General features: G+C 37.2%; 2 protein-coding genes and 2 pseudogenes across 4 annotated transcripts; all 4 read right to left on the reverse strand.

The window, feature by feature from the left end:
- Positions 1-25,404: 25,404 nt before the first annotated feature.
- DIAPH2 (diaphanous related formin 2) lies at positions 25,405-922,522 on the reverse strand. Its single transcript, XM_081223297.1, has 28 exons — positions 922,073-922,522; positions 864,420-864,452; positions 861,695-861,871; positions 842,090-842,194; positions 836,819-836,839; positions 716,212-716,351; positions 691,861-691,935; positions 691,712-691,781; positions 689,036-689,172; positions 685,837-685,945; positions 667,596-667,706; positions 661,916-662,034; positions 659,924-660,040; positions 657,050-657,168; positions 642,997-643,061; positions 639,640-639,744; positions 635,144-635,458; positions 633,456-633,570; positions 526,482-526,583; positions 524,552-524,646; positions 483,982-484,083; positions 470,713-470,952; positions 444,779-444,908; positions 341,816-341,941; positions 262,208-262,371; positions 229,722-229,857; positions 191,903-191,998; positions 25,405-30,720 (listed from the first exon to the last, which is right to left on the reverse strand). The coding sequence occupies exons 1-28, from the start codon at positions 922,205-922,207 to the stop codon at positions 30,656-30,658; spliced, it is 3,324 nt and encodes a 1,107-aa protein (XP_081079423.1). The 5' UTR covers positions 922,208-922,522; the 3' UTR covers positions 25,405-30,655.
- On the reverse strand, positions 713,016-715,481 carry RPA4 (replication protein A4). Its single transcript, XM_081223298.1, has one exon. The coding sequence runs from the start codon at positions 714,626-714,628 to the stop codon at positions 713,849-713,851; it is 780 nt and encodes a 259-aa protein (XP_081079424.1). The 5' UTR covers positions 714,629-715,481; the 3' UTR covers positions 713,016-713,848.
- Positions 922,523-1,042,872: 120,350 nt separating the features above from the next.
- Positions 1,042,873-1,043,419, reverse strand: LOC308609343 (ferritin light chain-like; annotated as a pseudogene). Its single transcript has one exon. The product of its transcript is annotated as a ferritin light chain-like (transcript).
- A 53,844-nt stretch (positions 1,043,420-1,097,263) lies between these two features.
- On the reverse strand, positions 1,097,264-1,097,665 carry LOC308608591 (small ribosomal subunit protein eS25-like; annotated as a pseudogene). Its single transcript has one exon. The product of its transcript is annotated as a small ribosomal subunit protein eS25-like (transcript).
- Between the last annotated feature and the right edge of the window lie 55,768 nt (positions 1,097,666-1,153,433).

The raw sequence follows: 1,153,433 nt of genomic DNA on the forward strand, positions 1-1,153,433 counted from the left end.
TGCCATGTCAAAACTGCACTGAATATCCTACAGTATGGGTGATTGTAACTATTTTTGTAATATGGATTTGCATCTCCTTCTCTGTGCCTTTTCTGTTTTCTCTGTCTTCTCAGGATCTCTCTTTGTTAGTGTAAATGTGTGTGTGTGTGTGTGTGTGTGTGCATGTATGTTTCTTTCTCCTCCTTATAGCTGTCTATTTCTGTCTTATTCTAAAAGTTTCTCTTAGACTATGTAACTGTTTGTCTTAGCCTTTCTCTGCCTCTGTTAGTCTCTCATTTGCTAGCCTTGCTAACCTCTGTGCATTTCTACTCACCCTTTGAAGACTGAAGGATAACTCACATTCTCTGTAAAGCTTTCCATGACCCGTCCTCCCTACTCCTTTCTGACCCCCTCCTCCCTTTAGTTACCTCTCTTGTAGCCCTTTCACATTGGACTATAATCTGCAGTGGGAAGGAACAGTATGGTTGACCAAGTCTGCCCTCAGAGCCAGTCACACATAATATCTAATGTGGTTGAAGAGTTCTGGAAGGGAAATGACTTCTATTCCAGTTCTTCAATACTCATCATTTTACTGTTGGAGCCTAGGCCTGTTGTTACTAAAATGAGAAGGAAAGTGTGCTTCTCTCTGTCTATGGTCTTGAACAGTGGTTCTAAACCAGTGGTCCATGCAGTGGCATAATATTTTCTCAGGTCACTTGTTGTGTAGAGGCATATACCTTTCCCTGAGTACACCCATCCCCTGCTCCCTGACACTGTACTTATATGCTAGAATGATGTGCCTTAAACTTTGCTGTGCATCAAAATTCCCTGGGGAAGCTTGTTAAAAATACAAATGCCTAGATCCTTCCCCAGAATCAAAGTTGGGGCGGGGGATGCTGGGTATTTGTATTTTTAACAAGCTCCCCAGGGCATTCTGATGCTCAGTCAAGGTTGAAAATCAATCATTGAGAAGAATTTCTGTAGGTTAAACATTAACCTCTCCCTGGCCCTCATTTAAAGTAAAAATACTTCTTGAAGAGCAACACAGTAAGAAACCAGTGCCTTGGTATGAATGAGTTTACTGTGAGGGTCTTCGAGGCATGAAGGAAAGCAATAACATGTGTTTAGTGCACACTGTCTCCATACCATATGGCGGTCAGGAGAACCCTCCATTCCTATGGCCTTATGGGTACTGCTTCTTCTACTAGAGCAACACACTCCTAAATTTTCTTCCCACGCTTACTAACTTTCATCCCATGGGTAGGGTTGCCAGATAAAATACAGGATGTCCCATTAAATTTGAATTTCAGATAAACAAATTTGAATTTCAGACAATGTTGGGGGACTAACTATGCCCTAAACACTGTATGGGTCATACTTATACTAAAAGTTATTCATTGTGTATCTGAAATTCAAATTTAACTCTGTGTTCTGTGTTTTCACATGCTAAATCTGACAATCCTACCCATGGGAGGAGGATTGAATTATCTGAGCAGATCCATTGGCCCATGTTTTGCAATTGGGTAGAACTAGGAGCACATTCTGTGTAAGTTTGTCTGCTCTGCAGACCCAAATTCTCCTTTACGTGAACCATCTCAAAGATTAGAGGTGGAGAGGAGAGAACTACTAAGACCATTTGGCTGCATGTCAAAGTTATATCCTTGAGTTCAGCATTATCAATAATAAAGCTGATATTTTTATCTTCATTTGCCCTAAGCCTGTGTCTTATTTCTCATTTTGCTTTGAAATCAGATATTATTTGTTCCCATGACAACCACAATGGTTATATTATTTACTTTAATCTTAACAGTCTCTCTGTGGGGTAGGTGCTGTAATCCCCATTTTACAGTTACAAAATGATGGGACACTGAACTAGGCAATGGAAGAGGCAAAATTCAGATTTCCCAACACATGATTTAGCCTCAGGCATTTGACTGAGGTAGATATTTTCATCCCATTAAAGTGAAACTTTAATCTGAATCTGTGTTCGATTTGGCTATTTATAATATACTAGCCTTAAATCATGAGAAAAGGAAAAAACCCTTCGGTGCTAATAGTGCCTTTATCCAGTTTGACAAATGGAAAAGTGAAGTTTTGTCCTTTAACTTCCATCCTATGCTTTATGAATGCACAAATATTTTTTTTTTAATAAACAACAAGGCCACTGACCCAGATAAAAAGCAGCATGCCTAAGGGAAAAAAATCCCCTCCTCAAACATCAATTAGAAACGTTTATTAGTGGTATTCGATTGACAGTTCACATTTATTTCCAAGAAAAGAGAATGAATCCTCTTTAGGCTAGAATGCTTAAAAGACTGCAGGTAAGATGCAGCACTTCAGAGTAATTGCTAAAGACAAGTGACCTTTGGATTCTAGCATCAGTCAGTTTCGGGAAGAGAAAGAGAATGTAGGCAAAAGACCTGCTCAAAACTCATCTTTAGATTTATTCAATGGCCCTTTATTTTAAGCCATGAATATATGCATAAGCATTAGCTTTCTAAATAAATTAAGGGTAGGTAGGAATAAGTAGTCACTTGAAAAATGATTGCATGTTGACTCTTGAATGTGGATCTGAATATGAGTCTGTAGATCTACATCTGGATCTTTGAGTGAGAATACTGTTGGGTGGGTTTGGATGTTTCTACAGGTACCTGCTATGCTTGACCTTGTAGCTTGTGTGCTCTCTCTCTCCCCTCAACAATTATGGTACAAATAAAACAGATACATCGGATGTCAGGCCTCCCCAGCTGGAGTCACTATTGCAAGGGGTCTGCAGGTTCAGCCTGGCCAAGTTATTAAGGTAACCCTGACCAGGGCAGAACATATAGAACAATAGAAAATATTAGAAAGTGTTAGCCATACTCTTTGGTGAGGGCTAAAGTTAGTGTTGTTGCCCTAGTACCATTATCTCTTATACCAGCCACAACTCTTGGACATCTGGGTGCTGTTTCCCTACCCCACCCGTCAGATCAGACCACTGTGCTATCAATTCCTGCTGAACCAAGCCCAAGGTCATTATCCCTCCCTGGATATTCTACATTGGAATTTCAGTTATTGTCTTCAGATGTAAGCCCTATGCCCTCCTCTTCCATATCATTTATTTCTTTATCATCTTGTAGCTATTCTTCATTTTCTGTGTATTGAATTATATCCTAGTTCTTACCAGATGATCAATTCTCAATACCAGGCCTGTTGATGCTCATAGCAGAAAGTTCTCACCCTCTCTGCCCACAATCGTACAAATGTTAATATGTGAAGTATATGAGATTTTTGCCTCAAATACAGAAAGCTCACTCATCACATTTCTGTTGCTCTAGCTATTACACAAATCCATGTTATGTAGACATTCTGGCTTGCATGGACACTGACATAGTCTTTGCTGCTGTAACAGGGCTTCTTTGGGTCTGCTGTGGTTTTAAGCAGAAATAAGAATATCTTCTTGGCTAGGGAAATTTTTTCTCCATTCTTCAAATAGCTTTTTGTGTGTTCCTTCTAGCCTTTCCATAGGCTTGGGGGACCCAAGCCATCGTTTTTCTTTACCACTACGTATACAATGTATACAACATGAGTCTTGGGCAAATTGTGAAATACCTTTCTGCGGTGCCATCCACCACTTATGCGCAAAAAACCCTGAACTCCTAGAAGGGTTTCAGCAAAGCATTTTTATTTTTTTAAATGTTTTTAAAAATATTTACTTATTTATTTGGCTGTGTTGGGTCTTAGTTGTGGCACGCAAGATCTTCGTTGCAGCATGTGGGATATTTCATTGTGGCATGCTCACTCTGCGCTGCGGCACGTGGGCTTCTCTAGTAACAGTGCGCGGGTTTCTCTCTAGTTGTGGCGCACAGGCTCTCTAGGTGTGGTGCGCAGCCTCAGTAGTTGTGGCGTGCAGGCTCTTTAGTTGTTGTGCACAGGCTCTAGAGTGCACCATCTCAGTAGTTGCAGTGCACAGGCTTAGTTGCCCCGCGGCATGTGGGATCTTAGCTCCCTGACCAGGGATTGAACCTGTGTCCCCTGCATTGGAAGGCAGATTCTTATCCACTGGACCACCAGGGAAGTCCCCAGCAAAGCATTTTTAAAGGCCAGGTGAAGGAAGAGCATCATGTGGTACACGGTCAGCTTGTGAGCGATTCTCTGATTGGTTGATTTTGAGGTAATAGGGTGGTTAACATGATCGATCCATAGGTGCTCATGATCATCAAGTAGTTAATTTCTTCCATTTGGTGGTGGTTTTTAGCATCTGAAAAACTCAGGAAATATGCATGAAATACAGCTATCTAGGTACTTCAGAAAGGAGCTAAAGCAGAGGATATGGGGGAGGGGTCTATCCCAGGAAGGCCCCATAGGATCCTGCTCGGCTACATCCCCAGGGCGAGCACAGAGCCTAGCATATGGAAGGTCCCGTAAATTTGTTGAATGAACAAATAAAGTAGGTTCTATAATAAACCTCCTGTTTTACAAATGAAGGAAATGAGGCACAGGGAAGTTAAGTGGCTATTCCAATGTCACACAACCAGTAAATGGTAGAGCCAGGACTGTGATAGACCCATCTCACTCCAAAACCTGCATTCATAGCAACTATTTTATACTGTGTCCCTTTTCAGCAAACCTGTTCCCACCCATTGGGCCCTCAACAGCCCCACCACCTCCACTAGAGAATCCCAATTGGGCTATCCACCCGAAGCAATGCCCATGCTCCCTTTATGACACCAAAAGGATCTGCATCATGAATGTCATCATCCCTGTCACCTCACTTATACTAAGGAGCTCATGGATTAACATTCCTGTTTGAACTTTAGGGTTTTGATCTAGTCATTTAAAGAAGTAAATAGGAGTGGCAATTCCAGTCAATATGGCAAGCCACTGAAGAAATATTTCTAGCCCAGGACATTTCAATAGGAAATTTCAATAGGAAATTGAATCATAACTCATGGGTGTCCTAGTATTTAGGGACATTGTGAGACAATCACTCTTTCACTACATTTAGCACATTAGTATAAAAATGTGGTGAATGAATCCCTTAGTGGTGTGAGTAAGGTAAGAGGTGATGCACTATAGTAAATTATCACATGTGACAGGACACCATGCAGGGTTCTGTCAGGGGGTGTGGAGGATCATGGTACAAAGCTGGATCGGGCAAGGTCCCTACCCTTCAGAAGCTTACAATTTAGTTAAAGAGCTAAGGCAATTTAAGAGTGAAATCAATTCCATGATACATGAGCTGTCACAAGGCTGTCTGTGATTAACTTCCAAATGAGTAGTCCAGTCAATGAAGGCTGAGCTCAAAGGCATAAGACTTCAGTGTGGACTGGGAAGGCTTAGTTGCCTCCTGGTATCTGGCCCATTATTTTCAAAGCACTTACCATTCAAATGTTATCTTTTCCAAATGGGCTTCAGAATATTTCTATATTAAAAAAAAAAGACTATTTCTTTATTCAAAACATGGCTGTGTCTCTGTGACAGAACAATGGAGTACCCTTCTGCTAATGACTTCCCTGTCTACATTCTATGTCTCTCTATATTAAAATGAGAGTCAAATGCAGCTGTTGCCATACTTGTGGATCAGTTTCACCTACTACAAATACAGATTCCTGGGCCCAGTTCCAAACCCACTGAATCAGAATCCCAGTAATTAGTATTTGAAAGAAAGATCTGTTTTCATTTTGAAATATTTATGGATGAAGTGTGCTTCAAAATAATCTAGGGGTTGGTTGGATGAGATATAAATGAAATAAGATTGACTATGGGTGGTTAATTGTGGAAGCTTAGTGATGATCATCTGGGAGGTTGTTTTTTTTATATTCTCTCTTTTTTATGTGGTTGAAGTTTCCATAATAAAAAGTTTAATAAAACTAAAAGCAAAAGAGTCTATATTTATCACAGGCCTCCTTCCATTTAGATGGAACCATCAAAGGTAGAGACAGACACATGAAAAAAATATACTGGCTATTATTCTGCATAGAGCTAAAGTCCAGGACAGAAAGGTTTTTTGTTTTGTTTTGTTTTGTTTTGTTTTGTTTTGTTTTTGGGGGGGCAGTGAAAAATAGAAGTCTTTCCAATGAAGGTAACTAATAAGTAAACAGTCAAGAGGCTCCTTTGGAACAGTTAGTAATGGCATCATTCAAATAAGAAACGAAGAGTGATGATGCTAATAGTTTGGAGCATCTTTCTAAATACATCTACATTGGCCATTTGAAGCTCAGACTTCACTCATGAGGTAAAGGGGGAGGCTGGATGAGTTGATTTGGGGGAGGCATTTCCAACATTCACATTCTAGGATTCAGGGGGTATGTTGGCATGGCAGGTTTTATCATTCTCATTTTATAAGTGTGGCTACAGAGGTTCAAAGAAGTTGAGTCAAACTTGCTTTTAAGCTGCTTTGTTTCTTTAGATTAGTTGAAACTACCAGTGTTTTCAAAACCTTAGAACAGGTTTCACCAGTCTGGAAACTTCATAGTATACAAAAACTTTGCTGGGATAGAGGGTTTAGAGTTTGAAAAGTCAGCATCAGACTTTAGATTTCTTTGATTAATATAGGTACAGCTTCTTTGTCCTGGAGTAATAACTGCTAGAAGGTTGAGTATTTGGTTCTATCCCAAGAAGTAAGGGAAATGTTGGCAGAGTCCCCAAGCTTTGGACAGATCTAGCAGAGAGGCAGGTTCATCTAGAAAAGGTACATTTGATAAGGTATGAACAAACAATTGATGGTTAAACGCTTCTTTTGAAACACTTGAGCAGAAATTTTTCCTGTTTTGAAGGATTATGAGTTAAGTGTTATCTTGGGTGTGGGTTTTCCTCACCAGGGCTTTAGATGACAACATGGAGGTATTCTTCAACTAATTCCTAGGAATGTCATTTTGTCTATCAAATACTTCATACATATCAATCTGGAAATTTACCCATGATCTCACAGAATCATTACCAGCCTTTTCTACACACAAGCCAACATCATAGTGTTGATGCAGTTGATAGCAGCAAGTCTGAAGAAGTACATTATCTCAACTGTGACTTATCTTTTCAATTACTTGAGGACTAAAGCTCTTCTGATAAGGAAGTAAAGTTGATCTTGCAAATACCATTACACAGGGAATGAGGAGACCTCTGTTCTTATTTCAGCCTCTGTTTGATCCACATTGACAGCTGGACTTCAAAAATTTTTTAAAGTTGATCCATGTGTTAGACACAGTCAAGTTACAAAGAATAGTGACATCCTCAACATAGCTCAGTTAATGAATGTTTACTGTAAATAAATGAGCCACACATACCTTCTAAAGAACTTGGCCATCCTTACTTATACAACAGTAAGCTCTCCTCTCACAAGGAGTATTCTATTACTCCAACTTCTACTGCTCTGCTGCGAGGTTAGCTCAGCTATTGTGTCTCTGCTGCTACTTATCCCCCTACTGACCAATGGACTGAGTCTGAGTCTCAAATTGAGACTCCCCATGAGTAAGGATCTGGTTAGGATTCTTAGGCCAGTCCACCTTGGAGGCTGCTGGTCAGCCCATAAATACTGCCTTTGGGTCTAGCATTGCTCCACAGTCCAGTTATCTACAGTAAAGTAGCTAGGTCATGTAGTAACTCATCATCTGATCTCAGTTATCACCTCATTTTTGGAAATTTTTCATGCATGCTTTCGGTGGAGACTGGGAAAAAAGAGTAGGCAGGGAATAATTATATCTAGTGGACACTTTCCAAACTTTTCACAAATGAATTTTTAGCAAACAGGAGATTATTTTGTACAGCAGATGGTTTTATTGAGAAACTTAAAATTACATATGGAACAAAAACTTTGAGTATCACGAAGGAAGGAAATTTTCCAACAGGCTTCCTAATCATAGAGACTAATGGAAATATGTATAGAAGATGGGCTAAGATTACCTGAAAACCAAAGCACTTTGACAGAATATTTCCTTTTTAAATCTTCAAATTAACTTTACTTTTGGTTGGCTTTTATTTCATTTACCCATTTGCCGGTTGGACTAAAAAGGAAAAGTCATAACACACACACACACATACTCATTTGAAAAATCATTATATTAAAAATGGCTCTGCAAACCCTGCAGAAAGCTACCCAAATTACTCGGAATCCACAGGTCCTGCCAACAGCATCTCAGATGTTGAAGAATGTCCCTTATTGCATCAGTTGACAGAACAGTTAAAATAGCCACAATTACAAACAAACAAACAAACAATAAACCAAATAGCAGAATATTTGAGCAGATAGAGGAATTGTGAGGCCAATCGGTTTTATGCTCTTTCTGTGGCATGCCTCTTCTCAGATGGACTACAGGGACAGCATGTGATATTAGAATGCTTGGAGAATTATGACCAATTAGAAAATCACTCAAATTGTCCAGTTGCTCTGTAGTTAAGGTTCTCACAGACAGAAGCATTAGCATGTCATACCTCCAGCCAGAGTCATAGGAGTCCATGTAGAGTTTCCCTATGCTGGGTGCTAAGGCAATCTACTAACTCAACCTGAGTTTTAAAAAATCTAGGTCTTCATTTATCCTCTAGCCCAAAGGTTCTGAATCTTTTTGTGTCTATGATTTTACTGGTTGATTCATAAGCTTACAGACAAGGAGTTAATATATTTCAACTCTTGGATCTATTTGAGCTGAAGCTTTCCAAGTTGTTAAGGTAGCTCTTCTGTCCAATGCTGGCTCCACTCTTGTGTGAAATTTGGAACGGCATCTGGTGCTAAGAAATGACACATAACACGCTACACTAGCCATCCATTCTCCATCACCATCATCAGCAATTTCATGTTACTGCTCCCCCTTAATTTCACTTCAAGAATTATAGTTACATGCATACCAGAAAGAGTCGGATAGATAACTTAATTGAAGTACCACTGTTAAGTGTTTAGTGTAGAGGGCATTTGTTGGCTAAAGTGATTGATAGCTAACAAGATTGAAACATGCTGAACTGCAACTGAACAACTTGAACAGGGATTCCATCATTACCTTCCAATGCCTAGGTGGCTTCTAGGACCATGCTATTTAGTGCAGAAGTTAATAGGCAGGGATATTCAGTGCCATGCTTGTTTGGTTCCCTGGCTGAGGGAGCAGTTCTAAAGCTTAAAGATTAAGTGGGTAGGTTTGGAATCCTATTACCTTGATTGGGGTCTTTCCTCTAGGGGAAATTTGAACTCATGTCACTCACACACTCCTACACACAGAGTCGGGATAGTGTTAGATTTGGGAGGAAAGTAGAGAAGTTTGGATTGTTGTGGTCTGCTCTGGAAGAAACAGAAGGGATTCATCCTGTCCATTGACTTAAATATTTATTAAGTGCTTCCTCTATCTGCTAGTCACTATGCTAGATACTGAGGATAGAGTGATAGGCTTTGGGCCCTCAGGGAGCTTGCTGTCTAAAAGATGAGTTGGGCTTTAATCAAACAATTACACAAATGGTAATGCTTGTATAATCACAACGTGAGACAAGTATTCTGAGGAAAAGATACATGATCCTTTGAAAGGATCTAGCAAGGGAAGCTAACGCACAGTAGGGAGCTCAGGAGGTTTTCCCTGTGGTAGAGACATTTGAGCCAAGATCCAAAAGCTGAGTAGGGTTTAACTAAGCATGTGTTTGTGTGGGTGTGTGGGGTGGGGAGGGTACAATGGGAAGAGCATTCCATATCCATGGATGAGCATATGCACAGGCTCGGTAGCAGGAGGAGATGGGGTCTGGTCATAGAACTGAAAGAAAGCTAACATGTCTGAAGCACAGAGAGTCAGGGGAGAGGGAAGCAAGATGAGGTTGAAGAAATAGGCAGGGCCAGACTATGCAGAGCCTTGTAGACTCTGGTAAAGAGTTTGGTGTCTATCCTAAGAGCAACAGGAAACCATTGAAAGGTTTTATTTAGGCAGGTGATACAACTAGAATTTTATCTTTTAAAGATCATGCAGGCACCTATGTGGAGAATGGACTACTGGGCAGCAAGAGTGCAAGTAGGGAGACCAGGTAAGAGGCTAGGGCAGTAATCCAAGTGAGAGAAAATGGTAGATGAGGTCCTGAATAGCCTAATCAAGGAACTTTCAGTCAATGAATAAATCAGCAAGGAATTACTCGGCACCTACCTAAATATGCATGGCTAGCTCTACTCATCAACTTGAAGGGAGATTCATCTTCAGCCTCCCACGTCTCTTTTTGGCAGCCTGGCTTCTATCCAATGATCAAGAATTCCAATTTAATGGAGCTGAGTTAATAAGGTGTTACTTTATTAAAATTATTAGCATTTAAGGAAATCTGGGGAAAGAATTGATTCAAGTGCCATTAACTAGTGTTTTCACATAGAACACTATTTCTCAATCTGTGATCCAAGAAAAGTTAATGCCACAGAGCCTCCTGGAGGAGTGGGAAAGGGAGGCTTTATGAACAATCAAATTCCTGGGCCCTACCCCAGACCCACAAAATCAGAATTTTGTTGTGGGGCTCAGGAAAGGACATCCTTAATGGGTTCCCCAAGTACCTCTATGAACGTTAAAGTTTGAGAACTACTGCATATGGAGGCTAACTTGGAGATTGAGTTTGAACAAGGTAAATACCTGTGACAGAAGAAAGGAGGGGGCATTCCAGGTTGAAGGTGGTCCTGAGAAAGTGTCAAGAGGTAGAATCAGCCAGTTGAGTGCAAGGAAAGAAAGTAGCGAGTAGACTGACTTCGCTGGGTTGTGGAAGCTTTGATGGGAGCAATGAGAAATCACCTGTAGTAGGAGAAGGGAGAAGAGGAGGGACAGCATGCCTAAGAGAGCCAAGCCTGAGAGACACTAAATGAAGAGATTTCTGTAATCCCAGAGTCACCAGGTGAGGGGCCTGTGGGACTGCAAACTTGGAATTTCCCTCTCCCATGAAATGGAGGGAATGTTAACACCACTACTGGTCACATAGCAACAATAGCCAACCTTACTGAGTTTGTACTGTGTGCCAGGCATTTGGCAAATTATTTTAAATACATTGCATCATTTAATCCTCACAGTATGCTGGGTCACAGTATGCTATGAGGTAGATACTATAATTATCCCCATTCTACAGATGAAGAGACTGAAGCACAGAGAGGGAAAATAACTTGCTTAAGGTCACACATCTGGTAAGTGGTTAAACCAGAATTCTAATCCAAGTCTATCTCTTGAGACTGCATCTTTAGTTACAATGCCGGGTTACTCACATCAATTCTAACTTATGCCCACAAGTGTTCATAGTCCTCTAAATAAGGGTGCCTCTGTTCTTTGGGACATGATAATGATTATGCATGATGGAGGCTTGGCCCTGCAGGTCCAAAGACAATTCAGGCCATACGCAGTCCTGGCTAAGGCCAGGATAAGCACACCATCTCATGCAGAACTCTATTGCAGGTTGATGATGGTCCACAATCAGGTAAGTGTAGCTGTTGAGAGTGAGCATTTGGAAACCTTACAGCAATTTTACAGAGTGCTTTTATGTCTGTTTATGCTCACCAAAAAATGGGGGTTTTATTTTGCATGTCTTTTTTTTATTATATTTTTTCTAGAAATTTTTATTATATTTTATAAAAGTATCTACAGATTGAAAATCTGAAACAAATCAAGACAAAAGGCATGGTTCTTCATTCCAGATGGTTTGTGATGCATGGGTTTAGTGGATATAAGAAAACTGTAAACAGCTAACAATACTAAGGTATTTTCATGCTCAGGTATGGGTGGTAGGCTGACCAGTGGAGCTGACCTGAACCTTTATTTTGAAATGGCAGCGTCTTCTACTTTACAGAATCAACCCCCTTGAGAATTATTATGACAGATTACAGTGTGAAACCAGCCCTTTTTTTTAGTAGACATATTCTTAGAGGTCATGTATTCAATTCTGGGCAATTACTGTCAGTTTAAACATTCAAGATGAGAGAAGGAAGTGTATAATTAATCAAGCAGAGGCACATAGCTCCTGAGCAGTAAAGATTCCATGGGATCATAGACAGAATAGAGGGAATAGGGAAGGGAACTCCTGTCATTTTTCATTGACACTATCCGCAGAGTCATATGTTAAAGAGTCTTAAAGACTTCCAATTTGTACTTTTGCTAAAAACAGAGCAAGACGGGAGGGAAATGATGCGGTAGCATTGAAGAAGTCCTTTTCTGGCACTGTTTATTTCTTCATTCATTCAACAAATATTTAATGTGTACCTATTACCTCCCTGTCTCTCTGCTTGGCACTTGTGGATACAAAGATACAAAGATTACATAGCTGTCCTCAAGGAGGTCACAGTCTAGTAGAATAACATGGAGACAGTTATAAAAAACTTGATAAGTAATAAAAGAAAAATGATTCTCAAGGGGCTGTATGTTTCAGAATCAAGGTGGGAGAGAAATAGTTTGAAAGGTCATATCAATACTCTATCAATCACCTTAGACGTAGCAGAGAAAAAAATAAGCATATTGGCTTCTTAAGACCGAAAATAAAGATCAGTGAAAGTCTGGCTGTTGGGAGGGATAAGATGATGGCTATCCAAATTAGGAGTCTGGACTCTCACTTGGGTGTGAATGTGTATACCAGTGTCTTTGCAAGGAACAGGGGAGAGGGGAGAAGTGGCAGGACATGTAAGATATTTATCCAAAAGGGGCATAGTTTTAAAAACTCAAGAAATGTTTTTGAATTTAGGTATAAAGAGAGACTATGAGAACTATGGAGGCTAATAAACTACCTGGGGTTGGAGGGAAGGAGACATATAGAAACGATGCATTTTGAGTCATAAACTTTCAGTAAGGAGTCAGAGTGTAAGAAATAAGAAGTGAGTGAGGCAGGGGAAGGTCCCCTTCTGAAGCACATGGCTATCCCCCTAACCTCCTTGGCAGTTAAAGAACAGCATATGCAACCTACAGCAACAGTGGTGCTGAAAGCTGATGCCTTTGAGGCATCTGGGATGTAGTGCCATTGGCGCTAGAAGCTCTGGCTTTCAAATGCTACTCTTTCACAAACAGGGCATCATAACCTCCATAGACCTCACAGACCTGTTGTGAGGCTCAAAGAAGATGCTAGATGTTAAAGCATTTTGTGAACACTTAGGGAGTATGTGGTTATGTGTTGACTTCCCTGGTCCCCCCAAACCCCCAAGGGTAAGTGAGATCATTGATGTAGAAGGCACTAAGCCCCTCAGAAGGAAGTTAGTATATGGAAACATGAACAGTAATGATCTCCATCTGCTTCTTTCTGATAATTCCTTTCTTTTAAGCCTTGACACCAAGAAAGCCCACACACCATGCCCTCTGTTGCTGAAAGTGGGCTGCATTGCCATGTGGTTAGCTGCCAAGCATTCCGTTTCCAATTCAAAAGCAGTGGTGGTTTTTTTTCTTGTTTTGTTTTGTTACTTCAATGCTTCCTGCCAAAATCTGGAGACAGAGACTTACATAAACGTCATGTGCATACAATGCTCATCATCTCCTATTGTTTGAGGCCATATATCCGATATCAGATCATGATGAGCTTTTGGTCACATCTGGCAGAGCCCTTTAGGAGACTTTGAGATTGGAATCGCTGGTGGAGCAGAGCTGACTGAAGGCAAAAGATGAAGAGTGTAGTTTTTCTAAAAGTGAAATAATGGGATGATAACTCTCAGCCAAATATCTGGGAATGCTCGTGGTCCCTTAAAATGCCCACTTCTCACCTTGATGGGACTGGCTGGGTCAGGCCTGGTTTTGGTCTTCCTCTTCCCTGTACTTCCTGGAGTGGTGTAGGGGTGAGTCCATTGCAATTGTTAGCGATGGCAGCCAGCAGGACTGTTCTGAACCATAACCATGAAGTAAGCAAAGTTGACCTCTGTGTAACTCATCTACCCTCTCCCCATCCTGAGCCCTGTCCTGGCCTTCCCAGCTGCCCAGGCTTCAACCCATTCCCTCCTCTCCTTCTTATTCCCTTGTCCTGTGTCCTGTGCCTGAGTACCTTCCCCAATTAAGTTCTGGTCTGGTCAATTTATTAGAGCTAAAAAATGAATAGTTGCTAATGGCTTTGCTTCTGAACATGGGCTTTCTATCTTCATGCAAAGAAGTAAGTAGAGCAGCAATTAGGTGTTGGGGGTAGACTGAGGATCTGCTTCTGGATCTCTCCTTGTCTATTGATGGAAAATGTGGGTGATAGGCTGGCATATAGGGCAGAATTTCCACTCTGATTCAGAGGTACAATATAGAGCACAGTGGTATATTTTGCTTCTACCTCAGACCAAGAGAACTGAGAGAGTTAGACTGTACAATTCAATATACCAAGATTAAAGCAATTATTGTAAATTAGTTTAATCATTCCTCCATATGCCTTCAGAGACAGGGTTTCTTTTTCTTTTTTTATCCTATTGTCACGACCCAATAAATGGAGGTTTGTAAATACAGATAAACTTAACTTTTAAAGGGTTATCTGTGCTCAAATGTTCTGATGCTTTTAATTAAAAATTTCCTCATTATATATAGGAAAGTGTCTGTGTTGAGGCAGTGTGAGACACCAGAAAAGCATGAATGAAATATGGGAAGGAAATGGTGGCGAACACGTAGCTGACTTTTCATTTCACCCACATATATTTTATTCTAAAGACAGCAAGATCTACTCTTAGCATGGCCTCTGACTGACTCTGGAGCTCCTCAAGGCCAGAGAACAGGGAGCAGCTTAAATGATACCCTTCCTTTCGAGCCATAGGTTTTAGACTTGCGTTTCTGGAACACTCTGCAAGAAATTACTAAGGGAGTACTCCAAAAGATGGAGAGCAGTGTTTTTCAAGCTTTAATGTGCACATGAATCACCTGAGAATGTGTTAAAATGCAGATTCTGATTCAGTAGTCTGGAGTGATGTCTGGGATGCTTCATTTCTAACAAGTTCCCTTGTGATGCTGATGCTGCTTGTCCATGAAGCATATTTTGAATAGCAGGGACATTTGAGATATAGAGGCTAGATACTGAGTCCTCTTTGGCTAGCAGCAGTGCAAGGATGAAGAGGCTTGGTGGAAAAGTAGCACAGTTCTATCTGGATCAAGTGAAGGGCAGAGGAAACAAAAGGGAGGCAGATATGAGACTGAATGCACTCATGCTCTCCAGGGCTTCAAATAGATGGGTTTCGAGAAATACGTACCAGAAAGGCAGTTGCTGTCTCAAGCTAAAACAGGAAATATGCCTCGTGGTGAAGAGCATATGTTCTGAAGTCATATCCTCTGGGTTAAAGTACCACCTCTGTCACTTCCTAATGGAGATCTTGATCATGCCACCTTACCTCCCTGAGCCTGAGTTTACTCTTCTGTAAAATTTGAATAATAGAACCCATCTCAGGGTAGATGTGAGGATTAAATGAAATGAGAGAGTGGCATGGACATATACACACTACCAAATGTAAAATAAGTAGCTAGTGGGAAGCAGCCACATAGCACAGGGAGATCAGCTGGGTGCTTGGTGACCACCTAGAGGGGTGGGATGGGGAGGGTGGGAGGGAGGGAGATGCAAGAGGGAGGGGACATGGGGATATATGTATATGTATAGCTGATTCACTTTGTTATAAAGCAGAAACTAACACACCATTGTAAAGCAATTACACTCCAATAAAGATGTTAAAAAAAAAAAGAACATAAAGCCTGAGAATAGCACCTGCTATAGAGTGATTAGTAAGTGGTAGCTATTGTCACTCTTTCCATCCTTGAGCTGATCACATTTAAGTACCACTGGGCTTTATTGAAATGTTAGGCCAGCCATGGTAGTGCCATATCTGCTTTTGATGTGACTCTCAAAGCAGCTTTAATTGTTTGAAACTTAAGAAAAGTTGGTGATTTCAGATTTAAATAAATGGGATTCTAGACAAAAGCATGAAAACGGGAAGAAAAACTCCCTGGCAGGAACTATACTAATTTTGTGCTTTGACCCTTGTCACTGCTTCTGCCTACAACTTCTCTGGCTTGAGAATCACTTGAATAAAGAAAGAATGATTTAAAAATAAAATGGATTAGAGAAACAAACTGTCTTCTGTTTCTGCAAAAAAGGAAATGCAGAATCTGGCTAATTATCATCCAGCCTGGGGCAGGCCAGGCTCAAGGGAAGGGAAGGGAGAAAAGAAGGTTTGAAGAGATTTCCAAGTCCATCAACTATACACAGAGTATCACTGAGTTGTAGGTACTGTCCTGGGGGTAAATAAGGGCATCAGACAGAACCCCTGGGTTATGGTCTAGTTGGGAAGATATTGGAGTAAAATACACACATGCGTGCATGCACCCAGAGATGGATAAACATACATGTCAACCTGTAGCAAAGCTCCAGTGAGGACACCTGTTGGTTAATACAAAGGATGCATCTCTGGGGAGTAAGGATTAGTCTGGGGGGAAGAGTGGGTCTGACTGTGAAGGTCCTTGAATATGAAAGGTATCTTGTGGGCAATTAGAAGTCAATAGTGTTTTGATGTGGGTGGGGTACCCTATGCAAAAGAGCATTTTAGAAAGAGTAATCTGGTAAGAGTTTGAGCAATTCATTTTAACAAACGTTTACTGAGTATTATGTACAGCACCAGAGTCCAAAATGCAGAGCTATGCAGCGATACAGGAAAAAAATTCTATATCCTCTGAGAATTAAAAGCCTTGTCAGGGAGACAGATATACTTTGTGTACTAGTGTGGAACGATTTCTAAGACAGAGTATTACGTACAAAGAGGCAAGGTACAGAACAGTATGTTTAAAACATGCTGCCATTTGTTAGGAAAGAATGCAGGGAAGACATGTATGTTTACACATGTATTTGTATACATATAAGATTTATACAAGATGTATACGTATACGATTTGTGCAAGGATACCCAAAAGTCTGATGACGTTGCTTGCCTCCAGGGGAAGAAATTAGGGTGACTAGTTGGTGGAGGTGTCAATTGTATGCATATCCTTTGGCACCCTCTGTGTTTTGAAACAAATGAATATATTACCTACTTGCATTAAAAAATATACAATAAAATAATGTGTATGGGAGTATGAGAGGGAAAAGATGAATTCCAGTTGGAAAATCTGGGGAGACTTCTGAGAGCATGTGGGCTATGAAGCTGGGTCTTTGGAAGGTAGCATTTCTACAGGTGATGGTTTGAGTGGGAGGTGTTTCAAGCAGAGGATAGAGCTTGCCTTGAGCCACAGGGTAGGGGCTAGATCGCACTGGTCAGTATGGAAGCCACTAGCCACATGTGACTATTGAACACTTGAAATATGGCTAGTGTGTGTGAATTGAGATGTGCTGTAAGTGTAAAATACTCATAGGTTTTTGAAGACATAGTAAGAAAAAAGAATGTAAAGTTTTTCATTAATAATTTTTATGTTGATTACATATTAAAAGGATAATATTTTGGATATATTGGGTTAAGTTAAATATATTAAAATTAATGTCACTTGTTTCTATTTACTTTTTTAAATGTATCTACTAAATCATGTAAAATTACATCTGTGACTTGCATTAGATGTCTGCTGAACAGGGCTCATCTAGGTAATGGAGATTTTCAGAGAGTGTTGAGTTCGGTAGGTATGGCTGCAGCAGGGCGTATATGGATAAAAGTGGGAGGGAAGTTTGGAAAAAGTGGGCCAGGCCAAATTGTGGAGAGCATTGGCTACTCAGCTAAAGAGTTTGGACTTTAATTTTGTATTCACTAGTGAGCCCCTGCAGGGCTTGGAGTGTAGGAATCAGATGATCAAATGGCTGCTTTGGACAGGGGTGAAAGTATGGTCAGGAAGAGCAGTTATGACAGTAACAAGGAGTGAGGTTAGGGTCTGGGCTTGGGTGGTAGCTTTGAAATCAGAAAGAGATCAATGTAAACTATATTATGAAGGGAGAAGTGATAGAACTGAGTGGAGGTATAGATGTCAGAGACAACATGAAGTTTTACATCCCTGGTGATTAGAAGCATATCAGTGCCAGTAATAAGCATAATGAAGCCTGGAGAGGGAGGTGGATGGGAGCTGCCTGGGAGAGAAAATGACTTTGATTTTTTTTTTTTTTTTTGTGGTACGCGGGCCTTTCACTGTTGTGACATCTCCTGTTGCGGAGCACAGGCTCCGGACGCGCAGACTCAGCGGCCATGGCTCACGGGCCCAGCAGCTCCCGCGGCAAGTGGGATCTTCCCAGACCGGGGTATGAACCCGTGTCCCCTGCATCGGCAGGTGGACTCTCAACCACTGCACCACCAGGGAAGCCCCGATTTTGATTTTTGATGTGGTGAGCTTGAGGTGGCTGGCTGAAGTGTAGAAGTGAGGGTATGAGAGAAACAGAGTTTTGGGTCTTAGTAGAGGTAATCAAATCGGTCAGATAATTATAATAATGATTAGTACTTGTATGGCATTAAAATACACACAGTGCTCTCACATGGATTATTTTACATAATCCCTACAATAGTCCGGGGCTCAAAGAGTTTAAGTTTCTTGGCCAAGATCACACAGCTAGTTAGTGGCCACGGTAGCAGGCCCAAACTTGCTTTCTATCACTGCACTTGAAATAAAATGCTATGGGAAAATGTAGGGAAAATCTTAGACTCTAGATTATAAAATTTCACTTCCCCCAAGCTGCTGCCTAAATTGAGGGGTGGACCCAACCCTGAGAAAACTATTTTAGCTTCCCCTCAGTTGTTTTAAACATCCTTTTTAGAGATGAGGAATCTGTGGCCCTGGAAGTTAAGTAAAATGTCAGAAATGTCTATTAATGAGAGGGGTAGGTGGAACTCAGACACGTGCTGTGGTACATTGCATGGTTGTTTCCAGGTATTAATATTTCCTCCCGGTTAGAGAGAGTGTCTCTGCCTCCTGCCATGAGCCCTACCAAACTGATGTGGGCTTGGTCATAGAACTTGCTTTGGCCCATGGAATGTGGGATAAAGTGACCTCCGCCACCTAGAATCAGAAGCTTTAACAGCCATGACATGGTTCAGCCTCTTTTGCTCCCTTCCCTCTGTGGTTAGAATGGCATGTCCCAAAGAAGGGCTCCTCCTTCAGTTGAGATCCTGGAATAAGGAAGACATACGAAGCAGAGCCACAGATGACCTGTAGCTACTGCAGGACCTTTTGCTATGGTGATTGAGTTTGAGAGATTGTTTGCAATTTAGTGCAACCTAGCCTCAGCTGACTGACACACTACCCCATTATATGTGCTTTGTTTCCATTACACTGACTGTTCACAAATGCTCACGTTTCACCTGGTTAACTTCTCATCCTTTCGGTCTCCAATTAAATGTCACTTTTTCAGAGAGGCTTTTCTTGACCACAGAGTCTAATTTAGGTCCCCCTCCCCACCATACACTCATACACCATTATTTTCTTTTATAGTATCTGCATTCTTTCCTTCTTAGGCACTTAACGCAGTTGTCATCATATAGACAACATAGACTTGTTTATCATTGGTATGTTCCGCTTGACTATAAGCTCCTGAAGACCTGGATCACATCTATTTTTGCTTGCTATTATATACTGCCTGTTACACAGTAGTTGCTCTGTGGATATGTGTGGAATAAGTGATGAACAAATGAATAGCTTATTGTTAACCTGGTTGTTGGATCATAAACTGAGAAGGTGGGGGGATGTAGCAATTTCGGGAGATGATAAAGCTCCTAAAGAAGTTCCTGGGTGCAAGGATCAACTACTTTTTTTGTTTTTTGTCCTTCTCTTTCAAGGAAACTTTGAAAGCAGTGGCACTTTTCAAAACCCTTAAAAACAGATTCACTTGCCAACAGGCCTGCAGCCTGGCAGGTTTCCTGCCTAATACCAGGGAGGCCTGCGGAAGACCACAGAGAGACCAGAAGGGCTCCTTTGAAAGAAAAGAGGACCGTTGCCATAGAATGCTTATTTATATAGAGTACAAGAGTTACCTGCCCTTCCCCTTCTGAGTGGTTGTTGCAATTTAGTGAAAAGTGGAAAGGAGGGGGAGAGAAAGAGACAACTGGGAAATAGAAATTATGGGCTGGGTGTAGTGGGTCCTTTTCCGGTCCAAACCAAACAAAAAAATCAGGCCTATGCCCCCTCACTTTCACCTGCCAAGAGACCACTTAAGAGGTGGCTCTGGACTGTATGACACCAAGTTGGCAATCAAGAATTTGAAGGCTTTCTGCAAAACTGCCAGCCTCTTCATGACAGGGACATGCACACATGCTCGGGTGGCAGGAGGCAGGAGGAAGCAACAGTTGTGTATTTTATATCATGAAGTCTCTTGTACTGAGAAACCCACTAAGTCCCACAGCTTGAGTTATGGAAAGCTGCAGTGAAGCCTGAGGTCAGGGCTACGTGTCAGTGGGTGGAGTCAGTGACCCTTTCCTCCAGGGATGCTCATTAATCCTGTGACCCTCCAGAACACACAGCCAGGGCAGGTTCTTTTGGCAGGGCAGGAGAGGGGAAGCTTATGGGGATATACTGCGCTTTTAAAAAGTAAAATAAACGTAATAAAAAGCAGGCAGCGTAATTGCAGTGACTTATATCCCATGACATTTGATAATAACAAGGTTGGTACGCTACAAATAAGTTCCACATTTACAACTCTGCCTTGATATTTATGCTTATTAAATTGTTTAGGGAGGTGGTTCCTGGATGCTGGAGGACCATATATAAAACATATTAGCATAATTGGAGTACAGCCAAATCCCTCAGTGTACTTTGCAGATACTTGTTAAAAGCTTGACCTTGGAGGAAAAGCCTTCCTCCTTGCCTTCAATCAGTCATCAGCTCCTGAAAGTGCTCCTCTGAAATCAACTTCCAGTCATCCACAGTTCGGGAGGCTTGTCCTCAACGCTGACCTTAGGCAGGCCCTCAGATCCCAGGACAATGATGAAGGCTGCGTTCTCACCTGGATGAGGAAATTAGCTATGATTTTCCATTACCTGTACCAAACATTCCTTTTCATTTGTTTAATTCACTGAGAGTTGACACTACACATTAATTCATTGAGCAATTGCTTTGTGTAAAGGCACAGAGATGAATGAGACAGTCATGGCCATCAAGAAACTTACACTTTAGTCAAGGACACAGACAACTAACTCTAGTAGAAGGCAGAATGAAATAAGGGCCGTAATAGGAGCATGAACAAATTGCTACGGGAGCTTAGATTACACAATTTATTTTAATGAGGAAAGGAGAATTAAGGAAGGCTTCAGAAAGGCAGCACTGGTCCTTGAAGAATTAATAGGAGAAAAAGGGTGAAGTTGGGCAGTGAGGTCATACCAGTCAGAGTAAAGTGCATAAAATAGCATGAATGTATATACGTGTTTGAGGATGTAATCATATGTTTGTTTATCACTGGCAGGCTCAAATGATAAACCCAGTGCAGCATGGCTGGAGGGATGGCAAAGGGGCTTGGAAGTTATGTTTGAGTCTGCTCCTGGAAACTTTGATGCCTGTACTAGCTTTGTTAATTAAGGGGAACAATCAAAATTTTTGATCAAGAATGGCGTTTTAGGAAGCAATCTCTAGCAGTGCGAAGGACAGGTTGAAGAGCTAAAACACTGAAAACAGGGAGACCAACTTCTGTGCCTGACTGGATATTAGGGGAGAAGGAATAATACAAAGATGCTTCTGGTGTTTTTAGCCTTAGAGATTGGGAGAAGTGTAGTGCCCCTAATGACACGGGCAACCTGGAGAGAAGGATCAGCTTGCTGGAGAAGAACATATTTGGCTGGGAGTATACTGAGTTTAGCGTGTGAGCTATCCTTTACAGAGGGAGGGGGGTTCTGGAGCTCTGGCGAGATCTAAGTTACCTGCTCATGGGAAATTGTCAGAGCCATGGATACGGCTACCACGACCCGGATGGTGGGGACAATACAAACGAACACTGGAGATACTGCCTGTATTTAGGGGTCATGTGACCCCCTACATATGTGAATATTTACATATTAGTAAATATGTGAAAACAACCACTAATAAATGGGAGTGAAGAATTTTCTGAGTGGTGGGAGAAGACAAGGCTAGGTGTATTTTGTGCCAAACTGGCAAAAAGTAAGCAGGATGAGGATAAAGGGGAATTCGTAGGATTTGGCAATTAAGTGATCCGTGGTAGCCCTGAAGGAGAGAAGATTCACGGGAAGGTTGCTGTTGTTGTTTAATCAGATAGAGGAGACTTGAGGATGCTTGTAGACTGAGAGGAAATGAGCTGATGGAATAATGGATGTGAAAAGTGAAAGTCCTTTTGAAAGTACAAAGCACCACACAATACAAGGTCACAGCAAGTCAGATTTTTATCCCAGATGCTCTAGAGTTGAAAGGTCATTGACATCTAACAGATGCTTTGATTTTTATCATTATACTGAGTTCTGCTAAGGAGGCCTTATTCCTGACCTCTTTCATCTCCCTTTCCTCCCTCCTCCAAGCACCACCATAAGTGTTACCAGTCGTTCAGCTGTTCAGCCGGGTAAAATACTCATTACTTGATTTTTGTCAGCAAGTCTAGGTCACTCTGCCATTACATATCACAGGTTTCCAAAAACTGTTTAAAGAGAAAATTCTTAGGATTTGGTTATTTTCAATGTAATTCCCATTGTGATATGCAGGTTTTTGTAGGAAAACAAAGGGACAATAACACAAGGTGTTTGTGGGTAGGGAGGAGATGGAGCAGATTCGTAAACCAGGTCCCCTTCCAAAACAAAAAAAAATATTAGCTAAAATAAAGCCATTCAGTGTCACATGTACACAGCAGTTGAACGTACTGAGGAGGGAAGCCTTATATGGTTGTTAGAGTAGAAAGGTATTTAGCATAAAGGGAATAGACCTGAGTAGAGTTTGAAAGTCTGAGAGATTCCTGAGAAAACAGTAAAACAGGAGAATTTGCTGTTATTTTAGAGAGTAATGGTTTTTCAAGAACCTTGTAAATGTATGACTTAAAATATTAACCAGACACTTAAGAAGTCCTAGCTATGAACTAATTAAAGCGTTTCCCACGAATTATGCTTCATCTACATGCCTTTCTTTCCTGTCAGTATGGGACCAAAACTGAATCAGTACATTTTAATGTCCACTCAATCTTTGTCAGTTTTTCCTTTCTTTGAACAGCCATTCAGTGTTTTGACTTTCAGTATTATTGAGAAGAAAACAAAAGAGAAGGGACTGGAAAGGGAAAGAGAAAGGGGAAAAGAAGAAAAGGAAAGAAAAAGAACACAGCCTAGAGAGGTTACCCTGGTCCTTATTACCATAATCACTACAGTATCACTAAATACGCTCCTGTGTGGAATCGTTTTCTCCTGCCTGCTCTATGTCTTCATGACTTGATGCTACTTGTACATGAGGTTTGTTTGAGCCATTCAACAACACAGATAGTAGGATCGTATCAAGTGTCAGAGCTGCAGCTGTACACATCCATGGTATCACTGCAATGATGAGCTCTTCTTCTTGTGTTCAATTTTTTCTGTTGAAAGTAGCCCATCAGTCACTCAGGCCTGAAACCTTGGTGTCAGATTTGAATCTTTCCTCTCCTCACACCCTCAACACCTAGTTGAGTTGCCAGTTATTTAGATGCTACTTGGATCTGTCCCACTGATGCTATCCTAGTTCAGGCCTTCATTAATTATCAAAAGTATTATTGCAAAAAAAATATTATTGCAATTGCCTCCAACAAAGTTGGCCTTCTGTGACCTCTCCCATCTGTCTTACACAGAGCTTCCATCACCATCTTCCTTAAGTGCTCCATGTCATTTCTTTCCTCAAAATCCCTCAGTATTCCCCAACATTTATAAAATCAAGCCCAAACCACACAACCACTGCTGCCTTTCATGGAATCTTAAGTTCTAGTCCAACCGAATTGCTCCATATTCCTTGCATATGCACATCAAAATTGTACTTCTGCTTATGCCTTCCCTCCCTCCTCAAAAAGACGTTAAGTTCCATGAGAATAGAGCCCACATCTGTCCAGTTCACTGTTATGGTCTCAGAGCCTAGCATTGTGGTTGGCACACAGTAGGTGCTCATTAAATTTTGACTGAATGAATAAAAACCTACTTACCCTTTAAATTTCATTTCAAATGCCACCAGTGCCAAAAAATCTATACTGATACCTGCTTTCCACCTCAATACCCACCTCACCTAAGTCAACTGTGTTTTCTGAACTCCCCTAGGCCTTATCTGTACCACTCTTACAACACTGATCATGTGCTTTCCACTTTGAATTACAGTTCTTTTTGTACATGTGCCATCTCCCATTAGACTGTGAGATCCCTGAAGGCAGGAGCTGTGTTTAATTCATAATGGTGTCCTGAAAAGTAATGATGTCCACTGAACGGGCACTCGGTGATTAGAATAGCCACACTGGAGCCTTTAGCGAAGTAGAGAAGTTGAAGGTTTATTATTAATATTTCTAATAATATGATAAGAGCCCTTGTGCTTTGCTCATACACATCAAAAGGTGAACATATTTTCTGCACCTTAGCCAAAATATAGGTAAAAATACTGGCTGAACTTCTATTAGCCAAGATATAAGGTCATCATGGCTAAAGTCTGAACTCTGCCTAATCTCCAAGAACTAGGAACAAAGTTGTGATTTGCACAATTCATGAATTTGCAAGTTGTTTTTCCCTGCAGTGGATACTAACTATAATAATATTTTACTTGTGGCTATTGGGACTCTAGACATCTAAATAAATTCAGTCTGTAAATGGGATCTTTGGCTATAGCTTTCTTTTTACTATAAATCAAAACTATACACCCTGTTACATGCATTGCATATATATCAATTTCCAGATTTCCATTTTCCTTTGAGCTCTTGGCATTAAGCTCGAATTCCCGTAGTTGTGGATACTAAGGTTTTCAGACTCCCTACAAAGGAGTTTGCCTACTTGGGTCTTTGGGGGAGAAAAAGACAATTTTTTTTGATTCCTGGAGCAAACCATTCCAAGGGAAACAATGGTCTTGCCAGGTACTTTGGACCATATCACTTATAGACCTGGTTATTACCTTGTCCAACCCTCCATCTTCAAGTCAGCCCACCTATGATGAGAAATTCTTTTGAAAGCCCTCCAGAGAATAAGTATCTAAAATCCTTTATGACTAATTCCAGATTTTTAACCCTCTGATCATTTGAAGCCCATTTACTTTCATTCTATAATCATGGTAAAAAACCCTTTTCTGTAGAAACAGTTTCTCTGGAGGATGTAAATCACCCTTCTGACTTTTCTGGACTTTTAAGTAAGTAAGTTGTGCAAACATCTCTCCACTACTCTGGCAAGAAGTGCTAAAGACTACTTAAAGAAAATCTTATGATTCCCACAGGTGGGCGTGTCTTTGAATATATCCCATGATATCCACCTGACCAGGTCCTTATAGAAATACTTTTGTACTTCTGTTAAGCTGAAGCTTCTCCTTCTAGAATGTTCTTACATTCCATCTTTATACTTCTTCAGTTTGTGCCTTTTCACCCATCCTTAGTATTAATTATCATAGGCAGCACAACATTTAATGTAACCTTAAAGTATTAATTATCATAGGCAGCACAACATTTAATGTAACCTTAACTTTATTGAATAAGTAAGTATGCATTACAGATAGATTGCAAGTCATTCTTGGTCCTGCAGAGACAGCTGTTTATGCTGAGGCAAAATGAGAACATGAATCCACGGTTCTACTGCTACTGAAATACTTCTGAGTGTCTTGGTATGGGCACAATCTCCCTCAATATCCATTCAAACAGGTTTTGCCGTCACCTCTCCTTTCAGCTGAGGGATTCACAATATCTAAAATAAACTTGAACGCTTCTGTATCAGAGGTAGTTTTATACCTACATTATTAATCATAGAAAACATTTGGCCAAAGACTCCATAAAAGGGGCAGAGAAGATACACCAGAGCTCAAAGTTGGAACCAATTATTTTTTCAAGCTAATTGGCCACAGTAACAAAATTATCAACTGAATTTTAGAATAGCCTGTTCAGCCATTTAACATCAAAGCATGCAGTAGCCTGTGCATACAATAGCTCTTAGCGACAACCTTGAATTTGGCTTGAGCACCAAGGATGCATTTCAAAATGTGAAAAGTACATTTATGTGCAATGACTAGTGTTGTGAGCTGAAAGGTGGCTCCCCAAAGATACTTCCATGTCCTAATTCTCAGAACCCGTGACGTTAACTTAGTTGGGAAAAGGGTCTTCACAGATGTAATTAAGTTAAGGATCTTGAAATGAGGAGATTATCACGGATAAACCGGTGGGCCTCAAATGCCTTCACAAGTGTCTTTATAAGCAGGAGGCAGAGGTAGACTAGACATACAGAGGGCAAGGTGATATGAAGACAGAGCAGAAAGAGATTTGGCCACAAGCTGAGGAATGATGACAGTCACAAGAAACTGGGAGAGGCAAGGAACAGGTTTTCTCTTAGAGCCTCCAGAGGGAGTACAGCCCTGCTAATACCTCAATTTACCACTTCTGGTCTCCAAAACAGTAAGAGAATGAATGCCTGTTGTTTTAAGTGAACGTTTGGAGTACTCTGTTACAGCAACCATAGCAACAAACTACAGATTTTGGTACCAGGAAGTCAGGGACTGCTGTAACAAATACCTAAAAATGTAGAAGTGGCTTTGGAATTAGATCATGTGTAGAGGCTGGAAGAATTTTGACGTATGTGATTGATAGAAAAAGCATGGATTGCCTTAAACAGACTGTCGGGAAGAATAGGAATGTTAAAGGCGCGTCTCGTGAGGGCTCAGAAGGAACTGAGGAATATTTTATTGAAAACTAGAGGAAAGGTGATCCTTGCTATATAGCGGCAAAAAGCTTATCCAAATTGTCTCCAACTGTTGTGTGGAAAGTAGATCTGTAAGTGATGAATTTGGATATTTAGCTGAGGAAATTTGAGAGCAAAGCATTGGCGGTATGGCCTAGTTTTTTCTTGAGCTTAGAGTAAAATATAAGAGGAAAGGGATAAATTGAAGAAAGAACTGTTAAGCAGAAAGGAGCCAGCACTTGATGATTCAGGAAATTCTGGGCCTATTCAGATTGCAAAACATGCTAAAATGAAGATTCACTGTTAAGATAGTGTGGATAGTGTGCTCTGGAGAAAAGCCAAGGCTGGATAACCTTTGGCTAGTGCTGTAGAGATTAGGCATTGACTCACTCACTGATCCACTCAGTCATCTCAGTAGAAGCCAGGAACAGAGGTGGTGTTATCTGGCAAAGATCTGTGAGGACTCTCTTGTCTCACTAGTAAATCAATATGATATATATGGGGAGCCCACAAAGTTTTTGAGAAAGTTATACCAGCAGAAACAGTTCCAGCTTGGCCTGAAAGGGACAGAGACAGGACAAAATGAGAGAAGGCGGTCAGACTACCAAAACTTTACAGGCAGGAAGTAGGCTGATAAACCTGCAAAGAGGTGATACCCTTCAATAGAAAAGATCAACCCTAGGGCAGAGCTGCAGGTTTAGAGGCAGAAATACAAGCCATGGGCACAGAGGCAGAGACTTGATCCATGGGCCAAGAGGCCAGAGCTGCAGGCCTAAAGGGTGTAGCCCTGAGACATGGAGGATTACTGTCAAGCCTTGAAACCTAACGGGATTCTGCCTGGCCAAATTCTTAAAATCATCAGGACAGGTGACTCCTTTCTATGTTTGTTCCATTTTCTCCCTTTTGGAATAGGAATGTCTATAACTATTATCATATGCCTGTCCCACCACTGTATTCTGGAAGCAGGGGCCCTGTTGATGTCTTGTTTCACTGATTCACAGACGCAAAGGAATTTTGCCCCAGGGTTTTCACCTATAGCTGATTTAGATGATCTAGGTGAGCTTTGGGACTTTTGAACTGAAGATGTTTGGATGAGATTTTAGACTTAGGGTTGAGACTTTTGGGAATGTTGGGATAGGGTGAATATACTTTGCACATGGGACAGACATAAATTTGGGGGTCCAGAGGGCAGACTGTCATGGGCTAAAGGTCACCTCCAAAAAGATATGTCCACTTCCTAATCCCCAGAACCTATGAATGTTACGTTTTTGGGAAAAGGGTCTTACAGATGTAATTAAGTTTAGGGTCTTCACATGAAATTATCCTGGATTATCTAGGTGGACCCTAAATTCCAACAAAAGTATCCTTATAAGAGAGAGGCATAGGGAGATTAAATACACAGAGGAGAAGGTGATGTGAAGACGGGGCAGAGAGAGATGTGGCCGTAACCAAAAGAATGCCAATAGCTACCCGAAGCTGGAAGAGGCAAGGGAAGAGTTTCTTCTAGAGCCTCTGGAGGGAGCATGGCCCTTGATTTTGGACATCTGGCTACCACAACCATGAAAGAATAAATTTCTGATATGTTAGGTCACCAAGTTTGTAGTAATTTGTTACAGCAGCCAAAGGAATCTAGTATAACTAGTAAACATTTTAAAGGGTTTTGCACTTTTAAAAAACATTCTGAAGAAAATCTGCATAAATTGGTGCTTCTCACGTGTGGCAGTAATAAACCCAACAAAAGACTTTAGTATAATTTGGTTCTATACTAAAAGTGTCACTATGTACTTTTTTCTGGTGATAATTTTCAATCTAAAACAAAACTGCAAATGGCTAGAGCAGGACCATTATAAATCTGGGAAGCAAACCCTTTGAGTTATCAGAACTTCGTGAAAGACCCTGAACAGTCTCATAATGTTTGTGAAAAGCATGTGGACTTATTCTAAATACAAATATATAATTTATCAATAATAGTACTTTTTTTCCCCACAAACTAAAAAATAAGGCAAGTTCACATCTGGAAAAGGTGATATGCATCAGTATGTCCACCTTGACCAGCCTGATAATATGGCATGGCAAATGCCCCTAAATATTAGTCAGGGTGAATATTTCAAAATATCATTTTCCTACAGTCTGAAAAGCTATCAAAAGACTCAAAGAAGCCATACCATGAAGATTTCAGAAAAGACTTTGTGAAGTTAAAAATACATACATTAAGTATTTACATAAATTAGTAGAATCTAAATCTTTGTTGTTGTTGTTATTGTTAAAAAAACAGTGTGTGAAATTGATATGTCCCTTAAGCTTGTTTGTGTGTGTGCATATGTGTGTGTCTTAAGATAGATGATAGGATAAAATTGTAAAATCTCAGATCCTGTTACTGCTTTTGATTTCTGTCTTGTAGCAGCTTCAGAGCTTTGTAAAGGATAAGACCCAAGTAAGAATGCACTGGAGGAAAAGGCAGAAGTTTGAATCACTGTACATCTATAAAAAGGAAACTGTGAGCTATTGGTCACTTGGTTACATTATCTCAGGGAGTGACTTGCCAAGCCAGTCACTTGTTCTTTCTGAATGTCTATAATGTGCTTTGGAGGAAGTAGAAATAGGATTTTCTTTATAAGAAATATACATATAAGAAATCTTTTACAATCATCTGCATGGATTAGTCCAGAGAAGTTATACATTATTACAATGCATTTTTAAAAATAATAGACAAGTTTAGTATAACTTTTCCTCCCTCATCTTTTTAAGAAAAATGTAGAGCCTGTTTTTTTCCTCCTAGAGTTGTTTCGGCAGCATCATTTGAATTTGTTAATATAAGGTAAATAAGTATGATGATGACTGAGAAGTTCACTTAGTCACTGGGATGTGGAATTATTGTAGCAGGAGATATAAATATATACACATATATATACAGATACATACATATAATTTCTTTTTCTTCTTCAGATCACCATGGCAGAACTGGAAAGGGGAGTAGAAAGGCAGATGATAAAACAACTGATCTTTCGGACAGTTTTCTGCTGCCTCCTGCGGAGAGAAATCTTTTTCCCCTCAGGTCTCCTAGAACTCTATTCCCTGCTTTCAAGGGGGTTGTGGGAGAAAGAAGCAATAGAGAGAAGAAATAAACCATGGAGAACAGAGAGCAATATTTACCTTTAAAAATCTGAATAAAGGTAACAGAATTTGCAGGGTCAGCCCTAGCATAAACATTAAAATGTGAGGTTTTCCTCAAAAACAGCCATATAAAGTATTTGTATAAAGTAGATATATGTGCATAATTAGAAAATACCTCTTTAAATAAAGTTTAAATCATTTTCTCTAACTGCTTCTGTTAAACTTTCTGGCTTATTTTTAGCAATGATAAGTGCCTGCAATATCATGCTGAAACTCTAGATTAATGATAAGTTTAATTTCAGCCGAAGCAGATGAATCCATCAACTTTCACTTGAGATAAGATTCTAAGTAACTTGAAGGGGGGTGAAGCAGTACTTTTTCTGAGTTTCCAAAAATGGCTTCTTTTATAGAGTGTGCAATATCAGTGCCTTTCCAAACCATTAACATACACATTTTCACTGGCCTTTTCCTTTTCTATATAATAGGAATCAGAAGTAGACATTGACTGACTAATTCTTTCTATTCTTTTTTTTCTCTTTTCTTCCTTTTTTTTTTGGGGGGGGGTGACTTCAAATTTGAGTTATAATATTATACATTTTTGACAGACTGAATGGTCTTGAAAGTCTTTGGAACTCTTCAATTTCTTACACTTCATCATCACAGTCAGGCCACACACAGTAACAAATAATACACATCTTTACACTAAAAGGGAACGCATGTTTTATAATCCTGGTAATTGTGTTCGTATTAGTGTAACTGTGGGAGGAGTCTTGCAATAACTTTACATATGCACACTATTGCATCTAGCTTAGCTTGATCTTTGCAGAAATGTACTTATTTCCTCTCCATCCCTTGAGTGCATGATGTTTTGTTCTTCCCAAAATGTATGATTTTGTTTACTTTTAAGTATTTTCATATTCTTTGGCATCGGGAATCACTTAGATGAGACAGCTCCATTGTGGCGAGAGCGTGACCTTTCCAAAGGTACTCGTCTGTTATCTGTAAGACAAAGAGAAAAAGAACCAAAAACATGGTGAGCTTTAGATCCCAGCTCTTACGTGATGTCAGGTTGAGAGAGGTTTTCAAACAGTCCTGAAAAATTATTTCAAATGAATATGTAAATAACAAGGAGCCAACATCTGAGGCGTTCATGCTGCAGCTCCCAGGCTGAGTTCAAGAGTTTGCAATCAGCATTAAATGACTTTTCTTGGTAAGTGAAGTCAGAGTGATAAAAGAGATGGAAGAATTCGCTCAAGCACAGTCCCCTTGGAAATAGCAGGTGACAACAAAATTCCTTGGTAAAGATGTTAAATTGAAAGGATCTATGTACAGTGCCTTTTGTTGGAAAGCACTTCCATTCCCCATGAGTTTTCAATCTGTATGTTGGCTATCTCTAGAGCACACCAGCGTGGGCAGAGCAAAGAAGAGTTTTTATTTTTTACAATGATTGCAATATATGGCAATCAAATCAGCTACCAAGTCTTTGCCTGATTATGTGATGTAAACAAATTCAATACATTATATAGTCATTATGGGACTGAATAATGAATACGTCCCATTCCCCTCACCCGTCACGGGAAAAATAATCACTGTAGAGAGAACTGTTGGCACAAAGCTTGGAAAGCAAAGTTTAAAAGCATTAAAAGTTGCTGAAAATAGTTTTAGCTTTAATAGGAAAAGGGTTTACAGCTCTGCATTGTGATGATCACTACTATGTTATTATCACCTCCGTTTTATGCTCAGCTTAAATGCAACTGATGTCGGTGAAAATCCCTTTCTGACAAAAACATAATGCACTTAGATTCTCTATTTAGAATGAGACTAGGTCCCTAGAAATAATGACAACTACCAGCACTTACATAAATGCTAACACTTTACACTCGTTAATTTGCTAATTCACACAACATCCCCGGGAGGTGAGCGCATTTCATTCTATCCTATTATCTCTGCTTTAGTGATGAAGGTTACACAGCAAATCAATGGTATGACAGGGGATTATAATGCAAAGTTAATGCCTAAATGTCAGGCCTGCTTTGTTCAGAGGTAGATGCTGGAGCCTCCCAGGCTCCTACTCATTTCCTCCCTAAGATCATACCCAAGGAGCACATTCTGCCTGTCCCATGGGGAGGATGGACTGTGAGAAATGTTCAGGTTTTGCCATGGGATCTTTCTCACCTGTGCTACTGTTTCTTGAGTGATTCTGGGTAGTCTGTGGTCAGTACACAGAGCAAAAGCTAACTGGCCTCCATAACCTTGGCCTCATTAACACCACAGAATGAGTGCACTGAACCAACCAGCCATAAGCTCAAAGTGCCTTATAATGCAATAATATCACTGAGAGGTGAGAAAGAAAGAGATATTTTCTCTATTCAGAGATATATCTGAGTGATGGATTATTTGGGCATCCTTTTAAAGATACCATTAAAAAATCCATTATTTAGTTTGTGATATGGATCACAATTCAGCTAAAAATGTAAAGATAACATTCCTAGATAAAGGGCTTATTACTTAGATGTCACTGGTTTGCATACAGATTGGTTTGGGACTTCTTAGAAGACATTTACAAATGAGATTATAATATGATGGCTACCATTGCATTGCTAGCATTTAAGTATTCAGTGTTAAAGCTATCAGATATGAGAATGATGGTACCATTTACAGAGGATTGTCCCAGCTCAGAAAAAAGGCTTGTGCCTTGGTGGTCCTACACACTAAGGTCAGCTGGCATTCACACTCACTCCAGGAATGCTATTGGTACCCCATACCACCACTCGCTGACCACCGGATTCAAGAGACGTACCACATACTAAAACCTAGCCTTGCAGCAGTAATGAAGTGATGACAGGATTCACATCAACCTGCAACTGTCTTGGTAGCATCTGGTGTGAGAAAATAAACTTTCAAGTTAAAATGAACTGGGGAAAGGACACTGAAGCTTTTGGAAGGCAGGATAAACACTGGTTGACGGCCCAAATCCAGCTCTTGGCATACACAAGAGAGAATTATTCTATATTTCGTCCCTTCCTCTCTCCTTCTCTCCCTCTATCCCTCCCTTCCTTCTCTTTCTGTCTCTCTCTCTTTAAATTTTTTTGGTACCTAATTGGTACCTATGTATATGAGATAATTATAAGTAGAAGCAATCCTGAAGGGCCATCACTTGTATCTTGGAAATGTCAACCTCCAACATTGTTTATGAGAAAATGACACTAGAAACAATGGCAGCGGGGGACCTTCAGGATAGCGGAGGAGTAAGACGTGGCGATCACCTTCCTCCCCACAAATACATCAAAAATACATCTAGGGGCTTCCCTGGTGGCGCAGTGGTTGAGAGTCCGCCTGCCGATGCAGGGGACATGGGTTCGTGCCCCGGTCTGGGAGGATCCCACATGCTGCAGGGCGGCTGGGCCTGTGAGCCATGGCCGCTGGGCCTGCGTGTCAGGAGCCTGTGCTCTGCAGCGGGAGAGGCCACAACAGTGAGAGGCCCGCATACCACACACACACAAAAAAATACATCTACATGTGGAACAACTCCTACAGAACACCTACTGAATGCTGGCAGAAGACCTCAAACTTCCCCAAAGGCAAGAAACTCCCCCACGTACCTGGGTAGGGCAAAAGAAAAAAGAAAAAACAGAGACAAAAGAATAGGGGCAGGACCTGCACCTCTGGGAGGGAGCTGTGAAGGAGGAAAAGTTTCCACACACTAGGAAGCCCCTTCACTGGCAGAGACAGGGAGTGGCGAAGGGGAAGCTTAGGAACCACGGAAGAGAGCGCAGCAACAGGGGTACAGAGGGCAAAATGGAGAGATTCCCACACAGAGGATCACTGCCAATGATCACTCACCTGCCTGACAGGCTTGTCAGTTCACCCACCAGGGAGGGTGGGGGCTGGGAGCTGAGGCTCGGGCTTCGAAGGTCAGATCCCAGGGAGAGGACTGGGGTTGGCTGCGTGAACACAGCCTGAAGGGGGCTAGCGCACCACAGCTAACTGGGAGGGAATCCGGGAAAAAGTCTGGAACTGCCTAAGAGGCAAGAGAGGAGATCCAGAACACCACCTAAATGAGCTTCAAAGACAGGTGTGAGCCGTGGCGGCGCAGCTATCAGCGTGGACACCAGAGATGGGCATGAAACGCTAAGGCTGCTGCTGCTGCCACCAAGAATCCTGTGTGCAAGCACAGGTCACTATCCACACACCCCTACCCGAGGAGCCTGGGCAACCCACCAATGTCAGGGTTCTGTGATCCAGGGACAACATCCCTGGAAGAACACACGGCACACCTCAGGCTTTTGCAAAGTCACGGCAGCCTCTGTCGCTGCAGGCTGGCCCCGCATTCCAATTATGACTACTGTACCCCTCCCTCTCCATGGTCTGAATGAGCAAGAGCACCCTAACCAGCTGCTGCTTTAACCCCTTCCTGTATGGGTAGGGAACAGATGCCTGAGGGCGACGTACACGCAGAGATGGGGCCAAAACCAAAGCTGAACCCCAGGAGCTATGCAAACAAAGAAGAGAAAGGGAAATTTTTCCTGGCAGTCTCAGAGGCATCAGATTAAATCCCCCATAATCAACTTGATGTACTTGCATATGTGGAATACCTGAACAGACAATGAATTGTCCCAAAATTGAGGCGGTGGACTTCAGGAGCAACTGTAGACTTGGGGTTTGCAGTCTGTAACTGATTTGTTTCTGATTTTTATGTTTATCTTAGTTTAGTTTTTAGTGCTTGTTATCATTGGTGGATTTGTTTATTGGTTTGGTTGTTCTCTTCATTTTATTTTTTATTTTAATAATTAAAAGAATTTTTAAATTATTTTTAATTTTTCTTTCTTTTCTTTCTTTTTTTTCCTTTTTCTTCTGAGCTGTGTGGCTGACAGGGTCTTGGTGCTCTGGCCTGGTGTCAGGCCTGAGCCTCTGAGGTAGGAGAGCCGAGTTCAGGACACGGGACACCAGAAACCTCCTGGCCTCCCATAATATCAATCAGCGAGAGCTCTCCCAGAGATCTCTGCCTCAACGCTAAGACCCAGCTCCACCCAATGGCCAGCAAGCTCCAGTGCTGGATGTCCCATGCCAAACAACTAGCAAGACAGGAACACAAACCCACCCATTAGCAGAGAGGCTGCCTAAAATCATAATAAGCTCACAAACACCCCAAAACACACCATGGGATGCGGCCCTGCCCACCAGAAACACAAGATCCAGCCCCACCCACCAGAACACAGGCACCAGTCCCCTCCACCAGGAAGCCTAAACAACCCACTGAACCAACCTCACCCATTAGGGGCAGACACCAAAAACAATGGGAACTATGAACCTGCAGCCTGTGCAAAGGAAACCCCAAACACAGTAAGTTAAACAAAATGAGAAGACAGAGAAAAACACAGCAGATGACGGAGCAAGGTAAAAACCCACCAGACCAAACAAATGAAGAGGAAATAGGCAGTCTACCTGAAAAAGAATTCATAGCAAGCGTAGTAAAGATGATCCAAAATCTTGGAAATAGAATGGAGAAAAATAAAAGAAACGTTTAACAAGGACTTAGAAGAACTAAAGACCAAACAAACAATGATGAACAACACAATAAATGAATTTAAAATTCTCTAGAAGAAATGAATAGCAGAATGAATGAGGCAGAAGAATGGATAAGTGACCTGGAAGATAAAATAGTGGAAATACCACAGAGCAGAATAAAGAAAAAAGCATGAAAAGATTGAGGACGGGTCCCAGAGACCTCTGGGACAACATTAAATGTACCAACATTCAACTTAAAGCGGTCTCAGAAGAAGAGAGAAAAAGAGACTGAGAAAATATTTGAAGAGATTATAGTTGAAAACCTCCCTAACATGGGAAAGGAAATAATCAATCAAGCCCAGGAAGCACAGAGAGTCCCATACAGGATAAATCCAAGTAGAAACAGGTCAAAGCACATATTAATCAAACTGTCAAAAATTAAATACAAAGAAAAAATATTAAAAGCAGCAGGGGAAGAGCAAGAAATAACATACAAGAGAATCCCCACAAGGTTAAGAGCTGACCTTTCAGCTCAAACTCTGCAAGCCAGAAGGGAGTGGCAGGACGTATTTAAAGTGATGAAGAGAAAAAATTACAACCAAGATTACTCTATTCAGCAAGGATCTCATTCAGGTATTTTTTGTTTTTGTTTTTTTGCGGTACGCAGGCCTCTCACTATTGTGGCCTCTCCTGTTGCGGAGCACAGGCTCCGGACGTGCAGGCTCAGCGGCCATGGCTCACAGGCCTAGCTGATCCGCGGCATGTGGGATCTTCCCGGACCGGGGCACGAACCCGTGTCCCCTGCATTGGCAGGCGGACTCTCAACCACTGCAACACCAGGGAAGCCCTCATTCAGGTGTGATGGAGAAATTACAAACTTTACAGACATGCAAAAGTTAAGAGAATTCAGCACCAACAAACCAGCTTTACAACAAATGCTAAAGGAACTTTTCTAAGCAGAAAACACGAGGAGGAAAAGGCCTACAAAAACAAACCCAAAACAATTAAGAAAATGGTAATAGGAACATACATATCGATAACTACCTTAAATGTAAATGGATTAAGTGCTCCAACCAAAAGACATAGATTGGCATAATGGATACAAAAACAAGACCCGTATATATGCTGTCTACAAGACACCCACTTCAGACCTAGGGACTCATACAGACTGAAAATGGGGGGATGGGGAAAGGTACTCCATGCAAAAGGAAATCAAAGAAAGCTGGAGTAGCAATTCACATATCAGACAAAATAGACTTTAAAATAAAGACTATTACAAGAGACAAAGAAGGACACTATATAATGATCAAGGGATCAATCCAAGAAGAAGATACAATTGTAAACATTTATGCACCCAACACAGGAGCACCACAATACATAAGGCAAATGCTAACAGCCATAAAAGGGGAAATCGACAGTAACACAATCATAGTAGGGGACTTTAACACCCCACTTTCACCAATGGACAGATCATCCAAAATGAAAAAAAATAAGGAAACACAAGCTTTAAATGCCACATTAAACAAGATGGGCTGCATTGATATTTATAGGACATTCCATCCAAAAACAACAGAATACACTTTCTTCTCAAGTACTCATGGAACATTCTTCAGGATAGATCATATCTTGGGTCACAGATCAAGCCTTGGTAAATTTAAGAAAACTGAAATCATATCAAGTACCTTTTCCGACCACAATGCTATGAGACTAGATATCAATTACAGGAAAAGATCTGTAAAAAATACAAACACATGGAGGCTAAACAATATGCTACTAAATAACCAAGAGATCACTGAAGAAATCAAAGAGGAAATCAAAAAATACCTAGAGACAAATGCCAATGAAAACATGATGACCCAAAAGCTATGGGATGCAGCAAAATCAGTTCTAAGAGGGACCTTTATAGCAATACAATCCTGCCTCAAGAAACAAGAAACATCTCAAATAAGCAACCTAAACTTACACCTGAAGCAATTACAGAAAGAACAAAAAACCCGGCAAAGTTAGCAGAAGGGAAGAAATCATAAAGATCCCATCAGAAATACATGAAAAAGAAATGAAAGAAACAAAGGTAAAGACCAATAAAACTAAAAGCTGGTTCTTTGAGAAGTAAATAAAATTGATAAACCATTAGCCAGACTCATCAAGAAGAAAAGGGAGAAGACTCAAATCAACAGAATTTGAAATGAAAAAGGAGAAGTAACAACTGACACTGCAGAAATACAAAAGATCATGAGAGATTACTACAAGCAACTCTATGCCAATAAAATGGACATCCTGGAAGAAATGGATGAATTCTTATAAAAGCACAACCTTCTGAGACTGAACCAGGAAGAAATAGAAAATATAAGCAGACCAGTCACAAGCACTGAAATTGAAACTGTCATTAAGAAGCTTCCAACAAACAAAAGCCCAGGATCAGATGGCTTCACAGGCAAATTCTATCAAACATTTAGAGAAGAGCTAACACCACTCCTTCTCAAACTCTTCCAAAATACAGCAGAGGGAGGAGCACTCCCAAACTCATTCTTTGAGGCCACCATCACCCTGACACCAAAACCAGAGAAAGATGTCACAAAAAAATAAAACTGCAGGACAATATTACTGATGAACATAGGTGCAAAAATCCTCAACAAAATACAAGCAAACAGAATCCAACAGCACATTAAAAGGATCATACACCATAATCAAGTGGGGTTTATCCCAGGAATGAAAGGATTCTTCAGTATATGCAAATCAATCAATGTGATACATCATATTAACAAACTGAAGGATGAAAACCATATGATCATCTCAATAGATGCAGAAAAAGCTTCGACAATATTCAACACACATTTATGATAAAAACTCTCCAGGAAGTCGGCATAGAGGGAAACTTCCTCAACATAATAAAGGCCATATATGACAAACCCACAGCCAACATCATTCTCAACAGTGAAAAACTGAAACCATTTTCTCTGAGATCAGGAACAAGGCAAGGTTGCCCAATCTCACCACTGTTATTCAACATAGTTTTGGAAATTTTAGCCATGGCAATCAGAGAAGAAAAAGAAATAAAAGGAATCCAAATCGGAAAAGAAGAAGTAAAACTGTCACTCTTTGCAGGTGATGATACTATACATAGAGAATCCTAAAGATGCTACCAGAAAACTCCTAGAGCTAATCAATGAATTTGGTAAAGTAGAGTGATACAAAATTAATGCACAGAAATCTTAGGCATTCCTATAAACTAACAACGAAAAATCTGAAAGAGAAATTAAGGAAACACTCCCATTTACCATTGCAACAAAAAGAATGAAATACTTCAGGATAAACCTACCTAGGGAGACAAAAGACGTGTATGCACAAAACTATAAGACACTGATGAAAGAAATTAAAGACGATACAAATGGATGGAGAGCTATACCATGTTCTTGGATTTAAAGAATCAACATTTTGAAAATATACTACCCAAAGCAATGTACAGATTCAATTCAATCTCTACCAAGCTACCAATGGCATTTTTCACAGAACTAGAACAAAAATTTCACAACTTGTATGGAAACACAAAAGACCCCGAATAGTCAAAGCAATGTTGAGAAAGAAAAATGGAGCTGGAGGAATCAGGCTTCCTGACTTCAGACTATACTACAAAGCTACAGTAATCAAGACAATATGGTAGTGGCACAAAAACAGAAATATAGATCAATGGAACACGATAGAAAGCCCAGAGATAAAACCACGCACATATGGTCACCTTATTTTTGATAAAGGAGGCAAGAATATACAATGGAGAAAAGACAGCCTCTTCGATAAGTGGTGCTGGGAAAACTGGACAGCTACATGGAAAAGAATGAAGTTAGAACACTCCTGAGCACCATATACAAAACTAAACTGAAAATGGATTAAAGACCTAAATGTAAGGCCAGACACTATCAAACTCTTAGAGAAAAACATCAGCAGAACACTCTCTGTCATAAATCACAGCAAGATCCTTTTTGACCCACCTCCTAGAGAAATGGAAATAAAAACAAAAATAAACAAATGGGACTTAATGAAACTTAAAAGCTTTTGCACAGCAAAGAAAACCATAAACAAGACCAAAAGACAACCCTCAGAATGGGAGAAAATATTTGCAAATGAAGCAACTGACAAAGGATTATTCTCCATAATATACAAGCAGCTCATGCATCTTAATATCAAAAAAACAAACAACCCAATCCAAAAATGGGCAGAAGACCAAATAGACATTTCTCCTAAGAAGATATACAAGTTGCCAACAAGCACATGAAAGGATGCTCAATATCACTAATCATTAGAGAAATGCAAATCAAAACCACAATGAGGTATCACCTCACACTGGTCAGAATGTCCATCATCAAAAAATCTACAAACAATAAATGCTGGAGAGGATGTGGATGAGATGGAACACTCTTACACTGTTGGTGGGAATGTAAATGATACAGCCACTATGGAGAACAGTATGGAGGTTCCTTAAAAAACTAAAAATACGACTACCATATGACCCAGCAATCCCTCTACTGGGCATATACCCTGAGAAAACCATAGTTCAAAAAGAGTCATGTACCACAATGTTCATTACAGCTTTATTTACAATAGCCAGGACATGGAAGCAACCTAAGTGTCAATTGACAGATGAATGGATAAAGAAGATATGGCACATATATACAATGGAATATTACTCAGCCATAAAATGAAATGAAATTGAGTTATTTGTAGTGAGGTAGATGGACCTAGAGTCTGTCATACAGAGTGAAGTAAGTCAGAAGCAAATACCGTATGCTAACACATATATATGGAATCTAAAAAAAAATGGTCCTCATGAACCTAGGGGCAGGACAGTATTAAAGATGCAGACGTAAAGAATGGACTTGAGGACACGGGGAGGGGGAAGGGTAAGCTGGGACGAAGTGAGAGAGTAGCACTGACATATATACACTACTAAATGTAAAATAGATAGCTAGTGTGAAGCAGCTACATCACACGGGGAGATTAGCTTGGTGCTTTGTGACCACCTAGAGGGGTGGGATGGGGGGGAGATGCAAGAGGGAGGGCATATGGGGATATATGTATACATATAACTGATTCGCTTTGTTATACAGCAGAAACTAACACAACAGTGTAAAGCAATTATACTCCAATAAAGATGTTAAAAAGAAGAAAAAGGAAACAATGACAGCAAGACTGCTCTGGGTTTCTGTGATTTATTTACGATTCTCTGTATGTATGTTAAAACTATTTTAGGTACAAAATATATTTATACTCTAGAGCTGTATGGATCAGGTAGAAGTGCAATTTGGACGATAATATGTTATATGTATATATAATATACATATATATGAATATAAATATTCATCTCTTCTCACAGTCTAATAGCTTGAAATCTAATGATAGCAATTTTCATACTTGGATTCATGCCTTCTTTGAGGCAGAGATTGAGAATCACTGAATATTTAAAAATACAACTTCTATATTTATAGTATTAAATTCTAATGGGTAAAAAATCAGTGGTTTGACCCTCATAAGGTCAGGACACATGGTTGGCATTAAATTTATGAGAAAAGAGCAAATGCTAGTTATTATTGCTGTCGGGGTGATGGAGTAATTTGGGTGATTGTGAGAGTGACTGCACTTCCTATTTGGAAACATAGGTGAAGGAGGCAGGTGCCCATGTGATATGATTTGAGAGCTCCAGGAGTCCCAGACTGAACCAAATCCACTTTTCTACCCAGTCTTATTCTCCCAACACTACTGATACTAGAATAGTTTAGAGGGAAAAAAATAGGAGTCTCTCCTCCAAAAAGTCAATAGTTTAAAAAATATGTATTTACCTGAGGTGATGCGGAGGGCTTTGTTAATAAGTAGTGGCTTCCCTTTCCAATTTGCCTTGTTGTGTTTCTGGAAATGAAAGAGAGGAAGATGGGGGGAGGCATCAGGCTATGTGTGTATACTTGTTGGGTATATTGTGCAATGAGATACAGGAAAATACATTTCATCAGAGGTTGAGGGAACATGATTTGTCATAATGTTCCTCTCTTTCCATTTTCTGAATGTATGAGGTAACACAGTGAATAAGAAAGCCTAGAGAGTCCAATGTATCCTCATGGTCTAAGAATTCACTAAGGGATTCTATTGTTTGTAAACACAAGGATTAATGCAACAGTAGAGCCTGAGATGTCCATCCCAAGATGTACGCTCTAAGTCCACCATAGTTGGGCATACATACCCTATCAGATTCTTTTTGGTCACCAAAGGCTTGATGCCCTATGTGAAGGTGAAAAGATTCTGATATTACAGACAGTAACCTGGTCATAGTGTGAAACTGAAGAGAGGGGAATAGTTATATGAAAATGTGCAGTCCATGGAGGAGGGGTGACCAAACCTAAAACAAGATGCCAATCTGTCACAAAAAGAGAATATAAATACATGGTCCAGCTTTGACATGATTCTGCACATTGTGAATATCAGGTTAACCAGTTCAAACCACTTTCAAGCCTTTCTCCACTGTCATAAGAGCAGGAAGCTCTATGCTTTTTCTGAGCATAAATTGATTTGGCATTCATCTCAAAACCTTCCCAATAGAGTCCTGAGTGAATAGATTAAACCTGTTATTGTATTGCTCTAAAATTCATTCATGCAATCATTTATTCAACAACTATGTACAAAGCACATCATCCATGAATTACCTGAATGTCACAAAATTTCAGATCATACCTAAATCTACTCTGCTAATTTCCTTCCTACTGAAAACTTTGTCAAAGTGAGATAACTGAGGAATAAGCATATGATAGATAAAGCTTAAACAAAATGTGGTGTGAGATAGACCAAAGGACTCAAGCCTGTGGAATGTAACCTGGGAACGTTTAATTACTCCTCTAATAAAGTGAGTGTATGCCAAAGGTACAGGGCTGTGTGTTGGATATTGCATGAGTAGGTCAAGTTGAGATTGAAAACATGTGATAAAAAGACCATGTCCATTATTCATTTCTCCCCAGGCTAGGCATCCATCTGTTGTCTGTAGAAGAACTGTTTCCTTCCTGGTGCTTCATAGGCACGTTAGATGTACCAACGTTGACCTAACACAATGCAACTATACTCTCCCAATAGGGTAACATAAAATAAGTGTGCCTGGCATATACTGCACATTGTGCTACAAAACATCCCGTTTTAATGATAATTAGTTGGCTAGAAAACAAAGGAAAAGAAAGCCTCTGCAATTTACTGTGAGCTTTCTTTTCTCCAAAGCTCTTCAAAAATGATGGTGTGGCAGATTGACCATTAATGGACAGGCATTGTTCCCAGCAAAAAGAGCAAACAGAGGATGGGATTTGCGCAGCTCAGGCTAAGAAAACCAAGAAAACTTTAGGTTGCTTTGGGAAATGTCTATTGAGTAGCTATTTGCATGCCAAACACTGATGAAAGATAATTATTTTAGACTGTTATAGTGAAATCATATCATATGAACTTACATCTTTTTTCCCTTCTGTCCCATGATTCCAAAACAGTTTATGTTTTTTTCTGTGCTTTTGGAGATCCTGACTTGATACAGTTTCTCACTCACTAGAAACGACTGGAAGGAAAGTGGCAACAGAATTAGGCTTGGGTCTAACCTCTTGGTGGAGGACAGCCAGTTTGTTGACTAGATTCATTCTCTTCACTTACCAGAATAATGTCTTTAAAAAAAAAAAAAAGTTGAGCTCGAACTATATATTCAAATTGGTGTTCTACTTTTTCATTTAACATTTTATTGTAGAAATTTTCCATGTCTTTAAACTTCTGAAACATGATATTGAAAACATGATTTTTAATGGCCACATACTCTTCTTTTTATATAAATATGTCACAATTTGGTTAACCATTTCTCTACTGTTGGACATGTAGGTTGCTTCCAAGTTTTTGCTATTATACAAAGCCTTGCAATGAATATCCTTATAGTTTATATCTTATTATATACATCATGTGTAGAAGTGGCATTGTTAAGTATGCAAAATTAAGTCCAAATTGTATTCCAGAATACATGTATTAATTTAAATCCAATCGGCAGTAAGTAAATGAATTTGTCTGTCTTATTGTTGGGTATTAATTTTTTTTAAATGTGCTAATATGAAAAGTGACTAATGGCATCTGATTCTTTTGGCCCTTCTTCAAATCTTAGTAAAGTGGAATTTTTCATATGTTATTATCCATTTATATTTCTTCCTTTAAATGTTGGTCATATCCCTTGCCCAATAAGTTGATCGATCTTTTACACTGTGATCCATTCCTTTATTGTTAACCTTAGGAAGTCTTTCTCTAGCCAGAGACATTTGATAAACATTCAACTATATCTCTTCTTCTTCTTTTTTTAAAATTTATTTATTTATTTATTTAATTTATTTTGCCTGTGTTGGGTCTTCATTGCTGTGCATGTGGGCTTTTTCTAGTTGTGGTGAGTGGGGGTTACTCTTCGTTGTGGTGCACGGGCTTCTCATTGCGGTGGCGTCTCTTTGCTGCAGAGCATGGGCTCTAGGTGTGCAGGCTTCAGTAGTTGTGGCACGCGGGCTCAGTAGTTGTGGCTTGCAGGCTTTAGAGTGCAGGCTCTGTAGTTGTAGCACATGGGCTTAGTTGCTCCACGGCATGTGGGATCCTCCAGGACCAGGGCTCGAACCTGTGTCCCCTGCATTGGCAGGCAGATTCTTAACCACTGTGCCACCAGGGAAGTCCTGATATCTCTTCTCCTTTAAGGTTTGATTTTTTCTAACACTTATTTAAATGATCTAGAATTTATTTTGTTGTACAATGTCAGGTAAGTTTCCACATTGCTTGCTTGCTTTTTTCCTTGCAAAGAGGAAATGGGTTGTCCCAGCATCATCTGTTGAATAATCATGAATTTCTACACTGATTCATGATTTTTTTTAAGATTTGTGTGTATGTGTGTTTTAATACAATTTATTTATTTAATTTATTTATTTTTGGCTGTGTTGAGTCTTTGTTGCTGCACGTGGGCTTTCTCTAGTTGTGGCGAGTGGGGGGCTACTCCTCATTGCGGTGCATGGGCTTCTCATTGCGGTGGCTTCTCTTGTTGCGGAGCACAGGCTCTAGGAGCGTGGGCTCAGTAGTTGTGGCACACGGGCTTAGTTGCTCCACGGCATGTGGGATCTTCCCAGACCAGGGCTTGAACCTGTGTCCCCTGCGTTGGCAGGCTGATTCTTAACCACTGCACTACCAGGGAAGCCCCATGATATTTCATTTTTATATATTAAATTATCTATATTAGGGTACATTTCTGTTCCATTGTCTTAAGTATTTTTCTAACTATTTTTGTGCCAATGACTTCTGATTTCATTATGTGTCTCATAATATGTTTTAATGTCTAGTGGAGATAATCCTCTATAATTTATATTTTCATTTCAAACATGTATTTTTAGGGTACATTTTAGAACTCTACATCATGCTCTAATCACAAAACAACTTGAAAACAATACAGTTTGACAGACAAACCCAATAGGTACTAACTAGGCTATCCTAGTAAGGCTAGGCAGATGTCTATTTCCTGAGTGCCAATGAGTCAAGTGACTCTAAAGTCCCTAACGATGTTTTTAAGAGTTCTCCTCAGGTTCTTCATTTTCTTAAAGACTTAATAAGCCTCTTTCCCTGTCTTCTGATCACTTTTTTTTTCTTTCCTGCTGGCTAACCACTTTTCTTCTGAAAATACAGCACAAGCCAGCACTAAGGAAAAGAGCATCACCAATTCTACTTAGAGATTTTATAATACACTTATTCTCATTATTTTTGCTTTGTCAAAATTTTGAATAATTGGAATTAAATGTATAGTTCTGTTGTTGATAAAGTCTAGTGCCTCTAGTTTGTAAACCTTATTTTTTCATATATTTTATATGTTTTACAAATTTGGTTTCCACTAGATACCACAGGTGATAAAATATATTAAATTATTTTATTCCAACTGAATTGTATACACAGGGTGTTGTGCAAAAATGCATGCCTAGAAGCCAACCAATTACCTCTACTTAAATAGTTCTAACCCTATTCTAATCTCAGTGACATCGTAATGTTTTCAAAACTAGAAACAGGCCATGTTATGTAATCTATATCCTTCATTACATGCAAATAAATCCACGCAAAGAAAACAGAAACCCAGATTACCATGGTAGTTCAGGTCAGCAGAAGAGATGAAAGTTATTTCAACGAGGATGGTAATGGAAAGCAATAATGTTAAAGTAGTTCAGAGGCTACTGTGACTATAGACACACAACTCCCATTAACTGTAATTGGAGTTAAGCACATGTAATGATAACAGAATAGACCCCTAAATATCTTTCCAATTGGAAAATAAGCAGATGTGTTCCAGGAAACAGCATGCCTTTGTGTAGAAAATACAGTATTCTAATTGAGATGCACAAAGTATTTTCACATTGATATTGCTCAGGGTATGATGGCATTTTTCCTATGCTTGGGGATGTAGATCTGCTCTAGGTAACATCTGTACAAAGAATGCCTTTCCTTTTCTTAATGCTCAGCATTCGTTATGTTATTAAAGGAAAAGTCTCAGTAGTTGCAATGGATTTATTATTATTAATTCAGTAGCTTGTTATCAGCATGAAACTCTGCTGTGCTGGGGAAAAACAAATTATATTTTACAAAACTGCAGTAGTGAGATTAAATCACTTTTCTATATTTCACTTTCTTCTTATCCTCCCTGCCAGGTAGTAACTTGACTATCTCTATTATGAACCTCATATTTTGCAAACTATCAAGTCTCGTAGTAATATAAAGGTACATTATCAAATAAACTCAATTATAGCAACTTTAGGAAGATTGAAATACGTGATAAAAGTAAAACCAGGGGCCTCCCTGGTGGCGCAGTGGTTGAGAGTCCGCCTGCCGATGCAGGGGATACGGGTTCGTGCCCCGGTCTGGGAGGATCCCATATGCCGCGGAGCGGCTGGGCCCGTGAGCCATGGCCGCTGGGCCTGCGCGTCCGGAGCCTGTGCTCCGCAACGGGAGAGGCCACAACAGTGAGAGGCCCGCATACCGCAAAAAGAAAAAAAAAAAAAAAAGTAAAACCACATAGTACAATAATATTACTTCAAGGCATTAAAAACTTAATCCATGTTAAGCTACAAATGTAGAAAATATGCAATGCTTACTTTTATCTGTCATAACCATGATATTTTCATAACATGTACAACCAACCTCTTGGGATTTTAAATGACTAGTATTTACCTAATTGATAACTTGAGTATTTCAAGGGATTTTGGAAAAGTATGGCACAGAAAAATTAAAATCAGTATATTCAGTATTTCAACTTCCACAGACCTTGCCATCGATTATCTTTGGACTCAATGTCAAAGCTAATGAATAGGATTTTTTAAAATGTCCTTGGTTTTATTTATTGGCCATGCATTATGTTCGCTTCTTCACCAGGAAATGCAATTGGGCCCTAAGACAAATTTTCTACGAGGTTGAAAGTCCAATGACGATGCCAGCCTATCTGGAAAATATGGGAAAGGGCGACAAATAAAAAATGTGAATAATGTTAGAAAATAGTTGGAAAAGCTCCCAAGTATATTAGCTATGTGAAACTTATGTTAAAGAGCAAACCAGCAGAAACTACACAAACTGTAACAGAACTGCTCAGGTGTCTATCACAGTGGGTTACACACAGTGGTTTCTCAAAAACTGTCTGTTGATTAAGTAATAATCCAATCATTAGCAATGAATCAGGAACTGGTCCTGCAAATTCACCTTCCACTATACTGCTTACACACAGGGAATATAATTTGCCATTAATATAGGCAAGGTAAGAAAACGCTCCCTTCCTACCTTTCATCCACCCACAAATTTTTACTGAATAAAATATCTGCAGAGTACCATAATAAGCACCCTTATAAATTATTAGGAAGGAAAGGATAAATGTACAAACAACTATAACATGAAACTAACTACATGTCTCTTATAGCATCTCTTACAGTCTACGTACAATGGAGGTTAAGAGAAGAGAAAAATCATATCCTTTGAGTGTAGAAGTTGGGGGGTCAGGGAAAACTTCATCCCAATTAGCCCTTAACAGATAGGTGGGATTTCAACAAGAGGAAATAGAAGTGTAGCTGTTAATTTTTGATTAGAAAAAGTGAGTTCTGGTTCCTTATATTGCTGACTATTTTAATTACCAATTTTTTCCTATTTGGAGGGCATGAAAAGCAATTAAAGGGAGAATCAGGATTTCTCTACATGTTTAACCATTTTTTTCTAGGACATGGAGGAAAATAATGATAGGGAATGCACCAAACTGGTCAGATTTGTAGTGTTTCCGTAAACACGTGATTTTAGTTTTAATGGTATTTAAAAAAACAATCCTGAATGATTTACAGAGAAGACAGCAGTTTTGTTTCAAAACAAACAAACAAGCAACCCAGAAAAAGCCCACAACAAAACCACCCAGCAGAAATGAGGTCCTCTGGCATTATCTGGTTAGGTTCTGTTGTTGAAGCCTAGCTAGCATTATTAAGAGTGGCAGCAGAAGAGCTGATCAAGGCAAACATAGATTGCAGTGACCTGGGCCAAGAGTACTTGGCAAGATGAGAGCTTGAGCAACCATTTGGGTTGATGCAGATAAACTAGCTGTTAAATGACAATGTGGATACAGGGTCATTCATTCCTACCACCTGTCATCTCTGTGTCTTTCTATTCCACGTGTGACAGAGATCCCTGTGGCTAAGAACATTAGGCATCAGCCATTTCTCTAACTTTGATCATATGATGGACAATCCTCTGTCATGTTCTGTGGCAGTTATTTGTGATCTGCCTGAGCGTTGTTTCTGATATGCTGACCTAGAATATATTTACCTGTCATCTGCTTTTGTTTCTAAATCATTCTAAGACTATATATCTACTCTTTTAGTTTTTAACGTGTGCAACCTATCTCTTGGGTCTGGGCTACCTGATTCTTGCTGATGATGAAAGTTTGAGAGTAATCAGCCCAACTCCCCAGCTTCAGTAGCCCTGGGTACTCTGGGGTTATGTAAGCTCGCTGGCTTCTACAGCAAGGCAGAAATGGCAGGCTTTCCCCTGCATACTTCCATTTCCCAAAGGACAGGATCACAGAACTATCCCACTGGCTATGATTTTGAGGAGAGAAGATATTAAGCTACAACTTACAATCCGTGAGACTATAAACAGGTGCTTCCTATTAGTAGTGTTCCCCACGCTAGCCTGTGCTTAATTACTTAACCAGTTGTATGGACAAAGGCAAACTGTATGGGTAATATCACAGACACTTTAGCAGCTGCCAGTGCCATTGTTTTAAAATATAAGCTGTCCCTTAAGGTAGAAGCCAGTCAGCAGTTGTTTTAAAAATGAGCAATTAGGACAGAGTTAAAACACAGCTTCTCAATGTCATATTCATAACTGACAGAAGTGCCTTTGTAATTGTAGTTTCTAAGGCAATCTATTTACAACCCAAGTTCAGGCTGAGCCTTTAGATGATGAAAAATGGTTACTGACTAGCAACTTATCCCTCATACAAAAAGTGTCAAAGAACCCTTTCTGATGTTTAAGTCTACTGGAATAAAGCCAGTCCTCACATTATCAGACAAATATATATATATGGATGGCTGTACATCAATGTTCTTTGCAACACTGTTTACACTAGTGGAAATCATAAAAAAGTCTATCTGTCCATCATGGGGTTTGATAAATAAAGGATGGGACCCACATACACTATGTTACAATGCAGCCATTTCTAAATTATCATATAGATCTACACGTACTTGACAGAAAGAGGCCCACACTATAAACTGAAAAGGCAAGTTACAGAAGAGTATATCATATTCTTAGTCCGAAAAAATATATAATTTTTAGAAGTTGGAAGGCTATCTACCAATGAAAACAGTGGTTATCTCTGAATGGTGAGATTATGTTTTCTTTTTTATATTTTTCCATGTCTGAGTTTTTGGCATTGAGCATGATTAACTTGGTAAATTAGGGAAGCAACCTAGGTAGGACGTAAAATTTTTAGCCTTCAGAGCAAAAGCACATACTGTTCTCAACTTAAAGGGCAGTTTAGGATTCAATAATCTGCATGAATTCTCTGTTGATAACACCATCACTAAGTACACTATAATGGGGGAAAAAAAAAAGACCAGTCAGGTACTATTTCCTGCTTTGTTTAAAAAAGGGCCACAGAATGTTCCCTGGTCAGAAAGTAATGACTTACAAGTAGGCTGGTTTTAGGGCACAAATAAATTTGTCTTCATATACTGCTGTCATTTATAAAAGGATATTATGAATCTTAGATTCTAAATTCTAAAAGTTGGAGTCTTAAGAAGTGAGTGTAGACATTGCCTATCCAAAAGGATAGGTATAAATTCAGAAGGATGAGGAGGTATGTCATGGCATCATCTGGAGAGTTTTACTCCAATGGTAAAATCAAATGAGACTTAAAAATTCCTTTCAGCAATATGTTACCGGTAAATGACAAATTAAAAATAAAGTCTGTCCTTTGATGGGGGACAATACTGACCCATTTTCAATAAGACATACATACTGGGTTTTTCTTCCTGGTTAATGCAGGCGGTGTGAGGTTGGAGAGGGGAGTCTTGGCACAAAGCATTACTATACTCTTTCTTACTACCTTTGTACTAGAGCAACAAATGATGATGGGATAAAGTAAAGCTAACTGGTATATGTAGTCTTCGAACTTATTAATGTAGATTACTAGACTCAGTGTTCTAATGAAATGGGCTACCCTCATATTTATGCATCTGCAAAAATGATTCTTCCTAAACATGTCTCCTAATCTGCAAATAATAATAGTACATACATTGTAGGGTGTTAACAGAATGAGATAATCTAGTACTTGGCCCATATTAACCTTTTGATAGATGTGAAACACACACACACACATACACACACAGACACACACGAATCAGTCAACAATCCTCAAGCAAAAAGTGGTTTCTACCTTTAACAATTATTTATAATGTTGTATTACAAAGTCCTCAGTGTATGACCACATGGGTTCAAATCTTTGTTCCATTGTTTAATAGCAATGTTTTCTTAAACTTATTTTCCCATTTGTGAACATGAAAATAATATTTAAATACCTACCTAAGAGGACAGTTACAAGAACTAAATAATGCAATAACGTAAAAGGACCAGAATGGTACCTGACAGAGTAAAAGCTTAACATTTTCATATTTGATATTGTAAGAGGCACATTCTACAGATTTTAGCACGAAGATCTTATTATACTTTTTAAAGTCTAGACAGCCTCATTATGGAGACTATGACATGTCTTAGCCAGTTTTGGGACAATGGATAAGATGCAAACATATGTTTATAAAAGTGTTTTTCAGATTAGCATATAAAAACAAAGACTAACAAAGATCAGTTAGGAAATCAGAATTTATCAAGGTTCTGACTATTTATTTCACAAGTCGTCATGAGCGAGGGTATTTCTTATGTCCTTCGGAAGCAATGAAAATCTTTTATAGCAATTTATTTATTTTTCTTATTGTCATCCCATGAGTAGAGAAATGTTGCCAGGCTTTCTACTACTTCTGTGCTTTAGGCTTCCAGTTGTCTGGACAGAGTTGTCCCCTGGGGTAGGAAGAGATAATTTCTAGAGATTCTAGGCTGGCTTGAACGATGCATCTAGTAAAACCAGTCACTCGTTTTTTTTCCCCCTAGGACAGCAGATTTTTTCTTTTTTTTTTTTTTTTTTTTTTTTTTGGTACGCGGGCCTCTCACTGTTGTGGCCTCTCCCCTTGCGGAGCACAGGCTCCGGATGCGCAGGCTCAGCAGCCATGGCTCACGGGCCCAGCCGCTCCGCGGCATATGGGATCCTCCCGGACCGGGGCACGAACCCGTATCCCCTGCATCGGCAGGCGGACTCTCAACCACTGCGCCACCAGGGAGGCCCTCTTTTTTTTTTTTTTTTTTTCTTTTTTTTGCGGTACGCGGGCCTCTCACTGTTGTGGCCTCTTCCATTGCGGAGCACAGGCTCCGGACGCACAGGCACAGCGGCCATGGCTCACAGGCCCAGCTGCTCCGCGACATGTGGAATCTTGCCAGACCGGGGCACGAACCCGTGTCCCCTGCATCGGCAGGCGGACCCTCAACCACTGCCCCACCAGGGAAGCCCAGATTTTTTTTTAACATCTTTATTGGAGCATAATTGCTTTACAATGGTGTGTTAGTTTCTGCTTTATAACAAAGTGAATCACTTATACATATACATATGTCCCCATATCTCTTCCCTCTTGCGTCTCCCTCCCTCTCACCATCCCTATCCCACCCCACTAGGTGGTCACAAACCACTGAGCTGATCACCCTGTGCTATGTGGCTGCTACCCACTAGCTATCTATTTTACGTTTGGTAGTGTATATATGTCCATGCCACTCTCTCACTTTATCATAGCTTCCCCTTCCCCTTCCCCGTATCCTCAAGTCCATTCTCTACTAGGTCTGTGTCTTTATTACCGTCTTGCCCCTGGGTTCTTTATGACCATTTTTTTTTTTAGATTCCCTATATATGTGTTAGCATACAGTATTTGTTTCTCTCTTTCTGACTTACTTCACTCTGTATGACAGACTCTAGGTCCATCCACCTCTCTACAAATAACTCAAGTTCATTTCTTTTATGGCTGAGTAACATTCCATTGTATATATGTGCCACATCTTCTTTATCCATTCACCTGTGGATGGACACTTAGGTTGCTTCCATGTCCTGGCTAGTGTAAATAGAACTGCAATGAACATTTTGGTACATGACTCTTTTTGAATTATGGTTTTCTCAGAGTATATGCCCAGTAGTGGGATTGCTGGGTCATATGGTAATTCTATTTTTAGTTTTTCTAGGAACCTCCATACTGTTCTCCATAGTGGCTGTATCAATTTACATTCACACCAACAGTGCAAGAGTGTTCCCTTTTCTCCACACCCTCTCCAGCATTTATTGTTTCTAGATTTTTTGAAGATGGCCATTCTGACCGGTGTGAGATGATATCTCATTGTGGTTTTGATTTGCATTTCTCTAATGATTAATGATGTTGAGCATTCTTTCATCTATTTGTTGGCAATCTGTATATCTTCTTTGGAGAAATGTCTGTTTAGGTCTTCTGCCCATTTTTGGATTGGATTGTTTGTTTTTTTGTTATTGAGCTGCATGAACTGTTTGTAAATTTTGGAGATTAATCCTTTGTCAGTTGCTTCATTTGCAAATATTTTCTCCCATTCTGAGGGCTGTCTTTTGGCCTTCTTTATGGTGTCCTTTGCTGTGCAAAAGCTTTTAAGTTTCATTAGGTCCCATTTGTTTATTTTTGTTTTTATTTCCATTTCTCTAGGAGGTGAGTCAAAAAGGATCTTGCTGTGATTTACGTCATAGAGTGTTCTGCCTATGTTTTCCTCTAAGAGTTTGATAGTGTCTGGCCTTACATTTAGGTCTTTAATCCATTTTGAGCTTATTTTTGTGTATGGTGTTAGGGAGTGTTCTAATTTCATACTTTTACATGTCCCTGTCCAGTTTTCCCAGCACCACTTATTGAAGAGGCTGTCTTTTCTCCACTGTATATTCTTTCCTCCTTTATCAAAGATAAGGTGAGCATATGTGCATGGGTTAATCTCTGGGCTTTCTATCCTGTTCCATTGATCTATATTTCTGTTTTCGTGCCAGTACCATATTGCCTTGATCATTGTAGCTTTGTAGTATAGTCTGAAGTCAGGGAGCCTGATTCCTCCAGCTCCATTTTTCCTTCTCAAGATTGCTTTGGCTACTCGGGGTCTTTTGTGTTTCCATACAAATTGTGAAATTTTTTGTTCTAGTTCTGTGAAAAATGCCAGTGGTAGTTTGATAGGGATTGCATTGAATCTGTAGATTGCTTTGGGTAGTAGAGTCATTTTCACAATGTTGATTCTTCCAATCCAAGAACATGGTATATCTCTCCATCTATTTGTATCATCTTTAATTTCTTTCATCAGTGTCTTATAATTTTCTGCATACAGGTCTTTTGTCTCCTTAGGTAGGTTTATTCCTAGATATTTTATTCTTCTTGTTGCAATGGTAAATGGGAGTGTTTTCTTGATTTCACTTTCAGATTTTTCATCATTAGTGTATAGGAATGCAAGAGATTTCTGTGCATTTATTTTGTATCCTGCTACTTTACCAAATTCATTGATTACCTCTAGTAGTTTTCTAGTAGCATTTTTAGGATTCTCTATGTATAGTATATCATCTTCAGTGACAGCTTTACTTCTTCTTTTTCAATTTGGATTCCTTTTATTTCTTTTCCTTCTCTGATTGCTGAGGCCAAAACTTCAAAAAATATGTTGAGTAAGAGTGGTGAGAATGGGCAACCTTGTCTTGTTCCTGATCTTAGTGGAAATGGTTTCAGTTTTTCACCACTGAGGACGATGTTGGCTGTGGGTTTGTCATATGTGGCCTTTATTATGTTGAGGAAAGTTCCCTCTATGCCTACTCCCTGGAGGGTTTTTATCATAAATGGGTGTTGAGTTTTGTCGAAAGCTTTCTCTGCATCTATTGAGATGACCATGTGGTTTTTCTCCTTCAATTTGTTAATATGGTGTATCACATTTATTGATTTGCATATATTGAAGAATCCTTGCATTCCTCGAATAAACCTCACTTGATCATGGTGTATAATACTTTTTATGTGCTGTTGGCTTCTGTTTGCTAGTATTTTGTTGAGGATTTTTGCATCTATGTTCATCAGTGATATTGGCCTGTAGTTTTCTTTCTTTGTGACATCTTTGTCTGGTTTTGGTATCAGGGTGATGGTGGCCTCATAGAATGAGTTTGGGAGTGTTCCTCCCTCTGCTATATTTTGGAAGAGCTTGAGACGGATAAGTGTTAGCTCTTCTCTAAATGTTTGATAGAATTCGCCTGTGAAGCCATCTGGTCCTGGGCTTTTGTTTCTTGGAAGATTTTAAATCACAGTTTCAATTTCAGTGCTTGTGATTGGTCTGTTCATATTTTCTATTTCTTCCTGGTTCAGTCTCGGCAGGTTGTGCATTTCTGAGAATTTGTCCATTTCTTCCAGGTTGTCCATTTTATTGGCATAGAGTTGCTTGTAGTAATCTCTCATGATCCTTTGTATTTCTGCAGTGTCAGTTGTTACTTCTCCTTTTTCATTTCTAGTTCTGTTGATTTGAGTCTTCGCCCTTTTTTTCTTGATGAGTCTGGCTAATGATTTATCAATTTTGTTTATCTTCTTAAAGAACCAGCTTTTAGATTTATTGATCTTTGCTATTGTTTCCTTCATGTCTTTTTCATTTATTTCTGATCTGATCTTTATGATTTCTTTCCTTCTGTTAACTTTGGGGTTTTGTTGTTCTTCTCTCTCTAATTGCTTTAGGTGCAAGGTTAGGTTTTTTATTTGAGATGTTTCCTGTTTCTTAAGGTAGGATTGTATTGTTATAAATTTCCCTCTGAGAACTGTTTTTGCTGCATCCCATAGGTTTTCGGTTGTCATGTTTTCATTGTCATTTGTTTCTAGGTATTTTTTGATTTCCTCTTTGATTTCTTCAGTGATCACTTCATTATTAAGTGGTGTATTTTTTAGTCTCCATGTGTTTGTATTTTTTACAGATCTGTGCCTGTAATTGATATCTAGTCTCATAGCATTGTGGTTGGAAAAGATACTTGATACGATTTAAATTTTCTTAAATTTACCAAGGCTTGATTTGTGACCCAAGATATGATCGATCCTGGAGAATGTTCCATGAGCACTTGAGAAAAATGTGTATTCTGTTGTTTTTGGATGGAATGTGCTATAAATGTCAATTAAGTCCATCTTGTTCAATGTATCATTTAAAGCTTGTGTTTCCTTATTCATTTTAATTTTGGATGATCTGTAGGACAGCAGATTTACCAGGCAACCTGCTGACCTTTAATTTGGTTTCACTGGAAAGAGGGAGTCTTGCCGTCATAACCTGGGTTGGTTCCCATGTCAGGTATATTTCCTTATGTACAAAAACTGGCCTGCAATTTATTTTAGCATTCCTTTCTTGAACACTGACCACGTGCCTGTCATAGTGTCAGAGAGAAATGAGCCAGCCTCTTCTTTCCAGGCAGGTATTAGGTAGTGATTGGGGCCTTTGGTTTAAAAATTAGTCTAGTGAGATATGTTAGGGCTTCCGTAATCTGCTACACAGTTCTCAGTGAGTAAAGTTTAGAGCCTGAATTACATTATATCCCCTGATACAAAACAAAAAGTCTCAGAGCTTTCCATCAAGATATTCTCCCTGAAGTGAGGGTAGCATATAAAGATAATGAGAATACAGTTACCCTGAGTATTATGATTAGGGGTATACTCATCTGGAGCACAGAAAAGGAACACTTAGCCAAGCCTTAGAGGGAAGCATCTGTGGGAAGGCTTTCTAGAGACGGCAATGTTCTAGCTGATTCTTAAAAGATGAGAATGAATTAGCTTGGAGGAAAAATATATTCCAGGTAAAGGAGACACTGTGAGAAAAGGGAGAAAAGACATGAGAAAAAATGTGTCTGTGTGACTACAAGTAAATCTCTGTTGATTAAAAGAAGGGGACTCTGGGCTCTGAAGCTAGAGAAGTAACATCCAGATTAAAGGCTCTCGGACTTTAGATGTGCAATGGGGAGTGAAATTGTTAAGATCAATCCATTTTGTTATCGTGTAGTGGAGAGGCTTAAAGGGGACAAGACAAGAATTAGGGAGTAACTGGACATGGAGGATAGAGAAAGAGTTAAAGATAACTCTAAAATTTCTAGCTTATACCTTTGAAAAAAATGGTGTTTCCATTGACTAAAACAGGTATATGAGGAGAAGCTGCATTCAAGGAGAAGATTATGAGTTCAGTTTGGGATTTTTCAAGTTGAAGGTGTCTTTAAGACATCCAGATGGAGCTGTCCAGCAGGCAGTTAAATATTACAAGACTGAGGTTCAGGGGAGAGGTCGGGAAAGGGTGTGAGAGACTTGGGATACTTATTCTAGATAGTAGTTGAAGCCATCACTCACGAAAGTATGTAGAGTGAGAAAAGCAGTTGGCTGATGATCAACTGCTGGGAAACACTGATATTTAAGAGATGGGCATAGGAAGAGGAGTCCTTGAAGAAAACAGACAGCAAATAATCAGAGAGGGACAGAATGAGACATTGGGGCACATATTATGGAATCCAAGGGAGTAGATATTTTGAAAAATGGAATAAGTAATAATATGAAATGTTGTAGAAAGATGCAGTAAAATAAAGACAGAAAACTATCAGCCTTAGAAATATGAATGTCATTAGACACTTTAATGAGAACAATTTCAGTAAAATAAGGGGAGCAGAAACCATATTGCAGAAGGCTGAGGAGTAAGTGGAAGCAATGAATATAACTTATACTTGCATTTCCCATGATCCTGAATGCGGTGTGTTCATAGAGCAAAACAGTTATCTCAGGCCACTGTGACTGACATGCCCAGCACCACTTCTAGCTGAAACTGTCCTGCTCATAGTTTTTTACTTAGGGGAGCAGCACTGAATTGGCCTTCCCCCCCACCAACACTGGCCTTCAGTGAATGGACCACGATGGACACTTGGCCCCCTCAAGGGCAGCCAATTCATAGGCTGGCTAGTAACACATGGCATACTTTGTGATGAAGGGTACTACTCAGTAGGGTAATAAATCAGTCAAAAGAGAAATAACATACCTTGTGATGAAGGGTACTACTCAGTAGGGTAATAAATCAGTCGAAAGAGAAATAAAACAGAATGAACAGACACACAGAAGGGAGTGAAACCCATTTTGTTTCGTAGATGTCCAGAGTAAGTTTCTGTTCTAAAAGAGCCTAATACAACAGAAATGGATTACATGATGCAATTCCTAATATTGGGGCCAACTGCATTTAAAAAATAGTCAGTGAAGCTCACTAGGCCATTGTTTCTTAAAGCAAGGTATATTGAATGTTTTGTTTTGTTTTTTCATTTTTATGTAAAAAGTATTGACATATGCATATTCGGTATCACCTTATAAGAAACTAGTGTATAGCTCATGGATATATACATTTGTTTCTTTGTGTATTATACAAAAGCCAAGCAACATCATGATGTCCTGAACTAAGGAAACTTTCACAATAATATGACTAAAGAAAAATTTTCAGAGTTGAGTCATCCCAGAGGGTGATACTATTAAACACCACAGCATAGGAAAGTTGGACATATGAGGTCCTGTGACAAAGAAGTCAGTACTGTCTTCACGGTGTAAGCAGAAGTACTTTGAGAATGTAGTTTTTATGAACCAACTTGCAACTGTTAATTAGCAATAAACAGGGGGTAAATATGCACTGAATATTTTTTTCTGTTCCTGGTTCCAGCAATAAATGGATTAGATAGCCATATTATGAAGATTTCACTCCCAGCCTTACCTTCTTGTAAGCAAGACAACTTTACAAAATTATCGAGTTGACACCCTATTAAAACTGGAATTTGAGAGTTGCTCAATACCAGAGTTTTCACTCAGTGTGGAGTCCAATGATCCTGAGTTAGATGACAAAGCCTTGATTAATACCATTTTGTTCAGTCTACTTATACAACAGAGATTCTCTGTATTCGTTTCAATGAGGTCAAAATATATAACTGGATTCAAAGCTGAATCTTTCAACTATTAAATCTAGAATCAGTAGACACATTAATGTTAATTTTATTTTTATCTGCTTTATAGTTTTATTCAAATTGTTAAAGCATAAGGACTTTATGCCTATTTTTATATTTGTCCATATTTAAGTAACAACATATTAAAAATAGTTTTAGGTCAATTACCAGAGATCCAAAAGAATTAGATTTCCATTAAAATGAATCTACAGATACCTTTTACTATGACTAAAATTTGAGAAACAAGGTACTAGCTAAACTAATCACTACATCCAGGTTGTCATCCATTCAAGTCATCCTCCATCCCCCCTTTCTGAGCAGTCTTCCCAAAGACACCATACTCCCCAGCTCAAAAGGCTGCTGTGGATTTAAAACAAGACTAACCTGGCTCAACTCTAATTTGAAGTGGTGAAAAAAAGAAAGAAAAAGACAAACCAGCAATAAAAATTATAACAGGTTAACTTCCAAAAGAACTTTGGGGGGCTGATAGGTTGAAATTCACTGCAAGATAAGGCATCTGAAGATAAACGTGAACAGTAGCTCAGGGAAGTTAGACTATATGTGTAATAAATTTGGCTCTAAAATTTGTGGCAGCTAAAAAGGAGAAATTTATGGATTACATACTTGGTTTCCATGTTCCTTTTTTTTTTTTTACACAGACCCCACTCTATCCAATCAGATTTTCCCTTATTCTCTGTTACGTACCCTTAAATCTAATTCAGTTGGCTTCTAACTATTCCATGAACACACCTATACATAGTCCAAATTTTTGCTTGGGTGCCCACCTTCACCTTCTCCCTCCCCTCTTTGAAAGCCTACCTATCCTTCAGAGCCCAATTCAAATCCCACCTCCCTAACCTCTCTAGCCTTCCTCTCCTCTGGACTCTAAGAGCACGGACTTTGTACCACACAATTCAGCTTTTAATTTTAGACAGTCTCACAGTTTTCACTATCAGTTCATGTATTGCCTTTCCAAGATGATAGTTCCATGATGGCCGAGAATGCGTCTCTTCAGTCTCTTTATTAACCTCCTCAATACTACATGGCCATTTAATATATTTCTGTTCTTTCTCGGAACAAAACTTTTATGAGGATTTATAGACACAAACATGCCATTTGTTCCCACATACACACATGTGTAGGGATGAGAAATAGTTTACAAACTCTACCTTTTCTATACTTTCTTTTACTGTGGGTCTAATTGTGAATGTTTGAAATTGGTTCTGAAGAGGGCTTCGTGTTTTTAGGGGAATTGAGAGAAAAGGATAGTATGTATGGTTAGATTGTGAAGTAGTACATAAAATGGCATTAACAGCTCTGAGAGCTCCAATGTTGACCACATACAAACAGGCAATGACTTGAAGGGAAGGATATTTCCTTAAAAGACTTTCTTCTAACCAACTGCATTACAATCTCATTCTGAGAGGCTCTATTTTATCCTCTTCTGAGCACTAGTCACAAAATACAATAACCATAAATATCAGAAGTTCAAGACCAAGGCAGAATTGCTTGTATTGCTTCTAAAAGAGTCTGATCTGTCAGGATTATTTAACTACCTTTTGAAAGATACTTCAATAGTGAAAACTTTCTTATACATTAACTAGATCATGTAGAAAGATACAATTTCTATAAGTATAAAATGTTACACTGTATAAATAAATTCATTCTTTTCTCTAGTAATACAAATAGAGTGAAATTCTATTGAAAATACAGGGCATGTACCCTGATGACCATATTTATGAATAGGCCTATTCTGAATAATTATCATATTCCTGCCTTAAAGCTTAGAAATTTTCTTTCAATTTTTATTTTCCTTGACCTCTCTGTAGCACTTGATACTGTTGACAATTATTCCTTCCATGAAAATCTCTCCTTTCTTGGCTTTTATATTACCATTCTTTCTTAATTTTCAAATTACCTCTTTGCCTGATGCTTCCCTGTATCTTTTAAAGCTACCATTCTTTTCCTTGTCCCTTATATGTTAGTAATTTTCAGGGTTTTACTCTTTGCCCTTTCTCATACTACTCTATATACGTTCCATGAGCTACCCTCCATGGGTATATTCATCCACTCGCAAAACTTCAACTACTCTACTCTATCTCTTTTAGGCTAGTGGATCTCAATTCTACATTTCCTAGGCTCCAGTTTCAGTCACCTTCTAAGCATTTCTCCTGATTGTTCAGAAGATACCTCACAGTATCCAAACTGAACTGATTTCCTTTCCTTTGATCCTATTCTCTCCTTTCATGTTTCTTTATTTTGGTGAATGGGGCCATGATATGTGTTGAATTGGGTCCCCCCTCCAAATTCTTATGTTGAAGCCCTAAACCCCATTACCTCAGAACATGGCCTTATTTGGAGATAGGGTCTTTACAGAGGTAATTAACTTAAAAGGAAGTCATTAGAATGCCAAAGAATGCCAAAGATTGTCAGCAAACCACCAGGAACTAAGAGAGAGGCCAGGAACAGAGCCCTCCCTAGCACCTTCAGAGGGAGCATGGCCCTGCTGACACCCTGACTTTGGGCTTCTAGCCTCCATAACTATGAGACAATAAATTTCTTTTGTTTAAGCCACTCAGTCTATATGGTTCTTGGTTATAGCAGGCCTGGAAAACTATTATAGCCACCATACATTAAGTCATAAAAACAAAAACAAAAACACAAAAAACCAACAATTGCCCTAGGCTCCTTCCCTTTTTCCACCTTCATATCCAATTGCTCAACAAGTTCAGTCACTTCTAACTCCTGAATCACTCTTGGATCTATTCCTTTCTCTTCATCATCTCCACTGCCACTGCTCTAGTGTAGGCCTTCTTCCATTGCCTATGTTCTTATAATAGACTCCCATTGAATCTCTCCTGCCTCTAGCCTCACCCCGACTCAATCAACCTTCCACATTGCTAGGAGATTCTGGAAAAGAAGGTAGAAATGACTCCTCATCACCCATGCAATAAAAAATCAAGTTCCTTTAGTATCCAAGGCCTCTCATGACAGTTCATTTTCCTAGCTTCTCATACCTATACTTTAGCAACGTTGAACTACTTGCTCTTCCTTGAGTACATTGTGCTCTCCTATTGCCTCTGTAAATGCTGTTCCTTTTCTTGAGACATGTTTCTCTTCCTTTTTCTTCTCCTGCCTGAGAAACTCCTATGCAGTTGTTAAGATTCAGCTCAAGCTTTCTTTTTTTAAAAAATAATTTTATTTATTTATTTTTAAAATTATTTATTTATTTATTTGGTTGCGCCAGCTCTTTTATTTTATTTTATTTTTTTATTTTTATTTTTTTAATTTTTTGCTTTATAACAAATTTAATCAGTTATACATATACATATGTTCCCATATCCCCTCCCTTTTGCGTCTCCCTCCCACCCTCCCTATCCCACCCCTCCAGGCGGTCACAAAGCACCGAGCTGATCTCCCTGTGCTCTGCGGCTGCTTCCCACTAGCTATCTACCTTACGTTTGGTAGTGTATATATGTCCATGTCGCTCTTTCACTTTGTCACAGCTTACCCTTCCCCTTCCCCATATCCTCAAGTCCATTCTCTAGTAGGTCTGTGTCTTTATTCCTGTCTTACCCCTATGTTCTTCATGACATTTTTTTTTCTTAAATTCCATATATATGTGTCAGCATACAGTATTTGTCTTTCTCTTTCTGACTTACTTCACTCTGTATGACAGACTCTAGGTCTATCCACCTCATTACAAATAGCTCAATTTCATTTCTTTTTATGGCTGAGTAATATTCCATTGTATATATGTGCCACATCTTCTTTACCCATTCATCTGATGATGGACACTTAGGTTGTTTCCATCTCCAGGCTATTGTAAATAGGGCTGCTATGAACATTTTGGTACATGTCTCTTTTTGAATTATGGTTTTCTCAGGGTATATGCCCAGTAGTGGGATTGCTGGGTCATATGGTAGTTCTATTTGTAGTTTATTTATTTGGTTGTGCCAGCTCTTACTTGCAGCTCGCTGGCTCCTTTGGTTGCGGCACGTGGGTTCCTTAGTTGTGGCAAGCGGGCTCCTTAGTTGTGGCATGCATGTGGGATCTAGTTCCCTGACCAGGGATCGAACCCGGGCTCCCTGCATTGGGAGCACAGAGTCTTAACCACTGTGCCACCAGGGAAGTCCTCCTCAGCTCAAGTTTTCTACTGTGACTATCGCTGTGTCAACTATCTGTCTCCCCCACTTTACTGGGAGCTCTGGAAAGGCAGGAACTGCCATTTGCATCTGTTTCCTTGGCACCTGAAAAATAACAGGCACTTAAGAAGTGATTTTTTTGAATAAATACACAGATGAGTAGTTCTTTTGTTTATCCACAAAGAACGTGAAAATATTAGAGCATAATGTTCATGAGTAAGTTTGTGTGTGTGTATATTAAAACTATTCTTTAGGTAAGTTAATTCAGCTTTGATGGCCTTTTCTGGTAAAGAGGACTGGCCATATATTTTTCATAGTTGTTCAGGATATACTGCAAATCTTTTAATTTCCCTGTATGCTCTGAAGCCTCCAATGAGAGAGTTCTATTGAATATCTGTTAGCTCAACAGTCATTATAGGACGGAATTAAATTCATCTTTCCACTCTTTAGATCTTAATTTTTTTTTTTTTAGGTCTGTCAGCTCTCCTTAGCTATCTTGTAGGAGAATCAAAAGCAGTCAATTTGCTGCTACAGTCATATAGTGACTTAGGAGAAATGAAAGAGTGCATTACTAAAAAATGCCTAATTGCTCCTTTCTACTTAAATAACCAAAATCATGCTTGACAGCATTTTACTTTATGAAGGGAAAGAGTTAAGTGATCCTCATTTCTACCAGGTTACATCCGTTATTTAACAAAACTCTCCCCACTCCACCCCATCCAGTGAGTTCAATCATCTCATATTCTTGCCTCCAGGTGGCAAATGCTTGAGGGCACTTTTATTGTCTTTCGCTGGTGAGAAAACCATTCCCGGTTATACATATCTCCCTCTTCTCCCTCCCTAAGTAGGGACAGGGCAGAGACATACACACTCAGAGCTTCGTTAACATATAACAAAAAATGTATTGCCAAAAATATTCAGCGCCTTCTTGTGAAAACAGTAGCAAGTCCCTTTGGACCACAGCATGGAAAGTGTTCCACTAAACCTTTAATGTGAATTTGCTCAATGGGACTGTGAGTACAGGTGTAGAACAATTATTAGATTTGATATCTGAATGAGCCCAGGTTCCCATTAGAGCCTGACTGCTTCAGTGACCCCATTATTTTGCTTGCACTGCTCCCAGAACTGATCAACTTAATTATTCTGACTAACGAAACATTTAGGACATGAATTTCTGATTTGTTTTAAACCATATGGGACATCTAAAAGTGCTTCACTTAAAAAAATCACAATACAGAAGAAATGACGATAAGGATGTGTAAGATGCCTGGAAGTAGGGCAGGGCCAGGTTCTATGCTGGGACACAGACACCTTCTTTCCTGGAAGGGCCCCTCTGTCTAGATTACTCCTTGGGACCAGTTACATCTTAGCAATTTCTCTCTTCCCTGGAATTTCACTCAAAACAGAAAGCATGAATTTGGCAATGGGGGTAGGGGCATGGGAGTGGCTGAGGTTAAACCCTGCACTTCCTGCTGTAAAACATTCAGTTCCTTAAAACAATTAATGTTCAGAAGCGCAAACAACAACAAAAACAAACAAACAACCCCCCCCCCCACTTTGCAGAGCAAGCCTATTACAGTGATTCTTTGTCAAGGAGAATAAAGAACAAGAAATGTCAGAAAACTGGACTAACTTTAGAGTTGATGTGTAAGGAATACGACCTTTCATATATGGAAAGTTAAGGTCAAATTATATTTGTTAATAAAAAACGTATCACCTTTGAAATACTGGATTTTGACATTAACGTTAACCACAGTGGTACATTACTAGTAGTACGTACCTAGGAAAGAAAAGGATATACTATTTTGATACAGAAATATACTGATTCTGATAAGTCATAGCTGCTTCATAACTGGCATCTTTAAAAGCAAGTCCAACATCACCCATTCTTTCAGTTCATATTAATGACTATTAAAAAGTTATATGTTTACTTACAGGAAAGGGAGGCATAAAAGTATTACCAGTCTCTAAAATTTTACAGATGCCAGTTTATTTCCCATCAGTGAGTGCATCTGTGCTTAAAAAGAATGAAAGTGACATCAAAATGGTTCCCTTTGCCCCTTGCCTCCTTTCACTAATGATATGTAATGGCTGCTGAGCCTGCAATAAATGTGTTTGTGTCCAGTCATATTCCCATCATTTTACAATCCAATCTGATTACTTAAAAAAAAATGAAAGAAAAAAAAGCAAAGAAAGCAAGTCACAGGAGATGAGCCCAAGTTCCTGCTTCAAGGCACTGCCTGATATCAGCCTTCACTTCGTACTTCTGCTCGAAGTGCCTGATTTGACAAAGCACACAAAGTCAGCAGACAAGTCGCTTCACCTCCTCTCCAAAACTGTCTGACAGGAGTCAATAATGATCCTTTCACACAGCTATAATCTAACAATTTTAGATGAAAGTCTGAGGGGAAACTTTCTAGCTATTCCTTACAGTATTTATTAAAGAGGGGTGTAGAAATGCATTTGCCTCAGTGGGGCTATTCTCTTCTGGTTCAACTCAATCCATTTTAACAGTTGGCAGTTTCAATAACAGAAGTTACAGGCTGCCATGCACAGACGCTTTGCATGCAACATGAAAGGAAAGGATTCAGAGATGGAAGCAAAAACGGAAAGAAAAAAAAAAGCAGCCTCTCTTCTATAAAAGAATTTCTTTAATAACAGCAGCTGGGAAAAATTTCTCTGAGCTTGTGTCCTTCTCCTACTGCTTTATATAAAGTGGCTACCATACTTTTCTTCCTAAGCTACATCTACTGACAGACTGTCAAAAGCAAACAACTTTCCCCCTTATATTGCAATAATCATCTTCTGTATTTTTAATGCAGTCAAAACAAATTTTCTTATTATAACAACACAGTGACAATCCCCCCTGTATTCCCAATGTAAAATGATATATTTTAAACATGAAAATCATAAAAGCAGCCTATCCATAATTACTATTTTCAGGTTAAATAAAATATCAACATTTTTTATTCATGTTTAGGTTAACATTTGCAATTCAGCTTTTTGCAATATTTAAATGGAATTGAATAACTTATGGGAATTTTATTTTTAAAGAACAAAAATTAAAACTGCTTCTTTCATGGCTGGGTTGTCATCCTCACTGCCCACCCACGACCTTCATCATATAATGTTAAAGAAGACCTTGAAGTTCACCAGATGAGCCCATTATTAACTGTTAGCTATGTCTCTGTGCCCACCAACTGTGACTTACTCAATTTTGAACTTGTACTTAATGATTATTTAGAAAGAAAGTATGTCTATTTTTTACACAATGCGCTGTGATTACTGATTAATAGATACAACATAATTCACAAGCTTCTGACACATTGAGATTGTAAATTGGTTAGTGTGGAGGAAGGGGAGGGATCAGGTTCTGTCACTGCATCTTGATACATATAAACTAACTACGTATAAACTTGTGCATACAAACTAACTTTGGGTGCAATGATGATGTCTATATCTTTAAATGCCAATTTCCTATAGCTAGGTCTGAGGGTTTTCTCTTAGGGGAAACAGCTCAGAAAAATAAGTAATTAACAAATATATAAGTAAATACATAAAATGCCTGCATGTGGAATTAGGAGAAACAGCTCCAATCTTGTTTTACACCCTCCTCCTCTTTTTAAAACTCCCTGGCTTTAAATTGCTCTAGAGGGGAGGTTACCTGATATTTTATAATAAATGGTTACCTTCCCTAAGCATCTCCACCTTCTACAACATGTTGTGGAGCACCATTAAGTTATCTATTCCGGGATTTGGTACAGTTTGCTCCTTCTTAGTCTATCCTTTACCAAGAGAGTGAAAACTGGTCACTCTTTCATCATAAACCTAAAGACTGATTATCCCTGTGCCTTGTCTTAGGCTAAACATTTCCAAACACATGTATGAATCCCTCATCACAGATTCAAGAAAAGAGGAGTTGTTGATATCACTTCAGTTCTCAATTCATGCGGGTCAATAAAGTGTTTTTAAAAAGATAGTTATTTTTAAAAGAGCCTCATGAATTTGTATAATAGTTTGGAGATAATGGAACATAGAATTTTAGAACTGGGAGGGAATTTATTGATTATTTCAGTTCAGTCTAACCCTTCATTTTAGAGATGATGATACTGACCTCCAGAGAAGAGAATCAACTTGTCATAAATACCCTGCAATAAAGATACGAAACTGAGAGGCTTAAAGCAGGGAATGGGATGTAAGGTAATGACCCATGTAATCATAATTGTTCTTTCATTTATTGGATAATAGATGATTATGCTTTTAGAAAATAGATATTCATGAAGGAAGACAGCAATAAAATGATAGAACACGATCTTCTGATGGCCCTGTATAATAAACACTCGAAAGAAGTAATTAGGAAGTAACAATAAGTTTAAAGTTCCTGTAATATTATAATACAACATTCAGTGATCCAGCTCTTTGGTAAGAAAAAGTTCATTGGATCCTATATATAAATCCTATAATATATGTATATATTATATATATATATATATAATATATATATATAAATACAGATTATAGGATATATATATATACACAGATGTATGTGTGTATATAAATATATCCATATATATACATACATATATATATATATATATATATGGCATTAGACTTCTACATAGTTAGGATCAAAAAGTTAAAAGCTGTTCAAGCTGTGAATGTAAGTTAGAAGAGTCACTGCATCGCTCTCTCTGGTGATTCTATCATGCTCCCCATTGTTGACAGAACAGGCTCAAAGCTGCTGGTATCACGTCAATGTTCAGTGTCATTGCTTTTGTTAATCTTTGTCCTGACCTCCATGTTACTGACATACAGTATGTGCTTTAGTATTCAAAACACTGTTTTCAGGGTTTTGCTATGAGTTGGGTATTTTAATTTAGGTTGACTGGTAATAAAATATAATTCAAAGCCAACTCAGGTGAACAAGTTAAACGAGTGCTCGGTTTCATAAAGTCTCTGTTCCTAATTAGTCTCTGGAATCTGAATGAGCTGTACGTCATCAATAGAAGTATTTAGAACTTGAGTAGAAAGCAATACCTGTTTTGCATGCATTCTGTATGCTACTTACTATTGGGTATCTGTTTTAAATGCTAGAAAATGCTGTTTCTTTCACTGACTTCAACTCAAATTCTTTTTCTGAACAATGACCTCTTCATCTTACTCCTGTGAGCCACAAACATGGTGTGACTAGAGCAAAAGGAGATGAATTTTTGTGTATACATGGTTTATGTATATGGATCTCATTATATTAAAGCCACATATCCTATTTCTAAAATATTTACCTTTCCTCCCAAACTCTCCTTTTCTTCTGTTAAACAGGATAGTTTTTCAATTCATCTTTCTACATGATTCATACCAGCAGCTCCTCCTGCCCCCACCTTAAAATATTGGTGATCATCTGGTATACATTTCCAATCTCACTAGTATTCCAGCAGTCACATAGAAGCTAGCATTATACATCCCAATGCAGTCTTAATAATGTTATATGATGAGTGAGAAAACGTTCTTATAGTTAATATACTTTATTGTACCGATCACCCCTTGATGCTTCCATTTAGTCCTTCTGGTTTGTTTATGATTTTCTATGGCTTACTTCAAAATTTTCCTTGTTTGCATTATGTGTTGTATTATGTAATGCTACATTAATTTCCTGTTGTAATTGGTCAGCATGCCAACATCATGCACCTCTTTAAATACAGCTTCAAAATTTTTTATCAGCTCATAAGTTTTATTTAATTGAAATCATTAATGTAGTAGAGAATCTTGCTGCATGCTTGGATTCCACTTAAATTGCTGGTATAATTTTGAATTGCTTTGTATCAAGTTTTGAAATGCCCTTATAAAGAAATTTTATAGCAACTATATACATTTCTTTTTAAGTGAGGAAAAGCAGCACACTTCTCTTTTTCTTTGTTTTTAGGAAGATCTTTCTTAAAAATATGCTGCTTTCTAAAAATCTATGTGATACGGGTTTGTGCCCCAGTCCGGGAAGATCCCACATGCCGCGGAACGGCTAGGCCCGTGAGCCATGGCCACTGAGCCTGCGCGTCCAGAGCCTGTGATCCACAAAGGGAGAGGCCACAACAGTGAGAGGCCTGCGTACCACAAAAAATAAAAATAAAAATAAATAAATAAATAAAAATCTATGTGATATATTTAAAACTATACTATAAGCCATAACACACAGTGTACCTTCTTTTTGTTGAAAGCTAGCCACTTCAGAGGTACCATGGCAGAAAAGAGCGAGCACTGTCCTAGGCTCTGAAGAGAACTGCATACTGAACTGATGCCTAGAATAGGGATAATGTTTCAGACCTCAGATGGTTACTACCAAGATCAAGTGAGATCTCACAGATAAAGAGAACAAACTAGTGGTTACCAATGGGGATGCGGGGGAGGAGCACCATAGGGGTGGGCAGGGGTAGGAGGTACAAACCACTGGGTGTAAGATAGACTCAAGGATGCATTGCACAACGTGGGGAATATAGCCAATATTTTGAAATAACTGTAAATGGATTGTAACCTTGAAAAATTGTATAAAAAATAAAATAAATTTAAAAAAAAGATCAAGTGAGATCTTCTCTGTAGAGTGCCAGGCAACAACGTTTGGCACATAGTAGGCATTCAGTTCATTCAGTGTGTTAGTTGCATATAAATCTGAACCTTAGCTATGTGTGCTTAATAAACACATCTCAATGTATCAACCTTGAGGGGGGAAACACAACTATCAACTAACAGGTAGAGGTCAAGAATGAGCTACTGGGGACTTCCCTGGTGGTGCAGTGGTTAAGCATCCGTCTGCCAATGCAGTGGACACGGGTTCGATACCTGGTCTGGGGAGATCCCACTTGCTGCAGAGCAACTAAGCCCGTGTGCCACAACTACTGAGCCTGCACTTTAGAGTCCACAAGCCACAACTACTGAGCCCGCATGCTACAACTACTGAAGCCCATACACCCTAGAGCCCGCGTGCTGCAACCACTGAGCCCACGCGCTGCAACTACTGAAGCCTGCGTGCCTAGAGCCCGTGCTCTGCAACAAGAGAAGCCAACGCAATAAGAAGCCCGCGCACCGCAATGAAGAGTAGCCCCCGATCGCCGCAACTAGAGAAAGCCCGCAGCAACGGAGACCCAACGCAGCCAAAAAAAAAAAAAAAAAAAAAAAAAGAGCTACTGAGTATTGAGAGGATGGTAGCAAGAATCAGCAATAGCAAGCTTATACTTTCTGTATTTATTTTAGGGGAAAGAACTCATGGTGAGGAAGGATTTAAAACGCAGATTGTCAGGATTTATGCGGAGAAGATCTCCTCTTTCCTCATTACTATAATAAACAGTGATCAAAAAATGCCTCATCAGACTTATGGCAGATAACGAAAGGAAGTACAACTTTAATTACATCCTTGATTTATAGATAATGTTGCAACATCTCAAACAATGAACATCAAATTTTACCACAATCTATTTGCAAAGATTTGTGTATGTGTATGTGTTTTAGGGGTGTGATGGGAAATCATTTTTCATTCCATTCTTTTTAAATTAGAATGCACTTAAATAACTGTTCCAGAAAGAAAATGCAAATGAACATTAAACTACTTACACTCCTTTAAATTCTTTTCCAGTATGTGTCAACATACACACATTATTATAGATATAATCAGTGTTTATATACTCTCTTGGGATCTAATTCTTTCACTTTACATTGTTTCATGTACACATTTCTATAAGTTGTCGTGCAATGGCACCACCATCAGACCGTACCTGTTTCCCTACAGTTCCTCCCTCACCTCACTTTGTGCTTAGACATTCTAATAGATACATGTTGCTACCTTACTGTTATTTTAATTAGAATTTCTTGCTGGTGAAAATTGTGTTTTTCCATGTGATGATTTATCGTGTATTTCTTTTTACATGTAAACTTTCTCTCTCTACCTTTTATTTTCCTGTATGAACTGCCTTGGGAACCTCGTCTAGAGGACCCTTATGCATTTATTCCAATGTCAATGTAACCAAATTTGTTGATTACTCCACTAAACTTATACAACTACATGGGATAGCTATATACCTAATCATCGCCCATCTTCCTATGCTTCGAAACCCAATACCCAAATGGTCTCCAAATCCTCTAATAAATCTCTAAATTATTTCCCAATCTATTATTCTCTCTCTGAGACTACGTGCATCTCCTCACAGTTATTTTTAGAAATCGACTTAGAAAGGTAACTAAAATACAAACCCGATTGCATAACGCAGTCTCCAGTTAATAAATCTTTTATTGCTTACAGGATAAAAATAAACTTTTTGAGCATAGCCTAGAAGGCCTTTGCAATGTAGCCTAATTTCATTTACAGCCCAGCCTCATTTCCCCATTGTTTGCATAAATTCTACATTACATCTAACTGTTACATCTAAATATGCTATTCATTGTTCCTGAATATCCTTCTTGCTTTTCTTCAACCATCCCTTTGCTCATGTCATTTTGTCCCCCTATTAGGCTCAGGTCCCCTTACTCCCTATTCTACTCCAAATGCCTATGAATATCTTACACATCCTTTAAGTTTCATCTCAAATATGACTGACCACCTGAAGGCTTTTCTGATATTTCTCAACTGGATATGGCTTCTCCTGTCTGTGAATCCTCAGAGCAGTTTATAGCTTGTTTATTTTCCCAGGTAAGAATTATTTGTATATTTGTTTTATCCCCTTGGAATAGCTTATAAGCTGTTAAGAACAGGGGCTCAACTCACATCTTTCTCCCTGCAAATGCTGTGCACATAGTAGGTGTTCTATACATTTTTCTTGAATTGAATATTCTCCAAGGTCTGAAAATCCCTATAACAGCAAGAACTTTGCCACCTACATGGTTGGATCATCCCAACACTCAACATAAATATGGAATGAATAAAAATTAAAAACATGAATGTTTTCAAAGTCATATAATTGGGTAAAAATTAAGAACATGTATATTCTTACCCTCCTAAATCCAAGGCACGCCTCCCCCTCCCAGTTATGTCTCAGAAAAAAGGAAGCTGTCTTATATTTAAGTCCTTATAAATTCTTTAATTATAAGAAGCTTTATCTAAATTACTGTATTTTTTAATATTAAAGTACTCTTTGGAGAACACACATTAGTCTGGGACAAACTCGATTTGAGCTTTAGGTGATTATGGAGGTAAATTTACAGAATTGGGGGGAGGGTTTGGAAACCACAAAATGTAACAAGACCTAAGAATTATTTACAGGGTATGTTCTCAGAGTAAAGTGTTGGATATGATGGTTAAAAAACAAAAAACAAAAGTCTTTGAAAGATCACCTAAAATTGCAATTTAGTAGATACCTAAAGATGATTAAAAAATATACATATTTAGAATGAATGGAATAATCAACTGACCTAGTGTTATGCAAAGGGATGTGTAGCTTGGGATAAAAGTGACAGTGATGCTATCATACACCGATTAAAGTGCTGTATCTCTATCTAACAACTTGGACATAAATGTGATGTGTTCCAGAAAACCGTTAGGTGACTCAAAAATTGGTTACCGTGCTTATAGAAACACTGATGTCAGAGATATGTATGAAGAATTTGAACAACACTGTTTTATAAGATGGGATAGTGGGGGGGGGAAAGCAATTTTTCTACATGAAGATACTATATTACACCATATGCAAGATGAATACATCTGTACAATTAAATGAATTTAATATCATAATTAGATATTTTACTATTTCATCTACATTTCTGAGAGGCTATCTATATTCAAAATGGTCAAAAACTTAAAAAAAATTCTATTAGGAAAATGGGGGCACACCTTAGCCATCATATTTGTTACATGTTTTTGAATCCAGGGCGGTACACATAGCTCATTTCAGCCACGATAATAGTAAGAGCTGCCACTTAGCATTTGCTGGGTGTCATGAACTTTAAGTGACTTGCACATGTTATATGTCAATGATTCTTCAAACAATACTACAGGGTAGGTATTAGGAAGCCATTTTACAGATGAGGAGAGTATGCCTCCAAGAAATTAAAACGCTTGCTCAAGATCATGCAGTGAATAACTAGTGGATATCCATGGAGTTTCAAAGTCCATAACCTGAAGTGCCACATCGTACGGCCCCCATAAACACTGAGCCTGAATTTCTAGGTCCATGACTTTGACAGGATGGTGCTTTATATGAACAATGGTGAAGTCAAAAGTAGGACAAGAACAAGAATTTTTGCAATCCATAAATGCATTACCATCTTCAATACTAACCCTTTTAGTACATTTTTTATTTTGAATACATTTTTCAACTAGAAACCTGATGAATACCACACTCATGATCTGTTTTGCCACATGATTCTATTTCTGGTGAGCTTCACCAAGGGCTGCTCTATAGAAAGAAATGGTTTGTCCTCCTTTGCTTCCCACCTTCTCTCTGCTAACCACGTGTCTACACAATTCATTGATGAATTGACCCGAATCACTTTACTTTTCAAAATATGCTAGTTCTCTACACTCAATATATTGTAATAACCTATAAGGGAAAAGAATCTGAAAAAGAATAGATATATATGTATAACTGAATCACTTTACTGTACACCCGAAACTAACACAACACTGTAAATCAACTATACTTCAATAAAATAAATAAATACGCTAGTTCTCACAACTTCTGGGGTAACTTGTTCCACGAGTCATGTATAGTACTACCCCTTCCCCATTGTTTACTTCTGTAATGTTTCAAGGATATTCCTTAGTTCCAATATTCTTGGCTTTGGTAAACAGGTTTGCACATATCCTACCCAAAGATTTTTATGATTTCATTTGATGGACTCTGAGCATAGCCTCACGGAACCACTATATTTTCCAACAGAAGAGTCCTAAATATTTTTTAGCCTTTCATAACAGGGAATTCTCACTATTTGCCAGTTCATTACAAATGCCTTCTCTGGCCTGATGCAGCAGCAGCAGTATTTTTTTTTTAAAAAAGGAGCAGCCATCAGAATTACCTGCAATATTTCATCAAGTCTGGAGGACCTTAATCGTGTACAAAGGAAGCAGAATGTCTTCTGTTTGGATGCCTATCTTTTTCCAGATGCAGACCAGCAGAAATGTTGACCTTTGTGGCTATGGCAAGTTCCCGAGCTCATTTTTTCAGGGGACAGCTACCAGTCACTCCTAGATCCCTTTGCAAGATGGGAACAGAGAAGCCGGAAGCCTGCCAGCCTGTGAATGCAGCCTGGCTTATTTTACTTTCGTTTTTTTTTTTTTTTTTTTCTAAATACATTTACCCACACAGAAGCTCATCTGCCACTTCTCAGCCCACTCGTGAACCTCAGGAGAGCTTCCTGCAGTTTACCCCTGGCAGCTTGGCATTTCACTTTCAGAACTCAGAACAGCTGAGTGTCAACTGCAAACTCTTTCTTCAGTTTCCTTAACTTTTTGACAGAATCAACTACTTCCTTGAAGTAATTAAAGTGATAATGTTTGAAATTGAAGGAGAAATACTAAGTGTAAAATTATCCTCCAATTAAACAAAAATGCTCCACACAGTGATAGTTTTTTTTTTTTTTAATTTCACCGTTCTTCACAGTGATGATGAAAAGTAGATTGTAACAGAAGCCTAGATTTAAGACATGATACTGGCCTCGTATCTCTGAGGGCATAACAACAAAGGATTAATCTGCCAAATATCCTAAAATGCATTTACTTTCATTGTCATCAATCCTTCCAATTGGTCCCCACCAGGTTGCCTTGTAATTCTATATGCCTCTTACATATGTAAGGAGCTTACTGTTTATCATTACTTCATTTTTAAAACTTTTATTTCCTTCTCTAGGAAGCCTTATCAATTTTTATGACTCCCTTTTCAGATTGTAAAATAAATAAAATAGATTTTAGTCTTCTCAGATATGCCTCAATGGTATGAAGGCTACTATGGATTTTAAAAAAATCAATTAGCAGAATTCTAATTTTCCCAGAGACATTTTAACAGAAAATAATGAAGACAAGATTTTAAAATTCTGTTGTAGCTAATTTAGTATGTGAAGAAATAGATTGTGTAATTGCCTTAATATCTACCTTAGTTTTAAGTTCTGACCTGAACACGGGTTGCTGTGTCATTTAAAGTTCCTGAATGATCCACACAAATCTCACGTTAGAAGTAGACTCAACATGATATAGTTGAAGGCACACAGAATTTGGACTCAGAGGTCCTAGGTTTACATTTTGCTCAGCCTCATTCAAGCCAGGAAACCAGTAATGAGTCAATCTTTCTAATCCTCAGTCTCTTCACCTGCAAAGTGAGGAGGTCAATTTATCTTACTATGTTCACATGTTTCTTGTGAGGCTCAAATAAGGTATTGTAAAATTTTTTTCAAGCAGTTAATAAGCAATAAATTTTATTAAAATTGGCTTTTTTAACTGCAAGGCTTATCTAAAAATAAACCCTCTTGCAAATGGGCTACTTTGTATCTTTTCTACTGTTGGCTCTCTATTTTATACTACGATCCCTTGAAAAATAATCATGGCTTTATGGCTGTGCTCATAATTAAAAAAAAAATCTAAGTATTTCTCCATGCCATCTGAACAAGCACAGAAAAAAAAGAGCCTTGTTGTTTTCATTTTACCATTTTCTTTTTAGTTCAGGTTTTTCAGCACAAGCCACTCTGATGATGTTTAAAACCAAGATATCAAATGACACTGTCATGATCTGGAAATGTCTGCAAAGTCCAATGGGAAGTCTTGGCAAATGTCAGAGTACCTCTAAGGCAAGGCAGATCCTCAGGATGGATAATGATTCAAGAGTTTAGTACTAAAGATACAGCAGGGTGCCAGGGAAAGGCCTGCTTGAGGCTCAAAGGTCAAGCAGCACAAGTTTAATGCGAGTAAAGTAAAAGGTCACTTAGCATTGTGATTAGTGATGCTGAATGGGTACAGGGTGATGTAACAGATACAGTCAACTAACACTTCCATTTTGGGAGGTGTCAGAATGGATATTTTCATCCATTCCCCTTCCTTTCTGACAAATAATTACTTAGAAAAGCCAACGACTGAAAACACATCCTAGGCAGCAGTCAACTGTTTGGTAGTTAGTAGTCTACTGTGGTTGAGTTGCAGTTAAAAGGCATTATAGAGGATGATAACTTACAGACTTTAAGGGAAGAGAAATTATCTCTACACATCTGTTAAGAATGGTCCTGGTGTGTCTGTCACTGGCAATTCAATTGTTGATTTTCTTTTACAGCAAAACAAACACACGCATCAAGACAAACAGAAACCTGGAAGGGGAACTGATCCAAGTGGATGATACTAAAACAAAGGATACACATCATCAAATATGATAGATGCATAGCGATAATCACTAAAAGAAGGTGACAAAAATCCCCCCAATAGGGCTTCCCTGGTGGCGCAGTGGTTGAGAGTCCGCCTGCCAATGCAGGGGACACAGGTTCATTTCCCGGTCCGGGAAGATCCCACATGCCGCGGAGCGGCTAGGACCGTGAGCCATGGCTGCTGAGCCTGCACGTCCAGAGCCTGTGCTCCGCAACGGGAGAGGCCACAACAGTGAGAGGCCTGCATACCACACACACACACAAAAATCCCCTCAATAACAATATCCCAATACCACCACCACCACCACCACCAAAATATTCCCAGAAATAAAAAAAATAAAGGTTCCCCACCATCCGCTTTAAATAAGTATAAGGAATGCTGAGATATATGGTAATGTGTGAAAGTGAACCCCACACATTCATAATACAAAGGACTTGTGATGGTTAACATAATAAAATCCTTGTAGGGTGATGGCCCATCCTAGGATATGAAGTATGGATGTAATTGGAGTGGAACCTAAGGGTTTTTCATGTGGCATCCACAGGGTCCCAAGAAGAAAGTGAAATCAAAATGACACATTTGAAAAGGAGAATATATATTTTAATCTCATTTTTGATCTAGTCAGAGCATTGAAGGAGTTATCCTCACAGCTAACTGGCTATGCATATGTATACTGTAGCCCTCTAGGTTTTATACAGGTTAGAACTGTAAGTTACTCAAGGATTTTTTTCTACATCTTTGTATCTTTAACACCTAACATGGGACCTGCCACAAAGCTTGTGGCAAATAAAAGTATGTTGAATTAGGGCTTCCCTGGTGGCTCAGTGGTTGAGAGTCCGCCTGCCGATGCAGGGGACGCGGGTTCATGCCCCAGTCTGGGAGGATCCCACATGCTGTGGAGCAGCTGCGCCCGTGAGCCATGGCCGCTGGGCCTGCACCTCCGGAGCCTGTGCTCTGCAACGGGAGAGGCCGCAACGGTGAGAGGCCCGCGTACCGCAAAAAAAAAAAAAAAAAAAAAAAAAAAAGTATGTTGAATTAAACTTACAGAAACTTTGCTCTTATGGGCCTTAGAGTCTTGTATATAGATGGGCAAAATAATTAAAAAACAAGCGAGTGAAAACGGATGCTAGGAATTATAATGAGAGCTACTCTTTTTCTCTCTCTCTTTTTTTTTTGAGCTACTCTTTTTCATGTCTGTATCTCTGGCATCTAGTGCTGTTCCTGGCATGTGGGCAACCCTTAGGAAATATTGAGCTATCAGTGTGTCACATAGAGAAGGTGAAATGTGATGTGGATCTTGAGAGGTGGGTAGGATTCGAAGATGTTTATTCCCAACCCTTCTTAGCAGCAGTTTCTAATGGAACTGGAGAGGGACATCTCTCCCCTAACCCCATACAAATTTACATGAGTCTCTTCTTTCTTAAAGAAGGACCTCTTTTTGATCTTCTTGGGATAGATATGACGTGATATCTATCCCAGTTTTCTGGTAGGTCAGGATTGTATAAATCAGAGTTGGAAGTTGGACGAGAGGACAAATACCAGTGAATATCTGTCTTGCTGTAGAAGAGAGCTACTTTTTTTTTTTAACATCTTTATTGGAGTATAATTGCTTTACAATGTTGTGTTAGTTTCTGCTGTATAACAAAGTGAATCAGCTATGTGCATACGTATATCCCCATATCCTCTCTCTCTCTTGCAAGAGAACTACTTTTGATTTTAAATCCTTGTGGTTTCATGCTATTTAAGTATGTATTTTGTTGGTGAAAGTTTTACTTTGTTCTTGGTGATATTAATTCAGCAGACATTTACTGTGTCTACCATGCATGTGGAAACAAAAAGTGAATTCATAAAATAGAGATGTAACACTATAGGTTGAATTGAAATTTTAATTTAATTTAATGTAATGTAATTTAATTAATTAATTAATTTATTTATTTGCAGTACACGGGCCTCTAACTGTTGTGGCCTCTCCCGTTGCGGAGCACAGGCTCCGGATGCGCAGGCTCAGCGGCCATGGCTCATGGGCCCAGCCACTCTGCGGCATGTGGGATCTTCCCGGACTGGGTCACGAACCCGTGTCCCCTGCATCGGCAGGCAGACTCTCAACCACTGCGCCACCAGGGAGGCCCTATTTTTTAACTTAATTTAATTTTTACTGAAGTATAGTTGATTTACAATGTTGTGTTATATATATTCTTTTTCAGATTTTTTTCCCTTATAGGTTATTACAAAACATTGAGTATAGTTCCCTGTGCTATACAGTAGGTCCTTGTTGGTTATCTATTTTATATATAGTAGTGTATATATGTTAATCCCAAACTCCTCCTTTATCCCCCAACATGATTTTTAAATTTTGAAAAAGTTTTGAATGTTCTATTTATGGTAAATTATTTGAGCCATTGTGACTGTGTTTAGGGTTTCTTTTCCCCCCAGTATCTGTCCTTTTTTATATTTCTAGATCAGTTTCAACTGAAGAATACCCTGACATGGCAAGGAGAGTTGTTTAAAACATTATTTACAGCAACTTATTACTGCAAACCAGAATTGTCTCAATATGGTACACTAATAAATCAGATGTAATTCTGATGCTGAATCTGATGTAACACAGAAGCTGTAACGTATAATCCCCAATTTTACACTTTTTAGTTTGAAGCTGTCTTTTTTCACCACCCCCTAGTAAATAAATGTTCTACCTTTGAACACACATGTTTATTCTAATAAAATACCACTCTTATCTTGGTTAGCTAGAAGATTTTATTTGGAAAAGTTTTCTCTGCATAAAAGAAAAAGTGTTTGAAAACCACTGCTCTAGTCTGTTACTCCAAATGGCTCCCAGAGGTCACTTTCTAAAACCCCAAATTTGATCATGGCTCTCTTCTGCTTAAAACATGTCAGTGGATCATACACCATATAAAAGTTCGAACTCCTTTGTATCAGAACCCTTCTTGGCTGCTGTCCAACTCCCCAGCCTCATCTCTCACCTTGCCTCTTCACATCTGTACCTCAAGCCATATACTTTTTCGCCCCCAAACCATACACTTTTCAGTTTTTGCAGTTCTAGGACCATGGCAAAGCCTCCATTTCTCTCAGCTTTTTAAAGAGCTGTGCCCCAAACCTCAGATACTGACTACCCATTCTGGCCTCCTTGTCTACTAGGAAAACCACTTTTTATCCTTCAAAGTTCAACCTAAATATAAAGCCTTCCCTGATCGCCTGCTTCCCTTCTCCCACTAAGAGTTGAGTCTTTCTTCCATTGCATTCACCCAGCAACCCGTATACACCATTATCCAACTCAACAGATTTTAACGTGATTATTTGTTTCCACCTTAGTCTCTCCCACTAGACTGTCAGTTATATGAGGATAGTGATGTGCCCTGTCATATCTTTGAATCCTTGCTCCTTAGGACAGAATCTGGTTCACAGATGTTACGTAATACAATACTTACTTAAATAAATAAAAAGTGACTAACTCAGAATTCTTAAGTTTCCCAGGGACTAGGGTTGACGTTTACTTTTGTTAAGCAAACTCCTTCCCCATAGATAATCTAAAATTAATAGTATAAATAAGATTATAAGGAGAATATTTAAAATGCTTAAGAGAACAAACTTTTCAAATCCCCTCAAGTACTTTACAAGCATCAATTTACATACAATTGATATGCTAATTACAATTTAGCCCTATTTGTTCATTAAAACTGGGTCCTTAAGGACCTCACTAATATTTGAATGACTGAATCTTGTTAACTTAGCTGAAGCTCCTGAACATACTAGATGTAAATAAACATGCATTTCCTTAAAATTATTGCATAATTCCAATAATTTTCACTAAATCAAAATGGCCTTTCTCATTTTGCAAGATACTTTATTAACTACTGTTTCACTTCATTTTATGATACTACTTAAGTCCATTCATTGTTACTTTAAGGATTAAAAAAATATCCACAATGGTATTGGTAGAGGCTTTCTATTATATATTATAAAGCCAAATTCTTTGGCATGAAATAGAGCTCTTTACCATCTACCACCTATTCATTCTCTCCTATGTAGCCCAACCGTGTATCCTACCATTCCCTACAACTAACCCTACAGTCCAGTTACATCTCCTTGACTTTCTTGAAGGATGCTGGGTCTTTTCATGACATCATCTTTTTATACATATTGTTGCTTTTTTCTGTAATGACCTTTGCATACTCATGACCATGAATTCACTTATTAACTCCAATATCCTCTTTCCCATGCCTCAAAAGACAGCTCCATAAGAAAGCTTTTTCGTCACCTAAGACGATGTTAGTCGCCCATTTCTCTGTGTTCCCAGAGCATTTTGTTGAGACGTATATTATTTATGACAATATATTATATATTTATGTCTACCTCCATTTGAATGAAGTCTTTGAGTGCAGAGACTGCATGCTATTCATCTTTCCATCCCCATCATCCAGCACTGTATCTGGCACAAAGAAGGCACTGTTGTGAGTTGAACTGTGTCCTCCAAAAAGATATATTGTAGTCCTAACCTGCGGTACCTGCGAATGTGACCTTACTTGGAAATAAGTTCTTTGCAGATGGAATCAAATTAAGATGAGGTCATACTGGATTAGGGTGGGCTTTACATCCAATGACTGGCATCCTTATTAGGAGAAAGAGATTTGGCAACACAAAGACTCAGAGGACACACAAAGGGAAGAAGGCCATGTGACAACAAAGGCAGAAATTAGAGTGATGCAGCTGCAAGCCAAGGAATGCAAAGGATTGCTGGCAACCACCAGATGCTAGCAGTGAGATATGTAGCAGATTCTTCCCTCAGAGCCCCCCAAAGGAACCAGCCCTGTTGATACCTTGATTTTGTATTTCTAGCCTGTAGAACTGTGAGAGAATAAACCTCTAGTTTTGCCACCCAGTTTGTGGCAATACATTATGGTAGCCCTGGGAAACTAATATAGCACCCAATATATTTTTATTGAATAAATAAATAAGTGGATGATGAATGACTTAACAGAGGCAATCCTTTTACTCGGTAGAGGATCTATGTCCAGTGAATTCTCCAAAGCGTCTATTCTTCTCTGCCAGCTAAGAGTCTCAGTAAGCATATGGAGAGTCCCTTTACAACTTCCATACATGTTTAATTCCCAGATGATTCTGGCTAGAAGGAAGGGAACAGACATAAAACCCATGGAAAATTGACTGCTTCTCTCTACCATCATATCCGCTGGGAATAGAGCAGAGCTCTCAAAGCCACAGCTGAAATATTTAGGATCATGATTCACCTAATGAAACTGCTTCTCTGTTGCACGATATTCCCTTTGAAGTTTTGGTTGGTGTTCTGTGCTGTAAAATGGGATATATAGTGCTGGAATGCTCATGTGAAAGTTCCTGAGTCCATAGTAGAACGGTAGAGTCATGAGGATGGTTGCTATTACTGTTGTTGTTCACAAAACCTATTTTAGGGGAAGTTTACAACAAAAATTACAGTAATGCACACAGTAGATCTACATATAAAACCAGGTAAAATGTTACTTCTCTAGCCATTTCATTAACACGGCCTTTGCTATACAAGAATAACCATCTTCTACAGTCATAGAAAGCTTTATTATTTATGAAATGCTTTGACAGTCTTATTTAAAATAAAAATAAAATCACCTTTTATTCATTTTTTCAGTAAAAAATTCCTTTTCTACCTTACAGTCTTTTTCCTACACTAACACTGATTTCCAGGTTTTTTACCTGAAGTCCTTTTCTTCATCGCTGTTTCTCATTTTCTTAATAAGGTTTTCTCCCACTCACCCTACTTACAACTATAGTTAATCACATTGACTATAATGATGTCTCTGTAAAAATATTTCAACTTCCACCTTGTAGCTAGCTCTCTCTTCTTACCTCTCTCACTTAAAAACCATACAGTGAAATAAAACACGAAATTGAAGGTAAAGGAAGATTGCATTTCATAAAGGTTGCCATATAACTGCTTTTCTGAAGATCTGGTTTGCAGCCAACGGACATGCAACTGTTTCTTTGTTGGTGCTAGAGCTATCATCATACAGAAATATTAGAACTCAATGAGATCCATATTCTTCCTCTCTTCCAGGGACCAGTTTAAGTCAAAACAGACACAGATGAGTAATGACAGAGTGCAAGCCCAGAAAAGAGACACACACTAATGATGCAGTCACTAGAAACACAGACTGTAAAGCATCAGAGAAACACATACCAAATGTCCCACCAGCCTGTTTCTTTAAGCCTCTTCAGGAAGGCCTTGGCTGGGAACAACTTATACTCTTCTGTCTGACGAACCCCAACACAAACGCTGAGAGATATACAGCTGCCTTGTTGGGAGAGCTCTACTAGACTTATAGTGGCTCTTGGTCTGGAAGACCTGTGTGGAACAGACTAGTTTTGGGGCCACTGTTTTAAGTAGCTAGGAGGTGTCAACCATTATTTGATTTTACTTATGTCGCATATACTTAAGGTAAGTGCTATCACTTACTTTGTGCCAGGAACTATTTTAAGCATGTTACAAATACACATTTACTTAACTTCAGAACTCTATAAAGTAGATAATCTGATTATCTCCAGATTATAGAGGAGGAAAATGTGGCACAGAGAAGTCAAACAACTCACCCAAGTCGTACAACTATTGAGCTGCAGAGCTAGGATTTGAATCCAGGGAGCCTTTTCTCTGTAGTCCAAGCAGTAACCACTATCCTTCCTGCCGTTCACTAATTTCTTGAGCCTTCTAGACTACTGTGGTTCCAGAGGAGGGAACCTCTTTAGCCTTTCTCAGTTTCTTGGATTATGGGTTAGTTTCAGGATCCCATTGGACTTCATGATTTACTCAGTGTTTAAGGTGTGAGAAAGCTTCTAGCAGGTATCTCTGGATTGTATGAGAGAGGGGTGTAGTCTTTGTCTTCTGAGAGCTTGAAAATGAGTTAATCATAAAGGCCACATGTAGACCAAAGAAAAACTTAAGGACCTTTACAAAACTTTCTATGCATCAAGAGATTGCTCAGGGACTGAGAGGCATGGAAGCAAGGGATTTGGATTCTGCACCACAATTCTCCTCTAGGCTAGAGGTAGTGTCTGAGGCAATCACTAGGCATCCTGCTATGGATCCTATGTCTGATTACAGAAAGATGTACCATTTGAGACTGATTTCACCAGCTGACTATGTCTCTGCTAGCTTCCACCGTGAGAGGAGGAGCTCTATAATTGTAACTGAGCCTGTAATTGAGCTACATACACCCTAGTAGTATACCAAAGGGAGGGTGTAATTGAGCTACATACACCCTAGTAGTATACCAAAGGGAGGGTGGCAAATGTGAAGATGCATTCTAATATTTATGTATTCACATACATAATATGAATAATATATGTGTGTGTGTATATATATATATACAAGTATACATATACATAGGCACATATACATATATACACATACACCAATATATAACTAGAAATTGTTGAGAATTTACTCTATGCCAGGCTCTGTACTGAATGTTTCATGTGAATTATTCTGTTCTTCATCACATCAAGCCTGTAATATAGGTATCATTATTTATCCACTTTGACAGATGAGAAAACGGAGGTACAAAGAAGTAAAGGCAGTTAGTAAGTAGGAATTGTCAGGATACAAATCCAGGCTGCTGGCACCACAGCCATATAATCTATTGCATATAATTTGAGTTAGGCCTTATGCTTTATCATACTTTCTTAAAACTCTTTTACTTTTACATTTTCCCAACCATTTTTTTTAGCCTACTCATTACATAAAGTCTTTTAAAGTCAGCCAGAGAATACAGTTGCAGATTCAGTAAAATGTCAAAAGTTGCAGTATTGTGTTTCAGCACTGGGCCACACTGGACTTGAATATTTTCCCTCTTAATTTTTCTATTTCAGGTTTAAACAACTGCTGCATATATAATATCCCTTGTAAAAAAGTCCATTGTGTTTGTAATTAAGGGAGTCTTAGAAGTTGAAGGCAACAAAATTTATTGTTGCCATGGGGAAAAAAAAAATCCTTATCAACACAGAGTATGGTAAAAATGCCTGGTTTATTGGCTGATCTGTGATATGTGAACAACATCCAATTCTCTGTTATGTTTAACAAGGAAAAAAATCAAATGCTATGAAAATGTTGTGAATATATAATTATCTTAATTAGGATGTATTTTGAAGCAGTAAATTTCACATCCTTGGCACATGGTGATAAGCTGATACATGTGCAAGGCAATTATATAATCAAAATTAAAATATATTCAGTGCACAAAACAGTAGTAAGAATAACATAAATCCAGGTCCATTATTTTGGAAAGAAACATAGTATTATGAGCTGAATTGTGTCCCTCCAAATTCCTTTGTTGAAGCCCTAACCCCTAGTACCCCAGAATGTGACTATATTTGGAGAGTGGGCCTTTAAAGAAGTAATTAAATTAAAATGGGGCTGTCAGGGTGGGCCCTAATCCAGTATGACTGGTGTCCTTATAAGAAAAGGAAATTAGGACAGAGGCAACACAAAGTAATGACCATGTGAGGACACAGCAAGATGGAAGCCATCTGCAAGCCAAGGAGAGAGGCCACAGAAGAAACCAAACCTGCCAACACCTTGATCTTGGACTTCTAACCTCCAGAACTGTGAGGAAGTAAATTTCCATTGTTTAAGCTGTGGTATTTGTTACAGAAACCCTAGTAAATGAATACACATAGCAATGATTAAGAAGTCAACAACTATTACTAGTTCTTCGAAATTCCATGATTTAGAAGTTCTAATTTAGGGGGGATTCTTCGGATAGGAACACATATATTACTTTTCCATATGGAGTTGTATTATCATTAAAAGAAAAAACTCTAGCCATCTTGAGATTTTCTTTTTACTTTATCTTATGGGAAAGAAATTTATACTTTCAAAAAGAAAACTGTGAAGAGTGAAATGGATTAGATGCTACATTTTGAGGTGATGGTTCCACAGCATAAAAACCTATTCATTAAGAGTAGGTATTCTCAAATATAATTTAGCCCCGAATGTTATGATTCCATCCACTGGAAGTCCACTATTTAACTGAGGCTGTATTAATTGCTGATTCTATTTATTATCTATCTATTTATTTACAATGTTGACTTGCTGATTTTTCATGTAAACTTTTCACATTCTCTTCTCTAGATATGTACAAACAAAATAACTTAGTAAGGTTAAGATGTCTGGCTTTTTCATTCCCATGGAATGTCGTATATAGTAGAAGCTCAATAAATTTGCATCCATAAATGAATGAAATTTTTCCTCCTTAAGTGATTTTGTAAGTTCCTACACTCAAAATTATTGAGTTCATAGCTTGGGAGAAAATGCAAAGATCATCTAGTCCAACAACCTCATTTCATGCAAGGGGAGACTGCCGATGCCTAGACAGCCTTAGTGACCAGATCAAGGTCACACAGTTATGGACTAAAATTAGACTTCTGTAAGTCTTAGTAAGTCTAAGTCTATACACTTGCCATGATTACTAGCTGAGTCAGTGCTACTTTCACAAATCCTAAGTCGGAAATGTTTCATACATAGCTGTGGACCATTTGCCTCATTTTCCAATGAGGAAATGACTTCATGCTATAATTTTTTGGCTTTTACCTTCACAACGCCATTTCTAGAGAATGGAGAGATGGAAAATAGGGATTAAAAAAATGTCTTAGGAAGGAAGTTATATGTAGAATAGGCAGTATGGGAGACTCTATGCTTTGGGAATAACCAGAGTGAGAAATCCACCTAGGGACTTCTGAAAATAGCCACTGGATTAAACAAATTATAAAGAAAAAAATTTAAAAAAAAACCTACCATGACACACATGTTTTACTGAATCATAACAATGTAAATATTAGTTTCAAAATTCATACAATCAGACAATAACCAGGAAGTGTTACTGATCTAGTTTATCATCATTTGCAGATGTGACAAACTTGAAACCAGGCATCGGCTGCATAGATTGGTGTTACCAGGCAAAATTGCAAAGTAGGTGGCCTTCTACCTATTTTTAGGCACTCCTTCCCTGCCTTTTAGTGCATGTACAGGGCCCTCTTGCTACTTATAATTCCCTAGTATAGGGGCCCAAAGAGCCACTCTCACCTCTAACCCTAACCCTTTCACCAAATAACCCTTGCCCTACATTACTTCTCCCATTCTCCCTGCTCCACAACAAAATATTCTATTCACTTACAAACCAGAAAGTAGTCAGAGTGGAGTACTTAATATGGAGGTATAAAATATTGATAGTGACAGATATTCTTACTTGTGTTTTATAGGAAGATCTTATTTAACTAAATGCAGCCTGAATTGGTAGAGGACCTGTGGGAGGTCTTTTTGGGGAGATGAGTCTTCCCAATTGCCCATACCTATCCCTCCTTAGAGGAAAGATTCGTAAGAACTTCATATGCCATTTAGAACTCTTTTCTAGACTTTTGGGCTCAGAGTTAGGTGGTGGTGTTATATGCATGGTAGTGGGAGATGGCTATGAGGCAGAATGTAAGAAACAAAAGTACTCAACAAGCAGGAAAATGTTCTTAGTTTAAAATCCCATGGAAGAAATATTGCTCAACTCAGAATGAACAAGCAATTGTCTGAAATCTCTATATGAAAGATAGATTTTCCTTAACTTGTTATATAATACTTCTTTTTGAAATGGCCATTCTATGTTTAAATTAAAATTTGAGAGTTTGAGTGTTTTTTTTGACATTCAAAAATAGGTCTTTAGGGCTTCCCTGGTGGTGCAGTGGATGGGAGTCCGCCTGCCAATGCAGGGGACATGGGTTCGTGCCCTGGCCTGGGAAGATCCCACATGCCGTGGAGCGGCTGGGCCCGTGAGCCATGGCCACTAAGCCTGTGCGTCCAGAGCCTGTGCCTCACAATGGGAGAGGCCACAACAGTGAGAGGCCCGTGTACCGCAAAAAAAAAAAAAAAAAAAAAAAAAAAGGTCTTTATTGAAAACATACTTAGGTATTATTTTGAGTTTTTCTTTTTCTTAGAGGAAATTAAAAAGGAAAAAATGCATCTGTACTCTACTAGAGACGTGCCATAACTTTAAAAAGTATAATATTTCTGAAGAGTACAGGTAAATTAGTTTGTAGAATGTGGATTTGTTTGACGTTTCCTCACGGTTAGAGCCAAGTAATGCATTTTGGGCATGGGAAATGTTCTAGATTAAAGGGGATTAAAAAGACATTATAGAGATTTGAGATGCTGGAAGAGTAAGACGTGGAAATCACCTTCCTCCCCACAGATTCATCAGAAATACATCTACATGTGGAACAGCTCCTACAGAACACCCACTGAACGCTGGCAGAAGACCTCAGACCTCCCAAAAAGCAAGAAATCCCCCAAGTACCTGGGTAGGGCAAAAGAAAAAAGAAAAAAAAAAGAGACAAAAGAATAGGGACGGGACCTGCACTAGTGGAAGGGAGCTGTGAAGGAGGAAAGGTTTCCACACACTAGGAAGCCCCTTCACGGGCTGAGACTGTGGGTGGTGGAGGGGGGGAAGCTTCGGAGCTGCGGAGGAGAGCACAGCAACAGGGGTGCGGAGGGCAAAGCGGAGAGATTCCCGCACAGAGGATCAGTGCCGACCAGCATTCACCAGCCTGAGAGGCTTGCCTGCTAACCCGCCGGGGCGGGCAGGGCTGCGAGCTGAGGCTCGGGCTTCGGTCGGATTGAGGGAGTCCAGGAAAAGGTCTGGAGCCGCCGAAGAGGCAAGAGACTTTTTCTTCCCTCTTTGTTTCCTGGTGCGCGAGGAGAGGGGATTAAGAGCGCTGCTTAAAGGAGCTCCTGAGAAGGGCGCGAGCCGCGGCTATCAGTGCGGACCCCAGAGACGGGCATGAGACGCTAAGGTTGCTGCTGCAGCCACCAAGAAGCCTGTGTGCGAGCACAGGTCACTATCCACACCTCCCCTCCTGGGAACCTGTGCAGCCCGCCACTGCCAGGGTCCCGTGACCCAGGGACAACTTCCCCGGGAGAACACACGGCACGCCTCAGGCTGGTGCAATGTCACGCCAGCCTCTGCTGCCGCAGGCTCCCCCTGCATCCATACCCCTCCCTCCCCCCAGCCTGAGTGATCCAGAGCCCCCTAATCAGCTGCTCCTATAACCCTGTCCTGTCTGACCAAAGAACAGACGCTCTCAGGCGACCTACAAGCAGAGGCGGGGCCAAATCAAAAGCTGAACCCCAGGAGCTGTGTGAAAAAGAAGAGAAAGGGAAATTTCTCCCACAGGAGCAGTGAATTAAATCTCCACAATCGACTTGATGTACCCTGCATCTGTGGAATACCTGATTAGACAACGAATCATCACAAATTGAGGAGGTGGACTTAGGGAACAAGATATATAATTTTTTCCCCTTTTCCTCTTTTTGTAAGAGTGTATGTGTATGCTTCTGTGTGAGATTTTGTCTGTATAGCTTTGTTTTCACCATGTGTCCTAGGGTTCTGCCGTCAGTTTTTGTTTACTTTAAAAAAATTTTTTCTTAATAATTATTTTTTATTTTAATAACTTTATTTTATTTTACCTTATTTGATTTGATTTGATTTGATTTTATCCCCTTTCTTTCTTTCTTTCCTTCTATTTATTCTCCCATTTATTCTGAGCCGTGTGGATGAAAGGCTCTTGGTGCTGCAGCCAGGAGTCAGTGCTGTGCCTCTGAGGTGGGAGAGCCAATTCCAGGACACTGGTCCACAAGAGACCTCCCAGCTCCACATAATATCAAGTGGCAAAAACCTCCCAGAGATCTCCATCTCAACACCAAGACCCAGCTTCACTCAAAGACCAGCAAGCTACTGTGCTGGAAACCCTATGACAAACAACTAGCAAGACAGGAACACAGCCCCATCCATTACCAGAAAGGCTGCCTGAAATCAAAATAAGGCCAGAGACACCCCAAAACACACCACCAGATGAGGACCTGCCCACCAGAAAGACAAGATACACCGTCATCCACCAGAACACAGACACTAGTCCCCTCCACCAGGAAACCTACACAACTCACTAACCAACCTTAGCCACTGGAAACAGACACAAAAAACTATGGGAACTACGAACCTGCACCCTGCAAAAAAGAGATCCCAAACACAGTAAGATAAGCAAAGTGAGAAAACACAAAAACACACAGCAGATGAAGGAGGAAGGTAAAAACCCACCAGACCTAACAAATGAAGAGGAAATAGGCAGTCTACCTGAAAAAGAATTCAGAATAATGATAGTAAAGATGATCCAAAATCTTGGAAATAGAATAGAGAAGATGTAAGAAACATTTAACAAGGACCTAGAAGAACTAAAGAGGAAACAAGCAATGATGAACAATACAATAAATGAAATTAAAAATACTCTAGAAGGGATCAATAGCAGAATAACTGAGGCAGAAGAAAGGATAAGTGACCTGGAAGATAAAATAGTGGAAATAACTACTGCAGAGCAGAAGAAAGACAAAAGAATGAAAAGAACTGACGACAGTCTCAGAGACCTCTGGGACAACATTAAATGCACCAACATTCAAATTATAGGGGTCCAACATGAAGAAGAGAAAAAGAAAGGGACTGAGAAAATAGTTGAAGAGATTATAGTTGAAAACTTCCCTAATATGGGAAAGGAAATAGTTAATCAAGTCCAGGAAGCACCGAGAGTCCCATACAGGATAAATCCAAGGAGAAACATGCCAAGACACATATTAATCAAACTGTCAAAAATTAAATACAAAGAAAACATATTAAAGCAGCAAGGGAAAAACAACAAATAACACCAAAGGAATCTCCATAAGGTCAACAGCTGATCTTTCAGCAGAAACTCTGAAAGCCAGAAGGAAGTGGCAGGACATATTTAAAGTGATGAAGGAGAAAAACCTACAATCAAGATTAGTCTACCCAGAAAGGATCTCATTCAGATTTGATGGAGAAATTAAAACGTTTACAGACAAGCAAAAGCTGAGAGAGCTCAGCACCACCAAACCTGCTTTACAACAAAGGTTAAAGGAACTTCTCTAGGAAAGAAACACAACAGAAGGAAAACACCTACAATAACAAACCCAAAACAATTAAGAAAATGGTAATAGGAAAATACATATCAATTACCTTAACTGTAAATGGATTAAATACTCCCACCAAAAGACACAGACTGGCTGAATGGATACAATAACAAGACCCGTATATATGCTATCTAAAAAGACCCACTTCAGACTTAGGGACACATACAGACTGAAAGTGAGGGGATGGAAAAAGATATTCCATGCATATGGAAATCAAAAGAAAGCTGGAGTAACAATTCTCATATCAGAAAAAATAGATTTTAAAATAAAGAGTATTATAAGAGACAAAGAAGGACAGTACATAATGATGGAGGGATTGACCCAAGAAGAAGATATAACAATTGTAAATATTTATGCATCCAACATAGGAGCACCTCAATACATAAGGAAAATACTAACAGCCATAGAAGGGGAAATCGACAGCAACACAATCATAGTAGGGGATTTTAACACCCCACTTTCACCAATGGACAGATCATCCAAAAAGAAAAAAAATAAGGAAACACAAGCTTTAAATGATACATTAAACTAGATCAACTTAATTTATATTTATAGGAGATTCCATGCAAAAACAACAGAATACACATTTTTCTCAAGTGCTCATGGAACATTCTCCAGGATAGATCATATCTTGGGTCACAAATCAAGCCTTGGTAAAGTTAAGAAAATTGAAATCGTATCAAGTATCTTTTGCGACCACAACGCTATGAGACTAGATATCAGTTATAGGAACAGATCTGTAAAAAATATAAACACATGGAGGCTAAACAGTACAGTACTTAATAATGAAGTGATCACTGAAGAAGTCAAAGAGGAAATCAAAAAATAACTAGAAACAAATGACAATGAAAACATGATGACCCAAAACCTATGGGATGCAGCAAAAGCACTTCTCAGGGGGAAATTTATAACAATACAATCCTACCTTAAGAAACAGGAAACATCTCAAATAAAAAACCTAATCTTGCACCTAAAGCAATTAGAGAGAGAAGAACAACAAAACCCCAAAGTTAGTAGAAGGAAAGAAATCATAAAGATCAGATCAGAAATAAATGAAAAAGACATGAAGGAAACAATAGCAAAGATCAATAAATCTAAAAGCTGGTTCTTTAAGAAGATAAACAAAATTGATAAACCATTAGCCAGACTCATCAAGAAAAAAAGGGAGAAGATTCAAATCAATAGAATTAGAAATGAAAAAAGAGGAGTAACAACTGGCACTGCAGAAATACAAAGGATCATGAGAGATTACTACAAGCAACTCTATGCCAATAAAATGGACAACCTGGAAGAAATGGACAAATTCTCAGAAATGCACAACCTGCCGAGACTGAACCAGGAAGAAATAGAAAATATGAACAGATCAATCACAAGCACTGAAATTGAAACTGTGATTAAAAATCTTCCAAGAAACAAAAGCCCAGGACCAGATGGCTTCACAGGCGAATTCTATCAAACATTTAGAGAAGAGCTAACACTTATGCTTTTCAAGCTCTTCCAAAATATAGCAGAGGGAGGAACACTCCCAAACTCATTCTACGAGGCCACCATCACCCTGATACCAAAACCAGACAAAGATGTCACAAAGAAAGAAAACTACAGGCCAATATCACTGATGAACATAGATGCAAAAATCCTCAACAAAATACTAGCAAACAGAAGCCAACAGCACATAAAAAGTATTATACACCATGATCAACTGAGGTTTATTCCAGGAATGCAAGGATTCTTCAGTATATGCAAATCAATAAATGTGATACACCATATTAACAAATTGAAGGAGAAAAACCATATGGTCATCTCAATAGATGCAGAGAAAGCTTTCGACAAAATTCAACACCCATCAGAGAAGAAAAGGAAATAAAAGAATCCAAATTGGAAAAGAAGAAGTAAAGCTGTCACTGTTTGCAGATGACATGATACTATACATAGAGAATCCTAAAGATGCTACCAGAAAACTACTAGAGGTAATCAATGAATTTGGTAAAGTAGCAGGACACAAAATTAATGCTCAGAAATCTCTGGTATTCCTATACACTAATGATGAAAAATCTGAAAGTGAAATTAAGAAAACACTGCTATTTACCATTGCAACAAGAAGAATAAAATATCTAGGAATAAACCTACCTAAGGAGACAAAAGACCTGTATGCAGAAAATTATAAGACACTGATGAAAGAAATTAAAGATGATACAAATAGATGGAGAGATATACTATGTGCTTGGATTGGAAGAATCAACACTGTGAAAATGACTCTACTACCCAAAGCAATCTACAGATTCAATGCAATCTCTATCGAACTACCACTGGCATTTTTCACAGAACCAGAACAAAAAATTTCACAATTTGTATGGAAACACAAAAGACCCTGAATAGCCAAAGCAATCTTGAGAACGAAAAAAGGAGCTGGAGGAATCAGGCTCCCTGACTGCAGACTATACTACAAAGCTACAGTAATGGTAGACAGTATGGTACTGGCACAAAAACAGAAATATAGATCAATGGAACAGGATAGAAAGCCCAGAGATAACCCCACGCACATATGGACACCTTATCTTTGATAAAGGAGTCAGGAATGTACAGTGGAGAAAGGACAGCCTCTTCAGTAAATGGTGCTGGGAAAACTGGACAGGTACATGTAAAAGTATGAGATTAGAACACTCCCTAACACCATACACAAAAATAAGCTCAAAATGCATTAAAGACCTAAATGTAAGGCCACAAACTATCAAAATCTTAAAGGAAAACATAGGCAGAACATTGTATGACATAAATCACAGCAAGATCCTTTTTGACTCACCTCCTAGAGAAATGGAAATAAAAACAAAAATAAATAAATGGGACCTAATGAAACTTAAAAGCTTTTGCACAACAAAGGAAACCATAAACAAGACCAAAAGACAACCCTCAGAATGGGAGAAAATATTTGCAAATGAAGCAACTGACAAAGGATTAATCTCCAAAATTTACAAGCAGCTCATGCAGCTCAATAACAAAAAAAGAACAATCCAATCCAAAAATGGGAAGAAGACCTAAATAGACATTTCTAAAAAGAAGATATACAGACTGCCAACAAACACATGAAAGAATGCTGAACATCATTAATCATTAGAGAAATGCAAATCAAACTATAATGAGATATCCTCTCACGCCATTCAGAATGGCCATCATCAAAAAATCTAGAAACAATAAATGCTGGAGAGGGTGTGGAGAAAAGGGAACACTCTTGCACTCTTGGTGGGAATGTGAATTGATACAGCCACTATGGAAAACAGAATGGAGGTTCCTCAGAAGACTGCAGATAGAACTACCATACGACCCAGCAATCTCACTACTGGGCATATACCCTGAGAAAACCACAATTCAAAAAGAGTCATGTACCAAAATGTTCATTGCAGCTCTATTTACACTAGCCAGGACATGAAGCCACCTAAGTGTCCATCATCGGATGAATGGATAAAGAAGATATGGCACATATATACAATGGAATATTACTCAGCCATAAAAAGACATGAAATTGAGTTATTTGTAGAGAGGTGGATGGACGTAGAATCTGTCATACAAAGTGAAGTAGGTCAGAAAGAGAAAAACAAATACCTTATGCTAACATATATATATGGAATTTAAGAAAAAAAAAAAAAGAAGGTCATGAAGAACCTAGGGGTAAGACGGGAATAAAGACACAGACCTACTAGAGAATGGACTTGAGGATACGGGGAGGGGGAAGGGTAAGCTGAGACAAAGTGAGAGAGTGGCATGGACATATATACACTACCGAACGTAAAACAGATAGCTAGTGGGAAGCAGCCGCATAGCACAGGGAGATCAGCTCGGTGCTTTGTGATCACCTAGAGGGGTGGGATAGGGAGGGTGCGAGGGGGAGACACAAGAGGGAAGAGATATGTGAATATAAGTATATGTATAGCTGATTCACTCTGTTATAAAGCAGAATGTAACACACCATTGTGAAGCAATTATACTCCAAGAAAGATGTTAAAAAAAAAAGACATTATAACTAAATGCAATGTGTGATCTTGCATTTTTTTATCTTGCTATAAAATATATTAGTGAGAGAATTGACAAAATTTGAATAAAGTCTATCAGTTAGATAGGATTTTATCAATTTGAACTTACTGATGCTGATAAATGTACTGTTACATTAAAGAATGTTTTCATTTTATACTTAAATACATTTAAGTACTTAGAGGTAAAGGAACATCATATTACAATTTACTCCCAAACATTCAGAAAAAACAATGCATGTGTGTATGTCTGTATCTAAAAAGAGAACGAATGATAAAGCAGATGTGATGAAATATTAATATTTGGGAATCTGGGTGAAGGGCATATGAACATCTTTGGACTAGTTTTGTATTTTTTGTCACTTTCCTGTAAGCCTAAAATTATTTCAAAATTAAAAACATTTTTAAGAGCTATAGAATATTTTGAATGTGTTTATGCACATTAGGTTATTTCCATATTTCCTTATACACTTAGGCAAGAAGACCTGAAAGGCAAGTTTTAACCTGAAACTTTAATTTCTGAGATCCACTTTACAGTAAGTTAAAACCAAATACTGAAGCCATTTAGCAAGTCAGCCTATCTACAAATTGGATCATAGGTGAATAAAATCAAACAAATCAAATAAAAAGCAAGTTAAATTCATAAAAAATGTTAAAGTGTTTTCAAATTAGTTTCTTTTCTTCTTCTTTTAAAATTTAGATAAAATATTTTCCCAGCACTTGGGAAAATCTCTACCTGTCATTTTATAAATGGGCAGATTTCTCGATGTGGGCTTTCATGTACAAATAACTCAGCAAAATTCCAAAATATATTCTTTTGAATAACAAACATGAATTAACTTATTTCAGTTGCAGGTAATTTAGTGAGCTGCTTGGACATCTTTCAAGTTCTTATTGTGACAAGAAAAAACCTTCAAAGCAACATAAAGGTTTAGAGTCAACTTGGTCAATTAATTAAATCAAACCGTTAGCCAGAAGACCGAGTTACATTAATCTTTTTATAGATATTTTTTTCATTTCAAGGTGTCATCTTGCACAGAGCATACAAGGAAAATTATGTACGGCATATGCAAAAAACCATTCACAAGAAATGAGCAAAATACTACACATTGCTTTAAAGGAATTGTCAGCTTTGGATAGAAGTGGGCTTGTATTTAATCCCCAATACCCTATCATTGTACATTCGATTAGATTAGAAAACTAAGGCATATCATTGAATAGTGGTGCCTTTTCATGATTAAGAAAAGCAACATGGCTTACAGAGCCATCCTGATGTGCCATTCTTTCCCGCCAAAGGCCACCCCTGCTCTTTAGAGCATATTCAAAAAGGAGGCACAGAAATGAGAACTCATAACAAGGGCCCTCAAGGAGAGTCACAGAGAGTGAGTCATACTGTTGTGGGCAGGTTGTAGGGCCAAGTAATTAGAAAAGAAGAGAGGAACAAATTCTCCAGATTAAAAATGATATAAAATTGTGTGTCCATCAAAAATTGTGTGTGTGGGGATTCCCTGGTGGCACAGTGGTTGAGAGTCCGCCTGCCGATGCAGGGGACGTGGGTTCGTGCCCCGGTCCGGGAAGATCCCACATGCCACGGAGCGGCTGGTCCCGTGAGCCATCGCCGCTGAGCCTGCACGTCCGGAGCCTGTGCTCCGCAACGGGAGAGGCCACAAGAGTGAGAGGCCTACATACCGCAAAACAAAACAAAACAAAACAAAAAAAATTGTGTGTGTGGGGGGGGGGGCTAGTGATAGAGAGAATATGAATAAATGAATGACTGGGGAGTTTGGCTTTGGATTGCACAAAGCGTTCTGGCATCCTCAGTTCTGCTCCTTTCCCTAGAAGAGAGTGGTTTCTGTTGGCAGACGTTGGAGCATGGGTTTGAACTTGGATCTGGAGGCCACTGGAGAATTTCCATCAGCAATGTCGAACCCAGACCAGCTCAAAAGAACTGATGCTAAACTTACTGCAACTTAGTTCCAATAGGATAGATATATGTGAAGGACAAATATAAATAAGATTCCTAGCAGCCGCATAGCACAGGAAGATCAGCTCAGTGTTTTGTGACCACCTAAAGGGGTGGGATAGGGAGGGTGGGAGGGAGACGCAAGAGGGAGGAGATATGGGGATATATGTATATGTATAGTTGATTCGCTTCGTTATACAGCAGAAACTAACACACCATTGTAAAGCAATGATACTCCAATAAAGATGTTACAAAAAAAACTATATCTATCTATATCTATATTTATCTATATCTATATCTATATCTATAACTAATCTATATCTATATCTATATCTATCTATCTATCTATATATATATATATAAATAAGATTCCTAAATAGGGAGGCGACATGGAACAACATGAAGACCAAAGGATTCCGAATCAGGCAGATCTGGTATCAATTCTAACTATCATTTAGCCATTGTATGGCCTTTGGCAGCTTCCTTAACTTCTCTGGGCCTCAGGTGCTTCATCTATAAAATGAGGATAATGATATCTATCCTGTAAAGATTCTTTGAGGATTAGATGAGTGATAGCGCTTGCCCCAGATTGGTACCAAAAATGTTAGTTGTGTGGGAGCAAAGGTTGGAATGCTGGAAACTGAAATGAGGCATGGAAAACCTGAAGCCACCTCAAAGGAGATGCTGGAGTTAGAGTGACTTCTAAGAAGAAGGGTTATCAAGCATCTAATCTGAGGCTGATTTTAAAAGCACAGGCTTGGATAGAAATTCAAAGAACAGCACCTATGCAAAGTAAGAGGCATGCTGGTCATGTTTCAACATCTTTTGAAGCAAAAGCTTAGGGGTTTGCTGATAATGCTCAATTATCCACAGGTGATTATAGATTTTGGCCTTCATCCCCTGGCTTCTTTCTACTTCTGGTTATACTCATCTTGTTCTGCTTGTTGACATTTATACTTTTCTTGCTCTAGGACTGCAAAAGCTAGAAGAGTAGGTCTGGTCAACTTAACCAGAGAGAACCTTCCATGCCCCAAGCAGAGTTTGAGCTAGAAAAGTAATGTATCTGAGCGAGACAGAAGACAATTTCTTGTAAAGTTTTACCATCGGTCTGATAGGTGATACCACTGATCCCTAGCAAGAGCAGGGGAGGCAGCGAGAAAGGATGAGGTGTCCACAGGCATTCAGCTCTTTCTGATTGGGGTCCCCACAGTTTGACCTCATTCTTTCATGTAAAGTATAATGACTGTCATGAACGTGAACCACATCTATATTCAAATGCTCAGTATAGGATTGGAGTTGCAAACAGAAATAATTTGGAGTTGTGTCTGCTAACATTTCCTCTTAACTATATGAAAAATGTTAACTTTGAGCAAACTGCTGCCTGGTTAAAAAAAAGTGGAAGTGAGGGACACACATGAGGTCATACTACACAGATAGAAATACACTCTCCACCTTATTGCTTCACTGAGAAAGTGATTGTAATTCTGCACTGCCTAGCAGATGGACATATTCTATCAGCAGTCTTATGACAGCTAAATGTACTGCTGGATGGTACATGATGCAACTTGGGTTAGCAAAAAAGAGTGATTGGAGGTGAAAGAAACCCCCACAACATTTTAAGCCTATTTATCAATGTCTCTCAACCTTTTGTAATTTTAATGAACTTTTAATCTGAGGTCATGTACAGATGTGTAGCTGAAACTAAAAATTAAGAGCTTTATTTTATTAGCTTGATGTAAGTTAACATCTCTGGATATATAGGGCAGTTTGGTTTTAGGAACTGAGTTGTGATTTCAATGTGTTAGTATCAGTATGTGACAACAAAATTCCTTTGCAGGGAGGGAGGAGAGGAATGCTTTTGTTTGTAGAATAAACACTATTTAAATCTCATGAAAATCAATTTCTGTGTTATTGTACTGAATTTTCCTTTGATTTCCAGAGGATCACCTTTCAGTTAGCTATATGGATTGTCCATAAATTAAGGCTCACTGGAATTTGAGAAACCTCTCAAAGTGAATGAAAATAGACTCCTCCCTCCCCACACCAAGAAAGAACTATACCCTTCCATTCTAACTCATTTAAAAAGGGGAGGAAATATTAAAAAGGAAGAAACAGGTTCTGAATTCAATTGATTCTTTTTTTCCTATTAAGGCCAAGTTGAAAATTGGTTATCCAATTTACCACGGAGACGGTATTCAAATATTTCTGCTCAATCCCTCATTGCTTCTAAATTCACTCAAAGGCAAGATTATTAATTAATCCTGACAGAAAATCAAGATTTAAAGAGCAGCTGACAGCCCTTAGGAATTACTGGGGAAATTTAACACGATAGTTCTGACTAAATAATGTGCTTTTACATATATGAGAAACACATTATGCAGAGTAATGAACATACAGTAATGTTAGTTTCGCAGTTAAATTTTGGCCAAGTGATTCATTTTACAGGAGTATATATTTTTTATCAAACTTCCAAGAAAAAAAGCTACCTCGTCTCCTACACTGTCACAGGGACTATACATTTTGGCAGATGGTCACAAAATTTTCTTGCGTTCACTTTTAATTCAACTAAATAGCTATTTTACCTCTAAGTGCTAGGTACTGGAGGAGATAGAGCTAAACAGTGTCTCTGCTTTCAGTACTCCACATCTAATGGGTGGTGGAGATAGGATAAAGAGACAACTATAACACAAAGAATTAAGTGCAATGACAGAGGGACAAGGGGAAACAGCGTTGGATTTGGGGGCGAGTGGGTGGCAGTGATGTGTGTGTTTTCAGGCAGCAAGTCTTCATGAAGGAATTTGTATTTGAAATGGGCCTTGAAGCGTGGATATGGGGAAAATGGTGGGGAAAGCCATAGAGGTTGGAAAGGTAAGGTATAGTCAGAGAAAAGGGAATCATTCAGTTAGGCTGGAGTAGAGGGTAGGTGATGGGGGAAGTAGTGAAAAAACAGGCAGAAAAGGTCTCTTGAAGACTATACCATGGAAAGTCTTGAATACCAAGTTGAGTCCATAATTAAGTGTTCAGTTTGTCTCGCCAGCTGGATTCTAAGTACCTCAAGCACAGAGACTGTTTGAATTTGTCTCCGCTATTTCCATAGCAGCCAGGGACAGCAAGCTTGGATGCAGAGTAGGTCTGCAATACATACTCAAGAAACTGAATGGGTTGTAAAATTATTTTTCAGTGGATCTTTTTCTTTTACTATTTCTTAAGCCTTCTTTTTTAAACCTCCTTTAAAAGTAGAGTTTAACTTGCCTTTCTAAGATGAAAATATGAATAGAATGTTAGCCCAATGATTCAGACAAGCATTAGAGTCCCAACTAAAAGAATGTGCCACTGCTGGAGCTCAGGTAGTCTGTAGAGCCTGGTGCCCCTTGAACCAAAACTGTTAAAGTAATATCTTGTGGTATATTTTATAGGAAAGCTGACTTCTAGTCAGTAAAAATGGCATGGCCTACGTGATTTTTATATAGGATTTTAGCTTTCAGATAGCCTCCAGAGGGAAATAACATCAAAACTAAAACTGAGGTGGAAAAATGGAGATGCAGAAACACTGCATCTCGTGCATTGATTTTTTTTTTTTTTTTTTTTTTTTTTTTTTTTTTTTTTTTTTTTTTTTTTTGCGGTATGCGGGCCTCTCACTGTTGTGGCCTCTCCCGTTGCAGAGCACAGGCTCCAGATGCGCAGGCTCAGCGGCCATGGCTCACGGGCCCAGCCGCTCCGCGGCATATGGGATCCTCCCGGACCTGGGCACGAACCCGTATCCCCTGCATCGGCAGGCGGACTCTCAACCACTGCGCCACCAGGGAGGCCCTCGTGCATTGATTTTATTTCTGGTTCCCTCTCTCCTCAGAGGAATACTCTACAACAAACTGAAAAGAAGCTAGTGACAATCCATTTATAAATTTCACTTTGTTGCTGTAATGACAACTGAATCACTTTGGTTTTAGACACTCTACATAATGGTTAACTATCACATTAAATAATATTCATTTAAGTATGTATATTATTGATTTAATATTCTATTAGCTTTCATTTCTTGGGAAGAGGATGTCTTATATGCTTGCAATTCAATTTAAATAAACCTTACTAGTTTTCCCCTTCCCTTCCAACTACAATTTCATGTGATGTGATACTATTTGAATCTCTGGGACAGTAGAATGGTGACAATTGAAGGAGTTTGATAGGGAAGGGTACTTCTTGTGTTTTTGATGAATAAATATATGAATTAATCTTTTCTCTATCAAAGGTCAGCAATGCATTTACAAAGAAAGTTCAACAATTATTATAATAAAGCAGCAAAGAATCATTTTACATCTCAGGCTGCTGATAGATTTGAGAGTGACAGATCAATCATAGTGCCTGACACCAATTGGTATTCAATGCTTTTTGAGTGAATAAAATGTAAATATTTCTCAGTACTATTATCTTTCAATGGATTCAAGAATAATATATGTTGAGACATTTAAAACATGTTAAATGGAGGCTCTTCAAGGAGTACTTTAAAATGGCGGATATTAAAAATGATTCCACTTAAGAATACACTAGACTTGGCCATGGTTTTTTTTTCACAGTCCTTTAAATTCTATCATAGATTAAATATGAACACGTATTACATGCAGCTTCTCCCATCTAGAGGTAGAATCTATTTCCCCCACCCCTTCACTCTGGACTGGCTTTGTGACTTGCTTTGGCTAATAGAATGCAGCATAAGTGACACTGTGTGACTTCTGACCCAGGCCCCCTGAGACTGTGTAGATTCCATTCTTGACCTCTTGAAACACTGCACAGGCCATATAAGAAGTCTGCACTTCCTTCTGGAGAGGCTATGAGATTGGAAATGCTGGGCTGACATTTCCAACTAACCACCAGGCATGTGAGCGAGTCCACCCTGGACCATCCAGACCCAGCAGAGCCTCCATATAACTGTAGCCGTATGAGTGACCTTAGGTGAGCCTAACAGAGGAACTGCCCAGTTGAGGCCTGCTCAAATTGCAGCATCATGAATTATTGGTTTAAGCCATTAAATTTGGGGTGGTTTGTTATACAGCAATTGATAATGGATATACCTTCTGATATTAATACTTATCCTCTCTTGAGCCCTTTATTCTTTCTACCCTTGCTTGCTTTTTCCACTTTTCACCTTTATCTCAGACTATTCATTCAGTATATTTCTTGGCTTTTAAAGAATGTCTCCTCCAAAAAAAAAAAAATGTCCCCTCCTGGTCATTTTCTCTACCATATATTGGTTATGTTTTTGCTGCTGAGTTTAGCATGTATGTTTAAGACCAATAAGCAGAATCGTGTGTTCCAGGATATAGAATGATGCAACCACCACCCAGAGCCCTGGCAGGAAAGGGGATTATGTCTCCCTTGACTGCAGTGTCATGGCTTTGCAAGAATGCATGAAAGGGGAACAGGTTAAACTGTCAGTTTTGAATCTAAAACACCATCAAGAAAGATCCACTGAGAAGTCCCGTTTCTTCACATTTAGCAGGTAGTAATTAATCACCATTTTCGGAGCTGATACCCAGAAAGAATTGCCTTTGATAGACCCAAATCAGAATATGAGATTCAATGATCAAACCCATATCTGTATTTACTTACATATAATACAAATAATATATCCATAATATATTTGAGTTTTCCAAACCAACAATTCAGCCTGGTATTCTGGGCCTCTAGCACCCATTATTAGTTACATTCTCATATAAACCTCAGCTAGAGTCTTGTCTTACCCCTACCCATCCCTCTACTTGAAGCCTGAAACACTTACTGAGGGCCTTCTGACTGGGAGGCTGGCATAACTGGTTACCATATGACTATATGAAAAATTAATCATGCCGTGGCAGCAGCTCCAAGATGCCCAGCAAACTGCTTAATCTCATGCCTATCAGAAAGAAGAACCCATTTTGAATCAGCTCTCATCTGATTCCGCTGAATTTGGTTTAGACCCACATTGTGCTTCCAAGTAGGCTTATGTGCCAAAACCACCAGAAAACTGATCAGCCACTGTCTTTTCAATGCATTCTAGGAGATCTCACTATCTCCTTTTGCAACACTCTTTCACAATCCTTACAGAACAAAACAATGCTTTTAAAGTCGATGATCCTAGTTGGTAATTTAAACATGATACTTTTTATTTCTCCTAAGAGGAAAAGAAAAACACCTCCTCTTTAGAATTCTAGAACCACATTTATTTTTGTGATTTTTATTTTTGTGATGTTTTTGTGATTATGCTGCCCATCTGCCCTCTTTGTCCAGGGCATATAATGGAAAGGAAATTCCAGAATGCAATCAGTGAAGCCAAATTTATTTTGGCATGTGCACTCAGGTGTGCACGCACACACGCACGCACACACACACACAGGCATGTATGAACACCGGAAAAAAGAACTGTCACTCTGAGTTTGTCCTTCCCTTGCTAGCTCAAGTGTATCATGGCATAGCAATATAGAAAGATTTGCATTCCCTTCGGATATGGCAGGAATGGATAGAGTCACAAAAGACTTATTTTAGGTCATGATATCTTCCTATTGAGTACTTCAGTAATTGCCCCTCCCCTTTCATTGCATGTGATATACAGGCAATACTGACCAGAAAGATGACTTGAGAGAAGGAAAATTTGCTTTCCTCTGTGAGATGAACTTACCTACCCTCCCCCCTGCTTTGGTTACGATATTCAGTACTTCTTGGCAACCTCATAATGATTCCTCTAGTACCTATAAAAATCATTTCATCCCAATTTAAAAAATGCTAAATGCAAATGCCACAGTGAAAAAATGCTGAGTACCCTAGTAAGGATCTAAGTGGATTGGGACCCTTGCGAAATATAATTAACTCTCTTCTCTTCTCCTTATCCTCTTGACTTGAATTTTCTTTCCTTTGCTTCAGAAACAGAAATCTAGTTTGGCTTTTAATATCTGGGAGGAAATGTCAGGGTGAATTGGGGAGTTAGGTTACCCATGAGGAATGGGCAATTTTTACCACGCCTATAAGCAGTAAGTAGTAGGTAGTTTACTTTTCTTATCTCCCTGCTCGTGCCCTCTCTTTCTCACTTTCCCTCTCTCTCCTTCCTGAGAGCTCAGGAGAGATATATGCATATATCGTGGCTAGAAAATTCAATGTCACTGTATGAACAGTTACTAGAAAGTTATAGAATTATTATAAATATAAAATTTTAAGTGTCTATAACTGATGACTAGCAAAGGAACTGAAGGTCACACATCTTCCCTTCTAAAGAAAGTTGCCAACAAGGATGCTAAACCACTGTTTGGCTTCTAGACTATCTTTACAGGTAATTGTTATTGGTCAAGCACTTGCCTTCACAGCTTAAAATTCTGCAGCGCCTACCATTTTATACATGATGGATTCGTATATTTATATCTTCTAATCAGTTGCATATTGATGATCAATTCTCTGATAATAACTTGGTGATATTAAGTTATTTAGGACTTTCTTTGCATTTTTAATTTACAACCTTACTTTAAAAAACATGCAAAACAATGTCATATGACTTGAAGTCCATTAAACCATTCTAAAGTTAAGTATTGCTTCACTTAGTCTCAGCAAGATGCTAATTACCAGAAAATTCTACTGTAGGTTTTGCAAATCAATGGAAAAAACATCTGGTTTGCATTTTGTGCACAGGGGTAAATTATATAATATTTTATCTTTATCTCCACTCCTGTGAAAGTGTCCATTTCTAGTTGGCATTTCCCACTTGCAGAACTCTTCTTTTTCTCATTAAACACACACATGCCCTTGGGGAGGGAGTGTGAAACAAGACAAAGATAAACATAACAATAGAAAGTTGTGTCCATTCATCTAAGCCTTTAAAAAAATGTAAAGATTTTTCACTCAGATCTTATCAATGACTCATTGCAGTTCATATATTTCTCTCTTCTGGATCCTGAGTTGAGCCATTTTGGGCAAATATTTGCTAATGCCAACAGCATACTGAGTATGAAAAAGATAGAAAGCAAGCATTGTCTTTAGGGATCTTTCACTGCTAGAGCAGATGGATAATCATAGGCCAATCGCTTAAATTAATGCCTTTGGAAAGGAAAATACTTTGTATCCAGTAGCATTTCTTTGCTCATATTTCTCATCAGTAAATTCAACATAATCCTAGATAATCTATAATGGAGTAAACATGTAATCCGCTTCCTAATGAATGGGTATTACATGCTTACGATATGGTGGGAATAGCATATGAGGTATAAATTTATATAAATCTTTCTCTATTTTTTTTCTCATTCTCTATGGTACTACCCAGTAGGATAGGGTCTCAAGGTAGAATTAAGTTCAATTACAAAAAATAAAGTTACATTTCTTATGTACCCAAATTTGTGGATTTCAGACTTATGCCCATTATATATATGTGTATATCAAAAGTCTAATATTTCTGAACTCTTTTAAAATTGAGGACCAAAATTAAAGGAATAGATAAATAAAATGATATATCAAAATAAGTTATCATATACATCTGTCCATACGAAGGGAGTCTTTTGTTTTTCTTTTTTAAAGATTTTTTTTTTATGTGGACCATTTTTAAAGTCTTTATTGAATTTGTTACAATATTGGTTCTGTTTTGGTTTTCTGGCCGCAAGGCACGTGGGATCTTGGCTCCCAGACCAGGGATCAAACCCACACCCCCTGTATTCAAAGGCAAAGTCTTAACCACTGGACCTCCAGGGAAGTCTCCCAAGGGAGTCTTAAATGCAATTGCCAGGTCATCTGTTTCTCCTTCATAGGCTATTGCTTTGAATCTAAATTATTTTGCTTTCAGAAAATAACACATACTGGTGTCTGGCTCAAACCTAATGAAACTCAAGTGAGTTCCAATTCTGAACCTGCAAATTCTTCTAGGATTTGGCTTTTAAAAACACCAATACATTTGAAGGTCAGTATCAAGAGAGGAGAGGAAGGACTATATTGTTTTAAGTCAGATTTTAGTCACCCCTTTTACCCTTTAGAGAACCTTAGACCTTGTGAAGAGACCTCTCTGGAAGATCTACTCTAATTATAATTGAAAATCTATGTTTTTTCAGGCTACAATGCCTCACTGCCATAATTATAGCTAAGGCACCATAGAGAGTGGGAAGGACCAGATTCATTCTAACTGCTGACAAATATTTTTGTCCATGGACAGAATTTTGGGTAACCTTTTAGTATCCAGCTATTTAATCCTTTTGATTGGGTTACAAAACCATTGTTGTAATGCAGTGAGCAAGGTGTTATTAGTTTTTTCCTCTTCTTTCTAAGTATATTTAGCATTCAGAAAATGAAAATGGTCAACGAGTTATAAATGCAAACAAAACCAAAAGCAAAAACTAAAGACAGACTGATTAAATATAGTTCAAAGTAATCTTGAGAACTAAGGCATAGTGCAGAGTCTTAGTGGAAGCTTGAATCTATGCATATGTGCAAGTTTCTTCATTCAGTGTTTTAGAGACAGATCTCCTTAGATAGAAATCAACCACAAAGGAAAGTCAATTTAGTTTATCTTCCCTCTTGACTTTATTTGCGAGGGAGTTTCTGGCTAACACAGCACCCTTTTCAATTTGTTTCTGTATAATGTGCAGCAGATACACTTGATTAATGAACTGATTAGCAACTTCTTTAATTATTTTCCAGTAGGTTTTTATCCCCCCCATTATCAAAGTGGCAACAAATACTCAAAGTTAGTGTCCTCTAACTACGGTACTCCAAAAACTTTAAAAACAAATTTGTTTTCCTAAAAAGAATAAACAGAAAATACGAGAAGTGTCTAATTTCAAAATAGGTGCCTAGGGGCTTCCCTGGTGGCGCAGTGGTTAAGAATCCGCCTGTCAATGCAGGGGACATGGGTTCGATCCCTGGTCCGGGAAGATCCCACATGCCGCAGAGCAACTAAGTCTGTGTGCCACAACTACTGAGCCTGTGCTCTAGAGCCTGTGAGCCACAACTACTGAGCCTGCGCGCCACAGCTACTGAAGCCTGTACACCTAGAGCCCGTGCTCCACAACGAGGGAAGCCACCGTAATGAGAAGCCTGCACACTACAATGAAGAGTAGCCCCCACTAGCCACAACTAGAGAAAGCCCACACACAGCAACAAAGACCCAACGCAGCCAAAAATAAATAAAATAAATACATTTATTTAAAAAACGACAACAACAAAAACACAAAATAGGTTCCTAAGACCTCTCTTACATATAAATCCTGTGTCTTTCATTTCTCTAAAAGCTTTACTTATTTTTTTTTAGAGGTTATTTTGATGTGGACCATTTTTAAAGTCTTTATTGAATTTGTTACAATACTGCTTCCGGTTTTTCATGTTTTGGTTTTTTGGCCATGAGGCATGTGGGATCTTAGCTCCCTGACCGGGGATTGAACCCACACTCCCTGCACTGGAAGGCAAAGGCTTAACCACTGGACCTCCAGGGAAGTCCCTCCAACAGCTTTAAATGTCAAGGGATCACAAAGATATTTTTGAATGAGCACTTTACACACAGCGCAAACAACTAGAAGTATTACCTGGGGGGAAATACTTCTACAACAAATATAATAGTTAAGATTATACAAAGAAATATGGAGAATATTCTGGATGTTATTAATAATCCAGTAATTTTCAAGCCATATAATGTACAGAAATGACAAAGATGAAATATTTGATAATCTAGCACAAAGACAAGACAGGCTAGATATTGAATTTGACCTACTATATGCATTAGTTACCTACTGCTGCCTAACAAATTACCCCCAAATTCAGTGGCTAAAAAATAAAGTTATGATCTCACAGTTTCTATATGTTAAGAATCTGGATTTAGTTTGGGTGGTGCCAGCGGCACAAGGTCTTTTCTGTGGTTGCAGTCAAGCCATTGGCCAGGGCTTCAATTTTATCTGAAGGCTCAACCAGGGCAGGATAGTCTTCCAAGCTCAATCACATGGTTGCTGGTAGCCATTGACTCCTGAACATGTGAGCCTCTCCTCAGACTGCCTAAGTGTCTTCACAACGTGGCAGCTGGTGATCCATGAGAGGGACAGAGAGAGAGCACACAAAATGGAAGCTAGGTCTTTTTGTAACCTAATCTCAGAAATGACATCCCATCAGTTTTTCCATATTCTATTATTAGAAGGACATGAATACCTGGAGGTTGGGATCATGAGAAACCATCTCAGAGGCTGTTTACCACACATTCTAAGCTGTTAAAATTAAGCTAACTAATTGACTTTCATAAACTTGAGCTTATCATTGCATCACCTAAATGATCTCTGTCCCTTCCATCTATCCTTCATGTGACTGTCCAATAGATCATTCAAACATCAGGTGTGATCTTGAAATTCTATTGCCCAAGAACATTTAATGGTTTCCCCATTGCATGCAAAATGCTGTTCAAACTCCCATGTCATCTGTTTGACCTCCTGTGATCTGATTTCTTACTCTAGTCACACTGGACTACTTGTAAACACTGTACCCATTTCCACCTTCAGCCTCCCTCTGTCTGAAATGCTTCCATCCCACGCTTACTTCCCCTTCTCCTATTCCACTTTTACCTGTGAAAGTTTAACCCATTAATTTAGGACCCAGTTCAAATACTTTTCCTGCCATGAATGCTTCCAAGAGGTCCCTAGTAAAAGCTAATCCTTCCTTCCTCCATATTTCCGTATAGTTTAGTTTTTACCTCTATTATAGAATTATGTACATGTACCATATTAAAATTACTTCCCTCTGTACTTGTGTCCTCCAATGAACTGTACGCTCCTTGAAGATAGGGATTATGGTTTATTCAGCTTTAATATTCAGACTGGACAGCACCTAGCACTTTGCCTTGCTTATAATTCAGCAGTAAGTAAATATATTTTAGACTCAATCACTTGTGTATAATTTTGTGTAATTTTTGTATAATGCAGGTCTCTATTGGATCTCACTCAATCTGATGACATATTCTTTGGCAATAGTATTTTATGAGGCCACAGGATATATGCTTCTCAATCCAATATTTAAACATACTTGAAAAGAGTGCAGCTGGGCTGCTGGATTTATGGAGGCAGAAGGTGTGAAGACAAAATGCCATTGAAAGAAGAGGTAAATGATCCAGTGTACCTATTCTACAAATAGGTATTTCTAGTGTGGGGTATTTGAAGGCCTTGGTAATTTAATATACTCTGGTATAAATATGAAATGGCTATTTGTCTTTTAGGATAGTTGTCATACCTCCAAAATATTCTGTTTAAAAATAGCTGATCCAAATGTTGAGGATAATTTTCATGTAGCTATAATGTGTTAAGATCAGACCAATAGAAATTCTTTGAAAGTTCAAAAGCTGACTCATACAATATTTTCATTCTAAAGAGCCAGAAGTGCTCATGTGACTTCATACACTCAGTAATACAGCCGAGTAATTTGCTAACTGGGGTTCTTATTCACAGCAAAATTTACACTGAGTATTCAAGGTCAAAAATGGTATTAAGTTTTCAAAGGGATTTATTTTGCCTTAGTCCATAAAATGCCACATATCGTAAGAGCTGCGCATGAGTTTCCATTGATACATTTTAAAACTTATACTCTTTATGATTCACTCATCTGTATTTTCCTCTAATTCTTCATTTAGTAAAGCCCTTGAAATTCTTAGAATTCCCTGGTATTACAAGTGTTTTAGTTGTATGGCATCTCCATGAAGTGTAAAGCAATTATCTCATTTAGATAGTGCTTTCCCTAAGGATGAATAAAAGATTGGAATCAACACTCTATTCTCTGTTGTTGTATAAATTATGTTCACCTATATTACCATGTACAGGGACCACAGTCTTTTAATCATTTTCTACTATTTTCATGTTTTCTGCAACATATAGTACTTGAAATACTGATTAATAATAATCAGGGGCTTCCCTGGTGGTGCAGTGGTTGAGAGTCTGCCTGCCGATGCAGGGGACACGGGTTCATGCCCCGGTCTGGGAAGATCCCACATGCCGCGGAGAGGCTGGGCCCGTGAGCCATGGCCACTGAGCCTGCGCGTCTGGAGCCTGTGCTCCACAACGGGAGAGGCCACAACAGTGAGAGGCCCGTGTACAGCAAAAAAAAAAAAAAAAAAAAAAAATCAGTATATCAGTAAATATCAAATTATATTTGAATACTTTGTTCTTAAAACAAAAGCTAGATTATAGTGATCTTGGGCATTATCTATTCTTTATCAAGTATAAAAAATTATGGTACTTTTTATTTTCAGGAACTTCCTGATTTTAGAATTTCTAACTTTACATCTCATATCAAATATAATATTCCTAAGGCACTTAATTTTTTAATAAATTATTTTAAAATAATTTTAGACTTATAGAAAAATTATAAAGATAGTACAGAGTTCTCATATACATCATGCCCACTTTCCTCTATTATTATTATCCTACATTAGTGTGGTACATTTGTCACAACTAATGAACCAACACTGATACATTATCATTAGGTAAAGTTCATACTTTACTCTGATTTCCTTATTTTTTACTTAATGTCCTTTTTCTGTCCCAGGATCTCATCCAGGATATCACATCACATTTAGTTATCGTATCTCTTTGGGCTCCTCTAGGCTGTGACAGTTTCTCAGACTTTCCTTGTTTTTGATGTCCTTGACAGTTTTTAGGAGTAATGGTCAAATATTTTGCAGGATGTCCCTCGATTTGGGTTTGCCTGGTATTTTCCTCTTGATTAGACTGAGCTTATATGTTTCGGGAAGGAAAACCACAAAGGTAAAATGCCATGTTTATCACATGAAGGGAACATATTATCTACATGTCTTATCACTAATGATGTTGACCTTCATCATCTGGCTGAGGTAGCCAATGAACCTAATTTCCATAATTTTTGTTTATCCAAAATGTATCAGAGACTTAAGGAAGTGACTAGAAAGTTGTCAGGTAAATGATTTTTTTCACCTACTTCAATTTACTTATATATATATACACTAAGCAGTTAGGGCTCATGAGGATGTTGAATTTTTTTTTCATTGAAACACTAAAATTGTTGGCTATTTATGGAGGATGCTAAATAGAAAAGATGAATTTTTTTAATTAAAAAATTTAGATTAAAATATTAAAATTAGGGTTGTTATACAGGACAGAAGTTGACTTTTGTACAGTTAACTAAATATATAAAACATTAGTTAGCAACTCTGATACAAACATTTTATAATATTGATATAATGCAACTTTAATCTCTTTCATCGTGATGCCTGTAAAGTCTCATCTCCAACTTTAGAAAATGGCTGAGAAAACCAAATTGAAAAATTTAAGTACTCCCAACCACAAAGGATTTAGGTAATGTGGAAGGGCAGAAGGAAGGAAGAATAGAAATATATAAATTAGATGAAACATGAATAAATGGATGAGGTGATAATTTGTTAAAGACACAGAAAAGCAAAGGCTGAAAAGTTTGAAAGTACATAAACAAATTCTAAAAAAATAAGGTCGTTGGAAACTACAGAATTCTGCCATTAAATCAATTAAAAATACTTTCATTTTTTCAAGAAGCACTGAAATCATGTTTATATATACCTGGTGTATTGTTTTAGCAGAGTTTACTGCATAACTTGTTGGAGAGCATTTATACATTTATCTTGATTCTAGAGCAAAAATCTTTTGATTTTAATTACTGCTCATTTTGAGTTACATTGAATAGACTACTCTGATTCCAGAGAGAACAATTTCCTTTACTAGAACATTGTGGAAGGAAATCAACTGGATTCTTCTGAAAATTACCAGAATAAATTATTGGATTTTCTTCCCCTGCTCCCAAAGAAATTAACACAAGATGACTCGCAACCATTGTGGTAAAGATTGGTTCAGGCAAGAATCATCAATAGTTGTTAAATCTATGGGGGAAGTTTGATGCAGAGCAATATATTTACACAGTCTTAAAGTGTCTCCCCACAGATTGCTTATTATTTTGAACAGGAAAAATAATACCTATTAAGTGGAGACACCAGGCAACACATCGACCAGGTGATCAAAATGACAATCACCAATGAGGGACAGAAAGACATGGTGTGCCTCTAGATGGGAAATCCTAAGGAGGACATACTTGGCTCATGTAATATTCCAAATGGAAGTGCATAACTTGAACCTAATCATCAGAAAAATCGAAACTGAGGAATGTTCTATAAAATAACCGACCAGCATTCTTCATATTTAACAAGGTGATGCAATGTCACAAGGGGCTACAGTAAAGGAGACTAAAAGGACAAGACAACTAAATGCAGTATAGGCCCCTGAAATGGATCCTATATTGGAGGGGAAAATGCTATAAAAGAAATCATCGGGACGATTGACACAACTGGAATACAGACTATGGACTGTTGATTAGATGAAAGTATTATATTATGATAAATTTCCTGAATTTGATAATTATACTATGGTTCCCTAAGAAAATAATCTTCTTCTTAGGAAACAGTCACTGAAATATTAAGGAGTAAAGGGGTATAATGAAACAAAGGTGGCCAAGTGTTTAAAATGGTGAATCTGAGTAAAGGGTATACAGGAATTTTCAATAGTATTCTTGCAACTTTTCTGTGAATTTGAAATTATTGCAAATAAAAATTAGTAAAAAAAGGATGACTTTGGGGACCCAAGCCAGAGGGCTTGTCCACTAAGATAAAAATTGACTAATTACTCTACATATTAAATACAGCAGACGAAACCAAACTTTTCTGTCACTCGCAAGTCACTGGGCTAGCTAGCTCACTCTGCTGTTAGTCAAATACCATGTCCTCAGGGCAGTTACACAGTCTATGGAGAGGTTCTTCCTCCTGATTAGAGGGAACAAATGTCTTAAGATGGATTTTTAAAGAAACTTTATTGAAGTATAGTTGATTTACAATGTTGTGTTAATTTCTTCTGTACAGCAGAGTGATTCAGATATACATAGATATTCTTTTTTATATTCTTTTCCATAATGTTTTATCATATGATGTGGAATATATAGTTCCCTGTGCTATACAGTAGGACCTTGCTGTTTATCCATCCAATATATAATAGTTGGCCTCTGCTAATCCCTAACTCCCATTCCTTCCCTCCCCTAACCAACCCCAACTCCGGCAACCACAAGTCTGTTCTCTATATTAAGATAGATTTTAATTTTATGTTAAGTGAGGTGAAGGAATGTTTAGCAGTTTTTTTCTACAGTATGCTAGTGATTTTTACTTAGAATCAACTGATACATTTCTTCAAACAGGATCACAAGAGAAAAAGAATGCAGAGTTAAAGCTGCCTGTACTTTTGGATTTGGGATTTACTTTTTGGATTTTGTTAACCTATTTCTGACTCTTAGCCATTCTTAATATTTACCTGCTGACAGAGCTATGTCCTTTGTTTCAAACTGCCCACTTACCCAGTGTGGGGGAAAAAGCCTCTTTCTGGGGATGATACTGGGCGGCAATTCAAGATGGAATCAGATTTAGTGACACTTAAGATTTGGCCTAGACTAGAATGCAAAATGAAATGCAGAAGTTTTACAGCTCACCAAATTGCCTCTGCGTTCACCCAGAAAAAAATGTTCCAAAGTATTCAAGCTAGCTTTTCAGAAATATTACAGTTGTAAAATCTGTGACACCAGTAATAGTTGTGCCAAGCATGGGTTTTATTTTCTTAAGTTGTTTACCTATGCCAATGTTTAAGTGTACTTCTGTGCAAAAAGATGTGGATAATAGTTCTCTTTATAGAAAAATCAATGCACCCAAATAGCCATAAAATATACCAGTGTGTACATGTACATGCATTATGCAAGTACAAATAGATCTACATTGGGCCAGATGTGATCTAATCATTCTGGAAGTTCTGTTTAGGTATATGATATTAAAAATGCTGAAAGGGCTTTTTTCCTCAGAGGGAAGCCATACATTTCACGTTACTCCTAGCAAATGATATTTGACATGTAATTTTAAAAGGAAGTTACTCTAATCTAAAGTAATAGTGCAACAACAGGGATAAGCACTGAAGCTTTTCATAAGACAAAATGGATTTTAAAATTCTAGAAAGTTTTAGTTATAAGTAATTAGAAATGCAATTTAGAACACTTAAAATGTATTTCTTTCAATAGTTAATTACATTAGAACAGCTATTGTTCCAAATGGTGATGGACTAATAAATTGTAATAATCACCTCTCTAAAAATTGGATTGCAATGTTTTAAAAAGTAGTCTGTATGACTAGAGAAGCCTATTTTTCCACCTCTGGAAATTTACTTCAGTAAATTACATATATGGATGCAAATAGATATGTGCACATGACAGATAAATAGTATGTGTATATATGAATATACACATTTAATTATAGTCTTGTAAAACATATGGGACTCTAAAAAGCATTTTAATTGTAATGTATGCTATGTCTGTAAAAATTCAGATAGTAGAGTAGATTGTACTAGAATACACATCACTTTTAAAAATCATCTCAGATTTATGATGGCATGGCTTGGGTCTAAGTAGGTCTCTTTGTATACAGGCTCCATTCTCTTAATCTACAAAAGTTATCACTCTTTCCATTATTAGAAACAAAGGAAGGAAAGAAAGGAAACAGAAAGAAAGAAATGGAAAGGAGGAGAAAGGAGAAGAAAGGGAAAGAAAAGGGTACAAGACAAAAGTGGAAAAGGAAGCAGACATGGAAATGTGCAGGGGGTGGGACGGGGCAAGGAGGGAAATCTCCACGTTCTTGAACGTGTAAAAACTCACTTCCACCAGTACACTGACCACAGGAAGCACAATCATTAGGAAAAGCCACAACCTAAGGCTTTGGTCACACCCAGTTTTGCCACCCTACAAATAATGTGAATTATTTTATGTCAAAAGCAAATAGATGATGATGAGGACATGATCATGAATTTGTTAGGATTTTTAATGAAATCTTAATGAACATTTATTATATATTTTTGGAGATTATTTTTCTACTCATACGGTCAGTACTGCACACCCCCTCCATGGGGCACTTTTTATTCCCTGTGCCCCGCACAACACACCACACACACATACACAGATGTTTCTATCATTGACTCCATACATCTCATTTAAGACAGTAATTCAAACTAATTCAACTAACTCCACCCCAGAAATGAAAATAACTTCATGCATCCTTTTCTCTGATGGCAAACTCCTATGTTTCCAGATCTTTCACATAGTGATTCCTACTATACCCTTTCTTCCATTTAAAAGGCATTCCTTATTTCTGGACCCCTCTACTTTGTTTTTAGCTGTATGTCCCTTCCTGTCCTAACTTCCTTCCACCTTCAGCCTAGAGCCCATAGTATATCTGTTGTTTTGTTGCAGATAACAGCGGTTAGCTAAACCAACAACCATTGCCAATTACACTGTCCCCCACCTTGATAGGTAAGTAAACTAAATAGCCACTTTACCAGCATCTTTTGCAGTGACAAATGTAACAGAGTTCTGGCCAGTGAAATGATAGTGAAAGTTTTTCTGATAAAAGAAAATGACAGAATTGGCATTTCCCCCTTTCCCCATTCTGCCTGCCTTGAATGCAGATAGAATGCTCGAAGTTGTGAGATTTATCTTGTGACCATGAAGGAAAGGTGAAAAGAATGAGATTCTAGCTCTAACACACTCGAGCCACTGAACCAACGGGAGGAGCCACCTACTTCCACACTTGTTATGTGAGAGTAAGTGCATACTTGTTTAAACCACTATAAGTTGGGTTAGTTGTTAATACTTCCAACCAAAAGCATTCTTATCTTCTCTCTCACTAATTCCTCAGTTCCCCTGGCCCACTGTACTTCTCTCAAACTTTGCTGATGAAACTCCAACTCTGAATCAACCTAATAGTCCAACCGATCCCTAGATTTCTACCCAAGTTGATGAGTATTACTAGAGAAAATTACAGAGCCATATAGATTGATGTCACTATAAACTCATGGACCACAACTTTAACTAAGTCCATCATGCTATCTATGTTTGCACAGTCACCTTCCCTACTCACTTCAAATCTATGACCTTATCATCACCATGGCTTCTATATCCATCACTCCACTGAAACTGTTTGCATCCAAAGTCACCAACAAGCTACTTATAAAATCCAAAGGACTTCTCAATACTTACCCTCTTTGTTACAACATCCAAAGGATGTCTTGGCAGCATGAGTCACTATCAACTATTCCCTCCTTCCCTAAACAGTCTTCACTAATGTTAATGACACTCTCTTACCTCTTTGACTATTCTTTAATTGTTTAAAGTGGATTCCAGTTCCCTGGTGAAATTCTCCACAGTGTCATCGATTTTCTTGAACATGATAACATAGTAACTTTTTTAATCAGAGTGATTTAAAAGTCTATGAGAGTGCCAATATCTAGATCATTTGTAGGTCTATATCTATTGTCCGATTTTTCCCTTGGTCCAGTTTCTTCCTGTGACTATTAATGTCTGATTGAATGCAGGCATTTTGTATGAAAAAACCCATAGAGGCTCTGAACGGTATCTTCCTTCAGAGAGGATTCACCCTATCATTTGTAGGCAGCTAGAGTAGAGGCAGATCACCTTAATCTAATCAAGGAGTAAAATAACTAGAAGTTGAGTTGCAGGTTCAGTCTACCTCTAGTTCACCCCCATTCCCAGAGGGCAGGTTCTTCAGGGGTCCCAACTGATATCCTGAGGTGTTTCTTGGGGTCACTCCTCCTTGGACGGTCATGAACATTAATTGCTATTTCTTCAGTAGCTGTGAGACTGGGAAAAACTCTACTCTGTTTTACAGCCATTTTCTGCTCAACTAGTAAGGCTCTCATGCCATGCATAGCTTACGAATTTGGCACGTGCCTAGAGGGAAAAACTACTGAGTGCCAAGCTCACTTCTCTGCTCATCCCTTCTCTTCAAGATTTTGGCCTCTCAAGAGCTGACTGATTGACAGCCCCCCACCTTTCTTCTCTCCCCATCCCTCCAAGATAGCTGAGACCTCTGGTGCCTACTTTGTATCACGCAATCAAGAATTGGCAAATGCCCCAAGGGGAAATCCATATGGCTAACTTCTCTATAGTTTTCCTTCCCTAAGATTTTAACTTAAGCCCTGGCTGCCTTGATAGCTTTCCCGTGCCTTCAAATAGAATTTTTGTTTTTTACCTGGCATTTATAGAGGTTTTTAGTAGATCCCAATTGAGGCTCAGGTTACTACATCATTGTCAGAAGTGGAAATCCTTCTTTGGCAATTTTTTTTTCAGTCCCCACCCAGGTCCTCGCCATATGATTCAGTCTTGAATATGATTTCTTCTGCTAGGAACATTTGCCACTCATCTTTTCTTTTCCTGCTTCACTCCTATCCATCTTTTAGGTATCAGCTTAGAATGCTCTAGGAAGTGATTGGTAATTGCCAAAGCCTGAGTTAGATGACCTTTCTATATATGCCCTTAACACTCCATAGTACTTCCACATTAGCACTTAACACAATTCATTATGATTTCCTATTTAATTCCTACTTCTCTCTACCTGCTCTCTATGTGAGGGCAGAGACAATATCTTGCTTACCATTATATCCCCAGTACTTTTTTTTTTTGCAGTACACGGGCCCCTCACTGCTGTGGCCTCTCCCATCGTGGAGCACAGGCTCCGGACGCGCAGGCCCAGCAGCCATGGCCCACGGGCCCAGCCTCTCTGCTGCATGTGGGATCCTCCCGAACCGGGGCACGAACCCGTGTCCCCTGCATCAGCAGGAGGACTCTCAACCACTGCGCCACCAGGGAAGCCCTCCCCAGTACTTTTTCCCACTGCATCTCCAAGCACTTAGCACAGTAAATATTTGTTGAATGAATATCTGGTAATTACCTGGTGAGCAGCATAGAGAACTATGTGGCTCAAGGTCCTTCCTCAATCACCTTTCTTCTCTTTCTTCAGGGTAATCATGCTATGAGGAGTTCCTCATCTCCTCATCCTTACTGACAGCTCACTTCATCCCATTTTGGGAAATTATCACACCTGTATAACTTGAGCAAAGCCAAGCTACCCCACGGTTCCCTACTGGCATGGAGCTGTACGCAAGTAAAAATCAATCTGAATAAAACATGATTGAAAAACAATGTAAATAGTTACTGAATTCTCTCCAAGGACACCCAAAGGAGGATTCCATTTATAATGTGCAACAAAACTGAAAAAAAGTTTTTTTTCTATACCTTTCTCTGACTCAACCTTTCACAACTCAAAGCACCACATTCCCAATTCTTCCTGTTCCATCTTAAGATCTATCCTACACAACTGAAAAAAAAGCCAATAAATAGTTTTCTCCCTACCTCAGCTCATGCAAGCTCTGCAGTTCACTCTTCCCTCCCTGTATATTATAGCTCAACTTAGGCTCTCTAACATATTTCAACTTTTCTGTCTATTTACATATATATAAAAAATGGCCTGAGAATTGACTAAATAAGCAAGAAGTCCTTTTCCTTTGGATGGTAGTGCTTGTGGATGGCTAAAGCATATACGTTATTTATTTTTTTTAATCCTTCATATTTGTATATGTCTCCTCTTTCCAAAATTTTCCTCTGGCACCATATTTTCACCCTCCCCCCCTTTAACTGATGTCCACTGTAGTACAGTAGTCCCACTATAAAAACCCCTATAACCGAAAAAACAAAAAAAAAGGAAACAAGAGTTCACAAGTTTTAAAATCCAATTAGGCTTGATGAAGAACACGTGGTGTCATTTAAAGTCTTTAAAAATGCTCATGAATCCTATTCTGAGATTTTACACAGTTTTGATCTACTTCTTCATCCTCTTATAATTAGAACTGTTTTTTCTCAAGTACCACCATTCCAGCTAAAAATATAAAATTCTCTTATTCAGTGGTAGTGCTTTTGTTTAAGACTGTATCACAAAAGTGTTTGCTACTGTTCACTGAAAATGTATAGGATTTTGTTGACATTATTGGTATCCTGGGGGGGCCCAACCACCATTTATAACATTGCTTCTGTGGGAAAATGCTTTCTGGATTCCAAACAGCTGACATCCAAGCAAAGTTTTCCCACTTGAGTAATCAGGATTCAAACAATTATATGGCCTACATCTGTCTACAAGCCATTTTTAAAAAGGGGACTGCCTTTATTTGAAAAACACATGTTGGTATGTTGCTCTTAATCAGGGAAAAAGAAATATTAGGATGATGAGGTTTCACACCTGAATTTTTCTTCCCAGTTTTCAATTACATTCCTCCCTTCTATCAGATTAGACTCATGTAAATCCTAAAGAAAATTCTATCAGGACAACAGATGCTCTATTTTTAATCTTTTGAGAATAATTTTCAACACACAAAACACCAGTTAAGCATGCAGGTTACAGAAACCTCTCAATAATTACAGAAATCAGTTTTTCAGAACCAAGGAGATATACTGGGACAGATGTTTTGCTTTCAAATTTTTATCTAACGAATTGAAAATTTTTCTTTCACTAACAATGAACCCAATCAACATACTACTGTTGAATGGCGTTGCCTACCAGCATGAATTAGCCTGGGGGGCAACAGAGGAGGAACCGGGTCAATGGCTATTTCTAGGGTTAGGGGTTGTAAAGCCAAAAGCAACTGAAGAACTGGGTAATGAGTAAATTAGGAGTATTCTTGAGTACAGTGCTAAAATGGCTGTTGGTTCATGGTTGGGTAGGGACAAAAATGAGACCAAGAGGGAATGAGACAATGGCTTGTAGAACACCAAATGGAAAAGCACAAGTACAGTGGGTGTGATGGACCAGGAAAGATGGAAGAAGAAGTGGCTGTGTTCAAATAAGAGAATTTTAGAGTACCTAAGGTACAACAGTTTCAAGTGATAGAATCTCTATTGATGATCACTGAATCTAGGGAATCAATGAGAGGCTTGAGTCAAAGTTGACTCCAAGGGTTTGAACCTAGGTGCCTGGGCAAAAGTAGAAAGAGTAACATGCTTTGGAGGGAAATGAAACTCAGCACTGTGCTGGGATAGATACTAACTAAAGATGGTACAAAATTCAATGCCTGTTCTTAGCTTTTTGTTAAAAAGTGACAAATGGATAGGATGGCATTGGTTTTTATTTTTCATTCCTTCTTCTCAAGTGGCCTGATCACAAAACTTTCCATTCCTATGGATTCAATAAGAGGAGATTCTATTTTAAGACCTCAAAAGCAGTGGCATTTTACCCTTCTGTTTGATGGGTCACTTTAGGACAGCCATTCAAATCCCTCATGTTCAGTGTCACAATCATCTGTATAAAGCAACCTCTGCATGACTGCTTCAGACATTTGTGGAGGCTACAATCTGCTCAGAGTAAGAAAAGTTTTCTCAGAGAAACTACACACTCCTGCTTGAGGTCATTTTTGTTAGGAAACAGGTCTGAGAAGGCTCCACTGATACTAACTCAACCTGCCATGCCAGGGTACAGTTATCTAAAGATGACAAGGAATTTCTCTGGACAGTCAAAATTGTGAAGTGATTGCCAGAGGCCTGGTTTGCTGACATTGATCAAGGTCAGATTTATGTATTTGAAGTAGGAACAAAGAAGCATTTTTCATTTATAGCAGTCATGCAAATTAGGTCTACAGTCAAGGGGCTTACATGGAGCCAAGCCATGGGCAAAAGAATTTGTCAAAACATTCCAAAGCTCTAGCAGTTTATCGAGGACAATATACTTTCTGTAACATCAGTGTCAAAAAGGCCAAGTTGGATGAAATGGCAGTGGAACATAGGACTGCATGTGGGCTGGTAGATTACAGCCCTTTCATGTTTTTATTTTTCCTTTCCTTTTTTTTTTTTAAATTGAAGTACAGTTGATTTACAATGTTGTGCTAGTTTCAGGCGTACAGCAAAGTGATTCAGTTATACATATACATATACATATATCCACTCTTTATTAGATTCTTTCCCATATAGGTCATTACAGAGTATTGAGTAGAGTTCCCTATGCTATACAGTAGTTATCTATTTTATATAGATATCTATTTAAATAGATTATTAGTTCTCTATTTATATATAGTTATCTTATTAGTTATCTATTTTATGTATAGTAGTGTGTATATGTTAATCCCAAACTTCTAATTATTTTTCCTAATCAATTTATAAGATTGATAGCTAAAGGAGAAAGAATATAATTTTATATTCTTTTATACCCTAATATCATACCTCAAAGCCACCCTCTGCTGGCTTGTTTGTTCTTTTGTTCATTCATCTATTCATTTATTCAAACATCTCAGAAGGGCCAATTAAGTTGCAAGTGACATGCTTAATGCTGGATCTACACACATGAATAAGACACCATGCCCCCAGAGAGCTCACGGTCTAATAGGAGAGGCAGGCAGGCAAAGAAACCAGCACAGAGTGGTGTGGGAGTTTGGCAAGGGCAACGTGCTGAAAGCATCAGGGGAGGGCTGAGGAGATATAGGCAGCCCTCCTGATCGTAGGGCCAAACTGAGTTTGAAAGGATGAGCAATAATAAATCAGGTGAAAAAAATAAGGGAGGGTGGTCGAGGCAGAGGGACACAGTGAACAAAGTTACAAAAGGATGGTGGACAAGACCAGAAGCTGGAATACCATTTTGAAGATTGCTGCACTAAGTCTCGGCAAAGCGTGGTGAGAGATGGAAACTGGGCAGTGGACGTTAGGATGGCACAGGGGTGACACATTCCAGAAATATACAGGAGTGGAAATAGGATGTGGAGATTGTGAGATGTGGAGACTTATCATAGAAAAGGAGTCAAGGGTCACCCCCAGTCCCTAGCCAGAGTGACGGGCTGGGTGGTGGGGCTCCCTACGAAGAATCAAAAAAATGAAGAGATTTTAGAGGAAAAAGCAGAGTGAAGATTCTGACATGTTGAATTGAAGGTGCCTGTGGGGCATCCAGGTAGAAGTGTTCAGTAGATATTTGGCTATGTAAGTCTGGGAAACATCTGTATGACAGACACGTAAAAACATGAGGGTGGGAAAAGTCACACTGACAGAGTCTCACATAGAGCAAGGGCTGAGGGTGGAACCTTGGTCAACAAGAGCATTTAATGTGTAGGGAGAAAAGGAAACATCAACCGAAGGAGAAATAGAAAGGTGTCAGAATAGTGGCATCACAGACACAACACTGAAATACAGTTTTGTGGAGAAATTCACAAACAGCTATGGAGATGGCGGAGATTGTAAATTTTTTTCTGCAGTTGTGTTCTAACAGTTACAGCAAGGGTGTGGTATCTGAATTATCTTTGTGTCTCTCTTTTGGGGCTAGTGTCTGGCTCACTGTTTTTAATGAATATTTATTGAATGACTGAATGAATGAATGTCTGTTAATGTGCAGACTGTATATGTTGTTTGTTTTTGTAAGTGTATATTTTTAAGTAAAGTATAAAGGTATATAGATGTGGAAAATATACATCTATAAATATTTGCCAGACACTGTTCTAGGTACTGTGGAGTCTTTGCATGACTAGAAGACTCAAAACTTTTTTCTCTCATGGAGTTCACATGTTGGTAGGGGAGGAAGACAGAGACAATGAACAAATAACTAGATGGTAGGTGGTGATATACACGGAACAAAGCCATGAGCAAAAGTTTCTGTCAAAATATTCCAGAGCTCTGGAGAAGAAGTAGTAGGGTAAGGAGAGCTAAGAGAGGGTTACTGGCTTTACATTAAAATCTAGTTATTTCTTATTTCTAACACGAGGGTGATTAGAAACTTTATGAAAAACAATATGGAAAATAAATGTAAGAACCAAATAATTCGGGGGAAATTCTACTACAAGCCATAGTTTAAAATCTTTTTAAGTAACTTGGAAAATAGAAATGAAATAGGTCATAAAAAGCTGCAAAAAGGAAGCAACAGCTGCTATCTATTTCAAGTAATATTTTTAATGGGCAAATCTGGTTTTGAAACTGCTCCAAATTTTCTTGAATGAGTTCTCCCCCCAGATCTTTTTTTTTTCCCAAATATTGCCCAAAAGTGGAGGGCAGGGGTGGACAAGAGAAATTATGTCAAGACAGATTCTACAAAGTGAACCGTGGGAGCTGTAGAAACAGAAGAAATAATTTCCCTTGGCAGGCTGTATTATTATCAGCACTAGCATCCGGTGGCTACTTGGAATTCCAAAGGACAAGGATAACCACATAAATAAAATAGGATTATGAACTGGAATTGATATGAATGAGATGTTCAGTCCTTTTAATCTTGGTTATTATTTCAGACTTGCATCTGAGGTTAGTTTGAATTCTTTCGAATGAATTTCTATACATATTAGGAAGGGAGAGCATTCTGGATAGAACTTAGGGACAAAGGAATCCCCCATCAAACTTTCTGCCTCTATCTGGTCTCAAAAATATGGGGGTGAGGGTATGGAGGTGCAGAGGGACACAGAGAGGAAAACATTAAAATTTTCCACTAATTTGCTTTGAAAGTTTATACATAATAAGAACAAAAGTCTTATGACATCCTCTTTGCCTCTGGGATGAAATAAATTGCCATTGTTTCTGAAAGTCCTGTGAGACTGAGGTTTTACTCAACTAGCTGCCCTTTTTCTGGGATCTCCCAAGGCATGAAAGGGTATGGCACCACCGTAAATAACAAAGCAAAACAGCTCTGCCTGAATCAGTTATGTAAAGGGTTAAAAATGCCTTCCATTCTCTGCTGGTGATCACCAGCTTCACTTTCTTGCACTGCACACTCAGTTCAGGACTGCTGCTGGGGAACAGACAGGCGTCGAGGAAGGCCCTCAAGGAGTGAACATCAAAATCTTCATCTAGACCCTTAAAAAGAGAAAGGTGTAATCATGGGCAGGAGGGAAACAGATTTACTGTTTGTGGTAATGTGGTGATGATGCTCCTTTTCCTAGTAAAAACAAGAGCACACAGAATATTGATAATGAACATAAGGACAAAAAGTCAGGGCTCCATCTGCCTAAAAGGAATCTTGTACCTCAATTATCAGTTAAACCCAGTTCCCAGTTTTGCCTCTCTGAAATACAGAATTAGGCTAATTAAAGTGCTAATGAGAGCAGTCATGACTTTTAACCAAATGGACCTCAAATTAAAAACTATATAGTTCAGAAGTATTTGTTGACGGAATGTATGGATCAAAGACTCATTCATCTGTTAGATAAACAATTTCATTATGAACGTTAAAAACTGAGAATCGGGCTTCCCTCGTGGCGCAGTGGTTGAAAGTCCGCCTGCCGATGCAGGGGACATGGGTTCGTGCCCCAATCCGGGAAGATCCCACATGCCGTGGAGCGGCTGGCCCCGTGAGCCATGGCCGCTGAGCCTGTGCGTCCGGAGCCTGTGCTCCACAACGGGAGAGGCCACAACAGTGAGAGGCCCGCCTACCGCAAAACAAAAACAAAAACAAAAACAAAAACAACAACAACAAAAAACAAAATAAAACTGAGAATCTACATGATAATCAGGAATATACGTTCTATATAGAAAGGGAAAAGATTATATGAGGCTCGGGTTTGTGACATGTGGGGATGCCACAGCAATTTGAATGCATACCTAATCCTGTGATTCTATGTTGAACAGTCATCAGAGGGCGTGAGTTCTAGTGTCCACTTTTCTACTCATGAGGTATGTGAGCCTGCTGCACAAGTCCTTAAACTTTATGTAAAAGGAATGAGTTGGTAAATGTACTTTAAGATCATGTCCATCTTTAAATTTCTATGATTCTAGGACATAGATGCAAATAACTTCCACTGGTAAGATAGGTAAATAGTTATTAATCACAAACTCCTTCTATAAGGTCTGTTTGGTTAAATATTTCTAGGGTTAACATTTCCTGTCCATTTGAAATTGTTTATAATTTGAAAAGAGGGAGAGGCACAAAGTTGGTACTTGATACATGCATGCAAGTAAATTTATGATTTCATAACTTAGAAATAAATGATTTTTTTCTGGTCCCGGAACTATCACCAGTCACATACTTTTGGGGGTGAGGAAAGGCAAGGAAGGGATGTATATGGGGAAAGGGGAATGAGGAGAGGGAAGAGGACTTATTTCAGAATAAATGTTGTTTCCTATAACATCTTGCAAAGGTATTCCACAAATGCAATGATATTTAATTGTGCTTCATAAGTGAACACAATCAAAGGAAATAAGGAAGTGGCTTGTTGATGAAGCAAATGACCATGAAGAATATTTTGGTACTATCTCTATTTTAGAGGAGATTTTGTATCGTCTCTCTCTCTAGTTGGTATCTCAAACTGCTATTGAAGACAATGTTGTTCTTTGTCTATCATTTTAAACTGTCTTTGTTTTCATAATGAGAGCTATAAAATACATCAGGTTTTTCTTTCTGGCTTGGCTTCTAGGAAGCTCGAAGCTAAATTTAATGCTCAATAATAATAACCATTCTTTTTTTTTTTTTTTTTTTTTTGCGGTACACAGGCCTCTCACTGTTGTGGCCTCTCCCTCTGCGGAGCACAGGCTCCGGACACGCAGGCTCAGCGGCCATGGCTCACGGGCCCAGCTGCTCCACGGCATGTGGGATCTTCTCAGACCGGGGCACGAACCCGTGTCCCCTTCATTGGCAGGCGGACTCTTAACCACTGTGCCACCAGGGAAGCCCTAATAACCATTCTTAATTTAGGTATCTGTAGTAACTGCCTAAAATTTTCCCTCTAATTTTTAATCTTATTTTAATGGCCTTTTGTTGTGAGCTATCTGAAATCATTCTGGGAAGTAGATGAGGGATAAATACATGAATGCATACAGAAAAGAAAGGAAAGAGGGAGGAAGGAAGGAAGGAAGGAAGGACGGCAGGCCTGCCGGCCAATTTAGATGGAAAGAGGAAGGTTGAATAACCAGCCCTTCCATATTTAAATCCGGGATAATAACTTGGCGAAATGGACCAAAGATACCTGTCTGGTTAGGATGCAATCAACATGTATCCATGTTCTATCTAGAGGGGGAAAACATTTCTATACACGGAAAATAGAGTATATTTTAAAATCATGGTCTGACAAAAATTCATTAGAAATAAATCAGCTCTGAGTAATTAATTCCATGAAAGCACTGTTATTTGTGGGAAAAGGTATAACTGTTAACTAGACGTGGAACCCTGCAACCAATCTAGAATGTAAAATTCAGCACCTTCAGGCATCACTGGGACTACACAGAGCAACAGGAAGTATAAGGAAAAACAAGATGAAACAATTTTGAAAATGCAACATTTGGAAATCCTTTGAAGTTGTACAATTTTAACAGTTTCCCTACAAAAATAGAGTCTCTACATACATCAAAAATCCTTTTTATTTCAATTGGAAAAGACCAAGAAGAAAAGAAGGTCTAAGGATAGCTAAGATTAAAGTAAAAACTAAATAACATTCTTGTTATCCAGACTGAGGAGGTGAATTTCTTGATTCACTTTTAGAATGGAACATTGGGAAAAGGGGGAGGATGGATGTGGGGAAAGAAGAAAAACAATCTAAGGGGCTGCAGAAAAATGAATAACAAATAAGCTATTTGACAAAGATTGACAAATGGATATCTGGGCCACCATTGAAATAGTAACCTCTGTTGAAAATTACTGGCATCCTTATCAATCACACTCACAAGTATACTTCATCTTCTTAGGTTCATGGAGGGCTATGCACGGACTACTATTTCTTTAAACATTTACAAATCGTTGTAAAGGCATCTAAGCATTTTTAAAGAAAAGACAGAACATCTAGCTGGTGAATGATATGTGGCAATAACTATCTTCTAACCTGTTCTTGCAGATGCAGGTGACTTATGATGTATTTGTGGCAGGAAAGTTATTCATAAATTTGATTTTTTTCTTTAAAACAGAGATGTTTTAAATGCCATCAGGGAAATGCCTAAAGAAGTAACCCTACAGTGAATCTCTTTCTAAGTTAAGAGATCCATGAAGGGAAAAAAAAATCACCTTAGCTTATCATTTTTGTAAAATACTATTTTTTCTTTTATTGAGTGTGCTTAAATAGAGGCACATCTGTATACCACTGTGAGCAAAAATGAAGTAGCCCAGCCTGGCTTTGTGCATCTGAAATTGCAGCCATTAAAATGTACTGTTCAGAATGTTCAATTCTTTTTATAGGTATCAGGTAATATACAGCCAACTCTCAATTATCTAGGCTAATGGAGAGGAACAGTGGCATGGCTAATTTAAACTAGCAAATAATCCAGAAATTATTTATGTAGATTTGGAAAGCCATTTTCAATCCAAAATTACCTTTGAGGGATGAGTCACTATTGAGGAAGATTAGAAACCAAGCTGGCATCGGGAATCCTGAGGGGGCTGAGCAAACTTTCTTGATGGATTCTCGAGGCTTTAAAATTCCAGCTTCTAGAAGTGGAGGCAATAGAAGGTCTGCATCTATTATGTTCAGCTAGAGAGAAAGGTTTAAGAATAGGAAGGGCAGGGAGGGTCCTGGAGGATGGCAGCCAAAAAGTTTCTTGGAAAATCCCGTATTTTCTCATTTCGGAGTGTCCTAGTTCATTTAAGGACTGAAGCTGCACTCACTGATGCCCTAATACACAGATTCTAATTCATGGCTTGAGAAACCACCCAGATTAAGTGGACACTACTGAGAGAAAACTAGAAAAAAAAAGACATATATATTTTTAATATATCCTTATATATAAGGACTTTAAAGTAATTGGAAGGAATTTTTTGAAAAGTTTGCAACATGTTTTCCAGCAGGGATTAATAAAATGTCAAGCTGTTCTGGGAAGTCTTCCCCATTCTGCTTTTCAAACATAGCCCTATGCTCTTCCGTTATCTCTTCAAGTTTTAGAACTACATGTAAAGAAACTACTGACTTTAGATCTCTAGTAAATATCAACATCGAGAACTCACTGTTTACGTAGGTTTATCACATACTTCCAGTTCTGCCTACCCCAAATATGGTAGAATAGAATGAAACAAAATAAAATTGCCTCCTGGGCACTTAGAACCCATGCCAGGTTCCATGGCAGTGAGCAGTCTTCATGTCCATTTAAAGTTTAGATAGAGCTTCATAGCTTTCTGGCCCCAAGATTTCTGCTCATTTGATTTGCCATGAAAGATTACATTCCTAGTGCCAGGGCCAGCAGGAATTGGCCCAAGAGTAGAGTGTCATTCATTTTCAGAGCAACCTGATTTTGCAGGTGAGCTGTTCTACCTCCACAGAGTTCTACCTCTGTGGCTAACAGACACCTATTCTGGGGTCTGATGAGTATCAGCATTGGGTGTCTTAACTCAGCATTTGGCTCTATATAACATCATTTTGTTTGTTCTGACATCCGCCATATGTGCAATCTTAGAAAAATTACATTTTTGCCTGTAGGGTTTCCTTTAATAAAAACAGGGCTAGAGAAATGTGGAGATGATGCATGTAAATAGATTTTTTAAAAATCATAAAAGCTATAGGTTTCTGAAAAACTAAGAATATGTCTGACCAAAGCTTCAGCTGCTCATATTTTTATTAGCAATATATTTTAATAACAACTTATAAAAATGCTATTGTTCCCCCCCCCAAAATATAGCCTTGCATATAATTTATTTTTTTAGAAAAGCTGGGGAAAACTATCATCACTTTATGTAGAAAGATGTCTTTTCTCCCCCTCCCTTTTTGTCCTGTCAATGAGTCTCAGCCTTACAGATGAAAGATACATAAATTATACATCATTGCCCTGCTTTGTGAGAATTGTGAGAGAGATGGTTTGAATTGCTCATTTTTATTGTTTCATTGATAAGAAGAAAACAAGAATCAAGACAGACTGTTGAGGGCTTTCAAGTAATTTTTTTTTTCTTCAAACCATGGAACGAATGTTTATAAAATGAGAACAGAATTAGACTTGCTGCCTGACCACAATGAATGGGTTCAAATGCTGAGTTTACTGAGTTCAAATGCTCTGTAATTATTTATTCCATGTTACTGTGAACTAGCACAGTGAAATGTGTTTGAATGGGGACTCTGATAGAAGCAGGGTTGAAACAACCTAAAAATTAATTCAAAAGATGTGGAATTGCTTCCAATTCTGGGTTATTATGAACGAGTGGAAAGGAAGACAAAAGAAAAAAAAATCAAGTAGTAAAAAATTCAAAGGGAAACAGCAGAAGTTTCATTAGAAAAAATTATCTGAAAAGAGATAATGCAATATTTCTAAGATTAACAAACTGCCCTGCCTCCTCTGTGAAGCCGTCTTGGAATATTTCAAACTGCAGTAATCTTGTCCCTCCCTGAGGTCCTATTACCATAGAGGCATTTTTTTTTTTTTGCAGTAACAATGTGAACACATGATGTGATACTGAATTGAGACTATTTTGGAAAATCTAGGATATACCAGAACCTATAGAACAACATTTTAGTACGTTTATTGTTGTGCATAATTGTTTGATTTTGGTAAGTCTGATTCCCCAAGGAAAGGGACCATGCTTTCTACTTTTATACTTCCCACAAATACTAAGCTCATGATATTTCTTCAATAAATACTATTGGTTGAATATCTTCATGGCCTGATGAGTTATTTTATATGCGTGAGTATGATCCTTCAGAAGTAGAGTTCAACGATCTAGTACCTTTCCAGAATGAGAAGTCCCTTCTCTGTTTTGCTACATAAGGGCAACAGTTAGATTTAAATAGGTATCATGAAAGACTGCTTTGCCCAGAGACAAGTCCTGTGTCAAAACTGGATTTAACAAATGTTGCTTTTCTATCATTACCCAGTATTCTAGCCCCCTTCAAAGGGCAGTTTAAGCTCTGTAAATTATAAACTCTGCTGGGTAGGAGCTATCTGCATTTAGAGAACAAATCCATGGTTTCCTGTGTTTGTTACTTCATAATGTAATGACTCCAGATGTATTAACCATAGATATGAGAGGACGACGGGGTGGGCTGGCGGTGGGGAGCAGTAGGTGCAATTAAAGAGACAGCACACGCAGGTTTGCTGGCATAACTCTCCACTTTACAGAATTCCTAACAATGCTAATTAGGCAGGTCTATTAAAAATTTTATCCATTCTCTATGCTAGATATTTAATCTCATTAGTCTTGACAAAGGTCAAGAAACCGAAAGTAAATCAGTACATACAGTAGTATGCTTCAATTTCCTTCATTTATAATTAAGCGTCTCCATTACTTCATTTTAAACTCTCATTTTGTCAGCTATAAATCTATGCAAGGAATGAGGAATGAGCAGTTCCTTAAAAAAGCAAAGTATTTAGATTCACAGTAGTGCAGTGTCTAAGGGAAAGCGTGCAGGATACTGGGAGTAAGGGCTGTGCAGATGAAAGGGCCAATGGAAATAAAGATTTAAAGAAAAGGTCATGTGATTTTCCTTTTTAGATCAGTACCTCGTCTACTTCTAATTTTGAATGTTAAAAGACAAAGGAGAGTATAGGAAATTACTTGGTGGTAGTGATGGTTTGGGTGGGGATAGGAGGGTGTTACAGCAGATAACTGTTTAGGTGGGACACTTTGCCATTTAGGGGTTGGAAAAGGCAATTACATAGTCCTCTTTACCATCACCATAATCTGCCGGCTCTACCCTTACCATAATCCCACCCTTTCCATTTCCTCCGCCCTTTCACTGGCCCCTTCCTCCCTTCCACTCTCCCCTCATCACCCTTCAACTCATCTTCAGCATCCAATCATCAGCTTCTAAGGGCTGTATGCTCTGTTGGAGAATCAGTGGCATCTATGGCCTGACTTTGTAAAAAGCTGCCATAATATTAGCCAACTCTGAGTCTCAAGCAAAAGGTTGTCTTTTGTTATGGAGTAAAATGTTATGTTATGGAGTAAAATGCTTTCATCTGAATTCCCATTCTCCAACACTATGAACTTGGAGAATTCAAGGATGGAGACTCCCTGGAAGACAAACTCATTGTTTTAACTGTCATGTATACAAAATGATCTCTTGTGAAACATCTACCATTTTAGAAAGCTTTCAGAATCAAATATAATTATGATTATCTCTCATAAGGAGGCTCCATAATCAAGACCTCATCAGGAATAAAAGTTACACTAAGATAGGAGACCATTTTATTAAGTACCAGAATAAAAAATTCTTTGACAAGTAAGTAGTGTTTCAGTTTTTTAATCTAAAAACTCCAGGAAAAGAGTCTTAATATAAAGGTTAAAAAAATACATTTAATCACATTATATAGAATGTTTGTCTATATTATGTGATATTGGAGGACAGATTCCATGTACGCCTCAGTCATTCACTTCACAAATATTCATTGAGTATGTACTATATGTAAGTAGTGTGAAGTTAACAAAGATGGGTTCCTATTCCATGTAAAATAGACCTATAAATAGAATTTAGTTTCCTTGAAAGTAGGAATTTTTGGTCTGTTTTGTTCATTGTTGTGTCCCTAACATCTAGAACAAGGGCTAGCAATCTTTTCCTTCTAAAGGGTCAGAAAGTAAATATTTAAGGTTTTGCTGTTCACATATGGTGTCTATTGCTTATTCTTCTTTGTTTGTTTTTACAACCCTTTGAAAATGGAAGAATGTATAAGCAATGGAGAAATAACAAAGACAGTATGGTTGATCCCCTCTAAGAGCTAATGGATAAGGAAAGGAGACAACTGGACAGAAGTATATATAGAACTAATGATAGGGTATGAAGATTCAGAGAAGGAAACTTGGAATGACCAAGGAATATGACATTTGAGCTGATCTTGGACAGGACTTTTAGTGAAAAAGTGTTCAAATAAGTTTAGTTCTGATGACTTGAATTAGGGGAGCAATTTTGCAGCTCATGGTTGAATCTATGTAATTATTTCTGCACCTCTCAGAATGAATAAACCAAAATTATGGCACATCCTACTAGTTTAGCATATGCAGAAAAATGCCAGTGGATATCCAGAAACGTTATGCTGAAATCTTTTCTTTGGATGAGGATGATGAATTCAATGGTCTACTTTTGGTAACATACAAATGCCATTGCTATGAGGTGAACCAAGCATAATAGGCAAGACAAATCTTTCCAAGCTGGCTGTTAACTATAATCAAAGCAGTATATTCTATAAAAAGAGAGACGATTAGCAGATATACAGAGCCATACCAACTCAACAATCCATTTAGAGTCTGATAAATAAGAAGAACAGGGACAATCCAGAGACCTTGTTAGTGAAACTGCACATCGGTATTTATATACAAATCATTTGACATTTTCAATTTGTTAGTACAGGTGTGGAGTTGGCTTTAAACTGCTGTTCATTTAGTTATAACAGATGCTTGAGATTTTTTTTAAAGCCCACAACTTCCTGAAAAGATAAGTTCGAATGTTCTAGGATTGATGAGTTAAAAACAAAACCAAAAAAATCTACCTCATTTGCTGCATTATGCTTCAGTGATCACTACAGCGGAATTGACCTTTCTTTATTAAGTACTGCATATGTTCATCCTTTACATGGCATCCAAATGATTCAAAAGGCAGTGAGGCTATTTGCTCCATTCTGCACACTCCAGGATGCTCATTTACACAAAGGAGGTCGTTCAATTCTTATTTTCCTTCAATCCAGGGCTAATGTATACAGTCTAGGATGTTTGTAATCCTACTCAAATGGTTCCCTGCATCCAGCTGTCTTTGCTAACGTTGCTTCTGAATCTTGGGTTTTTCTCCTTAAATTACATGATGATGGATGCCCTTTCCCCTGGGATGTTACAGGGATGTTACTTCTCCCTGTTGAAAATCACCGCTGTCAGCAGCATGGCCTAACATGACTAGTGTCATACCCCATAATGATGATGATTCCAAAGCAGACATGACACAGAAAAGAAAAAGCAGCATCAGCCACAGAAGAGGAAGCCTGTTCTGCAATGTAGGCATCACAACCTCCTTAATTGTAAAACATGATAAGGACTTTTAAAGACATAATTGTACATCGATGTTTGCACTGAGAATGTTGACCATTTTGTACCTGATCCTCTAGATTTCCCATTAGGAAAGACAATATATGAAAATAGCTTCCTGGCTTTTGATTAAGTGAATCACAATTCTGACCTATGTTTATTACAGCCACGTGATACGTTTTATACTATGTCAGTGTGCCTATTAACGACTCACTCTTAGAGACCCACATAACAATCTGGGTTAGGTTGTAAGAAAGACTGTGGCAATCTCAAAATCATCCTTTGGGAACACTAATCCTTGAAAAACTTCAAATTAGTGTATTTTTTCTCTTAGGAAATCTTTCTGGGTTTCAACAGAAATGCTATGAATTTGGATTTCTCCTCTATATTTTACCTGGCATCACTTCCTACACAGAAACTGACCAAGTAATAGTCAATTAGGTTGACTGTTGTCATTGCACATGTGAAAGAAACAGTAAGTGCAGGACCTGCTTCATAAACGCAGCTCCAGTGAGCAATGACTTATTTATCACGGATATTCATATGGGTGTTAGAAAAGGGATCCAGGATGCTTGCCTGACAGCTGACTTACATGAAAAGGACATCTGAGAGCCAATGAAAACAGTATAACCTTCCTTTACTACAATACCAAAAGACTTGTAAGGTAGCAGAAGGTAAAATAATCTATTTACCCAACATGTACTTTCAAAACATCATTGGGATGAGATGGGCAACAATTGGGCAGGGCAGGTTAACATTGTGACAGGCTATGTATTCCACTTTTCATCAGATAAGGATCAAGGAAAGTAAGAAATTAAAACAACAAAACAAAAAAACAACTAAGGAAACACCTGGAAAGACAAGTAGGACAACATAGCGTCGTTCTCCTTCCAGTAAAATATCTACTCTGTGGCTTAGCTATGTTATGAGGTGCTATGGTGAACTTAAGATGCTTTCATAGATAATTACCAGTGATATTATCATAAACATATTCCCCATTTTCTAAGAATTTGAATATAAAATACGGTTTAAAATGAAAGTAGGCTGAACATAATAGAATTTTTTTTTGATGGTTCAAAAGGTACTTTGGGGCATTACACTGCCTCAGGGTCATCATTATGCATATCAGTCATCACTACTCAGCAGCTGTACAAATGTGCCGGGTAACAGAGTTCTGCAGTTTAATGCGTGGGTACCTAACAGAGCTGACTCTATTTATTTTGAAAAAGAAAAATGTTGAAGCAAACTGAATGCATAAAACTAGACCCATGGCATTTTAGCCTGTTTTTCCATAAAAATAAGTGCTAATGAATAATTATTTCAGTCCTCTTTTCTTTGTAATTTTTTCTTTTTTTTCATTCTTGCCATTGGGTGTCTCTGAATTCTCTCTCTGGTCTTTATTTGCTCCCTCCTTCCTTTTAACCATTTTTTCACCTTGTCTTCCAATTTCTTTACTGACCTCATGAGTATTCTATCCAGGGCCTTTTTTCCTCATTTGGGGAATTTCCTTTTTCCACAGACTTCTTGTGTCACTGTCTTTATCACTAAAGGGGAGGATGGGGAGAGAGCTTAAAGAAAAAGGTTTGTCAGTGTGGAGGTTCCTTAAAAAACTAAATATAGAGTTATCATATGATCCAGCAATCCCACTCCTGGGCATATATCTGGAAAAGATGAAAACTCTAATTTGAAAAAAAAACACATGAACCCCAATGTTCATAGCAGCACTATTTACAATAGCCAAGATGTGGAAGCAACCTAAATGTCCATCGACAGATGAATGGATAAAGATGTGGTACATATGTATACAACGGAATATTACTGAGCCATAAAAAAGAACGAGATAATGCCATCTGCAGCAACATGGATGGACCTAGAGATTATCATACTAAGTGAAGTAACACAGATAGAGAAAGACAAATATCATATGATATCACTTATATGTGGAATCTTAAAAAATGATTCAAATGAGCTTATTTAAAAAACAGAAACAGACTCACAGACATAGGAAACAAACTTACAGTTACCACAGGGCAAATGGGTGGGGGTAATTATGAGTTTGGGATTAAAAGATACACACTACTGTATATAAAATAGATAAACAAGGTCCTACTGTATAGCACAGGTAGCCATATTCATAACCTATAATGGCAAAGAATCTGAAAAAGAATATAAATATATATATATATTTATCTACTGAATCACTTTGCTGTACACCTGAAACATTGTAAATCAACTATACTCCAATAAAAAAAAAGAAAGAAAGAAAAAAAGAGAAAAAGATTTGTGTTTGTCTCCTCCAGAAAGACTGGACTGAGAATTAAGAGAGCTGAGTTCTAGTCCCCACTGTCATGAATTCACTGTGTGACCTGGATTAAATTACTTTACCCTCTCTGGGCCTAGTTTTCCTCTTCTGGGAAATGAGAGATTTGGACTAGGTGGTCTCTAAGAGTACCTCCAGCTCTATAATTTCCCATCTACAATTTTGTCAGCAATCACAGAGGATGACAGTTATTCAGGGTAGTTCAAATACATGTAGACTTTGCCTGGATACCACAATCCTTGAGTAGATCTGTCTGTAATATGTCAATTCACTGTGAATTCCTTCAACGGTTGGCCCTTTGGAGTGTTTCTACTCAGTGTTTATACACTGTTCGTATATCAAGAAATTATTTTCTTGAGGAAAGGAACCATCCTTTCAGTGTCCCCAGTACTTAGAACAGTGCAGGGTACTTAGTAGCAGTTAATAAAATGGTCCTTCTATTTTGTGTTTCCTCATATCACAGCATTTTTGGTCCATAAATGTTTATGTTATAAAAGTTTATCACATTTAACTTAAACTATTCAATATCTATGGTTTCTGCCTACTTAGTTACCAATAATATCCTGGTTTTGGAATAGAATATTCTCCTATAAAATGGCAGCACTAATGGGAACAACACTATTTTCAGAAAGAGACCGGAAATGGACTGACTCATAAGGGAATCAATGTTTCACCTCCTAAATAACTCACTAAAACTTACTACTAGGACTCTGCACTGATGTATACTACTTGTGTTACTAGAATTTCAGTTCCCATGTGAAACTGTGACTTTCATAGTAAAAGGCTTAAATTGAAAATCCATGACTTTTGGAAACACATTTGAAAAGGCAGCTACAGATAAAATAAAAAATTTTAATAACATGTTTCTGTTTCTCAGATTCCAGAAGTAAGCCTACAGTAGTATAATAAAAATTACTGTCACGACTTACACTTAACATCAATAATGGATTTTAGAGAGGGAATGCTATTAAGAGAAGTTCTCAGATTCATACACTGATCTTGTAAAAACAGGAAAAGAAAATCTGTAGACCAGTCATAGATCTCAAATTAAAATACTGGTATCTGTTTGGACCACTTTGTATAAAAAGTATGCTCTCTTTGCATCTTAAATTTTACATTTATAACATTTAACAATGATTAATCGTAAAGGACACATGTAAGACTATAATGCAGCCAAATGATGCATTTGTAATTCATGTGAAACAACATAATTAGTTCTCCAAGGATTCATCAATATATTATTCTACTAAACAGAATACTTGAAAGTCCCACTTGAGTTTTAAATGCAATGTGAAGCCTTTATTTTAAGCATGGCTTCCTCTGTGTAATATTTTCATAATTATTTTCCAGCAACAAGAAATATTAGGTTGATTATTTTTATTCTAGCTGTTAGCCCCTCATGCTGCGAAGAAAGCAACTTCATGAATTCATTTATTTCAATACAAAACTGACATATTTGGGCAGCTATGTTTAAAAGAAGAAAAAGAAGAAAAGATCTAAGTTCAAAAATCTTAAAAGAGGAGGAAAGTTGAACTGAAATAATTCTTTTAAAAGCCATATTTATTAAAAGCCAGAAAATATTTCTATCACCGCCCAACCAAAAAACAAAAACCTTTCTATCACAACCATATATAAACAAGTAGAGGTCAGCTTTAATTATAAAATTTAATTTATGGAAATAAATTATCATCCTGCAATACATAGTAACATTTTCATACATACTAAGAAGAAAAACAAAAAGCCATCTTCCTTCATTTTGATACATGTCTCTGTGTACAAGACAAACTCCTTAACACAAACTTTTCTTTTAAGAATAATATCAGTATATGTTGGCTAAACTTTTAGGTATGAGTTAATGCTAGTCATACAGCTTACACATCTCATGAAAGTTCTTTTTCTTGCAACTACTGTCTGCTAATTGTCTCCAGAAACTCTAAAACTTGAAAAATACATAGTACTTTTGAAAAGAAGCTGGATGAGGTCATTCAAAGCCTTTTCCTTCTAAACTTCCAGGTAATCTGGTTTTCAGCCACTGTTCTCAGTTTATTTAGAAAATCTACAACCCCAAAGAAGAGTATTCGTCTTTGTACAGTGGCCTGTCAATGTGCCTTGCTCTATAGAAGGAGAACACAAATTAGCAGGCATGAAGCCATGGGAAGCATTTGCTTAAGTACTGCCAAAAGGACTAATGAGACTTTTATTCCTGATGCTAGATTTGGGGAGGAGGCTCAGTGGGGAGTATGTGATAAATTAGTTTCAGACAAGAGCAGCCTGCTGCATTTCCTGCGAGTTAGCTGAGGGGTGGAAAATAGAAGACTGGAATAAAAACCAAAGGAAAGGAAGAAATAGAAGAATAGAGGCAAGAAGACCCAGCACATGTGCAGGAGTGGAAGGGGAAGATTGAAGAACACATGTTCCAGGCTCCCAAGAAGGCACCTATAACGACGAAGACTTACCTCCATCACCAAAGGACCAATGCTGGTCATTTAAGTCACTTGGAGTGTATTATGCTAAGTGAAATAAGTCAGACAGTAAAAGACAAAGTGGATGATATCACTTATATGTGGAATCGAAACAAATACAACAAACTAGTGAATATAACAAATATAGAGGACAAACTAGTGGTTACCAGTGGGGAGAAGGAAGGGGGAGGGGCAATATACGGGTAGGGAGTAAGAGGTACAAACTATTAGGTATAAGATAAGCTACATGGATATATTGTACAACGTGGGGAATATAGCCAATATTGTATAATAACTATAAACGGAGTATAACCTTTAAAAATTGCGAAGCGCTATATTATATACTGATATACCTGTAACATATAATATTGTATATCAATTATACTTCAATTTAAAAAAAAAAGGAGCATTTACCTGTTTGGAAGTGGGGTTGGAAATTGGGCAGAGATGAAAACAGGTATGAGAGGGAGACTTTTTACTTTATACATAGTTTTCAAATTTATTTTATTGAAGTATAGTTGATTTATGTTATATTAGTTTATGGTATACAGCAAAGTGATTCAGTTATACATACATATAAGAGTTTGCATTTGCTAATCCCAAACTCCCAATCCGTCTCCCACTCCGCCTTGGCAGCCATAAGTCTGTTCTCTATGTCTGTGAGTCTGTTTCTGTTTTGTAGATAAGTTCATTTGTGTCATATTTTAGATCCCACATATAAGTGATATCATATGGTATTTGCCTTTTTCTGTCTTACTTCACTTAGTATGATCATCTCTAGGTCCATCCATGTTGCTGCAAGTGGCATTATTTCATTCTTTTTAATAGCTGAGTAATATTCCATTGTATATATGTATCACATCTTCTTTATCCATTCCTCTGTAGATGGACATTTAGGTTGCTTCCATGCCTTGGCTATTGTAAATTCACTTTATATATTTTTATACTTAATTTTTGCCTCATGTGAGTGATTATTTTAAAAAATGTTCAATAAACAATTCTGTGATTGTTTAAAATAGTCACTTGGAAATTGTTCAATACAGTTAACCCTTGAACAACATGTGGAGGTTAATCCTAATATAACTTACTGTCAGCCCGCAGATTCAACCAACCATGGACTGTATAGTACTATAGTTTTTACTATTGAAAAGTACCTGCTTATAAGTGGACCTGCACAGTTCAAACCCGCCTTGTTCAACAGTCAACTGTACTTCATCCTATTCTGCCCCCCAAAATATCACTGAATGGCCTCTGTAGAATCCAAGTGTATTTATAGACATTGTTACCCTAGTCTCCAATATGTACAACAAATGGTACTGAAATAATAGATAGAAAGGTACTGTGTATGAGAGAGCTTTTTATCATTAAAGCTAAGCTCTTTCTTAGGATATATAAAGTTCAGCCTATCAGGCTAGCCTTTCCAGTGTGCTCTAAAGACAATATGAACACTTGAATGCCTTCTTCCAGAGCATAACTGAGAGTTTAGTTTAGGCTCAGAAACTAAAATGCTCCCCTTATTGAAATTCTCCTTGTGAAATGTCTAGGGCAGTGACACACATAACTAGGTACTTTGCTATCATCCTGAGCCATCTTGCTCTGGTTCATAGTTTAAAAGGAGTCCCCTTGGGGTTGGGCTGGGACCACAGTAGTTTTGAAGTGTGTAGGAAAAGATTAGTTATCTTAGGCGTTGAGGTCTCAGAAGGTGAAAGGGCCCCAAGAGACCAACCTGAAAATCATAGTAGCTGTGAAAATAATCCTATGATAGCTGTGGAACGTACAAGTAGTACCCAGAGGTTCAGCAAGAGAGAGTTCTCAGAACCCTTTATTTTACCCAACGTTACTTTATCCAGCATTTTTACCCAACCCTTTTTTGCACAAGACATATAGCAATGTCTGATAAAACAAATGTTGAGTAGCAACACATTGGGAAATGTGGTCCTAACCAACAGCTGTCTTACATCTCATAGCTACAGACCTGGAGCAAACCTATCCCTGAATGCTGGGACCATCGCCTGGGAGCTCTCTCCTCAGATAACTGCCCAGTTGGCATGAGAGCCAAGGGGAGTCTGGTAAGGACTTTCTTCCATGCCAACCACATTAATGTGGGACTTTGCTCTACTAACTCAGTAGAGACTCAAAGAGAGCCATGTTGATTCATAATTATGATTAAAGCTATGTTACCTTCCTAATAACAAAAAAGGTGTCAACAGCTAGAGATTATTCATTAACGTATCACAATCGTAAGCTTAACTCTCCCTGGCCATGCTATTTTAGGCACCTTATAGACAAAATACAGCATTTGTTTTATTAAATGACCTTGCTTCCAGAGATGTAGTTAATGTACAAGTAATAAACAAAGAGGTGTTTTAGAAGACAAAAGAAATAACTGAATTGAGTATAAGTGGAGATTTAACACAAACAGACATCCCTGATCTACCCATGTCATTTAAAACAATATGGGAATGTACTCCTCTCTCCCCTTGGGTCCACCTTCTGATATTTGTCAGATCCCTGACCCAAACCACACTCTGGATCAGTGACTGGCCTCCTCCTTACTTGCAGACAGATACCAGCTATCTATCCTCCAGACACTACCTTCTAGTTTCTCAGATTTGTAACCTAACCCCCAGCCTTTAGCATTTACCCCACTCTATGCGTCAGGGGGCTCACTCAACACACTTTGATCCCATGACGATCTCAGATACATGACAGACACCATGTTTCACCATAACGTCTTTGAGACTGGGATACATCTAATAACCAATGGTGTGCTGTGGTTTAATTGGCAGCATTTCTTTCTTTCTTAATGGTATACATAAAGTAATGTATATCTTACAATTGATATCATCTTAGATTCAATGATATACGGTAACAGTAAACATTAGTACCTCAAGTCCCTTGATGTGATGGCTCAATACACAAAATATTCTGGGCATGATGCTTCTAGGTTGCACTGCCCTCTTCTGAGATAACTTAGAATGTTCTTCCAAAGAGGTACCTTCTATATAGGCCACAATGCTTGGTATAATATGATCCCCATCACAGTAGATTAGATAATGAGTAAGTGCTCAAGAAAAATATCCATAGGCTACCAGGAGAGCTCTTTCCTGCAGGGACCCTCTGCTCTGAACAAAACCAACCAAACCTTTCTGGGGGGAATTTAATGAGACATATGCTGAAAGGGATACAAATGGTAGGCAGCAGCAGAAGCTACGAGAGATGTTAAGCAAAAGCAACATGGTGGTAGAAGCCATGAATATGCAGACCCCTTGATGTAAAAGGAGAACAGAGAGTTACCTTCATTGTTAGGGAGTACAAAGAAGAATTAGATAGACAGAAAAAAAACCAAACGGAGTAGCCGAGTGAGTCACCACAACAGCAGAGCATGAGAGTGGACAGATTAGTAAGCACAAGTGGAAGGAAGACTCCCAGCAGAGTGGTCACTGTGTCACCAGAGCTGCTGTCAGCCTGCCAGAGCTGCTGTTGTAATTGAGACATTCTAGTTTTGATGAGGCATGGCTGGGCAACTACTGTTATTTTTTCCCCAGGTTTCCTTAACACTCTGCCAGGCCTCTGTTCCCTGCAGTTGAAAAACCCCTTGATACACTATTAAACAACTGCAAGAAAGCAAAAGATAAAGTACGGAGACAATGTGGTAAGGAATGTGGTAAGAGTTACAAAGTGGTTGAGCCAGAGAAAGGAAGAGGAGGTTAGCAGAGAGGAGCTCAAAAACTTGAGGTGGGGAAGGGACAGGACAGAGATAGAGGTGGGGGAGGGGCAGGACAGAGGTAGAGGGCCAACTCCATTCTCTCCTTTTTATCTTCTGAAGGACCATTAGCATATATCCCAGTGTCTTCTCAGTGATAGTATTTTATTGGGTCCTGGCCAAATCCTAAAATTTGGCTTTCATTCTGCACCCCCAGCAATAACAGCTCACCTCTTTTACTCAAATCACCTTGGACTAATGAAACTCGGACTTTTTTCCAGCCAACAGATCTAACAATATTCCCACGATGATTTAAATGAATTTGGTTAGGTCAAAATTTATTAGGGCCTTGTTTTCCTGTCCAACAGTCCTTTGAGGGGCCCGAGTTCTTCGACTGAGGACTGAAAGAAACTCCCAACTCAAAGGTGTACCCTTTTTTTTTTTTTTTTTTTTTTGTTTTTTGCGGTACACGGGCCTCTCACTGTTGTGGCCTCTCCCGTTGCGGAGCACGGGCTCCAGACTCACAGGCTCCGCAGCCGTGGCTCACGGGCCCAGCCGCTCTGCGGCATGTGGGATCTTCCCGGACCAGGGCACGAACCTGTGTCCCCTGCATCGGCAGGTGGACTGTCAACCACTGCGCCACCAGGGAAGCCCCAAAGGTGTATCCTTTATTTTGAAATTTTTTAATCGGAAAAAGCACTGGTTTTAAAATTTAATTTAGGGAATATAAAATTATGAGAATTCTTTTTCTCTCTAAGAGAAAACTATCAAAAGCTTCTCCTAATTCAGTGTCACAAGGGACTACTTACCCGTGGAATGTACCAATCTGTATAAGGGTGTTTAAGAGAACTGTTTCCATTCATTGTATTACCTCCTGTGAAGATTGCAAACTAAAACGTGGTTATGCTCTCTTTTCTTTTTAACATTTGCACGAATTTAAGACTCGAAATGGTAGTAATTCAAATCCAATTTGTTACTCTTAATCTTTGTAAAGGTGCAATTCTATTACAGTCTTTAGTATCTGAATTCTAGCAATAACCTTCTGGGATAGTTTCTGCCCCTTAATAAATTCAGTGCTTTTCTTGCACTTCTTTGGCTTTGAAAAGACTAGAGCTTGTTTCATTTGGATATCTTTGCTGCTTTTTCTAAGGTTTGACCATACGGGGTGAGCTGTTAATTCTCTTCCATTTTGGCTACCAAATAGGCAATGATTTCCTAACATAACAGAATGACACTCTCCAGGACTGGTCATCACTATGGATTTTACTGTGTAAGGGAAGGGATAAAATGAAACAGAACAGTCATCTTGGCTCTGATATACATTTATCACCAGGACAAGAAAGAGTTCAAACTGTATATTTAATATGTGACAGCATTCCTTTGAAAACATGCTTTCAAAGACTTTTATCACCTTTCTCTTTCTTTCCTTTCATCATCTTGAATACATTTTTAGTCACCTTCTAAGATCTCATTTTCCATCAAATTCATGAATAAAACTTAATTGTGGGAATTCCTGTCTCTTATCCTTTAGACTGGTGGCCTGTGGGGAGTGTTTGGTTTTATATTAGGCCCCAAACAGCCTGCAGGGACCCTGTCAGTTACCTGAGCACCACACTGAAACCCTTTTTTGCTTTAACAGTGCCAGAGTGGAGGGGGGATTCCAGATGGCCTTTTGTAATTTAGTCATTCAAGGGGAAATGCGCACATCAACCTGCATTAAATTGTATTACTCACCTAAGTAAAGGAAACTGCCCATTTAAACAACAGTCTGTTGTTTCTGAGGGGAAAAAAAAGTGACTGTCAACTGACACCAGAGTATCTGAGTAGGCCAGGCTACAAGGTATGTGGATATATATCACTAGAACTGTAAACTCAAGCTCTGCAAATAATTTCCAGGCAATGCTTAGAATGGCCACAAGTAACGTCTCACAAAAAGGCTAGGAAGTTTTCCCCTGGCATGATTAATTTTATAAGTCAGTTGCAACATATATACTGTTTAGGTAAGCTGTAGGTTGAGTTTGGCTTCATTTTTTATAGCTCTCTCATTTTTTCTAGCTCTAGAGTACAAAAAGGACCCAGAGAACACTGGTGCAAGGAAGGACATATTCAAACCACATGCTACTTTCTTGGTCTTGAGCTACCGCAGAGGATACAGTTTTAGGCAACTAAAACTAAAGCTGTACTGTAAGTTCTATAATTGGTCTCAAAAGCTATTTTTCAATAGTCAAAACTACTTATTTGCTTAAGCTAAAGGGTATATAACATTGCAGCAAAATAACTGTCAAAGACATAGCCATTTCCATCAACTTTTTATTTTAAATTACTCAGACTATCTCGTGTATATCTTTTTTTAGAAAAGAAGCACAAATTAGATGCAGTTTATTTTTCTTGAGAAGGAATGCTGACCTCTATCCAGAGCCTGCTAATAGCATTATTTCTCCTCCTCTGTCTGTACATGCAGAGCAAGGGAGGGGAGGGGTATTGGGGGAAGGGAGTGTTATAAAGACCTTTCTGTAGAAGTGGTTTTTTGCACTTTCAATTACCTCATGGCAGGTGCAATGACCACTTTGTGTTCTCTTGAGGACAAACGTGGCAATTTGTACTTACAAATACATAACCATATCAGTAAAAATGAGGTCATGCTGAAAATCTGCCCCGAGATGTTTAAAGGACACTGAGTTTTGGCTCAAATTTACACATAAGTCAATGCCAAACGACAAATTTCAAGCTTCACAAGTTCAGATATTGATCAGGGAATTGGAGCTTCAAAGCCATAAAGCTGAAAGCTTTTGGACCAAGGAATATTCAACAAAAGCTGTGTAAAAATGCATCAATGAAATCTGGTCACCTCAAGCAAAAATCAACAAGGCACAACAAGGATTTGATGAATGAAGAATTCTAATTTCATCAATTCTTTGGACTTCTCTGGAAAATGAGAATGCAGTCACTGTCAAAAGTTGATAACTACATTTTCCAAATGGACTTTCAGTCCATTTGAAAAGGCATGAAGTAATACCTTACATTTATATAGAACTTAACAGTTTACAAATGGTTCCTACATATATTACCATATTTCCTTCTCACTTCAAGGCTCTGAGGTAGGGCAAATATGATTTATCCTAATTTTATACAAGGAGGCGTTAGGGGTAAGAGGTTTGTCTGAGGTAACAGAGTATTATGGACTGTATGCTTGTGTCCCCCCATAAATTCATATGCTGAAGCCTAATCCCCAATGGGATGATTTTTGGAGGTGGGGCCTTTGGGAGGTAACTAGGTAATAAGGGTAGAGCCCTCATGAAAGGGATTAATATCCTTATAAGAAGAACATGAGAGAGATGATCTCTCTCCTTGTCTCTCTGTCTCTGTCTGTCTCTCTCTCTGTCTCTCTTTGTCAGTCATGTGAGAACATGGTGAGAAGGCTGGCTGTCTACAAACCAGGAAGTGAGCCCTTACCAGACACGGGATCTTGGGCACCTTGATCTTGGACTTCCCAGCCCCCAGAATTGTGAGAAATAAATGTTTGTTGTTTAAGCAACCAAGTCTATGTTATTTATTTATTTATTTATTTATTTATTTATTCATTCATTCATTCATTCATTCATTCATTCATTTTTATAGCAGCCTGAACTAAGATACAGAGCTAGGAAGCACTGGCATTAGATATGAAAAAATATCCAGTGATCTTTTCTCCATTCCATGCTATGAAGATAAAGACTCTCCCTGTTTAGACATGATAATATTTGACTATCTTTGGGTGTGAGATGGGTGGTGCTGCTGGTGTCTACAGTATCACATTAACATCCTAGGCGTTTTTTCCCCCCTCACTCAATAAATTCAGTACCTTAATGCTCTTTAATTATACATTCATAATGAATAAGATGTATAACCAGTTGCCTACATACAATTAATATTAATAAGGATATTCTACTCTGAGAATAAGCATGTACCATTATTGTAGTCTAAGATAGTTTTGTTTCCCTATTGGGTAACATGAACTGATGGGCATGACTAATCTTATTAACTCTTTGAGACATGAAAAAGGTACAGTAATATAACCTAAATGGGAAAAGAATTTGAAAAAGAACAGATGCATGTATAACTAAATCACTTTGCTGTACACCTGAAACTAACACAGCATTGTTAATCAACTATGCACCAATATAAAATAAAAATTAGAAAAAAAAGAAACTTGGTCAGATAAAGGAACTCTTTAAAAATAAAAGAGACGTTTATTCTTTCATTTAGGACATAATGTGAATCCAATGTCATTTATTTAAAAACGTGTTAATTTGGTTAAGAAAAATGCCTTCTACACTGAACAGAATCCATGAATGAGTATAATTGGAGAGAATTAAAATCAGTGATTGTGGCAGAATACTGATTTAGAACACAGCTACTGGATCAAGTGGGATCAAGGGGCCACACAGTCCCTTAGACTCATAGGAGTCCTCTGAAACCTGCTGCTCTTTCCCACATAATAAACTTGAGTGATTATAAAGGGAAGGCACTGGTTACTGGAGGATCCTATAGCTTAAAGGAGAACCAGTCCTGACTCCTTCAGGATGATTTATGTGCTTTTTTGTTTCTTCGGTTGGTTCATTGATTTTAATCTATAGCAAAAGAATCATTTTGTTTGTGGATAAATATCATATCAAGCAACATGAGGTCAGCCATACCACAACGAATGAGCTTAAATACTAATTTAATATAATAAACTAGATCTGAAGCAGACACATGGTTGAAAATTGTCACCTTTGTTATTTTTCCCAAATGCTTTAGTAAATTGCCAAAATCCCATGAAAAGTAAATGAATAATAAACTCATGATCTGAATGTAGATCTTCTGGAACCTAATCTAGACCTCTAAGTAAGTAAAACTTGGAATACACTGTTACAACTGCTTTGTTAAAACATTTATGGTATAGATTTTGATGATGAACAATATTTAACACTTGCAAAGAATAACAAAATTAATATAAAAAGTAAAGTTTTAAAATAGTTGAGTAGGTTACTTGACCTAACCAAGTCTCAGTTGCCCTCCTACTAAAATGGGGTGGAAAGAAACGGAGTTATGTGTGTTACAGCATCTGTTATGATAGCTGGCACAGAGCAGATCACCAGTAAAGCTATATTCCCCTCCCTGCCTTTTCCTGTTCTCTCTTCCTTGATCTTTGTACTTCATTCTCATTTCCCCTTTCTTCCTTTTCTTTCATTTCCTTTGCCAACCTTTATGTTTCTTGCTCTCTTTTTCATGAATTATTGTTTACTTTCAAAGACAATGTGTAGTTTAATACTGTAGAAAAAAAAGGTAGCGTATGGGCTAATATAATATTGAAGTAGAGCCTTATATTTACTTCAAAGGCAAAATGAACAACCCATAGGAAAGAATCTATTTCTAAATCATAAAAGATAAACAATATCAACAATATGGACTATATATTGGTATTATAATCACCAACTACTATGTTAAGTGTTTTATAGTAATTATCATATTTGATCCTCAGAACAACCTTATTAGGTAATAAGCATTGTTATGTACACATGATGGGTGAGGAAACTGGGTTTTAGAGAGCCCAGGGAATTTACCAAGGTTGACACAGCTAGTAATGGTGAAAAATGGATCAGAATCCAGTTTATCTGATTAAACACTGCTCTTTAACCATTATGTCTCTAGTGTTCAAATTTCAGTAGTACACACAAGAATGATTTGGGGCACGTATTAAAATGTGATTCCTGGGCACCATATACTGGGATTCAGTAGATCTGGGGTGGGGTCCGAGAATCTAAATTTTAATAAGCTCCCCAGGTAACTCTCATGCTGATTTTTTTTTACAGACTTTGAGAAATACTACCATCCATTATACTGACATAGCTAACATTGCTTTCTCCGTATGAATTTCTATGAGTCTTTTTAAAACAAGTCATATATTTGAGATTGCTTTCCCTTTTCTAAAAGTTATGATGCTCACTGTCTCACTGTAATTGAGAAACTTACCAGGAGAACAGAAATTGTGATGTGATGTGAAGTGAATGTATTGATATTTGCATAATGACTGCATATGTACGAAACAGGGTTAGTCTGATTCAATGAGGCCAGACAACAACAAGCTTTCTCTGTAGGTTTAAGTAAAGGCAGGTAGATAGGGAATTCAGAGAAGAGGGAAAGGAGAAAGGAAGGCAGAAGAAAAGAGAGGGCAGAAAAGACAGAACGGGAACACAGTAAAGGAGTAAGCTACTTTTGAACATAAATAACTACATTTCTCTCAAAAGACAAACAGGTTCTGATTAAAATTTGTGTTTTGACAGCTGTGTCTTTTATTTGGTTTTGTTTAGGTCCTCAAATTGATGACAGGGCACACAATCCAATTGGCAGTTGTGATTAAGAGGTCAGGCAGTGAATTCAGTACTTGAAAAAAAATCTCGCTCTCTTTCTAGTCTCCCCTTCAACTGGCACTTTAGTCTCCTAACTTATTCATATCAGCAGGAAGCAGTGGCCGAATACCGCCCTCCACACACAAATCTAAGGACAGGCTTCATTATTGCCTTTTGCTTCATGGAAATAAATTCAGTGACGTTTAGATAATCCAGGCACATATATAGCTTTTCAGTCTCAATTATTGTTTTCTTTTTCTCCTTCTGAGCTATTAATCTAGTATGAAAAGCTTAAAAAATTAAAAGGCCTTTTAGAAAAGGAATCACTTTTGTCCCCATACAAAAGAACAGCAAAAAAGGCACTCCCAAGGACAGAGTCTGTTAAAAATCAGATTATTTCCACCACGCTCCCCTATTATTCACCTGTCAGTAAAATATTTCCCCTCATTGTCTTGGTTTGAATGCCTATTTTTATCTGACTGGAGCTATATGGTCATTTTTTGTATTTATTACTAAGTTCTTTAGGTTTCCTCCCCATTCTACTCTCCCCACCCCAAAGCATGTTTTTCTGTTCTTAAAAACTGGGCCACATGCCTCTGAGGAGAAAGTAGTGCATTATTTCATTCCCACCTTTTCTTCTTTTTTGGCATCTCTGAGGCCTGCTATGCCCAGAAGTGCTTCCACTCAAGCTGGACCATCAAATCAATTATCACAGCAGTCTGCTTTCTAAATATGAATGGCAGTGAATGACAACAGGCCAGGCAAACTTTCAGCTTTGATTTGTCATTGGTAATGTAAATTTTTTTTCCTTGCCCCCTCCCCTCCTCCTTTTCCATCTCTCTCAATTTCTCCCAGTCAGTCTCTCCCTTTCCATCTCTCCCTCTCTCACAGATGTTTGAGAGGGTCCAGCCTTTCGGCCAAATTCTTCCCGCTGCTGTCTGCAGCTGCATTGTATCAAATCTTCAAATAAAAGCTTCACCTTTGTGAGTCAAAGTCACAAGAGAAAAATGGTACTGGGAGCCATTATTGCTATAAAATCTCTTCCTGCTAACCTCTAAGCCTGATTATGACTACACCTGAAGAAACAAGACAATGTTGCATCCTTATTCATTTGGGCTGTTTAAAATTCTTGCCTGCTCCAGTGTTTGAAGCTTCAATTGTTTTGTGCTTAATGTTGCTCATTTCATATCAAGTTTTTGGTTATGGGAAATACTTTAATTTTTAAAGTGTTATTATATCCTAGCTGTTTAAAAAGATTGAGGATGCCATAAAGAGAGAGACTGGTTTAAGCAAACTATAACTAGCTTTCCTAATGCTCTATGTGATCATGAATCCATCACTTTGGTGGGGAGGCCTGCAATTTCTAGTAGACTACAGTGCTTTAGTTTCTTTTCTGAAACTAGAAGCAATTCCTTTCATTGGTCAATGACGCCATACTTTTACCAATTATATTATAAATATTGCTTTTAAAAATGACTTCAGAGCAATAATGTAACTTGAAAATAACAGGCAAGAGAATTAATTATGCCAACCACTATTAACTAGAAATTCTGTACCAGAGTCTTAGAAGACAGATTGTCTTGATTTAGTCAAATAATGATGTGTAAGGCTATGCCTCGAATCAGTTAATTGCTGAATTAAGTTGTTGATTCTGTCATAATTAGCCCACCATAACTGAAAAATACTTATCACAACCTATTTTATGACATGCATATACTGCTCTTTGTGTACTGCAGGTGCAGGATAGGGATACAAGAGTATGAATTATAATCCCTATCCTCTAGAACATCTAATTGAAGAGGTAAGTCACACAGATATTAAAAAAAAACTATAACAAAGGATACTACTTGCTAAGTGCCAAGGGAATTACATAGAAAGCATAAATTATGTAATTGTGGGAAGCAGATTATTTCAAAATAGGGTGGTTGATGATGCCTTCAGAAGAGATCTGAGCTGTACAGAGTGGAAGCATGGATGAGGTTTTCATAGGTAGAGAGTAGGAAAGAGGTTATTCCACATGGGCAAGTAAACAGCTTAAATTGATTTATTCATTGTTCATTCTTTAAAAAAGTATTTCTGAGCTCAAAGATCCTTAGTATCTAACTGTATAAATGGTTAACTAAAAATGGACAAAGAAAACCTGCATAAAGTAGAAAAAGGTATATCAATAAATGGATGAGAACTCTACAGCACAGTCTTTCTGCTTCTTACCCTTAGGCTTGTGGGTATGAAATCCTGGGTCAAAGGTGGCTTTCAAGGGACCAGTACTAGCTATAACAAATAGGACTCTAGTTCAGGCTGATTAGAGCTTTTAGACGATAGTTCCTGATCTTTTAAGGAATTCTGAGTTGCCCCCAAAGATATCTTAATGGTCAATTTCCATCTAGATTTATAATGACGTCCTAGGCTGAGGGTGGATGTCCTACAGTGGTCTGGAGCTGTATCCCTTGGGGACTCTTCCTAGACTAGTGTCCAAACCTTCTATATTAGTTTCCTAGGGCTGTTGCAATGAATTATCACAAACCGAGTGGCTTAAAACAACAGAAATGTTTTCTCTCCTGGCTCTGGAGGGTAGAAGTATGAAATAAGGTGCTGGCAAGGTTGGTTCTTTCTGGGGGCTCTGAGGGATAATCTATTCCAGAGCTCTCTCCTAGCTTCTGCTGGTGGCCATCAATCCTTGGCATCCCTTAGCTTGTAGCTCCATCCTTCCAATCTCTGCTTCCATCATCACATGGCATTCTCCCTGTGGGTCTCTGTGTCCATACATGGCCTTCTTATGAGGACAACAGTCATTGGATTTAGGCTCACACTAATTCAGTACAACCTCATCTTAACTTTATTACATCTACAATGACCCTATTTTCAAATAAGATCATGTTTACAGGTACAGGGGAGGTTAGGTCATCAACATATCTTTTTGGGGGGATGCAATTCAATCAACAACACTTTTGGAGCCAGTTATTAAAGTATTATTCCTCTAAATAGGATTACATGATCCCAACCCAATGATTCATTTACCACATTTTTTTTTCTTTTGAAACATGCAAGTTCGTATGACATCTACACCTAATAAATAACCTGACTTTCAAATAAAATGGAATGTCTAATTTCTAAACTAGTTTAGTACTTATTACAGTTGTCTTTAAAATCTATTCTCTATTTCACATAGTGGGAGCAAGGTAGTGAACTCAAAGCTACATTAGGCCCTGTGGGGAGATAAGAAAAATGATAAAAAAAAAAATTGGCTCCTACTCTCATATAGTTTACAGCCTTGAGGTTTCACTGCATAGAATGTTGGCAATGTAAGGGATCATAAAGATCATCTATTCTACACCACTCATTTTAAAGATGAGGACTTTGAGGCCCAGAGAGGTTAACTAACTTGCCCAGGGCTCAAAAAGTTAATCGGGGAAATAGAACATGCAAAAGAAACAAATGAAGGGCACAATTTTAAAGAAACCCCACAATGGCTAGTATTCAGTTTTCATATACGAGGTATACACTGAATGGTGATGATGTGCCATAGAAAGATTTGATCGAAGTTTAGCAGTTGCATGCAATTCTGAAGCAGATGCCAAGGCTCTTCCTCCTCTCCTTTGTGCCGATCTCTGAAGCCTCCCAGAAAGCAAAGTGATTCCCTGACCTTTCTTTTCCTGGGGCACAGGTGTAGGTCAAGTTTCAGTTGTCTGGGGAAGCAACATCTTTACAGTAGAAAGGTAAGACAGGCTTTCATGACCGTGTTATTCTGTCTGGTGTAATTCTCTGATGACCACAAACGAATCAGGGAGAAGTAGCCCCCAAGGAGGGCGGAGGCTGGGAGGAAGGACTTAGGAATTATAGATCTGTCACAGATAAGAGAACTGTCATACGGGGTTCACTCTTTCTTGTTTCCAAAAGGAAATATGCAGTGTTATTAACTGATTCTAAAGGAAAAAACAAAAGGTGCATTGCCTACTTCAGATATAACTAACTGCTGGAATGCTTGCAAGGCACTGTCAGTCACAGCTCTTCTTTTCCTTTCTCCTTTTACGGAAAAGTTTGATATTTAAAAAGTGACTACCAAGAACGGAATTAAAATAACCAATCACTAGCGTTAAAGAACAGTGAGGTCCCATGGCATTCTTATCACAACCTAACTGAAGATTTAGCAAACCAAGAAAAAGTCTGGAAAAAAATAAGAAAAATTTATAGGAAGGAAGCAAGAATTTGTTTATCTTATCTTTTAACCAGCATTAAATCATCATCAAATGAGCCTAGTTTCCCTGAATTAATGGAGCTAGCATTTCATCTGACTTGCCTAATATAGGCACAAGCTTGTTTCTTGCCCATAAAATGTACAGGACTAAAATTAAAGTAGAAAAGCACCACTTTCCAAGCTTACTATTTTGGGATGTATTGAAAAATTAACTATGTTTCCACTAATTTATTCAATATTTCATTCAAAATATCCTTTACATAATTACATTTCTTAGAGCTAACTCTAAGAACTGCAATTTCAAATTAGGTGATTTCCAGTACACCTATATGCCTAGATGGGAATTAACACAAATTTTAGCATCATCAGCTTGAAAACAGAGCTGCAATGAAACGAAATAATGTGTTATAGATTAACATAAATGAATTTACATACTCAGAGATTCGAAGACATAGTAGAATGCCACATTTTCTTTGGGATTTTGAAAAAAGAATAAAATTTGACAGTTACCACCTCCATGAGTGTATAACTGTGGAATAGAATTTTTGACTTTACTAGCAACAAGCCTCACAAATTGAATGCTGTAAGTGTATGCACGTCATGATTCTTTGGGGATAGTTACACACTCGTGACAATACCAAAAGATGAATTCTCATGAAATGTTTTCACCTGATAGGAAAGTTACGATGCATGCTAACTTTGGAAAACTCCACAAATGATTGACTAACTAGAAGAGTCACTCTTCCACTTATCAGTGACTTATGCCTGGAGAGCTGAGTTTTTGGTCATTTATTATGTAGCTGAGGTGAGGAGCTTTTCAGTATTTTTTTCATTAGAAATCTCATGAAGATCTGTAATTGGAAAAAGTACCGAGTACCTTGGCATTAAATCTAAATTCTATAATAGTCCCTACACTGTACTTCAGTGGTCAAACACACACGCAGAAATCAATGCGAGATTTCAATAAGACATTGATAGGAAAATATAATTTCACATGACAGTTGAAATTGAAATGTACTTCAATTTGTAATTATTTAATTCACCTTCTGAACACTATAGAGATGATTCACTTGCATAACTTTTTCTTTCTAACACAATGGATTAACCTGAAAAGGATATATATATATATATATATATATATATATATATATATATATATATATGTTTTAACATCTTTATTGGATTATAATTGCTTTACAATGGTGTGTTAGTCTCTGCTGTATAACAAAGTGAATCAGCTATACGTATACATATATCCCCATATCCTCTGCCTCTTGCGTCTCCCTCGCACCCTCCCTATCCCACCCCTCTAGGTGGTCACAAAGCACCGAGTTGATCTCCCTGTGCCATGCGGCTGCTTCCCACTAGCTATCTATCTTACATTTGGTAGTGTATATATGTCCATGCCACTGTCTCACTTTGTCCCAGCTTACCCTTCCCCCTCCCCGGGTCCTCAAGTCCATTCTCTACGTCTGCGTCTTTATTCCTGTCCTGCCCCTAGGTTCTTCAGAACCGTTTTTTTTTTTTTTTTTTTAGATTCCATATATATGTGCTAGCATACGGTATTTGTTTTTCTCTTTCTGACTTACTTCACTCTGTAAGAAACACTCTAGGTCCATCCACCTCACTACAAGTAACTCAGTTTCATTTCTGTTTATGGCTGAGTAATATTCCATTGTATATATGTGCCACATCTTCTTTATCCATTCATCTGTCAATGGATACTTAGGCTGCTTCCATATTCTGGCTATTGTAAATAGAGCTGCAATGAACATTGTGGTACATGACTCTTTTTGAATTATGGTTTTCTCAGGGTATATGCCCAGTAGTGGGATTGCTGGGTCATATGGTAGTTCTATTTTTAGTTTCTTATAAAGTACTACTCATTCAATCAAAATAAATTAATTCTACAGCCCAGGTTTTTTTGAAGTCATATCTCACAGTACAAGTTCTGTACAAAAGCACCTTTTAAGCTCTTAAATATTGGTTGAATTTCAGAATTTCAGTCCTCAGACCCAGGAGACATATAATTTAATTAAGATTAGGCAAGATGCAGGCATCGGCTGTACACAATGGCGACAGAGAGGAACTTTAGCTTAGAGTGTTTACACGCTCACTATTACATTTCTATCACAAGCCCAAGCTGAACTTTGCCAGTTTATGCAAATCTTTAGCTCAGGGGAGTGGCTGATGTGTAAATTTACACTTCCACAACACTAACGTGTTAAACCACTACTCCTCTTGACTCTGTTTGAAAAGTACAGCTATAGTTTTGAACCAAATCAAAACACCACAGTAAATTCTGGGTATTTATATAGTTCATGACTTAACCCAAAATTCGAACATGACTTTCTCCATCTTTATGTTAATGTGTTGTGACTTATCTCCAGGTAGACTGAAATCAATGAGAAAATATGAACATTTCACTTAGAATGACAGACTTAGGAACTTCCCTGGTGGCGCAATGGTTAGGAATCCGCCTGCCAATGCAGGGGACACGGGTTCGAGCCCTGGTCCGGGAAGATCCCACATGCCATGGAGCAACTAAGCCTGTGAGCCACAACTAATGAGCCTGCGCTCTAGAGCCTGCGAGCCACAACTACTGAAGTCTGTGTGCCTAGAGTCCGTGCTCCACAACAAGAGTAGCCACCACAATGAGAAGCCTGCGCACCACAGTGAGGAGTAGCCCCTGCTCGCCGCAACTAGAGAAAGCCCACACGCAGCAACAAAGACCCAACGCGGCCAAAAATAAATAAATAAATAAATAAAAATTAAAAGAAAAAGAAAGAAAGACTTAGATGACAGGAAATTTCTCAAGTATTTATGTACTGGGTTCTAACAACACACAGTAAAGCTGCAATTGACTGAATTTTACATGGAATATGGTGCACGTAGGTGGATTTCTAACGTCTGCCTGATGACTCATGTACAGTGCTTTATTGTTTTAAATGGGTCATGTTGTTCACTCTGGAATACTAATGGTATTTTGTGATCAGTTCAGGAAGCCCTACAACCTTTCCCTAAATTACTGGGAGATGCAGCTTGACAACTGTATTTACTTAGCTAGCACAATAATTAGAATCTAAAACTTTCATTTCAAGATGGCATATCACCTAACTATATAGCTCTGTCAACAAGCCATTTTCTTGGCAAAGAACTGATTGATGGTTCATTCTTAACATGCTTGGAGAAACACATCAATAAGATAACCCATGCCTTTTTTCACTCTTTAATATCTACAGATAATCTCTATTTCAGATGACTCTAAGTAGCTAAACACGAATAAAAACGAACACCTTTCTGGCTCATTAAGGCAAGTGCTCAAGCTGTCATTAGCATTACCTCTCTGCAAATGCAGTATGGGATATGCAGTAGGCCTTGTCTGCTGCAGAAACTAATGGCACAAAGTTACCTTTTGACAGCAGGACTAAATTTACATACTTTACATATTCAGTGAGTAAAGAATAATTTACATTAATCAAATAGGCTATGTTTGGGGGACTTCCCCCTCCCCCATTTGAAATATACCTATGCACATCGCAGGCCTAGTCACCCAGGACTGCATACTAAACGAATTAATTGTGCCAAAGCCAAAGGGGGCCTTTTCTCCTTATTTAATCCTACTTATTTTCTAGAGTGCAATTGTAAACTATGCCTCCAAAACAAGTCAGGCCTGAAAAGATGAGATGCTCTGGTTTTCATCCTCAGACCTGCTAGGCTGACTACCTGTCAGATAAGGTTGAAGGCAGGATTATGCCTTGAAATGCTGACAAACCACAGATTTTTATCACTAAATCAAACCTGCTGGGTTTAAACTCTGTGAACTTTAATGATTTCATATTTAATTAAAAGAACGAGATTAAACCCAAAGTGGAGGAGTGAGGGTTCTGGCAAAAGAGAATCAGGGAGTTGTTGGGGATGAGACTTCATTTTCACAAATCAAATTTCTCATTTGTAGTAAAGCAAGGTTTCCATATAGAGGAGATTCCAGGAATCACTGGGCTGCACAATACTGGAGGTTATTTAGTCTATCCCAGAATGATAATCATCTACCCTGTTCTTAAAAATCTCCACAGGAAGAGGTTCTGCATGTGTTTAGAAGGTTTCCAGCTGCTAAGGGCACAACGTCAGTTTACTGGAGATGGAGAAAATAAAAATTGTACTTCAGCAAGTAAAAGGCAAGAATGATCTGTGCTCCAAAGGTTGCTTTTATTGTTTTGTTTTTTTTAATGTAAAGTAAGACAACATAATTACCAGTCCTTTCAGAGTATCTTGTTTCATAATGGAAGAGTCATAAGATATTGAATTATTTAACCAGTAAGTACTCACTGATGGTCTACTCCAGCACTTGGCACACTTTCTCTGTAAAGGGCCAGGTAGGAAGTACTTTAGGCTTTGTGGGCCATAGGGTCTCTGTCACAACTGTTCATCTCTACTGTTGTAGCCCCAAAGCAGCCATAGACAATAGATAAATGAATGAACATGGCTATAGCTCAGAAAACTTTATTCTTCTTCTTGTTATTGTTTTCAACCATTTACAAATGTAAAACTCATTCTTAGATTTGGGGCCAGATTTGCCCTGTAGGCCAAAGTCTGTCAACTCCTGGTCTAGTCTATATTTAAATCATTATGTAGGGGAGAGAAAATAGTGTCAAACATGGCCACTTTTCATAATGGTTGGAGAAACAAGGATAAAAATCTTAAAAGACTGGCTAATAATACAGTAAAGGGCTAAAGCATGTAGGACAGCCCATGTGGGCTAAAAGAACAGGGGTGAGGGGGACATGACTCTGTGACAGTAGAACAGTCAGAACGGGACTCATGTATCGACTAATTGTACCAGAAAGAACTAGCTGGATTAATATAGATGGAGAAGAGAAGAAAAGATAACTCCAGGTGAGAGAAATAATATGAAACAAGATAGAGGAACATGAATTAGCAGGATTCATTTATGGAGAAGTAGAAGAAAGGCCTAATGAAGTAGTATCAATTGGAGAAATTCATTGGCTCATTCAATAGATAATTTTTGATCACTTCTGTGCCAAGCATTTTACTAATATTAGAGATACTGTGACAATTTTAAAACTTACGTCAATCCTCAACATCTCATTCATTTACATTTAAGGTAGAGATCTGTGATTTAAACCATAAAGGGAATCCAAATGCAAAATAAAAATCTCTTTGTGACCCACCCAAGGCCTGATCAGTTAAGTGTTCACACCTAACTTCCTCTCCTAGAGAAATGGCAAAATCACGGAAACTTCCTATGAGTAACTTCCAGGGACCCTTTGAAGATTATAATTTTCAAAGGGATTATTATTTTATTGGCTTAATTCACTGGAACTGGACATAGTGTCATTAGCCCTAACAATGGAAGCCTTTTCAGCAGTGAAGTAAATTACTATGGAAAAGCCTGAAGTATTTTTCACCAGAGATCTTTAAGAAAAGGATTTATATCTACCTGCATGAGATGACTCAGGATCACTAATGCCTAGAGCACAGCATGAATTTTCAACTCTATGATTTGAAAACTCTTAAAAGTATTCCAATGACTATTTCCACAAATTAATTACTCAATTCTTTAAAAATGTAATGGTGTTACTAGCCTTATTTGAGGCCAGAGCTAAAAATTCAGCTACAAGTGTTCCTAGGAGTATGATGGAAGAAAATCTGAGCGATCTCATAAACCTTTTGCATGAGCCCTCAAGTGAAAGGCAACGTTGCAAGGAAATAGCAGAGCGTGTGGTTTGGAATTAGACAAACTAGACAAACTAGGCAAATTAGAACTGGTGTTCAGATTCTGATTCAACTGCTCACTAGCTGTGACCTTGGCCAAGCTACTTCTCTAATCCTCTATTCCTTCTCCTGTAAACTTGAGAAAATAAAAGCTAACATTCCAGAATATTGTGAAGATGTAGTGAGATGGTTACTAATACAGTGCCTTTGCAGAAAGAAAAGGGAACTGGGTAGAATGAACAGCTTGTTTTGCCATTTGATTATCTTGAAAAGTCACGTTGTACAATCATCCCATCTTGTTTAAAACAGCTCTTAGGCCAGTAGCCGATCTTGGATTAGCCCTTGCTGTGCAAGGATGATTTACCATTGTAGAAAAGAAGAAATAAACAAAAAGTCTTTGAAATATGCAAAAAAAAGAGAGATAAGTGTTATACTGTTCCTGGAACACTGAATAAGACAAAATGATGAACAGTACATTTATAATACGGGCTCAGGATAAAAATGAGATTATAGATTAGACACAAATCACATTTTTATTTCATTGGTTATTATGCAGTTCATGATGAATGTGTTACACATAAAAGGAACAAACTGGTTATTGCCAGCATTCCATCCCAAGCTGCATTCTTGCTTCTTTCTTTGGAAAGTAGTAAGTTAATGAATAGATGCTATTTTCTATGATACGGATGTCCTTCACTATTAGAATCTATTGAATTCAGCAATGAATGCATATTCATGAATGTGCACTCTTCTCAAAACAGGGATTTAGACAGTCTACTTCATTAAACATAAGTTTATTTTTCTTCCAGGTGTCAGCCAGGGAATCAACATTTTGGTCAGTGGCCTTTTCTTGATGTTTGTCCTAATGGATGCCACCTGGAAATAAAATCAACTTATGTTTAATGGAATAGATTTTCTAACTCTCCGTTCTGAGAAGGCCATTATTTCAGGAAGAAGTAATTAATTCTAAATATCAGAATTAAAACATAGATTCATAAACATAACTAGCTTAATTTGGTGTTGATTAAAACAAGAGTTAAACAAAAACTACATAATTTGCATTTTATTATTTATTCACATTATATTGATGATGCTAATAATTACAGCCTGCATGCCATCATCCACTTGTCATTTTCTTAGGTGAACTGTTTATTTTGCTAATCCTACTGGGGTTTCTTGCATATTTGATGAGGCCAACTGTGTCACCCATCAGTCTGTTCGAGTTACAACAGGTATACACAACACATTACCTTTGTGTTGATCTAGCGATCAAAACTCCCGATCACCTAAATGGTTAATAAATATTAGCTAATGTGTTAGTGTTAAATAAAATGTGTACATAAAACCTAACAAACTGCATATTCAAACTGCATATTCTTGGTTTCCTTTACAAGTAATGATTCAGTCTTAAAAAGCCCTTTGAAGTGTTATATTCATGCTCAAGCAATAGATATACCAAAGTCAAACATAAATAATACAGGCTTGCTAAATAGAAAACAATACACCTTGACGATATGGCTGAAACACAAGAAATAATTTTGTTAAATTTTGTTAGACCAAAAGGAATGGGGAATGGGGTGGTAAAGACCATATATATGCTAGATTCACACAGTAGTTTCTGTTTTGGGTGTTCAGTTAAGACCAATCAACATCTGAGCACCTTCTGTGTTTCCATTGCTGTGGTAAGATACTGGGGCTACTCTATTCACTCTAGGTGACAATGATGATTACAAAGAGGACAGTGGCAGCCATGCTCATAAGTGACTGTGGCCAGAGGCTGACATTTGGAACATTATAATGGCCTAAAAAAAAAAAAAAAAGTCTACTCCCTGGTATGGACAATGTGACGGCCGTAGGGATACAATGTGGAAAAATCCTAAGTGGGAAATTTTTGCTTCTATTTTTCTTTTAAAGTATTCTCCTGCCAGCTTGATCTGACTGACAGCTCTTACAGACTGACCTAATGAACCTTCAGCCTGGGAGCCTTTGCATATTCCCTGATAAGCAGTGAACTCAGGTTTTACTGTAGGCATCATATCCTAAGCCCCACTGATCTGACTAAAGTGGCACGGCCTCCAAATACCACCACAAATAGTTAGTGAAGGCCAATCCCAGCAGAAATGTTGTCAAACTGATTTTTCAGCTTTTCTAGTCCCTCTGCAAATCAGCTCAAATCACATTGTTCCAGGTATAGATGAAGCATCTAATTGTATATCCCCATAGAAAATACATGGTCTCTGCTAGAATTTTCCAAAGGGGTAAATTATGGCATATGAAAACACCAGAGAGACACAAGGATATATGCAAAGTATCTGCTTATTCCCCTATAGACTGTGAAATATATTTTAAAGTTTAAAAAACTCTACCATTTATCTTATAGTTATTTTATTTTTCTGTTTCTTCCTTAGCTATTAGAGCCAGCTTATAAATGTACAACAGGTAAGACGAGTCATAAGGCCAGGACAGGAATGAGTCAGGACTGCAATTAACACCAAAAATGTGTCCTGTACAAAGGGAGTCCCTGGGTCACCTTTAGAAGGAGTCTTCTACACTGCATATCTTAGGTATTAAAGGCTAATTCCACCAGTAAAGTGTGCAAACCAGTATACTACTCTATTAGACAGAAGGAAGACAGTGCATTGGTTTCAGATCTTTGTGCAACAACAACAAAAAGGAATTAGTCTAACTATTAGTAGTTTCCGAGAAATAACGAGTGACTTACCTTGGAATTAAATGAGGATCATGGGACTTTACGGTATGGAAGCTGTGATTAACATTTCAAACTTCAGAAACCACTTTTATGTTGGACTTTTCCTATGAGTTATTCTTAAATTAAGTAAATTGATTGCTCTAAATCTTAGATAAAGGGCGTGCTCATGGGATTATATTTAGATAGAATTCTAATTGTAGCTTTAAAATGGTCTTTCATTCCTCTTAGAATGACTAATCTAGACACTCATTTAAAAAAGAGGGAAATGGGGGCTTCCCTGGTGGCGCAGTGGTTGAGAATCCGCCTGCCGATGCAGGGGACACGGGTTCGTGCCCCGGTCCGGGAAGATCCCACATGCCGCGGAGCGGCTAGGGCTATGGCCGCTGAGCCTGCGCGTCTGGAGCCTGTGCTCCGCAACAGGAGAGGCCACAACAGTGAGAGGCTGGCATACCGCAAAAAAAAAAAAAAAAAAAGAGGGAAATGAAGACATTTTAATCTATAGGAAAAGAGAAAAAATATATACAACACTTTTCTCAAATCACTTTTCACATACAGCATATTTAACCCAATGATTTTGCATTTGTCTGCAGAAATACATACAAACATATCTACACACGCACACACACACATTTAAGCTACACAGCTGTCATGAAAAGACAGTGTCTAAGCACCAAAATGAAACCAGGTCCATCTATTTTGCTGAATTTCAACTACCCCATCTGGAGCTTCTGCCTGTATTTGCAGCACTGATTGTGTTTAACTATGGCAAAACAACAACAAAAACAACAACAACACACAAGAATTAGTTAAACTGTCTGGTTCAGGAGGAGATCCATGGCAAGGTGTTCTTTTCCTTCTTCTCAAAGCTCTAAATTCATCTACTTAATTTCTTGTGTGTACAAAGCACTTCAATCTATATTTTTTCTATGTGGGCATAAGAAAAAGTATACTGATCATGGGTCAGAGTAGCTGACCAAATTATTTTAAGTCTCATAACTGGCTAACTACGGACTGAACTGGGCATTTGTATTTTGTATACTTTCTTATAATTTTGATACTATAAGTCATGTGAATGATTTTTTAAATAACCTCCATGTGTTGGTAAATGAGATCTATCCTCATTAACGTAGTTACTTTGGGAATTACAGAATCAAGTAATGATGGTGTGAAACATTTGTGAAGTGCCTCTTTGGGATATATTTAGAGTCAGCCTCACATTCTTCCGAATAGTCTCAGTGACAGCAAATCTTTGATCTTTTGTAGTGGGTTTGAGTTTTGGAAAACAGATGAGTATAGCCAAATAGAATAAATAAGCTGGGTAATTAAGCCGTGTAATACTAATGTTTGGTTAAAAGCTAGGTGCGACTATAAAGAAATGATACTGAATTTCTTCTTTAGCTCAAATCATGGTACTTTGAAGAACATTTATTGGGATAAATTAATTCTTTTTTGTTTGGTAATAAAAGCAATATATTCATTAAGATATAATAAACGCATATAGGTACATGTGTGTGTGCATGCAAGTGGCAGAATTCTAAAGCTAGACAGGATCATTTATCTTACAGATAAGGAAATGGAGGCCCAGCATTTTCTATTCTCCTAGTGAAGTAGCCAGCATATAGTAAAGTGCTTATTAAGTGGTAAAATATTATCTACGCAGCCAAAACAATGATCTATGGAGAAATACACAGTATGTTTGAAAACAGCATTAGTGCTAGGATGATGGGTATAGCAAACAGACCATTTGCTTGCCCTTCCTATACTTGAAGAATCTGCTCTTCCAAACAGTAAGTGCAAGAGGCAACCATCCTATGGACCCTGTGATCTTATCCCTCCCTGGTTGATTGTACACAGGTTGGACACCCTACTCAAGGGGAATAAATCCATAGGCTAGGCTGGGCCAGTTAGATTCTGTCACAAGAATCTGCACTCAAAGGGACCAATGTCACATAAAGATAGGCACTTGAAGAAAGGGTCACGCTGTATCACAGCTGTGGCAGTCATGTTCAAACTAAGGAAACCAATGAAGAAAAAGAGGAGACAGAGATGAGTGAGACCATGGAAGGTCAGAGAAAGCAACTTATATTTCTAACTTGCCAGTTCTGGTTCCAGCCCAAGGCACACTGTGGTCTAACTGTTGTTTCCTGTCCTTGGATGCCCAAAAGGTCACCTATCATATCCTTGGAGAAATCCCCCTTCACTCAAGCTAGCTTGACTAGATGTCTCTTCCTTTTAACTAAGCAAGCCCAGAGACAATGTGTTATTGGGCTACTATTCCCTCTTTTAGCTTTTTAATAAAAAAATTAGGAAAACAATTTTTAAACTGTTCAGGGAATGGCTGAATGCCCAGAAAGATTAAAGTGATTCCCTCCCAGTCATTCACATAGCAGCAAGTTAGAAACCAGATCTCCAAACTCACCACACAGTACCTATCAGTAGAGTATGCCATTTCAGAGCATAGACCTGGGAGCTACATGACCTTGGGAATCTTACCTAACCTCTCCTTGCCTCAGTTTCCCCCTCTATAAAAGGGGGTATAATAATAGTACTTAATAAATAGGGTTGATGTGAGAAATTAGTTATCATATGACACAAGTAGTAATAGCTGATTGAACCTGTGTAGGAACCTGACCTAAAGGGCAGTCATCCTAGGCTCTGGCACAGAAAATATAGGAGGGGTTAGGTGCACCAAATAACATTCATCACACAGGAATATGGAATTGGGACCCAAGAGTCTTTGTCAGGGGGTAGAAGGGGAAGTTAGATTGGGATAAGTAAAGTCTCCCTCCAAGCACAGGATAAGCAAAGTACTCCACTTCCCCCCCCCCCAAAAAAAAGCCCATGAACTCATGCTGTGGAGGACCTGAGAACTACTTGGAATATAAAACAAAGATCCCACTTCTGGGGATCTGGATCTAGATGTACAACATTTCTTGTCCTCAATTCCCTTGAGCCTCTCTGTATCTCTTCAATAAATACTCAGTTTAAATAGTTTTTTGTTTCTTGAAATCAACAGAGACAAAATTAAGTAAAATACTTATTAATATTAGCTTACCTTTTAGTATGAACATTAAAAGTAATGACATACACAGGGCATAGGCAGTCAGGGATGGCCCACATGCTTTCCATCTCAAACATGTTTTTCCAGTGTTCTTGCACTCTTTTCCTGCATTGTCAACACAATACCCGCATTTCTCTCTTTCTGGGTAAAAGTGCTTTATCACCACCTTATCACCAGGAACTAAATGGCACAGGTCTTAAGAATGAGTAATTAATTATTCTATATCCATTCAGAGTCATTGGATTCATTTTGTTTAACATGATAGAGAATAGTTTAAGCCTACATTCTTCCAATTAAAATGTGAAAATGTTCCTTACTGAGACCAAACTCTAGCGTATGTTCTATAATTAGCACCTTGAAAATAATTTTTAAAACAGCAAACCAGCAACCTGAGCACAAACCAGAAGAAAAACAAGACGACTGCAAATTGTAAACAACTTTAGATGATTTATAGGGAGAGAATTCTACAAAGCTTCCTTAATGTCAGGATATAAACAGTTTTTAGTGCATTTAGTTAAATGATAATTATAAAACTCATTGAACTGAATGAGAATCAGGATTGTCAGATAAATGCTTGTAAGGGGTTAATTAATTCATATGAACCGCACAGCTCAGCTGAAAATGGGCTCATTATTCTAAACCACCAACTTTGTTTCTTAGTACTGTCCTTTCTCTATCAGATTCACCCTGTTACAACCCCATCCCCAGTAGCATATGTCAGGAGATAGAAATATTTAAAAGGAAATGTGAGCTAAAGGCATTTTACAAGGGTACATCGGGGGGTACAAAGATGTCTGCTGGAACACTGAAATGGAAAGATCATTTATTAGTACACCATGGTTCATAACATCCCAAAGGGTTCAATATTTTCATTAAACACACAAACAGACCCCCCTCCTCCTTTTCAAACGCCTCATTACAGCTAAGCCTGGAGCTCTTTTCTTAAAAAGCTTTCCTCTGAAATTATTAATAATTTGAAGTTCCCTACAGGCCAAGAGTATTATTACAGTCAAAATGCATCAATATGTATATATACTTATATATTCTCTTTTATGCTATTTTAAATAACAAAGTATTTAGTGGGAACAGTAAAGAATTTATAAGCTATATACAGAAAAGCCTAGAGGAAGATGGCAATATCCCAGGCTCTAAGGCAACGGCTCTTGAAGCTTATTAGGTGGCTATAGGAGACTGTAATAGGATTATGAGTTTTGGTTTAGCCTGTCCATCATTTCAAAATCCCCGTAACTAAAGGGAATATCTTCATAGGGGTCTCAGTTTAATATTGAAGCTGCCTTTTTTAATTCTTCCTATTTTATAATGCTGAGTGTTAATTAGTTCCATCCACTTTCTTCAGGCTTGTCAATAAGGCAACTTGGAAGCCAAGAACCTGCTGAATTATGGATTAACCAGTTCTGTAACAGCATGTTCAAGCAACCTAGTTAGCTACTCCAAAGCATAATGTTATCATGGGTACAGGAGAGCACAAAACACTCTTTTGTTATTCTCTGCTTAAAAGCAGAAAAATAACTCCCTAGAAGTAAACTGTTTATTTTGGATGTGTTAATGAACATTTTGGATACGTAAACTAAAATAAATAACATTTATTTTCATGTGCGTCTGACATTGCCTATCACATTCACAACATCCACAATGTCTGCTACAGAAAATGACAAACTAGTCTTAAAATTCTTTTTTGCACATACCATGCGAACAAATTTTAAAGGCAGCAAAGATTGGGAGATTGAATCTGACTAGCATGAGTTCCCTCGTTTACTCTCACTTTTATTGAACCTTCACGCTAACCTCCCTGAGCCTTCCCATCACTTTCCTACTTTTGGCATTTCAATCAACTCCTTTCCTCTGCAGCTAGACTCTAGAATCAGTCGCTTAGTATCATAAATTCTACAGTGAGAAGGGATGTTAGAGATAAACTGATGTAGCTCTCTCATTTCACAAGGGAATTAACTGAGATCCAAAGGTCAAGTGACCTATTTGAGGGTCATACAAGCTAGGTGATTGTAGAGGTGAAAAATGAACCAAAGTCTCCTGATTCACTGTTCAATGCTCCTTCACTTCTACATCATAACCATCCCACTCTGGCCTCACTAGGCTACTGAGCTACTCCTCCAATAACCTGGGATCGCCCTCCCCAGACATTCCTTTCCTTAGGCTCCAGGAATCGAGCTATGTTAGAGTAAGGACAAAACTCCACTTGGCTGTATCTACTCTGTGCTCCCTGGCTTACTCGCCAAGTGTGTCCAAACTCCCCTTGTGTCCACAGGCTTCCAACTCTACCTTCCTTTCCTCATTCCTAAAGGATGATCTTGATTTCTACCTTCTTGTCTGAATGAGTCTGTCTCCCAAAAGTTTCACCATCTGCTTTTGCCTAGACATCAATTACCTTCTCTGCTGTCCATCTTCGTGGTAGAAACAGCTCTCCTTTTCTTGCCTCCTAAAGGTTAACGCTCCTACACTTATTTCCTTCCTCCTGAGCACCTTCCATCTCTCCTTCTTAACTGCTGCCGTTTCTTTAAACCCAAACTAATATAAATAATTGATAATAATGAATAGTGCAGTAATAGCAACTAGCTAGTATATACAAAGTGCTTATTATGTACTAGGCATCATTTTAGGTACTTTGCAAGTATTAATTCATTTAATCCTCATAATAACCTATGAGGTAGGTATTACTATCATGCTCATTTTATAGATAACGAAACTGAAATATAGAGTGCTTAAGTAACTTGACCAAGATACACAACTAGGAAGCAGCAATGCTAGGATCGGAACCCAGATAGCTCAGCTCCAGATTCTGTGCTCCGAATCATCACACTGTCTCTTTAGTATGTATCTCATCTATACCATCACTTATTACCTCCATTACGTTGGGCAACTTACTGAACTTCTTGGAGACACAGTTTCCTTATATGTAATATGAGAATAATATTGCTAATCTTGTAGGATTGATATGAGGATTAAGTGAACCAGAGAATATATGTAATCCACCATGCCTGGCATATACGAAGTATTCAGTAAATAACAGTTAATTTAATAGTGATGACATTAATAGTAATAAGAACCAAGCCTCGATTTTACTAAAAAAAAAAATTAGATATTTCTCCCAGAGGGAGACAAGCTTTATTATGTGTTTAAGAACTGCTTACCAAGGACTATTCTAAGCACTTGACCAGTGTTAACTCATTTAGTCCACAAAACAACCATCAGGTGAATCCTACTATCATTTCCATTTTGTATATGAGAAAACTGAGACACAGAAGCAATTAACTTCTCCAAGGTCACAAAGCTAGAAAGGGGCAGAACCAAGATTTGGACCCAAGCAGTCTAACTCCAGAGTCTATGATAGACAGATTTCAATGTAACAGTTTGTTGCAGGAGGGCAAACTTGAGATACCCATGTCCTGGTAGAATAGCATAGACACATACAGCCACAGTAAGTATGTAAAGGTACCATCTAGTGTAGTTCCCCAAACTTGTCAACTCAAGAGAATTACCTGGAGATTAAAAAAAAAAAAAACAGAATCATGGACCCCATTCCATACCTACTAAGTCAGACTCTGGGCATGGTGACCAGTAGAAGTTAATAGAGGAGCAAATCAGAATCACTTAGGAAGCTTTTTCAAAATCCCCATGCCTAGGACCCACCCCTGGAGATTCTGCTTCAGCATATTCATGGTGGTTCCCAGACCTCACTTGTTACCTTTGGGGGATGCTAGGGAGCCAACAAACCATTCTGAAAACAAACCATTTGTAAATAAAGGGAAAAACAAGCATTTATCCTGCCTTCTCTGTACAAAATATACTTCGATGTAACCAAATGGCTGATGAGAGGACATTGCTCTTTATCGAAGTATTCCAAATAATAAAAAAGGAGGGAAAGATAGAATATCACTCTTTTGAATTCATGGATCTAGCCAATGACTGTCAATAGCTGCCAATATAAGAAGAGCCAACAAGCCATCATGTGCTCCATTATAAAATGACACACCTATAACTACAAGGAGGTCTTGCCCAAAATATGGAACCTGAATCTGATCAAGCTTTTATATCTAAGTTTATAGGAAATGTATGGAGTGGGTGGGGTGGGGGGCAGGCAAGGATATATGTAAATGACACCACTGGGATGCAATAAGCAAACTACAAATTCTATCAGATAAATGACCTGGTTGCTTCAGCAAAAACAATTTTGAGAATTATAGTTAAAAAACTTATAATTAAAGTATAATTATACAAATTATAATCAAAGTATAATTATACAAATTATAATTAAATTAAAATTTTAATTTTAAAAAAGAGAGAGAAAGAGAGATGTAGTAGCCAGCCTCCAAGACGACTGTCCAATTATCCTCACCCTTTGGTGTTCATGTTCTAGTGTATTTCTCTCCCACATTGTTTCTGGGTTGGTCTGTATGACTAATAGAATATGCCAGAAGTGCTGTTATATCATTTCCAAGGTTAGGATATAGAAAGTACTGCGGCTTCCTCTTTGCTCTCGCTTAGATCACTCACTCTTGGGGAAGCCAGCTGCCATGTTGTGAAGAGACTCAAGATGCCCTACAGAGAGGACCACACGGTGAAGATGTGAGCTTGAAAGCCCATTCTCCAGCCTCAGTCAAGCCCACAGACTATTGCAGCTATGGCGAACATCCTGACTGTCACTTCATGAGAGACAATGAGACAGACTAAGCTGCTCTCAAGTTCCCGACACAGAAACTTTGAGATAATAAATATTTGCTATTTTAAGCTGCTAAGTTTTGAGGATAATTTATGTAGCAACTGATAACTAATACAAGAGGGATCTCACAGTTTTTTTTTAAAAATAATTTAATTTTTTTATACAGCAGGTTCTTATTAGTTATCTATTTTATACATATTAGTGTATATGGGATGAATTGGGGAGAATCTCACAGTTTAAAAGAACAATAATAATAAATAGAACTTATTTAGTTCCTGATTCAAACAGGAAAGGGGGGGAGTAGTAGACAATCAACAAAATGTGAAAACTAGATATTTGTTATTAAGGAACCTTTCTTTTTTTTTTTTGGATACATGCACCCCAATGTTCACAGCAGCACTATTTACAATAGCCAAGACACGGAAGCAACCTAAGAGTCCATCGACAGATGAATGGATAAAGATGTAGTGTATATGTGTGTGTGTGTATACACATACACACACACACAATGGAATATTACTCAGTCATAAAAAAGAATGAAATAATGACATTTGCAGCAACATGGATGGACCTAGACATGATCATACTAAGTGAAGTAAGTCAGACAGAGAAAGACAAATACCATATGATATCACTTATATGTGGAATCTAAAATATGGTACAAATGAACTTATTTACAAAACAGAAACAGACTTAGACATAGACAACAAACTTATGGTTACCAAAGGGGAAAGGGAAGGGGGAGAGATAAAACAGGGGTTTGGGATTAGCAGATATGACTACTATATATAAAATAGATAAACAACAAAGACATATTGTATAGCACAGGGAATTATATTAAACATCTTTTAATAAACCATAACAGAAAGGAATCTGAAAAGAATATATATATGTATATGTATATATATGTTTTTCTCTCTCTATATATATATATAGAGAGAGAGACACACACACACACACACACAAACACACACACACATATATATATATATATATATATATATATATATATATATATATATCTGAATCACTTTGCTGTATACCAGAAATTAATACAACATTGTAAATCAACTATACTTCAATTAAAAAAAATTAAAGAACACTTTTTTGGGCGATAAGACATGATAATATTATTTGGTTATGTTAAAAATAATCCTTATATTTTGTGGATAGATATGGAAATGTTTACAAATAAAAATTAAAAAGTAATGTCTAGGATTTGCTTGAGAATATCCAAGAGTGGGAGTATAGATGGAACAAGATTCATGAGGAGCTGATCATTGTTGAAGCTGGGTGCTGAGTTCATTATATTGTTCTATTTGGTACGTATTTGAAAATTTCAAAATAAAGAGTAAGGGGGGAAAAAAAGGACTGGCTGGCCACCAAGGCATGATATCAGATGAAGCAATTCCAGCTAAACCACCCAATATGGAGAGGCAATTTCCCAATCCATACTTTGTACATACATACGGAGATATATATATATATATATATATATATATATATATATATATATATATGTGGAGGAGGTAAGAGTGGTGAGATGAAGAGCATAATGTGGGCCTTAGGAAGGGGGACTGAGGGAAAATGAGGGAACTTGGAAGATTAGATCATTTACTAAGATTGACAGGTGTGAGATTCAGTTTGCAGGATTGGGGAGAGTATAGAAAATCTGAAAAAGGCACCAATGCATGTGGCTCAGTGAATAATGAATAAGGAGATTGCTAAGCAATAATGAAGACTCAATTAATGCTACAAGCATACTGCATACATAAAAAATGAAGATAATATTTGAGATTCTTCCACGGGGGCCATGAATTCATTTTTAGTATTTATTTTGTTTTGTTGTTGTTGTTTGATTTTTATCTTCAGGAGGAGAGGATTGAGTAGCAACTGTGCTTCAATTGTAACACGACTAGCAGAGAGATATGATTCTAAATACTATATTCTGTATGTTGTATATGTTTTTCCCAGGAAACTTTCCAAATATCTTGAATAATTTATGGTTTGATTTGAATACTTTACAATAGTTTGAAAATATGTAAATATTTCGTCTCTTACTTTGTGAAAGTCTGAAAAAGCAAGGGTCAACCAGCGAAGACAAAAATCAAACAGTAAAAACCTCATATTTGAGAAAAGAAGATATGTTTTAACATCTAACTGGGCCATTTACAAAAGAATAAAGACAATCACTGCAACATTTGTTCCCATGGCCATCTGAGAATAATCCCTCAATAAATAACTATGGACACTTAGGAAAAGAAGCTTAGATATAACAATACTGCATAATTTAATAGGACAAATAGCTGCAGAGCAATTTCATTTTAAAATAGAAAAGAACTAAAATGATATCTCAGCTATCCAGAAACTTCAGAAAATGCATTGGTCTGGATAGCTGAGGGTTTATAAATTTTAAATAACAACGTTTTTTTAGCTTAGCTATTTTGTATAGAAATGTTTTGAAGATGTATTATACACTTTGCTGCCTTCATAAAGGGAATCTACTAAAAATACATCTTTGCTGATTCACATAATTATCATGAACATCAAAGACTGTGCTGCGCTCTAAATCCACCAAGGTCCTCAGGGCATACTTGAGGTACGTCTATTTGTTTCTTTAAATACACCAGAACTACTCTGTGTTTAAAGTTCTTTTTCATCTTAAGAATTTCATGTTTAAATTATTATTTTATTAAATCCAATGATATAATCAGCACATGGTCACGACAGAATATTTTGAAAAGTAGAAAGTAAAAATCACCCATAATACCATGACATAGCCACAAAGCCTGTTAATATTTTGACATATTTCATTCTGATTTCTTTTTAGAAACTATATACATATATTTTACTTAGCCGAGATCAATTATAACCAGTTTTGTATCCTGTGCTTTTGCTTTGCGAATTAGTTCATCTCCTCTACTGGAGTCAGCATATTAGCTATCATTTCTTATTGCTGCCAGTGGGTCTTAACATAACCGTCCCTCTCCCCATCCTACTACGCTGTTTCCCAATTGCTGAGGGATGAAAAACCAGAAAACCCAATTTCACAGAACTGTGTCTAACAGAAGAATAAATAGATTTGAGCGAGGGACTGGGAAAGCTGTCTTCAGATGAAAGTCCATGTGCTATTGTTTAGGGACTTGATCACATTCCTTTTGCCCATTCAGAAATCTTTTTGTTTTTGTTTACTTTTAGGCTTATGGCCATGTTTTGAAGAGACAAATGCCATTTCCAGGTAGGCATGATTGCTGGAATAGCTGAATTTCAGAGAAGTGAAGTGTTACTGTACTGCAATGCCAATTAATACCATATTTGAATGCATGAGTCTGATCTACCATCTTTCTGGTACACAGACTAGAAAGGACCCACTCCAATTCATTCTTGCTGAATAAGCAGCGACAATGTATATCATCTCTCTTCAGAAGAATGAATTGCTTACACATCTGTGTTCCTACACCACCATGTATTCACTTCAATATTAAATCATATTGTATTACACTAGGTGGAAGAAAGTAAAATGAACATTGTTTTGTAGATCAAAAATTGACAATTCATATGGCTCAACCTAATGGTTAATTTCATGTATCTCTCTTGTCCACACTAGATAGTAAGTAGCCTTGGGGGAAGGTCCATCTTGGTGCCCTAAACGTCTGGCTATAATAAATATTGAAAATATTTCTTTAAAGAATGTGAAAAATAGGTAGATTGATCTAGATTTGGATATCTAGATCTATCTATCTATCTATCTATCTAAAAACCAGCAATTACAGGTTTTATGCTGACTTGACCCAGGTAAATGATGCTTTGTACCTGGTAAGTAATAAAGAATTCTCATTTCACTTCGTTTATTATTTTTAAGATAATGCAGTGGATCAACTTTATTCCCCCTTCTAATTGCTTTTTTTTTTTTTTTTTTGGTCTATAGCTTGGAGATGTTCTTCTCATAAGCCTTCTTTTTTCCCCCCAGCTTTACTGAGATATAATCAACCTATAACATAACGTATGCTTCAGGTGTACAACACGATGATTTGATATACATATATATTGTGAAATGATCCATCACCTCACGTAGTTACAATTTTGTTGATGTTGTTGACATTTAGGATTTATTCCTTTAGCAACTCTCAAGTATACAATCCAGTATTATTAACTGTAGTCACCATGCTGCACATTAGATCCCCAGAACTTATTTCACCTTCTAACTGAAAGTTTATACTCTTTGACCAACATCTCATTTCCCACACTCCCCAGCCCCTGGCAACCACTAATCTACACTTTTTTTCTACGAGTTCGCCTTTTTAATATTCCACATGCAAGTGAGATCATACAGTATTTGTCATTCTCTGCCTGACTTATCTCACTTAGCATAGTGTACTCCATTTGGTCTGTAGTGTTATTCAAGTCCACTATTTCCTTAATGATTTTCTGTCTAGATGATCTATCCAATGTTGGAAGTGGGTATTGAAGTTCCCTAACATTACTGCATTGCTGTTTATTTCTCCCTTTAGTTGTTAATATTTGCTTTAAATATTTAGGTGCTCCAACGTTGGGTGCGTATATATTCATAATTGTTATATTCTCTTGATGAATTGACACCTTTGTCACTATATAGTGACCTCCTTCATTGCTTGTGACCAATTTGTTTACTTGTTTATCTGTATTCTCTTGAATTTCATTAAATTTCTTTAAAATAATTATTCTGAATTTTTTGTCAGGCAATCCATGGATCTCCGTTTCTTTGAGATCAGTTACTGGAGCTTTAATTAGTTTCCTCTGGTGATGTCATATTTGCCTGATTCTTCATGATCCATGTAGCCTTGCATTGGTGTCTGTACATTTGAAGGAGCAAACATTCCTTCTAGTTTTTTTTTTTTTTTTTTTTTTTTTTTTGCGGTACGCGGGCCTCTCACTGTTGTGGCCTCTCCCGTTGCGGAGCCCAGGCTCCGGACGCGCAGGCTCAGCGGCCATGGCTCACGGGCCCAGCCGCTCCGCGGCATGTGGGATCTTCCCGGACCGGGGCACGGACCCGCGTCCCCTGCATCGGCAGGCGGACTCTCAACCACTGCGCCACCAGGGAAGCCTTCCTTCTAGTTTTTACAGACGGGTTTCAGGAGGTAAATACCTTTTCCTGTTGGTTCTCCAGACTAAGTGGATTGTCTCTGGAATTGCAGTCCTGACGTGTTGGAGCTGGATCACAAGGCTATCACTGCGTCTGCAGTTGGCAGGTGGGTGTGGATATTGTGTGATCCCTGGGTGGATGGGATGGCCTCTAGGAACTTGCTCAGTAGGGTGGCGCTGGGACAAGGGTCTGCTTCAGGATCCACAATTGGGTCCTCAGACAGTGTGTCTGTCACCAGGTGTATGGATGGGTATGACTCCCACTAGGTCCCTGAGAGGGTTCCTGCCGGGTCACTGGGTGGGTCCCTAGGCAGGCAGGACTGGCTATGGACTAGGGTTGAGAAGTGTTAAAACCAAGTCCCAGGGCAGCTTAAGGGTCCACTGCCAGGACTAAGGTTTGTAGAACTGACTCTGGAGGCTTGGATGGGTGTGTCTTCTGCCAGGTGCCTGGGTCGGCTGGACTGCTCCCTGACCCCAGCAGGGAGGGGCTGGAGCCAGGTACAGGGTGATTTCAGGATCTCAAGAGGTGCAGATGGGAGTGTCTCTAACTGGGTTCCTGGACTGGCAGGACCGCTCACAAACTGCAGCTATGAGGGGTTGGAGCCCAGTTACAGGGCTGTTTCACAATTTCTAGTTGGACCGAGTTTGGCAGCCTTACCTCCAGGGGCTTCAGGACCACAGCTGAGAGAGTCTGGAGCTGGTTCACTGGCCACTTCCAGATAAAATAGATAATACATCTATTTAGATAACTTATTCATTCCACAGACCTTTACTGAGGACATATAATATGCCAAGATCATAAACAATCTTAGCCATTATTTATTATATGGGTGACAGAATACTTCAGAAGTCCATTTCCATTGTGTTTTGCATTTTATCTTTTTGAAAAAGAAACCAAACCATATATTATTTTAGTCAGATGGTTCTAGAATACTAGCAAGGGGGCACTGACCAATTTGTAATTCTATAAGTGATGTCCTTCTTCATGTGGTATGGTTCCTTTTCACAGTCACATTATTTACCATCAAAATCAAATATAATAAGAGCACAAGAACCTCTAGAGAATAAGAGTTTTAAATAAGAATTATATTTGAGGGGACTTCCCTAGTGGCACAGAGGTTGAGAATCTGCCTGCCAATGCAGGGGACATGGGTTCCATCCCTGGTCCGGGAAGATCCCACATGATGCAGAGCAACTAAGTCCGCATGCCACAACTACTGAACCTGCGCTCTAGAGCCAGCAAACCACAACTACTGAGCCTGCGCACCTAGAGCCAGTGTTCCACAACAAGAGAAGCCACCGCAATGAGAAGCTTGCACACCTCAACGAAGAGCAGCCCCCGCTTGCTGCAAATAGAGAAAGCCCGCACACAGCAACGAAGACTCAATGCAGCCAAAAATAAAATAAAAAATTTTAAAGAAAAAGAATTATATTTGAGAAGAAGAATGCACCCACAGTCATTTCTCAGGATGGCCAAATTCTGGATGACCTCAGCAGGAAATCCTAGTATCACTTTTTACAGCATGCTGAATTTGTCATTTGAAGCCAACCTCTAGACACTGATAGCTTCTGTTCATAGGTTTCATGAAAGCAAGTGGAAAGCTAAAATATTAATATCAATAGTACGTTTCTGCTTCTGACAGAGCTGTGATGGCTATGGCTCCTCTGATCATAAGACTTAAATATACATTTGTCTCCAGGAAGGGACACTTAAATCAGAATAACAATATGAAAATCTTTATGGTGATATTATTATGTATAAACAAGTGATATCTCTTAGATGCATATTTGACTATATCAGCTTCTTTTTTTAGAAAGATATATTACTTTTGTAGTCCAGTTCTAACTAAAATGTTTGAATATTCAGTGTATCAAAGCAAAATATTAAAAAAAAATTCTAGATTGAAAAATAATCAGGGGAAAAAATGACTATTTTAACTCCTGGAGTTGCTTGTCCTTGATCCAAAATAATTTTTCTTTCAAAAATTTTACTGCACTCGAATAGGTTAGCCAGGAAAATAAAACCATTTCTATATTATAGATGTAGCCACAGAAATATAAGTCTAAGGTTGAACTATGAAGGCCAGGGTACAGGCAATATTTCCATTGCTTTGTAAAGTTATAATAGTAGCAACATTAGATATCACTACAATTATTTAGAACCTGGAGTATGGAGAGGTGGATACTTTAAAATAAGGTTCGTTCTAATTGTTCCATTTAGAAAATATCAGGCTTACCCTATATTGAAAGTCTGACAAGCAGTGTAACTGGAAGTTCAATATACTATATTTACTGTGATTAATTAAATACCTCATAAATTCCGGCTTACATTTTATTTGTTCATTACCTTAATCAATTAAAGATATAAATGAAACCAATAACATTTTACCTATTTTCATAAGAATGACCAAACAATCGTAATAATCTGGTATCACAGTTTCTTAACCATCAAATGACTACTCAAGTATTACCAAAAGCTCCAGTTTCAGGGATGAATACTGGAAGATCTCTTCACCCAAAACAATGCTCCTCTTTTTAATATGATAACAGTTTTGTAGCTGAGTGCTCTATGTCCTCCCAGCCTTGAACTATTCAAGAAGAGGCAGGTAATGTAGGTACAAGTCAGATCATACAGAGCCTTTCCAGCCACTGTAAAAATTTTGAATTTTCCTAAGAGTAATGAGAAGCCACTGACATAAATGGTATTGATTTAATATAGTAATGATAGCAACCTTTAAACACTGTAAAGCTTTGTTCAAGCTTTAAATAAATTTACTTTAAAAGTTTCAAAAAACTTCACAGCTACCATCTCACTTTAACTTTTTAGTAATTTCTATTTGCTTAACTATTTTTAAAAATTTAAGTATAGTTGATTTACAATGTTGTGTTAGTTTCAGGTATACAGCAAAGTGATTCAGTTATACATATATACATATATATAAATATAAATATATGTATTCTTTTTCAGATTCTTTCCCCTTATAGGTTATTACAAAACATTGAGTATAGTTCTCTGTGCTATATAGTAGGTGCTTGTTGGTTATCTATTTTATATATAGTAGTCTGTACATGTTAATCCCAACCCTCTAATTTACCCCCCCCTTCCCCTTTGGTAACCATAAGTTTATTTTGTATGTCTGCTCGTCACTTTATCTTCATAGTCACTGTAGGAAATAAGCAAAGTATCCTCACTTGTGATTAACTTATGGATTAATTTATTAAAGTATGGAAAATGTGCTATCATTATGAATATTCCCCAAGTTTCAATGTCGAAACTTCCTCTTTTATTGAGGGAGAGGGTGTTGAGTGGATTAGCCATGGTAGATTTTCTGAGAGCTTTTAACTTTTTTTTTTTATTACAAATTTTCCCTTCCTTCAAAAAAAAAAAAGTAGACCATTTTAAAGGCGGCTTATCCTGTGACTTAAGGCTGTCACTCGAATGGGCAGTACATCTTAATGAATGGTGCTAATCGCATTAATATTCTATACTACCACATAAAAGCATAGCACAGAGATATGTTAATAAGAGATACAGGCTGTAGTTATAGCACTTCAGTAAACTGTGGGACATAAGAGTTCCCAGATGGAAAGAGAAGAAAGGAGACAATGTGGTTGAGGGATCAAGGCAGAACCTGTGGGGAGGCAGAGGCTGCAGAATGAGAAAGTCTCAGACTTGAAATAGCCCAAGGAGAGAGTGGAAAACATGATAGAATGGCACCTAGTTCTTACTAGACACCAAAGGAGTTACATATGTACATGCAGACATACAACATAGCTTGTTTTACCAAGTATGATTTTCAAAGAGGCTTTTATAATTAAAACCCATCCTCCCCAGACCCACATACTTTAAAAGAAACTAACCAAGCTGCTTATCATTCTGAAGGTATTTTTTCAAGGGTGTTATAGGTTAAAAAATTGTACACGTATTAATTCATGGTACGCACAGACATCCCTTAGTTTTGAACCATTGTAAAAACTGAACTATATAACATGATTTTATAATATCTTTGAGGATTTTTACCTTTTGATACCCATGTGCAAATAAATTCCACTAACATTAAGGTGCAGATGTATATGTGCTCACCAATGGATGTATATATCTAAGTTTTATTGAAATAAAAGGGTCCTACAACCACTATTTATTTCCAGGCAATGTAGAATTTGAAGAATAGCATAAAAGTCTTTTTTTTTAAAGCCTAATGTTTATTTACTACCCTTCATCTAGATGCCACAGCACTCAAGAAACTTGAACTGATGTTCGCACAATACATAATAATCACTTGATCCACCAAAAAAAAAAAAAAAAGCAGCTGCTTTGTAGGCTTAACCATGCTACATAATGCTGAGGACAGAACATGATAAATACCATAGCCAATTGAAATTGTATAAGCAATTTTAGTAAGTAGAATGTAAGACATACAGCACCATTCAATGCCAAGTATTTTCACAAGCAATGGTGAGAGGTTCTAACCCAGGGCATAATGGGTCCCTCTAAAGGGCACCATGGGGGGAGGAGGGGCTCATTCAGATATTGGTCCCCTTATCCTTTGTTCCTGACTACAGCTCTCACTCCTTGCTTGTCATCTGAGTGGGGATTTAGGCAGATAAAATTCTCTAGGATTATAATAGGAATTGTTTTGTTAAAAGCCTGGTAACCAATTGAAAATCCTACCTTCTCCCACCCCTCCCCAACAATCTTGCTTTGGAATGACCATCAGTTGTTTCACAAGATAAAATACATTTATATTGTGTCAAGTTGTTTACCTGCTAGTTAGCCAGGAAATATTATTTAGTTTTATTAATTTAATTACAAAATCATAAAATAAAATACATATGCAATAAAAACAGATTATGCAACAAATACCTGTTTTCAGATTGCCTTGGGACTGCTTATGGAACGGTTTGGCCCAACGCAATGACTAAAACCAGATTTGAATGCTATTTTAAACAGGCATAGGCTTTCCTTACATAACCCATATTTATATTTATCAATAAAAGCTGAGATTTAAGGCTTGCTGTAATAACTTTGTGGAGAAAGCAGGGCAAATTTATTATCTGTGATCCCTTCTTTATCTCCCCCTCTTTACATCTGGGACAACTCTGTAGTACTTAGGTGATATGACTAAATCTTATTAGTGGAGGGCTTTTCTATTTTAAGCACAAATCTGGCATTTAAAACTCCCAATGTAAAACATTTACATAGAAAATGTCAGGAAATTAAGCAAATTAAAAGATACTGTCAATAGCATGCAGTACTGTCAAAGGACTAATAACCCCAGTTAAATAGTATCAGAAATGGGTAGTAGATTTTTAAAAAGTAGATACCAAGGCAAGAGAGACATTTAATGTCAAAGCATAAAAGATATCTAGAGCACAATAGCTATTATACTGACCATCAGTCCTTTGATTATTATTTTATCATTTGTACAGTTGACACATAGGGTTACAAAGAGCAGTAAAAATCTGAGGTTTGTAAATTACCAGCTTGCACCAGTGCTAACCATGAGTCATACATAACCAGTGCTAGAATAAGGAAGATTCTTTTCCAGCTTCACATATTTACATGTTTCAAAACTACCTTATTTAAGAAAATATAAACTACCAAAAGTGTTAATATCATCTTTTCAAAGCAGGCTTATTTCTTTTTATTCCACAACTTGATTTTTCCTTCCATGAATGTTTAAGCAGCAGGCAGTCAGTAATATAAATTACCCATGTGAATTCTGTTTCAATTAGCCTAAGAAGAATCATAAATGTGAGAAAAAAGAATTTTTAAGTTTGTTAGTTAAGAAAGAAAAAAACATTTTAACCATAACAAAATATTATTTCCCTTGCTCTTCTGATGCAGAATCTTGACATTAGTAAAGGAGTTAGAAGAGTAGAACACTTTAGAGTACTTATTGAATTTCTCACTTTAATAATGAAGATATGGTTCCATGTAATCTACAATTAATTTAAAGGTAGTGAAAAAGAAGTAATATTCTACTATCTCTGTTTTGTTCTCTCCCATTCAAATTTAACAAGTGGTAGGAGCTTTCAGAACAGCATGCACAAAAGATTCAAATGAGATGTCAAAGTTGAATGTCAAGTTTGCCTCCTTCTATTATTTGAGTGGGATTTAACTAATTTGTTTGATAACCTATTTTTTTTTATTTTTTTAAGAAAATTATCATCTTCTCAATAAAACTTATAGCTCTGGAAAGTGAACTTCAAAAGCAGTGACCATGTCATAAATAGTATGATATTCACATTGAAAACAAATAAAATGACAAGTGGGTGGGAAAGTGGAGGAATCACATAAAAGAAATGCTTTGGAGGAAGGGGAATAAACAAGGCAACCGTAGCAAAGTTCTCTCATTCTCTGCCCCAAATGCAAGTCAAATGGGACCTTTTCACTTGGCAGCAATGTTGTCCTATGACTGAAGCACCGTGAAAATGTACCAGGGGGTTGTTTTCATTTTAGCTGCATTTCTGACGTTTTATGGGCTGTGGAGATGTTCCCCGTATCACATACACAGGGAATGCACTGTGTGTCATCTCTAAAGATCGCGTTATTATGACTGTGTTCAGAGGGCTCTTGCTTTGGGTTATTTCTCTAATAGAAAAGATGGATTTATAAGTATTCATTCAGACCCTCTTACCCATAAACCCATATGTCCCCATAATTCCTACAAGCTGCATGGTCAACTGATGTGAAATAAGTTGACAAAGAAACAATGTGCTTTAAAAACGCGACTGAGGCTTTCACATCATTTAGAAGAGGAAAATTCCAGGAATAAAAGAGCGTGGGTCTACCTTAAAGCAGGAATTTACCTGCAGAGAGAAACAGAAAGAAACGAAGGCACGTAATGCCACTGCAGCTGCAATATTTCTTAAGTAGGACACTCAGAAAAGGGCACAAGCTCTTCACATTTCCAGAAACATTACGTTTATTTCCTCTGCGAAAGATTTAGCAGCTTAGTGGAAAGAAGCAGCACACGGGGGGTGGGGACCGCCCTGAAAAAGAGTCAGCACTGCAAGGAAATTTGCTTAAACTACTATTAGAAAGAAAATATTTCAGAAATGGTTGCCTCTAATAATCTCATACCTTAATGCTAGAATAAAAGGTCATAGCTAATTGGTACAAAAGCACCTTTGGATACACAGTTAGGAAGTGAAATTCTGTGATGAATTCTACCCCAACACTACCCTTTTTACCTTCAATTATGCCAGGACATGTACCACATGTTATAGAGCTCAGAAAAGCCAAAAGAAGGGATACTTCAAAATGGAGCTTCTTTTCCATTAAAAAAAATATTGCCACATTTAACTTCTGTAGCCAAATCAACGGGGGTAACAAAACTTATTTAATGGTCAAGAATAGAAGTTAAGTAGTGGTTGGATAAATTATGCATAATGCATAACAAAAATGTTTTTGCATGATTTGATGAAAACAATCACGATTGATAAGCGGTGCTACTTTCCAAGGGCCACACTTGGGTTTAGGTAAACAGATAAGCACACACACTGTACAGTCTTTCTTTTACTGGAGTTAGTCTTCAAGTTAAGGAAAAAAGTAAATGAACGGAGGCGTATGTTTTCAAGATATTAGAGAAAAATTTAACATATTAGCTTATAAGAAAAGTGCTTTTTTAAGAAAGTTTTGTTTTATGTGCCTTAATAATAAAGAAATCTCCTTAGAGTAGAACTTAATTATGACCTGTTCCAGGAAAATCTAATATTTTATTTGAATGAATGTACAGAGACAAAAATAAAAAAATACGAAACCTGCCAAACTACTCATTGAAATCCTGAACATCTTCCTTTTCATTGAAGACATTCATACCTGTCAAGCTGTAAATAACAGTGCATTGTGATTTGAGGAATTTTTATGAAAAGGTATTTTTGGTTTTCTTTTTAAGAGTGTATACTTTTTGAGAGCAAAAAATCATGTAGTCATTTCACAACTGTCTATACTAATTGATGAAATAATTTATGTATTATGTAATTTATTAAGGTTTATTGTCTACTTGATGCTTTCCTCACTATCAGGAGTACTTATAAATTTCAGCAGCAATGACATCATAATTCCAAAAAGGTTGGGAGCCAAGAGTCCATCCAGGAACGTTTCCCTGTCCCTTTGAAATGTCCTTCGTTGCTCCCCTCCCTGCCACCAAGATCAGGAACAATTTGGCATAAAGTAAGAGAGGATTTATTTGGAACAATAAGTATTGCCAGTGGTCTTTGTTTTCATAAAAGAGACAATGTTGAGATTTAAGAGAAATAAAATAGACTTCAAACAATACTGATATAATTATATTCCCCCATTTCCTCCCCCTAGTTTTTCTTTTCCACGGCTAGCATGTGGAAAATCAAATTGGGACAATGGAGGTGGGAAACAGTGTTGTGAGGGAGATAAGTTGATAAAACAGGATTCTTCTGAAGCAGCAGAAGGGAAGTGAGGAAAGTGGTGTACAAAAGGCCCCAGGACGGCAAAGCAGGGTAAGTGGGAAAAAAGTTAAGAAACTGGAAGCATAAGGATAATTTATAATGCAAAGAATCTGTGTGGACACCATTCAACTTGACCATAATCCTTTTTCAGTGCTTTGCATCTTCCTCTGCCAGGAAGTTTCAGTTCTAAATGAGCCATGCAAACTAATCAATACTATTTATGGCAACTGGAAAAAAAATATTTAAATTGCTAGATGTGATACTTTTCTTCCCATTTGCCCTTCCCAATCTGCTACCACCCTGAATTCAACATTTTAAATATCCTCTAATAACTTCCTAGAAGTTCATTATGTTGGAACTTCATTTCTAAATTTATTTTCTATCTTGGACCATTACCCCAGTCACTATGGAAGGCACTTGGTTCCTTCATGTTGTGCATTTTTAGGATTATTAACTGAACTTGTTTTAATGTTCTCTACATGTGCATGAGAGTTCAATTTGGACCTTAAAATGAAATCTACATACTAGAAAAGTTTTTTAAAGAGTCCTTTTTCTTTTCAATTCAAAAATGTTTATGTTTGATTCTAATTATCTGTTGATATGATAATAAAATAAAATCTACAAATATTATGCACAAAGCACAGTCATCTCTCATGATCTCTGTCACATAAAATAATACTGATATAGATGACCGAGATGAAGTCACAAACATAACTAAAATAAACACTGGCCTATCCACACAAAGCCATACTTCTTATCCCTCCTGGTACAAATTTCCCTTCACAGGTTAACTCCAAATATTTGAAGATAATCTATCAGTTTATTAGGAAACACAATAAACATGTACACTTTTGATTAATAGCTATAAGGCTGCTAAAAGTCTAACAGGAATTCTAACTGTGCAAGAAAGATGAAATCCATGTACAACAGTGTTAACTTTCCAAACAACAAGATGAAAATCATATCCCGTTTTTGTGTTTTTTCGTTTCTTTGTGTCCAGGATATGCACTGGCTTTCTGAAACCACTGCAGAGTGGTGAATAATGTATGACATGAAAAAAAAAATCCCTGTTCATTGCCCAGAGAGTACTGTACTGCTTGCTGTATACTACATCTATGCAAGACAAACAATAGAACAGACCAGTAACCCCAGAAATCTCAAGCTAAAACCTTCCCAAGTGGAAAGGGAAAATATCATCCTGGATTCTAGAAAGTCTCTGAAACAAACAGTTCAAATCCCTAGAATACCCCTACGTAATAGACAAAACCCCTTAAATTTCAGAAAGATTGGTCCTCCTGAGTAAATCTGTGAGAAAACTGGAAAAACAATTACTATTTAATGTTATTCTAAAGAGATTCACTAACTCCCGTCCACCTCCCCTGTCTTATAGGACATATTTGCAAAGACTGATGAGAAGATATGTAAAACTTAAAAGGCTGTTGTCAATCTACTTTCCCTGTATTTTCTCTAGTAGTACTTAGGAATTTTGCCCTCTAAGTCATAGGAATAGAACAAACCACGATTTGAGTTGAGAATGACAAAGAGGCAGCAGTCAAATGCAAGTACAGTGGATGTAAGAATAAGAGTAACGGCATATAGTTATATTTCGTTTTTTATAAAAACTCAGTATTGGGCTTCCCTGGTGGCACAGTGGTTGAGAGTCCGCCTGCCGATGCAGGGGACACGGGTTCGTGCCCCGGTCCGGGAGGATCCCACATGCCATGGAGCAGCTGGGCCCGTGAGCCATGGCCGCTGAGCCTGCGCGTCCGGAGCCTGTGCTCCGCAGCGGGAGAGGCCACAACAGGGAGAGGCCCGCGTACCGCAAAAAAAAACAAAACAACAACAACAAAAACTCAGCATTTTTCTTCACTTGTCAAGCCTAAAAACATTACTGAGTAGAAAAGGTCATGTGAAGGTAACATACCTAGGACATTCGAGCTTGCCCATAAAATAAACTCAGATTTAATGGAATTCCATTTACATTGATGTAGAATGGAATTTCTATTTCCTTCATCCTTCAAATTTCAAACTTGAGAGATAGCTTTAGGTACAATATATTGAAAAGGCTTTCATGTAGATTCAATTTTCTTTTTTCTGATAATTGTGAAGTGTTCAACAAGCAGTTATCAAGAGTATACACTATACTGAGGTATGTGCTAGGTAATAAAAATATATCACAATCTTTTAATAGTGAAATATAGTTATAAACCTTGCCGTATTTTAACACTTTGTATCATCAGTATCTTTAAGAGAGTTTACACTGAGCATAACCTTAAAAGGCTTCCTGGAATAGGTGAAGCACAATATTAGGTTCAAGGTATCTGGGCTCATCCTTTTGCAAATGCAAAAAATACCAATGAATAATGGAAGAACCTGAATCTCAGAAGGGTATTATAGAGCCTTAGGTACCCACTGCCCTCTTCCTTCCTTCTCCTTCGGCTCCTCTCATTTTAATGGACACAAGGAAAGAAACTACTAGGAGTAAGGTTCAAATCATAATACACAGGAGAGGTATTTCCAAAAGTTTCATTAAAACTGGGAGATGGGTAGGGAGTACATTCATTTGCAGGTGAATCTAGCTGCCTTTGGCCGTTGGGGCAGCAGATGGAATTCAGCTGGACAGGAAGCAGAGTTTATCATTTCTTATCCCCGTTTAGGAAAATTTTCAATAATATACTACCGAGTCCATATGAGAGAAATAAGCCTATCATTACAACAACCAATTAGAACAATTATTTCCTTTTAGTTTTGAAAGCAATTAGTTTTCTAGAAAATTTAAGATACTTATGACAGTCTGATAAATACCTTGTCATTTAATATAGTTATAGATGCACAGAGTGTCTGCTCATGTTAGAGCGGTATCACGCACCTGACATATAGGGTCCCAACGATTTACTCCTGAATTGAAGGTTTGTAAATAAGCAGGTGGCTATGGGAGCTCAGCTACTAACATTAGCATGTCTGCGAATTCTTGACATGAAATTAAAACTACCAAGAGAAATTTACTGCTGCATAATAATTGCTTGTCCTAACTTATCCCATATTCCAATATCTAAAGGAAGCCTGTTAAATTCATATTCTCATAAAAATCAACTGAAATTGACCTTATCTCCTACTAGCTTGCAGAGATCACCAGTGAAGAAATCTGCAGCAGAGCTGATTATATTGTGTAGGAGAACAGACAAGCAAAGTGATTGAAATTTCTATAGAGAACATCATCAGTGCTTGCTTAGAACAATTTTGCATATAAATAGGGCATAAATGGTCTGTGTTCAATTTGTTCTCTAGTTGTCAAAGAATAATCAAGGATAGACTACATAGCAATCTTCTGTTTCTAGCCTCCCTAATGCAAACCTAGGTCTTACTAATCAATACATGTATGTGTCTGTCCTGAAAGTAAAATTTAATTTCCGTAAAGAAAAAGATAAAAAACAAAAATTAAGTAACTAATACAGGTACACACTTCATCATAAGATTCACATGAAGTGATTAAAAAAAGGACACTAAATTAAGTGGCCTTAAAAACGAATAGCATTTTAGAACTCAAGGCATCTGCCTCACTCTCACCCCCATCCAAACACACTCTTCTAAAACTGTTTTTGCTAAGGTCACCAATGAATTCCTAACAGTTAAATCCACTGGATTCTTTCCAATCCGTATTTTATTGGTCCGCCTGGCTACATCTGATGTTATTCAGCACTTACTCTTTGAAAAGCTCTATTCCTTTGGCCTCAGCAATACCACACTAGCTTTTTTCTCCCCACTCCTCCAGAACAAACCCCTTCATGCTGTCTTTTATGTGCTTCGGTTTCCAAGCTAGTCCCATAAATTGGTGGTTGTCAACTTTTGTGACACATTAAAATCGCCCAAGTAACTTTTTTTTTTAATTGAAGTACAGTTGATTTACAATGTTGTGTTGGTTTGAGATGTACAGCAAAGTGATTCAGTTACACACATATTTCTTCTTTTTCAGATTATTTTCCATTATAGGCTATTATGAGATATTGAATACGGTGTCCTGTGCTATACAGTAGGTGTTTGTTGTTTATCTATTTAATATATAGTAGTGTATACCTGAATTACTTTTAAAATATACTATTGCTCAGACTCTGACTCCATAGATTTGGATTTGATTGCTTCAGAGAGGAACTGGACATGGGTATTTTTTAGAAGTACCTCAAAGTGATTCCAGTGTGTAGCCAGGGCTAAGAAGCAGTGTCACAAATGTTTGTTTTCTCCAGGGTTTTCCCTTTGCCCGCTGCTCTACTCATTTTCCCCAGATTATTTTACCTGCTCTCGTATTTTTAACTGTCACCTAAATGTTGATAGACTTCACCAAGATCCTAGAATTCACCCTCTAGTTATTGCCAAGAGGTAACCGAGCTAATGCTCCTGAGAACACTGAATGGATGGCCTGAGGATTATTTGATCCTTTTTGTCTCCTTCCCCACCTCCACCCCCACCAGCTAAACTCTCTGTATGAGCCACAAATGTCCTTCATTTTATGCAAACAGAACTCTGCATTATTAGATGGCTATGAATCACATACACACAACAGATGAGAAAGTGCTTTGTTAACTGTAAAACACCAAGCATGCTAAAGTATTTTAAGTACATCACATAGTATATGCTCAATAAATACAGTTGAATTAAGAGGGAAAAGTGTCCTATATTTGGAAGTAAAACCAGGCATAATTTATGATTGGCAATACCATTCAAGACCCTTAAAAGCATCTAGAGTTTCCTGTCAGAATCTCTAGAAGAGATACAATTTATCTTTTCATTCTCTAACTCCCTTTCTTTCCTTCAAGCGCCAGCACTTAAGGAACAAAAGATATTCTTCATTCTTTAATCCATTAAATCCTCCCTCTTGGCCCTCACCATTCTACTGAAACTGCTCGGGAAAAGGACAGCTGTTACCTGCCAGTTGACAAACCCACTGGTCTATTTTCAGTCATCATTCTACTTACTTAATTTTCTGCAGGATGTGACCTTGCTGACTTTCTCCATTCTGAAATTTTCTCTAACCTCGGTCTTCCAGGCATCACTTTTTGCTGTTTATCTTCTTCCCTTTCTGACTATTTGTTTTTTCTCAGTGCCCTTTGTTGATTCCTCTATTTTCCGCCTAAATATTGTAATTCCCAAAGGCACTAGTCTTGGCCTTTACCTCTCATTGGACATACTCTTCCTGGGTGATCCCAAGGTTTCTATATTCATATACATGCAGATGTTCTCCAAATTGGTTATCTCCAGTCTCAACCCCGCTTGCTTTCATGTGTGTGTGTGTGTGTGTGTGTTGGCTTTTTGTTGCAACAAACTTTTCATCATTACCACTGTTCCCTTCCATGTCTCCATTGCATGTATTTGGCACCATTCCCCCTGCTCTCCAGACAAACTACTGTTCATCCTTCAAAACAGTTCAAATGCCACTTTCATCATGAAAACTTTCTTGAATTCTCCAGGCAGTTTATTCCTCTTTTAGGACTTTGTACATACTTATATCATAGCATTTACATTATGTATAATTCTGTCTTTCCCATGAGCCACTGAGTTCTTGAGGGCAAGACCCATGCTTTATCCATCTTTGCCCTCCAGGTCCTAGCACTGTTGCCTGGTCCCTACTATTTGATCAATAAATAAGGGCTTCCCTGGTGGCACAGTGGTTGAAAGTCTGCCTGATGATGCAGGGGACATGGGTTTGTGCCCCGGTCCGGGAAGATCCCACATGCTGCGGAGTGGCTGGGCCCGTGAGCCATGGCCACTGAGCCTGCATGTCCGGAGCCTGTGCTTCGCAACGGGAGAGGCCACAGTGGTGAGAGGCCCGCATACCGCAAAAAAAATAATAAATAAAATTAAAAAAATAAAAATAAATAAATAGTTGGATGAATGCTGTGTGTTTATTTGTTTGCATAATGTCATTTTTTACTAAATTTGAACTGCACATTCCAATCTAATAACTGTACTATTGACAAAATGGGGTTTAGTTGGCTAATCTAAGATTCTAACACTTAGAACAGAGACTGAGGAGGCTCAAGGGAAAGAACTCTTCCACAGGGAGAAAGAAGTAAACAGCTTAGAATGGATGACCAGCTTGACCTAGTAAAAATAATAAAAGAAAAACAAACGCAAAACCCCAACAGACCCTGGTCATCAAAAAAGGAGGAGGATACTGAGTACTACATGGGCTTGTCTTTGGGCCTTGCTGTATGGGGCCAAATCCTACGGGGATGAAGAGGGCTGTAACTTAAACCTGAAAGCTGTTTTTCTAAAAATGTCTGTAAGACCTTGATGCTTAAGTAGTATATTATCTTGGTACATTGGTGGAGTGTCACACTCAAGGAAGAGAGAGGCATTTCTTCCCTCTTTGCCACTGACCTCTCACAGGCTCTGGCATCGTGAAGGCAGGAGAGTGCCGGTTGCTATAGCAAACAGCAGGCAGGGAAATGCATGGTATTATAGGTGAAAGTGAAGAAACTGGTTACTGTGAGGTAGAGAGGCCCAAGAAAATGTGGGTTTTGTTTTGCTACGAAAATACTTCTCCTAATACTTAGAGTTTGTTTTTTTTCCTCTGTTGAATATCATTGTTTCTTGTCTCCTCTCTATTCTCAAATGGTAAATTATACCTTCTCATTCAGACTTTTATCTTGCTGATCCATAGAAGTAGGATCATGTGTCTCCAGAGTTTCTTCTGTTTTTTTCAAATTTAGTTTTCTTGGTTGCCCTGAGTGGTTCTAAAACCAAAGTATATTTCTTTTGTTTCCTGCTTTCATTTCTTCATAATGCTTTTCTTGTGTGTGTGTGTTTTAATGTCTAGAACTATATATCAAAATCTAGTCAGAGCCAAAATAACTAAGTTAGATATCTATCTATTGTCAAGAAGCCTGTTTATACTTATAGTGGGCAAAGAAGGAAGAGGTGGAGTTGGTTCAAAGAGAAGAAGCATGTTCTAAGTATCTGTAGCTATTCAGAAAGAAAACAGATGTGGCATTGTGTATTAATATTTTAAGTGTGGTTTTCACTCCCGCAAGGTTTTTCGTCATGTGTTTCTTTTTCCTCCAAAGCTTGCCTTTGATCTTATAATGACAAAGTCGGGAATATTGATGGGCAATTCTTTACAAAGTAGATTGTAAACATATGGGACTTATTACCTTAAGTGCTAACACAGGCTGTAACAAAGAGGGTCCAGAAAGATTTGGCCAAATTTATAGATGATAAATCCATCCTAGATAATTAAGGAAAACTGAGGTGCTCCTTTCACAAACCAAACTTCTAGAAAGTGTAGTCCATATTCTAGGGAATATAAAGACGAGAGGGGAGGGGATGCAGGGAGTTACTCTATGTCCTGTGCTGCACAAGCACACGATTCCTACCTCATTATGGCACATATAAGATTGCATTGCATTTTTTAATTAAATTTTTTTTTAAATTGAAGTATAGTTGATTTGAAATGTTATGTTAGTTTCTTGCACTACACTTGTATCACGTGGATTATATTCATGTTTCCCAAATGGTACGTGAGCTCCTTGAGGCAAGAGTCCTGTTTGGTGTTGCATCCTCAGTACCTAATCCAGCACGTGACGCCCAGGGGGCATCCAATAGAATTGTTTCATTGTTGAATGAATACTATCTACCCCTAGAGCCTCACCATCTACTCACTGCTGAGTCCCTGCATTCTGGCTCCCAATTCCATTCCAATATTGAAAAGATGCTCTTAAAATGTCACCAGGGGCCTCCCTGGTGGCGCAGTGGTTGAGAGTCCGCCTGCCGATGCAGGGGATACGGGTTCGTGCCCCGGTCTGGGAGGATCCCATATGCCGCGGAGCGGCTGGGCCCGTGAGCCATGGCCGCTGGGCCTGCGCATCCGGAGCCTGTGCTCCGCAACGGGAGAGGCCACAACAGTGAGAGGCCCACATACCGCAAAAAGAAAAAAAAAAAAAAAAAAAAAAATGTCACCAGAAAGCTCCCAAATGGCAAATCATTGGTCTTTATCCTTTTTGATTCCACTGTAGCATATGCCATTATTGAAAATGCCCACCTTTTCTGCCTTCCTTTGCTTCTAGAATAATAATGTCTTGATTGGCCTCCTACATACCCAACTGCTCCTGGTCTATCTTCTCTGCTAGTTCTACTTTTAACCCCAAAGGGGAGGCATTTTCAAGGTTCTGGTTTTGGATCTCTTTTCGCTTAATAATCTCTCTAATAATCTCTTCCATTTCCCAAGTATAACCAGAAATCTCACAAACTCAACCTCTTGTGATGAAATCTACATTCATATTTCCAAGAAAGTTCTGGACATCTTGACCTCAATGCTCTGCTACCACTTTCAGTTTCACTTGCCCAAAACAGAATTTGTCTTTTATCACTATTCCTTTTTCCTGATCTTAATAGTTTTCTCTCATAACCCAACTGTCCTCCCAGCTAATCAAAGTCAAAACCCTAGGATTATCCTTGACTCCTGGCTACTCCCCTTCCCCTAAATTATCTCCTTTTGACTAAGAATTAGTCATATGACTAAGAATATGACTAATTCATCACCTACATTCCTATAGATTAAATGTCCTAATATAGAGCTTTGACCATATTCTTCCACTGCTAAAAACAATATACTCCCATTGCCTAAAGAATGATATGCGAACACCTTAGTCTCTTATTCAAGCACTGTATGATAGGGTAACAACCCACTTTTCCAGAATTATCTCCATACTTTACACTTTATATAACCTATTTTCTTACTAGCTGTACCATTGGCCATTCTCCCAAAATGCTTTGCACTTTCTAAACTCTTAATGATGTTTCATTTGACTCAAATGCCCACTATCCCCACCTCCAACTCCTACTGCTGAAATCCATACTCATCCTTCAAAGCCTTTTTCTCCATGATTTTTTTTCTGATATATCAATATGGTACAATATTTCCCTCCTCAGAACTCACACAGTATGTTATTAACATCTGGTGTATAATGCCCCTTATCATCTGCCTTATCCTGTAGTCCTTCTGTCTTTTTTTTTAATCTTTCCTATAAGACACAAGGGTCTTATAACGAAGGAAATCTTATCTTAATTATTTCTGCATCTGCCATCATGTCCAGCATAGTACCTTTCACAGAACAGAGGTCCAATGCATGAATAAATGTTTAGGGGCTCATTTCCTAAGCTCCAAGTTTGACACCAACACAACAATAATCTGGGTAATACAGCCAGTAGCAGCCATAGTGGCTACTTATAGCCTGTGCATGTTCTGATTGGCTGGGGCCCACGCTATATCAGTTATTTATATTTTCAGAATCACTGCTGATATGATCGTCTCCCTTAAAATGGTTTTGGTGCCCTTAACTGAAACAACACACTCAGCTGAATGGGCTGGAGGCAATATTTGGGAGCTCCTTCTGAGTTAACTAATATGAGTTCTTCTTGGGGAGGGGAACATCGGCTCACTGTGGAAGATTTGCAATGTCGGTAACTAATCATACCATTTATTAACATTCTGATTTTCTAATGAAGAATACAGACTCTCGCCTGATTTTGTTTAAATATGGAATTGAAAACACTGCAATTAGAGGCACAATTGTAGGGCTCTGTATTTTACATGCCGGGGTGTCCATCTGTAAGCAATGATAATGGGGTTGGCAAGTGGAGCAGTACCTCTTTGCTGTCTGTGTTGACTCTGATTCCAGATTTTTTGGCTATTTCCTCTGATACGACTTTACTTGGAGAAAACAGCCTTCTTTATAATTTGATTTTTCTGCTTTTATCTCATCATGGTGAAGTAGAGGTTTCTGGACAGGAGCAAGGATGCTGGGGTTGAACAGGGAAAATGTAGCAATAGAAAGTCAATGGGATCTTGGAAAGGAACCAAATAAGGTACCTAGGAAAGTGAAAACAAAAGGAGGCCAGCAGGAAAAGATGATCTTAGCTAAGAGAGGCAGAAAGAGAGAGGAAATCTGGAAAAGCCCCCCCAGTTCTGTCGCTTTTAGAAAGAGGGAAGCAGACGGGAGAGTTTTTGGCAGACTTGCTAACTCTGTGCCTGCCTTTCCCTCCCCATCCCTTCAAGTACTTCTACTGATGTCCAAGATGCTTTACCAATCACTGCCACTGTCTGCCTTCTAGTTTCTTCTTACCGCTAGATATTTTCATTGGCTGCTGCCACTTAGAATGACTGCCAGGGCTAACTGGGCTGATATTTTTGACCCTACGTGTTCATGGAGGCCCTCCAACTACAAAGCAAAAGAGGTCCCAATTTAGATTACTTGGAATCAGTACTAAAAAATTATGCAGTTTGTGAATATATTCTTGGTATTTCACAGTTGACAACACTATATTCCCTTGAGTACCCAACTCACAGAAACCCCATGGAATGATCTCTTTCTCTCAGTACAGTTGTTCTAGAGTCAGTATGAGCTGTGAGACTAGTCAGACAGGGGCCTTAGCAAATGTATTTTAAAAATAAACAGCCTAGAAAGATGATGGCAGTTCTTTTATGGCACAGAATAACATGCTTTTACTTATTAGCTGCTTAACAGAGAACAGAATTGATAGAAAAATTATTTCAGTTTGCTTCCACTGCCTATTAATGCTCTGATTGTTCAAGAAAGAGCAGGGAAGGTTTCTATTTTCCTTAAAAGGTGGCAGGGGCCTCTGGTAGCATGATAGAATATTCTCATTTTACAGGTAAAGATTGAGGACAGATTAGTAGTGCTCCTAACATTCTGCTATGCAGCATTACTGTAAAAAATATGGACATATAAATATAGATGTTAAGTTTCTTTCCTGCAGTCTTCCACTCTTTCTGTAGGCCATCTACAATGTCTTCATCCACATAAAGCGGTCTTACACTCCAACCAAAACACTCCTGTCCTCTCAACCAAATCTAACCTTCAGGCTAGTGTACCCATCGGGATTCACTCAAATGTGAAAAAGATGAAATATAACTTATATTGTCTTCCACCATGAATTTCACCATTGCCAAAAGCTTTTCTGGACCATTCTTCTCTGGGCTCCATTTCTTTCACTGGTTTGTTGGAGTACAATGGTTTTGAGAGGTACCCATTTCCATTTTAATAAAATGTGATCGTTTCTGGTCTAAACACAGAATATTTTTGAATTGTAGGCTATTCACGGCAAATCTTACTAATCTAAATTAAGTAGAGTTTCCATGTTTACTATTAATTTTCCTTTTTTCATTTATGTCTCCGTATAGCTCTACAGCCCATGAAGAGAGCTTTTATAGTCAACACACCTAGTTTCTCCCTCTACCTCAAGAAAGATAGGGACTAAAAATTTAAAAATTTCCTTAGAGGAGATGGATAGCTCAGCCTACTTGGATTATTCTGAGAGGAGCTATTATTTACTTCAGTCATAGGGTATGAAGAGGAAAGGCAGACAACTTTCTGGGTCCACTTGAGTGAGGCAGGTTGTTCTGCTTCTTTTATGCTTTTTCTTCCTCCAAGACCAATTTTTCATAGTGCGGCTTTGTTACTAATCAAACAAACACAAAAGGGGGGTTCCAACATTTTGGGACTTTTGGGGATCTTGGATCATCTGTGCCTGTCCTCTCTTTAGTAACATGGAGAATGGAGAATGGACTGCAAAGCCAAAATGGCCTCTGGAAAGGAGCATTATCTCAGTTTCCTTACCCGTAAATAGCTAAAGTGACATCATTAGGACTAATTACTTGGAATGATTTAATTACATTTATGGTTTTAAACCATCTTCTACTCAAACCACATGTTCATAAAATCACAATTAAAAATATTTAATATGAAACACAGCAGGAATCCTTGCTTCTAAATTTTTTTTGCAAAGCCTACAGTTATTTGAAGATGCTTTTACCAAGTTGAAACTTGTGATCATGTAGATATAGAAGCCTGCTGAGATTTCACACATGAACTGAGATCAACTGTTTAAAAACATTTTTTTCATGAAAAAGGTTGTTTTTGTATTTTGGGTTATTTTTGGTACTTGGCTCTGAGCACTTACATTCTATAATATCATGTGAGCTGGAATGGCCCTTACCTGGATTCCTTGGAATCCTCTTTCTGCGGTCTCGGAATGCTGCACCTGATTGCAGGGCTTCTAGAAGATTATCCATCACGCCCGTCTCATCACCCTCTGGAGGAAGGGAGAAATTGGAATTAATCTTGGAGCAATTAAAGTTAAACTACAGGAAAATAAAGGGAAAAACTCCTGTCAGATTTACATAATACCCCTAAATTAAAGACATATATCTGTTTTAACATAATGGATCCTGTCAGTTTCTGGCACCACAGACTACTTTCCTTATTATGCACCATTAAGCAAAATTCATGCCAATCCCACTGTTCTTTCAACTTAAAGACCTTGTCTTTTGTATTATTGATGACATGCTCAGTATGCAAATAAACAGTAGCTGATCAGCTACTGCTGCCTTCCTGTTCAGATTCTTATAAGATATTCCTAAGCAAGAAACCACTGACCCGGCTTAATGCAATCAACGGGCAGGGCGTGATTTGATGAAGCGGAGTTACACAAGGTTAAATACTGATTGTATTAATACCTTAAGCATTCAACCATCATCTGCAGTTATCTTAAAAGACACTATTTGCAAAACACACTTGCATTCAGTTCCTATCTAATCCATATCCTTTACCCATTTTGAAATGCTGACATTGCAGAAGGCAAAGGTGACCACATCATCTGAAAGTCCACATTTTACATTTGAGAGACATTAGCCAGAGTCTCATCACCCCTTTTAGAATGTTGTTGTGTTTCTGAACTTTTCCTATGAGCAGGGTACTCAGAGATGTTCATGGAAATTCCTAACGGAAACGTATATAAAACATTTCACCCTACTCTTATCTTTGACAATTCTGGCTGTCAAAAATACTTTTAAGATTTGCTAGGGCAAGGTGTCCATTGCCAGAAACTCTCTGCGAAGCTGTGGATGATCCACAGTGAGCTGAGGACGCTCTTCTCAACAGGCCTCACTGATGAAAAGGACCCTCTCCAGGTGGTTAATTTGAGTGGTAGCTAAGTGTGTGGGTCTGGGGTAGAGGACACTTGTAGGCAGGAGGGTTAAGAGAAGAAAAGGGGGGCAGTGAGGGAGAAGAAATTATTTCTGATGTTACTCCAAAGTTAAATTTAAATCCTACTTTGTTTAAAGAATTGACTGTGGGGTGTCAGATCACAGGAAAAAAATATTTTCTTATGGGGCACGAATAAGCTAAAATCTCTTTTGATTATGCTCTTCATTTGACGAGATTTCCTCAATGTTACAATCATTTATTCTTTGAAAAATGAATTCTTTAGGACAGGATATTGAGTGAAAAAATAAAAGGAAACACAGAGGTTCTCAGGTATAATATTTGGTGAAAACAGGAAAAATAAAGGGAAAGTAGAACCCCAGTGACTAAACAGGGAAAGAGGATTGTGCACTTTTAGGAATATTAAGGCTGCAGACACATCTGAACAATGACCTGCTCTTTACAATGGAAAGAAAAGAGGAAATGAAGGAAGTCTGGTGTGGCTGGAATATATCTTGGAGAATTAAGTTTTATGCAGTACGCACTTCACACTGGTTATATCTTTTTTTTGTTTTTTTTGTTTTTGGCCGCACTACGTGGCTTGTGGGACCTTAGTTCCTCGACCAGAGATTGTACCCAGGCCAGTGAAAGCGCTGAGTCTTAACCACTGGACCGCCAGGGAATTCCCATATTGGTTATATCTTATAATCCTCCCAACAACATATTGAAGCAGGAAATATCTCTGTTTTCCAGCTGGGTATACTGAAACTTAGAGAGTTTAAGCATCTTGCTCCAGATGGCACAGCTGGCATGTGGAGGGGCCCAGGTATGCACCCAGGTCAATCTTTGCATGACAGCTAGAAGAAGATGAAATGAACTAGGCAAGTGATGGCCAGATGATGAAACATCATAATTCTGTTGTTAAAAAAGAGACAACAGGCACAAAATGGAGTCACTTGTGCTAAGACTCACATCAACAACCGGAGACTTGATACTTAACCTAACTGCAGTTTCAGTCTTTCCCAGGAATGTAATCTTAACCACTCAATCTGGAATTTCCTGGTCAACACTAGTAAGGAAATCTACCTGATAGACCCCCCCACTGTCCCACAAAGGAAGGTAACCTTGTCTGAACAATCCACTCTTTGCTAGAAGAACTTCCTTGTCTTGCTTCCTTCTTCCTATAAAAGTCTTTCATTTTGTACACCTCTTTGGAGCTCCTTTCTATTTACTAGATGAGATGTTGCCCAATTTATGATTCATTGAATAAATCCAATTAGCTCTTTAAAATTTACTCTGTTGAATTTGATTTTTTAACATGATGATACGGGTGTGAGCACTATCTTATAAGCCAGCACTTTCCAACAGATATATAATGCAGGTCACAAATGTGAGCCGCCTAAATAATTTTAAGTTTTCTAGTAGCCATATTTAAAAAATAAAAAAGAAAGAGGTGAAATGCATTTTAATGTATTAATATTTAACTCAATATATACAAAAATTATATATTTTACATTCTTTTTATTAGAGCAAGTTTCAGAAACCTAACATGTTTTTATTTCATCCTTCACTTCAGATTAGCTACATTTCAAGCGCTCAACAGCTATATGTGGCTCGTGGCTGCTGTATTGGGCAGTGCAGCCATAAGCAATATAGGAAGTGACTTGATCAGATTTATACTTTAGAAAGACTTGTCAGACAGCACTATGGAGGATGACTCTGGGGATGGCATGACAGAAGGCAGGGAGATGTTTAGGAGTATAGTGCAATTGTCTAAGTAAGAGATAAAGAACTGAACTAAAGGGCTAGCAGAGTGAATAGAGAGGAGGGATATTTTAAAGGTATTAGTACATTCATTAGGACCTGGCTGGAAGGGTGAGATCAACGGGGAGAAAAAGCGTCTAGAGGACAAGGGATAAACAGGTTTGAAAAAAAAAATTTTTTTTTGAGGAATATCTAAGTAGAGAAATCCAGTAAGAAGTTGGAAATATGGGGAATTCCCTGGCGGTCCAGTGGTTAGGACTCTGTGCTTCCACTGCCAGAGGCATGGGCTTGATCCCTGGTCCAGGAACTAAGATGGAAATATGAATCTGGAACCCAGGAGTGAAGTCTGGGCTGGAGCTAAAGATGAGAGTGCTGTTGGAAGATGGGTGAGATGACCCTGAGATGTATGAGAAGGAGGGGCATAGGATGCAATTCCTGAGGATCTCAGTTTTTAATAGGCAGTCAGGAGAAGCAGAACTGCAAAGAAGACACAGAAGGAATTTTTAGACACAGAAGTACAACCGGAAGAGAACTGTGGTACAGCAGAATCTCAGGCATCCTCATAAAAACAGTCATTATGAAGACTATGTAGAAAGATGAATATCTGTATATGAGTGACGAGAACAGAATACCAAAGAGTATTTATGAGTTTACATAAATAATATGCAAACATGAAAAAATCTACAACAACATTATGGATGTCATTTCATTAAAATTCTTTAAAGCTATTATATTGTTTACGGACTAAAGAGATGAAAAGAACAAATATGACATAAAGTAGAGAGGAATTACAAATAAATCCCTTTGCTTAATTTAGTGGTTGCCATCTGAAAACACTTAAAAAATGTTATGCCAGATCAGTTTCTCAACTTTTTTCTTCCATTATCGTTCCCTCCTCCCTTAACAGAACCTTGTTAGATATCTTTTTCCTAATCCCCTCCACATTAATATTTACAGATATAACTATATATCTGCTTATGTATTGTGGTCCTTTGGAAGGTCACAAACCATTGTAATATCTAAGATTTTTTTCCTCCCACCTCTCCAAGAACCAATATTGATTCCCTTGGGGGTGATATTGCTCCTGCTGAGAAGGCATATGCTAGATGGTTCTGTTAAAAAAAAAAATCCAGGTCTTTGTAAACATCAGTAATGCCTTTAAGGAAAGAAATATAAGTTTTAGTCCACCAGTCCACCATTACTTTTTCATTGGCTTCATGAAAACTTTCAAAGGAACTGAGAAATTTTCATGAAATGTTTAACCTTAAGGAATAAAGCTTTTATGAATATATTATAGATTTATATTTCAGTTAGTCTTCCTAAAACAAAATGAAAGTAAACATGATCATTTGAAAGTTATCCTTCATTTCAAATAAGTTTCATTGCAATTTGGTCAGTGATTGAATTGTGTGAGGTTGACAGTTCACTTAGAATTTCCAAGTTCACAGAACCATTAATTCTTACTTAGATGTGATTAGTAGTGAGTAGTTGTTTGGATTTTTTTTCTTTTTTTTTTTTTTTTTTTGGTCTATGAGATCAAACTCAGGGGAAAAAAAATCTTTTAAGTGCTTTATGTTTCATTGAAAAAGAGAATAACCTTACTGAGTTACATAGAAAAATGCATTTTCTTAAAACTTACAATATGTATTTTACTGAGTGAAAGAATATCAAGGAGAAATCGGTAATGTTTTTTAGCCACTAAAACAGTACCATATGGGCATGTCTGAGAAATAACAATTCAGAGGCAACTTTCTAATCTTTCATCCTGAAATTAGATCACAGACAGTATTAAGGAGCTAGAAGGGTTGCAGGCAGTCCAGTGGGCTCTGTGTGAGCTACTTATCTTCGGGTATAATGAAAGGCATGGCTTGTATCTTCTATTTCATATTTCCAACAGTGTTGGTCATTCAGTGGATCCTGAATGCCCATTGATTTCACCTTTCAGCATCAGTGCATACCTGGGTTGTGTCGACTTAATTTCTCCAGAAGAGTTTGGAGATGCCACAGATTAAAATTAGCACTAGGTAAATTAATGATCTCTACGACAATTTTATGCAAGGCTATTCACCGATAGCTAGCACAAACTTATTTAGAGGGAATTCCCTATGGGTTTCTCACATTTCTGTACATTTTGTGGGCACAGGCGTTGATGACCTTTGTTCTGGACTATCTTTTCAAGAATTTTTTAGAGTCAATGGCCTTGAAGGCACAGTGTCTCCCTCCAGAGCAGAGGGTAGGTTTACTTTGAAGACAGATTATATCTCCCTCTAGGGCAGATGTCAGACAGGTTTGCTTTCAGTCCATTATAAAAGATTTTGGTTCTTTAAGCGTGGGATCCTCAGACATAACACAAACCCACTCTGTGCCTAGCATCCACCTGGGCCCACCTTGGCATCACCCTGTGGGAGTTGGAGTGCAAGGGAAAGCAATTTGAACGTGAAGCTCACACTGCTTGCTGTGCTGTGGATAACAGTTCTTTGTCTCTGAACCAGGAATCTTGTGTCTTCTGCCAGCACCCCTGAAACTGTGGCAGCTGACCTGCTGGCATGCAAGAAGAGTAAAATCTCTGACCCTTTACAATTTTTGAAAATACTCTGAGCTCTTCTTCCTTTTTAAGCAAACATTATTAATTAAATACCCTTTATTCCTCTAGGAACCTAAACATCTAGTGCCTTGGACTTTTCCATTAACTAACACCCAACTCTAGCTCATTATTCCTCAAAAATGACTAAAGTAAAACCAATACCATAAAAATCATTCCCTAAGATCCTTACAACCTGGTCATAATGGCTTCATTATTCACTACAATTGCCTCCTTGAATTCTCAATTATATAATTAAGGCTTTCTGGAAAAGTTGAGCCACTCAAAGTTGAAGAAGTTGCCATCAACCAATAAAAATGGCCCAAAAGTAAATAAAGGGAACCAAAAGAAGCAAAAGGCTTCTTAGTGAGGGCAGGATCCTACCACACAAAATACTACTTAGGTAGATTAAATAATTTAAAAAATAAAACTATGTTCTCCATGGGTTCAAACAGTAGGGGAGGGACTTCCCTGGTGGTGCAGTAGTTAAGAATCTGCCTGCCAATGCAGAGGACAAGGGTTCAGTCCCTGGTCAGGGAAGATCCCACATGCTGCAGAGCAACTAAGCCTGGGCACCACAACTACTGAGCCTGCGCTCTAGAGCCCGTGAGCCACAACTACTGAAGCCTGCGCGCCCTAGAGCCTGTGCGCCCCAACTACTGAAGCCTGCACACTCTAGGGCCCGCATGCCACAACTACTGAGCCTGCGTTCTGCAACTACTGAAGCCTGTGCACCTACAGCCCGTGCTCTGCAACAAGAGAAGCCACCTCAATGAGAAGCCCATGCACCACAACAAAGACCCAATGCAGCCAAAAATAAATAAATATAAAATAATTTTAAAAAAGCATAGCCAAAAAAAAAGAGTAGGGAAGGCTCGTGGAAGAATTAGGGCTTAAGTTAAGCCCCTGAAAAAAATTAACATTTAAAACGTTGAATAGTGACCAGTTTAAAGAGAGTAAAATCCAGATTTTTTTAAAAAAATTAAAAAACAATTTAATTTATTTAACCATGAGTTTGTTTTCTATGTCTGTGAGTCTACTTCTGTTTTGTAAATAAGTTCACTTGTATCTTTTTTTTTTTTAGATTCTACATATAATCAATATCATATGATATTTGTCTTTCTCTGTCTGGCTTACTTCACTTAGTATGATAATCACTAGGTCCATCCATGTTGTTGCAAATGGCATTATTTCATTCTTTTTTATGGCTGACTCTTGGCTATTGTAAATAGTCCTGCAACGAACACTGGGGTGCATGTATCTTTTAGAGTTTTCTCCAGATATATGCCCAGTAGTGGGATTGCTGGGTCATATAGTAATTCTATTTTTAGTTTTTTAAGGAACCTCCATATTGTTCTCTATAATGGCTGCACCAATTTACATTCCCACCAACAGTGCAATAGGGTTCCCTTTTCTCCACACCCTCTCCAGCATTTATTATCTGTAGACTTTTTGATGATGGCCATTCTGACCAGTGTGAGGTGGTACCTCACTGCAGTTTCGTAAAGTCTAGATTTAATAACTCCTCGTGTATATGCATATGCTTACTTGCTCACTTTCTCTGTGTGTGTGCATGTGTCTGTGTACAAATTTACAAATATTGTAATGCACAGATCTTGCGTACAGCTTGATGAATTCTGACAAGTACCTAAACCCATGTAACCACCACCACGATGAAGGTACTGAATGTTTCCATCATCCTCAGAAAGTTCCCTCTTGCCTCCCCCACTCAAAGGCAACCACTGTTCTGATTTCTATCACTGTATATTAGTTTTGCTTGTTCATATCATGTAATGTTAAGAGGGTAAAATGTGTTGAGGTGGTTTTGAATCAGCGTGGCCACCTGAAATCAAATATGCACGGAGTACATGAGAAACCATGAGGAGAGCATCAGAGCAAAGTTCTAAAGGGCCTCGGGTATCAAAGTAAGACGTTTGAATGTGATGAAAGGGCCTCTAAAGAGCCATTGGTAGATCTTCAGCAAGGTAATGACATGATAAAGGTGACATTTAAGATCAGCCTCACAGTATTATGCAAAATAGACCAGAGTGGGTGAGAAATTCTGCAAAGTATACAATTGAATTTGCAGTGACAAATATTTTTCTGTATATAACCCTGGGCAAAGTACAATAGTCAATTTTGGCATTATTGGTAAAAGACGGAATAGAACAGTAAAACTGGTTTTGTGAGCAAGGTCATAAGCAGTGGTAAATGGAAGCTGACAGCATAAGAAGGCAGTGACAAGTGGAGGGCAAGAAAAATCAGTGTTAGATTCAATCTTTTTCACGCTATCTATTATGGGCCAGATTAAGACCCTGCTGCAAGATGTATGGATTTGTAGATGACACAAAATTAGAAGACCGCTCACTTATCAAAAAAGAGGGAAACAAAATTCCTTCTCTGGGACATGTACCAAAATGTTCATAGCAGCCCTATTTACAATAGCCCGGAGATGGAAGCAACCTAAGTGTCCATCATCGGATGAATGGATAAAGAAGATGTGGCACATATATACAATGAAATATTACTCAGCCATAAAAAGAAATGAAATTGAGCTATTTGTAATGAGGTGGATAGACCTAGAGTCTGTCATACAGAGTGAAGTAAGTCAGAAAGAGAAAGACAAATACTGTATGCTAACACATATATATGGAATTTAAGAAAAAAAAATGTCATGAAGAACATAAGGGTAAGACAGGAATAAAGACACAGACCTACTAGAGAATGGACTTGAGGATATGGGGAGGGGGAAGGGTAAGCTGTGACAAAGTAAAAGAGCGGCATGAACATATATACACTACCAAATGTAAGGTAGATAGCTAGTGGGAAGCAGCCGCATAGCACAGGGAGATCAGCTCGGTGCTTTGTGACCGCCTGGAGGGGTGGGATAGGGAGGGTGGGAGGGAGACGCAAAAGGGAGTGGATATGGAAACATATGTATATGTATAACTGATTAAATTTGTTATAAAGCAAAAAATTTAAAAAAAAAATGAAGGAGGCAAGTAAATTAAAAAAAAAATGTCTACAAATAATAAATGCTAGAGAGGGTGTGAAGAAAAGGGAAGTCTGCTACACTGTTGGTGGGAATATAAATTGGTGCAGCCATTGTGAAAAACAGTCTAGAGGTTCCTTAAAAAACTAAAAAGAGAATGACCATATGATCCAGCCATCCCATTCCTGGGCATATATTCAGAAAAGATGAAATCTCTAATTTGAAAAGATACATGCACCCCAGTGTTCATAGCAGCATTATTTACAATAGCCAAGACATGGAAACAACCTAAAAATGCCCATCGACAGATGAATGGATAAAGAAGATGTGGTACATATACACAATGGAATACTACTCAGCCATTAAAAAGAATGAAATATTGCCACTTGCAGCAACACAGATCAACCTACTAAGTGAAGTAAATCAGGCAGAGAAAGACAAATATTACATGATATCACTTACATGTGGAATCTTAAAAAAAAAAGATACAAATGAACTTATTTACAAAACAGACTCACAGATATAGAAAACAAATATATTGTTACCAAAGGGGAAAGGGGAGAGGGAGGGATAAATTAGAAATATGGGTTTAACAGATATACATCACTGTATATAAAATAAGTATTTACTGTAAAAAAAAAAAAAAAAAAAAACCCTTCCCTGGTTCCGCATTGCCTTCAGGATAAATCCCAAACTTACAAAGTCTTCAGAAGGCTACCCTCTCCAGCCTTGCATCACGTGTACATATACGCATGCTAGTGGTTCCCAACTGCTTGGTTCTTTCCTCACCCTGCTCTTTGCTTTGCTAAAATGGATCCCACTACTTGAAATGCTCTTCCCCACATGGGCCAGTAAGTCTGCTGGATGGGCTTCACTTTGATCAGCCCCATGAAGCAAGTCTGTTCCTTGAGGCCTCGGGAAGCCTCTTACACTACAAAGCTCCCCATGTCCACAACTTGGGTGTTGGGTGTGTAACAGGACCTCCTGAGATTGCAACTACTGGTTGTCTAACGTAAGAGAGATGTGACAGGACACGAGGTTTGCGAGTTTAACTTTCAAGCCAAGGACAGGCAGAGGAAGGCTCATGACTGTGACAGTACAGCACTTAGCTCCAGCCTATCAGGTCCTGAGCTGTGCTGCATCCCTAAGCCCTCCTGATGGTGAGGTCCACTGTCTCCCACCCAGTGCCTCTCCTGCCTTAGGCCTTCCAAGTTCCCAATCCTGTAATCTTATGGCTCTATCTGCCTCACCTCTGCTTCCCTTTTTTGCATTTTCAACCAGGCGAGTAAACAGTCTCCTGAGAGATCTCTTCCTTTGACTGCTCTTCTCACATTCTTATTTCCTGGATCCTACATCAGACCCAACACAGCATTCTAGTAATCCCATAAATCCTGACATTTCAAAAAAAAAAAAATTCCTTCTCTGGGGTCTGAAAAAAATGAAGGCCTGGGGCTGACAAATAGCTCTTATAATTCAACACAATAAGAGGTAAGACATGACAAAAACCTGAACAACTTCTACTGCAGTCCACAAACATCTAGAAATCCTCTACCTGATGGGAGGTTTTTGTTAGTTTGCAGTTTAATTGGAAGTGAGTGAAGAATGGAGATAATGGTGACTTGACAAACCAACAGATGGTAACTAAGATAATAGTCTATGAAGTAATTTAGGGCCACGAAAAGTGTTTAAAAAATCAAGATATTATTCCATAGAGATTAAAAGAGGGCATAAATAGAATGTATAAACTTCTAAGGGAAATAATGAAGGCAGATGTTCCTGTTCAAAAGAAGAAAACTTTCAAGAGGGAAAAGAGGACAGAGGAGCTTAGAGGAAATTACCAGAAACCACAGGATGAGCTAGGGGCAGACTAGTAATTACATTATGCAGCAGTTGAAGATTTGCAAAACAAAAAAGAAAAACATTATGCTCCCAGGTTGAGGCCTTGCACAGTGGTATGCACCAAAAAGCAAAATTAATCTCAGAGCAATTAAAGTTAAAACTATAGAGGAAAATGTTGGTTAGAGAGTTCATTCATTCTGTTATCACATCTCCTTGCCAGAACAGATAATGAACAGTTTCCTATAGTGAAGGAAATTATCAGATTCAGATAAACTTCATAGTGAATACTACTCTTCCTTACCACTTTTAATTGAAGGTTAATGTTATAGGTACATTTTGTCATGAAATAAATATTGTACTAGAGGGTCACAAGCTAATGGATATTTCACTCCAGAGTGATGAATGGTAAAGGATAAAGTGATTTCTCCCCAAATATCTACATGGTAGGTGTCACCTCAAAGTCTGTCACAGTAGCTAAATTGGTGAGTTAACTTTCCTTAATATATTTGCACTTTAAAGAGTTGCCTGTTGGGCTTCCCAGGTGGTGCAGTGGTTGAGAGTCCGCCTGCCGATGCAGGGGACACGGGTTCGTGCCCCGGTCTGGGAAGATCCCACATGCCACGGAGCGGCTGGGCCCGTGATCCATGGCCGCTGGGCCTGCGCTTCCGGAACCTGTGCTCCTCAACGGGAGAGGCCACAACAGTGAGAGACCCATGTACCGCAAAAAAAAAAAAAAAAAAAAAAAAGAGTTGCCTGTTAACACACTTGAATGGATTTCTACTGGTGGTCTCAGTGAAGGAAATTTTATGGCCAGAGGCACCTTTTGGGCAGTCCACCTGAGGTAAGACAGCTTGATAGTAAATGGTAGTTAAAAAGTAATGTTTATGCGTATTCATTTTTTCCCCAGTTACCTACATGCTAGAAGATTGGGAGAAGAAAATTACACTCTATAAATAAGCCTGAATAAACCTGAATGTTAACGCTTACCAGAACCAATGTTGATGCCTCTGGTAAAATATCTCACGTTCGATATTTTAAATAATTAATATTTCAAAGATACCTTTGAAATACTGTGTGTCTTATCAGAATCAATCATTTACTAAGGGCATGGAACACTTGTGAAGGGAGAACTAAGCAAAAACAAACTTGGAAAAAGAATAAATTCAAAATCATCCGCCAAAGTAAATCTCAGTGACTTTCTGAAAAGATAAAGCAAAGATGTTTTGGGACATAGGAATAGTAATAATGTCTGTCATTTATTGAGAGCTTACTATATGTCAGGCCCTGTTCTAAGGGATGTTGGATCCCTACGCCAACCTATTTTTCAGGTAAACGAAACTGAGGCATATTTGGGTAAAGTAACTCACTCAAGTTCGCAAGGTTGGGAGGTGACAGAACCAGCCTTAGACCCTCAGGAGTATGTCTCCAGAGCAGGGGTTGGCAAATTATAGCCCCAGTGGTCAAATCCAGCCTAACACCTGTGTTTGTACAGCCCACATCATAAGAATGGTTTTCACATATTAAATGCTTTTTTTTAAAACTAAAAGAAGAATAATCTTTCATGCCTCATGAAAATTTCCCCAAATTCAAATTTCAGTACCTGACTTTTATTGTAACATAGCCATACTCATTCATGATGTATTGGCCTATGGCTGCTTTCAAGCTACAACAGCAGAGTTGAGTAGTTGTAACGGAGATTTTTGGCCTTCGAGGCCTAAAATATTTACTATCTGGCCCTTTACAGAGAAAGTTTGCTCACCCCTGCTCTAGAGCACACACTGTCAACATCAGCATCACGCTACATACAGACACCTGTGGAACTCACAATCTGTCTCTGAGGTGCCAAAGGAGCTTGGCAACCTCCGTGTCAGTGAAACGGGCTCACCATGGGTGGAAGGTGGGAAAGAACGTGCAAAGTCGATGTCGGCCTACTTGAAATTGAAATGCTTCCTTTCAGAGGGCCAAAGCCAAGAATGAGACAGAATCATTCATGAAGCAACAATTATACATACACTTCTATGTGGATTTACATTTAAGAATCCTTGAAGTTAGTTCCAAAAGAACAATTACAAAAAGAGAAGAGAGGTTTTTTTTTCAAAGGCCAGTGGGAGACCTGCTTTCCAAGTTTTGATTTCCTGTCTGAGAACCAGCCTCTGACTGACGGAGAGTAAATTCAGCTCCGTTACAGAAGACCTAGCTCCGTACCTCTGGACTTCAACTGGATGTCCATATCAGAACATGATACCATGCAATGAACCTAACCATCATCATAAGAAATACGAACACAGCCCTAGTCGTGGAGAGAAGGAAATGGAGAGTTTGAGCTTACAGAGCACCATCATGAGGTCAAATGTATACTTTTATGTTCCTTGGTGCCTAGCATAGGCACCAGGTAAGGGAGGGATGGAAGTAACTTTTGAAGAACGGCTGTCATGAGAGTCCTGTCAGGTAGTTTTAACAAACGTCACACACCACAGCTACAGTGGCAGCCTACCACCAGGTATAAAAATGTACGAGAGGGAATTGGTACTCTTAGTTGCTGATGGTTGGAGTACAGGAAACAAGTGGACAATTCATCTGTTGCTAGGCCATCTTTTGAATTCTTCTTCCTCTCTCCAGTCAGAAAGGCAATGACAACTTCACTCCACTTTTGCATAGGAACTTAACTGTTGGTTATACATTTTTAAAGTGCAAGGAGTCATGTGTGTACGTGTGTGTGTGCATGTGTGTGTGTGTGTGTGTCTTTCTGATCAAGTCATTTTTTTGAATGCCCCAAGAGTGAATATTGTTGCAAACTGATTTGTTCTTATTACAACTACCACTTTCAAATTGAGGAGCACATATCTTGTTTTAACATGATATTATACACTTTTGCTTTTTTCAAAAAGCAAAAAGCAGTATGAAAAAAGGCATGTATGACCAACTAGTTTTTTGAACAGTCTCAACTCAGTGAAGGAACAAACATAAAATTGGTTTTCATTTTTTCAGCATTGTTCCTAGACATATAATGTCAAGTCTCACTTTCATGTCCCTTAATGACATCTTGGGAAGATTCTACAACTTTCTGGTTGTAATTTAAATATTGATTGTATGTTTGCTTCAAGGTGTTTCCTTCCCCCTTGTTGGTTAGTCTTTTGGACCCAAGGGCCTGAAGGGGAGAATGGGTGGCATAAGCTGTTTGCCTGCTCACTCCCCCAGCCTCTCTCATGGAAAAATTTGACCCCTAGTAGGCTGGGGTGGGGAGGGAGAAAAAGGAGGACAGGGAATGTTATAATCCTCTTGATGAACGTGTTAGATGGGCTTACAAGAGACAAAGGTGGGGATTTAGTGTAAGGATGTATGCAGAAGTAGAAGGAATAGGAAACAGGCTTCAGCAGCTACGTGGTCAGGTGTGACTCACAAAGAAGTGAAACACCATTCAAGATACAACCTTAGGGCTTCCCTGGTGGTGCAGTGGTTGAGAGTCCACCTGCCAGTGCAGGGGACACGGGTTCGTGCCTTGGTCCGGGAAGATCCCACAAGCCGTGGAGCGGCTGGGCCCGTGAGCCATGGCCGCTGAGCCTGTGCGTCCGGAGCCTGTGCTCCGCAATGGGAGAGGCCACAACAGTGAGAGGCCCACGTACCACAAAAAAAAAAAAAAAAAATGATACAACCTTAAAGGGAAGGCGTGTGGGGGAGGGAAGGATTGGGAGTTTGGGATTAGCAGATGCAAACTATTATATATAGGATGAATAAATAACAAGGTCCTATTGTATAGCACAGGGAACTATATTCAATACCTTGTAATAACCTATATTGGAAAAGAATCTGAAAAAGAATATATATATATATATATATATATATATATGTATAACTGAGTCACTTTTCTGTACAGCAGAAATTAACACAACATTGTAAATCAACTATACTTCAATAAAATTAAAAAAATATGTAACTTTGACTCTAATCCTCCAGCTACAACAATAGCCCTAGTCATCCATTAATGTTATTACTTCAGTACTTTGATGTCCATTCTCACCTACCATGTGAACCTACTCTTAGTATTTGTTATTATTTTCTTTTCTGCTATTTCTGAACTATCTCTCCATCTCTGTGTCTTTGAGTCCAAACTCCCCAAGAAAAAGAATCAAACTGATTCAACCAGGACAGACCATCCTTTGGAGGAAGAGTGTTCATGACAGGCTATTTCTTAGGAAATAGAAAAGCCTACAGATGGCTGTCCTTGGGTCAAGAATCCATCTCTGGCCCATTTTGAAGGTAGGGGAGGAATGCATGGCACAAATCATGGTCAGCATTGCTTAAGAAGCTGCTGATTGCCACATGCCTCAGAAAAGGAGCTGAAGGTATGCACTTCTGATATGCATTATCATAACTCAATAGTGTAATTTACATTGATGTTTCAAAATGGGAGAGGGAAGGATTTACCTTTAAGCCTTGATCTAAATCCCTCAATAATTCCTTAAGTGGAGTTTAATAATCTGCTCCAGGAGAGAGCCAGTCTGACTCTGAGCATGGCTGGCTTCCTTCTCGATCAACTAGAATGTATATTTGTACTTCTAGCAATCTCACTCCTGTCTCCTGGTGGAATTGAAACAAGTTGCTGAAAAATAATTATTTAGAAAGCAGAATGAAGTGTCACTGGACAGTCTGTGGCCTTTCTTTCTTGGGCTCTGGGAAGTGATCTCAGTTTCAAGGCTTCTAGTTCTCTTCTATGATGGAGATGCCTTAATTCACAACCTCACTATTTACCTGCATTCCCATTTCAAGGACAAACCATTAGCTATGCCCAAACAATGTTATTTATAAAATTTCCTATCATTTCAGACTCATCTCAGACGGATGGAATCACCCACAGATTTCCCCACCTAATCACACCCCTAATGACTTCTTATCCCAATTTTCTCATTTTTGATTATCCTCCAGGCTTAGAACCGTTGAATGGTCTCTAGTATTTTTTCTTCATTTCCAAAGTCAAATAGTGACTAAGCTATAGCACATCTTCACAGGCAATACAAAGTCTCCTCCCCTAGTGTAACACTTATCCCTTAACCTGGATAACCTATATGAATCAACTTGCTGAATTTTGTTTCTAGTCTCTCCTATCACTAAACTATAACTTTAATTACATTATCCTCTTTTCCAAGATTCAATGCTCATCTGATCCAATCCAAATTCCAAAGGTCTCACTAATTATTTCCAGATTTTTCTTTGGCTCCTCCAACCACACCAACCAAGCTACCTCTCCTTACCATTTTCTACAGATCCTAAGTATTCACACCTATATGTCTTCCCCCATGTTCCTAATTTAAGAAACAAAAGATTAATGTAAATTCTAAAGAAAAAAGCAAACAACAACAAAAAAGATAGATACTTTATACTTTCAAGTTTAAATGGATATAGCTTTTAGGAAGATTATTAAAGTGAATACACTTCAGCTCACCAGACCTATTCCAGGGGTCAAATTCCTAGAGTGAGTGCTTTGGAAACGTAAATGGCCTAAATTCAGGTAATTTAGGCAATTTATACAGATACACATTAACAATATCCTGTTCTATTAAATAATTAAAATTTAGATAGACCTTAATTATATGCTTTACTAAATAAAAGGAAGTTGGTCTCCAATAGAAAAAAATTAATTTCAAAATAAATAAATAAATAACTCCCTGAGGCAGATACTCATGGTAAATTTAACATACTGCTACTACCATTTAATTGAATTCAACCTTTAAATTAAAAAGAAGACATATTAAAAGTAATATGGTAATTGTATATTAGGTGGTATTGCCTTTTGGTGTTTCAAACAATCAAGGCAACAGTGATTAAACTCTTCGTTACTTTATAATGTTCATCAGGGAAAAAAATTCCCCTCCAAGTTCAAATTTTCTAAAATTGAAACCCACAGAGCTCCTAAGAACATAGGGCAATAAAGCATAGGGTGCTTCATTAGAGGAAGTCTATAATTACAGATTACTGAGTAAATAATATGGATGCCATTGAATTACACGGGGGTCGATCAGTTAGTAGAAAATGGCATAAAATTACAAAATTAGGCACCAATACCTCAGAGATATAATTATGTCAATTTCTGAACATTATGTTGTTCTTTTAAAATAAAGTCATAAGGACTTCCCTGGTGGTGCAGTGGTTAAGAATCTGCTTGCCACTGCAGAGCACACGGGTTCCAGCCCTGGTCTGGGAAGATCCCACATGCCACAGAGCAACTAAGCCCGCGCACCACAACTACTGAGCCTGCATGCCACAGCTACTGAAGCCCATGCGCCTAGAGCCCGTGCTCCACAACAAGAGAAGCCACCTTAATGAGAAGCCTTCACACCTCATGGAAGAGTAGCCCCCGCTTGCCGCAACTAGAGAAAGCCCACCCGCAGAAATGAAGACTCAACACAGCCAAAAATAAATAAATTTATTTTAAAAAAAGGCATAGATGATAATTATGCTTAACTTAAATAACCCACTGCAAGCTGGTAAAACCAGAGAAGACACTGGCATTTAAACATTGTCATTCCTTGGAGCTTAACTTCATAAGCACTTTAGTTTGACATGTCTACTTGATTTTTACTTTTACACACAAAAACTTCCATGGTTTATATTATACTATTTTATGAAGTAACTATATCACTATCTAGCTACTGTTGGGTGACTACTGTTTGTAAATATTGTTATATTTTTATTAAAATGTATAGAGCTCTGTTCAGAGACAGGACTTGCAAACAGGCGCTAAATTTCTTACTTGGGATTAAGTAGAAAAGGTTTACAATTTCATTGTTTCAGCCATCTCTCTTCTTGGGATAGTAGGCTCCCAAGAAGAAAGCAGGGAGGACTTAGACACAGTATGCTTCACTCATACCCCCAGCACATTCCTTATTTAGCATTTAATTCACTCTTTCAAGCTATCAACACATGACCACTGGACACTTAGTAGTGGATAGCACTGTACAAAACAGGGAACTGTAATGCATCCTCCTAAGATGCATTTCCGCAAAGAGGTCAATTATGTATTTCTTCTACTATGTAGTCTAATTTGTAAATGAAGAGAATTTTTGGCTAATAAAGAGCCTTGCAAATCAAACTGAATACAAATGAAATACTCTGAAAATCTCTACTTGTTTAACATATATCTGAAGAACAGAAAGAAAAATACTGTAGATTTTTTGGCTCTTAGAACATTAATTTAATAGGACACCCTAATTTTTACATTATAATTTGGGCATGGCTCAAATGTTTGCAGAAGCCAAGATTCTACCATTTAGAAAAGCAAGTTATTTTTGTATAGTCCGTGTATTGATAAATTACCTCAGATAAATACACTATAAAGGGAAGAACTGCTGATTTTATTAAATAAAGGATATTAAAATGACTGTTTATTTTCCCTGTCCACTGAACAGTAAAGTTTTTAAATATTCTTAATTATTTTCCCTCTCTTAGATAAGTAAAAAAAAAAATCAAAACCAAATATCTGTTACTCTTCAAAAATGGGGTTAAAAAGTGGTATGTGCCCAAAGGGTAGAGAGTGAGGAAGTCACTAAACACTCCTTGGCAAAGATTTAGGACCAGGTACTATTTTGTTCTTTTTATGATTTGCTCACCTAAACTTATCAGTGAAATCTTTGCATACTATATGATTTCATTCGACTGTTTATTTCCTATTTATAGCCTATATCAAGGGGGAAAATTGCAGTCCGCAAAGAAATGATAAGGACTATCTTTTGCTCAGCACTTCCGTGGCAGCTGGTGATTTTTAGTATAAGGGAAATTTATCCTCATCCTTTAGAAGGAATGTACAACGTATGCTCTTATGACGTATGGAATCCTGGGTCTTAGAGAAGACTAGGATTTTCCACTTCAGGAAAAGGAAGGAAAAAATGCACCATCATTTCTTTAAAGCAATTACCTGCCTTGTGAGGCTTTAAAAATGCTGTTACATTTGTTTTAGTAACTAAGCATTCACATTAGCACTGTCTTGAACAAAGAAGTATACTTAGAGAATATATTCAGTGCTGAAATCTTATTTCTATCCAGTCTAGAGGAAGCTATTTTAAGGTACATCCTGAACTGGGGAGTAAAGTGAGGAAGAGGTCACTTCCACCTCAGAGTCAAATTGGGAGAAGTCAACATGTGCTGGATGGATTAATCATCCTCATGTAAGAGGTGATATGGAAATAGGTGGCCAAGGAAACCTTGTCAACATCCAGCTCCATCCAAGAAAGGACAATGTCTCTTAATCTCATTAGAATGACAGAGTTTGGGCTTCATACACAACAAAAAGTGGCTAAGTCACCATTGTAAAGCAATTATACTCCAATAAAGATGTTAAAAAGAAAAAAAAAAAGAGTGGTTAAGTAATAGGAGAATATTACCTTTCTGTTTGGGAAATTGTGTGTTTTTCATTAGTTTGAACCATGTGAGGCTGCCATTTTTATAGGCCAAAAAGTAGTTAAAGAGCAACAGTTTCATATGATTCAAAGTGTTATTTAGGGATACAGAGAAGTCATTTGAATTATTACCAACTCTCTGAAAAAAAATATTTCAAAACAGAAGAGGGAAGATTGTACAATGCAGAAGGCTATGACAATGATGATATGCATTTTAAAATATTTTCTAAAATGCAGAACTTGAAAAGCACAGTCTTTCCAATAGTCCCTATTTTCCATAACTCCAAATTCCATGTTCTAACTCTGTATGAGTCATCAATACAAAATCAAGACAAGCCCATGCTCGGCACACAGTCAACACGTCCTCTGAGCTATTATGTTCATGATGGCGACACTGCTGACTTTTCACTGAGGTCAATCATTTGCACTTCTTTCCCTAAAGCTTAGGATGGTTTTGCAAAATCTCCCAGAACTCTGTCCCTTGCCCCTACTACAGCATTGGGATGCAAGGCAGCTTATCTTGTCATTTTCATGAAACATCTTTGAGGTATGATTTCACTAGGGAGAGATTTAGAAATCAAAGCTTAAGTAGGGCTGTGAAAGTAAGTTATCCAGTACTGAGCAAAACACAATCTCTAGAACTCATTTTTTCCCGTGGCAAGCATTAATGAATGTCAAGCCTTTATAGATTAGTTAATATACTTAGAGATAGAGAATGCATGTTTGTTTTGCCAAAACCTTGATACAGCCAGTACCTCACTGAGAACTGAATAAATAAATCCACTTGTTATAGTATTTTTCAAGGAAAAGTTCACCAGTATTTGCAAAAAAAGTCAAATTTATTTTTTTCTATTGCAATCACATGAAATAATGATAACTGCCTCAATATTATGTAGAATACCAATATGTCTGCTACATTTGCACTTTCTTATTAATTGTAATTTTATTTTTGTGTATTAGAATTTGTCAGATAGGAAAACCAACCAACCAGTGCAGTTCAACCAAACATCTAATTACATTTTTCATGCTCTTTGTCATTTTAGTGAGTTTCTTGTAAGAGAACGCCAGCATGGCTTTTATTAATGTCAGAAAATGCATTTTCTTCCTTTTGATAAAAGAAGAAAGGACCTTTCACATTCAAAATTCAATTTTTTCTCCTAACATTTCCAATATGACATAAACATATGGTAAATAAAATTATTCTAATAAATATTAGAGCCAGTGGACCAGTGAGAGAAACTCTGAGCATGCTGTGAATATACTGAATACTAAAAAGCATTTGAAATATAAAAATCATTGAACTTTTAAGAAAAACTGAATAATTCAATAGTTTTTCATTAAAAAAGAAAGAAACACACATAACAATAATGATTAACCAGGATATGTCTACACATCAGAAAGGGCTGACAAATGGACAAATGTGATGACAAAGTTTTCAAGAGTTTTACATGGTGGAATATATTGGTTAGAAGAGTCTGCTTTCCTCCACGAGAATATAATTAAGGTTAGTTTTCAAAATAAAGCACTTTGCCTAAAGTAAGGATATAAGACACATCAAATAATTTCAATAAAAAGAAAAGAATAATGATTGCTTTCAAGAACAATGGAACTTGTGAGGAATATAAGTGCATTGGTGGTCCCCAGACATCCCTCACTATATAAGGATTATTGGTTCTACTACAGTTTCCTTCTCCTGGGACATTTAGAAACATGCTGTCTAACCATTTGTCTTACAGAGTTACATACGGATATACCTTGAGGCAGGGAACTGGCCTGGATAATCTAGAGAGCATCTTCATGTTTTATGAAAACCAAATCACAGAAAACAAATTCAAAGGAAGGATATTACTCTAAATGAAGTCAACATCAAGTGCAAACAGACCCAAAGACAACGCTGCAGAATGAAATCCTATGTCTTATTACGTTACTTATACAGAAATGTGGTGTAAATTATCTGTAGATAGGATACCTTAAGCCACTGGGGATTTAAAAAAAGAAATAGGAATCTCTTCAGAAAAATATGTGAGAAATTTGAAGCTGTTTACTCAGAGTATATAAAGTATTCATCAGAGGAAAATGTTCAAACCTACTTTAAGACAGATGAAAACTATTCCTTAATATATCAGAAGAGGGCCGAAGAAGAATGTTTCTTGACGGGAGTTCTCATGGGAAAAGCTCCCTATTTCATTTGCTACAGAGATCATGCTGGAATTGATGGGAAAAGAAGAGACATTTTGAAATAAATAAAAGAGGTCGCTTTCAGGAAAAGACTTTTTTTTAAAAGGGGATTCTTGTTAAGAGATTCCCACTTTTATTCAAGTTAAAATGTTCATTTTGTTCCATGAACAAAGGCATGTGGATTTTACTTCTTTCATTCACTGTACACTTAGGCAAAACATAGGGGCTTCCTGGGTATGTGACCCGTGCAGTCGCACAGGGTCTTGGGCTCAGAAGGGCCCCATACTTGCTTTAATGCTCTGCTGCTGCCATCTTGAAATTCTTAACAATCTTTGAACAAGAGGCACAGATTTTCATCTTGCAGTCGGCCCCACAAATTATGTATCCAATGCTGGTAAAAATAAAACCCATCTGTAACGTAATAAACAATTTTGATTGTCCATTTTTCATAAATTTCTTATTAGTATTTGAGAAAGATTACAAGGTCTTCAGAATGATGTAGTACTGACTACTCCTGATAATTTCTTCATGCTATTTTCTTTTTATTTATTTATTTATCTGTCTAGTTATTTATTTTTTCTTTTTAAAAATTTATTTATTTATTTATTTATTTATTTATTTATTTATTTATTGTCTGTGTTGGGTCTACGTTGCTGTGCGCAGGCTTTCTCTAGTTGTGGCGAGCCGGGGCTACTCTTCACTGTGGTGCACAGGCTTCTCCTTGCAGTGGCTTCTCTTGTTGAGGAGCAGGGCCTCTAGGTGCATGGGCTGCACTGGTTGTAGCACTTGGGCTCAGCAGTTGTGACTCACGGGCTTAGTTGCTCCGCAGCATGTGGGTTCTTCCCGGGCCAGGGCTCGAACCTGTGTCCCCTGCATTGGCAGGTGGACTCTTAACCACTGCGCCACCAGGGAAGTCCCCATGCTATTTTCTTTAACATTCATAAAATCATATCAAAGAAAAATTTCCCAGTGGTTGAGTCACTTCCTTTAGAGGCTACACTAACTTTTTCAATCCACTCAAGTGTGATTTAGTAAGAAAATGGTCTCAATGCTCTAATTATCATTGAAAAGAAATGTTTGGCTGTTGAAAATAAAATCGAAAGCAGAAAAGATTGAAACAGTAGCTTTGTATTTCCTTTCCTCTAAGTTCATATCCATGAGGGTATATGGGGCAAAGATGTCAACCCAAGACAAATGGAAACTCACACATTTATTTGCTATCTGAATCCATCCATCAAGAGCAAACAAAAGGCTTTAAATTATGTACAAATAATGATAATTATACAACAAATATACTAATACTCAATTAATAAGTAATATAAAGTAAACTTGCTTTTCAATAGATGTGCTCCTAGTTATGTAATTCATTATCTACCTCCTCCCCATGACCAAGAAACGCTATTTTAACATATCAGGGACATTGATACTTAAGAATTTCTTTAGTAATTCACTTTACAAATCAAGTACACACATACATATATGCATACATATATATATGTATATACGTATACATATATACACACACAATGTAAATGATCATTCCTTAGTAAATCAGTTGCTTGAGTTCATTTTGGAATGTTATAGTTGGAAAAACCTGGCACTATCCATCCATCAAAGCCATATTGGACAACACAAATACTCTGCTGAGTTCCCTGTAAACTTCCAATGCCAAGGATATCCTCCCACCTTGTCACTGAAAACTACTTGATTCTGACTGATCCTGTCACTTGTCAGAAGGTTCAAAAATGATAGGAATGTAAAGCTTGGAGGACAAGTCTCTCATTTTCACATGTACAATAATCAATCATGACTACATTTAAACAATTTAAAACAATTTAAAGGACTAGCACTGTGGAGTAGTACAGCAGAAGGAGCAGTGGATGAGGCAGGCTCTACTCCTGGCTCTCCTATTTAGCACTAAACTAGCTTTATGACCTTGAGCGGTGTGCTGAGTGAGGGACCACACTTTGAGAACCACTGGCCTAGGAGAATGCCAAGAATCTGAAGGGCACGATCTGAACCCACCCACTGTGGGAGAGTTCCTGAGGCACCTGCCAAAGTGTCACAAGATATCAACAGATGATGGCAGTGTTCTTTCGAAGGAAGAAACTCAAGCTGAAAGATGGCACTGCATTAGCCTGCCAATTAGCAACAGGAGCAGGGTTGGGGGGAAGGGGGTGGGTGAGCCAGGAGGAAATCAGGAAGTTGTAACCTGAAACTGAGACTAATAAGACTACACAAAGCCCTAAATCAGGAAATAAAGCCAGGTTGAGCCCAAAGCTGGATGAAATATTTTGGCTTGTTGTAAACTAAGGGATGGGAGAAAATGACTGAAACTAATGAGTCAGGACACAGGAGGAACACTTTTGGTGAGACAGAACTACAGGAAGGAAAACTCTTGTGAGATTAATAAGAAGGCCAAAGGTCCTAAGCTTTGGGGGTAGGGTGGGACAAGGGTTGGGTCTCTCTTGGCCCAGAAAGTTCCTAAAGAGGCTTGGCCCAAACAGTTTGTCATCTTCACTCAAAGGAAATTCTAAAAGATGTATTGCAAGCAGAAAGAGTAATTCCAGGTGTATGGTCTGAAATATAAAAAGGAATGAAGAGCAGTATGTGGGTAGTATAAATGAACACTAACTGTTTGAAAATAATTATCATACCATCTTGCTCTAAGGTGGGTAATGCAAGACCCTGACATCAATACCATATGCCTTTCTGTTTCTTTAAAAAAAAATTCTTTTTTTGAAGTCTAGTTGATTTACAATGATGTGTTAGATTCAGGTGTACAGCAAAGTGATTCAGTTATATATATAGTCTTTTTCAGATTATTTTCCAATATAGGTTATTACAAGATAATGAATATAGTTCCCTGTGCTATACAGTAGGACCTTGTTGTTTATCTATTTTATTTACATTAGTGTATATCTGTTAATCCCAAACTCCTAATTTATCCCTCCCCCCCGTCCCCTTTGGTAACCATAGTTTGTTTTCTGCCTGTACATCTGTTTCTGTTTTGTAAATCAGTTCATTTGTATCATTGTTTTAGATTCCACGTATAAGTGATATCATATGATATTTTTCTTTCTCTTTCTGACTTACTTCTCTTTCTGACTTACTTTACTTGATATGATAATCTTTAGGTCCATCCATGTTGCTGCAACTGTATGCCTTTCTAATTAGCTTTAAATACTTCAGTGGAACTTGAAAAATAAGTTGTGATAGTCAATTCTATTATTACATAGACACATACAAATAGCCACTTATTTGTGAGAGTCCATGTAATAATGTGCATGTATGTATATATGTATGTATGTATGTATACACACATTGTATATACTGTAACCTTTGTTATACTTAAAAAGTATCTTTGCTAAGGAGTTCATCCAGTAAAACCACATCCATATTCACTTTTGAACATATTAAAGTTTTATTGATCTCACATGTATTTTCTTGCTTACCAAAGCCCACAAAACACCTATGTACATGTAATGTCTACAGTGAAGAAGCTCGAAGTTTGATAATTCACTCTTATCACTCTTTCTAGATAAACACTCCTTTAATATCAGCAAAAATAAAAACATACTGATTGAAGAAGCATCTGTAGTTCCTGAGATGCTCCTAGAAAATGAGTAGTTATTAGCTATTGCTGAATGATACATTCTAGTGTGATAAAAATGTATATGGTAGGAGAGGTCTATTATAACACATGGGGTAGTACATTTCCAAGGAGATTTTGAGTCAACCAAATGTTTTTTGAAATGGAGTGAAAGTGAAAAGAGGCCCTCCTATAGTGCCTAATATAATTGTGAAAACACGATGTAGGGGGAAATGTAAGAAAACAGAAAGAGACTGCTTAATTCCTTTAAAACAGAAACTGAATTGCTGAGGCAGTTCTTACCACCTTATTTATATATTGGATTGCTTGCAAATCATGATGTCACCCACCAGGAAGCAATGCATCAGGAAGAGTGTGACAGTGTCACAATCCCCAAGAAGGCGAGAGAGGTGCAGCTGAATGACAAAAAGGCACCATCAACTCAAAAAAATGCAAAAGGTTTTATGGATAAATATTGTATAAAAGCACCACATGGGAGTCAGAAACTAGTTTCAGAAACTGCCTAGAGGCCCCCCCCAAAAAAAAAGATGCTTATAACAAAGGACTCGCATTTTGTGAACTGAAACTTGGTATTTCTTGAATACCAGAGATTTAGAGATGGCCAACTACCATAGTTGTGAGATGATCAACTAGCTTCTTATCCTCCTCGCCCCCCAAGAAGCAAGCAGAACGAAACAAAACCTGGCCCTGTTTTCTATTTAAAGAATACATTTTTTTCTTTAACACATACTACTGTCTGTGGAAAAGTTTGTGAGGGAATACAGACTTCCAGTTTTACTTTGGAATGTAACTTCCAATCAGTCCTTAGTTAACTGTTGTCTTTAAAGAGCCTTCTCCTGCAGAAGAAGCATTAACTTCTTAAGTCCAAAGCACACAGTAGCTTTTCCTAAGGTTATAATTACCTATGATTTTAAAAGAAAGAACCTGTATATTTCTTTTTTTTTAATTTAATCAATCAATATTCTTTTATTGAAGTATAGTTGATTTACAATATACATTTCTTTATAAAAATGCTTATTTTTCTGGGGTCTTAAAATGGGAGAGGGGACAGGAAGAAGGGCTGGGAACTGTACTGCAAACCCCTCACGGCCACCTCCTTTTCCACCCTTGAGGAGAGAGGTACCTTTAGGGGGTTTCATTTACTGTCATGGTTACTCAGGTGAAAAGGGCTAGTTTTCAACATGCCTGGGTCACAGGAGCTTACATGAGATTACTGAAAAGTCCAGGCTGTATGTACTGTGGGGATGGAGCGTGGGTACACTTAAAGCTTAATGTAGCCATAGTTCACCTCTATAGCTCAATCTCCATTTCCCCTCAAAATATGATCAGATAGCCCTTCGAACAAAGCTGCATTCACTCTTTGAGATGCAAAGAACAGTATAACAAGGCCTAACAACATAATGGATTGCAGTTATGCCAGAAAGAACTCTGACTCAGAACCAGTTGCCTCAAACAAGTAAAGCATCTTTTTAAAACACTGGGGAAAGACACAGGGGAGGCAGTTTCATATACCATACTGAAGTGCAGTAGAACAAGGTCGGTTAAGCACTCTATCCTGAGACACACACCTTTCATTTTCAATTGTTTTCAAATAAAAAGAGAGAAATCCCCTTTTCAAGTTGGATTGTTTAAATGCACCTACAGCTACTCTTGTCTAGCAAAGGCTAGGCAAGCTCTCCCTACTGATGCATTTCAAAAAAGGTTCAATTGGCAAAAAAAAAGGAAGTGCAAAGGGTTTTTGACAAAAGAGGACTAGAGGGAACACATTTTCCTTTCACAGAAATACTGTTCTAGAAAATCAGATGAGGTAGCAACTCAAACCAGGAATGTGTACATATTGGTGAGACAAACACGGAATTTGGAAAACTTCAACTTCAGACATTCAACTACATAAAATGATTACCTTAAAAATTGGGGTGGGGGGGATAAATTTGGAGTCTGGGATTAACAGATACACACTACTATATATTAAATAGATAAACAAGGACCTACTGTATAGCACAGGGAACTACATAGTCAATATCTTGTAATAACCTATAATGGAAAAGAATCTGAAAAAGAACACATATATATGTGTAACTGAATCTCTTTGCTGTACACCTGAAACTAACACAACATTGTAAATCAACTATACTTCAATTAAAAAATTAAAAAATAAATTGGGGTGGGAGTTACGTTATAAAAATGGGAGACTAAGCGCTTAAACAAAACAAGGTATTCTGATTTTCAGATTACAGTACAGCCTAACTCAGTATGCAGTTCTTCTACCACAGAACCTACAGGTCTGTAAAGAACCCCTGGGACACTGTCCCACCCTCAGCAGGGCTGTGCCTGCAACTCCCTAGACCTATAGCCATACATCCTGTTTAGCGATGCTCTAAGTAATTCCTAGGCAGCCCTCTCCAGGGCTCAGCAAATGTAAAAGACTAAATCAAAATCAGGACCTCTAAAATATCTCCTCTGATGAAGAGATAATTTTATATATATATATAATGTACATTTAGAGTAGATTCCAATACTGGTTCAAACAAATAAAAGCATTATGGCATCCATAGTTAATCGCACATTTAAAAGGATAATTATTTTTTCCTTCCCAAATGAATCATGCCATCATCTTCTGAGCTACTATGAAATAGTATATAAAGCCAATTGTTGATTTAGATGACAATCAGGTATTCTAAGTTTAGGTTATAATGTGTTTCTAATACCATTATAACAAAGGCATAACTGCTTTCTTAAACTAAGACCTTTTCTCCCATTTTTTTCTAACTAGTCAAGATATCATATACTATATAGATTGTTCATGTGTGAAGGGAGTGACTGAGGACTGAGGCTTGACTAGACATAAAGAAGAAAAATAGAATTTTTCATATATTAAAATATGTGGAAAAAATGAAATATATATGCTATATGCTGCATATGGCATGGTTCTGTGTGAGTGGATACACACACACACACACACACACACACATACATACATATGCAGCAAGAGCCATTATTTCTTACAGAAAAGACACACACAGAGGCAGAGAGGCTGACGGTTAGTAACCCCTTAAGTAGGCTAATGGTGCTGAGTTAACAGACAACAATACTATGATTAGGGTGTGTCACCCTGCTCAGCACACTGTGGGCACTCAGTAAACACTTGCAGAATTAAATTAAAAATCACTGAAAGGTTTTCATCCATAATAAGCCTTTCACACGTTTAGCATAACAATAGATTTTGCCCTGATTCTGAAGCAGCCCGGGGGCTCAGGGATTCAATGTGGGTGGAACAAATATAATATTCAAAGAAAAAGAAGTCCTTAGAGACTCAGCTGGGTCCAGTGCAGCTTATTGGTTCTATGAAGCTGTTAGGTGTAATTACCGATGTGAATCTAAATGCATTTGACTGAGAACACAGCCAAGTTAATTGCAATGTTGGTATATAACAGCTGTTATTCATTTGACACTTTTGTAATAAGAATTAGAATATTGAAATATGGAACGGAAGCATGTTTCTAATAAATGATTAGGCCATCTACAATGTGTTTTGGTCATTTCTTATGTAGTCAATTTGATTGTTTTCATCCACCTGCTCCAATATTTTCATGGTTTTCTGGCTAGTGAAGTTACATAAGGCATACATGGCAACAAGCACATACTGTAGAGAAAAGCCAAATTTGTAACTGCCAGCAGTACTCATCTTCTACATAAAAACTGATGAAATCTTGTTAAATGCTCAACACACTGAAGACAGTTCTTAGAGTTTTTGCAAATCAGAGTTTCTGCATTTAGAATGTAAGAACCCTTAATGAGATCTAAAGTGCATTACCTATCTTCTTTCGCATATTTATTTTTGTGTCCTATTTAAAAGAATATTTTTAGTTGGTGTAGAAATTTGCTTTACTGCTAAGGCAGACAGAATCAGAGTTTAGCACTTATTTCCAGTGAACTGATGCCAGAAATGTAATTATTCTAGCATGAGGTCAGAAAAAAATTACTAGTGATAAGTGGCTCAAATAGACTACTGGAAAAATAACTAGAACTTTCGATTAATCTAGAGTGTATTCTGGAATTAGAACAGATGAAGCCCACTCTCCAACACTTGTTTGCAATGATCACTCATGCTCTGAATACAGGTCCAGAGACAATAACAAAGTTCTATTGATTTACCAGTGATCTATATATTGTGGGCTGACTGTATGTACAAACCTATATTTAAACACTATACGTGGCACATTTTCACCTGTGTAAAATGTGAAGCCAAAAATACTGGGGGAAGGTATTTGGGTGAGTCAGAGGAGGGTTGTGCACTGAGTTCAGAAAGATTATGAATGATAAAGACTGATACCCAAATGGCTTTCTTATAATTACAAAATCAGATTAATCAAAACACCTCTTCCCCTAGGCATTCTAGTCAACTAAGATTTTATTGTAGTGATTATTGTTATTAATTGTTTTCCATGATATGTTCACTGAAATAACTATTATTATTAAGGGGATAACAACATTTAACACTTATTAAGTGCTAACCGTGTACCAAGCAACTGCTAAGAGATTTGTACGTATTGTCTCATTTCATTCTTATGAAAATCCTGGGAGGTGGATGCCATTCTTTCCTCTGTTTTATAGGCAAGGAAGCTGAGGATCAGAAGGGTTAGGTGAATTGCTCAACACACACACTCACACACCACATATTTCCACTGAAAAAAACAAACCTAGAGAACAAAGAGAAAAAGTTCTGATTTTGAATAAACAGATTTCTTGAAATGTTTGCTGATGTAGGGAGCAAGACAATTTAAATAAATGGAATATCAGATATTATTTTTTTCTTCATAAATAAGGCTTATTAGGTCAATATTTAGTTTTGCATTAGCATCTATGAGCTGCTCACTATCATTTGTAAAATACACCAGAATGGTGGTACCCATTTTGTCTCAGGAATTTATATAGGGGTAGACAAAAAGTTCGGTCGGGTTTTTCCATAACATCTTACGGAAAAACATGACTGAACTTTTTGGCCAACCCGATATTATCGGGGGTGCTTTAATACTACTTGGGATCAATTCCATTATTTAGGGGTATTCTAATCTATACTACTGGTTACTATAATTTAATGCCTGGGGTATGACATTAGGAAACATAATTTTGATCTATTCAGATGAAAATAATGTAATGTGAAATGAATTAATTCACTTATAAGATGTAATTATTTTAAAACTTGGAAAACAGAAAAATAAAATTGCTATTCACCACTAATGATAGAGCTTAAATGTTTAGGTTTATTGGTTAAAATTTGCTTATTCACTCTCAGAAGACTGATTTATCATGATATCTGACTCAGGTAGCTATCTTTATCATCATACTAGAAGTAAATAGGCAATTCTAATTTCCATATAATCTTATATAAGGAGGAGCAAAACTGTTCCTGATTAAATGATATTTGCATAAGAATCACATTTGGAGTTTCCAATTTCAAAACACCCTTTTTTAAATGCACTTCTTTTTATTGCTTCCTCCAAGTCCTTGCAATTAGTTTGCTGACTTCCAGAAACATGAAAAGAGATTTATTCACCAATATTACAAATATTCAGTAAGCTTTCTTACTTTACCTACAGAATTAATTAATTTATTTTCCGTGATCCCTAAGTTAATTATCATATATTAATATAATCAAAGGTTGGAGAACATAGATTATGCCAAGTACTTTGCACAGTTTACATACTATTACACACATTTTAGAGTACATTTATTGATTCAGCATATTTTTGCTGCATTTAAATTAGCTTTCTCAATTTTACATTTAAATAAATGCTGTATTACTGTGCATGCTTTAATTATAATTATTTGGGAAATGGTGCAATAAATGTCGGTTGGATGAATGAAATAACCTAATATGTCAAAAAACATTAATACATAGTTATATATTGATGAAACCTTGCTGTTCTTAAGAAAAGTCTAGGCCATCAGTAAATCCACTGCTTCCAACTCTCACTGCCTTTTTTTCCATCTCTTTTATGACATTTTTCTTTCCTGTTACCACCTTCTTAAACTGCCACAGGTTGAAACTCCTTTGAAGAGAGCATCAGCTATGAGCTAACTCCTTTTTTTTTTTTCTTTTTTCACCTTTCACTGTTCTCTTCCAGCTACATCCACCTTGTGTTCACCTTTCCTTTCTTGTATTCTGGCTCACTACCTGGGTGATCCCTGAACAAATTCCTATAATCAATTTGGCTCTCCGACCTCATCGCATCACAACCTCCCATCTGACTTGGAAGGCTCTTCACAGTCTTTCCAACAGTCTTCCTACTTTTCTAACAGTTTCCCAGTTCAAACCCTCCTCTGCCAACGACGACAACGAGGACAATGACAACATGAGAAAATATTTACTGAACATTGAACTATTCATCAGAGACCAATGACATCAACATGTAATGGATAGGCTAGAGTATTAGTAACACCAGTCTCTGTGGGTTACCTCATCTAACCCTCACAATAACAAGGGAACGTTTTACTATTCCATTTCATAGAGCAGGAACTTACAGCACAGAGAGATGAAATACCTTGTCAGAGATTATATGGCTACTCAGTTGTAGATCTGAGACCTGAACTTAGGACCTGTCCTTGTCATCATTTTGATGTACTTCCCTGTGGGCCACTGAACAGATCCTCTGTGAGGCCTGTTGCCTTCCGTGCTGACGTGCACCACTGCTGACGTTAGTCCCATTTACTTGAATAGTCTCGCCCCTGCTTTAGCTAAATATTACCCATCCTTCAGCATCTAGTTCAACAGATACATTCAGAGACCATATTTAGCCTTCTCCACGAAGCCTTACATCATTTTACCAGATCTCATTGATCTCCCCTTTTAGATAGTTAGAAATGATCTCTATTATTTATCGGTACACTGTTTGCTGGTTCAGCTTTATTACATCTGAAGAGTAGCAGAATATGTCACCCAAAGATATGCCACTTTGGCATAAGGATTATTTCGAGCTGAAGGTAAGTGAGAAGAAGCAGATACCAGAAAACCTCTCGGCCCTCTAGCTATTTCCTTAAAAGCAGGATATAAATTTGTAAAGGTGTCCCTCTATTACTCTTTACCAGGAATAACAGAAGTTATTCACCAGAGACTACTCTAGATAGACTCTTATCCGTCCAGAAATGGCACCAGAGGAACCTACATAACAATTTACTAATTAGCCCTTATCTTCCATTAGTTCCCCCATATATTTACCTTCCCACAATTTGCCACACTAGAAACTCAAAGTCCTCTTCCTTTGTCTCATCTAAAAACTTCTCAAAATGGGGCTTCCCTGGTGGTGCAGTGGTTGAGAGTCTGCCTGCCGATGCAGGGGACACGGGTTCGTGCCCCAGTCCTGGAGGATCCCACATGCCACGGAGCGGCTGGGCCTGTGAGCCATGGCTGCTGAGCCTGCACGTCAGGAGCCTGTGCTCCGCAATGGGAGAGGCCACAGCAGTGAGAGGCCCACGTACAGCAAAAAAAAAAAAAAAAAAAAAAAACTTCTCAAAATGTATTATCCTTTTGCTAAGATGCTATATAAGCCCACATTCTAACCAGCCCTCTGAGTTACTCATCACCAAATGCTTCCAGGTGTATTTTCTCCTGCTAGCCTGTCTTTTGTCAGTGTAGTTTACAGGGCCCCAGCCAATGAACAGTTTCTCCTCCCCTACACATCTCTATGACAAAATTGTCAACTAGAAAGGATGGGTTCTATGTCTTGAACTGTCTTGAACTTTTTTCTGATTCTCCAGTGAGCACAAAATGACTCTTTCATCATCAGCAGTGGCAAGAATATTCTAGGCCCCTTGTTATATACTGTACTTAATTATCTCATTTAACCTTCACTAAAATGATAGGAGGTAAATGTCATTATCCTCCATTACAGATGAGGTAACTGAGGCATGAAGAGATGAAGGAACAGAACAAGGTCATAAAGCGAGCAGGTGGCAGAGCTAGGACTGATCTCCACTTTTTTAATGTACAGACTTTAATAACTTTTTAGGCATGCCACTTAATGTTTGCAAATGATGGTCTCTTTAATATATAACCATGTCTTTTTTCCCTTTTACAATTAAAAAAATACTATTTCTTATCATGGCCTTTGACTTTCGATCTCTAATTCTTTCAAAATGGAGCCTTGAAACATGGCTTTTTTTTTTTGAAACATGGCATTTTTAATGGATTTAACTGAAAAGGTATAATTCTCTGGCTGCTTGGTTTCCATGATATCTTTACTTAATTCTGAGCTCAGCTGATCACATCTAGATTATAGAAATAATCTTTTGTGGTTGCTTTATCCTATTATTCTTCTGAATAATTAGATTCCAGAATATTTCCTCATGATAAATGCATATAATTTTGCATGCCAGATAAATATATATTGTTGTTGTTACTTATTAGCTATATGGGATCACAGGAGATTTTTTAAAAGGGAGAGGTTGGCAATTTTGCTAAGTTGATATGAAATACAAACGTTACAGAAAGAGTGTTTGTGTTTTCAAAGTTGTTTCTAATTTTCAAGTGGCTTTCTTTACCCAAGAGACTCTTTACTTGACAACCTTTGTTATAGGACAGATCCCCGGGTTCCAATGGTATGTATCTCTAGTCACATGTGCATGAACTATCTCTACAGTTTAAATTATATGTATCTCACAATGGCAATCAAATGTTCTATATCAGTTCTCTTTCAGTGGAAAGTGGATAACACCATTCTAGTTGGACACATTTAAAAGTTCTCTATGGCACCTCATTCTCATTTCTAACATGGATTCACCTTTTACGTAGCTCCATCATGCCTCCTCCCAGGCTCTCAGAATATCTGCAACTGACTTCCACCTAGTTAACAACAGCATCTTTTATAAGATACTAAGAAACTCACTGACACTGAGCTCCATCTTGACACCCAATTACCCAACTCTGTTCTTATTCTTTCTTTTCTGCATCTTTTCATCTTCTTAAGACTATACAATTTCAATGGAAGGATCTCTTTTTAAAACATATTTATAAGTACTAACAAACATATACTCTTAAGTGTAAAATATTACAATAAATAACAATAATAATAATAAGTACTTGCCACATATGGGCCACAAATCAAGAATCTAATGGTGAAGTTTATTATTTAATTGATCTGTAAATAGAGATATGGTAAGAATATACAAAAGATTAATCCTATTTTAAAGTGTGTCTTTCGCATTCAGATCACTCAGCTCAGCATTTGCATAAAAAACTTATTTGGATCTATATACTATGCCTTCAATGATGTTTGAAGAGGTCATCAATCAAATCTTGGCAAATGAAAATATATACATATTATAGACACAATCAAAATAGGTTCTTTCTTTTTTTCTTTCTATTGTAGGTATGTTTTTAAGGAAGTAGTGAAAGCTTGATACATACTTGGGGTGGAGGTCAGGGAGGGGGGCAGTGTGATGTGGGAACAAGATTATGTTCTCGGCACAAAACTGGACAGACTCTGCCTTGACTCCCTCTTTTCACTATTCACCCCGGAGAGTCTCAAAAGTGTAATCTGGGAACTTGTGGAGACCTCTGAGATCATTTCAGATCTGCAAGGTTGAAACTATCTTCATAAGAATACTGACACATTTTTGCCTTTTTCTCTCTCATTCTTTCATGAGTGTATAGTGCTTTCTAGAAGCTACATGAAGAACGATATCTCATTAGAACGAATGTAGAATCAGGTATGAGAATCAAGCTGTCTTTCATTAAGCCAGATTTTGAAAAGATTTACAACACTATTTTTTTCTCTTCTTACTAAGTTTTTTGAAGGGGAGATTTTGGAAGATAAAGCTACATTGCATTAAAAAATGTTATTTAACACATAATAGTTTATTTTAATAGAATTAATAAATAATTACTTTTAAAATTATTTCTTAAATAATTTTATTTATTATGTCTTCACTTAAATTCTAATATAATAAATGTCAATACATATAACCCAAATAAGTAAAAGGTATTGGAGGTCCTCAGTAATTTTTAAGAGTGTAAATGGGTTCTGAGACCAAATACTTTCAGAAATTCTGATTTATACTTTACCCTGTGATCTCATTCAAACTCATATGTTATAAGTTGTGTAATTAATTAAGGTGAATTTAAACTAGACTAGGTTGGACCCTTAATCCAACATGACTGGTGTCCTAACAAAAAGAACACCATGTGAAGAGACAGACGTGCACACAGGGAGAATGCCACGCGACCATCGAAGTTATGCTGCCACAAGCCAAGGAACTAACAGAAGATAGGAGAGAGGCCTGGAATGGGTCCTTCCCTAGTGTCTTCAGAAAGAGCAGGACACTGCCTACACCTTGATTTCAGGCATCTGTCCTCCAGAACTGTGAGACAATAAATTCCTGTTGTCCTAAACCATCCAGTTTGCGGTACTTTGTTACAGAAGCCCTAGCAAACTAATATACCCTAACTTTAATCCTCAAAAATCAATGATCCCCAAGTCTGTCTGTCTAGTCTAAACCTCTTTCCTGAGTTTCATACACGCACACACACAATGGCTTCTTAGACATTTCCCATCTTTACAAGGTTTCTGAAAATGAAACAGTTTCAAAATGTCACTAATCATTGTAACCCTCCTGATAAAGTCTGCTCTATTCTTGAACTGTTTTTTCTTTATGAAGGGTACCACCTTCTTTAATGCTTCCTTCCCTTAATTCCCACATCTAAAATCATCAGGGTCAGTCAGTTCTACCTTTTAACAACCCTCTGGTGATGGTTAATTTTATGTGTCAGCTTGGCTGGGCCACGGTGTCCAGATATTTGCTTAAACATTACTCCGGATGTTTTTCTGAGGGTGTTTTTGGATGAGATAAACATTTAAATCAGTGGATTTTGAGTAAAGCAGATTGCCCTCTGTAATGTAGGTGGACCTCATCTAATCAGCTGAAGGCCTGAATAGATAAAAAAACTGATCTCCCCAGAGCAAGAGGGAATTTTACCAGCAGACTGCCCTTGGACTTGAACTGCAACACTGGTTCTTCCCTGGGTCTCCAGGCTGTCATCCTACCCTGCAGATTTTGGACTTGCCAGCTTCCATAATCATGCAAGCCAGTTCCTTAAAATAGATCTGTCTCTGCATATCCACAACCTAGAGAATCTAATACACCTCTTACTGGTGACTTCTGTAACCTCACTACCACTGCATTAGTTCAGGCCACCATCATCTCTTGTCAGGACAATGATAACCTCTTAACCTCTGTTGTCTCAGGCTGTTCCCTTTCCAGTCCATTCTCTATGCTTCTGTCAAAATGATCTTTCTAAGATAAAAGCATATCACTTTCCCATTTAGAAACATTCATAGGTTTCCCACAGCTCTCAGGGTAAGACCCTTAGCATAGCCAAGTGAATGCACAGTCTGTCCTGTACCTCTTCCAGCCTCTTCTCTCAGTACTTCTTCATGCACGTAAGGGAACTAACATTCAGCACAGTTCTACTGACTCCATCACCTATTAAGTGATAACTTCCTACAAATACTGTGCTCTAGCACTTTTCCTAATTGAGTGAGACATGTCCCACCCAATCCAAGGAGACAGAAAATAATCAAGTTCAGGGAAAGACCTCGCCTTTAACATGGATTTTATGGAGTGGGCATGAATCAGCAAAGAAACACTGGAGTGAAAAACACGTCAATCTCCACACCTTCAGTATTACAGGTGGGTACCTTGAAGTGTGTGTGTATGTGAGTGTTTGTGTGAGTGTGTGTGTGTTTGTATTTGCAAGACCCAAATGTTGCACTGAGATTCTGCCTCACTTATAAAACTGGGGATGTCAGCACATCTGTGTAGTGGCTTACAAGTACTGTTGTGCTCCATTTCCCCCCGAGTAAATCATAGTCATTTATTAAAAAAAATAATATATATATATATATTATTTTTCATATTCATTTCTATTATGGTTTTTAATAGGCTACTGAATATAGCTCCCTGTGCTATACAGTAGGACCTTATTGTATCCCTTCTATATACTTTTCTCATCTTTTAAAATTATGTTCTACTTATTTCCTGGGTAAAAATATAAACTGCAGTCAATTCCTGAAAAATTTTATGTATTTTAGAGATATGAAGAAGAAAGGTATAGATATTATTTCAGAAGATTCGCCATTAAGGGACATTACTACAGAGTGACTGACAATGATTAAAAATATGTAATAATAATTAATAATTAACTTTGGCCACAGAATGCCTAGGCTCAGATCTTGGTTCTACCTCTTACTGTCTTTGTCAACTTGGGCAACTCACTTAATTTCTCTGTGCCTGTTTCCTCATCTAAAAATGAGATAGTAGCACCCTCCTACTAGGGTTTTATGAGGATTAAATATGTTCAAATGCATAAAATTCCTAGAACAGTTCTTGGTACATAGTAAGTACTATATGCTAGCTGTTGCTGTTGTTGTTATTGTTATTATTATTTGACAATGGCATTTATAAGTGCAAAGATTCTATCGCCAGACTACTTAGATTCTAATCTTGCTGCTAATACTTCTATTTGTGTGACCTTGGCAAGTTCCTTAATTTCTATGAGCTTCAGTTTCCTCATCTGTAAAATGAGATAATAATAGTACCTACCTCACAGAGATGTTATGAAGATTAACTTACTTAAAATATGGCACACAGTCAACATTATACAGTGCTTGCAATTTTTAATATCATTATACTTAGAAATAGGTGGTCCATATTAATCATATTATCTTGCATCTTGTTCAGATTTTGTTTTGTTTTTCAATTCTCTAACCCTCAGTGGCAAAGGCTATGTTTTTGCATTCTCAAGTTGCAGCTACCTGGTGCTGATCACTTTCATTCCTTACCCTTTCTTCTTTAAAAAGAAAACCAAACCAAACCAAACCAAACCAAAAAGATCTACCTTTAATATATAGTCATTCTTGCTAACCAAGAAAACAACTTACTGTATACTATGTGGATATATCAGTGTTTTGTTTGTAGGCTCACAGCTGGACAAGGTGCTTCTCCTTATTTTTTTTGCAACTTATAACAGTGCTATCAATATCATTATGACTTGAAATGTTCAAGCCCCCAAGAGAGGGTGCTAATTATTACTGTACTGTCAACAGACATGTGTCAACAAAATAAAATTAGAGCCATAAGGCTCATCTCCCCAGACCAGTGTTTCTCTTTTCATCTCACTCTCTTCTTCTCTTACCACTGCCTCATCCAGAACATAATATGATTTGGTAAAATAAATGAAGAAAAAAAGAGTGTTGCAACAACATATTACCTTGCATTGGTTATCTAAAAGCCTGTGTTCAGTGCAGGATGAAAAGAAATACAGATAATAACATGAAAGACATTTGATAAAAGTAACTAATAATATTGTGAATTTTCTACCAAAACCATTATTCACTTTATAATTCAAAATTATCAATAATTAAGTGCAATTATTTTGCACTTCATACCTCTTTCTTAAAAAACAGAAGCACTTCATACCTTTGTTTATATCAATGAGTTGTTTCTTTTTCTTCTGGCGTTCTAACTTTTCTTGTTCAGCTTTCTCTTTTGCAAGCTTTGCCCTCCTAGTCTTCTCTTCCATTTCTTTTCTCTTGTTGTTTTCTTTCACTGCTTCCTGTACAAATAAACAAAGTTAAACAAAAATTCTTCCATTACGTATATATTGGAGGAGTTGTGCAACATTAAAATTCTATACACACAAGCGTGGGTGCTCAGAGATGGAAAAGTGTTACAGCAGCTTTGAGGTACATTCATATACTTTTTTTTTTTTTTTTTTTTGTGGTACGCGGGCCTCACACTGTTGTGGCCTCTCCCACTGCGGAACACAGGCTCCGGACGCGCAGGCCCAGCGGCCATGGCTCACAGGCCCAGCCACTCCGCGGCACGCGGGATCCTCCCAGACTGGGGCACGAACCCGCGTCCCCTGCATTGGCAGGCGGACTCCCAACCACTGTGCCACCAGGTAAGCCCCCATATACTTTTGAGAGAAAGAAATAATCGTAAGATAATTCTTCTTGAAAAAAAAATATATGTAACTCAGGCTTTAACTGCTATTACCTGGGGTGCTAGAAAATTCGAAACATGAATGTTCACAGATTTTTTAACAATAAATATATTGTCTCTGTGGTTGAAATATGAAATAGTTTTGATACATAAGAAAAAGTTTAAGAGGGAAATATGGCTTAGCAGGTATTGTACCACTCTATTTTACATTTTCCCCTTATCTGAAAAATGTTCTTTTTTAAACTACGTGATAAGATTTTTGTAAGAAAAATGAGATACATTTATAAAATACTTAGAACACTTTGTCTACAACAATGATAGTGGTGGGTGGGTGTGGCAGAGGTAGTCACCATTCCATCTATATTATTACAGGAAGGAAACACCTGCACGTTTAATAGCTTTTTACATGCCAAGGTCTTTAAGAGTGCTGAAGCATATTTCAAGCTATTGTCTATTTTATTTTGGATAGATTATCTGTGGAACTCAAGGTAATCAGTACATTCCAGTAGACTGTATGGGAGAACGCTGGAGTAAAGTGTTCTGCTGGACTAATAGTATTTTAGAGAATAGTCATTTAAGAGAAATCACTAATGCAGAGATACACCGACTGCAAGTTCCTTCCATCAAGTTGTTCTGGGTTTTTTTCCTCTTATGATTCATCAGACATACTTCACAGCATGTACCAACTATCTCACAAAAGCTATTTTGTTCCAGAAACCCTAAAGAAAAGGACTCAATAACAAGAATACATCTACAAGCCTTGGCCTGGAGGTGTCTACATTGAAATATTTTTTCTTTGTATTAAAAGGTAATAATAGTTTTTAAAAGCCTTGAAAACACTTTCAAAAAATTCTCTTGATTTGCAAGAATTATTGGTACCTCCCCCTTCTCCTGCCCCTGTAACACTAGTACATCTAACAATAGGCTAAGAGCACAAAATAATCTGGCTCCTGTAGACAAACTCAAAGACTACCACTTAAAATAAATTTGAATAATAGAGTCATAATTTTAGAACAGGGTTTCTTAGCTTCAGCACTATTGTCATTTGGGGCAAGACAATTCTTTGTTGTGGGAGCACCCTGTGTCTTGTAAGATATTTAGCAGCACTCCTGACCTCTACTGACTAGATGCCAGTAGCACCCCTCCCCGGTAATGACAACCAAAATTGTCTCCAGAGATTGTCAAATGTTACCCAGGTTGAGAACCACTAATGTAGGGGGTTTCATAGAGATTAATTTATTCACCCAAAATTGCAAATTGTCTGCCTGCTGAATCCAGCTTCTTTTTGCAGATGTGGAAACTGAGTTCTGAATGAGCTTAAATATTTGCCTAAGGTCACACATTTATGTAATTGCAAAGTTGGGAAAATAACTCATGTCTCTCTTCTCAGGGTTTAGTGTTTGTTTTATTCTTCATGGAAGAAAGACAATGTGGCTGACACCAAAAGCACAAACAACCAAAGGGAAAAAATAGATAAATAAGACTTCATCAAAACCAAAAACTTTTATCCATCAAAGGACACTGCCAAGGGAATTCCCTGGGGGTCGAGTGGTTAGGACTCGGCACTCTCACTGCCAGAGCCCAGGTTTGATCTCTGGTTGGGGAACTAAGGTCCGGCAATCTGTGCGGGGCAGCCAAAAGGGAGGAAAAAAAAAAAAAGAACACTGTCAAGAGAGCGAAGAGATAACCCACAGAATGGGAGAAAATATCTGCAAATCATATATCTGATAAGAATATGTAAAAACTCTTACTACTCAACAATAAAATGACAAATAACCCAACTAAAAATGGGCAAAGGATTTAAACAGATATTTCTGCAAAGAAGATAAAGAGCCAATAAGTATTTGAAAAGATGTTCAACATCATTAATCACTAGGGAACTGCAAATCAAAACCACAGTGAGGCACCACTTCATGAACACTAGGATGGCTATAATAAAAAACAACAAAACAGATAATAATAAATGAAGAATTGGAGAAATTAGAATGCTTTGTATTGCTGGTGTGAATGTAAAATAATGAGTCATCCTGGAAAGCTGTCTGAGTTCCTCAAAATGCTAAACATAGAGCTATAATATGACACAACAATTCCACTCCTAGGTATATATCCAAGACAAAAGAAAACACGTGTTCACACAAAAACTTGCACAAGAATGTTCATTAGCAGCATCATTTCTAATAGCCAATAAGTGGAAACAACCCAAATGTCCACCAATTGATAAATGGATAAACAAAATGTGGTACATATATATCCATATGATGGAATATTATTCAAGTATAAAAAGAATAAAGTACTGATACATGCCACAACATGGATGAACCTTAAAATATTATGCTCAGTGAAAGAAGAAACAAAAGGCCACATATGGTTATGATTCCATTTATATATAATGTCCAGAATAGGTAAATCCATGGAGACAAAGTAGATTAGTGGTTGCCAGGGGAAGGAGGAGGGGGGAATGCAGAGTGACTGCTAATGAGAATGGGGTTTCTTTCTGGACATGATGAAAATGTTCTGGAATTATGTACTGGTGATGGTTGCAGAACCTTGTGAACATACGAAAAAACACTGAACTGTATACTGCAAAATGGTGAATTTTATGATATGTAAATTATATCTCAATAAAAATTAAGACAATTTTAAAAAGTAGATGTTTGAAAAAGGCAGGATTGAAATAAAATTATAACTTAGAATAAAAAGACAATGTGCAAAGGCAACATACATTCAGGCTCTGATATTAACAAGTTGCATGATCTTTGGTAAGTAATATGAGAGAAGGTGAGTAGAAGAGGAGAGAAGGGAGGTTAATGCTTGTGTACATTTTATTATCAGTCAAATCTCTGATCTGGTAAACAATCAACCAACATCTGGGTGTGAGGCAGGAGGTAGATGGGCCACCCCCTGCAACCCAGGGAAAGCAACTGGAGATTCGCTCTCTGTGGACCGATACTCCGAGATGAGAATAGCAGGACAATTGAGAGAGGAGGCTGGGCCCTGCCCAGCTAGAAGATAGGAGACCACATTTTTCTCATTCTTGAAGTCAAGGAAACCTTCCCAACTAGAAAGCTCCTTGGAGGTCAAAAAGGGAGGGGGCGCCACCCCATAGTAAGTGGTGCCAACTACCCACAGGCCTCTTCGTTAGAATCCATCTTGGCTGAGAGACGCGTGCACACACAGGGGAGGATCCTGAGCCAAATAGGGACTCTGAACCAAGCAAATCAAAAGGACTGGCCAAAGGAAACCCGACCTCAATCTCTGGCCGGGAACCAAAAGCCTGCTTCAAACCGCTGGAGGCCGAGGCCACCTGAGATCAGGTGGACTCTTCCATTATCAATCTAATGGGCTATTTAGCTGCTGAGTGCTGTCATTTATTATGAAGATGGAAAAAACTGGTAACTTGCTTTTGTATTTCTTCCTTGTTCTGATAATAACAGCTACTGTTTAATGGAAATTTATTATGTGCCAGGTGTTTTAAGTAAATAACTTCAAATATTTATAGAAAACCTAGTATTTGTTCTCATTTTACAGATGCTGAAACTTAGGTTGAGGTAGGTTAAGTGAGATGCCCAAGGCTACACAGCTACTTAAGTACCAGAAGCACATATGTTCACTCACATTACCATGATGCCTTCCAAGTAGAGTTGTCAGATAAAAGACAGGACACTCAGTTAAACTTGAATTTAGATAAACCGTGAATCATTTTTTTTAGTGTAAGTATATCCTATTCAATACTTGGCATATACTTATACTTAAAAATTTCATGCGATATCTGGGACATATTGATACTAAAAATTATTCATTATCCATACAATACTTGGGATATATTTATGTTAAAAAATCATGTAATATTTAGGACACATTGCTAAAAAAAGATTTTTTCATGGTTTACTTAAATTCAAATTTAACTGGGCATTCAGTATTTTTATGTGATAAATTTGGCAATCCTATTCCCAAGACTGTTGATTTTTTATAAGCATCCTTTTATAGACTAAGATTATGTAATGAAGACAGTAGAATAATTATAAAAACACAAGAAAGCCCAAGTCTAAACTATATTTTGAGAACAGAAATGTTGATATAGATCACTGATAGGCATTATGTGATTCATTGACTTGAATCATACTATTTTGTAGCATTCTTCACATTTCATTCCTTTTTCTTTCTTAAAAATAGAGTAAAACTAAAAAAATAGTTTTTATAAAAATCTGAACTAATGCAATTTGGGGTAGAATAAAATCAGTCAACAATATCACTGAATCGCCAGTAGAGAAATTTGGCGTATGTGAATAGGTTAAATTTCTATATGAAAGGTAGACTTGCAACTGGCACTACTAAAACACCATGAATGTAAATCTATAAACAATGAAACAGACCAAGTAATAGGTTCATCAGTTCACACCTTAAATGTTTTAGGAATAAATTTAACTACAAAACAATCACACAATTTGAAATGGCATGTGCAATCCCAAAGAGACAGAAACAGAAGAGGAAAATAATTTCTGTGGTTTGGCATTAATAGAAATGAATGAACGCATCTACAAAGGCATATATTTTTCAAGCAACACAGACTGTGGAGTAAGATTCAGTTCTGATATTACCAATTCTGTCTTCATGAAGAGGCCTCATGAAGGCCTAAAACGAACATCCTATTCGTCTTGGTGGTTTCACTCTTTGACTCTGGCTTTAGGAAATTAGGGATGGGAAACACGTGCCTGTTTACTTCTCTCTCCTTAAGAAATAAATTTAAAAAGAGAAAGGGAAATCTTAACTATGGTTTCATATCAACAACCTTTAGTTTTACTAGAGAGCAAGATAGGAAATTTCAAGACTTTGTTTAACTCTCTAAAAAATGTGAAAGCTGATGGGGAGAGAACCCTTTTGAGGGATGGGATGTATTCTTTTCACCCTAATTCCTATAAAACAAAACCCAAATGATTAAAAGAATAAAAGCAACAGGAACAAATTTAAGCTCAGAATTTTTTTTGAAAAAACCTTTAAATAATTGACTGTGGTTAACAACACTGTATATTTGTTAAGCCTCACTAAACATTTTAAAATGCTAACTCCTATACTTCAACATGATTCTCAAGTAAGCGTCAATCATTATTTCTTAGGGTTGGGAATGCCAGCTGATTAGATTCTGTCAATGTACAGAACTGTGTTCTGCTAAAAGGATGCTGCTAATTGAGAAAGTTTTTTGGTAGTAACCTCATACAAGATAAGAAATGTTTACAGAAAAAAAAGTCTCAGTTTTACTGGCATATCTATTTTTCAAGAGTCAGGAAAAAGCACAGAAGGAGCAAAATGTAACAAAAATTGTCTCTAGGATTTACTGCAAAATGTATTCACTAACCTCATTTTAAGTCTCTCACTGATTGTAAGACTCTATTGCCTTACTGAAAAGTATGAATAAATTACAAATCTTATTTCCCTTGTTGTGCATAATTAACAAATGAGACCTATGGACTAAAAATGTCATATGCAAAAAAAAAAGCTCATGTAAATGCTAAGACCTCTCATATATTCTAATTAAGCTTTATGAAATGGATGAAACTGGCTTCGAAAATTCCAAGGGGCTCAGATGCCAGCTTCTTTCATGTCAGGTCTACACAAACCCAGCATCCAACCTCGTGATATTTAAAAACAAAAACCACCTCCCACCAAAACCCTTTCCTTACTCCCATTGCCTTCAATGGCTTTTTATCCCAGTGCTGACTTCAGAAGCACTTTGCGAGCACTGTGATCTCACTGGAAGACAAAGTTTATTTGAGGGATGGAGAAGTGCAGCAATTAGGAAGAAAAATATATCTTGGAGTCACCTTAACCTGGTTTCATATCTAAATTCCCATCACTTATCCTAAAAGCTGTGTGACCTTAAACAAGTTAGTTACTTCATTTCTCTGAGCTTTAGTTACCACATCTGTAGAATGGAGACACTACTACTGAAATCGCTTTGTTGTTAAATAGATTAAGGGAAGTAATATTTATATAAAACACTGAAGACGATGCCTGGTACAGAGAAATGCTCAATACATGATGGCAGTGATTATTATGTGTAAAAGAAACATCTGAACGTTTAAACAGTAAGCACACATTACCTCATACGTTTTCAATAGTTTATTCTGCACAACCCCCTCCCTCTTTTTTGGAAGACATGAGGATGTGACCCAGGACTAGAAATGTAGCATCTTGACACCATCTACCCTCATAAGCATACTGAACATAATTTATAACTGTACCATATTATTGGCACCTAAGGTAATTTTAAAGATCCATATATATCACCATCACTTGGCACTCATGAAAAAAAAACCTAGAAATTTATTCTTTTCTGAGTTTTGGATCATCCTGGGTACCTGTGTGAATACACTTGTCAAGATTGTGATTCATTTCAGTATCGGAAGCTGTGTTAGAAGAGAGTCACATAACCTTAAAAGAATGTATTGGAAATGTCCTGGTGAACAAATTGGCAATATTGGTGCCAGAGGCACACTGTGATCATGCCCCTGAGTGTTTCTTCATACATCAGGGATATTAGAAGGATTTGCAGATGATACTGAGTCAAGTCATTTAGCAACAATATAAAGAAACCTGGTACGTATTATATTGAAAGTCTTTTTATACACTAAATGTAAGTCACTGAGAGATTATTCTTTAATGAAAACTCAATGAAATAGGTGAAATTCTCTCCACACCTTTTATCTTGAACTGTCCTAGGACCTGATCCTCTTTTAACTTTAATTCAAACGGTGCTTTTGGAGCTTTTTTTTTCTTTTACCTTCTTTCTGTTTTATGCTAACCTCTTTAGAATTTGAAATTGTTTCTTTTAATCACCTCTTTTAAAGTAACATAGAACACTTAAAATTTAAATCAAAGAAGTGCTGACCTGGATACTGTACATTTCTATCTTTCTTAGATAGGTATGATGATTCTAAGGCTCCATTTTTTAATGCATCTTGTTGCTAAGATTTCTAAAGTTTCCTGACCCAGAAATTTTATTCCCAGAGTAAAAATAATGGGAAAGAGGCCTATTTATTTTGTTCCTCTCAAATCAGGACCCATAATCCAAACACTCTGAGTAGAGCAGCATACCCTTGTGAACACAGGATGGCCTTTAGGAGCTGAGATATCTGGTTTAAATCCTAGCTGCCTAGTGATCATCATGCTTTATCACTTTGGGCCACTTACTTAACTGTGTTAAGCCTGCTCTGCTGATCTACGAAATAACTGTACTTCACAGTGTTGGTTTGTGATTTAATGTGATATTGCATCGAAAGCAATTAAGCACATTGGCTGGCACATAGAAGAAGTATGCAGTAAATGGGCTGGTTATTATTATTATATAATTCCACAGTTGGGCAGTACCATTTCAGGATCTGTACTCCATTTCCTCTAGCCCAGGAGCAGGCTCACATATGCTCATGTGCACTGGGGAGAAGGAAGACTCCTTTTTGATATGGAAATCTTGCAATATCAGTTAAAACTATGAAGAAATGAAACACACAATCTCTCTCAGACCCCAAACATTTGAACAGATGACAGAAGTTGCCTTCTTGAGCCATGAGAAAAAAGATATAGATAAAATGAACGATAAGTTTTTGGGGAAAATTCTGGGGTTTATATACTGTATTTGACAAATCTAAGAAACAAAAACATCATAGAACATTTTGCTATGTAGACTAATAATGAAATGCACACATCGTCTTACTTAAGGTTCAACACAATTTATGAGATTGTGGCAAAAACAGAGGGATGAAGTTTCCTGGGGGAAGGCAGTGGATTTTTTTTTTTGCTGTTATTGTTTGTTGTTTAACATCTGGAGTTCGTTCTGTCATCTCCCTGAGAAAATGAAGCACATACTCTAATGCCATTTGATGTGGAAATAAGAACTTTGCTTTTCTTCCTTTTGTGAGTATTTATCTCAGAATGTCACATTCACTTGGTTTGCTTAAAGGAGAATTAGTCTACACTCAGTCTTCTACCCCAGGCCTCGCGAAACTTTCTTAAACTTTCCCCACCTGACCCATAGGATGCTGCTGGTCCTGCTGGAAAACCATCTACTGGAGGATTTCAAAGAGAAGAGAAGATGAACATTATAACCTTTTTGCTGGTTGGGGTTCTCATTTAATTCCAGGCATAACAGGAGGCAAAAAAGGTAGAGATGGAAAGGTGGTCCAGACCAGTGAACTAGGGTTAGAGCAGCAATGTCCTTTCCTTGTCCCAGAGATGTGCTGAGCATGACGATGAAAAGGAAAGTCAATTCTATGTATGATGCCTTTTCATTATTTTCCAAAAAAATTTTCTTTAACAAAATTCTCCTTCCTTCCCATTTACTCTGCTTCATATAGGTAGATACCTACCACATTCTCTGCTTGAATTGTTCTGGCTGCTAGACATTTCTGAAATTTGCTGCACTTGCCTGTAACCAAGGGTAAGGGCTACTGGGAAACACAGATCCCAATATATGTTACCACTACTGATGTGTAACTTGGGCTGAGGTCCCTATTTGTTAGTACAAGTGGGTGAAAATCCTAAAGAATACCAAAGGTCATAGTAAATCTGGATGCATCTACTCTTCCAGGTCTTTGTCAGTCCCAATTTAAGAATGGTCATGGCAGGTTACAAATGGGAAGAGACAATGTGAGCCGAGATGAATTTTTCAGTATTTGAACAAAGAACTGAACTACCAGATGATTAGAGAAAAACCTACATAAGATGCTAGCAGTGATTTGGGCACAAATTTTATGGCTTTCCATTTAAAAAAAGGAAAGAATCCTACTTTTTTTTTTCTTTTTGCGGTACGCGGGCCTCTCACTGTTGTGGCCTCTCCCGTTGCGGAGCACAGGCTCCAGACGCGCAGGCTCAGCAGCCATGGCTCACGGGACCAGCCGCTCCGTGGCATGTGGGATCTTCCCGCACCAGGGCACGAACCCGTGTCCCCTGCATCGGCAGGTGGATTCTCAACCACTGCGCCACCAGGGAAGCCCCTACTCTTTAATTAACATCAAACAACTTTAGATGTTCCTTTTCTCTAGTTTCACTGTGTTTAGAGGGCATGTTGGATTGAAGGAGTCATGACAAATGCTCAGGGCAAAGAATTTTCAGCTGCAGCAACCACACTGAGAGTCAGTACCTTTGAAGACTCGATCAGCACCGTAATACTGCTAAACTTTTTTCTTTCCCAGATATTTCCACTTATTATGGTGCAAGTGACCTATAAAATTCCTCTTATGGAAGATCTCATGAATACTTCATCAACCAGTCAACTGTGATTGTAACTGAGAAGTCTAACTTTCTCACTGGGGTAATTGAAACCTTGATTAGCTTGCTCGAGTGCTTAGGTGTCTCAGTAATAGACACCAAACATATGTACTGATATTGTAGTTAGATGGAGATTTAAGTTGTGCTCACTAACCTAAGTAACTATGGTATGAGTCACAGAGGTATAGGCTACATAACCAAATCGAACAAAATAGATATTTTCTGCCCTCTTAGATTCCAGAGATACTATGTTCCTTCCTTCCTCGACTACACTGCCCTCTCCCACCCTTAATTTTTACCTTCCCCTAAAGCTCTGTCCTCAGCTCATTCCCCTTCCTTCTTTCCTCCTCCTTTCTCTCAGTCTGTTTGTCAGAGAATCCATCTATTCCTACTCAGAGTTGAAGAAAAAAAGCCCTTCCAACAGCCTACAAGGCCTGACATGATCTGGCCCCCCCCTACTTGTTCTGGGTCATTCTGTTCTATCCCCGCTGGTCAACTTCCCTCAGAGACTTTCCACTTGTGTTCTCTCTGCTCTCAGACAGGGCTACCGAGTCTCTGCTTCAATGTCTCCTAATCAGTGAGGACTTCCCTGACCACCTTACATAAAATAATCCCTAATGAACTTCCTAGCTCCATTCTTCCCTATTGTAGTCTTCCTAACATAAAAGGTCAAAACCTAGTTAAACTTCAGATACGCTTCTCATTTTCTAAGAACTGGAAGCTGGAGTTTGTCGATTTACATAATAATAGTTTTCAGCCTGGGAATTCTCAAAACATGAAATTACCAAGAACCTCTCTATACATAATTCCCTACACATCTCATATTTCTTTATTGTGGAAAATCTGAGTGGCCTTGAAATAAGCATCATCCACCTTCGAATGGTGGGTTTCTTTCGTAATCATCCAAAGGTTGTGGTTCACTGACCTCTACATTTATTTTCTTAAAAATGCCAATGCTTAGTGTTTCTGAGGGCTGAAATCCATGACATTTGTCACAGGGACATAGTGCCACACTCTGCAGCGAAAGTTCACTTGTGTAGAGATGAGTGTTTACATAGAACCTCCAAGGTTAAAAGAAAAGATGTTTTCTAACTTTGAAAAGGAGATCTTTGTTTTGAATGAGATATTTGCATGATCCACACACGTTCATAACACACAGCTTTGCCAGTGATCTTTTGGTTTAAGACCAAACCGTCTCAGGTTCGGGAGGAAAGTTTAGATGAAAAGTTCCTTGAGTTTATTTGTATAAATGACTCCCTCTTGGCAGAGGAGAGACATAGAAGAAACTGATCTGCTGCAGGAGAGGAAGCCAGTTAAGTGAATTCCAGTACATGTTCACTAAAGCAGTCCTCTCTTGTATTCAGCACAACCAGCTTACTGCTCAGCCTCCTTAGGAAACAAGTAAAAACTTAATGCATCTTTCACATGCTGTACATATCAGGAGGTTTGACAGACAAACAGATCTTTGCACACTAGTGTGGTCGTGAAGAGAATCTCAAAGGTAAATTATTCAAAATGAGAAGAAGGAAGAAAAGAAGACTGTTATGTGCAAATCCCCTTGTATATTAAACTTGCAGTTGGTTACAAAGCGGTCATGCACCGATAATGAAGGCTGGATGTAATCCCCAAGGCCTTCTTTTAAAATTTGCCTTACAACTGCAAAAACATGGGATCTGAAGTTGGAGGAAAAATTGCCTCTCCCGTCACAGTCCATTAGAAAGCTGAACGCTGATTAGCTAGAAGTTAATCGACAATCTGGAGCATGGAAGAGGTTTTCAAATGCTGCAAGTTTCTTCAGACATATTTTTCTTAGTAGGTATTGGAGTATCCCTCTTTCCATCTGGGAAAGAAAAACAATTGAGTTTGACATGCCTCTATGGACCTCGACTTGATTAAAATCTACGAAGCGCTTTGGGCACCTATAGGAAGTTAATCTATAACTTAAAAAAAATTATATTTTGAACCAAAGGAACAAAATAAAATTCTGAAGTGACTGATAAGATATTTTAATGGGAAAGCATCTTGGGGAGGAGTGGGTGGGGAGGAAAGGGCAAAACAAGTGGTATGTTACAGCTCTGAGAGCTGAGTTTACAGCCTTATTACTGTCACCATCTTAGAAGATGCAAAAGGCAGCACAATCAATTAGGTTTTTGATGAGACCAATTTGGGTGGGTTGAAAAGCACCTTGGAGACTTGGAAAAGAATATCAGATTACCTTGACAAGTAGAAATATACACTCAGAACAGGAAAGACCCTCAAGAAATGCGCTCCAGTTCTCTGCCTGTGAATAGGGTTCCATGAACTCCTGCAGGAACCTATGCTGATACTTAATCACTTCTAAGAGGAAATACTTACTGATGTCTAATTAAAAGTTGCTAGTTTCTTAAGTCTATATCTTGTCTACTAGCTGCTGAGAAATAGAAACCTGGTCAATATCTTCCTTAAAAAATTCCTCACGGAAGTATAACATGTCCCCAGGAAGCACTGTGGTGCCTGAGTCCCACAAAAGTAAAGCTGATCCTCAAATGCAATGTGGGGGAATTTCTGACTTTGTAGGGTAAATGCTAGGAGGAGGGATGGGGTAAGAGAGGACCTTAGGAAAATTAGTCTGGACCCCAAATTAAGCCACTCAACATCATTTTCTAAAGTAACAAATCTCGGGCTTCCCCTGGTGGTGCAGTGGTTGAGAATCTGCCTGCCAATGCAGGGGACACGGGTTTGAGCCCTGGTCTGGGAAGATCTCACATGCCGCGGAGCAACTAGGCCTGTGAGCCACAACTACTTAGCCTGTGCATCTGGAGCTTGTGCTCTGCAACAAGAGAGGCTGCAACAGTGAGAGGCCCACGCACCGTGATGAAGAGTGGCCCCCGCTGGCCTCAACTCGAGAAAGCCCTCGCACAGAAACGAAGACCCAACACAGCCAAAAATAAATAAATAAATAAGTAAATTAAATTAAAAATTAAAAAAAATAAAATAACAAGTCTCTCATACAGAGTCCTCGCTATAAATTTAATAATGTTTAGGTTTTCCCTTGGGTCTTCTCTCCTTGTTGGACATTATTTTTTAAATGATAGGTTTCTCCATCCTCATATGTATGTCTCTCCCACCCCCGAAAATGAACCAAGCTGGGAAAAAAATACCCTAAAAGATGGGCTAACCAATATCTAGAGTAAGGCTATTCCCAGTTTTCCATGCTCTAATTCTCACAACACATCATAGCATTTGTTTTGTAACATTTTAAGGTGCAACTGTAAACTTGTAAGATTGGTTCCAATATATCTATTGAAACCAGGAATCCCATCCTTCAAATGGCCACCTTGGGAAGCCATAAACTTATTTTGGTGAGGACCATTAGTCTGTGATTGAAACTCCTCTTTCAGAATTGAGCTCTGAATCAAATAAAATCAGTCTCATTATTTTAGATCCGCAATATTTTTGACCAGAGATTTTGTTACCCAGTTCGATCATACACCTTATTCATAAAACTTGGCTCGTTATCACTTTTGGCTGAGTTCAAAAATCAAATCTACCTTCAAATTGCAAAGATTTAGTACCCCTGAAAAGATCTAAAGCACAGGCCACATAACCCTTCGGACAAATCTAAAACAGGCATTTACAAAATATTTTGGGAAATGTCATTATCTTTCTTTTTTTTAAAATAAATTTATTTATTTATTTGTTTTTATTTTTGGCTGTGTTGGGTCCTCGTTGCTGTGCGCGGGCTTTCTCTAGTTGCGGCGAGCGGGGGCTACTCTTCATTGCGGTGCGTGGGTTTCTCATTGTCGTGGCTTCTCTTGTTGCGAAGCGTGGGCTCTAGGCATGCGGGCTTCAGTAGTTATGGCACGTGGGCTCAGCAGTTGTGGCTCACAGGCTCTAGAGTGCAGGTTCAGTAGTCGTGGCGCACGGGCTTAGTTGCTCCGTGGCATGTGGGATCTTCCCAGGCCAGGGATGGAACCCGTGTCCCCTGCATTGGGCGGATTCTTAAGCACTGCGCCACCAGGGAAGCCCTGTCATTATCTTTCAATTAAGATAACAATGGGGGTAAAATTCCTTTGACTCTACACATTTCTGGTTTGTCTTTAAAAAATAGTCATACCTCATATACTGCTGATTCACGATTAGTACTCTAAGAATCAAAAACCTTTTCCTAGTGAATTTATGCATGTTCTTGTGTCTATGCTGTCTGCTTGATGCCCTTAATTATTTTCTATTTGACTAATTCCTAACTGAACTTATTTCTGAGGGAAGATACACATCAAAAAAATGTTCATATATATATTAAATTTGCATATACATATTAAAATTTATATATATATATATATAAATTTTAATGAAGTGTTCAAAATTCCTCTGGACTTATTGACATTGATAATTTTTCTGTCCTTTTGGTGATGGGAAAGACAGGGAAAGGAAGAAAAGGCCCAGGAAGCACAAAAGCTAAGGCAAATGGAGCCTTATTTGCACCCAGTGACTTGTACCTTCTCTGAGAAGCAGGAAACTTTCATTGAGTAACTACCATGTAGGGGGATCAGCGAAAGTATTACAGACAAGGCTCTTGTGCTTCTGGCACTTAGGGGTCATCCAAAGAAGCACTAGAGTATTAGTCCTCTTTCAGTCAATCTCCTAGACTGTCAGTTGAAATAGTATTCTAGAGTCTAGATCCTATTTTTTTGTTTCAATCATCATTGAGAATAAATGTCACGTGGGAGGGAATCAAATTCTTTGCGAATAAAGATTCTGTCTTGGACTAACAAGGCACCAATTCTTTCACAGAAGTAAACGAAAATGGTTTTGCTCAATTTGCTTTCCACAAAGCCATCTTGATTGCCAGTCAGAACTCCGTGCTCTTCTAAGAAGAAAGTGATTATTTGATGAGTTGTTGTCCCACTTTCCAGGATATTGAGAGAAAGATGTCCTTCCGGTAATTATGGAGTAGCACCTTTCCCTTTATTGATGTCTGAACAATCAGGGTACTTTTCATACATAGAGAAACATATATAACACTAAACAATGACTGGAAGCCAAGCAACACAAATAAAAAAAGGAAAGCTGATGAGGCACAGTAAAGCATGGCAAGACGGCCCCTAGAGGTCACAGCGGTCCTGCAGTGAACCTGACACTTCCATGTTTTATTGTTGGTAAGGGAAATGTCATTTTCATTAAGTAGAAGAGAGAGAGCATGCTTCTAAACCTCTCTTCCCTCAGATTAAATTGGAGACCCCAAGGACTGCTTCCCTAACCATCACATCAAGATACGCTCATCCTTTTTCATATATGTTAAATATGTAACATGGATTCAGATAACCAGAGATTTCCTTTATGTACGTTTGCTTCAGTCTTGGTTTAGTTTAACAGCATCTGAAAGGGCAGGCGCTGTGTTGGTTTAGTTTGCTTCACGTATGATATATTCAGATAAGCACTCAAGTATAAGCCAAACAGAGCATCTAATACAAAGGCGGCATGTAATAAGTATTTCTTAATTAATGAAGACAGTGATGATTAAGTTAGTGTAAATACTAGCTTAGCATGTGTGATAACAACATTCTGACTTAGGTTTATCTCTTTTGACAGTTTGGCCTTTTTTAAAGAGCCGTGCTTAATTTATGGGAGGAACAACTCTAAGGGAAGAGGCAGGCAGATTCACCATGAAGTTAAATGAAGCAAGAGCATCAGTACCCCTCACTTGCATGGGGTGGGGGAGGGGCGCTGGCAACGTGTTCACCTGCCCATGTGTTTTTGTGAAGCTTGCAAAAGAAAAATATTTTCATATTCTTTTTCCTAAATGGATCATCCCAATTTATATAAACTCAGGCCTCACAAATCTGGATCTTCCTTTGTTTAAGGGATATATAAAAACCTGAGGAGAACTCTAATGAAGAATAAGGGAAGTGCTGAAAGTTTGGGAAATGCCAAACCAGGAACCAAAAAAAGATGGATAACTAAGCCCAGGGAAGACAGGATTAAGGGATATAACTCTATCCATGGAAGTGGATATTTATTTAAACGACAAAGCTTATCTGATATCTTCCAGATTTCCAGAAGCAGAATAACAGTGCCTGCATTTGAACTCTAAGAAGAGAAACTCTGTTTGAGAATTAAAAAGAATTTTATAGTAAGAATGGCAAAGCAGGGGAACCAAGTCAAGTTATGAACATGCTTTCTCTAAAAACCTATTTGAAGAATAGCTATTTAGCTGCTAAAAGGCTCTGGAAAACATGCCAGGAGCCTGAGTTACGAGATAAACCTACGGGGAATTCCTCACTTTCTATTCTAGGATATTTTGGCCCTAGAAGTGTGTATGTCTGAGTCAGTAGTTCATAAAACAGGAAAAATTACATGAATATCTTGTTATTCAACCCCTTGAATTTGGGGTTGGTATAGCCAGAAAGAGTTGATCTGTAAAAATACCTGAAAATAAAATTAGAGTGTGGATCACTTCACAATTGGGTTTAGATAGGATAGAGGGCAGGACCAGGGTATCCTGCTTTAAGATCCTCTTTTCAAAACTAGAAATAATAAGGACATTGTTATACGGTGGTGATTGTTTTCTGGGAAGCAAGCCATTCCATCTGTATATGCGCATTGCAGCTACATTCCACAATGTAAAACCCATCCCATTTGTGATTATATCCTTGATCATGACCTAGATTTGGCCAAATACCACTGCTTCCTTACTGATGGAAATATCCTTGTCTTACTATGCTAATGATCTACTGCCCTCTCTTTTACCTCCTCCCTCCCTGGATACTATGCCATTATTTATAGAGGGGTTTTCTGGCTTCATCATGAATCTTCTGCTTAAGTTGCCTTATTTATTGGTATAGAGGGATTTTGCCATTAGGCCTGACATGTTGGACAAATAACTTACTAGGGGATTTAGGGAGTTTACAGACACACTGGATTTTATTTCCTGTACAAAACTTTGCAATAATAAACGTTGTGTTTTAGATTTGACTTTTCAGTGTGAACTTCTGTATAACGCCTTTCTGACTCACAGATACTCTACTACAATGAAATCTCAATGTTACTTTCTACATACTGTGCATGTTTATGCTTAAGTACTATAAGGGTAAAATACAACACTATGATATACTTAAGAAATTTAATATGACTAAATTTTATCCTGTAAAACTTAACGACTATTTTTCTTCTTTGAAAATGCAGCAACTCCCCTAAATAAAAGTTTTATTCCCTTCAAAGAGTTTTTGAAGATGGTAAGACTTAGAGAAGGTAGAAAGATCAGGTGTATGTTTGAAGAATAGTCCTTCTGTAATAATTTTTACCATAAAGAGAAAAACATCCTAGAGACATAAGCAGGGGAGTAGTTGGCCATGGATAAATAATGAAGATTTAAGGGGTCATAGTCAGTCATAAGGGAACAGTAAATCACAATGTAATGCTGACAAATGAGAGGCTGGATACTAGAATGTACAAATAAAACAGTAAACATGAGGTACTTCCTGTGCCTTTGGATAGCTCACTCAAGAGTTATATGTACGTGGAAAATATAGGTCACTTTGGGATTTCACAATGATGAGTGATGGGATGAATGTAGATAAGTTTAAGTACTTCAGTCAAATATTTGCTGAATCAATGTTGATGAAGAGTCAAAAGAATCATTAAAATAATGAAAGGTTTTGGAAAAACTGGCCGAGGAAGGCCAGGGGAAGCGGAAGGAGACAGCTAGAGGACTTTGAAGCATTTAATACAAAAGACATTTATTATTGGGTGTCTAGCACAGAAAGAGCACGATCACCAGTTACAAATATGGTTACGGATCAATAAATATCTGCTGGTGACTAAGTGCCACACACTCTGCTGTGTGACAAAAATTCACAGACAGGTGAGATACATTTATTCCAGAGGAACTCACAGCATAAAGGAGAAAGCAGGTCTGCACACCACCAATTATAATGAGCGCAGTGTGACATCACACTAACCACATGATGGAAACATACAAACTAGGGAGTGATGAATTCTCCTTGGAGTTGAGGAGGAGAGATTAGGAAAGTTGTAATGGAGAAAGTCACCACTGAACGGAGTCTTGAAGGAAGAAAATGATTTCACCAGGTGAAAGGACGATGGTGCACATGATGGCATTCTGAGCAGAGGAAAAGAAGAGTGGTTGGGGGCAAATTAGACTGCCAAGGGTTTCCAAATGATAGTTTAGACTTTACTGTCACCCGTGGGTGGCCATTAAAGGTCTGAGAAAATGGGTCTCCCAGTGAGACCTAGGCTTTATTATTATTTTTTAAATTTTTAAAATTGAAGTATAGTTGATTTACAGTGTTGTGTTAATTACTGCTGTACAGCAAAGTGACTCAGTGAAACATATATATACATTCTTTTTCATATTCTTTTCCATTATGGTTTATCACAGGACATTGAATATAGTTCCCTGTGCTATACAGTAGGACCTTGTTGTTTATCCATTCTGTATATACCAGTTTGCATCTGCTAATCCCAAACTCCCACTCCATCCCTCTCCCACCCACCTCCCCCTTGGCAACCACCAGTCTTTTCTCTATGTCCCTGATTGTGTTTCTGTTTCGTAGACAGGCTCATTTGTGTCATATTTTAGATTCCACATATAAGTGATATCATATGGCATTTGTCTTTCTCTTTCTGACTTACTTCACTTAGTATGATCATCTCTAATTGCATCCATGTCACTGCAAATGGGAGACCTAGGTTTTAGAAAGAAATATCTTCCAGTGGTATAAAGATGGTTTGGAGGGTACTAAGTCTGAAGTCAGGATGACTGAAAAGATTACTGCAGGGGAGAGACAACAAATACCAAAACTAGGGCAGTTGAAGTGACTGTGATTCAGACAGAATCAACATGAACTTGGGGTTGAATAGATGTGAATGGGGGCGGAGAAGAAGATATCAAGTCGTATAATTAACCAAAAGAGAGAATATGTTTATTTAATTAACAGAAGCAGAGAATCTGTTTATTTAATTAACCAAAACAGAGAACATGTTCATTAATTAGTTATATAATTAACCAAAACAGGAAATTGGGAATAGATGTAATGAGTTCCATTCTGAATATGCTGAGTTGGAGACAGTTGTGGGAAATCTAGTTGGAGACATCCAACAGACAGTAAACTTGAGGCTAGAGCTGAAGAATAAGATCACAACTCAAGAAAGAGTAGAAACCGTGAGAATAGATATGAACTGCTCAGGAAAAATTATGTAGGACAAAGGGTAGACCCTTGGTAATGCTCACATTTAAGATTGAAGGACGGGGATCCAAAGGAATAGACTGTGGAGATATTCCTCCTGAAAGTCAAAACCAAGAAATTCTGCCCACGTTATGACAAAGGATTGTTCTACTGATTGGGATACGTGTGTATCATAGTATAAGGCAGAGTAGGGGGAAAATAAGGAGTATAAAGCATATATTGTATATCTAATATACTATAGGCACTAAAATGACATAGAAGTACAGTATCTTTTGCCTCCAGGGATACAGAAGTAAGTTCAGGACTATTGGCTAAGAAAGACTTGGGTCTCACTAAGGCTTGGGTCACTCCCAGCAGTATCCTGCTGAGCATGCAAGATGAGGGCAGCAGTTCTGTCTCAGGGGCAATATATAAAGACATGAATGTCACCTGGAAAGGAAAGGGGAAATCAACAGTCCAGCTGATGCCACATCTCTTCTAGTGAAACTCCTAATTCCCATCTTCTCTAAAAGCTAACCCCTCTTAAGGAGGGACTTCATTTGAAAATTAAAACACAAGAGACTGTATCTGTTTTCTGTGATTTTCCTATCAGAATCTCACCTCCACCCCCTTGTTTGCATGTGCTATATTAAGGGTCAGCAAGCTTTTTCTGTAAAGGGCCATATGGTAAATATTTTCAGTCTTGTGGGTCATATGGACCCTGTCTCAAAGACTCAGCACCACCATTGCGATCATAGAGTGAAGGCAGCCACAGACAATACAGAAACAAAGGAGCTTGGCTGTGAGCCAACACAACTTTATTTACAAAAGCAGAGGGCAGGCTGGATTTGGCCCCTGGGTCATAGACTGGTGATCCCTGATCTATATCACGGGGGAAGCCAACACCAGAGGATGCCAATCTGAAAAACACAGATCATAGAGCTGGATTATGAGACCAAAACAGACAAGTTGAGTTGTGGAATGTCCTTGATGGGGAGAAAAAAATCTTAGACCTAGAAAGATTAGGCAGCCACTTACATGATGTTCTTTCAGAGTTACAAGAAAGGCTGCCTTTCTCCCCAACATTTCCTCTATCAGCTAGCCATGCTGCAAGAAGTTCTTGACAGCAGAATTGCTCTGCCAGATTAAGGCACTATCCTGAATTTAAAGGGCATGCATGTAGTGGAGAATTGAGTGACACAGTACTGCATTAGTTTATCAGATCAATTAGCTGACAGCTGGCAGAGAACAAGGACCAGTGCGAAAAGAATCCAAGATGAACTCAATGTCTTTGTAAGTTCCTTAGAATTTTTCACTTTTTTGGCACTAAAAATATGCTTTTACTGTACTACATGCTTTGCTATACATCCCATCTTTTGTCAGAGCTCCTGTCTGCTTCTAGGTAAAGATCTCTGTTTGCATAGACTCCATATTTCAGATGACAAGGTTATAATTATTTAATTGAAATGATAAAGCCCTTGGGAAGACTCTCTCTCAATGGGGGCAGAATTCACTTTTATTTCTCCTATACCACATAAGGATACACAACTTATGAAATAGTTAGGGTTTGTATAAAAAAATCATCTAATTGTAACTAGTGAAGTCTTCTAAACAAGAAAACTCAGTGATTCCTATACTTACAGAAAAAGTTATAGTGCTAAAATCTAAGTCTTAATTTAAAATACTGATTGTACAAGGAACTTTATCTTTTTTTTTTTTTTTTTTTTTTGCAGTACGTGGGCCTCTCACTGTTGTGGCCTCTCCCGCTGCGGAGCACAGGCTCCGGACGCGCAGGCTCAGCGGCCATGGCTCACGGGCCTAGCCGCTCCGCGGCATGTGGGATCTTCCCAGACCCGGGCACGAACCCGTGTCCCCTGCATCGGCAGGCGGACTCTCAACCACTGCGCCCCCAGGGAAGCCCTGTCCAAGGAACTTTAATGCTGAAACCTGTCAGCCATTGCCATGTGGCTTTCCCATTTGGCACATTTTTTTTTCTTTCCATTACGTTTATTATGTTGTAACACATAATTTTCCTAATAATAATGTTTATAGTTTATTATCTCATTTTCCCCATTACAAGTCAAATTTCATGAGGGCAGAAATTTTAGTAAACTAAAAAGTGCCAGTAGCTAGAACACTATCTTTAATTCAGTGGGAACTCAGTAAATATTTGCTGAATGAATGAATGAGAAAAAGCAAGCAAGCAAGCTGGAAAAGCAGAGCTGTCTTGTATCAGCATATTCCAGCTAAAGACAGAAAACAAACAAAGAAGGGTACCTTGGAAATAAACAAATAATCTTTTCTATTTAAAGTTCTATTCCCCAAGATTGTTTTTTAAACTATTTAAATGAACCCAAGTGTGCATTTCACAAAAAACATCTCCTTCATTTGTATTTTGTGAATTTGGAACTTTTGGCAATTCAAACAATGCTGAGCAGCAATGTACTTTTGGGTTGTCTATTTTATAGATACTTTCCAGGCACTTACAAAAATATCTGAGCAACAATATCTACATACGTAAGCAGTTATAGTTACAGTAATAGTTATAAATTAATTTGCCCTATGCATTAAAGCCTGTTGCCTAAAGGATTATCTAAAACATATTTGGCCTAAATAATGCTCAAATGTAATAAAAATGTATTTCTATGAAAATATTATATGCTTTAGACTTTTAACACAGTATGAAAGAACAACCACATAATTATGATGTATTAAAGAAGCTTAATCTTAAATTGATTTTTTATTTATAAATCTTGTATTTTAAACTAAGGAGCAAGTATTTGGGCAAATACTTTCTTAGAGATGTCATCTGATGAAGGAGAATGGCTTATAACACTAAAAATAATTAATCTTCAAAATAAAGTTTCCAGGTTGTAAGGGACATCAACCCATATCTCCCATCTGGAGATTACAATTGGTCATTACAGTTATATTTATTATTTCATCCACATTTTAGTTGATCATCTGTCTTGCTCTTCTGAATCACTGTTGCTTTATTTGTCTCTAATGCACATGAAGCTTGTTTCTTTTTCTTCTAGACCAAAGACAACTGAGCAAAAACAAATTATACACTATTCCAAACTATACTGTCCCCATATAAACAAGTTTGGCTCTTTTATGCACTATTAGTGAAATCTGAAAAAAATAAATGACTTCAACTAAACCATCATAATGAGTAATCCACGAATTTGAACACAGAATTTATAAGATCTTGAAGAATAATAGACTTTGAACATCTTCCAATTCAAAATGCCAGGATTTAAATGAATGACTGGTCTATTTCCTGGCTTTTCGGGAATACCATACAATCTCTGATTTGCCTAAAAGTCCTATCAAGAAAATCAGGACATTCTGATTATTGTGAGGCCAAACACTTGTAGATAATAAAATCAAAACAGTTATATGAGCAAAAATAGAAACTGTTTCATCATCAGGATTATAACATGTTTTAGATCTAAAAAAAAAAGGGCTTCAAAGACTGTATTCTATGATTTAGAAATTTGATTCAAGGAGAGAATGAGAGGAAACAAAAGGAAAAAAATATATATATATATTTAATATATAAATATATTTATATAAATGTATTTATATAAATATAGATAGATATATTTAGAAGGATATTTGGTCTGACTTCAAATCATACTATTACTTTTGTGAAAGGTTTTTGTGATTTAACAGTTTGCATTTGTTAACTAAAAGACAGCCTAGCTGAGGTAAATAATGGTTCTTAAATCAAAATGTACAGCAGAGACAAGTAGCAGAAGGCTTATGAAGCACTAGTGTGAATGGGCCCAACTAGCAATTCACCAATTACCAATTGCCACAGGCAAGTTTAATGAGGGTATTATGTAAAAACAAAAAGAGAAAGCAAGATTACACTGGTCTATTTACAGGTAACTTCCAATAGTCAATGATGGCTAGCATGGCACCAAAGACCAGGTATTTTGGAAAAGGCATCATGAAATCAGCTAATTAATATTTTAAATCACAACTGAAGGGATAACCAATGGCACTATACACTAAATGCTGATGGTCATATACATACAGGCATAAGCTGCTAGGAAGTACAAGTAAATATACACTTAGGGCTTAAACTTTCACAAGACTTTTTATTATTATTATTTTAAGAAAAATACATTCATAATTTAAATACATATGTACTTTCACAGACAAATGTCTGGAAGAATATATGGCAAGCTATTAATATTGTCTCTGGGTAGTAGGATTTCAGTTATTATTTTTTTCTTTTTTGCCTATGGTTTCTAGTTTTCCTACAATTTACATGCATGATTTAAAAATTATACAAGTCATATGAACCAGAACAGCTTTCAATGATACAGAAAATATCAGTAATTAAAACAATACTTTACAGTGATCGCATCAATAATTGAAATTATTGTTAATATATTAAATTGATGTGACAAATAGACGCATTATTAATTTATCTAGTACAAATTCTGCTTATTAATTTGAGTCACCTCACATTGTCTTCCAAATGAAAAATTAAAAAAAAATCTTTAGCAGCTAACCCTAAAGCTGGGTTTCTCAATCTTGGCAAGGATTATTTCTTTGTTGTGAGGGACGGTCCTGTACATTGTAGGATATTTAGTGGCATCTCAGGTTTCATCCACTAGATGCTAGCAGCACTTCCTCCTTGTTTGTAACAACCAAAAATGTCTCTAGACCTTGCCAAATGTCTCCTGGGAGTCAAGATCATCCCTGGATAAGACCCACTGCCCCAAAGTAACACCAGACAAGTCAATCTTTAAGTAACTGATTTTGCCCTAGATAATCTGCCTTGATTAGCCTATTGCTCAGGACGGCTGTCAGTCATAAGAAGTAATTGAAGCTTGGTTACTGCTGTCCAACCATATGATAGATAACCTTTAGATCATAATAATTACCTGAAAGCTGCTTCCCTGGAAATGAAGTAGCTGTCTTTCCACTTTGAACTCGGCACGGAAAACTAGGAAATATACATGTTTACCACTATACATAAACAACAAACCAGTTGGGGAAACAAAAAAAGGAAGGACTTCTTTAAATGTGAAAGGCTGCAGTACACATGTCTCTTCTTTGAAGCCTTCCTTAAATCAGACAGAACAAATGCCTCTCTCCTCTTCTCTCTCACAAGCCCTTCGTATATATGTATCATTTTATTATTAGAATTTGTTCCTTTGATGGCCTTTTCCACTAGAATGTGAGCTCTGGACAGCCAAAATTTTGATTTTCTTCATCTTTGGTTGTTTGGTTCATTCACTGTTATATTAATTCACTGAGTTAATATAACTCAATGAGTATATGTGTGTGTGTGTGTGTGTGCATGTATGTGTGTGTGTGGGGGGGGTGGGTGTATACACACACACACACACACACACACATATCCTTAGTGATTAGCCTACCCATGGTAGGCTAATTATAGTGCTGGTCACCGAGGATATGGAGATGAACACATTACAGGGTAAAATATGCTAGGATGGAGGTACGAAAGCACCCAGAAGGGATATCTAGGCTAAAGCTGGAGCTGTAGAGAGGGTTTCTTAGATGAAGGGTTTCTTGATTAAGTTGTTAAAGCAACTGGAGAGGAAGTGGGGGGAGGAGAAGAAGAGGGAGGAGACATATTGGGCAAAAGGAGCTCCATGGGCAGGGTTCCAGGGAAAGTCCTGCCTCCTACTGCCTCCTACAGCGACTAGGGCATCTTTTCTGATAAACAAATGAGGATGAAGCAGAATGAAGAAAAACAGCAAGCTGAGAGGGTGACACCAGGAGCATTAACCTCTGGAATCTTCCTGCTCAGGTTTTAACAGGCAGGCTTTGATAACAATCAATAGGTTTGGCCAATCTCAGGGCCACTGGAAAAGGTCAGCTCATATATTTTCCCGCTTATCTTATAACTTTCCAGCTAGTGAAACCGAGCGGGACTCTGTGGGGTTCCTGGGCATGAAAGCCTTTCTGTGTCCCGTTTCCTGTTTGTAGTGAATAAACTCCAGCCTCTGTGACCTTCTCTGAGTTCCAAAGGGCAGATTCAAACAGTTACTAATGAGGGAAGGGAGGGGATGCAAAGACAAGGGAGAGGCAGCCAAGAAACAATAGTGCAGCCGTGGGGCATGGTCCTGGTTCCACCTCAAGGCATACACATAACAATATCTTTGAGCTCTTCTGCAGAACTAAAACTCCCAACAAATGGAAGATGAACTGCTTGATGAAGCATTCTTCATTCCAGAGAGAAGGTCATAGTTTGATAACCTCAAGAACCACAGCTCATCACGAGACCACGGGAGGCCAGATTCAAGGAATGCAGACCCTGCACATACCCTGATACTTACTAGCAACGCTGCCCTTGAACCATTGCTATTAAACTCCTCACCAAACTCCTCTGGGTTGGGACACACAGTTTTGAGGGGCATGAGCCTGCTGTGTCCTCCTTTGCCTGGCAAAGCAATAAAGCTATTCTTCTCTACTTCACCCAAAACTCTGTCTCCAAAATTCGATCCGGCACCAGTGCACAGAGGCTGAGTTTCAGCATCACTTCCTGGTGTTTGGACATAATTCAATAATAACTTATTTATGGGGAACACTTCCTTGAAAAATTCTATGTGAGGTGTTATTGCTAGAACTAAAGATATTGCATTTGTGTGTGTGTGTGTGTGTGTGTGTGTGTGTGTGTGGTACACGGGCCTCTCACTGCTGTGGCCTCTCCCATTGTGGAGCACAGGCTCCGGACGCGCAGGCCCAGCGGCCATGGCCCACGGGTCCAGCCACTCCACGGCATGCGGGATCCTCCCGGACCGGGGCACGAACCCTCGTCTGCTGCATCGGCAGGTGGACTCTCAACTACTGCGCCACTAGGGAAGCCCAAGATGTTGCATTTTGTTTCCTGGTTCTAGTTATTACTAGACTTTAATGAGAAAAGTAGGCATTGAACTGATTTTGTTAATATTTTCAGTGTGAGGTATTATGTTGTCTTAGATTTCTAAAGGGCAATATCCAGCTTGCCATAAACAATTCTGACAACTTTGAGAGATATCTTTAGAAACATTTATGATATCCTAAATTGTTATAATATTAATCTAAAATGTGTACCCATTTAAAAACCATTTATACCAGTAGGCATTTTTCTCATGTTGGGGAATGTGGGTTTTCTTTAAATCATGGATGCCATTATTACATATTCCTTTAGTTCCTTATGATATAATATTTAGCTTTTTTATACAAGGAACAATCATATCAGAAGAATAGGGCATCTACTTCTGGCCCAAAGTAAACAGTCAAACAGAATACAACAGTTGATAGGTGACATCATTTTCTAAAGAAGAATTCAATGATGTCTGTATAATACAGTAAAGTCTGCTCTCCGGCACAGCTGGGGAATGAAGTATTCTGGTCAAATATTCTGCTTAATAGAGTTACCATGTATTTTACATGGATTGCCTATTTTCAAAGAGTTGCAATAGCTCAGAATAAACCTAAGGCTATGTAGCCAGGGTGGTCCCATCTGAGCTCAAAGGGAATTATCTGGGTGTGTGTGATTAAATAGGGGGAGCTGGTGGGCCCTTAGGGCTCTATCTGCATGAAAGGATTTATGCTGGTACTTCATTTATCCCTGGCTTCTAGGAAAAGGAAGATACCTGCCTAGGTGCCTGAACAAAAGGGAGGAAGAAGGGCAATGGAGGGGATTATGGTTTGAGGATCCCCTTTAGGTCTCTAGGACTTCAAAAAAAAAAACCTTTTAAGCCTACAAGGAGAAAGGGATCAGAAGAGATGAGAAATAAACTTTTTAAGAAGGGTCTCGGGAAGCGTGGCTACGTCTGCACTGAGCATAACCCCACACTCAAGTACTGCAAGGATTGATGGCAAAATTGGAGCAGCAGGAGACTGCAACCTTGGCCTGGATGTGGCCATTATCATTGAGGGCAACTCAAGCAGCTTTGCCAGCAAAAGGCATTCAGCAGAGGGGAGCGGGAGCTGCAGGAGGACAGGAAGGGCAGGACTTTGTCTATTTTGTTTAATGTTATATTCTCATCACCCTAGAATAGGAGGCACTCAAATATGTGTGGGCAAATGTCAAGCGGTGACTATAGATGACACATGTTTGAGCCCATATGAGATGACTCCAGATGTACTTGTGGGAGTGGAGACTTTGCAGAGAGTTTGAGTCCTGCCAGTGGGGGTAGAGAAGAGATAATCTGGGATATCTGGATTATTGTTACTAGTGTAAACATCTGAATTCACAGGTGATGAGACAGTTAGCTTACAAATAAAACTATATTATTTCAAGAGGCACATCAGGGTCTTTGCTGTTTCTCAAGGGCATCTTCATAATATTAATTACCATTTTATTGGCAAAGCAAATAGGCATCAACTTTTGAGCCATCTAATAGAGATTTTGGATGACGGAATTCTAGATAATAGAGCTTATATTACTGATTAAGACTTCTTTGCTCAAGAACATATTTGGTTTCTAACATAAGTCCACCATTTTTACAATACTGTACTAAAGTTTCCTTTAAATGTCAAGTGCTTTGTGAATTGAAGCCTTAAAAATGTTTCAAAATAACTTAGTGTTCTTGGATCAGGAATTATATACACAGTCTTTTAATGCAAAAATTCATCCTCATTTCTTTAAAGGCAAATTGCCTTTAATGAATGAATAAAATGTTCTATATATTATCAATTTAGCCTTTGAGTGCAGATGCAGATGCTCACCTTGCTTTCCAATTATAGCTTAGATTTAGACATGATTGAGTCCTTGTGAAGAGGAAGATGGCTTGAGGAAAATGAGAGCTTCTCAAAATTAAGTATCTCCATAAGCCAAAATGGCTACAAGGAGCTTTCGGATAAGGTTAGATTTTAAAAGAACAATTACTTAAGACAGAAGGGAGAACATCCCTAACTGAGAATTAGGATAAGAGTGACCTTGGTTGTCATAACTCTCGATGCTGCACTAGCTAGGGAGCAATTAACACAAGATGACAATCACACATTTGCCTCCGAGACTTCATTTACTAAGCCTTCGATACTGTGCTCTCTGTTGTAAGAGGCTCAGGTTCTCTTAGGCACTTCCTGCTGTTTTGTTCCGCTGCCTCCACTGTCAATACTTGACTTTTCCCAGTCTGGAAGGAGAGTTCAAGTGATTATGGCTTATTCAGCCAACCTTAGGATGGTCTGGGCTTTAAGTAATCTTAGTTCTTTTGATTTTGTAAACCACATTAATTTTCAACAGTTTAGGTTTTATCCTGAAGACACAAGTCATTAAAGAATCATAAGTCAGGAAAGTAACATTATCTTGTTTGTTTGGTTTTCTAAGTTTCACTCTGACTATAATGTGGGGAATGGATTAGAAGTTAGAAATGGTAGGAGAAGTAGGCAGAGAGACCAGTCAGGACATCATTGTAATTAATAGTCCAGCTGAGAGATGGCAGGGGCCCAGAACTAATGTAGCGTCAGTGGGCTTGGAGAGAAATGAGTGAAGTCCAAAAATATTTAGGAGGTAGAAGCAACAAGACTGAACAATGGCATAAAACTCCATGATTTATAGATATCACTTAGCCTCCTAACACAGCCATTTTAACGCTCATCTAAGAGCTGTTGAAAAATCGTTATAAAGTCTTGATTTTTAAAAATATTCTTAAAGTTTAGTTATCAAATGAACAGTAGCAAACACTTATTTTGTTGAGGGGAAATCTGCTAGCCTGATTAAGAGTAATGGTAACATTTTCTTCTTAAGTTAGGCCAATGGATCTAGTAATCCTATAAAGCCTTGTTCCTCTATTTCTAGTATATAAGATATAGAATGAGGACGTTCACACAACAAATATTTATTGAGTGCCTGGGTAACAGATTGTTCTTTAAAAAACAAAACAAAAACACACAGAAGCAGCGGAAAACTGACAGATTTAAAAGAGAAAAGAAATATTTTCTATAATTTATTTGGAGCTATGAAAGTTATTGAAGTATAATACTTGCCTCAAACACTTTCCCAACAGCTGAAATTAATTTTTATGCCTAAGCAAGATGCTGCATGGTGGTGAAACACACAAGGTTCACTGATTTTGAACATTCTATTCCAAATATCTCGAAAGAAAAAAGACTGTGCAGTCAACTATTTGAACTAGTCGAATGACTGAAGCATAAAGGAGAATAAGCAAAAGAGATGCTTTGATATTATGTAAATCTGGAATGTTTCTTCTACAAAATATTCAACTTAAATTTAGGGATTATTAATTAACCTTGCCTATATTATAAGCAGTTTTTAAAACTCTCTTGCTCTCAGAGAAGCTAACTAGAAAGAGAGTCTTAATCCTGAATTTAGAAACGTTTCCAATTACATATATCTTCATGACAATATATAGGACATTCAACTGAACATCTTCAATATCCTTATTAGTTGAGTAATATGTAATATGAATGATATGAATAATTTATAGAGCAGCATCTCATAGAGATTGCCCAATTTTGCTTTCATTCATTTGAATGTGATTATTTTGAAAAAGGTCTTAATCCATAATGTCAACCCTTTTTGTTTATTTCCATATGCCCCACCTTTTAGAGGTTATCTCTTTTAGGAAGATTTTTTTCGTATCTGTATTTTGTTTATGCTACACATGCCAAATAGATCTCCCAAGATGAAACTCTGAGCTCATTTGGAAGTAATTTTATGTAGCACATGAATCAGAACTCTTATTTTCTTCTCAGCACTACTGATATTTTATTGCTTCCATCTATAGTCCAATATGCTTTTAAGCGCCAAGAACCCTGAGGCCAAACACACAAAGCACTAAGAAAATGGGAACTTGTGGTGATGACAACTTTTGTCTCTCTTTCAAGGCTCTTCCCGCCCCGGGAGAGTGAAATCACTTTAAGCTCACTATGAAACAGGGACATGGTGAGCATAGATGATTGACTGAAGTTGGTGATGTTGATTTAGGTGTCTTCGGCTTATAGGTCAGGTGTAAAACCCTTAAACCTACTTGTCAAAATCAGCTTGTCAAAGTCCTATGGATTTTTCCAGACTGTCTAAATGTCACTTTCCCTATGAAGGCTTCTCTGGCCAGCTCAGGCAGGGTTAGGCAGCCCCTCTTTTATATTACTATAGCACCCTGACATATTTCTATGGCAGCACTTATCAAACTATATTGCATTTGTCCGTCGCCCTCCACTCACGGATAGAAACCATTCTCTTCCTTTTGTCTCTGGACTAAAGCATTACCAAAATCAAGTTGGTTCTCAATAAGTAATAATTGAATGGACAGGGAGAGAATGGCTAATAACACTCTCCATCTGCACAGCATAGGTTATGAAGTGTTTTCACATTGTGGTGAGGAAGCCATGGCAGGAATTATCACTCATATTTTAAAAATGAGGAAACTGATGCCCAGAGAGGTTATGTGACCAACTCAAGTTCAAAACAGCTAAAAAGTTGCACACTACTTCTCATGACAGCGAGTCTAAAAGGATTGGTAAATAGAAGTGGTAGCAGTAGTATTCTGTAGGACAGGTGGCAATGGCTGGCCAAGACACAGTGTAGGAGCTGGTCACCTGTTTTGAAAGCTCCCAAACTCTTAGCAGGTTCGCAAGAAGTTAACTTAAATGCACACACAACCGGGCTTCAGAATGTCAACTTATTTACAATGAGAATGATTTGTGACAAATAATTTCCCTGTACTCAAGATACACCCACAGTGAAGCCAGTAGACAAAAAGATATATCCTGTTTATGTATGGAATACAAATGACTCTCTGAAATTCCCACCATGACTCATAGACTCTAAAGAGAAAGAAGTTCTTTGAGATCAGCAGTGTAATCCCACCATTTCCTAACTAACTAACTAGCTAATTAGCTAGAAAGATAAATGACTTACCTAATCACATAGCTTGTTTGTGAGAGCCCCAGGACATAGAATCAGTTCTTCTTAACAATAATATCCTTACCTTTTTAAAACTAAGCTAGGACTGAGAAATAATACAAGTATAGTTCTTGGCAAGGCTTCTAAGCATCTGGCTAATAGGACTAAACATAGGCTGTCACACAGGAATTATAATTAAACAAATGCTACAATGTGAGAGAAGTACAGCAAATTCTACTCTATGTCCACATATTGGGGAGGTAGGGGGCACATAATATGACAGACAGTGTTTTAGGATCCTATTTATGTTAAAAACAAGGTCCTTTTTCATAGAGATTGACAATATTAATTATATTTATTTATCTCTATTAACCCATAGACATTGATGCTACCAAAAAAGAGAATTATTGGATTTATCTTTTCTGTGTCAACTGAAGTGTATTTTCTAGTCCCCGTCCCTTTTCAACATACATTTGTTTTTTCTTTTTGAAAATTATCCAAGTAAGTATAACCTGGGTGTGTTCCTAATGTCTAAGTTTTGAAAAAGCCACTCATTGCCCGTAGAATATATTTTGCTACTTATTGACCAGCTAAAAAGTTAAATATGTGTGTCTATTAAGAGGCAAAGACCTAAAACAAAAATCAGCTAATATTCTCAGCAAAAAATAAGACAAATGATCATATTTATGAAAGTTTCTGGTTTAGCTTCTATTATCAAAGCCGGGGTGTACTCTCGGTTGTCTGTCCTAAATCAGTAGATGAAAGCAAGTGCTTTCCACAAGTATATTTGTATTTCATAGACTGTGCAAATCACACCAAAATCAAATGATTTCATGGAGCAACACCATCAATTAAGAGAGAGAGTCTTATTTAGCGAAGGATTGCTTTGGGGATAGAAACATACCTCTAACTACAATGAATTAGTTTGTTGATTGATCTTCCTACTGGGGATAATTGCTAGAATTCCTTCTTTAACATAAAGGGACTTTTACCTGTTTGATATCAACTATTGTGCATATCTTTCTGTTACTATCATAATCGGAGACTGTGCTCTTCTATGTCTTCACTGGATGCAGAGAAATATTCCCACAGCATTTATACAACAAAGCTTTTGCTTCCCTCTAGCATCATAACAGGCACCCTGATGATTGACCTCCGATTAATGCTAACGTTTACCATTATCCCCAAGTTACAGTTTGAAAAAGAAGAGCTCACATTCTGAAAGAAACTTTAGGTATTTCAGGTCATTTATTGATACAGAGTCCAATTTAGAATCAGTTTCTCATCTAGACTATGAAAGAAACTTATTCATCAGTCACAGCATTTTAATGTATTGAGTAAAAGATGATTTTAGATGTTAATTTTTAAGCTAGGTCAAATTATAATATGCTGTATAAAAAATCAGGGTCATTTGAGTACCAATTCATTCATTTTCTATAAAATTTCAGCAGTAAAATTCCCATGTGTACCTAAAGTTGAAGATAATTCATTTAGGTTCCCATTATACATTAAGCCAGCCAACAATTTTTAATCCTTGTCACAGGTATAAAATATCTGTCAATTCCTGTTAAAGGGCTATAACATGAAATCAATATGGTCAGTAGGTACGTAAAATAAAATGCCTATGGAAGAAATTATATAAAAACAAAAGCAACAGGCCTTGCAAGGCTTTAAGGCGTATTACTTACCAGGAACAAAGTTTGGAAGTTGCTGAGATCACCGAAAAATTCTTCTATGCTCACTCTCTTAGCGTCAAAAATAAAGTATTCTCCAAGATTCTCATAGAGCTTTATCATGTTGTTGTGCATGGTGAGTAGTTTTTCATACTGTTCTCTGGCACCCTTTGTAAAGCTGTAGCTTTCTGTTAAGGAAACTGATCCAATAGTACCTCAAAGGCAATCACTAGGTGTTAGGACTGAATTATAACATTATTTCTGTAAACACTTCTGCATTACTTTGCTCGGGTTGCCATGACAAAATACCACAGATGAGGTAACTTAAATAACGGAAATTTATTTTCTCACAATTTTGCAGGCTAGCAGTACAATATCAAGGTGTCAGCAAATTTGCTTTCTTCTGTGGCCTCTTTCCTTGGCTTGAAGATGGCTGCCTTCTCCCTGTATCCTTACCTGGTGGTCCCTCTGTACATGTTGTCTGTGTCCTAATCTCCGCTTCCTAAGAAGACACTGGTTATATTGGATTAGGGCCCACCCTAAGGACCTCATTTTAACTTACTTACCTCTGTAAATGTTCTATCTCCAAATACAGTCACATTTTGGAAGTTTTGAGGGTTAGGGCTTCAACACATGAATTGGGGGGGGGTACAATTCAGCCCATAACAACTTGCTGGAGTCATTATATTGGTCAGTGAGCTTTGAAAATCTATAAATGAGGCAGAACTATTTAATGTATAACCATGAAGAACATATTTGCTAAAACATGTTTGCTAAATGAAAACACAGAAGTATAAACACCAGAAAACTGCCTCATATCTTTTTAGGAGGGAGATAGGGTAGAAACAAACAGCAATGAAAAACTTAGGGAAAAAAGTATATATTTTCTTTTTTTTAAAATACATATTCTATATAGATGGAGAGGTTACAGTGAATTCTATATATAGGTTATGTATCTATATGTGTGTATATATACCTATACACATATATCCCATATGAGGAGGGGAAAAAGAGGGAGAGAGAAAAAGAAGGGACAAGAGGAAGAGCTTTGGAGAGGGAAGGATGGAGAGGGGAGAGAGAGGGGGAGAGAGATTCTGCTGTAGCTCTAGAACCTTAATCGCCCAAAGGGCTTGTTCAAACCCGAATGCTGTTTGCTGAGCCTGAGCCCAGGGGCCTGAGGATTATAATTTCTAACAAGTTCCCAGATGATACTGCGGCTGCCAGTCCGGTGTAACACAGCAGGACCCAATGAGGCCTTCCCATGACAGACCCCTCCTCCATATCCTCTCCTTTAACTCCTTTCTAAGTGCTTAGATAACAGTATCTGATGCACATTTCCTCAGTTGTTTTACAGATGCTAAAACCCCCACCAAATGGAAGAGGTTAACCACTTGGTGACCTTGAGCACATAGCCCTGCAGGCCTACTGGAGCCTGAGGATTGACAGTGTTCACCCCTGTGACACCACCCTGTTACCTCACCACCAACTAATCAGAGAAATGTGCACAAGTTGATCACATACCCTGCAACCCCCCTCCCTCACCTGGTCTTTAATAATGCTTCCCTGAAACCCTCTGGGAGTTTGGAGCTTTTGAGCACAAGCCACCCTCATGCACTCTCCTTGTCTGGCACCTATAATAAATGCTGCACTTTCCTTCACCACAACCTGGTGCCAGTAGATTGGCTTTACTGTGAATGGCCAGAGGACCCAAGTTTGGTTCGGTAACACCAGGACTACACTTTCAGCAGTATACTCCAGAAAAGTATTTATCCCAAAATTAATTACATCACTGTTTTAAAATTTTTATCAAAAAAGTGATAACAACTACCACTACTACCAAACATAAAATGAACCAGGTATGTAAATGTGTCTGACTAAATGTATCTCATTATGTGTAAATTTATAGAAATAAATTATCGACTTTATTCCTGATTATAGAAGATACAGATATAGAAAATTATCTCTTTAGGTGACTTAGAAATATAAAAACGTAAGTAAACTAAAATTTCCAGCAACTCAGTGTTGTGAACTTTTTGGGACATTTCTTTCTGGTCTTTCTTCTATGGCTGAAAGCTTTTGAATGTTAATTGATAAGAATGCTTCAGAAAAAGGGCTTCCCTGGTGGCGCAGTGGTTGAGAGTTCGCCTGCCGATGCAGGGAATATGGGTTCGTGCCCCGGTCCGGGAAGATCCCACATGCCGCGGAGCGGCTGGGCCCGTGAGTCATGGTCGCTGAGTCTGCGCGTCCGGAGCCTGTGCTCCGCAACGGGAGAGGCCAGAACAGTGAGAGGCCTGCGTACCACAAAAAAAAGAATGCTTCAGAAAAAAGTAAGTAGACTAACCATGAAGAATATAAAGGAAAACAAATCTACCTTTTACAATTAAGTCTATTAAAAATCAATAATGATCACAGAAGTAAAATGTCTTTAAATGTAAAGGTACTAGACTTGGACTTGTTAAAAAAAAAGAATAATAGCACAGTTTGGGGTGTGCTATTTTAAGATCTACTACAGTGTGTTCACATTTTGTGATAGTATTATTTTAACAGGTACTGATAACTGTGTCTTGAAATGCTGGATTTTATAAAATTTTCTGAACTCTTCAGTGTGTTTTATCATAACCTGGGGCCAAATTTATTTTCCATGGGAACACAGCTCTAGTTTCACAATGGAAGTCAGTGGGGAAATCAGACCATTTCTGGAAAATTACTTTACAGCTGACACTTACAGGATACAGCAGGATTTTAAAAGTGAGATGCTCCCCTTACCAGGCTCCTTCTTATGCTACTTAAGTATTAGCATTCATACTAGCCACACAACAACCTCTTCCTTGCTAAGGAGTGACATTAAATCTTTCAACCCTCAAGTCCATTTTGCTGTCAATAGACCAGAAAGAATTAATGCATTTCTGACTTATTCTACTTGCTTTTTACAAACAAAAGGGTTGTATGTAATGCTACCTACATATTCTGATTTTACCTCTGAGAATATCAACATATATTTGTTTGATTTTTTAAAATTAATTAATTAATTAATTAATTTTTGGCTGCATTGGGTCTTTGTTGCTACACGTGGGCTTTCTCTAGTTGCGGCTAGTGGGGCTACTTTTCGTTGCAGTGCGCGGGATTCTCATTGTGGTGGCTTCTCTTGTTGTGGAGCACGGGCTCTAGGCGCATGGGCTTCAGTAGGTGAGGCTCGCAGGCTCTAGAGTGCAGGTTCAGTAGTTGTGGCACGTGGGCTTAGTTGCTCTGTGGCACATGGGATCTTCCTGGACCAGGGCTCGAACCCGTGTCCCCTGTATTGGAAGGCGGATTCTTAACCACCTGCCACCAAGGAAGTCCCTATTTGTTTGATTTTTAAGAGAGTGTTGAACATCCTGTTTGAGCGCTGCAGAAATAAGACAATTTTCTTTATTTCTCAGCACAGAATGAAAGTTAGATTTTTGTTTTCTAGTCTCTCTTGCCTAAATAAAACAGACTCATGCCAGACTTGCTAAGAATACACGCTTTGCAAAGGTCACTTACTTATATTCTATTTGCAGCAAGGTACTAAACTGTATATTTCGGAAGGCTCAACACCTGCACAACACACAGAAAAAGCCAAAGATAAAAAAAAAGGCAAAAAAACTGGACATTTACCATTTATCATAACACAATTTTTCACCAGCTAAAATATGCCCATGTGGTGATACACAATTTCATAAATTTGCTCTCCTAGAAGAAAAACTGATTTCGGAAATTCTGTCTGTACACCAAAGTGAGAAAATCTGAAAACCTCTGGGAATGGTTTCGCTTAGAAATAACAAATGGAAAGCAGCCCAGTCTCCAAGTCCTTTACTTCTCTTCACAGTGATTACTTTGTAAAAGGGATGCAGGGCATGACTCAGCACTGAAATCTTTCACAAGAGCAACCCTGTCACCAAATCCTACTTGGGATTCTGCAGGTGAAAAAGAACTGGACACCATCATTCCTTTCCACCTCTTTATTTCATTTAAGACATTTTTTATTTTCTTTTTTTGAGCAACCACTAAACACAAGATACTGGTTAGTATTATGCTAAGCATTGTGCTTGATACAATGATCATTAAAGCCTAATCCAGACCCTGAAGCAGTTTGTAATCTAATATTACAAATAATTCTACTTATTAATTTGCATTTGTACAGGACTTTACCATTTTCGATATACTTTTCCTTCCACTATGTTCCATATCCTTCATAACAACCTTGCCAAAAAGGCAAATACCACTATTCCATTTTTAGAGCTGTGGAAACTAGATAAAAGGCACTCATTTTATCAATAAAACTGTAAACATAATAAATTACATTCTTCCCCCTCCCAAAAAAAACAAAGGCACTCATCCATCTAAGGTTAGAATGTAGTGAAGGTGAGCAGATGTGCCACACCAAAATATGCCTCTTTGGCATAGATTATTTTGAGCTGATTGAAAAACAGCAGACATAGGAAAAGCTCTGAAAAGAGTAAAAGTTACCCATTTGAAAGGGAAATTTCCATTTATAAAGGAAATCTCCATTTGTAAGGGTGTCTTCCTCTCTGTACCAGGAAGAGAAGGACAACACCAGAGAATCAAGGGTATCAGGTGCATCACTGGTGAAGTTGCAGATTTAATCCTGCAGAACAAACCTTATCCTTGTGTATGGTGCTTTTCCCTGTAACCCTCTCCCCCATTATGGGTGTCCTCACATCTTTCATTTGTCTTTAGCTGAAGATGGTATTTAAGCTGGTGACTTAGGCTACTTTGGGGAGTTACTCATTTTTTTCTGAGTATCTCCCAGGTACACATGAGGTATTCAAGTTTATTAACTTCTCTCTGGTTTTCTCTTGTTATTCTGTCTTGTATTATGGGGAAGTGGTGGTGGGGGGTGGTCCTCAGCCAATTACTCAGTAGGGTAGAGAAACAATTATTTTTCCTCCCCTATAGTAGACATCATGATAGACCCCTGCATGATACTAGTCTAACATTCTTTTCACATGGTAGAAGTGTACTATTTATAATGACAATGACCTTCACGCTGCCAAATCCAACATTCACCCCTCTGTCCTCCTTTTGATGTCTCAGCTACATCTGACACATTTAGCCACTCTTCTTAGTTTCTATGACACACACCCTCATGCTTAAAATGTTTCTCCTCTTACCTCCTCTCCTTCTCTGGCAACTTCTATAAAATGTTAGAGTACCCTGAGGGCTTGGTCCTGACTCCTCCGTCTATAGTCTAACTGACCAGAGCAATTCACATGACTTTAAATACCATCTATATTGATGACTCCCAAATTACTTGTAGCTCCAGTCTCTCCCCTGAGATACTTTTATAATCAACTGCCTGCTTGTCATCTCTACTTATTTTTTTGTTGTCGTTCATGGCATCTATTGGTATCTCAAATGTAAATCCTCTCCTTCAAACCCTCCGATAGTTTCCCACAACACTTGGAATAAAATCCAATTTTCTTCTCAGTATTTATGAGGCTCTACATGATCTGGCCTTTACCCACCACTGCAACCTAATCTCACCCCATTCTCCCTCTTAAGCACTATGCTGAGACTCATTAACCTTCTTTCTCTTCCTTGTGCCTAGCAAGCTCTCATACCCAATTCAGGGCCCTTGCACTTGCTCTTCTTTCTGCCTAGAATGTTTCTTTTTTACCAGGTCATTCAACCTCAGCTCAACTGCCACCTCCCCAGAGAGGCTTTTCCCCAACCATCCAGTCTAAAAGGTCCACTCCCATCATTATTACTCTGGCCTATTTTATTTCATTCTGAGAACTTATCACTATCTGACATTATCTCTTTTATTTATTTACCTGTTCATTGCCTATCTTTCCTCACTTAAAAATATAGCCCAGGAGAATAGACCTTGCCTGTCTTGTTGACCACTGACTCACTGAAAGCAGCTCTTTTGCCCCTTTCCTGTTTGCCCATTTCTGTTCCCCTCTAACCTTAAAAGAACCTAATTATAAGAATGAGATCACTAGGTAATTTTACCTAACTCCTAACTTATGCTCTCCTGAATGCACACCACACCTTGCCTAACCTGTTGGTTCTTTTCCTAGATAAAAAGCAGTAAGAATGAAGAATTAAGTAGTTAAAGAATGACTAGCTCTCTACCCCCAACGGCCCCCTTAGCAATTCTGCAGGCAGATCACACAGGCAAGATACCATCTGAAGAGAGAGTCAGCCCCTCTGCACACAATGGAGAATGATGCAGAATCCAACCTCCTGCCTTGATGATTCACTGAGATTCTTCCTCCTTTTCCCCTTTAAAAACTGTCATGGCTGAGCAGAATCTTGGGAGTTGGTCATGGGACATGAGTCCATCTTTTCCCAAGATTGCCAGCTTTTCTGATTAAAGCACCTTTCCTTTCTACTGACACTTGCCTCTTGATCATTGACTTTAGAGTGGTGAGCAGCCGAACCTGAGTTCAGTAACATCATCAGCCCCTAAAACACGTAGCAGAAATAGTAGCAGTGAAAAAATAACTAAAATCAACAATAATAATAATGATCATTATACCTAATCTTTTATTTATTTTTTTTGTTTTAATTTACACTGTGGGAGTCATTGTGAATGCTTCCCATGGATTAATGCAATTAATCCTCACAACTGTTTTCTGAGGTAAGAATTTACCCAAGGTCAGACAGCTGGTAAGTCACAGTAATGGGAACAAACTGAGAATAGGTCCAGAACTCATATTCTTAACAACTATGCTATAGTTTCTCAAGAAATATTTAGTGAAAGAGAAAAGTCTCATTATAACATCACATTGGAAGATGAGCCATGGCTTTGACTTGGATACTTGGGAAACTAAAACCCTTCTTATACATCTTAAGATAAACCAATTTCACAACAAACCTTATTGATAGAGAATATTTTAATAGTGATTTTCTGAATACTTGAGAAAAATTTTCAATCCCCTCATATTTTCATCAATCTTGACATTTTAAATTCATTTTTAAAGGTAGACTTCAATCATTGATTTTATTTTAAAACTATATATGCAATAGAATATATTTATCAGTAGAATGATGGTCTGTTTAAGTTGTTTGTGTAATTAGACCTAGATGTGGCCCTAGTAGACACTTTAGTAGATGACATTTTAAATTGGGCATTTTATTTATCTCCCATATTAGAGACCTGAAATTGAGAATACATTTTAAAGGAAATAAGTCTTAAAGTTATCTTCTGGGATGCCTGGTAAAGAAATAATTTATTAGAAAATGTATTTTATGAAAGGGTATTTTGTGGCTCATGGGTAGTTTTCATCCTAGAGGCCAAAAGCCACTTTCTTGTCATAGAGATACAAGGCATCCTTATAGCTACCTATAGAATTCTGTTCTATTTATAATGTAAAGTGCATATAACGGGATTGTGCCTACAGAGAAGAGGGAGAAAGTAGAGATTTGAACTGAGCTGCTGCTTCCTATTTGGGAGTATTTAAAGCTTCATTATAAGAGAGACTTTAGAAAATATGTTGTAGACTCTTGTGATGGACTTCTCTGGGCCAGGCAGCCTGCCCTTAGCTGGGTTGTGAGAGCACGGAATGAGAAGCCAGTGGCCATGTTTAGGGTGAAATAGGAAGGACAGTTACGGGCACACTGTGTAACTAATGCTAGAAGCTCTTCTGATGCCTTTCCCTGAAGAACTATTGAAGAAAATGGTGAGAGCAGCAGGAAAAGGCCATTTGTTCCTGGATGCCCAGATTTCTTGGCCTTTGGTGCCACAGGAGATGGTGACAATGGCTGTATTGGCATCAAAGAATAAGGTATTTTGTGGAAGATGATTAGACTATTCTGGGACCAAAATGTAGACTGACCTCTTCCCACCTGCTTAAGCAACCATGGGAGTCCTTGAAATATTGAGAGAGAAGAACCCTGGAAAAACAATGATCTTTCCAAGATGAAGTTCAGAGATAGGGGTAATTCATAGTAATTTATATACTAAAAGAAATAGAAGCTTAAAGTGGTAAAGTGGGCATATCAAATGCATGTAAAGTTATCAGTTGTAAGGGGAAAAAAGCAATTGAGAGCAATTTTCCTTTTATTAGTTGACTTTCAGATTCCTTTTTCTACAAAGACAAGCATTTCTGATTTTTCCAGCTTAGAAATTTTTGAAGATAACTGTGAACTATTGTAAAATTACATCATCTTCTCTCTAAGAGAAGTGTTTGTTGCAGGGTTTATAAGCTAAAATGTGGTCAGCATTTTGAAAAGCTAGGAGGTAAAATGTTAACCTTCAAAAAGTATTATTAATTTTAAACCATTTGATATCAATCATGAATTTGGAAACAATTTATAAAACATACATCGTAAGTCCCACAAAGCATTTTTATATTAACTCATTTGAAAATCTGACATAGGGAAGCAGTCTTCACACAATTACTTTGGTATTTACACACTACACAGAATTGTCTAAAGCTTTTATCATCTATGTTTTCGTGTGACTATATACATATTTATAGATTATATTCCTTACTAATATAATAATAGTATGGACTTGAAATTCAACCTGAAATAGCTATAATTCACCCATAGGCATATATTCAAATAGGAAATATTTTTAATACTTTTATATTATTTTATACTTTTATAGTGTATATTTATATACATTATATATAGTTTTAAACTATCTTCAGTAGCTAAATTAGCTGTCTATAAGTTGATTGAAGGTAGGTATTATAACCCTTGCCCTCTAACTGGCACAATAGCTGATGGGGTTCATAACACATTACCCCAAAATATGGCACGGTGGCATACTGAATACTTTAAGCTGAAGGAATTTGAGAAAATGGAAGAAGTAGGAAGATCAGTGTTCTTCTCCCCTGAAACAGGTCAGAAGACGCCGACGTGAGAGGTAGCTTCCCTATACCCCAAAGAAAGGAACAACCTTATCTCCAAGATGGAGGAGGGGCACCAAGAAGTATCTGAATGAACAGGCCTTTCTTAGTCCGCCCCCCCCCCCCGTTTACTACACTTCATACTATTTGCCCATTCATATATTTCTATGACTTTCCACTATTTATCAAACCTAGTATAAAACCACTCAGGTTTAACCATTTCTTTGGGTCTTCATTTCCTAATGAAGGCTTCCATGCCACATAAAACTTATATTCAATAAATGTGTATGCTTTTCTCCCATTAATCTGTCTTTGTCAATCTTAATTTTCAGATGCAGCCAGGGACCTTATGAGGACCGGGGAAAACTTTTCGTTGCCCTACAATAGCATTGCTGCATCAAATACTAGGCAGAGTACTACTAACACTACTGTTTGTCATTTTACTTAATTTTGATGTGGAGAATAATTGTTAATACAGAAAACTTGTTCCATTAGAACTGGAATAAGCATTAGCAGAGCACTGGGGATGAAGGAGTTTATGTACCTCACAGCTAATTGAGTCAAATCCGTTCTTACAAGTTCTCATATTAATAGGCAGTACATTAGTTATGATTTTAATAAAAAACTTGAAATTCGAAATATCATTACTGCTGGATTGTTGAGAACATGGAAAAATCAACTTGAGATCCACTTAACCTTCACACAAGATTTAGTTAGGAACATGGCATAATTATCCATTTAAATAAAAGGAAGTCACAAATATAAAATCTATTACAGAATACAGACAGTATTTCCTCTTTCCATAACCTGTCAGAAAAGATGTCTCTAAATGCTAAAAACCAAATATTAATTTTTTTCATTTAATTTGAATACATAATTTTTAGTAAAAAATGATTACTATTTTAAAGAAATTTATCTTTAAAAACTAATACTAAGGCATATTAAAGCAGCTGGAATTTACTTAGAGACCACACATTATGTGATAAATAACACACTGGTGAATATTTTAAAATGTGAAACATTAATAAGAACAATATAGAATATATATATTAACCTGCAATTGGGTTCAACATAATAGTTTAAAATGGTTCAGGATTTAGACTACAAAATTCTTTTAACAATCAGATTACAAAACTTAGGCATAGGACATTTAAATGACATAACAAAGATAGCATAGCCAACGATAGGAATTCTGAACCAGTCTCCAGTTTTTAACATATAGGAGGCAATTATGTTTCCAGAGAGATGAACCAATTTTGTAATGAGCCCACTTTTTCACAGATGGCCTGAGTCGGCTGGGTATAAAGAAAATGCTTTTAAATCAGTTTCCAGTTAAAGCCACAAATGTGATGATCATTATAGAGGTAAGAGGTGAGTAAGAGGTACACTCAAGCCCTCCTACTTTTCTCTACCCCATTCATTTCATTACTCACTCACTGTGCCTTTTGTGTACATTTCTTTTTACTCTTCCTTTGAAGACAGACTCTAGCTTTGCATTCTGAGACACCTAACAGAGTGATTTTTCATTTAGTCAAAGATATTTATTAAGTGCCTACTCTGAGCCAGGTATCTTCTAGGTTCTGAAGATATAGTAGTTAATATTGATACAAAGTCACTGGTCACTCCTTTTACGGAGATTACAGATTCATGGGAAAGCATACATTAAACAAGTAGAAAAAATTTTAAATTACAAATTGAAAACTGTGATTGCAAAGCACAGGTTGTTAAAGAGTGTATATTTGGGAGACCTAACTCAGACTTGTGGGATTACGGGTGGGCCAGGAGTCTGGTAATGCCACTTGAGGGGTGAAATATTAAAACTCAGACCTGAAGGGGCAGAGCCAGGAGGAGCACTGGAGTAGGGTGAGTGAAGGCTCTGAAGGATATTAAATACTGTAGGAACATAAAGGAGAGAGAAAAGTCTTGGACTATTAGAGCCTATGGAGGAAGTGGGAGATAGGAGGGAGATGGGTCCTGATGTCCGTAGGGGCCAGATTCTATAGGTCTCTTAAGCATTTTGAAATTTTTCCTGAGACAGATGTAAGTCATTGAAGGGTTTTAAACAGGGAACTGATACCATCTGATCTTTTTTGCTCAAAGGCATAAAGAAAGCTAGCTAAATGAACACACACACGTACACTAACGACAATAAGAAAAAACCCTAGGACTAATGCAACACAGAATACTGTCCAAATGATAGTAAGCCTACTAGCTAGTTCCTAACTACTGATAAGAAAAGTATATATTATGTAAACATCCAATTAAAGTGTATCTGATAAATTATTGAGAATTTACATAGCATCAAAGGCAGTTAAAAAATAGCAGGTGTTAGGCAACGCATAACTATTGAGACTGGCATATAAATAGTTGCATTTAGAGTAACATAAGAGTTATGATTAGAAAATTTTGAGATTGATGTGTATATTTTGGAATGTCAGTATTATTATTGAATATTCATAGTCTGCACACACGGGTGTTAATTAGATCAAGTACTACCTCCAGCCCTACCTCATGTTCAGCTCTCAGCATCATTTATCATGTGGCAACAATGTATAAGAAACTGGGAGATTAAGTAGAGAAAAAGGAAGTAAATAAAGTGATCAGACATGGCTCCTAACCCTCACTGAATTTACAAACTAGTGTTGGGAGACAGATAAATAATAGCAGAGCAACAGTAGCAGGAACTAATGTTTAGTGAACTCTTACAATGAACCAGGCACTGAGCTAAATGCTTTACAAGTGTTGTCTTATTTAATCCTCCCAACGGCCCTCTGATGCATATATGCTGTCAATAACTCCATTTTACACATGATGAAATTTGCCTCAGGGAGGCCTACTGACCTTCTCAGTGCCATCTCTGCAGTAAGTGGTGGTTTCAGGATTTGAACCTGGGTACCCTTACCCCCATAGCTCCCCCATAACATAAAAGTATGAATTTAACCAGCATACCATACTGCTTCTCTTGTTTAAAATAAATAAGTAAATAAATAAAAGTGCATGGTAAAATAAACTAAGCTCCACAAAGGAATTCCAGAAAATTATAGAAACACATAGAAAGAAGTGATTCTGAGATTATTAGGTAAGGTTTCAGAAGGAAGTAACTTTCGACTTCCATCTTGAGGTATGGAAAAGATTTTTCTATCCAAAGAGAAGACACCACAGGCAAGGAGAATAGCATGACCAGAGGTATAACTGTATCTGGAGTTATCAAGAAACTTGGACTATTCCAAGATAACATAGATTGGGAACACAGGGAGCTGTAGAGGAGGACAGCCTGTGATGGGTGGCAGAATAAGTCACCCTAAAATATGCCCATTAGGCATAAGAATTATTTTGAGTTGAAGGCACTTGGGAAAAGAGCAAATGCAGGGAGAGGCTTTCTCTGAACTCCCCTTATCTGCATAAAGACAGATACTCCAAAAAGAACTCAACTGTCATAAACCTCTTCCCTGGGAGTTTCATCAACCAGAGAAGAATGACTCTTACCAAAGGAGAGGAGACTAGAAGTTGACACCACACCCAGACAAACTTTGCCTCATACTATCATATCTTCCATCTATCCTCCTGAGGTTCCACTCATCTTTCCTAAAAATCCTTTACTCTCCTCTAAGTGGCCTACGTCCCATCTCCCCTTCCCCTATTAAGATGTTGTATAAGCTCTCAAATATCACCACTTGTTGGGTGTTCACTTTTTTTCTCCCTGTTATGTCATAATATTAAATCTTAATAAATTTGTGTACCTTATCTTCAGGCTAACCTGTCTAGTGTCAGTTTGTTTCATAGACTCAGCTGTTGAACCCAGGAACATGGAGGGCAAGTCTTTCCTTCCCTACACGTGGAAAGGTATTGAATGCATGTTAAGGTTTTCAAGTTTTCTTTGGAGGTAATGGCTAATCAATGGTTTTTATACAGAGGAGCAATATGGTCTTATGGTTTGTAGGAATCTCACTCTGGCAACCATGGAAAGGATGGTTTGGAGAGATGAGACATTGAACCCTGGGACATGGTGACTAGACTAGATGTTAGTGGTTAGAGAGAGGGAAGTATTGAGGATACTTGAGTTTTCTTGCCCTAGTAACTCAAAGTGTGTTTTCTGTATACTTGTTTTTTAATACAACTTGGGAGACAAGAAAGGGAACATTATTTAGTGTGGGTGGAGCAGGGAGAGAGGGAGAATAATAAATAGTTTTGAACACACTGAGTTTGAGATAGCTAGGAAACACTGGGATGGTAATATCTAACAGGCAGGTGGAAATAGTGGCCTCCTTGATAACTTGGAGATCAGCTTATATGGCAACAGTGAGAACTGCAAAGCCAAGGCAAATGGAGCAAAGATTTCCCCTTATCTATTCAGATCTAGATCAGGACAGTACCTCAAGCCTGTTCCCCAACACTCTTGTGGGTTCAATGAACATGCCCTTAGTCTGAATATGTTTGGCCCTGATATGTTCTCCCTAAATAGAAACTATCCTGGGATTATAATAACTTCAGCTAAAAGAGCAAAATATCAGATCCTGCAGTCTCTGCTAACAGTTTCCAATGATCTTAAAAGATCATTTTACTACAAATGTCAATGAAGCAAAATATGTAGTCAGTGTGAATTTTGACAAAGGGTATGTCCCTGGGGAATTGAGTTTTATTGTTTTGGGTAGTGACAGAGTCAGGGTGTAAAGGACTTTGAGACATATTACTACAGACTCAACAATAACTGTACACAGTTACAAAATTAGTTATAAATGGTGATGCCGAGTATCTGAGAATTCTTATGTTTCTCATCATTACTGTGCACCCTTTTGTTTTTTATTTTTTAATTTTTACTATACCAGGTAATTCTGTCATGTCTGCTGCTCTGAAATGAATGTCTAGGTGCTTGGGATTGATCATTTACTGTAAAATAATTCTGTGAATTCTTTGAGCATTTATTTTTTTCTATTTTTCCTACATTTGTTTCCAAGGGCCCCCGTTTCAAGTTTGGGGATTAGTATACTGAATTGTAGACAGTTTTCAACCATGCATTTTCAATTCGAGTGGTAGCTTCAAATTCAGCAGATAATGATTTATCATTTTTTGCTTATCTTTCCTTAATTAAAATCACCAATGAGGTAAAGAAGTGGTAACGAAAAGGAAAAAGTCTTCTTAAGCAAGTTTACTCATAAAGATAAAAGGCAACTCTGTGCTTTTGAAAGACCTATGAACTGAGGTAAGAGATTTAATCCATTTTTTGCATGGACAGGGTCATCTGTAGGATTTACTTCCCTCAATTGCAAAATAGAGCAACAAGAATAGAAATTCTGTGAAGTTCTTTCCAGCTGTAAAATGCTTGATTCCATAAATATTCAGTAAAAATGGAAGCACTTTAGAAAAAATGAATACTTTGATTTCTTTAATGGAAATACTTGAATATATTATTTAAGCTAGTTGCTTAATTTTATATTGTTTTCCGATTCTAGATTGAAGGCAGTTGGTGGTAAAAATATATTTTGCACATCTTTTTTATGCCCTATAATCTCTAAAACAGGGTAAGAACCTTGTAAGTGCACAGCAATCTCATCCTGAATTTAATCCACAATAAACTACCTCAAAGACTGACATGTTACTCTAAAATAAAATAATGGCATTTAAACACAACTTTGTATTTCTAACCCAATTGCTTATTGATGGCTCTTGTTTCTTTTCAATCTGGGCTGTTTGTCATCCCTGACACTAAACTTCCAACTCCTAGTTGTCTAAGCTTTGAAGATCTATGTTCACTTATCAGAATCTATTCACACCATCACCTTATATAAAATTTTTTTAGATGATCATGTAACCCCAACCCTAAGCCTAATCTCTTCCTCATTTACTAAAATTTTTTGCAAGGTTGAAAACAAGTTCATTTCAGGATATAAAGCCCATTAATCTAATACCTCCGTCATGGCACCTAAACATTTCAGAATGTTTCCCTGCATTTATTCAATATGGTCGGTTATTCTGGACCAACCCTGGGCCAGACATTACACTAGGAAAATGTTATTCTTGCTACAATAGAATTTTCTCAGACAAAGCTGTGTTTTTTTGCACCACATTTCTTATGCTTTTCAGCAACTCTTCATCCATTTTTTAAGGTTCCCTAAATATGTATGTATGTGTATGCGCATGTATGGACCTATGTATGTTCATGTATATATACATATATAACAATTGATTAATTTTACTGCATCACTAATGGATGCTGTGTTTTCTCTAGTATCAATGTAATGTATGTCTTAAATATGAAATTGTATTATTTAATTCTGAAAGACAGTTTTAGATGCTTTCTGTGGAAGAAGCTATTCAAATACAGTGGTATTACTTCCAAACAACACATCCCTTCTCTTTTCTCTCCTTTGTTGGAAAGATAAAAATGTGCCTGTGAAAGTTTTCTGCTTTAGGAAAACAATAACAAAATAGCTTCAGTAGCGTTGTATTTGTGACATGGATATAAACTAGGACTATGAATCTATCTTTCACTGTGTTTGCTGTGTCTAGGTGTCTCTGACATCTCAAAAAATTACATGATCTTAGGAATCATATATATTTCAATGTCAATGTGTTATTCAAAGTCAGCACTTGAACTTAAAAAAAAGAAAAAAGGAAGCATTTCAAAGAGATATTTGCATTCCCATGTTCATTACAGCATCAGTCACAATAGCCAAGAGGTGGAAACAATCTAAATGTCTCAGGGCAGATGAATGAATAAAGAAAATGTGGTATATACATACAGTGGAATATTATTCACCATAAAAGAGAAGGAAGTCTGTCATATGCTACAACAGGGATGTACCTGGAGGATATTATGCTAAGTGAAATAAGCCAGACACAGAAGGACAAATACTGCATGATACCATTTACATGAGGTGTCTAATAAAGTAATCAAACTCATAGAAACAGAAAGTATACGGTGGTTGCCAGCGGCTGAGGGGAGAGGAAAACGGGGAGTTGCCATACAATAGGTATAGAATTTCAGTCCTGCAAGATGAAAAATTTCGAGAGGTTGTAAGCAGCTCTTTGAAGGAAACAACCCTCAGTGGGAAGCCCCTTTCCTTGTCATTTCAGCAAAGCTATATTGTAACTAACTTTTAACCGGAAACACCCATGCTCTACTCATCTCCAGCCCAAGCACACCTTTCAGATCTTTTAATCACACAATACCTTGCCTAACTCAGTTCTTTTCGTAGATCAAAGAAGTAGGAATAAAAAATAAATAGATGACCAGATCTCTTCCCTAGCTTCCCGTTCGGTAATCTCGAGAACAAGCTGTGTGACCAAACTGTGTGAACAAGATAAAGTCTAGAGGAAGATCACAAGGAGTCAACAAGGCTGCACACAAGCCTGCACACAGTGGGGGATGGCGATGACTCTGACCCCCTATCTAAATGATTCACTGAGATTACTTCCCCCCTTTCCTAAACTTTCATGGCTGAGCAGAATCTTTGGCGGTGGTTCTTTGGGGACACTGAGTCCATCATCTCCCCAGATTGCCGGCATTCTGATTAAAGACAACTTTCCCCTCTACAAAAGCTTTATGAGTTTGATTTTGTAAGTGGCGAGCAGCAGGGCCTAATTCAATTGGTAACAAGATGTACCACACAACGTTGTACTTAAAGTTAAGAATACTGTATTGCACACTTAAAATGTTGTTAAGAGGGTAGATCTCATTTTATATATTTTTTACCACAATTTTAAAAAGGGCAAACTTCTACTGAGGTCATTAACTGTACACACACACGCACACACACACACACACACACATACCCAAACACATACATACACATAAAATGAATCTGAAATTTTACTTGTACATCTGAGTAGTCTCACGGTTCTGTGCAAGCTCAAGGTAGAGGGGCCAGTGGCTTTCTCCACCCCTCCACCCACTGCCCCGTCAATTTAGTATACAGACTTTGCTTAGGAGCCCAGAGGATGTGTGTGTGTGTGTGTGTGTGTGTGTGTGTGTGTGTGTGTCTTGGAAGGAAGAGAGGGCAGAAAGAATGCCAGTGGATGTGCCTAGATAAATTTTGAGACTCACATTTTAGAGCTACTTTGTGACAATGCCAAGAGAAGGCTTCTAAGTATTAGGCAGAGTTACCCAGGGAACAGCAAAGAACAATAGAAACAGCCTCTCATTCTATGATTAAGCTGACTCTAAAAGTAGAGAACCCGGCTGGCTCCCTCTGGTGTGCCCTCCCCTTTATAACACCTGGGTGCCCTGGAAGACCTATTGCTGCCTGAAAATATTGGAAGTAGTCATTGGCTGGTCTAAGGAAATTCAGATACTTCTACAAAAGCTCTGCATAAGCTCTAAACAAGTGATAGAATAGGTTATATATACCAGTGCCCAGTTTAGTGAAAGTCTCGAAAACAAAACAAAAATACTGATTGTTCATGTATGCTTCTTTTGTATATTAATACTTAAATCACTCTCATACATAAGATTTCGTGTTTGTTTGTTTTAAAGTGGGTACTTTCCTTTTAGCATCTCAGTGTATTCTCATTTTAGTGAGGGGAGTAGCTGGGAGTGATTTTCACTCATCTCTATGTACAAACAAAAATATATCTCTTTTACCCACAAATGCCCAGGCTTTGTCAAGACATAAGAGCGAAGTGTGCCAAAATGTTAGGCTGTTAGTATTTTGCATAAAACACACATTTAAACATGTATTAACTGAACAGCAGATGGCAGAGAAAAGAAAATCAGATAGATTGCAGTGTGGGTGAAACAGACCCAGCAAGTTCTGTAAAGATGGAAACCTGGGCATAAAAGACACCATATTGAGTAAGCAAATGGAATGTCTAATCTGATTCTTTCATCTTTACTGCTTTTGATTTATCCTGTCTCTATAAAACATTATCATTTTTATCATAATGCCTTAAAGCTAATTTTTGATGGAAAGGGAGAGGGTGGAAATAATATATTTATATAGTAATACTTCTTGGGAAATACTTAGTCTAGGAATAAAGACTTTTAATGATGTACAATGCTTCCTAATATTCATTAGTGGATGAAAATTAATTTAGATAAAAATACTCATGTACTAGCAAAAAAAATTGATGAATATGGCTATATAGTCTAACACAGCGGGTCCCCAAACTTTTTGGCGCCAGGGACCGGTTTTGTGGAAGACAATTTGTCCACGGATGGGGCAGGGCGGAAGGGGTGATGGTGCAGGCAGTAATGCGAGTGACGGGGATTGGGGATCAATGGGGAGCGGCAGATGAAGATTTGCTTGCTGGTCCCACTTCTCACCTCTTACTGTGCAGCTCAGTTCCTGACAGGCCGTGGACTAGTACCAATCCGTGGCCCGGGGGTTGGGGACCCCTGGTCTAACATATACGAGAAGCCCCTTGAGCTCATTTTATGAATCAAATTAACAGAATATTTATATATTTTAATATTATTTAGCTTATAAATTACTTTTTTCCCAGTCAAAATAAAACAAAAGTAGAAAATGAGGATAAATATCTAAAAAGAACATGTAGAAAAGAAAGAAAATATTTACACCTTCACTACTGATTTATAACTTTCAGCTAATAAAAATGGCATTTTGTTAAAACTGGATTGAAACTTAGGTGCATATAAGCTAAACAAGAGCAATGACAGATTCTAGATCTAGGAAAAAACAATAAGATAACCTAATACTTACGGAGCTAATAATATATATTTTAGACCAAAATAATTATATGATGAAACTAGACGCCCCAATACTATATACCTATATGTTTTCATATTACAAAACAAAAAAACACATGCCCCAAGCTAACAACAACAGGGAAGAAAAGTGATTGCTTATGGAGGAGCAATTAATTAATTAAGAAGGAATTAATTAAATGGATTATAGGGAAGGGTATGAAAAAATGCTATTTAAAAAGGCAATGAAGGGACTACCCTGGCAGTCCAGTGGTTAAGACTTTGCCCTCCAATGCAGGGCATGTGGGTTCAATCCCTGGTCAGGGAGCTGAGATCCCACATGCCTCGGGGCCAAAAAAAACAAAACATAAAACAGAAGCAATATTGTAACAAATTCAATAAAGTCTTTTAAAAAAAATTAAAAGGCAACGTAAGTATTAGGGAAATGTCAACTTTGAAAAAGGATTAAATGCATAACAAAGAAATTCGCTAAGCCTGCAGATACTTGTCCATAAAAATAAAACCTGGTGAACATTCTTATATTTCAGAATGCAAGCATAGAAATTATACTATAACTGTTCCGTTTGTAAGTGGTGGGGATTCTTTCTCAACAAGATTTCAAACTGTCTAATCAAACAACCTCCTCCTGTTTACTTTGTTACTGTTTCCCTCTTCTAGAAATGACCGAGTGAAAATAGCACAGAGACCCCTTCTATGAAAACACAAAAGCACTACATACATTGCTCTCCCAGGACAGGTGGGCATCAATTACCACGGCAGGCCGTGAGTGAGTCTTTGCTATTGTGATGCTGAGCTTAATATATGCACATTTGCCAAGCAGGAGGATATTAATCAATCACGGAGAGTCATTGAGTGCAGCTCAGCACAACTGTGGACCCCATCTTGCTTTCCTTTGATGCCACTTGGCTGAAACCTTAACTCAAGCAGCAATGTGTCCTTCTGAGACTAGGTTTTGTACCATTCTGGACAAGCTGAAAATGGTATTGTCACAGCCCATTATAATTTTCATAGCAGCCATCTCACAGCCCTAGGAAGCAAGTCTGTTTTGTATGCATAAAAGAAAGTCCCAAGTCTCAGGCAGGTGGGTAGGTGGTTATTTCTGGCTGCAATTTTGCTAAGTTTCTAGATCAGTCCTGCTTTAATTAGGAGCTTTTCTTCTGAGTTATTTTGATGTTAATAATATATGGCTGTCGCATTCCTTGTACATGTTCCCAAACAGTGATACAAACATTATTAAATCTAGTCAGTGTTTATGGAGTATTCCATATGCTACCCACTGTGAATCTTTTAAAATGTCATTTTATTGGATAATGCATAAAGAAAGGTTGGTATTTACAATGACATGCTTTTGTTCCTGCAGACAGTGATTTTTATGAAAAATTTTCTACAGATGGTAGTTGCTTTCAGTTTGTATTTGACCATCTTTAAAAAAAAGAATCTTTTATTTATTAGACTTCTATATAATGTATATTTAAATTCACAGACTTTCAACTCCAAAGAGTACAATCATTAACTTTCCCTTCACTAAATTAAAGTACAGAAACAATGCTGCAAATGATGTAGATCAAATAAAGAAGATCCTGTTAAAATGAGGTTCCTCAGAAGTATGCATTAAGAAATATTTAGCAAGAATTGAAAACCAGGCACCATGCCTAAAATACCTAAAGTAACATTAGGAAGAAAACCTAAGCAATGCAAAACTTACTTTTGCCTAAGACATCTACGTGACTGCCCAGACTGGACTGCTGCTGTGCATTCCAATATAATGTCCTTCCTGCTCACGGTATCAACGATGAACAACTAATATTCAATGTGTCCACTAAAAGTAATTCTAACCAGATGGTCCTATATTTCTGAAGATGTCTATATGTAGTTTCTCTCTTTGAGCAAGGCTATCAAATACATTATGTCTCTAAGAAGCAGGGCTGCAGATGCACACTCTGTACTAAAAAGACACATTGTCAACCACAGAAGAGCCAGCTCACCACTCACATGCGTGAAGTGGATGTTGTAGCTTGTTCACCTATCTCTTCTCTAGCCATGTACACAAATAGCAATCGTCACTAGAGTCACTGTCTTTAAACTCTAAGATGAGTGATATATGTTTAAGAAAAACAATTTGCTTCTATAGCTTTCTAGCACTCTTGGTATAGATGGTTTAAGTCATCACTGCCTAAAGAGAGAGCACTGAAAGAGCTGATGAGTGGTGTTTTCCTCTGGACCTCAATACATTCTTAAGTCTTAAGCTGCACAGGACTTTTATACTGCACTATTTGTAGGTTCCTCTTGATCTCTCAAACCTTTGTGTTTGAATATAGACTATCAAAATATGTCTGTTAGGTTAGACAGAAAAACAGGAACAAAAATGGAGATGCCATCATTAAAAAATACAAGAGATGAAAAGCAAAAATAAATTGTAAAAGACAGATTTTAAAAATTTATTATTTGACTAGTTGATTATATCCACTGTGAATGTGGGGTTGACAGTTTTGTCATTTTACTGATCTTATCATGCTTTCCTATCACTATGGCATTCTTTTCTAAGATGTTATTTAATGCTAGCAAACTATAAAGGAGTTTTTGCTTTTTTTTCTCTCTTTTTGCAAATCTGTTCTAAAAAGCACTAGAAGTATGTGACTTCTCTACTGTTTACTTTCATAGTTAAAAGAAGGACATTCAAAGCCTGGCAGGCAGGTACAGTATTTTATAGTTAATGAAAGGCATTTTACATGAAATGACAGTACAGTTGCCACCTGAAAATATTAAGTGGTATATCTGACTTTTAGAACATGAGGTATTTATTTGCTCCTTTGATTACAGCTTTCTATATAGTGGTAAACAATGCACGCCTTTTCATAAGCCCTCACCAACCCCTGCTGGAGACTTGCCAGAACCATTAGAGAAAGCGGCTTCCCAAGTGGGAATATCATGGAAGTCTTTCAATTACCAGCAAAACACTCGTTTTCTTGAAATATGTTTTATGAAATGCAGAATCATCTTTAGGCACCAAAGAGTAATTGTTTCCCTTAAAGTTGGTTATCAGTAGAGTCAAATTTAGAGCACTGAGATATTGAATACACAAATGAGGGATGAATTTTAGAATTAGGTCCAATTAAGTTATTTGAAAAAGCATCTCTTTTCTGTGCCTGCTTTTTAAGGAATGGGGAAAAAAATTAAGAGAAAATGTTAAAAGATTTCTATTTGCAAAGGTATATCATAGTTTACAGTAAATCCTAGAGTTGTAAATGATCTTTTGCTATTAACAACCTACTTTTTAGTCAGGAAGAAAATCTCAAAGCGCCGTCTCTAACAAATTTTGAGGGATAGGTTTTCAATTGAAAATGTGTTTTCTTCTTCTTCTTCTTGAAAAACTAATCAAAATCAGTAGATTCAGCTGGACTCCCAAACCTCTCCAAAACTGTACATATTAAACCAGTGGCTAAGAGTCAGCAATAGTTTCTGGTGTGTTTTCTTTCCATATGCCTTCAGGCACACACATGTAATTTTGTGCTTCAAGGAGTTAGCACTTCATAAAAACAGAGATGAACAGTTATAAAGCATATACGAGCACCCTTTGGAAGTAATTAAAAATATGGCCTTTCCCTGTGCTCATTTCCTTTCCTTTTGACATTGCCCCTTCTATAACCTATGTGCAGCTTCCCCTCTAACTCACAAAATACATTTTATTTCTTTTTTGCTCTCCCCAAAGAATCGTATGCTTAAACTTACAGAAATGTTCCATGAATAATATTATTAGGCTTCTAAATACATTTTTAATTGCATTAAAACTAATAAGAATAAACTCAGGGGAACACTGGCTCCAATCCACAAACTATGTAGACTATTCTCTGTCTTGAAACTAAACTTTTACTATCTTCAAAGGGGCCTCCAAAGTGAGAAATACAAACAATTTATTTTCATTAAATACAGTGGGACATATATTTGATGCATACATTAAAATTTACTTGTAATTAAATGCTCAACTCTACTGCTGTGGGCTTTTGCATTTGGCACTACCATTTGTTAATCCAAATACTTTAATAAAATTGTGTCTTTCTAAAGTATACCACATGCAAATATCTTTCAAGAGGTATAAATTAGCATGTCATTTGTTTGAACATGCATAAAATCAAAACAATTTCCAATCTGGTTCTCAACCAAGATTTGAAGGTAACTTTAAAGATCTGGTGGGCTTCCCTGGTGGCTCAGTGGTTGAGAGTCCGCCTGCCGATGCAGGGGACGCGGGCTTGTGCCCCAGTCTGGGAAGATCCCACATGCCGCGGAGCAGCTAGGCCCTTGAGCCATGGCTGCTGAGCCTGCGCATCCAGAGCCTGCACATCCGGACCCTGTGCTCCACAAAGGGAGAGGCCACAACAGTGAGAGGCCCGCGTAAGGCAAAAAAAAAAAAAAAAAAAGATCTGGCAAGTGACCATTTAAAACACACGTATATATCAGTGTATGTGAATAGGACTATAATTATACATAAGTTCATTTAAGTTGTATTACTTATTATGCAATGATAATATTCTAAAAGGAAACATAACTTAGGAGAAGAAACAGTATACTAATGACAGTTAAACACATTTTGTTGCGTGCTCAGGGCTGTGATAATGTCTAGATATCATATGCTATGTGCATTATTTCAGATTTTAACTACACAGTAATGCTATCTTTCACATGGCATACTTTGATCTCTGACATATATGAGACAGGTTATGAAGTTCCACTAGATGCTTTATCCTTAAATTTGTTTCCACACCACTGTAAATGTAACCCTAATTTCCTAGTATGTAATGTGATTCAGAGGTTAATTGTCTACCTAGCCCTCTCTCTTCCAATCTCCAGCTATTGAAGAATTGCTTAATACTATTCTAAATAGTTCAGCTTAGAAAACGTGCTCCTATTCAGTCATCTTATAAATGATGTCATAAAGGATAACTGAAAATCATAGTGGACTCATAAATATTAATTGAATTAGTAATAAAATCTCTACTAATACCACTTGAAATTAAAGATCTAGTTTTTAATGAAAATAATTTTTATACTCTTCTTTTTACTCTTTCTATGATGAATATAATGTTATATATTTCAAGTAAAAGGAAGGATCCTTCGTTGGACTCTCAGGCTTTAAGGTAAAAAATTATCCAAAAGCTCAGATTGACCTACATACAATGTAACCTCAACTTGAGAAATAATTTTGAGGGTGGACAGTTTGTTCCAGTTTTCCTGGGACTTCCCCAGTTTTAGCACCAAGAGTAACACTCAAACATACGGTCCCTTAGGCTGTTTAAATATTTATGGTCTGAATATTCAACAAAAACAAATAAATAGGCTTTATTGTTGTTGTTGTTGTTGTTAGAAAGTAATGCATTGCTTAGCAGAAACAATAACTTTTAAAGAATATATTTAAATGTGTATCGTCAGGAACACTGATGATGTCTTGAATGCCTACTAAGTCCCAAGTGCTATACTAGGCACTAATTCTTTTTTGAAACCATTTTATGAAAATTTTATGTTCGAGATACTTGAAGGTTCTGATGACGTATAAAAGAGCTAAATCTTTCCAATTAGAGTAGGAAAAATGATGTTTTACCAACCTTGATTTATTACTGCCTTTTGTGTGAATACACCCTAAAATCTCTACATTGCCATGGAGGGGGCAAGGAACATAGATTAAAACTTATTTATTGAAGAAGTGGGATAGCAAACATTCAGGATAGCTGGAAAGACAAGCAAATACCTTATCGAGTTCTGTACAACTTTTTTTTTTCTTACTATAAAACCTGTTTACTCATCAATTTTAGAAAATTCTCAAGATTATGAATGGAAAACAGTCATGCTCAACATTCTAGATTGAAAGAATTATGAAAAAAAAGAGTGCTTCGAGAAGTGTATCAAAAGGCAAGATTTTTAATCTGATCTTTTCCTCAGAAGGGAAAAAAATACAGCTACTTTTTTTTTTAATAATTGTTTTCCTGTCCTTTTCCTGGAATGTCTATTAGTTTTCTTTTCTTTTTTTAAATTTATTAATTTTATTTATTTATTTTTGGCTGCATTGGGTATTTGTTGCTGCACTCAGGCTTTCTCTAGTTGCGGCGAGCGGGGGCTACTCTTCATTGTGGTGTGCAGGCTTCTCACTGTGGTGGCTTCTCTTTGTTGCAGAGCATGGGCTCTAGGCATGTGGGCTCAGTAGTTGTGGCTCACGGGCTCTAGAGTGCAGGGCCAGTAGTTGTGGTGCACGGGCTTAGTTGCTCCGTGGCATTTGGGATCTTCCCGGACCAGGGCTCGAACCTGCATCCCCTGCATTGGCAGGCAGATTCTAAACCACAGTGCCACCATGGAAGCCCACAGCTACTGTTGCTTCTTGAAGATCCTTTTGTGTTTGAGTCCTTATGAGAAAGCATTCTATATTTCTGACTCTTAACAATACAACTGAGAAGCCTTATCTGAGTTGAATGTTTCTGTAGTTTTACCACTATCCTTTCTCCAATGATGGGTGATGTTTAAGACATTGGTGATGATGTGACATGTTAAAAACTGTAATCAGTTACAGTGGAATGATTACAATCACTGACAAGGTCAGGATACACTGGTTCTTAAAGTGGAAAGGGGTGCAGGTAATTACCATTGCCTTCAGTCACATTTATGCATATGAACAGTAGTACCAGAATCTCATTCTTTTGCAAATGCAAAGTGTAATATTCCCCAGTTCTACTAATTTCCCTCTGGTATTATTAGGCAAAAATATATGTTTACAAAGGTTCAACGTGGTTTGGTGTTAATACCAATATTTCTCCCATCAAATTGATGTACGCGTTTTAACATCTGGCTGATTTAACTTGAATTATCACCAGGTAATAGGAAGTACAAGAGTAATGTCTGTTTATAAACAACTAAAAAATGAACAGTCACCCCTAAGAGAGGAAAATGATATTCAAGTCTGAATCTTGCCTTGTGTTCCCTAGGCAAGTGAAGGTGAGGCATTAAAAAAATGCCCTTGAACCTTGTATTTTAAAGCATTCTTAATACGTTATTTGAGTTTAAAGAAGTTAGTCATAAGAACTACTGACAAACAATGGATACAACTGAAAAACTCACTTTGTAATCAGAAAACTGGTGGTTGGGCTGTAAAACAAATGATGACATTTTAACATTTTCAGTGTTCACCTGTTTTAGTTCATTTCTTACAGATCACACCCAGAATGGACACGCAATCCTTCTGGTTCAAGCTCAACATAAAGCCATCCTGAATTTTCAGAAAATAATAGGAACATCACAAGAGTCATCATGCAATTCATATTCAAGGCAATTTGCTTTCTCATCTTGCCTAGACACCCTGCACTGGTTTCTATTACCTTTCTGTTTCAATTCGTGCTGTTTCCATTATGGAAGCTAGTGCACATCTGACTTTTTCATTTGGCATGGACTCCAATACGTGAACACATTTGCCCCATGTACACACAACTGTTGCAGATTTTGCTTGAGGCAAATGGAAACCCAGAGGGAATCTAGTCAACTTGTCAAAACATATTTTTTCCTCTTAATGTGTAAATAAAGTTTATCTAAATAGGGCTTGAGGTCCAGAAAAAAAGAATTGGACTCTCTTGCCTTCATCAAATTGCCTATGCTCCCTACCCCTAGTCTCCTTGTTTTTTTGGGTCTTTATAAATCAGGGGGTTTGAAGGCAAGAAAGTGAGAAAAGAAGGAACAGAGGGGAAGGGGAAAAAGAGGAAAGGAAACAGGAGAAGGACCATCTATGCTTCTCTATGCATCTATATACAATTTATATATTGTGGTATATTTAAGAAATGATAATATTTGCCTGGCACTCTGGGGGAAATGGATGAGGCTGCTCATGTACTGAGGCAACAGGCTCCAGGGCATGGGCTACCCCAAGGGCTAAGGGGTCTCATATCTCATCATAGTGAGGCTAAAATTTGGCAATTCTCTGCTCCAGAGCTCCAAATTCTACACAATTAGAAAGACAAAAGATAAACACAACAGAATCAAATGTAATCGAAATGCTTATATGTTCTGTGGGAATCAGAAACAAATACAAGTAGATAGTTAAATGGATGCCAGCTATGGTTATTTAGGCAAAACCACACGAAGAAACTTAGAATAGACATGAAATCAACAACCATCAGCATAAGAAATATGTGAAGCTGCTTTTTCCAAGTTTTTAAAATAAGACCCATGATATCAAAATAGTTGAATAGAATCCACATTCTTCTAATTCAATAGAAATGTTTGGTCAGCCACTGCAACAGGTGCTGTCTACAAGTCACTCATTTGATCTTGACAATTGAGAGACTTCTGTAGAGGGCTTATGGTGATGGATGATGTAAGCATCATCTAAGGGCAGAACTGAAATTTTAACCTAGAATTATCTTATATCAACCCAAATATCATGTTCTTTCTACTAAAGTTGTGGCTTAAAAAAATTGTTTTAATCAAAAGAATGCTTTCATTTCACAAAGCCTTACTTTTACAAAAAGATGAAAGAGATAAAAATGGAGCTGTTCTGTGTGAGCATGTGTGTACGGGGATGAGGGTGGAGGGTGGTAAGGTTCCCATCTCATCAACAGTCTCTGATGCATCTTGAGGGAAATCCCTAGGATACCTTGGTGCACACTTTGAGAAACAATTGCATTGAATCATGAAATCACATACATATACGTGATGTATAATTCACATCTACTCACATGGTAATTTCCAGTAAAAACAGGATTTAACCTATAAAAGTATCTGTTACAACCACATCATGTCATGTTTCTTGTTTTATTTGTGTTCTTGTTTTATCTCCCTTACTGGGTCTTGAAGGGCAGAGGAAAGAAGGATAAGAATTTAATAAAAAGAAGGAGAATGGGGCTTCCCTGGTGGCGCAGTGGTTGAGAGTCCGCCTGCCGATGCAGGGGACACGGGTTCGTGCCCCTATCCCGGAAGATCCCACATGCCGCGCAGCGGCTGGGCCCGCGAGCCATGGCCGTGGAGCCTGTGTGTCCGGAGCCTGTGCTCCGCAACGGGAGAGGCCACAGCAGTGAGAGGCCCGCATACAGCAAAAAAAAAAAAAAAAAAAAAAAAAAAGAAGGAGAATGATAAATAAAACTAGTCAACAGCCATATATTAAAGGTAGGTTTCTATACTAAGGGTAGAATATTGCTTCTCATCATCCTTTTCTAAGGGAGGAAAATGTTTAAAATGTGGACCAATTTGCTGCTAAGGATTCTTCAACTAAAACATTTCCCAGTGAAAAAACCAAGCCTGCCTTCCAACGACTTGGGGCACCACTTATGTTAATACACAACGTGTTATCTTGAAAATAGTAGCTTGAACAAACAGCTTTTATGGTTTCTAAATTTGGACACACTGTATGATGCATATAAGTGTTCCTCTAAATTCTCTAACACTTTTTCAGTCCAATTCTATTTTTCCCCTTATAAATTCAAATGCAGAAGAAGAAATCAGCCCCCATAATAGACAAAGATATGTATCACAGAGACTACTAGTCAGGCAAAAAGATAACGTCAGGCCACGTGATAGACCCTTACCTTTAACTCGTCCTAGACAACTACTGGGACTCCTTTAAAAAGTATATTATCAGCATTCTTGACAAATAGCTATCAATGGTTGCTAATTTCTGACTTAAATGTAACTCAGCAGTACACATTTTCCACAAAGTTATATTTTGCTGTGATGAACACGCCTCATATCTTTAATGTACCGAAAGAAAATACATGGTCAAGTATTTTACTTTCACTTTTATGGATGTATACAGTATTGCTGGCAAGGCCATTCAAGTCAGGATGCAAAGTTTGTTCAACTTGGGCTTGTGTGTATCTACCTTCATTGCTTCCTGAAAGCAGACTTAGAAAATGGTAAAACCCTACTCTAGCCTGACTCCAAAGTCCTAATTTCCACACTTGATCACAGAACATAAAGACAAGCCTTCCAAATTGTATGTACCAACATACACTTAGCCTAGCTGAATCTTAACTGATTTAGAGTGACAGGAAGTCGTGAAAGAATATAATAAAACAGGAAGAAAATGAGCTGGGACAATGAAAGTTGAAAGAGGTGGTATGAGTGTAAGCAAATATTGAAATCACATATTTTAAACCACGTTATATAAAAGATACAAGTAACGCTCTATCCTTCTAACATGAAGATGACCATGCTGATCCAATATCAATCAGTATAACAGGAAATCTTGATTAATTTTGCCATCAGTGGGCACAGATCTACAACGAACATGCACCTTATTATCTAGTGTCCACTTGTGACCACTGGTATACAGCAACAAAATATTTGGTGGAAACTAAACTAATTCAGTGTCTGGGAACAGAAAGCTAACTAGCTCCAGCAGGTATCAAACTAACAGCCTTGGGCTCCCCATCATCTCAATTAATGGCAACTCTATTCTTACCAATTACTAAGGTCAAAAGCCTTGGCATTTTTCCTTGACTCCTCTCCTATCTCATATGTTCATTCTGTCATTCTAGTAAAATTCTTTCCATACTACCTTCAAGATTAGAAAGAACAATATTAGAAGTCATAGACTTTATTGATCAAAAATGTTACATATTGGCAATTTCATATGGTTCAGACTGATATATCAAGGTATTTGACCACTTTTCACGACCTCTACTAACACTACCCTGGTCAAAGCCACCATTATCTCCAGCCTAGATTACTGCAATAACTTCCTATCTTGTCTCCCTACTTCCAACCTGCCACACTGATCACTCTGTTCTTAACACAGTAGTCAGAGTGATTTTTATCAATATCTAAGTGGCAGTGCGTCTTTTTTTCTGTTCAAAACCTTTCAATGGCTTCTCATCTTTCTTTTAATAAAAGCTCAGGTCCTTATTAATGACACATGAGGCCCTACCTCACTTGGGTGTACAACTCCCTCCCTTCCTCAGGACTTATCTGACCTTATCTTCTATTCCTCTTCCCCTCATTTAGTTTGCTCCAGGCATGCTGAACTCACTACTTTTCCTGGATCACACCAGGATTTCCCAGTATACTTTTGCCTTAGGGCCTTTGCACTTGCACTTGCTCTTGCCTCATACCTGGAATGCTCTTTCTCCATATGTCTGCATGACTTACTTCATTTAGAGCCTTATTTCGAACTCACCATGTCAAGGAAGCTTTCCTTGGCTACCCTATCTCAAATACCAACATACCCTCAACTCCTTTCTTACTTTCTTTTTCCTATGGCACTTATCATCTTCTGACATATCCTGTAATTTTAAAAAAAAAAATGTTTGTTTCTCCTTACTAGTATATCAGTTCTAGAAACACAGAGATTTAGCAGGCACTCAATAACTTTTTGCTGAATGAATGAATGAATGGGTCTTAAAAATTAAGCTCATCAGTCAGTTAATTTACCTTTTACTCTATTCTATTCTTCAAAACCCATTCATACTGATTCTTTGCAGGCAATTTTGTCCCTTTGCAAATTCAGAGTAAGGAAATCTCATTTGACTCATGAATCACTGTGTTATTCTAGGAGGGGACCAGGTAAAGCAGTATAGGGAGGATTTCTCTAAAGTTCTCTCTGGCATTCTTTAGGAACAGAACACCAGTCTAGCTTTTTCTTTTCTTTTCTTTTCTTTTCTTTTCCTTTCCTTTCCCTTTTTCACTCCAGGAAGGTCACGATAGCTTGTCCAGCAACTTTGGTTATTACGTCAAGATGAGAACTGGCAGGGAAGAAATAGGCCTGTGAATTCACCATGCCTTGGGCCCTAAAACTGTTTCCTGCTTTTCTTCACCCAAATGACTCTATCTCTCAAGGACTCAAAGAGATCCTTCAGAAGAGGACATGAAATCTTAGATAGCTTATCCACAGTCTTGTATAATTGATACTTAAAGCCGTCATCTATGAAAATGGTTGAAAACTGACCAGGATCTACACATAGCATTCTTGGGAGACATAAGAAAAGTTGCCGGGAAACATTCTGGCAGCTATAATGAGATTCACAGAAATATTGTTCTCGAAATGTTATTTATAAGGCATTTTCTATAGCAACACTAGTAAAACAAACTATTTAAAAAGTGTGACTACAATTCCTTCAGTTTCTTCTATGACAAAGTTACCTTATTGCTAAAGCCCATGTGGCATTAGAAAACATTACCTTTGGCAGGCACTTCATTATTATTTTAGTCTTGAGAACGCATCAGTGAAAACTGGCGCTAAAAAAAGTAAAATTGAGCAAGCCACTGATAAAATGTTGAATCAAAACCTACTAGCACAGGTTTTTTAACACATAAAACCTGTAGGTGGTACAGAAGTGAGGGCAAAGTGGAGGATAGCAAGCAAAGCAAAGGGGCAGGGTCTGAGGATTAGAGTAGCCCTGCCACTTCAGATATGAGGGGCCTTAATAAACATAGTGTGAGAAGACTTCTGACCCAGAAGTGAGTCAAGGTCTGTCTGTAAGATCAGAGTCAGTTAAGCAGTAATGAAATCCTGTTTCATTTAATTAGGAAGGTACGTGATTTAGGCCTAGGTCATTCTATTTCTTTTCAACCTTGCCTCAGTCTTTTTAAATTTTATTTTATTTTTTTTTATCATTGCTAATATGCATGTCTAACTAACTAGTGTTTAGACAGTAGTGACACTGTTTGAAAATGATTCCTTTTAATATCAAAACTTATTGAAAAGTAAATGATAATATTATCTGTGAGACTCATAAGGCTAAGTTTGGAGAATCTATATGATCTGCCTTTTAAGCCACCTGGTTCACAAATACTACCCTAGTGCAGGTCGCTGAATGGCAGGTATAAAATTACTAGGTAGAAACAGCCAATCTCTAAATGAGATTTAGTCATGCCAATCTAGTCTTTGGTGATACTTTCTTACAGCTAATAGCCCTATGTGCTAATAAAATTTATACAGCTAATGCTTTTTCTATTCTCTGTTCAGACTGAATCTGAAATCTATAAAAGCTTAGTAAATATTAAGAAAAAATCAAAAGAAAACCTTTACATGGCTTCATAAACTTTTTAGGCAAAGTCGATTGCTTATAAATCACATTTAATTATAGTCTTCTTCCAATCAACTGATCATTCAATTCTCATAAAAGATTACTATCATTCTTTCACCAAAAAGATTTCCTTCCTGACAAAGGGCAAGGCTGTTTCTGACTAGGGCCAAAGATGGTTTGCCAAGTAAGACAGAAGGATTAAAGCTGAAAGGCAGGCAAATACTACTAGCTTTTGCACAAATGTTCTTTTCACTTTTTTTCTCTCTATAGTCAGCTATGACTATTTCTTTTTTTTTTAATTGAAGTATAGTTGATTAACAATGTTGTGTTAGTTTCAGGTGTACAGCAAAGTGATTCAGTTATACATACGTATATACATATTCTTTTTCAGATTCTTTCCCATTATAGGCTATTACAAAATATTGTATATAGTTCTCTGTGCTATACAGTAGGTCCTTGTTGGTTATCTATTTTATATATAGTAGTTTGTATCTGTTAATCTCAAACTGTTAATTTATCCCTCACCTCTTTCCCCTTTGGTAACCATGAGTTTGTTTTCTATGTCTGGGGGTCTATTTCTGTTTTGTATATAAGTTCCTTTGAATCATTTATTATTTTTTTTAGATTCCACATATAAGTGATAGCATATGATATTTGTCTTTCTCTGTCTTTCACTTAGATTTCTATCTTAAAGGAATAAATTTCTAGCTTCCCAATGCAAGGAGTCTGTAACTGGCAAGATCATTTTGATGATTCAGTACTGGCCTTTTCTTCATGTCTGCCTCCTCACAGTAGGCTCTACTCAAAAATCTGACTTACACATTTAATAAAAGCTTCTTCCTTAGGCACTCAAGACTCTGAGGGGGCTAGCCTCAATGGACGTTTCCAACCTTATTTTGTACTATATCTCATGCACAATTCATTATCTACCCAATCATCCAATTAAATATAACGGTCCACTGTTCCTTAACTGTTAGAGTTTCCCACTTCTCAGCCTTTGTTAATTGTCCCTTTGGTAGGGAAAGTCTTTCTTATCCTCATTCCTACTTGAGATACATAGCTGAAAGTCAATCTCATTGTGGTAGAGGATAAAGTTCCAAAGCAAGTGTTGATGTATCAGAAGTGCTTCCAGGAAGCTATGTTGATAAACACAAAAGTATCATTGAGGAAACAGATTTGTGACTAAGGTCCTCCAAAAATCGAGGCAGGGCTTCCCTGGTGGCGCAGTGGTTGAGAGTTCGCCTGCCGATGCAGGGGACGTGGGTTCGTGCCCTGGTCCGGGAGGATCCCACATGCTGCGGAGCGGCTGGGCCCGTGAGCCATGGCCGCTGAGCCTGCGCGTCCGGAGCCTGTGCTCCGCAAAGGGAGAGGCCACAACAGTGAGAGGCCCGCGTACCGCAAAAAAACAAAAACAAAAAAAAACAAAAAACGAGGCAGTATCCTAACCCTCCAGATGAAAGGATATTAGAGAGTGTACGCGCATGTGGAGCGGGGATGGGAGTGGTAAACTGACGGCAGGAAGTGGAGAAAGATACTGTTCCAGGATACCTGGCCTTGACTCTTTTGTCCTCCCTTCAGATGGAGCCCACGGCCTCGGTAATTCTGAATTTGGTTCAGGGATGAGGAAAGCCCAGTGTTTGTACACATTCCTTTAAATGAGAATGTAGACATTCTAGAAATACTATACGAATGGTGATGATAGGTGTGTATGAAAAAGAGCAGTGGTACAGCAAAAGTTGAACTTTCCCGATCTGGCGACAGCTGACAGTAAGGGGACAAGTAAGCCTATCACTCCCGACCACTACCTCCCCCCACCGCCAATGGCGCCATCCCCTCATGCAACTCGGAACCAAAGGAGCTATAGGCCGAATTCTGCTGTCTGTACTTCTGCCCTTACTTCCTATAGCATGGTGCATCCTTGGCTAACTAAGTCGAGAACTTTTTCTAACCTGAGAAAGAAAGAGAGTGGGAAAGAGAGAGAAGGAGACGGAAGCACAGGAGGAGCCAGTCTGCACCTGATTAGAGACGCTTTCAATGGACTAGCACACTGTAAATTAATTACACCAGGTTTCTTGAAACTTCTTTTTTATATACGTTCTATTCAACCTTGTTCAATTTATTTTACAGACAGACCTTTCTGGGGCCAGACATCAATTTAAAAATGTCACTAGGCATGAGGTCGTTAAAAGCATCTCCAGGTGAGAAAAACACTACCCAGCACAACTGGCTGACCTGCCCTAGTGACAGCTCCCTGCCTCCTTGCCTCCCATTCTTTGACTATTTTCTCAGCCTGGGATCTCTCAGCTCCGAGTCTTGACTATGGCATTAGACACTGCCTCAGTTCAGCTTAGGAGAAATGATGCTTATTGACTTTGGATGTTCTCCTCCTGGAACTCTTGCATTGTGGTCAATCTGATGTGCTCTCCCTTACTGCATGCTCATTTCCCCTGGTCTTCGAGTTGTTCTTCTATCAAAGTATGTTCAGCCACACAGTATTGCCTACTTTGCTATTTCTCCTTAAAAGTGTATACTATTTAAAAACAAATACAAAATAAAAATAACGCTAGGTCCTTTCTTATAACGTAACAACAAAACACACTAATCGATCCATTAAAAAAATATAATCCTGCTCCGTTGGTAGCAAAATACTCACTTTACAACGTGGCAATGACTAGTGCAGCATACAGAACGTAATTTCTGAAAAGACAGCTTCCTGTCAGTCTTTATACGCAACAACATCCTTTATTAAAAAGGAAACAGCTATAATAAACACAAATCATAGTGACAGCAGGAATCATGCTAGCAACAAACCCATCAAAATGGAATCAAACATCATGAGACGAATGCCATCAGAGAGATATGTACAAGTGCTTTTCCCATATGGGAGTCTCTGCAACTTCCATTTGAAACTACAGAACTAGGGCAACTGTTTCTGGCAATATATCTACGTGGGTTTTTCTCAGTGTTACTCTGTTCTCAGTAATGGTTCACAGAGGGTTTTATGCTGTAACAGGAGAGTTTTTCATGATCACAGCTTCACTGCAGTCCCATGTTTTTCATATTGCTGTTATAGGTATTCACGTTCAGCCACTGTGACTTATTTTCATTTCAACTAAAGATATTGTTAAACACCCGGAGAATGTTTTAAGTAACTCACACAGGAAATAATATGTTTACAAACTGATAATCCTTGGACGGGGTTATGGCATGTTGGTGTAAATGGATCACATGTTCTGAAAGCAACATCTTTCTAATTACTGATAATCAGGCTTGCATTCATGTGTAGCTTTATAACGCTCTAAAGTCCTAGATATAATATAATCCATATTGTTTAGATAGTAGCTAAAGTATTCTATTCTTTCTTATATCCAACAACAGGGGTATTGCCAATGCATTTTTAAAAGTAATCCTATTTGATTTTTTTTCTCCCTCCTCCTGAACATTTCAAGGGGAATTTCCTATAATCAGGAAGCTTTGCCAGTAAGGTCTGCAGCCATTTAAGGTATGGTGTATAATGAAATTTTAACCATTTTCCCCTGGTTCATTTCACTTACATTTTAGGCATACAAGAATAAATAGCTAGACCACTTTTCCCAAACCGTGCACCATGCTTGAGATGTTAAAAGGTATTACACACACACACACACACACACACACACACACAGATGCACACATGGCTAAATAAGTTGGGAAACATTTCATATCATAGCTCCTCTTAGAAATTTACAACAAAAGTAGCATATTAAGTCAGGAGCAATTCTGCAGTAAATAGACTTGTTGATCTTTGTTTAACCCAGCATATCCACAACTTATTGGCCACAGACAATTTCCCTGACTACCCTCAACCAACCTTTTCTTTTTAATTTTATTTTCACATCCTATGGAATAATATTCTGTAGAACAGTTTGGGAACACTAAATTCAATAAATAAATAATTTCCCCCATGTATAATTTAACATAATTTCAATATCTCAAAATAACAACCTATCACAACCTTCTTTCTTGAGAATGCTAGTTTATCAAGACTGGTATGTACCATTTTCTGAGTGGTATGGGACTAAGAAGCAGAGGACAACATAGGGAATTTGCAACCTTCTCTGTATATCTTACAATATATGTAAGCTATAGTTGGGTGTCTCCTGTTGGTAACAGAAACTAGATCTAGCCTTCCAGTGTCCATATGGATTTGAAAAGCAAAAGCAATGGCAAAACAGACTATAATCCATTAGAGGCTAAAGCAAATTACTTCTCATTACTGATCAAAGACACTAAATAACAAAAATTCAAACCAATAAGGGCATAAACCTTTTATCTATACCAAAGTTAAAAAAAAAGGGACATGCAAATCTGAAAAGCAAAAAGTTAGGTCAAGTACTAAGAGTGTCAAGAGCAGCAAAACAAAATAGAACCGAGATCTTCTTTTTTTTTTTTTTTTTTTTGCGGTACGTGGGCCTCTCACTGTTGTGGCCTCTCCCGTTGAGGAGTACAGGCTCCGGACACGCAGGCTCAGCGGTCATGGCTCACGGGTCTAGCCACTCCGCGGCGGCATGTGGAATCTTCCCGGACCGGGGCACGAACCCGGGTCCCCTGCATTGGCAGGCAGACTCCCAACCACTGCGCCACCAGGGAAGCCCCGGAACTGGGATCTTAATCAAGCAAGTCTTCCTCGCATCATTGGGATAGGCAAGGTATAGGGGACAGCTAGTTGTATGAGACAACGTGCAACTCCCCAGGATCATGTTCATTGCAGCTCTATTTACAATAGCCAGGTCATGGAAGCAACCTAAGTGTCTATCAACAGATGACTGGATAAAGAAGATGGCGCACATATATACAATGGGATATTACTCAGCCATGAAAAGAAACGAAATTGAGTTATTTGTAGTGAGGTGGATGGATCTAGAGTCTGTCATACAGAATGAAGTAAGTCAGAAACAGAAAAACAAATACCGTATGCTAACACATATATATGGAATCTAAAACAAAACAAAAAAATGGTTCTGAAGAACCTAGGGGCAGGACAGGAATAAAGACGCAGATGTAGAGAATGGACTTGAGGATACGGGAAGGGGGAAGGGTAAGCTGGGACGAAATGAGAGAGTGGCATGGACTTATACACACTACCAAATGTAAAATAGATAGCCAGTGGGAAGCAGCCGCATAACACAGGGAGATCAGCTCAGTGCTTTGTGACCACCTAGAGGGGTGGGATAGGGAGGGTGGGAGGGAGGGAGACTCAAGAGGGAAGAGATATGGGAACATATGTATATGTATAACTGATTCACTTTGTTATACAGCAGAAACTAACACACCATTGTAAAGCAATTACACTCCAATAAAGATGTTAAAAAGAAAAAATAGCGGGTTTCAAGGTGAGCGTATGCCTTAGAAATAAGAGCTGCACGTAAGGGAAATTCTGCCATTTTTAAAAGTCTTTTGCGTATCAGAAAACCTCCAAAACCAACTCATCTGCAATTCCTAAGAATAGCAAAATATGATATCTCTGCAAACAGCACAGAATTGTAAATTAGCTATTCAATATTAATCCAATGTTTGTCAGTCTTACAGCACACAATTGGGAAAAGAATTCTTGTTAATCACTTATATCTATAGTTATGCTTTCCTATTCTATTACCAAGCATAATTCTCAAGCTTCTATTGTTCTAGAAGAGGTGCAATAAACAAATCTCAACTAGTATTTGAACATAAAGAAAACTGACATGGCTTTTTCAGTTGGAGCATAAATTAGCCTTGATATTTGATTTTGAATGTATTATAAATGTACGACATAGAGAATAAAGTAACTATAAATGGCATTTATTATGCAGCTTTGATGAAAGTGCCTTAATTTGAAATTTAAAAGTCTGTTTACTTTGGTCACTATGGTTACATCATCTCCAATGTATATGCATAATTCTTGATTCTCTAACTGAAATTAAAAATATAAAAATATTTTGCTTTAGAGTGACATTTGGCAATCCCTTTATAATATCCATTCTGGACATTGTTTAAATGAAAAGAGTACTAGGCTATCTTCATGTCAGGTGCCTGAGGTGCAAGAGCTTGTTTTGCCACCAACAAATGTGTGACCTTGGGCAAATCACCCAAACCTCGCAACACTTCAAAAATAGTAGGGGTTGCACTCAGCAATGTTTAAAGCTCCTGAAATTCAAATCTATGATATTGGTCTTCCTAAAGTATTTTTCCATTAGTTCATTTTTATAAGGTAGAGTTCAAGCTATATAGTCTGTAACTCAGGATCCTCTGACTTTTCCTTCTAGCCTTTTCTACCAGCACTCTCCAAAATGTAACACTTTATCCAGATGGGTTGATGGTACTCACTGGGAACTTCATCATATTTAAGCCTGAATTATGTTTTCATGTGTACCTCTTGTCACCTCAAAATATAATAGTATTAATAATACTAATATCAACGTTAGTATTATTAATGCTAATGATAATTTAAGGCCCCCAGCATTATTTAGGTCAAGGCCTTATCAATAATAATAACAACTATTATTACTATTAATTATAGGACACTATATGCCACATCTATGCTAGGCCCTTTTTATCTGTCTCATTTAGTCTTCACAGCTAGCTCTGGTTACTTTCCCTTTTTATAGCTCCTTTTCTATTCTACCTCAAAAATGTGGCAAACCTCTCAAGAGAGGCAGGCCAACAAATTAACATTCTTTGTAGTCTGTGTGACAGGTACAAACCCCGAAAGGGGGAAGAAAAGAATTGAGAGTTCCCTAATAGTAAATGTGAAAATAACGTACATCAGACCTATAATTTCATAGATTGTTTAATAACAAATTCTACATCCTGGGCTGTCTAATGATGAATTTCTACATTTCTGATTTATTCAAATGAGTTTTGCAAACATGATTTCTTAAATCTTATCATTTCATTTTCTTTTAAATGTAACTAAAGTTAAACTATGTTGTATTTATCATATAATAGATTTGTTTCCATATTGAAAAAAATAAGGAAACCATAATAAAACTCTGCTGACTCTTGTTATCAACAATGTCAGGTATCACGTTCAATCCATGTGTCTATTTTACCAGTTAAATAAAATTCATTTATATCATCTTCATTATTTATTCAAATTTCAACTACCTACTAAGTTCTAAATGCCTAGCATCATGGTATGAGGATAAAATTAATTCAGTTATGATAACAACCAGAAAGCATAAAGTCAAATATTAAATTATTGTGTTAATATTTAATACAAATCATACTAGGAAATATACCATATTGAAATTGGAAGCATCTTGATGCAAACATTACATTAATATATGCAGTTATCATGATGGGATGATATTGTAAACCATGGGGCAGTTGTTAAGAAAGCTCTCCAGTGAAATTCTGACTTTATGTAAATGCATGCTTATTTAGAGGTACATAAAATTTTATCAAGTCATAGGAATATTCTTTCTGATATAGCAAATAAACAAAAAAGAAAAGTAATGAAATGGGTAATTTAGAATCTACAGCTAAAAATATCAATTGTTTTTTTAAACGTCTTTATTTGAGTATAATTGCTTTACAATGGTGTGTTAGTTTTACAGCATTAGTTATTATAAGAAACATGTCTTATGTGCTCAAAACCATAAACAGAATTATATACTGCTTATGATTTTGGATTTAACACATGCTCTTGACCCCTGAGACGACTATGGCTGTGCAAATGTGTTCTATTTTTGTTTGCCCAGAAAATTCACTGATAAGCATGTTAATTCTCACATCAAACTCAATACCTTCGTGTCCCTGTATTACGGGGCAGAGGGGAACTGTGGTGTACAAATAAAGAATTTTCCCAAAGTCATGAAATTCACAAGAGAATCAGAAACAGTCCTCAGTTTTCACAATAAAAACTTGATCAAATTCCACCCCATATTTTGTAAGGTGGAAACAAAATAGTAGTAACAGTAATAGCAATGGTTATCTTTAGGGGAAAAAGTCACTCCAATGGTAATACTTGGTACCTGTCCATTTATCAAAACCACTACAACCCATAGCCATTTTCACTCATACTCTGCTTTGGTCCAACACCACCGAAAAAAAAACCCCCAAAACACACAAAAAACGGGGCACTATAAATCACTGAAATAAACTGGCAGAGTAGTTTAGGGAATTGTGCAGGATACTTTGACTCACTAGCTCATGTTTGCCACTAGTGCTATTTTCATGAATAAAAATCTACAGGAAAATTGACGAAAACATATTACTGACAGGTGGTTAGAGTCCCTGTTTCTATATAAGTCTATATTACACAGGAAAGAAAATAGTAAGTCAGGACAACTTGCTTGCTTTCAATCTCTACTGCTATTTTATATTGTTTTTCACTCTTAAAACAAGCAACTCTGTGGGATCAAGAATTTCATATAAGCTGCTAAATGCAGGTCTCAATTTGGATATGCTCTTTAAGAAAATTATTTCCCCAAAGGCCATATTTTAGTTCTGTTTTCTCTTATGATTTGTCACTTGTGTAATTTCTACATGTCAGAGTTGGTTAGCTCATGGTGCTAATGAGGCCAAGGTCATGAGTCTGATTCCTATAGGAGCCAGTTAGTTTTCTAAAAGGAAAAAAAAAAAAAGGCTCTGTAGCCAGTACCTATAACTGCAGCCAGCCAGGATGCAAATTCACATCTTTGGTAAAAACAAGAACCAGAGAAGGTATAGATGAGCACATGTCCTAATGGAAGTGAGTCAAGGGTTTCTTCCTCATATTCAAATCCTGTAAGGTTCACATAAACATTGGGGAATTAATGCTGTAAAACCACCATCATGTCAATTACACATTGGAAACATTTTCAAAAGAAATCAACACCACATGTTTACATGTGAGAGCATTTTAAAGGTCTCAGAGGGAAAATAAGTAATACAGATGATGGCTATTACATGATCTAGAGGTATACATACATAGGATGATGTATAATATGGATAATTACAAAATCCCATATATAAAAAAAGAAATTACATGTGAGAACATTTTAAAGGGAAAGGAAATTATAAAGATGAAGTTTCTCATATCCAAAGGAAAGATTCACTATGCTAATGGCATAAAATAAAATATACATGTAATGTCATATACTTAGAACTCCATAAACATTAGCTGAAATTTTCTTAACTTATAAATATCTACTCTCAATTTTATAATCGAGTGCTATGACCTACACATTTTCCAGAGAAAATAATATAATGATGATAGTATATAACAAATCGTTTCAAGGTTCAATAGAGTATGATATATCTAAATTGTTATGTTAATTACTATTAATTTTTTTCTTGTGGTTGCTCTACATTACTATAATTATCTACACAAAATAAGAAAAACTAGTGTCCCTTCTGTAACTATTATACACATACACAACTCAAATAACTCAAAGGAAAATATAATTTCTTTAAAAACTCTACAAAACTCTATAGAAATCGTCTCTGTCTTCAGATTCCAATAAAAAGGTTACAAAATGTTATTCAATGCAAACGTAAGTCACCTCTTCTAAGTCTCAGTTTACTCATCCATAAATTAAGACCAATAGACTAGAATATTTCTAAATTACTTTCCATTCCTAATAAGTAAAGATATAATCTTTATAAAAACCTTGCTTGGATAGTCTGGCACTGGGTAGTGAAAGTAAACAAGAGGATGGCCAGGTGACCATCAGATAATCTATGAGTGACAGTCAGGGACTGTCTGGGACTCGAGAGGTGAACTACAGGGTAGAGAGCAAGGGCTGGTTTGTGACTATGAGTCTACCCAGGATAAGAAGGCAAATAATCCATTTAGGTATAGTTATGACTAGTGGACTAACAGATCGTATCCAGCCAGTAAATTCTTCTAAATAGCTTCCTTCAAGCTATTTTTATGGAATCTCTTTTGTACACAGAGAAGCTTGCTTTCCACTTGGTCTCAGATGCTAAAATTTTACCTTAGATACTTTTAACATACTATTATCATAAAAGGAATAAGGTAGTTTTTGAAATTCAAGTATTATCTCTTGCAGTAGCCACTCTGAACTGGAATCATTATTTGTGTACAAATTAGAAACAAACTAAAAAAGACAAGAGAATCAAGAAAATGTGAAACCAAAGCTATTAAAAGGATGTTGTTTTTCCCTGGGATGTAATTAAATCTGACTGCTTAAATTACAACAAAGAAACAAACAACTAAAACAATCCAAACATAGAGTCTATAAAAATAATCAAATATTTATAAAACATACATTTCAAAAATTTAGTTGTTATATCTACTGTGAAAGACTAGACCTTCCAACATCTAAATCTCTAGCCATGATACACACAAAATAATTAACAATAAAGAAATGTCAAAGAAAGAGAGAGCTAAAATAAAAATTATAGGGCCTGAGCATGAGAGACTATAAAAAATTGAGAGATGATGGGTAGGACACAGAAGTGCTGGAATTTATAGTGACATTATACAATCTCTGGAGTAGAAGATTGGTTGGCCTAAGTCATTTGCAGGTTCACACATGCTTTTTAACTTGCCTGTTATCACTCAATCTTATCTTTTATTTAATTAGTGGCTGCTTATCTGACTTGTCAGCTACTTCCTGCTTTAACCAGCTTGAATGGGTAAGTCCCCCATACTATTGCTCAGCCACTTAAACATTCCTTTGTGCTTCTTCTTATTCTTTTGCACAAATTTCCAAATGGTTATTATTTCATTTCTAAGGTAAGGATTTATATCCTGAATGCTTCCAAATGTATTTGAAGTAACATAAAGTGTAATATGAGAAAATTGAATATAATGTGAAAATAGCATTGTCAAGGATAGAAACAGTAGACACCATCTAGAGCGAGTCAAGGGATTGGATGAGCTAATTTTGAAAATTGGGTGCTGAGTTTGAATATAAGTTCCCTGACAGCCAGGTTAAAGAGTGGTGCATGGAACATTTTTTAATGTCTGAGTAAAAGAAAACAGACATCTTGGTACAAAAGAATCTTGCTGGCATTCAACTAAAAAATCCATCATGTGGATATTTGTATGTACAAGGAGCTTTGAAAACACTGTGGACAATGTCTTTAACTACAATTTAGTGCAATTCACCAAAAAGTACAAACGGACAAAAAGATGCTTTAAAAATTGCTTTCATTAAATAGTTCTTAATAATAAAACTAGTAATACGAGTAGAGTAGAAATATCAGTAGTGCAATGTCAAAAGGGCTGCTTCAAATCCCTTATACATCATCCACTAGCCACATAATTGTTGGCAAGTCACTTAACTATTTCTTTATCTATAAACCAAGGATAACAATATATACCTTGCCTGACAATCAGGTGGTTGAAGGATCAAATGACAATAGTGTACATGAAAGTGTTTAAGTGCTATACTAATGGAAGCTATTACTAGTACCATCACTACTAATACCAACATAAGAGTTAAAAATCACAGAAAAAATATGGAGATAGACACACCAGTTTTCATAAAAGCCACTGGTAGTACCTGGTGTCTCAGCTCAACAATCCATTTGTCTGCCTAGCGATCAGAGCAATCTTTATAATGAGCCTTAAGTCACTCCCTTGCCTAAACCTTTCCTGTCTCCCACTACCTTCAGAATTTAACTAAAGTCAGGGCCAGCTCTGAGGGAAGGGACTTGGGCAGTAACGCAGGGCCCCATACTTAAAAGGGTTCTGTGCTTGGTTTAATGTTCTTCTGCCGCCATCTTAAAATTCTTAATGATTTATGAACAGGGCCTCCACATTGTCACTTTGCACTGACCCCACAAATTATGTATTTGGTCCTAATCAAACCCCTTGAAATGAGATACAAAGTCCTTCAGAATACAGCTCATACTTACCTCTCCAGCTATTCTGAGGCTCCTTCACACTAAACAACCATTAGCTCCCCCAGTGTCTCATCCTCTTTCAAACTCCTTTGTCTCTGCTCAGAGTCTCCTGGCCCTTCTCCCTTTGTATCACAATAACATGAGTGTAGAGCAAATGGATCTCCTTTAAAATCTTCAAATGCAATCTTACTTCTGGAATCCTGTTGCATTTTGCAATAGTAAATTTGAGGCAGGTGGAGAAATAGTAAGCTCTGATAACCCATGAATGTGATGGTTTTTAATCACATTAAAAAAAAAAACTACTGCCAAATGAAGAAAAATAAAAGTGGAAGGGATGAGGTAAAGAACTGGACTGTTGTTGTTTTAACTGCCTCAACCTCACACCGAGCAGAGTGTTCTGAGTGGCACTGGTCAAAGAATAGGAATTATCACCATGGTTCTTGGAGCTACAACTCCCAGAGGTTCTGATTTAATTAGTCTGGGATGGTGCCCAGGCATCAGTATTTTTTAAGACTTCCCTAGATAATTCTAATGTGTATCCAGGGCTAAGAACCACTGAGTTACAAGAACTTTAAAGAGCAATAAGTTAAATGAGATGTAGCAGCTCAAGGTGTTGAGGTATAAATAAGCCAAATAATTACCAGAGCTGACTGCTGGGGAAGCCTATTACATGGACAGTGTAAATGAAGACATACCAGACCACTGTTTAAAGCAAATCAAATTGAAAAGATTAGAGACATTACTGCATATGTTGTACTTGTGATTTATCTTGAATATTAATGAGCTCCTGAATGAATTAACAACATCCATATATGTTGAAACATATATGTGGTGTGAAACTACCATTTCAACACCTGATAAGATTATAGACAAATATCACATAATTATGGACATGTCACATTTTAGCATCAACTTAGAAAGCAAGATTTTACATCATGCTAAACGCTCATATTTTTCTCTCAACAATCCTGTATTTGGCTGACAGAGTCCACAAATCGTTTGAGCAAAACATAATATGTTTACCTACAAAATAACCATGACAGCAGCAGTACCCTGGACAAAAAAAATTGGTATGCTCAGAAAATATCTGAGAAGAATTCTCCAATATAAAAACATTAGTTAACCAAAAAGATGAAATGATAAAGTTGTTACAAGAGAAGGAATACTGCTCCCAATTGACCTGGAACAAAGAAGAGGAGATGAACCAGTTTCAACTGGTTGGCTTTCCAATGTTACAGAGAAGTGCTCCTAGAGTGAAAGATGTTTTTAAAAAGAGACAATAATGGTTTATATGAGAAGAGTATGGTGTAGTGGAAAGAACATAGGCTTTGAAGTCACACAGATCTGGGTTCAAGTTCTGGCTTAGTCACTTGTGAAATAGCCATGGAATCTTGGGCAAAGTGCTTAAACTGTATGAATCTCAGGTTTTTTTCACCTGAAATAGGGATTAATTGGTAAAATAGTAATAATTGTTGAAGCTGAATGACAGGTACACTGGGGTTCATCATGTCATTTTCTCTACTTTTGTATATACTTATTATTTTCCATAATAAACAAGATAAAAATAATACGTATTTTGATGAGTTAGGGTACAAATTAGTAATAAATATGAAGAACCCAATCCACTGTAGACACAAAATGAAGGAAGTGATTTTCTTTTCCTAATACTGCTTTCATTTTCTTACCTTTCCACTCTAATCCTTGTTTCTTATAGGCATGCTGTTCAACTATACCACCACCCCACTACTGTTCCATTGACAAAATTTACAAAAAATTCAACCATACTTATGAGGTCTTTTGTGCCTGGCTCACAGACTCATCCTCTACAGTAAATCCTACCAAAAACATTGTGCATCACTTCACTAGCTCTCCTCTCTCTCACTGCCACATATTGGTACTTTGTCATTGCCTGGAGGACAAATGAATGCTTATTCCACCTCTGAAATCTTAAACTCAAAATCCCCCTCTATGACAGCAGTCTCAAGACCTTCTACCCTCACATACTCTCACTCTCTACAACATCCATTCTTTCACAGAGAAGTTTTCTTATTCACTTCATGTATGTGATGTGACTACCCAGAACTGCACTGCTCTTGAAATCTCCAAGTAAAACATCCCATTTTGTGATCCACTGTGATTGCAGCCTTTAAGTCTTCTCATTCCCTGCTCTTCACGTGCAGAAATCCTTTTATGTAAGCCATCTATTAGTTGACTCTTGGCCTCCTTTCTTCACCACCCAGTATGGCTCCATGGCTTATCACTTAAACTGTAATCCCTAGCCCTATCAATTTCCTTCTACCATTTTGCTTCATCATCTGCCAAGGAAAGCTCCAACTCTGGACCAATACTACAAGTACTATCTCTACTCTTATAGTGGAGTGACTGCATGATACTGAAGAAAATCACGTAACTACAAAATAGCAACAATAAAAATCCATAAATCCAACCACAGCCAAGCCCTCAGCATCATCTATGAGCTTTTTTGTTTGAATGTGGTTAGTGTTTCCTGCTACTCTGCACAGCTAATATCCCAGATCCACCACGTTTCTAATGTCCCACAACTAGACTCTTTCAGTCACACAGAAAATTTAGATCTTTAAGTCTTCCTCTCTAAAGACAAGAAGATGTGCATCTTTCTGAAGGTATAATTGGCTTTCTTAAACTTCTTTTTACAGAAGTCAGATATCAACTTCAAAACAGAGGAGAGCTTATTCTGCAATCTAAGAATTGTGTCATCTACACCCTGATTGTGGTAATCTGCATGCTTCTGGTGGCAAATAAAAGCACCAGACACCACAAAGTATAGAAATGCCTTTTACAGTCTCATAGAGCCTACTGAAGCATCCCAGGTGTGAAAATAACAACAAAAACACACTTAATGTGTAACTAGATTGGACTCCCATCTAGTGATGTGCCAATGTCAGATAAACATTCGATAGAAAAATGTCTGTAGGCAGACTCCCATATGCAGAACTTTCAGAACTATAAAAGGTTAGCAGAGTGGAGGAGGACAGGATTTATAAAGAGACTCTTTGGAGAAAGCTGTTGTCATGATGTGAGACATCTGCCAAGGGTGTGTATGTATATGGAGATACTACATCCTTCAATTCAAGCTTAGAGAAGGGGGCTTCCATCAGACTATTCAGAGCATGAATGTGTTCTATGACTTTGGGGGACACAGAAGAGGGGTACCTGACTTATTCCTGAAGAAGCTAAAGTGGCCTGGTCCAGGGGCATAGACACAGCTGGGCTTCGATCCCTACAGAGTTTTTCAGGACAAAGACCTGCATGAGTGTTTTCCATGGACTAGAAGTGAGCCTGGTGGGGAAGAGAGATGATCTGGAGCCTTAATTTAAGTCCTATACAAGAGGAACATCTGAGAGGGGGCGGGTACACTGACAGAGAATCTGTGTTATAATGCGTGTGGCATGGAGCCCTGAGAAAAGTGGGACAAGGGGGAAGTGGCAAGCTGGAGGAAATGCCATCAGCCCACATCAAGGGAGTGGCAGGGGAGGCTCCCTGCACTATTGCAATTGCCTAGCTTGGGAAGCAGAAATGCTTTTACTTTCAACTTGAAACCTGTGAGTTTAGATTGCCAGTATCACTAGCACGCTAGAGGCCAGCACTCTGATTTCTGGATTGAGACTGTGTTCGCAATTTAAAGAGACTTCAGAGATCTGAAAGCCATGGGGGACTGTCTGTGTTTCCCTCTATGTGCAGGGCAAGATAATCCCCACGGAATAAACATTAAATAGGTAACAGGAGACACACAATTGCATTCTGACTATTTCCTATGGGATTTGCTTGCTCAACATATGGGTTACGAGTACAAGTTGTAAGGTGATAACAATAACCAAGTTTGTAGGATCTAACCCTGACATCTTTTTTTTTTTTTTTTTTTTTTTTTTTTTTGCGGTACGCGGGCCTCTCACTGCTGTGGCCTCTCCCATTGCGGAGCACAGGCTCCGGATGCGCAGGCCCAGTGGCCATGGCTCACGGGCCCAGCCGCTCCGTGGCATGTTATCCCCGACATCTTGATGTAGTATTAAAAATGGTGCAACACAGCCTTTGAAGAGATCATATGGAATATCAGCCTGACCATAAGTGAATCTTACAAGCCTTCAGGGAAGCATAATTTGAAAGATTCATGTCATGATGCACGAAATACAAGAAAGGGGGAAGGGGGAATCATTAATTTAAATAACTGAGGTTGTTTTCAGGTTTTTTTCACTGTCAATCTGACTGTTATAAACACTTGGCCAGTTGGCTTCACACTTGGTGCATTGAGGACATTGTACTTTTTTTGTTTTATAGACGAAGAAGTAAACTTACAGCTAGGTTAATGACTCTGGCAAGATTAGGGAGCTTATTTCTTTAACTTATGCCTCTTGATTACCAATAGAGTGGTATTTTATTAGTGGGGTTCAATGCTTTTATTTGTTCAGTAACTCTTGAGCCCCTACTCTGTGCCAAGTACTGTACTAGGCAGTAGAGACAGAGATGAGTAAGATACATCCCTTGCCCTCTCTGTAGCCATAGTCTATGGAGACAAGAGAAAGATACACAAGTAAGATATGGCTCACTGGACACACACTCTCTCTCTTTCCATTGCTGTAACTCCAAATAGTCACAGTTTGAGGATTTCCTGGGGGCTGGTGAGAGGAAGAATGGGGCTGGTGCATGCAGTCGGCCTTACTACAAAGGGTCACAGCATGTTCATTCACCTGTCAGGAATCGTGTCACTCTTATGTGTTGAACACAGAAACACCAGTAAGAGATATCCTTATGAATGTGACAACCACCACTGTCAATTAGCTTGTCCTGTTGAACACCGTACTGGGCCGATATTCAGCCATTATACATCGAATGGCCATGCTGGTTATTAAAATGTTTAAAATACTACCATGTGACCCAGCAATTCCATTCCTGGGTATATATCTGAAAAACAAACAAAAACACTAATTCAAAAAGATATATGCATCCCAATGTTCAGGGCAGCATTTTTTACAATAGCTAAGATATGGAAACAACCTAAGTGTCCATCAACAGATGAATGGATAAAGAAGATGTGATACACACACACACACACACACACTGGAATACTACTCAGCCATAAAAAAGAACAAAATTTTGCCATTTCCAGCAACGTGGATAGACATGGAGGGCATTATGCTAAGGGAAATAAGTCAGACAGAGAAAGACAAATACTGCATGATATCACTTATATGTGGAATCTAAAAAATACAACAAACTAGTGAATAAAACAGAAAAGCAGACTCAGATAAACAGAACAAGCTAGTGGTTACCAGTGGGAGAGGGAGGGGCAATACAGGTGTGGAAGAGTGAGGGGTACAAACTGTTGGGTGTTAGATAGCCTCAAGGATGTACAGGTGTGTATCATACAGCAGGGACAATATGCTATATAAATCGTGACACAAGTCATGATTTTTTTGTTCTATAATACTGAAAAGAACATTTTTGGTAAGGCAGAAAAAAACAACAAGCATAAATTAATTCAGAGAGCCACTACTATCATGTTAGAACTGTTCCTAACCTCATTTTAGTTACACCATGCCTCTGGTTGAAATTGTTAAGAAGCAAAAATACAAAGTGTATCTATCGAGAGGACAATAAAAGGAAAGGATTAAGGATGAATTCAGTTAAAGAATGTGCTTTTCTTAATTCAATTGGTCTGTTATTTGGATACATTCTTTTAAAAATGCACTGAAAATGGCTACTGGGAATTGCAATTTAGCACTTCTGGGTGTGATTCAGTTGCAGCTGTGATGGCAAAGGCACATTAAGACAAAATACAGGTGCCTTTTTCTATACAAAAGCCCATGAGACTTCATCTAGTTTATTGTTGAACTCCAAGGGCCTAATTTTTTTTTTTTTTTTTTTTTTTTTTTGCGGTATGCGGACCTCTCACTGCTGTGGCCTCTCCCGTTGCGGAGCACAGGCTTCGGACGCACAGGCCCAGCGGCCATGGCTCATGGGCCCAGCCGCTCTGCGGCATATGGGATCTTCCTGGACCGGGACACGAACCCGTGTCCCCTGCATCGGCAGGCGGACTCTCAACCACTGCGCCACCAAGGAAGCCCTCCAAGGGCCTAATTTGACAAATTAGTTTTCCCACTCCCCAAACTTCACAACCGACACAACTGAGTTCTTAATCAGTAAGTAAAAATTTCATTTTTTTTCCTTAAAAGCAACTACTCATGTGGGTTTTCAATTTAAAAACTCCCCCTTTTCTTAGACTTAACATTAGAAAAGGCTAGTCTTTTCAAATAAGTGTTTACTGGGTGTCAAAATTGCTTAGTATATTTAATATTAATGCAATCTTTACATTTTGTGGTCTTCTATATCAAGCTAATGAGCCTTCCATTACACATTTTTTTCCAGTGACTTCAATGAACTTTGTTGCAAATGTATATGCAATGAATTGCTTTACCTTAACCTTTTTCATAGGTCTTGTATTTAATATGTAAAAGGTATCAGGAGCTTTAAATGATCTCCCCATGAATTTTGGTAAGTTTCAAGAAATCTTTGCAAAGGGACCAGAGAGATCTGTTCAATCATAAATAGCTACAAATATAGTAAATAGTAAGGATGTTAATCTATTAGAATCAAATACTGAAGAAGAACTTGTTCCACATGGATTATGCTATTCCAGTGATGTGTTTATACATAAATATATATCACTTTTCTAAGAAATTCTTTTTCTGCATGTTTTGTCCCTTGTGAGTATCAACAGCACTATTAAATATAAAACAATCCTCAAGGAGCATAGAGTTTTACTCTCGTATTTGAGTTTAAAGAAAACGTATCATGATACAGAAAGTAGAAAATCTTTCAATGTAAGAGCAACTTAAACACATTTTTACATTTAACTTCCTTTACTTTGGAAACTACTGAAGGTATACCTGTAAAACAGTCATTTCTCGGTTGAAATTAGCGATAGCTGAAAGCTACACAAAAATAACTGGTGGTTTTAATTTTATTCATCACATCTCTACCTCAGGGACCTGGGGAAATGCAGAGAAGTGTACTGCATATTGATAAGGCCTCTGGGACCCTAACAGGCTTCCAAATGCTTTGTTTGTTGCAATCTGCTTGTCAAACTATTAAAGAAGTAAAATCCACACTTTATCCCCTATTGTATATGCAGAACTTTCTGTTAATTAAATCAAACTCTATGATTCCAAGAATGAGAACTGATGTAACATCTAGCTTATCAACACCTTTTCTAGGTAACCTGAAGACGTAACACTTCTAGTAACCAGACTTTCATTTAGAAAAAAAATTTCATCAACTATCATGTTCAACAAATATTTTAACCCTGATTACTCAAAATGTTCACTGAAACTTCAGATTTCACAGATCTGTTATTAAAAAGGTCTCTACTCTAGCCCTTAATTATAGCTACTGTAATATAATTCTAATCTGGTGTAGATCTATTTACCCCTCAGTTCAAAGAGGCTAAACACGAAAAAGGACCGAGACTAAGAAAGCTTGTGATAATTAAGGAAAAAGAAAACTCCAGGATTTTAAAAGATTAGAAAAGGAGGGAGAAAAAAATCCATATCTATCTACATCTACCTTTCTCTCAATGTATTTATGATGTAGAAAATGGGCAATTTTGGTATCCACTTGAACTGCAACCAAGTCAGCGGAAAGGCTAACTCATTCACCTATCTACTTGATAATGAACTTGGTCACAGGTGGTTACAGCATTACAAGTTTATAAGTGTAGCGGCCTGACTGGGAACAGTGAAGAGACACCCCAGGAAGAATATTCTTTCACTTATTCTCACCCGTTACATTTTGCAATGTTATTATGGATATAAATAAATATTCACTATCCTTTTAAATCTGCTATGATAAGTGGGAACAACCCATCAGTGGTGAAAATGTTATAAAAAGCATTTACCTCCGGGACACTATAGAATTACATGTTTTAGAAATAGAAGCCTGGATGCACATTTTCAATGTAGTCAAAGCTCAGATAAAGAGAAAAGATTCTGTTCCTTTCAATCTCTATTTCTTATTTTTCCCCCAATTTACATAATCAGTGGCTGTTAAAAAAGCCACTGATCACATAAAAGATAGGTTCCTACATGAAAAATTAGGAAGCACAGGGTGAAATGAGGGAAAAAATGCTAGACCAACTGTAGAGACTAAATTTCTAGTCCAAGCAGTGCCAATAATTTGTTGTATTAGCTCATTGAGATTAGTTAGTTTCCTTGTGCTTTGTTTTCTCACCTTTAAAAAACTAGAGGATGCGACCAGATTATCACATTTCAGAATTTAAAGGACGCTTAGAGTTCATCTTGCACCTACCTTATTTTCCACATCAGGAAACCAAAGTCCAGAGAGGAGAACTGCACCGTTTAAGGCATTCAATAAGCTACAGAACACAGCCCTAAGCTGCAGATACCTGAAAATCTGTCTTGCATCTTTCTCCTACACGTTGTTATGTCCAGCAAACCAGTGCTGCAGGTCCCTTCCTTATCTCAGTGGCTGGGATTCTATGGTTGTGACAACAGAATATGCTGCACTGATAAACTGCAACTTGTGCCAGGGGCAAAGCTGAATACGGACATGCCTTGGAACTATTTTCAAAACCCGTGGCTATTTTTAAGCATACAGACAATGGAATATTATTTAACAATAAAAAGAAATGAGTCACCAAGCCTTGAAAAGCCATGGACAAACCTTAAATACATATTACTAAGTGTAAGAAGCCAGTGTGAAAAATCTACATACTGCATGATTCCAACTGTATGAGATTCTGGAAAAGGCAAAACTATGGAGATGGAGACAATAAAAAGATCAATGGTTGCTAGAGGTTCTGGAGGAGGGAGGGAAGGAAGGAGGGAGGGATGAATACGGGAAGCACAGGGAATGCTTAGGGCAGTGAAACCATTCTGTATGATATGGTAATGGTGGATACAAGTCATTATACATTTTTCAGAAACTATAGATGTGCAACACAAAGAATGAACCCTAATATAAACTATGGACTTTAATAACAGTATGTCAATACTTGTTCATCAGTTGCAACAAAAGTACGGCACTGATGCAAGATGTTAATTACAGAGGAAACTGTGAGGGGTGAAGAGGGTATATGAGAACTCTGTACTATCTGCTTAGTTTTTCCATAAACCTAAAACTGCTCTAAAACATATATTAATTTAAAAAAAAGCAAGCTTAAAAAACTTCTTCTTTTCAAGGATTTAGAATGAGGGATGCTAACAATAGAGCAGCATGGCCCTAAATCCATATTTTTGGAGTGGATTTGTTCAATGCACTATAGTCATTTCTACAAATTGTTCTCAATTGGGGTAATAGCATGGATTTGATCAAAGTCCCCTGACAAGGAACACTCAAAACGAGGAGTAGGGTTGGGAATAGGGAAAGGTAGCTCCAAAATCTAGTGGGAGGGGTGCTAGGAGAGGACACTGGTGGACTTATGCTTGTAACTCAGCTGGGGTCTTTGGGGCATACATATGGACCTTCCTTATCCTGGCTAAAGCCACTCTATCCACTCAAACTTCTCCTGATACTCCCTTCCAAAGGTGATCTTTCTCACCTCTGACAGATTCTTCCAGCATTTCACCTAATATTGGAAAGGCACCCATTTGGCCATGCAGTGTCATCCTTTTATATAAAGCACTTAGCTTCTCTTCTGTGCTATATAGGCCACTTTGGGCTTGGATTTTATAGTATGTGATATATATAGCAGGTGCTCAATGGTATTTCTTGGCTGAATGGATTTTCTTTACTATGTTGAACATGCTAAAGGTTTTTGGTTGGATGACAAACAAGTATCTCAATGAAGACACTACCCCTATGTTTAACTGCATCATTTATTCATTTCTGTGAATGGCTTTGTTTTACTTTACAAGTTTTCTTTAATGGGCTTTAATTCATGCAAGATTCATGGGAATTTCCAAACTGAAAGAGGAAACAATGTTTAGATCCCCTGTACAACAGTGGGAGCAGACTCAACCTTCAGAGCTAGAAAGAACTATAAAAATCATCTAGTTCAACTTCTTCACTTGCACAGATGAGGAAACTGATAACCAGAGGGATGAACTGATTTTCAAACAAATTCACAGCTGTTTTGTTTTGTTTCTTTTTTTTTTTTGCAGGATCAGGATTTGAATCCATATCTGCTAATTCAGTACTCTAATATCCCACATGCCTTTTTAGTTATAGCAGTTTCTTCCCTAGAATATTTTTAATGAATCACATAAGACATCTAACACCAGCAGAAATAGTCAATGGTCAATCATAGATTATGTCATTTAGACATTTCAGTTTCACTTCAATTGTTTTTGTTTTTTTAACTTCAACACCTTAAACATCTAGCCACCTAAATTGCTCTTCTTCTATGGAGTGAACAGAGTACAACTGTATATATTTCAGGCACAATTCTCATATAAATGCTATTTACTATATCTCAATTAATGTATTTATGTCCAAACTACTTAATGTCACACTGAGTCATGACTATAGATGTTCCCCATTCATGAGAAGACATTAAATGGTAAACTCTAGAGGTGATAACAGTGTATATTTCATCTTACCTGACAACTCGAAGCAACTGGTAAAGACTGCCTAGGATGCTGCACTTGAGAAGGATTCTGAGGTCATTTCTGATAGTGGAAATCTAGAAAGGCTAGAAATCTGGATTGTTTTGCTGGCTCTGCCTGGGGAAGGAAGCTCATTTGAAGTACTCCATCTCTCAGAAGTAAAAAATGAGATGAGGCTGGAATTTTGTAGCTAATGAACAGGTGCCTGGCTTCGTTATGGTAGGAACGCACTGTAGTGGATTAGCAAGGGAAGGCCTGACTTTGTCTCCAACTTTCCCACCACATATAGTCTTAGGATTAAAGACCAAGAAAAGATAACCCTTTTCAAAATGATAAAATCTTTTAAAAACTTGGGCTGAAAAGATGACAGGAGAAAAATACTGCCCTTTATATACTGACATGATTCTACTTATCTTTACCAGCAAGATACATGACTTTGTTATATTTCTTGTAGCCAAAATGGGTTCTAATTATCCAGTCTTCTTGGTTCTTAGAAATGTGTTCCTGATGAGCTAATGAACTCAAAGATGTGTGTTCAGTACCTGTTTAGTTCATGTAGTTTAGATACAGAGAAAATCTAAATTGTTTCCAGGTTCTCTCTCTAAACACACACACACATACACACTGATCACTAGTTTTCCTTGCTGCGAAAGTTTCAAGTCATTAATTAGAAGGAGGCTGATGATGGCCACTTCTACTTCTTGCTGGTAATGATGTCAAGGCTAAGAGTAAATATGTGGAATTATTGGCATAGCGGAAAAGTTTCCTAAGGCCCAAGTATTCATTAAAATGACCAATGTCAAGTTACATGTGAAACAGGGTATTGACTCAGTGGAAACCTAAAATAACTATTATCCTGGCCCCCAGGTGGCCTAATTAGTCAAACAGACTTCTGGGGCCATTTTAAATGTAATAATTCCCCCTTGAACATAAGCTTAATGGAAAATACCTGAGCATCACTAAATAGTATGTCATTTAGCTGATGGTAAATGTTTCCAAACCTGTTTTACATACACACACACACACACACACACACATTTATGCAATCTTTCATATTATTATAGGAAGCAACATAGAAAGATCTGAGTTCAAACCCAACTCTACCATTAAATGGGTACAAGATCTTGGGAATTTTCATAATGTCTCTGAGTCTATAAAGTGTGACAAGCTGAAAAAAACTAATAATGTATTTAAAGTGCCTAAATACAGTGATTGGCTAATAGTTTACATTCAATAAATGTTAGCTTCTTTACAAGTTCTGCCATTCAGATAATATAATTATTATTATTATTATTTTTAGCAGTATGCGGGCCTCTCACTGTTGTGGCCTCTCCTGTTGCGGAGCACAGGCTCCGGATGCACAGGCTCAGCGGACAAAGCTAAATTACTTATATGTGGAAATATATTCAGAGCCCCAATCACAAACAATAGCTGTTGCTTCCTTGTTGACAATGATATTTATTTATTTTGTTCGCTTACCTATTTTGTATACCCCTTGAATGCAGTGGATATTGCCTTTTATTTGCTGGTATAGGGGATGACATGTGGCCAATGGAATTCCTGTTACATTTCTGTATCTTATAAATTCTCTGGTCTATTTGAATTATTTCCCTGTCTTCATTGGTATTTTCTGCATCTATTAATTTATTACCCATGAACTTAAAATGTTGTTTACTCGTACTCCTTACAGATCATTAATGAAAATGTTAATTAATTACAGGCCTAGCACTATCAGAATCTTTAACAATAATTAAAGAACCTCTCCCATTCTATTATATCTTAGGTCTTATCCTAGAGTTATTCCACAGAGGTCCTGTACAATAAATGTTGACTTATTCTTAAAATGATTTTTTAAAATTATGCTACATTAAATTTCTCAGTTAATTATCAGTATGGTAACACTAATAAAGGCATGATATTAAGGTTATGCCAAGTGAGACAGCAGAAAGGATAATAATTTGTTCACAAATAGGCGCCTGAAGTTTTTAATATGGGCATGAATCATTGTATTATTTACAGTACCCTGCCACTCATACAACTTTTCACAGACTACAGAATGGAAAAAAAAAAAAAAAAGAGGGCTTCCCTGGTGGCGCAGTGGTTGAGAGTCCACCTGCCGATGCAGGGGACACGGGTTCGTGCCCCAGTCCGGGAAGATCCCACATGCCGTGGAGTGGCTGGGCCCGTGAGCCATGGCCGCTGAGCCTGCACGTCTGGAGCCTGTGCTCCGCAACAGGAGAGGCCACAGCAGTGAGAGGCCCACGTACTGCAAAAAAAAAAAAAATAAAGATATATAGATATAGATATATAGATATATCCATAGACAGCCCGTCCTCCTTAAAAAGCAGAGCAAACAATAATGTACTGGGGTTAAAATCTCATCTGAACTTGACTGCTTGACTGTGTGATGCACTATACAAATGCCAACTGAATGATCAGAGTACAGATTCCATGTTTTTGCTGCATTTTCCACTATGATAACAATATTAGCCAGGAAAATAGGCTCCAAAGGAACACTCCACGGTGGTAACCTAGAAAATGACTCTACTGGGCTTACATGGTGGCAGAGAACTTCTCAGATGATAACAGTGAATCTTTTCAAAGAGAGTTGAGCACTAATCAATACTGTTAAAGTCCTATACTTCTGGCTGCTGAATCGCCTTGTTGTCTTTCAAACATTTTACTCAGACATTTCTCCTGGGGAAATTTGTTTCTTTAGTGCTATTATTTAACTTGGCAAAATAACAATTTTAAAGAAATCCAAACGGCAAAGTAAAACTGGCTTCCTTATTGTTATTACCACATGTGAATTTCATAAGAATAATTATCTGAAGCACAGCATTAATAAATACTGTATTTCTCTCACTCATTCACTCACTCACTCATTCATTCATTCAAAAACATTTATTGTTCATTTGCTCCACACAAGGCTTGGCGCTAGGAGCTGTGGGGAATACAAGGCTGGATTAGCGGTCTCTGCCCACAGGTTTGTAACCCGGTGGGGTAATTAAGGCATGCATACAAGTGCACCTAGGAAGCCACCACTTATTTCAAACCTTACTTCAATTAGTGCAGACAATAGGTCTATTCCTCAGTTTGTATCTTATATGATAATTACAACATCTTGGGTAGGAACTGAATAGCTCAGTGCAGAGAACTTACTTTGCTATTCAGTCTCTCTCCAGTTGGTAGCACCTGGTACAACATTTTGCACATAGTAGAAACTCTATAAATAAGTGCTCAGTTAAATAATGGAACTTGCGAATTACTCCCAAATACCATTTTCTTTTGAGATCCTGTTGCCCAGCAAATGGAAAAGACAGTGCAGAATTCAAGCAGGAGGCATGGGACATGTTTTCTGATACTTCAACAGTCATCATGTGGAAAGAGGTGTAGAATTAATCTGTGTGATGTCAGAATGCAGACACGGAATCAGTGAGTGGAGGTTATAGGAATAGCAGAGTTTGGCTCAAATTCAGAACTCTTTAGTAATAACAGCTGTCCAGAAATGTAGCTAGCTATTTCAACAGGTAGTTATTAGCACCTTGTCATTTCTCTAGGTCCTCAAATAGAGATCAAAATGGCCACATCAGGATGCCATAGAAGGGATTCTAGCACTGGATTCAAGCATAGATGTCAACTTCTGTGTCAGTGGGTGATGGGGAAGCACTATAGCAAACCTAGTTAAGGGTGCCACCTCTAGAGCCTGACTCTCAGGTTCAAAATCAACCCCGCCAGTTAGTAGCCCTGTAACCTAGGGCAACTTAGCCCCTCTGTACCAATTTTCTCATAATGTAAAATGAAGTTAATAGCATCTACCTCACTGTGGTTATCAATAGGATCAAATGAGTTACCATTGTAAAACATTTAGAACAGTGTCTTGCATATAGCAAATACTACACAAATGTCTGTTAAAACAATCAATGACACTGATGGTAAGATTGTGTCTTAGTATCTACAAAGAGTTTTTGAATTTTCCACACCTATCTTGTTTTATCCTCATTTTTCACCTATTCCCCAGTCCCCTGGTCAGAGGTCACTGCTTCCACTTCCTGCCAGCTATGGCACATTTGTATATATCACTTGTGCCACCGATTCCATCAGGAATTTATCACACTTGCTGAGTGCTTGGCTTTTCTCCCACCATACTGTGGACCCTTTAATATAGGGACCCTGCCTCGCCATCTCTCTCCCCTGTTTGTCTAAACAATGCCTGAGTACACGGGAGGAGGTGCTTGATCATTTCAATCAACTGACAGTTACTCTACCTGGTGTTAACAATGGGCGAAATATAGGACTTAAACACTTTATCTGCAACTGACATTTACTGCATTGATTATTCTAACCTTGTAAAGTTTGGAGAGAGATGCAAAAAACACTACTTTTAAAACTGAGTAGGGACTTCCCTGGTGGTCCAGTGGTAAAGAATCTGCCTTCCACTGCAGGGGACACGGGCTCGATCCCTGGTTAGGGGACTAAGATCCCACATGCTGCGGGGCAACAAAGCCCATGCGCCACAACTACTGAGCTCATGCACCTCAACAAGAGAGCCTGTGTGCTGCAAATTACAGAGCCCATGTGCCCTGGAGCCCATGCACCACAACTAGAGAGAAGGCCATGTACCACAATTGGAGAGAAGTCCATGAGCCACAACTAGAGAGAAGCCTGCACACCACAACAAAAGATCCCACATGCCACAACTAAGACCCGACACAGCCAAAAAAGATAAAGAAAATTAATAAATTAAACAAAAATTGCATAAATTCGAGCAAGAATTGGCAAGTGACTTTCCCAAGGTCACATATTTGGAAGAACTAGGCACATAACTCAAACCTAAGTTCTATATTATTTCCCAATAGGCCATACCACCTGAAAAGAAGTGAGAGTAAACCCTAGGCAAGACATTTTGTTAATACAGTCATTTATAGGTGACCAGAGAAATGCTATAAGAATCAACATATCACAGTAGCTCAGTAAATGTGAAATACCGTTGGATGACATATCTTCTTCAGGATAGGCCTTGGAAAAATACTCAGTTGTGGGCTTCGCTGGTGGCGCAGTAGTTGAGAGTCTGCCTGCCAATGCAGGGGACACGGGTTCGTGTCCCGGTCCGGGAAGATCCCACATGACGCGGAGCGGCTAGGCCCGTGAGCCATGGCCGTTGAGCCTGCGCATCCGGAGCCTGTGCTCCACAAAGGGAGAGGCCACAACAGTGAGAGGCTCACGCACCGCACACACAAAAAAACAACAAACAACAACAACAAAAATACTCAGTTGATTGGAATTAGAAAGATTTAAAAATAAGCCAGTACACATTGTTCTGGAAGTAGGTAGAGTGTAAATAATAAATAAATGAAGTTTTTTGTAAATGAAATGAAGTTACTCAAGCATGTATAATAGCACAATTCAAGGGTCAGTAATTTGTTTCATTTTACAAATTAAGAACAAGAGGAGGACTAGAACAGTAGGCGACACAAAATAACCCAGGGAGCTGCCAAGAGCAGCATTGCACAAACACAAATTGGCTAGAAATCAGAACCAGCATATTTTCTGCTGGAACTCTCTGATTATGGTAAATTGCCAGACTTAACAGTGCTTAGCTTATTCAGGCCACGATGGTTCATCTGGTAAATGGCTCTAAATGACTTGCAAGTTCCTTTCATTTAGTGGCCTGAGAGCAGCAAGGCAAGGGGGTACAAAGAGCTCCCTTTCTCATTAGAGGGAGGAGACCCCGTTGAACCAGACCCTCCCAGATGAGTGAACTATTTGGGGGGGTCAAAGTTGGACAGTGTAGCTGTACGTTAAGTCTTTTAAGTCACATGGGTACTATTTCACACACTGAGGTCACAAGGAAATCAATGGGGTCTAGGTGCCCTAAAAGAGTTATGTATGTAAACTGCCTAATTTATACCCCAGGGAGTATCTTATTCACTAAGCAGGAACTGACATGCTGTGACATGAGTTTTCCATTCCACTTAGTGAAAGCAAGTTCTAAGTTCATTCAATCATGGCTCCTGAGAACAAGCAGTTTCAGAAGCAATATCTCATGGCCAAATGTAGTTCTTGTCTGAGGAGTTAAGAAGTTAATGTGACTTACTACTTGTTAGCAGTGCACCTGGGAGCTTGGTATGTTCTATTTCTAGGGATTGTCATTCTTCATCTTAATGAGGGCACCAAGACAAAAAAAGTTTAAAAAAAACAAAAAAACCCTTAGGATACTGGAAAGGTCAGTGGTCAGAGACTACCTCAAAGGGTTTTGTTTTTTTTTTTTGCTATAACCGAAGTAGGTTAATTTTTTAAAAGAAAAAAAGACACATTTTAATGGATTAAAATATTATGCAAAAAGAATAGGTGACAGATGGTAATGCTGAGCAACATTTACTACAATATCTCACTCGGATCCAGCTGACACACCCCATTACATTTCATACATAGCATTCTTATTATTGATAACTCGGAACCTCTTTGCAGAGCTTTAATGTGTCCAAGTCAGATGGAACAATCGATAATTGGAGAGTTAATTTATATTACAAATCAACTCTATGCACAGTCCAAGTGGCAGCATCCTGTGTAAGAAAATCATTTCTTTTATGCGCGCATGTTTCTGGCGCAACACATCATTTCTTGGTTTGATGGCAGATATTAGAAAGCTTATTCTTGTAGATTAGCTATACTTTGCAATCTCAAAATAAGCAATTTGTTCTATGCCATGGGAATCTTAACCACAGCAAAGGAGGTTTCGAAAAACAAGTTGTGCTACACTTCAGAAAAGCAACAAAAATCACATTTCACATACACTGTTTGACTCAAAGAATTAGCCTGTCATTTTTGACAAATACAGCAAAATGCAGTGATTTTTCTTTAAAGGTAAAGCCAAAATAGATTTGGCAATTAAAAGCATGCACGGATCAGAAAAATTCCTACCAAGTGTAAAAAAGTAAAAACTATAATCATATTTTTTTGTTTGATACTCTACTGAAACAACACAGATTAAGATGTGACATGCTTTACCAGGACAAAGGCTTGATGTGCTATGTTTTTTTTCTAAATTTTCACTTTTTCTCCCGCTCCACTTTACAAATTAGATTATAGCAGAGAAGTACATAAGGGGAGAAGTTATAAGATATCCAACCACCAATGAATCATTTGTTTGGAGGTAGAAGGCATAACTGCTTTATATTAAACATGGTGCCAGATGTCCTGGCAGTGTTCCAGTAAGGATGATGATAGCCATTGCACTAATTCTAAGGCACTGCACATAAAAATAATACTGTCCAAACTTAGAGTGAATGAAACTCACAATTTCAAGTCCATCATCAAAATAAATGCTTATGGGACAAAATAATTTGTTTAAAGCAAAAAGAAAATAGCCAATATTGGTTCTTCCAAAGTTGTGGGCACAATTCAAAAGAATCTTATTTTTTTAAATCAAAAGAATATATTATTTATACTGTAAACTCCTTTGGCAGCAAGTACTATGACATTCTCCATGAGCTCTCTAGCACTGAGCTAGGATTCATCCTAAACACTAACTCATTTGGAGAACTGGCTAGTTAAAACTCAACTCAATAGCAATAATAATATTACCCAACACCTAGATTGGTTCAGTTATGTTCAAACTCCTCATCCTGGCGAACAAGGACTGACATGATCTATTTCCTACCTGTTTCTCAGCTTTCATCTTACATTAATTTCCCCTTCGTTAACCACACACCAACCAAATCGACCTTCTTTCTATTCCTTGAATATATTAAACTCATTTCCATTTTCATAATTTTGAACAAGTTCTTCTCCCAACCCCAAATGCTTTTACCCAGACTTTTGTCTTGGTTCAAATGTCACCGTGACGAAAAGGCCATTTCTGCCCTCCCAACCGAAAGTAGCACCTCAGCCACTATCACATAACTATTTCATTTCATGGCCCTGCATCCCCAACGCAACCCAACTAAGATTTAAGCTCATGAGAACAGGGACCTTGTCCGTCTCATTAAGCCCTCTACCTGAAAGGCCCAGAATACTGCCTGGCACATAGGAAATATTTGATTTCCTTAACTCATACTGTTTTCTGTCTCAACCATTTCTTCGTCATTGTGCATGCCACTGGCAGATGGAGATTATTAAATACCACTCCTCTCTAGGCCCCAGCTTTCTACCAAGAGAGAAGAGCATGTTTTGAGTGCCTCTCATCTCCACTACTGTCAGTGGCCTCCAGCCTTGATATTCTTACTCTGTACTGATCTGGACTGATGAGGTACTGGAACAAAAATAATGGTAGAATAACTGTTGCAGAAATGAAGAGCCGCAACACAGGTAGTACACACTGACGACAGAGAGTAAAGTCAGTTCTAAAGAGACAGAAGATAGACCATCCCTGAATTCCTAGAGGGTAGAAGGTGAAGAGGACCAACAGAAATATAGCCCTGGAAGCCATGGAACTTCTCCAAAATGTATGTGTGCATTTTGACTGAACAGACTGCCCTGATGGCATCAAAGGCATGGGCATATGTGTGTGCATGTATGCATGTGCACAGGCGGGAAATGAAGAGCCAATTTTGCTTCAACACACTGCCCTTAAACAATGCATGGCATGTTCTCTGTGTGTATACGAGTGTGTCTGTGCATAAGTATTTCTGTGAGAAACACATGCATGTAGAGAGACTGAGAAAGAGAAAGATGAGAAAGATATAGACATATATTCACACATTCATGCATGTATTCACACACAAGGGGGCAATCATCTGGGCCCCAAGAACACAAAGGTGATATTTTTAAAGCAAGAAATGAAATAGAGTTTCAGACCTAAGCTAGGATGGACAGATATAATACTGCATCACCAGGACAAATATTTCTAGAGCGCTTCACAGGAATTGAGAATCCAAGATCATATGAATAAGGTTAAGTTATAGTTGGAACATTGTTTAGGAAGGCAGATAAGAGTACAGTTACTGTGCCTAATGAGATGCCTAGTGCTCTATATAATAATGAACTTCAGAGGCTATTCCCTAAAAACCAAAACCCAGCCAAAACAACAATAACAAACCTCAAAACAAACAAACAAAAAGGTATAATTCTAGCATTTTACAAAGGGATATATGCTACTGATATTACACAATAATTGAGATTTCACTGAAAACTTGTTCAAAGCATTTGATAGCATTTAATGCAGAGGATTCTAAAAACATGAAATGAATGGCTTATGGCAATTGTTTGTGACTTAACTGACAACTTAATGGGGACATTTTGATTGATCTGGAAATATAGAGTCAGGTACAATAGAAGAAAAAAATCTAACATAACTCTGTGTGTGCTATCTGAACAAATAGAGAAAAGAAGAAATGCATGATATGAGTCTACATTTTGTCAGTACAATACTGAGAGGTTCTGAAGTCACTAGCTCCTCTCTGCTGTCTGAGCTCAATGCCTTATACGTATTACTGGTCGAGAGTTTAACTAAACTAGTGCGTGATGTTGCTGCCTCAGCATCCATTAAATATAGCCAAGTGGCCTGCAGGGTCCTTGAACTGACACTAGTGAAACCGAGTCCCCCTAAAACCTAGTTTTCCTGTTGAGTTAATGATTAACCTCTCTATCCAAAACTTTATTCTCTTTCTTGTCCTGCCCCCTGGTCCCCTCAGGATAGAGGAGTATCAAAGAAAAGGGGGAACTGAAACCGAGCAGGACCCGCTGGAACCCTCCCAGGTAAAAAGCCCCTCTGTGCCCCTGGTTTCTTGTTTGTAGAAAGACTTTGGTCTCCTAGACTTTCCCTGAGTTCCAAAGAGCAGACTCAAACAGTTACTAATTAGGGAAGTGAGGGATGCAGAAGCAAAGAAAAGCAGTCAAGAAATAACAGTTCAGTGGTAAAACAGAGTCCTAGCTCCTCCTCAAGGGATATATGCAACTATCTGACACATATCTTTGCCTTGTTCTGCAGGAACTAAGACCCCAAGCCAGGTGGAGGATGGTGACTACATGCTGACCACAAGCCCACAGACCCCAGACTTGTTGGAACCAGAAGGTTGATGATTAAGATTCCTGAAACACTACCCTGTTACCTCACCACCAACCAATCAGAAGAAAGTCATGCCCCTGGCAACCCTACCCCAAATGTTGCTTTAAATATGCTTCCCTGAAAACCATCTGGCAATTTGCGTTTTCTGAGCAAGAGCCACTTGTACTCCTTGCTTGCTGCCTGCAATAAACACTGTACTTTCCTTCACCACAACCTTATGTCAGTAAATTGGCTTTGCTGCATGGTGGACGAGCAGACACAAATGTGGTTTGGTAACACTAGTCCTTCCTGAGTAACAGCCCACAGAGTCACAAGCAAATATAAGTTCCTGATGTGATGTCCCCAGGAGCCCACATGAGCAAGTCTCCCCCACCTCCCAGGGCCTTCCCCTAGTGTATCAGTAGATAAGACCCCTGAAGAGCTTGACAACCTCCCCCCCACATGCTTTTTTTGGTTTGAATTGACCAATCTGGCCTTAGCCCAGGAACCCCAAAGCAGTCCACCCATGGACCCTAACAAAGGCATGTGCCCCAGGTCTTGCCCTCTCCCTCTGCCTGCACCCAGCCTTAACCTCCCCATGGGGCCCCTGGAGGCCTGCTTTGTACTTCCTCCAGATCTTGAGGGTAAGAAACTTCCCTTTTGCTGAGCTGGCCTGGGGCTCTACTTAACAAATGTTAATTTAACGAAGCCACAGCAATACCTTTTAAATCAATGCATAGAATAAATGGGTCCAGTCAAATGGATCCTTCTTCAAACATTTTTGTTACTTGGCTTCCAGGCCAGTACAATTTTCTGGTTTTCTCCTACCACACTAGCTGTATCTTTTATTTCTACAGTTCTTTTGTTAAAATTCTTCTCATCTTCTTAACTTCTCAATGGTGGAGTAGCCCAGACCTTAGTTCTTGTACCTCTCTTCTCTGTCTGTACTCTCTAGGTAATCTTATATAGTCTAATGGCTTTAAATACCATCTATGTGCTGATGGTTCCTAAATTTTTATCTCCAGTCTGGATCTTTCCCTAGAGTCTAGGCTCAATTATTCAAACGTTCTAGGCTTTGAATCTCCACTTGGATGCCTAATAGTGTCTCAAACTGAACATCTTGAAGCCAAACTTTTGATTCACCACTGCTACAACCTCCCTTCTTCCTCATCCAGTCTTCCTCATCTCTGTAACCATCATTCTTCCTCTTTTCAATCCTCAAATGGCTTTCTATCATACATCAAGGTCTTCCATGATTTTACCTTCACTACCCTTTCTCCTTCTTCCTTTCTCACTCCCTCATTGCAAAACAGCCACACTAGCCTTCTTGCTATTCCTTGTGGAGGGAAGAAAGTTTTGTCACCCCAAAATATCTCTCTGACATCTGGATTATTTTGAGATGAAAACAATCAAGACCCAAAAGACTCAGGAAGAACCTTTGACCTTCCCCCTAACTGCCTTTAGAATGTAGATAGAGGATGTGTCCAGGCAGGGAGCTATCACCATAGATAACTATAGTATGAAGTAGGTGTGTAGACAGGGAGGAACCTAGCAGAGTCTGTTTGTTAAAATTCCTCTCTGTGTCCCACTGTCTGCATAGACCAGCAAAGATTTGTTTACCAAACATTTGCTTTTCCTTCTCTAGGTCAATTGCATTCTTTCCCTTTGAAGTCCTAAACCACTACCCTCAACATCCTCTTTTGTCTTTAGCTGAAGATGGTATTTAAGGGTGAGGGTCTCAGCCATTTTGGAGAGTTACTCAAGTTTTCCTGGGTCTCTCCCATGAATACATGTTACCAGACTTTTGATTGATTTTCTCCTGTTAATCTGCCTCATGTTAACTTAATTCTTAGGCCAGCCAGAATAAACTAGAAGGGTAGAAGAAAATGTCCTCAGCCTGACACATGCTTCAAGCACACTCATGTTCGCTCTTTAGAGCCTTAGAACACTAGTTGTCCCCTCTACATGGAAAGCTCTTCCCTCAGTTATTCACACAAATCATCTCCTCACTTGATTCAAATCTCTGTTTAAATGTCACTCCCTCAAGAGGGGTCCTTCCTGACGAATTTATCTTTTTAAAAAAGCAACACTATCATTCTTAATCCTTTTGCCCATCTTATTTTTCTTATCACTTATTACTGTCTGGTATTATACTATGAATTTGTTTTTTGACCATCTACTGCACCAGATTATATGCTCAAAGATTGATATATATATATATATATATATAAGTTTCTCATCACTGAAAACAACAGAGCTTGGCATATAGTAGGTATTTGATACATATTTGCTGAATGAACAGATGAATTTGTTATCAGTAAAAACAATGTTATAGCATTATACTATGAATACTGGTAAAATGAATCAGGGAGCAAATTAATTCAACATTTATGCATTTAATGTTTGAGTGGAACAGGATGGATATACTACACTGGATTGAGAATATAAGAACATTTTAGAGCTGAAGGGGACATTCGAGATTACCTAATACAATCCCTTTGTACTTAAAATGTACTTAATTGCGTAACTTGGAATTATCATTTCATTTCCCTGGTTTTCTGGGTTCAGGCTAATTTATTGAAAGGTGATACTTTTATTTCCTCTAAATAAAATGAGGATTAAAACACTTTATTTTTAAAAATATTAAGATTTAAATGCAAATCAATGATTTACAGAAGAGGAAAATAGGTAAAAATCATTCATAAGTCCAAAGAGTTTCGGATCAATATTAGTATTATTAACCTAAGCACATCTTGGCATTTTAAGTTATGAAAAAGATAAATAACAACATATAAAATATGTGCAGAAAAACAAATAGTGAGGCAATATGTCTCATTTGTAGTGTGACAATGTGTATTTGAGTTAACATAATCTTCTTTTAATTAACATATCAATAATGTTAATCTCATTACTCTTTTGGTATTTCACACACAGGCGCATGCACACACATATGCATGTACGTGCACATACACCAGACACAAATCAAAAGAATTGCCAGGTTTTTATAAACTTGTAATTAAAAGATATGACTTTACAATCCAAACTAGATCTTTTGGTATTTAATAAAATTTTAACACCTAAACTTCCTGTAGGCAGCAGGGTTTCTTCTGTAAGACTAACCCATGGCAGCTGCATTTCATTTTTATTTGAAAAGACTGATCCAGTGTTTTTATAGCTCTCGATTAAGCTGTTTAAATAAAAAAAGTAAATGTTGAAAATGGAAACCACTGTAGTTAAGCTCTATGTAAACAAGTAATGGGAAAATCTCTGGTGGTCTGAAAGTTCGGTTTGGATAAATATCTAAATCTGTTGGAATCTCTTTAGCTAAAAAATTCCAGCTCCCACAAGGTTAGTAGAGCTTTAGGTTTTCCACTGAATCTGACATAGCTTTTCAAAAATGCTTTTCAAAAATACTCACATTCAATCCTTAACCAATAGTAAAAGCAACTTTGGGGGAAAAAAGTTAAAAGATCTTAAAACATAAAATGTCTTCAGTATTTGGTTCCACTTGATAGATTTCTAACTCTCCAACTTTAAAACTCCGCTAGAAGTGCAAATCCAGTAAGACCACGGACAAGAAAATAGATGAATTAGAATTTCAATGAACCAAATCATCATCAAGCTACCAAACTGTCAAATATTTTTAACACCTATAGATAAACAGGCAGAAGTAAAGATTCATCTTCACCTCTTCCCTGACTTCTTATCCATCCTTCACATCTCAGCTGAAGCATCACCTTCTCAAGAGAGATCTCCCTAACTAGGTTGCTGGCTGGTATGGCATTATAAATCTCTTCCATGTCACCTGCCACGGTTGCTTGTGGAGTTGTTTAATGTCCATCTCTTACATCAGACTAAAACCTCCCTGAAGCTATGTCACGTCTTTTTTGCTCACCACTGTATTCCAAGTATCTAACACAATGCCTGGCACATAGCGAGAATCACTAGGTAAATATTTGTGGAATGAATAACTCCTCATAAATATCGACTAGGTGCAAGACTTAATATAACAGTTTTCATTATGGAACATTTCAGAGGAGACAGGGGAAGATAAAAGAGCTTTTTAAACTGTAAAATACTATACAAATATAAGTTGTTATTGCTGTATTACAAATCCAAGCTACAGGACAGTTAAATTGAAGGTAAAAAAAAATCCATCTGCCCCATCAGACACACACAAATACAATCTTTCTAATACTGGAAACAATTCTGATTTTAGTCCTTACTTGGATCAGTAATTGGCAGGTAGCAAGTAGCACCTCATTCAAGCAAATGCCATGTGGTGGTTGGAAACAGGGAAAGGAGAAGTAAAGTTATGTGCCTTTCAGCCCTTTACAACCCACCAAATACTGTTCAACCTCTTCAGACCACTCTTCTTGATCTTTTGGGATTTGATTTTTTATTCGTTTTCCTAGTTGTAACTCTCACTACTTTGAGCCAATCATGTGTATTTGATATTCTTTCAACACACTTTTGATCTTTACAGATTGAGTCTTTGCTTGTGTCTGGTCTGTAACTCTCCATAAAACCTTCCCCTAAGTTTTCAGTCAGAAGTGATCTGAAATCAGAAGTGGTCTGAATTACTAAGATGATGTATGTGAACACTCTACACAGATTGGAAACCTCTATGAATGTACTAGGATTTATTATTTTATAGAGCAATTTCCCCACTTTATATTGCATTTATCATACCCACATTGTCTTACAACTGTTTGGGTATATTGTTGATTCTGTTCTGAAATGAAAGGTCCACGTTTTACTCATTTTTATATACCTCACAGACTTAATGCATTGTTCACAAGGCATATTCGGGCATTAAAGGAACGACAATACACGTGTGGGGAAAAGGGAGATACAATCTTTTGTGTACAAAAGGGAGAGCAGAGGGCAAACTCTCTGGGTCAATTTTGTATTGATAGCTGAATTTTTAGACAGATATGTTAAATAACCTAACACATATGCTCATCATATGGTATCTCAATTCCTATAACTAATTATTTTTAACATGAAATATGAATTTAAGCTATTTAATTCTATAATATAGGAATCACTGAACAAAATAAAGTTTAGTAATAAAAAATCCTGTTTGTAAATACAATAAGGCCTATAATGTTTAGTTGATCACTTCAAATCTTAAATTCTGACTCTCCTTCCATCCAATCCTAGAATATCTGCATATAGTCCAGTATGGGTGAGTTCTTGAAATGCAAAATCATTTTCATATTTATCAAATCAGACATAGTTAATGAGGGGCTTTCGGGGGGTTGTTTGAATAGACATTAAATGAATTTCAAAGTCAAACAGAATTACATCTTGGATGACCTATGAGAGGATCTAACAAAATATTTTTAACTACTACTTCTACAAATACTCCAACATCCTTGAAATGTCAGCAGAGAGTAAATCATGCATTCACTCACTCCCCAGACATGTATTGAGCCCTACTGTGTGCCAGGCACTGGGAGTACAAAAGATGATCAACACAAAACCAACACAGTAAACTTCCTGCACACGGAGAGCTAATGTTGTAGCAGGAGTTGAGTCTTATCTCCTCTATGAAGCTGCTCCAAACCCCACAACCTTCCCTACTTGGTGAATTTTTAATGCATTTAAAACCAATATTGTGACCAAGCAGGACCCTATGGGGCCTTCCTGGGACAGGACTCCCCCCACCCCACTGGCAATGTCCTCTGCCTGCCTCTTGTTCCTAGAAAAGCTATAAGTTTCCCAGGCCTCCCCTCAGTCACAAAAGCCTGGCTCAAGAATGAATGATTGGGGTGGGGGGGGGCAGTGGTGGTGTGATGAGTTGGGGGATTGGGATTGACATATATACACAAATATGTATAAAATAGATAACTAATAAGAACCTGCTGTATAAAAAATAAATTAAATTAAATTAAAAGAAAAAAGGAATGAATGATTGAAAGGATGTGACCATGCAGCAACAAAAACAGCAATTGAGCCAGGAGAACTGGTAAGAATTTAAACAGTGAATCAGTCATATGGCAGTCACAGACTCTTTAGTTCCTCCCTGAAATATATAGATAACAGTATCTGATGTACATTTCCTGAGTTGTTTTACAGATGTAAAAATCGTCATCAAACGGAAGTGGTTAACTACTTGATGACCATGAGCACACAGCCCCCAGACCTACTGGAGCCTGAGGATTGATAATGTTAACCCCTGTGACATCACCCTGTTACCTCACCACCAACCAATAAGAGAATTGTGCATGAGCTGATCACAAACCCTGCAACTCCCCTCCCTCACCTTGCCTTTAAAAATGCTATCTTGAAACCCATTGAGGAGTTCGGGTTTTTTGAGCATTAGCTGCCCTGACTCCTTGTCTGTTCCTTTACCACAACCCAGGGTCAGTAGATTGGCTTTATTGCATGTGGGCAAGTGGACCCAAGTTGGGTTCAGTAACAATGTCACACAATTAAACTTTATGAAACACCATCATTTGAGTGCCTTATTTCTCATACACATGCTCTTAAGTAAATGTTAAGCTTCTTTAGAGCAGAGAATATTCTGTACTTCATTTTTATGCTTCAGCCCCATGGTACTTAGTATGGTGCTAGGTTCTGCAGTAGCTGCTTAATGAGTAGATGTTGATTGACTGATAAAAACATGGAAAGAAACTTATTTTTGAACTTAGAGAAATTGTTGGTACAGTCAGTTCTTAATTATCTGCGTTGAGGGAAATAGTTGATGCAAAACAAAGACTAATATACAAGTCATTTCCATTTGGCTTTGGAATGCATTTCCATAATTAACTTTTCATTTGGGTCTATTGCTTGGCTAGAGAATACATTTCCAACAAAATAATAAAGTTGCCACGTTAATTTCCAACTGTGGTCAAAGCTGGAATGCTGTCTCACTATAGACGAAAGAGGGGAAGAAATATTGAAAAGGCCTATTGCATTTTTAGTCTGCACTATACTCATTTACTATGAAATGAGCTTGGATTATTTGTTGCTATCTTCTCTCTATCACTTTTATCTCCCTGACTACATGCCTTCTTGAAAGCAGGAAACATACCTGCATCTTACATTATAGGTGCCCTAACATTTAGAATATCACCTTTCATGGAGTATACAAGTATCTTCAAATTCTATTAGTTGCTTCTTTCTCTTGTATACCTAGGTGAGAAACGTAGGGATTTGTTTAATCCCAAACATCTGGATACTCCTAGACTAATGAAGTACAAGCCTCCTGCTTCTTCCATAGGCACTTACTACATGAATGTATATTTTTTCTTGCAGTCTTAAAAAAAAATGAAAACAACAACAACAAAAAAACAACTTAGATAAAATGAAGTTGGATAAAAGCAGACTGTGGTTGTTTACAAAGAATATTTTCCTTGGGGGAAATAATTTATCTCCCATTTGTGAGGTTTAGAGCAGAATGACCAATGACACCTTGTATGTTACTTCTTCATTTTACAAAGCATGTTCAAAGTCATTACTATACCTAGTCCTAATAAAAACATATGTGAGGTGGGCAAGGCAAGTATTTTCTTTACAGTTTTACAAATGAGGAAACAGAGTGCCTTTCCTACGTTTGCAAAGACCAAGGCTAACACTTAGGTCTATTGATACTCATCCACATGTCTTTTCATTCAAATGGATTAATAACAATGTTTTGCATTTGTACAGAACATTAAAGTTCAAAAGTACTTTTATATATATGGGGCAAATAAAGTGGACAGAGTACTTCTCAACAGTGTGCAAAATGAAATTGGATCTCTTTAGGTTTTGAGTCAGGACCATAATACAGAAATCTGGAGATGAGTAATCAGTGTTGCCATGCACAAAGTTGATAATGCCTTAGCTGTTATAAAAAAGCCACTTACTAAATGTTTGCTTTTGATAAGGTAAAGAGGAGTTGGTACCTTCATCCCCTTGGAACCATTTTCAACTCAGTTACTCATGACTTTTCTTACCCAGACAACATCAATTGGTGACTAGGTCATATTCTCCTTTTCACTAATGATCTTGGAAAAGCTTTTCTATAGTTTCTTTTTAAATTTTTCATTCATTTTCAATTCTCACCACTGGCGAGTGCCTAAGCTTTAAATGAGTAGATGAGATGTAATCCTCTCAAGTTGATTGTAATTTTAAATGTTTGTCTTATGAGGTATGTGTGTATGTATATGTGTATGGATATATAAATATCCATCATTAAGATTCAACTGAAAAATTTCAGTGATGTTTTTTATGTATTTCTTTCCATTTCTAACTTCAGTAATGAATTGGGACAATGTAGTAGGTAATTATCCTATTTTACCTTTGCAACACAAAGAACAGTATCATTACATGTTTATTAAACATATTGACTTGCTTTCTTGCATTTTTTTGTTTTCACTTCCCATACCTCAAAGTTTAAAACCAGAAGAAAGGAACAGGGAACGTTCAATGAAAAGCTAAGTTTACTTGCTATAATTTTCAAAAGTTATATCTCAGAGAGCCTAACTAGAAATAATTGAACAGACATCTAATATAGAAAAAGACACTTATGTATTTACCTACATTTCTCAAATAATACCTGATTGATATTTTGCTGCAAGAGTATATTTACTGACTAGTTATACTAACATCACCATCACTGCCTATAAACTGTGTATTTAACATACTATGTGTGCCTTCAATAATTGAAAATAAAAGAAGTTTAGTAAATTTGAAATCAAAGCAAAAGGAAACAAACTCATATTCATTACTACGATATCCAATTTAAGCTCTTGTGAATACCAGAATGGCTTTAAATCATATCTCTATCTATGTATAGATACATGTATATGCTACATGTTTTCTAGTATACATGCATACACAAAACCATAACCACATTGGGTCATTTAGTTTTTCAAACTTCTTTTTTTTTTTTTTTTTTTTTTTTGCGGTAGGCGGGCCTCTCACTGTTGTGGCCTCTCCCCCTGCAGAGCACAGGCTCCGGACGCGCAGGCCCAGCAGCCATGGCTCACGGGCCCAGCCGCTCCGTGGCACGTGGGATCCTCCCAGACCGGGGCACGAACCCGTGTCCCCTGCATCGGCAGGCGGACTCTCAACCACTGCGCCACCAGGGTAAGCCCCAAACTTCTTTTTTTTATATCATTTCTACTCAGTATGAATAAATCGCATAGAAAGGTTTTTAGTCTCTTAAAACTTAGCTTCTGGTAGGAATGAGAATTTGTAAGGTTGAGGGTACATTAACTCTTTCAGATGACTTATGTCCCATTTTATGTTCTGAAAAAGATGATTTCTCAGATGAGTCTCTAGTGGCCTGAAAGGGTTTATGTACCCTTTAACCAAGCAGTATGTTCTTCTCTCACCATTAGCATCATGCACCAAATGTCCATCAATTCCCTAAACAAAGTTTGAAAAATGGAGCTCATGGTAATTTCAGGCTGAAGTTCAAACAAGCAAGACTCTTCAAATAAAAAATTTTTGAACTGACTGATCTGAAAAACCATATGCTCCATTGAGACAGTTTCTTAGAATGTGATTTCTAAGAGCTAAAGAGATAATTCTTAATACCTGTATTTAAAATCAAAACATATAAAGGAATAACAGTGGAAACATGTTATACCCCTTTCTCTTGTCAAATTGAAGTTATGCCAGGATCACAAGCTAATGTTTTCTGTTTACTTGCCAGAATGTTGTTTAACATTAATCATTTTGCAATGACCTCTAACATATTAAATAAACATTTATTACGACAACTTTCTATAAAGCATTGTGCTAGGCTTGTTGTACTCAAAGATGAATAAGGATCTCTATCTCAAAAGATTTTATAACCCAGTGTTCAAAACACACATGCACATAAGCAGAGTACAGGCAAGTCAGCGAGCACAATAATCAAAATATTAAAATGCTATGAGAACACAGGGGACAAGGAAATTAATTTTGATTGCTATGATTAAGGAAGACTTTGTGGAAGACACGAGCAGCTAATTTTTAAATTAGTTTACAAACCTTTCAAAAAGAAATGCTTTTTCTTCTGAAGCAACACATTATTTCACAGTGAACAAATGTGGAATTCATCTCAGATTTACAAAGCTTTCTGGCCCTAGAGGCAGCACAATACCATGGTTACAAGCACAAGGCTTGGAGTCTGAAGGACCAAGACTTACTTGAATCCTGGCCCTCATTAACCAGACTTGTAACATACATGATCTCACACACATGTTTGAATCTTTGAACCCCTATAGCCTCAATTCTCACATATTTGAAATGGGGTTAATCATAGTACTTCCCCTATAGTATTGCATTGGAGATCACTTGAGTTTATACAGACACCTATATATTCTTAGCACTGTGACGGGCACATGACATTCACTAAACAGTTGCTATTATTACTATTTTATCATTTTTATTTTTATTATTATAGATGATCATGCCTTCTACTGCAAATCAATGCACAAATAATGGAAGTTAAAAAAAAAAAAAGAAAACTTGCTTTCATTGCAGAGGGCCTGGGTTCAATCCCTAGTTGGGGAACTAAGATCCTACAAAGCATGCACAGTGGACACACACACAAAAAAAAAAACTTCCAATACCATTATGAAGAGTGTATATTTCAAAGAATGCTAACAATCTTCCTTTTTTAAAAACGCAATATTTTCCCCCATGTGATTTTCTAAAACAATTTGCTTTTCAATGTATGCATTTTCTCTATTACTGCTCCCATATGCTCACTGTCTCTTTTCTTCCTTCCCTTTCCTTTCCTTTCCTTCTTTGTCCTCCCTCCCTCCCTTCCTGCCTTCCTCCCTCCCTTCCTTCCTTCCTTCAATCCTGGACCCTCTCTCCCTGAGCAGTCTCATTTAAAAATGTTTTGCTTTGAACTTCCTAATTTTCTGAGTTTGAGACCAGCAGGCAATTAAAGGTAATGAGAGAGAGTCCGAGCCACTAAACTTCCCTCCAGTCTAACCTAAACCTCTCGACTTTTCGGCAGCTAGAAAACAGCCTGGATTAGTACATTCATACCAGAGAGGAAAAAAAAAAAACCAAAAACAAAAAACCTTGCTCTTGAGGTTTCCGTTTTATTTTTGTTTTGTCTATTTTTTATATGGCATGTTCTCAAATGTGATTAATATTACTGAGGTTGAACACTAACCCTGTTAGTTTTTCATCTTTTCAAAAATTATTCACTTAATAAAGAATAGTGGGAGAAAAATCAACGTAATTGCAGTGCAGTAGAGACCCCGAATCTGTTCTGAATTGTCTGGTCAGGGCAATGTTCTTCCTCCGGAACTTGATTTTTAACCACTTCAAATGACTCTCCCTCCTACTATGAGAAACTCCCAGGTGTTGATAGTTAGCTACAGGGTGTTAATGTCATTAACTTTCTGTCAGCTCCTTTTGTCAATGTGTTAATGGGGCCCCTGCTGCTCAGTCCTCCCTGCCCTCCAGTTGGTGAGATGATTTAGCCAGCAGTCAATCAAAAAACTAAGCTGATTTGGGGCAATAGACAGCTCTGCCATTGACAAAAATCTATGTAAGTAAATGTAAGAAATTTGTCAACAGGATATAAGCAGTAAGGTCAACACGGTGGATAACGTGTTTTTTAGACAGTGTAAGATGTTAAGAATGGACCACAACGCATATTCTAAAGTCTAAGAAGCCCTCTTTTAAGAATGGTTTTTCCCGTTGGAAAAAGCAAGGAGCAGTAAGTAAAAGTGATGCTTAGATTTAAAAGAAAGAAAGAAAAACTGTTTCATAGTCACATGATTGGTCAAAAGACAAAAGCTGAAAAAATCAAAATCCTCATATAATGTCAAATCCATGAGAACAAGCCTCAGGGAATTCTCTGGTGGTCCAGTGGTTAGGACTCCTCATTTTTCACTGCCTAGGGCCCAGGTTCAATTCCTGGTCAAGGAACTAGGATCCCAGAAGCCGCATGGTGTGGCCAAAACAAAACAAAACAAAAAACAAAACAAAAAAAAACCCCAAGAATGAGCCTCAGGATTGGCACACAGACCACTCACAGTGCTCCCTCTCACCCCTCCTTAGCATGGGTTATTTTTCAAAACTTTGAAACCGGATGTGATTCTGAACCTCACCCTACCAATTTTTGCAATAGGTGCCAAACACAGACAGAGACTACAGAATTCCTGGTAACCTTAAAAGATAAAAAGAGATGACCCTTCGAAATTAATGAATTTAAAACCATGGGGCTATGACAAATAACTTTATAGGTTGCTATCCTGAGACAATTTGAGCTCACTACAATGACAAAGGGACAACTGTGATCAATTTCATCACCAGATATGGAAAATACCCTTCATTTAATGAATACGACCATTTTTTAAAAGCTCAAGTATGTAAAATTAGGCAGTGTCTGCTACATAGTAAACATTCAATTAATGAGTGAATATTATCATCATTTTTATAACTTACCCAAAAAGGAATATAGATTCTATTTGAATTCACTGTACAAACAATTGAACTTAAAACTTCTCCAATATTATTATGATGAGCATACTGGCATGAAGAATACAAAGAAATTTGCTTTTTAAAAAAATCAGAATAATAGCAAATTCTCACACATGGTATCCAGATTTTTGAACCATGTGTGTTTCAATATATATGGTGCTATTGTATCCATTATAGACCATCCCCTTTCATCCTAGAAACTCTCTCCTATGATTTATGAGAGAATTTTCTCCATTTCTCCCTGTTTTGTAGTCTTACAAAATTAATATTGCTTATTTTACTCCTTCCATTTTTTTTTTTTTGAGTTGGAACAAGCAACCAATTTGGGGTAGAGAAAGGGAAGCAGAGTTGACAAGCTTCATTCAAAAGCCAATGACTATTGCTTAGGAGGCAGAAAATAGCCTGGGCCACTCCATTCATAGGAGAGGTATCATTCTCTTTTTTTTTTTTTTGGTTAATTTTTTTGACATTTACTTTTAAAAGGTGTGGATTATCTTTTCTAAAACTGATTACACTTTACATGCTCTGAAAAGGTGATTCAATGTGACTCAAGTTCCTGTGAAAATTTATATGAAGAAAAGTTTTATAACTACAAGCACAGCCTACTACTCTTTCAACAATATCCCCTTTGATGTGTTAAGTCAAAGTAGGATCTTGGACCAGATGATCTCCATTGTCTCTATAGCTATAATATTCTGTGATTCAATATGCATTTACTGAGCGCCTTCATGTTGCTAGGTGCTGTGCATTGGGATGGGCATATAGAAATTAACACACTAGACCTGATCTTGGCCACTGGGCCAGCAAGACAGAGAAGCAGGTAAATGCCAGACTGTCAGCAAATTGTGGTCAAATCTTCTATCTCGTGCACTGTTGTATTTCCATGGCCTGTCAATTCCGAGTATGTTATGAGTTCAATCAATACTGTGAAAGAGTAAGGGTGAACATAGGATGCTATGGTACTTAGCCCAACCTGGAGATTTGGTGAAGATTCAACCTGCATACTCACTTGCCCTTGGCCATCATGCCACTGCTGCTAACTATAGCACTGATGCCCTTCTGAAAGCCCAGAGGAGTGGCACTGCTATTCAGTTTTTGAATTCAGTTTTTGAACTCCTTATTGAGAGATTACTGTTTAAGTAGGTAAGGTTATTTTCAAGGGGAAACTACCCCCATACTTGTGCCCATAGTTATTCAATTTAAAAGGCCAGTGTCTGAAGCAAAAGAATTTATTGGCAGGGGACAGAAACATTGGAAAGATCATCCAGTACAAAGAATCCTATACTAGAAATAGGATCATGGCTCTAATTTTAAAACAGAATCAAGTACCCCACAAGAAAATATCCCTCTCTTTTGGAATTGCCAGAAGAGTAGAAAAAAATATTAAGAAGGCACCAGAATTCATATATCATATATACATATGATGATTAAACATTTTGTTTGCCATTTTCTAGAAGATACAAACTCTCACTGGGTGTCCAAAGAGTCTCCCGAAGCAAGAATAATTTGAGCTACAGTTCTATCATTGTAATTTATTAATTTGGAGTTTTTAGACAACTCAACACAATAGTCTAACTTTTTCTCTAAAATAAATTGCTGTGTATTTTATTTTGCTTTTTAAAATATGATATGCAAAGTAACAGCCCAATACATTTTAATACAGTTTTCAATTCCCTAGTGGACAGTCACACTATAGTGTCACTTAAATGAAGAATAACCATTCATCTGTAACATACAGATACAGAAGGCTCTGGATTTTCATTTTAAAGCACTTAATTACCTGCATAAAGAGAGAATTAAAATAGAGTCCAGGCCAAGTTCATGAGGGTTTGAAATTACTTTTCTTTTTCTAAATGAGCAACGAAGACCCCTCAATGTTGTATGCTGTCGTGTGGCCACAAGCCAACTATAGAAGAAAATGTTAAAAAGAACAAGGGAATCAGGAATTAAATTCAAATATGTGAGGCAAGAATCAAATTCAAAAGTTGAAAAATGTAGGTGGTGCTTCCAGCCACAGGACAATATAACAAATTTGAAAGAAAAATCTAATCAGCAACAAAGTTAAATCTTCACATTAAATATCCTGATGTGGACAGTTATGTAATCCAAGGATATTTTTGAGGATTTCCTGCCACCAGTCACCCACAAACTTATGTTCCCAATATTCCTATTTATATAACTACTCACGATCACTAAAGGACCACACAAAATACAGTATTAATTCATGAACCAAAAGAGTGAATATAAAAATTTTTTTTCACATAAACCTAAATTGCCATTCTCAAGTAATTCAAGTTCAGGACCATAACTTCCAAGTTGGGCAGGAAAGAAAGCATATCAGAGAAGAAAAAGGCAATAGATTTAACCTTGAAACAAGGTGACTGCCGTATAGTTGTTGAAGGAATTTACTTATTATCAGATAAAGAATTTACAGTATTTATTCCCTCTTGAGATATAAAATGGTGAATCAATCTGCAGTTCAAGATATTTATTTAAACCCAGAAGAGTAGGATATGGCTTTAACTTTTAAAAACCAAAAGAGAAAAAAAAATCAGCTCTAATGTAGTTTATCTTTAGACAACAGATTTAACATTAAACAATTCAAGCTAAATATCATTTCTCAAGTTTTCCTTCCATATATTTCTGTAATTTATATGAATACACTATATGTAAAATAGGGATTTAAAAACATTTAGGTAGCAGGCAATGCCTAACATTATACAGATAGCTATTACAATTTACTTAAATACATAATCTACTGATTAATTAATCTATCTGTCCATGCATGCATCCATTTTATTCTTCGTAACCTTTCAGTCTACTGATACCAGTTATCCTCTGATTGCCCTTGAAAATGCACATATCACCTCAGGAAATACCTGCACACACACATAAAAAGAAAAAAAGAAAAAAAAAACCTCTGAGCAAAAAAATTCTTCTGTTGATCATTTCCTTTAAACAATAAGGAGATTCTTTGTTTTGTTTTAGGTCACATCAAGCCTCAAAAGACTTACCTTGCATATCTTGTGGGCCTTCAAATGAAATTCGTCTTTGAGAAATGGCATTTTTTTCTTATATAATTGTTCCCTTGCCTACTCTAGGATTCAAAACGTCATGAACTAAAATTTATGCTGGTAATATAAAAACAGCCTATATACAAATTCATCCAAACTGTGAATAGAATGGTAAGTTTAGAACTAACCACAAGGTAAATAGGTATATGGACAGACAGACACACACACACACAGAAACTAACAAATAAACAAAGTGCTTAAATAAATAAAGGATATCGTCAGCTTTTCCACAAACTTATCACGTTGATTTTCTGTTTTGGGGAATTGCTTGATGTCACGTTCCAGATGAAGAATTTGTTGTTCCATTGCTGCAAGGTTGCTCTTGAGAATTTGAGCTGAAACTAAAGAACAATGTGCAAAGTGTTTAGAACATTTCTTTTACAACTAAAAGAAAACAGTATCAGTTCAAGTATTTTTTTAATGTGGAGAATAGTTCCATGAAATCAACTCACATTTTTCTGAATTACTACTCATAAAAATTCTACTCTCCATGAAATAAGTGAAAATGTGTAATATAATATACCAAATCATCATGTTTAATATGGCAACGTCATCATTTTATTCAGCCATTAGCTCAAATGAATCCATTTCTATTTAAATTTATTGATGGAATTCCTAATATTTCATTCTTTAAAATCTAATTTGAAGATTAAAGAGAAACTAAGGTTCAAAGAGATCCTATCTTATTAGTGCGTGTTCTTGGCTATATAAATGATTTAAAGTTAAATTACATAAAAAGGATCAAATATTTTTCTCTTGTTGAAAGATCCTGATTTATATAAACCAATATCTATGGTAAAAGTTCCTGACTTTAGTACTTTTCATACTCATAGAGAAATGATAAATAACTGTTGATACAGAGAATTTAGAGCAAACCAGAGCAAACGTGTGTGCATACACACCCACAAAGCTTCAGTGAGCCCTCAAACACTATCGTTAGTTGCTTTAATTACCCCTAACATTCTCTGCACTTTTCTTTTTCTCTCCTCATTGACAACCAATAATCTTAAGTATTGTATTCCAACTACTCTTAAATACATGCACACTTTCCAGATCTCTCACAATGCTTTCTTTTCACAGAGGTACTTTTTTTATTAAGCTTACACTAGTTTATAGATACCCTATTACTCTATGACCGCCAATTATGTATGAAGACACTTCTATCAATATCAATGGCATTTGTCAGGGTTCTAGTTGAAAAGGCCAGGTAACTATTAGAATTTGATAGGTAGCCTGTGACATTGATTTTTTTTTTTTTTTTTTTTTTTTTTTTTTTTGCGGTATGCAGGCCTCTCATTGTTGTGGCCTCTCCCGTTGCAGAGCACAGGCTCCGGATGCGCAGGCTCAGCAGCCATGGCTCATGGGCCCAGTCGCTCCGCGGCATGTGGGATCTTCCCGGACCGGGGCACGAACCCATGTCCCCTGCATCGGCAGGCAGACTCTCAACCACTGCACCACCAGGGAAGACCCCGTGACATTGATTTTTAAATCCAGGTCTCTGAAACAGTTCTTTTCATTAAAGGACCATGAAACAGAAATAGAATAATATTACAATTCTTTTTTTTTTAAGTAAATTTCAGCCTCATTCAGAGGCATATCAGTATTACAATGAAAAATTCAAGAGACTGACAAAAATCAACCCCCTGGCAAATTTCAGCCAAAGTCTTCTGATACAAATTCATCACGCTGACACGTACACCTTTATAACTCAATGAGGAGAAATTGCTTAAATATACCTGGAAGTTCAAGAGACTGAAAATCAAACACCAACACTAAAGACAAATTATTTTTTTTTCCTATTACTCTGTCAGTTCAAGTAGCTATGTCCAATTTAGTTCCATTTGTTTAGATCTGACAAGCTTGGAAATTATTCTTTATTGGAGAAGTCGAAGAGAGTTTTGTCCTGCCATAAATGTGCTAATGGCTCAGCAATCATTGCTTGCTTTATTTAAAAGATGAGTTTGCTGTGGAGGTAACCATTTTCTCTGACTTTAAAGCTGAACTTTTTCACTTGGGTTTTTCCAGGAGATTCTTGCTAATTATTCAAAGGGTTTCTCCTTTCCCACTTGCTTGACTGAAAAACTGAAGATATGAAGTTGACAATTTGTTTATGTCATATAGGCTACACAGAAGAAATAAACTCATGACAACTTTCTGCAATAAACAAAATGTGCCCATAGGCGAGGTTTAAGTCACAATAGTAATCCTCCTGCTAAAAGCAATAGTAATTCCAGTAGTAAAAAAGGCGGTGATCATGAGGATTCTTCTGATTGTTCAACAGAGTAACAGCCTAATCAAGTTGCTATGCACACAAAAGTCTAGGTAACTCAAATAACGAGACATTCTTTTTAATCCACTAAAATTGCTTTTACCCTAAAGTTGAATTTTGAATAAAACAATGTTTTCTAGACACCTGTCCTCCTCAGTTCCACCTGTCAAATCCTTAGTCCTCTGTAAATCCCTCTAGAGCTCTAGTCCAAATTCTCTACCATTTATAGACACTTCTATTTGTTTAAGTGATCTTCCACACACCACCTTCTGCTTTAAGTGAGAATTTTTTTTTTTCATTTTTTGTATATAGAGTCTCTGCTATAAAACCTCATGCTACTTAATGGTAAGATCCCTACCTAGTACTTGGCTTTTCCCTCAGTACTTACCACACATGGTACTCAATAAAGGTTTGTTGAATGAATATGTATATTTCAAGAAATTTTGATTCAGATTTAAATGTTTTCCCACTTCTGCAACTGGATGTGCATGTAGAAGTTAGATACGACCAAAGTGATTGGAAGTTAGCATATCAATTATTATGTGAGTATGAAAGGAAGCAGAAAGTTGAAGGAGATGCTTAGACAAAGGGGAAAGTGAGAAACAGAGATAAGGAAGAGAAGTAAGGGACACTTTTTTTCAGCTTCTCTATTCTCCCTCTCTAATAATTTATTAACATTATGAATGAATGAAAGAAAATAAAGTACTGGAGATGTAAGAATCCAAGGATGTTAGCCCACATGCAAACTTATGGCTGCATTAAAAGTGCCCTGCACTTTGTTTAACGCTTTGTTGTCACCGTTTTGAAAGTCTTAGTAATTTTTTAAATGGGGCTCTGCAATTTCATTTTGCGCTAGGTCCCCCTAAACATGTAGTCAGTCCTGGTCTCCATGTAAGACAAATAAAGCAACTCCAACTTGGAAGAGTTGGTTAAAGGGGCTGGGAATTTCACCTGCTGGCTCCTTCTCATTTCTTATTCTCTCATTGGTGGAATTCTATTTCAAGGGGTGTTAATCTACGGTGTTGCATAAACTAGACCCACAACAGGGGTTTCACTCTATCCCTAAGTGGCTTACTTCGTTTTTGACAGTTGATATAATTAGAAAAATTTTATTTGCTTATAATCGAAACCAGCCTACTTGAACTCTTTTTACCCATTATTCCTCATTTTGCCTTAAATCAACACTGCTCAAGTCTACTCCCTATTTTACAGGAAAGGTGTCACTTGCATCTTCTTAATCTGCCCAGCTTACAAACACCCGGTTCCTTCAACTAGACCTCCTAAGGTATAAGGGTTAGTCATTACTTATGCTCCTAAGTAATAACTAACATTTACTGAGTACTTACTATGTGCTAGATATTATTTTAAGTAGTTTTATGTATTAACTCTCACAAAAACTCTATGAGGTATATACTACTCTCAAGAAGGGGTATAGTATGAGCTAAATGATGTCTTGTCAGGAAATTGCAAATGTAAAGCAGTGTCTCTAGTTCTGGAAGGCCAACACCTTGAAATAAAATCTGGGAAAGGGGGTGGGGGGATAGATAAATTAGGAGGTTGGGATTAACATATACACACTACTATATATAAAATAGATCACCAACAAGGACCTACTGTATAGCACAGGGAACTATACTCAGTATCTTGTAATAACCTATAAGGGAAAAGAACCTGAAAAAGTATATATATATATATATATATATACACATATATATGTGTGTGTGTGTGTGTATAACTGAATCGCTATGTTCTACACCTGAAACTAACACGATATTGTAAATGAACTATACTTCAATTAATTTTTTTTTTTTTTTTAAATCTGTACCCATTGGCACAAGGGTATGTCACCTATACTTGGGGACAGGAGTCAGGGTCGACCTAGATTCTAACCTCTACCATATCCACTAATAGTTGGGTTGCTTTGAGCCAGTCGCTTAGCCTCTCTGGGTCTTCATTTCCCAATGTGCAAAATAAAGATAATAGGGGCTTCCCTGGTGGCGCAGTGGTTGAGAGTCCGCCTGCCGATGCAGGGGACACGGGTTCGTGCCCTGGTCTGGGAAGATCCCACATGCCGCAGAGCGGCTGGGCCCGTGAGCCATGGCCGCTGAGCCTGCGTGCCCAGAGCCTGCTCCGCAAGGGGAGAGACCATAACAGTGAGAGGCCCGCGTACCACAAAAAAAAAAAAAAAAAAAAAAAAGATAATAATACCTTCCTTAAGTGGTAGCCATTCAAGTTAAATATTTTGATTAATATAAAGTTTCTATCATTATAACAAGTACATAATAGGTAATCTATAAATATTCATTTCATATTCTACTATCCTTCCCACTATATTCTACCAACAGACAAATTCCTACTGTAAACGTGCCACCAAAAACTAAACAACAATTTAGATGTAATCTGAACAAAAAAAGCAGTCATTCCCTACCTGCTACCTCACTACGGCCTGATTTAATATCGGTCTTCTTTCTAATCAAGAGAACTAAACTTAGATTGGGTTCTCTTTTTGTAGGTTTTACAGGGTACGTGGAATTTTACGTCTGGGAGGCAGTGACAGTTATACTAATGAACAGCCAATTAATTAGAGATACGAGCAAGTTCCAAATTTAAAGAATATTTCTGGAAATTAAAATCTGTGCAGTATTATTTCTCTGGAGACATTTACAAGTTAGTTACTTTGCTTTTCTAGACATGTCTAAATCATAAGAGATTTTTTGTAAGTGTTATAAAGAATTAACATGTGTTTACCTGCCTGATTATTTGCCTTGAATACATTTGTTTTAATCTTAAGAGTTAGGAGACAATTTGATTATGTAACTAGTTAGATCCTAGCCTACATTTCTTCTAATATATCTTCAGGGTGTGTGTGTGCATGCATGCGTGTGTGTGTGTGTGAAAGAGGGAGAGAAAGACAGAAATATATATATTATATATATTATATATATTATATATATATATATATATATATATATATATATTTTTACTGGAGGTGGTAGGGAGATGTAAGGCAGCTGGTGTTCCAAGAACATTTAAGTACCAGAGTGGGTTAGAAATGCTTGTCTAGTGCATAGCCCTCACCTCAGGGTTTATTGTTGTGCCTGTCATTATATTAGTTCACTAATATAAATTAAGGAGTCTTTAGTGACAGGGCAAACATTTTCTATCTGAGTAAATTTCCACTACAAGCATTTTCAATGACTGATTAGTCAGTCTGGTGGCACTTTAACTTTTTTCACTAATTTCATTTTTTACATCTGCTACTGAATCACTGAATCTGAATTATAACACTAAAAAATTAAATTATAGCTATCAGGTTCTTTATTACAGCTTTCTTCCTTATACTCCATAAATAACCTTTTAAGCTTAGTACACTTTCTTGAGTTATACGTAGGTAGAAACCTTCCCCACGAATCTAATTTATCTGCTTACTTCAGTTGAAAAATATACATATAGTACTTCATTGCTGGCTTCAAGCAAATATATGAGAGTGGCCTGATCTTTATTCAAAACATTTGAAATGACAGACTTGCTCCAATTCATAATTTGAAGAAAAGTAAAGTGTAAGAAAAATATTTTAAGTGAGTTTTTATATGGAAAGACTCTTCAATTACATAGTACCTAAGAGAACTGATATGCATTTAAGGAAAAAAAAAGTCACAGTACTCTGGTGACATTCTCCAGACCATGTGCAGAATGTGTAATTTTATGTAAATATAAAAGCTTTTCCAGCAACTTGAGGAATTTTTTCCTCTGAATTAAAAATTTCTATTAATTTTACCCATTGACAAAGTAACCCAGCACTTCTTGACATCTTTGCTCTAAGAAAGGCCAGGTAACAATTGACTCTTGCAAGTCTGTATGTGAATAGGCCCCAACCTGATTATAAGCACCCTGTAATTTTCTTTAACTGAATATATTTAGTTGAAGAATTACTATCAGCCGAGCAGCATAACATTAAAGTGACTCATCCAGAAAGCACATGTATAAAAGAAAAGGGCATTACAAGCAGCCCAAACAATAGGCACAGTTGTATTCTTTCTCAAGTACATTTATAAGTTAATAGTTTCATTTTATATGACTGTGATACACAAAAATGAAACAAATGTGTTTATACAATAAAAATAGCAAAGGCTCAGTCAGCACTGTGGGCTTCTCAGGCCTTTAAAGAAAATAAGTGATAAATGGCACCCAAATAAGAAATTCCTCTAATTAAAAAAAAAATCTGTTAGAGAATGACTCATCCTTAGGAGAAAAAAAAATTGTTAAAAAGTCACCTTAACAGAAAACACAACTTAACTAGAGTCCTTACTAAATGAAATTTTAAAACGTATGTCCTCAATGTGTGTTCACAAGAGCCATCCATCACTTGCCCCTGGAACATGTGCGTTTGGGTATAAGGTGCAGTTTTTCTCAATCGGATCCATAATACGGCCTGAACTGATGCTCAGAGCAGAGGAACATCCATAACAAAACATGAAAACTACTTTATAAACCATATACATGTTTAACTCGAAAAGCTTCACTAAGTATATTTCACTGTCTGGGTTCATACATTTGTACGAGATCTCAGCCTGTAAACCTCAGTCTGAATGTATTTTTTTTAAAGAAAGAAGTGGAGCCTTCTAACGAAAAGAAAAGACAAAACAAACAAACAACCTTGCTAATAACTATGGAAGGTATGGTGAAAGGATAGCCGGGGTAAAGGAGGAGAGAAGAAAAGTTTAAAACCCTCTGAATCATGATTTGCAACCTAAAATTCTGTAGCCTGACCACCGACCCACTAGCACTGGACAGCCAAGTTGCCTGTGAAGCATCGAGTTCTTTCACCTGCTGTCTCTTCTCCAACTGTTATTCTGCCTGCAGCAAATACTATGTGTGAATTTTTAAATCAAAGACTAAAAAACAAACTAAAATCTCTTACTCTTGTTGACAGTCTTAGCTCAAGGCCAGGATTGGGAAGAACAGGTGCAAGCTGAAGCTTCTATAAAGCAATGCTAGATGTAGTCTTGTTGGAATAGTTTGTTCTCATTATGAAGAATCTTTTTAAAAGATCATTTGTTTTTCTTATAGTAAAAGATCTCTCACTCACCCACATCACAAACTGGAATAATTTTAATGGGTCAAGTCATGTCTTTATTTTTTATTTATTTTATTTTTTTGCGGTATGAGGGCCTCTCACTGTGGTGGACTCTCCCGTTGTGGAGCACAGGCTCTGGACGCGCAGGCTCAGCGGCCATGGCTCATGGGCCCAGTCATTCCGCAGCATGTGGGATCTTCCCGGACCGGGGCATGAACCCGTGTCCCCTGCATCGGCAGGCGGACTCTCAACCACTGCGCCACTAGGGAAGTCCCCAAGTCATGTCTTTATTGAGTTGAGGCTGGGCTATACTGACTTGTCCTCCCTTGGAGATTTTATGTAAGTGGCTGGAATGGTATTCTCCTTAGCAAAAAAACTTGCTAGAACCTTCAGATATTGATAAATCCTTTATGGCAATCCTATATTAAAGTCTTCACTTGTCAAGTCTATGTAATGCATTTTTCTTTTGCTTGTAATCAGAACACAAGTGGTAAAAAGGACCCTTATGAAAGGAGGCTACTTAATATTACCTATAACAGGAGGCCTTAAAACTAAATTAGTGAAATTATGGAAAAATATGTAAAATGTAGACTTGTTGACTAAAGACTAGAAAGGACAAAAATATTACAAAATCTGAAATTACATCTTTGTAAATTTTGGAATTTTGAGTCTATGTTTATGTATGCATTTAGTTTTGAGCTATAATAATTACTGAAAAAAATCACACAGAAAAAACATGTGAAAAACTATATTCAATGTTGCCAAAGTTCTGATAAACCAGCTGTGAGAAATGAGCACTGTTTTTTTTTTTTTACATCAAAACAACTACAGCTTCTTGAAAAAGCATTCACAAATGTTCTCATCCGAGGAACCATTTAATGGCAACTTTACTAACCCCCCTACTCCTGGTATATTATATCCTTAATAAGGTACAGAAAGATTATATTGATTGATAAACCATTTGAATACTTTCTTCCACGTGTTATTTGGCAAGAATTAAATACATGTAGGTAGTGTCATCATAAAGCTATAATGCGGGACTTCCCTGGTGGTCCAGTGGGTAAGACTCCATGCTCCCAATGCGGGGGGCCCAGGTTCGATCCCTGGTCGGGGAACTAGCTCTCACATGCATGCCGCAACTAAATAGTCCGCATGCTGGGTTTCCCTGGTGGCGCAGTGGTTAAGAATCCGCCTGCCAATGCAGGGGACATGGGTTCGAGCCCTGGGCTGGGAAGATCCAACATTCCATGGAGCAACTAAGCCTAGGCGCCACAACTACTGAACCTGCACTCTAGAGCCCATAAGCCACAACTACTGAGCCCACTCGCCACAGCTACTGAAGCCTGCACGCCTAGAGCCCGTGCTCTGCAACAAGAGAAGCCACCGCAATGAGAAGCCCGCGCACCACAACAAAGAGTACCCCCCGCTCACCGCAAGTAGAGAAAGCCTGTGTGCAGCAATGAAGACCCAATGCAGCCAAAAATAAATAAATAAAAATAGATTAAAAAAATAAATAAAATAAATAAAGCTATAATTCTATATTAAAAGACTGTTAGCCTTCTTGAGTGTAACTTTTGTGACTATGGCCAAATTATCCAAGAAATGTATTTCTGAACTCACTCATCAGGGAAATCACTGGGACTGTACGATTTTGCAAGGTTATTCTTGCACTTGCCTGGGTTCTCCCGGAACAAGTCTAATGAGTGAAGTCCACAGATATGTACTTACATAAAGCCATCGACTTTCACCCAAACTGAATGCAGGTTGTCATGAGGTCAGTGTCAGTGCTGAGGTCATAATGCTGGAGTCATCAGAGTCCCTTCCACATTAGTGCTGCTTGAATTGGCAGTAGGGTTACAGGTCAGATAAAAGAGACTTGGGAAGGGTACAGTAAGGTTTGAGTTACGTTTTCCTTCTTCATTAACTGACTGTGGATACTAAAAGGATTACTATATGCCCCCAGATAAGAGATTGGCAGTGCAAACTAAACAAATTAGAGGATATAACTGTAATGATTTTCTAAGTTCCTCACCACTGAAATCAGTCCATAAATAAACTGGGGCTTTATCTGGGTGTTATCATCTCATAAATCTACTATACCTTAAGTGTTTTTGCCTAATAACCTAACAGTGGATTAAAAGAGGAAATGAGGTTTGAGGGGTAGGTGGGGCCTTTTAGGCCATGATAAGGACTTTAGGTTTCACCCTAAGAGTAATGGGAATGCACTGAAGGGCTTTAAGCAGGGGAGGCTGATGAAAATTACACTTTTAAAAAGATTGAACTCTGGCAGCTATGTGGAAAATGGAGGGAGGGGGTCAAGAATAGAAAAGGGGAGAAGAGTTAAGAAACAATGATTATGGTCTAGACAGGAGGTGATGGTGGCTTGGATTAGGGTGACCAAAGATGGTTGTGGTATGTAATTTAGACACAGAGCTGACTGGGCTTGGGGTGAATAAAATGTGAGTGGTAAGGAAGAAGGGATTGTTAAGAATGATTCCTGGGTTTCCGGCATGAACAAAGGAAACGGAGACATCAGGAGGGAGATTTTGGGGGAATATTCGTGGGTTTATTCAGCTTTGGACTCACTAAGTTTCAATTGTATGAAGCATCCAAGTTGAGATTGAAAATAGGAGGTTGGATATATGGATCTGGAGGTCAGAAGAGAGTTCTGAGCTGGATACAGGAAATAGGGAGGCATTTGTATACAGATCCAACTTCAGTTACATTGTTTCATTATATAATTTAGTACAGTTAGTTTTCTGGCTGTATAAGTCTAGGTAATAATTCCTCATCCTTGACTCATTCCAAGTACAGACATTTCTAGATGTTGGGTAAGGTCATTCTCCTCTAGGCTATGCTTGTAATTTATTCCTATTTTTCCTCTTTCCTCTACTTTGCTGTGAATTACTCTGAACTTTCATAGGTACCAGGGATATTCCTATTGTCCCCCCCAAAAAAGTCTTGCTGTTATACTTCTCTTGAAACAAATATTGCTAATAACAACCACACAGCTAATTGCATTTGGAGGTGGGGGGGAGTACACAAAATCTAAAAGCTGCAGGCCTTTAAAGCACAGAGTCAAGAAAATATCTGCCTAAATTTCCTTAAAAGAAGGAGAAATCTGAAAGACTCGATTGTTTTTCCTTCACAGTGTACATAATTGATACATTAACACTGGTACAAGTGGAAGGGTTAAGGGTGGTTTAGCCAATATAAGACAAAGTAGGTTTCATCCTTCTTTGGTCCCTCTTTCCCACCAGCTCCACTTGAGGTATTCATGGCAAGCATGTCTTCTTCCTGTTTGTAGCTCTACAAACTTATTTTAGGGTATACACATTTCTAGCTTTCACTGTTGCTTGTTTTTCTTTGAATGGTCATTGAAATTAATTGCAGAGTTTCTTATCAGTGAACTTTTTTTTTTAAGGCTGACAGCAGTGATTACCTGTATTTTAATCAGAGTGGAACAATATAGTTATCACTCCTGAGTGTACTGAGTAGAAAGGGATGCTGCACACATCTGCTTTAGTTCCCAAGTCAGTAACCCTGTTGCTGCCCTGGACGTGATAAAGTCCTTCTCTCCTTTATTTTTTTTAAAGGATCTATTTATTTATCCCTTTATTTTTATTTCTAAATTTTTAAAATTAATTTCACCTTCCATCAATTTCAAAAGATCCATCACTGTCCCTCCAGTTAGTCAGCGAGTTACATTTGCCACTGTAATCTCTATCCTTCAGTATTTGAAAATAAATGTTTAACAATTATGGTCCTTTTACCGAAATTATTTTGCCAATTTATAAAGGATTTGGAGGTCTTCTATGGAGCCAGTAATGGATAAGAAAACTCAAATAAGAATTCCACCCAAATGGTCATTACTTTCAACCTCAGTCAACTAGAAATTAATATTCATTATGTAGGTCTATCAATTTCCCACCAAAATCAAAACCACTATTTCAGTATTAAATATGGTTGGCTGCTAAAAGTTGCAGAATAACATTTTTTAACCTGTGATCACAGGAAATTCTAACCATGACACACAACCAGATGTCATGCTGGTAATACTTGCTGACAAAAGAGATTTAGCCCTGAACATCATACATGTTCTTCCAAAACAGTTTTTCTAGTAGCTCAAACTAGCCAAACGTTATAAAACATGTTTCAGCGTTAAAATACTGTATTCAACCACAATTAATGCTAATTTACAGAATGTGGTAAAACACACGTAGCGGAGTGCCCAGCACTACGAGGTGCTGACTAGTATCAGTAGAATTGGGATTGGAATTCGAATGAACAATACATCTGACGAAGTAGTCCTCCTAGAATAGAAACACAGTTCCAAATTAGTCAACAATGGCGTCATAAAATCTGGTTCCACACTATGCCAGACTTATTCTTTAAAAACTAAAACCTCATTTTGCCACCACAATACTTAAAATCTTTCAGTATCCAATGGTGTGCTATGCTATGGTGGAGAAAAAAAGCATGGCCTTTGGAGTCAGACACACCTATTTCAAATTCTTTATCCACTACTTATTATGCGATTCTGGGCAAGTTACTTCAACTTTATGAACCTTCGTTTCTTCATCAGTGAAATGGGGAAAACAATTCTAACCTTATAAGGTTGTCATAGTGATAAAGTGAAATGATGTAGACAGAGCTCTTATCATATAAACTAGTACCTTATAGAATTAGAAAGATGTTATTTCTTTTTGTGCTCCCCTCACATACAGGATCAATATGTATAAGGCCTTTAAATAGATGACTTCCATCTCCTTATCTCTCATTTTCATTTAAGGTCATTCTTCCACACTTAATGCTCCTGAACTGCCATCCTCAGCTTCTCTTTCATGTCTCCCTCCCTTGGTTCACATTTCTCTGCCTGGAATATCTTTCTGCTACCCTGGACTAATGAACTCCCATTCTTCTTCTTCTTTTTAAAGAATAAGCAACTTTTAATTATTTCTTTGTGGAAGTTTTAAGCACAGTTTTTGTTTTTACGAAAGTTATAAATGTACATAATTTATAGAGTCAAATCATTCTATAAAACTGGTTACAAAAATAGCACCTGCTGTCTCCTGCCCCCTATTTCCCACTCCCCAGAGGCACTTGCTTCCTTTTACTTGATTAAAAAAAAATTTTGCCCTCCATAATGGGGGGATAAAAGCAAATGTTACTACTTCTTATTTTATTGTATGTTTTTGTTTTTCCTTCTCAGCTTTATTGAAATATAATTGACCCATAGCATTATGTAAGTTTAAGTATACTGATGTGTTGATTTGACACATTTATGTACTGCAAAATTATCACCACCATAGCTTTAGTTAACACCTCCATCCTGTCACATAATTATCATTTCTTTTTTGTGGTGAGAACATTTAAAATCTACTCTCTTAGCAACATTCAAGTATCTGATACAATACTATTAGTTATAGTCACTATGCTGTATATTAGATCCCCAGAACTGCTTAATCTAATAACTAGAAGTTTGTACCCTTTGACTAATATCTCCCAATTTATCCCACGCCACCCTGGTAACCATCACTCTACTCTCTTTCTCTGGAATTCCCATTCTGTTCAAGGTCAACTTGTCTATGGAGTTTTTCATGACATCTCTAGATGTAGTAACCCCATTCTCAGTGCTTCCATAGTACTTTTGATTCTTTTAAGGTTTTTTCATTGCATTCTAATAGTTTATACGGCTATTTCTCTCAAAAGAATTTTAGTTCCTTGAAAGCACAGTGAGGCTATCAAAAATATTTTCCTATTCTCAGCTTTTAACACTGTACCTGCCATACAGTGAGTGCTTAATACATTTTGTCTGAACTGAGACACCATGTTTCTTTTACCCAATTAGCAAACATGATTTTTAAAGTGTAGACTACTTTGTACTGCTGAGGGTACAGTTACAGAAACTCTTGTACAATGTAAACCGAAAAAAAAATCATAACTTTCCAAGAGAAGAATTAGAGTTAAGTGGCTTATAAATATTCTAACATTTGACACAGTAATACTAGTTGTTGTTAACTATCTTCAAAAAAAAAAAAAGCCTGAAAGAGAAGTCAGGCTTTTAGCCAAAGAAAATCATATGATCTTATATAAAATGACAATCTAGATGATTAGAGTTAAGGGAATAATTAAGTAAAAACTTTAGTACAATGATATGAATGATAATTATATAGCCAATAATGAGAAATTCACAAAAACTTTGTAATACATGTGATTTCTTTCATATTAATTGAAAAAAATCATCTTATGAAGGTTTATGTACAGTAGGATCTTAACTGTTTAATGCATTTTGTTTTAATAATCTCTTTGTAAAAGAAAAGACACTCCCTAACTTTGAATGGTACCCCCATATCACTCATGTTCATTCTGAATTTTATAGGAGATACAATATTGGGACATAGGGTGAATCTGATAGTTAACAAAGAAGGGAAAGAACCTTTTTAAGTGTATAAGGAGATTCTATGAAGCAACACCTACCCACCAAAAATCACTGGATATGTCTCAGGTCCTGAAGAAATGAACTACCTTAGAGGCACAAAGGATGTTTTAAATCTTTCATCTTCCATAAGACCCACCCCCCAAAATATCTGAACTTTGTCATGAAGAATTTTCAATCTATTCAAATATGTTCCTGAAAAGTCCCTCCACCCCTGCAAAAAGGGACTCATCAAATATACAAGGGAGGGCTACAGAAACCTTTGGGTAATTTAAATAGCAACTAGTTTTGAAAGCCATGTAAAGAAAAGCTGTCGAAAACCTTCATTCATCTACACAGATGGGAAAACATTCGGCAAAGTAAAGGTGAATAAAGAGCTCAGAGACTTTGAAGTATTCTGGAAAAAATATCTACAAGCACATACACACATAATCTGGTCAAAAGCCCTTTGGATTTTTCAAATGCCTCATGATCAGTTATGAAATCAGGGAAAGGAAAGTGAAAATAATTGTGAATACAAGCACCACAAGGTAATACCTTACATATTGTATGTCCTCAAATATATAAATACATGTATAAATTGTTATTCCAGATCAAGAGTTGGCAAACTACTTGCACATAGGCCAAATCTGGCTCACTGCCTGTTTTTATATGGCCTGCAAGCTAAGAATGCTTTTTACATTTATAAGTGGTTGCAAAAAAATGAAAAAATAAAATTTGTGACACATGAAAATTGTATGAAATTCAAATTTAAGTGTCTATAAGTAAAGTTTTATAGGAACACGGCCATTGACACATTGCCTACGGCTGCAGAGCTGAGTCCTTGTGACATGGATGTTGTGTGGTCAGCAAAGCCCGAAATATTTAACTTCTGACTCTTGATGGGAAATGTCTGCTGACCTGTGTTCTATTTTTTTTAATTGAGATATAATTGACATATGTATTTGTATTAGTTTTAGGTGTACAATGCATTGATTGGATGTTTGTATATATTGTGAAATGATGACCACAATAAGTTTAGTAACATCCATCACCTCACACAGTTACAAAATTTTTGTGTGTGTGATGAGAAATTTTAAGATCTAGTCTCTTAGCAACTCTCAAATATATAACACAGCATCATAACTACAGTCACTTGCTATCCATTACATACCTCCCTAGAACTTGATTATCTTATAACTGGAAGTCTGTACCTTTCAACCACCTTCACCCATTTTGCTCACTCCTCACCCCTCACCTCTAGCAAACACCGTGAGCTCTAGATGAATAAAAGTACGCTCTTGGGAGGGGCAATAGCAATTTCCTAGCCCAGATCGCTCATGAGGATATGGAGAAAGAGAGGAATCAAAAGTGATTGTCCATGTATATACAGCCAGGTCTCTGGATTTCTGGTTCCTCTTCCAATCACAATGCACCTGAGTCTCTTTACAACAACTATTTCCATCCTTCTGAGGATAAATGCATACTGTGAATTCCACAAGGTGCAGCTGATTATATAAGCTTATTCTGCCAAATGCATCAACAGAATAATTATTTAACAGCTAAAAAAAGCATTTTTTATATAGCTAGCATAATACCACAGGCAGATAGGATCAAGGCACCTCTGGCAAAATTTGAAAAATCTTCAAATTAAGTAAAATATAACAGCAATAGGTGCATGCAGAAACTCAAAGCCAGGTCGTGTAAGCCAGCCAATATAAGAGGAAAAATCAGCCATTATAAAGTAATATGATATGTAATCTCAATGGCCAAATGATCACTTGTCAAAGTAACACAGAGGGATGCAAATCAAATTCTCCAGTATTGTATCTCTACCTTATATTTCCTTTCAGACTTTTCTAAAGATCTAATAAATAATTGACCAAGAAGTATACTATATAACTGATCTATTTGTAGTTAACTTGGGCTTTAAAATGATAATCCAATACATTTTAGGAAGTTGACAAGTTACACATCCCAGTGTTACACACACATGCGTGCATGCACACACACACACACACTCATTTTATTCTCATAACTACTCTGGGAGATATATCCTGTTATTATCCCTATTTACATATGAGAAATCTGAGGCAAAGGGAGACTAAATAATTTCCTCAAGGTTATATACATAGTAAGTGGCAGAACTAGTATGTGAAGTTATGTAGTCTAGTCTGTGCTTTTAAGCAATATGCTCTACTGGCTCTTAGGAATAAGGAAAGGCAAGTTTTAGTTAAGCAGCATTTCCAAGTATGAGAAGTACAAGCGGAACTTGGTACATGAAGTTCTTTTATGTCCCTAATTTAACACATGGTTATTTAGTGTCTGCTAATGGCACAACATTATAATATCAAAGGACAAGGACCTGAGAGAGGAGTAAAGCACAGTCCTGCTATGCTCAAAGCTTGTAATTTTGTAAAGAGGTTAAAACAAGTACATACAAGGATGGATACATTGATGAGAGGTACCAGTCAGATTATAAGCGTTAAAGAGTGAGTAGGCACAGACATAGCAAACAAACTTACAGTTACCAAAGGGGAAAAAGGGGAAGGGATAAATTGGGAGTTTGGGATTAACAGATACACACTACTATAGATAAAACAGATAAACAACAAGGACCTATTGTATAGCACAGGGAACTATACTAAATATCTTGTAATAACCTATAATGGGAAACAATCTGAAAAATAATATATGTATATATATATATATATATATATATATATATATATATACACACATATGTATAAATGTATCACTTTTCTGTACACTTGAAACTAACACAATATTGTAAATTAATTATACTTCAATAAAAAAAGTGAGCAGGAAGTAAGAAACTTTGGAAAGAGATGGAGGATGATGTATTCCTTGAGACATGTAACTGTAAATGAAAGGGGTAGTTTCCATCTTCTCAGTCAAGAAGGAGAAAAGGTGATCTTCTAGGCATACAGAGGATGGACTTGGGGGCTTGAGGAGAACAAACACAGTTTGGAATTGCTGCTGTGGGAGAACAAGAGAGGATTTGAGTTAAACGGAAATCGGTCGCTACCCCATTAGGAGCTCAATGTTAGAAATCATGGGATAGAAGATCCCATCAGGTGGACTGTATGACTTTTGTTATCTATGCAGGACTTGGAATTGGAACAGAGCAATAGGAATAGCCGGGTATGAATGACAGAAGACAAAAAGAGGGGGGCTTGAGGAAAAGTGTGAGATTCCAACGTGCTGGCAGTGTGTGCTAGAAATGTACAGGTCAGGTGATGTGGTGAGTGCAGCGAGAAGGGAACTGATAGACTGGAAGAAAAGAGAGAGGGTAAGGAAGGGTAAAGGTGAAGTCATAATGAGGCCAACAGACAGGCTCAAGAGGCGAGGGCTGTGTGAGGATGGCTGTGGGAATGAAAGGCACATTTCAAAGTATGGAATCCTGGAGGCAGCCATATTCTACGACAAAGGCTATTGTTTCCATGCTTTTGGGGAGCTGAAGTGGAGAGAAAAATTCATGGGGATGGAATCCAGGCCAAGGAACTTTGAGGCCAAGTGGTAGAATGGGATTCATTTTCAATGGCAGAGTCATCAACGTTCATTTCTTATTTTCTACTAAAGAGACATATTCATTTTCTTGGTTTTTATACTGCTTTTGTAGTTCTGTAATTTTCTTTCTTGGAGGATGTTTTTGTTTTGTTTCTTGTTTTGATGGAGTGTTATAGCTAGAAGGGAGTAGGAGAAGAAGTCTGAGGAAGAGGATATGATTAGCATAAGGTGAAAATCAGATTTTAGCAGAGCAATATTTGATTATCTCTCCAGGGGAATGCAGATTAACAAAAACTGTGTTTTGGTTCATGGAATGACATGCACACAAACATCTTGAACAATCTTGTTTCCCATATTTTCAAAGCAGATAATATAAAAATAATTGGTAATTCTCTCAAAATGAGAATGGAGTGCTGCTGTAAAAATGTTTTTTAGTTATTTAAATTACACTGAATTCATAGTTACATAGATACACTGGGATATTTTTAACATGGTGCTATAAATTTGAGGGCTTTTTCTTTTTTTAACATTTTTATAATGTGCATAGAGCTACAGTGAATTATTCTTAATTATATACATACTGTTTACTTGCCATAGTATTTTTAAATGGCCACAGTTTTCAGACATGAATACATAATAGTAAAAAAAAAAATAAAACAGTACATCCAGATGTTAAGAGATGAGTGAACTATTCCCTGAGTGCAATCCACATATGTCTTGTAAACCAACTAACTCATCTGGGCCTCTGGAGGGTACCAATAAGAACCCTTTCAAGAGTAATTTACTCAAGAAGCTTGAAGGAATTAATATGCCTCAAAATGTGTCCCCAAAAGCCCAGTAAACAGTCACTTTTGACCTCTGACCTAATGTATGGCATACTGCCTAAATGGATTTTTACTCAGTAAAACAGAGAGTAAATTCATAATGTACCTTTAGGATCCGCTTTGATGAAATTCTAGTCTCACTTACAGTGGTCTTCAGGGAAGGTATAATAAATGTGGGGCAGCAGGATAACAACAAAAAGAAAGCTGGTCTTAGAAGACCCGAGTCCCACTTACTTTCTATATGACTGCATAAGACACATAAACCGCTTTGAGTCTTTGTTTTCTCACCTGTAAAACACCAATGATACCACCTGCCTTGCTGGCTTCATAGAGTGGTTATAAAGTTACAAATGAGTTGTGAAAACTCTTTGTAAACTGTGCTTGTGTCATAAAAAACTTGAGTTGATGGTGTTAGAGATGTTGATACAGGGAAATTGTAGTTGGCAGAAGGATGGGGCCAAAACAGCCCCCTAACTCTCTTTTCTATGTATAAAGGTAATATTTAGAAAGCAAGGCACAGTACATGAGATATATTTTTCATAGGAAACATTTCAGGAATATCTCTATTCTATGCCACAGATACCTGTATTCATTAGAATTCTATCAACTCATAAAATGGTTACTTTTAGGCCCAAAGTATAGGATATGAAATTTCTAGGTACCTGGAAAAATTATTTGAGGCCAATATTATCATGTTGATTCAACTCCAAATACAAATTCTCTTTCATTCTATAGAGCAATATGACTCTTCTTTCTAACTGTTTCATTTGCTGCCTTCTATGCTTCTCCCTACCATGTAAATGGAAGTATTCCCAAGACCCTCTGCTCTTTTCTCTAAAAACTCTTCATCTTAAGGCATTGCTTTCACATCAAGGCTTTCATTATTGTATATAAGCTGAGGATTCCCAAATCTCTATATTCAAGCTCCTACCTCTTATTTGAAGAACAGTCTTCTCTTCTCACTTACCAACTGAACACATCCCATTGGGTGGTCCATGTCCTGGTAAGCAACATATCCAAACCTGGGCAACCACTTTCTGCCAGAAACCAAAATCTATTTCCAATTATCCTGTTTGCCACAATGGTACCACCATTCTTTCAGCTGTCATTTCTTAAAACCAGTGAGTTAGATTTTACTCTTTATCCTTTTTATTAACCACACCTAGCCAATTCTAGTCAATTGTTATTTTTCAATATGCATTTTCGCATCCATCTTTGCCTTTCCATGGCAACTGCCACTTTTCTGAGACTCACATCACCCAAAGATTAGACTACTGCAACTGGTCTCCACACTTTCAATCCATCTCACAAATGCCTCCAGGGGAAAATGTGTTCTTAGAACACTGATGTCACCATCACTCCTTGATTCTATGAGTTAAAATGAAAACTTTCAATTACATTTGAAGTCTCAAAAGCTACCAGAGGTTACCAAATGCAATTAGAAACTAGTGAATATGACTAATATCCTGAACACAAATCAAGAGGTTTTTAGGATAGAAGGCATTAAAGTAACACAAATTAATAGAAGATTACCGTGCTATCTCAGAGATAAACAATAGTCACAATATCCATGGTGGACATAAAATGAAACAGCTTCTGTAAACTTCATACACCAGCCTTATTGCCTCTGAGAATTAAAAATGCACTAGTGTCCTGACAAACACATGGACTCTGCTACACATAGACGGACAATGGTGCATCCATGTTATGTTGCTTTTCTCTCTGTGGCGTGGGTTACAAGCTATGGTTTAAATCAATTCTTTAAATATGAAAATCATATTTCATGCAGAGATCCCTCACTGATCTTGCAAAGACCAGCTCTCAGCTGCATTTTTAGCATGATGTACAGAGAGAAATCTCAATTTTGCCAAGATAATCTTGTTTTATTGTATTTATACAGTTTGCTCTTTGCAAATTGTTACTAGTGTCACTCTTTAATGAGTAGCGAGGTACAGGGATTCTAATTTTATTTGAGACTTTATTCATTTAGGGAGGAAATGTTCTATTACTTTTCAGAAATAGAAAAACTATACCTTATTTACATAATTGTAAACCGCTCATTTTCTTTTCTCCATTAGCAGAATATTGCTGCCTAATAAAGGGTATGATCTTAGAAAGAAAATAGTGATCATACACTAATGAGTAGTACTAGAACAACAAGGAAAGTTGGAAAACACTTTCTTTTTTTCGCTTGTAAGACACTTCTTTTTGTCTTACTATACATCAACAGACTTCATTTTCTACATGAATTCTTTCCTCGTAAAAAAGAGTATTTTCAAATTTTCCACCATAAACACAGAATCCAGCATGTGACCCCAATCATTTTAGGACTCATGTCCTCATATTATTTGTAGTCAAAAGTTCAAAATATTAGGCAGCAAAACTATCATTTTCCCCCTAAGATTTGCTTCAGGTACTTGCTGAATTTTCTAATATAAATTCGGGGGAGGGCAAGATTTAAGAATATAAATAGTTTAAGGTTTTAAAGATTTGCCTAGGAATGACTTGGATATTAAAAAACTGGATCTCAGTTTTGCAGTTAGTTTTATTTAACTATGCCTTATATTCACTAACATGAACGTAGCAAATGGGTTTGACTTTTTGATTATTGCCTCTACTTACGGGATCTAAAGAAGACTCTTGGTTTCCTTCAGTATTCACTATTGCATGTAAGTTTGACTTTGCAAGAGTTGGAATAAACTAAGAGCTGTTTGAAATGTCTTTTAAAAATTTATCTTAATCAACCTGCTTAAATTCTTTGCAATCATTTTATCAGGGAAATTATATTCTGGTCACATTCTTGAAGGTCAGAGGTAGTTTTTGCTCTTCTCACAGGGCCTAACACAGTGCATCACACATAGTACGACTGAATAGATATTGGGTAAAATGAAAAAAACATGTTACTAACCAATAGTATAATCATTAGTCAAGTAAGAACAAACTACATCAAGTCCTAAATAATAAACGGGTAGAATGGGGAAATACCCTTATGTTATTTATGTATCATGTTGAAGCACACTGCTTCAATGATTTTGTAACTCTTATACTGTGTCCAGAACACTTCAGTGCCATGAATAGCTCAGGTATTTTGTTAACGCTGATCAAATTAAGTGAATGAATAAATGTGGTATATATTTTAATGTTACTATATTTTCTATATTGCTATATAGCATTCTTATACATATTAAATGTGCCTACTGGAAATACGTGTGCATATATATATGTAGATATATGCATTTCTACTGATTAATGTCCCCATGGGAATTTTGAATATAAATGTAATGGTTGAACCAGATGAAACTGCCATTTGTAGGACAGTATCTCCATGCCAAGGTTTAGATGATGCAACAAGTTCTAATTCCATCCTAAGAAGCAGAATTCTTTTGACTTCATTGACCACCTGAACATTTGCATTACATGCTTTTAAACAAATATTCATTCTTCACCCTTCAGAAATAAGTCTTGTCATGTTTTAAATTATATTAGGTAATTCCTAATATAGTATTTATTTTTGTAGTCTTACGTTTTATAAATTATTCTCCAATTTACAATGGAAAGGATGTTTCATTGATAACACCCAGACTTCCAAGTCTTCCTGAGCCATTCTCTGATTCAATCATTAGAGATGGGTAAACATTCTAGGATTGGTAACATAATTATACTTTTTACTATCTTTCTCTTAGCTCCTAGAAAATTTATAATCTGCCCTTTACCATCTAGGCATTTCAGTATCTTATACGGCTCTCTAAGTATTTCTTATCTGTAAATCTTATCTCTTCAAAAAGGTTGTAAGTTCCTCTAGAGCAGAGGCATCACATTTTTCTTACAGGATGTACCATGGTCAGGCCCCACAAGAAGCCCTCCCTATTTATCTCTGATCTTAGCATTAAGATTGCCAACAAAATTATTCTCTGGCCACCATGAGACTCTCCTCCTCAGATGGTCTATATGCTATTGGTAACATATTCACACTGGTAATAATATTCACAAGAGAGAGAAAAAAGATGCCTTCAGCTTGTTTGTATGATTTTTAATACCTTAACTGGATAAAATGACAAAAGCCTATAGAAATGGAGTTTGTCTTGGGGGAAGAAATAAAATCTTCAAGGTATAAACACACATGGCCCATTTTTACACTGCAGAAAGGAGAGAAAAGGATGGACTTAGAATATGAAGTTAACACTTCTAGTGAATATGAGTGAGCAGCAATATAGTTTTTAATACACTAGACATGACTAGAAAGACAATTAGAAAATCAGGCAGGGTCAGTTAATCAAAGAGTTCAGTTAAAGTAGGTGTTCATAAAACATGACATACATCTTAAATATTTTAACAGAAAAAGTATAAATAATATTCATTTGCCAATCTTTTTGATGTAGAACTAAGGTATTCTATTTGAGTTAGGGTCCTCTGATTGGCTCCGTGCCAAGGCTTGCTTGCATATAAACTACACACAAAATATACCCTCTCAGCCAGTTTCTAGATTGGTTTCTAGATTTAAGTTGCTAGAACTTAAATACAATCATGGAACAATCTGAGTACAGAAGGCTTTTGGAATTGGTTCCTGTCTTTTAAGTTTTCTTACCCACCCTGATTAGACAGCAAACTTAAAATGACTTTATCAAGCATAAAGCATTTTGCAAAGCATTCAACATAGTTTTCATAAAAATGACTTTTTTTTTTTTTTTTTGCGGTACACGGGCCTCTCACTGTTGTGGCCTCTCCCGTTGCGGAGTACAGGCTCCGGACGTGCAGGCCCAGCAGCCATGGTTCACGGGCCCAGCCACTCCGTGGCATGTGGGATCCTCCCAGACCGGGGCACGAACCCGTGTCCTCTGCATCTGCAGGCAGACTCAACCACTGCGCCACCAGGGAAGCCCAAAAAAATGACATATTTTTGAAACACTATTTCTTCGTTCACATAATATTTAATTGAAAGACATAACTGAGGTGGTGGGATGAATTGGGAGATTGGGATTGACATATATACACTAATATGTATAAAACAGATAACTAATAAGAACCTGCTGTATAAAAAATAAATAAATAAGAAAACAAAAAGAAAGAAACTTCTGTATAGTGCAGGGAACTCTACTCAATACTCTGTAATGACCTATATGGGAATAGAATCTAAAAAAGAGTAGATATATGTGTATGTATAACTGATTCACTTTGCTGTACAGCAGAAACTAACACAATATTATAAATCAACTATACTCCAATAAAAATTAATTTAAAAAATAAAAAAAGAAAGACATAATTGAACTAACAAGTACAACTGACACATACAGGAGGTTTGGAGAATAAGCACAATAGACTTGTGGCACGCCACGATCTCAAACGTTAAGAGTACAAGTGCCAGGATGTACTTGAGAACAGCCTACTAGCTGCAAGGGCATCAGTCAACACCTTACATCCAGCGAAGTGTGAGCATTGATTTCTCAGGCAACTTGGTTACGAGGAGGTGGGTTAAGAGAATTTCTACCATAAAGGTGAGAGAATGACAGAGAGCCCAATATGAGACGCCTCCTTTATGAACCCCTCGCTGAGATCATTTTCAATTCTTAGAACATTCAAGTATTTTGAATTGGAAATTGTATAAGACAGATATCTGTCTAAAATGAATGACTCATGTAAAGATTAAGATGCCACTGATTTTGGAGCTTATCTAATCTTAGAAAATCTATTCCTTTGTCAAATCTATGCTGAAAAACTGAGAAAGAACACAGCACACTTCCCTTAAAAGACATACCAGTTCACCTAGAAATAATTTATTGCTTTCATAAACAGGTACCAAAAGTCAAGGAAGTATAAAAGCAGCACATACTCAAAGAATTTCTGTTAAGCCATCGTCCCCTCAAGAATGAAAGAAGGTAATGAGTTTGTTGTTAGATTTGCACACAATTAGAAGTAGGATCATTAGAGGCAGAAAGTAGTTTATTGATGGGACTCATTGTTCTCAGTCCATAAATGAGACCATTTTACTCCTAATGACCATAATCCCCTCCTTAATCTTGACAGTGTTAAATTACAGTTGGATATCTAATGATCTCAATCTTTCCCTTAGTTTATTAAAGCATAAAAAGATTAAGCAGATACTAAGTGACCTGACGATAGTTAAAAAAAAAGACCATATCGTAATTTTACTGACTAAACTCTAATGATTAGCAAGACTGGCGTTTGTCACTACGGTCTAATTGAAAATCTTGAAATGTTGAAAACTGCTATTTTCAGAAACTGAAAACTAACCACTGAGGTAACACTACAACCCAAATAAATTAAGTACCATCATGTTTTTATAGTTAATAAGAGTCTAATTTGGTCCAGAAACAGTGGCTTTACATGAGTACATGCAATTCCACTTGATAGTCAAGACTAATCTAGTCTTGTGTTTTTCATTTGATTTTAAACTAAAAAGGATAACAGTTATAATTAATAATTTACTTTAAAGCTAGACCCACCATCTGTTTTTTGAACAATGACCAAAAAAAAAACTAACAAGACCCCCCCAAATTTCAGAAATAGGTATCCATTGCTTCCTGAATTCCTAATGTTGAAATTCTCCGATCCACGCATCTTTGACCCTACAGATCAAATTCCTAAACTACAAGGAGTTGAGTGCTTGCTTAAAGTTGTTGCTCATAAATACGAGGACACCACTAATTAAAAAAAATTATTGAAGTATAATTGATTTACAATATCATATAAGTTTCAGGCATAGAGCACAGTGATTATATATATATATATATATATATATAATTTTTCAGATTCTTTTACCTTATAGGTTATTACATAATATTGAGTATAGTTTTCTGTGCTATACAGTAGGTCCTTGTTGGTAGGACAATACTAATTTATTTCAGTAGAAATATTGGTTTTACTACATATTAGGGAAAGTTTATTAAATGTCAATTACCCTACACGTTTTAGTAATCAGAAAATACACAGTAAAAAATGGAGAAAGACAGTACAAGAGTTATCAGAAGTGACATCTGTAACTTGACCTATATAAAATATTTGTAGAAACATACAAATAAATGAAAACATATCAGAAAATAAATGAGGAATTAACAGTGTTTGAACTTAAAATAATCAAGCCATGGTGACTATAAAGATATGGTACAATCTACCATTTTCTACCCCAAAGGTAGTGGGGTAAACATTTACAAAACGGCAAAAACAAACAAATGAAAAAATACACAAGCTCATATAAGTCAACTGGAATCACTCCTATTTGAGAAAATAAGAAAAACACTATTCGTGGGCTAAAATTTAGGGAAGGAGAGTTGGAAACCATCTATAACCGGTAAGAGCACAGTAAAATAAACTATCTGAAAATTAGAGTAAAAAACTAAACCATATATATAATAAGAAAATTTCTTCATTTAAAATAGTAAACATTACATAAGAAGAAAAAATCACTTTGGGCTGAGAAATAAGAAAAACTCAAGGACAAGAGCAAAACCAAGATACTTTTTCCACTTTTAACAAAACTAAAACCACAAAACAAAGCATAATCTCCAGGCAATTCTCTCTCAGAATTCAGGGGTCACATTATACTAGCACTGTGCTTTAATTCAAGCTTGTGAATGAATGAAGTCTAATATTATGACCTTCAGACCTTCCTTTAAATTTTTTCCACAATATCATGTTACAGTGAATTTAAGAGAAATCCAAGAGATGATTCATTTATAACATGCATTCTTACCATTAAAATCTATTTTAATTTCTGTATATGGGTTAACCTACTTTGGTTGGAAATATTTTATCATTCATGAACACTTATTTTTCCTATTTGATAAACTAGACTTTCCCTTTTTTCTTCAAATACCAAAATAAACAACAAAAGGAAGGAACAAGCCTGGATGTGACTGAGACACTTCTCAAAAATTATATACGCTGGGCTTCCCTGGTGGCGCAGTGGTTGAGAGTCCGCCTGTCGATGCAGGGGACACAGGTTCGTGCACCGGTCCGGGAAGATCCCACAAGCTGCGGAGCAGCTGGTCCCATGAGCCATGGCCGCTGGGCCTGCGCGTCCGGAGCCTGTGCTCCGCAACGGGAGAGGCCACAACAGTAAGAGGCCCGTGTACCGCAAAAAAAAAAAAAAAAAAAAAGAAGATACATGCTACAGTGTAATTAATACTATGAGGTTTGCTACAGACATGTAATTAACACTTCAATACTGTAATAACTTCATCCGAATACAAAACCCAGTTCAACTTTCATCCCAGTTCAAAAAACTAAGCACTTTCAGACTAAAGAGACAGATATTTAATCATCTGTGCACTTTATAGTTCATTCTAATCTAAAAACTGTCTCAGAAAGAAAAAAAGAGGGAGCAAAATCATTTTGTTAAATTGTGGGAGAAGTTTAATGCTATTATTTTGGACACAATTTTGAACAAGAAATTCCAGTGACCACCATAAGAATTAATTCATTTATTTTATTTTATTTATTTATTTATTTATTTTGCGGTATGCGGGCCTCTCACTGTTGTGGCCTCTCCCGTTGCGGAGCACAGGCTCCAGACGTGAAGGCTCAGCGGCCATGGCTCACAGGCCCAGCCACTCCGCGGCATGTGGGATCTTCCCGGACCAGGGCACGAACCCGTGTCCCCTGCATCGGCAGGCGGACTCTCAACCACTGCGCCACCAGGGAAGCCCCAATTCATTTATTTTTAAACACATTATTTAGCTGCCTCTCTGTTGCAATGAATATATTTATATATAACAGAGTTACGTTTGAGTAGATGTATTAGCAAAAGAAGCTTTGGTTAATAAAATATATTATCAACCAACCTTCTCAGAGCACTTTTATGAAGACAAATCTCAATACCTGAGCAAACTATTTTTATTTGAGCTAGACACTCTGAAGGTTTGTAAAATTACATATCACCTTTATTTAGCTGCAAGATGAAACATACATATACATTGTCTATAATTTATTTATTTTACTCAAACTCAACATAAAGAATAAAAAAAATGTACAGATCAGGATGAACCATACCAAATTGCTATTTATAGTTCAAAAATGGTTAAATATCAGCAATTACATGTGGTTTGACCTAATACAATATATTTTTTCTTCAACTGTGCCATATGGGTGAAAACTTCAAATTAATGCACTATGTATATCCTCTAAGGACATTTTAGGCACTGGAAATGGCGGTAACATTTGCAATGAATGCATTTTTGCAGAAATATGAGACTGTAGTCAAGGATCTATTTCAACTTAAATTAGGCCATTTCCTTTTATTTTTTGAAAGGAAACCAGAATTTCAACTAAAGATGAGACAAGCAAATGCTCACGAGTCCTACAACCGAAGGGAAAAAGAGGAAAAAAAAGTCCACCGAACTGTTTTTAACAATATTTGCTCCTGCTATACAAATAGATTGTACGGCAAAGCTATTTATAATCACACACACACACACGTGTGTGTGTGTGTGTGTGTGTGTGTGATTATTAGGAGACCAAGCACAGTGCACACTTTTTTCCTACATATCAGTAGATTAATTATAACACATATACGGGTTATTATGGGCTTATATGAAATCATCTCTGTGAAACTTTTGAAAATTGTAAAGCACTATAGAATTTAAAGAATTTTTCAGTTAAAAAATAGCATTTAGACAGTGTATGGAAAAGAATGTTTTTTATAGGAACTGTTTGCAACAGGGGAAGCTATATGGTGATAGCAAATGAGTAAAGTTTGAGGCCACAAGCCAAAAAGTGGAATTCTTGAAACACGCAGTGATGGACACAGCTTGTCAGCACACTTACCGCTTCCCAGCTACCATCTGCTCGGCACCACCTCCCCCATTCTAACCTCATCCCCATTGTACCACGCCCCATCCTGCTCCTTGCTGTTCTGCCATTCCACTGTCAGTCTGCTACTAGATGGAGGAACAGAATGTTTACCAGTAAACCTACATCTTCAGGCTGTTGCTCTATTTGCTCTCCTGAAGACCCAAGTTAAATAATGACATTAAAGGTCATCTTAGATTTCTTTTTTTTTTTTCCTTCCTTCTAAAATTTGTAATTGCTGATAAGGTCATCCTGAAAAAGAGGACTTGTCAGAATGAAACGTGTACATTCAGGTTTTTAAAAACAAAACTTTCACTTCTCTAGCTGGGGAGTACAAAAGTGGCAGAATCCAGGGAATAAGGCCTGAGAGGAACTACTTTCAACAAAAGATAGCAAAAGAAATAATGTTTTGACAGAAGGTGAGGAACATCTGGGGAGGAGGAAAATGCATTATATAACAAATGTGGATCGACAATAAATACAGGTGTAATTTTCTACTTGCAGCGTTTATTCTGCAAACAATCGCAAACTATAAACTGTCCCCCTTTCCTACCATGAAAGGAAAATATCCCTGAGAATTTACTGAATCACTGCTATGATTCTGCATGTCTGGTGAGAGACCTATTTTCAGTTTTAACTTGTCCTTGCCAATCTTCTAACTGGTCTATAATTCTCAACAATGAGTATCTTGCAGACGGTAAATCTAATCATTCTGACATCTCTAAAAGATATTCACTTGGTGAGTGAGATGAAAAATGATGGTGCAGAAATATGAAAAGTCTATCTTGGGATAACAATAGGCTACAACTATGGGTAAGCATATACCTTCATCAAGGTAGTTTCTCTTTAGAGCTCTATTTCCATTTCGGTATTATTGATATTCCTGCAAAACAATCACACATAAAACCCGTATAGATATGTTTGGTCATACTTATTTAGTGGATTTCATTATACAGCTGTGAATCCCTAAGAATAAAAATATGGCTCTAAAATGTGATTTAAAAAAATAATAACAACAACAGTACTTATAAGACCTACTGGATTATGGGTACATTTTTCCTTTTTTCATCTTTATATTTCAAACTTGGTGAAGTATCATGGAAGAAAATCTGTTTGCCTTCTTTTACTTCTGTTTTTCCCCAGACTTAATGACAATTAAAAAAATCCCAAATTTTATTTCAAAGAATCAATAATCAAACTATTTACATGTAATATTCCCATTTGGTATCCTATAAGACAAGATAGTTAAATAATATATTATTATTATTGCCTATGATAATTACCTATCATGGAAAACACTAAAATATTAAAAACTATAGCATAGGAACATATGTATACATATAACTGATTCACTTTGTTATAAAGCAGAAACTAACACACCATTGTAAAGCAATTATACTCCAATAAAGATGTAAAAAAAATCAAATTAAATGGTAGAATCATAACACACTGGAAAAAAAACACTATAGCACAGAGTTTTAAATTTTACTATTGAAATAATTATACACCTTTCTCTATGACTTGCTTTCAGAAGAACCTGCTAAACATAGGAAACAATATTTTTCAGGTACAGCTTAACCTACACCAGACTGCTAATTCCATATGTGCAGAACATATTCACTGTATACTCATTATATGAAAGTTTAATAATTTCTCTGAAGACTGCCTACAAGAAGTCTATTTGAAAGAAGCAGAAGATATCCTATTCTGACTTTAATAAATAACATTGTTTTAAGTATGAGTTACAGTAACCCATAGATAAGAAAATTTATTAGAATATATATTGGGCGTGATTTCTTTTTTCTTGCATTGGAAGGCAGTATTTAATTTGTCCTCCTAGGTCACAAAGCTAAAGTTGATAAAGCCAATGGAATAAAATACATATACACGTGAGATATTTCAATAACTGAGATCATTAGTCTAATTTATTACATGTGCTTTTCATATCATTATTGAAAAGCTCAAATGTCAAACTCACATGAAAAGCTTGCCTTAACTTCTCAAAACATAAATTAAGAGTGCTAGCCTTTGTATTCCTAGTGCATGCCTCAGCTCTAATTTTTGGGAAATCCTAAATTTCTTTTTGCAAAAGTCAGGTGTGCACCATTGAATTAACAACAACAAAGAAGTATGAATTAAACATCCATGTCAAATTATGAGCAAATACTTGATTAGTTAAGGGAAAGCATGAAATGGTGGGAAAACATCTCCTTCACTGTGGGTGGGGAGAGAACAGTGGCTTTCAGGAAAGTGGGTGGGGGATGAGTGTGGTGACAGTGGTGCCTGAGTCAGCGGACACAGAGCAGAACATGGCAGCTGCAAACAGAGCAACTTTGGGGTGTGACCATGAGGGTGGCAGCGTAAGTACCCATGAGAAACCCAGGAACAGAGGTGTATTTCCTGCCTTCCAAAGCAGGGGGCCAAAGGAATTAAGTAGTAGCTAGAGTTTGTATGAGAGTGACTTAAACTATTTATCTCTTCCATGTGGCTTGAGGAAACAAGAATTTGAAGTGAGATGACATGACACCATAGTTTTTAATGTGGTCTTGATCCTCTGTACTGATAAGTGTGAGTGATATAGAGAAGGAGATGGGCACGGCCCTGGTGCTTTGTATGGGAGCTTGGAAGGCCTGCATCAAATACATTTCTTTCTATTTGATTTTTGTCCTCAGCCTCTTGGACTTTAACCCATACTATAGTCTACATTTTCTTGTGTTAAACTGATTAATATTAAACTCAATTCCACACAATCTCATTAAGTGTTTATTATGTGAGGGAAATATTGTGTTAGGTATGGCAGAAGTCTTTGTCTCACGTGTTCCCACTCCCCCCTTTCTGACTTTAGATTCTAATAGCTGAGAGCAGGTAATCAAAATACCCTTCAAGGCAGAAAATCATGAGTTCTATAAAAGAATTACAAGAAAAGTGTTTGTTCAAAGGAAGACACCATTGCCTCCAGAGCAGGTATTGCCACTGACGAGAAAGCTTTTGAGATGAAGCTCAAAGCATAGTATATTTTATTTGTAACATGGAATTCTTCTCTCAGGGTCATACAGACATCACAACCTGATTCTTCTTTCTTACCTACCCCACTTGTTCTCTTAACCAACATTTTTTGCTTTCTTGAGAAATGTGTTGCATGAGCTAACAATTTTATCTCTAACCCACATGACAGGCCTCTGTATAATTACAAAATATTTTTAACATAGTCAACATCATTTTGAAAGGTGTTTGCTAGAGAGTAGAAAGGTGGTTACCAGGGGCAAGGGGGCGGGGGAATTGGGGAGATGTTGGACAAAGAGTACAAATACCCACATAGAGAAGATGAATAAGTTCCGGGGATTTAATGCACAGCCTTGTGATTATAAGTAACAATACTGCGTTGTATGCTTGAAAATTGCTAAAAGGCTAGATATTAAAGGTTCTCACCACACACAAACATAAAATGGTAATTATGTGATGTGTTGGAGGTGTTAGTTAACATCTATGGTGGTAATCATATTGCAGTATATAAGTGGATCAAATCAACACATTGTATACGTTAAACTAACACAAATATATGTTAATTATATCTCAATAAAGCTGGAAAAAATAAAAAGTAAAAAAAAAAGATCGAGGTTTCCCACAGAAGAGTCATTAATTGAGGGCTTATAGTATCTGCATTGGTATAATGACATTCCTGGCTAAGAAACACTAAATATAACGTTTCACAAGTAAATCCACCAGTTCTTGGGCTGATCCAAATGTTAGTTAAAAATTCCTTCAATAGATGAGTCCAGTGAGTAAGTCTCTAATATTATGAGAAAGGGGTTAATCACTACACAATAATACAAAATAGGACAACTTTGGTCTCAAGATTTGATTGTTGAACCTATTAGATCAATTTCATACTTGTATCTTTAGGAACAAAATATTTTAAGCATGTGAACTACAAATGAAAATAAACTACAATTTTTCCTCACTGTCAATAAGATATATGTGTTCTATATAAATGTATGAGCCATATGTACATATGCATATGTCTATATAGGTAAATATATATTTTTTCCCATTATGGAAATCTAACTTAGTCAGCAGAAGGTAGCAGCTGTTTAATAGCACAAACAAGCAGATAAACCCACATTATATATCTAACAGACTTTAATATAAAATATGGGTTTCACACATCACCTTGCAGTCCCTTAATGTATAATCTCATGGCTAAAAAGGCACACGAAGGCCTACTGAATGAATGACAGAACACCTAGTGGAGGATTTCTCTCTTTAGCCTCCTTCATCTTCAATGATTATATGGCTGATGGTGAGCTAAGAACTTGATTCCCCTTTCTCTTTTCCACAGGCAGTGATATGATTCACTTCACAGAGCTACCCACAGTTAGAACTAGAAATTAACAGGTTTTTAATCAACTGGAACCTATTTCCCTCTTAGTATACATGAATGACTCATATCACTGTTAATAACAGTTGAATTCTTGCATGACTAGAAAGAAAAATCTCCTCAAGGTGGAATGTTGACCCAACTCAGTAAAAGGCTTTTAAACCAATCAACTGCTGAAATTCAATGAAACAAAACCACCTAATATCCAAGAAAACTATATTACAAGAATCCTAAGAGGAAGACCAGTAGGCCCCTGTCTATCAGCAGACAGATTTAAGAGATCACTAAATTTCCTTTATGCAAGTTGTTATTAAAAACAAAAAACACCTAGGGACTTCCCTCGTGGTGCAGTGGTTAAGAATCTGTCTGCCAATGCAGGGGACATGGGTTCGAGCCCTGGTCCAGGAAGATCCCATATGCCCTGGAGCAACTAAGCCCATGTGCCACAACTACTGAGCCCGCGTGCCACAACTACTGAAGCCCGCGTGCCTAGAGCCCGTGCTCCACAACAAGAGAAGCCATCGCAATGAGAAGCCCATGCACCGCCACAAAGAATAGCCCCCGCTCATCGCAACTAGAGAAAGCCCATGCAGTAATGAAGACCCAACGCAGCCAAAAATAAATAAATAAATAAAAATTAAAAAAACAAAACCTAAACCTATTCATCTAGATTGCATGCTATATGGAAGTTGCATATCAGAGATTTGTTTTTAAGCAGATTATAATAGGCTAAACCAACTCTGTCATTTTCATGACCAAAAATTTGACCAGCTTAATCATGTCTTATCTAAATTTTCCTTGTTATTATAGAAAGAAACTTGAATAACCCAAGAAAAATAGAAACCCAATACCCAAGTTTATAATAGGCATAAAAATTTAGGATTTTTTTTAAGAAAGCCATTTCTAGGAAAATCATAAATATGAAGACATTACAATTTTTAACACCATGCACACACAATAAATACTTTTTGTTCTCACTTTTCAGTGAAAACATGCTATATTCAAATTCTACGATTAATATGGTTTGGCCTGTGGAATGTCAGAATAGAAGATTGGCCTTTTAGTTATCAAGTATTGAATAGCATACATTTCATTCTATGCTCCTACAATTAGTTACTCCTTAGTCTATGGATATTAGATCCTTTCATGACCCCATTTCTCTGCACGTGCAATTCTATGCTCTTATACTCCTTCCTTTTTATGGAACAATCTCGCACTTGTCCTCTGAGATCAAGACCAAAAGCCAGTTGCTCAGTAAAGCTTTCTTGGACTCCAACAGACAGTTGCTTGTTATGTCTACTGTACTCCAAAGCACTGAGGTTGATATTAGTACAATATATGTTAACAGGCTGTACTGTAATTTACATGCTTAGATTATCTGTTTTTTTTTACAGTGTGGGACTCTGGATGGCAGATGTTACACTGTATTTATCTTTGTATCCTCACAGTTTCTGATATATAGATATTTAATAACTGTTTATTGAATGAATTAGTGAAAATGAAAATATAACCACTTTAACAAAATGCTTCTCTACAGTAAATCAAGAGTGCATTTGCATATTGTCCAAGTAGTACATTCAGCCCTTCACTAATATTTAATACAGTTAAGAGTTACTGGAAACATTTTTTTTTTTTTTTCGGTACGCGGGACTCTCACTGTTGTGGCCTCTCCCGTTGCGGAGCACAGGCTCCCGACACGCAGGCTCAGCGGCCATGGCTCATGGGCTCAGCTGCTCCACGGCATGTGGGATCCTCCCTGACCAGGGCATGAACCCGTGTCCCCTGCAATGGCAAGCGGACTCTCAACCACTGCGCCACCAGGGAAGGCCTACTGGAAACATTTTTAAAGATACAAACCAATATTTGCTGCATCCTAACACCTGATAATGCAAAGCACAATTCTAAAACATATCATGTAGTAGTATTTAGATGGCTTTGGTAACTGACAGCAATTTGATAGGAAATGAGAGAACTGACGTAGAGGTCTTTTTTTTTTTTTTTTTTGCAGTACGCAGGCCTCTCACTGCTGTGGCCTCTCCCATTGCGGAGCACAGGCTCTGGACGCGCAGGCTCAGCGGCCATGGCTCACGGGCCCAGCCGCTCCACGGCATGTGGGATCCTCCAGGACCGGGGCACGAACCCATGTCCCCTGAATCGGCAGGCGGACTCTCAATCACTGTGCCACCAGGGAAGCCCGAGGTTAGTCTTAATGATATTAAAACCATAATGCACACAGTGTGCATATTTTAACATTTCAACGAAAATGCTTTTCTTAATCTTGCAAACAAGTGAAAACAGAAGCAGTCTTAAGAGAATATGATGAGTAGCATAGAAAGGGGGGAAAAACAGAAGAAAAAACAATCTTTTCTCCTTTGGTTTGGAGAAATCCAAACGTGATCTGTTTTCAACTGAAGTTAGAGCCTGATATACGTCTATTATTTCATTATTTTAACACATTTTCATCTCATATCTTAGTAAATAGTCTCAGGTTGCCTTCTTAAAGTTCATACACTCCAACAAGAAAAATATGTTCAATCCCTTTCTTGATAATGAAGGTAATTTCTATAGAGAAAATAACATTGACCTATTATCAAAATTTCATGTGAATTCCAAGTTTTTAAAATTTCTTAACATCAACAACCCAAACTGCATTTGCTACACATTTCAACCATTCCTTTACAGCATACAGACAAACTTAAGCATAATAATGGTTGTATGATGATGAAAATACCCAAGCCTACCTTTCAACTATTTAACCAATGACTTTTTACAAATTTGAAAATTTATAAAAGGTAATAAATCACAGATGCTCCTGTGTATGCAGTGAACAAAGCACTTTTTATGTAGATTATCTCACTTAATTTTAGCAACACCCTCAAAGAAGCAAATATGACAATTATACTTATTTTACTAGGGAAATCTAGTGATGGAAGAAGTTACAAGCATGCCTAATACCACACAACTAGTCACTTGCAGAGTAAGGACTCTAACTCAGGTTCCATGACTCTAAATCCCGTGGATTCACCCACCTACCAAACACTGCTTTCCTCTTTAATAACCCCAATTAAAAACAAAAACAAAGGGACTTCCCTGGTGGTCTAGTGGTTAAGACTCCACGCTCCCAATGCAGGGGACCCAGGTTCCATCTCTGGTCAGGGAACTAGATCCCGCATGCCGCAACTAAAAGATCCCACATGCTGCAACTAAAGATCCTGCACACCGCAATGAAGATCCCACACGCCACAATGAAGATCCCATGTGCTACAACTAAGACCCGGCACAGCCAAATAAATGAATAAATATTAAAACAAAAATCAAAACAGAATTCCTATTATTTAATACCACACTGTTTATTTTATTTTGAGAAAGAGGAAAACAGGATCTTGATTGAGGCTACCTTAAAATTAATACAATTTTAAAAATCTAGACTATTTAAATAAGATGATACCAAAATTAGGCCTCCTTAGCCATGCATCTGATGATTTAAGCAAAAACCCAAACCAAAGGTTGTAACATACTTTTTCTTGAATAACCTACAAAATAGTGAGTCAAGATCATTATCTTTAAATGCCCTAAAATGCAAACTGATAACTTCCATTAAATATTTGTCATACTCTCCACTCATCTTCTGACAATTTTACCTACTCCTAACTAGAGTTCACAATGTTAATTCAAGTGGCATTTCTGAGGCTAATAAGGGATTTTTTTTACTCAGTAGAAGACAGAATAAATATGGGTATACCATATTACTTCAGGTCACATGAATAATGTTTATGGATTTTAGAACTAAAATTCATCATTCCATGGAATGGTAGAATCCCAAGATACTATTAAAGTACGTATTGAAATGGTCCCAGATTTTCTTTTCTTGCCCTTTTACCAAACATGGAGGTTGACTGATAATCCTTTAGGCCAGTTGTTCTATGAATTTATGGGTCTCTGGTTTGCTATTTTTTCAAGTTAAAGTTATCGTTTTATACTAAAAGACCACTGCTATCCCTATACACAAGGGCAAGTTTTCCAAATTTCAAATTGATTAGGTAGCAAACTGACACAGTTTACAGAGTGAAAACCCAAGACACTTTAGGCAACAGTGCACAATATGCTAGATGACACTACTTATTTACAAAATGTTAGATGGCAGAGCAGCTCTCTAATATGCTGCGTAAAGACTCAGAGGAAAGCCTGAAGAGCAGAGTTCTACAAATTCTGGCGTTGGGTCAGGGAAACGGTACACAGGGGTGGAATTCATGTTATGAGGGTGCCGTATGGCAGTGGCTGGGTGGTGGGATGTAAGAATCAGGAAAGAAAAATCAGCTGCTAGATGGTGATCCCAACCCTAAGGAAGCATTCACAACTTGTCCTCCAATGGCCAGCATGATCCAGGGCTGGCCAACATCTTCATTCCTTGCTCACAAAGTGTTTTCAATTTAGTCTACGGAAGGATTCACCTCCTTTTTCTGCCTCTCATTCATACCAACCAATGACCATGCCCCTGACTCTACAATGGAATCGAAGGGGGAAATATAATTGTTACAAAGTTGTTTTGTTTTGTCTTATCTGTTCCTAAGATAAGAAAAACAACCATTGAGATAGCCCTTTTACTGAAAATGGATAGAATAAAACCCTTACCCTCAACTCACCTTGCGTAACTCAAGAAATGAGAACATTACTTTTTAAATGAGGCTGGGGAAGAGGAGGACTGTCAGTATGTTGTTTAATTAAGTAGATATGTTCTGTTTGTCCAAATAAGGCAAAATGTGATTGAAGCAAAATAGAATAATGCCCAATAATACATAAATTTATAGTCACTCTTTATGCTGATCTGCTTTATGTGTGATTTTAATCTCTCTATCCCACGGGCCTATTTTAGCAAAACAATATTTCAGTTTGTCAAAGATAAAGTGCACTGTGCATTGATTTCACTGTCTTGTCCATTTCCTTTGCCAAGAGGGACAGAACAAAATTTTAAGATAACAAGTGCAGCCCAAAGTAGCTCCTGGCCTCATCAGAGTTTAATGAGACATTCAATCTAAGAAATAAATTAAATGACATTTTGGGATCATGCTTAATGAAGCGGGTACCTACAGAAGCTCTAGACCGCAATAGTGTTCTCATAATCTGTGGAGAATAGGGCAGGAAAATGTCATCAATCATTTGGGACAAAATGGCACTCTGTGGAATAGAAACTCTTGAACCTCGGTAGCTCCTGGTCTCAATCATGGCCCGGAACTGGTTTCTTGTTATGTCAGTACCATAAAATAGTTTGCACGTGTCTATGTTAATTCCATAAGTCAGTGTCTCATCATTGTCATAACCACATAAAGCAGACAGTGTCTGTGAAACTCCAAAATGAACAAAGCCAGGACAAATACAATGCTGGAAAGGTAAAGTAGAAAATAGTACAATTTTCCTATAACAGAAATGAAAGTGAGTTAGGTATAGCATGTCTAAATGAAATACTAAAGAGCCATCCTAGTTAAGAAGAGATTTTTGTCCAAATCATATCGAAAGGAAGATAATAAGTGGTCCTAACAAAAGGATGCACTTAGCCTATAATAGCAGTTGTGATAGACCCACAAACTCATTTGGCATCTATGATTCCAAATCAACATGATATTTCACTTAAAAATTAAGTGAACATAACTTTAAAGTATCTTAGTATTTACAAATACAAATATACTAAGTCATAGTTACAATTCTTGATAAGATTTTTGAAAATTATAATCATATAATGATAATTAGAGAATGAGGAAACATTTAGAATGAATACATGTTATGTAAAGAATTCATAGAAAATAAAGAGCAAAATACTTGACCTCAGTCAATAAATGGACAAAGCAGAAAAGAAGTGATAAAGTTAATTTTAAAGATGGGAAAATACTCTCTTTCATTCACAGCCATAGGCATTTAAATTACAACAAAAGAGATTATGACTGTATATTTATTGGCACAATTCTTAAAAAGTTTCATTTTTATTTTTAGACTTTTATTGAATTTATTTCTTTTCACAGCTGTCTCAACCTCTCTTTGAAAATAGGAGTAATATAAACAAAATAGATAAAAATTACTGTTTTTGAGGCTGTGGTGAAACTCATATTTATTTATTCCTGATGGTTGATATAATCTTCCTGGAAGATAATTTTTCCAGAAAATTCCAGACCAGAAAAATGTTTACAGATCTTGGCACAATTAAAGGAAACAATCAAATCAAGGAAAGGCATGTATAGTTAAAGAGAGAAATTATACAGCTATTTTTAATAGTGAAAACTTAGAAGTCTTTGTGTCTCATAGCATGATACTGATTTAATGAAGTTAAGCACATCAGTTTGAGTCAAGATTACATAATAAAAATAATTATAAGGAAAATGTAGCAACAAAGAAAGAATATTGTGCTTTAAAAATATTAAGTATAATAAATGCAAATAAAGACCATATAATTCTATAAACATTGTCTATGAACAAAGACTCGGGGGGCGTGGGACTTAAAAATAGAGACAACAAGAACTGATCAATGTCTTAGATTCTTGAGAGAGGGGATATTAAAAACATCCTTTCGTTTCCTTAATGCTGTTTAAAAAATAAATAAGATCGAAATTAAAATAATGCAAAGGCTTACATAATATTCCACTTAATTCTGGGCCAACAGAATGAGAATCCTACTCAAAGATATTTTTTGTAAGAACATTTGTTAGAATATTTTATTATCTTTAAACACTCAGAGATGCCACACATTCCTCTCTAAATATATATTTCCACAGAAAATAGACTATTCTGCATATTAAATTGATATAGCATTGTGTTAAACATTCCTCTTTGGCTGAAGTAGCTAACAGAGAAAAGCAACCCTTATCTAATAGTAACTAATGCATTAATTAGACCCAAACTAATCTGAAAACAGACTGAAGCAAATTAAGCAAATTAAATTCAATTTTGAAGCAAAATTTATTCTTACAATCTGAATCACAGAACTGGTCGACTCCTTGAAAGTTAATCTGCCTTCAGGAAGGTGAATATATAATCATCAAAGATAAATGGGTTTCTATTCTCTTCTTGAGCTCAATTAAGTTTTTTGAAAACAGGACCCATGTCTTGTTTACTATTATTTTCCTATCACCTATGACAGTGTTGGTCGCACAATAAGCTCTGGATGGATGGATGGATAGAAAGAATATTTCTAGTGAAAGACATCAGAATTCTTTTCATTTCCCTGATGATTCACGCTGGTGGCAGAGTTCTTCCTTTCAAAAAGTAAAACAAGAATTTCAGTAGGAGCAATCACAGCTGCATATGGTTTTGTCTACTAAATATATGGGTAGTGACTGGTAAGCAACACTTACTGAAAGTATTATCTTTGTGTAGCTCCTTGAAGTTTATTAATCAGATACTAAGCAGAAAGTAAGACAACTCTTACTATCTCAATTTGATGAATGAAAAAAATAGGGGTCAAGTTCTGGCTCTTACACTTCCTAGCTTTATAACTTTGGGCATGTTACTGCTCAGTTTTCTCACCCATAAAATGGGACGGTAATGGTTCTAACTTCATAAGGTTGGTGTAAGGATTAAATAAATTCATGTAAAATACTTAGAACAGCTCTGACATATGCTAAAAACTCAATAAATGTGAGCTGTTACCACCATCATTGTTATTACATTGTATCATTATGATCGTTACAAACTTGTCCTAGACAATCTTAAAAGATGTCCATAAGTGCTTGTGGAAAGAGTAGCTTTCACCCTAACTTGGGTTTATATTCTGTTCACAGTGTTAAAGGATTTCAAATGAACCCGTAGACATTTGTTATATGGCATCTATACTATACAACTGGTAACATTTTTGTACTATATGGATATTTTCTTTATGTGATTAAACATGCAAATATCCAGTTCACCTATTAATTTGATAAGAAACAGCAACAGAGATACTGCTAGCATGATAAAGGATTGGTTAGGAGCAGTGCCAAAACCCAATAAAATGACAGTAGGTTTGTTTCATGCTCCAAGAGATTGGCAGTGGCAAACATCAGGAGGCAATGAGGAGATCATTGGAGGTTGCTATGAGACACTGAGAATAGAATGAGGGAGATGCCAAAATCCAAAATCCAGAGCAAATTTATAAAACATAGTCAAGGTAATTGGTAACAAAGACATAGAAACAGGGTCACAGGCCATTAAAATAACTCTGCCAAATGATATCATTCCTGCCAAGGATGCTTTTAGTGTGTCACGAGTATACATCACACTGAGTGTGCCTGATCCGTAGCATCTTAAAAGCACTGCCTGACCCTTGACAGGTATGACTGCCTTGACTTTTTTTTGGTCAAACATAACTACTTTAAACTCGCCAATTTTTGAAAATTGATTTTAGTATAAGCTCACCTGAGCTTAAAAAGAGTCAAATACTAAATATTCATGTTTAATTATTGTTCAGTATCACAGGAGATATAATGACATACGAATATCATAAATTGACTGTTTGAATACATGCATTGTACATGCCTTTATATGTGTTTTTGTTTGTTTGTTTGCAGTACGCGGGCCTCTCACTGTTGCGGCCCCTCCCGTTGCGGAGCACAGGCTCCGAACGCGCAGGCTCAGCGGCCATGGCTCACGGGCCCAGCCGCTCCACGGCATGTGGGATCCTCCCGGACCGGGGCATGAACCCGTGTCCCCTGCATCGGGAGGAGGACTCTCAACCACTGAGCCACCAGGGAAGCCCTATATGTTTTTTAATGTATGATCCAAGTCTTTCAATGTACCTGTTTGGGAAAGATTTTATGACACAAGTATTCATTTTCCCTATTAAACTCCACAGTGAGTATGAAACAGCATTTTAGGACCCCATAATCACTCCACCATTTAAATAGGTTGGTCTTTTTATAACGTGTCATTTCCAGAAGTAGTCCAGATGAGGCAGAGTTGAAGAATGCTGTTAAAAAGGTATATATTTTATTATACTTGGTCTAGCTCTTTTAAAAGTAGGTAACCTTTAACAAGTACTTAAGTCCAGAAAAGAAATATAAGAGACCATATATTCAGATTTCTTTATGACTGAAAAAGTTTCAAATAATTCAATTCCATAGAAATAGGAGTAAAAGCCAAAGCATTAAGTTGCTATTGATATCAACTTGGTGTAAGGAAGCCTCCTTTCTTTACCACCCTCCCCCCAGTCCTGGTTCAAATCAGACCTGAAAACAGCTGTTGGTATGTAAAGGTCCCAGCTTCAATGCTGAGAAGAGTAACATTTCAGAAGAACTAGAACATTCTGGGAAATAAATAAAAAAGAAGAAGAAGAAAAAAAGGCACTGCTTCAAAAAAGGGGCAAGGAGCGTGATGTGAAGGAAAAAATGTCCCTAGAGTAAGCTTTCTATAAATGTTTGCTTGGGAGTCTGGAATGCATAATTATGCCACTCCATATCTTAGTATATAATGTAAATACACATCTATATACATAGACACATGAGTATGTATATATACATATATACATATATTCCATGTGCATATATGGAATAAAAGCAATTTAAATATATCATGAAAAAGCAAGTTATTCTTATAACCCTCATATTATCAGTTTTTGTGCTGTGATTATATATATATATATATATATATATATATATATATAATATCTGTATCTATAGATATAAAATCAGCAAAAAACAACCCTATGGGGTGATTGTTGGGATCTAGTGTGGCTGATTATTGAAAGGGGAGATTGCAAAAATGGGAGGAAAAAGCTCAGTGAGCACCACCTTCCCATGGAAATGTGCTGATGGCTAGGCTCCCTTCCTCCCACCAGCTACCACCCGGACTCCCCCTTCCCAAGCCACCTTATTCTCTGCTTGTTAATTCTTCTTTCTACATTTACTTCCCCTCACCTTTAATAAAGTTTGACCACAGCTCACATGCCAACCTAATATATTTGAAATACAAAGTATATCTCCTGCTTTCCTTTCTTAACAGAGTATAATGCTGTCAAAGTATGAGAGGGATTTGTGGGCTGTCAGGGATGGAAATATCAAAGGAATGTGTCGGGAAATCACTGCAACTTTACGATAAAGGAAGGCCACATTGCTTAAACTATGCAGGTGAAGGTCAATATATGTGATTCAACCTATCAAGTGCTTACTTGTCTATACTCAGCATTGCACTAACAGATAGAAATGTGGTAGCTGGTATGGACTGTTTGCCTGAAGTTTCATGGAATAAAAGATCAAAAGAAACAATATACTTAGGGTATTGTTGATGGTTCCATAAGCTTGTAATAACATGCACATAAGGATATTATATAATTGTGTAATTACATAAAGATATTGATTATAAATGCAAATATATTAAATACAAAGTCAAATATATTTGTGCCTATATATATGCATAACATACATATTCAAATTAAATATGTTCTAGTTTCTTACCCTTAACTTTCTATGGGAAACACTTCTGTGACCTTACACAATATTGGACAATTTTAGCTTAAAAGGGATAGTAAAATATTATATTTCATATATATAGATTACATTCCTTATATATATATTCATTATATTATATTCCATATATATATGTATGTGTGTGTATGTATATATAATACTTTTTTTTTTCTTTTCTCCCTTCACTGATCTGACCAGCATGTTTTAGGTAGAGCATAGCATCCTTAGGTTTCTTATATAGCTCTCTAGAGCCATCCAATGAGGTTTTTTTCCCTTTAACATGAGATGAGCTTCTCAACATTCATGACACATGCACCAGAATCATTCATTCCCATTGCCTTTAGAAAGAAACAAATGGTATTCAGCTGACTGTCATGAATCTGCCAGTCTCTCTGCTTGAGTCCTATAAAGCCCTCTAAGTGATGCACACATAACCAGCTTGCTTTGGAATACTGAATAGTCGTTTCTTTTCTATTTATTTTTATTCAACTAGAAACACATAAGGCATGGGAAATACAAAAAATAATTAAAATAACTGGTTTTGAAACAACAATCTGGTGAAATGACATTAGCAAATATCTAAGTCCTTGACAGTCAACTTGGCTGTGGTCAAGATCATAAAATGACCTGAACACCTCAAACTTAACCAAGGGGAAAGGCCGAGCAGTAGCCATCATTAAGGGGAAGCTACTAATTCTGTAACATGTATGTAAATATCACTCTCCCCTGCCTCTGGTAAACAAAATGACTGGAACAAATGTCATCATAGTAGGTGAGGTACCTTAAAAGCATTTTTAAAATGCAGATGTAGCTCATTTTCTACTGTAGAATTCTCTTCCCCAAAAGTAAGCTCATTCAATTTCTTATGTATTGATTCATCCGTTAGATACCTGAAGGAAGTTTATAAGTATAACTTACACTGTAACCTTATAAGAGATGAGTAACCACCCAAATGTTTCTCCTTTTTATGGACCTAGACTGTTCTAATTAGAAGTAGTCTTAAAATTAGGCATATATATAAATTGAAACACATAACATTTGACGACTACTTTGAGGAAATATATTAAAAAAAACAATAATGTGTAATTGGAGAAGGAAAATGAAATGGAAGGAAAAGAGGAGGTGACTTCCTGTGCTGCTGCTACTTGGCTGTTTTACTTACCATACCCACCTGCTACTTCTATTTCCACTCATGTGTCAGAAGAAAAATTGCTTTATACCTAATTCATAAGTGTGTAGTGAGGAGAAATTATATTCCACATGTGATGTGTTCTGAGTTAATAGAAGGTTATCTGCATACATATACATAGGCCTATACACATATAGAACAAATCATAAATTAGAGAGTATACTTGATAACTGTTATGTGTAATAACACACACCCTAGAATGTTTCACAGATCCTGATAAATCCATCCACCTGCCTCAGAAATGAAGAATGGAAATAATGGAGTTAATTCACTATATTCAATGGCAGGGGTCAAATCTTTTATTACAAACCTTTTCTCATTTGCATTTTCTGAATGAAAATCATATGTGCACCAGCTTCAAAAACATATTCTCAACATAGAAATCTCCTTTTAAATAACTATACAGTGGTATCTGGCCTATTATCTATATTTTTATCTTGAAAGAAGTTGTTAGTAAAGGGAATAGTGAACATTTTTCCTCTTTCTGTAAGAAACTTCCAGTACTAGCTCATAACTGAAGCATTTCATGTTCTTTCTTTCTTGGTATCTCTACCACTTCTATGTTTATTAACATTTGATGAAAATTCCCTCGTTAGTTTTGTGAATTTCACACCACTAGAATCATATTCTCTTTCAACAAATTTCTGTTAGCATTTGATGATTTCCTAATGCCTACAATCTTCTGTTATGTCTGGCTTAGCTTCAAAACAGATAAGAAGGCAGTAACATGGAACTGAATGAAAGAAGGCAAAATATAATATTGAAAATCCCCTTTTTTTTATTGTTCTTTCTCCATGCACTGCAATATAACAAAACTACACCCACACATGTGTGAGTGCAGATTTTTCCATGCCTGCGACTATAACTCCAAGTCTGAGTTCCAGATCCAGTGATAAGCTACCAACATCTCCTATCCTGTGCTATTGTCACTGTATGTTTCAGGTGACTGATGGTTTCCTAAGAGATCAGGGGTATGCTCTTTCATATGTTTTTAATTACAAGTAATCAAATCCTGCCAGGATTGCTTTATTTTATTTTGAAAAACAATGACACCATGTCATTGTGTTTTATTTGCATGTGCCGTTTTTATTTGCCTATAATTTAACTATCCAGTTACAGATATAAGCTCTTCTGCTTATAGACGTACAATATCACTTGCCCATGGATGCCTAGTCCTTTTTTTAAAAAAAATAATATAGTGCATTAGCTTCCCTTCTGTTTCATTAACATGTAGAATATATTTCAACACCACAAATTTGCAAAATGGTAGGCTGGTGTGAGCTATCCTAGGGTTTGTACTACTTTCTATTTACCAACAACCTATATGCTTTTAATCATTTCCAGTTTTGCCAATGGCAATTTCTTATAACACACTACAAGGGACTTTGCTGCATTTAAGTAACATTTTAAAAGTAAAGTACAAATTTATCCTGATACCTGTAATTTCTAAACTGTTATACAATATATCTGGGTGTTACATATGTTTCAACTATTTCTCAGAGTATATCATTTGCCTTTTAATTTTGTTCATACCTTGTTTTTTGCATTACAGAGTTTACTCTTTGATACGTATCTAGTAAACTGTACCTGTGTTTTTTCCCCAAGCTTTCATGCTTAGCAAGCCCTACTCTATCCTAAGATCAGACAATAGTCACCTACATTTTATTTTCTTTCTTCTATTCATTTATTTTATTAACTTTTGCTTTTTTAATCTAGATGGAAGAAATTTATTTTAGGATATAGTGTGAGGTTAGGACCTATACCCTGCATCCAGATAGTTTAACCAATTATCACAGAACTACTGATTAAGTAATCCATCCTTGAGGAAGACAGTTATAGAATTTGAGATGTGATTTTGATGGATCTACAATAAAAATGGACCTTTAGAACCTGAATGTGGACTCTTTCACTTGCTAACATAATTAATATGCTTCTGTATAGTGTTAGGCTATAAAATGGTTCATTTAATCAAGTTTATGATTTTATACTTAATTCAGGTTTAAACTCTAGAACAATACTATTTATTCTTTTCCCTCCCTTCTCATCATGGTGTTTGAAGTAACTTACCCCAGAAGGTAGAACCACTAAAACAAATTAAACAATTTGAAAACATTTCCAGAATATTAAAATGAGAATGGGATGTTTGATTAAGAATGGTGTCACTCTCAGAGAGGGAAGGAGGAAGACATATTTTAAGAACAATATGCCAAGAGAAGCACTAGCATGGATCTGAAATACAGAACAAATGCAAGACTTGCAGTCATGTGACCTGAGATTCCAGTCCTGACTCTGCCATTTACTGGCTAGTTGTGTAATTTGGGGCACATTGCTTAGATATTTGAGCTTCGGTTTTGTCATCTATAAAATGGGAATAACAGCACCGATGTCCTCCCAGCATTACTGAGAAAAAGTCTGACAATGTACATAAAAAAATGCACTGAAAACCAAAATAAATATTTTTATATTATGTAAAGTTTTGTACAAATATAAATTATTATGATCATAACAAACTTATTTATAGGCCTGGAATTAGAACCCATCATATATGGATTTAAATTTTCCACCTGGCTTCATATCCTAATTCCAGCAGAGAAAACAAACTGACTAGGCATTTTCTTGGGACAGATAATAATTTGTAAGGATGCTAAAATCCTGCTTGGTAAACAGCAAAATAAAATAAATGAATGTAACATGTTATTAAATGCATCATACCAGTACCCATTCCATTCAACTCATCAGCATAAACTTCACCAGAAAATGAAATAGCTTTTCCAGCACCAGGAGGCAGCCAAGTAAAATGCTATCAATGCCTTTCTCAAATGATACCAATGGGGAGACAGCTTAGTCCTAGTACAAGGACAATGAAAGGCCTTGAATTTTTGACAAATGTACCTTTAATTCACTTTGATAAAATAAGAAGCAAGTCAATAATGAAAAAGTGCTTGACAAACTAACAACTGCATAACGAAAGTAACCAAATGCAGCACTGGCATATCAAAATATAGGAGACATGAGTCTGGTAAAAGAAGAAAAGTAAAAGGGACAAAGTTTAGGTTAATTTAAACATATAAATGCGTTATTTAGGAAAGAGAAAAGGTAATTGATTGCTTGATTCAGAGCTCTGGACTAGGAATATGGATGCTTAGATTCTAGTTTCAATTCCATGATTTCCTGGCAATGAATTATGGGAAACTCTCTTGACTTCTCTAGGCCTTACTTTTCTCAACTGTGGAATAAGGAGATTAAACTAGATCAGCTGTTCCCAGGTGTAAGGATTCCAGAGAGCATGCCCCCAAAAGGGGGGAGACTACCTTTCTATATTGCCAAATTAGGCCATTATTTTTAAAGGAAAACTACCATTTATCACCACTACTATCTCATAAAAGTAAGACATTGATCATGAAAAGTAGTGGAAAGAAAATAATCTCAGAACAAAGGAGAAGTTCTTTATATTGAATACGTTTAGCTTAACTTTCTGAGTGTATGTATGTGTGTGTTTATGCGTGTGTATGTTTGCATGTGCATTTACATTATCATTTAACTACAGGCTGGTGAAACATTACAGACTGACACTGGTCCGTGGACCAGTGTTTTATGACCAAAGAAGACTAAGGGTACCACCTCAGGCTTTTATATTCCGTGGCTCTACTCTCCTTTTCCCACACTTTTTAGTTTATAAAATCGGTATGTGTATGTACATGTATAAAAAACATGTATTAGGCGTCCTTCTAGTTGCTGGATGGGATGCTGGCCCATTCATGAATCACTGAATAAAGCCAACTGCATCTTTAAAAAAAGAGAACAAAAACATGTATTAGTGTTGGGTGTTAGGGGTGGGGATGGAGAGGACTTCTATTTTTTTTTTTTAAAGTACTCATTTTTCATTGTGCCAAGGCAACATGTCTGGTCAGGGATACATTCTTTTTTGCATGTGGCCATTCTCATATTAGATTCATTGAACATACTAATTATTAGTGTTTCATTCCTTCTTTTGAGATGTCTAAAGTAGACTCATATTGATCTTTTTAGCACTGATTTGGAGGGCAACTAAGATTTTCCTCTTCTTTACCTTGATCAACCTAAGATTTAACTATAAATTGATGATATTATGGACTCGAAAGTTGAAAGGCCTTAAATATGAAAAGTGTCCTGTTTGTTTTACACTTGGAATCATAAGCATAGAATACTAATGAATGAATAGTAGGTTTCTTAAGGGGTATTCTCCATACTTAGCAAGGTAATTGAACTATTGTGCTAATTCAAATATAGAAATAGAGTTACACTTTGAGCAGCCCATAGCATACACCCTTTTTAAAAATTTTATTTTATTGTAGTAAGAACACAACATGAGATCTACCCTCTTGACAAAACATTTAACTGTATATAATACATTGTTGACTATAGATACAAAGTTGCACAGTAGATCTCTAGAGCTTACTCATCTTGCTTAACCAAAACTCTATGCCCATTTATTAGTAACTCCTCATATTCCCCCACCCCAGCAACCACAATCCCACGTTTTGATTCTATGACTATTATGGTATATCAAATAAGTGAAATCATGCAGTATTTGGCTTTCTGTGACTATATGATCCAGCAATCCAACTTCTGAGTATTTATTCAAAGTAACTGAAATCAGGATCTCAAAGAGATATCTACACTCCCATGTTCACTGAAGTTCTAGTCACAATAGTCAAGTTATGGAAACAACCTTTGACTGTCTCTCTTGCTATGGAGCAAGATGGGACAGCATCCCCAGTGAGGCTCACCCCCATGTCACTCATCTGAAGCTGCTTAGATGTGTACTTTGAAAAGTTTCTAAAAGTTACACAAGATGAAGTTTAAACACTACTGGTAGTATTGAGAGTGCTTGGTTTTGAATTCCCACCATTCTCTTGAAACAAAAGTAGGCCCACAGAAAAACCTTTAAGCCTTTAAAACCTTTTTCCAATCAGCACTAGCACAACATTCTAGAATCCCAAATCTCCCCAATTACCCTTGTGATGACCGATGCAGCTATAACTGAAAACCTGTATCCCTCAAGATATGAGTGGTCTGATGACCAGGACATTAGACTGACACAAAGAACAGGCTACAAATACAAATGCACATGGAATTTGGTTGAAAACCAGAGCACACCACTGGTAGCTAAGCAAGTGACTAGAAACCAAGATTAAACTTGAAATCTGTTTCTGCTACTTCTTTGTTATTTAAGATTGGTAAAGCCATTTTTATACTGCCTATGTGAAACAGGCGTTTTCCAACAGCACTGGAGTTTTTGTCCTGAGCCAAAACACCTGTACACATAGCACACAACTAAACAAGCCAACAAAAAGTGCCCAGAGTTGCAGTAGGCAGCCTTTACTGCCCACGTGGTGACAATCTCCGCCTCTGCTTTTACCCTAAGAACTCTGCGATCATCATACCTGCATTAGTTAAGCACCTCTCAAGGGCCTTGCCCTACAAAGGGAGGCAACACACACTGCCTGCTAGCTTTAAAGGTTACATTTTCTAACAATAAATCCTACTCACTTTTTGTTTTCTTTTTCTGTTTGGCTAGGCAAAGGGCAGGTTTATTTTATTTTATTTTTTTTAGTTGCTTTCACTTATTTATTTTTATTCTTTTAGTTGAGACTTTACTATTGTACTTTGGGCCATTTGAGGCTGATAATTTTTAATGAACCATATTATTTTCTTTGGTAATAGGTGGTTTTAAGTATCATTTATAATTCACTATCTGTATTCCTGAGATACATCTGGGGATGTAGTGTTTAGCCATTCCTTAGCACTGAAGGAAGGAAAGAATGAACAAAAGAAGGGAGAGAGGGAGGGAGGGAGAGAGGAAGGAATCCTGAGGACAGTAAGGCAAATTTTCAGAGGCCAATCTCTTTTGTATCTTTTCTCAGAGCCTTCTCTCTGGTTAACATGACCCATGGGGCCACATTTTTCTTCTATTCTTCCAAATACTACTGCTGCTAGACCTCTAGTCAACCCTAGTTATTGATTATTCTGGGTTCACGTATGGCTTTTTGTTAGTCAACGTTTCTCCTGACTTTCTTTCCTCAACGGCCAGAATAATGTTTTCATTCATCTCTTGAACTTGCTTATATACCTGAATTATTTGCCCAGCTTTTCTCTTTCTATATCTACTTAATTTTAAATTACTGCACACCCTTTCCCTCTTTTTTTCAGCTACAATAGCTGTCTTGGCACAGGGAAGAAAAGGTAATTTTACCAACTCTTCTGGCTGTTATTTACCTTTTTCATTTCTTAGCTTTTTACTGGCACCCTGGCTGGCACGTGCTCATATATACCTATGGAATTCAAAACTGGATCACTAGGGAATGTAAATGATGGTGGCAGTTTCAAAGCAAGAACCATGGAAATGCAAAAGTTACAATCATTTTGCACCAGTCTCCAGACAGAAGGCTTTCTATGTTACATGATGTGGCATAAATGTGCTTCTATTACCATAAAAAAAGTTTTTAAATTATTTTTTTAAAGTACACACATATGAATGTAATTAAAATGCTCTATAGCATTATAAGTCCAAAGTAATTTAGAGAACAACCTTTGTTGCTTTTACTGAAAAACTAACATCTGTCTGTTATTGCAGTCACGCAGAGTAAAGAACTCAATTTCATTCCTGTGGTGGTTAAACTATGTACTCATTATTGAACAGTCTGAAGTTAAAATCAATTAAAACAGTAGAGCAAACTTCCAGTAATTTTTCAACAAATAAGTTAAACTTCCCTTTCCCTTTCATTCACAAAACTACTGGATAAACAGGAAGAAGTAACAGTAAAGCCATTTTCTTACTGTCACAGTCAATTATATTTATAATGGATATATTGCTCATGCTTCCTTCACTCCTGGTCATATTACATAAGGGCTTCCAATCTGCCCTTAACATTCTCCTGAACCTATTCTGTGGAAGGCCTCCAATAACTATGTCATCACCAAATATGAACGCCTGACATTAGCTTACACTTCTCTACTTCTTTGGGGAAGTTGATGATGCTGTTTTACTCCCTAATGTCCTTAAACAAACAAACAAACAAAAAATGCTTTCTCTCTTTGGCTCCTGAGATGCAGTATCAGTTTTGTTTATCTTTCCTCTTTCTTAACACTCTCATGGAAAATTCTTTCCAACCCCCATCCTAAATGTAGGCATTATTCTCCACGATTTTATCTGTAAGCCCTTCCTCTTCTGCTCCAAAGACTCTTCTTTGAATTCACCTATTATCTTCTTGGCAACAATCCCCAAGTATCTCTCTAGGTAGGAACTTCTAACTGTATGCTTAAAATCACCCAGAGTATGCTAGCATCATTAAAAATCCATCATGATTTTCTTCCTGCTCTCTTCCTCCAGTAGACATCATTCCCAACTGCCTTGTTCCCCGAAAGAGTATCCCTTTTATTCAACCATCTTGGCTCAAAGGCTTCATTTATTATCTGACCCTTTTTCTCCCTTGTCTCATATTTTATCTATTTCCCAATTCTACTGCTGGACTGTCTATCCATTCCCACTGCTACAAAGTAGTTAAGGTACTCATCACATCTCACATAGAAGACAATAATAGCTACTTAACTGGTCTTTAATCCCTATTCCTTCCTAATTTTCCACATTTCTGCCTGATTAGGTGGCAGTTTATGACCATACTCCCCGGTATTGCAGGATGGTAATCTCCGCCATATGAATGCCAAGGTCATCATGTTACTACTATATAAGTTACTATTTTATTGAATGTATATGGGAAAAAGTCATAAAAATGTAGGTAGAGTGGAATCTCACAGAGAGGATGAGGTCATTCTTAGTAAAAATCATGTAGAGATAAAGCATCCCTTTCATTCTAGAAACAGGAATTGAGAGAGTGGGCAGATGTGGATGCAGACCAAATTAAGGGGTCAAAGTAAAGCCTCTTTTCCATAGGTCTCCATGTGGAATGGGTCAGGCCCTGTAGGTCACATTAGCTAGAGGGGGATTCAAATTCTATACGTTGCAAACCATTTTTTTTTTTAAGATTTCTTATACCTTCCCTGCTTCTCCCTTAGCAAAGTCTTGGTTAAAGTATCAGTGTTTCTCAGTTGTGTTAAAGAAAATAAAGCAGCCCTAACCCTGCCCCATGTGGGTTTACCAAACAAAAGGTTTTCATGAGCTTACAAAACATGTTGAAAATCAAGATGAAAATCAAGAAGTAGCATGGATTATGTAAAATAACTGATGCCAAGTTACTGACAAGTCTTTCTTAGAGAGAAAAAGCAACTGAAAGGCAAAAACAGAGAATATTTTTATTTCATGATGACTCTGGGCAAATTCTCTCCATACCGTTGTTAGAAAGGCATATAAGTACCTACAGGATAACAGTACAGGGGGGTAGATTTTAATTTGGTTGAAAAATTAAATTCAAAGCCTATTAATTATTAGATTGATGTCAACCCAGTAGGAGGTTTCTGATAGTTAGTTCCAGGCATTTCTTCTTATTCCTGTCTTTTTCAATATATCAATGGCATAGAAGATGTTTGAAGGTATACTTGTTAAATTTGCAAATGATGCAACGCCTGAAGAGATTTTAATAAGATAGATGATAGAATCAGGATTCAAAGTTTTTGTAAAAGGAAGCAGTGCTGAACTAAAACTGAATAAAATTAAACTTAACAAGGATAAACACAAATCTTACAGATTGTTAAAAAAACCAAAAAAAAAAATCAATGGCATAGGCCCAGGATTTGGGATAATCTAATTTGACTGTGGTTTGTACTTTTTTAAGAAATGAGGATTTCAGTTGCCCACAGAGTCAACATGTATCCACTGCAAGATGCAATTACTATAAAAGCTAAATATCTTGGTCTGTCATTGATAATCTAAGATGGGAACCTACACTCTACGGATTTGATCTTTAAATGTATAATATGTAAGACATCGTTCAATAGTATTCTGCAAAGATCAGGCTCTATTTAGAGTGCTGGGTTAAATAATCTGTGACATTTTAGGGGAGGCATTGACAAATTATAATAAATGATAAGGGGAGCAACCAACATTCTGGGGAGGACAATGATCAAGGGACGGGTGATAAAACTATGCATATAGACCATAGAAAAGTTCTTTGGAAAAGTGAACAAAATGGAAAAGAACTTCAAATATTTGAATAGCTATTATGAGGAAGAGGTAAGTCTTGGATCCTATATTGTCCCTCAGGGCAGAACTAAGTGAGAGCTTACAGGAAGACAGATCACAATTCAGTACGAAGAATATATTTTTAATGGAAAAGGAGCCCACAGAAAGTAAGGTATTCCATGTCATTGGACATTTCTCTCTCAGGTGTGTTAACAGAAACTACTGCTGTGCTGGAAAAAGAGAACAAATTAGATGATCCTCTAAGGTTCCTTCCAACAAACCAGATTTCATTATTCTTTGAAACAAGTGTTACTCCAAATCATAGGAGAATCACAACCTCAAAGTTTTCTACCATTTTTCAATCTGCTACTCATTCAGAGTATTACACTTTGGATGCTGTGCAAACAGAATTCCCGACTGCCCTAACATTACTAAGATGGTGTTTTGAGTTCATTTGCCAATCATAATGATTGGTCTCACTGAGCCATACATGCTTTAACCCAATCTCCCAAGTTCTAGAGGCATATTTGTAAAATAGCTAGCTGGATTTTGAATTTCAGCTTGTGACTGTGGAGTAGAGATTTTTCTCATGTGAAGCTAAGGGATAAAACCTGCCTCATTAGACTATGAGCTAAACAGTTAAACTTTCTGCCTTTCTGCTTTACAACCTGTCTCTCACTACTCTGTAATATGAATTTATACATGTATTTATATATGCATAGGTATACGTACGTTGTGCATGCCTGTACGTGTAATGTATATGGAATGTATGTATGTGTAAATGACATGACACAGTAATAATAGAAAAAAGGTGAAGAAAAAGAAGAGAAAAGTGACAACAAATCCATATGAGATTAAAACACTGTTTGCAACTAAGACGAGCCACTAGCAGCTTTCCTAATTGAAAACTAGAGGAAAGCCCTTGTTTGCCAGTGGCAGGGAAAAGGCAAGAAGAGCAGAAGGGGAAAGAGGAAAATAAAAGCTCATATCCCTGGTGGCAGACAACTCAATCAAGAAATTATAATTGGATCTCCATGAAAGTATGAGTTGCTCCAACATAATATATTTTCATGATAATCATATCTTATTATTTGGCCACAATTAGAAATATTGGTCAAATAAAAATCTCTCAAAATGGGTAGTTTCACCTGGTATGGGGTTATAGTGCTACAAATCAACAGAAGCTAGTCAGAAGTGAATTGTGCATCATCAAATTACATTTTGCTGCTCATTAGCATTTGAAGAATAGCGCATTCAGCTCCATATCAGAGAACCTACAAAATACAAATAATGTCCATTCTCTTTCTCATTTTTTGTTGTTCATGCAGCACATATTTATCTTAGTGAGTACATGGCTTTTTAAAAGATAGCTGTAAAACAAAATAGCACTATTTGCATTTCAGAGTAATCAGTAATATCCAGCTTGAATTTTGTCCAGAACTAAAACGGTGCTAAAGAGAATCTGTCTCATGCTGATCAGTTCAAAATCTGAAATTAGAGCTTTAAAAATCTGCTACAAAATGATAAAAATGCTTCTTGCATGTAATATTAAAATGTATAATAGGCCCAGCTTAACGCTATGAAAGCAAAAATAAGCAGTGTTCACCTTCTGAAAAGACTGCAATCTACACAAACTTGACTTCACTTCATTAATACCCAGGACCTGCTTAACCCCTTCCATCTGATCCCTATCCTTTCCACTCCTGAAATTGTCCTGACAGCATCAGCACTCTGACCAAGGCCAACAAATTCAACAACTTTTTCATCCTCAACCCATGTATTTTCTCTTGATAATTTTGGATTGTTGATTAACCCTTTCTTCCTGAAATTTTCTCCTCCATAGGCTTTCTAACACTGCTTTCATATGATTCCCCCACCCAGCTCCTCTAACTTTTCCTTCTCTAGCAACTCTCATTTCTTTACTCAAATGAGGTGTTCGTCAAAGTCCTCTCCTTGGCCTTCTTCCTTTCTTACACTCTTCCCTAACAACCTCTTTTAATTTCATAATTGCAATTATTTCCTTTGTGGGGATACCTGCAAAAATAGGTAATTATTTATACCCCTGCAAACACCATATGTACATCTCCCTATTAGGCAACTCTAGCTATATACTCAAGCTATACTTCAAATCAGAGAAGTTCAAAAACCATTTGTCCCCAAACAGGATCCTTTCTCTGAAATGATAACTCTCTCATTTAAAAAAACGGCATCCCTTTTCAGCAAGTTATTCCGGCTCAGAATTGTCTTTGATTTCTAACCTGTCCCCATAAAAAAAGTCAAGTACTGTTGAGCTATTCTTCCAAATGTCGGTTGCATCAATTCTGGTTTGGGATCTTCTTGCTCGGACTATTGCACTTATCTAATAGTAGTTCCTCCTTCTTCAGTTTTTCCTCTTCCATTTTATTCTTATCTCTCAGATCAATCTTCTCAAAACCACCTCTGATAATACTCCTCTGCTACTTAAAATTCTTCAACGGTTCCCCTACTGCTTTATAAATAAAATCTAAATTCCTTAAAAATGGCATTCAAGGCTATTCTTGATAGGGTCTCAAACTTCCTTTTAAGTGGAATTTCTCTCAATACCATACACATATCTTATGATTCAGCAAGATGGAGCACTCACTGCTTCTCAAATTTACTCTGTACTTCCTTCACCTTTTATCTTGGTATAATTTGTTCTTTCTACCTTAAATTCCAACCTCTTCTCTTCCCCCTACCTTGCCTAGTCCACACAGGCTATACCAAGATCTCAACCTACGGGAATCCCAACAAGGAATTCCACCACTTCTATGAAGCCAGGCCCCTAGCCAGAAGTTGCCCGTACCTTCTCTGAAGTCCCAAATTATTTTATGTGGCATATTTCAGGGTCCATTTTTATCGTTAAGGGTACTAACAAATGATAGCAAAGAGTGACAGGCAAAGTAAATGGTTAATCGATGGCTCACATCCTTAAAAGAGTGTTTATAAAATTTTCACAATCCTACAGTTTATTACATATTAACATACCATGATCTTTTTATAAAAGCTAAATGTATAGCACATTATTGGTAGCAATTTATATATTACATAAAATGATAAAATAGTTACCTACTTATAAATCTTGTAATCTCATAAAAGACTACCATTGTCACGTTAATTAAAACTAGCATTGGGATAAGGATATGGCATGGAAGCCTTTGTTAAAAAGATAGACTCAGAGCTTGGGATCACCAAAAAATTAGAGCCTCCCATTCAACCAACACACATTTAACACATACACATAAGTAACCCCACCTCCACCACTAACACCACTTGACTAGGTGTTTGGTAGAGGTTGGGTTAATTTAAAGCACAGGGTAGTACAATAAGTGCAAAGAGCAATATAACGCTGTCATAGGGTTTTTAAATCATTGTCCTGAAAAGCTATGGATATACTAGTTTTTAAAAATTAATAAAATAACCACCAATACCAAAACAATCACCTTTCTTTTCCATACCTTAAAACACAGCAATACCATCATATATTTTCTATGCACCATTCTCAGAGAAAGCCCTAAACATATCCAGATCTTTAAATTAAATTTGGTTGATAACTCTTCAGCACAGAGAAGAACCACTTTATGGGTAGAAAACTGGAGCACAGAGCATTTATGCCATAGGTCAAGGTAAGAAAAAACATCAGGGTTTTCTTATTCCCAATCTAGTGTCTTATTCAACTTATTCAGTAGACCAGGAAGAAAAACCAGTTAGCAGGGTGATTGTGTGTGTGTGTGTGTGTGTGTGTGTGTGTGTGTGTGTTTCTTTAAGTAAGCTTTTCAGAGGTTTAATGAAAAAGTGATGCAGAAAAAAGAAACAAACAGGAAATTCCAAAGGAAAATTATAGATACTTCTATGGTTTCTGAAATGCAGTAATGAAGGAGAAAGGAAGATCTTATAGGGTGGGAGGTTGGAAGAAAGGGAGGAAAAAAGGAAACAGAAATGGGGCACAACTAAAAACTTTCTTATCAGTGTTGTGCTCTGAGTATGAATTCTGAAGTCAGGTAAGTCACAGAGTTTGGTGAGGAACCTGAAGCCAGCGAAGTATAAAGATATTCAGATGTACACAGTCAAGCCAGTTGGGAGGGAACACTACCAAGTGAACAGAATACTGGAATGCCATGAGATCTAGGTTCTAACTCTACCCGAGCCATTTAATTGCTAGGTGATATTTGACAAGTTGTTGAAACCCTAAGGGGTCAGGTTTCTCATTTGGAAAATAAGGTTGGACAGAACAGCATCTCAAGCCTGTTCCGAAATAACATGAGAAGACACAGGATTCCAAAAGGCAGCATCACATCCAGCTTTGAGAAGGAAGACAGGAAATTGCTCAAAGCCTACAAAGATAGCTGGATTTGGCAGGCTCTCAGATATCAAGGAAGAGATGGAATCTGGAATCTAAATTCACTTGTATTCAACTAATCAAATTTAACACAATAATCACTAAGAAGAGACATTTCTAGAGTATACTGTATGCTAAGAAAAAGGAGGGTGGAAGAGAAAGACTGAAGATAAAGGAGGAGAAAGAATGAGAAAAGGAACGTTAAAAAAAAAAAAAAGACAATAAAGTAGTTATCATGGGTCCATGTTATCTGGAGCTAAGGCACTTGACAGCCATTCTTAAGAACAACGTGTTTGGAGTAAGAAAAGAGCTTCTTTGTTGATGCTGAATGGTAGTAGTAGCTAGAGAAAGAACCCCTCATTTTTATGGTCACTTTCCAACCCAGATCTTTCCAATTTTACCATGAAACTCCCTAAGTCTTGGGGCACAGGAAATTCATAGAGCCACAAAACAACATACAGAAAGTTGTGAGCACTCCATTTGGTGACATCTTCTGAAAACACCTGCGAAAGATAACTCCACCAATTGTTCTATAAAGTAGACAAATGAATCACAAATAAACACCAAAGAAGATACGTTGTCAGTTAATTTGCATAGTCATCATATACCTGTAAAGTAACTGAGTTTTTATACATCTTTTGTCTTGTAAAAATATTTTTGTTAAGCTGGCACTCACCATTGCAGTCTTGTCAAATGCTTAAAATGAATTTACCAGAGCAAGTAGCATCTGGCTAAACTAATCATAGGCAGTTGTCAGCTATTTTGCTGAAAATCAGCAGTAGAAATGGCCAAACTGAGGGTGGGGGGAGTTTTAAAAGGCAGCGATTCCAACCCAACCAGTAGTTTAATACAAATAGCTTAATCTCCACACAGGCTGACGTCAGTGCTACAAATAATACTGCTTGCCATTCAGGCCCCAGCGTACTGCTGCTCTGGCTACCAGAAGAATCAAGAAGGCAGTCAAGGTATTTTACTAACAGAGAATGAAAGAATGTGGTCCTTTGAAAAATTTTTTAGTTATTCGTGAATTTCCTAAAAGTAGGGCTCAGAAGACCTTTTTATATTTTTTCTCCCCTTTTGATTTCACTGGTCAAATAACACTTTATATTTTCCTATAATGCCAATCAATATAGAGCTATGGCACCACCTATTGTGACATTACTTAAATGCTGATATCAAATGACAACCTATTAAATACTGGAAGACTAGAACAAGACATTTAGTATTCAAGGAAATGTAAATGATTATTTTCTCCAATAGCTCCTTCTGAGACCATAATGATATAAAAGGTGGCTGTGAAATAGATGCCTCAAACCTGTTATAACTTGTTTTTAATCTAGTAGAAATAGGTTCATAATGCAGTGTGTGCACACAACTATCTTGAGTAGCAGTAGGACTGTAGGTATTAACAACATTCTTTCATCCAAGTGGCCAAAAGCTGGGATAATGGTTACTATAATCTCCTGGCTAGATATCTCTTTCAGAGTATTCAAAATGAATTCCTTTCCTCCCTCCCTCCCTCCTTCCCTTCCTTCCAGAAATACATGCTAGTATAACCGTGTATCCTCACTGATAGAGTCCCCTCTAAGTCACTATTCTCTAAGGAAAGTGTATGGCTGGGGGCAGTCCTAAGTTAGCGTATGCACGTGTCAGGTCAAAGTGATTCAGGTACCTCTCCTTAAAAAATGTTTTAAGAGGTTGTTCTAATTTAGAATCTAGAAGGCAGGATCAGTCAAAAATAATTAAAATGACAACGAAATCAAGTATGTGTAGTTTTATTGACAGCTCTTTTAAACAGACACATACTCTTAGAAACTTAACTCCAGGAATTAGGTTTCTAAAGAATCCCACTTTGGGGTAATTCATTATTTAAAATGTTAACATTTCATAGGAAAACAGCTTTAAAGGCATAAAGGGATCAAATTAGTGCATGAAAGCTTTTATAAATACATTTTTCCCCATTAATATTTAAGACCACTAGAGATATATTAATTTAACCTTTTTCCATTGGTTAGGAGCTCTTTTCCATTACAAAGTCATAATGCATACACATCAATATTTCTTACTCACAGTAGTGACCTCCTTCCTAACATACATGGGATGACAATCTTAAAACCCAGGTAAAATTTCTCTTGTTTTCCTTTCTGGATCCTAAGACTCCATTTCAAGACGTTATACTCTGTCTGTGACTATATGTGGGAACTTATGCAGGTCTCTCCAAGTCCCACTTTCTTCATTACTAAAATAGGGAAAATAATAGCATCTTACCTCATGGACTGTAACGTATAAAGGAGATAATGCATATGAACAACTTATAATGTACCATATAATAAATGCTTAATAAGTGCTACTATCATTCTACTCCTCACCACTGCTATTTAAGCTACTATTCTACTAAGCTCCTTTTCTCACTTCTTAAAAATACTCATAAGAGGAATACTTAGGATTTGTGAATACTCAATCCAAAACTCTTATGGTTGCCAAAAAGGTACATAAATATAAATCTACATATGCTAGAGATTTTCAAAAGGAAAACTTACACTTGTGGATTATCTACTGTATACGTCACACATTATAATAGTGTAACAGAGCAGATCAAGATCCCACACAGTCAGAACTATGTTCCAGCACAGGGGTAACCTCTGGGGATACAGAAATAAATTAAAGTTCAATGGAAGAGCCTGTACTTTTAGTTGTGGTATTCAGGGAGGCCTACTTGGAGGAGGTGGCAGCTTAACTGAACCTAAAATGATGGATAAGATTACATTTTCAAAGTCCTGGATATAGGAAATCTAGGTGGAGAGAATATCATACAGACAAGAGTAAAAAAGTGCAATTGTGAGTGGTGAATAGGAAGTAAATTCAGTTCACTTGGAGTACACAGTCCTGAGTGGGAAGTTTAAGGAGACAATTTGAACTAGGGAGCTTGATCTTCAAATCACAGTGTTTATAGATTTTGACTGTTAAATAGCAGTAACGGTAAGTTCTATGCATATGTAATAAAAAAGAGTCCCCATCAGGTACATCTCTTAAACTCTTCACTTGAACCCTCTTTTCATCATCTAAAATAATAATTTTTAAAAAGCTTTATTTTCCCCCTGATTTTTCGGACAATGCATTCTTACCGGGAAATAGTCAGAGGCTATATAAAAATGAAAAGAATATTTTATCTTACTTATTAATGCTTTAGTAAATACAATGTTTGAAAAGGAAGGCAAGAGATACAGACGTTTCTGTGAGCAGTAATAATATTCAAGCTATTTGGCCTTTTGAAAATCTAAACTGAGAAACTATTCCTGTCAACTGAGTTACTAAGCAACATCAACATCAGGTAAAACACCATCTCCATGGTCCCTTTTGCTGGAACACAACAGAAGCTTCAAGAAAATAATTTGATTGACTTACACATTCCTCAAGATAGTAAACAAACTGGAAAACTATAGAGTTCAAGTAGTTCAAGGTCAAGAAAGAGAAAATACGTGTTTTGTCTTCAGAAAATTGAATACTCTCCAAATTGATTTAAAAATATTTTTAAATTCTAGAATCTATTTCAAACCATGTATTCTGTAAACTATCAGTATAACGAGAATGAAAGTTCCTCACCTACAACACAGGCATATATATATACATATCCAAATGGGGCTGTGTTGGATTCTGGAATGCATAGAAAGTTTATATTTGCACCTATAAGATAATGTGGTATAACAAACATCATGTGACTTATAATTCAGTGAAACATGGAAAATTTCTGATTTAAAAATTGCTATAGGGGCTTCCCTGGTGGCGCAGTGGTTGAGAGTCCGCCTGCCGATGCAGGGGACAGGGGTTCGTGCCCCGGTCCGGGAAGATCCCACGTGCCGCGGAGCGGCTGGACCCGTCAGCCATGGCCGCTGGGCCTGCATGTCCGGAGCCTGTGCTCCGCAACGGGAGAGGCCACAACAGTGAGAGGCCCGCGTACCGCAAAAAAAAAAAAAAAAAAAATTGCTATAAATATAAACAACTGTTGAAGATCCCATCCAGATCTTTCTATGGATGGGACCACTTCCTGCCCCCCTCTCTACTACCCTCTGCTGCAACTCTTCCTATATCCTCTCTTTGTATGATGTGGTTTCCAGACCTACCAGCATCAGAGTATTTCACTTTTGGACATGTTCCAGTGGACTAATTGTCTAAACAGTTAAGAGTATGTCAGTGAAAGCCCATTTTTACATATTCATATGTTCAATGCAGCGTTCTTCTAAAAGATAATGTTGAAAACTGGAAATAACCTAAATGTCTTAAGATAAAGAGTTTCTTTAACAAAACACAAAGAGTTTAAGCCATAAAGGGAATAAATAATAAAAATGATTATATTAAATATTTTAAAAATTCTGTTCATTAAAAGGCATGGTTTTAAAAAGTAAAAATAGAAGTCTTAACTGTGATAAGATATTTGCATCACATATAACTGACAATGGATTAGTATCTGCAATATTTAAAGAATTCGTTAATGGAATTAGGAAGAAGATAGCCCAAAAGAAAATGGGAAAAAGACCTAACAGTTTTTTTGAATAGCCAGTAAAAATCTTGAGCCTCATTAGTGATCACAGAAATGCAATTTAAAACCACAGCAAGACACCATTTTACACTCACTAGATTGACTAAAATTTAAAAGCTTGACAATACTTAAAGTTGGCCAGAAGGTGTAGCAAAGCAAATACTAATATCCTTCTACTGAAAGTATAAATTGGTACAACTGCTTTGGAAAAAATATTTGGTATTATCCAGTAAATTTAAAGAGACATATGCCATCACTTGATAATTCAAATCCTAGATCTATACTGGAGCAGTAGTTCTCAATGTGTGGTCCAGGGACACCACGGGTCTCTGAGGCCTTTTCAGCAAGTCTCTGAGGGGAAAACTACTTTCATAATAATACTAAGACATTATTTGCCTTTTCACTCTCATTTCACAAGAGTGTGCAGTGGAGTTTTCTAGAGTCTAGATGATGTGTAACATCATCATTGCTTTGATAGTTAATGCAATGTAAGCTTGTGTATTCTTCTGTTGTAAAACTACCTCACTTTTAATTTCTAATATAACAAATATTGATACATTTAATCCACATAAGCAAAAGCTTTTAGAGTCCTCAATTCTTAAGAATGTAAAAGGGTTCTGAGATTTAGAAGTTTGAAAATAGTTGCCCTAGAGGAAAATCACTGCACACTTGCATCATTGTTCACATGTACACTGACAGTAGAATAGATAAGTAAATTGTGTAGTATTCCTCCAATGGCATGCTATATGACAGGGGAACTGAAATTCAAGTATATATACCAACACTGATAAATGTCAGAAACATTATGTTTAGTGAAAAAAATAATTGCATTAGAATAAAGCAAATTTTATGATTCCATTTATAGAATGGCTTAAAACTGAGCAAAAGTAGATGCCATACTGTTTAGGGATATCTCATGGTAAAACTATACGGAAAAACAAAGGGATGATAGACACGTAACTGAGGACAGTGGTTACCTTTGGAGTGGAAGAAAGAGGATGGGACCTAAGAGGAGCACACAGGAGGCACTACAAGGGTGTCAACAAAGTTACGATTGGTAAGTTGGATGGTAAGTTCATGAAATTAATTTTTTTTTCTCCTTTATATTTTACATGGCATGTAAATGTGTGTGTTTTTCTATAACCATAAAATATTCTGTAATGGTTTTGAAAATGTCTTTACTAACATTTAAAAAATATGAAAGACAACTGTTTGCATAGATGTTGTTTTCTGGTCTTTTAGAAGGAAGGGAGTGGGTCAGACCCTATTCAATAGCCCATGTAGCCTGTGTGTGTTTATACTTTTATTTTCATTTGTTCATTTCTGTATTATATTCTAACTTAATTTCAAAAAGTAGATATACTCATCTCTCAGTCTTTCTTTCTTTTTTTTTTTTTTTTTTTTTTTTTTGCGGTATGCAGGCCTCTAGCTGTTGTGGCTTCTCCCATTGCAGAGCACAGGCTCTGGACGTGCAGGCTCAGTGGCCATGGCTCACGGGCCTAGCCGCTCCACGGCATGTGGGATCTTCCCAGACAGGGACACGAACCCGTGTCCCCTGCATCGGCAGGCGGACTCTCAACCACTGCGCCACCAGGGAAGCCCTCTCAGTCTTTCTTAAACATTTATTTATTGCATCATCTTTAATGCATCAGAATGTTTTCAATCATAATTGACCATTTTATTGACATTATTGTATAAAACAGAATGATATTCAAGGCATTAATAAGCAGTAGGATACATTACACCAAAGGCTCTTTTTTTCCCATAAAACAATATTTGGCATTGATGTCTTACCTTTTTCCCATATTATAAAATTACTCAGTATACAATACCTAAGGCAATAGTCAATTAATACAAATTAAATAGGAATTTTGTTAACTGCATAGTTTTATAAAAAAAAAACAACAAATAAAATATTTAGAATTCAATGAAGAATACTGTTAACATATATTTGGTTATCCTTAAATAACTCATAGTATTAACATCTCTCTTAAAGTGTAAGGAGTGATAGTCAAGCAGTATGCAAACAGATTTAATATTCCTAAAGACAGGACAGAGAGAGAGGGGAGAGGTAGGAGGGAAGGAGAAGGGGAGGGGGAGGAGGGAGGAGGGAGGTTTTATGAGGAGCTGAAGTTTTAATCATGCAGAATACCTTGTACTTGCTGCCTATACTTGTTTGTTCTGAAATTGTATCGCTGTATGAAGAATGGATATAAATTGAAATATTCACAAACAAGCACAATCCACAGGTTAAGATGTAAAGAATCTTATTCTGATGATGCTTCTTTGGAAACAATTTTATGCCTCCCATGAAACACTAACCCTGCCAACAGAAAAGACTGCAACCTCTTTCTAAGCCTTTAGATCACCATCTAAGTGGCCACTCTTCAAAGAAGCCATCTCTAAGCATACTATCAAAAGTAGCCCTCCTGCTGCACCCACCCCACAGTATTACTGTCCATTTTTGCACTCGGTATGTTTCTTTCCTAACATATATCAAAGTCAAATAGTTATGTAATTGTTATTATCTGTCTCTCCTATGAGACTCTAAGCACCAAGAAGGCAGTGACCACATCTGGCTTGATCACCAATGTATCACCAGTGCCTAGTATAATCCCTGGTATATATTCAGCATTCAATAAATGTTTGTTGAAAGAACGAATGTTCTTCAATGTGTCCTCCTCCTGCTTTACTATTTACCTCGAATATTTCTCTCTTGGTCCTCTGTTGCAGTTTCCATTTTGTTTTTATGATGCCCTGAGGTATCATGAGAACAGATAATACCATGGGGGACCATATAACAAACCCCATGATGTACATATACATATCTTTTATATCAATCACTGTAGAAAATCATTACCCATCATTCATGTTCAGAGAACTTGTAAAACACTATTAGATGGAGGGATAAAGAAGAGAATTTAAATTTATTCTTAAATACCAAAAAGAGTAACAAAATAACAAAGACTTCTAAGAAGCAATTGCCAAGAATGCAAAACAATTATTTAGCACAAGAAAGCTGGTAACAGGCACACATCTAAGAAGTTAAAAGTCACATGTGTTAAAATAGTAAAGCCAATGTGTATGAAGACATACTTTTCTAAATTTGATGCACTGCTCAGAGTTGAACATTTCACTGTATCTATGGCAACTCAGTCTCTCCTTTTTGATTAAAAAAAAAAGAGTAGTGTTCACTCAGAACCATAAGCCTGCCTCACTTGTGCTGACAGACAATAAAGGTTGGGGGTAGGGGCATTTTAAAAAATTTCTTCTTGGAAAGTAGGAAAGATAGGCGTGCCTTGGGCATGTATAAGTACAGTTGTGTAACCTGCCAGTTTAAGGTACTCCATCCCAAATGACTCTGACCTAGAGGAATATGGAACAGTTGCTTTGCACTTTTACTTAGTCCTTTTCATTATACTTTATTTATTTATTTCTTACTTCCAACTAGACTGTAAGTACCTTAAAGATTCACAACATCTTTGAAATGGAACTAATATAGTAATGACCTTAAAAATGTATTAAAGTAGATTCTCAATAAACTTTTTTTTTTTTTTTTTTTTTTTGCCTCTCACTGCTGTGGCCTCTCCCGTTGTGGAGCACAGGCTCCGGACGTGCAGGCTCAGCAGCCATGGCTCACAGGTCCAGCCGCTCCGCAGCACGTGCGATCCTCCTGGACAGGGGCACAAACCCGTGTCCCCTGCATCGGCAGGCGGACTCTCAACCACTGCTCCACCAGGGAAGCCCTAAACTCTTGATTTTAGTGAATCCTGCTTACTTATCTGAAATCAGAGATCTTAGATATCACAACACACACACACAAAAGGTAATTATGTGAGGGGATGGAGGTGTTAAATACCCTTATTGTAGTAATTATTTTGTAACATATATATGTATCAAATCATCCCACTGTATACCTTAAACTTACATGTTATGTATCAATAATATCTCAATAAACCTAGAAAAGGGGGCTTATGAATCAGTTAATGCATACATTGAGCTACTTTACTCATTAAAGAAATATAACTTAGGTAAATTTACATTGTCATTCTTTTTTTTTTTTTTTGTGTGTGTGTGTGTGTGTGTGTTATGCGGGCCTCTCACTGTCGTGGCCTCTCCTGTTGCGGAGCACAGGCTCCGGACACGCAGGCTCAGCAGCCATGGCTCGCGGGCCCAGCCGCTCCGCAGCATGTGGGATCTTCCCGGACCAGGGCACGAACCCGTGTCCCCTGCATTGGCAGGCGGACTGTCAACCACTGTGCCACCAGGGAAGCCCTACATTGTCATTCTTGACAATATTCCACCAAACAAAATGGTAGCATAAGCTAATATGAAAGGCTACTACTGCTATTCAAGTTATTCTATATAATATTTAAGGAAAAAAACCAGGTTCAAAATTACAATTGTCAAATTCCCAGGGGCTAGAAACAAAAAAGAAAAAAATCAAAGCCAGAGCTCCAATAAGAAGCTAAAGGATAGACCAAGAGGAAAATGGAACTAAATATAAGCATAAAGACTAGGGATTTAATATCTGCATATGGAAGCAAATTTATGTCACAAGCTTCTTGAACATGAGGAGCAGGAACTGAGCTCTCTGAGTAAGAATAGGAGCCTGAAATGGTGGTCCTTTCTGGAAAACCAGGTCTGGAAAACCTTTAACCGCTTGCTGAGGAGTGTGACAGGAAAACAAACTAACCATGTCAAGCTATGGGTAGAAAAGTGGGATACCGTGCCTTACCAACATGTGTGGGAACCCTGTACTAAAAAGCAATATAAAAACTGGTAAAACTTTGCAGAGGCAGAAAAACAGAAACCATTCCATATGGTACCTCCACAACCCAGAGTATCTGGAACTTTCGAAGAAAACAATTTCTGCTGAAGGTGAGCTCCCAAGTAAAGAAATTACAAATCTTATGAACAAACCAACCACTAGGAGATAGTCAGCAGAAATAACAAAATGTGAAATTCATACCTTAAGAACTACAGATATCAGAATAATCAGAAGGAAATTTTAAAATAACTATGGTCAATAATCCAAGATACGGAGAAAAGAATGGACAACATAAAACAAGGAGACAAAAGCATGGATAGATTAGAAAAAAGAAACAAGCTGTATATGTAGCTAACTCCCATACTAGATTGTCTTTGGAGGGCAGGGACCCAATCTCACTCATCTTTTTGTCACCTTGCAGTATCTAGCACAGAGTATTATGCACAGTAGACAAGGTTTATTTAACTGAACTGTATTCTGTGCCCATATTTTAATGTTTCCAATGTTAAGAAGAAATAAATGTTCATCAGGAAACCATTTTTTTTAAACCTCCAGCTAGATTGATTAGGAAAAAGTAAACACAAATTAAGAATGAGAGAGGAGACCTCACTACAGATTCTATAAATATTAAAAGGATAATAAGGGGATATTATAAACAATTTTATGTCAATAAATTCCATAACTTAGATGATATGGACAATTTCCTTGAAAGACTCAAACTACTAAAGCTCAGTCAAGAAGAAATAGATAACTTGAATAGCCCTATATTTATTAAAGAAATTAAATTTGTATAGCTAAAAAATCTTCTCACAAAGAAAACCCCAGGAAACCATTCTTAATGACAGTCTATTGTATTAAAACATGATCAATGATGTTAAAGATATGGAGGATTTAGTCAAAATAAAACAATGATTTGTGTGCATTGTAAGAATGAATGCTTTTTCTTGCCCACCTCCATAATATTGGACAAAAGTACACATGACAGTGAAGGGTGGTAGAATATGTCACCCCAGAATATGCCACTTTGACATAAGCGTTATTTTGAGCTGAAGGCAATTAAAAAGGAGACCTGAGAAAAACTCTCTGCTCCCCGCTCTCCCCTCCCCCCTCCAACACACATACACACAAGGAAAGGCAGGGTGACTTTTAATCACTGGAGACAATTCTAGACTCTCATCAGCCCATAAACAGCAACTGAAGAATCAACATAGCAAACCTCACTAACTCACTTTTACCTTCCATTAATTTTCCCCATTCATTTATTTACCTTCTCACTATTTGCTGTGCCTAGAAGCTCAAAGTCCCTTTCCTTTGTCATGTTGCTTCTCTACAAAAGGTATTGTTCTTTTGTTAGCATGCTATTAAATTAAACCTCAAGTTCTAACCACCCTTTTGAATTACTCATCACTGAATACTCCCCTGTGTATGCCATTTACACATGTTTATAAACTTGTTTGTTTTCCTCTTGTTAATCTGTCTTTTGTCAGTCTACTTCACAGGGCCCCAGCCAGAGAACTTAGGAGGGTGGAGAAAATAAAATTATTCCTCCCCTACAACAGGTACATTTAATAAAAAGAGTTTGGCAGGGAGACTCTGAAATGCCAAACGTTATTAACCAATTTGTAAAAGATTCTTCATACTAGAAAAAATAAATCCACTAGAACAATATTTAAAGAAAACTTTAACAATTAGAAAAATATGTACTCATTATTTTTTTAAATATAAATAATGGCTGCATATTAAACAAAAGGTACTGAGAATAATGCTTGGAAATAATACTTAAAACTTGTGAAGCAACTATTTAAGTAAAGTCAAACAAAGTTGATACATTAGGATTAATTACTGCTAGTAGTAAAAGCATTCATATCTACACACACAGAACCTACGCCCAAAATATGTGCTTGAACTACAGGCCCATGAACTTCTTGTCTGTGCTTCTGTTATAAGAAACACAGAAATTGTTAGTCTGTGACTCAACTTTTCACTAACACCAGTGCTATTTCTGATATAATCTTGTTAAATTTTTGCCCCTTTCTCTCCCTTAATACCAAGACATCTGAGGCATGAATTCTGCTGGTTACTTTAATAGACCTAGTTTTACTGGCATAAGTCTCTACAAGGTTTATTTATTAGTTCCATGGAGACTAGGTAACCTTTCGGGTAGAAAGATTTAGTTTTAAAGATTCACCATCCTGAGAAATTTTTACGTGTGAGTCTCACTGTTTTATTGACCTCTCAGTGATTTGCAGTATTCGTATTACAAATTCTAATCACGAGCTACAGATGAATCAGAAAAAGAAGAAAAGGTGAATCCTGGTAGAGGAAAATACCCATGATGGGCTGCTGAGAGGGAAATATGGCAGAATGAAAAAGCCAAGAAAACCTGAGCAGCACAAATAGACAGATTATCTATATGCTTGTGGGTAAATGAGATGGTAAGAAGGGGAGAGGTAAGAAGGAAAGGGGCTAAAGGAAAGAAAAAGAGGCACCTAACAAAAATCAGAAGTGAGGCTGACCTCAGTTAAAGATCATGATGATGATAATCCATATTGGAGAGGAAACGTGTATATATCTAAAAAAACCCAACGTCACTTGACCACAAAAAGCCCTTGGCTCAGACCTCTTCACTTCTAAAGGCCAAAAGAAAGGAAACATGCATATTCATCGAGCACCTCCTCTCTCCCAGGCATGCTGCTGGGTACTCAGTTCTACTCTGACCTAGCCCTTGTGTACCTTTACAGCCTCATCTTATGCCACTCTCCCCTTTCAACACTATTTTCTAGCCACACTTGCTTATCAGGTCCTAGAACATGTTAAACTCTTTCTGCCTTGGGCTCACTGTCCTTGTTATTTCCTCTACCTGGAAATCCTAAATGCCACATCTTCAGAGAATATTAATCGAGTCATCTGACCTAAAATAGGAAAACCTGTCATTTCTTTTCCTAGCACTTACCACAATTCATAAGTATATATTTATGTATCTGTTTGTCTTCTTTATCTCCCACTAGACTGTAAGTTTCATGAGGGCAGGGATTATATCTGTCTAGTTCACTATCACATCCCTAAGCACATAACCTGAAGTATATAGTAAATGCTCAATAAATATTAGTTGAATATTAGTTGAATGCTACCAGAAATCTACTAGAGCTAATCAATGAATTTGGTAAAGTTTGCAGGATACAAAATTAATGCACAGAAACCTCTTGCATTCCTATACACTAATGATGAAAAATCTGAAAAAGAATTTAAGGAAACACTCCCATTTACCATTGCAACAAAAAGAATAAAATACCTAGGAATAAACCTACCTAGAGAGAAGAAAGACCTGTATGCAGAAAACTATAAGGCACTGATGAAAGAAATTAAAGATGATACCAACAGATGGGGAGACACACCATGTTCTTGGATTGGAAGAATCAATATTGTGAAAAGGACCATACTACCCAAAGCAATGTACAGATTCAATGCAATCCCTATCAAATTACCAATGGCATTTTTTACAGAACTAGAAGAAAAAAATCTTAAAATTTGTATGGAGACACAAAAGACCCCGAATAGCCAAAGCAGTGTTGAGGGAAAAAAAACGGAGCTGGAGGAATCAGACTCTCTGACTTCAGACTATACTACAAAGCTACAGTAATCAAGAGATTATGGTACTGGCACAAAAACAGAAATATAGATCAATGGAACAGGACAGAAAGCCCAGAGGTAAACCCACACACCTATGGTCAACTAATCTATGACAAAGGGGGCAAAGATATACAAGGAGTAAAGACAGTCTCTTCAATAAGTGGTGCTGGGAAAACTGGAGAGCTACATGTAAAAGAATGAAATTAGGACACTCCCTAACACCATACACAAAAATAAACTCAAAATGGATTAGAGACCTAAATGTAAGACCAGACACTATAAAACTCTTAGAGGAAAACATAGGAAGAACACTTTCTGACATAAATCACAGCAAGATCTTTTTTGATCCACCTCCTAGAGTAATGGAAATAAAAACAAAAATAAACAAATAGGACCTAATGAAACTTCAAAGCTTTTGCACAGCAAAGGAAACCATAAACAAGAGAAAAAGACAACCCTCAGAATGGGAGAAAATATTCACAAATGAATCAACAGACAAAGGATTAATCTCCAAAATATATAAACAGCTCATGCAGCTCAATATAAAAGAAACAAACAACCCAAACCAAAAATAGGCAGAAGACCTAAATAGACATTTCTCCAAAGAAGACATACAGATGGCCGAGAAGCACATGAAAAGCTGCTCAACATCACTAATTATTAGAGAAATGCAAATCAAAACTACAATGAGGTGTCACTTCACACCAGTTAGAGTGGGCATCATCAGAAAATCTACGAACAACAAATGCTGGAGAGGGTGCGGAGAAAAGGGAACCCTCTTGCACTGTTGGTGGGAATGTAAATGATACAGCCACTATGGAGAACAGTATGGAGGTTCCTTAAAAAACTAAAAATAGAATTACCATATGATCCAGCAATCCCACTACTGGGCATATACCCTGAGGAAACCATAATTCAAAAAGACACATGCACCCCAATGTTCATTGCAGTACTATTTGCAATAGCCAGGTCATGGAAGCAACCTAAATGCCCATCAACAGATGAATGGATAAAGAAGATGTGGTACATATATACAATGGAATATTACTCAGCCATAAAAAGGAACAAAACTGAGTCATTTGTTGAGACGTGGGTGGATCCAGAGACTGTCACATAGAGTGAAGTAAGTCAGAAAGAGAAAAACAAATATTGTATATTAATGCATGTATGGGGAACCTAGAAAAATGGTACAGATGAACCGGTTTGCAGGGCAGAAGTTGAGACACAGATGTAGAGAACAAACATATGGACACCAAGGTGGGAAAACTGTGGAGGGGTGGGGATGGTGGTGTGCTGAATTGGGCAATTGGCATTGACATGTATACACTGATGTGCATAAAATTGATGACTAATAAGAACCTGCAGTATAAAAGAACAAAGAAGCAAACAAACAAAACAACTAATACTAAACTTTCTTTAGGTTATTTGTATGGAAATCTGTCAATATATATGTTTCAGACATAACATGAAATTTCTAAAAATCTTATATGTTCTGGTATAATGTTATAAGTCATAATTCTAGTTATTACTTTAAAATGTATATCTCAGAAATAACTAAATTTCCTTGTCAATTGCATTATTATTATTATTATTATTTTTTTTTTGTGGTACACAGGCTTCTCACTGTTGTGGCCTCTCCCGTTGTGGAGCAGAGGCTCCGGACGCGCAGGCTCAGCAGCCATGGCTCACGGGCCCAGCCGCTCTGTGGCATGTGGGACCTTCCCGGACCGGGGCACGAACCCGTGTCCCCTGCATTGGCAGGCGGACTCTCAACCACTGCGCCACCAGGGAAGCCCATCAATTGCATTATTATTAACATTTATCAAATCTTTAACTGTGGTCATCTTTAAGTCTTTTGTCATTTACAGACAGTTTTGGGTGTGCTCTGATGCTTTTGTAAATATGTTCCTATAAAAGGCTTTCATCTTCAAGGAATTCTTGGAAAATACTCTGACAAGTACAGGTTTCTGGTAACTGACTATACTGCTGAACTGAATGAATAAGCATTTTCAGAACTCTAATGGAAAAGTGATGAATTCATAAAAGTTCTAATGAAAGATCAAGATGAAAACAAAATTAATTACATGGGACTGAGTGAACTGAGGAGGATGATTATAAGTTTTGTAACTTTCTGTTTGAATTAAAAAAAAATCCCACAAGGACTCAGTGGCAAAAAATATACAAATCAATTTTCACTGAAAAGTAAAGGAGCTGTTACAGTGGAGTATTGCTGGACTGAATGTCAATATTATAACATAGTATGGGTGTGTTTCGTGTTTGGTAATTGCAATCATTGTTGCTTTTGTTGTGGTCATCCATTTACAATGCTTGGTGTCAGTCTATTTATCTCTTGTAAAAATAAAATGCAGTGTGTGTGTGGAAAAAATTGCATAACAACCCATTTAATGTTTACAACAACACAGCGAGGTAAGTATGATCTACATCTTAAGGACGAGAAAATAAGGCTCAGAACAGTGGCATACCTTACTTAAAATCACATATAACCAGAAAGCAGACTTGAGATTCAAACTCAGGTCTTTCTGATCACAGAACTCTTTATATTAAATAATATCCTATTCTTATGGCCAATGCCTGCCCCCTCAAAAAACAAACAAACAAACAAAACCCTTAAAGGGAGAAATGTTATCTGTAACAAAATTTCCTCCTTAATCCACTCCTCAAGTTAATAAGAATTCAAAGGAAATGATCATTCCACTGGTTGCAAATTTATTCATTTTTATAATTCTTTTCCATTTATACTATAATCATCAATAGCAACCATACCAATAGAATTAAGTATTTGGTAATCATCTCTACGTAATCAATAAATAACAAATTCTTTATTTTAAATACATTTTCCAATCAACAATTATGAATTGTTAGCATTTGAGGATGCAGTAACTAGGGTACTATGAAAATATCTAAAAGTGTACAAGATTCTGACCAAACTCTAGTTGTTAAAAGGTTTCAATAGATTTTAATTCTAAAGTAAGATTAAATCATTAAACAGATTTCAAAATCTGCCACTATAGGTGCTAAGTTAAATGTCACTCACCCATATAGTGGAATACTGTGCAGCTAGGAAAATTATGCATTAGAAAAAATTTTAATGACATGTTTGTGTTCTCCTACATAGGAAAAAAATCATACTGTGATTCAGCTTATGATACCAATTTTACAATATATGTACCTGTGTGTACACATAATATAAAGATTTGAAGGACGTGCACCAACGTGTAACCAGTGGTTATCCCTGGTGTGAGAGATTAAGGGTTCGTATTCTTTATTCTTTTTATGTCTTTAATTTTTCTATATTTACTAACTCTTCTGTAATATTTTAGTTTTCCTAAGCAGTGAATTTTATAGCCAGAAAAATGAGATTAATTCAAAAGAAATACATTTCCATTTTCTATAAATCTGTTCAGTGTCTGCATATGTGGCTATGGATATATACAAAATCTCAAACTGTCAGTTTAACGTTTCAATCCCCATGCTTCTCACTGACCTTTGAACAGAATCAACCAGTTGCTTGGCTGTAGTGTTGATACATTATGGAGTGCTTTCAGAAGCCATTACTCAATTGGTAACAGGAAGTATTTTGGCTCACGGCTCCGAGACAAGTTCAGAGTTTCTTGGCTACAAGGACTAAATTAGATTGAGAAAAGTTTTCTTTAACTCTGTTAATCAGTTATACTGACAGGGCTAATATTTGTCAGACAGTTTCTATAATTAAGGAGCCACAATATATGATTCCATTAAAATATTTCATAGCATAAAAAGTAGTATATGTTCATTTTAATGTTTACTACATATTTAATCACACTCATACCCATCACTACTACTACAAGTTAGAAATGCATATGCCAACCTTCAGCCCAGGGTGACTTCTAAAGCTGAGTTATGAACCCCAACTGGAAATGCTGACAACCTTAACTATAGTGGCACGAACAACGCTGACTATAATAAAATTCTTGTTCAGATATAACTCACATAAAAAGTAAAAGCCAAGGGCTGTGAGTAGCTCAGTACATTTAAGCTATTTTTCAACACATTCGAGATCCATATAATTCTGCATTACTTTCAAAGCAATACCTGATGGCTTTTCAGACTTCTGTGTTTTGTTTCTAAAAATCTGTATACAGTAATATCTCATACGACTCCCGATGAAACATTCTTCCCTTTTATCTTCGGCTAGTGAGAGTGCTAATGAAACTTTTATGAAATAAATGTTATTTCTGTCTTGTCTTGCTTTGCATGTTCAATATTGCAGGGAATGGACCTGTTCGGTGAATTCAGAGATAAAAAGCGCCCAAGAAATTCTGATTTGCAAAGCCTGTTAAAGTGACTCTGCACTAAAATTGTCAGTGTAAAACTGAAGAGGATATTGTTCCACAACAGTTTAATTAGCACTTCACTTTTCTTCCCCCTGAATGTAAAAGGAGGGACTACTTTTTTCTTTCATGCAAATAATAATAATGATAATAATAATAACAATAATAATAGCAGAGGAAATCAAGTACATGAGTCCAAACCTCTGGCAAAAGCAGCAGTGACAGTCACTGTTTATTTTTTATTTATTTTTTAATTGGGGTATAGTTATTTTACAATGTTGTGTTAGTTTCTACTGTACAGCGAAGTGAAGTAGAGTTCCCTGTGCTATACAGCAGGTTCTCATTAGTTATCTATTTTATACATATTAGTGTATATATGTCAATCCCAGTCTCCCAATTCATCCCACCCTCCCCTTTCCCCTCTTGGTGTCAATACGTTTGTTCTCTACATCTGTGTCTCTGTTTCTGCCTTGCAAACGGTTCATGTGTACCATTTTTCTAGATTCCACATATATGCGTTAATATACGGTATTTGTTTTTCTCTTTCTGATTTACTTCACTCTGTATGATAGTCTCCAGGTGCTACAGTGCTCTGAACACTCATAGCTGCAAGTACCGCACACATGTGGATAGCTGGCTGTGAGCACTGTTGAAGGGAACAATGCTGATTAGCCACAGAGTTGCTATAGATACTCCCTCAAGTCCAGTTGGCACAAACTTAGAATTTAACGATCTGGAGAATTATGTAGAATTGATTTAGTGTATATTAACTATTTCTAGAAGAATCTGAAAATTCCTTATGGGAGATAGAGCTCTTTGTTTCCTCCAATCTCAGATATTTGCTTATAATTTAAACATTATAGCATTTCAACATGAATATGGTCCTAAACATCATCTTGCAAGTAGCCTTATTAATTACAATCATTTCCCATTGTAACGCTATGGAAGACCAGGGTAAGGCACAGAATGAAGATGATCAAATGATTATGGTTGGTAGAGAGGCAAGAAAAAGAGCCTGTTTATAGATATACATTTCTTTTCATATATAATAAATCATGAATGTGATTGACTTCATACAAGGTTGTATTTAGAGGCAATTCTGCCATGACTAATATCCATGGAAAGTTAAATTTTATTTTGCAAACTATTTGAACTTCACAAGCCTTTAACATCACTGTAAGGCTCAGCATATACTTTTATGTACTAACTACTTTAAATGACAGTAACTCTTAGAGAAATAATTAGTTTTGAGAATGGAAATACAGCTAAAACACAAAATACAAATATGCTAATTGTTTGACCCTGCTATACACTTGTTTTGGAATTTGATCAGACAGACTAAATACTTCTTTTCTTTATACTTCCTTCCAAAGTTAATTGATGATACTAAATCATCAATTCTAGAACTTTTATTTAACTTTGAAGTGTTAGGGATATGACACTGCTGATGCTAGAAGTAAAATCCATTCAGGGAATTATGTGTTTTGAAAACCAGATACCGGTGATTTCAAATTCTTGCATACATTTTTTGGGTGCAATATCTGCACACAAATATTATTTCCACTGTTTTTGCAAACTGTCTCCCCATTGGTGGTTTCCTCACACTGCATCCCAAATCCAATAGATTTTTAAGTCCTGCATTTTTTCCAAAATCTCTCCTTTCCTTTCTAGTCTCACTGCTATGACTCCTCAGCTACTAAAAAGTAAGATTCCAGATCATGGAGGACTTGATATTATAATAAAATAAAATTTGACTAAATAATGAAAGAGTTCAAATTGTGTTTGTAAATCATTTTAAAAAATCCTCAAGTCTAAGAAATATGTTTTTTTCTGGGTGTTAATTCCACATCTATTAGTTTACTTATTAAAGATTTGACAATGTGGAAAATTCTGTAGCCTATATTGCTGCTTTTGTAAACAGTCATTAAGACAGAAAAACTGAAATGTCAGTGATCACTTTTGTACAATTTTCTCTAGGAGAAGACAACATAAACAGGATAATAACTTCTAGTGCTAGACCAAAGTCAAGATTAGGTGGTTATCTATCACGCAGATGGAGTTTACTAGGTGCATACCTGAATTTCATTTTTCTAGGCTTTATTTTGGTAAATAGTATTTCTCAAGTAAAGCAATTAGTTGGGCTGATGTTGGCTTACTGTTTTCAGGAAAAACTGTTGCCTAACTTCATTATTAGCAATGCAAAACCTTTGAAAAAGAGTTGCTCAGTTCCACATGGCAATGGTGTCAGGCCTTGGAAGACACTACTCTAATCATTACCACAAAACCCTTGCTTACTGGCTACTTGTCTACCTATGTTTAAACTGCATCCTCCTGTGATAAACCATAGTGGAAAAGAATATGAAAAAAGGATATGTATATATATACATATAACTGAATCACTTTGCAGTATAGTAGAAATTAACACAACATTGTAAATCAAATATACTTCAATAAAATAAATTAAAAATAAAAAATAAGCTGCATGCATTTCCTGAAATTACCTGCCTGTCAATTCCCCAAATGATTATATTTTAGTGCATGAAAATATAATAAATATATAGACATACACATCAGTCTTCTATTTAATAAAACGTTGCTGGTGGGACTTCCCTGGTGGTCCAGTGGTTAAGAATCTGCCTTCCAATGCAGGGGATGTGGGTTCGATCCCTGGCTGGGGAACTATGATTCACAACAACTAAGCCCACACACAGCAACTACTGAGCCCCTGCGCTCTGGAGCCCGTGCACCACAACTAGAGAAGCCCGCACGCCGCAACGAAGATCCCACATGCCTCAACTAAGACCCAATGCAGCCAAATCAATCAATCAATCAATCAATCAATATTAAAAAAATGTTGCTGGCTACAAGTAGGTATTTTGAGTAGGTGTTGAAGGGATTTTTAATGTTTAAAAATATGGTGAGGAGTTGAAACCATAAAACTCTTAGAAGAAAAGAAGGGGGAGAGCTCCTTGACATTTGGTCTTGGTGATGAATTTTTGGATTTGATACCAAAAGCACAAGCAAAAAAATCAAAAATAAACAAGCAGAATTACATCAAACTAAAATGTTTCTGTACAGGAGAGGAAACAATCAACAAAATGAAAAGACAACTTACAAAATAGGAAAAAATATTTGGAACTATATTTGATAAGGGGTTAGTATCTAAAATATACAAGGAACACATGCATATAAATCAATAGCAAAACAAACAAACAAACAAACAACCCAATTAGAAAATGGGCAAAGGGCATGAAAATGTATTTTTCCAAAGAAGACATACAAGTGACCAACGGGTATATGAAAAGGTGATCAACAGCCCTAATCATCAGGGAAATACAAATCAAAACCACAGTGAGATTATCACTGTACACCTGTTAGGATGACTATTATAAAAAAGTCAAAAGACAGGAGGCATTGGTGAGGATGTGAAGAAAAGGAAACCCCTATACACTGTTGGTGGGAACATAAATTGGTACAGCTACTATGGAAAAACAGTATGGAGGTTCTTCAAAAAATTAAAAATAGAACTACTATATGATCCAGTAATCCCACTTCTGGGTATATATCCAAATGACAAGAAATCAATATTTTATAGAGATATCTGTGCCCCCATATTCATTACAGCATTATTCATAGTAGGCAAGACATGGAAAGAAACTAAGTGTCCATTGACAGATGAATGTATAAGGAAAATTTTATATATAAATTACACACACACACACACACACACACACACACAGTCCCTGGTGCCATGAGTTCAATTTTTTTTTTCATTTCACACATAATTGAGATCAGGCAATATTTATCTTTCTGTTTCTGGCTTTTTCATTGAGCGTAATGTCCTCCAGGTTCATCTATATTGTTACAAATGGCAGGATTTCCTTCTCTTTTAAGGCTGAATAATATTCTATTTCACTTATATGTGAAATGAAAAAAAAAAAATTGAACTCATAGTACCAGAGAGTAGACTGATGGCTACCAGAGGCTGGGGGGTGAGCAGTGGGTGGGGGAAAAGGGGAGATTTTGATCAAAGGGTACAAACTTTCAGTTATAAGATGAATAAGCTCTGGAAACCTAATATACAGCATGGTGACTACAGTTAATAATAATGTATTGTATACTGAAAATTGCTAAGACAGCAATCTCAAATATTCTCACCACACATACATGTGCATGCACGTGCACACATGTGCACTCACACACACACACATACACAGAGGGAAACTCTGTGAGATGATGAATTGTTAATTAGCTTGTTTTTGGTATTCATTTCACAATACATAAATTTATGAAAACATCACATTGTACAACATAAATATACACCTTTTAAACTTGTCAGTCATACCTCAATAAAAAAATACAGTGAGGAATACATATGGTAGAGTCTTAAGGCCACCAAAATGGTGTCCATTTTCCTCAATGCTTTTTTCATAAGAATTTCAATATGCTCAGAGTTCTGATTAGAAGATTCCGTAACCAAAGATTTATAAAATAAATAAAAGCAGTCATACATATTAAAAAATAAAAGACTTTCTTGGTGATAAATCTTTGTGCACTTGCAGATCCTCTCAACCCCAGAACACTGTATACTATTTCATGTGTGTTCATCTCTACATAACTATCTACAGTCCTCCCTTGGTATACATGGGATTGGTTCCAGGATCCCCCATGGTTACCAAAATCCGTGGAAGCTCTTATATAAAATGGCATGGTGCAGTCAGTTTTCCATATCCATAGGCTCTGCATCTGTGGATTCAACCAACGGGGGATGGAAATTTGTTGAATCTGTGGATGCAGAACCCGTGGATTTGGAGGACCAATTGCATGGAGTTTTGTGATGATCAAGAGTTTATCAGGGCTCATACATATCTACGTGTGTTTGCACGCATGTGTGTGTGTGTGTGCACGTGCGTGTGATTTTCTGCATGTATGTGTTCATGACTACATTAGTATTTTTTTCTTTAAAACAAAGGCTCCTTCATAGGTAATACAAATGATACATTATGTGCAGAACAACATCTGGTGCACTGGTTTAACAGAGCATATCTAAACATTGTACTTATCATTATTCTTTACAGTTTCAATCAAATTAAATTCTTCTCCATGCTGGAAGGTCCAGAGGCATTTTTATGCCCTCTCAAATGGGTGTCCTCCTAATTCACTCAAAAGTACCCTATCAGTTACCTGGATCCCTGGTCTCAGGGTTTGGTATTTCAGCCACTTCTCTTGACTATCCACTCTCACTCTCTTGGTGATCGTATCCACTCAAACAGATTTAACTACTATCTATGTCCTCATCACTTTCAAATGTCTATCTATCTCTAGCCCCAATATCTCTGTGAACTCCAGACTCCCATATCCAACTGCCTACCTGATGTCTCCATTTTGATATCTAATAGGTATCGAAACCTTACTATGACCAAAACTGAACTCCAGATATTCCCAACTCCCAAACCCAGTCCTTCCACAGTCTTCTCCACTTCGACTGATGGCAAAACCATCTTATTTCGGTTGCTCTATTCACAGCCTTTGGAGTCATTGTTGAAGAATCATACTGTCATACTCCTCTTCCTATTCATAAGCAAATTCAGGTGGCTTAATCTTTAGAAAAATAGTAAGTCTACATTTCTCATAAGCTCCACCACTGTCACCCTAATTGACACTAACATCTTTCCTCACTTGATCAACTTCAGTGGTCTCCTGATCTCCCACTACTCTTGCCATATTGCAATCCATTTCTCCACTTGGCAGTCTGAATGATTCTTTTAAATATAAGTCAGATCTCATTACTCCCATACTCTCAACCTGCTAATTGTTTCCTATCAGACTCTGAATAAAATCCAAAGTCCATTCCAGAGCCTACAATGCCATACATGCTCTTGCCTGTGGCTACACCTCCAACCTCTTTTCCTATCACTCTCCCCGACCACTCACTGGCTCCCTTACTCTCCTTGAACTACAATATGCACTTAGAAGACTCAGCGAATTTTGCATTTGCTGTTTCCATTGCTTGAAGTATCCTTGACTGAGATATGAATGTGGCATGTTACTTCAGTTTAATCAAGTTTCTGGACAAAGGTCACCTACAGAAAGAGGCCTCCCTGACCACTATATGTAGTACTACAGTACCCTCTGCCATTCTCTATTCTCTTACCTTGCTTTATTTTTCTTCATAATACTCATGACTGAAGGCAATTATATTTTTGTCTGTTTTTCCCATGAAAATGAGAACTTTGTTTTATTCATAACTATAGCCCAAGGGTCCAGAATATGATTGGTGCTCAATAATTACTTGTTCAGGAAATGAGTGAATGAATGAATGAACTGTATGATGAGTTATATCTTAAAAGTATTTCATGATTATAAATATAAATACATAGTCGATCCTCATTATTCATGGATTCCATATTTGTGAATTTGCCTACTTGCTGAAATTTATCTGTAACCCCAATCAATACTTGCAGTGATTTTGTGGTCATTCAGAGACATGCGCACGTGCAGAGTGGTGATAAAATTTGAGTTGTCTTCAGTGCATGTTTCCAACTGAGGTTGAACAAGGGGACACTGTGCCTTCTTGTTTCAGCTCTCACACTGTAAACAAGTGTCCTTTTGCAACCTATTTAGTACCATATTTTTCTCATTTTTGTGCTTTTTTGGGTGGTTTTGCTTTTTTAAAATGACCCCCAAGCACAGTGCTGAAGTGCTGTCTGGTGTTCCTAAGTGCAGGAAGGCTGTAATGTGCCTTACAGAGAATATACTTATGTTAAATAGGTTTCATTTGGGAGTGAGTTATAGTGCTGTTGGCTATAAGTTCAATGTTAATGAATCAATCATATATATTAAATATGGTATCTTTAAACAGAAACACACATAAACAAGGTTATGTATTGATTGCTCGATGAAAATTGTATGACCAGAGGCTCGCAGGAACCTAACTCTGTATTTCCCGTAGAAGCAATGGTTCAATGTTCCCTAATTCAATGTTTACGATGACTTTATAGAACATAACTACTATAAGTAACAATAATCAGTTGTATATACCACACAGAAGACACAGAAAATACAAAAATACTACTGACAACAAATATTACTGTTACGTATATTATGATCAATAAAATTTGGATCTTATTGTCTATTATTTGTATTCACCATGTCATTAAAGTTCATTGAAGGCTTCATTTTATTCAAAATATATAACATTATATGTATGTTCTATGATTCATTTTATTATTTTTCTTAATTCTTAGCTCTTTTTGATATTTCCAAATATTCACAAATAACGTTACAAATGAATTTTTTTTTTTTTTTTTTTTTTTTTTTTTTTTTTTTTTTGCGGTACACGGGTCTCTCACTGTTGTGGCCTCTCCCGTTGCGGAGCACAGGCTCCAGACGCGCAGGCTCAGCGGCCATGGCTCACGGGTCCAGCCGCTCCGCGGCATGTGGGATCCTCCCGGACCGGGGCACAAACCCGTGTCCCCTGCATTGGCAGGCAGACTCTCAACCACTGCGCCACCGGGGAAGCCCACAAATGAAATTTTTGTGCATAAATCTTGGTACCCATTTCTGATCATCTTCTTAGGACAAATTAAATGTTTGCAATTAGTTTGAGGCTCTTGATACATTTTCCTTTCTTAAAAATTGAGATCATCTTGAACTTGGACCATTAATGCATACGTATCTCCCTTATACCACCTGTGTCAGTACTGAGTATGTGACGGTTAGTTTTTAAACTTTGTCACTTCAATAGCTGAAAAATTGTATATTATTGTTTTATGTGTATTTCTTCCTTTACTGATGAAGTTGAATATTTTTGGTATGTTTGTCTTCTGAGAACATTCTGTCCATGTGCCATTTGTCCACATGGATGGCACATGTATTAGAATTGTTTCTAATGAATTTCTAAGTTGGGATATCAACTGAAATAATTAATAGAAGTGTAAGATATAACTCATTTTCCTTTGAAGAACTCCTATTCAGTGTGATTTCTAGGAGTAAAAGATACATGAATAAACGCCCAAATTAATTTACAGCATGCCCCACACTTCCATGGAATAGATAGCTGAAGAAAAAGTGATATATTTAAAACAAGGGATACAAATGTACAACTCAGGGACTATAAGTCCTTAAACTATTAGAATTAAATAAACAAGTGTTTAGTTGGTGACCATATCCCTCAAGAAGGGTGAGAAATAGAGATAATCTTTGTTCATCACCACAGGGTGTGTTACTACTCTCTGTGAAAATGTAGAAGGAAAAATGAATTGAATGAAACCCTAAATCCTGACAATACCATTTTATATATTTATCAGTTTACTGTAGTTTTAAAGTAAAACAATAAGTGTTTGTATTTATATGATTTCATTGGGTGTTTCTAATGGTAATAATTAATTTCCCATTAAAATCCAGAATTTATCAAGGTTTATATTGCCTTCTCAGTTTATCTTAAATTTATGAGTAAAAATTTCATTTTTCATATCTTCTTCAACTATGTTTTTGATATTACTCTCAGTGTTGTTATAATGAAAAGAATAAGTGATATAGAAGTAGCCAAAATCTTAGCTCTTATTAATTGTGTGACCTTGAGCACTTTATTTAATGTTTCTGAGACTCAGCTCCTTTTCTCTAAAACCAGGCTTACTGCAGTGCCAGGCACTTAGTAAGCCCTTTATAAATAGTAGTGGTTAACATTATCATTAGTATTAGAAAAAAATGCATAATTAAGTGAAGAAGCAATAGCTAGCATAAATATTAGCCTTGGGTTTTGTGCTACAAATGCAAGAAGAATCCATTTCTTAAAAATGCACGTAAAAGAAATGTTTTATTATCATTGGTATTAGTTATTATAATAATATTTTAAATTCACACTTTTTTTATGTTCCCCTAAACATTTACTATTATTTAGAACATTCAATTAAAACTATACATTTTTTCTTTTCTTCCATGTTTACACATACTAAGGACAAAGATATCCTATCAGAATAGGATATTGGAAATTTTATGGTCAACTCTTAAATGTGGAATAATAATTCTTCCATCAGAGCTTGGAGATGTCATTCAAATGAGATGAGCCTATGTGATCACGTTTTTAGAGTCTAATTTCAAAAAGACTAAGAGATGGAAAAAAGTAAAAGAACATGTAAAGAAAAGAAAATTAATGACATCATATGTTATTTCAGAGTGCTTTATAATTTAACAAGTGAATTTTGACCTTCATTTTTTAAATGGGACCAAACAAACATAAAAAACCTGATCAAAATCATCTGGAATTAATATCTTTATGCTAGCTTGAATAATAAATCATTATTTATATATAACACTTTTCTCTTAAGGCATATCCACACTGAATATCTAATTTTATTATCATAATCACCTGAGGGATAAATATGACCATCTATATTTTTCAAATTAAGAAATGTTATGATACAATGAGGAAAAAGGCACTGAGAGGTTAAGTGGCAAAACTATGATCCAACAAGTAGGTAGTAACAAAGTTGAAATTAGAATATATATGTTATGATTCTCATCCTTGGCCATATTATTTCTAGCATGCGTCTCTTTCAGATATGACCGTATCAGAATTCTTTGCCACAGAGCTATTAGCTTCCAGTAGGAGTCAGGGTTTTTTTCCCTCACTATTTCAATGACTCTTCTAATAGAAATGCCAGCTCCATTCTGACTGTTTTATGTGGAAATACTCTAAAGGAGTTTGGGTCATATAAAATTAGCAAAAGTCAATATTACATTTGCTATTTACTATAATTTACCTCATCAACTTGTAGAATCCCAATTCCAGAAAAAGACCCAGTTAAATTCAAGAAATCACCCCAGCCACGTAGTCCCCTGTGTTCAAGCCACGTTTGAAACGTGTAAAAAATGGAGAATGGGGGCAGCTTATTAGGTAGATCTGATACTGTTCTTTCTTCTTCCAAAATCACCAACCCTAATATCCCTAAACAAGATTCATCCTTATTGATGAATCCATCAAAAGAACTGGTAGTGGTAAAAACTGCAGTGACAGTAACCAAGTTGATTACCAGATTCTACCAATTTCCCCTGGTGGTACAAGGGAATCTCCACTCAGGACAGGAGCCACCTCTTCCTATGATTCTGCCGTGGTGGCAGAGAGCTATTTTTTCTTCATTTCTTTCACTCTTCCCTCTTCCCTTACTCTCCCCTCTCTATCTTGACATTACTACTTAACATCAGTCCCTAAACCTCTTGCATCAAATATGTCTCCGTGTTTTACTTCAGGAGTCAATCACATTTTAACATTTGCTCTATGAATATTCATTTTTCACCTAACAAGACTGTATCCACAAGGAGATTAAACAAGCAATATTCCCACATATCCTCTTTCCTGACATTGAAGCAAAGACACAATGATAACAATGACAGCAGTGACAGGCTCTTGGTGAAAACTTTACCTCAGGATGTGCTGAGGACATGTTAGGACTCAATGATATACAAGACAGCATAATATTGACAACAGCTATGGAAAAGAAACATTCACCCTGAATGTTTACATGGCATGTAATGTGCTTGGTGATTTTTTTAACTTTTTTTTTTCCTTTTTAATACGAGAGTGTACCCATCCACTCTCAGACTAAAAGACACTTTGACAAAATCCTTAAGTGACATACAACTTGTTGAAAAACAGTAATTATTTACAATAACATCAGATCAACTCTGACAGCAGTTATTTATACAACACATGTGATCATTATAACTAAGCACAAGTAAAAACACGAGGACCTTTTGAATTAAAATGTAATACCTTTCTCACTTTTCATCATTCATTACACATTTTAAAAATACAAAGGAACACCTATTAAAAAATGCTTTGTTGGGCTTCCCTGGTGGTGCAGTGGTTGAGAGTCTGCCTGCCGATGCAGGGGACACGGGTTCGTGCCCCGGTCCGGGAAGATCCCACATGTCGCGGAGCAGCTGGGCCCGTGAGCCACAGCCGCTGAGCCTGCACGTCCGGAACCTGTGCTCCGCAACGGGAGAGGCCACAACACTGAGAGGCCCACGTACCACAAAAAAAAAAAAAAAAAAAAGCTTTGTTGAAGCATATATCCCTGGTGCACACAGGTGACTAGCTGAATTTTCACAAACTGAACACACCCATGTCACCAGGATCCAGATCAAGAAACAGAATGTGACCAGCACCCCAGAGGCCTTCACATGTTCCCTTCCAGCCATTAACCCACTCCAAAACTAACCATTTATAATGATTTCTAACATCCTATTGACAGATTAGTTTTGCCTTAAACAGCTACTTTTAAAGAAAACATTTTGAAGACCTGGGCTCAATGTGTAAGAAGTTGAAATTAAGTAACTGCAGATATATTTTAGCTATTTTAAGTACCCAGAAAGTTTCACTGGGGTTAAATAAAGATGGCAGCTAAGATCAGGTGGAGGTTTCAAAATCATTCACTGAGCTGAATTTACTATGCCAATACTGTGTTAGATTCTCCCTTGAGAAAGCAAACTATGATAACATACATTATTTCAGAAAGCATCATGCCAGGATGCCATGATGCAAAAGAGTATAGGATATTGTAATGCAAAAGAGTATAGGATCAAGCACGAAACTAAGAAGCTCAAGTAAGTACTATGGTAGAAGAGGGGAAGTGAGAGACGCCTGAAAGCCAAAGCAGTTGGGGAAGGCTTCATAGAGGGCCATCAAAAGATACATATATTAGGTTCAAAAGGGCTGAGAGAAGAGGGGGGAATTTCAGTTTAGAAAAACACAGAAGCCTAGGCTCTGAGACAGGCTGGGCCATGGAGTGGGTGTGAGACAGATGAGCTATGCATACAGTTCTCTAGCAGAAAGAGATTCTGGGTTGCAAAAGCTAAGGTACCCTAACAAATGCCTATACGTCTATAAAAAATAGCTGATTTATATTGAAGCATTTTACTCAAGTACAAATGGCCATGGTCTCTGCTTCCTTTCACTGTTCCCTGAAGATATGAATGTTTTCAATAGTTTCCTGTAGAAATGAAAATTAATTACAGGGTTTATATGTTATGAATTAAAAACACTGGTTGGTAATGACTAGATTACTGACCGGTAAGAAAACATGACTCTCTCTCCTAAGTCCTTTTGACATTTCAGGTTGAAAACATATTTTCTATGCATGTGTTGGACCACTTGTGGTTTGTACTATTTTAAAGAAATTCACTTTGTTAAAAAAAAAAAATTGGACCTAAGTGTCCATTGACAGATGAATGAAAAAAGAAGATGTGGCACATATATACATGGAATATTACTCAGCCATAAAAAGAAACAAAATTGAGTTATTTGTAGTGAGGTGGATGGACTGAGAGTCTGTCATATAGAGTGAAGTAAGTCAGAAAGAGAAAAACAAATAACATATATTAACACATATATATGGAACCTAAAAAAAAAAAAGGTTCTGAAGAACCTAGGGGCAGGACAGGAATAAAGACACAGACGTAGAGAATGGATTTGAGGACACGGGGAGGGGGAAGGGTAAGCTGGGATGAAGTGAGAGAGTAGCATTGACATATATACACTAACAAATGTAAAATAGATATTTAGTGGGAAGCAGCCACATAGCACAGGGAGATCAACTCGGTGCTGTGTGACCACCTGGAGGGGTGGGATATGGATGGTGAGAGGGAGGGAGACACAAGAGGAAGAGGATATGGGGATATAGGTATACATATAGCTGATTCACTTTGTTATACAGCAGAAACTAACACACCATTGTAAAGCAATTATACTCCAATAAAGATGTTAAAAAAAAGAATACTAATAATATCTGATGAAAATATAGCAAATATTTGAAAAACCATACTGAAAAAGAAACCTCATTTTCATTACTGGAAATGGCTATATCACCAACCCATTACTTTAAAAACTGACAAATAAAGGGAATAAGTTGAGCATTTAGCCTAACTTTCCTGTATGAGCTATATTTCAGCAAAGCCAATAGTTGCTGAGGAAAGTCTTTTACACAACATTTCTAGCCAATAAATGCAGAAAGTATAGTAAAATTAGAAAGTCACCATTCTGCAACCTCTAACAAAATAATGGATCAGGGCAATAATCATCGTAGGTGCTAAGACCACGAGGTGAAATTTGATAAGGAACTTTATAAGGAAGAAATCAGGCTGACACCATCTGAAAGTGGAACATCCAATATTACGTCTACTCATATGATGCAACAAAAAGTACAAAGCACTTGCTTCAAAAAAAAAGAAAGAAAAGAAGAATAAAACAAAGAAACCCAGATCTAATCAAGCCTCCAGTTCTAATTTCTCATGTACAAGAAATAAGGAGGCTAGCAAAAAAGTTAAACACCAGAAGAAACCAATCAGCCACACTCAGAATCCAGCACATTCTTCACGATAATTAACTTGGTTTATACAATAAACAACAGCATTTTTTAACAAAAAAGGAGAGACCATTATAAATTAAAAGTTAAAAATATAAAAACCAAATGTGATGTGCACATTTTGTTTGCACCCTGATTCAAATAAACTAACTCTAAAAAACACTTTTGAAATAATCAAGGAAACTTGGACTGGGTATTAGATAATGATAAGAAACTGTTCATTATGTTAGGTATGGTAATGGCATTGATTTGTGTTTTAAAAAATATGCCCTTATATGTCAGACATATATTATGCATATAATGTGCATAATAAACTAGTAAGTCTAGTTAGATAATAGATTGGGATTTTCTTTAAAGGCTGAAATATACCTGCAAAAACACTATCACTATCACCAGTAGTAGTAGTAGTAGTAGTAGTAGTAGGGATGGGGAAATAAGACTAACAAAATGTTTTATAATATGGACACTGAATACTAGGTACACTAGGGTTCATTATATTTTTCTCTGTAATTCTGTATAGGTTTGAAAATTTCCATAATAAAAATAATTTAAGACAAAAACAAGATGGTGGAAGAGTAAGACACGGAGATCACCTTCCTCCCCACAGATACACCAGAAATACAGCTACACGTGGAACAACTCCTACAGAACACCTACTGAACGCTGGCAGAAGACCTCAGACCTCACAAAAGGCAAGAAACTCCCCACGTACCTGGGTAGGGCAAAGCGGAGAGATTCCCGCACAGAGGATCGGTGCCAACCGGCACTCATCAGCCCGAGAGGCTTGTCTGCTCGCCCACCGGGGCAGGCGGGGCTGAGAGCTGAGGCTCGGGCTTCGGTCAGAGTGCAGGGAGAGGACTGGGGCTGGCGGCGTGAACACAGCCTGAAGGGTCTAATGCGCCACAGCTAGCCGGGAGGGAGTCCGGGAAAAAGTCTGGACCTGCCGAAGAGGCAAGAGACTTTTTCTTCCCTCTTTGTTTCCTGGTGCGCGAGGAGAGGGGATTAAGAGCGCTGCTTAAAGGAGCTCCAGAGACGGGAGCGAGCCGCGGCTCAAAGCGCGGACGCCAGAGATGGGCGAGGGATGCTGGGGCTGCTGCCGGCACCACGAGGCCTGTGTGCGAGCGCAGGTCACTGTCCATGCCCCCCTTCCGGGAGCCTGTGCAGCCCGTCACTGCTGGGGTCCTGGGATCCAGGGATGGCTTCCCCTGGAGAACGCACGGCACGCCTCAGGCTGGTGCAACGTCATGCTGGCCTCTGGTGCCGCAGGCTCGCACCGCACTCGGTGCCCTTCCCTCCCTCCCGGCCTGAGTGAGCCAGAGTCCCCGAAGCGGCTGCTCGTTTAACCCTGTCCTGCCTGAGCGAAGAACAGATGCCCTTCAGCGACCTACATGGAGAGGCGGGGCCAAATCCAAAGCTGAGACCCTGGAGCTGTGAGAACAAAGAAGAGAAAGGGAAATCTCTCCCAGCAGCCTCAGAAGCAGCGGATTAAAGCTCCACAATCAACTTGATGTACCCTGCATCTGTGGAATACCTGAATAGACAACAATTCATCTCAAATTGAGGAGCCAGGAGTCAGTGCTGTGCCTCTGAGGTGGGAGAGCCAACTTCAGGACACTGGTCCACAAGAGACCTCCCAGCTCCACATACTATCAAACAGCGAACATCTTCCAGAGATCTCCATCTCAACACCAGCACCCAGCTTCACTCAACGACCAGAAAGCTACAGTGCTGGACACCCTATGCCAAACAACTAGCAAGACAGGAACACAATGCCACCCATTAGCAGAGAGGCTGCCTAAAATCATAAAAAGTCCACAGACACCCCAAAACACACCACCAGACGTGGACCTGTCCACCAGAAAGACAAGACCCAGCCTCATCCACCAGAACACAGGCACTAGTCCCCTCCACCAGGAAGCCTGCACAACCCACTGAACCAACTTTAGCCACTGGGAACAGACAGCAAAAACAACGGGAACTACGAATCTGCAGCCTGCAAAAAGGAGACCCAAACACAGTAAGATAAGAAAAATGAGAAGACAGAAAAACACACAGCAGGAAAAGAAGCAAGATAAAAACCCACCAGACCTAACCAATGAAGAGGAAATAGGCAGTCTACCTGAAAAAGAATTCAGAATAATGATAGTAAAGATGATACAAAATCTTGGAAATAGAATAGACAAAATGCAAGAAACAGTTAACAAGGACCTAGAAGAAATAAAGATGAATCAAGCAACGATTAAAAACACAATAAATGAAATGAAAAATACTCTAGATGGGAACAATAGAAGAATAACTGAGGCAAAAGAACGGATAAGTGACGTGGAAGATAAAATAGTGGAAATAACTACTGCAGAGCAGAAGAAAGAAAAAAGAATGAAAAGAACTGAAGACAGTCTCAGAGACCTCTGGGACAACATTAAACACACCAACATTCGAATTATAGGGGTTCCAGAAGAAGAAGAGAAAAAGAAAGGGACTGAGAAAATATTTGAAGAGATTATAGTTGAAAACTTCCGTAATATAGGAAAGGATATAGTCAGTCAAGTCCAGGAGGCACAGAGAGTCCCATACAGGATAAATCCAAGGAGAAATACGCCAAGACACATATTAATCAAACTGTCAAAAATTAAATACAAAGAAAACATATTAAAAGCAGCAAGGGAAAAACAACAAATAACACACAAGGGAATCCCCATCAGGTTAACAGCTAATCTTTCAGCAGAAACTCTGCAAGCCAGAAGGGACTGGCAGGACATATTTAAAGTGATGAAGGAGAAAAAGCTGCAAACAAGATTACTCTACCCAGCAAGGATCTCATTCAGATTTGATGGAGAAATTAAAACGTTTACAGACAAGCAAAAGCTGAAAGAGTTCAGCACCACCAAACCAGCTTTACAACAAATGCTAAAGGAACTTCTCTAGGCAAGAAACACAACAGAAGGAAAAGACGTACAATAACGAACCCAAAACAATTAAGAAAATGGGAATAGGAACATACATATCGATAATTACCTTAAATGCAAATAGACTAAATGCTCCCACCAAAAGACACAGATTGGCTGAATGGATACAAAAACAAGACCCATATATATGCTGTCTACAAGAGACACACTTCAGACCTAGAGACACATACAGACTGAAAGTAAGGGGATGGAAAAAGATATTCCATGTAAATGGAAACCAAAAGAAAGCTGGAGTAGCAATTCTCATATCAGACAAAATAGACTTTAAAATAAAGCCTATTAGAAGAGACAAAGAAGGACACTACATAATGATCAAGGGATCAATCCAAGAAGAAGATATAACAATTGTAAATATTTATGCACTCAACATAGGAGCACCTCAATACATAAGGCAAATACTAACAGCCATAAAAGGGGAAATTGACAGTAACACATTCATAGTAGGGGACTTTAACACCCCACTTTAACCAATGGACAGATCATCCAAAATGAAAATAAATAAGGAAACACAAGCTTTAAATGATACATTAAAAAAGATGGACTTAATTCATATTTATCAGACACTCCATCCAAAAACAACAGAACACACATTTTTCTCAAATGCTCATGGAACATTCTCCAGGATAGATCATATCTTGGGACACAAATCAAGCCTTGGTAAATTTAAGAAAATTGAAATTGTATCAGGTATCTTTTCTGACCACAATGCTATGAGACTAGATATCAATTACAGGAAAAGATCTGTAAAAAATACAAACACATGGAGGCTAAACAATACACTACTTAATAATGAAGTAATCACTGAAGAAATCAAAAAGGAAATTTAAAAATACCTAGAAACAAATGACAATGGAGACACGACGACCCAAAACCTACGGGATGCAGCAAAAGCAGTTCAAAGAGGGAAAAGAAGGAAAGAAATCATAAAAATCAATTCAGAAATAAATGAAAAAGAAATGAAGGAAACAATAGCAAAGATCAATAAAACTAAAAGCTGGTACTTTGAGAAGATAAACAACATTGATAAACCATTAGGCAGACTCATCAAGAAAAAAAGGGAGAAGACTCAAATCAATAGAATTAGAAATGAAAAAGGAGAAGTAATAACTGACACTGAAGAAATACAAAAGATCATGAGAGATTACTACAAGCAACGCTATGCCAATAAAATGGACAACCTGGAAGAAATGGACAAATTCTTAGAAATGCACAACCTGCCAAGACTGAATCAGGAAAAAATAGAAAATATGAACAGACCAATCACAAGTACTGTAATTGAAACTGTCATTCAAAATCTGCTAACAAACAAAAGCCCAGGACCAGATGGCTTCACAGGCGAATTCTCTCAAACATTTAGAGAAGAGGTAACACCTATCTGTCTCAAACTCTTCCAAAATATAGCAGAGGGAGGAGCACTCCCAAACTCATTATATGAGGCCACCATCACCTTGATACCAAAACCAGACAAGGATGTCACAAAGAAAGAAAACTACAGGCCAATATCACTGATGAACATAGATGCAAAAATCCTCAACAAAATACTAGCAAACAGAATCCAACAGCACATTAAAAGGACCATACATCATGATCAAGTGGGGTTTATTCCAGGAATGCAAGGATTCTTCAATATATGCAAATCAATCAACGTAATACACCATATTAACAACCTGAAGGAGAAAAACCATATGATCATCTCAATAGATGCAGAGAAAGCTTTTTACAAATTCAACACCCATTTATGATAAAAACCCTGCAGAAAGTAGGCATAGAGGGAACTTTCCTCAACATAATAAACGCCATATATGACAAACCCACAGCCAACATTGTCCTCAATGGTGAAAAACTGAAAACATTTCCACTAAGATCAGGAACAAGACAAGGTTGCCCACTCTCACCACTCTTATTCAACATCGTTTTGGAAGTTTTAGCCACAGCAATCAGAGAAGAAAAGGAAATAAAAGGAATCCAAATCAGAAAAGAAGAAGTAAAGCTGTCACTGTTTGCAGATGACATGATACTATACATAGAGAATCCTAAAGATGCTACCAGAAAACTACTAGAGCTAATCAATGAATTGGGTAAAGTTGCCGGATACAAAATTAATGCAGAGAAATCTCTGGCATTCCTATATACTAATGATGAAAAATCTGAAAGTGAAATCAAGGAAACACTCCCATTTACAACTGCAACAAAAAGAATAAAATATCTAGGAATAAGCCTACCTAAGGAGACAAAAGACCTGTATGCAGAAAATTATAAGACACTGATGAAAGAAATTAAAGATGATACAAATAGATGGAAAGATGTACCATGTTCTTGGATTGGAAGAATCAACATTGTGAATATGACTCTACTACCCAAAGCAATCTACAGATCCAATGCAATCCCTATCAAACTACCACTGGCATTTTTCACAGAACTAGAGCAAAAAATTTCACAATTTGTATGGAAACACAAAAGACCCCGAATAGCCAAAGCAATCTTGAGAACGAAAAATGGAGCTGGAGGAATCAGGCTCCCTGACTTCAGACTATACTACAAAGCTACAGTAATCAAGACAGTGTGGTACTGGCACAAAAACAGAAAGATAGATCAATGGAACAGGATAGAAAGCCCAGAGATAAACCCACGGACATATGGTCACCTTATCTTTGATAAAGGAGGCAGGAATGTACAGTGGAGAAAGGACAGTCTCTTCAATAAGTGGTGCTGGGAAAACTGGATAGGGACATGTAAAAGTATGAGATTAGATCACTCCCTAACACCATACACAAAAATAAGCTCAAAATGGATTAAAGACCTAAATGTAAGGCCAGACACTATCAAACTCTTAGAGGAAAACATAGGCAGAACACTCTATGACATAAATCACAGCAAGATCCTTTTTGACCCACCTCCTAGAGGAATGGAAATAAAGACAAAAATAAACACATGGGACCTAATGAAACTTAAAAGCTTTTGCACAGCAAAGGAAACCATAAACAACACCAAAAGACAACCCTCAGAATGGGAGAAAATATTTGCCAATGAAGCAACTGACAAAGGATTAATCTCCAAAATTTATAAGCAGCTCATGCAGCTCAATAGCAAAAAAACAAACAACCCAATCCAAAAATGGGCAGAAGACCTAAATAGACATTTCTCCAAAGAAGATATACAGACTGCCAACAAACACATGAAAGGATGCTCAACATCTTTACTCATTAGAGAAATGCAAATCAAAACTACAATGAGATATCATCTCACACCAGTCAGAATGGCCATCATCAAGAAATCTAGAAACAATAAATGCTGGAGAGGGTGTGGAAAAAGGGGAACACTCTTGCACTGCTGGTGGGAATGTGAATTGGTACAGCCACCATGGAGAACAGTATGGAGGTTCCTTAAAAAACTACAAATAGAACTACCATATGACCCAGCAATCCCAGTACTGGGCATATACCCTGAGAAAACCATAATTCAAAAAGAGACATGTACCAAAATGTTCATAGCAGCCCTATTTACAACAGCCCAGAGATGGAAACAACCTAAGTGTCCATCATCAGATGAATGGGTAAAGAAGATGTGGCACATATATACAATGGCATATTACTCAGCCAAAAAAAGAAATAAAATTGAGCTATATGTAATGAGGTGGATGGACCTAGAGTCTGTCATACAGAGTGAAGTAAGTCAGAAAGAGAAAGACAAATACTGTATGCTGACACATATATATGGAATTTAAGAAAAAAAATGTCATGAAGAACATAGGGGTAAGACAGGAATAAAGACACAGACCTACTAGAGAATGGACTTGAGGATATGGGGAGGGAGAAGGGTAAGCTGTGACAAAGTGAAAGAGCGGCATGGACATATATACACTACCAAACGTAAGGTAGATAGCTAGTGGGAAGCAGCCGCAGAGCACAGGGAGATCAGCTCGGTGCTTTGTGACCGCCTGGAGGGGTGGGATAGGGAGGGTGGGAGGGAGACGCAAAAGGGAGGGGATATGGGAACATATGTATATGTATAACTGATTAAATTTGTTATAAAGCAAAAAATAAAAAAATAAAAAATAAATAAAAAATAAAAAAATAAAATGGATGACTAATAAAAAAAAAAACAAGAACTAAATGTAAGGCCACAAACTATCAAACTCTTAGAGGAAAACACAGGCAGAACACTGTATGACATAAATCACAGCAAGATCCTTTTTGACCCACCTCCTAGAGAAATGGAAATAAAGACAAAAATAAACATATGGGACCTAATGAAACTTAAAAGCTTTTGCACAGCAAAGGAAACCATAAACAAGACCAAAAGACAACCTTCTGAATGGGAGAAAATATTTGCAAATGAAGCAACTGACAAAGGATTAATCTCCAAAATTTATAAGCAGCTCATGCAGCTCAATAACAAAAAAACAAACAACCTGATCCAAAAATGGGCAGAAGACCTAAACAGACTTTTCTCCACAGAAGATATACAGACTGCCATCAAACACATGAAAGAATGTTCAACATCATTAATCATTAGAGAAATGCAAATCAAAACTACAATGAGATATCATCTCACACCAGTTAGAATGGCCATCATCAAAAAGTCTAGAAACAATAAATGCTGGAGAGGGTGTGGAAGAAAGGGAACACTCTTGCACTGCTGGTGGGAATGTCAATTGGTACAGCCACTGTGGAGAACAGTATGGAGGTTCCTTGGAGGACTACAGATAGGGCTGCCATGTGACCCAGCGGTCCCAGTGCTTGGCATGTACACTGAGAGAACCATGGTTCAGGGGGAGTTATGTACCAGAATGTTCATGGCAGCCCTATTTACAGTGGCCCGGAGATGGAGGCACCCTAGGTGTCCATCATTGGATGAGTGGATGGAGAGGATGTGGCGTATGTATACAATGGAGTATTGCTCAGCCATGGGGAGAAACGAGATTGAGCTGTTTGTGGTGAGGTGGATGGACCTGGAGTCTGTCATGCAGAGTGAGGTAAGTCAGAAGGAGAAAGACAGGTGCTGTGTGCTGACACATATGTATGGAATTTAAGAAAAAAAATGTCATGAGGAGCATAGGGGCAGGACAGGAATAAAGACACCGACTTACTAGAGAATGGACTTGGGGATATGGAGACGGGGAAGGGTAATCTGTGACAGAGCGGGGGAGTGGTGTGTACATATATACACTACCGGGCGTGGGGTAGATGGCTGGTAGGAGGCAGCCACGTGGCGCGGGGAGATCAGCTCGCTGCTTTGTGGCCGCCTGGAGGGGAGGGGTGGTGTGGGGTGGGGAGGGTGGGGGGGAGGCACAGGAGGGAGGGGATATGGAAAAAAAAAATTAAGGCTCTCCAGCCTTCTCTGGTGACGCAGTGGTTGAGAATCTGCCTGCCAATGCAGGGGACACGGGTTCGAGCCCTGGTCTGGGAAGATCCCGCATGCTACGGAGCAACTAGGCCCGTGAGCCATGGCTGCTGAGCCTGCGCGTCTGGAGCCTGTGCTCTGCAACAAGAGAGGCTGCGATAGTGAGAGGCCTATGCACCGCGATGAAGAGTGGCCCCCGCTCGCCGCAACTAGAGAAGGCCCTCGCACAGAAACGAAGACCCAACACAGCCAAAATAAATAAATTAATTAATAAAAAATAATAATAATTTAAGCCTCAAAAAAAAAGTTGGGGTGACCTGTTGAGAGTAAGGAAGAAAGTATATCAAACTGGAAAATGTATGAATTAGACTCCCTAAAACTTAATATTCCTCTCAATTTTTATAAGATTTTTATGGTGTCAATATGATAGAATGTAATTCATTCAGCAAAATTATTTATTTGAAATAGTGTAGGAAAGGTCCAAAAAAAGCTAAACAAACAATTTAACTTTTTTATTAAAATGATATAGTGTTACAATATATACTCAGTTTTATTCAGACTGCTAACATCTAAGTAAGGTCAATTCCACTGACATTCTGTTAACATTGGTTTATTATCATTCTGTGCTTCTAAAAAGTTAGACCAAAACAAAAGTTTTTTTTTTAATTTTTATTACAGTATAGTTGCTTTACAATGCTGTGTTAGTTTGTACTGTACAGCAAGGTGAATCAGCTATATGTATACATATATCTCCTCTTTTTTGGATTTCCTTCCCCTTTGGTTCACCTCAGAGCACTGAGTAGAGTTCTCTGTACTTTACAGTAGGTTCTCAAAAGTTATCTATTTTATACATAGTATCAATAGTGTATATATGTCAATCCCCATCTCCCAATTCATCCCATCCCCCCCTTCCACCTTGGTATCCATGCATTTGTTCTCTATGTCTGTACCTCTATTTCTGCTTTGCAAATAAGATCATCTAAACCATTTTTTTAGATTCCACATAATATGCATTAATATACGATATTTGTTTTTCTCTTTCTGACTTACTTCACTCTGTATGACAGTCTTTAGGTCCATCCACGTCTCTACAAATGACCCAATTTTGTTCCTTTTTATGGCCGAGTAATATTCCATTGTGTATATATGTACCACATCTTCTTTGTCCATTCCTCTGTTGATGGACATTTAGGTTGTTCCATGTCCTGGCTATCGTAAATAGTGCTGCAATGAAGACTGGAGTGCATGCATCTTTTTGAATTATGGTTTTCTCTGGGATTGCTGTATCCCAGTAGTGGGATTGCTGGGTCATATGGTAGTTCTATTTTTAGTTTTTTAAGGAACCTCCATACTGTTCTCCATAGTGGCTGTACCAATTTACCTTCCCACCAACAGTGCAAGAGGGTTCCCTTTTTTCCAAACCTTCTTCAGCATTTATTGTTCCAAAACACAAAGTTGAAATCTGCTAGGACATCCTATGGTTTCATACTTTCTCACATCTTGGGTCCTATGAGTTACTGTGCATTGAATGCTCTAAAAACAGTAGGATTTTGTCCCATAACTCAAAAGATTTTTCAGTAAAACAGTAGACAGTATAAAAGTAATTTTTTTTGTTCAGTCATTAGAATAAAAGATGTTTTAGCAGTTAGATATTACGTTAAGACAGTTGGCTACCATTAGTTCCTATGAGACTTTTATATTTATTTTTATTTTTTTTTGCGGTACGCGGGCCTCTCACTGTTGTGGCCTCTCCCATTGTGGAGCACAGGCTCCGGATGCGCAGGCTCAGCGGCCATGGCTCACGGGCCTAGCCACTCCGCAGCATGTGGGATCTTCCCGGACCGGGGCACGAACCCATGTGCCCTGCATCGGCAGGCAGACTCTTAACCACTGCGCCACCAGAGAAGCCCTCCTATGAGACTTTTAATCCTTACTGTTCACCATAAACCTTTATGGTTTGGCAGTCTCCATAAGGTTAGATATTATCCACTAAGAGCTTGATTGTTTCCAATTTTAACTTTCTCCATGAAAGAAGTAAAACATGGACGAGGACATATTGTTAAGTCATAGTGTCTTCTTTATTCTAACTTATCTTGTTTCTCCTCTGGTATTTACAGTAAACAGTAATTTTCAGGTTACTATTCTCAACTTGTCAACTTCCCATAATGCCTTATTTTGAAATACGCCTGCTGTACTAAAAGAATATGCAATGATTCAATGTAATAAACATTTACTGAGCATTTACTTCTCTCTGAGATGCTGGGCTAGCACTGAGTCTGTTGGGACAAATGGGGCATATTCCTTGCCACTGAGGTACTCAACCTAGGAGGTACAGAGAGAAGCATACAATAAAATAAAAAAATGCAAATGTGGCAGGTGCTGTATTACTAATAAAGCTAAAGTACTGCTCTGACTCAGAGAAAGGAAAGGGTATTTCTGTCAAAATGGGGATAGAGAGACTGGAGTACTATATAGAGGAAGTGGCATTCATACTCCAGTAAATCTTTTATTTGGTCAGCGTTGATTTTCTACGTTTTCCAATATGTGAGTATGAATCTCTGTTGTATATTTTAGACCACAAAGGAAAGAAAAGTGGAGCTGAAATGTATGTAATAAAACAATAGACAAAGGTCTGCAAACCTTCATTGACTGTGTGATCGTGGGCAATTCCTTCATCATTCTGGGCCTCAGTTTCTTCAACTGTAAAATGATGAATTTGGACTAAATGCCATCATGGGTCTCTTTTAGCAGGGACGAGATGATCTCTAAAGTTTCTGCCAGCTCTGGAGTTTCAGAAAATGTTGTTTTTGTTTTTTGCATTACCTCAACTTTTTTTAAACTCTGCTATGATTTTACTTTTTTCTTTTCCTTTATCTCATAGATTTTCCCCTACAATATTTCCTCTAATCTAAACTTTCATCATGACTAATCCTGTGAAAAAGTCAGAGTGGGTAAATAGCTAATCAGAGTTACTAATATAGCATGGAAAGATGGCAGATTATCAAAAGGTATGGTTGGTCATTAAAATTTATAATAGTTGATTTAAATCATAAGAAATTAACACTGCTTATAGAAAACTTAACCAACTTTTATTTTGTAGGATGGCAGTAATTTAACTGAAGTGAAACCCATTTCGGAGGTATGCAAAACCTTAGGATTAATAGTACCTTCAAATACATTAATATAATTTTCTCCTGCTAAATGGAATAGTTTTAATTAAACTTTACTAACCCTTTTGGTTTAATCCCTGGAGCTGTCCTATAAAACACTAGAGGTTTTACATCAAACTGTAAAAATCCTCAAAGCCAAAAGTTAAAGTGATAGCCACAGGGTGGGGAAAAACAATGAAGGATTTACAAACTAGGTCTCGTAAACCAGCAATGTTTTATACAATACAGATCTATATATCTATTATATATAATTATATATACATATATAATCTTTAAAATTATTCATTGGGGAAAAGGTAATGGTGGTTTATCAAATATATTTTCAATATTTTAAAGGCATTAGATTCTCTATAGCAACCACTATTTTTCTCTCTACAGACTCATTGGTATGTCAAACAGGAATGAGAAGACCTGCAGATTTATAATTTAACTTGGAAGAAAATGACGAGAGAAATATTATTTTATGAATTCCACTGGTAATAAAATTCCATTGTACTGTTTGATTCTGAACTTCATAGGAGCGGCTTGCCTCCTGCACTCCCTGCAATAATAACTAAATAGATAAATAAATAAGTGAAACCAAAGCAAAACCAAACCACTCTCCAATTCTTTAGGCAATGCTTCATAAACGTTTCCCACCCAAGAACCCCTAATGGAAGAGAAAATTGAACACACTCCCCAAGGGATCTGCGGCAAGTGTGAAATTTCTTTGAAGTCATCTGTTTTATTTTAAAAATTCATGTGAATTTTGCATTCCACTCCATAATATATATCTGTGTTAATGTAAAATGATGTGTTTTCTCCCAATATCTTTGAGTTACTGAGCTCTAGGAAAATATGCTAAGTTTGTACCATAGCTTTGCATCGTCCAAGACGCACACAATTTTAGAAGGTTAGCTTAACAAGGAATGAAGGCAATTTATAAAATACGTTTTTCCATGAATCCCACATATTTCTTACTTTCAGTTTTCTTTTCACTTCAAGGTAATTTTTTTTTCTTTGTCAGTTAATTTGAGGTCTATAACTTTAGCACTGAGCTGAAATACATTTATTTGCTAGAGCAGACAGAAAAGATCCTTATTCTATCAAAATAGGTACTTGGGTTTTAATAATCAAAAAACACAGAAGGGGGGAGGGATACAAGAGGAGTATGGGATTAATAGATACACACTATTATATATACAATACATAGGCAACAAGGATTTACTATATAGCACAGGGAACTATATTCAATAGCTTGTAATAACCTATAATGGAAAATAATCTGAAAAAAGATATAGATATATATAACTGAATCACTTTGCTGTACACCTGAAACTAACACAATATTGTTAATCAACTGTACTTCAAAAAAATTAAAAAATAAAGAGAGAATTTTCAAAAGTATAAGAAAAAACAAAAACGAAGATATTAGTAATCATACAATTATTCTTGAAATATGAGTTATATAACTCAATTATTAACTGAATTAGTTTCACACTAGTTTAAAAAGACAGGTACTTTTTTTCTTTTTGTAGGCAATCATTTCACAAGGAGATAGTCCAAAATCATGGAAAATGAATTAATATATAGTGTTGATCTATTTTTATTTTTGTGGTTGGTTGTGAATATAGTTATGCTTGCTATATACACAGTACTGGAGGTGACAGAATGTGATTCAAACAGGACTGAAATCTGTATTAAGCAAAAAAGACAAGTTAGACACCAAGGAAAAGTATTTAACTATAAATAAGAAGTTAAGTGGTTTGATCTTTCACACCACATTCTGTTTTTTCTTGCAAACTAAATTCACAAGTATTTTATTCTAAGGCTTTAGTAGTAAAACATTAAAAAAATTAAGGAAATGGATTCTGAACAGTGATTTGACAAATAATAGTCAGTTGTCTTAGAGGAGAGGGCAGGTGAGATTTCCAGGCATATGATGCAGCATGAAATCATACACAGAGACAGGATTATTAGAAAGGAATAAAAATGGCTCAAAAGAAAATATTTCTGGACACATGAGAACTAGAAGGAAATGAAAGGGGGATGCAAGCAGGCAGAATGTACTTAAAAACTTGTTGAGTTGCAAACTCTGAGTCTGAATTTCATAGGGAAAGAAAAAGAACTAGTCAAAATAACTTGAGAATGGGGATTGCCGCAGTCCAAACAGAAAGATAGGAAGAGGACTTTTGGCAAGTCTTTTGAATACAATGTCAGGAAGACTACACGAAAGCAGAAATAAGCAAAATACAACAGAGAGGTGTTGCTCTTGAAATGGATAGGAAGAAAGAAGTTGGTGATATCGTAAAAGAAAAATATGAAAGGATTTACCAAAAGCCCAGACGTAGGAAACAAACAAATAGAACTGAGTATAATACATACTTGGCTGAGACTAGAGGAGCTATAGGTACCCTTATGATTGTTCTCTTCCAACAAGACAACAGCAACAACTGTAATATTCATTATATTAAAGGAATTAAAGAAATTTCATTAACTTCATTAAATTCAAGAAATATGTTGAGGATGTGATCAACAATACCAGACCGGCAGAGATGACCACTGAACAATATTACACAAACGACTTTCTGGGTTTTGTAGACATACTTTTTTTCTCCTTCAACGGACACTAATGGTTTATATGATTTGTAATAAACTCGGGAAACGTATATGCTTTTGAGTCCTTACTGAAAGTCCTCGGAGTTATAGAGAAGCAGAATTACTATAGTGCAGTTTCAACTATAAGATTTATGGCCTACTCTTCTTATCCAAGAGGAAAAATGTACTTCTCCACATACGTCAACCTCACTTTCAAAAAAGTTTTCTTGACCCTTCCTCCTTTCTTTCACTTTTCAACTTCTTCTAAAAGTAGACAATAGTTACTAACCAACAAAGCTAATCCGTTCGAATTAAAGTCTTGGAGACATTTTTGTTCCTCCTCTCCTGTTCTTCACTGGTGCCAGGTTCTGCCCATTCTAGTTCTTCAATGATGCCCTGCCACCTACCTCATCAAGATCAGACTGCTTAGCATGACACTGAAGTCTCTGAAATGGCTACCTTACTACTTCAGCCTGATAGTCAATGACTCTTTCACCATCCTAACACATTCCGCCACTGTGCCTTCTCATATTGTCTGCTCTCTGGACAGCATACCCCTTTTCCATGTCAGTAAAAATCCTATTCTCATGCTTCACCCTGTTGGCCTCCTCTTATCTATCCATTCAAAGGTTCTTCCTCTCTCATCTAAACCACAGTCCATTATCTTTTCCTGTAGCACTTCTCATATCCATCTTTGTTTTATAGAGTATTTGTGTATATGTCTTTTCTTCCCTTCTAGATTTTAAACACATTCAAGCAAGAACTATCTCACGATCATTTTGATATCACCAACAGCCCCAGAGTATGATTCCTTTGCAAATAATATACACGTAAGTATTTATGAAATGAACAAATATACTATTTGATCAGAGATATGAAAGCTTCAATAACCTAGAGTGTTAAAAAATAAAGTCGGTCAAAAGCAGGTCATTAAAACACACTATGCTGTCAAATATAAGCTAATGAAAACTATCTTCCTGCTTTTCTTATATCAGTAACCAAATAAAAATTACGATTAATGCTTATAGATTATTTAATCCTACAGTTTAAAATATTTACTTAGACAAGATGTAGTCTCAAAGCAGTTACAAATCAATTACCTTTGCTTGCACTTTCCACATGTTCCAGTTCTTCAGGAAATTTTAGGATATCCCGGTATTTTTCCTCACAAATTTCAGCAATAAAATGCAAGAGGGTTGTCTTTTGATCTGCTGATTTAGTATCTCGGATCTGGAATGGAATAACAGCATTTTTAGTTTTTTTTTTTTTTTTTTTTTTTTTTGTGGTACACGGGCCTCTCACTGTCATGGCCTCTCCTGTTGCGGAGCACAGGCTCCGGATGCGCAGGCCCAGCGGCCATGGCTCACGGGCCCAGCCGCTCTGTGGCATGTGGGATCTTCCCGGACCGGGGCACGAACCCGTGTCCCCTGCATCGGCAGGCGGACTCTCAACCACTGCGCCACCAGGGAAGCCCTATTTTTTAATAATATATATAGAGAGATTTTTTTCTTTTTTAAAAATTATTATTACTTATTTATTTATTTTTGGCTGAGTTGGGTCTCTTCATTGCTGCACGCGGGCTTTCTCTAGTTCTGGCGAGCGGGGCCACTCTTCCCTGCAGTGCATGGGCCCCTCATTGCGGTGGCCTCTCCCATTGGGGAGCATGGGCTCTGGGTGCACGGGCCTCAGCAGCCGTGGCCCACGGGCTCCAGAGCGCAGGCTCAGTAGTTGTGGCGCACGGGCCCAGTTGCTCCACTGGCATGTGGGATCCTCCCGGACCAGGGATTGAACCCATGTCCCCTGCATTGGCAGGTGGATTCCTAACCGCTGCGCCACCAGGGAAGCCCGAGAGACTTTTTCTTAAACAAGATAAATAAATGAATAAATGAACTCAATTCATTGTAACTAATTAAAATTTTTTTTAAATGTCTGGGGTAGTTCCTACTGGGGTCTAGTGACAATGCTCTGGATTTTAAAATGAACTCCGCATTTTAAAAGAGAGAAAGATGACCAAAAAAAAGTAAAAAATTAAACATTAATCCGTATTTCTTAAAATATCTAGATTATTATGGCAAAATGAACTATTCTTTTCATGAGAAAAGAACATTCACTTAAGTATTGATAATAATAGTCCAGGTGAATGTGTGTTTATGTTATCAGCATTCTGTTCTTTGCTTTATCACAGAAATATATTCTTGAAAGCTGGATTCGCCTGTGAGGTTATATTTATTTCTGGCCATTGCTGATGCAAATTAATGTAAAAGAGCAAGCACATTTTACCCTCGTTTACTTGCGTGGGCCATCAAAAAAGAATAACTGAAGGCTTTTTATGCTGATTTATAAACAGAATCTGACCACACAATCGTGATAATATGTCAAATTTTATTTGTCTGCCTACACATTGTATCTTCTTTTCAGAGACACTAGAAAAGGGATGCTGTGGTTAGAATGATAAAAGTCTTTAAAGTATAGGACCAAAAAAATCTATGATGAGAATCTAAGTGTTTTCTTTAATATAACTCTCATACTAGACTAAGCTGCAAATGAAATCAAGGATTTACTTCAAAACAAAGGATAAATACAGTATAAAGTATCAACTTTTCTCATTCTATTGGATGTTTTAATTCTATAATCCTTAGATGACGGATTTGTCCACTGATGTTCATACTGATTTGGGGTTTTCAGCTTTAAGGATTACTGTTTAGAATAAATGAATATTCTTTGCAAATAGGTTTATGTAAAGGCTGTGGAGGATATTTAGGTAATTACAGAGTAATTTAATCCTTATTGTTTTAGTGTCTAAGGAAAAAAAATCATATTTAATCAATCAGTCCCATACTTTTTGTGCTACAGCTTTCTAACAACAGTTATGTTCTAATGATATGAACAACTTAAAAGAAATGTTAGTCTTCAGGCTCAAAACAAATAGCCACAGGAAGTATGATGCTGATAACTTAAGTGGCCACAATGATTTCTTTAAGAATTTCTTGGATTACTATTTATCCCATGTAGGTAAAATATTTAAAATTTTGCATTATTATGCTGATCCACCAAACACTTTTAAGTACTACAAGGTTGAAATGACACAATTCAAGAACAAGCTATAAGAACAAAAAGCAACAAAAACCTCAAGGGCAACTTGTCTTAAGTAAGGCTTGCAGCTGTAGAAGAATCAATAGGAGGTTCACTTTCCTAAAGAGAGGCCTTTACCGGAGATTGCAGTGTTATATGATAACAAAGTGCATCCCCTTCAGAGTATGCTGAATATTCCAAGTAATAAGGAAATAAACATTTTCTTTTTTCTTACAGATTAATTGAATCCCTAAATCCTAAAATCCTAAAAACATTAGGAGCTTAGGGAAACTGAAGGCATATCTTCCTAAAGGAAAGGCAATTGATCTATATTTTGTGAATTCTATAGAAACAAATTATTTACACATACACATACACATACATCAACAACAAAAAACCCACGCAATTTTTTAGGACACTAAATTGTACAAGTATATCATAATTTTTTTTTAAATGCACATGGTGAATACAAGAAAGGAAAACACAAAAATAGAAAAATAGCACTGTGCTCATATGGCAATCTTCTGGGTGATTTAAAAATTTCCTTTTTGACATGCATGCTTATAAGTGCTTAATTTTCAGAAACTGCATTTGATAAATATTTATCCAGAAGGAGGGCCATACATTTAATTCCTGTTAAAAAATTTACTAGAGTCAATGGTTACATTTTTAAAAGATAAACAATGCATAACATTTATATCATTAACTATTAAATATCTTTGTCGAAATCAGAAAGAGTGGTAGACAGAGTAGCATGTATTTTTTTAGAATTGTAACATTCCTTTCAAAGCAGGGACAAAGATGGACAAGTGCCTATCCTGTCAAGCTGAGAAATATCTTGGTATGGTAGACAAACTGCTAAATTTGTATTGCAATATTTATTTTTTACATAACCTTACACCAGGAGTCCATCTTAAGGTTTCAAACTGGCAGGGAATATGTGGTCTTTTAAATTTTTCTTTATGTGCATGACACTTAGACCAATCATTTAAAAATGAATATATATATATATATATATATATATATATATATATATATATATATATATATATATATATTAATATATATATAAAGGGAATTCACTGGCAGTCCAGCAGTTAGGACTCGACACTTTCACTGCTGTGGGCCTGGGTTTGAACCCTGGTTGGGGAACTAAGGTTCTTCAAGCCGTATGGCATGGTCAAAAACAAATGAATATATAATATTAAAATATAAAGGCAAAGCATTTTTACTTATTAAAGTATATTTACTTTGTATTATCATGTCTTCAGTCTCTCTTACCACATCTACACGATCCACACATTAGCCATCATCTCTCTCAGGACCTATTGTGTGGTTCGATGTCAAGTACAGAAGGCAGTTAAGAACATTTACCTTCATCGCTTCTAATGGCTAATGGCATTTATGCAATAATTAGCCCTTCCAAGTGTACTAGCTGTATATAGACATCTCTTGGGTTAGTACAAAGGTAATCTAATCTGAGTATGTTCAAAATCACTTCCAAAGTGTTTGGGTTAGTTTACTAAGAAATAAAATTGTCTTCCCTTCGATATTGGGTTAACTCAAAATTATGTTATTTTTACATTAACATCAAATATTCCAATAATACTTGTCCAGATTGCCAGAGTCTCACTGGTAGCTATTCCATAAGCATTTCAAGCTTCACTCCAGCCAGGAGCCAAGTGCCATCTTGCATCCTAGACTGTGCTTCCCCTCTCACCTGCAACAGTTAGGCAGGGGTATGAGATAGATATAGGACTGCTCTTTATAACATGCAAAAGGATGAACAAAATGGTCACCCTATAACCCTCTGTCTTGTATATATTTTCAAACAATAAAAACACAAACAGTAGTTCCAGAAATTGGAATTATTTGAAAAAACTAACATTTTATAATATCTTAATAAGGTGAGTTATCAACAAATGATAACAAAAAAAGAGTAATTCACTATATTCACTGATAAAGTGCCATCAGTTAATAAACCATATAGTGATTTTAATTATAATCCTCTGACCAATAAATGTTACACATAAAGATTAATAACTGAGTTTATACTAACTGTATCTACCTAATCTTTAATAACTTTCTGAAATGGTACATGAATACAAAATACCTTTAACAAATTAACACCTATTTCTCTAGCAAATTCTGATCATTTCTTTTTTCTAATAAACAGGAGTGCTATATTATGAAAGATAATATTTATATGTGATGTGTTCAAATACATTTCCAAAACTACAGTTAGGCAGATAGCAAAATATCTGAATAACTAATTGCCTTGTAAAAGATTTTTTCATTTTGAATACTCTCATTCAAGCCTGAAAACCTGCAGTCTCTGCCTTGTTTTTGAAATCAGGCGGTTTGAACACACAGAAGCCAGCACACAGCCAGAGAGCCTGAGCAAACAACATTTTAATCATCTACGTCAGTCACACACAATCTTTCTGCGAAGGACCCCTTCTATAGGTAATTTTCCCTTCTACTGAGATCTTAAGCCTATTTCTTCTTGCTCTGTCGACAGTGGAAACTGAAAATAACTGGTTGCTATTCTCTGTATAACCACCTCTCAGAGAGTGTAAGCTCCCTTCTCAGGTGTCCTGTTCTCTTAAACCAAACAATTTCAGTTCATTTAACCTCGCCACATAGATGTTAGTTTTCAAATGTTTAATTTTGTTAGGATGATTAGAACCCATTCAAAGTTTCCATTGCAAAGTCTCCCTTCAGCTACTAGAAAAGCACACAAACTCCTTGGTTTTACATTTAAGGCCCTTTTCGAGCTGGCCCTTGCCTACCTTTCTAATGTGTCCCCTGCTGCTTCCTGGTGCCTACCCTTAACTTCAGTCTGACTACAACTGCTTGAAAATACCATGCAATGTCATACCACTGTGCTTTTGTACATCTTGCTCTCTCTTTGACCCTCCTCTTTTTTTTTGTTTTTTTCTATCTGCCAAGTGAATACCTACTCAAATTTCAAGACTACTCAACTACCCCCTCCTTTCTGAAGACTCCTCTAAGGAGTAATTGATGACTTCCTTTGCCATATTCCTTCACTATAAACATTTCAACACAGTAGTTTCTTCCAGTCAGTATGAGCTCTTTCAAGGGAAGAGACCCTGTTTTACTAATTTTTATTATCCACGGTACCTAGGAGCATGCTAGGACATACTAGGGAGGCAATCAATGTTTTCTGAATGAAGATTTCTCTCCACTTGGGTGGGCTACAGAGCAGTACTTCTAAATTCAACTCTACTCTTGTTAAGTGTGTGTGTGTGCATACATATACATATACATATATACATACATATATATATATATATATATATATATATATATATATATATATATATATATATATATACAGAAAGACTGACCCCAAAGCCCAGACTCTTCTAGGACACCATATTTATTGAGAGTTATGTGAGAGTGAATGCCAGAATAAAGTTACAATGTTCCCCTTGGGAAATGAAGCACTGTACATTTATAAGGGGAGACAGGAGCAAAGCAGTTATGAATGTAGAAGTACATTTGATGATCCACTGTGGGCTGGACACTAAGGATCAGAGATAAACAATGCATGGTACTTTCAAAGCCTCAGGGAACCCAGAATTTAGGAGACAACACAAAATTATACAGAAAGGAGATGACGTAGGAGAGTAATTTGGTGGTAAATGTCAAGGACTGATATAGTTAAAATGATAACTATGGTACATGTAAACAAAGGCAGAGAAAGGACAAATTCAAGACACATTGTGAAGACAAACAGGATTAAGTCACTGAAAATAAATACTTGGGATGAGGGAAAGGGAAAAATCAAAGACTCCAAAAGTTTTTAGTTCTGGTGATTAAAAGAATGGTTGTATTGTGTCAATGATAAGGAAGCAATAACTCTAGAGTAAGCTGGCTTTGGGAAGGAGGTGGCAGTTCATTTTTTAAACATAAGTAGTAGGTAGCTATGTGGAGCTAATCTATGAGAAGGTGGTCATGGCCATTCCATCCTCTCTGCTTCATTTTATCCTATATGATTTCACCTAATAATGCTTCTTAAACATCCATATGATCACGTCACTCTCTTCCTTCAAAAAATCCAATGGTTCTCTACAACTCATATAATAAAGTTCACATTTCTAATCAGAACAGTTACTGAGCACAGACTTTGGATTCAAACAGAACTGGGTTTGAACCCTGACTCTACCCTTCACTAGTTGTGTGACGTTGGGCAAGTGAACCCTAAACAATCTATGTCTCAGCTTTCTCATCCATAAAATGGGCATTAGATAACACTTGTAGAATTGAATAAGATAATGTATTATCATGACCATGATCATCATCCAGATTAGAAGTGATGAGAGGCTACTTTAGCTTCCCATCTTCACACAGAGTAAGTCATTATCATAACCTAAAAGTCCCTCTGTGATCTGGTCCCCCACTACCACTGAGAGCTTATCTCTAGCTATTATCCCTCAGCAGCCCCCTTCAACCATGCTGGCCTTCATTCTGCTGCTCCTTGAATTCACCAGGCATGTGTCTTACTCAGAGTCTGTGCGTGTGCTTTTTCTCTGCCTGGAAGATTTCGCTTTTATTCACTTGCATGCCCAGTTCCTTCCCATCTTTCAAGATCTATACTCAAAAGTCACTTTCTCATTATGGTCTTTCCTAGCTACTCTATCTAAAATTGCAGTCCACTCTCAAAACACCTCTTACCTCTTTCCCTCTTTTATTTTTCCCCATAGCAATTATCACAAATATACTATGTACCCTATTTATTTATTTATTGTCTGTCTCTCTCTGCTACAATGTCAGCTACACAAGTACAGGGTATTTTTTTCTTTTTTCTGCTTTGTTCACTTTCATACACTCAGCAACTAGAACAATGGCTGGCACATAACAGGCACTTAATACATTTTTACTGAATGCACGGATGGATGAAGGTTTCCACCCATTTTCTTATGCTCTTCCTGACCTTAAATGCTTTCTTCCTTCATCAGGTGGTAGTAGCCTGTACCTCCTTTAAGGCGGAGGAGAACGAATATTTTTAACCCATCTGTCATGTGCTTATGGGCCAGACACTTTGATAAGTGTTTTATATGGGTCACCTTTTTAAAAAAATCCTCAAAAGAATTCAGTTACTCAGTTATTAACAAGCCCATTTTATAGATAAGGGACCAGGTTTAGAGTGCGTAAGTAACTTGACCTAGGTAAACAGATAATAAGAGCTGGTGCCAGAACACAACATGGTTAACTTATGTACACTGGGTGTCTAATGCATAGTGGACTGAATTAAGTGTCATGGATGATGAAGGTGATGGGAGTTGGGGGGCCAGGTCATTCAGGGAGAGCGGTGCTAATGATCCTCTCTTAACTTTCCTGAACAGAATTAATAAATTCTGTTTTTGTTTTCCCATAGTGCCTTATATATACTCTAGTTACAGGGTTTATTCCACAAAATATAATTTTGTTTATGCAAGGAGTCTCACCTACCAAATTGTGAACTCCTTAAGAAAGAGGAATACATCAATTTTGTTCAGTAAATGTTTGTTGAATGAATAAATGCTACAGAGAGGCCAAAGATAATGAGGACTGACTTGATGACTAGAGAAACCTTCGGTAACCTTCAAGCAGTTTCAATACAGTGCCAGGTGTGCAGACTTAAAAACAATGGACAGCCAGAAAGAGGAGGTAACATGTAAGGTGATTTATTCAAAATATTGATTATGGATAACAAATAACTAGATAATAAAGGGGGCAGCAGAGCTGGCAGCTAGAAAATGGTGAGGCTAGTAAGGAAGGTTATTATAATTATTTGTACCAAATACATTGAGCATAATTAGGCCTGTGGGGATCAGACAATGGAAGAAATAAGAATTAAAAATCATGAGAAAGGAAAATGGATGGACACTGACTATTTCACTGGTACTCAAACCGTGGTCCCTGAACCAGCATTATCAGTATCACCTGTGAACCTGACAGAAATGCAAATTTGGGGGCCACACACCAAACTGACCAAATTAGAAACTCTGAGGGCAGAGTCCATCAATATGTGATTTAATATACTGGCCAAAAAATTGATAGCACCTCCAGGTGATTCTGAGTCATGCTAAAGTTTGAGAACCACTAGACTTTTTTGAAGGAAATTTCCAGGCAAGAAGATGCTTGGCAATTGTCCACAGCTTGCTTGGGCCCTCTCATAATTACTTTCACATATAAAAAGTTGAAGTGCCGATATGATTTCAAAGCTTAGTGTCAATTCAAAACTAGAGAGGAGCAGACTAGCAATCTGTGCCATCTGAAGGACAGAATCTCTCTGAATGTTCTTAATTTACATTAAAAATGAGACTGATTTGTATCATAATTTACCATCTACTTATCTAAGAGTAGATGACCCAAACAGTATGTCCCATGCTGTGAAGATTCTAAATACATTGTTCATAAGTCTTTTAAACTGTCCCTCATCCTTCACCCAAAACTGTATTGAAAATACACTCACATGATGTTGCAGCGTGTCTTGTCTACTCTGTATTATCAGAGTGATGGACTAAGGTAACTCAGGAGATCATTTACCCCTTCAACTCTAACTGAAGCTGCACACTCACTTCTTACTGGCAAATCTGAATTAGTGTTTAAATATTTACTCAAGAATTTTTGAATCAGAATAACAAATGTCAGTTGCAGACCTCAGGTTTCAATGTTTTCCCTAAAAAGTCTTGCCTTGCAAATGTATTTCACCAGTCCTAATTTCCGGGCTAATGTGTACTGGCTCTAAGTAGACAAACACCGTGACCCATATGTGAAACAGTTTCTTCGTATGAACCTACAGAGATCAGACAACAGCGGGTGAATGTAAAGAGAAAGAGGGCAAAAGGGGGGAAGCATCATCCCTGTCCATGACACAGGCACATTCTGATGCTGCCTCTCCAATGTCGGCAACAGCATTTGTGGTGGAAGGCCAAGAGTGAGAACGTGTTCCTCCGTTACCACACATTATGTAGGAACAAAGTTGTGGACCGTATGCCCCCAGCTAAAGAAATCTTACACCCAACTTGCAGAGTGGCCCAGAGAATTCTCAGAATGACTAAACAAGCAAATATTCAGCCAGCTGCCAGAGAATATTCTCTTCCAGAAGAAGCAAGAATGTGCAGGATAAACACCAGGTTTTCTTGCATGAATTGCTGTAGAATGAATATTTATCAGAGAAGAAACTGATTTTCATGTAAAGATTGTAAGAAATGCCATGGTAAGGCAGAGTGGATGTTACTTAAGGAAAATTTTCAGGACATGTTTAAGCAGGTCTAAGAGTATTAAAACTTCAATGTGATATAATCTAAAATCTACAACAAAGTAGTGAATGTAACAAAAAAGAAGTAGACTCAGATTTAGAGAATAAACTAGTGGTTATCAGTGGGGAGAGGGAAGGGGGAGGAGGGGCAATATAGGAGTAGGGGATTAAGAGGTACAAATTGTTACGTATCAAATAAGCTACAAGGATATATTGTACAACACGGGGAATATAGCCAATATTTTATAATAACTATAATGGAGTATGACCATTAAAATTTTTTAAAAATTGTGACTCACTATATTGTACACCTGTAACTTACATAATATTGTACAGCAACTATACTTCAATAAAAATAGAAAAAACTTCAATGTGAGATAAAAGTCCATGTCTCTAGACTGTATCAGAAGGAAGGCCTTTCTAGATACATCCCGTCCTTTTTCCCCTGGTGTTTATACAAATGGCCACATGAAATTCAGCAAACTTATCAACAGGTCCTTTACTCAGGAAAACCCAGAATTGCCTAATCCCTCTGTGTCAAGAAAAGGGTTCTGACAGATAGCAATGCCACATGATCCACATTTACATCGAACTGTCCTTAGAAGTAAAGGAGATAGTGAAATGCAGTGAAGGAATCTGGTTGAATCATTGGAATAAACCCACCTAGATTACCAATACGATCAGATCATTCAACTTCAGTTATTTTAGCAAAAATTTTCCCTAATCATGGCTCCTTTTTTCCCTATTATATTTGTATATTCATGGAACAGTTAATATTTAAGCAATCAGGAATGCTCCAGTGCATATACCAAAACAACTACTACTGCATGCCAGTCGTGGTACAGCACATGAATTCTAATGTTTGTCTCCTTTATTTAAACAAAATTAAGTTCTGTGCTCTCTGCCAAGGGTTGTTTACAAATTATTGCTTTCTTCAACACCACCACACGCTGCAATAACACTGAGAAAGATAATGTATTTTTAAGGATTGCAATTACCATAAAGACATTAGCTTTGTAGCAGAGACCAGACAGGTTTCATACATGCTTTCCTGGCTTTATTTCTAACTCTCACCCAAAATGCTTTTCTGGGTACTACATGACCAGGGCTGACGCTAATTCAGCCAAATGTAATCTAGAGTAGAAAGATGTCTTAATTCTTTATGTAGGTCTGACTGTCCCGTTTTTATGCTCTTGATTTGGGTATTAAGTGGCATTTCTTATAAAAAGGGAAAAGATGATATCAACTGTGTAAAAATCAAGCAATATAAGAATTTTACACTTGTTAGCATAATTTATGGCAGCAATCTGTGAAAAGAGAGCTTAAACTTGAAACCATGACAACATGAAAATGGCATAAGAATTCATCTCAATTGCCACCTCCAGGCTCAGCAGGACAGTGGTGATGTGAGTTTCCCAGAGAAGACAAATTTTGCTTTCCTGTTCTTCCTGCTTCACCTCTCACCATCTCCCCTTCTAGCCCTACTTATGCATTCAAGGAGAATACCCTGCATATGCATTAGCCTGAAGTAGCCAGCACCAGTGGCAAATCAACAACCATTTTATCCTTATTTGAGGAAAGGCCGGAAAGAATTAATGAATTATGTCTATACTTTAAAAAGAAAAACTGGTCTGGCACTTTCAACGGCTCTTAGTTAATCAACCTGCCTATAGGAGGCTTACCAAATAGAAGTTCTTCTGAGAATGGTTTCAACAAAATCAAGTTATTCTAAATTGGTATAGAAATAGTTTACAAGCATGAACATCCCTAAGGTCTTCAGTGGTTTCTCTCAGAAATGGTTTAAGCATTTAACTAAAACTTGTGACTTTTATTGTCATGAGGATTTTACTTAACAAAACTGTTTTATATGCATGAGGTTTGAGAGTGGGTGGAAGAGTTTTGGGTTGTTTTTTTTTTTTCTGTACATAGCTTTAAAGATTATCACCACCACCGAGTGTATAGAATTGATCTTGCTATCTATATACAGTGTAAATAAATGACATTTGGTGGTGCAACACTAGTGGTTTTAGCTATTTAGGAACAACCTTTAAGGCCCAAGATATGTAATATTGCTAAAGTATAATTAGAATCTGGCATAATTAGAATCTGAGGAGTGGCTATTTAGGGGTGAGTTACATAATTAGCTATGTCCATTCATTTGTTTTCATGACTGTATATTATTCCACCACATGAAAACAATTAATTTTAGTTACAGTCCCGTGTTGACCATTTCCATTATCTAGTTTCCTTTTTTGGGTGGGTGGGGGAGTCATTATTACTGATATTCTTATAGATAATGGTGCTGTGAACATTATTTTATTATAGTAAAATACACATAAAATAAAATTTACCATTTTAAGCATTTTTAAGTATACAGTAAAGTGGTGTTAAGTGCATTCAACACTGTTGTGCAACCATCACCACTGTCCATCTCCAGAAATTTTTCCCATACTGAAATTCTGTACCCATTAAAAAGTAATTCCCCATCCCCCTCTCCCCTCCCCACCCCCCAGCAACCACTATTCTACTTTCTGTCTCTATTAAGTTGTCTATTCTAGGTACCTCAATTAAGTGGAATTATCAATATTTGTCCTAATGTGTCTGGCTTATTACACTTAGCATAATGTCTTCAAGGTTCATCCATGCTGTAGGATATACCAGAATTTCCTTCCTTTTAAAGGCTGAATAATATCCCTTTGTATGTATATACCACATTTTGCTTATCCATTCATCTGTCAGTGGACACTTAGGTTGCTCACACCTTTGGCTATTGTGAATACAATGCTGCCATGAATAATGGTATACAAATATGTGTTCAAGTCTCTGCTTTCAATTCTTTTATGTGTACATCCAGAAGTGGAATGCTGCACCATACGGTAATTCCATGTTTAATTTTTTTTTTTTTTCCTGTACGCGGGCCTCTCACTGTTGTGGCCTCTCCCATTGCGGAGCACAGGCTCCGGACGCGCAGGCTCAGCGGCCATGGCTCACGGGCCCAGCTGCTCCGCGGCATGTGGGATCTTCCCAGACCGGGGCACGAACCCGTGTCCCCTGCATCGGCAGGCGGACTCTCAACCACTGTGCCGCCAGGGAAGCCCCATGTTTAATTTTTTGAGTAACTACCATACTATTTTCCACAGGGGTTGGACCATTTTACATTCACACAAGCCAATCCACAAGGGTTCCAATTTCTCCATTTCCTCTCTAACACTTTTGTTTTCTGGTTTTTTTAGATAGTAGCCATCCTAATGGATATAAAGTGGTATCTCATTGTGGTTTTGATTCACATTTCCCTAATGATTAGTGACGTTGAGCATATTTTCATGTGCTCATTGGCCATCTTCTTTAGAAAAATGTCTTAAAATCTTTTGCTCATTTTTGAATTAGGTTGCTTGTGTTTTGTTGTTGTTGTTGTTCAGTCATAGGAGTTCTTTATGTATTTTGGATATTAATCCCTTATCAGATATGTGATTTACAAATACTTTCTCCCATTCTGTGGGTTGTCTTTTTACTCTATTGATAGTGATTATTTCTTTACATGTCTACAGAGTGATTATTCTTGTACATGTCTCCAGAGTCCTTATGTAAGCTCTTATCTAGAGAATATACTAGGAGTTGCATTTCTGGTTATTGTATCTTCAGTATTTCTAAATCTTACCAAATTGTTTTCAAAAATAGAGGTACCAAGTTACATTCTCACCAGTAGTTCCCCTTGACACATTCTTTTTTTTTATTATTAGTTTCTGCTTTATAACAAAGTGAATCAGTCATACATATACATCTGTTCCCACATCCCTTCCCTCTTGCGTCTCCCTCCCTCCCACCCTCCCTATCCCACCCCTCCAGGCGGTCACAAAGCACCGAGCTGATCTCCCTGTTGACACATATTCTTAGTCATACTTGATATTAGCAGAATTTTTAAAATTTTGCCCATCTCACAGGTATGAAATGATATGTCCTTGTGGTTTAATTGTAGGTGTGAATACAAAATGGTACAAGCATTTTGGAAAAGAGTATCTTTTAAAATTAAACCTTACTTTCCATAAGACACAGCACTCCCAGTCCTAGGTATTTACCCAAGATAAAAGAAATTTATGTCTTGTACATGAATATTAAGAGCAGCATTATTTGTAATAGAAACAAAGTAGAAACAACCCAAATGTCCATCAAGTGATGAATAAAAATGTGGTATATGCATACAGTGGAATATTATTCAGTAATAAAAATGAACTACTGATATATGCCACAATATTATGCTGAGTGAAATCCACACCAAATACAAAGTAACACAAAAGACTACATTATTGGATGATCTCATTCATATGAAATTCTAGAAAAAGGTAAAACTATAGTGACTGAAAGCAAATAAGAGGTTGCCTGGAGCTGGGAGTGGGGATTGACTGCAAAGGGGCATGAAGAAACTACAGGTTGATAGAACCATTTCGTGCCTTGATTGCAGTATATACAAATAACAAATTTCATCAGACTGTATACTTAAAAATGAGTCAATTTGACTGTATGTCAATTATATTTTAGTTAAGTTACTTTAAAAAATTACAGGTTAAGTTCAAATCTCTCTTGATTGTGAACATATTTTACTTCTGAAATAATTAATACAACAACAAACAAAAGTCCTACGGAGATGCTTCCAGAAATTGACAAGTACCCAGGCATTTCTCTATATTTCTCATATATTTCATGAAAGCTGAAACTTGTAAACATAAAAAGATTTGAATGAACCAGGCTGTGGCTGATGAAAAATCATTGGAATCGTACATCAGCATCTCTCCCCAAATCTTTCAATAGCTTACAATGCTTTTCAACTTCCTTCAGCACAGGTTTCCAAAGTAAAATATTCTGTTTTGATATAAGTATCTAATAAGGAGTTTGGGATTAACATATACACACTACTATATATAAAATAGACAACCGACAAGGATCTACTGTGTGGCAGGGGTCCCCAACCCCCGGGCCACAAACTGGTACCGGTCTTTGGCCTGTTAGGAACCGGGCCACACAGCAGGAGATGAGCAGCGGGCCGGCCAGTGAGCAAAGCTTCATCTGCCGCTCCCCAGGGCTCCCTGTCGCTTGCATTACCGCCTGAACCATCCCCCTCACCCCGACCCCCGGTCCGTGGAAAAACTGTCTTCCACGAAACCTGTCCCTGGTGCCAAAAAGTTTGGGGCTGGTGCTGTATAGCACAGCGAACTATACTCAATATTCTGTAATAATATATATGGGAAAAGAATCTGAAAAAGAATATATAAACATATATGTATAACGGAATCACTCTTCTGTACACCTGAAACTAATACAACATTGTAAATCAACTATATTTCAATAAAAATTAAAGAAAGTATCTAGTTATTTGCTTGTATTTTAAGATTCAGTTCCTTTTTCTAAATAGTCAACTTCTGAAATAGCTTATATTTCCTCATACTAAGTTGCTTGGATTCCAAAGAGTGATTCCTCACACAGAGCATTAAACAGTGACTTTCTTCAATCTTACTTAATATATCTGAAAAATCTCAGGACATTCTCTTGTTAAAAGAAATATTACTTGATTTTTTTTTGTCCAATTAGCGAATAAGGAAGGGTACAGACACATAACAGTCATACAGTGGTACCATTATATTAATGTTTTTGAACAGGTACTGATTAATTTTGTCCAAAATTTTAAAAATAATAAGAACTAATTATAGAAAGCAGGTAGAAACTTATGAAAAGCAGTTTTAAAGATACTCTTACTGTACCACAAAAGGCAAGAGAGTATTCTGAGAATGCAGATTAAAAAAAAAAAGATGAAAAAAAAATGAATGGCAAGTCTTGTGTGCTCGTCCCCATGACAGAAGTCAGGAAAAGCAAAATCTAAGCTCTGGTTTGTAGGAGAGAAGTAAAGCACATGTTGTAAATAAGGCTGGTATTGTGCTTTTCCTTTCTAAAGAAGAGGGGGGCAGCTTTATAGTATGGGCTATCATATAAATAACAGAGTACTTTGTTATTTTGTAGTTAGTTAACCAGTATTTATAGCAACATAGACTATTTTTCATGTGTGCTATTATATAAAAGCCATCACCCTCCTGCTCTCCACCCCATTTTTCCCTATTTTTCCTCCCTGTCCCTTGTTTTAGTATTACAATGTTCTGTATTTGGCAACTAGCTCATCAGGCCCTCAAGGACTAGAGACATATGTTTTATTTCTCTTTATTCCTGCAAAGCATCTAGCACAGGGCCCCACAGAAAATAATCAATAAATGTGGCCAACTTGCTGCCCCAATACTATCTAAAATGTATTTATATGTATATAAATACTTCTTAGATTCCCTAAAATTATCATAGGGATAATTGGATGTTCAGAGTTTTATTTAAATATTAACTGCTTATAAACCCCCTTCCATGGTCATCAGCCCTCCTTCTTAAAGTTCTGCCATGCCTTCATTAGTATGGTTTCATTGGACAGGAAAATCAGTTTGTAAGATAATCACTCACATTCAGTCACAGTAGCCACAATTTTTTGAACAACAGTCTCATACAGGGTCGAAATCCCCTTTGAACAAAGCTTTTATAGAGTAAAAAGGCATTTGTCTTCAAGCTTCCTAATTATATTCACTAAATGCTGTTCATGTTGTCAACTTTCCCCCACTGTGAGAATTACAAAATCAGTCATAAGATTAAACTCAGAAAATGACTACAGCAATTCACAGAATACTAAGCCAGCTGGGTTCATTTAAATCCTCTATGGAAACAGTCTTTGTGGTGAACCTAGCAAGACCTACAGCTAGTCCCATAAATCATCATTTTTTTGGTCTGCTCCAGTGCTGAAATTATTTATTGCCACTCCTGATATATGGGAGACTCATCAAGAACCAAAAAAAAAAAAGCTTTTTTATAAACTAGAGAATTATTCATCTCTGCCAGCCATACTACCCAATAGAACAGTTAACTATATTCATTATTGTTTAGTCACAATGACTTCAATGAGTATCTTTATGGCACAGTATTAAGTTGACTGCGTTTTTCATATCAATGTAAGAAGATAAAATTTTAAAAATGAAAGAAAATACAGATGTATTCGTTGTTTTTGTTTCCTTGAAATGAGTCTGTATTTAATGAGTCATAAACAAAGCCATATATGAGTCCCCTACTGGAAACAAATTACACCCCTCACTATAGTTCTCTATACAAATATATATTGTTGGCTTTTTAAATAATTATTATTGGCAGAAGATAAGGAGCATGATATGGCAACTCATACTTTGCATTTTTAAAAGCTCTTTACAAGTTTGTCAATTTACATGTAAGAAGTATTTAACTCAATCTTATTTCTCTCTGATCATCCAATTCTGAAAATCATTGCTGAAACTTTCTCACTCCTTCATTCTCTCTCTCTTATTTTGTCTCTCAATCTCTCTCTCCCACTCTCATTCTCTCTACACACACACACACACACACACACACACACACACTTTTTGATTGGGTCTGGCTTTTAATTCCTTTTTCTCAATCCTTCCCCTAACATAAAACTTTCAAAAACTGGAATCTCTTCCATATCAAAAAGATCATGTGTTTGCGTAGGGAAGTGCAGTAACTAGGCATAACTAGTCCACAAGGCAAGTGTGTACGTATGTACAATATATATTCATGTTACCCCTCATATCAAGTTATCTAGACTAATGGAAGGCAGATTTAACTGTAACACAGAGAAGTTAAAACCAGGGCTAGCAGCATAGGCATCACAATATTAAGAATTACAGCTAAGAGTCTTGGGTGTGTGTGTGTGTGTGTGTGTGTGTGTATGTGTGTGTTTAGAGGACAGAACATCTTCACATATATAAGTAAAATAGAAAAAAAATATTGAGAGGGAAAAAAAATGTTTCCAAAGAAGCCTGTATTGACAAGGAATACTAATCAAGTCTGTATCAGACAAATTACATTTATAGACTACTGTTCTCCAGAGAATTTAATAAAGTGAAAATTGGGGGAATATAATGAAGTTTTCACACAACCTATAGTGTTGTAAATGTGATAATATCTAAACAGATGCAATCAAATTCTGAGAAAACAAACAAGTGTTACATTTAAAGTATTAGCTGACTAATTTGCAGCAATGGAGGTAAATTAATGAATATTTCAACTTAGAGAAAAGTCTTTAAATAAGCTCATGGAAACTCTGTATTTTTAGAGGGAAGTAGGAAAATAAATGTGTGAGTCTGTTTCTTTTCATCAGAGCTCAAGATTTCAAAAAAGGTATTCTCATAGACATACTCTTTCATAACTACACCAATTTGAAGTACATCTACAAAATAGGTTAATCCCTGTGCCTAACATGATCATATAGTTTTACCCCTGCTGATACAGCAGTCTTTTCTCCCATCTCAATTCTGTAACGTAGGCCACAGAGAATAAGAAAGATACAATGCGTCTCCACATTAACATAAATCTGGGAAATGTTGTGACCATTTGGAATAATTGAGATATCTATCTTAGAAGAAATCACCTCTAAAGACAGAAACACACACTACCTTCATCAAGTTTTCTTTCTACTTAAGGAGTCAATCTGTATGTGCAGAACACTATAGTATAGGGATATAAAGAGACTAGGTACCTACATCTTAGAAGTGGAAAAAAAGCTGATTTTCAAACTGAAGGACAATCTTCAAAGCATTTGGTAGCGTATTCACGGGATTACAAAATTAGGGAGACGGGCTCATATGTTCCCAACTCTTAGAGGGCTGTATTTTTAAAAAGAGAACCTCAGAAGTAGCCTGTGTTTTCCTCAGATTTTTAAATGGCATGAAGGACACTGGAGGTGAGGACTCTGGATTGGATTTCTGAGCTGGTATCCACACATCTTGATTACTGGAGAAATGAGATGACTGAAGCAATCTTTCAGTATTACCATTTGCCCATGTGCACAAGTCCACAGGCACTGATTAATAATATGTGCTTGAGGACATATAATGAATAACATCTGGGAATTAAAAGAACTTATGGAGAATTGTTTCTTTAAACAAATAAATTTAGAGTTCTTTAAATTTAAACATTTCTGCATTTACTGACTTAAGTAATATTAATGCTTGCTCTTTGAAAATCACAACTTTGGGTATACTGATTTTTGTGAAGAACTACGGGGAACAAAACCCTTGACACAGTTATAAAAACTGAATATAAAATGTCACCACTGACATAGTCACACAAGAGTTGAACATTCATCTTTTCAACACTGAATGCTTCTCAATGATGAGAACCCATTAAGCACAATACAATACAACACAAAGGATTTAAATAAAGGTCGACCATCAAATAAGCTGAACAAAGAAAACCATTTAACATTAAGAATGATATCCTGTCCTTATGTCATTCTATGGTGCTTAGTTATTTCAAAGTCAACAATGGTGAATGTTCTTGCTTCAACGTAATATAATGAGACACAGACAAACCCTTAACTTGAGATGTTTGTGTCTATTGGTCATGAATAATGAACGAATGATATGGTGTATCACTATTTTATGTGGTGACATTTTAAAATGCAAAGTAACATGAGTGAGCACCTCTGTATTTTGCTGTAGCTTTGGATCTTAAATCACTGATTATAACAGGTGAATCATAGAGATCACCAGCTGAAAACTCTGCTGCAAAGAGTCCACAGGAAGGAAGGCTAAAAGGACCCACAGGGAATAAAAGGAAAGCTTGGTAAGAGGACCTAACATTCCATCCAACCCTGTTCTTGACAGAGAATCTAATCTTCCCTTACACAGAATTGTTCCAGGACAAATTGTCTCCCTCAAAGCAATTTTCTTCTCAGCAAATTATCAATCACATCTCCCCCAAATCCAAATAATGCTATACACTGTCTTATAGGAGAAAGCATATTTGAGTGATGCAAAAGAGGTCATCAAATTCTAAAAACTACCTTGAGCCACTGAAATAATTTGAGTCCCAGGAAATGTGGGATTCTAACTTTGCCTCCAATACTGAGTGATCCTGGATAAGCCATCTCTCTGGAGAACAGATGTTCATTTGTAGAAAATATGTATTGAGAAGAGCAGCCAACCCTGCCTCCACAAAACTGATATGGTCTGAGAGCCTGTACATACAAAGCAAGTGATTGCTCTATAATTATGTAGATTATTAGGTGTTATTTTATTACAAATATATAGGTTCCACTACCTGGATACATTAAAATCTATTAGAGGAAGACAAACTTTCTATTAATATTCCTCTAATGACTTCTATTTCAATTTGAATAATAAAAAAGAGAGATTCCTCATTTTACAAGCCACTGGAGAGTCAAGAAAGTCCACCTGTGATTTTCCCCATTTTCAGTACCCTGTAAGGGACAGAGTTGGTTCTGTAATGCTTCCTTGAAATGAGCCACATATGACTAAACCTTCTGTTACAACTTAGCGAGAGGCAGTGTGTTGCAAGGTTTTGGACACAGAAAACCTAGATTTAGGCCCAAACGTGGACATTTAATAGCTTTCTGATCTTGAAAAAAATTGCATAACCTCACTGGGTTTTAGTTTTCTAATTTTCAAAATGGGGTTAATAATAGTAAACCTCTCTGAATCACAAGGGATACATCTAAACTGTAAAAGCATAGGCAACCAAGTGTGTAGACTAGTGACCAGGATTTATTGACCTTTGCTAAGGTGCCTTTCAGTATATTTTACAGTGGTTATTTTCAACAATATCTTTGGTTTTAAATTAATAGTCCCATATTTATTTATCAACCCATATTTGAGGGTGAATTTTTGGTTTATATTGATAGCAAACAATACATTTTTTATATTTTTACAACTAAACCATAGCATAGTGTTACATTTACATATTTAATAGTTTCACTGGTAAAAATACACTCTTTATATCTGTGAGACACTAAATTCTCTCACTTAAAAAAATGCTAATACTTATGTTGAACACTCACAACAAATCCTTTTATTTAATCAAATTGCCTACCTTTCATTCAGTAGTAATCTATTGAGGGCTTCCTATACAATAGACACTGTGGATAAAATGTAGAATAAAATAATAACCACCCTCCATGAGTTCTGAGTCTTTAGAGAGAAAGAGAGATAGAATAATTATAGTGCAGTGTGAACAGTCCTATAATAATTATACTCACAGTGTGTAGTGGTAACCAGAGAAGAAGAGCTAAAGGGTAAAAACCAGATGAAGAAGAGTAGCAAAGGACTTTATAAAAATGTGAAAGGCAAGCTGTTCCAGTTACATGTTTTTAAAAAAAGGGTGAGAGAGAGAAAGATAGAAAGCGTAATCAGGAGGCCAAGACTCTACCTCTAGTTTCATAACTAAAGTGACCAACTGTCCCAGCTTGCCTAGGACTGTCCCAATTTTAGTAGTGAAAGTCCTGAATCCCAGGAAAGCTCTTAGTCCTGGGTAAACCAAAACAGTTGGTCGCTATATCCAGCTTTATGAACCTGTCACCTAGTAAGAAGGTGGCTGTCTGCAATTCAGAAAGAGAGCCCTCACCATATACCAACCAGGCTAGCATCTTGATCTTGAACTTCCAATCTCCAAAACTGTGAGAAAATAAATTTCTGTTTTTTTTTTGTTTTTTATTATTTTATGACTTATTTTTTTAACATCTTTATTGGAGTATAATTGCTTTACAATTGTGTGTTAGTAAATTTCTGTTGTTTAAGCCACCAAGCCTACGGTATTCTTTTATGGCAGCACGAGCTGACCAACACACCAACCAAAGTATTTCACTTCTCTAATGGTCAGTTTTCTCATCTGCAGGCTGAAGGGGCTAGATTAGATACTTTCTAATGTTAAGGTTCTAAGTTTAGATAGAGATAATCCACATCATTTCAGCTAAAAACGATTAGATACTGTAAAGTTTTTAGAATACTTAGATGTAACTTTTTGCTTAGATCTTTTATATATTTTCTCTTGAATTACAAATTTCTAAATTGTGCTTCCATAGACAGCAGTCATTTTCCTTACAAATCACATTTTCTGGTACATTATATTTTGTACTGAAACTGAACCTAATTCACTCTCCATCTTACAACTTCTCTAGGGGAGATAGATGCCTTCTTTTGTATACTTGGGGAGATATCTGTAATACTCTGTCACTAATACCATGAGATGACCTCTAGGAAATAAGGCCTTTATGTTACATACACTTTATATAAATGATGAATCTTAGAAAAAAGTAGCATAATTACATTACTTTATTAACCCTACTAAATTAAAGTTAGATATCTAAAATTTTCTCCACAGTAAAACTAAATGTTTTCTTCAGGTTCTTTGTATGCCATATTTCACATCTGTACAAAAACACATCATTATACCATATCATAATTTGTTATGTCTCTCTGTCCAGCTACAATGACTGGAAAGTCACAGTATGGGTGAAGGAGATATTAACTCAAGGCAGAAAAACAAAGGTTTTTGGCCTTCATAAGTTATAAAATGGGCTGTGAGTGATTTTCAAAAAAAAAAAAAAATAGTTACGGAGGCAAGATACTGAAGCTAGTATATAAATTACTCAAAATCTTCTCACAACCTGCCAACCAATGTTATTTGTTTCCAACATACACCCAATATTCAAGGCAGTGTAGTTTTCCAATTCAGCTTCAAACACATCATGATTATTCCTAGTCATATACCATCATTAAAAAGAACTACTACCATTTTTTAACATTATAATTCTTCAAAGTACTGTGACAAAGATCGTTTTATTTGACCCTGAAAACAACCCTATGAAAATACACAAGGGGCATGGTATACTTCCTCATGTATAGATGAGGAAACAGGTTTGGAGAGCATAAGTGACTTGGCCATGAAAATTTAGCTAGTGATGGGCAAAATGGAAGCTAAAATGTAAGTTCTAAGGCCAGTGTTCTCCCATCTTATAAGGTTATGGCTTCTTCCCTTTGTATAACTTAATTATACCTATTCTTCAAGATCCTTCTGTTCTAATTTATGAGTACCACTCACCGCCACACCCATCACCAAAAAATTCCTCCCTCCTGAAGTCCTGCTAATCTGAAAGTAATCTCAATGGCCATTAATTTTTATATTCATTGCTAGAAGTATATTGTGACATTATGTAATATTCTGTATGTATATTTCCTGGCTACTCAACTGTATCACAAGCTCCTTGAGCTTTCTATGTGTCTTCTGTAATGTTTGTACTCCCTGGTATACCGACCATCTGTTTTGTTTTGCCTTTGTTTGTTCAGGCCTGGCTTTTATCCCTTCATCTGCCCCTAACCTTCGGTATCCTCATCCTTGGTAACAGCCTCCTTTAGGGCATGACCAATCATTCATCACAGTAGTCTTGGTAGCACTGTCACTCAAGGTTCTTTGCCCTCCCTTGGACAAAGGGTATTCTGATAATCTACGCCAGGCCAATTGGTCTCTCTTTCTAATTAGAATTTGAATCAAATACAAGGAAAGGAGGAAGAAAATGGAATATACCCCAGAGGCAACTTCCTGGAAAGATTTTCCATTCATTCCTGCTCTCTGCATTCTCAAAGCTGCCATAGTTGCTGCTCTTTTATTTTTTTTATTTTTTTTTTTTATTTTATTTTTTTTTTTTTTTGGTTGTATGTGGGCCTCTCACTGTTGTGGCCTCTCCCCTTGTGGAGCACAGGCTCCGGACGCCAGGCTCAGCGGCCATGGCTCACGGGCCCAGCCGCTCCACAGCATGTGGGATCTTCCCGAACCGGGGCACGAACCCGTGTCCCCTGCATCGGCAGGCGGACTCTCAACCACTGCGCCACCAGGGAAGCCCGCTGCTCTTTTAAAGGCCAAGTTCTTCAGCCTTTCCTCAGTTTCTGGCTGAGCTCCTCCTTATAAATTCTATTTTTTGCTTAAATCAGGCAGAGGCACTTTCTGTTGCTTGCAAACAAAGATCCTTATCTGATATACCCACAAAGCTTAGTGCCTAGGGAGTGCTAAGTATTTTTAAATGTTTCATTCTTATGTAGATTATATGTTATTACACACTGAAAACACAAACAACAAATGGCCTTGAAGTACAACACTGCTATTGGTTAGAATTTTAATAACCAGCAGGCGAGCAGGGGCCAAGCTAACATTGGAGACTCATCTGCATAGAAATGACTTTTATTACAGTTCAGCACCCTGGATTGGAGACTCACAAAGTGATACTACACTGTTGCAAATGAACAAAGTATTTTGTGGTGAGGGTAGTACTTATAGTAATGGTACCATTTAGTGATATTTGACATTTAAATTAACCCGTCTGTTTTCCTTTTTGTCCCAAATATTATAGGAGCCAAATGTGACCATCTGAATTTTTAATATTACTTTACTACAAGAAACATCTGATAAGTTTAACTGCTTATGTTGTGGTTCCTTTTTAACTAGGTGAATATTTTAACATAATCTATAGCTTCATGTGAAAAGCAGTAGATTACAGTTTTAAATTCACTGAGAAAAGAAATTATCATTGAATATTAATTAGGTAAATGGTATCATTTTAAAAGCATAATCAGTGCCCTGCAAAGCAATTTCCCTCTGCTATTTTTTAACAACAACAACAAACAAACACTGAGAGAAATCAACCAAGTAATCTTTTACAATATAACACAATATAACTGGAATTTAACACCAATTCTAGCTAATCATACATCAGTAGTTAACTCAGTTTCAAACAGTTTATAAACCTAAGCTAACTATTTCTATGTACTTCAGTAAATTTCTGTCATTTTAGACATTTACATCTACTCAGAATCCTTTGTATTCCAGGAGCATCCTTTTAATCCTAGATATTGTGGGAATATCATGCATGCATATGATATTTCTTTCTTAATGACAAGTATTTCCCTGAAGATAAAAATCCTACTGAAAAGTGGGAGAGGGCAGAAGATTTTTAAACATTCACTTCTTTCTCTTTTAGAACATCTATTACTACATGCTAGTATTTCCCATAAGATTATTTTTTATTTTATTTGAAGTTGGCAAAAATCTTTGTGCAGAATCCTTTGAGCATACCTCTAGTGATAGATGTCAGACCAGCGCTGTGTGGAAGAACTTTTATTTGACAGGTAGATGACAGGAAGAAGCCTTTCTCCAAAATACAAGATGCAACTGTACAATCCTTCTGTGAGATTAATATAATCTTTTGTTCCTACGTATAAATGACTTATTCATTCTTGCCTCAAAAATATCAGTTCATGTAATTAATTTGAAATTAAGACACTTTAAAAAGGTACATATTTGTTCAAATTAGGATAGTTTGTTTTAAATGTTTTTTTTTATATGGATTAAATGTGGAACAGGTAACAATACAAATTTCCAATGATATTTTCTTTTAATTTATAATATTTTTGTAATCGCCAACCAAGAACACTTTAAGATTCACTCACTGTGCCTATAGTGTATACTCTAAACAAGTAGCATCTTGATAAAATATGCTTTTACTAGTGTTGAGTATATGATGTGCAATAAAATGAAAAAGTCTTAAATATTTAGTTTATCCTATAAATCAGGGTGTGAGTTATTCTAATTTATTACAAGCATAGCCTTATTCTTGTTGGTATTATCAAATAATTGCACATGTCCCCTAATATCATAAGAAGAGGGACCAAAAATATTTTTTTGACAAAAATCTAGCATGCCAGACCATCTTTCCCATCTTTCTTGCTTTCTTTCCTTACACCCCTCAAAAATAAATCGGGGGTAAACAGATATAATTTCATTATTCATCCTACTATCTACAAATATTATTCTTTATGTCTATCCGGGTGAGAACTACCAGGAGCAAATCATTTTTGATACATATTAAAATGCTAGTCCATGTATATGTAATGCACATCTATTTAATGCATGAATAGAAAAGAAATTTATATCCATTCCTAGATTGGGGATTCTTGTAGTAATATACTTCAAGAACTAACCAAAGTTCTGTAATGTTTTCAGATGTGAAAGAAAAAAAAAAGTGAAACAATGGTGAGATGTCAAAGATACATCGCTTGTTTTCAGACTTATTTTTGTCTCCAGCTTTCTTACAGGCCTTCCCCTTAGAGTCTGTTCAGTTTTCTTGTGTAACAGACAGATCTTTTCCTTTAATAAGGTGGTTTGCGCTAACCTAGAAATGGACATATACCATCACTTTTGCACTTGTCTGTTTCTTTGTTTACTTTTCACAAGAATGAAAGCGTAATCAAAACAATAAAACGATTATCACTTGATTTTTAAAAAAACTTTTAGTTAATGCACTAGATACCTAGTATAAGTTTAATAACACAACACTATTCAACAATAAAGAGTATTATTTTCTTGGAGGAGAAAAGGCAAAGCATATTCAGAAGGCAATTTCTGGCTATCACCTCATTGAATTTAGCTCCTCAAATACTTTTTGGAGAGACATAAAATAAGTTTGAAGGGACTGAAATACAAGATTGCATCTACTTTATAAAAGCAATTTTATTTGGACCTAAAAACTCCAGAAAGATTTGATCAGCAAGAGCTGAGTACTATACTACAAAAGAATTTGCAGTCTTTGAGATTTTACTACAGTAAGGTTTTTAAAAATAATTTATCTGTTTTAATTTAGATACAATTCACGTGCCATAAAATTCATCCTTTTAAAGGATACTTTTTTGGGCTTATGTACTATTGCTATTTAAAGTGACCCCTCTCGTAGATGAGATTATTGCTGTAAATTGGCATTATAAAGTGTTATCTTACCTTAGAGAGAAAGTTGATCTTAAAACCCAAAGACTGGGCATTTCTTGAGCCTGAGTTCATGTAGTTTCCAACCAAAAGAACTAACTCTAAAAGTCTGTTAAAACTTTCACTTTTCTTCAGTTCTTCACAGGCCAGGGTTACTGCTATGATGCTTGGTTTGATGTTGTTTACATGTTCTTCAAACGTGAGCTTGAAAAGAATACTATTGAGACGAGGACGCAACATTTTCACTGAGCTCATCTGTAAGATAAGGAATGCTGTATAAGAATATATATATAAAGCCTGCTATTTTTCTCTCTAGTAGGGATCATTTTATAGACAATACTGTAAAACTTCTGAATAAAATGAATTCTCTCTGGGTTTTAACAAATATTATTCTACTTTGTTTTAGACATTTCAAAGGAATATTTTTTTTCAAAGTTTAAAGAAATAGCTGTTCAGTTTTAAAGGAATAAATGAAATCATCCTTACCGCATTAAGAAAATATTATTGAAGCTAAACAGTTGCTGTATGTTAACTGCATAATCATTAGTCACCAATAGCATTTAAACTGCCAAAAATCTGTCCCTGAGGCAAAGTACGAAAATGTACAAACATGACATTGAGTTGAGTGAATAGTTGGGCCACATATAAAAAATGTACACGATGACAGAAAATGTAAGTGCAACCACATTTCCTAAAAAAAAAATTACATATCAGTATGCTGTCTGAAACCAGAAGACTATCTCTGATTGAGCATTTAATAATTTTAAACCTATGATTTTATTAATAAAATGTATTAAATATTTATATATGCTCTAAAGAATTTCACCTACTTGACAGAATGTTGATGTTAAATAATTAAGTTATGGTAAAATCACATGAACTTACTTTTAAGTACATTATTCAAGAAATCTATATTGATTTTCTTCAAAACAGTTCAACTTAGGTTTTAATTAATTGTTTCATAGTATCGGTGCACATTCTCTATTCCCTTTGGTATAGCTCCTACGATAATAATTTCTTTTAGTCTTTAATTCCCCAAAACTCCAAGTCATTTCACTAGTTTTTATTCACCAAAGGAATTCTGGGAGAGAGGTGGGGGGAGGGTAGACACATAAGAACATAAGCACACACACAATGAAATTATTAACAATCCTAATTACATTTATTCTTTTTACACATATAGCTTAGTTTTCTTTTTAAATACAAATGCCAGGCATAGTGTAGGCATGAGATATCTGTAGACAACATGAAAAGAACTTGACAGCATAAACAAGAGTCCTTAAGCCACAAAGAACCCTTCAAAAGCAGCAAAATGAGCTGCTGAATAGACCCTACCTGCTCTAATACAAAAGCAAGCATAATTTATCATTTTAACTCTTTGAAATGAATTTTCACATTAACCATGGGTGTCTGCCTGTCCAAAAATTAACCTTTGCCGTCTGCTAATCCCCCATACGCTTTCATGCTTTTTATAGGCAGATTATAAAAGTATGCTGGGAATATCCGCCTGTTACTATATCTACATAAGTCAGATCACTTATCAATAGCTTTTTTTTAATACGATCAGGGTAGTATTCAAAGCATCCTACTGGGACTTCCCTGGCGGCGCAGTGGATAAGACTCTGCACTCCCAATGCAGGGGCCCAGGTTCAATCCCTGGTTAGGAAACTAGATCCCACACGCATGTCGCAACTAAGAGTTCGCATGCCACAACTAAGGAGCTCTGGAGCCGCAACTAAGGAGTCCACCTGCCGCAACTAAGACCCGGTGCAACCACATAAATAAATAAATAAATAAAATCTTAAAGAAAGAAAAAGCATCCTACTATTTCTTCAGTACTCGCATGGTAACTATAAGACACACCATCTACTCACAAAAAGTGTCCAATATACCTCAAAACTCATAACACAATCACTTGAAAACTATACCTAGCGATAGAACCAGCCCATGATTCTAAATGGGTAAACAGAAATTAAGTGCTGGAGATGTTCACTGAAAGAAGAGAAAACTTTAAACTCTATGACTACAATGTTTAATGAAGGCTACACAGTAGAGGGGATACAAATGGATAAATAGATAAAAATTAAACAAGTAGAGAGAGAGAGAGAGAGAAAGCGAGCAAACACAAACAGGGACCAAAAGGAAGTTGTGAAAAAAGGTTTATAGGTTAGGAATATATGAGGTATATACCTAGGGGCAGAATTTAGATCAAAGTACCTTAAGATTCCATGTAAAGGCTATAAAATTGGAAGCTAACCACACCAAAGTCTATGTCTCCATGAATGTGCAAATCTCCATGTGTATGTTTGTGGGGGAATCTAAGTTTCTATGTCATTTTCTGCCTTCATTTATGCCTCTACCACTGTCTCCAAATCCTTTCCCACTTAATTTTTCCTTTCTTTTCACTGTTAACTGGCTATCATTAGCACAGAAGTATGTTTCCTATCATTTTATATGTTTAGGAAGTAGTGGTTTTTCAGTCTCCCTGATGGTTAAAAAAGCCATAGAACTACTTTGACCAGGTGCTAGTCACCAAATACCTGTCCTTCTGCCCATGCTCTGTAGGATTTGTAGGAACCCTGCTCACCAGGGTGGCCTTGGTCTGAGATCCACAAGGAATTTAAACCCTAGGCTCACATAGATTTTCTTTTAGTCTTGCTTCAGTTCTAATACCTCTTGTTTTCATTCATATTTGTATCCTTTCTGGACTTTGTATTTCAGTCCTTGGCCTACAAACCCAAAGAGCAGGGATTTGATTTTTTTTTTTTTTAATACCAGCTCCAACCAAAATAATGGACCGAAAGTGTACTTTAGTAATTATAATAACAATAATAACGGCAAATGACATTTATTGAGTACTCTGTGCCAGACATTTTTCTACAGATGTGTTATATACATATATGCAGATTTGATTCTCAAAACAACCCTAGGAAAAGGTTATTAGCCCTAGTCTCATTCTAAAGATGAGGAAAATGAGACACAGAAATACTAAGGAACTAGCAGAGAGTCAAATTGTATGTTGAAGATCTGGAGATTTGAACTCAGGCATTCTGGCTACAGAATCCAGACTCTCAACCACTACACCACGCCGTCTCTTGAGTCATACTGAGAGCAGTATGTATGAGCGGCTGAAGGAGAGATTAGGGGCAGGGATACCATTAGTTAAGTCTTCAAGTGGTCTTAGAAACAGGTAATGACCTAGGATGTTGACAATAGGAAAGGAAAGGAAGCAATAGATACAAAAGGCAGAATTAAGGAAGAAGCAGTGGGACTTAGTAAATGACCAGTTATGGGAGGAGAAAGTCAAAGATGGCTCCAAGGTGTAAAGTCCTTTGTGAGGTAAAATGTTGTTGGCATTAATGAAGGCCAAAGGAGATGCTGATTTGATGCAGTTTACTGTTTGTTTTTTTTTGTTTCAGAGAATGAGGATAGATGAATTTGCTTCCCCTGATCTTCTGCCTACACTTCAGTAAGCTAACCAGGGACTAAGGCAGTGGGGGCCGGTAGGGTACAGCTTAGTAGCAAATGCAACCAAAGGACTGAATCTAGAAACTTTTGCATAGTTAGACTGTGTGAAACTAATCCACCTAATTTTTCTGCTTCAGTTTCCTCATTTGTAAAGTAGGGGAAAGTCCTGTCAAGCAGTCTTGTTTTGATAATTAGGTAGGAGCCAAATAAATGATCCATATATATTCTTTCTTTCTTTTTTAGTCTCTGCCTCTAGAGTTATGGAAAAGGTGAGGTAAACAGTGTGAGATTTAGAAGTGAAAAATATTACTTGGATGTTACCAAGACATTTTTATTAGCATTTAAGTGAACTTGGTTCACCATCCTCTCAGACACCAGTGTATTTTATTATTAACAAAGACACTATTAGATCCCCACTATGAAGACTCCAAATCTTGGAGTCATATTCAAATTCTGGTAAAGACAATGTAAGTTAATACCATTCCTTGCCTATATTTTAACCTGAAGAATTTCTTAGAATTGGTTCTTATTTTCAATTCTCACCATTCAAGCTTAAAATTTATGTACTTCAAGGTTGAATTACTAAAATAGACTATTTAAATATGTTCCCTGATCCCTCCAGCCTTCCCCCTCCAAATTCTCACATGAATAGTAAAATGACACCTCTATAATAGGGACATAATATTGGTTTCTTGGCATTTTGAGTTTTAGGTATTGTTATGATATCTGATAGCATTTGGAGATTCAGTCCTTGAGTTTAGGAGGAGATAAGTATCAGAGTTGGCAGATTTGGGAGTGACTGGAATAGATGTTGTGAAAGGCAGGTTGTTGATCAGGAGAGTGTATAGAGAGAAGAATCAAAGACTGCACCTTGTGTAGCACCTAGCACGGGTCCTTGCATTTATTAGACATTCAAATATTTGCTGACTGATTTTAAAAGCACTCCTTAGATGACTAACCATTTTCCAGATCTTCTCCCAAGGAGGACAGACAGGTTGTCTATTGAACAAAATTAACAGCCGACAGTAATGTTTTACTGTCCCCAAAATAATGTCTTCAGCTAAGATGTCAAACCAGAAATGCTAGGGAATTAACTTTGTTGAACTGCTGTTACTGGATACAATCTATCGTCAGTCAACCTGATTTGGGGAAGAGGTTGTGCGTCATAAGAGGATCAGAGTTGACCTCTGACTTGGCAAATTTTCTTCCGTCAATTACTCACTAGAGTAAAGTTTAGTGCAGAGCAGGTGATAAACATCATAGGTGATTTGAAAAAAAAAATCCTTGTAAAACAAATGGATGGATGGATGTATTCATTCATACAAACAGAAACTCCAGTATCAGCAAAGTGCTGGATTGGGAAGCAGATGCATAGTGTGAAGAGGTATCACAGTAGGCTGATGTGAGGCAGGAGGAGGGTACCCTACTCCCTATGTAAAGTCATTAGCTACCAAATGTGTCATCCCAATGGTATTGCCCAGGCTCAATCTTAGCCCGGATTCAGAGCCCCGTATAACTATTTTGAAGGGTAGGTTAGAGAGAATTTTCCCCTTAATCCTCAGAGAGGGAGAGAAACTATTCTCTGCATTCTCTAGACCTATAAGGTACATTGTAGTCGAAGAAACATGGACTTTTGAGTTATACAGACCTGGACTTGAACTATACTTCTGTTACTTTATAGTTATGATCTAATCCAAGTTACTGAATGTTTCTGAGACTTTATGTCCCTATCAGTAAAATGTATCTCTTAAGTCACTCATGCAAGTTGCAGTAAGACTTAAATGAGATCCTATGTGTAACATTACTGTCATGGTAGCTGACACAATGGAAGCACTCTAAAACAATAGCTCTTGTTGCTATTACCCTCTTTACTCATCCTCAGAAATTCCTAAGAAGGTACCATGGTCCCTGACTGTTCTCCCAAACCTGAGATAAAGTTTCTCTCATCCACAATTAAGGATTGTGTGTTACCAGGGCTTGGTGAAGAATGGCCCTCATTATCTATTTCACACTTTGTAAATATCGTGCAGTGCTCCCTTCAGTCTGTTTCAATGCATAATATACATTTACTATTAGAAATGTTAGCACTGAAAATGTGTTACTGTAAAAATCAAGAGGATTATGGAGGAGGTGAAACTATATGGATGTATCTCTTTAAAGGAGCCACAAAACAGTATGCTTTGATCATACTAATAGACTTTGCTGCAATCAGAAGTGTGAATTTTTATGATCAGACCAGGGTAGACTGATAGACAATAGTTGAATCTCCATTAGAGGATTTGAGTGTGTAAGTGAATGTCTTGGATAACTAAGCTTAGAAATCAAAGGAAGCACTGAGCGACATCCCCAGGCACAGATACAATTATTAAAAGGTGCATGTCTCATAAAGGCATTTGAATGCACCTAAGTGATATAAGGAAATATAACAAAAGCTTGGCTGAAATGTATGTTTGTTTTTCCTTGTGGTTCCTCGCAGCATTTTAGATGACTGGCATCCTTTGTTTTATAATTCATTCCTTGAAGTGCTGTGGGCTGGTGACCAAGGTGTTGTATTATGTAGGGGATTTTTTTGTGTTACAAGATACTTGTCTGTCAAATCACATCAAGCAGCTATCATTTCTTTAGCTGATCTGCACTATATTAAAAAGAAAAAAATGTACCCTGATGGCTTTAGTGAGAGCAGCTACAAGTGGGTTATTTCCCCAAAGAGTTAGACACAGTTTTGTTTATATAATTTGAATTTTATACACTTCACTACCTATGCAGCTGGTGAATATTGATGTTCTGCCATACTACCATAAGAATCCAGAGAGAAAGAGAAAAGACCCAAGTGTAACAATCATGTGCGAAGAAGGAGGTAGCCACATGCCACTCCTGCAGTCACGTGTCACTCACCTTTAAGGGGATTTCTGTTACCTTTCATTTTGCATTGCTAAGAAACACACCTTCAACTGCCATCATATGTGAACATAACTGATCTTCTAGTGTCTTCAAAATATAATGTTAAAAATTCATTTGAATTAACAGATATATTTGTAAGAAATATACATTTGTTACAAGATGTCCCCTCCATACCTAAATACTATTGGGACCCAATGTATGGATACATTGAATATACAGAATAATTTTGTATAAGTGACTATAATTAAGGTGATAATAACAAAGTGACAATAAAGAAGAGTGGATTTAAGTTAGAAAGAAGGCAGAACTGCCTATAAAAGTTGTGAGATCCAGACTCCATGACTGAGCAAAAGTCTGCCTGGAAGTATGGAAATAAAGCAAGGACATCTGTAATTCTCTGTTAAATAAATCATTTTACTATCCTATTTAGACATAACCCCCTCCAGACTAGGCTCTCTACTGCTCACTGCTGTACTTTCTGCAGTACACCTAGTACTTGGACTGCATAAAATCATAAATACAGGTACATCTGCTGTATGGAGCCAATGGCAAATGTTTGTGTACTACATATCAGGAGAGATAAGAGCCATGGTTGATCTGTAAAATGAGGCTTTGAAAAAACGGAGTGTTGAAAACTGACTGTACCCCAGAAAAGCAATGATATGTTGATAGAGAATATTTTCCCCAAATAGAATGATATGTGGAAATTATGCATCAACAAACATTTACTCATCTACAGTCTGGAACAGAAAATGGTAACAATGTCGGCCCCAAGAGACACTGGAAACTCAGAACTACACTGAGAATTAGAGCAAGAATTTCAAAACGTCCTTCTGAAAACAACTGTCTGAAGCCAAGAACGGCCATCAGAGCATCTGTAATGGTAATGCTATGCTGCTATCTTATGGATTACTGATATATGGAGAAAGAAAAGGGGTTAATTTTTTATTTAAAAAAAATTAATGAAAAGCAATCAACAGCAAAATTGATTGACATCCCCAGACTTAATCTGAATATTCAGTTTTCAGGTGGTTTTATTTTACCTCATTTTATTGCAAAAGCTGATGGAAATAAGCAATCTTGTCACAAAATGGACTATTATGAGAAGTTAATGAAATGAACAAGAATCTGAATACATGGATTTGAGAACGAGTCATGGCGAGTTTCCTTTTACTTGATCTCACAATTATTAGACCAGCTTTTTTTCAGATAAAATGAATGCACATCTGGAAGTAAGAGCTAGCATTCATATTTACAGAAGGAATGAAAATAGAAACAATCAAGGCATTACATATCAAAACACTGAACACTTTGAATGAAAGCAGATAAAGAAAAATGCAATTTTCCAAATGAATATGCAAACCTGAATAATTTAATATTAATGGAACAGAAGAGCTACAATTTTCCATCCAAACTAATTGCCTTTGATGATATGTAGGAGAAAAAAAAAGCTTTTAAGAATTTCCTTTTCACCTGGTTAAGCTATCTTGAATAGAGCTCATAAGCTCTTAGGGGACTTTAAAAAAATTAAAAAGCACACTGACTTTATAGTTGTACTTCCAACAATAGGCATAAATCCACTCCTCCTGCCTTCACATATTTATGTAGAGAAAGAAAAAAATTAAATGTGCTTTCAGCAGTATCACATAATCTTTGCTTTTCATTATAAATGTTTTTATGCACAAGGCTATCTCAACATCTTTTTATTAGATTATAACTTTAGAATGTTTTTAATTGAAAAATATGGGTAATTTTTGAGGTGAGAAAAACAAAGTACCGATTACCAAGAGAACTAATAATTGCCTTCTTTTTCTCAGAAGATGTGTTAGTTTAATAGATACACATAGTATGGGTCTCCATCCTCAGTGCAAGACAAGTGGGAGTTTCCGACGCTCTGAGGTTTAAGAACAGCTGAGCTGCATAAAAACTCAGAAGAATCTAAAAGCTCCTGCTGGGGGGTCTAACTGGCAGAGCTTTCAAAGATCTGTGCTTTATTCCCAGTAAAGGTACAGCACATAATTACAACAATGTACCAAATTCAATTCTGTGTGAGGCAGGGTGGAGGACAAGTCAGTGGGAAGCTATGCAGCCAATATACCCCCCTAAAGAAAAGGATTATTGATCATAAAAGGTGTGGGAACTAGCATATCCCCTCTTCCCAGGAGGTCTGCTTGGGAAGACCTCCTGGGAAGAGGGATATGCTAGGTTTTTAAAATTTGTTTCTTTTCTCTCTCTCTCTCTCTCTCTTGCTCTCGCTCTTTTTTTTTTTTTTTGGTTTATTTTAAACCCAATGATGCTGCTTTAAAAAAAAAAAAAAAAAAAAAGAAAACAAAACACCCAAAACGTTTAGAGAAAGCTTAGCAGCCCAGTCACTGTCTCAGGTAAGTTTATTTCTTTCAAAAAGTCAAAGCCAGATTTTTCCCTAGTCTTGCCAATTTTATTCTTTTTTGTTTGATGATGATTTTAATGAATCTTGCAGGAGTAATCACACTTCTGGCATATGTCTATCCCTAACTGATGAGATTTTGTTTTTATCATCCAGGAAGTTATGTACTAATGGAAACTCTACAGGACACTGGCAAGGGTAATAGGTGTAAAACTAGGAAAGAGTATTTATCGCTAGAGAAGGCAAAGAAAGAAAAGGACTCAGTAAGGAATCTAAATTCTTCAATGTTATCAAGTGCCATATGGATACAGAATTAGACAGGACTGAAAAGAGCCCACTTGATTTTGCATTCAAGCTAATATATTCAACAAACATTTGGCAAGTATATGTCATGTGAATTAAATCAATATGATACATATACTTAAAGAAGTTGCAATCTAGCAGGGGTTATAGATATTCAATAAATAACTTCACAATTAAATATTTAATTAAAAACCATGAGAAAGGAAAAGAAAAAAAGGTGCTCTGAGAGAGTTTAATAGGGAGACCTAATTTTGATTGATAGGTAAGTGAAGGCATCATGGAGAGAATGAAATTTAAGCAGAAACTCGAAGAATAAGCAGGAGAGAGGCAGGCAGCGAGTGGGAGTAAGAGGGAGCAATGTGTGTAACGGTCCAAAGGCAGGAAAGAGCATGGTAAATTCAGAAAACAATGCACTGATGCTTTAAGCAGGTAGATAAATAACGATGCAACACAAATGTACTCTAGAAATGTCACATCGAGGGCTGTGCCGAGGCTGATTTGGAAAATGGCAGAAGTATAGGTGGAAAAAACAGGCTAAAAGTATAGTATAATGGTTAAGGCAAATATGATGCTGGCTTGGGCTAAAGTGGTGACGGCACGGAAAAAGAGAAGTGAGTAGAACCGATGTATATTTTAGATACAATTAGGAGGTAATTAATGATCTCTTCTAGATCAGTTTCAATGCATTGTTTAAGGCAGAATTCTGATTGCTGTTTGTTAAATAGTAACTAGAGGCAAGGAAGTAGAGAACAAATACACTAATCTTTGAAAAAACTGATGCTAGGCAATGAAGAGAGGGCAGTAGCTATCATGGACCTCAGGGCCAGTGAAGGATTTTTATTCATCCATCCATCCAGCTATCCATTCATACTGACGAACTGAAGAGGCAATAGAATAACAGAACAAGAGTAGGCAGGGGATAATAATGCCTTAAACAGAGATAAGTAAATTAGTATGTAGTAGACTATCTCACACATACGTGGATGTACACACCAGCTCAGTACAGTGGTTAAAATCACAATCCATGATGTCAGATTGCCTGGGATTGAATTCTGTACCTACTACTTACTATGTAACCTTGGCCAAGGTCCCCAGCCTTCCTTGACCTTAGTTTTTTCATCTGTAACATGAAGCTAATAATAGTGCCAATCTCATAGGGCTGTGAGGAATTCATAAGATGGTACATGTAAAAACGCTTAGCATAGAATCAGACACAGTAACACCTCAATACATTCTTATTTCTATCACTAATCATGACAACAATAGTATTAGTGATAATAAAGTATCCCTTTTTCTAAGGTTTGACAGAAAGGAAGCTAATAAAAGATATGGGTAGAGATAATTGTAGGTAGGAGAGATGTTGGAAGTTCTGAAGCTTAGGTGCTTTCCCTTTTCCCTGGTAAGAGATTAGGTTGTTTGTAGTAAGTGAAAAGAATGGGGAGGGGAGGGAGTGAAGACTTGTGGAAAGCAGGTAAGATACAGTATAGAGTACAGCCGCTATGGAAAAATGAAAGACCACTGAATAGGAACAAGTAAAATAACTGCTGAAATGGCAAAGAAAGTCCCGCCGAGGTAAAAGCTAAAATGTCATAAAGACACCAATTCGCTCAGTTCACCAAAGAGAACAGGGAGGCATAAAGCCAGAGAGTTAGAGGCAGAATGAGAATGCAAAGGAGCTCAGGTTTGTAAACTCTGGAAGACACTGAAGGGTTTTAATACAGAAATCATAAGGTTAATATAGATTTTAAGATGACTACACTAATACTTTTGATGGGGGAAGAAAGCAGAAGTAAGACAACCAGTTTGGAGCCTTTCTCATTAGGGCAGATGATTCTATGCATTTCCAAAGTTGTCCTAAATGTAGGCTGTCAATATATTTTGAGGATTGAAAAGTATTTGGGCGTTTCCAGACAGAAGTGAATTTAATTTCAGCACAGACCTAGAGAAATATATTTGAACATAATTTTTACTTTTAGAGATCTAAACTATGCTATTTTTAATATCAGGCTCATACTTGGTTTGAATAATTGTCCTATAATTCAATTCAAAAAACACTTATCTACTATCTATTATATACAAGGTATACATGCTTACATACATAGTTAAAAGACTGGGTCATATCTTTATCTTAAGAATCTTTTTGCTAGATATATGAGATGGCCTAAACTTTATTTGGCACATCCTGATTGATACTGCCTTAGGTAATTTACATAGCATAAACTACTTTGTAATGTCCTTGACTATTTCGCCTACAGACATGTAGCTAAGGATGGGGAGAGTAAATAAGAGGACCAGGTGACTTCATGTTCACAGCCCCAGAATTATTTATGGTTATGTGCACAAACAAGAAATCCCTTTCATTTTCTACTTTGCTTTGAGTTCAGAAGTTATATTGCTTTTTATGTCCCCAAACTTCATTTCCTCAGTGTGGTACCAAGGATATTCCTCTTGAAGGATTTGCTTGGCAAACTAATACATCTTCCAAGATAAACTGCATTCAGAAAAAAAATGGCTTCAGAGAAATTGTGTAGTGAACCTACTGTAAAACTCATAACCACCATGGCACAGCTGAATTCTCAGATGGTATATAGCCTTGCTTCAATTATAATATGAATTCAAGTAGCTTAAGTTTCAAGTGTGGACTTCGGTCTAGAAAATTTTACTATTTAATATTGTGTTAAAGTGCTGCTACTTAGTAAATAATATTTGGCCAGTTTAGTTGATTAATTTGCCTAATTAAAAAATGAGAGATATCTCTTCCTCAGGTACCTTTACATGCTCTATCTCACCCTAAAAATACATTCCTGATTTGCTTTTCAAGGATTTGACAGAATTCTCCTACATCAGCATATGCAATGCCATATCTGAAAATTAATAAACTCTAAATATGATCAAGCAGTTATTGCATATGTTCAAAAGGAACGCACACTGTTCCATCTATCACATTTTGATTTTAAACAGGATTTTTAAATTGCAAGGTACCAAATCAGATCAATTCAAATACATTACTATTAAAGAGGTTAAACCCGAACGAACTTTTTGGCCAGACCAATATTTCAGATGAAGTAGACAGTGTTTGACTATTTGGTCCGGTAGTAATTTTAAGAAGTCTTAGTATGCCGATGGAAAATGGTCAGAGAGCCCGGGTAAAACTAAAAGCTGTAATAGAACTGTTTGTTCACATGGCAAACAAACTTGTATGGAACACTTAAGTCAAAAATAGCTTTTCTCGGGCTTCCCTGGTGGCGCAGTGGTTGAGAGTCCACCTGCCGATGCAGGGGACACGGGTTCGTGCCCCGGTCCGGGAAGATCCCACATGCCGTGGAGTGGCTAGGCCCGTGAGCCATGGCCACTGAGCCTGAGAGTCCAGAGCCTGTGCTCCGCAACGGGAGAAGCCACAACAGTGAGAGGCCCATGTACCGCAAAAAAAAAAAAAGCTTTTCTCTAAGAAAGTAAATAAATCATCATGCCCTCTTTCCCACCATCTTTTTTTATTTTTCCCTATTATTTGAATAGAGGTTTTGGGGAAAGCTAAAAACATATATATATGTATATGTATATATAGGTATATGTATATATATATACATATATATATATATTTTAATACATATTTATACCTCATCATCTTTTGTACCCCTTAAAATGAAGAGGAGATAAGAAAACATAATTCATTCCAATAATTATTTAACCATGGTAAAGCATGATGTGTATTTATGAAATTTTCTTTCTAGTTGAAGCAGTGTATGTAAAGCTTTCAATCAATTAATGACACTCTATGGGATATCTGAAAATTCTTGTGCTTTTTCTAATACAATATATACCACACAAAACAGTCTCCAGAACATTACTAATTATCTAGTTTCCACCCTTATTCTTAGCCTAACTCTTTTAGGGCTAAATTCTAGCATCAAGATCTAAATAGAAGAAAAAACAGTCAATACAATAATATGTATTATTTTTCATATATTAATATCAGCACTGATATAGAGGAAGATCTATGAGATGTCTAGAGGTATTTCATAATGTAAATCTTAATTTCTTTAGTTTTCAATAATATTATAAATAATAAACAAGGATTTTGTTTCTGACAGCTAATGTTATATTAAGTTATATAGTTATTATACAGTAGAAAAAAATATCAGCGATTGAAATGTCTTGTTTTTTCACTGTTTCTGATAAGTGTTACCTCCAAGCTGAGTTTGTGGGCCCTTAGGCTAGATACATACCACAACTCCAAACTGTTCTGGCTCACAAAGGTCATTATATTCATTCTTCAGCTGTGCTAATTCATTGAGTACCTTCTGCTCAGGAAGATGTTTTATAAGGTTCTAAAAAGAAATAAAAGCATAAAAGTTTAGTATTTCATGATTAGGATTATTAATCATGCATTAACAACTCTAAAAGTGATTAACTAGAAAAGTGGATAAGTTTCTGATTGTGGTTCTGCCATAGTACCAGTGTATCTTCCCCTTCTCCCCAAAAACTTAACCAAAAAATGAACGACAATTTAATGTGAATAAATACATAAACATGTTTGGTGTCTATGCACTATAGTACATAAATGTTAAATTAAAAAATCATATGACAATAAATAACAATCCAAAACTGACTAACTTTCTGGGCCTTAAACACATAGCATAATTTTTAAGTTTTATTTCCTGTCATGGTAATTAGTCAATCTATATAAAAAACTGAAAAATACTACGTAGAATTAACTCATGGGCAATAATAATAATAATAATCAACTTTACTCTTCATAATTGGCAAAATTGGGGATCATCTTCAATCTTATAAACCGCACCAAGCCTGTAAAAATTAATCTCCCATTATTTACAATATCTGCATTTTTTTTTCTATTCTGTTCTTCTATGTGATTCCTAATTTCCAAAACAATTATCAAGAAACAAGCCTAGTCTTGGCCCCTAGAGTCCATACATCATTTTCCCAGCTATTTCAGCTTTACCACCTCACAGCTGGCCACATAAGAGTCCAACACGGAGTCCGAGGGACAAGTGTGCAGCCCAACTAAAATATTCAAGCACATTAAAACTGCCTTTCAGAACAACTTGAATATATATACAATATCTGTATTTAAATACATAATACATTCCAACTTTAATGGAGAACCAAGAAAAAGTGATGAAGTCTGATGCATGTTCAAGTTTGATGCCTAAGAGAATCAAAATTAATGAATTCTTCCCAACCTAGCTTATCTTGGACTTTGGTACAGTTCTAACTATCATCACATTAACCTGCAACCAATGTTTTGGGGATCTGTATGGAATTTAAAAAGGCATATCAAAGGGGAAAAAGCAGGAAACAAAAATTTAAGAAAGTAGAGTTGATGAAAAATGGCAGAGAAGGAAGCTCCAGAGATCGATTCCTCCATCAAAGCAGCCACTGAGCTGGAAAGAGTGATTTAATAAACTATTTAAGAACTGTAGAACCTGACTGGATAATTACAGCAAGGGAAGTGTTTGATAAAGAGAGACTCTGGTAAGAGAATGACATGCATAAAACAGATACCATATACTATTCCTCAGCACCACTGTGAAGATAGTGCCTGAGTTGCAAAAGCAGACGGCTGATGCCAGGGTGAGCAGTGGGGACCTTGTTCTCCGAAATTTGGAGATCTGAGTTTTGGTTGGTTTGGCAGATGCTTGCCTTGGTTTCAACATTCTCTGCTTGCAGCAGCTTTCCCTGATGGCATCTATTGGGAGATTTAAACAGATAGAAACACCTCTCCTGCTTTTTGGAACCAGATATTTAAGGAAATATTTGTCAGGTCACTGGCTGACAGAAGAGATAATGAAACCCAAGCTACCATGACCACACACAAGGAATACACACTACTACTCTCAGCAAACAAAAATCAGCAGTCTGTAAGGAGTGGCAGAATCAGATTCCCAGAGTTATAGTATATTCAAATGTCCAGTTCTCAAAAAAAAAATTACAAAGCATGTGAAGAAACAGGAAACAGGGCCTGTGAAGGGGGAAAAAAAAGAATTTGACAGAAACTATCCCTAAAGAAGCTCAGACTTTAAAGTTATTAGTCAAAAATATTAAATCAACTGTCTTAAACATGCTTAATGAGCTAAAGGAAACTATGGACAAATAAGTAAAGGAAATCAGGAGGATGATGTTATGAACAGAATGAGAATATCAATAAAGATATAGAAAAGGAATCCAAAAGAAATTCTGGAAGTGTAAAGTACAATAACTGAAATGAAAAATTTACTAGAGGGGTTCCACAGAAGATTGAGCAGGCAGAAGAAAGGATTGATGAACTTGAAGATAAGGAAATTGAAATGATTCAGTCTGAGGAAAAGAAAGATAAAAGAATGAAGAAAAATAAACAGAGCCTGAGGGATCTGTGGGACACCAAGCACACCAACATGTACATCACAGGATTCCCAGAAGAGAAAGGGGCAGAAAAAATATATGAAGAAATAATGGTTGAAAACTTCCTAACTCTGATGAAATACATAAATATTCACATCCAAAAAGCTCATTAACTCCAAGCAGGACATCAAAGAGGTCCACTCTGAGACACTTCCTACTTAAACTGTCAAAATGTAGAAAAAGAATTTTTAAAGCAGCAATAGGGAAGTGAATTGTCACATTTAATAGATCCTCAATAGGATTAATATATGATTTCTCCCACAGGAGTCAAAAGGTAGTGAGATAACATATTTAAAGTGCTGAAATAAATGACTATCAATAAGAAATTTATATCCACCAAACCATCCTCCTCCAAGAATGAAAAACTAAGACACTCCCAAAGTAACAATAACAACAACAAAAGAGACAATTTATTGCTAGCAAACCTGTCCTGCCAGAAATACTAAAGGAGGTCCTACAAGCAGAAATGAAATGACACCAAAAAGTAACTCAAAGATATAAGAAGAAATAAAGAGCAAGGTAACTACATAGATAAATATAAAAGTCAATGTTATTGTACTTTGGTATGTAACTCCTCTTTTTTTTTCTATATGATTTAAAAGGAAAGTGCATAAAAATAATTATAAATCTTTGTTAATGGGCATATAATGTATAAACATGTAATCTATGACAACAGCAATACAGAGGGAGAAAAACGTATAGGAACACAGTGTTTATATATAATTGAAATTAAGTTCTTATTATTAAGACTAGGTTATTATAAGTTTAAGAAGTTAATTTTAATCTCTAAGGTAATTACTAAGAAAATAACTAAAAATTACACAGAATAAAGAGAAGAATCAAAATAGTAGGCTACCAAAAAAAAAAAACACAACTAACTACAAAAATAGATAATAATAGAGAAATTAAGGAACAAAAACATGTAAGACATACAGAAAACAGCTAAATGGCAGAAAAAAATCCCTTCCTTATGAATAATTAATTTAAATGTAAATGAATTAAACTCTCCAATTAAAAGAAAGTGTTTTGCAGAACAGATTTAAAAACAAACAAATATTATGTACTCTTGGTGGGCATGTAAATTTGTACAGACACTATGGAAAACAGTAAGGAGGTTCCTCAAAAATTTTTAAAAAGAACTATCATATAATCCAGCAATTCCACTTCTGGGTATCAAAGAGATATCAGTATGCCCATGTTCAATGCACTATTATTTACAATTGCCAACATATGAAAACAACCTGTGTCCATTAATGGATGAATGAATAAAGAAGATGATACAACACACACACACACGCGCATGCACACGCGCGCACGCATGCCACAATGGAATACTATTCAGCCCTAAAAAAGAATGAAATCTTGCCATTTGCAACAACACAGACAGACCTTGAGGGCATTATACTAAGTGAAATAAGTCAGACAGAGAAATACAACTACCATATGATCTGATTTACATGTGGACTCTAAAAAAACAAAAACAAAACAACAACCAAAAACCAAGTTGATAGATGCAGAGAACAGACTGGTGGTTGCTGGAGTGGGGGGGTGGGGAGCAAAATAGGTGAAGCGGGGTCAAAAGGGACAAACTTCCAGCTATAAAACAAGACATGGGGATGTAACATACAGCATGGTGACTATAGTTATTAATACTGTATTGCATATTTGAGAGTTCTAAGATAGTAGATCTTAAAAGTTCTCATTATAAAAAAAAAAGAAGAAAATTTCTATATGTATGGTGACATATTGTGGTGATCATGTTACAATTATACAAATACTGAATCATTATGTTGTACACCTGAAACTGATATGCTATGTGTCAATTATACCTCAATAAAACAAGTAAATAAATAAATAAATAAAAAGACCTATCTTCTATATGTAGTCTACATGAGACTCACTTTCAATAAAAAGAGAAAAAGTTGTTGAAAAGGATGGAAAAAGATATTGCATATAAACAGTAACCAAAAAAAAAAGCTGAGGTGTCTATATTATTGTCAAACTAAATAGACTCTAAATCACAAAATGATAACCAAGATATTATATATTAAAAAAATTTTCAACCCATCAAGAAGATATAATTATAAACATATTCACATCTAAGAACAGAGCTGCAAAATATATGAAGTAAAAATTGACAGAATTGAAGGAAGAAACAGAGAGTTGTAAAACAATAGTTGGAATGCAGGGGTGATTCAACATACAAAAACCAATCAATATAATATACCACATTAATAGAACGAAGGGAAAAAAAAACCTCACATGATCATTTCAACTAATGCATGAAAAGCATTTGACAAAATCCAACACACATTTGTGAGAAAAAATATTCTTTAAACTAGGAGTAAAAGGAAGCTTTCTCAATATGATAAAGGTCGTATATGAAAAAGTCACAGTTAACATCATACTCAATGGTGAAAGACTGAAAGCATATCCGTTAAGAACAAGAACAAGGCAAGGATGCCTACTTACACCATGTCTATCCATCATAGTACTGGAAGTTCTAACCAGAGAAATTAGGCAAGAAAGAGAAATAAAAGGCATCCAAATTGTAAAAGAAAAAAAAAAACTGTCTCTGTTTACAGATGGCATGATTTTATATGCAGAAAACACTAAATAATGCACCAAAAATAATCCACCAAAAATACTGTTAAAGCTAATAAATGAATTCAGCAAAGTTTCAAGATACATAATCAGCACACAAAAATCAGTTGTATATCTATGTACCATCAATGAACAATCTGGAAGGAAATTAAGAAAACAATTCCATTTATAATAACATTTTTTAAAGCACCCCAAATGAGATACCATTTCATGCACACTAGAATAGCTATTGCCAAAAAAATGGGAAATAACAAGTGCTGGTGAGGATGTGTTAAAATAGGAACCCTCATGCATTGCTGGTTGGAATGTAAAATGGCACCAGCACTGTGGAAAACAGTTTGGTGGTTTCTTAGAAATTAAACATAGAACTACTGTATGACCCCACACAATTCCACTCCTAGGTATGTATCAAAAAGAACTGAAAACAGTGTTTCAGACAGATACCTGTACACAAATGTCCATGGCATCATTATTCAATAGCCAGCAGGTAGAAACAACCTACTTGTCCATCAACAGATGCATTGATAAGTGTGGTATGTACATACAACAGAATATTATTCAGCCAAAAAAGGAAGTTTTGATCCATGCTTAAACATGGATGAATCTTGAAAATATTTCACTTAGTGAAATAAGATAGACAAAAAAGGACAAATAATGTATGAACCCACTTATGTGTGGTATCTAGAACAGAAAAATTCTTAGACAGTAGAACAGTGGTTACCAGGGGCTAGGGGCAGAAAGGAATGGGGAGTTACTGCTTAAAAGGTATAGAGTTTCTTTTAGGATGATGAAAAAGTTCTGAAAATAGTGGTGATGTTTGAACAACACTGTAAATATACTTAACACCACTTAAATTGTACAATTAAAATAGGTTAAATGGTATACTGTGTATTATTGATGTTTCCAGATCAAAAAAAAAAAAGTAGACAACATATAGCCTCATAAGTTCCACAGGAAACAAGTGTATCATGTCTACTTTAAGTCCTCTTTTGTTCTCTCCATTTACCTTTTCTCTCCTCCCACTAATTCTGCGTTTCCACTAAGCTCTACACCTGCAATGGCACCCATGGTGTAACTGATGAGACCAAAGATTTAAAATATCAAGTCCTTTGACTTAAAAGAAATATCGATGTTGATATAACAATATAAACATATAATCAAATGAAATTAAGAACATCTACTATTTTGCTTCATTAATATCATTTTCTTTTATAGAATGAAAAGGTAAGTAAATACCAAGGTGTTATTTCTGTTTTTCTAGAATATTTCTGATGTATATAAATTGTTTTTAAATTTTTTTCTCTGTTAATGGGACTTTTTGTGAAGTATGTTATTAAGAAAAACAAAGAATCAGATTGGTAACTTGTATAATTTTCCTGACAGGGAAACTCAATTAGAAAGATTAAGAACATTAATATAAATATTAAAAATATCAATTCTGCATATTTCAAACTCTCCATCTCAATTTAAAGTTTTAACTGTGAAAATAACTATCACAGAATGAATCAAGCCTAAAATAGAATTTTAGCTCTGAATGTGAAACTTGTTATTTTGCTTCTCTTCCAGCTGTAGATAACCTGTTAAGTCATCTTTACAACACAGGCTCCACTGTAGGTGACATATCTTTTCTTTCTCTGTATAGCTATACGAAATATTGAACACATTCAGTGGGCTTAGATGTATTCTGATTCTGGGTATGGTCTTCTGACTGAGTTACAAGCTTATATAACTGCCAGTGCTTAATGGGTTCTACTTGCAAATAAGGCTTAGAGTAACACTCTCTCAATGCGTGGCAGATGCAGACTACTTTATAGGACTTATTGCTTAATGAGCCCACTACCTCTAGAACCCCATGTTGTAAGTGGCCATCATAGCCAATACATAAAGATACCTGATTTTTTTCCCATACATACTAGACTTTATAGACAAAATGGCCTATAAGATCAGACATTAATAATGTTTTCATGCCCATCAATTCCTGAATAGAAGAGAAAGGAGGATTAGAAGACAGAGGAGAGAGAGACATAGTGGTACTCATTTGCCTCTATCCCCTTCACCTGCTCAATAGCATGTCAAGAGAGAAAACAGATGTTCAAGGCACAGTTTGAAACTAATGTGGACAGTCCTTGGAGTCAGTTGGAAGTCTATTTGTAAGGCCTCCTGGAAGAGAAATGTCCCACCTAACAGAAGGGAAGTGTGTATCATGTAGTCAGGCTGGGCCCAGTAAGAAAGCCTACATTTTGGAAAGGATCAGGGTGATTCTGAGCACAGTACATTTGTTTCTTGAATGTGTATCCAGGCCTGGCCTACCCACCCCCAACAGAGTCATATGTCTGAGTGCTGTGGAAAAGGGAGCTGTGTGATGAGCATGGCTTGGGTATCCCCCAGATCAAGGATGTTAAAAAAGGAGACAAGGGAAGAAACACATGTTTCTGTATTTTGCCACAGGACACTCCACACCCTTGGCATCGAGAGGGCTTCAGTGCATACCAGCTGTGCCCCGTGAGAAACTCCTCCCCTCTCCCACATACAGTGGTCCTTAGAAAAGGGTTCAAAGCAGGAAATGAAGAAAATCACCCACAGCAGCTACATGGAAGCTGACAAAATTAGTTCATGAGATGTGGAAGATATTCCCTGAAAGCCATAGAAACATCTAATGTAGGTAGATTTTAAAAACAATTAAGGTTCTGCAACAGCAGCTAGGAACAAGAGGAAGCAAAACACATGTGAACAGATGTGGACTGGGCTAGTGTTTAAAAATCATATTGCCCAAGGACTCTGTACTTAAACAATTGTAAATAGCTTTTGACTTTAGCTGCCCTATTGATAGTATCGGTACTTATGATCGGTAAATAAATTGCAAAGATGAGTTCAGACACTCTCTATACTGTAAGGGAAAAGTTGTTCATAATAGCAGAAGCTAGAAATTATACATTTTTAAGTACAACTTAGATTCTGGCAAACTGTGAGTTAATAGGCAAATATCCTGTAAAGTTTCAACCCGTCTAGTTTTCCCTCCTGCTGCTCCTGCTTACTACCGACCATCTTCTTTCAAATATTGTACGATTTGTGTTTAAAAGATCAATTCTAGGTCAGTATGAAAATTTCATCCTAGAAAATGTCAATGAGCTGAAGTTCACAAAGAAAACAACAAAGGGGAAAGCAGTAATCATGCCACCAAATGAGCAGATTTTTCTTCCTCTTTTATGCATCACAAATTCACTTTCTGATGACTGTCACAGTTATCTGAAGGGATTTCTCCTAACAGACTATAGGCTTTTAACTACTTTTTACATTTCTGCAATTACTCTATAATACTTTCAAAACTTTATTTCCTTTAAATGTTAATTGCATACTTAAAGGTTAGTTAAGTGAAGGTATTGAACCATAATGCCCTTTCCCTCTTGCCAAAACATAACCTTTCTTTTTTATCTTATATCTCATTAAGTCTTTTTAGTAGTAGGAAAGTCAAGTTAGGTTCACTGTGATTAAGTCTATCATTCCCCACGTAAATGGACTGGGGCCAAAATTTCTTTTTAAAAATGTATTATTTATTCCTTTTAAAATTATACTATTAAAGAGCATGTATAAATATATGTCTATTTATATTTATACACAGGATTATATTTATATATAGGAGATATATATACATATATATGTGTTATTTTAACTTATGTCATCAAATACTTTATTTTGTAGAAAAACCCAGATAAGAAACGTTTCTCCAAAGTCTTGGATAAATCTCTGTGATCTTAACGTTACCCTCCTCCTATTTTGCCTGGTCAAAAAACTCAATCCCTTAACTACTGTAATTTATTGTATGTTTTTCAACACTTTCTCATGGCATGTCTTAAATTGTGTGTGTATTTTCATGTTCTGAAATCACATTCATGTGTTCTTGTTCTTTGGTTTGAGTTAAATGGCACATACTTTGATGCCGGGCCTAGTTCTGTATTTATTTTGTGATTTATCCATCGTTCAGCTAATATATACTGGCTGCCGACTATGTGCTTACCACCACATTAACCACTAGAGATTCTGCCCTGACGAAGATTACAGGTCCAGAAGGACTGTGTATACTCCTCCCTACACAGTGAAACCATAATCAACATATGAGTGACAGTAATTTGTTGCATTGGATCCTAAATACATTTCTTGTCAGGTGGTCATGCTACAATTCTCTCCTCTTGATTTGAAATTCTTAACATTTCTGTAACCCCTAAAACAGACTCTAAGAGTCTGCTAAAGTATGTTAAAATGCTGATTAAATGGCCTCAAGCATTCAGTGGGAAATTTTCTAGCCTTTTTCATGGAGCCACTCCTTTAAAAAAATATTAATTGAGGGACTTCCCTGGTGGCGCAGTGGTTGAGAGTCCGCCTGCCGATGCAGGGGACACGGGTTCGTGCCCCGGTCCGGGAAGATCCCACATGCCGCGGAGCGGCTGGGCCCGTGAGCCATGGCCGCTGAGCCTGCACGTCCGGAGCCTGTGCTCCGCAACGGGAGAGGCCACAACAGTGAGAGGCCCGCATACCACCAAAAAAAAAAAAATTAGTTGATTAAAAAAAAAATACAAGCATTGAAAACATGATAAGAAAATTCATGACCTTGGAGTATGACATTTATATCTTACAAAGAGGCAGCCTTTTACAGGTTTCCTACCTATATGATCTTCAACTTGGCCCAGGTAGGAAAATTTTCAGTAACACCTCAGTGCTAATAACACCAAATGAACAGCTCCAGCCCTCACTACTCCTGCCCATCTCTAAGTTCCATGTTCCTAACCGACAGTCTGTCCCATCCAGATGTCCCATCGTTAACTCAAATTCAACAAATCTAAAGGAGAATCAATCCTCACTCTGACCCCTCATCCCTACCTCTTATCAGCTTCTCTTAAAGGCCCCATTCTACCAACAGGACTGGCATCCTCTCCACCTTCTAAGCCTTCAAACTGGCATTTGTCACTCAGTCACAAGTTCTGATGGTTCTTTCTGTCAAAATCTCTTTTGGGTTCAACCCTTCTTTTACATTGTACAGCCAAAAATCTGGGCTATGGAAATCATACGTATCTAAAATTTCCTAATTTAACTTCAATTAAATTCCTCAAAGTGTTCTCGTTTTGTATTAGATTAATGGAGATCGCAGATATATTTATAACTTCTATAATTATAAAAAGAAAAATTGTGACTACTTTGTATATAAAAATTTCAACTCCCACTAATGTCATGATCCTATTTGCAGACAAAATGTATTGCCTTCTAAAATAATTAACATGATTTACAATTAATCTGAAAGATTATTACTAAAAGCATTAATTCTTTTGATGCTAATTATCTTCTATTTTGTTTATGTCCCACTCTGTACTCAAAAATAAAACTTCGAAATCATATTAAACCTAAAAGGTGATTTTAAGAATTAAACAAAATATAGAACCTACAGAATGAATGACTATGAATATTGAATAGCATATGAGGTGGGTATGGCTGTGTCTAAATGTAATATATTCTGCCTAAGTATAATACAAACAATAGCCACATTATTAACATTCCTTTATAAATTATATAGCCCTCATATATTTTAAATTAACATATTTCAAATTAAACATAAAATATCTTCTCATTATAAGAAGACAAACTGATATTCTCAGATATTTAATAGAAGATTTGTATTAGCTAAAATAGGTGACAGGTATACAATATCCTGTTTACGCTACATTCTGCTTTCATTAGATATCCCCTTATCATGGCCATGACAAACAAATGCAAGGATATATTACTATAAAATATTACATATAGATGTCAACCAAAGCTGAATCCTACCATAACAGTCAAGACACCTATCTACGATTAACTATAGAGTTTGAAGGGTGCTAACATTTCACAGGTCTTGAAATGAGAACAGTGCAAAGTACTTTATGTGAAATATCCCAAAGGACAACCTGGAAATTTCACTCAAATATACAGGTGTATGCTAATGCAATATCCAATCATTTCACATTAAGAACTCTGTTTCTCCTCCACAATTTTTATTTGGGCACATGGAACAATGTAAGCCTATGCAGACTATGAAAACTAGCACACTAACAGAATGGCCATATCATTAAATGAAACAGGCCACATCAGAATGCCACCACTCCTATGCAAATCCAGAGGTAGAAACACTTCACTGTCTAGGAAGACAATCCACACACAAACACAAGGTTGCTTCTATTTCCAAGATCATCATAATACCAGTAAATCATTCCAATTAGTTCAAAAAGAGTTGTAATAGAAACATACATGACAAGCTATTGTTAAGTATTTACTTCCCAGTTTTCATATAAGTACTGGTTATAGACACCTGCATCCAAAATAAATGTAGAAGTATATAGTTATGCCTTAGATTAAAGAACCAGACAGCCAATGTGAAGCATCTAATACTCTGGACATTTTTTGACACATCAAGCATCCATGTCAAGCTGAAAAAATGTTTTGTTTTGTTTTTTAATTTATTGATTGATTTATTTATTTTTGGCTGCATTGGGTCTTCATTGCTATGTGCGGGCTTTCCCTAGTTGTGGGGAGCGGGAGCTACTCTTTGTTGCAGTGTGCAGGCTTCTCACTGCGGTGGCTTCTCTTTTTGCGGAGCACAGGCTCTAGGTGTGCGGGCTTCAGTAGTTGTGGCTCACGGGCTCTAAAGCGCAGGCTCAGTAGTTGTGGTGCACAGGCTTAGTTGGTCTGCGGTACATGGGCTCTTCCTGGACCAGGGATCGAACCTGCGTCCCCTGCATTGGCAGGCGGATTCTTAACCACTGTGCCACCAGGGAAGTACATGATTTTTAACTAAGCAGAAACAACATTTGGCATCTGTGGAACTTAAAACACACTGACCTGAACATAGTGGCAGATTAGCACTATCTAATATGTTTCTCTAAACTTCTCAATAAAAGGGTTGTCGAGATATTTTAGAGAAGACTTCTGTTTCTTGTCGGTTAGTTACCCTAGTCAATTGGGTAGTCAAATTGCCTAGGGACTGTCAATTTGCACAACACCTAAAATTCTTAAAAATACCTTTAGATGAAAAGCTAAGCTATGCAAGAAATTAAGAAATACCTCCCTCCACCTCCCCTCAAAGAAAGAAAACTAAAGGAAAGCATTAATGCAGAGACATAACCAAACACTGAAGGCCAAGACTGCCCTAGGAATATGTACCAGTTTCCAGTGCTCTAGAGTTTTTAGATTTAATGGGCCTCAAACATAAGATGGTACACAAAGCCTAGAGCTTTCACAAGATATAGGCAGACTCAGTTCATGATGGAAATCTAAAACCCCAAAAGATAATCTCCCCAGTGAAGGGCTTACTATAAAGAAAACAAAAACAAAAACAAAAAGCCCACTCACAGAGTAAAAGAGTACAGGATCTTGATTGTTTTTGCCTTGACTGTGGGTTTAGGAGTAAGACGTTACTCCCTGTAAACCTCTAACCACAAGACAGCACCCATGCAGGTTTTTGGTCAGAATTTAAAATACCTAGTTGTCAAAAAAAATATGCTGAGAATTTAAATTTAACGTGATTACATTTTGGCAGTGCTCCCAAATAACTGGCAGTCATTCATGCAAATTTCCAAGGAGCAAAGTACCTTTAAACTTCAGTTTCAAAATATTTCCACAGATTAAGGCTCAGCAGTCATTAGTTCACAACAAAAATACAGATGATACAGAAAGAAGTAAACAAACATTAGTAAGAGTCAGCAAAAACAAACAACAGAATTAGACCTATAAAGACATAAGACAGAATATTCGATAAACAGAGAATCTCTAGATATAAGAAATATAATAAGTGACATTAGAAACTCATTGGATAGGTAAAACAGGTGATTAGGCACAAATCACAAAAGAATTAGTAAACTGGAAGATAGGCCTGAAAGAAATACTCTGGAGTACAGATGTAAAGATAAAATATGAAAGAGATGTAAAAATAAGCAATCAGAAAAACCCCAAACAGAGTGAGAATGTTCAAAATGTGCTTAACTGGAGTTACAGAAGGCAAGAATAGAGAGCATGGGAAAAGGATAATATTCTAAATGAAAATGGCTAATAACTTCCCAGAATTGATGGAGCAGAACAATGTTTAAATTTAAGAAGTCCAATGAATCAAGATAAACAGAAGGATGAAAAAAAGAAATCCACACCAAGACACATCTTAATAAAACTACAGAACACCAAAAACAAAAAGAAGATCAAAAAAAATAGAATAGAGAGTTTACCTCCAAGGAATGTCAATTTAGACTACAGCTTGCTTAACAATAATCGAAGCCAGAATATGGTGTAATAATTTGTTCATACTGCTGAGAAAAAAAAAATTGCAAGCTAGAATTACATACCCACTGAATATATCTTTTAATAACAAAGGTGAAATAAATACAATATCAAACAAATAAAAACTGTTTACTATGTCTAGAATCTCACTAAAGGTACTTTAAAAAGATGTGTTTCAGTAAGAAAGTGATCCTAGGAGGAAGTTATGTCACACAAAAAAGAAGGTAATTCATGTAAGTTGAATATGTGAGTAAATCTAAGCAAACCTGCAAGAGTCAGCAAAAATAATGTCTAACCTGTTAAATTTTAAACATAACCAAAATATGAAACGACAACAGATAAATTAGGAGGGTGTGAAGAAAGGTTTTTGAAAGTCATGAATAAGTAAATAAATAGACACACATGCCATGTTCCAGAATAGGAAGAATCACATGTCATATGGGTCTCAATATACCCAAATTTGACCAGAGACTTTATGTAATTCCAGTAAAATACCCAAACAGAGTTTGTGTTGTTGCTGGAGCTTGACAAGCTGATTATAAAATTTATGTGGCAGAATGAAGAGAGAATAATCAATACATTCTTGGAAAACAACAAGAATGTGGGTTGACTTCCCCCAGCACGTATCAAATGTTATTACAATTATACAATTAAAGAGTGTGTGATATTAGTACAGGGACAGATGTATGGGTCAATGGATCAGAACTCCAAAACTGAAACCCCAGAAACAGAGCCATACATACTTGGAAACATGATATATAACAGAAGCAACATTACAAAAATAGGGGAAAGATGGATTATTTAATAAATTATGCTGGCACAAGAGTTATTCATATGTAAAAAAATGAAATTAAATCTGTTCCTTACAGTATACACAAAAATCAATTCCAGGTAGATTAAAGATTTAAGGCAAATGACAATCTTCTTAAAACTTTTAGAAGAAAATAGAAGGAGAATACCTACATGACTTTAGATAAGTAAGGAATTTCTTTTTTTTTTTTTTTAAAGGACTCTTTATTTTTTAGTAATTTATTTATTTTTATTTTTGCTGTGTTGGGTCTTCGTTTCTGTGCGAGGCTTTCTCTAGTTGTGGCAAGCGGGGGCCACTCTTCATCGCGGTGCGCGGGCCTTTCACTATCGCGGCCTCTCTTGTTGCGGAGCACAGGCTCCAGACGTGCAGGCTCAGTAGCTGTGGCTCACGGGCCTAGTTGCACCATGGCATGTGGGATCCTCCCAGACCAGGGCTCGAACCCATGTCCCCTGCATTAGCAGGCAGACTCTCAACCACTGCGCCACCAGGGAAGCCCAGGAATTTCTTAAATAAGGCACAAAAACTAAAAGAAAAGTCTGATGAATTAAACTACATTAAAATTAGCAACAGATGTTCATGAAAAGATACCGTGAAGAAAATGGAAAGAGAAGAAAATGGGAAAATACTTGCAATACGTAAGCAACAAAAAAATTACTATCCCAAACATATCAAGAACTCAGATGAAACAAATAAAAAAAGATAAGCAGCACAATAGGATTTAAAAAATGGACAAAAGACTGAATCAAGCATTTTAAAGAAGAGGAAACACAAATGGCCCATAAGTGGTCCACAAATGGCCCCAAAGGGGCTCAACTTCACTCATACTCAAGAAAAAAAAATTTGAATGCAAGAAATGAGATTCTTTTTTTTTTTTAAATTTTATTTATTTATTTATTTATGGCTGTGTTGGCTCTTCGTTTCTGTGCGAGGGCTTTCTCTAGTTGTGGCAAGTGGGGGCCACTCCTCATCGCGGTGCGCAGGCCTCTCACTATCGCGGCCTCTCCTGCTGCAGAGCACAGGCTCCAGACGCGCAGGCTCAGTAATTGTGGCTCACGGGGCTAGCCGCCCCGCGGCATGTGGGATCCTCCCAGACCAGGGCTCGAACCCATGTCCCCTGCATTGGCAGGCAGACTCTCAACCACTGCGCCACCAGGGAAGCCCAAGAAATGAGATTCTTTATTCACATCTTCCAAGCTGGCAAAAGTACAAAATTCCTACAATATCAAGTGTTCCCCAGGGTGTAGAACACTGGTTTTCAATACCATCTTCACATAAAAATAAACCTGGAAGCTTTAAAAGATGGTGTGTGCAGAATGGCCAAAGCAACATGGAGAAAAATAAATAAAGGTGGAATCATCTTACTTCTTGATTTCAAAATATATTACAAAGCTATAGTAAGTAAAGCAGCATGGTACTGACATAAAGACAGACATATGGAAAAAAATTGAAAGCCCATAAATAAATCCATGCAACTGATCTTTGGCAAGAGTTGAAGAATACATGATGGGGAAATTTTAGTGCTGAGAAAACTGGGTATCTCCATAACAACAACAACAACAACAAAGAAATTGGAATTCTATTTTACACTTTACAGAAAAATCAACTCAAAGTAGATTAAACACTTAAACATAAGACCTGAAAACACAGAGGAATTGTTGTATCATTTTGGTCTTGGCAATAATTTCATGAATATGACACCAAAAGCAGGGGCAAAAAAAGCAAAAAGAAACAAACGGGACTACATCAAACTAAAGAGCTTCTCTGAAGAGCAAAGAAAATAATCAACAAAAATGGCAACCAAGGGGGAGAAAATATTTGCAAACCATAGATCTGATAAAGAGTTAATTTCTAAAATATACAAGGAATTTCTACAATATAATAGCAAGAAACTAAATAACCCTGTTAAAAAAAAAAAAGGACAACAGACTTAAACAGACATTTCTCCAAAGACATACAAATCAGGGAAACACAAATCAAAATTACAGTTAGATATCACCTCACACCTGTTAGAATGGCGATTACAAAAAACAAAAGATAACAAGTGTTGGTAAGGGTTGGGGAAAACTGCAAACTTTGTACCCTGTTGGTAGAAATACAAAACAGTGCAGCCACTATGGGAAAAAGTATGGAAGTCCCTCAAAATACTAAAAATAAAATTACCATATGATCCAGAAATCTCACTTCTGGGTATATATCCAAAAGAATTGAAATAAGGATCTTGAGGAGATATCTGCACACCCATGTTAACTGCAGCATTATTCACAGTAGCCAAGATACGGAAAAAACTCAACTGTCCACTGACAGATAAATGGATAAAAAGTGATATGTGTGTGTGTGTGTATGTGTGTGTATACATACTTAAATACACACACTGGAATATTATGCAGCCTTAAAAAAGAAGGAAACCCTACCATTTGAGACAACATGGATGGAGCTAGAAGACATTATGCTAAGTGAAATAAGTTAGTCACAGAAGGACAAACACTGCATTCCTCCATTTAAATGAAGTATGTAAAATAGGCAAACTTATAGACACATAAAACAGAATCGTGATTGTCAGGGATGAGAGGAGGGTGAAATGAGGCACTGTTAAATGGTTATAAAGTTACAGTTATACACGATGAGTAAGTTCTAGAGATCTACTCTACAACACTGTGCCTATAACTAACAACATGGTATCATGCACTTAAAAATTTGTTAAGAAGGTAGAGCTCATGTTATGTGTTCATACCACAAAAACAAAAACAAAAAATTAAATGGACACAGGGAAACTTTTGTAGGTAAAGGACATGTTTATTACTTTGACATGGTGATGGTATCATGGGTATATGCATATGTCTAAACTCATCAAATTATATACACTAAATAAGTACAGTTTTTGGAATATCAATTATATCTAAATAAAGCTAAGGGGAAAATGATACCTGGGTCCCATCCCCCGAAATTATGATTGAATTGATCTGGTCAAGGCAATGGTATTTTTCTAACTTTCCCTAATGATACTAATGCACAGCTGAGTTTGAGAATTATTCATTTAAAGCAATGAGAATTCTCATACAGTGTTAGTAGGATAAATTAATACAAGCACTCCAGAAATTAATTTGGCATTACTTGGTAAAGCTGAAGAAGCATACACGCCATAACCCAGTAATTATAAGACTAGAATCAAGGCTTCCCTGGTGGCACAGTGGTTAAGAATCTGCCTGCCAATGCAGGGTACACGGGTTTGATCCCTGGTCCGGGAAGACCCCACATGCCGTGGAGCAATTAGGCCCGTGCACCACAACTATTAAGCCTGCACTCTAGATCCTGTGAGTCACAACTACTGAGCCCACATGCCACAACTACTGAAGCCCAAGTGCCTAGAGCCCATGCTCCGCAACAAGAGAAGCCACCGCAATGAGAAGCCCGCGCACTGCAACGAAGAGTAGCCCCCACTCACTGCAACTAGAGAAAGCCCGTGCGCAACAACGAAGACCCAATGCAGCCCAAAATACAATAAATAAATAAAAGTAAAAAAAGGACTAGAATCAGTCTCAAACTACAGTGTGCTATGGAATCACGTGGAGGGCTAGTTAAACAAAGATTTCTGGGCCCCAAACTTTTTGGTTTGATTCAGCAAGTCTGGGTTAGGGGTGGAGATTATCCTTTCCTAACCTGTATGCAGATGATGTTGAAACAATCACACTTTGAGAACTACTGATCTGGAGGAGCTCTTCAAGATTTGCACCGAGAGATGTATATAAGAATATTCATGGCAATATTATTTGTACAGGCAGTCTTAATGATAATGATAACAATAACAACAACAGTAATAAAACAAAAACCTAGGAACAATCCAAATGTTCACTGACAGGATAATGGGGAAATGAATCATGGCATATTCATACTATGGAGCACTATAGCATGGCAAAAATGAAAAAAAAATAGCTACATACATCAAAATGGATGAATCTCAAAAAAAAAAGTGAAAAATCTAACAATATAACATGTATGCAGAATGAGTCTACTCATCCAAAGTTTTAAAAAAGGCAAAAACTAAGTATATATTTTAGGGCTATATATCCATATGTAATAAAAGCATAAAGAAATGCATGAGATGATGAGCCCAAGATTCAGAATAATGGCTTCTTTGGGAGTGAAGGGATAAATAATGGGCTTCACAGATATTGGTGATGTGGGCACATAGGGATACATTTTATTAATGCTATGCTTTGAAGTGCATACATACAGCCAAATATCAGAAAAGTAATCCCAAATGATTTTTTGTAAAACTTACTTCAATCTTCTGTCCTCAGGTATTCTTGATCATTCTGAGAGAGTTCACATTGTTGCCTTAATACTTTACAGTTTGGAACTTAAGCTTCTATTCATCTGATTCAATTCAATATTGATTTCTTCTGTTGAGCCAGTCAGGGACATTTCTCAGCCACTCATCATTATCTAGATAATGACTCTTCACATTTGCAAAGTCTAGACTTACTCCTCAGTTTACTTTTCCTCTATGGGCTAAGTAATGATCCCCAAGGCTTTAACTCATCTTGTTCAAACTTTAGATATTTTTTTTTAAGGAAAAAAAATTGTTGGCTTTTGGCTGACTCTTTTCAAATATCCCATACATTTTCACATGGAGAACTGTCAATTGAGTTTAAAAATAATGAGATAAGAGACAATGAGATGATCCTGAACAACTCTTATCCTTAGGCATTCATTTGTACCATAAACTGAGGGGAGTTAATCAAACAAAAATTGAAGAAATCCTATAACAAATCACAAATCTAGTTTTGTTTGAAATATTTCCCCCTTGAAGCAATATTCAAATTATCTATTGAAAATAACCCATACAGTATTTTTGGTCTGCAGCACTGAGTTTGTAAACCAATAACAGTCTTCACTGTGATCCTCAAAAATTGACTGTTTTCCCAACTAGTGACATGTGTTAAAAGTTTATTTATAAACATTCATTGAACCAAGTTTACCCCTACTCTGCCATCAAATGCAAAGCAATGGATTAGACTATACCTAGAGAGGATCTGGAATATATGCCAATGCCAAATTCCACAAAAATAAAATGATTACTCATCACAAATAAGACAATATATCAATATAGGGTGACCAAACATGCCTGGCTTTTTGCTGGTGAGGCAGAGTTTATCACTTTGGGGAATCTTGGCTTCACTTCAGATGTAGTCCTACTCTAAGCAGTCACTCCTATGTGGCTGCTCACTCCATCATCAACTAATTACTCATCCTCTGAAGGTCTGCCCTCTTTATGACACACGACCTATTAGAATCAACATTGTGAAAATGACTATACTACCCAAAGCAATCTACAGATTCAATGCAATCCCTATCAAATTACCAATGGCATTTTTTACAGAACTAGAACAAAAAATCTTAAAATTTGTATGGAAACACAAAAGACCACAAATAGCCAAAGCAGTCTTGAGGGAAAAAAATGGAGCTGGAGGAATCAGACTCCCTGACTTCAGACTATACTACAAAGCTACAGTAATCAAGACTATATGGTACTGGCACAAAAACAGAAACATAGATCAATGGAACAAGATAGAAAGCCTAGAGATAAACCCACGCACCTATGGTCAACTAATCTATGACAAAGGAGGCAAGGTTATACAATGGAGAAAAGACAGTCTCTTCAGTAAGTGGTGCTGGAGAAACTCAATAGCTACATGTGAAAGAATAAAATTAGAACAGTTCCTAGCACCATACACAAAAATAAACTCAAAATGGATTCGAGACCTAAATGAAAGGCCGGACACTATGAAACTCTTAATGGAAAACATAGGAAGAACACTCTCTGACATAAATCACAGCAAGATCTTTTTTGATCCACCTCCTAGAGTAATGGAAATAAAAACAAAAATAAACAAATGGGGCCTAATGAAACTTCAAAGCTTTTGCACAGCAAAGGAAACCATAAACAAGACCAAAAGACAACCCTCAGAATGGGAGAAAATATTTGCAAATGAAGCAACTGACAAAGGATTAATCTCCAAAATTTACAGGCAGCTCATGCAGCTCAATATTAAAAAAACAAACAACCCAATCCAAAAATGGGCAGAAGACCTAAATTGACATTTCTCCAAAGAAGACATACAGATGGCCGAGAAGCACATGGAAAGCTGCTCAACATCACTAATTATCAGAGAAATGCAAATCAAAACTACAGTGAGGTATCACCTCACACCAGTTAGAATGGGCATCATCAGAAAATCTAAAAACAATAAATGCTGGAGAGGGTGTGGAGGAAAGGGAACCCTCTTGCACTGTTGGTGGGAATGTAAATTGATACAGCCACTATGGAGAACAGTATGGAGGTTCCTTAAAAAACTAAAAATAGAGCTACCATATGATCCAGCAATCCCGCTACTGGGCATATACCCAGAGAAAACCATAATTCAAAAATACACATGCACCCCAGTGTTCATTGCAGCACTATTTACAATAGCCAGGTCATGGAAGCAACCTAAATGCACATCGACAGATGAATGGATAAAGAAGATGTGGTACATATATACAGTGGAATGTTACTCAGCCATAAAAAGGAATGAAATTGGGTCATTTGTTGAGACATGGATGGATCCAGAGACTGTCATACAGAGTGAAGTAAGTCAGAAAGAGAAAAACAAATATCATATATTAACGCATATATGTGGAATGTAGAAAAATGGTACAGATGAACAAGTTTGCAGGGCAGAAATTGAGACACAGATGTAGAGAACAAACGTATGGACACCAAGGGGGGAAAGCGGCGGGGGGTGGTGGTGGTGGTGGTGTGCTGAATTGGGCGATTGGGACTGACATGTATACACTGATGTGTATAAAACTGATGACTAGTAAGAAACTGCTGTATAAAAAATAAATAAAATAAGATTCAAACAAACAAAAAAAATATTATATACATCATGGAACTTACATAAACTGAAACTAGTTGTTGCTCCCTTTGGATCTAACGTGCCAAAAACGCTGTTTGCCATGTTTAGATTAATGGAGACCACCAATATCCCTTTGGCTGAATGACACTCCCTCCAAATAGCCAGTTGGGGCCCAGGGAAACTGCACAGACTAGGATAGTTTTCACCGTTCAGTGCAAAAGAACTTTCAGAGCAGAGTCATCTATGACAGAAATGTGTAGAAACACCTACAACTAATCATGACTCTATATAAGTATTGCTTGACACTGTATGGAATCCTTATGCTTATTTTGATAAAGACCTTTGGTTCATCAAAGGAGGTTGGGATGGTTCTTATAATTCTCATAAACACCTGAGAGACAACACAGACCTAAACATTCAAGAAGGGGAAATCTGTAAATTTGACACCAATCTTAGCATGGACTGCTCACCCCCTCAATATGGCCCTGCACAGACGGTCAGTCTAACATTTTGACAATCTCTAATTTAAAATGCCACCAAATGACATGATAACAGAATGTTTATCATATAAACAGAGCACAATACCATGTATCTGATTGGTTCTAAAAGAACTAAAAAAAATTACTAAAACGGAGAATGCTTATGACATAGTTCAGAATGTCAGCATCACATGCAAAGATCATTTTCAAAGACCATTACAAAAAACTATGAATACCATAGTACAAATGTGCAGGCGAAGAATAAAAAAAAATATTCAGTTTGGTATAGAAAGTAGGGAGCATTTCTAGGATAAGGTGAGTTTTAAGTCATGTTTTGAAAGATATGAAAGATACCTAAAGGATGAAAAGGCATGGAGAAAAGCAAAGACAAGTCATGTACAGATTATTCAAAATCAAGACTGAGAAATTCAACAAATCTTTGAAATTAACTAGAGATCCCCTACAGTATTTAAAACAAGCAAGCAAGCAAAAACAGATGGCAATCACTGCTATTGCTTCTTAAGGAAGAAAATGAATTGGTGGAGGAAAAATAAAATCGAGTTGAATCAAGTTAAGATGCACTGGATTGGAGGCAGCCTAGAGACAAAAAGATTAGCTAGGAAACAAAAGCAATAAAATGACTGAAGTGATGAGAGATAAGCCTAGTCCTGTGGGAATGGGAGGTAAGAGTGGCTCTAATGAATCTTCAGTCAAAGGATCAGTAAGAATGCATGATGAGCTGGGATGAGTCTCAGGCAGAGTCAAAGAAGAGAGAAGGGAAGAAAAGAATTCCAGGAGATAAGGAAAGGAGGTCTTTAGTTGGGGTATAGAACAAGAAGATGAGTTCTTTTGGGGAATGCTCTTTCAAGGGATGGTTGAACGTTTAAGTCAAGAGTTAATTATCTTTACTAAATGGCTAGAAAAGGTGAAAGAGTAGGGCTAAGTAGACATCCAAGGGACTTGTCCATATTTGTGTTCTATTTGTTTAGTGTTTTACTGGTTTGCACATACGCTCATATTGAATTGTTATAATAACCCAGTTTTGGAAGTACACATATCCCCCCTTGTATATGCAAGAAATTTAAGGTTAAAAGAAGATAAGTGACTTGCCCAGGGTTGCAAAGGGTTTAAGTGACTAAAACCCAACATAATGCTTTTTTTCCCCACTATACTGAGAGTGGTATTTTAAGAATAAACCACTGAAGAGTAGAAAGTCCGAGGAGATGATGTAGCAACTAGTCACAGCACTCAAGGAAAATAAGGAGACACTTTATTTACTTTTCCTGAGAAGCAAGTAATTTTTCAACTCTATTCAACTATATATATTTAAGAAAAATTATATAATGAAGGCCAAAATATTTACTCTTATTTATCTCAGAGAGTTGAAAGACTTCATCTCATTAAAAGGGGCCATCACTTTGAATCCTTCATATGGGATAAAATAAATGATGGTCTTATTAGTATTTGAACTACACTTTCATTTTATTAAAATGCTGCTTATTAATGTGGAAATGAAATCCTATGCCCCTTATATTGCATTAAGTAAAATTAAGTCTTTATTTCTTGGCACTTAAGTATACATTTCACAACACAAACAATAATGAATGTCAATGAAGACATTTATAATGTCTTCTAATACTGGAAGAAAATATTTTCAACAATAATTTAATTTCTACTCTGACTTTTGATGATAGATATTGCATGAACTCTATAATTAGTAAACTTTTGTGGCTACTTTTTATTCCTGTCCAACCTCCTCACTCATCTGCATATCACAACAGGGAAAAACACAGACCAAACAACAGGAGAAAAAAAAAAGAAATCAATGAACTGGGCATCACATGAACTGAGTTGTGATCCCAGATTGGCTGTGTGATATAAACTTCTTTGAGCCTCAGTTTCTCCTTCCATGAAATAAGGGAAATGAATAAGAGAATTTATAAAGTTAATTTTAGCCTTAACTTTTGATGGTCTCAAATTCCATGACTGAGACACAAAGGCAAAATTAAATTTAAGTACAATGTGTACAGTCTGGAAGACAATGAGGTATTCTAGCAAATACCTCATAGAAGACAGGTTCCACAGTTGGAAGAGAAGGAAAAATAAAATCTTTTAAACATTCCATCATGTAGAATTCTCTGTATCATATCTGCTCTCACTCATGCTTTCTTACCATTCCTAGGAGGTTATCTTGCTTGCAAACTTTCACTTAAGGCCACAACTCAGCAGGTTACACCCATCTAACAAGTCTCCTCTTTCCTTGCTGTCATAAAACAATCCCACTTTCCTATTTCTGGCCAACCCAAAACACTCTTGAGGCCATGCACTGTCATTAGCACTGTCTGTTAGCACTGTCATCTAAGCCTATTTAGCCCCTAAACTTTTAATGTCTTTTGTGATTCTTTATTACAACAAATACTCAAAGTAGCTATTAAATTATAAGCAATTATTTGGAATGCATCACATTTCTGATTAACTCTTTAATATGACAAATTCTTCTACCACCAAAACTTTAGAACAAGGTCATGTTCTCAATTTCAGGTACTTTGATTTTTATAAAATATTGTTTACTAATATTGAAACTAAAATATACAATTTCATTCACAATAGATATTGGTAATTTCATAAAGCCATGATTTCATATATGTTGGCATATATTTTAAGTGATTCTAAGTATAAAATATATGATTCTAATACTACCCAACATACTAAAATGAAATACTCCTAAACAAATAAAACACAAATATAAAAATGCCAGGCATTTATCTAAAACATTTTCAGATCATTTGCCCTAAGGACCTCAAATTATGATAGCCTTATCTCATGCTTAATGATAGTACAAACATTGAAAGCTAAATTTTATGACATGAAGACATGAATAACTTATAATAATATAAATTCAACAACAGTAAAAACTGTGGGAAACAATTGGTGGATAAAATTTTGTTTCATTAATTCAAGTGGAATATTAAAAATCTACAAAACACTTTAAAAAGGTTAAAAGGTTTTGATAACATCTGAGGGTCCCCAGTCTCACATCTGCGAGTCCCCCAGTCGGCTCCATCAATGAATTCTATCTTAATTTAAGTATATTTGTCTACTTTAAAGTCTACATTTACCTTTGCAGCATGCAAATGAACAGAACTACAGAATAAGGAATATGATATAAAGGATCAAAGAGGTTGAAGTGAGGCTTCTGAATTATCCTCTCAAAAATGGTGGACTATTCCTGGAGATTTCCTTTGTCCCAATTTGATGTCTCTGTTTCTGAGATTACAGACAGTGCATAGTAAGCAAGACGCCCCAGGAGAATTATCACCCTGCTGAGATTCTTTCTATTAACATAGAAAACTGAGGACTGACTATTCAACTAAACGTTTTGCAAGAGGATGTTTGGAAAAAAAAAAGGAAACCTAACTGAACTGATCTCACTCACTTCAAAAGTCATTTGTTGTATCCTTACCTTGTAACCAGCACTGTGCTAAGGGGATTTTCACGTATGTTTAACTTAATCCTCATAACAGACTCATCACCTCTTTAGAGGATAAAGACAAGGTGCCCAGAGAGGCTAGGTAACTTTCTCAGGTTCACATGGCTGGCAAGTGGCAGTGTTGGGATTCAGACCCAGCTTTTTGACTCCAAACTGAAAGTTGTAATCACTATACTATTTGCCTTACTTTTATGACATATTGTTTTTTAAATAAACATAAGGTTTTTTAAATGGTGTAAAGTGAACTGTTCAACACTATTGAGTTGTTAATGTAAAACAACAACAACCAAAAATCCCATCTAGTACATTATAAAGGAAAAAAAAATCAAATCACACTAATAGAATTGTCTGTATTCACCACTGAAAAATAATTAAGGCCTATATTTTAAACAATGCTTGATATTTGCAATTTAATGAGAATGTATTCTATCAGAATTTGAACTTAACATCAACACTTTACATTCCTGGGAAAGAGATTTTTTTAAACACATGGAATCAAGTTTTGGTTTTGCCTATAATAATCAAATGTCCAAAACCTCTGTCATGAGGGTTTCCAATGAACATAGAAAATAAAAGCAAATGATTGGAAGCTTATTATATTCTGAAACTTTACTACCTGTATTTCAGAAATAAAAATAATTCTTCAGACAGTTCTAACCACGGACAATTTTGCCCACTCGGGGACATGGGTCAATGTCTGAGGCATTTTTGGTTGTCACAACTGGTGGGCTGCAACTAGTAGGCAGAGGTTAAGGGTACTGCTCAACATCCTACAATTTACAGGACAGCACTCCACAAAAAAGAATTAAGTCCTGCCTTAAGCATACGCTTTCAGCACTTGTCAAATAATTTAAAATTTATTTATTGTGTAATATTTAAGACATACAAAAAAATATACATAATATAATGACTCTATGTGCCTACCACTGAGCTTAAGAAATAAAGAGCATTCAGTCTCTCTCTTGTGTATTCCTTCCTGACTGCCTCTCAAAAATATTTTGTAAAGAGATTAAAATACCCATGTTATATCTATATTACACTGTATTAAAGTATGCCATAGCATGTTAACTACACTCTATTATGTTAAATTATACTGTAACTATCATATGACTTTCCTAGACTTGAAGACTAGGTACCATTCTTCTTTACACAGGAGATCTAGAATTATAATAGAGCATTGAAAAAAAAACAATATGGTAAGTAAATATTTATCCCCTGTATACAGAAAAGAATGTTTTGATTACCTACTGAATGCACAAAAGAGGAAGTGGGTTTTATAGATATAATCAATTACAAAGGTGTTATACTTCATTAAATATATGACTGGCCAACCAATAATCTTTGGATTCAAAGAAAATTAATATAGTAAAAAACGAGTAGGAAGATAGTAGGAAAAAACAGTGTAATTGTTCTCCATCTCTGTTAGTTTAATTGAGGGCATTGGCAACTGGACACTCTGCCCTCCAATTATTTTGGGCTGAGAGACTTTGGCTTTTTGTCCAGAGGTAGCCTTATAGCTACAAGTTAGAGTACCGGGGGTTGGGTCTAACCTTGCTTCTCATTTCCTAATTCAGGGTTCTGGAAGTCTAAGGAAAATAAGGGCACTTTCCAAGTTCTACAATTGCAAGGGAATTCCTAGTCAACCCCAAACATCATCTCACATCAATAGACTCAGTGGATCTGTAGTATGAAAGGGCCAGTATTTTAATGAAGTTCTACCATGGCTTAAAGTCTACAAGGCTGCATAAAATATGATCTCTGAGGCCACATCTTACTCAACTATTAATAAGACCTATGCTTTGTTCAAAGTATAAATAGACTATTTTTTTTTTGCCTTTTTAATGTATGGTTTACAGTCTGACTAGTACAAGAAAAATTAATGAATTGTTTAAAGCTACCTCTTCTTTCTTTGTGAAACAGTCTGGTATCAATTGTGGAAAACAGCACAACCAGTAAAGTTGACAATTGAAATACCGGTATTAATCAACAATAGACATAGAGGGGATGAAAATAAATAGTCATCACATTTGCTTGGAATAGGTGTGATTTTACCAACAGACTGAAAGTAGCAAACAAGGGCCAAAGAAAGCTTCAGTGAAGGAAGGGTAAAGAAAAAAAAAAATTACTCAACTAACCAGTTAGAAGCAAAAGATGAAAAAGAACAGCAGCTCACAGATACAAGTATTTTAAGATTACAATAGCATGACATAAAGTAACTATTTATTCCTCCATGATGAGAAATGGGAAAGAAATGTTTTGTGATTGTTGCCGTCATTGCTAATGTTTCATTTTCCCTAAAGAACTATGAAAATGAACATGGTGAATACAAGTTGTTATTTCAGACAAAAATGTTTTCAAATTCTACAATACTAATGCCATTATAGCCTTAATTGATATACTTGTAGTCTTCTAAAGTCATCAACCCTTGGAAAGTGCATGTACACAGGCAGAATCACAAGCCTGCATAAAATACAGATGGTTGATAACCACGTAAATAGATCAATGATTACAAAGATGGATTGAGGAGACAAAAACGAGCTCTACTATTACACATGCATGAATTTCCTGACTATAAGAATAATTATACTCTAGAACTGGTTAATTGAGGGAAGTTGAAGAATCTTTTTCCCCTGCAGAATCGATAGATACCCATCTATCTTTGATGGCTTAGGAGGAGCATTGCCTGGAATCAGGGGAATGGATTGTATGACCTTTGCTCCACTCTCATCATTTTGTCAGGACCCAGCAATAAGTTCTATAAATCATAAAATCTGTTTTGAGACATAAAATAACATTTGAAAACATAATCATGTGGTTACCTGTAGACCCCTACACACTGAGTTCAGAGTTGGACACTTGAATGGGTTTCAGAAAAGTAACAGAGCCAGCATAAATGGAAACTATCCGGGGAAGAAAAAGCCAGCTGGAATATTCCCGCGCATGTGAATGCAGCTCTTTTGTCCCTTTCCTGTTTGTCCATTTCTGTTCCCCTCTAACCTTAAAAGAACCCAATTATAGGAATGAGATCACTAAACTATTGAAACTAACTCCTGACATACGCTCTTCTGAATGCACACCATGCCTTGTCTAACCTGTTGATTCCTTTCCTAAAGAGGAGTAAGAATGTAGAATTAAGCAGATAAAAATGGCTAGCTCTCTACCCCCTACAGCTCCCGTAGCAATCCTGCAGGCAGATCACACAGGTAAAATAACATCTGAAGAGAGTCAGCCAGTCTGCATACAATGGAGAATGATGCAGAACCCAACCTCCTGCCTCGATGATTCACTGAGATTCTCTCCCACTGCCATTTCTCCCTTTAAAAACTGTCATGGCTTAGCAGAATCTTCAGAGTTGGTCTCTGGATACAAGTCCACCTTATCCCCAGATTGCCAGCTTTTCTGATCAAAGCACCCTTCCTTTCTACCAACACTTGCCTCTCGAATTATTGGCTTATGAGCGGCGGCAGCTAAACCTGAGCTCAGTAACACAGGTATCACAGAAAGACATCTATGGAGGTATTTCTGTAGTTTCCAGGTAAGTAAGAGATACCCTAGAGCTATATTTCACCAAGGGAGAATTATTTAGAATGATTAGGACCCTTTACACAAAAAAAGAATTTATTTAGATGAAAGAAAAGAAGAAAGGAAAGGAGGGTGGAAGAAGGAAAGAAAGAAGGGGGGAAGTGAGACAGAGTAGGAAAAAGGGAGGGAGGGAGGGAGGAAAGGAAGGAAAATTCAGAGAAAACAAAGCAGGTGGAAGGGGAGCAGAAAATATTATACTGGACAGTTGCATGCCCAACAGGAATGCATCTGTCCCTTAAAAATAAGGGCAACAGAGACCAAAAGGCAATAAATAGAACATTTGCTTAAGGAATACAGATGTCTAGTAAATAGTGTGGATTGTTTGAAGAAAGAACTGCAAGAAAATAACTACTTTAAGTATGACACTTCATTTCAGGATATCAAGAGAGGTATCCTTTCCCCTGATATCATTCTCTTATTCATCACTCCTCAAAACTCTCTCCTGTGCTAGCTTTTGTGATGCACCAAAGAACCTGGCACTCCCTCTGATATGCTGGCTCCCTTTGTTCTTATTTCTCTAACAACATCCATCCCCTCAACCTGTGTGGTCTCCAGAAATGTGGACCTTAACGTTCCAATGGTCACTTTTTTCACTAGCAACCTCAAGAATTTCTCTGGTCTTTAAACTAGAACAATCATTTCTTTGCAAATGATTCCCCAAATCCTTAATTTCAGTCATCATCTCTATTCTGACTTCCAACACATATTCTAATGCAGTGTAGCCATAAAAATTTTCTCCTCTACCCTGGAAGTATTTTCTCTCCCACATGATTTGCCCCATTTTATTAGTAGTACAACCATTCTCTCTATCACCAAGACTTTTCGATGAATCTTTTCTTTGTAACTTCTTATTTATCCACCTTTCCTCTTTTTTTCTCTACCCACAATGTATTTCAGGGCTTCATTGTACCTTATACTTGTTTTTCTGTTTTTGTTTCTGTTTTTTTTCAGCCATGCCACATGGCTTTGTGGGATGTTAGTTCCCTGACCAGGGATTGCACCCAGGCCCTCAGCAGTGAAAGCATGGAGTCCTAACCACTGGACTTCCAGGGAATTCCCCTATACCTTATACTTGAAATTACAATTACCTCCCTATCTGTAATCTCTTTTCACAAAGCCATTTGGCATACTGCAGCTACAGAAATCTTCCTAAACACACCTGTAAACATGTCCAAATCCAATAGCTTGGCATTCAAATTATCTACCAGGGGTCAAAAAGCCTGATGCTTATAGGGACTAGGAATAAATCAGAGTGGGTAAAATGTAGTAGGGGGTGGTAGGGCCTGTAGCAAATGGGACAGTATGTAACACTCAAATTCTACCATTTAAGCACTACAAAGGCCAAAGAAAACATATTGTGGGTCACTAATTTGTGATCTCTATGCCTTAAGAGTATGACCCCAAAAAATCTTTTACATGCTCTTTCTCATTGCCACCCTACATGACTTCTGAGGCATAGCAGAATATAAATATTTTCCTTTAGATGCTCAAGCCTTTACCCACTATTCCCTTTTCCTAGCCCTCTCTAACTGAGCCCTAATAATGTTGCAAAGTCCAATTTAAGTTACACTTCTCCCAAAAAAACACTGTAACCACAGGCCACCCAAACCTAGAGCTCCCCTTCTGTGAGCCTCTGTACTAGTTTCTTTCTTTTTTTATTAGATTTTATTTTTTAGAGCAGTTTTAGTTTTACAGCAAAACTGAGCAGCAAAATACAGAGAATTCCCATGTATTTCCTGCCCTTACACACGTATAGCCTCACCAACTATAAACACCCTCCCCACTAAAATGCTACATTTGTAACAACTGATGAACCTACACTGACACATCAATATTGCCTAAAGTCCGCAGTTTACATTAGGGTTCACTCTTCCTTTTGTACATTCTATGGGATTTTAACAAATGTATGACATGTATCCACAATTATATTACCACACAGAATAGTTAGTTTCACTGTCCTAAAAATCCTCTGTGCTCTGCATATTCATCCCTCCCTCCCCACTAATGCCTGGTAACCACTGATCGTTTTACTGTCTTGCAGTATTTTTAAGGGGAACTTCTAAGTCATGTAACTGGGAAACTTTTTCTTTTTAAAATGTTTTTTCCAGTTTTATTCGTTTTTTTTTTTCTTTTTTTTGCGGTACGCAGGCCTTTTCCTGCGTTGTGGCCTCTTCCATTGCGGAGCACAGGCTCCGGACGCGCAGGCTCAGTGGCCATGGCTCACAGGCCCAGCCGCTCCGCAGCATGTGGGATCTTCCCAGACTGGGGCACGAACCCGTGTCCCCTGCATCGGCAGGCGGACTCTCAACCACTGTGCCACCAGGGAAGCCCTCCAGTTTTATTAAGATATATAACATTGTGAAAGTTTAAGATGTAAAATGTGATTATTTGATATATGCATATACTGCAAAATGATTATCAGAATAAGGTTCCTTTAAACACCCATCACATATACAATGGAATATTACTCAGCCATAAAAAGAAATGAAATTGGTTTATTTGTAGTGAGGTGGATGGACCTACAGTCTGTCATACAGAGTGAAGTAAGTCAGAAAGAGAAAAACAAATACAGTATGCCAACACATATATATGGAATCTAAAAAAAAAAAAAAAAGGTTATGAAGAACCTAGGGGCAGGAAGGGAATAAAGATGCAGACCTACTAGAGAATGGACTTGAGGACATGGGGAGGGGGAAGGGTAAGCTGGGACAAAGTGAGAGAGTGGCATGGACATATATAGTAAAATTGATAGCTAGTGGGAAGCAGCTGCATAGCACAGGGAGATCAGCTTGGTGCTCTGTGACCACCTAGAGGGGTGGGATAGGGAGGGTGGGAGGGAGGGAGACACAATAGGGAAGAGATATGGGGATATATATATGTGTATAGCTGATTCACTTTGTTATAAAGCAGAAACCAACACACCACTGTAAAGCAATTATACTCCAATAAAGATGTTAAAAAAAAAAACCACCCATCACAACACATAGTCATAATTTTTCTTTATTCTGGCAAGGACTTTTAAGACTTACTCTCTTAGCAACTTTCAAATATACAGTACAGTACTGTTAACTATAGTCACCATGGTGTACATTACATCCCCAGAATTTATTCATTTTATAGCTGGGATTTTGTACCCGTGAGCCAGTTTCATCCATTCTCCCCTTCCCTCCACCCTTGGCAAACAAACAACAACCTACTCTGTTCCTATGAGTCTGGTTTGTCTTAATTCCACATATAAGTGATACCCCACAGTATTTGTCTTTGCCTGACATATCTCACTTAGCATAATGTCCTCAAAGTCCATCCATGTTGTCACATATCGCAGGATTTCCTTCTTTTTAAAATCTGAATAATATTCCTGTGTGTGTGTGTGTGTATGTATACATACATACATAACATCACAACTTTATCCACATATCTGTCAATGGACACCTAGGTTGTTTGCATGCTTTGGTTATTGTAAAAAGAAAATGCTGCAATGAACATGGACATTTGGATCTCTCTCTGATATGGTGATTTTACTTCCTTCAAATATATACACAGAAGTGAGATTTCTGGATCATACAGTAGTTCTATTTTAATTTTTTAAGGAATCTCTGTACCTTTTTCCATAGTGGCTGTACCAACTTACATTCCCTCCAACAGTGCACAAGAGTTCCCTTTTTTTCATATCCTCACCAGCATTATCTGTCTTTTTGATAACAGCCATTCTAACAGGTGCAAGGTGATATCTCATTGTAGTTTTGATTTGCATTTCCCTGATGATTAGTGATACTGAGCACCTTTTCATGTACAGGTTGGCCATTGGAATATCTTCTTTGGAAAATGTCTACTCAAGTCCTTTGCCCAATTTTTCTTGTAGTGTCCTTATCTGGCTTTAGTATCAGGGTAACGCTGGCCTCAAAAAATGAGCTTGTGAGTGTTCCTTTCTCTTCAATTTTTTGGAAGTGTTTCAAAAGGATCGATGTTAATTCTTTTTTAAAGGTTTGGTAGAATTCACCAGTGAAACAGCCTGATCCCAGACTTCTCTTTGAGAGGTTTTTAAATACTGTTTCAATCTCCTTAGTCATTACTGATGTGTTCATATTTTCTATTTCTTCATGATTCATTCTTGGTAAGTTGTATGTCACTAGGAATTTATTCATTTCTTCAATTAGTTGGTATCTAACTGTTTATGGTAGTCTCTTATGATCTGTTGTATTTCTTTAACATAGGTTGCAATGTCTCCTCTTTCATTATGATTGTATTTATCTGAGTCTTCTCTCTTGTTTTCTTAGTCTAGCTAATGGTTTGTCAAATTTACCTTTTCAAACAATTACCTCTTAGTTTCATTATCTTTTCTATTGTCTTGTACTCTCATTTATTTCTGCTCTAGTCTTTATTATTTCCTCCTTTCTACTAACTTTGGGATTAGTATTTGCTTATTTTTCTATTTCCTTGAGGAGTAAAGTTAGGTTGTTTGAGATCTTTCTTTCTTCTTGATGTGTTTATCCCTATAAACTTGCCAGTTAGAATTGCTTATTTTTCCTCATCCAATAAGTTCTGGTATGTTGTGTTTCCATTTTGATTTGTCTCAAGGTATTTCTTTATTTCTTCTTTTTTCCTTCTTTGATCCATTAGTTGTTCAGGAGTGTTATGTTTAACTTTCATGTTTCTATGCATTTTCCACCTTTCCTCCTGTTATTGATTTCTAGTTCTATGTCACTGTGGTCAGAAAATATATGTGATACAATTTCAATCTTCTTAAATTTGCTATCTATTAACTATCATATGATCTATCTTGGAGAATGTTTCATGTGTACTTGAAAAGAATATGTAGTCTGCCGCTGTTGGATGAAATGTTCTGTATATGTCTGTTAGGTTCATTAAGTCGTAGTGTTGTTCAAATCCACTGTTTACTTATTGATTCTCTGTATGGATGGTGTATCCATTGTTTAAAGTGGGGTACTAAAGTCCCCATCTATTACTTTATTGTTGTTTATTTCTCCTTTTAGCCCTTGTTTTAGTTCTATTAGCATTTACTTTATATATTTAGATGTTCCAATGTTGGATGCATAAATATTTACAATTGTTATATCTTCTTGCTGAACTGACCACTCTGTCATTACATAATGACTGTCTTTGTCTGTTTTGACCATTTTTTTGCTTAATGTCTATTTTGTCTGTTATAAGTATCACAACCCTTGCTTTCTTTTGGTTACTATTTGCTTGAAGTATCTTTTTCCATCCCTTCAATCTCAAGCTATGTGTGTACTTAAAGCTAAAGTGAGTCTCTTATAGACAGCATATCTCTTAATCTTCTTTTTATACATTCAGGCTATTCTATGTCTTCTGATTGGAGATTTTAATACTTGTATCTTTTAAAGTAATTTTTGATAGGTAGGAACTTGCTTTTGCCTTTTGTTAATTGTTTTCTGAATGTTTTGTTCCTTGCTTCTTCTAATGTTCTCATCCTTTGTGATTTGAGTACTTTTTGTGGCAGTATGTTTTGACTCCTTTATCATAATCTTTTGTGTATCTACTATAGGCTTTTCCTTTGTGGTTACCATGAGGCTTACATAAAATATATTTATAACATCCTAATTTAAACTGATAACAACTTAATTTCAATAGCATACTAAACTTTATAATTTTACTTCTTGCCGCCCCTCACAGTTTACATTATTTTAGGTTACAATTTACACTTTTTATAATGTGTACCTAATAACAGATTATTGAAGTTATGATTATTTTTAATACATTTGTTTTTTTAACTGTTAAACAAGTTGTAAGTGAATAATGCAACACCATTATAATATTAGAGAATCTGACTTTGGCTACATATTTACCATCACCAGTGAGTTTCACACATTCATATGTTTTTACAGTTTAAATTAGCATCTTTTCATGTTAGCATGAAAAACAGCATTTAGTATTTCTAGTGATGATGAACTCCTTCAGCTTTGTTTGTTTGAGAAAATATTTATCTTTTCTTCATTTCTAAAGGAGAGCTTTTCTGGGTAGAGTGGTCTTGGTTGACAGGTGTTTTTTCTTTTTTTTTTTTTTCTTTCAATATTTTGAATATATCATTCCACATTTTCCGGGCCTGTAATATTTCTTTTGAGAAATTCACTGATAGTCCTGTAGGCTTTCTTCATTCTTTTTCATTCTTTTTCCTTTTTCCTCCTATGACTGGATAATTTCAAATGGCCTACCTTCCAGGTCACTTGTCTCTCTTCTGCTTGATCAAGTGTGATATTGAATCTCTCTATTGAATTTTTCAGTTCAGTCATTGTATTACTCAGCTCTAGGGTTTCTGTTTGTTTGTGTGTTTTTTTGATGGTCACTTTTCCTTTGTTCAACTTCTCATTTTGTTTATGCATTGTTTTCCCAATTTTGTTTAGTTGTCTTTCTGTGTACTCCTATAGTTCACTGAACTTCTTTAAGAGGATTATTCTTAATTATTTTTCAGAAAGTTCATAGATCTCCATTTCTTTAGGGTCAGTTATTGGAGTCCTATTAGTTTCCTTTGGTGGTATCATTTTTACCTGATTCTTTGTGATTCTTGACTCCTTGCATTAGTATCTGTTTGCTATCACAGGGTAAGACCTTCACTCATCAGCCCAACCTGGGGTACTAGATGAGTCAGCTGGTAGCATTTTTTGGTAATTGGGGCTTGCTATTGGAGTCCCTAGTTGGATGACGCTATTGCTCAGTATCTGAGGTCAGAGGTGGTGCCACTGGTTGAGCTCCACTGTTGGCTGGAACCGCTGGCTGAGCTCCACATTCAAGCAGGGCTACTGCGTGGATGATCAGATTGTGTGGGGCTACTGACTGTGCTCTGTGGTCAGGTGGGGCCACTAACTGGGTTCTGTAATCACCTCTGGTCAGGCGAGGTGACAGGCTGTGTTCCCTGGTAGGGTGGTGCTACTGGTTGGCAAGTGGGCAGGGCTATGAATGAGCTTTGCAATTGCTCCTGGTCAGCTGAGGTCTCAGGCTGTGTTCCTTGAGTGAATGGCACTGCTGGCTGGACTATGTTCAGTTGGAGCTGCAGGCTGTGCTCTGTCATCAAGTAGGGCTTCAGGCTGTGCCCTAATGTTGCACAGGGCTGCAGGCTGGGCCTCACGACCTGGTAGGCTACTGGCTATGCTCTGACCAGGCTCTCTGGTGGTGAGGGACTTCCAACTGTATCCTGCAGTTGGGTGGGGCAAGGGACTGTGCTCTGTGGTCGGGCACAGTCACTGTCTATGGTCCCTTATCAGGTGAGGCAACAGGCTATGCTCCACAACTGGGCAGGGTAACTGGCTGGGTTCCCTGCTTGGGTGAGGCTGCAGGCCTGGACAAGGCTAGATGTTCAACAATAGGGCAGGGTCATAGATTGTACTCTGCTGTTGGGTGGGGTTATAGTCTGGACTCCGTGGCTTAGTGTTACTGTAGATTAGGCTCTGAGACTATCCAGGGTCACTGTTCAAGCTTCCTGGTTACGTGGAGCCAAAGAGTATGCTTAACAGTTGGGCAAGGCTGCTTGCTTGGCTCTCTGACCAAGCAGGGCTATAGCATGGGCTCCACAGTGGCCTGGGTTCTTAGGCTAGGCTACTTGGACAGGTAAGACTAGAGGCTGTGCTCAGCAGTTACACAGGGCTGCAAATCTGCTTTCCAGCCCAGGCAGGACAGCACAACAAGCTCCATGGCTAGCACAGCCCATTGACCAGGCACCCAAATCAGGCAGAACTGTCCACCAAACTCTCTAGCCAGATGGGGCCACCAGTTTGGCTCCAAAGATGGGCAGAGCCACTGGCTGGGATCTCTGCTTGGGCACTGCTACAAGCAGAAATATAGTCTGCCAAGATCTAAGTGTTGTTGCTGTAAGCCCCACCTCAACTCCTCCACCTCTATCTGATCTCCAGTGGTTGAGCCCCACAGATTCCCCCAGTTATCTCTATGCAGTGTGGCCCAAATGGTCCTTCTGGGAAGCGTCCTACAATGCTGGGGGAGCTAGACGTCCACCTAGGGCTCTCTTTTTTCAGTGGAGAAACTATAGGCCCAGGGGGCCCTCTTGGTGCAGTGCTGTGCCAGTCTGGGGAGGGGCAATGTGGTCAGAATGCAGCTGATCCTCTCACCCTTCTAATGTGGTACTTCTTAGTCTGCCATCTCAATTGGCAAACTTTTCTGTACTAGTTTCTATCCTCTTTGTTTTTGCCATGAACTCTGTAACACCAGCTTACAGATCCCTTCTCAGAATAAAGTAAAATACATAAAAATGCAAAAGAAACCAATTACATTGAAATAGTTATCAAGATATTTAAGAAAATAAATTGTGATATAATAATAGATGTGCTGCTTGATTAAAGCATTAAAAAATAATATCTAGTGGCAGCTTTAATAACTAGTGTAATTTTGAAGTAGTAATGACTGTAAACAATATTTCAAGATATCTGCCACAAATTTAATATGATAGGAAAACATTTATTATTTCTATTAGTGACGAAGTTAGAGGTACTGTTAATACTACTTTGGTCTGTTGCCTATATTGTTAATCAGATGAAATACTAAATATTAGTTAGCAGGTAAAGAAAATAAAGAGGCAGTATTTTTCACATCTAAGTTCAGGAGCCCCTGAATTCTCTCCATTGGTCTCCCAGGGGCCTTTGGACTCCTGGTTAAAAAACCCTGCTTTATACATATCTTTGTAATTATTCTGCAGCAATTTTATGCTGCCTTCTATGTTAATCATCTTTTTTCTGCTTAGGCTTTGTGAATATGACCGTAATCTCCCTACCAACATGAATTTCCTCAGCATTTAAGAATCATTTGCATGCACTGATGTTCTAAAATAGAATAGACTGTTATTTTCCCTTCAACACTTGAATCACTTTTTTAAAACTGCTAATTTCTTTTTTTTTTTTTTTGGTCAATGTTCTATATGTAAATGTGCCTACAAATATTTCATTTTTACCACTGATGCCCTAAAAACACTGGTCTTAGAGTTTTCTCTCAATAGATCAAATTAAATTACACTAAAGCAGATTTTCAGAGCTGAAATAATAACTCGAAGAATCACCTAAATTTAGTACACATTATTTGGAACTCATAGTTGCATATATTAGAAGCTCCTCAACAATCTCAGGATATGGTGTACTTTTTAAGTGTTTCTATGTGTTCTTGTAAGTATTTTAGGACTTTTCAACTTCTTCCATATAGTGAACTTGGTTTCTAGCTTCAATTTATATATTTTGAAATAAAGGAGACATTAATATTTTTATTAATAACCTTAAACTTGGGGCTCTCTTTTGCTGATTAAATTAACATTTGGGGGTTTGTTTTTGTTTTGTTTTGTTAGTAAAGGATTTATCCTGCCAAATAACTAAAATCTATCAGTTGTCTGGCAGGAAAGAGCTTATTGACCCATACTAGGAGAGATAATACTGGTGTTAATTCAAGTCTCTGGGAAGCAATGTGTCCTTAATTGTTTTTTGTTGTTTTTGTTGTTATGAGGAGACAACCATGCCACATGAGCAACAAACTATGATTATGCATGGATGGAGTTTAGCACTGTAATCAAATAGAACTTACAACAAAGTTAATCTGATGATACATATTTAATGCTATGCATTATCAATGTGCTACATGGTAATTAGTCATAAATGGTAAACAGCTCCTTTGAATGGCAAATTGATGTTACTTTTGCATCACTGAAGCAAGCCCTTTCTAGGATGGGAGGGAGAAAGGCAGTGGTGACCTAGTCTTTTCTCTGGCCTGAGGGAAGCAGTCTCCTTTGGGTACTTGAAAATCAAATGACTGTTTCTACCCAGGACCTTCCTCCTTACTAGAAGATAGATACTCAGACATTGGATTTGTCTGCATAAACGCAATATTAACTTTCATAACTCAGATGAGTTATTCACAATCTGTGCCTCGTACCCAAGCAGCACAATTCCAATCATGCATACTATTAAATTACATGTTAAATTGTTTTCTCCTACAAGCAGAAGTAAGAAAATGAGTTTTGATTGAGCAGGGTAAGGAATGAGAAGAAAGTTTAGAGTATCTGGCTTCGAGGAGGAAGGCAAGCCAGCTTGGAAGAAAGTCTTCAGTGGCCTGTTTTAAACAAAAGGAAAGCACAAAATTGTTGGGGCAATGGATGCAAGTGATAAAACACACAGAGATGTGAAAAAGAGAAAGATACAGGCTTAGAAAAGGGAATGGATGTCTAGAAAAGAGGAAGAGATGAGACAGAAAAAGGTTAACCCATCCCCAGCAAACAGGAAATGCACGGAAGCAATGGGTATAACACTCGCAGAAGGAACCTGGCAGGATCTACACTTTGTGGTTCTCCTTCACTCACCTGAGATTTAGCATAATAATGTGATTTCACAAGCAGTCCTTTTGACTGCATAGTGGATATAATTAAACCAGCTGAATTCAATAATTTAGACATAATTGACTGCCTTCTCCAAATTGAAAGCAATTCCTTCCTCCCAACTGGACCAGGCAATTTAAAGAGAGAAACAAATATGTATCGTTTATGCTACAAAATCAAGTGAAACAGAAAAAAAAAATCCCACGTAATACATTTCTATACATACATTTTTAAAGCTTGTTGCATATTAGAGGGCCATTCATAAGTGAGACTCCTTCTGTTTCTTACATTCCATAAAGAGCTGAAAACATGACTTAAAAATAATAAATGTTTTTAATGTTACTGGTAAATAAATATCACAGTAGCATTCTGCATATTTACATTCTTTTTTATTTACTAAGGCACGTGAAGGAAAAGCTACAGTCTTAATGGGGAAAATAAATGCCTACGTTGATTAATTCTTCAAAATATGGTTCTCTTTTACTAAAATTTGATTATACAGAAAACACTAGAAAGCTTCAACTACTGAATAGGAGTCAGATGTTTGTTTGCCTTTTTGTACTTTAAAATGAAACTGTCCAACTGGATAAAAAGAGGGAGAACTAAGTCACATTTAGGCTTCTTAACTTGCTCATTCTGACTATTGTGCAAAGAATCATGGGACTAAGCCGGGCAGGACAAATGTGATCAGCTCTCCATTTCAACTCAGAGAACTCTGGACCTGGCTAGCTGGACAAAGAAAACACATTTTCCAAGAAACATTTCCACAAGGGAATTTCTTAGCACAGTGTAACTTTCGTTGAGGTTAATAAAGTTGTGTCATGATAATAAAGAGCCTACATAAACTCATTAACCCTTAGTCTTACAGGGTAAACTGTAATGCAAGCCTACACTACGCAATGGAGAAACTTCTATATAGACACAGCCTGCTCAAATGGCAGACACTGGTGCTCTGAGATTTAGAGACAGTCTAAGGGAGGTATAACAAAATTGTTACAGCATAAACTACTCAATCTTCTTAAAATCAAAGCAAGCCACGTGGCTCAAAAACAAACAACAAAAAACCTGCAATGACTATGCCCATCCATGAAATATCTTGCAGTTCTTCCTTCCAAAAATTAAACCAGACAGGGTCAAACATATGAAGAATTCTAAGAATTAGATCTAATAGAGTGCTTTATTCTACCAAGCAGTTTATTTGGTGTAATCTTCACAGTGACCTAGTAATGTCAGATGAGAAGATAGGGCTTTAGCAAACTGACATAGTTTGCCCATAGGAGGCAGAATAATAGAATAAAAAGAGCAATGGCTTTAGAGTCTTGATAGGCTTTGTTCTGAGTCTCAGCTCTACTACTCTGCCACTTACCAGCTAGGTGACAGTGGGCAATCTCTCTAAGCCTCAGTTTCCTGATGTGTAAATGAGGATAATAGTACTTATCTCATAGGACTGTTGCAAGATTCAATGAGATAAAATATATAAAGAGCACAATCCCCAGCACATTAAGTGCTTAACAAGGGATAACTTTACCATTCACCCATTGATCCTGAGGAAGCTATTTTAACCTCTTGGCCTGTACACTTTTACGTCCATACAATGGTAATAACAATATCTACTTAAAAGTGTCATTGTAATGATGAAATAGATGCAATTTTATGTACAGAGGATGATGCGTCTACATGTGCACAGACTTAAATTTAAAAGGACACATATCTAATAAATGGCAGACACATACCTAGAACCTAGATTGTCTGAGTCCTCTTACTGTCCACACAGCTAGATATTCCTAATTCTATTATCCAAACACAGAAGAACATTTTCACACAACTCCACTGAAAGGACAGCAATCTAGAAATATCTGTGAAAATGAAATTCAAAAGCAAAATATGCAAGTTACCTGAATTAAGGCCTCACTCAACATGTCTTCATTAACCTCCAGAATGATGTTTTTTATATCTTCATATGGCATACGATACGATCCTAGGAAGATAGCTAAAATAAAAATTGATTTTATTAAAAAGAGAGCAGCATCACAATTTTAAAGTCCTAATAAATACCTGATTCCCACTTCATAGACTCAAAATATGAAATTCTTATCACTAATATTACTCTACAGAATTATGAATAAACAAAAGTAGCTTCCATTTGATGGACTATACTACTCATCTAGGCAAAATGGCCTATTAGCTCAGGGTCTAATGTTTACAGTTCATGCGTATTTATATACAAGATAAAACTACTAACAGCACTGATGACTACATGCTTATGCATTTTAGATGAAGCTAATACAAAATAACCCATGAAAAGTTAGAAATTTTATCTCAAGTAAGCCTTTTAATTCAACATAGAATTTACCGTGGAGATTGTCAGATGCATCCAATACAGCACTTCTCGAGAATGACAGTAAAGTAACCCGATACTAAGAAAACCATATCAATCTACTTTGCAGTTCTCCCACATAACAAAAAATTAAAGTGTCTGAATCCTCGATGTTCTCTGTATCCCTGATGACATTCATGAGGTATGCTATTAGTTGCTTTTATGTTGAATCAACGATTTCCCTTGTCAACTTTTTCTTAAATGGATATATATTATGCCATATGGGAATAATTCAACAAATTATACCTAGAAAAGCTCGAACTGACTCAGAAAGCATTGTTCAACAATACATTCCACTTTAACCTCCATTGAACATACTTTTTAAAGAACATACATGTGTTCTTATCACCAGAACATAAATATATTCCTAAGAATTTTTTTTTTTCATGGAGAGGTCTATATGCCTTCACTGGTACCTAAGGAAAAAGCATCCTCCCCTGTCCAGGCAAACATAAACACCAAATGAGACCTCCATAATCCAAATAAATAATGTTGACAGATATCAACTAGCAATTAAGATCATACTATGTTGTTTTTTTTTAAAGTACTGAACATCCACTTTATAAAAAAAAAAAAAGGACTGTCAGGTAAGCAATGTACATAGGCAAAACAGCTATTAGGAGACTGCTTTTCTGACAGCAACATTCCTACTGACACAAGAATGAGATTGACGAGTTGTTTATTTTAATCTGATTCTCTATAGCACACTCCTTCACAAAATAAACTCCCAAGATATTTCTCTGCATATTTAGAAATGCTTGATGTGCTGAAATTTTTCATACATGGTGTTTTAGTATCCTCAGAATATAAACACAGCATACTGTGGTGACACACACACACAGACACACACACACACAAATGCTGAATTTAATACAGAGTGGAGACTATGTCAAGAAAAACTTAGGACCTGTGTAAATGAAGATGGGTTTAACTGTCCAGGTACTTTAGGAAAAGCGTATTTAATGGTTGACTGCTTTGTTAAAGGCTTTAAGGTTCACTAACCAGTTTTAAAGTACAGTGGTTAACAACTAGCTCACATCACAATTCCTTCAAATATAAAGCAAATAGTAGTAAAAGGATTTGCCCAATGTGACTAGTGAATACTCTAAAACTATCACTCCCAGGCCTAGGCAGAAGGAAAAAAAATATAACACTCTTTTCAACTCTGCCTTTCCTCTCACTGTGGCCTCTAACAATGTTAAATGATCAGTACTTTCCAAAGCTTTATTATTCATAAATTTCACCTGGCCTAGCCAAGGCTAAATTATGGTAGTCTCTATTATGGCTGAATGCCAAAAGGCAGCCTAAATCATGTTTACACAGAATTTTGTTCCTAGTAGGCGCTAAATATACCTGTTCAAAGAAGTTATAACTTTGTTTTAAATACATCCAACAACCCCTCACCACCACCATCACCACCACTCCCTACTGAGAAAATAATCACATACAAAGATTCTGGGCTGTTTTGGGATCCAAAATTCTCAACTCTTTCACTTTCTTCTTTGTAGGCAGCATCTTCTTTTCTTCAAAAGCTTCTGCATTCTTTTGAACTGAAAGAAAAATGTTGATTCATAAATAATAACACTGCTAATCCAAATACACAGAATCACATTAGTAAGGCATAGTAACTACATTAATAAAGCTCATGCCCAAATCAATAAACGGGTTTACTTCATTAGTTCAAGGAAGAGGATAAACATAAAGATATAGACCTGTTTAGAGGCTTCCCTACAAATTAAATATCAGCACTTAAGCAGAAAAGATAAGCCAAATAGAACCAAAAATCAATTGCTGCTTCTTACCTAATGTGCAGCATTAATTACTCCTTAACCAGGTTCCTACAGCAGTAATAGAATTAAATACATAGTAAAATCTCCCTAATTTGGACTAATTGAGGAAAAAGGCAGATGTGCATTTATCCTAAAATATGCAGGTCTTTAATTCAGTGAAATTGCTTTAAAGATATCTAAGGTAACTTTAACTGCTAAACAGGTTGCCATATAAAAACTCCTGCTGAGACTGTTTTGAAGAATAGACATGAAACATTGGCAAGTTAGACAACAGTTAGCACCTATTTGTATACCCATAATTAATAAACCTCAAAGACATGGTCTTTTCAGTAAGTTCCCTTTGTCTCCCTCACCATTTTTCAGTGCTCTTTGCTTTCTTTGAACGAAAGATTTATTTATGCTATATTCAGAAGGTAACCCTTGAGTTCCAAACAGTTAAAAGGTCCTGAAACCGTGAGAAGTGACAGTGTCAAGGAGGGGCTTTCGACCCCCATCACTTCCACCAGCCCTCCCTCCAAACAAGCCATCCCCCAAACCAAAGTGAAAAACAACATCCTGTCTGCTAAGAAAATGAAGATTTATGTCAAATCCCTAAACCCCTCCTACAAAGAAATTCTACAGCTACCACTATATTCCTGTGTTGGCAGTTTACCTCTTCTAATATAAAAACAAGGTTGCAGGTAATGGGAAAAAATATGAGAAAAGTAAAGCCAACATTTTTCAGTCAAGTAGAATGATATGCTCTTGGCCCCAAACTCTTGCTGCTAAATTTCATCACTAAATCACATGGCCATCATCATGCTGTTTCTTTATTACTTTTAAAAAATATAATGTCATTTTGAGGCAATCAATATTTATCTGATCTTTGTTAAGGAGATCACAAATGAGTTACTGATCTTCTTGAGAGGAAAAGTAACCCACGACCACAGTAGATTTTTTTGCTAAGCTATGTGTTCACAGATGTGAGCATCTGGAAAACTTTCTAGAAGGCAACAAAATATTGTGGGTCCATTAAGACACCCCCCCCTTTGTTTTACTGGTGCAAAATATATGAAAATTAAATGAACTTACTATAAGAATCACAGGAAAAAATAATTACCTGAATAACTAAATTCCTAACAGTGCTAAGCTGTACAAGTATGACCAATCTAAAGTGATGGAGAGTCCAATCAGGCTAGGTAATTACACTTGACAATCATGATAATATGGGAGTGCCAAGTAGTTTGCCATGTTTACACAAGATAAGAGAGTTATTGGTCAACTGGAAGAAAAATGACTTTTAAGATATTCTTTTAAAACCATCACAAGTGTTCCCCAAAAGGATCTAAGACTACAGTGTCTCTCCTATAAAATAATCAGCATTTTAATTTATCCTAATTTTCAAGCCACTCCCAGCTTAACACAACTCTATATAAAGAAATAACAGTCCAAGAGTCAGTCCTTTTGTCAATAAAAATTTATCTGAATTTTACTGAAATTACTTCTAGTATCATTCAGAAATGTGTCCTAGTCAAACAGATTAGTCAAGAAAACTGTCGTAATCTTTCAATATGCCTTAAATCCCACTATGGGAGACTAATTAACAAAGTACATATACAATGAAAATGATATAGTATGAAAGACATATTAAGATTATCCTGCAAACTAACAGATTCCTGACTAACCCAGGCATATATAATGCTCATTTTGTATGACTTCATATTTTTGCTTTTTTTAAAAAGTATATTTCAACCTCTCCCCTTTTCACATGAACAGACTGTTTAAAATTAAGATTCTATCTCTTAAATATCTTGAGTTCACAGTTTTGTTTTTTTGAATCCTAGCATATTTTCCTTGCATTATACAATTTGGTTTTATCTTGGGTTCAAGGAATGGTAAGAATTCCATGAGTGGGCACTGCTGTTCTGAGAATCATTAGAGCAAAGCTAGTTTAAAATAACTCCTTAACTAGACAGGATTTCAGAAAAAATAATGTTTTCACCAGGATCAGTAGATATTGACCAGTGGCTATTATCACCTTTGGCTTTCTTGTCTTTAAAAGCATTCCTTAGCTATCACAACCACAGGCTCAGATAAATATAGAATTTGAAGAGACGCAATGATGTATGAAACTTAACTATATAGTATTGAAGCTTTCCTATATTAAAAAGTTCCTGCTTTCATAATGACTAGAAAATGCCACTTGTCCTAAGATGCTTTTGTTTCATATATGTTTCTAATACTTACAAAACTTAAATATTCCATAACTTAATTTAAAAAATGGATAATCCCATAACTCGATTAAAACTCAAATAGATATCTCTCCAAGGAAGACATATGGAATGGCCAACAGGCTTATGAAAAGATGTTCAACATTGCTAATCACAAAGGAAATGCAAATCAAAACCATAATGAGATATCACCTCACACCTGTTAAGATGGCTATTATTTAAAAAAAAAAAAGATAAGTGCTGGTGAGAATATTGAGAAATTGGAACCCTTGTACACTATTTGTAGGAATGTAAAATGGTACAGCAACTAGGGCCAGTAGGAAAAACAGTATGGAGATTCCTCAAATAATTAAAATAGAACTACCATACAATCCATCAATCCCACTTCTGGGTATATATCCAAAAGAATTGAAATTCAATTCTTGAAGAGATATCTGTGTGCCTATGTTTACTGCAGCATTATTCACAATAGCCAAGATATGGAAACAATCTAAATGTCCATCAAAGGATGAATGAATAAAGAAAGTGTGGTATATACATATAATGGAATATTATTTAGCTTTCAAAAAGAAGGAAATCCTCTGAATAGCCAAAGCAATCTTGAGAAAGAAAAACGGAGCTGGAGGAATCAGGCTTCCAGACTTCAGATTATACTACAAAGCTACAGTAATCAAGACTGTATGGTACTGCCACAAAAACAGAAATATAGACCAATGGAACAGGATAGAAAGCCCAGAGATAAACCCACACACCTATGGCCACCTAGTCTATGACAAAGGAGGCAAGAATATGCAATGGAAAAAAGACAGCCTCTTCAATAAATGGTGTTGGGAACACTGGATAGCTACATGTAAAAGAATGAAATTAGAACACTCCCTAACACCATACACAAAAATAAACTCAAAATGGATTAAAGAGCTAAATGTAAGGCCAGACACCATCAAACTCTTAGAGGAAAACATAGGCAGAACACTCTTTGACATAAATTGCAGCAAGATCTTTTTTGGCCCACCTCCTAGAGTAATGAAAATAAAAACAAAAATAAACAAATGGGACCTAATGAAGCTTAAAAGCTTTTGCCCAGCAAAGGAAACCATAAACAAGAAAAAAGACAACCCTCAGAATGGGAGAAAATATTTGCAAACGAAGTAATGGACAAAGGATTAATCTCCAAAATATACAAGCAGCTCACGTAGCTCAATATCAAAAAAAAAACAAACAGCCCAATCAAAAAAATTTGTGGAAGACCTAAATAGACATTTCTCCAAAGAAGACATACAGATGGCCAGCAAACACATGAAAAGATGCTCAACATCACTAATTATTAGAGAAATACAAATCAAAACTACGAGGTATCACTTCACACTGGTCAGAATGGCCATCATCAAAAAAAAAAACTACAAACAATAAATGCTGGAGAAGGTGTGGAGAAAAGAGAACCATCTTTCACTGTTGGTGGGAATGTAAATTGATACAGCCACTGTGGAGAACAGTATGGAGGTTCCTTGAAAACCTGAAAATAGAACTACCATATGACCCAGCAACCCCACAGCTGGGCATATACCCAGAGAAAACCATAATTCAAAAAGATACATGCACCCCAATGTTCACTGCAGCACTATGTACAATAGCCAAGACATGGAAGCAACTTAAATGTCCATCAACAGAGGAATAGATAAAGAAGATGTGGTACATATATACAATGGAATGTAACTCAGCTATAAAAAGGAACGAAATTGAGTCATTTGTAGAGATGTGGATGGACCTGGAGACTGTCATACAGAGTGAAGTAAGTCAGAAAGAGAAAAACAAATATCGTATATTAATGCATATATGTGCAACTAGAAAAATGGTATAGATGATCTTATTTGAAAAGAAAAAATAGAGACACAGATGTAGAGAACAAACATAGAGAACAAATGTATGGATACCAAGGGGGAAGGAGAGCGGGATGAATTGGGAGATTGGGATTGACATATATACACTACTTTTTTTCATTGGCTGCATTGCATCTTAGTTGTGCAACATGGGATCTTTCATTGTAGTACATAGGCTCTTCATTGCAGTGCGTGGGCTTCAGAGCATGCAGGGTCAGTAGTTGTGGCGTGTGGGCTCTCCAGTTGTGGGGCACGGGTTCTGGAGTGTGTGGGCTCTGTGGTTGTGGTGTGTGGGCTCCAGAGCATGTGGGCTCTGTAGCTGTGGCACAAGGGCTCTCTAGTTGTGGCGCACAGGCTTAGTAGTTGCAGCATGCGGGCTTTGTTGCCCCGTGGCATGTGGGATCCTAGTTCCCCTACCAGGGATCGAACCCACATCCCCCACATTGGGAGGTGGATTCTTAACCACTGGACCACCAGGGAAGTCCCTGACATATATACACTATTGATACTATGTATAAAATAGATAACTAATGAGAACCTACTATATAGCTCAGGGAACTCTACTCAATGCTCTGTGGTGACCTAAATGGGAAGGAAATCCAAAAAAGAGGGGATATATGTATACATATAGCTGATTCACTTTGCTGTACAGTAGAAGCTAACACAACATTGTAAAGTAACTATAGTCCAATAAAAATTAGTTTAAAAAAAAAGAAAGAAAATCACCATCCTAGAGTACACAGAAAAATAAAGAAAGAAAGAAGGAAATCCTGCCATATGCAACAACATGGATGAACCTGGAGAACATTATGCTAAGTGAAATAAGCAATTCACAAAAGGGCAAATACTGCAATGATTACACTTATATGAGGCATCTAAAATGTCATACTCATAGAAACAGTGTAGAATCGTGGCTGCCAGAAGCTGGAGGGAGAGGGATATGGGGCATTACTGTTCAGTGTGTTATACAAGTTAAATAAGTTCTACAGATTTATGGTAAAACACTGAGCCTTACAGTTAACAATACTGTATTGTGCACTTAAAAATTTGTTAAGGGGGTATCTCTCATGTTAAATGTGTTTATAACAACAAAAAATAAAACTTAAATGAATTTTAAAACAAAGTAAATTATAGTGATTCAATAATCATTTCAAATTACTTGAATGAGACTAGAGATGTTTTTTAATTCTCAATACAAAAACTTCAAAAATTGATTTTAGTATCAACGGCCCTATGATCCTCAGGTTCACAATGAGGCCTCCAGTCATATGTGATATCTCCCTGTACAAATGAAAACCCATACAGCCACTGGGCTTAAAACCGATGGATTAAATTAATTTGTGTGCTTAAACTGGCAATGCTAATCGACTGAATAATGATGAAACATTATAAAATACTGTCTGTAGGAAGATAATGATGTAATAATAAAGACATTTGTATTATTATTAAAGATATGTTAACATCAAGATACTAATTATCTAAGATAAAATGCCCACTGAGTATTCTTATATTTCCTGTAATACATGGATTTTTACATGCAGTTGTACTATAAATTTATTCCTTTACAGCTGAGGGATGATCATCAGCATAAGTAAAGTAAACATGGTTACATTCTTTCCCCAATCTAATTTAGGCAATGTTCAGGAATCCCCTATTCATTTCCACTATCCCTGTGGACACACAGAACATGTGTCAAGATGTTCGTAGTTTGTAGCAAATATTAAGATAATATAAATGGGTAACACTGAATGATTTACATGGTGATAACTGCCATAAATCATAATAAAATTTTTAGAACTAATTTATCTCAAAATTCCTGTGAGAAAGATTGATTCCTAAAGTCGGCATCAATACTATTCATTCATTTACTCATTCATCCAGCAAATACTTGTTGAACACCTACTATGCATTAGCCTAGCATGAACATATAATGGTACACAAGACTTAAATGTCTACTCACATGTCTTTAGTAAGTGGTCATAGGAAAATTACTAATTGTGGAAGTATCTCCAAAAGGTATATAACAATTATAATTTCCTTATCCATAATAATATAGCTTGAACGAATACCTGCATAGCACTCAGCAAATCTCCCTTTTGTTATTGGAAGGCATAGCTCCATATTAGATAATATTGTTATCTTCAAATCAGCATCAACTGATGTGTTACATCATAGAATAAGGAATATATGAGAACTTCCCTGGTGGTCCAATGGTAAAGAATCTGCCTTCCAATGAAGGGGACACAGGTTCAATCCTGGTCGGGGAACTAAGATCCCACATGCCACGGGGCAACTAAGGCCATGTGCCACAACTACAGAGCTCGAGCGCCTCAACCAGAGAGGCTGCGTGCCTCAAACTACAGATCCCATGCGCCCTGGAGCCTGTGCACCACAACTAGAGAGAGAAAACCCACACGCTACAACTAGAGAGAAGCCTGCATGCCAGAACGAAAAAAAAATGATCCTGCACGCCTCAACGAAGATCCCATGTGCTGCAACTAAGACCCAATGCAGCCAAAAAAATAAATAAAATAAAATAAAATAAAATAAATATTTTTTAAAAGAAGGAATATATGGAAAAGTAAAATATGACACTTCCTATTAAGTGCACTATATACAAAGCCAGGGTAAATAAAGCTAATAATAGTAGTGTTCCAAGCCACACTGAAAATTTGTATAGCTTCATACATACATATATGCATGTATATTCAACAAGTAATGCCCAACTGTCATTTCAGATATATCATACAAATAAAATAATTGTGATCTCCTGACATATGTACATATTTTGTTCACCTGCATACAATTCCAGAAGTGATTCTAACTATATGGAAATAACTTTTCATGTATTAGTTGAAACAGCTGTTATTTTAGCTTCAATTAACAATTGGTAAAATGAGTGCAACTATGACAATGGTAGGAAGGGAAAATCTACTATGATTTCTGTATGATAGCTGCAGCGATTTTTTCATTTAATTGTTATCTTCCACTCTCTTCAAATCATCTTTATCTTTGCATTTCTGGAAATATTAAACAAACACAACTGAAAAATGCACAAAGGCTTATACACGTATATATACATATATATACACACACGTATATATACATGTATATGTATCTGCATACACACTAAAGAGGTAAGTGTACTAATGATAATAACTAAAACAATAATAATAGTGGTAGTAGTACTAGAAGTAGTAGTAACTACAACCACAAACATCACAACCCCCACCAAAATCAACTTTTATTAAATATCTGCTCTGTGTCTGGAACTAACTAATTTAATTTTTATATCACCTTATATGATAGGTATTACCATTGTCATTTTACAAAGGAGGAAACTAAGGAAGAGAAAAATTGAGTCATTTGCCCAAGGTCGTATAGCAAGTAATAAAAGGATGCTCAACCTCATCAGTAAATCAGGGAAATGCAAATGAAAACAACCAAGGAAACACCATTTCACACTCATCAAATCGGAAATCACAAAAAAAGTCTCACAATACCAAGTATGGATGAGAAGGTGGAGAAATAAGGATTTGATTGTGCCAACAGCAATAAAAATCAGGACAACCTTAAAATAAGCATTTATTAATGCCAAATATATTTAAGGTCTGCTTACCCTGAGTATACCCCAATCCTTCCACTTACACGTCAAACGATCAAGGAGACAAGGATGTTCACTGTAGATATGTTTATAACAGTACAAAAATTGGAAACAACCCACATGCCAGGGGTTATGAAATGGGTAAATAAATTGTGGTATATTAATATAATGGAATACAACCCAGCATTTACAGTGACAGTGCTACAACTAAATATTTCAACAAGAAGAGATCCCAAATACAATGCTGAATGGAAAAATAAAAGTGGTGGAAAATGGTAAATGCAGTATATTAGCATTCATCTAAATTAAAAATAAAACACAGACTAATCTGTATTATTTGTAGATGAGTATATATACACACACACACACACACACACACACACACACACACACACACATATATATATATATATATATACAGAAAAATTATAAAAACATAGAATAGATACTCAGGAGAATAATGACGGTGTCTGTCTTGGAGGAGGAAAGTGATACTAGAATAAGTAGAACCCTTAAAACCTCAACTTTATCTCTAATGTTTTATTTCTTACAAAGCAAAAATCTGTAGTAAATAAGACTAAATGTTATTAGCATTTGTTCATTCTGGGAGGCTGCTGCATGGATGTTTGCTATATCAGCCTGTGCAAAGTACCTTTTTTTTCAACATAAAAATAAAAATATGGCTAGATTGATACTTAAATATGTCCATCCTTTTTTACAGTTCACAGACTGTTAGTTAGCCTCAGCAATCCCAAGTACCAAGTGTAAGCAGGAATCAGAAACAATAGAGGAGAGAATGATTTAAAAAAAAAATACTGGTCAAGATTAGTCAGTTTGGAAAGCAAGCACGATTTTGTTTTCAATTGTCTGTGAATCCATTTTGTGAGGAATAACACATTTGTTTACAAAACCTTGGGAGGAAAGGCTGATGCAATATGTACTGGGAAATTGCTTCTGTCTCCTCTTACAAGAGCCACATATTGCAGCTGTGAAGCTTCCCCTCTCCACATTGCCTACAGCTGTGCACTGACTACAGCATCCCACAGAAAGGTAGATTTCATCCTGACACCTGCACAGTACCTGAAGCCATAGGAATGGCATTACCAGGAGTGTTCTCAAAGTTTAGAGCACATTGCACAAGACTAATGGTTCTAATGGTGGGAATCACACACACATACTCTGTAATGATTTCCTAATTAAGGAGCAAATCTTACTGGTTGTATTTTAGACAAGAACCCCCCAAATCAGGCAGCACATGTTACTGCAAATTAACATCTGCATAACTAATATACTTGTACACCTGTTCATTAAACCAATTCCTGAACACTGCTAAATGTCACCAGAACACTATGTTTAACAACGTGCATAGCTAATGTTGTATATCTTCAATTGGGCCTCAATAGCTAAGCAGGTAATGGATATTTTAGGAAGGACAAATAAAGTTAGCTTAGAGGTTTTAGGGAGAGTTTCTCTCATTTAAAATGATCATTTAAATGCCAAAACTCAAGTATGGTTTTTACCTCAACCTCACACTTGACAAATGAGGTGGTGGGAGTTCTTCCTGTTAACCTTTACTCTCTGTGAGTACCTGACTCAAGCTCTAGTTAATCCCTTTACCTGCAGCTTGGCTCTGGCTTTGCTACGTAGGGACTAATGTTTTCCTGGCCATCCCATACACTCAGAGGACCTCCTGTTCTGTCAAATTTCCTAATTTCTTGTCACAAATCAATAAGTCCAGCAAGAAACCCCAAACAAAGAGGAGTATTGAGAAAACATCAGGGTTGGAATTATGATGCTAAAACCCAGTGCCACTGGGCTAATAGGGCATTTCTTGTTGAGAATACAGTTTGGGCATTCATCATATCCAGGTTTTTCTTTCTTGATGTGGTCCATCTCAGACTGGTACAAGTCCTGCACACAATTCAGTTTAATGCAGAAGGTAATTAACCTTGTTGAGCAAAAGTGAGCAAAATAACACCCTGAGAGAGTTGGAGCCAGGGCCTCAACTTGACAATGTAGGATTTTTCAGTCTGGGTTTCAAGTGTACCTGAGCATGTCTAGAAGAACGTCAGTGTTCTAGATCCCACCAGGGACTTATTCAAATGACAGAAACTGGGAGACTATGTATCCTAAAAAGAAACTTCTAATCTCCTGGATATTTCCACTTGGTTGCCCAATAATTGTCTCTAATTTAGCACATCCCAAACCAAACTCCTTGTCTGACTCCCAAACCTGCTTTAGTCTTTTTCTCGACAAATGGCAACTTAATTCCAATTGTTCAAGCAAAAAGAAAAGTTGGAATCATCACTGACTCTTTTCTTTCACAGGCCACATCCCACTCTTCAGCAAATCCAGCATTTGATCACTTCTGATCACCTCCACTTCCTACCCAAGGGTTTCAAGCCACCGTAACTTCTAGCCTAGGTTATTGCAGTAAACTGATTAGCTGTCTCCATCCTATCTTTGCCCTTCTTCACTATATCCTGTCAATTCATTTTATTCCACTGTTCAGAAACCCCTATGGTTTTGTCTCATTCCGAGTAAAAACCAAAGTCTTTACAGTAGCCTAGAATGACTTGCTTTGTTTTTTATTAAATTTAATGTTTTTATTTTATATTGGAATATAGTTGATTTACAATGTTGTGTTAGTATCAGGTGTACAGCAAAGTGATTCAGTTAAACATATACACAGATTCATTCTTTTTCAGATTCTTTTCCCACATAATTTATTACAGAATTTTTTTTTTTTTTTTTTTTTTTTTTGCGGTACACGGGCCTCTCACTGTTGTGGCCTCTCCCGTTGCGGAGCACAGGCTCCAGACCCACAGGCTCAGCAGCCATGGCTCACGGGCCCAGCCGCTCCGCAGCATGTGGGATCTTCCCGGACCGGGGCACGAACCCGTGTCCCCTGCATCGGCAGGCAGACTCTCAATCACTGCGCCACCAGGGAAGCCCTATTACAGAATATTGAGTAGAGTTCCCTGTGCTATACAGTAAGTATTGTTGATTATCTATTTTATATATAGTAGTGTCTATATGTTAATCCCAAACTCTTACTTTATCCCCCACCCCACATTTCCCCTTTGGTAACCATAAGCTAGAAGGCCTTACTTACTTACTTTATTTATTTATTTATTTATTTTTGCAGTACATGGGCCTCTCACTGTTGTGGCCTCTCCCGTTGCGGAGCACAGGCTCCGGACGTGCAGGCTCAGCAGCCATGGCTCACGGGCCCAGCCACTCCACGGCATGTGGGATCTTCCCAGACCGGGGCACGAACCCGTGTCCCCTGCATCGGCAGGCGGACTCTCAACCACTGCACCACCAGGGAAGCCCAAAAGGCCTTACTTTATATTCCATGTCCTCTCCGTAGCTACTGTGACCTCAGCTCCTACTACTTTCCTCTCATTCTTTCTCCTCCAGCCACACTATCTTCCTTGCTGTTTTTCAAATATACCAGACCAACTCCCACAGCAGAGCCTTTGCACTCAAGGTTATATCATCCCCAGATCTTCCCCCACTTCTTTCAGATCTTTGGTCAATGTCACTTTCTCATAGAGATCTTTCCTGATGATGTGCTTCAAAATCATAACTCCTCCCTCTTGGCACTCCTTTCCCCCTTTGCCTGCTTCATTTTTCTCCATAGCAGTTATCACCAACTGACATAATACATGTCTTCTTTATTTATTGTCTGCTCCTTCCACTTTGATGTCAGCTCTATTTAAGAAAGGTATCTGTGACTGTTTTGTGCACTGTTACATGCTAGCATCTAAATCTGTGCCTGGAAAAGAACAGGCCCTCCAATTATTTCACAATTTATCCATATATATATATTTTTGGAATAATCCATATATATTCACATTTGTGCACAATGATTTATGTCTAAGATTATGTATTCCAGTATTGTTACTAGCAAAAGATTACAAATGTTCATCAATTGGAGACAGATTCAATAAACTATGGTACACTGGGCATTGTTTGGGTTTTGTTTTGTTTTGTTTTGTTTTTTTTGGCCGCACCACGCAGCATGTGGGATCCTAGTTCCTGGACCGGGGATCAAACCTATGCCCCCTGCAGTGGAAGCACGGATTCCTAACCACTGGACCGCCGGGGAAATCACTGGGCATTGTTTTTAATAGCAAAAGGTTTGAAATGACCCAAAAGCTCGTCAGTAGAAGACTGCCTGATTAAACCATCGTGTGTTCCACTCAACGGACTACTGTGCTGCTATATCCATGACCAAGGAAGCTCTTTATGGAATGATCTTCACAAATATCATTAAATGAAACAAACAAGGTATACAAGACTGTACAGCACATGCTACCATTTATGGGGAAAACAGAGGAATGAATATTGATATGTATTTGCCGGAATATACGTAAATGTTTCCGGGAAGATTTACAAGACATTTATTACATTAGTTACTTCTAAGGAAGCAACTTAGGTAGCTGGAGGAACTGATTTCTGTGTAACTTATGAAGAACTAGAGTGAGAGGCTTAGAGATTATATCAGGGACCCAAGGACTCAGAGAAGTCACCAGATTTTTAAAAAATGGTTGTGCGGACTGGAGGAATATACTCATAAGAGGCATAGGCTTGATGAGGAAGCCCAAACCAAAGAACATTAGCTGATGAAGTGTGATCACCGCCACCCCCACAGACTCCTGGAATGAACCAAGAGAACCTTTGAAAAGCAGTTGAGGCAAATTCTAGGAGTTGTGTAAGTGGCAGTCCCGGATAGGGCTAGATAGTAAATATTTCAGGCTTTGCAGGTCATACAGTTTTTGTTGCAATTCTATTCAACTCTCCCATTGTCTCCTAAAGGCAGCCATAGACAGTGAGTAACAAACAAGCATGGTGGCTTTCAAATAACACCTATGTGTTTACAAAACTAGGTGGCAGTCCGGATTTGCCTTCTGTAGTTTACCAACCCTTGACATAATAAGTGCTCAGTAAGTATCTAGTCCCTCATCCCCTTCCTTTTGTAACTGAGGTCAACTTATTCTTGCTTCAACTTTTGAAAATGTGAGTAAATGTTCAACCTCTTCCCTGCAAAATAGCACCTAGAAGTGCCTTACTGTAACTGTTGATTGATAATTCTGTTTCTTAAATAGTGTTCACGTAATCAAACACATTTATACTCCTGATGTTTTCTTAAATGTGTCAACTCTACGGGAATCAACGATTTAATCCCAGACCATAACTGTCTCTTATTTATTCTCTGTATATTCTCATATGATTTCATCATATGTCTACAAGTAAAATGACCATAAAAATAAATCAGCCTTAATAAAATTATGAAATTAGCTTCTACCATCCCATCAATATCTGGGTAGAATGAGAGCTCATAAGGAGCTAAAATGTTTGGTAATGTTTCACTTGGGATACACTGGTTTATGAAAAGATGAAAATCCGAGTTCTATAAAAAAAAACACACATAAATAAGAACTTTGAATTTCATATAATACAGTTCTCTTACTTTATGTACATAAAAATATTACTAAGTATCTCAATTTGGTTTGTTACTGGCTGAGCTCAATGGGAAACAACCACAGTTACATCGTCTCTGTTTTCCCCTTTCGGATTCCAACTGGTTTCAATTTTATCTTTCAGCAGTAATTTTCTTTAGTTCAGAAACCACATCAGTGTATTTTGTTGAAGGCAATCGAAGCATTAGAAAAATTTTGAGAGGGTAGGAGAGGGGGTATCTGAACTTTTCATTTCTTTTTTTTTTAAGTCGTTTGGTTTGTTGGTGACTTTCTATTTCAAAGTAGTAAGCAATATGTTAGATTACTCTGGAAATGTTGGAAAGACATGTGCAGAACAAAATTTGAATAAGCTTAGAGTTATCCTATTCTTAAGACAAACAGATTCATAACCCTCTTCTATCCCTACCTATCATCCTGTTATACTATCAAGAATGTCGAATGCTTGACCCCACCTTCTTGTCCTTCCCTACTCTCTCAGCTACTTATAATCTGGATTGGAACACACCCATAACTACAGAATCAAAATGCCAAGATCTCTGTACGTAGGGCCTCAGGACCTGTATCTCTTAACGACTCCCCAGGTAATTCTGGACATCAACAAGGTTTGGAACAACTGCTCTCTGGCATATAATACAATACTCTGTAATAGCTCAATAATCCCCAAATTGAAAACTGCAAATATCATCAACAGTAATCTATGGAAGTCCTGTTTGTAATTTCTTCTACAGCTCAGAATCTAACACTGAAGGCAACACTTGCTCAACAGCTGGGTACACAGTAGTGACAACTGAGGAGATTTTAAAAGAAAGCTAATGATTCTCATGGAACACTCTTTACTTTTATTTTTATTTTTTTCAGCCACGCCACGCAGCATGTGGGATCTTAGTTCCCCAACCAGGGATAGAACCCGCACCCCTGTACTGAAAGCATGGAGTCTTAACCACTGGACTGCCAGGGAAGTCCCTAGTTTTAAATCAATTATCAACTAGATATATTCCCTGAGAGCAAGGATCTTGCCACATGTTCCTTGCTATAATCTATCACTCTAAGTACATAGAAGTACATAGAAGTTTTAAGAGTAAATAAGAATGCATTTCAGGCTTCCCTGGTGGCGCAGTGGTTGAGAGTCTGCCTGCCGATGCAGGGGACACGGGTTCGTGCCCCAGTTTGGGAAGATCCCACATGCTGTGGAGCGGCTGGCCCGTGAGCCATGGCCACTCAGCCTGTGCGTCCGGAGCCGGTGCTCTGCAATGGGAGAGGACACACAGTGAGAGGCCCGCGTACCGCAAAAAAAAAAAAAAAAAAAAAAAAAGAATGCATTTTGTACATTAAATTAAAATATGTATATACATAATACATTAATAGATGATACTGAAATTAATATTAGATACCAGAGCCTCCCTTCCCTTTTATAGATGCAGTTATCACCATGCTAGAAGAGAAAGGAAAAAACAATGATTTGTTGTTGAAAGGAAAGTGGAAGATAGTTGAAGACAGATTCATCGTTGTTTGATGTAAACACGCTCCTTTTTTTATCACATCACCGAGAACAACCAGAGCAGGTAAGGCTTGGAATATGCAAAATAGGGAAACTTAAAATATTTTATTCCATGAAAACTAGAGTTTTCAAGAAAGGGAAAATTCAGTCTAACCAAAATCCACAGTTGAGCTCAACAAAATGATACTGAAGCAAGCACACTGGAGCTTGGTTTCATTGCTTTTGCACACCAGGTAGCCATTTTAAAGATTGTATGCCTTAGACCAATAGATCTCAAGAACCAAACTCTAGTGAAAATACATAATCCCTAAAGAAAATGCTCTACTTTATGCCAAGGTCAACTTCAGTTATGTTCCTAGCTAGTAGCATGTTGATATCACCTATAAACAATGAGAATAATGATAACCTGAGTTCAGCATGTAAGCTATTCATCAAAATAAATTAAATCAACTTCTATGAAATCTAGTCCATAGATGCACTCAGTTTAATACTGAGGCATTGATAGCCATAACTGGCGTCTATGTGTGAGTGTGCACATCACTAAATAGATCATAGTTAGGTGACTTCTGTTTAACAATGAGCTTCCATGAGCTACTTTATTCTACTAAATGCCAGAAACAGTTTGGGTTGTAAGCTTTTAAGAACTTAAAAAAAGTTGTTGGATAAGGGTCCAGCTATAAGAAACTCTGTCTCCTGTGACAACTATGTTTTAATAATACAATATTCAGTGCTGTAGAGCATTTTTAACATAACTATAAAAGATACAGTATAAAACAAGAACATAAGCCTAATAGTTTATTGTAGAATAATTGGTAATTGCCTTCTGTGTACCTTTTATTAGTTTTTGAGCCTAAGAGGTAGATAATAGAGGTTCCTGTATTGTTTATAGAGGCATATATAAGATAAAAACAATGTTTAAGATTAAATACTAAATCTCAGAGCAAAGCAAAACTCAGTGTATCAATACATTGCATCCTCACTGCACTCCTTCCCAAATTCTCTGAAATCTGTAGAATTCAGATACAGCTATCATCATATAAAGTCAAACACATCTCATAAAGATTAGAATGAAATCTACATTGTGTAAAAAAAAAAACCTCAGAAATCCCTTGAATTGAAGGTTTTACCTGAAATGTAAAAGAAGGTAATAACCCAGGTAAGAAGCAGCTCCTAATAGTCACAGACAGCAAATAAATTTGACTGCATGAGGACAGCAACCTGCTGACTCTTTTTCCTAGCAAACTATTTCAAACCTGCTGTGCTCGCCATTAGGCTGGCCTTTACTTCACCCCAGCCACTTCAGTCTCATCACTGCGGGGGCTCATTGTGGCATTACTCATGCTGCCACCAAAGTGTGCCTCTGCTTTCAGCCTGGGATACTTTGAATGCGAACTTAAGCACTGGTCATAACTACAGAGAGGGAGCAGGAAGTCAATACATAAAATTTGGAACAGAGGTGTCATAAAGAAATATAATCAGTGACTTCCCTGATCATGCAGTGGTAAAGAATCCACCTGCCGATGTAGGGGACACGGGTTCGAGCCCTGGTCCGGGAAGATCCCACATGCCGCAGAGCAACTAAGCCCGTGTGCCACAGCTACTGAGCCTGTGCTCTAGAGCCTGCAAGCCACAATTACTGAGCCTGCATGCTACAACTACTGAGCCCACGTGCCACAACTACTGAAGCCCGCACACCTAAAGCCCGGGCTCTGCAACAAGAGAAGCCACCGCAATGAGAAGCCTGTGCATCACAACGAGGAGTAGCCCCTGCTCACCACAGCTAGAGAAAGCCCGCTTGCAGCAACGAAGACCCAATGCAGCCAAAAATAAATAAAATTAATTAATTTAAAAAAAATTTAAGAAAAGAAATATAATCAAATTAAGAGCTTCAAATTGGCTAGTAAGAAATGATAAGACTCCTATTTCTTCCTGGAAAATGGTTCTAAAATATCAGGTGAAAAACACATGAACTCCAAAGTTGGGTGTGACAATCCATGAAGAGGAATGGAAGAAGCGCTAATATACCTAGCTTTCCACTAAGAACTCATGGAGATAAATCTGAAAAGACACTTAAAATGTCAGAGATTACATCTGATATCTGGTGTAGTATATTTAAAAGCCAAGGCATACAAGATACAATAGGAGTAAGTAAATGTAGAAAGCTAAACAGTTATACTTCTTTAAAATTACCCTTGAAGTTCTGCCTCTAATACATATGTATTTTAAATATATTATGGGTATGACATGAGTTATTGTGCATACGGTTATTCTGGGTGTCTAATATAGATGAAAAGATTACAGGTTCCAATTTTAAGCAATTTTTTGTGTATTGTCTACCTAGGACAAGTCTACCTAAAGTCAGAAGAATATGACAGGACTCCCAAAGGATTGCAAAAGAATTTGAGCTCACCTCCCTTCACATCTGTGCTGTCAAACCTATATCTATCCATTAATACCCAAATAAAGTGTCACTTTCTCTATGAAACCTCCAATTACCACTACATGGTTTGCCTCCTACATCACTGATAATGTACTTCCATATGTTGTCCTACTTAACTAAGGCTAATGTATGCATCTTTTTGCCTTCCCTAAGTTACAAACTCACAACTTTGTGAGGGAAGACAACAGGTTTGGTACAAATTTGTCTCCCACATCCATTCCACCTCCCATGGTATCTAGAAAATGATACTCAAGAAATACTATGTGAATAAAACATGTGAAATATGAGAGTGTTAAATGATGAGGGTGCAGGAAGAGAAATGCGAATTTGATGATCTTCTGTCTTCAAGATATAACTGAAGCCTAAGCGGAGATTGAACAGTCAGTGAGAAAGAATCCAAGACAGAAGATTAGACCCTGGGGATGATGCCTGAAGTCGTGGACATGGAGGAGAACGTCCAATTAAGAGGACAAAAAGAACAATCAAAAAGGTGTGAGAAACAGGAGACCACATTGCCCCCACAGTGAGAAAGGAAAATGTTTCAATAAGAAAAAGTAATCAACAGTGTCAAACATAGCAAGAAGGTCAAACATAGACTAAGTCCCATAAAAAAAGACCAGAAGAATATAGGCCATTTCAGACCATATAGAGCAATTTCAAGAGAGCAATGACAACAGAAGCCATATTACAGGATGCAGGGAAGAAGTGAAGGGAAATGGCATAAAGACCACTCACTTGAGAAGTTAGGAGAAATAACCATCTATAGTATGAAGGAGACAGAAACAAAATGACTGAATCCCAGCTTGGCATAAGTTTGCCAATTACAAGAAGGTACCTGATTGTCAAACTCAAGAACAGCTTTTATGCCCCCCAAAATTTCAGAACAAACCCAGCATACAATGATTTACTGGACAAGATCAATAGAAACTGTGCAAAAGAGATTATACTGTTCAGTGATCCATGTTGCATCAATATCTATAATGGAATGAAACAAAGTGATACAATGGCCCAAAGCTTCCTGGAATTGCTCATTAATGAAATCAAGCAGGAAAAGAAAGTCCACATAGACAGTAAACAAGTACCCCACCCTCTTTTTTTCTTTTTTTTTTTTTTTTTTGCGGTACGCGGGCCTCTCACTGCCGCGGCCTCTCCCGCCACAGAGCACAGGCTCCGGACGCGCAGGCCCAGCGGCCACGGCTCACCGACCCAGCCGCTCCACGGCATACAGGATCCTCCCGGACCGGGGCGCGAACCCGCATCCCCTGCATCGGCAGGCGGACTCTCAACCACTGCACCACCAGGGAGGCCCCCCACCCTCTTTTTACTGATGATGAAAGAGCATTTTCCAGGGTCATAGTAAGAGAAAAGTAGTATTTAGCAGTACCACCAGAACTAGATTGGAAATTATTGTTTAGAAAACTAAATGTTTATACAGCAAAGGCCCATAAGGTCCTGTCAACATCTACGGCAAAGAAATACAACAACTCCATCTATCTGGGTCAACAAATGAACAAAATTGGTATGTTAAAATGGTAAATTCTCCAGAAGCTGCAGCCTCTGACATTTTTATTGAAATACAAAGTTTCTGGGTCACAAAGTGCTGATGAAGATTAGAACACTGTAATTCTGTCATATCAGGGCTAAACTAAAATATGAAGTGTTTATCTACAACATTAGCTGAAGGAAATAAACTGGCTATCACCCAGTTACCCACGGTGTCCTGAAGGTGTGAAATCTGACAATATGCAGACCTAATGGTAGTTTTTAAAGCTGCCCTCTACACCGAGTCCAGGTGGACCAGCTAGGTAGCCTACCAACAAGACAGCAGGTGGCTTTCTCAACTTACTGACTGCATGTATAGTCATATTAACAGAAAATATTCAAATGAAAGAATAAAATTTGCTGGGCCAATTTAGTTACAAAATCATGCTACCTCAAACAATTTCAGTGTGATACAATTAAAGAAATAGTTAAGTTCCTAGTAGGGGGCAAGATGTTACGCTAGGAAGGGAAAGAGTTCCATGAAACAGTCACTGACTTTAACAAACCTACGATATCCAACATGCTTGCCAAATTAACATTTTAAAGTTTTATTTAAAAAGTGACTGCCTATACCTTCCCATGTCTCTGTATGCCATGCATGAATTATTTAATTCATGATAGAATTCAAATCAAACATTTAATTTCCTTTCTAATATCCGTTATTATTAATGATATTGATTATTCTATTATTTCCTATCTAATGAGTGCCTTAGGTTATAGATCTCCATCTCTTAAATCATAATAACTCTTCAAGGTAAATATTCTGTTTTTACTATAAAAAAACCTAGGCTCAGAGCAGTGAAGTAACTTTGTCCATCCAACAAGTAATAAATCTGGATTTCAAACCCACATCAGTAGAGCTTTCCAGTTCATATTCCTTCCACCGCAGCAAGGTGCCTCCCGTAGCGTGTGAACTAACATATGTAAAACATGAAGCAGAGTGACTGGCTCTTAATAGGAACCTTCTTAAATGCTAATTTCCATTCAATGGCCTCCACCAATCACTCTCAAATACTGCACTACATGTTATCTAACCCAGTGAGCTACAGAAAGAAAAGGGCTTCAGTAAAGTTACGAGTAAGCATACCAGACATCCCAAATTCCATCTCTAAAGATGATAAAGGAAAAACCTGGTTTAACAAAAAGAACAGAAATGAATCCATGAGTCTATCCACTGATATATTTAATGGTGATTGAAGCATGACACAATGACTTAACTGTTTCCTAAAGACAAGGATGATTATTTGCTGGCAGTTTTCTGGGCTTGCCGTCCAGTGCATATGGTCATTATCAGTTTGAAAATACAGAATCTCGGTATGAATTTTGCTTAAGTAACTCCAGTAATTTATAATCCACAGTAAAAATGCACACTCAAAAGATAATATAAAACCTAGCCTTCTATACAAAGTGGAATGAAATTTCCCTGGCATAAAATACCTTTGGGAATGAGTTACCTCTTGGCAAAATAAAGAGTATCAAAATAATAACAAAAAACCTGTCAAATACAATAAGGGAGAAGACACTGCATTTTCAGCAGTTATTAAATGCTGGAGTTTACCACCACATAAAGACTCATACAGCTACATCGTCAATACTTGGCCACATTAAAACCTTTTAAAGCATGTAATCAATGAAACTGAAATGCATAAACACACATAAAAAAAAACTACTTCAAGCTGATCACTTGAAAAATGAGAGAACCATTCTATTCAATAAGACATAAACCAAGAAGTGTCTGTTCTTTTTTTTCTTCACTCCTTCCTGGAAATTGTCTTATTGCTTTAAGGTATGAAATTACATAACACCAGATATGGGTGATCTCACTATCCTCCAAGTCTATATTAATATATGTGTGTTGCGTATATATCCATATATCATATGCATCAATACAGGAAGCTACTGAATTACTCCTTATTACTAAAACAGTTCTGGAAACTTTCTCTTCAAGACCAAAGACTTCCCTGATAACCAAACCTATGCTTCTGACCAGCCTTTGATTTTCCACACTGTATTCTCTACCTACTCCTTAAATATTAGTGATCCATGCTTCCAGCTTTTTTTTTTTTTTTTTTTTTTGAGGTACGCGGGCCTCTCACTGTTGTGGCCTCTCCCGTTGCAGAGCACAGGCTCCGGACGCACAGGCTCAGCGGCCATGGCTCACGGGCCTAGCCGTTCTGTGGCATGTGGGATCTTCCCGGACCGGGGCACGAACCCGTGTCCCCTGCGTCGGCAGGCGGACTCTCAACCACTGCGCCACCAGGGAAGCCCCAGCTTTTTATTTTATATTTTCACCCTGTGTGATCTGCTCTCCTGACTTTGATCATTGATCTATGTGCGTATGTTTCTTGAATCTTTATCTCCAGCCCAGTACTTTCCCCTGAGCTACAGACTCATAAATCCAATTTCTTACTTCTTCCACAGGATGTACAGATAAAGATGCTCCAACATGAACTCAAATCCAGTAGAGTGAAAAGTGGTTTGCCTGTTCCCTACATGTGTTAAAGGTATCATAACCCAATTATCATACAAGTAAGAAACCATCAAGTCATCTTTGACCTTTCTCTTCCTAAGCCTATGCCACACCCTGTAAAATTCTGCTTCCCTTTCTACTGTCTTGTTTACAGCCTTCCACAATTATTGCTTAGATCATTCATTCATTAATCTATTTATTCTACAGCTGTGCACTATGGTAGGCAATATGAATGCAAAAACGATTAAAGGACAGCCTCTGTCTTAGGAAAGAACAAATGAGTAACTCCAAAAATGTAATGTGTATGAAAGAGCTATGAATTTAAAGTAGTCTCCTGGATTTTCATTTTGAATTTTTTTCATTCTACTCTGTTTTTTTCTACACATTCATTACTGTGGTTACCTTTGAAAAATATTATGATCCTACTACTTATACATGATTTTTTTCACTACCTTATAGGATAAAGCTTAAGTAATAAGCATGGCATTCAGGGCCTTTCAAAACCTCACTGGTAAGTAAAGTAATAGCCCCCAGATAGCCCAATGATCCAGAGATACCAGAGTACTCACCATTCCTGGAAAAAGTCAGTAAATTCCAAGCCTATATGTCTTAGCTGAAAGCTCTTTATGTCCCATTCCTTCTGAGCCTGAAAACATTTGGCTGGGCTAAAATTTCATCTCCTCCAGGATGTCTTCCTGAACTCTTCCAAGCAGAATTAATTACTCCCTCCTCTGGACCTCTACAGCTTTTTGTTCCTAGCATGGATATAGCACTTAATATACTGCCTTATCATTAGTTTAGATAGCCAGCTCCCTAATTAAATGTGAGCTTCTTAAAGCCATCAGCCATATCTTGACCATATTTGTATCACTGGAAACTAGTACCAACTTGGTACATAACAGGCATTTTTAAAACATGCTTGCAGAATTGGATGAAAGTACTACATGGTCAAACCATAAAATTCCTTAAAATTCTATGCATTAGAAATGAAAACATATTCTAATTTAACAAATTAAAAGCCAGCCTTTCCAGAGTTATTGGACATCAACCCTTATATCCATAATTAAATTACTTTTAAGATGACACAGCTATTCATTGCTGCATATTGCATTTAATAATGGTGATTCGATGGTTGATTTGTTTTCTGTTTCCATCACTAGCATGAAACTTAACAGCTGGCATATGTGTTTCCCTGGTAAAACCCATTACTGGTGGCAGATAACAACTAAGACGGATTTTCCCATGGCAAAATCCTAGTGTCAAGTCACTCTACCTGATAAGCAGAGCCTCTGTGAGTGCTTCTAGAGCCTGAAGCAACTGCATGTAGGCAGCTTTCACTGAATGCCCTCCAATCCTGAGCTGAAAATGCAGAAACCACACACATATACACAGAAGCATACATGCATTCATTAAGGGCCTGTTAGTACGATACTGTTCTATGTAGACTGAATTGATTTTTTTCTTGGTCTCCTCCCCACCTTTTTAAAAAAAATTCTTTTGTGAAAGAGGAGGGGGATAATTTTTCTGTGAAAGTGGGACTAGAAACTATACCTGTTGACAAAACATAGTCCTTGGAATCACCTCTTAAATCACTGTGATTCTTCAATAGCTCGTTACAATTTTTTTTCCTGTTCTAAAAATGAACATTAAAATGTAACTAAGTTGGATCAGAAAAAGACTGGACACCACAATTTCTGTATTCAAGTATGAATGTCTCATGTTTAGGAAACTACAAAATAAGAATAAAGTCATTTTGAGGTGTCACGTGTCCACAAAAAATGGGTCACCTGAACTTCTGTTTCTGAAAGTATGGCAGAATATATACTCTGATTTACTCCCCACTGAAAGAACTAAATGTGATGAATCTTTTAAAAATAATCTTAAAAGCATAATCTGGCCAGAAAGTAAGGAATACCTGGAGGCCAAAAACTAAGTGAAAGAACTCAGAGAGGTAAACATCATTAGACCTTGAGTGAATTTGATAAAGCCAGATGAACTTGAGCTTGTTTCCAAGGCATCAAGTATGGGGGAATGGGAACCAAGCCCAGGGCCTGATCAAAGCTGAAAGAGTAATAATAGAACATGGTCCTAAAAGCCCCAGAAGACTACAACTCAGTTTAACAGTAAATTAGAAATGAACTTGCTCATCTCCCAAGGGGCCTAAGAAGAAAACTGCCCACATCAAACCCTGGTGCTAAATGGAGAAGGTAAAAATCTTCTCTGAGAATTCCTAGTCAAAAGCCAGTCCTCATACAGCCTGAATTCCCACTTCCTCCAGTCTTAACTTAAGTCAAAATTTTAACATGATTCTAGGTTGGTAGTAACCTGGCAAAAGAAATATGAATCTCCTCTGAAGGATATTAACTCTCACATGAGGCCTTAAAATATTCCCACAGATACATGTACAAGAAATAACATATTTAATATGTTTAAAGAAATAAGAGGGATTGAAATTATTAATAAAGAGCAAGATGCTATTAAAATACTAATACCAATACTCAGCAGATCTGCAAAAGAACCAAATGAAATGTCTTAAAACTAAAAAAAAAAAAAAAAAAAAAGTAACAATTAAAATTTTAAAACTCAAGAAGGGGGCTTCTCTGGTGGAGCAGTGGTTGAGAGTCCGCCTGCTGATGCAGGGGACACGGGTTCATGCCCGGTCCGGGAAGATCCCACATGCCGCAGAGCGGCTACGCCCGTGAGCCATGGACGCTGAGCCTGTGCGTCCAGAGCCTGTGCTGTGCAACGGGAAAGGCCACAACAGTGAGAGGCCCGTGTACCTCAAGAAAAAAAAAAAAAAAAACAACTCAAGAGGGTTGGTTTACCAGCAGATGAAACAAAGATTAAGAGAGATTCATGAAGTGGAAGATACAGCTGAAGGAATGTTCTAGAATGTATCACTTAAGCAATAAATACATAGAAAATTTGAGAGGTTAAGTGAAATGCAGCATAGAGTGACAAGGTATAATTTTTATAATTCAATTTTCAGAAGGTCAGAAAAGGGTGAATGGGACAGAGGCAATATTTGAGGAGATAATGGTTGATAATTTTCCAATATTCCAGAAAGACACAAATACACAGATTCAGGAAGCTCAAAAAACTCCTAAGTAGGATAAATAAAAAGAAATCAACACCTAAGCATAGTGATGTAAACTCTAATACCAAAGATAAACACATGATCTTAAGATCAAATACACAGAAAAGATATTACCTTAAAGGTAACAAACATAGAATGAGAGCTAACCTATCAATAACAACAGAAGCCAAAATTGGGGGACTGATCTCTTCAATGTGCTGAGAGAAAATAATAACCCAGAATATCTAGACAAAATATTTTTCAAAATAAGATATTAAAAAGGCATTTTCAAAAAAGCAAAACCTAGAACTCTGCCACCAATAGACCCTCACTAAAAGAAATTATAAAGGACATACTTTAAGGAAGGAAAATGACTCTAGAAGGAAGGTGGAAAATATATGAAGCCATGTGGAGCAAAGAAAGGGGTAAACATGTGGGCAAATCTAAACAAATAATGATGTCATGAAACAACTGCAACAACAATACCAGTTTTGTAGATGATGGTGTGTATATCCCACGACCCAGCAATTTCACTCCCAGGAATATACTTTAAAAGAATTTTCACCCAAGACTAGACTGGCATTTCTAAGCCTACTGGATAGTTCCTCCTGGATGCTGAGAACTAGCAACTCAATCTCATGGTTTCCAAGACCCATTCATCATCTTCCTCTGAGCCTGTTCTTCCTCTCTCTTTCCCTCCCCTAGTTACGTTAAAAGTATCGCCATTTTCCCAGTCACATAGTCTTAAAATTCCAGACTCACCTTTAACTCTTACCTATACCCTACTACACAACAATAATAAGTTCTCTAGTCCGAGAGATTCTAATTTAAAGGGACAATTCTTATTCAGGCCCTCAGGTCCTTTCACCTTAGCAACTCCACTAAATGTCTTTAAAAACAGCTTTGCTCAGGTCAGTCTTCTAAGATCCCTTAATGCTTCCAAATTTCTTATCAGTTAAAATCAGGATTTCTTAGTCTAGCAATTAAAGGCCCTCATAATCCAGTTCAAACATATCTTTCTAACACCAGTTTCTGCCATTTCCTCTAAAGTGCCCACCTCCTTCCATCTCTAATATGAACTCTACAGTCTAGCCACATGTTAACACACCTGCTGTTGCCTGGGGAAAAGAACATTATAAGCTCCAGGTTTTTCAACATAAAATTTGTTCCGCTGAAATTTTTTTTTTCCTTCTCAGCCACATTACTTAAATACCTGAATCTCACTCATCCTTAAAGGCCCAGCTAGCTTACCTCCACTTTCATGACACTGTCCACTATCTCCCCTTCCCTCATTCCCTTAAAACCAGCACCACTTCATCTCAATCTCACCTACACGACTTTGCTATGTTTGGTTTATTCTTATTAGCTGTGTGAATGTCTCATTCATGAAAATTAAGCTCCTAGATGTAAGGGTCCAAGTCTAACTTAATCATCTTGGTAGATCTCACAATGCTTAGCAAAGTAGCTTTCATGTAGCTCAATAAATATTGTTTGAACTGATCAATAAATTGGCCTTAAAAGCACATATTCAGTAATCACTAAATTGATGACCTATAAACTGAATCATGAGCATCCCAAATCTCTGTTGTTTGTCAATGTTTATTTTTAACCAAAGCAGCTAATGAGGTAAAAGATAAAAAATCAGGTTGGCCCAAGTTCTTTACAGGCTATCTCATCTCAGATGAAATGGGGAAAATGGTTCTTCTTTAGCCTAGGTAGGTGATTTTACTATAGAAATGAGCCATGGAAATGAAGCTGGCTGCGGTTTTCATTTTCTTTCTTGTAGGTAAACTTTTGAGTTAATTATAGAAATCCCACATTATTCTTGAAAATATATGCAACTACTTAACAGAAATGTCCATCTAATTCAAAGGTTTTGGTAGATATATCCCCTAAGCTTCCTTTGGGGGGCAGGGGCCAAAAAAAAAACAGGGAACAAAGCAAGATAGTTTTACACCAGCAAGATCACAAAGAAATAGATATTATGAAGTGTTAAACTAGAGAACAGATATCTGTGTCTCTTTCTATATATTTGAGAGTACTTCAAACTCCAGATTCTGCAAACATCTGCTAAACATACCCCCCAAACCCACCAAGCCAGCAGCTGTGTGATCTATTCATATTCCCACTACCACCTGGAAAAATGCAAATTGTATAGCCTTGTTCATAAAAGAAAATAAATAAATGTCTCTGCTGAATTTCTATACTCCCTGTATCATAAAAGTTAACAGCCCTGCCAAGGGAGGTTATACAATTAAGAATTAAAATCTTAATGACTTAAATATTCTAATCAGTCTTTGATATCACCTTAATTATATGATAGATAGCCAGAAAGGGAGAAATGTGATGTCCTGTAGAAATTTAAAGTCTCTTTAAATCAATAATAAAAATGAGAGTGAAAGTATATTTAACATTTATATTATCCTAGATATACCATAGGACCAGACACTAAATATAGTGTTTTAAGAATTTATGTAAACTGATACTTTAAAAAATCATTCTGTAAACCTACAAACCATGTTACCTCCTTCCTGCCACATGACTGTTAATTCAAGATACAATATTCCACATAATTTGCTTTAAATTTAGCAAGTAACATTACTGAGAGTAATGAATGCATAGATAATCATTGAGACAGTATGAAAAATAAAATAGAAGTAAGTGCCAAGTTTTCCAAAGACGAGACAAATCAAAGGAGAAAGGACTACAAAAAAATTATAAATCAGATGGACATATTAAATAGGATCCTGAGGCAATGATCTAGTTTAATGTAACACTCAAAGAGCATAACAAAGTTCTTCTGTTCCCTTAAGCTAAGCGAACATCTTTGTATGGTTTCACAAAATTGACACATTTAAATAAAGTCCAAAGATGACTCCAGTTTCAATGTTAGTATTCCCTTTCCAGAGAGGGGAAAAAAAAACAAACAAACATGGCTCAATTATTTGTAAGTTGTTGATATCTCATATAGATTGGGTCAATCTAAAAGAAATTCTTTAAATATACTATCATAATTATGCTACTACTACTTAATGAACCAAGTGAGAATACATAATTATTCATAAAGCAAGAGGCAATAAAAGGAAAAGATGAATCAAAAAGAAGCACTGGTTAAAGAAAAAATACCTCATTTGTACATGTCAGGAAAATGTTTCAAAAAGCAAACACTTGAATTGTCACTGTCATGTCAAAGGGGGAAATGGTACACTATCAATTCCAAGATATGTTTTAGAGAAAACTTAATAGCTAAAAATATAAGATTTTAGGAAGAAATATATTTGGAGAGAAGAGAGATAAAAAGTATTATCTGTTTTCACTACCAGATATGACACTGGTAATGAACAGAGAGGGAAAACTTCAAATGTCATTATGTTATAAACTTCAAGCTCTGACCTTATGCCTTAGCAACCTAACGAGTAATGTATCTTACAAGGTGGTCTAATGTGGTTTGGTAGGGAGGGACCATACTCTATTATCAGCTTCACGGGAAACGCCAGTAATTCAAACAACTTTTAAAGAAATAGAGCTCCCTGCACAATGCCTTGAATACAGTAAGTGCTCACTTAATGTCTTGAGCGTAAAAGAACATATCTAAGTGTGTTAACTAGGTTTCTGTTGCTGTAGCTCCATGTATGCTGATTTCTAGAAAGGTCAATTATCAAGTGATGCAAGAGTGAAGAGAAAAATGTAAATGCTTAGGAGGAAGAAAGGAATTCAAATAAACAGGGTGATTTCAGAAAATAAAGTAGAACACGGAATGCAGGAGTTTTGAATTGAATTTTGAATTTAATTATTCAATTTATTGAATAGGTAGGAGTTTGTTTCATCAACTGTTATTTCCCAACTACCATAAAGATATGTTCAGAAAAATCAAAGAACTATTTATACACAGAACAAACTCTATGAAACTCCATAAGAGATATTTTTATGTTGAAAATATAAATTCAAGAAGAGTTTTGTTCATCTGTAGTACTCCATAGTGGATTATTAAAGTTACTGTTTAACTGAAACTTTCTGAGGTGGAAACAGATTCTGTTTTCTCACTAAAATCCCTTGTCTAATTCTGTTTGATATTTTAATTTCTCATTTTATTAACTATGTTATCAAAGCAACTCAAATAGAGTACTAATATATGGCCATTACACAAGTTGGCAGTATTTTCTTTATGTTAGGTCAGGTAAGTACTTGCTACTTCCTCACCTTACATACTAATTATTATTTTTTAAAATTAAACATTAATTATAACTAGGCTACCACATATGGGTTTGAGGTTTCATACCTCTGTCACACCAATGGGACATTCGAAAAGTGAAACCCAATGATTTGGGTAAAAATGTCATATCCTAACTACATTTTTAATGCTTTGCCCTCTGTTGATTTAAATTGTTTTTATTTTCCTTCATTCCAGTAACAATGACCACATACCTAGTATCTAGGTATTGCTCTGTCATACGATTCTCCACTAAAAGGAATCAGATTCCTCAGAGAAATAGCTATCCCATGGCTATGGAAGAGTAGGCACAAGATGAAACTAAAATATCTTTATATCAGCAAGTAAGGTAGTGCTAAAAGTGTAGGGAGGGGGTAGGTATGTCACAAGGATAGCTTAAGGGGGTTCCCTCTGACCAAATCTGGGAAAAGTTGAGCACCAAAATCATTCAGTAATGCATTATGAACCACTGCAAAAGAGGATTTTATAAGTCCGTAGTGATAACAAATCAATCATTAAGTAGATACATCAATATACTGATCGACTGATAGATGAGAAAGGAGAGGTCTTGCTTACAACAGAATGCTGATTACCAACTGTGTGGAGGGAGGTTGGAAAATCATCATTTTACAACCATTATGGAAAATATCGGATAACCGAAGGGAACATTTTGATGAGAAGCAGGAGATCTGCATGGTCTTCAAATGTCTCTCTACACGCTGCTTACTAGTTTCGAAGGAAAAATAGTAATTACACACTGGAGAAATCATATAATACCTCGACCAAGTGATCAAAATGAATGCTATCTATGAGGGACAGACAGAGATTGTGTGCCTCTAGATGTGATACTTGAAACAGCATGACCTCTGTATAATTCTGACCAAGAATGCATATCCTAAATCTAATCATGAGGAAACATTAGATATATTCAAGATGAAAAAACATCCTGTTAAAGAAAAGGAGATACATATTGCTCAAAAATGTCAATGTTTTAAAAGACAAAGAATGGCTGTGGAAATGTTCCCAGATTCGAGGAGGCTGAAGAAGAAACGGAGCCAGAGATGGAGATGGGGTTGATGGGAGAGGAGTGAGATAGAAAGAGATGGGAGGGCGGAATGAGGTCAACACTAGGTGAATCTGGGTAAAACATATATACGAGTGTTCTTTGAAATATTCTCACAATTTCTGTCAGTATGAAATGATTTCCAAATAAAAACTTAAAATATAACTCATCTTTCCTTAGTGTTTCTTAGTTTACTATGTTATGCTATTTTCCTGGTCTTATTTTAAAGATATGCCTATTTAATGATATTTATGATGATTTATATTTAATGATGCCATTTAAATGATATTACAGAATAAGAGGAAAACCTGAAGCATTAAATCACACCATCACTAACAGCTTGGAATCCTGTATCAAGGGGGTACAAATATACATAGCATATATTTATATTTGTCTACACTAAAAGCTAAGATACAATTTTCATGGAAATGTCTCAAATTTATTTTCATAGAATCATAAAACGGAACCAGAGGATCGTAAAAATCTTTTTGTTCTACAACTTTATTGGAGTATAATTACTTTACAGTGGTTTGTTTCTGCTTTATAACAAAGTGAATCAGTTACACATATACATCTTTTCCCATATCCCTTCCCTCTTGCATCTCCCTCTTTCCCACCCTCCCTATCCCACCCCTCCAGGCAGTCACAAAGCACTGATCTAATCTCCCTGTGCTATGCGGCAGCTTCACACTAGCTATCTACCTTACGTTTGGTAGTGTATATATGTCCATGCCTCTGTTTCCCTTTGTCACAGATTACCCTTCACCCTCCACATATCCTCAAATGCATTCTCAAGTAGGTCTGTGTCTTAATTCCTGTTTTACCCCTAGGTTCTCCATGACATTTTTTTAAAATTCCATATATATGTGTTAGCATACGGTATTTCTCTTTCTCTTTCTGACTTACTTCACTCTGTATGACAGACTCTAGGTCTATCCACCTCATTACAAATAGCTCAATTTCGTTTCTTTCTATGACTGAGTAATATTCCATTGTATATATGTGCCAAATTTTCTTTATCCATTCATCCGATGATGGACACTTAGGTTGTTTCCATCTCTGGGCTATTGTAAATAGAGCTGCAATGAACATTTTGGTACATGACTCTTTTTGAATTATGGTTTTCTCAGGGTATATGCTCAGTAGTGGGATTGCTGGGTCATATGGTAGTTCTATTTGTAGCTTTTTTAAGGAACCTCCATACTGTTCTCCATAGTGGCTGTACCAATTCACATTCCCACCAGCAGTGCAAGAGTGTTCCCTTTTCTCCACACCCTCTCCAGCATTTATTGTTTCTAGATTTTTTGATGATGGCCATTCTGACTGGTGTGAGATGATATCTCATTGTAGTTTTGATTTGCATTTCTCTAATGATTAAAGATGTTGAGCATTCTTTCATGTGTTTGTTGGCAATCTGTATATATTCTTTGGAGAAATGTCTGTTTGGGACTTCTGCCCAATTTTGGATTGGGTTGTTTGTTTTATTGTTATTGAGCTGCATGAGCTGCTTATAAATTTTGGAGATGAATCCTTTGTCAGTTGCTTCATTTGAAAATATTTTCTCCCTTCCTGAGGGTTGTCTTTTGGACTCATTTATGGTTTCCTTTGCTGTGCAAAAGCTTTTAAGTTTCATTAGGTACCATGTGTTTCTTTTTGTCTTTATTTCCATTTCTCTAGGAGGTGGGTCAAAAAGGATCTTGCTGTGATTTATGTCATAGAGTGTTCTGCCTGTTTTCCTCTAAGAGTTTGATAGTCTGTGGCCTTACATTTAGGTCTTTAATCCATTTTGAGCTTATTTTTGTGTATGGTGTTAGGGAATGATCTAATCTCATAAATTTACATGTCCCTGTCCAGTTTTCCCAGCACAATTATTGAAGAGGCTGTCCTTTCTCCACTGTACATTCCTGCCTCCTTTATCAAAGATAAGGTGACCATATGTCCGTGGGTTTATCTCTGGGCTTTCTATCCAGTTCCATTGATCTATCTTTCTGTTTTTGTGCCAGTACCATACTGTCTTGATTACTGTAGCTTTGTAGTATAGTCTGAAGTCAGGGAGCCTGATTCCTCCAGCTCCGTTTTTTGTTCTCAAGATTGCTTTGGCTATTCGGGGTCTTTTGTTTTTCCAAAGAAATTGTGAATTTTTTTCTTCTAGTTCTGTGAAAAATGCCAGTGGTAGTTTGATAGGGATTGCATTGAATCTGTAGATTGCTTTGGGTAGTAGAGTCATTTTCACAATGTTGATTCTTCCAATCCAAAAACATGGTATATGTCTCCATCTGTTTGTATCACCTTTAATTTCATTCATCAGTGTCTTATAATTTTCTACATACAGGTCTTTTGTCTCCTTACGTAGGTTTATTCCTAGATAGTTTTTTTCTTTTTGTTGCGATCGTAAATGGCAGTGTTTTCTTGATTTCACTTTCAGATTTTTCATCATTAGTATATAGGAACGACAGAGATTTCTGTGCACTAATTTTGTATCCTGCTACTTTACCAAATTCATTGATTACCTCTAGTAGTTTTCTGGTAGCATCTTTAGGATTATCTATGTATAGTGTCATGTCACCTGCAAACACTGACAGCTTTATTTCTTCTTTTCTGATTTGGATTCCTTTTATTTCCTTTTCTTCTCTGATTGCTGTGGCTAAAACTTCCAAAACTATGTTGAATAAGAGTGCTGAGAGTGGGCAACCTTGTCTTGTTCCTGATCTTAGTGGAAATGCTTTCAGTTTTTCACCACTGACGATGATGTTGGCTGTGGGTTTGTCATATATGGCCTTTATTATGTTGAGAAATGTTCACTTTAAGCCTACTATCTGCAGGGTTTTTATGAAAAATGGGTGTTGAATTTTGTCAAAAGCTTTCTCTGCATCTATTGAGATGATCATATGGTATTTCCCCTTCAATTTGTTAATATGGTGTATCACGTTGAATGATTTGCGTATATTGAAGATTCCTTGCATTCCTGGAATAAACCCCACTTGATCATGGTGTATGATCCTTTTAATGTGCTGTTGGATTCTGTTTGCTAGGATTTTGTTGAGGATTTTTGCATCTATGTTCATCAGTGATATTGGCCTGTAGCTTTCTTTCTTTGTGACATCCTTGTCTGGTTTTGGTATCAAGGTGATGGTGGCCTCATAGAATGAGTTTGGGAGTGTTCCTCCCTCTGCTATATTTTGGAAGAGTTTGAGACAGATAGGTGTTAGCTCTTCTCTAAATGTTTGAGAGAATTCGCCTGTGAAGCCATCTGCTCCTGGGCTTTTGTTTGTTAGCAGATTTTGAATGACAGTTTCAATTACAGTACTTGTGATTGGTCTGTTCATATTTTCTATTTCTTCCTGATTCAGTCTTGGCAGGTTGTGCATTTCTAAGAATTTGTCCATTTCTTCCAGGTTGTCCATTTTATTGGCATAGAGTTGCTTGTAGTAATCTCTCATGATCTTTTGTATTTCTGCAGTGTCAGTTGTTACTTCTCCTTTTTCATTTCTCATTCTATTGATTTGAGTCTTCTCCCTTTTTTTCTTGATGAGTCTGGCTAATGGTTTATCAGTTTTGTTTATCTTCTCAAAGAACCAGCTCTTAGTTTTATAGATCTTTGCTATCGTTCCCTTCATTTCTTTTTCATTTATTTCTGATCTGATTTTTATGATTTCTTTCCTTCTGCTAACTTTGGGGTTTTTTTTTGTTCTTTTTTCTCTAATTGCTTTAGGTGCAAGGCTAGGTTGTTTATTTGAGATGTTTCCTGTTTCTTAATGTGGGATTGTATTGCTATAAACTTCTCTCTTAGAACTGCTTTTGCCGCATCCCATAGGTTTTGGGTCGTCGTGTCTCCATTGTCATTTGTTTCTAGGTATTTTTTTTTATTTCCTCTTTGATTTCTTCAGTGATCACTTCGTTATTAAGTAGTGTATTGTTTAGCCTCCATGTGTTTGTATTTTTTACAGATCTTTTCCTGTAATTGATATCTAGTCTCATAATGTTGTGGTCGGAAAAGATACCTGATACAATTTCAATTTTCTTAAATTTACCAAGGCTTGATTTGTGACCCAAGATATGATCTATCCTGGAGAATGTTCCATGAGCACTTGAGAAAAATGTGTATTCTGTTGTTTTTGGATGGAATGTCCTATAAATATCAATTAAGTCCATCTTGTTTAATGTATCATTTAAAGCTTGTGTTTCCTTATTTATTTTCATTTTGGATGATCTGTCCATTGGTGAAAGTGGGGTGTTAAAGTACCCTACTATGAATGTGTTACTGTCGATTTCCCCTTTTATGGCTGTTAGTATTTGCCTTATGTATTGAGGTGCTCCTATGTTGGGTGCATAAATATTTACAATTGTTATATCTTCTTCTTGGATCGATCCCTTGGTCATTATGTAGTGTCCTTCTTTGTCTGTTCTAATAGTCTTTATTTTAAAGCCTATTTTTTCTGATATGAGAATTGCTACTCCAGCTTTCTTTTGGCTTCCATTTTCATGGAATATCTTTTTCCATCCCCTTACTTTCAGTCTGTATGTGTCTCTAGGTCTGAAGTGGGTCTCTTGTAGACAGCATATATATGGGTCTTGTTTTTGTATCCATTCAGCCAATCTGTGTCTTTTGGTGGGAGCCTTTAGTCCATTTACATTTAAGGTAATTATCGATATGTATGTTCCTATTCCCATTTTCTTAATTGTTTTGGGTTCGTTATTGTAGGTCTTTTCCTGCTGTTGTGTTTCTTGCCTAGAGAAGTTCCTTTAGCAATTTTTGTAAAGCTGGTTTGGTGGTGCTGAACTCTCTCAGCTTTTGCTTGTCTGTAAACATTTTAATTTCTCCATCAGATCTGAATGAGATCCTTGCTGGTTAGAGTAATCTTTGATGCAGGTTTTTCCCCTTCATCACTTTAAATACGTCCTGCCACTCCCTTCTGGCTTGCAGAGTTTCTGCTGAAAGATCAGTTGCTAACCTTATGGGGATTCCCTTATGTGTTATTTGTTGTTTTTCCCTTGCTGCTTTTAATATGTTTTCTTTGTATTTAATTTTTGATAGTTTGATTAATATGTGTCTTGGCGTTTTTCTCCTTGGATTTATCCTGTATGGGACTCTCTGTGCCTCCTGGACTTGATTAACTATTTCCTTTCCCATATTAGGAAAGTTTTCAACTATAATGTCTTCAAATATTTTCTCAGTCCCTTCCTTTTTCTCTTCTTTTTCTGGAACCCCTATAATTCGAATGTTGGTGTGTTTAGTGTTGTCCCAGAGGTCTCTGAGACTGTCCTCTGTTCTTTTCATTCTTTTTTCTTTCTTCTGCTCTGCCGTCGTTATTTCCTCTATTTTATCTTCCACATCACTCATCCATTCTTCTTCCTCAGTTATTCTGCTATTGATCCCATTTAGAGTATTTTTAATTTCATTTATTGTGTTGTTCATCGTTGCTTGTTTCATCTTTACTTCTTCTATGTCCTTGTTAAATGTTTCTTGCATTTTGTCTATTCTATTTCCAAGATTTTGGATCATCTTTACTATCATTATTGTGAATTCTTTTTCAGGTAGACTGCCTATTTCTTCTTCATTGGTTAGGTCTGGTGGGTTTTTATCTTGCTCCTTCACCTGCTGTGTGTTTTTCTGTGTTCTCATTTTGCTTATCTTACTGTGTTTGGGTCTCCTTTTTGAAGGCTGTAGGTTCGTAGTTTCCATTTTTTTCTGGTGTCTGTCCCCAGTGGCTAAGGTTGGTTCAGTGGGTTGTGTAGGCTTCCTGGTGGAGGGGACTAGTGCCTTTGTTCTGGTGGATGAGGCTGGATCTTGTCTTTCTGGTGGGCAGGTCTGGTGGTGTGTTTTGGGGTGTCTGTGGACTTATTATCATTTTAGGTAGCATCTCTGCTAATGGGTGGCATTGTGTTCCTGTGTTGCTAGTTGTTTGGCATACCGTGTCCAGCACTGTAGCTTGCTGGTCGTTGAGTGAAGCTGGGTTCTGGTGTTGGGATGGAGATCTCTGGAAGATTTTCGCCGTTTGATATTATGGGGAGCAGGGAGGTCTCTTGTGGACCAGTGTCCTGAAGTTGGCTCTCCCAGCTCAGAGGCTGAGCACTGACTCCTGGCTGCAGCTACAAGAGCTTTTCATCCACACGGCTCCTCAATTTGGGATGATTTGTTGTCTATTCATGTATTCCACAGATGCAGGGTACATCACGTTGATTGCGGAGCTTTAATCCGCTGCTTCTGAGGCTGCTGGGAGAGATTTCCCTTTCTCTTCTTTGTTCTCACAGCTCCAGGGTCTCAGCTTTGGATTTGGCCCCGCCTCTGCGTGTAGGTCACCGGAGGGCGTCTTTTCTTCGCTCAGACAAGACGGGGTTAAGGGAGCAGCCACTTCGGGGACTCTGTCTCACTCAGGCCAGGGGGGAGGAAGGGGCATGGAGTGCGGGGCGAGCCTGCGGCGGCAGAGGCCAGCGTGACGTTACACCAGCACAAGGCGTGCCGTGCGCTCTCCCGCGGAAGCCGTCCCTGGGTCCCAGGACCCCGGCAGTGGCGGGCTGCACAGGCTCCCCGGAAGGGGGGGTGGACAGTGACCTGCGCTCGCTCACAGGCTTTTTGGCGGCGGCAGCAGCAGCCCCAGCATCCCATGCCCGTCTCTGGGGTCCGCACTTTCAGCCGCGGCTTGCGCCCGTCTCTGGAGCTCCTTTAAAAGCAGCGCTCTTAATCCCCTCTCCTTGCGCACCAGGAAACAAAGAGGGAAGAAAAAGTCTCTTGCCTCTTCGGCAGGTCCAGACTTTTTCCCGGACTCCCTCCCGGCTAGCCGTGGCACACGAATCCCCTTCAGGCTGTGTTCACACCGCCAGCCCCAGTCCTCTCCCTGCGCTCCGACTGAAGCCCGAGCCTCGGCTCCCAGCCCTGCCCACCCCGGCGGGCGAGCAGACAAGCCTCTCGGGCTTGTGAGTGCCAGTGGGCACCGATCCTCTGTGCGGGAATCTCACCGCTTTGCCTTCCGCACCCCTGTTGCTGCGCTCTCCTCCGTGACTCGGAAGCTTTCCCCCTCCACCACCCACAGTCTCCGCCCACAAAGGGCCTTCCTAGTGTGTGGAAACCTTTCCTCCTTCACGGCTCCTTCCCACTGGTGCAGGTCCCGTCCCTATCCTTTTGTCTCTGTTTATTCTTTTTTCTTTTGCCCTACCCAGGTACGTGGGGAGTTTCTTGCCTTTTGGGAGGTCTGAGGTCTTCTGCCAGCGTTCAGTAGGTGTTCTGTAGGAGTTGTTCCACGTGTAGATGTATTTCTGGTGTATCTGTGGGGAGGAAGATGATCTCCGCATCTTACTCTTCCGCCATCTTCCCCGGAAGTCCTTAAAAATATCTTAACACAGCCTCCCCATGTTTCTGTGTATGGAACTGAGGTCACACAGTCACAGAGAACCAAGACTAAAACACTAGGACTCCCTTTGAGCCTTGTTACCTCCCAATATATAATCTTGGCTAACCTGACCAATCTAAACTGTTTCAAGTAAGTCCCTTACAGACCATTCCTATGAAACAGAGTAGAAAGCACATTTCATCTCTGAAATCATGACTGTCATGTTATTTTAAAATCATTTTTTCTTAAAGAGGAGTATGTAAACCTAACTGATCAATCTAAGCTTGACAAATCGATTATAATCATAGCTAGCCATCATTGTCATTCCACTTAAACTGTCCTCATTAAATGTACCATCTGAACTAGATAAACACAATGGAATCCATTTTCATTGGGCTACCTCTAACAGTGCATGAGTTATTTTCATTCAGTCATCAGTTTATAAGGTAATTCGTTTGCCAATGTTTAATTTTCATATTACCCTTGTGAGGTAAATAGGTAGTAGCTAGCATAATCCAGCTACACCATTTTTTCCATTACCTTCAGATCTCTTGGTCACTCCCCTTCATTTACTGAGGACTTGACCAACTGAGTTTATCTTTTTGTCCACTCTAAATTCTGTTGTTTTCACTGACTTTATCAGCCACATCCCAAACCTATCTAGTCTCTCAATTTCCTGTGCTTCTTTAAATCTATGTTGTACTGAATTCAACTAAAGCCATTCAATCCCATGGCTACACCATGGTCACCAAAAATAACTCAACCTCCTAAATCCCAATTCAATCACAATATCTGATGATCTTTTCTCCCATAGTTCCTGCTTAATTGTTTAAGTAACCCTGCTGAATCAATCTCTAAGTGTCATTGAAACCACCAGTCCTTTGACCCACCATCCATCATTCCTCTCCTGTCCTCAATTTTCTCCCCCTCTAGTTTAAATTCCAAGGCCAAATAAGTATTACTAGGCATTAGTAATCATTTTCTAACATACCATACTCAACGCACTTTCCTATTAATGCTTCTACTCTATTTCTTAGGCCTGCATTTTCACAGCTGAGTATTTCTGAAAAAAAAATGACATAACTGGGAAGAGTCATATCACTCTAAAGTAATAATCATCAATTTCAAATGAATACTCAATATTGCCCAGCAATGGTGGCAACTCTTTACCAACAATTATTTCAGTTTTTTTCAAATGATCTACTCCTCATCAAATCACACTGTTGCTAAACTGTTAGGTGATAACCCTGATGACTAACCCATGAGAAAACAGAAATCACTAATCAAATGGAAACATTCTAATCATGCCACTAGCAAATAAACCTGCATTTACACCACCTCCCTCTTTCCTATTATAAAGGAGAAAAGGTTTCTCCTATCAAAGGTAAATTCTTTTACATATGGATCTAGTATTCTTCTCTTTTCAGTTTTTTTTTTTTTTTTTTCTTTTTGCGGTATGCGGGCCTCTCACTGTTGTGGCCTCTCCCATTGTGGAGCACAGGCTCCGGATGCGCAGGCCCAGCGGCCATGGCTCACGGGCCCAGCCGCTCCGCGGCATATGGGATCCTCCCAGACCGGGGCACGAACCCGCATCCCCTGCATCGGCAGGCGGACTCTCAACCACTGCGCCACCAGGGAGGCCCTCTTTTTAGTTTTTTTAATCACTCTTCTATATCTTCAACCTTTCTTTCTCAACTCTATTATTCCCAACAGCATTCAAAGATGCTTTAGCATTTCCCATCTGAACAAAAATCTTAAATCCCCTACTAATATACACCCTGCAGATACCACCCTCTCTGTGCTCTTCCAGAACCAAGCCTCTCAAGAGTTATCTAGCCACAGTGCATACACCTTCTCACCTCCTATTTCACTCTTCAACTCACTCCAACATAGCATCTAGGTCAAACTCTATTCTGAAACTTCCTAAGGGCATCAATGACCCCGATGTTGCCAGCTCCACTGATATTTCACAGTCCTTCTCCCTAATCTGTCAGATCATATCTTCCTTCTTAGAACATTTTCTTATCTTGGTTCTCTGACACCATATTATTCCACTTTTTTCTGGCCATACTCTGCTCAATTTCCTTTGCTGAATCTTCCTCCCTTCTCCAATCTCTAACTGATAGAATACACCAGGGCTTGTTCCCATACTTCCTTTCCTTCTCCACATACACATTATCAAAAAGTGATTTCATGCAGACACATTATTTTAATATGATCTGTGTGACAATGATCTTAAATTGATATCTTTAGCTATAATTAATCTTTGGAATTCCAGACTCAAATCCAACTACTTACCTGACATCTTCACTATGATCTCTGCCTAGAAGGTATCTCAAACAACGTGGCCAAAACAAAATTCTTCATTCCTAACCCTGACCCTACCACTAGCCAAGTCTTCCCTTTCTCAATAAATGGCACCATCATCCAGTTGCTTGGGCCAAACAATTAGGAGTCTTTCTTGATTCCTTTTTGTCTTTTATCCCACACATCCAGTTCATCATCAAGTCTGGTTGACTCCAGCCCCAAGACATATCTCAAAAGCAACTAAAACTGTGAACAATACAAACTGAGAAAGAGTGGGCTGGAGAAGAAGGAAACCCAGAGAGTATGGAGTCATGTATAAATGTCCTCTATGAGAGATGGAGTGATCAGCTATATCAAATGGTGCTGAGAGGTTAAAACAATAATTACAAAGCAAACATTGAAGGTCACTGGTGATCTTGACAAGAGTAGACTCTGGAGTGATAGGGATGAAAGTTTAGTTGGAGGGGACTGAAGAAAGAGAGTAAGATGAGAATGCAAAGTCAGCAACTAACAGAAATCTTTCAAGGGGTTTTGCTCTCTGGAAAGCATAGAGATTAGTAACAGCTGCAGAGGGTGATGAGGTCAAGAGTGGTTCTTTTTTTTTCAAGAGAGGAGATACTAAGGCATGTTAGTATGCGGCTGAAAATGATCCATTTGTGATGAAAAAAATAAATATAGCATGGGGAAAGGAGATAAATCACTGAGGAGTGGGAACCACTGCCCAAGTGGACAGGCTATTTTTCCACAGGTGGAGGGATTCTTTTGATCCACAGTCATAGGAAAAGGTACACTTATAGATGCAGGGCAATTTGGTAGATTTCACAGGGGGAGATGAAGGAACTCTTAATTGAGTGTTTCTAGATTTGTCAAAGAATTGTGAGGTGGGTAATCAGAGTGTGTGTGTATATCTGTTTGTCTGTATGTGTCTGTGTGGTGTGTGCTTTGGGTATTGAGAACTTGGTCATGAAAGAGGTTAAAGAAAAGGTATAAATTAGCTATGTTAAAGAGAAGATACTAGGCAATTTATTAACACAAGGCAGAACTGAGTGTCTATTTGGTCATGTATAAGGTTTTCTAAAATGTTTTTTTTTATTGAACTATAGTTGACTTACAGTGTTGTGCTAATTTCTGCTGTATAGCAAAGTGACTCAGTTATACACATATATACATTCTTTTTTATATTCTTTTCCATTATGGTTTATCCCAGGAGACTGGATATAGTTCCTTGTGCTATACAGTAGGACCTTGTTGATTATGCATTCTATATGTAATAGTTTGCATCTACTAACCCCAAACTCCCAGTCTATCCCTTTCCCTCCCCACTGCCCTTGGCAACCACAAGTCTGTTCTCCACGTGTGTGAGTCTGTTTTGTAGACAGGTTCATTTGTGCCATATTTTAGAGTCCACATATAAGTGATATCATATGGTATTTGTCTTGTGTAAGATTTAACAAAAAAATTTATATAAATATAAAATATATGTCTATATAGTGGATTTTCTTTTACTGCCAAATTAGAATTTCTTATTATACAGCAAAGTATTTTTGAAAGATAAAACAACATCACATATTTCCATTGTTGTATGCCCAGACAGAAACTCTGTTATAATGGTTCACAAATGAAATGACATTCTTGTAGACAAAAAAGTTATTCATTTTCCTTTATACAAGTCTATCTCTGTATAGAGATGTCATGAATTAATTTGAAGATACAGAAGCATACAATTAATATTGCACCGTGGTAAAACTATACTCATTTCAAACATGTTTCTATTATTCTGTGGTTTACCATTACATGATCAGAAAGCATTATGTCTTAATGTCAAGAGTATTTATTTAAAATTATATCAAGTAAGCAAGTTGTATTTACAATACCAGCAGCACTGGCTGCAACTGTTTGCCTTCCTTTTAGCATTTTAATTTAGAGCTTTCTAAATGCAAATTAGGCAAAGAAAGTCTCTGCTCACTAGATGGTAAGTAGGTTTTTTTTTTAATATCTCACCTGTATTAGCTGTGTTATTTTATTGGGAGTATACGTACAGACAGCCTTCATGCATGGCCCTCAAAATAATTTATAAATATTAAAAGCACACCTACAATTCCCTCCTCCAAAATCTCTGCAATGTACCATTAAAATTATCCTCCAGAAAAGGCAAAATATCACTATGTTTACGTAAAGAAGTAAGCTGTTGATTACTTTTTCTTATTGAAACATTCTCCTTTCTCACTGGGGGGACAATGTGGTTTCCTGTTCCTCACTCCTTTTTGATTGTTCTTTTCATCCTCTTAATTGGCTGTTTGTTCTTCTCTGTGTCCATGACTTTGGCCTTTCAAGTCTCTGCTCCATTTTTATTACAGGGAACTAAAACACTGGGGCTAAGTAGCAGAGGGAGTTTTCAAAAAGTCATCAAATCCTCTCCCTCTGTCAAGCAAAGATAGCAAAGAATTCAAGAGATAAAGCCTTTTGTGAAAAATGACTCATCTTAAGTTCTCCAAAATTGAAATGCTAAAACTGGTGAAGCTTGTCCACATTCACAAAAAGGAATTCACTCATTTGAAAAAATACCAACAGGGAAAACAGTTTAATCCCAGTAACATTTGCAGCCATAAATATATGAACTTTATTATCAAAAAACAATGTCCACTTGATTTTGCCAGCTTTCACTCTAGATAACACAAAAGAAATCTCATTTTAAACATCTAAATAAGTAAATTTGCACTATCGAAACTAATGTCCATGCATTTTAATCTATAGATGCTGTCAGACAAGTGTGGTTTAAAAATCCAAACTTTAAGGTTGTTTAAAAAATAAAAGCATCTTCATGTGGCACATATATACAATGGAATATTACTCAGCCATAAAAAGAAATGAAGTTGAGTTATTTGTAGTGAGGTGGATGGACCCAGAATCTGTCATACAGAGTGAAGTAAGTCAGAAAGAGAAAAACAAATACTGTATGCTAACATGTATATATGGAATCTAAAAAAAAAAAAAATGGTTCTGAAGAACCTAGGGGCAAGATGGGAATAAAGATGCAGGTGTAGAGAATGGACTTGAGGACATGGGGAGGGGGAAGGGTAAGCTGGGATGAAGTGAGAGAGGGCATGGACATATATACACTACCAAATGTAAAACAGATAGCTAGTGGGAAGCAACCACATAGCACAGGGAGATCAGCTCGGTGCTTTGTGACCACCTAGAGGGGTGGGACAGGGAGGGTGGGAGGGAGATGCAAGAGGGAGGAGATATGGGGATATATGTATACGTATAGCTGATTCACTTTGTTATACAGCAGCAACCAATACAACACTGTAAAAGCAATTATACTCCAATAAAGATGTTAAAAAAATTAAAAAAATAAAAGCATCTTCAATGGAATTTATAGCTACTTAAAAACAGCTGGTTGAAAAACTGATTTATTTTGACCAATTACGGTGAGTTCCAAATTTTAGCAGTGGTTTTCAGCATAAACTCACTTAAATTTTTCCTCAGTGCCAAGTAGCAAACAAAATAAACAAGATGATAATAAGCAATAGTTTCTCCAGTTTCGTGATAATTGTTTCATTTCTTTTATTCTTATGGGACTGTCAAAGTTGAACTGACCTCACAAAACAAAAATAAGCACAAATAGGATTTCAGTCCTTTAGGTTAACACACACAGACAATAAAGGCTGCTATTATGATAGTAAAACTTAAAGGTCAAGCATTCTTATTTTAAAATGTAATATAGTTAAAAGAATTTTGACTAGATTTTATTTTCAATGACTGACTCAACTATTTTCTGGATTTTATCTTATGACATTAGAAATGGTCCAATAGTCACTCAATGAAAACATAAATCAGAAGCCTGAGAGGGAGAAAATAAAGTACTAGCTTCCCGATTTACATAGAAAGAGGACTGTAGTTCTACACTGAATAGGAAATTTTCCCAAAGCACAGCCATTAGCTATGAAAAGAAAGCTCTCCCATGTTCAATAAATTCGTGTAAGAAACATTAGAAATGTATTCATGGATCAAGAAGAAGTCCAATTTGGTCTATGACAATATTACAGTCATTATTATAACAACAAATTACTAGTGACTAATGGCAATGTTTTCCATGTACATTATTCTATTTAATCACACTAACAACCATATGAGAAAGGTATTATTATCATGACTCAGAAGAAACTGAGATTTAGAGAAGGTAAAATATTTTCTCTTGGTTGCATAGCAGCTAAGATTTAAACTCAGATTTCCTAACTTCAAATCATATGTTCTCAATTAAACTCTTGCTGGAACAATAACAACTAACCTCTGCAAGAGCAATAGTCAGCAGATTATGTAAGAATTTACCAAGAAATTATGCTAACGCCTAGCCTGGAGGCATCATGGACAGCTAGTCAATGTATAATCTTACAACTAAAAAGAAAAAAGAATGATAGAACTAGAAAAGAAAATAAATTAACTCAAATAAGTCTACATTTATACTCCTCATTTCTGCTGATATTTACTTACTTATTATTTATTTATTTATTTGGAATGCTTTGTTCCACTAAAAAAAATTGATCCACCCATTCAGGGAATGTAAATATTAGAATTCTTTTTCACTAACTGATAGACTTATTGCAGAAAATTTATAAGGGGAAATTCATTAAGTGAAGTCAAAATTTCCCATTAACTTACACTTCCCCAGAAGCAAGGAATAATTAGTTTCAAGGAAAAGTACTGCTTTTTCTAATGCCTCCACTAACTTCTAATAAGGAAGACATGAAGAAATGTCCATCACAAACAGGAAAATGCCCAGAACGGACACCAATTAAAACAGCCCCCATACATCATTTCCTTGCAAATAAATGTCTGAAATATAATTGGAACAGGCCACCCCTGTGGAACTTAGGGAAACACTTCACAAGCAGAAATCTAAAGTCAGTAATCAGTTATTATACCATTTGGTCAGCAAAGGGTTTTCCCTTTTAAAGCCTTTTGTCACACATTACCTCATTTCATCACTGGGGTGCATAGGTTGGTGACTTCCTGCAGAGTCTCTCGGAGTGTCTTAACACTCAATAAACAAATTTTATTTATTGAGCACTCAATAAATAGTTACTGGAGAAAGGTACAGTCTAAATGAATGAATGAATAACCTAAAGAAGTGACTACACCATCATCAAAGGATGAGCCAAATATCAGTACACATATACAGGACATTATGTATTTGTCAAAACCTATAGAATGTACAACACAAAGAGTGAACTCTGATGTAAACTATAAACTTTAGTTAATAATAATGTATCAAAACTGGTTCACCAGGCTTCCCTGGTGGCGCAGTGGTTGAGAGTCCGCCTGCCGATGCAGGGGACACGGGTTCGTGCCCCGGTCCGGGAAGATCCCACATGCCGCGGAGCAGCTGGGCCTGTGAGCCATGGCCGCTGAGCCTGCGCGTCTGGAGCCTGTGCTCCGCAACGGGAGAGGCCACAACAGTGAGAGGCCCGCGTATCGCAAAAAAACCCAAAAAACAAAAAACAAAAAACAAAACTGGTTCACCAATTGTGACCAATGTACCACATTAATGATAAGGGAAATTCTGTGGGGGGAGGGAAGGGGCATATGAGAACTCTGAACTTTCTGCTTAAATTTCCTGTAAGCCTAAAACTGCTCCAAAAAGAAAGTCTATTTAAAAAAAAAAATGAACAGTATATTTTCAAATTAAGAAATGCCAGACCTGTCTGAAAAGCTAACTTATTATTATTATTTTGAAAACAGGAAAAAGAACAAAAAGCAAGAAAAATTTTAAAAAAAGATCTGTTACTAATACTTCCCATGAAAGGTTACAGTCATCAAAAGAAAGACAACCAAAAGAAAAACAACGAACACCATATGTATTATTTAGATTTTTAAAATGTAGCACTGCAAAAGCGCCTCCAACAACGTGTATAAAAATGTGTCAATCTACATATTAAAATGAAAACCCTCAAAAAAACCCAAACACAGACTAATAAAGCTGATATACATGAAATTCAAAGTACATTCAATGCAACCACGAGTCTCAAATCGCTGGGAAAGATAAACCACCCAGAGGCAGGCTTGCTCAAAGCCCTGACATCTGATGATGTGAGCTACAGTCCTGTCAGGTCAGGAGGGAATAATATATTTAATCTGAGGCCCCAACCAATTTCCAGCCTATAACATTCCAAGCTGGGAAATGATGGCTATCCCAAACTGCTGTGAGACCTGTGAATTAAGTAGTACTCACACTGACTGAGATATGTTTGTTAAGTTATGTAAACTGTGAAAAACAGTTACTTTTGTCTCCCTATGTTAACAAACACATAAGTGTGTTTAATGAATGCTTTTCATAATAGCGCCATAGACAGAACACCACCACAGACACCACATTCTGGAAAAACCCTCAAATGGCTAGGTTATTTGCCAAGTCTCATAGAGTTTTTGACAAGAATCATGCACTATAGTAGCCTAGCTTCTATTAGATCAAGAAAATATTATACTCCCATATATTATGAGTACAAAGTAAAAGTGTAATGGGATCAATACCAATAAAGTCTCTACAACATAGTGTGGCTGTCCAGGACTCAAGCAAGTTCACTTTTTCCAGTGAAGTCTTCATGCCTGAGAAAGAAAACAAAAGCAGTGTCTCTGGGTTTGACTCATCTGCACAGTGAGATTTTCAGACTTAAGGTCGCTTTCAGATTGAATATGGTTTGGTTTGATGACATAGCTATGACCCACTTGAGTCTTAGGAAACTTGAATGTTCTACACACATGCATATATTGTTCTGCCAATACAAGAGCTCCAAGCCAATATGTGTACAGTGACAGGGAACTCCTCCCAGAGAGCAGGAGAAGCTGGCTCAGCTCCAACCACAAATAGAAATGATAGAAGTGGATTGAAATCCTGCCAAGAGACTGTCACAGATGGAGACTCAGGAAGGGGAATATGAAAATAACAAAGCTTAGCTCCCTCTGAATGGAAGCCAGGGATAATGAATAGCACTACTTGTATAATTTCTCTTGAGTCTATATTACAATTATTATACTCTCCCCTGTGTCCCTGGAGTAACTAAAGTAAAATTTTTCTACCTATATGGGAAATTCTGGTTTAAATGGTTCCACCAGCTTTCCACGAAAACAAACAAAAACACTTTTTTTTGTGAACAAAAAAAAGTTCAACACAAAATTAAAATGCAAATGAAAACTCTGGGGAAAAAACTGCAAACTGTGATAAAGGTGACAAAGGGTTACTATAAACATACAACAAGATCTTTAAAGAAATAAGAAAAATACTATCCCTGTAATATAAAGTTGAGTAAAAAATCTGAACAAATAACGGACAAAGAAATACAAGTGGTCAATATGTATTAAACCTGTTTAACATAATTAGTAAGCAAATAAAACAAATGAAAACAATGAGATACAGTTTTTCAGTCATCAATGACAAATTATTTTTTAATTATGATACTCAGCATTGGTGATGGTTCTAAATGATTGCCACTCATTTACGGCTGGTAGGAATCTAAATTTGAGCAGGGTTTTAGAAACAAATTAGCAATACATAACAAGAGTTGAAGATAACTCATACCTTTCCATTAGTAATTTCAATAAGAGATTTACAAAAAGATTAATGTATACAAGACTAGTCCATGTGGCATAAGACCAAGTAACTGGAAATGATCTAAATATTGAACAACAGGGGAATTACTAAATAAATCAGGGTATATCCTTATGAAGGAGTTTTATACAGCCGTTAAAATCATGTATTTGCAAAATATTACTGTTTATGTCCCAAGAAGATATTAGGCTCAAAAAGCAGAATATAGTATATACCATATATACAGTAAGATACTATTTTATTAAAAAAAGATACAAACATAGATTGAAAAAAAAGAACACAGAAACTATCACTGAAATAATTCATAACAAAATGGCAAGAGTGGCTATCACAATTAGGTGATATAAATTCAAGAGATCTTTTTAAAAATAAATCTCTTCTATGTTTTCTAAATGGTATAAATGAACATACATACTAGAAATGGACATGAAAGGGAACATGAAAACATCCCCCAAGGTAACCCTTAGGGGAAAGAGACACTATGTGTAGCAACTACAGTGTCAAGACAAAGAGGACAAATTACAAGCATTTGCAAGAGCAAAAGGTATGTGGAAGAAGTAGAAGGGAATACATACATGCCTGAGATCTCAGCAGCAGAAAGCTTAGGATGATTTTCTAACAGCAATATTTCAGTACAGTACACAAAAGATGGAATGAGGTCATCTATTGAGCAGCTAAATCAAAAAGTTGATTCAAGAGAAATTTTCATTCATCTCAATGCTTAATTATATAATTCAATTGTATTGAAGTGGATTTGACGATTGAATTCTGGATTTACATTTAAAATTTGTATGACTTCAAGCAAAATGCTCATCTTTATAAATTTGTTTCTTCAACTGCAATTTTGAGATTAAAAAAATAGTTCCTTTAACTCACAAGGCATCTGCTAGCATTAAATGAAGAGTCTTAGGTAAACTCATCTAGCACATCATGTAGCACAATCAAAATGATCAACACTCAGCAAGTATCCTCTGCTATTTTGATGACTGTCATATATCTACTGCACATCCCTAAGTTAACATCCCTAAAGTTAAGTATGTTCGCATAAAATAAAGAGCAGTTTAGTCTGACTCATGACCCACTTGTTGTCAGCCAACTCTCTCCTCAACAGTGTCCTGACAGTGAAATGAAAAACGCCATGTGCTTTTTGACTTGTTCAAAGCTGGGACAGATAGAATGATAAGTATTTCTAAATTTATTACTATTCCTATTCTATTTTCATCACCAAAATAGGTATAACCCCCTGCTCCAGTTATACTCAATGAGTGCATATAAAGGTATGAGTTAGTATTGTGGACAACCATGAGAGCACTGGACATGGTAAGTGCCATACAGAGCCTGCTTTTCTGCTAAATGGTACATAGCACTATGATCCTACATACAAATAATCTGTTTCTTAGAATAATTCTATAAAATAAATATATGGATTATTTTAGCTGTTTTTGTTCTAATTTCACATCTCAAAACACTGACTTTTTTCAAGAATATCGTCTTTGTAGTGGTTTCTAAGATGTTTGCAAACAGAAAGCACATGAAAAATGTTACTGAGGTCAGATATAAAATAAAAAAAATATTAACATTAATTGTGTATTTTACATAAAATCTAGCCATACATTTAAATGAGGAATCTAATGCCGAACTGTTTTGAAGGGGGTGGGAGTGGTAAAAAATAATTCCTCAAATTTAGAGTCTTTAACAGTTATCAAAAGTAGTTTTAAATTCTAGGTGTTCTTATGCTAAATTATAAACCTTAAACTAAGAACAAAATATTGTTTAAATTGAATGAAATGTCTAATTTTTAGACAGATCTTATACTCCTGGATTTTTTTCAACTGGAGTTAAATCTGTTTTTGAATATTATTCCTCCTACCACTTCTTTGGTTCCCCTTCCCATAAGCCTTAAACTTAAAACAAATTAATTCCATTCTCTCTCTAAATCTTTCCTCAAAATTGATGATTTCTTTGGTAAAGACATCTTATAGACCCCAAAGAACTGAATCCAAGATTTTCAACACTCTGGCTAGAGGCAAATATTCTGGAATATAATGTGCCCAGATCACCTTATTTAAAATAACAAAGCGATAATATCTAGTGCATCTCTATCGAACTACTCATAATCAACTTAATTGGTTCTATGAAGAATAGCTACTGTTTCCCACCTTGTGTATTTGAGACTTTGAAGAAAATAGGTCCATTTCACTTGATCATACTATTTCATGATATGCAATTTCTTTTTTTTTGTGCTCCAGAAATTGAGACTATGCAGAATCAAAAAGTTAAAATACTATTTTAAAATTCTTTATACAGCATAATGCCTGAATTTCTCTTCATTAACTTGGCACAAAAATCATTCCCAATAATGAAGGAGTCCCATAGATCAAGACTACTTATATGAATGTATTCATATTTCATGATAATTAGTCCCTGTACACGTAGTATCTTCCCCTGCTGTGTCCAGTACATGTGTCTCTGTCCTAGATTGCTCATTAAATCTGCTATAGTTCATTTGAGCACTGCATCACTGTGACTGGGTTAGACATTGCAGAATCCAAGACCTATGATTCCTTTCTCCTGTGTATTTCTTACAAAATCTTACAAGCAATGCTCTGGTAGTGTTGTAGAAATGATGCATACAGTAGTCGATATGTTCTGTAAGTCTATAAACAAGGTTATCACAAAGGTAGACTGCTACCCTCAATGCCTCCATTGTGAATGCAGGTAATATGCCCAGTATCTGACAAGGTTTGAGAAGTAGCAATCCTTATTCTTTTTAATGGGGACCTCTGAGACCAACAATGTCTAGAAAAATACCAGGCTCACTGTTACACAGAGACTTTTCCTAGATTACTGGATATGCAGGCCACACACACACACATACACACACGCCCTTTTTAAAAATTAGGTAGCAGAGAGTGTTCAGTAGTTACAATGGTAATATATTCCTGCCTGAACTATAATGTTCTGAATCCAGTTCTTTATAAGTGACAGAAGGAAGTTATGTTAAAATGACACAGTGGTGCAGGGGTCTCAGGTATGGATTAATTTTTAAATCGTTACATGGTGGTAGCTTGATTTCTATCTTTTTTGCAGTCCTATGTTATGAAAGAACATTGCTGGAGGATGAAGTTTCTGACTTTTCTTTCAGAACCAGTTCTGCACAATCCCAAGGTAAGATATTTTGCAGACTTGACAACTCCAGATTGATTTTCACTTTCCTGTTTTTTGGAACCTTAGGCTAACAACACTGAAAAAAAAAATCTGTCCTGTATATACCATACAGATTGTTTTAAAGACCAATTTATATCATGTATGTGTTTCTACTCAGAATATATTTGAAACTGTTAATTATCTACACGTCAATAATACAAGTAGACTGCAATGCTTATTGAAATAACTATTTTCTCTTTTTCGTTGACTTTTTAAAATCTAATTTCTATATACAAACGATTCTGACCAAATGCTATCTGGCAATACCTGTACCCTTTTATTTTTCATTTCTAGCAGTAATAAAAGTATTTGCCATTAAGATTAATTCACAAAACAGTATCACGGTCTCAGAAACATATCCACTAAAAATGCTTACTCTACAAAAAGTAACAAAATTAATAACTTCAGATTTGTGTAATTTAAATTTGAAATCCCTGTTAAATTATCAATAACCTTCAATAGAAAGTTTAAGAAATTGACTTAATAAGTCAGAAAGAGAAAAACAAATACCGTATGCTAAGGCACATATATGGAATCTAAAAAAAAAAAAATGGTTCTGAAGAACCTAGGGGCAGGACAGGAATAAAGATGCAGACATAGAGAATGGACTTGAGGACACGGGGAGGGGGAAGGGTAAACTGGGATGAAGTGAGAGAGTGGCATGGACTTATATATACTACCAATGTAAAATAGATAGCTAGTGGGAAGCAACCACATAGCACAGGGAGATCAGCTAGGTGCTTTGTGACCACCTAGAGGTGTGGGGTATGGAGGGTGGGAGGGAGACACAAGAGGGAGGAGATATGGGATATATGTATATATATAGCTGATTCACTTCGTTCTACAGCAGAAATTAACAACATTGTAAAGCAATTATATTCCAATAAAGATATAAAAAAAAGAAATTGACTTAAGACATTCCCAGCTGAAAGACAGTTCCAACTGGTAGACCAGTTGCCTTCATGCTAATTACAACTTATATACAAATATAAAGAGTTGTCATCAAAAGAACAAGTTAGGTTCTGAAGAACCTAGGGGCAGGACAGGAATAAAGATGCAGACGAAGATAATGGACTTGAGGACACGGGGAGGGGGAAGGGTAAGCTGGGACGAAGTGAGAGAGAGGCATAGACATATATACACTACCAAATGTAAAATAGATAGCTAGTGGGAAGCAACTACATAGCACAAGGAGATCAGCTAGGTGCTCTGTGACCACCTAGAGGGGTGGGATAGGGCTGGTGGGAGGGAGACACAAGAGGGAAGAGATATGGGGATATATGTATATGTATAGCTGATTCACTTTGTTATAAAGCAGAAACTAACACACCACTGTAAAACAATTATACTCCAATAAGATGTTAAAAAAAGAAGAGCAAGTTAAATCACTTTTACCCTTTATATCTATGTATATTTTCTTTTGGGGGCCCTTGTGTTTAATACCTACTTGTAACGTCATAATCATCAAAATATGGGTTTACACAATATTTATAGTTTATTTTTAAGAGTTTGAAAAGTTACCTTGATCCACTGACTTTTTAAAATTTATTCTTATGTATCACAAAATATCTGACCCTGAGTGAATTTGCTAATCCTTGTGATAGTGACTTTTGTTTTCCAGTTCTTCTCTTTGAAGAAAGTATGTGTTTACTTATGTTGTTATACTACTTAGACATTCTCTATTACTTTATTTTGCTTAAATATAGAGGCTTTAAATAATTCATAAAGTTCTCTATTTAGTTAAAAGTAAGTTATGGTACACCAGTGATCATTTTAAAAAGAAAAAAAGAGAGAGAAGTAGAGGAAAAAAATCTCAAGGACAGCAACAGAGGAACTAATGGAGATGACCTTTCAAAATGACATTTATTAGCACTCTAATGTAACTGACTCAGTTTATTAGATCTGGAACCTTTCTGCTCTCCAGTGCTATTATGTTACTTCGGAAAATAAGCACATTTCGAATGTGAGGATTCTAAATATTTAACGTTCCTAACTGGTTTTAACTGTTTTCTGATTTTACTCCTAAAAATCTCACATTTTCATTCCTTGACATAGAATGGATATCTGATCTGGAGGCATCTAGGCATACCTAACTATATCTGAAGATCAAATATTTTCAACAAAATTTTTAATAGCCTACTAGGAATTGTTTTTTTATAGTAGAAAAAGAAGAAAAGTTGTTGTGGATGGGTGCAATGGACTTGAGACTTTCAGAATACAGAATACAGAACCTTTGGGGAGGCTACCATACAATGGTTTACATGTGTTCCCTAAGAGCATCATGGTGTCTTATTACATGGGTATTACAGCCCTTCAAATAGAGTAGCCCTTCAGCAAATGACTGTGTGAGATAAACAATTAATCATCCCAACAGAGATGCCAACAATGGAAATTAAATTATTTTGACCAAAAATAGGTTTACTGCATTATCTGAGAAAAACATAAAACCGCCAACGTAGTTAGTTATACAAATCAGACTCTCTTAAATAAAGGGGCTCCATCCCTTTAGGCAAAACTTAAAGGGTACAAATAAAGTTTTTATAATATATTCTTAATAAAATGTTCCAGGAAATATTATACAAGTCTTCAGGTAATTGGGGTAATCTCTTTCAAATTCTTTTTTTTACCCTAAAATTTGTGGACTTGAGTGCTTTTTAAAGTGGAATATGCCAGTAATAGGAGGTATAAAGGGGGACAAGAGTGAGAGAGATGCTACACCAGCCCCCAAGAGCTTAAAAGTTAGAGAAATAAATAAGACCGGTAAAAATCCTACACATAATAGCTACTGTTAGCTATCTAGTGGCATAAAATTGAGATTAGTTCAAAGATTTGGGCACTAAATTGCCCAATCACCACTCGAAATCCCAATCAAGATGACAGGGATAACCACAGGAAACAGAACTATAATTTAGTAAATTGAGTAATATAATATAATAGCCCTTATCATGTTCTAGGAATTAAATTTTATACTTTCTACATCTACAGAATTTGTACCAGCCTTTATTCCCACTACTTTCGTTTGGACGTGTGCAATGTCTTGCTTAGATTTCTACTGCAATAAGCTCCAGACAGGTCTCTCTTCCTCAAGTCCAAATGTCCCCTCCATACCTGCAACCATGTCCCAATCACCTCTCCTACCATAATCAGAGTGATCTAATGTTTTAATGTGAAAATGTCAATTCTGTGCTTAAAATTCATATTCCATGTTGCCTTTAGGAAAAAAACATCCAAATTCCTAAATACTGCAGAATAGGCCATTAATGAATTGACCCCTACTTGCTTCTATACACTTATTTCTTACCACTTTCTCTAGAATTACACTACCCATTTGCTATACCAAACAACTTAAGAGTTTTCTGAATACACCTTGATTCCTCATACCATAACACAGGCCTCGATTTGTACTTCCACTCTGTCTAGAATTCCTTGCTACTGTGATCTCCTTTTCCCATTGACTAATCTTTATTAAGATTTTGAAACTCACAACTGGCATCAACATCCACTCTGAATTCTTGCTTACTTCCCTTCAACTGAATTCAGTGGTCCTCCAGTACCCTACTTAACCTCTCTTCTGGTGTTTATCACATGTTATGATAATAATCTATTTGCCTATCTTCCCCACTATACTTGAATTGCCTGTGGACATAGAGTCTTATTTCTGTCTCCCCAGCATTCAGCACAGTGCCTAGAAAAAAGTGGGCACTTAATAAATGTGTATTGACTGAAGAAAACAGAAAGATGCAACTAGCATTTGCAGCTAAACTGCTATTAACAAGATTGGATACAGGTAGGCAACTCCTATAAGGAAAGATGCTGGGACAAAAATATGGGAATACATTATGTCATAAGGTTTATTGAATTATGGGTTTTTTCCATTATTTCTCTAACATTCTGTATAGTGTTATCAGAATTTTGGCTTTCTTCTCTCCCTTAGGTTCTAATGAAAACATCATAAGGTCATTCCTCAAAATTTTATCATAGAGCATTCTGGTGAAAATTAGTTATGGAGACCTTTTGTGGGGCTCCAGAATCCAGTAGCCTCCATAACTAAATGGCTCCCCTGAGGTAACCTGTAGACATCAGCTTCAGCAAGTACTTAACGTCTCCCTACATAGCCTGATTCCAACTCACACACTAGAGCTGAGAAATACTGCAAATGATGGTTAATCAGTGGGCCTTGGGAAGCCAGAACAAGTCAAGATGGATGTATAAAGAGGGTAGAAGAAGTAACACCTCTGAGCTGAACAAATATCTTAAAGTCTTGAATAAAGCAATTAGTTAAACTAAATAGGAAATAAAATCAGTGCTCAAAAATATGGCAGAAAAGGCAAGAGGTCTATAAAAGACTTTCTTATATTAAAATTATGTCTCTACTCACTAAAATTTAAGCCATGAGTTACTTTAGAATCAGTAGCTATACCATCATGGTACAAATGACACTACTATATTTTCACAGAGCCATGAAGAAACACTTCACTAAAATTCTAAAGGGGTTAATATAATTTTCTCTTTAAAAATGAAATCAGTGATATTATTTATATACTACGTTATATCTGATTCAGGTGTAGCAAAATTGAATAAGGTGGAAACACATATAGAAAACATGAGGGAAAACACTAAAGTCATTCCGAAATAAGAGTGTGAAAATATGAGTTCTTTATTCCTGTGATTTGTATATTTCCCCTTGTTGCCAGATAGCGTTTATACATTATGGGTATGCAAGGTACATATAGGTATAACATTGTAATATTAAATTATCAATACTAAGAAGTATAACAAACCATCAAAAATATTTGCCTCATGCTTTAGCACTTTCAACTAAAATGAGATTTTATCATCTTGCTCTCAGATATAACTATCTGATTGGTGGAAGAAAAAGGAGGAAGTGGTGGCAATTATGATGTTTGCTAATATATAGCAAAATGACTTGTTTTTCGGTTCTCTCTCAAGTGTTCAATTATTTCTCTAACAGTAATAATCTTGTTCACCCTACCTTTAAAGGAATTCTCAAAAACTTCTCTCTATCCCTGCTACCTCCTCTCTGACTCGCTTCAGGCCTGAGATATATTAATTGGTCAATTTAAATTATCAAATTTAATTTTAAATTCAATTAAATTATTAAATTATTGAATTATTATTGAATTATTTGTCTTACTTCTCCATCTTCTACTCCTCAGACCATAGAGCATTATTAAGTAGGTAGGATTTGGGAATATTTTTCTAAGTAAAGAAAATAGGATTATATAAAACCATCAAAGTGATAATGGTAGGTATTTGGTGTGATGGGGGCCAGTGAAGAATGTTAAGGAAAAGCTGAAGAAAACAGTGGTCACACACTGGTGGGAAGAAAACCTGATCATCATAAGAAAGCAGAAGGATAAGACAGTATGTATCAAAAAAAAAAAAAGGAAAAAAGGAGGACTCACACTTTCCAGTTAAAAACTTACTACAAAGCTATAGTAATCAAGATAGTATGGTACTGACACAAAGATCTAGATCAATGGAATAGAACGGGGAGTCCAGGAATAACTCCTTCTATTTATGGTCAATGGATTTTAGACAATGGTGCCAAGAAAATTATGGGAAAGAAAAGTCTCAACAAATTGTGTTGGGACAACTGGATATCTATGTGCAAAAGAATGTAATTATCTAAAATAATAAAACTCTTAGAAGGAAACATAAGTGCATATCTTTGTGACCTTGGATCAGGCAATGGTTTCTTAAATATGAAATCAAAAGCACAATCAACAAAAGAAACAGTAAATAAATCAGGCTTAATCAAAGTTAAAAACTTTTGTTTCAAAAGACAACTATAAAGAAAATGAAAAGACAGCCCACAGAAGATATTTATAAAAATTCAACCATAAAAAGACAAATAATCCAACTAAAAATGGGCAAAGGATCTGAATAATTACCTGTAAAGAAGATATACAGATAGCTAATAAATACATGAAAAGCTGCCCAACATCAGTAGCCACTGGGAAAATGCAAATCAAAACCACAATCGTGGGCTTCCCTGGTGGCGCAGTGGTTGAGAGTCCGCCTGCCGATGCAGGGGACACGGGTTCGTGCCCCAGTCAGGGAAGATCCCACATGCCGCGGAGCGGCTGGACCCGTGAGCTATGACCGCTGAGCCTGCGCGTCTAGAGCCTGTGCTCCGCAGCGGGAGAGGCCACAACAGTGAGAGGCCCGCGTACTGCAAAAAACAAACAAACAAACAAAAACCCCCAAAACCACAATCATGTACCACTTCATACCCTTTATGATGGCTACTATCAAAAGACAAATAATAACAAATGTTAGAGAGGATATGGAGAAACTGGAACTCTCCTACATTACTGGTTGGAATGTGAAATGGTACAACCACTTTGGAAACGAGTTTGGCAGTTCCGCAAAATATTAAACACAGAATCACCATATGGCTCAGTAATTCCCATTCCGAGGTACAGAGGCCCCAAAATTGAAAGCAGGAATTCAAACAAATACTTGACATGAATATCAATAGAAGCACTATTCACAATAGCCAAAAGGTGGAAACGACCTTTGTTTATCTAATGTCTATCACCTGAGGAATAAATACATAATCTGTGGTAACTCATACAATAGAATATTATTCAGCCATTAAAAGGAATGAATTACTGATATATACTACGACATGGATGGATCTTGAAAACATACACTAAGTGAAAGAAGTCAGAAGACACAACAGGCCAAAAATGATATAATTCAATTTTTATGAAATGTCCAGAATAACAAAGTTCATAGAAAGTATCAATAGATTAGTGCTTATAAGTGGCATAGGATTAAGGATAGGAAATGAGGAGAGACTTCTAAGGGGCTGGGGTTTCTTGTTCGATGATGAAAACGTTCTAAAATCAGATTGTGGCGATGGCTGCACAACTCTGTAAATATACTAAAACCACTGCTTTGTTTAAAAGAGCAAAAGCAAGAGGGAGAGTATGTATCGAGAAGATCCTGTGAAGCATAATATAAAGATGCAGAATGATAAGAAATAGCTAACAGAAAAGGTTGGGAGGTAGTAGCTAGAAGCCAGAGAGAAGGTAGTTTTAATAGAATAGCAAACTTGGGCATCATACTGCCAGGAGTCAATGAAATTGCAGGGAAGCAGGAGAGGTGCCAAATGTGGACATCTTTACTGAAGATGATTAGCCATAAAGGAATACAAAAAATATCATTTAGATGCTAGAACAGTAAGCACATTGAAAGCAGTTCCATGAACATTTTTCAAATATATTCTATGGAATATTTTGGCAACATTGTTTCTATAATGCAATTAATTTTCTAATACCTTAAGAAGATTAAAGTAATATTTATGCAAATGATCAAGCTTATATATGACATTGCCACAGCTTTTGACACAATACAGCTTTTGAAATTCAAAATTACAGTTAAAACTTTTTCCATTCTTGTTCTGCATCAATTATTTTTTTTCCCTCAAAATAAAGACCTGGATGTAATTGCATGAGAAGTAAAAAGGAAATATAGGCAGACTCAGTGTTGACAAGCGCCCCTGCTTGGGGGAAGCACTGATGTCTTTTGGCGTCATTGGAATGCTCCTCTTTATGTAGGTCCATTGTGCAGTGATGAATGAAATGGCTACTGATGCTCTCTAAATAAAAGACTCACTCTCCCTCAACAGAAGCAGGTGCTATCGAACAGCTACTGTTTGCACAGTGACTTTCCAGACAAAAACTTTACACAAAAGGAACATACAAATAATTCCTGGGAGGCCTCCTCTGTGAATCTCCTAGACAATAGCCCAGCTGCAGTAATGCCACATGTGTCATTCTTAAGGTCAGTTTGGTATGGGTGCCTTTTTTTTATAGCACTACTACAAGCATATTTATAAGGCATTCTCATCACATAGAATTCGACATTGGGGGTTATATTTCATTAGTTAATGAATGTCTCAGTATAAGGCCTTTATTGCAAACAATCTTTTGGCCGTTGATGCTTACAGCGTTAACATAATTAAGTATTGGCAAGAAATATCTTTATAGCACTTTCTCTATCAGCCATCATAGTTTAGATTAATCTATCATTACCTTAAAAAGTAACAGTTACATATACTTGACTTACGTGAGAAAAGGAAGAATTAGATTTGCAGCTTGTAAAAATGTAAAGTGATATTATGATTCATGATAATTCAACAATCCACACTAAGGGCTATGTTATTTCTAACCTACTCTGCACATAATTTGCATAAATGTTTGTATCTCCACACCTTCACGGTCCCAGGCAATTTCATTAAAATAAACATTTGAATGAATAAAGGGACAGATGAGACTTAGATTTCCACCTGGAGTTGTACCAATAGGTTTTCATATCCAGTTATTTGGGTACTTCTAAAAACCCTTAGTACCAGATGAGTCCAAAATAAGTTATGGGATAAAATAGCAACACTACTCTGAAAATGAGAAGAAGAAATATGAATAGAATCATCTTTTTTTAAAAAATAATGCTAGAATACTGGTATACTTTCCAGAAGCATTATCAACACTATAACTGGTATTTAGAAAATCTTCATACAAGACATGCAAAGGAAGACCAGAAGCATTCTAAAGAAAGGCTAAGCAATATGTTTTTAAAAATCAATCTTCTACATGTGAGAAAACAAAGCTATGTTGCTTAAAATCCAATAATAAGACAATTATCGGAAGTTTCAAGAGGAGGTCTGATAATCTGAGTGAAAATGTTTTTCCAAGCAGTTAGAGGACAGGAAGAAGGTAGAGCAACAGTTCTTAACCTAAACGTAGAACTGAAAGATCAAGAGAGCCACCTGCAGTTTAAAGTCCAGAAATATGAAAACTCCCCTGACTTCCCATTTAAAAGCATTGCTTCTGGGGATGATACTCCCTGAGTTCCTAATTAAGTTAGACTTGGTGAGGAAAGCACATCATGATATAACCCAGATATACTATAAAAGTAAATTCATGTTTTAAGTTCCAAGATGCTTTCAATATGAATCATTTTTTTAAAAACAATTTGATATTAATGCATTAAAACAATCACTTGAAACATATTTATTGAGCACCTACTACACTGTTTACTTATTTCCTAACCAAATGGCAGCTGGACAAGTATTATAAATGATATTTTCCTATCTGTGTTAACATATTAGTCCTCATAAGAAGAATCGTCAAATTTTGGGGACATTATCAAAAATATAACATTATCCTGTTTTTAAAGTGACGTTTCCATTTTCAAGTTTGGATTATAATAATTCTCAAATGCTTTTATTCCCTCTACCCCTAGTTGGGTATCATAATGTCCTCATGGCCTGTATCAAATATGCCCTTAATAAATAAATGTACCCCAGTTAACATATAAAATTGTCAGGCAAGAGCTCAGTCTATTATGAACCATGAATCTGTTGGGGTACTAAAAGATAATACTCTACTTGATGTTGGCATGTAAGTCTCTGCTGGATCCTATCAACATTCAACCAGGGGAATAGACTATTTCCCATCTTCAGTTTTCACAATGGAGGAGAACCTCCTTCACCTGAGATTTAGGAGAAAGTTGACTGAAATGGTTTATAAGTCTGTTTACTACTTATAAAAATTACCACATGACTTCTAGACTGTTGAAGATGGAATATTGGTTTAGAGATTACTGCATTCTTAATTGACCTCTGGGTAAGTAACTCCTAAGTCTAGAGCTGAATCTATCAGTAGCACATAAAACCTAACATGATAGAACTGTTGCCACCACAAGCAAATGTCCCCCAGATAGCCAGATGCCAGCTTTCTCAGAAGGAACACCACCCCCAATCTAGGATATTAGAAAAATATAGGGAATCAGGTCTAATCAACAGGAGCCTGTTGGCTTTTTAAAGAAGGAGCAGTCAGAGTTGATGAGCTAGCCCATCTTTAGTAGATTAGGTCATTCCCAACTGAGAAATAATTCAGCTGTTTTGAGCTAGAAATCAAGAAAAATCAGCTCTTATCCAGAGAGCAATAAACCAGCTTTCATCCTGCTCTGGCTAGTTGCTTTGTTTCCTTAAGTCTTCTCATCAGATCAGATTCAGGAAAAATAAGTGGAAATATAAGTGAAACTGTTCAAACCTGCTACTAGAACAAAGCTCTGGTAAATTTACATTTGAACATAACCCCCGCCAAGCACCAACAGGGTTAAGGGGGAGGAGACAAGGCCTTCATTTGGGTGGAGGAGTGAAAATGGCTGACACACAAAGAGAGCTATTCTTGCCTCTCTAGCCTACACAGACCAAAGCATGCCTTTCTCTGGTGTGGGAACAACCTAAACATGCATCTCTTTCAGAGACACTCGCTCTGGTAATATGCGTAGATATGAATACTACTCCTGGGTGTTCGTTTGAAGGTATCGCCAAAGATTTCCCAGACACTCAGGGATCTTACAAACCTCTCCATTTCAAAGAGTTTGACAACATTAACTGAAAACATTAAAGGCAATATCATATTTTTAGCACAATCTATGCACAAAGTAGACTTTTTTTTTTTTCTGGGTACAATAGCCTAAAGGTAAGAGTGTAAAGATTTCTAATCCACTTTGATTAGTCCCTAAGATCTAAAGAAACGATGTCTATCTTCTCATGTGAATTGATACATAAGAAAACTCCCAGTATCTCATTGTATTGCAGATGGCTACTATTTCTTCCTAGACTAGTACCTATAAATTTTTAGACAGACTATAACTTGCAAGAATGACTAGTGTATATGTATGTGTCTTTGTGTGCTTGTGAGTGTGTATAAATTTTGTTTTCAAATGCCTGCTTATTGATTGGTACTCATTCCAACTGAAATCTGACTTTGGTAACATTGGAGTAGATTTGTCATCTTTAGCTATGTTTTCGTGGAAAGTCTTTTATGTGTAGTGTTGCTGCCAAGATAATGAGCTTAAACTGTTCATTTACATGGTTAAAAAGTAAATTGCAAATAAAATACTGAATCTAAAAATCTTACCTATACCAACACGGCATAACTTTTTTTTCTCTTAATGATTACATTCTTAATGCTATAGGCATGAATCCAAATCTGCTTCCATAAGTCACCCTCAAAAATATTTAATATTATAAAGGTTAAAATGCATAGACATGTTTGTCATGTAATATCAATAGAAAATAGAAAGTGAAATGCCTGCTTTGGTAAATCTTTTCACTTGATAAAATGTCCTAGAAGTCAAGAGGAGCAGTATAATGAAGGAATTGAGTATGAGCCATGGAGCCAGACTGCCTGGGTTCAGACTCCATCTCTCTCACTTACTAGCTGTGTGACCCTGAGTAATTAATCTGTGCTTCACTTTTCCCATTTATAAAATGAGGATATTATCAGCTTTCATTGGGTTATTGTGAGAATTAAATGAGTCAATATGTGTAAATCACCTAGAACAACGCCAGACACATAAGGAAGCACTAGATATTTGTTGGCTGTTAGAGCCTTTAGAATAATCTGAATCAATTAACAGGCACACAGAAAGATACAACAACTATGAAATTTTCAATAAAATTAAACGGAAGGGAACTATTAGAAATAAGGAAAGAATAAGAAAAATAGTAATTCTTATAGCACAGGGAACTATATTGAATATCCTGTGATAAACCATAATGGAAAAGAATATGAAAAAGAATATATATAACTAAGTCACTTTGCTGTACAGCAGAAATTAACACAACATTGTAAATTAACTATACTTCAATAAATTTCTTTAAAAAAAAGAAAAATAGCAAGTCTAATATCTAACATAAAGCAATTAAAATTGGGAAATAAAATCTGCATCATTCCCAATGGCAATACAGTATCATGGATGATTTCAAACTACTAATAAGTGTGAAATCAGAAACTCAAATTATATAATAATAAAAAATCAAATATTGTAATATGCTGAATAGGAATGAAATTTGTGATTGCCAAAAAGCTAACACATCCATATATCATACATATACATATGTAACATTTTAAGGAACATGTATCTATCTGAAAAGATGGATTTTGAGATTATTATATAAAAGTTAAAAATCATTATGTTGAGCTGCCAGAATTCCAGATGACAGTGATTTTTTTATTTATATACTATTGTTTCCAAATTTGCCAATGATTTCTCCAGATTTTCCATAATAAACATTAATTTTAGCATAAAATCACTTTACTAGAAATGAATTGCACTTCCACAGTCTTAAGAACATTATTTTCTGAGGAAAAGCTAACAATGTAAACAACTTTGCATTAAAACAAAATTCACATATCTGTACAGACATCTGCCTAGAGAACAGAGGTTTTCTTCTGCCAAAACTCACTAAAGTCACCTTATTGAACCTTTCCTATTCTACTTCAGAAGGAAAATAATATCACACCGTACTCCAAACAAAGGTGTTCAGGATGGACATCACACACTGTCAACACTAGAAACAATGTATGTGAACATGTATATAGCATTTTATAGGAGAACCATTTTCCCAGTTTCTCATCACCCTCAAAATAATCCTAAAACTAGTTTCAGTTACTTTTAATACTAAAACCTAGTACTGTTATTGTACTTTACACTGGAGGAAACGGGTTCAGAGAAGTAAGCTGACTCACTTGAGGTCAGGGCTAGAAAGTTACAGAGCTGGGACCTTAAGCTAGATCCTCTCATTCCCAGACCAGTAATAGATCCTATTCTTTATTACATTCCATGTAATCACTGGCCTTTAATAATCTAATTGCAAACCCTTACTTCTAGTCAGGCCAACTTAAGTTTTCTTTTCCAGTTTTTCCCATTGCTCTTACTCTTAGTGCATGCTTTCATTAGAACAACTATCTTACCATACCATAACTGTTTCTTTACAAGCTGCTCTCCCCACTACATGATAAGCTCCCTGATAAGAGTACTCCGCACAAAGGAAATACTCGGTCAATATTCTCTGAATGACTATTCTGTACTTTAAATGCGTACAATATATTCTACTTGTCCAGCCTCAGAGTATGTTGCTTTATCAAATGTACTGATATAGTAACAACTAATTACTAGTAACGATTTCCTTAATTCAGAATCTACTTATTCCTTATATTTCAATATCACTGACCATCATTAATTTCTAGACTTTAACACTGTTTGAATTATATTCTTTGCTCTTTGAGAAATTCCTATGTAACATTTACTCTAAATAAATTGCTCAAGCCTCTCAATATCCATTCATATAACAATAATTTTAAAGACTTTCTCTGCACAAGTCCCTAAGGACATTAGAGGAATAGAAGATGGCCCCCACCCATGAAGATCTCACCTTCTGGGATGAAGAAAGACTATTTGCTCGTCAAAGAGTTAAGGACAGCATCGGAAAGGAAGAGTTATATTCATCTTACCTGAAACTTCCCTTTTGATGGCTCAAATAATCTTCATTGTGTGTAATAACATTTTTTAGGGAGTGATAATGAGTACAACCACAGAATCACTTTGCTACTACAAATACATGTGCAAAAGTTGCCTGTTGTTAATTAGAAGGAAGCCCCCTAAGATATAATTACACACACACATACATGTTTAGAGAGCTCTAAGTAAATTAGGAATTGTGTTCCAGAGTCAGGTCACACAAAGGTTTATTTAAAGTACGCTTCAGGTTGATTCTCACTAGAAAGTGTTTCATATAATAACATTAACCATCCCTTGTTAAAATGTATTGATACTGAAGTGCGTGTTAACTTGATTACCTGAACAGAGAAGTGAATGGGTCAACCACAGCACCACATGGCTGAGAGCTTCCCTTTCCCTCATTCTTTAGGACTTCCTTTAATCCAGTTGATGTTTCAGTTGAACTGACATTATTCCCATTAGCTTTAGGGTGCAGGTAGATTTAAAATACAGGAGTCTTGGCATTAACAATTTGACATATTCCCCCAAGGATCTGCTTCCCATATTGATGTGACAATCCTAGTCTTTCCTGATTTTTATAACTTCACTAACAGCCTTAGTTCTTTAGCAGAAGACTCTTTCTTTTTATGTCGCCAGTGGAATATATATCATAAATACTTAGAACAGCGTTGAAATGGATAAAATTAATAACAGTTCAAGTAAAAATCTATTAAGGCCTATTGCATATTCGGAGGGTCAAAACTGTTCAGAATCATTTGTTTGATTATTCTTGAGAAGTATGGCCTAAATAACTGATTAACTTTTAAACAATAAAAACACATAGTGAACCATTTTAAAATCTAAACTTAAAGAGTACTGGCCTTGGTTTGGGGGAAGCACAGGACGGACTGGTAAAGAGAGGCAAGGAGTTAAGCAAAAGGTTATTGTCAAGGTCCTAGATTTTGTTTTGGGTGATGAAGTCAAAGGAACTGAGTATATTATCAAAAATAGCTAATTAAACAACTTAATAAATAAATAGTGAGTCACCCACAAATCAATTATAACAGTGGGTTATGAATTAAGGGGGTGCGATTAGTCCAATTCTGTGCACCTGAAGTCCAAAAATAAAAAAAGGAAGGATAAAACAGCGCCAGCCATACAAAACTAAATATATGATCTAGCAATCAGGCTCCATGGTATTACACAAATGAGTTGAAAACTTACATTGGCACACAAATGTTTATAGCACATTTATCCATAATTGTTAAAACATGGAAGCAACCAAGATGTCCTTCAGTAGGTGAATAGGTAAACTACAAGGGGATATTATTCAGTGATAAGAAGAAATGAGCTATCAGGCCATGAAAAGACATGGAGCAACCTTAAATACATATTGCTCAGTGAAAAAAGTCAGTCTGAAAAGGTTAGGCAAAACTATGGAGACAGTAAAATGATCAATGGGTGTCAGGGGTTTTGGGCGGGGGTCAAGGAGGGAAGAATGAATAGACAGAGAACAGAGGATTTTTAGGGTAGTGAAACTATTCTGTATAATACTATAATGGCAGATACATGTCACTAAACATTTGTCAAAACCCATAGACTGTACAACATAGAGTGAACCCTAATGAAAAGTAAGGATTTTAGCTAAAAATAATGTATCAATATTGGTTCACCAATTGTAACAAATGTACCCCAATAATGAAAGATGCTAGTAATAGGAGAAACTGGGAGCAGGGTGAGGGCATACATGGGAACACTGTACTTTCCACTCAAATTTTTTGTAAACCTGAAGCTGCTCTAAAAATAGTCTGTTAATTAAAACAACAAAAACTAAAATAGCATCAGCCACTTATGATTGCCTAATTAACCACATGGGTTTATAGTATATTATAAACTAATTTCTTTCTATTAAAGCCAATGTATGGTAAGCATGATGCAAAAGTATAATGTATAAAATATGTTGGTATTTTGGTACTGTTGTCATGATAGCAGCAACGCTATTGTAGTACTTGTCATAAAAATAAAACCTAAAAACCAATAATAACAAAATCATGTTTTACCACCTTACTTTGCAATGACAGAAGGATATACTTTTTTAAATCACCCCAAAGCTTCATAAACTAAACATGTACATACAAACTTTCGTACTAAATTTCTATGATGCTAGCCTCTCCTGTTTCACATATGAATAGGCAAACACAATTAGAGGCTTGTTAACATGGCAAGACAGCTATACTTTATTTTATTTTATTATTTTTAGTTGAAGTATAGATGATTTACAATGTTGTGTTAGTTTTAGGTATACAGCAAAGTGATTCAGTTATATATACATATAAATCCTATTTCAGATTCTTTTCCATTATAGGTTATTACAAGATATTGAATATAGTTCCCTGTGCTATACAGTAGGTCTTTGCTGTTTATCTATTTTATATATAGTAGTACATATCTGTTAATCCTAGACTCCTAACTTACCCCCCCTTCCACTTTGGTAACCATAAGTTTATTTTCTATGTGTCTATTTCTGTTTTGTAAAGAAGTTCATTTGTATCATTGTTTTTTAGATTCCACATATAAGTGATATGATACTTGTCTTTCTATGTCTGACTTACTTCACTTAGTATGATAATCTCTAGGTCCAGCCATGTTGCTGCAAATGGCATTATTTCATCCTTTTTTATGGCCGAGTAGTATTCCATTGTATATAAATACCACATCTTCTTTATCCATTCATCTGTCGATGGACATTTAGGTGGCTCCCATGTCTTGGCTATTGTAAATAGTGCTGCTATGAACACTGGGGTGCATGTAACTTCTCCAATTAGAGTTTTCTCATCTTTTCCGTATATATGCCCAGGAGTGGGATTGCTGGATCATATGGCAGCTCCATTTTTAGTTTTTTAAGGAACCTCCATACTGTTCCCCATAGTGGCTGCACCAATTTACAACTATATTTTAAATGATCACTCAATCAACTAAAAATATATGAACATATGATGTTGATGGTAAGGGAAACTTCTTCTAGATCTGGTCTTCTGTTTAAAACACAGAAATATATCATAAATGCATTAAGGCAGATTAATAAATGCAAATGCTAAAACATCTTATGCTAATAGCTTCAAACAGGTTTTGCACACAGTAATTTCCTTGCTCACCTAGGCAACTAAGATTCTGCTACATTCATGTGCTTCTCCCAGGTCCTGGCTCTCCACCATGCTATCTTGGCATAATGTACTAAGGTACAATTAATTTACAGCAGGACAGTTCCACTCACATAGCTTTTCCTCCTTCTATTATTTGGGTTTCATGAAGACTGTACCAGTAATCTAGAGAAGAGGCAATCCTGTATTTTTTTTTTGAGTCACACCATGGTAACGTTTTTAATCTCACCATCACTGAAACATTTGAAAAGTGCTAAAGAAACTCATTACTAGGAACTACTTGCACCTCCAGCTACCATTAAGCTGCACCATAAGCTCACAGGTGGGGTTAAAAAAAAATAAATTACATAAAATTGGAGGGTCATGTTATCAAATTAATTAAAAACCAAAATACTAATTTGAAAAGATAGGTGCACCCCAATGTTCATAGTAGCATTATTTACAGTTGCGAAAATATGGAAGCAACCTAAGTGTCTATCAACATGGAAATGGATAAAGAAGATACACACACATGCACACACACACACACACACATAATGGAATAATACTCAGACATAAAAAAGAATGGAATTTTGCCATTTGTACCAACATGGATAGACTTGAAGGGCATTATGCTAAGTGAAATAAGTCAGACAGAAAAATACAAATACTGTATGATATCACTTATATGTGGAATCTAAAAAATACAAAAAATTAGTAAATATAACAAGAAAGAAGCAGACTCACAAATATAGAGAACAAACTAGTGGTTACGGTGGGGTGCAATATAGAGGTGGGAGGTACAAACTACTGGATGTAAGATAGGCACAAGGGTGTATTGTACAACACAGGGAATACAGCCAATATTTTGTAGTAACTATAAATGGAAAGTAACCCCTTTAAGAATTGCATGAATTTTTTAAAATTAAAAAATAATTTTTTAATGAAACCATATATTTCAATACATCTGTGCTGTCTCAAAAAAACACAAAAACAAATCTCCAGTGAAACTTACCTTGAACATACATGACTATAAAATGAACTAAGGGGTTTCCCTGGTGGCACAGTGGTTGAGAGTCCGCCTGCCGATGCAGGGGAAACGGGTTCGTGCCCTGGCCCGGGAAGATCCCACATGCCGCAGAGTGGCTGGGCCCGTGAGCCATGGCCGCTGAGCCTGCACGTCCGGAGCCTGTGCTCCGCAACGGGGGAGGCCACAACAGTGAGAGGCCCGCGTACCGCAAAATAAAAAAAAAAAAAAAATGAACTAAGAAGATCCCAAATTACCCTGAGGGAGACACTTCCTATCTCTTCTTACCCCATTTGAATTATATCCAAATTTGTGTTATTATACAGTGCTTTATCAAAGTTTTACTGTATTTATTACCTTTGACTTAATATGTAATTTATAATCTTTGAAAAATGAGCTTTCTCCCCTCACCACCATTGACCAAAGGAAAAAAAGGGTAAAAACTCTAAAATACTGATGTCCAATAAGTAAAATTCATATAGGGAACTGAAAAGACTAGTGGTAACTATTTATAATCCTTTCCTCAAAGGGTCATATTAGAAAGATTCAGTGATTAGCAAGTTAGTATTAAGAGACACACTTTAAGGGTAAAGTTTTCTGGTAGTTATGTTTGGCAAATACTAAATTAAGCATGTTCCAATAAATGTACCTAAAAAGTTCCTGCAATTCACCTCAGGTAGCTCCAAGAAAAGTGTTCAAAGCAGAAGTGGTACGCAACTCCATCCCAGCTTCACTATGGGAACTGGTGACTCCCAGTTTTGCCAAGGACAAAAATCAGTCATATCTAACATTAACCAGTAAAAGTAGATCACCAACAGGTTTCTGCTAGAATCTGATATATTATCTCCTGCTCACTACACAACCCTGAAGAACTATAGTGTGAGCTAAGGCAACTACAGACAAAGTAGATGGACACAATGATTTAAGGAATACTACAGTTTAGGAGAGTAAAACAAATTACGTTGTGATGGACAGCTTGGAAACTACAGAAGCAGTGACAACAGATAAATATGCAGCACCTAAGAACTGGGTGGCGCCTTTTGAACAACTTTTTTGGGAAGAGACGGAAGCTACTTCTCAAAGGTATCCTTAGCACCCATTCTATAAGTAGTGGCTCTAGCCTCAAACTATTAAGAAAAAAGGACTTCTATACCCCGATCTTTAAGAATAAACTAGCTTAGAGACGGCATAAACTCCATCAGTATGACCAATTCCTTACACACAAAAAGTAACCCACAATAAACAGCACATTTACGGTTAAAAAGAAAGCTGATTATCTGTCTCTTCATTTTATCTGATTTTTTTCTTTTTCTTTTTTATGATTTTTTTCATAAAGACATTCTGATGACACTAAAATTACCATTCCAAAATAAAAGGTCAAGAATGAGTTAATTTTAATACTTCAAAATATGTTTTCACTTTTTTGCCAAATTTTATAAACTCATAGGCTAAGTGAAATGTTCTCTACGCAAATGAGAACAACTTAACCTTAAGAAAAGCCAAGCTTCAATTTTTCATGAATTAGCCACTGGTGGGTTTACATTTCATGAAAAGAAAGATTAAATGTCGATTTCACACTTGGTGAACTGCCCCACCTACCGATTCAAATGAAAATAGAAGAAATTCATCACAACATATTGACAGCTTGTGATTTGTTTCAAGACATGCCTTTTTACCAGTATTCTAGTCTGAGGATAATAGATTCCTACGATGTGAAGTTAATAGTAGTTCCCAACATAATCATTTTATGTATTTCTAACAAAAAGGTCGAGTACCTTTTTAAGACATTCCTAGCAACAGAAGCATTTAAACATAATAGCCTTTTAAGACATTCCTAGCAACAGAACCATTTAAACATAATTTGCTCAGAAATAAAGAAAGCATACAGGAATTGATGAATATACAGTTTCAGTGTATAAATATGGTTAGATCACTCCAGGTGCAGCTATTAATTTTCTCTTACACAGATCATCTGTTGCCTGCTAGATGAAGAAGCTTTTTTAAAAGAGATTTTTGAGGTACTGTTTGCTCTAACTGAGGAAGGTATGTTACAAAGCCACCCTGCATAAAAAATGCCATGTTAACATGTACATAGATACATATTTGCATGTGAGTCGTGAAGCACAGATTAACGAATTTTTAAATAGAAAGAAAAAAGTAAACTGGACATAAGGTCAGCAGATTGGATGATATTTGTTACTATATGAAGCTTGGAAGCATTGCCAGAAGCCGGGTCACTTCAAGAACAAAGAGTGAATGCACGTAGGCAAGACAGTATGGTAGTTATTGAATTCATTCATTGTTTTATTGTGGATTCATGAAAATCAAAATGAGACCTTTCCTAAAATGAAACACTAGAGGATTTAGGAGGGCAGAGCATTTACACAATAAAAAATAGCATTATCATCAGAGTGCCATTTAAAAAATAATGTTCATTAAAAATGCTTATTGGTTCACTTATAAAAGTTGGTATTAAAGAATATTTGAAGCTAAATATGGTAAATTTTGGTGTCTCAAAGACACTATACATAGCCGAATTTCTTTTCTGTATAACCGTCATGTTATTTTTATTTTTTAGATAAATAGAAGTGCTACTTTTCCCCATTCTTCCTGAAATACGTTTTTAAATGTGAATACTATCCCATTGAGATACTATCCCAAAGAGACTGAATTAGCATCTTATTTTAAAAATAAAATCAGTTACATTGCGGATAAATTTCTCCAATATACAAAAAATCAAATCAAATCAAGTATAAAAGTGGGATATATTACTTCAAGTCTGTATAACAATAAATCAAAATAACAACAAGAAGAAAATATTGGCACCCAACACATAACATTTACTATGGGTCAGACCACTATTCTAAACCTCGTAATCCTTTGAACCCTCATGAAGACCCTACGAGGTAATATCATCCCTCCTATTTTACAGATGAGTAAGTTGAGATGTAAGAGGTTAGGTAACCTGCTGAAGGTCACTCAGGTAGTTAAGTGGCACTCTGCCTTCAGAGTTCATTCCCTGTAAGCACTCACTATGCTGGAGTTGCAGAATCTCCACCCACTGTGAGAAAGCTGATGGTATCTCGGAAGTAGTTTTGAACTGGCAAATGTCTGTAACTAGTTCTCAGAGGAGTAGAAGCTGTGGAATTGATCCAGTTCAAGTTGTTGAAAATGTGGATGCTCAGGATTTACGACAAGATTAGAAAAAAATAAGTTAAAATGATGATGTTTCAGGAGGGATGGTAGAATATAAGTGTGGGGAGAAATAGAGGCAAAGAAAAGTACACAACAAAAGTGATAAGTCTGGGAATCTGAAACAATAAGAGAAGGGAATTTTATCAAAAGAAAATAAAATTAAGAAGGAAAGCCATACTCCATCTTTAAACCCTAACAACCTGGTTTGCAGATACACCACTTGACTGAAACTGCTAGTTTTGCCCATAAATTTCCCCTGAATTCTTTTTCATTCTTTTTCTTCCTGAATGATTGTCTAACCTTAACTGCTAGCACCATCCCCACTTTTCTACCTCTTTTTCTTCCTTTGACATTAACCATGGCTACTTCCCCTGGTTCAATGCTAAATTTCTAGTTCCTCTCCTGAGTGGCAGTCTTAAAAAGCTCACCTTTCAACATCTATATTTTTGGTTGCCGAAAACTCACCTCTAATTATGCATCCCACTGCCTCATGAAAGTAAACACAGTGAAAGCGTGAATAGTATACCACATTACAAAAAGGCTCTTTCCTATTTCTCCATCATCGGGGCCATTCTCTATTTCCTTAGGCTTATCAGCCAATTGATCCTTGGGCTCCATAGTCAATGCTCACAGATCCTTTAAGACATGACTCTTTCTTGCTATATCCACTCCTATTAGCACAGTTTCTCAGCTTTCAGTACTTTCCCCCCTTGGTTGCTAAAACAGTCCCATACCTCATGCCTCTGCCCAAACCTTCTCCTCCTCCAGTGTCCACGTCCAGTTGCCAGATCACTTCGTCTCAAACATCACCCTGCAAGATCCACCAAGGCTCCCTAATACCAGTTGGATACAACCTAACCTCCAAAATTTCTTTTTAAAAAATGATTTAAACAGTTCTCCCATCCTCATTTCACTTGCCAGCTCTTTAAATGCACTTCTCCCTATTCCTCAACGTGCTAATCCAGTCAAACCGACTAAGTTGTACAATCTCATCCAATATAATTTTTGCAAACTCCCTACCCTGTGCTTTCAAAGGTAGACATCTTAAAATATCAAGACCTTGGGTATTTTGAATAACTAACTGCACCTATTTCTTTATGGAGATGTGGGACTGCAGAAAACTTCACATTCCTTGAATGTCTACCCTAGGGAAGGAACAGTGCTAGGTTAGTCTTCATCACAATAGTGCAAAGTAGGTATTATTATTATTATTATTTATTGTTTATTTTTTTTGCGGTACGCAGGCCCCTCACCGCTGCAGCCTCTCCCGCCACAGAGCACAGGCTCCGGACGCGCTGGCCCAGCGGCCATGGCTCACGGGCCCAGCCGCTCCGTGGCACGTGGGATCCTCCCGGACCAGGGCATGAACCCGCGTCCCCTGCATCGGCAGGCGGACCCCCAACCACTGCGCCACCAGGGAAGCCCCAAAGTAGGTATTATTAAACAATTTTCTACCTAAGAACAAGAAGTGATGTTAAACCACTTGTCCAAGTTCACACAGCAGAATCGAAATCCAAAGTTGATGCTGATGACCCTTCCTATTCTTTTCCTCTGCACCTTCTATCTTGGAACCCGACTGGAAGCCACAGGTACTCTTGCTGCCCCTCTGAACTTAGCCAAGTCTCTTCCTTGCTGGTGCCACTGTTTCCCTGCTGATATTGGAGGCTTCTGACAGCCAGGCTAATTTCGTGACATATTATAGAAAAAAAAGGTGTTGCAGCCTTTAATTTCTTTAATGCCAGCACTTGGGCCCTGACTACTGAGGTACGGCAGGCGCACTGACAGTTCCACAAAGTGACAGCTGACAGTGAAAGAGGAAAAAAAAAAAAAACCTATAAAAAGCAGATACGAAAACTATTAAGTGACAGCAGGCTTGGACCATGAGCCTCTCCTGGTATTCGCTCTGTGCATTCCTCTCCCACTGAAAACTGACAAGCAAGAACAGAACAGCTGTCCACCCCCTTTTCTCCATGACTATTTTCTGTTCAATGAACACATGAAGAAAAAGGAGGGTATCTCTCCAGTCCCTTCAGTTTTCTCTGTGTTTATTCCACAACTGCCTCCTTTTCCTTGTAATGATGCCCACATATCAGACCAAGGCAATGCTCAGCTCTCAGCAGGTCTGCTAACAAATTTCACGTGCTTTCCTAAGGAGGCTTCTCAAGGCATCATCCTGTTCTTTCAAATTACTTTTCTGCAGTGGACTCTGAACTTATTCTTCAAGGCCCAGTGCTACTTCTTCTCTGATGCTTTCCCTCAGCACCCCAGGAATGTGTATAAGGAAATGTGTGGTCACCCCCATGAAGCTGGTGGTCTTATCCCTGTTTTATAGTTGAAGCAACAATGATACCACATTTCCAAGGTCCCAGATCTAATAAGTTTTGTGTAACTTCAAAGGCCATGTGCTCTGCATTGCCATGTAAGTGCTTGACAATTAGCTTTTTTGACTGTCATGTAAGTGCCTGACATTAAGGTTTTGATTGCTGAGGCATCCACTTCAAAGACACCCATCTTGACTAGATGAAGAGCCAGGCCACACCTCTCATGAATTTCCCTCTTCTTAGAGAGATCTGGTTGACTTAGATAACTGACCACTTGTCCTCTTGCCTTTCCCTCCCAGAGCTTTAATTCCCACTCTTGTGTTTTAAATTCACCAGTAAAGAATGAACCTGTGAAACCCTATCTATCTATGACCTCCCTGTGTGGCCCCAGGCATCCCATGTACCCTCCAGGGCCTATGAGTCATAAACTTTGTTTTTTTCAAAGTTCCCTAATGCTTGTTGCTGAGGTGCATCTTAACGATCATAGTAAGAATCACAAGGGCCAGTCCGGCAACAGCACTGGCTCCACAGGGGAAATGTCCCTGGGGGGCTCATCTTGGGCCCAGGGGAGTGTCCCCAGGCATTTCTAGCCAATAACATCACTTTCCATAGGTGGAGACCGGCACAAAACACCAAGGACACAGAATTTTCTCAAAGGAATTCTATTATTATTTGAAGATGGTAGATTCAAAAGTCACATAGTGCTTTCTACAGCCTCATTGGTTTATCTTATTAATTATTTGTAATAGCCCTATAAGGCAGTTATTGAGTTTAAACTCAATTTAGAATCCTGAACATCAAAAAAGCTAGACAATTTGTTTAAAGTTATATAGGTAGTAACAAAAATAGGGATTGAACCTATGTCTTTTGCACTAAATCTGGTGGTTTCCTCGCAATTAGAGAGCTGCTTCCAGAACCTTAAAAATATCTCCAGCATAGGATATATCATTTTACTCTATAACTATTTATGAGTTGAACTGCACAACTCCTTGAGTATGAAATTCTCAAGGAGAGAGGATGTGTCATATTTAATATTTATATTTTTCATTTCCACTGTAATATATGAGATGGCTCATTGCATGGAATGTATGTGTTAAAAAAGGATCTAGAGTCAGATTGACTGGGCTTAAACCCCAGTTCTGCCATTTCCATAAGACTTATTTAGGGGACTTATTTAACCACTTGGAGCTTCACCTTTAAAAAAAAAATTCGGCTTCAATAATATTCAGTAGTATCAACTTCAGAGAGTTGTGAGGGTTAAATGAGAGAACACATGTGATGTACTTGGCACAGTGGCTAGCACAGAGCAAACTTTCGATAAATGTTGGTGGATATTATTCTTGTTATTGTTGAGGTCATTTGCCTCAGGAACTACTTCTTTCAGTACTAGAGTTGTCTGCCCTATAAAGCTTTCCCAGACAAGGCACAGTTAGGAATATCTTCCCATGTTCCTGCTGCATCTTAACCCATACTATTACTAAACAAAATGGCTGGTGGTTATCTGGCTTAATGTCTATCTCCCACTCTGTAAGAAGCATGCCTTCTGGGCAGGAATCATCCGTATTCAATCTTGTAACATCATCATCTACAGTGCCTTACATGCATGCAAAAATCTCTTTGCCTGGTAATATCCTTAACTATCTTCTCTACCTGGAAAATCCCTACTTATTCTTCAGAAACAATTCTTACTTTTAATGTGAGTCCTTCTCAACTGTCTCAGGACAAATTCCAATTCCCAGACCAGTTTTTTCACACCTTGACTATAGTATTTAGCACACTATAGTATAATTTATTTATTCATCTACACGCCCGTCTCTCTAACTAAACTGTGAACTCTTCCATGTCAAGAATCCCATTTTATTCCTTGGCTAGGCCCAGCCCAAGCAGAATATAACATATGACAGATAATAACTAGTTATTTTGATGAATACCTGATGAACATATGAAGCAAGCAGGAATAAACAATACCTAATACAACTTGTTAAACGGAATTTGAAGTATTATGAAGTAACTAGGCCCCATATCACCATTTATGAACTGTTGCAACAGCTATAATTATTGTAGAGAAGGGTACTTTGAGAGGGATTCACATCTTCACAGGTTATTTCACTTTGAAGGAATTACAGGAAAGTGTATGTGTAGGTAGAGACTTGGAGTTAAAGGCAAGTAAGATTTTGCTTCTTGACTTGAGTTGTTTAGAAAGCAGAACCATTTGACAATTTCAGCATAATCATAAATAATACTCCATGGGGTAGATTTTTTAAGAGATAAAGGGTTAGATCATTTCATCCTTGAGTACAGGTTGTAGTATACGTTTGTGCAGGAAAGAGCAGAGAAAAGAGAGAAGATAGGGAGAAGGCTGGAAATGGGGAAAGGAAAATGCAGAAACAGAGGTAAACACAGAAAGGGGTGTGGTTTGTATCCGAAAACTAGAATTGGAAAGATCTATAGGTCATCTTAAGTTTGGACTACAAAGTTGCCTGGCTTTAATCTAAGACTGCTCAGCCTGACCATTTTCACAAGTACTAGATGTATTTTATAACAATGAAAATAACATCTTATAATATCTTCCTTTGAGAAAAATCACTCTCTGCTATTCCCCACTTCCATTTCTTGGTGATTTGGCAGCAAATAAAATGAGAATTAGATATGCTAAGAAAACTTACAACATAATTTAATTTATTTTTATCCCATCTCATAATTAATTATATATTAAAAAGTGATCAGTTTAATACAGTGAGTTAAAACAATAAGGAAAAGGGGAGGATATTGAGATCTTGAACTAACAATTAAGGGTCAAAATCTTCTATGGAATTAATGCAGTCATGCTTTAGGAAAATATCAATGTTATCTGCTGGCTTTATTCACATTAAGAGTCACAAAAAGTTTACATGAAATTGCAGCTTTGCATTCAGATATTTTGATCATCCTTGCTGCAGTCTGCACAGGGATGGGCCACAGGACACTGTACATATATGCAATACAAGTTTTCACTTTTTTCCATTGGAAAGTAAAGATAATGGATAAAACTTTTAATAATGTACTCAAGCTTAGATATATAAAAACATGCAATGCTTAAATACACAGAGTTAAGCCAGTGTGCAAATGAGCAGTTAAGACTATAGATACATGGATTAGATTTGACCTACTGAGTGACAACAGACTCTCAGCCAGTGAGACTAATACACATTCATGGATTAACGATTTGAATTATCAAGACAGTATCTGTTCATCAGCCTTTCTTTTTACAGAAAAGCTCATTATACCTACGATTTTTTTTTCTCTCTCTGATCTTGGAATGTTCATTCTGATTTCAAGAAAAAAGCTAAAGTTACATAAAATCTTGTACCAAATTTAGAAAATCAACATTCTTCCAAATGTGGAGCTACTTAAACACATGGCCAAATAAGACTACCTTTGCCAAGCAAACTGGAAAAAAAAAATCGAGGCTACAGGTACAATCTTCAGTGTCTAACATTTCTAGGGCCTGCTCCCATCTTCAGGGTTAAAAAAAATAAAGAATAGGCAAAAAAGAAAAAGACAGTTCAACATTGATACGCTCCATACTAATAAGGAATACGTTTGGCTTGGGGTTTTAAAGATATCATAAATCTCCCCAACTCCTGCATTTGCCTACTTTTCTATTATGTAAGCTAATTTAAAATAAATCTGTATACCCTGAGCATTTCCCCACTGTGGTAGTCAGGAAAGAGCTTGAACTAAACACCCAATGGTGTTGTGAAGGGAACGAAACAAATAGATGACCTGTTTCCTACCCTCAGGAAGCTAGAAACAGGTTGAGGACACCAAAGAGAACATTTAAAAGTAGCTCAAGAGCATTTAGAAAGCAAAATGCACACCTTAATAGCATGCATATTAAGAAAATGAAAAGCTCCACGCAGGCATGCTTAGCTCCCCTCAGTATTCTCAAAGCTGGTATCAGGAATAATTAGAAGAAGCAAACAAGATTGGGAAGGAGGTAAGTGCTGTGACTAGTTGAGTCAGAGGCATCAGGCATTTCATTTCGGGAAGTGTCTGTGACAGGGATATGAGCAGACTGTGTCACTCATATGCACAAGTGAGCACAACAAGATTGGCCTGAATGAAGCAAGAGTATGGTTCAAACACACAAAACACTGAGTTTGAAAGCAGTGAGGGTTGGACAAGGAACTGGTAGATAATAATGGCAGATGACAACAGGAACACAGGAGGGATTATTCATTTTTACTGTATTAATCAATAGTGCTATAGGTATTTTTCATTTAAAACAGATATTATAATGTACAAAATTCATAAAATAGGCATATATTTTAAATGTTTTCTAGAAACTCATGTTTATGGAAACCTGAACCTCTAAACTAAGAAGTGAGAAAGAAGAATCAATATTATTGAGCTAAAAGCTGAAAGATTGAATGAATCTTGAAACTTTCAGCAATCTCTGTTTACTGAAGATGGAGGAATTTTCCATTCCTTGGTTGTCAGACCTTAACTTTAAACGTGAACAATTTGGGGGCTTCCCTGGTGGCGCAGTGGTTGAGAGTCTGCCTGCCAATGCAGGGGACACAGGTTCGTACCCCGATCCAGGAAGATCCCACATGCCGTGGAGTGGCTGGACCCGTGAGCCATGGCCACTGAGCCTGCATGTCCGGAGCCTGTGCTCCACAACGGGAGAGGCCGCAACAGTGAGAGGCCCGTATACCGCAAAAAAAAAAAAAAAAGTAAACAATTTGGAAATATTACATCCTACCTTTATTTTGAAAGTGGGCAATTTGGAAATATTATACTCCTATCACTGATTTTTTTTCAAGCCTATGTCTTCTACTCATAATGGTCAAAGCCAATCTCTGAGTCTTATTTGTCTTTTATTTGTCACTAATCATATTGCCCTCCATTCTCAAGTCTAAACTTTTATCACATGTTAGGTACACTTATACACAGTTTCATGATAGGCATCAACAGAAAGATAATCCCATAAACTGCATTTCAGAGTTCACTTTTTTCCTTGGTTAAAGCCAAAACAACCACACCTATACTAACAGTTCATACATTTCACACATGGTGCTTAGACTGAAGGAATTCATTATTCAAAAATGAAGAAAAAGACATGGCCGAACTTAAACCATAAAAAACTAGCATCAAAGAAGCCATCAGAATAGCTATACTCAAAATCAGACTCTTGGGAATTCCCTGGTGGTGCACTGGTTAAGAATCCACCTGCCAAGGCAGGGGACATGGGTTCGATCCCTGGTCCAGGAAGATCCCACATGCTGCGGAGCAACTAAGCCCATGTGTCACAACTATTGAGCCCACACACAACTACTGAAGCCTGCGTGCCCTAGAGCCCACGCACCCGCAACTACTGAGCCCACGTGCCACAACTACTGAAGCCTGCGCACTCTGGGACCCGTGTGCCACAATTACTGAGCCTGCAGGCTGCAACTACTAAAGCCCACACACCTAGAGCCTGTGCTCCACAACAAGATAAGCCACCACAATGAGAAGACTGTGCACTGCAACAAAGAGTAGCCCCCACTCGCCACAACTAGAGAAAGCCTGCATGTAGCAAAGAAGACCCAATGCAGCCAAAAAAAAAGAAATCAAAATCATATACTTCTGGCCCACAGTTTCTTTTTCTACAAAAGAAGATTGCTGTCTGTACCAAGTACTAGCCAGATCACAGACTCTCCAAGGAAGTTGAACAGGTAATAGTGGTGTCAAAGGTCTTGACCATATTCTCTGCAAACAGATGACAAAGAATTGACTACACCCCTGGACCAAAAAATACATGCTGCTATAATAAGCGAACATTACTGGTAGAGATAAAAATGATCACAAGAACTACCTTATCTAGTACATGACGAGCACTATTTCAAACGTACGTTGACTCAATTGTCACAATAAACCTAAGGGGTAGATACTATTATTATCTCCATTTTATAGATGAAGAGATTGAGATAGTAAGTATTACCCAAGATCACACCAATTACATAGTGGTACGAGTGAGTTTTGAAGCTGGCTCTAAAGCCTGCTTTCCTAATTCTGCTTCTCTGACCAACTGTTAGTGGGGCTTTGTTTCTCTTTTTACCATGACCCCCCACTGATGAGCATAAAGTACAAAAAAGGCATGTGAAGTTCACTAATTTTTATTCTATCATAAAGGACTACCTTTAACGGAAAAATGCATGTAAATCAATGTTTCATTTTTATCATCAAAGACAATTAGAAAATTAATATATGAGTTTGGCTTCACTTAACAACAATAAAAACTATTACTAATATTAAAGGAATCCAGTTTTTCAAACTCAAAATGATTAATGTATCCCCCATAAACTGAGCATTTGCATTTCTTCCCTCATTTGGGGTGGGGGGTAAAATCATTAAAATGAGATGATTTTTTCTAATACAACTGTCATTTTTTTCCCCCCAATCAAAAATCTACTCAGTAAGTTATGGCAAAAAACATGTGAGTAAAATAGATTTTAGGGTTTTTTTTTTTCCTCCTTGTTTTGTGATAAATGACAGAATATATTCACATATTCTAAACAGAAATGTCACAGAGGTTAAAGGCTAATATATATTAATTACTATATAGGTACAGTATAAAAATTTCTTCAGAGTATAACTATCTTTACTGACTGGAAAAATACCCAACTTAAATCACAGAAATTAAAAGCTAAGGATGTCCTTTAAGGAAAAAGCATTTGCTTCCTCTGTAAAATGCTGTCATTTAACTATGAATACAGCCTCCCACAATTAATCTGATAAAAACTAAGCCAGTCTTAGTGGACAATGACATTTTATAATAAAAGCATGAATTACACAAATGATAGTTGGTTGCCTACGTCAGACAATTTGCACTAAATTCACCATTTTACCTTTAATGTTTATGCTATGTATTGAAATACCTTTTCAAAGCAGGAATATTAAAAGCATGACATTTAATATAATCAAAATGATTGCAACCATCAGATGAAATGAGAAAATCCAACGAAGTACATTAGACATTGAAGATTGTTAAGAAAATAGAAATGATATCAGGATGGGGGTAGGAATACAGCCCTGCCTAGAAAAAGGGCAATGATGGCTCAAGGTCATCTGAAGGCCCATGAAACTCACAAACTCTCAGAAAATGAAGAATAGCTATGTCCAGAGATTTGAGATTCTTAGACACATCTATAATCATTAGTAACCAAAAGAGTGTCATGATTCCTATATGGAATACAAAGTTAAATAGGATTGAATACTTCAATGAAGATCTTGAAGGGAAAAAAAAAAAAAAACCAAGGTACTAGAGAGCCATAGAGTGTACATCCGTTTGCTAAATGTGATTCAAAAATCCAAGTTAAAAGGTCATTTATAACAACAAGGTCCTACTGTATAGTACAGGGAACTATATTCAATATCCTGTGATAAACCATAATGGAAAAGAATATGAAAAATAATGTATATATATATATGTGTAACTGAATCACTTTACTGTACAGCAGAAATTAACACATTTACTTCAATAAAATTAAAAAAGAATCCTCAAGTGTCCCATTTAGAATCCCTTCACCAAAGATGACATGTATCAAGTCAATTAACAAGTGAGAAGGTAACTTCATCCTCAGTTTGTTTACATTAAACACTGACATTTCCTTGAAAAAAAGAAAAAGGTCATCTGTATCATGGGACACCAGGTATGGGGGAATATGAGGCCGTATATACCATCCAAGCCTCTCTCACACACTGAGGCCAAATAATTCTGAGGGATAATTTCACAATACTTACATAATTTCCCAGCTACCACAACCATAGCATCTCCAAGGATGCATGAGTTTAAAATATTTGTCCACATACAGATGGTCCCAAGTTACCATGGTTAACTTACAATCTTTTGACTTTACAATGCAAAAGCAATACATGTTCAGAAAAACTGTACTTCAAATTGTGAATTTTGATCTTTCCCTGAGCTAGTGATATGCAGTACAATACTCTCTCGTGATGCTGGGCAGTGGCAGTGACTCACAGCTCCCAGTCAGCCCCATAGTCATGAGGGGAAATAACCGATATACACTTACAACCATTCTGTACCCATACAACCATTCTGCTTTCCACTTTCAGTACACTATTCAATAGATTTCATGACTTTATTATAAAATAGGCTTTGTGTTAGTTGATTCTACCCAACTGTAGGCTAATGTAAGTGTTCTGAGCCAGTTTAAGATAGGCTAGACTAAGCAATCATGTTGTGTAGGTAGGTGTATTAAATGTATTTTTGGTTTATTATATTTTCAACTTATGACAGGTTTATCAGGATGTATCCTCAACATAAGAGGAGGAAGATCTGTACTACATCAATAGAACATATATGTGAATACACCTAAGTATGGATAAACACACATCCACAGGGAGAGAGAAAGGGATCTTACTATACAAGTACTCACTGACCTCATTAAAAGAGGTAATCCTGAGATTTGTTGACATTATGCTTATATATCCATAGAAGGGTAGCAGAGTATGCCACCCCAGAATACGCCTCGTTGACATAAAGATTATTTTCAATTGATTATTTTTGAGAAGCAGCAGATACAAGAGAAGCTCTGAAACCAGAGTAGAAGTTACCCTTCCATAAGAGAAATTTACCTTTATAAAGGAAATCTCTATTTATAAGGGCATCTCCCTCTCTGTACCAGGAAGAGAAGGGTGACTAAATCACAGGAGGATCTTGTCAATGGAGAAGGCACTCACTGAAATCTGCATAAAAAGCCTTACTCTTGTTTATTGTGCTTTTCCTGGTCACCTCCCATAACTGGCCTCTTCCCCACCCAACATCTTTCTTTGTGTCTTTAGCTGAAGATGGTATTTAAGATGGTGGCTTGGACCATGGTTGGGGGTGGTAATCTCCCCAGGTAGATATGAGGTACATATGTTAATAAACTTCTGTTTGTTTTTCTCTTGTTAATCTGTCCTTTATTACAGGAGGTCTCAATCAAGAACCTAGAAATGGTAAATGGAAAATTATTTTTCCTTGCCTATACCATATACTCATTATATTTCAATATTAGGTCTTCAGAACTATTGTGTTTATTATAACCATCTCCTTAAAGAAAACCAGGGTTGGGGGGAAAAACATAGCTATGTAAAAACAGAAACTCTTGTTTAGGAGGTAGGTAACAAACTGGTTCACAAAATACACACTGCACTGACTAGGTGATGGGCAAGTTTTGAATAAGAAAATAAGACAATATTCCAGCTTTTCCTTATTGTTTTTGTTCTGTGACTTTACTAGTTTAGAGAGTGACTTTGCAGATCAAATTGCGGATGTCTAAATTCAATATTGATATCAAAAATACATTAAGGTCAGCACAATTACCAATGCACTTGGAATATCCACACAATTACATCTCATCCAAATGCACGCCATATACACATAGTCATTGAGAATGACACAACTGTAACTTTTAAACTAAATGTATATTAAATGAGAATTGAGACTGTGACCGCTAAGTTTTGACACTTAACACACACTCTAATTAAGGCAATATTTAATGAATTAGTGGTTGTTACTAAGAAAAATAATGAGCAAAATCTGGCCTTATCATTAGACAATTTCTTTAAAAATGTGACAGTATTGTCAGTGAGAATTCGACCACCTAGTTAATTTCTGTCAATATTTTACTGACAAAAATGCCCTAATAGAATCCTTGACCTTCAATAAAGAGTTTAAATGTATCAAGCACAAATCATCAACTATTTTTCAAAAGCATACAACAGCAATTTTGACATTTTACAAGATCATTTTTCAGAAGCATAAATAGATAAAGGTTTCATTCTGTAAAATCACTAACATAACTTTTATTAAATTATATAAAATTAAAATTAATAAGGTCAATCATATTCCATGTTTTCTTTACTAGTATCAAAAACTATGTGACAAAAATAATTTAAATCAAAAATCATCATTTCCACATTTCTGACTGTACCACTCCATTGTGAATGAAATAGTCTGCGGGAGGAACTTTTACTAGAGAATTTACTTCCAAAGTAACTATTTGAATTTCAGAGACTCTCAGCTATTTGCCTGACAGTATTTTTATCTTTAAGTGAACAGTAGAGATAAATAAGCAGATAACTTAGGATGGCACTTCATAAAAATCTAGAGTATAAGTATAGTAGAAACAAATCAGTGATCTATATTCTTAAGTCTTTCTCTTTCTTCAAGGCTAGCTACTTAAATGGGACTATCTGCTTTGATTAGGTTCAGGTTTTAAAAGGATGCTTGATTTTAACAAATTTTTTCATTAACTAAGATCCTAGATTCAAAAAATATACTCTTTAGGTATTAACTGCCTTGACCAATGTAAGAGTGTATTCAAATAATTAGTCTTTAGAGAAGGCTAAGCTAACCCATTTCATTTGTCAATTGTCTCCTTTGCAAACTGTGATGTACATGTGTATAACTGTGATGAATTTTACATTAACAAAAAATGTCAATTTTCCATAATAAATTAGTCCCAATTTTATGTCAAATGTGGCTGGGAGTATCCAGTGAGGCTTCAACTACTGAATAACCTCCCCAATCCTTATCTCCAGGTCAGATTGCTCTTGTGAATTCCAGATCATACACTTTTCTAGCTACTGAACATCTCCAGATGAGTATCATACTTAACAGGATCCACAGTTCATTCTGTATTTCTCCTACCAAACTCATACTCCTTCTGTACTATCACAATGACTGGCACCCCAGATACCTCCAATGGTCCTAAACTCCAAAGAATTCCAACCTGGCTTCCATTCATACCAACCCTTAGAAAATATTTATGTTAAGATCACTAATGTTCTCCATACTGCCATAGCTAAATGTTTTTTGTTGCCCTCATCTGACTTAAATTCTCAGCAATATTCTACCTCATTAAACCAGCCCTTTCTTGCTTCCTGAAATATTTTCCTCTCTTGGCTTCTATGATGACACATTTTCTTCATTTTGCTACTTCTTTTGTTGGCATTTCATTTGCCGGCTCTCCTCTTCCACTGGCCCTTGAAATGTTGGTGTTCCTCAGGGATTCACGTTGGGCCCTCTTTTTTCTGTCTCTATAATACTTCTTTAGGTAATCTCATCCATTCTCCTAATATTAGATTCCATGTACATGTAGATAAACTCCCAATCTCTCTCTCAAACCCAAATATTCTTCTGAGCTCCAATTTTCTACATATAACTGCCTATAGGACACAGCCACTAAACTATCTTATATCTCAAACTTAGAATGTCAGACACCTAACTTTTGTTTTTTCCACTCTTCCTCACCTCATTAAGTAGCACCGTCACCCACGACATGGAAATCATATTAGAGGTCTCTTTCCTCCTTCTTCCCTGTCTCTCACCTCCCCAAGTTTAATGCCATTAATAACTGTTAATTTCACTTTCTAACATTTAGTTCCCTCTTTATATCCCCACTTCCACTGCCTCAGTTCAAGTCATTAAAATCTCTCAATTAGATTATTAAAAAGCCTGCTAAATGCCTTCCCATCAATCTATCACTTTCCTACTGAAAGTGACCATTCTAAAATGCAATCTGATCATACATCGCTAACCCCTAATTAAAAATGCATTAAAGGTTAACCATAGGTCATAGTAAAAAGGTCCTTTACTAGTTGACTTCAACCTTCAATCTCCCTCCTGTCTTTCACACCACATTCTCCAACCAAACATTTTACGTCTCACTCCCAACGTGTGGTGCTTTATCGTATCTTCCCTTGTTCATATAGTTTCATCTGCCCTGAATAGCCTTCTCGTTTTTGGGGAAAAAAACAAAAACCAAAAAAAACTACATAAACTTCAAGTCCCAATTCAAATGTTTTTTTCCTCTGAAAACCTCTGAATTCATCTTTAATTATTCTTCAATAATAAGGATAGTATTCTTTCATGGTTCTGTATAGCAGTTATCACATTTTAGTACAGCAATTACTTTATGTATAACAGATACTTTATGTATCTCCCTCTCTTTTGAAAAATAATGAGCTCTTTGAGGAGCCAAGCCCTTTCTTCTTCATCTTAACTGCCAAGACCATGGTGGCCTGAAATGTAATATTCTCTCCCAAAGAGCCAAGATATTGGTCTATTGCCCTTCTTTACCAATAAACCCATACTAGGAGGTGCTTCTCCCACTGGATTAGCACGAAACGCCCTCTAGCGGACAACAATCACAGTGTCTTGTCACACTGGTGTGATATCATCAATTCCGAGATAAAAGGCAGAGGTTTTTTTGTGTTTTTTTTCCCCAGAGTTTTTATTTTCATAAATACTTTACGAAAGTGTGAATCAGTCATGTTAAAAAAATAGATTCCGTGTTTCTTCTGTAATAAAGTCATTCTAACTTGCTCTCATTCCATCATGTCTTTTGAGAGAGAAAGAATACAGTAAAGTTGCTGCTAGCACAGGAATAACTGCACAACACCTTGTATGCGACCTTGGAAGCAGTCATGATAGGAACATCGTTCATTACCCGAATTTTGGCAGGCAATGTTCTGCTCGAGATCTTCTTCCCAACATCTTTTCAACTAGGAGTACATTTCTAGACCTCTTTTCTGATCTCCCAGTTAGAGACAGTCCCAGTGTTCTTCCTTTGTACTACCTTCCACATAAATCTTCCTCATTAATTCTGCTTGTGGGCATTGGTCATATCACACTATGCAATCCCATTCCCTGAGCTATAACCATTTGTGGCCATCACACGTGGATTACTATGGCTATACAAAATGCAAAGCAAAATCAGATTGCCAAATAACACAAAAATACTAATAAAACCTTAAATAAAAGGAAAAAGAAAACTACTATTTGGGGAAGTGGCAGGAAAAAGATGGGCAGGTCATTCTGTTCCCTGCCTGTGGCGTAAAAGAGAAAGAAACATGGTGGTCTGAGATATAATATGTTTACTGTTATAAAATGTCATCCAGTAGCAGAATTTCATCAGGAAACTTCTGCTCTAGATCTCCTTCTGCAAATACTTTCAGTTTGGAGCAAGTGCCAAAGTATCAAAAGGAATATGGTAGACAACATAGCTTGTGTTAAAAAGAGAAAGAATAAATCCTTATCTACTATATGCTTTTATTATGTTGGATATCACTGCTCTTTATCCAGTCACCTTTTGACAGTTCGATTGAGGTTTAATGCCAACTAACCAGTTGAAATACCATCATAAATAATCTTCTTGTTTAATAGGTCCAAATGGATCCAATCTCCCTATACTCATCATATTAACATTTCAGGCTAAACAGTGGTCTAGCAGCATGCACATCAAGGAAATCCCCCTATAGTTGTGAAACATGTATCTATGAACTTTCAATTATTATCACAAACCTCAGGCATTACAAAAATTTAGTTAGGGTGTAGGTCTTCATGTGCTTGACCACCTGGAGAGACAAATATATATATTGCAGGGGAAAAAGATGATGAGGGCAACTCTTTGAAAAGATGTTACAGACCAATATGTTCATTACTTCTTTGTTATACTGTAGGTATTTTGGAGTATTTCTTCTTTCTAAAGAAACGTTGATAAGTTGAGGCACAGTAACCGCACTTAAGGCACACTGAAGTTTACACCATTAGCTTAGAGACAGAGAAAACAAACTGTTGGTTATATATGTGTTCACATATATACAATAGGCTGGTTCTTCCAGTCATCCATTATGGAAATGGTGCTTTTATAATATACTAACTTCTCAAAACACTATATTGATTAAACAGAAAACCTCTGATAGCTACTGATACGATGCTACTATATCCCCTGTGAATAGCAAGAAAAAATAAGTGATGATTTATTGCACAGCTTGATGAAATGTTAAAGGGAAAACGATATCAAGGCAATTAGCAAATTCATAAATTATAGCATTAAAAAATGCCACGAAACAGAATGCCTAGGTTTGAATCATCATCCCCTCATTTATTAGTATCTGTGTTATCTTGAGCAAGTTATGTAACTTTTCTGTTCCTTATTTTCTTCATATATAAAATGGGACTAATAATAGTAAAGTCAAGGAGTTTATTGAGAAGATATAATGAGTTAATGCATGTAAGACAATTATAACAATGCTCAGCACAGAGGAAAAGCTATGGAAGTGTGAGCCGTTATTATTATCATTTCCTTCCCAGCCTCCATTTGTGAGTTTATTTAAATTGGATTTTCTTTTTAATGCACAAGACTTCAATCATTCACCCAGAGGTCAGGAAGTATGAAAATTGCAATTAAGGATGCTGCATTTTTAAGTAAGAGGGTGCTGAGAAAAGAGAGAAAATGCTGAGATACATTCCAGATGCCAGTGATATTGACATAATAATTATAGCAAATATAACTCTCCAGGTCAACATTTGCCTTATTCCCAACAAAGACAAATAATTAAGCACCTTTAGTGGAATTAGTTTCCTGCTAGCAATGGAAAAGTAAAGAGGAGGAGAGAATGAAGCAGCACAGGGCAGGAAGCACGGCAGGAAACACTCCAAGGGGAGCATGAGGACTGAAGGTCAGTAGTCATGCTCAGTGCTGCCTGGCGTATGAGCAGCATGCGCTGGGCTGCCTCTGGAGGGCTACAACACTACTGCGCAAATCAAAGAAGCTGGATGCAGACCTGCGGATACACAACTTGGCAAGTAGAGCTTGCACCAAACTGCTGCCCTAGTCAGACCTGCAGTAGGGCATCCCTGTGCAATAAACAACCATAACAGAAGTCCTGGCCCTACGGTACCATGCCCCTAGAAAGAGCCTTTCTGGAATATCGAAATGGAAAGACTGGGGTTTTCCAAGCCTGGCACAAATCACTTTTTCTACTGCTTAGCTTTCTACCATCTCTAGGTTGAAGCTGGCCTTTTTCCTTTGTTAAAGTCCCAGTATGAGGGAAGAATTCCTGAGCAGGCCAGAATCCACTTTCGTCTAGGGCATGCACAAATGACTGAGATTTTATGTAGAAATGTAGACAAGTTATATAAATTTAAAGATAGGCTTATGTGTGCAACTTATATAAGACACTAATATATGTTGGTTACCCTTCTACATACATATGCACATGCATGACTACACACGTTTTAAAATCCCCATTGTGATAACATTTTTAGAAGACAAAAAACCGGTGACTAGAATTGTGTGATCCCTTTTATACATTACTATTTCAAAATGTCAACTGATAAATAAACACTGGAAACAGAAGAGAGACCAATAACCTAAAAGAGTTGCTTTGAAACTTTCTTATATACCTTCCAGAGGCCTTCCAAAAAATTTTCTCTGGAGTTCACTAATCAAATAAACTAAGCTATATTAGATGCAGGTTAGCATATCTCAATTGCAATATGCTTTCCCCATGTGCTAGAATGTCATTTGAAAAGATTATCATACAGAGAATTTGCATTATCTTCCTGAGTACAATTCTCCCATGCTTTCACAAACGTAACTGTCATACTGGTGCTAAAACACCTCTCTGCTTATATGAAATGAAGTAAAATATCACAAATGATATATATCAATGGTCATGAATAAAGTTGGAAAGCTCAACCAACCCACTGAAGATTAAGATTCGGTGCTAAGTTTTCTGGGTTATAAAGACAAGGAAATAATTAACAATCACAGTTGCTTTACTAATTCCGCTCATTCTGTAGGACTAAGTTATCAGAGAGAGAGCTGCTTAAGCACGAAGCACCAAGAAATGAGTGAGAAGGCCCTTTAGTATCTATCATAAATAATACAACCACAGGAAGAACACTTTAAAAGTTAACATGAACATTTTTGTCACATATGTATAATCCATTTTGGCAATTTCCCAGTAATTAATAAACGATAAATTTACTCTCAACTCGTAGAACAAGATGATGCAAAACCTTTTAAAATTTCCTAGATAGAGGGTGTTATTTCTATATGGAAAGTGGACTTTGGAATCTGGTGCTTCAGGCCATTTAGTAAAAGATCTGAAAGAAATGACCTATCTTTCTGAACTCGACAATAGGGTTTTTATCAGTACACTTTCGGTGCCTCTCAGGCACACAAAGAAAGTAAAGATCCTCCTTAGATCACAGATTTAGTTGGAATGAGAATAAAATTCTCTTTTCACCAGAGCAAAACTGTTCATTTCGTACTTAATTCATACTTAGTGCACAATGTGACCTCAGCCTAGCGTAAATCAAAAGAAACACTTAAAAGTGCAATGTTCATTTGACCAAATAGTTAAACACAGAGGAAAAAGTAAAGGTTGTCTTTAGAGTCAAATCAAAAGAGGCACAAACCCCTAGAGTTGAAGCAAAGGTTAATGCCAAAGAGATACATCTTATTTCCATGCATCCACACTGAACTAATTCAAACTGCACTGTATTTCCTACCTTTGGAAATACTAGCATAGTACATCCAAAGATGGTTTTCTCTTGATTATTACATTGTTTTAATCCTCTGACCACTTTTTCTGTCAACACCATCCCTCTCAGCCTTTTCTGATTCTAGTGTGGCTAGAATAGGATATTTATTGTACAATACTTTATTTGGCTCAAGCCCCCAACCTCTGAGTAATCAGATTCCTTGTGTTTTCCTTACCCCCCGGTACCCAACCCATCAACAAATCCTGTTGGCTTCTGCATCTGAAGATATGTGTTTTAAATTCCCCAATTTGGGCTTCCCTGGTGGTGCAGTGGTTGAGAGTCCGCCTGCTGATGCAGGGGACACGGGTTCGTGCCCCAGTTTGGGAAGATCCCACATGCCGCGGAGTGGCTGGGCCCGTGAGCCATGGCCGCTGAGCCTGCACGTCCGGAGCCTGTGCTCTGCAACGGGAGAGGCCACAACAGTGAGAGGCCCGCGTATCGCAAAAAAAATAAAAATAAATAAATTCCCCAATTTATATGCTTTTAAAATGACTTCCCTTAATTAACCGCCACACTTAATTGCCCACCTAAGGAATTCTCTATCACATCACTATATTATAACATCTTTAGGATACCTAACACCAACTGAAATTCATATTAATTTAATGACATGTTTATTATTATATTGTTTCTGTTAGACTGTAAGTTCTAACACAATCAAGATCACATCTACTTTAATTACAGCTATACCCCCTCCCCCCCCACCCAAGGATAGCATTTGGTACAGAGTAGATGCTCAATAATTTTATTTGTTAATATAAGACTGTATAGGGCTTCCCTGGTGGCACAGTGGTTGAGAGTCCGCCTACCGATGCAGGGGACACGGGTTCATGCCCCAGTCCGGGAAGATCCCACATGCCGCAGAGAGGCTGGGCCCATGAGCCATGGCCGCTGAGCCTGCGCGTCCGGAGCCTGTGCTCCGCAACGGGAGAGGCCGCAACAGTGAGAGGCCCACGTACCGCAAAAAAAAAAAAAAAGACTGTATAGAAAAATAAACTTACTGATAACTATTAAGGGACTCAGAATTTCTAGAAAGATTGTTTACTATATACTTCTTGAAAATAAAAAACACATTTCTGAGAAAATATAAGCAGTTCCCTCAAAAAAAGAAAATCATATTACTGTATTAATTCTGTAAAGCAAATGCCATAGTGAGGTGACAAGCATATCATACCACCCCTAACAGCCTTTATCATGAATTTAGTTTTCCTTTTATTGCATATTCTAACTGCTGTAGTTTTCACTCCCATTTCCAAACCTCAAAATATAGGTTGACCCCAAAGTCCACTGGAACATTTTGGTCGTATTGTGTTTTAGGAAGCAATGAGAGGACTCTGATAAAAATAGGGCAATGAGAATAACTAAGCAGAAACTTTCTGGAAAATACTGTCTGTCATTGAATACAGTGGTTCAATTAACATGTAACAGGTTAAGCATGTCTAACAAACAACAATGAAATAATTTAGATCCTAGAAAATTCTTGAAGGTAGTAGAAATAGTTATCTTGACTTTAAGTAAGCAAGCAAGGCTGCAAGTACAGAAATACAGGGATTCTGTCATGACAAAACAAGATAAACAAAATCCTTTTTCACCACTGGGAATTCAGTTACTCATTCTGTGGGTCACAGGACTAATGGAGCAATAAACATTCTGAGAAAACCAGTAGTGTATAGCATATAATAGAAATTCAATACATATTTGTTGAATGTGCAAATAAGACAAGGAAGACGCAGCCTCAATGGCAGCTTGGAGGAATTGCTAGAATAATGCTGTTAACTCATTTCTACAGTAAATTAGTCTCCATGTAGGCCATCATTACTTATTAATACCTACACACGGAAATATAGCTCCCAAGCATCAGTGGATCAGTGGATCCAATATTTGTGAAACGTAAATTTGTCACTAGGTTGATTATGCAGGTATCTGGGCCCACTGGGAGAGGGGAGATGTGCGCGTCTGAGGGAAATAGGTGAAAAGAGGACTATTTTACAAAGTTTAGTTATACTGAATTTAGACACATTATTATATGCACAGTTTATAAAAAACTATTTCATCTTTCACTAAAATTTAGTCTCAAAAAAATCTTCAATCACTGCTCAGTAATGGAGATTAGCAGAGAATATCTCTTGGGAAATGTATTGTCCACAGCCAGCAAATTCTGTACAGTGGTTAGTATATTAATATATTAAGCCTATTAGATGGTATATTTAACTCATAGCTAGTGCCTTCACTAACAGTTATTAGTATATCAAAATATTGTCTATTCTGACTGGCAAAGAGCTGTCTAATATTACATGTGCCCCAGTTGCCCACCTCTATATGGTAAAGGAAATAGGTTGCTTTAATTCTATAGATTTCAGGGTACACATCCTAAAGAGTGAAGGCATTATTAAAATATTAATTGCTTAGGTAGAAATAGAGACACAAATGTAGAGAACAAGCGTAAGGACACCAAGGGGGGAAAGCGGCGGGGGGGTGTGTGTGGGATGAACTGGGAGATTGGGATTGACATATATACAAATATACAAATATGTGTAAAATAGATAACTAATAAGAACCTGCTGTATAAAAAATTAAATTTAATTTAATTTAAAAAACATTAATTGCTTAAGTTTTGTATTTCTATTATTCAGATATACATAATATAAATAATAAAGTAGGGCATACTTTCCTTTCCTCTCCAAAGATCACAATGATGAATTTTAATATGATAAGTAAAATACTGATGTTCTACAAGCAGCCATTCCACAGGCTCCAATGTCCTGGCAACTCTGTTAGTTTCTGCATGGAAAGTTGCTTGGTTCCAAGGTGAATTTCCTTAATGGCAATGTTCAGGCTAAAATTTGTTCAGAAATTCTCAAAGCAACCTTATTCTAGGTAAACTGATACGTTTCATTATTCATAATGTCCAACTATTGATATGTTACAAATGCACATATTAATGTCACTAACATATCAAATCCCATTTATATAACCTCTTTTGCTGATTCAAATTTCAAATATTTTCTGTAAACTCTCTAATCTGACCTTAATTCAAAATTGGAAAGGGCAGAAAATTTGAAGGGAATGCCCATTGGACACCAAACATTTTAGCAAGCCAGTACTGATGTGCATTCAATAGATTATTCTTATAAATGATCAGGTGCTTTTCATACAAAAAATAAAAATGACATAGCATGATTTCAATTTAATAACTAATTTGACAAAAACTGTTATAAAATTAAACTTTCCACAATCTTTCAAATGGTTTACACATTTTCAGTAACTTGGCTAAAGCAATCTATTTGAAACAGTATAAAAAATGTTTGTTGATAAGTTGAAATATTGATTCCTTTCGGTCAAAGAAATATGTCATGTCTGCAACTGCTACACACAGTCACCTCCTAGGAGACATTTGGAAATGACCTTGAAACTCAAAACCCCAAACTTCAAAAGACTATTAGGAAAGCATTAATATTTACATTATACATGTGAAATGTAATTTAGGTACCTATATTACAGTGTTTCTAGGAGTTAGATGAACTGGAGGCCTCCAGGAAGAGAGAACATTACTGACAGACTCTAACCCCCTCCTTTTTAGTAAGGGTAGATAGTAGGGGATAATGATCAATATATAAATACTATATCAAATATAAGACATAGCGATATCTGTTAAGAATTCTTTTAAGAGAACAGTGAAATAAACTTGAAAAACATTTTGCAGTAATTCCTAATAAAGGAATTCTGAAACCCTTCCTACAGAGCAGTTACAGTAGGAGAGACTTTTTGGTAAGAACTAATACACAGTTGGAGGGCTTAAAACAACAGCAGCAACTGCTGTTAAGAGTTTTTCATGTCCTTCTCAAGTTGCAAATGCCACTTCAAGATTTGATTCTAAAACAAGGACACTTAGATGCCAAGAATGAATAATATTGTTCAGACACAGAAGCAACTCAGAAATGTGGATAGTCTGGAAATTCTCCCGCAGCTAGCGTCTATCACTGAACCAGACTAACTCTCTTCCCTGCTGTCACACCCACCCATTCCGGCTTCCAGATAAACCCCAGACCTGCGTAGGCATGTATTGGGCCAGTGGAAGTGGAATGTGGTTTCTATGATATATACTTCATAAATGAATAAAAGGAACCTAGATTACCGGTTATATGACTGACTGAACCACTTACATAAATGAACTGGAACCTGGCAGTTTGTAGCATAAGTAAGGGCACTGGGTTCAAACTCAACTTTGCTATCTTCTACCCTTGTCACCTTTGGGCAAGTCACTTAATCTTCCTGTGACTCAGTTATTTCATCTGTAGAACTGGAGATAAGAACATCACCTCATAGGTTTTCTTTCCTGAGGATTAATAAAATGATTTCATATATATAAAAAGTTCAGAAGAATGTATGGTATGTAACAAACACGTTTTGAATCAACTCTTCTCTGTCACTATATCCATATTCTCCCATTAGATAAACACTGAAGTTCTAGTTCATATGTATGTTCCTGGTTGTCTACTGCTGAGTGGTTAAGAAATACAGAGTACCCTTGGTAACCAGCCAACAGAACACTCACAGACCAAACTGAATCTACCACAGTTCACGAATGAATCCGTTTTACATGTATTTATTGCAATTCTAACCATATCAATCCTGAGGTGTTTGTTGGACCCTTACCAACAATATCACTGTTGCTACAAGAGACAAAAATGGAGATAGGAGAATTAAGACAATCTACAGAAAGAGAGTCTTACAACTTAAAATAGCACCCCAAACAGGACAAATCCATTGCAATCCTTATGACCATAAAGAAATTCAATAGTAGATACACAGTTTTCTGTAATGTGCACAGTAGAAGAAACTTAAGGTATGAGACAGGACCAATATGGGTTTTCCAAAGGCCAAGAGCACATTTTTCTCTCTGCTAACAAGGGTTTAAAAATTATCTTTGAAAAGTCTTTAAACAAGCCCTAGTAGATCTTGCCAAAGGACAGTTGTTTTCACAGCTTCTTTTGTTTCTTACTCCTAATCCAAAAAAACACAAATAGGCCTGAGCTAAAGATACTGAAATGCAAGAAAAAGACCACTATAAAAACATTTAATTGCCTTTACCTTCCAGTTATACCCCCAACAGTTCCATACATTCATTCTACTTTATTAAAGCAGATAACTGAGAGTTGTCACATACATCTCATAAATACTAAATTATAAAAAGAAAAGATTAGCCATTTGTAGTCACTTGTAATATTCATAAAAATCACAGCAAACTCTTAAGACTACTACTTTATTAGATCCTAACTAAGGTCTAGTCTAATTTAATAAACTTATTTATTGGTAATAACTCCCAAGCAAATATTATGCAATACATAAACATCAAGGCACAAATATAATCTGCCCACCAAGGAAACTGATAATGGTATTTTGAAAAAAAATATTAAATTTAAGAGAATGATAATAATAGCTGATAACAATAAAGAATTGCCTCGATGTCTGAAGGTATGAAGAAATGTAGACTATCACTGAAACAAAGTGAAAATGATACCATAATATTAAGATAATGATGAAAAGGCTTTGTACAAGTTACTATCTCTCTCAAAAAAAGCTTAGTTAAAATATATTCAGTTATGTCCCTGAAAATAGCAAAATTAAGAATTAATTGGCTTGCCTCTTTTTTCTACAAGATTAATAATATATGGTTATATCCTTATCTGGTAAGGTACTAAATTTAAAAAGCACTTTTGTAAGTCTTCAATATTAAACAATTCAAGAACCCTACAGTATAAAGCTGTTGTCACGCACTGCTACTGCAGAAAGCAAACACTATCAAGTTCATATCTACTATAGAAAAAGCTGTTTAAAATAGTTGACAGTTACCTTTGTCATCATATTGTTTAAATTGGTTATAACACCACACCAAGATCATGAGTTCAAGGCTTACTGAGTCAGTTACCTGGTTTGTGCACCATGGGCACAAACTCTACCCCTAACCCACTGTCATCATAAATGAGTATCACTGGTCATGAGAAACATTAGGCAAAAATAGGTGAAATGATCAGTTTAAAAACATTCTTACCACTGGAAATCAAAATAGTACCATGCCCTATTAATTATGGTAGTTAGCATCATCTTTTTATACGGATGACAGACAACATTAGTAAACCAAATAACAAGCAGAAAATAATATGAAAAATCTCACTGCTTTCATAGGTTATATATAAGTGAACCTAACAAACACTATGGCTAATTAGAAGTCATCTCAGGAAAGGATAAAAAGTTTCAAATTTTTAAGGAATTTTAAATTCTAAAGCAATCCCTTAGCTAAACTATATCTCTGTTGGAAATAATTTTAAAAGGGCTAGATGTGTCCCCAAATCCTGCTTCAAATCTATGAAATTAATTTCCTATTATTTCACCTTTATATGTGGTCAGATTATGCCCTAAAATGGATTAAGAAGCTGTGTAATGCCAAATGATAATATTATTTATACAATGAATGTCTATAAAACTATGATACAAGGATTTTAGAACCATATTCTGATCCATCATACAGAAATATTAACATTTGATAATACAATAAATTATTAAAATACTTAAATTGTCAGCATTGGGAAAACAAAAGCATGTGAAATAGAATAGAAATGCCAATAATTAACAAGAATGTGATCTGATTGGTACTGAAAGAGCAAATAGTAAGTAAAACCTAGGAGAGGAGTGATAGCATCTTTATTATTGCTGTTAATGGAACAAAAGGTACCTAATCACACTAGCTTCTCTTTTCAAAGACAACTACAAACATCCTAATAGCATCACATGCCAAAGAGTAGTTACTTTTGCTGCCTTCTATTAAAAGCAATTACATGCTAGGAAACAACACATTGCTCACACATTGCCAGGAGCATGTTATCAGTCTATTCTGTGAAGCCAGACACAGTCAACTCTCAGTAAGCCATTCGCATGGAGGGAACACTGACAATTCACAAGACTTATATCTGCCATTTGAATGCATCACACAGTTTGTTTAGGTTCCTATAAAATTAATTTAAATTAAAAATATGATCCTTAAGCCAGTGTCAACACATGACAAAGAGCATGAGGTAATGGTGCTGGGGAGGCAGGGAAACATCAGACTAGTATTAGTACTGGGCCACTGGATAAACTAAAGGCACACCACACATATGTGGAGAGCTTAGCCAAGAGTGGCTAGGAACCTCAATATATTGTCACTCTTTCTAGATTGGTTTTATATTGGGAGCTATGTTTTTCAACACACCATATGTACATTTTGTTTGTTTGTTTGTTTAGTGGGCAAATTGATTCATTCAGTTCTGTCACTTTATGAGTATAATTTTACTGGGTCATATTAATAGAAATACATTAATACTCTACATAAGCTAGGTAGCATTGAGTGCACAAGAATAAAGTACTTAAAAGGGCAAGATCACATAAATAGCCTATCCTTGTCCTATGGGACAGACAAGGGGATACTGAATTGAGGTTTTTGTTAATAGAGCTTTAATCGGCACAATCATACTACAGAGAGATGCAGTGATGTTGAAAAGCACAGGCTGTGGATTCAGTCTTGCTCTAATGAACCCTATCTCCATGACTTTGCCCACAGAGTAAGCAAAGCAAAGTGGTGAAGCACATGGGCTGTGGAATCATCCTGCTTGAGCTTGATTTCTACCTCCACTTTGTTCATCTGTAAAATGGCTACAATCATAGTACCTACAGCATAGGACAGATGAAAAAATTAAATGAAATAATCCACGGAAAACACTTAACAAAGAATCTGGCATATAGTAAGTGCACAACAGATATTAACATTTGTAATTGTTAAAATTGTCAGTTTTGTTGAGTCAGTGATATGTATTTATCTTCATTCTCACAAGGCTCCGATTGATGGTTTTTCTATTTTACTGATCATTATTCTACTTTATTGCTGTTTAGAGACAATAAGAAGCTAAGTAGTTTGCTTAGAATCAAACAACAAATCATGAAATAGACATTCACTTTAGCACACTAAACTTCTGTTTATTTAAGTGGGCCAACCATAAATTTAAAAAAATTATTGACTAAATCAACCACAGGCCACTATGAAAAAAATCTGGCTTTCATTTTTGAAAATTTCAACAAAAATCTGTGGTAGTATACACACACACACACACACACACACACACACACACCCCTAAATGAAGTGAATTACTAAATCATAGGAACTTAAATGGCAAAATAACGTTAACAAACTACCACAGCCAGATTCAATTATGTAGATCTCCGGTATTTAATCAGTTATAAGAAGGATTTTCAAAAAACAGGTTCTATTATATATATCACCAAATGAATCATTAAATACACACACACTTCTTACTATGTGCCTAAATTTTGGGTTAGCACCCATACTTTATTTTATTTGCTTGGTACTATGAAACTAAGTACACATAACTGTAATTCTCTTGTGTGTTCATCAAACACACTTATACTTGCCAGAAGCTATACTACATACTGGGAAAAAACAGTAAACAAAATGGAAACACTTCTTCCTGCCTGCAACAAGTTCAGTGTCTGATGGGGAGTCAAATGAATGAAGACAATTATAATATATTATGAATACTGCATTCTGACAGAAGTGTCATATAAACAGAAGCTAAATGAAGAATTGGTGAAGTTTCAGAGAGAAGTTGCAAAGCCTTGTAAGTGTCTCTGTTCCAGGAACAAAAGAGTCCAGCCTGAGGATGTTTTAGGGGGAGTGAAGAGGCAAATGACCTTGAAATGCGTGAGTTTAGGTTCCCTAGGAGACAATGGGTGGTCAGTGAAATGTTCCAAGCATAGGAGTGCCAGGATAATTTATACTTTAGAAAGACAATTCTGATTAGGTTGTAGAAAACTGATCACAAGGAGAGAGGACGGAAGGCAGAGAGACCAGACTACTTAGGATTCTGTTGAAGTCATCAAGAAGAGAGATGCCATAGCATTTGTACTTACTGAGAAATCAAATTGTATATATCCATATGGTAGGCAGCTTCTGAAATGGTTCCAAATGCTTCCTGCCTCCTGGTATTCATGCCCTTGAGTAAATTTCCTCCCCGTGTGTGAAGCCTGGACCTAGTTAATTGCTTCCAATGATGAAATCGGGCTACAAAAGACTGTGACTTCCCTTTTGCTTCTATTCTCTATTCACTTCTTCTGGGTGTGCACAATTTGATGAAGCAAACTGCCTTTTGTCAGCTGCATTACTGAGAGGCCCATGAGGCAAGGAACTGAGGGCAGCCTCTGTATAAAAGCAAGCAAAGACGAATGGTGGCCCTCAGTCCAACAGTCCTGGAGGAACGGAATGCTGTCAAAAATCATATGGGTGGACAAAAATCATCCTCCACTCAAGCCTTCAGATTAGATCACAACCCTGACAACACCTCACATGCAGCCTTGTGACAGACCTTGAGACAGAGGACTCAGCTGAGCTCTGCCACGATTCCAGAAACTGTGAGAAAATAAATGTGTGTTCATTTAAGTTGCTAAATTTCAGGATAATTCGTTATGTATCAATAGCTATAGGCAACTAACATTATCCACAACAATAAAATAAAAAGTTAAAATTCTTCCAACTTCCACAAAAATGTGAAGCCATTTTCAAGTGTAACTGTATTCCTAGGAACTTGTGTTAAAATGGAACTGATATTTTTAAGTTATAATTTTTAATTTCTTGAGTCATCTCCCGTACAGTATCTGGAGGGCACTAAATAACAAAATTAAGCTCACTCAATCAACACACCTACAAGATGTTAAACGTTGTTTTAAAATAATGATATGCTCATAGAAACAGAGATCAGAATTGTAGTTGCCAGAGGCAGGGGATAGGGGGTAGGGGAATTGGGTGAAGATGGACAAAAGGTACAAATTTCCAGTTATAAAATAAATAAGTTTTGGTGATGTAATGTACAGCATGGGGACTATAGTGAACGATATACTGTATTGTATATTTGAGAGTTGCTAAGAGTGAATCTTAAAAGTTCCCATCAGGGCTTCCCTGGTTGCGCAGTTGTTGAGAGTCCGCCTGCCGATGCAGGGGACACAGGTTCGTGCCCCAGTCAGGGAGGATCCCACATGCCGCGGAGCGGCTGGGCCCGTGAGCCATGGCCGCTGAGCCTGCGCGTCCAGAGCCTGTGCTCCGCAACGGGAGAGGCTGCAACAGTGAGAGGCCCGCGTACCGCAAAAAAAAAAAAAAGTTCCCATCACAAGGAAAAAAAGTTTCTAACTATGTGAGTTAAGGGATGTTAACTAAACTTATTGTGGTAATCATTTTGCAATATATACATATATCAAATCATTATGTGGTACACCCTAAACTTACCCAATGTTATATGTCAATTATGTTGCAATAAAACTGGAAAAAATAAAAACATAAGCAAATCAAAAAACAATGATATGAATGAAAATTATAATAATGGTCCCAAAAAACACAGTTTAAAATTAGTGAAAACAAGATAACACCCAGATATTACTGAATAACCTATTAAAAATAAAGAATTAAATTTACTCTTACCCACAAGGACTAATTGGCCAAAGGATTACTTATATATAATGCCTCAGAAAAGCTACAAGATTTGCATATCCCTAAATTAAATATATTTCTCTTAAACAAATTAGAGAAACCTCTTGCCCTTACTTCTTATATCATGTAAAATATATAGTCTGGAACTGGTATAAGTGCCATCAATATACAGTTGGACCAAAACACACCTCATTATATTTTATATAGCTGTGTGAAAAAATTCCATGGGATTTCAATGTAAATAATTTCTATTTGTCAAAATAAAACTAATTTAGCTAGAACAATAATTCTAAATGAGAATGATTATCTGTGTGAATTGTAAATGCTATCAACTGAACACCTGTTATTGTGCCTAATCCATACAATGTATATAAGCAAAAATTACTGAAATGGGGAGAGACAGTCTCACTAACTCATAGCTAAAAAGTGTCATATTAAAATAACACAAGGTGTCTATAATGTTATAAAGCTAACCTCAAAGGAGCCCCATGAAAAACTGATTTCATTACTTTATGTACCCCATGTATATTAATATATCCTTACCAAATGTCTAATGACATGAAGACCGCATTCCTTCATTCATTATTAGAAGAGACAGACCTTAAGTCATAGCAATGCTTTACAACTGATAGATTCCATTCAAAAAATGCCTTAAAAATTTTAGTCATAGAAAAAAAATAACCTTATTCCCTTCCAAATATACAACTTCCTAGCTTTGGTTTAAGTTCTAAAGAACTATCTTCAGTGCCAGAATAATAGGATTACACATTTCACAAGATAATATATGTGAAACTATAGCTTTAAAAAGGGATCAGTTGGGGCTTCCCTGGTGGCGCAGTGGTTGAGAGTCCGCCTGCCGATGCAGGGGACATGGGTTTGTGCCCCGGTCCGGGAATATCCCATATGCCGCGGAGCGGCTGGGCCCGTGAGCCATGGCCGCTGAGCCTGCGCGTCCGGAGCCTGTGCTCCGCAACGGGAGAGGCCACGACAGTGAGAGGCCCGCCTAACACAGAAAAAAAAAAAAGGGGGATCAGTTAACTATGCAACAAAACGCACAAATTACTAAGGGCATAAAAGCCACTGTTACAACGTGGGGAAGTGATTAAGAACAAACCTGGGTTCAAACCTCATCTTTGCCACTTACTAGCTATGTAAACAAGACATAATTCTTAATTCCCATAGCCTCAGTTTCCTCATCTATAAAACAATAATATAGGTTATCTAGGGCTGGTGTGAGGACTAAATGAGATATGAATTTAAAATGCTTATCACATCTCTTGGGACATAGTAAATGCTTAATATATGTGCTATTACTGCTATTATTGTTATTATTATGATTGCTATTATTATTGTTATTAGTAGTGATGGTGTAGGTAGTAGTACAGTCACCATACCATCACCAATATGTAAAGAAAGAGCTATTTTGAAGCCTACTCATTCAGAAGGCTAAAGATATACTGCCTCAATTTCTCTTTACAATTAGTGACTCTTATAATTAAGTAATGGCATGGACCTCTGGCTCATGAATTCTTTGTTTCCTCTTCCACAAGCCAACTGGAAATGAAAACATGAGTCATCATTAAGTTAAAACACTTAAAATGTTCATAATGAAAAAATCTTTGATAAGGTGATAATATATATATTCAAAGAATTTAGATATAATAAGAATGATTAAATTATATATGGTTTTTAGCTGGCTGCCTGAAAAAATTAAAGCCTTCTCGGTTTGTTCCCTTACATATTAACGCTTACACTAAGAAGCATGTATATTATGTCATTAAGATGACAAATTATTTGTTAAGACACCAGGTCTCTCAGGACACTTTAGCACCATTTATAAGGAGTGTGTGCTGAGACTGACATCTCATTATTTTGAAGTCAATTCCAAGACTTCCTATATTATAAAGACAGAGATAAATTAGATTTTAACACTTTTTTGGGTTTTTGTTCATTGATTTGCTAAATATATAAGACTGTGTTAAGCAACCAAACAAGGGTGGGTATCTTCAAAAGCAACCAGCTGATTTTAAGACTAAGAAACATAATTTAAAATATGATCCTAGAGGAAAAGTGCTTTTACATAAATATATCTTCAGACTCAGTTCCACCATAATTTTGAAGCTAGCCCAATATTTCAAGCATTGCAAAATGATCTTTATATGCATTTGAAATATTTATAACACCTCAATTTTCTGTTATTAAAGCTAAATTACACTACAGAAATATATTATTGAAAAAGCTAAAGTTTATTAGCCTTCTATGTTTATTTCTTAAATTTCCTCCAAGCAACATTAAAACCAAAGAAATTGCTTACAATTTCCACACACACTATCTTTGTTCTTCCTGAAGCCTTTAGAGAACCCTAGAAATTCTAATTAGAATTAGCAGTTATAACCTACATATTTTATTATTTATTTCAAGTTTAGTTAATATTAACCATCATTACTTTAATTCTTATATCACTATTATCTATAATTACCATAGATTTTTAAGGAAAATGACATTATTATTATAGCCTTGTTGTTCATATGTCCCCAAATATCATCAATTTGAATAATAAAACTAGAACACATATGCAAATTCCAACAGTTACATGTATGATATACAGTCCAAAGTATCGGGTGTGTTTGGGTTTTCCATAAGATCTTATGGACAACAAACTTTTTGGCCAACCCAATACTAAGTCTTTTCCAACTGCCTCTAATATATACACTTTTTGTCATTAATCCAGAGAGCATTTTGAGATCTAGTTTGTCATACAGCATCATTATGGCTTGTAAGAAGACCCTAAATATTATAAGCATGAGGACACAGGATTTGGGAACTAGAAGAAACTATAGAGATTAAGAACACCTACTGATCAGGATATCATCACATCTTGTCTAGACTACTGGTATTGATTCACAATCAATGGTCCATCATCTATCTGTGAATTCCCATTACCTATCTGTCCTCCAAAGGCCCGCTCAATGGCTAATCATCAAATTATTGGGCCCCTAGGCTTAAAGAACAAAACCCCATTTCCTCAGTGTGAAATTCACCTCACCACCTTCACTCCAAGTCCCAACCCAACAGGCTGTGTTTTCAACACAGCGTGCACTTCACCCTCTCCATATTTTGCTAATGGTGTTTTCTGCCTAGAATGTCTTCTTTCCTTCTCCCTCTATTGAAATTTTGCTTAAATTTCAAGGCCCAGAACAAATTATACCGCCTCTGGGATCTCCATTTGCCCTAGTCAAAATTAACTGTTTCTCTTTTGTGCTCCTTTGGCTTCTTAAAAATATCTAGGCTAACATTTAATAAAAATTGACTAAGTGGAGTATACCTCTTTCTTTCTCCCTGACTAGATGAGTTCCCTGGTTCAAAGGCAAGACCTTATTCATTTATATCCCTCCTATTTAGTATAAGACCTTGCACATAGTAGGTACCCAACAAATACAAATTAAATGAAATGAGAGATCCATTCTCTCCTAAGATGGAAACATTTTGGATTATAATAGGAAATTTAGAATAATTTTCTCTACAACTCTAGGAATAAGTGATTCAAATAGAAAGTATAATTTGATGGTACTTTCCTATATTAAACATTTACACACTTAAATATTATAGGTATCAGAACTAGCCTATTTTAAAACTTCTTTCTATTTAGCAATCTGAAGCAACTATAAACTCCTAAGTGAAACATTTTCTTGAAACACAGACCAGTAATGCTTCACAATGCATTTAGGGAGAAGAGAGACATACGCTTTCCAAACCCCTTGCAGAAGGAGGAAATTCTCAGAGGTTTTGGAACACTGGGTCTAAGAGCTTTGGAAATAGGTCTTAGAAACAACGAGTATGTTGCTCCTTCCAGAACACAGCAGCATGAGTGGCAAACAGCAGCAGAATAGGGAAAAAAGTGGTGCCCTGAAGCTAGGAAAGCCAGGGCAGTGTGGTTTGAGTTGCCTGGAGCCAGAGCCTCCAGCTGATTTCTTACTGATCCTGCCACCTATTGACCAAATTATGAATCAAGGCACTGCAAGTGACAAGGAACTTCAGCTGTTAGAGTTAAGATCAATCAATACTTATCAAAACAAATGGAAGTTTGTATCATTCAAATTTGTTTTGGCTATGTTATGGAATATGCTATGATGCTTAACTGTTCCTTTAAATGTCCCTTCAGAAATAAATCTTAGTAAAAGTAATGGTACTGAAAGGTGCTCCTGACCTAATTTGGACTCAAATATTCAAAATTAGGAAAGTAGAAGATGTAGTAGTATCACATAGAAAATTCAGAGAATCAGAGTTAAGAGGAATGGAAATGCAGAATTCTCAGTAGTGAGTACGTGAGAGCCTTTACATGACTTTGGTTTTACTTTGCTTTGATTATGTTTCAGCAGCCAGAGTAAGAATGGCTTCTACTCTAACTGACTAGCTTTGCCAAGTGCTGCTCAGAAGAGCATGGAAGTCTCTTGCTGAATTAACAGTTGTAAGAAGTGTCAATAGCTAAAACAAAACACACACAAACACACACACAGCATCATGTTAAATGAAAGGGAAAGGGGAATTGATATTTATTGAGTGCCTGCTATATCAAGCACCATGCTGGGTGCTTTAAATATATAACCTTATTTAATTCTCACACTTCTAGTTAAACATTAGTCTTTCTCATTTTACAGATGAGAAAATTCAGTCGCAGAGGTTACTAGTATCACAGCTGAAATACAAGAATGTATGACTCCATTTCCTCTGGGCTTTTCCCACTATACCACACTACCTTGAGAAACTCTAATAGATTTTATAATAACCTCCATGTTTCAAACTCCACTTTCTTCATTTGTAAAATAGAGTTTGGCTTAATCACTTCTAAGGTCCAGACAGACTCTGAAATTTTATGAAACCTATAATTCTTATGGGACTCAATACAAATACATCAATAAGTAAAAGAACAAACGCTCAACATGAAATGTGCAAATAACTAGAGGAAGCTGTTCACAGAAAAAGAGGTTAAAATTGCCTTTGAATAGAAGGAAAGCTACTCAACTTCACTCCTAATTTAAGGAGTAAAAATTATAACATGGATGATTTACCATTTCACCTCTGAGATAGGCAACGTTTGTAGGGAAACAGATACTCATATGTATTTTAGATGTAACACTATAAGTGGACACAAACTCTTTGGAAGGAAATTTGGTAATATCTATCAAAATTATAAATGCAGACAGCATTTTATCCAGGAATTTCACTTCTAAAATTTATCCTACAGATAGATCCTATGTGCACAAACGTATATGTAGATACACGTTTGCCACAGCATTGCTTGAAATAGCAAAAGGCTGGAAATAATCTAAATATCCATCAATAGGAGACAGGGTAAATAAATTCAGATAGGCCCATACCACAGAATACCATGCAATGTGTAAAAAGAACAAAGTAGATAAACATAAACTACTATGGAATAATATCCAAGTATATAAAGTGAAAACAGAAAGAAGTAAAAAACAAAAAATGATATATACACATATGCTTCTAGAGGCATAGACTATTTCTAGGAGGCAATGTGGGAAATCAGTAAGAGTGGTTTCTCTTGGGAAGAAGCTGTAAGTCTGCGATTGAAGGGATATGCTTACCACACATCTTTTTATTATTATTATTATTATTAATACCTTGATGTGTAAGCATGTTTTACTTTTTCAATTTAAAAAAAGTGATTATAATAAATAGTAATCTCTGGAGTCCTTGAAGAATCCTTTAAATGTGAAGTCTAGTAGAGCAAATAAGGGAAGCAAAAGACTTGAATGGCAGGAATTTTCTTAAATGTCAAAATTCTTCAGAATACTCTAATCACCCCAGATTTCTGTATGTGTGTGCGCTTCAATCTACAAGGAACAACAAATACAGTACAAGTACCTCCAGTGTGAAAGATAAGCTAGAAGGGATGAAAAGGAATAATTTTCACCTCTCTCTCTCTCCCTCTCTCTCTCTCTGAATCTTCCAAAATTCACATTCTCACATTCTAAGGCATGTTGTGACAAATCAGACAAATGAATGGTAAAGGAGCTAATTCCAAGGGCATGGCCATGTGGAATATATCAATTTCTTAGTTGTAAAGATTCACTCAGGCTGAAAAAACTCCTATGCTTAAGTAAGCTATCAATTCTGTGATAATTAGTAAAATAGTAATGTTAAAATGAAATACCAAAAATTCGCAAACCACAATGATTAATTATGAGATTGAGAAGTTATCTATATAGTACCAAAATTATGTGTGAAATTCATAAGTGGTTAAGAATCTAATCATAAAGAAGGCACTCAATTATCAAATCAGTAAAATACACTTATTAGGTACCAGATTTTGATATTATTCCAGACAATCTGCTTATAGAAAAAAACTTATCAAATTTCCAAAAAAAACAAAATGGATTAGTACAAATGTAAGACCACATAAGCACGATGGCACCAAACTTATTCCAATTACATTATTTTCTCTTACATTGTGAATCAACAGATTCATCCCCTCTGCTTCTCAGTAAAAATGACAACTTTACAATAGAGGAGTATAAGTTACATATTAAACAATAAAAATAAAACCCATATTTTCAGATGAATAATAACATTTATGCAAAATAAATTTAATAGGAAAAAAAGCTATCCTTCTTTCGTTGTTAGGTAAAATACAGTTAATATGTCAATCTAATTATGTTTGACTCTGCCCAAAAAATTATACATGTACACATTACTAGAAATTTTTAGCAAAGCACTGAATTCAATATATCAGAACAAGAACTCTATATTAAAAAATAAAATATACCTTTTATCTGGGTAGCGAAATTCAGTGCCAATTTTGCAAAGAGATCTGGATTTTCAAACTTCTCTTCCTTAACTTTCAACCAGAAACAGTTCTCAGACAATTCTTTGGGTTCAATCTGAAACAAAAATAACAAAGGTAAGGTTCTAAGTTATTACTTCATATTTAATTTTTCAAAGAATTCACTTCCACCAAGGTTGAATGATATCACCTTTATTCATCTACCTACTAAATCAATTTTAGGATCTATCAAAACAACACTTTTTAAGTAAACATTCAGTGGGAAAGTCACAGACTTCTACTAGTGTACAGAAAAACACACAACAGCAACAGGCCATGTAGCAAATTACATTTTAAAAAATCTTCTACTGGAAGGAATCTTAAAAATAATTTAGTAAATCCCTCCCCCCAACTTACATACCTTCTTCTTGCTCCTGGATTTTTAACAATGGGGAAACTGAGATTCAGAAAAGTAAATTTCCCATGGTTGCAGAAAATAACCATAATAGCTGACACTTACATACCTCCTAAAATGTGTCAGGTACTCCTTTAAGTGATTTCACACATTAATTCATCTCATCTAATCCTCACAATAATCCTTTGAAGTAGGACCTGTTATTATCTCCATGTTAAAGATGAGGAAACTGAGCCCCAGGAAGTCTGAGTGGCTGCCCAAGCTAGTAAATAGTGAAGATGGCTTTCAAACCCAGGAAGTGTAGCTCCACAGAATTGTGCTCTCAGCCACTACACTGAAACCCAATATTAGAACTGTGCATTTTCCAGTACATATCATGATGCTTTGTGATATGTAAGTGCCATTACACTATATGCTTAATTGCTAAATTAACATATCATTACATTTACACACACAGATAACTGGGCCAGCAGCTTCTGGGTCCTATAGTTTGGTCCATCATGCCTAACAAAAAATAACTACATTCCAAAAACATTTATACCTCATTTATTCTTACGAGCAAAGCATAAGTTTATGCTTAATTTTAAAAATGATTTAACCATTATTCTGGTCAAACCAATTTAATATGTATATACTGTCAGATATCACTGTAACTATGTTCTTGGAATAGACATTTTCCCAAATGGTGGCCTGGTTAATTGTATTTTCATTAGATTCGTTCCCAGTGAATGCGGACTGTGTCAATCTTGATAATAAGCTTTTTATAAGACATGTTATTTGATAATAATAAAGCAAAATAACATTCAAAAGAAAAATCTTTCACACATCATATAAAAAAACAGTTTATGTCTCTACTGAATACTGCCAGCGATTCCACACTATCTGAAAGTTTAAAACTAAAAAAAAACTAATAATTTTCTAAGAAAAACATAACTAAAAAGGCCCATTAATACAAAGATTATATTTAAGAATGTTATAGCAATTAAAGTTAACATTGGTAAAAGAATCAAAATTATTTTTCATATACTATTCTCTAAAACCACTTTCACTTTGATTTTCCTTTTGTCTTCTATGTTAATTTCAAGTTGTCTGTGGAGTTTCCAATTCTCCAGCTATGAAAGATGAATATAAGACGGTGAACTCACAAGCGAAAGCAAAAGAATCAGTGGTCATGTTCTCAATTATTATATCATACTTATAAGTAGCAATACGTCATTCACACATTAATGAGCAACTATGACTAGGCAAAGCCATAAAGCTATAGTCATAGTATTACCTTTGACCAATTGATCCTCTTCATGGACACCTCAGGTTTATATATTTTTTTATGCTTCATTCCATATGGCAGATCAACTGTTCCCGGAGGAGGAGGAGGAACTCCTCCAAGGGGAGGTGGTGGAGGAGGTCCCCCAAACAAAGGCAGTGGTGATGCTATTCCATGTACCCCGGGTAAAGGAGGTGGAGGAGGAGGGGGACCTCCTCCGGGTAGAGGTGGTGCTGGTGGAGGTGGGGGCGGGGGTGGCCCAGCACCTGGCAATGGAGGTGGTAGAGGAGGGCCTGGAATTCCTGATGAACCTGAGAGTCCATGTCCCTGAAATATAAAATAACCCAATGCTTATTTAAATGCTTACAGTAAAGTATAGTATCAAAGAAAACTTATCAGTAGACATTTGTGGTTGGGTTGTTTAAGATTTATTTAATTTAGCAACATCTAAGGGCTTAAGAATACATGAAAAAGACTTGCATAGATTTTTGGTAAGCATTCTAAATCCTGGATAATGACTAACTCTGCTAATATACTAAGGCTAGGAAAGTTGGCATGCTCAAAGATTTTGTGAAACACTCCTCCAAAATAATGAAACTTACCTTTCATTATAAATATATGCAAAGAAGAAGTACTGTATATGGCTTGGGCCTGTTAAGACTAGTTGGTATGAATACGGGATGATTAATACAAAATAACTGATTTAATTCCCTTGGAGACGATTAGCTTTACACGAAGAGTTTGTCTCATAGCACCAGTAACTTAGCTATCTTCTAATACCAAGAATTAATGCTAAGTAACATCCATTGCATAATAATACAGGTTTGTCAATGTTTTTACATCTATTATTTCTTTTCATCCTTATTATAACCCTATAATGTAGGTTGGGTATTTTTATCTCACCGCTTATAGATGAGGAAACTGTAACTGCAAAGAGGTTCAATGACTAACCAAAGGTCACACAGTCTGAAATATGATTAAGATTTACATGTGATTCTTCTCATATCTAAGGCAGTCCTCTTTCCACTACAGCAGACTAGCTCCTAATGAATGGGTGTCAGTTGCCTTGAGTGGAATTAATTACAGCTTGCAGTATGAGCAGATTATAACTTATTTCTCCCATCAGAAAGAAACTTCAAGCTCATTCTCTAATAATGATGGATGACAGCTGACGGAGATCACTGCATTCCATATTGCCCACTTTTTGATTATTAATCTGGACCTGTTTCTTTAAACCATTACTGATGACATCGGTTTACTTTCCGAAATGAAAATGAATATAAAAGTGAGTTTGTTAGTTATAAACATTCCTAAGAAAGTCCTACAAATGAACACGCATCTTCTGTAATTGAGATATGACATTAGACTAACTGAATGAAAAGTTTAAAACTATTAACATGTCTTGGTATAGTGTTATTTTAATTTGGGGAGAAACTCTTCTAATCTTTACTAATACAAATTTCCTCCACAGACTACTTAATTGAACTAAACAAACTTAGTATTATCTTTACATAATAAATAAGTGGAAGCCTATTTTTGAAACAATCAACTTAAAGGATTGACCCATTTACAAGAATGTTAAAAATTAACAATCACAGGTAAACAGCATCACAGAAATGTTTCGCCTAATATTCAGTGCACACTGTCCACAAATATTTTATTCACACATATGAATGTTTATGTGTGTATATACATATATACAACTAAAGTGTTTATACACTTAAATGACAATCCTCTCCTGGAATGCAATCCCCTCCTGAGATTAGGAAGAAGGATAGGAATAAAATATGCAAATTCTTTCTATTTTATTTTTAATGCAGCAAAACTATAGAAAACAGTCTGATTTTTCCAATCTTGATTGAAATAGCAAAGAAATTCTGAGGAAAATTAAAATAATTTTTCTGAAAAGTTCAGTAAATTAGTAATTTACCCTATAAATTTTGTATATAAATGGATTTGTTTAATAATTTGAAAGGTAAAATGTATATCCCATATCTTGTATTAATTGACAGCAAAATGAAAGTAATGCTTGTTTATAAACATAAAATTTTGCCTCTATGAGATCATGTTTATGATATAAAACTTGTGTAACCACAAAAATGCTATTACTTTAAAATATGACTTTTTACTCAAGTTAATTAGATATTTTACAAATTGAATAAAAGTCTCAAATGCCACCAGCCTTAAAATCAAATCATATCAGCCCTTTTCTTCCCTCCTATGAACTATTAGGAATGGAACAATTAAATGAGACCACAATAGAGTATTGAGAATTGAATATGGCAAATGGACCATTTACTATTTGACACAATTTGGGGTGCACTAGAAAGTACTGTGTGACTCTGCACTTTTCCAGATCCGTTGATAATAAATAAGCAACTACACAATTAAATGGTAAGGCCCTGTGCTAGGTGCAGTAGGGACTTTAATAAGAGTAAGCACAGGAAGTAAAGACATTGTCCTCAAAGTGTTTATGCTGCAGGGGAAGGGATAAAGCAGGCACACCACCAAATATGATAGGAGTGGTCTACAAAAGTGATATAAAAGTTCAAAGAAATTCCCAGAGTCTTGGGTGACACTTTCCAAAGGATGTTATACTGAGCTGATCCTTAAAGGAGATGTTTCACTGGCACAGAGGAGCAAGGGAGGGCATTTCTGAGAGAGAATAATTTAAGTCAGCATTTCTCAACTAAGTTCCATGAACAAACTCTTCTGCAGGAGATATTAATAGCTGGTCTGAGATAAAGGGTTCTGTGGCTAAATGAGTTTGAGAAAGCTATAGGAAAAATAGTTCGACAGGTTTCTTTAATGTAGGCCATCTCAGACCCTTTAGTATGCTAATGAGAATGATGAATCTCTAAGAGGAGAATTTCAAGCGTACCAAATTTATTGGACTATGGAATGCTTTCCTCATGAAAAACCTATTAGCATCTCTGTAACTAATGTCTGGGAAATGCTGGCCAAAGGAAAAGTGTGGAGACAGTAAATTCTACATGTGAAGGGAGGAGGAAAGGTGACTTAGCTGCAACAGAGGCTGGACTTAGGGGAGCAGAGACGAGGCTGCAAAGGGGAGATAAGGGAGCCCTGGAGAGAAGGCCTTCAAATTCCCGGGAAGGAGATTTTTTTCTTTAATCCTGAATGCAACAGGCAACCATTGAACATATTAAAGCCTGGAGTGACAATAATCAGGGCAGTGTTTTAAGAAGATTAATTTGAAACTGACATAAAGCATGAATCTGAAGAGGAAGAGACTATAGGCATGGCGGAAAGTTTGGAAACTATTGTAATATTCCAGGCAGGATGGAATGAGAAAGTGACCCTGGGGGGTTCAGGGTTTTGATGCAAAGCGTAAAAAAGAGAAAGAACTGACATAGAACAGTGACCAATTTAATAATCTGTCAGGAGGCAGGGCGGGGAAAAGGCCAGGACAACTCAGCTTCACAATAAAAAAAAAATTGGTGGTAAAATTTAAACAAATAAGAATGGAGACCAAGCTGGTTTGAGGACAGAGAAGTGACCACAAATAATGGGTTTGATTTCAACATGCAGCAGGACCTGCCCACTCAGAGATCTAATCAAGAGCTGGAAATAGACGACAAATCCAGGGGACTTGACACCTACTAAAAGGTGATATTTGAATTTATGATATTGGATGGGATATTAGTGCAAGGACATACAGAGAAAAAAGAGCAGAGGACAGAACACTGGGGAATGTCATCATTTGGAGGATGAAAACAAAGAGAAACTGAGTTCTGAGACATGTAGAAAACGAAGTCAGATGACACAAAAAGGAGAGATTGAGTGAAAATAAATTATCAAATATTACAGATAAGTGAAAGAGGCTAAGGGTAGGAAAAGGCCACTGCATTGGGTAATGTGGAGTTCACTGTTGACTTCTGAAGTCACTTTTCAGTGGATTGACAGAAACAGACCTAGTCAATCAACAAACACCCTACTGGGCATCTATGAGGCTAAGAACTAATCTTATGTTTCTTTATATTCATTTAAAAAATATGTTGTGTTGAGAGTATGTAATCAGCTCTAAAATTTAGACACCATAATTAAGATTTTAAGTGTATATGAGGGGTTTTCATCATAGGGAATGTTGATGGAAATATAAAGTTTATAGATTTTGAAATTATGGTAGTCGAGATTTAAAGAGATCTCAAAAAGCTTTAATGAGCATTTCCACATTCCTTTTGAAAGAAAATACTATGCATCCAATTTTTCAAATCATCATGAAAATTTCATCTCAAGAAAGAGTTTTGCTTGTGTAATATATTCCTTTAAAAAATATTCAGGGCAGTTTATGCAATGAATGCCATATTTTTATCCAAACATTAAAATGATTTATTGTCCTGGAAAATCAAATCTGTAGTTATTTCAAGTAAAATGGGAAACTACCAGAAAGTCTGCTTCTGGCACCTTTTTCCCTTCATCTAACAAGACAGTTTTCTACCTTCTAACTCAATGTGACATGACACAAAGTCTGTATCTTGTTTCATTACCTGGGTTCGAAGTTGTTGGATTTCTGTTTCAAGCTCTTTGATTTTTTCTTCTCTTTTTTGAAGCTCAGCTTGAGCTTCCTGTCGAGCTGTGAATTCTTCATCGAACTGCAATGATCACCACCATAAATGTACACTTAATAATACAGTTTTGAGAAAGCTTTAAACAACAATATGTATTAAATAAGTGGAGTGTCTTTTGCTACTTAAATTTCCCAGGCCACTCAGAAAATCAGAGCTCTTGATTATTTTATGGCAATTGAGCACCTCCATGGGGATGGGGTGGTAGTAAAGAAGAACTATGTCCCCAGCCCAAGGTAAAAAAAACCATTTTCACTTCTGAAAAAAACATACTAAACAAAATTTTAAAAGGGTAGAGTAAGAAGGCTCTCTTCATATATAATGGACATTTTTGTGTTTTGTTATTGAAAGTTAGGTTTTAGAATTAATCATTTTTTTAATGTTTCATCCCATACTTTTAAGTTTATTTAATTAGAAAATGAAACCTAAAAATTAGGAATCAAGCAGTTCAACTCTTTAAAACTATATTTAATCTTGATAAGAGACTGTACTTTTAGAACGCTCAAACGGATGTACATTAATACAAATCAGACTATTTTTATTATAATCTTAATTGTCTAGCATTCAAAAAGTGATGCTCCACAAAATCTGACAGTAGAATGATATATGCTCTAATGGCATTCTCATTCAGATGTTTAACCAAAACACTTGTATAAAATGTCATAAGAGGGAAGATGAGAGGTTAAATTACAGCATGCTAAGCAAAAGAGACCATCAGAATGGTGACTATCCATTTACTGCATCCTGCCCAGCACTTACCTCAGTCAGGTGAATACTGCTCATGTCCAGCTATAGAACATTTCCCCTTTATTGTCACTGTCACTTCAAGTTATTTTAGAAGTCTATACATTATTCCAAAAATGTTATTTATGTTTTTAAAAGTGATATATCTTACTGCCAAAAACTGCCTTTAGAGTTTGTGGAAGAAGGAGAAAGTGTGTTTACTGTTAATAAATATTCCTCCTCATAGTAGACTTGACCTTTGGAAATTATAAAATGCCATTCAGATCCAGTCTGAAGAGTGGGTGAGCAAAGTGGATAATAGTGTTTGAGCCAAACCTGCAATACTACTTAATTAATTATTTTATTCATCTTTACTTGAGTCCTGGGAAAATGTCCCACAGAGGTTGGTCCAAATCGTTTCTAATCTCTTTACATTTCAAACTTACCCTGATCCTTCAGTATCAGCAAATGACCTTGTTTCCCAGGTCACTGAGAAGATGGAGCTTTTTTGACTTCACTAGTATCCATGTTAAGATTGATCTGATTCTGGGACTTCCCTGGTGGCACAGTGGTTAAGACCCCATGCTCCCAATGCAGGGGGCCTGGGTTCGATCCCTGGTCAGGTAACTAGATCCCACACATGTCGCAACTAAGAGTTCACATGCCACAGCTAAGGAGCCCATGAGCCGCAATTAAGGAGCCTGCCTGCCGCAACAAAGAAGCCCCCCTGCCACAACTAAGGAGCCCACCTACAGCAACTAAGATCCAGAGCAACCAAATAAATAAATAAATATTTTAAAAAATTTTGATCTGATTCTATACTCCCAGCCTCCTTGCCAGTGTTATCTTCTCCTGTGTGCTTCTCAAGCATGCTGTCCACACAAGCACACAATTTTGCTCTACAAATGGTTTATTAGTACACTTGCGGAGAGGCACACAAGGCTTCTGCTTGTAATTTAAAATGATCTTAATCTGTAAACCTACAGAGAAGCCTGAGATATGTGAGCTGGAAAACTTCTTACAAGTCCACTAACCTTATTCTCTCCTTTTAAGGATGAAAAAATTAAGATCCAAGGAGAGTAAATGGCTTAAAGTCACAGCTAACTAGCAGAAACACTGAGACCAGATCTTACAACTACCGCTTCTCATTCTAGCTGTCCCCCTTCATTTTTCTTTTCTTTTCTTTCTTTCTTTTTTTTTTACTACTTTATACTGCCTCTTAAAATCACCCAGAATAAGAGAAGGTACGCAGATAACCACTGGGAGACCATACATGTTTTCATTCTAAATGTTGGTGAGGAGAATAAAGCATCAAACACTGAAATTTCTTTTTTATTATTTCAGGACTCCTTTTCCAATAATAGATGCTTACAGAAATTTTTACCAGATAGATCATCACAATTTGCTCCAGCCTTGTGGTATCTAATCACAGTGCCAGAGAAAAAGAGATCCTAAGATTTTCAAAGGGAATTTTAAATGTGCTACTTAAAACAAGAACATTAGAAATATAAAGGTCTACTAATCGAAAAATGTACAGTTTCTTTCACCAATAAAAATGACAGCTTCACACAAACATTTTATGCTCAAGCTCTTAAAATCTATTCTAGTAACTGAAAGAGCGAAAACATTTCTTCAGATGCCCTGAAGTAACTTCAGTAATACTCTATAATTTCTAGAGTGATAGCAAAAGTGATTATTTAATCTCCAAGGTAAGTCATAACATTGAAGAGACAGCAATATGTAAGCACTTTATCTTGCTGTCAAAAGACTCAAAACTGTAGAGCTTTTAGACTTGGGCTTCAATCCTTCTCCTTCCACCAACAGGAGAGAAATACTATACTAATGCTTTATAGGGTCTAAAACCAAACAATGCAACTTTCCGTAGAAGTTCATAAAATTGTAGCTATGCTTTCATGAAATAAGGAAAAGACCATCTGAGATCTAAATAAAATTCAGATATTCATAAAGTTGGCATTTACATGAGGCATTACACAAAGAAAGGGGAACCTCAAATTCCACTAAGACTACATACATGGAGTAGCAGCATCACTTTAAAAATGGTAATTACAAAATTCAAAGATAAGTCTAAGCAGAGAGAGACAAAGAGAAAGAAAATATTGCATCATTCTGTTTCTATCAATAGCACTGATTTAAAGAACATAACAGATAAGACTAGCTAAACATCTCCACAGTTCTCCAAGGAGCTAACTACTGTTAAGTGAGAGCTGCAGGAAAGCAATGGGGGAATGTGTTTTGGTTGACCATTTCAAACTATATGCTTCCAGCAATCTAATTTTATTTCATTTATCAGTTTAGTAGAATATGGTTAGTGTTATTCTTCCATAATGGATTAAAGGTGATGAGCAGGGAACAGTAGCAACCTTATCCTACTGGGAAAGAAATCAATATTCTGTGGTGGTGTCTGAATCCAGAAACATAAAGAACTATATAACTGAAACAACATTTATAAGGCCTCGCATAAGGAAACAAGGTAGAATATGTATTGTGATTACATTTTACATTTCATAATTACGGCTAATATTTGATAAGTCTTACCTTCTTTGAAAATTCTGCTGCTTTTTGTTCACTTTCTTCAACTTTTGCCTTGTTCACACAAGAATCTATTAAGATTGATGAAAAATGATTAGAAATTATTGCATTGGATCACTAGGCAAATAATGGCTACCAGCCTATAATTCTACTATGTAAACTATCATTTTTATGTCAATTGCTGTTAGATGGTAATTGACCTATACTGCACATAAAATATAAACTACCAGGTTTCTTTTGTATACTAACTGAATTCAATGATAGTACTGTTGAGGCACAAAACCTAGCATCCAAGAATATATTTGACTCAATCATCATCATTTTAAAGGTATTCCATTATTTACCAACTTTAACAATTATAGAACTCTTTAAAAATTTTTTGTAGTTTATTATGGGTGGAGAAGTGCCAAAGAATCTATGCTATGCTTAAGATTATTAAAGATCAGGAACTTCCCTGGTGGTCCAGTGGTAAAGATTCCACCTTACAAAGCAGGGGACTCGGGACCAATCCCTCATCAGGGAACTAAGATCCCACATGCTGCAGGGCAACTAAGCCCGCGCACCACAACTACCGAGCTCCTGCGCCTCACCTAGAGCCCGCGTGCTGCAAACGACAGAGCCCACATGCTCTGGAACCCATGCGCCACAACTAAAGAGCCAACACGCCCTGGAGTCTACACACCACAACGAGAGAAAAGAAAACCTGCACGCCACAACTCAAGAGAAGCCCACACGATGCAACGAAGAGCCCGCACCACAACGAAGAGCCTGTGCCATAACGAAAGATCCAGCACACCTCAACGAAGATCCCGCATGCCACAACAAAGACCCGATGGAGCCAAAAATTTTTAAAAATAAAATAATTTTTTTAAAAAATCAACAAGCTCATCTTAAAATATCATATTAAAAAAAGATTATTAAGGCTCAAAATGGCCTTAAAATAAGGCTACAGGGGAGGATACAATAACATTCATTAATTCAGGCTTCCTGAAGAAAGATTTCACTTGAACAACTTCTGAACAGGGGCAGAATATAGTATTACGTAAATAAGAAAACAAACATCAAACTTCTCAGGTCTAATCAAACACTCCAAAATATAAATAAGTGAAGAACCTCTTTTGGGAAATATTCTCAATACTGTATACACAGTTTATTCTGTATACCTATACTTAGCCATCCTATACCTATTTATTTACCTAAAAGAAATGAAAGCATATGTCTATACCCAGAATTGTATGTGAATGCTCATAGCAGCTTTATTTATAATAGGTAAAACTAAGAAATAATCCAAATGTCCATCAACAAGTAAATGTATAAACAGATTGTGCTATATCGATATACTGTGAAAGTACTCAGTTATGAAAACAAATGATACATGTCAATACCACAACACAAATGAACCGCAAAATAATTATGCTGAATGAAAAAAGCCAGCAAAGACAGTACACGCTGTATGTTTCCATTTACATAAAATTTTAGAAAACTAGTCTATACCAAGAGAAGATCAGTGATTGTCTCACGATGGAGAGAAGGGGGAAACATGGGAAGAGGACTACAAATGAGAATGCAGAAATTTTAGGGGGTGACAGAGATGCTTATTATCGTATTTTTTTAATTTTATGTTCTTATACAGCAGGTACTTATCAGTTATCAATTTTATACATATTAGTGTATACATGTCAATCCCAATCTCCCAATTCATCACCCCACCACCACCACCCCACCACCACTTTCCCCACCTGGTGTCCATACGTTTGTTCTCTTCATCTGTGTCTCAATTTCTGCCCTGCAAACTGGTTCATCTATACCATTTTTCTAGGTTCCACATATATGTGTTAATATACGATATTTGTTTTTCTCTTTCTGACTTACTTCACTCTGTATGACAGTCTCTAGATCCATCCATGTCTCTGCAAATGACCCAATTTCATTCCTTTTCATGGCCGAGTAACATTTCATTGTATATATACATATACCACATTTCTTTATCCATTCGTCTGTCAACGGGCATTTAGGTTGCTTCCATGACCTGGCTATTGTAAATAGGGCTTCAGCAAACACTGGGGTGCATGTGTATTTTTGAATTATGGTTTTCTCTGGGTATATGCCCAGTAGTGGCATCGCCAGGTCATATGGTAATTCTATTTTTAGTTTTTTAAAGAACCTCCATACTGTTCTCCAAAGTGGCTGAATCAATATACATTCCCACCAACAGTGCAAGAGGGTTCCCTTTTCTCCAGACCCTCTCCAGCATTTGTTGTTTCTACATTTTCTGATGATGCCCATTCTAACTGGTGTGAGGTGACACCTCATTGTAGTTTTGGTTTGCATTTCTCTAATAATTAGTGATGTTGAGAAGTTTTCATGGGCTTCTTGGCCATCTGTATGTCTTCTTTGGAGAAATGTGTATTTAAATCCTCTGTCTATTTTTTGATTGGCTTGTTTGTTTTTTTAATATTGAGCTGCATTAGCTGTATATATATCTTGGAGATTACTCCGTTGTCCATTGATTTGTTTGCAAATATTTTCTCGCATTCTGAGGGGTGACTTTTCATCTTGTTTGTAGTTTCTATTGCTTTGCAAAAGCTTTTAAGTCTCATTAGGTCCCATTTGTTTATTTTTCTTTTTATTTCCATTATACTAGGAAGTGGATCAAAAAAAGATCTTACTGTGATTTAAGTCAAAGAGTGCTCTTCCTATGTTTTCCTCTAAGAGTTTTATAGTGTCCGATCTTACATTTTGGTCTTTAACCAATTTTGAGTTTATTTCTGTGTATGGTGTAATGGAGTGTTCTTTTTTTTTTAATAACAAATTTAATCAGTTATACATATACATATGTTTCCATATCCCCTCCCTTTTCCGTCTCCCTCCCACCCTCCCTATCCCACCCCTCCAGGCGGTCACAAAGCACCGAGCTGATCTCCCTGTGCTATGCGGCTGCTTCCCACTAGCTATCTACCTTACGTTTGGTAGTGTATATATGTCCATGCCGCTCTTTCACTTTGTCACAGCTTACCGTTCCCCCTCCCCATATCCTCAAGTCCATTCTCTAGTAGGTCTGTGTCTTTATTCCTGTCTTACCCCTATGTTCTTCATGACATTTTTTTTTCTTAAATTCCATATATATGTGTTAGCATACAGTATTTGTCTTTCTCTTTCTGACTTACTTCACTCTGTATGACAGACTCTAGGTCTATCCACCTCATTACAAATAGCTCAATTTCATTTCTTTTTATGGCTGAGTAATATTCCATTGTATATATGTGCCACATCTTCTTTATCCATTCATCCGATGATGGACACTTAGGTTGTTTCCATCTCGGGGCTATTGTAAATAGGGCTGCTATGAACATTTTGGTACATGTCTCTTTTTGAATTATGGTTTTCTCAGGGTATATGCCCAGTAGTGGGATTGCTGGGTCATATGGTAGTTCTATTTGTAGTTTTTTAAGGAACCTCCATACTGTTCTCCATAGCGGCTGTACCAATTCACATTCCCACCAGCAGTGCAAGAGGGTTCCCTTTTTTCCACACCCTCTCCAGCATTTATTGTTTCTAGATTTTTTGATGATGGCCATTCTGACTGGTGTGAGATGATATCTCATTGTAGTTTTGATTTGCATTTCTCTAATGAGTAAAGATGTTGAGCATCCTTTCATGTGTTTGTTGGCAGTCTGTATATCTTCTGTGGAGAAATGTCTATTTAGGTCTTCTGCCCATTTTTGGATTGGGTTGTTTGTTTTTTTGTTATTGAGCTGCATGAGCTGCTTATAAATTTTGGAGATTAATCCTTTCTCAGTTGCTTCATTTGCAAATATTTTCTCCCATTCTGAGGGTTGTCTTTTGGTCTTATTTATGGTTTCCTTTGCTGTGCAAAAGCTTTTAAGTTTCATTAGGTCCCATGTGTTTATTTTTGTCTTTATTTCCATTTCTCTAGGAGGTGGGTCCAAAAGGATCTTGCTGTGATTTATGTCATAGAGTGTTCTGCCTATGTTTTCCTCTAAGAGTTTGATAGTGTCTGGCCTTACATTTAGGTCTTTAATCCATTTTGAGCTTATTTTTGTGTATGGTGTTAGGGAGTGATCTAATCTCATACTTTTACATGTCCCTATTCAGTTTTCCCAGCACCACTTATTGAAGAGACTGTCCTTTCTCCACTGTACATTCCTGCCTCCTTTATCAAAGATAAGGTGATCATATGTCCGTGGGTTTAACTCTGGGCTTTCTATCCTGTTCCATCTTTCTGTTTTTGTGCCAGTACCACACTGTCTTGATTACTGTAGCTTTGTAATATAGTCTGAAGTCAGGGAGCTTGATTCCTCCAGCTCCATTTTTCGTTCTCAAGATTGCTTTGGCTATTCAGTGTGTTTTGTGTTTCCATACAAATTGTGAAATTTTTTGCTCTAGTTCTGTGAAAAATGCCAGTGGTAGTTTGATAGGGATTGCATTGAATCTGTAGATTGCTTTGGGTAGTAGAGTCATTTTCACAATGTTGATTCTTCCAATCCAAGAACATGGTACATCTCTCCATCTATTTGTATCATCTTTAATTTCTTTCATCAGTGTCTTATAATTTTCTGCATACAGGTCTTTTGTCTCCTTAGGTAGGCTTATTCCTAGATATTTTATTCTTTTTGTTGCAATGGTAAATGGGAGTGTTTCCTTGATTTCACTTTCAGATTTTTCATCATTAGTATATAGGAATGCCAGAGATTTCTCTGCATTAATTTTGTATCCTGCAACTTTACCAAATTCATTGATTAACTCTAGTAGTTTTCTGGTAGCATCTTTAGGATTCTCTATGTATAGTATCATGTCATCTGCAAACAGTGACAGCTTTACTTCTTCTTTTCCAATTTGGATTCCTTTTATTTCCTTTTCTTCTCTGATTGCTGTGGCTAAAATTTCCAAAACTAGGTTGAATAAGAGTGGTGAGAGTGGGCAACCTTGTCTTGTTCCTGATCTTAGTGGAAATGGTTTCAGTTTTTCACCATTGAGGACGATGCTGGCTGTGGGTTTGTCATATATGGCGTTTATTATGTTGAGGAAAGTTCCCTCTATGCCTACTTTCTGCAGGGTTTTTATCATAAATGGGTGTTGAATTTTGTCGAAAGCTTTCTCTGCATCTATTGAGATGATCATATGGTTTTTCTCCTTCAATTTGTTAATATGGTGTATCACGTTGATTGATTTGCGTATATTGAAGAATCCTTGCATTCCTGGAATAAACCCCACTTGATCATGGTGTATGATCCTTTTAATGTGCTGTTGGATTCTGTTTGCTAGTATTTTGTTGAGGATTTTTGCATCTATGTTCATCAGTGATATTGGCCTGTAGTTTTCTTTCTTTGTGACATCCTTGTCTGGTTTTGGTATCAAGGTGATGGTGGCCTCGTAGAATGAGTTTGGGAGTGTTCCTCCCTCTGCTATATTTTGGAAGAGTTTGAGAAGGATAGGTGTTAGCTCTTCTCTAAATGCTTGATAGAATTCGCCTGTGAAGCCATCTGGTCCTGGGCTTTTGTTTGTTGGAAGATTTTTAATCACAGTTTCAATTTCAGTGCTTGTGATTGGCCTGTTCATATTTTCTATTTCTTTCTGATTCAGTCTTGGCAGGTTGTGCATTTCTAAGAATTTGTCCATTTCTTCCAGGTTGTCCATTTTATTGGCATAGATTTGCTTATAGTAATCTCTCATGATCTTTTGTATTTCTGCAGTGTCAGTTATTACTTCTCCTTTTTCATTTCTAATTCTATTGATTTGAGTCTTCTCCCTTTTTTTCTTGATGAGTCTGGCTAATGGTTTATCAATTTTGTTTATCTTCTCAAAGAACCAGCTTTTAGTTTTATTGATCTTTGCTATCATTTCCTTCATTTCTTTTTCATTTATTTATGATCTGATTTTTATGATTTCTTTCCTTCTGCTAACTTTGGGATGTTTTTGTTCTTCTTTCTCTAATTGCTTTAGGTGCAAGGTTAGGTTGTTTATTCGAGATGTTTCCTGTTTCTTAAGGTGGGGTTGTATTGCTATAAACTTCCCTCTTAGAAATGCTTTTGCTGCATCCCATAGGTTTTGGGTCGTCGTGTCTCCATTGTCATTTGTTTCTAGGTATTTTTTAATTTCCTCTTTGATTTCTTCAGTGATCACTTTGTTATTAAGTAGTGTATTGTTTACCCTCCATGTGTTTGTATTTTTTACAGATCTTTTCCTGTAATTGATATCTAGTCTCATAGCATTGTGGTCGGAAAAGATACCTGATACAATTTCAATTTTCTTAAATTTACCAAGGCTTGATTTGTGACCCAAGATATGATCTATCCTGGAGAATGTTCCATGAGCACTTGAGAAAAATGTGTATTCTGTTGTTTTTGGATGGAATGTCCTATAAATATCAATTAAGTCCATCTTGTTTAATGTATCATTTAAAGCTTGTGTTTCCTTATTTATTTTCATTTTGGATGATCTGTCCATTGGTGAAAGTGGGGTGTTAAAGTCCCCTACTATGAGTGTGTTACTGTCGATTTCTCCTTTTATGGCTGTTAGTATTTGCCTTATGTATTGAGGTGCTCGTATGTTTGGTGCATAAATATTTACAATTGTTATATCTTCTTCTTGGATGGATCCCTTGATCATTATGTAGTGTCCTTCTTTGTCTCTTCTAGTAGTCTTTATTTTAAAGTCTATTTTGTCTGATATGAGAATTGCTACTCCAGCTTTCTTTTGGTTTCCATTTGCATGGAATATCTTTTTCCATCCCCTTACTTTCAGTCTGTATGTGTCTCTAGGTCTGAAGTGGGTCTCTTGTAGACAGCATATATATGGGTCTTGTTTTTGTATCCATTCAGCCAATCTGTATCTTTTGGTGGGAGCATTTAGTCCATTTACATTTAAGGTAATTATCGATATGTATGTTCCTGTTCCCATTTTCTTAATTGTTTTGGGTTCGTTATTGTAGGTCTTTTCCTTCTGTTGTGTTTCTTGCCTAGAGAAGTTCCTTTAGCATTTGTTGTAAAGCTGGTTTGGTGGTGCTGAACTCTCTCAGCTTTTGCTTGTCTGTAAACCTTTTAACTTCTCCATCAAATCTGAATGAGATCCTTGCTGGGTAGAGTAATCTTGGTTGCAGTTTTTTCTCCTTCATCACTTTAATTATGTCCTGCCACTCCCTTCTGGCTTGTAGAGTTTCTGCTGAGAGATCAGCTGTTATCCTGATGGGGATTCCCTTGTGTGTTACTTGTTTTTTTTGCCTTGCTGCTTTTAATATGATTTCTTTGTGTTTAATTTTTGACAGTTTGATTAATATGTGTCTTGGCGTATTTCTCCTTGGATTTATTCTGTATGGGACTCTCTGTGCCTCCTGGACTTGATTAACTATTTCCTTTCCCATATTAGGGAAGTTTTCAACTATAATCTCTTCAAATATTTTCTCAGTCCCTTTCTTTTTCTCTTCTTCTTCTGGAACCCCTATAATTCGAATGTTGGTGCGTTTAATGTTGTCCCAGAGGTCTCTGAGACTTTCCTCTGTTCTTTTCATTCTTTTTCTTTATTTTGCTCTGCATCAGTTATTTCCACTATTTTATCTTCCACCTCACTTATCCGTTCTTCTGCCTCAGTTATTCTGCTATTGATCCCATCTAGAGTATTTTTTATTTGATGTATTGTGTTTTTAATCGATGCTTGATTCATCTTTAGTTCTTCTAGGTCCTTGTTAACTGTTTCTTGCATTTTGTCTATTCTATTTCCAAGATTTTGGATCTGGGAAATAGAATCTTGGATCATCTTTACCATCATTATTCTGAATTCTTTTTCAGGTAGACTGCCTATTACGTCTTCATTTGTTAGATCTGGTGGGTTTTTATCTTGCTCCTTCTCCTGCTGTGTGTTTTTCTGTCTTCTCATTTTGCTTATGTTACTGTGTTTGGGGTCTCCTTTTTGCAGGCTGCAGGTTCGTAGTTCCCGTTGTTTTTGGTGTCTGTCCCCAGTGGCTAAGGTTGGTTTAGTGGGTTGTGTAGGCTTCCTGGTGGAGGGGACTAGTGCCTGTGTTCTGCTGGATGAGGCTGGATCTTGTCTTTCTGGTGGGCAGGTCCACGTCTGGTGGTGTGTTTTGGGGTGTCTGCGGACTTTTTATGATTTTAGGCCACCTCTCTGCTAATGGGTGGCGTTGTGTTCCTCTCTTGCTAGTTGTTTGGCTTAGGGTGTCCAGCACTGTAGCTTGCTGGTCGTTGAGTGAAGCTGGGTGCTGGTGTTGAGATGGAGATCTCTGGAAGATTTTTGCCGTTTGATATTATGTGGAGCTGGGAGGTCTCTTGTGGACCAGTGTCCTGAAGTTGGCTCTCCCACCTCAGAGGCACAGCACTGACTCCGGGATCCTCAATTTGGGATGATGTGTTGTCTATTCATGTATTCCACAGATGCAGGGTCCATCAAGTTGATTGTGGAGCTTTAATCCACTGCTTCTGAGGCTGCTGGGAGAGGTTTCCCTTTCTCTTCTTTGTTCTCACAGCTCCTGGGTCTCAGCTTTGGATTTGGCCCCGCCTCTGCGTGTAGGTCGCCGGTGGGCATCTGTTCTTCGCTCAGACTGGACAGGGTTAAAGGAGCAGCCTCTTCGGGGACTCCGGCTCACTCAGGCCGGGCGTGAGGGAGGGGCACGGAGTGCGGGGCGAGCCTGCAGCGGCAGCAGTCGGCGTGACGTTGCACCAGCCCGAGGCGCGCCGTGCGTTCTCCCAGGGAAGCCGCCCCTGGATCCCGGGACCCCGGCAGTGGCGGGCTGCACAGGCTCCCGGAAGGGCGGTGTGGGCAGTGACCTGCGCTCGCACACAGGCTTCTTGGCGCCGGCAGCAGCAGCCCCAGCGTCCCACGCCCGTCACTGGGCTCCGCGCTTTCAGTCGCGACTCGCGCCCGTCTGTGGAGCCCCTTCAAGCAGCGCTCTTAATCCCCTCTCCTCGCGCACCAGGAAACCAAGAGGGAAGAAAAAGTCTCTTGCCTCTTCGGCAGCTCCAGAGTTCTCCCGGACTCCCTGCCGGCTAGCTGTGGCACATTAGCCCCCTTCAGGCTGAGTTCTCACCGCCAGCCCCAGTCCTCTCCCCGCGCTCTGACCGAAGCCCGAGCCTCAGCTTCCAGCGCTGTGCGCCCCGGTGGGCGAGCAGACAAGCCTCTCGGGCCGGCGAGCGCCGCTCGGCACCGATCCTCTGTGTGGGGATCTCTCCACTTTGCCCTACCCAGGTATGTGGGGAGTTTCTTGCCTTTTGGGAGGTCTGGGGTCTTCTGCCAGCGTTCAGTAGGTGTTCTGTAGGAGTTGTTCCACTTGCAGCTGTATTTCTGGTGTATCCGTGGGGAGGAAGGTGATCTCCGCGTCTTACTCTTCCGCCATCTTACCTGGAAGTCTAATGGAGTGTTCTAATTTCATTCTTTTACATGTAGCTGTCCAGTTTTCCCAGAACCACTTATTGAAGAGACTATGTTTTCCCCACTGTATATCCTTGCCTCCTTTGTCATAGATCAGTTGACCATAGGTGTGAGGGATTTTCTGTGGGCTTTCTATCCTGTGCCATTGGACACAAGTGGATCATTCAACATGATACACCATATTAACAAACTGGATAAAAAGCATATGATATTCTCGACAGATGAAGAAAAAGTTTTTGAGAAAATTCAACATGAATTTATGATAAAAACTCTCCAGAAAGTAAGCATAGAGGGAACCTATTTCAACATAATAAAGGCCATATATGACATACTCACAGCTAACATCATTCTCAATGGTGAAAAACTGAAACCATTCCCTCTAAGATCAGGAACAAGACGAGGTTTCCCACACTCACCACTATTATTCAACATAGTTTTGGAAGTTTTAGCCACAGCAATCAGAGAAGAAAAAGAAGTAAAAGGAATCCAAATTGGAAAAGAAGAAGTAAAACTGTCACTGTTTGCAAGTGAGATGCTACTAAACATAGATAATCCTAAAGATGCTACAAGAAAACTACTAGAGGTAATCCATGAATTTGGTAAAGTAGCAGGATACAAAATTAATGCACAGAAATCTCTTGCATTCTTATACACTAATGATGAAAAATCTGAAAGAGAAATTAAGGAAACACTCCCATTTACCACAGCAACAAAAAGAATAACACACCTAAGAATAAACCTACCTAAGGAGACAAAAGACCTGTAGGCAGAAAACTATAAGACACTGATGAAAGAAATTAAAGAGAATACAGACAGATGGAGAGATACACCATGATCTTGGATTGGAAGAATCAACATTGTGGAAATGACTCTACTACCCAAAGCAATCCAGCGATTCAATGCAATCCCTATCAAACTACCAATGGCATTTTTCACAGAACCAGAACCAGAAATTTCACAATTTTTATGGAAACACAAAAGACCCTGAATAGCCTAAGGAATCTTGAGAAAGAAAAATGGCGCTGGAGAAATTAGGCTCCCTGACTTCAGACTATACTCCAAAGCTACAGTAATCAAGGCAGTATGATATTGGCACAAAAAGAGAAATATAGCTCAATGGAACAGGATAGAAAGCCCAGAGATAAACCAACACATATATGATCACTTTATCGTTGATGAAGGAGGCAAGAATGTACAATAGAGAAAAGACAGCCGCTTCAATAAGTGGTGCTGGGAAAACTGGACAGCTACATGTAAAAGAATGATACTAGAACACTCCCTAACACCATACAGAAAAATAAACTCAAAATGGATTAAAGCCCTAAATGTAAGGCCAGACACTATACGACTCTTAGAGGAAAACATAAGCAGAACACTCTATGACATAAATCACAGGAAGACCCTTTTTGACTCACCTCCTAGAGAAATGGAAATAAAAGCAAATGGGACCTAATGAAACTTCAAAGCTTTTGCACAGCAAAGGAAACCATAAAGAAGACCACAAGACAACCCTCAGAATGGGAGAAAATCTTTGCAAATGAAGCAACTGACAAAGGATTAATCTCCAAAATATACAAGCAGCTCACACAGCTCAATATCAAAAAAACAAACAATCCAATCCAAAAATGGGCAGAAGACCTAAATAGACGTTTATCCAAAGAAGATATACAGATTGCCAACAAACACATGAAAGGATGCTCAACATCGCTAATCATTAGAGAAATGCAAATCAAAACTACAATGAGGTATCACCTCACACCAGTCAGAATGGCCATCCTCAAAAAATCTACAAACAATAAACGCTGGAGAGGGTGTGGAGAAAAGGGAACCATCTTGCACTGTTGGTGGAAATGTAAATTTATATCGTCACTATGGAGAAGAGTATGGAGGTTCCTTAAATAACAAAAAATAAAACTACCATATAACCCAGTAATCCCACTACTTGGCATATGCCCTGAGAAAACCATAATTCAAACGGAGTCATGTACCACAATGTTCATTGCAGCACTATTTACAATAGCCAGGTCATGGAAGCAACCTAAGTGTCCATCGACAGATGAATGGATAAAGAAGATGTGAAACATATATACAATGGAATATTACTCAGCCATAAAAAGAAATGAAATTGAGTTATTTGTAGTGAGGTGGATGGACCTAGAGTTTGTCATACAGAGCGAAGTAAGTCAGAAAGAGAAAAATAAATACCATATGCTAACACATATATATGGAATCTAAAAAAAAAAAAAAAAAAGGTTCTGACAAACCTAGGGGCAGGATTGGAATAAAGACCCAGAGGTAGAGAATCAGTTGAGGACATGGGGAGTGGGAAGGGTAAGCTGGGACGAAGTGAGAGAGTGGCATTGACATATACACACTACCAAATGTAAAATAGATAGTGGGAATCAGCTGCATCACACAGGGAGATCAGCTCGGTGGTTTGTCACCACCTAGAGGGGTGGGATAGGCATCGTGGGAGGGAGGCACAAGAGGGAGAGGATATGGGGATATATGTATACATATAGCTGATTCACTTTGTTATACAGCAGAAACTAACACAACATTGTAAAGTAATTACACTCCAATAAAAATGTTAAAAAAATAAAAATCTCAATGGGAAGGCGTTGAAGAAATTTAGGTCAGGATATGATCTGATTTATAAAAAAAAAGGTACTAGACTCACAGACCTGTGAAATCAGAAGAGACCTTATGCTCCTCAAGTCCAGATGATCTTTATTTTAAGAGATCCATTTATTTCCTAGAAGTTCTTCAAGCACCAGCTAATATCTGTGTGTGTGTGTGTGTGTGTGTGTTCTAATGAAAGGTGCATAGCCTTCATCAGCTACTCAAGACATCTGAGCATAAAACATTAAGGACCACACATATATATGACTTATCTGAATTTAGAGCTGAGGAAACTGAAGCCTAGTCAAGTTAAATGATTTGTTCACAATCACAGAGATGATACGTGGATGAGGTCATAATGGGTTTTTGATACTGACTACCCTCTCTCACCTGATTCCTTCATGTCTTCCCACCCCAGTGCTCTTGATTAATGGTACACAATCCTAAGTACCTGGCACACAGTACCCAAAACAAATATCCACTGAACACTGAATGAGTTAGCCAAAATCAACAGTAGCGTATATGCACCAACTATGGTCCATAATAGATTGTAAGCCAATACAAGTATTTGGAAACAGTCCCTTATAACTCTCAACAAATATGAAATAAGCTACTGAGTCCATTAAGCCCAGGGAAAAATATGCAGTGAGGCCAATATTCACATTAATTGCAGGGTCAGGGTACATTGGCACGGGCTTTCTGAGAAGCATTTGGCCTTTCAAAGTTCACACCCTCAGGGGAGTCAGTCCTAAGGAAATATTGAGAAGAAGCCAAATATTTATATAAAGGATGTTCACAGTAAATTCATTTATAATTATAAAAACCTGAAAACAATCTGTATGTACAATAAGAAAGGACTGGTCAAGATGATTATGACATTGTATAAAATGGAATATTATATAGACATTCAAAGTCACACTTTGCAGGTTAATATTGAAAAATTCTAATAATATAATGCTCCATGAAAAATCAGCATATAGATATATAGAAGAGGAATAGAGGAGGGAGGGAGATAGAGTGAGAGTAAGAGAGAGAGAGGGAGAGAGATGAAGATGGAGATAACAAGACGTGCTGAGCTGAACAGTGAGTAATGGTGAAATGTACTGAGCTTGAAAAGTGTAATTGGTGGTTTATTTTGTCACTTACATAAGTCTCCAGATTGCCTATGATAAGTGAGCATTAGTTTCACAATCAGATGAGAATAATACATGATAAATAACAAGGAATTCATCTTTGAATATTACTGTGAGTCTTCCCTGGGCTATGGAGTGAAGAATAACATATAACTGGCATTCAACAGCTGTTGTTTCCTACCTTTAAAGACAAAGACAAATGAGTTCATGCTTGAATCGTAGCAGTAGTGATTTCGACTAGGTATAAATAAAACTGCTTAACTATAAGGTCATATGGCATAGTATATTTCACAAAAGAGGTTTCACATCATCCTTCAGAGATTATTCCAGAAACTGTAGCTAGTTACCAGTCTCAGATAATATAAGGTCATTTCCACAACAATCCAAGTAGATGAACATGATCATCTCAAATTCTTTCCTAGCTCTAAGCTCTATGAAAATATAAAATGATCTACTTTAATAGAATTAAAAGGTCTTAAGTTACTGAAACCAACCTGTATTTCCTTTCTCAGACCTGAACACTAATAACATAGCATTACTAATTAGACCCTGTTGTTCACAACAAAACTATAAATGTACCAGCATAAATTGAATCAATGCATTTCAGAGTCATGTTTCTAAAAAGCAATGCATTCACCCCTAATATAATGTTTTTGGTGCGGCATTGACTTTAAACTGAATTCAAGAGTGTTGAAACTTAACAAATAGATTAGTATCTCCAATCACAGAGGCAGAACTCTCATGATCATCATAATTAATAGTTATAGCAAATGAGTACCCACAGACACAATGACTTACCAGGTATTAATAGAGGAAGTTTAGTGAGAGAGCTACACTTAAAAAGTGTCTGTTAGACAGAAGAGAGTAAAACACAATCAAATGACATTGAGGATTATATCACATACCTATCAGATGAGTGAAATCAATGTCTAGTCTTTGTCTGTACTTGAAATCTGGGTCCATACCACTGCAGTGCAGCACTATCTGTGAAACACACTCCTCAACTATTTTGTAATACTGTGGCCTGCAAAAAAGAAGAAGTAATCTTGAATACCTTTTCTACCTATACAAATCAATTTTCTTAAGAAGTGATTCTGCATGATAAAGAAAACTAGGTCATTTTCTAGCAGGCTAAAAAACTCTTTTCTAGCCATTACACTCACTCAGGAGGAATATGCCTAAGCTTAAAGATGGGTTGGATGTTATAGTGCAAAACCCATTGTAATATAATCAGCTGTGAACACTTAGTGACTTAATACTCTAGTTTGCAGGGATTCATGCTTGTGTTCAAAGATACTTATCAACCTTATCTACTAAATTAAGCTATTGTTCCTAAAGTTAATAAAAACAAATGACTCTTTAGTTCTACATCTATGGATACAGAAATGGTTCTAGGCCTCTCCAAGTTCTCAATTTCAATAAGGAATGAGTACCTTGGCATTACATGGCAACAATGTATTGAATTTACTGCCACACTTTTACTCAAGATAGCTATAACAGCTTTTACAAAACTGGACTCAGCCACTTATGTTACAGACTACTCCAAAGATCTACTTATACACATACTTTAAAAGATCCATTTTATAGAAGCATACACACTAAATATGCATGGTGATAGCTTCAATTTGTTTGGTGTCAAAGGTTTGAAACATTTCCTAATTCTGTAATCTATCAAGGTAATTCTGGCCTTAAAAATGACCACTTACATACTTCAAAAATTTTAAAAAGGCACTTTTTGCATTAAAATTCGGGGAAAATTTAGTATTTATCAGCAGCTAATAAGTTCAATAGAGAAAAAATCAGAAAGAAATACTACTATGGACAAACTATGACATAAACATCTCTAAAATTAGTGTGCTGATAACTAGCCAACCTACTAAAAGTTTTCAAATAAAGCCAAACATATTCTAATTGCTCTTATATGTCTTTTGTCATGGGGCTGATCTCAAGGATAAGAATAAATAGCAATATGTATTACACATCTGAGGCTTTTTCAAGTCATCATCAGATCTAGGGTAAACAATATTGGATTATAATCAATCTAGTCAATGACTCTGGGTAAACAGGGAAAACACAATGGTTCTCTTTCAGGACAAATTAATTATCCATAAGTAGAATAAAAGTGCTAGTCGCACATCTACCTCACATGGATGTTCTCAGGATGAAAAGGACGTCATGTTAGAACAACTTCTCGTTTATTCAAAGTTACTGAGAAATGGACGGTTTCACACAAATTATTTCCCCAGGTAACTGTGTACCCATGGGCACAGTACCCCTTTAGTTGTCAGCACTTATTTGAGAAAACAACAATCATTTTGGTTGGATTACTGTCTTTCCTGCTTAAAAAAAAACAGCATATTTTAAACATTTTTCTATGTCTCTGTAACATCATGATGCCCATCAGTTATTGCAACTGGCCTGAACTATAAAGAAAACTATAATAGTTCTCTATGGACTTTAGAATTGTCATTTTTGTTGTGACTGTACCCGACCCCATGGTAGCCTTCCTTTGCCCTTTAATCAAGCAAGGTTTGAGAAATCAGAGAACCTAGGTTGCTAGAATTTCATGCATATTAGAGTATGAAGAACAACTAAGAGTCTCTTAAACAGTTAAATATAAGATCATGGTCACCAACTTATGGATAATTTCAGTCATTCAGAAACCCTTCTCTAATTTTCTGGTTTTCAGATATATTCCCAGAACTACACTCTGAAATTTCTGACTTTATGGATTATTATTATATTCGTTTATTTAGAAGAATTACATTGCTGTGTATAAAGCTGAAATATTAGTATTATTATTTTCTTAGATAAGATCACACCTATTTCTAGATAATACAAGAGGAATAACAATAGTCTTATTAAAATATACGAGGACTTAAAATGCTTACTAAATAGCAAATTTTATCATTGCTGTTTTTATTATTATTAAACTTCTGAAAGAGGGCTTCCTTCAGCTACCAGGTTCAAAAAAATATCCACATCCACACACCCTGTGCACACTAAAACTAAAGCACTTTTACCACATTACAATATAGTGATACTATCTCTATATTCTATTATTTCTACCACCACATTATATAAATTCATGGGAAGTGTGGCAGATACTGCTAGATGTCCTATGATGTCCACGCTTCTCTTTTCCCTTTACTATTTGAACTTTATGTTTACCTGTGTATATTGCTTGCCAGAATAATATTTCCCATTTCCTTTCACTTATTGCTTCATAAAATCATCTCAGAACTTAGTGGTTCAAAACAATAACATAATCTTATTATCCCTCACATTTTTGTGGGTAAGAAATTGAGGAGGCGCCAATCAAGTCCGTTGGCTCAGATCTTACACACGGCTTCAGCCAGCTAGAGAGAGACCTAGAAGAATAGGGTGGACTGAACATAAAAAAAAAAAAAAAGTACGAGGACTTAAAAGTTCTACCATAGACTCTTCAGAGCTTACTCTGTGCCACAAAAAAAATTCATCATAGGGTCAGTAAAATCTGTTGGGTTCATTGCTACTGAAATGGCATACCCCGTTTTTATAAGTATATTCTTCTGGCTCAGTTAAAAATAGATTGAAAAAAAATGTTATCTAGAGTCGTCAAACTCTTATACTCCATGTGTATATATATATATATATATATATATATATATATATATATATATATATATATATATATATATATATATATGCATATACTGTCTAGACACCACTACATTGTTAATTTTCCTTTAAAATCCAATTCAAATTATAAAAATTGTACTCTCATAACAGCTTCTTACCTGATATAATAATCATTCCTGATGAGCAAAAAATGTTGTAGAATGGATAATAAGTAATTTTCAGCAGCAGTGTCCTTCAACATATTATACAGAAGATGGTACACTTCATTCATATCAGTGGAAAGTAAGTAAAGGAAAAAAATCAAGGATTCTTGATAACAGTTTCATTCATAACAAAAGCAGCTTCAGTTTTGAAAACACTGATATATCACTTTGCTTGCATTACTGTTTCTAAACCTTCAACTCCATGTTCCAGTATTTAAAACATTTCCATAAAGAAATTTAATCTATGGATCACTTTAATCTTTTAACAAGTGTAAGAGACTTAGAGTATTTCCAAGACCATTTAACCATTAAACGTTTAAATTATCAGCTGTTCATTATATTTTAAAATTCCAGCTTATAGTTGGTACCATTGGAACAGCAATGCCATTAATGAAAATGTTTTTTCTTGACCTTCCTGTGGTTGTGATGGAAACCTATATTAATGCATGCAAGCCAATACTCCTGTCTTTTCACTGCCCACATAAGATAGTAATGCAAATAAGCATTGTGTGGGCTGCTAAAAGTTCATAAAAACCAGTTTTATTTTATACAGATGAAATACGTACCACATATGAAATCATTACTGTTTGCATTTATTTGTATGTCATTATTTGATAAGGAACTTGAAACATTTTTCTTAGGATATAAAAAGTGGTAGAAGTTTAAATGCTTTTAGTAAACTAGAAAACAGATTTAAAAAATGGATTCACTTTTATAAGAAAAGCGAGGACCTAGAAAAATCGATGTAAAAGAAAAGGAGAAGAGGAGATGTAATCCAGCATCTTAAAAATAACCTGAAATGTCAACGTTTTCTCTGAAATAGAATTAAGTATATGATGGATTACTTCTTAGACCCCATGTAAGAGTGTTGTGTTAAAGTTTCATAAGGTCCTTTTGATGGCTATGGAATAGATCCAAAAATAGCTTTCTGATGAAGAGAAATTTATATAAAGCAAGATATTTATTAATTGATATAAAAATCATTTAATTTTATGGAGACCACTGTAGACTAGAGTCACTGATGAAGAATAAGAAATTACTAGAAATTATCTCTCATAATAACAAAACTGTTATTCATTGCACTTATCCAGTACTCATGTGTAAGATGCTTTGATAGGAACATTGGAGGAAAAAGTTGAAACACTTGTGCCCTCCATCTCATAGGCACAAAGAAGTGTGTATAAATAAGGCAGATGCAAGCAAAGCACTGTAGAGTGAGGAGGAAGATGGAAGAAGACGTTATAGAGAAAAAGTCCAGCTCAAAGGTCATTTTGGTTCCGAAGTATTTCCCAATTTCCTCAGAACCCATAAGTAAGAAGTTTAATGGGTGTGAAACAAATGGCCATCAATGCTATGACAACCATCTTTCAGATCTAAAATCATTTTGTATAAAATCATTGCCATAGGAAGATTATATGCTAGTTGTATTTGACTCAAATGCTTCTACTCTAGCATCATTGTTATAGTCAGACCCTATCACATCTAAACATTTTCCCCCCGCTAAAGAACCAAAATATTTGGATTGAGAATAAGACATCTATTTGAATTGAATGATATCTCTAAGTCACTGGAGTACCATTTAATAAACTGAAAAAGTATATTACCTATAGTCACATATGAACTCACTGACCTTTTCCCCCAAAAAACCCTTATCCATGAGGAATACTGCCTTAGGCTCTTGTCTATTCAAGACCATTGAGCAGAGTATATCTATAATGCAGCAAGACATTGTGCGGATTTCAATACAGTCTGTGTAAACCATCAGGACAGTCTGACAATTCTTCAACATGAATCTCAAGGACAGCATCATCGTGAGGTTCTAATATAAATAAATGGATATAAATTGGGCTGGCAGACAAGAATTCTAATAATGGTTCACAAAATCACCCACAAATCCCTTTTTCACAGTACATGCAAAATGATTTCTGTGGTTCGTCAAAAGGATATTCCATTTCTGCTCGAATGTCATTGAGACGGTGTGATAATTCAGTTAGGTCGTCCTCTTTGTTCTCATCAAATACTTTCAACTGAATATCAAGCTCGTCATTCTCTTTTTCTTTCAGATCCTAATATATAAACAGAAAAATTAACAGACGAATAACAGTTTAACAACATCATACTTTGGCAATAAAGGCCTGACACTATTATTCATCTACATACACAGAAGCAATTTCAAATATTGACCCAGGCACTTGGTTTCCTGAAAGAAAGTAAATGTACTCTGTTTTTCTATTTTAAAATGAAAGAACCTCATTGCATTCACCGCATTTCTTTTCATGCTCCAGATTTTGACGATTCACATTAAAAAAATAACGATCACTTTCGCAACGGAAAAAAACTAATTGCTACAAACCCAAATTAAATGCTGTCGTTTTGACTAAACACACTAATCAAAGATCGCAAAAGAACTCATGCAGTTAGAATATTCACATATGCCTCTGGCAAAAAATGCGAATATAGATCAATTGTATTAATGAAGAACAAATGCAAGGATATATTCAAGCACAACAGTCCCAAGTATGGCGTGGAAAGTTGTAAAAACAAATTTACTTTAAATGACATTTTGTGATTTTTAAAGCAAAAAGGCGTCAGGACTTTTTTAATCAAGATGCAAAATTAGCCTCCTCCCCCACCTTTTATTTTTGCTTAGCCGAATCACAAAATACCAACTTGGGCATCAAAGACCTGTTTTTGTAATACATTATAAGCACATGCATTACAAACCTCTGATAATTTTCAAAATCATAGTATAAACAAAATCTTTGGAAGCATGCCACACTAGAGATTGTTGGGCTTAATATATATCACCTGGAATAGCTTTTAATATGTGTCCATTAAGTTGCCGCTTTCAAAACCCAAATCGATAATCACAACTGTGGATGCTTAAGGGTGATACCGAAAGAGGGACTAGGATGTTCAGAGCTGAGCTTGAACTCTAAAAGGAAATGCAAGCACGGTGTACTTCAAATTAGGTCGATAAAACAAACTCGGATCCATTTTCTTGTTTCTATTTTTATTCAATAGGACGACTTTAAATGGAGATGCAACGCGTATTACTGAAGCCAAACACAAATTTATGCAATTTCTAGGTGTTCTTTTTCTAACGTTCACATACATAATAATTTACCTACAGAGCATATGAAAATATTAATATGTTTCTATATAATTGCATATAAAATACATAACAAATACATGTATTTAAACTTAGTTTCCTCTTGAGTAATAATTTGTTTTAGGTCTAACTTTCCACTTTGAAAGGGAATGAAGAAATTTATTGGAATTAAAGTTATCTAACATTGGTGAGTTATATTATCAGGTGATTTCTGAACTCAATTCAGAAAAGAGCAGGAGCCAGACACACCCAATATGCTGGTCATTGCAGAAAAAAAACTTTAATATGTGGGATCGGGAGGGTGGGAGGGAGGAAGATGCAAGAGGGAAGAGATATGGGAACATATGTATATGTATAACTGATTCACTTTGTTATAAAGCAGAAACTAACACACCATTGTAAAGCAATTATACTCCAATAAAGATGTAAAAAAAAAATAAAAACTTCATGTGTAATGTAAGGAGCTGATAAGAATATACTTTCATTCTCTCTCAAAAAAAAAACCTTTATAATATGGAATTTTTCCTTATTCTTATGTCACAAGATATTCTTTCTTAGATGTTCACTATCAGACTTTAACACATCCAAATATGTTTGGAAAATAGAAAAAACAAGTTAATTAAATACTGTCATTTAATCAGCATCAGAACTTTACAAAACATGGACTCAACCTTCATGATTAAAATATTTTCAGGGAGGGCTTCCCTGGTGGCGCAGTGGTTGAGAGTCCGCCTGCCGATGCAGGGGACACGGGTTCGTGCCCCGGTCCGGGAAGATCCCACATGCTGCGGAGCGGCTGGGCGTGTGAGCCATGGCCGCTGAGCCTGCGCGTCCGGAGCCTGTGCTCCGCAACGGGAGAGGCCACAACAGTGAGAGGCCCGCGTACCGCAAAAAAAAAAAAAAAAAAAAAAAAAAAAAATATTTTCAGGGAAAATAACTGGTTAAATATTTATTTCAGTTTTTAATTAGGACAACACATTAGTTATATAAGATATATAGTATATGAACATGTACAGTACAATATAAAAATATAGATATGTATAAATGAAATATCTCATAGTGTTCATTAATAATGCTCTGTAAAAATATATATGCATATCTACATACACACACATATATAAAAATCTTCCTTTCATTCAAATGTCAAACCTTGAAAGGTATATTCAAAAATTCTTGATAAAATAAACATTTAATGAATTAATAAAAGTTTCATATAGCACAAATGTGACAGATACCCCATCGAAAAAAGGGAAATGCATCACTGAAGTTTATATTTTAAATGAAGAATGGCATAAAATTACTGAATTACACTACTAATAATTACGTGAAATACTGTAAATATGTTTCAGCTATTTTTTAAACAGATTTGCGGTACAGATACAGAATATTTTCAGCAGATTCTCTAAAACATATAAATAAGTCTCTATAATATGGTGTACTTCAAAGGAAATCAAAGTCCATTACCAGTACATGACTGATTACCAGTCAAGCAATCAAAATTGAGTCTTCAAAAGAGTAAGAAAGGGTTTGTCGGTCTTTTAAAAGAGGTTAAGAATGCCTGCTGCCTACAGACACAATTTCTTACTATCTTGTTCCTTCACATATCTGACTTATCTAATATTTTCTTAATTTATTTAACTAACTAAAAGGCAGATGGAGAAAACTTCACAAGAAATCAATGTAAGTTAACTAGAGAGAAAATACTATTTTAAAAATCACTATATACTGTTTAATAACTCATTTGGCCCAAATTACTAAAGCAAATTTATGAAAAGTAAATTTTCCATGTAAGTGAAATATAAACTCTCTTTAAACATCATAATTTATCTATAGAGACAGGGCAAATTTTGAAAATAAATTTCTACAGAATGTAATTAAAATAACTGTCCTTGTCTTGAGGATTCTAATTATTATATGAAACAAAAGTTTCACTCTACTACAATGATGGTCTCAGGGATTACTGAAATACTAAGAACTATTAAGAACTATTCTTCCCCAACACCTAATGATTCCAGATATTTATAATTTTTGATCCATGTACCAACAATTTATATTAGCCCTAGCCACGTCTAATTTGCTGCTTTGAATATGATATATTCCAGAAAACTAGCAAGCTCCTCCTGTTAGAACAGTGTATAAAATAAGAGTAAATAGGATAAAAGCCAGGATATTAAAGACTCATTATGAATATATTATTAGGCTTCCATGCATGTGTAAAAGATGTTTGATATTACTATAAATTCTAGTGGTTGAAATTTAAATATTTAGTAAATTAGATAGCTAGACAGCAGTTGACATGTTAGGTACATCTAGTATACATTAAAGCATGACCATTCTGACTTTTGCTCCAAATTGTGATAATAAAACTTCAAGGACAACAACAACAGTAGTGAAATGTATGGTATTAAGGGAAGGACCTCTAATCTCAGGGTTTATCTGCCTAGATCCTGATTCTCATATTGTATATCAGAAATACCTGGGGAGGATTATTTTCTTTCAAACCAAACATCTCTGCCCTACCCCCAATAAGATTTTGATAGACTTTCTTTAGGGGGACATGCCCAACTTCTTGAGAACCAGAGCCCTATTTAGCCATATTTCACTCCATTGTCACAGGAAGAAAAAGAAATTGAGAATCCTTGTAGGTTCTATTCCAAAACTTTAAGAGGCAGAAACATGACACTTCTCACTTTCCTCTTGCTGAAGGATCCCTGAGATCTAAGAATCAGGGCATACTGAAGGGATGTGATAGTTAAAGAAAAATCTAACTGGAAGCATAAGTTAAGCGGTACAGGGTACCGCAAGGGGCTTTATATACAGCTACAGGGCCAATGCGAAAGTGTAGCTAAGAAACACTGATGCAAAATCTTAGCTGTCAATGTAACCAAAGGAAAAATACCATGAGACCACTGAACCCAGCAGAAATGAGCACACCCTGGCAAACGTGCAAAAGGTAAGGACAAGAGATACTGTGCCTACCCTTTCTGAAAAGATGAGGACTTAAATAAATTGAGAGTCACAGTTTTCTTGACCAGCCATTCAGTAGCATAAGGTAAAAAATGAATGTTTAATTATAAATAGACACAGGGAAATGAAAGCTGGCGCAGACAGCAACAACTAAGGCAGAAAAACATGGCATATTACTAAATGAGTAGAGGATCTTCAGGAGCCCCTGAGGCCAACAAGTGTCCAAAGACATGATTACTCTCCCAGAAACAGAGGACCAGTTCCGAGAGGACAAGGATGGAAACACTGAGTAGGCAACTCAAAAGCACACTAGAATGAGGACTGTAATATTACCTCTAGCTACATAAGACCACAGAGTTTTCATGAGGAGAGATTTGTGACAAAAAAAGAATAAGTGTGTTACATACACTATAACTAGTGAATGTGCCTAAGTTAACTGCATATTGAACCTCTATTCGGGTCACTTACGATGATGCTTTGATTCACTGCAACCAATTCCTTGCTTTTTAAAGTCATGGATGAAAGAACCATCCAAAGTGGAATTGACATAGAAATTTCTAAAACCGCACAGATCCAATCATATATCTTATTAAAATGGGTTTCAATAGACCCAATTGTATATTTTATGATGATGAGTTTCAACTACTTTCAGTTAAGACTATCAGAAGACAAGTTACAGATGCATGCTACACACTAGTCCCTCACCAGGAAATATCCCTGATTTTGGTATTTCTAATACCCTAGGAATACCTTATATATACGCTCATTGACATTTGTTTTATTTTGTTTTTTCTTTCCTCAGTCCTTTTATTCCCCACCCCTACATTTACTTCTTGTTTATCAGGTATGGTCTAAGTAGCTTAAATAAAGAAACTAGTGAGATTTTACTTGTCTCCTTTAAAAATGCCACAGTCTTGAACAAAATCCTTCTTTAGTTAACATACTAAGTATAAAGTCATGGTAGTTGTATTTCTATTTATAGAATAAGTGTGCTCATTTATCTTAGAACAAGCCTATAAAGTTATTTCAAAAATGTTTTTAACAGTATCACAATTAGCACAGATATCCACACTCAACTTAAGAAATAAATTTTTTCTTTAGAAAAGTTGCTATGGATTTATAACAAGAATACCTTATGTTATGTGTCTAGAATATACTAATCAAAATTTTATGCATACTTATGCTGAATATAAAGGAAATCAATCTAAGTTATCAAAGAAGAAAGCAAAAAATTTTAATGAAAAATTGAAATGGCAAAAAAATAGCAGTCTCTTATGTTCTCAGTATTCAAAGTCAAAGAAAAGTTCCCTTCGACTTCAAGAAGACCAAAAAAGCCATCACTTCTGGACATACCATTAGCTGAATTCCAAATCATCAGTTGTATGTAGAGACTAACGCTACTGCAACATCAAAAATCTTACAAAATGTCCAGTGCTTTACAAAAGGAAACGGCAAGGCACATTTATTTACTTTGCTGAAAGTACTTTTGTCTAAAGAGAGAAAAACATTAAAGTTCATAAGCATAATAAATGTGCACATTCCACTTACTGGTAACATTGTTTTTAGTCCTGAACGAAGGAATTCATTCCTTAAATGTATTCGAAAATCAAGCTCATAAGGAGATGTGACAAGGGCATTTATAAACTGCATGCAGGCCACCTGCAATTAGAAAGTAAACTTTGTTAAAAAAAGTTTTTTTTAATTAAAGAAATACTTAATGCATTCAGATAATTTTTTCCATTTACTAAAGGAATACATACATATATTATGAAATACATCAAGAAATGCAAATGTTTATATAAGTATAATGATTATGACTTTACAGTAGAAACAAAAACATTAACAATAGAGTTTCTAATGTCCAGAGAAATTCTAACGAAGATATGATGGTTGGTCAAGTACTGCTATGCTTTGCTAAACAATATGAAGGAATATTAAACTTTCTCTGAGAAACTCCAAGTTCCAACAGTGTGGATATGGATCCCTTTAAAAAGATCATGAAATGTATCTTTCATATCCAGCTGTCCTCAGAGGGTGCTTGGCCTCAATTCTATATGGTTATAAACACTTTTCTAAAATAAATCAAACAAAGCTATAAAAGTACCCTGATGTTAAACAGGGAACAGCGATAACTTAGAGGTATTATTACACTGAGTTACACTCTCTCCATTCTATTATTGGATAGATTTGCACAAAATATAGAGTATTAAACTATATGAATAAGATGAATTAATTTACTATATAAAAATGAATGCAAGTGAATTAAGATAAACTAGAAGGCACTATGACACAAATACTAATGTGCATTGCATGATAAAGTAAATATAAGAGCTTGTTTTCAAGTAAAGGTGATTCATTACTTAAACTGACGCTGGAAAATGGGTTTTGGTTTTCTTCTGTTATTGAGGTTCCCTTTTATAAAAGAGGAGGGAGTTATTTTCCATTAATTGCAAGCTAGGAGAGTGTCAACCAAATGCTAACTGCCAAGTGTTCCAAAGATTATTCCTCATTTTTGGAAAATGCTGCTCACGTATAAGGCAATTGGCTAATAGTTTAAGTGAAGGGCTGCACATTGAAATTTATTATTTCTAAAGTACGCAATGAGTCTTGTGTTCAAAGAGCTGACTGCAAGGGGACCACTGGAAAATACCAGATTTAGTAAATATGTTAAGTATATATAGAAAGGAGCACAAATAAATCAATAGTTAGTATGGAAAAACACATCAGCAAAAGAAAAATATTTCAAATGTATTTTGACTTGACTTCATCCAGACCTGTTATTATGATAGTGATTTTTTTCAAGTAGAGACAAACATTAAAAGCTATATTACATTTATTGTTATACCTTTATCTTATGCATTTAAGCTGTTTTGGAGGAGATTAGCCTATCTAGCTCACATCCAGGTTCAAAAATCAAAAGTTACATGCATTAAAAGGGATTATCGAGGTTGTCTCTAACATTACTAGCTATCTAAATGATAATTGAACAATTCAGTCCAATTCTTATGAATGCTCAAATGTCAAGCTAAATCACTTAGACATCTGACTAAATATTTGCCATTGACTTGGCATTACCTCAAAAGTCATATCAGATAAGTTATTATGATGCTTGTGCCTTAATGGGTTACTTAACCTTCCTGTTTACAGTAAGAAAATGTTTAAGTCTTCATATAGTTTCAGTAGGCTGGAATATAAGTTTGCACAGCGTATGAGTCCAAAGGTATATTATGACTGTATTTGCATGAATGATTCTTGTTATGTTACAACTCTGACCTGACAGAACAAGCCAAAATACATGTCCAATCCAAAATTAATAGAGAGAAAAGTTGCCATCTGCTAGGATTGTTCTTGCCAGAAGAAATTCTAGCTTAATGGCTTGTATTAATACCCTACAAGCAAAGAGAACATTTCCATAAGAAACAAGTTAATGAGTCTTGGAATTGTACCTTTATACAATAAAAGTATTTGGATCAGGAAATTATAAAAATAATAAAAGCCAAAAAAAATAATGAATGTAACATCAAAATAATTTCACATTTAATAATATAAATGTTGCAATGCTTTTAAATACTCACTTAACACACAATGTATGAATATATAACTAAATGCTAAAAAAAGAAGTTACATCCATTGACTATAGTAAAAAATACCACATACTTTGAAGTCAGTAGTTTAAACAGGTAATAGCACTGGTTTATCAATGTACTATTTATTGTTTATCAAATTCTAAAAGATATTTAATTACATACAAATAGCATAAGATGAATATTCATACTATCATGTCATTTTTCAACATAATCTGCTAAAGCAATGCTCTTTAATAGGAATATTTACATTGTATGAATGTGGAGAACAAAAAGAATCATCTTAATTATCTCCATTCCTTTATACTGCTACATAATTACTGCCCTTTTCAGAGGATAGGAACAAAATCAATCCAATTGTCACTATTTACAAAGTTAAATTTTTAAAATGTAATTAGTTTATAGGGCAGAGTATATTATTATTTAATTAAAATATGAAATACCCATTGTGTGTATTCTGAATTCATAGCTAAATACAAACCTCCAAACTATTATCATCATTAATGTGTTGTATTAGTTTTTGTTACTAGACAATTTAGGAGCTTTACATAATTCACCATCTAATCTCACCCTCACAAAAACCATGAGATAAGTGTTACTATTATCCTTATTTCAGAGATGATGAAGCTGAGGCTCAAAGCAGATAAATAACTTATACAAGGTGACACAGCAAGGAGGAAATTCATGATTCTAAACATATCACTTTACTCCAAATACAGTATAATTTTCAGCACATTCCAGATGCCTCATAAACTCCATTCCTAGATTAACACAACAAAATATTTTAAGGATGGGTAAGATAATAAAATTTAATTCATGTTTAAAATATTGGGAATACCTAACTTTGAAACTATAGGTTAATTAGAAAAACATATAATTATTTTAATATGCTGTCTAGTATATAAAATGGTTATCTTATGGTTATCAAGTATACCTCAATAAAAATAAAGTGGTTATCATAATACATAATGGAATGTGAAAGGAAGGAAGGAAGGAAGGAAGGAAGGAAGGAAGGAAAGAAGAAAGAAACAAAGAAACAAAGAAAGGAACAAAGAAAGATAGAAAAGGAAGAGAGAGGAAGGGTGGGGGGAAGGGAGGAAGGGAGATAGAAAATGGTTTCTGGAATGTGTTACATCCCACTTTATATATATCCTGAACAGTGACCTATGGACAGCATCCCATCATCCAAAACAATGGTCCCTCACTCTCCTTTACTTCCTGCCACCCTACTCCCTCCACTCCCTATTCAGCATAGATGTGCACGCAAATACACACATCACATACACACACACACACACACACACACGAGCATGCTGTTCAATACAGAGTCACTGACTACAATTTAAATTTAGCTTAATTATAATTAAATAAAATTTAAAATGCTGTTTCTCAGTTTCATTAGTTACAGTTCAAGTGTTCAACAGCCACATGTGGCTAGTGGCTCCCATATTGGACAGCACGGATATAGGAGACTGCAGAAAGTTTGACTGAATAGCACTGCACTGGACACTTTAAAAAGGATTCTGGCCTAATATCTAAAACCTAAGCTCCAAAGCAGTATAAAACTCATTTCTGAATAATGGAACTTTCAAAATTGGCATTGTTTGACTTCCAAGTATATAAATCTTTAAGAGCATCACTGAACGATATTGTCCTCTTACAATGAAAAATCAATCTACTTTCAAAAAACAAAACTCTAACTCCAGAGATAGAAAATAAAGAATTACGGGATTTGAAAGCTAGAAAGAACATAAAATACTCTGGTCCAATATCCTCATTTAAAGATAAGGAAACTGAAAACCTAGGAAGATTAGATGATTTGCCCAAGACTGTATAGCTAATAATAAAACACAAAGATTGAATTTGAACTCAGGCCTCATGACTTTTAGTTTTTTAGGTAGAATCTTTTAGGTAGACTCTTTCTACCACACTATAATGCACAAGTCAGGCATTGCTGAATAGCATTTTTCCCTGTACTGGAAAGAAAACAAGTGCCTTTAAATAGAAATCAGAGTCCACTAGCCAGATTTCATCTGTTGCTTAGTTTCTTTAAAATGTATCTAAGGTTCAAAATGGTCTGCCATATTTATTTGATTTAAATTCAGCTTCCATGAGAACTAAAATTCAAAAATAATAGGAAGTCTGAATTTTCTCCATTATTGATAAACATACTAGGCTAGAACCATGATTATGATTTTTAACCAGTAAAAAAAGTTTCTGTATTTGCAATGTTATTAAATGATCTCCCTATATTATATGGAAATGTTTACATGATATCTATATAACCCATTTAACAAATGCATAAAAATGTAGATAAAAGCATACAATGAGAAAGCATCCAATAATTTCTGCCATGCATAATTACAATAAACTGAATTACTATCAATTTTTCTATAATATTATGATCCTTCTTTTACCATAATAGTATACATTCTTTGTATAATAATCACCTCTTCTTTATAATCACCCATTCTTTAGTCACAGGGTGCTACTGTCTTCATCCTGGGGTGTGGCGTGTGGTATAGAGAGTGAAATATCACAAAATAAATTTCAAGCTTCCTAAAGATATGGCTCTGTATTTGTTTAGGGTTTTCTTTGTAACCCCTAACTGCCGCCAATAAAATGTTTAAAGTATAATGGGTGAATAGTCATTAAATGTTTCAAATTTTATTGACGAGATATATTACTACAAAAAGAAATTGCATTCATTTTCTTAAGTGATAGGGAAAATCTTTAAACATAAAATATATTCACAAAATTCCTGGGAAAATGCTAGAACCTTTTATTTACTGTAACTCACCAGCTTTGAAAACTACAAACATCTACTTGTTTGATCACAATTCACAGAGCTATATAGTACAATAATTGCCAACTCTAGGACATTCTCAGACAGATTATCCATATTGCCATTAGCTGTGACAAGTTGTGCTTTTAAAATGTTATTGACATTGTCACACATTGACCTTATTAAGTACTTTCTTGACACTAACAAGGTCTTTCTTTATCCAGCCCAGCAGGAGTTAGGAAAAAAGATGGTCTGAGTCAAAATAAGTACCAACGAAGAAAGATACAAACGTACAGAGAAAGTTATTAAGTCATAAAATGGGTGATTCCAGGCACGGCATTGCCAAGTACAAAGGTATGGAGGCAGAGAGACAAAATAGCATAAAATGTTTAGGGAACTGGGTACAGTATAACTGGATCAAAAACTATATGCAGAAGAATGACGGAATATGAGGTTAGAGACAAAGCCACAGTTAGATGATGAAGTATTGATATTTTTTGTGGACTAGCATTAGACTTTACTCTTAGTGGCTGTTGGAAGATGTAACAGGATTTTAAGCAGTGATATAACAAGAATGGCATTTCAGAAGTATAACTTTGTGGAAAATGATTTAAAAGGGGGTGAAATGAAGGGTAGAAGATATTTAAGAGTCCAGGGAAATTATAAAACGTTGAGATGTGACAACGCCCTGAAACAAAAAAGTGGCGGGGGCGGGGGTAGATACTGTTATGCTAAGGAAGGAAAGTACAGCACTAAGGCAGTAGAATTGGTAGGATTTGGTGACTGAGGGAATGGTGGATGGAGAAAGAGTATATTCGAAAATGACTTATGTTTCTCGTTTATGCTACTTGGTGGACAATGCTAAGGTTAACCAGGAATGGGCAAACAAGAGAAAGGCAGGCCTGGAAAACCATCAAGATGGCAGAGGAGTAAGACGCGGAGATCACCTTCTTCCCACAAATACATCAGAAATACATCCACATGTGGAACAACTCCTACAGAACACCTACTGAACGCTGGCAGAAGACCTCAGACCTCCCAAAAGGCAAGAAACTCCCCACGTACCTGGGTAGGGCAAAAGAAAACAGAATAAACAGAGACAAAACAATAGGGACGGGACCTGCACCAGTGGGAGGGAGCCGTGAAGGAGGAAAAGTTTCCACACACTAGGAAGCCCCTTTGCGGGAGGAGACTGTGGGTGGCGGAGGGGGAAGCTTCGGAGCCGTGGAGGAGAGCACAGCAACAGGGATGCAGAGGGCAAAGCGGAGAGATTCCTGCACAGAGGATCGGTGCCGACCGGCACTCCCCAGCCAGAGAGGCTTGTCTGTTCCCGCCACGGGGCAGGCAGGGTCTGGGAGCTGAAGCTCAGGCTTCGGAGCTTAGATCTCAGGGAGAGGACTGGGGTTGGCTGTGTGAACACAGCCTGAAGGGGGCTAGTGCACCACAGCTAGCCGGGAGGGAGTCCGGGAAATGTCTGGACCTGCCAAAGAGGCAAGAGACCATTGTTTCGGGGTGCACAAGGAGAGGTGATTCAGAGCAGCGCCTAAACGACCTCCAGAAATGGGTGTGAGTCGCGGCTATCAGCACAGACCCCACAGACGGACATGAAGTGCTAAGGCTGCTGCTGTAGCCACCAAGAAGCCTGCATGCAAGCACAGCTCCCCTCCCGGGAGCCTGTGCAGCCCGCCACTGCCAGGGTCCCGTGATCCAGGGACAACTTTCCCGGGAGAACACATGGCATGCCTCAGACTGGTGCAACGTCATGGGGGCCTCTGCCGCCACAGGCTTGCCCCGCATTCTGTACCCCTCCATCCCACTGGCCTGAGTGAGCAAGAGCCCCCTAATCGGCTGCTACTTTAACCCCTTCCTGTCTGGGTGGGGAACAGATGCCCTCAGGCGGGCTACACACAGAGGCGGGGCCAAATCCAAAGCTGAACTCCAGGAGCTGTGCAAACAAAGAAGAGAAAGGGAAATCTCTCCATGCAGCCTCAGGAGCAGTGGATTAAATCTCCACAATCAACTTCATAAACCCATCATCTCTGGAATACCTGAATAGACAATGAAACATCCCAAAATTGAGGCGGTGGACTTTGGGAGCAACTGTAGACTTGGGGTTTGCTTCCTGCATCTAACTTATTCCTGGCTTTATGTTTATCTTAGTTTAGTATTTACAGTTTATTATTACTGGTAGATTTGTTTATTGATTTTGTTACTCTCTTCCTTTTTCTTTTTTTTATATATAGATTTTTCTTTCCTTTTTCTCTTTTTGTGACTGTGTATGTGTATACTTCTTTCTGTAATTTTGTCTGTAAAGCTCTGCTTTTACCATTTGTGCTAGGGTTCTGTCTGTCGTTTTTTTTTTTTTTTTTTGTCCTACAGTTTTTAGTGCTTGATATCATTGGTGGATTTGTTTGTTGGTTTGGTTGCTCTCTTCTTTCCTTCTTTTTTTTTCAATTTTTATATTTTTAATAATGTTTTTTTTTAATTTCTTAAGTTTATTTTATTTAATTAATTAATTTATTTCATGCTTTGTTTGTCCCTTTTCTTCTGAGCTGCGTGGCTGACAGGGTCTTCGTGCCCTGGCCAGGTGTCAGGCCTGTGCCTCTGAGGTGGGAGAGCTGAGTTCAGACACTGGTCCACCAGAGACCTCCTGGCTCCACGTAATATCAAATGGTGAAAGTCCTCCCAGAGATCTCCATCTCAACACTAAGACCCAGATCCACTCAATGACCACCAACTACATATCTGGATATCCTATGCCAAACAACTAGCAAGACAGGAACACAACCACATCCATTAGCAGACTGGCTGCCTAAAATCATTATAAGGTCACAGACACCCCCAAAACACACCACTGGACACAGTCCTGCAGAGCAGAAAGACAAGATCCAGCCTCATCCACCAGAACACAGGCATCAGTCCTCTCCACCAGGAAGCCTACAAAATCCACTGAACCAAACTTACCCACTGGGGGCAGATACCAAAAACAATGGGAACTACGAACCTGCAGCCTGTGAAAAGGTGACCACAAACACAGTAAGTTAAGCAAAATGAGAAGACAGAGAAACACACAGCAGATGAAGGAACAAGGTAAAAACCCACCATACCAAACAAATGAAGAGGGCATAGGCAGTCCACCTGAAAAAGAACTCAGAGTAATGATAGTAAAGATGATCCAAAATCGTGGAAATAGAAACGAGAAAATACAAGAAACATTTAACAAGGATCTAGAAGAACGGAAGAGCAAACAAACAATGAACAACAAAATAAATAAAATTAAAAATTCTCTGGAAGGAATCAATAGCAGAATAACTGAGGCAGAAGAATGGATAAGTGACCTGGAAGATAAAATAGTGGAAATAACTACCTCAGAGCAGAATAAAGAAAAAAGAATGAAAAGAATTGAGGACAGTCTCAGAGACCTCTGGGATAACATTAAACACACCAACATTCGAATTATAGGGGTCCCAGGAAAAGAACAGAAAAAGAAAGGGACTGAGAAAATATTTGAAGAGATTATGGTTGAAAACTTCTCTAATATGGGAAAGGAAATAGTCAATCAAGTGCAGGAAGCACAGAGAGTCCCATAAAGGATAAATACAAGGAGAAACATGCCAACACATATTAATCAAACTAACAAAAATTAAATACCAAGAAAAAATATTAAAAGCAGCAAGGGAAAATCAACAAATAACATACAAGGGAATCCCCATAAGGTTAAGAGCTGACCTTTCAGCAGAAACTCTGCAAGCCAGAAGGGAGTGGCATGACATATTAAAAGTGATGAAAGGGAAAAACCTACAACCAAGATTACTCTACACAGTAAGGATCTCATTCACATTCAATGGAGAAAGTAAAACCTTGACAGACAAGCAAAAGAAAAGAGAATTCAGCACCACCAAACCAGCTTTACAACAAATGCAAGTTCCCTAGTCAGGAAACGCAAAAGAAGGAAAAGACCTACAATAACAAACCCAAAACAGTTAAGAAAATGGTAATAGGAACATACATATTGCTAACTACCTTAAATGTAAATGGATTAAATGCTCCAACCAAAAGACACAGAATGGCTGAATGGATACAAAAACGAGACCCATACACATGCTGTCTACAGGAGATGCACTTCAGACCTAGGGACACATACAGACTGAAAGTGAGGGGATGGAAAAAGATATTCCATGCAAATGGAAATCAAAAGAAAGCTGGAGTAGCAATTCTCATATCAGACAAGATAGACTTTGAAATAAAAATTACTAGAAGAGACAAAGAAGGACACTACATAATGATCAAGGGATCGAACCAAGAAAAAATATAACAGTTGTAAATATTTATACACCCAACATAGGAGCACCTCAATACATAAGGCAAATGCTAACAGCCATAAAAGGGGAAATTGACAGTAACACAATCATAGTAGGGGACTTTAACACCCCACTTTCACTGATGGACAGATAATCCAAAATGAAAATAAATAAGGAAACAAAAGCTTTAAATGACACATTAAACAAGATGGACTTAATTGATATTTATAGGACATTCCAACCAAAAAAAAACAGAATATACTTTCTTCTCAAGTGCTCATGGAACATTCTCCAGGGTAGATCATATCTTGGGTCACAAATGAAGCCTTGGTAAATTTAAGAAAATTGAAGTCGTATCAAGTATCTTTTCTGACCACAACGTTATAAGACTAGATATAAATTACAAGAAAAAAACTGTAAAAAATACAAACACTTGGAGGCTAAACAATATGTTACTAAATAACCAAGAGGTCACTGAAGAAATCCAAGAGGAAATCAAAAAATACCTAGAAACAAATGACAGTGAAACACAATGACCCAAAACCTATGAGATGCAGCAAAAGCAGTTCTAAGAGGTAAATTTATAGCAATACAATCCTACCTCAAGAAAAAAGAAACATCTCAAATAAACAACCTAACCTTACACCAAAAGAAATTAGAGAAAGAAGAACAAAAAAACCCCAAAGTTAGCAGAAGGAAAGAAATCATAAAAATCAGATCAGAAATAAATGAAAAAGAAATGAAGGAAACAATAGCAAAGATGAATAAAACTAAAAGCTGGTTCTTTGAGAAGATAAACAAAATTGATAAACCATTAGCAAGACTCATCACGAAAAAAGGGAGAAGACTCAAATCAACAGAAGTAGAAATGAAAAAGGAGAAGTAACAGCTGACACTGCAGAAATACAAAGGATCATGAGAGATTACTACAAAAAACTATATGCCAATAAAATGGAAAACTTGGAAGAAATGGACAAATTCTTAGAAAAGCACAACCTTCTGAGACTGAACCAGGAAGAAATAGAAATTATAAACAGACCAATCACAAGCACTGAAATTGAAAGTCTGATTAAAAATCTTCCCACAAACAGAAGCCCAGGACCAGCTGGCTTCACAGGTGAATTCTATCAAACATTTACAGAAGAGTTAACACCTACTGTTCTCAAACTCTTCCAAAATATAGCAGAGGGAGGAACATACATTCTACAAGGCCATCATCACCGTGATACCAAAACCAGACAAAGATGTCACAAAGAAAGGGAACTATAGGCCAATATCAGTGATGAACACAGATGCAAAAGTCCTCAACAAAATACTAGCAAACAGAATCCGACAGCACATTAAAAGGATCACACACCATGATCAAGTGGGGTTTATCCCAGGAATGCAAGGATTCTTCAATATACGCAAATCAATCAATATGACACACCATATTAACAAATTAAAGGAGAAAACCCATATGATCATCTCAATAGATGCAGAAAAAGCTTTCAACAAAATTCAACACCATTTATGATAAAAACCCTCCAGAAAGTAGGCATAGAGGGAACTTACCTCAACATAATAATGGCCATATATGACAAACCCACAGCCAACATCATTCTCAATGGTGAAAAACTGAAACCATTTCCACTACGATCAGGAACAAGACAGGGTTGTCTACTCTCACCACTATTATTGGGCATAGTTTTGGAAGTTTTAGCCACAGCAATCAAGGAAGAAAAAGAAATAAAAGGAATCTAAATTGGAAAACAAGAAGTAAAACTTTCACTGTTTGCATATGATACTATACATAGAGAATCCTAAAGATGTCACCAGAAAACTACTAGAGCTAATCAATGAATATGGTAAAGTAGCAGGATACAAAATTAATGCACAGAAACCTGTTGCATTCCTATACACTAACAATGAAAGAATATCTCTTTGAAAAAAAATAGTTCTGAAAAACCTAGGGTTGGGACAGGAATAAAGACGCAGCTGTAGAGAATGGACTTGAGGACACAGGGAGGGGGGAGTGTAAGCTGGGAGGAAGTGAGAGAGTGGCATGGACATATATACACTACCAAATGTAAAATAGCTAGTGGGAAGCAGCCACATAGCACAGGGAGATCAGCTGGGTGCTTTGTGACCACCTAGAGCAGTGGGATAGGGAGGGTGGGGGGGATACACAAGAGGAAGGAGATATGGGGATATATGTATATGTATAGGTGATTCACTTTGTTATAAAGCAGAAAGTAACACACCATTGTAAAGCAATTATACTCCAATAAAGATGTAAAAAAAGAGAGAAAGGCAGGTGAAGGTTGGAGAGTGGATTGGAGTAGGAAGGAGAGGATGAAGATAAGGAAGAAAAGTACAGTTAAGGACAATACTGAATTTGAAGTCCAGTCAGAAGGCAGCTGAATATATGGAATCTGTGAGTCAGTATGTATTTGGAATGGAAGAGTTCAGAGAGATTCATCACATAGAAGTGCTGGTGGAAGTCATAAGGATGGATAATGCTGCCAAGGACAATGTACAGAATGAGCAAAGGACCAGAGCAAAGGATCAAAGGACTATGGATCAACCTCTAGGAATAAGTATATTTTAAGGCCAAGCATAGAGACAGGAGATTTTACATGTAACAAAGAGGTAGAAGAAGAATGAGGAGAGCTTAGTATCATAGAAGTTGAGGGAGGAGACAGCTTTGTTCAAGCATGACCAATAGCATTGAATGGTGCTGTAGAAACCAATATGATGACTTCCAAACTGTCTGTTGTTTTTTATATTACAGAGGTCACTAGTGATTCCCCATTACCAAAAATGGTCGATTTGGCAATTATTCAACTTTGAAACAGGTTTAAAATAGAAGACATCCTTCTTTAACTCCGAAGTTATTTTTGTACTTGAAACATGACTACATGTTGTAAATATTTCTATACAACCCCCCATTGTACTAATTCTAGTTTTAAAATGTTAGTAGTATAAAATTGCCAATCAATAGTTATTTAGCTTCCTAAGTATATCAGACATTCCTTCAACACAATATTTAACACACTCATTTACTTTTCCACAAATTTCCTCCTTATTCATAGCTTCAGTGCCTTGTTTTATTATAAATGTACCTCTACTGACAAATAATAAATGATTTATCCAAAGCTACTTTCTCATATGTGATGGTATGAGTGCACTAATAGCTAATTTATAAGTATGCTTAGAGTAAAATCTCAACACTTGAGAACCACTGTGGAAAGAATCGAGCTACAGAGAATCAGTCCATATGCGTGAGGGTTTGTCTATTTAAGCATGAACATCTGTTTTTGCATGGAACTCTTTCTGAAGAGAATTCCAGAATTCCCACATTCTTAAAATATCCTAGGTATAATTTGTTATTTTATTTTTTTGCTGACTCAGGGGCATGATTAAATATGTGAGTTAGTGAGAGATGATGGAACACATAGATGCCCTCAGGAGCTATTGAGAGACACAGGGCTATATGCTCTGATGCCAAATAAACCAAATGTTATAATTTTTGAATTCCAGTTCCACTCTTTTATTATGTTTCTATCTCCTTCTCCCTTGCTTTCATTGTGTCAGTTGTTGCTTCTTCATCATCTCAGTGTACGAGTCTGGAATAAATCATCTACCAACCTCCCAACTCATGCTTCCTGTCTGCTATGGATGGAAAACAGAAAATCAGGCCCATTAAGATAACATAGGAAGAAAGAGTTAATAGGCTCTGATTAAAGGCCAAAAGGTCTTTGTCACCATGAGGCTTACTTGATGGATTTGGTGACATTTTGTAGGCTACTCAGATTATTTTATTTTTTTTCTTTTTTCTTTTTTTTTTTGGTTCTGAGTTATATTCCAAAATGATAAATCTCTCAAATAGATAAGGTCAGGATAAGTGAACCAACTGTATATTTACTTCTATGTTTTTGTGTACCATATCTAATTATAACATGCACAATTTTTTTATTATTTTCAGCATGTTAGACAACATTTTTTAGATGTATTAAATCATGCTAAAATAAAAACACTTCTGCACACAGCTCCTGAAATACTTTAAGACATTGCACCTTTCAGACTAATAGAAGCCTGTGAAGACTGGGGATGGTTTTTATAATACATCATTGGAGGTTAACTCTATGACTTTCTCTTTCCAAAAACAACTATTATTGGGAGGGACAAATTAGGAGTTTGGGATTAACATATACATACTACTATATATAAAATAGATCACCAACAAAGACCTACTGTTATAGCACAGGGAGCTATACTCAATATCTTGTAATAACCTATAATGGAAGAGAATGTAAAATATATATACACACACATTCATAGGTATACAGTCATACATATATACGTATATGTATAGCTGAATCACTTTGCTGTACACCTGAAACTAACACAACACTGTAAATCAATCATACTTCAATTAAAAAAATTTTTTAATAATAAAAATAAAAGTTAAAGGGGAAAAAAAAACAACTGTTACTAATGCTCAGTGTACCCTAGCTTTTCCTGCTGGGCTACATAGAAATCAGTTTCAACTATATGTTGTTATTACCTCACTCTGTCTTTTGTGAAGAGACTGGCAGACTACTCTGGCCTCTATTTTTTTTTTTTTTTTTTTTTTTTGCGGTACGCGGGCCTCTCACTGTTGTGGCCTCTCCCGTTGTGGAGCACAGGCTCTGGATGCACAGGCCCAATGGCTATGGCTCACGGGCCCCGCCGCTCCACGGCATGTGGGATCCTCCCGGACCGGGGTACGAACCCGTGTCCCCTGCATCGGCAGGCGGACTCTCAACCTCTGTGCCACCAGAGAAGCCCTCTGGCCTCTATTTTTACCTACTGGAAGCCGTTCTGCCTCCCACCCTACCAGAGTACTGGTTTTCTATCAGTAAAGATAATTTTCTGGAAAATTCCTATTGATCCTTCAAGACCCAGTTAAAGCATCACCTCATCACTGAAGCCTTCCTTGACTTATGCAGGACATACCTAAATTTGCCTTCCCTTTGTGTCCTCATTAAATCTTACCAAGAGGAAAGGGACATGGCTGGGGAAGCGTTGCTATTCCAAGCAAAGTGTTCTGCATGATAAAATGTTTGAGGGCATTTAAAAGGCTACAGCATATTTGGGAAACACCAGGTTTAGTATAGCTAAAACATATGGTACATTTGGGAGTGTGACGGGCTGTAAGGCCAGAATGTTAGGTTGGGACCACATTGAGAAAGGTCATTCATCATGTTTAGGCTTTTCACTTTTATCAAGCAATGGGTCATGAGCATAGATAGGTTTCTAGGAATGCTACTATGTTAGAATCAGATTTATTTTTTAAGGATAACCAACAGTAGTACAACACATTTGTCTGTTTTTGGGAAGAGTGTATCAGTTTGGGGTACTAATTAGGAAATTGTTGGAATTATATTGCTGGGAGAAGATAAAGACAGTGGAGGTAGACAGACTGGGATAGATTCATAGTCTTTTGTAAGACCTGATGATTAATTGGATGCAGGGAACAATGAAGAATGAAGTCTTGAGGAAAACCAAAGATCAGGAAGAAAATGATACCTCTCTATTATCTAAAATGAAAGGCAGGAAGAAGAGTAGACTTCTTTTAGGGGGGAAATCATGCTAAGGGAAAGAGAAAATGAGCTCATTTTACTAAGAGGAGGTACCATATAGTGGTTAAGAGCAAGTACTCTGAAGCCAGATGCTCTAGGGTCTAAAGTGAGCTTTACTTCCTATTTACTATGTGACCCTAGAAAAGTTATCTAACCTCTGTGAGCCTCAGCTTACTCATCTATAAAATGGGGATACTACTACTATCTCTAGCAGAGAACTGCTGTGAGTTTTAAAATGAGGTAACATATTGGGCTTCCCTGGTGGCACAGTGGTTGAGAGTCCGCCTGCCGATGTAGGGGACATGGGTTCGTGCCCTGGTCTGGGAAGATCCCACATGCCGTGCAGCGGCGGGGCCCATGAGCCATGGCTGCTGAGCTTGTGCATCCGGAGCCTGTGCTCCGCAATGGGAGAGGCCACAACAGTGAGAGCCCCGCATACCACAAAAAAAAAGACGTAACATATTAAAGTATTTAGAACATTGGCACATGGCTTATAAATGCTATATTTAATTTTGAATTTTTATGATGCTTCTAAAACATGCAGTTAGTTATTTGGACAGGTAGGATTGAATACCGATATGAGCCAGACTTAAAACCTGGGGAGTCACTAGAACACAGTTGGACGTTAAAGCTAGAGAAGCAATTGAGAGCATTCACATATGTGTGTATCAATACATATACATGTATATGTATATGAGCTTATATACGTGTGTATATGTGTATCCATATGTATGTATAAACAAAAATGATGACAGAATAGGACCAAGAAAAGAACATAAAGAATAAAATAGCCAAGAAATAAGAAGAAACACACGAAGAAGATAGAGAAAGAACAGTTAGAGGTAGTCAGCGAGCAAGGAGAGGACGGTGCCTAGAAAGCCAAAGGCAGGAAAATTTTCAAGGAGGGAGTGACCAATAGAGCCAAGCAATCAGGATTGGAAAGAAGCCACTGGACTTTGAAATTCAAAGATTCAACCTTTTGAAGAACTGTGAAAAAGTTGAGTTGTGAAAGGTAATTTAGGAAACAGAGAAAACAAGTGTGGATGATTCTTTTAGAGACTTAGACTATAAAATGAAAAAAATAAGATGAGAAGCTACTTCGAAGGATAAGTAGGATCAAAAGAAGGCACTGTAGTATGGGGGAGACTTGAGAAGGCTACTCAGCTGAAGGAAAGTCAATGAACAGAGAACATATGAAGATATATGATTTATTGTCTATTTCTTGAACTACTGAAGATAATAAAACTCCTATCACAGGTACAAAATTTCACTTTAAATATGAGCTAGAAAACCTCTGTGAGAACTTAATAACCTCTTTTGGAATCCAAAAAGCAGGGGGGTGGGGGTGGGAGGTATGTAGTTATTATTTAAAAATATAATTAGTCCTGTATTTTAACAGAATTACTTCCTGAGACTGTAATAACCTTTTGAGAAGTCTCAGGATACTACAGAAATAGAAAAGTAATTTTGTTAAAATACAGCACTCATTTCATTCTTTAAACAACAGATTTTAAACTTTTGTTTTTCATTCTGTATTCTGAATATAGTTTTGAACTTTTAGATATTTTTTTCATCCACGTGAAATAATCCAAATACACAGACCCACTTCACAATTCTTCTGAGAGTACCAGGCTTTGTATATAACAAATCACTAACTTTCGTACCTCATAAAAATAGGAAATTTCAAATTGTGATTTGCATATGTTTGCATTTATAATCAGTATTCAACAATTTCTTGAATACCTAGCAAGACGTCTATGATTCTTCCATGTTACTTGTTAAAAACTTGACACTTTTATCATTCCATTCAGTCCAGCTTTGTGAAGGCTAGAAAATGTCATTCCCACCTCATTGTGTGGGCTGAACTATTCTATTGCAGGGGTGTCATTTAAAGGTCAGACAATACAGTATACAAATGTTGGCATCACGTAGACCTGGCTTCAAATCATAGCTCTACCTCTCAACAGCTGTGTGATTTTGAGTGAGTGAGTGATCTGAGTGAGGAATGAAAACTTTGAATATAGATAAAACACTTAATTCCTCCTAAGCAAACTTTGCAAGACAAGTACAAACTCCTACATAGAGCTGAAAGTCAATGAGATTTAGTTAGGTAAGCCCAAGCACAGGAACAAGAATAAAGATTTCAAGAAGTCATCTTAAAAAAGACAGTTTCCAAACCTTTCAGTAGATATGTTAAATTTTATTGAAATAAATTGTATAATAAGAAGTATATTTAAAAAAGGAAAGCACTGAAAGGAAATCCCCCAAGCATTAAAAAATGTAGTACACTGGCCATAAAAGGCACACCATAAAAGTCTATCTGAAATGCTCATCATAGCTGGAGTAGAAGTAACAATTAACAAATTTCTTCAAGTATTTGGAAAGGGATTATAGTTTTGTAACACTACGGTATTTTCTTTGGACAAGCCAAATTATCTACCTACTATAGTTTGAAACTCTGGTGAAAACAGGTAACTACACTTAGCAATAAAATTAAAAAGGGGAAAAGAAACTCTTTGTTTTTATATCAGATAAGAAATTTTAATATTTAAACACTCACTACTAAGTAATTTCATAAAATAAACGTGGACCCATGTTCTCTTTGTTGAATGACACTACAAGGGTTTAAAAAATATTTCAGAAAGTGTTTCCCATGGTACATTAAATGCTAAACACTGTCTAAAAGAAAGAGATGGGCACCACAGACTAACAAACCTGGCAGCGAATTTGACTGTCCCACTTACAAGCTGTGGCACCTTAGACAAGTTATTTAATCTCAGCCTATTTGTCTCATAAGCAAAATGGAGATAATAATAGTACCTACATAGCCGAATTGTGAGAATTAAACTAGATAGTATATGTAAATTCAAATGTTTAGTCCAGGATCTCACACGATAAGTACGGTCAATAAATAAGAGTTCTCATCACTAAAGAACAATGTTATCTTTCACAAAATGGCTCATTTCCTGAAACCATCTAAGAAAAGATAGCAAATTTTGTCATTTTCTAAAGAAGAAATGTAGGCTGGGTCTACACAGGGCTATGAGACAGACCATGACCTAAGTGTTGCAATTCAATCCTCCCTATTCTGGGCAGTGACACTTCTGAATGCTGGGTGAATGGCACAAAAAAAGAGATTTGTTTAGTATTCTTAAATTTCTACAACGAGCCCACACAGACTTCATTAACCCTCAGGATAATGGCACTGGCTGAACTATTTGCCCTCCTGCCCTGATTATTGCTAAGGATTTAATTTCCATGGCTTATTACAATAATTACTAAATTTCTACCCAAATATTTATGATAATCATGATCATATTTATAATAATTCAAAGTACTTTTCCTAATTTTAAACAAATTGTCATTTTCACAGACAAAACCTTAGCTTCTATGAATGACCAAGCAAAAGGAAGAATTTCATTTTTATGTTCCCTTCTATTTAAATGCTAGCTAAAATGGAGTTGGTGTCATACAAAACCAATACTCTAAATATAACCCCGGAAGCTAACTCACCTGTAATTGCAAAGCTTCATGGTTTTCTAATCCTTCCACAATTGGTGAAAATCGTTCTCTGTTATTTCGTTCTGCTGCTGTAGTTATAGCCCCTAAAAGTTTATCTAGACTATAGAAAAAAAAATAGAAATGAGAAATACATCTTACACATACTATATGAATATGGGTTATCCCTTATACAGTCTTCCCTGTTTTCTTCCTGGTGCTTGATGTTTTCACATAGACCACTACAATTTAAGATTTGTGTTCTTGTCCACATATTTCTACAAGTCAAATGTTGATAGAGTTAAATAACTTTAGGGCACCAAAATGAAAATTCGATTTGAAAGTCTTGAGGAAAATAATTTTTCTGGGTGACATTTAAAAAAAAAAACTTAATTGATAAACATTAAAATTTTAAGTTTCAGGTTTTGATATTTCATGTGTTAACATAGATATTAATGTCACTTAAACATGATATGGCATTTACAATTATTCAAAGTTTATTCAAGTGTAAATGGACTGCAATTTTATAATAAAGTGCTGAAAAGCGTAAATATTTTTTTTTTTTTTTTTTTTTTTGCAGTATGCGGGCCTCTCACTGCTGTGGCCCCTCCCGCCGCGGAGCACAGCTCCGGACGCGCAGGCCCATTGGCCATGGCTCATGGGCCCAGCCACTCCGCGGCATGTGGGATCTTCCCGGACCGGGACATGAACCCATGTCCCTTGCATCGGCAGGCAGACCCTCAACCACTGCGCCACCAGGGAAGCCCGTAAATATTTTTTAAAGAACTTAAAAAAAACCCCAGGATTCTTTGAAAATGGAACAAGGAAAAAAACCTAAAAGAGAAAGCACAGTAAATTAGAGAAGCATCTATAATTACCGAGCACAAGAAACTTATTCACCTGAACAAAAATATTGGAAACTATCTCTGTACAGTGTCTGAGTCAAATTAACCTCTATGTAGTATACAACTATTATCAAACTATATCTGAAATTATAATTAACTCATAAAATATACCAGGGTAGGGTGCATTATATGAATTAAGTACTGAAAACCTAACAGACTAGAAAAATATTTCTTACTTGTGTATAAACTGATTTTTCTATAAAACCTACAGAAGGAAGCCTATCTGCATAAGCTATCTCATGCTCAGTTTGTTCTCACTGAGATAAGACTTAATGTTGTGTGATAATATTTTTGTTCAGTGTTTGTTTTTTGGTTTCAAAGGATGAACCAGCACTAAGCAACATCTCATTTTATTCCAAGAGGTATGAGAAGTCAAGATATTAGAAGAATCTTAAATCTTTGCCTGCCCCATTCTAATTCAAACTGAAATGATTACTGCCACACAGAGTGTTCAGAAGAAATATTTTAGTTCATGTCCATAGAAGGTATTACAATCTTTATCACAATGGTTTCTTACCAACTGGATATCAAATCTGTAATTTTGCTTCTAACTCAATATTATTTCCATAAGAAGAAATGATCTAATGCATAGTCAGCAACAACTTGCTGAAATTGGCACTTATGTGCACTCTGAGTAGTTACCAACAGCCTTTTGTTCTTTCCAACCAGTTAATTTCATTCCATTAATATTGCTTCATCTTTTCACTTACCATAGGCAGAAAGGATGCTCAACATCACTAATCATTAGAGAAATGCAAATCAAAACTACAATGAGGTATCACCTCACACCAGTCAGAATGGCCATCATCAAAAAATCTAGAAACAGGGCCTCCCTGGTGGCGCAGTGGTTGAGAATCCGCCTGCCGATGCAGGGGATACGGGTTCGTGCCCCGGTCTGGAAGAATCCCATATGCCGCGGAGCGGCTGGGCCCGTGAGCCATGGCCGCTGGGCCTGCGCATCCGGAGCCTGTGCTCCACAACGGGAGAGGCCACAACAGTGAGAGGCCCGCATACCGCAAAAAGAAAAAAAAAAAAAAAAAAAATCTAGAAACAATAAATGCTGGAGAGGGTGTGGAGAAAAGGGAATCCTCTTGCACTGTTGGTGGGGATGTAAATTGATACAGCCACTATGGAGAACAGTATGGGGATTCCTTAAAAAACTAAAAATAGAACTACCATATGAACCAGCAATCCCACTACTGGGCATATACCCTGAGAAAACCATAATTCAAAAAGAGTCATGTACCACAATGTTCACTGCAGAACTATTTACAATAGCCAGGACATGGAAGCAACCTAAGTGTCCGTTGACAGATGAATGTATAAAGAAGATGTGGCACATATATACAATGGAATATTACTCCGCCATAAAAAGAAATGAAAATGAGTTATTTGTACTGAGGTGGATGGACCTAGAGTCTGTCATACAGAGTGAAGTAAGACAGAAAGAGAAAATCAAATACTGTATGCTAACACATACATATGGAATCTAAAAAAAAAAAAATTGGTTCTGAAGAACCTAGGGGCAGGACAGGAATAAAGATGCAGACATAGAGAATGGACTTGAGGACACGGGGAGGGGAAGGGTAAGCTGGGACGAAGTGAGAGAGTGGCAGGGACTAATATATACTATGAAATGTAAAATAGATAGCTAGTGGGAAGCAGCCACATAGCACAGGGAGATCAGCTCGGTGCTTTGTGACCACCTAGAGGGGTGGGATAAGGAGGGTGGGAGGGAGACACAAGAGGGAGGAGATATGGGGATATATGTATATGTATGGCTGATTCACTTTGTTATACAGCAGAAACTAACAGAACATTGTAAAGCAATTATACTCCAATAAAGATGTTAAAAAAATAAAATAAAATTATAGTACAAAATAAAGCATCTAGTTAATTCAGTAAAGGAAGTCAAATTTTGTGATGTGCATGTGTGAGGGTGTATGTTGTGTAGGGTATGTATATGTGTGTGCCTGTGTGTGTGCTTAGCCAAAATTACTCTTTAACTGACCTTTTCCCACTTTTCTAATAATTGCTTAACCTTCAACTAGACAAAATTCTATTCATTCACTTTGAATATCCAACTTTGAAGAACCCCCCATTAGGATTCTATTTTTTAAACCTATTTTTCAAAGAATGAAAAAAAGCTAATATCCAAATAGATAAGGTAAAAATACCAGTATTTTTTTTTCTAAAATTTAATACTATTTTCATGCAAGTTATCAAAAGAAACAGCACAAAAGTAGGACTTGTTCATTTCTCAAGTGTCATTTTCTATGCAGTTAATATAATAATAGAGCAATACGTACATGTTCTCTTCTCCAACAATACAAATAGCAGAAAGTATTTTTACTATTTCAGTCATCATGTTGGGTTGTTTGGGGTCAACTGCTCTTGCCAACAGTAAAAGGCTTCTTTCATCCCCTAGAATCCTTTGCAATCCAAACTGAAAAAAAATTTTAAAAATCAACTTTCATTCAAAATGTTTTTCGAACACATCTTTAATTTAAAAAGCAACTAAACAATGTTTTCTAAAAACCAATACCTCCACAGTGAGGTTCTACTTAATTAGATGAATGTTCTTCAAATGCAGTTGTTTGTTTTCTATTTGAAATGACTGCATCTTGGAGTTTTGGTCCTTTGGTCAGATATGATCTCCATTAGCCTGCCTAAAACTTCCATAAAAATTTGGAAGAAATATGGGAACAATCAATATCTTCTCAACAAAGAAGAATATGTAAAGCACATACTGATATGATTTTCTAAAGCAGTTCTACTTATGTCACTGGGTCTCCCTGGAGATGTCTGGAACTCATGGTTAAATTCTCCAGTATGTTTGTATGGAAAACTAAGTTGAACAAAAAGGGTAAAACGTTGAAAAGCTCTTTTGTATACTACATGCCAGTTAAAGAAGCAGTAGACCTCTGTATGGATTTTCCTGTACCTTCTCTCTCTTAGCCTCCCTCTTTCAAGCAGTTGTGCTGCATTACAAAAGTTATGAACAGAAAGAAATGGAGCCTGAGTTTTACTAAGTGTCACAGTCAACTAGGCAGAGAAGCCAGACACCATTTTCATTTATTTTCTAGGCTTGAATATATGCATGCAAATGTGCATCATAAGAATGACTAGGTAAAAAAATGTTGAAGAAAGCCCAAAACTCAGGTTTTCACTACATGAGGAATGTAATATTTTCTTTGATCTTTGTCCCACAAAGTATTTCTCAGATTTCTTATGAAATATGTTTGCTTCTTTTTACAGTTTAACAGTGAAATCCGACAACATTTCATTGGAGCAAAATTGCCATTTCAAACTATCCTTTAGTTAAACACCACACATTTGAATATTTTCATGGTTCCTAATTTATCTTCTAAAAGAATTCAGGGCTAAAAAAACATAGCTAAAGCTCTTAAATATGACTTTACTCAAGGTCATAATAAATAAGGAAATTTACAGAGACAAGACAAAAAAAGGAAGTGGAAGAGATGAGATTAAAAAGAAGCAAAGAAAAATAGAAGGACTACGTAAGTATAAAGGTAGCTGGTAAATAATAAATAGTAAGGAAAATAAGTGATGTGTAAAACTGAGAGAGATGGTTACCATGCAATTACCAAACTTAAAGTAACTTTAAAAATCAGTTAGACTGAGAGTGAAATCATTTAATTTTTCAAATTTCCATTTTATTATTAAAAGTAGTTTGTAATGTGTTGGGATATACTCAAAATAAAAATGAAGATATGAGAAATGATGGAAAACCATCAATCTAAACATCAGAGCAATATTACAGCAATGGAAGTTAAGGGACAATGGGTTGCTTTTTATGATCCTATTATTACATGCATTGTATAGTCCAAATCATGGACTATATTTCCTGATTTCTAGTACTGTGTTGTTTTTCCTTTATTTCTTTGTTTCCCTCAATTGAAAAAAGAAATTCATCTTGAGGTATCAGATTCTGCATAACTTTGTCACCAAAGACTAAGAGCTCAGAAGTTCAGAAATTCTGTACTAGTACTGATGGAAATCTTTCTGGAAGAAACTTCCAAGAACAGCACAATTAGTATATTCTATATGGGAGACTCATGTCAATTGGCAAGCATCCATCTGTTCCACATGCCAAAAAATGCTGATACATGTGTGTATAATATACACACACTTATATATAATCCCACACACTTAAGAAAGATTGCAGATTACTTAAGTAGATAATCTTACTGCATTGGCTATTAATAGCTATATTTCACTTCTGGCAAGTTTTGGGTTATTGTTATAATTAGTTATTTTTAATAAATATTTTTAGATTATTAAAACACCATATAAAGGGAATTATTCAATTAGTGAATTAGTCAGTGGTATTTTACCTATAGGAATATAGCACAAATCATGTCTAAGATAGTAACAAAACAAGTTTATAGAAAAAATGACTTTAACTTCATAACCTGAGCAAAGGCTACCTTTAGAAGAAAAACCCTTGTCTGGCATTCCTAGAGCCCCTCATAATGCAACTGGTATCACACAGGTACAAAAAGAAAACCTGGTATGTGCCAGAAATGTCTTTTATGTATGTTAACTCACTGACATTAATTGAACATAAAAAGAAAGAAAAATCTTAACCTTATAATGTTCTCAGCAAAAAAAAAAAAATCAAATCATAGCTTTGAATTGTCCTTTACATTAGAATAAAAACTCTCTGTAAGGAAATGGTATTCAACCTATCCCATTTAAATTTTCCTACTACCATGCAAAAAAAAGAGTATTATCTGATTTGGGAACAAGACTTGTAGGTTTGCATGATTGCAAAAACCTGCCAATAAATATTTTGTGAAGCAAAGTATATTTTAAATAATATTTAAATGAAACTCATGATGATTTGCATTATAAAGACCCTTTTGAAAACTGAGTAAGCATCCACTATTTTGCCTGTTTCATAGTGTCTGTCGGGCAAGTTCTCACCTTTTGCGACAGAGGCAGAAATAAATACTACTTACCTTATTGTTCATAAATGCTTTGAGGCACTGAATAAGTTTATACTGATTCTTCTTGTCAATATTTTCTTGCCTGAATAAAAGGAAAAAAACATATTATGTTGTGCTTAAAAATGTCCCCCGTGGTGATTTTTTTTCATGTTTATTCTTACTGTTTCTTGTCCAGAAGCTTTTCCAGCACATCCAACAAGAGTCCAAGACCTTCATGGCCAAAATTGTTAACCCAGCTGTTAAATAAACAAGAAAAAAAGTATAAGTTTATATAATTAAAACATTAAATATCCCAAATTAAATTTTGATTTTCAGATCTGTTAATACTGTCTTTATATTGCTTGTCCTTCTTTTTTCCACTCCCATTGCTTTGAGTATTGACTCTGTGGGGATGACTCAGAGATCTTTACCTCAATCCCAGACTTCTCTTCACATTTTAGATTGCCCATTCTACAGCACTGCCTTGGTTGTTTCACCTGTGTCGAATAATTAAGCCTGAATTTACAAAGCCAAATTTCTCTTCTCCTATGTCTCTGTTCTCCTAAATCAACTCCTCTTCCCCTCTTCCATATTCTGATAATAATACTACTATCCCTTGCATCCTTCAGACTTTAAATACTGGCATAATTTCTTGATCCGCCACCTCTTTCACCTTTGCATTTATTCTGTTCATTCATTTAACAAATATTTATTGAGTTCCCACTAAGTACCAGGCATGTTCTAGGTGACAGAGATATAACTGGCAACAAACTAAGCCCCTACCCTCATGCAGCTTACCATCTACTAAAAGGGAGACAGAAGATAAATAAATAACTATAGAATAAAATGTCAATGCTTTGGTACTATGAAGAGAAATAAACCTTGGCAAATGGAATAAGGAGAGCCAGGATGTTATTTTTTATTTTTTTTTTTTTTGCTGTACGCGGGCCTCTCACTGCTGTGGCCTCTCCCGTTGCGGAGCACAGGCTCCGGACACACAGGCTCCGCGGCCATGGCTCGCGGGCCCAGCCGCTCCGTGGCATGTGGGATCTTCCGGGATAGGGGCACGAACCCGTGTCCCCTGCATCGGCAGGCGGACTCTCAACCACTGCGCCACCAGGGAAGCCCCAGGATGTTATTTTTTAATGTGTAGTCAGAGAAAGATTATTTGATAAGGTGATATTTGAGCAGAGCCTTGAAGGAAATAAGGACTTTCCTAATAGAGGGAATAAAAGCAAACAGGGTGCTGAGGTGGTAGCTAGTGTGCTTGGAATGTTCCAGGATCTGTGAGGAGACCTGTGTGGTCACAGCTGAACAAGCAGGCTTAGAAGCAAGAATTGCAGGAGATGAAGTCCCATGTGTGACAAAAGACTTGAAGACTGATCACGGAGAACTTGATTTGACTTATTGTCATGACCCTACTCTACTACTACTCTACTTCTAGAATGACCCCATTTCATTGTCTACCGTTCTAATTTAGCCCTAGTTACCTTTCCTTTAATATGGCAGAAGCCTCCCAACTAGGGTCTCTGCAGCATCATTCTTTTCTTTTATTCATTTTATAAAATGCCAGATTACCACAGTCTTCTGTCCAAAAATTTTCTCTGGACTATTTAACACATTTCAAGTCCTGATTCTGATCAAGCCTCAACCTACCTTTCTAGCCTCAGGCCTTAGACCACATGTTCCAATAAAAATCAGACATATTCTCTTTCCTGGAGTCTCCCCTGCATTTCCCTGCTTGACCTCATCTTTCATTCTTTCTTCCCAGAAGGTAACTCCAACTCCATCTCTCCCAACCCATCAAGGCTCAACTTGACTGTCAATTCCTCCATTAATGTTTTTTTTCCTGTAAGTCCTCCATCCAAATGCATTATTTTCCCTTTGAATGCCCATGCATTCAAATGCCTGTGCATCTCTTACTACTTGACATTATGATTCATACCACAAGTGTCTTTATCCACCTTTCTGGATTATAAATTCTCTGAAGACTGTTATATGATCTCACTCATCTTTCTGCCTCCCATAATGCTTAGCAGAATGGATTACATATAGTCAACACTAAATATTTTCTAATTAAAATTTAATTAAATTTACTGACTTGTGTGGTTAAGAGAATCAGCAGAATCATATTGCCCAAGAACTTTACAAATGTAAATTAACATACAGCAGGATGCCTGTGAAGCAATAATTAAAATGTATACTCTACATATTTAAACATGATTATAGTTCAATTCCACAGTTTTTAAATCACATTTCATATCTACCTAAGGTAAAGCTTATCGACAAAGAAGATACCTAAATTTCTAAGAGACTATCAGTAAAAATAACAGATCACTGAAGAAAATACATTTTAAAAATAGCTCAAATATTCGGAACCAATCACATCCACAATATATATGGAAATTCATTTTAAACAAATTCTGCTTTAATTTCCACAGCAGAAATGAGAAAAAATCAATATGGCATTGTAATGATAATTGGCAGCAAGCTACTATTCAATTGAGGCATGTAATCAACCAGTACAATGAGCTATTTTCTCTAAAGACTCGATAATCAGTGGGGTGGTGGGAGAAGGAGAAAAGGACATCAGCTCTCTAAACATAAAATACTGTATTTAATCTATCACAGAGAGAAATCAGCAGATATCCTAACAGCAGAAAATACCCTACAGCAACCTTAAAATAACAGAAATTCTGAACAAATTTATATATACAGCCCTCAGTATCTGCTTTGGCATCTGGAAAGATGAAATAATCTACCTTAAATTTAACACTCACAAATTCTTTAAAGATTCTAAATCTACCCGTTTCTTTTTATACCTAGTGCTATTAAAGTTATTAGGATTATTTGCTTCTTGGTCTAGGGAAGTATTTGATACAAGACCATGATTTCTATTTGTCCACTTGAAATCAGTCACCCACACATCCCAGGCTGTTTCAATTTGGGCAGCTGATGGTACTTTGGTTTCATTCAGTGAAAATTATTATCGGTCTGAAAAAAAAAAATTGGATACAATCATGAAACCTAAGTGTGAGGAGGCTGGGCCTATTTATTACAAAGTAGGCAGTGAAAAGTCTTAACTGAGAATATGTTAGGGCAATGCGCAGAGGAGGACTGGTAAGAGTCCTCAGAGCTTTTAAAGTAGAGAGAATGGGAGTACAAAAGGAGCCTGTAGCTAGGGGAATAAAATAATTACGATATAGTAGGATGACACTCAAGAGGTGAAGAGGAAGGGGTACAGCTAGACATACCTTTTTTTCCTTTGTCTTGCCATTTCTCTGTCTTTAAGCATCAAATACTCTGTAGCCTCTAGCCAAATGCTCACTGTCTGTCTGTCTCTCTATATATACATATATATGTATATATATAGAGAGAAAGTCTATACATAAATATACATATATTTAGGTTTTACCCAATACAAAAGTGGCCATGAAATGATTAAGTGGTTTATAAACAAAATGTTGGCTACTGTATGTAGGTAGGAATTTTGATACTGCAACACCAGAGTAAGTATAAATCGGTGGTTCTCAAGGTGTGTGCCCCAAACCAGGGGCATCAACAGCATTTGGAAATTTGTTAGAAATACAAAATTCTTGGGTCCCACCCCAGGCCTACTGACTCAGTAACTCTGTGGGTGCAGCCCAGAAATGTGTTTTAATTACTCCTCCAGGTGATTCTGATGTTCACTCAAGTTTGAGAACCCCTGGCATAGAACAATGGTTTGCTGAGAAGTGGAGGAAGCCTTTCTCAAGCAGGACCCCAGGTTCAAAATTCAAGATTGCTCTAAATACCCTCCCAACCATAATGTACACTCCCACTGCCACAGAACAGAGATGAGGAATCCAGTCAAAGCAAGTATATTTGGTATATTTTACAGAGTCTGCCAATTCCAGCTCTGAGTTATGCAGTACTAACTGGAATATCTAGAAGTATAAAAATACAGTTGATCACTCCGTTTAAAATCTGACTCAGATTGCAGAAAAAGATAAAGCCATCAATTTTCTGTAGTATCTCAGCTTTGAAATAAGAAATTGCAATTTATCATGGACCCCAAAGTTATGAGACACAGAAGCAACAGAGGAAATGAAGAACCAAGCAGCAGAAAAAAATGGGCAAGGAAGATGATCTCTTATAATTTCCATAACCACTCTGAACACAAGTTTTTTTTCCCTTTCTTTTTATTGGGATATGATTTACATACAGTAAAATTCATCATTTTGACAAAATATAGTCATGCAACCTCTAACACAAGCAAGATTTGGAACATTTCCACCACACCAAAATATTCCCTCATTCCCCTTCTATAGTCAATCCCTTTTCCTTACTCCCAGTTGCCTGGCAACCACTTACCTGGTTTGTGTCCCTATAGTTTTGCTTTTTCCAGAATGTCATTAGAAATGGAATCATGCTGTATACAGCTTTCAGTGTCTGGTTCCTTTCATTTAACATAAATATTATGATATGCAACTATGTTATTGCATGTATCAGTAGTCCATTCCTTTTTATCGTATGGATATAACACAATTTGTTTATCCATTCATCAGTTGATGAATATCTGGGTTGTTTCCAGGTTTTGATGATTATGAATAGAGCTGCTATAAACATTCACATGTAAGTACTTGTGTAAGCATATATTTTCATTTCTCTTCGGAAAATAACTAGGGGTAGAATTACTGGGTCTTATTATAAGTGCATGTTTAAATTTTTAAAAACTGCTTTCCAAAGTGGCTATACCATTTGGGACTCCTTCAGCAAAGTGTAACAGCTCTAATTGCTCCAGATCCTTCAAACACTTCATATTGTCAATCTTTTTGACTTTAGCCATTCCCAAAAGTGTTTTCACATAAAGAAACTGAGAAGCAAAGTGGCTAAGTAACTTGCAAAACATCATTCAACAAGTATCACTTCTAGGACTCACACCCACACACCTAGGTCTGACTCCAAAGCCCATGTTTATTTCAATCATACCATTAGAAATTACTAACAGGACCAGTACATAGTTTCCTGTAACATCTGGCTCATGGCTCCAACAATAACTCATTGAAGAAGAATTAGTGGTTGTTCCAGAACTATATTGGGCTTAAACCTACATATCTATGTCTAGACACAGAATTACATGTTTTGTATTATTTAACAGCTTACTTCATTCATTTAGGTGTGATAGGTACTTTTCAACCCACGTTTTTCTTGTCTTTCAAAGTCCTAAGCTTCATAAGAAATCTACCAAATACTGTTAAAGAAAGATATCTGGTGACTCCAACTAAAACTTCCAATCAAATTTAGGTATGGCAGCTTATTGGAAAGAACAGAGCCAGATGTAGCTTATACTTTTTTTTTTTTTTTAAGATGGGCTATAGCCCGTAATCTCATTTCTTGGTATTAACATATTGGTGATTCCATAATCTCATTTCTTGGTATTAACATATTGGTGATTTTATGTTATCAAGTTACCTACGTTAAAGAGTTGTCTTCACATGCTACAAATACATGGTGATATTTGTAACCATGACTTGACAGGGACCAGGTGGAACAAATGAACCACCCAAACAAAAACAATAGAAAGATAAGTGAGGACAGTTAACATATGAGTGAGCAAGAGTCCAAGATTAGAACTGAACACTGAAGAAGAAGCCAGGAAAATTTTCTAGGGAAGAAGAGGACTGACCCAAAATGAGACAGTATTTTCTGACCTTAGGTATAAAAGGTGTGGCTATCTATAAGGCAGTCCAACACCCCTATATTGCTCAAGAAGTTAAAAATTAGAGATCTTTTCCCAAGTTTACTCAAAGGTCAGAAAAATAAGCCTCCATTCATCAATGGAATATCTCTGTGAGATCACAGAGTGACATGGTTAAGTGCATAAGCTTTAGAAGAAGATAGATTTAGGTTCCAATCCCATCTCTGTCATATTCTAGCTGTGTTATTTTTGATCAATTACTTAAAACCTCTAAGCTTTAAAATAGGGATGAGAATAGTACCTGTACCCCAGAAGGCCTTTGTGACTATTAAATGAAATCGTGCACAGTGAACTTGTATTAAGATATTTCTGAAAGTATTAAAAATCAAAATCTTGAATGCTCTTTAAATCTTCTTGTCCAAAATACAGTATGGGGCTTCCCTGGTGGCGCAGTGGTTGAGAGTCCGCCTGCCGATGCAGGGGACACGGGTTCGTGCCCTGGTTCGGGAAGATCCCACATGCCGCGGAGCGGCTGGGACCGTGAGCCGTGGCCGCTGAGCCTGCGCGCCCGGAGCCTGTGCTTCGCAACGGGAGAGGCCACAACAGTGAGAGGCCCGCACACCGCAAAAAAATTAAATAAATAAATAAATAATACAGTATGATTTTAGGCATAAATTAAAGACTCCTTTTCAAAAATATTAACACTTAATAACATTTAATCCATTCATTTATTGAAAATTATTTTAATTGTATGAAATATGCAGAAGAATCTAAAGAGACACTAAACTTCTTCTACTGATTGATTTTTTGGAAAAGATTTCATAATTTAAATATTTGGCACTCATATCACATCATGTGCTTTCTTTAACTTATTGCTATTATTCAACTTTGTGTATATTCATTACTATATTAATGCTGGCCAATTCACATTGAAATAGAGGTAGAAGTTACGATGGTGGGGGAAGGGGGATGTGGAGAGAGAGAGGTCTATTTATAGTTCATACATAATTCTGACAGAAAGATAGCAAAATATATCAAGGTTTTAAAACAGAAATCTACCCCAGGCTTTCAGAACTTCTGAGGTCATTATTTTTAAAGGGCCCACTTACACTGATTGGCATGATCAAAGGAAAGAAAATCTTATATTTAATGAAAGTATCAGAGGATTCGTTGAACCCTAAGTCCAAGAGAAAGCAAGATTCTCCCCTCTCTAGCTCTCCAGGGCAAAACAAAGTGAGGAAAACTCTATAAATGTGCCTATTTTATGAGGAAATGATGTTCTGCTCCCTCACACATAAATGTAAAGGAAAATCCTTCACAGTTTCCAAAAACTTCAATCTTTTATCTGTAAGTTGTACATTCAGACTCTGAATTATTTAATTACAGTTCATGTAAATATAACTTAAAATCAGATTAGTGGACAGATGAGTTCAGTATACTATATGCAATACAGACATAACAGGAAGCAGTGACTACATGCACATTTATAATTAGACTGTCCAGATTCATGTCTTTCTTTCAAAAGGCTTAAAGCTAAAATTAGGAAGTTCTATCTTGAGTCCCATAAGCAGTAAAGGCAATTGGTCTCATGTGCCGAAGTCCAATATTAGTCATGTCATCCCTTTATCACTGTTTGTACAGTGCTAAAGGCTAGTATAGAGGGTTATGTGTTCTGTACAAAGAATTTTATTTCTCTCTAATGGTGTTCTATTCCCATGTGTAATCTCATACTACAACCCAAATCACTGGAACATCAAATAAAATGAAGGATAGTCCAGAGTTTCTTGGGGCAATTGAGAAAATTGGTAAAATTATAAGACACGAAACAACTAATTCAAAGGGTTGAGGAGACTTTAAAGATAATTGCAAATGCTGTTTACATATTTTAATACCAGGGAAACATTTCATTTTAATACCAATGTTGCCAATGTAATGTTTTCAGTGAAATTAAAACCAAACCTTAGTTATACGTCCTTATGGAAAGAAAAAGGGTGCTGGGTGATTAAAACCAATGCACAACCCAATGCAAACAGTATCATACCTTCAGTCTACAGATCAATATCTCCAAACAGTAGCCAAGAAAAACCTAGTATTTTCAACCTTTTTAAAGGATAATTTGTTCAGCCAAATCAACTTCATAGATAATTCCACTATCAATAACATATATCCGTGAAAAAGTTAAATGTTAACAATGAAAACAACATGGATTTGTATATGCTATGACTGCCTTGGTCTTAACCAGATTAAAAAATATATATATATCCACTCAGGTTTGTCTACATGAAAGTAAATACAATACCCTTGGGCATTTCAATGTCCTTTGAAACTATTCATCATGGTAGATTAGTACATGAACCATTTCTGACCAATTTAGAATATCTATTATTTGTAACACTACCATTTCCAGATATTTGTACAAATCCCTTTGAAGCATGATATTCACTGACCACTTATTTCACCTGATTCATAAAAAGGCTGAATATGTCAATTTTCCAGCTCTCAGTGGTTTTGAGTTCAGTATTGAAACAGATTACAATTTCCTTTGAAAACACCAAAGAAGACACTCCATCTTTCCCTATATCCTCTGTTTTTTTTCCTTAAGAGGGTTTTACCTGGCTGCATTTATTCTCCCCATCAGGTCTCACTGGAAAAATCCTGCTCTGTTTCATGCTACTCACACATTTTTTTAAGAGTTGCTCACAACAAATTGTAAATGCCTGAGTTACATATAAAAATCTCCTGAAGGCAATAGTTTAAGTAAAATTCTCCCTCAAAGGATAAAAGTTTCTTATTTATTAAAATCAATTTCTTAAGCTCTCAAAATTATCAATACTTTGGAGATAGTCGTAATGGCTTAAGTCCAAATCTGTTAAAATGCCCAAAAGGCTATCGAACAAAGAATATTTTCCTCTCCACCCTCCTTTAAAAAGTATTCTTAGAAAAAATATAAGAGATGGTCTTAGCCTAATGTAATGATGAAAACAAAATGTACCAAAAATGTGAATGAAATTAAAAATAGAGTCTTTAATCTATAGTAAATAGAGGGGAAGCAGGGAGAAAGAGCATTCCAAATATTCAAGCAAAAGCCAGTCATATTTTAAATTTTCTTCATATGTTTGAAATTGTGAATATAATTATGTTAGCATACTTAAGTCATCTTCTTAGTGATATAACCAGTCAAACTTATAATAAAATGTTAACTTCCACAAGAAAAATGTATTGGTTTATTTTCCTAAGCTAAGTAATAAAGTTAAAATTCTATCACACACTCCACAGGACGTCCAATTTCTTTTAGTAGTGGAATTTTGTTAAAATGAACTTACTCCAGGAAATCACATTCCTAATTTATAAACCCTGGAAATGAAAGAGAGCGGACACCAAGTTTATCTATTGTGAATAAGGTAAGAAGTTCTTTGAATGCAAGGAGGAAAACAGAGATGTATTAGCATGTACCGCCACACATTTCCTTTTTTCCTACACCAATCTGCATGTTATACTAACTAGTTCTGGTGGGCAGCAGAGAAGGTCAATGAATGCTCTTTCATGGTAACAGGGGTAAGGAGAGTTGAAAGATAATTGCTATTTGATGACTGAACAACAGAAATGCAACAGTCCTTCTCACCTACCAGGTGCAGTTCCAAAAACATATAATTAAAGACTTATTATAGAGTGTGATAGCTATGTAGACAAAGATCAAAGAAATTTTATGTTCCTGAATATTTTTAGCACAGGATAACTGCAACCAAACCACAAGGAACCATTTCTTTGGGTCCTCATGGTGGATGTCAAAAAATCTCAGCAAGTTCAAATGTTTTACTGTCTCAGAATGTGATCTGTAATGGTAAATTTCTGGTCTTTTCTAGTTTATCTTTATATAATATTTTAAAAGCCCCTTCCCCTAAAACTGAGAAAGATACTATGGAAATTATGTGTGTACCTGTATGTACATATGTGCACTCTTAAATATAGTTAAACATCTTAATACATCCAAATTTAATAATTTTTTTCAAAACATAATCATTGAACAATGAACAGTCAAAATCTTTAATAACCCCACATTAAACACCGTGAAAATTGTTAAGGCTTATCTAACACGAATTAAACCAAAAAAGTCACTATTTTTCTCTTCCACAGTGATATAAATCATCTAAAGCAATGACAACAAAACAATAATAATAAACTGTATATTACATACAGATAAAACCTTTATAGGATTACAATGCAGTATAAAGTCCCTAAGAAAGAAATATTAGCCTTCTACTATATTCAACCTGCCTTGCACTCACTTTCAGAAAAATCTAGAAACATAGCTACTCCTAAAGTTACATATTTGATAAGTCTTTCAAAACATATGAATGCTTTTTAAAGAAAACATAATGCTTTAACTGCTTAAGTAACTTTGACCTCCTTCAAAAATGCAAGGACTTTCTTTTCAATTGGAACAGTTAAAAACCAAAACAAACACAACTTAAATTAACAACAAGGTTTTATCTTCATTTATAAACGAACCTCTATGAAAGAATATGCACTCACAAGAGTAGCTTTACTGGTTGTGAAATTAAACTAAGTTACTCCATATTGGCTCCTTCATTTTACAGATGAAGAAAATAAAGAATTTTATTGACTTGTTTTAGATCACAGAGCTTGTTAATGGCAAAACCATGATTGGAATCAATCATTCCTCAGTCCTTACATACCTCCCATTCAACTATATTATCAACAATTAACAAATATATCACCAATTAGTGGTTACAAGTTTTTTGGTTATTTTCCTTTCATGAAGGAATATTGGATAAAAGTTAAACTATATTCAAATATCATCAATGTGTATATTTAGATGTGAAAGCAATACCAGTGAGGGATTTTTTTAAATTATTTATTACGGATTCTATCAAGAAGCAAGGGAAACTTTAGATAATAAACACATCAGGGATATACAAACATATACTTTCTTTCTTCTTCCCATATACCAATAAATAAAATAGTTAACTTGCTCAGCACAGATGCAGAGCCCTGCCATATTGCAATTCATTATTATAGATTGTAGACATACCAGTGAAGCACAGATCTGTAAACATCCACATCAAAAAATGTAGCAATTGTTAGTTGATATTTGGCCTGACACAATAATCAAGTATTAGGAAGCACCTGGAAAAAATGGAGCCATTCAACTTTAATTTGGGAATAATAGTTCTTGGTTAGCCTTACTTGCTTCCTTACCTAGCACTAATGAAGTGGTCAGCCATCTTAAGATTGCTTCCAATGGAGTTCAGAACACAACGCCCCAAAATATGCCACCCTGGCATAATGAATATCTTAAGCTGAAGGAGTCTGAGCAAAGGGCAGAACCAAGAAGGTCACTCTGACCTCACTGCTCCCCATCCCAGCCCCTTCTTCCATGAAAGCAGGAGATAAATCTCCCATGTAAAAGTCACCCATCCTGCCTGTATGTACCACATGAAGGAAACGCATTCTTATCATCTGAGGCAGGGAATTGAGGGCGCAAAAGGCTGTATAAATAAACTTTGTTAAACTAACCCTTATCATCCTATTTACTTCTTCACCATTTACTACCCCTAGCCCAAATCCCTTTGTCTTGGCAATTTCTCACAAATTTGTTGCTTCTTTGTCTAAAAGGTATAAAAGCTTCTGGCTTTGTTCAGTTCTTTGGGTCTTCATCTTCTTGTGAAGGCTCCTATGTATATGTAAAAATTCAGTAAAATTTGTATGCTTTTCTCCTGTTAATCTTTGTCAGTTTAATTTTCAGACACAGCCAGGGACCCTAAGAGGGTCGAGTAAAACTTTTTCCTCCCCTACACTTCCTGCTAACCTCCTTAACTTCTCTATCCCTCTGTGCTTTGCCTTGCTCACTTTGGCTATAACAAACAAACCCAGTGAACAGTGAACTCTCTGCTGGACAATCAGTTCCTCTGTCAATTCCTGTCTGCAAATGGAATGAGACCTGAACTAAAGTATTGACAATGGAAACGTAAAAAATAGGCAAGAGATATTGCAAATAAGAAAATGGGCAAGTGTCATGAACAAGGAGTCTCAAAGATGATCCCAAATCATACACACAGGGCTCAGAGCCAAATCCTTGAATAGATGGACGAGTGCTCTAAGTCCAGAATCATGCTTACCTAAGCTCCACAGTATGTGTTCAGCATGGTGCTTGTATCTCCACAGTACTATTTGATAATTCATATTTATCTAGCATCCCTCCTATCAATATCTTTCTGAAATTTCCAGCCACATATTTGAAAAATCCATATGCATGTATAATTTGCTCTTGCCCCTCAAAATTAACTCCTCTATAGCTGTCTCTTCTTAACTTTTATTACTCCAATTTTCCAAGATCATTTGAAAGAGTTGAGAAATGCATGAAGGTGAATGCTTGCATCAAACTACTGTCATCAGCAAACACATGATTCCAACATGTAAAATCTGTTCTGTCATGTATAAACAATACTAAATAATAGCAGAAACCAAAATTAATGAAAAGCTCACATGGTAACACAGCACAGCATATCCTGCATTCTATTCCTGGGAGAAAGTAATGATGAGGAAATAAACTGACAGAAGTTTTTTTCAAGATACAAAACATGTCATAAGGTCAGAGAATATCCCTAGGGCAATGTCCCATACCACTTACAATTAAAATATTTTGCCACTTTAATTGATGCTTATAATGTTGACCAAGCATTTTCTATATCAAAGAAAAATGCTTAATATAGTTTTAGTGCTGGATTCATTTCAGGGTATTCTTATTCTTTGACAAATGCTAATTCACACATGGAAATTTATGATAACTCAATTTTTTTAAAATCCATTTAACACTCCAGCTTAGCACTTAGTCTTTAATACTTTTTGATGAATGAATGTTGAATGCACCAATTTAAGAAATGATATCCAGGTAACTCTCTTGGAAGCTGGTATCAAGGGTGGTATGGTACCATAGCCTCGCCCTAAAAAAAACCTATAGCAATACTCAGTACTCAGGCAGCACCCTCCAAAATAGACCAAATCTACGTATTTTCAGTAATGCTGGGTGCTGCAGAACAGACCTAACAAATAGGAGTGGGTTGATTCTGAGCATATGAAGGTTTGAGATTCACATTCATATGGCAGACTACTAAGCTAGCTATCTCACTTGAAGCTGATTTACTTTTTCAAAGTACACTACAATGTTATACTGCCTTCTATGTTCTCCCTTCAAGGATTCCATCTCAACAGAAGATTTTCAGGTTTAAACTGCCTGATGTGAGAGGACATACACCTACAGCTTTATTGACCAGGTGGGAAATCTCCCTAAACTAGCTGCCCATTATCTAACACCAATCAAACAGCTGGGGTCATAAAGCAAACACTGTTATCTAGTGCACATGGATCTTCTTTCAATCGACTACACAGAATACCTGCGCTCCAGGTGCTAGCTGTCATCTTAATTGTGAATTGTCAGCTATCCAGCTCCTATCAAAAGTCCAGCAGAGATGATAGATATTCCAGAGGGAGAGCCTCAGGGACATTACTCAAGTACACCTTGGTAGCAGCTTGGATTATGGGGAAGCTGTATACCAGTACTATTACTCTGGGTCTTTGTAGAAATACCATGTCTTTGTGGGTTTTTTTTTTTTTTTAAACTCAAGGCCCCATGGAGGAAATGGACATTCACAGAAATCCTCTGTACTTTATGGAAAACTATCAAAGACTCACTCTACTGTGTTGTTCAATACCCCTCGTTTAAAGAAACACAAAATAAAATTCTCTGAGTTTAGAATCAGAAAGAATGTCCTTCCCTGAAAAATAAATGCACTGTCATTCATCAGATAACAGCTATGTCTGTCAATACTTTGCCCTTTTTTTTCCCCTTGGCTATGGGGAAAATTGGAACTATTTTTATACTCAAATCACTACCTGACATTGTCCTAGACTTTTTGAAAACTACCACGTTCCCGCCTTACTTGGAGCTTGTATTTTTACCCTCATCTTAATGGTATTGGGATATCTGCATCTCTTATTGAAAGCTGCAATTGCTTTAGTAATAGTCCCATAATAATAAGTATATAAAACTCTAGTATGTGTCTAAGACCTTTACTTAAATTAATTCATATAAACCAAAATAAAAATATCTCAAACAACACATATTTATAAGCATTTTCTTCCCAAGGCTAGTTTTGAATATACAGAAAATACAATAAAATGCATATAAGATATTTTTAAATGGAAAGAAATTCACCTTCTATTTAGAAATCCATTTAACTATTGTGCCTAGACTCTGCTGCTAGATTTTATATACCTTTATAATTACATGTCCAGTTACAAGTTTCTAATTATTTTAGACAATTATTATATATACATATTGGTTTTCAAATTTAAAACACATCATTTAAATGAGAAAATGCATTGCCTTGGTGGAGCTTCCTATGTCATATAATAATAAAATAAATACCAACACAGGAGCCATCATTTATTCTACTTTAATGTCTCTAACATTTTCTCCAACTGAAACAATACTTCAGAAACCCGAGTCAGTATTTGCTGTTCCTATGTTTTTCTTTTTGAAAATAATATAGGACACATAGATCTAGTTTGGTTCTATTATGAGATATAATATTGGATCTGCATTAAGTTAAAATTCTGTTTTGAAGCTAATATTATATAATTAAAATTCAATGTCACTGAATATTTATGGGACCAACTTAGCTAAATGAGCCAACATGGTTGCTGTTAATACAAATTGTTGACCAAGATTTTAAAAGAAAGCATACAATTTGACATAACTACTCTGAATTTACTATTTTCTAGTCTATGTAAAAATGTACTAGGGTCTTCTAAAATGATTTATGCATTTGAAAGTTAAAGTGAACAAATTTAAAATACAACCCTGCTTTCACAGTACTGCACATAATGCTGCCTTATGAGATGTGCTCACAATTTTAAGTCCTCTTCCCATTTCTGCACCATAAAAAATTGTCCTCATTATTCTGCTTTCCATAAGTAGTCCAGTGCAAAATGTTCTTAGAGTATTGATCTGCATCTAACGTTATATTAACTTTCTAAGTAGTGTCAGCTGCTTTGCCAAGCTTTTAATGCATTTAATATAGGCTGTTCAAATAGTTATTAACACCTATAATTCAGAAAGTACTTTCTATTCCTAATTTGTATTACTGACAAGAGTCAGCTATTTTCATTATGATGATTATGTTAAAATGCATATTAATGTGCTAGAAAAATATGTTTAAATCTAAAGTGAAGTTCGAAAATATCAAGTAAAAACAAATATGCCAGAGGTAATGCAAATAACTACACCTACAGAAACTCTAAAAGATATTTTATCTGTTTTCATCTGCTTGAAAAGATTGGCTGAGGAAGCTATCGTCACAGAAAGGGAATATACACACTATGCCATGAATTTGGCAGATAACTAAGATTCCAAGCAAAACAGAAAAAAACAGTTTCCTAGTGGGGTAACATACCCTTCAAGCTATAAGGCAATTTCAGCAACAACTCTGAAAGAATTCTACACAATCACAACTCTCATACTATTCTTCAAACCAGTATTTCCTGTTTTTGTCATGTGTTGAGAAAGCTTAGTGACAGTGATTTATTGCTACACATTTCTTTGGATCTTCATAAAATGTACTGCCAAATACCTATGCATCCTGTAATGGGTTGGCTGGGAATAAAATTGTCCAAACTCATTGGTCATTTCTCAGCAGGCGCTGCTTCCTTTCATAAACTTTAGTAGAGGAATATGAACAAAAATCTGTAAATAACATAGTTGTTCATTCTGAAACACACAGACCATGGTATGTGCAAAGTCTAATACGATTTGTGGTGGCAGATTGGGATTTATTTTATAGTCAAAACTCATGGATTTTTAGGGTGTTAAATAGAGTTGTAAACATTCAGTTTCATTAACTCACCATGCAACCATAAAAAGACCATCGTGGAAAGCATGCTATGTTGTCTGTAGCTGATGAATATGGTTCAAATCAAACCAATAGGTTTCACTCTTGTATGGAGGAAGTTTGCTTCATTCTTTTTCTCCGATTACATCTTAAAATGCACGGCCACAAAATAGAGCCAGATTAATGCAAATTCATTCTCATGGCTGTAGAAGCATAGGTTTTTACTGATGGTGGGTCAACATCTACATCAAATCACACATTATTGTATATAAATTACACCGTACCTGCCATCATGAAACAAATAAGAGGGCAAGAGGTTCCCTTCCCCAGAGGAGTCTAAAATCGAAATGAGAAAAGCAGACATACATGCATGAAATTATTATACAGCATAAGCAGGTACAGGTGAATGTGTACAGTACAAAATAAATGTTGAAGGAATGTACAATAATGGAGTGATTTGGGATATGGCCAGTTAATGATGGTTTATAAAAGGAATTTTTAAATATTTGCTATTAGCAGAAAATAATATAAAGAAATTACTTTCTTAGAGCCTTTATCATCTAAGTGATTAAATACTATATGAATTTGAATATCATGACTCTGTTTAATATTCTGAAATGACTGTGCTTTGAAAATGTTTAGTAAAGCTATTAGTGTGTGTATGAGTGTCTATATATTTATCATTTTACTAGGGGCTGAACAAAAAGAAATCAGTTAAAACTGTGGTACAGAAGCAAATGAGCCATGAAGAGGGCAAATGCCCAGATTCCAATGAATATCAGCTTTGGAAAATAGTTATGTAACAGAGACACAGACACTGCTTCCTTCAATATTTTAAAGGAAACTAAATACCTTTAAAAAAAATAAAATAAAACTAAATAATTGTCCAGAGTTGGTTAAATATATTTACAAATGCAAGAAACTAACAGAATGCTAGGAAATCATTTAGTCTTAATAGAGGAATATTTTTCTCACTCTTCAAAATCATTTCTTAACAATAATCTTGTTCCTATAGCAAAAGTAAGAGGATTTGGAACTAAGCAAAAGAGAACACAGAACATAGAAATTTAGAGCTGGAAGGCTCCAATCTCATTTACATATGGAAAAACTGAGGCCCAAAGAGTTCACTGATTGGACTAACGTCATAGAGAGTGAGAAATCAAGGCCTGGAAATCAGATATCATGACTGGCATTCTAGTGGTACTCTATCATATAACATGCTCTCTCTCATAATTTAGTATCCAGAAAAATTTTCTTTATAAAGAGAACAAGGCTAACAAAATTTAATTTCATTAATGATAGTTCTGTGTAAGGAAGAATAATATTAAATGATTCCTGTTGAATTTCAAGGATTCTTTTACTGTTATATAACAAATAAGACATGATGCATTCAAGGTGATTTTTCCCTCTACACGCCATTTTTTCTTTGTTTTCTATATAATTTACTTATTATTATACAAATTATTCTCTTTCTTGGGTTTATTCTTACATTGATTTCCTCCTTTTTTTTTTTTTTTTTTTTTTTTTTTTTTTGCAGTATGCGGGCCTCTCACTGTTGTGGCCTCTCCCGTTGTGGAGCACAGGCTCCGGACACGCAGGCTCAGCACCCATGGCTCACGGGCCCAGCCGCTCCACGGCATGTGGGATCCTCCCGGACGGAGGCATGAACCCGTGTCCCCTGCATCGGCAGGCGGACTCTCAACCACTGCGCCACCAGGGAAGCCCCTCCTCCTTTTCTTAGGGCAACACTCTCCAGAGACACATTCTGAGATGGACAAATTCTGGACATCACCTTGCCTTCCTTTCCCTTCCCAAGGACACGACTGACTCGATTAGGGATGGTCACCTGACCAGAGGTGTGGCCAGCATATAGGTGGGCCTGTAGGCTGAGGTGGCCTGGCATGAAAAGCTTTGCCAGAGCAGAAACAAATGGGGACCAGCATCTCCCCATTAAGAATTCTAAATGAGAAATACAGCGAAGGCCAGGTAGTTAATATCAGGAAAAGAAGCAGACTCATAGAGTCCATGTTCACAATGAATAAATCAGGGAGAGGCACCATGAATTTCTGCTGCGGAGTTGAAAACTCATGACAAAAATAATCAGGCTCTAGGACTACCTTGGGATGTCAAGTGACCTTCCATATCGGCCTCCACGAAGCACAGCTATACGGCTGTTTCTAGAATTCCTGTGAAATTTCTAGCTCCTTCACTGCAACACGTTACATGGTCTCCCTGCTTCTACCCAGAGTTATCCTTTAAAAACCTAGGTCAGGTCAGGCCATTACTCTCCTCAAAACCCTCTTACAGCTTCCCAGCTCACTCAGAGTAAAAGCCAAAGTCCTACCAATGGCTCACAGTTCTCTGCCTCCAGCCACACTGGCCTCTTTGACATTCCTGGAACAGGCCAAGCATTTGCTGCTGCTGCTGCTGCTGCTGCTGCTGCTTCCTGTTTCTAACAATGTTCTTCCTCCAGTGGACAACACAGCTCACTCTCACACTTCCTTTAGATCTCTGCTCACATGTCACTAAAGTCAGGGAGGCCTTCACTGACCATGTGATATGAAATAGCAATATTCTGTCCCCAGGAAAGATCACAACCTGACATTTTATGTATGTATGTATGTATGTATGTATGTATGTATGTATGTATGTGTGTGTGTATATATAAATATATATATATTTTTTAATTGTCTGACTTCTCTTACTAGAATGTAAGCTCCCTATGCAGGCCCCATATGGACAAGGGGAATTTGTTATTCCTTTCTGGGATATCCAACTGCTATATAAAAACAAACTACATAATATTAAGTGCTATTCATTGAACTGCTCCAACCTAAGGTATTACCAAAAAACAAAACAAAAAAAAATAGCAACTCTCAATAGTAAAATTAAAAAGCTTTCTTGATTTATCATATAATGGTAAATAGGAATAATATCATATGGATGGCATTTGAATTACTAGAGGTATCATCCATAATGTATAGAGCAAAGGAGTCCCAAATTTCTCTACAAAGAGCCATGAGGTCATACGAAGAAGACTTTTCAATGTAATGATATATATTCTTAAGATAGTACACTTCAAAAAATAAATGCATTGGTTTATAGAAGATGTAGACTTTCAGATGATTTTTTAATCAGTGAAAATGCAGGCTCAAAGGATGTTATAGTGCCATTAAACATTAATGAGTTATATGGCTAAGTTCTCTACAACTATAGTAAAAATAAATTTTGTTTCTTAAACTGGTAATGAATACAGAGGTGTTTTTATATTCTCTATACTTGTTGCTGAAATATTTCAGAGTGTTTTTTTTAAAAATTCAAGTCAGGCAAATTTTAATGAAAGGAATAAAGTCAAAATATTTAGTATGTGACAAGAATGAAAGGAGGATATTTTAAAAGACTTTCCTTATTGTGAGGTAGTACAAAGAAGTGGATAAGGACACAGGATTGGAACCTTAGCTCTGACACTTACTAGCCATGTAACATTAAAATGGAGCAAATTACTTAACCTTTCTTAGCCTCAAGTTCCTCATCTATAAAATGAGAACAATATTAATACTAATCATAATGATTCCCTGGTTGTATGTGTGTATTTCAAGTTCTTAGAACATTTCCTGGGGGATAAAATGTGGTATATACGTTAAGCGTTCCTTGCTATTATTTTTTAATGTTTTAAAGATGCCTGCAGGGCATCTGAGAAGACATTTGGAGATGGGGTCTGAACTTCAAGAGAAAGGTCTAAGCTGGAAATATAAATCGAGGTACAGGGACCTTGATTATAAATCACAGGGACACACACATACACATTCTCTCTCTCTCTCTCTCTTAGAACAGTGCCTAGCAGATAATAAGTACTATATAAATGTTAAAATATTAACTATTATTATTTTTGATAAGCATTTCATAAGTCAATTAAATTTAAGCTTATTAAAATTAAAGTTAACTCCTATTGCATATAGTAGGTGCTCACTAACGGTTTAATGACTAAAGAATTCTCAGTGGTTACCTTTTTTCATTCATCATTATGTGAATGGAAATTGTAAAAATACAATGTATAAGTTACTCAAAATATAAATCTAAATTTAGTAGGTAAAATAAAACAAGTACTAACAATTGTGATGACAGTATTAGCTTTGACTTGAAAACATTTTCAAATTTATTTATTCCGTTCATTTAGAATCAAGTTCAATATAAATGCATACATTTCTTATGCCTATGAGCCATAGAAAAACAACCCCCAGTGGCTTATAATTATCAATTATCAGGTTCCTCAGAGTTAAATGTCCCTGCTGAAAATAGTCAATGGTATTTCCCCAGGATTTCTATCTTATCCTCAAAGATTTGGCTCACATACAGGGCAGAACTGGAGAGGAAGGGGAGCACTGGCCAAGTTTATTCACCGTCTAAACAAAATTGAAAAAGAAGTCTGCATACCAAGTGGATGGTTTAAAATGAATTTGAAAAATCTGGTACCCCTAACATGCACTAAATATGCATGTATGGCAATCTAGCAATTGTTTCTGCCTCAAAATGTTTGATTTTCATTCGCATTATAGCTAGACCTACTTAGTATTCTTCCATTGCAGTCCCTTACCTGCAGCAGAAACCCAGTAAAACACAAGAAGAATGGGGGGGCGGTGCTAGGGTAATTAACAAAGCTAAAAAGTACCCCAAGTCACAAAGATAGAGGACAGTCCCCCTCAAAGGATGAGGCAGGAAGTGGGGGTGGTCCCTGGCCTTAAATTCGGGTATACATATAGCATCAGTTCCCAGGCACAAAGGCAGCCACAAAAAGCTTCTTTGGCTCTAGGAATATTCCTAGAGTGAGGGGAAAGGTGACTACCCAGCCAACCGCCAATTGAATCAACTTGACAATTAGGAAAGTGACCTACGAAGTCATAAATATCAGATTTTAATCTCAGGCTTCCAGCATTTGTATAAGTAATACCACAAAAGAATATTATGTCTCTTAGATTATTTCTTTCCACACTGACATCTTGAGGAAGAAATATGCCCTCATCTGTCTCTCCTTCAGTATGATTTTCCCCAGGGCAGGCAACCTTTTCGACAAAGAGTAGTTCAGAATTTCTTATATTTATGAAGACTAGAATTTGGAAAGATGTCTGATAATTTAAATAACAAACACATTTATAGTATGTTAACCATTTGTGGTTTTCAAAAGAATGTCATTTATGACTTCTTTGCTTTTGAAGGGAAGAAAAGTTAAATTTATGCCTCAGGAAGCTTAAGCAAGAACTGTTGATAAGTATTCCTAAGAACTGGCAAAAAGAGGCCACATTCTAACAGTATGGATTGTTGGCTTTTAAGAGATTTTCTGTTTTTGCACCTTCTTTTTGTGATTGAGACAAGTAATGCTTTTCTCTTCTACCTATCTGAATGTATATATTTTTTCTTTCCACTAATGTAACAGAGCTAGTAACTTGAAAGATACCATCTTCAGTGTATGTACAACTGAGTGCTTAGTGTGTTCAATTATTTAAAAGCCTCACATAAGTCATATAACCTATACTAAAATGTATTATTACAAATAGGATGTATGTTATTGATATCATATAGAGAAGAGAAAAATTATTCTGGATAATTACAATATTAATCTTCAAAAACAAAACTATAGGCTTTTCAAATGAATTTAGAAAAAAATCACACAGGGAGGTAAAGATTTGCAAAAATGCTTTAATAAAACGTTTAAATAAATTTTGGTTAAACTTGCAAAGTTTAATAAAATTCCTATTACTTTTTGTTTGTCTACCCTACAAGAATAAAACCTTCTTATACATAAAACAGAGCATTTAGTACTATAAATAATACATCAGAACATGAAACTTACATAAAGTCTGGTATCTGTGTACTATGCAACTACAAGAGATTGTAATTTAATCCAAATATCTCCATATTGTATTTGAAACAATCATTAATCATATTTTAAGAAAAAAAGTCAAAGCTGACCCTCCCATTTAAACATAGTATAATCTTATCTTTTAAAAAATATAAACCTACAGTGTAAGAGCAAATCACTAAATGAACATTTGAACTGAGTGCCTGAATTCATAAACTGCTATCTTTAGCACATCTGAATTAATCAACTACTATATTTAGCAAGAGATACTAGTATGACTATAATATGCTAAATCCAAACACAGAAAATAAGTCTAATGTAAAAACAACAGAATATTTTTTTGTCTCTTAACTGGCTCCTTGACTGCATCTACTTTCTCCTAATATGTAGGTATTTCAGAAGAAGAAGCTCCCATGCAACTAATAATTTTCAACTTTTTCTATACCTTTTCTCCCCCAAAATCATCTGTCCAAGAGTGTTTTCATTTGCTTGCTGGTAAACTCTTCAAAAAGGCCAATTTATCCATCTCCATATCCCTCTGAGCTTCAAATATAGTTAGAAAAATAGAAAAGTTCAAAGCAGTTGGAAAAGCAGTGAAGTTCCAAAAGGATGCCAGTTCCAATCTTTTGTTTAAAGAAATCTACTTCCTAAAAGTCAAACAGTCAAACTCAGTCACAACTGGAGGCAGGGTCTTCAGAAAATGAAAAAAAGTTTTCAGTGCTTCAATCAGCAGATTTAAAATGCTCCCCATCCACAGTGGAGTAGATGTGGCCCTCGACGGTCAGATACTCAATGGCTTGATTGATGGTCCCGATGCTCAGGTTGCTAAGCTCGGTCTGGAGCTCACGAACGCTCTTGCCTTCCTGTCGAGGACACTCGTGAATCAAATGCAGCACCTCCTTCCAGATGAAGTCGGGGTGGTACTCGCTGTGCATCTGGGCCTCATCCATTTCTGAGGGAACAACAGGGACACTTTGCCCAGAGGCCGCTTTATCCAGCATCATGTGCGCGTTAACCGTTTCTAGAATATGTGTGGTGAACTCATTCATGTCCTCCAGGACACGGATTTTCAACACCTCAAGGCTCTTCACCTCCGCAGAACCTTTGAGGATACCTAACACTTTGGCGTATACTCCCACTGGAAGGAGAGTTATCCCCTGCTTTGCTCTATCTCTGCCGAGCCACTGGCGGACGCTGATAGGCTTGGTGGTCATATCATCAATCTTGTAAAGAACGGAATTTGCAGCCGTCTCTGCCTGCCTGATTATCCCCACGATAGAGACTAGGGAAACCTCGATTCCCTTAATCGTGAAGACATTATCAATCACAGTGGAGGTGAGCAGCTGGTTTACACAACAAGGTATAATATCCTGGATTCGGGACCTGTATCGTATGGACTTAAAAGCAAGACCTACCCTGCCCTGAGACGGTGGGTCATTGCTTCCGACGGCTCCGCCTGCAGCAGAGATGTTGCCATAGCTCCCAAACCCATTCTTATTCATTTTAAGGGCAGCTCCGGCAGACGAGGAGGTGGTGTTTGGCTCCCGTCAGCAAGTTCCGCGAGTTCCACAGGCAGGCTACAACGGCTACAACGGCTACAACGGCATGCTGGGATTGTGACGACAAAAGCAGCCCCACGCAACTGTGGAGCCAATCACCTGCCAGGATGCAGCTGTCTCTAACCAATCAAGACCTGCCATCTTCTCACTTCGCCCCACAATTCTTTGGAGTTGTCGGGTGGCTGCTCCCCTACATCTTAAAGGACCCGCGTGTAATTTCAAACCTTTCCCGCTATCTTTATAAAAATGCATTTTTACTAGGTTCCCCCCAACCCCGGCTTCATTCCTAAATGTAACGACTTCTGTAGTTACTTCTGAAAGACTCATTTATTCAACTCACTCAACCACTCAACAGCAATTTTCAGAGAAATAAGTTCAGTATAGTTTTTGTGTGGAGACGGCAGAGGCTGAAGCGGGGGAGGGGGGGAGGGGGGACGACACATCGCGTTTACTGTCCACCAGTAAACTTTTTCAAATCATTAAAACCAGAAGCATTCTGGAAAAAATGGCAAGACAGCCACCTCTGAATAATTACCGTATTCAAACGCAAGTCATATCTTACCATTACCTTTTTATATTTTTTATTGTAGAATTATGCTTTTCCAGTTATTCTGCCAAATGCATTATCGGTAAAAATAAATAGTATATTTCAATTTATACATAAATTCAAATGAAACAACTGAGCTCTAAATTATTTTCAAGGCTCTGTGGATAGGTCGGGGAAGTACAAATCCCATCATATATTAGGAAAAACAAGGATAAAATCAAAATATGGTTTCTATATACTCTTATCCAGTCATTTCTGAACTTAATATTTTAGTAATTGTGTAAGTAGATCCCAGAATATTTTCATATTACACTGAAAATCTATTTTTCCCTATAAAAACATTTTATTTGGGGTGTAATTAACTGAAAGGCTTTTTATAGTTAATAAAAGAACATCAGTTATTGGAATCCACCATTGGCAAGAATTTCTTCCTTAAAAATCCTCTGTATCTAGGTAATAGCCTAAATGTGTAGATTTTTGAGGAGTTTATTAATATTTTCTTACTTTATTGGTTAAAATTAACTAATTTTGCTATCCCAAATTACAGAAATGTGTGAATGACATATCTAAAACTTGTAGAATACAAAACTATATTTACTTATCACGTTAAAAAGGAAAAATATCATAGAGCCAATGTACTTAATTTATTTTATAAATAAATAGATAATAATTGTTATCCGAGTACAGATTTTCATATAAATGTGGATGTTTAACTTCTGGACCCATATTTTACATAATAAAAGAGGACCTAACCATCCAACTAATATTTGTATTCTTAAAATTGCATGTTATTAGAGATCAGATTAGCTATATATTTTTAAATGTTTACAAACTCATAATTAGACATGGTTGTTTTATTAACTAACATCAGACTTCTGGTCAGAAAAATGTGAGGTTTACATGACGTGAGTGATTATATTCCCAACAATTATATACAGTACAAATTGTATGAATCATACCAAAACAAAAAAGCACCTACCTGACAGGATTGCTGGTTAAAGAAACCCTCAGAGATTCTAGGCAATTAAGAAGTTTCTCATCTGAAATACCAGATCGTAATTCATGAACATATTCTTGTGAAGACAGAGTGCATTCATGTTTGCTGTTTTTCAGCCCTCCCTATTAAAAAAAAAGATATTATTTTAGACAAACAACAGGTTTTTTTAACATTTAAAATACAATAATGCATAGAATATGCAAATATTTTACCGTATAAAAACATGTACAGAGTGCCAGGTGCTTAAAAACTTTTGGTCATAAAACTCACGTGGTAAAATCATGTTGTATATATCTCAACACTCTCCTCAGCCTCATTTAAAGGAAAATTACACTGATGGTACTCATAACCTGAACAGAATATGGACTTCAGTAGCATAAAGTATCACAGACAGGGATGCTAAAATTTACAATCCAGGCATTAGGATTAACATTAGCTGGTCCTCCTTAACCCACAGGATGAGCACTTAGAAGTCATCTTATTAATTTTCCTAGTTATTTATATTCTATTCTACAAAATACAGTGAACAAAATTTAATGCAAAACATTATACATAACCCAAATCTACTGAAATATGTCAGAATATCACCCTATCTGAAAACCAAGTGAAAATGTTTATTAAAATGCAAAACAATATAGTCTCCAATTAGCATGTTAGTTAACAAATTAGTGTAAAGCATTCACCAATCCTAACTATTCTTTCCTAACTATGTTAATCCCATGCTGTAGTAATCTTAAAAAGCCATTAAATGAATTTATCTGATAGCGACTAGTTTTTAGCTTAATTTCCAATATTCATGGGGTTATTACTAGAACTCATTATCTCATCACAGCTCCTTAGCTTCATCACCTTGCCATAACTATGTAAGTAGTTTGGGGAGAAGGCTGGGAGGAAAACATCATCAACACATTCATTGTACTAATAACTCATAGTTTCACATTCCAGATCTACATAATCATAACTGCCCCTTTCCTGTATTACAAATGTATCCCCCTGAATTAAAACCCTAGCTTGAGTCCCATTTTGTAAGTTCATATGAATTACACTCAGTTTCTGCTAAGTATCTAAGCTAGAAGAAGGAAAGCAATTTTTTTTCCAATTTGACAGAAGTTATATCATTAGAGGATATAGAGTTTAAAAAAAAACCAATATGTTAATAATGAGAAATAGATTCCCTAGGGTTTCACACTATTTGGCTTTTTATTGAGAATGCCTCCTGCTATAGAAATTGTCAATCATTCTTAATGTCTGAACTTGTAAAAATTCCATTAAACAGTAAATGTTTAAAGTCTGATAAAGTCTTCTGTACAGGAACTCTATTCCCTTGTACCACTGTGACACTATCACTACTATAGCACTTAAGACATTGGGGCAAAGGTCATTATGTGTGTCTCTTTCTCTTCCAGACTGGGAACTCCATGTATGCCAAGTATCTAACACAGTGATGGGGTTTAGTGAGCCTCCACAAAAGTGTGCTGTTATTGAATCTGTCCATAACAATTACAGAATAAGGAATACAATTTCATACTTTTTGCTCCCATATATTGTGTAATGGCCACAGACTTGATTTTTCTTGGTTTAGTAGGATATACAGTAGATGTTCAGAAAGTCTACTGAATGAATCACCACACAGATGGCACAGTAAGTAAAACCATCATCGTGAAATCATTTCCACATTTCTATAACTTATTTAGCCATCTCTTAAGGCTACAGATCCAAAAGGAATAAAAAACATTTATAGTATAAAATTTTGCAGATCTGCTGTCACTTTCACTTTCATATGATCCTCAAACTTATTTTCTTAATTAATGGATGACAAGGCCATACTGACTCCCCTGGAGGCTTATATATAGGGCTTATTCCTGTAGAATGACCTTTGTATTTGCTGTTTTCTCTGCCTGGAAGACTCTTACCTCTGACCTCTCCATTGCTGGTTCTCATCATTTAAATCTCGGCCCAACAGTCTTATATAAGTTTATGACGTTTAGCACTTTACTTGTTTACTGTGTCCTCCTCATTAAAACATAGGTTCCACAAATCAGGAAACTTGCCTATTTTGTTCACTACTGTATCTCCAGATCTTAACACAGTACCTGGCATACAGTTAAGTACTCAGTATATATTTCTTGAATGAATGGTGGATCTATGAATGGTGAATAACCAAACAGGTGAATGAATGATGAGCTTCAATATGCCAAAGCTTTCAAATTCAGTTTAGTTTCACTTCAGAATATTACAGTCCTGAGACATTCCATTATAATATATTCAGATATGCTTGTATAGAACAGGTAAACTTAGACAGTATATGGTATGCTGGGGATGGCTCAAACTGCCACTGGGTATGAATCATGGCCCTTCACCTACCTTCTAGGTAATCTTTGATCAGACAACTGAATGGATCTCTATAAACCTGTTTGCTTATCCGTGACAAAGGGGTAATAAACACTGACCCTTCATATTTGTTATGAGGCTTAAGTAAAACAATGCATACCAAGTGCCAAAAACAGGCATTTCATATGTGTTGGCTCATAGACAGAGTAAGGTGCTCAGAAAATGTTAGATCCTTTCTTCTACATGGTTGTGCGTGAGATATTCTTTATGGAACAATTGGGCCAGCCTATCACCTTGGGACTCACCCCTCCTCCAAGCCTTAGAAACTGCTTTAAATTATATGGTTGAGGATACTCTACAGTTATAAGGAATGGAATCAAACAATGTAATGGAGCAAGACAGAAGACATATAACTTTAGAGAACAAATGCCTTTTATCAAGCTTAGGAGGACTCTGTGGTTTTAACATAACCTCATATTTGAAAATTATGAAAACATGATAGCATGGAAAGGCTGGACTGGCCCTAAAAGACCAGCTGTTCTAATGCTCTCATTACATAAACAGAGAATCCAGTTGATTTCCCAAGTTCATGTAATTAGTGAGGTTGCAAGAATAAAACACTAACATTCTGGTCCTTGGGTTACTTCTTTTTTTTTTTTTTTTTACTGTATGTCACCTTTTATCAATATTGAGTAAAAAATTAAAGCAACAAGTATTTAATTCTGAACTCTCTATTACAAAATGTCAAAGTATCTTCAGCAAAATCAATATGGTGCAGCATAATATTAAAGAAATCATCTAAAAACAAAACAGTGCAATAGATTAAACTAATTCTCACTGTATTTAATAGGGCTGTAATACAACAATGGCTTATTATTAACATCCTGTTCTGATACTGAACAAAGGAAACAACTAGATAATGGATGGATAATAATGGAAATTTTAATTAGCTGCTCTGTATGAGATTAATGAAAATTACCACTGTGCCCATTTGATCTTTAAAAAAAAATGCAGACAAAGTTAGCAATTAGCATACATCATGCTCTTGCAAAGCTAGGTGAACAAAGAGCTTTCATAATCTGAAATGATTCCTTAATTTGAAAATCATTAGAATGGAGATACTTGCCAGGGTGACTGTGTTTGTACTATTCTAAAACACTACACAAAGAACCAAAAGAAACTTTGGTCAGTTTAATAATCACAACCACCCTACTCTAATACAAAATGTTAGTATCAAAACCAAACATGCTCGAGGTTGGTTCAAGATGGTGGAGTAGAAGGACGTGCTCTCACTCCCTCTTGCAAGAGCAACAAAATCACAAATAACTGCTGAACGATCATCAACAGGAAGACAGTGCAACTCACCAAAAAAGATACCCCACACCGAAAGACAAAGGAGAAGCCAAAATGAGACGGTAGGAGGGGCACAGTCACAATAAAATCAAACCCCGTAACTACTGGGTGGGTGACTCACAAACTGGAGAACACTTATACCACAGAAGTCCACCCACTGGAGTGAAGGTTCTGAGGCCACCGTCAGGCTTCCCAACCTGGGGGTCCCGCAACAGGAGGAGGAATTCCTAGAGAATCAGACTTTGAAGGCTAGTGGGATTTGAATGCAGGACTTCAACAAGATTGGGGGAAACAGAGACTTCACTCTTGGAGGGCACACAAAAAGTAGTGTATGCATCAGAACCCACGGGAAGGAGCAGTGGCCACATAGCAGACTGAACAAGACTTACCTGCTAGTGTTGGAGGGTCTCCTGCAGAGGTGCGGGGTGGCCGTAGCTCACCGTGAGGACAAGGAAACTGGCAGCAGAAATTCTGGAAAGTACTCCTTGGCGTGAGCCCTCCCAGAGTCCACCATTAGCCCCAACAAAAGAGCCCGGGTAGGCTCCAGTGTTGGGTCACCTCAGGCCAAACAACCAACAGGGTGGGAACCCAGCCCCACCCATCAGCAGACAAGTGAATTAAAGTTTTACTGAGCTCTGCCCACCAGAGCAACAGCCAGCTCTACCCTCCACCAGTCCCTCCCATCAGTAAACTTGCTCAAGCCTCTTAGATAGCCTCATCCACCAGAGGGCAGACAGCAGAACCAAGAAGAACTACAATCTTGCAGCCTGTGGAAAAAAAACCCACATTCACAGAAAGACAGACAAGATGAAAAGGCAAAGGGCTACGTACCAAATGAACAAACAAGATAAAACCCCAGAAAAACAACTAAATGAAATGCAGATAGGCAGAATTCAGAATAATGATAGTGAAGATGATCCAGGCTGGCGGAAAGAGAATGGAGGCAAAGATCGAGAACATGCAAGAAATGTTTAACAAAGACCTAGAAGAATTAAAGAACAAAAAAACAGAGATGAATAATATAATAACTGAAACAAAAAATAAAATAGAAGGAATCAATAGCAGAATAACTGAGGCGGAAGAACAGATAAGTGACCTGGAAGACAGAACGATAGAACTCACTGCTGTGGAAAAGAATAAAGAAAAAAAAATGAAAAGAAATGAAGACAGCCTAAGCGACCTCTGGGACAACATTAAACATAACAACATTCAAATTATAGGGGTCCCAGAAGGAGAAGAGAGAGAGAAACGACCAGAGAAAATATTTGAAGAGATTATAGTCGAAAACTTCCCTAACATGGGAAAGGAAAGAGCCACCCAAGTCCACGAAGCGCAAAGAGTCCCACACAGGATAAACACAAGGAAAAACACACCAAGACACATAGTAATCAAATTGGCAAAAATTAAAGACAAAGAAAAATTATTGAAAGCAGCAAGTGAAAAACAACAAATAACATACAAGGGAATCCCCATAAGGTTAACAGCTGATTTCTCAGCAGAAACTCTACAAGCCAGAAGGGAGTGGCATGACATATTTAAAGTGATGAAAGGGAAGAACCTACAACCAAGATTACTCTACCTGGCAAGGATCTCATTCAGATTCGATGGAGAAATCAAAAGCTTTACAGACAAGAAAAAGCTAAGGGAATTCAGCACCACTGAACCAGCTTTACAACAAATGCTTAAGGAACTTCTCTAAGTGGGAAACACAAGAGAAGAAAAGGACCTAGAAAAACCCAAAACAATTAAGAAAATGGTAACAGAAATTTGCATATCGATAATTACCTTAAATGTGAATGGATTAAATGCTCCAACCAAAAGACACAGGCTTGCTGAATGGATACAAAAACAAGACCCATATATATGCTGTCTACAAGAGACCCACTTCAGACCTAGGAACAACATACACACTGAAAGTGAGGTGATGGAAAAAGATATTACATGCAAATATAAATCAAAAGAAAGCTGTAGTAGAAATACTCATATCAGATGAAATAGACTTTAAAATAAAGGATGTTACAAGAGACAAGGAAGGACACTACATAATAATCAAGGGATCAATCCAAGAAGAAGATATAACAATTATAAATATATATCCTCCCAACATAGGAGCACCTCAATACATAAGGCAACTGCGAACAGCTATAAAAGAGGAAATTGACAGTAACACAATAGTGGGGGACTTTAACACCTCACTTACACCAATGGACAGATCATCCAAACAGAAAATTAATAAGGAAACATAAGCTATAAATAACACAATAGATCAGAGAGATTTAATTGATATTTATAGGACATTCCATCCAAAAACAGCAGATCACACTTTCTTCACAAGTGCTCATGGAACATTCTCCAGGATAGATCACATCATGGGTCACAAATCAAGCCTCAGTAAATTTAAGAAAAATGAAATCACATCAAGCATCTTTTCTGACCACAACGCTATAAGATTAGAAATCAATTACAGGGAAAAAAACGTCAAAACCACAACACATGGAGGCCAAACAATATGTTACTAAATAACCAAGAGATCACTGAAGAAATCAAAGAGGAAATTAAAAAATACCTAGAAACAAGTGACAATGAAAACACGACGATCCAAAACTTATGGGGACTCAGCAAACGCAGTTGTAAGAGGGAAGTTAATAGCAATACAAGCCTACCTCAAGAAACAAGAAAAATCTCAAATAAACAATTTAAACCTACATGTAAAGGAACTAGAGAAAGAAGAACAAAGAAAACCCAAAGTTAGTAGAAGGAAAGAAATCATAAAGATCAGAACAGAAATAAATGAAATAGAAACAAAGAAAACAATAGCAAAGATCATTTAAACTAAAAGCTGGTTCTTTGAGAAGATAAACAAAATTGATAAACCATTAGCAAGACTCATCAAGAAAAAGAGACAGAGGGCTTCCCTGGTGGCGCAGTGGTGGAGAGTCCGCCTGCTGATGCAGGGGACATGGGTTCGTGCCCCGGTCCGAGAAGATCCCACATGCCGTGGAGCGGCTAGGCCCATGAGCCATGGCTGCTGAGCCTGCGTGTCCAGAGCCTGTGCTCTGCAACGGGAGAGGCCACAACAGTGAGAGGCCCACATACTGCAAAAAATAAAAAGAAAAAGAGGGAGAGGACTCAAATCAACAGAATTAGAAATGAAAAAGGAGAAGTTACATCAGGCACTGCAGAAATACAAAGCATACTAAGAGACTACTACAGGCACCTCTATGCCAATAAAATGGACGACCTGGAAGAAAGGGACAAATTCTTAGAAAGGTATAACCTTCCAAGACTGAACCAGGAAGAAATAGAAAATATAAACAGAACAATCACAAGTAATGAAATTAAAACTGTGATTAAAAATCTTCCAACAAACAAAGGTCCAGGACCAGATGGCTTCACAGGCGAATTCTACCAAACATTTAGAAAAGAGCTAACACCCATCCTTCTCAAACTCTTCCAAAAAGTTGCAGAGGAAGGAACACTCCCAAACTCATTCTACGAGGCCACCATCACCCTGATACCAAAACCAAAGACACTACAAAAAAATAAAACTACAGGCTAATATCACTGATGAATATACATGCAAAAATCCACAACAAAATACTAGCAAACAGAATCCAACCACACATTAAAAGGATCATACACCATGATCAAGTGGGATTTACGCCAGGGATGCAAGGATTCTTCAATATACACAAATCAATCAATGTGATACACCATACTAACAAATTGAAGAAGAAAAACCATATGATCATCTCAATAGATGCAGAAAAAGCTTTCGACAAAATTCAACACCCATTTATGATAAAAACTCTCCAGAAAGGGGGCGTAGAGGGAACCCACCTCAACATAATAAAGGCCATATACAACAAACCCACAGCAAACATCATTCTCAATGGTGAAAAACTGAAAGCATTTCCTCTAAGATCAGGAACAAGACAAGGATGTCCACTCTCACCACTATTATTCAACAGTTTTGGAAGTCCTAGCCACGACAATCAGAGAAGAAAAAGAAATAAAAGTAGTACAAATTGGAAAAGGAGAAGTAAAACTGTCACTGTTTGCAGAAGACATGATACTATACATAGAGAATCCTAAAGATGCCACCAGAAAACTACTAGGCCTAATCAATGAATCTGGTAAAGTTGCGGGATACAAAATTAATGCACAGGAATCTCTTGCATTCCTATACACTAAGGATGAAAAATCTGAAAGAGAAATTAAGGATACACTCCCATTTACCACTGCAACAAAAAGAATAAAATACCTAGGAATAAACCTACCTAGGGAGACAAAAGACCTGCATATAGAAAGCTATAAGATACTGATGAAAGAAATTAAAGATGATACAAACAGATGGAGAGATATACCATATTCTTGGATTGGAAGAATCAATATTGTGAAAATGACTATACTACACAAAGCAATCTACAGATTCAATGCAATCCCTATCAAATTACCAATAGCATTTTTTACAGAATTAGGAGAAGAAATCTTAAAATTTGAATGTAGACAAAAAAGACCCCAAATAGCCAAAGCAGTCTTGAGGGAAAACAACGGAGCCGGTTGAATCAGTCTCCCTGACTTCAGACTATACTACAAAGCTACAGTAATCAACACAATATGGTACCGGTACAAAAACAGAGATACAGATCAATGTAACAGGATATAAAGCCCAGAGAAAAACCCACACACCTATGGTCAACTAATCTACAACAAAGGAGGCAAGGATATTCAATGGAGAAAAGACAGTCTCTTCAATAAGTGGTGCTGGGAAAACTGGACAGCTACATGTAAAAGAATAAAATTAGAAAACTCCCTAACACCATACACAAAAATACACTCAAAGTGGATTCGAGACCTAAATGTAAGAACGGGCACTATAAAACTCTTAGACAAAAACATAGGAAGAACACCCTTTGACATAAATCATAGCAAGATCTTTTTTATCCAACTCCCAGAGTAATGGAAGTAAAAAGAAAAATAAACAAATGGGACCTAATGAAACTTAAAAGCTTTTGCAAAGCAAAGGACATTACAAACAAGACGAACAGATAACCCTCAGAATGGGAGAAGATATTTGGAAATGAATCAACAGACAAAGGATTAATCTCCAAAATATATAAACAGCTCATGCAGCCCAATATTAAAAAAACAAACAACCCAATCCAAAAATGAGCAGGAGACCTAAATAGACATTTCTCCAAAGAAGACATACAAATGGTCAAGAAGCATATGAAAAGGTGCTCAACGTCATTAATTATTAGAGAAATGCAAATCAAAACTATAATTAGGTATTACCTCACTCCAGTCAGAATGGGCATCATCAGAAAATCTGCAAACAACAAATGCTGGAGAGGGTGTGGAGAAAAGGGAACCCTCTTGCACTGTTGGTGAGAATGTAAATTGATACAACCACTATGGAGAACAGTATGGAGGTTCCTTAAAAAACTAAAAATTGGGCTTCCCTGGTGGCACAGTGGTTGAGAGTCCACCTGCCGATGCAGGGGACACGGGTTTGTGCCCGGGTCTGGGAAGATCCCACATACCACGGAGCGGCTGGGCCCATGAGCCATGGCCGCTGAGCCTGCGCATCCAGAGCCTGTGCTCCACAACGGGAGAGGCCACAGCAGTGAGAGGCCCGTGTACTGTTAAAATAAATAAATAAATAAAAATAAAAATGGAATTACCACATGACCCAGCAATCCCTCTACTGGGCATATATCTAGAGAAAACCATAATCCAAAAAGACACAGGCACCTCAGTGTTCACTGCAACACTATTTACAGTAACTAGGTCATGGAAGCAACCTAAATGTCCATCAACAGACGAATGGATAAGGAAGATGTGGTACATATAGAGAATGGAATATTACTCAGCCATAAAAAGGATCGATATTGGGTCATTTGTAGAGACGTGGATGAATCTAGAGACTGTCACACAGAGTGAATTAAGTCAGAAAGAGAAAAACAAATATCGTATATTAACGCTTATATGTGGAACCTAGAAAAATGGTACAGATGAACCAGTTTGCAGGGCAGAAATTGAGACACAGATGTAGAGAACAGACGTATGGACACCAGGAAGCAAAAGTGGCAGAGGGTGGTGGTGGTGCTGTGATGAATTGGGAGATTGGGATTGACATATACACACTAATATGTATAGAATGGATAACAAATAAAACCTGCTGTACAAAAAAATAAATAAAATGAAATTCAAAAAAATATATTAGTGTCAATAAAAAAATTGTTAGTATGGTAAAGGGAAAAGAACAAAGATCTCAAATCAACAACCTACGTTTACAACTAAGGAAATAGAAAAAAATATAGATAGTTAAACCTACAGCAAGCAGAATAAAGGAAGTAATAAAGATTAGAAAGGAGAGAATCAAAATAGAAAATAGAATTATCTATTCTTTTCATAGAGATTATCAATGAAATCAAAAGTTGGTTCTTAGAAAAGATCAAAATTAACAAACTTTTAGCTAGAATTACTAAGAAAAAAAAGAGAGAAGACTTAAACAACTGAAATCAGAATGGAAGTGGGGACATAAAGACTGACCTTACATGAGTAAAAAAGATTGTAAGAGAATACTGGGAATAACTGCATGCCAACAAATGGGATAACCTAGATGAAATGGAAAACTCCTAGAAACATACAAATTACCAAAACTGGCTTAAGAGGAAATAGAAAATCTCAGCAGACCGTCAACAAGTAAAAAGATTGCATCAGTAATTTAAAAAAATTTCCAGTAAAGAAAAGTCCCGAACAAGATGGTTTCAATAGTGAATTCTGGGCTTCCCTGGTGGCACAGTGATTGAGAGTCCACCTGCCGATGCAGGGGACATGGGTTTGTGCCCCGGTCCAGGAAGATCCCACATGCCTCGGAGCAGCTAGGCCCGTGAGCCATGGCCACTGAGCCCGTGTGTCCAGAGCCTGTGCTCCACAACGGGAGAGGCCACAACAGTGAGAGGCCCGTGTACAACAACAACAACAACAACAAAAAATATGTAGTGAATTCTATGAAACTCTAAAGAAGAATTAATACCAATTCTTCTCAAACTCTTCCAAGAAACAGAAGAGGAGGGAACTCTTCCTTACTCATTCTACAGAGCCAGTATTACCTTGATGCCAAATCCAGACAAAGACACCACAGGAAAGAAAACTATAGACCAGTATATAAATATAGATATAAAAACTCTCAACAAAATAGTAGCAAGCTGAATTCAACAGCATATTTAATAAGGACTGTACACCATAACTAAGTGGGAATTGGCTTTTTTCACTCAGCATAGTTCCTTGGAGATTCATCCCAGTTGTCAAATTGATGACTCTTTCCTTTTTATTGCTGAGTAGTATTCTGTGGCATCGGCATACCACTGTTTGTTTAACCATTTATCCGTTGAATGACAGTTGTTTCTAATTTTTTAAGTTATTATGAACAAAGTTGTTATCAATATTCATGTTCAGTTTTTGTATGTCTTCAAGTCTCTTGGATAAGTGCCCAAGATTGCAATTCCTGAGTCAAAAAAAAAAAAACAAAAAACACCAAACATGCAATATTCTAAAAAGAATATTTTAAGTTTGCAGTAGAGATACCACTTCTGATTTTAAATTGACTTGGTCTGTGTATGACCTGGTCTGAGTATGACCTGTCATTCTTTAATGTAAATACAGATTTATTTATAAATTGAGGAAAGGCTTCACAGTTCTAGGCTGTAAAGGTGTCTTGCTGCAGACACTGGGAAAAACTATTGATTGTACACAGGTCTTTTCAACTACAGTGTGCACAAAATAACGATTACTATCAGTGGTATGATCTTCAAATAGGAAGGACAATATTATTGTCATGAAAACAGTAATGCCATTACTGTTATCGACCATGATTTATAAACCCTAATGTAGTCAGGTTTCTTTGGCTACTTTAATCAAGTGAGTGTGTTATTGTTCACTACAGTTTTCTGAAAAAGCAATGCTATATAAATGGAATCTAAAAAAATGGTACTGATGAACCCAGTGGCAGGGCAGGAATAAAGAGGCAGATGTAGCGAACGGATGTGAGGACACAGTGGGGAAGGGGAAGCTGGGATGAAGTGAGAGGGTAGCACTGACATATATACACTACCAGATGTAAAATGGATGGCTAGTGGGAAGCTGCTACATAGCACAGGGAGATCAGCTCCATGCTTTGTGATGACTTAGAGGGGTGGGATAAGGAGGGTGGGAGGGAGGCTCAAGAGGGAGGGGATATGGGGATATATATATATATATATATATATATATATGTTATACATATATACATTCACTGTGTTTTACAGCAGAAACTAACACAACACTGTAAAGCAATTATACTCCAATAAAGATTTTTTTAAAAAAACAATGTTATAGATTTACAAATTTGGAATTATACCTACAAAGGTTCACAGTGTGCTTTTGAGAGGCTCTTATAAGTTTAAAAGCATAAGAAATTGAAAAGTCAATTTCTCATCGTAAGTCCCATGAATTCCAGTAGAAAAAGGAAATGAAAAACAAGTGCCTAACAGAAGTTGATCTACCTATTTTTTCTAAGAATGATGTATTTGGTGGGTTATACAAAGCTGAATATATTGCTAAACCTTTAGATGGCTTCTCTAGTATTATATAAGGAAAACACCTTGTAAAGGGAAGTTATTAGAGATAAGTAATTAATTTCTCCAAAATATAAAAGGTACTTTAAAATAAATATATTAATTATAACAACGTTTCAAATAATTTTATATGCAATTTACACTGAAAATTGATTTTAATTGCATGAAAAATATAGTATAAACTATATTAATATTATCAAATCAAGGTCTGTAAGATGAAAACTTATACAAAACAGTAGTATCATGAGATAAATTCATATATTGGCATTTCCCATTGCAGGACACATAGTTTATAATTAAGACCTTTTTCAGGGACCAAAAGTAATACTCAGAATAAGAGAACATATCCTAACATCAAGTGGAATAACATTCATATTACAGAGGTCACAGAAGAAGAAACAAGGGGCCAGAAAAATTATTTGAGGAAATAATGGCTGAAAACTTCCTGAATCTGTGGAAGGAAACAGATATCCAGGTCCAGGAAGCCCAGAGAATTCCAAATAATATGAACGCAAAGAGAAAACACACTGAGATGCATTATAATTAAAGTGGTAAAAGTAAAGGATAAAGAGAGAATCTTAAAAGGAGAAAGAGAAAAGCAATTTATTGCATGCAAAGGAAACTCCATAATGCTATCAGCAGATTTTTTGCAGAAACTTACAGGCCAAAAGGGAGTGGCAAGATATATTAATAATGTTGAAAGAAAAAAACTGCCAACCAAGAATTCTCTACACAACAAGGTAATCATTCACAATTGAAGGAGAAGTTAAGAGGTTTCCAGATAAGCAAAAGCAAAAGGAATTCATCACCACTAAACCAGCATTACAAGAAATGTTAAAGGGACTTCGGTAAGCTAAAAAGGAAAGGAACTAATTAATAATAAGAAAACATAAATAGGTAAAAATCTCAGTGGAAAACATGAATAAATAATAAGGGTAGTGGAGCAATCACTTATAAAGCAAGTATGAAGGGTAAAAGACAAAAGAAGTAAAACTATTTGAAAAACCAGTAATTAGTTAAGGGATGTATGAAATAAAAAGATGTAAATTGTGTCAGTAAAAACATAAAATATGAGGGGGGTAAAAATATAAAGTTTTGGAATGTGTTCCAAATTAAGTTACTATTAACTTAAAAGACTATGTTATACACTTAGGATGTCATATGTGAACCTCACAGTAACCACACACACAAAAAAATTATAATAAATACAAAAAAGAAAATGAGAAAGAATCTAAACATAATCAAACCACAGGGAAGAGAGAGAGAGAAGAAGAAACAGAGAACTACAAAATCTGCCAGAAAACAACTAACAAAATTACAATAATTATATAGCTATCAATAATTACTCTAAATGGAATAAATGCTCTAATCAAAAGACAAAGTATAGCTGAATAGATTTTTTTTAAAAGACCTTTCTATATGCTACCTACAAGAGACTCACATCAAACCTAAAGAAACTCACAGACTAAAAATGAGGGGATAGAAAAAGATATACAATGCAAATGGAAATAAAAAGGTAGCTTGGGTAGCAATACTTATATCAGACAAAATAGAGTTTAAAACAAAGACTGTAACAAAAGTCAAAGAAGGCATTACACAATAATAAAAGAGTCAATCCAACAAGAAGATATCACATTTATAAACATTTATGCACCAGACAAAGAAGTACCTAAATATACAAAGCAAATATTAACAGAGATAAGGGAAGAAAGAGACAACAATACAATAAGAGTGCAGGACTTTAATACCCCTACCCTCCTTATATCAATGGATAGATCATCCAGATAGAAAATCAGTAAGGAAACATTAGCCTTAAACAACACATTAGACAAGATGAACTTAATATATATACAGAACACTGCATCTAAAAACAGCAGAATACACACTGTTTTCAAGTGCACATGGAACATTCTCCAGTTTAGATCATATGTAAGGTAACAAAACAAGTCTCAATAAATTTAAGAAGACTGAAATCATATCAAGCATCTTTTGCGACCACAAGTGTATAAAATTAGAAATCAATAGTAAGCAAAAAAACTGGAATAAAAACACAAATGTGTGGAGACTAAACAACTTGCTACTAAACAACCAATGGGTCAATGAAGAAATCAAAGAAGAAAGCAAAAAATAACTTGAAACAAATAAAAATGCAAACAGTACCTTCCAAAATCTTCGGGACACAGGAAAAGCAGTTCTAAGAGTAAAACTCATAGAAATACAGGCCTATCCCAAGAAACAAACAAACAAATCTAACTTTACATTTAAAGGAGCTAGAAAAATAAGAAGAAAATAAACCTAAAGTTGGTAGAAGGAAGGAAATACCAAAGATCAAAGAGGAAATAAATAAAATAGAAACTAAAATTTTAAAAAGATCAATAAAACAAAGAGCTGGTTCTCTGAAAACATAAACAAAATTGACACACCTTTAGTCAGACTCAGCAAGAAAAAAACAGAGGGGGCCCAAATAAAATCAGAAATGAAAGAGAAGGTACAAGTAACACCACAAAAATGCAAAGGATCATAAGAGATTACTATGAACAATTATATGCCAACAAATTAAACAAAACAAATGGATAAATTCCTAGAAACACACAACCTTCCCAGACTCAATCATGAAGAAAGAGAAAATCTGAATAGATGGATTACTAGTATAAATGGAATATTACTCAGCTATAAAAAGAATGAACTCTTGCCACTGCCACAAAATGGTTGGTCCTATAGGATATTATGCTAAGTGAAACAAGTCAGAGAAAGAAAAATACTGTATGAGTTCACTTGTATGTGGAATCTAAAAAACAAAGCAAACAAACATACAAAACAAAATAGAAATAGACTCATGGATACAAAAAGCTAAGTGGTGGTTGTCAAGTGGGGGTGGGTAGGAGATGGGCAAAATAGGTGAAGGGGATTAAGAGGTACAATGTGAAAGCATCATCATTCTTCAGACTATACATACCATTTGTCTCAAAAGAATTTGACTAAGTTTATTTAAGTATAATTAGCTAAAATGTTTTAAGTGTAAGGTTTTCTATGAGAAAACATTTATTGTTTACTTATTGAAGCTTCTATATATTAAATACCAGATTAAGCTCTTCACCCCCAAATTATAGAATCTAAAACCATCACAGAATGAATACTTAAATCATTCTTTCAGCACACGTACTATTAGAAATGTCAAGTACACAAGGAAACCCGAAACACATATTTAAATTCTGTGGCCTTATTGTTATTTCTTTTGTTGTGAAACACATAATTTATGGAGTATGGAAGAAAATACTTCATAATAACACCAAATAATTACTCAGTTAAACACACAATAAATTTTAATTTTTATCATTGACTGAAACAAAAGGGTGATATTTTAATAAGTAGAATGTTGATCCCCAAACACTAAACTTCATTTCTTGTAAAACAACAGCCTTATCTGATCTAGACACTCTTAGAGACATTAACAATGAGAAGCTAAACCACCATTAAATGATTTCCTAGAGAAAGCTAATTAAAATATTTAATGATATTCAAAATTAGTCAATCTGTATAATTAGCAATCAGTCTGACATGTTTCTTTTTCATATCAAACACAATAAACATGTGGTCTACTCCATACTTAAAATCTATCCAGGGACTTCCCTTGTGGCACTGTGGTCAAGAATCCACCTGCCAATGCAGGGGACACAGGTTCGATCCCTAGTCCGGGAAGATCCCACATGCCGCGGAGCAACTAAGCCCGTGCGCCACAACTACTGACACTGTGCTCTAGAGCCCACAAGCCACAACTACTGAGCCTGTGTGCCACAACTACTGAAGACCACACACCTTAGAGCCCACGTGCACAACTACTGAGCCCATGCCCCGCAACTACTGAAGTCCACACTCTGCAACAAGAGAAGTCACTGCACTGAGAAGCCCACGCACCGCAACAAAGAGTAGCCCCTGCTCTCCACAACTAGAGAAAGCCCACACACAGCAACGAAGACCCAACACAGCCAAAAGAAAAAAATTAAAAATCTATCCATATTTGCCTTTTAAAACTAGTATTTAGCAATTATAATGAACAACGTGCATGTGAGTGAATGGACACCCAGTAAATCTTTAAAACTGTAAAGTGTGTGCCTACTAGCATTTTTTATGAGACCTTATCACCACCCACTGTACTTGATTAAGAGAAAGCTTAAGCATTATGTTTATCTTTTATTTGACAGAGGCCCTAGAGAAATATCAGATAATGAAATGTAAACAGATAGAAAGTAACCCAGGGGCTTCTTAACCCTGGGTCCCAATTCAGGGAGTATGCAAACTTGGAAGGGGAAAAATGACATCTTTATTTTCAGTAACTGCTGACTTGAATTTAGCATCTCTTTCAATTAGGAATGTAGGCAACAGACCACAGTGTATAAGCAGCACCTACCACTTGGTCACTGTGACTAACAGAAGTCACAGATATTTTCCTATCACACCACACACCACATCTGTGGTGGTATATTAAAATATCAGGGGCTTCCCTGGTGGAGCAGTTGTTAAGAATCCGCCTGCCAATGCAGGGGACACGGGTTCAAGCCCTGATCCGGGAAGATCCCACATGCCGCGCAGAGCAACTAAGCCTGGGCACCACAACTACTGAGCCTGCACTCTAGAGCCCTTGAGCCACAACTACGAAGCCCACGTGCCACAACTACTGAAGCCCACGCACCTAGAACCTGTGCTCCACCACAAGAGAAGCCACTGCAATGAGAAGTCCTCGCACCGCAACGAAGAGTAGCCCCTGCTCACCGCAACTAGAGAAAGCCAGCAACAAAGATCCAACACAGCGAAAAATAAATAAATTACTATTTTTTTTAAAAAGTAAAATATCATCATTTCTTAAAAATTCCACTAGTTATATGAGCTGCCACTTTGTCTTGTTATTTTAAAAATCTTGTAAAGGGGCTTCCCTGGTGGCACAGTGGTTGGGAGTCCACCTGCCAATGCAGGAGACGCGGGTTTGTGCCCCGGTCTGGGAGGATCCCGCATGCCGCAGAGCGGCTGGGCCCGTGAGCCATGGCCGCTGAGCCTGCGCGTCCCGGAGCCTGTGCTCCACAATGGGAGGGGCCACGATGGTGAGAGGCCCGCGTACCACCAAAAAAAAAAAAAATCTTGTAAAGAAGCCCATTACTGTCTCGATTTTTTAATTAAACTTTCTATTTTGAGATAATTGTAAATATGCACCCAGTTATAAGAGAAATGCAGAGAAACCCTTGTTTTCCCCCAGTGGTAATGTCTTGCAAAACTATATTACAGTATCACAACTGGGATACTGACATTGAGAAAACCCACCTACCTAATGAGAGTTCCTTAGTTTTACTTGCACTTATTTGTGTGTGTGTGTGTATGTGTGTGTGTGTGTGTGTGTGTATTTAAGTTCTTTGCAATTTGATCACCTGTAGATTCTTGTATCCAACCACCAAAATCAAGATACAGAACACTCCCACCGCCACAAGGATGCTTCACGTTACCTTTCACAACCACACTCAAGTCCCTTCCACAACCCTCCACCCCCGGCAACCACTAATCTATTCTCCATTTCTACAATTTTGTCAATGTCATATAAAGGCAATCATACAATAGTAATCTTTTGGCATGGGCTTTTTCACTCAGCATAATGCCCTGGAGATTCATACAAATAATTGCACATATCAATAGTTTGTTCCTGTTTATTGCCGAGTAGTAGCCCATGGTATGGATATACTACAATTATTTAACCATTCACCCATTGAGGACATTTGGGTTGATTCCAGTTTTTGTCAATTATGAACAAACTGCTATAAACATTCGTCCTCAGGTTTCTGTGCAAACATAAGTTTCTATTTCTCTGGAATGTGTCATAAGTTTAAAAAATAGTTCGATAAGTATATTTTAATATAATTAGTTTCCTTGTTAATCCTATGTAGTTTGTGCTTTACGTTTAAAAACATGATTCTGAGAAGGTGCCCATAGGTTCACCAGACTGCCAAAGGGGCTCACGGTACAAAACAAGCTAAGAACCCTTACAGGTGTCTGTTTTCTCTATTTTGTACTGGCACTATATTCACTCTATCCTCTGCCCCATGAAGGGAGAAAAAATATGCTACCCTTTCAAATAGAGAAAGCTCACCTATGCAAAAGACAACAAGAAAGTGGACAGAATTTCACCAATGATAATGTCCAATAGGATAACCAGTTTCTTCATGTACCATTTAAAGATAAGAACAACAGGGAAAGCTTCATCAGCATTTGTTATGTTGGGCAAAGACCATAAGGATATTTAAGAATAAGATATTTAGATATTTAAGATATTCAGAAAACAAATTTATGGTTACCAAAGAGGAAGGGGGGAAGGGATAAATTGGCAATTTGGGATTAACAGATACACATTACTATATATAAAATAGATAAACAACAAGGACCTACTACTGTATAGCACAGGGAACTGTATTTGATATCTTATAACATAATGGAAAAGAATCTGAAAAAGGAGATAGATAGATAGATAGAACTGGATTACTTTGGTGTATACCTGAAACACTGTATATCAACTATACTTCAATTAAAATTTTTTTAATTTAAAAAAAGATATTTAAGTATAATGTTTTCCCTCCCTGCTTTACCATTTTTAGACCTAATTCTAAGAGTAACTTTAGACACTGTAACAAAGAGAGTTTAATAATACTTTTGCAGATTATAAATGTTTTCTATAGCCCAGATAGAAACTACATCTTAAGGAGGTAATGAAGCTATAAATCGTAAATGAAATAAAGAAAAATTCCTTCCACAAAACAAAAAATTTCCCTATTATTTTTAGACCCCTAGCCTTGTAAACATTTTACTAAGTGCTATCAGCCAAAATGAACACACTGAATTTTATTCAGTTCCTTGCCTACCTTTATCAATGGTGCATCAATAGTAAAATATCCAAAGCATAGAAAAACAAAGTAAAAGATCTATGACTGATTGACATGTAAATAAATGGATGTGAGTCATCGGCACTGAATGAGATTCATAGATTTAGACATCAAAAAGGCCTTATATTTCTATAACACAAACAGCTTTCAGAAATTTTCCTATATACTCTTGCATCTGAATCTAACACCAGGGGAAGATACTGCTAAAACCATTTTTCTTTTCTGCAGCTGTGAAAATTGAGCCATGGAGAAGTCATGACTTGCCTGAGACTGTCTAACTAGCAAATTATTGTCAGAAACTGGCTAGAATCTAAAATAGAGAGTTCCTTTCGGAAGACAGGGCAGAACTATTTTCAAGGGAGTACAATTTGCTTTCGATGTCGGATTATAACAAAAAGAGGAAAGGTGGGCAAAAGTTTCAGAAATACTCCTTACCCTCAAAAGCTGTGTGAATTTAGTCAAGTTATTACTTGACCTCCTGGGCCTCAGGTTCCTTATCTGCAAAATGGGAATAATATTGTATCTACCTTCAGAGTTGTTATAAGGATGAAATAAGAATCCATGTAAAATACAATAATGTCTGGTATATAATAAGTACTCAATTAATGTTTGCTGCCATTATATATTATTTTATCCTTAATCTAATGAGAAATGTCTTTTAAAATTGCCTAATGAAAGAAATACTGGTAGTATGAAATTAGTAGTTTCTGGTCACCTTGTTCAGGTGATGCTGAGTTGGGCTGCTTATCTTTCTGAAATGCTCAGGAAAAGATTTCTACCTTAGGCAGATAAGGTGATTATTTTCAAACTGTATTCTAAGGGCCCACAGATTTCCTTAAGTTGTTTTTGGGGCTGCTTTGGGGGCTGAAGAGGGGATGCGTACAGAGGAAGGCTCATCGGGGGAGTGTCCATATCTTCTCTCCCCCAAGAATAAGGACATTTGCACGTTTATCTGCTTTATATATTCCTATTCCACATTTGATTTCTTATGGATAAGCTGCTTTGATGTTAAATAAAGTTTAAGCCCACTGAGCTGGATGATCTTGAAGGTCCTGCCCTTTTGAATCTATGACTCAGAATATGCCTCCATTTGTGTACTAAAGCAAAAGCTTTTCTTTTTTAAATATAAAATTTTAATTGACTGCCATATTCTCTGCACACACACGATTAGTCAGGTTTTCAGTTTCTTCACAAAATAATCTATCTCTTTTGCATACGGTGTCTTTTTCATATTAGAATAGTCCCACTCAACATTTTTTGAGTTCTCATGAGGCTCCAGGAACTGGGAGTACAGATGCAAGCCAAGACATACACTTGCCATCAAAGAGCTTACACTCTGGGTAAGGGTGAGGGGCAATAAGCAGACTTATTAAACAATGTGATAAGTGCCGTGACAGAAGTAGATATGGGGAGGTACGGGAATTTGAAGGATAGATGGTCTGATTTTATTTGGGGGAAGATGGTCAGGCAAGCTGTAAAAGGTAAGTGCATGTTCACCCAAGGCAGATCAAGTTATTTTAGTAAGAAGTCAGAATAAACACTGAGGCACAGTGTTTGCCAACTTGCTAGTAGATAAATAAAACTGGAGCTCAGAGGTAACATTTCTCAAACTGGGATCCTCAAACATATTCCTAATGGCCTCTGACTTGTGTAAGATAACTTAAAATTCTGCAGTTTCATTTCGTCAGATAATGTGATAAAACTCTGCATTAACTGGATTATTGGGATAACCATGTTACCCCCACCTAATCTCAGCATCCACATTTGCATTTAGGATCACACTGTTACTGGGAAGGATGACTTTCATTATCTCAGACTAATGAGAACAGAGATGGTCTCAGTATCAAAACAATGTATTTGCACCAAATAAAAAGCAAATGACATTGCAGCTTGCTAGACTAGTCAAAATTTAACCACAGATGTAGTAAACGGATGGTACAATTGGGTCATCTTATGGCACTCTAGTCACAGAGAATGAAAAAAATGCCTTCCTGTACTGTAGTATCTTCACATTGTAAATAGCAATTTAGGTTCAGAACATCATTTATCACTTAAAATAATGTTGATTTAAATTTTATTGGTTTTTGTATTTTTCTTTAACACGTATATTTTTTTATAAAGTGTGTAAGACTTATGGGCAGAGTGTAAATCTTATTCTGTATTAGCACACATTTAAACAGTTTAATTAAAATATTTTAACACTGGGGTCTTTGAGAAGGCTTTTCCTTTAAAAGGGGGCTATATCTTGGTCAAATCCGAGAAATTGCCATAGGTGAGAGAAAAGCACTGGAAGGATTTAGGCTGTGGAATGACAAATATATCTGTATTGTAAATGATGGCTTGAGCTGGGCAGTGTGTAGAAAAACAGTTGGGGGAGAGAATGGAGCAGTAGATTTGTTTAGGGAAGAATATGATGAAGCGATAGCTATAAACATTGCAGTTAAAAAGACAAGACTGGATTAGAGGATTGTTTAGGACCTAGACTTACTTCACCTAGCTAAGTGAATGGGGATGCCGGGCCAAGTAAGATGGGCGAATTAACATGCTTCCCAGATTTAGGCAGCCCCTCTAAGCTAAGTGATAATGTTATCTGCATTTTTACAAATCAAGAAACTTAGGTTTCAGGAACTTGGACAAGGTCACATTACTAGTAAGAACCTGAATTTGACCCCAAATCCTGACTCTGAGGACTGTGTGCTTAAACATGGAACAACACTGCCTCCATATTAGTAGTGATAAAGTTTGGTTCAAGATTCCCACAGAAAATATAGAAAGTGAGAAAACAAGGTCAAGTAAGAAAATTTGATTAGTGCTTACATTTAGAAACAGACAGCAAGAAGTACAGAATAGAATTTTTTATAAATCGACAAGAATATGTGAAAGGGAGGGGACATTTGAATTTGCACATATGCAACTGAATACTCAATTTTCCCTTTTTGTGATCTGGTCTCTAAAAAAATGATTGCAACATTAAAAATGACAATTTATTTACAATAAAATCAGCTACTCCATAAATGTTCAGTTTAATTAAAGAAACTGTCTTTGGGATCAAATAGTATTTTAGGAGGACAGTCTTCTGGTTAGTGTTTAAAAGAGGAAAGATTTGTTCAGGTTTGTATATGTAAACTCTAAGAATACCTGGAAGCTGATCTTTTTTGGTTTCATTTCAAAAGACTGATTTTACCTAACAAAGTTAAACATTTGTTTGTATTTTCTACAGTAGTGATGGATTTACAAGTTATTCAAGACATTTGGTGATAAATAATTCATCTCTGCAGCATGAGAACCAATTCTAGTTCTCAAATCATATACAATGAATATCACAAAACACTGTTTGTTCAAAGCCCTAGCCTAACTTGAAAGAACACCCTGATAAGAATACCGAGCTAGTACTAGAGAATGCAGTCTTTGTAGAGTTTTTTATAAAAGCACAAACAAGGTTCTGGCTCATAAGTGCTACATAATATATCATGTTACAGTTTGAGGTTATGCCAATAGAAGCAGCAGGATCAAATTACCCAATATTATGGCATTACTTTCATAGATTACCAACCATCTGTTTCAGCTGGTAGCATTCTTACCTCTAAAGACCTAAGTTGAGAATTTGATTATAAGAGAACCCATATTCCTGTTTCATCAAAATAATTATTCTAAAAATAACATTTCTTCACGGTCTACCTACAATGGTTTATTATTTTAGTGCGTCATTTACTTCTCAGAGAGAAAATGAATATAATCTAACAACCCAACATATACACACATCTCGAAAAGTCTTCATTTCCTTCTCCTACCCAAAGTAAAACATTGATGTTAAATCTCTTCAATAGTTTAGACAATCAGTAATGTCTTTCTAAACTTCACAGAATGAATGAGCCTTTCAACTTCTCAAATATATTCAGTGAGGGTTTTGTACATCAAAGAATAAAAAGTACACCACGTGATTTTTTAAAGTGAATGTTTACTCTCCAAACACAGCAATTTACACTACCCAAATCTGACACCAGTCTGAGGGCTCTGCCGCCAATTCTGCATTCCTTTAAACAAAACAAGAGGAGGTAAAACAACCCAAAAAGTCAGCCATATGGAGCTCAGTAGGTTAATGCACTATTCTGACACTTCCATCTAGTACAATTGAGGGCAAAACATTTTCAAAAGAAGAGGCTGGGGCTTCCCTGGTGGCGCAGTGGTTGAGAGTCTGCCTGCCGATGCAGGGGACACAGGTTCGTGCCCCGGTCCGGGAAGATCCCACATGTCGCGGAGTGGCTGGGCCCGTGAGCCATGGCCGCTGAGCCTGAGCATCCCGGAGCCTGTGCTCCGCAACGGGAGAGGCCACAACATTGAGAGGCCCGCGTACCGCAAAAAAAAAAAAAAAAGAAGAAGAAGAGGCTGCTATATGATATATGTCTTTGAGAAAAAATAAGAAATCTTGCAAAAACAAAAAACCTGAAGACTCCTTAGGTTTCTTCAAAAGTTGTGGCATGTTGTTGGCAAGTATTCATATTGTTATGCAGATCCACTTAGTTAAAAAACACAGTGAGAGTATTTCTAGAAGGAACAAGACATTATCCTAAGCACTGAGAGGAATGTCAACTGGTATTCCTGCGGGGCAAAAGGTATTCATGTAACATCAGAGATTAATTTCATCTCTAAAAGCATGTATACAGTCACAAAGTGCATTTAAATACAAAACCAACCAACACATTATAATTGCTTTACTCCCTTAATATAGTGGGAGGAAACTGACTTTGGAATCATGGAGATTTGATTTTGAATCCAATATCTGCTACTTAGGAATGTTTAACTGTGTGTAACCATTTTTCTGAGTTTCACTATATATTACAGAATTGTTTTGAAAATTTAAATATAAATAAATGTAAGGTATCCAGCACTATGCCTAACACATAGTTAGGTATGCAATGGATATTTATTGCTTAGCATTATCATCAACATCCAACGTCTTGAGTGTACTATGCTCCAGTCACTGTATTAACTCACTTAACATTTATTATCCTAATCCTTGTAAACAATCCTGAAGAGGAATAATTATCCCCAATTCACAAATGAGAAAACTGAGGCTCACAGAAGTTACAAAACTTATCTGAAGTCACACACACAGTTCGTAAGTAGTAGATACAAACTCTGGTCCATTTGAACTCCTTGCTGAGGTCCACAAAGCCCTGTGTAATTTTGCCCCTACCTGTCTCTACAACTTCATCTGATTCCATCCCATCCTTATCCACTACTTCCCAGCCACAGTGGTCTGTTATCTGGCACTCAAACACCTCAAGCCCATTCCCACACTAGAGCCTCTACACATGTTCTTCCCTCAACTTGGAAAGCCCTTTTCCTGAATATGTGCATGGTTATCTTCTTCCCATTATTCAAATACCACCTCCTCACACAGGCTTTCTCTGGCCATCCTACATGACATAGCCCACCCTCAAAATAGCAACCTAAAAAACTCACATCACTCTTTTAGGGGCTCTTGTTACTACTTGGTATATTCTTTGTTTATTACTATTTGGCATGTTCTTTGTTTATTCATCTGTTGATTACCTGTCCGCCTTCACTGAAATATAAATCCCATGGCAGCAAGGGCTTTGTTTCTCTTCTTTTGGGTTGTATCCCCAGTCCATAGCATAGTGCTCAGAACACAGGAGATAATGGATGGATGGATACACAACAAGAGCTTTCAACTACGCTGCTTTAATACACAAAAATATACATACACGTAAACACAAACGTACACCAGATTTGGAAAGTAGATGAGTTACAGGTGATTTTTCATCAGACACAAATTTGATAGAATTTGTGGCATGTTTTCCTAAAATACTGCCTAGTATATATATATATCCGATACACTCATTAACCTGCAATGGGAACAAACTTCTCACCTTCAGTCAGACTCCCTTACTTTTAGAAAGCTATATCTTCTGTGACTCCTGGAAACAAATCTCTAGATTCCTGATCTTATGCAAACCTCCTTTGTGTAAGGATCACAAAGATCAACTCTCCTTTTTCATCACACTGGGATCTATAAATCAGTCCATTTGATCTGACCAGTTGACAACCCACATGTGTCATTTTAGATGAGCAGAATGTGGTACGAGAGACTGTGCTAGTCTAAGTTGCCAATTAAAACACAACACCAATAATACTAAGGAGGCAGTATGCTAAAGAGGGCAACTTACTGGAGTGGAAGTCATGACACTTAGATTTTAAGTCTGGCTCAGCCATCGTTTGCTTTGTGCCATGAAACATACAAAGATTCTCCGGGCCAATCTGTTTCTTCCTCTTATGAAAATGAGGGGCTAGAAGATGATCTCTAATGTCATGTGCAGCCTGAACATTCCACAGTTCTGGGACAAAATAAGGATTAAAGATATTGCCTGGGGCCTGTGAGAGAGAGTGGCCATTATCAAGACCAAATATGGGGTAGAAGCACACACACCCCTGAGAGCATAAGTCTCTCCCCAAAAGTGATATTCCATTGAGATCCTGAGTCCCATATGACTTCCCAAATTTTTAATTTATTCTCTGTCCAGAGGTAAACATATTACTTACTCCCGAGTTTACGTACTGCCCCATTATTATTCTCAATAATTCTTTGCTTCATCCACCAGCCACTATAAGTTTTACTTATTCAGCAGATTTCCCCAAGGGCAGTGACTTTTTTTGTAATGGTTTATGTAATTCTTCAGGAATATATCTATCATTCAATGTGTGATATATATTTTACATTACTAGCACTCTACAAAATCCTAGGGTTGAGGGAGGAGGCTTCTTTCCTCCACTATATTTTTTCATTTATTGAAGCACACAAATCTGCATGCAGGGTGGAGGGAAGCATTTTTATGAGAAATATCATATACACTAATAAATGTATTGATGTAGATATCACAACTAATTTGTGACAATTCACAAAAATGGTATGTGCCATTACCACTAAATATGGCCCCCCAAATTAAAACCAGTTTGAAACATTACCGACATTCCAAAGCATTCAAAAACAGAGTTTCCCTTGGAATACTGAAAATTGCTACAGACTCACTATCAAACTGGCTAAGTCCCTGAAAGCAAAACTAAAACAAGTATTGAAGAGCAAAAGTGCTACTCTTCTCCCAGATAATAATAACTTGTATGGCTTTACACAAAGTATGAGCTCTTGGTGGTCAAAATAGAACCAGTCTGAAATATCCTCACCCAGCATAGTTTCCACATTAGAAATGTGAATTTTAAAGAGTGGTAAATGCTTTGAATTCTAGAAAAGTGTGGTACATGTGTGGAATGTTATTTTTATCTAAGATATTATTTCAAAGAACATTTTAGCTCCTACTGCATATTATTTTTCTTGGAAGCAGATGACCTTTATGCATTACTTTTATATCTTATCTCAACCCACAGATTAATTTCCTCATTAAACATTTACTAAGTACCACTATGTGCTAGGCACTGGCTATACAAAGATGTCTAAGGCAACATCCCCTGTCCTCAAGGAGCTCTAAGTCAGGTTGAATAGCATTTTCTTTACCAGGCGAGTTTTTAATGAAAATTTCTAAATGAGGCTTATGGATTATTCAAATTTGTCACCTAACTCTTCTACTCATCCCAAGGTTTCTACTATTTTTAGAAAATACTTATTCTAGATTAGAAAAAGGGGGATCAATTTATAGACAGAACTTTGCCAAATTCAGAAAAAGACACTGACTCAAGCAATGAGGATAAAGAAATTCTTTTTCATGTCACTGTTTCATAGACCTTTTCTTAAATAAAAATATCATAAACTAGTAAAGCAAAATACTTGTCTACTGTTGTTAGACTCGCCATATTAACTCATGGTGGTTTTTTTAAAGAATTGATTCTCCTTCTTTCATTTTAATGTAATATATGATAAATACAGAAGAACATATGTGAAATGATGTAAGTTTTAAAGTAGAAACTAATTGTTCATAAACCCAGTATCACTTTTTACCACATTTGGGGAAATACCGCAGTCAATCTATACTTTGTATAAGTAACCAATAAAGGCTTTAAGTTAACAAACTAAACTAGGGATATAAAAGTTTGAAAGTATAAAAATTAACTTCTACTTTCAAATTTTACATTGACCTTAGTTTTTGATCTCTAATGTTAGAATTCTCTTTGAAGAACACAAATGTATTAGAAAAAAATATTGCATTAATCCCTCTAGCATCCCTGTAAAGTGAGACGTATTATCCCTGTTTTACAGATTGGGCAAGTTCTTTCATCAAATTTGTCCATGATACACAATGAAAAATGGAACTGGGAATAGAGCCTAGGGCATCTGATTTCTAGTCCAGTGTTCTATCCATTAGTCTTTCTCTCTTATGCCTTGGCACTTCTCATTGTCCTAAAATACTGTCCAGGATCACTGACTCTTCAAAGTCCTGGCTCAGTTGTCAAAGCCACAAAGATACTGAACTTAGAAAAAAATTAATTGCTTTAGTTTGGGATTTAACAGAGTAGTGCAATATCACAGAGTAATAACTCAGCACAAAAAAAGATTCCAAGTGTAGAAAAAATATAACAGGTGACTGCTGCCTTCAAAATACATTGTGTAAGATTCAAATGTGTTCGTAAAATAACATACTGTGTTTAATGGATTCACTTGATAATTCAGTACACACAGCTATACAGAAATTATGCACTTATTGACACAGAATACAATTAAAGCAACTAAAAAGCCAGTCCATCTCCCCTCCCCCAAAAAAGCCCTGCCCATGGGGTGAGATAGAAATTCTTTCACAATGCTGATAGCAAGATGAAGGCTTGGAATAATCTTCCTAGAAAGCCATCTGGTAAGAAGAACCAAGAGCCTCAAAAAAAAGTATGCATTCTCTTTGACCTAGTAATGCTACTTCTAGGGATCTAGCATCAGAAATAATCTGAATTGTAGACCAAGCTTTATGCTTTAAGATATTCAAGACATCATTTTTTTGAAAAGGAAACTTGTAAACACTTTAAGAGATCAAATGTAGGGAAATGAGGAGGTAAACTATGGCATCTACTTAAAATGGAATATTATGCAGCCATTAGAATGTTTTCATGATGGGGAAATATATCTTTGAGTCACTGTTATGTGAAATGAGAAACAAAACTCTTTGTACAGTATGATTTCAATTATGTAAAAATGTTTCTATCATTCAAATGGTAATCTATGGAAATGTTAATGGTAATTATCCCTAAGTAATAGAATTTTAGATGTATATTTTCCTCTTCAAAACTTGTTGCACTTCCAGATTTTCTAAATTTAAAATGATTACTTTTGTAATTAAAATATATTAAATATTTTTTAAAAGAAAGCTCTACCATCTGCTTTGGTTGAATTTACTCATATACATAGGTATAAGGCTTGAGTAAACAAAAGGTGAGAGTAAAAGAGATAAGGGATGAAAGAATTAAAACAATAATAATAAAGGAGAGATACAAAACAATACAGAAGAAAAAAGAGAAAGGAATAAAGAAACTTGAGGACACAAAAGAAAACCCTTCCCTCATAACAAAGCAGGAAAACTCTCTCTTGCTTCAAACAAAGGTTTGTACACTTTCAACCTCAATCACTAAGAGGATGTTTATTCAAATATGTATCACCTTCTGTTTGTTAAAACAGGCCTCAAGACGCATCTCTATAGGCAGACATTTATAAGTAAAACACATTGATGAGGGGAGGAAGAGGTGAAGGAATATGGATTACATGTCACCTGAAGTTCTATGATCAAGCAAAAAAGAAAGAAAAAAGAACCTTCCCCATAAAGGGTTTCCCACACCTATTTCCTTCAGTTAAAAATTCTTTCTCAAATCCTAATACGCTCTCATTGATTACACAGTGAATGATTAGGACAAGCCCTGGACTTTGCCTTAAAAGTTACAGAGCAACCCAGGATCCCTTGCAAGATCAACACAAAAACAGCCACAGTAAAACAAATCAACAACCTAACAATGAGAAGAGAATTTTGACTATTTGTAGGGTGAGGGAATCATTTTAATGGTCACTAAGTAGTATAAATGAATATGAAACCAGTCTTCTACCTTTAAATACTGTATGTTGACATGACATGCATACAGGCACACATACATAAATATACAGAGAAATCTAGCTAAAGTTCAAATTCCGGACATGGTTAAGATCAACTAATTAACACTAGCATTAGTTGGAACTTTCTAAATAGTGTTCAATCTTGAAAACTCAAGGTAATTATCCACTGAGTGTCTACCATGTATAAGTCACTATGTTAGGTACCATAGGTAAAACAGAGACAAATGAGACAGTCTTTGCCTTCAAGGAACTTAAAGAGGGGAAGAAGGCTTATTAACCTCAGTGAGGTGTCACCATTACAATGATTCATTCATTCAAATGCTGAGTCATTCATTCATTTCAAACCATTATTGAAGATGTACTGTGTATGGCATTTGTGCTTGGTGTTAACAAACGGATGATTAAGAAGACGGTGCTCAAATTGAAAGTTGAAAATACAAATCTTAAGGAGTTTACAATATTCACTGTAGGTCAAAACCAGAGAAACTCATTCAATGGATACATATTGAGCAGCTCCTATGGGCCCAATCTGCTGAAACTGAGGATCTGGGAGTAAACCAAGTAGACAATGAGCTCTACACGGGTGGTCCTTATTTTCTAGTAATATGAATAGAAAGGGGGTAGCATACGGTTGGATGAGAACACAGAAGGATCAGATCCAGATGTCCAGAAAGGCTTCATGGAGAAAAGAATGTCTAAGATGAAACCTGAAGGATAAGCAGGAATTGGAGAACATAGGAAAAAGCTTGAGTGAGGTTTGACAGGTGAGGGAGAGACTGTAAGACTCAGTGATGGGAAAAGATAAAATGTGTTTTACAGAGATAATCAATTTATTTGCTGGGGAGCAGATGCTGGTGAAGTAATTATAGACTAAGGCCTGAAGTCCCTTGAAAGCCCCTTTAAAAGGTTTAGACTTTATTTAGCAAAGTGAAATCACTGAGGAGTTTTAAGCTGCAATGTTTAGATTTGTGTGGAAAATGGAAGAAAAAGAAACAAGGACAGAAGAAAAGAGATCAGTTAGGAGGCTGGTGGTGAAAGCTAGGTAAATAGGATGGTGGCCTAAACTGGGAAACTGACACTGCGAGTGGGAAGGAAAGGATGAGCTTAGGAAATATCTGAGCAGTTAAAATCAAGAGAACTTGATATCAGAATGGAAGTTGAGAATGAGGAAGTGCAAGGAATGAAGGACAAGGAAGGCCAAGTTTCTGGCTCAGGCATCCGGATATACGGTGATGCCCATTTCCAGAGGTGGAGAATACAGAAAGAGAAACACGTGTGTGTTTGTTGCTGTTTTGGTTTGTTGCTGTTTTGGTTTGTTACCATTAAGTCAAGTTCTGTTTCCTTAACATTTTTACGTTGTTGATAATAGTTGTTTTTGTTTTGTATTACCGCAATGGAATCAAAGATGACTATTCTAATTGTGCTTTTCTGTCACAGCCCTTCAATGATTTGGAGACAAGTATACCCCGCCAAAACCTTCTCTCTTTCAGCTTTCTCTCATTTCAGAATGAGAGAATGCATGCAAAACACTTAAAACACTTAAAGTGGTTCCTGGTCCACAGAACATGATCAATACAAATTGTCGAGCAGCACGCTTTAGCATTCCCAATGTTATTCTTAGAAGTCTGTGCCATTTTTATTTTCTCTACACCCCCTTAAAAATAAGTTTGACCAGGAGAATGTAAAAAAAAAAAATCATTAAAAATCCCACCATACCAGACGCCAGTTTTTACACTGTCATCCAATCTTTGATCATAGGCTTACTAAAATGTAATAGCTGAAAGCATACATCACACCATTCACATAATTTCTTTTAACCATTGTATCAGATGAATGCTTTCATTTTCCCACACAGCCTATATAAGTCATTTTAGTGCCTAGATAATATTCTCCTAAGGGTCTGGCCCATAATTTAGGCATTCCCTTCTTCTTGGAATTAAGGTTTCCACCCACCTTGATTTTTCATTAGTATGAACAATCCTGCAAGGAATCTCTTTTTCCTTCTTTTGAATAATTTCCTCAGGATAAATTCTCTGAAGTATACTATATAACAGGGGTCAAAGGGTATAAGCATTTTGTATATTCTGTCCAATTGCTTTTCAAACAGATTTAATTCTACCAGCACAATACAGTAAGGTACAAATTTCACTGTAGTAGGTAATGTCAATCTTATTGCTCCAATTGAATAGATGGAAAATGATACCTCATTTTCAAAATGTGCATTTCTCAGTTGGTACGTTAAAATTTTCCCCATTTTCCTGATTTTATTTCCACTTATGTGAATTATCTATTTCTTTTACAGATTTATCTATCCAAAACTAAATGTCTCCATCACGCTCTATGCAGTACTTAGATACTAACAACATTGATCCCTTGTGTGATAAACTTGTAAATATTTCTTCAGTGTTTTATTTTTTATATTTTCCATACAATTTAGCTTTTATTTATTCAAAGGAGTAAACCTTTTCTTTTGTAACTTCAATTACTTCAAAGCTTACAAAGTTTTCACTTTGCTGTTTACTTTTAATCTATGATTTTGGTATACAATATGACTTATGGACCTATTTTTCCCCCGAGACTTATAGGCAGATTAATGAATGGTGTTGGGATGCCTATCTCCTCTCCTTATATTATACACTTACAAAACACTTTCTCTTCCTTTCTCTCTCCCTCTCTCTCTCTCTCTTTTTTCTCCCCTACCACCAAAATATTGTCCCTGGTTCTCAAAATGGTATTTTACATTCTTGCCGGTTTCCTTTTCCATATATATAACACTCTTGTCAGATTCAATTCAGTTAAAATATCTGTTTTTATTTCATTATAATTATGTTAAATGTATAAATTTAAAAAGAGAAATTTATCTTTATGGTCTTTATTCATCCCATCTAGAATTGTATTGTCTTTACACGTATTCTCATCTTTTTCTATAGCTCTCCAAGTGATGTAGATTTATTTATGTAGATTATATACATCTATTAATTTCATTCAAGTCATCTTATACTTTATTACTATTTTGAATGAGTTTTTTTCATTGTGTTCTTTTTTTAAAATTGTGGTTAAATACACATAACATAAAAAATTTACCATCTTAACCATTTCATTGTGTTCTTTAACTGGTTATTATTGTCATAAAGAAATGCTATTGAAGCAAATCACTTTACTAAATATCAAACTGAGAATTTAATATTTAATTTAGGTACATAGTCAGCAAATTACTCTCTTGCTCCTCCTGACCCTCAAAATTCTAGCCTTCAGGGGCTTCCCTGGTGGCACAGTGGTTGAGAGTCTGCCTGCCGATGCGGGAGACACGGGTTCGTGCCCTGGTCGGGGAAGATCCCACATGCTGCGGAGCGGCTAGGCCCGTGAGCCATGGCCGCTGGGCCTGCGCGTCCGGAGCCTGTTCTCCGCAACGGGAGAGGCCACAACGGTGAGAGGCCCGCATACCGCAAAAAAAAAAAAAAAAAAAAAAAAAAAAAACCTCTAGCTTTCAGCTGGAAGATGAGACAAAAACAACTCCTGTGACTCTAGCCTCTTTGATTTCTAGTCCAGGGTTCTATTGTCTTTAGGGGTATTTTTCAACTTTTTCTTGGTTATATCAATCAATACCCTTATAAGTCAACAAAAGCAGAGAGAATTAAACATATCTGTAATGTTGCAGATGCATATTTCATGGTGCTAGTGTGTTCTATCAGATTTATATTGGCTACTTCCAGGCACTGACTCCTTCAATCTGCAGGCTCGGTTATGACCAAGGAAACTCGAAATATTTAAGATCCTCATCACTGCCTATAAGTGGTGTCGAGATTTACCTTTGCTGTCCTGAGTCTAAAGCCCAATATACTTAGGGTAAACATCCCCTGCTGGGATAGGAACTTGCCTTGAACCCTAGCTAACTTGGCATCATGCTAACCTTTTCCCCTAGGAATCGAAGACAGCACCCTACATTATGAACCCGAAAATTTGGCAAGTGTTTTTCCTCCGAACCACTGACCACCTGGACCCACAATGCTGCCAAAGGTCTGTCTAGAAGATCAAGTAGCTGCATCCTAACTACCACATCAGAAGACTCCTTGGATATTGTCAATGCGCCAGATCAAATGCCACTTTCCCACATCTTTTTGAACCTTGATTTCATCTATATCCACCCCACATGGAATTCAACCAAGTTCCAAAACTTTGACTCATGGCTGTCAATTTACTCCCTTTTCACCATGGGCCATTACATCGGTGGTCACAGTAGCCTCAAGGCTGAAATGGGCCAATACATAGCAGAAATAACTTGTATACACTTTGAATCACTTTCTCTAGTAGCCTGGAATACAAAATTAAAGCTATCTATATATGTGCTTCAAAAGAATCAAATGAACATTGTCAATTTACTTCACATACTACTAAATACCTTTGTATCCATCAAAGATTTTATCATTGGTATATCAGCAAAAAAGAATTCTTATAGGTATATACTTTGCTTCAAACATTTACTGTGACATAATAATAAATCATTTTAACAGGAAGAGAAATTCAGATTTGTTTTTTTATAGCACACATAGGGTTAATTTCCTCTACTGGATAAAAACACTTATAGCTTAGCTTCCTTATAATAAGTGTACTTGACATTACATAGCAAGTTATAACTTACAAACATTTTCACATATATTATGCCATTTAATCTTCATAACAACCACGTGTGATATTCAGGGCAGATAAGAACAGAACAAAGAAAACAGTGTCCAAGCAAGCTGAGTGTGATGCTGAACTCACACAACTTATCCCAGGAAACAACAGATCCCAACTGTTTTGGCTACTCTTGGTCAGTGTTTTCTTCTACATCATGTAGAAAAGCCTTTTTAAAGAAAAATTGGGATGTCTGAATGGGAAGAAATGCCTAACTACAAAATAAAATCAGTATAAGTTTCAATAACTATGTGAAACACAATTAAGATTACTTGGTGTGGTACCTTTAAAAGATGGATTTTTCTATGGGCATTTAACAACATTGCATGAAAATTTTTAGAAATCTGTATTTAAGTGGATTTTAAGTGTTTCCTTGAGATATGGACAGTAGCTTTAGAAACAGGAGTTTGGAACTTTCACTGCTATGATAAATCTTTCTGTTAAAGTAAAAATTTACAATTTCTGAACGTTTTTTAAAATAGGTAATTATTATTCTTGAGTGTATTTTTCACTCTTTCCTATACAAATGGAAAGAATGCACACCTGCAGATGATGTAAATAAATTTGCAGAAAGTTCCAACAAGTGCTGTAACATGTATACTCAAAGAGCATTCACATTATATCCACGTAAAACACATCAGAAATGAAATACTAAGGTATTTTCAATCTCTCCCTAACATCAAAACAAAACAAAACAAAACCAACCCTGAATTCAGAAGGATACTTGTTGTTTCCATCTCATGGTCTGATGAGAATGTGCATATCTTTCATTTCACTGGTTATATTGAAAACTCCTCAAGGGCAAAGATCATGTTTTTTCTTTCTTAAGGCTATCCCTTCAACACCATACACCAGAAACATTCAATAAATACTTGCTGAAAGAGTGAATGAGTTGGTACAGGCAGCTTTGAATTATCAGAAAGTTTGTGTTTTCCCCTCTCTGCCTCTGAACAAGTTTTTTTTTCTCCTTTCTTAAAAAATCTTAGAACAAATAAACATTCAACTCTTCTGAAGTATACAAATCTAACTAATTAGGACGTGCTACTGAAAAACAACACAAACTTGAAAGACAGTGTCACCACAATAAGAGTGCATCACACACACACAAAAACTTGGATTCTATTTTTAAATCTTAACTCACTTGGCAGCCATACAACTTATTTAACTTTGTGAGAACTGGGGCGTCTGAAGGCAGCTAATAAGACACCTTTTATCACCCAGGGGGCCCAAGCATACAGTTACCTAGAACAGAAACTTTAGAATTTGTTGTTGGATGAAAATTATCTAGCAAACACTTCAATTATGAGTTACTTGGGTCAAAAGGTCAGACACCCAGTCGTGGGTAGTTTGCTTATTAAATGACATGGAGAATTCGATATCACACTGGCTTCTTATAAGCGTCTTTCATGTTTGAAACTATCCTCCCCCTCCATTCCACACACACATATGTTAATGGATTAGTTTTTGTTAAGTGTTTGTTTTTCTACATTTTGTTCCTTTTTTTTTCACATCTTTATTAGAGTATAATTGCTTTACAGTGGTGTGTCAGTTTCTGCTCTGAAGCTTCCCCCCTCCGCCACCCGCAGTCTCCGCCTGCGAAGGGGCTTCCTAGTGTGTGGAAACCTTTCCTCTTTCAGAGCTCCCTCCCACTGGTGCAGGTCCCGTCCCTATTCTTTTGTCTCTGTTTATTCTGTTTTCTTTTGCCCTACCCAGGTACGTCCCTATTCTTTTGTCTCTGTTTATTCTGTTTTCTTTTGCCCTACCCAGGTACGTGGGGAGTTTCTTGCCTTTTGGGAGGTCTGAGGTCTTCTGCCAGCGTTCAGTAGGTGTTCTGTAGGAGTTGTTCCACATGTAGATGCATTTCTGATGTATTTGTGGGAAGGAAGGTGATCTCCGAGTCTTACTCTTCCGCCATCTTGAAGCTCCTCCCCACATTTTGTTCTTAATCGAAGCAGCCACTGAGGGACTTCCCTGGTGGTCCAGTGGTTAAGAATCCGGCTTCCAGGGCTTCCCTGGTGGCGCAGTGGCTGAGAGTCCGCCTGCCGATGCAGGGGACATGGTTTCGTGCCCCGGTCCGCCAAGATCCCACATGCCGCGGAGCGGCTGGGCCCGTGAGCCATGGCCGCTGGGCCTGCGCGTCCGGAGCCTGTGCTCCGCAACGTGAGAGGCCACAACAGTGAGAGGCCCGCGTACCGCAAAAAAAAAAAAAAAGAATCTGGCTTCCAGTGCAGGGGACGCGGGGTAGATCGTGGGTCAGGGAACTAAGATCCTACACGCCGCGGGGCAACTAACCCCACGTGCCTCAATGAGCCTGCACGCCACAACTACTGAGCCCAACCACTCTGGAGCCTGTGCAGCACACCTACAGAAGCCCCCACGCGGCAACAAAGAAGAACCCACGCGCCACAATGAAGACCCAGCACAGTCAAAAAAAAAAAAAAAGTAGCCACTGACATTTGGCTGGCTGCTATATTTCCTTCCTAATACTCCAGTTACAGGCAGTTGAACCAAAGTGTGGCCTTCATTCAAAATAAAATGTAGATTCAGTAAGATTAATCGTCAGCAAGGTTCTAACATTAGCATATTTTGTTATTTCCATGCTGTTCTAGAGCTCACAATGTTTAAACAGCTTAAATTTTTAGCTTTAATTATCCTCCATCCCTGATTCTATTTATATATATATTTTTAAATATTAGACTTTAACTTGCCCACGATGAAAAAATGTTCTTACCTTCTTTGATTGTCTAATCCTTATTCATCATTAAAGATTCAGCTTAAATACCAATTCCTCAGGGAAGCTTTCCCTGTGTTCCCAAACTAGTTCCTTTAAGTCTCCTGGATGTCTCCTTTGAGCACCTAGGATAATTAAAATGAATGCTGGTTTTATATCTGTCTCCCCTGTCTTCATGAGGATAGGGACTATGCTGTACTTATCTACTGCTGCATCTGCTTGCACAGTATTCAATGGAAAAATGTATATTTAATAAATGAATATACAACAAAACATATTCCTTTCTCAATATGGATCATATTTATTTATAAACCAGAAGGCTACATAAACCTTGCTTTCATAAGCTACATACATAATAAACCCAGTCCTAATTTGAAGGGTATTACAGTAAGGGTTAGAAATGTTTGGGGTTTTAATGCCAAAGCTAGAACCTCAGCTCTCAGTTCTAATTTGGGTAAAATACATTTAAACATGAATTTAATCATACTATAGTGTCTCTAATTGATTAAATGAAGAAAAACTATCTGACTGTAACAACAGTTCAGAGAAATTCTGAGTAGGTATAAATTACTAATTACCTTAGAGAGATATTCTAAACAAAGAGGGACTAATCATAAAATATAAAATTGAAATTTAAGAAATTTAAAGTGTAGAACATAGCACAAATTAGATTAAGAATTTTAGAGCTAAGAAGGAAGCTTAGATTTAAAAAAAAACAATAGCTGCTATAAAATATTCACTCAATACCTCAATTTTCAATTCAGATGCCTCTGAGACATACCTAAAATACAAAGATTTTGTTTTGAGCCTGCCACTTGGTTAGTACTTCTGATTTTTTGTTTTTTAACTAATGGCATTTCATTTCAAAGTATGTTCATATAAAACCCATAATAGAACAAGCTATGCTCAGCAAGGAAAATAAGGTTTGCATGTTTTTTATCCTGCATGTCACTACTTTGCATTTTCGTTTGTCTCCTTTAACTGCTGCAAAGATAAACGAGGCCATTTGTATTTTTGTTAGTTTTGATATAAATTTTTGTACACTATTATTAGACTCTCTCATTGTGATGTAAAGGACATATCTAGTACCAGTAGAAAGACTTAGCTTTGGATTAAATCGAATAAGATATACAGGGGGGAGGGCTTCCCAGGTGGCGCAGTGGTTGGGAGTCCGCCTGCCGATGCAGGGGACACGGGTTCGTGCCCCGGTCCGGGAAGATCCCACATGCCACGGAGCGGCTGGGCCCATGAGCCATGGCTGCTGAGCCTGAGCGTCCGGAGCCTGTGCTCCGCAACGGGAGAGGCCACCACAGTGAGAGGCCCGCGTACCGCAAAAAAAAAAAAAAGAAAAAAAAAGATATACAGGGGGAAAAGAAATTTCACTAATACCATAGTACCTAATATTTTCATACATCATATAAGGTGACACCAGTAATGTATTAGTGCTGGTACACTATGATACAAACTGAAGCTACCCACAATAATTTTAAAAGCACGATTCTTCAATTTCAAAAATAAATCTAGAGCTAGTATATAGATCTTCTTTACCTAGTTGTCAAAAGCAAGCACTAAACATTTAAATCTAGTATATACACATCACGTGACTGACTTATCCTCCATTAAACTAGGAAACATAAAGCAGCTTTCAAAAAATAAAACCAATAAAATGCTATAGTCTTGAAGTGCAATTAACCCATTTTAGAAGCTATAACTAATGACATATATAGTAAATAGTGTTTTAAGATGGGTTCAGAAATATTTTCATAATGCTTAAGAAAGTTTTACAGCTATTTCTGAAAAGTAAAGTCCTAAAATAGGGAACAGTAAGACACAGTGACGAATCTATTTAGCAGTATAGGTATCTTTGAAGTGAATGTATTTGAATATATTAATGGGAAATGGGAATTTCTCTTTAATGTGAGAACCAACAGAACCTCTTTCTGTCTTAAGATAAATAGGAGTCTTAAACCGGAAAACGCTGTGTGATCCTGCCAAGTCTGAAAACTTGAAAAGGACATCTAGAATAGGGCTGTGAGCTAGTAAAATCCACGGATTAGCACTTAGTATTATCTAGTGCTGTCATATACAAAAATAACATTCTACTAATATTGTTTAAACTAATAGTATACAAGTTAATTTGTGTCTATAAAAATAAATGTTTAAAACTTCCTGGAATAATTCCTTATAAGACAGATTTACTAAGCACAAGTATACAGAAATGTGTCATCAATTAAGCAAACTGTAGTACTCTTTCACCCCTCATCCTCCATTACCCCAACCCCCAGCCTCAGAAATCTAAAATTAAAATTATCTATATAAAGTGTGTGTCTTCAGAATGGCTGAAAGGAAAAACACTAACTGGCCTTATAAGTCACAACACCAGAATCAAGTCCCAATGCCTCCATTTTCATTGCCTTTTGAGGGCAAATCACTCAGCCTCTCTGAAACTTCAAGTATTAAGTAGGGATATTAAATAGGGATAATAATCCTTGCACTCCTCAGTGGGTTGTTTTGAGATTCAGATTTATTTAAGGCAATTTTTGACCTGAAACTTGCTATTGGTAGTATCATTATCTTCCATTTGCACTTGGGATCCCTTTGACAGCAGGGGCTCTAGATAAATCACAGAAAAGCCTATTTGCTAAATGTCAATTCCCAGAAAGATCAATTAGCAGAATTTACAAGGTGTATTGGAAATGTTTTTCTCAATTATTTTTAAAGTTTCAAATGAGTCACATTGGATTGGCAGAACAAAAGAAAACTGGGGAGTCAGAGCTCTAGGTTTTGGAGACCTCAGACTCTTTAACTCTTCCACCTGAGACAGAAGGGGAAGGGACAGGACACAAACACTAGATGATGAAGAAGGGGCTCAGCTACTGTGATCCATTAAGACTGGCTAGAAACAGCTGAAACCAAGGTGGCTTTGAGAATAGTCCAGCCACTGGCCTTTAGTTCATTATACCTTCACTGTAATACGAAAAATCACTACCCCTTACGCCATGACAATTTCCAGGAGGACCATAAAAGGCCAAAAAGTGGGCAGCGGCCCAATTCCTGGGAAATCCCACCCTTCCCCAAAATAGCAAGAATATTCCTCCCACTCATTAGCCTATGAAATTACTTAGCCCATAAAAACCATCGACCCCACGACCTGGCGCTGCTCTCGCCTTCTGAGAAGGACAGCATTCTGCCTGTGGAATGTGTATCTCTAAATAAACTTGCTTTCCCTTTACTCTGGCTCGCTCTTGAATTCTTTTCTGTGAGGAGCCAAGGACTCTCACTTGGTGGTCTGTCCTAAGGATTCCTGCAGGTCCCAGGACAAGACATCTCCCTCTCTTGCAACACACCCAATCTCCTCCCTCACTCTGGTCCTCAGACTCCATGTTCTTAAGTATTACCAATCCAGGCCCATATGTCAACTTGCCTTTGTATCTTTCCCTCTGCAGGGAGTCCCCCTCGGCACCCCAGCTCCCTCTAGTTCTAGCAGCAAGGAGCTGCATAGAAACAAATATTCCTCAAAATGCTGTTACAAAGACAACATGAAAATGAGACAAGCAAAATCTCCGAGAACTATGAACACCCACCAAAAAGCACTGCATTCACTTTAAGTGCTGTTAAACTGGACATGAATACATTCAATAGAAGAACACAGTCATTTAATAATTTTAAGAAGAATGTTCCTTAAAACTAAGTTTTGGTAAACTGGATCAATTTGACCAACAAGATACTTGAAAAAGCTTACAAGCACGGGAACCATTTCCTAATGGTCTTTGAAATGTTCAGTGCTTAGCACATTCAAAAGATGTTTGGCTGAATTGGAATGAAATAAAAGAGAAATTTGATGTCTATTTTATTTCAACCTGTTAAATTTTAGTTAAAATCAATTACCACTTCAGGTTTAAAATATGAAATGGACTAAGATAGTTGACATTCTAAAATAAGATGAGGTTTTACAGATAGGTAATATATATTTTGCACTCCTACTTATTTTGAACTAAGTAGGAATCTGAATTAAAAAGCTTTAACTACCATACCAAACAAAATATCATCATCAATATGCCCTGTGACTCAACTACAGTGGAATTCGTACGGCACATGTACAATTACTTCTCTTTCAAAATCCAAATATTGATTAACCGGAATGACTGTTTGGCATGAATGATGCTATGTTGTAGTAAATTTAACTTTCACTTTAAACTTTTCATGACTGCACTACCTTTTTTGGTTATTGTTATTTAAACCCATGATGATTAAAATACTTCTGAAAAAGAAGTATCCACATTCCTGCTTCGAAAAGTATATTCTAGGGAGCAAAAATATTGATGCCTTCTCAGGGTTATCATTATGAATAGTAATTATCACTGTACCTCACCGTAGAATGGGGGTGGGGAGATAAGATCTAGGCAAAATCTTTGCTCATCTTATTACCTAATCTCAGAACTGAGATACCATGCAAACCAAACATTATTTGCTTTATTAATTTCTATTTCAATTGCTATTTAAACCAGCATTTATAAATGTAAAAAATCAATATGTTTGAAAATAACTTCAAGTGCTGCATGCCTCAGAGAATGAAGCAATTACCATGATTAAAATCATAAGACAGAATAATAGTTTTTACTGACTTCAGACAGTTCATACAGAGGCAGACACTAGGGATGGAATAAACAGGTGAAAATGAAGAGCTTCTACTTTTCCCCTTTCTATGTTTTCTCCATTAATGAAGGCCAATTGAAAATGAAATAGGGAAAAAAGCAGGAAGCATGGTAGCCTCTTAAAGTATCTACCAGCTGCATAACATAATAGTTAAGAGAATAGATCCTTGAGTCAAATTACCTGTGTGGATTCACTTAACTAGCTACTATTCTTGGGAAAGTTACTTAACCTCTCCGTGCCTCAGTTTAGGCCTCTATAAAATGGAATAAAAATATTACTTACTTCATTGGGATGTGGTGATAAAACTAAGCAGGACCCTGTAGGGCCCTCCTGGGCACAAATCCTTTCCGTGTCCCCCATGTTCCCCATTTCTTGTTTGTAGGAAATAGGCTTCATTCAGCCTCCTAGATTCAAACAGTTGCTAATTTAGGAAGGGAGGGGATGCAGAAACAAGGGAGGATCAGTCAAGAAACAATAGTGCAGGGCTTCCCTGGTGGCGCAGTGATTGAGGGTCTGCCTGCTGAGGCAGGGGACATGGGTTCGTGCCCCGGTCCGGGAGGATCCCACAAGCCACGAAGCGGCCGGGCCCGTGAGCCATGGCCACTGAGCCTACGTGTCCGCAGAGGCCCACATACCGCCAAAAAAAAAAAAAAAGAAAAAAGAAAAGAAACAATAGTGCAGCGAAGGGGCAGGGTCCCGGTTCCTCCACAAGGAAAATACATGACAAAGTACCTTTGAGTTATTCTGCAGAAACTAAGGCCCCCTGGGCCTCCCTGGTGGCGCAGTGGTTGAGAGTCCGCCTGCCGATGCAGGGGATACGGGTTCGTGCCCCGGTCTGGGAGGATCCCATATGCCGCGGAGCGGCTGGGCCCGTGAGCCATGGCCGCTGGGCCTGCGCGTCCGGAGCCTGTGCTCCGCAACGGGAGAGGCCACAACAGTGAGAGGCCCGCATACCGCAAAAAGAAAAAAAAAAAAAAAAAAAGAAACTAAGGCCCCCTGGACCCCGCCCAGGTGGAGGAGGTAACTTCAGGCTGAGCATAAGATTCCTGGAGCACCACCCTGTTATCTCACCACCAACCAATCAGAAGAAAGCCACACCCCCTGCAGCCCTCACCCCCAATTTTGCCTGTTAAAAACTTCTCCCCCCAAACCATCAAAGAGTTCAGGGTTTTTGAGCACAAACCACCCGTTCTCCTTGCATGGCCCTGCAATAAACCTTTATCTGCACCAAACTCTGACCTTTTGGTTTGTTTGGCCTCTTTGTGGGTGGGGCACACAACAATGTTTGGCACACAGTAAGGATTACATATTGTTATTATTATTATTATCTCACCAGGCAGTCTCTCTCTGGATTGTGTCTATACTTAACAAGAAATACTTTTTTTAAGATATGAGCTCAATTTGATGCCAATTAACCATGTTATATTATGACTGTTAACACTATAAGGATCTGATCCAATGGAGTTTAGTATTTACTGTACCAGGAGTACCTTGTTGAAATAACTGAACCCTAAGGACAGAAATATCACAAGGTGTCGAGGAATAATTTTTCCCAGGTTTTTTACTAGAAGAACAGAAGTAGAAATGATGGGAAAGCACCAAGTGTGAGTCCCTTTAGTGCTACAATAAAAAAACAATAGAAGCTTTTCTGATTATTCTGCCACACTTTAAGGAATTATTCTGCATTTGTAGAGGCACTAAAAGGTTACTGAGCTATTAAGCAATAAAAAAGTTACTGCATTCTTCTGAACAACTGTTTTACATATGTGCTAAGTGAATAGAAAATGTATTGGTTCATTATTCATTCACAGATAGTTTCTGCAATATTTTACCGTGTAATTATTTTCAATCCAAAAGTATTCCAAATTTCTGATAACTTCATCATTCACGACGAAAGATTTTTATCAGGTATCACCGCCTGACAAATGACAGTTGAGAAAAAGGAGCCAATGTTTAAACCGGATTAGGTAACAAAAAATATCTTTAATAGAAATCAGGAAAAAAACAGTATCATTAATTCTTGGCCCTATGCAAACAATGGGCATCCCTGGGGAAAGAAGCACCTCAAAGTGAGGCAAACTTTGAAAATAATGTTCATGCTTTACATACTAGATTCAAATAAATTAAAAAAAAAAAAGCCTGGGCTTCCCTGGTGGAACAGTGGTTGAGAGTCCACCTGCTGATGCAGGGGACACAGGTTCGTGCCCTGGTCCGGGATGATCCCACATGCCACGGAGCGGCTGGGCCCGTGAGCCATGGCCACTGAGCCTGTGCGTCCGGAGCCTGTGCTCTGCAACGGGAGAGGCCACAACAGTGAGAGGCCCGCATACCGCAAAAAAAAATAATAATAATAATAATGCCTGAAAAGTATATAACATAAAATCAGAAACCCATTATCCCAATGCTACTGTCATAAATTGATAATGTTCTAGATAAGAATTCTGATGACCAAAGAAAAGACAAGTGACAGTTTTGTTGGCATTTAATGAAGTTAAGGTTTAGGATATAATTCTCTCTTACCTTGATCCCCAAAACTCTTATGGAAAAAATCATGACTACTCCTGTCACTATCATTTATCACTTAACAACCTCCCAGCGAAGAGGCTTGTACTTGTACTTTTTTTTTTCTTTTTAGTTTATTAATTTATTTATTTATTTTTGGCTGCGTTGGGTCTTCATTTCTGTGCGTGGGCTTTCTCTAGTTGAGGCAAGCGGGGGCCACTCTTCATCGCGGTGTGTGGGCCTCTCACTATCGCGGCCTCTCTTGTTGTGGAGCACAGGCTCCAGACCCGCAGGCTCAGTAGTTGTGGCTCATGGGCATAGTTGCTCCGCAGCATGTGGGATCCTCCCAGACCAGGGCTCAAACCCGTGTCCCCTGCATTAGCAGGCTGATTCTCAACCACTGCACCACCAGGGAAGCCCCGAGGCTTGTACCTTTTAAGATTCTCTTCAAAAAGTCAGACTAAAAGTGAATGCATTGCATTTTACCATGATTCTCCTCAATTTCCTACTTTTTCCCAAAAATATTATCAGCAACGCAGACATGAAAATTACTTTAAGAATTTAATGTTGACTGATTTTGAGCAAATGGTCAATTTACTTACAACAGGCTGAAATGCATGAAATTGCCAAAAAGCTCAACCGCTGTATCCACGTATTCAACAAAAACATTGACCATTGCTTGCTGTGGAACACGCACATTGTTGGGCATGGCAGAAATAAAGACTTGGGGGGAATTCCCTGGCGGTCCAGAGGTTAGGACTCCATGCTTCCATTACAGGGGACACAGGTTCGATCCCTGGTCAGGCAACTAATATCCCACATGCTGCGATGCAGCCAAAAAAATGTTTTTTAATTTAAAAAAAAAAAAGAAAGATTTGGAGTATGCTCTGAAGGTCTACATGAACTATAGCTCCAGATTAGATTAGTGGGGGAAGAATAAAAAAAAGAGTAGTGGTTGACATAGCCATAAAAAAATATCATCATCAGAATAAAATGTTCCTGACTGACAACATACATTTTCACTTAAAATGCTGGGGGGAGTGGGGTGGGTCTGGAGAGCAAGGCATAATCCTGTTTTCTCTCCATTAACTACTAACCCAGTTACTATACCATAGAGAGAGAAGGGTAGTGCTCAGTACCAGGCAACCACATATCTTTAAAAGTGATATAAGATCATATCAGCAAGGTAGATGGGACAACACAAATGATCAAATTTATTTCACTACCTTGTGCAATTCTTCAATATCATTTTTAAACAGTAACCTTGGATCACTCCTAAAATGAATAAAACAGTAACAACAGCAACTACCATTCACTGAGTACCTATTACATGCCAGGCACAATGCTAAGGAGCTTTACACACACCATCTCTTAACCTTTATGTCAACCTGCAAGGTAAGCCCCATCTCCCACATTAGAGATAAAGAAACTAAGGTTCTGTCATTCAGTGACTTGCTTATGGCCACACAGCTGTTAAGATGTAGAGCCAAAATTGGAATACAGATCTGTCTGATTGCAAAGCTCACACCTTCTTTCCATTATCGTTCACTGCCTTGTCAACAGTGCATTCAGTATCCCTTAAGGCAGACATTCCATATCTGGGCATCTTGAGCTATCAATCACTTAGTTCTTTTATTAATGTGAAACATGCCTCACGGTAACGTATTCCTTTGTTCTACTTATTCCTTTTGAGCCTACAGAGCACAAGTCTGCTGCTGCTTCTACACCACACTTCTTTAGATACTGGAAATTGCTATAAGGCCCTGCTACAAGTTTCTTCTTATATTTTGTCTTTTCACCCACAGAGGCAGCAGCAAAGGATGAGGGCCATAGGGATGGGAATGGGAACAAAGGAGTGGTAGCAACTAAAACGACAACAAGTCAGTAATAAAAGGCAATGCATATATAAGGAATGTATCTAAGCCAGGATATCCTCTCTCAAGAAACACTTATTAACATAGTTATTGATTCCACTAGGCCTGAATGGTCCAGCAGTTGCAGTGGCTATACCATTAAAATAGGTACAATGTAGAACTCAAGTTAGGCATTCCAAAAGCAACTGAGATATCAGACAGAATTCCTACTGTACTTTGAAACATGGGACCAAAATCTCTGCCAGATTCTCTTAAAAAAAAAAAAAAAACAAACCTATCTTTTACATAACACTTTAGACTTTACAAAAATACTATTAAAGAACACTAAATATATAATTAGAAAAATATTTGCACTATTGATTCATTCAGCCAGAAGATTCTGCAGAGTTTCAAATGCAAATTATAATACTCAAGATATGCATATTTTAACTTTCCTTGCTTTGTTAAATGTGTTAAATTAGAAGCTGGACTCAATGAATATGAATATAATTGGATACATTTATACATTTGCTTTAGTTCAAAGTTTAACTCCGTTAAATTGCAGGTTTCACAATTGAGGGAACTCAAATAAACATATATAAAATATAGTGCTATCATGGAGATCCAAAGAAATGCACTGCTTGAAGTAAATCTTTTTTCTTTCTACCACTGCCAGGACTTTTCACACTCAACTGTAAATGGTGCTTTTGCTTTAACTTATACTTTATATTAGGTGAAATTAGAAAAACTAAAGGTGAAATACAAAAATATTCTTGCTATATGCAAATCTGTGTCAAGGGCTTCACTGAATAAAATTCATCCTAAATAATAATTGTAAATGCACAGTTTCCCTGCTTGCCTTCATGGGATAATTATTTGTTAATCTGGCTTAACAGAAACAGAAACAGGGAAAATTATTAATCATCTCATTAAAGAAAAGAGTAACACATCCCTGTCTTTTGAACATGGAAATGGTGCCTCATCAATAAATCGACTTCTACATACTTAAAGGGAGAGCCCATCAAGATGGTAATGTTCTTTAATTTATTGATGGCTTGTTCTTTTCCCCAGCAGTTAGCCTTGGCTTTGGCTAATAGGATTAATGTCATTTTAATCAGGTAGTCATCCTAGTGTCTGTGTGAAAAGTAGTCAGTTGAAGGGGAGCAGAATCTCCACCCCAAAATATGTCACTTTGGCATGAGGATCATTTTGAGATAAAGGCAATCAAAACCCAAAAGATTCAGGGAAAGCTCTTTACCTCTCCCCCTCCCACTCAACTGCCTAAATTTACATTGGAAGGAAGGCCTGTACCTAGAAGAGAGCTTTGACCAGAGATACCTTTTTACCTAAGAAGCTTATCTGCATAGCAAGACAACCTTTAGTTTTCCAAACATCTCCTCTCTTCTTCCTGTGAATGGCCTTCCTCTCCTTTGTATCCCCCAGACCCCTATCTATCCCTTTCCTTAGCTCAGGATGTTATATAGGTCTCAATTACCTGACTGCCTTTGGGTCTCACATTTATGGGACTCCCATACATCCAAAATTAAATTTGTTTTTCGCTTCTTCATCTGTCTTATGTCCATTTGGTTATTAGACCAATCGAAGAACCTAGAAGGGTAGAAGAAAATTTTCCCCTCCCCTACACAGTGTATATTTGCAAAGGGTTGAATACCTATCTCTGAATAACTATCTCTGAAGAGACCAGTCATCAACTAGTAAACAACATGCCACTTACAAACAAGAACAGGCGATATTAGACAGCTATCATTTTAATTTGGCAGAAAAATTGCAATGCTTCCTTAAGATATTTACAGCATTTTCTAACTTAAAAATCCGGGAAGAAAAATGAGAAATTTATGACAGGAAGACAAAAATCTTTTTAAAAGGAGAGGTTTTTGCCACTAAAAATGTTTAATGATTAACTGCCTCCAGGATAAGTGGGACCAGCCCATACATAAAGTCAGGATTAATGATGGGGTAAGAAGAAATGTGTTTTCCTTACCAAAGTGTCTTTAAATAAATCTTAAAATATTATTTTTCATATTTCATAACCACAACTGAATTATAAGGAGACTGTTAAAGCTTGCTAGATTTTAAGAGTTCTGGCTTGAGTAATGAATGGTGTGATCAGTGTTTTCAATGAATGGGGGTTCAGAGAGGGTTAGTATATTGATGTGAAATAGCACTTCCTCTACAATGTGTTAAATATCCCTGAAAAATCTGTGTGTCCACATAAATCTCCTAGACTCACTGGGGTTACTGTTATCCACAAAATCATATGACACAGAGCTATCACCGTGTACTATGGTGGGTTAGGAAGTTTGATTACCAAAAACAATTTAGCATTTAGATCTTCAGAGTTTATATATAAATCAATGACAATTTTACTCTTGACATTAAAAGGATGGGATTTATTTTATGTTATCTTCTTTCGGCTGAAGCCGAAAGAAAAAAATTTGACTTTCCAAAAAGTAAAGGAAAAGTGAAATAAATGACTGAGTGAAAAATATTAATATCATTTAAAAGGTGTGACAGAGTGACTATTACCTTCAAATTGTGCGTTTAAGCATATTTAATGAAAAATAAGCCACTTCACCTATGTAAAGCTTATGCATAACTAAAAAGAAGGAATTGACTGATGGCAGTTTAAAAGGTTACAATATGTTTTCATTTAGCATATGTAGTCAAGAATTATGAATGTAGATTTTAGACGCCTATTGATAGAGCAATTTTGAAATTCATCTTTGTACTACTTATTAAATATATTTGCTAATAAAATTAATGGAGTAACAGAGTACAGAAAGAATACTGAAATTAGTTATTGGCATATTTGAAAGGACGTGTGCTTGGGGGGAGCTGGAAAAATATATATTTGAATGCTAATCCACCATTTACTCACTTTGTAATTTAAGCAAGTGCTTTAACCTCTTCAAACCTCAATTTACAAATCTCGGGTTACCTATCTCATAGGGCCGTATGAGGACTGCATAAATTATGCCACTCGACTAATAGCATTGCTACTTTTCTACCTCTTCCCAAAATACTTCTAAAGCCCCTACTTATTGACAAATAATTGATATGCTAATTAATAAAAGCTTTTATACATTCAGTAAATCATGTTTCCTAAGGTCCTCTACTGGACAATGCTGTTAACCTACTCCCAATCATTATATTTCTTTCAAAGAAAAATTCTGTAATTCAAACTTTTTACTAATTTAGAAGAATCCTTCTACAGCCATCTTTTACTAACTTACATTTCACATAAGTACATTACCAATAATAACCCTTCCAAAGTTTAGTATACATCAACATAGGGAAACAGGAACATAAGCAACTTAATTAAACTAGTGCACCTTGGGTAAGAGTTATCAGGTCGAAATGCCTGCACCATAATACTCATCATGCTTGACTCAGTTGATCTAGTTAGCCAAGATTGTTACCTCCTACCACCTCCAAAGTTGCTTTATTTACCCTAAGTCTGTATTTTCAAATCTAAGGAGGCAACCTTCAGTCACACCTGGATTCAGAGCCTAGCTCTGCCATTTACTGGGTGCATGATTTGGGTAACTGGTTGACTTCATTTAGCTTCAGTTTCCTCATCTTTAAAATGGGGAAACTCGGGGCTTCCCTGGTGGCGCAGTGGTTGAGAGTCCACCTGCTGATGTGGGGGACACGGGTTCGTGCCCTGGTCCGGGAAGATCCCACATGCCGTTGAGCGGCTGGGCCCATGAGCCATGGCTGCTGAGCCTGTGCGTCTGGAGCCTGTGCTCTGCAATGGGAGAGGCCACAGTGGTGAGAGGCCCGCGTACCGCAAAAAAAAAAAAAAAAAAAAAAAAAAAAAATGGGGAAACTCTACCAACCACACAGGGTTATTGCCAATACTAAATGAAATTATATGTATAAAGCACCTACTAGGCATTTAATACATGTCAGTTTCCTCCCCATATGGAACTGCTCAGTTAGGACTCCAAAAGTTCTAATGGATTTTAAAAGCTGTAAACAACATAAAACTCCACAAATATTTACTACATCACTACTATATTCTACGTCGGTGCTGGGATTGCAGATATAAATTAAAAATACCTAGCATAGGGCCTGGAACCTAGATGCTCAATAAATGCCAGTTGTGTTTCTTTCCAGCCCAAGGAGTTTACTATGAAACAAAAGAGACATAAAACTCCCATACAATATTAAAAGCAAGAAAACTGCGAAAAGAAATGTGTTATGAGAGTGCCAAAAAAAAGAATAATTCCAATGGATGGGAGGGACATTATGGAAAACAGTGACCTTTACAGTGGCTTGAGGGAGGAGGGCATTCTGTGAATGAGGAATATCATGAACAGAGGCAAGAATGTTTGCAATGCACTGGGAAATATAAACAGAGTTAGGCCAGAGTGCTGAATGTTCAGGTTTGTGGGGGATGGAGAGTGGGGAGGAAGGGAATGACAGGCAGTGTGGATGGAAAGCCAGGCAGCTAAGGAGACTGCCTGTCACACTGAGCTGGACCATTGCTAGACAACAAGGAACAACATGATTCGATTTATTTTTTGAATAATAATTCTGGAGGCACTTTCAAGGGGTAAGAGCATACAACCTGGGAGGCTCTCCTAAAACTCCTGGCCTATAAACATGGAAGTGGAGAGGGAATAAAAAGAAGAAGGCGATTATTTCAAGAGACAGTTCATTGGAGAGAGTGTGGAACACGGATGAATGGAACACAGTGAGCCAGCTTCATCTACTTCCTGAGTTCTTCTTGTGTTTGTCCTCCGTTTCTCAATTCTAAATTTCTCAATTCCCAGTAAGCCATCACATGATGGGCTTTGTGTGACCTTATTTGGTAAGAGGGTACCACCAGCATGAAGGTGAAGGGAAGAGGAGACCCTACAAATGCTTAGAAGAGCCCAAAGAACCATGCAAACAGGTAACTCATTTCCCTCTGATAAAGAAGAAAGTATGGAGAGTGCAAGCCCATCTACACACATAGGACAATCCTACCAGATGGCACACAAAGCAGAGTAAAGAATAAAGAAAAAGGGGTTGCACAAAGAATAATGATTAAGTATGAGTCTGGAGTCTGATTCCCTGAATGTGACCCACCAACCTCACCCCTCAGTGGTCGTATGAATTTGAGCAAGTCATTTCAACTCTCTGAGCTTCAATTTCTTCACTTCAAAAAAGAGAGAGAACAAGAGAAGCTACCTTCTTTGGTTGTTATAAAGATTATGTTTAAAAAAAATTAAAAGTTAAATTTTTTTTAAAAAAAAGATTATGTGAGATGATTCAGGCAAAGGGCTTAGAAGAACACTAAGCACATGATCAGTAACTGTTATCTTGGTGGTAGTAGTGTAGTAGAAAGACACTTTCAAAAGGAACAAAAAGACACTACCAGTTAATAACGGGGAGGAGAGATGTTTTTCAAAGCAGAGAATAGATTGGCAATTTATTTTCAAAATGCTAAGCAATTAGTTCTGATTTGTTGAATCTACAACAGGGTGTGACTTAAATAACAGGTAGAGATTCAAAGAGAATAGAGGCAATGGACATTTAAAAAGAAAAATAGCATCCAGAGAACCATCATTAGTGAAATGTGATGTCTCCATTCCATTAGATATCCACATTGGAGCAGAAGGAAAACAGATTTATGCCAAAAAGTGAACAAACTAACATGGGGAAAGGCAACCGCAGGATAGAAAGAAATCTGAGACTGCCAACCTTATCCCAGGACATAGGCCCTGGAATGAATCTGGACCTCATTTCCTCATGGGTAAGATAAGGAGATCAAGTAAGATCAATGATTCTCAGTGGAGAAGGCGGCTCCCCTACTTCAGGTGGGATACTCATCAGATCATGTGAAATGCACTGCCCCTCCCCCCCAAAAAAATACAGAAGACAGCTTCTGTCACCCGGATTTTCTTATAATGCCTTACAAGGGAGGTATGTCCTACTTGGTAAGCCATTAGCACTATTCTCATATGCCATATCATCAGGGACATTTGGATGGAAAAAAAATTGACACTCCAGATCTGCACTGTCCAATACAGTAGCCAGAAGTCATGTGTGGCAACCGATCACTTGAAATGTGGTTAGGTGGAATTGAAATGTGCTTTACATGTAAAATACACACCAGTTTGATGAGTTTGTACCCCCAAAATGTAATATATGTCATTAATAACTTTTTATTGATTACATATTAAAATGATAATGTTCTGAATATGTTGGATCAAATAAAACAGATTATTAAAATGAATTTCACATGTTTCTTTTACTTTTTAAATGTGGCTACTAGAATATTTTAAATTATATGTGTGTCTCACATTATATTTCTTCGAGACAGCTCTGCTCTAGTTGAAATTTTTTTTTTTTTTTTTTTTTTTTTTTTTTTTTTTTTTTTTTTTTTTTTGCTGTACGCGGGCCTCTCACTGTTGTGGCCTCTCCCGTTGCGGAGCACAGGCTCCGGACGCGCAGGCTCACCGGCCATGGCTCACGGGCCCAACTGCTCCGCGGCATGTGGGATCTTCCCAGACCGGGGCACGAACCCGTGTCCCCTGCATCGGCAGGCGGACTCTCAACCACTGCGCCACCAGGGAAGCCCTCTAGTTGAAATTTTTACATGCCTTCTGGTGCAATAATTCTATGCTATCATGACTCCACTGTTAAAAGGGTAAAATAAAGTATAACTAGTTCTTGCATCTTTGTGGGGAATAACACAAAAATGTTTTAAAAGTTCCAAACATAAAAGACTGACACTAAATACCACTATGTACAAAAGAACATTATAAGCACCAACATTAATTTTAAGAAAATGAAATTTAAGTTTATTGCTTAAAAGCATTCACACACTGACAGTAGGAAAAGAAAAGTTCATGCCCAAGGTAAAATATTCTTTTGTTTCAATTAAACTCTTAAATTAATGTTGAACATAATTTGACAAAAATTAGATATTTAATTGTTTTAGGAACGTAATTGTTTTAGAAGCCGCTCATTGTTGTAGGAAAAACATTAAGTCTCTTAAAATTAAAAATGACACCATATCATTTTTCTAAGAAGTAATTAAATCATGGTTGGCAATTTAACATAGTCAAAAATATTCTCTACAATATTTTATTTCCTGAATACAGGCAGGAACTTTGAGTTGTAGAAAGTAAGAACATTAAACTTTATTATACATGATGACGGAAAGATGAGTACTACAGAGGAAAAGGACATGGGCAAAAAAGATCTATGCAACGAGGGGAGCAGTGTAAGCACTTAGGGAATGACATTTTTAAACTTCTCTGACCATGAATAAAAGCTTTGGTTTGGGAGTCAGACAGACTTGGCTTAAATCTACTCTACCTAACTCCAAATCCCAATGTCTTAAGCATTTCATGTATCTTCGTGTGTGTGTGTGTGTGTGTGTGTGTGTGTGTGTGTATGTGTGTATATATATATGATTATATGATATATATATGATTATGATTCTGGATTTGTATATAAACACAGCACCTGCTCTTCACCCCTTGGCCAAACTTCTTGAATAAATAATTGACAACTGCTTCCTTACAAAATACTCCTCAGCACATATTTGCCAAGATGTATTTATCCACAACATTTTGGCCTGCTAACATTTTTTCCTTATAAATCCTTTCATTATAATTTCTCTAAAATACTTCTCTTAGCTGCGTTCATCCTATAAAATCTGACACTCTACGTGATGTAGATGTGGTATTGGGTTTCAGTTTTTCCCCTGTAATTAACAAATGAGAATTATATGCAGCTATGAAGATTCAAATATATGACTCAAAATTTGATGATAAACATTAGAATCCAAATTTTCTGGCAGGAGAAGTACCTTCTCTGGTAGCACATTTAAATACTGACTTAGGGAAATTCATTACAATTCTGTATAGGCTTAGTTCCAATATTAGAAATATGCCTCTAGGCTCATTTGTACAAGAATTTCTTATTCAGCATCTCAGCTGCACAGGTTTCCACACAGAAATGAGCAGGTAAAAATGGTTGGAGCTTCATAATTAGTTAACATTAACATAATTACTTTCCACTTCATCTATTATGGTACACTGTTTGGTTCTCTCATTTCTTTTCATTTCAATCATTCCTTTAGAACACCCACAAGGCCCTGTTAAAGAAATGAGACTTTAGAGGCTCTGCTATAGAAACTGAGGTGAACTAAACACTTTTGAAATTTTCCCTTAGAAATGATCAAATGTTCCACACTACCATAAATGATATAATTTTGTACTCTAATATAATATTTCTTTACATCTCTTAAAACAATGTATACAATTAGATAATGGCATGAAAATGATTTACTTTGGCATCACAAAGTGTGACTATAAAATACCTATCCTGTTTCGTTTTATAACAAACAGAACTTAATCTTCCAAATGTGAACTGCCTATCACAGTTATCTCAGGGGCTAGATACACACTATAATTATGCTGCCACTGCTGAAAACATCTCTGAACGTCCTTTCTGGATGAAGGAATTACCTTCAGGGACAGTTTACCCCCCAAACAATAAAACATGTCTCATTGCTTTATATTTTAAGGCTAGGATTTGATTAATTTTGTCACCCATCTTATTCATCAAATTTAAGGCATAAAATGTCGGATGTTTCTAAAGATTACTTCCACTCTCAGAAGAAGAAGATTTACTACCAGCAAGGATGGATATTCAAGAGAAAAAGCACTTGAGTTCAAATAAAAGCCCCGGTGCTTACTATCAAGCAAATGATTGGGCAGCTTGCTGAAATTCTGAGTCAGAATATGTGGTAAATAAGATGACATCTGTAAAAGTACCAGCATGGTGCCTATAAGAAGTAAGGGATCAATAGATGAACACACTGTATTTACACTGTGGGAAATAAATTCTAGAAGCCACACATGAAAAACCTTAGTAAAATAGTTCTGATGTGTTGCCTGCTCTATTTTAATTACAGAATTATCCTATTTGATACCATACACACGTCCCTGAAGGTAGCATAAATATTTTTATAACCAAAATCCAAGTCTCCTTTTTACTTACAAAAATGCAATCAAAACTTTTGACCACCTACTATTTCTAGGCACTATTCTAGGCACCAAAGGAGAAAAAGAAAACACAGTGCCCTTAAAAAGTAAAATTGACTAGTTACTTTACTTTGACTTGATCAATCGGGGAGGCTACACTACCTCACCCTGAAGTTCATTTGCTGCTCCCACAGCTACACATACACACACACACACACACACACTCTTACACAGTAAGCTGCTAGTAAGATGTAAACATGTTCATCCATGAAGCTATTTATACAGTTGCTTTGGGAACTGGTCATTACCTAATGTGACATATAGTTCAGATTTTTATATCCATACTTTGCAAAACACCCTTACCTAATATATAATAACTGATATCTAAAATATGAGTGCTTGGCTTCCCAGTGACATCATTTTTCTTTAAAGCACAAAAGAAAAGGAATACATTGCATGTGAATTTTATTTTACCACTCTTTAGGCTAGAATGTCTCTATTCCTTATATTAAGTGTACCTGTACTGCTGTAAAATGAAATTAATCAAGTGCCTTAAGATTGGAAGTTGAGAAATATAGTCATGATGCAAAATAATATTTTGCAGCTATTTTTTTTCTATTCTGTAATGAGTATAAATAATTGGTCTAGGTCAGCCTGATTACTTAGCCTATCAGAGGAAAGAAGAATAGTTAGTCATTAATTATATCATTAAATTATGCAAAATCCTAGACTGTTTTGCTAATAAACTAGAGTATAACTAGCTATTTAATTATATGGAAATCAATATGCCTTTGAGAATAGTCATTTATCATGAGAAAAATTCATTCCATAACCAAACAGCCTTTTATGAGTACCTTAAACTCTGGACAACAAAAGTTCTCTAAATCATTTAGATTATATAATCCTATAAGGCAAGGACTCTGGGTACAAAGTCTTGTCTAGCTTTCAAGGCCCTGAACACCACTGTAGTTAAGACTCCATGCTTAACCACAGTGGTGCAAATGTAAAAACTAGGCCAATGTCAAATGTGACACTCAGACACTACCCTCACAGTAGAGAAGAACTTACTGTATTAGAGATAAGTAGATAACTGTATTTATAACTAAATAACATTCTTTTGGATAAAAGCAAGTACCTTAAATTTTTTAAATCTTTTAAACATAAAATCTAAAACAAAACCTGATAAGACAATATACTTCCAAAGCAATGAATATTTAAAATCTTAAAAAAATTAACTTTAATTTAGTAATTAAATAAAATATATTTAATTTTAATAAAATATAGAAATATCTTCCTTCTATTTTGGCATTAGCCCCGGTGGGGTAGGAGAGGATGAAAGGTGATTAGAAAAGTCTTTGGTCCCCTTCTCTTTTAGAAAAGTCTTTAAAATCACCAAACATGGGTGGTGATTGGGTTTTCCATGTAACCCAAGAATTTTTAGGTGGTTTTACTGCCCCTCTGGGGTCAGCTCAGGTGGCCATGGGGGAAGGGAGAGATCTCTTTCACCTCTATTTGGAAGGGGGCAGGTAGAGGATAGAAGGCAGGGCCCATGCTCTGGCTACATAGTAACAATAGAAACTGAGGAACCTTGTTAGAGCTTGCCCTTGCCCTTCCTCTCTCTCAATTCTCAGAGGCTTTTTAACATTCAGTGGATTCACTACACTGGCTACATTGGCTTGGTTTTACCACTCTGTACTAATTTACACAGAGGCAGCACAGCATAAAGATTAGATAGAGTATGATCTCCAAAGTGAGACTACCGTAGGCTTCAAACACTGGTTCCACCACTTACTACATGTGGAACTCTGAGCAAGCAAGCTCTCTGGACCTCAGTTTCCCCACTTATAAAATGGGAATAATAACTGTACCAACCTCATGTTGCTGTGATGGTGAAATTATTTCATGTAGTAAAAGCACTCAGAACAATGCTCAACACATAGTAAGTGTCCAATTAATGTTAGCTATATTTATTGCTGCTGTTGTCATTATTATTATTATATTATTTCCTTACTTCCTAGCACACACCTTCTTTTTGGATTGAACCAGCTTCCTCCTTACCATTTTTAAAATTCCATTTTTTTATTCCCCTCCCAGTAACATCCTTTAAAATCCAATTCAACTGTCATATACTCCACGAAGTCTTTCCTGCTATGGAAGAGACAATTTAACATAGTAATAAAAATGCCTCTGGAATCACAAGGCTCTCTCTCAGTTCTGCCCTGACCAGCTATAATTCCTTGGACAAATTATTTAACCTCTCTCAGAAGATCAAACAAGAAAATTTTAACTTCCTTGAAATCAAGGTATTTTATACTTTCTTCCTATATTCTCCATACTTAATTATAGTGCTGAGTAAATAATAGGAACTCAGTAAACAACAGTTAATTGAACAGTAGGCCTGTCTTCTCTGTTTCTTTCCAGCATGCTCTACAATAGAGTATGGAAGAAAAGTTGACTATTTATGACCTAACATGTTTTCGTTTCCATTAAGAATTATTTTTTTGAAAATATGATCAAAAGATAAAAGTAATATTTACCAAATATGCTTGGTTTTCCTAATGTAGCATACTACTAAAATTTAAATGAGGGTTTCCATCTATATCAGATATAAAAAGAATCTGCAAGCTTGTATATTACATGTTCCTGTGTTTTACCATATTGCTTTTAATATCCATTTTGAATATCATATCTGGTCATTTTCTTAAATGTATTAATTATGCATGCATAACTACTAAAGGGAAAAGCTTAGAGTTACTAGAAATTTAAGGGAAGGAAGCACATGACACCTACTTCAAAATACTTCTTCAAGATGTATCTCAAACTGTTGAGCAGACTACTAGTCTAACTAGTTGATACAGATCACCAGCCAAGAAGTACATGGTGAATGTTGCAATCTAAATGCAGCAGATTTAAAGAAACAATATTTACATTGAAACATTCCTTGACAGACTAGATGCTCAGTAATGTTGAGGAAATCTTGTTGTCTTCAATATGATCATGTAAGAGTATAAAGCACATAAAGTACTGCTTTCAAGCATATCGCTGGATGGTAATAAACCCCTTTGAAAAGTCAACCAGTTGAGTAAGTGAAAGACCTACAGACACATCTGAGTTTTCTGGACTCACTCTTATATAGTGAGATATATATTAATACCTGAATCTAACCCTTTAAATTTTTTGACCAGTCTTGGAGAGGACTGTGTTTGCCTTCCTATGTAAAATGTAAGTACTACACTACTCATTTTAACACAAGGCTATGAAAACAGAACCAAAATACATATTTAAAATATATACTTAATCATAATTTTTGACCTTAACTATAGCTTTAAATACTAATTAAAATAAAAATATAACACGTGTTTTACAAACACATTACAAAGAGCAATTAAAGATAATAGAAAATCTTCCTTCAAATACCCTCACAGTGTTTTCTCTATATAAATCTCTTATGACACTCTGCATATTATTCATTAATTTTTTAATTTCAAAAGTCCTTCAATTTATCACTATATCTACTTTACAAGCTAAATTCATGCCTCCATACAGAACTTCCATGATTTGTGTCTCCCCCTCAAAAAGTATGCATTTCCAAAAAATGTCCCAAAAAAGGTAAACAACAAGGGAAATAATTAGGCATATAATCTACCCAAGTCGTTACAAATTACAAAATATCTAAACAGAAGTGAGTTTTACCTGAAATCAATGCTTCCTCGATTGTCTGCAAATCATACACAGGTGTATCTTTTCATGTTTTACTTTTTAAGAAGTATGAAAGTTAGGAATTTTCAAGCTGGGAAAAACCCTGGAATAATTGCTGACAGCAATTTTAAGAGATCAGAAATATATCACCTCCCTGTGTCATGTTTCTAACCAAGTGCAAAGTGATATAAAAATCTTTTTGTGGTCTGCCCCTGCTTCCCTGGTTCATACCTACCCAGAAGACTAGTAAGCTTGGAAATTTTACCATGCAAACTCCCTCCACCAGATAGTTTATAGAACTTTAGTACTGCCGCTGGTCCTTAAAGAACCCATTCTATACTTCTCTATGCAGAAAATCATCTATTTATTCTTTTTTTTCCTTGTTACTAAATCAGTTTCCTTCTCTGTGAGATGTAAAATATGGCATCTCATATTGATTCAATTTTAATAACATTTGCCATGGCACATTTTCAAAGTATAGATGAGGGGAAGCTGAGAGACACTTTTTTTAGTCATGAAAGTAACACATGTGCACACTGAAAAATATATCGAACAGTACATAAAGGTGTGATGTGAAAAGTAAATATCCCACTTCCCAGAGCAGACCACTGTTAAGAGTTTTTTGTGGATTATTCCACACATTTTTATAATATAAATCCAAGAACTTTACACACACACACACACACACACACACACACATCTTTGAAAAAATAGGCTCTTACCATACCTGCTCTTTTGTCCCTTTTTTCTCAATTATATTCCCATTACTAATGACTGCTCACAGATATTTCAAGTTCTCCTCTTTAGAGTAAAATAATAGGACTGTACTTTCCTATCCCTTGAAGTTAGATGTGACTATCTGACTTATTTTGGTTGATGCAGTGTAAGTAGAGTGAAGGATGGTACATCTTCTACTTCCTTTTTTAATACGGCATAGCCAGAATCCTGAGTAAGAATAACATGAGACAGAGACCCTCAGTGACACGTGACGGACATGGAGCATGAGTAAGAAATAAGCCTTTGCTGTTTAAGGACTGAGGTTAAATTCTGAAGTTTACATCTCAGTGTAACTAGCCTATCCTCACTAACATCACATCTTGAAGTCCATTCATATATAAACACACAGATCTACCTCATTCACTGAAATGGTTTCATAATATTCTTTTTTTATGATTCTTTTTTAAAATCCTTTTAAAATTGAAGTATTATTAACTTACAATGTTTCAGGTATATTATAATATTCTTTTGCATGAATGAATGATAATTTAATTCACTTGATCAACAAGTATTTTGTGAGTATCTGCCATGTCTCAAATATTGCTTGAAATGTTAAAGTTCATTTCATTCTCACAGCAAGTCTATGAGGTAGATTCTATCCTCGCCCACAGTTTTGCAAGTGACGAAAGTGAAATACATCAAGATTAAGTTAAAATTGCCCACAGATAGTAAATGGTAGAGCCAGAATTTAAAACCAGCTGTGGCTCCAGAGTCAATGTTTTCAATCAACAAGTTATATACTGCCTTTCCCTATTCTGGGGAAACAGATAATACTGAAATACGCAAGAAAATATCAAATACTAATAGCTACTACGATGAAAATAATACATAGTAATATGATGAGGAGAAGGAGTGACTTTATGGTAGGTAGTTAGGAAAGGCTTCTTTGAAGAGTGATAATTAAACGGAGACCTAATTGACAAGAAAGAGTAGGTCATGTAAAAAATCTGGGGAAAAAGCTTTCAAAGTGGAGGGACTAGCTAATGCAAAGGCCCTGAAGTGGAAATGCCTGCCTGTATTCAAGAAACAGCAAGGCAAGTGTGGTTGGAGTGCACCGAGCCAGCGAAAGAGTGATGGCAGATTATTTTACCAATCCTCCCCTGATAGACAAGTTGCCTCCAATATTCTTATACCTGCATCTTTTTATGTCTATATGGGATTAAGTGTAGGATAAATCCCAACTGGAATTTCTGGGACAAATTTTGATAGACATCATGAAATTTCACTTCTAAAAAATGACAGGGAAAAGACTGGTGCCAAGAGTAGAAAAAAGTGCTTGGTCACCATACAAGCTCTTACACTACTGTCATATTATCAGATGTTTTAACCCTTGCTAATTTAATTTGCTACATTTTTTAAATGTTATGCCACTGCTAGTTTAATCTACATTTATTTAATTCTGTTTAAAGTACCTTTTATATATTTATTGGTTATTTATATTTCTTTAGCTGTAAACTGCCCACTTAAGGGTTTTGCCATTTTAAAAAAATATTTATTTATTTATTTGGCTACGTGGGGTCTTAGTTTTGTGGCATGCAGGATCTTTAGTTGTGGCATGCAGGCTCTTAGTTGTGGCATGTGGGATCTAGTTCCCTGACCAGGGATCAAACCCAGGTCCCCTGCACTGGGAGCGCAGAGTCTTAATCACTGGACCACCAGCGAAGTCCCGGGTTTTGCCATTTTTAAATTGGGATTTTAGTTTGCTTGTACTTATTTTGTAAAGTCTTTGTATATTAAGAGCATGAGGCGTTTGTCACACGTGTTGCAAATATACTTTTTCACATTTTAATGTGAAAGAGCAGAGGAGGGGAAGCTAACATGGGTAATAAGGAAAACTGACAGAGTCTATATTAGGTATATTAAGTATAAGGTGCCAGTGGAACACTGAAGTATAGCATAAACTAATCATCATTACGGGCCAGCTAATACAACATGTTCTCTTGTAACAAGAAAAGCAAACTGATAAAAGAACTTTGATCTAAGAGAATAGTATAGTTATCTAGATTTCTAGTAAACCTGCTTACATAGCAAGAAATAGCTCTTGTTTCTAGTTTTGTGATTTAGCATAATTTTCTACCCACATAAACACAGCCAATAAAAAAAACTCCACTTAAAAATCTCCATGAAGATATAACTGACAATATTCTTTTTTTCCCTCTCCATTCATATTGTTTTATTTTTTATTTATTGTTTTTTTCTTTTCTACCATGGTTTATTACAGGATATTGAATATAGTTCCCTATGCTATACAGTAGGACCTTGTTGTTTATCCATCCTATATATACTAGTTTGCATCTGCTAGCCCCAAACTCCCAATCCAACCCTCCCCCTCCCCCTCCCCCTCGGCGACCACAAGTCTGTTCGCTATATAACAGACAATATTCTTTAGCAAAATAGTGTTTTTTTAAACGAAAGAAAGAAAATAAATGTAGTAATCAAACAATTTACATCAGAATTTTGAAGTTTTTCAAAACAAAAGCTTTATCTGATTAGAAAAGTATTTAATACTTGTGAGGGAGAGAAAAGCTTATTCAGTTACATATAAATGACCACTTAGCAAAGGATTAAAGGTCTCACTTTAAGAGATATGCCTAAGCAAAGCGATTGTCTTTGCTAATATGCATTTGCTAATATGCAGCATAGGTTTTTAATATGTGGTATATGTTCAATTTAAACCTTTACATAAATAATCAGGGGATAAAATCATATGGTCCATGGACCCAATTGTTTGCATATGCAAATTAACTGACATTTTCTTAAATAGCTCATGAGATTGGTCTTTCGAGAACATCAAAAACACTTTGAGGGAAAAGCATCCTGCTGAACATCTGTAGGTAAATTAAACTAGTATATCTGTCCCTTACAGTGATGCACAATGTTATCATCTCTTTCTGAATACCTTATCTAAAACTGAAATTGCGAAGCATTTATTTGTTTGTTTTTCAAGAGCTTATTGCCATGAGTGTGGACCGTGGGACTTTTATTTGTAATACAGACAGCACATGCGAAGATGTTACCAACTATCAGACTTGTTTTTATTTTACTCTTCACATCTGTACCAGAGCATTTCAGTCCCAATAAGTTGATAATTTAAGGACATACAATTTCCCCCATGTGTGCTCTTCAACTCTGGATGTCTGGTGCTCAGTTAAATTTCATCTGTTTGCATTTTTTTCCCTTACAAGGCATTATTTTTAGCTTCCCAGTCTATTAACAAAACAAAAAACTTGGTTACAAATCTATTTCTAGATGTTAACTCCCATTAAATCCATTGTCATTATAGTCTCACCAAATATAAAACCCCCTAAATGTGGTCAAAATAAATTACTAATATGATGCCTTGTCTAAAGGTAAAATCCAGATATGATCAGAAGGTCAGGGTTTGGAAGGAAAGGTGGAGATATTTACGTATCTGTTTTCTTGTTTTTCCTTAGATCAACAGGACATATGACACATTTGTCTTTTTTAATATCTAAAAGAAATGGTAGGCAAAAGAATTGCTGTGGGTTCCTTCATCCTCTGCCCTCACATCATGAAAAAAATCAGAAAATATATTTTCATCCTTTATAAATAAAATGAAATTTAAATAATATTTCTTCTTGCTAAACTCTGAGTTGATAAACAAGGCAGATACAAAGAGTTTATTAATTCTATCAATGAATGGAACACTGAGAATAAAAATAATGTAATCCAAATTCTTCTTGATCATTTTTTCCTTTTGTCTCATTCCAAAACTAACACAGACTCGTTGGAAATTTGGAAAATAAAGTTAACATAAAAGAAGAAAATAAAAATCACCACCATTTCTCATTTAGTGAGAACTGCTATTAACATTTTAGCACATAGTTTTTTTTTTTTTTTCCTGTGTACAATATAGTGTTAAACAAAACTGAGGTCATACTATATGTTGTATATACATTTCATATCCTGCTTTTACCACTTAATATATCATGGATATCTTTTCATATAATTAAATATATAGAAGATTAGTTTTAATTACCATGTAATAATTACTTAACAAACTCTTATTACTGGGCATTTATGCTCTAAATTTTCACTATTAGAAATAATGCTGAAGTGAACCTCCATATACAGATATCTTCTTTATACACCTGCTTCATTAGGACATTCCATCCAGAATTAGAACTGCTGGATGTCATTATAAACATTTGTATTACTTATGTTTCATTCTGCTAAACTGCCTTCCAGGAGGTCTGTACTATTTTATAAATCAACCAGCAAGAAATGAGATTACATGCTTCTCAGCACCCTCACTGATCAGATAGTTATTTTATATCTTTTTTATTAAATTGCACAATTATTTTAATAGGCATTTCTTTTACCACTAGTAAGGCTGAACATATACAGACCCAATGCACAGCCATACATGCCCATACACACCCACATTAAGCCCACCCGTACATAACATACATACCACGTACATTATATATGTAACTTATGCTATGTCAATATCATGTTCATTACCTTTGCACATGTTTCTATTAAGATATTTATTTTTCTTTTTGCTGAGTAAGAACACATATAGAAAAGTATTAATCCATTATCAAAATTTTATAAAGTTGTTCTAAATTCATTATTTGCATTTTAATAATGCATACTGTGTTCTTGACTTACAAAAGTTCCTAATTTGTCTACAGTCAAAAATATTTTTTCTTTTATGTCTTCTATATCATTACACCTAATTCTTTAGGTGTTCTGAATTTTATTTTGATGTATGGTGTGAGGTAGGAGATCAATTTATATTTTCCCTTCAATAATTTGTCAGTTACTCTAGCAACACTTTCCCCTTCTGATTTGGAGTATCTAACGTAACTTCTCAAACTAGAAAAGGATTCTTGCCATAACTCTTCCTCTATCTGTCACATTCCATTCTTAGAAATATACCAGTAGCAACAATTGTGAATACTAGCTACCTAACTATCTGATTAACATTTTAAATAATATGTGCTCAAGGGTATAAAAACCACCCTTGATTTAACAGTATCCTTTTCATTCAAACAATACTAGGGGACCATTCATGTATTCAAGCTCCCTTTAGTTTCATGCACAATCCAACAGCAAGCCAGTGGGTACTGGGAAGGTAGGGAAGAGAGGAACACAATATTCAGGAAACCAAACACAATATTCCTTTGTTTTAAAGTTGTATCATTATATAATAATTTTTTGATATTCATGAAATAAATTGACAATACAAGGAAGTAGTGTTTAATGTGAATTTGACAGTTTCTTATACTCAGAAGGTCTAAAAGACCATTGTTCATGAGATTTAACTGCACTTTATAATATATATGTAACCTAGGAAAGAGTATAGAAACTTTCAAAAAGTCGAGACAAAAAAATAAAAACACAACATAGCAAGAATGACTTTTGATGTTTTAAAAGCAGCCCAAACAATGTATTCTACAGGAAAATCTAAGGCAGACATATATAATTTTGCCTGTTGTGAGCCTTGTATTTGGGAAACTTGTGTTACTATGTCTTATGTAAATGGATTATACAGCTTTAGAAAAAAAGCTCAATGCATCTTTAAAGTGTTTCCAAAGTGAAAATAACTTTCTTAAGAGCTAAAAGTAAGACTCAATACCTGTATTAGTGACAGCAAACTATCAGAGTTACATTCAGTCTCTTACTTTCAAAGGCAATAAAAGCTATATAATAGAGCCCAATAAAAACCCCAGTCTTAAAATTATGGGAGGGTGATTGACGTTAGATTTAAGATTGAAAACTTGCACTTTGGCCAAAAGGTAACTTAAAAGAACAAAAAATACTATTTTAAAAGCTGTTGATATATTCTTTAGAGAATTGACTTTAATTCCAATTTTTTTTCACAAGTTCAAAATTGTTAAATGTTTGATGCATTCACCTGGGAGATGTAGACATGACCATCATTGATCACCTACCCATCCAGCAATTCAAAAGCTCTCTTCTCCTGCCTTCATTGCCCCAGCTCAAGGGCTGTCACAGCTCCCTCTATGTGCACATATGCAAGGAAGTCAATGATTGAAATCTAGAGTAAAGCAAAAAGTCAATGGGTTCTGCTGTTTAGCCAAAAGGAGAAAAGAGCCAAGGAGAATATAAAACAAATAAGTTAAAATGAAAGACTGGAACATGAGTTTGCCTGTGTTGACTAAGTGAAGCCTAAATTATTATGACTTCCTTCTGTCTTATAAGCAGCTGGAAAGTTCTCAGGGCTACTCAGGAAGTGGTTTTATTTTAAAGATAGAAAGCTGTTTCACTCAGTTGGTATACATAAACAACTATACTTGATCTGGCCCCTGCCTCACTGTGTGCTCTCTTCCCATATCCCTTGGCCCTCACACTACTTCACAGCCAAACTGACTTTCTTCCTGTTTTTCCACTATGCCGAGTTTTCCAACATTAAGGTTTTTGTATTAGCTGCTCCCTTAGCATGGAAGGGCATTTGGCTTGATGGTCCCATGGCTGGTTTCTTCATATCATTCAGGATTCAGAATACAAATCACTACTTTAGAAAAGCCTTCTTTCAAAATGAGAACTATAGCCCAGGAGACAGCATTTCAGATAGCTCTGAGAAAGTGCTCCAAAGAGGTGGTGGGGGGTGGAGGGGGAGGTCAGTATATATGAGATTTTGGTGAAGGGGGAGTACATGTAATCAAGCACACAGTTTTTGCAGAAGGTCTTGTGAGGGTTACGAGTCATAAGGAGCAGACATCACCATGAAGAAATTTAGTGCTTTCCTAGATATGAGGAGATGCAAGAATTGGGCTCATAAAAAAAAAAAAGAAGAAGAAAGAAAAGAAAAGAAAGAAAAGCCTTCTTTGAATATCAAGTTAAAAGATTCACTCTGGGAGTTCAGGGGTTTTTGAGCACAAGCTACCCGTTCTCTTTCTTTGGCCCTGCAATAAACCTTTCTCTGCTCCAAAAAAAAAAAAAAAAAAAGTCACTCTGTCATTATCATACCTCTCCACTTTATCTCCATATCATTTATGATTGTCTTGTTTTCTTAATCAATTATTTGTTCACTTGGTCACTAATCTTCACTGCAAGCTCCATGAGGGCAGGGATTTTTGTTTCTTTTATTCAATGCTCTATCTGCAGCACCTAGAACACTGATACATGCTACGTGTCCAATGGATATTTTTTCAGCAAATACATTTAACTGGTTTGCATTTTTATTTTTAAAACCAATCACCTGTGAATGATCCTGATTACCTCTAAGAATAGATTAGATCTCAAAGAGTATGTCTTCATCTATGTCTTAGTTGAAACATAAACCCCCTCCCGGAATATTTTAGGATCAACTAACTATATTTCTAATCAGCTCACTCTTGCCCATATTCCTCAATAGAATGAGGTTGAACAAGAGTCCATGCCTCTGCCTCCAGTTGGATCTGGCCTATTTGTCTCTTTTATTGCCACAGCAAACAAGGCCATGGTTCTCAACTAGAAAATGAAGCAACTTTGGTGTATGTGAGGAGAAGGCACAAAGAGACAATCTTTCCCATTAATCATCTCAATAATTAAGAGTTTACTGAACTGGCATTGAAGTTTAGTCTCAATAAAATGTAAGTTCTTTGAGGGAAGGAACTTTTTGTCTCTTTGGTTCACTGCTGTTTCTCCAGCACCTAGAAGAGAGCTCAGTGCATAGCAGGCATCCACTAAATGTTTCTTGAATGAATCAATGAATGAAAGAGTAAATGAATGATTATACAGTAAGTTTCAAATACTGATTTAGAAACAAACATACTTAATTGCACAGGTTTGTTCTGCTTCTGAAGCCATATGGAGAAACACAGACTACAGTTAGATTTTGTATTCCTACTTCTAAGGAATTCTATACCATGTGCTATTGATCATAAGGTAATTGAGCAAGAAAGAGCTTACAGACAGTTTAGAAAACTTATCATTGATACTAGAAATGCCTCTAATGGTAAAATGACTCAAATATCAAATGCCCTAGAAAAATGAGCAGCCTAGGATATTGATCACTTACATGAATTTTGTAAAAAAATTTGAACAGTTATAAATCACTAATGTTTACTTATAATTTGCTTTGTTCTTACGGAATTTGAAGTGTCTTGTAAGATTATTGTTAACAGCTAAAAACAGCTGTTATTATTGTTAAACAGCTAAAAATAGAAAACAGGAATAGGAAAAAATGTAAATCAGAACAGGTCGAGATTAAGAAAAATGTTACAAAAAAGATTTAACTGTATTTTCTGGTGGCCAAATCAAAAAAAGAAAGAAAGAAAGAAAGAAAATACAGTTAGTTACTTTTCAAGGAAGCAAAGGTTTTTCTAGCATTTACACTTGAAAAATATGGTTCATGTGGGTTTTCATAAAATGGACCCAATGATATAGTGAACCATATCCACAATAGCATTGCTATATTAAAAGTAGTAACAGATTTTTAGACGAGTAGTTCTTGTAACATTCCTCAGGGTAATCTAAAAACAAACAACAAATCAGTAAAAAAACAATTCTTCTGGGACACGGGATAAGCAAGAAAATGGATCCAAGTACATAACTCATTTATGGGTACGGATTGATCCACGGTTATACATAGGATATGGAAAATTGATTTCATCTTGCATACCAAATTGGGTTGATTTGTAGTCAGTGTCTTTCATGGTAAATTGCCTGTAGTACTGTGTTAAAAATAATACTCATAATCATAAATATTTTAGGCTTTACAAGGCATACAGTCTCTGTAGCAACTAAACTCTGTCACTGTAGCATGAAAACCATCATAGAAAATATGTAAAGAAACGGACATAGTTAGGGTCAAATAAAATTTTATTTAGAAAAGCAGGTGGCAGGCCAGATTTGGCCCACAGTCCACAATTTGCTGATCCTTGATTTAGAAGGATGGATGGACTACTATTCCTTCAAATAGGCTCCCAGAAAGATAGTATTTCTTGATAGGGCTTTTAATAAAATTTGGATACTTGGCAGATTAAAATTACATCCTCTTTCCAGAGCCCATAGTTCATATTTTCTAGTCTGTTCATTAAGGGCAAATACATTTTTGAAAGGATAAACAAGCAAATAGCAAGACTGACATTTTAAATTACTCATAAGTATCAAAACTGAGTAAGTTTAATTTATACTAGCACTATACACTAGAAATTTCTATGATGATAAAAAAAGTTTTATTCTATATGTTTCCTGTCTGATAACAGTAGTCTCTAGTCACTTGTGGCTACCAGTACTTGAAATGTGGCTAATGTGACTGAGGAACTAAATATCTAACTTTATTTAATTTAAATTAATTTAAATTTAAATAGCCATATGTGACTCAGGGCTATTTTATATTTAAACATACCATTCAGCATTTACCTAGCTGTAGACAATAAAAAAGGAGTGCCTTGATTCAAAATGTTAGTGGTTATTATTCCCTTTGTCCCAAAAGGAGTTCCTTGATAACACAGGTTTGATAAATACTGGTTTTTTAAAAAGTTAAACAACAGACTTTTTACAGCTTTTAATATACTAGCACACTTCACTAATTTTCAAGAAGGGAATACGGTATTCAACTTTCCTTTGTTACAAAAATAGCCCCCAATATGTCAAAAGCTAATGTCTTTGTTTGCATTTAAATATGGTATATTTATCTGATGATTTGGAAATTTACAAAAATAAATCATAAAAGCACCATTATTCTCCATCTTCAATTAATTTCTTATCACTTCACACACTGATAAAAAAGACAACCATATAAGGGAACAATGTCAGCAATATGGTAAACTATGAAGCCTCAAACTCCTCTTTCTCCCACAGAGACACTGATTCAACAACAATACCTGGACCAATTTTCTTGGTCAGAAATCCAGAAACCAGTTAAGAGGCTTCGCACTCCAGGTAAGTACCATAGACACACACACACCCATCCTCCACACAGAGCCATGCAGTTTGGAGGAAATGCCCGGCTCCTGGCTTCTCCCTGGGGAGGGTAAGAGAAGACTGGGCCATATATCCAATGTTCTGAATTTTTGGGTGAGGCTGCCCAAGAGAGTGGGGCCTGACTTGGAGAACTGATGAGACGTGGCATACTCTAGGTAGCTGGGGGCCATTGAGAACAAAAAAAAAGAGCTGAGCGACATGCTGCTGCTTCACAGAACCCACGGAACAGCAGACAGATATCAGAGGGCGCAAGAGATTACAAGTTCCTGAAACAAAAAATGGAAATGTCCCTCAATTAAAAATCTACACACACAAGTCCAGAAAATACATGTCTAGAAAAAAGGTTTGAGAGGCTGCCAGAATCTCTAGCAAGGCTGATTGGTGAAGGCCTTTCCCAGTTTCTAAAGACTTGGAGACTTGGTTCTTTTTTCAAATACACAGATAACAACACAAAGTTCAATGAACACACACACATACACACAAACCAAGGAAAAATGGCCCAAAGGAACAAAAATCTACAGAAGCTGACTCTAAAAAGAAAGTGGTATATGAATTTACTGACAAAGAATTCAAAATAGCTATCAAAAATATGCTCAATGAGCTCAGAAAAATGACCAAATTAAGAATTTCAACAAAGAAATAGAAAATATAAAAAAGAACCAAACAGAAATTTGGGACCTGAAGAATGCAACCATTGAACTAAAAATTCATTACAGGTGTTTAACAACAGAGTTGATCAAGCAAAAGAAAGAATAGCATATTCGAAGACAAGTCATTTGAAATTACCCAATCAAAGTAACAAAAAGAAAAAAGAATAAAAAAGGGTGAAGAAAGCCTAAGGGACCTAAGGGATATAAATGAGAAGACTAATAAATGTATTAAACCAGTCCCAAGGGGTAAGAGAGAGAAAAAAGGGCAGAAACTTACTTAAAGAAATAATGGGCCCTTCCCACCAGCACACTTCCCTCTCGTCACCCAAGTATTTGCAAATGATATATCCAATAAGGGGTTAATATCCAAAATACATAAACAGCTCATACAACTCAACATCAAAAAAGCAAAAAACCTGATTTAAAAATGGGCAGAAGAATTGAATAGACATTGGTCCAAAGAAGAAATGCAAATGGTCAACAGGCACATGAAAAGATGCTCGACATCACTAATCATCTGGAAAAGGCAAATCAAAACCACAATGAGGGAGAGACAGAGAGAGATGGAGATCTTGTTAACATCAAATACCCAAAGGACACCACGGAATATCAGGAAACATCATTTGTGTCTGGGTGTCCAAAAACTTAATAATTTACTCTTTTATTTGATATAACAATCAATGAAATATGCAATAAGCAATTAATAACATCTTTACCAAGCATATCTTTAAATACTTTTAAAACACATAAATACATATACTGTTCAAGGTAGTCTAAGAAGCCACTTTTAAGTGATGAAAGAGGATAAAGTGAAGATCCCTGGCATTGTGTAATTTAAAACAATCATCAATAGAAGAAAATTGAAGAGAAAATGGTAAGATATCTTTAAATGGTGATATCCTTAAAAAGTCACAAAATCAAACTGTAGACTAATCTTATAGTCCAATGGTAATGATCATTTTTTGGTGTTATTTGGATTTCCGTTAAAGAATTTTTTCCTCAGTGTGGTATTTCAAATGTATTTCTATGGACATTCCTGCCACAGTAGTAGTTGAAAAACATCTACACTAATGCTTGCTGTGCCAGCCCTCCTCTGTTGAATAAATGGCTTAATAAAAGTAGGAAACCGTTCATGTTGAAAATGTGAAATGTCTTATTTAATGGACAATTAGGCATTACCGTGTGTATGTGAAGCACATACATTTTTTTACTGTAAAGTTTTAAACAAGATTTAAACCAGCCTTGCACATACATTCAAAATAGGAGGTGTAGGGACTTCCCTGGTGGCACAGTGGTTAAGAGGCCGCCTGCCAATGCAGGGGACATGTGTTTGAGCCCTGGTCCGGGAAGATCCCACATACCACAGAGCAACTACGCTGGTGAGCCACAACTACTGAGCCTGCACTCTAGAGCCCACAAGCCACAACTACTGAGCCTGTGCGCCTAAAGCCCATGCTCCATAACAAGAGCAGCCACCGCAATGAGAAGCCTGTGCACCGCAACGAAGAGTAGCCCCCTACTCGCCGCAACTAGAGAAAGCCCGTGCACCGCAACGAAGAGTAGCCCCCTACTCACCGCAACTAGAGAAAGCCCGTGCGTAGCAACGAAGACCCAATGCAGCCAAAGAGAAATAAAGCAAGAAAGCAAGCAAGAAAGAAAATATTAAAAAAAAAATAGGAGGTGGTATGAGGAAAGAATGCACATTCATTTTTTTTTTCTTTTGCCTAATAGAAACTCTTTTGTCACTATAAATGCAGAACAATGATTAGTCTTTAGAGTAATACAGGTACTGGTGCAATTGATGGCATTTTGTAAATTTTATAATTCTATTCTTTATTCCATATCCACACCTCCTTTGAGTTACCAATCAATGCTGGTGAGATTTTTGCCTATCTACTGAGTATTTGTTAAATCAGCCCCATTGTGAAGATAGGAGAGAGTGGGAAGGATGGCATCTTTATTAAAGTATCTAGGAATGAGAGTGATACGTAATACAAAAGGTCAAGAAACTAAATCTTCCCAATTAAGGGTGGGCAAAAATCTATACAATTTTTAAACTGATTGTGCTTTGAGATACGTTATTTTTAATGTATATGAAACATGGACCTCATAAAGGGCTCACGTATTTTTTAAGGTCCACAAGGAGATTTTGTTGTTTGTCTGCAACACTAAATCTCATCTGTGGTGGACAGTAGATGTAGGAGCGGGCTCCTTCCCAATCTGAGCTTCGTGGACCACAGTCCCTCTAAGTGTACTTTCTGCGCTGATATGCTTCTCAGCAGAAAAGCTCATGGTCTATAAAACCTTTAGCTCCATATCAAGTTTTATGAATTCCTGGTATCCTCTTTCCTTTGCCGAGCATCTCTGACATCTATTTAGGACTTTTTTCTTAGCACAGATGCTGTTCCTGGGTCCCAGACTCTGGTTCTCAATTTCCTAGACTATCAATGATTCCTCTTCAACACTGAAACCTAGGTGCCTAAACCAATGACATTTACCTATACTCCCTGCCTTACTTAAAGTTGTCCACTGGCCCAGCTGGATTATTATTGACCTGGTTCCTTCACTAATGAGTCCAGGATGTCAATACCTCTCCTTCCTTGTTGCGAGAGTTAAACATATACAATCAGCTAAAGAAACACATGATATTTAACATTTAATGTTAAAGTGGCAATTCCAGTTTAACAGAAACCAGAAGCCAGGAAACTAAGCAAAGGTACATTGGATCATACATAGTTAGAACCTATAAAACGTAATAGCTAACCCTTAATTTTTCAAATTACAAGCCCTGTGTGTTCTCACTTTAATATGAGTGATAGGTTGCCATATTGGAAAACTGAAGATTTATCTATAAAACTACATAAGAGTAGAAGGAAAATTCCCCAAACAGATTCTAGAATTCTGAATACTGAGTTGGAAAGTCAGGATATAACTATTAGGTTTCTGTGTAGAATAATCACCAAACATCCGGGAAAACAACACCCCTATTTATTCCAATGATACTTAGCAGTAACATAACAAACTAAGAGCCATCTATTCAGGGTTCACTTTCTAGATATTCCAGGTTTCTCAATTACAGTGATGGTGAATAACGGGGAAAGTCAGCAACCAGATCAGATGCTACATAACTGGAATAGGTAATTTCCTATGCTGTGTGATTTGAGGACTACTTTTAGGTCTTATCTGCCTTCACCTTTACCAGAAATTCAGCATTATTTCACTCAGCAGATAATAACATCGGAAGAATTATTTCCAAAAAATCACTGTTACAATGGCTTCACATTACGTAGGCGTTTCCAGTAAACTTTCTGGCATTCCTTCTCATTGGATATTTAGATTAGAAAATCTGCACTCCACAAGAACCAGGTTCAGGGTCTGAGGTGATGTTCCAATCTAAGTCAATTTCATCAGGTGAGGAAACATTACAGTGACATACCACCCTCAGTGACGACTGTGGGCAGCATGGAACCCCAGAGAGCATGCCGACAGTAAAACAAAAGTCCAGGCAGACCACTTCCCCAGAGTAAACTACGTTTTCCCTAGCATGGTTCCCTTATGTTATCAAAGGCAGAAAATGTCACTGTATCACGTTTTACTTCAGTTTTGATCTACTAACTAATTTAGGCACTGAATCCTTGCAGGAATGAAGTGAGAAGTAAATTAAAAACCTACTAAATAAACACTGTATCAGGTGTTTGTTTGGCTCACTCCCTTACCTTGTTCCCATCTTCACTCAAATATCACAACAATGCCTATCCTGACCATCCTACTTCAAATTGTAAACCTCACCCCTGGTACTCTCTACTCTGGTCTATTTCCATTCTTTTCACCACAACATTTACACCTGGGATTTTATCTATCTATCTGTCTATCTATCTATCTATATGTGTGTGTACATATATGCATGTGTATGTACATGAACATACATGTGTGTATTTTTTTTCTTTGTCCTTATAAGCTGCTACAATAATGTCTGCATCATAGTAGGCACCCAAATATATGTTATTTTACCTATGTTAGTTTACCAGCAAATTCACCTAAGTACCCTACATGTTGGCAGTATATCAAGGATATTAAAGAATTTCAGTGACTCTCCCCATTCCCTATGAGATTAAGGGCTTCCACATTTGGAAATGACACTCTGATTAATTATATGCTTTTCTCAAAAGTTTTAAACTAACTCCATTTAGATTCAGAGAATATTAGTGCCTCACTGGAAAGACATGCTTTTTCTTAACCACCCAGAAGCAATCCCTTTTTTAAGATGATAGTTATCACTTATTTATGCTGAATAAATTATTTTTAAATTTTAGCATATATTTATAACTTTATTTTTGGAACACTAGAGAGAACTGAACTATGATCATTGTTCAATTAGAATGATCTAGCACTACTCTTATACTATTTTCCAAAATTAACTTGCCTAACTACCCCAAACTATGGCTGTAAAATGAGTTATATTTGGTGAACAAATATCCAAGTTAACAGTACTTCATATCATTTTGAATACAGTTATACATTTCTTTCCGAATACGAGTTTTATCAAATGTGCCATTCCTTCCCTTTCCTTTCATTTAACCAAATAAGAAATTGTTCTATTCCTTCCTAGTTATCAAAGCTTAATAAAACACTTCCATCTACTCTGTGTTTGTTAAATGGAGTAAAGGGGAGGTTGGGTCTTTGGGGGGAAGGAGAAAAGAGAAAATAAATGGTGAGTATTATGAGTTTCACTTTAGATATTTAAATTTGAGAAGATGAGGTGAAATAATCATATCTTCTAGGTATCTGGAAATATAAGATCAGAAGGCAGGTGAGAAGTCTGGATCAAAGATGTAAATTTAAGGGCATACACATCGGGCTTCCCAGGTGGCGCAGTGGTTAAGAATACACCTGACGATGCAGGGGACATGGGTTCGAGCCCTGGTCTGGGAAGATCCCACCTGCCGTGGAGCAACTAAGCCAGTGGGCCACAACTACTGAGACTGGGCTCTACAACCCATGCACCACAACTACTGAAGCCCGCACGCCTAGAGCCCATGCTCCACAACAAGAGAAGACACTGCAATGAGAAGCCCACGAACTCCAACGCAGAGTAGCCCCTGCTCTCTGCAACTAGAGAAAGCCCACGCACAGCAACGAACACCCAACACAGCCAAAAATAAATAAATAACTTTTAAAAAAGAGCATACACGTGAGCCACGGCCGCTGAGCCTGCGCGTCTGGAGCCTGTGCTCCGCAACGGGAGAGGCCACAACAGCGAGAGGCCCGTGTACCGCAAAAAAAAAAAAAAAAAAAAAAAGAGCATACACATAAGGATGATAATATGAACTCATCACAGCAGGCAAATTTCAGCAGGAGAATAAAGGCCTTGAACAAAAACTCAGGAACTAGGCAAAATTATTGAGGCAGGAAAATGGGAAGCTAGGAAATAGAAACAGGGTACAGATAGGTAGAAAGCACCAGAGGGTCAAGAAAGAATGGATAGTAGTTGATACCAAATGCCAAAAAAGAATTTCAAGAAGATGACATTTGAGAAAAGGACTTTGGATTTGGACTCTAAGTTAAAGTCATAGATAACCTCGGAAAAGGCTATTAATAGAGTACATGTGCAGAAATTATGTTATCTAGGATTGAAGTATTCTCCTTTGTTCTGCATGGCCACCCTAATGCTACCATGAGATATTTGTTGAGAATAAAAGTCAGTTCAATCAGTTCAATACATAATTTACACAATGTATGCTGTGTCGCTCCTTTAACATATGAGGATTAAGGAAAATAAGTGGTTAAATGAGAGGCCAACATATTATACAAAATTTTCTATATGGACTTTTGTGATTAGATAATATAAGTTGATATATGGAGTCTCTAATGTTTTAATTTTTTAATGAAAATATCATCATGCATTATGTATAACTTAATTTAGTAAGGAAAATATCTCTTAAAAAGACTGACAATAACAACTGATGATGAGTGTAACTACCGGTAGGAGTGTAAATTAATCTATCACTTTGGAAAACCATTTGACATTACTATTGATGTTGAACCTAGGTATGTAACCTTTGAGGAGGTAACTCTATATACCAAACAGAAATGCATGCACATGTATACAAAAACACATGTATGACAGTATTCATTGCCAAAACACAAAGGTGTGTCAATATTTGAATGGGTAAGTTACTTTTGATATATTTATATAATGGAATACTGTACAGCAGGGGTTGGCAAACTATGGCCCATGGGCCAAATCAGGCCTGCAGCCTATTTTTGTAAATAAAGTTTTATTGGAATACAACCACATTCATTTGTATATTGTCTATGGCTACTTTTGTATTACAACAGTCAAACTGAGCAGTTGTGACAGGGACTACAATGATACACAAAGTCTAAAATATTTACCATCTTGCCCTTTAAAGAAAATGTTTGCCAACCTGGGCAAAAAATGACAAACCACAGTTACATTCAAGACTGTGAATGAGTCTCACAAACAAGGGGTTGAGTGAAAGAACCCAGAATCAGAAAAGGAGATACTCTATGATTCAATTCATATAAAGTTCAAAAATAGGCAGTACTAGGGACCTCCCTGGTGGTCCAGTGGTTAAGACTCCACGCTTGCACTACAGGGATTGTGGGTTCGATCGCCGGTCAGGGAACTAAGATCCCACAGGCCATGCAGCAGCCAAAAAACAAAAGAGGCAGTACTAAACTTTAGTGCTTCTAGTCAAATTAGTAGTTATCTTTGGGGAGGAGGAAGGCAACAGGAATTGGGAAGAACTGGCAATGTTCTACTTCTTGAATCGGGTGTTGGTTATGAGGGTGAATTGACTTTGAGATAATTCATTGAACTGCTTGCTTATAATTTGTGCACTTTTATGTGTTTTCCTTCAATAAATGAGTTTTTTTAAAGATATGCAGAAGGATTATACACCAAATTATTAACAGTAGTTACCCCTAGAGTATAGGATGGGAAGAATGAGATATTTTATTTTTAATGGGTATACTTCCATATTTTTTAACTTTTTAAATAAGCCTATTGTTTTAGAAAAATTAAAATGAAGTAATAAAATGACATATATTATTACATATCTTCATCATGATGTAGTTTTATATTTTTATCGACAAGACAATGCATTGTGGGCACTCACAAGTGACAACAGGAGGTCAGAAACTGAATGTTTAAATCACTCAACATCTCTAAGTTTTGTGAACCAACAATAGAAAATACATCTTAAACCTGTTACTCTTTATGTTTTATCTAAAAGTTTCATAATCTTATGAAACCGTCTCACATGTTTTTAAAATACTATCTTAATTATCTTTGTCAGAGTATAGCTGTTATACATCCCCTATCTTTAGTAATATTGTGCATTAACATGATGGTCTTAACCAACCTCATAAGCTAAATCTGTTCCTTTTCAGAGATAAAAGACTTCAGGAATTGAAAGTGACATTAAAAAAATGGTGCTGGCAACTACCAATTGTTGCTTAAAGTAAAGATTTAAGAAAGAAATATTTCTGCATGATTTAATGATTGCTCGCTGTAGCAAAGTTCTTTTGTCTGGTCTCTAATATAACTCCCTAGAGTGTCTTGTTCAATATGCAACAAAACAATGATGTAGAGATTTTGACAAAGAGCCCATCTCCCTATTGAGGTGTCATTACAGGATAATAGCTGCCTAAGCTATATAATTCAATGAGATATATTTTAGTATTAAAATATCTGTTAATCAGTTTTTAAAGCTGTGATGTTAAAAATTCAGAACAATATGTAAAACATTCTTTTACCAAAGGGAATGACTAATCTTCTGTACAGCTTTGATAAGTTACAAGAAATAGGTTTATCTCAGAAGACTGGTTATGATTAATATGCAGTTCGTAAAGCTCCTTAGCTCTGTATGGTCTCTCTCTAACTGAATCTAATAAAGATAGGTCACGCATTTTTCATATTCCTTTTTCACCCATGACAGATCTCTAATAGGATTTATATGCATTTGATATTAATTGTATCGGAGACTGCACCAACTGCAATAATCCTTCATTTCTTTGCCTTTTTAAAGCTATACATAAATTACAAAGTTTCCATTTTTGTTTGACTGCAGCTCTCACTGACGATCAACCGCGTTAATGATACAGAGGTAGAAAAAGATTAAGAACCACCTCACCTAGTTCACTGAAATACCAAATGATACTGAAGGCTATAAACCCAGGTTTGAGAGCTGTTTTCGCTCCCCTCTCCTTTGTGTCAGAAGAACTCAAGCATATAACCTCAGTGAAAATCTTGCACTCTGAATTGGAGAGGAAAGGACATGCTTTTAATAACCATCTCACAGAGGGGTGCTGGCAGGAACCCATCGTTTTGATGAAGTATTGCTTTTCTAACCATCTACAGAGACAACACAGGAAATGTAAAAATGAGATAGTGCTGCCTAGAATGAAAAAACGAGTGTCCTAGGGACTCAATCGAAAACAGTCCTTAATTTTAGCTCTGAACTCAAAAGAGGCTTCACTTATGTCTGGGGAAAAAGAAATGTATCTTGTGAGACTATTCAAACTGTAATTGCAGTTAAGAGAAGTGGACAATTATTTTTTCATATTCTATATTCTGTACTATGACATAAATAGTGAAAAATTTCATTCTGCAAGAGAACATAGCAAGGGATTTGAGAAACAAGTAAAATGTTGCTTTACGCTCTATCAAAACACTTGGCTATTAGTGAATAAAATACAATGGAAAAAAGTAGGTCACAATTGTAATAACTTTCTTTAGTTGAAACAGACTACATACAAATTCAGCATGTAAGTGTCTCTCATACATACAGGAATTCTAAAAACAACCCACAAACAAGTCTGTATGACTAATTAAACTTAGACAGCTACCTCATGGTTTTATCTAGATATTTATGTATATAAAATTTTGCCCTTGAATTAAGAAAGGTTACTTTTTAAATGCAACACCCAAGAAAAAAATGAACACAAATTCAAAAGTCTATTAACTAAAGAAAGGCAACCAAATACCCCTCATCCATCTATAAAAGCTATATTAGGGAATTCTTTTGCTTCTGGCCATAAAGGAGTAACTGATACTAGACTAGCCCTCCATCTGTAAACAACTAGGGAACTATACAAAATATATGAAACAACTGTTTTCAGACATTGGACAACAGGCAGCACAGGGCTGTGATCCCTGAGACAAAGAAAACAAAGTGAGCCCTACAGTCATACCAGTTTTGTGTGTGGAGGCACATTCCCCATTAAAGTTCAGGGAGGGGGAAGTTATGCAGAGTACTGTAGTCTTACAGAGCTGAAGAGAGAGAGATGCAAGATCAGGGAGGCTGAGGCAGTTTGGATTTATGGGGTACAGTATCAGAGAAGAGAAAGCCCCACAGAAAAATAGTTCCAGACATCCACAGTGGAGTCTCCTTGAGTTTCTGGCTGAATACTAATCTGAACAAGGGTAAGGGAGACTTGATGAGGATGGGCAGAGAACACTACTGTACTAGAGAAGGAATGACTACCAAAAAACAATAAACTTAACACCTGCTGGAGATCACACAGGGCTGGGAGACATTCTGATCATCCAGAGTGGAAAGACTTCATTGAGTATTCAGAGACCAGAAAAAGTCCACACTTTAGAAGTAGAGCCAAACTAGCCCTATAGAAAATGCTACTTTAGATACATACAAAGTTTAAGAACAAGTCTTGAAATGATCAAGCTGATCTACGTATAAATTAACAGCCAGAACAAAGCCTAACATGCTTTAAGACAACCAAATTACAATATTCAACAATGTCACATTCTAATATCTAGAATCCAGTCAAAAATTCTCAGATAATCAAAAAAGCAGGGAAATATGACTCAAAGACACAAGGAAAATCACCCAATAGAAACAAATATAGAAGTGACAGAGATGGCAGAAAAAGCTGGCAAAGATTTTAAAACATATTATTAGTATATTCAATATTTAAAGAAGACATGAACACAACGAGAATAGAAATGGAACTATAAAAAAAGAACCAAATAGGACTCTAGAGCTGAAAACTACAATATCTGAAATGAAAATTTCACTGTATGGGCTAACAGCAGATTAGACACTGAAATTAAAAAAAAAAAGATGAGTGAAATAGAAATAATGTCAATAAGAACTACCAATCTGAAGCACAGAAAGGAAAAAAATGGTTAAAAAATTATCAGAGAGCTTCAATGACATATGGGACAATATAATGTGATATAATACAGAAGAAACTCCCAAAATGGTGAAGCAATAAATCAAAAGAAATATGTGAATGAATGAAGACCCACAATTTTCCAAACTTGATGAAAAATATCAATTTACAAATGTAAGAATCTCAACGAACCCCAAACAAAATAAACATAAAATAACCACAAGGTACATTATAATCATATTGTTGAAAACCAATGATAAAGGAAAAAAAAAACCTTAATAGCCAGAGAGAAAAGCATGTTACATAGAGGGGATCAGAGTTTAAAATGATTGCTGACTTCTCATCAGAAACAGTTCAAGCCATATGAGAAGAGATGACATCTTTAAAGTGCTAAAAAAAAAAGAAAACCAAAGGGGGGGGACCTATCATCTTAGAATTCTGTATCCCATGAAAATATCCTTCAAAAATGAAGGTAAAATAAAGATGTTACTAGACAAACATAATCTGAAAGAATCAAGTTGAAGAGAACCTGCACTACAAGAAATATTTAAAGGAAGTTCTTTAGGTTAAAGGAAATCAATACCAGATAGAAACTCAGATCTACATAAAGGAACGAAGAGTGCCAGAACTGCCTGTGAAATAGAGAATGAGAATAGATAAGACATTGTTTCTAGTTTGTTTTCCTTAAAGTATAATTGATTATTTGAAGAAAAAAATAATACAATGTAAGGTCAGGTCTATAACATATGTAGAAGTAAAATGTATGACAACAATGAAACAAAAGATGAGAGGGAAGAATGTAAGTATGATATTGTAAGGTTCTTACATTATACAGGAATATATACAATATCATTTTAAGCTAGACTGTCACAAGTTAAAAATGCATACTGTAAACCCTATAGCAACCACTGAAAACTAAAATAAAGAAGTTTATCTAATAAGCTAATACATGAGATAAAATGGAATTATAAAAAAATAAATACTTAATCCAAAGGAAGGCAGGAAAAGAGAATAAAGGAACAAAGGACAGATGAAACAGAAAACAAATAAGACTACAGACATAAACACAGCTATATTAATAATTATATTAAGTGTAAATGTATTGACCATAGAGATTAATAGGCAGAGATTATCAGACAGCATAAAAAATATATATACCCAAATATATGCTTTCTACCAGGAACACACTTTAAATATAAAGATACAGATGGGTTAAATGTAAAAGGATAGAAAATGATATATCATGCAAATAGTAATCATACGAAAGCTGGAGTAGCTAAATAAATATCACACAAGGTAGACTTTAGGACAAGGAATATCACCAAAGATAAAGAAAGATAGTCCATTATTATGAAATGGTCAATTAATAGAGAAGACAATCCTAAATGTGTATATAATTAATAATAGAGTTCCAAAATACATGAAGCAAAAACTGACATAACTAAAGAAGAAATGGACAAATCCATAATTAGAGTTGGTGATTTCAGCATGCCTCTTTCAGTAACTGATAAAATAAGTCGACAGAAAATCATTAAGAATATAGAAGACTCGAACAACACTATTAACTGACTTGATCTAAATGATGTTTATAGAACACTTTAACCAACCTCAGAATATATCTTCTCTTTCAAGTGTACCAGGAACATTCAATAAAATAGACTATATGCCAGGTCATAAAACTAGCCTTAATAAATTTAAAGGTAATGCAATAAAGCCATAATCACTCTTCTCTCTAGTTTTCAATTATTGACGTGGTAATGAAATAACCTGCCATGTATCAGGAACTACTAGAAGACCAGAACAAACAGCATGGAAGTTAGGCTTAGTTTCAGTACAAATACTACTGTTCTAAACCTCTGTTGAAATGGTAAGTTGAATGGTGGCCCCAAAAAAGGTATGTCCACATTCTAACCCTAAGAACCTGTGAATGTGACCTTATTTGGAAAAAGCATTCTTATAAATATAATTAAGTTAAGGATCTTGATATGAGATCATTCTGGATTATCCACGTGGGTACTCAATCCAATGAAAAGTATCCTTATAAAAGACACACAGAGGAGAGTCACACTGGGAAAAGGAGAAGATTATGTGAAGTCAGAAGAAGAGACTGAAGGAATGCAGCCACAAGCCAAAGAATATATGGAGCTATCTTAAGCAGAAGAGGCAAGGAAGAAACCTCCCCTAGAGTTTTTGTAGAGAGTATGACCCTGCCAACACCTTGATTTCACACTTCTGGCCTCCAGAACTGTGAGACAGTAAGTTTCTGTTGTTTTAAGCCATGAAAGTTGTGGTAATTTGTTATGGAAGCCCTAGGAAGTTAATACAATCACATAGGTGAGAGTTTCTCTAGTGTCTATATATTAAAGGAGAATTTTTTATGTCATAGGATATATAATACTTATCTTCAACTTGAATTGATGCTGCCAATTTACACGCTAACATGACTGTACCTATTTACAACACCTATGAGCAGAAAATGAGAGTTTCCAGTACCTGATATTATCAGAATATTGGTGGTGGTGGGGGTGGCAATTTAATGAGTGTGAAATGGTATTTGGTTATTTTAATGTTCCAAGTAGATTTGAACTAGTTTGGGAAACTCGACCACTTGACTTCTAAAGTCCCTGTCCACTCAAAAGTCTATTTCCATGATTTTTCATTTATCCATTGATAAATGAGTATTATTCATTGAGTACCTACTTTGTGTATATAGGCACTGTGATCAGCACTAAGGAGACACATATGAACAACATATTGTCTCTGTCTTTCTACCTCAACAGCTTTCCTCTACTCTATATCCCCACGACACTTAAATATTGACTGTATACTATACTATATTTTACATATTGTCTTATATTATTTAAGTTCTTATGAAAATAATACACACACACACACACACACACACACACACATATATATATATATATATATATATCTACGCATGTATATTTTTCCTCTGAACTAGACTGTAAGTTTGATGTGAATGAGATTCCATTCTATCATACTACTCTTGCAGTGGCTAGTCCAGTGTTTTGCACATGAAAGTTCAATACGTCCTTTCTGAAATTAGCCCAATGCACAAAATCACCCCACAAATTATTATTTTTTTTACCTCAAGCCATATTCCCCTAATCAGGTGATAGGATGTTTTTTTATGCTCTGCATTATCTCCTCTTATATATATATATCTTTCTGACAAAGAAGATAACTTATTGTATGACTGGAAAAGACTGATGTTTCTGGTCAAAGAACAGTGATGATCTCAATAAGATATTAAATGGTTCATGTCAGGAACAGGGTGGAGGTAGAGAAAAACAAAATCCAGGGATATTCATTTCAATTACTATCATGTCCTCAGTCCCAATAACCCATTCTTTAGCAAAGCTCAGCTTGATGATTAGGGAAATGTGAAAGAAGAATAAAAAAGATGCATCTTGACACAGTGGAAAGACCAGGAACTTTGGTATCAGACCTGGATTTGACTCCTGATTCTATTCCACAAATTTCGTGACTTTAGGCAAGTTACTTTATCACTCTAAGCTTCAGTTTCTTCATCTCTAAGAGAACAAGAATTCCATCTACCTCACAGAATTGTGAGGATTAAATGAGATAAAAGTAAATGCCTAGTGCACAGTAAGTACTCAAATACTAAAGTTCTTTCCTAACCTCCCTAATAAAAATGGAACAAAAAAGATATAAGTGAGGGTTGGCAATTTAGTAACAACTATCAAAAGTCTTCAAATAGGAGTATTCCCTGACCCAGAAATTCTACTTCTTGTATCTAAAGACAAAAAAATTAAATAATTCTTCAAGGTTGCATAAATAAGGATGATCACTTTAGAATTATCACGGTTAAAAACTGAAAATAATCCAAATGTCTTTCAACAGTGGAATGGTATGAGATATGTTTCCAAAGAGAGAAGGAGACTTTCACTCTGCTCTCTGGAAGGGAACAGCACTAGGAAGAAGACTTAGAATACTCCTGTCCAAGCCCTCACTTCCTTCTTCCCCTGGAAGGACAGATTTATCTAATTAATGCAATTGCTGGGACTCTGTCACTCATTAAGCTTCCATTCTCCATGGACAGAGTTATTCAGTTAGAGTTCACTGCTTATGCACCGACCCATACCTTGTTTCTTTCTCCTCTTGACTTGGACCCACATGCCCTCTGTAACTCTATGTTTCCACCTCTGCTTTATTTCCCCCAGGTAAGCCCAAGAGCATCTCCCTCCACCCCAAATGGTCTGCTGTTTGTTGGAGGATGGGGAATCCACCAAATTTCTGACATAAAAGAATACCATGGAGCCATTCAAAATTATGTAGCTTTATATATTTTGACATGGAAAGATAACCATACTATCTTGTTGAGTAAAACTAAAAAATAAAACAAACACTAACACTGCTTTGCTCAAGATAGTAAAATTAAGGTGCATTGTGGGTGGGAAGGGGAGTCTGGTTTCTTGACTAACTTTTCTACAAGATAGTTGTACTATTTGTATAAAATTATTTTTTTAAGTGTGGAAATAGAATACAAATAAAAGAGTACAATAAGAAAGATCAGTAATAAAGTACACAATAGGGAGTGAAATCAAAATAGATAAGCTAGAGTGATCTCTTTCATCATTCTCCAATGGTTATATAAGATTCTGGAACCAGGTTCCAAGTATGTGTTCCTCAAGCAAAAGTTCTAATATGGTAGAACCTACACTCCAATATCCCAAAATAGCAGACCTTTTAATATGTTAAAGTCCTACTGCTCCCGAAACTATCACTGTATATAGTAAAATCATGATATAGCAAAATTAGTCCTCATTAACAGGTAGTGTACCCTGTAACGGCAGCATTACAAAGAGAGTTTACCACAGTTTCATTATGTGTATTCATTGACAAGTATAGTTTTTTCCAAAGCACCAAACTCATTACTACTAATTTAACTAACACCTCCTTGGAGCTCATTTTAAAGTAACTTTCATTTCCAAATGTAATGATATTGAAATACAAAAAACATTACCAGGCCTACACAAACAAACCTATTTTAAAATATCTAAAATTTAAATAAATTAACATTGAAATGAACAAAGCAACTCTGTCTCCAAAGTTACATTAAATTTACACACTATTGAAATTATGCTTTTATAGCAACTGAAGTGTTAAACTAACTGCAGCATACACAATTTCCTATATATCACAGGATTCAAACTGGAATATTCAATCTAATCTGATAGAAAAACTATCCCCAACCCTATCTGTGTTATAGAAGCAGTCCCAATTTACAAGTGGGTTGTATTCTAAAGATAGTGTACAAATCATTTGGCAAAAAATGCTGGGACATATTTAATAAGAAAAACAAGTTTAAATAAAATGCTCAAGTTCCAAGGCTATCCTGAAAAACACAGTCAACACATAAAATAATGTGTTATTGTAATAACAGAAGTTCTAAGCCCTGAACTCCCTTGCAACGAGGGATGGGGTCCAGAGGAAGCCCTGAAAACTGGCGGGGAGGAAAAGAGCACTGCCTTAATTTTTTTTTTTTTTTCGCCTTGCCACCCGGCTTACAGGATCTTAGTTTAGCATCAGGCATAACCAACCTTCAGTGGGTTAGTCTTCTCTGAATCAGCCTCTTCCTAAACTGGAGATAAAAATAATGACCACCCCATAGGGTTATAGAGGATTAAATGAGGTTATCCATGAAAACCATTTATCACAGTGCCTGGTCCACATGGCAAGTGGTCAGTAAATGTTACTGTATAGAAAGTTACCTAGCAGAGATGCTGGGGCTGTGGTGGACCTTTATATAACCAACTGGCATAAGTCCTCTCCCAGTTGATAAGTAAAACTGCCAGCCTGCCAAAGAACTGCTTACCTGAAGTTTGAAAAGTGGGAAGATTTTTCCTCCCCATGAGATGGCACGAGGGTTCAAGTATCTTTTATCCTATTTCTAGGCTTAATTGTCTTCCCTCTCCCCACCAAGTTTAAGACTTCTTTGCCTCATCGAGAACAGGAAACATCTTTGAAAAATAACATATTTTACTTGTGACCAATTGTTTTCTTTGAATATCAATCTCAGAAATATTAATGTGAGGCAAGGAGGAAAACATGCAAAATGCATTCCACATTTTACCAGGTATTTTTGGATATTTCCCTCTTGCACTTGGTGTGTTGCTTCTGTAGTTATACCCATAACCTTTTTAATTATATTATTGAATAAGGCACAGATATGCATTTATCCCATGAGCTTTTCATAAGAAGAACAAACTACGAGTCCTTTATCCAGTAGTCAGTGATCTATGAATGTGTGCTGTATAGGTACTTGAAAGATATCTCTTTAAGTATAACAACTAAGGGGGGTGGGGAGGGGAGGAAGCTAAGCATTCCTGATGGAAACTTGCTGAAAATATATTATGCCTAGACTGCACTGATGAAGAATACATTCAATCTCCCCTTGATGACTCCTCATCAAGATCAATTTCTATTCTGTGCAATAATACAGAGTTGCCCTCTGAAACCACTGAAGAGCAGCGGGCTGTTTTTCTCTCTGTGAAATAACCAAAGACTGCTATATTTTTATAGTTCCTCTTTCTGCTGTTAGCTGTCACATCTCACTGTCAATAGCACCTTTCTTTTTTTTTTCTTTTCAAAACACAAGATTAACTGGGTGAGAACCTGAGTTGACACCACAATTCTCTAAGACACACAAGAGTCTTTTTTTTTCCTCTTAATTTGCAGAAATGCAGGCCATACTGCAAATAGTTGAGATCAGCCAGAATACTGAGTTTCTGATCAGGCTACCTCTGCTGAATACAAAACTGCCATAATTGTATTCCAAAAAGCAGGAAGGTAAAGCCCAATTGATGGAAACCTTTAAAATCAGAAAACATGTTATCACAGAAAACTACATAAAGCAGTAATCAAAGGTGATTTTCTATCAATCACCATGGAGATGCCATCTATCAGGGATTCATCTAAACAGCTCAGAAATTAAGCTTTGAACATTTTAGGACGTGATACTACAACAATATGCCCAGATTTTCTGGAATCCTCACTTTTTCCTTTGTTTTACTGCTTTCTTAGCTCCTGTCCTATGAATACCCCAACCCACCAACCAAAATAAAGAAAATTAAACACTCAGAATAGAAGTTGTTATACTATTATGTGGGTTTATAACAACTATCTGTAACCAGGAATCAACAGAGAGTATGGCCTAGTTGACTGTATTTGCAAGAGGACATGGAGTATAAGCAATTGTACTTGTAGCAAGCTCTGTTGTGGTACATTCATAAAGCTCCAGAAGGGAATTTAGTAACAACCCAAGCTGATGAACAGGCATTTAAACCACCAAGGTATTAAAGGCACCCCTAATAAAGAACAGAAACCTTAATCTCCCTAATGAATTAAGCATAAGACAATTATGAAGTAATAAAAAGAAATGCCATCCAGGTTCCTTCTCCTACCCAAAGTGGTATTCATACAAATCCACGCCATGTAGAAAAGCATTAACATAGCAGGTCTAAGATCAAGGCTTGCTAGCAAGGTTTACCTTTGGCTGGTGTCTGGGAACTTGGTTTTGTGGCGAGTTCCCACTGCTCCTTAACTGGTAAGGACAGTTTACTGTGCCTGCTTGTACAAATAATGTGGATTATACTGAGTGCTTGCTTTACTTTAGGGCATCTGGAATTTTGGTACATGCTAAACATAGCGCCTGCATGACTAGCCCCCAGTAAAAATCTTGGGCTCTGACTCCCTAATGGGCTTCCCTGGGTGGAAATATTGCAGATATATTGTTTCATTTTCACAGTTGAGGGAAGAGAACACTGTATGTGACCCCTTATGAGAGAGAGAGAGAGAGAGAGAGAGAGAGAGAGAGAGAGAGAGAGCGCATAAGGAAGCCTGCCCATGGATTCCTCCAGAATTCACCTGTACTTCTCCCCTTATGATCTGGTGGTGTATCCTCACTATGTCACTATGGTAAATCTTAGCTGTCAGTAGAACCATATTCTGAGTCCTGTGAGTCCTTCTAGTGTATCTCTGAATGTGGGAGTGGTCTTGGGAATCTCCAACTATACATGTGGAACTGTTTTGAATGTGGGACAGAGGAGAATTTAAAAATGACTAATACTTGGGTCCCACCTTCAAACTGCTTATCATCTAGTGGGAGAGTTGGGAGGGTATGCTGGCAGTAAACCAGGAAACCCTGATCATTCATTCAAAATTTTAATGAGCATCATCAATTGCATCACTGGCAATGTTAGGTAATAGGCTTAATAGGAATACAAAAATTAAACACAGCCTTTGTGTAAAGGACACAGTCACAAACAGTCCTCTTGAAAATGACACTGCCTGAAATATTAGAAACAAAAAGATGGTAACTACTCCATCATAGGCATTCCAATTTTCTCTGACCCCTAATTTGACTTGCACAAGTTATATGCTTCCTTGGGTAATACTAGGGCCGTTAGTTAATTTTCCTCAAAATATTTTGAAAAGGCAGGGTCGTGGGCCCCTAAGTTTCGCCAGACCTTTAAATGTTAGTTGTCAGCACCTTCTTAGAGTTTATCAGCTATCAACTAAGTATCAAGCACTATGCAAGATTTGTTGCAATAGAAACATAAACATGTCCCAGGGGCTTCCCTGGTGGCGCAGTGGTTGAGAATCTGCCTGCCGATGCAGGGGACACGGGTTCGAGCCCTGGTCTGGGAAGATCCCACATGCCACGGAGCGACTGGGCCTGTGGGCCACGACTGCTGAGCCTGCGCGTCCGGAGCCTGTGCGTCCAGAGCCTGTGCTCCGCAACAAGAGAGGCCGCGACAGTGAGAGGCCCGCGCATCGTGATGAAGAGTGGCCCCCACTTGCCACAGCTAGAGAAAGCCCTCGCACGGAAACGAGGACCCAACACAGCCAAAAATAAATAAATAAATTAAAAAAAAAAAAAAACATGTCCCAACCCTCCAGGATCCCATAATCTCCTGAAAGAGAGAGAAGTAAACAAATTATTAGAATTCCAGGTTAGAGGTCTACGAAGTTTGCAGGAAGTGATGTAGCAGTGTCAACGAAGAGCAAACTTATGATCTCTACCATTACACACCATTATTGTTAGAAAACAAATGTGTGAAAAGGAGCTAACAGTTATAACACCTGAGTGGCAGAGTCTGAAAATTAACTGAGTCTTACTACTAACTACACTTTAAAATAGTTCTAAATTTTCCTTCGAGTTCTAAAATTAGAAAAACATTTTATCAAGATATCGTTTTGCCTGATAACAAAATTTAGTATAAAATATCCCTTAAGAGTGATCACACCATCCTCATCAACAATGGTATTGGTGAATAAATGACATCAGGCCCTGTGCCGGTCCTCACCAACAAACAATTTTGCCTTCCTCCCACTAAAAAAAGTTCCCAGTGTTGAATGGTATGTTCCATCCTATTTGGCATTATGTTGAAAAGGCTCCTAATTTTTTAACCAATTTCCTTTAAGCCACGAAAAACAATTTTTATAAAGGGCAAATAAATCTTGAAATTACTTTTAATCACTTCATTAAATTTAAACCTCTTGGGACTTCCCTGGTGGTGCAGTGGTTGGGAATCCCCCTGCCAATGCAGGGGACACAGGTGTGAGCCCTGGTCTGGGAAGGTCCCACATGCCACAGAGCAACTATGCCCGTGCACCACAACTACTGAGCCTGCGCTCTAGAGCCCACGAGACACAACTACTGAGCCTGCGAGCCACAACTACTGAGCCCGCGCACCTAGAGCCCATGCTCTGCAACAAGAGAAGCCACCGCAATGAGGAGCCCACACACCGCAACGAAGAGTAGCCCCTGCTCGCCGCAGCTAGAGAAAGCCCGCGTGCAGCAACGAAGACCCAACACAGCCAAAAATAAATAAACTACTTTTTAAAAAAATTTAAACCTCTTTACCTTAAAAAAATCACCAACTTATTTTTCTTTACACAGAATATTACGATCTCCTATCTTTGAAGACTTCAAAAATATATTAGTTCAAAATCCATTTCTTGGCTCCCACTGAGATTTAAATTACCTGAAACTAATAGACTCACTGCAAGAGTTCTATCCCATGGTTTGTAAGTTGAATTCACCAGCATGACATCTATGTTTTATATATGTAAATTCCACAGGTTTACTGTAAATTCATGACATCAACAACACTGGTTGCTGAAAAGATTGGTACTATGACTGAAGCAGGTATATAAAATGAGACAGGAAGTAGCCATAATTTTTCCTGCTCGCCTATTTTGTTACTGTAACCATAGAAAAAAATGGAGATAGTCTAGAACACAAAAACTAAGATAGCAGCTGAAAGCAATGTAAACTATAAGAATAAGAAATATTTGCATATAAATCAAAGCAAGCAATAAGGTTTACATCACAGTACATAATATACAATTATTTTCTTACAGAAGCTACTGCTTGCATACCAGGTTCAATTATTACATTTTCTAAAATTTGGAACACGCTATACTAAAAGAAAATTTACTAGCAATACCATACACGGTATTGACCAGGACTATCCTTTACCTTCTGAATTCTTCCTAATACTGTAGTGAGTCTAGTCCACAAAACAAAACATTAAATTGTCACTGAAGTAAAGTAAAAGGATGAGTGTTGTCATCACTGGAAGTCAAGCAGGATGAGATGCTTCAGTTTGAGGCTCTCTCCTTTATTTCCTGTAAGTATTTCTTCCCACTGTTAAATAGCTATGCAAGTAACATTGTCAGTGCTCATCAAACTGGAATCAATAGTTTGTACTTCTTTTTTTAAACACAAACAGAAACTGATCTAAATACATCTGTTATCTTTTCTGTATTAGGAATTACATTTTGAATAACTAAATTGTAGAGTGGCCCTCTGTATCTGCAGGCTCCATATCTGCAGATTCAACCAACAGTAGAGCCAAAATATTCAGGAAAAACAAGAATTTCAGAAACTTCCAAAAAGCAAAACTTGAATTTGCCAGGCACCAGCAACTATTTACATAGCATTTACATTGTAGTAGGTATTTTAAGTAACTTAGAGATGATTTAAAGTATACAGGAGGTTGTGCATAGGTTATACACAAATATTACACCAATTTATATAAGGGACTTGAGCATTCTCTGGATTTTGGTACCCACAGCCGGAGTGGGGTGGGGGGAGGGGGAGGGAGAGGGAGAGTAGATTGTCCCAGAACCAATCCCCAGTGGACATGAAGGGATGACGATATTTGTTACCATACTTAATACTCTCCCCAAACCTGCTTACAATCCCAGCTACTCACAACAGACCTAATTCCAAGTTCTAATTACCTGAAGCCCCGTTCTCCACAGCACCTTAATTACTCCCTGGTAATCAGGTGAGCGCTTACAGTAGGCTACTGACTTCTTCAGAGGTTATCAAGGGGCTGTTTATTTCATTTGGGCTGCCAAATTCTTGATTAGTACTGCACTAAATTTTATACTACACAATGGTGTAAAGTTTCACCAACGGTGACAGCGGACTTATAGTACCTTTCTGTGGAAAAGGGCCTGTGGGTACAATCATATTTTGGATTAACTCCCTTGGTTTCTTCAAACATAAGCAGGTTTCCTCCACCTTGTGAAAATCTCACTTGACTTCACTCACCTCCCTGCTAATGTCTATTCCTCAAAGACATCCTCCTCTGCTCTTGTATTTGTGCCATTAGCTCCAGCTCATCCTTCTGCTCAGTAAACATGAGCACTTCTTGCATACACTTTTTGTCCCCCAACTCTTTTCTGTCCACTCTCTCCCCCTCAGGGAGCCCATGTTTTCTAAGGTTTGGACTATGGTTCCTATATGAAGACCCACAGAGTAACAACTCTTGCTCTCCCCCTCTACCTAATTTCTATTCAGCTTCTCCAGCAGCTAATCAGATACTTCCACTTATATTTGACTACTTCTACAAGCCTAATTCATTTTTTCTGTCCAAAACCATATCCATTTCACTCCCCTAGTAATGACAACCATCACAGTGGCTAACATTTAATTCTCACAGCATAGCTTGGAAGTAGATGCTATTTTTTGTCATCACCATTTTACAGATGAGAAAACCAAGATTACACAGCCTGCCAGGATTCAAACTTAGGCAGACTGACTCCAGGGGCTGCCTTTGTAACCACTGTTGCTCACCATATCTTTGATTATCTGACTATGATTTAGCCAACCTTCCAGAAATGGCTATTTTCCAAATTGTATTCAAAGTCCAGCCAACATTTCTAAGGTCTCCATTCTGTATTGATGATTTCCTCCACAATAACCCAATATCTAGACAGTTCAAATAGACTCCACTGAAGTCCAGCTTTATCATCCGGGCCCTGATGCTACTCACTGCCCTCTAAACTCATGGACCACATACCATCACATCTTCCTGTCTCTAATTAAGCAAGTCCTCTACATAGTGCAGGGATATGTAACCACCTCCACACTAATTTTTTCAAACTTCACACCTTTTATAAACCCTGATAGTCAAACTGATGATTTTAATTACACTCATTTAATTGTGGATGCTTATATTTACACTACTGTTTTTACATATACTTGAGATGGGTTTTAGTGTATGGAGGAGCCTCCTCCTAATATACCAAAGTTAGAAGGACTGGATTATATTTCAATCAATATTGCCAATCCCATACATGTATAACTATAAGAAATCAAAAGCCAGAATACGTTTCTTGATTCAAACCAATGGACAATGAAAAAAATCAAATGAAGTCTGAATATGGATCTTAATATTTTAATAAAAATAAATGGCTTATTCGTTAAGATGATACACACACTCATTCTATTCCAGTATTATTTTTAGCCATATGAGAGAATTCTGTACCTGTAATTATGTAATCTGGCTGTGTCATTATTCACAAAGAAAGCCAGTGCACCTATGTGGAATATTAAAATCCCAAATAGCTGGAAAGTGGATCAATAAAGCAAAATGCCTCCTGACCTACAATCAGTAGGGAATGAGACATTCTAGGAAAATATATTCCAGGGAAATGAAGGTTTCCATTCCAATGCATCTATTTTAAGTTTTTTGGTTGAAATTTGTCTCTATCGACATTGACTATACTTCCCAGTGATCTGAACACATTAAAATATACTACCGATAAAACTGGGATATTCAGATGCAGATGGATGGTACCTTGGGCCAAAAGACTGATCAGTGTGTGTCATGGGTTCCACATTCACACAATACCTTTCAGAGTTATTAAGGTACCAGCAGATTTTTTTTGGACAGACATAAAACACAGAATAGAGGAGTGATTCCCACAGGGGGAAGGGAGGGAACTTTTTCTAGTTGCATGTGTCCGTTCTCAGAATCAAGGGTAGGAGGAGGGAGAGTAGTTCTCAAACTGCTGACATTCCTCATCTATAGTTGAGAATTACCACAGAGGCCATTCCTTGTGACTTAGTCTAAAAGCCTCTTTGCTCCTTGACCTGCTGCTATACAGAGCTCTTCTACACGTGTCTTTATTACGTCTCTCACCAGCCAGCTACCTCAATCACTCCTTCTAAAGTCCACTGGAAAATTGTTACCACCATCTCTAGTTTGCATCTGTCTCAGTGACTTGCGGATGTTAACATCCACAAGCCACTAAATGCTGATGTTATTGCTGATCGCCTCCACTCTCTCTCACTTTTTAGTTTCTCTTTTTAGCTTCTGTGCAAGAAGGCTAGGCTTTTCTAGTCAGTTACCAGGCAAACAGAACATGCCATTTTCTCTTGCCATCAAACCAAGGACTTAATGTGTAAAATGTAATCCCTAAGTCTTCTTTGGCTGTAGCTCTGGTCCTGCCTGGTGCACTCTTGTGTTTCTCTCTTTCTCTCTGTCTCTTTCTCTCTCCCCGCCACCTCCCATTTTAGTCATAACTCAGATATTCTGGGCTTTTCTCCCCTCCATGGTAGATCCCCACCCCACCCCTTACTTGTAGAGTGTTATTTGTTCTGATTGTTTCACGAGTATCAAAAGATCTAGCCTTCGCTTACTACTAAGATTTCAGTGTGGTCTGATTTAAAGCACTCGATGGTTAATGCTAAATAAGACCTTGTGGGGAAAGAAAATACTTTATGAGAGGCTAATAGCAACTGTGTTTTATAAAATAAAATGATCAATTTACACACTAGAAAATGTGACCTCTGCTCCCCTTAGAGTGAAGACATTGAGACTTACCCAAAAAACATATTGTTTCAGTGATCTACTCTAACACTAGCCCAACTAGACTTTAAGTTCTAAGGAACTTTCTTCCTGTATTGTTTTTTGTCCCTCAGTACCTAGAAAAATACCTGGTACATTCAATAAATATTCAATAAATATTTTATAAATAAATAAGAAATATTGAGGACAAAAAGTAGGGCTTATATAACATTAAATAGCAGGATAAACGTCATAATATAGATTTCACAACTTTGAATTTAAAAGCACTATAGGATCATTTTTACACCTCTGTTTTCAATAGTATGAATTTTATCTCTGAAAATTGACATCTGTAAGTAAGATAAGGTACTTAAATTTATAAATATATGTGTTTTAATATATTTTAGTGTTAGTTCATTCTCTCACTATTTACACGTAACACTTATCTGGGTATAACGTTTTACCTAAGCTATTCTCCAGGCATTATAAAGTTATATAAACAGGATTTTAAAGAATTAATTTATTAACAGCTGTTCCTTACATAAGGAAATTACCCCATACTCTACCTTCATCCATAAAACGCTTATGTATATTTATGTAGTCTCTTCTTATTTATAGGACATAATATTTCTAGGAAAATAGTTTTGAGTGTAGAACTGAAGGATAATTTTGACAATTAGGAATATGCTTTTTTCCCTAACCAGACAGCAAGTAATGCTTATATAATGAAATTTCACAAATCACTTATCCTGTTACCAAAGGGAAAAGGGGGTGGGGGAGGGATAAATTAGGAGTTTGGGAGTAGTATATAAAAGAGAGGAACGACAAGCTCCTACTGTATAACACATGTAACTATATTCAATATCCTGTAGTAAACCATAATGGAAAAGAATATGCAAAAGAATATATATACAAAAAAACTGAATCAGTTTGCTGTACACTAGAAATTAACACAACATTGTAAATCAACTATACTTCAATAAAATAATAAAATTTTTTAAAAAGAAGTCACTTATCCTAATTACTCAAAGATACTACTTGGAAGGGCAGAAATCAAGATACAGATATAAACTGGACAGTAGAATATGGTAGAGGTAATAAGGAGAACCTGGAAATAGATTGTGAAGGGCCACAAAACTTTTGGCTAAACTTTACCTTGATCTTATGGACAATACAAACTCCAGTGTCAGCTCTGAAATACAGTAATGCCATGAGATTGCTGCCCCCCTCATAGTTCCTTGACCATTTTGCCACAATCTGTTTTTCAGCCACACAGATTTACAGGTAAGTGTGACTGCTGCTTTTCACAACCCCTCGATCCAGACCACTAAAAGGATTCTTGTTTTTACTTAAGAGCAGCACAAATTCCTAATTTTCACCCTTTATTTTATTAGGATCAAGGAGAGCTAATTTTAAAGTCCTGATTCAATGTTCCATGAAAGGAAATACACTTAAAATTCATACAAACACATATACTTTAAATAATGGGTCTCCTAAATTTACATATTCAAATGAATATTTTCTCTAAGACTGGTAGTTTACAAACTTTTTTGCAAAGACTAACCTTTTTTCCATGTATATTAAAATAGTATTCCATTAGTGGGAATTGATAGGTCAATCAAGAAGAACAATGTGACTATTTGGATAAACAGAAACATCTAACATCAGGTGTTTTATAAAAGAGCTATAGTTCTATTAAGCAAAGCATATAGATCATTTACACATTTCATTTTAGTTGTATTATATGAAGAAAACCCACATTTTCACAAATAAATATCTATACATATTAAGAGTTTTAAAACAGCATCTCTTGCAATCTTAGAACATTTTATCATTGAAGATGCCAAAAGATGGGACTTCCCTGGTGGCGCAGTGGTTAAGAATCCACCTGCCAATAAAAGAGACATGGGTTCAAGCCCTGGTCTGAGAAGACCCCCCATGCCGCAGAGCAACTAAGCCTGTGTGCCACAACTACTGGGCCTGTGCTCTAGAGCCCATGAGGCACAACTGCTGAGCCCACGTGCCACAACTACTGAAGCCCACGTGCCTAGAGCCTATGCTCTGCAACAAGAGAAGCCGCTGCGATAAAAAGCCCATGCACAGCAGTGAAGATCCAATGCAGCCAAAAGGAAATAAATAAATAAACAAATTAAAGATGATAAGAGAAGCTACATTCTGAAGTGTACACAAAAATGAATGCATCTGGCCTTATAAATTACTTATCTGGATATCTTTGAACATGGGTGTTATTTTTGTAACCTTTTAAAATAAGTAAACCTCTCTTTTTACATGGAACTGGGGAAAAAACCTGCAGAAATCATGAAGCACCTCTACCAAAGCCTCGGGTGGAGAGCATGCAAGGAGACAGTTTGAAAAGCATTGCTCTGGATGATCAAACATCATGGCAACCCACATTCCTATATGCAAATGCTTTTATTTTTCCAGAAAACACATTTGTGGGTGTTTATAGATTCATGCTTGATAACAGCTAAAGGTAAACTCTCATGACTTTGTAAAGACACTGGAACTCTGAAAATAAAGATGTCAAAAGGCATTCTGATTCAAATAGCAATCTGATATAAGCTTTCTTATGTCTGATAAGATACAAAAGTAGATTTTAATGTTTAGAATATTCAGAAGGAATATGCAGCAATGAAACTAAGTAAGGCCCAAATATAGCAATTGCAGTGAATAAATGGATCATGTCAGACATTTCATTACTTCAGATTCCACTATACCTAATGTTTTCTTCTGGAATGCTGGGGTGAGGGGAACAGAACTGCTCCTGGATGAGAGTTAATAAACTAGTATGTGTATAATTACCTCATAAAGTTCAAACAAAACAGATAATAACTGCTTATTTTTATTTGTTATTTTCAGTAAGTAATTAAAAGGTTTTAACAGAGTTTTTACCAATAAGCTAAGGCAGCGAACAGAATTTAAATAATGAATCCATTATTCCATAATAATATTTCTTTAAAAATTAAAAGGGGAAGGGGAAATAAGGGAAAGTTCTACTTTAAAGAAGAATGCTAAAAAAAACAGGGTACAAATGAACTTATTTACAAAACAGAAGTAGAATCACGAATGTAGAAAACAAACTTATGGTCACCAGGGGATGGGGGGCAGGGAGAGATAAGTTGGGAGATTGAGACAGACATATACACACTACTACATATAAAATAGATAACTAATAAGAACCTGCTGTATAGCACAGGGAACTCTACTCAATACTCTGTGATGGCCTATATGGGGAAAGAATCTAAAAAAAAAAGAAGAGTGGATATATGTATATGTATAACTGATTCACTTTGCTGTACCCCTGAAACTAACACAACACTGTAAATAAACTACACTCCAATAAATTTTTTTTAAAAAATAGAAGAATGCTAGATGATAAATATAGAAGGAATGATAAAATTAGAAATCACCATTTTGTAAAAACCCCAGTTATAAATTGATTCAGACAAGAATCATCAACCAACGTTAAAACTATGTGAAATGACGCTGGGGAACAGGTTATTTAAGTGATCTCAAAGTATAACCCCACATATCATTTGTTAATTGCAAAGAAAAATATGGAAGATACCTTCTCGACCAAACTACCACCCTTAACATCACCAATAATGGGGCAAATTGATATCCACGTGCCCTAGGAAGTGATACACTGAGGAAAAACAACACCCACGTAGCATGCTTGAAAAAAATGTTTACCCTGAATCTAATTATAGGGAAACAGTTAGACAAATGCAAATTGAGAAACATAAGGTAAAACTGGTTTGCCCTCATCAAAACACTAATGAAATGAAAAAAAATTTTAAAGTCTAGGAACTGTTCTTGGTTAAAGAAGACTAGAAAGATATGACAAATAAGTATAACATGTGATCTCTGATTGGATTCTAGAGAAAAGAAGTTATAAAAGACATTCCCAAAGGGATAGTTCGGGAAACATGAATATGGGCTGTATATTAGGTAACAGTATTGTATCAGTGATAAATTCTCTGTGTTTTAAAATTACACTATGCTTATACAGGAGAAGGTCCTTGTTCTTAAGAGATACACACAGAAGAGAACAACCTTCAAGATGGTGGAGGAGTAAGACATGGAGATCACCTTCCTTCCCACAAATACATCAGAAATACATCTACATGTGGAACAACTCCTACAGAACACCTACTCAATGCTGGCAGAAGACCTCAGACCTCCCAAAAGGCAAGAAACTCCCCACGTGCCTGGGTAAGGCAAAAGAAAAAAGAAAAAACAGAGACAAAAGAATAGGGACAGGACCTGCACCAGTGGGAGGGAGCCGTGGAAGAGGAAAGGTATCCACACACTAGGAAGCCCCTTCGCGGGTGGAGATGGCGGGTGGTGGGGGCGAAGCTTCAGAGCCATGGAGGAGAGTGGAGCAACAGGGGTACGGAGGGAAAAGCAGAGAGATTCCCTCACAGAGGATCACTGCCGACCAGCACTCACCAGCCCGAGAGGCTTGTATGCTCACCCGCCGGGGCAGGCAGGGGCTGGGTGCTGAGGCTTGGGCTTTGGAGGTCAGATCCCAGGGAGAAGACTGGGGTTGGCTGCGTGAACACAGCCTGAAGGGAGATAGTGCACCACAGCTAGCCGGGAGGGAGTCCGGGCAAAAGTCTGGACCTGCCTAAGGAGCAAGAGACCATTGTTTTGGGGTACGCAAGGAGAGGAGATTCAGAGCACCACCTAAACAAGCTCAAAAGACGGGCGTGAGCCACAGGTATCAGTGTGGACACGAGAGATGGGCATGAAACACTAACGCTGCTGCTGCAGTGACCAAGAATTCTGTGTGCAAGCACAGGTCACTATCCACACATCCCCTCCCAGAAGCCTGTGCAGCCCGCCACTGCCAGGGTCTCGTGATCCAGGGACAACTTCTCCGGAAAAACACACAGCGTGCCCCAGGCTGTTGCAACATCACACTGGGCTCTGCCGCCGCAGGCTAGCCCGACATGCCATACCCCTCCCTCTCACTGGCCTGAGTGAGCCAGAACCCCCTAATCAGCCGCTCCTCTAACCCCCTCCTGTCTGGGCAAAGAACAGGTGCCAGAGGGCAACCTACATGCAGAGGCAGGGCCAAATCCAAAGCTGAACCCCAGGAGCTGTGCGAACAAAGAAGAGAAAGGGAAATTTCTCTGTGCAGCCTCAGGAGCAGCAGATTAAATCTCCACAATCAACTTGATGTACCCTGCATCTGTGGAATACATGAATAGACAAAGAATCATCCCAAAACGTACGTGGTGGACTTTAGGAGCAACTGTAGACTTGGGGTTTGCCATACGTGACTGACTAGTTTCTGACTTATATATTTATCTTAGTTTAGTTTTTAGTGCTTCTTATCATTGGTGGATTTGTTTACTGGTTTCATTGCACTCTTCTTTTTCTTTATATTACTTTTTTATTTTTTATTTTAATAATACTTAAAAAATTTTTTTTCATTTTAATTATTTTATTTTTGCCTTTCTTTCTTCTATTACTCCTTTTTTTTTCTAAGCCATGTGACAAACAGGGTCTTGGTGCTCTGACCAGTGTCAGGCCTGAGCCTCAGAGGTGGTAGAGCTGAGCTCAGGACACTGGAAAACCAGAGACCTCCTGGCCCCAGCTAATATCAATCAGCAAGGCCTCTCCCAGAGACCTCCAACTTGACGCTAAGACCCAGCTCCACTCAACGATGAGCAAGCTCCAAAGCTGCACACCCCATGCCAAACAACTAGCAAGACAGGAACAAAATCCCACCCATTAGCGGATAGGCTGCCTAAAATCATAATAAGTTCACAGAAATACCAAAACACACCACTGGACATGGTCCTGCCCACCAGAAAGACAATATCTAGCCTCACCTACCAGAACACAGGAACAAGTCCTCTCCACCAGGAAGCCTACACAACCCATTGAACTACCCATACCCATTGTGGGCAGACACCAAAAACAATGGGAACTACGAACCTGCAGCCTGCGAAAAGGAGACCCCAAACACATAAAGTTAAGCAAAATGAAAGAAAGAGAAATACGCAGCAGATGATGGAGCAAGGTAAAAACCTACCAGACCAAACAAATGAAGAGGAAATAAGCAGTCGACCTGAAAAACAATTCAGAGTAATGATAGTAAAGATGATCCAGAATCCTGGAAATACAATGGAAAAAATAAAAGAAAAGTTTAACAAGGATCTAGAAGAACTAAAGAGCAAATAAACAATGATGACCAACACAATAAATGAATTTAAAATTTTTCTAGAAGGAAACACAAGAGAAGGAAAACAACTACAATAACAAACCCAAAACAATTAAGAAAATGGTAATAGGAACATACATATAGATAACTACCTTAAATGTAAATGGATTAAATGTTCCAACCAAAAGACACAGACTGACTGAATAGATAAAAAAAAAAAACAAGACCTGTATATACACTGTCTACAAGAGACCCACTTCAGACCTAGGGACACATACAGGCTGAAAGTGAGGAGATGGAAAAAGATATTCCATGCAAATGGAAATCAAAAGAAAGCTGGAATGGCAATTCTCATATCAGACAATATAGACTTTAAAGACTATTACAAGAGACAAAGAAGCACACTACAAAATAATCAAGGGAACAATGCAGAAAGAAGAGATAAGAATTGTAATTTATGCACCCAAAATAGAAGCACCTCAATAAGTAGACTGCTAACAGCCATAAAAGGGGAAATTGATAGTAACACAATAATAGTAGGGGACTTTAATATCCCACTCTCAACAATGGACAGATCATCCAAAATGAAAATAAATAAGAAAACACAAGCTTTAAATGATACATTAAACAAGATGGACTTAATTGATATTTATAGGACATTCCATCCAAAAACAACAGAATACACTTTCTTCTCAAGTGCTCATGGAACATTCTCCAGGAGAGATCATAACTTGGGTCACAAATGAAGCCTTGGTAACTTTAAGAAAACTGAAGTTGTATCAAGTATCTTTTCTGACCACAGTGCTATGAGACTAGATATCAATTACAGGAAAAAAACTGTAAAAAATACAAACACTTGGAGGCTAAACAATACATGACTAAATAACCAAGAGATCACTGAAGAAATCAGAGTGGCAATAAAAAAATACCTAGAAACAAATGACAGTGAAAACACGACAGCCCAAAACTTCTGGGATGCAGCAGAAGCAATTCTAAGAGGAAAGTTTATAGCAATACAATCCTACCTCAAAAAACAAGAAAAATCTCAAATAAACAACCTAACCTTACACCTAAAGCAATTAGGGAAAGAAGAAAAAAAAACCCAAAGTTAGCAGAAGGAAAGAAATCATAAATATACGATCAGAAATACATGAAAAAGAAATGAAGGGGGCTTCCCTGGTGGCGCAGTGGTTGAGAGTCCGCCTGCCGATGCAGAGAACGCGGGTTCGTGCCCCGGTCCGGGAAGATCCCACATGCCGCGGAGCGGCTGGGCCCGTGAGCCATGGCCACCAAGCCTGCGCGTCCAGAGCCTGTGCTCCGCAACGGGAGAGGCCACAACAGTGAGAGGCCCACGTACCACAAAAAAAAAAAAAAAAAAAAAAAAAGAAATGAAGGAACCAGTAGCAAACATCAGTAAAACGAAAAGCTGGTTCTTTGAGAAGATAAACAAAATTGATAAACCATTAGCCAGACACATAAGAAAAAAAGGGAGAAGACTCAAATCAACAGAATTAGAAATGAAAAAGGAGAAGTAACAACTGACACTGCAGAAATACAAAGGATCATGAGAGATTACTACAAGCAGCCATATGCCAATAAATTGGACAACCTGGAAGAAATGGACAAATTCCTAGAAAAGCACAACCTTCTGAGACTGAACCAGGAAGAAATAGAAAATATAAACAGGCCAATCACAAGCTCTGAAATTGACACTGCAATTAAAAATCTTCCAACAAATAAAAGCCCAGGACCCGAAGGCTTCACAGGCAAATTCTACCAAACATTTAGAGAAGAACTAACACCTATGCTTCTCAAACTCTTCGAAAATATAGCAGAGGGAGGAACACTCCCAAACTCATTCTATGAGGCCACCATCACCCTGATACCAAAACCAGACAAAGATGTCACACAAAAAAAGAAAACTGTAGGCCAATTATCACTGATCAACATAGATGCAATAATCCTCAACAAAACACCAGCAAACAGAATCCAGCAGCACAATAAAAGGATCATATACCATGATCAAATGTGGTTTATCCCAGGAATGCAAGGATTCTTTAATATATGCAAATCAATCAATGTGATATACCATATTAACAAACTGAAGGATAAAAAACATATGATCGTCTCAACAGATTCAGAAAAAGCTTTTCACAAAATTCAACACACATTTATGACAAAAGCTCTCCAGAAAGTAGGCATAGAGGGAACTTCCCTCAACATAATAAAGGCCATATATGACAAACCCACAGCCAACATCGTTCTCAATGGTGAAATATTGAAACCATTTCTACTAAGATCAGGAAAAAGACAACGTTGCCCACTCTCACCACTCTTATTCAACATAGTTTTGGAAGTCCTAGCCACAGCAATCAGAGATGAAAAAGAAATACAAGGAACCCAAATCGGAAAAGAAGAAGTAAAACTGTCACTGTTTGTAGATGACATGATATTATAGATAGAAAATCCTAAAGACTCTACCAGAAAACTACTAGAGCTAATCAATGAATTTGGTAAAGTAGCTGGATACAAAATTAACGCACAGAAATCTCTTGCATTCCTGTACATGAATGATGAAAAATCTGAAAGAGAAATTAAGGAAACACTCCTATTTACCACTGCAACAAAAATAATAATATACCTAGGAATAAACCTACCTAAGGACACAAAAGATCTGTATGCAGAAAACTATAAGATACTGATGAAAGAAATTAAAGATGATACAAACAGATGGAGAGATATACCATGTTCTTGGTCTGGAAAAATCAACATTGTGAAAATGACTCTACTACCCAAAGCAATCTACAGATTCAATGCAATCCCTATCAAACTACCACTGGCATTTTTCACAGAACTAGAACAAAAAATTTCACAATTTGTATGGATACACAAAAGCCCCTGAATAGCCTAAGGAATCTTCAGAAAGAAAAACGGAGCTGAAGGAATCAGGCTCCCTGACTTCAAAGTATACGACAAAGCTACAGTAATCAAGACAGTGTGGTACTGGCACAAAAACAGAAATATAGATCAATAGAACAGGATAGAAAGCCCAGAGACAAACCCACACACATATGGTCATCTTATCTTTGATATAGGAGACAAGAACACACAATGGAGAAAAGACAGCCTCTTCAATAAGTGGTGCTGGGAAAACTGGACAGCTACATGTAGAAGACTGAAATTAGAACACTCCCTAACACCATACACAAAAATAAACTCAAAATGGATAAAAGACCTAAATGTAAGGCCAGTCACTATAAAACTCTTAGAGGAAAACATAGCAGAACACTCCGACATAAATCACAGCAAGATCCTTTTGACCCATCTCCTAGAGAAATGGAAACAAAAAGAAAATAAACAAATGGGACCTAATGAAACTTAAAACCTTTTGCACAGAAAAGGAAACAATAAACGAGATGAAAAGACAACTCTCAGAATGGGAGAAAACATTTGCAAATGAAGCAATGGACAAAGGCTTAATCTCTAAAATATATAAGCAGCTCATGCAGCTCAATATTAAAAAAAACAAACAGCCCAATCCAAAAATGAGCAGAATACCTAAATAGGCATTTCTCCAAAGAAGATATACAGATTGCCAACAAACACATGAGAGGATGGTCAACATCACTAATAATTAGAGAAATGCAAATCAAAACTACAATGAGGTATCGCCTCACATCTGTCAGAATGGCCATCATCAAATACCTACAAACAATAAACGCTGGAGAGGGTGTAGAGAAAAGGGAACCCTGTTGTACTGTTGGTGGGAATGTAAATTGATACAGTCACTATGGAGAACAGTATGGAGATTCCCTAAAAAACTAAAACTAGAACTAACATATGACCCAGCAATCCCACTATGGGCATATACCCTGAGAAAGCCATAATTCAAAAAGAGACATGTACCAAAATGTTCATTGCAGCTCTATTCACAATAGCCCGGAGCTGGAAACAACCTAAGTGTCCATCATCGGATGAATGGATAAAGATGTGGCACATATATACAATGGAATATTACTCAGCCATAAAAAGAAACGAAACTGAGCTATTTGTAATGAGGTGGATAGACCTAGAGTCTGTCATACAGAGTGAAGTAAGTCAGAAAGAGAAAGACAAATACCGTAGGCTAACACATATATATGGAATTTTAAAAAAAAATGTCATGAAGAACCTAGGGGTAAAACGGGAATAAAGACACAGACCTACTTGAGAATGGACTTGAGGATATGGGGAGGGGGAAGGGTAAGCTGTGACAAAGCGAAAGAGAGGCATGGACATATATACACTACCAAACGTAAGGTAGATAGATAGTGGGAAGCAGCCGCAGAGCACAGGGAGATCAGCTCGGTGCTTTGTGACCGCCTGGAGGGGTGGGATGGGGAGGGTGGGAGGGAGCGAGTTGTATGAGGGAAGGGATGTGGGAACAGATGTATATGTATGACTGATTCACTTTGTTATAAAGCAGAAACTAATAAATAAATAAATAAATAAATGAATAAGAGTCATGTACCACAATGTTCACTGCAGCACTATTTACAATAGCTGGGACATGGAAGCAACCTAAGTGTCCATCAACAGATGAATCAATAAAGAAGATGTGGCCCATATGTACAATGGAATATTACTCAGCCATAAAAATAAATGAAATTGAGTTATTTATAGTGAGGTGGATGGACCTAGAGTCTGTCATACTGAGTGAAGTAAGTCAGAAAGAGAAAAATACTGTATGCTAACACATATATATGGAATCTAAAAAAAAAATGTTTCTGAAGAATCTAGGGGCAGGACAGAAATAAAGATGCAGTCGTAGAGAATGGACTTGAGGACATGGGGAGGGGGAAGGGTAAGCTGGGAAGAAGTGAGAGAGTGGCATGGACATACACTACCAAATATAAAATAGATAGCTAATGGGAAGCAGCTGCATAGCACAGGGAGATCAGCTCAGTGCTTGGTGACCACCTAGTTGGGTGGGATAGGGAGGGTGGGAGGGAGACACAAGAGGGAGGGTATAAGAGGATATATGTATACGTATAGCTGATTGGCTTTGTTATACAGAAGAAACTAACACAACAATATAAAGCAATTATACTCCAATAAAGATGTTCAAAAAGGAGAGAGAGATACATGCTGAAGTATTTAGGGGTAAAGAGTTATATATCAGCAACTAAGACTCAGAAAAGAATAAAAAGGAGAAGTAGAAAAATAAAAAGAGAATGTAGCAAATATGACAATGTGAAAAAATTAGAGAATCATGGTGACGGGTGTGAATATTCACTGTAATATTCTTTAATGATTCTGCAGATTTGAAACTTTTCAAAATAAGAAATTAAAGCAAATTATAAAATGTGGTAGTGAATACCTTGCTACAAAGGACAAAATAGGTAACTATAAAATAATTGATCTGTTCCTTTAATAAAGGTACTGACTGCCAAACTTTCAATCTTGCTTTAACTCAGTGGCAATGGTTAATTTGTTATATAGAAAGAGCTTATCAAATATTTTCGGTGATTTTAATCAATTTCTTAAAATGTGACAACTCAGAAATAAAATTAAAATTATGCACTTGTATACTCACACACAATCTGATGTGACATTGTATAATTGGACTACATTAAAAACAAAAGCATGAAATCATTTTTGCAGCTACTTCAGCCTAGTCATCTGTTTAATACAAGTAATCTTTCCAAATGGTCTTGCTTCATTTGCAACAGTAATTCAACCGCACCCCCCAAAAGTAATGAATATAGAGGTTTACACAATTTCATGAGAGTCACTGATACACTTTTCTGCTACTTAATATCCACTCAACACCTCTAGATTCTTCTCTAAATTATTCATATCTCATAAATAAGAAAAATATATTATAAATAGTTACCTGAGAAAATTGAGATTTAGTGTTGTTTCATATCTTGATGGCAATCTGTATATTATGTTCATCCAATAATGGAATAGATAGATCATGGACATTTTTTCATTAGGTTTTTTTAAGCAACCCAGGAAAACACGTAAAAATGGCCTATTACTGTCCACATACTCAAACATTACTAAATATAAAATCATGCCATAACTATACAAGGCATCAAATGCCTCTAGATACTGTGTTTACAGTAACCAGAATGTAATTAAATGAAGTGAGAGTGCCGGGATTGGTTAAAATACGACTTTGATATCAGAAGGTACAATTTACCAAAAATCATCTGTATCAGTTTACCTCATCATAAAATAGAGATGCATTTCTGAAGAAGTATAGCTACAAAGAGTGATAGAAATCATGTTAAAAATAAAACTACACAGCAGAGAAATGACTGGCTATCAGTACCAAATTACTAACTGTGGTTTATGTTAGGGTTATGAGGGTATGGTCTTTTTTTTTTTTCTTTTTTAATTCCCTCTCCTTAACTCCATTATCCAATTTTCTGAAACATATTGTATTACTCTTAGAATGAGAATAACAAACTTGAAAAGTATTTGCTTTCAGTCATATATTTGGTTTAAAACATATTTAAAAGTAACATGGCCTTTTGTACGTAAACATTTGGCATTACTTAAAAAAACAAAAGACCAAATTCTTAAGTACTACTACAATATCAAAATACTACTCCAGAAACTTTCCCACCTCTGAGTTCATGTGACTTTAGTTTAGAAGTTGCTGAATCCCTAATTTGTAGAGTATATACAATATTCAGCTGAAGAAAAGAGTTCAAATGAAATGAGAAAATGAGACCATGGCCGTGCAGTTTCAAATGCAGACATTTTCATATTTAGATGGAAGACTGGGGATAATTCTCATGGTTCCTTGTGCCTTTTCACTAAAGGGGTGGCTTTTAAAAGTAGTCTGTGGTCCGGGGAGCCTTCTTAGAAGACCTGAGCTTTTACAACAATTATAACTACAACTGGTTTCAAAACTGATCCTGAGGAATGAAGGAATGAATGCCTGCGTGCATGTGTCACTGTAAGCAGTAGTTGTGCTTTAGCGCTTTCTTCCAAAAAATGTGTATTAGGAACTACCGTGAGAATCATTTCTTTCATGAGTACCATAATAATGATTTCTATGTGCAGTGTGTTTTGCAGTTTACCAAGTACTTCATAATTCTATTAGGATGGCAGGAGAGCTACAGATAAAGAGACCTGGGCTCAGAAAAGGTTGAGTGCTTCACCCCAAATCACTTAGCCATTAAGAGACAGAGCCATGAGCCAAACACCAGGTCTTCTGAGCCCAAATGCAGTAATTTCTACTATGTTATAATTTACGCTCTAAGCATCCATTTTGTGTGGTGGCTTACGGATGGGTATGATTTACTTTGTACACCAAGCTGTGAGCAAGCAATTCGAGAAAGACTCCAGGTGAAACATCCAGGATGTTTCTAGTTCATGTGATGAGGAGCTATTTTTGGAGTTTCCTACATAATGAGAAAAGAATGGGGTGGGGGACGGTTCTCAGTCTTTAATTTTAGTCACATCTGTACATAAAAATCACAATCGCTATCAACAGTGTCACTGCTAAAACTAAGAAACTACACACACTGAGTAAAATGAGAATGAGAGCATTTAAAATGGGTGTATTATCAAGTTGCACTTACAGTTCTGAAGCCCTAAACTGTACAGTCCAAAAGCAATTAAAAAGAAGGCAGCACGATATGGAAAAGTTAAAGCAAGTGGGAGAAGAGGAAACTGAGGGGCCACTTAAATCTACAAGGTCCTAGGAGAGGTTGTCTGGGTGATGATGAACAACTGTCCCCAGTGGAAGTAGGAAACGTATCAAGAGGAAAGGGGCCTGAACTGCAATAGGATAAATTTAGTTTGTTCTTGAAAAAAATAAGATTTTAAGATGCTGGACTGCATTTCCAGTGGAAGAGGACTTCTGTTCTTGAAAAGCATTATGAAAGCACCTTTCTTATTTCAGTTTTTATACAGTTCAGTGTCAGAGGCATTGTGAATATGCAGAGATTGAACAAAAGGATGTTTAATTATTTTATTGCTGTTATAGCCTAGTGTATTTTAAAATGTCTAAGGAGTATTAAGACACAGTCCTTGCCCTTTGGGAGCTTATAAGCATTTTAATTACACAATCTTAATTAAACAAAACTAATGTTTAATTGAAATTAATTATAAAAGGCAATAATGCATAAGAAAGGTGAACACTGATGATATAAAACTTGAAGAAGCACAATGTCTAATCTAATTTAGACACAGGGAAAAGGGCTTTAAGAAATTAAAGGTAATACCTAATAATGGGATTATTTCTAATATTTATGTTTGGTTTACAAAGCAGCAGTATCTCTTTCCTCACATTTATGTTGCTCAGTACATTCTGTTCATCTGAGGTAACGTTACTTGTTTTTTAATATCTGCTATGAAAGCACAAAGACCATGTCTACTCAGTCATTTTTGGCCCATAGAGCAACATTTGCATAGAGGCACTTAATTCTCTGTGATAGGCAGGGCTCTCTCTGTGCTATTGGTGTGATTAGAAGCATTCTCCAGCTGGTGGAAGATAATCCCCTATTAGCAATCCATGAAGGACTAAATAAAAATGTTAGAAATAAAAAATACTGGGGAGGGTGTGGAGAAAAGGGGAACCTCCTACACTGTTGGTGGGAATGTAAATTGGTACAGCCACTATGGAGAAGAGTATGGAGGTTCCTTAAAAAACTGAAAATAGAACTACCATATGACCCAGCAATCCCACTCCTGGGCATATATCCAGACAAAACTATAACTCGAAAAGATACATGCACCCCAATGTTCCATAGCACCACTATTACAATAGCCAAGATGTGGAAATAACCTAGATGCACATCAACAGAAGAATGGATAAAGAAGATGTGAGATAGATAGATATAGATATAGATATAGATATAGATATAGATATAGATATAGATATACACACAATAGAATACTACTCAGCCACAAAAAAGAATGAAATTTTGCCATTTGCAACAACATGGACAGACTTGGAGCACATTATGCTAGGTGATATAAGTCAGACAGAGAGAAACAAGTACTGTATTATATCATTTATATGGGGAATCTAAAAAATACAACAAACTAGTTCTTTTCTTGACCTAAATGGTGATTAAGAGTGTTTGTCCTACTTCAAAAAATTAGAAATAGAACTACCATATGATCCAGCAATTCCACTTCTGGATATTTATCTGAAGGAAACAAACAAACAAACAAAAAACTAACAGTAAAAGGTCTATGCACCATGATGTTCACTGCAGCATTATTTGCAATAGCTGAGACATGAAAGCAACCTAAGTGTTCATCAATGGATGAATGGATAAAGAAAATGTGGTACATATGCATAGTGTGAAATATTATTCAACCATATAGAAGAAGGAAATCCTGCTATTTGTGACAACATGGATGGACTTTGAGGGCATTATGCTAAGTAAGTTAAGACAGACAGAGAAAGACAAATACTGAAATATCTCACTTATATGTGGAATTTAATAAACAAAAACAAAAAGCCAAACTCAGAGATACAGAGAAGACATTAGCAGTTGCCGGAGGTAGGCCGGGACAGGGAGGGGTGGGGTGCAAAAATGGGTGAAGGGGTTCAAAAGGGACAAACTTCCAGTTATAAAATAAATAAGTCCTGGGGATGTAATATACAGCATGGTGACTTTAGTTAATAACACTGTATTGTATATTTGAAAGTTGTTTAGAGTAGATGAAAAATGTGTAACTATGTGGGGTGATGGATGTTAACTAGACTTATTGTGGTGATCATTTTACAATATATACATAAATCGAATCATTATGTTGTATACCTGAAACTAATAGAATGTTATATGTCAATTATATCTCAATTAAAATATTTGTTGAGTATTTTTTTAAAAGTGTTTGTCCTAAACTATAAATCAAAAAGATACATGTACCTCTATGTTCATAGCAGCACTATTTATAATAACCAAGACATGGAAGCAACCTAAATGTCCATCGACAGATGAATGGATCAAGAAGATGTGGTATACATATACAATGGAATACTACTCAACCATAAAAAAAATGAAATAATGCCATTTGCAGCAACATGGATGCACCTAGAGATTATCATACTAAGTGAAGTAAGTCAGACAGAGAAAGACAAATATATGATATCACTTATATGTGGAATCTAAAATATGACACAAATGAACATATTTATGAAACAGAAACAGACTCACAGACATAGAGAACAGACTTGTGGTTGCCAAGGGGGAGAGGGATGAGGGAGGGATAGACTGGGAGTTTGGGATTAGCAGATACAAACTATTATATATAGAATGGATAAACAACAAAGTCCTACTGTATAGCACCGAGAACTATATTCAGTATCCTGTGATAAACCATAATAGAAAAGAATACGAAAAAGAATATATATGCATAACTGACTGACTTTGCTGTGCAGCAGAAATTAACACAACATTGTAAATCAACTATACTTCAATAAAATAAATTTTAAAAATAATAATAATGTTAGCAAAAGTAAGCACCCATGGTGATGACCATTATCTATAACTGCCTGGAATCTACCAAATTCTTACTCAGGTTTTGGTTAAGAGGCCAAGCTCTGGACTCAGTCTGACTGGATTCCAGCCCTAGTTATCTTACCTACTTGCTGTACAACCCCAGATAATGTACTTGCTTTCCTAAGCTTCACTTTCCTCCTCCAAACAATGGGGGTGATAATTGTTATGAGGATTAAATTGGTTTTTACATGAAACTTACTTAGCGTAGTTCCTGGCACTCAGTGCCCTCTAAAGGTTAGCTATTATTACGTGTTGAATATAACAGAATGAATATTATATACTGTATTAGTTTGCTAGGGCTGTCAAAACAAAAAAAAAAAAAAAGAAGAAGAAGATGATGAGAAAAGCAAAACTACAGAGCAGGTGGCTTAAACAACCAAAATTTATTTCCTCACAGTCTGTGGCTAGAATTCCAAGATCAGGGTTTCAGCAGGGTTGGTTTCCTCTGAGGCCTCTCTCCTTGGCTGACATACAGCCACCTTCTCTCTGTGTCCTCACATGGTGTTTCCTCTGTGCATTCCTCTGGTGTTTCTTTGTCCAAATTTCCTCTTATAAGGACACCAGTTAGATTGGATTAGGGTATACCCTAACAGCCTCATTTTAATTTAATAAACTCTTTAAAGGCCCTATCTCCAAATAGTCACATTCTCAGGTACTGGGGGTTGGGGCTTCAACATAGGACTTTTGGGAGACACAATTCAGCCCATAACATATACTTACCTCACTGTACGCAAAAACATTCCACACAATAAGAAAAACTGAAATAATTCTGAGGAAAAGTCTCAGTTCTCATAACTTCTCAGCTTTCGAACATAGAGAGAACCTATGTGACCTCATTTAACTCTGAGAGGATAGACAGATAGATGGATATACAGATACACAGACATATATGCACACACACTCTCTATCTACCTAGTATACAGGTGCCAATCACACTTTGTAAAACAGCTCTCTGGATGCAAACCACTCTGCCAAAAAAGCATCATCATCAATGAAAATAAATGATTCACCTAAAGTATACAAAGTAGTTACTACACTCAAAGCACAAGAATTACACTGCATGAGAAATTATGTTCTCCTTAGATCACAAATTCATTGAAGAAAGGAGCTATGACAGGTTAGTAAAAATTTACGAACAGATCAGCATAAAAAATGAACTTGGAAAGTTTTTTGTACCTTTGATTGACGCTCTTAAAATTCATTTTTGTTTTCAATATTGTTTTGATAGGTAATTGTGGTCACAATTAGAATAGCACATGCAATGCATGCAGTAATCCAGTATCTGAATTATGGTGACCACAATAAAAAAAGTTACCTTAAATGTTACTAGTCACATGACCATTATTTAGCGATGCAGGCCCACAAAGCATTAGGCTCAAAAAGCATTTCATACAAGCATATAAACTGGATACTAATTCACGTTATGAATATCTGTTGACCACCGACAAAATACCCTGGACAGTATATACCACTCAAAAAAACTCCATGGAAAATGGCCAGACCCCAGGAATCTGGGGATGGAGGCAATGTCTTCCTGAAAAAATGATGCACAGACCTACAGAAATACATATAGCATGTAGCTCAAATGAGAAAATGTGTGAAAGGGCTTTAAAAACTCCAAAGCACTTTATAAGTCTAAGGTGGCATTTTTAAGATGATCTTATTCTGCCCTTACCCCATTCAAAGGAGCTAATTATGATTCAACCAGTCTTTTCCTAACAAATAAGCAAGAACAAGAAATCTGATTAACTGAAATGGGAAATCAAACATGTGAGAAAAAGACCAAAATTTGATATACAGTAAGTTAAGGTAACTCTTTAATATTGATCATCATCTTAGAGTGTCTAATTTTTCCCCTGCTGACAACCCTACCTGGATCAAGAAAGCATTTTCTCGTAAGAAATATCCCTGTGTCATGCCACTTGTTTTATAATGGTAACAGTAAATTTTACACAGAGCTTTTAAAGGATATGTGGTATAGAGACCATACTATTTAACAACCAAAACAAACATTAAAAAACACTTCTCGATAGGGAGGGTGGGAGGGAGGGAGATGCAAGAGGGAAGGGATGGGGGAACAGATGTATATGTATGACAGATTCACTTTGTTATAAAGCAGAAACTAAAAAAAAAAAAAAAAAAAACACTTCTCATGTAATTATCTCATGCTCTATGGCTGATCAAAATTGTTGCCATAATTGAAAAAAAAAATTAAATAATAAATTTAAAAAATTGTTGCCATAAAAGAAAAATAAAAAAAATTAAAAAATAAAATAAATAAAAATTTAATAAATATGAAATAATAACTACATGAGTGTTAAATGTCTTATACCATGCATCAGATTTTAAATGTATTCTTTTTACCTGATGATATACACAGAGAAAGAAGCTCAATCAAAAATTTTAACATGATCACAAGCAAAATACACAGAAAATAAACTTGCAGTGCAGAATTCTACATGAAAAGGATATCTTTTTGTTTCTAATATCAGGATACACTATAAAACATAACTACTCCATACTCATAAATATTAATGCATCAATTTACAAAATATATGTCTAAATGAAAGTCAATATTCATACTGTCTTTTCGATGTTTCCAAATGCCCAAGGTAAGATGACTTGCTAATATTTTATAATTGACATTATCTTAGCATTCCTTAAACAATGAATTTAATCTGGCATGATAAAATAATGTAATTTATGACAATGCACTGGAAGGGAAGGGACTGATAAGAAATTGTTCTAAAAATGAATGGAGGTTTAAATAACGAAACTTTTCAAAACATATGCAGATATTCCTATCCAAAACAAGTATAATACACAAGCCAGCTTGAAGTATCAAAACATAAGGAAATGGGAAGGGAGCTACTCATTGCACATAATGAATATGAAATTAGGAAAGACCAAAAGTGGAATGTTAATATTGCTTGTGCTATTTTTAAAAGATCACTTATAAAATATACCCTCATTAAACAGTCTTAGGTCTTATTTTCACCTGATTACCAAATGAGATTTTCTACTTTATATATACTAGTTAAAAATAATTGCGCTGATTATTTTTATTCTGATTGAATTTAGATTTTTAACAAATTGTCACCACCATAAAACTAAATATTTTTCAGTAGCAACTATCCTACAATTTCTAAACCTATAACAAGAGAAAGAGGAACAAAAAACAATCAAATTGGCGTACAAAAAAGCCATGTTTTATCAGGAAGCAGCTACTTCAAACTCCAATAATCAATGTTTTGTCTCCCCCTTCTGGACCATACAATTATTTTTTTAAAAAAGAAACTGCAAAGTAAGATTTGATCTTTTTTTCACAGGATATATTCAAATAATTGGTCTGACACAAGTGTAACGTTACATGAAGTAATCATGACGATACTATTAGATCAGTAAACTAATAAAACTTCAATTTAATAGTGCAATAGCAGCTTAACAGCCCACAAATACATACTGCCACGCTTAGTGGTATTTTATGGCTATTATAATTAGTAGGTAGCTTGTAGTAAGAAACACATCAATAGCATTTTGAATTTATTACTTTGAGCCTGGCTATAAGTTTACTGTTAACAGGAACTTTCTTTCAGCATGAACTTCTTCAACAGCCTAGGGAAACAAATTCATCTGACTCTATTTTGAGAAAAAGGTCCTATAATATTCACTCAATCGTGCCCAAAATTGCCATGCCCCAATTAGGGCAAAGAAACATACATGTGTACCTACCCTTCACCTATGATGGGGCTGTCCTTTTGACTCAGATTATTTAGAAACACTGCAAAACGTACAAATGTGACAACCTAATTACATAAAATGGCTTATCTAGTAAGCAATACTACAGGCCAACAAAATGATTAGCTCTTTTCTATCCGGGTCCACTGAGTCAACAAGAAACACATGACCTTCATTCCCTAGTACAGGTAATGAGGCTGTGGTTTATAAACAGGTAAATGTCATTAGAATGATAAACAACATATGTTCAGCAGCATGTGCAGAGAATATATTTACAATAGTTAAAGTAGGTGCTTGAAACAGAAAACCTAATTATAAAATTCTACTCTATGCTACGAGTGCCAAAGAAATGGTCTTGCGTGGCAATAACTTTATTCTTGTTTCTGTGATTTTACTAATTTCTCCTTGATTAACATGTCTAAACTGAACTCATCCTGTTTTACTCCAAACGTAGTCTTGCTCCTGACTTCTCCATGAAGGCTCAAGTCACCATCACTTCAGTCACCCATGCTTGCAAATTCACTCATTATTGATTCACACATCTCCTCTGCCCTTTTTCATCATTTGCTGAGGCTGATATATTCTACTTCTGCAATCTCTCTCTCTCATCTATCACCTCCATTTAGTTTTCACTAACCACTCTCCATTCCAGGGTCTTATTACTTCAAGTACAGCAACAATTCCCAGCTTGATCTCCCTGCCCCAGTCTCTAACCTCTCTAATTTCCACTGCTCCATTAATCTTCCCCAAATGTAACTCAGATTTTGTCATTCCATTGCTCAAAACCTTCCAGGATTCCTCACTGACTATTAAAGTACCATCTCCTTGGCATACCCCTCCTAAAATGACCTTAACCTACCTTTCCACATTTACAACCCCCTGATATACTTAACCTATGTTTTTAGTCACCTTAACAAAAACACCCCCGTACTTCCCCTTGGTTCACTCCACTCCATCCACAGTGGCCTCTTTGCAATTCTTCAAATACTCAAGGCACACTCCTGCCTCAAAGCCAGAGCACTTGATGCTCTCTCTGCCTGTAAAGCTCTTCCCTAGATATTTGCATTGGCTCTCTCCAGTTTCACTCATGTCTCTGTTCAAATGTCATTTGCTCAGAGAGCTCACCTATCTAAAGCAGCACATCCCTGATCACACTCGGCTTTCTCATCTTACTTTTTTTCCTTCATAGCTCTTACCACTACCTGCCGTTATATTTGATATGCGTCTTACTGTCTGCCTCCCCAAGTAGAAATATAAGCTCCATGAGGAATTTATCTGTAATGGTTCATCATCCAAGCACCTAGAATAGTGTCTGGCACGTAATAGGTGGGCAGTAAATTTTTATCCAAAAAAGAAAAGAATCTGTGGCTAGAGAGATTAACCAGACCTAGAGAATGAATGAGTGCTGAATCAGGATTTAAATTCAGGTTTTTATGATGCCAAAATAAACACTATCCCAAAAGAGAACCCTACTGCTTGTCCTAGGTGCTCAACTATTTCTGTCATTAAGTTACTTTATATTTAACATTGTTAGGTCTGGTCATTATAATTCTATTTTCCAATTATCATGTAATCATGTCAATTTTTACCCTTTTTTCCCACAGAAGAATGGTTCTTCTTCCTCCTGTGGATACATTATTCCTGGTTTGCAGTGAAATCAAATTAGTCATTTTAGCTGATTCCCAAACCTGTTTCATGCAATGTGTTACTAAATAATAAAAACAATTTATTTTCTTTCTAAAAGTTTACAACACTTACCTATAACTAGAAGCCAATGAAAAAGTCAGTTCTTTCTATCTCTATCCTACTCTAAGTTCTCTTTTGCTATTTTAAGATATTGATAAGAAGATATTCTACCCTTTCTTAGATAGTATCTATAACAAATCTTCAACTATCTTATTAAATCTTTAAAATAACCTTGTTATATTATCTTGAGACCATATATGAATTTTTTTCAAAGCCCAGCAATAATCTATACCACATAACACATAGCTTCCAATAAACAGGCAAAACATTCTCTTTCTTCCACCCAGCCAAATCCCTCCCAACATTCTTGACCCAGAATAAATCACTCTATTAAATAGCACACATCTTGAATACTTAGCAAAAAAAAAAAAAAAAAGAGGCAGCTCAAAGTCTCATCTTGTTTTACCATATTATCTTCATGTTTTATGTCTGTCATACCAAGCATTTCATAAAATTTAATACATTTAACCAAAAAATGTAATTTAGACCTGCTATTTGCAAGGTTCTTAATATGTTAAATATATTAAATATAAACAATAAACTTCAAAACCGTCCTGAATTGAGTATTATTATCCTCATTGTGTTAATAGGGAGACTGAGGTTCAGAGACATTAAGTAAATTATTTAAGGTCACACAGTTAGTATGTAGCAGAGTTGGAATCTGAGCTCAGGTCTATTTGCCTCTGAATCCATGACCTCTACTAAAATTTGTATCCCTTCATAGGGTCTATATTGTGGACATAAAAAGACAGACCTGCACAGTAACAGAAAGTATTATTCAAGGACATACATTATTATAAACTAAAGTAATATAGGTGTATTATTAAAAAGGCCCTTAAAGAATACATAATGTAATAGAAACTATAAAATAGAGTAGAAAGTGATTCCAAAAGAAATTTAAAAATAAAGTGCTATAGAAGTTCAGAGAAATTATTAGGAGGAAATCAGGAGGTGGGGGAATGGGGGGGAAGGTCATTGGGATAGACTTCATGGAAGAGCTGAGGATGGGGAGAATGTTGACACAGGAAGGAAAATATTTGAAGCAAAAAAAAAAAAAAGATCCAATGAGCCAAGTCAGAAGCAAGACTGCTTGAGGCTGAGTGGGTGGTTATGTTCAGGTACAGCCTGATTTGTAAAGTAAATTTCTGAAAGAGAATAGTGAAAACTAAGGCTAATGGTAGTCTGAGATCAGGAGGACCTCAAATGCCTCCAATCCTGCTTCTAATCAACACTGGAGAGATAAAAGGAAGACAGGGTCATGAAGACCTGGTTCATTACATATTCCATCTTTCCAGTTTCAGTCTGACTTCTACATGACTCATTTTTTGACGAACATATGTAGTCTTTAGGCAACCAGAATACTTAAAGTGTTATTCTAGGATTTCTTCTCTGTTGAACACTTCTTATGAAATTCTTATCTGTCCATTTTATCAACAAACACTTCCCATCTTTTGTAGATTAGTGAGACCACGAAAAATAAGCCCTTTTGTACCTGACTTTCAACTAGTAATTTTAAATATTTTTCTTCACTCCTCTCTCTAGTCTCAACAAACAACAAAAAACCTTCCTCCTGAAGGCACCCTTCCCAGCTAAACTCTAGAATTAATTCCCTCATCACTTCCTCTAGAAGCTGGTCGATCCCTAGAGTGTCCTCCCCTTAGTTCAGGATTTGCAAACTCCAACATAAGAAACAGCTCACAGATAAAACAATGGGTATGAAATCATTTCTACTGTAGATCAATCATAACATCTTTCTCATTATAGTGTCTTTCAAAACACTCTCAGACAAGATGAAACTGTTCACTAAACCATAAGCAGCCACTTTGCAACGCTTCCTATATTACATCTTCAGGCCCTATCTTATATTCTGTTTTCCTGACCACCTTCCCCATTAGACCTAGTATTTTGAGGGCACCAGCTATGTTCATTGGGGAAGAAAAACATATAACTTATCATAATAAAATGTGCTAAATATTATAATTGAGCTATATACACGGTGCTATGGAAAGGAAGGTGTTATCTAAGACAGCTTCTCCTTCAAAGACTGACATGAAGCTTAATTTTGATGGATATTTAGGAGCTTGCTGGGCACACTCAAGAAGAAAAGGGCATTCTGGCTCAAAGAAACGGAATGTGCTTGATTTAGAGGGATTAAAGAATAGGATGTTAAGGAATTGCCAAGTGTTCCTGTACAGACGGAGGACAGGCACATGTAAGAATGCAGCTGGAGGTGAAATTAGAAAAGGAAGCGGGGATAAGATCACAAAAGGAATAGGGAGTCATTTGAAAGTTTTGATGGGGTAGAAGCAGCATCTCTTGTAACCATGTAGAGCATGTGTGGGTGGGGTGTGAGAGCCAAGACTAGGAGAGTATTGAGGAGACTGGGGCAGTCACAGGTGTGTTAAATGATGGGTCTGAGATTAGGGGAGAGAGCTGAGAGTTATTTAGGAGAAACAACTTGGTAACTGGATGTGGAGAAATCAGTAATCTTTCAGTAGCTTCTGGCATAGGCCATTGGATTGCTTATGGTACCAAGACCAGAAATATAGGCTGGCTCTGGTCCACATTAAAATGAGCTCCAGATTCCTTCATTACCCCAAACTCTGTTATTTAACTCCACCCTTATACACCTAAGCCTCCAGTTTAATGCAGGTCCTCACTGACTCACACATGTCTCCTAGGTAGCACCCCAAACAAATCTCTCTCTATCCTAATCCAGTATTTCTCAAAGTCAGCTCTTGAGCCTACCTTATCAGAATCTCCTGTGGTGCTTGATAAAAAGGCAGAGTTCTTGGCCCTATCCCAAACCCCATGAAGGACAAAATCTGCATTTTGATAACTTTCAACTTTAGGAACCACTAGCCTGATCCAGCCTACCTACTACTATCAAATTTATTTTTCTTAAGCCCTGCTTCCCTCATGTCACTTGCTTGCCCCAACCAATTTCTAATCTTCTACCTGGACTTCAAGATCCTCTTTCAACTTGATTTTTGAATCTTTCCAATTTACATTTTTGTTCTTTGTTCCAACAAAGTCAACCTCATCCCTCATTTCCCTCTTCTCCCCCCACCCCCTCCCAAACACAGTTTGGTTATTTCTCCAAGCCTTTGCATTCAATATTACTTCCACAATCTGCGAGCTTCTCCATCATCTTTCCTCCCCTGTCAAATCTCAGCCAACAGATCCTGAAAGTCTAGAAATTTGCATGGAGTTTCTCTAGTTACTCTAACCCTACTTCTCTCTCCTGCTCATGTATTCCTATTACACTTACAATCAGCCAGCACAATTTAAGGTTTGATTATTTCAACATATATTATTGAAACTATAAGGTCTTATCTCATTCTTATTTGCCAGTCATCAGTGTGCCTAGCACAGTTCTTGGCACATAATAAGCACTGAAGAAATATTTGTTGATTTTTGAAATCACCCCAAAAGATGAATGGCTTTGTTTTCCCCTAAATGTCACGTGAATTCAAAAAGAAAAAAAAAAAAGAGGACTTCAATTTTTAAAAGCAAAACAAATGTAAATATATTTACTATTCTAGATACCATGGTACCTGATAATGCTAAACATAATGTTTCCTGGCCTGTTTTCAAAACGCAGACTGCTTAATCATGAAGGCAAGATAATTACAAATAGCTCTTAATTACAATACACGCCACTTTTGGTGTACTGATATAATAGTGTATCATGTAATTGTGGCACTGAAATGCAGTGTCTGTAGTAAAAGAACCTTTAGAAGACAGCAACAGAAAGAACCTTAAAAGATAATGCAAGCCAATCACTTCAATTTACCCACTTAATAACTGAACCTCAGAGAAACTACATGACTTGCTCAAAGTCACAGAGCTGATGAGTAGCACCCAACAAAGACAAGCACACGGGTCTCCTGACTGAACATCAAAGGTTGCTCTCATTACACTATGTGCTCAGGGATACTAAAGTCAAAGTCAGATACTTCAATAAGAATTCCTGTTAGCATAAACCAACCTTTTAGGAGTCTCTGCCTGCTGTCCTGAAAAACTGAGGTAAAACACACAGTTTTATCAGAATCATAAAGACTGACACGGGTACAATTATGAAAAAAAAAGAAAAAAAAATTAAAAAGAAGTAAAACTTTCTAAGACAGAGTATACAAGCATATTCTACTTCTAAAGCATTTCCCAAAGCCACAGGAAAGATACTTACCATAGCTAAATTCTATTCACCTGATCTTAATATTCACCTCACTGTTTTGGTAAAATATACACCAAAAGAAGAACCCAACATATAAAATACTATAAGCAAAAATCACTCAATCCCCAAAAGCACAAATTCACTTCTAAGGGTAAAACACATCTTTTGTACTCACCATAACTTTACTTCCAACTATCTGCATGCAGTGGTCAACGGAGAGTGGTTATGGTGTAAAAAAAAACAAACAGCAACAGTATTAGTAATCAGAAGCTTTTCACAGAAGTTAAGTGTTTAGTAAATTAGTAAATAGCTACCCCCATGTATACTTTTAATACTTTAGATCTAGAGGCTAACACAAATATATCAGTATTGATTTCTACCATATTTCAAAAATGTGTAAAGTCTGCAGAATAAAGATTCCACATAAAAGATTTTTACAACTTGAGGATTTTTTTTTTTTCTGTAATGGGCTTCTCAGCTAGTGCAGTGTAAACATCAAGTAACGCAAGATTAACTGTAATCAGGCATCAGATATTTTAACAGCCCACAACCCCTCAAAAAAATTACTACAAGAAAATCAAATTTTTTTCCAAATATTGCTTTTTTTTCTCTTTCCTTATTTTAACAGGTATACTATTAAGGTTGAAATTGTGTATTTTAGAATATAAATGTTGCATTTAAAGTCATGCATTAAGTTAATAAATAAACTTTAGGTTGAAAACTGGAATATTTTATATTGTTATGAATTTAAGGTTTAAAATATTGTTTTATATTATACTTGAAAATTACAAAGCAGATAGATTGCTTATGATTCTAGTTTTCTAGGTCATCCTAGAATTTCTATTATAAGAGCACAGTTTTGTATATAATGCGAAGACAAAGAAGTAGTTTGTATTTAAACATAGTTATTCATAAGGAGGAAACAGTTCAAGAATTACAACCTCGACTGAGCTTTTCTAATGGTTAAGAGAGAAGAGAATTTCTGAGAATTTGTGTTTAAGAAAGCAAGAAGTAAAATCATAGTCCTGGGCTTCCCTGGTGGCGCAGTGGTTGAGAGTCCACCTGCCGATGCAGGGGACACCGGTTCGTGCCCCGGTCCGGGAAGATCCCACATGCCGCGGAGCGGCTGGGCCTGTGAGCCATGGCCGCTGAGCCTGCACGTCCGGAGCCCGTGCTCCACAACGGGAGAGGCCACAACAGTGAGAGGCCCGCGTACCGCAAAAAAATAAATAAATAAATAAATCATAGTCCTAAAACATAATTTTATACTAAAATCCAATCTAAATCATTGTTATCAGTTTCCTACACTTGAATATCAAGCAATGTTCAAAAAAGACCTAATCCAAAATTGAAAACCATTAATCTGATAGCAGTTTTATTATCACTATGTGCTCTGTTTTTCAACTAGTACTTTAAAAATAAAAATCAAATATAATTGAAATCCCAATAAGAATTCTAAGTTTAACAGGATACTGCAAGATACAAAAAGATAATGACAGTTTCCCAGTAAATTATTTCAGAGGAATCCATGAATCTCCAAATAGAGAAGTAGCTTTCTTAAATATTCATTCAACAGACTATTTACAGGCAGTGATTATCTAGTTGAATAAAAGCTCCTGTGGTGCCATTAACCACCTTCTGAATTGAAAGGTATGCTATTGACCTAAATTATTTCCTCTCACCAAAAAGACGGAGATCTTATTTGTCCCTTGTTTATTTAGCACAGACATGAAGCTAAAAAAAATGAATGCAAGCCCTCTTAACAATTAAGGCAGGTCTATACTCAGTGAAACGACCAGAATATGGCCCATTTAATGATTCATTCCGATTGCAAAATGACTGCATTTAGCTAAAGCACATACAGCAAAGAGATTAGATGAGACAAGGAAAGCTAAAAGAAACTGGTTTGGTCATGTTTGGGTTCAATTGTTCACCATATCTAGGTGATGCCTCGAAAAGACCTGAGAAAGAAAATATCTGATAATGGCAAAGGCAAAACCATTAATATATGTATACAGACATACAAATATACTACAGCTCTCAAATGCTTATTATATGGGTCAATCTAAAAAAATTTAGAGATGCATTTGGTATCACTATTTTGAATTATTTCCTATTGAGAGTTTTTTAAGTCAATGATACCTTTCAATGTATCTTCATGAAAATATAATTTTACATATTTTTAAATCTCAACTTCAAAGACTGCGATTTAAGTTAGAAATAAGCTAGTTTCTTAATATTCTCATAAGGACATTGACATCTGGCAAACTAATGTTAGGATTTCAATGACTAATTTTTCCTCATAAACATCTATATATGCTGTTAAAAAATAACATGCAACATTCCCTCTAAATCACTTATGCCTTGTGCCTCTCAGGATTATGAATTGATATGACAGTGTTGCAATATTAACAAAGCTTGGTTTTCCATTTCTGAAAACATATGTTGGTGTTTTGAAAACAAAGCCTCTTCCAGATTATCTGTGGCCAAATTATCTACACATACTAACTACCCTAGATCAGGTCCATAACTGCACTTGCTACAATGAGCAAATGAGTACAGCTCCAGCAGAGAAGAGGCTCTTTTCCACTCCCTTAAAGTCGATTCATCACTGACAGAGTTACTCAAGGTACTTTTTCCTTCGCATTCACACAACTCAACATTCTCTACTAAGGAACTTGAAAAGGAAAAAAAAAACAAAACAAAACTAAGCAATAGTTTTCATCATTATCTTTCAATTTCCTTTATATATTATCTTATTCCAGGCTAATTTTGGCATAGTCAATTACACAATAAAAGACTCTCCTTTGCTTTAGAAACAGGTTTTGAGCCCAAACCTGTGTATTAGTTTCATGTTGCTTTACGGTCCTTACCCACAAACCCAGGAGAATGACCCACGTCTCTTACTGAGCTCATATTTTATTTGTTTTTCAACTCCATACAAAATGACTAATGCAGGTGTTAAAGGTGGAAATGTACAATTTATGTTTAAATTTAACTATAATTTTCACACATTTTACATATGACTACAAGACTTTTCCACCACGGACTGTAGTCCTTAACTTTGCTTTTATTCAAGATGAAAGTTTTGGCTACTTGTAAAGCATTTTCATAAAGAAGTGGTTACAATCATATCTACTTTAAATGTGGAAACATTTTTAATCAGTGTATCAATATAATGAAAAAGTAAGCATAAAAAAGTATGACAAGCAAAGCATATCTAAAGCCTAATAAAAGACAGCAGGATGGAAACGTTGGTTACACATAGGTAAATGGGCATAGGTTAGGTTATAATTTATGCAAATTTTATTATCATGATCACGAAGAGGTCAAAAGATGAGAGGATGGTTTGTCACTGAATAGCATCCCTATCACCTTCAAAAGGAAATCACATATGCAATTTCCTTTGTTTTCGCCACAGAAAACACAGCACTAATGAATGTCTCCCCAAAGTGAGAAAGCTTTAAAGCATGCTTATCAACAGGCTTTCTTTCATCATAATAGTTGGTCTATGAAAAATATTTGCAAATAAAATGTATAACCTTAGAGCTCTAATGAAAGTTCTGTACACACATCAGGTGCTCCTATGTGTGCTAAAGGAAACAAATAAGGATCACATACTAAATAGTTATAGTACTGATTTTGAGCCTAACACCTTAAATATAGTAGTTTCATGTCTTTTGAGAAACATTCAATTTCCATGTTTCAAATAAAGCAATTGCAGAGAGCTCATCCAATGTTTACCCAAAGTTTAGCATTTTAATCTTAAAAATGAGTCTATAAATTAAAAGTGTGCATCTCTCTGGTCAGTTGAAGAGGAAACAATAGGATAAGTGAAAACAAGCTCTACATAGAGTCGATATCAAAAGGTTAAGGAGTAAGAGCTTCATACAATCTTGATTATATTTAGTCCCACTTACACAAACAAAAACAACAACAGAGCCAGAAACACTAACAAAATCTTATCATTAAAAACACCACACAATTATTCATGTATTATTATCTGTACTTTGCACTCAGATTTAGCTATATAGATTTACTAGTGTATTTGCCTTTAGGTGTTTGAAAAATAACATTGAATGTACACCCTGCACTTCCTAAAGCATTTTACTGTGAACAATAAGCTGACTACAAAAATGAGGAGATTCATCAGAATTTCAAAGCAAAACCTATGCCTCACCTAATTCTATTGAAAACGATGCTCATGGCAAATTTCACTTATCACTTGAAACATATTTCTGCCCTTGGATACCAGAAGCAAATTAAAAAACATGCTGTTGCTCTGCTCTGGCAGAGCTGCAATGCGTTATGTTTAAATAGTTCAGCATTCAGATTTAGTTTGCTTGAGGTACAATATGCAATCAATACAATTGTAGAATTCAGGGCAAAATGCATCAGTAATTGCCACTGCAATTACTGTACTGAAATAGCATTAATAGGATAGCCAAATAACTTTAGAACATATTTTTCCACTGAAGAGCTATTTTATTCACTGGTCAAGTTTTTAAATTTAAAATATGTATGTCTTAAATGTAAATGTGTGTGTGTGTGTGTGTGTGATATACATATTACACAAACATAAAATCACTGTGTGTGATACATACATATATACATACACACATGTATATAATATATACAAATATAGTGATGTTATGAACTCTAAATGTGAAAAGCTTCTTCTTTACAGAAATGTAAAAGATATATTTCGCCATTTCAAAAAATACATTTTTTCCTACAAAAATACATCAAACCTGAAGACTATTTTTGGAAGCACCTTAGGAAATGAACAAAGCAACACATTCCATTAAAACACGAAGATTTTCCTGCTGAAGACAAGTCTTTTCAATGAACCCTACTTTCAAGTCTTTTGAGACTCGCACAGAGTTCATTAAAGCTCCTATTAAACACCCTTCTTTGTGTTAAATTTAGCTGTACAATAACAATTATGAGGTAGTTTACATAGTTAGCATCACAGAAAATAATGAAAAAAAACAAAACTGCTTATTAAAAACATTGCTAAAAATTTCATGCAAGCAGATACTGGACATATAGCTTTAACGTAAACTTAGTTAAATCTTGTGACTAGGCTATGTTTGTATCTTCTCCCTCAAAATCTGAAATGTTCATGTAACAAACTGTGTATTAAGTGGAATACCTGCAAATTGCTGTCATTTGTTAGTAAGTGCACAAAAACTCAGCCCCAAAACTTACTGGATTAACTCAGAGCCCTCTATCCTTAGTCTGTCTTGTTTATAAGAATGGAAGGCTCTTTAATTAAGAACAGTTTTGAAATATATACAAAATGTATTAAAGTACATGTATATGCTTCCTTTACAAGTCTATATAAGTACATTGAGGTAAGAACTTGGAGAGCCAAGATTTGTTTCTTTTTAAGCAGATAACGCTAAGCTCATTATGTGGGTGCCGGGAGATTCTCACTACTTACAGATTTGGCAGTAGCAGAAATATACTGGACGACCATCTCACGCTTGGTGGTAAAATCTTTGTTTCTTAAAGGAGCTTTTCGTTCTTCATTAAGGTTCATGTCCTCCTGTTAAAAAGAACATTTATTGTGAGCATTATCAAATTTCTGCTTACGAGTTTCAAAAGTGATTAATAAATATTAAACAACAAGGTCCTACCGTATAGCACAGGGAACTATACTCAATATCCTATAATAAACCATAATAGAAAAGAATATGAAAAAGAATATGTATATATATATATATGTATGACTGAATCACTTTGTTGTACAGCACAAATTAACACACTATTATAAATCAACTATACCTCAATAAAATAAATTTTAAAAAAAGAAAAAGAAAACAATATTTTTGTCTTAAAATAGAAAGTCATGCTATGACTAACAACAACCATCATTTTTCTGGCTCCTTCACTATTATTTTTCACTCTATATACCATAATCTTATATAAACTTTACCATATAATAATGTTTCATATCCCTACCTACTCAATAAATGAGCAGAAAGAAAAAAAAAAAAACTTTTAACTATTCCATAGAACAAACTGTCAGTTTATAGCATAGATATACATCATACCTTAGCAAAGCTAGTTATTTACACTGATAGCAAAAATAAACAGATAAACAAACACTTTACTATTTGGCATATGTTCTCGTAAGATAATTATTAACTAGAAGAGCAAATATGATTTGTAAATTAACAGGAAATATACAGCTACAATATGTCACTGAAGAAAGATTCATGAGAAGTTGCTGAATTTGGAAAAAAAAAATCAGAAACATAGTTACCTGTATAGGGATAACAAAAACTACTCACTGTAGAGAAAAATATCATGACAACACATTGTTTTGAGGTTCAATAAGCTTTAATTTGGTTGGAAATCTTCCTTTATATTGTGATACACACACATGTATAATATTTTCACTAGAAAAAATATTTTTCTTCATTTTGAAACTCATGTTAACCCCTGCAACACATTAAGACAGGGGCCCCCAAACCCCCAGGCCATGGCCTGTTAGGAACTGGGCCACACAGTAGGAGGTGAGCGGCAGGTGAGCAAAGCTTCATTTGCGGCTTCCCATCGCTCCCCATCGCTCTCATTACAGCCTGAACCATCCCCCACTTCCCTGTCCTTGGAAAAATTGTCTTTCACAAAACCAGTCCCTGGTGCCAAAAAGGTTGGGGACCGCTACATTAAGACACACTTGAAGGGTCACAAAATCAAGTTGGAAAGGACTATGCTTCAAAAAGTAACATCAAATGAAAAGACAACCTACAGAATGGGTGAAAATGTTTACAAGTCATATGTCTGATAAGGGGCTTGTATATAAATTATAAAAAGAAGCCTTACAAGTCAACAATAAAAAGACAAATAACCCAAATACAAGTGGGCAAAGGATTTGAATAGACATTTCTCTAAAGAAGATATACAAATGGCCAATAAGCACATGATGTTCAACATCATTATTCATCAGGGAAATGCAAATCAAAATCACAGTGAGATAACATTTCACTCCCACCAGGATGGCTATGACAAAAAAGGTAATAACAATTGTTGGTGAGGATGTGGAGAAACTGGAACCCTCACACACTGCTGGTGAGAATGTGAAATGATGCAGCCACTTTGGAAAACAGTCTAGCAGTTCCTCAAAAAGTTATACTTAGAGTTACCACATGACTCAGCTTATACCCAAGAGAAATGAAAACATCTGTTCACACAAAAACTTGTACATGGGGACTTCCCTGGCAGTCCAGCGGTTAAGACTTCGCCTTCCAATGCAGGGAGTACAGGTTTGATCCCTGGTCAGGGAGCTAAGATCCCACATGCCTCAGGGCCAGAAAAACAAGAAAACATAAAACAGAAGCAATATCGTAACAAATTCAATAAAGACTTTAAAAATGGTCCACATCAAAAAATCTTTAAAAAAATAGAAACTTGTACATTAATGTTCATAGCAGCAGCAGCAGCAGAGTGGAAACAATCCAAATATCCATCAAGTGATGAATGGATAAACAAATGTCATATGTCCATGCAACTGAATATTATTCAGCCACAAAGAGGAATAAAGTACTGATACATGCTACAGCATGGATGAACCTTGAAATCACATTATGCTAAATGAAAGAAGCCAGTCACAAAAGGCCATATATTATAAGATCCCATTTATATTAAATATCCAGAACAGGCAAATCTATAAAGACAGAAAGTGGATTAGAGGTTGTCAGGGGCAGGGTAAGGGAGGGATGGGAGAATTGGGGTGTGACTGCCAACACATATGGTGTTTCTTTTGGGGGTGATAAAAATCTTCTGAAAGTGATTGCTGTGATGGTTGCACAGCTCTTTGAATATATGAAAAAAACACATTGAACTGTATACTTTAATAGGATGAACTTTATGGCATCTGAATGGTACCTCAATTTTTTAAAAACAGAAAAAGAAATCAGTATTTTTATCCCTTTACTTGCTTAGTAATTCTAACTATTACTATTTTTTTAATCAAGTAAACTAATAGGCCAACAAAGAAAAATACTAAAATTATTTTAAAGATTCATATGTGAGAATGTGGGGGAAAAAACAAAGAATACATAAATAGTAATCAAACTGCATCAATTGAATAGTAACTTCAGTGACAGCAAGAATCTCATGATCTATAGTTGCACCCACTGCAGTGACTCCTATGATGATTAATTCACAACCAATACTTATAAATTTCATGTATATATACCTATCCCCTTTCCCAATCACCTCTATCACTGTCTCTACTTCTCTACCTTTCCTGTCTTATCTCCTTATTTCTCATTTGTATATCCCACTTGTTAATGACTTACTTGAAGGCAGGCTCTCTTTCTCTGACTAGACCTAGCGTTTTTGAATCAAAGTAGAATCACAGAAACGAGACTGGATGGCACTTTATAAAGTCCACAGACACTCATCTATGTTCTGTGTCAACTTCAGCTAACAGGGTACTCACTACCTCTACAGGCAGCCCATCCCATTATAGGGCAGTTTAATTTTTGCCAAGTTTTTCCTTGGAGGACTGGATCTAAAATACATACAACAAAATATTAATATCATATTAAGGTGGAAAGACTGTGTCATTATTTTTTCTCTTCTACTTTCTAAATTTTTTGATCACTTATTTACTGAACACATACCATGCACCATGCACTATGCTAGACTGGGTAGGGAATGCAAATTTGAAAGAGTGCTTGAGCCTACAAATTAAATGTTATTATTTGTGAAATACTTAGAACAATGCCTGATACTTAGTAAATGCTATATTTGTCTGTTAAAGAAATAAAAATAAATGATTCATGGTCTAGTATGGAAGACAGACATTCAAACAAATCATTATAACAGAGGCATGTAGAGGACGTTTTGGGAACACAGAGGATAGATGGGAAGGTCAGCAAAGAAGTCTTCATCAGCATTTGGGTCTTGAGAAAAATCTGAGTGAAGGTCAAGAGACTAGCTACCAGACCACAGTGGGCTTCCGTCATGGTTGGTTGCCCAATAGCACTTGAACATGCCCTCTACATTTTAAACACTCACCCAGTATCAGCCCCATCAAGGAAGAATCCATAAAAACCACATTTGTCAGTCTCCCTTATAACCAGAGTACAGGTAAGGTAGCTTAGTTTCCACCCATGAAATTCATGCATAGGAGATGTAGATTCAGAAGTATGTAAGGGAGCAAGCCATGAGTAAGCCACCTGTTTCGTTGGTACGGGTGGCAACAGAGATGACGTGGTTATGGAATTGATGGCAGCAGACGTGTCTTTTTTATCACAACAGTTTGACAAAATGGTTCTGGGGTGGCAACAGTTCCTTCATCAGATATTTCAGTTGTGTGGTTCTGGAAGTTATTCCTATAATAATGTTACCTGGAGCCTGTTTTGCAACCCTCCTGATTCGAACCTCTTAATATGTGTGTGTGTGTGTGTGTCTATATATATATATATATATATATATATATATATATATATATATATATATATATATATATATATTCTATTTAAAGTAGCCAGAATGAATTCTCTTATGTTTAATAATTTGGGCTATTGAAGTAATTCAAGTAACTAGTGATAAGAGTCCGAAATAAGAGAAATGATAATCAGATTGGACAGGGGAATAAACTAAAGGAACATGTAAATGTTACATGAAGGCAACATTCCCTCCTTCAGGCTAAGGTATACCTACCAGTTTCAACCTATCTTCGTGTGACATGGCTCAGCGTCTCTCTTAAATACTCTGTGGTCTGATAAATCCAAGGAAGGAAAGGACTTCCACGTCCTTCATCTTGAAATACTATACCTCTATTAATTCAGCTTCAGATTTTATGGCTTTATTGGCAAGTACATCATTCTGCTGACTCATATATTGTGTTTGTTTCCATCAAAACCCCCTAAATACTGCTCATGTACGCTGGACTACGTCCCTACCATCTCATAACGTTCTGGTTAAATTATAGTCTCCTGCAAATGTAGTTAGCATGAATCTGCATCCCCAAGTAGAATCGACTCTGGAACAGTGACAAGATTGTATTTGTACACGTCACAGCCAGGCTCAAGAGTGTGGTAATGTCACCTTTGGCAGCCTCTAGGTAGAGAGTTTGCTCTCCTTCCAGTGACATTTCTCTGTTACCATGTACCTCTAATCCAATTTTCAATGGCACACACTGCTAAGATCATGCTATCAGACTAGAATCATGGAGGCAGGCAGGACACTAAGGGGAATATGGAGAATACAGACCTCAGAGGAATGTCAAGATTAATTGTGATCATGAACCCAAGCCTCGTGTATATTAACTAGCCATCAAAGAATGCTAGCTATTAGTGTTATTATCACTTCCCTGGTCTCATTTCTTTTCTTTTTTTTCCTGTAAATGGCCTAGGCCCTTCTTTTTTTTGTTTTATTTTTATTGGAGTATAGTTGATTTACAATATTATATTAGCCTCAGGTTTACAGCAAAGTTAATCAGTTACACATATACATATATGCACTCTTTTTTTCTTTTTTTTAAGATTCTTTTCCCATATAGGCCATTACAGAGTATTGAGTAGAGTTCCCAGTGCTATATAGCAGGTTCTTATTAGTTATCTATTTTATATATAGTAGTGTGTATATGTCAATCCCAATCTCCCAATTTATCCCTCCCCACACCCATATCCCCTGGTAACCATAAGCCTGTCTTCCGCATCCATGACTCTACTTATGTTTTGTAAATAAGTTCATTTGTACCCTTTTTTTCTTTTTTTTACCACTTTTCATCTTACCCCTTAGGTTTGAATGATGCAAGCTTGTTTGCAGTTTTTCTACATACACTATGCTATTACACACTTCCATTACTTTGTTCATGATGCTGTTCTCTCTGCCTAGAATGCTGTCAACTTCAGCACCCTCTTCATCTATTAACCCCCATCTTATCCCACCTCACCGTACTCCACCACACCCAAATCCATATTGGGCTAACTCATGTACTTCTGCTAATTCTTCAGATTTCCCTCAAAGCACCTCATTTAGAAATGACTATCTTCATTCTATTCTTCCATATTAATTTCCTATATTATATCAATATAAGCTAACTGAGGGAAGAAACTGGGTTCTTTTTTTCTTTGTATTTCCAAGCAAAGAGTATGCATTCCTGGAATGTACCAGGCATTTAATAAATATCTGTTGAACCAATGTGATATTTAGGAGCTTTTCTCTAAATATTTTAATTTGCTTTACCACAAACACAAAATCCACAAAATCCATTAATTTATAATTTTAAATCCATTAATTTATAATCTTAAAATAATCAAAGATAACTATGATTGCTGTTCATGCTAGGGTATATTTTTAGGTACTAGGGTATCATTAGTTTATTCTCTTCAGGGGTACAGGTCCCCTTGAGATAGAAGTTAAAGAATACTTGAATAATTATTATTGAGAAGCAGAAGGAAGAGGACAAGCATTTGATGGTGAAGTCAAGTTCAGATTTACAAACAGCGAGTGGAAAATCCAGCCTTAAACTGGGATCAGTGAATGTTGCAGAAACAGAAACAGTTACTTTATAGAAAATATATAGACATTTTTAGCAACTGTATAGAAAGAAGGAGCAAGTATTACTTCTTATAGAGGAGGAAAAGATGTAAAAACATAAAGGGTTGACATTTACCTTTCATAAAACAAGTGAGGAATGCTTTCATTAGAATTTTAAAAAGAAATGTCCTGTCCTTTCTAGTTCTAGTAGAGGAATTATCTATAGAGCAAAGCCACAAACATTTTTTATGCCTATAAATCTGCTGCATAGGTTGATTGGGACTAGGTACCATTTACATGAACAGAGGAGACCATAATGACTCATCTTATTTTTACAGAAAGAAGCAGCATACTACTAATTAGGCAGCTAATACTTCCAAATCATTAATTCCAGCTTTACAATACAATCATAAAACTAAATAGAGCAATACTCATAATTCAATATTAATTCTAAAAAAAGTAATTGAATATGGAATTACTTCTAAACACACTGAGGTTTTTTTTAATTGAAATATAGTTGATTTACAATGTTAAGTTTCAGGTGTACAGTAAAATGATTCAGTTATATATATGTATATATACATATATACACACACATAAATATTCTTTTTCAGATTCTTTTCCATTATAGGTTATTATAAGATATTGAGTAGAGCTCCCTGTGCTATACAGTACGTCCTTATTGGTCATCTATTTTATATATAGTAGTGTTAAACACACTGAGTTCTTATAGTACTCAAAACACAAAAGCAAGCTTTTAGTGTATTTAACATTTAGTTAGTACTTCCACAATACATGAGAAGAATGTGGTATTTTGTAATTTAAGAAATGCTGAAGTAAATAACTGACCACTTATAATATTTGTATTATATTTGTATCAAGCCATATTTGTCAACACTAAACCATTTTTTCTCCTACCACTTATGTCATGATGCAATTTTCCCATTATACACAAACTCCTTCATTTCTTCAGCAAATACACATTGTATTCTTAAAGTTATAACTGAGGAGCCGTATAAGAATAGAGTCAAATGAGAAGGTTAAAAGTAGAACCAGCTGCCTATTCATTCATTTGTACTCTCTTTCATTCATTCATTCTCATTCTCTCTCTCTTTCTCCCTCTCACCCCCGAGTGAATCTTTAAACAGGTGACAGTATAATTTTTTAAACTTTCTTGTGTCCTAACATCATTTTCTATTTTCCTAACACTTCTACTGTTTTCCTCACTTGTTTTATGAAAGGTAAATGTCAACCCTTTATGTTTTTACATCTTTTCCTCCTCTATAAGAAGTAATACTTGCTCCTTCTTTCTATACAGTTGCTAAAAATGTCTATATATTTTCTATAAAGTAACTGTTTCTGTTTCTGCAACATGCACTGATCCCAGTTTAAGGCTGGATTTTCCACTCACTGTTTGTAAATCTGAACTTGACTTCACCATCAAATGCTTGCCCTCTTCCTTCTGCTTCTCAATAATAATTATTCAAGTATTCTTTAACTTCTATCTCGAGGGGAACTGTACCCCTGAAGAGAATAAACTAATGATACCCTAGTACCTAAAAATATACTCTAGCATGAACAGCAATTATAGTTATCTTTGATTATTTTAAGATTATAAATTAATGGATTTTTACATTTATTTCTTTATTCTCTTCTAAAGAAACGTTCATATAAAGATATGCTCCATAGATAATTCCTCTACTAGAACTAGAAAGGACAGAACATTTCTTTTTAAAATTCCAATAAAAGCATCAGGAATTTTCTACATAAGTAAATAAACAGCCAATTGTACCTGGTATTAATTAACTACCTCATGTCTTCAAATGATCCAGTTAAGTTTACTTGTATAGAATATAGCGGCATAACATATAGAAGTTTACATGGAAAACAAAGTTAAAGGGGAAAAACAATTGTCCAAATACATTATCTCTACAAATGGTATGAAGCCAAAAGCCGGGGCAAGCAAGCGTGAAATTAAGTGAATGTTACTGAGTACTACACAAAAAGTCTTCAGCTATTTCTACTTTCAGGGCCTATTGGAGGAAACTACAACTATGAACACCTACATATACCTCTTCACCATCAAGAAGGTAAACTCAGAACATCTATTTAGCTATTAGGAAACCCAAATATTAGTTTCACTCTCCCATAATCCTTAATCCTGAGCTCAACATGGAACCAGTGTCCAGAGTCCAAAGATTACATAAAGGATCAACTGTGCTTTGTGAAATATTGATGTTTCTTCAAAATACAAGAAAATAAGCTTCAATATTTAACATGAGATTAACACTGAAGCCCTCACTGGATCCATAGGTCCAAATGGTACATGAGGTATCTCAAGGGAAGAGTGGGGTATTCACAATGCATATTTTTTCACTGTCAGTGTACTGCAACGTACTGCAGTTTACAAGTACCTGGTTAAGTGGACTTACAGGCTATTTTACCTAGTTTTAACCAAGTCTAGCCTCAAAACAACAACAACAAAATAGAAAAGTAGCTTTAAAAGATTCTTGCAAAGACAACAGATTGAGGATAATAAGATAATACCAATAATGCAAGTAGGGGGAACAAGAAAACACTAGACTGTTATATCTCCTACTCATAGGTCTGAGACTTTCATCAATCATATCATAAGATAAAAGTAATAAAAATATAAGGCTGATAAGAAGCTGGTCCCACAAGATTAAAAATTAGTAAGGTAACTATCTGAAATATGCATGTATATCAATCATCACTGATGACTCTCATTTTATGTGCATACTGCACCTTAAAAATATTAGCTAATGATAGTATAAAGCTACCTCAAACTTGCAGACCATTTAAAATCCAAACATCTAGACCATGAGGAAAGCTTTTTCAATTTTCTCAGCAATAATTAGAATCATGTGATACGCAATCCAGTACTTAGCGAAATTTTGTAAACTTAATGACACATGCTTAGAAGACTCTTTTGCATGTTTTCTTTCTTTAATAGCAAAAGACACAAGTTCCCATGACACTGGGGGAACACTTGGTAGAAGCAGCTGAAATAATACATGCAAAACAACATGGCAGTAAATGAAAACACATTCCTTTGTCAGCAAATACTGTCAGAAGACACATAGAAATCATTGCTGAAAATTTGCTAAAACAAGTATTAGAAAAATTACTCAGTGCGGGAGGTTTATCATACAGCTGAATGAAAATACAGCTGTTTTTTTTTTCTTTTAAACAACTCAGCTTATATTATTTGCTAGATTGTTCCAATAATGAAATATAAAAACTACTTTTCTTTGAGTTGCTAATGGAACAATGTAACAGAGAAAACATACTGTCAAAATAAGTGATTTATTTAAAAAGGATGTTTTATGAAAAAAACTGTAAGTGGGAAGCATTCCTGAGTAAGGAAGGTTAGCCCACATATAAAATTCAAACCATTGCAAGAAAGAAGTTGAAATCAAAATACACACAGTGGTATGCAGAGTCAAGAATGTAGGTGTTTTTTGTTGTTGTTTATAAAAGCAAGATATTTCAAATACTGTAAATATTTACAATATTTTAAAATGATACAGGAAGTGAGTATGAAAACATGTATCTTACAGATAGATCTCCAGCTATCTCATGACAAAGTATTTTAAAACTTCTGAAATTTCACATGACTTGGGCATTTTTCATTCACAAAAGGACGAGTAATCCCTTAAGAGTTAACAACTGGTGAGAAAGTAACTGCTTTTCAAATGAACTTCATTGAAAAAGCCACACACTGGCAGACCCAACTGCCAGGTGGGTCTCCTTCACTCTTGCATGACTCACCTCTTCTTTCTTCTTCCGGGTATTAGGTACAATGTCTGCAGTGGATATGAGTAGACAAACATGGGGGCGAGGGTCTACACATTAAGTATGTGGAAGGAAAAATGCAAAAAGCCCATGTCCCTGATGACATCTAGTGAAGCCCGTTTTTTAAAGCCCATTTTGAACCAATTTATTCACAAATATAAAAACGCAACACCAGATTAGTTCCAAGAACAACTGACCGTCATCAAGGGAGATGGAAATTTACTAGCCGTGGCTCAGCAGGAAACTTTTGCTTGATTCATGGATTGGACTGAGCAAAGTTAATACTATGATTTAATAAGTGTTGCTAATGATGTTCTCGTTCCACTTGGACCCATGCATCGTTGTCAGATTTATGTTTCAACTATAACAGACATTAAACCAAATATCAAAATAAAATGGACTCGGAACGAAACCTTCTAATTAGTCTCTTTTTTAAAACAAGACATAAAAAATAATGACACACTGACATTGCTCTCACTAAAAAGTTATTAATCGCGACAGCAAAGGCTTTTGTGCCATTAATAAATAAACTCATTTTAAATCATTTTAAAATCTTGTTCATTGCATGTTTTTCTCATTCTTTTCTATGTCTGCATTTTATACATAGTATTAGTACATACATATATGTATATATTTTATAAATAAAACATATTGGTGTTACTTGCTGAATATATATATATATATATATATATATATATATATATATATATATATATATATTTCTAATGGGATAGGAAATCAGAAAGTTTAGAGACTACTACACTAGTCCAGAGGTTGACACTTTTACTGTAAAGGGCCAGACACTAAACGTTTTAGGCTTTGCAGGTCACAGGGTCTTTGTCACAACTACCCAACTCTGCAGTTACAGTGTAAAATGAGCCATCAACAATATGTAAACAAATGGCTGTGGCTGCATTCAACAAAATTGCATTTATGAACACTGAATTTCAGATTTTCATGTGCCCTGAAACAGTCTTCTTTTGATTTTCTGCAACCATTTAAAAATATAAAAGCTATTCTTACCTTGGGAGTCATACAAAATAAAAACCTAGAGGCAGGGATAGTGTCTTTGTCATCTTTATGCTCCCCTGCACCTAACAAAGTATCTGGCATTCAGTAGAGAGTTGTCAAATAAACTTCTCCATGACACAGAAATATGTCTTTGCTTTTCTTTTTTTTTTTTTTTCCCACAATTACACCTTACGTTCTGCTATATCACCTCTATCCTTGACAGCAGGGATTTTCCTTGAGTTGCTCGCTCGCTCTCTCTCTCTCTCTCTCTCTCTCTCTCTCCTCAGAACTTAGAACAGTACCTGGCATATAGAAGGCACTGGACCTTGATGAACTAAGTCATTCAAACTTTGAGAACACTTTAATGTCAAAAAAAATAAAGACTGAAAATTCAGAAGTGACACTGGGTTTCGTAGTATATTCAGATCTTCTCTGTTTCCTCCCTGAGCGCCTGTGCTGGCTTAAGTACTCACAGTAGCCTATTCACAGCTGTCCTACTACTATGGAAATCCTGTGTTTACTTGCTTACCTCCCTGACTAAATTCTGAGCTCTCTGGGGGCAAGTGAGGAACTGGATTTATCTGTGTACCTGCAGCATGTAGCACATGACCTGGCACACTGCACATAACAATACACAGTCGTGAAAATGCCTTCATGGCATAAAACACTAGTGGAACTTTTCAAACAGAAAAAATACCTTAGGAAACATTTCTATGTACAAATCAAGAACAGAATCAGTGAATTGTGAAGTTTATCAGCTACAATCAGAGTAAATTTCCAAACCTAGTTCCCGTAATTCCTCTTCCTGGGACTTCTATCTTACTACTCCCTCATTTGTGAACTTTTGGTGAGAATTATATTTGGGAAGGAAATTTAAAAGTGACCCAGACTTAGCTAACTTTGAGACCTGTTTACAGGGTAAGTTTTGCTCCTCCTTTATATGCTTTACTTGGGCGTGTGTGTAAGAAAATAAAATGACTAGAAATGATGCCGGTGTTCTCTCAGTCCAATGATACACAGTAAGGATATTGGAAATATAAATGTAAAAAATGGAAAGTAGGCTATCTAGATAATTTCTAAGGATCTAGACATTCCTGAAAATTATTTCCATGCCTTATTATAGATTTTAAGACCTATGTTACCAATAACTTATTTTACAGTAACTTAACCTTTAATTAAAAGTACTTATGCTGAGAGCACTAAAAGGTTCTCATCCAAGCTAACCAACTCCTAAAAGACTGATGTTGGGTGAGGAAGAAACCCATGACAGCAGTCAGGGGAAAACAAGGACAGCACCTGGGGTTCAAAGTCAAACAGGCTCTCAAAACTGATGAAAGGCAAAAGTGAGAGAACAAAATGAAAAGCTTTGGGATTATTTATGAGTTCTACCAGATGGAATATGGGGCAGATAATTTAATATTTATTGCATATGACTGTACAATCATTAAATTATGCCCAAAATGCAAAATATATTAATGTAAATTGCTGAACAGAAACAAAGTATAAAACATCACATTTGCATGTGGAATCATATATTAAACATTGCCTTTAATAACGGAAGTTGAAATGAGGTGTGCCTAGAAATTAACCATAAATCATTAATCATCACTAGCCTCATCTTTTGTATACAATCAAACTATTTAATTACCTATATTAAAACACAGTCCTTATTGACATATCTGTAGGACTCTAATGTGACCAACACCAGCTGGATTTCCACTCAATAGATCCTGTACTAGGTAAAAGAAATTAAATTCCAACTTGAACTTCCAAGACATCTCTGTATGTTTATTTTTTTAAGCTTAAAATGGAAATCCCCTATCCCCTAAGCAAAAAAAAAAAAAAAAACAGTTTTAGAACAGTTGCATACAAAAGGGAAATAATATTCAAAAGGAAATGGACAGTGTCCAGACACATTTCTCTCCTTGCTCTAATTGCATTATTCAAAAATGAGCTATCGCTATTAAACATTTAATAGTCCTTAAGCAGTATTCTCAATGTACAAAGACCAGTTCAGTTATTCTCAGTAAGCTCAAAGGCTATGATACCTTAACAGGTTGAATAGTTATTCAATTGCAGCATTATTAATTTCCTTATATTTAAAGTGTAAGGGAGAAGATATTTCACCAGTCTTAATTAGAGACAATACAAAATGTCTCTGATTAACATGAAAAAGATGATAAATATGAACCTCATTCAAATTTGAATTTGGGGTTAAAGACGATATGTAATATTACGATAGTTCAGTCATCTTTTAAAGTTACCCTCCCCAAAATGTGGTAGCAGTATTGTTGTCTTGGTCCTACTACCTTTACCCACTTGTGGAAGATTTGAAAACACGACTGGGCAGAAAAGGGGAACAGGAATCTTAAAGAGCAAGTATAGTTTACCCCCATGCAGGTAATTATAAAAATCATATAAAAACGAGTGAGGGTATTTTTTTCCACTCCTGAAAGTTTTAATAAAAGAACCACTTTCTAATTTTCAATTAATAGGCAATGACTACACTCCAAGTACAAAATCCAGTTTTACAAACTACTGAAGACACACTGATAATAAATAGCGTGCACTCCATGAAAAAAGCAATCATCTAAAAGTTTCAAATTTAGAACTTTACATCTGTCAGCAATAGCCATGGATACCGTTACTCAGAAGATCTGTCTATACTGTTTCCTTGAGCAGCCACAATATGAAAAGTGGCATATCAATGCGTAGAACAGATGTCAGTGTCAATGGAACGTTAGTAATCTACTAACTCACTAGTAAAGTAAAACCTAACCATTCAGATCTTTCAGTTAACTGGACTCATCCCAGGATTTTACTTGGCTATAAAGTGTCAAGTGATGTTTAAAATGAGCTATTAGTAGTTAAAGTTACAGTAATCAAATAAAAGAATTAATACTTTTTAAAAAATCTGTAGTAATTTCAGATTGAGCCCAACATTGCCCTATTATCTACATCTACAAACCTGTACAGGGAGAACTTCTGTTGACAAATATGATCCTCAGACATAACAAGGGTTTCAATTATCAGAGTAATAGAGGATTTATTTGAATATTGCCTTTCATTACTTAAGCTTTCACCAAAAGTTTCACCAAAATATATCAGCCCCCAGAAATTCCAAATAATAAATTATATTAGCAATTTTAACGTAATATGTTTCTTGTCAAGCGTCTCATACCCTGTTACTGTCTATAATGTTGTGCTATTTTATGTAATTATTTTAAATGTTTCACTCCTCAAGGTATGCTATCTTAAAACACATACAAGGTGTTTACGCCCAATGGTCTAAACATTTGTAGTACTCTAAAGTGTAAAAAGTCTGAAAACAGGAATAGCACAATGAAGGATGAGAATCAAGAGAGACAAGCTTGTCATAATAGCCATCAAGTAGGACAAGTACATCTATTACATAATTTGTACATGGAAGGACACCTACAAAGAATGAAATAAAAAAGGGAAATTTCATATCTGGAAATCAACTTCTGACGACTTAAGTGTCTTCTCCCAATCAACTATGAAGATGGCATTTGAACAGTTTTCCAAAACTAAATTGTGGGCCTCTTTCTTTTCAATCGATGCTCTGTAAAAAGCAATAACTTGGAAAAAGACAACCTTCTGTCATCAATAGGAAACAATCCATCCATCTCGCTTTACCTGCGAGGCAATGTACCTCAGAGTTGCCTTCTACTTCCACTCAGTATGAGTGCAAAAAATGTGTATTAATTTTACATTTAGCTTAAATGAAATATTATTAAAGATAGAGATTACCAAAATGCCAATTTTTTAGATTTTATGTACCTAAATTTAAGTTTGAGCTCAGCCCCTTATTAGCTAAGGCAAGTTACAGAACCAATTTCTTTAGCCTCTCTCTAAGCTTTAAATTCCTTATCTGAAAAATGGAGTATAACTATGTTGCCTACTTTGCAGCACTGTCACAAAGATCAGCTGAAATAATACATGTAAACTGTTCAGTTACATGCTGGGCCCAAGGGTGCACAGTAAATGAAAGCTGTGAAAATTCGTAAAATAACTTGTTCACTTAACCTGATTACAGACAAACTAAAGATAATAAAGAAAATTCAAAAAGTTCAATGTACAAGTAGACTTCTCTCAAAGAAGAGATACAACCCTTAAAAAGTTTTTTATTGATCTTTTGTTGTTACTTTTAAGCAAATCATAATTGTCTGATTTCCTTTTCCAACATTCCCATGGAAGGAAAAATTCTCATTAGGGAAAATGTGGCACCAAGTTGTACCTTTCTTTAAGTCACATTTATGAATCCACAAGCAAATCTTTTTAAAAACATAACACATTTAAAGAGGAAAGTGGTAATTTGTTGAGGAAACATTAGAATTAAAATTGAAACCACAAAACGGAAACATTGTAAAAGGTTTGAAAACATAGTAAATGCTGTACACAAATTGAAAAAAATATATAAGTGCCAGGAATAATTTTTGCTTACAGCTATCATCATGTAAAAGTCATGTGTGTGTCACTGAAGCTAATGAAGAGGATAGTAGAGGAAGATATCAAAGAGGTAAAGTGGGGATCAGATCATACAGGGCCTTACAGGCTCTTATACGGATACTGGCTTTTGTACCCTAAGGGAAATAAGAAGCCATAGTAGAGATTTGAGAACCCAAGTGACATGACATTGTTCAGGTTTTTTTTTTTTTTTTTTTGTGGTACGTGGGCCTCTCACTGTTGTGGCCTCTTCCCGTTGCGGAGCACAGGCTCCAGACGCGCAGGCCCAGTGGCCATGGCTCATGGGCCCAGCCGCTCCGCGGCATGTGGGATCTTCCCAGACCGGGGCACGAACCCGTGTCCCCTGCATCGGCAGGCAGACTCTCAACCACTGCGCCACCAGGGAAGCCTGTTCAGGTTTTAAAAGGGTAATGTTTCTGTGTTGAGAATATACTGCAGAGGGTCATGGTGGAAGCAGGGAGACCAATGAGGAACTGTGTTAGTCCTAATAGTCCTACCACTATTGTAGCAGCCTGGGTGAGGCTTCAACCAGTATGGGACCAGTGAAGGCAGTAAGAAATGGTCAGCTCTTGTAAGTACCGTGCTTTGAAGGAAGAGTGCATGGGTTTCCTAGTCAATTGAATGTAGAATGTGAGAAAGAGAGAGTAGACAAAGACAATTCCAAAGTTTTAGGCCTGACTAACTGGACAGACGGATATACCATCAACTGAGAAGGGGGAGATACTGGGAGGAGCAGGTTTGGAGGGGAATATCAACAGTTTGGTTTTGGATATGTTACTTTTGAGAAGTCTACTGACCAATCAGAGAGAGATGTCAATTATGAAGTTTGATTATGAGAGTCTAGAGTTCAGACACAAGCACTAAGCTGTAGATAAATTTGAGAATTGTGAGCATACCAGTGGAATGTGAAGCCACAGTGCTGGTTGCAATCACAAAAGAAGATAGTGTAGCTAGAGAAGAGAACATGTCCAAGGATGGATCCCTGGGCCTCTCCAACATTTAAAGGTTGAGGACATGAAAAGGAATCAGCAAAGAAGACTAAAAAGCAGCAGCCAAAGAGATAGGAGGAAAAACATATAAAGGGGGAGCAGGGGGCGGTTTATGACCAAATGCATCACCTGCTGCTGATAGGTCAGTTAAGATGAGAACTGAAAACTGAACATGGGACTCAGCAGCATAAAGATCTCTGGTGACACTGATAAGAGCCATTTTGATGGAATGGTGGGATGGAAGCCTAGCTAGAGTGAGTTTTAAGACAGAAAGTTAAGACAAGAGAAATCAGAAGCAGTGAATATAAACAAAATTATTAGGAGGTGTCTTCCTTCAAAGGAGAGTAAAAATACAGTGGTAGCAGGCAAGGGAGATAAGGTCATGAAAAACTTGTAAAGTGAGATAGCACATTTGTATGCTGCTGGGAAGGCCAGAAGAGAGAGGAGAAAATGATTGGAGCAATGTCCTTGAGTAAGTAGGTCTAAAGGAATGGAACCTTGTACACAAATGGAAGGACTGGAAGATGAAAACTTCATCTATGGTGGTGATAGGTAGCAAGACTGCAGATACTCAAACTTAGGTAGATGTGGTGGTGAGAGTCTGTGGAAGTTCTCTTCTGATCACTTCAGTTTACTCAGTAAATTACACAGTAAGCTCATCAGCAGAGCATAGAGATGGGTAAGAGTTCTGAGGATTGAGCAGCAAAGTAAAGGTGTGAAATAGTCATCTAGAAGCACAGTGGAGGGAATGGAGTAGGGAAATAGAAGATGACTGTGTGAAAACAGAAGGGCCTACTTGGGGCTTTGGAAAAGGAATCTGTTTCAGAATCATGAATAGACCACCACTGGATTAGAAGAGGCAAAACCTAGAGGACAGGAGGAAGACCAGATAGGAGGCTACTTTCGTAGCCCACGAGAAAAAGCCAGAGAGGGCTACTGCCTAAAGCAGGGCAAGAGCATCTGGAGGGCAACTGAGGAAACAGATGTAAAAGTCATTGCAAAAGCAGAACCAGAGCTTCCCTGGTGGTGCAGTGGTTGAGAGTCCGCCTGCCGATGCAGGGGACACAGGTTCATGCCCTGGTCCGGGAAGATCCCACATGCCGCGAAGCGGCTGGGCCCGTGAGCCATGGCCGCTGAGCCTGCGCGTCCGGAGCCTGTGCTCCACAACGGGAGAGGCCACAGCAGTGAGAGGCCCGCATACTGCAAAAAAAAAAAAAAAGCAGAACCAATGGGATTTGGAAAGCAATTAGAAGTGACTGAGAAAATGAATGGTGTGGAAGAAGGCCCGTAAGTGTTGAGCTAAAGTGAACTGGAGGGTGGCAATACCACTGATAAACTAAAAGAACTATTTCACTACTGCAAAAATTAGTAACCGATTGGTCAGCTGATTAAAGGAGTAATTATCATTTGAGTGAAGTCTGAGTAAAGAGAAGAAGAGTTTAAAATAAGATTTAAAAGTTTGATTAATGTCAAAGAATGTTTGCTTCTGTCGTTGTTGGTTTGGGGTGATTAAGATAAGACAACCGAGTTGCAAATTGAGGGGCAACTGAAGAAAGAACAGAGCTTTATTTGCTAAAGGAAGGAAATGCAACAAACATTTATAAAATTATTTTTACAGAAAGTTTTATGCCAGGCACATTCTAGGAATATCATCTCCTCTAATCCTAAAAATAACCATATGAGGTAGACCCTCTTATGCCTTTGTTACAGTTATGGAAAATAAAGTGTAGAGGGGATGTATCACCTTCACAGGGTAATGTGATTAATGGCAGAGCCAGAACTCAGCCTCAAGGCTGAATGACCCCAAAGTCCAAGCTCTTAACCAGTACACAAACATGCCCTGTAAAATTAAGGGCCTGGAACAGGTAATATAGGTTGTTTAGCTTCCGAGAAGAGTTTCAGAGCTAAAGATCTCAGAGGTGGAATCATTCCAAAGAGTGACACAGTCCAAGGTGTAGTTATGTCTATAATTAGCTACATACATGGATGCAAAGGTCAGAGTTCAGGAAACCAAGGAACTAAGGGCAACAATGCGATGGCAAGGTTATCAGTGTAATAGCTGAAATCACCAAAATGAATAGCAAGGGAAGGGTCAAAAGGATAGCCAGATGCTATCATCATCATGGCTGGTCAGCAGATAATAGAGTTTACAAGAGAAAGGGTTGTTGAAAGATGGTTCAAAGAATTTGTCATAGAAGGAGCATCAGGAAAGAGGGTATACCATAGGACTAGGAGGAAAGGCTGAAGAGAGTGGGAATGTCAGGACTTGTGACAAGGGAAAAGCTGGATGTCAGCTCTGGCTAGACAGAAGGAACATTAAAGGAAAAGTTTAAAGATAAAGGGAATTTGTATTCACTCAACGACTTTCAATTACTAGTGGGGTTGGGGGCAGGGTGGTAACAAGATGTTCCATAATGGGCAGAGTAGAAGGGTCTAGATTTCCAGTAATCTTAACCTCTTCTTTTGGTATGGGTAAGGAGACCTTTGAAACTCTTGTGGACCTTAATTCAAAATGAATAGAGATTCACACACACAAAAAAATCTGCCATGATAAGTGGGACAGAATTAGAAATTAATGAATCATGAATCAGGATCTCCACTTCTCTGATCAAGCAAACCAATCCAAGATGGTCCAATGCCTCATCTCTCCCCTCTCTTGGTATAAACTGCTGAATAATCAAAGTATTATATTTATTATCTAATATAAGAAATAGTCTAGATCACAAGCTATAAAATATAAGAAGTGTGCTAGAAAATATAGATGGTATGACTGTTGATAATAGAACAAACTTGGAGGAATTCATTCTTCTCTCCCCTCTACTGTTTTGTTTTGTTTGGTTTTGTTTACACTCTGTCCTTCCAACTCTATTTCATATACCTAACAAGATACCTTATATTGTTTTCAGAAAAGTGGACTTAGGCCTGTTTTGCTTTATAGAAACAGATACACAAGTTAGGTAGTTAAAAAATTGATTCACTGTGCCACAGACCACTGAATACTAGAGAATAAAAATAAGTAAGACAGCCCCCGCTTTTAGGAGCTCATAGTGGAAGAGACAGACATATTATAGCTCAAAAAGACAGATGCTTTCGAAAACAGTTCTGTTGTATCAACAAGTTTCTGGTCTCCCCTTTATGTGATATAAACACAGTCCATACAAACAGCCCTACTTAGAACCCAGTGCTATTCTGGGTTCATACATTTTAAAATTACAAGAAAATCAGGGGGTCTAACTTACCATCATTTTTTCAAAGAGATCCAGTACTTCCTTTTCGGACAAATTCAAAGATCGTTCATCATATAATGGCTGAGCTGCTGGAAACTCACTCATCGCAACTTGAGAATCAATAGGATGTTGGATAAGAGGTTTTTCTTTTTTGACAGTAGATTTTCTAAAACTCGTAATTCGGTCACGCTGCAAACAGATAAAAACAAGAAACCCTAAGGAAGAGATCAAGAATCACGAACGAACATGAAGAACTGAAACATCAAAATAGCACTTAGGATAATATATATCATTATTGTCTTTTGACAAAATGATATTTTAAGCAGCAAGCTCCAGTTAGAGATTGTACGATTTTGAAACCTTGAAGTAGCTCTGCAGCCACAGAAATCTAGGCAGTGAAAAGTATTCCTCAAAAGTAAAACTTAGTCCCTTGTCATTTCTGTTCTGCACAGTAACTAGGTCAGAAAAGTCCGGCCTCAAAGTCGTGTGGTGGTTTGAGAGAGAACGTGTCTTTGGCAGCAACTTTCAAACTATGAGAAAAAAAAAACAAAGAAAAGAAAAGAATATCCAATTCTAAGGGGGAAATTATAGTAATGTTTCTCTTCTTCAAAGCGCCAAAATATTTGTGACAAGTATTTATGAATACTTTGGCAGTGTAGTAGTAGAATATAATGGTTAAGAGCATGGACTCTGGAGCCAGACTACCTAGATTTGAATCTGCAATTTACTAGGTCAGTTACCCTGTGCAAATTACTTGGTCTCTCTATGACTGTTTCCTCATCTCTAAAATAGGGATAACAAGTTAATGTATGTAGGAGGAAGGAAGGAGGGAAGGAGGAAGGGGAGACAGAGAAAGCAAGAAAGAAACAGTTATTGTGGGATTTAAGTAAGTTATATGTTTTGTGTACTTAGCTACTATTTATTACTATTGTTGTTGTTACTATTACTATTATTATTATTACACACACCTTTTTCTTCCCTAAAAAGTGGGACCAACAAGGAAGCACAACAAAATTAAAAACATTACCTTTTTGCCCTGGAAATATAACATAAACAGAAATATCTTATTCCTACAAATACTACTATGAAGAACTTGCTACTTTATGGATATTGACTTGGAACCATTGATTCCGCGTACAATCTCTAATGATTAGCTTGTGATTTCACATAAAGTGAGTTAACGACTCCACTTGCATGTAAATAGGCCATTCTGTTTTAAACCACAGAACACTGGACATCAAAAATTAGTAATGACCATAAAACTGAATACAACTCAGTTTTATTCTGGTTTCTGTTAGGAAGCACATGCATGCATACTGTCAGCTCACATTAAACAAGCAGATATGTTAGATATCAGGACAGTGCCTCGTCACTGCCACATTACCAAGTCCTTATAAATCACTTCAACAGTACAAAAAGCATCACAGAAGTTCTTACCACAATTATGTCGACTTCTGTTGAACCCCATTAAAAGAACATACTTTTTATTGTGATTCAAAGAACACTTTTTTTCTAAAAGGTGTACTTTGAAAGAAATATGAGCAGTTTTAAGCAGCTTATTTAGGATTCCAAAAATGATCTTAGTACATGGTTGCTTACAAAGAGATTATGTAAATCATAATATTTTAGAGCTGGGAAGAAACTTGAAAAATCATCTAGGCCGACTCTCTCGTTTCAGAGAAAAAGTGACTCGCTAAATTCACGAGTCCCTGGTTCCTAGACCAGTGTTCACATAAAGATTCATTTCTTCGTATCACCTTCTATATTTTCATATTTTCTTTTAAATTTGAATGTCTTTGAGGAAAATTAAGTTAGATTAGATATGTGATATAACTCAAACAACTCAAGAAAAAACATTAAGCAATCCCAAATAAGCTGAGTATATAACCAAGAGTCAAATTCCACTAAAAGATATGGTGGACACAAAAGCATTTAAATATGCAATCGACCATTAAATCAACATATCTCTGTTCCTTTCCCTTCATATCACTTAATATTTACTTTTGCAGTGCTGGCTTTTTTACTGAGTAGCATTATTTACATATATATTTGATCTTCCACTGTGCCCTTCACTTCGATCTAGAAAATTGGCTTTTGCTTTCAGCTATATCTTGATAAGAAAATAAAGTTAAGCCACATACTTTCACTTCCTTAAATCATGAACGATATTCTACATTATTTGTAGACAGGTAATTTCACAATGAAAAAATACTTAAAATACCCCATTTTAAAAGTTTAGCTATAAAAGGGCACATTTAAATTTTAAGCCCATAACTTTTAATAAGTTTTACTATGATAGACTCAGATCAAAAATATTTGAGGATTTTAAATGTAATACCACATTTCTAACATAATGAACTTAACTTCCTTTCCATTTTAAATTAATATCCTTTACTGTTAATATTAATGCTTAACATATTCAGAGTCAATTTATATGTCTATTGAGAAAGGAAGCATTTGTGTTTCCCAGAGTTAGATTTATACAGATTTTTAAAAATTGGCTAAGGTATATATCAGGATGGTAATATCAAAATTATTTTGAGAACACATACAATTGATTATGTTTACATCAAGAAAAAGAAAAGCCACTCTATTGATAATTCTTCCTTCTACTGTACTTTGTAAACATCTAGACTTTTTATATCTTTACATATATCAATGCTTTAATGTCCACCCACTTTAATAAAAAGGCAACATGCATAAGTAAGGTAATAACATGCTACTAAGTCCACCTTACCACATCATCTGCCAAAGTTTTTATTTGAATGTTCTATTAAAACCAAAAAGGAAAAAAAAATACCTGTCAGATAAGAGAAATTCATAGATCAAACAAGAAAATAATTGAATGATTCTCCTTTTTTATTTTATCAACTATAACTCTTCAAAGAGAATTAGAAACTTTAAATCTATAAACACATTCTTTACAAAAGAAAAAAACAACATATTAAGGATTAAAAATGAAGGTTTGGTGAAGGGGGTGTCTCTTCATTTTTGAAGATGACTCCCAAGTTCCCGAAGTCAGATTTGGAACAGACATCACTACCACAGTGCTCAAATGTGAGAACAGATATAAAAATGTCATAAGCCCTTTCAAGATTTTTCAAAGTTTTAGAATGAATAATCATATTTTTGAGATACATAAAACTTTTAAAAACATGAACAACAGGAAAAATGTCACATTTAATAGTAATGACATATAATGAAACAGCTCAGTCTAGAACTCAGTTGCATCTGATAGATAATTTAATGAACACCTTTATAAATATTCTAGATAACATTGAACTTACTGAATCTGTTAATATATGCCCATTTCTCAAAAACCCCAACACTTTCTTTTTTTTTTTTTTGCATGTGGTTTTCTACTTCTGATGTTGAGAATCATTGGAAATGGTATACTCTAGTTAATAAAATACAGTGGTTAATAAAAACTACCACATAGAGTACAAACAATACTGGAATAATAAAGCAATATTAAAGTAAGAAAGTAACAGCTAACAATTTAGTAATCTTCCAGGATTCAGAAGATGCTTCAAGATCTTACAATAACATACAATCAGCACGAAAGCAGTTATTATTATATTATAAATATGTTGAAATATGTTGTAGTGCTAGTTAAGAGATGTGATTAGGAAAGAACCATATTTTTTTAAATAGCCTGTTAGGAACTGAAATTAACCCTTCTGCCACAACCTGTATATTTATTTCCTACAACAAACAGAAGCTGAATGATGTACATGATGCATGCTCACATCCCTTTTAACTAAGAAAAATATGGTCGTATCACTGGTGGGGAGAATTCCATTAAGAGTTTTAAGTGAGAATTATTTCGTCACAGGATCTCATAAAACTGTCTTCAAATATCACCAACTAAATGCTGTTAAAGATCATCCTCCCCTCCATCAGTTGGGACAAATATATTATTATAAGTGTACTTCTTTTTCTACTTTTAATCCATCTATTCCCTCAGGGATCTACACTTCTACATCTTTGTACTATGTCTTCATCACATCCTGCTGACACAAACCCCAATCAATCTTTACTGCCTACAAGAAAGAAAAGAAGGGGGATTACTTATATCAGAACTGAAGCCTTTTTAAGAGAGATCAGTCCACCCTAGGACTATCTCTATCTGGTATTTTCTCTTTAATTTTCCCAGTGGGGTACAGAAAACTGTTCTATGCACAGTGACAAGCTTCATGATTTCCTGTCATGTAAAATCAGAGTGAGAAATGTCAAAGTCTCAAAAGTGCCTCAACTACCCTGCTACTATCCAGATATGTACCTGTCCACCTGTGTTATTTATTAGACAGATTATACAGTTCTTCAAGCAACCCCTGCTTTTTTCTTCCCATCCTTTGAGGTTATAAACTCAAGATTGGAAACATATAAATCTTCAAAGTGAATATGTAAATTCAGGGAAAATAAGATTTTAGTCAAATTCTCTAAGTTAAGGTACACATTTGTCTTGAATGCCTTAAGTCTGTATCTCAATTGAATATATGTTGATAGTTTAATCATGGGGGACAGAAACAACAACAAAAAAGCATTGCTAGCAATAGTTCCACCTTGTCTTATGGGAAGAGACTTGAGTTTTCTCCTCTTCTCCCACCTCCACTCTCTCTCTTTTTTGAAATTAACATATTTTTGTCCATATTAAATCCCACAGTATGGAGTTAGACACTATTAAATTGGATGAAATTTGAGATAATATGGTCAAAACCTCTCAATTTACAAATGGTGAAACTGAAGTTTGAAGAACCTCAAATTCACAGATATGCCCCAAGCCCCATCAGTTTCATTTTCCTTTGGGTAACTGCCTTTTGCCATCATTACCAGGGCTCAAGCATCATCCTGAAGAGCATTCCCCTGGCAACCAAAGTCCTTCCCTAACACGTCTTATGTGTCACCTACTAAATTCATTCTGACCAATATACACTAATATTCTTCCAGCAGCTGATTATTCTTCATATACAAGCTATACACAAATTTAGATTCTTTGGTCTTTCATAATTCTTCATTCCTAATTATATCTTACTACTGCCACAATTGTAAGAATCAGAGCTGTTCTCTCAGCTCTCTAGGTGGGTAATAGGAGGGACAATGGAGTAGGAAAAAGTGGGTATATAATTAATAACCCAGTGGAAACACTACATGAGCACCAAGGGTTGTCACAGAGTGTTAGGACAGACTTTCAAAAAAAAAGGGTCATGTTTATGGTAATGGTTACCATCCAATTTTAAGACTTCCATGTCACCTTGGTCTCCTCCCTCTCTTCATTCCCTACAGCCAAAACAGCTGTCAAGTTCCACGGTGATCTTTCTGCAGTTTCTTCTTCATTCCCACACAAACCATCCCAGTTTAGAGTCTAATCACTGGCAGTAGCCTCCTAATAATTACCTCTGCCACCATTCTCTCCTCATTGCCAAAGTCATCTTCTTCAAGCAAAGATCTGGTTCAAGTCAGCATCACATCACCTCTTCCCTAGATTTCTGTAAGAACCTCCTAACCTATCTCTCTTTTTCCACCTTTACCCTGCTATAGTTCATTCTGAACACATTGAGGAAGTGACAGTTTTAAAACCCAAGTCAGTTTGCAGCCAATTAAACCAACCATGCTCTTTTCCCCGTGGGGGCCAGGTGTGCAACGGCTGCAAACAGCAGCCTCCTCAGTAGTGTGTGCAGCCTGTTGCCTGTATGCGTTGCCCTAAGGGACCCTGGAGACAGCCCTTTCCAGTGGACATTCGTGACTGGCAATGCTGCCCCCAATCTAGGCTCCAGACAGGTATACGCGGTGACTTTGGGAAGCCCTAGGGCACAGTGGCCAGGGTCCACATTGGCCACGTCATAATGTCCATCCGCACCAAGCTGCAGGGTGAGGAGCACGTGTTTGAGGCCCTGTGCAGGGCCAAGTTCAAGTTCCCTGGCTGCCAGAAGATCCACATCTCCAAGAAGTGGGGATTTACTAAGTTTAATGCAGATGAATTTGAAAACATGTTGGCAGATAAGCGGCTCCTCCCAGATGGCTGTGGGGTCAAATACATCCCTAATCGTGGCCCCCTGGACACATGGCAGGCCCTGCACTCATGAGAGCCTTGAGGCTGTCCCTTCCTTATTCACGTGCACCAATAAATACCACTTTCCTGTCAAAAAAAGAAAAGAAAAAGCTAAAGAAATCTGAATAAACCATGGACTTTAGTCCAGAAAGAAAAAAAACAAAAACAAAACCCAAGTCAGAAGATCATGTCACTCCTCTGCTCAAAACTTTTCAATGGTGCCCTATTTTCACTCCCAGTGAAAGTCAAAATCGTTAGAATAGCCTGCAAGGCCCTATGGAGCTGCATACTCTTCATATTCCTCTGACCTCATCTCCTACTACAGTTCCTTTCATTCACTCAGCTCTAGTCACAGCAACCACCTCACTGTTCCCCATAAGGCAATAAGCCACATATACTGTCTCTTCCCTGTGCCTGGAATGCTCTTTTCCATTTTCCATATGCTTTCCTCCATCACTCCTCCCCCTTTCAAGTTCTTGCTCAGGGAGACCTACTCTGTCCATCCTATTTAAATGGAAACACCCAACTCCTCCACACTCTCCTGACCTGCTTTAGCATGCTCTGCTTTCCTTTTTTCAATAAAACTTACCACATTCTCACAGAGTCTATAATTTATTTTTGTCTGTTTCTCCCACTAAAACTGTGAGCTCCATGAGAACCAAGGTTTTCATCTGTTTGTTTCAGGGATGTACCCCTAATTCCTAGATCAGTGTTTGGCACACAGAACTCAATAAAAAATTAAAAATGACTATTACTTGCCCATCTGTATTCAATGGCTCCTGATGACTTACAGAATAAAGACTAATACCCTTAATATGGCATTCAAAGCCCTGTATTATTCAGCCCTAGGCTACCTTTTACGTCTTCCCTCAATGATCTGTGTGCTATGGAAAAATGGAAATCCTTTTCCCACCGCATGCCTCATTATGTCCTGTTTGTGCACATTCCCTCTACTGGAATGTCAATCCGGCTAGGTACCTTTCTATTTCTAGAGCTTCCCTTGAGTTTAAAGTTTGGTTATTAATAAACCAAATGTGGACCCGTGGTCAAAAATGGAGAACTATGCTTTGTTTAGTGTCTTCTTAAAGACTATTTTTTCCTAAAAGGCATCCTTAAGAATGATAGAGGGCTTCCCTGGTGGCGCAGTGGTTGAGAGTCCGCCTGCCGATGCAGGAGACATGGGTTCGTACCCCGGTCTGGGAAGATCCCACATGCTGTGGAGCCTGCGCGTCCAGAGCCTGCACGTCCAGAGCCTGTGCTCCGCAACGGGAGAGGCCACAGCAGTGAGAGGCCCGCGTACCGCAGCAAAAAAAAAAAAAAAAAAAAAAAAAGAATGATAGAGCACCTTAAGACAAAGAGGAAATTATATTCATGTAAAAAATTATCCCAATTACTTGTAATAGAGAACCATAAAGAAAAACACTCTGCTTATGATTTCTTGATTTACAAGTTTCATTCAACTACAGACTGGATATCCTATATAACTATGCACATTTGACTGATATGGATATTTTTCTCATAGATTTCCCTCATGTAAAACTCTGCTGTCATAAATATCTTCTTGAGACCATTACTTAGAACTCTACAACTATTCAGAAAAGAGAGACAAATGTGGTCTATTGAAAAGAAAAATATTTAAGGACATTTGTAGAGTTTGAGTTTAGGAGGGGGCCATTTTTGGCCACTGCACATTGAAATTATTGTATAAATTACACTTAAGTTATCTGCAATAGAAAATAAATTATTTCTGCCGCACAACTGTTTTTATACATTAGTCAAAAAAAGAGAAAGTTACAAAAGGAGAACAATAACAAAAACACCACCAACATGTAAAAAGTTCAGAGAGCTGTAAAGAGCTATCTCTTTGACAAGATTCAATCGCAGTCATTTTTATGTGAATTGACCTGTAAAACATTTTTAAATGGTTGTATTAAGATACAGTCTCATTTATAATGATGTTCTACAGGGACAAGCTCTCAAATTTTATCTGAACGTAATTTATATAGGTGCATGCACCTCTCTCTCTCACACCACTTGCAAGCAGACATTATGGATTTTACTCCTGTGTACAAACTATACAGCTACTATGGAATTAAAACAACAACAAAAAATGATCAAAAAAATGTTTATTAGAGTCACACCTCTGAATTAAAAGCACTGATTAAAGTCATTTTAGTAAGTTTTTATTGCAAATCTAATGATAATGGTCATTAGGATGAGGGCATATTACACCAATAAGTATAGTGACCATATATTTTCATTAAAATCAACTCTAGGGCTTCCCTTGTGGTGCAGTGGTTGCGAGTCCGCCTGCCGATGCAGGGGACACGGGTTTGTGCCCCGGTCCGGGAAGATCCCACATGCCGTGGAGTGGCTGGGCCCGTGAGCCATGGCCGCTGAGCCTGCGCGTCCAGAGCCTGTGCTCCGCAACGGGAGAGGCCACAACAGTGAGAGGCCTGCATACCGCAAAAAAAAAAAAAAAAAAAAAAAAAAAAAAAACCTACTCTTGAAAAGCAATACGCTTGTGAATTAGTCAAGCAATTAGAGTTTATTAAACTTCATTTATGATCAGTTATATTAAATATAACTTACTACAGTACTCTATGAGTACTGCATAATTATAAAAGTTTCACTCCAGAGTCTCAACCCCTTAAGAATAAGAGAAATGGATGATTTACTTATAAACTCTAATGCTGAAGTTCTGATTGAAATGTAGGAGCCATTATTGCAAGAAAATTAAGTTTTAATTTTCTCGATCAGGCAGAAATTAACAAAAACAGCAGGATGTAAAGATTCGACTCTCTTATGGCTAATGTTACATGGTAATACAATGTTTTATAAACATCTTGAAATTACTCCAGTACCAAAGAAATTGGACAACTGAATTGCATATATTCAAAAGTCTCACCACCAACTCAAAAACTTGGCCACACTTCTTTGACTTTGACTATTTTCTTCTCTTTTAGAGAAAGTAAGTTGGCCATCACAATAAAGATGAAGGGTCAATTATTTACCCAGCTTAAGTTTCTTAATCTCTAATTAGGGCAGGGCAATATAATACAGAAAAGCATGTTCAATTCAATTGAACAAACATTTGAGCATCTACTATGCATCTGTTCAGTGCTGGGCACTAGGAATACAATCATAAACAAGATAAGCATGCACCTTACGGAAGTTGTAGTCTAGTCAAAGATCAGATGAATGAAAGAACAATCACAACAGAGAAATTCTGAGAGCACTGTTCGGGTGGTACTCTATCATAACCTCCATATACTTTCCAAGTAAGAAGGGCCTTTAAGAAAGGCCATCCATCTCAACCAATGATCCAGGGTTTGAAATCTCTAGATGACATCCCTGACCAATACTGATTCAGATCAGCAGCAGTCACAGAAGGAAGTAATTATTCTTCAAAGTGCTGCCTTTCAACTTTTCAGATCCTGGATTCACCCTGAACTTTACAAATCAGCAAGACCAATCAAGACAATTCAAGGCTATTTAACCATCTGGCAACCAAGCTGAACATTCTGTTCAGCCATTCAAATCCCTTTACTGTGAAGATTGTTTTAGTTGAGTATCTCTCCATTGTGTTTCACCAACAAAGGTATATATAATCTGATTTTTAGAACTGAGATCATCGTAGATAGGGGTTTGATTCTAAGAAGACAGGAGGAAAAAAAAATTGGCTTTCAAAACCATTGAACTATTACTTCTTGTATTTAAAATTACTCTAAAACATTCTTTCATCTCCTTTCTAACACTAAGGGGCATTTTCAGACACCCACATGTCCTCTTAGGCACTGCATTCTTCCACCACCATTAGCACTTCCGAATAGATGATAGATCAGCTGGCAGTGTGCGAAGCATGGGATTTAAAGAGACATGTTCAGCTTAAGGACTAGGGGTGAAGCGCTCAAGAAACATATGTTTTAGAAAACAAATTTATGGTTACCAAAGGGGAAAGGTACGGGGTTGGGGAGATAAATTAGGAGTTTGGGGTTAACAAATACAAACTACTATACATAAAATAGATAAGCAGCAAGGACCTACTGTACAGCAGAGGGAACCATATTCACTATCTTGTAATAATCTATGCAGGAAAAGAATCTGGAAAAGAATACATATATGTATGTATGTATAACTGAATCAGCACAACATTGTAAAGCAACTATACTCCAATAAAAATTAATTAAAAAGAGAGGAAAGAAAACTGAATCACTTTGCTGTACACCAGAAACTAATGCAACACTGTAAGTCAACTATACCTCAATCAAAAGAAATTAATAGAGAAATAAAAATAAAATTTTTAAAGAAATGTATGTTTGCCACTTAGGTCTTAAAAAACGTTCATGCTAATGAATTAGAGGAAGTCACTTAGTACCTGAATTAATCAAAAACAATTGCATGAATAATCCATGTTTTTCAAGTAGTAACTTCTTCTGTAGGTACTAAACCATTTCAAATGGGAAAACTGTTGGGACGTGAAAGTTTTTTTTATAATTCTACGAATAAAAAGCAACAGAAATGAAAAGAAAGCCAGCTTTGCCCAGCACAGTACTTTGTACATAATAGATACTCTTAGATCAATGGGTTAGCCAAGTGGAGCTCAATATTTAATAAATAAATTTTTACCTTCTCTGTTTTAAAAAGAAGACAGATGTCTCCACCAAACATTAATGTTTCAGAACTCATCATAGGCTGAGCACTTTGTGGCAAAGAGAAGTTTAAGACGTGATTCTGCCCTTAAGGCATTTACAATCTAACCAGGGAGTGAAAACTAACCACAGAGGAGATTCTGAGGTATGTTCCTGCTCTTCCTCCCTGGGCACTATCACATGTCCTGTCTTACTATTTTCATAGCAGAACCACTACCTGAAATTATCTGTTCACTTACCTATTTACTTACTTATGTTCTAGCTTCTAGAAAACAAGTTCCCTAATAGCAGAGCCCTTAATTTTCCTCTCTTAATCACTTTTGGATCTCTAACATTTAGAGCAGTAGCTGGCACATCATACCTGCCCAAATATTTGGTGAATAAATTAAGTACAATAGGAATTTAGAGAAGAAATAAATATAGCTTCATTAAGAAACTATAAAGAATTGTGCCCTAATTGCTGGGTAGGATTTGAATAGACAGAAAGAGAGGAAGAAAAGGAAATGAGACAGGGAGCAGTGTTAACATTTTACTTTAAGGAAGCAGCCTTAGGAAGCAAAGGGTTCAAGTTAGAGGGTATTAAATTTCGAACATGTAGGGTGGTGGGGATGAAAAATGTCACCTGCCACATCAGTAAACAAAGGATGTTGCAGCCATCAAGCCCTCAGCCACTGCAGCCACCCCTAACTGTGCATCCTGATGGGATTCAGGATGGAGAAAAGCAGGTACTGGCCCTAGATTGTTAAGGTGCATATCGAAGGAATGATTTCAACGAGCCCACACTCTTGCATCTTCCTATACCTAGAGGAGTGCTAAATTCATTAACTTGAGATGTCTGGTTTTCTTTAATTCACAGTAATCTTTTGATGTTCTGACTACCTGTTTTTTTGCAAAAACTCCTATGTATCCTGGCTCCTCCCTTACCTCTTTGGAGCACTCCCTCAGAGCGATCTGAGAGGCTGTCTTCTGGGCTTAAGTCCTTAGAAATTTCTGCCCAATAGAACATAATTCTCAACTTTTAGGTTGTACATTTTTTTCAGTTGACAGTGGGGACAGATTAGAGACAGTCTTGAAAACCACAAGGAGTAGTCTAGACTATGCCTGACAACCATCGAGGGTCCTTATGAGTTCCTGATTCAGAGACAGACATGGAGAAGGTGGAATTTTAGAAAGATGACTTTGGGTGGTACAGGTCCACAATCTCTTATCTGAAACCCTTGAAGCCAGATGTGTTTTGGAATTCAGAGTGCTTCACATTTTAGAAAGGAATATGGTATGTGTACCATATATTACAAAACACACCCAGCGCGAGCTGGGCTGGCACCCTAAATCAAATGCATTCAAGGTTAGCAGGGAAACATGAATACTCCACAAGACAGGATAAGTAAAGATTATATACAGCCTCAAGCCAGGCTGGGTTTCGGGGCCAAATGATAAAATTCTGTTTTCAGAACTTTCAGATTTTAGCATTTCAGAGAAGGGTTGTAGGTTGTAATATTCAGGATAGACTGAGGAAGGAATCAAAGGCTAAAAAGGCAGCTTGCAGAGATCAGCAAGTTGGATCTATTCTACCTAAATACTAGCCACCATTTACTGAGCATTTATTATATGCCGGGAACTATGCTAAGAGCTTTACATGCATTGCCTCATTTAAATACTCACAGCAATCCTATGATATAGGAATTTATTGTCCTATTTGGCAGATCAGGAAATCAAGGTTTGCAGTCATTAAGTTACTTGCCTAAATGCACAAAGATAATAAATTATTCAGTTGGAATTAGCATTTAGGTCTGAGTAGAACCCAAGCTCTAAAACCTCTATCTATAATCTGAAATCTGTCTTCATCTTATATATATATAAGATGATGAAGTGTCTTCATCATATATAACAATACTGGTTAGAGTGCAAGTTCTTTTTCAATCTTGGCCTTTCCGTGTAGACTTTGCTTCAGGTGCTCACCCCTCACCCCCTCTTTCTTCATCTGCCCATCTCCTACTCACCCTTTCTGGTCTCAGTTGAGCTGAAGTTGGTCCTGTTATCGTCTCCCATGGTTCCTGACTTCTCCTTTTAGAACACACTCCAATTATCAAATTATAATTCCCTATCAATGCCGGTCTACTGGCTATACTGTAAACTCAATGTAGTAAGGACTAGGTCTCTCTTGGTCCCCACTGTGTCCTCAGTTTTTTGCACTCTTTCTAGCACAGAGCTGCACTCAAACTTGTCATGATTTACTGAATTGGAGATGCAAACAGAGAAGAGGGAGAGAGAGAGAGATCCAGTTGTGAGGTGATAAGAGCTTAGACTATGATAGTAGCAATAGGAATAGAGACAAGGCAGTTACTATATATAATTTTGTTTAAAATTATGCATGTTATTGAGGCAACTATACCCAGACATATGATTGCTGCTTGTATTAAATGGAGTAATTTGATATCTGTTGTTGTGATTACTATCTTTATAACACACAAATAACCTCTAAATGGCTACGATTATCACTCTGGAGATATTTCACCTCACAATGACTTGCCATTTTTCTACTTCAAGTAGCTTTTATAAATAACCACATCATTTAGTGTTCTGATGTAGCTGCAAAATTAATCTGACAAAACAAAATAATTCACTCCTCTATAAAGATTCAAGAGTATGAACTGCCTAAAACTGAAAATTATACCTGAGCTGTGAATAAGGTATTATTACAACATACTTCTTGTATGTTGTAATAATACATATAATAACATAATATCTTAACATGACATCATCATAATAATAACATAATAATAACATACATATCTTTAGGAAAAGATAACTAAAGTCAACCAATGATTTAATTTCACAATTAGTACTTTTAACTAATATTCTTGAATTTGTAAACAATTCCCAATTCAGGAACAGGTTGTGGTCTAAAAGTTCAATTGTGTGGCAGTTGTTTAGCTCCTGGAACACATGATTCCAAAGGTGCAACTAGTAAAAATGGCTTCCAAAGTGAAAGTGGACAACCTTCTCCCCACAGAAAACAAAACAGTTTATTTACAGTCATACAGGAAAGATGTTAAAAATAACTAATTATAACAAATATTGAACACTTAAACATTAAGCAAAACATAATTATATGATAGACAAAAATGATTTAAAATTTCAGAAAACTTCAAAAGGATCTTTCGAAGAATTTAGGATTAGCAAAAAATTATCAAATTTGGTAAACTTCAATTTTTTCCCCATTGGCTTAAGATTCTATGCTGATTACTGATAACTCCCTCTAAAACTTCTGTCCTATATAGTTCCATAAATGGTTTTTTACTTAGTTTCCATTTAGATGAGGAATTCCATCTGAAGACAGTGACAGAAATTCTGTCAAAATAACACATTGCAGAAAAATTTCATTTATGTCACTGTTTTACAAATAGTATCATAACAAACTAACAGGTAGTTTTAAATTCTTGACTGTTTTTGTGATTTTAGGCAAAGCATCAATTGTATTAATGTTTATTCTGATAAACCTCAAATTTCTTCCACTCTAACAGTGTTTTTCACAATGGACTCTTCACGTTTTGAATTAACTGAGGTGGAGTTAGGAACCACAACTATTAAACAACAAGGTCCCACTGTATAGCACAAGGAACTATATTCAATATCCTGTGATAAACCATAATGTAAAAGAAATATATATATATATATATATATATATATATATATATATATATATATATATATATATAGTAAGTCCCCTACATACAAACCTTCAAGTTGTGAACTTTCAAAGGTGCAAACATGCGTTTGCATGTCTAATCGCATAAGTTAGACCATGTGTCTGACGTACACTGTCACATGTGTGCATCCTCTACAAGTGGCTGTGCTTTTGTGTACTTTACTGTACAGTACTGTATAGATACAGTAGTATGGTGTCTTTATTTCAAGCCCAGGATGTCTGGAAGCAAGTGTAAAAGTAGCGGTATATGGCCAAGTGTGTTAGTTGGGTACGTAGGCTAACTTTGTTGGACTTACAAACAAATTGGACTTACAAACGCTCTCCTAGAACGGAGCTTGTTTGTATGTAGGGGACTTATATAAGTTTAGTTTTATAGTTGTAGTTTTTTTTTTAATTTTATTGACGTATAGTTGATTTACAATGTTCTGTTAATTTCTGCTGTACAGCAAAGTGACTCAGATATATATATATATATTTTTTTAAAAAGAGCTACAACTATAAAACTAAACTAAACCAGCAACTATACGTAGCCTCTGAAGCTTTATATGTAATGTTTAACCAATTACCAATTACAACATGAAATAATGATTAACTGTATGTCCCTTTGCATGAAAAAGTATAGGCAACTCAAGAACTACCATAATGGCCCTTACACATGAACAGGTCAAAGCAGATGATTCAAATTTTCTTTTTTTTTTTTTTAATTGGGATTTTTTTTTAATTTTTGAATTTTATTTTATTTATTATTTTATACAGCAGGTTCTTATTAGTCATCCATTTTATACACATCAGTGTAAACATGTCAATCCCAATTGCCCAATTCATCACACCACCATCCCCACCCCCCCGCAGCTTTCCCCCCTTGGTGTCCATACGTTGCTTCTCTACATCTGTGTCTCAAATTCTACCCTGCAAACCGGTTCATCTATACCATTTTTCTAGGTTCCACATACATGCGTTAATATACGATATTTGTTTCTCTCTTTCTGACTTACTTCACTCTGTATGACAGTCTCTAGTTCCATCCATGTCTCAACAAATCACCCAATTTCATTCCTTTTTATGGCTGAGTAATATTCCATTGTATATATGTACCACTTCTTCTTTATCCATGCATCTGTAGATGGGCATTTAGGTTGCTTCCATGACCTGGCTATTGTAAATAGTGTTGCAATGAACACTGGGGTCTGTGAGTCTTTTTGAATTATGGCTTTCTCTGGGTGTATGCCCAGTAGTGGGATTGCTGGATCATATGGTAATTCTATTTTTAGTTTTTTAAGGAAACTCCATACTGTTCTCCATAGTGGCTGTATCAATTTACATTCCCACCAACAGTGCAAGAGGGTTCCCTCTTCTCCACACCCTCCCGAGCAATTGTTGTTTGTAGATTTTCTTTTCTTTTTTTTTCTTTTTTTTTTTTTTTTTTGCGGTACGCGGGCCTCTCACTGTTGTGACTCTCCCGTTGCGGAGCACAGGCTCCGGACGCGCAGGCTCAGTGGCCATGGCTCACTGGCCCAGTTGCTCCACGGCATGTGGGATCTTCCCAGACCGGGGCACGAACCCGTGTCCCCTGCACTGGCAGGCAGACTCTCAACCACTGCGCCACCAGGGAAGCCCTGTTTGTAGATTTTCTGATGATGCCCATTCTAACTGGTGTGAGGTGATACCTCATTGTAGTTTTGATTTGCATTTCTCTAATAATTAGTGACGTTGAGCACCTTTTCATGTGCTTCTTGGCCATCTGTATGTCTTCTTTGGATAAATGTCTATTTAGGTCTTCTGCTCATTTTTGGATTGGGTTGCTTGTTTCTTTAATATTGAGCTTCATGAGCTGTTTATATATTTTGGAGATTAATCCTTTGTCCATTGATTCCTTTGCAAATATTTTCTCCCATTCTGAGGGTTGTCTTTTCGTCTTGTTTATGGTTTCCTTTGCTGGCCAAAAGCTTTCAAGCTTCATTAGGTCCCATCTGTTGATTTTTGTTTTTATTTCCATTACTCTAGGAGGTGGATCAAAAAAGATCTTGCTGTGATTTATGTCAAAGAGTGTTCCTCCTACGTTTTCCTCTAAGAGTTTGATAGTGTCCGGTCTTAGATTTAGGTCTCAAATCTATTTTGAGTTCATTTTTGTGCATGGTGTTAGGGAGTGTCCTAATTTCATTCTTTTACATGTAGCTGTCCAGTTTTCCCAGCACCACTTGCTGAAGAGACTATCTTTTCTCCATTGTATATCCTTGCCTCCTTTATCATAGGCTGACCATGGGTGCATGAGTTTATCTCTGGGCTTTCTATCTTCGTCCATTGATCTATGTTTCTGTTTTTGTGCCAGTACCATATTGTCTTGATTACTGTAGCTTTGTAGTATAGTCTGAAGTCAGGGAGTCTGATTCCTCCAACTCCATTTTTTTCCCTCAAGACTGCTTTGGCTATTCGGGGTCTTTTGTGTCTCCATACAAATTTTAAGATTTCTTGTTCTAGTTCCGTAAAAAATGCCATTGGTAATTTGATAGGGATTTCATTGAATCTGTAGATTGCTTTGGGTAGTATAGTCATTTTCACAATATTGATTCTTCCAGTCCAAAAACATGGTATATCACTCCATCTGCTTGTATCATCTTTAATTTCTTTCCTGAGTGTCTTATAGTTTTCTGCAAACAGGTCTTTTGTCTCCCTAGGTAGGTGTATCCCTAGGTATTTTATTCTTTTTGTTGCAATGGTAAATGGGAGTATTTCCTTAATTTCTCTTTCAGATGTTTCATCATTAGTGTATAGGAATGCAAGAGATTTCTGTGCATTAATTTTGTATCCTGCAACTTTAGCAAATTCATTGATTAGCTCTAGTAGTTTTCTAGTGGCATTTTTAGGATTCTCTATGTATAGTATCATGTCATCTGCAAACAGTGACAGTTTTACTTCTTCTTTTCCAATTTGTATTCCTTTTATTTCTTTTTCTTCTCTGATTGCCAAGGCTAGGACTTCCAAAACTATGTTGAATAATATTGGTGAGAGTAGACATCCTTGTCTTGTTCCTGATCTTAGAGGTAATGGTTTCAGTTTTTCACCACTGAGAATGATGTTTGCTGTGAGTTTGTCATATATGGCCTTTAATATGTTGAGGTAGGTTCCCTCTATGCCCACTTTCTGGAGAGTTTTTATCATAAACGGGTGTGGAATTTTGTGAAAAGCTTTTTCTGCATCTATTGAGATGATCATATGGTTTTTCTTCTTCAATTTGTTAATATGGTGTATCACATTGATTGATTTGCATATATTGAAGAATCCTTGCGTCCCTGGGATAAATCCCACTTGATCATGGTGTATGATCCTTTAAGTGTGTTGCTGGATTCTGTTTGCTCGTATTTTGTTGCGGATTTTTGCATCTATATCCATCAGTGATATTGGTCTGGAATATTCTTTTTTTGCTGTATCTTTGTCTGGTTTTGGTATCAGGGTGATGGTGGCCTCATAGAATGAGTTTGGGAGTGTTCCTTCCTCTGAACGTTTTTGGAAGAGTTTGAGAAGGATGGGTGTTGGCTCTTCCCTAAATGTTTTATAGAATTTACGTGTGAAGCCATCTGGTCCTGGACTTTTGTTTGTTGGAAGATTTTCAATCACAGTTTCAATTTCATTACTTGTGATTGGTCTGTTCATATTTTCTATTTCTTCCTGGTTCAGTCTTGGAAGGTTACACCTTTCTAAGAATTTGTCCATTTCTTCCAGGTTGTCCACTTTATTGGCATAGAATTGCTTGTAGTAGTATCTTCGGATACTTTGTATTTCTATGTTGTCTGTTGTAATTTCTCCTTTTTCATCTCTAATTTTATTGATTTGAGTCTTCTCCCTCTTTTTCTTGATGAGTCTGGCTAATGGTTTATCAATTTTGTTTATCTTCTCAAAGAACCACCTTTTAGTTTTATTGATCTTTGCTATTGTTTTCTTTGTGTCTATTTCATTTATTTCTGCACTTTATGATTTATTTCCTTCTGCTAACTTTGGGTTTTGTTTGTTCTTCTTTCTCTAGTTCCTTTAGGCATAAGGTTAGATTGTTTATTTGAGATTTTTCTTGTTTCTTGAGGTAGGCTTCGATAGCTATAAACTTCCCTCTTAGAACTGCTTTTACTGCATCCCATAGGTTTTGGATCATCCTGTTTTTATTGTCATTTGTCTCTAGGTATTTTTTGATTTCCTCTTTGATTTCTTCAGTGATCTCTTGGTTATTTAGTAAGGTATTGTTTAGCCACCATGTGTTTGTGTTCTTTACATTTTTTCCCATGTAACTGATTTCTAACCTCATAGTGTTGTGGTCAGCAAAGATGCTTGATATGATTTCAATTTTCTTAAATTTACTGAGGCTTGATTTGTGACCCAAGATGTGATCTATCCTGAAGAATGTTCCACGCACACTTGAGAAGAAAGTATAATCTGCCATTTTTGGATGGGATGTCCTATAAATATCAATTAACTCTATCTGGTCTATTGTGTCATTTAAAGCTTCTGTTTCCTTATTTATTTTCATTTTGGATGATCTGTCTGTTGGTGTAAGTGAGGTGTTAGAGTCCCCCACTATAACTGTGTTACTGTCGATTTCCTCTTTTATAACCGTTAGTAGTTGCCATATTTATCAAGGTGTTCATATGTTGGGTGCATATATATTTATAATTGTTATATCTTCTTCTTGGATTGACCCCTTCAACATTAGGTAGTGTCCTTCCTTGTCTCTTGTAACATTCTTTATTTTAAAGTCTATTTTATCGGATATGAGAATGTCTACTCCAGCTTTCCTTTGATTTCCATTTGCATGGAATATCTTTTTCCATCCCCTCACTTTCAATCTGTATGTGTCCCTAGGTCTGAAGTGGGTCTCCTGTAGACAGCATATATATGGGTCTTGTTTTTGTATCCATTCAGCAAGCCTGTGCCTTTTGGTTGGAGCATTTAATCCATTCATGTTTAAGGTAATTATCTATATGTATGTTCCTATGACCATCTTCTTAATTGTTTTGGGTTTGTTTATGTAGGTCCTTTTCTTCTCTTGTGTTTCCCACTTAGAGAAGTTCCTTTAGTATCTGTTGTAGAGCTGGTTTGGTGGTGCTGAATTCTCTTAGCTTTTGCTTGTCTGTAAAGTTTTTGATTTCTCCATCGAATCTGAATGAGATTCTTGCCAGGTAGAGTAATCTTGGTTGTAGGTTCTTCCCTTTCATCATCACTTTAAGTATATCATGCCACTCCCTTCTGGCTTGTAGAGTTTCTGCTGAGAAATCAACTGTTAACCTTATTGGAGTTCCCTTGTATGTTATTTGTCATTTTTCCCTTGTTGCTTTCAATAATTTTTCTTTGTCTTTATTTTTTGCCAATTTGATTACTATGTGTCTCGGTGTGTTTCTCCTTGGGTTTTTCCTGTATGGGACTCACTGTACTTCCTGGACCTGGGTGGCTATTTCCTTTCCCATGTTAGGGACATTTTTGACTATAATCTCTTCAAATATTTTCTCTGGTCCTTTCTCTCTCTCTTCTTCTTCTGGGACCCCCACAATGCAAATGTTTTTGCATTTAATGTTGTCCCAGAGGTCTCTTAAGTTGTCTTCATTTCCTTTCATTCTTTTTTCTTTATTCTATTCCACAGCAGTGAATTCCACCATTCTGTCTTCCAGGTTACTTATCCGTTCTTCTGCCTCAGTTATTCTGCTATTGATTCCTTCTAGTGTAGTTTTCATTTCAGTTATTGTATTGTTCATCTGTGTTTGCTTGTTCTTTCATTCTTCTGGGTCTTTGTTAAACATTTCTTGCATCTTCTCGATCTTTGCCTCCATTCTTTTTCCGCCATCCTGGATCATCTTCACTATCATTATTCTGAATTCTTTTTCTGGAAGGTTGCCTATCTCCACTTCATTTAGTTGTTTTTCTGCAGTTTTATCTTGTTCCTTCATCTGGTTCATAGCCCTTTGCCTTTTCATCTTGTCTGTCTTTCGGTCAATGTGGTTTTTGATCCACAGGCTGCTTCTGCTGTCTGTCCTCTGGTCAATGAGGCTATCTAAGCGGCTTCTGTAGGTTTCCTGATGGGAGGGACTGGTGGTGGGTAAAGCTGACTATTGCTGTGTTGGGCAGAGCTAAGTAAAACTTTAATCCGCTTGACTGCTGATGGGTGGGGCTGGGTTCCCTCCCTATTGGTTGTTTGGCCTGAGGCAACCCAACACTGGAGCCTACCTGAGCTCTTTGGTGGGGTTAATGACAGACTCTGTGAGGGCTCAAGCCAAGGAGTACTTCCCAGAACTTCTGCTGCCGTGGGGTTAATGACAGACTCTGTGAGGGCTCAAGCCAAGGAGAACTTCCCAGAACTTCTGCTGCCAGTGTCCTTGTACTCACGGTGAGCCACAGCCACCCCCCACCTCTGCAGGAGACTCTCCAACACTAGCAGGTAGGTCTGGTTCAGTCTCCCCTGGGGTCACTGCTCCTTCTCCTGGGTCCCGATGAGCACACTACTTTCTGTGTGCCCTCCAAGAGTGGAGTCTCTGTTTTCCCCAGTCATGTCGAAATCCTGCAATCAAATCCCACTAGGCTTCAAAGTCTGATTCTCTAGGAATTCTCCCTCCCCTTGCCAGATCCCCAGGTTGGGAAGCCTGACGTGCGGCTCAGAACCTTCACTCCAGTGGGTGGACTTCTGTGGTATAAGTGTTCTTCAGTCTGTGAGTCACCCACCCAGCAGTTATGGGATTTGATTTTACTGTGATTGTGCCCCTCCTACTGTCTCACTGTGGCTTCTCCTTTGTCTTTGGGTGTGGGGCATCTTTTTTGGTGAGTTCCAGTGTCTTCCTGTCGATGACTGTCCAGCAGCTAGTTGTGATTCTGGTGTGCTCACAAGAGGGAGTCTTTTTTTTTTTTAATATTGCAAAATCACAGACACTTTTCAGTCAAACAATTTTGATGTTAAAAACCATTCTTGGGGGGCTTCCTTGGTGGTGCAGTGGTTAAGAATCTGCCTGCTGGTGAAGGGGACACGGGTTCAAGCCCTGGCCAGGGAAGATCCCACATGCCGTGGAGCAACTAAGCTCGCGAGCCACAACTACTGAGCCCGTGCTCAGCAACAAAAGAAGCCACCACAATGAGAAGCCCGCACACTGCAACGAAGAGTAGCCCCTGCTCGCCACAACTAGAGAAAAGCTCGCGTGCAGCAACAAAGACCCAATGCAGCCAAAACTAAAAATAAATAAATTAAAAAGAAATAAAAAGGTTCTTAAGGTTTCCCTGGTGGCGCAGTGGTTAAGAATCCACCTGCCAATGCAGGGGACACGGGTTCGAGCCCTGGTCCAGTAAGATCCCACATGCCATGGAGCATCTAAGCCCATGAGCCACAACTACTGAAGCCTGTGCGCCTAGAGCCCATGCTCTGCAACAAGAGAAGCCACTGCAATGAGAAGCCCACGCATCGCAGCGAAGAGTAGCACCCACTCACCACAACTAGAGAAAGCCCGCGCGCAGCAACAAAGACCCAATGCAGCCAAAAATAAATAAATAAAATAAATTTATTTTAAAAAAAGAACTCTTTTTTTCCCTTTTCACCTAGACTTTAAGACAATAGTGGTGTCTCCTATCCATCAATATATAGATCACTTGTTACACAAAGCTGGAAAATATGATGGACCTATTAACCTCTTCTGCAACTGTTTGACCAACAAAGGCTGCTGACCAGCAGAATCAAGTGCTTCCCTGGGGGTGCCTAAAAACCAGTAAGAGATACATATACATCTCTGTTCATAATACTCCAGCCATGTTAAACTTGCCAATAACACTCAGATATCAATGAGAGGTGCTCTTTGATAAAACAGAGAAAGTCTAAGTTATAAAGGGTAATTTGAGAAGTTCTGAACTTATTTTAATAACATTTGTTCAAATTTCTATTTTCCTCACTGCTGAGTAATTTGGCTTTATAACAGGTTAGTCAATTAGAGTTTGGGAAGTTTGAAAAATGTTGCTATGCAACTGATGGAAAGATTTATAATCAGTAGATCACTGAAGTACAAATATAGGTGTGTTTCAAGATTTATAGAATTTCTCTTACTGTACTGTCATGAGGTCTAGCCCCAAATTAATGAGCCAGCATCAAAACCATAGCCAGGATTTTTACAAAATTCCTTGAGTTCTCTTCAAGTATCATTCTATTTGCTAACAATGTTATACTTATTTTTAACAAAATTACTTATTTAACCGCCATGTCATCAATAATATTGAAGTTTTGGACACACATGGGCCCTTTATAGCCCTGAAGCAACATATAGACTCAGTTCTGCTACTATATTTTGCTACAGAGACAAAGTTCTCAATGATGGTTGAATTCCCAGCTCAGTTTACAAACTCTTATTTCATCTATAATACACTTTTCAGATTAGCACTTGTAGTAGTGTTCCAACTGCATCCTCTTTGAAACACTTTCTGTAGAAAATATACATTCTAACCCAGGATGTGAAAAACTTGGTTTTCCCTTTCTGCAGGCAGGGCTAGCTACCCTAGCAATGGTACTTAAGGGGATAGAAGAGAGACAACTGGCAACTTACTTCAGTATAAGGGTTTAGAGAGTAACACAGGAGGGGTTCAAGCTCCTGGAGTATCTTAACTGGGAAACCGAGGGCAATATACACCCCTTCCATTAAAAAAGAAAAAATTGTCCTGGGACCTAACTATCTTCATAAAGGCTGCCTCTAGAGTACTTACAGTGCATCTGTTCAAGTACAAACTTGACCTACCAAGTTGAAAAGTCTCTCCATTTTCAGATATCCACTGAGTTCTTAATATCTCAAATTTCACAAACTATGCACAAGTGCCTTCCTAGGTGAGTTTTTAAACAGTAACTATTTATTTTAGGAAGGTACTAGAATGACCTCCTCCCTTTCTAGTAATAACATAATATAATGTGCTAAGAGAGGCATTTTCTTCTACATGAAATGCAGAAATGAAACTTTATGTAGGCCCAAAGCTACAGTGACTAAACATGAACATGTAAGCCATAGACATTAAAAGGGAGGCAGAGTTGTAAAACTCAAAAGTCAATGAAGCATGGTGTCTGCCAATGATGTTGAGTGCTTGCATCGGCGAGCGTATGCTTTAAAGAACCTGGAAACATCACAAAAGTGGCATCTTTTTTTTTTTTAATTCCTAGAGGGTATCATTCTCAATGTCACTCCCAAGGTCTTAGTTCAAACCTTGATTATAGCATTTTATCAAAGTATGTAATTTCCCACTAGAGAGTAGGAATTTCTTGAGGTAGGGACTGGCTCTTAAATAGTTTGGGGTATGTGATATAAATGGGTAAAAGATGGCCTCTGTATATTGGCCCTATGTTGTCTACCTCTTTATAGCAGCTAAGACCCATTAAAAGTCCACAGGTACCAAATGCAAATTTCTACACATCCAATTGTTTTAAATATCACCCCAATACGCAGATTTTTCAGCCATTAGAAGCTGCCTGGTTTGCATACACTGTGAAACTACACCCAACATCTGCTGGCCAAAGATAAAATAATCCCTGTAGCTATTAAAAAAAAAAAAAAACGCAATCACTGCCGTCCTCTGGAGCTCTCTGACCCAAAGATTCCCCATTTTGCTGCTGAGGGACATCATCTAGACACATATGCTCCCTCTCTGATCCTCCTCACCCCAAGGTGTTCCCTTGCCCTCCTCCCCTTCTGGGTAGTGAGTGACTCCCTGCTGTTGTCTCTGGAAGGTCTCAGGCTATGAGGGGGCTTCCCCCACTGCAAATCTGCCAAAGCATCACCCAAATAAAGCTCACTGTGTACTACTGTCATCTTGTGGTCATATCTATTTTCTTTGATCAGCCCCCAAATCCTTCAAATTCACTATACAATACCTAGCTAATGGCCCTTGGAGCAGCTACACATTTCTTAAATGAATTACTGGAAGCTGGTAATTTCTCAATTTAAATAGGATCTCTCTCAGGTTTGATAATAGCCCTTCCCACCACTGGAACCGTCCATCACATAAAGAACCTCTGAGACAGAACACTGGTTGTCACAAAGCTGAAATGGTAAGAGAGGAGAAGGGATAGGAAGCTATAATATGGGTGCCAACAATAAAAGCATAACTATAATTATCATTTATTGAGGGGTAACTATGTTCTAAGTACCATACTAAGCATTTTTACATATATTTGAAGATTTAATTTATGCAACAACCCTTAACGTACATTCCATTATTTATCCCCATTTTACAAATGGGCAACGCAAGGCTTATAGATATAATTTAACTTAATCATGGCTTGAAGATGTTAAAAGATGGAAGCAAGATAATCCAGATTTGTTATTCTCCAAAGTCAATGCTCTAAACAATACATCAGAGAAATCACATATTTCTCTGATCACATATCAGAGAAATAAGAGCACCTAAGAACTCAATGACAGCTAAAGAAATATCAGTAGCCAAAGAAGAAACAGGGCCAACCTTAGAAAAGAGAACATATAATAGGCATTTAGGGCCACCACAGCCAACTCAGCTAGAGGGCAAGAGGGTGGGGGGTTAGGAAGTTAGTAATCAAAGAGAACAATATAGAAGAATTTTAAAACCAAGAAAATAAATCTACAGAGAAAAATCCAGATGAGCAAAGAATTACTAGCACCCTAAGAAACATGAAATTAACAGCTAACCTTCAAAACATAGTCATAACATTCACTTAAACATATCTTAAGAAATATCTGTAATCTCTATGGTTTCCACTGACCAACCAGACTAGCTGATTAAGTTTACCCACATCCCTACCTATGAGGCCAAGAAAAAGTGTGTGTGTGTTGATCGGCGATGGGATCATTCGGGAAGGAATTATTATATATACACAGCTCTGGAAGTTACATATTCAGAAACCCTGGGGGGGAGGGTTGTTGGAAAGTGACCTCCCCCTCACCCTAGTTACCTGATTGCTTGTTAGGTGGGGGAATAAAATAACAAGAAACAAATAGGAAGTTTATTTTAAAAATCAGTGTTCAAATACATTGCAAAATTTAATCTGAATTTTATAAAAACATAAATTAGAAACCAAAGAAAAGGACATCTGGGTCTCTTTTCCTCTTCTGGATATATGGCTTCAAATTTTATCTTCTAATCAAACTGCTACAGTTCAAAGTGCAATATTTACATCCTGAGTCTATTACTACTGCTTCAGCTAGACAGCAACAAGTCCAAGAAATGCAATGGAGGGAAGCAGGGAGGGAGAGAAAGTGGGAAGGAGGGGGAAGAAATGAGAAGGAGAGGGAGGGGCAGGGAGAGGGAGGAAAGGATAGAAATGAATGAGACTCTGTTTAACTGCCAAATTGTAGAGGTGACCATTTAACAAGGAATGGTGTTAATTAATCATGTGTATACAAAAAGAAAGAAAAGCTAGACCTAAAGAGAGACCATCACTACTCTTAGTGCTACTAATTAAGATTCACTGAGAACCTACTATGTGCCAGGCACTATTCTCAGTGCTTTGGTTTAATTAATTAATCCCCATAACAAACCTGTAATGTAGATGTTAGTATTATCCCCATTTTACTGATTAGAAACCCAAGGGACACAGAACTTAAACAAAACCATTTTATAATATTCTCTGACCTGTATGCAGTATTGTCACGCCAGCTAACAATATACCTTCACAAAGTAATTAGCAAACATAGAACTAGGGATGGTGTGATCCATCACAGAACAGATGGCAGCATCTTACCATCTTCGATAGCTGAAAACCAAGGGAAGTTTTTAAACTGACATCTTAGGTCATTTACAGAGTTTACTTTCAGAATTCGAGCAGAGAGCTATGGAGCACAAAGGTCACATACTTCCCTGATCACTCACATGAACTCAGCAGGTATGACTCAGCTTGTGTATAAAAGCTATTGAATTTATTTTCTGACACCAATAACACAGAGACCTTTTCAGGTGTTCATTAGTCAGCACTTGACTAACCAACTGTAAAATACAAAATAGTATGTGACAAAAATGCACTGATGAACACATATGAGAAGATCTTCCCATGGTGTTTGCATTTAAAAAATACAGAAGGAAAACTTCACAAAATAAATGTTAATGATCTCTATAAAATGAATTCTCAGTTTGGATTTGCATTAAAAATGTTTACTCTCTTTATTTAAATTATGTAGAAAAAGAATTAGGTACTCCCATCTAACATAATAAGCCCTACAACAGAGATTAAAAACCTTCCCAGTTTCTGCTTTCATCTCCCTAAATTTAGTTTCAGCAACATACAAGATGAGTATTTTAACTTAATCCCTCAAGGACTTGACAATTGGAATATAAATTTAGGAGATGGTCAACAGTGAAGAATTCATTCCCTTTGACCTAGCTTTGTCAAACAGAAGCTTCCCTTGAATTCCAGAAAGAAGGTAGAACCACAAACTTAACAGTCTTACTAAATGGAAACAGGAGGGGGAAAACCAGTACAAAATGAGATCATGTATTTAATATGCTACTAGTCTCTACATCCAATATATTTTAAATAAATCATTATATGGTACAGTTTCAAGGGAGTGGGAAAAACCTGGAACTGAAAATGAATTAGAAAGGATTACTTCAGAAATATCCATTTATAACTGAGTGGTTTGTTGCAAGCCATCTAGAAGTACATTTATCACGAATAAAATCTGTCAAATTGATGGGAAATTGTCTGCCAAAATCCATGTTGATGTGATCACGCAGGACAAATGTAACATTTGTTCTTAGTGAACAGTGACTTTGATTTTCTTCCGCCTTGTCTTCTCCCTGTCAACAGGACCAATGAGAATGTTCCAGCTTAAAGAATATGTGAGGTTATACTAATAAAATAATCCCTAAATTATATTATGTATTTAAAGCATTCTAAAAAGGTTATATCTGAATGTTTAAAATAATCAAGGATGGTGACTTCCCTGGTGGTCCAGTGGCTAAGACTCCACACTCCCAGTGCAGGGGGCCCAGGTTCGATCCCTGGTCAGGGAACTAGATCCCACATGCCGCAACTAAGACCCGACGCAGCCACATAAATAAATAAATATATATATATTTTAAAAAATCAAGGACGAAAATATCTTAAATATTGTGTGACAAGGCAAAACATCAACGGCAGCTTACTAGAAAGACTGAGAAGTACACTCTCAATCTCCTTACGTATAAGTGATAAACTGCAAGGTTATCCTTAGCACTAAAATTCTGTTTCTGTTTTAAGTTTCTAGTAAAAATATGATACATGCTTCAGCTGGAGACTTTGATATGTGAGCCCAGAAGGATAAAATTTTGACCAAGTCTGGAAAGGTTGTTGTAATAAACAACCAGAAAGGAATAGATGTATCACATGACCAAGAAGAGAACAGTTAGGAGGAAAAAATTTGGAAACAGGGACAAGCTTTATGTATGCAATTTCTCTGAACTAACCCAGCTCAGTAAAGGAAGGAATTGCCAAACAACTATTGACCATAATAAAAAGAGACTGCCAGATTGAGGTAAAGTAATTGTTAGGTAGGCAGTTTTGACCTAAATCCAAGAGATTATACCTGGAGACTAAGTAAAAAAGTTGCAAGGGGTTGGCTAACATTCAGCCAAGACTGACCAGGTGCTGGGGTGGGGCAAGAGGTAGCGAAAAAGAGAAACATAGAAATCTCGATCAGTTTAATTAGCTATGTCAAACCGGTTTGGTTTTTTTCAATGTGTCTAGGACTTCCAGTTCTGCCTAGACTTACCATCCTGCCTGAAACAACCAAAAAATAAAAGAGAGACATAAATATTTCAAACAATGGTTTTCAAGACACTAGACATCAGGCAAGAAGGTCCAGTGATCCCTCAAAGACAGTAAAAAAAATGAGGCAAGCCCTACAACTGCCCCCACATACTGCCTTGAGAGAGTGGGCAGGTCGTGGCTCAGGGAAGGGACCCAGGCAAAGCTCTACAGACCAACCACCTGAGTTGAGGAACTGAGAATCCAGGGATACTAGACTGCTGGAGTTCACAAGGCAGTGTGTCAGAAAGGAGAAAGCTACACAGAGACAAAACTTAGCCGACCTGTGGAGGTCCACCCCACATGTTCAGCAGAGTGCTGAATGGTGCATGTATGTAAGAAAACCACCTGAGGATGGGAAAAGAAAGAACCTTCTAAGAAGCTCAGAGAGAGGACATTGCCTGGCACTCACACAGAGCCAGGAAGAAAACCTGTTTCTACCAGCCAGACTGGAAAAACTCATAATTAATGAGGCATTGCATAGAGCTCTCAGAAGGCTCTTGTTCAGTAGCAAGAGAATAATTAGCCCTAGACTAAACCTTGCTCTGGTCTTGCCAAACAAATCTTAAAAGCAGGACCCAAAAGGATCAACCTGTTTCCAAGTAACTTAACTGCATCCCAGAACAACACTCTAGAATAATTACAGCAATACAAAAATATCCACAATCCAACAAGGTAAAATTCACAAAATCTGGCATCCAATCAAATACTTCCAGGCAGGCAAAAAAACAGGAATATATGACCTATAATGAAGAAAAAAAGAAAACTGACCCAGAACTGACACAGCTGTTAAAATTAACATATAAGGACACTAAAAGTTATTTTTTAACTTCTATTCCATATGTTTTAAAAGTTAAGTAGAGATATGGCAGATATAAAAAAGACCCAAATTGAACGTGTTGAGATGAAGATTGCAATGTCTGAGCAGAAAAATTCACTGGATAGGATTAATGGCAAATTAGACATTGCAGTAGGAAAGATCAGTGCACTTGAAGACATATGCTGTAGAAATGAAACATATGCTATCCAAAATGAAAAACAGAGAAAAGAAAAACAAAACAAATAAAAATGAAAAGAGCAACAGTAGCATGAGGGACAATTTCAAGTAATCAAATATATGTGTAATTGAAATCCTAAAGGAAAAGAGGGTGGGTGAATAACAAATATTTAAAGATATAATGGCTAAAAATGTTACAGATATGTTTTTAAAAAAACTATAAACCCACTGATCCAAAGAGCCCAATGAACCCCAGCACGAGAAACATGAAGAAAACTACACCAAGGCACATCTTAATCAAATTACTGAAAACTAGTGATAAAGAGAAAATATTAAAAGCAGCTAAGGGGAGGAAGGAAAGACATGTTACATAAAAGGATGGAAGAAGATAAACCATGCTAACACAAGTCAAAAGAAGGCTAGAGTAACTATATTTTAATATCAAAGTGGAATTCACAGCAAAAAAAATATATTACCAGGGATAAAAAGGTCATTTCATAATGATAAAGGGGTCAATGAATCAGAAGGATATAACAATTCAAATGTTTATGCCTGTAATAACAGAACTTCAAAATACATGAAGTAGAAACTGATAGAACTGTGAGGAGAAACAGACAAATCTATAATTCTAGTCAGAGATTTCAATATCCCTCTCTCAATAATTGGTAGAACAAGTTGACAGAAAATCAGCAAGAATATGGAGGAGTTGAACAACACTATCAATCAACATGATCAGATTGACATTTTTAGAACATTCCACCCAACAACAGAATACACATTCTTCTCAAGTACACATGGTATATTTACCACAAAGGCTCAATAAACATGAAAGTATTCAAGTCATACAAAGTATATTCTCTGACCACAGTACAATTACATTAGAAATCAAAACCAAAGATTTCTGGAAATTCTCCAAATATTTGGAATGAAATGCACTTCTAAATAACAGATGAGTCAAAGAAGAAAGCAAAAGAGTAATTAGAAAGTAGTTTGAACTAAAGGAAAAGAAAATCACAAGCATATCAGAATTTGTGGGATGCTACAAAAGCAAGAACTAGGGGGAAATCTATAACAAAGAAAATATTTATATTAGAAAATAAGAGAGTTCTCAAATCAATGACCTTAGCTGCTGCTTTAAACGAATAGAAAAAGAAGAGCAACTGAAACCCAAAGCAAGCAGAAGAAAGGAAATCAAAAAAGTCAAAATGGAAATCAATAAAGTAGAAAAACAATATAGAAAAATCAATAAAACCAAAAGTTGTTTAAGAAGATCCATAAAACTTATTTTTAAAAAAAGAGAGAGAAGACCCACTGCATTATGGCTTCACTGGTGTATTCTACCAAAATCAATTATACAGAAATGCTTTCAGAAAACTGAAAGAAAATGCAAACCGATTCTTGGTTTGGGATGAAGGGGAAAGGGAGGGACTCACAAAGGGCATAACCCCTTTGTGGGAACGGGTAGATACATGCTCACTATCTTTTTTTTTTTTTTTTTTGAAAGGTTGAGGTTCTTTTTTTTTTTTTTGCAGTACGCGGGCCTCTCCCGCTGCGGAGCACAGGCTCCAGACGCGCAGGCTCAGCGGCCATGGCTCACGGGCCCAGCCTCTCCGCGGCACGTGGGATCTTCCTGGACCGGGGCACGAACCCATGTCTGCATCGGCAGGCGGACTCTCAACCACTGTGCCACCAGGGAAGCCCGAGGTTCTTTTTATTATTATTATTATTATTACATTTTATTTTGGGCTGTGTTGGGTCTTTGTTGCTGCACACAGGCTTTCTCTAGTTGCAGAGAGCGGGGTCTAATCTTCTCATTGCAGTAGCTTCTCTTGTTGGGGAGCACGGGCTCTAGGCACGCGGGCTTCAGTAGTTGTGGCTCGTGGGCTCTAGAGTGCACGCTCAGTAGTTGTGGTGCACGGGGTTAGCTGCTCCGCAGCATGTGGGATCTTCCCAGACCAGGGATCAAACCCGTGTCCCCTGTGTTGGCAGGCAGATTCTTAACCACTGCGTCACCAGGGAAGTCCCACATTTTCACTATCTTGATTGAGGTGATGGCTTCACAGTGTGCACATATGCAAAACTTGGCAAGCTGTACACTTTAAATATGTCTGGTTTGTTGTATGTCAATTACACTTCAATAAAGCTATTTAAATAGATTGATAGAATAGACAGATAGATAAATGACTATAAGTAACCAACTTACCTCCATTTACAAGGTATGAAAAAAATAACAGGACTGAGTTTATTCTTTAATATACTAGAATGTACATATTCAAATCACCTGTTCCCTTTCAAATATCGTAAAAGCTGATTACCAATGCAGGCACTCAAATATATGCCAGACTCAAAGCAAAATGTGACCTTGAATGTGGCTTTCTATGTGTCTTATAAACTGGTTCTGAATATAGTTCACAAACATTCCAAAAGGCATTCTGAGAAAATGGTAGCAGCATCATTACAATATAAAAACAAAACCCCTATCACCCAGGGTGACCATACTGAAGGACAACAATTGAACGTATTTACAAGGATTTGTGGACTTTATTATAGCCTTAGTTTATCATCTGTAATCTGAGATTTTTTTAACACTTTGACAGAACAGGTTTTACACTCTAACCAGATGACTGAAAGAGTTTTATGGTTGACCCAGTTCAAAAGAAAGGTACCCAAAATACATAAAAGGGTCTAGGTTGTGCCTTTTGTTTTGCAGCCATGTCAGAAGACATTTTAAAAAAAAGAAAAAAGATAGTCCAAAAGTAAAGGAGACAATGGAGGAACGTTATGTTTATGAAGTAATTTCTGTGACAAGATTCTTACATTTGGCTATGTTTAAATATACACTGAGTAGCAGTCACTCCCTCAAACCCTCATCTTTTCTCATCAATAATCAAACATGAAGACACTCATTTTAATTATGTATCAAACTTCTCGAAAAATACTCTGGCTTAGGTCATGGAAGCTTAAAATAGAAATAAACATGAGGCAAAGCATCACATTACATCTTATACATGTCCCACTTCCTCTTAACTATGACTGCTTAATTCCAATGATGACAGAGAATCAATCTTCACTGTTTAATCGATATTGCCATGAGGAAGCATATATAATCCAGACAAAACAAGTGAAGTTTTGCAATCAGTGTCCCTAGAGTGTGACTTTCAATGAGATTTGGCTCCATTAATAGCTTGCATCGTTATTCAATAATTGTTGCCCTGAATTGAAAATCTTTGTTCTGAAATTCACTTTCAACTGCAAGGATATTGTGGTGCACAAAAGTGAATGATTCGAATGGATGCTTTGCTCCACAGATACTAAAATATAATTAAAATATAATATTATAAATATAATCAAATGATTATCAAAAATAAACCACATACAAGTCTTAAGATTTAAATTATATGTATTTTTTATTGTGCAGTATACATTTATCCTGTAAGAATGCAAGCTGTTTTATTTTTTTAATATGTATTTATTTATTTGGACTGCACCAGGTCTTAGTTGTGGCATGCAGGACCTTCGTTACGGCATGTTTACTTGTGGCCTGTGGACTTCTTAGTTGCAGCATTGTGTACTCTTAGTTGTGGCATGCAAACTCTTAGTTGCGGCATGCATGTGGAATCTAGTTCCCTGACCAGGGATTGAACCTGGGGCCCCTGTGTTGGGAGTGTGGAGTCTTACCCACTGGATCACCAGGGAAGTCCCAAGAATGCAAGCAAAATTTTAATATAGTGATTTTTATAAAACACACAGAACTTTCCACTTCATGATTTAACCATTCATGGCACTCAAGAGAAGTCAGGAATTCTCTCTTGTTTAATAATGACACACTTCTCCAAAAGAATTACCTAATGGGCTTCCCTGGTGGTGCAGTGGTTGAGAGTCCACCTGCTGATGCAGGGAACACGGGTTCGTGCCCCGGTCCAGGAAGATCCCACATGCCGCGGAGCAGCTGGGCCCGTGAGCCATGGTCGCTGAGCCTGCGCGCCCGGAGCCTGTGCTCCGCAACGGGAGAGGCCACAGCAGTGAGAGGACCACGTACCGCAAAAAAAAAAAAAAAAAAAAAAAAAGAATTTTTTTCTTTGCTTGGTCAACAGCCATCACAAATTGATTAATTCACTTGAAAACATGCTATTTTTAGTGCTTAAAAATACACATACACAAGTATCTGTACCTATGTGTGGATAAACACAGAGACACAAACTTTGAGGTTTAGAGAACTTTTGTGGCTCATCTTTTCTGACCTGAAGTTTCAAATGGTTTTGCCTATTTTTTCTTCAGTCTTCTAGGTAAAATTCTTCAAGCAAAATAAACTTGCCAAATCAAAACATAATTATCAATCATCATGGAAAAAGAACACTGATGCAATTTATTTATTTACTCATTCATTCATTCATTCATTCAATATATACTTAAGAAATATTTGCTAAAATGCCAGACACTGTGCTAGGTGCTAAAGATAAATTGGTGAGCAAATAAACAGGATCCATGCTTCCATACAGCTTACAAACTTGTGGGAAAGACAGACATTAAAGAATCCCATGCACAAACTTCCAATATGATAAGTGCTATAAAGGAGAGATACATGTGCTATGACAGCATGCAATGGGAAGAAATTACTGAGTCAATGAGGTGATGAGAGAGAACTGAGCTGAGGTCTTAAGGAAGAATAGAGGTTTAACTAGAAAATAAGTGGGGGCTGTAGGAACAGCCCATGCAAAATTCTTGATACAGCCACTTTAGAAGACAGTTTGGCAGTTTCTTATAAAACTAAACATAGCTAAACATACTCTTACCACTCCTTGGTATTAACCCAAAGGAGTTGACACTTACATCCAAACAAAAACCCACACACAGATGTTTTTAGTAGCTTTATTCACAATTGCCAAAACTTGGAAGCAACCACAACATCCCTAAGTAAGTGAATGGATAAACAAACTCTGGTACATCCAGACAATGGAATATTATTTAGCATTAAAAAGAAATGAGCTATCAAGCCATGAGAAGACATGGAGGAAATGTAAATGCATATTACTTAGTGAAAGAAGCCAATCAGAAAAGGCGGCATGCTGTATGATTCCAACTACATGACACTGTGGAAAAGGCAAAACTATGGAGACCGTAAAAAGATCAGTGGTTGCCGGGCGTTAGGGTGGAGGGAGGGATGAATGGGCAGAGCACAGAGAATTTTTAGGGCGGTGAAACTATTCTGTATGACACTATAATGGTCGATACATGTCATTATATATTTGTCAAAACCCATGGAATGTACAACACCAAGAGTGAAGCTAATGTAAACTATGGACTTTGGGTGATAAAGATGCGTCAATATAGGTTTCTCATTTGTAATAAATATACCACCCTGGTGCTGGAGATTGATAGAAGGGGAGGCTGTACATGTGTGGAGGTAGAGGGTATATGGGAACTCTCCATAATTTCTGCTCAATTTTGCTGTGAATCTAAATCTGGTTTAAAAATAATAATAATAAAGTCTATTTTAAAATCAAATAAACACGCACTATCCTTGAGGCAGGAATGAGCCTGACACTGCTGCCAAGACCACTGATTGCAAAAACTAAGAAGGACATACTCTCAGAGTAAAGGAAATAAAAACAAAATTAGGAGAGAATGTGTGCATTGAAACAAACTCAAGTTCAGGCTGTGAATTACTCCAGCTCGTCTTTATTATCTTTTCTGACATGCATGAACTTTGAAATATGTACTGGGGTGTGCACGTGCACACACACAAGCATGTGAACAGGAACACACACACACACCCATACCACTCTTCATGGTAAGCAGCCAAACCAATTCAAATATAAATGATCAGAAAGGGACCAAAAGAGAATCTATGCATAAAATTTGCAAAAAATCTAGATGGACTTTAAATGTTGTTCTTCATTGGTCTCAAATAAATCACATGTGATCATGTAAAAAGAGATCAAAGAAGGTATACTCTTAAACCAGAAGAACTAAAAACAGTGATAGCAGTATTGTGATGATAAGCATGGAATGGTGAGGGGTGCAATGAGCTCAATCCTCTTCTATCATACCAAGAAGTCAATAGATAGTATCTAAGATAGATAAGGTAAGACACAGCAGTATAAGCATACTACTTGGAGATAAGGAGCAAACTACCAGACAAAACAGTTAAAAGGGGTTGCCACTGGTGAACACTAGGGATGGAAAGAGATGGGGCATGAGAGGTTACTATTTATTACAAGCCTTTCTGTACCACTGACCTTAATTATATACATATACTGTTTTGATAAAACTAAAATCCTTTTAAGAAAAATAATTTTTAAGAAAATAAAATCCTTTTAAGAAAAAAAAATGATGAAAGAGAAGGAGGAAGTAAAAACCATGCTGGGAGAGTTCTAGAAAGAAAAGATGAAAAATCATAAACAAAATCCACAAAGGAGGCAACAACAATAAAGAGGATAAGACATTTGAAACACAAAGTTAGGAACAAGGTTGATAGGCTTAAGGAAGGAACAAAATTGCAACAAACTATATTGTGACTGTAGAGAAGATGACAGATATGGAAAACAAAGGAGAGCCAGAATAGTGAAGTAATGTGGCCAAAGTCACAGAAGAGTCAAGGTTGTTACCCTCACAGCAGCTTTGTAATAAAACCACTTATTTAGCAGAGTTCAAAATTCTAAGAATTCAATACCTAGCCAGATAATCACTTCTGTTTGTCAAGAATGCTGTCCATTTAGAAGTTTGGGGGTTTTAATTTTGTTTTTACTATAGACTTGTTTTCTATAAAAAGCCCACCTTGATTATATGCAAGAACAGAAAATGCTAGCAAATATTATGATATTTGAGTAGACTGCTGCATCTAAAACTGACTTAGATAAACACAGTAGTAAACTAAAAGAAAAATTTCTTTCTGAAAAGGAAAAAAACGAGATTTTTTTTAAAAAACTGAGACCCATTCTTCTCTACGTCGTATAATTTCTCTGATATTTCACCCATTTAAGTATCCAGCTAGCACAGTAACACATAAGCATTCAATCATTTTGAATCAACAAAATATTTACCATATACACAAACTATAAAACTACTTTCCCAACCAGTGGCTAATTTTCTCTCTTATCCTACAGCGGGGAAGTTGAGGAGAGGAATCATGGGGTGTTATATGTTATCCAAAGATTCACTAGCACTAGCCCTTCAAATCCAGGGCACTAATCCACACAAAGGAACAAGAGAAAAATGGAAATTTCTTTTTTGCTCATCAAAAGCAATCAATTCAAATTTTTAAATATCAGGAAGAATATGGCAGACAGGACAGTGAAGGAGCAATTTGCAGTAAAGATTGTGATATGGTATACTCCTCTGCATATGATTTCTAACCACTTGACTATTATACATTCTAACATTAAAAAGACATAAAGGATCCTTGGTTAAGTATGTTATTTTCTCAATACAGTAGGGACAAAAGTCCAGCAAACTCCTTGGGACAAATTGCTTTATTCATCCTACCTTGAAGGCTGAGTCAGATCAGAGTAAGCCTAGGTAGTTGAATGACTGAAAAGACCCGTTAGGATATGGGAAAGGTTCCAGAGTCCCCCTATCAGACCTCACTCATAAATGATACTTAGCAACCTCCCTACTAAAAATCCTACCAAAAATGCAGAATACTGTGATAAATGTCAACATACAAATATATAGAATCCCTTAACACTACCTAAGAAGACCACAAAAGTTCCAGGAAGTCTACCCCTGGATAAATTCTTGAAAAAATTCTGTAATTAGACAAGGACTCAATCACTATATATTAAAATCACTGCCTACTTTTTCATTTCCACAAAATAAAATTTCCACATTCAATAAATGCCTTCATCTCTCATGGAAAGGAAGTTATAATAAATTAACTTGTGATCAGTCAATTTTGAAAAATGAGAATACAATCTGCTTGACTACCATGGTCATTCAATAAGCAATTTGAAGGCATGTTGGTCCCTCACTATGCCCAGAAATGACAAAGAAGTGACATGCTAACTAGAATTTCATTTCAGAGCATGGAAAATGAGCCTTTACTGTATAGTATTGTACAGACATGATAAGGTCCAGTGGGTGGTTACTTTTTAAAAGTTGATTAAAGTGAGGAATCATTAAAAGTAAAAATTATCTTCAACGTTTTATTGTAACTTACAACATGAAATATACCTCATTCATTAATCTTCTGATGTAGAACGAAGGCCTTTTCTTTTAATATAGGCTCCTTAGCGAGAGTTCAGAGCAGTTTTCCTTTCATAAACCACACCCTCAATGCATTCCCTACTATTTGCATTTTCTTTAGAAGAGAGAACTTAAAGATACCTGCAAAGCCATAGGAATCCTTTTAGATTTTTTTAAATTTTTCCCTAGACTTTCAGTTGCCTCTGAAAGTAGACTTTCTGTGTTTAATACAATGGGCGATCTTTTCAGCTGCTTTATTAACTCATGCAAAACACTTCTACTTAATTTTCATAGGAGTATCTCTTTTTTTCTCACACTCACAGTTCATCAATTTCATGATGTTTAAGTAAAGCATATAATTAAAATAGCAATTACAGCTGGCAGTATAGGTTTGCGAACAAAGCGACTCTTTGGTAAGCATACAACTCAACAGATAAGAACAGAAGGTAGTTTATAAATTATTAGAAACCAATGCTTTTAATACTATCCATCATTTGCCTCAATAATCAAATTGTCTGAGCTTAGAAATTGCATTTCACCATTTGTGGGTAAGAAATATGAAACGATTTTTTATTAGTTAATTGCTGCTTATATTAAGCCATCTTGGAATATACCCTTCACTCAAAAGGTCGTATAAGCAGTCTCAAACTTAGAAGAGTCACTATTCTGGCCCTGTTTACCTACCCTCAACTCCACAAGCCTCTCTGCTTCTCTCATGGAAACAGTCGTGAATACAGAGAAGCTCTGAGAGAGATAGGCTCATAAGTGAAGAGGCAAGACTTCCTCTTTCTCAAAAGGAGAAAGAGCTTAGAGGCAATTATTCCCAAGTGAAAATATTAAATCAGGGCTGCTGATATAACGAACCACTCCCCTAAAACATTCTTTCATTAACTAACTTTATTCACTTTCCTGTGCTACCTGCTGGATATTTTACCGAGCAATTAATTTTTGTTAACAAACGTCTTTTAAAAATAACAATAACATTGCACCAGCAGAAATGAGTTTAGCATAACTTAGTTCGTTCTGATACTTAGGAGAGAGAAGCTATACGACAGAAATGAGGAGTTTAGCAAGAAGGGGTAATGAATTTTGGAATACTAAGGAACATGGAAGATCTTGGAGGGGGGATCACAGAAGGAGGAGTGTCATCTGAAGGGAGGGGCACCATTGTATAGAAAAGGGGTACACAAAGGGATTTGGGGAATCCCAAAGATAAAATTCACTAATTTCAAAATATTGCCAAGGGTCAGCCCGGTACCTAGAAAAGAGACAGGAAGGATCATTGTTCCTACACTATATGGTACATGACTGCTCCCAGAGTCCAGACTCATACTATTAATAAAACAGGTCATGTGAAATGTACATTAAGTCAGATTTGAAAAGGGGGAGCTACCCTGGGAACCTAACCTCCCTACATAACATGTTCCCAAAGAAACAATGTTTTCAGAGATATAAAAAAAGAAAAATGTCTTACAAACACTTTTTGGAATACAGCGTGTTCCTAGTGTCCACAGTACTAACGAATACTCACAAAGCAAAACTAAAAATGTAGAAGAGATCAAGGAAAGTTACCATTTGCAAGAAAGCAGTGGTTGTCACTAAATCACTGTGTCATCTTGATATGCTACAGCAATGTGTCAACCTTTGCTAACCTTTGATGCTTTAGATAAAAATCTCTCACACTCAGGGGACTTGGATACACCTCTGCCAAGGGATTCTTTGTTCAGTGCCTCCTCCGGGGTTAGGTTAAGGTGACGATTTGCTATTTTCTGTCTATTCCCGCTAGTCACAATTTTGTAGATTTTTTTTTTCAGCTTGCATTAGGAAAGCAGGCAGATATTTTAATATGCTTTTTCAATCAAAACACATAGATCCAGGACATTTTTATATGCTCCTCTCAGAGTCATCCTCTCCTCTAACACAGTAGGGAGGGTCTCTGCTCCCTAACAAGCTATACCTCAGTACCTAGCAACGATGTCCCACAATCACCTAAAGTAACTGTGTCCAAAACCAAACTCATCTTCCCACCTACTTCCCTCTCTCCCTACTCCACCATGCCTGTTCTTCCTTTTCCCTTCCAGATCCTACCGCAATTCAGTCAGTCACCAAGGTTGGCAGCTTCTACATAACTAAACTTCCTCCTTTTCTCCACCAGTCTTACCCCTGTCCTAGTTCAGCAGTTCATTTCTTATCTCTACTACTGTAATAAATCCTCTGGTCTCCCAGCCTCCAATCTCACCTCTTTCCAAACATTTTTCCTCACTATTTTTTAACTTTTGGATTCAGAGTCAAAAACTCAAATGCATACAGATTCTAAGCAGGGGATATAACTGGGTGATGCAGCTCAACCGTAGGAAAGTAAATGTCACCTAACACTAGACCCCAGGATGAAATGTGGTAAGGGTGGACTGTGGTTAATCTCGGAATACCTGGCCCATTCAAATGGGTAGAGTGGACTGCTGACAGTCACATGGGAACATGGGTTCACTATTACAAAATTACACTGATGTTTCAAGGGAAGCCAGAAATTTGGATTTAAATGTGTAAAATCCCAATTTTTAAGAGCTGGCAAAGAAATCAAATTTTCAAAACCATACTGCCAAGACTGCAAGCCAAACTAAACAAATCTGTGGGCCGGATGTGACTTGCAGGGCTGCCATTTTGCAAACTGTGCATGAGATTATTGGTTCTCCAACTTTAGGGTACAGAATCATCTGGGCAGCTTATCAGTGCAGATTCGCAGGGCCCACACCAAAAGGATTCTCATTCGGTTGGTTCACTGGGGCTCCAGAATCTATGTTTTTTAGCAAGGTTTTCTGGTGGCCTTCAGGCAAGTGGTCCTAAAATCACTTTTTTCACAAATCTATATGAAAGGGAATCTACAGGATTAGAGGGAATGAGAAGAATAGAAGAATGGAAACTGTATTTCTAATGCATTTAAAATACCTTAAATATTCTCATTTGCTGTCCCAGGGAAATACAACTTAGCATCATACCTGTTTCAACTTTGAACAATAGTGCTCGTTCATAAACACATTTTCAAGTAACATATGAAACCAGTTAGACTTATCAAGAAATTACTTACTTCAGTGTACTGGGCATCTCTCATTAATAGTATGGCAATGGTTATAATTAGCATTAAAATATAAAGTGGTCTTCTAAAAATATCAGGAACATTTTGTTTACTAAAGAAATCAACTTTAAAAGTTTTATTTGTTTTTTATTATAACTTTTTTTTTTTGGCTGCACCACGTGGCATGTGGGATCTGTTTTGAATTCTGAATGCATTTTCCCCATGAGGAATGTGGGGGGAGGGAGGAAGAAGTACCTAGTGAGTCAGTTCCTAGTGTATTTCAACCCAAATTATTAATCTTTCCTGTCTCTAAATCCCAGTCATTCATATGGCACTAATCAAATACTGACATGTATACAAGTTATATTCTCCTTATAATATTGTAAGACCCTTGATAACAAGCACCTCTATTTCACAACTCTATGTCTTTCAGCATTAAATAGAATATTAGGAAACTGAACTGCACTACGATATTTATCAAATAAGGGAATAATGTCTAAGGGAAAATACATCCCCCACTATTAGGCAAGGAGTGGGGAGGGGCAAGTAGCAAAGGAAAAAGTTCAGGCCTCTCATCAGCCCCTACATTTAGGCAATAAAGTCAGATGGTAGGGCGAGTGGGAGAGAGATTTGAGAAGTAAATTGTTTCCAGCACCACCACATTTATGGAGGTCACTGAGAAAGAAAGAAAACAGAGACTTAATTCCTACTCAGGATTCGGTCACCAAGTCCCAAGGCAACATCGCTGGGAAGGGGAGGCAAAAAGCCAGGCAATATTTTTGGCTCTCACGTACCAGGGGAGCCCCTGCTCAAGCGCCTTTCATACGGCCATGTATTTATAACTCAGAGAATTCTTGTCCTCAGCTTTGGTAGTAATACTCTTCGCACTTCGAGGCTCAAAAGGGATTCTGCAAGAACCACGAATCTCTCTTGAGAAAGTTGTCTAGCAAAGGATGATTCATGTCCTACAGACCGATGTCTTTTTAGAATAATTTTGTAATGCAACAAGGAGCTTGAAAAATTTCCCAGCCTATACCTTGCAAAATAATGTTCTGTTTCTATAGCTACAAACCACTGCACAAAAAATAATCACTTGCTTTCAGTAAAACAAATGCTAGGTAACATCTCTAAACTCAAGAAAGAGAAAATAACCACAAAACATTCCATTTTGGCCTAAGTATCGATAGCTTTACCCTCAACTAAATGAAAACACTGAATAACAGTTACGTATATAACAGAAAGAGAGTTTACTTTTACTTTTAAGGGAGCAGCTAAACCTCAAAACCCTATACATATTTTTAAAATTTTATGTTCAAATCAACATAACAATTAATAAAAACAATGATAATAGATACTATTTCAGTCACATGTTACAAAACAAGTTTTGTGCAAAAACTAGATTTGAACACAGATTAACACATACTTTGATATCCTGGGTATGTGAAATCCTTTGCATATAGACAAATTTCCATTCCTCTGGCTCTTATCTCAAATTTAGTTGGGCCTCTGTAGTAATAAAAGCTTTAAAGGCTGTAGTAATAAAACTAAGTTGACAGTGTCTTTTAATACAAAGCTCACCTGTTTAAGTGAATTATCCTAAGTAGGGGACTTGAGTTCAAATTATAGCCCTTAGATGACTTTGCCATAGTTGGGAGCAACACATCTCTTCTTACACTGTCCTAGGAGATTCATAAGTGAAAATAGAAATAAACAACCAAATCATGACAAGACTTCAGTGAGGGTAATTTTACCTAGTTTTGTGCATCATAAATCTTGCATCTTCTGTGGGATTATTCTGGGGACTGTAATTCAGCCCAGAACAGAACACATCAGTATGACAGCAGCAGCATTATATGTAAGTTACCTGACCTTTACAGCAGTATCAATTTGCAAAAAACAAAACAAAAACAAACAAAAACAAAAAAGCAAACAAAAACAAAACACTGTATACTTAGGGGCACTGATCTACAGAAGAAGGTGGGAGCGAGGGCCAATTAGGTCGCTACAAAACAATAAGTTATCAAAGTGCCCTATTTACGGTACATGTTTAATTTCACTAGTTCAAAGCTGTCAAATAAAAGCATGCCAAAAGGTATCAGAATTAATAGATGCCTTTCTATTTATACTACAAACAGGCCAATTACCACGGAGTCTTGACAAAAGATTTTAGACTTCATGATACTTTGAATTATAAAAAGTCTAAAGGAAGGTCTGATTGTAAGGCCTATCACCTCACTCCCCTGCTTAGATACTCTTCCAGGGTTACAGAATGGGGTCCAAACTGTTTAGAGAAGCATCTGGCCTCACTGTGATGGAGCGGCTCTCTCCCTGCCCACCACTCTCACTTGTACAACTGGGTCTCCCTGGCCTAAAACTCTTAAGGCCTCAAACTTGCCCAAACTCCTTAGCTTCCTGGCAGTGGTACGTACTGTTCTCACTACAGGGAATGCCCCCTCTTCACTTTCCACCATTGTTTGTTTAAGAAGGACTCCCTGTACTTTAAGACTCTCTTCTATTGCCAACCTTTCCATGAAGTCGGCAGTACATTCTCAGCGCGTTTTGCCTGTGCAGTAGCAGTTACCACATCCCCCACCCCAACCCCGCCACCCTAGGTCTGTGTTCCTAGCAGGCCACGACTATTGATTTTAGTACCTTAATAAAGCTTAGCACAGTCCTGGGGTGGGTTTCTCTGAAACACTTATTAAATTAGATTAAGCCTTGAACAAGAATTTCAGAGCTAGAACTTTTCCACCTGAGTAGCCTGCCCAAATCCTCAGTGGTAAAACAAACCATATTCAGCTCTAAATTAGATGTCTGTGGACAACTCCCAGCCAGGTCCTCAAGCTCTATTCTTTCTCAGCTAATTTAGTCTAACAATGAAGAAATGTGTTAAGATACATTTATTAGACTCTTAGTAAGGTTTGTGATAGGAGGAAAAATAAAATATAAAAATACAAAATATGAAGTTGATTTTCATAAAGTAGAATATAGTTCATTTCTAAATTTTAAATACAATCTGTTACTTCTGAGAAGGCAGCATGCTATCATAAAAGAGCGTGTATTTTGGAATCAGAATTAACCTCTGAGACTCATTTCCCTTCTTTGTAAAATGTGGGAAATAACTATACTTCCCATATATATTTAGGATAAAAATTAAGTCAGGTGGTAATGTAAAGCTCCCAAAACAATGCCTGGAATGCTGTAGGTGCTCAGTGAATGTTAGTTCCCTCTCTCCACCTCACTTACGAGTTGGTGAAAAAATGCGTCATATGATCATCCATATTGGGTTACAAAGCAAGTTGTCACAGCCTTCCTTCCCTCCCAGATCTTAACATTTTCAAATCAACGACTCTTAAAAATTTAAAAAAAAACTGATTTTCCATAACTCTAAACGTCTGTACATGATGATCCCTCTATTGAGAATGTCCTCCCTTTTAAAGTTACCAAACTATTCTTAATTCTCCAGGACTCAGATTCCAGTATGGCCTCTGCAAAGTCTCTCCCTTCCCTGCCAGGCTCAGTATGTGACATTCCCAAGAGCACTATGCCCACACCTGTGCATCATAGGACTTACTACTTGACACTCACTTGTCCCTCTTTTCTCGCTAGGCCACAAGCTCCTCAAGAGTAAGACCTATGTGTAGTTGTGTTTATCCCCTCAGTATGGTGCCTCATACGTAATGAGGATTTGATGTGTGGAATGGTCATATACCGTAACATCCATTTATAATGAGCACAACCGTGAACACGGCCACGCATGTTGCAGAAAGAACTGGTTCTCTATGGGAAATTGCAAGTTGAAGGGGAAGAAGTTGACCATAACACTTTCAATCAGGCAATTAAGATTTTAAGAATTTATGAAAAAAATGGAAGGAAAGTACGTAGATTCACTGTGAAGAGAAAAAAAAAGGATAAGAGGTCATCTCAGGCAGATGGACCAACAGAGCTAATGGCTTCACTTAAATAAATGTGCAAACATAAAAAGGAAGATAAGAAGATAAAACTAGGTAACTTAACAGTAACCCTAAATATGAACATAAGCCTGGTCCTGATGAGTTGGGTGAGAAGTAGTCACTGACTTTCACTGGTGAAACAGGGAAGTAAGCCTTGATCGCAAATGGAACAGAAACCGTAAAGGTCAGTCAGTGACTAATATTATAGTAATACAGTCTGGTGGTAAGTGAGGCAAGAGTAAACTTCATTGTGAGTAAGTAAGTAAGCTTAATAAATACCATGTGTGTGTGTGTGTGTGTGTGTGTGTGTGTGTGTCTGTCTGTCTGTCTGTTAAAGGGGTAGGGGTGTCAAGTTAATTTTTATTTTCCCTGCAAAGAGGAAGAATATTAAAACCACTGCCATAAAGTATTTCAGGTTTCAGATGGGTCTCAGATAAATGAATCAACAATTATATGTTGTTTTTAGTAGCAGCGCACCATAGTTAGGAGACGTCTTCCAGCACACAACGACCTAGTATTGAACTGAGAGTCAGAATAGCTAGAAAGGCTTGGCATCAACTGCATTCAGGTAGCACTGGAAGAGGCATATGATTGCCTGCAACTGGACGTGGAAAAGAGCAGAAAAATTTTTGAGGTGGGAGGCAAGGAAAGCTGTTACTTTTGGCAGTCAACCGATTCAGAGGCAGAAGCTGCCAGAGAAGACTGGACCGTGGAATCTAAAATCCATATAGATGATGATTTAAAAGTGACCAGTGTCAAAAGTTGTTGAGGTATCAAGGAATCAGCAGATGGAAAAACAACCTTTTAAATGCATTGGGATGAGAATGAGTATTTTTCTTAGAGGTTAGAAATGAGATAAACGATAAGAGGCATCGTTTACAGCTACGAAGTTATAAACACTCCAGCCCAGCAGATATCCAGTAATGGAAAGGAAAGAAATGAAAATAAAATTGGTGGGAGTCAATGAAATAAACGATGCTTCCTTGAAGACATCTTCCTTGAAGATCTGGCCCCGTGTCTCAATACAGAGGAAAGGACAGAACGAAGTGTAAAGAATAGCTAAGGAGCCACAAGCATTTTTCAGGCTAGGTAAACAAAAAGTCATAGGTTCCACAGCAGGGTTTCTCATCCTTGGCACTATTGACATTTTGGGTGGGATAATTCTTTGTCATGGGGGGCTGTCTTGCACACTATAGAATGTTCAGGAGCATCCCTGGCCTCTATTCACTAGATACTAGCAGCATCCTCCTCCCCTATTTGTGACAATCAAAAATGTCTGGACATTTGACAATCAAAAATTACCGAGTGTCCCCTGGGAGGTAAAACTGTACCTCACTGAGAACCACCAGTGTAAAGAAAAAGAACCTACTTTGGGGGACAGAGGAATGCTACATCCTTCCTTAAATATTCATCCAAAACACAAAGCTCTTTGTGTTAGATGAGGTCAAAAACCAAAGAAGGACATCAGCAACCACTACCATATTTGGAGGAAACAAGAATTTGTAAGAAGAGATAGGATGGATATTTGAAAAACAAAATTTGTTTAAATACTCAGTCTGCTTAATTATCTGCTGCCCCAGTTATGTTTATGTCATCATGTGAGCTTAAGACAGCCTTTACCTCCTAGTTTGTACATAGTTGTATGAAAAGAATGGTACATAGTTCTATGGTACATACTGATGGTACATAGTTCCATGAAAAGAACCAACCTAGAAATTTCAGCTCATTAAGATTAGTGATCATAAGTGTGAAATAGCCTGATTCCAGGCATATACTGGTGTATGCATGATCTATTTTACTAATCACATTTTGTTTGAAGGTTCCCTTTTCCTTTGGAGAGGAATGATGGTTAAGCCTGAGGAACTAGACCACAAATCACATTATGAACTTCCATATCACTTGGCACCTAAGCCCATAGTTTAGGACTCTATTACTTGTCAACATGTTAACGCAAAAATAGTTTGTCACAACAGTTTGAGCAGCCTAATTAAAAAAGATAGCACTTGGCTGAATATGCCACACATTTTTAGCAGCCAATATTTAGGCAAAGCAGGAAGGAGAAGGAAGCAGCAGGAGAAGGTAGGTGGTTCTTGGCACTCCCCTCAACAAGAAACAATGCATGTCGTGTACTTGTATAATAGGAGATAGCATTAGCTTTTCCAAAGCAGTTTTACTTCACACAGAATTTCACAAACAGAAGGAGAGTGGGGAGGGAAGGAGAGATAGAAACTACAAGATGAAGCAGGCAGGATGGCTTGTAAAGTAACCAGTTCAGAAACTACTCTCTTCATGGCTAACAAAAAAAAGACCAAAAAAAAAAAAAAAAAGAGAGAAAGATAGAGAGAGAATCATATGGAATATTCAACAGTAGTAAAGTACAGTAGGCCTTATGTTGAACATGACATTATTTGATAGAAGCCAGACTGGTATTTTTACATCCATGCATCCTTAAAATCCACAGCCTCATCACTTTCATCCTCACAGCTCTTTCCTAATAAGTGGTCACATATCTGACCCACTATTTCATGGCAGTGATTCAAAGAATCTTAACTTTTGATTATCAGTTGCACTAAAATGGATGGACCCTGAACTCTCCCTTCTAAATTAGACATAAGCATAGTGCAAATCTAGAGCAGGTCCAACGATCACCAGTCTAGAAAACCATTAGGTCTTCAGGTCAATTTAGAGCTACTCTGAACTTTATGGTCTTAGGCAATATATGCAAAATCTTGGTTAAAAACATGGATTTTTATAGGCACACTGGTCCTGAATTCCAAATTCACCACTACATATCCTCAGGCAAGTTACTGATTGGCTCTGAGCCTTTTCTCCACACCTACAAAATAACTGTTGTGAGGATCAAATGAATTACTGTTGATGGGGGGAGGATATCCGCCATCAATACCCAAGCATCGCTGCACATTCTTGCTGGGTTTGCCAAGGCTGAAAGGCCCGACAACACTTCAGCCAGGCCATTTCCCAAGGTTGTGTGTGTAGCAAGTGACCGAGATGATGAGGTACTAATATCAATCCTCCCCAGACAAAGAGCAGGCTTGCTTCTGCTTACCATAAAAGTGGGAAGTCGGGCTTCCCTGGTGGTGCAGTGGTTTAGAGTCCGCCTGCCGATGCAGAGGACATGGGTTCGTGCCCCGGTCTGGGAGGATCCCACATGACGCAGAGCCGCTGGGCCCGTGAGCCATGGCCGCTGAGCCTGCGCGTCCGGAGCCTGTGCTCCGCAATGGGAGAGGCCACAACAGTGAGAGGTCCACGTACCGAAAAAAAAAAAAAAAAAGTGGGAAGTCCACCAAGCTCAGTGTTCCTCTCCGGTAATGCAACTGACTGCCTGGGTAGGCATCTGTCCTGGGCTACCTCATGGGACTTAGGACTGTAGTGAACCAGCATGTCATGCTGACATTCTGGTTACTGGTTTTGTAATGAATAAAAAAACATCTTTTGTCGCTGACCCGGGAGTCTTGAGTCCTCTGTAATCATCCGGGAAATTGCAACAGATGGGTAAGCAGGATAAAACCCCAGACCCTGCACGGTTCTTGACAATTATTGGGTTGGCCAAAAGGTTCATTCGGTTTTTCCTATAAGATGGCACTTAGTTGTCTTTAACTTCATTCAAAATAATTGTTAGATTGTACGTGACAGCTGTCATATCAGCATGCATTTTAAAAACAGATTTAATAAAATTGGTGAATTTTTGTGTAGCCATTTTAGTATTAAAGATGGAAGAAAAAAAGCAACGTTTTCAGCATATTATGCTTTATTATTTCAAGAAAGATAAAAACACAACCGAAATGCAAAAAAAACATTTATGCAGTGTATGGAGAAGGTGCTGTGAATGATCGAACATGTCAAAAGTGGTTTGCGAAGTTTCATTCTGGAGATTTCTCACTGGACAATGCTCCATGGTCAGGTAGACCAGTTGAAGTTGATAGTGATCAAATCGAGACATTGAGAACAATCAACGTTATACCACACGGGAGATAGCCATCATAATCAAAATATCCAAATCAGGCACTGAAAATCATTTGCACCAGCTTGGTTATGTGAATAGCTTTGATGTTTGGGTTCCACAGAAGTTAAGGAAAAAAAACCTCCTTGACCGTATTTCCTTATGCAATTCTCTACTTAAACGTAATGAAAACGTTCTGTTTTTAAAACAAATTGTGACGGGCGATGGAAAGTGGAGACTGTACAATAACGTGGAATGGAAGAGATCATGGGGCAAGCGAAATGAACCACCACCAACCACACCAAAGGCCGGTCTTCATCCAAAGAAGGTGACGTGTATATGGTGGGATTGGAAGGGAGTCCTCAATTAATGAGCTCCTTCCAGAAAACCAAACAATTAATTAGAACAAGTACTGCTCCCAATTAGACCAACTGAAAGCAGCACTTGACGAAAAGCGTCCAGAATTAGTCAAAAGAAAACGCATAATCGTCCATCAGAAAACGCATAATCGTCCATCAGGGTAACACCAGACCGCATGTTTCTTTGATGACCAGGCAAAAACTGTTACAGCTTGGCTGGGAAGTTCTGATTCATCCGCCTTATTCACCAGACGTTGTACCTTCGGATTTCCATTTATTTCATTCTTTACAGAATTCTCTTAAGGGAAAAAAAATTCAGTTCCCTGGAAGACTGTAAAAGGCGCCTGGGGGCTTCCCTGGTGGCGCAGTGGTTGAGAGTCTGCCTGCCGAAGCAGGGGACACGGGTTCGTGCCCCGGTCCGGGAAGATCCCACATGCCGCGGAGCAGCTAGGCCCGTGAGCCATGGCCGCTGAGCCTGCAAGTCCGGAGCCTGACCACAAAAAAAAAAAAAAAAGCGCCTGGAACAGTTCTCTGCTCAAAAAGATAAAAAGTTTTGGGAAGATGGAATTATGAAGTTGCCTGAAAAATGGCAGAAAGTAGTGGAACAAAAGCATGAATATGTTGTTCAATAAAGTTCTTGGTAAAAATGAAAAATGTGTCTTTTATTTTTACTTAAAAACTGAAGGCACTTTTTAGCCAACCCAATACATGCAAGGTACTTAGGGTAACAACTGGCACGTATGATCTTACTGGTTACTGAGAATCAGCTCTGGGCAGGCTTGAGTACTGCACTTGGTCAGTGAACCAAGGCTACCACCCAAGGATGAGGATGACCCAGAGGAGAGCCAGCAGGGCCCTGCACACAATGCATGGTTAAAACCATGTTGACGTTACCTTCACTGAACTAGGCTAACTCAGACTCCAGAAACAGGACAGTAAAGTTAACTTGTATTTTCACCCTTAGCATTCAGCCTTAAACAGTCATCTTTCATGACTGCCAACTTTTCTTCTAACTAGAACCCAGATGTCATGTATTTATGTTAGGGCAGATTCATTACAGCTCTCAACAACCTTTGACTCCCAGAATGTCAGAACTGAATAGAACCTTGAAGACTTTATTTCAACTCCCTTATTTTACAGAATAAACTGACACCCAGAGAGAAAAGAGATAAATGACTTGCCCAGCATTACATTTTAAGAAGTAGTTAGCTTACTCTCTATATAAACTTTTTAAATTACCAGAAACTCTTAAAAAAATACAACTTAATAGGATCAGTTAGATATCCTATTTAGCTTATTTCAACTCTGTATAGCATGATTCTATAAAGTAAGATGCACCTTGAAAACACGAAGCGGTGGTACTAAGATCAAAATGAAGTTTCTACTAGTTTATGGCAACATGGTTGATGACAGGTGTAGATAGGAAATGCTTTTAAATAAATCTTTCACATTCAGTCATTGATTTCCTATCCATTGGCCACCCTTCTGTATGTTACTGCTGATTTTGTAATGCCATAGGATACACCATTAATAATATTCGCAGAAACAAGTGAAAATGATGGTGATGATCTTCAGGGTTGGAAACATGCAAGTGATAATAGATTACTTAAAGGGAGGGTTGAAAGCAGGGGTTTGTAATGTAACATTTTGATCCACAATTAGCTACAACAGAGCTGGTAGAAAGAGCATGGAGCCCTGCACAATTCCTACTTTAAGGTATAGCTAATGCCTCAATTCCATTTTATACAGAGATATGGCCACTTAAAGCTTCATATTTGGTCTCAGACCTACTCGGCTTATATAAAAATGGAGGATTTGGATCTCTCAGAAATTCACAAGACCATCTGAAAACGGTCTGATGAAGCAAGCATAGGATATATGCAGCAAGCCTGAGAATTTAGAGATCAGAAAACATGAGTTAGCCCTGCTTTAGTAAAACAAATACATGAAAAGCCAAACCACCAGCATGGATAAAATCCAGGACACTTTTATTTTTTTGCATTGTAAAATTATTCTTCCCTTTAATAGCTTGTTTAAAGACCATTAGCTACTCAACCAAAGGGGGGGGCAAATGCAAGCTAATGCACTGCCAATGAAAAACAAGCTGTGAGGTCAGCCCAAGAAAAGATTATTTCTACTCACAAATGTTCTGTGTACACACTGACTCTTCTGGAACACATTGATTTTGTAATACAAGGTATTAGACTGCAGAGCATATTATTAGAGGAAATGCTTCTGCCAAATTTATTTTAACCCATCTTAACTTTCCATAAGTTCTTGCCTTGAATCGTGGGCAATATAAGTGAAGAAAAATTGGAGTTATGACACAAACTTCAAAAAAATGCAGTCTTACCTGTACAATCTGTAACCATGTGAAGCACTGCGGGACAAGAAAGTCAAGAAAATGACTAGGAGGAGGGCAGAAAGGGAGGAGCCTTAGGTCAGAGAAAGTAATCAACGTATTGAACCTGTAGCCTAGATCTTCAAAGACACAGCCCTCTACATTTGAGGGCTGCAATCATTCACAAGCAGGTTTAGGACAACCTAGTACATACATGGACAGCTTATACTGTTTTTTCCGAATCAATGACAAATGGAAAACACCTGTGGTAAATGAGACATAAGTTCTGTGCCTTGCTGAATTTCTCATCTGGTGTGAGAATAAAATCCAACTGGTCTTAACTGCAGTAGCTAGCCCGTATGACACCTCTGTGTGAACTAGGAAAAGTGGTCCCCGGAAGTCACAGTCCTGTGGCTAGGCAAATGATTTGATAAGTGATGTGACCTCTATGGTCTCACACCCATGAGCGGGGCCCAACCATACACAGCGGCCCTGGTCTCGATTACACGTTTAAGTTCAAAATGTCAGTGTGCAGTCTACACAAGGTCTTGCTTTCTCCACATAGAATCTTCCTTAAGCAGCTTCAGCCAGCATAATATGCTATTAAGCCTTTGAGATTTTATCAGTGATTGATCTCGAAGCACATAAAACACCACCTCCAGAGTTGTCCCTCCCTCCACCAAAACGAAAGATGAAAAACACCACCTGTCCAGCCCCAACAACGATCACTCATCTCCTGTTTTGAGGAAAAATCTCCCACCTGATTGGGTCAGTAAATGGTTAGCTTAGAAGTTGCAGGGTGGAGATGGGTTGCCAGCCTAAAGCTACCTGAGTCTGCAAAGCTCAAGAAATTATATGCCTATTGCCGCGCAGCACAATAACAGCACTAAATTGCTGTCCGGAAGGTAGTGGTTACACAATTTCTTTAGTAAATCTGTGTGGAGTGTAGGCCTTTTGCCCAAGTCGATTTCTCACACTTACCCACTCTACCCATCCCCAGCTCTATCACCTCATTAGTGTAGCCTGGTTTTTCAGTTTTAACCCCACAAATGTCTAAATAAGGAAACTTAATAGTTCAGACTTCTTTGTAAAGCTTTGCTCACCCAATTATCCACATGCGGCAACTTAGAGTGTATTAAAAAGGCTAAAAAAACAAAGACACTTCAAGTACCAAATTGGCCTGTGTATGGAAATTGAAACTAGAGCTAGTAACATAAACTTAGTTATATGTGTGTGTGTATCAAAGAGTTACATGAACCCTTTATTGACAGAGCTCAAGAAGACGGTCCTTTGCCCAACTGTCTACAATTTCCCTGGGAGGGAAATTCTTGCATATAACCCCACTCCACAAATTGCAAAATGAAGAATGAGTGATTACCCAATTAGTGAGTGGAGCCAAAAGTCTTAATTTGGTCTCTTTTCTCAACACATAGTAGCTGTTCTAAGGAGCCTCTCCACACTTGTACAGTCAAACTTTCCAGATAGTTCTACAGAATTAAAGACACAAGTGAACTTAACTGGAGCTGATACTTTATGATAGCACTTTATGTGCAGCAACTTTGAATGACATTTTACCATTAATTTAAAGCTGTATTTGTTTAAAGAGCTCGATGACATGTACATTAATTAGGCACACATGAGATTAAAAATCTGTTTTTTGAGGCAACTGGGGATATTTGATTATGAACTGAGTATTAGATGATACCAAGGAATATGTTAATTTTTAAAGATGTGACAAAGTCAGTAATTTTTATAGAGATGCACACTGAAGTATGCAGGAGTGAAATGACGATATCTGGGATTTGCATTAAAGTACTTTAGCACGGAAAAAAATAAAGGATGGATGAAGCAAATGTTGAAAATCAAAATAACTACTATACATAGTTAATGGTATAATACCCAATGGTGGTTCATTATACTATCCTCTCTACTTTTTAGTATGTTGAAATTTTTCATACCTTTTATTAAAAAAGCCTTATTAACTAGCCCATATTATAACTAAAGTGAAAACTCTATTTTAGCTCTTTTATTGATACTTTTAGCTAGGGGAAAGACCAACAAATTAAAAGTAGAGAAAAATTCCTCATAATTTTGAGCAGATCTTTACAAAAGCATGTGGATATCTGTCACAGAAGAACAAATAGAGTTTTTTTTTTTTTAAGGATTTTACCCAAAATCTTTTCTCCCTTGGATGAATACCAGAATTGCCAGGTGATTGAATCAATAGCGTTTGTGAAATCATTCATTCCTAATGAAGTCGTAGATTCCTACCTAGGCCTGCCTGAATAGCCAGCTGAGAAACTTCTCACTTGCACTAGGCACCATGACATAGAGCCCTAGCAGACGGAGAGACTGGAGGCCGATTTGCTGTTCTGTATCTGGTAGCAATGTAGCTGACTCTCGCTAAAGCAATACAGCAAAACCTTCATTAAACCAAAGCCTGTGTAAGTGGTGATTACACTGTGCAATCTTACTGTGTAAGTAAAAGTTTGCTTTCTACATTATTTCATGAGAAAGGCACCAATACCCTTTTCCCCAGGCCACCTCACATAAAGCAAGCAAGGATCAGGATTCAGCTGAATGTCTGTTCAAGCTACAGCCCAACTAAATCATTTAGACTGAAACGGATTCAGCCTGATCAGGTAAACAAGTTTTAAATTAGTGTGAATTGATTTCTTTCTACTACATTCATAATAAATAGCTACGTGAAAATGTATCTCAGCCTCCCTTTACATGCATCATTTTTGAGCTGTCTTCCACTTGAGTATCTTCTACAAGATGCCCACTTGGATATCAAGTATATAACTGTATTTCAAGTCATCTGTCCATCATCTTAGTTTCTTCAGTCATGAGACAAAAGAAAATATCAAACAGCCAAAATCTGACAGAAGGAATTGGTCTCTTCTGCATGGCAGATGGAATATAGGACCAGGAGAAAGTTGGGTCTTCAATAATCATCCCTATGGTGCTACTGATATCCAGTGCTATTTAGTCAAATGTGCTGATTCATGTAAATTAGCATATATTATGTATGTACTATTTTCAGAGCATCCTGTTATTTACAGTGTTCTTTGAGACCAGGTTGGAAAAGAATATAATTTTACTTCAATGACATGTTGCTACTGCCAGAGCTCTTGACACTCAGAGTGAAATCTAGGTGGATTACAATGATAATTGTTCCAAAAAGGAACAAAAAAAGAGATTGAATAATTTTTCACTTTCAGAGCGCCTGAAGCATAATGACTCAGTGCTATAGCTAACTTTGACAAGAGAACTGAGAACTTTTAAACTTATCTCTAGGTCAGACTCCTTAACACATCAGTGACTCAGTTTTCTTATTTGTACAACAGCAGTAAGCTGCCTGACAAGACAGAATTGTCATAGGTATCTAGTGAAGCTTTCTTAACAGAAATTTTAAATGCCTCAAATTGATACATGGAAAGAAAAGGATAGCCTCATTCTTTTTAAAAAAAATTAGAGTGAAAAATAAAAGTTAAACTCACATCTTGTATTCATTAAACAGAAAGAATTATTAGCAGAAGGACAGAATGTATAATCTTTCAAATGGACAAATGGAATTGGAGAGAGAATAAGCAATCAATCACCACACAGCCATATTATGGCACTTCGTACAATAATAATCTTAGAACTATCAAATTGCAAGAAAGCCATTAAACTATCCAACCACAATACATTTGATTCAGGTAATGTAAGGGGTTAACAATAATGCTCTATATTTGCATAGCAATATAGAATTTCCTATATGCTTTCTCATTCATTACTGTGTTTTATCTAAACCATCTTGTAAAGCAAATCAGGAAAGCATTTATCGCTGACTGGCAGATGTTAATCAAGGGCTCAAACCTCTGGTATTAAACGGCTCATCAGAGATCACAAGCAACTAAAAGATAGAATAAATACTGGAACGCAGGTCCTTTGGTCCTCCATTCAGTATTCTTTAGCCAATAATCTGATATCTCCTATTAATACCAATAAAATGTTACTTCGGTCATCATCAGTTGTTTTTTTTTTTTAATTTTTATGGGAGTATAGTTGATTTACAAGGTTGTGTTAGTTTCTGCTGTACAGCAAAGTGAATCAGTTATACATATACTTATATCCACTCTTTTTTAGATTCTTGTCCCATATAGGTCATTACAGAGTATTGAGAAGAGTTCCCTGTGCTATACAGTAGGTTCTTATTAGTTATCTATTTTATATATAATACTCTGTATATGTCAATCTCTATCTCCCAATTTATCCCACCTTCCCACACTTCCCCCTTTCTCCCATGGTAACCATAAGTTTGTTTTCTACATCTCTGACTCTATTTCTGTTTTGTAAATACGTTCATTTGTACCATTTTTTTTTTTTGATACTGGTTCCTCACATGGAAGTTCAGGCTGTGACATCACAAGAACCCAACCAAACAAACGAGGCAGTAAGGGATGAGATCGTCCAGCCAAGAAGTTTCTCAACTTTCAAAATTAGAGAAAGGACACAGAAGAATGTACAGAGAGGTTCATTTGATGGAGCATATATTCTAAGAGAAAAAATGGCACATTTCTTTTTCAAAAAGCCTCTTTTCAACAATTTACACTCTCAAAATTTCTGGCCTATAGGGAAAGAATTCCCAGCTAATAATCATTTGTTGAGTAGCTCTGCACACCAGCACTGGTCTGCAAGGTTTTCAAGAATAGGCATAAAGCAGGACCCTTGCCCAGAAGCACTTTAAAATCTTTTGGAGGTATGAGATCAGCATATAACATTCAGACCCATGATAGGAATTCAGAATAAGGAAGAGCCTTCAGTAAGCTGAAGTTTGATGGAAGAATGAGAGAATTATGAGGCACCAGCTGGACTGTGAGAGGCGGGTTAGATTTATAAAGGAGAAATATGGCGGACATTTCCCAACTTGGTGAAGATGTTCAAGGTGGGTAGCAGGAAGGAGAGGCAACGAATCAGCAGGAGGAAACTGAGATGTAGAGAAATATGCCAAGTAAATGGATGAGTGGATGCACTGCAATTGGAATCCAGGTCTCTAACCCTAAACATCAAACTCTTATGCCATTCTGCTCCTCCTAACTGGTCTTCCTGCCTCCATTCTGGCATCCCTGTCCAAGAAATTCTCCACCGTATTAAGTTTCTTTCTGAAACACAATTCTGATCAGCTCAGTCTCCTCCTTAACATTTCTTCAATGACTTAGTATGGCTTTCAGAAAGAAGCTGAAACTCTAACGTGGCATACAAATACCCATCATGACCTGGACTCAGTCTCTTTTCTAACAGGTCTACCATATGGAACCTTTGTTTCAGCCACTACCATCTATCCACAGTTGCTTTACTGGACATGCTACCATGTCTCTCTACCTTTGTATTCATTGTTCTTTCACCCTTAAGTGCCTTTCCCTCCCCTTCTTCAATTAATGCCTTATTCTTCAAGCCTTGGTGCAAATGTCACCTACTATGGTAAGCCTTTCCTTACCACACTCAAGCATCCAATTAGATTCAGATGCCTCTCCACATTTCTATTATCACCCTGCTAATACATATTCCCATTGTTCCTTATCACACCACTCTATAGTCATTAATTAACTTCCCTGTCTCCCTCACTAGACAATGGCACTTTGTATCACCAATCTTCGGAATAATGCCTAGAACGTAGTATGTGCTCAGTAAGTGTTTGTGTCATACAGGAACACACTGTGCTCAGCCTTTATCAATTAAAATCAAAACATGATTTATCCAACTAAAAAGAAATAACCAAATACTCAGGAAGTTATGTAAGAACCAGAACATCAACTTCTGTTATTTCAAGTTACTAACGTGACTCTACTATCTAAACAACCAAAGGCTTCAGGAATTATACAGAAACACAAAGTCAAAATACAAAAACATCAAAGAATGTTAAGCCACTCTACACCATGGTATGTGTGTGAGGACTGCTGGTTCTACCTTAACACTAGCCTCTCTAATGGTTAAGTCACTGCCTTAAAAACGTGGGATTTAGGATGTCCCCTTCATGACACTTCTAGAGCTCTCTGTACTACTTGAGTCGACAAAATACATTCCATGGTTGACATCAAATTACTAATTAAGATTCATGCTGTTTGATGACATGCTACAATCTGGGCCTAACCAGATAGTTACATAAAATACAAAGCTCTACTACTAAGGCATTATCCAAACTGTAATGAGTCCAAAACAAGGTTGCCTTCATTAAAAAGAACCAAAATAAAAGGGTCATTATGAGGATGCACAGATGAAGAAAATGGAAGTAAGCTTTGTCAAATTGATTTAATTAATCTCAAGCAGAAGTCGTTAAGAGTCCTGAAATGTCGCTCTGAAAAAATTCTAATACCCATCAAAAGGTTGAGGATATAAATGAAAGTAGTTCCTCTCTATAGAAAACATGCCTTCCTTCTCCAGTTTTCCAGAACAATGAGAAACTAAATGAAAACAACTGAATCACAAGCCTTATACTGTACACATCCACTATACCACAGCTATCAATTTAAATTTTCTATGCAGTAAAAACTTTCATTTTAGCTAATACTATATAGTTGTGTGTAATTAACCGCTTACTCCCAGACGCAGTATCTTCAATATCTACCACTCATGTGGTCAGTGTTATTGCCCTTCTCCCTTGTCGGTGACCTCCTCCTCTCCCCAGTCTCTTCAAGTGGAATCAACTGGCATTTCCTTTACTCTCTCTCTGGTAATCCAAAAGCTCTTATTCTTCTATAGGAGACATATGCCTTTGAGAAACTGATGAAAACTATGAGGCCCAGAAAACTGAAGGTACCTACATACACTCAAATTTTTTTCATATGATTTCAGTTTAAGAGCCCTTATCCCCCATAATCACCTACACAAATAATTTCTACTACCATATGGCTCTCTTTTACAATCCCCCACAACACCTTTACACACACACACACACACACACACACAAACACAATTAAGGACTACTACAGTGGTTAACAACATAATACTCAAAATAATAAAATTTAGTCTAGGTAAAGCTTTATTTTACCAGTAGTATTTTAAGAATCCCAGATGAACTCCTCTCTACATGGCCTTAGAACATGTTGAGCACTTCAATAAGATAACTCAAAATAAGGAGTAAGGCATTTCCTTTAAAAGTTTTCCAAGTCTTATTATTTGGTCAACTTTCTTGCCTTAAAATGTGCTGAAATGTCTTCCTAAATTTATGTTTATAAACTCTGACATATCTGCTTGTAAAATCATGTAAGGCTCAAAAATTATTTTGAGTACAAAAGCAAGTTCCCATTGATATTCACAAACTCTTGGATTCAAATACTTGTTCTACTATATCAAGCTATACTCAACACCAAATAGTGTTAGCTAGGAACTGAAAGTGATACCATCTCATAACTATCTAGTTACCTTGTCAAAGCATAAAAGATGAAGCAGGACAAATGACCAAAAGGATGGGAAGAATAGAATCAAGGTGTTGTTACTAACAGACAGAGATAAGTGCTTTTCCTTGAGCTCATACATCCTAAAGGTGGAAGGCTCTTGCTAGATGTACCAAACTCTGCAGAAACTATCAGTTCGCTTTTACTTTTGCTTAAACTTTTAATCACTGTTTAAACCAGTTTTGTACTGGATCCAAAAAGAAAAAAGAAATAAAGAAACATGATCACTCTTTTACCGCAAACTGATAAAATTTCAACATCAGGATTTTTAAATACATTAAACTTTGGTAATACACTCACAAAACTTTTCTAAGTTTTATAATAGGGGCACCCATTAATCCCATTAACCCCCTGCCAGTATAGACAATTCACAAAGAGCTTGTGACTCAGTTCCTTCACTTGTAAATACCTGGGGGGGCGGATAAGAGGACACATCAAGTAATTCTTAATTTGCCTCAAGTTAGGGTGGAATTAATGAGAATTTAGACTGGTTGTTTTATTCTACCCCACTATGTCCCTTTCCACATAATGGAAGGCTATTACATATTTCCTGTAACGATAACACTTTGGTCACTGTTTTCCAATCTGGACAGTTCATAATTGAAAGGCAAACAGCAGGCAAGGGAGAGAAGCACAACAGGTACATACCAAATGGCCAGATACCCTAAGAAAAGGCTATAGTTATACGTCACTGCCTCCTTCCTTATTATAACCAAGTTGCTGGTTAAAACAGAAAACTAGATATGCAACATGGGGCTTGTGCTCCAGACCTAAACGAAGAACCTTCAGACAGAAGGAGTATTTGCTGAATTTGTGCTGGAAAACCATATCCCCTCTGCCACCCAAATTAGAAAGTTTATTGATAAACGCCTGCCTAATATTTGCCAGGGTTGGCAAAAATAGTCTGGCCAATATACGGTAAGAATTTGACCTGTTTTTAAGTTTCAGTATTATTAAACCATTTTCCTATAAGCTGAAGGCGGAAAAAAAAAAAAAAAAAAAAGAGGAACCGTTTTAACTGATGAGTTGAAGACACTCCAGTATTTCTCAATCTAATACCAGGCCCCATAGATTTCATTCCTCTGCACATGAAGTCAGGGGCAGGAAATGGACTGCTCCCCACGGGGGCACACACTCTCAGGACGGGGAGATTTGTGCGGTCTGCCTACTGCTTTTGAGCGTTCTTAATCAACTAACTGGAAGTACTGGACGACTCTGACGATTACACACACGACAGTTGGTGGTACCTCACCCAGCCTCTAACTCCCACGCTCCCCCCACTCTTCCAAAGAAATGTTTCTTGGAAGAGCACATGGAGAGGCAAGGGGAAAAAAATCATGTAGGCGCCTCTTCCTTAGATATCTGGTCAAGTAGAAAGACTGGGGGCCTACGTTGTGTGTTTTTTGTTGTTGTTTTGGGGATTTTTTGTTCGGTTGGTTAACTGGTAGTTTGGGGGGGGGGTGTTGTAAGTCTGTGGGTGGGCTCCCAAGTAGTGGGACTGAAAAAAAGAGCTAGGTTCCCCTGCCCGAACCCTAAGCTTTAAGAGGCAAAAACCCAGCAATTGACAAGGGTGGGAGGGGAATGGAATCGCGCAAAGAAGGTTCGCGCCCACAAGTTAGACAAACAACAGCCCCTACCCGGTACCCGGGGTCTCCCCAAGTTGGGGTGGGGCCTTTCTCCTTCCCGCACCGCCTCCCGGGCTGCCAAGAGGGAGAAAGGGGTTAAGTGGAGAAGGGGGTGCTCTTCCGCCCCCACGCCGTCTCCGCGCCTCGGCGTGGCCGCTGCTTTAGCGGCTCCCGGAGTTGCACAGCGAGGTCGCGGTCACCCTTGGGAGGGGGCCCCGGGTCCCCCCGTGTTCAACGGCAGGAGGATCCCGGGGCTCTCGCTGTCCCCAAGGCCGGCGGGGGCTGCGGGAGCACTCACCAATTTAGGTTTGTTTTTCGTTTCCTCTTCGTTGGCGGCCCGGTTCCCCGCGCTCCGCTTGTTGCTTCGGCCCCCACCGGGTTCCTCGCCGCAGCCTCCGGAGCCCGACGCCGCCGCCGCCCCGGGCTGCTCCATCTTTCTCCGGCCCTGTCACCTGTGCCCTGGAACCCCACCTCTTCTCCACTGAGGAAGCCCCTCGGGGCGGTCCCGCTGCCCCGCGTGGATTCGGCAGCACCTCCTCCTGCGAGGGGGAGAGAGTGGGTCTGCCGAGTTCACGTCCCCGGGGCTCCCGACGCGACAAGCCGTTGCCACTACTCTGCGCTGGGGCAAGCCCTGCCCCCGAGCGGCTGCAATTACCACGGTCGCCGCCGCCGCCGCCCTCAGGGTGGTGTTTAGGGTGGAGGGAAAGTAGGTGCCTATCTCTTTAAGAGGGCCTCCGCACACGTGATTCATCAAAGTGCCCGCAGTCCGCCGCCCGGGCGCGGAAAGCTGCTTCCTACTCCTGCTGCCGAGCCGGCCGGGCTACTGAGCATGCCCGGCGCGGCGACAGCTGCCAAACTAAAGGACTTTAAGCTGCGGTTAAGCACTGATTTCCCTTCCTAGGGGCCTAGCGTGAAATGGGAGGGAACTAGCCAAGAGAGAGGAGGTGTAGCCCATTTTAGAGATGGGGACAGTGAGGCCCGGCAGGATTCACGTGTGAGTTTCACCTGAGCCTCCGCTTCCACTCGTGTAGGCCAGAGCACCTTTCCCGGCTGGCCGAGGCCTCGCCGGGGGTGTGGTTGTGCTCCACTCCGTGGGAGGGGTTGACTGGCAAGGCAACAAGCATCCTTTAGGAAAACCGCCACGGGGAGCGCTGATTAATTGCCTAGACAGACTGTACGGGTGAAACTGGAAGGAGTGGGTGCTTCCTGTTGCCATGATTGCGTTGCCACCAAAGAAATACAGTAGTTCCTTTATTCCCAGGCTGCCAGGTAGTAGAAGCAGCAGGCGCCCACTGCTTAATCCCGAGGGGGTGTAAGGCTCTTTAGCCAAAGCACCTATGGAGAGCTAACAACTGGATTGAGGGCTATTTTCAGTTTCCTGAGCTACTTTAGGTTTATAGTTGTTGTGGGGAGCGAATAAGATCATGTGTGTCAAAGCTTTGTTAAAAATGTAAATCTCTAGACAAATGCTAGGTGATTTGGTGCAGCAGCAGCAACAGGGCACCACTGGTATTCGTAATCTTTCCTCCTGCAGTTGTCAGGAAGAGGCCCACGCCGCTTTAAAAATAAAGTTCACATTGAGAACATTAGCGGGGCCGGGCAGAACTTGAATGAACCACCATCCTACAATCTAGAGAAGCTACCTGAAGTGTACATTTAGATCCCAGGTCTATAAACATGCTCATGTGCCTGTTATTCAGATATCTTCAGGCTATGACCCTTTTGCCCTTCTCCCCTTCAACCTAAATTCTGCTATGCTGAAGCTAATATGTTTATGAACATATTTTTTGAGAGTGCATTAGGATAAATTTGACCATGCTGTAGGTGTGACTGTGATGAGGCAATTAACTTGGAAAGTAGAATAAAAAGAATGTTAGACATCTGAAAGCGGTCCTAATCCTGGCTTTGCCATTGTCATTAACTTTCTTTTTAATCGTGCAGGTGGTAAACTACCCAAGGACAGTAGAGAAGAGGGAATCCATGCTCCCAGACAGGGTGGGCAAGGAGTCCTAAGGTAACTTTGCTTTGTTGAAGTTCCTGTTTGACTAAAAATTTGATGTATATTCTGAATTTAACTCACTACACACACACACACACACACACACACACACACACTCACGTGTGATTTGAATTACTTAAATGCCCCCCCCTCCTGAAAAATGGCATAGAAGTGGTCGCTGCAGTAAGATGTGACCTGGTTATCCACTGCTTTCACGTAATTCCTGTTTGAGAGATGTGGATGTGCGCCATAGCTGAGTATCCCCCAAGCTCAAATGTTGCTTAATAATCTGCCCAGTAGATCTTTATTGAGATCCTTAGAGTATACCAGGTGATATCCAGAGTGCTGTGGGTTAAGAGGATGAAGCTCACAGTCCTGCCCTTTAGAACCTCCTAGTCTACTGGGAGAGGCCAGTCGTTAATGACTGCACTTCACTGCAACACATAGGAACAGGGAGCCCACGGAGCACATGAGGGGGGTCACCACCGGAGTGCCAGAGACTCTAGGACACCTTACCAAAGAGGATGATATTTGAGCTGAGTCTTAAGGGTCTGACTGAAGACACTAAGTATTTGTTGACAGCATACTAAGTGTTAGATACCCTGCTAGGCATTGAGGGTCCAGTGGTGAACCAGACGGATGTGGCTTGCTCTTGTGGAACTTTCTGCCTATCGGGAAGGATATTAAACAAAAAAGTATTGAGCAATTACAAGGCAAAAAAGGAGAGTGAAGAGCATCCCAGGCAAAGGAAATGACCATAGCATGTGCAGAGACTCTGTGGTTAAGAAATCGGAGGTGATGGATAGGGGCTGCTCTTGGCAAGAGAAGCAGAACAGATGAGCAGCTTCCAGATCATGAAGGTCCCCACTTGTAGATCTCATTGGTCTGGTTTTAAAAGCGGTGAAGGCGTTGTAATACAAGTGACTTCTGTTTTGAGTGTGTGAATATTTGAAAATGGATCAACATTGTTTTGAGTGTAAGGCTGGGTTTCACCATCCTCAGGCCAGGTGAAGCTACATTTGAAGTCAAATGAGAGGTACATGTAAAAGATGCATAACCTGTACTGCAAAAAGTGAGAAAGTTTGTCCCTGAGATGGCTTACATTTGACTTTATTGTGGTTATCTCAGCCCCATCTTAATTCTGGCTGTTTTCTTTTCAGCATTTTGTTCCAGTTAATGTAAACAGTCATTACAAACCAACCAACCAACCTCCTTCCTTCAAATATCAGGGCCTCTCTTGGAAGCTAACACACAAAAGGAGCCACTGGTTCCCTGCAAGGACACTTTGTCCACTGATTATGAACCAGGCACCTCACCAAGTGCAGTCCTAGGGCTGATCCCACTACATTTCTTTATCTTTACCTTCCTGGAACACACAAATAGGCAGGTGGATGGAGAGACATCTTTTCTCTGATGCTGCAGAAAGAAGAAGGCTACTACCATCAGTTGGGACTTCAAAAGTGTGTGTTAGACCCGCTGACCTTGTAGTCTCTCCCTCTGGCCTCTCATGAGCTTAGCACCCGGTTAACATTAAAAGCCAGCCCTGGGAAAAAAGAAAGATAAAAGGCTGCTAGGCTCTCTCTTCAAACTGATTTAGAGCTATCCATTACCCCAGAGGTTTCTTTTTATTTTTTCAATTGGGCTATAGTTGTTTTACTATGTTGTGCTAGTTTCTACTGTACAGCTAAGTGAAGCAGAGTTCCCTGTGCTATACAGCAGGTTCTCATTATTTATCTATTTTATACATATTAGTATGTATATGTTAGTCACAGTCTCCCAATTCATCCTGATGATCCTTACTAGTATCACTCTGGCTTTCTGTGTCTCCCTTCTGTTACGTGTTCTCATCTAAACAATCTGGGCCATTAATAGAGAAATTAAAGCCAACATGGATTAGACAAAAGTAAGAAATAACCACCTCCAAGGTTATGGAAAAATATTTATGAATTAAATGTTGCCTGAGAATAAACAAGTATTTATTAAGCACATACTACATGGGCAACACCAAACTAGATGTTGTGTGAATAAAAAAGTACCAGATGTTCTGCTCTAAAGGCATATATGTCTTCCTGAAGAATCTCCTGTTCTGCAAAATTGCACACTAAAGATAACAGGGCTTCTGGGGAAACGTGGTTAGGGAAGGTCACTTAAACCCAATGCAAATTTGTAATCAGAGCACTAATGTAAACAATAACCATCCTAATAAAAACACTCAGGAGGTTGAATCTCCACTGGCATCTGCACCCAGCATCACAGCCATCAATGCTTGGTAGACTTCACGCTTCCTCTTTCCCCAGTGTGAATCCTCAAGGGCATTTACTTTCAATAGATGCCATTTTCATCAGAATTAAAAATGTAATTGAGGAGTAACCAACTTTTTAGAATCACACGGTAAAAGGTCTTCACAGCTTCATTATCAGTACTCACAGCTTCACCAGCTAGTTTAATGTGATGGGAAATTTAGAGGTTGTTGAAATCACTAAACCAGTCACAAAAAAAGGGGCAGTTCTGTGCAGGATTCTTCTTTTTTTCTGAAAGTCTTCATATTGTGAAGGCTTCTCTTTAATTGTGAGAGAGCTGGCTCCTGATCACGTCAAAACTTAAAGTGCTAAAACACTTCACACGTGAACCAGCTGGCCTTCCACCTAATTTTAATGACCCCATTCTCCTATTTACCAATCACTAATGTGCTATTTGTGGTACACAAACGCTTGTAATGGAACAGAGTGTAAAATATAAATTCTTTGCCATCGAAGGTATAAAATCTGCTTGAGAAAACAAACAAGGAAACGAATGTGTGGAACAGTAAGAGCAAATTGGCTGCCTAATTCGGAGGTCCTGACCCGAAATTCAGGATAATGTGGAGAAGGGGTGAGATTTGTCAGGCCTAGAATAGAAGAAGAAGTTTTCAAGAAGAACTTGAACTGCCAAGGGCTGAAGCAGAAATCATACTTGAATAGCCAAAGCAAAGGAAGTAAGGAAAAGACAACATATGGAATGGCCTGGAAACAATACTGACCAATAATGTAGAGGAGCCAGTGGGGCTTGAGTAGAATGGTGAGAACATAGATGTTGAATAATAGTAGGAAACATGGTTCTCCCCATAGCGTTTGACCAGTATGTAAACAGATTTAAATATAAGACATAATAGTAGTGACTGATAAGGATATTTAGCAGGAATGTTATAAAATAAAGGAATATTTTAAGGAGCTGGTCTGGCAGTGGTATGCAGAATAACTGGACACTGATTCTCCAACTTATTTTTCTCTCAGTGCAGAATTTTTTCCCCCAAACAAAACCTTTACAGAAGCTCAGTATGTACAACAACAGATACAAATCTAGCTGACCTTGTTTGAAGTTACTGTGGGAATGGAGATTGCAGTCCTCATGACCGCTTGGCTTCTCTCTTATCCTCTGAGGCGACCCTTTGAGGCACCAGTACTGAACTCTAGCTAAAACTAGATAGAGTCCTGCTGGATAAAGTCGTGAGGATGGGAACTAGAGTAGCCCCAGAGGAACTAAAGAGAAAGGAACGAATCCAAGAGATGTTTAAAGGAACACACTGTTCCTCTCCGCAGATTACATACAGGAAACAAAGGGAATGAAAAAGTAAACAAGAATTACTAAGACGTTGGCCCAAGGCAATAAAAACCTAGTAGTAAACTGGGAGATAGTATCTTAACAGGTACTTGTTGTTGGCAGGCAGAGCCAGACCAAGGAGCCTGATACCCAGACACTGAAGAGACTCATTAGGGCAGGACAGGAAAGCTAACAAGGTTCCTGTAGTCACCAACAGAAAGAGTCTGGAAAGGCTGGTAAAGCAGAAGGGTTGTGTAACAGTAGGCAGGAAGGCAGACAGCTAAACTCAGGAAGTCTAACGATGGATGTCCTGTCAGGCAGGCAGAGAATAGAATCCACTCTGGTGGCAGGCACTAGGCAGAGAATGAAGCAAGCAGTACGTAGTAGGAATCCAGTCACGGGGTTTGGGATTAAGAAACAAATGAACAATCCCTTAAGAGGTCTGGCAAAACAGTGCTAAACAAGGTAGTGCACCAAGCCAATCGGCATGTCAGGTGAAGTCCACGAGAAAAGGCAGAGACAGGCAAATAAAAATGGCACCCAAGGGCTTCCCTGGTGGCTCAGTGGTTGAGAGTCTGCCTGCCGATGCAGGGGACACGGGTTTGTGCCCTGGTCCGGGAAGATCCCACATGCCACGGAGCGGCTGGGCCCGTGAGCCATGGCCGTTGAGCCTGCGCGTCTGGAGCCTGTGCTCCGCAGTGGGAGAGGCCACAACAGTGAGAGGCCCACATTCCGAAAAAAAAAAAAAATAGCACCCAAGAGACCCAGTTACTTCAACTGGTCTGTGAGATCTAAGAAGGACCGGAAGCAATAGGCCCACTGCATGCTAAGCCACCAAACTACTGAAATACTGCTCCTTAAATCCTCTCTGAGTAGAAGCAGGATTGGTCCCAGTAGAAGAAAAGTGGACAACAAGAAAAGACCTGGAAACAGTAATGACCAATAGTGGTCACTTACCTGGATGTAAAGGTTAATGTGTTGAGTTGTGATGATTACAGGGTTTGGTGCTGCTAAGATATAGCCCCACAAAACTTAGTCCAAGAGATAATAGTGCCCATGTCTCCTTTTGGGGAAAATGTTGAGACTGCTAGAGACTGATAATTCCCAGATTCGTGCTATCTATGGTTTTATACAGTATGCTGAAAAACAACCCTTTGAATTTTATCTGGAAAATATGCTTCTAACAAAGAACAGACTTCCTGTTCTACATTAACCAAAGCCCCCAGAGTGCTTTTCAAGAGTGGCTTAACAGATCATAAATGGCAATTGTCCAATCTATAAGTTACTAGGACATAAATGTAGTAATAAACAGTGAGAGAAAAACGTTCAATTTGCTTGCTAAATTATGTGGATCACAGAAGCACACATTGGTGGTTATAGGGATGCTATCTATTTAATGAAATTGAGTTATTTTTTTTTAAAAAATCAGTATAAACAGTCTCTTGAAGATGAGTATAGTTCAAAATTGAGACTACAATTATGCAATTAAAATTGATTGTCTCTTTTACTTTGTGGTTTGTGTTTATTTTCTGACATTTTCAAAATATAATCAACTACATGAAAATTAAGGAATACCTGTTTGACATCTGTAAACAATAAAAGCATTTTCATATCTGGGCATCAGTAGTTAGGCAAGTCTTTGAAATAGGTTTATTTTATTTTTTATTTTTTTTTAAGAAGATGTTGGGGGTAGGAGTTTATTAATTTAATTTATTTATTTTTGCTGTGTTGCATCTTCGTTTCTGTGCGAGGGCCTTCCCCAGCTGTGGCAAGCGGGGGCCACTCTTCATCGCGGTGCGCAGGCGCCTCTCACTATGGCGGCCTCTTGTTGCAGAGCACAGGCTCCAGACGCGCAGGCTCAGCAGTTGTGGCTCACGGGCCTAGCCGCTCCGCGGCATGTGGGATCTTCCCATACCAAGGCTCGAACCCGTGTCCCCTGCATTAGCAGGCAGATTCTCAACCACTGCGCCACCAGGGAAGCCCCTGAAATAGGTTTATTTTTGTTTTACATATTCTCCCACATAAATTTTAACAGCTTTATTGAGATATAATTCACATAACATACAATTCACCTTTTTAAGTGTATAATTCAGTGGTTTTTAGTATATTCCCAGAATTGTACAACCATCACTGCAATCAATTTTAGAATTCTTTCATTGCACCAAAAAGGATCCCTTCCTTAGCCATCTTCCCTCCCCAGTTCTCCCAAACCACTCCTCAGACGCCCCCTCAACCCCCAGCCCAGGCAACCACTAATTTACTTTATGTCTCTGTAGATTTGCCTATTCTGGACATTTCACATAAATATAGTCATACAATATATGGCGTTTTGTGACTGGCTTCTTTCTCTGAGAATAATACTTTCAAGGTTCAAGCATCCCACATCAGTTTTTATTTGTTCATTATTACTTATTTTTTCCTTGGATGCAAATACAGATCAGTTATTTAAGCCACCTCCCCTGTTATACACACAGTGATGTATACCTACTTAAAATTCCAAAGAGTTGACATTTTCACACAAACACCAACCTTGCCCCTCCTTTCCTGGCAAAACCAGGAGATCTGGGGTTTGATTTTCCTATACAGTGATATAACAGAAGAATTTATTTCTGACCCAGGGCCTAGTGTTTTATGGAAATGACCACAAGCAGCATACTTAATCAAGTATACATTATATACCAGAATAACTCTTAGAAGTTTACATAAATGAATTCAACAGAGAAACCCAGAAACCAATTACATTAAATTGTGTTTTACCTAATACAGTAGCAGAGAATATATAGGCCTTTACTTTCAAGTGTTCCATTATAACATTTTAGAAGCTAAAATGTACATCAGATTCATTCAGGAGGTATTCTTTGAGATTTGCACATGAATTTTTATGAAAATTTTTGGGAAAGACTTTTCATCATTGGATGATTAATTGAAAACTAGATTCTAGGATATCTATTTTGCTGCTACTTTTATTGTATTTATTTATTTTCTCAAGTAGCCCTGTATCATTGGCTTTCTGCTGCCTTCAAAACAGAAAGGCTAATGTGAGCTGCCATCTCATCAGTACTAGCAGCTTCACCTCACACCCTGAAATTATACAAGGGCAGACCTGCCTCTAAACTCTATGAACCAACCCTGATTTGCATCAGAATTTCCATCCTTTAATCCCTCACCATGTTGTTGCTTTACACCATCAAAATGCCTTAAAGCCTTGGCTTTGATAGTGGCCAAATTCAAAGACACACAGGGCCAAGCTTGATCCTAAATCTACAGAATAAATCTTTTCCATCACAGGCACAGCCCTTTGATAATATATAACTGTTATTAAAAGATTGCTTTTTTCCCTTTTACACTATTTTCGATTATTAAAACTGTAAAGTAATTAGATTTTATTTTAGCTAGTATATTAGAACTTATACATATAATTTTAATTAAATAATATATTAACACATATTGAGTAGTAACTATATCTAGGGCATGGTGCTAAGGATAAGTGACATACACTATGAATGATCTCAACGGGCTTAGGATGTAGTCAAGGCAACTGATGAGTAAGTATACATTTAACTGCAAGAGAATGTTACAGAAGCATATAGGAGGAAGAGAATAGGGGAGGTTTCATGGAAAAGCTGGACCTTTAAGTAGTATCCCAAAAGCTGAAAATTAGAGAAAAGGGCATTTGAGAAAGAGGGAACAGCATGACCTACAGCATAGAGAAAGGAAAATGTGGGCTGAGTTTGGAAACTGACTAGTCATCTGATGGGGCTGGAGGGTAGGTTTTGTAATGGTATAGTGGGAGATAAAGCTGGGAAAACACAATGAGACCAAGGTGGGAAGTCTTGAAATGCCATCCTGAACTCTGAATTTATTATTTAAGCTGTGGAGAATCATGAGAGATATATGAACAGGAAAAACACATGATTAGCCGTATGTTTTAGGGGAATGCTCTGGCATTGGTATGTAGGATGGTTGTAAGATGAGAAACTAGAGGTGGGGGATATATTAGGATACCACTTTCAAAAGCCATTCTCTCATTGGGGAATAAGTATGTTAGCTCAACCTGAGTGCCAGCAATAGAAACCTGACATCATGTAGGTATCCAAGATAGTCCAGAGAAGGAGGAGCTAGAAGGAGGAGCCAAGGCAAAATCTGCTAAGAATAACCAATGAGTCAGAAATAAATAGGGAATTCCTTGGTGGCCTAGTGGTTAGGATTCTGGGCTTTCACTGCTGTGGTCCAGGTTCTATCCCTGGTCGGGGAACTTAGATCTCACAAGCCAGGCGGTGTGGCAATCAATCAGTCAATTAATTAATGTAAAAATGCACAGGACTGGGACTTCCCTGGTGGCACAGTGGTTAAGAATCCACCTGCCAATGCAGGGTACACTGGTTCAATCCCTGTTCCGGGAAGATCCCACATGCTGCAGAGCAACTAAGTCCATGCTTCACAACTACTGAGCCTGCACTCTAGAGCCCACGAGCCACAACTACTGAGCCTGTGTGCCACAACTACTGAAGCCTGTGCACCCTAGAGCCTGTGCACCACAACTACTGAGCCCACGTACCACAACTACTGAAGCCCATGTGCCTAGAGCCCGTATTCTGCAACAAGAGAAGCCAATGCAATGAGAAGCCTGTGCACTACAATGAAGAGTAGCCCCCCACTCACCACAACTAGAGAAAGCCCGCATGCAGCAACAAAGACCCAACAGAACCAAAAATAAAAAATATAATAAAATAAATTCTAAAAAATTAAAAAAAATGCACAGGACTAAAGTCTCCATTGGACTTGGCTTGTAGACCCAAGAGTTTGTAAGGTAGAGTCAGGATCCTAGGGAGAAGGTGTCTTAAGAAACAAAAGAGAATCAGTAGTAAACAGCCGGGAGGAATCCATAGCTTAACTTTATTGCTTGGTGGATATGAGATGCATGGTTGTGTTGGGCTGGTTAAAGGGACCAGGGGAAGTTAGTTAGATATTTCGTTGACAGTCTCACGATAATAAGACCATGACTTGGGGCAGTAGAAAAGAGAATGGAAAGATGGGAACAGATTTCACAGGTAATAGTCCCAGGATTTGATGACCTGTTATAGGCAATGGGAGAATGGGAAAAGTAGAAGAAATTCTGAGGTTTCGATACTGAATAACAGGGAGAGTGATAATATTGCAATGCAGATTAGGAATCTAGGAGGAGAAGTACACTTGGAAAATATAATACTGAGTTATGTATGAAAGAAGCCACATTTCAGGTGCCTGCAGAAGGAAATGGCATTAGGCATTAGGTCTGGTGTTTTTGAGAAGGTTTGGAGACAGACATGAAGATTTACAGTCATTTACATAACTATTAGGTGAAGATGTGGAAGTAGGTAAGATAACCAGGGAAGAGCGTATAGAGGGTTATGGGAAGCAAAGAAAGAAGTTTGTTGAAAGCTCATTTTTAAGTGTGGACAGAGGGAAAGAAATCATCCAAGGATATCACTTAACAAAGTTTACTACTCCTGGTAGGTTCTCTTTGATTTCAGTACTGAGTGACAGGGAGGGTCGTGATAGCAGGATACTAGAATGCAGATTGGGAATCTGGGAAAAGAAACATTTTTGATATTGGATGGTGGGATGCTAAAAAAACATTCGGACAGGTAGGATGGGATCCAGGAAAGTACAATGACACAGAGGTCAGACATTAAAGATATGGTAGCCAGCAGAAAAGTCAGAAAGGATGAAGCCTTTGGTGATAATAAATACAGAAATTGGGAAACTGGTGAGCAATTTCTTCTTGGAAACAATACCCACTTGGAAGACTATACTCACATTAAAATAAAGCTAACGTTGCTCAGAACTCCACCCTTGAGATGGCTTTCAGAGACAGTTCATCAACCAAACAATAAAAACAGTCTAGTTTCTTCAGAGAATACTCACTCTTGACATACACATGTGTCTGTTGGCTTCTTTCTCTCTTTAATTCCTCTCTTTTCTCCCTTCCATCCTTTCTCTCCATTATTCAGCTTAGTTCATTATCTTCCCCCTCCTGCCAGATGTAGTACTTCTAACCCCCTCACTGCTCCATGAAAGTCTCTGCTGGAGTCGGCTTGTGACCAGACCCAGGGTACAGGGACTATGTAAGGTGGAGGTTAGGTTCAAGGAGTCAAGTTGAAGCTAATAGCCAGGGGGAGCAGTACTCAGAATGTATCAGAAAGGAGACTGCCTGCCATATTTTATTTGTGTGCTGGAAGCCTGCTCTAAGTGCTAGAGGTTTATATCATGTAAATTACATTAACTTAAAAAATGCCTAGATGTATCTTTATATATTAAAAAACATACAGAAAGCACACAAATAGATAGGCACATAGGTAATCCTTAATTTGTCCTGTTAATTTATACACATACAAACATATCCAAATTAATAATGACAGAGAGAATGAGTATGAATATGAGAGACCACATTCATTTAGGTTATTCAGGAGTAGGTTGCACCTCATTTTCTAAATTTATTCTTCCTCTCAGTTACTTCTAGATAGCTGAACTAGCTTAATTTGGACAGCAAGCTACATTTTAGAAATACGTTTCAAAAGCTTTAGCACATAAATCTTACATCTTGATTCTGAGTTCTTACCTCTAGAGAGCACAGTGAGTTTCTACCTTTAGAGTAACCCAAGATCAGGGGCTCTGATTTAGACTTGCCTCTGGGTGATGGTGGCATATCCAGAGAGTTTACCATGTGGGCCTCAGAGGTCAGGATTCTTAGCCACACCTGCCAGCTGTGCACATCAAGGCAGTTCACAAGAAAGGACCTAGTAGACAAGCCCTAGAGATAGAACGGTGATCTGTATGAACAGTGTTGATCTAGAACAGTGGTTCTCAAAGTATAGTCCCCAGAGCAATAGCATCAGCATCACCTGGAAGCTTGTTAGAACTAAAAATTCTAGAGCACCAACCCAGACCTACTGGATCAGAAGCTATATGGTGTAATCCAGCAATTCGTGTTTAACGAGCCCTCCAGGTGATTCCGATGCATGCTCAAGTTTGAGAACCACTGGGGTAAAAGAAAACAAATCATGAGGCGGAGGGTTATAGGACACAGGAGAGAGAACAACAAGGTACCAGCAAGGGAGATGGAACTGAATGAAGGAGGGGGAATCCTGAATTGTACCTCTCCAAATGCCATCCCAAGAACAACACTTGCATTCAGATGTTTTCAAAGTGCTAAACTGCACGTTTAAAATATAGCAATAAATGGAATGGAATGAGAGACCAAATGTTGAACGAAGGGTGAGAACAGAGTCAGGAGTAAATGGTAGAAGAAAAGGATCAAATCCAACCCAGCAGGAGCTGTCAGGAGTAGAGCAAAGCACAGCAGTGGTAGATGAGCAAAAGAGGCAAATTGGTTGCTTCTGATACTTAAGGAAAACGCTGATGCCCCTGACACTCAATATTGTACTACCAGAGAGAACAACCAGCTCCAGGGGTGGCAATGGGATCAAGGAGATGGGATATATTTATATTCAAAAATTATCTGAGTTCACACATGAAGGAAACAAGACATTACTGTAATCCAGGCCCTTGATATTTCAGCAGGGAGTATGGCTTGTGAAACCATCTTATTCCACATTAACAGCTCTCAGCTGTGCATGGAATTTCTAAAGTGAACAGAAATCAATGGATCTATAAGAAAGGAGATACATTTAAATCTGAGTAAGATAGTTTGTGACCTAGTCTTTGTCATAACGTGGATATACTCTGCTAGGAATCTTTATGGTTATCAGTAACACAAGTCTGTAAGGAAAGGAAACTAACTAGGAGTGGTAGAGACCCAGGTATTTAAGGTCAAGGATCTGGGAGAACCAATTTATCTGTACAGTGTGGCTTGGGGGTGGTGGGGAAGGGCAAGGAGGCAGTCAGTCAGGTAGTAAGGCTTGGCAGGCTCCACTGCAATGCAAGGTGTAGTCAGTACCTGAGTATCTACTCAGACAGGTGGACCAAAGCAGTGAGGGATCCACACAACAAACGACTGTGTTCAGCATCAGGCAAAGAGTGACCTGTCTGATCAGGCAAGTATCAGATCCATCTGCATGTTGGTCCACAGGTCCAACTTCTTAACAGAATAGTTCTCAACCTATTTTATCCTGGGAATCACCTGAGGGCTGAAGGTCCTTCGTTCAAATCTCCGCTCCTCCACTACTTACTATATAATTTGGAGCATGTTGCTTCATTCCACTGTGCCAGTTTCCTCCTCTGTAAATCAGTAGCAACTTCATAGTGCTGATGAGGTGGAAATGCGATAGTGCATGTCAAATGATTGACTCAGGGTCTGCTACATAAGGTGCTGAATACATTTCAGCTACCATCATGAGATGAAGTACACATTATGGTTTGTTCCACATTTTATGAGACATTATGAACTTGGCCAAGTAATTTAACTTTACTATGCCTTAGTTTCCTCATAAATAAAACGGAGTTAAGAATAATACTTCCATCATAGGTTGCTTTCAGCATGAGATTAATTAATGCATAGGAAATGCTTAGTGCAGTACTTGGCACATAGTAAGTACTCATTAACTGTTAACTACAATTATTACTTATCGCAGTTATGTGCATTCCCTGAACGCTTTATTGAGGTGTAATTCACAGACAACAAACTACACATATTAAAGTGTATGACAGCACGCAGCCCAGCCTCCCATGGGGACACAGCCTGAGGAACAGGGGCGGGAGCTTCGAGACTAGGGTGGCGCGAAATCCGTGTGGATGAAAGGCTCTTAGTGCTGCATCCAGGAGTCAGTGCTGTGCCTCTGAGGTGGGAGAGCCAACTTCAGGACACTGCTCCACAAGAGACTTCCCAGCTCGCCATAATATCAAACCACGAATATCTCCCAGAGATCTCCATCTCAACACAGTACCCAGCTTCACTCAACGACCAGAAAGCTACAGTGCTGGACACCCTATGCCAAACAACTAGCAACAGGAACACAACACCACCCATTAGCAGAGAGGCTGCCTAAAATCATATTAAGGCCACAGACACCCCAAAACACAAAACCAGACGTGGATCTGTCCACCAGAAAGACAAGATCGAGCCTCATCCACAAGAACACAGACACCGGTCCCCTCCAACAGGAAGTCTACACAACCCACTGAAACAACCTTAGCCACTGGGGACAGACACCAAAAACAACGGGAACTACGAACCTGCAGCCTGCAAAAAGGAGACCCCAAACACAGTAAGATAAGCAAAATGAGAAGACAGAAAAACACACAGCAGGAGAAGGAGCAAGATAAAAACCCACCAGACCTAACAAATGAAGAGGAAATAGGCAGTATACCTGAAAAGGAATCCAGAACAATGATAGTAAAGATGATCCAAAATCTTGGAAATAGAATAGACAAAATGCAAGAAACAGTTAACAAGGACCAAGAAGAACTAAAGATGAATCAAGCAATGATTAAAAATGCAATAAATGAAATTAAAAATACTCTAGATGGGATCAATAGCAAAATAACTGAGGCAGAAGAACGGATAAGTGATGTGGAAGATAAAATAGTGGAAATAACTGCTACAGAGCAGGGTAAAGAAAAAAGAATGAAAAGAACTGAGGACAGTCTCAGAGACCTCTGGGACAACATTAAACACACCAACATTTGAATTATAGGGGTTCCAGAAGAAGAAGAGAAAAAGAAAGGGACTGAGAAAATATTTGAAGAGATTATAGTAGAAAACTACCCTAATATGGGTAGTTTTGCTATCTATTTTACGGTTGGTAGTGTATATATGTCCATGTCACTCTCTCACTTTGTCACAGCTTACCATTCCCCCTCCCGATATCCTCAAGTCCATTCTCTAGTAGGTCTGTGTCTTTATTCCCATCTTACCCCTAGGTTCTTCATGACATTTTTTTTTCCTTAGATGCCATATATATGTGTTAGGATATGGTATTTGTTTTTCTCTTTCTGACTTACTTCACTCTGTATGACAGACTCTAGGTCCATCCACCTCACTACAAAAAACCCAATTTCGTTTCTTTTTATGGCTGACTAATATTCCATTGTATATATGTGCCGCATTTTCTTTATGCATTTATCTGTTGAGGAAAATTAGGTTGCTTCCATGTCCTGGCTATTGTAAATAGAGCTGCAATGAACATTTTGGTACATGACTTTTTTGAATTATGGTTTTCTCAGGGTATATGCCCAGTAGTGGGATTGCTGGGTCGTATGGTAGTTCTCTTTTTAGTTTTTTAAGGAACCTTCATACTGTTCTCCATAGTGGCTGTATCAATTTACATTCCCACCAGCAGTGCAAGAGTGTTCCCTTTTCTCCACACCCTCACCAGCATTGATTGTTTCTAGATTTTTTCATGATGGCCATTCTGACTGGTGTGAGATGATATCTCACTGTAGTTTTGATTTGCATTTCTCTAATGATTAACGATGTTGAGTATTGTTTCATGTGTTTGTTGGCAGTCTGTATATCTTCTGTGGAGAAATGTCTATTTAGGTCTTCTGCCCATTTTTGGATCGGGTTGTTTGTTTTTTTGCTATTGAGCTGCATGAGCTGCTTATAAAGATTGGAGATGAATCCTTTGTCAGTTGCTTCATTTGCAAATATTTTCTCCCATTCAGAGGGTTGTCTTTTGGTCTTGTTTATGGTTTCCTTTGCTGTGCAAAAGCTTTGAAGTTTCATTAGGTTCCATTTGTTTATTTTTGTTTTTATTTCCATTTCTCTAGGAGGTGGGTCAAAAAGGATCTTGTTGTGATTTATGTCATAGAGTGTTCTGCCTATGTTTTCCTCTAAGAGTTTGATAGTTTGTGGCCTTACATTTAGGTCTTTAATCCATTTTGAACTTATTTTTGTGTATGGTGTTAGGGAATGATCTAATCTCATACTTTCACAAGTAGCTGTCCAGTTTTCCCAGCACCACTTTTTGAAGAGGCTCTCCATTCTCCACCGTACATTCCTGCCTCCTTTATCAAAGACAAGGTGACCATATGTGCGTGGGTTTATCTCTGGGCTTTCTATCCTGTTCCATTGATCTATCTTTCTGTTTTTGTGCCAGTACCATACTGTCTTGATTACTGTAGCTTTGTAGTATAGTCTGAAATCAGGGCGTCTGATTCCTCCAGGTCCGTTTTCGTTCTCAAGATTGCTTTGAGTATTCGGGGTCTTTTGTTTTTCCATACAAATTTTGAAATTTTTTGCTCTAGTTCTGTGAAAAATGCCAGTGGTAGTTTGATAGGGATTGCATTGAATTTGTAGATTGCTTTGGGTAGTAGAGTCATTTTCACAATATTGATTCTTCCAATCCAGGAACATGGTATATCTGTCCATTTATTTGTATCATCTTTAATTTCTTTCATCAGTGTCTTATAATTTTCTGCATAGAGGTCTTTTGTCTCCTTAGGTAGGTTTATTCCTAGATATTTTATTCTTTTAGTTGCAATGGTAAATGGGAGTGTTTTCTTGATTTCACTTTCAGATTTTTCATCATTAGTGTACAGGAATGACAGAGATTTCTGTGAATTAATTTTGTATCCTGCTACGTTACCAAATTCATTGATTAGCTTTAGTAGTTTTCTGGTAGCATCCTTAGGATTCTCTATGTATAGTATCATGTCTTCTGCAAACAGTGACAGCTTTACTTCTTCTTTTGCGATTTGGATTCCTTTTATTTCTTTTTCTTCTCTGATTGCTGTGGCTAAAACTTCCAAAACTATGTAGAATAAGAGTGGTGAGAATGGGCAACCTTGTCTTGTTCCTGATCTTAGTGGAAATGGTTTCAATTTTTTACCACTGAGGACGATGTTGGCTGTGGGTTTGTCATATATGGCCTTTAATATGTTGAGGAAAGCTCCCTCTTTGCCTAGTTTCTGCAGGGTTTTTTCTCATAAATGGGTGTTGAATTTTGTTGAAAGCTTTCTCTGCATCTATTGAATTGATCATATGTTTTTTCTCCTTCAATTTGTTAATATGGTGTATAACGTTGATTGATTTGTGTATATTGAAGAATCCTTTAATTCCTGGAATAAACCCCACTTGATCATGGTGTATGATCCTTTTAGTGTGTTGTTGGATTCTGTTTGCTAGTATTTTGTTGAGGATTTTTGCATCTATGTTCATCAATGATATTGGCCTGTATTTTTCTTTCCTTGTGACATCTTTGTCTGGTTTTGGTATCAGGGTGATTGTGGCCTCGTAGAATGAGTTTAGGAGTGTTCCTCCCTCTGTTATATTTTGGAAGAGTTTGAGAAGGATAGGTGTTAGGTCTTCTCTAAATGTTTGATAGAATTGCATGTGAAGCCATCTGGTCCTGGGCTTTTGTTTGTTGGAAGATTTTTAATCACAGTTTCAATTTCAGTGCTTGTGTTTGGTCTGTTTATATTTTCTATTTCTTCCTGGTTCCCTCTCAGCAGGTTGTGCATTTCTAAGAATTTGTCCATTTCTTCCAGGTTGTCCATTTTATTGGCATAGAGTTGTTTGTAGTAATCTCTCATGATCCTTTGTATTTCTGCAATGTCAGTTTTTACTTCTCCTTTTTCATTTCTTATTCCATTGATTAGAGTCTTCTCCCTATTTGTCTTGATGAGTCTGGCTAATGGTTTATCAATTTTGTTTATCTTCTCAAAGAACCAGCTTTTAGTTTTATTGATCTTTGCTATCATTTCCTTCATTTCTTTTTCATTTATTTCTGATCTGATCTGTATAATTTCTTTCCTTCTGCTAACTTTCGGGTTTTTTGTTCTTCTTTCTCTAATTGCTTTAGCTGCAAGGTTAGGTTTTTTATTTGAGATGTTTCCTGTTTCTTAAGATGGGATTGTATTGCTATAAACTTCCCTCTTAGAACTGCTTTTCCTGCATCCCATAGGTTTTGGGTTGTCGTGTGTCCATTGTCATTTGTTTTTAGGTATTTTTTGATTTGCACTTTGATTTCTTCAGTGATCACTTCGTTATTAAGTAGTGTATTGTTTAGCCTCCATGTGTTTGTATTTTTTACACATCTTTTCCTGTAATTGATATCTAGTCTCATAGCATTGTGTTTGGAAAAGATACTTGATACGATTTCAATTTTCTTAAATTTACCAAGGCTTGAGTTGTGACCCAAGATATGATCTATCCTGGAGAACGTTCCATGAGCACTTGAGAAAAATGTGTATTCTGTTGTTTTTGGATGGAATGTCCTATAAATATCAATTAAGTCCATCTTGTTTAATGTGTCATTTAAAGCTTGTGTTTCCTTATTTATTTTCATTTTGGATGATCTGTCCATTGGTGAAAGTGGGGTGTTAAAGTCCCCTACTATGATTGTGTTACTGTCGATTTCCCCTTTTATGGCTGTTAGTATTTGCCTTATGTATTGAGGTGCTCCTTTATTGGATGCATAAGTATTTACAATTGTTATATTTTCTCCTTGGTGGTCAACTGATTTTTGACAAAGGAACTTTTCAATGGAAAATTGTCATTTTTTCAACAAATAGCACCGAGTCAACTGGGTATACACATGAAAAAGAAAGAAGTTGGATCCCCACTTCACATCATATACAACAATTAATTCAAAATAGACCGAAGACCTAAGTGGAGAAGCTAAATCTATAAAACTCTTAGAAGAAAACATAGGTGTAAATATTTCTGACTTTGGTTCCTTATGTATAATAAAACGAAACAAAACAAAAAACGGAACTTGATTGAAATTAAACACTTCTCTGCTTTAGAGTACACCATCAAGAAAGTATTTGCAAATCATATATCTGATAAGGATCTAGTATCTAGAATATATAAAAAGTGATACAACTCAACAATAAAAAGACAAACAATCCAATGTAAAAAAGGGCAAAGTGTTCAAATAAACATTTCTCAGAAGAAGATATGAAAATGGCCAGTAAGCACATGAAAAGATGCTCAATATCATTAGCCATTAAGGAAATGCAAATAATAACCCCTATGAGATAACACTTCACACTCACTATGATGCCTATAATCAAGAAGACAGAAAATAACAAGTGTTGTCAAGGATGTGGAGAAATTGGAACCCTCATACATAGCTGGTAGGAATATAAAATGGTACAGCTGCTTTGGAAAACGGTTTGTCAGTTTCTAAAAGAGTTGAACATAGAGTTGCCGTGTGACACTACAATTTCACTCTTAGTTGTATACTCAAGACAGTTAAAAATATATGTCCTCACAAAAACTTGTACATGAATATTTGTGCCACTATTATTCATAATAGTCAAAAGATGGAAACAATCCAAATACCCATCAGCTTACAAGTGATGTAAGCTATAACAAAATGTGTTATATCCATGCAATAGGTATTATTTAGCCATAAAAAATGAAGTGCTGTTTCATGTTATAACATATATAAACCTCGAAGATATTATGCTAAGTGAAAGAAGCCTGTCACAAAATGTTACATATTGTATGATTCCATTTATATGAAGTGTCCAGAATAGGCACATCCAGAGACAAAAGTACATTGGTGGTTGGGGGAGGGGTATGGGGAGTGACTGGTTGTACAACTTTGTGAATATACTCATAACCACTGAATTGTACACTTTGAAGGGTTATGGCATGTGAATTATATCTCAATTTTTTTAAAAAGAATTTTTTTGTAGTGAATAGCCATGGAAAAGTGATAGTATTTTCCTCCTGAGATGACTACCCATTATAAGGTGACAAATTCAGCATTCCTCTCTTAAGATATACCCTATTGCATGGGCAGGTATCTTTCCAGCCCTCTCTGCATCACCCTCTGGGAAATCGTGCTCAAGAACCTGGTACAAGTGCAGACACTCTAGCAAATGCTATTGTTGGTGTTAATAAACTGTCCTTTGTTTCTGACCCCAGCGTCTTTTGCCAGCATCTATGAAACTGTGCCAAACTTCTTAACTTGTACATAGGGTAAAATCTCAGACTCTTCAAAGTTCTTGACAAGGACCATAAAATTAATTTAGTTCAACTTTCTCATTTTACATATTTCAAAGCTAAATCACATAACTATGTATTTTATTTCAAGAAAGCCAAGGAAGAAGAAATCAATAGGAAGAAAAAATTGGTTTCTTTATGGAATGGGTTTATCAGCCCTTGACAACTTCATCCTTAATTTGTTAGCATTTGTCATGCCATATTTCTTTTTATTTGTATAACGAAGATTCACTGGTATATGTAGAGATCTGTGATCAATTTATCCTTGTTTATCAGGAAAATGGTGGTATTATGAAAAATAATTTAGACACCATTGGATGGTTCTTGAAGTGTATCATAACTTCAGGATAACTTTTATAAAATAGGTATCTGCTAAGTGATACAGTGCTTGATAATATATCAGGTTATTTCACTACTTCTGTACCCTGGTGTTTTTTTCTTTATAACTATTTTATTTTTATTTTTGGCTGTGTTGGGTCTTCTTTGCTGCGTGGGCTTTCTCTAGTTGCAGCGAGTGGGGGCTACTCTTTGTTGCGGTGAGCAGAGTTCTCATTGTGGTGGCTTCTCTTGTTGTGGAGCACAGGCTCTAGGTACGTGGACTTCAGTAGCTGTGGCTTATGGGCTCTAGAGCACAGGCTCAGTAGTTGTGGCGCACGGGCTTATTTGCTCTGCAGCATGTGGGATCTTCCCAGACCAGGGCTCGAACTCGTGTCCCCTGCCTTGGCAGGCGGATTCTTAACCACTGCGCCACCAGGGAAGCCCCTGTACCCTGGTTCTTATATATTATTAGGGATTGTTCTAGTTCTTGGCAACAATTCATGTATAGTTTGTTTATTTTTAAAAAACTGTCCTTGAATTTCAGAGTTCTTACATATATCCTTGTGTTCAATGGTGGCTTAGCTTATAATATCTTATCAAAATAGATTTTTAATTTGTGTAACACACTCTGCAAGGTCATGATCATCATATTATGACAAAAATGAACATATTTCTGCTGAGTTTTTGCTACAAATATAAACAGCACTTTACAAAGTTTTTATTAAAAAGAATATCTCCATGGAATGGGTCTTAAGACTTTAGGCAAAAATTAAATAGATGAATAAATTTTCTTGAAAATAATAAGCTCTAATACTTTATGCAATAGTATTAATTAGGCAGTATTCTAGAGCTTAATATATTCCTTTATCTTGGTTGGGTCACCATGGGTCTAGCTGAATTTGCTCCTTCAACATTGCATCTCCTCTGTAATAATATTTAGCACATTTTATTGTACTTCCTTGTTTATATTGATTCCCCTCCTTCAGACTGCAAACTCCTCAAGAAATGTGTTTGTCTTTACAGCTCTAGGACCTATGCCAGTGCCTGGAACAGAGTAGGCATCCAGAAATGAACATTGATCCCCCAGGCAGATTATACCTTTAGAAAGGTAACTCACAGTCAACTAGATTGTGCAAAAAATCCAATTTTTAAATTTATATTAGATGATATATATTTACAGGGACCTTTCTTTGTATTAATATGTGTGGAAACCTGAAATAATAACTGTTAATGGGCTGAATTGCTTATCCTCCCAAAATTCATATGTTGAAGTCTTTTTTTTTTAATTGAAGTATAGTTGATTTATAATGGTGTGTTAGTTTCTGGTGTACAGCAAAGTGATTCAGTTATACATATATATACATATTCTTTTCATATTATTTTCCATTATAGTTTTTTATAGGATATTGAATATAGTTCCCTGTGCTATACAGTAGGACCTTGTTGTTTATCTATTTTATATATAGTAGTTTGTATCTGCTAATTCTGACCTTCTAATTTATCCCTCTCCCACTCCCTTTCCCCTTTGGTAACCATAAATTTGTTTTCTATGTCTGTGAATCTGTTTCTGTTTCGTAAATAAGTTCATTTGTGTCATCATATATTGAAGTCTTAACCCCTGGTATCTCAGACTATAACTGTATTTGAAGATAGGGTCTTTAAAAAGGTAGATAAAATGAAATGAAGTCATTAGGGTGGGCCCTAATCCAATATGACCCATGCTCTTATAAAAAGAGGTTAGGACAGAGAGACACACAGAGGGAAGACCATGTGAACACAGAGAGAAGATGGCTATATTCCAGCTGAGGAGAGGCCTGAGAAGAAACTGACCTTACCGATGCTTTGATCTCAGATTTCTAGCCTCCAGAATTGTGAGAAAATAAATTTCCTTTTAATCCACCAGTCAGTGGCACTTGGTTAAGGCAGCCCTAGCAACTAATACAATAGCTAGAAAACTAATGCAGTAACTAAAAGATTGGTTTGGTAAGTATGGAATTTAAAAAAAGAAAGAAATCTCATGGTTCTCTGGGAATATTTTATATACACTACATTAGAGCTTCTTCTCCTCTACAGAACATATACCTTTATAGTAACCCAGTATTTATTTATTTTCTCTAGTATCTTTCTTTTATATAAATTTATGCACACACACTGACAATTCCTTATTCTCTCTCTAGGTTTCATGGCTCTTTTCTTTAACAACATAATCCCTCAGTTCCTGGGTGGAATCACAGTAGAAGTAACAGTTTATTTCCTCATCACACATCTTATATTCTGTAAAGCATCTTCTAACTTCTGTGTAACCAGGGGCTATCATCTGCTACTCCTGCCTTAGTGACTTCCTAGCACAGTATGTGAGCCAGGAAATGTATCTTAGAAAACTATGAATGATAAATGGAATTAGTGGATCAACAAAGAGAAAAGTTAGTTACCTTATGAAATCTTATTATTCTTCAGGTTTAATTTCAGAACCAGAATTGACTTAATTTTATCACAGGAAAGGGCCTTGTATAGTAGTCTTTTCAAAGGAGGCAGTTGTTTTATGATGTGATTTGTTTCCTAGAAAAATTACAAGGAATGAATAGAAATAGTTACAGCTTTCCTCAAAACAAAGTAATATGTTACAATCTTTTGAAGTTAAAGTGCATTTCCAGCAAGATATACCCAACTCAGGAGACCCATGTAGATAGCTGCTCTGACAAAATACAAAATCTATTAGCTAATTTCTCGGAAGAATAATATTTCTAGCCATAGCAGAATATTCATAGGCCATCAAATTTAGTTTGAGAGTACATCCCTGGGATTCCATAAGGACACAAATTAATTCTCAAGAGTAATCAATTTCACAATGAACTTCAAATTGTGTGTTTCCAAACATATAGTTATCTTTTTTATGGAGACATAGATAGAAATATTTTCTGATTGAACAGTAGACAATGGATCGATTTGAGATTTCCTCTTTTCAGGATAAAAATTATGGGAAACATGGACATTTTTATCCCTGAAATTACTGATCAAATGAAAAACTAAACATTCAGTGACTTCAGGTAAGAGGAATTCACTAGGAAGAGCTGAGTATAAAGTGCCAGGTAACCAATAAAATGTGAAAACAAAATCAGGGGGATTCATGAGTGTGCTGTTTTTGTTGGCTGTTGTTATTGTGTTGAGGACCACATTCAATCAACCAAATCAACTGTTGACTTCTTTTTCATCAGGATGCCTGTATTTGACATAGGACCAGCTCAGAGGAAAACTGCTTTCCTCTTAGTCTTATCTGGCTCATTTTTCCTTTCTAATGACGGAAAACAGATGGTGTCATTATACTTTTGCAAAATCTCCCTATTCCCCATTTTCCCACTAGGCCTTCCTGCTAAAACTGGCAAGAAGAGAGTAGCAACTTGAAGATCACAATTCTTTGATTTCATCATCTCCAAAGCCTTTTCTCTCCATTCCACTTTAGCCAAATGTTCCCATGGTCACACCCTAGTTTGTACAAAATTTAGCACACAAACCATCTACTTCAGAATCACTTATAGAGAACTTGTTTAAAATGCGGATTCCTCATGCACCCCACCCGAATGATTCTGATTCAGTAGGTCTAAGGTGGAACCCAATAATATTCAATTCGATAAAGCCCCTCTGTGATTCTTATGCAAGTGAATTGTTGACCACACTTAGAGGAACACAATTCTAGACAGGTGTGTATCATAGTGGGAGATAGTTGAGAGAACTCTCATTTGAAGTCCTCTGTTTTCCTTGTAAAATAGGTGTTTGTCTTCTTTCCTGACACTCATCCCATTAGAACACTTCTATACATCCATCAATATCCAAACCAAAGTAAAACCTTTTTAACTTCTCCCTACCCAGTTTATCAATCTTATTTTGAGTCACTAGGGTATCTCATGTATATGTTTATTATGGTTCTTATCATACATGGTATCAACTGCTTCTGTCTCTTTAAATCTTAGTGTTCCTTAGGGTTTTGTTGTTTGTCTTCCTCTTTCCTTACCCTTCATACATTCCTTGGGCAATATCATCTGTGCCCATGGATTCAACTATCACCCCTTAAACTAATGACTTTCAAATCAGTAACTCTAGCGCATGTATCTCTCTGAATCTCCAGATCCATACTTCCATTGGTCTACTGGGCATCTTTACATGATTGTTTATAGATATCCCATGTCTCAGTATCAAAAACTGAATTAGTTTTCTTCCTCTGTCCCCAACCTCTTCCCCAAACCTGTTCCTCCTCTTCTATTCTTCTGAATGGCACCACCATGTACTTAGTTGTTGAAGGCAGAAATTAAGCAATCATTAATTTCAGGAAGCAGTCATTCTTCCCCCCCTCATTCCCTCATTTAATACTGTCGACGTTTTTCTGAGATATATCTCGAATCTCTATTCTCCACTCCCTCACTGCTGCTACATTGGGTAAAAGATAGTTTATTATAGTATATGGTAGTTTACGGTAGAGCCAAGAGTAAATAAAGATGTTACTTTGTAAAAAGCAAGTAAGTATATATATATATGGATTCTTCAAAAAAAATCTTCCGTATTTATTCCATTCCTAAAGATGTTGAAAAGATAATTAGAAAGAGGGAAGTACAGAGGTACAGAGTAATATGTTAGCCAAATCCTCGTCTTTCATAGCATGGAGTAGATAAATAGTGTCTAAGATCGATAAATTAGGAAATGGCAGAGCAATATGTTAAAAATAGCACAGGAATACAATGAGCCAAGTCCAGAATGTGGGATATTCCTTAGCACAAGTGACCTGGATTATTAAGAAAAAATAAATGGCATGGGAAAATGAGATAAGGGAACTATTATAGATTATTAGAGATTTAAGAAACATACCAACATAATGCAATATGCTGATTTTGTTTAGATACTAACTTAAATAAACAAAAAGATATTTTAGGGATAGATGGGAAAATTTGAACACAGATTGGGTACTGGATGTTATTAAGTAATTATGATAAAGGTATTGGGATTATGTTTTTAAAAATTCTCCTCGGGCTTCCCTGGTGGTGCAGTGGTTGGGAGTCCGCCTGCCGATGCAGGGGACACGGGTTTGTGCCCCGGTCTGGGAAGATCCCACATGCCGTGGAGTGGCTGGGCCCGTGAGCCATGGCCGCTGAACCTGCCTGTCCAGAGGCTGTGCTCCACAACGGGAGAGGCCACAGTGGTGAGAGACCCACGTACCACAAAAAAAATTCTCCTCAGTCTTGTATAGATACATACCAAAGTGTATGGGTGAAAAGATACAATGTCAAATATTTGCTTTAAAATACTCCAGGTCAGGAGACTTCCGGGTAAGATGGCGGAAGAGTAAGACGCGGAGATCACCTTCCTCCCCACGGATACACCAGAAATACAGCTACACGTGGAACAACTCCTACAGAATACCTACTGAACGCTGGCAGAAGACCCCAGACCTCCCAAAAGGCAAGAAACCCCCCACATACCTGGGTAGGGCAAAGCGGAGAGATCCCCACACAGAGGATCGGTGCCGAGCGGCACTCACCAGCCCGAGAGGCTTGTCTGCTCGCCTGGCGGGGCGCGCAGCACTGGAAGCTGAGGCTCGGGCTTCGGTCAGAGCGCAGGGAGAGGACTAGGGCTGGCGGCGAGAACTCAGCCTGAAGGGGGCCAATGTGCCACAGCTAGCCGGGAGGGAGTCCGGGAAAACTCTGGAGCTGCCGAAGAGGCAAGAGACTTTTTCTTCCCTCTTGGTTTCCTGGTGCGCGAGGAGAGGGGATTAAGAGCGCTGCTTAAAGGGGCTCCACAGACGGGCGCGAGTCGTGACTGAAAGCGCGGAGCCCAGTGACGGGCGTGGGACGCTGGGGCTGCTGCTGCCGCCGCCAAGAAGCCTGTGTGAGAGCGCAGGTCACTGTCCACACCGCCCTTCCGGGAGCCTTTGCAGCCCGCCACTGCCAGGGTGCCGGGATCCAGGGGCGGCTTCCCTGGGAGAACGCACGGCGCGCCTCGGGCTGGTGCAACGTCACGCCGACCTCTGCCGCTGCAGGCTCGCCCCGCACTCCGTGCCCCTTCCTCCCGCCCGGACTGAGTGAGCCAGAGTCCCCGAAGAGGCTGCTCCTTTAATCCTGTCCTGTCTGAGCGAAGAACAGACGCCCTCCAGCGACCTACACGCAGAGGAGGGGCCAAATCCAAAGCTGAGACCCAGGAGCTGTGAGAACAAAGAAGAGAAAGGGAAACCTCTCCCAGCAGCCTCAGAAGCAGCGGATTAAAGCTCCACAATCAACTTGATGTACCCTGCATCTGTGGAATACATGAATAGACAACACATCATCCCAAATTGAGGAGCCAGGAGTCAGTGCTGTGCCTCTGAGGTGGGAGAGCCAACTTCAGGACAATGGTCCACAAGAGACCTCCCAGCTCCACATAATATCAAACGGCAAAAATCTTCCCGAGATCCCCATCTCAACACCAGCACCCAGCTTCACTCAACGACCAGCAAGCTACAGTGCTGGACACCCTAAGCCAAACAACTAGCAAGACAGGAACACAACGCCACCCATTAGCAGAGAGGTGGCCTAAAATCATAAAAAGTCTGCAGACACCCCAAAACACACCACCAGACGTGGACCTGCCCACCAGAAAGACAAGATCCAGCCTCATCCACCAGAACACAGGCACTAGTCCCCTCCACCAGGAAGCTTACACAAACCACTAAACCAACCTTAGCCACTGGGGACAGACACCAAAAACAACGGGAACTACGAACCTGCAGGCTGCAAAAAGGAGACCCCAAACACAGTAACATAAGCAAAATGAGAAGACAGAAAAACACACAGCAGGAGAAGGAGCAAGATAAAAACCCACCAGATCTAACAAATGAAGAGGTAATAGGCAGTCTACCTGAAAAAGAATTCAGAATAATGATGGTAAAGATGATCCAAGATTCTATTTCCCAGATACAAAATCTTGGAAATAGAATAGACAAAATGCAAGAAACAGTTAACAAGGACCTAGAAGAACTAAAGATGAATCAAGCATCGATTAAAAACACAATACATGAAATAAAAAATACTCTAGATGGGATCAATAGCAGAATAACTGAGGCAGAAGAACGGATAAGTGAGGTGGAAGATAAAATAGTGGAAATAACTGCTGCAGAGCAAAATAAAGAAAAAAGAATTAAAAGAACAGAGGACAGTCTCAGAGACCTCTGGGACAACATTAAACGCACCAACATTCGAATTATAGGGGTTCCAGAAGAAGAAGAGAAAAAGAAAGGGACTGAGAAAATATTTGAAGAGATTATAGTTGAAAACTTCCCTAATATGGGAAAGGAAATAGTTAATCAAGTCCAGGAGGCACAGAGAGTCCCATACAGAATAAATCCAAGGAGAAATATGCCAAGACACATATTAATCAAACTGTCAAAAATTAAACACAAAGAAATCATATGAAAAGCAGCAAGGCAAAAACAACAAGTAACACACAAGGGAATCCCCATCAGGATAACAGCTGATCTCTCAGCACAAACTCTACAAGCCAGAAGGGAGTGGCAGGACATAATTAAAGTGATGAAGGAGAAAAACCTGCAACCAAGATTACTCTACCCAGCAAGGATCTCATTCAGATTTGATGGAGAAATTAAAACGTTTACAGACAAGCAAAAGCTGAGAGAGTTCAGCACCACCAAACCAGCTTTACAACAAATGCTAAAGGAACTTCTCTAGTCAAGAAACACAACAGAAGGAAAAGACCTACAATAACGAACCCAAAACAATTAAGAAAATGGGAACAGGAACATACATATCGATAATTACCTTAAATGTAAATGGACTAAATGCTCCCACCAAAAGATACAGATTGGCTGAATGGATACAAAAACAAGACCCATATATATGCTGTCTACAAGAGACCCACTTCAGACCTAGAGACACATACAGACTGAAAGTAAGGGGACGGAAAAAGATATTCCATGCAAATGGAAACCAAAAGAAAGCTGGAGTAGCAATTCTCATATCAGACAAAATAGACTTTAAAATAAAGACTACTAGAAGAGACAAAGAAGGACACTACATAATGATCAAGGGATCCATCCAAGAAGAAGATATAACAATTGTAAATATTTATGCACCAAACATAGGAGCACCTCAATACATAAGGCAAATACTAACAGCCATAAAAGGAGAAATCGACAGTAACACACTCATAGTAGGGGACTTTAACACCCCACTTTCACCAATGGACAGATCATCCAAAATGAAAATAAATAAGGAAACACAAGCTTTAAATGACACATTAAACAAGATGGACTTAATTGATATTTATAGGACATTCCATCCAAAAACAACAGAATACACATTTTTCTCAAGTGCTCATGGAACATTCTCCAGGATAGATCATATCTTGGGTCACAAATCAAGCCTTGGTAAATTTAAGAAAATTGAAATTGTATCAAGTATCTTTTCCGACCACAATGCTATGAGACTAGATACCAATTACAGGAAAAGAGCTGTAGAAAATACAAACACATGGAGGCTAAACAATACACTACTTAATAACGAAGTGATCACTGAAGAAATCAAAGAGGAAATTAAAAAATACCTAGAAACAAATGACAACGGAGACACGATGACCCAATACCTATGGGATGCAGCAAAAGCAGTTCTAAGAGGGAAGTTTATAGCAATACAATCCCACCTTAAGAAACAGGAAACATCTCGAATAAACAACCTAACCTTGCACCTAAAGCAATTAGAGAAAGAAGAACAAAAACATCCCAAAGTTAGCAGAAGGAAAGAAATCATAAAAATCAGATCAGAAATAAATGAAAAAGAAATGAAGGAAACGATAGCAAAGATCAATAAAACTAAAAGCTGGTTCTTTGAGAAGATAAACAAAATTGATAAACCATTAGCCAGACTCATCAAGAAAAAAAGGGAGAAGACTCAAATCAATAGAATTAGAAATGAAAAAGGAGAAGTAACAACTGACACTGCAGAAATACAAAAGATCATGAGAGATTACTATAAGCAACTCTATGCCAATAAAATGGACAACCTGGAAGAAATGGACAAATTCTTAGAAATGCACAACCTGCCAAGACTGAATCAGGAAGAAATAGAAAATATGAACAGACCAGTCACAAGCACTGAAATTGAAACTGTGATAAAAAACCTTCCAACAAACAAAAGCCCAGAACCAGATGGCTTCACAGGCGAATTCTATCAAGCATTTAGAGAAGAGCTAACACCTATCCTTCTGAAACTCTTCCAAAATATAGCAGAGGGAGGAACACTCCCAAACTCATTCTACGAGGCCACCATCACCTTGATACCAAAACCAGACAAGGATGTCACAAAGAAAGAAAACTACAGGCCAATATCACTGATGAACATAGATGGAAAATTCCTCAACAAAATACTAGCGAACAGAATCCAACAGCACATTAAAAGGATCATACACCATGATCAAGTGGGGTTTATTCCAGGAATGCAAGGATTCTTCAATTTACGCAAATCAATCAACGTGATACACCATATTAACAAATTGAAGGAGAAAAACCGTATGATCATCTCAATAGATGCAGAGAAAGCTTTCGACAAAATTCAACACCCATTTATGATAAAAACCCTGCAGAAATTAGGCATAGAGGGAACTTTCCTCAACATAATAAAGGCCATATATGACAAACCCACAGCCAGCATCGTCCTCAATGGTGAAAAACTGAAACCATTTCCACTAAGATCAGGAACAAGACAAGGTTGCCCACTCTCACCACTCTTATTCAACCTAGTTTTGGAAGTTTTAGCCACAGCAATCAGAGAAGAAAAGGAAATAAAAGGAATCCAAATTGGAAAAGAAGAAGTAAAGCTATCACTGTTTGCAGATGACATGATACTCTACATAGAGAATCCTAAAGATGCTACCAGAAAACTACTAGAGTTAATCAATGAATTTGGTAAAGTTGCAGGGTACAAAATTAATGCACAGAAATCTCTGGCATTCCTGTATACTAATGATGAAAAATCTGAAAGTGAAATCAAGGAAACACTCCCATTTACCATTGCAACATAAAGAATAAAATATCTAGGAATAAACCTACCTAAGGAGACAAAAGACCTGTATGCAGAAAATTATAAGACCCTGATGAAAGAAATTAAAGACGATACAAATAGATGGAGAGATGTACCATGTTCTTGGATTGGAAGAATCAACATTGTGAAAATGACTCTACCACCCAAAGCAATCTACAGATTCAATGCAATCCCTATCAAACTACCACTGGCATTTTTCACAGGACTATAACAAAAAATTTCACAATTTGTATGGAAACACAAAAGACCCCGAATAGCCAAAGCAATCTTGAGAACGAAAAATGGAGCTGAGGAATCAGGCTCCCTGACTTCGGACTATACTACAAAGCTACAGTAATCAAGACAGTATGGTACTGGCACAAAAACAGAAAGATAGATCAATGGAACAGGATAGAAAGCCTAGAGTTAAACCCACGGACATATGGTCACCTTATCTTTGATAAAGGAGGCAGGAATGTACAGTGGAGAAAGGACAGTCTCTTCAATAAGTGGTGCTGGGAAAACTGGATAGGGACATGTAAAAGTATGAGATTAGATCACTCCCTAACACCATACACAAAAATAAGCTCAAAATGGATTAAAGACCTAAATGTAAGGCAGAAACTATCAAATTCTTAGAGGAAAACATAGGCAGAACACTCTATGACATAAATCACAGCAAGATCCTTTTGGACCCACCTCCTAGAGAAATGGAAATAAAGACAAAAATAAACACATGGGACCTAATGAAACTTCAAAGCTTTTGCACAGCAAAGGAAACCATAAACAAGACCAAAAGACAACCCTCAGAATGGGAGAAAATATTTGCAAATGAAGCAACAGACAAAGGATTAATCTCCAAAATTTATAAGCAGCTCATGCAGCTCAATAACAAAAAAACAAACAACCCAATCCAAAAATGGGCAGAAGACCTAAATAGACATTTCTCCACAGAAGATATACAGACTGCCAACAAACTCATGAAAGGATGCTCAACATCTTTACTCATTAGAGAATTGCAAATCAAAACTACAATGAGATATCATCTCACACCAGTCAGAATGGCCATCATCAAAAAATCTAGAAACAATAAATGCTGGAGAGGGTGTGGAAAAAAGGGAACCCTCTTGCACTGCTGGTGGGAATGTGAATTGGTACAGCCGCTATGGAGAACGGTATGGAGGTTCCTTAAAAAACTACAAATAGAACTACCATATGACCCAGCAATCCCAGTACTGGGCATATACCCTGAGAAAACCATAATTCAAAAAGAGACATGTACCAAAATGTTCATAGCAGCCCTATTTACAATAGCCCGGAGATGGAAACAACCTAAGTGTCCATCATCGGATAAATGGATAAAGAAGATGTGGCACATATATACAATGGAATATTACTCAGCCATAAAAAGAAATGAAATTCAGCTATTTGTAATGAGGTGGATGGACCTAGAGTCTGTCATACAGAGTGAAGTAAGTCAGAAAGAGAAAGACAAATACTGTATGCTAACACATATATATGGAATTTAAGAAAAAAAATGTCATGAAGAACATAGGGGTAAGACAGGAATAAAGACACAGACCTACTAGAGAATGGACTTGAGGATATGGGGAGGGGGAAGGGTAAGCTGTGACAAAGTGAAAGAGCGGCATGGACATATATACACTACCAAACTTAAGGTAGATAGCTAGTGGGAAGCAGCCGCATAGCACAGGGAGATCAGCTCTGTGCTTTGTGACCGCCTGGAGGGGTGGGATAGGGAGGGTGGGAGGGAGACGCAAAAGGGAGGGGATATGGAAACATATGTATATGTATAACTGATTAAATTTATTATAAAGCAAAAAAAAAAAAAAAAAAAACATAGGTGATACGTCCATACCGTGGACTATTACTCAGCAATAAAAGAACAAGCTAATAACCTAAATGGATGTCAAGGGCACTACACTGACAAAAAAAAAAAAATCAATCGCAAAGGTCTTACATAAATGATGAAAATTATAGAGACGGAGAACAGATTAGTGGTTTTCGGAGCGTGGGGACGATGGTGGGAAGAGGAATTGTGACTATAAAAGGAGCATCACAAGGGACATCTCTGATGATGGAATACTCCTATATCCTGAGGGCCACACCCAAATCCACACGTGGTAAAATGGCACAGGACTCCACACATGCTTCGTGCCATTCTCTCTACTATTTGTGCATCTATAATTATTTCAAAATAAAGTTTAAAAAAATCAAAAAAAAAATACTCCAGGTCAAACCATATACAAAAATTAACTCAAAATGGATCATAGACCTAAATGTGAAAGTCTAAAACTATAAAAATGCTAGAAGAAAACATAGGAAAAATATTTTAAATCTTGGCTTTGGCAAAGATTTCTTAGCTATGATGCCCAAAACACAATACATAAAACAACAAACTGACAAATTGGACTTCATCAACATTAAAACTTCATGCTGTTCAAATGATACTGTTAGGAGGATAAAAGGACAAACAAAGCACTGGGAGAAAATCTTTGCAAATCATATATTTGATAAACGATTGTATACAGAATATATAAAGAACTCCTAAAATTCAATAATAAGTAAACAACCTGATAATAAAATGGGTGTGAGAAAAGAGTTAGCATAGCAGGTCTTATTACTCACTCCTCACACACCTCCAGGAGAACTTGGAGCCATTACTGAATATTGGATACCCTTTGCAAATGTGGTATCTGGATGGTTCTTTATGTTAACGATTAAGGATTTTATTGTGTATACCTGAAACAGTGGACCATGTTATACTGTCTTGTCCGGATTGCTTTGCACAAACATCAAGTTGATTACATACACCTGACTTCATTGTTTGGTCCTGAGTTCTGGTTGCCATAGCTGGTTGCATAGCAGGATGTGTCCATGTACCCAGCCGTCAATAAAAGCCTTGGACTCTGAGACTTCAATGGGCTTTCCTGCACAGATGTCCCTATAGTTCACAGCCAGAGAAAAAAGTATGTCCTCTGGGACTCCAGATGAGAAAGAACTTGGAAAGCCTGTGCCTAACCACTCTGAACTCCACCCAGTAGATATCTTGTTCCTATTGCTCGTGCTCTATAAACTTGTTCTGTAACAGATGTTAGCCATGAGTAAAACCTGTTGCTGAGTCTTGTGAGTCCTTCTAGTAAATTAGCAAATGTGACGGTCTTGAGACACTTGAGACGATGGGAAAATAATTTGAACAGAAGCTTCACCATAGAAGATCTGAGTGGCTAAGTACATTCAGAGCTGCATAATAATATTAGTCATCTGGAAAATGCAAAATAAACCACAATGAGATATTGTTTTGTACCTTTTGGAATGATTAAAACTAAAAAGATTGATAATAATAAGTGCAAGGAGGTAGAGGAATTGAAACTCTCATACACTGAATGTATATATATGAAATGGTACAACCATTTTGGGAAAACAGTTTGGCAGTTTCTTGAAGTTCTGCACATGCCTACCACACAATTCAGCCATCCCACTCCCATGTATTTACCCAAGGGAAAAGAAAGCATGTGTTTGTACAAAGGCTTATACATGTTCATAACAGCTTTATTTGTAATATGTCAAAACTGCAAACAATCCAAATGTCCTTCTAGAAGTGAATGGATAAACTAATTGTTGTATATTCATCTATCAATGGATAACTACTCAGCAACCAAAATAAAAGAACTATGGATCCACACAATGTGGATAAATCTCAAAATAATTATACTTAGTGAAAGAAGCCAGACAAAAAGAGTACATATCGTATGATTCCATTTATTTAGAACTCTAGAAAATATCAACTATAGTGTCAAAAGCAGATCAGTGGTTTCCAGATTGAGGAAGGGGTGTGGGGAGAGGCAGAGGATATGAGAAAACATTTTGGGGTAAGGGATGTGTTCCTTACTTTGTGGCGATGGTTTCATGGCTGTATACATATTTAGGAAGTTGTGAAATTGTACACTTTTTTTTTCAGAATCATGGTGGGTGTAATGTAGCTTTATTTATTTATTTATTTATTTGGCTGCATTGGGTCTTAGTTAAGGCACGGGGGAATTTTCGTTGCAGCATGAAGGATCTTTTTGTTGCGGTGCACGGGCTCTTCATTGCGGTGCACGGGCTTCTCTCTAGTTGTGGCACGTAGGCTCCGGGGTGTGCGGGCTCAGTAGTTGCAGAGCACAGGCTTAGTTGCCTCATGGCATGTGGGATCTTATTTCCCCGACCAGGGATGGAACCAGAGTCCGTTGCATTGGTAGGTGGATTCTTAACCCCTGGACCACCAGGGAACTCCCTGTACATGTTTAAATATGTGCAACTCATTGTATGTCAATTATATAAAAAACATAAAACTAACAAATGCCATTTAGGAAAAAGGTAGCCCAGTGTTACAATTCCACCTTATCTCCTGTGTTCCCAGCAACCTAAATTGTTTCATTTGCAAACAACAGAACAAAGGAATAGTGTTTCCAGGCATTGAGCAAGGAAGAGAGGAGCTGAATATTGGAATTAAAAGTTACACTTGACCCCTGCCCCAAGGACTGGTTAGCTAAGGAGATAAACCTGAAACTCTAAGAAGCTCTAGGAAAAAAAAAAAAGAAAGAAGGGTCTAGAGGAAGCAATATTGGCAAAATGTTCATAATTTCTGTAGCTGAATGATGGGTATATGGCATTTTTAAAATAGAAAATGTGTTACTAGCTTTAGCATATGAGTTAACAGAAGAACTGAAACCCAAAACATTAAAAAATGGTTGCCTATCAGTAATGGAACTGTGGGAAAAGGGGCAGCCATTCTTTACTGATTAAATTTGTACCTACTTTGTATATTGCTTTGTTAAAAATAAAAACAGTTTTGCAAAAAGTCAACATCAGGCCTGTGTAAAAAAAAAGTATTCTTCTTCCCTTATGCGAAGTCACTAATTTGTTTAACTCAGTTAATGATTCATAAAGTAAATTTAGCCATTTTGATGATCACTTGATTTTTGAAAGCTGAAGATTTTTAAAAGTTCTGATTTATTCTTATTTGTACAGTTTGGGTAGAAGAAAAGGATTCTAAAATTGGAGGTTATAAGTACTCAGATATTTGAAAGCCATTAGGTTTTATTTAAGAATATATAATTTTGGTAAGGCTTTATGAGATGAAAAGAATTATTGACATGCTGCTTATACATATATATCAAATATCTTGTACTTCCAGTTGAGAGGTATTTTTACTATATTCTACATCACTATTATCCTTCATTGCATAATGGAGAGAAAAATTTCAGGAACAGGGGAGAATTCAAGAAAGGAAAAAGAATATCTTTATGCTTCCTCCCCTCATCACTTTGTGGGAATCTTTGACCACGATAAAGGAAAATTTTGAAAAATATGTATTTTTTACATATTTTATAATATGTTAAAAAGTCTATAAATTTGAGAAATTTGGGGTTCTGAGGATTCATAAAAATGGTTCTGAATTCATAGTGAATTTGAAACAACTGCTCCTAATGTTATCCTAACTGACTAAAGGAATTAGTTGCTGGTAAACCTAAGAAAATAAGAACACAGGAAACGCCTTATTGGATCAAATCAGTGACTCTCTCCAAGATACCAAGGGATATTTTGGTGGAAGTACCCTGTGCTTTCATTACAAAGCAATAACCTCAAAATGTTTTTCAAAACACCCTGAATATCCTAAAATGTCCTTTCATATCTCATTAGGGATCTACAATCAGTGAATTTCCTAAACCTTCCTTAGACCTATTTGTAGTAGAGTCTGTGCAGCTGAGTTAAGTGTACAACCTGCAGTCAAACAAACCTGGGTTGGAATCTTAGATCTTGGACAATTTCTCTGAGCCTCATTCTCCTCATCTGTATAATGCAGATAACTAAAGCAGCTACTTGACAAGTTTTTTGGGAGTATTCAATGAGAAAATTCATGTAAATCATTGAGCATAGGGCCTGACAATTAGTACATAGTAAGTCCTTGTTATTTTGTATTTTCAGCCTGTACATTTTCTTGGTGTTAGTTATCAGGTCCATTCTACTAATTGAAGTGAAAACCTTTTTTACAATAAAGGTTGGGCTTTAAAAAAGGTGAAATAGTCAATCATCTACATGGTTTGATTTTAAGAGTATCAGGAAGATTCCAACCCCTTCATATCCCCTCCCCCCACATAAATACAGCATACTCTACTACTCACTTTCATTCCATCAATAAAGCTCCATTTCCTTATTGACTTTGATCAAAATTCAAGTCAAAATTCAGATGTCACCAGGGTGGGTACTTCTGACTCAAGCCATAGATTGAAGACAGGTGAAATTATAAAAAGTAAAAAAAAAAAAAAAAATAGATGTCCACTAAAAAAAAAGATTGAATGAAGAATCTAAAGCGGGGGGGGGTCTTTCAATTCTCTGGGGAGAGACTAGGACAGGCACTGAGTGGAGGAGAGTGGAGTAAGGGGTGCTAGGAGCTACCAGGGAAATGGAACTCTCCTCGACCTTATGCCTAGGGAAGCTATTTAGTGGAGTGCACTTTTTCCCAAAATAAGAATCACCTGGGTCATTCATTAGACAAACGGACTCACAGGCCCTTGCTCTGGAATTTGGTAAATGTAGGGTGGGGTTAAGGAATCTGAAGGGTTAATGACCACTCAGGGGATTCTTAAAACCTGACAAGTTTGAAAAAAACTAGAGCGCTTAAGAGCCCAGGCTTTGGAATCAGACAACACCTGGGTTCAAATCCTAGCTCTCCTCCTTAAGGATGACTGATCATGAAGTTAATTAACCACCCTCAACCTTGGTTTCCATCTCCATAAAATGTTTGGGGATTAAATAAATTAATGTGTACAAGACATTTGTCTCACATTGGACACTGAAAAAAAGAATTGGCATTATTATTATCAAGTGTCTTTCGTTTCAATTCTTTCATACTTATATATGAATCCTTAGAGTCTCCTGGGCAAGGTGCCAAAGAGGTCAATGATTTTCTAGAACTTTTTGTTTGCTTTCTGACATGTCCTTATCTTTGAAGCCAGAGGTAGAGAAATTAGCACTGTTATTATGATTAGCTGTTGTGGGCCACCTTTTATATCTTAATGCCTTATCATGTAAATTAGGCATTCAGAATGTCTGAGGATTTCTATTCAGACCCTTTCCCATAGGCCCTGATGTCACCTGTCCCTGAAAAGTTGATTTGCCTCCGAGTTACAGGGTTTTCAGACTTTAGTCTTCCATCTGAGTTCCAACTTTAAAGACCCAATAACACTCGACTTTGAGTTACAGTTTAAGCGAGGCTTTGAAAACGCTTTAGAGATTGACTTCCAGGTTAGAAGGGGGCAGGGTGTCAGAGAAACAGAAATGAACAGACAGAGGAAGACAATGCAGGGAAAAGTTAAAGACACATCAACAGTAAAAAGGAAATGACCATGAAAAAAGAGACAGAAAGGCAGGTTGACAGTGCCAGATAGAGGAAGGGAAAGGGTGGGGAGACACAGAGAGAGACAAAGATAGAGAAAGCAGCAGAGACGGAGCTAGACTTGAGGACAGAGACAGACAAGCACAGACACAGAAAGAGATCAAGGCATGGGCTGGAAGGAAAGCTTCTCTATTATTAATAAAAGTAGGTTTCTACAGAAATCTCCCTAGAAGTTGAAAAAGGGGAAATTCATTCATTTAACACAATTTTAAAGTAATTACTATGGGAAAGGTACTGCTCGGAATTGTGGTGGAAATACAAGCATTTCATCCCCTAGGTGGGGGAAGGGTGTGTAAGGCAGAAGGTGATGAGCAGCATTAAGAAATAAAGTGCTTCTTAGTTCAGAGAAGGGAAGAATCGTTCAATTGGAGGCCGGAGGAGGTAGCCTTTGAGCTGGACCCTGAAGAATGAATAAGGGTTTTAACAGATGGAGGGGGGAAGAAATTTTCAAACAATGGGAAGAGCACTGGTAAACAAGAGATGTGTTCAGGAAAAGAGGAATGGTATGATTTGGCTAAAGTTCAAATTACAAGTAGAGGAGTAGTGGGAGAAAGCTAAAAAATCATTTTCTATGCAGGAAGAGGGGTTGAAGGTAAGGCTGGGGAGAAACTGAGGGTTTGTGGACAGGGGAGTAACAAGTCTGTGAGTGGGAAGCATTAGGAGGACAGAAACCGGAAGCCAGAAGCCGGGTAGTGAAGATGTGAAGGATACTGTTGCTATTGTGCGTTCCAAGAGGTGAGTCCTATCAGCTATCTCCTAAACATCCCTTCCTCTCTGTTTTGCAGTGTCCTAGTCATTACTGCTTGGATCAGTAACGGTCCAAAGTCTTGACTGAAGGTAGAGGATAAAGTCTAGGGAGAAACTGAAGACAACCTGTAGGTTTCTAATTGGAAGGATGGTAATGTCATTACCAGAAATGGTTTGGAGGAGATAGGTTTAGTTTTTGATATGCAGTGTTAGTGTGGATGAAAAATGTTACCTGCCATATCAGTAAACAAAGGATGTTGCAGCCATTAAGCCCTCAGACACTGCAGCTGTCCCAGCTGTGCACCCAGAGGGTATTATGATGAAGAAAAGCAGGATACTGGCCCTAGACAGTTAAGGTGCATATCAAAGGAATGATTTCAATGAGCCCAGACTCTTGCATCTTCCCATACATACATAGAAAAGTGCTAAATTCATTAACTTGAGATGTTTGTTTTTCTTTAATTCACAGTAATCTTTTGATGTTCCAACTACCTGCTTTGTTGCAAAACTCCTATGTATCCTGGCCCCTCCCTTACCTCTTTGGAGTACTCCCTCAGAGCGATCTGAGAGGCTGTCTTCTGGGCTTAAGTCCTCAGAAACTCTGCTAAATAAAACATAATTCTCAAGTTTTAGGTTCTGCATTTTTTTCAGTCGACATTAGAGATGCTAGTGCAACATTTAGATGATATCCAGGAGGTGATTGGATTATGGATCTAGACATTTGGAAAGAGTTTGGTGCTCTAAAGCCTGGAGGTAGACTATGATGTGTTCCAGGAGATGGACTGAAATAGGCTCTGTGGGAAGAGTTCTTATATGCTTCCTTTTAACCCTGAATTCCTTTTCAGTTAGACCCTGGAACCCTGTGTTAAGGGATCATGACTCTCAGTAGTAGATTTAAATCAGTTTCGCTCTTCTACTTGATTGTCACCTCTACTCCTAAGACATCCTTGCAGACCCAGAGGAAAAAGAGAGTGGGAATTAATAGACAGTCATAAGCTACAGGCAGTGGGATGGGATGAAGTGTTCTCTTTTTCCAGCTGAGCACAGCGCCTACCAGCTAGATGGGTTACTGATGAGCACAGAGTAACAGCAGATGGTATGAGAATACAGGTGGCAAAATGAGATGGCTCTGTGTCTATTCATGTTGTCCTACTTTCCTCCTCCAGCTAGGGAGAGGGTATTCTGCTGATTTTTACAGAACTGATAGGACTAGCTCAAATGGCTGAGGACAGAACCCTACTATCTCCATGTGGGTGCTTGCTTCTTCTTTAAGGACTCAGCCCTCAGCCCTTCATGATGCAGAGTGGGAGGGTGATTTGCTGTGAATAAAAAGGGGGTGAGGCCAGATGAAGAAACACTTGGCTATCCCAGGACCTGTCATCACCTACCTCTCACTGTACCACTTTTAATTCCCTCCTTTCTTCCATAGTATTGCAAACCTTTGCTTCCCTCCATCTCCAAACCCTGCAGTGCTTACTCCAGCCACATTCAGTGTAAAGTATCCCTTAAGCACTTAAATGTGTGTAGCTTTGCCCTTTAAAACAAGTATATTCCAATAATGAGGAAGGGGTGCCTTGGCCTTCTGTAAGTAACCTCTTTCACTCTGCCAGCTGCTGGACACCTTGAAGCAATTGATCTAGTGCAGTGGATCTCAACTGATAAAATACATCTGAATAACCTAGGGGAGCCCTTTAAACATACAGATGTCCAAGCCCATCTTGTGATTATAACTCCTTTGGTTTTGGAAATAGGACCCAGAACTATGTATGTTTAACAAGCTTCCTGAGTGATCCTCATTCACATGAAATGTGTTATCAGCAAATTGAATTATTTTCATCTTGGCCATTGACTACAGTAGTTGGGTCTTACAGGCTTTAGGTCCTATTCCCTAGTTGTATTAGCATCCTCAATTTAGTGAGCATGAGTTTCACAAAGGGGAACATGTGAAAAAGCATATGCTCAGTCCCCATTCCATAGCTACTTGATCAGAATCTCTGAGAAGAGGGTGCTGGAATCGGCATTTTTACAAACACCATAGTTAGTTATAGTGCACTAGTCTGCAAACCACACTTTGAAAAATACTGAACTAAGTCTGGGAAGTGAAAGTTTGCAGGAGCGATGCAGTTTGGGGCACAGTAGAAAGAAGAGGTAGATCAGATGAGCTGTTGAGTCACTGCAGCTCAGTAGACCAAAAAGGTCATGGTTGGAGTCTCCGCTTCAGTAATGTACTGGCCTGTGGTTACAGCCTAGGTAAATGAGGCCAGATGACAGCTAGAGAAGACCGCTAACTAATTAAACTTAGTCTAAGGTCAGGCCACCAATTGGCAGACACAAATTCTTTTTTAAGTTGGAGAATATGGATGAGAAGTATAGGAGAGATCTGAAATATAAGAACTTTTCCTTTGACTTCTCAAACCCATTTTCTTGTTTATTTCTCTCAGGGCTTAACTAGTTTCCTCTGTAAAAGTATCAGCATTGACTCATAAATTATTATTCATTGTTAAATTATGTTAGGAATGCATTCAAAATGCAAGAACAAGGTGTACAATGTAGACACTATTTGACAAGGCACTTAGACTTTTTTTCTTAAGTGAGGGAGGAATATTTTTTCTGTGATATTTGAAAAATGAAGGAAATGTTTGTATTTGTCATACAGTATATTTTGTGAAATCATCTGATTTCCTATTAAGTGTCCTTCTTCTATGAAAAACCATGTAAGGTAGGGCTGGTTGCTTTTCTGTTCGTGGGGGGCACAGAGGGTATAACTCCTACTGGCAGTTAAACTGAGTTTGAAATTTCACATATACTGTGATTTTCTGTTGTGATTTAAGCTTTTGACTGTTAACATAGTACTCAGACTTCTGTCTCCTCTTCCAGTCAACTAGATGGTAAGCTTCCTGAAGTCAGGCATCTTGTCTCAGACTTCTTTATAGTCCTCTGTCTAGCACAGGACCATGCTCGTAGCAGTCTCTCAATAAAGGGTGAACATTTTTAATGGCTAAGTAGTATTCTAGTGTGTGTGTGTGTGTGTGTATGTGTGTGTGTGTATCACATCTTTATCCATTCATCTGTTGATGGACATTTAGGCTGTTGCTGACATTTGCAGCAACATGGATGGTCTTGGAGGACATTATGCTAAATGAAATTATTCAGAGAGAGAAAGACAAATACTGTATGATATCACTTACATGTGGAATCTAAAAAATACAACAAACTAGTGAATATAACCAAAAAAGAAGCAGACTCACAGATATAGAGAACAAACTAGTTTTTACCAGTGGATGGTGTGGTGAAGGGGCAATATAGGGGTAGGGGATTAAGAGTATTATATATTAGGTATAAAATAAGCTACAAGGATATATTGTACAACATGGGGAATATAGCTAATATTTTATAATAACTATACATGGAGTATAACCTTTAAAAATTGTGAATCACATTATTGTATACCTGTAGCTTATATAATATTGTCCATCAACTATACTTCAATAAAAAACAATTGAACTTACATGAGAGTACTGAGATGGGAATGACAGGATTGTACACGTCCACTCCACTTGTGCTAAGTTGTAGTTCTAAGACACAGAGCAGCATGAGATAAGGGATGGTACGATTTTGGCAAATCTGCCCCAGCACTTGCTATTTATATTATGCACCCGTAAGCTGTGAGAGTTAGAGTTGATGATAGCTGAACCATTTTTAGCAAAATGGGTAGAAGACTAAGAAAATTAGCAGGTCTCATTCACAAGAGTTGAAGAGAAGGACTCATCCTTCTGCTTTGTTATCATGAAACTAGTGACTATAGGCCCTAATGTATGAGCCATAGAAACTTGAATGAATCTGCCCACTTCCACAATATTTGTGCAGACATGAATTATCTGCTACTTACCTCTATACATATTATTTCAGGTGAATCTGTGTATAAGTACACTAGGAGTAAGGAGGAATTGTCCCCTATGTAGACAACTGGGCATAGAGGCAGAATCATTCTTTGTAAAGGAGAGGATTCAACTTTACATATAGTGATATTTCATAAAAAGCAGATATGCTAGGGGTTTTTTTTGCCTTCTTCCTGACACCTCCACTTAACTAAGAATTTCCATGAGAAAACAAGATAACTCTGTTGTGAAAAACACTAAACTTACAGTGTCCTGCAGCTACAACCATAAATCTGAAATAGAAAGGTTGATGGTAACCACCACTTATATGAAAAAGAAAAATGCAGTTGTTGACTTCCTAAGACTTTAAAAAAAAATTTTTATTGGAGTATAGTTGCTTTACAATGTTGTGTTAGTTTCTGCTGTACAGCAAAGTGAATCAGTTATACACATACATATGTCCACTCGTTTTTAGATTCTTTTCCCGTACAGGTCATTACAGAGTATTGAGTAGAGTTCCCTGTGCTATACAGTAGGTCCTTATTAGTTATTTATTTTATATATAGTAGTGTGTATATGTCAATCCCAATCTCCCAGTTCATCTCACCCCCCTTCCCCCCTTGGAAACCATGTTTATTTTCTACATCTGTGACTCTATTTCTGCTTTGCAAATAAGTTCATCTGTACCATTTTTCTAGATTCCACATATAAGCAATATTCCTAAGACTTTTAAGAAACAGAAAACATTATGCAAATTAGTTGAGACAATTAAGTATTTAATAAAGAGTTTGGTTTCATTCAACTATGTGAATATTTCTCAGAATTCTTATCAAATATCTGCTTCCCTTTTTGATTCCAGGTCTTCTCTGATAAAGTGCTTCTTAGGTGAACCCAGCCCCACTACAAGTGTCAGAACCAGCCTTTGGTTGAACTGACAGAATGAGCCAGAGAGGGGAAGGATGGGGCTGAGAACCTAGATAGACTTACAGGTGTCAAGCAGCCAGAGAGGCAGGCAATCTGGACAGTTCTAAGCAGCAGTCATTAGGAAAAGGTCCAGACAGTTAAACAGAGCCCAGATGATATGTTGAGATCCAGACAGGCCAACAATTGGTATAAGAGAGGTCTTGTAACAGATGGCAAGGAACAAGTCATGAAGATAAGGTTTAATGCAGATAGAACCTAATCACAAAGACAAATTTTGGACATGAATTCTAGGTTAGGAATGAAGCTAAGATTGGTTATGATAAGGCAGGATGTCAGAATGAGATCTAAAATGAAGGTGGCAGTATTGATCATTGAGATTATGGTTCCAGAATTGGAGATGAAGTTGATCCCATGGGCAGAAATAGAATGGCTTCAGCTACTGGGATTAGTTAGCTGTTGGGGTTCTAAGCTAGACACTAAGATTAGTATATTCCTGTGATAACTTTATTTAGATAGATGCCTGCTGCCATTTCCCAACACAGGAAAACTTAATCTTTATATCCTTCTGAGTAGTGCAACTTGCTTATAAAATCTCATCTTAAAATGTCTTCTGTTACATATTCATTCCACAAACATTTATTAAATTACTGTATTTCAGATACTGTGGAATACTGAGGTGAATAAAACACAGCCATTGGCCTTAGAAAATGATAGGTTCATGAAGGAGCAAGCATCTAAAGTAATGATTACAATATGGCATGCTAAAAGCACAAGGAATAGATGTAACTTTCATGAAGTCATTCAATCAACCAAATGTATGGAGTGCCTTCTATTTTACAGGCACTAGTCTGGGAACACAGGATAACACTGAGTCCAAACTTGTGGTGTCATAAAAACCTTCCAAGAGAAGGTGAAACTTGATCCAAATTTTGTAAGAGGTAGCCAGGTAAAAGGATGTGGCAGACATTATCCATTCTCCCCTTCCTGCATACAAATAGAACCCTGATTTTTTGAGGCAGCATTGTGTCTAGTTAAAAACTGCCTACCCATTCATAACCCATTCTAGGTATGAGTGACCATGTAAGTGAAAGCCTCTTGGACGGGGCTTTTTTGAAAATCATTTCTTCCCAATGAAAATGAACTTAACTGATAGGTTCTTCACTCTTCCTTTTCTTCATGCTTGGAATGCAGATATGAAACCTAGAGATGGAATCATCATCTCACAGCCATGAGTACAAGAGCCTCCTTATAATAATGGTAAAATAAAAAGATAATAGTAGTCTTGGTCCCTGATGATACCATACAACTTCTATTTCCTTTGGGTTTTTGTTTAAGCCATTGTAGCCACTTCTCTATTATGTACTGTTAAACATAATTCTAAGTAATAAGAAGAGTACTGGAGTTTGGTAGTAGAGAGTTCAAGAGAAATTTGCCAAGCATAGGAAACAATGGCACATACAAAGGTGTGGAGTGAGAAGCTTTCAGAATGAAGAAACTGCAAGGAAGCCAAACTAGTTGGAGTTATGAAGGGAAGGAGACCAGAGATGAAGTTGGAGAGGTAAGTAAAGACTAGTTCCTTGTAACCCATATTAAGGAGTGTGGGCTTCGTTGTAAAAGCAATAGAGAATCTCTTATGGATTTTTTAATGACTTAACCATTGCATTTTAGAGAGAACATTTTATTAGAATATTTAGGAACATTTGGAAGAGGAGAGACTGATGGCAGGCAGACTAGATAGGAGATTTATAATCATCCAGGTGATTAAAAACCAAAGCTAAGGTAGTAGAAATGGAAATTGATAGACCAGATTGAAGTTATTAATTATAGGTCTCTAGAAGAGACTCGAAATATATCAAGGAGGTAGAATCAATATAGATTGGATGTATGAATTTGAAATGGAGAACATCTCAAGGATGATTCTCAGGTTTCTGTCTTGGGTGACCAGATGGTTCACCAAGATTGGCACTACAGGAGGAGATGGTTAAGTAATGATCCAAACTCTGATATCTCTGATAACCAGAGAGAATTTAAGTATGTTTTTCCAATTGTAAAACTATCTCTCAGGAGCAGTGATAATACAGCCTTAACTTTTAAAGATGACATTTATATAAACTTAGTGTTTTCAGAAAATTCCTAAGTAGATTGAGACAGAGATAATCTATCGAGCTGAATCTATTGGTCGAGCTGAAGGGCAGAGTAGGTTGGCACTTGTTATCAGCCCGTTTAGCCATCTCACAGTGAAAATAGTGATGTCCAAAGTCTAGTAACCATGACTAGAAAGGGTTGGTTGTGCCTAAACTTCTGTACTTGTTTGCATAAACCAAGAGCTCATATTTGGACAAAAGTAACGAGAGAACTGTAATCATTCATTTCATCTTAGTAGGATTTGGTTTATTGCTACTGCCTTTTGAATTAAATGGATTTAAAGGGGCACTTAAAAGACTTAGAAAAACTACTCTTTCTACAGATGTTCTGCTGCTTTGTTTATTTGTTTGTATTTGGCCGCACCTCGAGGCTTGCGGGATCTCAGTTCCCTGACCAGGGATTGAACCCAGGCCACGGCAGTGAAAGTGCCAAATCCTAACCACTGGACCACCAGGGAGTTCCCCCTGCTGCTATTCTTAAACAGTTGAAGACTGCTTCTAATACAAGAGAGGATATTTGTGTGATGGGAGAAAACCAGATATTGTGGAATAACTAGGTTCTCACGAGCTAGAAATATGGATTAGGAAGTTGTTGACTATGGTCACTTGAGCTTTATTGGCATGTCAAAGGAAAAACTGAAAAAGAAAGGGTTACTTTATAAAATGTATTTTTGGGGGGACCATGCTCATAAGTAAGTTTGGAAACCACTCCTTGGAGTAGTCAGACTCTAGGATAGTATTTGCTAAATTATCATTTCAAGGCCTAGATACCTAGGCATCAAGTGTATTTTTAGTTATATATTTAATTCACATCTTTCTGACACAGTGCCCAATAGTGAGGGGAAGGTTAAATCCCACACTCTGGGATTGGATAATAAAACACTCCAAGGGGAATTTTTTTCCTGATCCCACTTTACATTCATCTCATACTCAGAAGGACAAAGGCTCATTTCACTTTTAACTTTTCTTTTTCCCTGCCACAACCTCATCACAGATGGTTTTCATACAAACGTGTGATTTTTTTTTTTTGATTTACTTCAATTACTGTTTCTACCTTTCATTTCCTAGAGTACTTTGCAGAATCCCAAACTATTTTAATTCCAAAGCAGATTAGTTATATATCAGTACAAAATCCAAGGCTCACCAATCAGAAAGCTAGGAATGAAATAGGTGTCTGTCTGTGATGGCATTATAGTGATTTGGGGCCGGACCAGGTGGTGAGGTAGTGACAGAAGATCTTCACTGTTGCCACTTTGCTTGGAAGCAGGAAGTTACAGGAAGAAGCAATAATGCCTTAAGAGGAGTATAACAGAAAGGAAAAGAACAAGAAATAAAGCTGAACACATAGAAATAGCTTCTACTTTACTTTTCATTATATCTAAAGGCTCTAGAGTGCCATCTGACATTTCTACCAGGAGAAACAGTCAATAAAAGGTATGAATAATTTTCATTTATATATACATTTTATACACCAAATGTGGAAACCAGCCCATCTGAGAATGAGCATTCCTAACTTCACCATCAATTAGTTCAAAATCAACTATGAGCATTCCTAACTGCACCATCAATGAGTTCAAAATCAACTGGACTATGACTGTCAAACCCCTTTGAAACAGTGTATTTGTTTCAAAGTCATGTTATTTGCCCTTGTAAGAAGCAAAATAAACAGAGTAGTTTAAAAGAAAGTTGGGAGATAGTTGGGCTTTAAGAATTTGACAAGTTCGAGAAAAAAAAGAGAGAACTCAACTTTTCTTTTATATGGTGGGGGGCTGTTTATCCTATTTTAAAAAAATCAGAATCAATAACTAATTTATTCAACAAACAATTATTGAACACCTTCTATGTGTCATTTGGTGATGAGCAACATACTAGATGTGTTAAAAATGAGAAGCAGGCAGGATACATTTCAATCCAGGAGAGGAGAAGGTGATTCTATGACAGGATAGCAGGTGAGATTTTAGGTCAAATGTAGCCATTAAGCATCTCTCATATTCTACCAGGTAGGTGACTACCTACATAAAGACCAGCCCTACCCCACTCAGTAGGAAATAAATAGAGGCCCTGAAATGTATTCCCGTTTTTTCCTCCCATTCCTACATAATGAAGACAATAAAAACATCATTTTAATTGAGAAGTTGATGGGTATGAGTAAAAGCTTGCATGCTTTTAAAAATTTCTGCAGTTCTCAGCCTTTCTGTATTCTTATGATAAAGCCCACAGTGGCTACTTCCTTAGTGTATCCCCCCAGGAACCATTAGCTTTTACTTTACTTTTTTTAATAGGCTTTATTTTTTAGAGCAGTTTTAGGTTCACAGCAAAGCTCAGGAGAAAGTATGGGGAGTTCCCATATACCTGCTACCCACCCCCTGACACACAGCCTCCCCTTCTATCAACATTGTCCACCAGGGTGGTATATTTATTAAAAATGAGGAGCCTACATCAACACATCATTTTCACCCAAAGCCCATAGTTTACATTAGCTTCACTCTTGGTGTTGTACATTCCATGGGTTTTGACAAATGTATAATGATATGTACCGACCATTATAGTGTCATACAGAATAGTTTCCCCACCCTAAAAATTCTCTGTGCTCTGCCCATTCATCCCTCCCTCCACCCTAACACCTGGCAACCACTGATCTTTTTATGGTCTCCATAGTTTTGTCTTTTCCAGAATGTCAGAGTTGGAATCAAATGGTATGTAGTCTTTTCAGATTGACTTCTTTTTACTTAGTAATATACATTTAAGATTCATCCAGTCTTTTCATGGCTTAATAGCTCATTTCTTCCTAGCACTAAATAACATGTTTTAATAGCAAACGATGATACCCACCAGAATAACTAAAATTAAAAAAAACAACTTTCAAAATTAAGTGTTGGCTGGGATGTGGAGCAGCAGGAATTCTTATACACTGCTGATAGAAGAGTACATTGGTACAACCACTTTGGAAAACTGCTTCCCTGTCTTCATTAAAGCTGAATATGCGCTTAACTTATGACCCAGGAATTCCACACTCAACATAAATACATACATAGATTCACCAGTAGCATGTACAAGAAATTTCACAGCAGCATCATATGACAGCCAGGAAATAAATGTTTATCAACAGGAGAATGGACACATAAACTAAGGTATATTCAGATAATTCAATGCTATGAAAACAAACAAACAACTACCACTGACAGCAATGTGGAGGAATATCACAAAAAATGTTGAGTGAAAGCTGTCAGACACAAAAGACTACATAGTCTTTGATTACAATCATATGAAGTTCAAAAACACAAACCTAATCTATGATAATAAATAGTGATTAGCTTTGGATAGGAGGGGGATGATGAGTGGGAAGGGGAATGAAGGAGACTGAGTTTGATAATGTTCTATTTGAGTTGGGTGATGGTTACACAGGTCTTTTTTCTTTTCTGGCCACACTGCACGGCTTACGGGATCTCAGTTCCCCGACCAGGGATTGAACCCCGGCCACAACAGTGAAAGTGCTGAATGTTATTCCCTAGAGCACCAGGGAACTCCCACACAGGTCTTTTCATTATGTGAAAATTCATCCAGCTGTATGCTTGTGGTTTGTATACTTTTTGGAATGCATATTGTTATCTTTCAGTAAAAACATTTATTAAAGAAATGTATAAGCAGTTCAGTTGGACCTACTGAGATCTAGAAAAGCTATCAGAATATCTATGACAGGAAGTCTGCATTTTTTTCAAACACTCACTTATTGGGAATTAGTAAACTACACAGTGGGTTAATCTCATGTGCTAAGGATTGCCATTTTATAGATGCAGTGGGATTGGAACTTTGGTGTGTCTGATTTCAAAGCCTATGCTGTCACTATCCCATACTACCTTCTATTATGATTACACACTCTCTTCCAGACATACTTAATGCTAAACATTTGTGGTTCTGTATATTTTATTTTATTTGATGACACCAAGGCATAGTGAAATGCTAAGTATATCCTTAATTATGTTTCATGACACCAAAATAAAATTGAAAGATATTTGTTTGCTCTAAACAAGGCCAAATAACTACTGTATGTACATATATATTATTTTGTGCATGTTGTGCTCACAAACCTTAGGTATATGTATGTGGTGTATCATTATATCTTTTGACTAATTCTTCATTTGTTTCAAAATGCTTTAATATTTTGCTTAGCATTTGACCACAGCTGAACACTGAGCAGACAATCTCACTTAATTGTCTGTGTTGGACATTTAAGGGTTTTCCACCCTTTTTAGGATGTATGAACTAATTCAGAATCGTTCAGGGTACGCAAGCCAGCTTAATTTTTTCCAATGTGCATTGACTTGTGTGCAGAGATATTAAATTGTATCTGTCAGTGTTCATCTGTTGCCCAATGATAACATTTGCTTAGTTCCCCAGGAGTGTTTTGTAATTCCGCCTCCCCCTTCTTGACTAACTCTAATATTCATTCTTCTCTGGTTCTTAATAAATTGGTGAAACTGCAACCCCACCAGTCATACATAGGACTGTAGCACCTCCCTATTAACCTTTTATACACACTGATATTTGGTCATTCATTCTTACTCTTAGCCTTCCATGTCTTAAACACTTTATAATCCATAGCTAAAGTAACACATGTTCACCCTTTATTTACTGAATTTAAAATGTAAGCACGAAAGGATGTGAGGATACTACTGTTTTCATAGAAGCACTTTTTTTCCTAGAAGTTAGCCATTTAGTTTATCTATTGACTATCGTAGATGATACTTCTCTGACGTTTTTCATTAATAATAGTTTGTCCAGTATTCTAGCTTTCCTCCTGTATTCATTATGGTTGCTTTAACTAAATGCAACTGATATCTTTGAAAGCATATATTCATAAGACACTTTATGGTATAAATTTTCAACTCATATTTTTATGAAACAGTAGTTTCAAAAATGACATCAGGGGCTTCCCTGGTGGTGCAGTGGTTGAGAGTCCGCCTGCCGATGCAGGGGACACGGGTTCGTGTCCTGGTCTGGGAAGATCCCACATGCCACGGAGCGGCTGGGCCCGTGAGCCATGGCCGCTGGGCCTGCGCATCCGGAGCCTGTGCTCCGCACCTGGAGAGGTCACAACAGTGAGAGGCCCGCGTACCACAAAAAAAAAAAAAAAAAAAAGACATCAGAATTTAATGTACACATCTTTGTTTGTGATATAATCTATCAATTTTCTTCACTTAATTTTTCAGAGACTGTACTACAGAATTCCTAAAAGGGCAAAAACAAATAAAGCATTATTTCCCAAAGTAAGGCTTGCAAAATTAATAATTAACATGACAAGGTAGTTAAATTTTTGATGTCCTTAACATTGTAATGCATAGGGCTAGTCCAGAAGACCATTAAGTAATCATTATCTAAATTATGGAGAAGAGTAGATCCTCATTCCGTCAGGTAGATGCAACAAACTAAGAAATCTTTCTTTCTTTTTTAAAAATTTTATTGAAGTATAGTTGATTTACAATGTTGTGTTAATTTCTGCTGTACAGCAAAGTGATTCAGTTATACATGTATATGTTCTTTTTCATATTCTTTTCCATTATGGGTTATCACAGGGTATTGAATATACTTCCTTGTGCTATACAGTAAGACCTTGTTGCTTGTCAAACCTTTCTTTATTAAAGAGTCTAGGTACTAATTATAGAACAGCTACCGAAGTTTGAACTTGTTCAGAGTTAAAAACAATGGTACACCCACATGCTCTTTCAGCCACCTTTCAGTAACCTGCCTGTTTCAAAACTTGGAAGCTTCAGCTCAGATTATTAGCTTTTACCATTTTTTTTCTTTTTTTTTTTTGCAAGATACATGGAAAGGTGAAATAAGATAGAAAGTCATTACAATTCAATAGTATTCCTGTATTGCCTGTAGACTTAATATTCTGACTTGTTTTTCTCATAGGCACTTGGTTATAAATCCAAATGAATATTTTTTAATCAGTCTTGGAAGAGAAATATGTCATCACAACCTGTTAAGCTTTATTTGTGAGAATGTAATGAAAAGTTTAAGAAAGGAGGAAGAAACTTACAATACCAAGATTTTCATGAAAATTAATCTAATCTATTGCTAAACTCAAATTCCAAGTCTGAGTTTTGAAACAAACTTTCCATGGCATTCTAACTAATCTGCGATGACTGTTACATAAATAGCTTTTTTTGCTCTACACCAAATACAAAATGCTCTCATTTCCAAATCTCTGAAAAGCTGTTTGTGATGACATTGAATAAACAAGAATCCTTTTAAAAGAATAGGCCATTGCTACATTCAAGTCAATTTCAGCATTCCTTTCCCAGAGCTATTTTGCATATTGGGTCATACAACAGTTTTAGTCCTAGTAACTCTCTATTTTGGGAGCTCACCTACAATCTGGTGACATTATGGAAAAAGTATGAAATTAGAACTGCAATATGAATGAAAAAAGGCAAACATCCAGAGTTTAAAAGATTATATTAGTACTTAGCTACTTTTCATGTAGAAAGGTGCTTTTCAAGCACTAATTAATCCGCTTAAAACCCCTGTGAACATGGCTGGGCTAGAAGAAAATCAGAGTTTTGAAGAGAGAAAAGTGAAAAGTTTCTAGTGGAGCTATATTTTTCCATAACTCATCTCCAGGCAGAATCTCCTAAATAGGTGTCAATGAAATTCTGCCTATCTGAATAGTCTGGCTGTTCAGTAGATTAAGAAATTCAGTTTTGCCTGAAACCCTTAGGGATAACCCAAAGCCTTATCTCATAGTCAAACAAAATCTCAGATTGAGAAATCAAGGAAGCCCAGAAGTATTCTGGATATTTGTACATATTCAGGGTCAGTGATGGACTAATATAAACCTAAATACACTGGTTCTAACTAGAATTGGACATATTGCTAGGAAAATAACCACTTAACTCACCGGGTCTAATTCCTTACAGGTCAATAAGTCATTTCTGACTATGGCAGTTTCATTCAAACTTTTGGGGTGAAGGAATGCATTATGGGTGTCACTGACTGCCACTGGCAGGCCTGAGGCATAAACAAGAGAGAAGACCAAATAGAAGGGAAGAAGTGGTTGTGGTAGAAGATCACCAACAAATTCTTAAGATGTCAGCCATAATTTCTACTAATGGCCTGGAGGGCAGGGAGATAAATGCATTACCTGTTAAAGTAATGGAATGAGTAAAAGTAAATTCAAGGAACAGGTCATGCTGGAAAGTGCAGGAAGATCACCACATATAATAGCCAATTCATGTGAGAACCACATCACAAGCCAGGATATTGCACGTAGATAGAATCTATGATCTATCCAAAACACAACCCAAGAAACATGTCAAATTCAAATACGACATTGTGGCAAGGAGCAGCAGTACAACTACCCCCACACATGGCACTTATACACACATGAGTTATCACTTCCTAACATACCTCACAAATGACTTATCATGTTCCCCTCCCACCCTCCCCCTACAGAATGGAAACTATTAAGGTAGAAAGTTTTGTACGTTTCGTTTACTGATGAATGCATATACAACAGTGTCTGGAATACAATAGGCTCTCAATAACTATTTGCTGACTAAGTGAAGTTTAAGAAATGAGTATGGGATGTTACAGAGTGGATGAGTGAGGGGTACAGAGCACACTGAGCTCATTACAGTGGATTGTTTATCGACCACTATTTCTATAGCCATGTGGACTCTATCTTAAAGTACAAGTTCGCTATGGCTGCTGCTTTTTAGACAAATAGAATGGAGACCATTGAAGTGAACTGAGAAAAGGAGAGAGCAACAGGAGAGGGGTCCAGAGAATACTGAAGGGTGAAGGGGTGATATATTCTGTAGGGTCCTGTTGTCCATTGTAAGGATTTTGGCTTTGACTCAAAGTGAGGTGGGATGCCATTGGAAAGTTTTGAGGAGAGGAGTGACTTGATCTGACATAGATTTTAAAAGAATCTCTTGGGATGCTGTGTGAAGAATAAACTGTAGGAGTAAAAAGGCCAAAGCAGGGAGACCAGTTAAGACACTACTACAGTAATCCAAAACACAGATGATGGTCGTTTGGACCTCAGTGATAGCAGTGGAGGCTTTGAGAACTGATCAGACTGAGGGTATGTTTTGAAGGTAGAGCCAATGAGATTTCTTGATGGATAGGACATGGCACGTGGGAGAAGGAGAACGAATCAAGGATGATGACAGTGTTTTTGCCCTGAGCAAATGGAAAGATGGAGATATTTACTGAGATGGAAAAGGCTTGGTAGTTGAAAGATTGGGGATGTTAGAAAAAAAATAGGTTGGAGATTTCAATACATTTTCAGATAATATGTTTCTTCCTTGACAAGGGGGCAGGATGGCAGTGGTGGTGGATACTAATCATTTCATTGTTGCTTGTTTAAGTCAACAAAACTGTGAGTGGGGATTTGGGGGGTTGCTTTTTGATTTTACTTCTGAGATTGAATATGATGCAGTACAAAGAATCTTCAGAATATCTATCAAGGACAGAATAGATTTTATTATAGTAGATTAATGAGCACATTAAGATAAACTCATTTAGTGTTTTACTGTGATAATTCACTAAGAAATTAACTATTTTGGTGCCTATTGGTCCTCTTAAATTGATTGATACCAGTAAACTGTAAATTAAATATACATATGTGTACAAGGTGGAAACCACTAGCAAAAGCAAGATCAGAGTGACAACCAGCCACACCATATTAAACTAAAAGGGCTACACACACACACAACTCAGAAGTTACACTACTTTCTAAAAGTGAAATCTTAAGGAGTGTATTACTGATTTCATTCTTGTAAAAAATCTGTACAAACTCAGTATGGCTAATATTATGGCATTTGTTAAGCAAACAAATATTTGGAGACACACCCATAACCTTTGATCCAGAATTCCACTTCTACTAATTTCTCTTGAGGTAATATTAAGGATGTGCACAAAGGTTTACATCCCAGAATGTTTCTCAGGGCTTTTGTTATAATAAAAATTGGAGACTGTTTAAATAGACAAACATAGAGGATTTTAAAAATTTATGCACATTCACTCAATGGAATACTACTCAGCCAATTCAGAGAATATTGTTGAAGTGTACATATAAGTACGGTAAAACCTGCCTGACATATGAGTGAAAAAAACAAGTTAGAAAACAATATTACATATGACCCCACTTGAAGAGATGTGGGGTTAATCTATTTATTTTTATTATTTTTTTGTTTTTTGCGGTATGCAGGCCTCTCACTGTTGTGGCCTCTCCCGTTGCGGAGCACAGGCTCCGGACGCGCAGGCTCAGTGGCCATGGCTCACGGGCCCAGCCGCTCCGCGGCATGCGGGATCTTCCCAGACCAGGGCATGAACCCGTGTCCCCTGCATTGGCAGGCGGACTCTCAACCACTGCGCCACCAGGGAAGCCCTAATCTATTTTTGATAAGAAAAGTTCTGCAAGTGTATACCACAAAATGATAACTGGTTTCAAAGGTGGGATTATAGACAGTTTCTATGGTTATCTCTATTTTCTAAAATAAACTTGTACTACTTTTATAATAAAAATGTTCAAATGCATAGAACAACAAAGATTACAAGAGACTAAAGTATTTCATGCTTTAGAAAGATAAACAAGTCTTGTTTTCCCTGGAGACACACCCTTGTTCATGCATCATAGGATAAACCTTTAACAGCATATTATTACTGGCACTCCCTAGCTACAGTATTTCTGATTGAGTTAGTATGAGTTGCCAAGTTAAGTATTTAAAACACTCACAAAAAGCCCTTCCAATGTGAGAAATGTGGCTAAATACCCACATGTTCATAAGATGACATTCAGGGTTTTACCAATTACAGTAATAATTTAAACAAATAACAATTAGTATGCATTCTCGCAGAACCTTGTGTGCTTTTGCATTAGCTATACAAAAAAGGGACTAGGGAGAAAACTCTCAATAGAAATGAGAGAACAAATAGCCAGTATCTTTAATTTTCTCATTAAAGATCCACTTTTTTCTCCATCTGGCCAGGAAAATAATGTAGAGATGGCCAACTCTAGATTATGCAGGGTCATAAGGGGCAGAAGCAACGTGGATAATTGAAATGCACTGATAATCTGGAAACCTAATTTTACCTAATAGTTGCAACCACCTCCTGTACAGAACCCTCAGTAGAGCTGCTAATGAGAAGCATAATTGAGTGGTTTGAGTTCATCTGCTTTCAGTTATCCTTTGCAGGTGCTAATGAACAGTGACGTGGTCAAAAGGCTGTCAGCCAAAGGAAGTGGTAGGAGAAAAAGCAGGGCATGGATAACCCCAGAAACTGGATAACCAGCCTTGAAATTGTTGAGTTGACTAGAGTGAGGATCAGCTATTAATTATCTGCTTAACTAAATTCCACAAGGATATATATCATGAAACCAGATCTTCATATTAAGGGTGTTCATGTATACAGAGTCTATCTTGGTTAACATGAATTATGGTATAGTCTTAGAAATTCTCTATACTGCAGGGATTTTCCTGGTCAGCAATGATAGGATATTTATTGTCAGAGCACAGCTAATCAACTACAGGCTCCACGGCTAAATATGGCCAACAGGCTGCATATGAGTCAGGACTCTGGCAGACGGCCCTTCTTTTAGACCAATGGGAATGTGATTGACTCACTTCCATGCCTTTCTGGGAGAGAATATAAGCATTGCTGGTATCCAAATCGTTTTTTTTTTTTTTTTTTTTTACTATTGCTCCAAATTCATGTTTTAGTAAACAGCTTTTTGAAAGTATTGTTATGGTGAACATTTTGTGGTTTATGTTAAGCATTTGGTTTTCAAGAATTGTTGAAAATAAATGCTTTTAGAGTGCAGTTATTTTCAAGTATTACACAATAAACTCTAATATTTGTAACTAAAACTGTATCTATGTTTGATTAGTAATTAAGCTCTCAAATGGTTATGAAAGTAATTTCCTTTTATAAGGCTGTACTTTAGGATGAATTGCTTGATACATTCACTAATATTCAGAGCTTCAGCTATTTCTACATATGATTATGAATTCAGCTCTCTATAGTGGTAGTAAAACTGTTTTCCATTTATGGCAGTAGTTTAAAACAAAGTACAGTGTAAACTATCTGATATTTGTAAATAAAACTGTATCTGCACATGAATATTAATTATGTTTTCTATAGCAATTGTGAAAGTAATCTCCATTTATAGCACTCATTTTGAGTAAATGAGAATTTTAATCATTTTAATATCAACTGTTATTTCTTGATCTTGTCCTATGATAGTGTGTCCCTTTGCCCATATTGTGAGCAAAAGGGCAAACAAACTAGTTTTATAAAAGGGGATTGTTTAAGCCACTTGAATATTCTAGATTACTCCTTAACTTTTGCTTAAAACTAAATAATTTTCATTTCAATTACAGATAACATTTACCAAATTCTACCTAACTGAAAAAACAAGTCCCCAAATTCCCACTTTAGTGAAAATTTGGGTAAACTCTAGCCCAATTTACTTCCATGAAAAACAATGGCATGAGTAGATGAATTGTAAAGTTTATTCATGTTGCTTTATATGTATTGACTCATGTAATACTTGGGGGAGATGGTACTATGACATCTCTAATTTATTATAGATGAGAAATTAAGATTAAGTAATTTGTCAAAATTCACCTAGAGCTCCTAAGTGGCAGGGCTCAGATTTAAACCCAAACAGTTGACCTCTGGAGTCAAGCTTTGTAATTCTCCATGATGTATAGTTTCATTTAGATTTCTGTTGCCTAACATATGCAGCCTGCGTATGACTACTTTTAGGTACTCCCGGACCATCTTCCAACTTTTATCTCTGTTCATTTGGCAAGTGTCTACTACGTTCCAGTAGGGCCACAGAAATTCTATTTATACATAGATTTTGAATTAATTTTCATGTGTTTGTCAATTTGATTTCTCCCACAGTTAATCAGTTCTGTCTTTTATTTTATTTTTTAAACCTTTGCTATTTGATGCCCTCACTTCCACCATGGACATGGATTTCTATTAAACAAGTAAACAATAAGGAACGAATTATAATACACTGCATTTGCAAAGCACTTTCACAGGCTTGCTCTCATTTGGTTCTCACAAGTTCATTTATTATTTTTTAATTATAAAACTACTCAAGTATAGCAGGAGTCTTTGAGTGAGAGGTTAGGTTGTAGAAGTACTCACTGTGGATGGAAACATGTCCAGGCATATCTAGATGCCCAGGAAGACAGACCCATCAGGGGTTTACTTAAATGAGGGTTTAAGGACTCTGATATGAGTTATAATAACTGGGTAAGTTGAAATTAACATCTGCCCCAAACAATAATACCCCTCCCTGAGTTTTGGGAGAATAAGAGCCCTCCTTTGAGTAAGAATTCAGTTTAATAGATGGGAAAGAACAGCTTTGAAGGAAGTTATTATTGAGGTAAACTTCTTTGATTAGGAAAAAATGGTCTGTGTTAGAGAGGAAGGGGTGGTTGAGTAGAACACGCGTGGGGCTGTGCTGTGCTGAAGGCTCCGTGTCGGGGGTGGTGCTGGCTCTGATAGATAACTGTTCAATAAAAGAGCTCTAGCATTAGAGTCATCCTAAGAACTTGAAAGCACAAGGCAGTGCTATTTGTGGCTTAGTAATACACTGATGTACAAGTAAGGGCAGAAATGACTGTCGGAATGGAATGGAAAAACAACTAAGGCTACAGCATCGTGGCTGACATCCAGAGGTATGACAGAAGCAGTAGTTTCTGTTAGGGCACAGGTCTGGAGCCCAGAGGCAGAGATGGCAAATGCCATAAGGAGGAGAAAAACCATCACTAGCCATTCATGAACCATGTGAACCACATTTCTTGATTCTGCTCCACCCCGTTGAATTGGAAGGGAGAATGGATCCCAGAGATGCAACAATTGGAGGGTGAGAGATTGATTGGATTATACTATGATTGGACCCTGCCCTCCCTAGCTTCATTAGAAGAGTCTAAAGAAACGATTAAGGTCACACACAGATTATAGATATTTACAATTATTTTACTATCACAACCAAAACCAACCAATCTAGACAAATCCTCATTCAATTGATCACATCTCAATTTTATGTAAACACAATTCTTAAAGAGTCATCTTTTCCCCCTTTTTTGATTCTCTTTTTTTCTCATAGTTTGTTTTATTATTTCCTTCTTTATTTTACATTATTGAGTGCCTGCACATGTAAAGTACTCAACTAGGCCAGGTGGGGATTACAAAAGTGGGTAAGACACAGGTGCTTTCAGCCCAGTGAAGGAGCCAAACATACCCACAAAATATAAAATAGCATCCAAAAGATGGAGAAGTTCAGGAATAGTACTGACTAATAGCTGAAACTGAAATTTCTCATAGGTCCCAAGTTGGTGGAGGGGCCAGATATTTCATATAGGGAGCCAAGTCAAAGGAGCAGGGAAGAGAGGTAAGGAAGCAAGAGTTAAGCAGTGTGACTGCAATCAGAAGGCTGCCAAGGTAGAGCAAGCATGCTGAGAAGCAAGATGAGGAAAAGTCTCTAGGAAATATCACCTCTCTGTGTTAGCATTTAGAGGCAGTGACCTTTGTGGGGCATCTATGACCTTACCTGTGGGTGGGAAAGGAGTTACTAAAGCACCAAGCCTGATCAGGTTCAATCTATGTTACTGCTATTTCCTGCAATTTGGCCAACTGACTTTTCAAAAATGTATTTTATTGAACTATAGTTGATTTACAGTGTTGTGTTAATTTCTGTTGTACAGCAAAGTGGTTCAGTTATATTCTTTTTCATTATGGTTATCACAGGATATTGACTATAGCTCCCTGTGCTATACAGTAGGACCTTGTTGTTTATCCATTCTATATATAATAGTTTGCATTCCCAATCCCAAACTCCCAATCCATCCCTCCCCACCCCTTGGCAACCACAAGACTGTTCTCTATGCCTGTGAGTCTGTTTCTGTTTTGTAGATAGGTTCATTTGTGTCATATTTTAGATTCCACATGTAAGTGATATCATATGGTATTTGTCTTCCTCTTTCTGACTTACTTCACTTAGAATGATAACCTCTAGGTCCATCCATGTTGCTGCAAATGACATTATTTCATTCCTTTTGATGGCTCAGTAATATTTCATGGTATATATGTACCACATCTTCTTTATCCATTCATCTGTCGATGGACACTTAGGTTGTTTCCATGTCTTGGCTATTGTGAATAGTGCTGCTATGAACATAGGGGTGCATGTATCTTTTTGAATTATATTTTTCTCTGGATATATGCCCAGGAGTGGGATTGCTAGAGCCAACTGATTTTAAAACTTTTATTTTGGCTCATTTAAATAATAAGAGGTGGTATGTCTACTCCTTACAGCCTTCCTTTGAGAATGGGTCTGTTTTACTGATCTAACCCTCCCTTTCAACTTCAGGGAGACAGGCTCATGAAGGATGAGAATTCTGATACTGAATAAAGGGACAGCCCACTCAACCATGTGTTGTTTATGAGAGAGACTCACAAAACTCAGCCATCTAGAAATGCCAAAAAGAAATGTGTGATTGAATGTATGTATGACAGTCACATCCAAAAAAAAACTGCTGTCAATATTGGTATTGGATAAAATATAATTTAAGAAAAAACATTTAGTGGGTCAAAATAAGCTTATATTCATTTAAAAAATCCAAAATGGGGACTTCCCTAGTGGTCCAGGGGCTGACTCCGTGCTCCCAGTGCAGGGGGCCCGGGTTTGATCCTGGTCAGGGAACTAGATCCCCCATGCTGCAACTAAGGGTTCATATGCCACAGCTAAAGATCCCACACATGGCAACGAAGATTCCACATGCTGCAACAAAGACCTGGTGCAGCCAAATAAATAAATATATAAAAGTATCCAAAATGAAGGTATTTTAGTCCTGAATTTTGTGCTAAAAAGTAATATCAAAATTCATTAAGCACTTGATGCTGATGTTAAAAATAAGTGGAGAAATGAACAGAAACAGGATTACAAAAGCTTAACATATCATCATTAGCCTCTAACTATCAAATAGATTAAAAATATGGAAATATGGGGTACAAGAATATTCATTGCATTATAATGTGTAATAACAAGAAATTGGAAACCTAAATATCCATCAAGAGACTACTGGCTAAGTACATTATGCTAATCCTTACAATGGACCATCACAAAGCCCTTAAAAAATTTGGTGTCTCTCTATATAATGGTATGGAAATATGACCTGGTTATCGATGTTATTAAGTAAAAAGAAATCAAGTAATATGTTTAGGATAACACTTTTTGTAAAGACAAAACTACATGTAATCTATGTTTATACACATTCTCTATGTAAATGCATAGAGAAATGGCTGCCAGAAGTTGTTATCTCAGGGAGAAGAAAAGAGAAACTCACTTTTTTACTCTCTGTATTACCTAAATTGTTTGCATTTTACATGCATGTGCTTGTGTTTTATTTTTGTACATTTAAAAAATAATTTTTAAAAATTATATACAACTTGAGAAGAGCAATAACTGTAGATAAAACTAAAACATAACTGCAGGCATACCTTGTTTTATTGTGCTTTGCTTTATTACTCTTTGCAGATACAACACTTTTTTACAAGTTGAAGGTTTGTGGCAAACCCTGCATTGAGCAAGTCTACTGGCACTATTTTTCCAAGAAGAGTTGCTCATTTCATGTTTCTGTGTGAGAATTTTGGTAATTCTCACAATATTTCAAACTTTTTTACCATTATTTTATTTGTTATGGTGATCTATGATCAGTGATCTTTGATGTTACTATTGTAATGGTTTTGGGGCACCACTAACTGCACCCATATAAGATGGTGAACTTTAACCAATAAACATTGTGTGTGCTCTGACTGCTCTACTAACTGGCCTTTCCCCTGTCTCTCTCCATCTCCTTGGGTCTCCCTATTCCCTAAGACACAAGAATGTTGAAATTAGACCAATGAATAATCCTACAATGGCGTCTATAAGTGTCATGTGAAAGGAAGAGTCGAAAATCTCTCACTTTAAATCAAAAGCTAGAAATGATTAAGCTAAGTGAGGAAGACATGTTGAAAGCCAAGGTAGACCAAAGGCTAGGTCTCTTGCACACAAAAGTTAGCCAGGTTGTGAATGCAAAGGAAAAGTTCCTGAAGGAAATTAAAGCTATTTGTGCTTATCACATGAATGATAAGAAAGTGAAACAGCCTTATTGCTGAAATGGAGAAAATTTTAATCGTCTATACAGAAGATCAAGCCACAATATTCCCTTAAGCCAAAGCCTAATCTAGAGTAAGGGCTTAACTCCCTTCAATTCTATAAAGGCTGACAGAGGTGGGGAAGTTGCAGAAGAAAAGCTTGAGGCTAGCAGATGTTGGTTCATGAGGTTGAAGGAAAGAAGCCATCTCCCTAACATCAAAGTGCAAAGTGAAGCAGTAAGTGCTAATGTAGAAGCTGCAGCAAGTTATCCAGAAGATATATAAGATAACTCATGAAGGTGGCTACACTAAAAAACAGATTTTCAGTGTAGACAAAACATCCTTATATTGGAAGAAGACGCCATCTAGGACTTTCATAGCTAGAGAGGAGAAGTCAGTGTCTGGCCTCAAAGCTTCAAAGGACAGGCTGACTCTCTTGTTAGGGGCTAATGCAGCTGGTGACTTTAGTTGAAGCCAGTGTTCATTTACCACTCTGAAAATATTAGGGCCCTTAAGAAATGCTAAATCTACTCTGTCTGTATTCTATAAATGGAACAAAAAGGTCTGGATGACAGCACATCTGTTTACCACATTGTTTACTGAATATTTTAAGCCCACTGTTGAGACCTACTGCTCAGAAAAAAGATTCCTTTCAAAATATTACTGCTCGTTGACAGTGCACCTCATCACCCAAGAGCTCTGGTGAAGGTGTACAATGAGATCAATGTTTTTTTCATGCTTCGAACACAACATCCATTCTGCAGCCCATGGATCAAGAAGTAATTTCAACTTTCAAGTCTTATTGTTTACAAAATATATTTCGTAGTACTTCCCTGGTGGCACAGTGGTTAAGAATCCGCCTGCCAATGCAGGGGACATGAGTTCGAGCCCTGGCCCAGGAAGATCCCACATGCCACGGAGCAACTAAGCCCGTGCACCACAACTACTGAGCCTGCGCTCTAGAACACGTGAGCCACAACTACTGTAGCCTTCATGCCACAACTACTGAAGCCCGTGTGCCTAGAGCCCGTGCTCCACAAGAGAAGCCACCACAATGAGAAGCCCACACACCGCAACAAAGAGTAGCCCCCGCTTGCTGCAACCAGAGAAAAGCCTGTGGGCAGCAACGAAGACCCGATGCAGCCAAAAATAAATAAATAGATAGATAGATAGATAGATAGATTGATAGATAAATAGGTAGATAGATGATAGATAGATAGATTACAAAAAAAGAAAAATAAATAAATACATTTCGTAAAGCTATAGCTGCCATAGATAGTGATTCCTTTGATGGATCTGGGCAAAGTAAATTGAAAACCTTCTGGAAAGGATTCACCATCCTAGATGCCATTAAGAACATTCATGATTCATGGGAAGAGGTCAAAATATCAATGTTCACAGGAGTTTGGAAGAAGCTGATTCCAACTCTCATGGATGACTTTGAGGGGTTCAAGACTTCAGTGGAGGAAGTAACTGAAGATGTGGAAATAGAAAGAGAACTAGAATAGAAGTGGAGCCTGAAGATGTGACTGAATTGCTGCAATCTCATGATAAAACTAGCAGGTGAAGAGTTGCTTTTTACGGATGAGCAAAGAAAGTGGTTTCTTGAGATGGAACCTACTCCTGGTGAGGATGCCGTGAATTTGGTTGAAATGACAACAAAGGATTTAGAATACAACATAAACTTAGTTGATAAAGCAGTAGGAGGGTTTGAGAGGATTGAAAGAAGTTCTACTGTGGGTAAAATGCTATAAAATATCACTGCATGTTACAGAGAATAATTCGTGAAAGGAAGAATCAATCCATGTGGCAAACTTCATTGTTGTCTTATTTTAAGTAATTACCGCAGCCACCCCAGCCTTCAGCAAACACCACCCTGATCAGTCAGCAGCCATCAACATCGAGGCAAGACCCTCCACCAGCAAAAATACTACAGCTCACTGAAGGCTTGGATGATGTTTAGCATTTCTTAGCAATAAAGTATAACATCAACAGATTAAAATAAATTAGTATTTCCATATATGCCTTAGGTAAAATGTAATACCCACTCCATCAATTCAAGTATAATTAATAATTAAGTATCTACTAGGTATCAGGTACTGACACAGGTGCTCTGTTATATATAGATGAATAAGACATAATCACCTACCTCATGGAGGCTATGGTCAAATTAAAAGAAAGATGAATGAATATAATTAAGACATAATGTTAAGTGCTTTGGTAGAGGTTTGCACACATTATTGACTCTTAGCACAGTCAAAGGTTCAAGAAAGTCTTCTTTTATTTTTAATTTAATTTAATTTAATTTAATTTTCCCTCAGTATATTTTATTTTATTTTTTATTGAAATATAGTTGATTTACAATGTGTTAATTTCTGCTGTACAGCAAAGTGATTCAGTTATACATATATACATTCTTTTTTATATTCTTCTCTGTTATGGTTGATCACAGGATGTTGATTCTAGTTCCCTGTGCTATACATAGGACCTTGCTGTTTATCCAAGAAAGGCTTCTTGATGTATCTTGAGAGGTTGGTTTTACAAAAGAGATGAGGTACATTGTTTCTTGACCCTAGAAAGGATGAGTGAAAACTAGATGAAGATGTGTGTGGGGAGAGGGGATAGAAGAGCAAATTGGATTGCCTAAGAATTGCTCTTCTCCTTTTATTTTCTCTCCATGGCTAACACTGTAATCTAAACCACTATCATCTCTGGTCTAGACTTGTGCAATAGTTGCTTAACTATTCTTTCTCTTTGTACTTTTTCTCTTTGCCAATTTATTCTCTGCATAGCTAAAACAAATGAGCTTTAAGAACATAAATCAAATCATGCTGTTCCATACCTAAAACTCTTCGGTGGCTCTCGCTCTTGGAATAAAATAAGATCTTGTCTCATTTGGCCTCTCCCCTCCTCTACAGCCTCATTCATAACATTTTCCCTGTTCCTCACTAGGCTCAGTGATCATGCTTTTCTTTTTGTCCTTGAACACACTACACCCTTTCCTGTCTTTGGTCCTTTGGATTGCTGTCCCCCCGACCCCGACCCCAACTTTTCCCTAACCCCAGAGCTCCTCTCCACTGCCTATATGCTTTACCCATTTGTCTCATGTTCATCTTTCAGGTCTTACCTCAAATGTCATTTCCTTGGAAAGATCTCAGCTTACCATTTTCTCCCGTATACTCTTTGTCAACCAGTTTATTTTCACTATCATACAGCTACAGTCTGTACATCTGTTGTTTACTTACTTTCCTGCTTCTTTATTAGAATGTAAGCACCCTGACTGCAAGGACCTTGTCTGTCTTTATCGTCACTATATCCCTATAACTCAAACTAGTGGTTGGCACATAGTAGGGGTTCAATAAATATTTGTTGAATGGATTAATATCTGCATAGCAAGAAAAAAACCTTTGTAAATAATGCTAAAATACCAATATCAAACTAGAAAAAAAATGTTCAATATATAGGTAATGTATAACATCTCAAGTGTTCATATCTGTACACATATAGAGCTACTACAAATCACTAAGTAAAAGAATAACAAATCAAATATGCACAAAGGATATAAACTGACAATTCATGGAAGAAGTACAAATAACTCCTATACATATGAAAATATCTTCAACATGTTAATCATAAGAATAGAATTTTTAAAAATTAGATTTTTAAATCTAATTTAGACCTATTAGATTGACAAATATTGATATGATAGTTAATAACTAGTACTGACAATCTCATATACACTTATAAAAGTATAGATTGGTAAATCTTTCTGAAAGGCAATTTGATATTATCTTTTAAATTTAAATAGTACATACGCTTTGATCCAGATTTTCTACTTTCAGGAATTTTCCTACAGAAATAAACAAATAAGTGCTGTTCAAAACATTGTTTTTCTTTAATTGTGTGCATCAATAAGAGACTGGTTTTAAAAAATTATATTTATCAAATAAAAATTTTCCTATATAAAAATGAAGAGACTGGTTCACTATATTATGATAATTTACACAGTATAATAATATGTTAATATTATGAAGCATTTCTATATGTAGTGGTCTGTAAGGATGCAGAATATGACCTTGAACTTCATCCTTGTACTGTTTTTTCCTTTCTTTCACTTCCTCAACTTCCTGGCCCTTTCCCTTGTCATAGTCACCTGTATGGCTTGGAAGTAAATTAGCATAGTTATAGCAAGAATTAAAAGGGAAAAAGTTAATATTTATTCTTTGCTGTTTTATCTTATTTTGTTTTTAACTTCTAAACTGTCTGTAAAGAAACAAAAAGAAAGGCCCTCTGGAAAGCAAAACATAGAGTTGGTGATAGTACAAAGCTTACAAAGCAAATAGAAGAAGAAAGGACGCTGTTTACCCACTCCTCCCCAGTCCTGGGAGGAGATTAGATTAGAATAGGAGGGAGTGTGTTTGTGAGGGTAAACAAAAAGTCCTTGGAAGTTATCATAATCTAGAGACAAAAACCCGGACCTTGGGGGACATGGATGATAGCAGGGACTGTGGGCCACCAAGTATTCTGTTGGTAGTCACTGTCAGGGAGCCAAATAAAAGCTGAATCAGTACCAGCAAACATACATCACTAGTCAAGAGAGTATATAACTCTGCCAAGGAATCATGTCACCTCTTAAATGTGAGCTAGAACTTCCCTTTAATATCTGCCTGTGGTCCTCACTGCTGCTCATGCAGCAGAAGTAGACCCTGAGCTTTTCTGGGTCCCATCCAAACTGTGTCTTGTGGATGCTTCTTTTTGACAATAGCCCAAGACTCTGGTAAGTCTTCCAAAACAGAGAGGTGATGGTGTTATAGCAGGAAAATTCCTGCCCGTGATTCTTCAGTGGGATTGGACAGTGATAGAGAAATCTACTTTTGTGATATGGAGATATAGATATGTACACCAAACTGTTAACAGTGAATGAGATAGAGTGGAGAGATTTTATTTTTACTCTGTTTTGTATATTTCTGAATTGCTTGGATTTTTAAATAATAAAGCATACATTACTCATATAATAAAAAGGCCACTCTTGAGAAGAATGGAGAAATCTACTAGATAATGCAAATGCTGCATTTTATTTGACTTGTTGATAAGAAGAATAAATTAGTCATTCCTTCAGAAGCACTTGATGTCTACAGCAATTATTTATTAATGTCAGTGTGTATGGAATGTCCAATTACTTGGGGTCAGGACACCTTTAAAACCAACCAGGGTTCATTGGGAAACAATCTACTCCAAAAGATGTTTACCAAATATATGTCAGCACAACTGTCTCATCTCCCCATCCTTAAGACCCGTTTGTCTATGGCTATATTTTTCTTACATTTTTACAGTGGGCATTTTGCGAACTTCTGCTTCCACCCATATCTCCTGTGGGACTTGCCTCCCTGCAATAAACAACTAGAAAGATGCACAAAATATATGAAAGAACTGTCTTCAGACCTTGGACAGTAGACTGTGCAGTATTTTAGTCCCTGAGAGGAGGGAAATAAATGAGGTGAGCCCTACAACCATCTTGACTTTCTGGTGGAGACACTTTCCAGACAGTAGCACAAGGAAACAATTTCACTGAGTGGAGGACATCAGAATTTAGGGAGGCCAATGCAACTAGAATTTATGAGGTTGATTACTGGAGTGGGAGCTACAGAAAGAAATGGCTCCACAAATCTATACAGGAGTCTCCTTAAGTCTTTGGCTAAAGCAGTCTGTGCATATGTAGGGTGAAACTCCACCAGGTTGGGCAAAGAAAAATTGTTAGGAAAAGAAGAATTACCAGGAAGCTGTGAGCCAAACAGTTTCAAGAGTTCACACAGGGCTGGAAATCATTTTGGTTCCAACTGGCCAGAAAGGAAGGCATTGCTGAATACTCAGGGCATTTACTAGTGATCTCAGAAGATCATACCTTAGTAGTGGAGCTAAAAGAAGCTTAAAAACAAGCCTCAAAAGCATTAAAATGATCTTCATGTTACATAACTGTCTGCTAGAATAAAGTTCTACACTCTTTAAAGGACTAGTATAAAATCTAATCCTCAACAACATAAAATTAACAATGCCTGGTATTCAGTAAAATAATTACTAGACATATGAAGAAGCATGAAAATGTGACTGATAAGCAGAAGGAAAACATGGATGCTGAAATGAGAGATGATAGAATTTGCAAATTAGGATATGTAAACATGTTTAATATATAGGTTCCATATGTTTAAGGAGGAAAACTAACTATAATGAGAAGAGAAATGGAAGAGGTAAAAAAGACCAAATGGAGCTTCTACAGATGAAGAATACAGTATCTGAAATGAAAATTTCATTGGATGGAATTAACAGCATTAGATGTTGCAGAAGAAAAGGTCAGTGAGCTTGAAAACATAGTTATAGAAACTATGCAAACTGAAGCACAAAGAGAAAGAAAAAGACTAAAAAAAGCCAAAGGGAGCTCAGTGACCATATCAAGCAGTGACAATACCAAGCAGTCTAGCATACTTGTAATTGGAGTCCAAAGAGGGTGATGGGGGAGAAAAAAATGTTTAAAGAAATAATGGCCAAATGTTTTCCAAACTTGATGAAAACTATAAATTTACACATCCAAGAAGCTTAAAAAACTCAAAGCAGGATAAATAAAGTGACCATTTGTGTTTACTTGTTTTATGCTTTCCTGAATACTGGTTTATGAACTGGATTTTATTCTGATTTTTAGCTCTAATTTTCCTTATTTCTGGCTTCCTGATATGGTATCTTTCCTGATTTCTCAAAACTGATTGCCATCTGGACCAGGGAAATGATAATGTCCATGTTGACAAAGGGGAGGAGATGTTTATTACTACAATCCCCCTTTGTACATGTTGAAACTCTTCACTCAGGTAAAAGGTCTCTGTAATCTCTACCTGTCACCATGAGTCCCTTGGGCCTTATCAATGACTTTGTGTTGTTAGGTTTCTTTTATAGTTGCCTAAGATTACAATTCTAATTCTATTGGAATGTTTTAAATAATAAGTACTGTATCTTACAATTACTTCTATTCCTCAAATGTCTATTTAGCACCTTGTACATAAGCCAATCAATAGATATCGGCTTATTGATTGATTAGTTCAGTGGTCTTCCAACTGTAGCATGCATCAGAATCACATGGAGAGTTGATAAATTACAGATTGCTGGGTCCTATCACTAGAGTTCACAATTCATTACATCTGGGGTGGGGCTTGATAATTTGTATTTCTAACAATTTCTAACAATTTTCTAACTGGATTAGACTATATTTCTGAAATTCAACTGTTGAGAGATTACATATATTTCAAGTCTCTCTTTAAATCCTACCTCTTCCATTTGGCAAGTCCTTCTCCCTCAGAATAATAGCTCCTCTTTCTAACATGTATTTCATAACCACTCTACATCTCTTACAATACTTATCATAGTGTTTCTTCTTTATAAGTTGTTTATATAATGTGTTTATCTTGAATACTAAATTGGTTGCAGAACTAGATCTTCAAAAGGTAGACAGAATAATTAACAAACTGACATTTTTCCAAATATGTATCATTATGTGTATGTATTTCTATATCCAAAGAAATTATTTAATGATTTCATTAGAAACAACTAGGTGATGAAAATGAAGATAGAACTTAAAAATTTCAATTCCTGCTTCTTTATATGTACCATGTCAATGAAGTGTTAGATAGGATTTGTGTCCCTGAATTAAGAAGAGTAACTCCAACAAGAAGTGTGTGATTATTCTTCACTTTTAGTCCTAATTATTTTTAGTAGCATGCTCTAACTGCTGGGAAAGATTGAATATTCCCCCCCCAACAACACCACCTTCTAGAAGGAACAACTCTAACGAGGGTAAAGGACACATAATTTGAGTTTTGGGTGCTGGAAAAAATGAAGTAAACCTGTCAGGTGTGCTCACACGTGAAAGGTGTGGTAAAATGAGACATCTCCATTTCAGGACTCCCCTCCCCCACCATTCCTTTTTATGTAAAGCCAAGTGAGCATAGGATTAGGGTCTGGAGCACAGAAGACTGTTTAAGCAAGCTCAACTTTAGGTTTTTGGAAGAAGATTTTCTCTTTATCAGTCTTCTCACTATCAGAGTGTAAGACCTGAGGGTTGAGAAAAGGGAGGGGTCAAGACCAGTCACTTTTCTTAATTCTAGTCTGGGCTCTAGGCTAGAATGGAGGTCAGGTAGATAAGGAGTCATCTTCATTTACATATGGTCCAGCCCAGTTTAACCTGAGACCATATAAAGATTTGAGGCCATAGCTCTAGATAGAATGAAGTGTGTGTTTGTCCAGTGTCTCCTATGTGTTTTTATATACTCCTCAGGAAACTCACAGAGGAGCAGGCATCATGATGGAATCTGAAGATTTTTTTTTAATTTAATTTTTTTAAATTTATTCAATTTTTAAAAGTTGCTTTCCATTTACAGTTATCACAAACTATTGGCAATATTCCCCGAGTTGTACAATACATGCTTGAGCCTATCTTACACCCAATAGTTTGTACCTCCCAATTCCCACCACTATATTGCTCCTCCCCCATTCTCCCCACTGGTAACCACTAGTTTGTTCTCTATATCTGTGTCTGCTTCTCTTTTATATTCACTAGTTTGTTGTATTTTTTAGATTCCACATATGAGTGATATAATACAGTATTTGTCTTTCTCTGTCTGACGTTTCACTTAGCATGATTTGGGACCCCAGCCATCTCTCTTCTCATCAGTGCTTATGACTAACATATGTGATCTATTATGTATCCAGTTATGTAGGGATGAAGCCTGTTTCATTCAAAGTATCTGATTATAACATCTCAGTAGATGAATCCTCTGTGAAAATGAAATAATACCATTATTTTAACTGAATCAGTAAGTTGTAGGATTCTTTTTATCTTTTGAAAGAAAATTTGCATACTATTTCTGTAAAGCCTGAGTTTTGCAATAGATATAAATATCATCATAAAAAGCTGGATTGTTTTCACTAGAATAGGTTCCTCATTACTTTATTCTCCTGGAGGACACAGCTCTTAAAGAGTCTTCTCTTCATTTCTATAAGTTCTCTACTAGTCAACACATTGGTATTATGAAGAGTTAATTTATCATTGGCACCAGCCTATCAATAAAACCATTTTCATGGTCAAGTCTAAATGATCCTATATTATTCCAAAAGAGCACAGTTGGAATAAATTATAATTACATTTCTTTTATGCTGAAATGAAAGGTCATTTCCTCAGGTCTTTACTCACACTGAACTATTAAACATGTATTCTAATAAGCCACATTCAACATTTTTATACACCATCTTTATTGCTTGCTTTCTATCCTCCATTTCATTTACTGATCTGCATTTCTGTTTATGCCAGCATCCTCTAATAATGCCATGACTTGCTCAGCAAAATCCTACCACTTCTGGCGACTGACCAAGCTTATACAATGTGCTTTCACATAAAAGCTTCCTCATTGCAGACTGCTATGTGAACTATTTTGGTAGGGATTTTATAATGCTGCTTTGTAATTAAATGAATGAAACTTAAGGACCCAATTTCAAATTAGCTTGTACAAAGTCATTATCTATCATTCTGACCAGAAAAGCAGGAAGCCTATAACATTTGAATAATATGCTAGTGAGAAAGGCATGTCACTTATCCTAAGTCTTAACATCATATTCAAATTTGGACACAGTCTAATTATATTTGATAAAATGTAGGCATATATAAAAAGCACAAATCACTTATCAAGATTTATGTCTTAAAGTATGATAGCATCTAAAAGTTGCCATGTAATTTACTAAATAAAAAATGCTACAGTAATTTAACTTAAAGCATCTGGAATTAGCTCATCATCATGTGTTTTGAGGGGAAAATATTCCTAAAGATTTAAATATATTTAGTGATTAACTTGAAGTTTTTTTTTTTTTTTTTACGGTACGCGGGCCTCTCACTGTTGTGGCCTCTCCCGTTGCGGAGCACAGGCTCCAGACGCGCAGGCTCAACAGCCATGGCTCACGGGCCCAGCTGCTCCGCGGCATGTGGGATCTTCCCGGACCGGGGCACGAACTCGTGTCCCCTGCATCGGCAGGCGGACTCTCAACCACTGCACCACCAGGGAAGCCCAACTTGAAGTTTTTAAGTTGTGAAAATTCAAGTGTACTTATGTTTTATCATTCTTTCCAATAAAAATACTGAAAAGCGATTAGTCTCTCATAGGTATAAATATAAAAGTGAATCATTTTCCTAAAATAGACACCCACTGTGAACAGAGATCCATAAAACATACTCCCCGATAACTTCCATGAAATAATATAGTACCTTCTTTTGTATAGTGTTTGCTAAGCATAAATTAAAAGTAGCTGAGTGACAAGCACAGTGTTAGAAAAATTTCCCAAATGTTGATTTTTAAAATCCGTGAATATATGCAATAAATATTATATAGTATTTATTTTTTCCCTGCCCAAATAAGCAGGACCTGCAATAGCATTGGGTCATAAATCCAGAAATGCATCTTTTTTCAATCATTGCATGTGCATGAACACACACACACACACACACACACACACACAGAGAGAAAACTTCTTGACAACTGAAAGGAATTCACCAGTGATCAGTCTCTGGTGTTAGAGTAAGAAGTAGTTAAGGGAGTGCTGGTAAATCCCACCTCCTATGCACACTTTTCTGACAAGTGGAATGTGATCCCAGTAGAATGAAAAAGAAGCAAATGTGTCAATTGTAATGATAGTAAAATTCATGCTTAAGGAGTAGCTGAGCCTTTCTGTCACCTGGCTCTGCTGATCGTGTCGTTGCTCCATTTCTATTGATAATTAGTATCTCTATCCACATTTCATATCTCAGAAGTTGAGTAAGCGTTCAAAAGTGGAGCAATTCTGGATGATGATCGGCTCCAATATGTAGCTATGGGAGTGAGTGGTTAAAGGCAAACATTCAAATCTCCTTAATTTCCTGTGTTAATGTACTTTTGTAATAAATATTATTGGGGTATGTGGTAGGCAGAATTCCAAGATGATCCCAACGACTCTTTTACAATCTCCTCCCCTTAAGTCTGTGTGGAACCTGTGAATGTGTGAGACATCACTCCTGTGATTATGTCATATTTTATAGCAAAAGCGGTTTTGCAGGTGTAATTGAATACTCACAGGAACCTTTAAAAGGAACTGGACTATTCCTAATAAAAGCGATTTGAAACATGACAGGGATTTGATGCAAGAGAGATTCATTCATCACTGGATTTAAAGATGGAGGGTTCCATGCAGCAAATGACATGAGCTCTAGATTAGAGCATCCCCGGACTTACAGCAGGCAAGGAAACTGGGACTTGGGCCATACAGTCACAAGGAACCAAATGATGCCACAACCCTGCAAACTTAGAAGAGGATCCTGAGACCCACATGAGCACACAGCCCAGCTGACACCTTGATTTTAGCCTGAGGAGAATCTGTGCAGAGAACTCACTTAGTATGGTACCCAGATTTATGATCTACAGAATTGTGAGCTAATAAATGAGTGTTGTTTTAAGTCACTAGATTTGGGATAATGTTATGCAGCATTCGAAGACTAATACAAGATATACTTTACATACAATAAATTACATCCATTTTAAGTTTATAGTTTGATGAGTGTGAAAAATGAACACAGCACCACAATTAAGATATAGGACATTAATGCCCCAAATTCGCTATGCTCCTTTGTCATCAATTCATCCCCTAGCAGCAGGCACCCACTTGTCTGATTTCTGTCACTTTGTCTGATTTCTGTGGCTATATGTGTTGAATCTTGACTTGCTCCTTCTCTTTCTCTCTCTCTCTCATCATATGAGGGCAATTATCATTTTTATACACTTCTATACAAACCAAAAAATTTTTAAATCACCATTCTGAGTATATAGAATAGCCTGTCTAAATACTTTTTAGTTTATTAATTCAAAAAATATTTGCTGCATACTGGCTCTGTGCCAGGCTCTGTTCCAGGCACTGAGATATACTAATAAGTGAAGTTAAGTCTATCCCTTATGTAGCATATACTCCAAAGATTCTGGGAGGTTGGTTTTTTTCTTCCTTTTTTTTTTTTTTTTTTTTTATAATATGATTGGCTCCCTGGCTGCGAGTCCTCTAAACTTCACTGCTGGGACCATATAACTCCTATTTACATTAGCCTCACCTCAGACATTAGGATAAAGCTAAGTAGACCAAGCCTCAAGGTCTCAGAATTAAGAATCAAGTTTGTCTTGCTGTATAGTTCCATGAATTTGTGTATGAAGTGAATTAACTCTGTACCTTCCATCTTTGTCTAGCATTCAGTTCTCCTGGGTCTGAGGTCCAACTGTATCCTTCTAAGAACATCATTCTCAACTCTGGCCAAACCCTAGAATCACTGGGAAAAACATGAAAAAGTACTGATGCCCATTCCTACTCCACTTGGCTTAGGCCTAAGCGATGACATTTATTAAAAGCTCCAATGTGTTTAATAATTCTAATTTGCAGCCAAGGTATGAAAACACTCCTCTAGTTTTTTCATGGAGTAGTGTCCTGCTCTTTGGACCTGTATCTATGGTGGGGTTCCTACTTTCTGTTGCCCAGCAGTGGTGCCATCTCTATCCTATCTTTTCCCCTCTGTGGTAACCACTGAAGCCATGCATTGAAAATAACTTGTAAGATGGAAGGAGCCTAGGTCCTTGAGTCACTGAAGGCAAGGTCACCCACTGAATATTGCATTAGACTGTTGTAGAGATTGCTAGTTTCTGCCAAGGATGTCAATGTGTCAAGATAAAAAAGTATATCCTGTTCTTCTTTAAAGATGGGATTGCTATAAGCAGATATATAAACAGAAGTAGTCAGGACTTCTTGGAAGTCTCCTTTAAAGAGTTTGCTGTGTCCTTCCCTACTTTGTCTTGTCTTCCTATATGAAGGCAGATGTAATGGCTGGAGTTTCAGCAGCCATTATGTAACCATGAGGATAAGGGTCACACATCCTAGGGATGACAAATGAAGACAGTAATGGAAAGTGGTTCTCTGATGACATTGGAAGCTGCCATACAAGTCCTGGTATAAAAATCTCCAGATTTTTAATTACATGAAAGGAAAAAGTCTCATGTAAACCAGTATTTTTTAGGTGTCTAGTACTAATAGCAGCATATAATTCCTAATTCATACATTCCTAATGTCATACTTCCTGTGCTTTTAAAGATCTTATCTATTATCACCCACTGGCTCTTCCTGACACCACCTGTCCATCTCTCTGCACTACCTTCTGTGGCTTGCTGTTTGGATCTCTGTTATTTCCTCATGAATCAGTCTTGTTTCTTGATCTTGGTCATCCCCAGTTTGGTCTGTCTTTCCTTCAGTGGAAACCTGTTACATTCGATCAAGAATGCATATATAGCAATCACTTAAGGAAATTCTAAAATGTTTCCCAGCTAATGTGAATGCAACAACTTGATTCTCTCAGTGTGTTTTCTATGTCCACTTTTCTCAATACCAAATTCAGATGGTCTTGCCAGCTCCATTTTCAGGTGAAAGTGAAAGAAATAGTAGTATATAGATAATATGATGGACAACACCCTGTGAAATCCATCATTCAAGGAACAGAGGAGATTGGATTGTGTGGCCTATGATTTATAGGTGGGAAGACACCACTTATCATCTCTAGAAAGATTTGTTACTCCTACTGACTTTGTTCATGTTGTGTAGTATGTTGTTTTCCAGGTCAGGTAAATCTCACACCCTTATTAAAGTTGTTTATTTCCTTTGTTGATCCGTGAAAGTAGGAAAATAATAAAAGATGCACACAAGATAACTCATGAACCAGTAACTTTTGTTCTCAGTCTGGGAGGCTGAAAGTGAAAATGTGAACTTGTAGTGCACAGCATGGTCTGGTTGTTTGAAGAACATCATGTGATGAAAGAAGTGATGATGGGAGAAGATACACAGACGGTAGGAAAGCCACATCCATGGGTGGCTTTGTGGCTTCCAAGTTGCCCATTAGCACCTTGAGAAAACCAGTTGAAATGGGTAACTTTGTGTATTTAATTCAAACCATAAAAAGAAAATGGTAGCATCAGCTACTGAAATTCACATCAAGAAAAATGACTATGTTTTTTCTAAGGTAGACATGTTTCCTCCAGAGTTCTGAAGTTCCTGTGCCTGGAAGATCTTGCATTTTTGGTGTGACTTCATAAAATCTAGTTCTTAAGGTTAAGTTGGTAAAATGAACTAGTTTTTGCAATGAGGTCCTTTTTTTTGGCCACATCACACACATGGGATCGTAGTTCCCTGACCAGGGATCGAACCTAGGCCCTTGGCAGTGAAAGCATGGAGACCTGACCATGAGGACCACCAGGGAATTCCCAAGTTCCCTGTGTTTAAAATCCAATTAATAATTAAATATTTTCACTTGACTCTTCTTTTTATTTCCTGTCAGTAGTCTTTTATGCTAACGTGACCGCTAGTTCCCCGAAAGTCTTAAGTTAGAGTTACTCAAACTCTCTTAGAAAAATAGAATAGTTTATTTAGAGATAATTTGTAATCATTTGTGTTTACAAAAGAAAATAGTCATGGACAAATGAAAAACACAAACTTTGCCCTCAAACCATTTTAATCATTAACTTGACCTCCTTAATCATCTAGTTGTTTGTTCTTTAAAAAACTGCCAATAAATAGTTAAACTGACTATTATTATATTCTTTAATCTGCCCATCATTTCCCAGCCATTTCTTGGAGCTTTGGGGGCAAACACACACTTAGTGTGTTGAGATGTTCTGAATCCCCTACAGCAATTCTGCACAATTTTGATCATTAAGCAGGAGGTGGTAGTGAGTAAAGAGAAAAAGAGGAACACTGTGTTATCCGATTCCGAGTTCCAACACCAAGGCCAGGCTCATATTCATCAATACTTGGAAAGTACCTAGGTTAATCACTCATTAATTGTAGATAAAAAAGAAATCATAGTCAAGGTATCACTTATGGACCAGAGGTAGGAATTCAGCCAGGAGACTAGAGTTGAGGACGGTTGAGGTCTGGTAGAAATGAGGTACAAGGGAAGTCACACATTCTGGGAGGTGAAGGTAAAGGAGGAGGCTCAAAACCTCAGTTTGTTCTGCACGAAGTTAAAGGGAGCTGAAGTAAAGCTGGAGACTTTTACAGTCAGCTTTAAGGTTGACACATCCATACCTGCAGTGGAAATTTTAGGATTTAAAGCAAAATTACCTTTACAGTTAGACAAAGTGTCCTTAAGTTTTAGGGAATTTCATCTGATAGTATCATAACCTTCGTGGCTTCCACCATTAAGTTTGTTGATCCCTTTCTTTGTGGGTCAGTGGAAAAAAAAAGAGAAATGGGAATGGATGGGTCCAGGATCGGGGGAGTAGCCAAGCTCTAGTACAGAAAATGGCTATCAACACCAATGCCAATGTCAGTGTCCAAAGGATTGGAGATGACTCAGACTTACTTGGTGTGGCAACAGCTGAGTAATAACCCTTCCACTTCTAGGAACTTATCCTACGGAAGTAATCAAGAGTGTGCTCCAAAGTATAACTTTTATGTTCTTCTCAATATTGTTTACAATAGAGAAAAACTAAATGATCAACAATAAGGGAATAGTTATATAGGTATGCTACATACACCCATATGAGGGAATGTATATGCAAACATAAAATTAATGTTTTAGAACAATATTTATTAACAAAGGTAAAGTTAACTTTAAATAGATCACATAGAAGTACAATGCGTAAAAGTAGCATGTTCTGTTGTAACTGAACTTATTTACAAAAGAGAAACAGACTCACAGACAGAGAAAACAAACTTATGGTTACCAAAGGCTGATACCAGGAAGGTGGGGGGGGAGATAAATTAGGAGTTTGGGGTTAACATATACATACTACTATATATAAAATAAACAACAAGGACCTACTGTATAGCACAGGAAACTATACTCAATATCTTGTAATAACCTATAATTGAAAACGATCTGAAAAAGAATATATATGTATGTATAACTGAGTCACTTTGCTGTATGCTTGAAACTAACATAACATTGTAAGTTAACTATACTTCAATTTAAAAAAGGAAAAAAAAAGAACAAATAAAGTTACTCCTTAGTCTCTTCAAAAAAAATTAGCATTTTCCCCACACTCTATCCCCAATTTCCTGAATTATTCTCACTAATAGTACTTATCACCATGACATACTTTGTATTTACTTGTTTATTTTTATTATCCATAGCCTTTCCCCCCATTAGAATGTAAGCACTATGAGGGCCGGGACTTTGTTTTGTTCACTATTGAATCCCCCATTCCTAATACAATGCCTGGTATACAATGGGTGCTTAATAAATACCTGTTGAATGAATGGCTGAATAATTCTAGTGTATGTTATAGGTCAGCACAAAGTATAGAAGCATAGAAGAATGGCTCAAACACAGTATGGATGATGATCAGGGAAGACTTCCTGGAGGAGGCAATCCCTGAATCTATATTAAAGCATGGTAAAGAGAAAGATTTCTGGAGGTGTCCTGTTATCTATTGACTGTCCAGAGCCATAATAGGACCACATTCTCAACTTGAAATACAACTTGTCACCTAGATTCTTATTGCTGTGACCCCTTCCTTAATTGGACTTCCTCAGAATTGTCTGCCTGTGGATACTGCAGTGAATTGCCCCGCTCTCCTGAGAGGACCAGCCTCATAATTGAGTTCTTTTCTCATTTTGTCCTTAATTAGTTTCCTCTCTTCCACCACCGAAGGCTTGGCTTGGTTCTCCTCTAAGCCTATCCATATTATGATTTACCCTCTTTTAGTTTACTTCATGCTCCAAAAATCTTGTAACTAATATATAGGAAGCTCAGAATCCTTAGATATTATTATATGATGAAACATTTCACTGTGACACAGGAGTAAAACTAGACAGAATTATTTTCTAGTAAAGTTACTCTCCTTTCCCATATCAGGCATCTTAAACTGAATAATAATATCAATGACAGTAATGAGAACAGCAATATTACCCCATATATTTGCACAGTATTTTAACTATATATGTTCAAAGCCCTTGTGTATATCATTAGAACCTCACAAAAACTCTATGAGGTATGCAAGGAAAGGATAATTATCACCATTTTACTGATGAGAAAAGCAGGTAAAATATGGATTGTGACTTCTCCAGTTTCACAAAACATCTTAAACCTTGGTCTTATGACTTAAAGGCCTGAGACATAAAAAAAAAAAAATTCTGAAGTGGTAACTTGCTTCTAAAAGAAAAAAAAAACTACACACATTATATTAATGTTCTATAAAGGGGAAGGGAGGGTGGACACAAAGAATTTGTGCCAAAATATAGGAAATGATTTTTTTGGTCATTATTTTCTGCTCTGATGGAGAAAGTTGTATAGATTTTGTTTAGTTTACAAATTACATAAACAGAAATAGATTGAGTTCATGTAGTTTCAAGTAATTTGAATTGCAGAAAATGTTGTAATAAACTAAACCTGTCCAATTAAAGGATTATTTTTAAATATGACAAAATATTTGAGTGCTGCTAAAACAAACAGGGAATATAAGATAAACATATTAAGAAATGAAAACAAAACTCCATTTCAAAGAGGTCATTGCTTATCATATTAGACAACAAAGAAAACAAAATGAAAATGTTTAATTTTGGTTATCAGATTAAGATAAAATAAGATCTATAGTAATAGAATGGATTTCTCCATGAATTAAAATATAAAAATTTAATCTTGAGTTTCAAATATTGTATCTCAAAAATTAAACCCTGCTCATAAACTAATCAGTGTATGGCCCCATCTTCATTAAGGAGCTAGATTTACAAATGTTGTATTATATTGAACACTTTATTATTCAATATAGTGTCACAAAATGAAACACTTAGAATGTAGGCTAAATGCATTTACATTCCAAGTATCACATTGCCAATATTAAACTTGCAGGATCGAGTTAAAATTTTGTTATCAGTATGAAAATTAGTCATAGCCCATTTAATTATTTAACAGAATTATAATATCATCAAGGATAATCAGATAGGTGGGAAAATCAATTATATAGGACCCATGTAAAGTTTTTAAACAAAAAGAGCAGTTGGTGTAGATACAGTATGAATGTACCTGGTTCTTAGCCAAGACAAAAGCACCAAGGTAATTCCTGCCAAGATTTATGTAAAATAAAATTACATGGCATCTAGCTGTATTATAGTAATGTTGACATAACAAAGAAAGTTTAATCTTTTGCAATACACAACATATTTAAAAGCTTGTAGCATCTTATGTGAGGGCATCTTACGAAGTACAATATGAAAATAATCAGACTGAAAGGCTGATGGAAGAGATTCTCCAAGTGGATAGTCTTTATTCCCACATTCTACATCCAGCAAAGCAAAAAGTTCTGCTTTTGTTGATATACTTTGCATTTGAGTGAAAATATTGTACTAGAGCGATAATAATTATATATGACAAAATTATAAACCCTCTGAGTTGAAGGAGACTTCACCTAGCATCTGACTGAACGCTTTAGTTTGCTGAGGCAGAGCAAGAGCTCCGTGTAACTTTCCCAAAGCCACAAGGTAGAGCTGGAACTAGAATCTAGAGTTTTCTTCTCTTTGTCCAGAACTAATTCCTCTGTAACATACTGCTTTACATCTGAGACAAAAGTGCAATTTTACAAAGCACTCCAGATTCTTAGAAGTCAAGTTCAACATAAGGATGACAATTTCCAGAATACCAAACGCATAAATGCTGCCCGTACACTGATGGGAAAGGAGGCATGGTTATAAAAAATCTATACTTCAGAAGACCATTGCACCAGTTCACCTTTATTCCCCCAAATCAAGCAAAGCAAACCATTTCCTTATTTTGATCTGGATGATCTGATGGGAAACAGAACAGATGTTCAAAAAAACCCTTTCTATTTCAGTAAATGGAATTCTTTGCCAGCTTTAAAAAAGCAATTACTTTAACCCTTTTAAAGAACAATATTTGGATCAATTCACCTGCATCCAAATCCATTGTGAAGATGACTGAAATGATTGGAACCACTGCGCTTTGATTTTTTTAGTGGAAGTACATAATCATGGCTGAGGCTTAATCTTGTCCTATGTGCATAAATTCCTTGATATTCCTCTGAAGTCCACCTATTCCCAAATTCATGAACATATTTTCATGTTTTTACAGTCCTCTGCATTTCTCTTGAAATATATTTTCATTTCTTTGACATATCCTCACATACAAGCTTTTCAAAATTCACTAAAATCTTATCCTAGTTGGTAGCCATCCCTCCTTATCCTCCTTCTCCAATGCACAAAACATTCTTAAGAGTAGAAAACAACAAAGCCTATTAAGATACACATGTGTGTAGATAGCTAGATACCGTCACAAGTGAAGTAACTCACTCTACTATTTGCATTTTACGGTTATTTGAGAATAGTCAGAGCATCCTAACATGTTAATTCAGTAAATGTCAAGTATTTTCCTCTATATGCAGTAATAAAAAAGCAGTCCAGGGAGTGGCTATGCCCAGAAGCCTTAAAGAAAAATCACTCAGGAGACTTCTCTGGTGGTGCAGTGGTTAAGAATTTGCCTGCCAGTGCAGGGGACACAGGCTCGACCCCTGGTCCGGGAAGGTCCCACATGCCATAGAGCAACTAAGCCCATGCACCACAACTACTGAGCCTGCGCTCTGGAGCCCACAAGCCACAACTACTGTACCCACACGCCTAGAGCCGGTGCTCCGCAACAAAGAGAAGCCACCGCAATAAGAAGCCCGTGCACCTCAATGAAGAGTAGCCCCCGCTCACTGCAACTAGAGAAAGCCCCCGCGCAGCAACGAAGATCCAACGCAGCCATAAATAAATAAATAAATAAATAAATAAATAAATAAATAAATAATTTATTTAAAAAAAAAGAAAAGAAAAATCACTCAGAAGTTGCTGTTATGGGTTGAATTATGTCCCCCCCAATAATTCACGTGTTAAAGTCTTCACCCCCAGGACCTCAGAACATGACCTTATTTGGAAATAGGGTTATTACAATTGGAATTAGTTAAGATGAGGTCATTAGGGTGGGCCCTAACCCAATATGACTGGTGTTTTTATAAAAGGGGGAAAGTTGGACACAGAGACAGACACACACAGAGGGAAGATGGTGTGAAGAGACACAGGAGAAGATGGTCATCTAAGAGCCAAGGAGAGAGGCCTGAAAAAAATCCTTACTCATAGCTCTCAGAAGAAAGCAACCATGTTGCCACCTTGCTCTTGAATTTCTAGCCTCCAGAACTGTGACACAATAAATCAATAAATTTCTGTTGTTCAAGCCACTCAGTTTGTGGTACTTTGTTGTGGCAGCCTTACTAAATTAATACAGTTGCCTATCTGAAATTTCAGACAAAAATAAACACTTTAAAAAGTCACTTAGATTTTACATTGATTAATCAAATATCATAAAATAGAGTCTACAGAAGTGACACCTGATAAGGACTTTAGTGTATATGGTAGTTTTTGTTGTTGTTGTTGTTTTTGTTTGTTTTTTAATCAAGAGAAATCTCTGAACTGATTGGGAAATTAATTATTTAAACAAAACCTCACTTTCTTAACTAATCTGGTTTTATAATTCAAAATAGATTTGAGGATCCCCTAAAAACCACACACTAGGGATAGAGTGGTAAACATAAATCAGCTATTATCTGCTCTCATGAAGCTTATAGTCATGTGGAATATAATTGTGTGTGTGTGTGTTGATTTTTAACACACATTGAAGAGGCCAAGGCATGCAAAAGAATAGGAATAGAACTCAAATTTAAGTACTTCCACACATTATTTAATTTTCACAACAATTCTATAAGATATGTATTATTATTATCTACATTTTAGAGATGAAGAAGCTGAGGGACAGAAAAAATAAACTGAGAAGTAGTAGAACTGAGATTCTAACCCAGATCTAACTGCAAAATTCTGTTTGTTCCACTCATCTACTTTTCAGAAAGAAAGGGAGAAAGAGATAAGGAGAGTGACACTGTTGATGGGAGTGTAAATTGGTACAGCCACTATGGAAAACTGTATGGAGATTCCTTAAAAATTGAAAATAGAGTTGCCATATGATCCAGCAATCCCACTTCTGGGTATGTACCAGAAAAAATGGAAACTTTAATGGGAAAAGATATATGCACCCCAATGTTCATAGCAGCACTATTTACAATAGCCAGGACATGGAAGCAAACTAAGTGTCCATACACAGATGAATGGATAAAGAAGATGTGATATATTACACACACACACACACACACACACACACACAAACACACACACACACAAACACAGAGGAATACTACTCAGCCATAAAAAATGAAATAATGTCATTTGCAGCAACATGGATTGACCTAGAGATTATCATACTAAGAAAGTCAGACAGAAAAGACAAATATTAATATGATATCACTTATATGGGAACATACATGGGGAATCTAAAAAAAATGCAAATGAACTTATTTACAAAAGAGAAACAGACTCACAGACATAGAAAACAAACTTACAATTACCAAAGGGGAAGGGGGGGAGGGATAAATTGGGAGTATGGGATTAACAGATGCACACTACCATATATAAGATAGATAAACAAAAAGGACCTGTGGTATAGCACAGAGAACTACATTCAATATCTTGTAATAACCTATAATGGAAAAGAATCTGAAAATGAATATATATATATATATATATATATATATATATATATATGAATCATTTTTCTCTACACCTGGAACTAACAAAATATTGTAAATCAACTATACTTCAATTAAAAAAAAAGAGAAAACGTGTATGCACCTACATAATCCATATAGTGCTACATATGTATATTTGTCATTGCACTGTCAGAACATGCATATCTGAGATAGGTTAGATATGAGGCAAAATATTACATCTGGTCATTGGATTTAGCCCAAAGACACATTAATACCTGAACAGTGATTTTTTTTTTTAACTTTCCATCTAAAACCATTCCCGCTTCTTAGCACCACATTTCTATCAATGGCAAACAAAGATTCTATTACTTACCCAGACTTCTCAGGTAGACCATATACCCCTTACTGAGTTATTGATTATGTACATCTCTTCCCCTTCAAGTGTGAATAAAAGGCACTGTCCAAGGTTGGTGTTGGAAAATTGACAGGGTAGCCTCAGAAACTTGATTTGTCTATACCTTGAGATTAGCTCTGTGGTCCAAAGATGAACTCATATTGACTAAATTCACAAGCAGTAATCCAGAATGCCAAAAAATTGATTGACAACAAAAAATATACAACTCTCATAGTGGATGGAATGCTAACGTTGGAATGACCAAAGTATTCTCTCTTCATAGGAAGCCCTACCAAACAGGAGGACTGTTTGAGGAGCAAGCAAGGAGTAATAGTGGGATGAAATTAATAAGTACTGACAATTAGTTCTTAAGGATCAATTGGTCCATTTCTGGAATAGGCCTATACCTGCAAAAGGGCCTAAAGAACCCTATGGCCTTGACACTGTCCCCTGAGCAGTGCCAGGATGAGTATTGCCAAGGCTATTGTCATTCTCTTCCTATACTCCTGTCTGACAGCCTGCTTTCTCATGGACCCATTCTTTCCTTAAACATTTTCGTGTATTTTGTTAGTTTTGCTTTAAGCTGGGTGTCATTCTTTCTTTAGCTTCTCTTTGCCTGTCTATGACCTGGTCCATTAGGACTTGATTTTATAGTTTTAACTCTTAGAGGGTTAAACAATTTTCAGCTTGCTAGAAGGTATCTTACTCCCCTCTTTCTTGCAGGTACTTTCTACAGTCTGCAAAAATCTTACCTCCTTAGTTTTCAGACACAATTCTCTCTTTTGTAATTTTTACCTTTTGGGTCTTTGTGAAAACTCCCTGGCTATTTTTAGAGTAATATTATTGTCACTTTAATAGAAATTTTAAAGTCCTTTAATGCTAGGAGCTTCATCATATTTTTCTAATGTGCATTCTTATTTAGGTGAGAGAGGAAGAGAAAAAGATTTTCCTATGGGAAATGATTTCAAGTTCAGAGTGATACTTGATTAGTAAAGAGCAAAAATAAATATTAGTTATGAGATGTTTAAATTTTCCACCTTTTTCTCATATGTATATACATATTTTTATAAATATACATGTATATTCAAGTTCAATATCATAAGGATTCTTTGCTTTGCTTTGTAAAATAGATGAATTCCAAGGAAGTTCATCATAAAATGTAGTGCAAAGAGCCCTAGAAATGAAGTCAACAGTCCTGCGGTCTCTACTTTCTTCAGGTGCAGTTTGGCTGTGTGGCCTCGGCAAATACTTGAACACCTAGTGCCCTGGTCCTTCTACTTATAAAGTGAGTGTCATGCTAGGACATGGGTGACAGCAGGGCAAAGGTCTTTAGGTTTGACTGGGATCAAGAGTCCGCCAAAGGACAAAGGTGCTGGGATTACCAGGAAGTTCTTATAAAGGGGATAATACTTGACTCATGTAACTCAAAGAGCACTAGTGAAGAGGGCCACAGGAAACTAGGTAAGAGGAAGTACTTTGAAAAGAATTAGTTAAAACATTTTTAGAGAGGAAAAGGTAAGATAATGACTTTGCTTCTGACACTGTACATGCCATGATACCAACAATGCTAAACCTACTGGAAACTCTAGCCTTATCTAAAATTTCATTTTGTTTCCTTTGAAAACCTTTCCAGATTTTCTTCATATACACAAGTTTATTAGCTATCACTTCTATGTAGAGAGCCCTCATATATATCCCAACCATAATTTTTATCTTGAGCTACAGAATGGCATTCTCCCCTGCCTGTGGATTATCTCCACTTAGACACCTATATGCACCACACACTCAGCATCGTTAAAGAAGGCGTCATCTTCTACATCAAACTTTCAACTACAAACAGTTTCTTCTCTTAATACCTCAAATATGTAACTGCAGGGTTAGTGTAGACTTTTTTATCCTGTGCCCAGTGATTTGTCAAATTCTGTATGATCAAATACTACATCTCTTACTCTCACTTTCATTCCCCCCCCTTTCCATTCCTCTAACCATCTTATTTCGGTCCCTCATTGCATATTATCTGGATTACAGTAAGTCTCCTCTCTGTTCACCCTCTTTCACCTGTCTCTAATCCATCTTCCACAGCCCTGGAGATTAACCTGAAACATACATCTGATCACAAAACTCCTCTGGTAAATCCCCTTCGGTGGGTTCCTATTGCCTTCTAGAGAAGAATATAGCACAACAAGGCTTTTCATGATCTGGTTCCAATCAGCCTCACATTTCACTACTTTGCCACAAATATGTTTCAGCCACAATAAACTACTTATAGTTCCTATAATCTGTCATGCTGGCTTTTACTCACCTATGTTGTTCCCTCTGTTTGGACCAGTCTTCCTGCCTCCTCACTTAACCATTTTCTCTGCCTTGCTAACTCCTACCTGGCCTTTAAAACTCAGCTTAAATATCACCTCTTCCAGGAGGCCTTCCTTTATATCCCCCATCATGTTTGAATGGCTCCCTTGGCATGATACTTTTCTAACACATTCTATTACAATTGTTGATTAACTTCTCTGTATCCTTCCCTAGACTTTAAGCTCCTTGAAGACAAGGATTTTGTCTCATTCATCTTTGTATTGCCAAAGCTAAGAGAGGGTGCTTTGCACAGATAAATACCTGTTTGTTAAATAAACAAATGAATATAAACTTTATCATTAAGATTCTGACCAGCATACCACAGGGCAGAAATTTGAACATATGTCACCCAGAGACTGAGGTTTAGGTTAGGGAAGCAAAGTAAGTAATTCACTAGAATCCAAGTATCAGGCAAGACAGAGCAGAACAAAGTGATCATACTTAAGGCCCAGGAGATGGGATGAATATACTAGGGACATAGAACAAATGCCAAGGTCATAAACCAGAGGAAAAATTTAATCTGAACAAGGTTAAGATTGTGAGTACCAAACACAGAGACCATGCAAGGGTGTTGTTGTTGACGAATCAGGCAAGGCCCTCAGGCTTCGGTGAGAAGATTTAGACCAGCTCTTGAGTGGGGATGTTCAAAAGATGTATTATATCTGGCTTCTGGGCCTCACGTATGACAAGTATTGCATCAGACAAAAAAATCTTAGTGAGTCTGAGTTAGATCTAGAGACCTGGCAGATGCAGATGTATGCTACAATGGCTTAACCATATTTGCATTCAACATTGCTATCTAAGGAGCAGACCAAAGTGCTCCTATTTGTGAAAGGTGAGCTTAATGCAACACGTGGTTACAAAAATCAAAACTGTAATATTAAATTGTCCTTTAAAAGTCTCTTTTTAATGGTGATTTTCATGGTTAATAAAACCATTAAGTACCCAAAAGGAGTGACCTTATCATATACTTTACATTTGAGCTTTAATGTACAAATCAATATACAATTGATTTAATTAAGGAAGCTGCAGCTAGTTCTTTCACAACATGACTCACTTTACATTTGTAAATATTTCAACTGCCAAGAATTTTGCTATAAGAAGTGAGGCTTTTATGAATTTTAAATGATTTTTTGAATAACTGTGGACTAATTCTATATTAAGTATAGATCAGAACGTATTGGAATGAGTTTCTTAGGTCTGAGACTTTTTCATTTTACTCTGTCTTACATTTCTTCCACTAGATGTGCTTTTTAGGCAATCTCAGCCTAATTAACTCTCTGTTGCTCCAAAAGGCTGTTTTCTTCTTTAGCAAAGACAACAGCTCTTCTACTCTGAGGAGATATAGTGACAATAAAATGTGTAAATAGTTACCTGAGTAATTTTTGAAAGACACATTTGACAGCTTTTGGAAAACACCAATATAGTCTGACAAATTGCGGTAAGATTGGACACATCCGTTGGACTATTTAATTCTTCATGTTTTACACTCTACCTTGAAGGCAGGGGTTTCATTTGATTCATCCTGTGGGTCACAATTCTTGGCACATAGTTGGTACTCAATAAATATTGGCTAAGTGAATGTGACTTTACATGACAATTTTGTTGCTGTAACGAAGACTGGCAATTCTCTAATTTAACATTCTTCATATTCCACCTCTGCAATATTTATAACCTATTCTCCTTCTTCTAACTCTTTAATCATTAATGGCCAAATGGAAATTTATATGACCTAAGGCTAAATCCATCAAATTTGGATTAAATCTTAGTTACCCATTACAGTGAATATTTTTCTTAAAATCTTTATTTTAGACAGTCTGTTTTTACCGAGCATGAAAATATATAATTAGTCTATATGATATAATTTGAAGTATCAATTATGTTTAAACAAAATATTATGCTTCCCTTTTAGAACTTTTTTATTAGAGGCATGGAGCTTATACCTGGAGAAAAGTGGGTTGCCTGGTGAATTCATGAGCTTGAAAATGAAAAAAAACCTTGAGGAATTATCCAGGACATTTCTTGGACAACCATCACAATCTCTTCAAAGAGTTCAGACTAATTTCTATTAATATTATTTTTAGAGATTCCCCAGGTGAGCAAGTCCCTTTGGTAACCCAGTTGAAAGTTTACCAGAGGGTCTTCTTTATGTGTCAACTAAAACCTTTCTGGTAAAATGCCAATTTGTTTCCTATTTTCCATATTCAGTGAAGATACCAAAGGAATTGGCCTGGAACTATTTTTAAAAACATTTTGGGCTTAACACATGCACACTACTATGTATAAAATAGATAACCAACAACATCCTACTGTGTAGCACAGAGAACTATATTCAATGTCTTGTAATAACCTATAATGGAAAAGAATCTGAAAAGGAATATATATATATATATGAACATAGAGGGAGAGACCTTCAAGATGACAGAGGAATAAGACGTGGAGATCACCTTTCTCCCCACAAACACATCAGAAATACATCTACATTTGAAACAACTCCTACAGAACACCTGCTGAACGCTGGCAGAAGACCTCAGACCTCCCAAAAGGCAAGAAACTCCCCCACGTACCTGGCTAGGGTAAAGAAAAAAGAAAAAAAAACATAGACAAAAGAATAGGGACTGGACCTGCAGCAGTGGGAGGGAGCTGTGAAGGAGGAAAGGTTTCCACACATGAGAAGCCCCTTTATGGGGGAGATGGGGGGGAGAGTTGGCAGGGGGGAAGCTTCGGAGCCATGGAGGAGAGTGCAGCAACAGGGGTGCAAAGGGCAAAGTGGAGAGATTCCCACACAGAGGATCAGTGCCGACCAGCACTCACTAGCCTGATAGGCTTGTCTGCTCACCTGCCGGGAGGGGTTGGGGCTGGGAGCTGTGGCTCAGGCTTTGGAGGTCAGATCTCAGGGAGAGGACTGGGGTTGGCTGTGTGAGCACAGCCTGGAGGGGGCTAGTGTGCCCCAGCTAGCCAGGAGGGAGTCCGGGCAAAGGTCTGGACCTGCCTAAGAGGCAAGAGACCATTGTTTCAGGGTGCGTGAGGAGGGGGGATTCAGAGCACCACCTAAACGAGCTCCAGCGATGGGCGTGAGTCGTGGCTATCAGCATGGACGCCACAGACGGGTATGAAACGCTAAGGCTGCTGCTGCCGCCACCAAGAAGCCTGTGTGCAAGCACAGGTCACTATCCACACCTCTCCTCCTGGGAACCTGTGCAGCCTGCCCCTGCCAGGGTCCCCTGATCCAGGGACAACTTTCCCGGGAGAACACACGGCACACTTCAGGCTGTTGCAACATCACGCTGGCCTCTGCCGCTGCAGGCTCGCCCCACATTCTGTACCCCTCCCTCACCCGAGCTTGAGAGAGCCAGAGACCCCTAATCAGCTGCTACTTTAACCCCGTCCTGTCTGAGCGAAGAACAGATGCCCTCAGGCGACCTATACACAGAGGCAGTGCCAAATCCAAAGCTGAACCCCAGGAGCTGTGTGGACAAAGAAGAGAAAGGGAAATCTCTCCCAGCAGCCTCAGGAGCAGCGGATTAAAGCTCCACAATCAACTGGATGTACCCTGCATATCTGGAATACCTGAATAGACAATGAATCATCCCAAAATTGAGGCCGTGAACTTTGTGTGATTTTGTCTGTATAGCTTTGCTTTTACCATTTCTCCTAGGGTTCGGTCTGTCCGTTTTTGTTGTTGTTGTTGTTGTTGTTGTTTTAGTATAGACTTTAGCGCTTGTTATCATTGGTGGATTTCTTTTTTGGTTTGGTTGCGCTCTTCTTTCTTTTTTTAAAAATTAATTTTAATATTTTAATTTTTAATAATAAAATTTTTTCTTAATAACTTCATTTTATTTTATTTTTCTTTCGTTCTTTCTATTTTTCTCCCCTTTCTTCTGAGCCATGTGGCTGACAGGGTTTGGTGCTCTGGCCGGGTGTCAGGCTTGCACCTCTGAGGTGGGAGAGCCGAGTTCAGGACACTGGTCCACCAGAGACCTCCTGGTTCCAAGTACTATCAAATGGCGAAAGCTTTCCCAGAGATCTCTATCTCAATGCTAAGACCCAGCTCCACTCAACGATAAGCAAGCTACAGTGCTGGACACCCTATGCCAAACAACTAGCAAGACAGGAACACACCCCACCCATTAGCAGAGAGGCTGCCTAAAATCATAATAAGATCACAGACACCGCAAATCACACCACCAGACGCAGTCCTGCCCACCAGAAAGACAATATCCAGGCTCATCCACCAGAACACAGGCACCAGTCCCTTCTACCAGGAAGCCTACACGACCCACTGAACCAACCTTACCCCCAGGGGGCAGACACCAAAAACAACAGGAACTACGAACCTGCAGACTGTGAAAAGGAGACCCCAAACACAGTAAGTTAAGCAAAGTGAGAAAACACACAGCAGATGAAGGAGCAAGGTAAAAACCAACCATACCAAACAAATGAAGAGGAAATAGGCAGTCTACCTGAAAAAGAATTCAGAGTAATGATAGTAAAGATGACCTGACATCTTAGAAATATAATGGAGAAAATGCAAGAAACGTTAAACAAGGACCTAGAAGGACTAAAGAGCAAACAGTGATGAACAACACAATAAATTAATTAAAAATTCTCTAGAAGGAATCAATAGCAGAATAATGGAGGCAGAAGAACTGATAAGTGACCTGGAAGATAAAATAGTGGAAATAACTACTGCAGAGCAGAATAAAGAAAAAAGAATGAAAATAATTGAGGACAGTCCCAGAGACCTCTGGGACAACATTAAACTCACCAACATTCAAATGATAGTGGTCCCAGAAGAAAAAGAGAAAAAGAAAAGGACTGAGAAAGTATTTGAAGAGATTATAGTAGAAAACTACCCTAATATGGGAAAGGAAATAGTCAATCAAGTCCAGGAAACACAGAGAGTCCCATACAGGATAAATCCAACGAGAAACACACTAAGACACATATTAATCAAACTATCAAAAATTAAATACAAAGAAAAAATATTAAAAGCCACAAGGGAAAAACAGCAAATAACACACAAGGGAATCCCATAAGGTTAACAGCTGAACTTTAGGCAGAAAATCTGCAAGCCAGCAGAGAGTGGCAGGACATATTTAAACTGATGAAGGAAAAACCTACAACCAAGATTACTCTACCCAGCATGGATCTCATTAAGATTCGACAGAGAAATTAAAACATCTACAGACAAGCTAAGAGAATCAGCACCACCAAACCAGCTTTACAACAAATGCTAAAGGAACTTCTCCAGGCAGAAAATACAAGAGAAGGAAAAGACCTACAATAACAAACCCAAAACAATTAAGAAAATGGTAATAGGAGCATGCATATCGATAACTACCTTAAATGTAAATGGATTAAATGCTCCAACCAAAAGAGCTAGACTGGCTGAATGGATACAAAAACAAGACCCATATGTATGCTGTCTATGAGAGACCCACTTCAGACCTAGGGACACATACAGACTGAAAGTGAGGAGATGGAAAAAGATATTCCATGAAAATGGAAATCAACAGAAAGCTGGAGTCGCAATTCTCATATCAGACAAAATAAACTTTAAAATAAAGACTATAAGAGACAAAGAGGGACACTACATAATGATCAAGGGATCAATCCAAGAAGATGATATACCAATTGTAAATATTTATGCACCCAACATAGGAGCACCTCAATACATAAGGCAAATGCTAACAGCCATAAAAGGGGAAATTGACAGTAATACGATCAGAGTAGGAGACATAAACACCCCACTTTCACCAATGGACAGATCATCCAAAATGAAAATAAATAAGGAACCACAAGCTTTAAATGCTATATTAAATAAATGGACTTCATTGATATTTGTAGGACATTCCATCCAAAAATAACAGAATACACTTTCTTTTCAAATGCACATGGAACATTCTCCAGGATAGATCATATCTTGGGTCACAAATCAAGCTTTGGTAAATTTAACAGAATTGAAATCATATCAAGTATCTTTTCCGACCACAATGCTATGAGAGTAGATATCAATTACAGGGAAGCGACCTGTAAAAAATACAGACACATGAAGGCTAAACAATACACTACTAAATAACCAAGAGATCACTGAAGAAATCAAAGAGGAAATCAAAAAATACTAGAAACAAATGACAATGAAAACACAATGACACAAGACCTATGGGATGAAGCAAAAGCAGTTCTAAGAGGGAAGCTTTTAGCAATACAATCTTACCTCAAGAAACAAGAAAAATCTCAAATAAACAACCTAACCTTACACCTAAAGCAATTAGAGAAAGAAGAACAAAAAAACCCCCAAAGTTAGCAGAAGGAAGAAATCATAAAGATCAGATAAGAAATAAATGAAAAAGAAATGAAGGAAACAATAGCAAATATCAATAAAGCTAAAAGCTAGTTCTTTGAGAAAATAAACAAAATTTATAAACCATTAGCCAGATTCATCAAGAAAAGAGAGGAGACTCAAATCAATAGAATTACAAATGAAAAAGGAGAAGTAACAACTGACACTACAGAAATACAAAGGATCATGAGAGATTACTACAAGCAACTATATGCCAATAACATGGACAACCTGGAAGAAACAGACAAATTCTTAGAAAAGCACAACCTTCTGAGACTGAACCAGGAAGAAATAGACAATATAAACAGACCAATCACAAGCACTGAAATTGAGACTGTGATTAAAAATCTTCCAACAAACAAAAGCCCATGACTAGGTGGCTTCACATGCGAATTATATCAAACATTTAGAGAAGAGCTAACACCTCTCCTTCTCAAACTCTTTGAAAATATAGCAGAGGGAGGAACACTCCCAAATTCATTCTACAAGGCCACCATCACCCAGATACCAAAACCAGGCAAAGATGTCAGAAGGAAGGAAAACTACAGGCCAATATCACTGATGAACATAGATGCACAAATCCTCCACAAAATACTAGCAAAGAGAATCCAACATCATATTAAAAGGATCATACACCACGATCAAGTGGGGTTTATCCCAATAGTTCAAGGATTCTTCAATATACGGAAATCAATCAGTGTGTTAAACCATATTAAAAAATTGAAGGAGAAAAACCGTATGATTGTCTCAATAGATACAGAGAAAGTTTTCGACAAAATTCAACACCCATATATGAAAAAAACCCTCCAGAAAGTAGGCATAGAGGGAACTTTCCTCAACATAATAAAGGCCATATTTGACAAACCCACAGCCAACATCGTTCTCAATAGTGAAATACTGAAACCCTTTCCTCTAAGATCAGGAACAAGACAAGGTTGTCCACTCTCACCACTATTATTCAACACAGTTTTGGAAGTTTTAGCCACAGCAGAGAAGAAAAAGAAATAAAAGGAATCCAAGTTGGAAAAGAAGACATAAAGCTGTCACCGTTTGCAGATGACGATACTATACATAGAGAATCCTAAAGATGCTACCAGAAAACTGCTAGATCTAATCAGTGAATTTGGTAAAGTAGCCAGGTACAAAACTAATGCACAGAAAACTCTGGCATTCCTGTACACTAATGATGAAAAATCTGAAACAGAAATTAAGGAAACACTCCCATTTACCATTGCAACAAAAAGAATAAAATACCTAGGAATAAACCTACCTAAGGAGACAAACGACCTGTAAGCAGAAAACTATAAGACAGTGATGAAAGAAATTAAAGGTGACAAACAGATGGAGAGATATACCATGTTCTTGGATTGGAAGAATCAGTATTGTTAAAATGACTATACTACCCAAAGCAATCTACACATTCAATGCAATCCCTATCAAACTATCAATGGCATTTTTCACAGAACTAGAACAAAAAATTTCACAATTTGTATGGAAACACAAAAGACCCTGAATAGCCAAAGTAATCTTGAGAAAGAAAAACGGAGCTGAAGGAATCAGGCTCCCAGACATCAGACTATACTACAAAGCTACAGTAATCAAGACAGTATGATACTGGCACAAAAACAGAATTATAGATCAATGGAACAGGATAGAAAGCCCAGAGATAAACCCACACACATATGGTCACTTTATTTTTGATAAAGGAGGAAAGAATATACAATGGACAAAAGATAGCCTGTTCAATAACTGTTGCTGGGAAAACTGGACAGCTACATGTAAAAGAATGAAATTAGAACACTCCCTAACACCATACAAAAAAATAAACTCAAAATGGATTAAAGACCTAAATGTAAGGCTAGACAGTATAAAACTCTTAGAGGAAATCATAGGCAGAACACTCTATGACATAAATCACAGCAAGATCCTTTTGGACCCACCTCCTTGAGAAATGGAAATAAAGACAAAAATAAAGAAATTGGACCTAATGAAACTTAAAAGCTTTTGCACAGCAAAGGAAACCATAAACCAGACTAAAAGACAACACTCAGAATGGGAGAAAATATTTGCAAATGAAGCAACTGACAAAGGATTAATCTCCAAAATTTACAAGCAGCTCATGCAGCTCAATAGCAAAAAAACAAAGAACCCAATCCAGTAATGGACAGAAGACCTAAACAGACATTTCTCCAGAGAAGATATACAGATTGCCAACAAACACATGCAAGGATGCTCAACATCACTAATCATTAGAGAAATGCAGATCAAAACAACAATGAGGTATCACCTCACTCCAGTCAGAATGGCCATCATCAAGAAATCTATGAACAATAAATGCTGGAGATGGTGTGGAGAAAAGGGAACCCTCTTGCACTGTTGGTGGGAATGTGAATTGGTACAGCCGCTATGGAGAACAGTATGGAGTTTCCTTAAAAAACTAAAAATAGAACTACCATACAACCCAGCAATTCCACTACTGAGCATATATCCTGAGAAAACATAATTCATAAAGAGTCATGTACCAGAATATTCATTGCAGCTGTATTTACAATAGCCAGAAGATGGAAACAACCTAAGTGTCCATCATCAGATGAATGGATAAAGAAGATGTGGCACATATATACAATGGAATATTACTCAGCCATAAAAAGAAACAAAATTGAGTTGTTTGGCATTAGATGGATGGACCTAGAGTCTGTCACACAGAGTGGAGTAAGTCAGAAAGAGAAAAACAAATACCGTATGCTAACACATATATATTGAATCTAAAAAAAAAGCACGACAAAACAAATGGTTTTGAAGAACCTATGGGCAGGACAGGAATAAAGGTGCAGATGTAGAGAATGTACTTGAGGACACGGGGAGGGGGAATGGTAAGCTGGGATGACGTGAGAGAGTGGCATGGACTAATATATACTACCAAATGTAAAATAGATAGCTAGTGGGAAGCAGCCACATAGCACAAGGAGATCAGCTTGGTGCTTTGTGACCACCTAGAGGGGTGAGATTGGGAGAGTGGGAGGGAGATGCAAGAGGAAGGAGATATGGGAATATATGTATATGTATAGCTGATTCACTTTGTTATAAAGCAGAAACTCACACACCATTGTAAAGCAATTATACTCCAATAAAGATGTTTGAAAACATAAAGAATATATATATACACACACACACATATATGTGTATAAAGCTGAATCACTTTGCTGTACACCAGAAGGTAACACAACATTGTATGTTAACTATACTTCAATTAGAAAAAATGGTTATAAAAAGAATTTGAACAAACAACTCCCCCCAAAACCCAATGAGGCAGTAGTACAAAACAAACAAACAAACAAACAAATAAAAAAACCTGAAAAATCAAAACCAAGCAAACAAAAAAAAAACCCCACTTTGTATCATTGATGGTAGTGTTAGAATTATTCTCAGTCTTCTTAGCTTTTGTTGATTTATCTTCACTTGTGTTCCTAACTCTAGTTTTTCTGTTCCCACTATCTGGAATACTTTCTTCTACACTTCCAGTTTATTATTCACCATTATTTTCCATTCATTTCAAAAGTGGTTTCTGGAACTTGGAGTCACTGCTTGTAATGAAAAAAAAAAAAAAAAAGGTAAGCTCCAGGTCTCTTCCTGAGGAAGAATTTGCTATCTAATATGACAAAATTAACTGATAATATAAGGCAGGGTTTGGCAAACTAAAGTCCACAGACCAAATCCAGCCTGTGTCCATTGTAATAAAGTTTTATTGAATCGTAGACAAGCTCATTCATTTGCAGATTGTCTAGGGCTAATTTTGCCCAAGTTGTACCGTTGTGACTGAAACTGCATGACCTGTAAAGCCGAAGATATAGTATTTGACTCTTTATGGAAAAAGTTTGCTGACCTTTGATTTAAGGCAGTCAACGATTAAGGGTTAACGGAGTGGTCAACATTTATTAGGTACCTGTAGGAAGTCATTCTCAATCTGTGTAAGAAAGAGGTAGGGGTTTTTTTCCTCCAATTTATCATGGACTTTAAAAAATACAATAAAAATAAATCATTAGAAACATGAAACAAAAACATACAAAATACAAGCCCAAAGTTTTTAGTATTAAATTCAACCAATATAAAATCACTTTGTCAAATTGCTGTAAGTTTCTAATTGCTACTCTTAGTTTGGTACTTATCTCATCATGGAGCCATAACAAACAGTTCATATAAGGGCACCAGCTCAAGCACCATACTTTGAGTATCACTTGTCTAAAAAATGTCTGACTGAACCAACCTCCCTTGCTCGACACACTAGATTTTTTTTAAGTTACTTTTCTTTTTTTATATTTATTTTATTTACTTATTTGCTTGCACTGGGTCTTAGTTGTTGCAGGCGTGCTCCCAAGTTGTGGCTCGTGGGCTCCTTAGTTGAGGCACATGGGCTCCTCAGTTGTGGCATGCAAACTCTCAGTTGCAGCATGCATGTGGGATCCAGTTCCCTGACCAGGGATCGAACCCAGTCCCCCTGTATTGGGAGCATGGAGTCTTTACCACTGTGCCACCAGGGAAGTCCCTCGAGACACCAGATTAATACAAAATCTGCAATCAGGTTATGGTCAACAAGACTTCCGGCCTGTGAAATATTCTGTCTCTTTAAGGTAACTTTTTGTCCTTCTGATCTGATACGTTGTGTTGATATAATTTAGGTCCTAGAGGACAATTTTCTTTCTCTTATTTTTAGGAATTAGGACATTGCAAATGGACTCATTCTAGGCAAGCTAACACTACAGAATTTTTTTTTTTTACTGAAAAATAATTGTTTCAGGCACATCTTTAGGAACAGTGCACTTTCCTCCTTGTCGACAAACTTAAATAAGAAGTAAAGTCATCTATATCTAGATTGTGGTGGTGGTTATACATCCATTTGCATTTGTCAAAACTCATAGAACTATACCCCTAAAAGGAGTGATTTTTACAGTATGTAAATTATCCTGAAATAAAGCAGACTTTTAAAAAAATGCAGATTATAGGGCACTTTCCACTGAAGTTTCTCTTTTAGTAGGTAGGAAATGCTGGCACCAGTGGGGTTAGAAATATGTGAAGTCTATTGGCTGAATGTTCCTGTACCCTCTCCCCATGAAGGATGTCTTACCTTAAGGAATAAAAATATTCAAGTCCAGGGCCCAAGCCTCCCTCTCCCCAGGAAGGTGCTATTTGGACAAAGCTCTAGCTTTTGAGGTTTGTTATCCATTTAGTGATCGACCCTTGCTTTCCTTAGAGACATAAACTTATTCAGTTAGGATGCAGTCACGTGTTGGAGGTCTGTGAGTCATTCTGACCATAATAGGGGACTTTGCGTGTTTCTGTTCTGATCTATTTTGTAAATTTTCCTCATTCATGACCAAGTTCTTGTGGTAGAGGTGGAGGTTAGCAAGAGATAGCAGACTGTAGACTGCAGATAAGTAGTCAGAGTATTCAGTGAAGGAAGAAGGCATAAAGTGCTGTAGCCATGAAGGTTTCATGGAAGAGATGGGATTAACATGGAGATGGTCAGGATTTGTACAGAAAAGTATTCCAGATGAGAAATTTGAGGCATACTGCTAAGGCATTCTAGCTGGACCAGAGGATTACCATTGGGGTGTAGTGTGTGGGACAAGGTAAGAAAAACAGATTTATCCTCTTGGCAATAAGAAGCCATGACAAGTTTTTTACGAGGGATGTGTAATCCTTGTTAAAAATCTAGCTAAAATCCCACTTGCTCAAGCCTATACTTAAAGTTCATATTGTAAAAGACTTGATAGCATCCTATTTTCTGTGTTTGCACTTTGTTTTTATTCTAGAACATGAGCTCTTATGGGCAGGAAATCTCTTACTTTTGGTTGACCTGGAGTGAGCAGTTCTTGCTGAATTAGTTCAAAAGCATTCTTTATTCCTTTAACCCACTGGAGTCTTATAGGCTGGTCTTTTAGTCAGTATCAGATTTTCTATCGCTCTCTTGAATATTCAGTGTGAATCTTGTAAGATTGTGGTCTATAGTTGGAAACTTACCTAATAGTTCCTACTCTAGTTAATACAAGTCATTGCCATGCCCCCCCACCCCACTCCGCTTTTCTTAAAAATAGCGATGCAATGTTGACTTATGTTTATCTTGAGTTCATACAATCTTAAATCCTTGGCAGGGGATTTAGATATTTGTTGTCCAACACAATCTTTGGAAACTTACCATAAAATGCTCTCTGAAAGTGGAAATTATGTTTTGAAAGGCTGGCACCCTGCAAAATAAAGTAGATTCCCTGCAAGGTTGACAGCAGGATTTATAGTTGTTTCCCAACTTGTCCTGCCAAACAACCCTGTCGTGTCTCATCATGGTTACTCTTGGTTGCCAAGCTTGAGTGGTAATCAGAAAATCTGGTGGTAACATAAATTGTGGTGCGTCACTTTTAGGCTTGGAAAGGAATAAGTAGTCTACCAAGGACTTTGACTCCTTTAATGACGACAGGGGATGGGAAGAAAGTTGTCATTAGAGTTTTTCATATCAAAAGTGCCCCACTCTTCCACCCTTCCCTCCCCAATCCCGTGTTGACTGAGCCTCCTCTGTATGCTCAGAGCACCCCGCAATTATTCTTTCAAAGTGCTTACCACATCGTATTCACATTGTTGGCGTATATGTCTATTTGTTCCACATTGTGTCAGCGTTTTCAATGATGGGGACTGATTCTTCGTCATCTGTGTGTCACCAATGGCTAATGGAGTGTCTGACGCGTGGTGGCTAGTTAATGAATATTTGTTGAATTTAACTAAGACTAATAATAATAATAGCTAACATTGAGTGCAATTACTTTGTACCAGCCACTGCTTTGAGGACTTCACAAGTATTAATCCATTTAACCCTCTCTACAATCTTATTCAAATTATACACATCAGAAAAATAACAATGAAGTTAAGTAAGTATCAGGTAAATTCGAAATTATAAAGCTGATGAGTGGTAGAAATATGTGTGTTTTGTGTGTATGCATGTATGCTTTACATAAGCATGTATGTATTCCATGATGTACTATGTTTGTTTAACAATGGATGGAAATATGTTCTTTATCCATTCCCCTATTGATGGGCATTTAGGTTATTTCCTTTTTTTTTTTCTCTATATAGAGAATACCATAGGACATGTTTGAGTATGGATATTTCTCCAGAGTTGATGAAAAGGAATTCATGGGTTATAGGATGGGTGCATTTTTCCTGTGATAGACATGGCCAAACTGTTGTCCCAAATGTCCGTGAGAGTGATGCTAGTATTTTCTCCACACAAAAGATAACTGGAATAAGTGGAGAGATATGCCATGTCCCTCGATGGAAAGTCTCAATTTTCTAAAGAAGGCAGTCCTCATCAAATTAATCTGTAAATCCTATGGAGTTCCAATTAAAGCCCAAGAGAATTTTTTAAATAAGTTTGACAGGCTGATTCTAACTTTTAAGAGGTAGGGAAAATAAGCAAGAAAATTTGAGAAATTTTGAAAAAATAACAAAGAAGGAGTGGTAATGTTACCATGAAGAAAGGTTTGGGAGGGAAGGAGAGGAGATGGGGGAAGTTGAGAAATAAAGAAAGGCTACCAACTAGAACAATTTCCATGATATATTATAAATGAAGCTTGTAGAATATAATTTCTACCTTTAATACTACTGCAAATATGTGAAATTTGAAAATGCATATAAACAAGGACTGGAAGAAAACCTGGCTAAAGGAAAACATTGACCCAGTTAGGTGATGGGATTGTGGACTATTTTTGTTTTGGAATGCAGACTTTTTAATATATTTTTTCAATAATGTGCATAAATCATGATCAGAACATTAAGGAAAATCTTATTTTCTTAATTTTTAATATTGTCCCATCTTCTTCCTTCACAGTGTTGCCTATGACAATTGAGATATCATTGATGTCATTGATTCAGGTGTCATTAATTATTGCTCCTTTAGGGCAATGTTTTACTCTCTGGAAACTAAGAGGTTTTGGGGTTTGTTTTTTTCTTTTTATTCTAGAATTTCACCACAGTGTGTCTAGGTGTGGTTATTTATCCATACATCCTGCTTAAATGGAGCAGGGCCCTATGGTCCTTCCCCCCACCACCATGTCCTCCACCTGCCTTTTGGCTGTGGAAAAACTTTAACCAAAGAATAAGTTTAATCAGAGAAGTGAGAAAATGCAGAAACAAAGGAAAACAGTCCAACAAGACTAAATAATAATAGTTTAGTCATTAAACATAGTTAAGGACATTTAGTTCCTTTTCAAGTACTATAGATAATATTCTGAGCCATATCCTTTGAACTTATACTGAAACCCCTACCAGATGGAAAAAGTTAACTACATGATGACCAGACTGTAGCCATGACATAAGCTGCCACAATTCTGAGAACTGGCCTCAAGGAAATGGGAACAAACCGACCCTGGAACTGAAGATTAACTATACCTAAAACAATCAAGATGATGCTGGTCAGACCACTGCAGGACCAATTTCAAGATGACTCTCAAGACGGGAATTTCCCAGCAGTACATTGGTTAGGACTCTGCGCTCTCACTGCCAAGGGCTGGGATTCAATCCCTGGTTGGGGAACTAGGATCCCACAAGCTGCGCAGCATGGCCAAAAAAAGAAAAAAGACAAAAGAAAGAAAAAAGACAAAAGAAAAAAAAAAAAGACTGTCAGAGCTGACCATGCTGTTTCTCCATGTACCCCCCTCCGTTCACCTATAAAAGCTCTTGCCTACTGATTGGGGCAGGGGGAGGAGTTGGCCTTTGGACAGGAGTCCGCCCCTCCCCACCAGTTGCTGGCATCTGAAATAAAGCAAACTTTCCTTTCCATCAACCTTGCCTCTTTATTGGCTTTTGAGTGGCGAGCAGTTGGACCTCCACTTTTGGTAATGCTGCTTGACAACTGATGGGCCTCTTAAATCTGAGAACGCATGTCTTTCTTATAGTTATGAGAAATTTTCTTTTATTATTGTTTTGTCTCTTCTCCTTCCTATCTACTTTTTGCAAATCTCTTCTGGGACTTCCCTGGGGGTCCAGTGGTTAAGACTTCGCCTTCCAATGCAGGGGATGCGGGTTCGATCTCTGGTTGGGGAAGTAAGATCTGGCATGTTTCACAGCCAAAAAAACAAAACATAAAATAAAAAGCCCAAAAAACAAACAGAAACAATATTGTAACAAGTTCAATAAAGACTTTACAAATGGTTCACATCAAAAAAATAAATACATAAAAAATAAAAATATCTTCTTTTTCTCTTGGCACTGATTGTAGACAAATGCTGGAACATCTGGATATATACTCTGTCTCCTAACCTTTCTTGTTCTGCACTACATTCTGAGAGACACTTGTTTTATTGAAGGGGCGCTAGTGACTAGAAGAGAGCAGTCTAAGGAAGGTTTCTGGGGTATGACTGAAGTTTTCTTTCTCTTTTATTTTAATTTTTTAATTTAATTTAATTTATTTTTTAAACAGCATGTTCTTATTAGTTATCTATTTTATACATATTAGTGTATATATGTCAATCCCAATCTCCCAATTCATCCCACCCCACCCCTCACTTCCTCCCCTTGGTGTCCATATATTTGTTCTCTACATCTGTGTCTCAATTTCTGTACATGGGTTTAGCCTCCATGTGTTTGTGTTTTTTACGTTTTTTTCCCTGTAACTGATTTCTAATCTCATAGTGCTGTGGTTGGAAAAGATGCTTGATATGATTTCAGTTTGCTTAAATTTACCGAGACTTGATTTGTGACACAAGATGTGATCTATCCTGGAGAATGTTCCATGAGCACTTGAGAAGAAAGTGTATTCTGCTGTTTTTGGATGGAATGTCCTATAAATACAATTAAGTCTATCTGATCTATTGTGTCATTTAAAGCTTGTGTTTCCTTATTAATTTTCTGTCTGGATGATCTGTCCATTGATGTAAGTGAGGTGTTAAAGTCTACTACTATTATTGTGTACTGTCGATTTCCTCTTTTATGGCTGTTAGCAGTTGCCTTATATATTTAGGTTCTCCTATGTTGGGTGCATATATATTTATAATTGTTATATCTTCTTCTTGGATTGATCCCTTGATCATTATGTAGTGTCCTTCCTTGTCTCCTGTAACATTCTTTATTTTAAAGTCTATTTTATCTGATATGAGTATTGCTACTCCAGCTTTCTTTTGATTTCCATTTGCATGGAATATATTTTTTCATCCCCTCACTTTCAGTCTGTATGTGTCCCTAGGTCTGAAGTGGGTCTCTTGTAGACAGCATATATATGGGTCTTGCTTTTGTATGCATTCAGCGAGCCTGTGTCTTTTGATTGGAGCATTTAATCCATTCACATTTAAGGTAATTAGCAATATGTATGTTCCTATTACCATTTTCCTAATTGTTATGGGTTTGTTTTTGTAGGTCCTTATCTTCTCTTGTGTTTCCCACTTAGAGAAGTTCCCTTAGCATTTGTTGTAGAGCTGGTTTGGTGGTGCTGAATTCTCTTAGCTTTTGCTTGTCTGTAAAGCTTTTGATTTCTCCCTTGAATCTGAATGAGATCCTTGCCAGGTAGAGTAATCTTGGTTGTAGGTTCTTCCCTTTCATCACATTAAATATATCATGCCATTCCCTTCTGGCTTGTAGAATTTCTGTTGAGAAATCAGCTGTTAACTTTATGGGAGTTCCCTTGTATGTTATTTGTCATTTTTCACTTGTTGCTTTCAGTAATTTCTCTTTGTCTTTAATTTTTGTCAATTTGGTTATGATGTATCTTGGTGTGTTTCTCTTTGGGGTTATCCTGCCTGGGACTCTCTGCACTTTCTGAACTTGGGTGGCTATTTCCTTTCCAATGTTAGGGAAGTTTTCGACTATAATCTCTTCAAATATTTTCTCAGGTCCTTTGTCTCTCTCTTCTTCTTCTGGGATCCCTATAATGCAAATGTTGTTGCGTTTAATGTTGTCCCAGAGGTCTCTTAGGCGGTCTTCATTTCTTTTCATTCTTCTTTCTTTATTCTGTTCTGCAGCTGTGAATTCCACCCTTCTGTCTTCCAGTTCACTTAGCTGTCCATCTGCCTCAGTTATTCTGCTATTGATTCCTTCTAGTGTAATTTTCATTTCAGTTATTGTATTGTTCATCTCTGTTTGTTTGTTCTTTAATTCTTCTAGGTCTTTGTTAAACATTTCTTGCATCTTCTTGATCTTTGCCTCCATTCTTTTTCCGAGGTCCTGCATCATCTTCACTATCATTATTCTGAATTCTTTTTCTGGAAGGTTGCCTATCTCCACTTCATTTAGTTGTTTTTCTGTGGTTTTATCTTGTTCCTTCATCTGGTTCATAGCCCTCTGCCTTTTCCTCTTGTCTATCTTTCTGTGAATGTGGTTTTTTATCCATAGGCTGTTTTTGCTGTCTGCCCTCTGGTGGATGAGTCTATCTAGGAGGCTTGTGCCAGCTTCCTGATGGGAGGGACTGGTGGTTGGTAGAGCTAGGTGTTGCTCTGGTGGGCAGAGTGCAGTACAACTTTAATCCACTTATTTACTGATGGGTGAGGCAGGGTTCCCTCCCTGTTGGTTGTTTGGCTTGAGATGACCCAGCACTGGAGCCTACCCAGCTTTTTGGTGGGGCTAAAGGTGGACTCTAGGAGGGCTCACGCCAAGGAATCCTTCCCAGAACTTCTGTTGCCAGTGTCCTTGTCCCTGCAGTGAGCCACAGCCACCCCCTGCCTCTGCAGGAGACCCTCCAACACTAGCAGGTAGGTCTGGTTCAGTCTCCTGTGGGGTCACTGCTCCTTCCCCTGGGTTCTGATGCACACACTACTTTGTGTATGCCCTCCAAGAGTGGAGAGTCTCTGTTTCCCCCGAGTCCTGTTGAAGTCCTGCAATCAAATACCACTAGGCTTCAAAGTCTGATTCTCTAGGAATTCCTCTTCCCGTTGCCAGACCCCCAGGTTGGGAAGCCTGATGTGGGGCTCAGAACCTTCACTCCCGTGGGTGAACTTCTGTGGTATAAGTGTTCTCCAGTTTGTGAGTCACCCACCCACCAGTTATGGGATTTGATTTTATTGTGATTGTGCCCCTCTTACCGTCTCACTGTGGCTTCCGCTTTGTCTTTGGATGTGGGGTATCTTTTTTGGTGAGTTCCAGTGTCTTCCTGTCGATGATTGTTCAGCAGTTAGTTGTTATTCCAGTTCTCTCGCAAGAGGGAGTGAGCACACATCCTTCTACTCCACCATCTTGAGCCAATCTCCTCCCTTTCTTTCCTTCCTTCTTTCTCTCTCTCTTCCTTTCTTTCTCTTTCTTTCTCTCTTTCTCTTTCTCACTTTCTCTCTCTTTCTTTCTCTTTTCCTCTCTTTCTTTCTCTTTCTTTCTTTCTCTCTTTCTCTCTCTCTCTCTCTTTCTCTCTTTCTTTTCTTTCTTTCTTTCCCACACAGCTTTCAGGATCTCAGTTCCCTGATCAGGGTTTGAACCCAGGTCATGGCAGTGAAAGCCCAGAATCCTAACCTCTAGGCCACTCAGGGAACTCTCGGTTCTGTTTCTTGATCTCAGGTTGGTTACATACAATTGCTTGATTTGTGAAAATTCTTAAACGTTAGATGGCTAATAAATACACTTATTTCTTTTCTTTTTTTAAAATTTAATTTGTTTATTTACTTTTGACTGCATTGGGTCTTTATTGCTGTGTGTGGGCTTCCTGTAGTTGCAGCGAGTGGGGACTACTGTTCATTGCAGTGTGCAGGCTTCTCATTGTGGTGGCTTCTCTTGTTGCGGAGCATGGGCTCTAGGTGCACGGGCTTCAGTAGTTGTGGCATACAGGCTCAGTAGTTGTGGCTCACGGGCTCTAGAGTGCAGGCTCAGTAAGTTGCGGTGCATGGGCTTAGTTGCTCCACAGCATGTGGGATCTTCCCGGACCAGGGCTCGAACCTGCGTCCCCTGTATTGGCAGGCAGATTCTTAACCAATGTGCCACCGGGGAAGCCCATAAATACACTTATTTCAATAAAGAATTTTTAAAAAATAATTTCAACGTTTTTATTGGCCTGAACAACTGGAAAGATGAAATTGCCATTCACTGAGATGAAGAAGGCTGCAGGTAGAGTAGCTTTGGGGAGAAGCCCAGGAGTTGAAGTTTGAATATCTTGAGTTTGAACTGTCTCTCAGATACGGAGGAAGAGATGTCAATTATTGTGTTTAATTTTCCTGATAAATTCTCTTAGTCTATTTGGGCTGCCATAACAAAATACCACAGATTAGCAGTCTTATAAACAACAGAAATTTATTTTTCAAAGTTCTAGAGGTTGGAAGTCCAAGATCAAGGTGCCAGCATGGTTGCGTGAGGGCCCTCTTCCGGGTCTCAGACTGCCAACTTCTTGCTGTGTCCTCACGTGGTGGAAGGGTCTAGGGGAGCTCTGCAGGGCCTCTTTTATAAGGACACTAATTCCATTCATGGGGGTTTCACCCTCATGACATAAGCACTTCCGAGAAGCCCCACCTCCTAATATCATCACATTGGGCATTAGGATTTCAACATATGGATTTGGGGGACACAAACATACAGACCATACCACAAGTCAAGTAAGTCTTTCTTCCTTTCTTTCTTCTTTCTGTTTCTTCCTTCCTTTCCTTCCTTCCTTCCTTTCTTTCTTTCTTTCTTTCTTTCTTTCTTTCTTTCTTTCTTTCTTTCTTTCTTTCTTTCTTTCTTTCTTTCTTTCTTTCTTTCTTTCTCCTTCCTTCCTTCCTTCTTCCCCTTCCTCCCTCCCTCCCTCTTTTCTTCCTTCCTTCCCTCCTTGCTTTCTTTCTCTCCCTCCCTTCTTCCCTTCCTTTTTTTAATTTGATCCCACCTGATTTCTATCTTTTGGGCATTTCTTTTTCCAGGCCTCAAGAGCACCTGTTCTTATTTTTCAGTGTGTCACACCGATTCAAATTCTTTGCTTCACTTTTTGAAATCTTAGTTTCCTTACCTATAAAATGTGTCAAAGAATAGCTGCTTAGCTCATGAATTTATCAGTTATGGGTCGAATGAGATTATAGAAAGTAAAGTGCTTGGTAAATTGTATACTCTATAAAATGTTAAATTTCTGTTAGCTCTTACTTTTTCAAGAGTGATTGATTTCATAATTTGATATATGGACTCTGTTTTCTTTCTAATTGTGATTGTTTTCAGTGAGTTTAGATGGCCCATATTTTAGTGGTGACCTACTTGAAATCTCCAGTTGTGGTTAGCAGGATTATGGGAAGTGGGACCAAGGATATTTAGACCCATTAGATCCCAAGTTTTTTTTCTGCCACATGACATGTTGAGTTGAAAACAATGGAACTCCTCATTACTCCTTTTATAAATGTTTACAGCACTCTTCATCCACTCACTCCCCTAAGGGCAAGGATTAAGCTTTACTCATTGTGGTAGACTCAGTGCCTGGCATAGCATGTCACGTAGTAGGCAGTCATTTCATGTTTTTTTTTAACAATTGATTGGACTTTAGCAACAATTTTTGTCTGGACTGACTCGAGGGATATTATTAGTGTGATAAAAATTTTTTGCTTAAAAATATTTCAACAAGGTTTTACTGGCATGTTCATAGTGCCAATGGTGTGGGTATTTGTTTTAGGCAGAAAAATTGCCTTATTAAGACTAAATTCAGCATGGTTGTCCACAATTGAAACACTAATTATAACTTAAAAAACGGAAAAAGCTATACTTATTGAGAGCTGCTATTTATTGAAATTGTCTCTAATGTCACAGTAACCCTGAAAGTCTCACTTTTGTTAAGATGCAGAACTGGAATGCATATCCTGGTCTGACTCCAAAGCCAGTGTAACCAAGCAGGACCCTATGGGACCTTCCTGGGACAGACTGCTCCCCACAGCCTCTGCTTTAGCTCTTCTCCTTACTGTTATACCTAGATAACAGTATCTGATGCACATTTCCTGGGTTATTTTACAGATGCTAAACCCCCCACCAAATGGAAGAGGCTAACTACACAGTGACCTTGAGCACGTAGCCCCCCAGCCCTACTGGAGTCTAAGGATTGATAATTTTAACCCCATGACACCGCCCTGTTACCTCACCATCATCCAATCAGAGAATCGTGCACGAACTGATCACACATCCTGAGACTCCCCTCTTTCACCTGGCCTTTAAAAATGTTTTCCTGAAATCCATTGGGGAGTTTGGGCTTTTTGAGCACTAGCTGCCCTGGACTCCTTGCTTGGTGCCCTGCAGTAAATGCTGCACTTTCCTTCATCACAACCCAGTGTCAGTAGATTGGCTTTACTGTGCATGGGTAAGCAGACCCAAGTTTGGTTCTGTGACACCAGTTCATTTAACTCTCCTGCCTCTAATTTGTTTCAAGCCAAGTAGGTAAGGAATATCAGCTGGCAGCAGCCTTATACAATTTCAGTTTTCTGTTGTTGGGGTACACTATTTACCCTATTTTTGCTCCATTTATTCACTTTTTTTTAGTGATAAAAGTAGTTTCTGATCCTCTTATTCTGTGTTGTGCTGACTTGCTTTTTCTCTTTTTCGTTCTTTTTTTCTTTTTTTGTTATTCGAACTCACACTGAGACTCTGAAAGATCTCACCAGTTTTAGTCCTTAATTTTTCCAAAGGAAGAAGAGAAATGGCTTTTCTTCACAGAACTGTATCTAATTTTAGCATTGTTTATGTAATGACTTTGAAAGTATGTTTTCAAATTTTTGTTAGTCTCTTTGTGTAGCCCTTGTGGCCTAAGCAACAATTGAGGTTAAATGTTATTACATTTAGAGAGAAAAAAGGGCCTGATCTAGAAAAATGCAACAGATATTTATTGAGTGCCTACTATGTGTCAGTGTAATTACAGGCCCTGGGGAAACCCAGCAGTGAAAAATGCATACAAAAATGTAGAGACAAAAAAGTATATATGTATACTAAAAACTGATCCAATGGCAATGAAACATGCATTTTAAAATTCCTCTATAGGTGATGTAATTTTTCCTTGAAGCAGGTTATATACATTTGTGGGTTTAATATCTGCAGTATAATGATATTATTGTAAATAAGTAAAACCAAAGAGTAATATTACTTGCCCATTTTTTTTGTTTTCCTCTTTTGGATGCCTCAAACCATTTGCTAAGTATAAATTTGTATCTTAGCCTTTTGGTAGTAACCATTAATTTAAAGCAATTTGGGGCACTGAATGCTTCTACTTCAATGAGGACTTCTGCTCAAAGCTTACTCTACATTTTTCTGGAGTTACGTGCTCTTTGACATAAAAAGGAGACTATAATATTTATCATATGTTAGTGAGATGGAAGATCTTAAAGTGGAGGAAACTGCTTTTTAATGCTTTGGCAGGAATTTTAATAATTTCACAGTAAGAGAAAATACAGCTTATTTGGGGGGCGAGGATATAAAATTCCTCAGCAAATTTTAACTTTCATCAATTTTCTATATGTACCCTGTGACAAAGGTGACTACAGAGTGCCTTTTTACTCCTGGTATGTTGGTGGTGACACATGGCCTTGTCAAAGAATGACTCTGCAGAGACCTGTCTTGTAGCTTTGGAGCATAAGAGATGCTTCTCTACTCTGCTCTATCCAATTCCAATTTCTCTTCCCAGTCAGTGCCCTGCCACCATTGAACATTTGATTATAAATTCATTCTGATAGTACTTGTTAACTGCCACTTGTATGCTGACCTCACATCAATTTCAAAGCTCCTGGCAACAGGGTCAGTGTCTTCAAATTTAAAGCCCTTTAATTTTTTAAAATTTATTTTATTGAAGTATAGTTGATTTACAATGTGTCAGTTTATGGTGTATAGCAAAGTGATTCATATATATATATATATATATATATATATATATATATTCTTTTCCATATTCTTTTCCAATATGGTTTATTACAGGATATTGAATATAGTTCCCTGAGCTATATAGTAGGACCTTGTTGTTTATCCATTCTCTAGATAATAGTTTGCTTCTGCTAATCCTAAACTCCCAATCCGTCCCTCCCACACCTCTCCTCCCCCTTGGCAACCACAAGTCTGTTCTCTATGTGTGTGAGTCTGTTTCTGTTTCATAGATAAATTTATTTGTGTCATATTTTAGATTCCTCATATAAATGATATCATATGGTGTTTGTCTTTCTCTTTTTGACTTACTTCACTTAGTATGATAATCTCCGGGTCTATCCGTGTTGCTGCAAAAGGCATTATTTCATTCTTTCTTATGACTGAGTAGTATTCCATTATATATATATATGTGTGTATATATATATATATATATATATATATACACACACACACACACACACATACCACATCTTCTTTATCCATTCATCTGTCCATGGACATATACGTTGGTAAAAGCCTTTTTTTTTTTTTTTTTTTTTTTTTTTTTTTTTTTTTTTTGCCGTATGCAGGCCTCTCACTGCTGTGGCCTCTCCTGTTGCGGAGCACAGGCTCCAGGCACACAGGCTCAGCGGCCATGGCTCACGGGCCCAGCCACTCTGTGGCATGTGGGATCTTGCTGGACCGGGACACAAACCCATGTCCCCTGCATCAGCAGGCGGACTCTCAACCACTGTGCCACCAGGGAAGCCCCAAGCCTTTTTAAAAAAATTTTTTTGTTGTTGTCGTTTTTTTTTAAATTTTATTTGGAGTGTAGTTGATTTAAAATGCTATATTAGTTTCAGGTGTACAGCAAAGTGAATCAGTTGTACATATACATATATCCACTCTTTTTTAGATTCTTTTCCCATATAGGCCATTACAGAATATTGAGTAGAGTTCCCTATGCTGTACAGTAGGTCCTCATTTGTTATCTATTTTATATGTACTAGTGTGTATATGTCAATTCCAATCTCCCAATTTATCCCTACACCCCTTACCCCCTGGTAACCATGATTTTGTTTTCTACATCTGTGACTCTACTTCTGTTTTGTAAATAAGTTCATTTGTACCCTTTTTTTAGATTCCACATATAAGCGATATAATATGCTATTTGTCTTTCTCTGTCTGACTTACTTTACTTAGTATGACAATCTCTAGGTCCATCCATGTTGCTGCAAATGGCATTATTTTGTTCCTTTTTTATGGCTGAGTAATATTCCATTGTATATATATGCCACATCTTCTTTATCCATTCATCTGTTGGTGGACATTTAAGTTGCTTCCATGTCTTAGTTATTGTAAATAATGCTGCAATGAACATTGGGTGAAAGTATCTTTTTGAGTTATGGTTTTCTCAGGGTATATGCCCAGTAGTGGGATTGCTGGGTCATATGGTAGGTCTGTTTTTAGATTTTTAAGGGACCTCCATACTGTTCTCCATAGTGGCTGTATCAATTTACATTCCCACCAACAGTGCAAGAGGGTTCCCTTTTCTCCACACCCTCTCCAGCATTTATTGTTTGTAGATTTTTTGATGATGGCCATTCTGACCAGCATGAGGTGATACCTCATTGCAGTTTAGATTTGCATTTCTTTAATTATTAGTGATGTTGAGCATCTTTTCATGTGCATCATGGCCATCTGTATGTCTTCTTTGGAGAAATGTCTATCTAGATCTTCCACCCATTCTTTGACTGGGTTGTTTGTTTTTTTTTGATATTGAGCTGCCTGAGCTGCTTGTATATTTTGGAGATTAATCCCTTGTTGGTTGCTTCATTTGCAAATATTTTCTCCCATTCCAAGGGTAAAACCCTTTTCTTTTAAACTTTAGCTTCCCCTTCAACACATACCATATAGTAAGAGCTCAAAATTTACTTTTGGATTCATTCATTTAGTCAAGGTGTAGGGATTAGTATCAGCAGTGTGGTGCCACGGAATGAGCACTCTACCATTTACCAGCTGTAGGACCTTAAGCTTTTCACAATCTCTCTGCGTTGGGGTTTCTTCTTTAAAACAAAGGTGCCTAAACTAATTTTTTTTCAAATTCCTTTCAATTCTATGATCCAGTGATCCAAAGGAGTGAATAAGAATCCTCTATATTTCCAATTTCCCACCTATGTCTTATAGTTAGTGAATGTTCTCCCATCCTCTGGGATTTATATTTATGACTCCTCTTGACGGTATATAACAAAATGATTTAGAAGAAAGAGAAGAGCTTGAATACAGTGTAGTATGTTCAGTAGAAAATTAGTAAATAAAGAATAAAAAGGCAGATATTTTCACAGTCTATTGTTTTTCCAGGCACAGTTACCAATGGTTTCAAAACATATTCTTCAAAGAATAACAAGCCCTTTTCTCTTTAAAGCTTTCCCTTACATATTTGCTTTATTTTTAGCTGACTAGAAGATCTGTTATACACCAAATTTCCTCAAGCTGGCCTTCTTTTAACATATGCAATTTTTCTAATCACAGTTATTTGTGAGAGCAAGACTGCACATGCTGATAGGAAAGACAGCAGTGTCGGCTAATTTTAGGAATAATTAGACCAGTCATGGCGATAAAGGATTGGTCTATGTGCGTAGGGCCTTAGAAGAAATCAGTCTGGAATAAATATGTATATAAATCTTAATATGAATAAAATTCTTAATCTAATTAGAAAAAAAATCCTAATGGGAAATGATATATAATCTATCTCACCTTCCTACCTCATAGAGCTGTTGCAAGGACTTAATAAGACTCAACACATTGATATCAGTTGACCATGAATAACACCATAGACCTCTCTCCTCAGCACTTATGCCCACTCTGGGGTAAGGAGAAGGGCACACTCTTCAGTGCCTTTTTGAGACCTTAAATTGCCATTGGTGAAGACTTCCAAATCTGCATTCCAACCTTGTTTCCTACCTTAATTTCCAATTTGATATTTCCAACTGTCTATCAGGAATCACACATATGATAGTGAATCCCACCATCATTACCAAGTCAATAGAATCATAGTCAAATTGATCACCTTTCTCCTACCTCAATTGTTTTTCTTCCTGAACTTCCTAATTTTTCTCTGAGCCAGTTTTTCCCAGTGCAAACCAGAAAAGGAAAGATGTCTTAGGCTTTGCCTAAAGTGATCTAAACCTCCAAGTTGGAACAGCATCTAGAAAGAAAATAACTAGCTAGGGTCTGGGAAGTTGGAGAGGTGAGGCAGGAAAGGAGATGGAGACAGAAAGGTTTAGAAACTGAAGGATTCTAAAGCAAGGAAAAGCACAACGGAATTAAAGGTCAGTTCAGGAACTAATTACACAAATTTGGTTCATCTGTTTCCCCCTCCTTCTTATGTGGCTCAAGCAACTTCTGGGGGCTGGAATCTTATTTTTAATGGGACCAGAAGGTATAGTAAAGTTTCTATTAACTATAAACACTTGTTTTTGAAATCTCAAAGGCTTGAAGCCATTTTGGAATCTTTAGTCCCCCAAATATTCTACCAACTAAACAGTACTCAACAAATGCTTGTTAGAATGAATGGACGAAAGCCCTATTGATGCTTCCTTCCCTAGGCCTTTTGTACTCACCCTTCCTACCCAATTCCCATGGTTAGCCAAGCCCCAAATCTCCCCTTTAGTATTTGAGTCCCTCCAAAATTTATTTCCAACTTATCTTTCCCTACTGCTCATCAAGATCTTCCCACTTATGTTAATCAGTCTCCATTCACTGTTTCCTGGTCATGTTCATTCTTTTGTTTCTTTACTCTTCCTTGTGCATACCCTCTCCCCTCATTTCAACTTAATCCAATATCCTTTAAGACCCAGTCCTATCACCTCTATGAAACCTTCTACATGCACTTCAGTTAAGATGAATCTCACCTTTCTTTAAATTTCTATTGTAATTCCTGCTGTATTGGCACTTAATCTTTATTTTTTCTCCTTAACGGTGTATGCGTCTTGACTTCCTAGAAGATGTGTGTGCCTTTGAGGGTAAAGACTATACATTACACTTCTTTTGTGTTACCCACAGTGTTTAGCAAAAAAGGTTATTGAATGAATGATTCATATTAAGTACAGAAATAGAAAAAAAGGGGATGATAATGAAATAATATAAGCCTGTTTCACTTTTTTATTCAAGAGATCAGCAAAGCACCTTAAAGACTGACAATATCCTTGACATCCCAAGTTTATAATAATAACACAGTGTATACAAAGATGATACACAAATATATACAAAGATTACTATATATATCATCTTTACAATATGTAATTGTATATAAAAGACAGAGGAGGGAATTTTCTAAAATAAGGATTTAATAGTTGAAACCAATTCGACATAAAAAAACCTTTTTTCTTACAAACATATTTGAGAATTTGGAAAGGGATTTATGCTTTTTGGATTTTAGAATGAATCTATTAGGCTTCTAATAAAAGATAAAATGGCCCCTGAAACAAGTGTTTTTTTTGATAAAGTTCTATCCAATGAACTTCTAATAAGATAACTATTGTTTTACTTCTTTCAAAACTTGAAATAAAATCACTGCCATTGAATGCAGATTTTGAGGGTAGTGATCTAATTATCCTCACGTATCCCAAGGAACAATTTAAAACTTTGATAACTAAAGTCTTGGAAGAAACAAGCCACTGAAGGCAAGAAATATTTTGAGGCTATTACTTGTAAGCAAGGTAAATTAGATGAAACTTGTAATTGTTACAAATATTATTTTTCACATAGGTAAACTTTAAATTAGAAAAATGTTATCTGAACATTTCTGAAGTAAAGACTGGTCTATTGGTCTGAGGATTATAAAATAATAATAAAATTAGTTTATTCTGAATAAAATGCTAATCTTGAACCACTTCATGAAACTGACATGCATGCATTTAATAGCTCATTTTCCTTTTTTTTTTCTCCTTAACATTTCCTAAATGTCATAATACACATTAAGAATCATGATGCCTCCACTGTATTTCTGAAATCATTATCTTGGATATTACCGAACAATTTCAAACATTTGAAATGCTGACATTGATTGATAAAGTTATTCATAATACATGCATTTTGCTGATTTAATTACTTTGGGGTTAAATGAAGACGCATTTTAAATGGTGTGCTCTGATATAGTTCAATTATTGAAAACAAATCAAACAATAAATATGTTTCAAAAAAGAAAGATGATAAAAGGACATCATTTCTGTGAAAAAGTTTATTTTTAAATACAGAATGTTTATAAATTAATGGCACACAGAAACAATGAATTCCTTGTCCTTTCTCTTTAAATATCAGCATCATCAAATATTAAGTGTCTGTAAATATCTACTGTAATTGATCTCATGCTTTTCCTCGACCTTGATACATAGTTGCATGTTTCCCTAAAGAGCTAAATACCTGTTCAGTCCTGCTGCTTTGCTGGCTAACTGATTTCTTCCTGTTACTAAATCATTTGTTCCCCAAACTCTTTCCCCTCTAGGATTTAACCTCTCTTCTCAAAAGTTCCTGTATATGCCATAGCCTATCATACTAATGCTGTCTGCAAGACTTGTCAGTAAAACATGCCTGCAGCTTTCAATGCAGATCCAAACTGCATAATAGTCAGTTCACGTCGGGGGATGATGTAAGATGAAGTTTCAGGGCTGTGACAAAGAGGTCTTCAAATCTAAATAGCTTCTGCAAGGCAAATGGTTCTGTGTTTCTCAGGTAATTGTAATCCCTGAAATCAAAACACCTCTCAAGGTGTGCAATGGCATGGTTATCAAATGTTTTAAATTATTTCTTGAGCATCCGAGCTGAGGAGAATGGCAGGTTTAGATTTGTTCAAAATTCATAATATTTGTCATTCAGCCTCTGAACCAGCTTGTTTCCATCATTTGGAATGGGGCTATACAGATGGCAACCCACTGGAATGCCTTTTTCTTTTCCCAGAGAGAGACTGCTGTCCTAGAGTTATAGCAGCATATTAAAGAAAAAAATTACACCCTTTAAAAATAAATTTCCCAGCTCCCATGGGAGGTTATCTTGGGAAAACTTGATACTTTATTAAAAACACAAAAAGAGCTCATACACAACAATATCTCACGTCAGTTAAGTGCTTAGAGCAGAAGTTTCCTTTGGTGAATCTTATATGTTTCTAGTGGGAATTTTAAGTTTATTTTGCTTAAATATTTCAAGTAAGATTAAATTATGTAATTAATAAGAGCAATTCTAAGATGTTTTTCCAAACATAAACAGATATTTTGATTTTGAGGACTACAATGCCGAAAATATGGACCTGCCCTTAGTGCTTGTTCACCATTAGTGAGAAATATAACAAATTGAACTTAGGAGTTAATGTCTTTTTAAAAAGTTTAAAAAGTTGCCTTGGATGACTATCTGCTTCATTCTTTAATGTTGGTGCTTAATCTATTGTAATAAAGATTTCTGTTTTTTTTTAAACTGTAAAACGGATAATGGAGTATAAAGCATGCTAATTTCTTTCTCAGTTACCCACACATATGGGGAACACGACTGTTCAAGTCAAAAGAGCTGGATCAGTACTGATGACAGGGTGGCAGCATCTCCTAATCACAGGCAGAGAACATTAGAAATGATTAGAAATGCATGGGAGCCTTTCCTCTTTTGTGCTTTTTTTCTGCATGGCACTAACTGTGCTATTTTGTAGTTGTTGGTTTATGGGCATGCCTCTTGCATAGACTGTGTGCTTCTTGAAGGTAAGGACCCTGCTTTTCTTTTTTCCTTTTTTTTTAAATTGAAGTATAATTGATTTGCAATGTTATACATATATATATATATATATATATATATATATATATATATATTTTTTTTTTTTTTCTTGTGGTACGCGGGCCTCTCACTGTTGTGGCCTCTCCCATTGTGAAGCACAGGCTCCGGACACTCAGTGGCCATGGCTCATGGACCCAGCTGCTCTGCGGCATGTGGGATCCTCCCGGACCGGGGCACGAACCCGTGTCCCCTGCATCGGCAGGTGGGCTCTCAACCACTGCGCCACCAGGGAAGCCCTGCAATGTTATATTTAACATTGGTTTTCATCTTCATTAACCCCCTCACTTAGCACAGTGACTACCATAATATTAGGGGCTGAAATAGGTCTGCCGATTGAACACCTTGTGTTATAAAGACCCATGAGAACAGTGACTCTGTTGATTTCATTTTTATCTCTTGAGCATCTAGTACACTTCCTGGTTAAATGAATGTGAAATAGGTGAAACCAAACCTTTATATTTTGTGAATAACTTGTATATACATCAGCTTATTTCAGCCTTTCATGAGCTTCATGGACTAGTAGATAGTGTAGTTTATTATTATCCGCATTTTCTAGATGGGGAGACAAAGATCCAGAGACATGAATTAACTTACTAAAATTAACTTAACTTACTAAAACTTATAACTATTTAGTGAAAACGGGGTAAGGGAGCTCATCTATTGTGAGTAATTGCCCTTAAGAATAGGTCTTGAGCTCACAGACATAGAAAACAAACTTATGGTTACCAAAGGGGAAAGGGGAGGGGAGGGGAGGGAAGGATAAATTGGAGTTTGGGATTAACAGACACACACTACTATATATAAAATAGATAAACAGGTCCTAGTGTATAGCGCAGGGAACTATATTCAATATCTTGTAATAACCTATTATGGAAAAGAATCTGAAAAAGAATATATATATGTATATCTGAATCACTTTGCTGTACACCTGAAGCTAACACAAAATTTTAAATCAACTATACTTCCATTTAAAAAAAGAGAAAAATAAGAAAAAAATAGGTCTTGAGGTAGTCTGCTCCCACTTCTAAACAGGGAAAAGAATGTTGCTGTGATTGCACATGGGTATTGGCAAGTACTTATTCCTCAGAGAGATTTGAGTGTGTGTGTGTGTGTTTGGTGACATTCTTTCAGCTCCTTCAAAGATGTGAAGACTGATTATTTATACGTCATCTAGTGTTTAACAATTTCTTTTACACAATCTTTGTAACATGCTAACTAATATAAATAAGGCCTCTCTTCCCTTAAGGTGGCAAAATATTTCCCACAGCTTTTCCAATCTAACTTTTGGTGCAATGCTCAACAGCAGACAATCTAAATGGCAGTGTGGGGACTTCCCTAGTGGTCCAGTGGTTAAGACTCTGTGCTCTCAGTGCAGGGGCCCTGGGTTTGATCCCTGGTCAGGGAACTAGATCCCACATGCCACAACTAAAGATCCTGCATGCTGCAACTAAAAGATCCCACACAGAGCAGCGAAGATCCCACGTGCCGCAACTAAGACCTGACACAGCTAAATAAATAATATTAAGAAAAAGATAAAATAAATGGCAGTGTGATCATGGAACTGGCATGGAAATGGATCATGGAAATGGCAGTGTGATCATGATACTCTAGGGTTGCAAAACTATCCCAATGTTTGATTAAAAAAATTAGTGTCAGAACATTCTGGAAAAATATTTTAATTCATGTTAAAGAGGACTGCAACTGAGTATTTTCAGAAAAGCAAAGCTTTGGGAAGATAATATAAAATAACTTTTTTACACTTATTGCTAAAGGACTCTAAAGTATACTCTCCCTAAAGTAGTCCATGTTCTACTTCATCCTAACTTGTAATGGTTTTCCAATAATACAGTAGCTTGATGTTGTCATTTTAAGTGGAAATCCACTCTGATCAAATCTTAAGTTTCTGCTCCAGTGTTTGATGAACTCCAGACATTTGTGCCTGCTGCTCTTTTTTCATTGATTAAAAACCTCCTGGCAGGTCACACGATCTTATCCTATTCAGCAATCAAAAAGCATCTGGGTCACTGCCAACATGCGGGAGGAAAGAGAAATGGGTGTGATGACCTGTTAAAATTAGTGAGCTTTATATCTAGAGGATCTAGTGGATGGAAATACTTTGCTACCTTCTGAGTTCTTCCTTTGAATAAATTTTAAATGTGTTACATGAGGATTATTAAAGATGCTCTTTATTTCAGAGTCTTCCTAAGATCTTCCTCACATTGAGTACAGCTCCTGGAGTATTAAACCTATTTTGCTTTTCTAGGAATCAATCTTTTTCTGGGGGATGGGAGGTGGAAGGGTAAGTAAAGTTAACAGCTGTTTCCTTCTTCCTTCCCTTCATCCATCCATCCAGCCATCTATCTTTCCTTCCCTCCTTTCTTTCCTTCCTTCCTTCTTTTCTTTCTTTATTAGGAGCAGCCCTAGCAGGAAAACACACAAACCAAAACCACTCCAAGAAAACCCAAACAATAACACCTGTCCAGGTCTTTGTTGGTAAAGTCTTGAGTTGCCCTACAGGGCAAGGGTGGATAGAAGTTTATACTTGCTGTCAATTTGGTGAGTGGTTATTGCTGGATAGGAAGAGGTTCCTTAAGACTGTGGTCAGGGAGGTGGCGATACTACTGTTGGTGGGAGGTATATGCTGGGGACTGATCAAAAAATATCCTCAGTCTTGCCTTGAGAGGACAGTGAGGATCCCCTGGGGTAAATCGTAGAGTCAGTGGAGGCATGGAGAAACCATGGCTGAAAGGCAGGTCTGTCTTCTTGCTTCCATGCCATATACTCTACAGAGCACTGGCACCTGGCAGATGGCAGAGAATCAGAATTCAATGGCATCATTGGGTAGCAGAATCATCAGTAATGATGTTATCCACCAGATATTAAGGATTAGCCATTCTCTCTCATTTTCTTGTGACTTAGTAAGCTCTGATATTCCTATAAAAGCTGATAGGGGTGGAAGCTCCAAGAATGACTGATAGTGAGTGAGTGCCCTGTCAACTAGGAATATGAGAGCTCAGAGCTAAGTTGGACTTAATTTAAAAAACAAAACCAAAAAATGTGCTATTTCTTGTACCAAAGCAATCAGGAACAAATTCATGCCTATCACAAGCACATTTAAAAAATGGAAGGATGCATCTAACCTCTGGGAAGTGGGATGGGGTTCAGAGGAGCTTTCACTTTTTACTTAAAATGTATGTGTGTATGTGTATGTATCTGGGGGAAAGGATAATAATACTTTCCTTTCAAAACAAAAACAAAAGTCAATTTGGTTTGAGAAGAGGATCTGGAGATGCATAGATATCTTCAAAGTCATCTGGATCAGCCCTAAGCCTGATGCATATTCCTAGGATGACTTAGAGCCTGGAAGCCCTAAATTCAGACATAGCTTTGAAGGGGATAAACTAGGAGAAAAGCAAAAACATATGATCTCTTCTACTCATTTTCCAATTCCACAAAGAACGTTTGCAAGGATGAATATTTTATACTGTTTCATAAACTGCAACTATATCACCAATTAAATACCACTTATTAATTTATTCAACATTTAGCAAATGTTTCTTGGTAGCCTATTATGTGCCAGGCACTTTTCTAGGCACTTAGGATACATAGCATAATAAAAATAAATTAATTAATTCTGCTCCTTCTGCCCATTTTAATTAGCTATTTTTTGTGTGCCTCCACACTGTTGGTATGGGACATACCATTGTACTATATTGTTTATAACATTTTATTAAAGTAATCAGTTTATGCAATTTGGGTTGAAAACGGCTTTTGTAGCATAAAAGCAGAAAATGTGAAAAGATGAGAATAATGGATTTGACTGCATAAAAGTTAAAACTGCACAGAAAAAAATAAAACGTCAAGGAAAATGATAAGGTAGGAGAAATATTTGCAACATAAATGACACACAGCTTTCTATCTGTAATATATAAAGAGTTCTTCCAGGACACTAAGCAACAAATCAATAACCAGTTGAAAAATCTCCAAAGGGCACAAACAGAAAATATATTAAAGAAGAAATACATAGCTAATAAATATATTTAAACATTTTAAACATTTATGCTCACTAGTAACCAAGGAAATGTAAATCTAAGCAGCAAGATACTATCTCTAGCTATCAAATTGGCAAAGACTGAAATTTTAAAATCTCCAGTTCTAATTCTTTAACAGTTTCCCAACCTTCATACTGTTGACATTTGGGGCAGGATCATTCTTTGTTGTGGAGGGCTGTCCTGTGCATTGTAAGATGTTTAGCAACATCCCTGCCCTCTACCCACTAGATGCCAGTAACATCCCCTTCCTGTTGTGACAGCCAAAAATGTCTCCAGGAATTACCAAATGTCTTCTGGGAGGCAAGATTGCCCTGAGTTGAGAACCACTGCTCTAAACTTATGGAGGTACTTGGCCTTCTTCCCACTCACGGTCACCTCTCTTACTTTCAGACCTGTGCACATTTTTTTTTTCTTCTGCAAAAGGCGTTATTGTTTCCATTTGGTCCAAGGCTTGGGAGAGGGGTCCAGGGCAGTTACAAAGCTGCCTAGTGGCTGAAGCCCCGACACCAGAGGGGCTCCTCAGAGGCTGCTGGACTTCAGAGACTCCTGTTTGTGCTCGAGGGTGAGCCTTTCAAAGAGATACTCGCCCAGCACCGCCTGCGGACCAGCCAGCCTGCAGAGGTTGGTCAGGTGGGCGCCCATCTTCTTGATGAGTTTCACCTGCTCCTGCAGGAAGCGGCTCTCCAGGAAGTCACAGAGCTGTGGGTCTGCACGGGCAGAACCCAGGGCATGCAGGTCCAAAAGCACCTGGTTCAGGTTCTTCTCCACAAGCAGGATGACTTCCATAGCGTCCTGGGTTTTACTCCACTCATTTCGGGAGGCTTCTGCACGTCTTGGAGGAAGGCACGGCCACTGTGCTGGTTTTGCATTTTCAAGAGATGCTGGGCACCCTTGAGCTTCTCCTCGGCCAATTCATGGAAAAAGTGGCCTCCAGAGCCACATCGTCCTGGTGGAAATAGGAGCCCAGAGAGAGGTAAGTGCAGGAGGCACACAGATGCATGTTGGTTAGGCAGTTGATTGCGGCCTCCACCTCAACGGAATAATTCTGATGAATCTGGGGGCTCATGGTTGAAGGGTAATAAGGAGTTAAGTTCAAAAAATAATGTTGGCTTGTCCTCGAGGCTGAGGATAGCTGAGTTGCTGGTTCTGAAGGTTACCACTGGAAAAAAGGTTGGAGGGTGATCGGAGGCTGGAGGAAGGGGCTGTCCCTGCCTCTGTTCCATCCAAACACTGTTGAAGCAAGAGACAGATCCCCAGGAGTGCAGAGCACACTGTTCAGATCTATGCATATTCTTGCTCCTGTGCATTTCCTTTCCTACTCTTATCATCTTTCATGTTTCTGTTGAGGCTTTTGAGAAACTTTCCATGACCTCTCAAGATGGGTTCCCATCGTGCCCTGCATTTACCCTGATCTCAGCACTTTTTACAGTCTTCTACTTTATGTAATTATTAGCCATTCTCTTTTAATAGAATGTAAACTCCCCATAGGCCCATCCTAGCAAATTTTGCCTTTGTGGGACTCTTTCTCCATAACAAATATTAAAATTATATTTTATGACTGCATTAGTATAAAGACTAATACAATCCAGCCAGGATTATATTCATTTTTTTTCCTTCTCATCCTAAAGTAAATTAAAATATTTTGTAGATCCCTAAAAATTATTGTGGGTCCTAGGCACTGTGTTCACCATGCCTAATGGATAAGCTGGCCCTGGCTTCAAAAAGATGGACAGTGCCTGTCTTGGTCACTATTGTACACCCAATGCCTAGTACTAAGTAACTGTTTAGTAAACAGTTCTCAAATGAATAAAATGATTAAAATTTTACTAAACAGGAAGTATTTCTAAATACTTGAACTACAAAAGACTTCCAATAAATTTAACCAAGTCAAGATATACTCATTTCATTAGATTTTGTTCCTAAATTCATTTGTGCTCTAGTTTTGACCTACTCGAAAAATGTTCTGCATTCTCTCATCATATGTATTGTTAAAATATTTCTGATATGATTTTAAAAAAATTTAAACAGATCCTTGATCATCTAGCTTTCTACTTCATTCTGATCAAATACCTGTGGTTAAACTGAAAATATAGGCCCATGGTATATATCAGATTACTTTATGTGGATTCTTCCATAATTTTTCTACTGGCTTTCTTTTATTTTGAAAAATATGGCTATAATATTTAAATTTGCAAGTCTGGTAGGATGTGTAAGAGTTAACTGACAAGAGTCCATTTTGCTTTGCTGGTACTTAGAATTGTGGTTTTTGACAGTTTTGTGAATTTGCAATTTTGTCAGTTTACCTAAGGGGTCATCAAGCACTGCCATATTGATCTATGCTAACCAGCATATAGTCCCTGCCCTCAAGGAGTTCAAAGATTAGTGCTGTTCTTCAAACAGTTTCCTTTCTGGGATTAAAATGCATGCTTACAGTTAGCCCTCCTTATCCACAGTTTCCAAATCTGTGGATTCAACCAACAGTGGATGAAAAATATTCAGAGAAAAACATTCCAGAAAGTTCCAAAAAGCAAAACTTGAATTTGCTATACACTGGCAAGTATTTACATAGATTTTACATTGTATTTACAACTATTTACATAGCATTTACATTGTATTAGCTATTATAAGTAATCTAGAGATGATTTAAAGTGTACAGGAGAATGTGCATAGGTTATATGCAAATACCATGCTATTTTTAAAAATAAATTTATTTATTTTATTTATTTATTTTTGGCTGCATTGGGTCTTCATTGCTGCGCAGGCTTCTCATTACGGTGGCTTCTCTTGTGGAGCACAGGCTCTAGGTGTTTGGGCTTCAGTAGTTGTGGCACACGGGCTCAGTAGTTGTGGCTCGCGGGCTCTAGAGTGCAGGCTCGGTAGTTGTGGCACATGGGCTTAGTTGCTCCATGGCATGTGGGAACTTCCCAGACCAGCGATCGAACCCGTGTCCCCTGCATTGGCAGGTGGATTCTTAACCACTGTGCCACCAGGAAAGTCCCACTATGCTATTTTATATAAAGGACTTGAGCATCCTCTGATTTTGGTAACCGTGGGGTGGGGGTGGGGGTCCCCAATCCCCTGTGGATACTGAGGGACAACTGTACATTAGTAATCAAAGGCCTACTAGGTATTTGTGGAATAAGAGCAAAATAATTGACAGTCTTGGGAGAAGAGTGCATCACAGGCATGTTTAAGCCAAGCAAACTACTCCTGTTCTACTCTACAGCATATCTTTCTAGCGATAGAATATTTATGTCCTCCTGCTCTGTTAGCCGCTGTTCAAAATGTCTTTCTACAACTAAGAGTCATGACGTTGTCCTTCTTGAATTAAATATACTTTTTTAACACGTTGCAGTTCCCATGAGGACAGATATTATTCAGTGATAGCATTTTAGGTTGTGTGATTTGTGATGACATGGCTGAAAACTCTTTTGTTTCATTAATAACATTTCTCCCTTTGTAGGATAATCTTTAAACAGGTTTCCCACCGTGTATTAAATCCAGCTAAAGAATGTGGTTTTAAGTTTGATTCCACAAAGGATGTGGCTTAATTTGGTTTCTATGAATCAGTCTCACCTCAATTAAGCCTCCCTTAATCCTGTTGGTCAGAATCAATTGTTTTGGGACTTCCCTGGTGGCACAGTGGTTAAGAATCTGCCTGCCAATGCAGGGGACACGGGTTCGATTCCTGGTCTGGGAAGATCCTACCTGCCGCAGAGCAACTAAGCCCGTGTGCCACAACTACTGAGCCTATGCTCTAGAGCCCACAAGCCACAACTACTGAGCCCGTGAGCCACAACTACTGAAGTCTGTGAGCCTAGAACTCTTGCTCCGCAACAAGAGAAGCTACCACAATGAGAAGCCCGTGCACCACAATGAAGAGAAGCCCCTGCTTGCCGCAACTAGCAAAAGGCCGCACGCAGCAACAAAGACCCAACGCAACCAAAAATAAATAAATAAGTTAATTAATTAATTAATTAATATAAAAAAAGAAGAATCAATTGCTTCTTTCCCTGAGCTCTCCCAGTGGGGTATTTGTATCTCTAGTATTTAGTTATTTGCCTAATTGTCTTATCTGTTACTAGAAGGAAGCAGGGACTCTCTTATTCCTCTCTATGCTCCCCTAAGCACCTAGCATATGCCTTGTACATAGTAGGTCTCAAAACATTTTTGCTGGATTAAAAATAATTTCATAGAAGAAATAGAATTTGTAATACCCATGATATCCTGAGACCTTAATGCACTTTAATAGTATGGGTACGTGAGTGTATTTGGTGGAACTCCTGTGTGAAATCTACTTAGATTTTTTTTTTCAAACAGGATTTTCATCAGCCAGGCAGTTTTTAGTGTTGGAAACCTTATCACTACCGGCAGTAAATATCTTTGAAAATGCCAAGTGAGGGTCATTGGGCTAATGGATTTATTCACTATGATATTCTAGGAAATTATGCCATCCAACTTGCCAGAAGTTGTTTCAAGGTCAAATACTGAAATATCTAAGTAGATTACAGGGGTGCCTGGAAGATTCTTTTTTGATAGTCTCGCCTATTTCTACATCTCTATTACCAACTCTGATTACATATTTCTATCATCCAGTGTTCAGATGTACTTTCTTTACCACTCTTTCTATTTATAATTAGGATCCAGCACTTATTTGAATTTTCAGGTCACTGTATATTTCAGAAAATTTTACCCTTTGAGCAGCACTTCTTTGGCTCTAAAAACCAAGGAATAAAACCAGGAGGATGAAATAGTAACACTTCATTTGGAAATGGCTTCCTCTAGAGCAAGTGAACTCTGATTGGGAATTAGAATATGATCACACAGGTGCACTGAACGGGCTGAACAAACTCTCTTCTTACTGCCAGATGTGTACTGATTGGCAAGTATTAAGACAATGGAAAATACAGCTTCCCCTCAGTCAGATCCTCTGAAAACATTATCCCTCCCTGGACACTTCCTGTCCAGTTATTCACTCAAGACAGGTCTTCAATCACCTGGCCAATTATAAAACACACCACTAGCTACCTGGTTACTCTCTGGCTTCCTATTTACTTTGACAGATCTCTGATCATTGGGTTCATTAAAGGAAAAAACACCATCATGGAAAGACATTAAGTGTATAACAAAGGCCCCAGCTTAAGCGTAAGTGGTGCTCAAGTATGTTTCAAAATGCCCCAATAGACTGTATATATATTCCGTGAAGGCAGAGACCATCTCTCTTATATTTTCTGAGCTACACCTCTGTCTTCATTGTCACTTTTGGGCTTATTGGTTTGACATTTCTCCTGTTTGTTTGTTTTTTTCTTGGTGCAACATTTTATTATTTTTTTAATTAAAAAAATTTTAAATTGAAGCATAGTTGATTTACAGTATTATATTAGCTTCAGGTATACAACATGGTGATTCAAAAGTTTTATAGGTTATACTCAATTTAAAGTTATTATAAAATATTGGCTATATTCCTTGTGCTGTACAATACATCCCTGTAGCTTATTTATTTTATACATAGTAGTTTGTATCTCTTAATCACCTACCTTTGTCCCTCCCCGCTTCCCTCCCTCAGCTGGTAACCACTAGTTTTCTATATCTGTGAGTCTGTTTCTGTTTTGCTACATACATTCATTTATTTCTCCAGTTTAATTCCATACCTCGTTTTGGCTTCGTTTGATTCCACATGACTTCCTTGAGCTCCATACTCCATGTGTTAGTGGCACTTTGGTGAATCAAGGAGGAAGAGTGCTAGATGGGGCAGGGGGGATGGAGGGCCACAAAGTATGGGAGATAAGAGGTCAGCAGCTTTCAGACATATGATGATAAGGGGATCGAGAATCAGTGAGGGATGTATTTGGGGATGAGATTTCACATCTGCAGCCACAAACCCCCACCCCAGGAATACTTGGATTTTAGGGAGGGTGCCGGAGTTTTCATTGTATATGTAATGGTGATTTACATCATTTTATAATTGGATATTACATGAAAAGAGTGGCTTCAGAAGATTGGAGAACTTGGCAGCATTTGGATATTCGAGAAGTTGTTTTTTTAAAATTGTTATTCAAGTTAAGAATTCTGTTGTCTTCTAGCAATTGTGTTTTATATACAGCTGTGTTTGTTAAAAATCCTGGGTTGGATTTTAACCTGGTTGAAGAGGAAAATCAAAGAGGGAGGCAGAGAAGCCTTTCTTTACCTCTGTGCCAAGGGAGTATATGAGAATTTTAACACAAGATGTAGTCCTGGATTTGATTCGGGAAAATACCAGAGAAGGCTATAACTGAGCTCCTATAAAGAAATAAGTTCTTTAATTCAATGTCATCTTTTACTTACCAAGAAGACCATGCCATCACAGTGTGCCAGAAAAGTAGAATTTTGTTATGTTTACCTTGAAGTGCTGGGTGTAATGAAGTCATTGGCAAGTGCTATTTATTTTTTAAAGGCAAGCAAGAGAAAAATAATAAAACTCAAACCTCTACATTTCTATTGATCACAGGATGCAGATCTTATTCACTGTCTCTTTATCTGTCAAGAAATGGGAGCATATAGTTTTAAAAAATGTTAAAACTTTGATCTCGTTTTCTTCTCTGCATCTCCGGTAAATTCTCTGGGTATTTGAAAAGGTGGAAAGATTAGAGAAAACTTTTCTTTTGATGTCTAGACACTATTTGGTTAGAATCATAGCAAACATGTTTTGTTTTTGAAGAAGCAGTGCAGGATACGGTGTCAATGCTGGGATAAATTATACAATGGGAATACAGAAGTGTTACATAGCATCTTCAGTCACTGACACTTGGAGTTTGTAATAAATTTGGGGAAAACACATTTATTAAGTTAAGCAATAAATTGTAAGAACTAGACTTAACTGTGGTCTGTAACATGTTCAACCAAACAATAAATGTGCTTGTAAAGTGAAATGGTTTAATTCTATATGTTAATTCTCAATATGTTAGTTATATGGATTTCTGTGCAGGAAGAAGTACTAGACCAAAATATAATCTGGTAGTAAACTAAATATGAGAAATCATAAAGTTTTTATATCTATTGATTATTTTCAAAGTGGAAGGGATATTGTGTCTGCTATTAGGTAATGTTTGGTCCTTGTTTCTTGTTTTACGTGTCGGGGGTTGGTTATCACAAAGGCTTGCTTTGGGGTCTGGAGGAAACAGAGATGCCTGAGTTTATACTGTTCAGCCATTGTGTTTCACAGTGGCTTCAGGGAGAAAATAATAATTCCTGTGATGACCTGGTAGTTTCTTGTCTAGGCAAGTCTAAGAAATTTGGACGGGGGTACTATGTGTCAGTCACTATTTTGTGTTTAAGCGATTCAGTGATGATCAAGCACCTATATATTCAAGGGAAAAGAGCAGAGGCATGGACTCAATTATTGAAGCCCAGTCCTCCATGTGCTGAAAATCAAAGGCCCACATAGAATTAGAGATATAATTTTTCCTCTTTTCATAGGAAAGGGAAATGTGAGGCAATTTATTAAAATAAACTGTAAAATGTCCTCAAGCAATTGAGGGTGGTCGTTAGCTTTTTTGACAGGAAAATTATTTTTCTATCTATATTATGGTGTGAAGGTTATCTTTTATCTGGGAGATTTTGTAATTTTGCATTGATCGAGAGACTGTTACTTATTTTCAAAACTAGTGTATGCAAATTATGATTAAATTCCTGAGGATTTAATCTTTTGAATACCATTTTAAAAATAGGAATGATGGCACACTGAGATGATAATTAACTCATGAATAATTTACTTTATACCTTGAAACTCTGCACAGAGCAAAGTTGTTGTTATCTGAATTTTCAAGCAGATTCTAGTCAAGATAGGAGTAAGCTCAAGTCCCATGTGTAGTACTGCATATTAAGTGAGAAATCTCATTACAGGAGTCCTGCATTTAATGTTTCTTAATTTATAATATTCATGCTAAGAATTCCCAGCTTGGGACCCTGAAAGAATTATAATGTCCAAATAGTGTTTTTATAGTAAATATATTTTAATTATTTTAGCTTTCCTGAAAAAAATAACCAAATCTACTTTGACTTTGGTAGCTTTTATATTTTAAAAGTTTACAGCAATTATAATTATTCTTTTTTAAGCTGGTGAGTGACTATAACTGTCTTCTGATTACAAATTTCAAATAATCAAAGCCATTAGACATCATAGGATTCACCAGGATCAAACTGCATGTCATTTGTGGATTATATTAAATTCTGATGTCAAGGAGGAATGCCTTGATCCACTGTTTGTCTATTTATTTTATCCTTATGCATTTTGTTTAACTATTTAGCACTTACTATGTGCCCGACAATATTCCAAGTATTTATAATGACCCTATGAGGCAAGCACTATTATGATCCTCGTTTTATTGAGGAGGAGTGTGGTTTAGTAAAAATAGTATGAATTTTAGCATGAAATGGACTTAGATTAAATCCTGAATCCAGCACCTACTAACAATGTGGCCATGGGTATTTAATGTGTACTTAAGTCTCTAAGCCTCAATTTCCTTTACACAAAATAAGGGAAGATAGTCATACCTTCCAGGGTTATTGTGAACATTAAATAAGAATATTGGAGGGCTTCCCTGGTGGCGCAGTGGTTGAGAGTCCGCCTGCCGATGCAGGGGACACGGGTTCGTGCCCCGGTCTGGGAAGATCCCACATGCCGCGGAGCAGCTGGGCCCGTGAGCCATGGCTGTTGAGCCTGTGCGTCCGGAGCCTGTGCTCCGCAACGGGAGAGGCCACAACAGTGAGAGGCCCATGTAACGCAAAAAAAAAAAAAAAAAAAAAGAATATTGGAAAGCACCTAGCACAGTTTCTGGCATATCATAACTTCTCAATACAGGTTAATTTTCTTCCCATTCACTTTAGCCTTGTGTTAGTCAGAACTCTTAGTTACAAGTGATGGAAATCCACATCAAACAGCCTTAAAAAAAAAGGGATATGTTCATTCATTTAACTGGGAAATTCAAGGGGTTCCACCAATATCATTAGAATGTCTTTCTTTCTCTTGGCACTGCTCTCCACTGTTTTGGCTTATTTTCAGGCAGACTATCAATCCTTTTAAAATCTTAATTGGCTTTTTGCCAGTTTACATCTGGTCGGTTTCATGGTCTGGTAACCAAAGGCACATTTCTCTTAGAGTCATAGACCTTGAATCTGGGCCTGAGAATTTCTGCCTTTACACAACAAACCAAGATGCTATGCTCATTGACACAGCCCTTAGTTAAATGGCATCTTGTTCTTTCTTGGAACAAGTTATAGTAGGTTAGGGTATGATGGGGATGCAGTTAATCTGCTCCTTGCCCAAGGCAGAATCCTAATAGACTGTTCTTTAAAATGCAGATAATTGTGCTCTCTGTCACACAGGGAACTCACAGGATAAGGTTTCTGGTAGGGAACTAGGGGATCAGTACTGATCTTATCTCCTGCTATATCTGCTATTCCCCAAAACTTGTTCACACTACGTTTAGCTTGGAGCAGAGTATATATACGGTACTTCCAACCTGGTAAGATTCATAGTTATCTGTCAGCCATTTTGTATTTCAGGTCATAAGCTGAAAGTATCTCTATTTTCTCCCCTGTCCTCTTTCAGACATACCAGCTTGGACCATACATTTTACCCTCTTTGAATAGGCACTTATTCAAGGACAAAGGCAGTAGGCAATGAAATCCAATATCTTGAAGTATTTATATCAAGCCCCTAAACTTAGGTAAGCCCAAGGTCTGAGTCCTAAGATGCAACAGGGGCAGTTTAATAAACTACTGCAAAATAAGAGTTTGCCAGTTTCATGGCTGGAGACAGGAGAATCGAGTGTTCCACGTTTCAGTTGCAATCAACCACTTCCATGTTTGGGATCTGTTACTTTCCAGTATCACTCTTATAAATGTCAATATCAATTTTATGAAATATCCCTTTGGACCATGACAGAGGTTTGGTTGCTATTGGTCCCTTTAGCACAAATATCAGCACGGTAATTTCCCTTAGTTTCCAGAGAGTCAAGTATAGAATGCCCCCAAATCTTAAAAAAAAAGCTAAAGCTGCAGGTAAAATATTGCATTCAATAATTCCCAAAATATAGGGGTCATTTTAAATTTTATTTCCTCTGGAAGTAAGGAAGCCAATGTTGTTTCCACAACATTCCAAAACCACGGGCTACTCCAAAAACATATCTGCTATCAGTGTAAATATTGGCAATTTTGTCCTTGACTAAAACACAAGGCCATGTAAGAGCTTATAATTAAGCCTGCTGTGCCAGAGTAATCATAGGTAAAGATGTTGCCTCAACAACTTCAAAAGGATTTGTAATACCACACCTAGCACAATATTTGCCATTGTCACCATTTAAATAAGAATCATCAGCGAACCATGAGAAGTCAACATTACCCAGTGGAATTTCCTGTGGATCCTTACAAGGAGTCAGGAGGTGGTCTGTCAGCCTTAAGCTGTCCTAAGGGACTTCGCTGGTGACAGAGAGAAGAGCATCCGGGTTAAGGTTATTACAACATAAAAGAGTTATGTGAGGAGCAGTTAAGAAAAGGCCTTCATAAGAGGTGAGGCAGCTGACTGAGAAATGTTGAGTGTGATGAGAAATCAGGAGAGCTCCTACTACATGAGGTACAAAAATGGTTAAAGGGGATCCCACAATGATTTTTTCAGTGGCCTTAACTGAAAGGACAGGGGCTGTAATGACTCTAATGCAAGGGGGGTATCCCTGTACCACAGGGCCCAGTTTCTGGCTATAATACTCTATGGGTCAGTGGTGGTCCTCATGTTTTTGGGTGAGTACCCCAAGTGCATTCCCTTCCCTTTCATATACAAAAAGGAAAAAGGGAATCTGATCATTGGGATGTCCAAGGGCAGGTGGGTTTTTCAAACTCTCCTTTAAGGCGTTGAAGGCTATGTCATCTGGTTTTTTCCCATAAAATTGGGTTACGATTTTAACTGTTTAGTAAAACATATAAAGGTTTGGCCATAAGAGAGAAATTTGAAATCCAATTTTGGCAATAACCAACTAAGCTGAGAAAACCTTGCAATTGGTGCTTAGTTTTGGGAAACTTAGGAAACTCTCTGGATCAAGCTGTAGCCCTTATCCTGATATCCTAAATAACAAACGTGGGTTTGGGAAAACTGCAGTTTTCTTTGGTGACTCTATGTCCCTTCAGGCTAAACGCTTTAGCATGTGGATGTGTCCTCCTGTAAGGATCCTTGAGAAAGAGAGCAAAGAAGCAAATCATCCACATATTACAACAAAGCAGAACCCCTAGGGAACTTTATATCATTCAGATCAGCCTTCAGGATTTTCAAGAAATAAGGACTTTCGGTACAACCCTGAGGCATTACTGTCTAGGTGAATTGTTTCTCTTCCCAAGTGAAGGCAAGAAAGGTATATTGGCTAGCTTCATTAACTGGAATACTAAAGAATGCACTGCATAAATCAATTACAGTAAAGAATTTGCTTCCAGTGGGAGTGGATGTTAGTAGCCTATGAAAGTTAGAAACAACAGGATGTGGAAGGATAACAATGTTGTTTATTGCTTAGAGGTCCTGGACAAACCTCTACCCTCAGCCGGTAGGTTTTCTCACCAGTAAATAGGGGTATTACAGGGACTAGTACAAGGAATAACGAGGCATTGAGCCTTGTAATCTTCTGTTATGGGCTTTATGCCTTGAGGGCGTTTTACTTATAGGGTATTGATGAATTCTGGGAAGAGGTTTTGAGGGGTCTAATGGGAGGTATGCAGTGAATTTTGTCAACATCAGTTGGAGATTTTGCCCATAAGGAAAGTGGTAGCTGATTCAATCGGGACAAATGATCAGTGTTTCCAGAATCAGCTCTAGTGCTATCAGAGAGGAACAAATAAAAGATACCAAAGGGTCATTTAATGCATCTGGTGGGTTACTTTGATGACTCCTGTCAATTTCTAAAATGATTTCCCCCTTTTTGGAGAAATAAATTCTGGCATGATACTTCTCTAAGAAGTCTGCCTAACTAAATGGACAGGGGTGGAGGAACTAAGGAGAAAAGGGTGTGTATCTTTCAAAGGGCCTAAACAAAATGGAATGGGTTCAGAGACAGGAACTTCTGGAGATTTAAAGCAGCAGTGGCTTCTTTACAGTAGAGGTTTTGAGCACTGAGCGTATGGCTCTAGTGTCAGTTAGGACTGGAAGAGATTCATCCCCAGTACAGAAAAATGTTTTTCCAAGCAGATTAAGAGGGAAGATTGGGCAGAGCCCTTGTAGTTCCCTGGAGAATTGGGAGGACATTGCAAAGGCTGGTTAGAGGCCTGAAGGGGCCTAAAACTCTTAAATTTGTTAGCAATCTCTTTTCCAATGTCCTGGCTCTTTACAATAATAGCAGTATCTAGGAGTGTTTTGATTTCTTTTAGGAGCCCTCGTTTGCTCAAGTTGAAGATAAGAATTTTGGTGGCAGTAGAAGGGAAGGAGGTGAAATCTGAAACAAAGAAGCCAAGGAAGAAGAGCCTGAGGCTTCGGGAGCCATTTTATCTTTCTTTAATCATCTGTTTGCCTCAGCTAATCTTAAAATCTTATTTTGCAGAGAGGCAATTTTAGTCTCAAAATACCAGTTGAAATAAGCATTCCACTCAGTTCTGGGAAGTTTGGAGCTATCATAGTGCACTTTGGTTTTAGGGAAATTAAGTCTGGGGATTTGAGAAGTTCCCCATAGTGGCCATTGATATTCTAAATTGCCTTTGGCCAGGTTGGTCCATTTACTTAGAAATATGCATGAGGAAGGACCCATGTTTTTAAACATAGAATTGCTTGAGGTCCCTGTAGGGAGGCGCCCTCAAAATACTTAGATAACTGTGATCCCATTTCCTAGAGATTTTTCCCTAAGAAACAATTTTCAAACAGCTTAAATGGCTTACAGCAACAAAGGGTTCAATTCAAATAGTTTGCAAGCCAATCCCAGCCAGTCTTAAGGAGATAGCTTGGTCCCAGAGCCAGGCCAAAGGCTTTAAAAAAAAAAATTTTTTTTTAAAGCCAGTATCCAAATGACTAGGCCAAAGACTGAAAAACTGAACACGAGCACTATTTCAGAGAAACAACCCCTGTTCCTGAGAGGGTCAAAGGCTGGCCAGCTTTAGTCAAACAGTCTGATCCCAAATCAGACTGAAGTGCCAAGCAAGTTCTTGCATACAGAGCAAGGCCCTAACCAGAAAGACAAAAATTGATCCCAAGTAAAGGCCAGGGAGCTTCAAATGCAAAGGGGGCATAAGCTCAGATCTAGGAGAAAGATGTACCTTCAGACTTAAGGGTTGGCAAGAAAAGCAGTGAGCGACAAGGGGCTCAATTGTGGGTACCATATGTGTTTGCTCACCTGCTCTGGAGCCATAGGGAGTCTGCTCTGGTGCCTGTAAAGGGCACCAAAATGTTGACCAGAAACAAATAGACTGCCAGATATCTTTCCAGCAAAGATAGGATCAGCAGAAAATTGCTATTCAGGGTCTGCAACCATGGGAAGCCACGTGCAAGTCCCCACAGGGCAAAGAAGGAGAACATTTTTTATTATAGAGAGGAAAAGGAAATTGGGAGGGCTGTAGTAAACAAAGAGTCCACGTCTTTTCATTGGGTGAGCCCTTGCCAGGAAAGAAGGAGAGTCTTTCCTCTTCCTGTTGGGCTTTGGTATCATCACAGGGTATGAGAGCTCCCCCTTCTAATCTCCCAATTCTAATTGAGGTTTCTGCTTATTAATTCTTTATAGTTCATGTATAATTCAGTTGTACAGACATACACCATCAGTGTATATTCATTTGCAGAGAGATACAGATTTATACACATGACTGAAGCAAAGTATCACTTAATGAATTCTTGAAACACTAAAATCTGGTGTTAACTCACTGAGTCATCCAGTAGATCGATTGCCGGTCTTGTGCTGGGTGCATGTTCCTTGAAGCCCCACCAAGTCTTTGAAATAAAACTTTTCACAGAAGTTGGTGGTTTTTATAATAGGCAGGACTTTAAAAATACAATATTTAGTCTACTAATAGGAGATGCCTCCTAAGCTGAAATGCTAAATTTTGTTTTGATGATTTTTTTTTTTTTGCTGCTGCAATCTTCCCAACTTTTATTTAAATGTATTTCCTTTAATCCTAAAGGATGATGTCAAAACTCATTTGGAAGTGTCTTCAGAATTCTCATTAGCAACATGAGGACAATTTTCATTGATTTGATTGAAGGGAAAGATAAGCACTTCCATATCTATTCTTGAAAGGGAAGATAAAAGCCTGCTCTCCAACTGAAGAAGGCAGATTATTGAGTTTCACTGATTTTTTTTGTTCCCTAAAAGAGTTGCTTCACTTTCCCTCACTTTGCTTCCCTCTACCAAATAGTAACAATGACTTACTCTCTGGTTGAGAACTATACAGCCAGGCCTTGACCTGAGCATAAGGGGAGAAGGACTTCAGATGTAATTCTAGCTGTTACTTACAGTGTGGCTTTTTGCTTGAGTTTCTTTGTGACAGATAAATAAATGATACCATCTAGAGAAAGCTTTCAGAATGTCCCTGAGGGCTGCCTTAGAAAAAGCCAAATCTCTGCTGAATTCAAGAAAGAAAGCAATTTCTGTCCATGCAAAAGACAGGGTAGAACAGTTGGTTGACCACTGTGGGGATTTTAAGAGTATCTGGGGAAAATCTGTTTCCCTGGGGTACGATCTGAGTTTTATTTCATGGATGATATCTATTGATGCAGTTCTGTCTTTTGTAAATAAGCAAACTTACTATTGCCTAGTGAATCTCAAGAAAAAAGGCAGGGAAAATATAAAGCAGCAATTGCTTTCTACCTGTCAAGTTAACATGGATTTGATGTCAAAATGAAGATAACATTTGTCTTGGGAATCACTTTGAATAATTCAGAAATAATATTAAATGATTAATACCTCATATGTTCTGTCATTCTTGTTCCTACCCGTTCTCATATGATATAACATTATTATACATTGTGCTTCATCCCAAAGAATACCAAAGTGGTTTACAATCACAGTATACTTTTAAATCAGTCCAGGTCTCCTGGTTGAACAATGTATTTGGAATGACAGAATTATAACTGTCTTGGAAGACCCATGCATAATTCACTAGGAGTATCTACAGTACCAAAGAAATTCAGTTTATATATAATTCTTAATAACGGAAAAATCACTCCCTTAGTTGTATGCATGTCAAACTGAGGGAGAGGGTGAAATAGCAATGCTAAGATCATCAGTCTTGTGTAAAACTAAAGGGCAAACATCACCATTCTGCTCCCATCACGGATGGGTTTGTAAAGGAGTGTGTAAAGGGGACTGATGCACATAATAAATTATATAGTTGATGTATCTGCATACATCAATAAGTTATAATACATTGCCATCTGTTCTAGAACTCTAGCTGGATGAAAGGGATTCCTGGACATACAATAACCAGTCTTCTTCTTTTTTTAAAATTTTAATCTTAATTTATTTTATTGAAGTCTAGTTGATTTACAATGTTGTGTTAGTTTCAGGTGTACAACAAAGTGATTCAGTTATCTTCAGTTTTATATATATACATATACTTTTTCAGATTCTTTTCCATTATAGGTTATTACAAAATATTGAGTATAATTCCTTGTGCTATACAGTAGGTCTTTGTTGTTTATCTATTTTATATGTAGTAGTGTGTATCTGTTAATCCATACTCCTAATTTATTCCTCTCCCTCCATTTCCCCTTTGGTTTGCTATGTCTGTGAGTCCAATAATCACTCTCCTTAAGTGAGCTGTACCAAGCACATTAAGCCTATACTATGTACCCTGCCTGCTCATTTGCCACTCCCCAAATTTAAACTCTGTATTAATTTAGGTGCTACCACTCATTTTCCTCCATTTTATTGAGATATTAAGGAAAAAAGGAAAGCAGATGAAACTGAACAAAATCAGCTGTGGGTGAGAGCTTTTAAGCCTATGTGCTAATAAAATATCACTTATACTTTAAATTTTCTAATAATTTGTGCTCAGCATAATTTTTAATTGAAAAATTTCCAAAGTTCCTCCACTTACAACTTTAAGGTTTAACTACAGATTAAGGGGAATTAGAATTCAGTAGTGTATATAACCATGGTATCAAAACTTAAGGCATGTGAAAGAAATCACTTCTTGGTCTGAAACTGAAGGCCAATATTTATGATACACTGTTATATAATGTAGTTGACTATGGTCAATTTTTCATGAGTATTTTACATGATATGTACTATCATTTGTATCTTAATTTCTTATTGAAGTGTCTAAAGGTAGAAAACATGTATTTTGAAAAATACTTAAAAATTTGGTCTTTTTACCATACCAGATGGCTTTTTTTTCTAGTTATTACAATGTAGTGAAATTTTAACATTTATGTACCCATAGGTTCACAGACCCTTTTATGGAAGATAGGATTTGTGTATATGGTGTTCAAAAGTGCTTAATTCTAAGAACAATATTCAACATTACATAAATGGCTTTATACAGTATAAAGTATGAAAAAGGAAGAACATTGTTGTAATAAAAGTAAAGAAACTGTGGCTCAGCTCTGTACTGCCTCTGTTGAAAGGGATGGAGACAAGCATAGTAAAATGCCAGTATTTTCTGGGGCATTCCCTGGAATGTGATGGGCTAGCCCTGGAAAATGTGAGGAAATTAAGATTGTCATGGGATAAGGTTGTATTGGATGTTTTAATCATCAGTCAGTAAGGAGCTCATAATTGGCTGGTGATCATCCCCTAAACTAGAAGAGAGGAAAAAGGGCTAAGTTAAACACCTCTCTTTTTTTTGGTTTCTAAACATTTACAGTTGTTCAGAAAGTAACAGTACATCCCCCAAATCCTTAAAGTAAGCTAGTTCCCACCCCCACTTCCTTTGCGTTGACTCAACTTTAAAAGTATGGGATCTTATGTGGTATATAAATACAATGCAGTATTACTCAGCCATAAACAAGAATGAAATAAAGCCATTTGCAGCAACATGGATGGACCTAGAGATTGTCATACTGAGTGAAGTAAGTCAGTAAGAGAAAGACAAATACCATGTGATATCACTTATATATGGAATCTAAAATATGGCACAAATGAACCTATCTACGAAACAGAAATAGACTCACGTAGAGAACAGACATGTGGTTGCCGTGGGGGAGGGAAGGACTGGGGGTTTGGGATTAGCAGATGCAAACTATTATATATAGGATGGATAAACAACAAGGTCCTACTGTATAGCACAGGGAGCTATATTCCATATCCTGTGATAAAGCATAATGGAAAAGAACATGAAAAATAATGTATATATATATATATATATGTATGACTGAATCAATTCGCTGTACAGCAGTAATTAACACAACATTGTAAATCAACTATACTTCAAGGATCTTAATAGTTTATTTTGTAGCTAATTGGATGGGAGGTGTTATTTATTTTACATCTATATCAGTTATCTATTAGTGCCTAACAAATTACCTCAAATCTCAGAGCCTTACAACAACAGACACATATTATCTCAGTTTCTGTGGGTCAGGAGTCTGTGCAGCTCACTTGAGTCTCTGGCTCAATGTCTCTTATAAGGCTGCCATCACAGTGTCTGCTTGGGATGCCATCATCTCAAGGCTCAACTGGGAAAGAGTCCATTTCCAAGCTCACTCACATGGCTGTTGGCAGGCTTCAGGGTCATTGCCTCGTTGGCCTCTCCACAGCACAACTCACAAAGCTGGCTTCCCTTAGAGCAGAAGAGTGAAAGAAGGAGCCCAAGATGGAAGCCATAGTCTTTTTGTGACTTAGAAGTGACATCCCATAACTTCTGACATGTTTTATTTGTTGAAAGATAGTGAGTAAATTCAGCTTACACCCAAGGGGAAGGAACTACAGTAGTTGTGAATATCAAGAGGTGGAGATCACTGGGGGCCATTTTAGAAGCTGCCTGTCACACATGCACTTTTAGTAACTCTTGAAGCATAGTCCAAAGTGGCCAGTCTGGAGAATGAATTTCTCTGAAATCTATTGTTGCATCTTTAAAATTGCTTTGTACATGTCTATCTTTGGAACCTTTGTAAGGATTGAAGGAACCTCATTTTACTAATATATATTTGTCACAAAGAAAGGCAAAGCGAGGTGGCTTTCCTTCCTTTTGCCCATTGACCACCCCCCTTTTTTTTTGCTTTTTTTTTTTGCAGTACGTGGGCCTCTCACTGCTGTGGCCTCTCCCATTGCGGAGCACAGGCTCTGGACGCGCAGGCGCTCACGGGCCCAGTGGCTCTGTGGCATGCGGGATCCTCCCGGCCCGGGGCATGAACCCATGTCCCCTGCATCGGCAGGCGGACTCCCAACCACTGTGCCACCAGGGAAGCCCCCCTCTTTTTTTTAATAAAGGGGATATTCTTTGTCCTAAGAGCGAGTTACTTGCCAAACATATTGGTAGGGGCGTCAGAGATTATTTCAGCTAGGAATTAGGCAGTAAAGTGTAAAAAAATACAGGGCAATCAAATCTGATCTATTGTATGGTTGGGTTCGTCACTATTACACAGAAAGCTGGAAATAGCCTTGTTTAGATTTCTGCTCTCTCAAGGGCCTGAAAGGAGTTGGCAGAGGTGACTTTTCTTCTTTTCTTCCTTTCCTTCTTCCTTTCCTTTTTTCTTTCCTTCCTTCTTTCTTTCTTTCAGCAGGGATTTCTATACCTTTATCACAGTGTAAAGAAAGTGAAAATGATATGAAGAAGCAAATATTTTTTGGTGACAGCTTTATTGAGCTATGATTCAGATATAATACAACTCACCTATTTTAAGTGTTACAGAATTCTGCAACCATCACCACAATCAATTTTCGAACATTTTTTGTTACCCCAAAAAGAAACCACTCCCTTTGCCATAACCAACTTCTAGTTAAGTCTCAGTGACCAGATCTCAGTCATATAGCCACTCCCAGAGACTGGAAAGGCAAGCATATAGTTTCTCTAGCATCTCTAGTATTTGTGGGTAAGAGGCAAGGGAGAACAAAGCAGGAGATGGCTGTTGAGTTAGCTAACTGTAGTGGTTAATTTTATGTGTCATTTTGACTGGGCCACAGTGCCCAGATATGTAGTCAAACATTCTGGATGTTTCTGTGAGGGTGTTTTTTTTTTTTTTTTTTTTTTTTTTTTTTTTTTTTTTTTTTTTTCTTTTTGCGGTATGCGGGCCTCTCACTGTTGTGGCCTCTCCCGTTGCGGAGCACAGGCTCCGGACGCGCAGGCCCAGCGGCCATGGCTCACGGGCCCAGCCGCTCCGCGGCATATGGGATCCTCCCAGACCGGGGCACGAACCCGTATCCCCTGCATCGGCAGGCGGACTCTCAACCACTGCGCCACCAGGGAGGCCCCTGTGAGGGTGTTTTTAGATGAGATTAACATTTAAATCAATGGATTTAAGGGTAAGGCAGGTTACCCTCCATAATGAGTGGGCCTTATCCAATCAGTTGAAGGCCTGAATAGAAGATACACTCACACTCATCTCCCCTGAGCTAGAGGGAGTTCTGCAGCAGATGACCATTAGACTTGAACTGTAACCCTGGCTCTTTTCTGGGTCTTCAGCCTATTGGCCTTTGGACTTGAACTGCAGCATTAGCTCTTCACTGAGTCTCCAACCTACCTGCCCACTCTGGAGATTTTGGACTTGGCAACCTTCATAATCACATGAGCTAATTCCTTTAAATTAGGTCAAGCAGGTAATGTAAATTCAAACCACAAACTCATTGTTTAAAGGCAGGCCTGTGGTTAGGAATTCTTAAAGGAGATTCCCTGCCTACCCCTCTCCCCACAAAGCAAGCAAGACAATACAGACAACTGTCTTTGTTTTCTCCTTGTACCAGTTGTTTACATTTTTCTACTTCTTCCTTTCATTCAAATTGTAGCCATTGGAGACCCATTCTCTGTGAGGGATTTCTCAGTTTCAACTCCACACTTCATGTATACTCTAGGTTTGATGTCCTATCCCTACTTGGACTTTAAAATCCAAACTTCTAAATTGTTGTGACCAGCAACTTTCCTCAACACGCCTGCAGTATCAGCTCAGAAACTTATTTCTCTGGCTTTCAGCTTCCTCCTCATTCTTTGCCACTGGTGATTTCCTTTCCTTTCATTAGAGCACAGCTATGCTTTTAAAGGGATGTCAGTTAAATCTTATTATTCCAGCATTTCTAGCTGTTTTGTGGTTGGGGAATTTGCAGGTTATCTAGTCTGCCACATTTGTAGAAATGTAAGTTGGACCTTAAATTTTTCAAAATACATATTTTTTATAATGGGTTATTCAGGTTTTCTCTTCCTTTTGACAACAATAAGGACTTTAAAGTGCATTTTTGCTATTGTTGTATCAAGTTTTTTTCTAAAACTTAAAGACAGTTGATATTTCTTTTTTATAATATAAAATTAATTTGTTTTACTGACAACCTCTTTGTTTAGCTTTGTTTTTTTTCTATCTAATGCTTTCCTTCTGGATTCTATTTTTCTCTTTCTTTCTTTATTTTTTCCTTCCTTCCTTCCTTCCTTCCTTCCTTTCTCTCTCTCTTTCTTTCTTTCTTTCTTCCTTTCTGACTTTCTTCTTTTTTTCTCCCTCCTTCCCTCTTTGTCTCCTTTCCTTCCTTCCTCCTTTTCTTCCCTCCTTTGCTATCACTCTTGAATGGTAGCTTAAGGGGGAATAACACTACTCTTAACACATTGAAAATATTACTTTATTTTTTCCTAGTACTTAATATTGCTAAAAAAAAGAAGCTGCTCAGTCTAATTTTTCCTCCCATTTAAGATAATCTGTCTTTTTTACTGGTAACTTTTATGATCTTATTTTTATATTTGGTGTTATGCTGTTTTTTTATTACTATGTGTCTAGATGCAGATTTATTTATACTTATCTTACTCAGTAGTCAGAGTACACTTTAGATCTAAAGCTTTGTGTCTTTAGATTTTGGAAAAACCTTAATCATAAGCTCTACAAATATTGATTCTATATCATTCTCTCCTTTACCTTTTTTTTTTTTTTTTCTGAAACTTCCATTAAAGGGATGCTGTTGTCTTCCAATCTATTCTCTATATCTTGGCCACAATTTTCTTCTTTTTGTGTCTTTGTGTCTCATTCCAGGTAAAATTTTCAGTATCACTTTCCAATTCACTAATTATCCAACTGTTTATCCTACTTATCGGGTTTCTTTTGTTCTTAAAGTTTAGATGTTTCATTTCTAGAATTTCTGGTTGGTTCTTTTCCACATCTGCCTATTCATGTTTCAGTTCCACTTGCTTTTTTCCATAATTTGCTGGGGTTTTTTTTAATCAATATGAAATCTTGATGATGATGATGATGATTATTTTTAGTATTCTGAACATCCTCAAAATATTTATCAAACTCATCTCTAAAATTACTTGGTAAAAAGAAAAAGTCTTTTGGCTAGACAAATATTCAGCCATATTTCCTCTGCACCTCACTAGACTTGAAGCTTCTTTTGAGCTCTATCTGCAGGCAGTTTATTTTTTCTAGCCTTCTTTCTAGATCATGATAAATCCATCCTAGATCCCGGATTTAAACAATAAACCTTACTCACTTCCTTTCTTATTTCTATAGCACTTTTAGCCCATGTTACCCCACTGGAGGTAAACTCTTAGCCATCCCTACTTTGCTTCTAAGACCTAGGACCAGCAGGCCAGTGGCTCCAGGGCTTCCTATCACTTTTCATTTCTATGTAATTTCTGGTCCACAGAGATGGTTTTTGTTTATTTGTTTGTTTTTGCTTTTAAGCTTAGTTGTGTCTTAGTTCTATTTTTCTGTATTTTATCTAGAATTGCAGTGTGTTTGGAGCATTGGAGATACATCAAATTGTGACCTGTGCCACTTCACCTAAAGTCTTAAAAAACTTTTTTGACTATTTGTAATTTTACTTTTACTTATTTTTTTCAAAATAAATTATTACAATTATTTAGGGTATAAAAGAAAACTTCCTGGACTTTGGATAACCACTGTAAAATTGTTTACTCTTGAAATAGCTTAAAATAAGTTTTTATTTGGAGAACCTTTTGAACTGTGTCATATTTTCCAACAACAAGCATTACAGTGTCATATTCATATTATCATATTACTTTTAAATAAAATATAAGGTACTCAATATTTTAAAGACTTATTATAGAAATCTTCAGATAGAAAAGTTAGAGCTATTAGTATAATGAATCCTCATGTATCCATCACCTAACTTCAATTGTTATCACTATTCTGATATGCTTGATTTATCGATCCCTTCTCCACCAACATTTCATTCTGCTTGTTTGTGTTGGAGCATGTCAAAACAAATTTCAGCTATGATATCATTTCAACCATATATGCTTCATAATATATCTTTTTTTTTTTTTTGCGGTACGCAGGCCTCTCACTGTTGTGGCCTCTCCCATTGCGGAGCACAGGCTCCGGATGCACAGGCCCAGCGGCCATGGCTCACGGGCCCAGCCGCTCCGCGGCATGTGGGATCTTCCCGGACCGGGGCACGAACCCACGTCCCCTGCATCGGCAGGCGGACTCTCAACCACTGCGCCACCAGGGGAGCCCGGGGAGCCCTCTTCATAATATATCTTTAACAGACAAGACTTTAAAAACTATAATCACAACATCATTATCATCCCAAGAAAAGTAACAATAATTTGTTAATATCATCTAATATGTTCGTGTTTACTTTTCCCCAATGACCTCAAACATGTCTTTTTACCATTGGTTTGTTTGAATCAGGATCCAATAAAGGACACATTGAAGTTGTTGATATGTCTCTTTGATCTATTTTAATCAATAAATTTTTCCCCTCACCCTTTTCTCCCCCATGCCATTTATTTGTTGAAAAATCTGAGTCGATTACAGGACATAGAAATTTTATTTGCAAAATTAGTTAGAAACAATTACATTTTCTGGAAAATGGGCTTACTGTCTTTCAATGTGTAGACAGGTTGTGAAAGACCTGGGAAGGAACACTCTGAAAAATAATTTTTAACCTGTCATTTAATATTAAAGTAGACTATGCTGTATTAGTTATTTATTATTGTGCATCAGTCTAAAACTTATCAGGTGAAAACAACAAGGATGTTATCTCATACAGTTTCGGGGGTTCAGGAATTTGGAAGCAGCTCAGTTGGGTGCTTGCTCAGGATCTCTCAGGAGGTTGCAGTCAAATCGGTGGCCATGGCTGCAGCTTCTGAAGACTTGACTAGGGCTATAGGATTCTCTTCCAAGATGGCTCAGTCACAGGGCTGTTGGCAGAAGGTTACAGTTCCTTGCCACCCGGATGTATCCATGGCTTCCCCAGCATGAGTGCTCTGAGGAGGAAGTGGCTAAGACAAAAGTTATAGTCTTTTGTAACCTGATCTTAAAGCTATATACCATTACTTCTGCGATATACTATTGGTCATACAGACCAACACTGGTACAATCTGGGAAGAGAGTGTGAATACCAGAAGGTAAGAAACAGTGGGGATCACCTTGGTGGCTGGCTATATAAATGGGCAGTAAAGAAGAAATAAATTGACTTATCATTCTATCACTGATCTTAGAAGTAATGCAATTTCTTTCCTTGCAGTAGGCACCAGGGTAGGGTACTGATATGACAGTATTAATGGAAAACCTTTGTTTTCAAATTCCACTCACATTTTATATATGGTAGGAAAGTACTTTTTGTCATATGAGCATTTCTGACACTGTACTTAGTGAAAGGATGCAGCTGTCTTCAATATAAGAAACAAGGAGTAGTGGAGGAGAGCACAGCAACAGGGGTGCGGAGGGCAAAGAGGAGAGATTCTGGCACAGAGGACCGGTGCCCTCAGGCACACACCAGCCCGAGGGGCTTGTCTGCTCGGCCGCCGTGGAGGGCGGGGCTGGGAGCTGAGGCTCGGGTATCGGCTTTCAGTCGGAGCGCAGGGAGAGGACTGGGGCTGGAGGCAGGAAGAGAGCCTGAAGGGGTTAGTGCACCACGGCTAGCCCGGAGGGAGTCCGGGGAAAGGGTCTGGAGCTGCTGAAGAGGCAAGAGACTTTTTTCCCTTTTGTTTCCTGGTGCGCGAGGAGACGGCATTAAGAGGGCTGCTTGGGGAAGCGCCGGAGACAGGCGCGAGCCGCAGGTAAGGCGCGGACCTCGGAGACGGGCGTGGGCCGCCGCCGCCGCCGCCACCCGCCGCCACCGCCGCCGCGGGGCCTGTGTGCAAGCGCGGGTCACTGTCCGCCCCGCCTTCCGGGGAGCCTGTGCACCCCGCCACTGCCGGGGTCCCGAGACCCGGGGACGGCTTTCCCGGGAAAGCGATGGAGCGCCACGGGCTGCTGCAATGTCACGCCGGCCTCTGCCGCCGCAGGCCCGCCCCACACTGCGCGCCCCTCCCTCCCCTCTGCCTGAGTGAGCCAGAGCCCCCGAATCAGCGGCTCCTTTAAACCCGTCCTGTCTGAGCGAAGAACGGACGCCCTCCGGTGACCTACGTGCAGAGGCGGGGCCAGGTCCAAGGCTGAGACCCGGGAGCTGTGAGAGCAGAGAAGAGACAGGGAAATCTCTCTGTGCAGCCTCAGAGGCAGCGGATTAAAGCTCCACGGTCCATTTGGTGTGCCCTGCGTCTGTGGAGTGCATGAATGGACAGCGAATCATCCCAAATTGAGGAAGTGGACTTTGAGGAAAAGATTTAGGACTTTCCCCCCTTTTCCTCTTTTTACAACGAATTATTCCAAATTAAGGAGGTGGACTTAGAGAGCAAGATTTCAGACTTCTCGCCCTTTTCCTCTTTTTACAACGAATTATCCCAAATTGAGGAGGTGGACTTGGAGAGCAAGATTTTTGATTTTTCCCCCTGCTGTCTTTTTGTGACTGTGTATGTGTAATCTTCTGTGTAAGATTCTCTCTGTATAGCTTTGCTTCCACCATATGTCCCAGGGTTCTATCGGTCCGTTTTTTTTTTTCAATAATTACTTTCTAATTTTAATAACGCTACTATATTTCATACTTTATTCTATTTTACTTTACCTGCCCTTTCTTTTTTCCTACCTTCCCTCCCTCCCTCCCTCCCTCCGCTCCTCCTTTCCTTCTTTCTTTTTCTTTCCTCCCTCCCTCCCTCCCACCCTTCTTCTTTCCACTTTCTTTTTCTTTCCTTCCTCCCTCCCTCCTGTCTTTCTTTCTTTCTTTACTTCCTCCCTCCCTCCCTCCCTTCTTCCATTCACTCTTCCTTTTGCTTTCATTCCTCCCACCCTCCCTCCTTTCTTTCCATCTTTCTTTCCATCCTTCCACCCTCCCTCCCTCCTTTCTTTCATTCTTTCTTCCTTCCTTCCCTCCTTTCTTCCCTTCTTCCTTTCTTTCTCTCTCTCTTTCTATCTTCTACTAATTCTTTCTTTCTACTTTTTCTCCCTGTTATTCTGAGCCGGGTGGATGAAAGGCTCTTGGTGCTGCAGCCAGGAGTCAGTGCTGTGCCTCTGAAGTGGGAGAGCCAACTTCAGGACACGGGTCCACAAGAGACCTCCCAGCTCCACATAATATCAAGCAGCGAAAACCTCCCAGAGATCTCCATGTCAACACCAGCACCCAGCTTCAGTCAATGACCAGCAAGCTACAGTGCTGGTCACCCTATGCCAAGCAACTAGCAAGGCAGGAACACAACCCCACCCATTAGCAGAGAGGCTACCTAAAAACATAATAAGGCCACAGGCACCCCAAAACACACCACCAGACGTGGACCTGTCCACCAGAAAGACAAGATCGAGCCTCAACCACCAGAACACAGGCATTACTCCCCCCCACCAGGAAGCCTACACAACCTACTGAAAGAACCTTAGGCACTGGGGTCAGACACCAAAAACAATGGGAACTACGAATCTGCAGCATGCAAAAAGGAGACCCCAAACACAGTAAGATAAGCAAAATGAGAAGACAGAAAAACACACAGCAGGTGAAGGAGCAAGATAAAAACCTACCAGACCTAACAAATGAAGACGTAATAGGCAGTCTACCTGAAAAAGAATTCAGAATAATGATAGTAAAGCTGATCCAAGATTCTATTTCCAAGATCCATAATCTTGGAAATAGACAAAATGCAAGAAACAGTTAACAAGGACCTAGAAGAACTAAAGATGAATCAAGCATCGAATAAAAACACAATAAATGAAATGAAAAATACTCTAGATGGGATCAATAGCAGAATAACTGAGGCAGAAGAACGGATAAGTGAGGTGGAAGATAAAATAGTGGAAATAACTGATGCAGAGCAAAATAAAGAAAAAAGAATGAAAAGAACAGAGGACAGTCTCAGAGACCTCTGGGACAACATTAAACGCACCAACATTCGAATTATAGGGGTTCCAGAAGAAAAAGAGAAAAAGAAAGGGACTGAGAAAATATTTGAAGAGATTATAGTTGAAAACTTCCCCAATATGGGAAAGGAAATAGTTAATCAAGTCCAGGAGGCACAGAGAGTCCCATACAGAATAAATCCAAGGAGAAATACACCAAGACACATATTAATCAAACTGTCAAATTTAAACACAAAGAAATCATATTAAAAGCAGCAAGGGAAAAACAACAAATAACACACAAGGGAATCCCCATCTGGTTAACAGCTGATCTCTCAGCAGAAACTCTACAAGCCAGAAGGGAGTGGCAGGACATAATTAAAGTGATGAAGGAGAGAAACCTGCAACCAAGATTACTCTACCCAGCAAGGATCTCATTCAGATTTGATGGAGAAATTAAAACCTTTACAGACAAGCAAAAGCTGAGAGAGTTCAGCACCACCAAACCAGCTTTACAACAAATGCTAAAGGAACTTCTCTAGGCAAGAAACACAACAGAAGGAATATACCTACAATAACGAACCCAAAGCAATTAAGGAAATGGGAATAGGAACATGCATATCAATAATTACCTTAAATGTAAATGGACTAAATGCTCCCACCAAAAGACACAGAGTGGCTGAATGGATACAAAAACAAGACCCATATATATGCTTTCAACAAGAGACCCACTTCAGACCTAGAAACACATACAGATTGAAAGTAAGGGGATGGAAAAAGATATTCCATGCAAATGGAAATCAAAAGAAAGCTGGAGTAGCAATTCTTATATCAGACAAAATAGACTTTAAAATAAAGACTATTACAAGAGACAAAGAAGGACACTACATAACGACAAAGGGATCGAACCAAGAAGAAGATATAACAATTGTAAATATTTATGCACCCAACATAGGAGCAACTCAATACATAAGGCAAATACTAACAGCCATAAAAGGGGAAATCGACAGTAACACAATCATAGTAGGGGACTTTAACACCCCACTTTCACCAATGGACAGATCATCCAAAATGAAAATAAATAAGGAAACACAAGCTTTAAATGATACATTAAACAAGATGGACTTAGTTGATATTTCTAGGACATTCCATCCAAAAACAACAGAATAAACATTTTTCTCAAGTGCTCATGGAACATTCTCCAGGACAGATCATATCTTGGGTCACAAATCAAGCCTTGGTAAATTTAAGAAAATTGAAATTGTATCAAGTATCTTTTCGACCACAATGCTATGAGACTAGACATCAATTACAGGAAAAGATCTGTAAAAAATACAAACACATGGAGGCTAAACAATACACTCCTCAATAACGAAGTGATCACTGAAGAAATCAAAGAGGAAATTAAAAAATACCTAGAAACAAATGACAATGGGGACACGACGACCCAAAACCTATGGGACGCAGCAAAAGCAGTTCTAAGGGGGAAGTTTATAGCAATACAATCCCACCTTAAGAAACAGGAAACATTTCGAGTAAACAACCTGACCCTGCACCTAAAGCAATTAGAGAAAGAAGAACAAAAAACCCCCAAAGCTAGCAGAAGGAAAGAAATCATAAAGATCAGATCAGAAATAAATGAAAAAGAAATGAAGGAAATGATAGCAAAGATCAACGAAACTAAAAGCTGGTTCTTTGAGAAGATAAACAAAATTGACAAACCATTAGCCACACTCATCAAGAAAAGAAGGGAGAAGACTCAAATCAATAGAATTAGAAATGAAAAAGGAGAAGTAACAACTGACACTGCAGAAATACAAAAGATCATGAGAGATTAAGCAACTCTATGCCCATAAAATGGACAACCTGGAAGAAATGGACAAATTCTTAGAAATGCACAACCTGCCAAGACTGACTCAGGAAGAAATAGAAAATATGAATAGACCAATCACAAGCACTGAAATTGAAACTGTGATTAAAAATCTTCCAAGAAACAAAAGCCCAGGAACAGATGGCTTCACAGGCGAATTCTATCTAACATTTAGAGAAGAGCTAACACCCATCCTTCTCAAACTCTTCCAAACAATATCAGAGGAAGGAACACTCCCAAACTCATTCTACGAGGCCACCATCACCTTGATACCAAAACCAGGCAAGGAGGTCACAAAGAAAGAAAACTACAGGCCAATATCACTGATGAACATAGATGGAAAAATCCTCAACAAAATACTAGCAAACAGAATCCAACAGCACATTAAAAGGATCATACACCATGATCAAGTGGGGTTTATTCCAGGAATGCAAGGATTCTTCTATATACGCAAATCAATCAATGTGATACACCATATTAACAAGTTGAAGGAGAAAAAACATATGATCATCTCAATAGATGCAGAGAAAGCTTTCGACAAAATTCAACACCCATTTATGATAAAAACCCTGCAGAAAGTAGGCATAGAGGGATCTTTCCTCCACATAATAAAGGCCATATATGACAAACCCACAGCCAACATTGTCCTCAATGGTGAAAAACTGAAACCATTTCCACTAAGATCATGAACAAGACAAGGCTGCCCACTCTCACCACTCTTATTCAACATAGTTTTGGAAGTTTTAGCCACAGCAATCAGAGAAGAAAAGGAAATAAAAGGAATCCAAATTGGAAAAGAAGAAGTAAAGCTGTCACTGTTTGCAGATGACATGATACTATACATAGAGAATCCTAAAGATGCTACCAGAAAACTACTAGAGCTAATCAATGAATTTGGTAAAGTAGCAGGATACAAAATTAATGCACAGAAATCTCTGGCATTCCTGTACACTAATGATGAAAAATCTGAAAATGAAATCAAGAAAACACTGCCATTTACCATTGCAACAAAAAGAATAAAATATCTGGGAATAAACCTACCTAAGGAGACAAAAGACCTGTATGCAGAAAATTATAAGACACTGATGAAAGAAATTAAAGATGATACAAATAGATGGAGAGATATACCATGCTCCTGGATTGGAAGAATCATTATTGTGAAAAGGACTCTACTACCCAAAGCAATCTACAGATTCAATGCAATCCCTATCAAACTACCACTGGCATTTTTCACAGAACTAGAACAAAAAATTTCAAAATTTGTTTGGAAAAACAAAAGACCCCGAATAGCCAAAGCAGTCTTGAGAACGAAAAACGGAACTGGAGGAATCAGGCTCCCTGACTTCAGACTATACGACAAAGCTACAGTAATTAAGTCAGTGTGATACTGGCATAAAAACAGAAAGATAGATTAGTGGATCAGGATAGAAAGCCCAGAGATAAACCCATGCACATATGGCCAACTGATCTTTGATAAAGGAGGCAGGAATGTATAGTGGAGAAAGGACAGCCTCTTCAATAAGTGGTGCTGGGAAAACTGGACAGGGACATGTAAAAGTTTGAGATTTGATCATTCCCTAACACCATACACAAAAATAAGCTCAAAATGGATTAAAGACTTAAATGTAAGGCCAGAAACTATCAAACTCTTAGAGGAAAACATAGGTAGAACACCCTATGACATAAATCACAGCAAGATCCTTTTGGACCCACCTCCTAGAGAAATGGAAATAAAAACAAAGATAAACAAATGGGACCTAATGAAACTTCAAAGCTTTTGCACAGCAAAGGAAACCATAAAGAAGACCAAAAGACAACCCTCAGAATGGGAGAAAATATTTGCAAATGAAGCAACTGACAAAGGATTAATCTCCAAAATTTATAAACAGCTCATGCAGCTCAATAGCCAAAAAACAAACAACCCAATCCAAAAATGGGCAGAAGACTTAAATAGGCATTTCTCCAAAGAAGATATACAGACTGCCAACAAACACATGAAAGAATGCTCAACATCATTAATCATTAGAGAAATGCAAATCAAAACTACAATGAGATATCATCTCACACCAGTCAGAATGGCCATCATCAAGAAATCTAGAAACAATAAATGCTGGAGAGGGTGTGGAGAAAAGGGAACACTCTTGCACTGCTGGTGGGAATGTGAATTGATACAGTCACTATGGAGAACAGTATGGAGGTTCCTTAAAAAACTAAAAATAAAACTACCATATGACCCAGCAATCCCACTACTAGGCATATACCCTGAGAAAACCATAATTCAAAAAGAGACATGTACCAAAATGTTCATTGCAGCTCTATTCACAATAGCCCGGAGATGGAAACAACCTAAGTGTCCATCATCGGATGAATGGATAAAGAAGATGTGGCACATATATACAATGGAATATTACTCAGCCATAAAAAGAAACGAAACTGAGCTATTTGTAATGAGGTGGATAGACCTAGAGTCTGTCATACAGAGTGAAGTAAGTTAGAAAGAGAAAGACAAATGCCGTATGCTAACACATATATACGGAATTAAAAAAAAAATGTCGTGAAGAACCTAGGGGTAAAACGGGAATAAAGACACAGACCTACTTGAGAATGGACTTGAGGATATGGGGAGGGGGAAGGGTAAGCTGTGACAAAGCGAAAGAGAGGCATGGACATATATACACTACCAAACGTAAGGTAGATAGATAGTGGGAAGCAGCCGCAGAGCACAGGGAGATCAGCTCGGTGCTTTGTGACCGCCTGGAGGGTTGGGATGGGGAGTGTGGGAGGGAGGGAGATGCATGAGGGAAGGGATGTGGGAACAGATGTATATGTATGACTGATTCACTTTGTTATAAAGCAGAAACTAATAAAAAAATGTGTATAGTAAAAAAAAAAATACATAAGAAACAATAACCTCTAAGGACCCTTCCAACTCTACAAGCCTGCTTTTCTAAGATGTAGTCCCAGGAATAATAATCTTTTTTTTAAACAAATTATTTTATTGAAGTGTAATTGATTTACAGTGTTTTGTTAATCTTTGCTGTACTGCAAAGTGATTCAGTTATACATGCAAATACATTTTTTTCATAGTTTTCCATTATGGTTTATTACAGGATATTGAATATAGTTCCCTGTGCTACAGAATAGGACCTTGTTGTTTATCCATTCTATATATAATAGTTTGCATCTGCTAATCCAAAACTCTCAGTCCATCCCTCCCCTACCACCACTGCCCTTGGCAGCCACAAGTCTGTTCTCTATGTCTGTGAGTCTGTTTCTCTTTCGTTGATAAGTTCATTTGTGCCATATTTTAGATTCCACACATAAGTGATATCATATGTTATTTGTCTTTCACTTTATGACTTACTTCACTTAGTATGATAATCTTTAGGTCCATCCATGTTGTTGCAAATGGCATTATTTCATTCTTTTTTATGACTGAGTAATATTCCATTGTATGTATGTACCTCATCTTCTTTATCCATTCATCTGTCGATGGACATTTAGGTTGTTTCCATGTCTTGGCTATTGTGAATAGTGCTGCTGTGAACATAGGGGTGTATGTATTCTTTTTGAATTATAGTTTTCTCTGGATATAGGCTCAGGATTGGGATTGCTGGATCATATGGCAACTCTATTTTTAGTTTTTTGAGGAAACCTCATACTGTTTTCCATAGTGGTTGCACCAATTTACATTCCCACCCGTAGTGTAGGAAGGTTCCCTTTTCTCCACATCCTGTCCATTATCTGTGGAATTTTTTTTCTGTTAACCACTTTACTTAGATTTCATTGTAACCATATGCAGTAGCTACTATTGCAGTTTCCATTTTACAGATGGGGATACTGAGGATTGATGACATCAAGCAGAAAGTGGGGAGGGGGCAGGGATTGCGAGGAGTCGTCCAATATACCTGGTTCAATCTCTGTGAATTCTGATTTCTGTCCCTTGCCTCTTCTTTTCACTTTTTTAAAAAAATATCTTTATTGGAGTATAATTGCTTTACAATGTTGTGTTAGTTTCTGCTGTACAACAAAGTGAATCAGCTATATGTATACATATATCCCCATATCCCCTCCCACTTGAGCCTCCTTCCCACCCTCCCTATCCCACCCCTCTAGGTCATCACAATGCATCCAGCTGATCTCCCTGTGCTATGCAGCAGCTTCCCACTAGCCATCCATTTTACATTTGGTAGTGTATATATGTCAACACTACTCTCTTACTTTGTCCCAGTTTCCATGTTCCCCCCGTGTCCTCAAGTCTGTTCTCTATGTGTGCGTCTTTATTCCTGCCCTGCCACTAGGTTCATCAGTACTGTTTTTTTAGATTTCATGTATGTGTGTTAGCATACGGTATTTTTTTCTTTCTGACTTACTTCATTCTGTATGATAGACTCTAGGTCCATCCACACCTCTGCATATGGCACAATTTTGTTCCTTCTTATGGATGAGTAATATTCTGTTGTATATACGTACCACATCTTCTTTATCCATTCTTCTGTTGATGGACATTTAGGTTGCTTCCATGTCCTGGCTATTGTAAATAGTGCTGCAGTGAACATTGTGGTACATGACACTTTTTGAATTATGGTTTTCTCAGAGTATATTCCCAGTAGTGGGATTGCTGGGTCATATGGTAGTTCTATTTGTGAATTTTTTAATGATGGCCATTCTGACTGGTGTGAGGTGGTACCTCATTGTAGTTCTGATTTGCATTTCTCTAATAATTAGCGATGTTGAGCATCTTTTCATGTGCTGTTGGCTATCTGTATGTCTTCTTTGGAGAAGTGCCTATTTAGATCTTCTGCCCATTTTTTGATTGGGTTGTTGCTTTTTTGCTGTTGAGTTGTATGAGCTATTTGTATATTTTGGAAATTAAGCCCTGTTGGTCACATCATTTGCAGATATTTTCTCCTAGTCCATAGGTTGTCTTTTCCTTTTGTTTATTGTAGGTGTGATAATCTTATACATAGGAGTCAAACAATTAGGATCCCGTGGCATTTCAAAAATGATCTCAGCACCAAAAGTGAATGAACTATTCAGAAAACACAATCATGAGTTATTTGTTAGCATTTTTAAGCTGTTAAACTTTTCATTAGCACAACATAGTTAATATTCTAGGCATGTATTATTAATGTTATTTTGTCATTATGGAAACAGGAAAAAGAGTACTTGTAGTAATAGCATGGATTTCAAAAATGTCATCAGAACAAGAATTATGCATGCATGAATGAGATGTTCATTTTTTATTGCTTCTTATTTTCACTATATTAATATGCACACTTAGTCATATAAATTTAAGGCATGGCCAAAGGTGGAATACTATAGATACAATAAAGGTATAATGAACATATTTTATCAGTAAGTATTCACGAGCTATTTTTTCATAATTCAAATAATAAGACATTAGAACTGGTTGAGACCTTAAAATGCATATCATTTTATCCCTTAATTTTAAGACTCAGGTAAAGTGATTTACCACAAATCAAAATGCAAATTTGTAGCTGAACCTTAACTAGAACTGGGAACAAGACTCCTAAGTCTTATTCCCGAGATCATTCTAATACACTGTACCACTACTCAAATCACTAAAAACAAGAATTTCAGTACCAGCTATAAAGTTTTATTAAATTCAGTGTAGTTTATAAGGCAAACTACTATAACATCAGCATGAAAACAAAATCAAAATTAATCTAAATTCCAATTTTATTTGAAGCAGTCAAAGAAACATATTACATAAGGGATGAAGGGCCTATTTTGTCTCTTTTTGACCACTGATATACTGAAAAAATCAGCTGTTGGGCAAGCACCCAAATACTGATAATCCAAAACAAATTTTCTTTGGTAACTTTCGACTCATATAAGGACCTTGAAGAAATAAAAACAGCATTAAATTCCATTTTAATGATCAGGAACCACAAAACAAAATGATAGAATTTCTACAGAGAAATTACTATTATTATTATTTTTTACTCTCCTTGTTTGCAAGGAATGTAAAGCAGCCTGTTGAGGAGCACATACAATAAAGTAATGAGAAAATGTAAATAGGAACTATCAGGACCAAAATAAAATCATGAACAGAAAGCCAAGATTGGGGAAAATCAGGCCATGAGAATTTGCATAACTCCTGAAGTTGAGCTTCAAATTTAGGCCTGAGATTCCTGGAAATCAAAAGGAAAAAAGAAACATAGTCATTTTCATGATCCTCAAAAAAGTTTTTAAAGTACCAGTTGGATTCTAAACAAAATTCCACAGACATGGAGGTTTCTGTTAGGAATACTGAGAGATACAGTGGACAACCATTTCCATCTACAGCAAAATTTGTAGTGAAATTCTTATTGTTTCTTGTGTTCTTTGAAAATTACCCTGATGTTAACACATATTTGACTTGGTGAAGTTTATTTCTGAAGGGCTAAGGTAGCAAAGGCCTTAGACATACCATCCTGATAGCCTAGCTTAATCTAAGAGCAGAATTCAAAATATCCAGAAAAGTGAGGGAACTGAATATAATTTGAATCATTCCCCATGAATATCATAAAATGTGGTTATGAGTGCTTTAATTAGAAAACCACATATCTACTATATAAATAATAAATAATTATTATTGGTGTGGTTATAAAATGACAGTAATTTCAAATAACTACTAAAGGATAAATTATATAATAAAAAAGATTGAATAATCTCAGTTCAAGAGATCAGATTATTTTAATAAAACATGAGTGTTGGTGGGGATTGGTGGTGACAGAATAAACACATATTAAGACATCCTATATAGAGGAGATCAATTCACACTTTTTTTGTGTGTGTGGTATGCGGGCCTCACATTGTTGTGGCCTCTCCCGTTGTGGAGCACAGGCTCTGGACGCACAGGCTCAATGGCCATGGCTCATGGGCCCAGCCGCTCCGTGGCATGTGGGATCTTCCCAGACCAGGGCACGAACCCATGTCTCCTGCATCGGCAGGTGGACTCTCAAGCACTGCACCACCAGGGAAGCCCCGCACATATTTTTGATGTTTGTGGAGATAATAGATGTCAACTTTTAACATGTAAATATAAGCACTTGTAACATAAATCCAGTAGTGGGCTGGAGCTATCTCTGCATTCAGTTACATCATGTTGGTGACTTGAAATTGGCCATAGTGGGAGTATTTACACAATCAAAATCAGCAATTGGCAAATACTACAGAAACACAAATCACGGCTTTTTGGGGAGACCAGTTTGGGGAGACCAGTTTGGGGAGACCAGAATAGAACATCACATAATAATACTACCATATACAACTTCCATATCACTAGATTAAAAAGAGAAAGAAAACAAGCACCAGGAAAACTGGAGAAATGAGGAAACAAGTTTAAAAAGCAATGACTATATTAAATCTGGACATATTAAACACTGAAAGTATCAAATAGCATGCCAAAATTAAGACGAAATATATCACTTATCATGATAAGTGTGAATGGATTAAACCCCCTTAATACAAGACCAATATTTTAAGAACAGATCAGAGAAAGGTTAAAAATAAAGTGAAGAGCAAAACTATACCAGCCAAATGAAAATGAGAGAGAAAAGAAAGATTCGCAACTTCAACACCAAGCAAAGTAGAATTAAAAGCAAAGAGGATAAAACTACATTGAGAAAACCAATTTTTATGGATAAAGCAATGCTTAAGTATTAAATAAGACAACAGCAAAATATATATAATGCAAAAGTTGTTGACTATAAGGGAAAGTTGACAAAAGCACAACCATCAGGAGAGATTTTAGCATGTCTCTCATAATATTTGACAAATTAAAGGATCTTACTACTTTCCCCAAATTGGAAATTATATAAATCATTCTTTGAAAAAAATGCGTAAAACCAGATATTAATAGCAGAGTTATAAATTGAAAAAATCAAACCATTAAGCAACTAAAAATCACTCTCCTATAACTATTGGATCTACGAGAAAATCAAGCTTAGCTTAAATCACCATTCAGAAAATATTGCCAGTGAAAACAATACTATCAAAATTTCTGAAGCCAAATCTGTATTCAGAGGAAACTTACTAGTTTTAAATGCATTTATTATTAAACAGGACAGAATGAAAATAACGTTCATCTCAAGAGGTTGGAAAAAAGAGCAATTTCCCTTACCCTCAAAAAGAACAGAAAGAAAAAGAAAACTGAGAAAAATTGGATAAATGAATTAAAAATAAAATTCTATTAAATAAAAAATATATAGTTTTATTGATGAACAATTACAGAGCTATTTTCTTCAAATACAGCAATAAAATGGACAAACTTTTAGCAAGGCCAAACAAGAAAAAAAAAGAAAGCATAAATATGCAATAGTAGAAAGTAAGTATGTGATATAACTACAGGTAGAAATACACTTTTAAAAAAAGTATTAAAAAATCTGAAAATCTCAACATATGCATGAATATTTAGGGCAATAGTAATTATTAAAATCAACCCCAAGTAGAGGTAGAAAACTTGATTAAAATTGAGACTTGTCACAGAAAACCCCTTGTAGAAAGCCACCTGCCAAGACAATTTCATAGTAAGTTATTTCAAACTTCCAAATAAAAGGTCATAGAGAAAGAAAGGAAGGTTCCACAAATTATTCTACAAAGCTAGTATAAATCTGGTGCCAAAATTTGACAGCACAAAAATAGCAAATAACTGTCCAATACCAATTGTAACTATTGGTGCAAAAATCCTAAATGACAAAGCAAATTGAATCCTGTGATATATTCAAAGACTAATATTTGCTGATTAAGTAAATGTTATACCATTAATTCATAGCTGGCTCAATTTAAGAAACTAATAATAATTCAAAATAAATCAAAGGAGAAAAATATTTCAACAGATGCTTAAATATCTTTTGAGGGGAGGAATTCGACAGACATTCCTAAAGAAAACCCCTGGTAAAACAGAAATATAAAGAGAATTTCTTCACATGATAAAAAACTAAGGTAAGTCAAACTAGCATCATACATAATGAGGAAATACCAGAAGCATTCCTATTAAAATTCAAAACGAATAGGATTGTTCATCACTATCTCTATTATTTAACATAATATGGACATGTTTGTCAATGAGTTTCTAAAATATAAATATACAAATCAAATATAAATAAAAAATAGAAAAATTTTATTATTCATAAGTGGTGTAATTCTCTATATGCAAACTCCAGGAAAATGAAGTACAAAACTATGACATTAATATACTAAAATCAATATTTTTAAATATTTTAACAATAATCCATTTGACAATAAAATGAAGGAAAAAATCACAATACTAACCAAAAAAATGTCTCCCAATAATAAAGCTAACAAAAACATGTGCACCACCAAATTAAGACAACTACAAAACTCTACTAAAGACATAAAAGAACACTTTAGTAAATGGAGGAACATATTATAGAAAGTATATCTTTATGGAGAGATCCATCTATTCATGTAACACACTCTCAATCAAAACCACTTCACTGTTTTTATTATTTATTTAGTATCTATGTGTATGGGGAGAGAGATGTGATGTGACCAGAGCATCTGAGAGTTCATCTGAAAGAATAAACATGAGAAGATATCCAATTAAATTCTGATAAAGAAGAATAAAAAAATGGGAGGAGATGATTTGTCTACCAGATATAAAAACATATTATAGAGCTGCAAAAATTGAAATGGGGTTATGCTAGTGCCAATGTTGAAAGATGAATGGAACAAACAAACACAACATTTCAAATCAGTGGGGAAGGCATAATTATTCAATAAATAATTCTAAACACCTGAATAACCATTTGCACAAGAGTAAATTCAAGATAAATAGAAGAATAAAATTTAGCAAGTAATAAATCCTAAAGTATATGAAAATATAATATATAACAAAAATGTTATTTCAAATTCAGTGGGGAAAGGATGAAATATTTGATAAATGGTTCTGGGACAACTAGAAAATAATGTTAGACTCATTTCTCAAATCATATTAAAAAAACACCAGAAGAACAGATAGATGAGTTAAATACTAAGTATAAACAAATAAAAATAAAAATCATGGAAGAAAAATAAAGAGACTATGTTTACAGCTTAGAAATCAAAAAGATATTAGCAAGGCAGGAGAACCCAAAGTTATATTTAAAAAAAGCAATGTTTTTGACTATATAAAAATGAAAATATTTGGCATGAGAAAAAATCCAATAAGTCAAAAGACAAATTATAGATTTGGGAAAATTCTGGTACTGATGATCACTAAGAATTAATATCTATCATATATATAAGAACTATTAAAAAATGATAAGAAAAAAAATACCCCAATAGAAAAATGAAGGATATAAAAAAGCGAATAACAGAAGACTAAATCCTCCCCACAAAATGTAAATATGCTAAGCTCAGTGGCAGTCAGGGAAAATTTCTTTTTAATCAAAATAATGGGTTACCATATCCCATTAGTTCAAAACACATTTTTTCTCTCAGTCTTTCATTTCTAAAATTGGGATGTGCCTTAGAATTGATGACATTCTATAGTTGCTGTGGCATAGGTAATAGTCATGCTATAGTTACCCCCACTGCACTGGCACACATATGGTTTTTGCTCCCGATACCATGGCTGGAAAACTATTACAATCCCTCAGTGTTTCACTCAAGCAAATCATTGGAGAAAAGAATGAGTCCTGACTGTTTTTTGTTTTTGTTTTGGCTGTGCTGCGCAGCTTATAGGATCTTAGTTCCCGACCAGGGATCATATCCGGACCCTTGGCAGTGAAAGCGCAGAGTCCTAACCACTGGACCACCAGGGAATTCCCCTACTTTTTGAAAAGCTTGTATTGACACTTTTTGATCTGATCAAGAAGACTCCAGCATCAAGAATTGCAGAATGGGTGTACATGGCTTCAAATAAAATCCCGGTGATGATAGTAAAGCCCTTTTTAAAGAAATGCCTCACCACCAATGTTCTGGATGACATAGAAAAAATGTGTGCAAATCCATAGGTGATGATAACTCTGACTTGAGAGTGTGCAGAAGAATTGGACTCATGTGGGAAAGTTTTTTTTTTTTTAGGGAATACTGTAACCAATTTAGTTCTTTTATAGTTTTTTTTAAAACATATGCACAAGAATAATATACGATAAAATTTTATGTATAAATATGTCTCAAAGAACTCTTTCAATAAGAATGAAGACTCTAAATAATAAGAAAACATTGTGTCATATTTAACTGGTAACACTTTTTCTTTCTTAGTAGGGCATAAAGTAATAATGCATCTTTCAATCAAATGCATTTTAAGACTTACTGAAATATATTAATTATTATGTCTCATATATCAGGAAAACAAGATCCTCCTTCCAAAAGGATTTGTATGTTACAATACCATTTTTGTAAAACAAATGATGACCCCAAACTCTTGTATATAATGACAGTTAATATTTATACTACACATACAATGTGCCAGAAATCTTATAAGGAATTTACATGTATGTATTTAGGTGGTTATTACTATGATGCCTGTTTTACCAATGAGGAAACTGAGGTATAGAGAGGTAAAGTCACTTGTCCAAGTTCACACAACTAGTAAATATGATTTCAACATGGACATTTTGGCTCTAATGTTCATGGTCCCAACAATTCTCCTCCCTCTCCCCTTCCTCTCTCCTCTCTCCCTCTCCTTTCTTCTTCTTTCTCTCTTACACACACACACACACACACACACTTTGTCTTTTTCTGTCTCTCTCTTATGGTGATTGATTATATGAGCATGGAGAAAACTCTGGAAGGATACATGCTAAGTTATTAACATAGGCTATGGGGGTGAAGGTGATATAGGTGTATGTAAAGCAAAATGAGAAAGAAGAAAAAAGGAAAACTTCATTAAAGCTACAGCTGTGTATGATATGGTTTTGTTTATAACATATAAACTTGAATATGTGTGTATACATATAAAACATAATAAATAAATGAAAGGTGATCTAAAGTTATTAAAAGATAGTCCATAAAATAGGTACAAAGAGTCAATGCATATATTTGAATTTGACTAGTCATCAAAAAATCAAATTAAAAAAACAATGGTATATGCTTTTTGCCCATAAAAATTAGCAAAGGTGAAGAAGTTAAATATACACTGTTACTAGTAAAGCAGGGAAATAAGAGCCCTTTTATGCTGTGGGTGAATATTTGTTTGGCCCAACATATTTGGTGGAAAATGATAATATAATATTAAAACTTTTGATCTAGGAATTCTATTTCTAGGAATTCTTCTTAAGGTAATAATCAGAGATGATGACAAATATTAGTATTAAAGATGTTCAAAGCAGCTTTATCTATCATCTATCTATCTACCTACCTATCTACCTATCTATCCATCCTTTCATTTATCAATATATTTATTTGTATTTTGGTACCAGGATGCATATCTAAGTGTTAACTACAATAGCAAAGAAGGAAAAGAAGGAAGAGGAGGATGCAGCCTAAATGCCTAAAAATATGAATGGCTAAGTAGTGGTACATTTTTTTTTCTTTTTGTGGTACGCGGGCCTCTCACTGCCATGGCCTCTCCCCTTTGCAGAGCACAGACTCTGGACACGCAGGCTCAGCGGCCATGGCTCATGGGCCCAGCCACTCCACGGCATGTGGGATCTTCCCAGACCAGGGCACGAACCTGTGTCCCCTGCATTGGCAGGTGGACTCTCAACCACTGTGCCACCAGGAAAGCCCAATAGTGGTACATTTATTCAATAGAATGTTATACAATAATTAAAATTACATTCACGGGGGGTGAAGTCAAGATGGCGTACTAGGAGAATGTGGAATTCACATCTCCTCACAACTAGGGCACCTACCAGGCACTGGTGGGGGACCACGGACACCTAAAGGGATGGGAGGAACCCCCAGTGACTGGGTAGGATGTGGGGCATGGGGGGGAGTGAGGGGGGAGGAGAAGTGGAGGCTGGACAGGACTTGCACCCCTGAAGGGTGTCTGGGGGAGGAGAAGGGATCCCACACCCAAAGGGGGAAATTAGGAAACCAGTGGGAGGGCAGAGGATCAAAAGGGAGTGTGGCCAGGTTTTCTCTGCTCACTTGGGACCCCAGCAACCTGCTGAGATCCTGGGCCTGATCTTCTGCCCACTCAGGGCCCCTCCAGCCACGTGGGTCCTGAGGGAGTGGGAGGGAGGGAAGGGGGAGCAAAGGGAAAGACCGGACCTCAAGGACTGGCATCCCTGAGGGGTGGCTGGGGAGGGGAGGAGCTCCTATACCCAGTGGGACCCACCTATGGTTAGGGGTCCAGCGGCAAAGGGGAGAGACCCTGGGAGAGACGGTCGGGGAGGGGAATGAAGGAGAGAAAGGGAACGGGGTCAGTGCTTTCCCTGTCCACTTAGGCATCGGGGAGCCTGTTCAGCTCCCGGGCCTAATCCTTTGCCCTTGGAGCCTCCTTCCTGCTGTGCAGAACCCAAGCCTGGCCCCTACACCCCCACCCAGGGCCCTACCCCTACACTCGGTGACCCCCCCAAAATGAGCTGGGCCTAAACCGCACCCACACACCCGCACCCAGGGCCCTACCTCCAAACTCCAGAACTCCACACTCCAGAGGCTGTCCTTTTGACATGCTGCCTCTCCCCTTCTGCGCAGGTCCTAAGCAAAAGCACCACCCCATGCTTGAACGTCGTCCCACCTAGGCCCCACCCCAAACTAAATTGTCACCCCCCACCTGCCTAGTTCCCGCCCCACCCTAAACCCCACCCCTGCCTAAGTTCCACCCCCACCTAAACTCCACCCCCATAAGCAAAGCATTCTTTTTACTTTTCTTTTGTCCTCTTTTACTTAATTATTTTTTTATTTCTTTAAAGAATCAATTTTATTTAGTTTTGGTTGCACTGGGTCTTCGTTGCTACATGCAGGCTTTCTCTAGTTGCAGTGAGCAGGGGCTACTCTTCATTGCGGTGCGCAGGCTCCTCACTGTGGTGTCTTCTCCTGTTGTGGAGCACGGGCTCTAAGTGCGCGAGCTTCAGTAGTTATGGCACGTGGGCTCAGTAGTTGTGGCTCACGGACTCTAGAGAGCAGGCTCAGTAGTGGTGGTGCACCAGATTAGTTGCTCCACGGCATGTGGGATCTTCTTGGACAAGAGTTCGTACCCATGTCCCCTGCATTGGCAGGCATATTCTTAATCACTGCACCACCAGGGAAGTCCCCTTTTTTCCTCTTTTAGATTGGAGTTCTGTTTTACCTTGTTGATTCATTATTCTTGATTCTTTTATATTTTTATTTTTCTTAATCTTTTATTTTTCTAATTTTATTTTATTCTTTATACTTTGTTAGTGATCTGTCCTTTTGGCTTGTTACTCCCTCCTTTTTTTTTTTTTTTCTTTTTTCTGTTGTGGTTTTATTTTATCTTGTTGCAGTTGTTTCAATTATAGTTTTATTTTTCCTACTATATTTTTTATCTTTCTAATTTATTTTTTATTTTTTTATTCTTTGATACTGTACTGCTTCTTTTTTCTTTCTTTCTTCCTTTTTTTTTTTTTTTTTTTTTTTTTTACTGGGCCACAAAGCTTGCAGGATCTTGGTTCCCAGGCCAGAGATCAGGCCCGAGCTCCTGTGCTGGGGACTCCGAGTCCAAACCTCTAGGCTAACAGAGAACCTCAGACCCCAGGGAATATCAATCGGAGTGAGGTCTCCTGGAGGTCCTCATCTCAGAACCAAGACCAAGCTCTATCCAACTGCCCAAAAACTCCAGTGCTGGATGTCTCAGGCCAAAAGAACAGTAAGAAAGGAATACAGCACCACTCATCAAAAAAATAAAAATAAAAATAAAAGAAACGACAAAAGAATATGTTACAGATGAAGGAGCAGGTAAAAACCTACAAGACCAAGTAAATGAAGATGAAATAGGCAACCTACCTGAAAAAGAATTCAGAATAATGATAGTAAAGATGATTCAAAATCTCAGAAACATAATGGAGAAAATACAAGAAACATTTAACAAGGTTCTAGAAGAACTAAAGAGCAAATAAACAGTGATGAACAACAAAATTACTGAAATTAAAAATACTCTAGAAGGAATCAATAACAGAATAACTGAGGCAGAAGAATGCATAAGTGAGCTGGAAGATAAAATGGTGGAAATAACAGCCAGGGAGCAGAATAAAGAAAAAAGAATGAAAAGAGTTGAGGACAGTGTCAGAGACCTCTGGGACAATATTAGACACACCAACATTCAAATAATATGGGTCCCAGAAGAAGAAGAGAAAAAAAAATGGGCTGAAAAAATATTTGAAGAGATTATAGTCGAAAACTTCCCTAACATGGGAAAGGAAATAGCCACCCAAGTCCAGGAAGCGCAGAGAGTCCCATACAGGATAAACCCAAGGAGAAACACGCTGAGACACATAGTAATCAAATTGGCAAAAATTAAAGACAAACAAAAATTATTGAAGGAAGCAAGGGAAAAACAACAAATAACATACAAGGGAACTCCCATAAGGTTAACAGCTGATTTCTCAGCAGAACTTCTACAAGCCAGAAGGGAGTGGCATGATATACTTAAAGTGATGAAAGGGAAGAACGTACAACCAAGATTACACTACCCGGCAAGGATCTCATTCAGATTCGATGGAGAAATCAGAAGATTTACAGACAAGCAAAAGCTAAGAGAATTCAGCACCACCAAACCAGCTCTACAACAAATGCTAAAGGAACTTCTATAAGTGGGAAACATAAGAGAAGAAAAGGATCTACAAAAACAAACCCAAAACAATTAAGAAAATGGTCATAGGAACATACATATCGATAATTACCTTAAACATGAATGGATTAAATGCTCCAACCAAAAGGCACAGTCTTGCTGAATGGATACAAAAACAAGACCCATACATATGCTGTCTACAAGAGACCCACTTCAGACCTAGGGACACATACAGACTGAAAGTGAGGGGAAGGAAAAAGGTATTTCATGAAAATGGAAATCAAAAGAAAGCTGGAGTAGCAATACTCATATCAGATAAAATAAACTTTAAAATAAAGAATGTTACAAGAGACAAGGAAAGATACTACATAATGATCAAGGGATCAATCCAAGAAGAAGATATAATGATTATAAATATATATGCACCCAACATAGGAGCACCTCGATACATAAGGCAAATGCTAAGAGCCATAAAAGGGGAAATCGACAGTAACACACTCATAGTAGGGGACTTTAACACCCCACTTTCACCAATGGACAGATCGTCCAAAATGAAAATAAATAAGGAAGCCCAAGTTTTAAATGACACACTAAACAAGATGGACTTAATTGATACTTGCAGGACATTCCATCCAAAAACAATAGAATACACTTTCTTCTCAGGAGCTCATGCAACATTCTACAGGATAGGCCATATCTTGGATCAGAAATCAAGCCTTGGTAAATATAAGAAAATTGAAATTGTATCAAGTATCTTTTCCAACCACATGCTATGAGACTACATATCAATTACAGGAAAAAAACTGTAAAAAATTCAAACACATGGAGGCTAAACAATACATTACTAAGCAACAAAGAGATCACAAAGAAGTCAAAGAGGAAATAAAAAAAATACCTAGAAACAAATGACAATGAAAACACGACAACCCAAAACCTAAGGGATGCAGCCAAAGCAGTTCTAAGAGGGAAGCTTATAGCAATACAATCTTGCCTCAAGAAACAAGAAGTATCTCAAATAAATGCCCTAACCTTACACCTAAAGCAATTAGAGAAAGAAGAACAAACAAACCCCAAAGTTAGCAGAAGGAAAGAAATCATAAAGATCAGATCGGAAATAAATGAAAAAGAAATGAAGGAAGCAATAGCAAAGATCAATGAAACTAATAGCTGGTTCTTTGAGAAGATAAACAAAATTGATAAACCATTAGCCAGACTCATCAAGAGAAAAAGGGAGAAGACTCAAATCAACAGAATTAGAAATGAAAAAGGAGAAGTAACAACTGACACTACAGAAATACAAAAGATCATCAGAGATTACTACAGGCAACTATATGCCAATAAAATGGACAACCTGGAGGAAATGGACAAATTCTTACAAAAGCACAACCTTCCAAGACTGAACCAGGAAGAAATAGAAAATATAAACAAGCCAATCACAAGCTCTGAAATTGAAACTGTGATGAAAAATCTTCCCACAAACAGAAGCCCAGGACCAGATGGCTTCACGGGCAATTCTATCAAACATTTTGAGATGAGCTAACACCTATCCTTCTCAAGCTCTTCCAAAATATAGCAGAGGGAGGAACACTCCCAAACTCATCCTACGAGGCCACCATCACCCTGATACCAAAACCAGACAAAGATGTCACAAACAAAGAAAACTACAGGACAGTACATCTGATGAACATAGATGCAAAACTCCTCAACAATATACTAGCAAACAGAATCCAACATCACATTAAAAGGATCATACACCATGATTAAGTGGGATTTATCCAATGGATTCAAGGATTCTTCAATATATGCAAATCAATCAGTGTGATACACCATATTAAAAAATTGAAGAAGAAAAACCATATGATCATCTCAATAGATGCAGAAAAAACTTTTGACAAAATTCAATACCCATTTATGATAAAAACTCTCCAGAAAGTAGACATAGAGAGAATCTACCTCAACATAATAAAGGCCATATATGACAAACCCACAGCCAACATTGTTCTCAGTCATGAAAAACTGAAACCATTTCCCGTAAGATCAGGAACAAGTCAAGATTGGTCACTCTCACCATTATTATTCAACATACTTTTGGATGTTTTAATCACAGCAGTCAGAGAAGAAAAAGATATAAAAAGAATCCAAATCATAAAAGAAATAAAACTGTCACTGTTTGCAGATGACATAATACTTTACATTAGAGAAATCTAAAGATGCTACAGAGAACTCCTAGAGCTAATCAGTGAATTCGGTTGAGTAGCACAATATAAAATTAATGCACAGAAATCTCTTTTATTCCTATACATTAATGAAGAAAAATCTGAAAGAGAAATTAAGGAACCACTCCCATTTAACATTGCAACAAAAAGAATAAAATACTTAGGAATAAACCTACCTAAGGAGACAAAAGACCTGTATGCAGAAAGCTATAAGACACTGATGAAAGAATTAAAGATGATACAAACAGATGGAGAGATATACCATGTTCTTGGATTGGAAGTATCAACATTGTGAAAATGACTCTACTACCCAAAGCAATCTACAGATTCAATGCAATCCCTATTAAACTACTAATGGCATTGTTCACAGAACGAGAACAAAAAATTGCAGAATATGTAGGGATACCCAGAAGACCCTGAATAACAAAAACAATCTTGAGAAAGAAAAATGGAGTAGGAGGAAACAGGCTCCCTGACTTCAGACTACACTACAAAGCTATAGTAATCAAGACAGTATGGTACTGGCACAAACACATAAATATTGATCAATGGAGTGGGATAGAAATACCAGAGATAAACCCACACACATTTGGTCACCTTATCTTTGATAAAGGAGGCACCAGTATACAATGGAGAAAAGACAGCCTCTTCAATAAGTGGTGCTGGGAAAACTGGACAGCTACATGTAAAAGAATGAAACTAGAACACTTCCTAACACCATACACAAAAATAAACTCAAAATGGATTAAAGACCTAAATGTAAGGCCAGACACTATAAAACTATTAAAGGAAAACAGGTAGAACACTCTATGACATAAATCGCAGCAAGATCCTTTTTGACCAACTCCTAGAGAAATGGAAATGAAATGAAAAACAAAAATAACCAAATGGGACCTAATGAAACTTAAAAGCTTTTTCACAGCAAAGGAAACCATAAAAAAGACGAAGAGACTGTCCTCAGAATGGCAGAAAATATTTGCACACGAAGCAACTGACAGAGGTTTAATCTCCAAAATATACAAGCAGCTCATGCAGCTCAATATCAGAAAAACAAACAACCCAATCCAAAGATGGGCAGAAGACCTAAATAGATACTTTTTCAAAGACGAATTACAGATTTCCAACAAACACATGATAAGCTGCTCAACATCAGTAATTAGAGAAATGCAAATCAAAACTACACTTAGGTATCACCTCACACTGGTCAGAATGGCCATCATCAAAAAATCTGCAAACAATAAATACTGGAGAGGGTGTGGAGAAAAAGGAACTCTCTTGCACTGTTCATGGGAATGTAAATTGATACAGCCACTCTGGAGAACAGTATGGAGGTTCCTTAAAAAACTAAAATTAGAACTACCATATAACCCAGCAATCCCACTACTGGGCATATACCCTGAGAAAACCATAATTCAAAAAGAGTCATGTACCACAATGTTCATTGCAGCACTATTTACGATAGTCAGGACATGAAAGCAAACTAAGTGACCATTGACAGATGAGTGGATAAAGAAGATGTGGCACATATGTACAATGGAATATTCATCAGCTATAAAAAGAAGTGAAATTGAGTCATTTGTAGTGAGGTAGATGGACCTAGAGTCTGTCATACAGAGTGAAGTAAGTCAGAAAGTGAAAAACAAATACCATATGCTAACACATATATATGGAATCTAAAAATAAAAAGTGGTTCTGATGAACCTAGGGACAGGACAGGAATAAAGACACAGACGTAAAGAAAGGACTTGATGACACGGGGAGGGGGAAGGGTAAGCTTGGACGAAGTGAGAGAGTGGCATGGACATATATACACTACCAAATGTAAAATAGATAGCTAGTGGGAAGCAGCTGCATGGCACAGGGAGATCAACTCGGTGCTTTGTGACCACCTACAAGGGTGGGGGGGTGACGTAAGAGGGAGGAGATATGTGGATATATGTATGCATATAGCTGATTCACTTTGTTATACAGCAGAAACTAACACAACACTGTAAAGCATTTATGCTCCAATAAAGATGTTAAAAAAATTACATTCACAAATCATATTTTATGACAGAAAAGCTTCCTATTACATTGCAAGTTTAAAAAATTACTTATATCGTCTTATGATTTAAAATTTGTACAATAGTTTTAAGAATTCATGGAAAATTGAAAAAAATTACAGTGGTTATTTTGAGTATAGGAGCTACTTACTATTTTCATTTTTAAAAAAATCCTTGATAGTATTTCAAAATATTCTATAATTTTATATTAGCTATTTATAGTTATATTAGTATGTATTATATTTTTATTTCTATGTTTTTTATGCTTTATAATTAGGATGCAATATTCATTATATTATTAAAATGAAAAAAACCAGAAACAAACTCATACTATATTATGTTTTATCACTGAAAAAAAAAATAAAGCATTCTAGTAAAATAGAATGTGGTTGAGCAATGCCAGTCTTCCTTTGCTAAACTCTCTTTTACAGTTTAATGTCACAATTAACAATCATAAGAGCCAAGAGTTATAGAGCATTACCATGTGTGTGGCATGAATTTAAGTGTTTTATATGTATTAACTCCTTTAAACCTCACAACAGCGTTTACTCAGAAACTGAGGCACAGAGAGGTTAAGTAACTTGCCCAAGGTTACACAGCTAAATAAAAGTATTAATAGATTCTGGATCTGAATCCTCACAGTTTGTTTACAGAACCTGGGCTTTCAATCCCCATACTTATGCCCTTCCTTATCACAAAAGAAAAAAAACAATGGACAAAAAAATATCAAGACCAGTGATGTAACTATATAATATAACTGGAGACGGGTCTGAGATGCAGGGGCATTCTGGTTGGATAAATATGCAATTAAGTAAGAGTATCTGAAATATTGTCTGTGGCAGCTTGGGGCAGAATGTGAAGTAATGAGTAACAATCTTAGCTTTTCTTTACATTTCAGTTGATAGCTAATAATTATGGATAGATAATTCAAATGTGTTATAACAATAACCCTTCCTTCCTTTCCTTCCTTCCTTCCTTCCTTCCTTTTTTTCTCCCTCCCTCCCTCCCCCATCCCTCCCTCCCCCATCCCTTCCTCCCTCCCTCCCTCCCTCCCTTCCTTCCTCAGAAAGGATTCTCATGTTTTTTTCCAGACAATTTTTTTAATTTTTTAAGACCTCTACTAGCCCACAGGCTCAATAGCTGGTTCTTTATAAAATGTCCCCTATGTAGGTTTTTGCTTCAGGAAATCTCACCAAACTTTACCTTCTCAACCTACTCCCTCCATCTTGTGCCTCCTATATGGAACTCAGATCTGATTCTTGCCAGTGACCAATGTCTATCCTCCACCCTGGTGCCAACCAGGATCTGATGGTCCCTTGCTTTACTATGCTGTCTTGCCTTGGACAGAGGTTCGGTTCCCTTTGCTCTCACAATTGCACCAGTGGGATCACACTCTACTGAAGCTTAGGGCAGAGTAGCCACCCTCCTCTCACTAGAAAATAAAAAACCAAAGCAAACAAATAAGCAAAATGTTACCCAAAACCAAAACTTTTTTTTTTTTTTTTTTTGCTGAAAGTAGTTTGGTCAATATGATGACTTGTTTGAAAATAAATAATATAACTGTATTGGTCTGCTCGGGCCAGGTATGTTCAAGCCCCATAAAATGTCTGCTCTCTTATGCTCTGTGCATCGCTTACTCTACCTGGCCCCACCTCACCCTTCTGAGCATGATTGCCTTCCCCTCCTAAGCTGAAAGTTTTAATCAGTAACTACCTGTGTGATTGGCCCAACACCCAGCTAACAATTTTTCTAGCCCTGGGACAAGAATAGCTCCAGTATATTCTGTCATCAACAGGAAAACAGCAGCCCTTGCCCCAGTCGCCCTGGCAAGGAGGGAGCTCTTCTGAAGTCATGGCCCCTATAACTGATAGCCTCCTCCTCACCGCCCCTGTGTAGCAAAGATTGCTGCTGTGTCCTGCCTGCCCTTGGCTGTACACCCATACAGGGTGGGGTGTGGGGTGTGGCTCCAGGACCTTTGCCTCTGACTTGTAAGATACCCTGTACAACAAATCACTGATGTCTCTGTCACTGGCTCTGGGTTCTTCCTTCGGTCTCACAACTGGGCAGTTGCAAGGACTGCAGGACTGCAGGGTGCAGCACAACAGGCCACCATAACAAAATCCCACAGACTGGGTATCTTAAATGAAAGAAATGTATTTCTTACTGTTCTGGAGGCTAGAAGTCCAAGATCAAGATGTCAGCAGGGGGCTTCCCTGGTGGCGCAGTGGTTGAGAGTCCGCCTGCCGATGCAGGGGACACGGGTTCGAGCCCTGGTCTGGGAAGATCCCACATCCCATGGAGGGTTAGGCCCGTAAGCCATGGCCGCTGAGTCTGCGCGTCCGGAGCCTGTGCTCCGCAACGGGAGAGGCCACAACAGTGAGAGGCCTGCGTACCGCTAAAAAAAAAAAAAAAAAAAAGAAAGATGTCAGCAGGTTTGGTTTCTCCTGAGACCTCTCTCCTGGCCTTGTGGATGACCATCTTCTCATGTCCTCACATGGCCTTTTCTTTGTGCATCCATATCCCTGGCGTTTCTTCCTTTTCTTTGAAGGACACCAGTCAGACTGGATGAGGCCCTAGGACCTCATTTACCTCCTTAAAGACTTTATCTCTAAATACAGTCACAGTGGGAGTTAGTGCTTCAAACCATGAATTTGGGAGAGACACAAATCAATCCATAACAATCACCCCATTACTTTTTTGAGCATTAGCCATTTGCGTGACATTTTCTCTTTCATTTTATATAAAATGGGATTTTACTATGTTTGCTGTATAGTGACTTGTTATGTGGTATTTAAGTTATCGTCAACTATTTAGACTATTACTACTGCTACTAGAAATAATAATAGTAACACTAACACCAATATCAATACCATTAGTAACTAACTCCTAGGGTTAACGTGAAGATTTAATAAAATATAGATTGCAGAAATAGATTCACCGCAATTCCTGCCCCCCCATTAAGTGGTTAATGAATGCTAGTATAATTTAAAATTATTTTTTCTATCTCAGACCTATGTTTACAGCATTTCCTCTCATTTTTCTCCCACTGCTCCCACAGCCTTCACAATGAGATACAAACCACTGAGCATATCTTGCAAGGAAGTTTCTGATTTTGTGCCTACCAAATATATCTTCTTTCAAGGACACTTTCCTGACTCCTCTAAGGTGAAGTTAGGTTGCCCTTTTCTGAGCTTCCATAGCATCTTTGATTTCCCCATTAGAGTGTTCATCACAGCTCATTCTTAATGCTTGTGTGTCTTCTCTGGTAGATCAGAAGCTTTCTGATTATGCAACTTGTTCATTATATCCTCAGCATCTTGTACTGTACCTGGCATAGAGTTGACACTTCCTCTGCTTGGCTTCTAATATGGGTATGTCTTCTCTTCCTTTATAGTAAGCTTACTAACTGCTCCCCCTATCTCCCAGGATTGTTGACAGGACCAGATGAGACAATGCATGTGAAGTAAGTAATGTATTTAAAGTACTTCACAAATTAAAAGCATCTGAATACTTTGTATATAACCTTGCACAAGGTTAATAAATCTTAATAGTTCAGAAAATTGTAATTGAGTTTTAATTGGCGAATGTTAATGTGTGTTCTCCACCAATATTTAGTAATTATATTTTTAAAAAGGTAGGAGACATTTCTAGCAGTCGAGATCTTCATAATATATTTCAACACATAATAAATTCATTTCTTATATCCTAGAACAGTTGTGTATCTTAAAAACTCATAGTCATAAGCATTCTCTGGATTTTTGCAGAATTAATCCTGAATAATTAATGAATATAAAAGAGTTGGACAAGTACTGTAGAATGCTAATCATTTGTTTCAATGTCAATTAGAGAAAAATATTCCTTTTGGCCTGCCAACTTGGAATATGTACTGTAAAATTAACTTTTAATTTACAAATATGAAATGTCTCAAATTGTTAATGAATATATTGAGAATAGAGATCTATGTCACTGGAAAGTTATAGTTTATATAAAAAATTAGAAACACTGGGATTTAACAGAATTATTAACTGTATTGAGAAGTTCTTACAAATATGTGTAGTTTATAGATCAATATTTACATAATGTTTACATATTTCCTCAAAAATGGTATGATATCTTAAGCACTAATGACTTAGGAGTTATATCAAATGCAAGTCTTAAATAATTTTAGGCAGAATGAATATAAATTTAATACATACAGAATTGAAGGGGCATTTATCTTACAGGTCTCTCAAATGCATATGTCTTGATTATTCTGCTCCTAAGGATCTTGCTCAGTTTCATCTCAGTCATGATTTATTGGCACTTGTTCAAAGTTTCAGCCATAAAGTAAAGGTGAAAGTCGATGTAACAATAAATGAAAATTCTTAAAATATGTAGACTGCTTCCGTGAATTTAGCTAAGAAAAGCAACTTCTAGGTTAAAGGATGAGAAAAATAATTTAACTATTTATTTGGCCTTAAGTTAGGATTTAACTTTACTCATAAGGAGGGAAAAAATCTTTCTGTTAGAAGGTGAAATTCCCTTATTAAACAGTTGAAAGATTGTTCATTTAGACTTGGAGAGTATTTTCTAGGCATTGAGTTCATCATTGGGGAATGCCTCTGTCTGTAGTTACAGAATCATTTGATTGACAAACCTGAACTGAAAGTTCATGGAATTTGTCCTTTTTCATTGTTTATCTGCACACATGGCCTAGAGTTGTAAGAATTGGTCTTTTTCCTAGGATGAAACTAGTAATGATTCTACAATGATGAGAAAAATGTAAATTGTGAACTTAGTGGATAAAGCACTGGATTGTAAATCAGATGACTGAATTTAAGACTTATTTGCCACTGATTCACTCTGTGAACTTAGGAAGACCTATATTCTAAATGAGTCTTGAGTTTGTTTTTTAATCTGTAAAATGGTGATAATGCTTACCTCACAGGGCTCTTGAGAGGATTAAATAAGATGTTGGGTGTGTAAGTACTTTATAAACCATAGAATATTATACAAATACAAATAATTTTTAATAGAAGATTAACAATTTTGTTTCACTAACAAATAAATTAAAATCTTGGTTCAATTTGTTCTTGGATAAATAGATCTTGCTTTGCATTTTAGCCTATTCATTTCTAAAGGAACTGAACTAATTTTAATGGACTAATTATTTTCAGAAAAACTCCAGTGTCTTAGGTAAAATATGCTATTTATGTTTATGTAAAAACTATGAGTTAATACTCAATGAATTTCAGATGACCTCTATTTTAATATGCTAAAAGAAGAATAGCATGATATTGTGATTTTAAGTTTAGTGTTTTTTCATATTTACAATGCATTTCTATACTTCCTTTTGGTTAATCTTGGGTAATTTAGACAAGTTTTAAGTGTATATTAGGAAGTATGTTAACACCTAAATTGTGTTTTTAGTAAATGTGAACTTAGTTTTCCTCTGTAAGATCTAAAATATCACTTTCACTGTAATCCTGCCCTCAAAGCTGTGGTGTCCAATGTTATTGATTTGGCCTTTCAGGAATCAAATCCATTGTTCTGGCTAGTTAAGCACTGAGCTATAAATGGAGCTGTTGTTAAAAAGTTATGAAGTCACAAACTTGGCCCAAGCTTATCCACTTATCCGTAGCCAGAGTCAGGAATCTGCCTTCATTTTCACAGACACACGTTGGAGTTCTAAGGCATCAGGGTATGAGAGACAAGGCTGTTGACTAAATGCTGTCTCTACAGTCTGAATCAGTTAGCTGCCCTCACAGCTTCCCCTCACGAGGCTGGAACTTGGCCACTACAGGGCAGCTCAGGACCAGGTGGAGGTGGTTGGGAAACCAGGTAGGAGTGATTTTCCTTTGGTGGTTATTTCTTCAAGGCAAGGATGCAACTTATTGGCTAACCAGTTGAATTTACCCCTTGAGGAAAGAACAAGTGTCATCAAGCAAAATGGGCTCTTCAGTTTCATAATGTTAATGGGACAATCCATCAAAAGTCTCACACCTTTTTCCCCCAAAAGTCTACAGCAGAGCAGTCTTCCATATGGTTACTAATCTCTCAAAACAAATAAAAAATGTGGGACTACATTTCCTTCATCTTTTTGCATTGTGAAGGTCCTAAAAGCAAGTATCACAGTTGTTAAACATAAATGCATAATTTCATACAATAAAAATGTAATAGCTATTCCCCATAAGGGCAGGTTAGGTAGTGGGTTATTCGAATCAAACTCTCTGGCTGAAAACAACTCTGAATAAATCACCTTAAAAGCACTGAGGAGTTGTGGGAGTTCCCTGTTGTCCTAGTGGTTAGGATTCCAGGTTTTCACTGCCATGTCCTGGGTTCAGTCCCTGGTTGAGGAACTGAGATCCCTCAAGCCGCTTGGTGTGGCCATAAATAAATAAATAAATAAATAAATAAATTTTAAATAAATAAATAAATCTGCATTACAAAACTAACCCTAAAAAAAAACCACTGAGGAGTTGTAAAGATTATGCAGCCCTAGCAGACCCATTTTGAGGGGGAGCTTGACCAAAGAGGTTAGAGGACTATTTGAGTGCCGAAGTTGCTTTTGCCTTGAAGACATTGGAGGGGTAAGGGTGAGGATGAAGATGAACCACAACTAATCGGTCACCTTCTGATCCTACCAACCCCACAGGTCCAGAGAGAAGGCTTCTCTAGACCTAAGAAGAGCAGGAAAAGGGAAAGGAAGGGGGATAAAATAGACCTGAGAACACCTGTCCTCATACAGATTTGTACCCTAGGAACATATAGCGTAGGTGGTCAGTGAATTTGGTTTGATGTGATCTCCGACTTGTAGAGCCCCCAAAACACAGTCAGAAGGAGGAAATCACACTTATTACAAGCCTTGTGGAATCTCCACAAATGATTGTTTTTGATTTAATACAGTTTTATTTTTCAAAATGGACAGTTGGTGGGACCTGTTCTGCATCTTCACCAGCAGCTGGGGCATCTCCACCCTTGGTGTTTCTGGTGTAAATTACTTGAGCTCTGTACTTTGAAACCAGTTTCAGAAGTCCTTTACTAAGGAGCTCCTGAAGGGCTACCCTGGTGAAGGAACCACAAATCTTATTTCTCAGAGACCACAGCTGGGATTATAAGCTTATAGTTGGGAACTTCCTTACAGAGTTTGTCATATGTTGCTTTGTCAAACAAGCCTACGTTATTGAGCTTCTCCCAAACTTTGTGTTTGGACCACGTCTTCTTTTTGGCCTTGCCCCCAGAATTGTTCCCTGGGTCTTTGTCTTTCTTATCTGACTTTCTGGCATCTTTCTTCTTTTTGTCATCCTTGGGCAGCATAGCAAAACTCAAAGAGCAGCTGCTACCACTGCCTCCTTGCTAAGATGTTGGATCCAAAGTCCACAAATAGTTTTTTAAGGGCAATAACCAGTAAAACAGTTGAAGATAATCAGGCGCTTAGGAAATTTAAAAAATAATCAGACATGGACAACTTACATTAATTGGTAATTTTGATGAATATTATGACAAAATCAGACTAATCCATTATGGGGTCCTCTCTCCTAAAGCACACATTGTGTTATGATGTAAATATCACGACCACCATCTTTATATTCCTCAATATAAGTAACAAATAAATGTTCTTTAATAATTAAGTATCACAGAAGTAGTTGCATGTTGTATGCTTTTTAGTGGAGTGTTGAATATTAGTTATTAACACTCTTTTATTTAATTATACCGAACTATGGTCTACCTTAGTACAATATCTAATGTTTCTAAAACAGACATCAATGATTGGTATATAAACAGATAGTTCCAATAATAGTCATACAGAATCATTGTCTGAATTGTCTTTGTGCTCCATAATATTTAGAGAATAGTACAAGATAAATCTAGTTTCCATTTTTAAACTCCAATGTAGCTAGAGTAGAAAACAAAAACCTAACAATTAAAGTGACAATAATGAATTTTTCACTCAAATCCAAAGTGGTTACTATAGTAACTTAAAATTGGATCATTATAATAAAAGTAGAATGAAAGGATAATTTCAAATGCTATATTAATTTTTTGAAGTATGGAGAGGGGAGTTGCTGTTTCATATTTGAAAGAGACTAGATTGCTGCTGAAGCTTCTAAGAAGACTGATTTCATCTTATCTGCCTTCTCTTTTATATTAATGTAAAAAAACCTCTGACTGCAGTCATTAAGTAGGAGAGAAGAGAACTGTTAGTTTTGCTCATATTAATCTCTCTAAGACTGATGGCAATAACTTTCTACCAACAATTCATAATTACCTGTGGGAATGAAGGGCAGATTGTGTGAAAAAGTGCTTTACAAATGACCTAAAGGATCTAATTTTTGATGTTTCTTTTCTACTTTCTGTACCACCAAGATAGAGAGGTACAGACACAGATGCAGGTATAACACAAAAGATTTAACTAAAGAGGGAAGGAGGGCTTCCCTGGTGGCGCAGTAGTTGAGAGTTTCCCTGCTGATGCAGGGGACACGGTTCGTGCCCTGGTCCGGGAGGATCCCACATGCTGTGGAGTGGCTGGGCCCGTGAGCCATGGCTGCTGGGCCTGCGTGTCCGGAGCCTGTGCTCTGCGACGGGAGAGGCCACAACAGTGAGAGGCCCGCGTACAGCAAAAAAAAAAAGAGGGAAGGAGTTTGGGATGAGTATGGAGCTGCATTCAGCAGGTCCCATATAAAAACCACTGGGGTTGTATTGTAGTGAGGTCACTTTAAAACTTCATGCTAGTGGTACAGTCATTGTCAGAAAGTGGTTGGTGCTAGCACAGCTTCCTGGTCTGGAACTTATATGTGGAATCTAAAGTATGCCACAAATGAACCTATCTATGAAACAGAAACAGACTCACTGACATAGAGAACAGATTTGTGGTTGCCTAGGGGGAGGGAGAATGGGGGAGAGATGGATTGAGAGTTTGGAATTAGTAGATGCAAACTATTATATATAAAATGGATAAAAAACAAGGTCCTACTATATAGCACAGGGAACTATATTCAATATCCTGGGATAAACCATAATGGAAAAGAATATAAAAAGAATGTATATATGCAATAACTGAGTCACTTTGCTCTACAGCAGAAATTAACACAACATTGTAAATCAACTATACTTCAATAAAAATTAAAAAAAAAGAAAGGGGCTGATTAAGAAACTAAGAATAAGTAACTCTGATGAAAAGAGAAACCTCAAAAATTAGTGCCTCTGACTCCCATAAACAGGGATAAGCCACTCTCTTCTTAGTGCACATTCAGTCTTCTTGTCTTCCTTCCTTTCTTCTTTCCTTCCTTCCTTCCTTCCTTCTTTCCTTCCTTCCTTCTTTCCTTCCTTCCTTCCTTCCTTCCTTCCTTCCTTCCTTCCTTCCTTCCTTCCTTCCTCCCTCCCTCCTTCCCTTCCTCTCCATCTTTCTTTCTCCTTTATTTCTCTCTTCTTTCCACAAATGTTCATTGAGAAACTTCTATATTCCAGGCCCTGTGCTGGCCATTAGGAATATACTACTGAACAATACTGATGTAGTTCTGCCTTCATTAAGCTTATAGTCTAGTTTAGTGGAAGATACAGACAATAACCAATTACATGGATAATTATTTAATTACAATGATATTTGGGTGTAGACTGAAAAATAAAAGCACAACATGAGAGCTGTGAGTTCAGGTGTAGTTGGGGCTTACTGAGGACTTTAGCCTGGGAGACAGACTCTCAGATAGCTCTGAGGAACTGCTCTGAAGAGGTAGAGGAGGAGGTCAGTATATAAGTGATTTTAGGGAAGGGGATATGTGCAATCAAGCACACACATCTTGGTAGAAGGTTGCTGCTAGTCACAAGGAGCAGATGTCTCCATTAATAATTTTAGAACTTTCCTAGGTATGAGAAGATGCAAGAAATTGGGTTCATAAAATTTTCTCCTGAAAATATCTAACTATCTGAAGGCCGGTTCTGCCAGATTTTCGCAAAGCAGAGGGTGTCTCATTCTTGATCTCCACCCTGAACTCCTTTCAGTGTGTGTTGAAGGTCAGTGACTGCAGTGGCTAGTGACTTCATTCTTGTAGAACCAGATGTGGAGTGACATTCTTTAGTTTGCAAGAGCTAAAATTTAAAATTACAGGGGGCACTGAGAGTATACAACAGGAAAAAAAACTCATCTGAGGGGATAAAGTTTTTGTGAGGAAATGATATTCACATTGATTACTGCAGGGTGAATAGGACTTAGCCAGCTGATGAATGTAGGGAAAAAACAGTGCAGGAAGAGGAAATAAGTGCAAAGGCCTGAGGTGAAAAGGAACTTAGTGTATTTGAAATAAAGAGAAGGCCAGTGTGGCAGGAACATAGTGACCAAGAAGAGATTAGAAAGGTAAGCAAGGGGCTTGGAGGCCGTAATATGGTGTTTGAACACTTTTGTTTATCCCCATTCTGTTGCAATTATTTGCATACATGATCAAGGAGACTTTTTTTCCTTTTCCTTTTTGTATCCGTGGTATCTAGTATAGTGCCAGGTGCATAGTAAGTGCTCAGTAAATGCTTGTTGAATTAGTGAAGTAAAAGAAAAATGACTTCCTTATGATTGGAAGAACACAGTTATTACAGAAAAAAAGATAAGATTGTATCTGGTTATCATTTTTCTTATTGTGTCTGTCAAGCCATACTTATTTAAATAACAGGCAGATTTTTTCCTACAAGCAAAGATGTAGTCGAACTCAGGTTTGTGTGCCAGACGCACAGTGAAGCCAAACAAACCAAATGTTGGAGTTTGGAGCAGAGAAAGGTTTATTGAAGGGCCAAGCAGGGAGAACGGGTGGCTTGTACTCAAAAGGCCCGAATTCTCAGATTTTTTTTTTTTTTTTTTTGGGACCCAGATGGTTTTTAAGGAACAGTTTTTATAGACAAGATTTGGGGGGAGGGCTGCAAGATATGTGACTTTCTTCTGACTGGTTGGTGGGGAGGTAACAGAGTGGTGTTCCAGGAATCTCAATCATCAGGCTTCTGGTTCCAATCAGTCTGGGATCCATGGCTTATGTTCAGCCTGAAGTACCATCCTCCACCTGGGTGGGGGCCTTAGTTCCTGTAGAAGAACTCAGAGATATGTATCAGATAATTATGCACATCCCCCAGGAGGAACCAGGACCCTGCTCCATTGCTGCACTATTTTTTTTTTCTGCATTCCCTCACTCCTCTAATTATAACTGCCCTTTGGAACTCAGGGAAGGTCTAAGAGGCTGAAAGCCTTTTTCCTTCAAACAAGGATTGGGGGACATGAAAATGCTTTTGTACTGGGAGGACTCACAGTGTCCTGCTTGTTTTCAAAGAGACTGAGAGGGGCTGGTTAGTAAATCAATGAATTGTTGTATGGAACTAAGAGAAAACCAGTTTTTCAAGAAAAGTACCGTGGGGGAGGAAAAACAATTTTCCCTTTACCCTTCTAGGTTCTTGGATGAGACACCCCTGTAATAAAAAGACAGATTAACAGGAGAAAAACAAACAGAAGTCTAATAACCTGTATATCTCTTGTATACATTGGAAAACCGAGTGACTCTCCAAAATGACAAAAGCCATCACCTTAAATGCCATCTTAAGCTAAAGACGAAAGAAGGTGCTGAGGTGGGCAACAAGTTAAGGGAGGTGACCAGGAAAACACAGTTAACAAGGGTAAGGTTGTTATACAGATTTAAGGCCTTGCCTTCTCCGTTGATGAGTTTCTAGGGATTTAGTCATCCTTCTCTTCCTGGTACAGAGAGGGAGACACCCTTACAAATGGAGATCTTCCTTATAAATGTAAATCTCTCTTACAAAAGGGTAACTTCTACTCAGTTTTCAGAGCATTTCCTGTGTCTACTGTTTCTTAAAAATAACCAGCTCAAGATAATCCTTGTGCCAAAAAGAGCAGAGAGAAAAAAAGATGTGCAGCTGTTAAGAAATTAAGACTATATGATATTTAGGTATTTTAATTTCTTTAAACTTTACTCCAGGACTTCTCTGGCAGTTCAGTGGTTAAGACTCCACGCTTCCAATGCAGGGGACACAGGTTCGATCCCTGCTCAGGGAACTAGGATCCCACATGTCACACAGCCAAAAAAAAAAAAAAAGTTAAACTTTGCTCCAAATATATATATATATAGGAAAATACTGTCATTAGAAATATATATGGTAGCATGAAACAATTGCAATTGATGTAATTAACCGTCCCAGGGTTAGGAGGCAATCACCCATACACTACAGTCTCACAAATAGCATCTCAGCTCTAACTGCAGCCAAACTGCTCAGCATAAAGAAAACTTTAGAAATTCTAGCCTTTCAAAGCCATATGTACCTAGGAATCTCAGGCCGTCCTCTGAATTCTTATAGCTGTTATTGACTGTCACACTCATTTGACACAGGGGTACTGTCATATGTTGAACATTTTGTATCTCCTTTCTTCTAGATCCTAGATCCTTCAAGGGGAAGGCCTTACACTTTACATCTCCAACAACTTTTTGTGTAGGTGGTGTTAATTAAGAGTTTTACTGCAACGTGCATAATACACAGATTTTATTTTAAGTAATCTTACTGCTTATAATGCCTGACAATAATGAAAGAGTATCTGGGTAATATGACACTATGAACCTATGCATTGTTTAAAGTTAAAGTTACTAAAAATGAAATATTAGAGATTATTTTAGCTTTGGCACAGAACTTTTTTTGGTGTTTAATTTTTTTTTCTTCCTTCCACCCTCCCCTAGTGTTTAATTTTGATAACAATGTGGTTTTGATAATCTCAAAATGGAAAGGTTAAATATAATGCACATACCTTCATATGTAAGTACAGTTGACCCTTCAACAACATGGATTTGAACTGTGTGGGTCCACTTATATGCAGATTTTTTTCTACAGTACCATACCATCCACCTTTGGTTGGATCCCCAGAAGCAGAACCTCAGATACAGAGGCCAACTATAAAGTTATGTGTGGATTTTCAATTACGTGGAGGGTCAGTGCTCCTAACCCCCAATTGTTCAAGGGTCAACTACATTAAAGTTTTGTATATGTTACCAATGTTTTCATTTATAGTCTCTGAAAAAAATGCCACAGTTGTATTGGAAAGCAAAAGCTATGGAAATGTTACATTTTTATTGTAATCTGTTTACTGAATTTTAGAGTTGCACTTTTTTTTTTTTTTGACTTGGGATTTCAAAGAAATCACATTTGGTACTATATTCAGGGCTTGCTCTAGGTTATTTGAAAGATATAAAGTGAATTCTGCTTTGTATATTTCCTGATGAATAAATGCAGCCACTTATTTGAGACAATGTGAAAGAAATAAATACTGTAAAGTGACACAAAAATAATTTAAATTAGAATCACAATGTTCAGTATGTAAGCACTATCATGACATTTAGATGCTAGAGTTAAACAATGTGATAAAAAAAAACCAAATTAAGCATTAACACTCTCACTGCCATTTTCTTTTGTCTCATAACTATAAATGCTATCTGATCCTCAAAGAATTAGAGGTAATTTTCTGCCTTCCATTGTGTGTCGAATTACTAGACCATTTGATTAACAAAAGAAACACTTAATGATCTGCTGACCAGATTTTTAGCATCCCTTCAGCCTTCTAAATCTTATAGGAATTTTTAGCTCCTCTAAATTTACATGACAAAGCAGATGTTGTATATGCATGCAAGGTGATTATCAAGCCTTGGAATTTGCTAATAGCTTTGCAATTATCCCTTGCACTTGACAGGGAGGGAGAGTGACAGTAGATGGCATCTGCGGTTCCTTTAAGTTCTAATATTTTAATAATTCCAACAGTTATAGGAAATAGTTGAGCTGCTCTCAGTGGTGACTGTGGTCAAATGGCAGGATCCCCACTAAGTATGTACACGTGTAGCCACAAAATGGAAAACCTTTGGTCCATGAAAACAACTCCTCATGAATAGGCATAATGAGCATCTGTGTATTTGTACATCCCCTCTGCTTTAATCTGAAATGCCCTTCGGACCCTCTCTCAGAGTGGTAAACACGTTGTACTCCTTCAAAGCATGGGTCAAAGGTCACTTCCACCTTAAGATCTAGTTTAACTGTTCCAGAAGGATTAGGAGCTTTGTCCATGTTTCCCATTTCTTCAGTCCTCAGCAGCCTGTGGGTATGACATAAACAGTAATACCTCCAACATTTTGTTCACGCCCCCATCCAAATGACACATGACTTCCGGTGTCTTCAAAGGTCCTCCCCTAAGTGTTTCTGGAAGGTTTCAAGGGATCCCTCGTGTATTCCAGATCAAGCTGGCTTCCACCGAATGCAGCAGCGCCTCCACCAGACTACCTGCTGCTATTCCTTGTTCTTATATGTCTCTAGCATTATTCTCTGTTAATTAGGGAACCCCTGTAATTCTGCCTGTACCCTCAATGACTTAAGAATTTAGGACTTAACTATGAGTCATATTCGGGCTGGGATCAGGAGATCAACACAAAGGACAGTCACCATCTTCTGCTCAATACCACTGCAGCCATTAGAGGACTAAGAATGTACTCCCAGATCCTTCTTCCCTGAGGAAGAGTTCTTCCAAGAGGCTCCTCAGAACTCATACACTTATTGGGTTCATTCAACTAGTGTGCTAGATACATCTATCCTTTTTTTTTAACATCTTTATTGGAGTATAAGATACATCTACTCTTTGTGAATCACACACAGATTAAAATTGGGACTCCCATAATTTTCTTTTTAAATGACAAGCAACCTCTTTAAGATGCTGGCAAGTGTAAGATTCACTGAAAGAAAGAAAATCACTTCCTGCAATTAGATCACCTAGTGACTCCTGTTTTCAGTTATCTTGGTTGTTTCTCTTAGTCCATATATACTGGCCACCTCCAGCCCCACTGCTTGAACTAACCCAGTCCATGGAAACTCCCAGAAATCTTCCCATAAAAACCATGATGTTTGCCCTCTGTGTCTCATGGATCAGATAGTGATCTTCAATGCCTTTTTCTCAATCTACCTATCCAACTTCTATCTTACTAGATACAACCATTATAACCCTTATCACACTGTATTGTGATTATTCAATGCTGTCAACTCTGTCCCAAGTTCAAATACTTTTTGGTAATGAACATTACCAAGTGCTCTTTTCATGAGTAGTTTCCTAGTTTCTTAGCTCTCTGTATTAGGATGGTAAGCACAAGGAGGCTGACAAGAATTGTTAGAGAAGTAGCCCTCAAATACAGTGATAAAAAATCTGTTTTGCTTGAGAGACATTAAGGAAATAGAAAGTAAATATGAACTGCGTTTTTGTATTTTTCTGGAAAATATATCATTTTTATTTTATAGGGTTATTGAGGCATAATTCACAAACCATATACTTCACCCTTTTGAAAGTATATATGCTAATCTTTTTTAGTATAAAGACAGAGATGTGCAGTTGTCACCACAGTCAATTTTAGAACATTTTCATCGCCTCAGAAAAACCCTATACCCATTAGCTTTCACCTCTGTCCTCTCATTCTCCCCAGCCCTAAGTGACCACTAATCTACTGTTTCTCCAGATTTGCCTATTCTGGTCATTTAATATAAATGAAATCATATAATATGTAGTCTTTTGTGACTGGCTTCTTTCACTTAGCATAATGTTTTCAAGGTTCATCCATATTGTAGCATGTGTCAGTACTTCATTCCTTTTTATGGATTAATATTTCATTATATGGATACACCACAATTGGTTTATCCATTCATCCATTGATGGATATTTGGGCTGTTTCCACTTTTTGGCTATTTTGAATAGTGCTGCTATGAACATAAGAATACATGTACTTGTTTGAATACCTGCTTTGAATCTTTTGGGTATATAACCAAGGATGGAATGTCAGGGTCATACGGTAACTCTATGTTTAAATTTTTGAGGGAAAAAATCTTTTCTGCAGCAGCTAAACCATTTTAAATTCCCAGGAGCAATGTCTAAGGATTCTAATTTCCGTACATCCTTGCCAATACTTGCTACTGTCTGTTTTTTCAATTATAGCCATCCTACTGGCTGTGAACAAGCACTTCATTGTGGCTTTGATTTGAATCTCCCTAATGACTAATGATGATGAGGATCTTTTCATGTACTTATTGGCCATTTGTACACTTTATTTGGAGAAATGTTTACTTTAAGTCCTTTGCCCATTTTCAATTGGGTTATTTGTCTTCTGTTGATTTGTAAGAGTTCTTTATATATTCTGGATACTAGACCTTTATCAGATATATGATTTGCAAATATTTTCTCCCCTTCTATAGGCTGTCTTTTCACTTTCTTGATAATGTTCTTTGATGCAGAAGTTTTCAATTTTGATGAAGTATAATTTATCTATTTTTTCTTTTCTTGATTGTGTTTTACATTTCATATCTAAGAATCTATTGCCAAATACAAGGACATCAAGACTTACCCCTGTGTTTTCTTCTAAGAGTTCTATGGTATTAGCTCTTATATTTAGGTTGCTGATACATTTTGAATTAATTTTTGTATATGGTATGAGATAGGGTTCTGACTTCATTCTTTTGCCTGTGATATCCATTTGTCCCAGCACCATTTGTCAAAAATATTTTTTTCCTGATTGAGTGGTTTTGGCTTCCTTATTGAAAATAAGGTGACGATAGACACATGGATTTATTTCTGGACACTCAATTTCATTCCACTGATCTATGTCTATCCTTATACCAGTACCATAATGTTTTTTTGTTTTTTTTTTTAAATTTTTTTAATTAGTTTCTGCTTTATAACAAAGTGAATCAGTCATACATATACATCTGTTCCCACATCCCTTCCCTCATGCATTTCCCTCCCTCCCACCCTCCCCATCCCACCCCTCCAGGCGGTCACAGAGCACCGAGCTGATCTCCCTGTGCTCTGTGGCTGCTTCCCACTATCTATCTACCTTACGTTTGGTAGTGTATATATGTCCATGCCTCTCTTTCGCTTTGTCACAGCTTACCCTTCCCCCTCCCCATATCCTCAAGTCCATTCTCAAGTAGGTCTGTGTCTTTATTCCCGTTTTGCCCCTAGGTCCTTCATGACTTTTTTTTTTTTTTAAATTCCGTATATATGTGTTAGCATATGGCATTTGTCTTTCTCTTTCTGACTTACTTCACTCTGTATGACAGACTCTAGGTCTATCCACCTCATTACAAATAGCTCAGTTTCGTTTCTTTTTATGGCTGAGTAATATTCCATTGTATATATGTGCCCCATCTTCTTTATCCATTCATCCGATGATGGACACTTAGGTTGTTTCCAGCTCCGGGCTATTGTGAATAGAGCTGCAATGAACATTTTGGTACATGTCTCTTTTGGAATTATGGTTTTCTCAGGGTATATGCCTAGTAGTGGGATTGCTGGATCATATGGTAGTTCTATTTTTAGTTTTGTAAGGAACCTCCATACTGTTCTCCATAGTGGCTGTACCAATTCACATTCCCACCAGCAGTGCAAGAGTGTTCCCTTTTTTCCACACCCTCTCCAGCATTTATTGTTTCTAGATTTCTTGATGATGGCCATTCTGACTGGTGTGAGATGATATCTCATTGTAGTTTTGATTTGCATTTCTCTAATGATTAATGATGTTGAGCATTCTTTCATGTGTTTGTTGGCAGTCTGTATATCTTCTTTGGAGAAATGCCTATTTAAGTCTTCTGCCCATTTTTGGATTGGGTTGTTTGTTTTTTGGCTATTGAGCTGCATGAGCTGTTTATAAATTTTGGAGATTAATCCTTTGTCAGTTGCTTCATTTGCAAATATTTTCTCCCATTCTGAGGGTTGTCTTTTGGTCTTGTTTATGGTTTCCTTTGCTGTGCAAAAGCTTTGAAGTTTCATTAGGTCCCATTTGTTTATCTTTGTTTTTATTTCCATTTCTCTAGGAGGTGGGTCCAAAAGGATCTTGCTGTGATTTATGTCATAGAGTGTTCTACCTATGTTTTCCTCTAAGAGTTTGACAGTTTCTGGCCTTACATTTAAGTCTTTAATCCAGTTTGAGCTTATTTTTGTGTATGGTGTTAGGGAATGATCTAATCTCAAACTTTTACATGTCCCTGTCCAGTTTTCCCAGCACCACTTATTGAAGAGGCTGTCTTTTCTCCACTGTACATTCCTGCCTCCTTTATCAAAGATAAGTTGGCCATATGTGCGTGGGTTTATCTCTGGGCTTTCTATCCTGATCCACTGATCTATCTTTCTGTTTTTATGCCAGTACCACACTGTCTTGATTACTGTAGCTTTGTAGTACAGTCTGAAGTCAGGGAGCCTGATTCCTCCAGCTCCGTTTTTCGTTCTCAAGATTGCTTTGGCTATTCGGGGTCTTTTGTTTTTCCAAACAAATTTTGAAATTTTTTGTTCTAGTTCTGTGAAAAATGCCAGTGGTAGTTTGATAGGGATTGCATTGAATCTGTAGATTGCTTTGGGTAGTAGAGTCATTTTCACAATATTGATTCTTCCAATCCAGGAGCATGGTATATCTCTCCATCTATTTGTATCATCTTTAATTTCTTTCATCAGTGTCTTATAATTTTCTGCATACAGGTCTTTTGTCTCCTTAGGTAGGTTTATTCCTAGATATTTTATTCTTTTTGTTGCAATGGTAAATGGGAGTGTTTTCTTGATTTCATTTTCAGATTTTTCATCATTAGTGTACAGGAATGCCAGAGATTTCTGTACATTAATTTTGTATCCTGCTACTTTACCAAATTCATTGATTAGCTCTAGTAGTTTTTCGGTAGCATCTTTAGGATTCTCTATGTATAGTATCATGTCATCTGCAAACAGTGACAGCTTTACTTCTTCTTTTCCAATTTGGATTCCTTTTATTTCCTTTTCTTCTCTGATTCCTGTGGCTAAAACTTCCAAAACTATGTTGAATAAGAGTGGTGAGAGTGGGCAGCCTTGTCTTGTTCCTGATCTTAGTGGAAATGGTTTCAGTTTTTCACCATTGACGACAATGTTGGCTGTGGGTTTGTCATATATGGCCTTTATTATGTTGAGGAAAGTTCCCTCTATGCCGACTTTCTGCAGGGTTTTTATCATAAATGGGTGTTGAATTTTGTCAAAAGCTTTCTCTGCATCTATTGAGATGATCATATGGTTTTTCTCCTTCAACTTGTTAATATGGTGTATCACATTGATTGATTTGCGTATATTGAAGAATCCTTGCATTCCTGGAATAAACCCCACTTGATCATGGTGTATGATCCTTTTAATGTGCTGTTGGATTCTGTTTGCTAGTATTTTGTTGAGGATTTTTGCATCTATGGTCATCAGTGATATTGGCCTGTAGTTTTCTTTCCTTGTGACATCCTTGCCTGGTTTTTGTATCAAGGTGATGGTGGCCTCGTAGAATGAGTTTGGGAGTGTTCCTTCCTCTGATATTGTTTGGAAGAGTTTGAGAAGGATGGGTGTTAGCTCTTCTCTAAATGTTAGATAGAATTCGCCTGTGAAGCCATCTGGTCCTGGGCTTTTGTTTGTTGGAAGATTTTTAATCACAGTTTCAATTTCAGTGCTTGTGATTGGTCTATTCATATTTTCTATTTCTTCCTGAGTCAGTCTTGGCAGGTTGTGCATTTCTAAGAATTTGTCCATCTCTTCCAGGTTGTCCATTTTATGGGCATAGAGTTGCTTGTAGTAATCTCTCATGATCTTTTGTATTTCTGCAGTGTCAGTTGTTACTTCTCCTTTTCCATTTCTAATTCTATTGATTTGAGTCTTCTCCCTTCTTTTCTTGATGAGTCTGGCTAATGGTTTATCAATTTTGTTTATCTTCTCAAAGAACCAGCTTTTAGTTTTATTGATCTTTGCTATCGTTTCCTTCATTTCTTTTTCATTTATTTCTGATCTGATTTTTATGATTTCTTTCCTTCTGCTAACTTTGGGGTGTTTTTGTTCTTCTTTCTCTAATTGCTTTAGGTGCAAGGTTAGGTTGTTTATTCGAGATGTTTCCTGTTTCTTAAGGTGGGATTGTATTGCTATAAACTTCCCTCTTAGAACTGCTTTTGCTGCATCCCATAGGTTTTGGGTCGTCGTGTCTCCATTGTCATTTGTTTCTAGGTATTTTTTAATTTCCTCTTTGATTTCTTCAGTGATCACTTCGTTATTAAGTAGTGTATTGTTTAGCCTCCATGTGTTTGTATTTTTTACAGCTCTTTTCCTGTAACTGATATCTAGTCTCATAGCATTGTGGTCAGAAAAGACACTTGATACAATTTCAATTTTCTTAAATTTACCAAGGCTTGATTTGTGACCCAAGATATGATCTATCCTGGAGAATGTTCCATGAGCACTTGAGAAAAATGTGTATTCTGTTGTTTTTGGATGGAATGTCCTATAAATATCAATTAAGTCCATCTTGTTTAATGTATCATTTAAAGCTTGTGTTTCCTTATTTATTTTCATTTTGGAAGATCTGTCCATTGGTGAAAGTGGGGTGTTAAAGTCCCCTACTATGATTGTGTTACTGTCGATTTCTCCTTTTATGGCTGTTAGTATTTGCCTTATGTATTGAGGTGCTCCTATGTTTGGTGCATAAATATTTACAATTGTTATATCTTCTTCTTGGATGGATCCCTTGATCATTATGTAGTGTCCTTCTTTGTCTCTTCTAGTAGTCTTTATTTTAAAGTCTATTTTGTCTGATATGAGAATTGCTACTACAGCTTTCTTTTGATTTCCATTTGCATGGAATATCTTTTTCCATCCCCTTACTTTCAGTGTGTATGTGTCTCTAGGTCTGAAGTGGGTCTCTTGTAGACAGCATATATATGGGTCTTGTTTTTGTATCCATTCAGCCAATCTGTGTCTTTTGGTGGGAGCATTTAGTCCATTTACATTTAAGGTAATTATCGATATGTATGTTCCTGTTCCCATTTTCTTAATTGTTTTGGGTTCGTTATTGTAGGTCTTTTCCTTCTGTTGTGTTTCTTGCCTAGAGAAGTTCCTTTAGCATTTGTTGTAAAGCTGGTTTGGTGGTGCTGAACTCTCTCAGCTTTTGCTTGTCTGTAAACGTTTTAATTTCTCCATCAAATCTGAATGAGATCCTTGCTGGGTAGAGTAATCTTGGTTGCAGGTTTTTCTCCTTCATCACTTTAATTATGTCCTGCCACTCCCTTCTGGCTTGTAGAGTTTCTTCTGAGAGATCAGCTGTTATCCTGATGGGGATTCCCTTGTGTGTTATTTGTTGTTTTTGCCTTGCTGCTTTTAATATGATTTCTTTGTGTTTAATTTTTGACAGTTTGATTAATATGTGTCTTGGCGTATTTCTCCTTGGATTTATTCTGTATGGGACTCTCTGTGCTTCCTGGACTTGATTAACTATTTCCTTTCCCATATTAGGGAAGTTTTCAACTATAATCTCTTCAAATATTTTCTCAGTCCCTTTCTTTTTCTCTTCTTCTTCTGGAACCCCTATAATTCGAATGTTGGTGTGTTTTATGTTGTCCCAGAGGTCTCTGAGACTGTCCTCTGTTCTTTTCATTCTTTTTTCTTTATTTTGCTCTGTAGCAGTTATTTCCACTATTTTATCTTCCACCTCACTTATCCGTTCTTCTGCCTCAGTTATTCTGCTATTGATCCCATCTAGAGTATTTTTTATTTCATGTATTGTGTTTTTAATCGATGCTTGATTCATCTTTAGTTCTTCTAGGTCCTTGTTAACTGTTTCTTGCATTTTGTCTATTCTATTTCCAAGATTTTGGATCTGGGAAATAGAATCTTGGATCATCTTTACCATCATTATTCTGAATTCTTTTTCAGGTAGACTGCCTATTACGTCTTCATTTGTTAGGTCTGGTGGGTTTTTATCTTGCTCCTTCTGCTGTGTGTTTTTCTGTCTTCTCATTTTGCTTATGTTACTGTGTTTGGGGTCTCCTTTTTGCAGGCTGCAGGTTCGTAGTTCCCGTTGTTTTTGGTGTCTGTCCCCAGTGGCTAAGGTTGGTTTAGTGGGTTGTGTACGCTTCCTGGTGGAAGGTACTAGTGCCTGTGTTCTGGTGGGTGAGGCTGGATCTTGTCTTTCTGGTGGGCAGGTCCACGTCTGGTGGTGTGTTTTGGGGTGTCTGCGGACTTTTTATGATTTTAGGCCACCTCTCTGCTAATGGGTGGTGTTGTGTTCATGTCTTGCTAGTTGTTTGGCATAGGGTGTCCAGCACTGTAGGTTGCTGGTCGTTGAGTGAAGCTGGGTGCTGGTGTTGAGATGGAGATCTCTGGAAGATTTTTGCCGTTTGATATTATGTGGAGCTGGGAGGTCTCTTGTGGACCAGTGTCCTGAAGTTGGCTCTCCCACCTCAGAGGCACAGCACTGACTCCTGGCTCCTCAATTTGGGATGATTTGTTGTCTATTCATGTATTCCACAGATGCAGGGTCCATCAAGTTGATTGTGGAGCTTTAATCCGCTGCTTCTGAGGCTGCTGGGAGAGGTTTCCCTTTCTCTTCTTTGTTCTCACAGCTCCTGGGTCTCAGCTTTGGATTTGGCCCCGCCTCTGCATGTAGGTCGCCGCAGGGCATCTGTTCTTTGCTCAGACAGGACAGGGTTAAAGGAGCAGCCTCTTCGGGGACTCTGGCTCACTCAGGCCGGGCGGGAGGGAGGGGCACGGAGTGCGGGGAGAGCCTTTTGGGAGGTCTGGGGTCTTCTGCCAGCTTTCAGTAGGTGTTCTGTAGGAGTTGTTCCACGTGTAGCTGTATATCTGGTGTATCCGTGGGGAGGAAAGTGATCTCTGCGTCTTACTCTTCCGCCATCTTACCCGGAAGTCACCATAATGTTTTGATTACTGTTGTCGTGTAGCAGTTTTGATAGTGGGACGTATGAGTCCTCCAACATTGTTTTTCTTCTTTTTCAAGATGATTTTGGCTATTCTGAGTCCCTTGCAATTTCATACGAATTTTAGAATCAGTTTATAAATTTCTACAGAGAAGCCAGCTGGGATTCTGATAGGAATTACATAGAATATGTAGATCAATTTGGGGAGTATCACATCTTTACAATATTAAGTCTTCCAATCAAAGATCAAGAGATGTTTTTCCATTTATTTACATATTCTGTAGTTTCTTTCAACAGTGTTTTGTAGTTTTCAGAGTTTAAATTTTGAATTTATTTTGTTAAATTTATTCCTAAGTAGTTTATTGTTTTTGATGCTATTGTAAATTCAACCATTTTCTTCATTTCATTTCAGATTTTTTACTGCAAGTGTATAGAAGTACAATTGATTTTTTTTAATATTAATCTTGTATCCTGCAGTCTTGCTGATCTAATAGTTCTAATAGATTTTTAAAAAAATAGACTCCTTAGGATTTTCTACATATGAGTTCATGTCATATATGAGTAAAGACAGTTTTTCTCCTTTTCTTCCAATATGAATGCCTTTTATTTATTTTTCTTATTTTATTGCCCTGGCTACAACCTCCGGTACAATGTTAAGTACAAATGGCAAGAATGGACATCCTTGTCTTGTTCCTGATCTTGGGATGAAAACATCCTGTATTTCACCATTAAATGTGATATTAGCTGTGAGTTTTTCATAGATGCCCTTTATTAGTTCAGGAAGTCCCCTTATACTCCTAGTAAGAAATTATATCTTTTATTTTACATATTTAGTTATTTATTTAAAATAATATTTTATTGTGGTAAGAACACAACATAAGATCTACACTCAGCAAATTTTTAAGTGTACAATACATTACTGTTGACTATAGGTACAGTGCTGTATAGCAGATCTCTAGAGTTTATTCATCTTGCTTAACTGAAACTTTATACCCATGGATTAGTAATTCCCCATTTCTCCCTCCCACCAGTCCCTGGCAATCACCATTCCACTCTTTGATTCTATGAATTTGACTATTTTAAATACTTCATATTACAGATGTAGAAAATAATCTTATGGTTTACAGAGGAGAAAAGGGGGAAGGAGGGATAGATTGGGGGATTCTGATTGACATATACACACAACTATATATAAAATAGATAACTAATAAGGACCTACTGTATAGCACAGGGAACTCTACTCAATACTCTGTAATGACCTCTATGGGAAAAGAATCTAAAAAAGAGTGGATACATGTATATGTATAACTGAATCACTTTGTTGTACACCTGAAACTAACACAACATTGTACCTGAACTATACTTCAATAAATTTTTTTTAAAACTACTTCATATAAGTGGAATCATGCAGGACTTGTCTTTCTGTGACTGGCTTAAGAAATGATATCTTTTAGATAAAAATATATGCAATTAAATTTAGGCATTTAAGAAAATATGATTTCTCGGGACTTCCCTGGTGGTCCAGTGGTTAAGACTCCGTGCTTCCACTGCAGGGGGCTTGGGTTCAATCCCTGGTTGGGGAACTAAGATCCCATATGCTGCGCGGTGTGGCCAAAAATAAATAAATAAATAAATTAATTAATTAATTAATTTAAAAAATACGATTTGTCCATTACTAACGCATCAGCCTTTTTTAAAAGTTTTTTTCCTAACCTTTAGCCTGTGGCTAAATTGTGGTCAAATTTATTTTTATGTTCTTAAATCTCTCAAAACCCTTCTCTATGTTACTTACTGGTTTTATTGCATACAACATATTCAAATGTAAAGTGTTATAATTACATATTGCAGTGAAGGAGGATTTAGAAGACTAAGTGACTTTCTTTACCACTACCAAACTATAAAATAAATTAGAATGGAACCAACATTCTTGCTTCAGTATGTCCCCAAAATAGAAACAGGGAGCAGCTTATCTCTTTTTTTCTTTTTCTTTTTTGCTGTGCGGCTTGTGGGATCGACCAGTGATTGAACCCGGGCCCTCGGCAGTGAGAGCGTGAAGTCCTAACCACTGGACCACCAGGGAATTCCTAGAAGCTTATCTTTATTCCTAGGTCTTTTCTCTTTCTCCTTCATCTTGAAAAGTGCCATGTACCTGTTGCCAAGGTCTCTAGTGCCACACCTTTGGCAATGGCTTGTCCCTGTTTCTGACTCAACTCTCTTGGGACAAGCAGCTTCTCTAGACTGAGGCAGCAATAATGCCAAGGAAGATACTCTAATTACAACTATGGAAATGAGTAGAATTACTGCTCAGTAATTTAATCATTTAAGATTCCTATTCCAGAAATTAAGTCATGGGAAATATTTCAAAGCTTTCTGACCACATGCAGTGTGAGAGTTGCTTAGCATTGTTCCAGTACTTAGAGAAGTATAGCCCTCATGGACCAGTCAGGAAAAAGCCATAGGATGTCGAAGAGTGAGCTACCTCTGGCTCCACACAAGAAGAGGCTCAACTCAAAAAGGTAACATTTTTGCCTCAAGAAGAAGAGAAAGCCAGACTTAGAGAGTGAACTTATGGTTACCAAGGGGAAAGGGTCGGGGGGAGATAGTTAGGGAGTTTGGGATTGACACGTAAACACTGCTATATTTAAAATGGATAACCGGGGACTTCCCTAGCAGTCCAGGGGTTAAGACTCTGCACTTCCACTGCAGGCATGGGTTCGATCCCTGGTTGGGGTACTAGGATCCTGCATGCCATGTGGCAAGGCCAAAAAAACAAAATAAAATAAAATAAAGTGAAATAAAATAAAATAGGTAACCAACAAGGACCTACTGTATAGCACAGGGAACTCTGCTCAGTATTATGAAATAACCTAAATGGGAAAAGACTTTCAAAAATAATAGGTACATGTATATGTATAACTGAATCACTTTGCTGTACATCTGAAACTAACACAACATTGTTAATCAACTATACTCCAATATAAAATAAAAAGTTGAAAAAAAGTCATGTAAAACAGACATAAAGATAAAAAAAGAAAAAGAAGTGAAATCATGGATGCTTTGAATTCAAAGGAATAGCCAAGAATATATTATGTTGAATGTATCAGGAATGTTTTCAGTTGCAGATAACAGAAAACCTAATTAAGAGAGGATAAAGCAAATAAGGGTTTATTTTTCCCACATAAGTCTAACTATAGTTCTCGAAGTGTGGCCCAGGGATCACTGTGGGTTCCTGAGACCTTTCAGGTTTCTACAAGATCAAAACAATTTTAATAATAATGGTGAGATATTATTTGCCTTTTCCACTCTGTTGACATTTGCACTGTTGGTGTTAAAGCAACAGAAGCTAAAACTGCTAACTTCTTTACACAGATCAACAGAGTGGTACCAAACTGTACTAGTAGTAGCCATTATAGTCTTCATTGCCATGCACTTGAAGAAAAAAAAGCCAGTTTCACTTTAGAATGCTCTTGAAGAAGCAGTAAAGAATGCAAATTTTATTGACTCTCAACCCCTGAGTATTCATCTTCTTAATATTCTATGGAATGAAATGGGGAGTTTGCATGAAGTTCTTCTGCTAATTACTGGAGTTGAATGGTTGTCTCCAAAAAAAGAGTTTGTACAATTGAATAATGAGCTGAGTTGGCTGCTTTTTTTAAGAAGCATCATTTTTACTTGAAAGAATGACTGACAGGTAAAGCATAGTTACACAGACTTGGGTATTTGGCAGATAATTTCTTGAAAATGAACAAAGTGAGCCTGTCATTTTAAGGAAAACAACTCAAAGTATTTGTTACCAATAATAACATTTGTGCTTTCAAGTGAAAATTAGAGTTTTGGAAAACTTATATCTGCCATCATGAGCTTGTCAGCTTCCCAACATAAAGACTTTTCTGATGAGATCAATGGTGGCATTAAGAAAAAAACATGATTTTTTTCATATTCTATAATGAAATGTGTCACCAGTTGGAAGTCCTGTATAAACCTCAGTGAACCAGTTATTTTCCAAATGACAAATGAATACATCATGTTACAAAATATGAGTGGGTAAAAGATCCATTAAAATGCAGCATAGACAAATAGATTTTAATGTGTGGGAGCGTGAAAAGCTCATTGATATGGTTTCTGATTCCATGTTGCAACTAACTTTTTTTTGAGCTACCACTTCTTGAATTTCAGTGAAGTATCAAAGAGAAATGTCTACAATTATCTGGAAAGGCCATCGAAATACTTTTTTTTTCCAAATGAAATGCATGTGTAAGCCTAGATTTTCTTCATATAATCAAACCAGAACTACATATCATAACAGATTGAATGCAGAAGATGAGATTCCAGCTGTCTTCTATCATGCCGGACATTAAAGAAATTTGCAGACATATAAAACATTGCTACTCTTGTCACTAAATTTACTTTTGTTTCAGAAAATATAACATTCATGAAAATGTTACTTATGTCATGCGCAATAGATATTATTTTCAGTGTTTAAATGAATTAATAACTAAAATTTGTTTTAAAACTCCATTTTTATTTATAACATGATAAATATCAATAGATATATTTCACCGAAGTGAAAGCTTTTTGGGGGTCCTCAATAATTTTTTTTAAACTTTTTACTTTGAAATAGATTTAAAGAAGAGTTGCAGAGATAAAAGAGTTCCTGTATACCCTTTATCCAGCTTCCCCTAATATTAACATCTTACATAACCACAGCACATTTGTCAAAACTAAAAAATTAACATTCCTCAATAGTGAGTATAACTGGAAAGGGTTCTGAGAACAGTAGTTTGAGATCTGCTGGTCTACAGGTAAGCAGTTGTTAGTATTGGTTCAGCTGCTCAACAAAGACCCAGATTCTGTTTTGTTGTTGTTGGGATATAATTGGCATATAACATTGTGTAATTTTAAGGTGTACAACATATTGATTTGATACACTTATATTGCAATATGATTGCCATTCTGTTGTGTCACATAATTATTTCTTTTAGTGGTGGGAACAATTAAGATCTAGTCTCTTAGCAAGTTTAATGCTTATAGTATAGGTTTGTTGTCTGTAATCCCTATACTGTATGTTAGATCTTCAGGACCTATTTATCTACTAGTTGCAAGTGAGTACCCTTGAACAACATCTCTCCCAGTCCCCCATCCCTCAACCCCTAGTAACCACCATTCCACTCTCTGTTTTTATGAGTTCAGCTATTTTTTTTTTTTGGATTCCACATATAGGAGAGAATATGATGTGGTATTTGTCTTTTTCTGCCAAACTCTTTCTTTTCATTCCTGTTCTATTGGCTTTTTATCTTCATGATTGTCATCTCATGGTTGTAAGATGGCTGACAGAGCTGCAGGCTTGTCTTTTTAGTTTATGGCTGGAAGAAGGGGGAAGAGACAGTGTCAGCAAGCCCTCTTCTTATGCCCTGTCCCCTTTACCAGCAAGCAAAATACTTCCCAGAAACAGCCCACTGGACTCCCATTTATATCCCAGTGGTCAGAAGCCACTCAACTCTGGGCCCAATCCTAGACAAAGCACTTGTGGAAGAAAACAGAATTCAAGTGACTGGAGCAATTAGTTTATCCCCTGGGGCTGGGTTAGGGGTCTCTCTACCCCGAGATTAAAAGATCTCTGCCTACTTCCTGAAAAAAATCAAGTTCTATTATTCAGGAAGAAGAGGGGAGAGAATGGCTTTTAGGAAGATAATTAGTATCTTAACTGTCAGGTTGGAATTTCTATAAGATGTTGTAGGAATTAAAGTGAACCGGCTACTGGAATTATCCTGATTTGATGGGCATGGAAAAAGTGTGGCAGGATTTGGGACTATCTCTAGCCACTTTAAATACCTGGCACAGGAATACCAGCAGTAGGTTGTGAATTGCTATTTACTAGCACACCTTCCACACATTTCATAAAAGTTTATAAGATAGGAACAAGTAAGAAAGTAGCTCCCAATTCCAATTTATTCCCTCTGACAGTCATTCTAGGAAATACCAAAACATATATCAAAATGACTTGCATTTGGGAGACTTTCCAGGATTGAGGGTAGGGGAGGTTGAAGAGGAAATTTCAGGTGAGGACCAGGGTGTTTCTCTATTTGCCTAGGATGTGGAGTGACCGCAAAAGGAGCAGCACATCGTAAAGTTGAATGACTCAAGGCCATTCTGGGAATAATCTAGGAGGAAGGATGTGCTAGAGAATCATAATCAATGAAATCTTGGAGAATAAGATCATTCCTGAAGCCCACTGTTGATATACATGTAACCATAGTAGTAAGAAATCTAGAAAGATTCTAACACATGTGGATTAATATGCTCTTAAGTCACATATTAAGACTGTACAGAACCCCAAATATAAAGTGCCTTAGGACTGTTCAGTAGGAAGCTAGTGTTTTATTATCCTAAATTTATGAAAGGAATATTATCATATCTGACTCATGAGAATCAGAAAGGATATATACCCAGAAGAAACTCAAGGGACATGAACTTTATTTTGAGATAGAACTTTGGTCTATGCCTTCTTTTTCTGTGGGGACCTGGACACATGTGAGCCTGAGTTTCTTTTATCTAAGTCTCAACATAAGCAGATTGATCTATACCTTCTATTCCTATTTTACAAAACAGAAACAGATGCACAGTCTTATGGTTACCAAAGGAGAAAGTTTGGGGGGAGGGATAAATTAGGAGTTTGGGATTAACATATACACACTACTATATATAAAACAGATAATCAACAAAGACCTACTTTATAGCACAGGGAACTCCAGTCAATATTCTGTAATAACCTATAAGGGAAAAGAATCTGAAAAAGAATGGGTATATGAATATGTATAACTGAACCACTTTGCTGTACACCTGAAACTAACATAACATTGTAAATCAACTATACCCCAATATAAAATAAAAATTAAATTAAAAAAAGTAAATAAAACCAACCATGAAGTTGAAGAAACAGTTTTAAAAGAAAATAATCTTACAAAGTAGGAGAAAAAGTATGGACCTCCTTTTTAGCTTATGATATGTAAAAGTGTTAAATCCAGATGTGAATCTTGTGATTGCTGCATATTATCACAAAGGACAGTCCTGCCAACTTCATCATTGTATAACAGGAAACATTCATGGCAGCACTGTCCACCCCACCCAAAGGCAGATTTCATATATTTGCCTTTGTGGTTCCAATGTATTAACGGGAACTGATTACTTAACCCACTACTCCAGGCTTATCCTGAAATCAGAATGCGTCTTTTTTTTTTTTTTTAATCTTATTGGGAGTCACTTCCATGTATAGGCTACTCTACTCCCTCAAAAGAGGAGAGTAGCCCACAATAGTAACAGGCCACTCTCAAAGCTGTCTAGTATCTTGTACGGTGCCAATCTCCTGTCCTTCTTTATGTATCCCTAGCAAGATCCCAAGGTATTTTTATCCCTGAGCCACAGGAGCTCTTGATTCCTGTTCAGGAATTCTGTGCTAACACCGGATTCATTTACAATGACTGATGATTACAAAACTGGGAGCAACTTAAGCAACTTAAGCGTTGGTTTGTCTTATTATACAATAAAACACCATCCCTCCTTTTTTATTTTCCTCATTACCCAGTATTCTGCCCAGTACTTCCCTTGAAGCTGTTGCACAGTGCTATCCATTCAAGATCACAGTAGGTCTGTGTTTCAGGGAGCTAGAAAGGACCCTCCCCAGCCTTGGAATCAGAATGTTCCTTAGGCAACAGATAAGAGACAGGGAAGTACCTGTCCTTTTGCTATCTTAGGGGGAAGACTGCATTTCATGGTGGATTTTTTTCTTATCTTAAGGCTTTCTAACAAATATTTAAACTGATTCTGTTAACCACACCTCCACATTCTCCCCAGCCAGGTGCTATGGAGAAGTCTGGGGAATTAGATGAATCCATAAGGGTAAGTGAGTGGTGAGGAGAAAGAGGCATTCCTTTCAGTCTTGATATTCCCCTTAGCTTGCAGAGGGAAGAAATGAAAAGGAAGAAATATTAGATAATAAGAACGAAGAAGAGAGGGGTCCTCCACTCTGATGCTTTGGGGTGTGGATGGTGATGTCTGATGACTCCAGAGAAGAAGTGGCCGTGTTTGTGTTGTCTAATATGGGACCATAAGCTACCTCATAAATTATACTCATGCCTCTAATGTGGCATAGAGGCAATAGAAAGATTACCGTGGCCTAAGTAGGCACTGAACAACAGCTGTCTTCTGGACCCCATGGGCTACCATGGGCCACCAGACAGGTACAGTAGCAACTAACAGTGGCAAGCTATGTGAACTGATGAGCAAGAACCAGATGGCTCCACCTTTTCATTTTCCCCATGCCTTGGTATTGAGTTAGAATTACCTGAAGGAGTGTCAATTTCTCCATCTTTCTAAGAAGGGCACATTATTGGGTAGAGATAGACTCTTTAAATAGACAGGGCAAGTTGTATTCAGGAGTAACGAAGAAGGGAAGAAAATAGCAGGAATGTCATGCACATTTTGAACATTTTCAGAGTTGTTGAGATCCAACAACAAAGCAAGGGATCCATTTATATTATGCTAGAGTCTAAGGATTCTTCTGGGAAAGAGTTATATGGGAAGAATCAAGATGAACAAGTTCAACTCTGGAAATATAACAGTGTTGGAGAACAGAGTGGAAGGAGACTCAAAGTATAACATGGTGGATATCAGATAATATTCTAGGTCAGGCCCAAGAGTCTTAAGTCTGAATCTTTTAGCAAAGAGGCTACAGTTAAAAGAATAAATCTCCTTGAGACATTCAAAGTCAAAGAATCAGCAGCATTGGTGCCACCAGTCTTGGCAGTAATACGATGTGACATTTTTGGTGCAGTTTCCTAGGGCTACCGTAACAAATTACCCCAAACTTGGTGGCTCTTCTAGTTTCTGGTGGCCCCTAGCACTTCCTGGTTTGTGATAACATAACTATGGTCTCTGCCTCCATCTTCACACGGCCTTCTCCTCTGTGTGTCTCTGTGTGTTCTTTTCTATCTATTATAATGACACTTTGATTGGATTTAGAGCCCACCTCAATCCCACTATGATCTCATCTCAATCCATAATTTAATTACATCTTCAAGTACCCTATTTCAAAATAAGATCACATTCTGAGGTTCTGGGTGGATAGAATTTGGGAAGGATATTATTCAACCCATTACAATCAGTAATCTCAGTGTAGGCATCTGCAGCACTGTCATGAAGAAGGACCCAGCATCTGTAACATTGCCTTGGTCCTGCAAAGGTAGTTGTAAACAGGAAATGGGTGAGATTTTACAGGAGATTGTTATAAGGGCTACAAGCTGGGTAAATGGTCAAGAAGCTCACGCTAAGATCCTGACTAGCTGATCCCAGTGCATCCCAACTACATTTCATCATATTAGTTAGGGCAAACAAAAGTGGGGCAAAGATGATAAAATGGGTATTGACCAGACAATTTCAAGGGAGGGCACTAAGAAAGAAGGATGGGCTTTTTAGAGACAGAAAGAGGAAAGAGAGGTTAGCTAGAGGTAATAATACCTCATGTGAGATTCTAAAGTTGACCACAGAATTTTTCAGATTTATGAATGGGACTTGTATATCTAGCTTTAAAAGAATTGAGGCCACCACCATGTGGAGATAAACATTTGCTCTATTCATTCATCACCCCTTAACAATTAATAGGAAGATAAGGGAAAATGATCAAGAAAGTCTACCAATCAATGAGCATACATGAGGTCAAATATGACAGGATCACACGTAAAGAGCAGGAAACACTGAGAAACTTAAAGGAGAATAAGGGATTTGAGCAATGAGCATTTTTACCACTCCTACAAGGAAAGAGAGACCAAAAAAATGATATCCTTTTCATCGTTACACTGTTGTCTAGAATTACCTTAAGCTGGGTGTAAATGCAGAAAATACAAACATTGATGGATTTCCATTTCAGAAAGGGAATCTATGGACAAATATCAACTTTCCTCATTTCCTATGTTGGTGGTACCTTCAGCTCCACAAGCCTAGAATTTAGCAGAAATAATATTAGTAAGAATCTGAAACTTACTGACACTGCTTTACATGACTGATAAAAAAGGGTTTCAAATTAAAGGGTCTTTTTTTCTCAAGTACTATTTTCATCGATATCATTGCTGCACAACACAATCTATGTGTATTTTTTATGGCCAAAGACATATAGATATGGAATATTTCTATCCAGATAAAAATTGGGGACACATGGTTTATCAGCATTACTTTTTTTTCTGACTTGATAATGTGTTGTAAACATTCTTACAAAAGAGTAAGAATTAAGTTATCTTTAGTCATACATTTAAATTCTCTTTATTGAAAAAAGTAGCATATAATTAGAGCTGTCCTAGAAATTCTAGGGTGTATTTCTGTCTTATTTGTACAATTGACAGTTTGATAATTATTTCAGCTACATTTCAACTCCTACCTCATCCCCTTGACCTTACACTCTATCTGTGCCTTGCCAATAGATAGCACTGGAAAACCTCAAAATCTGTTTTGTTTGCTTGTTTTAAGTTCTGCCACAGAAAGTTGGAGAACAGTGCCAATTGGCTCCACTACAAATTTATGCCATTTGATCTCAATTGGGCCTTCAATACTACTTGGCAATTCTTCATTCATCCCTGTGATGATGTCCTCAGCAGCTATTCGAAATATTTTTTACTTTCCACAGGTTCTCAATCCCCAAAGAAGAAAATTGTGGTAACAAAGCAAAACAAATTCTCAAAAGCATAATGCAAGAAAAATTCCCTGAAATAATATTTTATTTTTTTATATTTTTATTTTATTTATTTATTTTGCGGTACACGGGCCTCTCACTGTTGTGGCCTCTCCCGTTGAGGAGCACAGGCTCCGGACGCGCAAGCTCAGCGGCCATGGCTCACGGGCCTAGCCACTCTGCGGCATGTGGGATCTTCCCGGACTGGGTCATGAACCCGTGTCCCCTGCATCGGCAGGCGGACTCTCAACCACTGCGCCACCAGGGAAGCCCTGAAATAATATTTTAAAGTGCATATTAAAAGAGTACAAATTTCCCTGTCCAGTATAAACTAACACAATATTATAAAGCAACTATACTCCAATAAAAAAAAAAAAGAGCACAAATCTCCTCACAAATTTCTGAGGAAATTGACCCAGATCAACTAAGAGAGGGACATATTCTAGTAAACTTCCTGGACTTTAAGGGGAAAAGAAACAAAACCCTTTCAGCTAAAAGGATCAAGACCATTCATAAATGAAAGGAAATCAGATTATAGTCAGACTTTGATAGCAAAGTTTATGCCAGTAGAAAAAGCAGTGGCATACTCAATATAGCTAAAGAAAGATATGTGAGCCAAAGATTTTATATCCAGCCTGACTTTAAAAAAAAGCCCTTAGCTTCATTACTTTATTACTAGCTAGCTCTTATTACCCATCAGGCTTGTCTTTTATAATATAAATAATATTTTTTAAACTTTTGATAATGGAAAATTTCAGGTATATACAGAAATAGATATAGTAGTATAATGGACCTCCAGGTACTCATCATGCAACCTCAACAATTATCAACACATGGCCAATCTTGTTTTATTTATACACCTATCCAATCCTCCTGCTCACTAGATTATTTTGGGGAAAAGTCTATACATTATATTATTTTCATTCCAAAAATGCTTTCAACAGAGTCAGGAGTAGAGAATCCTTGAAGAAAACAGCAAACACAAAGACCCAGCCCAAACCTGCCAGTACACTAGTGCCTACAGGAGAGCAAATCCAGAAAAATCCTGCACCTCTAACCAGAAAATGTCTAATATCTTGATAAAGTTTGTTTCCAACTTCATCCTTAAACCAATTAACATCCATGCCTATGGGATACCAAAGCTAACAAAAGCAACAATGCTGTCCAGAAAATTCTTAATATCTTCTAAAGCTTAAGTTTGTAATCTTATAGTTGTCCTTTTAAGTTCAATCCATATAGATAACAGAAAGAGAATTGACCTGAAAGTGAGATTTGGGTTTGTCCCGTTTTGCTAATTTTCTTTAGTGTGTCCTTAAGTGCATCGCTTAAAACTTTGAGCCTGTTCCCTTGGAGGATGACAGCCATAGCTCCATTTTCTTCAAGCTCTATATCTGAGTCTTTAGTAAATTGACTTTGAGTAGCACTCTCTCCTGTTGGAGTTAGAAGGTAAAGCTTAAGTGCTCTTCACGAAGAGCTGTAGTTGAAAAGTGCTCTAAGATTAAAGTTAAGATAAAGTGGCACTTTAAGAATTTTTTTTAGGTTCTTCATGACATTTTTTTTTTTAAATTCCGTATATATGTGTTAGCATACGGTATTTGTCTTTCTCTTTCTGACTAACAAACGGGAATGAAGACGCAGACCTACTTGAGAATGGACTTGAGGATATGGGGAGGGGGAAGGGTGGGCTGTGACAAGGCGAAAGAGAGGCATGGACGTGTATACACTACCAAACGTAAGGTAGATAGATAGTGGGAAGCAGCCGCAGAGCACAGGGAGATCAGCTCGGTGCTTTGTGACCGCCTGGAGGGGTGGGATGGGGAGGGTGGGAGGGAGGGAGATGCATGAGGGAAGGGATGTGGGAACAGATGTATATGTATGACTGATTCACTTTGTTATAAAGCAGAAACTAATTAAAAAAATAAATAAATAAACTTAAAAAAAAAAAGAATTTTTTTTAAATATAAATTTTAACTACATATACTATCACTACTGTTCCAAGAATCTGCTCTTTGTGAGATATTTTTCTAGCACATGTATGTAGACACAACCAGAAATTGCTCTCTAAAGAGGTGGAAAATCATTGACTTGCTATATAGAGAAATGCTCAACAAAGAAGTATGTTAAACTAGAATTCACTTTCAGATAAATTTCAGGGTCAGATTTTCACCCTGGTCTTAACAAGTCACCATAGGAAATAACAATATTTATACTCTATATGCTTAGCAATGTCATTTCTAGAAAATTATTGAATACAAAAAATGCTTCCAGTAGGAAAAAAATTCTCTGGATTGAAAATACTTCCTGTTAGTTTGCATTATTAATATTCAAACCCCATCCTCCTACCACCATGAGAAAAGTCTAGAGCATGGCATGGCTGAGGACACTCTGATTTCTTTCCTTTAGTGCATTGCAACTGCCAGCTCATGGGAGCTAACTGCTTAGAACAATGAAACGCGACTCCTGATGCCCTCCAAATACTAAGATCGTTATAATAAATTCAACTTACATTTTGATATCTTGCCCACTTGTGGAAAGTCTTCAGCTTCCAGTCCTTCTGTTGCTGCTTTCACCTGGTGGTGGGGACAGGGAGTAGGGTCCCAGAACTCACTGGAACTTCTCTGGAGAGGCCAGTAGTCCGATCTTCAGTATCTCTGCCTCTATATGCAGACCTTGCAGATCATGGTTGGCTGACCACTTTCTGCACATGTATCTATTCACTTCAAGACCTGTTCAATAATTTCTGACTACCTGGAATTCCCTTCTCTCTCCTAGCTGTCCTTGTTCCTTTCTACTATGAATTTTCTGGTTGCTTCTTCATGATATAGATTCCCTGGCTATACAGTTTTTCACTTTCCTTTCCACTAAGATAGTGAATTTGTTTTCTATTATAGTTCAAGTATCCTATCTCCTGACAGATTTCTTGGTTGCTAACCACCATATTTGGAGTTTCCCACCCACTTTAGTAGCCCACTTTATTTTTCACTATAGCCCAAAATAACTGGTTTGTTGGTCACTATTCTCAAGTGTCCTGCCCCCTTTGAGATGAGACTTGTACCACATCTCTCTATTATAACTTGCTTCTCTCATGCCCTGGTGTTTTCTTCACAGTAGGAGACTCACACTCCTATGCATTTTTCTTCACAATTGTACTTCAGGGCAAAAACCAGTAGCAGTCGTGACCACAGAGTCTTTTCAATAGACATCTGGGTAGTCCTCTGTACTCCTTCAGAGATGCATTTATGTATATGGATCAAACAACACAACTACCTAGTCTAGAAACAGACATCTTTGGATTTAATGTTGGGGGTGACTCCTCCCCTCCCCCTTCAGATATGATTACTTATAGAGACTATATTCATGACTAACTTGTCTGGAATCTAATATCACTGGAATTCATTTGATAGCAGTTTGCCCCTCCTTCTTCAAACAAGCATTTAGTCATATGGATCAGACCCCATGACTAATTTGTCCAGGATTCAGTATCACTGAAATTAATTTTATTGTGACATATGTCCCCCTCGTTTCAGGGAAACTTTTACTTATGTAGATTCGACAAGACAACACAAACAACTAGTCATGAAACCAACATCTTTGGATATAATTTTGGAAGTGAATATTTTTCTTCTCCTCCTTCAGAGAGGTATTTATTTATTTAAATTATAACCCCAAGATTAACTCATCCAGAATACAATAACACTGGAATTAATTTTGATGGCTTTGGTTTTCACTGTCTGCTTTCAGGTAAGACTTTCCTCATATGGTACAGACCACTGTTTAATTCTTCCAGAAGCCAATGTTACAGGATTTAATTTTAATGGTGACACTTTTTCTTGTCAGACTTCAGATATATATTTATTTGTATGGATCAGACCACATAATTCTTTGGACCAGAATCAAATATCAGTGGAATTAATCTTGATATTCATCTGGAGCCTCAATTTTCCCCTGAGCTTTGTGTGTGTGTGTGTATGTATGTGTGTGTGTATTTTTTTTTAAATTGAAGTATAGTTGATTTACAATGTTGTGTTAGTTTCAGGTATATATATATTTATATTCTTTTCCATTATAAGTTATTACAAGTTATTGAATATAGTTCCCTGTGCTATACAGTAGGCCCTTGTTTATTTTATATATAGTAATTTGTATCTGCTAATCCCAAACTCCTAATTTATCCCTTCCCCCCTTTCCCCTTTGGTAACCAGAAGTTTGTTTTCTATGTCTGTGAGTATATTTCTGTTTTGTAAATAAGTTAATTTGTATCACACTTAATTAATTAATTAATTAATTAATTTTTGGCTGCATTGGGTTTTCCTTGCTGTGTGCGGACTTTCTCTAGTTGTGGCAAGTGGGGGGCTACTCTTCATTGCGGTGCACAGGCTTCTCACTGTGGTGGCTTCTCTTGTTGCAGAGCACGGGCTCTAGGTGTGCAGGCTTCAGTAGTTGCAGCACGTAAGCTCAGTAGTTGTGGCTCAAGGGCTCTAGAGTGCAGGCTCAGTAGTTGCAGCCCACGGGCTTAGTTGCTCCATGGCATGTGGGATCTTCCTGGACCAGGGATTGAACCTGTGTCCCCTGTATTGGCAGGCAGATTCTTTTTTTTTTTTTTTTTTTTTTTTTTTGCGGTACGCGGGCCTCTCACTGTTGTGGCCTCTCCCGTTGTGGAGCACAGGCTCTGGATGAGCAGGCTCAGCAGCCATGGCTCACGGGCCTAGCCGCTCTGTGGCATGTGGGATCCTCCTGGACCAAGGCATGAACCCATGTCCCCTGCATCGGCAGGTGGACTCTCAACCACTGCACCACCAGGGAAGCCCCTTGCAGGCAGATTCTTAACCGCTGTGCTACCAGGGAAGTCCCTGTATCACATTTTAGGTTCCACATATGATATCATATGGTATTCGTCTTTCTCCATCTGACTTACTTCACTTAGTATGATAATCTCCAGGTCCATCCATGTTGCTGGAAGTGGCATTATTTCATACTTTTTTATGGCTGAGTAATATTCCACTCTATATGTATACCACATCTTCTTTATCCATTCATCTCTCAATGGACATTTAGGTTGCTTCCATGTCTTGGCTAGTGTAAATAATGCTTTTATGAACATTGGGGTACATGTATCTTTTCAAATTAGAGTTCTCTCTGGATATATATCCAGGAGTGGGATTACTGGATCATATGGTAACTCTATTTTTAGTTTTTTAAAGAACCTCCATACTGTTTTCCATAGTGACTGCACCAATTTAAATACATTCCCACCAATAGTATAGGAGGGTTCCATTTCACCACACCCTCTCCAGCATTTATTATTTGTAGACTTTTAAATGATGGCCATTGTGACCAGTGTGGGGTGATACCTCATTTGGTTTTGATTTTGAGCTTTGTTTTTTTTTGACAGTTTCTTTGTCCAAATCCAAACTGAATCCTTCCCCTAAACCTAGTTCCATTCCCATTTTTTCTTTTACTGCCCTATTTCCATTTCCATCCCTGCAAGAACACCTTCTTGGACATGGCCTCCATAAATCACTTGACTGTCTAGTTTAAGAAGAGTCTGAACCCCACGTACTTTATCGTGGAGGCTTAATGTACATAGTCAATATTTTAAAACTATAAAGACAGAAAAGTGAAGCAGAGGAGCAAGAAAGTATATTGAAACTGGTCCCATAGTACAGTTTAAAATCAGAAGTCAACAAAGGGAGCCAACTTTGAAACAATAGACCAAGAAAATTCACAAAATTAAAGGAGTTGGTCCCCCAGTCTATTTATAACTTTGAAGCTCATTATCATATATAATAATAAGTTTGTCCCCTTGTAGTGATGATTTCTAGTTGGCTCTGTCTTCTATTACATAGCTCTTTTCAAGAAAGTTGTGTTCTTATCCCCCAACCCTCATAGAACACTCCCAAAAGAATGGATTTACTCAGTTCTTCCTCATCCAGTCGTGTACCCAGCCCACCCCTGACTTTACTTCTTTAAGAGAGTTCTGTCATTATACACCTTCCTCCCCCCTACACACACAGACACACAAAAAACCCTAACAGAACCCCCAGAGGAGGGAACTTAGTTCAGTTGTCTTTCAACTAATCACATTCTGACCCAACTCCTTGCATTTCCTTCTTCTAGAAAGTTCTGTGATCATAATGGCACTATATCAGGAACATCTAGAGGAAGGTTCTTAGTTCCATTTTCCTTCAACCCAAATCGTTCAGACCTGCTCCAAGACAATCACTTTTGCCAGAATATTCTGTTCTCAAATCTATCCTCATAGAAATACCCAGGGGTGTGGGCTTATTCAGTTCTTTTCCATTAAATCACATTCTGAGCGAGTCTTTCTTCCAGCAAGTTCTCTGATTACTCTTCACCCCAATATAGACCCTTTCAAAAGTCCCATGGGAGGAAACATAGTTCAGTACTCCTTCCATCAGTCACATTCTGACATCATAAATTTCATCCCCATACCATCACTATATCAGAAACACCCTGGGTAGAAATCCTAGTTCAGTTCTCCCTCAACCAATCATGTTCTGCTCCCCAGAGCTTTACTTGACCTAGAGTGTTCAGTTCTTATGTTAATCAATCTAAAAGAAACCCCAGGAGTGGGGACTTCTTCAGTCCTCCCTCTTCCAGTTACATTCTGAGACTTCCTCCTGACCTTTAATCCTTCCAGAAAGTTCTGCTTCAATCCCTGCCACCCCAGACATATTCAAAAAACCCCAAGAAGTGGGAACTTATTTCAATTCTCCTTCAAGCAATCATGTTCACACACCATACCAGATTTGTACTTTTCCTAGACTGTTATACCTTCATTCACCTATCCTCACAGAAACTTCCAGTGTGGAGAGAATGAGGATGGGAATATTCTAGGGAAAATGAAAGTACAAGAGGGGGTCAGAACATGATTAATGGAAGGAGAACTGAACTAAAGTCCTTCCCCTGGGGGTTGCTGATATTGTGAAGTTATGAGAACAGAGCTTTCTGGAAGAAATCAAGGTCAGGAGGTATAGTCAAGTGATTGGTTGAAGGAGAAATGAACTAAAATCCCTCCTCTGGGGTTTTGTAAGGGTGAGTTTGTGAGGAGGGAGGTAAAAACAGAACTTTCTGGAAGAAGTAAAGGTCTGGGAGCAGATCCAAATATTATTTGAAGGAAAACTAAAGTAAGCTTGCTACCCTGGGTGTTCCTGATACAGTAAGGGTATGAGGACAGATGTTTCCTGAAAATGTAAAGGTCAGAAGGTGGAGACAGATGTGATTGGTTGAATCAACTAAGTTCCTCCAGTGAGATTTCTGTGACAGTGGGTGAGGAGATAAAGGCAAAGCTATTTGGAAGAAGTAAAGGTCATTGGGTCAGCTCAGAACATGATTAGATAATGATGAATTAAGTAGCTCACTTCACAGAAGGTTTCTGTATTGGGGCTGGGAAAAGGACAGAATATTATGGGAAAAGTAAATATCTGGGAGCAGTTTGCAACATTGTTGGTTGAAAAAGATCTGAGGTAAGCTTGTTTCCCTGAGTTTCTGATAAAATGAGAGTATGAGCACAGAAACTTCTAGAAGAAATAATCTGTCTCCACTTCAGGTTTCTATGAGGGTGGAGGCAAGGGGAATGAGAACAGAAACTCTAGGCAAAGTAAAGATCTGGAAGCAGAGCCAAGCATGACTGGTTGAAGGAGAACTGATCTAAGCTGGATGTGTCTGATATAGTGAGGTTATGAGACACAACTTTCCAGAAGAAGTAAAGACCAGGAGGTGGGCCTGCCCAGTGATCCTCCTGACATGCCTGCCTGAACTCTTCTTTTCCCAGAATGTTCTTTGCTCATGTTCTTTGCTTCTTGCTCATGTTCTTTGCTTCTTGCTCATGTTCTTTGCTTCTTTTCCCAGAATGTTCTTTGACACTTGCAGGATCATCCAGGAGAGGGTGCTATTTTATTTCTCCCTCAATCAACATTAATTGAGACCAATTACCTCTACTCTGATTTCCCCTTGGTTCACAGGCCCTAAGTGGGTCCAGCTCTGACTACCTAAGCAATATTCATGTGAAAAGAGTAAGTTGAATAATTGTATTTCAAAGAATGTATAGCCAAGTAACTTTCTTTTTCCCAATATCCCTAAAGAAGATAAAAAAATAAAATCAATGTTGACTTTATTCTTGTCAGTAAAAAAAAATTCTTTTCACTTTCATGTATTCTTTGAGGTTGAGGGAATGAATATAGTTATTCATACAGAATGTAATGGTGACTTCTAGTCTCCCGCAAAAGCTTGTTTAAAGCAAATTCATGAGACAATAAATGAAACGTTTTTTTCTTCTTCTTTTGTTTTGTTTTTGTTTTTTCAGTTGTGGAAAAAAGTTTGTTGTAAATATTCACTTGTGAATATTTTGAGATAACTGTAGATTCACATGGGGTTGTAAGAAGTAATACAGAGAGAGCTCATGTATACTTTACTCAGTTGGTAGAATAGTAACGTCTTGTAAAACTATAGTAAAATATCACAATCAGGATTTTGGCGTGATACAATCCATTGATATTATTCAGATTTCCCCAGTTTCACCTTTACTCATTTGTGTATGTGTATTATTTCTACACAGTTGTATCCCATGGATAGGTTCCTGTATTCACTATCACAGACAAGATATAAAACTGTTCCATTGCCACATGAATCTCTCCTGTTTGTAACAATTCCTACTTCCTCCATACCGTGTCCTGTCCCTAAATCCTAGCAACCACTAGTCTGCTTTCCATCAGTATAATTTTGTCATTTCAAGAATATTGTACAAAGGGAATCCTATAGCACATAGCCTTTTAGGATTGACTATTTTCACTCAGTATGATTCTCTGGAGATTCATTCAGGTTGTTTTGTGTATCAGTAGTTTGTTTCTTTTTATTGCTGATAGTATTCCATTGTATGGAGAAACCAAAGTTTGTTTATACAATCACCCAGTGGAGCACATTTGGGTGGCTTCCACTTTTTGATGATTATGAATTAAGCTATGAACATTCATGTACAGGCTTTATGTGTAAAAATAGGTTTTCAGTTTTGTGGGATAAATGCCAAGGGATGTGACTGCTGAGTTGTATGATAGTCACATTTTTAGTTTTATAAGAAATTGCCAGACTCTTTTCCAGTAAATAACACTTTAAACTGACCACATGTTACTTTTATCTTAGGGGATATGCCTCTAGTTTGACAAAGATGTCAAGACCATATTTCCAGAATTTTTAAAAACACTATGCTGAATGAGAGTTTTCAGTTATCTTCACATAATGCTCAAATCTCAAACACACAAGGACACATTAGAGCCTGTACAGATGGATGGATTTATTAAGTTTATAAATGTCACGTGCTTGTACTTTATATTCAGAAAGAGGATTCATTTAGAAAATCACCATGGTAAGACTACCATTAATTGTTTATAAGGAAAATATATATTCAAATTTAAAGGATACTGATGAAAAAAATTTGTTGAATACAAGTGATTTATATTTTCCATCAGTTCTAGGGTCTTTGTCATTTTATCACATAACCCTTTGTTGTCACTAAGAGTAACAGAAGTAAGATTCATTTTTTTGACTAAAAAAGCTTAATAAAATGCCACAGAATATGAGCAGTTTATTATACAGTAAAAAGAGAAAAGCCATTTAAAAAATCAGTTTCAGATGAGTAATAACCACATTAATAAAAACTCAGCCAAAATGAGTTGTCTCAAGGTACTGTGTATATTTTGAACAGTTCCAATGAGCTAAAGCGTTTCTTATAATTAAATGAGTTTTCTCCCATTTTTATATTTGAATATCTTATACATTTTAATATGTATTCTACAATTTTATTCAACAAATCGCTGATGAATTTATACTGAACAAAGTTTAAATCACATTCAGACAAATGTAATAAAAATAAATATTTTCAGATAAGAGAGTGTTTCCATAGTTTGAAATATTTTTTTCCTTTTAAAAAAAATTGAAGTATAGTTGATTTACAATGTTGTGTTAGTTTCAGGTGTACAGCAAAGTGCTATCATCTATCTATCTATCTATCTATCTATCATCTATCTATCCTTTTTCAGATTCTTTTCCATTATAGGTTATTACAAGATACTGAATATAGTCCCCTGTGCTATACAGTAGAACCTTGTTGATTATCTATTTTATATATAGTAGTGTGCATATGTTAATCCCAAACTACTAATTTATCCCTTTCCCCCCTTCCCCTTTGGTAATCATAAGTTTGTTTTCTGTGTCTGTGAGTCTATTTGTGTTTTGTAAATAAATTCATTTGCATCATATTTTAGATTCCGTATATAAGTGATATCATATGATATTTGTCTTTGTCTGATTTACTTTACTTAGCATGATAATCTCTAGGTCCATTCATGTTGCTGCAAAAGGTATTATTTCATTCTTTTTTATGACTGAGTAGTATTCCATTGTATATGTGTACCACATCTTCTTTATCCATTCCTCTGTCAGTGGACATTTAGGTTGCTTCCATGTCTTGGCTATTGTAACTAGTGCTGCTGTGAACATTGGGGTGCATGTATCTTTTTGGTTTAGAGTTTTGTCTAGATATATGCCCAGGAGTGGGATTGCTGGATCATATGGTAACTCCATTTTTAGTTTTTTTAAGGAACCTTCATACTGTTCTCCATAGTAGCTATACCAATTTACATTCCCATCAACAGTGTAGGAGGGTCCCTTTTTCTCCACACCCTCTCCAGCATTTATTATTTGTAGACTTTTTAATGATGACCATTCTGATCTGTATGAGGTGATATCTCATTGTAGTTTTGATTTGCATTTCTTTAATAATAAAATAATACAATTAAAGAAGTTTGGGTTACTATTACTTTAAAAGTGATTTTTCAGTATATTGTCCTGGATTGGATACTGGTCTTGACAAACTACCTAGAAATGCTATTCTTCATTCACTTGGTGGGGTGGGGGGATTTCAATGTAGCTTGGGTATTAGATGAGATGAAATCTTAATGAAATGGAAAGATGAAGATCATTGATTTATGAAAAGCTGGTGTTAAACAGTATACAGTAATGTTGTTTTGATAAAAAATATATAAGCCCATGTATTGTATATGTACACACTTAAAGAAAGTTAAGAACCATATGCACTAGAGTTAACATAGGGGATCTCTGGAGTTGGCAATGTGAAGACTTAGTTTTTAAGTTTTTGCTAACTTGCATTTTCTAATTTTCTACAATGCATATATACTACTTCGGTAATAATAAATGGTATTTTTTAAACTCATGGCAAATGGAAATTTATGGAACATATTATGCCTTTTAGCTTCTCATTTTTTAAAATCAGACTTTAATTTTTTTAGTGCTGTTTTAGGTTCATAGCAAAATTGAGGAGAAAGTACAGACCTTTCCCATATACTCCCCCACATTTGTTACAATTGATGAACCTACATTGACATGTCGTTATCACCCAAAGTCCACAGTTTACATTAGGGTTCACTCTTGGTGTTATTATACATTCTATGGGTTTGGACAAATGTACAATCACATGTAGCCACCATTGTAGTATCACACAGAGTATTTTCACCACCTTAAAAATCCTCTGTGCTCCTTCTATTCATCCCTTCCCCCTAATCCCTGCCAACCACTGTTTTTTTTTACTGTTTCCATAGTTTTGTCTTTTGCAGAATGTCTTAGAGATGCAGTCATAAAATATGTAGTCTTTTCAGAATGGTCTCTTTCACTTAGCAACATGCATTTAGTTTGCTCCATGTCTTTTCATGGTTTGATAGCTCATTTCTTTTTAATGCTGAAAAATATTCCGTTGTCTGGATGTACCACAGTTTATTTATCCTTTCACCTATTGAAGGATATGATCCAGTTTTTTTTTTTTTTTTTTTTTTTTTTTTTGCGGTACGCGGGCCTCTCACCGTTGTGGCCTCTCCCGTTGCGGAGCACAGGCTCCGGACGCACAGGCTCAGCGGCCATGGCTCACGGGCCCAGCCGCTCCGCGGCATGTGGGATCCTCCCAGACCGGGGCACGAACCCGCGTCCCCTGCATCGGCAGGCGGACTCTCAACCACTGCGCCACCAGGGAAGCCCAGTTTTTTATTTTTTTACCGACAATGAAAAAATAAACACAAAATCTCAAAGTGAAAGAATGTTTTTATGAGTTTAGCAAATGTGTTGGTTTTCATGAATGTATCAGTTTTGTTGTTAACATTTGGGACAGTCCATTTTCATTTGTTCCTTTGCAGGGAAGACTTTTAGAAGTTCTATTTTATGTTGACTTTTTTGTGTGCTGATTTATAGTTTGTTCTGGATGGTGAGTCTGCTTTGTCCTTTTTTTAAAAATTAAATTTAATTAATTAATTAATTTTTATACAGCAGGTTTTATTAGTTATCTGTTTTATACATATTAGTGTATATATGTCAATCCCAGTCTCCCAGTTCATCCAACCCCCCCTCCCCCCTTGGTGTCCATATGTTTGTTCTCTACATCTGTGTCTCTATTTCTGCCTTGCAAACTGGTTCATCTGTACCATTCTTCTAGACTCCACATATATGTGTTTGTGCTTATTGAACATAATTAGAATATACCAGTACAGTTAGAATATACCCTATACTAGGGGGTTCGGGGGTGAGTTTTACCTGCTTAAACAGCTTATCGTGAGTTGAATTATCTTGAAATATTGCTTTAAATGCAACCACATAGATTTTCTTTAACTTGAGGCCTGTTCATCAATATTGCACATGAGAATCTCCTATCTAATTCCATAAACATATATTAATTGACTGCTAACTTGGTGCCTGGCTCCATCCTAGGTTCTTTGGATACATCAGTGTACAAACCAGATAAAAATACTTGCCATTATGGAGTTAACATTCTAGTGGAGGGAGACAGTAAACAGAATGTATTAGTGTACTTTATTATATGTTCTACAGCTAAGGGTATTAGAAAAAATAAATAAATCAGGCTAAGGGATCTGAAGTACAGGGGTGAGGGTGAGATTTTATTTTATTTTATTTTTGTTATTTTTTTACTTTAAGTTTTTAATTTTTATACAATTTTAAATGTTATTTTCCATTTGCAGTTATTACAAAATATTGGTTATATTCCCTGTGTTGTACAATACATTCTTGTAGCCTATCTTACACCCAATAGTTTGTACCTCCCACTCCCCCACCCTTATATTGTGGCCCCCACACCACTGGTAGCCACTAGTTTGTTCTCTATATCTGTGAGTCTGCTTCTTTTATGTTATATTTACTATTTTTTAGATTCCACATATAAGTGATATCATATAGTATTTATCTTTTTCTGTCTGACTTATTTCACTTAGCAAAATGCCCTCCAAGTCCATCCATGTTTCTGCCAATAGCAAAATTTCTTTATTTTTTATGGCTGAGTAATATTCCATTGTATATATATACCATATCTTCTTTATCCATTCATCTGTTGATGGGCATTTAGGTTGCGTCCATGTCCTGGCTATTATAAATAGTGCTGCTATGAACATTGGGGTGCATGTATCTTTTTGAATTAGCATGTTAGTGGGTTTTTTTCAGATATATAGAGGGTGAGAGTGTAAATAGGGTGGTCAGGATATATTGAATTGAGCTGACATACAAGAAAAGACTTAGAGGAGGTGAGGAGTGAGCCATACAGGTATGATGGAAGAAGAATTTCAGGCAGAGATGTAGCCCTTATGTGGAGAGCATTCCTCATGAGTTAGAGAAGCAGCGCAGAGGCCAGTGTGGCTGGAGGGGAGTGAGCATGGGCGGGATAGGCATTCAGAGGATGCGGTCAGAGAGATAGTCCTGTAGACCCTTGGAGGCCATTTGTAAGGCCCTTGTCTTTTACTCATAGTGAGATGGGAGCCATTGAGGTGAACAGGGCAATGACATGATCTGACTTATATTATTAATGAAATAATAATGGCTGCTGAAAAGAGGCCAGGACAGAAGCAGGGTGGTCAGGAGATCACTGGTGGTGGGAGGGGGAGTAGTGAGAAGTGGTCAGATTTGGAAATATTTTGAAGATAAAGTCAACAGGGTTAATTGAGATCAGAAAGACTGAAGGTAGAGCAAGTCTGGGGAATAAAATAAAGATTGCTGCTGTGGACATGGTAGGTTTAATTTTCTGTTAGACATCAAATCCAATTCTTATTTCCATCATCAGTACCAATGATCTGCAAGCACTGACTGTAGGGGAGAAAGTGGTAGGTAGAAGAACCATAGAAAACGTTTTCTTTACAGCCAGTGTACTTGCAAACTAAGGTGATCAGTGTGTATACATACAATTACAACCTTTTCTAACACTCAACATTTATTTATTCATCCATTGGAGAAACATTGATTGAGGCACTTACTAGATGCTCAGTATTGGTGCTAGGGAAATTGGGGATCAACTGGTTAGTTATGAATTCTGGATTCACTAGTCACTTAGCTCCACCATGCCTTGGGCTACCATCTGGAAAATAAGGACAATAAACAATACCTACCTCACAGGGATGTTGGGAGGACTGAATGAGATAATCATGTGTAAAACATTTAGAACAACATATGATAAACACTCTATATGTTACTCGTTATTTTCATCAAGGCTTCTTTGTTTCCTTTCCAGCATATCCTCTCCCCTAGCCAATCCTAACATAAACAGAAAAGAATATCTGTAACCTGCATGATGGGTACAGTTAGCATAGATATCATATACCAAGATCAAAATGAGGAAAGTCTAGAAACTCAGGCCAGTTCCTATCACTTTGTCTGATTAACACAGTACCTAGACATCTACAAGATAATTTTTCAGGCTCACATACACATGGAAAAATAGCTAAGGGGACTTTTAGATCTCGTAGGAATTCTTGTTGGTCAAGAACCTTTCTGTAGTCACCATTACCTGGAGGTCACTGCCTCGTTCACAGATACTGTGCACACCTGCTAGTCCTTAATCACTGGAACTCACAAGGACGCTTGAATTAACACAGAGAGCAGGCCATCAGACAGGCAACTGCTGTGTCCTACCCCAGCTATGCTTTTGTGTGAACCACCCCATCTGTTCTCCTATTCCTCATCTCCTGGCCTCAATTCTGCTGTTTCCTTATTTAAACCCAGTTTGAACCTCAATGCTTAAATGCTGGCCTGTGACCATCTGATCAGATTCACTCCAGTCTATGCCTGGCCACCTGGCCTCACCCATGTAGAATCCAAATTTGGGTTGTGTCATTCAATTTGGCTTGACACTGTCAACTCAGACTTTGGTTTCTCATTCAGGAAAGTGAAAACCACGTGTGTTTTTTCCTTTTGAACCTGCTTCCTTTCTGTGATCACTTTCTAGGTTTTGCGTTTCTGTAGTTATTCTGCAAGACTTATCTGTGAGGGTTCAGGGTGTTAAAATATAGTGCTAGGCTTTTAGTGACAATAACAATATTATCAGCAATAATGATAAAAACATTTATTCAGTGCTTACCATATATTTTACTAATATTTTGTTACATCCTTTACGTTCATTTTTTTATCTCAATTACTGTGGTAAATAACCTATGAGGTAAACATTATTTTCTTCATTTTATAGATGAGGAAACTAAGGTTGGAAGAATCACGTTAGTCAGAAAGAAAGTGGCAGAGCAGAGCTTAAACTCAAGTATTTCTGGGTCAAAACTGTTACTTTTATTTTTATTTTTTTCTTGAAGTCTAGTTGATTTACAATGTTGTATTAGTTTCCTGTGTACAGTAAACTGACTCATATATATATATATATATATATATATATATATATATATACTTTTTCAGATTTTTTCCGTTATAGTGTATTACAAGTTATTGAATATAGTTCCCTGTGCTATACAGTAGAACCTTGTTGTTAATCTATTTTATATAGAGTAGTTTGTATCTGATAATCCCCAACTCCTAGTTTATCCCTCCCCCTCCCCCAAAGTTGGTACTTTTAATTACCAAAGTATATCAAGACTATGTGCATCTTAGGTCTTTTCTCCCCTGCAGTTTTTGTTGGGTATACAGTACATTACCTTATAGTTATTCTTCAACATTAGGTGAAATTGGGGGGACAAAAAGGCTCCTTTATAAATGTTCAGCAATCCTTGCCCTTTAATAAAACAAAGACCTTATGTTTTTATAGAGCTTTGCAACCTCAGAATACATTCACTTTTGATCCTCACAACACTTCTTGTGGTGATCAAGACAGCACTTGTTATCTCCTTTATCTAGATAAATAAAGCAAGGTTCAGAGAGGTTAAATGACCTGAACAAGATCTCATGACTGGTAAATTGGCTAGACAGATTACAGTCAGGTTTCCTAACTATTAATCAACTTTCTAAAAATTCTAGCTATAACTAGTGGTTGAAAAAAGATTGTTAAAATATATTATTCTTAACACAAATTGTAGAATCCCATGGCTTACTTTCTAAGAAAGCAACAAATATCAAGAACAAGATATTACAAAGTGTCAAAGATCATCCTCTTTTCCCTTTGTTCTTGATTTGAGGATTGTGACTTTAAAGAGTGTGTGTTAGTGTGCTAGGGCTTCCATAACAAAAGCCCACCAACTGAGAGACTTAAACAACAGATTTTTACTTTCTCACAGTCCTGGAGGAGAGAAGTCCAAGATCGAGGGTCAGCAGGGTTCATTCTCCTGAGGCTTCTCTCCTTGGCTGGCAAATGGCCATCTTCTCATTGTGTCCTCACATGGCCTTTTCTCTGAGTGCACATCCCTGGTGTCTCTTCCTCTTCTTATAAGGACACCAATCTTATTTGTATTAGGGTCCCATCCTTATGACCTCATTGACCTTAATTATCTCTTTAGAGGCCCTATTTCCAAAAATAGTCACATTCCGAGGTACCAGTGGTTAGGACTTCAACATATGACATTTGGATGGACATAATTCAATCCACAACAGGTGGTTTCTTACTAAGCAAATGCTCCTTTATCTGATGGGCCTGAGAGCTATAATCACATTTAAAAAGTTCCCAACATCAGTATGAAACCCTGTATAAAATCAGAGAAACCACATGAAGATTTAAACTTGAAACAATTTTTGAAATGAAGAGTCCTAATAAAGAGATAGACACAGGTTTGGTCCTATACCCATTGGTAGAAAAAAAAGGAGAAAGAAGGAATTAAGAAGGAAGTAGAGGCCTCTGGACTGTGGAGTTCTGGAGTTTGAAGCCCTTTTTCCAGGATAGATTACTGGAAGTGGGATGGCAGGGTCAAAAGAGAACAATTAAAATATGCCCTGAGCAGAAGCAAGAAGATACAATCCTGCAGTCTGTGGAACAAAAACCATATTCACAGAAAGATAGACAACGTGAAAATGCAGAGGGCTAGGTACCAGATGAAGGAACAAGGTAAAACCCCAGAAAAACAACTAAATGAAGTGGAGATAGGCAACCTTCCAGAAAAATAATTCAGAATAATGATAGTGAAGATGATGCAGGACCTCAGAAAAAGAATGGAGGCAAAGATTGAGAAGATGCAAGAAATGTTTAAAAAAGACCTAGAAGAATTAAAGAACAAACAAACAGAGATGAACAATACAATAACTGAAATGAAAACTACACTAGAAGGAATCAATAACAGAATAACTGAGGCAGAAGAACAGATAAGTGACCTGGAAGACAGAATGGTGGAATTCACTGCTGTGAAACAGAGTAAAGAAAAAAGAATGAAAAGAAATGAAGACAGCCTAAGAGACCCCTGGGGCAACATTAAACACAAAAACCTTTGCATTATAGGGGTCTCAGATGGAGACAAGAGAGAGAAAGGACCCGAGAAAATGTTTGAAGAGATTATAGTCAAAAACTTCCCTGACATGGGAAAGGAAATAGCCACCCAAGTCCAGGAAGCACAGAGAGTCCCATACAGGATAAACCCAAGGAGAAACACGCTGAGACACATAGTAATCAAATTGGCAAAAATTAAAGACAAACAAAAATTATTGAAAGCAGCAAGGGAAAAACAACAAATAACATACAAGGGAACTCCCATAAGGTTAACAGCTGATTTCTCAACACAAACTCTACAAGCCAGAAGGGAGTGGCATGATATACTTAAAGTGATGAAACGGAAGAACCTACAACCAAGATTACTCTACTTGGCAAGGATCTCATTCAGATTCGATGGAGAAATCAAAAGCTTTACAGACAAGAAAAAGCTAAGGGAATTCAGCACCACCGAACCAGCTCTACAACAAATGCTAAAGGGACTTCTCTAAGTGGGAAACACAAGAGAAGAAAAGAACCTACAAAAACAAATCCAAAACAATTAAGAAAATGGTCATAGGAACATACATATCGATAATTACCTTAAACATGAATGGATTAAATGCACCAACCAAAAGACACAGGCTTGCTGAATGGAAACAAAAACAAGACCTATATATATGCTGTCTACGAGACCCACTTCAGACCTAGGGACACATTCAGACTGAAAGTGAGGGGTTGGAAAAAGATATTCCATGCAAATGGAAATCAAAAGAAAGCTGGAGTAGCAAAACTCATATCAGATAAAATAGACTTTAAAATAAAGAATGTTACAAGAGACAAGGAAGGACACTACATAATGATCAAGGGATCAATCCAAGTAGATATAACAATTATAAATATATATGCATCCAGCATAGGAGCACTTTAATACATAAGGCAACTGCTAACAGCTATAAAAGAGGAAATCGACAGTAACACAATAATAGTGGGGGACTTTAGCACCTCACCTACACCAATGGACAGATCATCGAAAATGAAAATAAATAAGGAAACAGAAGCTTTAAATGACACAATAGACCAGAGAGATTTATTTGATATTTATAGGATATTCCATTCAAAAACAACAGATTACACATTCTTCTCAAGTGTGCATGGAACATTCTGCAGGATAGATCATATATTGGGTCACAAATCAAGCCTCAGTAAATTTAAGAAAATTGAAATCATATCAAGCATCTTTTCTGACCACAATGCTATGAGATTAGAAATGAATAACAGGGAAAGAAATGTAAAAAAACACAAACACATGAAGGCTAAACAATACGTTACTAAATAACCAAAAGATCACTGAAGTAATTAAAGAGGAAATCAAAGGATACCTAGAGACAAATGACAATGAAAACACCACAGTCCAAAACCTAAGAGATGCAGCAAAAGCAGTTCTAAGAGGGAAGTATATAGCTGTACGATCCTACCTCAAGAAACAAGAAAAATCTCAAATAAACAATCTAACCTAACACCTAAAGGAACTAGAGAAAGAAGAATAAACAAAATCCAAAGTCAGCAGAAGGAAAGAAATCATAAAGATCAGAGCAGAAATTAGTGAAATAGAAATGAAGAAACAATAGCAAAGATTAGTAAAACTAAAAGCTTGTTCTTTGAGAAGATAAACAAAATTGAAAAATCATTAGGCAGACTCATTAAGAAAAAGAGGGAGAGGACTCAAATCAATAAAATTAGAAATGAAAAAGGAGAAATTACAACAGACACCACAGAAATACAAAGCATCCAAAGAGACTACTACAAGCAACTCTAGGCCAATAAAATGGAGAACCTGGAAGAAATGGACAAATTTATAGAAAGGTATAATCTTCCAAGACTGAACCAGGAAGTAATAGAAAATATGAACAGACCAATCACAAGTAAGGAAATTGAAACTGTGATTAAAAATCTTCCAACAAACAAAAGTCCAGGAACAGATGGCTTCACAGGTGAATTCTATCAAACATTTAGAGAAGAACTAGCACCCATCCTTCTCAAACTCTTCCAAAAAATTGTGGAGGAAGGAACACTCCCAAACTGATTCTATGAGGCCACCATCACCCTGATACCAAAACCAGACAAAGATACTACAAAAAAAGAAAATTACAGAACAATATCACTGATGAATATAGATGCAAATATCCGCAACAAAATACTAGCAAACAGAATCCAACAACACATTAAAAGAATCATACACCATGATCAAGTGGGATTTATCCCAGGGATGAAGGATTCTTCAATATACACAAATCAATCAATGTGATACACCATATTAACAAATTGAAGAAGAAAAACCATATGATCATCTCAATAGGTGCAGAAAAAGCTTTTGACAAAATTCAACACTCATTTATTATAAAAACTTTCCAGAAAGTGGGCATAGAGGGAACCTACCTCAACATAATAAAGGCCATATACGACAAACCCACAGCAAACATCATTCTCAGTGGTGAAAAATAAAAGCAATTCCTCTAAGATCAGGACAAGACAAGGATGTCCACTCTTACCAATATTATTCAACATAGTTTTGGAAGTCCTAGCCTCAGCAATCAGAGAAGACAGAGAAATAAAAGGAATACAAATTGGAAAAGAAGAAGTAAAACAACGAAACACTGCCATTTACCATTGCAACAAAAAGAATAAAATACCTAGGAATAAACCTACCTAGGGAGAGAAAAGACCTGTATGCAGAAAACTAAGGCACTGAGAAAGAAATTAAAGATGATACCAACAGATGGAGAGATACACCATGTTCTTGGATTGGAAGAATCAATATTGTGAAAATGACTAAAATACCCAAAGCAATCTACATATTCAATGCAATCCCTATCAAATTACCAATGGCATTCTTTAAGGAACTAGAACAAAAATATCTTAAAATTTGTATGGAGACACAAAAGACCCCGAATAGCCAAAGTAGTCTTGAGGGAAAAAAATGGAGCTGGAGGAATCAGACTCCCTGACTTCAGACTATACTACAAAGCTATAGTAATCAAGACAGTATGGTAGTGGCACAAAAACAGAAACATAGATCAATGGAACAAGATAGAAAGCCCAGAGGTAAACCCATGCACCTGTGGTCAACTAATCTATGACAAAGGAAGCAAGGATATACAATGGAGAAAAGACAGTGTCTTCAGTAAGTGGTGCTAGGAAAACTGGACAGCTACATGGAAAAGAATGAAAGTAGAACACTCCCTAACACCATTCACAAAAATAAACTCAAAGTGGGTTAGAGACCTAAATGTAAGACTGGGCACTGTAAAATTCTTAGAGGAAAACATAGGAAGAACACTCTTTGACATAAATCACAGCAAGATCTTTTTTGATCCACCTCCTAGAGTAATGAAAATAAAAACAAAAATAAACAAATGGGACCTAATGAAACTTCAAAGCTTTTGCACAGCAAAGGAAACCATAAACAAGACGAAAATACAACCCTCAGAATGGGAGAAAGTATTTGCAAACAAATGAACGGACAATGGATTAGTCTCCAAAATATATAAACAGCTCATGCAGCTCAATATTAAGAAAACAACCCAATCCAAAAATGGGCAGAAGACCTAAATAGACAGTTCTCCAAAGAAGACATACAGATGGTTAAGAAGCACATGAAAAGCTGCTCAACATCACTCATTATTAGAGAAATGAAAATCAAAACTACAATGATGTATCACCTACACCAGTTAGAATGGGCATTATCAGAAAATCTACAAACAACAAATGCTGGAGAGGGTGTGGAGAAAAGGGAACCCTCTTGCACTGTTGGTGGGAATGTAAATTGATACAGCCGCTATGGGGAACACTATGGAGGTTCCTTAAAAAACTAAAAATAGAAATACCATATGATCTAGCAATCCCAGTACTGGGCATATACCCAGAGAAAACCATAATTCAAAAAGACACATGCACCCCAGTGTTCATTGTGACACTATTTACAATAGCCAGGTCATGGTAACAACCTACATGCCCATTGACATATGAAAGGTTAAAGAAGATGTTGTACATATATACAATGGAATATTACTCAGCCATAAAAAGGAAAGAAATTGGGTCATTTGTTGAGATGTGGATGGATCTAGAGACTGTCATACATAGTGAAGTAAGTCAGAAAGAGAAAAACAAATATCATATATTAACGCATATATGTGGAACCTAGAAAAATGGTACAGATGAACCGGCTTGCAGGGCAGAAATTGAGACACAGATGTAGAGAATAAATGTATGGACACCAAGGGGGGAAAGTGGTGCGGGGGTGGGGATGGTGGTGTGATGAATTGGGCGATTGGGATTGATATGTATACAATGATGTGTATAAAATTGATGACTTATAAGAACCTGCTGTGTAACAAATAAATTAAATTAAATTTAGAAAAAGAAGGAACTAGGTTACCTAGGGGGAGATGGAAGTCCCAAACCTTCAAAATACACAACAAAAGAAATAGTGGAAAATGTCAAAGTATCCCAGTTTATCTCTGAAGCAAGTTAATATGTGACTATACTTATTATTTCTACAGGGTGCTTATATTTTGACTGATTGCTTATTTGGAGTTATCACTTTCAACAAACTATTATCCCAATTCATAACTGGAGTTTAGAATGGGTCAGACCAAGGTTGACTGGAACCCATACCTGACTGATGGCTAGAAGGGCAGGACAAGAATATGGGATATGAGAATATAAGATGAGACCCAAGGAGGTCTGCCACTTTGTTCTGACAGACAGTACAGACACAAAGAGCAGCAAATTAGTCCCAAGTAGACGTTACTCATCCAGCAATAGGAACTGGGATTTAGGATGGAGCCGAGGTTCTGCTAGGACTCAGTGATCAGTCAGAATTCTAGACCTGGAGGAATGGTATAGAAATCCAGGCAGAGACTTAGATAGGCAGAAGACCAAGATCTAGTTATAGGAACTAGGACACCTATTGCAATCTGATACCCAAAAAATAGGGTGAGAACCAGAGTACAGGTCAGCATGGGGACACCAGCAAGGCACCTTAATTTTGACACCAGCAAGGCGGGTAAGCTATTGGCTGGCCTAGGACTCCCTTTCTTCCTCCTGCCAAGGAACCTCATCCATCTCAGAGTTTGAGGGAACTTTATACCTAGATTTGAGAGTTAAAAGGCTCAGAAAGGTTTAGATGCAAGGGACCTGGTACACCATTCTCCCTATAGGATGGCAAATGTCATTGCCATCTGTTTATTTTGTTTTTGCATTTAAGTTAATCAGGTCTAGCAGCAAAACATTTCAAAAATGCTTTAAGAAAAGTATTTTTCTGACAGTGTTGAATCGATTCATCATTTTCTTTTACAAGAGTTTATCACTAGCCCATAATAGAGCTTGTCCTAGATATTATACTTTCCTTAAGACACCCCTATACAATCCTGCCACTGTGACTGGTTGTCATCCCACAATAGGGGCAGTGATTTCATCCATCACGTAAAGATTCGAGTCTCACCAAATGACAGAAGTTAGGTACTACTCACTTTTCCCCAGGACAAATTTAAGGAGAAGGAAAGCAATTAAGAATCACCTAGATCACCTAAGGGGGAAAATATTTAAAAAATAATAAAAGTTGATTTCTGTGATATAAGTTATCCCGAGGCTAGATTGAAGCAATGTAGCCTCCCTGGGGCTTCATTTGTCCACCACCTGGAAGTGTCAGTTGGTACAGATCGGAGCAGCTGTCTGCTTAAAGGCATTGGCCACATGGAGCCTGTGACATCTGTGGTTTTTGGTCTTTAATGACTGTGTACTTGATTCTAGTTTCGAGATGTGTATTTATCCAGTGTGGGATTTGGAAGATAGTTTAAAAGTGATATTTAAAAAAGTATAAGTAAATTGAATCTCTGTGCTTGCATTTACTCTGTCACATTTAGTCAGCATTTTACAAAAAATATATCAAAATTAATAATATAGAATGTAACTGGATTTCTTGTTCAATGTTTGAGTAGAAAAGTTAAGGAAAGATAGAACCTGAAGGGGGGCATCCCGACATCATTTTGTCCAGTGTTATGGGTTGAATTGTGACCCTCCCCTCTCAGAAAAAAAAAGATATGTCAAGCTTAATCCCTGTGACTTGTACCTGACTGCGACTTTATTTGGAAATAAGGTCTCTGCAGGTGTAATCAACTTAAGATGAGGTCATAATGGATGACTGGGGTCCTGACAAGAGGGTAATTGGACACATGCAGACACAAAGAAGGTGGCCATGTGAAGACAAAGGCCGAGATTGGAATTATGCTACCACAAGCCAAGGAAAGCCTGGGGCCACCAGAAGTTGGAAGGAGCAGGGAAGGATCCACTCATAGAGGCTGAGGAGGGAGAATGACACTGCCAACACCTTGATTTCAGACTTCTGGCTCTAGAACTGTGAGGGAATAAGATTTTGTGGTTTTAAGCCACCCAGTTAATAGTGCTTTTCTTCATAGCGGCCCTTGGAAATGAATACACTGTTTTGTATCTCTTGCCAGGATTGTATTTAAACAAGGTCAATTAGATTTTAGAGCATACCAGGCAGTTTTTAAGAACTTTGGCTACTGCTGAGTTTGGGGGTTTGGCTTCTGGGAGTGGGAATGCCACAGAGACCTAACCTACCACATAAAAGTACAGGAGAACTACTTGAATAACTCAAGGCACCTAATAATGTTTCTTGGGTGAATGACTGGGTTTTTGGAGCCACTGTTTTTTTCTTTTTTTTTAAATTTCTTGTTTATGTATATCTCAGAAACGTTTCAAGTGTCAAAAGAGGAGAGTCAGACTTTTCAATCATTCTGGTTATGTTCATTAGTAACTGATTAAAAATGTGGGAGTAATGCTGTGTGTGGAATTAGCTGGTTTGCTTTTGAGCAGGTTTCAAATCCATTTGTGACAATCTGGGCTATATCTTCCCCCCAACAAGGGTTTTAACTATTAATTATTACAGATTCTAGCACAGATTCTGCTAAAATCTTAGTAAATAAGAAAGCATTATTGTTTTCATCCATGGTAGATTTATTAGCAGTCTGATATCAGTGATCACTTGCTCACCATTCAATTAGAAAGGTCTATTATGGGAGTCTTTATAATAACATTAGAGATAAACAGTTGAGGCGCTTGTATTACAAATGTTAAGATCTCTTAGGGTAGTAGTAGGGAACATGGTAGTTAATTTCATAATTTCATCTTATTGGCAGAAACAAAGAGACAGAAATATAAAGCCTTATCCTACAGAAATATTACCTCCTTGTCATCTCCTGACTTTCAGTGCCTTATGCCCTGCAGGAGCAACTGTGTTTTGGTGTAGGACACATATGGGCTTTTTTTTTTTTTTTTTTCTTTTTTCCCATTTTCATTACTCTGCTTCTCTGGCCATCACTGCTCATAACACCAGGTGTTCCCAAGATGGGAGGTTCACTCATTTAGAAATTATAAGGGGTTAGAAGGTTCAGAAAGTCAGGGGACGAGAATTTGCTGGATATTTTTGGAGATAATTAGTCGTAGAAATTATGCTAGTAGCACATTTACATTCACTTTTGTAGGGAATCAATTTATTCAGTAAAAATAACTAGGAATTAAAGTAGGTAATTTATTAGGGTTTTGCAGAAATAAATTAAAACCTATATATTTCAGAAGGTTGCAAATCCGACGTCTAGTGTTTCCAGATACAGATATTTTCTGTTTGGCATTATTGTTAATTGAACAATAAAACCTATATTTTCGAACTGCAATGGCAGAATCATATTAGAAGATGTAACTGCAATATGAACATTTCTGCATTTTTTGGTTTTACTTAGAATGTGACTGTAGTAACTGAGTCTTGTTAGAAAAGATACGAACTGATGCAATTTATACTTAGAGAAAAGTGAAAGCCACATGAGCTGTGACAGTCAGAAGCCCAGGAGTGGGTATGAGATTATTTAAACTCTCTGAAAGTAAGAGACAAGTAGTGGAAGAAGGGCAAGAAATTCAGTGCACACGGTTTGACAGTATCTGTAAATAATGGTTATACATTCTCTTTCTGTTGTTATTATTTAAAGCCAGATAGTAGACAGGAGCTATAAAAACAGCTGGCCAGGAAAACTTCTCTTTTTTCACTTCTAAAAACTTACTGAACATTTTAAATGCCAAGATCCAGGATCTCAGTGACTATATATACAAAGATTGATTATAGAAGGTACACACACACACACACACACACACACCCTTTAGTCTCCAGAGTTTTTCATCTCATTTAATTGAGAATACCGTGTTATAAGTTGGCGTATAATTTATCATTTAGTAGATGAAAAAATAGGTCAGAAACATTAGCCCCCAAGCAGAATTTAGTCTAATTCCCATTGTGCCTATGTTAAAATCAACTATTTTAAGCTTCGTCTCCAGTTATAGAGTATTAGATTTGGAAAGGACCAGAGAAACAACCAATCTTAGCCTTTTCTTTTTATATTTTCATTCATCCTTTGGACCAATTATTGAATGCCTATTATGTGCCAGGCTCATTCATAGATGTTAGGGGATATAATGGTGAATACAATAGTCTCTGTTCTCAAAAATCTCATAATCCAGGGCCGTGCCTCTCAGACTTTAATATGTATACAGATCAACTGGGAAATGCCAGTTAAAGTGTAGACTTTAATGCATAATCCAGTCAGTTTAGGGCAGGGCCTGAGAGTCTACATTTCTAACAAGCTGTTAGGTGATGCCCACGCAGGTGGACCACACTTTGAGACACAAGGATTTGGAGGGTGAATACGTGAGAAACATGTCTAAAGAGGCCAAATGGCCTGTCAAATATCACACAACAAACTAATGATAAAGCCCAGATTCCTGGCTCTTAGCCTAGTGCCCCTTCTATTCCTTCAAACTACTCTGAAGATCAGAGTTTATTTATTATTTGGCTTATGAGTCAAAGTTTGAAGTGCTTATAATTGTTGAACTTAAATTTAGGTAAGAGTTGCAAATTTCTTTTTGCATTGGAAGATGTATTAAAAAGGGTATGCTTGGAAAGGTGGCCCTGCCACAGAAATTCTAGAACGCAGGGGAAAGATGCCCAAATCCAAGAAAGATCCACAGTGTGGGTAAACACCATCCATTACTGCATGTATTCATTTGTACAAGAAACATTTATTCGCAGGCTACTCTATGCATGGACGATAATCTTTATGCACTTCTATACACGTAATACATTGGACAGTGCTAAGAACACAAAGAAATGCCCATGAAGTCCTTTTGGCTGAATGATAGCAATGAATAGATATTATGGAAGATCAAATGCACTGTTTGAACCCTCTCCTGAAGAAATTTGAGATCTAGTTGTAAGAACAAACCTTATTTTTTTTACATCAGTCCCCGAGAATAATTCCTACATATGAGCAAGCTTATGATCTTGTGATATAAACTATTAATAAGTGCTGGAGGAATTTGAAGTTGTGGAAAGTTAAGTATAGACTGGGACTCATCAGAAGTCTTCATAAAGGACATGAAAATTGAGCTAAAGTATTTATAAAGAGATTGGAGGATGGGGGATTGATTGGGGAGGCACTGTGTGAATATTTAAAGGAGGGGGACCTCATGGATGAAGGTGCAGAGATAGCAGTGACTCTGAGAAGTTTAGTTGATGGTAGATTGACCTGGTATGGAGGGATTTGGAGTGTGGAGGTCCTAATGTTAAGGAAAGCTATATATTATATCAATACAGGATGGACCTCCTTAAGAAATGTTCTGTATAAACACAGAGAATGTACAACACAGAAGTTTTTACTTTGTTCTGACTTCTCCTTGGATAATTATTCTAATGTTAACATATTATCATCACCCTATTAAGATTATCACTCAACTTAGGAGTCCACTTAATCTAACAGTAAGATGTAGAAAGTAATATGAACTATATGGCAACTTAAAAATATTTCTATGTTTTATTGACTTCAAGGGGTGTGGCTTTAAGTAAGCTCTCTAATATCCATTTATCCAGGTTTTTTTGGTAGAAAAACAATCTTTTAAATGCATAGCAATCACCAACATTGTCTTATAATACATTAGAAGACCATGACAGCTACCCAGTACAATCTTATATTTATAACTCTTCAGAGAATAAAAGTATTGAACATTCTGTACATTATTTCCATAGTATGTCTAAGGTTACTACTAAACACTTAATGATGGAAAGATAATCAACAGAGATTTACATTTTATTGTGAAAGTTTTTAACATAAATCTCTATAAATTTCCATTTAACATAGATTTGACCTAGGAATGACTTAGAAGATTATAAGAGGAATGAGAGGGTCAATCACTTGGCCAGTGTAAATGGAGGCCAAAATAACCCATTGATAATAGTTGATGTCTTCTTAAATTCCTGAATATGCTTTTCTGAATTTATTGTGAACTTGACTCAAATGCTTGTCAATCTTTAAGAGTATTAATTACTTGGAATTCTCCATGCTGCCTTCTTTGACTGTCCACTCAAATGTTCTATTTTCTTTTGCAAATGCAGTTTTGAATCTTTCTGATCAAGCTCCTAATTTACTAGCACAAGTGGAAATTCAGTTTTATCCCATCTAAAGGAGAAGCAGAGAAGGTACTCTTTGGAAGTCACTGTAATGAGTACTTTGCACTTTATGGAATTTATCTTCTTGTTTGTGTACAGACTGTGTTGATCATACAAGGCTCAACCCACTCTATTTCTTCATATATTCCTCTACTTTGGAGGTTAGCGTCTCTCACATTTCCTCACACTGAGCCTACAAGATAGAAATCCCTTGAGTCCCTCTACATTTTGTTCGCTTCCTTTAACTCTTGGCAGCTTCAGTTCTGTCTCTGGCAGCTGCTGGGGAAGCCTCTTTTTTAACCTTCCCTGACAGGCCCTGAGATAATTCTGGGAAGCTTTACTAACTTGCCCTTCTAACCTCCTAGTGCTTGCTTTCCTTTGCAGATGTTTTGCTGTGCTTTTCATAACCATAAATGTATTTCAGATGGACCACTGTAGTTTACAGTTGCTGTAGTCTTTCTCATGCTGAGGTTCTGAACACGTTTTAACAGCTGCTAAGGAGACTGGCAAAAAGCTTTGACTGCTAATTCTGTGCTAAACTGCTTTTCACAATGGGACATTCTATAATATTTGATACAGTCTTTAAAGTAAATGATTTCTACCTTATATTATTACTGCTTGTATCATACTCATTCCCAGGTTTAAAAAGATTCCATGTCTGTACATTCCTAAATGGGCTTGATTTTATTTAAAGCTCTATAGAGAAGTTAGAGGTTCCCAAGGGAATATGGAAGTTATGATAGAAAAACAGGTAAAAGTGGTCTCTGTAGGGTCAAGTGAGTTGACACATAAGTATAGTAAACTGTACCTTCTGGAAGCATTATTTCTATAAAGGTGAAAGTTTGCTCTCTGGGATCTAATTTGTAAATAGGTAGAAGGAAGGCTGCTTGGGTAAAATCTGAGGCAACAGAATCAGATGTTCTTAGTGTGTTTCCAGTGTCCTGGGGTTGGGGGGGAGCTGTTCAGTAGTCTGGTGTGAGGTGATGAAGATGTGCTCAGAATCTCACAAATAAATCCACACTGCAGTGAACCCATGGCCAGATAATGGAGAGCGCATCATGTGTGTGACAAGAAGGGAGATGCCACATTATAATGAGGCAATCATTGAAAACCATCTGAACTACAACTGCTAAAGTTTGCTTTGCAAGTTACGTTTGATCTGCTAATGCCTCCAAATGATTTCTCACTTAGTTATCTAACCAAAAATTTTTAACATTCTAACAGGAGAACTGAGGTATATTTTACCCGGTTTTTCGACTCACAATTTGTCAACTAAGGTTTTTTATTTATTTATTTTTTATTTTTAGTTACATTGGGTCTTCGTTGCTGCGCGCAGGCTTTCTCCAGTTGCAGCGAGCGAGGGTTACTCTTT

The sequence above is a fragment of the Mesoplodon bidens genome, assembly GCF_964165515.1.
Source record: "Mesoplodon bidens genome assembly, chromosome: X".
Taxonomy (NCBI): Eukaryota; Metazoa; Chordata; class Mammalia; order Artiodactyla; family Ziphiidae; genus Mesoplodon; species Mesoplodon bidens.

Bases quoted from the DNA above. Each gene is read 5' to 3' on its own strand.
- RPA4 (XM_081223298.1), bottom strand. From the start codon at position 714,628: ATGAATAAGAATGGGTTTGGGAGCTATGGCAACATCTCTGCTGCAGGC.
- DIAPH2 (XM_081223297.1), bottom strand. From the start codon at position 922,207: ATGGAGCAGCCCGGGGCGGCGGCGGCGTCGGGCTCCGGAGGCTGCGGC. The intron at 864,453-922,072 runs GTGAGTGCTCCC...TGGTTTTAATAG, and splicing joins CGAAAAACAAACCTAAATTG to AACATTCAAATAAAAACTTT. The intron at 470,953-483,981 runs GTATGTATCTAG...CTTATCTTACAG, and splicing joins CAGAACAGTTTGGAGTTGTG to ATGAGCTCAGTGAAAATGTT.